Raw genomic sequence first — 1,153,433 nt, 5'->3', positions numbered from 1 at the left:
ATTCTACCACCACCACCACCCACAGGGGGTTAATTTCTTCATTTTCTCATATGTGCCTGCTTCTAAATCTTCTCTGAACTGTCTAGAGTATAACAGTCTAGACCAGAGATGACGAACCTATCATACGCTTGTGTAGCACGCCGCACTACATACTAACATGATTTTAACATGTAATAAGCTGGTCGAAAATCTACTAGTATAGTTTAAATCAGGAAGAGGGTTGGCAGCAATTATTTTCCTCCACTCCTCTCTGTAATAATAATAGTAATATAGTAATAATAATTTTAACATTACGCTTTGTATGTCAGAATTAATTATATTGCCATATTTTTTGGCCGAAACGAAACAAGAAGATAATAATAATAATAATAATAATAATAATAATAATAATAATAATAATAATAATAATAATAATAATAATAATAATAATAATTTCGGCGGGCTGAGTAGCTCAGACGGTTGAGGCGCTGATCTTCCGACCCCAACTTGGCAGGTTCAATCCTGGCTCAGCCGGTGGTATTTGATGGTACTCAACTACGCCAGATTGACTGGCACATAAAAATTCCTGCAGGTCAAAATTCCGGCACCTCGGCGTCTCCGAAAAACGTCAAAAGTATATATTATACTTAAAAATTACCTGGTTTTTTTTTAAATGTAGTTTTCAGTGATGTTTGCAAAATAAAATCCTGAAACGTTCACTCGAATGGGTTTATATGTAAAGCAATCTCATACTTAAATGAAGTTAAATACAGGGGGGGAGCGTTAATTATGAATGTTAAGGAAAATAACCGGTGGCACATTAGACAATAAAAAAGTAATTAATAAAGACCTTAATTGACACGTTAGTTGGAAAAGGTTTGCCATTCCTGAGGTGTTGCTCTTCCTACCTTGCCTTGAATCATTCCTATCTGTAGAGATGGCCAATTAATTGGTCTCTTGTCTTTCTTACAGTTGATAATAAATACCTTTCTCCACCTATTCTGCAAACAGTTTCTTCATGTGTGAGTTTTGCTGTCCATGAGATCTTTTCCATCCTCCTCCAGCCCGACATCTCCAACACCTCCAGATCCTTTTTATCGCATGCACCAACAATCCACGTTTCTGAGCAATACAAGCCACACTCCAAACATAGCACTTTATAAATCTCTTTTTAGTGTCCACATTTAGATTCCTTGATGTATGCTCCACCCTTTTCTTGTAAAAGGCGATGATGATGATGATGATGATGATGATGATGATGATGCTTGTTGTTTAAAGGGGACTAACATCTAGGTCATCGGCCCCTAATGGTACGAAGTGAGACGAAATGTAATGACAATTTTAAAATCCATAATCCTCCACTGACCAGGATTCGAAAACGTGAGGACGAAGAATGAAATGGTGGATCCGACCCTCAATGCCCCACATTCCCAGAAACTAGCGTTCAACAATAGTATTACTGACCAAGGGACTGCTTCTAAAGCACAATACTGAATCGATGAGGCTTGTAGTCGAAACGGGTCCAAAATCCAGGTAATCGGCCCCTCATAATGGTACTTATCGCTAGGAAAATAGAACCATGCTATTTGTCATGTTGCGGTACTAATCAAAAGTAGCGTAAACTCGCGGTATTCCACACATTATGGTACTACTCACAGGCAATGAAATGCGCACGTGTAACACAGACGTATGGTGTTTCGCACACTGCGGCGCTATTTACAGGCAACGCAAACCTATGGCGTTCCTCACATAAGTGGACTAACCACAGGGACCCGTACTATCCCGTGGTGTTCCTCATATAGTGGTTACTAATCAAAGGCAAGGCAGAACCATGGTGTCGCTCATCCCATGGTGTTGCTCATATATGGGTACTAATCACAAACCTATTGTGTACCTAACTTGTACTACGCGCAAGTAAAAGCGACCCATGGAGTTCCCTGCGTGATGGTACTAATCACAAGTAGTCTCATGGTTCTAATTTGATCATCCCTTGGTCGCCCCTTTTAGTCACCTCTTACGACAGGCAGGGTATACCGTAGATGTATTCTTAGTCTGCTCCCCCACCCACAGTGGGTTGTGTGTTTGGTCCGCGAGAGGTATTTTATTTCCCTCAAGTCTGTTGGCAAGCCGGTTAGGACCCCCCTCTCCCCCACCTGAGACGCGCCACGTTGGATTATCACCTCTCCCCCTGCTACGCCAGCGTAGTAGGTTCGTGGTCTTGTAACAGACAACTTTTACCTGTGCAATTCTGCTCTTTATGTCTGTTGAACATTTTTTTCCATCTGAAGTGATTTTACTGCCTAAGTAGGTAGAGGCGTTTACTTGTCTGAGTGGTAAATCATTCATTGTTACATCGACGGCAATATGTTGGCGGTTGCATATCGTAATTTCAGTCTTCTTCGTATTAAGGGAAGTCATGACTGAAATATTGAGATTTTATTACCAAAAAAGTAGAATTTTCAAATTTAACCTTTAAAAATCCTGTATTTCCACTTTCAAATCCCATCATCATTTCTCTCCTAACGCCATTTTTAAATCTCTAAATTCCGGATTTAAATGGCAGTCGTACGGCGTATATAGAGCAATCCCTCGCCCCTTCCCCTCACACTGTCAGACAAAATTAGCTTCAAAGTTCTTCCGGACTAACGTTTGAATAATACTACTGGAATATATTTACCTTGTAGTAGGTCGACGCAGTGCGTAAGAGGGGAAAGACATCTGAGGGAGTAATTAACAGTTCAGAGCAGTTTTAAATCAAGTATGCTTCTTAGGACTTTCAGTTGCTTTTATCTACCATAAAAACTTCTTCAGTTCTTTGCCATGCATAAAATGCTTCTTGCAACAGAGTTCGTATCGGATGTTTGAATATGTACAGAAATTATAATTAGTTCTGCATTATATTATTAGTTGAATATTACCTTCATATTTTCACTCTTGAATTATCACGAAACTAGATTTTTTGCTGTTGAATGAATAATGAAAAGTTGAACATTATTATACTCCCAATCGTTTATACCTGATTGTACAACTTGGAGTTGTTCTTAAATATATGAGTATTTTTGACAAGTCTGCCAAATTTTATCCCTATAGTAAGAAAAACTACCCCAATTAATACACAAATAATTAACATAACAATACCTAATATTCTTATTAAAATATTTATCACAATGAAAACTCAAAAAACTCAAAAAAACTCAAAAAGCATGCAACTTACAAAAATAAATATTATTTGTCAGTAACACTGCAACCAATTAACTAATCAACTACAAGTTTTAATGATGCTATATCTTACTAATATGTGCTTGTGTTTTTAATTTGGTTTTGATAAATAGTAAACAGTTTAAATTCAAAATTTCAGTTATGACTCTCCTTGATTTTCATGTCGAATTTCTCGCTCAATGTCTTGTTTACTTTTGCTAATGCTTTTTGTAGTTTATGTTCATTCCCCTCAATGACAGCTACGTCATCATTTTGACTTCCATTCTCTTGTTCTTTATCCCCTCCATATCATCTTTACATTACTCAATGCCTTTCTCAATACAGCAGAGTCTCTAGGTGAGGGAGGGAAGGTACCTCGGATTATAAATAACTCGGACTACACGGAGCAACACAGTGAAAATCTTGAAACATGAAACAAATCGTCAGCGATTGAATCTAAGGTCTTGAATTGTCATTTCTTACACTGTTATGACTAGAGTCCGGATTATGAGGTGCTGATAGGTTAGAATGCTAACTTACTTAAGCCAGTAACAAGTGTACCCTACACTGTACAACGGTTATGCTATGAGATTTGCATAGATATTAGGGGTACAGCCTATAGAACTTCTTGAATTTATGCTACTCTTCCTCCACTATGGTACAACGAGTTGCATGGCACTTCCTACAAACCAAATTACTTTGCAGTCTAACCTATTACCACCTAAAAATCCGAGGTATAGTTATGACATGTCGTTAATTGACTTCCGTTTTTGGATGTTGTGCCGTTTCTGTGTAGCATTGTCACGCCATCGCTTGAAAAGCAGGGCGTCGGTGGAGTTGCCTCTGGTTATTGTTCTACGCAGCGTAGTGAGACCTTCGCTGTGTGACATCATTGCCTTCTGTTGGTTTATTGAACATTTCAATGACTGATGCGTCTGTAAGTTTATCACTCTTCAACCATTCCTTAACTTCGATTTCTGTAGCAACTTTACATCCGGGTATCTGTGAGATTAGATCTGACAAGTTTGGCACGTCATCAATTGGAGGGTTTATTTCCAAAGTGACACATCTCCAAGAAATGAAATTGTTCAGGAAGCGCAGTTTTTTAATAAGATGCAGCTACATCACTTTAAACAAAATATGCTTGCCGTGGTGGCTAAAATCCTAGTGCAAAAAATACCATCAAAATGGGGGGAAATGTATTGGATTTACGTCACTTTGGAACTAAAGGGGGCTGGCAATGCAAATTATTCGTAACGACGTAGGCTAGGTCACCTTGTATGTGCTAAAACTTTCAAATATAATTCTTAATGATTTATTTAATCAAATACTTCATACAAATGCTGTATTTATTCACAATTTATGAATTTCAAAATGCTTATAATATGAATAGAACATAAAAATCCTACAATGCAAAAGAACATAAATTTAATTTAGCAAAATCTAACATACAAAGCTGATTGTCTTGAGTTATAAAAAAACGACGGAACCTGTCAGAGTCTCTCTTATTCATCCCCTGGGCCTGACATCGCTGATCATTACGATTACACGTGATCGCCGGCTGTCGACCATCTCTTCCACACCTTCTAACTTTGTCCTTAGTTTTCTGCCATTCTGCTGATATTCGTTTCCGTTTCCGCGCGTAATGATTTGCCTGCCACTCAATTTCTTCATCAAATGTCGCCATTTGCACTAATATTCGCCACTATTACAGAAAACCGCAGGGAAATTACGAAACCGCGGGCGAAAGAGCAGAGTCCCGCCACAATCGGTAAGCGGTCACGTAACATGCCCGCGTCGGGCTATTGGTTGAGTTGAGTTCCGGCACTTTGGAAATAAAAACAACTTTTAGATGCCATTTTTACCAGGATATACTCCAATTTGGAAAAAAATGCGTTTCCACTTGATAAAGAACTATTGTGGGAATACATTCGTACGTTCAGCTTGACATCCGAAACAGTGGAGTTGCATCACTTTGGAAATAAGCTCTTCAGTTTCATCATCATTGCTGTCATCAGACACAGCACTTCCTAAAATCTTCTTCCATGAATTCGTGTCTCTAGCTTCACTCCGTCCCATGAGTCTGCTAACCAATATACTACGTCTCTCATGGTTATCTGTTTGAGAAAGTTCGTGATGTTTTCACTGCGTCCTGTTGCTTCCAGGAGTGAATTAATAGGCAGTGCCAATACTTTTACTTTTAGACATTCCAAAACGCCCTGATCCATAGGTTGTATCAAACTTGTTACGTTAGAGGGAAAATGTAAAGCAAGAATTTCATCACGTACTAGTTCCTAGTTTATTCATTCATTTATGCATTTAATCGTGGAAGCACTCATTCGATCCAATTCATTCATTCACTCACACATTAAATTCAAATAATCCATTCATTCATTCATTCATTCATTCATTCATTCATGGAACTATTCAGTCAATCCAATTCATTTTTAAATTCAATTCATCCATTCATGTTACTCTCTCCCAAGTTAGTGGTTATCCGTGACTGGAAAAGAGGACGTATTAATGTTTAATTTTAATTTAATTTTTAACCCAGTTCTATAATTCATCCTCTCAATCATGAATGCTCTCTCTCCAGTCAGTAGCTATCCATGACTGGGTGAGAAGAGTGTTTATTTATTCATTCATTCATTCATTCATTCATTCATTCATTCATTCATTCATTCATTCGTGCACGAACACGATTCAGTCATGAAATCAAATCACTCAGCAATTCATACAGGCACTCAGTCATTCTTTCAATCATTCAGTTCTTTCAAAAGGTATGTTGTAATTGTAGGATAAGACTATAAAGACTGATGAGACAATTAAAAACTAATAACAATATTTATTCTTCTTCAAGTGACAGAGGTTGCCAAACAGACAAAGAATATCACACAATATAAATTTAGTACAGAATACGAGTAAAAAACCAATAATTATATTGATAGTGTACAGAAGACATAGAAGTAGCAGATAAATTACTTTAATTATTTAATTAAGTGGTTGGAGCGTAGAGGTGATGCCTCAAGATCGATATCGAGGATTTCAATGTTTGTACGCCCCAGCTCACTATGGCCTCATTCGGTACACCAAAGCGCCGTAGGTAGGTGACCAGTAGTTTAGGAATGGCACCCCTTGCACCCAGCATGAGCTCCATGACCTCGATGTCCTCAAGGTTGTACTTATTGAGGTAACAGGGAATTCTTGTTGAATATATCCTCCTTTTTCTTCATTGACTTCAATGGGTTGTTGTGCATCTGCTTCAAATATGACAGTCGGGTCGAGAATGAAACCTTTTTTGTTCCCGGGTTTGAAGGCGATGATGTCGATACGTCTTATCCCACGGTCAACTGCAAGGCCATGGATCTCTTCCTGTACTAGATACCCTTTACCACGTAGCGTATCGGCCAAGGAAGACCGGATGTGATGGTGTCTGGTGTTCCATAGGCATTCGCCGAACGAGCAAGATCCCAAGACGTGTGCCAAAGTTTCAATCTCGCCGCATCGTCTGCATCGTCTTTGGATCTGCCTGGTATGGCGCGCACAGGAGCTACATTCGCTGTCACTTTGAGAGCATCTTTCCACTCAGTGCTTGTGAATCCATCCTGTTATCTTATCCACCGGTTGGCTGGAGTAAACTCTTGACATAGGCATACGCCTTTGCTTTTCTGGTTTAATAGGCACCATTTTTTATATTCCTGGTCTCTGAGAGATCTCCTGAGTTTTATGGTGCCCAACAGGCCGTCGATTGTCTGCAGTTTAGCAGAATTTTTGGTGAGACATTCGATGTCAAGGGTGGACGCTCAATGAGCAGTTTCAACTTCGAGGTTTCTCGTTGCTTCTATGTTCTTAATGCCAGCTTTGCGGAGGATGTTGCTTAGGGAGGGTAAGATACATGTGTGTCCTAGACTTTATAACTCTGTTAACGTCTAGGACAAAATTAATAAGACCGGGCGAGTTGGCCGTGCGGTTAGGGGCGCGCAGCTGTGAGCTCACATTCGGGAGATAGTGGGTTCGAACCCCACTGTCGGCAGCCCTAAGATGGTTTTCCGTGGTTCCCATTTTCACATCAGGCAAATTCTTGGGCTGTACCTTAATTAAGGCCACGGCCGCTTCCTTCCCATTCCTAGGCCTTCCCTGTCCCATCGTCGCCATAAGAGCTATCTGTGACGGTGCGACAAAAAAATTAATAAGCTTTTAAAAAACTACAATGCAGAAATCATATTGAAATAGTTAATAAGTTTAATTGCAAATGTTTAATGTTGTAATATGCATGTATCAAAACACATTTTGAAATACAATGAATGATTACTCCCTCCCCACTTTCAGATAATCCGGAACTGGGGGATGGGAGTATTCTATTCTATAATATTCCTGTTCATCTGGATGTCACCCTGCGTTGTCCAGCAATAAAACTGCTTTAATAGGCAGGCCCTTCCTTGTCAAAACCGTTTTAGTTTCAGGCATGACAACAAACACAAGCGTGATCTCTGTAGACGGAAGGCACAGTACGATGACATGGCGAGAGTAAGCAGGGAATGAAATGCTGTAGGAAACTCATTTTAAATTTTCGAAAAGGAAAATGCAAATAACGCTCGGATTAAACGGACCCTCAGATTTCCTAGACTCGGATTAGCGAGACTCCACTGTGTACAGGTTGAACAGTACTGGTGATAAGTTAGGAATTAGAGATTGCAATTGTTTACCAAGGGAGATGTTTGCTAAATTCTCAACTTCTTTGAAATCATTTCAGAAAATCCAAGAAAAAATTAACTGATTGATAATGATTAATTTATAAAATTATAAAATTTATAAAGTTCCAGTGTTTTAAATGTAATTTTGAAGAGTTCAAGTTCAGAGCAAGATTGATGCCGGCGAAGGGAAATTTCCCCGTACCGCGCATCGCTACAGTAATTATGAGAAAGTTCTGGCACACCCGCTGTATAAAGGACTCTCTAGATCCATTATCCAAATCCACCCCGCTGAGCGCTATTTCGGAATTATTTTATAAAAGACTGGTAATCTCATTTCCAACCTACCTATAATAACAACTTCACTCGAAATATATAACAGCAAAAATCGTCCCCAATCCAATCCCTGGTCGGCTAGCCTTGACTGTTCGTGACATGGCAATCTGTCGCTCCGCAGGGCGTAGGACACTTTCTCCCCCCGCCAGCTCCCTTGAGAGGGAACGGAGGGTGGAGAAGAAAGAGAGAAAATCCCCACCCCCAACCCCCCCCCCCCCGTTTTCGCTAAGCAAATTCGCCAGACGAAACCTAATTCTAGACATTTAATGAACTCGCTTTGAATGCATTCGACGCTCTGAGACGAAAGCATGTACACCCTAAGCAACATCTCAAGCGAGAGCTGGATGAAATCTCAACCATTCTTCCAGGAGCAGTCTATGTCGTAACGAAGTGATTTTGTAAACAAATAAACTGTTCTCGTAATTAGTAGTCTCGTCGATCGTGTTTATTGGGAGAAAAGGGCAATCTTCTCTCATCTCGCTTCACACGTTTGAGATTTATTACCGCGAAGACAGTCAAAGGAACTCCTTGGCAGCATTCATTCCTCCACTTCCCTATTTCGTCACTGAATAGTTCTGCAAACTCCGATTAGACTTAACTGGTTCCAAATTCCACCGCCATTCATTATAGAGAGCGTTTTCAAGATACAGTTAAGAACCTCCAAAATTGGATTCTTGTAACGACAAATATTCAGAATAGAGAAGCACTTGCGTCACTGTCATGTGAACCGGTGTGAGAAATACTTATCGAAGACACGTCAAGAATCTTGAATAATACCATCAGCACTGTCTAACAAGGGGGCATTCCCTACTCATCACCACCGATTTCGCTCAAATTTATAGAACATGCAGGGCTTGGCTAGAAATTAAAGTACCCAAAGTGGGAACTCAGATGGCCAAGCGTATAGAAAATAAAAATAAAAATGTTGACGTGACTCTCGCACCGTATAAGCCACTTACGTCAATGCACACGCCGAGCAGTCGTTGGCGTAGCGGTAAGAGTTCGGACTGGTAATTCGATGGTCGTGGGTTCGATTCTCCGTCTGGAGACTGGTTTTTCTGTCAACTTCTATATTATTCATTTTCCAATTAAGCTAATTGGTGAATCATTCATTTTATTTATTTATATGCATAAGGCATAGAAAAGGTAAAAAAAAATTTGGGATTTCATTGTCAGACTTTTTTCTTCCTGCTCCAAGAATCTATTGTTTGTGTACAGCCGCCAGGAGGAACCTTCACTTGTCAGGTGAAAACGAATCTTACAGCGAAACGACTATTCACGTTTATGGCACATTCCCCAAGGATGGGAGGTAGCCAATAAAGGAGAAAAAAGAGAAGAATTACTGTTTGAATACGTAGGGAAAGTTCGCAACTCCAAATTTTCTACAATTGTGCGCTCATTAATAAAATGACGTCCTATATGCCTTTTGCATATAAATAAAATAAATTAAAATGAATGAATATATAAAAATTGAGAAAAGTATTCTCGACACGGGGAGTCGAACCCACGACCATCGAATTACCAGTCCGAGCTCTTACCGCTACGTCAACAAGTGCTCGGCGTGTGTGCTAACGTAAGTGGCTTATACGGTGCGAGAGCCGCGTCAACATTTTTGTTTTTATTTTCTAATCGATTGGCCATCTGGAGTTCCCACTTTGGGTACTTTAATTTCAATCCAAGCTCTGCATGTTCTATAAATTTGTGCGAAATCCGTGGTGACGAATAGGGAATGCGCCCTTGTAAGAAGAATGCCAAGGTAGACAGGCGCAGCAAGGACACCGTGCTGTGAGAGGCTGAGACGACAAGTGTTGTAGCCGTGATAATAATCAGCAGCTGCGCTGGATATGTAATGCTAAGCTTTCACCTCCCAAACCAGGTGCGTGATCATACAGAAGAAACCCGTACCAAAGAAGAACCAAGAAGAACCAAAAACCAAGTGAAATAAAAAATTATTTTACTTCCTTTCTTATTTTATAATGATCGAATGTCTCTTGTACACCATAAAACGTTTCTTTCAGTTCCATACTTCACAAGAAAAGTTCTCAAATTTTGTCAAAGATTGTTCGACATTGCTGAAGGGAAATGCGCATAAAACCGTAATTTACATGGGGAAAATATTAATGTGGTTATCTTCTACATAATGCTTGCAATGTATTTACTGCCATAACATAATTTGCAGAGGTAAGGTTATATTGCACTTACCCACATTAATTGAATGAAAATGATATCAATGCAACAGAAACTCATATCTTACGACATGAAAACATATTATGAATCCCATAATAATCCATAACCATCCGCAACAATCCAAGAAAATGGTTTGGAAAAAACTGCTATACAGACAAGGATATACAAAATGTAAACAAAAAATATATAGAACAAAAAAGTGTTTATCTAAATATCTTAAAATAAAGCCTACAACACAGTTGTGAAACCAGAATGCCTATATGCCAGTAAATGCTTAGTACTCAATTATAAACTTGAAAGATTGGAAGTACTAGAAAGAAGAATTATAAGAAAAATATTTGGCCCTCTAAAAACTACAGAATTTTGGAAATTATGTAGTAATAACTAAATTTATCAGAACATAGAAAACGTATCTATAACAGTACGGAAGAGGAGATTGCTATTTTTTTGACATACAACAACCATCTGGACTGAAGCATGTTAACCGCATAGCATAGAGCAGGCAGTATATAGGATTGAGACGGCGGTGGTCAGTACACATCATGCCTGCCACCTGTTTCAATAGTCGAGAACCAGCTGAACGGTCAATATTTCATTATGAATAAAGTAACATGGCACACTATACTGTAAGAAGAAACCACTTTTCCCTTTGCGAAGATCAAATGATCATAAATATGTCTCCTGGTCATGGCCATCCATCAACAGCTGTTAAATACAGATGACAACCAGCCGTAAGACATAGCCTGCACGGTTGCTATGGTTACATTTCCGTCACACATTTCGTCACGTCATCTTACAGAAATTTTCGGGTGACCCCCAGCCATAAGCCTTGTTTATTCAAAACTCAAACTTAGATATATAATTATGGTCGAGCAAAGACAGTCCTGTACATCTTGCCGATGTAATTACTTTATTTATTTATTTAGCGTATGACTACATCACCGGCCTCGTGGTGTAGGGGTAGCGTCCCCGCCTCTTACCCGGAGGCCTCGTGTTCGATTCCCGGCCAGGTCAGGGATTTTTACCTGGACCTGAGGGCTGGTTCGAAGTCCAGTCAGCCTACGTGATTAGAATTGAGGAGCTATCTGACGGTGAGATAGCGGCCTCGGTCTCGAAAGCCAAGAATAACGGCCGAGAGAATTCGTCGAGCTGACCACACGGCACCTCGTAATCTGCAGAGTTCGGGCTGAGCAGCGGTCACTTGGTAGGCCAAGGCCCTTCAACGGCTGTAGTGCCATGGGGTTTCGGTTTCGTTTATGACTACATCACTAAAAATTAATATTTACAATTATAGGACATAATGTAGTGTATGGATTCCTCCGTCGTAACCAGGAACTCTGTTGGATCGCCCTCAGAGGACATTCTTGGAGTATATGGTGAACAGTCTGCTTTTCAGCGTTACAGTCGCAACTTGGAGAAGTTATTTTATTTCATTTGTACAGGAAATGGCACACCAGCCAGTGTTGGTTCTTATCTGGTTAAGAACCGACCACATCTTGTGTAGCAATTCAAAGCCGATAATGGTAACTAAGACGCTCGTATGGAAATTATAAAACTAGCATACGCTGGTATCAAAAATATTCGCGTTCTAAAGGTAATTATCGGATCGCTGCGTAATATAACTATTATGTCATTGTGCCCATAAAATGCCTACTTTACAAACTCACACCCGTTTTGAACGGCTAGATTTAATGTTAAAAACATTTCTTAACAGACAAAGTAGGGGTCCCCGTGATTCTAAAAACGTAAAATAAAGCAATTTCCTCAGTTGTGCCGAAATATGAAGGGATAAAAGGGCCGGAAAGGTTTCAAATTGTGAGTCTTGGAAGCTCTATCAAACTAAAAAAACAAGTTCGAAAATCACTTCGGGCCTAAACTGCATTACATGTTTCTTTACTCATTTTCTTTTTATTCATATCCTAGCTTAATTATTTTATTTACATAATTATTTCTGTGTCCGCCTCTGTGGTGTAGTGGTTAGCGTGATTAGCTGCCACCCCCGGAGGCCCGGGTTCGATTCCCGGCTCTGCCACGAAATTTGAAAAGTGGTACGAGGGCTGGAACGGGGTCCACTCAGCCTCGGGAGGTCAACTGAGTAGAGGTGGGTTCGATTCCCACCTCAGCCATCCTGGAAGTGGTTTTCCGTGGTTTCCCACTTCTCCTCCAGGCGAATGCCGGGATGGTACCTAACATAAGGCCACGGCCGCTTCCTTCCCTCTTCCTTGCCTATCCCTTCCAATATTCCCATCCCTCCCCCGCCCACAATGCCCCTGTTCAGCATAGCAGGTGTGGCCGCCTGGGCGAGGTACTGGTCATTCTCCCCAGTTGTATCCCCGATCAAGAGTCTGAAGCTCCAGGACACTGCCCCCCTTGAGGCGGTAGAGGTGGGATCCCTCGCTGTGTCCGAGGGAAAAAGCCGACCCTGGAGGGTAAACAGATGATGATGATGATGATGAATTATTTCTGTAATGTGTTCCTTGGTTAAATACCTACAGGCGTTTTTTTTTAAGTGTCCACACCTAATGTAATTATCAGGGCTTACGTGAAACTGTGCAATGACTCACATTAGCGCTCGTAGTGGTGCGTAAGTGAAACAATGCATTGACTCACATTAGCGCTCATAGCAGTGCTTAAGTGAAACAATGCATTGACTCACATCAGCGCTCGTGGTGGTGCGTAAGTGAAACAATGCATTGACTCACATCAGCGCTCGTAGTGGTGCGTAAGTGAAACAGTGCATTGACTCACATTAGCGCTCGTAGTGGTGCGTAAGTGAAACAATGCATTGACTCACATTAGCGCTCGTAGTGGTACAAAATGGCAAACTGCTAATCTAATCGACCAAATATGGTCGAGTTTCTAGTGAAAAATCATCTGTCTATCGCGTGTCTCATCAATGACTCAACTAGCGCTCGTAGTGATAGAAAAGGCAAACTGCTAATCTAATCGACTGTATATAGCATTATGCCGGCACATCTTAAGAAACGTTTAGTGTGTCCATTGCGTTTGGAAAAGTGGAGAAACCAACCAAAATTAATTACAAATGCTCCAACAATAACATTCAGTTATGAACCGAGCTCCAGTCGGCAATCAGACGGAAATACAACAGTAAAATGAAATGTCGTATGGCTTTTAGTGCCGGGATATCCCAGGACGGGTTCGGCTCGCCAGGTGCAGGTCTTTCTATTTGACTGCCGTAGGCGACCTGCGCGTCGTGATGAGAATGAAATGATGATGAAGACAACACATACACCCAGCCCCCGTGCCATTGGAATTAACCAATTAACGTTAAAATCCCCGACCCGGCCGTGAATCGAACCCGGGACCCTCTGAACCGAAGGCCAGTACGCTGACTGTTCACCCAACGAGTCGGACAAATACAACAGTGATCGGCAGACAACGGAAAGATAGCGTCATGAACGAACAGGAACCTGCCGAGAAACGACAACGTAAAATTTGTAATCAGAAGAAAGTTATAAAATTTCATGAAAAGCGACTAGGGTCGTTTAAATAATACATGACCGAGCTCGGTAGCTGCAGTCGCTTAAGTGCGGCCAGTATCCAGTAATCGGGAGAGAGTGGGTTCGAGCCCCGCTGTCGGCAGCCCTGAAGATGGTTTTCCGTGGTTTCCCATTTTCACACCAGGCAAATGCTGGGGCTGTACCTTAATTAAGCCCACGGCCGATTCCTTCCAATTCCTAGGCTTTTTCTATCCCATCGTCGCCATAAGACATATCTGTCTCTGTGCGACGTAAAGCAAATAGCACTAAACAATACATGAACGTAAATTTCTTCGGTCACATGCTTAACGAATTCGTCAGCACCGGATATAGAAGATGATAAGTAGAATTGGTCAACACTTAATCCTTATTCACTTTTTTGTCGCTGTTCGAGATGGAACGTTCTTCTAAAGCGAAGTGGTGTTTTACCAACGTGAAGATCGAGCATGCTTCGATGATTAACAAAAGGTTTGTGATTCTGTGGTGAATCAATAAATAATATGTTCTTGTATTTTATTATATTTTATTTACCTAAAATTCGTAGCTCATATCCCTAGGATGTTTGCAACATTGAGTTGCTTGCCTGAAGGGCTAGAACTGTGGACTTTTATACAAAGTAGATATAGTTGATGTCCGCCTCTGTGGTGTAGTGGTTAGCGTGATTAGCTGCCACCCCTGGAGGCCCGGGTTCGATTCCCGGCTCTGCCACGAAATTTGAAAAGTGGTATGAGGGCTGGAACGGGGTCCACTCAGCCTCGGGAGGTCAACTGAGTAGAGGTGGGTTCGATTCCCAACTCAGCCATCCTGGAAGTGGTTTTCCGTGGTTTCCCACTTCTCCTCCAGGCGAATGCCGGGATGGTACCTAACATAAGGCCACGGCCGCTTCCTTCCCTCTTCCTTGCCTATCCCTTCCAATCTTCCCATCCCTCCACAAGGCCCCTGTTCAGCATAGCAGGTGAGGCCGCCTGGGCGAGGTACTGGTCATTCTCCCCAGTTGTATCCCCGACCAAGAGTCTGCAGCTCCAGGACACTGCCCTTGAGGCGGTAGAGGTGGGATCCCTCGCTGTGTCCGAGGGAAAAGCCGACCCTGAAGGGTAAATGGATGATGATGATGAGATATACTTGATTTTTATAACTGTGTAAGAGGCAGATAAGTACACGTCGTTGAAAGAAGCTGAGTCACGAAGAGAAGGCACTGTTGATCTCGAATTAGTCAGCTCCGTCTCCAGAGAGTTAAATGCTTATAAACACTCAAGCTGCAGAAACAGCTCGCTGGGGAACTTTCAACCTCGACGCGGAAGATAAATCAGCTGACCCGGCAGCCTCATTCAACAAGAGATATAGCTCCTGGAGGCAGGAGTAGCTTTAAAATAGAAACATCCACACAAAGAATAGTGTTGTCGACTTCCAAGAGAAATATTTTATAAGGCGTTTCTCCTGAATTCCCCGACTTGAGAACGACATCTGGTTGCTCCAAAATCTGGAGAATGGTGTTTACGGATCATTAACAAGTAAAATCAGCCAAGCAGTTCTCAATTTATAAATTATATTGAATTAAGTTAGCCCCTGTCGTGATCTCGAGATAACGTGGAGAAACTTCAGACCAGAATTCCGGTGGTGTTTACGATTTCTCCAGTAAAATCCAGAACATTTCATGGGGCATTGAAGAAGACAGTAAAGAGCTAAATGAAATAGTTGACAAGTACTGTAAAAGTAATACTGGGGGTAACAGAATGCACAGTTAATAGCTGAGAGAGAAGTATACGTATATAATATAATTCTAAAAATAAATATAGTTAAAAATAGAAAAAAATATTATTTACTTAATCTGTTTACCCTCCAGAGTTATTTTTCTCTCGGATTCAGCAAGCGATCCCACCTCTACCACCTCAAGGGCAGTATCCTGGAGCGTGAGGCTATAGGTCGGGGATACAACTGCGAAGAAGGACCAGTATATCGCCCAGGCGGCCTCACCTGCTATACTGAACAGGGACCTTTTGGGGTATGGGGAGATTGGAAGGGACAGGCAAGAAAGAGGGAAGGAAGTGTCCGTGGCCTTAAAGTTAGGTTCCATCCCTGCATTTGCCTGGAGGAGAAGTGGGAAACCGCGGGAAATCATTTCGAGGATGGATGAAGTGGGAATCGAGCTCGTATTTAGTTCACCTACCGAGGCTGAGCGGACCCCGTTTCAGTCCCGCCCTCGTACCACGTTTCAAATTTCATGGCAGAGCCGGGAATCGAACCCGGGCCTCTAGGGGTGGCAGCTAATCACATTAACCTCCACAGAAGCGTGCTTTAATTATTTATAAACGAATTAATTCACAGTATCAGACAAGGCTTACATTAAAGCACGGTTTTCTTTAAGATTAGTCTGGTGGTGTTTGAAGGTAAAGTCCAGATAATTGAGTTCATACTGTAATTACATACTTTGTCCGAGGTGGGAACCACACAACATTTTTCCTGTAACTCTTTATTTATTGACCGATCAAGTCTATCAAATCCCAGTGACCAGCGTAATTTTCTCATGTGTGCCTATTATTCCTTCAGTTCTTGCCATTTTGTGATGAGCATAAAACACATCTCATTATCTCTCAACAGTTCCCTCAGGAAGAAGATCCCACGGTAGTGGTTTCAAATCCAGGAGAGGTAATCGGAGTGTTGAAGGGCAGAAAAGTTTACTTCACGAAATCAAAGGCGAGAGAGAACTAAAGAGCCCGAAGTGTTAGAAAAGAAACTTACTGCCTGAACAACGGTTATGTATGATCATTAGGGGTATGGCCACTGATCTCTATACATGGATCGCTGATGGCAGGTCTCCGCTGCAGGAGAAAGTACGCCAAGTTGAGCGCGCGGTTCGCCATGTTGGCGTACCCAACCTAGAGCTCTCCTTATGGGGAAGCAATGATAATATAGTCAATTTTAAGTCGCAATTAATGGCGCATTGGAATAATTAAAAATATAGAGACATGTTCACTCAAAGCATAAGGACATTGGGATCACTGACACGTCATTCCGAGGTCACTAAATCTCCGGGATAGCAATAAACATGTGTATAATAACGGCCGACAAATATTAACTTAGGTGCTGAATACATGCAATTAGCGATCGGTAACACAATACAAGTGAAAACCAGTTTCTGGAAACATTGCCGTAAATTGTATACATGTATACCACGAAATTATGCGTTCTTAAAATGATGTACCTATAAAAGTAGCTCACTATACAGGCCTAGATTCGACATACCATAATCGGTGCTTGATAATGAATTCCTGTTTCTATGAAATAACGCGCATATTATCAAATTAAAATATCAGTGAAGCAAATGTACACATTTATAAAACCAGCAAATATTCAAAACTTAGCAATATATCACATTACCTGCAGCTTAATTTACTATTACAGACCTCTTTAATTAAATTCAGCTAGCAAAGCGATATTGATAGTCATCATCAGATATATGTAACACCAGTTAAAAGAGTCCCAAATACCACGAATTGTAATAATGGGATAGCCCCAAACACCCACCACACTTTCCCTTCTCCCACCCATAATTATTACTGATGTAAATAAGGTCTAGAATTCCCCCAGACTTCATTTTCTAAGATTGTTATAAGGTCACGTCAATTATTTCATCGAAACCGTCAGTTTAATTACGAGAAATTAAAAAAAAATATAAGTAAATTTTTACTTGCAGTTAATGTTCAGTAAAATTGCAAACAGTTGGCTGTACATCACTTCTAAGGTGTACAGTTTGTCCATTTCTATCAAAACAGTCTTCCTCTAAGTGATCCGAGCAGAGAACAGCTGTTTTAGAAGGCTCCCAATTCTCCCGCCTGATACTCCTAATCGATGATCTTAGATGTTCGGGTCTCGAGAAAGGAAACCTACAAAAATTAATTGCCATTTTGCTCCCGGAATATGCGAAATAAGATACAATAAACCTAAAACTCAAAACACTACCCTAGCAAGATTCTTATGTACAGTATAAAACTCCCCGATGAAATGATTTCTCCTTCTACTGATCGGTTCTGTTTCTACATCCATAAGCTGAACACTGCGGTATGTTAATACCCCGTAGAATGTTTCTTCATTCATATTTCAGATAAACACATCATCATCATCTGTCGGCTTTTTCCCTCGGACACAGCGAGGGATCCCACCTCTACCGCCTCAAGGGCAGTGTCCTGGAGCTTCAGACTCTTGATCGGGGATACAACTGGGGAGAATGACCAGTACCTCGCCCAGGCGGCCTCACGTGCTATGCTGAATAGGGGCCTTGTGAAGGGATGGGAAGATTGGAAGGGATAGGCAAGGAAGAGGGAAAGAAGCGGCCGTGGCCTTATGTTAGGTACCATCCCGGCATTCGCCTGGAGGAGAAATGAGAAACCACGGAAAACCACTTCCAGGATGGCTGAGGTGGGAATCGAACCCACCTCTACTCAGTTGACCTATCGAGGCTGAGTGGACCCCGTTCCAGCCCTCATACCACTTTTGAAATTTCGTGGCAGAGCCGGGAATCGAACCCGGGTCTCTGGGGGTGGCAGTTAATCACGCTAACCACTACACCACAGAGGCGGACTCAGATAAACACATACATATTTAAAGTGAATCTTGTAATCCACAAGTATACTACAAGGCAACGAACCTAAATTCGTAAAATACACTACTATTTACTTTGCAATAACACAGCACAGAACACTCGTGGAACTACAATCAAGAGGCCTGGCGTCACTGAACTAAGCATAAACAAAGCAAGCGCGCTCCTCGTGGTCTACTGCACCGTGCGCTCACTGCCATCTTACTGCGCCAGTCATCTTCTATTCGGCTTACCGCTACCCAAGCTACCAGCCATCCAGGTATAGAGATCAGTGGGTATGGCCCATCGGAACTCCTAGAATTTATGTTATTCTCGCTACATTACGGAAGAGCGGGCTAGTGGCACTTCCTAATAATCATAAGAATTTGTATTCTAACCTATTACTGCCTAATATTCCGAAGTCTAATGATGATGAGGAAATGAACGACGAAATTCCTTGGGCACTCCTTGTGACGTAACTAATTTCCTGACCTACCGCACCGTGTCGTCTCAAAACTCAAGAGTCTCAAATCTCACGAATTCCAGGAAGAGGATTAGTAAAAACAGGTTTCTCTACCTGGGACAGTCTTAAAACTCACAAACAGGGCCAGTTCTACTTTGAATGGATAAATGTCCACCCTATTAGTGATGGGATAATAGAATACTTTTGATAACCGAATAACTTCTATCCGGTTATTTAAATAATCGAATGAATAATCAATTTAACTAATCGAATGAGTTTCAAATATCATTCAGTTATATCACACAGAATAACAGGATGCGTCATGATTTTTTTTTTCTGTTTAAGCGAATAGATTAACTCTCACGAAAAATAGAAATACGCCTTTTTTTCTTCAAATGAATCCCGAAGTGTTGAAACTGAATGAGTGAATTAACTGTCTTGATCCTTAATATCTCTAAATAAAATTCCTTATTCAAGTGAATCTGCCTTCTGGCCGCATAATGGAACTAAGCCCCAGTACTACCAACTGGCAATTTCTTTTAACTAGCAGCGGGCAATATGCCTATTTTAACTTTATGTTGTCCGGCTGCATGCACAAATGGTTAGCATGCTGGGCTTTGGTCCAAGGGATCCAAGGGTCTCGGGTTCGGTTTCCGGTCGGATCGGAGATTTTAAGTTTCATTAATTAATTCCTATGGCTCGGGGAGTGGGCGTTCGTGCCGTCTTCAGTATTATACTTCATCTTAGGCAGGGCCTCATTCTCACAGACGAGCAGGTCACCTATAGGTGTCAACTCTAAAGATCTCTACCAGACCTCCCCGAAGGCCACACGTCATTATTATAAATTTATGTGAAAGGTAAAAAATGCATTATATTAGCTTTAAGACAACAGCAAAATATTTTAATAATAATAATAATAATAATAATAATAATAATAATACACCTCGGTCTCTTTCATTCACCAGCCATTATTTTTCCCCTGTGTGTTGGGGTGGCAGTATAACATCCATAGTATCCCCTGCCTGTCGTAAGGGAAGCGTGAGTTACCGCGCACCTCGTCCCTCATGCGGTCATCGCAAGCACCTGCTGTCCGGAGTCGTGAGTTTTGATACTATTTGTAACTAATTTCAGCCCGTGAGTTTTGAAACTCGTGAGTTTTGAGACGTAACCTACCGTACAGAGGGAAATGTTCTGGGAAAATAAAAGATGAGATATACCAACCACCTGCAAGATCTGATGCTAGATCTTCAGCGTACTATCTGCACTAAGACGAAGACAAGGGATTTTAGTTCGCTGACAAAGCACCATCACCTTTAGAAATTAATAACAATAACACTCCATGTCCAACGAATTTGACATGTAAAATAGTATCTTTCTTTCTTTCTTTCTTTCTTTCTTTCTTTCTTTCTTTCTTTCTTTCTTTCTTTCTTAATCCTTTCATCCTCCAGGGTTGGTTTCTCCCTCGGACTCAGCGAGGGATCCCACCTCTACCGCATCAAGGGCAGTGTCCTGGAGCGTGAGGCTTTAGATCGGGGGATATAACTGGTGAGGAGGACCAGTACCTCGCCCAGGTGGCCTCACCTGAAATGCTGAACAGGGGCCTTGTGGGGGGATGGGAAGATTAGAAGTAATAGATAAGGACGAGACAAGGAAGTGGCCGTGGCTATAACTTAGGTAACATCTTGGCATTTGCCTGGAGAAGAAGTGGGGAACCACGTAAAACAACTTCGAGGATGTCTGAGGTGGCAATCGAACCCCCCTCTACTCAGTTTACCTTCCGAAGCTGAGCCCAGTCCTCGTACCACTTTTCAAATTTCGTGGCAGAGCTGGGAATCGAACCCAGGCCTGCGGGGGTGTCAGTGATGTGAAATATCTAAGGTGACACATTTGATGATTATCTGCCAAAATTAATTTAGACGCTGTCTTATGAGCAATGCTAGTAATGCCATTCCTTAAGCAGCCTGTCCCTATTATGAATGTCACTCACATGGTCGGAAGGTGCTGCATTTTAGTGGATTTTCCAGACTGGTTTTTAACAGAAACTTCTGGTTCGGCGTGGAAAGCAACGGAAAACTGCTTCACACTTCATTTTCCTATCATTCCTCACCATCTAGAGTAGAGCCGCTGAGGATCAAACGAGCCTTCGTGCTGAATATGCGACAATAAGGGTATATTCTAGCCAATGTTTTTTGGACTTTCGTTATATTGGGGTCACTTTTGTTACATACCAAGATATTTTCATGTCACTGTCGGTGGTGAGGTTTATTTGAGGAGAAGATTTTATTCCGTACAACACGGGGACGTATTTCACTTATCTTCGGCTGTGTTAGCAGGTGCTGGAGTCAGATAATAAAGTGTGTGCACCAGGGAGAAGGGGAACACAAGATATATTAGTCCCTAGGGTCCCGCTGTCGACACTTGCTTGTCCAAGTTCACAAACAATCCTCCAGTTCTATGTTCGACTCCCTCCTCTCACCTGTTACAATGGGTACTGTGAACTTGTAACACGCATCGCACAGAGTTGAAACAACATTACATCATACTGACACCTATCGCGGGTGTCATCGAAGACTGATGTCTGCCGATAACACAGCTGTTTTCAGCTACTAAATACTCAATTATTCATTGCTAATTTACATCCATCCTTCTCTTTATCCTTCCCTTCTTCCTTCCATCCCGTCCCTTTTTTTCTTTCTTTCTTTTTCGTTTCTTTCTTTTAATTTATTTATTTCTTTATTCCAAAAATTTCCCTATATACCTCCTCCCTTTCTCTTATGCCCTCCTTTATTCTCCCCTCCTTAAATGCGCATTTTCATTTCTCCGTTCCCTCCTTTCCTCCTCTTTTGTTATTTCGTAAATTCCTTTGCTTAATTTCTTAAATTCCTTAAATACCTTTCCGCCTACTCCATCCCAATTATATTTATTTCTCTCCATCCGTCTCCTTTTACAGCCCTTCGTTCTCCCATGCACCTTCTTTTCTATCTTTCTCTTCTTCCATAAACACACTTGAAAATATAAGTAGGTTAAAATTCCACTCTTTACCATACTGGAAATGGCCTTCCTGCTTCCTTCAAATTCATTCCAATGTGAATTCTAAAATAGTAAAGAATGCATAGCACACCTTCGCAATAAATTACATCTAATCCACACAGACTATCATACATATTTCAAACGTACCATACTAACCCTGAAAATTAAACATTACTAACATAACACAACCGAGCTCGATAGCTGCAGTAGCTTAAGTGCGGCCAGTATCCAGTAATCGGTAGATAGTGGGCTCGAGCCCTACTGTCGGCAGCCCTGAAGATGATTTCCGTGGTTTCCCATTTTCACACCAGGAAAATGCCGGGGCTGTGCCTTAATTGAGGCCACGGCCGCTTCCTTCCAATTCCTAGGCCTTTCCTATCCCATCGTCGCCATAAAACATATCTGTGTCGGTGCGACGTAAAGCAAATAGCATATAATATAATAACATAACACATGCTCCATCGTATGATTGTGGGACAAGCTGTGCGGTTTCATACGTACAAGGACGGCATTATCATATGTATGATTCCCCCAAATAATTTCTGAATGATTTTGTTGCTCTCAATATATTTCTTGTACACTACTCGGTCTCTTTTGAAATATTTCCTAATTTAAAATATTATGACGGATACAGTAAAATCAGAAGTTTATGCAACAAATCACATTCACAAGTACACAACATAAGTGACCGGCTCCTAGAACGTAAAGGAACATTCTTGTTCATTTATTAAATCATATCTGAAATTTGTGAAATTAAAAATCACATTTAACAAGAAGTGGCAGCATTTTAACATTCCCTAGCACTGGACTGGTAACTTAGAATTATTCTTTTTCTCTTCCATACAAATTTTCCAACATGCAAAACTCTGTCTGTCTGTCTTGTTAGGTCATCAGCCCAGAGGCTGGTTGGATCCTCAAATAGCACCACCAAAGGCCATGCAGTTATAGGGAAACTGCAAAAACCAATGGCAGAGCCCAAATGAGGCGTACTAGGCAAGATGAGGAGTGAGGTAGTTTGCCATTGCTTTCCTCACTGGACCAGAAGGTGCTACTGCAGCACGACTGATCCTATGAGCAACACCTTTCATAACACTCAGACACTAGTTGTGCCCCAAATGTCATTACTCAGCACCACCCATACCCCAGCAGCTTCCGTACTGTCACAGCCATGAATGAGACTGGGACTTCGGTGGAAGCTACACTTTGCTCTGGCCTGTGCCAAAAGACGGATACAAAAATACTGCATCCATCAAGAAATGGCAACAGGCGGATGCAAAACTACTTTAAAATTTTTAAATCGGGTATTTAAAGTTGAATATCATTAAGTATATGTGAATTACATTACAATTAATGAACAACTGTTTATATCAGTTGATAAACGTGCCATTTCCATTTAAAGAATTAGTTTTGAGAGTTTCATTGTTGTAGTAACAGAATTTATGTAGCTCATTTGCTGTCTATTTTGAACCTTCTGTCCGTAGCATTGCAGTGGTTGAACGGAAATATTACATAACTTTTCATACTAGAATTTCCTTTTGTTATCTTCTTAGAATTTTAAACATAAAATGCTCTTCATCTCTTTCTTCTCTCGAAAATGAATTAGAATACTAATTATTGCATTTTATTATATTCATCATTATTGGTGAGTGGTAGTGGCGATTGAGTTGTACATGGCCCTGAGGTTCATTCAGCCTACACAAAAAATGAGTAGCAGATTAATTCCTGGGGGCAAAGGTGACCGGGCGTACAGCTAACAACTCTACCCCCATCAAGTGCTGAGGTTATGGATAGTGGAAGCCTTTACGTTCCACCCCTCCAAGGGCCTTCATGCCCTGTACGGAGATAATTTTGCTTTGCTTTGCTTTGCTTTGCTTTGCTTTGTTAGTGGTGATTATTGCTTTAAATGGAAGTACAACAATTCCCTCATTGCTAATCAGAGTAAAATATACAAGAGTTTCGAACCTTTGAAAATGAGGGTGCTGGGAGAATAGAAAAGGGCCGCGAAGGGCATAAAAAGTTAAACATATTAGGCCTCATAAACCTAATAAGGGCAGGATCTGAAGGGAACAAGAGTTGACCTAAGGTGTAGGTTAGTAATATGAAAGTGAAGACCTGGCGCAAGTAAGTGGAAGCAATTCAAGGCTCACGTAAGGGACTGATGGTCGTCAACACACTCTCCGAAGATGAGAGCCCTTATAAGTTCCCTTTTCGTGGTAATATCATCATTTCCTTTTCATGGTTCTAACGGATTTTGTTCAATTTTTCTCCAGTAACTTACTAAAGTTCGATCTTTGTTCCATTGCTGTTTCATTATTATCCTAGCTTGAAATATTAAAATCTTTGGAAACAGTCTTGAGATGTTTACAACTTTCTCTATCAATTTGACTTGAACCTTATGAAAAAGTAGAATTAAGTAGAGAAAATAAATCTCATGCGCTACAAAATTTCTTTCCATTCTTCAAAATTAATATCTTAGAATCTAACGAAGTACATAATTTTAATTATTAATCTGACTCAATGTTGATTTGTCTAAGGACACGGCATATTTTATTTACGGTAGTAATGTATATTCTTCTCTATCTGTCATGACGCAATCTAAATACGTAAATGATATTAGTCCCAATATTTTACTGAACTCGCTTTTCCAATATGAAATACCCACGCCACTTCACGAAAAATTTATAAAATGTTCTCCTCGAACCAAAAATAAACAGACCAGCCACTCTAATTATATTTTACATTATGAAATGAAACCATATACACATTTAATAATGCCCTCCTCGTACGTACGTACAAAACTGCACAACTTTGTCCTGCAGTCATATGATGGAGCATATGTTATGTTACTAATGTATAATTTGGAGGAAAAGCGAGTTCATATTTATCTAAAGGTACATTCATCTCATTGTATTCCTTCTTCTGTCAACGTCTTCTGGCTGTGCACCTGAGGTTTCGAAACGAAAATAATGTTCCATGATTTGTTCCATCTTTTGCCCATTGATGATAATAATGTCTATTCGTTTGAAGCTGCTTCCATCTCTGACCAAACAATGAAACTCTTCATAAACTTCTAATCCTTTACCGTGAAGAGCACTGGCTAGCAGCTCATATACTATGTTATGACGTCTAAGTCGTAATACTTCCCACTTGGAACACTTCCACAGCACATGAAGTAAATTGTCTGAAATATGTAGTTCAAATGTCAGCTTTCTATAAGTTCCTGACAAAATGTTCAGCATCGAGAAAAAAGCAAAATATAAAAGTTGCATTAACCTAAAGAGAAGCACAGTCTTATTAATTATTTTTAAGAATCAAATACCAACGTAACGTAATAAAAGTATGCACGACTTTGTTCAGAAAAAGGATCATTTATTGTAATAAAAAATAAAACAGTAGCTCTTTTATCCTTCCACACTTCCCGGTTAACTTAAAATATACTGAAGTAGTGGACCCGTGTATGATTTGGTTTAGTAGTTCAACTCTACTATTCGCGCCATATCTGGCATGCGTTCTATTTCTTCCTCGAATATCGAAATACAGCAGTGGATATCATAATTAAAATATGTTTATTGTGATTACATTCTAAGTGAAACTTCCAATACGTTCCTCACGATAATGTTCGTTGCTTCTCTTAAATTATCAACACAATATTCGCTGTTGATGTTGATAATTCAAAAATACGAGACAAACTTTTGTACAAGAGAGCAGCTCACTTAACTAACTGCCAGTTTGACGATGCAGGCAACCATCCATGCAGCTGTGTGTGGCAGGTGCTCTATCCAACTGATTGCAGGGGTTTTGATATGCTTTATACTGCTGCGAAAGCACTTAGCAACTACGATTAATTCCATTAATTCGCTTTTCTCAGACCCCTCCAATAACCCCTACCACTACTACCACCCCATTCCCTCCACTTACCCTGCTCATCTCAGCCTCCTTGGATGGATAAAGACGGACACATAGCAAATTCTACAAGAAGTAGATCAGAAACTTCACTTTATTCGGTACGGGGGCTTCAAGTGCATTTGCTAGTTAGGCAGGAGTACCATGGGACTTGCTTTTTGGAGAAGGGGGAGAAATCTACCCCTGTGTTACAAACAGGGGATGACTCATGGAGAGGGGGATGTAACTGTGATAAGATAGTAGCTAACAGAACACACAATTGCAAGAGAATCGCAGAGCAATATGTTTTTGAGGGGGATGACGTGATCTTTCAGGGGGGGGGGGGGGGGGGAAATTTACCGCTCTATGAGGTGAAAAAGATATCACCCTATAAAAAGCCAATACGATGAGTGTTTTGTGAACGCGAGAGGGCGCGTACCGTATATGACAGTGTGCTATATGGACGATAGTATTGGATAAGGTCTCTCAGTAAAAATATATTCGAACAAATTTACAGGCGGAGAATATGTGATAATGCAATGGTTAGACTGTTGAGATTGCACCTGGATTGCTGAGGTTCGTCTCCCAGCAATCCAAGGCTGAAACTTTTACCAAAAAATTGTAAAAGCGTCATTAGGGTCTCTCTCTGCTATCCAAGTACCCTTCACAGGGTGTGGAGGCATGTTATGTGTGGTTGCAGAATTTTCGCCATGCTCTTCTACCCTGCACTATATGCTTCACTTCCTTCCACCTTCCACCTTGCTGGAACTCTTCCGCGGGTCCTTTTCACTTGCACTTTACCCCCTACGATCAGCTTTCCCATTTGTCCAGCCCTCCTTGATGTGTGCAAGGTATCTCGAATATGCCTGGATAAACTTCTTCATGAGCCTGTCCTCGATCTGAGCTCTGCTATGACAGAAGTGTTCATCCAGTGCACTTTCAAGGATACCCTTAGAACTAAGCGGTTCACCCACATTTCCACCGCTTCGATCTTCTTCCTGTCAGCTTTATTAATTGACCAGGTTCCAGCTGCGTATATGGCGATGGGTAACACTAGAGCATTTAGCAGCCTGATTTTGGTGTTATTAGTGATTGTTCTGTCTTTCCAGATCTTAGTCATCTTAGCCGTTACATTGCGTACCATTACAAGGCGTCTCCTGAGCTCATCCGAGCAGCCCCCATTGCTCTTCATCGCGGCATCGAGATAAACGAATCTGCTCAGCACCTCAAAATCTTTTATTTTTCTCGGGTGTGACAAGTTGTTGTTTGCCCGGTCCATGATCATGACCTTCGGCTTGCCAACGTTGATCTCCGTTCCACTGGCTCTTGTGAGCTGGTCCATGATAATTTTTATCTCCCTGGCGGTCGATGATATGACGAGGGTATCTTCTGCTTACCTCAAGTTTCTGATTGTCTTTCCTCCTACGCGAATGCCCACTTCCCAGTCTTCCAACACTTTCCTCATAATGTGTTTTGAGTACATGTTATAGAGCAGAGGCTACAGGATGCATTCTTGTCTGGCACCAGCTTCGGTCTTCAATGGTCCTGAGGGAGGATCGATGACACCAACATGGGACCTGTTGGTGCCGTGAAGTGTCTTGGCTAGATTTATGAGACGTTCTGGATTTTCTATGTCCCGTACAGTCCCAAATTGCATCCCATCTCGCTTTGTGGAAGGCTTTGTTAAAGTTGACGAAGCGCAGAAATATCGAGACGTTGAATTGCTTGGATTTATAATCTGATGCATATTCAATATATTGCCCCTTGTGCTCTTCCCCGGAACAAAGCCTTACTGTTCCTCTGCGATCTGTGGTAGCAGGAAATTCTTGAGCCGCTCATTGACGATGTGGAGGAGGACCTTGCTGGCGTGCGGTATCCCGCCTTAAACCACCGGCTAAAACCAAAATGAAACAAAAATGATCTGTGTTTCTATAAATAGTTGGAATAACTAGTCGCAATATTAAATATTCTTTTAAGGGGAAGTATGAAAGGGCAACAATTTCCTGTTAATATTCATCACAGGAAAATAATTCGAGCGGGGCTATGTCGATGTCATGATCGCAAGTTTTGACATAAATTAAGTACCGCGTCACTGGTATGGTCGAAACAAAGTATCTAGTCAGATATTTAATTTCTTAATTTTAAACAAATATAAAATTTAAAACCATGAGTTCCAAATCATTTTCCATCACTGGAGAAATAAATATGCTAGGCTTAGGTTCCGGCAGCGCGGAAATCACCTCATGATGCTTCTCAGCATCTCTAGAACCTGTTCTTGTTCAAATACGTTAGCCAGTTTCATTGTTGTCAACCTGCCGCTGTGCTGTTCTCTGTGTCATTTTGGCTGACATTCTTAGACAATTCCGTATAGTTAATTGTTGTTTGTGAGTGTTAATATTATTATTAAAGCGTCTTTATTGTGGCGAAGTTAGGGCTCCCGGCCCTTTCTTACACTTAACCACTTCATGTATATACAATGTATATTTTACATAAAATTTAAACATATGAAATCTTTACAACCTAAAGTATAACTAAAGCAACTAAAGTATCACTAACTAAACTAAGGTGAGTAAAGTATAACTAAATTATATACAGGAACACATTGCAATAAACAACCATATTCACTCTCATTCATGCATCCCATTCACACTCAAGAAAGACTGGAAGTGCTTAAAAGATGACGCTGGCAAAGGATTTTAAATTTTGTCTTAGATTTAGCTTCCCTGATGTCATAGGGGAGTTCATTCCACCAGCTCGTGGCGGTGATCGTGAACGATCTGTTGTAGGTTGCGGTTCGATGCACAAGAATTTCTAGCGTACAGCCTGGCCGGGTATTGAGCAGGTGCAGGGAACTAAGGTAGCGAAATCTGGTGGATAGGTAAGGAGGAGTGTTTTCAGAAAGCACTTGATACACCAAAGTAGTTGCGTGGAGTCTACGACTGCCGTTCAGTCGTAACCAAGATAATTGTGTATAGAATGGGGATACATGGGCGTATGGTTGTATGTCGAATGCATACCTGATGCATGCATTTTGGGCACGTTGTAGTCTCATGCTTTGCTCGTTATTGATATCAATAAAAACTGTATCACAGTATTCGAGAATTGGAAACAAGAGTGATTGAATGAGCTTTATTTTCAAGGACCAAGGAAATATATTTTTAAACCGCTTCAGAGGATGCAGGCTTTGATATACCTTTTGGCACACTTTCATCACATATTGCGACCAGTTCAATGTTTCGCTTATAGACACACCAAGATTCATAACTGTTTCACAAAATGGAATAATGGTATTGTTTAGTGCTATAGGAGGAATTTCGTATTGTTTTAAGACGTGTAAGTTTTTCGGGAAAATGAATCCGCAGTTATTGGAAAACAGTACTGAAAACGCCTAATTTGTACAAGAATACGTTCTAGCGCCTAATTGTGCGATACGAAGTAGCCGCCAGTCAGCCGGTTTGAGTGTTGTCACCCTGCATCTCTATCACTGGCTGAAATTCCTTCACAATACCGTACAGCTCATTGTTGTCTGCGTCCGCCTCCGTAGCGTGACGGTTAGTGTTATTAGCTGCCGTCCTCCGGGGCACGGGTTCGATCCCCGGTACTGCCAGAAATGTAAGAATGGTAACAGGGCTGGTATGTAGTTGAAATGGTACATGCAGTTCACCTCCATTGGGAGTGTGCCTGAAAAAAAGCTGCAGCTCCTCGGGATGAGAACATGAGTTTACTTATATTTTTTTATTGTTGTCTGCGAATGTTAGTGCAGTGTAGTGTGCATGTGAGTTCACAAGGAATGGCTGAAAAATGGACGCGTAGTTATTGGAAAACAAACTCAACAAAATCAAGTCAACAGCAATTTCTGGGATAGGTTGGAGGCCACACCCGCCGAACAACTCCACCATTTGGGGCGCGTCGAAGAAATTGTAAACCAGGGGGACTTAACTAGACAACCATTCAGGCAGTGATATCGGAAATACTGGCAAGTACTACTTTCGAGAATATGGCGCGCCAGGTTCTGTCTTTTCAGAACGCAAATGATGGTCACTTCCAGCATTCGTTATAAATTGATTGTTCGAATTTCGTTGCATTGTCTACATTGATGTTTAAATTACTGAGATATACTTTCTTCTTTTATATATTTGTGTATTTAAACACTGTTTATAGGAAGGGGGGATAAGGATTGGAATAACTTACCAAGGGTGATGTTCAATAAATTTCCAATTTCTTTGCAATAATTTAAGAAAAGGCTGGGAATACAACAGATAGGCGACTGCCCTAAATGCAGATCAGTACTGATTGACTGATTGATGATTGAACTGTTATACCAATAATATTAATAATAATAATAATAATAATAATAATAACAACAATAATAATAATAATAATAATAATAATAATAATATCAACGAGAAATCACAATAATTGGCTAAACGAACTCAGTGAAGACGTAAATGAAATTGGCATTAATGAAGAAACAATTCAGGATAGAGTAAAGTTCAGAATATTAATTCACAAACACGAAATTTTCTGTAAAGCCCACCCGACTAAATACAGGGTGGACTGACCAACGTTGAAAGAAACACAGCGAGAGGATGAAGAGATATTGGGAAGAAAAGAAGAGAAACCAAAAAGTGCTAATAATTTCAAACGCGCTCCTAGTTTGGGCATAACGAATCAGAAATAATAATAATAATAATAATAATAATAATAATAATAATAATAATAATAATAATAATAATAATAATGTGTCCTATCTAAATATTAAACATAATTTTAATTAGCCTAATAACACAATGTAAATAATCACGCGATATTAATATTAAAAAATTCGCACTCGCGTATTTTCTCCGCGACATGCAGGGACTACAGATAATGCATCTTTTGACTCCACCCACAGGGGAGATAAAATTTTCCAATGCCTCGAAAGGAAAATGACTGAACAGATGACTGGTAATGTCCATGAATTGTGAGGAAATGAAAGACATGTTGCTTTACGTCCCACTACTACTTTTACGGTTTTGGAAAATGCCGAGGTGCCGGATTTTAGACCCACGGGAGTTCTTTTACGTGCCAGTAAATCTATCGACACGAGGCTAACGTATTTGAACACCTTCAAATACCACCGGACTGAACGAGGATCGAACCTGCCAAGTTGAGGTCAGAAGGCCAGCGCCTCAACCGTCTGAGCCACTCAGCCCGACATTATTATTATTATTATTATTATTATTATTATTATTATTATTATTATTATTATTATTATTATTATTATTATTATTATTATTAGCCAGCCCTGCGGTGTAGAGTTAGCGCGCCTATCTCTTATTTCAAGACCTTGGCTTCGTTTTTCGATAAATTAAAGGATTTTATTTCTAAACCGGGAAGTAGAACGGTGTTCACTTGATACGAAATTTTCTCAAGCTGTTAGTTACAAGAAAAAAGCGCCCAGTGGAGAACATGACGCTACTAACCAAGTATACATCGATGAACACTATGTGTCAGGGAAACTGAAAACGCTAATTCTAGAGAGTCCTAGCCAAAAAAAATGAGAGAAGAGAAAACACTTTTCCCCTTGCGAAAATTAAATGATTATAAATGTTTTCCGGTCACGACCATCCATAAACGGCTGCTAATTTAAGATAGCAACCAGCCATAACATTGTCTGATCATTAGTGTCCGGATTATTAGGTGGTGATAGGTTAGAATGCAAACTAACTTAAGCTAGTAACAAGTATACCCTACACCGTACAACGGTTATGCTATGAGGCTTGCATAGATATTAGGGGTACAGTCTATAGAACTCCTTGAATTTATGCTACCCTTCCTACATTATGGTACAACGGGTTGCATGACACTTCCTACAAACCAAATCACTTTGCATTCTAACCCATTACCAACTACACTGATCATCCATCCATATCTTACATCACTGCCTTCACGGTTTCTATGGTTACAGTTACGTTACAAATGTTGTCACGTTACGTTACACAGATTTTCGGATGACCGTTAGCGATAAGACATATTTATGTCAAAACTTATCCAGGTTTAAAAAAAACAACGACCGAGTTTAATGCCTTGGAGGCCGACACTGGAGATAAGTGTAAGTTCTTCTAAATAAAGGAATGAGCAAATACGGAAAATGAAATATTGTAAATATTTGTTTCCATTCACTTATTTATATCGTTTCATTGTTATTAAAAATGTAAGATGTTTTCATAAAAACTCTTAATCTTCTTTTATTTTTATTTTGAACTGTATGAGTTCAGAGAAGAGGCGGTGCTTCCTCGAAAGGCTCTAATACTTGCACTAGGCGATCTCCTGTAGGGAGTTAAGTTCATTACAGTTCGCATTCTGTTCCAAGGTAATTAAGTTTACACCGTCTTCACCTGGTGTTTAATCTGATATTCTTATCAAGTGTGCACAACATTTGAGAACAAGGAGCAGTATTATTACGCGTTTCCATCAAAAGTTTATAAATAGTGAAGGAAGGAAAATATTCTGTCAGTTACTGCTAGGCTCCTATCAGGCTATTTACTATACTTTACCTAATTTGCTGGCCCCGCGGGAGACAGCGTGCCTGCCTCTTACCCGGAAGCCCCGGGTTCGATTCCTGGTCATACCAGGTACTTTTACCAGGATCTGAGGTTTGGTTCCAGGTACACTCAGCCTACATTATTACAATTGAGGAACTATCTAAGGGTAAGATGGCAGCCCTGGACTGAAAAGCCAAGAATAACTCGTAATCTGCAGGCGTTAAGTGCCCTGGGGTTTTCGTTTTGTTCTTGGTTTGTGTCAACTTTAATTTGAGAGATACTGGGAAAACCCTACCAGAAAGACACTCCGGAGATAAAAATCGATATTTTTATCATTTTGGTGAGATATTCTATGACTGAAATTGGAAGGATTGAGTTTTCTTGTCACGAAGTTATTCCGCTGAATTCAAACACTGTAATAATGCTTTGTTTGCCCTTTAAATCCCATTTTCCTCCCATAATATTCTGCCAAACGTAACAAAATGTGTATGTTAAATTTTAGAAAATTACACAAATTTTAGTACGATATATCTCCTTATATAAATTATGTACAAAATAATCGATACGTAGTGCTTTTAAAAGAAGTATTATCTACCTAATTACGAATTTACATTAACATGTTAATTAAATTTCATGAAAAAAGGAATTTAAAATTTCAAAAAAAATATTTTGGATAATTATTAATTGTATATTAAAGAAATGTTCGTGATATCTCTACATTTATGTAGGAGGCATTCCCACAAAGTTTCGTGAAAATCCATGAATTAGGTAAAAATATATTTTAATTTCCGGAGTGACGCCTTAATTAACTTCTTGACTGAATTGCGATACGGGACAGATCGTACTGAAATATTCCATCAAAATCTGCAAAGATCCGTAGGAATGGCACTAGCCTGCGTTTAAGGATATTCATATGTTTTGTTTAATTCATCCTACCATCAATTGAAACCAGAGCCTTAGGGCCACTTGAAGTGAAGAAACCCGAAAATATTTTATTTTAGGGGAAGGGTATTTTACAGAATATTCAAGATACTCATCCCTAACTGGTTCATGGTTGCTTCGCCTGACAACTCTTGCTTTGCAAACTTGAACAATAAAATTAACTGATCATTGAAAACTAAAAATTCCCAGTGCTTGGAGGTCGAAGATTTATGTTTTTACATAATAATGTCTTATTGCTGCAAGTCATCTGAAAATTTTCGTTACGTAAGTGTAACCTAGCAACCGTGCAGGATGTAATGTAACGTATGGGCAGACAATGTTACCATGCAGGCTATGTCTTATCGCTGCTGGCCATCTGAAATTAGCATTGATGGATGGTCAAGACCGACAGACATATTTATGATCATTTGGTTTTTGCAACAGGAAAAGTGCTTTCTTTTTGTATTTCCAAGCCAGCCGGTTTATGTTGTGTTTTTTTTTTGTCATGACAGATGTCAACAACTCCTCGTTTATTAGCTTCTTCGCCTTCCATACACAATCAGGAAACCTACACCTCACTGTAAATGAGTCAGTTTCAACCCCAGTAGCCAATAAGCTTCTCTGCTGAAGATCTTTACCAGTCTTGTGAAAATGTTTATGCATTTGCTGGCAGGACCTAGTGTTTACAGTGCACTATGTCTTCTGTTATGGGCTAGAGCAATTTTGTTACTTTCATTGATCTGTCTCTGCCTTATCCTTGGCTTTGACTATATGGAAGTGACTGAGGTATGAGCGATGCTAGTAATGCCATTTCTTGTGCAGCCAGTCCCTGCAATGAATGGTGTGAAAATGTTGCTCATAGGGTCGGTTGATGCATGCATTTCAGTGCGCTTGGCAGACTGATATGTAATAGCAACTTCTGGCTCGGTGCGGAAAGCAACGGGAAACTACCTCACTCCTCATTTCCCTAGTACACCTCTTCAGTGATGCCTAGGCCATCTATGACAGCTGATGGCAGAGCTGTTGAGGATCCAACCAGCCTTAGGGCTGAAGACTGAACATACACATACAAGTAGAGTTTAGTCAATTCTAGGAGTGTTTTTTCGTTTTCTTCCACATCTGCCTTTTCTATTTGAAAACGAGGCAGAATCACTATTTTCTCTAAGAAGTCTTGAGACAGATTTTCTCACACCAAAAACAGAGGCAATATCTCTTGTTCTCATGGAGGGATATTCTTAAAAAAAGCAACGATCTTTTACCCCATTCTTAGCTGAAATGTCCATGTTCACATCCACACAAACTTTTCCTACTACCGACAACACAGAAATAACACCCGCTGTTGCTACATATATCTCCGGCCGCTTACAGGCCCCGAGTTCGATTCCTGGCTAGGTCAGAGATTTTTACCTAGATCTGAGGACAGGTTCGAGGTCCACTCAGCCTACGTGATTACATTTGAGGAGCTATCTGAAGGTGAGATTGCGGCCCGATTCTAGAGAGGATTCGTAGTGCTGACCACATGACACCTCGTAATCCGTAGGCCTTCAAGCTGAACAGCGACTGCTTGGTAGGCCATGGCCCTACGAGGCTGTTGCTCCATGGGGTTTCTTTGGCTTTATTTGATTGTTACACATAAAAAGCAAGAGTCAAGACAACGATAGTCGGTCTGCAGTCTAAAAATTGGACAGATAAAACTGGTTACAGCTAAAGCTTAGCAACCAAGTTCAAGTCCTTGCAAAATATGAGCTTGTCCCACTGCTGTAACTTACAATATTCTGTGTTGTGAGATTGAGGAGGTCCGCTGTATCTGTGGTCATACGCTAAAGGGGGGGGGGGGTGAGGTGAGGTGAGGTGAGGTGAGGTGAGGTGAGGTGTTGTAAACCAAACTGACTCAAAGTGTTGCGTCCACACAGATCGATGTTACCATGACAACCGGGATACAAACTCCGTAACTAAGTCGGGGATTTTGAGTACAGTGGCTATACAAAATAGAGCGAAAATTATTAAAGGCTTATAAAATAATGCTCTCGCCGCGGAACGAAAGATTCTCACGAGGATATTGGGACCGCGAAGAACATAGGACGGTCAGTTTAGAAGACCAGCGAACCTAGAACTGTATACCAAGATAGAGAAAATCTCGTGTGTCATACGGAAAAGAAGGAGGGTGTTCTTCGGACACATTCTGAGAATGGACCAGGGAAGGTTAACACTGCAAATAATACAGCTGTTTGTGAACTAGAGAACCAAAGTACACTGGATCCAAGAGGTATAAAGGGATCTAGAAGAAATGGGATTACAGAAACCAGAGATATAAAACAGAGTGATTTTTAAATTAAAAATTCAGTCTTGCAGAGATTTTCGGGACAGAACTAGGCTCAGAACAAAATCATCATGGACAGAAGAGCGAAGGAGGTTGCAAAGTATGAGAATGAAAGAATATTGGACAAGGAGAAAGACTAGAAGAAACGTAACTGATACGAATTAAATTTCTCCTCAGCTGGCCAAAATGAAAAGAAGAAGAAGAAGAAGAAAATGCTCTCGCCATAGTATATTCTCACTGTGTGAGCGGAATATTTAGGAAGAGGATAGAAAGTACGCAAGGTCTCTACAGTTAAACAACATTGGGCGTGGTCAAATTTTAGACGGAGAGACCACGAGCTGTTGGCTCGAGGAGAAATGAAAACCACCTACCTATTCCCACTTAGCTGATGTGACGGTAATATCTAGAGTCGGGACTTGTAGGCAGACATAGGTTAGAATGCAGTAACATCCGTGGCTCAGGCGGCAGCGCGCCGGCCTCTCTTCACTGGGATCTGTGGTTCAATCCCGCTCACTCCATGTGAGATTTGTGCTGAAACAAAGCGGAGGCAGGACAGGCTTCCCTGTCGACTTTCATTCCAGTATCTCCATTATCGTTTCATTTAATCTGTCAGTCATTAATCATTGCCTCAGAGGAATGCGGCAGACTTCGGCAGCTGGCTCAGTCCGCATGCTCGCCGCTAGATGGGGCCTTCATTCATTCTATTACTACCCCAGTTAAAAACGGAAACAGGTAGTGAATTATTTCAGTAAGTTAGAATGCAAACTTACCGACGCGAGTAGCAAGTATACACTGAACTGCACAACGGTTATGCTATGTTTTTGCATAAACATTAGGGGTTCGTTCATCAGAACTTCCTAGCTACCAAATTAGTTGGTATTCTAAAATTTTATTGCCTAAAAATCAGGTGCCTAGTAATTTCTCTCTTTATGGCTTCTCTCATGGCCTTCTTCCAATTATCTAAGATCGGCACAAATATAGAATAAGTCCATTTATAGAGCCGGACGCCCTTCCTGACTCCAAATATATGTGAAGGGATGAATTCACTACTGCGTGTTTCTGTGGTGGTTGGTAGTGCGCTGTGTTGAATGTAGATGAAGATATGCGTTAAGAAGATCACAAACACCCAGTCTCCGAGCCAAAGGAACTAACTACATGCAGCTAAAATGCTAGGCCCGGCCGGGAATAGAACAGCACAACTGTGCTTCACATTGAATTATGTGAATTTTAATACCTTAATACCTATCATCCACTGAAGATGGAACGAATCTTTTCTTTCCCTTTCCTTTACTTGTACTTCACCAAGCTCGATAACTGCCGTCTCTTAAGTGCGGCCAGTATGCAGTATTCGGGAGATAGTGGGTTCGAACCCCACTGTCGGCATCCTTGAAGATGATTATCCATGGTTTCCCATTTTCACACCAGGCAAATGCTGGGGCTGTACGCTAATTAAGGCCACGGCCACTTCCTTCTCATTACTATCCCTTTCCTGTCCCATCGTCGCCATAAGACCTATCTGTGTCGGTGCAACGTAAAGCAACTAGCAAAAAAATCTTTTATTTAATTTCTTGAAGATTGCTTCTGTCTTAATTATATGTTCTCCATCTCTCTTATTTAGCTTAATTGCCTTTCATTTCACAATATATGCCTTTTATACGTGTATTATCCTGTAATTTACGTGGTTAAGTGTAAGAGAGGGCCACGAGCCCTAACTTCGCCACTGCTGAAGTCAAAAATAAATAAAAATAAAGAGAGCCTGACGCTTGCAACAACACAAATTAATCTCTTTGAAGAAATAGTCAACAAAGCAGGATTGAAAATCTCTGTAGAAAAGCAAAATTTATTACAAACATAAGACAACGGCTCGAAAATTTTGACGACAGAAACTGGTCGAATAGAGACAGTAAAGAAATTCAAATACCTGGGAGAAATAATTCATGAAAACTGTTTAGAAAAATCTGCTGTGAAAGAAAAGTCGCACAAGATGGAAAGAACGCATGACATCACCAGGAATTTTTACAGCAAGAAATGTTTATCTAAAAAATCTTAAAATAAGGCACTACAGTACAGGGATGAAAGTAGAATGTCTTTACGCAAGTGAATGTCTAGTTTTGAACTATAGTTCAGATAAAGTTGAAAAATTAGAAAAAAGAATCATGAGAAAAATCTTAAGTCCAATGAAAACAACAGAACAATGTAAATGATTAAGTAATAAGGAAATATACCATAACATACAGTAGAAGATATAACAGAAACAATAAAAAAAATAGGAGATTACTATATTTGGACATATCTATAGAGTGAATTGCAACATATTGACAAAACAAATATTTAAGTACCTTTGGCAGTAAACGTCAACAAAGAGCTGGATTCAATGGGTCAAGAAAGATGTAAAAAGAGAAGATGAAACTACAGAAAGAGATGTTTAAAAGGTAAGTTTTAAGAATGGAAGGATTCCAAGGAAGAATGGAAAGGAACTAGCTTCAAAGTGGCCTGAAGAGAGAAGAACAAAGCACAGTGCAAAGAAGAAGAACGAATGAAGAAACAACAAGGAAGGATGAATTGAAATTGACTTGTGGTCACTAGCAAACCTCATTGTAAAGAAGAAGTAGAAAAATATAAGAAAGAAGCTCCAAAAACCGATTTTGGGTAAAATTATCTTAATGTGTGCTGATTTAGACTGTTTTAATTTTAATAAGTGTTAAAATAATTTCCTTTAAATATTTCATTTATAAACAATTGATTTAGTTTAATAATTCTAATCGCATCTCGTGTCTGCTTAATTTGTAGACTAGTTTGTTGTGAAATATATTTTATAATTCCGTTTTAGATAAACTGAGCCGAATTTGAATTAACTTGAGAAGATTCACACAATATTATTGCCTCCTTACCTACCTGACCTTCCCTGGTCAACTCTTGCCCTCTTCCGAACCCGATTGGTATTACAGTAAGTGTCGAGGCCTAGGACGTCTTTACTTTCATGCCCTTCGTGGCCCTTGTGTTTTTTTGGCCGATACCTTCATTCTTCGGAGTGTCGGACCACTTCGATTTTTCCCTCTGTTAAAACAATAATTACCACCACCGCGTTACCTTAAAGATCAATTCATCGTAACCGGATAAGAACAACTGCCGACTTGATTAAAAATATTGCCACCAAAGTCAACGAGAGTGACCCAGAGGTACTGCAGGGAACTGCCAGGAAAAATACAACGACGGATACAGGCAGAACAAGGTAATTTTCAGCACCCATTGTGACGGTAGGTAATTCTCAGATAGGTACTGTGTATTTAGAAATTTGTTGCAAGTTTGTAGCTGTCACCAAACAGAAATGATACAGTATTAAAAAGCACCCATATTATATAAATCACTATTATATTATTATTATTATTATTAAATAATGTTGTTTGATTTATGTCCCACTTTTTCGGTTTTCGGAAACGCCGAGGTGCCGGAAATTAGTCCCGCAGGAGTTCTTTCACGTGCCAGTAAATCTACCGACACGAGGCTGACCTTCAAATAGCACCGGAGAGAGCTAGGATCGAAGTTGCCAAGTTGGGGTCAGAAAGTCAGCGCCTCCAACGTCTGAGCCACTCAGCCAGGCATTATTATTACTATTATTATTATTATTATTATTATTATTATTATTATTATTATTATTATTATTATTATTTCAAACTACATGGCTAAATGGTTAGCGTGCTGGCCTTTGTTCAGAGGGGTCCCGGGTTCGATTCTCGGCAGGGTCGGAAATTTTAACCATCATTGGTTAATTTCGCTAGCACGGGGGCTGGGTGTATGTGTCGTCTTCATCAGCATTTTATCCTCATCACGACGCTTAGGTCGCCTACGGGGGTCAAATCAAAAGACCTGCACCTGGCGAGCTAATCATGTCCTCGGACACTCCAGATACTAAAAGGCATACGCCATTTCATTATTATTATTATTATTATTTATATGTTTACCCGGATACAACTGGGGAGGATGACCAGTTCCTCGCCCAGGCGGCCTCACCTGCTATGCTCAATAGGGGCCTTGCGGGGGGATGATAAGATAGGAAAGGATAGCCAAGGAAGAGGGAAGGAAGTGGGTGTGGCCATAAGTTAGGTACCATCCCTGGATTTGCCTGGAGGACAAGTGGGAAACCACAGAAAACCACTTCCAGGATGGCTGAGGTGGGAATCGAACCCACCTCTACTCCGTTGACCTCCCGAGGATGAGTGGACTCCGCTCCAGCCCTCGAACCACTTTTCAAATTTCGTAGCAGAGTCTGGAATCTAACCCGGGCCTCCGGGGGTGGCAAATAATGACACTAACCACTACACCACAGAGGCGGACGCCTCCAATTGTTAAGATTTTTTATGTGTATAACGCTTCAGGCTTAATTACTGTGTTATATTGTTTTAATTTAGCGTTCTGAGATATTGATTTTTTTGTTGTACCTGTTCCATGTTCTTCTACAGGCTTTTTGAAATTTAGAAATTCTCTCTCTGTTTGCTTCACAATTTAATCCGGATGGTTGAATGATTTTCCCTAAATATTTGAAATTATTTTCGTGAGGGATTTTACCAAACTGAGTTACCAGAGGTTGTTTGTATCGAGGAGATCCTTCAGTGTATCGGGTTTTCTCACGAAACTTGGAGCTCAGTTCTAGATTCAACTGTATGAAGTTTTTCCAGGGATTGAATTTCTTCTTTCCTATTTCAACTTCTTCTTCTTCTTATTTCCGATGAGGCTTGCTAAGAACCACGTAACAATTTCCAGTCAATCTCTTATACTTTGTTGTTTTCTCTTCCATTCCTTCCAATATTCGTTCATCCCTTCACTATGCTGTTTCTTTCTGTCCTCGGACCACTTCGCACCAAGTTTCTTGTTCAATCTTCCTTGGAATCCTTCCATACTTACTACCCTCTTTCTAAAACTATCTCTGCCCATAGTTTCTTCTTCTCTTATATTATTTCTTTCTAAATCTCTTTACTTCTTGAACCCAGATAGTTGTTACCTTTTTGTTCCAAAGGTACTTGAAAACCTTTTTTGTTAGTCTGGAATCATCCATTCTGTAAATATGTCCAAAAAACTGCAATCTCCTTTTTCCTTATGGTTTCTGTTAAGTTTTCTATGTGCCTGTATATTTTATCATTATATCTTAGTTTCCATACTTCTGTTGTTTTCACATAGCCTAAGATCTTTTTCGTGATTCTCCTTTCTAGTACCTCAAGTTTACCTGATCTATAGTTCAGTACCAGGTATTCACTTGCACATATAGGCATTCCGCTTTCACCACTGTAGGGTAGTGCCTTATTTTAAGATTTTTAGTTAGACATTTTTTGTTATAAAAATTATTTGTGATACCATATGCTCTTTCCATCTTGTGTACCCTTTCTTCTACTGCAGACTTTATTTATTTATTTATTTATTTATTTATTTATTTATTTATTTATTTATTTATTTTATTATTATTATTATTATTATTATTATTATTATTATTATTATTATTATTAACTTTATGTCCCAACTGCCTTTTCTGTTTTCAGAGACGCCGAGGTAAAAAATGGTGTTCAGCAGAATTTACTTTACACGTCGATAAACTTATCGACGCGCGATTTAGTATGTTTGAACAAGTTCAAATACAACCACACTGAGCTAGTGTTGAACCCGCCAACTTGGGCTGTGAAATTCACCGCTCTTCCGTCACAGCCATTCAGTCTGTTTACATTGATATGAAAATAACACTGACAGAACAAGTTCGCAGTGTAGTTAGGATCGCATACCTGTGAGCCTGCATTCGGGAGATTGTGGGATCGAACTCCTCTGTCGGCAGCTTCAAAAATGTTTTTCCGTGGTTCCCCATCTTCATGCCAGGAAAATGCTTAATTTAGGTCACGGCCGCTTCCTTCCCACTCCCAGCCTTTGCCTAACCCATCGTCGCCATAAGACCTATCTGTGTCGGTGCGACGTAAAACAAATTTTAATTTGAAAATAACACTTCAAAACCTCTTAATTTGCCAGAGTGAGTTAGAAATGAAGTATTGGTTTTATACAAAGTTTGGCTGCTATTGAAGGCTGCGAGAACTGACGCCCACCATATCTGGCAGCAGGTAAGCGTTGTAATCTCTGAAGCGTCGCCTCCATTATATATAGCGTCGCGACGCAATCAACAGTTCCAGTCGAGTGGGTTCATTTAGCGGGCGTCGCCGTCAACTTCCGGTTTGTTTGAATACAAACTTATCCTGAATGCCCAGCCATGTATATGGAGGGAAACTAGAGCGTGCAGCCTTTCAAATTTATCCAATATGTTTTGTGTCTGGTTAGGGATAGGAAAGGATATTGGATTTATCTGTATGTTCCGGGTCAACAGCTATCACCTTTATTGCAGCAAAACAAGTGACAAACTCGGCAAGGCTACGCAACAGTATGATAAAATATAGATTTCTATCATAGTTATTTATTTTATTCAATTTTAGATTTTGATAATGGAAATCCACTGCGTAAGTTAGATACAGTATACGGTTTGACCCAAAAGTGCGTTAACATTTGACAAGGCAATAGTTCACGGAATAATGGAGGTAGAGCGGTAATAATTGACACACATAATTGGCATGACATGGGCTTTTATTTACACCAACATAAAGTACACAAAATGGCCAACAGATGGCGCTGGACAGCAACACATCAGATACAAATGGCCACACATCCTTGATATGACATGCGGTTTTACTGACACTGAAAATGAGTGCACAAACAGGCCAACAGATGGCACTGGACAGCAATACGTCAGTGAGACCCGTGTACGGTATAAAAGGAGCTGTTATAAGAGAGGGCGTCAGATGCACTTGCAATCGTGGCATATCATTCTTGGCCTGCCCGGTCCCCCGACCTCAATCCGTTTGATTACTGGTTGTGGAGTTACCCAAAATAGCAAGTCTACCACTATCGTACGACCTCATTAGGGACAACATTCGACGGCATTTTCTCACCGTACCTACGGATATGCTGTACAGTGCTGTTCACAACATTGTCCCTCAACTACGTACAGGTATTGTTGACGAATGACGGACGACATGTTGAGCATGAATTATAAAGAACGTCGTCTTTGATAAACCTCGATTCTTAAGCTAATTATTGCTTGTGTATAGTATGAACCACCATCCGTTACTTATTTTGTGTACTTTATTTTGGTGTCAATAAAACCCCATGTCCTTCTATTCCAGTGCACAGCACAAGTAAAATTATGTGGTGACCGGCGCCAGACTATGCAATTCCCTGCAAGCTCAGGTCAGGGAAACTAGCCCTTTATCAAGATTTAAGGTCGCCTGTCGTTACTACCCGCTGAGGACAACTAACTGAGTAGGTGAAGTATAAATGAGTGTATGCCTGATAATTGGTTAGATAGTTTTAAGAGCAATTTAGTAATAGGACCTTCATAGCATGTCATAGCTTTTACTTGGGGCACACTGAGAAACTTGTCCTGACAACCCCTCTGCGGTGTGAAACTACACCGGTTTTCACTCAAATTATTCTCCATCATTGATCGCACTCTCCAAAGTCCACTAAATCACATGCAATTCGAGCAAACGGGATGGTTTTAATACTTTTAAAAAATTATGAATACTAAATGTTACGAAGTCGAGAGTGAAAACCATGCATGACTTGTAACCAATTAAATGTTACAGATAATTCAATCATGTAATACTATCAACGAATACCAAATACAGGGGAATATTTCAAGGTTCAATTACTTAACTGTTGGGTACAAGATGACTGAGACAAGGATTATACATGTTCATGAGATTGTACTAAATGTTGAGTGGATTAACTTGTACGTAGACGAGGCAATTAGTACATGTAGAGGCTGCAACAGACTAATCTGGATTATTCAAAGGAATAAACACATTCTTCCGCAGTCTGAGATGATAATTCAAACCTCTCATATTTCTGTGGAATATATAATACATCGATGGATCCATTCAAGGCCCAAATTTTTACTTTTTTGTTATTTTTTATTTCGATTCGGCCAACTTGGACGACGTCATTTTTACAGTTTTCTTTCATCGCCTTTACCCTTTGCCCAGTATTCCCTCATTCGTTTTTCGTGAGCTTCTTTCCTCTCTTTGGTCCACTTCTTGCCTAGTTTCAGTTTAGGCTTTTCCTCAAAACCACGGTGTTTTCCAAGTTTATTTCGAAGATGATCACGTTTCAGCGTGTCATCAGGAGTGATCCCCTCCTCTTGTAGGTCTTTTCCACCACGTTCAACCATGTTCCTTTGGCCTTCTTATCCACAAAGTAGGCTAACACCCGACTGGACAATCTGTCTGAACTCTGAGCTCAATCGTATCAGGTAACCGTAGAAAGCGATCCTCCTTTTGACAAAAAATATTCCTTAGAGCTGAAGATCATCCAAAAATTTGGGTAACGAAACAGTGCCTTGTAACAAAATGTGTGACGGAATTGTAACCTAGCAACACCACCTACACAGGCCATGGATCTGTACAAAGAGAGCTGCACAGGCCGTGGATCTGTATGTCATGGCCATCCATCAGTACTTCACAAACCAGACTGCACGGTTGCTAGGCAACACAACTTCACACATTTTATTGAAAGACGTATTTGTGATCAATTTATTTCCCCAAAAGGGATTTTTTTTCGAAAGGTGCCCGCTACATTTTCCACGCGTAAATATAGATCATGTTTGTGCTGTATTCACCATTCTGTATGACCGGTCCCAAAACTTTCCTCCGCATCTTCCTTTCCTTGGCTTCTAGTTTTTCTACCAGACCTTTCTTACTCATCATGAAGTATTCTGCTGTGTGCATGGCCTCTGATCGAATGATTGTACAGTTTGGCGTTTAAGGACACTGATCGTAGTGCGTTAGAAATGAGTCTCCGCAGTGAGCTTGGCTGGCGGTGTTACTGCATATGTTGGCAACGCTCCAACCGAGCCCAGCAGGATGCAATGCTCTTAAAATGAGGATCGGGGGAGGTGCTCGGTAACTTGCGAGACTTAAGATGCATACTACAGAGGAGCGAACGTGGAATGGAATGGGTTTTCCAAAGAGGATGACAAACATGGACGCAGTGAAAAGAAGATTTAGCGAACTGTTTGCCGCCTCAGTTCACCGCATCGTAATACTGTGTGAGATATAAGATGTACATTTCGTAGCTCCGGTGCCGTATTCGATGCTCCGAAGAGTGGTAGACCGCCAAATTTAACAGAAGAGAAACTTTGGGATATTTTCGACAGGCTCCTTAAAATTCAGTCTAAATCCATGCAAAATTCGGCACAGGAGACTGGCGTATCTGTCTTCACAGTGCACAGAGCAAAAAAAAACTTTATCCGTATACATTTTCTGTCGTTCAGGAGTTGAAGTTGGCGGACTCACAGAAGATGCCTTTTATTGAGAGTGGTTTCAGCGGTTCCTTAATCGCCATGGAAAGCAGACAGAACAATGTTTACCGATGAGCTTGGATACATTTACATACAGTCAAAATACCTAACACTCGAAATCTGAAAATCCACCAATTCGTGAAACAATCATTAGGCTTACAATTCATTCCTTTTCAAGTTGCTTTGTTATTGGCTTTGTTAATTGTCTATCTTTATGTAAACGTTATTACAGAATATTTGGCGGCTAGGTTTGCACAGCTGTGAGTTTGCATTCGGGAGAGAGTGGGTTCGCACCCCACTGTCGGCAGTCCTGAAGATGGTTTTTCGTGGTTTCCCATTTTCACACCACGGAAAAGCTGGAGTTATACCTTAATTAAGGCTACTGCCACTTCCTTCTCACTCTTAGACCTTTCCTATCCCATCGTCACCATAAGACATATCTGTGCCGATGTGACGTAAAGCACACTGTAAAAAACTGTGTTGCGAAGCCCATCATCGTCATCATCATTATCATCGCAACGTAAAAACTGGTGTGCAGCATCGAAGTAGAATATTGGCTGCCTTCCTTCAGTCAGTTGTTTGATTTCTTTATAAGACCACCCCTGTCTGACGCTAGATATTCCACTGAATATTCTGCCTTCAACAAATCCTTGTAGTAGCGTGGTGCACCATACTGTGAGAAATTATTCTGCGTAATGATGTTTTTTTCTGGTGTTGCAACTGTGAATGGGACTATTTAACTTGAACTGAAATTTGTGATTGGACTGCCCTTTGAGAAATTTGAATGTATTAATACAAACGAAGTTCGTCAAAATTGGAAGAGACAGAATCTTTGAAACCTGAAATACAAAAATAAATGCTTATTTTCATATTATACTACATCACTTTATAATCTACAAGATATTAGATTACAGATTTTCAGCGCAATCTCCCATTAAGACAAAGACGTTGGCATACGCTAACTGCTTACTGCATGTCTTTCTAAGTGAATCACCCCCACCCCCCTCCGTCATGTTCTACCTTTCAGTAAATTATCCAGTAAGGGTGCAGACTTGTCTAACCCCCTGAAAATACTACGAACCAACTTAATACAATAAAAATGATTAAATAAATACAATATTTTGAAAATCTCTTAATAACGCTGGGCTCCCCAGGACACCATGGAGCAGATTGCCTTAGAGGATTTATATTCGTTAGTATGATGTTTGCTTACCACACACCACGGTTTAAAAACGTTATTAGTATATCATGCCTCCGTGGCTCAGGCGGCAGCGCGTCGGCCTCTCACCGCTGGATACCGTGGTTCAAATCCCGATCACTCCATGTGAGATTTGTGCTGGACAAAGCGGAGGCGGGACAGGTTTTTCTCCGGGTACTCCGGTTTTCCCTGTCATCTTTCATTCCAGCAACACTCTCCATTCTCATTTCATAGCATCTATCACTCATTACTAAATCACTTTGGGAGTGGCGACCCCATCGTACTAACAGCCTATATCTGATTCATTCATTACATGCCTGACCCGGTCAATGACTGGAAAACAGGTGGTAGGTTTTCATTTCATTAGTATATCATGTGCTAACATAAACGAACAAACATCAGGGCAACCAAAGTCAAGAAATGCTGACGAATTCTCCAGGTTTGTAAACACGTGCGTCGGTCTCCATTAGACGCGGTGCGTTGTTCTGTTGTCGCTTCATTTGAGAAAAGAACGCCTAATATGATAATGTAATGAAGTTATTTGTCCTAAAAGCAACATCAATCACTTCAGCTCAGCAACTGAGTTACATTTTTGTTTCAGTCTTTTGTATTATTCCCACTAACAACACTAACGCAATAAACTGCCGAATTTCATAAGTTTGTTTTTTTCAAAACTGTGTCCTTGAATGCGGAGATTTATTTACAAGTTTTTCGATGCACTTTTAGCGAACAAATTTGTTTCGGTCACTATCGAATTTGCAACTTCACCCGTTAGAAACAGTTACCTCTGGTAATAATCCAACCCTAACACCAGGATCTCCCGTAAATGGAATTATATTAGGTTACACGCTACCCCCAGGCTTACACTTTTCCCACACGTATGTATGTTCAACATCTCCTACCATCACCTTAGCTTCTGACGTAATATCTTCTTCACTTTCACTGGAAATACTAAGAAGGTCACCATCCGAAGAATCAATAGAATCATTATCACTATTACCGGAAATACTAATGTCACCTAGAGATTCATCTGCGAGGTAGTTCCTTATTTTGTCTTAATAAAAACATCTCTTCCGTTTCGAGCTCGACATTTCTGTTTACCTCGTCAGCTGGCCAGAGATTGTATATGTAAAGTAGAGAAGATAAGGCATATTTTAGGCAAGAGACTTCATGAATACAGCTGGAAACCCTCCCCCATCTGTTGAGAATGCTGGAAAACATTTTCCAAAGAGATCACAGTACCCGAGAAATTATTCAGCGATCGCATTCCTTTCTCTTGTATGTTCCAGCAATCTTCTCTCTCCTCACCAACCCTTTCCAATACTTTTTCATTTCTCACTCTTTCCATTCAACTTATTCTCTCCACATCCACATTTTAAACGCTTCCAGCCTGTTTCCATTTTCTCTTCTCAATATCCACGTCACATTTCTCTAATTTGCCGCATAATAATCTTCTCTTCCTACTGAATGTGAGTTTTCACCTCCTGATGCCATCTCATGTCTTCATTTATTGTATTTCCAAAATATTTCGAAGCACTTACTTAGCTGATAGCCGCACGGTTATCCAGGAGATAGTGGGTTCGAACCTTGGACTGTGCCTTAATTAAGGCCATGTCTGCCTCCTTCCTACTCCTAGGCCACCTGAGCGACATTCCTAAATGCAGATCAGTGGTGACTGGTGAAAATTTTGAGAAAAGTGTAGGCAATAAGAACGGCAGGGGTAGACCAAAGCATGAACATGACAAACAAATTATAGTAGATGTAGGATGAACTAGGGTGGAATAGACAGCTCCATCAAACTAGTCTATGGACTGATAACCAAAACAACAATTGAATCGGTTATTTGAGAAACCACACATGTCCATTTTCGGAAAAAATAGTTTTAATGAATATATGTTAAAATGGTATGTAATCCCATTTTTCAGGGAGAAAGCATTCATGTCCGCCTCATTATGAGGGTTCAATGGGACCTTGAAAATTATCTCCTGGTCTGTTATTAATAGGCAGGGCATATCTGAGGAACTTGAATAACAGGCATGACAGGACATTCTCTTGGAGTTATTGTTAACGGGGAGGATGTCCCTGAGTAACTGCAATCTACAGTATAGATATCCAAGGCGGCCCGCGAGCGCCGTACAATCTACTTACAAATGTCCCACATGCACCAATGATGCATGGGATGCCTGATCACTTGTTTTCGAAGGAGCGCTGCAACATGCTGTATTTTGGATGTTGTGAAACAAAGAGCAGTCATTTTACTGCACTCTTTCTATAACAGGGTGCATTTGTTTGTATGAAACGAAAACTAATATTGTTCCGCGAAATACGTGTGTAGAAGACGTCTGTTTGGAGCTTCGGCTACATTCCGACCAGATTCTCCATAGATTAAAATGATGTCTGTGTATTCGTCGCTGCTGAACACACCTAGCAATTGCCGATATGCAAAGAGCAAATGTAGTGTTGCTGTACCATATACCAGCTTAGTACTATGGGGTCTAAAACGAGGTTTACTCATGCAAGGGGTTGTATTAGACGGGTAGCGCTGAGAAACATGTTGCGAGCGATCGTCCGTTTGTTATCTCTTCATATTCTGACGTAACCTGCTTCCTAGCTGTAGTGCCCCTGTAAAAATCAGTTAGTAGATATCCCATTCATCATGTGTGCATGTGTGCATGTGGGACATTTATAAGTAGAAAGTACGGCACTCGCGAGCCACCTGTTATACACTCATGTTCATAAAAACCAGAACACCTTGAAAGACTAGAGATAGGAAGTTCATATTCACAGTAAATGTGCATTAGTATGTTATGAAGAAATGACTAGCATTTGAACCATGTCGGCCCTCAGGTTCAAGGTCCACATCGATATCTCAGCGCACCACCACCGACTGGTAAAATGTGCCTGCGACTCTCGTTGTCGCTATAAACTGAAGGTAATTAATAATTTATTTAACGCGCACAATGTGCAAAGAATTATTATATAAAACATTAGTCTTCGTTGCAAAATTTCACCAGTGATTCTGATCGCTGTTTACAATTTAAAACATGGTACCTAGTACAGTGTGCACCACATCTTAAACATACACAGTTCAAACCTGGTTCATGATAACGCTTTATATTACACAGTTTATAATGGAACCCATGAACGGAGAACCTCGTCAGCAGGTGTCGCAGTTCATATCCACCTTGAACCCAGTCGCGATTTAGCATGGCATCGGTAGAGTAGAAATCTTTCCAGATGTCAGCCTTCTTCGATCGTAGGTCTCGAAGCAGATGTATATAGGGTGTTGTTGCTGGAAGTAACAACTGTAACCTTAGCTCTTCCACATAAAATCCCTCTCTGGATAGCTCATACACGAGCCGGGAATGAGAATATTTGGAGAGGCACAGAGCCCGTTTCAAGTAGATTGCCTTCAACTTCTCGATTTTATCTAACTGTTTCATTCTCAAATGTTCCCAAATGTTTTCCAAGCCATATGTTGCTATAGGGCTTATTTTTAGATGAAAGAGTTTTATGGCCGTTTCTAAAGACAAGTTTCTCAGGTGCTTAATGTCAGATATTGCTTTCATAGATGCATTTAGACGGTCTATGAAATGGAGGGTGAAAACATTACCTTGGGTTTGAAAAATTACACCCAAGTATTTAAAATGCTTTACGGACTTAAGTTCTTGGTCTTCATAATAGAAGATTCCATGAGGTCCCCCTCTTCTAAACGTCATGGACACTGTTTTTTCTACATTCAGTTTGAGCTCATTTTTCTTTATCCAGCCTACTATTTGGTTGAATGATTCCTGGAGTTCCTTCTCTGACGTTGATGTTAAGACCATATCATCAGCGTACATTAATAGTTTGACGCTTTCCTGGTTTACCAAATCTACTATGTCTGCTGTCGCAATGATGAATAATAATGGACTTAACGGGTCTCCCTGTAATACCCCGGTTGTTTGTTCCAAAATAATAGATTTGGTAATGCCATCATCTACTTCTATTGAATTGTTGAGCAGTAAGTTCCTAATCAGCGGTATAAGGTAGTTCGTACTACCAATGAAACTCTCCAATTTTTCTAACAGTATGGTTCTGCTTATGGTGTTAAAAGCTTTCGAATAATCTATAAAGATGGCATGCAATTTACCCCCTGGTTTCTTTAAGGCTTCTTCTATGTCATTCTGGAGACAGCGGATAGCTAAAGTCGTTGATTTCCCTTTTCTAAATCCGAATTGCGACTCCGGTAGGTTATTTTCCACCAGTTTAATGAGACGTTTACCCACTAATGAAGTTAAAGTCTTTAGTAGAGTACACTCTAGCGCTATTCCTCTATATGAGTTGGGATCTGCGGTATCACCTTTGCCTTTATATAGCATTTTAATAGTAGATTTTCTCCAGTTGTCTGGTATCCTACCTTGCCGCAAGCATTCATTCATTAGGCGAGTGATGGATTCACCCAATTTTGGGAGAGCAGCTTTAAGATGTTCATTAAAAATGTGATCTGGGCCACATGCCTTGTTATCTTTAGATGCTGTAATAGTTGATACAACCTCATTAATTGAAAATTCGTCAATTTCAGGGATTATTTGAAAAACTGGCACGAAATAATTAGTAGGTCGTGTGTCTCTCTCTTGAAGCACTGCGCTCAAGTGCTTTTCCCAAACTTCCATTGGTAAGTTCCTGGAGAACTTCGGTTGTCTAGGCTTCAGAGCCAGGTAAGGATCTAGACTGACACGTTCTATAAGTTTCTTTTCTTCTTCCTCTCTATAATGATTTTTGGCTTCTTTTAGTAGTAGTTTGTATGCTCTCCTTTTACTGGCATATATTTCAAGGAATTCTTTTGTTTTCTCTCTTCGGGCTGTATGTAATGCTTCCAGCACATCTCTACGACATTTGTAGCATTCATTGGTGAACCAGGGTTGAGATTTCCTGACCACAGGTATTGTTGGTAGAGTAGCATTCTGGAGCAGCACTTCTAGATATAATGCAGCCTCATTAAGATAACCCTCTCGTAATAGGTTAAATATCGTTTGATTATCTTCACCACAGATAAGAGACGGATTACTTTTCTACTTATTTCTGTGCGGTCTCTAACTGTATCAAGCGTACTAGGCCTATTCTCCAGCTGTAAGGAAGTTGCAACTGGTAGGTGTTTCCGTTGCGCCTCGAGAATAACCTCCCGCTTGATCGACACAAACTTAGAGTTTATAAACACCAGATCTATTGTGCTAGCACCATTATGAGACATGTAGGTATTCATGTCAGAGGCATTCACCAACCGAAGACCTTCCTCTTCTAAGAAGTCCAAAACTTCTGTTGATTTTCGATGTTCTGCATCGATGCGACAATTTAGGTCTCCGGCAAGGATAATGGCATCATCCCTAGTAGTCACAGTTAAAGCTTTAGTAACTTCCTCAATAATCTCAGTTGATGAGGAATCTGGCTGGAAATATACACATACACAAACACACGGCTTGGTTCGAACTACTAAAACGTTCGTAGATCTGTATTGTACACTAAATGGTGAGAACTGATCAGTGAACAGACATGCAATGCCTTCTTTTGGGCCTCCCTACTGGAGGTTTTTCTGCCATGACGAATGTTGAATAATGTCTACTAGTTTGCCACGCATGCGTTAAAAATGTTTCCACTAGGATTATTACATCAAATTCCTGTATCATCTCTTCTAGTGTGTTTGTCATGAAGGTAATAGGTCAGTGTGATTTCATCAGACGTGCAGGTCGCCTCGCAGACGTGTGCGAGAACCGTGCCGTCAAATGAGTGAGTTTGAAAGAGGGCGCATTATTGGCATGAGAGAACGTGATGCATCAATCCGGGAAAATGCTGCTCGTGTGGGACGACGTGTGTCGGCAGTGCAACGGGTGTATACAGAATGGTTCGCAGAAGGCCGTAGAACACCACGAGATGAGTCTGGTCGCACAGCCCAGACCACCCTCCGAGAAGATCGACACCTCATCCGAATGACATTTCAGGACACATCTCCGTCCTCCGCGGCTCTGGCGCAGCAGTGAAATAGTTTAACACATCGTACACTATCAGGGGTGACTGTCCTCCGTTTATTACGGTCTGGGTTACCGGCGCGTCATCCACTTCTCCTACCTTTGACTAATGTGCATAAACATGCTAGACTGCAATGGTGTATGGAACGACGTCACTGGGAACAGGATTGGCAGCAGATAGTGTTTTTGGACGAATTCAGGTTCTGTTTGTTTAAAAATTATGGCCGCATTTTGGTTCACCGCAGACAGGGGAGAGGCATCACACTGACTGCATTCACCCAAGGTACACAGCACCAACTCAAGGCTTTATTGTGTGGGGTGCTACTGGGTACAACCACAAATCACAGTTGGTCGTGTCCAGGGCACTGTGACCACTTTGACCTACGCGAATGACATCCTGCGACCCTGCACGACACCCCCAGACGCCATATTTCAGCACGACAATGCACGATCACATGTTGCTCCACGAACACGTGCCTTCTTGTTGTCACAGGATGTCAGACTGTTGCCAGGTGCACCCGATCACCGGACTTATCGCCAATCGAAAATGTATGGCATATAGTGACACAACGGGTGCGGCGCTGTGACCGAATGCTATCCGCCAAAGATGAACTGTGGAACCAGGTGAATGCAGCATGGATGGCTATACCCCAGGACGCCATTCGCGACTTATACGCGTCGATGCCATTACGCATGAAACAAGTTATCAGTGCCCATGGAGGACCCAGTGTCTACTAGGCAATAGGACACATGCTGAACCTAGGTGACGGAAATGCTAATCATTTCTGCAGAACATACTAATGCACATGTCCTGTGAATATGAACTTCCTACCTCTAGTCTTTTAAGGTGTTCTGTTTTTTATAAACATGAATGTGTATATAATAAGAGTTTTGCCTGTACATTCCTCGCATTTAAAACAGAATGGTATTTCTGTATCGGTCATGTCCATAGTAACAAGGAAATCACTTTTTCATTTTGCGTTCTGTCTGTCTGTCTGTCTGTCTGTCTGTCTGTCTGTCTGTCTGTCTGTCTGTCTGTCTGTCTGTCTGTCTGTCTGTCTGTCTGTCTGTCTGTCTGTCTGTCTGTCTGTCTGTCTGTCTGTCTGTCTGTCTGTCCATCATGAGAAAATGGCTGAAGATAATTCAATTAAAATTGACATGCAAAGGCGGGGAATAAGGCACTACAATCTAGGCTATACATAATTTTATTCACGCTGAGTGAAATGGTAGTTTAGAGGAAGGCATAAAGTTCACTTCTCAAAAATTTCTGTTATTATGTATATCTCGGATTTGTACGTGGTAATAGGTTAGAATGCAAAGTAATTTGGTTTGTAGGAAGTGTCATGCAACCCGTTGTAACATAATGTAGGAAGAGTAGCATAAATTCAAGGAGTTCTATAGGCTGTACCCCTAATATCTATGCAAATCTCATAGCATAACCGTTGTACAGTGTAGGGTATACTTGTTACTGGCTTAAGTATGTTTGCATTCTAACCTATCAGCACCTAATAATCCCGACTCTAGTTATTAGTGTTCCTGCCGATAATTTATGTCTTATACATTTTTTACCGTACTGGCTATGATAACAGAAATACCCATGAATTTCTATCTTTGTTGCTAAGTCCATATTAATGCCGAGCCACGAAAAAATGGGGGAACAGAATTTAGTGAAAAACGGTATGTAAAGTCGAGGAAAAAATCACTACAGTCTAAGCTATAAATAAGATTATTTCGCGCTAGATGTAATGGTATTTTATGGGAAGGTGCCTAAAATGTAATTTTTAAATACGTATGTTATTAAGCATTTTAATAAAATCTTATAATAAAATCTTATTCAAAACGTGTACGCAACTTCATCTAGAATTCTGTATGCAATGTAGAATTCCGTAGCGAAGCACGAGTACACCAGCTATGGAGTGATATTGTTAAGACGGACAATGTTGGAAAAATTTTTGTATTTTGTTTTTAGTGTTGTTGCATGAAAGGAAATTCAAAAGATGAAACTTAATTACATAATTAAAATGTGATATTTAGTGTGCTTAAATGTTCGTTAACAATAAATAACTTTTTTGTCTATCAAGAGTTTATTTATTTGAGAAATCGCACATGTCCAATAACTTTCAGTCCCCATATAACTCTCTTTTGAAAACTTGTCTTCAAAAATGATCAGAATTATTACAAAAGTTCTGATAAATAATTGACATAAAAACCAGATACAAACCCCAAATATTAGAACCTTTTCTCAAAACGACTATTAACAGAGATGTGTGCTTTCTCAAATACAGAGATGTGTGCTTTCTCAAATAACCGATTCAATTACCTTCAACTTCGTTCTTTTAAAAAATAACCGGCCATGTAGAACTATATCTGATTCAATGGCTCACTTGCAATATAGCAACAGCGGCGCATGTGATGTCTCAAAATTTGTCCATAGAGATCGTTTTATTGAATCGTGTCGATATAGAATGTCTTGCCTGTAACAGAGGATGCGAGTAAGTGGTCTAAAATGCAATAAACTCTTTGTTCAAGTTCAAAGGAAGAGCACTTTTTGTCGTCTCTTGTGTCACCTCACGGCTTTTTCATGCCCTTTTACTGTGCTAGGCTGGACTGCCATTTCACAAGAAACAATCACCCCGCTATTGATAGAGAAAAGGTCACGCGTGGCTGCGAGGTCTTCCCTAAGGACTTGCAAATATCAGGCTACTTGGGGGAGAGACAGGGGTCTGTACACGCGATTACAGACAGGCCCGCGGGAGTCAAGTGGCTCTTTTATGTATAGCTTAATACCAGTAATACAGAGGCGCTTCTAAATCTAAAGTAACGAGAATTGACACGTAGAAACATTATTTTACTCACCGAGGTTACGAATAGTAGAAACTTCCATTCCTCCAAGGGCCTTCATGCCCTGTAAGGAGATACCTTTAATTTTTTATCACCATTACTATTTAATTCTCCATTAGAATATATAATGAGGAAATGGTACAAGGTCAACTCAAAGAACATTAAAATTGGAACATACATACATACATACATACATACATACATACATACATACATACATACATACATACATTCATACATCAATATTATAGATCGTTATGCCTTTCAGCATTCAATCTGCAAGCCTCTGTGAATTTACTGAACATCGCCACAATCCTCTATTTGCAACTAGTGCTGTGGCCTCATTTAGTTCTATATCTCTTATCTTTAAATCGTTAGAAACTGAGTCTAACCATCGTCGTCTTGGTCTCCCTCTACTTCTCCTACCCTCCATAACAGAGTAAATTATTATCCTAGGTAACCTACCCCCCTCCAATCGCCTCACATGGCCCCACCAAAGAAACCGGTTAATGTGTACAGCTTCATCCTTCGCCTTCATCCCTAACTTAACTTTTAGCTCCTCGTGCCCAGTACCCTCCTGCCATTGTTCCCACCTGTTTTTTACCAGCATCAGAGACTGGAGCAGGCTTATATACTCGTGGCAAGGCAAGTCCAGAATTTACGAGAACAGAGTGTGGCGAGGCAAGTCCAGAAGTTACGAGAACAGAGTGTGCGTCATAGTGACGTAGCGGCGAACTGATGGGAGCGGAGAGTAGCACATTTGGTGTTGGGCCTGGCGAGCATGACGACGACGTAGAAGTAGCACCAGTCGAGCGGCGAAGTAGGCAGACGGTAAGAATATATGGAGAGTCTTTGAAGTTGTAGAGAGTGCGTAACAAAATGAAAGAACTCACAAACCTAACACCATCGAGGTCAGAAGACATCAAGAGTTCACTACTTCCTTCCAAGTTATGTTCAATACAGGTCTTCTTCCTTTAGATCAATATTCTTTCCCTAGTTGAACTAGAACTTCCTTATTTAAAAATCACCATTCCGTTTTACATTAAACATTCTTCTCCATACCCATATATCAAATCCCCCTGTGGGTGGGGGCGGTAGAATGACATGCGCGGTATCCCCTGCCTGTCGTGAGAGGCGACTAGAAGGGGCCCCAGGGGGTCTCAACATGGGAACGTGGGTTTGGTTACCATGGGGCCCTTAGCTGAGTCCCGGCATTGCTTCCAGTTACTTGTGCCAGGCTCCTCACTTTCATCTATCCTATCCGACCTCCCTCGATCATCTCTTGTTCTTTTCCAACCCCGACGGTATTAGAGCATTTGAGGCCTAGGGAGTCTTTCATTTTCATGCTCCTCGTTGCCCTTGTCTTTTTGGCCGATACCTTCATTTTTTCGAAGCTCCGGATCCCTTCCATTTCTTCTCTGTGATTAGTGTTATATAGAGGATGGTTGCCTAGTTGTACGTCCCCTTAAAAATTAATCACCACCACCACCACCACTCTCAAAGGCTTTTAGTCTCTTGTACTTCATTTTTTCTTGACGGTCCAGGCCTCCGATCCGCATTTAGTCAGTCGTTACCTTAAACACTGTGGGAGCCTCAGTCGAGTTGCTATTTATTTCTGCACCATGTCTGGGCAAGTTGATGATGCAATAGCCACCTAACCAATACAGCTCACCCAGTGATGTCATGGTCTCATGTATTCTGCGGTAACCTTCCGTACAGCATGATTGTTGTTTATAGCGGTAACTGATCGGCATATTGCATGTCATGGTTTCTGAATTAAGTGTTGGATAGAGTACATCTGTGTGTTTTAGATTTTTAAATTCACTTCACACGGAAATGTTCAATATTCATGAAGATGAATTACAGAAACTGAACCGGAATATGATCACACGCTACAGTGCTTGTATACGGGCTGAGGGAGAGCATTTTCGACACTTCCTGTAATGGAGTAAGGTTTATTTGTTTTTCACTCTGATTATACATTCATCGCTGTTGATGGGTTTTGTACGGGCGCACAGGAAGAGTATGACGGTGAATGCTCGCTCGTATACCGACACGTGGTATACGGGAAGGACGGCAACCCTTGCGGGGCTCGCCCTGTTCTAAGCCCATTCTGTAGTTAGTCAGCAGACTTTGTTTCCTTCTGAAAGTTTCCTTTGCCCTTCCATACCTGAATTTTATTTCCTTTAGACGTATCTAATCTTAAATTAGAAGAGTGCCAAGGTATCTACTAGGGCGAGAAAAATCAAGATTTTAAATATTTGCCAATGTATTTTATGGAGTGAAGGTGTTTCACAACTGTTTTTCTACATAGTCTCTCTTACGTGCAATGCAGGTCCCCCAGCAGTTACAGAGTGCATGCATTCCGTTGGCAAAAAAACTCCTTTGTTTTCTGCGTGGTCAATCGTACACCACCTTCCTCCTTCATCCGGACGAGATGTATTTCTTCCAAGGGCCATTTTGAGTGGTCCAAACTGTGATGATAACTACAGGCGAGATCTGGTGGATATGGTGGATGTGAAAGACATTCAAAACGCAGGCCCTAAACGGTCACTACTGCAGCACAGGCAATATGGGGCCAAGCACTGCTGCGGTGAAAAACATGCATCATGATACTGATCCGTCATTCGTCGATGAATTTCAGTAGGTTTCACACTTACACTACTCAAAATCCAAATCACAGACCTCAGTTTTTCTTTCGTGGATGTCCTTTATTACACTGGTACTTTGATGCTATTTGCTTGTCTGCACGGTGCTACCACCTATGGCAAATTTGTTCATTTCAACGGACACAACTATGGCGGAATATTTCGAATTTTTGTTGCTCTTTTAGTGTTTTTATTTGTCTCGCCCTTGCACCAGTCCTAACCTTTTATATTTTAGGGAACTTCCATTCTCTGCTCATCCCTAGTTCTCAGTCAAAAACAACAGAAAATGTAACTTGAAATTCCTGTTACTTATAACAGGATCCAATACTCCACCACTGACACATCCATCCTCTACCAAATTCTCTGAGGATACTTCTGAATTTCATCTCATCCTGACTCCTCTCGTGTGTTTCTTCTGCCGTATTATAAAATTATTTCAGTGAATGCGTATCATATTTTCACAATGCTGCAGCTCATCTCCCCTAAATGAAGGGAGACAGCCAGTGAGGCGGACAGGTGGCTGTCTCGTAGCAACAGGAGGGCGCTCTTTACGCTCCACGACACAGGCGATATCGTTTGCTCTCTCCATATTTAGCGCCACGTACGCCATAATTAAAGAGAAACTCGTCATTAATTTGATTCTTTCGAATCTCCGCAGTTTTCTTTCTAACTCGTGTATTTATTTATTTATTTATTTATTTATTTATTTATTTATTTATTTATTTATTTATTTCCAATATTATGGGTTGTCATTTCGACTCAAAGCATAACACACAACATTTAAATCGTAAATGTAGTACTTCGAATTGAATTACGTTTAAAGGATATTATACAGATGGCTTAACAAAAATTGAAGAGAGCCTTTTAGAGCCAGTAGTGCTATGTCTCGTCGTTTTAATACTGAACCGAGTAGGGGAACTCGTACTACGAAAACGTAAAAATTAAACAATTCCCTCAATTGTGCCGAAAGTTGAAACAATGCATTGACTCACATTAGCGCTATTCGTGGTAGAAAAAGGCAAACTGCTAGTCTAATCACAGCCGACGTGATGCGTCGCTCTAGCGGAGCGCAGCGAGGGATCCAGTCGGCCGTGGTCTAATCGACCGGATAACGGTGATTAAGAAAAGGATTACAATTCTTAGGAATAAATAAAGAATATATTCTTATACATTATTATATTTTTTCCTAAAATTTGTAGCTCATATCCCTAGGATGTTTTCAACATTGAGTTGCTTGCCTCAAGGATATTTTCTTAGGCCGAAACGGACACAAACTTTGCTAAAGAATTTGACAATCGTGCCTCTGCACCCCACAAGCAACCTATTACCGTAACCGTATGGAGGTCGTACTTCGTCTTAAAATACCGTAGTCCACTGTGGGGTCATGGATGTCCTTTTTCTCGTGGTCGATATTTAATGGTCGTTGTTTGTCCATTTCAAAACAGGCCATTTTGCTACACCGCACACACTGTATTCTTCATCGCCTACGTCCTCCTCGCTTAAAACTCTTCAAGTCATGCTTCTTCGCACATCATCCATTCACTGTTCCCTAGATTTCCCCATTTTCTGCTGCCCTCACCTTTCCGATTTAGCATCATCTTGGGAACTCCGTCATCCACCATCCTTTCCACGTGCCCGAAACATTTTAATCTTCTGTCGCTTAAGTTCTTTGCGACAATACTGAAAATTACCAGAAGTGAATGTGTGATTCGTACAGCGGGTGAAGACATTTAACGTATTTTCACTCAGCCGAAAACAACCAAATACATAGAGCTTTCGGATGTGTAATTTTGCCGGCAGTACAAGGTATATACACGAAGGGTAAGAGACTTGAACCATGCTCCTTTAGCATGTTTCTCATATGTTATGTTTAACTACTCATACAAGTTTTGTTGACCTCAGTTCGAGGAAAAACCTGTGTATATCCCTTGATAGGCCACAGAGCGCAGCACTCTGCGTGATGTGTATTGACGATCTTTTGCCGTACTAGACTACTGTTTTCATCTTTTGACGCATATCTTTGCCTTCCTCACTCGTGATTTTTTTTAACAATGGAGGCTAGACGATGTGAAATCGCCTTCCTTTGCTTTAGGTGGATTTTTACCTTATTTAAATGAGCGTTTACCACCATTCATGCCGTAAGTAATGTATTGATTTAACAGGTATGTGCTTTCAGTTGTCACTTTATTATTACTACGTTTGCATAACTTTTTTTTACGATCCTTGATGGCCGGTCGATGTGCATCTTCTACTTCGGTTCGTGTAAATGGCGTGTGTGACTGTGAGAGTTTAATATTATGATTACTGCTGATTTGGAAATTTGGTCTCGAACCCATCACATTTTTGGTGCACTTGTTCGGGTGCATTTGTTTTGGTTGTACCTGGCCGTCTTCGAAGCAACGACTTTCGTGTCGACAAAGTTTTATTTGAAGTCGTACGAAACTCAAGCTTAATGTGATTTGGTGCACGATCCTGCCTGTTTGCCCGATTATATAAAATACATATACTCTTATATTGTGCTCCCGTAGTGCACGTTATTAGTTGGATATGCGAGATCTGGAGCTGTGTTAAGGTGAGTCATGTGATGTGTATTTGTACCTCGTGTGAATGTTACGAGTGAATGCTGGTGTCTGATGCAAGTAAAAGATGGGCTATCGATTGGTTTATTCATGTTTTATTTCAGTTTCATTTCGATTTTGTTTTGGTACCCCATTTTCTTTTCTTGGTACAGATTTGTTATTTACTTGGCCATGTGTTTGTTTGGGCTCGGCCTAACCGCCGGTCGGCCATGTTGGTATTCTTATTTTTCGTATCTCTGCGCATGCCTGTTTTATATTGCTGGACCAAAGATGCTGTACTCAGCGCTTTTGGCTGATTCCTTCCTTTATTCCTTGCGTCTTATGTTGATCTCTCTGGTCACGTGGGTTAAAATGTTTTTGTAGTAGGAGGCTTCTATTGTTGTCGCGCGAATTGAGAATGGAAAGATATGCGCTGTGAATAATGTAATCTGAAGTGAAAAAAGGATATTGCCTGTACTACCGTGCGCACAGCAAATTTAATCGAAATACTAATGGTAATGAGGTCACTACTGTATCAGTGAGCTGATGATGAAATATTTGGTGTGTGTTATGATAATTTATGTTGAGCTCACTCCACGATCTCGGCAGGGACGCTTGTGAAGGTATGTTTATGTCTTAAGATTTTTTCTCTGTTATTCGATTGGCTTCTTTTTCCATGTTTTGATTCTATTATTAATTTATTAATAAACCTTGTCCTTATGTTTATTCAGCGTTTCATTTATAGTAGTCTTCTATAATCGTCCTCGTTGGTTAATAACGAGGGCCATCTTGAGCTCAGGGCCGTTTACTGCCTTCCCTAATCGCGGTCCGCACCTCATTCTCCCGTTACGTTTGTTTCATTTACATCTTATGCTATCTGTAAGGGAGGGGTTCGGCACAAATGGTAGCAGAGGCGTACTCGATTAGGGTATCTCATCTGAAAAGCAGGAAATTCGGACGAGATAGAGCTGGAGATGGAGATTATGTACATATTAGTCTAGTGCAAATTCCCATGCCTTAAGTTCATGAAGCCAATATATATATATATAAAATTTAATTCTAACCTTCAGTGTTTGTTTGCCATTATATGTGTGTGTTGTTTAATATCTCTGAGAAATAATCTGCATCATGGAAAACCCCAAAGATTTAGAGTTGAGTAAAGATAGCGAGGTATTCGCGGCAGATATGTCTAATCTTGAGAATGATAAGAGAAATCGTAGTGCTAGAATTAATGAAATGCCTGCTTCTGGTAGTAACAGTGATAGATGTACTGACGATAGGCATCCCATTGCATATGGTAATCGCGCCCTCGGCGAAAATCGTGTTGACCCTTTTTCTCCAAATTCCAGATTCACTAGCGATTATAAGGTTAATGTTAACCCTGTGTTCGAGGTTGTACGTAAGTTGAAATTAAACTTCTCGGGGGAAGGGAACGGCTTCAGTGTAGTTGAGTTTTTGGAACGGGTGGAAGATATAGCTCAGTGTAGCTCAATACCCCTTGACTTGTTTATCCCTGTTATTCCTGGAATGCTGGAAGGCCCGGCGTTGCGATGGTTCCGATTGATTAAAGGTAACATCCAGTCGTGGGAGGACTTTGCTGCTCGAATAAAACAGCGCTTTGGATTGTGCGACATGGACTATTGTTTGAGGCAGGAAACTTTTAGAAGAACGCAAGGGATAGGGGAATGCATTGATGATTATGCTACTGGAATTCTCACCTTGTTTAATCGGATGTGCGTGAAGGTACCTGAGTCCGAGGTTTTCGATCAGTTTTACCGGAATTTAGCCCCTGATTATAAATTGCATATCAAGCGGTCTGAGGTCGAGTGTGTAGAGGACATCATAAACCTTGGTCGCGAGTTTGAGTCTGCCGTAAATCAAAATAAACTGTATCGCCCACCTCCTACCCCATCTGATTGTTCTTTCCCCGATGTTGCTTGCCGTGCGCCCGCCAAATCCGTCTCCTTCGCTACTGCACCTTCTGAATTCCTCCCTTTTAGTACCCCCAATCGTAGACCCGACTTTGTTTCTGCCCCTCAGCGTTGTGTAAATTTTATCCAACCTTCTAACAAACCCAGTGCAAGTGTGCCCGCGGTGAGAAATTGTTGGAATTGTGGGAAAATGGGGCACGTTTCTAAAAATTGTTGGTCAAGGTCTCCCGCTAAATGCTCGAAGTCTTGCTGGTGTTACACTGCGCGTATGCCCTCGGTGCAACTCCCAGCAGGGAAACTAGAGGCGCGCCGGCGTGGTGGCCCGTCGTTGGCGCCTGATGATGGTGTGAATAAGAGGATCTGGGGCCTTCCTTCGTCTACACCCTGGGCCAAAATTCTTATAGGATCGCGCATATTTTATGCTCTGTTGGACACCGGTTCGTGTGTTTCGTTTGTCAATCAATCCTTGGTGTCTTCTGTCAATTTAGCGTATCTGCAAGGTTGTGAAAGCTTAGGAAAGTTCATGTCTGCTGACGGTCGTGAGGTATGTCCGGTGGGTCGAGTCATATGTCACATTAAAATTCATGGTTTGTCCTGGGATTGGACTTTCAATGTCGTTCCCGACCTGTCGGTACCGATGATTCTTGGAACTGATTTCATGCTAGCTACTGGCCTGTCTCTTGACTTTATCACTCGAACCTTTGCCTTCCGTTTTAAATCGGGCGTTAGCTACCCCTTTGAAGCCCCATTCCAACGTGCCTCTGTGTGTACCCTAACTAAATGCCAACTTCCCAATGCCTCATGTGACCTTTCTGACAATCAAAATCTTATGTTAAATGGGCTGTTGGAAGAGTTTTGTGATGTTCTAAGTGTCGAGCTAGGATGTGCTAAAGATTTCTCCTACACCATTGAACTGAAAGATAATACCCCTGTAAGATCTCCTCCGTTCAGTTGCTCGCCCCGTAAGTTACGCGCCATGCGTGAATGTGTGAACGACCTGTTGGAGAAGAAGGTCATCTCCCCCTCCAAGTCGCCCTATAGTAGCCCCGCCTTCCTAGTCCCCAAAAAGGACGGTAAACCTAGCTTGGTGATCGACTATCGAAAAATAAATAAGAACGTCGTCTTCGACAGCTTCCCGTTGCCCACTATCGAGAGTGCGTTTCAACATTTCCATGGGGCCAAATATTTCACTGTTTTCGACTTCAATTCTGCTTACTTCCAAATCCCCTTGGACCCCAAAAGCCGCCCCTGCACTGCCTTTGCCACCCCTTTTGGCTTATTTGAGTTCAATAAAGTCCCGATGGGCATCTCTATTGGTGGCCAAGCGCTCAGAGGCGTGATGGATACGATCTTCGGCGATTTAAAATTTTCCTACGTGTTTAATTTTCTGGACGATCTTCTCATTTTCTCTGCCACTTTCGACGAGCACCTGGCTCATCTGCGTGAAGTTCTGACTCGCTTGCGAAAGCACGGATTCACAATTAACCCCAAAAAGGTGTCCCTTTGCTCCAAACGTTTGAACTTTCTGGGTCATATCATCTCCGATTCTGGAATCGCTGTTAACCCTGACAGAGTTAAATGTATTAGGGAGTTTCGTCAGCCCAAAAATGTCCGTGGCGTCAGGAGATTTCTCGGTATGGTCGGTTTCTACAGCCGTTTCATCAAGGATTTTTCTCAAATTTCGGCCCCCCTTAACCTTTTGAAAAGGAAAAATTGTCGTTTCGTATGGGAGCAAGATCAAACCCGTGCCTTTGAGCTACTGAAGAAAGCTCTTTGTGAAGCCCCGGTCCTCCACAGTCCCGACTTTTCACGAGAGTTTGTTCTGCAGTGCGACTCTAGTGAAATCGCCGTTTCTGCTGTGCTTAATCAGTCCGATAAGGATGGGAAGCTAGTCCCCATTGCATACTTTAGCAAACTGTTACGTGGAGCTGAATTGAAGTACTCGATTTACGAGAAGGAATGCCTGGCTGTTGTATTAGGTGTTGAAAAATTCCGCTCATACTTGGAACACCGTCATTTCTTTGTCCATGCGGACAACCAAGCCCTGTCGTGGATGAGCGCGAATGTCAAGCGGCTCGGTCGCACGGCTAGATGGATTCTCCGGCTGTCGGCCTATAAATTTACAATTGTGCATGTACGTGGTAAGGAAAATATCGTGGCCGATTGTCTGACGCGAATGTTTGACCGGGAAAAGGAGAGTGAAGCCGAATTGGAGGAAGACCATTGTCAAACTGATAGTATTGAGAGTATCAATATCTTGCAGAATTATCCCTGGTCCTTCACGGACATCTCCGAGCATCAGAAGGATGATTATGAGTGTCAGGAATTGTTAAAAGGAGTCGCTGATGGGTCTGTCAGAGACAAGTCGTTCAGTGTCAAAAGGGGTTTGTTAGTTCATCGTAATCGCAAAAAAGGAAAGGACAAGGTTTATGTCCCGGTTAAATTAAGGCCCATGATGTTGCATTATTACCACGATTCCTACCTAGGCGCTCACTTTGGCCAGTACAAAACCTTGCACCGCGTTTCTCGTGATTTCTTTTGGCCCAACCTCAAAAAGGACGTACTTGAGTATGTAAGGAGCTGCGATGTGTGTCAGCGGTCCAAACCTGCTCAATCATCTCTAACCGGTTTCCACTCTGCCGATGTTGCGACATACCCGGGGGAAAAACTGTTTATCGATTATTTTGGTCCTCTCACAAAATCCAAGAATGGCAACGTCGGAATTCTGTCCGTCGTCGACGCCTTTTCCAAGTTCGTATGGTTGTTCCCCGTGCGTAAAATGAATTCGAGCAACGCTGTTCAGCTTTTAACCCGACATGTATTTGGTGTTCATGGTCCCCCGAAAGTCCTAGTGTCTGACAATGCTTCTACTTTCAGATATCGCCAATTCCGGCATTTGTGTTTCGGATGGGGTGTTAAACACGTTTTTCTGAGTCCCCACTACCCCAAGCCTTCCCATGTTGAACGTTTCCATAGAAATTTGAAAGCCTGTCTGTCTGCCTTCCACAGCGCGGACCAGCGTAGCTGGGACAATAACCTGTCTTTCTTTGTTTTAGCTTTTAATAATGCACTTCATGAGTCTCATCGCAATTCCCCAGCTGTTCTGTTTCTAGGGAGAAATCTTACTGACCCGCTCCAATTGAAATGGGACGTAAACTATCTGTCGGAGGCATCCAGAAACAGGAACGTGGAGGAGAAATGGAAAGAAGCTTTGGACCAGTTAGTCAGAGCCCGGAACCGAGTGGCTAAAAGATTCGACCAAGGCAGAAAAAGAGTCACTCTTGAAATTGGAGACTTGGTCGTGGTGAAGATGTTTCCAATAAGCTCTGCTGCTGACCAAATTACTGGTAAATTGTGTCTGAAATGGTCTAGCCCCAAGAAAATCGTGAGATTCCTGGGACCAGTTACAGTGGAGTTAATGGATTTAGCCGATAAGAGGGTATCAAAAGCTCACGTGAGTTTGTTGAAGCCCTATCGTCAACGGGCCAGTAATGTTTGATCCTTTTGCCTTGTAGTTTGGTAGCATCGTATACTTGACTGAACTGTCATACCATTATTTGCATTCTAAAGTCCTTCCTTTTTCAGGTATAACGACGCAAAATGAAATGGATAGAATGGATGCAGGTATTTTTCGATGAAAATGAACCAAATGAATTCCAAAACCTTGGCATAACGGGAGAGGTTCACCTGTTTGTACCATTCCTCTTTCAAGCCCGGTCTCGAATTTATGAATGAGGTGGATCGGTTGATGTAATAAGGCGTAGACTGATTGATTCTGCGTAACTCTTGTGAGAAAATACACACGTCAATATGTAACAAACTGACTTATTTGAATGTTGTTGAAACATATGGTTAAAATCATTTATGTTGTGTTTGTATATAGGCATAATTTAATTTTAAGGTCTTAGTTGTAATAAATGCGCGCATTTATTTTAAGGGAAACCTCGTTCAAAACGTGTCTACTTGCTTGATCACCAAGATAAGACACATTTTAAACGTGGGGCTGCTGGATGGTGAACCATGCTCCTTTAGCATGTTTCTCATATGTTATGTTTAACTACTGATACAAGTTTTGTTGACCTCAGTTCGAGGAAAAACCTGTGTATATCCCTTGATAGGCCACAGAGCGCAGCACTCTGCGTGATGTGTATTGACGATCTTTTGCCGTACTAGACTACTGTTTTCATCTTTTGACGCATATCTTTGCCTTCCTCACTCGTGATTTTTTTTAACAATGGAGGCTAGACGATGTGAAATCGCCTTCCTTTGCTTTAGGTGGATTTTTACCTTATTTAAATGAGCGTTTACCACCATTCATGCCGTAAGTAATGTATTGATTTAACAGGTATGTGCTTTCAGTTGTCACTTTATTATTACTACGTTTGCATAACTTTTTTTTACGATCCTTGATGGCCAGTCGATGTGCATCTTCTACTTCGGTTCGTGTAAATGGCGTGTGTGACTGTGAGAGGTTAATATTATGATTACTGCTGATTTGGAAATTTGGTCTCGAACCCATCACATTTTTGGTGCACTTGTTCGGGTGCATTTGTTTTGGTTGTACCTGGCCGTCTTCGAAGCAACGACTTTCGTGTCGACAAAGTTTTATTTGAAGTCGTACGAAACTCAAGCTTAATGTGATTTGGTGCACGATCCTGCCTGTTTGCCCGATTATATAAAATACATATACTCTTATAATGTGCTCCCATAGTGCACGTTATTAGTTGGATATGCGAGATCTGGAGCTGTGTTAAGGTGAGTCATGTGATGTGTATTTGTACCTCGTGTGAATGTTACGAGTGAATGCTGGTGTCTGATGCAAGTAAAAGATGGGCTATCGATTGGTTTATTCATGTTTTATTTCAGTTTCATTTCGATTTTGTTTTGGTACCCCATTTTCTTTTCTTGGTACAGATTTGTTATTTACTTGGCCATGTGTTTGTTTGGGCTCGGCCTAACCGCCGGTCGGCCATGTTGGTATTCTTATTTTTCGTATCTCTGCGCATGCCTGTTTTATATTGCTGGACCAAAGATGCTGTACTCAGCGCTTTTGGCTGATTCCTTCCTTTATTCCTTGCGTCTTATGTTGATCTCTCTGGTCACGTGGGTTAAAATGTTTTTGTAGTAGGAGGCTTCTATTGTTGTCGCGCGAATTGAGAATGGAAAGATATGCGCTGTGAATAATGTAATCTGAAGTGAAAAAAGGATATTGCCTGTACTACCGTGCGCACAGCAAATTTAATCGAAATACTAATGGTAATGAGGTCACTACTGTATCAGTGAGCTGATGATGAAATATTTGGTGTGTGTTATGATAATTTATGTTGAGCTCACTTCACGATCTCGGCAGGGACGCTTGTGAAGGTATGTTTATGTCTTAAGATTTTTTCTCTGTTATTCGATTGGCTTCTTTTTCCATGTTTTGATTCTATTATTAATTTATTAATAAACCTTGTCCTTATGTTTATTCAGCGTTTCATTTATAGTAGTCTTCTATAATCGTCCTCGTTGGTTAATAACGAGGGCCATCTTGAGCTCAGGGCCGTTTACTGCCTTCCCTAATCGCGGTCCGCACCTCATTCTCCCGTTACGTTTGTTTCATTTACATCTTATGCTATCTGTAAGGGAGGGGTTCGGCACAGACTATATAAGGTGCCTTTGGAGTGACCTCGATACTAAACTAGGACAGTACTATGGGACACATGAATAAAATTTGAAATACGCAAAAAGGAACATGTTATGAAAAATTAAATTATGATTCTTTAATAGTGTTATCATTTGATTGTTAAGGGGTGGTAAGTACGCAAGTACCAGGTGTATGCATAAGTATTTTCCGGTTTCACTAAAAGATGGTGCCAGCGAACAGTACGCAGTGTATGAATTTGAGACATACGTCAGCATGTTCGTCTTACATTAACTTATCAACACAAGTTGAGTCCGCCAAACACTAGCGTCTGTGTTGTATCGTTCAGTGATCTCGTCGATATTTGTACCTGAAAAAGTACATTTGCGGCACATTTTGTTTTTCTCATTTAATCAAAAGAAAAAGGTTGTGGAAAGTCATAAGTTTCTGGTATATGGTGAACACGCTCCATCGATCAAAAAATGTGAGACATGACTCTTGAAGCCCGGCGAAACCATTAATGCACAACACTATCACCAAAAAAGTATTAATTTAAATCACGCGTTGATCGGAAGACGACCGGAATGGGCCAGAAGACATGGCAAAGTGATTTTGTTACACGATAGTGCGCCGTCTCACACAGCAAAACCGGTGAAAGACACCTTGAAATCGCTTGGATGGGACATCCTTCCGCACCCGCCGTATAACCCCGACCTGGCGCGAACTATCACCTCTTCTCATTAATGGGCCACGCGCTCGCAGAGCAGCACATCAGCAATTTCGAGGAAGTTGGAAAATTGCACTACGAATGGTTTGCCGCAAAATACAAGCAGTTAATTCTGGAATGGTATTCATAACTTACCAGAAAATGGGCGAAAAGTATAGAAGCCGATGGCCAATATTTTGAATAAACAAAAAATTAATTCCCCTTGAAAATTACATGTTTTCTTTACCAAAAAACCGCCAAAAACTTTGCACACACCTGGTATGTTTACCGGAGATTGTTTGGCCTACTTGATGCTTAAGTCTGTAACACATTTATGTTGTCCGCTATACTAGATTCCAACTGGAATTATAGCGTGCTAAAAAATAGAAACTTCTGGGCTATACCTTCAAGGGACAATTTTCTGCTTGTGCACAAGGACTCCATCAGCGTGCAGGTAAGTATTTTTATGCTTTCCCTTCAGCACGCAATCTCCATGGCAGTGGCACGCCTTCTTAACAGACAGCGTTTCCTTGGCCACCACACTCTCCTGATTCAAATCCCCCTGCACTTTTCCTGTAACCTTGGAGACACGCAAAGTCTGTGAGGTATACGACTTCTGTTGATGATGAAAATACTCCCCGTGCGCGCATTTTGGCAGTCTGTCACACAGTACGCACTGCACCAGGCCTTTTTAATCGTGTTCGGCACTCATTGTGAAGACGAGCAGAGGCCTGTATTGAGACAGGAGGAGGTCACTTTGAATACATCATCTGATACGTGACAGAGTGTTCCAGTGGCATAACAACTGTAATCAGTGTAATAGTACATAAACTTTGGGAATGTCTGATTGAACCAACGTTATTAAATTTCAGACAACTCTGTAATTATGCATTTCCGGACCCATGTTGCCATGCCTTCTTCTTCTCTCTATATGAAGAATCCGTTCCGGAAGTTTTATCAATGACTTTCGATACACCCTGGTAAATACCGAGCACAGTATAATCGATTTGCTTTTACGACTTCATAGAGCAACCGTGTTATGCAGCAGAACCTTAGCTTACATTTTAACATCAAACTTTTGAGATACTATGACTTCTGAATCTCGATCTATGGAGTTGAGATCTGGGCCATCAGGAAAAGGGAAACGAACAGATAAGAGCCATTTGAGCTATGGACTTACAGAAGTATACCGCGGTTGAGCTGGACAGATAAGGTCACAAATGACGATGTAAGAAGGCGAATGGGAAAAAAATCCGGAGCATAAACGAAAAAAGAGAAAATTTCATAACGCAAAGCAAGTAAAATACAAAATGAAAATTTTTTTTTTTTTTTTGCTAGGGGCTTTACGTCGCACCGACACAGATAGGTCTTATGGCGACGATGGGATAGGAAAGGCCTAGGAGTTGGAAGGAATCGGCCGTGGCCTTAATTAAGGTACAGCCCCAGCATTTGCCTGGTGTGAAAATGGGAAACCACGGAAAACCATATTCAGGGCTGCCGATAGTGGGATTCGAACCTACTATCTCCCGGATGCAAGCTCACAGCCGCACGCCTCTACGCGCACGGCCAACTCGCCCGGTATATGAAAATATAAGCCAGTGCATAAACAGAACACAACACACAAAACGTAACGGAGAAACAAGTATGACAGTAAACAGTGATATTACCTAAAGTCTATGTATATGAGCTAACTTTTTTTTTTTTTTGCTAGCTGCTTTACGTCGCGCCGACACAGATAGGACTTATGGCGACGATGGGACAGGGAAGGGCTGGGAATGGGAAGTAAGCGCCGTGGCCTTAATTAAGGTACAACCCCAGCATTTGCCTGGTGTGAAATGGGAAACCACGGAAAACCATTTTCAGGGCTGCCGACAGTGGGGTTCGAATCTACTATTTCCCGAATACTGGATACTGGATACTGGATACTGGCCGCACTTAAGCGACTGCAGCTATCGAGCTCGGTATGAGCTAAATAAAAATGACCTATATTAATTATAAGAATAAACAGTATTCTTCAGCTGTAGAGTAAAATGGCAATGTTAAAGCATATAGTGAACTATTGTGAAATACATTTAAACAACGGTACGCCATAATAAGCATGTGATGAAATTACAAAACATAAAAGCGCAAAAATGTAAGAATGCCAACTGCGTAGAGTACACCACACCCTGAATGTATCCCTAAAGACAAAAGTCCAGTAGGTTAAGCTCAGGAGAACGTGAAGGGCAATGTGGTGGATTCGACGCCAGATTCACTGTCGTGGAAAGGTGTTGTTTAAAACCGGCGTACATTGAAACTGGAATATGCTGGAGCCACATTATGCATAAACCACATTTTGCGGCGAACTTCTAGGGGAGCATGGGCCAGTAGTACAGGTAGCATGTCCGTCAAGTGGTCAGATACGCTGGTCCATCCAACCGTCAGGCCACAGTGTATGGACCCATCAGTTGACCATAGATAACAGCACATCACACATTGCGTCCAAAGCGCTGTTGATGTTTGGTGACAACCGTACCTTGGGGATTTTCAACTGTTAAAGAACTATCTGGATGGTAAGTGATTCAAATACGACACGGCGGTTCAGTGTGCCGGCATACGTGGCTTTAGCGACTAAACGAAGATTTCTTCCATACTGCCATTGATGCCTTAGTGTACCGTCCGATCAAGTGCTTGCATAAGAATGGTGACTATGTTGAATAGTAACGTGTATCAGCATCCTACTACTTTGTATGCTTATATCTGCCTGCAAAGTGCAGTTTTCCGTGCAAGCTCGTGTTACTTTGCCTTTTTAAGGTACGTTGTTCATTCCACTCCCCAGCTTCCCACACAGACTGATCTTCCTCCATCAAAAAAATCTTCATTGATGATTTCATCCAAGTAAAATTGAAGTGAGTCGGGGACTAAAAACAACCCTATCTGATACCTCTTCCCAATCCAAACGCTTTACTTATCTGGACTCCTGTTCTACTTTAGCTCTCTAGTTTAAATACTAGTCCTTGATTAGTCTTCAATCCCTACAATCACCTCCATGGTTTTTGAGGACTGACATTTAGAACTGCGTATAATAGAAGTAAAGTAAACTTAGTTTCCTAGACAGAACAGAGTCGTTGAATTCTTTTCACTCCACGTACGACGCATAAAGCTAGCCGCTCTCATTAGCAAACCCCAAATTGCTTTTTGTTCTGTTCGCCAGCGTGCGTTTGTGTCTAATGAGCCACTTCATAACCAGAGGTCCTAACGTTGATACATTTCTCTCATTATAACACAATTAAGACCTTTTTCTCAGTCCACTTTATTTTATTGTTATCTTCCGGTGTTGTCACTAGTTACCTATTTTTTAACTTTCATGCACATTTCTTTCTTTTTTATAATGAATATTTCCTCATTATGCAACTGTATTTTAACAATTATTAGAGATAGATAATGGATGTTATAGTTGACTTTACGAAACATAAGGAGCAAACATGTGAAAACGTATCACAGACCATAGCATAGTAGAATATTTCGTACATCAGAAGTAATCACCAGAACTATTAAGACATTTGTCCCACTGCATGATGTGACCGACAATTTCATTCTTGAAAATCTTGCGGTCTGTCTATGGAACCACATCTGTACCCAGTCACACACTTCATCGTCCGATACAAACCGATTTCTATTAATATCCTTCTTCAGCTCCCCAAAGACGTGAAAATCACACGGGGAGAGGTCAAGAGAGTATGGAGGCTGTTCAAGATTTCCCACCCAAATTTCTGAAGCGTGTCCCCCACAGAACTGGCAGTGTGGAGGCGGGCATTGTCATGAAGAAGGATGAAAATGAAAATCCACAGCCTGTTTCCAGTCGTTTGACCGGGTCAGAATGGAATGAATAAAGCCCCCATCTAGCGGCGAGGATAGGAAATTCTGAAGCCTAACGCACTCCTCTGGGGCAATGATTACTGACTGACAGATGAAATGAAATGATATTGGAGAGTGTTGCTGGAATGAAAGATGGGACCCCCCGCCCCAGCCTAAAATATCATATCTATGTTAAAAATAAAAGTTTCTACAACGTGTCTTGACAGTGCTGTGCTTTGATTGTGACCCCATGCCTCTCGAATGTGACTGTGGTGCTTAGAGGTAGAACGAGACCAACCGTCTCCGTTTACCCTCGGGAGACGCCAAAAGTTCCTATTTTAGATTGCATAAATTGTTATAGTCAGATGGAGTAATTTATTAACAGGCTACCTGTTACCCACAGCTTCGCTCGCGAGGATTTAATTTTATAAAAATTAATTGTTCCTCGGTACTGCACTAAGACATTATCTGAAAATCCCTAAAGTATAAAAGGCCACCGAAAAATTGCATTTCATTTACCCGAGAACCTCTTTGTAAACCACATTTGTGGCATTGCCTTTTGGGGTTAAGATGATCAGGCTTTTGGCAGAGCTAAATCTGGAACATGCGACATCGAACTCTACATGTGAGAAACAGTCCTCTTTTAAGTCGAAAGAAAAGGGTTTCTTTATTTCTAAAAGATTCCAAATACCAATTTTCACGTCTGTAACATCTTAGTTTTTGAGATATAAGTATCCTCATTAAGAGAATTCAACTCCTTCACTTATTTTCGATCTCCAGCTTAAGTTGATTTTCCGAAAACAAAAAAATATGTGTTTCTTTAATTTTAAAGGAGATTACAAATACCAGTTTTCACGTCTGTAACATGTTAAGTTTATGAGATATACTGTAGATATACTCATTTTAAAAAATGCTCTACTCCTTGGCTAAGTGGTCAGCGTTGTGGCCTTCGGTTCACAGGGTACCAGGTTCGATTCCGGGCTGGGTCGGGTGTTTTAATCACTAGTGATTAATTCTTCTGGCTCGGGAACAGGTTGTTTATGGTTTTCCCAACACTCTCCTCTTCATATTCACTCAACACATCACATTACCAACCACAGCAGGAACACGCAGAAGTAATTACATTCCTACAGACAGGGTTGGCGTCAGGAAGGCCATCCAGTCGCAAAACAGGGACAAATCCACAAGTGTGTGACACAGTTCGCACCCGCGACCCGACAGGTGTGGGAAAAGCGGTAGAAGAAGAAGTTACTAATTTTGAAAATTCACCCGCATTTTGATTCTTTTCACCTCCTTAAGAAGATTTTCCAAAAAAATGTCTGTTCATTTATTTTTAAAGGAGATTCCGAGTACCAATTTTAACGTCTGTAACATCTTCAGTTTCTGAGATATATGTATCCTCGTAGAAAGAATCAACTCCTTCCTCACTTCTTTTCACACCTCACCCCTTAAATGGAATTTCTGAAAACAAAAATCTGTGTTCTTTTATTTTTAAGGGAGATTCTGTATACCAGTTTTCATGTCTGAACATGTTAGGTTCTTGTGATACATTGTAGATAATTTCCCTGTTGTAAAATTCTGGATCTGACGTTGCCATGGTTACGGCAGTTCATTTTTTAATCCGATTCCTGGAGCAGGGGTAGTGTGGTGCCAATATCTCCATAACGATTGGTTTTAGGGCCTTAAAACATGGTTTTCGAACCCGTAGGGCTTACCGAGTTTTGTTCTGTGTGCCAAGGGCCTAAAATTGAGCTTTGTCTCGTCCTTGTACGACAAATTCGATATTTCGCCTATACTAGCCTATTATATTTATATATTTTCCCGTGCCCACCCCCCACATCGAATTGTTTTGAAAATGAAATGAAATACAGCCCATGTCCCTCAGGGACAATGTATATTTACATTAGTAAAAGAATTTTTAGGATCGGTCCAGTAGTTCCTGAGATTAGCCATTACATACAAACTTTACCTCTTTGTATATTGGTATAGATGTCATATCGAAGTTCCTATGTGACGAAAGTGAAAAGGATAACCATCTGTCAGTCATTGTTAGGCCTTCCGCATGCCAGAATTTGTTTATCTTAAGTGTATAACAATAAACAAATCATAGACACAGGGTGCCAACGGCCGTAGCCGTGTTGAAACACCGGATCCCGTGAGATCTCCGGAGTTAAGCAGCATAGGGCGTGGTCAAGATTTGGATTGGTTGCCACGCGCTGTTTGGGGGGTGAGGGGATGGAGGAGCGGAAAGGAACTGGCCACCCTACCGTACGTAAACTCCGGCTTAGGTACACCTCTGCGGAGGTTCGGACCTGCCTTCAGGCAGAAAACACCCCTACCTTAGATACAGGGTGGCGCCGTTCGACTGACACATCTTAAACTTGAATATTGCGCAGGCGCGATGCTTGTACTGCGTGAAAGAGGTCGCTGAGTAGAGCAAAAAACACCATTTCAACGTTTACTTAGACATGGTCAGCACCGTCTCATTGATTTAAGTAAAGAAATTTGAATACAATATGAATTATGTATATATTAACGTAATACATCTGTGTATTTTCACTGTTGTTCCGTGCGATATGCTTAATAATAATAATAATAATAATAATAATAATAATAATAATAATAATAATAGGCCTGAGTTGCTCAGACGGTTGAGGTTCGAACCTGGCTCAGTCCGGGGGTATTTGAGGTGCTCAAATATGTCAGCCTCGTGTCGGTATATTTCCTGCACTTAAAAGAAAACTCCTGCAGGACTCAATTCCGGCACATCGGCGTATCCGAAAACCGTCAAAGTAGTTGGTGGTACGTAAAGTAAATAACATTAAGAATAATAATGTGTGTTTCAGTCATCAGTTCATAGACTGGTTTGATGCAGCCCTCCGTGCCACCCTATTCTTTTCATTTCTGCGTAACTGTTGTATCCTACATCTGCTCTAATTGGCTTGTCATATTCATACCTTGGTCTACCTCTACCGTTCTTACCGCCTACATTTCCCTCAATAACCAAATGAAAAAGTCTTGGGTGTCTTAAGATGTGCCCTACCATTCTCTCGTCAAATTTATCCAAATCGATCTCATCTTACTTATTCCATTCAGTATCTCTTCATTCATGATTCGAACTATCCATCTCACCTTCAACATTCTTCTGTAACACCACATTTCAAAATATTTTATTATCTTTCTTTCTGCGCTAGTTATCGTCCATGTTTCACTTCTATACAATGCCACGCTCCAGACGAAAGTCTTCAAAAATATCTTTCTAATTATAATATATCAATGTTCGAAGTGAGCAAATTTATTTTCTTAATAAAGATTTATATCTTCCTTACTTCTGCCATCGTTAATTATTTTACTACCGAAGAAACATAATACATATACTTCCTTTTAAGACTTCATTTCCTAATCGAATAATAACTGCATCACCTGACTTCGTTCGACTGCAATCCATTACTTTTGTTTTGGGCTTATTGATTTTCATCTTGTACTTCTTGCCCAAGACTCCGTCCACACCATTCCGCAATTTCTCCACATCTTTGCATTCTGAGACAAAATAACAATATAATCGGAAAATCTCAGAGTTTTAATTTCCTCTCCTTGGATTGTGATTACCTTTCCAAAATCCTCTTTGATTTCCTCTACTGCCAGTTCTATATAAACAGTGAAAGTGAGGAAGAACAAACTGCAATCTTGCCTCAATCCTTTGTGGATTGCTGCTTCTTTTTCAAAGCCCTCGATTCTTATCAATGCAGACTGATTTTTATACAGATTGTAGATCTGATTCCGATCACCTTCAGAATCTCAAATAGCTTGTTCCCATCAACATTATCGAATGCCTTTTCTAAATATTCGAACGCCACGTACGTGGGCTTGTCCTTCTTAAATCGATCTTCTAAGATCAGACGTAAAGCCAGTATTGCTTCACATGTTCACCTGTTGCTAATATGCCTCCGTCCCTGCTGGTCTAGTGTTTCTCTTCTCTAATCCCCTATGACACCCAACTACTTTAGGCCCTTTTCAAGCTCATCTCGTCATCGTAGCCTTCGTCTACTATCCGGTGTGTCTGTTTAAATATAATATACCCCTGGATGTGACGCGTCTTTTGTGAAACCTTCCTCTCTCTAAATTGGCTGAGGTTAATAAAACCGTCTATTGCTAACAAGACAAAAGCTAGTATTTCTATAAATATGTTAATATTCTTGTCACGCAAGTTTAAATTTTACAGAATAATCCATCGCCTTTCTCTGACAATAACAGCTCAGCCGGGTAGCTTTATCCATCTGGGAACAATGTCTTCGTTTGGTAAGCACATATACACCCTTCCTTCCCCTGGATAATATCGTTAGCAAGGTCTTGACATTCGCATTGTAAACAGACAACGTTAGAGCCAATAGAAAAGTTTCGTTTAAATTAGATTGCACGTCAATGAGCTCAATTTACAGAAAGGCAAGAAGGGAATATCAACGTAGACCTAGCGATTAATATTGAGCAACAGATCCTTCGTATATTACTATTCAAATAAAAAAAGTAGAGATTTAAAAAATACGGAGGATAAAATGAGGGAGGCTGAAAGAAGAAAGGGTAGTGTATGTATTTTTACGGAATAGGAGGATGAGGATGGGGAGAGAAATCCCCGGAGGCGTTTTAATCTGTAGTCAGTTTATTAACTTAATCTTTATTAGGGTGGATGGTATAAGGGGGCCAAGCGAGATTTACCGCGGAATATGAAGAACTGGTATAATTCATCACAAAGGAAAAGGGGACACCATATATTCGGCCAGAAAAATGTTATCACTTCACAATGCAGGAACAATGCCCAACTCTGTGTCTGAATTTGATTTAAACTCTTTGTATCTCCTACTTAGTATTTCTTTCTGCGCTCATAAATTTCGCACCAGATGGTAGCACGTACCACTTGAAATCTCGGACCATTTCATCTTAAATGAATGGCATCACCATCTTTACTATCCGCGAAACTTTTAGTGACACTTCGTTTTACGGGGGTGAGGGGCAAGGAGGAAGCGTCAACGGTTCTGGTGGAACCGCCAACTGAATGGAACTGAAATCTGAACTAAACCGATAGTATGGTCAATATAAATGTCCTAGCCTTTTATTATCTAAAGCCCACAACTGCGTCACACACACACACACAAGCATATCTCGTCACTTTTTATTGAGTATCCGTAATTATATCGATCTAAATAAAATAGTGGGGCCTACATCTCTTTTTACCACGAGTGCATGGAGGTACGCAAAGGTGAACGGCAGAAATAAAATAAAATTTCCCGGGTTTAAATATACGAGGGGAGACTATGCAAGTAGTATAGTAGTAGTTGATTTTAGCAAGATTAAACTGATAAGAAATCTGCAACTTGGGCAACAGGCTTAAATGCAGGTTAGTGGTGATTGATTGATTGATTGATTGATTGATTGATTGATTGATTGATTGATTGATTGATTGATTGATTGATTGATTGATTGATTGATTGATTGATTGATTGATTGATTGATTGATTGATTGATTGATTGATTGATTGATTGATTGATTGATTGATTGATTGATTGATTGATTGATTGATTGATTGATTGATTGATTGATTGATTGATTGATTGATTGATTGATTGATTGATTGATTGATTGATTGATTGATTGATTGATTGATTGATTGATTGATTGATTGATTGATTGATTGATTGATTGATTGATTGATTGATTGATTGATTGATTGATTGATTGATTGATTGATTGATTGATTGATTGATTGATTGATTGATTGATTGATTGATTGATTGATTGATTGATTGATTGATTGATTGATTGATTGATTGATTGATTGATTGATTGATTGATTGATTGATTATTTATTTATTTATTTATTTATTTATTTATTTATTTATTTATTTTTTAAGCCACCCTGAGCCAAAACACACTGTGGTGCAGTACATTCTAATATTATAATGGCTACAGAGTACTGATAAAATAAATTAACACACACCATTATTATAAGTTTGTAACATCAAATCACTTCAACAATAACCCAATAATTGTGGCTACATGAATAGATTGAAGTACTACATATTACATATATGTTAATATCACAAAATATCACTGTATCGTAGAAATATTATCACATATATATTATCAGTATATTATATAAAGAAAAATGGCTGTGTTTATTAATTCTGATATACAGGGCGTCTCATATAAACTAAGACCGAACGCACGGCGTTTGTACTCTGGGTTACGACAGCTGCCTCAGCCGACCTTACATCGCGCGCGGCCGCCCTACTTCAAGCGTGTATACAATCTTATATTAAATCTTATTTTATAAAAGTTTCCGGAAGCGTCGTTCTTCCTGGGTTATAAGAAGGCATTGTATCTGGTAACCACATTCTGGTTGACGCGAGTGAGTTCTGCCACTGTAAAGTTTCTGATTTCATTCGTAATGTTTCCCTTCAGTTCCTCCAATGTGAGAGGATTTGTTCTCGGGTTCATCGTCCTACAGACACCGAAACGAAAGAAGAAGAACAACAAGTATTTTCAATGTTTTATGTATCTTTTATGGTGCGTACCCCTGGGATTCAGCCAGCGCTAAATGACAACTTTGACAAGATAGTTATTTAAGTAATGTTAAACTCATTGCACATGCATGGGTTAAGGGAGAATTCCATTCTAAAATTTTATTATTTTTCAAAAAAATCAATGGTTATTTAAGATCTTCGTAATTCTTACGCTTAGATCCCAAAATGATTTGGCTGTATTCGAATTACAAACATGTCAAAAAATATTTGAAATATGGACTGCAGAAGGGCGTGGCACATTGACAGCTGCCAAATATAGTTTTTGATTTTCATTGCCATCAAACGCAGCTTTCTTCACACTTTTGTGTTCCAGTGTTCGCTCCTTGCATTTCGTAGACATGTAACGAGGAGAAAAAGAAACGGTACTAGTTATGTAAACAATAATTTTATTAAGATTAAAATTCATGAAAGTTTGCTTTTTCCTTTTTCCTTTACAGCAATTGTGGTGTGTTATATTTATATAAATTAATACCGTCAGTATAAGTTGTTACAGTTATATTGGTTATAGTTGTGAATATTGTAGTAGTAAATGAAATGAAATGGCGTATGTCTTTTAGTGCCGGGAGTGTCTGAGGACAAGTTCGGCTCGCCAGGTGCATGTAGTTTGATTTGACTCCCGTAGGCGACCTGCGTGTCGTTACGAGGATGAAATTATGATGAATTCAACACATACACCCAGCCCCCGTGCCAGCGAAATTAACCAATGATGGTTAAAATTCCCGGGACTCCTGTGACCAAAGGCCAGCACGCTAACCATTAGCCATGGAGCCGGACATTGTAGTTGTAAACGCGGAAGAATTGCCTGACAGAGAGTCTCATTGTGTAAATATTAACTTCTGTTTGTATAAATAGTGTAAAGTACAGTAGTGGCTACCATGCACTTAAAATTACAAGAAGACTCCCTACAAAACCAGGAAGGGAGCACGTATGGCGCTGGAAAATGTTAATGGATATTTATCTTGAACTATCATTCATTTACTAAAATTTTGCTAAAATGCATTTTCCCGTAAGTTTTTCCTAGCTTCAATGCCAACTTTTTAACCTAAATATTAACCAGTCTCACTTTTTTTTTTTTTTGCGGGAAGTAGTCGTGAGATACCTGCATTCTTCTATGCATTAGTATTATGAGAAATGCATTTTCTCGATTTTATTATGACATTTACGTATAGATAATTAAAGAAAATTTGAAAAAGTGGAAATAAATGAATAAAATTTCTCATAAAATGAATACATAGAACTGTTGCACAATGTCTTGTCAATGTACCTAAAAATCTGTAATGTAAAAACTGAGGCCTGAGTACCAAAATTTGGTTTTCAAAACTAACATCAAAATCATTTTTAAAATTAAAAATTCAAGAACCAGTGAAGTTCTAGGCTGCAAAAATTTGGACACTGCATGATTTCAAAATTTGGTTGAAATCGACCAGGTAGAAGAAAAGTAAAGTTCTGGGTGGAGTCTCCCCTGAACTTCGAACATGTCTAAGTTGTAAATATGTTAAATTTTTTAATGTACTTTTTGTGGTGCGCGTCCCGGGACTGCAGCCTAGTCAACCTACCCCAAAACCCGGCCTTGACAGTATGTACGGAGCGTATTACTTACGACCCAACAACCAAAATCTTAAACATGAACCAATTGTCTTGAAAGGGAAATATTGCAATGAAGGTCATTAAAATGCAAAAATTGTGTCTGGATGCGTAGTACAGAAACTTTATCCGCCAATCGGATCGCACTGTCTCACATCTGCAGAGAAGTTTCTGCTGATTTCGACAGGAAAATGGCGTGTGGCTTTTAATGCCGGGAGTGTCCGAGGACAAGTTCGGCTCACCAGATGCAGGTCTTTTGATTTGACACCCGTAGGCGACCCGCGCGTCGTGATGGGGATGAAATGATTATGAAGACGACACATACACCCAGCCCCCGTGCCAATTAATCAATTGTAATTAAAATTCCCGACCCTGTCTGAAATCGAACCCAGGATCCCTGGGATCACAGGCCAGCACGCTAACCATTTAGCCATGGAGCCGGGCATTTCGACAGGAAGAAGCAGCAGACGGATTGGACATCATAACAACACAGTTCTCAATCGGAGTAACCTTGTTTCAATTCATAATATTATCTTCGGTGAAATTTTCAATAATACACGCACGTGGCGTAGGAAGGGCGCCTTAAAGCCTCAACCATGTCCTAAACTAAGGCTGGTGCAGAGGAAGGATCTTGGGTGTTTATGGGACTAGGTTCCAGATATAATTGGGTTTTCAATGTAACAGTATGGGAGGATTGATACGGAACAGAGATGTACCACAGAGAGGTAAAGGAATTATCTGCACGACTTATTTTGTGCCGATTTTGACGTACGGATCAGAACCGTGGGAGATAAAGGAGAGGGATAAAAGTAGAATACAAGCAGTGGAAATGTTCAAAGGTGTCGAATACCGAGAATGGACAGAGTAAGAAGTGAGAGAGTTCGGGAAATGGTAAATGAAGTACCCGTACAGGAAAAGATAGAAAAATCAAGGTTGCAAGTGGTATGGACATGGGAGAAGAGAGGATGTCAAGAAAGATGTTAGAAATGTAGTTGAAGAGAAGGAGGCCTAGAGGAATACCAACGGACAGATGGCTGAAAGGTGTAAAGAAGAGCAACGAGGTGAGAGGTAGGAACTGGAGGATAGAGAAGAGAAGTGGTGGATGGACAGAAAGCGATGGAGAGCCTTATGTTAAAAACGGATCCAGCATGTGGTTGGAAACTGCTCCAGATGATGATGATGATAATGATGATGAATTGGAATATATTTAACGCAGAGATTCCAACTCCCACACCAGTGCTAATTTTAGGTCTTCAAAAACAGGTCATTCGGTTAAGACCGGCCGATTTTCAGGGCGGCCATTTTTTATTTTTTTTATTTATTTTTTTTTTTTTGCTTTACGTCGCACCGACACAGATGCTGCCACATTTATGTCACCCACAATGCTGATATACCAGCATTATCGCAGCGCCATCATACTATTTTGATGACCCTAATCAACACTGTTTTACTACCCTTTAAATTGACTCTCCACCTTTCAAGATCCCAACTGAGCTCTTTCACAACTATCGTAAAGTATTTTACGAATGATAGTCACGAGATTCGAATCCACGCTAGCGAAAGAAATCTTGTTCGGTTTTCAAGGACGTTGTACAGTCTTTCTAGTTACATTTGGTTAACAAATTTTTATATTCCGCTGAAAATATAATCCGCATAAAATGGCGGAGTTATTGGCTTAAAGTGGTAATATCACGCCCGGTAATGGAATGCCTTGTGACCGCTAGAGCTATTTTAGTCTTTATCTGGTCGCCGATTTGATAGGGATATTGCTTGTGGTGAGTTGGGGGGCGGGGGACGCAGCAATTATTTTTAACGAGTATAGTGAGCTTGATAAAGTTAACAGCAGCTAACGATGGCGCAGTTCCGGGCTACAAGTACCGCCACAGCACTGCCAACTTTGCTCTTTTGGAACTAAATAGATGGTATTCTTTTGATGTAGAACTTAAACGCTTATCAACGCCATTTTTGGAACTCAGCCGCGAGGGATCAACGTTGATGATATAAAGGATGAACGAAAGTGATAAGGGAAAATATCTGAGACAGCCTGCGTGTTCTATCACCTATGTGGGATCAGAAGGACAGCGGTGGATCAAAGACGGTCTGAGCACACGGCACGTATCCCGTTGCAGAGGAAGGATCTTAAGTATTTATGGGACTATGTTGCAAATGTAATTGGGTTCGCCAATCTATACACATAATTTGAATGTATAACTCAATATTGTAGGGGGGAAAACCGTAATACTAACGCCTGTGTCACCAACTCGGGATAACGAGACAAATATTATTTATTTCATTAAGTCCTGTATTTTCGTAAAATAGACATTTGTTTCAATAATACGATGTTTAGATCGTTGCAGTTAACTGTATTCGCCGATATATGGCTCTATATATGACCTTTCTATGCCAACCCGATAGAGGGCTCGGTGAAAGTTGCCCATGCAAATCTTTCCATGTTAGTCCGATAGATGGCTCTGTGAAATCAAGTTGTCTGTCTGTTAGGCCATCAGCTCAGAGGCTGGTTGGATCCTCAAATAGCACCACCAAAGGCTATGCAGTTATAGGGAAACCGCAAAAACCTATGGCAGAGCGCAAATGGGGCGAACTAGGCAAGATGAGGAGTGAGATAGTTTGCCATTGCTTTCCTCACTGGGCCAGAAGATGCTACTGCAGCAACACCTTTCATAACACCCAGACACTAGTTGTGCTCCAAATGTCGTTACTCAGCACCACCCATACTCCAGCAGCTTCCATATTGTCACAGCCATGGATGAGACTGGGACTTAGGTGGAAGCTACACTTTGCTCTGGCCTGTGCCAACAGATGGATACAAAAATATTGCATTGTGGCACGTTTTATTCCACAGCGACATTTGATTATTTCTTCTTAGCAAACGCGCCGTTGCGTTAAATTTGGAATGTAGTGACGGAAGGACGTATTACCGAAAACTGGATATTCTATGTTTCTGTCTTATATGATGTCCGGTTTTTTTTTTTTTTTTTTTATGGTTTCGTATTCCTCAACTGAATATCCTGCTACCTATCAGAAAGCCTATTATTATTCTCTTCGTCATTTTTAGCCCGAAGAGCACACATACACACTTTTCGATTTTCTTTTGAGAAACTTTAAATGAGTTCTGTTCCTAGGAGAGGACGCCCAAGAAGGCGTGCTGTTTTACGAAGCACTGCAGATGTCAGAATTTGAATTATTTAAAGTTATTAAAACATGACTGTTATAAGCATGCACAAGATTATGATATAGAAATTGCCAAGGTTCAAAAATTCCATATAATTATAAAGTCACGATGGAAGTGTAAATTAAAGGCAAATAAATTGTATCCGGAGTTCAGTATATTTTCCGTTACTTTTTTCACGGTTCCTTTATCATCAGTTACATTTTTAGCCTTTGTGTCCGACACGTTGGCTGAATGGTCAGCGTACTGGCCTTCGGTTCAGAGGGTCACGGGTTCGAGTCCCGGCCGGGTCGGGGATTTTAACCTTAATTGGTTAATTCCAATGGCTCGGGGGCTGAGTGTGTGTGGCGTATTCAACATTTGAAATCATCGTAAGTAGGGCTCTCATCTTCACAGACATGCAGGTCGCTTAATAGGCCGTCTACTAGAAAAAGACCTGCACCAGGCCTCTCCGGAGGCCATACGCCATTATTATTATTAGCCTTTGTTCGCAGCTATTGCTGCGACAGGCCACTAGTTGGAATATATTTAAGCAGGGACCCCACACCTGTTCTAGGTGTTCCTCGTCACTTGAAATGCTATTTCCATTTTTCTCGCCCACTCAATAATAATAATAATAATAATAATAATAATAATAATAATAATAATAATAATAATAATAATAATGTCCGCCTTCGTGGTGTAACGGTTTAGAGTGATTTTCTGCCACACCCGAAGGCCTATGATCGATTCCCGGTTCTGCCACGAAATTTTAAAAGTGGTTCGAGGGCTGGAACGGGGCCCACTCAGCCTCGGGCCTCAGTCATCCTCGAAGTGATTTTTCCGTGGTTTCCCACTTCTCCTCCAGGCAAATGCCGGAATGGTACCTAACTTAAGTCCACGGCCGCTTTGTTCCCTCTTTCTTTACCAACCCTTTCAATCTTCACATCCCCCCCCCCAAGGCCCTTGTTCAGCATAGCAGGTAAGGCCGCCTGGACGATGTACTGGTCCTCCTCCCTAATTGTATCCCCGATCCAAAGTCTCGCGCTCCAGGACACTGCCCTTGAGGCGGTAGAGTTGGGATCCCTCGTTGAGTCCGAGGAAGAAACCAACCCTGGAGGGTAAACGTATAAAGACAGAAAAAAGAAACTAAGCAATGCAGGACTTGGAATATGTTTCTCTTATTTTATTCTTTGTTTACAGCTTGTTTAACGTCACACTAACACATCGAAGGTTTTGGCGACGAAAGGATGGGAAAGTGCTGGGATTGTGAAAGAGGGCTGCTGACGGCGATAGTCGAACCCACCATCTCCCAAATGGAAGCTCATAGCTACGCGATTCTAAGCGCATGACCAGCTCACTCGGATTTTGTTTTAATTACTCAACATTCTAGTTATGACATATGTTTCATATTAGTTGAATCATACATGTCATGCAGTTTCAGAAACGGTATTTTAACAAGATGCGGTATAAGATCTAAAGCAAGTGCTCCATGATTAACTGCAAGTCAATTCAGAGTGGGTAGGCTCCGTGCCGGCACGCTGGTCGCGTCTTCTTCACCAGACTCCCATTTCCGTGAGCAAATATTGACCCTCTTTCCTTCACTTCCCGCCTTTGTCTGCACAAGATGGGCTTCCTGGTATTGTCCCACCAGGCGAGACATCATTCACTTCCCCATCACGCCACACCCCTCATGATGAGAGGGGAACAGGAACTTCATAATATATTGAAATAAATGAAAATGCATAGCTAATAACTTGGTGAGGATCTGCAGACATGTGCATTAAATCATTAAGTGATAATAAGATTATATAATATACAAAATTCCCTTGAAAAAGGAAAAAAATTAAAAATCCACCTTAGTCAATACAGTTCAGTATAGTATATATTAAAACACACTTAAAAGATCATGATTAAAAACTTTGGAACATCTTTCGGACAGATCTTTAGGCCTTTTTCATTCACATATAAAACAATGAGTAGAAAAACGAATAATGTTATGTTAAAATAATTAAAACTGACAAAATGTATCATATGAAAATGTCCAACTTGATGAAAATGGATATCATTCTTTTTTCAAAGAACATATGTCTGGGTTCTCCATGAATCAATATTCTTGAATGTTGGAGACAATATTCTTGTTATATAAATCTAACAATGTTAAAAACTGAGGACAACCACTGAAGATTAGTAAGCAAAGCAGCGCACTTGTCTGGAGGAGAAGTGGGAAACCACGGAAAACCACTGCGAGGATGGCTGAAGTGGGAATCGAACACTCCTCTACTCAGTTGACCTCCCGAGGCTGAGTGGACCCCGTTCCAGCCCTCACATCACTTTTTAAATTTCGTGGCAGAGCCGGGAATCGAATCCGGACCTCCGGGGGTGGCAGCTAATCATGCTAATCACATCACCACAGAGGCGGACCTGGAGACAACCACTGAAGATGAATAATTGTGTAAAAAGAATTGATAATGTCTCCAATATTCAAGAAATGAAAAATGAAATGGCGTATGGCTTTTAGTGCCGGGAGATCCCAGGACGGGTTCGGCTCGCCAGGTGCAGGTCTTTTGATTTGACTCCAGTAAGCGACCTGCGCGTCGTGATGAGGATGAAATGATGATTAAACCAAAACATACACTCAGCCCCCGTGCCAGGGAAAGTAACTAATGATGGTTAAAATTCCCGACCCTGCCGGGAATCGAACCCGGGAGCCCTGTGACCAAAGGCCAGCACGCTAACCATTTAGCCATGGAGAATTGATTCATGAAGAACCCAGACATATGTTTTTTGAAAAAGACTGACATCCATTTTCATCAAGATGGACATTTTCATATGATACATTTTGTCAACTTTAAATATTTTTAACTTTACATCATACGTTTTTCTACTCATTGTTTTATATGTGGCTGAAGAAGGCCTAAATATTTGGCCGAAATATTTACCAAAGTATTTTAATCATCCTTTTAAGTGTGTTTTAGTATATTCTATATTGAACTGTACTGACTTAGGTGGATTTTTTATTTATTTTTCCTTTTTAAAGAAAATTTTCTATATTATACGTCGTCAATACGGACCATTGTGAACATGAGATTCATAAACTGTAAGATTACGTAAGTCGTCTTTTACATGTTATCTTTTGATTTCGTTCTTCTTTACTTTCGAGAAGGCTTTAATTATAGGTTCAGTAACAAAATTTTCGTTCACCTGCGGCAATATGCTTCTTGCAGTTATTACTCTAAAATTAGAGCTCGCATTCCTAAATACTGTTGTCGACGATAATTTTTTGTCAAATTCAGGACTTCGCAAGACTTTACAAGAATGGTCAATGCCTCACAAGTTTATTGCCAAATCGCTTGCAATACTTGAGAAGTCTTCATAAATCTATAAAGTGGATTAGAACATGTTCTAATCGATCAAAGAATTTCCAAGTCATCGACAGAATTGACCAATAGAATTCTAGCATTATCGATCAATCAATCAATCAATCAATCAATCAATCAATCGATCGATCGATCGATAAATCACTACTGGTCTGCACTTAGGGCAGTCACCCAGGTGGCAGATTCACTACATGTTGTTTTCTTAGCCTTTTTTTAAAGATTGCAAAGAGATTGAAAATTCATTGAACATCTCCCCTCGTAAGTTATTCCAATCCCTAACTCCCCTTCCTGTAAATGAATATTTGCCCCAATTTGTCCTCTTGAATTCCAACATTACCTTCATATTGTGATCTTTCCTACTTTTAAAGACGCCACGCAGATTTATTCGTCTACTAATGTCATTCCACGCCATTTCTCCGCTGACAGCTAGGAACATACCACTTAGTCGAGCAGCTCGTCTTCTTTCTCCCAGTTCTTCCCAGCCCAAACTTTGCAACATTTTTGTAACGCTACTCTTTTGTCGGAAATCACCCAGAACAAATCGAGCTGCTTTACTTTGAATTTTGTTTTCCGGTTCCTGAATCAAGTAATTCTGGCAAGGGTCCCATACACTGGAACTGTACTCTATCTGGGGTCTTGCGAGAGACTTATACCCTCTCCTTTACATCCTTACTACAACCCCTAAACACCCACATAACCATGTGCAGAGATCTGTACCCTTTATTTAAATTCCCATTTTTTTTTAATGTGAACACCCTAATGAAGATATCGGTGCGCCCTATGCCGTTAGGCAAACTGGGATTGCCGGGAAGGGAAACAGATCAACAAAAATGGCTTCTTCATGACCGAGGGATGTTATGTGTGCATTAATTGCTTAGTATGAGGCACATCCCTGCCAATATTCATTTGACTCCGTGGAGTACCACTTTTTTTTTTTTTTTGCTAGGGGCTTTACGTCGCACCGACACAGATAGGTCTTATGGCGACGAGGGGATAGGAAAGGCCTGGGAGTTGGAAGGAAGCGGTCGTGGCCTTAATTAAGGTACAGCCCCAGCATTTGCCTGGTGTGAAAATGGGAAACCACGGAAAACCATTTTCAGGGCTGCCGATAGTGGGATTCGAACCTACTATCTCCCGGATGCAAGCTCACAGCCGCGCGCCTCTACGCGCACGGCCAACTCGCCCGGTGGAGTACCACTATAAAAGAAATAAAACAGCTGCGTATAAGGAGATTGCAAAAGAAATATTTCAAGGAAGAAGACAGCTTTTATATTTATTACCGTACGGTAACCTATAAGGAAACACTTTCCGCAATGATTGGTTTATAACAATCTTCGCATATTATCACATACCGGTATATTATTTCAGTAGTATTGATCCCTTTTTTGGTGCTCACAAGCAACCGATCGTGACAAATGAGCATTCAAAAGAAAGACAATAGACATTAGCAGTGACGAATTGCACTCTCATTTCATAAATATCGATAATTTCTTTTTTAAACTAGTTTTTTAAAAATTGTGCGAAGTATGCGATTTGCAAATACTATTGCTGTAGGGAAATACGCGCCATCATTGCTGTTCACTTCACATTTTGGCCACTGGGACGCCTGTTTTATGTCATTATAATATTCTGTAATTATCAGTTAAGAAAAAAATGATAGTAAAACCAAAAATTACTTCCAGAACAATCGTCTGTATAATAATGCACTTGCATTTGCTTCCGTTCAAGTGGATATCATAAATGTTAAAAAATCAAAGATTACATTAAGTGATAAATAAGACCGATTTCTGTATTCCTTAGCTCACCAGTAGTTCACCAGGAGGCTACTCCACCACGTACTTTATGAACATGCGAGATTTCTCGCACGGGTCCCCTAGTTATTATTATTATTATTATTATTATTATTATTATTATTATTATTATTATTATTATTATTATTATTATTATTATTATTGAAATAATATATTTTCGTGTAATAAGATATGATTTTCTGTTGCATTTTTATCGTTTTTATTCAATTAATGTGAGTAAATGCAATATAACATAACCTCTCCAAATGATGTTATGGCAGTAAATACATTGCAAATATTATGTTGTCGGTAACCACATTAATATTTTCCCCGTGTAAATTATAGTTTAAATGTTAAACTAGTAGTGTTTCTTGTAATATTTCTTTCCGTGGAATTGCTTGTTGTACTTTTGTTCTTGTTGTTGTTGTTTTTATTTACTTTACTTTATTGCTACACTACTGTCAGTAGCCTAACCATTGCCACGGGAATATTTTACCATTGCGATGTATTTGTTAATAATAATACCGAGCAAGAGGCCGTGCGGGTAGGGTCGCGCAGCTGTGAGTTTGCATTCGGGAGATGGTGGGTTCGAACTCCACTGTCGGCAGCCCTGAAGATGGTTTTCCGTGGTTTCCCATTTTCACACCAGGCAAATACTGGATCTGTACCTTAATTAAGGCCACGGCCGCTTCTTACCAACTCCTAGGCCTTTCCTATCCCATCGTCACCATAAGACCTGTCTGTGTCGGTACGATGTAAAGCAACTTGTAAAACAAATAATAATAATAATAATAATAATAATAATAATAATAATAATAATAATAATAATAATAATAATAATAATAATAATAATATCAGGTGCCGATTTCAGAATCTTTCAAGTAATTATTGAACTTCCCGCTCATAATTTACAGTTCAAATTCGGTTTAGCCAATCAAGTACATACCAAACTCCGAGCTAAGTTTTGCCTTGATCTAGGGTAAAACCGTCTTGTAAGATTAACTTAAACTTCTGATAGAATCAAATGCTTTCACAAGTAATAGCCAATCCAGAAGTTCATTTCCAATATAAACACATCAAGTTTTCCTTTAATAGCGTCAGATCTTGTCTTCCTCTTTCAACCCTTTCGCTCTGAAACTCGTGCCGAGATCATTTCCATATAGCCTTCCTTCCCTCTCCCAGAGAACTACCACGCAGGCACCACAAACAGAAATTGCATTTCCAAGGCCCCCCACCATGAAGCAATTCGAAAGCTCATTAAAAAATATAACTAGAAGCACACTTTTTTCAAAAGCGACGAACGGAAAGAGAGCGCGAATGAAAGCGGGAGAAATGTCGTAGGAAGGGAAGGCCGCCGCAGACAGAGCGGCAATTGCAGCTCTCTGTGATGGCGGGGCCAAAGCAGTTATAAACACGGCCAACAAGAAAGAAGTAACTTACAGCCAATGACGTTTCTGAGACGAAAACTGTGTAGTGTAACGTTGAAAAAGAACATAAGATTTGTTTCTAATGCTGTAAAGTAGGGGTCCTCATACTACGAAAAAAGTAAAATTAAGCAACGAAAGTTGAAGGGCTAAGCGGTCCGGAAAGATTTCATATCGTAATTCTTGGATAACTCAATCAAACTTAAAAAAACAAAGCTCGCTTGCTATTTGCTTTACGTCGCACCGACACACACGTCTTATGGCGACGATGGGATAGGAAAGGCCTAGGAAGTGGAAGGAAGCGGCCGTGGCCTTAATTAAGGTACAGCCGCGGTATTTGCCTGGTGTGAAAATGGGAAACCACGGAAAACCATCTTCAGGGCTGCCTACAGTGGGGCTCGAACCCACACTCTCCCGATTACTGGATACTGAAACAAAGTTCGAAAATCACTTCCGGTCTAAATGCAGTTCTGGAAAATCAGTCTAAAATTGTTTTATTTACCCGCTCTCCCCAAAATTAATGCGAGGAAAAACAAAACCCAGTCTAAAAATATAGAACAAAACGCAATTAATAAAAACTAACCTTCTGCTAAATGATTTTAGCATTTTTATGTATAAATTTTAAAATTTTAAAATTAAACTATTGCTGGTAGATAACATTTAGATGTTGGAAACAGGGAACTTAATGATTGATTAATTAATTAACACTAAAGTAATAATTAAGGAATTATTCCTCGGCTATTTCCGTGAATGTGGGATGTAACTAACAGATCTTGCTGGTCAGAGCACTAATATTTAGGAAAACGTGGGCTATTCCTAAACAAAGTGATACAAATGTTTGTGTGGAAGATAGAGTCTCAACCGCGCTCGATAGCTGCAGTCGCATAAGTGCGGCCAGTATCCAGTATTCGGGAGATAGTAGGTTCGAACCCCACTGTCGGCAGCCCTGAAAATGGTTTTCCGTGGTTTCCCATTTTCACACCAGACAAATGCTAGGGCTTACCTTAATTAAGGCCACGGCCGCTTCCTTCCCACTCCTAGCCCTTTCCTGTCCCATCGTCGCCATAAGACCTATCTGTGTCGGTGCGACGTAAAGCAACTAGCAAAAAAAAAAAAAAAAAAAAAAGATAGGGTCTCAAGAAAGTCTTCGAAGGATAATACCAGAAGTGTCAAGGAAAAAAACAAGAAAGCTACTGTATTTATGGCCATCTAGAGTTATGGAGGTAAAGTCTATTATTATTATTATTATTATTATTATTATTATTATTATTATTATTATTATTATTATTATTATTATTATTATTATTATTGTACGTTTTTTGTCTCCACATTTGTATTAATGCGTAATAATTATTTGTTGGGTACATTGACTATTGGGCTTCAGTGAGAATTGATGGTAGAATGAGCTCTTGGTTCAGGGTACTTACAGGGGTTAGACAAGGCTGTAATCTGTCACCTTTGCTGTTCGTAGTTTACATGGATCATCTGCTGAAAGGTATAAAATGGCAGGGAGGGATTCAGTTAGGTGGAAATGTAGTAAGCAGTCTGGCCTATGCTGACGACATGGTCTTAATGGCAGATTGTGCCGAAAGCCTGCAGTCTAGAAAATAGGTGCAATGAGTATGGTATGAAAATTAGCCTCTCGAAGACTAAATTGATGTCAGTAGGTAATAATATAATAATTTCGTGCGGCTATTTCTAGCCGAGTGCAGCCCTTGTAAGGCAGACCCTCCGATGAGGGTGGACGGCATCTGTCATATGTAGGTAATTGCGTGTTATTGTGGTGGAGGACAGTGTTATGTGTGGTGTGTTAGTTGCAGGGATGTTGGGGACAGCACAAACACCCGGGCCATTGGAATTAACCAATGAAGGTTAAAATCCCCGACCCGGCCGGGAATCGAACCCGGGACCCTCTGAACCGAAGGCCAGTACGCTGACCATTCAGCCAACGAGTCGGACATGTCAGTAGGTAAGAAGTTAAACAGAAGTGAATGTCACATTTGTGATACAAAGCTAGAACAGGTAGATAATTTCTCTTATTAAGTTGTGTGTTCTCCCAGAATGGTAATATAGTAAGTGAGATTGAATCAAGGTGTCGTAAAGCTAATGCAGTGAGCTCGCAGTTGCGATCAACAGTATTCTGTAAGAAGGAAGTCAGCTCCCAGACGAAACTATCTTTACATCGGTCTGTTTTCAGACCAACTTTGCTTTACGGGAGCGAAAGCTGGGTGGACTCAGGATATCTTATTCATAAGTTAGAAGTAACAGACATGAAAGTAGCAAGAATGATTGCTGGTACAATCAGGTGGGAACAATGGCAGGAGGGTACTCGGAATGAGGAGAAAAATGCTAATTTAGGAATGAACTCGATGGATGAAGCTGTACGCATAAACGGGCTTCGGTGGTCCATGAACTCTGTTATGGAGGGTAAGAGAAGTAGAGGTAGACTAAGACGACGATGGTTAGACTCAGTTTCTAACGATTTAAAGATAAGAGGTATAGAACTAAATGAGGCCACAACACTAGTAGCAAATCGAGGCGACGTTTAGTGAGGTTAAGTTGGTAGCACTGAGGTTTAGGCCCGTCAAGATGGCAGTACTGAGGTTAGCGATGCGTTGTTGTCTGTCAAAAAGCACGTGGCTGTCAAAAAGCACGTGGATTTGTTTACCGATTCAAATCTCGCGCTAGTTAGGTTAAGTTGGCACCACTGAGGTTTAGGCCCGTCAAGATGGCAGCAGTGAAGTTAGCGATGCGTTGTTGTCGATGACAGCTGTCAAAAAGCACGTGATTTTGTTTACAAATTCAAATCTCGCGCAAAAAATCCAATTTCCCGCCAAAATTCAAAATCCCGCCAAAATTCAAATTTTCCGCGGGAGGTGGAGGCCTCTCCCGAGAGCCCGAGGTGGAGGTGGCGGCCGAATCCCTGTATTATACTACTTGTAGGTTTTACTGCAGGTGAAAAATTATTATTAACATTCCATATCAGTAGTTTCGAGAACAAAGAGATATTTCCACATTTTGCATATACAGTAATATGCTACACCATGATCTCGTGATTCAGTGGTCGGGCTGAGTGGCTCAGCCGGTTGGGGCGCTGGCCTTCTGACCCCAACTTGGCAGGTTCGATCCTGGCTCAGTCCGGTGGTATTTGAAGGTGCTCAAATGCATCAACCTCGTGTCGATAAACCTACTGGCACGTAAAAGAACTTCTCTGGGACTAAATTCCGGCACCTAGGCGTTTCCGAAAACCGTAAAAGTAGTTAGTGAGACGTTAAGCAAATAGTATTATTATTATTATTATTATTATTATTATTATTATTATTATTATTATTATTATTATTATTATTATTATTATTCAGCGAAATTTCTTGGTTTCTTTTCCTCTTAGTCTTTCTCTCATCTTATGAGCCCAGTATCACCACGGACAAAAATACCAGAGTAATCCCTCTAGTCTACAGGTGGAAACTTGTGCAGTACTTCTTGTATTACTGAGCGAGCCGGCTTTGCGGTTAGGGGCACGCAGTTGTGATCTTGTATTCGGGAGATAGTGGGTTCGAACCCCACGTCAGCAGCCTTGAAGATGCTTTTGCGTGGTTTCCCATTTTCATACCAGGCAAATGCTTAATTAAGGCCACGGTCGCTTCCTTTCCACTCTTAGCCCTTTCCTACCCCATCGTTGCCAAAAGACCTATCTGTGTCGGTCTGATGTAAAGCCAATTGTAAAAAAACTTCTTGTCTTTATTGAAACAAAGAAACACTTCGCATTTTATACAAGAATCTAGTGCGAACTCCCGGCATCCACTAAAGTTTTAATAAATTTCACTTTGGGAAAATTAAATTATCATAAACATGTCTCTCACTCGTCAGTAAAGTCTGTAACGCGATATTCCCCAGCAACCGTGCAGGCTGTGATGGAAGTGTTTATGGATGGCCATGACATACAGATCCACGGCCTGTACAGCTCTCAAGGTACTGTTGCTAGGTAACATCGCGTCACACAGTTTGTTACATGACGTTGGCGGATGCAGAGTGGATCTCGGCCCACAAGTGGCCACGGCTGATCCGTGGTCCGACAACTCTGCACTCCGACCAGCCAACCGAGCAGAGGAGTGGAGGGGGGTGTCCACAGCTCTGAGAGACGGAGAGAGGCTTGTCCCCACCATCAGCTGTCTTGAGACCGGTTTCTCGTTGTTTTCCATTCTCCTGCGCTAAGGCGAATGCCGGAACAGTTCCTAGTATAGACCACGACCGCCAACCTTCTCACCTTCTCCACATATCTCCTTCTCAGACAAAAATCTCTTGGCCTGAGACGGCATCGTCGTCTAGGAGGCCCGCCTCTCCCTTTCAGGGGAGGAAAAAACATTCAATAGTAGTAGTTCGTTACATGATACTATTTCGCTACACAAATTTTCGGATGACTCCCAGCTTTAAGACATATATATACAAAAATTCAACTTGGATAGTGATTAGTTCAGTCTTGAGTCTACAAGAAATGGCTTTTACTGAGTCAAAACGAAATCCAAACTTCAACTCAATGCAGTATAATAATTTCGTGTGGCTATATCTAGCCGAGGGCAGACCCTCCGATGAGGGTGGGCGGCATCTGCCATGTATAGGTAACTGCGTGTTATTGTGGCTGAGGATAGTGTTATGTGTGGTGTGTGAGTCGCAGGGATGTTGGGGACAGCACAAACACCCACCCCCCGGGCCATTGGAATTAATCAATGAAGGTTAAAATCCCCGACCCGGCCGGGAATCGAACCCGAGACCCTCTGAACCGAAGGCCAGTACGCTGACCATTCAGCCAACGAGTCTGACACTCAATGCAGTAAATGTAAATAACACTGTAAAGCTACAGCGAAGTCAACCAATATGCAAGCAATTCTTCTTCTTCTAATTCTTCTTCTTCTTCTCCACATACCGCTTTTCCCACGTCTGTGGGATTGCGGGTACGAAGTGTGTCGCACATGTGGATTTGGCCTTGTTTTACGGCCGGATGCCCTTTCTGACGCCAACCCTATATGGAGGGATGTAATCACTATTACGTGTTTCTGAGGTGGTTGGTAGTGTATTGTGTTGTCTGAGCATGAAGAGGAAAGTGTTGGGACAAACACAAACACCCAGTCCCCGGGCCAGAAGAATTAATCAGAGGCGAATAAAATCCCCGAGCCGGTCGGGAATCAAACCCGGGGCCCTCTGAACCTAACGCTGACCATTCAGCCAATGAATCGGACAACCATTACGCAAGCAGTATTAAAGTTATATTCCTCACAGCATATGGGAAAAACATATTACTGTTGTTCAGAAAATTCCTTCCAGAAGTTATTTTTTAAACTTAGTCGCAGATATGCTACACCATGCAGTCTCAACACATTTAAAAGCGGGCAGAGGGTATTCTGTGGTGCTAGCGAACTGGCATCGAGACAGTTGTTAATTAGAGTGCAGCAGCGGACACTGGTAACTAGAGTGCAGCATCGGCGTGTGTAATATAATATGAAAAAATGCTATGGAATTCTAAAATATATTACTTCACTATATTCAGTTTTATTTTCCCCTTAATGTTACGACTAGAAGATAGGTAACTAGAGATAAAATCCACAAGGGATAGCTGCCCTAGAACATGGAGTACATTATTTTTCTTTGCATATAGGCCTACCGTATAAAAACGATCTGCCTGGAGTTTTACGCCACACGAGACATCATATGTATGCCGATGATTTACAGATATTGCCATTTTCCTGTGAATCGTGTTGACGAAAGTAATCGTAAAATAAATCTAGATATAGAAAGACTACTTCAATATACACTAAGTCACAATTTACTATTAAATGAAAACAAAACCTTAGCTATTTTTCTAGGGTATCGAAGAAATTTATCAAATCTTTTCAACAGGGACATTCCTCCAGTAATTGTAAGCGGTTCTGTATTCAAGTATCAGGAATGTGTTAAGAATTTAGGTATTCTTATGGATAACTCTCTGTCCTGGACCTTCCAAGCCAAGCATTTGGTCAAGAAAGTGTCTGGCATATTGCATCAGTTTCGACGAAACTGGCCGTATCTTCCATTTTCCGGTGAGAAAGATGTTGATCCAAACTATGGTATTTCCTATTTTAGAATACGGCGCTGTAATTTACAGCGATATCTCAGAGAAATATAATAGCAAACTCCAGCGTATTCAGAATGCCTGTGTGCGATTCGTCATCAATATTCGTAAAGACTGTCACGTAACATCTTACTACAAAGCCGCAGAGTGGATGAAACTCAGGGATAGACGATCGTACTCAGCTGCTTGTTTACTGCTGAGAATTTTAAAATTCCAAGTCCTTTGTTCAGATGAGTCAAGTGCATGATCGGTACAATAGGTTTACAGCTAACACCCTTCAGGTTCCACAGCATCGTACGATAAAGTGCAGTATGTCGTTCATTGTCACTGCCTCTCAATTATACAACGATCTTAAACTATATGAAATATATCAAAGTAGAGTCGGAACTCAGAAAAAAATGTCTTAAATACCGCTACCGTTCCACTTATTAAGCCATGTAAGTGAATTTTCACCAAATTAATTAAGTAGTACGAACGATAATGATCTCCTAGGTACATTTTAGATGATCGGTATTATTCTCAATATTCATCCTCGGCATTAAAATTCTTAGATTTATCTTATGTCTTCTCTTCCTTGTTATAGTCTATGTTATGAAATGGTAAAAGTAGTATTGTAATCTCTTAGATGTTTAGTTTTTAATCTTATTCTTCTATCCTCAGTAGGAAAATGTATCTTACGCTTTTTATGTATTATTTATATTAGATGGTGTATATTAGTTGATACATTTAAGTTAAAGTGGCAGTTAGTTGCAGCCAAAGGGACCTCTGGTCCTACTTGTAATTAACTTTAAATAAATATATTTCTATTTCTATAATGGTGATTTACTATTGATAGTGAATTACGGTATGTAAAACATCTAAACAAATGTCATTATAAAACGAAACTGACTGAAAATTTTGTGACAGATCCTCGCGCTCCTATTAACAATAAGAGTTCGGTAATTAGGATTTTGAATTGTTAATGATGAAAATATTTATTTATTTATTTATTTATTTATTTATTTATTTATTTATTTATTTATTTATTTATTTATTTATTTATTTATTTATTTATTTATTTATTTATTTATTTATTAAAATTACGGTGACTGGACTTTTCTTTGGCGCGACGGGAACAATTCCCAAATCTTTCGTCACATGGCGACAAAAATATAAACTACCGAGAAGTCTACAAGATGAGATATTCGTCTCACTCATCAAATACTTCGTTTCGATTCTTCGTAACCATTTATATGGAGTTCATGCCATTTAACATGGTTAATTGTAACCTATCATTTTTTAAACATTAATCTTTTTTATCTTCCCTCAAAATTGTTATTGTGTATTATTCTGTGTCTTATGGCAAATCTAGGGTGTCTTGGATCAGACTAAATAAATAAATAAATAAATAAATAAATAAATTATTGAGAAAAACAATTGAATATTTTTAGATATAATTGGTATGAAATCAGTTATAAAATAATTTGACAATCAAAAGATATCGTTTATAATCCATTGGTATTATATGCCTCAAATATACCGTGCATTCATTTCATTTACAGAAGGCTTGGAATGACATTAGTACACGAATAGGCTTGAGTGCAGTTTTTAAAAGTAGGAAAGATTATAAAGTGAAGATAAAGTTAGAATTCAAGAGGAGAAATTGAGGCAAGTACTCATTTATAGGCTAAGCAGAAGAATTAGGGATTGAAATAATTTATCAAGGGAGATGTTTGATAAATTTCTTACTACCTTGAAGTCCGCGTCTGTTGTTTGGTGGTTAGTGTGATTAGCTGCCACCCCCGGAGGCCCGGATTCGATTCCCGGTTCTGCCACGAAATTTGAAAACGGGGTCCACTCAGCCTCGGGAGGTTAACGATTCCCACCTCAGCCATCCTGGAAATGGTTTTCCGAGGTTTCCCACTTATCCTCCAGGCAAATGCCAGGATGGTACCCAACTTAAGACCATGGCCGCTTCCTTCCCTCTTCCTTGTCTATCCCTTCCAATCGCCCCAACCCCCGCAAGCACCTGTTCAGCATAGCAGGTGAGGCCGCCTGGGCGAGGTACTGGTCATCCTCCCCAATTGTACCCCCCGACCCAGAGTCTGAAGCTCCAGGACACTCCCCTTGAGACGGTAGAGGTGAGATACCTCGCTGAGTCCGAGGGAAAACCCTACCCCGGAGGGTAAACAGATAAGAAGAAGAAATTGGAATTCAAGAGGACAAATTGGGGCAAATACTCGTTTATAGAACGAGTAGTGACGAGATGGACTCAGGACAACAGTGTGGCACAAAGAGCAGGCACTGGTCCTTCCAGAAGGACTACACGAGAAGATCGTTGATTCGTCGGCTGGTTCTGACGAACAGACGGATGGCAACAGCTGAAATCCGGACAGAGTGTCACCACGAACCGTCGGATACAGATTACTGGAAGCTCGGTTGAAATCTCGAATTGCCATGCGTTCTTTACCGGTGACACTAAACCACAGACAACAGAGACAACTGGGACATTGAGTTGCATTGTGTGGTGTTCAGGGATAAGTCTCGCTTCTGTTTATGGCGGTCAGATCGACGTGAACATGTCCGTAGATACCTTAAGAAAGGGCTCAGGAAGCAGCTATTACCCAGGCACATACCTCTCCAACTCCTGGAATAATGGTTTGGGGAGCAACTGGTTATGACAACAGGACGGATTTGGTACTTGTTGAAGGGAGACTAAAATGCTCGCCATTATGTAGCAAAAATGGTAAACCCTGTTGTCATACCTTCATCACGAGAGTACCAAATGGCATATTCTTGCAGGGTAACGCAAGAGCCCACACTGCAGTTCCCACCAGAAACGCCTTGGGGAATATACGGATCCTTGACTGGCTTGTCCGGTCCCCTGATTTGTCACCCATAGAACATGTCTGGGATATAATAATAATAATGGCGTATGGCCGCCGGAGAGGCCTGGTGCAGGTCTTTTTCTAGTAGACGGCCTTTTAGGCGACCTGCATGTCTGTGAAGATGAGGGCCCTACCTAGGATGACATCTAATGTTGAATACGCCACACACACACACCCAGCTCCCGAGCCATTGGAATTAACCAATTAAGGTTAAAATCCCCGACCCGGCCGGGAATCGAACCCGGGAGCCTCTGAACCAAAGGCCAGTACGCTGACCATTCAGCCAACGAGTCGGACTGGGATATAATTAAAGACGTATACAGTCATACCAGACTCCAGCCAGCAATACTCATGAACTGACACAGCATGTGTTTCAGGCATGGCAAGAAATCCCTCAAGATGACATTCGGAGGCTGTTTGCTTCCATGCTACTCCGAATGCAAAAGTGTATTCGACCCGTGGAGGTCATACCTCATACCGATAAAGATGATGATGATGATGATGATGATGATGATGATGGACAGTTCCGAATGGAGCGGCGGTTTAATCATTTAATACCTGTTATGTGATGAACATTTCCACAAAGTTGGATAAATATCGGAGTGACTTCATGCTGTAATACTTTTCATTTCCCCTAGTGTATTTAAAGGTTTGGTTTTATTTTTTTGTTTTGTTACTGTTTTTTGGTTTTGGTGGGAGGGGGGTTGCTGTTGAGGAAAAATTTATTCTCAATAAGAAACAAGGTGCCGAAATAAGAACCATTAAATATATTCAATGTGGGAATTTTTGAAATGAACACACGGTGTATTAAATGGTAGTCTAACATTAGTGTGAAGTTGTCCGACTCGTTGGCTGAACGGTCAGCGTACTGGCCTTCGGTTCAGAGGGTCCCGGGTTCGATTCCCGGCCGGGTCGGGGATTTTAACCTTAATTGGTTAATTCCAATGGCACGGGGGCTGGGTGTATGTGTTGTCTTCATCATTTCATCCTCATCATGACGCGCAGGTCGCCTACGGGAGTCAAATATAAAGACCTGCACCTGGCGAGCCGAACCCGTTCTGGGATATCCCGGCACTAAAAGCCATACGACATTTCATTTTTTCAGTGTGAGGTTAATTTGCTCAAGTATGAACAACAAGCATCACAAATGCAACGGGCCGGCACTGCATACGTTATCGTCAGCACAGCGCCCGCCCCTTCGTGGCCCTTGTCTTTCTTTGGCCGATACCTTCATTTTTCAAAGTGTCGGATCCCTTCCACTTGTTTCTCTCTGATTAGTGTTGTATGTACGATGGTTGCCTAGTTGTACTTCCTCTTAAAACAATAATCACCACCACCACCACCACCACCACCACCACCACCCCCCAATACTTATAGAAACTCATAGCAGGGCCCCTCAGGGTGCATGCACTGTGCACGGTGCAAAAGACGACTTCGCTTCTTTGACCAGAATGCAGACCCCCACTCCTCGATTTGGAGCAATAGCGCTATCTATCTCATTCCCCACGCTTGTCTCGCTCGCTCCCCCTGTCTGCCTCTTCCTCACTTGCTCCGCAGCGCTCCAAATCCGAGCTGAGTTGAGCCGAGCTTAGCCGAGTAACCCAAAGACGAAGCGTTGGTCCGAGCCGAACCGAGCGGGACCGATGCACTGTGCACAGGAACTCTGCGCCGCTGTTTGCACGCGTGAGATTTTGGGCGTTTGAGAGGCCCTGCCATAAACCGTTGTGCAGGATAGATTATACTTGTTAGTCACCTCAGTAAGTTTGCATTCTAACGTATTACTGCCTAACAATACGAGCTCGAATGAAGATGATAATGAGTTAAGAAGAGGCTGAAACCCGGTGTCGGCCCGTAGCCTACTCCTGCTGAATGACACCAAGGGGTCTGCTCAAGGCTTAACGTCTCCATCCGAAGAACGAATCACCATCAAGAGTAGCATTAGCCCTCACTCCATATGGACACCGCGTAGAGGTTTGGAATTAAATTCAGGCTTTTTAAAATAATATTATTTGCTTTACGCCCTACTAACTACTTGTTTTTACGGTTTTCGGAGACGTCGAGGTGCCGGAATTTAGTCCCCCAGGAGTTCTTGTAGGTGCCAGTAAATCTACCGACACGAGACGTATTTGAGCGCCTTCAATTACCACCGGACTGAACCAGGATCGAACCTGCCAAGTTGGGGTGAAAAGGCCAGCGCGTCAACCGTCTGAGCCACTCAGACCGACAATTCAGGCTTTTGGCAAGATGAGCTAGCCACTCTAACAATGTTCATGTGACTGAGATGTCTCGCTGTATGTTAGAGAGATGTTTTGTAGCAATTAAACTGAAATGTTCACAATATCTTTGTGCTCCTTACCTCGTCATCTCTTTTTGCCCTCGAGGCGCCGTGGCGCTACGGTAGCAAGTTATTAGATTTCGCTGGAGTATGAACACACTTCACACGGCAGGCACTACAGATAGATAGCACCGCTTGTCAGGATATAACGAAGTTAATCATATATACGCCGGCACAAATCAGAAATGTTCGCCTTGTTCTCGCTAAGACGCAGGGGCGCCTTACTTTAAAGTTGAGACTTCAGTATTAAATTCTTTGGCGCAAGTTCGTCTTAGGAAGGCGCGGCTCGTCCTATGTGTTTATGGGTTCACTGAATACCTTACAAAATTAACATTGGAATTTTATTTTCGTAAGGTCAATACGATTGTCCAAGACTGAGTAATATTTACGACCAAGCTCGATAGCTGCAGTCGCTTAAGTGCGGCCAGTATCCAGTATTCGGATGATAGTGGGTTCGAACCCCACTGTCGACAGCCCTGAAAATGGTTTTTCGTGGTTTCCCATTTCCACACCAGGCAAATCGTGGGGCTGTATCTTAATTAAGGCCACGGCTGTTTCCTTCCCACTCCTAGTCCTTTCCTGCCCCATCGTCGCCATAAGACCTATCTGTGTCGGTGCGACATAAAGCAACTTGCAAAAAAAAGAATTTTTTTTTTCGACGACGGGGATATAAAAGGGCTAGGACTGGGAAGGTATCCGCTGTGGCCTTAATTAAGGTACAGCCCCAACATTTTCCTGGTGCTGCGAAAATGGGAAACCCATCTTCAGGACTGCCGACGTTGGGATATGAACCGACTATCTTCAGAATGCAACCTCCCAGCTGCGCGACCCTAACCGCACGGCCAACTCGCTCGGCCAAGTGGCGAGCTGTGGGCGAGTTTTCAAGGTAGAGAGGAAGGGGAAGGAAGCGATCGAAGACGATTTTCCCACTAAAATGGAAACTGGTGAAGAGCCGATCTTTTCCGATGTTCACGACGGTGGTCAGCTGTGTCTGTCACACCCGCACCCGGCCCGTCAGCTGAGCGACTGAAAGTTACGGAAGATTCACGGCCACGTACGGGAGTGCATCCTACCGAGTCGTGTAATTCTTATATGTTGTTGAGTGAACATACAATAATTATATTGAAATATTTTATAGTGTAGTTGTGAATTTTGTGTTTTTGGTTAAGTGACTTACCTTTATAAAATAAAATGAATAGCGGTGGTGACGGTGGTGATTACTGTTTTAAGAGGAAGTACAACTAGGCAACCATCCTCTATATAAAACTAATCAGAGAGAAAAAATGGAAGAGATCCGACACTTCGAAAAATGAAGATATCGGCCAAAGAAAGGCACGGGCCACGAAGGGCGTGAAAATTAAAGACTCCCCAGCCTTCGCAAAACTGATAGCGTCGGGGTCGGAAAAGAACAAGGGGTGACCAAGGAAGGTCGGATAGGATGAAAGTGAAGAGCCTGGCACAAGTAAGTGGAAGCAAAGCCAGGACTCAGCTGAGGGCCCCGTGGTCGCCAGCCTACCCTCCAAATTTCAGAGTCCTTGGAGCCCCTTTTAGTCGCCTCTTACGACAGGCAAGGGATACCGTGGGTGTTATTCTACCACCCCCACCCACAGGGGGGAAATGAATAGCATGAATTTTTCTTGGAGACTGACTTACTTCGTTTGTAAAATGAAGTGGAGATGTGAAGAAATAGTAAAATGTCTTATATTTATACACAGACGTATTTATGGGATTTTAAGGAAGATATTTTTAAAAAGAAAGTCAAATGCACTACTGGGATTGAATTTATTCTGTAAGTTAGTAATACGGATTGATTGACAGTTGCTGAACTCAAAAACAAATTTAATTTTCTTTCTTTCTTTCTTTCTTTCTTTCTTTCTTTCTTTCTTTCTTAATCCGTTTACCCTCCAGGGTTGATTTTTCCCTCGGACTCAGTGAAGGATCCCACCTTTACCACCTCAAGGGCAGTGTCCTGGAACATGAGACTTTGGGTCGGGGATACAACTGGGAACGAGGACCAGTACCTCACCCACGCGACCTCACCTGCTATGCTGAACAGGGGCCTTGTAGGGGGATGAGAAAATGGAAGGGATAGACAAGGAAGAGGGAAGGAAGCGGCCGTACCTTAACTTAGGTACCACCACGGCATTTGCTCGAGGAGAAGTGGGAAACCACGGAAAACCACTTTGAAGATGGCTCAGTTGACCTCCCGAGGCTAGTGGACCCCGTTCCAGCCGTCGTACCACTTTTCGAATTTCGTGGCAGACCCGCGAATCGAACCCGAGCTTCCAAGGGTGACAGCTAATCACACTAACCACTACACCACAGAGAAAAAAATCCATTATATTACGAATACCTGCACGAATGGTTCCCAATTTTCTATGAGGAGACGGTGCCAGAAGAATAAAAAGAAGAAGAAGATGAAGGTCATCTGAGTTCACAAAATGATCAGTGCTTTAACTTGAACAACGAGCAGCGAATGAAGAACGAGCTACTGAACTGATTATAGAAGCTCACTCTATCTAAATTTAAAGCAAATTTCGGTGGTGGTTGTGATTATTATTTTTTTTTTTTTTGCTAGGGGCTTTACGTCGCACCGACACAGATAGGTCTTATGGCGACGATGGGATAGGAAAGGCCTGGGAGTTGGAAGGAAGCGGCCGTGGCCTTAATTAAGGTACAGCCCCAGCATTTGCCTGGTGTGTAAATGGGAAACCACGGTAAACCATTTTCAGGGCTGCCGATAGTGGGATTCGAACCTACTATCTCCCGGATGCAAGCTCACAGCCGCGCGCCTCTACGCGCACGGCCAACTTGCCCGGTGATTATTATTTTAAGGGGAAGTGGAACTAAGCAACCATCCCCTATTAACACTAATCATCCCCTGCAGGAGGGAGCAGTAAAATATACCCACAATATCCATCATAAGTGGCGACTAAAGGGGAATCCCATGGGCTCTGAACTTGAGCTCGTGGGTTGGCGACCGAGGGGGCCCTAGCTGAGTCTCGTATTGCTTCCACTCACTTGTACTAGGTTTCTCACTATTAACTTTAATTTCTGACCGATCTCAGTCAACTCGTGTTCCTTTTCCGACCCCAGGGGTACCAGGTTTGCGAGACCTAAGGATCCTTTCACTTTCACGTCCTTCAAGGTATTTCCCTACCTTCATTCTTCGAAGTTTCAGATCCCGTCCCTTTTCCCTTCCGTCTTGTATGGATAGAGAATGATAGCCCAGCTGATAAGATTTCTGTGGATATAATAAAGACAATGGGTTGGATATAATACCATATCTAAAGTACTTATTTGATGACTGTTTGCCAAATGAATGGAGAGTTGCTATAGTAGCCTCCGTGTACGCCTGTAAAGGAAAGGGTGATAAACATATAGCCGAAAATTGCAAGCCAGTCAGTTTGGTATGTGTGTTCCATGAAAGCTTTGGGAGAGCATCATTTCTGATTATATTACATATGTTTACGAAGCCAATAACTGGTTCCATAGAAATGCAGTTTCAGGTTTAGGAAAGGTTATCCCACTGAAGCTCAGCTTGTATGATTCCAGTAAGATGCAGCAGTTATATTAGAATCGGGAGGTAAGGTACCTACTGCTATTTGATAGGGTAGATCATGGAGACAAAAGAGTGACTGAATGGGTAGCTACATTTCTAGAAAATAGAACGCAGAGAATTACAATAGGTGAAGCATCTGATCCTGTAATCATTAAGAGGGGAATTCCTCAAAGCAGTATTATTGGACTTTTATGTTTCTTTTCTTTTCTTTTCTTTTTCTTTAACCCACTATTTCCCGAATACTGGATACAGGCCACAGGCAACCTGAGTGCCGCCATGAGGATGAAATGATGATGATGCCAGGGGAATTAACCAATTATGGTTAAAATTCGCGACGCTGCCGGGTATCGCATCCGGGACCCCTGTGACCAAAGACCAGCACGCTAACCATTTAGCCATGGAGCCGGACAACTATATAGAGTAATAAATAAGTTACAAGATTGTGGGCAACTAAAAAAGAAAGACGTCAACAATGTTGTGAGAGGAACAGCAGGCAATGGTATGATGATAAACGGGATTAAAAGTCAGGTTGTGAGTTTCACTAACAGGAAAAATCCTCTCAGTTTTAATTACTGCGTTGATGGGGTGAAAGTTCCTTATGGGAATCACTGTAGGTACCTAGGTGTTAATATAAGGAAATATCTTCATTGGGGTAATCAGTAAACAGGTTTAAAGGATAGGCCTACACATCTCTGCATGTGGTTATGAAAGTATTTAGGGGTTGTAGTAAGGATGTAAAGGAGAGGTCATGTAAGTCTCTGGTAAGAGTATGTTTCTAGTATGTGGGACCCTCACCAGGATTACTTGATTCGAAAACTGGAAAATATCCAAAGAAAAACAGTTTGATTTATCTGGGTGATTTCCGACAAAAGAGTAACGTTACGAAAATGTTGCAAAGTTTGGGCTGGGAAGACTTGGTAGAAAGGAGACGAGCTGCTCGACTAAGTGGTATGATTCGAGCTGTCCGTGGAGAGATGTCGTGGAATAACATTCGTAAACGAATAGACTTGTGTGTGTGTTTTTTTAAGTAGGAAAGATCATAATATGAAGATAAAGTTGGAATTCAAGAGAACAAATTGGGGCAAATATTAGGAAGAGGAATAAGGGATGGAATAATTTACCAAGGGAGATGTTAGATAAATGTCCAAATTCTTTGCAATTATTAAAGAAAAGACTATGTAAACAACATATAGGGAATCTGCCTCCTGGACGACTGCCCTAAATGCAGATCAGTGGTGATTGATCATGATGGTTGTACTTCCTCTTAAAACAATAATCACCACCACCACCTTAACACTAATCAGTAACAATTTTGCTTTACGTCGCACCGACTCAGATAGGTCTTATGGCGACGATGGGATAGGAAAAGGCTAGGAGTGGGAAGGAACCACGGAAAACCATATTCAGGCTGCAGACAGTGGGGCTCGAACCCACTATCTCCCTATTACTGGATACTGGCCGCACTTAAACGACTGCAGCTACCGAGCTCGTTTTGAATGATTTCAAAGAACTTAAAATTTGCACTGTATTCACGGTTTTCTGATTCAACGTCTTTTTAGTTATTGCGTCAGTCTGTGCATTTACTCACTGTTCACGTACACCAGTGATCTCGTGATTCGATGATTGACGATGCGACATACGAACTGAGAGAATACTGAGCGGTTCTTTCCAATATGAAACAGATAATTTTGAGTGGTCACGAGCATGACTGAATGTCGTAGGGTAAGCTAGAAAGCTGAGCTGAATTAATTGTCGAATGTCAACTAAGTTATAATACTAAGATTCATTAAACTAATAAATAGAATAACAATAACTTAGGAGCCTGCGTACCTACTTTGGAAGCTGGGCTAAGTGGCTCAGAGGGTTGAGACGCTGGCCTTCTGAACCCAATTTGGCGGGTTCGATCCTAGCTCAGTCCGGTGATATTTGAAGGTGCTCAAATACGTCAGCCTAGTGTTGGTAGATTTACTGGCACGTGAAAGAAGTCCTACAGGACTAAATTATGGCACCTCGGCGTCTCCGAAAACCGTAAAAGTAGTGGGACGTAAAGCCAGTAACATTAGTAGTAGTAGTAGTAGTAGTACCTACTTTGGAATTACGTGTTGACTACCGGTACCTCTTTAACACTGCAAATAAATCCAGCTCAAAAATGAAAATATCGGCTAAAGAAAGACAAAGGACGCGAAGGGCACGAAAATGAGAGACTCCCTAGGCCTCGAATGCTCTAATATCATCGGGGTCGAAAAAGAACAAGAGTTGGCCAAGGGAGGTCGGATAGGAGCCTGGAACAAGTAATTCAAAGCAATGTCATTTTTTTTTGCTAGGGGCTTTACGTCGCACCGACACAGATAGGTCTTATGGCGACGATGGGATAGGAAAGGCTTAGGAGTTGGAAGGAAGCGGCCGTGGCCTTAATTAAGGTACAGCCCCAGCATTTGCCTGGTGTGAAAATGGGAAACCACGGAAAACCATTTTCAGGACTGCCGATAGTGGGATTCGAACCTACTATCTCCCGGATGCAAGCTCACAGCCGCGCGCCTCTACGCGCACGGCCAACTCGCCCGGTGAAAGCAATGTCAAGACTCGGTTAAAGGCCCCGTGGTCGCCAACCCACGCTCCCAAGTTAAGAACCCCTGGGGCTTTGTGACAGTAATTTCGTAACGCAAATCTTCAGATGAACCACATTCTGACATATTTACGTCAAAAAGACCAGGTGAACAATTGTAGGGAGTCTGCTTCCTGGGTGACAGCCCTAAATGCAGATGATGGATTGGATGACGGATATTTATTTAATTTTGTACTTATTCACTGAACAGTTAGAAAGAATACAACTCGAGCTCCAGATTTTAATTTTATAAATTCCAGAGCTCTTCGTTATACTACAGAAAATATATTTTGCTACCTACATTTTCTGCCTGCTGTCATTTATTGATGGATACAGTACTTTTGCATCCATCTCTTGGCACAGGCCAGAGTAAAGTGTAGCTTCCACCGAAGTCCCAGTCTCATCCATGGCTGTGACAATATGGAAGCTGCTGGGGTATGCGTAGTGCTGAGTAATGACATTCAGAGCAGGACTAGTGCATCTGAGTGTTATGAAAGGTGCTGCTCATAGGGTCAGTCGTGCTGCAATAGTACTTTCTGACCCAGTGAGGAAAGCAATGGCAAACTACCTCCCTCCTCATCTTGCCTAGTAAGCCTCATTTTGGTGCTGCCATTGGTTTTGGGGGTTTCCTTATAACCGCATAACCTTTGGTGGTGCTATTTGAGGATCCAACCAGCCTCTGGGCAGATGACCTAACAGACAGACAGACCTACATTTTCAAACAAGAAATGGAGTCAAATTACCTTTTTGAAAAATCAAATGATCAAAAATATGTCTTCGAATACTTGACACCACAGCCTGCAAGATCGCATCGACATGGCCATCCATCAATGCTTCACATCACAGCCTGCAAGATCACATCAACCATCTACACTCTAACGCCCCTCTTTGATAATAACTTACGTCTCTCAGTCATGGCCATCTATCAATACTTCACATCACAGCCTGCATGGCTGCTAGATATGACATCGCGTCACACATTCTGTATCGCTAATTTCGTGGCGCAAATTTTCAGATGACTCTCAGGCATAAGAAAAATGTATGTCAAAATGGCATAATTTTTAATGACACGCTGCCTCGCCCGCTAGATCCCTATGAATTGGCAGTTCTACTTAACATTTTCATTCGATAAAATCTATTTTATAGGATAATTAAAAATATAGCATTCTTATTGGCTGATATAGTTTTGTTTTTGGAAGCCTCTCTCCCGAAACCCCCCCCCCCCCCCTTACCTGTCGACAGAATTCTGGGTAAGATCTTGTTCAACTATTTTCACTCTAGTTAGCACATGAGTTAGTAGAGTTAAACATAGATTTTCGCAGTTTTATTGAAATTTTTAACGATGGCCGCATGTTCACTCAGATATATGTGAGAATGAGTCGTCATCGACTGCATTATTAAGTAGAAAGCCGTTAATTAGTGATGAAAACTTAGTGTGAGCGTGTATTTATGTGAAGCTATAGGTTAAGAAGATCGTTCTTCAGTGCTTTAATTTTGTAGTTTATTTGTGTAAAGTTATATTTATAGCGTAAAATTAATTGAGTTAGTGCATTCTGTGTTTTATTATTAACCACGAATTGTATATACTTGAATTAAGATGATCAGTGAGGGAAATAACCATACCTAAGAGTGTGCCTGGCTGCAAAGCAAGGAGAGTACACTCCGGTATTTGTGTTTCCTTCTGATGAAGAACGACGCAAGTTATGGAAGAAGGCTATTCCCAGGGAGAATTCTCACAGTTGTTCCTAGACCTTTCCTGTCCCATCGTCGCCGTAAGACCTATCTGTGTCGGTGCGATGAAAAGCAAATAGCAAAAAAAAAAAAAAAAAAAAAAAATACGAGTATCAAACAGCAGTGTGATTTATGTAAATCTTATCTTCTGACAGATTCAGATCTTATTTATGAATTACCTCCAGAAGTAAGATATCTGAATTTCCTAAATCGAGGGGGCTTAAAGTATCCATCAGACATGTCAATAGAACTTGGAATTGAGGTGTACAAAGTATTTTGTGTGTTTGCGTCAGATACATATAAGATGGTATTTCTGAATTCAGACGATCCTAAGTGTGTCACAAAATCCTTGGCTTTGGAGTCAATGCAGTTGGCAGATTCACTAGTCATTTGTGACTTCGGGGAGAAATTGGAAGACCTGGCCGGACAGTGTAGGCCTATATATATTTGGGTGAATATATTTTTAAATAACTTTTCCAAAATTCACACCGACTTGTGTATTCAACAAAGTGCTTCAAAGAGAGCAGACCTACTCCATACTGGTGTAACTTCCTGCAAGAGGTCCAGGAAAGCTGCAATGTTCATGGAATGGAAACAGTGAGGTACAGAAATAATTTATATTTGTAATAAATAGTAATGGTAATTGGCTGCATGTTTTCTGTCAGTGTGTATGATGTGAATGTTCCAGTTGACCAGAAAATGGATAAAATCGCAAGAATATGTCTCAAAGTGTTAGGCTGTACTCACACAAACGAACGTATATACGCGAGAAATAGATGATGATGATGCTTGTTGTTTAAAGGGGCCTAACATCGAAGGTCATCGGCCCCGCGAGAAATAGAACGTTACGGAGAAGGATATGCATTGTATGTCAGAATTAACAAATATTTGAGGATAGGTTTTGGTTTTATAAGGTGTTAACAGTTCTTTAAGTAATTTAAACGAGTGTGTTATTCAAGCGGAGCGTATGCGTATCGCCTTCAAGTCCCCCCCAAAGCGTGACGTCATTAGAAGTGCAGTACGGCCTGGACATTACGAAGGCAGTGCAAGTGGAAATAGGCTACGTAATGCGATAATATTGTTGAATCTCGGCTGATTTCTTGGTCACCTGTAGTACAGGTTCTATTTCGTTTTAAAACCTTGCACTAACAATTCCGTAAGAACATTTTCATTCTGACGGTGAACGAGTTGACGTATCCACGAATCACCTAAAATAGCTAAAGTAAAATACAGTGGCGTATACTGAGGGCTACCAAGGCTATCGGTGAAGCCCAGACCTCAATTCAGAATGATGTAAGTCTAAAGCATATTATAATGTAAGCATCTGACACATTGTTCCATTTATAAAACCTGAAAGCGGTGAGAAAAAACGTCGCACGTATTTCTGAGAGCAAGGCATCGGAGATTGATATTGCAGCCTAGACTCTCGTCCATCTCCCCTCGACCCACCTCACGCGGCTTGCTGATGGATGTCCTATAGGTGCTGGGACTGGGGTGATAGCTGTGCTAGGCTTCGTTCCGCCAGATCGCCACTGCTATCAACCATGCGTTCCTCATGGTACATACTTCTGACTTAATTATATAGATAGCAGTGTTGCCAACCCATAAATTTTTTCTCCGCTAAATTTTAGTTGAAAATCCGCTAAATTCCGCCATATTTCGAACTGAAGCAAAATAACATATACCAGCTGTTTTAATTAAAGAGATTAACTCAACACTCACCAGTTTCAGAACAGGAGTTCATCATCTTCTCCTCCTCGCACTATATGCTATGAAGCAGATGTGCTGGGTTGAGGTCCTGTGGTATCATATGAAGCCACCTGGCACCATTCTTTATCAAAGTACATGCTGGCAGTTCACAGCAGCAATGCACATACGAAAATTTTCAAATCTATTTCAAATGTTATTTTCACTTTCATTACTGTTTTCATTGTTTTTGATAAGTGCGGAAAGAAATAATGTCAAACATGTTCGCATTGACTGTATATTGCACTGCCAATAGATGCACCATCGGTTTTTGGGATCAGTGGGAAGCTCAACCAACCAGTCTTTTAAAGTTTACGAAATATCTGACTACTTTTTAACCTATTCTTTGATGTACCAAAAAGAACCTGATGTCAAAAGAAACATGTTATCAATCACGACATTACCCGGGTCATCAAGAGTACAGTAACGATTGTAACAAATTCTGACTGAGGCTGTGGGCCAGAGCTGGTCCAGAAAACGAGTCGTAGTATGCAGCGAAAGTTCAATACAACGGGAATAAGTAGACTATTATGCCGTAGTAAGTTCTATATTGTTTGTTTCTCCTGGTGATGAAAGGTGATATTGTTACCGCTGAAAATAGCTAAAAGAAGTTTGAAAATCCGTCAAAAAAATCCGCTGTCCGTAAATGGAAAATTTATCCGCTGTTCTATTTAAAAATCCGCCAAATTTAGCGGAAAATCCGCTGAGTTGGCAACACTGTAACAGAGCGCTGATAATTCACACCCGTTTACTTCCTCATTCTTGTAGGAATACACTGCAGGGCTGCTGTTATAGGAGTAATATAGTTTTCTTTTTATGTGTAGATCTGCTAAAATGAAATGCTTTCTTTCAGGTTTAGTGTTCCCTTTTGTTGGTTGGAATCGAACCCGTGATCATGGGTCGGACACCACCACTGATCTCCCGAGGAAGCTAATTAACCAGTGAACGATGGGTACGACCGCTGTAGAATTCTACATGTTTATTTAATCATCATCATCATCATCATCATCTTCATCATCATCAAGGTGCATAGCATCTGTATGGGCTTGGTGGTAACCTAATGAGGATAAAATGAATGGCGAAGACATCATAAACACCCAGCCAAGGGAATTAACGGGTTGATTTTGAAAAATGAACCGGGGCTATCGGATCAAAGACAAGCATTCTATCCATTTTGCCACAAAGCCGGACTTTAATTTGCTAAACCTTAGGCTACCATATTCACTGATCAGGTGTTGAGTATTGGCAATGGCAGAGGCCAGGGCAGTAGCTTGTGAAACAGCCTTGACAACACAGCAGGCTTCCCCGTTGGATACTGGCTGCAGCTCAAAACGCTGAAGACTTCACCTTCACTAAACCAACTATCGAAAAGGGGCAACCGAAGTTTAGTGGTAGCCCATGTCTTGATCCCAGCATACACCACTGGTAATATAATTTATAACTCACCTTACATACCGTGAGTTTCATAAAATCATGTTCTACCGCCTTCACGTGATACCGCAGCACTTAAACTTCTTATATAGGCAGCCCATGTAGTTCGTAACGGTTGCAGTTTCACCGACAGGCAGTTCAGCATCACATAACTGAACTGAACTTCGGGATTGATCGGCCCACCTACTCTCGTGTGTTTCGAGATACATGTTTGGTAATGGTTATCGCACCCGTCCAGAGAGTTGAGAATTCGAGTTCGATGCCGAGGACAGTGTTACCGTATGTAAACAAATAATTCGTTTTATGATAAAGACAGATGCTTAATAAAAGCAACAGCGGTGTATGGAATGAAATCTGTCGTTACCTGTTTGACTGTTGTGGTTATGCTGGCACAGGTCTGTGACTGATTAGGGCCACAAGCCATCGTGGTATTTACATGGAGTGTGAGTGAAATGATTATTATTATTATTATTATTATTATTATTATTATTATTATTATTATTATTATTATTATTATTATTATTATTATTATTATTTAGATGGCCTAGTGAAAATGTATGTTTTAAAAAGTGGACGTTAAGATTCGATTGTGGGCTACCGTTGCCTACATGATCAGTGATAAGGCCTCCGCATGCCAGCTTACACAGTGCGAAATACGTTCTAGTTCCACACTCGCCGCAAGACTTCGTGTTAGCCCTCCACTGTTTAACACTCACGTATATGGAAATTGTGAAGTAAAAAGTTAAGTTAGTGAGCTCTTAGGTCAGGTAGACCTTAAAAATAATTGTATAAGGTTTTGAATTGTGTATTCAGCTTGTAGGAAGTATATAGTTTCTATTTAAACGTAAGTTTTAAGATAATTTTTGCTGCATAGTTATAATTATACGAGATTCTGTATTTACCATCGAGAGAGTATTCATTTAAACTTCCGACTCCTTGGCTGAATGGTCAGCGTTGAGGCCTTCGGTTCAGAGGGTCCCGGGTTCAATTCCCGGTCGGGTCGCAGATTTTAATCGCACATTTCATATTAAATTCTTTTGGCTCGGAGATTGGGTATTTATGTTTTTCCCAACACTTTACTCTTCATAGATCATACTACACTACTACCCACCAAAGAAAGCGCGTAATGGTGATTGCATCCCTCCATATAAGGTTGTCGACAGGAAGGAAGTCCGGCCGGAAAACAGGGCCAGATCCACATGTGCGACACAGGTCGTACTCGCGACCTCACAACTGTGGGGAAAAGGCGATAGAAAAAGAAGAATATTTATTGTAAGCATTCTATTCACAGGAGGTTTACTGCGCGTGCTAAACAATTGTTTATTGCTGTGTACCATTCTGCAAAAATGAATTTCACAAAGGTAGCGGAATTCCTTTCCACGAGTTCCCAGCAAATACAGAATTACGAGAAAAATGGGCCAAAATTATATCACGGCAGTGTGACGAGAAAAATAGCATGTGGCAAGCTTCCTCGAAATCTGTAGGATCATTTTGAAAGCACGTGCTTTAGCATTTCTGCTGAAACCAGACGCTTTCTTCCTCATTCAATTCTAACACTTCTTTCAGGGCATTTTTTGTATTTGCATGATAAGAGTAGGCATAATAAAACGCGTAAGATGCCCAAGAAAAGAAGCCATGGAAATGCATTCCCATAGGCAAATACAAATGTTTTAAACGATGTACAAGTAGAGCGAAGAGAGTGGTGGTGGTGATTGTTTTAAGAGGAAGTATAACTGGGCAACCATCATCTATATAACACTAATCAGAGAGAAAAATGGAATGGATTCGACACTTCGAAAAATGGTATCGGTCAAAGAAAGACAAGGGTCACGAAGGGCGTGAAAATGAAAGAAGTCCTAGGCCTCGAATACTCTAATACCGTCGAGGTCAACAAGAACAAGCGTTGACCAAGGGAGGTCGGAGAGGATAGATGAAAGTGAGGAGGTGGCATAAGTGAGTGGAAGCAATGGTAGGACTCAGCTGAGATCCTCATGGTCACCAATCCACGCTCTCAAGTTTAGAGCCCCTGGGGCCGCTTTTAGTCGCCTGTTAGGAGAGGCAGGGGCTACCGTGGGTGTTATTCTACCGCCCCACCCACAGGGTTTACCACCCGAGGCAGAGAGGTTGGCTGGACAGAAACAGCAATGAAATTTACGAAGGTGAGAACAGAAAGGTAGATACAGACATGAAGACAAAAAGAGCACAGACACCTCTCAGGTCACCTTGTTGGTCTGACCCTACTTTCCAGTCGCAACTATACGATCTGACTCGTATGATGTCTTCTTGAATTACTGTGTGATATATATTTCTTTATTAAACGTCACAGAAATATCACTTTTCTGGTCAAAAACGCAATGTTTATCGTTGTAATGTGCTTCTATGTGCAAGTTATTCTCGTAAACGCCAATTGGAATCGTGCTGAGGAATGGAGGGCTAGCCTGACATCTGGCGGCGCTATTTGAACTACTGTTACTCTGCCAATTTAGTACTTGAAAAGACCGCTCATGCAGAGGACTTTACGTATCTTGTAGTCAACGGGGCTACCCAAGAGATAGGCGCATTTTTCTACACAGCAGCGCATTCTGTGATCGAGGGTATTACCGTTAATAAAGTATTAAATAGGGTTAACAAAAGTTTAGTTACACCACGGCCGACTTGATGCGTCACTCTAGCTAGTTCCGCGCAGCGAGGGATCTAGTCGGCCGTGGTTACACTTTCATGACAGGGAAATGGGTGGCAGTGACAAAACAGTTCGTTGTACGATAAGCAAAGGGGGCCTACAGGCCTCTTAGTATACTTTGGACAAGACATTGGTCTGCTTTGGTTAGATCATTGGACGGTTTAGTTGAACCATTGGTTTGCTTATGCCAATGATCTGGTTTAGTTGTTTTAGGTTAAGTCCAGCGAGTGACAAGACCCTTGGACTCTTTTGTTGATAAAAAGTGGTAGCGCATTCTATGTTCTAGGGTGTACAAAACTTGAATTCACTGAAAATGCCTTACCTTCATTCATCCGGGGTATACTGTGTGCTCACTGCGAGTAGAAATTAACCAATATCGATATGCTACAAGAAAAAGTACCGGTATCACTTTTAATGTGGAAAGACATGCCTCCAAAAATATACACTTGGTAAGACGAGAAAATGAATTTCGTTCCGAACACTTTCACTTTCAGATCTCTGGCTCACACTGCACAACGTGTAGATCGTTTTATTAACACGTGGCTGATTGAAATTGATCGCTACTCATTGTAAAGACGGGGTCGCATCCTGCACACACTATGACAATTTTCAAACTGGGCACCTGTCTTATTTTCATCGAATATTGGAGCCTGATTGGAACTCTGTGGTCAGACATGATGCGAACTCTATCGGAGACAATAGCAAACTGACTTTCATCACAGCCGGCATTCTCTTTGACAGCCGGTCTATCCTCTTTAGTAGCAATCTAGCAATACGAATACGGTCTCGGTTCTTCTAGAGGCGCTTTTAATTGTTTTTATTTGATTTTACTTCTTCCTAAACATAGGTACCAGCAATCGAATCTTCTGCCAGTGTTTGGATAGAAGAATTTGGGACCAGCTCTGTTTTTGAGTCCACACCTTCGATAAGATTTTAGTTTTGACATTAATTCCTATCAGTACCAGACTACCGTTTACACTTTATTGGCGGGGGTGCATGTTTAGGAAGGAGAAAGTCATGCAAAAACGATGCGAAACTATACCTGAAGTAGTAGAAAGGATAGATTCTCCATTTATGCTTGTCAGGGACCCACAAACGCACCCATAGAAGCATTCTTACGTACAGTAGTCCGGCTCCACGACTAAATGGTTAGCGTGCTGGCCTTTGGTCATAGGAGTCCCGGGTTCGATTCCCAGCAAGGTCGGGAATTTTAACCTTAATTGGTTAATTTCGCTGGCACGGGGGCTGGGTGTAAGTGTCGTCTTCATCATCAATTCATCCTCATCACGACGCGCAGGTCGCCTACGGGTGTCAAATCAAAAGATCTGCATCTGGCGAGCCGAACTTGTCCTTGGACACTCCCGGCACTAAAAGCCATACACCATTTATTTATTTATTTTATTTACGTACAGTAGGGCCTATGTAAGAAAAATTAAAACTGAAACTTTTTAAACTAGCAAAATGCAGCTATTTTCTGCTATTCTGTATACACCGGCATGTGATGAAGAGCTGCCCCATTCTGCAAAAATAATGAAACCGTGTCATGGTGTTTGCCGAATGCAAGTGTTGTAGCCTGTCCCCGAAGTAAACATACTGTATTAAATCTATGGAAGGACAGAAATTCACCGACTTTTTTTTTTTTTTTAACAAAGTCAGGGCATAGTGAAGGTAAGTCTATGTTCATTATTCCATTAATTCAAGTTTTGTTCACTAGCGAATCTAACCCGGGAGCCTAAATCCAGAACAATGGTTTCATCACTAGCCGGACCTAAGTATCTGAGTTGGTAGAATTGTGTAGCGCTCTGTGATGTCGTGCGAGCCACTTAGGTTTAGATTCTTAACCTTTGTTTTGCTCCCCTTTCAGAAAAGTTTTACTTCAGTACCTGAGCACCAATCCTAAGGTGAGGAAAGTACTGGAAACGGGTACATCAATGAATCGTATCCCTGAACTTTCATTATAATTTTTGTCCTAAATTGAAGATAATAATTGCTTTTATGCAAATTAAGAGTAAAATTAGCAGTAGATTAATGAATACCATTATTACTGGAGAAATACATACCGTACATACATACTTTGCTACATTATGGCTGTGAATTCTACTACATCACAGCATTTTATTATGTCTTTTAGGTCGACGGATGTAGAGTGGGCCTCGGTCCACGGCTGGTCTGTGGTCCAACACCTCTGCACTCCGACCAGCCAACCAAGCAGAGGAGGGGTGGCCACAACTCTACTTAACTCCTTAACTCCTTTGAACTTCTGCATTCGGGAGACGGGAAAGGGCTGGACCTCATTGCTGGCCCCAACCATCGGCTGTTCTGAGAATAGTTTTCCTTGGTTTTCCATTCTCCTGCACTAAGGTGAATGCCAGGACAGTACCTAGTACAGGCCACGGCCGCCAACACCATTGCCTTCTCCGAGCATCTCCTTCCCCGTGACAAATTTCCCGGCCTAAGAGATGGCATTACCATCTAAGAGGCCTGTCTCCCCATTCAGGGGAGTAATGGAAACATTTTATTAGTAGTACGGTAGTTATGACTTTTGTTCATGTAGGCAGGCCCCAATTTCAAGTAGTTAGCATCCTGGGCAAACAATATTTAGCCGCCCGCCCCTCTGCTCGTTTTCCTGTTCCTCTAAAAGATAATTGTTTAAAAAATTAAATATTACAGTTTTCAAGATTATGAGTTTTAAAACAGCACATTATGCAAATACAGTTCTCATAATTAAACTTATCAAGCCAAACAAAGATAACAGCCAAATAAAAATGAGGCTGTTTTTATTTTTATTTTTAAAAACCGTTGGTTCAGTTTGATAGTTTGTATGTAAATAAATAATTTTAGAAATAAGACACGTTTTCTTCATAAAACTTAAATATATAGATTAAATTCAGTTTTAAAAGTTAAAATAGGTTAAAGTGTTTTATATAGTCTAATAAAATAATTGGAATAATTTGTGGAATGTAAAAGTAATTTGAAGGAAATGAATTTAAGACGTAATTCACGCAGTCCATAATTACTCGATCCGCCGCCCCTCAAAAACTGGCGCCCTGGGCAAATGCCCAGTCCGCCCATTTGTAAATCGGGGCCTGCATGTAGGCCCTAACACTTTTGTGTGAGAATTCTTTGCTCACTTAACTCCTTTGAACTTCTTTGCTTTGCTTGATGTTACTTGGTGGGATGAGTTGTTGACTTTTGCCCATAACTCATTAATTAATATAAATTATTGGTTCAGGGATCATACTATTCTTTCAACAAAAATAATTTCTGTGTTACTTATAATTAGGACAAAAATTGTTGATAAACTTAACCATAATAGGTATTTTATTTAACCCTGTATTGACGTGTCTAAATCTATTAAAGAAACTATTTAAAATAGTTTATGTTGGGTCCACCTTGTCAATACACTTTTAATGATTGAAAATTATTTATTTCTATCATACATGTTTCAGGAACAATATGCATTCCCTTCATGAAGGATGAAGGAAGAAGCAACTTCATGATATTCCATGAAATACTGTTGTTGTTTTGTTTTTTTCCTTCATACACAAAAATACTTTGAAGTGAGAACAAATTGTGTTTGGCTTCAACTGGATGCCTTTCATACTACAAACCTCACACCTTCCCCGCCTATCACCAAATTTCATCCATTGCACACCCCTATTTGTCAGCCAAACATCCCTGCTCACAAAATAACTTTTACGACTTTTTGGCACAACATTTTTATTAGGGCTTTTAAGGGATCTTTTATTTGTCAGTGACAATATGTCATCAGGCTGTTAGCCACAGCTCGCCTGAACTCTAACTCCGTACAATCCTTTCCCATCAAATCACTGTAAATGACAAATGCATTCACAAAAGTTATATCAATAACCCCCTGGAAAATTCTGTGCCACCATTTTTTTGAATTTCCGGTCAACAGCTATAAGTCTGTCTGCGTGATACACCTCTCCCATATACAAATTGTAATCACTTCCAACATATGGACACGAAACACTTATTCGTCCTCAAGACCTGAGTAATCTTTGACCAGTGAAAATTTGATGCAAAATTGACAACTTAATTGTCGAACCATTTCCACACCCCAATGTCCATATCAGAGAACCTATAATCACAATCGCCTCTTCTCATGTTCTTATCTGTGGTCATATTCTTCAGCATTCATATCCTAGTTGCCCTGATAGTTCTACAAGCGAGAACATTTTCCACCTACAACCTTTCAAATAGACTGAATGTTGTAAAATAATTATCAAAGTAGACAATTCTATTGCTACTCCAGAAAGGTTTTGTCAAAGTAAGAACTACCCTCTCCTAACCCATAGTCCAGAAATTCTTCATCTATGGATTCCTCTTTTCCTTAGTAGACGATAAACTCTAATATATACCCCTTCTGATCAGCAATACACCACATTTTACACCCATGTTTTATGGGTTTCATGAGGTTGTATTATTTAATGGAGCTTCTTCCTTTGAATCTTAAAATAGACTCATCAACTGACCGTTCCCTAGACCCTTGTACACTCCTTTGAATCTGAAATTTAGCACATCAGTCATCGGCTTCACCTCATACAGTTTGTCAGTGTTATTTGCAGTCATAGCATTATTGTCATTCACATGGAGGTATTATTGTAGCAAATCTATCCCTGGGCATTGTTCCTGATACAACTGGTTCATTGAGGTCACGGTTTGAATCCCAGTAATGTATCCAAGATGGCAAACAGTGATACCCCATTAGGAAGTTTTTGCCAATAAATGACTAAAGTTTTTGTTGCTTCATGCATACAGATTGCTTTGAAATGTCATGGGTTCTATTACTGGATCAAGTAGCATCAAGAAGACATCCGTGGTTGTTGTGCAACCAATAAAGAAGCTTTCAACAGCACCTGGACAAAGTAAAAGACAAACATTTGTACTGAAACAGACATTTCGTTAGAGCTTAGAAATAGACTATTTTTTTCTAATAATAAAAACACATAAAAATGCTGAGGTATGCATTACATAGAATAGTAATAGGAAGTAAGTTATATTATAGCTAAGGGTTGATGACTGGAAAGACAATATCAGATTTCTACCAATTATATTCAAAGAATGCCATTCTCAGAGACTTACCCTGTGATAGAGAATATATAGGAATTGTAGTGTTAAGATCTCTCTTCCTCCATATGCAATCAGGTTTCTGTTTTCTGTTTTCCCCTCTGTTTTATTACTTGACTCAAACATCCGGATGGCTGATCAGATACCAGTTCTTCCTGATTCTGAGAAGAATCGTCACCACTCACGATTTCCTTCATTCCCCAACACTTGCAGAAACACATTGTCAAAGTTTGTAGGTCCAGGCAAAATCTCACCTTCATCATTATCATCTGTATCAGTCACATCAGAACAGCTATCATTATTGGGTAATGTCTCCAACAGAACTAAAATTTCAGTTTCTTTCAAAGATTCACTCATCTTTTATAACAAAACAAACCAGTTGGCTTACACAGAGCACTTTCACTTACACTTTCACAATGTAAATGTTGAAGCTATACTCACATTTGGCTGAAGTAAGTGTTTTACAGGCAAACCACACTAAAGCCTGACGGTACAATTTTGTACTACCATTATTACAACAAATAACTTCTCTCATGTGTGAGAAATCAGTAATATTACAATTTGATGAAGCAGAGCAAGGACTAATAATGTAATTCAGGCAATAATATTGCATTGCGTTGGATGAAAAATGAAAATTCAATCATAGTACGTGACTTGATGCCAGCTTGTAAGACATCTTGAAGGTGAATACCCTAGAGGGAAATTTGATTGATCCACCTTTTTTCAATACACAATATATTGTTAATATGATCACAACATTTTTATTCAGTACCGGTACTGGTTTCGGTGTCTATGGACACCATAAGCCGAAACAGGCCGTATGAACAAAGATATACAAGTATGTAGTACATTTATAATAGACCCTTGGTAATAAGTGACATTAATAGGATGGTAAAAATATGATGCTTAAAAGAATATTAACAAGTCATGTGCTTGTTGGTCAAAATATAAAATGAAAGTGAAGCGTGTTTAGAAGCGCTACGCTTGAGACTTTTTAAACCATTCCAAAGTGATGAAGTTTTTAAATATTTGTTAATATCTTCACTTTCATTTTATACTTTGACCAACAAGCACATGACTTGTTAATATTCTTTGAAGCATCATATTTTTACTTCATCCTATTAATGTTACTCATTACCAAGGGTCTATTATATGTACTACATACTTGTATATCTTTGTTCATACGACCTGATGATGGTGTACATAGACAGCGAAACTGGTACTGAATAAAAATGTTGTGATCATATTAACAACATATTGTGTATTGAAAAAAGGTGGATCAATCAAATTTCCCTCTATTGTATGTTATCTCCTTTCAATACGGACCAGAAATGAAGTTTTTAGTGTTGAAGGGTAAATACCCTGCCATCTAGTGCTACACCAGAAAATTATTTCCACAAAGCTCGTATTAGAAGAAGGGGCAAATATGTGCTGGTAGGCTGCAGAGGCCTGTAATACTTGCATATGATTTATAATTGAATTGTGAATACCTGGTACAAATTTGTACTCTTAGGTAACAAAGGGTTAAAAGAGCACAGTACATTTTTCTCTTCTCAGCATCTGCACGAAGGTGGCTGTGGTTCAAATACTGGCCAATGCATGTAGAATTTTTTAAATGAGAAGTCAAGTCCCTTTGGTTTGGGTTCTATATAAAACTGGAGATCCCGAGGCTGTGATCACGACATCAGCAGTCGCATAAAAATACAAGCAAGTTTGCTTGAAATTGTAGCACTGGCTGAAAGGCAATTCAAGATCACAGAATACAGTGATGCCCATTGTAAATTCAAGTTTCTTGTTTCACATCAGTGAAATGATGATAAATTGAAAACTAACTGATGAGACTGCAAAAAACACTTTTTAGTAAATAACCATGGGTCTGAAGCAAATTATTGACTGACAAAGTCAGAAAGTGTACTGCAAGGGCATAAATTTATTATGGCTCTCATTCTTCCAAAACCAAAGCGCACCTGGTGGCCTTAATTGTTAAGGCATGAAGTCTATACATTCTGACACAGTGTTTGCCGGTTTGAGTCCCGTTGCTCAAAAATATTTCACCATCAGAAGTTGGGCGGCAGGGTAGGATTTGAAGCCTGGATTCAATTCCAATTCAATTCATATGACATTGTTGATGGAGATGTTAAACCTTGAGCAGACCCTATGGTGGTGGTGGTGGTGGTGGTGGTGGTGGTCGTCGTGGTGATTTTTGTTTTAAGAGGAAGTACAACAAGGTAATCATCCTCTCTGAACAAATTAAATGAAAAAGAAATTTAAAATAAAACAAAATTATTTATTCTACAAAGGAATTTTGAAATGAAGCACAAAAAAAGTATTGTATTAAGCCAAAAAATTCCCTAACGAATCAAAATGGAATGTGAGCTCCCTGAATAATGGAACACTTGCAATTTACATACCCGCGATTGTCGCACATAAAGTGGATGACGAGACCAGCAGTCATCAGCTAGTATGTGTTTGAATGCCTCCTGCAGGCCAAGGCTCCATGTTAGGCCAGAGAGATCGGCGCACTCTGTGAATATGTGAGCCATGGTGAAGTTGGCACCACAAGAACACATTGGGGGCGGGGGGTCTTCGCTCTTTACTAGATAAGAGTGCGTAGATCATCCATGACCTATCCTCATCCTACACAATACAATGGCCTCTCTCTGTGAAGGTCAGAAAGAGGACCGCTACACGGTAGTTGTAGTCTTTATTGCTCTCAGCTTGTTGGGAGTTCCGATAGCTAGCCACTCCGATTCCCAGGACGCCAAGATGGTTCGAAGTAGCTCAGAACAAATATCTTTAGCAGGTACATTCATAGGTCTTGGAGGTAACAATGATGCTATTCGTCACGAGTAGGCTATATGGCAGCACCAGGTTTCACCCTCTCCCTACCTATTATCATATATTATCTCATTCATTTCACCTCGTTAACTTCTCTGATGAAGTTGACATCAGGAAGGGATTCTGGTCATAAAAACTCTCTACAAAGAGTGGTGGTAGCGACTTTTGTTTTAAGAGGAAGTACAACTAGTTAATCATCCTCTCTGAACGAATTAAATGAAAATACAATAAAACTATCTATTCAACAAGGGAATTTGAGCCGGGCTGAGTGGCTCAGACAGTTGAAGTGCTGGCCTTCTGACTCCAACTTGGCAGTTTGGTTCCTGGCTCAGTCCGGGTATTTTAAGGTGCTCAGATACGTCAGCCTCATGTTGGTAGATTTACTGGCATGTAAATGAACTCCTGCAAGACTAAATTCTGGCAACTCGGCTCTTCAAAAGCCATAAAAGTAGTTTATTGGGACGCAAAGCCAATAACAATTATTATTATTATTATTATTATTATTATTATTATTATTATTATTATTATTATTATTATTATTATTATTATTATTGAATTTTAAAATGAAAATGAAAAAATATGAATTTGTTTTGATGAAAAGGACAAAAACTCATCAAAAGGGAACGTAAGTCCCCTGAGTAACAGAATACTTGAAATGTATATGTGCTTGATTAATCCACTCACACATACAGCGAATGACAAGATCATCAGTATTGTCGTCATCGGTTAGTATGAGTTTGAGTGTCTCCTGCAGGCCGAGGTTCCATCTTAGGCCAGAGAGAGAGGATGTGGGCTACGATGAATACAGCACCGCGAGAACACTGTGGGGGTCTTTCTTCCTTAGGAGATAAGAGTGCATAGATCTTCCATGCCTATCCTTAGCCTACGTAAAACTACAGCCTCTCTCTGCAAAGCCACTCTTGATTCCCAGGACGCCAAGATGGTTCGACATAGCTGAGAACAATTATTCCTACTGTGTATGTTCATAGGTCTAGGGGTGGGTGGGTGGGTGGTTGGTTGGTTTATATGGCGGGACTCAGGCTATGAAGACCGCTATTCTGTCCGACCATACATACACCTACATGAGGAGTTAAATATACACTAAATAAATTATCTACAATTTAATATCGTAAAGTATCAATTAAATGTTTTAATTAACCTAATAACTTAGCTCTGATCTAATCCTATGTATGTTATGAATAATTGTTATTTATTAACCAGATTTGACAGAGTTTCTTAAAGCAGAGATGGTTTGACACGCTCCTAATTTCAGCAGGTAGGGAATTCCAAATTTGACTGGCGGCGATTATAAATGATCTACTGTAGCCAGTGGAGCAGTGAATGGGAATGCTTAGTATCGAGATGGATGATGATGATCTGGTAGGAAAACTAGAAGGTGGTAAAGGTACTGCTTCTATTGCAGCTTGATCCGCAGGTTTGTTCCTTGCAATGCTCACATGGCTTTGAAGCCACATGAAAGTAATTTTGGTTCCAGCATCACACAACCTGGCTAGGTCGAATCTGCTGCACCAGTGGCTGACAATGGAATCACACAAAAACATGCATACTAATACTAATAAAAATAATTCACTCAAATTTTGCATTCATGTCATTGAAAGTTATGACTTACCCATTCTTAATTCCTTGAATAACTGCTGGCTGTGAAACAAATGCTTTATTTGATATACTTTCAAAAATATCGAATCCGTGTACTCTAAAATCATCAGACGTTCAGACAGTGGGAGGACTCTAAATTTTTTGTAAGTATTTTTGAAACACCGCTGTATCCGCAAAATGGATATACACTGCTCAAAATAATTAGAGGGACAAGAATTTAATCACATGTACCACGTAAGTAGTTCGTGATTAAGATATATACTGTTGCTCTTATTCCTCCAACATGTTTTAAGAATGAGAGGAATCCTCCACATTTCATTGGAAAGCCATGGCTTTGTGGCAGTAGTCAAATGTATTGTGCTATGCTTCGGAGTGAAATGGACGAGCAGTGTCTCACTCTGTCATCTAGTGAATCGATTCCCAGCAGGGTCGGTAAATTTAACCCTTTACTGCATGAATTATTTTTCATTTTCGTTTGGTGAAGAAAATTTCAAGCTTCAGTGTTCAACTTACGTTCAGTGTTTTAGATTTACCAGCATTTCTTAACTGGGGCTAATAGCTTAACACTTGTATGTGATGTGGATTGCCATAACGGGGTATATATAGCCTACGATTTTTTACGATTTCACGCTAAGCTTTTAACATTCAAAGACTGAACATTACTGCCTACTGGCCATGGGTACATATTGCAGGGCGCAAGTATACTTGCACGACCGTAGGTCGGTAATGTCTTTTAGGTTGGGCCAGAGGTACTCCTGAAGCCTGTGGTAATGTGATGGGGAGGGCCCACGTAAAATAAACGGTGGTTGGTACGCGTGGATGCTGACGGGGTGGAAGGAGTACCTTTGGTTGTAGGGCTGTTTTGTCTTATGTTATGTAAAAAAAAAAACAAGGCATCACTGGTATATGTCTTTAAATGACTGTACAGTTAAAGGTGTGCCGAAAAACTCACTCTGTCCACAATCTGTATCCATTTATACAGGTGAAAAGTTGTATGTTGCCTGAGGGCAACAGTATGCAGTTAATTTCGCTGGCATGGGGCTGGGTGTATGTGTCGTCTTCATCATTTTATCCTCATTACGACACGCAGGTTGCCTACGGGAGTCAAATCAAAAGACCTGCACCTGGCGAGCCTAACATGTCCTCGGACACTCCTGGCACTGAAAGCCATACGCCATTTCATTTTTTCCAGTCGAAATGAGGGCAGAATGTGTTTGGGCAATGACAAAACTGCAGGGAGGTTGGACTATTTGTGCAATGCCTACAGAACTTAATGTGGCTTCATCTGTTGTTAGGAGGGTTTGGAAACGATTTGGTGAAACTGGTACATGCACATGAAAGCCGGGGTAAGGAAGAAAACGGAAAACGTTGGCCAGAGAATACCAATATGTGGTGAATTGTTCTCTCTGCCTAGTGAGTTGTTCTCTCTGCCAGTGTACTACCAACACCCGGGACCTACAAAATGATGTAAGAGCAGCAACTGGTTGCAGACTCAGTGACAAAACAATACGCAACAGACTCAAAGAAGCAGGTTTAAGACCAAGAAGACCTCATCAATTCCCTCGATTAATTGTTCAGCACAAGAGAGATCGTCTTTGATTTGCTGAGGACTATAGGAACTGGCAGCTGCGTCACTGGCGCAATGTATTCTTATCAGACAAGTCCCACTTATGTCTAACACAGGGTGATGGACATATATGTGTATATCGTCGTCATGGTGAACATTATAATAAAGCAGTAGTCTAGGAAATGGACATATTTGGCTGTGGCTCAGTCATGGTGTGGGATGGCATAACAATCGATGGCCTATCAGACCTTCAGATCATCAGAGGCCAACTTAATGCTCAGAGGTTCATCAACGAGATTGTACTGGATCATGTTATGCCCATTGCAGTTGTAATGGGTCCTCATTTTATCCTCCAACATGACAACGCAAGAGCGCATTCAGCAGCAGCCACCACGAAAACTCTACAGGACTTTGCAATTCAAACATTAGACTGGCCTGCTCTGAGTCCTGACCTCTATCCCATTAAGCATTTATGAGATATGCTGGACAGACAACTTCGGGCCCGTCCAGTAGCACCTCAGACTCTTGAACAACTTGCCGAGGTCCTTATTGAGGAGTAGGATAAAATTCCACAAGAAACTGTTTGCAGACTTGTCGAGGATGTGAGGCAGTAATACGGGCACATGGAGGACCTACCAGATACTGAAATGGTTTTTTTTATTTATTTTTTTTATGCTCTATGTGCATTAATTGAAGGACTTTCCACTTTGGTTTATGACATTGTGTTGAATTTCTGGTCATAGCACCAACATGTGTGTTAAGAAAACAGAATATTTACATTTCAGCAAAATAAAGATTTTCATTTTCCAGATAAAATGTGTTTTTCACTCCATTCCTGAAAAAAAAAAAAAAAAATGCAGGTGTTTAAAATGTTGTCCCTTTAACTTTCTTTGAGCAGCGTTTATCAGGATTATTGTCTTTTGTCTCCAATTTCCAATCACTGTGGTTCTTTTGTGTCACCGGCCACGCATGTTTGGAAGAACCTGGCGCAGCTCTTTCACTCTCACTTTTTCTAATGCTCTTTGCACTCGAGTAACTTTCACTGCTATTATCACTACCCTCGAACTCGGATTAATTCTCCAAAACATCATTATTACCATAATCACCACCTAAAACACTATCTTCAAGTGCTTTCAAACTCACCACCATTACCGCGAAGCCAGTTCTACTGCATAATGAATACTGAATACTGATGAAAATATACTGTTGTTCAACTATCGGAGTATCACAAAGAAATATTGACAGCATTGTTTACCAACGTTGCATGCCTCTAGTTCCTTACAGTGTGTATTGAGAGAGCTTATATTGAGAAGGGAATCTAATATACAAAGATAAGCGAGGCAGAGCGACATTGCAAGCTGAGCTCGTCATTTAATTCACGAGCCAAAACGCTAAGCATGACCACAGCTTTTCAAATGATATGAATGGGTTAACAAAATTACAGTAGCTAAGATTTGGCCTCAATATCAATGCCAACAATAGTAAATTCATGGCTTTTAGTAAGTTGTGACCCCCATGCTAGTGCCCAGTTAACAGTTAATGGCACTATGATTGAACATGTAACAAAAATCAAATACCTTGTGCAGTTCAATAACAGACAGTTTGGATCCTGAAATAGAAAGCAGCAGGGCCTTAATTAAGATACAGCCCCAGCATTTGCCTGGTATGAAAATGGAAAACCACAGAAAACCATCTTCAGGGCTGCCAACATTGGGAGATGGTGGGTTTGAATCCCACCGTCGGCAGCCGTGGACATCAGTCTCAAGTTGCATTAACATATGTTACATCTGTTCAGTTCTTCTGTAAGGACAAGACAGCCAGGGAAAAAAAAAAAAAATAGAACTGTCTAAATCGCCTTAGGCTATTTATCATAGAATGCTATGTATTCGTTGGATTGACCTACTGATAAATGAAGTTTCCACATAGGCTGGAGAAAGAAAAGAACTAGTGTTGACTGTGAAGTTTAAAGATAAAAACTTCATTGTTCCGTATTGAAATTATTAATGTTAAAAATTAAATAATTGAAAAGGAGGTTCAACCTATTCAATACTTAAAAGAAGGAAATGCAGTTATCACATTCCTATTTAAATGGGACCGGTTTCGACCTTAGTCCAGGTCATCATCAGCCATAAAAAGATGTACAAAGTTTATGAATATTGGAGGTCAGTTTCACACTTTGATAGGCACAAAGACACGACACCACATTCTGTATGCACAAAGTCACAACACTATCAATTAATATACGAAGTTCAAAAATAACTAGAAGTCGCAGACGAATAGATTTGTAGTAGAAAGCCGCCAGCTCCTGGTGATCAGTACACTTAACTTCCCGCAACCGTGACAAATTCTAGACCTTCAAAAACATTCTCCACTCTACTTTGGCGTTCGACCTTGAATGTGCCGCGCTGATCACCAGGAGCTGGCAGCTTTCTACTACAAATCTATTCGTCTGCGACTTCTAGTTATTTTTGAACTTCGTATATTAATTGATAGTGTTGTGACTTTGTGCATACAGAATGTGGTGTCGTGTCTTTGTGCCTATCAAAGTGTGAAACTGACCTCCAATATTCATAAACTTTGTACATCTTTTTATGGCTGATGATGACCTGGACTAAGGTCGAAACCGGTCCCATTTAAATAGGAATGTGATAACTGCATTTCCTTCTTTTAAGTATTGAATAGGTTGAACCTCCTTTTCAATTATTTAATTTTTAACATTGACTGTGAAGTGCCAAAAAATTGCTTATCTTGGCCATGCATTAAGTGAAGAAAAATACCTCCTACTCCAACTAATAATAATAATAATAATAATAATAATAGTAATAATAATAATAAAGGAATAGTGCACAAATGTGCATATGGTTTAGGCACAAAGCCACGATTATAATAATCACTTACACTCTATGTTCCTTTGCTGTAGGCTGTAAAAAACATTTGGTCCCTTCTTTGCACCATTGAAGTAGTACTTTCCACACTCTCTGCCACATAGTTCACACACACGCATGTTCTTGTAGGTTCATGGAACAATTTGAGAGTGCATATCCTATGGTAAAACCCACGCATGCTGAGCTCATAATTTACTCTCGTTGAGTCTCTATATATGAAGGTGTCTGTTGCATAGAAGTCTTTCTGTATTTCTGCCACTTTTTCTTTTCTTCTTTGAATCACTTGATTCCATACTGTCATTACTGGCAGTTGACGGTTATATCTCAGGTCTTCCAGGAAGAAGGTCTGTCTTGCCATTTCATAGACAAATCTGGAGTGTGTGATCCTTGAGAAGCACAAAGCTATTTTCAAGAAGACTGCTTTCATATTTTCTCTACTTTCCATATTTCAGTAATAATGTTATTGATTTTGTGTCCCACTAACTACTTTTATGGTTTCCACTTTCCATGTTTTGTTCAGTTAGATGATCCCATATTAGTGCTAGGCCATAGGAGGTGATAGGCTTCATGGCTGTTTCTAAAGATAGTTATGGCAGGTCAATGTTCTCCCCAAAAATTTTTGTTAGCTGAGTGGCAGGAATGAGTAGCCAGGCAGGGAATACTACGTAGAAAATTAATATGATAAAATTTCAACTTATTCCCCTCAGGCCATTAACAATAATATTAGACAGGCAATCATTAACTGCAAAAATGAAGTATTTTAGTGTTATCACGAAGAAGACATAACAGAGTAGTTTGAACTTCTAGTGTTCTACTGCTCGTTCATAATCACTCAGTTGCTGTGGAGAGCCAGACAGGTTTGTTACGTCCCGCGGAATTGAGTGCTCACATGCAATTCCACGCTAATCCAGACACCGCTCGCACACGACACTGCTGGTTTTCCCTGTCATCTTTCATTCCAGCAACACTCTCCACTATCATTTCATCTGACAATGTCCGACTCGTTGGCTGAATGGTCAGCGTACTGGCCTTCGGTTCAGAGGGTCCCGGGTTCGATTCCCGGCCAGGACGGGGATTTTAACCTTCATTGGTTAATTCCAATGGCCCGGGGGCTGGGTGTTTGTGCTGTCCCCAACATCTCTGCAACTCACACACCACACATAACACTATCCTCCACCACAATAACATGCAGTTACCTACACATGGCAGATGCCGCCCACCCTCATCGGAGGGTCTGCCTTACAAGGGCTGCACTCGGCTAGAAATAGCCACACGAAATTAAATTATATCTGGCAGTCATTAATCATTGCCCCAGAGGAGTGTGACAGGCTTTGTCAGCCGGCACAATTCCTATCCTCCGGAGTACCCAGGGAAAAACCTGTCCTGCCTCTGCTTTGTCCAGCACAAATCTCACATGGAGTGACTGGGAATTGAACCACAGAACCCAGCGACAAAAGGCTGGCACGCTACCGCCTGAGCCATGGAGGCTACACATATTTCAGTCATTATGTGTTCCAAATTTAAATGTAAACAATAAAACTGTTTATTTAAATGAAAAATCTTCATTATTGTCAGCATAATTGTGCAAGTTACATCAGAGTTCAGCACTGAAGATGGGTTTCCGTGGTTTCCCATTTTCACACCAGGTAAATGCCTGGTAGGCCACAGCCGCTTTCTTCCCACTCTTAGCCCTTTCCTATCCCATCGTAGTCATAAGACCTACCTGTATCGGTGCGATGTAAAGCAACTTGAAATATTATGTAACTAGCAGATATCTAGATTATGATAGCCGGGCGGTCAGTGAAAACGACTGGGCGGTGCGGAGAGCCCATTAGAAAGGTCCTAGGGAGAACACTGCAGGTTCTTTATGTCATATCAGTCATGGCTAGTAGTGCTTGTGTATGTCTTTCTTTTGTATGACCTGTGAAGGTTACTCCTAATCATTGCAGTGTTATGCCAGAGATATTTTCTGTGCAGAAGAATGCTTAGAGCTACAATCAACCTACTCCAACTAATCCTGAAGGGAAAAACAGCAGAGAAGTGCTCTGTTGGACAAAAACAGATAGCATGGATGGACAGTATTAACACATGGTTGGGTATCAACAAGGCAAACACTCTGTTTGAGATTGATGAAGACAAAGAGCTCCTCTGCAAAATGATTGCCAGTATCTGGGAAACGAAGAAAGGCACTTAAAAATTGATCCAAAATGTTACTTTTTTAAATTTTTTATTAACAAACACTTCACAAATGACAACTGCACATGATTTATGTGACACAACCATTTATACTTACTACACATTCACATAACCATTCACATTGTTTAATTTTATATAGATCAAGTACTAGTAATTTATTTTCATGTTCAAATTTTTTTGGTAAATGAAACTTTATGTAAGACTTCAGGTACAAGTTCAGAAGGTTTTTCTCTGAAGAAGATTTGAATGTTTTCATATTACCATTAAAATAGTTCATGGTGGAGAGGGGCAAGAGTATGTTGTTAATATGAATGCAGGCAGTAGGAACAGGGGATATCGTACCGATGTTCTGTACATGGAAGAGGACGTGTTGGCACAAGACCGTAGTCAACTTGAGGTTGTCCTTCACACTGACACATTGGCTGAACATGCTGAAATGTTCCTGGTATAGGAAGAGGTTTCAGTTGACCTTGGCTTGTCAAGAAATGGTAACATTGTGCTTCGTTTAGGTTAGGACTTGCCTGATTTGGATTTGCATTAGATGGTGGAGCATTATTTGGTATCCCCTGTTGCATCTGAGGCGGGTGAGGTGTCTGGTGCTGCTGCGGAGGTGGCTGGTGCTGCTGCAGAGGTGGCTGGTGCTGCTGCAGAGGTGGCTGGTGCTGCTGCGGAGGTGTTTGGTGCTGCTGCGGAGGTGGCTGGTTCTTCTGTTGTTGAGACTGGGAAGGGCATTCGCAATTTGCTTGAGTATATGTTGGAGGAATATTAGTGAATGGCTGAGTGACATGCTGTCCCATACCTCCACCAATAGGAACCATAGGTCTCATTTGCATTGGAGGAAACTGTGACTGAAGACAAGATCCTGGCTGATAATTGTTCATATTTGGTACTGGAGTTTGTATCGGACACTCCATGGGTGGTAAACCTCGGTTCATCCTCTCCTGCTGTTGTTCCACACAGGTTTTAATTGGCCTCTGAGCATATTGCTGTACAGGTGGGCATTGTTGTGGAGGACAGGTATTTGGAATGCACCTCTGAGGAGGACAGGTGACTGGAGATCGCTGCAGATGAGGAATTGGAACCATCTTTGGCTGGGAGGCATTTTGAGTTTCTGGTACAGGCTTCTCACATAAACAATCAACTGGTAGTCCATTTCGTTTAGTGCAGTCACAGCCTTTTATAAGGACACCATTTCGTAATTTCCTATCTCCTGCCCGTGATGCTGATTCCCTTGTGGGCTGTCTGCTCTGCACTTTCTGATTGCCATCTCCAGACTGTGACATCTTGATAATTTATTCAATTCAAGTTTCCTATTTAGCTAGCTAGAAAGAAAAATAAAATATCTAAGTGAATGGTTAATTATTGTGCATTAAAAGATATAATACTCAAAGTTATCATCTCAAATTAATTATTTTACATTTTTGCTGTACATCGGACCACTCTAGTCAATTTTATCAGCCTAACATTTCCTCATTCTGAGAGATACTGCCTTCCTTTCTTGAATTGAAAGCACCCTTTAATTAGACCTTTTATTAATCTTGGTCTCAATAATAATAATAATAATAATAATAATAATAATAATAATAATAATAATAATAATAATAATAATAATAATAGTAATAATAATAATCTTTCTTTCATTTTTAATCTGTTTACCCTCCAGGGTTGGATTTGCCCTCGGGGCCAATGACCTAGATGTTAGGCCTCTTTAAACAACAAGCATCATCATCTTCGTGGTTTTTCCCTCGGGAACCTAATACCGTCGGGGTCGGAAAAGAACGAGAACAAGAGTTGACCAAGAGAGGTCGGATAGGATAGACGAAAGTGAGGCGCCTGGCACAAGTAAGTGTAAGCAATGCCAGGACTCAGCTAAGGGCCCCGTGGTCGCCAACTCACGCTCCCAAGTTCAGAGCCCCTGAGGCCCATTTTAGTTGCTTCTTATGACAGGCAGGGAATACTATGGGTGTTATTCGACTGCCCCCCTCACCACCACCACCACCATCAAGGACACCACAAAGGGTGAACCTAATACCGATAGGGTCAGTAGGGAACAAGAGTTGGCCAAGGAAGTGGTGGTGGTGGTGATTATTGTTCTTAGAAGTAGTACAACTGGACAAACATCCTCCATTAACACCAATCAGAGAGAAAAAAATTGAAGGGGTCTGACACTTTGAAAACTGAAGGTATTGGCCACAAAGGGCGTGAAACTGGAAGTCACCCAAGGCCTCCACGTATGTCAGGGTCAGAAAAGAACAAGAGCAGACCAAAGGAGGTCGGATAAGATAGATGAAAGTGAGGAGTCTGACACAATAAGTGGAAACAATACCAGGAATCAGCTAAGGACCCCATGGTCGCTAACCAGTGCTTCAAGTTAAGAGCCACGGGGGCCCTTGTCAGTCACCTCTTACGACAGGCAGGGGTTACCGTGGGTATTCTTCTACCATCACCACCCACAGGGTGCTTGACCAAGGGAGGTTGGATAGTAAAGATGAAGCCAAGGCACCAGACCCAATTAAGTGAAAGCAATGTCAGGACTCAGCTAAGGGCCCCATGGTTGCCAACCCACATACTATGTTTGTCTTATTCTACCGCCCTCACCCACAGAGGGAACGGATGCAAAAGTGCTGCATCCATCAAGAAATGACTACAGGCAGAATTATTCTTTTAAGGAACACAAATAACAAATTGGTACATTTTGGCCAACTCAGCACGGGTCCTGCAGGTCAGTTCATAAATTAAACACTGCTTTTGTATGGCATAACTCAGCGGTTATCATATTGACACATGCGATGAGAGTTACATAGCCGTGAACTTGCATTCGGGAGATAGCGGGCTCGAACCTCACTGTCAGCAGTCCTGAAGATGGTTTTCTGTGGTGTCCCATTTTCACACCAGGCAAATGCTGCAACTGTACCTTAATCAAGGCCTGGCCGCTTCCTTCCCACTCCTATCCGTTTCTTATCCCATCATCACCATCATCAACTTGTATGGTGTGGTGGTTAGTGTGATTAGCTGCCATCCCCAGAGGCCCGCGTTTGACTCCCGGCTCTGCCATGAAATTTGAAAAGTGGTACAATGACTGCAACAGGATTCACTCAGCCCTGGAAGGTCAACTGAGTAGATGGGAGTTCGATTCCCACCTCAGCCATCCTTGAAGTGGTTTTCTGTGGTTTCTCCACTTCTCCTCCAGGCAAATCCGGGGATGGTACCTAACTTAAGGCCACGGCTGCTTCCTTTTGACAGGCAGGGGATACTGTGTATGTTATTCGACCACCACTACCCACAAGGCTCCTGTTCAGCATAGCAGGTGAGGTACTTTTCCTCCTGCCCAGTTATAGCCCCCAACCCAAAGTCTCACGCTCTAGGACTGCCCTTGTGGCAGTACAGGTGGGATCCCTCACTGAGTCTGAGGAAAGAACCAACCCTGGACATTAACTGGAATAAGAGAGAAAGATTAGATCATTTTGATTATTCTGTGTGTTTAGAGGGGTAGGGGGGCAATTATCTCAGTGACTTAGTTGCTGGCTTCCACCCAGAAGGCTGAAATTCGAATCCTGGTAGAATTTGGGTTGAGATTTTTATCTCATAAATCATGTGGGATCAGAAAGGGCATCCAGCCACCTAAAACCCCCAACCAAAACCAAAATGGGGCTTGGTGGCTCCAGAAACACTAGCTTTTTTTTTAAATTCTGTGGGTTCAACATATTCAAGATGATGAACTTAATTATATTTGGTGTTCCTAGTAGTGAAATGAAGAACTCATATGTACAATGGACGTCCTCTTAACCAATGGTTGAAAACACTTAACCATAGTAGGTATTTCATTTGATCCTGTACTGACTTGTCTAAATCTATTAAAGAAACTATTTAAAATAGTTTGTGTTGGGTCCACCTTATCAATACACTTTTAATAATTATTTAATCATTCATACATGTTTCGGAAATATTACGCATTAATCACTGAAGTTGAATCAAAGAATAAAAACAATATAACACTATATTTTTGTTTAACCCACAATTTAAAGAAGTATTATATCATAATTCACCATATCAATAAATAAACAAAAATTAGTGAAATGTTATGAAAATTATCATTACATAAAATTTTATTATTTTGATGATGTTGAATGAGAATACCTAGATCTCAATTTTTTCTTCCTTAAATGATTAAATGACCGAGCTCGATAGCTGCAGTCGCTTAAGTGCGGCCAGTATCCAGTATTCGGGAGATAGTAGGTTCGAACCCTACTATCGGCTGCCCTGAAGATGGTTTTCCGTGGTTTCCCATTTTCATACCAGGCAAATGCTGGGGCTGTACCTCAGTTAAGGCCACGGCCGCTTCCTTCCCACTCCTAGCCCTTTCCTGTCCCATAGTCGCCATAAGACCTATCTGTGTCGGTGCGACGTAAAGCAACTAGCAAAAAAAAAAAAAAATGATTAAATGCCAGTTTATACAATGGGTTCTCATCTGTACTTCTTTCAATGAAACTGATTCAAAGTCTCTATTTTTTAGCAAGATAAATTTCTAAACTTTCTAAAACATTCATGAAATTTCCCATTTTGGCCAAAGGTATTAATTCCGTGTCATTAGAAATGTCTGTAATTTATTATTCTTTTCAGCCATATGCTCCATTGCGGAATATCTTTTATGTTTGACCGCATTAACATGTTCTTTGTACCTTATAGCCATACTTCTTCCATACTGTCCTATGTATTGCTGCCTACATGTTTGGCATGTCACTTTGTAAATTCCTGACTTCATTAAATATCAGTGGCGTATGCTGGATCAAGACGTTGGCTACCACTAGACATAGGTAACCCCTTTTTCGGTGGTTGATTTAGTGAACGTCAAACCTTCAGCGTTTTGAGCTGCATCCAATAGCCAACTGAGAAGCCTGCTGTGTTGTCAAGGCTGTTTCAGAAGCTACTGCCCTGGCCTCTGCTACTGCCAATACTCAACCCCTGATCAGTGGAGATCGTAGTGTAATGTTTAGCAAATTAAAGTCCGGCTTTGTAGCTAAATAGACAGAATGCTTGCCTTCGGTCCGATGGCCCCGCTTCAATTTTCAAAATTGAAACCCTCATACTGTTAATTCCTATGGCTTGGTGACGGGGTGTTTGTGATGTCTTCGCCATTAGTTTTATCCTCATTAGGTCACCACCAAGCCTATACACATGCCATGCACCATCATTATTATTATTATTAATTAAATAATTTAATAGACATATACTTACCAGATATTGTAATAGGAGTTGAATCATGGCTGAGAAATGATATAATGGATGCAGAAATATTATCACGGAACTAGAGTGTGTATCGTAGAGATAGGATAGGAATGTTAGGAGGGGATGTATTCATTCTGGTGAAAGAAGAATTTGTAAGCTACAAAAAGTTTAAGGATGAAAAACATGAAATTCTGGGTGTAAGGCTCATCTCTAAAGATAATAGGCAACTTGATGTCTTTGGAGTGTACAGACCGGGAAAGGGTAGCGCTGATGCTGATTCAGAATTATTTGATAAGAAAATCAGCTATGTTGGAAATGATATGGAAAGCACTGTGATAGTAGCAGACGATCTCAATTTACCAAATGTCAATTGGGAAGGTAATGCGAACGACAGGAAGCATGAACAACAAATGGCAAATAAGTTAATGTGGGAAGGGCAGCTGATTCAGAAAGTGATGGAACCAACTAGAGGGAAAAATATCCGGGATGTGGTGCTGATAAAAGCAGATGAGCTCTATAGAGAAACTGAAGTAATAGATGATATTAGTGATCATGAAGCTGTTTTTGTCGTAGTTAAAAATAAATATGAAAGAAAGGAAAGTATTAAAATTAGGACTATTAGGCAGTACCATATGGCTGATAAAACAGATATGAGGGAGTTTTTAAAAAGTAACTATGATCGCTGGAAAATGGTAAATAAAAATGTAAGCAGACTCTGGGATGGGTTTAAAGCAATTGTTGAGGAATGTGAAAATAGGTTTGTACCTTTAAAGGTGGTAAGGAATGGTAAAGATCCACTATATTATAACAGAGAAGTAAAGAGGCTAAGAAGGAGGTGCAGGTTGGAACGAAATAGAGTAAGAAATGGTTATGGAAGTAAGGAGAAATTAAAGGAACTTACTAGGAAATTGAATCTAACAAAGAAGTCAGCTAAGGACAACATGATGGCAAGCATAATTGGTGGTCATACAAATTTTAGTGAAAAATGGAAGGGTATGTATAGGTACTTTAAGGCAGAAACAGGTTCAAAGAAGGACATTCCAGGAATTTATGAACAAGGGGAATGTGTTTGCGAGGATCTTCAAAAGGCAGAAGTATTCAGTCAGCAGTATGTAAAGATTGTTGGTTACAAGGATAATGTCCAGATAGGGGAGGTGAGTAATACTAAAGAAGTATTAAAATTCACCTATGATAACAATGACATTTAGAGTAAGATACAAAAGTTGAAAACTAGAAAAACAGCTGGAATTGATAAGATTTCTGGGGATATACTAAAGGCAATGGGTTGGGATATAGTACCATATCTGAAATACTTATTTGATTATTGTTTGGCTGAAGGAGCTATACCAAATAAATGGAAAGTTGCTATAGTAGCCCCTGTGTATAAAGGAAAGAATGATAGACAAAGAGCTGAAAATTACAGGCCAGTCAGTTTGACATGCATTGTATGTAAGCTTTGGGGAAGCATTCTTTCTGATTATATAAGACATGTTTGCAAAATTAATAAATGGTTTGATAGAAGGCAGTTTGGGTTTAGGAAAGGTTATTCCACTGAAACCCAACTTGTAGGATCCCAGCAAGATATAGCAGATATCCTGGATTCAGGAGGTCAATTGGACTGTATTGTGATAGACTTATCTAAGGCATTTGACAGGGTAGATCATGGGAGACTACTGGCAAAAATGAGTGCAATTGGACTTGACAAAAGAGTGACTGAATGGGTGGCTATGTTTCTAGAAAATAGAACTCAGAGAATTAGAGTAGGCAAAGCTTTATCTGACCCTGTAATAATTAAGAGGGGAATTCCTCAAGGCAGTATTATTGGACCTTTATGTTTTCTTATATATATATATATATATATATATATATCAATGATATGTGTAAAGAAGTGGAATCAGAGAGGAGGCTGTTTACAGATGATGTTATTCTGTACAGAGTAATAAATAAGTTACAAGATTGTGAGCATGCCTTTGCTGGCAGGATGTAGTGTTTACAGTACTCTATGTCCTCTGGTATGGGCTAGAATAAATTTGTTACCAGTACTTTCATTGACCTGTCTCAGTCTCATCCTTGGCTTTGACAATATGAAAGTGACCTAGGTATGAGCGATGCTAGTAATGTCATTCCTTATTCAGCCAGTCCCTGTTATGAATGGTGTGAAAATATCGCTCATAGGGTCGGTTGGTGCATGCATTTCAGTGGGCTTGGCAGACTGATATGTAATAGCAACTTCTGGCTCAGTGAGGGAAGCAACAGGAAACTACCTCACTCCTCATTTCCCTAGTATGCCTCTTCAGTGACACCTAGGCTTCTATGACAGCTGTTGGTGGAGCTGTAGAGGATAAAACCAGCCTTCGGGCTGAATACCCAACACAAGATGGTGAGCGGCTGCAGGGTGACCTCGATAGTGTTGTGAGATGGACGGTGGGCAATGGTATGATGATAAACAGAGTTAAAAGTCAGGTTTTGAATTTCACAAATAGGAAAAGTCCTCTCAGTTTTAATTACTGCGTTGATGGGGTGAAAGTTCCTTTTGGGGATCGTTGTAAGTACCTAGGTGTTAATATAAGAAAAGACCTTCATTGGGGTAATCAGATAAATATGATTGTTAATAAAGGGTACAAATCTCTGCACATGGTTATGAGGGTATTTAGGGTTGTAGTAAGGATGTAAAGGAGAGGGCATATAAGTCTCTGGTAAGACCCCAGCTAGAGTATGGTTCCAGTGTATGGGACCCTCACCAGGATTACTTGATTCAAGAACTAGAAAAAATCCAAAGAAAAGCAACTCGATTTGTTCTGGGTGATTTCCAACAAAAGAGTAGCGTTACAAAAATGTTGCAAAGTTTGGCCTGGGAAGACTTGGGAGAAAGGAGACAAGCTGCTCGATTAAACGCCTGATAAGCCTTACATCTGATATGTTTTTGACATGCTCTGTTGGTGAAAAATATGAAATGAAGGTATTGGCCATAGAAAGACAAGCCAGAGCTAAAGCCTTTCTGTCTTATACTGGGAAGACAACTGACAGAATAGGGAGGCTACTGGAATCCTGTGGAGGAAAAACCATATATAAGCCAATGAAAAATATCCAGGAACTATTAAAGTCTACTTAAAACAAGCGCCACCCTGTCAGGATCAGACAAGAACAAGAGTTGACCAAGGGAGGTCAGATAGGATAGAGTGAGCTCGGTACAAGTAAGTGGAAGTAATACCAGGACTCGCTAAGGACCCCGTGGCTGCCAACCCATGCTCCGAAGTTAAGAGCTGCAGGGATCCTTTTAGTTGCCTCTTATGACAGGCAGGTAATACCATGGGTGTTATTCTACTGCCCCCGTCCATCCTCAGGGGGAGGGAAAACCAGAGTACTCAGAGTAAAACCTTTCCCACCTCCGCTTTTTTCAGCACAAATCTCATATGGAGTGACCGGGATTTGAACCAAAATCTGGCATGTTGCCTCCTGAGCCACAGAGGCTCTTGAAAACCTTTACAGATTGTTTTAAAGCAACTTCATGTTTCATGTGGTAAGTTTTTCATTGGTATTATATGCTCCATGACTAAATGGTTAACATGCTGCCCTTTGGTCACAGGGGTTCTGGGTGCAATTCTCAGCCATGCTAAGGATTTTAACCTTCATTGGTTAATTCCAATGGCTCAGGGGCTGGGCGTGTGTGTGGTCTTCATCATTAGAATTCGTCATAGGCGCACAGGTTGCCTACATGGTGTCAACTCGAAAGATCTGCACCAAGCCTCTTCCGAGGTCACGCGCCATTATTATTGCTTTTATAGATTTTAATACTTTAATACTTTAATCCTCTTCTTCCTGGCCTTTTCCCAATAATCTGTGGTCAACACTTTGTATGGACTGACCCCATTTTTATGGAAGAGGAATGAATTGACTGTTGTGTGTTTCTGTGGTGATTTGTAGTGTAAAGCATTGTATGTAAGTGAAGATGTGTGTATTAAGACAAACAAAAAACCCTGCCCCTGAGCTGGAGAAATTAACCCAACCAATTTAAAATCTCCACCTAGCCAGGAATTGAACCAGGGGCCCTCTGAACCAAAATCTATTGCGCTGATAGTGGTGGTGATATTTGTTTTAAGAGGAACTACAACTAGGTAATCATCCTCTCTGAAGGAATTAAGTGGAGACAAAAATGAAAATAATATAATGTATTCAACGAGGGAATATTTGATTAAGGTAAAATGGACACAAACACATCAAAAGGGAATGGAAGTTCTCTAAGCAATAGAACACTTAAAATTTATATTCAGTTGATTGTATTCCATTCTCTCACATACAGTAAATGATCAGATTGGTAGTATTTCCATCACTGGCTAGTGTGATTTTGAGTGTTTCCTCCAACAATAATGCAAAATAAAAGCTACACCAAATGGACATTATAATAATGTACTGTTTTATATTAAGACTATGATTTTCTTAAAAGAACAAGTGACAGAAAAGTGTTGGACATATGTGCAAAAGACATCATTTTCAGTGGACTCATGTGTAACCACAATATATTTTATCACTGCTTCAAGACATGTCAGTAGCATTATTTTAGGTGTTGGTGTTTGCAAGTTACATGTAATGTTCTTTTCCATTTATAATTTAAGGCTGAAGACGGCCCAATACAAGGGTTGAAGCTAGTCCGATATGTAATAAATAATATTAACATATTATATACAGCATTGAATAGGTGGACCTTCTGATCCTTGACAGTGTTTCCTGGTGGTGGTGGTGGTGATTATTGTTTTAACAGGAAGTATAACTAGGCAACCATCCTCTGTTAACACTAATCAGAGGGAAAAAAATGGACAGTGGTGATTATTGTTTTAAGAGGAAGTACAACTAGGCACTCATCCTCTATTAACTCTAATCAGAGAGAAAAAACTGAAGGGTTTTGACACTTCAAAAATGAAGGTATCGGCCAAAGAAACACAACTGCCATGAAGGGCTTGAAAATGAAAGAGTTCCTAGGCCTTTCAACCTAATACTGTTGGGGTTGGAAAAGAACAAGTGTTGACCAAGGTATGTCGGACAGGTTAGATGAAAGTGAGGAGCCAGACACAATTAAGTGGAAGCAATGCCTGGACTCAGCTAAGTGCCCCCGAGGCCACTTTTAGCCCTTTCAGACCGTTGGTATTTTATTTATATCTGAGCGTATTTGATGTTTTCTTGGCACTAGACCGGACTGCAGTGCTTGTGCGGGACACGTAGCATGTACTTCAGTTGTTTTTATTTAGCGCTTGACCACCAGAGTGCAGGAACAAGAGTTTAGAAATACAGTTCATCGGCAAGATGGCGGGAATCAGTAATATCAACAGTATTTATTTCATTCATATTAATTAAGAAGCTTTACTGAATATCATAATGTAATCAATGAAGTGTGTAAATTGTTTAGTGAACCTAAATTATGAACATACAACATCGTACTAATATCATGAGGTTTTGAATGTTGATATGCACAATTTTGTGGGCTAGGTTTCCCAATAGGCAATGCATACGGGAGTGTTGGGTGCTGCCACTCAAAAAGACTCTAAAAGCAGAACTCGTACACCACATGAGAAATGTTATGTATAAGATTTTAATTGTTATAAATTGTTCCACACTGTAAAATAGAACATTTGATCATGTACATGTGTAGTGAGCTGAATTTTTTATTTTTTTTGTAAGGAGTGAATTAAGTCCTGGCATGCACAATTGTGTGGGTGCTTTCTTTGAGATGTTAATTTTTATTTTGTAAAATAAACGAAACATATATGTGTTTAAGAACATTTTAGTCAGTTTTTGAGGTGGTGGTGATTATTGTTTTAAGATGAAGTACAACTGGGCAACCATCCTCTATATAACACTAATCAGAGAGAAAAAATGGAAGGGATCCGACACTTCGAAAGATGAAGTTATCGGCCAAAGGAAGACAAGGGCCACGAAGGGCGTGAAAATGAAAGACTCCCTAGCCCTCGCAAACCTAATAGCGTCGGGGTCGAAAAAGAACAAGAGTTGACCGAGGGAGGTCGGATAGGATAGATGAACGTGAGGAGCCTGGCACAAGTAAGTGGAAGCAATGCCAGGACTCAGCTAAGGGCCCCATGGTCGCCAACCCACGCTCCGAAGTTCAGAGCCCCTGGGGCCCCTTTTAGTCGCCTCTTACGACAGGCAGGGGATACCGTGGGTGTTATTCTACCGCCCCCACCCACAGGGGGAAGTCAGTTTTTGATGTACAAACAAAAATTCATATCTCCAGTTTTCTTTCAGGTCTGAAAGGGTTGGTTGCCTCTTATTACAGGCAGGAGATACCATGGGTGTTACCCTACCACCCCCACCCACAAGGGTATTCCATCTTAGACCAGAGAGATCAGGGCCCTCTGTGAGGAGATGGGTCATGGTGAAATTAGCATCACAAAAAATACGAAGGAAGGAGGGTGTGTCTTTCCTCTTTATGAGGTAAGAGTGTGTAGATCTTTCATGACATATCCTTAGCGTATTGGAACCTAGGGCTTCTCTCCATGAAGGCTGGAAAAGGAGGCCTGTCATACAGCAGTTTTCTTTTTAATTACTCTCAGCATGTTAGGAGTTTAGATATCTAGCCCTCCTGATTCACAGGACACCAAGATGTTTTTGACGTAGTTGAGAACAAATATCCGTATCAGGTACATTCATAGGTCTAGGTGGTAAAAGTACAGCTTCTTTTCCACTTGATCTGTAAGTTCAGTCCCAACATGGCTTGAAACCCAGCATTGCACAACCTGGCTAGATGATTATGGAATCTGCTCCACCAGCGGGTGTTGTGGGAAACATGTATCAATAGACTGCAGAAAATGTAATGAGTCAGTACACATGATAAACTGACTTCATTTGTGACTCAGTCTAAAATGTAGATCTCCTAAGAGGCAAATAATTCCACACTATACACACAAAATCTTGGTGCTGACACATCAAAGATGAACAATCATCCAATTTTCTCCTTACTTAAAACTATCTGTGAAGACAAGTTGCACATCCAGATATTGGTGTGTGAAATCATGGAAAAATCTCTGATGAACAGATTGATCCATGTTCACCTTAAGTCCACAGAGTAGATCTAGTTAAGGGTCCATCCAAGACAAACCCTCATAGCCACGTCCAACTCACGACACAAGCTATCAATTGAAATACCAACTGATAATGTCAAATTTGACCAGTTTTTGTACCTCTGGTGGTATTGGGTTTTAAAGAAGCATGAATAGCTTGGACAGTGTGGCATTACATGAATTTTTAGCAGCATACCTGAGGACATAGTATAAATACATGAGGAGTATCAGCTGCCTTCTTTGTCATAAAGATGGAACTCTCGATTCAGCAAGTAGGCTGGGAATCGGTTTAGTATGGAAAGCTCCAGCTGCCAGTCCAACTCCATTATGGCGTATACTATCTAAAAGTTATCAAGAACTTTGCCACACCACCATAGTCAATACAAGATAGAATCACAGCCATGTAAAAATGTAGCAGCATCGCACAGTCAGCCCCCCACCACAGAATGTCGCAGAGGAACTTAAACATCTTAAGTCTCTTCATGCAGGCTACTTTCAGCTGATTAATGTGGTGCTGCCACGTCAGTCTCTTATTAAAGTGGAGTCCCAGAAATCTTCAGATGGTAGGACACTTTTGCAAGTGGAGCTATGGATCAGGATGCACAAGTTGACGTCGACAGAAGTGTACAGCTGAGGTTTTTGCCACCGAAAATCAAAAACCATGTTGTAGGGCCCATCTGTCAACTTGGTGATTTCTTTGTTGTAGCTGTCTCTCAGAAACCACACCCCTCCTGGAGCAGAAATGTTCCCAGCAAAAATGTTCTGCTGACACCAGCAGTCTGGGCAATATTCTTATTCCCATCCCAAATCCCCCTGTGGGTGGGGGTGGTAGAATAACAACCACGGCATCCCCTGCCTGTCGTAAGAGGCAACTAAAAGGAACCCCAGGGGCTATGAACTTTGGAGCGTGGGTTGGCGACCACGTGGCCCTCAGTTGAGTCCTGGCAATGCTTCCACTTACTTGTGCCATGCTCCTCACTTTCATCTATCCTATCCAACCTCCCTTGGTCAGCTCTTGTTCTTTTCAGACCCCGACGGTATTACGTATGGAGGCCTAAGAAGTCTTTCATTTTCATGCCCTTCTTGGCCCTTGTCTTCCTTTGGCTGATACCTTCAATTTTCAAAGTGTCGGACTCCTTCTATTTTTTTTTCTCTCTGATTAGTGCTATATATAGGATGGTTGCCTAGTTGCACTTCCTCTTAAAACAATAATCACCACCATCCCATCCCAAACTTACCAAACTTTCCAGAGGGACCACAGCTTAAGCCTTTCTATTTAGAAGTAGTTCTCTGGTCTCCACGAAACAATAGGTTCATTGTTTACTCAGCGGTCTCTGGTGGTGGTGGTGATTATGTTTTTTATTTGCTAGTTGCTTTACGTCGCACCGACACAGCTAGGTCTTATGGTGATGATGGGACAGGAAGGACCTAGGAATGGGAAGGAAGCGGCCATGGGCTTAATTAAGGTACAGCCCCAGCATTTGCCTGGTGTGAAAATGGGAAACCATGGAAAACCATCTTCAGGGCTGCCGACAGTGGGGTTTGAACCCACTATCTCCCGGTTGTGAGCTCACATCTGCGCACTCCTAACCGCACGGCCAACTTGCCCGGTGATTATTGTTTTAAGAGGAAGTATAACTGGGCAACCATTCTCTATATGACACTAATCAGAGAGGAAAAATGGAAGGGGTCTGACACTTTGAGAAATGAAGATATCAGCCAAAGGAAGACAAGGGCCACGAAGGGCATGAAAATGAAAGACTCCCTAGGCCTCCATACATAATACCATCGGGGTCGGAAAAGAACAAGAGTTGACCAAGAGAGGTCGGATAGGATAGATGAAAGTGAGAAGCCTGGCACAAGTAAATGGAAGCAATGCCAGGACTCAGCTAAGGGCCCCATGGTCGCCAACCCACGCTCCAAAGGTCAGAGCCCCTGGGGCCCCTTTTAGTCACCTCTTACAACAGGCAGAAGATACCATGGTTGTTATTCTACCGCCTCCACCCCACAGGGGGAACAGCGGTCTCTGCAGACCACCCCAGCCTAATGGGAAATTCGGCCAATGGTTCTCATGGACCGCTCTGGCACTCAACTCGTTAACCTTGTCACTGCTGTAGCAATAGTCTTGTTGGGTAGCCAGTAGACTGCTCCAGCAATCATACGAGAATGATATTGCACAACGGTTCTGTGCTTCACTACAGTAGACTGCTGGAGATGTTTGACCTGAACAGCTGTCCTGAGAGCTGCTAGTTACTAGCAGAGTCACCAGATGTCAGGGGAAATCAGTTCAAATCTAAGGGTAGAGACCTTCACACTCACGACTTTGCCACCTAGTTTCTGTTCGCTGTCAAAGTGACAGCACTCCTATAAGTAGCTTCGGAGTGTTCTGGTACCATATTACGTAATGTTGGAGAAACTGCATACTGGATTGTGACTTCAAAAGAGACGAAGACAAGAAGTATTTAACTCCTCCAAAACCACGTCCAACACCACGGATCTAAGAAGAGGATGGGATGATTGCTTGAATGAAAATAACTACTGTAAAATATGTGTAATGATATTCAACCAAATTACATATTTTTTTAAAAACACTTCAACATCTTGTCATGTCTTAACTACGTGAATAAATGTGAGCAGAAAATGGAGAGTGGGAAGTGGGCAGTGCTAGCCACAACAGGTTCTCATCCTCAAGGCTACACTTCTGTTTTCACTATGTCGGAGTGAAGAGGTGAAATTTTCATACCAACAGTCTAGACCCCAAACTTTAAATCTGATGTTGCACAGGAATAGCACACGGTATATACAACATAGAAAAATGTCATTCTTCTTCAACTGTCACAACTTAAACCTGAAACTACATCAAAGGATGGCTAGAACTTTGATTTCATTGTATGGTGCAGACTGTAGAAGTTTGGACATCAAAACTTAGCACCATGAAAAATCTAAAAGCATTTGAGACATATGGAGCCATCAAAGAATGCTGGTACAGTGGCAAATGGAAGAAGTATCAGCAAAGAATGGAACAGCCACAAAGGTGATGGTGGTGATTATTGTTTTAAGAGGAAGTACATCCAGGCAACCATCCTCTATATAACACTAATCAGAGGGAAAGAATGGAAGGGATCCGACACTTCAAAAAATGAAGATATCGGCCAAAAGAAGACAAGGGCCACGAAGGGCATGAAAATGAAAAACTCCCTAATCCTCGCAAACCTAATAGCGTTGGGGTCCCAAAAGAACAAGAGTTGACCAAGGGAGGTCGGATAAGATAGATGGAAGTGAGGAGCCTGGCACAAGTAAGTGGAAGCAATACCAGGACTCAGCTAAGGGCCCCACGCTCCAAAGTTCAGAGCCCCTGGGGCCAAGGGGCCACAAACGGCTAACCTAATACTGTTGGAGTCAGTGGAGAACAAGAGTTTACCTAGGGAGTGGTGGTGGTGATTATTGTTTTCAGAGGAAGTACAACTGAGCAACCATTCTCTATTATTAATGCCAATTAGAAAGGGAAAAAGAAGATAGATATCTGACACTTCATAAAATGAAGGTATTGACCAAAGAAAGGCAATGGCCATGAAAGGCGTGAAAATGAAAGATTCTCTAGGTCTTGAATGCTCTAATACTACCGAGGTCAGAAAAGAACAAGAGTTGACCAAGGGGGTTCAGACAGGATACATAAGTGAAGAGCCTGACACAAGTGGAAGCAATGCCAGGACTCAGCTAAGGGCTCAGTGGTTGCCAACGCACACTCTGATGTTAAGAGCCCCTGGAGCCGTTTTAGTCACCTCTTACAACAGGTAAGGGTTACCCTGGGTGTTATTCTACTGCCCCCACTCATAGGGGGAGTGCTGGTGGTGGTGGTGGTTACTGTTTTAAGAGGACACACAACTTGACAACCATACTCTATTAACACTAATCAGGAGGAAAAAATGGAAGGGATACAACACTTTGAAAAATGAACATATCGGCCAAAGAAAGACAAGGGCCACAAAGGGCATGAAAATGAAAGATTCCCTTAGCCTTGGGGTCGGAAAAGAACAAGAGTTGACTAAGGGCAGTCGGATAGAAGCCCGTGGGACCCCTTTTAATTGCCTCTTATGACTGACAGGAGAACCATGGGTGTGTTTCTACCCCACCCACCCACAGAGCATTGTCCTTAGAGGCCAAAAATATCAGCTGCTTCAGTTACTACTGAAAGGCAAGATAGAAGATAAATGAGGACCTGGTAGAAGAAAAATCTCCCTGCTTCAGAATATAAAAGAGTGGTTAGGCATTGACTCTGCTGGAGAATTGTTGGAGAATTGTTCACCATAGTGATAGCCAACATTCAGGGGACCAAGCACAGCCCTTGATTTATAGACTTTGCTCCATTTCCTCATTTGTTTGCAACAAAATTAAGTTTGTTTATATTGTTGAACATGAGGTTAGATGAGATTGATTTGTTTTTTAGTGATGATATTTTATGCTGTTTTTATTGGTTTATACATAGAATATACTCAGTAGGTTATTACTATAATATTATTATTGTAATGCAATAACAGTAAATTTTTGCTCAACCTTCGTAGTTGGTAGTAATGCTACACCTTTGATATTAATCGTCATATCTGTGAATGTGTAGGTGTTACAAATTTTTAGAAAATACTGTGTAATTTTGTAAGAAAAAGGCCAACAGCCTTCAAGCAGACCATTCGACACAGCACCTTACGAAACCTATAGAAAGTGAACGTAATGGTGAGTATGAAACATTATGTAAAGAAAAAGAAATTAGAATTTCCTACAGTGCAGTCAGACATTAATAGAAAATTATAATGCAGTAAACTGTGATGGAAACTGCAAATATTAGTTCCATCTTGAATGCGCAGGTCTATTAACAACAGTATTTAATGCACTTAAATCCAAGAAAAACAACTTATTCTGGCTTTGTAATAAATGTATTCACCAGCTGATTGCTTTGGCATAAATACGGCACCCTGCAAAAATGAAGTGGTGAAACAGATCACGTTGGAAAATGAAAAGACTTGTAAAGAAATGAAAAAACAAAATTGGAGAAATGAAAATTACCTTAAAAAATCTTGTTGAGAAAATGTTTCTCTGATACTAGAAGTACAAGTAAAGCAGTCAGACATTCTAAACAGACCATCTTATAAACTCACAGTGAGAAAATACTACTCAGCAGCTGAAGAAGTTTCCAGAAACAAAACCAGGACATAAAAATTGCAGCTATCACAGGGAAAGACATCAACATCATGAAGGAGGGGATACAGCTCATATTAAAGACATAGAATTTACAGAAACACTACAGCCAGCACCATCAAACTATACCAACTGCATTGGAGGAAGGAAGAAGCAATACAACACTGGAACTAGAAAACAGTGTGTAACCTTGAAAGTAGTGGAGAAATCAGCTTGGTTCTGTGGAGGAAAACTGGATATCTTTTTTTTTGCGTTACGTCGCACTGACACAGACAGGTCTTATGGCGACGATGGGACAGGAAGGAGCTAGGAGTGGGAAGGAAGTAGCCGTGGCCTTAATTAGGTACAGCCCCAGCATTTGCCTGGTGTGAAAATGGGAAACCATGGAAAACCATCTTCAGGGCTGCCGACAGTGGGGCTCGAACCCACTACCTCCTGAATACTGGATACTGGCCGCAATTAAGCGACTGCAGCTATCGAGCTCAGTAAACTGGATATCACCACCAGTGAACAAGACATAAGAAGTCCCAAAAATGATATCGATTACATAAGCGAAATGCCATCCATAGAATCCAAAAGCCTGAATAGCAGTTCCCTTCACATATAGTGGAAAAATAAACGATCTCGACTTCTGGCCAGATAGGATAACTTTTTGCCCTTATAGATTTTACTAGAGGAAAATGGATTGTTAGAGAAAACACAAACAAAAACAACTTCCAAGGCATGCTTTGGAATTTGGAGGGATTAAAATCTCTGCTAATTTTGTAAGTTTCTAAATTACTTCAAACATACAATACTGTATTAATATTTATTGAAATCTTTCTCAACAATAAAACAATTATTCACAAATTGTATGGAGTTCACACACTACTTCAGCAAGGGACTACAGGACTGCCAGTTGGTGGAATAAGCTGCCAGGATTTTAAGAGTGCAATACAACACATGTTCAGTCACCTGGTACCTTTACCCTCTGATGAGCTCTCATTTAAACAAAACTTTCTTATTTTGTTGTTATAATCATTTTCAAAGTGTCAGCTATTACAGGAGATCTATTACATCATTTTCTCCTGCTTGAGCAATTCCCTAATATAAATAATATATAATTTGGTTTTGTAGGAAATTGTGCAATGTTAAAGTGCAAGCCAAGTATTATCTCTCACCACTCCTCTACAAACACACACAGTCTCTCTGTTTTAGATGGGTTGGGATGAGTGGTTCAGACAGTAGAACGTAGGCCTTTATATATCGAACACGCTGCCCACCATCGGTAAAGTTGTTTAGTACCCTTTTCCACCGCCTTTCAAAAATGAGATCCTTTGCATCGTGAACAAGCATTTATGGTAGACCTCGAACAATTTGCACACCTGATATGGAGCCATGTGTATTTGAATATGTGGAGGAAAATCCTCGAACGAGTGTTAGAAGAATTTGTTTTGTTTTTTTTTTTTTTTTTGCTAGTGGCTTTACATCGCACCAACACAGATAGGTCTTATGGCGACGATGGGATAGGTACATCCCCAGCAATTGCCTGGAGTGAAAATGGGAAGCCATGGAAAACCATCTTCAGGGCTGCCAACAGTGTGATTCGAACCCACTATATCCTGGATGCAAGCTCACAGCTGCGCACCCCTAACCGCATGGCTAACTCGCAGCTGAAGGTATTACTAAAAGTGTTGTCTGGACAGTCCTCCATGAACAGTTACTCTATCCATACCATGTGCAGCACATCCAAGCTCTGCTGCCACACAATTGGCCCACCAGACTACACTTCTGCTAGTGGTTTTTTCCAAACATTTGCCTATGATCTGCATTCCCACCAAAGGTTTTGTTTACAGGTGAGGCGGGTTTCACAAGAGACAGTATCGTAAATTTTCATAACACTCACATATGGGCCGATGCAAATCCGCAACCAGTGGGAGAGAGACAGCACCAGGACAAATTTCACAGGGAAAGATTGATAGACTCCTACCTTGTACACAACAGTTTGAATGATTCTACGTATCGTATCTTCCTTCGGGTTACAAGTTGTCCATTTCATGACCGTATCGATGTTTAATCAAGAAGTAAGTATAAATAACCACCTAATCGATACTTTATTAATGCCTCAGGCAAAATTGAATAAAATTAAAACTTACAGGACATGTTTCGACCACTTAGTGGTCCTCTTCAGCTGTATAAATAAAGAACTGAAAAGAAAAACATTGACAATAAGCACAAATAAAAGTTCTTTGGAGACTCCTTTGATAAAAATGGAGGTCGTCAGAATAGGTCATCTTGCCTTTCGTTCTTGTTTGGAAAAGATGTTTATTCTGCGCTGTCTAGAGGGTCTGTCTTTGAGCGCGACCTGGTGAAGTAACGATGTGATACAGTTTGACAGTTCATAGAAAGCTCTGGAGAGAAGGGAAGTAGAGTTTCATCGTCATCTAAAATAACATGTGAGGGAGGAGGGAGATTGGGCTGTGCTTCTGCGATGTCGTGTTTGATTATATCTCTTGTTCGTCTAGTCTGTTTCATGTCTACCCATTCTAAGTATTTGCTAATATTCTCATATAAGATGTTTTTATGCTCGTTGTTTTCGTTGAGATTCTCTTCACCGTTTTCCAATTTATCAAGAACGATGTGGATGTTTTCCAGGTTGTTCATAAGATTACCTTTATTAATCATACAGATAATTTGAAGGTCCTGTTTTATATTGGTGAATTTGTGGTTGGACTCTTTCATATGGGATCCCATGGCAGAGAATCTTTTGTATCTTTCAGCATTGACGTGTTCTTGATATCTAATTGAGAAGTTCCTTCCAGATTGTCCCACGTAAGTTTTTTTACATTGAGCACAAGTCAGCTTATAAATACCCGATTCCTGGAATTCGTCATCTTTAAGTTTATTAGCTTTATTATGACTAAAGAACCTATGTTTCTTCTTCCTTCGGGACCAATTACCTGTGTTGCTGGAGAATGTGCCACCACAGGAATGACTGCAAATGTGGTACATGCATGATGGAGCACCAGCCCATTTTCATCATAGGGTTAAGCGACAAGTAACATGGGTCTTCCACAAGCTATCCTTTAGATTTTTGGCTTTGAGGACATGTAAAGGCCATGGTGTATGCAGTCCCCTTAAATGATGTGGATACACTATGAGAACACATGTTCAATGCCTGTAATGCAATCCGGCAACAGTCAAGGATGTTCCAATGAAAGCGTGATTCCATGCGACCTAGGCTGCCTTGCAAAGGATGGCAGTCACATCGAGCACGTATGGCCAAGAGTAGATCAAAGACATGATGATCATTGATAGTACACAAGAACCTCATTTATCTGGCCCTCATTAATCCAGATCTCTGGTTTATCCAGATCAAAAATAATAAAATTTTTTGTTTACTTGAACAGTATTTCTTTTACGGGGTGATTCTTCTTGAATGTTATTTCTGCCAAGGATAGTTAAGGACAGGAATTGGAAGTATGTCGGCCATGGTCTATCAAAGGTATTGTCCCAGCATTTGCCTGGAATTGGGAATGGGAAACCGTGGACTCTTCTGAGTTCCTTGACACATTTGCATGCATTCCAGGATGCTCGGACGTAGATGTGAACGACGTAAATGACTGGTTGAAAAATTACTGTAATTTAGGCTACGACATAATGACAGATGAATAAATTGTTGCCTCATGTTCCTCGGCAGGTAATGACGAGAGTGATGGTGAATTTGAAAATGAAACCGGCGCTCCATCAGAAGAAACAATGACTCCTGGAATGCAACAATGCAACTGAACAAATTGATGGCCTGTTTAGAATCCCAGACTGAAACCACACCTGCAGAACTAATGTTAGTAAAACGTCTTCATGATCATGCTGTGCATAAACGCTATACAAATGTAAAACAGAAAAGGCTCACACATTTAGTGCATAAAACAGAATCATAAATGTAAGGTTACTGTTCTTATTTTTTTATGTACAATTGGAAAAAGGTATTACTGTACAACTTATGTTAATATAATTATTATGTAACATGTACTGTATTTGTTTTTTAGTTTGCCAGATTATCCGGATTTTTGATAATCCAGATCAGTTCCGGTCCCACTTAATCCAGATAAACGAGGTTCTTGTGTGGTGGTAGTGGATTATAACTCCAAAGTTATTGGGTCTGCGACCAATATTTATAGGACCTTTTTTTTTTTTTCCTTTATTTGTTGCATGCTGCCTCGTCTGTTAATACCGGAACCTTTTTCAAGAACATCCTGTATAAATTATAGAAATAAAGAACTGGAATCACAGATACGGCTTTTTGCAGATGATGTTGTACTATATAGAGAAATAAAGAAAAATTATGAAGGATTGTGAACGATTGCTCAAAGACCTTGACAAAGTTGTGCAATTGGCAGCAGACTGTGGTACAGAATGATGGTAAACAAGGGTGTAAAGTCAGGTAGTAAGTTTCACCATCAGGAATATCCTCTCAGTTTTAATTACTGCGTTGATGGAATGAATGTACCTCATGGATATCATTGTAAGTACCTAGGTGCTAATACAAGGAAAGATCTTCATTGGGCGTAATTACATTAATGTGGTTGTAAATAAAAGTCATGAGGGTATTTAAGGGTTGTAGAAATGATGTAAAGAAGGGGGCATATAAGCCACTAGTAAGACCCTAATTAGAGAAAGGTTTCATTGTATGGAACCTTCTCCAGGGTTACTTAATTCAAGAACTGGAAGGGATCCAGAGGAAAGCAGCACAGTTTGTTCTACGTGATCTCTGACAAAAGAGTAAGTTAGCATTACAAAATGTTGCAAAATTTGGCTGGGAAGACTTGAGAATAAGGATACAAGCTGCTCGACCAAGCGGAATGCTACAAGTTGTCAGTGGAGTGATGGTGTAGAATGACATTAGTAGACAAATGAGCTTAAGTGGAGTTTTTAAAAGTAGGAAAGAACATAATATGAAGATAAAGGTGCGATTCAAGAGGAAAATTGGTGTAAATATTCATTTTTACAAGAAAAGGAATTAGGGATTGGAATATTTTACCACGGAAGATGTTTGATAATTTTTAAACTTCTTGGAAATCATTTAAGAATAGACTAGGTAAACAAAGGGAATCTGCCACTTGGGCATGCAGATCAGTGGTGACTGATACAGTGTTTCGTTCACCAGTAGTTGCTCCTTCACTAGCAAACTTTCACCACATGGAATGAATGTTCTTTGTTTACTTCTCGCAGCCTTCCTGCGGAGGACTTATTCGGGCTGCCAACCTGTTCACTTAGAGCCTGGACAAGATCATTGGTCTGGATTGGTTAGGGTGGGAGGAAACAAATTTTTCATGGATATCTTGCTGAATCCCTGTTCAAGAGCACCTTCCCCTTAAATGCAAGAGTTACTTAAGGCGGCTGCACTGTATCCACCACTACATTAAAGTAAATTTCATATAACATTATTGATGTATTCTACATTGTTTTATTCGCATGTTCCATTCACTTGTGCTTTTATTCTGCCATGGTTGGTAACGGAATTTCATTATCATGATTGATGGGAATGACGTCGGCGAATAGGAACGCAAGAAGCTACACTACTTCAGCAATGGAAAATGGCATGTAATGTTTTTAATTAGGTTATAAAAGTAAATGTACTTCTGGGGGAGAGTTGGTGGATCCCCAGACATCGCAATGAACATATCTCTCCTCTGACAGTCATTCCAAGCTAGATTTCATTCATTTGTACTTCTTTATAATGTAAGAAACATGAGGTGTCAACTTCTCCCTTTCATTCTTCATGTTTCTACATATGATACCATATGATTTAAATGAATGAAACAAGGAAAGAATATACTAAAATGATTGATTTTCACTAGTCCATAGATATGGAATTTTGGCCATCTTGTATGGAGTCTATACAAGACAGCTTTTTGGCTTCAAATACAGAATATTTCGTTCAATGCAGAACACCTGACAATCCTAATTGATAATGAGACGACTTAATTTTTCTCTTCAGAAAGACTCTAATAATGAAGTGGTAGTGGTGATTATTGTTCTAAGAGGAACTACAACTAGGCAATCATCCTCTATATAACTCTAATCAGAGGGGAAAATGGAAGGGATCCAACACTTTGATAAATGAAGGTATCAGCCAAAGGACAACAAGGGCCATGAAAATGAAAGACTCCCTAGGCCTTGGAAACCTAATACCGTCAGGGTCAGAAAAGAACAAGAGTTGGCCAAGGGAGGTCAGAGAGGATAGATGAAAGTGAGGAGCCTGGCACAAGTAGCTGGAAGCAATGCCAGGACTCACCTAAGGACACTGTGGTGGTCAACCCATGCTCCCAAGTTTGGAGCCCCTGGGGCCCCTTTTAGTCACCTCTTATGACAGGCAGGTGGTACTGGGGGCATTATTCTACTACCGCCCCCACCCACAGGGTCTTCCAACAGTGAATACCAAACAATTAGTGACTTGTAAAGTGAGACATGATTTCTTGACAAGGTTCTGCACTGCACACTCATAGAGAGTTTTCTGTTTTATTCCTAGGTATGTTTACCAAATGGCCTTTGGCTACAATAAATATTTCATTCATTAAGTTAATGCCTCATATTTAAAAGGAAACAATATTTTTATTATTGTTGAAGCTTGTCAAAGAACAAAGAAAATGTGAATGGTAGTATTTAAAATCATGCAGTAACAGCTATCCCCAGAAGAAATATAACAGCTATCCTCAGAAGAAATAGTATTTATTAATTTACTAGCATATGTACCTGTTCTTCGTATATGAATTGGTAATTGATTTCACGATTCCTTTATGAATTTATGCAGAGTTACATGCCTGTATTCAAACATTTAATACGGGATGTTAAACTGATATTCTTCTATGAAAGCACATGGCAGTAATGTGAAGTACAAATTTATGCAAAGTTACATGCCTGTATTCAAACATTTAATACGGCATTTTTTTTTTAAATTAATTTATTGGCTTTAGGTGCCAGACCAAACAGCCAGCTAGATATACATTAGATAACAAAGCATATACTTTAAATATACACTTAGAGTACATATACACCTATGAATCTTCCATAGTATTATAATGGTATTACGTTCCGAGCCCGTACAGAATGCGCGCACACACATATGAAGAGAAAAAAAACAAAAGAACAAATTGGGACACTGCAACTGTAGTATGTTTACGTAGTTTTTCTGAAGTAGTATCACATCAAACTTTATAATCTTAAATTGGTGTCTTTTAAGAATATGGCGATTGCATTATACGCTTCTGGTTGTTGGGATGATAAAATGCACTGGATGTTGAGTGGTAGTTGGAAGTTCAATGAAAGTAAAGTTGTTATAAATTTTTCCTGCTGTACATTATAAAGATGGCATGAGAAGAAGATGTGGTTGAGGTCAGCGATTGCTTGGCGGTCACAGGAACAGTAGGGCGAGTTTAGGACTCCTATCCGATAGAGATGATTTGCAAAACTGCCGTGGTTGAACCTCATGCGAATAAGAGAAGTGATGTATCGGCGACAAGCATTCCATTTTGAGTGAGGAGGGTATGGTTGGACTGCAGTGTATTGTTTTCCCCGTTGCCCTTTTTGTAATATACCATTCTGATATTCTTCCATGAAAGCACGTGGCAGTAACGTGAAGTACACTACAGCTGAACAAAGAGTTTATTGAACGGTACAGTTACTGGTCCGAAGTGGTGCGTAATTCTCCCTACTTCTCGGTTACATATTGTTGTTAATCTGAAACCGGCAGTGGCGCTGTGACTCAAGACTCATGAAACCAATCGTTGACGATAACCTCTCTTATTATCTGTTCTATTGAAAAGAATAAAATAGCATTATAGGTAAACCCTTTAATCCACCTTGAAATTACATGATAGCCTGTAAAACAGTCCATTAATGATACCTCTCTTATTAATCCTCGTATCAAAATGAGAAAAAAGTTTTAGAAATTGACTTCCATTATGGCAGGTTAGTTTCCATTAAGTTTAGTTGTGTACATTTTATGGGAGTGCAAAATATCGGTTTTGGTTTTGTATGAACCCCCAGTAAATTCAAGGATTTAGAAACAATATTGGCCCTAACACCTACCCAAGGACAGATGGATTCTAAACATGACTTTTGTAGAAATATATCCAATAGTTTTCAAGATATAAGAACTCAGATAAACAGACACCAAAGCTAAAAATATATGCAGATGGTCATTATTGCACCTGAAAAAATGTTGCCGAAATAGTCAATGTACAGACAAACAGTCATTACGATTTTATTTATATAGATGAATAACTCACAGCACTCGCTAAATTTCTTTTGATATATATTAAAATGGTAGAAGAAATCAATAGAAATTTTTTATATAATACTCTTTGAAACAAACAATAAACTTATTATCCCTGATGTGCATGGATGTGTGAAGATTTTCCTATCATTGGCTGCAATAAAAAGGTCAGACTAATACTACAGATTTTATTCACTCATAACAATGTGTAGAAATCCATCTTCTTTTTACACTTTTAATAACCTATATGTTGGAACTTAATCTGAACAGAATCATATGCACAGATTATGTTTTGTGGATTGTTGGATTAAACATCGTATTATTATGGTTCCATCATTTTTAACTTTTTCAGAAGGAAAAAATTAGTCTTTAAGGCTAAATACAGAGAGTCTAGATGGTATCATTTAAATCAGATTAATTTACTTTTTCAAACAATTATTCCCAAAATAAGGACCTTATTACTTCTGCCAGTTTAAAAACTCTTTTAAATAAATAAACAAAGCCAAATAATGATTTCATAGTCATATACTGACAGAAATCTCAAGAACCCATACTTTACCAGACTAAGTGATTGACTGAATTAGTTTAAGGGACTCAACATAACTAATCCATTAAATGTTTGTTCTTTGATGTAAATTACTCTATATTTCTTACCTATAATTGTTCCAATATCATTGAATGTAAGTTTTGTTTGTAAACTTAATTAATTTTGCTTCATTTAGATCTCTTCTGAAAAACTGAAAATAAACAAAGTAAACTTTAAAAAACAATAAATACATGAATGGTTGGACTTAAAACAAAAGAGAGTATATCATTATTTTAGCTGCCAAGGAAACTGCAGGTAAGAAACAATCAAGATCAGGCAAGGAATTATTATATAAAGAAGAGGACAAGATGTTAATTAATGATCAATCTCTCAGTGAACAGGGAAGGAAACGCAAGCCTTCATCTCTTAGTGGAAGGTAGGTCAACATTTTCTTAAACACTTTTTTGATCTTTTATTACAGTTATTACAGTTAGAAAACATTATTTAAAGGGTAATGTAAATAAATAGAAGATAACATACAGGAAATAAATATTCTGGTCATATATTGATGTAGTGCCTTTGCTGATGAAACCTAGTATTCACAGTGTTCTAGTCCTTCTAGTATAGGCTAGACCAATTTTAATAAAAATGTATTGCAACCAAATAGTCATAATATATACACTTAAATACACTCAGATATACATCAATAATAGTAATATACAATCAATGCGTGCAAAACACCATCCGTTATTGATACAACCGTGTCAAGCTTCCTTTTCTATGGACACATTCAATGGCATGGTATATATGACATCGTTGGTCTCAGAAGACACATACACAGCCTGGTCCCGGCTTGTGAAATCCCAAAGTTCTGCATACCTTATGGTGGAACCCGTGTATGGCAAACCTGGTCATTGTATGCCTCAGATCATATCCACCACATGTCCAATCCCTGTTTATCATCATATCAGTTGAGTAAAACTTATCCCATATCATAGCTCTCTTTGATTGCAGTTCTTGTAGCAACTCCCTATAACTCTTTGTCGCTGAAAGTAGCAGTCTAAATCTTATGTCTTCAATGAAGTACGTCTCCTTTGCAAGAACGTATACTAGTCTTGATGATGTATATTTAGAAATACATAGAACTCTTTACAAGAATCTAGCCTTCAGAGGTTTCCAGCTCTTGTAGTTGTCTTTTCGAGAGATGTTCCCATATTAGCTCTAGACCATATATGGCTGTTGGAACAACTTTCGTATTAAACACAGCCATGGCTGTCCCTAAAGATAGCTGTGGAAGGTGTTTAATATCACTAATGCTTCTTATAGCTGTGATGACTCTCTCCTTTAGGTGTATTGTGAATGTTGAAGATGGCTTTTAGATAAGCCGAAACATGTCTAGACTTTTGCTATTTTGAAGTGAAAGTCAGCAATACGGAATGAGATTTATAACATGCAAGGTGTAGTTATGGAAAGAACATTATCAAATTCTATCAAATCATACCCAGAATATTTAGAAATATATAAACATTTATGTAAAATCTGTCTAAATCATTAAATACTTGAAATTTGGGACTTATCTTAATGAAGTGAAATGGAGAGAAGTGAGGAATTTTCTTTAGGAGTACTGCACTTTTATTCACTGAACGTTCATGCTGTTCTGTGTTGGCAGCGTTTTGTTTATGATTTAACTTGACCAAAGATTTTGGAAATTATTTCTGGTGGGTCTCTAATATAGAAAACAAAGTAAGATTATGTTTCATTCCAATGAATGACAACAAGAAAACAAAATTGAAATGTGGTGCTGGTGCCACATGCTAAAAAATACCATAGGGTAAGCAATGAAGAAGTGCTGAAAAGTTTGAACGAAAAATACCAGCTGGTAAAAAGATTAGAAAATAGAAGGAGTAAATACCTAGGTCACCTGCTAAGGCATTCAGCCTGGTGCACCAATCTGATGGAAGGGAAGGATGAAGGCCAAAAGAATAAAAGGAAGACCAAGAAAAGAATTTTAAATGGACATTAAGAATGGATGACCATACACAACAGTAAAAAAGTTAGCACTGGAGAGAATACCTCTATCATGAGAATGACAATGCTGCCCACCAACCTTGTAAGGTTGAGGAAATAAAGAAGAAGACTACTTCATGTTTGATGCTTTTCTAGTGAATATTTGTTTTTATGTAATGCGCATATAGTAAGAAAGATTTGTTTATTGCAATATTGAACATTTAAAAGCTTTTTAATTATGTATCAGGTGGTTTTATCAAATGTTTGACAGAAGAAGTTCCACAACATGTACCATAAAATGAGCAAATTATAAATGTTAATAATAATAAGTTAAAGATATTAAGAATTTGAGTGGTATTGAATTGGGTGGAACCAAAATCATTTCCTTTCATGTTATTGTATGTCAGTGGTGTCAGTACAGAACAACAAATACAAGATTTTTAAACTGCGCACTCTGGACTTGTTCTTCCTAAGCAGTAGACAGTGTGAGCCATAAACAGAGCCAACGGTTTAGCAGAGGGGATGTCAATAGCCTTGCGGGCGGTGTCAAACTAACTGGTCTTCCACATTCCTAAACAAAATGGTGGACATCCCATCACACTAATAATAATATTTAGCATCAAATAAAACAGTTTGTAGGAAAATTGAATCAGTATTGAGCATGATTAAGAAATAACATATATCATTCTTTGGACATCTTATAAGAACACCTGACACCAGATTTAGCAGAAGAAGAATTGAAAAAAGGATGGAATAGCAAGACCAAGATTAAATGGATTACAGTCTGACTCAGCTGAATTGTCAGCATACTGGCCTTTGGTTCAGAGGGTCCCAGGTTCGATTCCCGGCCGGGTCGATGATTTTAACCTTCATTGGTTAATTCCAGTGGCCTTGGGGCTGGATTTTGTGCTGTCCCCAACATCCGTGTAACTCGCATACCACACACAACACTATCGCCACCACAATAACACTCAGTTACCTACACATGGCAGATGCCGCCCACCCTCATCGGAAGGTCTGCCTTACAAGGGCTGCACTCAGCTAGAAATAGCCACACAAAATTATTATTATTATAACGGATTACAGAAATTAAGGATGATATTAAAGAACTACAAATAACAATAGATGATTTTATGGACAAAATAGGCAAAATTATGATACTTCAAGAGACACACACACTAGGGTACAGACCAAGATAAATAAAAGGTCTAATGGTTGGGTCTTTCCAATTGAAGAAAGGAACAGGGCATCTCTCAGAATGAAGAAACATTGGAATGAGAGGATCAAAAATATTCTTTGTATAATTGACTAGAGTGGTCCAATGTAGGCCATAAAATAAATAAATAAATAAATAAATAAATAAATAAATAAATAAATAAATAAATAAATAAATAAATAAATAATAATGTGTGTCTGGGTGTCTCCAACCCTTGTCCTGTTTCTCTATGGGGTCGAGTATATAGTGAGATGATTAATAATATAATAACAGTCAAGATTATTTTTGACTCGGTGAACTTGGGATTATGAGTACTCCATCCTAATACATACTCAGACACAGAAAACATAAAATGGAAGTAAATTGGAAGGAAATACTGGAATTCATTTTTATTTATGCAGCCACAGTCTGAGTCAGTTAGAAAGTTTGTTGTTGTTGTTGGTTTCTCCTTTCATTTCAAGATAATTTTTGCTGTTTTTATTTTATTGTAAATATCATGAATCCATGGGGAAGAGCTTTAATAACCTTATATTCTATAGTTAGAGCCTTACTGTACTGTAAGGAGTATTAAGTTCAGTGTGTAATGTTCTAGGATGACCAAGAGTGTATCAATCAAAACTAGATCATTTTTACGGAAGAGTTGCATTTTCTCTATAAAAATTGTGGGAAAGTTTGATGTTATTTAGAGCAATCTAATCCCCATTTGTTCTTCAAAACTGTTATTAATCACTGTTAATAATTACAGGCCATCAAAACACGGACCCATTGCGGGAGATGTCTCTGAAGATCCAGCCGTACGTAGATCTGGCAGAGAGTCTACTCACTCAGACTCTAGTCGCCGTATTGGAACCAGTAAGTCCAATTTAAGGAAGCCCCACAGCCAACGGTAAGCATAATAATTTATCAGATTTATAATTCACCCTTTCCATCTCAAAGACATAATATACCGACAATGTACTGTACGTTTCACCTGAATATCATGGATTGAATATTCTGCACTGTTTCAAAACCTGTTGTTAGATGGCTGTAGGGTTCTGTATTTTCGAGCACGAGTTCTATGTCTGATCAGGCACATCTCTGTTTCACTGCTCATTGACTGTCTCAGGGGAAGAAAGCAAGACCACTCCAGAAGAAAGTTGCATAAATATGTTTCTTCTTTGAGTATTATTTATTTAGCATATGGCTTATACAGACATAATCAGTAATATATATACATATTTACAGCTGAGAAACAAAGTAATTTGTGCTTCACAATTGAATATCAAGTTTTTCAATCCAACATACAGCATCTGGAGATACCAGCAGGAAGTCATCTTCATCACCGTGATAGGCTCGAATCTTACATTCCCTGATGATATGACGAATAGTCTGGTGTGAAACTCCGCAGTCACAGTCTGGATTAGGTAGCTTTTTCCACTTATGGAGAGCGGCTCTGCACCAGCCCTGTCCTGTTCTGATTCTGTTCAGGGCAGTCCAGGTCTTGCGTGGTAGGTGGGATCCACTTGGAAGTCTGGGACCTGAGAAGAAGGTATGAAGGTGCACATCCGTTGCTGCTTCCCATCTACTTTTCCACTCATCAAGAGATTTAAAATCCTTAGCATCCATGTTAGCAGCCAGACTATCCACAGGATCTCCTGCCAATGACATATTTTCGATTTTCTCATTAACGAGAAACATTGGTCCATCTATTAGACTCTTCTTTGAGTAATTCAGTCTAATGACTGGTTTGCCCCTACGATGAGTCTTCTCCAACTGGGTCGATCCTGTGCAGTACAGTTTGCATCTGCATAGCTCCTGCATCCTGAGTTCACAAGACATGCCATCATGAATGTCTTTCTTGGTTTTCCACAAAGATGTTTTCCTTGTATTTTATCTTCTAAAATTTCCATCAACACATTCCTATGTCAAAGCTTATGTCCCATCCAAGAAAGTTATCTCTTACTAATGTGACTCAACAGCTGTCTCTTTTGTCGGACAATGTTCAGTACCTTGGTGGTGGTCTTCTTCTCCACCCAACTTATCCATGGCAGCCGATGCCAACACCACATCTCAAAGCCTCTAAATATGACTCTTGGTTAACATCCAGGTCTCAGCACAATACAGCGCAACAGACCAAACATAAGATCTCATGCTATTTTTTTTAATGTAAGCTGAGGGATATTGTTTTCTAACATAGGTGGTGGTGGTGTTTATTGTTTTAAGAGGAAGTACAACTAGACAACCATCCTCTATATAACAATGATCAGAGAGAAAAATGGAAGGGATCCGACACTTCGAAAAAAAGAAGACATCAGCCAAAGGAAGACAAGGTCCACGAAGGGCATGAAAATGAAAAACTCCCTAGGCCTCGACTGCTCTAATACCTAAAATCAGCTTCATGCTCCGTATTGCACTTTAACAGATTCACAACTAAGTTTTTTTTTTTTTTTTTTTTTTTTTTTCCACCTTGTCGACACATTAATTGCTTAAGGCAACTTATTGGTTAAAAGTGGTACATGTTTCATATATTATTAACATGATTTCATGGAAGGGGTTTGTGATAAAATATAAATATAGAAGAAAAGAGAAGAATAAGGGATGAGCTCCAGGAGGGATGATAGTTCTAATTAGGGAAGAAATTAGGGAAATGGTAGAAGATATAGAGACTGATATGAAAGAAACCATGTGGTTGAGATTGAATATGAGAGGGGATGAGAGAAGGAGGAAGAAAATAAATCTAGCTTTTGTTTTCTGCCATCCGAGTAATTCAGCTTATGCAAATAAATATTTTTTTGAAGAGTTATTGGTAGATATTGGTAGGATAAGAGGAATGTTTCCAGGGGAAGAGGATATGCTGTTATTCGGGGATTGGAACGTGAGAATAGGGGAACAGAGCCCAGTATATAGTAGGGAGGATGGAATGTGTTTGTTGAAAAGTAGAAGGAGTGAGGACAAAATTATAAACAGTTATGGAGAGAAGCTCCTAGAGATGTGTGCTGTGGGAAATTTGTATATTCTGAATGGGTGGATAGAAGGTGACAGGATGGGGAAATTGACATATGTTACTGAGAAGGGTGGTAGTGTGATAGATATGGTTTTAAGTTCGGAAGGGGTGATTGAGGATATTGTAAGAATGGAAATAATAGATTGGATTGAATCACACCATTTCCCGGTGAGGGTTATGCTGAAAATGGGGGTAGAGAAGTGTACAAGGAAAGAGGATGAGACGAATGATAAACGAGGGGGTAGTTATAATAAGTATAAATGGTCAGAGAAGGTGGGCCGGGATTGGAATAGGGTAGTAAAAGAGGAGTTACAACTTCTGAAATATGGGTGGGAAGGGGCGTTAGAAGAGAATAATACTGATAAAGCCTTGGAATTGCTGCTACATCCAATAAAGATAACAGCGCAGAAGGCAAAAGCTAGAAAGAGAAATAAGAAAGAGGGAGAAGAATGGTTTAATAGGGAGTGCGAAAGAATGTGGAGGAAGGTGATGGACGCGTTAGGAGAATATAGAAGGAAAGGTGGGGGCCAAGAAAGGGAGATTTTCTGTGAATTGAGGAAGGAGTATAAAAAGAAAATTTGTGAGACAAAAAAGGCGTGGTTAGAGGAACAAATTGACGCCATAAATAATGATTGCAAGGCAAATAATTTTGAGAGAGTTTGGGACAAGATTAATAAAATTATTAAGGGTGGGAGGAATATAGAGAAAACGAGTATTGAGGAAGTGCAATGGGTCAGACACTTTGATGAATTACTAGGGGAAAAGGGGGAAGAAGGATGAAGAGGGATGGGGAAAGAGGTAATTTGAAGGAATAGGGAGAGTGGCAATTTATGATCTGGATAAAGAAATCACAAGGGAGGAAATCCTGAGAGTGATAAGCAGAGTCAGAGCGAAGTCGGCCAGGGGATGTAATGGTATAAATAACAAGTTTTGGAAGGAAATTAGCAAAAATGGGATAATGATAGGGGGCATAGTTAAACTATTCAATAAGATATTTGAGGGAGGTACGTACCCGAAGGAATGGGAAACAGGAATTATATGCCCTATATACAAGGGGAAGGGTAGCAGGAACAGTGTGAACAGTTATAGAGGTATTTCTCTGTTGGATTCCTTGAGTAAAATATACACTGGAGTGTTAGCGAACAGAATAAGCGGGTGGGCAGAAGAAAATGAAAGTTTGTCAGATTACCAAGGGGGATTTAGGAAAAAGAAAAGAACAGTGGATAATATAATGATAGTAAAGACTATTTTAGAAAAGTATAAGAATATGGCTACAAGTACGGTTTATATAGCAGCAATAGATTTTGAGAAAGCTTTTGACAAGGTGAATAGAGAGGCCCTATTAGAGAAATTAGGCAGGCTAGGGATTTCAGAAAAGATGTTGAGGGCAGTGGAAGGAATATATAGGGTTGTCAGGTTTTGTGTAAAATTGGGAGAAGAGAGACTGAGTGGACCCTTAGAGTCCAAGGTGGGTTTAAAACAAGGGTGCAAGTTATCGCCAATATTGTTTATTTTATTTATCAACGATATTTTAGAGGGGTTTGGGGCAGAAAATTGGGCTGTGCCGGTAATTAATGGTTTAGAGGTACCAGGACTGATATTTGCGGATGATGTGTTATTGATGACGCTAACTTTAGGGGGGATGAATAGGGCGTTAAATGCAGTGATGCTATTTGTGAGGAAATGGGGATTGAGAATTAATGGAAATAAGTCTAAAATATTAGTAGTCCAGGTAGACAAAAGAAGGAAGATAGAAGGTAAATGGGTAATTCAGGGAGAAAGATTGGAACAGGTAAGGAAATTGGAATACCTAGGAGTTATTTTGAATGATAAAGGAATGTGGAATGACCAGATCAAAAGGGTGAAATATAGAGGATTGGCATCCCTAGCCGCAGTCAGAAATCTGCTAGCCAAATACCCGGGTATCAGTTATAAAACACTGAGGTTAGTGTTAAGGTCGGTAATTTTTGGGAGGGTATTGTACGGCGCAGAAGTTTGGGGGCTGGACGAGAAAAGAGAGGAATTAAGAAGGATTGTTAGTAGTTTTGCTAAGTTGGTAATGGGCTTACCGAGGTGTACGGCAAATGCAGGGGCGGAATTAATGTGTGGGGAGGATTTGGAATCAGAGGGTGTGAAGAGAATAGTTAGATACTGGATTAATTTGAAAAGACAGGAAGGTGGGAGGGTATTACAGGCAGCGTATGAACAGCAATGTAGGAGCATGTATAGGGGTGGATGGCTAGAAAAAATAAAGGGATATTTAGAGAGGATAGGATTAGGACACCTGTGGGGGGAAGTCTGGTCGAAGACAGAAGTGAGAGGGATGAAGATACTTGAAAGGAGAATTAAAGATATCCATAGGCAGAAATTGTTGGGGGAAAGTAGATTGAGAAACTCGCTGAATGTTTTGACGAAAATAGAGGAGATAGCAGGGTTGAATATCAGATACGTTGATAGGTCAAAACGGTATGGGATGATGTGGTGGATGTTAGGGTTGCAAAGGAATACAGGTAGGCTGCAGGGGATGGGATAAGACAAGGTGTATACTTTGTGGAGCTGTGAATGACGAATTTCATTTGCTAAGTGACTGTGAGAAAACGAGGGAGATAAGACATGGATTATTGAGTGCTGAGCATCGGAAAATTTTGGGGAGAGGGGATGAGAAAGCAATCTTGAGATGGATTATTAAACAGTGGGAAAAAGGGGGTGAATTGAACAGGTATTTATGTGCGACAAAAAAGGCCTGCGAGAGTAAAATGAAGGAGGGTGAGTTAGAGGGTGGACAAGGAGGTAGGGGGGTGGAATTGTTATGTGAAGGGTAGTTGTATTAGCTTTTGGTTTGGTAGGAGGTTTATTTAATGCTAACTAAGTGAGTGTTAAGAGGGAGCAGAGTTTTGGATGGTGGAGATTGGAATGTGGTGTTGGTGAAGAGATGGTATATGAGTGTTTGGTATTTTAAGGTGAAGATGGCTTGGTATCTAGATATGATTATGTGTTATGATTAAGTTAAGATGTGTCATATTGCTGAAATGAGGTGTTGGAGAAGTGGTGGTATAAAATGGTCGCAGTTATTGAGGACTATGGTTGAAATGTGGTGAGAAGCGGTGTTATTTTGTAAATCTGAGATTTTGTAAATTTTGATTTAGTGGTGTATTGTGGAAGGTATATGAGGTGGATCTGGAATGGAAATTGTGGGTAAGAGGTGGTATCTGAATCCGGGAGTTTGTATGTAGATGGTTTATTTATTGCTGAATTATTTTGGATTTGGGAAGTGGTATTATTGTATTTGTGTTTGGAATTAGTAAGATGATGTAAACGGAGCATTGATTACTGAATTCGGGAGATTGAGAGGTGGTATATGAGGTAATGTGTTGGTATTAAATGGTAGTGATTGAGAGGTGATTTTATTATCGATTGAAACGAAGTGTGGTGTGGGAGAAGTGTTGGTATATGAGTGTTTGGTTTTTGTAGGCAAAGATGGTTTGGTAATGAGATGATTTAATTTATTGCTGAAATTTTTGGAGTTGGAGAGATGATTGTATTAAGTGCGGGTTGGTAAATGTAGTGTATGATGGATTGAAGGGCAATTGCGGAATGTTGGTTGTTATGGTTTGGACAGAGAGTAAGCTAGAGGACAATGAAGATGACGTATGTGCTGAATGCACAAGGACACGTAATGAGTGGTGGTTGCGATAGCAAATGTAATGCTGAGCATGGCTTGGGTTTTAAAATGAGATCAAGCATGAGTAAATAAGGATAAGTTGCAACATGAGAGGTATTAATGTGTTGAAAGAAAAGTGGTATTTAAGGTAAGTGTGGAGGGAGACCAGTGTTGAAATTTGATTGTAAGTTATTATTATTTTCTACTGTGTTATGATTGTGTTATTTATTGTTGTGAACGTGGAGGACTTTTGTTTGTGTTATGGCTGGTTAGAATGTAAGTGCTGACTGTCAATGTTTTGGTATTGATCGGGAGTAGGTCAGGGAAAATGAATGTGACGAAAGTTGCTGTAGGCATAAGGACAAGTGATGAGTTTGCTGGATCCTCGAGCCGATGACTGCTACAGAATTGTTATCATTTTTGTTATTATTTATTCCTATTATCTCTATTATCATTATTATATTATTATGTATTTAGTTAAATATAATAATAATTATTATTATATTATTATCATTATTTTATTATTAATTTTATTATTATTTTTTTTATTATAATAATTAATATTGTGTCTTATTGCTTTATGAACATGTAATGGGGCGGAAAGCCTGTTTGTTCATAAATAAATACTATACTATACTATATTATATTATTAACATCTTCAGCCACATAATACTGTTTAGATGAAAAATTCATATATTGACAAAGTATTAATGCTTGAGAGGAAATGTCCTTAAATTAATTAATTTTAAGGACACTTAATTCATTTTAAGGACACTTCCTCTCAAGTATTGATACTTTGTCAATATATGAATTTTTCATCTAAACAGTGTTATGTGGCTGAAGATGTTAATAATATATGAAACATGTACCACTTTTAACCAATAAGTTTCCTTAAGCAATTAATGTATCGACAAGGTGCAAAATTAAAAATACTTAGTTGTGAAAATGATCTAATACCATTGGGGTCAGAAGAGAACAAGAGTTGACCAAGGAAAGTTGGATAGGATAGATGAAAGTGAGAAGCCTGGCACAAGTAAGTGGAGGCAATCCCAGGACTCAGTTAAGGGCACCAACCGACGCTCTCAAGTTGAGAGCCACTGGGTCCCCTTTTAGTCGCCTCTTATGACAGGCAGGGGATACCGCAGTTGTTATTCTACCACCCCCACCCACATAGGGATTTTCTGGCATAGAAGGGAGTGTTTATCTCTGAAGGCTGCTTTGCTATTGCTATTCATGTTTTTATTTCAGTGTGACACTCAAGGTTTTCTGTAATGATCTGACCGAGGTATTTGAACTGTGCTACTTGTTGTACAGGCTCACCACTGATCATCACTTGTAGTGTTCCTACTAAACATTATGACTTTTGTTTTATTAATATTCATTTTCATACCAAATTCTTTAGTTTTTTCGTTCAGCTTTAGCAACATTCTGGATAAAGTCGTTGGACTACCCGCACCTATAAAATTTTATGGCCTGCATTAGTCTCCTGCCTATTTTTACCCCAAGCTTGGTTTTTTTTAAAGATTTATTGATGATTTGGATTGAAGGACATTAAAGTGATAGAATTAATGGTAAGAGCTCGAGGGATTATACCTCGATTCATTGTGAATTTTTGGAAGCAGTTTATTTAGATGTTCCAGAACTGAAAACTATTTCTTTATTAGCTTTACAAGGTTCTATTTCTTTGCTCAGAAATCATTGCTACTTGCTATAACTCTTGTAATTTGAGGACATAATAATCAATAAATGTATCATTGTAAACCAAATTCAATGCTGATGTGATTAAGGCAGCAGGAAGCTTTGGACTACAGTGGTTATACTTAGCCCTCAATGCCATATGGAGGGATGAAAGGATATCTGAAGAATGGCAACAAGGCAGCATTGTACCGTTGTTCAAAAAAGGAAATAGGAAGAAACGTAAAAATTATAGAGGCATAACCCTGTTATCACATGGGCTAAAAATAATGGAGAAAGTCATAGACAAAAGATTGAGGGATATAACAGAAACACAATTAGAGGACAAACAATGTGGCTTTAGACTGAACAGATCAACAATAGACTTGATATTTACAGTGCAAACGATAATGGAAAAACATCTGGAATAAGAAAATCATATTTGTATTTTTGGATTTGGAAAAAGCTTATGATACAGTTAAGAGAAAACATGTATGGGACTGCCTACTGAAAAGGAATGTACCAAAATCATTAATTAACAAGATGAAAATGTTGTATCATGAGAGTAAAAGCAGTGTACAAGTGGGGAGTGGTAACTCTGAAACATTTTATACAAAAAGGAAGTGCACAGTCGCCATTATTGTTTATTATGTTGATGGATAAAATCATAAAACGTGTAAAACAGAGTATCAGTAATGATAAAGTGAATGCTTTAGTATTTTCAGATGATGTGGTGATTTGGGGAAAGGGAAAAAAGGAAGTACCATACAATAGAGACTGGACATTTGGAAAAATGAAAATCTGAAGGAGTTTGGAATGGTAATTAGTAAAAAGAAAACTGTAGTCATGCACTGTGGAAAAGAGAAAAAGAGAAGCCAAGTGAGCCAACGGTTAGAGAATATGGAAAAGTTTACATATCTGGGTAGCATTATTAATGGAAGTAATGAAATCAATCCTGAAATGAATAACAGACTAAGTAAAGGTACAACATTTTATCAGCAAGTGAGAGAGCTTTTATGGGATGATAAAGTACCCAAGAGAATGAAATTAACATTATATAAAGAGTATTTCATACTAATTGTAACATACGGACTAGAAATGCTGGTAACTAATAAGAGACAAGATAGTAAGATCCAAGCAGTAGAAATGAAATTTTTTAAAACATCGGTTAAAAAGACAAGAAGAGGTAGAATATTCAAAATATTAAAATCAGAGAAGAGCTCAATATAGAACCGTTAGTACAGAACATACAGAAAGCAAGACTGAGATGGTTCGGACATGTAAAAAGAATGGGAAAGGAATGGGTATCAAGAAGGGAATGGGAAAGAGAAGTTAAGGGAAAGAGACCAGTTGGAAGATCGAGAAGAAGGTGGATGGATCAGATTTGGAAGGACATTAGAGAAGCTGGACTGGATGTGGCAGAAGTAATGGAGCAGGAAAAGTGGAAGGACAGAAAGGAGTGGAGGAGGCTTGTTAACCACACCTGGGCGACTGGTGTGGGACATTGATGATGATGATGATGATTATGATGATTATGATGATGATGATGATGATGATGAAAACAATAATCACCACCACCACCACCACCATGAATTAATGTCTTAATGAGAATATAAATGATTTTTATAAAGTATAGTTATATTTGTTATTAATATATATGTATTTCATGTGTAACAATTGTCAGTATGGATCATTATGAAGTTTATATCATATGAAGGTGAATATGCTGAGATGGCCCATGGGGGTAACAGAACTTGAACATATCAAAAATAAAACCATGTGGAGCACCTTCAGAATCGCCTCTATTTCTGACAAGATGAGGAAGGCAACATTGTGTTGGTATGGTCACGTGGTCAGAACAGACATTGAAAGCATAACTCATGTTCAGTCCAGTAGGATGGAGACCCCCTAGTAAGAGATGGATGCAAGAAGACATGCTAGCCATCAGTGTCTGCCCCACTGATGCAGAAAGGTGGACTCCGCATGTTGATGCGATCAATGCAAGGTAGAAGAAGAACAGTTATCATAATCACTGGCATTCACTCGCTAGCGGGTGTAACAGGTGCCTTCCGAATGCATCAGAGTTTGCCAACTATTATTTCTTGATTGACTGAAGAAACCAACTCCAAAATCACAAGCTGACACATCATATCCTTACTGTTGTAAAATCTGGTGATCTTTTAAAAGCTCCCACACATGACAGCGATCACAATGGCACTGGTGGGCGCAATGGCGGTGACAGTGAAATATTTCCTACTGAACTTATGGACACTTTCAGGCAGGCAGCAATCTTGTGGGCAGTGTTCTGAACAGTGGAGCGTTCTACTCCAGGATAATGATCAGATGCTTATAAAAAAATAAGAAGGTAGTATGGATGGAGTCTGGGAACAAATAGGCAGATCACTAGGAACAAGCAGTAAGTTCACAAATTCTCAAGTTTTTCATTGAATTCTTGTTATATAATATGTAATGCATAGTTATATACAAAACCACTTTAACAGAACAATTACACACATTAATTACATAAAGTAAGTTACTTAAACACTACAGCAGGTTTTTCTTCTTATTTATATTCTGACAACAGACAAAATTTCTTAATATACAAATATTGCTCCTGTAAATAAGTCTGTCTTGTTCATAAAGGAAGACTACGATAAATGGAATATAAGTACAGCCTTTTACATATTGAAAGATGTAACAAATCTGTCATCTATCTGAGTAGATAAATTGGTTGCCCTCCTTCCTTGTGGTTGTAGGTTTCCAAGAGCTTCTACTACTGCTTCTTCAGGTTCTAGTACATGCTCAAGCCTCACATCAGCGATTGTTGAATGCATGCAGCCTTTACAGTAGATGTAGTTGTTTGCACTTTTACTGAGATTGACCTAAGAAACATCCTCCTCACCATCAACTACCGCCAAAAATAACACTTCTTCCAGATGTTGTCCTTAAACAATTTTTCAAACTGATCGCTACCACTGCATTGTTTGGTGTGAAAAAGATTTGATCGCCACTGTGACCACCATCACATCCCACCACCTCCACCACGATCACTCTGGTGTGTGGGAGCCTTTATTCCTTGTTATTTTCTATGATTTCCTTTGTCAGATTCATACCTTTGTTCAAAACACTGTGGTCCACGTGGACAATACCTCACAACACTAGTCAATCAGATGTTACATCCTCCTAGTTGCTGATGTCATTTGGCACTTTTTCTATTAGACTTGATAACATCCTTGTATCATTTCTTTTGTTATCCATCCTTCAGTTGGGTTGTCGTAATGCTAAAGAGAGTCAAGTGACATCAACATGATTTCAAGGAAATCTGGAAGAACTTTGGCATATTCCTACAATTTATTTACTTACAACATTGCTGTAGTTTTAGAAGAAAAAGGATTTACTTATCTTTTACATACAACTGAAATTGTGGAGCACTTTGCTAAAAATAAGAAAATTTTGCTTAATATTAATCGGTTGATATTAATTGCTCAGTGAGTGGAAGGTTAAGTTCCAGGTGTTCAATCTCAAGACAAGCAAATCCAAAACAGTAGTGATGGCAATAAACAGAGAGGAATGACCATCGAACATCATGATAGAAAACCATCCACTAGAATGTGTGAAAAACTTACATACCTCAGCAGTGTAATATCTCGAGATACACCAGCCACAAAGGAGGTGGCAAATGGAATGCAGAAGAGCTCTCACTTTTACCAGCAAGTACGAACACTCCTCTGGGATCCCAAAGTACCAACGAAATTAAAGCTGGTGATGTTCAATCAGTACTTCATACCAAACTTAACCCATGGTATTGAAACCTGCACCCTCACTAAGAAAGATTCATCAAGGTTGCTGGCATCTGAGATGAAGTTCCTTAGGTCCACAATTCAAAAAAACCAAACTGGACAAGTTAAGGAATGGTGTGATTAGGAAGGAAGCTGGGATTGTTACATCATTGTTAGATCGGGTCAGCATGTCCAGATTGAGATGGTTTGGGCATGTAATGAGGATGGAGCCAGCAAGGACAGCTTATGTTAACTTGGAGAAAAATGTGGCAGGAAAATGGATGGTGGGAAGATCAAGAACCAACTGGATGGATATTGCATATCAGGGAAGGATACTGGTGGACAGAATAGAAGAGGTTTGCCAACAGTACCCAGGAAACTGGAACTGTAAAATAATGATGATGATGATGATGATGATGATTAATTGCTTTATGATTAATGTGTTAATGATCTTGAGCATTCATATTTCACACTCATACCTTACAGTGATGAGTGACTGAGTTAGAGATACCAGGCTAGTAGTGTGTAGCATTTCCTGTCGCACTGATGACAGTGGTGGTTCGGTGAGACGTAAGATTCCACAAGATACCAGAAGCATCAGGGAGCCACATTGATTCAAGACGATTATACAGCCTACCATAATGCACAGAGATTGTTCAGAGCAGGGACCAAAACGCATACATCTCTCTCGACAACATCCCAGATATGCTCAATAGGATTGAGGTCGTGTGACATTGAGGGCCAGACAAGAATCCTCTGCTGAACCCAGGGCTCTTCCCTGTAGAGCTATTTCCAAAAACAGACCGTTCAATATTCATATACATACGGAAAGGTGCCCGCACCAAGGACAACACATTATATTACACCAGAGATCAGAGCAGCGCAGTGATGGTGAACTCTCAGGATTCGACCAAAGACACCCTTGAACAGCTATGATTTGGACTCGCTTTTCTACTGATGGATTCTTATCTAGGGAATGCATCAAACTACCTAATAATAACAAAATTTGAAAGGAACTTGGTTTACATCGAACCATCTTGGCATCCAGGGAAGTGGAATAGCTAGCTATCTGAACTTCCAACAACCTGAGAGCAATTAAGAAGATAACTACCGTGTGGCGGTCCTCTTTCCGGCCTTCCCTGGGAGAGGCCATAGTATTGTGCTGGCTGAAGATAGGTCATGGATGATCTACGCACTCTTATCTCCTAAAAAGGGAGGACCCCCCCCCAGTGTGATCTTGTGGTGCCGACTTCACCATGGCCCACATCCTCACAGAGTGCGCCAATTTCTCTGGCCTAAGACGGAGCCTCAGCCTGCAGGAAATTTTTGAATGCATATTAGCCGATGACGTGACTATTGCTGATCTTGTCACCCTATTTATGTGCAACAGTGGATTATTCAAGGGTAAATTGCAAGAGTTCTGTTACTCAGGGAACTCACATTCCCTTTCGATTCGTTAGTGATTTTTTCAAATTAATTCAATTTTTTTTCTTTTTTTGTAGTTCGTTTCCAAATTCCTTCATTGAATAAATAATTTTGTTTTGTTTTATTTTAAATTTCTTTTCCAAATAATTTGTTCAGAGAGGATGATTACCTAGTAGTACTTCCACTTAAAATAAAAATCACCACCACCACATGTTAAATTGATATATGGAGGAAAAGCATCAAGACCCGGATAATTTACAATTAACATAGATTTAAAATACAGTACACGAAACTTACATCTATTCTCACATAGGCTGACTTGGAATAAGACTCAAACGACAGCAAAAATCCATCCGTAACATTTTATTTTGGGATATAGCACCAAATGTTCATTTTTAGTAATATGAATATACCAAAACAGCCTCCGTGGCTTAGGTGGCAGTGCACCGACCTCTCACCGCCGGGTTCCGTGGTTCAAATCCCGGTCACTCCCTGTGAGATTTGAGCTGGACAAAGCATAGGCGTGACAGGTTTTTCTCCGGGTACTCCGGTTTTCCCTGTCATCTTTCGTTCCTATTTAGTGTCAAAAACTTCATTTTTGGTCCCTATAGAATCCAGATTTACATTAAGGAGTGATGGTAATTGTTTCCACCTATTCAATACTACAACAGTGCGAAGTTGTTAATACATCATATATCACATGTTGAAATCTAATAAATATGTGATGTATTAATGACTTCACACTGTTGTAGTATTGAATAAGTGGAAACAGTTACCCTCACTCCTTAATGTATCTCTCATTCCAGCAACACTCTCCAGTATCATTTCATTTCATCTGTCAGTCATTAATCATTGCCCCAGAAGAGTGCGACAGACTTCGGCAGCCGGCACAATTCCTTTCGTTGCTGCCAGATGGGGGCTTCATTCATCCCATTCCTGACCCAGTCAAATGACTGGAAACAGGCTGTGGATTTTCATTTTCATTTTTCAATGCTCCAAAACATTCCAGACCAATTCTTAACAATTACATTTGCCTATGAAACTGACATCAAAACCAAATAATGCTGCCACAACAAAACAACATTGTGTGACACTGTGACAGAACAACAGTTGCACAACTCCTAGAACAATCACAACACAATAAAAACAATGGGATGCCCAGTACAGAGACAATGGACAGTGGAATGGAAGCTACAACAATGGCATATTAAGAGGAGGACATACAATACAGCCATCCGCATGGCGTCCCGCATAAATACGAATAATAATAATTGTTTTGTCTCGCAGTATCTCTAAAAAATCACAACTGGCTTACAGAAATAAACAAAGATATTCAGGAAATTGGTATAAATTAAGAAATCTTGCAAGACAGAAAAAAATTCAGAAATCTCATAAACAAACAAAAATTTGCTGATCAACCTAAAAGACAAGCTACAGGATGGACGGAAGAACGCAAAAAGAAGCATAGCAAAAGGATGAAGAGATTTTGGGAAGACAAGAAGGAACGTTGTGCTAAATAAGTTCACATGCACTCCTTAGTTGGGCATAGCGAATCAAATAATGACAACAACAATAAAAGGCCCAAAGCAAAAACGGAACAAAAGTAAATGTAACTGAACACCTCCTCGGGTGGTTGGGATCATAAGGCTTAGCATTCACAACATCTTGTCCAGAACCACGAGCTAGTAATCACAATAAGACATAGGGGCAGCTCAAAATGCTCTCATGATAGTATCAAGGGATTCAATATGACAGCAGCTCACACATACACATTGCCCAACCAAGGACAAAACTACCAAACTTACCATTGTCAAAAATGTCGGGGTCATTAGTATAACCCAATCCTTATCCCAAATATAAGGACTCAAAAGGATCAGTTGTCCTTACACAAGGCACGAAGCAGAAACAAGTAAACAATTGGCTGTCTGCCAAACCACAGGAACATCCCTGGTTAAGGAGAGCGAAATAGACTCCAAAAATATTAGCTCATATCAAATCAACACAACACCCGCTCATTCACACCAAACAAACTGAATACCGCACCGTCGCGTGGAAGGTTTTATCAAAGGGTCCACATCATGAGACCAAAAGCTTTAAAAACAAACAAACAAAACAACTCCTCATCATCATCATGCATTCCTTTCAGCGAGCCAGGTAGGATGTTTAAGAACGATGTGCCTCCATCTATTACAGTCCTGGTATGCTTCTTTTCTCCCTAGGGCATCACATGTTTCTCCTCTCTTTTCTAGGTCTTCTCTTATCTGATCTAACCCCCTTTCCTTAAGTCGTCCAATTGGTCTTCATCCTGGAACTATCTTTTCAAAATACTTCTTTGGTTTGAATTACCTGCATCCGCTTAACATGTCCTAGCCATTTCAGCCTTGCCGTTCTTCCATAGTCAGGTTGACCTGCAGGTCTCTTTATATTTGATCATTCCTAATTCTGTCCTTCCTTCTTTTCTCTACAGCTGATCTAAAAAACTTCATTTCACAAGCTTGCAGTTGATTTACTTCTCTTTTATGTATGATGCAACTCTGCAGACTATATGTCATGATGGGCAGGAGATAAGTCTTAAATAGGGTCTGTTTAGCCCTCTGAGGAACTCCCTTGTCCCATACTATGTTCCATACTTGATGGAAGAAGTTAGATCCTTTTTGCACCCTGTTCAACACTTCATTCTTGACACTTCCGTCATTTGATATTGAGCTTCCCAGATATTTAAAGGTATTCACACATTCAATCTTCTCTCCCTCGAGGGTGAGGTTACAAGGTGTATTTGTCCTGTTAACTTCCATTACCACTGTTTTTGCTCTTGCCCACAGTTAACTTATATTCTTTAAACTTGGTGTTCGTAAGATCCAGTCTCCAGTACTCAAGAGAACGAAATTAACATTATATAAATAGTATTTCATACCAATTATAACATACAGGCTAGAAACACTGGTAACTAATAAGAAACAAGCTAGTAAGATCCAAGCAGCAGAAATGAAATTTTTAAGAACATCCGTTTAAAAGACAAAAAGAAATAGAATTCAAAATATTAAAATCAGAGAAGAGCTTAGTATAGAACCGTTAGTACAGAAGATACAGAAAGCAAGACTGAGATGGTTCAGACATGTAAAAAGGATGGGAAAAGAATGGGTAACAAGAAGGGAATTGGAAAGAGAATTTAAGGGAAAGAGACCAGTTAGAAGACCAAAAAGAATGTGGATGGATCAGATTTGGAAGGACATTAGAGAAGCTGGATTGGATGTGGTGAAAGTAATGGAGCAGGCAAAGTGGAATTAAAAAGAAGTGGAGGAGCTTGTTAACCAAACCTGGACGTCTGGAATGGGACATTGATGATGGTGATAATGGTGACTTTGTTCAGTACATCTGAAAATCTCTGGCAACAACCAAGTCTGTAAACATTGTCTTGCAAACTTCGGCAAAGTGGTTAATAAACTAGTGTTCCGGAATAAATGCACTTGATATTTAAACGTACACACACACAGTAAGTACAATAAGTCATTAAGGCATAGGTAATATAAATTGATAAAGTAAATCATTTAAACATGAAGAAAAGCACAGAATGCATGCACAACACGCTGATGAAAGTTACTAAAATACTAAATACCTTACCAAAAAAAATGGACTCCTGTGGTGCTACAGTAAGATGGCTTGGTCCACAAAGACAAAAGTGAAGAACTGAACTAATATACAGGATGGGCGAGAAGTCCCTGTACCCCTATAACTGTATAGTGTCAAATGTTATTTAGGTTATGTTACTTACATATTAAGTATCCAATATATCTGTATGTTCCCCATTATGCTGTCAACACAGTTCTATATGCCTCCATGTTCTTCTTGACATTTTTCTGAGCATGTCTGGTGTTATAGTGCGAAATGAATCCTCAACAGCATTGCCAAGTTCTTCGTTTGTAGCATAACGACATGCAGATACATCAGCCTTAATGACTCCCCATAATGAGTTGTCAGGTGTGGTGAGGTCAGGACTTCTTGGTGGCCATTTCAAGGGAGCTGGTGTTGCTATTAAACCACGACCTATCCACCGTCCTGGGAAATGTTCGTTTAAGAACTTGCGCACTGCAAGAGCGTAGTGATCAGGCGCTCCATCTTGCTGCAACCATATGTGTTCTGTGAGGCCCCTTTCCTCAAGCTGGGGTATTAACTATGTTTGTAATAATGTAAATCATTTGCGCCATTCACAGTCCCTTCAATAAAGTATGGTCCGAGCAGATGTTGTGATGTCATTGCCGCCCATATCATAACGTGAGGCGGGTTCCTTTCCATCTCAACTCTGTAATGAGGATTGTCTTTGGCCCATACGATAACATTTCTAGCACATGAGCTGCAATAAATAGCACATTCATCTGAAAACATAACCTTGGCATGGCTCACTGCATTTGAGAATTTAGTCAACAAAGCACGGCATGTTAAAACGCGCTCATTCCGGTCTCTGCCCGATAACTCGTTTATGAACGTCGGTCAAAAGTGTCTGAACTTCAGTTATTTTTTAATGTAATCTCTCGTTATCCCTGGTATACCAAGTTCCAAAGCACTTCATAGGAGATTGTTCTATCGAAGCACAGACTTCAGCATATGTTTCTTCTCGAATCTTCTTCCTTCCACTCCGCGGCCTGTCTTTAAAACTGCCCGAAACAAAAGCACATCTGTCCCAATCGATAAGTGTTGCTTTTCATGGTGGAGCCTTCTTAAATCTTTCCTGGAATGCTCCCATGATCTGTCTCATTGTCTACCCTGAGTGTTTTCATTCACGCACCCATATACTTGCCACTAAACGCTCCTCAATAGTGTAATTCTTACCGCTCACATCTGCCATGGCTTCACACTGACACTTGACTGCGACAGTATGTATTCCAATACTTGATTCCAACAATTCACAAGAAGTAATATAGCTACCAACCTGCATAAATAACATAGCATGAATAACATTTGATACTAAACAGTTGCAGGGGAATGGGGACTTCACGCCCATCCTGTACACACCCCTCACAAAATAAAACAGATCTCGTCCAGAAAAAAAGGAAACTGGTACTTCCCAATTATATTAAGGTGATTTAGAGCCTTGTCTGGACGCAATTGAGAAACAGCTTTAGTGGTACTTCCACCAGGGTCTAGGTATATTCTACTTTTTCCCTTTAATCACATTCAGTTATATTTATGCCATAAAGGTGTGACATTGTGTTTACATTTTACAAAGCCACTAGAAAATCCTCCGACACATCAAAATCCTGCCAAAAGTTCTGTTAGCCGCTGAATGCATTTTTTAGCCGGTAGAAGGATTTAGAATCTGCCATATTTAGGAAGAAATCTGCTAAGTTAGCAACTCTGCATAAATTATACAATACTTCTGAGTACATAATATGCATTAAAATGTTAAGAATTGTGTATGGCCTCTAGAGAGGCCTGATGCAGGTATTTCTAATTGATGCCGATGACGACCTGTACATCTATGAAAATGGGGACGTACCTATGACGAATTCTCATATTGAAGATACAGCTTATGAATATCATTTTTGTCCTTTATTGGCATTAACTCAACTATGGTTAAGGTTAAAGGAAGAATCCCGCCTTTCAGTATTTCTGAATATTTCTTCTTGAAGTTGAGACCAGGATTCGTGTACTTTCTTGGGATTCTTTTTGTTGTCGTCATTAATAGGGGTATGGACACTGAACACAGTACACAATTTGTTGCTGCTTATTGGGGTCAGTATAGACAGTCTTGGAGATGGGGATCTGAAATCTACGATGGGTTCTACTATTGAGTGGTGAACAAAGAAGGCTGTACCAAGTATTACCATCGTGTTCTTAGTTTTCTCGGATTTCTTAACTTTAATGTCAGGTTTTCCCTTTAGTATCCTGAAGTTATCTGCTACTGAGATTTAATTTGATATGTACCTTGTTTCCTGGATGGCTGGTAGTTTTATCTGATATTTTTCACATACTTTTGTTAGTTCCATCTGTTTACCTGTCTTCAGAAGAGTGTTTACACTGAGTGTTCCAAAGAAGCGTTTCTGTTTCGTCCTCCACTTGCAGGGTGATGGACCCTACGGCTTATCCAAACAAGATGGGTTAGGGCCCCCAGAATCATCTGCCCTAAGACCAATGAATTGGCCTCGGATTTTACAGGATGGGGTATTAATTTACAAATGTTTTGCATGGTAGAGGTGTGCAATAGCACTTGTGGGACAGAGCAATGCCCTGTCCAGGAATAAAACCAAGTTGGTAAAACCTGGAGTTGGTTCTTCCACCCTCCAAGCCATTGGGAATCTTTCTCTTCTGCCCTGGAAACCATTGACTGGGTGGCTTTGTTGCATTCATATTAATCCATGAATGTAGGGCTGTTTCTTCCACCATCTCCACCATACCGAAGTCCACCTTCTCCTCTGTAGATGTTGTTGTTGTTGTTATTATTATTATTATTATTATTATTATTATTATTATTATTATTATTATTATTACTACATATAAAAAAAGCCTCCTGTCCCCAACTTGGCAGGTTTGATCCTGGATCAGTCCGGTGGTATTTGAAGGTGCTCAAATACATCAGCCTCATGTCTGTAGATTTACTGGCACATAAAAGAACTCACACGGGACTAAATTCCGGCACCTCGGCATCTCTGAAAAACCGTAAAAATTGTTAATGGGATGTCAAACCAATAAGATTAAATTAATTATACCTGTAAGAAAACACATTATTAAACAAGGGATAAAAATACCCACTATTAAAGAAAGAATGGCATATTTTTGTTCTTAAAAGAACATCATCAGATGTTAAATATTAAACGGAGATAAACATAAATATTATTTCTAAATATCTGAGTGTGACTTGATAGAATCTGATGATGTTCTTTTAAGAACGAAACCATTCTCAGAATGAAACATGTCATTCTTTGTGTAACACGAGACTGAGCCCGAGTGTGTATCGGGGTGGGATAACAGCGCCCGAGGCTGTCTCGGGCCTGCGTATTTTTGTCAACACAGCCCGAATGAGAATCAGGCAGAAACTTTATATACCACTTTGTAGAACTTTTATAACAGCTATACCGTGCGCTTGTGTCTTCTGTCGTCGTTTTCTTGAACTTATAGCAGCTTACTTTTGCAAGTGTTCACCATTTTGTTTACATTGGACGAAGTGTTTAGTCTGTGATTTGTTGCTGCTACCATGAGTGGATCATTGAACAAAAGTAGAATTGTAGAGATGTTAGAAGAGATTTTTTTGGACAGGTTTTTCTCCAGGTACCCCAGTTCTTTCTGTCATATTTCATTCCAACATCACTCTCCAATATAATTTCATTTCATCTGTCATTCATTAATCATTGCCACAGGGGAATGCGAGAGGCTTCGGCAACAGACACAATTCCTATCCTCGCCGCTAGATGGTGGCTTCGTTCATTCCATTCCTGACCCGGTCGAATGACTGGAAACAGGCTGTGATTTTTCATTTTCAGTGGTTCAGAAGAAGAGGTAGATGATTCAGATCCAGACCCTGATTTCGAACTTTATGTTGTGGCAACCACAGATGCATTTATGTTGTACCATGAAACACGGGATGCGGGTACCAGAAAAAAATGCCACCTACAACAGTTCATGGTTGAGTTAGGTGAAGAAGCTCCTGTAGTAAAATCTGGAACAGATGTCTACCAGCAACCAGGATCAAGAACAGCCTCCAACAGATTGCTAGCACTGTATTTTGTTGAGAGGATTCCTCCAACAGAAAAGAAAGCACAACCAATGCGCACTTGCAAAGTCTGTGCAGATAAAGGAAAAGTGGAAAATTGGAAAGTAATGAGAAAAGAGACATTCTGGTGTTGTTCAATGTGTTCTGTAGCACTCTGTGTACCTGAATGCTTCGAACTATTCCACATTCAAGCTCATTAAGTGTAAGACTTTATTGCCACTTTTTTATTGTTGTTCATCATCAGTGTACAGTTCCAGTTTCCCGGGTACTGTTAATGAGCCTCTTCCACTTCTTCCTGTCTGTATACAACTTGTCATGGAGAACATCATCTACTGTTCATCCTCTGGTAACTAGATCAAACTTGATCACGTACATCCATCAGGTTTTAGGTCTTCCTGCAGGTCTTTTCCCATCCACCTGTCTTTCCAGCTGCTGCTGCAGCCATACTGTGGGAAAATGTGTAATGTGAAAAGAATTTAATAGGTCTTAATCTAACTTTTTAATCTGTAAAATAGACACTTTTAGTTTTTTGATGATATTAACATGTTACAATTGCAACGTACCTACTATTTTCTACGATTTTTTTAAAAAGCTTCAAAATATAGTGCTCTGCCTGCCCATGTGCCACCTTAAGACATGGTCTTCAATGTGATAATAGTGTGTATTTTTTTCCCTTGTTTAATAATGTGGGTTATTTTTACAGATATGTTGTATAATACTTATATTTAACCTGTGTGTTTGACACACTGCAGAGCTACTGGGTTGACTCTGGAAAGTATGGCTTCCTTCTTAACAAACAGCCCCTCTCCATCTCTCGAATACAGAGGTGTAGAGTGATGGTAGAGCCGTGGCCACCCCTCCTCTGCTCGGTTGGCCGGTTGGACTACAGAGCTGTTGGACCAAGGACCAACCATGGCCACGCCTCCTTTGCACGGTTGGACTACAGAGCTGTTGAACCAGGGACCAGTCATGGCCACTTGTGGGCCAAGACCCACCATGTATCCATCGATCAACAAAACTAAACAAAAAAGAATCATCTTAAACACAACCATGTTTTATGTAGGACTTGTCCATGACTGTGAATTAATCCTTTATGAATACTTAAAACTGTTATCAGTCACAATTTTTATTAAATGTTTTACTCTATAATATGTTTCTTTTTTTTTTTTTGCTAGGGGCTTTACGTCGCACCGACACAGATAGGTCTTATGGCGATGATGGGATAGGAAAGGCCTAGGAGTTGGAAGGAAGTGGCTGTGGCCTTAATTAAGGTACAGCCCCAGCATTTGCCTGGTGTGAAAATGGGAAACCACGGAAAACAGAGGGATTTGAACCCACTATCTCCCGGATGCGAGCTCACAGCCACGCGCCTCTACACAATATGTTTCAGAGTCCTGGCTCCACTGTCAGGTGTTGATCACAAGAGTATTGGAAGTACACTGGAGATAATTAAAAATTATATTTAAATGAGGCAATAATAATTAATGTAATAAATATCTAAAAACAGACTTCTTAAATACTAGTGAAAAATGTTTAATGCCACTTAACACAGCTGGCAATTTTTTATATGATGTCTCTTTCCATACCTTGAAGAAGATACATGGCCAATGTATATCTGATTTACTGACCTAATTTGATAGTTATGAACGTCCTTCCTGAATCTACCAGGTATATGCATAAGTCTTTTCCGGTTTCACTAAGAGATGGCGCCAGCGAACAGTACGCAGCATATCAATTTGACACATACGTCAGTTTGTTTGTCTGACATTAACCTATCATAGGATATAAACTTCATGGTTTTGATCCATACTGAATTGTGATCACAATAATAATTATTAAATTAATGTTGTATGGTCCACCTTTTTCAATACTATATTATGCAATATTATTGAATTACATTACTAAACTAGGGACTAGTTTCAGCCTTGGCTGGCCATCTTCAGATTTTACAGATTTTACACTTAGTTCATCCCAGATTTTAATGTTAATTGTGTGTTTGTACATTAGTTTTCATGTCAATTGTGTGTTTTTACATTTGTTTAGTTATTAGATGTATTACATTAAGGCTGAAGATGGCCAACCAAGGCCGTAACTAGTCACTAGTTTAATAATGTAATTCAATAATATTGCATAAGATAGTATTGAAAAAAAGTGGCCTATACCACATTCATTTAATAATTATTACTGTGACATTAATCTACCAAGACACACAAGTTGAATCCGCCAAATACTAGTGTCTGTGTTGTATCATTCAGCGATCATATCGACATTTGTGTCTGAAAAAGAATATTTTCGGCATGCATTGCTTTTCTTAATCAGAAGGAAAAGGCTGTGGAAAGTCATCGTTTGCTGGTAGAAACATATGGTGAACACGCTCCATCGATTAGAAAATTTGAGGTTTTGACCACGTAAACGTCGTGATATCAATGTGAAGGTCAGCGCGGTCTGGTAGAACACGAAAGTACAAAGACGAGCAATTGCCCGACAAAACCGCTCATGCACAATGTTATCACCAACAAATAATTAATGTAAATCGCACATTGATCAAAAGATGACCGGAATGGGCCAGAAGACATAGCAGAATGATTTTGTTACACGACAGTGTGCCATCCCACACAGCAATACCAGTGAAAGACACCTTGAAATCGCTTGGATGGGACATCCTTCCACACCCACCATACTGTTCCAACCTGATGCCATCTGACTATCACCTCTTCGCATCATTGGGGCACATGCTCGCAGAGCAGCACTTTAGCAATTTTAAGAAAGTTGGAAAATGGCTCAATGAATGGTTTGCCACAAAAGACAAGCAGTTTTTCTGGCATGATATTCATAACTTATCTGAAAGATGAGTGAAGTTTGTAGAAGCCGATGGCCAATATTTTGAATAACCAAACCAAACCAAACCAAACCAAACCAAACCAAACCAAACCAAACCCCATGGCACTACAGCCCTTGAAGGGCCTTGGCCTACCAAACGACCGCTGCTCAGCCCGAAGGCCTGCAGAGTACAAGGTGTCGTGTGGTCAGCACGATGAATCCTCTTGGCCGTTATGCTTGGCTTTCTAGACCGGGGCCGCCATCTCACCGTCAGATAGCTCCTCAATTCTAATCACATAGGCTGAGTGGACCTCGAACCAGCCCTCAGGTCCAGGTAAAAATCCCTGACCTGGCCGGGAATCGAACCCAGGGCCTCCGGGTAAGAGGCAGGCACGCTGCCCAAAACACCACGGTGCCAGCTTATTTTGAATAAACAAAAAATTAATTTCCCTTGAAAATTACATGTTTTCTTTACCACAAAAACCAAAAAAAAAAAAAATTATGCACACACCTGGTAATTTCTGTGTTTAGTGTATATAAAAGTAAAATTTAAGTGTCATAGTAATACAATTCCATGAACATTAGAATTAAAAACAATTACTATGCCTTTCCACAGAAAGACAGTACACCTTCCTCAGGGGTTGGGTGACGATCTGACATTATATGACAGTAGTCAGAAATTGGCAGGAACAGAAGAGTCAAAGATGGCACCACGATCTCAGAAGGTGAGTACTGCCTGCAAAGTTTACTTACCAGTAAATTTCCGAAGAATTACATTGTATTATAATATGCTTATAATGGTGTTACCAGTAAATTTCCGAAGAATTACATTGTATTATAATATGCTTATAATGGTGTAAGTAATATGATATATATATATACAGCGTGGGCAAAATAGAACTGGCCTGGAAAATATTTATTTATAAGACTGACGCAGAATTGATCCTTGTTAACAAACAGGAGAACTGCCCATCACAGGAAATGCTGGAAACCATGATTTCGATGCACCAGTCGGTTGCTGTCACATGTGTGCACGTCCGACTCATTGGCTGAACGGTCAGCGTACTGGCCTTCGGTTCAGAGGGTCCCGGGTTCGATTCCCGGCCAGGTCGGAGATTTTAACCTTAGTTGGTTAATTCCAATGGCACGGGGGGCTGGGTGTATGTGTTGTCTTCATCATCATTTCATCCTCATCACGATGCGCAGGTCGCCTATGGGAGTCAAATAGAAAGATCTCCACTTGGCGAGCCGAACCTGCTCTGGGATATCCCGGCGCTAAAAGCCATACGACATTTCATTTCACATGTCTGAACGTGCGCATCTCCCGAATACGTTGCTGTGTCATTATATGTGAGTGAGTGAGTGAGAGGAGCAGATGTGTTTAGTGACCAGTTGAATGCAACACAAAAATGGTACCCACGATAAAAACGGCGCAAGTTCATTGTCGAGTGTTATGTGAAGTACGATTCATGGAAAACCTGTGCGGAACTGTTTGCGCAAGAGTTTAAGACTGGAAGTGTTATGGCAAAACCTCCATCAAAGTATGCAATGCAAAACTTAGTGACAAAATGGCATGAAATGGGCTCGGTAGCGAATGTAATCTATAACTATCCAAAAAGAGTTCAAATGTCAGAAAATACTGCTTGAGTGAAGGAAAGCCTGGAACAAATTCTGACAAAATCTCAATGCCATTTATCTGTGCAAGTGAGGTTGAAGAGATCGTCGCATTAAAACATGATCAAAAAGACTGTATCCTTACAGATTTACTGTTGTGCATGCATTTCAGCATCCAGATGAACCTTCACATATTGAGTTCTGCTGGTGGTTTCTGAGTAAAGTAAAGCCAGGAGTTTTGAGTCCTTGGTTTTTCATTTCTTCAGATGAGGCCATTTCTAGCATCTTCTGTGATGTTCATTAAAAAGGGTCAGTCCTATTGTAAATATTTTCTGGGTCTGGTTTGTTTTGCCCACCCTGAATATATATATTTCATATGGCATATGGAGGGTATAGGAATAGAAAATGAGTATTAAAACTATATACAAAAAGCGAAGTCATCTCCATACAGGCCATGAAGGTCTTTGGAGGGGTGGAAGGTAAAGGCTTCCACTATCCGTAATATCGGCACTTGATGGGGTAGAGTGGTTAGCAATACGCCCGGGCGCCTTTGCCCCCAGGAATTAACCTGGTATAGGCTGAGTGAACCACAGGGTCATGTGCACCTCCGGAGATGGAAATCTCATTTCTTAATTTTTATGACGTCCCAACGGGGATTTGAACCCACGTCCTTCCAGGCGAACCGAGCATGCCTTTACTGCCAGGCAGCCCCTAAAACTATATACACTAAATGCAAATAACAACAATCAGACACAATAATCAGTGAACGATAAATTTCAGTCACAGAGAAATTAGCCATTTCACTGTTTCTTCACTTGCTGCATGAAGCTCCTGGTATCCTCCCTGGAAGCTCCAAATCAGGCATGCCATCACAACATGGTGAACTGCCTACACTGCATCATTGCAGTTTCACTGAAGGCTGGAAATATTTCCCCACTTGTAGAGCCAGAAGTTGCATCTAACAAGACCAGTCCAGACTTGGTTCAGCAAAGCCCAGATCCTCCTTGGCAAGTTGAACGCAGGAGGTTTCATAGAAGGGTCAGAGATTAACCCTAGCTGGTCAGGGTTTGAGGTACCCCACTCTTCCCTCCAAGTTTCATCCATGCTGTACTAGGATTCAACCCGCCTCAAGGGATGTCGAGATTTTAATCTCAATTGCTTCTGTGGATTGCAGTCCTCATGAATTGGTAAGAGTTAATTTACTCTGCATTTTAACCATTCCTTCTTCAGTGCAGTTAGCCTTCAAAGGGGAGGGGAATGGATGCTGATTAATACTGGCTGCCATCTAAGCAGTGTTGATTTGAGAGTGTCAGATATAGTCTTCATAGCATCATTCAGCTGGACATCAACTTTTCCTGCATGTGCACTGTTGATACATCAGGACTACAAATTTCTGCAACTAGGTGTACTAGGGCAAGAGCCGTTGTTCAAAGGACAGTAGCATTTGCTCCCCAACTTGTGCCACTGAGTTTGTGAAGGACACTGTTGCATGTTCTCACCTTCGCTGCTGTACTGCGAGATGTTCTTTGTACTGCATGTCAAAGAGCGATCCAACGCAATACCCAAGACAATACCCAAGTATTTTGGATGAGCGCAGTATTTGGCTGTTGGTCTTTGAATTGAACTGAAAAATGTAATGGGATCTCCTGTTGTCTAGATGAATGAAAATCCATGAAGCCCCCATGGATAGGAGATATGCTGGCTGCTGTGTTTTGTTTGCATTTAGTTTTAGTTACCGGGTTGAGGTTTCAGTCTTGTAACCATTGAGGGACAATTACGCGCCTACACATATTAATAATAAGTAGAATAATAATAATAATAATAATAACAATAATAATAATGCAAAAATAATAATAATAAAAATAATAAATATTGACATAAAATGTGAATAAATAAATAGTGAAATGATGCAGTGGCGGTGAATTCACATCAGAGCATGGAAATGTGATGGATAACTCTCAATAGGCAAAATTAAATCATACGCAGTGAACTTATAGGCCTAGTAATGACAACTAAGAAAGTATGTGGAAGGTACAGGAACCCTATGAGGTTCATGAGAAGGTATGGCATTATGGGGGAGAAAAGACTTACAAGAAACACCCTATAGCTCAATTATATTAAAAGTAACAAAGGAAGATTTATAAGAAACAAGTTAAATTACATAGCAACTGATGCTTGACTCAACGACAGATATAGGTTGGCTAACTAAAGCGAAAAAATAACCAGGATGATTGAATCCTTTAGTAAAACCAAGTTAAACGTATGTAGAATTACACAAAGCTTGTCAATTAAAATGGAGGTATAAGACTTCAAGTTACAACCTACGAGGATCTAGGGCAAACTCGGACACGTTAAAACAAAACTTTAAAAATTATATTAACTGAGAAAACACCGAAATGCAAAAGGAGTCAATCAATCAATACTGATCTGCATTTAGGGCAGTCACCCAGGTGGCAGGGGCAGGTTCCTTAACTTTTGTTTTCCTAGCCTTTTCCTATAGGATTTCAAAGAAAATGGAAGGAAATTTATTGAACGTCTCCCTTGGTAAATTATTCCAATCCCTAACTCCCCTTCCTATAACTGAATATTTGCCCCAGTTTGTCCTCTTGAATTCCAACTTTATCTTCATATTGTGATCATCCTACTTTTATAAACGCCACTCAAACTTATTCGTCTACTAATGGCATTCCACGCCATCTCTCCGCTGACAGCTCAGAACATACCACTTAGTTGAGCAGCTCTTCTTCTTTCTCTCAATTCTTCCCAACCCAAACTTTGCAACATTTTTGTAACACTACTCTTTTGTCGGGTCACCCGGAACAAATCAAGCTGCTATTCTTTGGATTTTTTCCAGTACTTGAATCAGGTAATCCTGGTGAGGGTCCCATACACTGGAACCATACTCTAGTTGGGGTCTTACCAGAGAATTATATGCCCTCTCCTTTACATCCTTACTACAACCCCTAAACACCCTCATAAATATGTGCAGAGATCTGTACCCTTTATTTACAATCCCATTTATGTGATTACCCCAATGAAGATCTTTCCTTATATTAACACTCAGATACTTACAATGATCCCCAAAAGGAACGTTCATCCCATCAACGCAGTAATTAAAACTCAGAGGACTTTTCCTATTTGTGAAACTCACAGCCTGACTTTTAACCCCGTTTATCAACATACCATTGCCTGCTGTCCATCTCACTACATCTTCGAGGTCACGCTGCAGTTGCTCACAATCTTGTAACTTATTTATCACTCTACAGAGAATAACATCATCCGCAAAAAGCCTTACCTCCGATTCCACTCCTTTACTCATATCATTTATATATATATATATATAAGAAAACATAAAGGTCCGATAATACTGCCTTGAGGAATTCCCCTCTTAATGATTACAGGGTCAGTTAAAGCTTCACCTATTCTAATTCTCTGAGATCTATTTTCTAGAAATATAGTAACCCAGTCAGTCACTCTTTTGTCTAGTCCAATTGCTCTCATTTTTGCCAGTAGTCTCCCATGATCCACCCTATCAAATGCTTTCGACAGATCAATCGCGATACAGTCCATTTGACCTCCAGAATCCAAGATATCTGCTATATCTTGCTGAAATCCTACAAGTTGAGCTTCAGTGGAATAACCTTTCCTAAAACCGAACTGCCTTCTATCGAACCAGTTATTAATTTCACAAACATGTCTAATATAATCAGAAAGAATGCCTTCCCAAAGCTTACATGCAACACATGTCAAACTTAGTGGCCTGTAATTTTCAGCTTTATGTCTATCACCCTTTCCTTTATACACAGGGGCTACTATAGCAACTCGCCATTCATTTGGTATAGCTGAATCAAATAAGTACTTCAGTCCCAACTCTCTTTAATATATCCCCAGAAATCTTATCAATTCCTGCCGCTTTTCTAGTTTTCAACTTTTGTATCTTCTTTTTTTTTTTTTTTTTTTTGCTATTTTGTTTCACGTTGTGCCGACACAGATATGTCTTATGGCGACGATGGGAGAGGAAAAGCCTAGGAAGTGGAAGGAAGCGGCCGTGGCCTTAATTAAGGTACAGCCCCAGTATTTGCCTGGTGTGAAAATAGGAAACCACGGAAAACCATCTTCAGGACTGCCGACAGTGGGGCTCGAACCCACTATCTCCCAATTACTGGATACTGGCCGCACTTAAGCGACTGCAGCTATCGAGCTCAGTGTATCTTATTTTAAATGTCATTGTTATCATATGTAAATTTTAATACTTCTTTAGCATTAGTCTCCTCCTCTATGTGGACATTATCCTTGTAACCAACAATTTTTACATACTGCTGACTGAATACTTCTGCCTATTGAAGATCCTCATGTACACACTCCCCTTGTTCATTAACTATTCCTCTAATGTCCTTCTTGGAACCTGTTTCTGCCTTAAAATACCTATACATACCCTTTCATTTATCACTAAAATATGTATGACTGCCAATTATGCTTGTCATCATGATATCCTTAGCTGCCTTGCGTATATGACCAGTTAGAGCCAACACCCGACTGCAGCAGCTTCTGCTGGGTCTGAAACCTGCCTGTTCCATTGGAATGTGAAGAAGTACCATAGCTAAGATTCTGTTACAGATCAGTTTCTCTAGCAGTTTGTAGCAGATACTCAGTAGAGCAATAGGTCAGTAATATTCCACATTAGCTTATACAACAGTGAACTTCTTTTTTTGTTTACCAGGATAGATCAGACTCACGTGGAGCATCATCTGTGCGAGGCAGTATGGACTCTGGAAAAACGAAACGATTTTCTGTATCAATGGCAAAAGGTATGGCATTGGGTATTGAATTTATTCACATTCTATAATTATTGTTTTACCTTCCAGTACACTGTATTTATACATGTGATTGATACACTGACTTGACCAAAGTATAGATGAAAAATTTGGTGAATATGTTAGACAAAAAGTATGATATTTTTGAAATAAAAGTGTTAAGAAGATTATTGAGATGAATCAGATGTACTATTCCATGTTAAAGATTACTCTTGGTGAGGAATTGCCACTTAATGAGCTGTAACTTAAAAGCTTTTCAGTCCATAAAACACATGAATTCAATATAAATATTACACTATAGCAAAATGTAAAAAAACATATTATTAAACAAAGAATGACATGTTTTGTTCTTAAAAAAAAAGTTCATCATCACATAAATATGAATATTGTCCATAAAGAAGTCCATGGTCTTTCAACAAAGGGATTTACTCATCATGAAACTGGGTGAGAAGAAAGGGTATGTACTAGACCCTATTGTGCAATTCGAGACACTTGCCAGTCGGCCAGATGAAATGGACGATGAGTAGAAAGCAATTTATCTGCCTACCATATGCTTCTACAAAAATGCTTAACATCTACTGGACATTGATGTTAGTGGCCTTATGACTGGGACAAGGAGTACAATACCACAAGAAGATGATAATAATAATAATAATAATAATAATAATAATAATAATAATAATAATAATAATAATAATAATAATAATAATAATAATAATAATAATAATAATAATAATTTTAATAATAATCATCTGCATCATCATCATTGTCATCATCTGCATCACCATCATTTACATCTACATCATCATCAGCAGCAGCATCATCTGTATCATCATCATCATCTGCATCATCATATGTAGATTCCTTGAAACATTTTTGAGTCTCAGTGAAGTCCTATTAGGAAATAGTGTTACAGGTGCTAGAAGGTTCAATCAATCAGTCAGTCAGTCAGTCAGTCAGTCAGTCAGTCAGTCAGTCAGTCAGTCAGTCATAGTAGATGTGCATTCACTTACATCTTAAGACATCACTTATACCACAAATGAGGATTCACGTACAAATAGTTTTTCAACAAATTTGGCATTTGTGTGCTATGTTGTACTTATTAACTTACTTATCGTATGGCTTTTTTAGTGCTGGGAGTCTCCGAAGATATGTTCGGCTCAAATGTGGGATGATGATGATGATGAGGTAGGGAGAGGGTGTAACCTGGTGTCAGCACGTAGCGTACTCCTGTCGAATAACACCAAGGGGTCTGCTCAAAGCTTTACATCTCCATTCGATGGAGTGATCAGCATCAACAGCATCACATGCCCTCACTCCATATGAACACTGCGGAGAGGTTTGGAATTTAATCCTAGCTTTTGGCACGTAGTCTATCATCATCATCATTTTACAGTTCCAGTTTCCCGGGTACTGCTGGCGAGCCTCTTCCATTCTGTCTTATTGAGATACATTCTGTTTTTAATGACGGCCAATAAATGGTACAAGTTGGCGGTGTTTTGTGAAGACCTTGTATCACAACTCCACGTCTCTGATCGACTTTTAGATCTGTGACATCCCCTATACCCTAAAATTTCTAGAAATGAAATACTGCATTTAATGCTTTTCATGACAACATACCTGTGTGAGTGTACCTTTTCTGCTCTCACACAGATGAAAACGAAGCACCGGCACAGAAACGGAACTAATGTTGAGGCTGATCTTTGGTCTGGATGACTATGCTTGTAAAACACTTGGGGCCGATTGCAGAAACGATGACTAGTTTTAAGCCTTAGACATCGTCTACCTAATCAACGTCTAAATCATTCACGATCTTCCATTGCATAAACAATGTTCAGTCGATGTTTAACTAGACATCGCTTAAACTTTCAATTTTGGTTTGAAAATGGAGACAGAAGTATCTTTCATGCAACTCTTTGCTTGTCGCAACCAATGAAATTCATCGGTGCGTGCGCTGAACGCCAGTCAGCTGTTTGTCTTCGTACACATTACTCAAATATGGCTGAGCATGACTTGCCCACAGATAAGAGTATCGCTTTCGGTGGAAATTAAATCTCATAATATTATCGACACTAAAGTGACACGCCACCGTATGGGGAAGTGTAGCTTTGCTTATAGCGTTGTTACAGTGAGTGTAATCTACTCATAAATACGGTAGCTTCGACGAAGGGAAGATGAAGCAATAGTAATGTGTAACCGAAAATGTGTTGTATGGGCCATATAGATGTAGCTTGCATTCTGGAGATCGTAGGTTCGAAACGCATCATCGGCAGCCGTGAAGATTGTTTTCCGTACTTTCCCTATTTTTACACCAGGCAAATACTAGGGCTGTTATTATGGCCACGGCTCTTCTTCCCCAGTCCTCTTTAAACAATAATCATCACCACTTGTCTTTTCCTATCTGATAGTTGCCGAAAACTTATACGATTATATATATAAAAATCCCATACAACCTACTTTTTTAGTTTTCACTATTATGTGTGTTTACATGGCCGTAAATATAAGTGTACGTGGCCGTAAATATAAGTGAATCCCTCCCGGTTGATGTATGTGACAGCCCTCAGACAATCGGGACACATAATTCTGATATCTCTGTAGTCGAAGTGACCTATAATTCCATGGAAATTACCCCATGTACCGTATATAATAAAATATATCGGTTGCCAAGAATTGTATTCAAGTTGACAGTTACCGGACTGTCACTTTGTCAGTATTAAGAAACAAGTCTCTCGTAAAATGAAACCTTATTTTATGATTATCTCCCCGTGCATGTCAAACGAATTGCTGCGATTTAGCAGCGGGCGACCCACAGAGAGGCCGTCGGACTAACCTTTCTTACCGGAATCGTCTCAACATGATAGTACAAATTACATATTTCATTGTACATAACCTCTGATTGTGATTCACTCCTCTCATTTGAGGTTAAACAGTGCTCTCGGCAGTGTTTAAACATGACCAGTTGAACATCGGTTTTAGACAGTGTCTAAGTGATAAATAATGTCTCTGCAATGTGGCAGCCATACTTAGGCATTGTTTAACCGTAGACATCGTCTAAATATCGTTTTTGCAATCGGCCCTTGGTCTTTGGAAAACAGCACCAACCATCGCATTGATCCAACAACTGTACCAAGTGAATTTTCTCAATTAAATTTTTTTAGATCCAGACTATTGTAATTATTAGCCAAGTGTCACAATGTCTTATAATTTCTACGCATATATAAGGTATCTGTATGTAAATGAAGTTACATTTAAATTTAAAGGAAAGTAAATATTAGTCCTAAATGATATAAATACAAACATGGTAACATTATAAAATTCTGTTGTTTTTTTTTCTTTCACTGAATTCAGTATTATGTTCTGTGGCTAGAGGGTCCTTGGACATCAATGCAATAGGATAAAGGAGCCTCAGACACAAAAAATTTTGGAAACCCTGGTCTAAAGGAAAGTAGCCAAGAAAATATAAGAATAATCATATACAAAGTCCCTTTCGCTGCACGCAACTTGTCTGTATTACCCGCGAAACTTTTGGTGACACTTTGTTTTACGGGGTGTGAGAGGCAAGGAGGGAACTCAGCTCTTCCAGAAGAACTGCCAACTGAATTGAATTGAAATCTGAATTTTATCCATAGTGTGACTGATATGAATTTTCCAAACCTTCATTATCTACAGCCCACAATTGCATCACAGACTTGCACATGTATAGCCTATAGTCTTGTTGTGACATTTTTCTTTATTATCCATATAATATCAATCATAATGAAATAGTTAGAGTGGCCTACTTCTCTTTACTAGGGGTGCTTGGATAGGCAGGAAATGTTTTAATTCTCCTAATTGTGGAAACAGATCTTCTTGATTATGCGGCAGATCGTTCCATCGACTTACTGAGGGGGAAGAGCGACTGTTTATTTTATTTTTCTATGTATCACAGTAGTCTTCTACATCTGCTATTATTTTTCTGCCCTTGTTGTGTATAGAGTTCTAAGGTATTCATGTGATGTACTTGGATTTTCCACAGCCATTGTAATAGGTTTCAAAAGTTCATTTTTCACCTATATTCCTTTTCTTTATTTAAAAATAACAATAGTATTCAAAGTTTTGTAATTACACCACCAGATATCTTTTTTTTTTTTGCTAGTGGCTTTACGTCACACCAACACAGATAAGTCTTATGGCAACAATGGGATAGGAAAGGCCTAGGAATTGGAAGGAAACGGCTGTGGCCTTAATTAAGGTACAGCCCCAGCATTTGCCTGGTGTGAAAATGGAAAATCACAGAAAACCATATTCAGGGCTGCCGACAGTGAAATTCGAACCCACTATCCCCCGGATGCAAGCTCACAGCCGCGCGCCTCTAACCGCACGGCCAAGTCGCCCAGTACCAGATATCTTACGGCAATGCATAATCGATCCACACTTGGTGCCATAGGTTGCCAATCTGTATCTTGAAGGTAACAGAGGTCTACCGATTCAGCACTAGGGAGCTGAAGTGTCACTAAAAGTTTTGCGGGTACTACAGAGTGCACTAAAATGTACTTCAATTGCACAATTGATGGCAATAAAAAGCTTAAGTGAAAGGAAGACTAGTATTTGTTCAAAGCAAACCTAAATGAAGAACAAAGTCCCACCATGTGGCTGATATAATATACTTGCACAGTTGGAGGTAAAGTCAAAGCTGAATGTCAGTTTATGTCAGCAGGCCTACTGCTCTGGTAAAAATTTCAAAATGTACATGTACGTCTGTTCTACTGTGGACCAGGTCATCAGACAGTGTAAATATATGCCAGTACTGTTCAATGGGTTAAATAATGGAAACTGAGTTCATGACTAACATAAAGGGTGTCCCACCTACTATGCCATTGAAAAACACCACCATTCATAAGGTTCCTGCAGTGAAGTACCTAGGGGAGTGGATTTCAGCAACTGAGAATGAGACATTAGCAATAGATACCAGATGCACCAAGTTGGAAAGGATCGACCATACCTGTAAGAGCATCTATACATCCAAGTGCCTCTCTAAGAACCTTAAACTCCAACATTACAATTCAGTAGTAAGATCCCAATTTTCAAGAAAGGTGATAAGAAAATTTTGAAGAACTACAGGGGAATTACTCTAATATCCCATGTTGCTAAGATAATGGAAAGGATACTGGAAAGTAGAATAAGGTTGAGGGTTGAGAAGCAGATACAGGAAAATCAGTTTGGTTTCAGAAGTGGAAGGTCAACAATAGAACCCATTTTCATTATGAGACAACTAATGGAAAAGCATTGGGAGTACGGGAATGATATGGTGATGACATTCATTGATACTGAAAAGGCATATGACAGTGTCCCTAGGACGAAAGTTTGGGACAGTCTGGTGCAAAAAGGAATTGGACAGGGATTAATAAAAATGATCATGGCATTGTATAAGGAATGTTGTAGTTGCGTGCGAACACAAGTTGGCAGGACAAGTTGGTTCAAAATAACTAGTGGGCTGAGACAGGGAAGTGTTCTATCACCAATCCTGTTTACAATAGTAATGGATGACATCATGAGAACAGCAAAAGCAGCATATGGAGGAAGAGAAATGAACATGATGTTATTTGCAGATGATATTGTGATTTGGGGAGAAGACGACAGGAAGGTTCAAGAACAGTTGAATGTGGTGAATGGGAAGATTGAAGAATGTGGATCGAAAATAAGTGTAGAAAAGAGTAAAACTCTTGTTATGACTAGAGGGGAGAAAGAAGGGAAAGGTCAGATTAGACTTGCAGACAAGCCCCTGGAAGTAGTGGAAACGTTTAAATACCTGGGGAGTGAATTAATGGAGAATGCTCAACTGGATGCTGAGATTAGTAAAAGGATTCAAGCTGGAAGTTGTTTCTATCATAGTGTAAGAAATATGTTATGGGACAAAGATGTGCCAACGGAAGCAAAGGATACTATGTACAAGATGTATTACGTACCCATAACAACTTACGGAGCAGAAACTTGGACAATGACAAGGAAGGATGAGAGTCGAATACAGGCAGCCGAAATGAAATTCTTGAGGAGTATGATACAGAAGAGTAGAAGAGACAAAATAAGGAATGAGAAAATCCGGGAAGAAATTGGAGTGGAAAAAATGAAGGATAGAATAGAGAAGAGCCGACTAAGATGGTTTGGGCACATAAAGCGAATGAGCGACGAAAGAATGCCAAAAAAGGTGATGGAAATGCAAATCCAAGGAAGGAGAGGCCGTGGACAACCACGATTGAGATGGAAGGATACCATCCAACGTAGCATTATAGAACGAAACCTGGACCGGGACACAGTGTTGGAGGAGGAGTGGTGGAAAGACCGAAGAAAGCGGAGAGGAACCATATTTGCCCCTACCCGGCTACAGCTGGATAAAGGGAAATGATGATGATGATGATGATTATGATGACGATGATGGTGATGATGATGATGATGACGGTGACGATGACGATGATGATGATGATGATGATGATGATGATGATGATGAGTAAGACCGTCCATACTGTATGCCTCTGAGTGTCTTCTGATGAACAGAAAAGGTCCACTGAGGAAGCTAGAGCTTAAGGAATGAAAAATACTAAGGAGGATTTTAGGACCAATAAGAGAAGGGTATGGTACTTACAGGATAAGGCACAACAATGAGATCTATGACCATCAAGAAGACATAGTTACATCCAGGAGGAAGAGGCGATTGACTTTCTATGGACATTTGACTCGTATGAGTATTTACAGACTTACCAGCAAGATCTTTACCACTACAGGCAGAGGGAAAGCGCCCAAAAATAAATGGATCACCACAGTGAAGTCCGACTTAGAACAGCTGGGGATTTCAGAACAAACCATACAGGATCGTGTATTATTCCGGAAGTTGACCTTTCAAGGTGTCTTTCCAGAGTCTCTCACCAGCAGACAGAGTACAGGCATGACCCGATCGAAGTGGACCGAGGAAAGGAAACAAGCACACACCTAGAAGATGAAAGCTTTCTGGGTAAAGAAAAAACAGAATTTCCATACAAGGAGTCAAAACGAGCCCCGTGGTCCTCAATAAGCCCAAACAACAAGAAGGAGAAGAAGAAGAAGAAATGTGAGTTGTAAGAACATTTACAAGTATAAATCCCTTTCCCTTCGCTTCAAACTTCGACACTATGAAATCGTAATACGACCTTCGGTACTGTACGCCTCAGAATGCTTGAACATAGTCAAAAGGGGACAACTCAGGGATTTGGAAATGAAAGAACGAAAGATCCTGAGAAAAATCATGGGCTCCATTAAAGAGGGAGGTGAATACAGAATTAGGCATAAAAACGAGCTTTACCAACATTTGGAGAGCACATCAGCCATGAGAAAGAGGAGACTTTTATTTTGTACAGACACATACTCAAGATGGACAACAAGAGATTGACCTTAAGAATCTTCAACACCCTTTCTAGAGGGAAGGGGAGAAATGCTAAATGGATGAAACTGGTTCAGAAAGACCTAGAATTTTTTGAATTAATCCCAAAGACATATTCAACAGGGATAAATTTAGAATCAGAACATTTGACACTCTCAAGTCACTGACAGCTAAAACACCGCGTCCTGGAGTGGGAACGAAGTGGACTCAGGAAAGGAAAGCAACCCACAGCGCAGAGATGAAGGAATACTGGTCTAAGAAGAAAGCTCACCAGAGTTAGTAACCACAAGGTCCAAGAGGCCTCAACAAAACAAGAAGAAATGTGAGTTGTAAGGAATTCATTGTTGATTACTGCAACAAAAGATAACAGACTTAAAATTTTATACCAGTCTGATTTTCTGTTTAAAAAATGGCAAATTTAATTGGTTTCTGGGGTAAACATCACTGTTTCAAATGATCTCATTACCTTTTTCTCTTTTGTTACTATCCTGTTTAAAATTATATTAATGAACCCAAACCCAAACATTCCAAAATGAAAGGGAACAGGCTTTGAATCCAAGATGGTTCCTAGGTATGATAAATATACTGGGAAGAGTAAGATTCTGTATCATATTGGACAGATTATTGAATCTATTGTAGACAGTCTTGTAGTGAAGTTTCTGAAAAAGGAATGTCTTGAAAGAACCAGACTGTAACAGGATGGATGCCACGGTGTTTTCAGATTAGTGGTGGTGGTGGTGGTGATGGTAATTATTGTTTTAAGAGGAAGTACAACATGGCAACTATCCTCTATTAACACTAATCAGAGGGGAAATGGAAAGGATTCGACACTTCGAAGAATGATATTATGGGGAAAGGAAAGATAGGGTCACAAAGGGTGTGAAAATGAAAGCCTTCCTAGGCCTTGAATGCTTTAATGAAATTAATTTCTTATAATGCTTTAATACCGTCAAGGCCAGAAGAAAACAAGAGTTCACCTAGGGAGGTTGGATAGAACAGATGAAAGTGAGGAGTTGGCGCAAGTAAGTGGAAGCAATGCCAGACTTCAGCTAAGGGTCCCATGATCACCAACCCAGGTTCCAAATTAAAAGCCCCTGGAGCCCCTTTTATTCACCTCTTATGACAGGCAGGGAATACTGTGGATGTTATTCTATCACCCCCACCCACAGGGGTATGTTTTCAGATGAACATGACTTGGTAAATCTATAAAAATAAAATCTTAACGGCCATGTGTCATGTGTAATATAACCACCTGCATATTTTTTAGCTTTGGTGTCTATTTGTTTGTCTGAGTTATTATAACTTGAAAACTACTGGGTACATTTCTACCAAACTTCATATTTAGAATCCATCTGTCCTTGGGTAGATTTTAGGGCCAATATTGTTTCTAAATCCCTGAATTGACTGGGGGTTTATATAAAACCGTGATTTTGCACTCCCACAAAATATACACAACCAAACTGAATGGAAGTCAATTTCTAAACCTTTTCTCTCATGTGAATCATTTCAGTATGAGGATTAATAAGGGAGATATCATTAATGGACCGTTTTTCAGTACAAGTCCCACTGGACTTAACTCAAGAGCAGGTGCGTGTAAAGCATATTTCTTATAAATTGAAAACAACTGGAGATATTTCAACCAAAGTTTATATTTAGCATCCACCTGTCCAAGGTAGGTTTTTAGATCTGGACCATGTCAAATTCCCAGAATGGACTGGGGGTTTGTAGCGAACCAAAACAGTGATTTTACTCTCCCACAATATATACAAGACCAACCTGACTGGAAATTGACCAACCTTGATGGAAATTGACCAACCTTGATGGAAATCCATTTCTAGAACTTTTTTCTCATGTGCATTTTTTCGATAGGAGATTAATAAGGGAGATATCATGAACGGTCGGTTTTGCACACCTACTTCATACTTGACTAAATAATGACTACAGCAGAATTTAGGCAACAGAAATGACATTCATTAGAACTATGAATCAATAAAGAAGTGTAGACTTCAGAGGTATGGGCATTACTTCGACCTTACTGTCCAATTATTATTAACAAGGATGAGAAACCTATTCAATAGTGGATATATGTATGTTCAGTCCGTCAGCGATGCCGCTGGTGGGATCCTCAACAGCTCTGCCATCAGCTGTCATAGATGGTCTAGGCATCACTGAAGAGGCGTACTAGGGAAATGAGGAGTGAGGTAGTTTCCCATTGCTTTCCTCACCGAGCCAGAAGTTGCTATTACATATCAGTCTGCCAAGCCCACTGAAATGCATACACCAACCAACCCTATGAGCAACATTTTCACACCATTCATAGCAGGGACTGGCTGCATAAGGATTGGCATTACTAGCATCGCTCATACCTCAGTCACTTTCATATTGTCAAAGCCAAGGATGAGACTGAGACAGTAACATGTTAATACTCGGCTACAGGAATGGGTCGAAAACAACCAACTCCAGCTGAATACCAACAAGACAGTGCAAATGATCTTCAGGAGGGGAGGAAGAACCTCTGCACAAGACAAAATATACTACGGAGCGGAAGAGTTAAAGATCGTAAACTCCTTCGAGCACCTAGGCATCACCCTTCAACCATCGGGAACATCCTACAAAATTCACATAAGGGAGAGGGCAGCCGCCGCAATAAAAGCCATTTACGACATAAAAAATCTGACAAGACTAGCACTAGACACTGCATTAACTCTTTTCTATACAAAGATAATGCCTATTCTGTCCTATGGCATTGAGCTCATATGGAACAACCTGACAACTAGAGACCTCTCGACCTTTGAGTGTGTGAAAGCAAGATCCCTAAAGAGAACTTTGGGAATATCAAAATACGCCCCTTCGAGACTGGCATATGAACTTGCAAAAACGTGCTTCCTCATAGAAGACTTGAAGTTCAGACAACAGCTGCCAGTGACGAAACAAGAGTTGGACCTACTTCGGGACAGACAAAACAAGAGAGTGGACATCTGGCCCAAATTCTACGCAACAGATGCGATGCTAGATCGGAAGTGGACGGGACCAAACAAGAATTTGCGAAGCGCCATAACTAGGCTCGCGGTGCACGGTTTCCATTACAAGCTATGCACGAGAAACAGTTTCCACGAACCCTCACCAGAGTGTGTATGCAGCCTCTGTGGGAAGGCCTGTAAACGCTACCACTTCAGCGAGTGCCACAAGCGCACTAAATCACTAATGGAATATAGCAAAGAACAATGAACCTTAACACTCTGTACGTTTGTGCGCTTTTCTTATTAATAATAATTATTTATTACATAAGGACTAGTTTCAATCCTTGTGTTGGGTTATCTCAGCCATAAATTCTAAATGGAAAAGAACATTAAATGTAGACATGATATGGGTTTCTGGGCTTATGCCTTGTCAAGAATACAAGGTGAAACTCTCTACACTTCACAGAGAACTTTGCTCCACATCTTCAGAAGAAAATCTCGACTGTTCCCGAGGAAGACTTCTACAATAATGAGGGTTTGAATTTAAGATTGTTTTACCAGTGGAGCTGTAGTAGTACGCTCGTTCGTCACCAGGTGGCTTGCTGTATGCTGGCACAGCGCTCCAAGCGGGAGCTGACGACAACATTAAGATCCAATTAACCCGTGAGAGGTCCCGTACGGAGTTTTCATCCGGGCTCAAAATAATTACCAATGTGTAAAGTCACGAGATTGTGCATATGGGCTGTTTCCCTTAATACCTTTTCCACTGTTGGCTAGTGGTGGAGGCAGTTTTAGCTTGGCAACAATCACGTCGTTAGTGTGAGTGCACTTTTCGTAAACGCCTGGAACATTCCTCCGTGTGAGACCCCGCACGTTTCTCAGCGAGCCAGAGTTTTCATCCGTGTGCGACCTCTTATGTTAGAGAAATTACGCAAACATTTATGCTCAGTGTGTAAATATTTTGGTAGTCAAATGCTTTCTGACATTCTGTGTTGACATGAAAGAATTCAGAGACTATCAGACAATGATGAAACGTGAGAGGCAGCTAGAACTGCTAAATGCATTTCAAATATTAACTCCATGCTCTTAGAATTTACAATATAAATAGCAGAGGAATGAAAATCGCTTGATAAACTTGGGCCAATCTGAGAAGTGTTTAAGTAATTTGTGGAAAACTGTCAGTGTAATTATGTAATGCATTTATACAGTGTGTGATTATTGTGTTTTCATGGTGTTTTAATTACATTTTACTACTTCTGTAAAATATGCATACGTTTATAAAATTTCTGTTGCCGTTAGAATAAATGTTAACAATTTTAGATTTAATTTTTTTTAAAAAAAGGTATGAAAACATAGATTTAATGCAGATGTATGATGCCTATGAGTATTTATTTATGTTACTGTAATATTCCAGCTATAAATAAATATCAACTGTGACACAAATATATCATATATGAAGCTCAATTTGTCTTTATCATGATCACGGAGGAAAACTCTATGAGTGACCTCTGACGTTCTAACATTCTACTCACCCTCTCATGGGTTAAGATGCGCACGCTCTCTCTCTCTCTCTCTCTCTCTCTCTCTCTCTCTCTCTCTCTCTCTCTCTCTCTCTCTCTCTCAGAGGGTGGGGGAACAAATGTGGTAAGAAATAAATAGAAACTAAAAAATAAAATGCAACAAAAGAGACCGGGGTAGAATAGAACAGAGCTGAAGAATGAAGAGGAAGTATCTAGAGAAAATCGGAGGATGATGTGAACGGTGTGGGGGGTGGGGGGACATAACCGGTGTACACGTGATATGAAAGTGTGACATTAACACATAACACATAGCTTGGAATGAACCAACTAGTGACGATGATCATACAAATTTGGAAAACACCAAAACAAAATAACAATATGGAAAGGACCTTCGTAAAACCTTAATGGCTGGCAGTCACGTATTACTTAACTGATAGCCAGTGTTGCTGTGGAAATTTTTAGGATTTTTACGTATTTCCACAGCTTCCTGTATAATCCTAGACCTGTAGTGTTTAGTGTGGGTCAGACCTCGAGCATCTTGGAACACGACATCATGACCCGATGATAGGGTTTGCTCTGCTATTGCTGACCTGTCTGGCTGGTTGAGACGGATATTTCTTTGGTGTTCCTTGATGCGAGTCCCAATAGACTGGCCAAAGTATAAATTGCCGCAAGTACAGAGAATTTTGCACACCCCGGGGTGTAATAGTGGGGACAAATTCTCTTTGCTTTTACCCAAACTGTGAGCAGTTTTAGCGGTGGTGCCAAACACGGTTTTGATATTATGCTTGCAGAGGACCTTGGCAGTTCTGTCTGTGGTATTGTGAATGTAAGGTAGGTAGGCAGTTCCCTTCTCTTCTTCTTTCTGTGAGCTTTGCTTAGTTGTCTCTTTGGGATGCAGGGCTCTATGAATCTGCACATTGTTGTAACCATTACCCTTGAATGTGACTTTGAGTGTATCCAGTTTTGCCACCCCATAAATTTGCCACCCTGGTCCCGGGCCCATATCTAAATATGGCTATGGTTATGTTGTAAGAACAAGATTACTTTAATCATTGCATTTATTCTATTACATGTTTCTTTTCATGTTCCTCTCTTTCTATATGTAACTTGAATTGTTGCTTATTTGTTTCATTCCTTATCCTGATTGTCAATAAGAATATTATAGTAAACTACTGTTTGAATACTTTGTATTTTGTTGCAGCTCATCCTGCTATTTCGTATCGCCTATCAGGGCAAGAATTCATTGACCTAGGATGGACCATCCTACCAAGTACGACGACTCCACATCGGCTAGTCACATATCAGGCCACTGGGGCTAAAATTCCATGCTTCTGGTAAGTATAAAGTGAGTCTATGTTATTTACTGTTATTTTGTGGAGATATATTTACAATTATTGCTAGAAAGTTTTCAGGAGATAATTTGAATATGTCAACTCTTTCAAACTAAAGTTCCAGCTAGCTGCAGTCGCTTAAGTGTGGCCAGTATCCAGTATTCGGGAGATAGTAGGTTCGAACCCCACTATCGGCAGCCCTGAAGATGGTTTTCCGTGGTTTCCCATTTTCACACCAGGCAAATGCTGGGGCTGTACCTTAATTAAGGCCATGGCCGCTTCCTTCCCACTCCATGCCCTTCCCTGTCCCATCGTCGCCATAAGACCTATCTGTGTCGGCGCAATGTAAAGCAACTAGCAAAAAAAAAAAGTTCCAGCAGTAAGAGAAGTTTTTTCTTACAAGTTGCTTTACACCACACCGACACAGATAGATCTTATGGCGACGATGGGAGAGGAAAGGACTAGGATTGGGAAGGAAGCAGCCAGGGTCTTAATTAAGGTACAGCCTCAGCATTTGCCTGGTATGAAAATGGAAAACCACGGAAAACCATCTTCACGGCTGCTGACAGTGGGGTTCGAACCCACTATCTCCTGAATACAAGTTCACAGCTGCACGCCCCTAACCACATGGCCAACTTGCTTGTTCAGTAAGGGAGGCAAGCCTTAAAAGTATGTCTAAAACATGTCTTTAGACGATTTTCAAGCTGTTTTACAATCGGTGAATATCATAGAGTAAAATCTTGATACAGTGTAGTTGTAACTTAAATTTAGCTGCTTCAGCCACTTGAGCCACGGAGGCTTTGTCACTTTACTTAATACAATTAAATAATAAAGAGAGAGAGGTCTACATTTTATAGTGCTCAATGATTTTCTACAGAGCTTTCAAACATGTAATAATTTGTGATGACGTGATGATGATGCTTGTTGTTTTAAGGGGTCAAACATTGAAGGTCATCAGCCCCATAATAATTTGTAAGTGAAGCTCAAGTAAATTTCAAATAAGGAGTAAAGCTCCAAGTAACATTAAATCTTAATACGAAGGTTATCTTTTAAATTAAAAAATGGTTAAAGGGAATACAAACAGAACATAACCATTGGGCAAGAGAAACATAAAGTGTAACACGTATCCCTCTTAAAGAAAATTAAGTTACTTTTGAATATAGGACACTTAAGTCCTGAAACAGCATTTATGTATAATGGAATAACAAAATAATGTAAAGAGATCAAAATGCTCAACTTTAAAAGTGATGCATAACAAAATGTGTAGACGGACGTGAATTTATATCAGACGGGCACAGACTACTTTTGGAAAAACTGCCTCCAGAAGATATAAAATAAAACTACCTTAAAACATAATACTTTATGTTACCTACATCCTCCCTATAAAATTTTGTGCTTGTATTAGTTGTGAAGGGGAAGTATCACCAAATCCAAAAGGGAATTTATGTGATCATGTTCCCCTTTGAGTCTGCACAGATGCTCCTAGTGTGGTTTAATCATGGTTCCAACACAGAAAGGACAAGCAGTTATGCATTGGAGGAGGAAAATCGGAAGAGAGAGCATGCAAATAGTGGGAAGTCCAACAGTTGCTATACTAACCTTATCAACAATGTACAGTATTCTAACATCTGGACTCCACAGTAAAACAAAAACAGTGTAACATTCAAAGACCTTTCATATCTATTGTTTGTTACTTGTTGAGATTAGAACACACGGGAAGATATTGAAGATAATGTTAATTTGCTGCAGGGGTATAATGTTACGGCCTGCAGGCAGGCCCGTATCTTTATGGGGCCCCGCAGACTCCTCGCAAAATAATACAAGGGGGGATCACATATAAAGAGGATTTCATTTTTTATTTAAATTCATTTATTGAAAAACACAAGGCAATTTACAATTTATTTTTCCACATAGTTTCCTGCTTTGGAAATACATTTGTCCCAGCATATGGGCAGGTTTTTGATGCCCTCATCGTAGAAAGAACAGGGTCGTGTCACCAGTCAATTGCGCACAAAGTCTTCCACATTCTCATCTTCTTCGAATCGTTGCCCTCCTAGATGTTCTTTAAGCAGTCCGAACAAATAGAAATCACAGGGCGATAAGTCCAGGCACTAAATAGGATGATCAAATGTAGTCCAGTGCATTTCCTATAGCCTGGAGACAGTTAAACCTGCAGTAGGGGGCCGCACAATGTCATGGAGGAGGATGACCTGTCAAATCGATTGGTCTCGTCTTTTGCGGTGATATGCAACTCTCGCCTTTTTCAACAGCTTGCAGTAGTAAGCAGCACTGATTATGCGTCACTCATGCACATCGATCATCGTCAATAATGTCTTTAATCGCACAAATGCTTTCTTCTGTAATGCTGGTCCGAGGACGGCAATCGTGTTGCTGATTTTCCACACGTTCTCGTCCTTCCTTGAACTTTTTACGCCAGGCAAACACACGTGTCCTTGACAATGTTTGATCACCGAACTGTGCAGTCAATCTTTGGCAAACTTCCACCTCTGTAACTCCTTCATGAGCAAGAAATTTTATAATTATGCACTGCGCAGTGGAGGGGTGCACCTGTTGCTCTGATATTGTGAGCGTTACTGACGAAACGGCGGGAAATATCTAACAGCATGCTCTCCCCACTCCTAGCGGTTCCGCCTAAGCACAGCAGAAGCGTGGGGCCAGTCCTACCAACTGTTGATGTTCAGGAACAAAAATCCTGTTTATATTTGATCGATCTCTGTATAGGTCTATACTAATGTCACTCTGCGTGGAAATGGTCAGGGCGGTTTTGTAACATCGGTTGAAATAAATTGTTTTCACAATTCATACATACAGGAATTGCCATGTGGTTGCACCTAGCAGCAGTCATTATAGCTGAACCAAACCCCTCACTTTTTAGATAATATCAGACATATTATGATACGCACAACAGAAGAATCGAGGCATGGACCTCAACTAGGAAAGGCTAATGACACAGCCCTGAACTGGAAATGTCCCTCATTTCAACGCAGTATAGGATAAACATTAAGACTACTAACAGTAAAAAAACGAATTAAATTCAAATGAGGGTTTACTGAAAATAATAGAAAAATTCAAAAAAAGGAACAAATAAGAAATGAAGCCAGCAATCAAAAAGAGATAATACATACACGTTCAATACCCATCCAACTGGAGATCCGATAGCTGCAGTCGCTTAAGTGCGGCCAGTATCCAGTATTCGGGAGATAGTAGGTTCGAACCCCACTGTCGACAGCCCTGAAAATGGTTTTCCGTGGTTTCCCATTTTCACACCAGGCAAATGCTGGGGCTGTACCTTAATTAAGGCCACGGCCACTTCCTTCCCACTCCTAGCCCTTTCCTGTTCCATCGTCGCCATAAGACCTATCACCTATCTGTGTCGGTGCGACGTAAAGCAACTAGCAAAAAAAAAAAGCAACTGGAGATCATATCATTGATGTGTGACCACACCTTTTCTTTTCAAAACACCAGGTTGAAATTATTAATATAACGCACTCACCTTTTCAACAGTAGTCTTGCTACATAATACCATGATGCAATTACAATCCACACGGATTTATTCACTCATTCTTTCAGCGAGCATAATGAAATTCCAAGCCCACATGTCTATTATTATTTCCACATCGTCTCAACAATTACTACACATCATAATTCCCCACACAGCGAGAAGCAGGAAAAGAATAGTAAACAATAAACCCAGAGAAACATAAACAAACACGCAAGATCACATCTTAGCACAGAGAGCAGCATCTCTGGACCAAAGAATTAAAGTTCAAAATCAAAGAGAAGCACAGGCCATGCGCATAGCCCAAATGAAAATAAACAACATGGCAGCCTCCAGATCATCAAACGGCTAGGACGAACACCAAGGCAAAACAAGAATAACCCTACCCACGACAAGCATGAGGTCCAGAAAAGATTAAAACATTTAATAAACTGATCGATACATCATCCTTACTCTCCTTTCACATGCCCACACACACAAACAAACACATACACACTGCCAGCATCAGCAAATGATATGAGCAGTTGCACCAGTAAATAAGTTGAACACAAACTTGTATAATGTGACTCACCTGATCACAAATATGGTGTCTCACATATGTTAGGGATAGCGTGCACAGCTCAGGCAGTTAACAGCAACATATTAGTGACCTAACGGTCACGCATAAGCCCATCACTTATGCACTCCGTATGACCCGAAATGGATCTCCGAGCCAAGACGCAAGGCATACATTCATACGATGGCAAAGTATTTTACAATGTAGTGGACCAAAATAAATCAATCAGAGACCCAGCCACGTCAACAACAGACACACAACCCATTCTCGCTCTGAGTACAAGGACGCATATCAATCAGCTATGTATGATAGTGAAGAATGTCTTACAAACACCGTGAAAGCATGGTTAAAATAAAGATTAACGTACCTGCCATATCAGTAATTTAAATAATAAGAAGCAAGGTAGTATGGGTCATGTTTGAATCTGTTATAAACCCATTTATAACATAAGAACGCCGCTCCAATCTGCGAGGGGTCCATCTTTATATTCAGCACACATAATAATGCAAAGATTCACTCCAAAGAGATAAGACAAAGGTCTCACCGAAAGAACGATCCTCCATGCACATGACCGAGGGAGCTGCCCTCTAGGGTACAATCATGGAAATAGATAAGTCAATTGAGGTGAGGCTGACACAAGTTCTTTGCAATATAGAAAACATCAATTTAATGAAAATGCCATATTAGCATGTTTCATAGCTTGCTGTCTCTCACAATACCGTGACATGCTCCTCACAAAAAAAAAAAAATGTATCTAGAAATAATTATAGTAGTGAAAATTGATACGAAAATACCATATTTTAGTTCGGAAATGATACTTTCTCAATGTGCAGTGCACCAGAGATCATATTATGCACAAATTTTTGCTGAATATTTAACTCCTACCACACATTTATTCGACAACAGTGTATAATGTCAATAAGTAGTTGGTGTGGTAACAATCACTTGACTCATTTTCAAACAAGATCTCTCTGCACGAAGTTAATAATAAACTAGGCTTATTAGTTGTGTGGATTAATATTTTTCAAACATTATTTTAACAGTTTTTGATTTAATTTTGTTCGTATATTTTTTGGTGTTGTAATTGAATAAATTATTATAACCAAGACTTCCGTACCAGCTACAGAGTATAGTTACTGGAAAATGAAACTAATAAAAATGGTCAAGTCCAAGATCTTCCGGCTGTGTGACGTCATGGGTGGCGACATTTGGAAGTTGAGATTTACAATAATTTATAACGCCTTACATTACTTCTACCTGCTGCAATGAAATGTATTCTAGTTATTTATAGGTTTTACATTTTAATTGAGGCAGCCCGAATTTTTATTTTGGCAGGCGGGCCCCTATCACATTCGTTACACCCCTGATTTGTTGCTTGAATGTAGAACACCAAATGTTGGAGGAAAAGTGAATAAAATGTTACTTTTAGCATGCCAAGTTTTTCTGCAAACCTGAAAATGTTCCTCAGTAATTGTCAGTTCCTGGTGAGATCGTAGAGTCATAATTTTTTTTTTTACAAGTTGCCTTACCTTGCACTGACACAGATAGGTCTTATGGTGACAATAGGATAGGAAAATGCTAGGAGTGGAAAACAAGTGGCTGTGGCCTTAATTAAGATGGTAAAATGGGAAACCACAGAAATCCATCTTCAAGGCTGCTGACAGTGGAGTTCGAGCCCACTATCTCCTGAATGTAAGTTCACAGCTATGCGCCCCTAACTGCATAGCCAACTCGCTCAGTCTCACACAATACAGCACTGGACTCTTGAATATTGTCCCCAATACACATACTACTGTCCAAGTCCATTTTGGAAGAAGTGTTTACCTCACATTGCAAGTCCAAAACTGAAGAAATTACTTGGTAAAAACGTTGAAAAGGGCGGACGTAGAATGTCAGGTGATTTACCACTCAATCTCTTTTCAACTTCTTTTTCAATTATCATGTTTCATTCAGCACAGAAATAAGTTTTAGTTAAATTCTTTATCACACTACTGTAAAATAATGATAGTCTCAGAAAAAAAACTCTCACAACACTGCAGTAAACAATGACAACAAAAAAGAACTTGCCATTTTGTACTTTCTCAAGTGCAATGCCAGCCATGTAACCCCCATAAATAAGTGATACCCAGTGAAGATGGGAAGAATACAAGGAAAATGTAATTGAGCTTGATTATGGTTACCTGAGAAGTTTTTACTCAATTAAAATTATAAATTACTTTTTTTCAACAATTACTCAGTAAAATTACAATTACAATCACTTTACAGAATGCTATTCTTAAGGAAATCACTTATTTCTTCGCATGGGGCTGGAATAATACAAATGTTTGCCAGGAAATTATATCCCCCTCATTTTTATTTTATGACTTTTATTATTTCAGACAATTTGCCATTTATTTAGCAAAGTAATTTAATCTATATGTTAAATGAGTTTACTAAAAACAGCTTTAGAAAATCCACCCATCTGTTCTACTGGATTGATTTGCTTCATTTTTTTTTAAATTCTGTCCAGAATTACCTGCCGGTGAATCATGAGACATTGATAGGTCTCTAAGTTAAGTTGACTTTCAGTAATCATAAAATAAAATCATTAAATCATCACCCCAATGATTGCAGGAGAAGACTTACCCTAACCCGCAATACATTCTGTACTTATTGGGTTGCTAAGCAACTAACACTTTCATTAATATTCTGATATATATGTGATTTTCATTCTTAGTAACGTCATTGCATGCAGCCATGTTTGATTACTACGAGTATCTTTCAAACCAGATGTATACACTTCCTCTCATCACGGAAGAATACTATTCTCTGCTAGATACTCTTTGATTCTCTAACCTTTCCCAGTATTCCTAATAACTTACATGCTGCTAAGAGAAAAAAAGTCTACAGACGAACAGACCCCATCATGACATATGCCTTAGACATCATCTGTGAACACCTATCGAAGGATAACCTAGTTACGCTAGAAAGAGTGAGGGCAGTGTATCTTAAAAAACTTCTCTGCCTGGCAAAAAATTCTCCTTCTAGACTAACCTATAAGCTCACAAGACAACCGTTCTATATAGAAGAACTGCGATTAAAAATACCATTGTCTTCTATGACATGATACCAAGCTTTACATCAGGAAGAGCCGGATTTAAAAAAGTGAATATATGGATAGATTTTTACTAAACAAACGGCATGACGATGTCAGAATGGATGAATTCTGACTACAAATTGGGGCATACCATAATGCACTTCTTATTAAATGTTCATAAAGCCATTGAAAAGGACAGGCAAAACAATATGACTACGACAGGAATATCAAGACGAGTTATCTGACCTATTTATAATGAATGCTGCAGAGCAACATAGGTCCTCTAATTGGTTCTTAAAATTCTCATCACTAATCCTCGACGTCTGGGAGAGGGGAGTACATCTAAATGCAAAGATGCTTCACAGGGGAACTAGAAAGATTACTGTATTTAATTTTAAGAACATTATTGGAGTAAGTATGATGTCTTTGGAAGTACTGGAGAGATAAAAAGGAAAAGTACCTTATCCAGCACTGGTGAAGCTACTAATCCTGCTGTAGTAGAAATGACAAAGTTCTCTTCTACAGTTAATTATGCCCAAGGTCCGTCTTGTCAATACAATTCAAAATGTATTATATGTCTATATCTAAACTATCAAGTACATATATACACACAAGTACATTTTTTTGAGAAACTGTAAAATTCTCTTCTTCAGTTTATGAATAAAATCACATGCTTTTGAAGACCTTACTGTATTAAAATTATTTTATGTCCTAACAGAATGCGGATAAAATGACAATACAACGACATTATGCCTTTACTGGCGAGACCTAGTGTTTACAGCACATTATGTCTTCTCGTATGGGCTAGAGCAATTTTGTTACTTTCATTGATCTGTCTCTGCCTTATCCTTGGCTCTGACAATATGAAAGTGACTGAGGTATGAGCGATGCTAGTAATGTCATTCCTTATGCAGCCAATCCTCTTATAAATGGTGTGAAAATGTTGCTCACAGGTTTGGTTGGTGCATGCATTTCAGTGGGCTTGGCAGAATGATATGTAATAGCAACTTCTGGCTTGGTGAGGAAAGAAACGGGAAACTACCTCACTCCTCATTTCCCTAGTACCCCTTTTCAGTGATACCTACGCCATCTATGACAGCTGATGATGGAGCTGTTGAGGATCCAACCAGCCTTAGGGCTGAGGTCTGAACATACATACACAACAACAATAAAAGTTCAAACATGAAAATCTTTCATGTTATGTCGAAATTCTATAAAACATCTGTATCTAGTGCATCAAAACAGAGCTGGTTGACTGTTGATCAAATGTATTTTGGTGTGGCATTATTTACGGTCTTTCATAGTCCCACCACCCTTCTTGGGTCTCAAGTTGTTATGCTTAGTGTTGAAATTTTCTGCTTACCCAATACAATATCTTAACAGAAAATAATAATAATTCTATTATTTGTAGATCAAGCCTGCCAGGTTAAATTGGACTTTTTCATTTGTTTTAGAGGCCCCAGGTTCGATTCCCAGCCAGGTCAGGTGAGGGCTGGTTCGAGGTCCACTCAGCCTACGTGATTACAATTGAGGAGCTATCTGACGGTGAGATGGCGGCCCCAGTCTAAAAAGCCAAGAATAACGGCCAAGGGTAGGCCTATTCCTCGTGCTGACCACACGACACCTCATAATCTGCAGCCATTCGGGCTGAGCAGCGGTCGCTTGGTAGGCCATGGCCCTTCGGGGCTGTTGTGCCATGGGGTTTGGTTTTGATAAGATGCACTTTTTGTTACAAACAATACCGCCTAATATAAGGCTGCGTCTTATGGTCTGAAGGTCTATCACACTTAGACATAGAATTTATGTAATTTACTACACCAATGCTCAAAATATTCCTTACAATACTCTCAGCAGTTGACCCCTTTTACTACTGCAGATAAGAAACAGCAACTATGGTATACCTGCATTTGTCTGACAGGAATGCGAGTTGCCAGAGAATTCCTAACGAGACGGCTCACAACTCCTTCTCTGCCCATCTCCTTATTGTACCAGACAAACCCAAAGAGCTGCAACCTTGATTACCATTAAAAGTAACCTTCAAGGAAGGGAAGAAAGAAAACTTTTCACTTTGTAATCGGTAGCAAGTTCCAGTAGTGGCAAGTTCCGGTAGTGATAATTTATCATACGCAATGTCCGGCTCCATGGCTAAATGGTTAGTGTGCTGGCCTTTGTCACAGGGGTCCCGGGTTTGATTCCCGGCAGGGTTGGGAATGTTAACCTTAATTGGTTAATTTCGCTGGCACAGGGGCTGGGTGTATGTGTCGTCTTCATCATCGTTTCATCCTCATCACGACGCGCAAGTAGCCTACGGGCATCAATTCAAAAGACCTGCATCTGGCAAGCCAAACTTGTCCTCGGACACTCCCGGCACTAAAAGCCATACGCCATTTCATTTCATTGTAGACAATATCATTTGCACAGAAGAGGTTTCTTTTGCAATTTGTTTTACGTCACACCAACACAGATAGGTCTTATGGCGGTGATAGAATAGGAAAGGCAAAGGAGTGGGAAGGAAGTAGCCCTGGCCTTAATTAAAGTACAGCCCCAGCATTTGCCTGGTGTGAAAATGGGAAACCACGGAAAACCATCTTCAGGGCTGCCGACTGTGGGGTTCGAACCCATTATCTCCCGGATGCAAGCTCACAGATGCACGCCCCTAACTGCATGGCCAACTTGCCTCGTAGAAGAGGTTTCTTTACGACTTGCATTAAAATTAAAAGTTATGAAAAAATATGCAAAATTACACGGCAATAGGACAGCAGGAAGACAATTCCTACTTGTGATTTGCAACAGTGACAATATTGCACTACCTACTGGCAATTTATTTTGTATACAAATTAAATTATTTCTGTTGTTGTTATTATTATTATCATCATCATCATCATCATCATCATCATCATCATCATTATTATTATTATTATTATTATTATTATTATTATATTACATTTGCCCAAAACTTGACCACTTCCAATGCATTTTTTGAAGCTTGATATAGATCTTCTTTGCAGGAGGTTGGACATAGTCGACATTGGAGCATATGTTGGACGGTCTTGTATTCTCTGCAGTCACATTGGATTTTTTTCTTGATCTACATAGACCTATCTTGTCAAATTAACCTTGGATCTTCCAACTCCAGATCTCAGTCTGTTCAGGGACTTCCATATCATCCATTCTTCGTCGTGGCCAGGAGGTAGAGTTTCAGAAAATCTTATCCAGCCAGGAGGAAGGTAGGATGTAGCCCTCTATAATTGCAACCTGGCTTTTTCAGTAGTGGTTCTAAGTTCCTTTGAAGTTCTGAGAAAACTCTTCCTTGACTTTAAACGTTGCAGATGCGGTTCATGCCCATAAAGAGGATGGGTCCTTTCCTGTTCCACTGTCTTTCTTTCCTTGTTCGCAGCTATTTCTCTTCGAACAGAAGGAGGTGCTATCCCTGCAAGTTGGTAGAGCCATTCGACTGGAGTGGATTTCAAGCAACCTGTTATAATTCTGCAAGTGTCATTGAGAACTATAACTACCTGTTTGGCATATGTTGAATTATACCAAACAGGACATGCATACTCTGCCACAGAATAGGATAGTGCCATTGCAGAAGTTTGGATGGTTTCAGGTTGGCTACCCCACTGTGATCCAGCCAGTTTCCGTGAAAGATTATTCCTGGTGGAGACTTTCGATTTGCAGTTCATGCAGTGCTTCTTGAAAGCAAGAGATCTATCAAGTGTCACTCCTAGATATTTTGGAGACTCGCAGTGTTCCAGTTCGACCCCTGACCATACTATCTTTAACTTGTGAGTAGCTTCCCTGTTTCTCAGATGAAAAGCACACACTTGTGTCTTTGAGAGGTTTGGTTTAAGCTGGTTTGTGCTACAATATCTAGAAAGATCATTAAGGACATCCCTGAGGGTGTTCTCCACTGATTCAAAACCTGTGCTCTGGGTGGCTAGAGTGAGGTCATCAGCATACAAGAAGCTAATGCAATTGGGGGCTATGGGTTGGTCGTTCGTGTATATATTGAACAGAAATGGAGCCAACACACTTCCTTGTGATGAATCTCATTAGATTAAAGTCCTTGGTTAGATTGTAGACATTGACTAGTAGTAGCTGGTGGTTGACAGTGTCGTACGCTGCTGATCCACAATTATTTCTGTAAAATTTTGTTTGAAAATACAGTGAAATTAAACCTTTTCTTACATTTTTATCAGAATATCAGGGTGTGTCTTACGGTCTGAAATATATGGTACATTTTTTAAAAAGTAACCATTCAATTAGTTTTACTCACTTATTTCCCAACTCTGGTGATGTGATAACTATAAAGACAAAAGGTATCTTTTATTACCATGTAGGAATGAAATTATGCACTTTGCAAATTCATTACAACCAGAAATATGTAAATCACATTTCCACAGTTTACCAGCAAAAAACAAAAAAACAGTCATACATCCCAATTTAACATGTTAAATCTCTTATCAATTTACTTTAGGGTCTGTCGTAAAGATAACACTACAGTAGAAGGGAACAGAGAGAAGATGCTGTATAATGATGGAAAGACATTTGCAATATTCTATCCCACTGGAAATGTTAAAATATTCTACCCAAATGGAAGACAGGCCATCATCATTAAACGCGATGAGAAAGGTAAGTACGGGACTCTGTGTAATACTTTGACTGTATGCCTCATTGCATGATGACCCCAGTGTGCTAACAACATGTCAAGATTCCCTTGAAGAAGTATAAGTCAGCAATATCTTTGGGCCAATAGTACGCTGAACGCTTCTTGTTTCGTAATGTATTACGAGCCATAGACAGATCACATGCTCTCCAAATAAGCTGCATGGTGAGCTCAACACGTTTCTCAGATGCTTCTTTCCCTTTATAACAACATATTGTTCTGTTATACTATCCATTTCATTTCTTAAGATAGCAAGAAGTTTTCTCTGTTCGTACTTTCTATATTAGACTGTGTTGGTTTATATGATGTAATATTAATCTGTGAAGTTTCAGGAAGAATTCGAAAAGTAATGTACTGGCGATCACTTCCTGTGTATTCTTCAATCACCCGCCAGTCATTGATATTCGACACGATGTCCTCAGATACTAAAGTCACGTCCGGTATGGTTCCTCTACAGCCCAGTTGTTAAAAGGTTGGCACATTTCCAATATTAGTGACCATCAAACTCAACCTAGTGGCCATCTCCATAGTTCGGTGCCCTCTAGAGTCATACTGTGACATACCCCATTCTAGTACTTGGGCATTGAAATCACCAACCGCGATTAAACCGTTGTCAAAACCTTGTAATACGTCCTCTAGGCCATCCAGCTTAGCCTGAAATTCAAGTACTGACTCATTTAGCGTAAAGTAACAGCTCACTAAAGTATATCTACCAGTGCGGACCCAAACAAAACCGTCTCCGCATTCTTGGTTTGATACTGGGCATCTACCCAAATCTGGTATCCAAATTGCAGCTGTCCCACAATTATCCATGAACCATCCTGGGTGGTCTCTGTCTTGATAAGGTTCACTAAGAAGAAATATGTCTACTCCTATCTCAAAGGTCATCTGCGCCAAAAGATCATTGGCAGTTCTACTCCTGTGCATATTTCCCTGAATAACCTTCATCATTTACTACTAGTTTTAGCCTTTTCGGGAGCTTCACGAAACGCTGTGCAGGCTCTTGAGCCAAGTACATGACTTTAATTAGCTTCATTGATGTTAATGTTTGTGCAAATTATGCATCTCAGATTTGCTTTGCAACTTACTACCCTATGCCCGGCTTCTCCGCACTTAAAACAAAGTTTGCTTCTATCTGCACCTTTGCAGTTTCATACATGGTGCCCATACGAAAAACTTCGAAAGCAGCGAGATACCACAATCCTTTTTTGGATTCTACAATCCAACCATCCTATTTTAATTTTACACATTTCTAAAAGTTTCTGGGCCTCCTTATCTTCTATCTCAATGATAGCAAGTTTTTGCCCTCTGCTCTTCGGATTATTAATTGAGACTTTCAGTTCTCCTTCGAAATTCTGAAGATCCTGTCTTATAGCTTCCTCTACATCTAAGGCAGTGGTGATACTGTCCATGTCCTGAATTTCCAAGGTAGTGCAGGGAGTTAAAGTCTTCATATTGCCATCTGTTCCAAAAACAAGTTTTATTAAAATTGTCCCTGTTCTCATTTTGTCTTTTTTATTAAAAGCGAGAAGAATCACCCCAGTCTGAGTTTTACAAATAGATCGAATGCTCACACTGCTGTCTTCTGGTTTTATTTTACTTTGAATACCCTTCAAAACATCTGCAAAAGTCTTGCCGTTTGTTGGTTTGATAAGGACATCATCAGAATGATCCCTTTATTTTAAATACGTCCATTTATCTTGTTTTTTCCCACTATCAATGACCTCCATTCCGCCAGAATCTACCTCATTTGTTAAAGGTTGGGTATCTGTATCCTCCTTCATTTCTTTCTTGTTTTTTTCTTATAGGAAATCTCGACCAATTTCTCCTTATCTTTCTCCTCCCCGTTCATCACTAACGGTGCCGTAGGCAATTCATTTATCTCTCCGGTTGTTTGTTCCTATTTTAGATTTTCCCTAGCTCTGTGCAAACACATCCAATAACTAAAATGAATGTACAAACACACACAAATGACATTAAAAAGTGTTAAAAACATCTGAGATGAACTATGTGCACAATGTGTAAAATATGACAAAATTAAATCAGGCTCTAAAATTCTTAGATGTGTTGCATCATGTTAAAATATTCCCGTATTGCTTGTTGTTAAAATATCATGCTGAAAATGCTGAAACGTTCCTCTGATGATGGCCAGCCAAAGCCGAAACTAGTTCCTAGTTTAGAAATGTAATTTAAAGATTGCATAATACAGTATTGAAAAGGTAGACCATTACGACATTAGTTTAATTATTATTGGATAATCGAATACAAAATAATTAGTTATTCAATTATTTCATTTTATTCAATTATTTGATTTTATTTCCCATTTGATTATTTTTTTGAGTATTCATTCGAACGAATGAGGCAATTGAATAGTGAATCTTTTTTCCATCAGATTTTTTAATTATTATTCATTCCAAGCTCCATTCGAATGAATGAGGCAATCGAATAGTGAATATTTTTCAATTTGATTTTTTTATTATCCATCTAAAACTCCATTAGAATCAATAAGACCATCAAGTAGTGAATTTTTCCAGTTGATTATTTTTTTTATTATTCATTCAGAACTGCATTAGAATGAATGACGCAATTGAACAGTGAATGCTTTGAAATAATTGAATGAAAAATTATGTTATTAAGACAGTTAATTCACTCATTTAGTTTCAGTATTTGGAGATATGTATGGAAAAAGGCGTATTTCTATTTTTCATAAGAGTTCACCTATTCAATTATTTCAATCGATTATCCATCCGACACACTTAAACCGAAAAATGCCGCATTAGAATATTCTATGCCATACAACTGAATGATATTTGAAACTCATTTGATTATTTTATTTGATTACTTATTTTATTATTTAAATAATCAGATGGAGGTTATTCAAATATTAAAAATATTTGAGTATGCCATCACTACAACTGAATGATATTTGTAACTCATTCAATTATTTTATTTGGGGAAGCCTCCATGGCTCAGGCAGTAGCGTGTCAGCCTCTCACCGCTGGGTTCCGTGGTTCAAATCCCGGTCACTCCATGTGAGATTTGTGCTGGACAAAGCAGAGGCGGGACAGGTTTTTCTCCGGGTACTCCAGTTTTTCCTGTCATCTCTCATTCCAGCAACACTCTCCAATATCATTTCATTTCATTTCATTTCATCTGTCAGTCATTAATCATTGCCCCAGAGGAGTGCAACAGGCTTCGGCAGCTGGCACAATCCCTATCCTCGCCGCAAGATGGGGCTTCATTTATTCATCCCTGACCCAGTCACTTACTGGAAAACAGGTTGTAGGTTTTCATCATTTTTCATCAATTATTTTACTCAATAATGGATAGAGGTTATTCGATTATTAAAAGTATTTGATTATCCCATCACGACTCAGAATGTATTCATCAAGGCAAGTTTTCTAGTGTTGGATTAAGTGCTGTAAGTCTTGCAGAGTTCAACTGGAAACCATGATGTCATCGGCATAAACCAGTGTCCAAGGGTAAGGAGTCTGCAGTTCCGCAGCTGTGGTATCCAGGCATAGGATAAACAGAAGCAGACTCAAAGGCAATCCCTGATGAACACCAACTTGGATGTTAAAAGATAAATTAGAGAATTCAAAAACTGATGAGAGCTCATCTCAAAAATCCCTTTGCCAATTTTATGGCTTGTTTCAGCACGTTGTTTTTTTACCAATGATTTTTTTTTAAATCTGCTACACTTGTGAGATCTTCTTCATCAGCCCACAGAATTCTGATACTGAATCTATTGCCTCAGGCTGTCTTGTCACCATCATGTCTCCTGGAGGAAAGAATGAAAAAGGAACCTACATGAAACCAGTGACTGTTGGCACCTTTGATTCACTTGGCCATGGAGTCATTTACAATGACTATGGTAGTGTGAGGTGAGCTGGCTACTTTATTTTCATTAGATCCTTAATCATTGATTAGTAAGTGAACTCATGTCCTCATACCAAGTTAGTGCAGATGTACAATCATTCTGTAAATGATTTTATGTATAGTGGCATCTTCCATCTGGAGAGAACTTTTGTAACCACTTCACCCAGGCAACGTTGACTCTGTTCTAATTATCTGGGAGTATGCTATAATCCATACTAATGACTATCTACCATTTTAACCCATTGAGACAGACAATGAATATGTCCTAGAGGGGGAATTATTTTAAAGTAAATTTCTGTCTACAACTTTCTGTGAAAAAAAAAATATAATTAGGCTACTATCAAACTTTCAAAACATACAAAGAAAATTAAAAGGATCAAATACATTGCATGTTAAAACATATTTTCCAGTCTCTCTAGTAATTCAGGTGTGTGTGTGTGTGTGTGTGTGGTATGTGTCTGATTTCAGTCTACTTCTATGATGATCACCCAATAAATGCTTCGCATTGTCGTTGGTTTCTATGGTGATCATGTAAAAACCTGATCACCTAGAAATTCTGTTAAAACGTCAATAACAGTAGGATTATTTCCTGGCCTCCATAACACACTAGGCATTCACTCCACGAACTGCAGAACATGGAATATGTTTTATTTTGATATCGTCCTGCACCACATCCAATCTGTTGCCACATGAACGTCACATTTATCTTCTCTTTGCTCCTCCTCCTCTTCATTTACGGCACTATTCAATTCGTCATCATCAGAACTAGAACTGATACTACTCAATTCACTGTTACTTTCATCGGAAGAATTATAATTATGGGGCCGATGACCTAGATGTTAGGCCCCTTTAAACAACAATCATCATCATCAATTATAATTATCATCACTTTCAAGCAAAGATTCGATTTCTTTTTCTTTCAGCCGCCAACGAGCTGCCATGTTCGTTTACCTGTGTCAAAGACTAACCACTTGAAAATATCAAAAGACACCAAACTATCGTCGATTATCGATGTATGTATCCAAAGAATATGAAAAGAGATGTCACTTACACAAATACAGAGTCACAACTATCTCCTTCTATTGTGGAATCAGTTAAATTGCATCGTAAAGCATGAAAACAGAACAGTTCCGTGGTTCTGCCTCACGTCCATAGTAGCAGAATGTAGCACCAGGTGAGCGTGAACACATCATAATGAATAATAAAGAAATAATAAAATGATGAAAAATAGAAAAATATATAATTAGAGCCAAATTAACACTATGTTCGAGATTGTGGAAACTTTAAACTTACAGGTCTAACAAACAACAACTACGGAAGGATGTGGAAATGTGGAAGGAATCCTACTAGGCCATAAGATCGTATCTCGTTGTGAGGAAAAGGAGGCTTTCGACAATCACCCTCAATAAACTATATTACTGATTTACAAGACGGAATGTAATACAAATTCAAATTAAACAAAACAAAAAAAGGCATAGTAGCCGACAATGGAGGAAAAACTGATATCTCTAGGCTTTTAAATAGAGTTTTAAAAAAACAGAACGACAAAACAATTCAGCCCCTTGAATGGTATGAGATTAAAACTTTACATAGAAATTGCAACAGATGTATGGGAGTCAATCTCAAAAGAAAACAAATCATTAACATCATTAATCAAGCAAAGGAAGTTAAATTTACATTTAGTTACAAATACTGAATAAGTAAAGAGACTTGCCTCCAACAACAAAATGCTATGACTGTCCATCAAGGCACAGTCATTCATAAACCCAAACTTGGTGAATGTGGAAGCCAAGGTAGAAACTCCAATACGTAAAATAAATTTACATGATCAGAGAAATTTACATTAAATGAGAAAGAGCCAAAACACAAGAAAGAAATTTAAATCAGCCATAAGAAAATAGCGCTTACCTAGAGAGACCGGGGACCCCCAAATGGGGTAGACCCCGAGCACGTGCGCTCGCTAGGTCGGTCAGATGGAAAAGTCCCAGAACACACGCATCACACAAACAAAGCTGGCGGAGGCCGGAAATGGACCGATCACGAAGTAACCAATAGGGACACAGAATTTCCCCAGATCTCCATATTCACCAATGGAAAAGGTCGTTATTCCGACTAATCACAAGTCACTAGATTTCCGCAGGGGAAGTTTGAGAACTTTTCGCTACGCAATACTATTTCATCATCAAGAAAACGACACATGCCAGGCACGCTGCCTCACAAGTTATGTATCAAAATGAACATACCTTTATAAAATTTGCTTTCAATCCTAAAACACAATAACACAATATTACAAAATCCCTGCAAATCAAATGTCTCTTTCTCTTCACATTTCCAAATTTAGATAGATAAAGAAAACATATTTATAACAATGATTGAGATTTCAATGTCCTTACAGTCTTTTCTTGAGGCTTCCAAAATTAAATAATATATATATATATATATATATATATACTACAATAATTTTTAGAACACAAAATAAATTTCTTCTTCCGGGATGACTGTTCTAACGCAGGTCACACAGAGCATGGAATGGTTCCATGACTCTGCACCAGTGGGTTAACCACATAACAGCCCTCCTGGCAGTACCGGGAATCAAACCCAGACATCTGAGGATGGCAGTTAATAGTGCTCAATGTTACGCTACGGAGGCGGACTAATCATTGATTGATTATTATGAATGAAATGAGTTTAGATACCAAATGCTGAGAGTAACAGTATTAGAAATCAGTTACCTTCCTCTGTGGATGAGTCAGACTCCAGAATCCAAGATCATGGGTTCAAACTTGGCAGAGGTAGTTTTATTTTAAAGGGTGGAATAAACCTCTTTCAGCAATGCAAGCCGTGCAAAATCAGTGTGTAAAAGATCTCTAGGGAAACATTTGGTCTCCAACTGAAAAAAGTAAATTTAAACTCAACCATACATCACCCAAGAGAGTTCTGATTTCCCTGTTTTCTGCTAGAATAAAATGGAACATCAAAACTGACACACTGACAGCCTAAATGGCATCTAAAAAAGGCTGCTCGTGGTTGCCGAGGCCTTATAATTATTATTTCTGTCTGGAAAAGAGATGTAAGCTCCATACAAAAATATCTGAAGCCAGAGGTGCAAAGAAGTAGGGGCTGCCTGGCCGAGGCGGTAAAGGCGTGCTCGGTCCGCCCGGAAGGACGTTGGTTCGAATCCCCGTCAGGAAGTCGTAAAATTTAAGAAATGAGATTTCCACTTTTGGAGGTGCATATGGCCCTGAGGTTTACTCAGCCTACACCAAAAATGAGTACCAGGTTAATTCCTGGGAGCAAAGGCAGCCGGGCGTAGACCTAACCACTCTACCCCATCATGTGCTGAGATTAACAATGGTGGAAGCCTTTACCTTCCACTCCTCCAAGGGTCTTCATGGCCTGTACAGAGGTGACTTTGCTTTGCTTTGCTTTGCTTTTTAGAGGTGCAAAGAAAAAGAAACTTTTCCCTTTGCAGAAAACTAATGATCATGAAAATGTTTTTCATCGAATGGAAATTCTAAGTTCCCATGGAGGGAACTAGACACTTTTCCACCAATAGAGCTTGTCAAAAAAACAGATCAGATGTAAGGCTTTTCAGGCATTTGCTCTATTAACCCTACCCACTGATGCTTGGGTGTATGCAGGTGAACTTATCAGGAGCCCATTATAAGAAGCACAGTCTGATAACTGCATACAGGAGATAAAATCTCCACTATGGAATTATTGCCCGCCTAGCAATTCTGAATGGAAATTCTAAGTTCCCTCGTATGCAGTTATCAGACTGTGCTTCTTATAATGGGCTTCTGACAAGTTCACCTGCATACACCCCAGCGTCAGTGGGTAGGGTCTGACACATCCCACTCTGATGAGTCTAGTGTCAGACCTAAGACGAAATGCTGGTTAATAGAGCAAACGCCTGAAAAGCCTTACATCTGATCTGTTTTATGACATGCTCTATTGGTGGAAAAGTGTCTAGTTCCCTCCATGGGAACTTAGAATTTCCATTCGGAATTGCTAGGCAGGCAATAATTCCATCCATACTGGAGATTTATCTCCCGTATGCAGTTATCAGACTGGTGCTTCTTATAATGGGCTTCTGATAAATTCACCTGCATACACCCCAGCATCAGTGGGTAGGGTCTGACACATCCCACTCTGATGAGTCTAGTGTCAGACCTAAGACAAAATGCTGGTTAATAGAGCAAATGCCTGAAAAGCCTTACATGATCTGTTTTTTTAATGTTTTTCATCTTCAGTGACAAAGGCCTACCATAACAACTCATCATCATCATCATCATCATCAGCATAGGTTTGCCCTTCCAGTGAGCCAGGTAGGATGTTTGAAAACAAGTATCTTCCAAAAGTTGCCTATTCAAAAAGATTTAGTTGTCCATGATAGATTCCCAATTCCGTCCTCTTCTCAACACGTCTTGCCTTAGTTGGTCATCCATCTTCTTCTTGATCTTCCAGCTGGTCTTCTACCTGTTATTCTCTTTCCAAATAAGCACATGGTAACCTTGTGCTATTCATTCATTTAACATGCCCAAACCATTTAAGTCTAGATGACCTAAGTCTTTCCTCCATCGATGCATTTAGACCTAGGTTAGATCGGATCTCATCATTTTTCACGTGATCAAGTCGTGTCTTTTGGAGGGCAGTTCTAAGAAATTTCATTTGACAGGCTTGAATCCTACCACAATCCTTTGATGTTAGTGTGCAGGTTTCCAGAGAATATGTAAGGATGGGAATGAAATATGGCTTGTACAGGATCATTTTTGTTCTTTGGGGACCTTCTCATCCCATAGTAGGTGTCTAACGATACTGTAAACGTTAGAGCCTTTGGTTACTCTGTTTGTTATATCTCTCTCAGCTCTATTATTACAAGCCATTACGCTTCCTAAATATCTGAACTGGTGTACTACTTCAACTTGGTGGTCCTGTATTTTTATGTTGCATTCTGTATTATGTCTGCTGATTTTCAATGCTACTGTTTTTCATTCCATTTCATTCCATAATCGTCAAACTTCTTACACCATGCATTCAGATTATTTTGCACTCTCTCCTCTGTTTCATCCTATATTCGCCACATTGTCTGCAAACACCAGAGATGATAAGGCACTTCACTGTTGTACTCCTTTGGTTGTATTGAACCATCAGAGTGAACAACTCCAATACTGACACAGCTTTTACAACTATTGGATCTTCCTAATAAGATACTCCGGTAGGCTACTCCAAATTTTCTAAGACTTTTCCAAATAGTTGATCTAGGAACATTATCATACACCTTTTCAAAGTCCATAACCACAATAATTAGGTCTTTTCCTCTTCCCCGGTGTTTCTCTGCCAACATTCTGAAAGCACATATCAGAACTGTTGTGCTTCTTCCAGCCCTACAGCCATGTTGTTCCTCTTCTAAGATAGGCTGTAGTATATCCCTTACTCTGGCTTCAATGATCTTCTCCATAATTTTAAGGCCATGTGATAGGAAGGTAATGCCTCTGTAATTTTCACTTTTCCTTCTACTCCCTTTCATAAAGATAGGAACTATCATCCTTTTTGTCCCACCTTCAGGTACTTCTTTATCCTTCCATATTGTTCTGAGAACTCTATACAACCATTGTATTCCTGGTGGACCTGCAGCTTTAATCATGTCAGCTGTAAATTCATCAGCTCCTGCTGACTTACCACTTCTCATCATATGGAGATATATATCATATACAATAGCGACTAATGTGACATAACTGACGTTACACTTTCTATCATCACATTCTATTTATACAAATCCACAGCCACAGAATCTTTGATGGCCAAAGCCTACAGTAACAACTAATGTGGCGTCACTGATGGTACACTTTCTATTTATACAAATCCACAGCCACAACATATTTGACGACCAAGGGCTACGGTAACGACTAATGTGACGTCACTGACGGTACACTTTCTATTTCAACACGCTCTATTTATACAAATCCACAGCCGCAGCATGACTAATGTGAAGTCATTTCCAACTCACATGTTGTCATGTCACATTACACAAAATTTTGAATGACCCCCAGACATAACACATATTTGTGTCAAAATACGCTTAATCAAAAATGAGTAGTGGAAGTCTAAATCTAAAGAAATGCACATGTTTCCAGATACCAACAACATTAAAGCATTCTTCAGTACCTCCAAGGGTATATATGGTCCAATCATTTATGGAATGACTCCTCTTAGATCAAAAGATGGACATCAACTTCTCACAGACAATGATTCTAATAGCAGTCGCTGGAGAGAACATTTTCATGAATAACTGAACGCTGACTTGGAAGTGAACAAGCATATATTGAATGCTGTTGCTCAGGCTCCAGTTAAGGAACAACTTGGCTTATCTCAAACTCTCACAGATGAACAGAAGCCAAACCCAGTCTATGACACTTAAAGCAACTGTCCCAAATACCATACCAGCAGAAATCTTTAAGGAAGGTGGTGATGTATTAACCTCATAATCATTGTCTGGAACACCGAGTATAACCCACCACACTTTTGAAACTCACAATTGTTAGTAATCTTCAAAAGGGCTGACAGAGCAGACTGCGGGAAATATCGTGGAATCTCGCTTTTATTAATTGCTGAAAACACTATAATCTAAATTTATCCAACTGCATATTACCACTAGTGGAAGAGTTGGTCGTGCAGATAGGGGCGCACAGCTGTGAACTTGCATTTGGGATATAGTGGGTTCGAACCCCACTGTTGGCAGCCCTAAAGATAGCTTTCTGTGGTTTCCCATTTTTACACTGCATAAATGCTGAGGCTGTACCTTAATTAAGGCCACAGTCACTTCCTCCCCACTCCTAGCGCTTTCCTATCCCATCATCACCATAAGACCTATCTGTGACAGTGTGATTGATGTAAAGCACATTGTAAAAAAAAAAAAAAGTCCTATCGAAAACCTAGAGCAGATTCAGAACAAGCAGAGGTATATCAGATATGGTTTTCATAGCAAGCCATCAGCAGGATGAGTGTCATGAATAGCAAAAACATTGTTATATAGTTTTCATAGATCTTATGAAAACATTTAATTCATTAGATCGTGGTGGCAACTTCTGGAAAATCCTTGTATTTCATGGCTGTCCAGCAAAGTTCATAACAGTACTAAAACTACATAACAACATGATAACTGCAGTGATCAAAAATGGAAGCACAGTAGAACCCTTCACAGTTAAGACCAGCATGAAACAAGACTGCTTCATTGTGCCTATTCTCTTCTCTATATACTTATCAACAATTATACAGTTAGTAAAGGATCAGATTGCACCAGGAATATAGATCACATATTGCATGGATGGCAAATTTTTTAATGTTAACAGGCTGAAGACTAAGACTAGGTAGATCTCTACAGGGTGTCTCAAAATAATGTACTAACACTTAGAAGGACTCTAAAGTCATTATTTGTGGGCATGGAGACAAGTCTGAGGGCTTGAATTACAGAAACATGTTTGCAAATGTTCAAATTTATGACACTGATAATGGGAACCAATGGATTCACAAATGTCACGAAACAGTACATTTGGAATTTTGCGACATTGTCTTTCAAATTCCAATTTCAGTGCATCAGTTGTTCTTTGTTTTGTGCGATAAACCTTGTCCTTGAGGTATCCCCATAAAAAGAATAAGAGTGGGGATTGAAGTAGGGTTTCCTGCACCTGTTCTTCATTTCGAGGGCTGGTGGATGTCCATGGTCATCCAGAACATGTCTTGTTGATGTTGTGAACGGTTCCGTCTGCTTCAAATTTATCTCTGATGCGATAAATTGTCCAGTACATTGGTGATGGTTTATTGAACTCCCTTCTGAACCGTCTGTGCACTTCTGCTGCGTTTCCAGTTTTCCAATAATATTTAAGGACACACTTTTTCTCTTCAGAACTAAGTTGATCTCCTGCCATGCTGTTACATTAATTACACCTGAAAACAAAAATGAAACAAAATGTCAGCATGACTTTGTAGTCATTCAGAGTGTTAGTACTCTGGGACATCCTGTATTACATCCATCATAGAGCTTCATTATGACATTGCTATATTGTCACAATCTGAGGAAGAACTTCAAGTCATCCTAAATGCTTTCTCACAGGCATATCAAAAGTTGGGACTTAAAGTGAAGAAAACTGAAGTCTTACCAGGCAACTTCAGAAGCCCATGTTCAAGCCCAAAACATAAGTCACCAAGCAACTTTTACAAAATGTTTAACTGTTTTTCATACGTAGGAAGATAACCAACTGAAAAAGCCACTTATTTATTCCTCTCAGTAGCACAATATAGATTATAGGTGCATATTACAAAATTAAATAAAATAATCAAAACTGTCTTTCAACCTTTTAAGTCATGTTACGTACATTTAGTACGTGTTGAAGAGATATTAAGTACAGAAAAAATGGCCAGACACCAGTGGGATCCGAACCCACAACCTCCCAATTTCGTGTTGGTTGCTCTACCAAGTGAGCTATGGTGGCCTAGGCCATCTTTGTTCTGTTGGAAAGGATCTAAGCTACAGGTCTGGTACTACTACCATCACACTATAGAGTGCTTTTAAGTTGCCCGTTGAGGGCTAAGTCAATGAATATTGAATTTTCACGACCGCATTGTAATTGAAACCGACTTTCAACCTATTAGGTCATGTTATGTACATTTAGTACGTGTTGAAGAGATGTTAAGTACAGAACAAAAATGGCCAACCAGACACCAGTGGGAGACCTAAATGAAGAACTTAATACTATACGTGTGATAGCCAGATTTAATGGTTATAATAAAGGTTTCATCGAACGTATTATCAACAAATTCAGACATCGCTCTAAATCTAACTTAATAAAAGATAATCCCAGGCCTAAGTTATTCTCAACTTTTACATTCAATCAAAATATCTACAGCGTTACCAACCTATTCAAGAAACATAAAATCAATATTGCTTTCCGCACCAACAACAGAAATATGGATATTCTCCACAATTCCAACCTGGTCAACAAATCGGACCCTTTTACTAAGTCAGGAGTTTACAGGTCAGTGCAGCGACTGTAACAGTTCATATATAGGACAAACTGGTAGGAGCTTCAAGATTAGATATGCTGAAGATCTCAATGCAATTAAATACAATAGGTTCTCCGCAGTTGTTCAGCACATACAAAACATAAATTTAATGGATTAGATCAAGACTTAACAATATTAGACACATTGAGCAAAGGCCCCCTACTAGATATCACGGAAGCCTGTTACATACATCTAGACCAATACTTCAATCCTAATCTCAACTTGAACGACATTTGCGAAAAGCCCAGATTTGTATTTGATTCTCTTATTTCAGTTCTCAACATTGTTAAACTCCCTAAAAATAGCTTGTTTTTTCAGATTAAACGCCGCACGTTACCACATTATCCTTCCCTACCATGCCCATCTGACTCCGCTCCCCCTTCCTGACCCACCCCTTTTCCTCCCTTAACGATGGTCAATGCTTCTAGCAAACTCTAGCACTTGCTCGTTGCCACTCTCCACGCATACATCAGGCTATTTGAGGTGAGTCTCCTGCTTAACTTTATAGTGTTTTGCCCTATTTCCAATATCTCATTTTAACTCTTAATTTTATTTTCATACTTCAGGTTCCGAATTGGATCGAGAACTTTCTGGCCATATATTCACTTTCTCTTTGCCTGCAGTATGATCCACTTCTTTGAGTACCTCATAAATGACGGCTTCTTTTTATGAGTTGATGTTACAAGCCACCAGCAAACTTACTTATGTTACTTTATTATTAATACTCTGTGGAAGGACTGTATCCCATGTCAGTTTTTAGATGTCCATGTTTTATTTAACCTACTGTAGTGTTTAGCAGTCTTTAAACATTTGTTAATATCCTCACTTTCATTTTATACTTTGACCAACAAGCACATAACTTCTTTATATTCTTTTAAGCATTGTATTTTTACCTCATCTTATTAATGTCACTTATTACTGAGGGTTTATTATATGTACTACATACTTTTATATCTTTGTTCACACAACCTGTTTCAGCTGATGATGATGTTCATAGACACTGAAACCGGTACTGAATAAAAAAATGTTGTGATTATATTAACAACATATTATGTATTGAAAAAAAGGTGGATCAATTAAATTTCCCTCTATTGTATGTTATCTCCTTTCAATACGGACCAGATATGAAGATTTTAATGTTGAAGGAAGTCACCATGTTGGAAGTCAGAGGAAGAGGTATAAAGACGCCCTCAAAGCCACCATGAACCAGTAGAACAACTGGGAAAAATGTGCTCTCAACCGTCCAACCTGGAGAAGTAGCATCCATCAAGGAATAACATTATTTGAAGTACAGAGACATCGTATTGCTATAGAACAGTGCACTAGGAGAAAACAGAGAAATCCTGAGATAAAACAGTCAATTACCAACTAACTTATCAACGTTTGTCTTTCACCAAAAAATCTCTCTTCAACATAGGCCTAGAAATTAATGCCAGCTAATGTTCGGAAATATTAATAAATCACGGTTAGTTAGTACAGTGCAATCTATACCTTGGTTTCTTGATTTCTTTTCAAATGTGTTTATTTATGTCCTATTAATCTTTAAATGTTTGTATGCATGATGGCTTCAAGAGCCGAAACATGTCCACATATGTTAGATAAATAATATTTTTGGATTATATTGTGTATTGATTAGGTGATTAATCTGCTGATATTTTTTTATCAAGAAATAATTTCTTCAATTTTGGAGAGCAAAAGAATTAAATTTCTTGTTTGCATAATTAATGATGAACTTTTGTTCAATAATGATGTTCTCTTACCATTCTGCAAAAACTTGAAAAAGTTGTCTGAATCACCACTGTTAAAGCTGAATCAAAAGCTTAATATTATTAACCAATGTATCTTTCTTTCACTAGTTTATACCCACTACAGCCCCACTGACCAAAATTCCACATTTTATCCTTCAGCGCCTGGATATCAACATACGATGAACTGTCAAGGAAATTATGGGCCTTGCAGACAGAACTATTGGTAATATGTTCTATACACCATGGAAGATGCACGGATGGTGAACTGTAATTGGAAAGCTCCACTACAACACCTATAAGTAGCTAACAAAATTTCAAAATGTGACAATCCCCATTATTTGCTCCTTTTTAGCTATGATCAGGAAACCAGATATGCCTTGATTGATTAAAAACATTGGGAGTAGCTACTGTGGATAGTAAGACAGCAGACAATCTTGCTGAATATTGAGAACTGACTGGTCAGTAATGCCATGGCAAGGAATTGGAGTGTCACATTTCAAGGAATACCCGGCAGCCAGTACTTTTATCTCAGAAAATATCAACCTGACTTCATCCAAATGGACAGCTCTCCTGAAGCCCAACATAACCTATGCCATTCTTTACAAGAAATGAAATTCATATTTCAAGGTCCATATTGACTGTAATATCTAAATTAAAATATAAAATTTCAAGCTATTCAATACAGTGCATTGTAATATTATAGATTACTTAATTAACATATTATATTTTTTAAAGTAATCTACAGGGTCTCTGTTATGAACCCAGACCAAATGCACCTTGTTTGTACTCTGCACTACAGCAGCTGCAGTGTGAGAGATGCATGCATGGTGATAAAACTGACATAAAACAATATAGACCAGTTATAATTTCTTCTCATATTTCCAAAATATTTGACTCAATAATTCTTGACAAAATCACACCTCTCTTTAGAAACATCATCATTGATGAGCAGCATGGATTCTGTTCAGGACGGTCAACCTGTAGTAATCTTCTTTTATTCTATCAGTTTCTCTTGGATGCAATAGAGAACCACTCCCAAGTGGACTGCATTTATACAGACTTCTCAAAAGCTTTTGACACTGTCGATCACGATATCTTGCTGCAAAAACTAACGGGCTACGGAATTAATGGGCCTCTCCTCTCATGGTTTGAATCATATCTTAAAAATCGCCTGCAGATTGTTAAAATAAGGAATCATTTTTCTGCGCCTATTATTGTTACCAGTGGAGTTCCTCAAGGGTCTCACCTTGCGACCTTACTTTTTACTCTCTACATAAATGACATTAAAAATATACTTAAGAATTCTAAATTGCTTTTGTTTGCCGACGATGCAAAAATTTTTATGCAAATTAATTGTCCACTTGATTGTTTAAAACTTCAAGAAGATTTACATCATCTGGAAAAGTACTGTATTCAAAATGGGTTGAAACTTAATCATGAGAAATGTAAAATAATATCGTTTTTTAAAAACAAGAAGAAAATAGCATTTCCATACAAATTTAGTAATAACAACATTCTAACTCCTGTTTCACAAGTTAATGGCCTTGGTGTTTTATTCAGTTTTAACCTATCATTTAATGAACATATTGAAAATATTTGTAAGAAAGCATTTCAAAGATTGGGTTGCATTACTAGATATTCTAGGGAATTTTCAAACTTAGCTACCTATCGATTGCTGTATGTATCTATGGTACGCCCTATACTAGAATACTGTACACCTGTTTGGAACCCTTCTCATCAGACCTCTATCCATAGATTAGATTCAGTACAACATAAATATCTTCGTCTATATTCTTTTAGAGCAGGATTCTCATATGATAATGTTGATTATACATCCCTACAACAGTCCTTAAATCTGCATAGCCTGTCACAACGCCGTGAATTATTGGATACGCTCTTCATTTTTAAATTGCTTCATTCCTTGGTGAATTGTCCACAACTCCTTGCAAAAATTAATGTACATGTACCAGACAGATGCACAAGGTTCAAGAATACATTGTCTACAAATTGGCATAGAACTAACTATGCATTCAATGGGCCAATTGAACGAATGTCAAGATCTCTAAACAAAGTGGATATTGATATATTTAACTGCTCATTGTCAAAATTTAGAACTCATTTACATAATCTCCAGAATTGACTATTTCTTTCCTGTGCTTACCTGTATATATATCTGTACATATGTTCTACTTATACTCCATTGAACTTTCTTTTTACTGTGTTTTGTATTACTTTTGTATTTCTTTCCTGTGCTTACTTGTAATATATCCTGGAGTTCATCTCAGATGATGGTTAGAACACTTCCATAACTTATTCCTATGGCTAAAACAATTAGCAAAATTTTTATTGCCAATCGTCACCAATAATGTCATGAATGGCCACCATATTGTCTGTACTGATGCTTGTTTGCAGTCTCCTTTCATGAGGTTCATTTTCCACAGCTTCTCTTCCTGCCACAAACTTTTTAGTCCACTCATACACTGCAGAAGTGGTTTTTTCCCAAACTGTGCATGTAGCCGTCTCAAAAGTTTGGAAGGTTTGGTGCCCTCTTTTTGAGAGAACTTTGATATTGTTGCGTTGTGCAACAGACAGACCTCTTGCTCACTCATGACGTGCTGAAGCAGCCCAGTTCTCTACCGTCGTTCCTGCGCGCAGACCCCTTCTCCAGATACCTCCACCAACATCCTGGCAAAGCCCCTGCCTCAGATCTATTACTAACAGCAGCGGTACATTCAAATTCCCATTTATATTTGATCCACCTTCATACTAAATCGGTAACATGTTCATCCTTGTGTGAGTGTGAGCAACTTATATAACATACTAACATAATTGTCAATACGGATCCAAAATTAAATTTATTTCATCATAAGTGTGTTATGATTATGAAATGCCAAAATAAGCACGCATTTATGTTATTGATGTGGAAGCAATACACTACACTTTCACTGTTCTTTTATCTGTTTATAACCTTTGCGTTCACACTTTCTTCTTAAGATTTGACAAGCTAACAACTGTTGTCTATGTTCAAACTTATAAGGATAGTTATATACTTTTTTCAGAATCACTTACCAAACATGCCAACACTGATTTAATTCATCTCTTTGTATTCCTCTCAACAGACTGTCCTACAATCAAGAAGGTGGTACATATTATGAAACTCCTCATGGACGTCCTGTAAAGTGGCGGTGGCCTATTTCCTTTGCCATCAACTTCATCAAAGCTCACTTTAGTGAACTGTGTGAAAATAATGCCAGGAATCCAGAAACACTTCTTCATATTCGAGATTTATTTGCTGCAAAAGATAAAAGGGAAAATAAAGAATTACGTAGTGGTGGGGGAAAAGAATCTCGCAAAGAAACAAGTCCTAACAAAGAAACGCCCTCAGGATCTCCTGGAGTGAAGGAATCTTCAAATGAGGTTAAGAGAATTGGAAGCTATGCAAGTGCCAAAAAGTCCCCCTTCAAAGAACATTCTCCAGAGAAAAAAGAATATGTAAACATCAAGGAATCAAACAGAAGCAAAAGAAGATTACAGCAAGAAGAGACACCATCCTTCACTCCACTCTTTATGCCTCATGCAATAGCAGCTTGTAAAATGGATGAGGTACAGGCCAGGGCAGAGAGAAAGAGAGAAAACTTGTTAAACGAGGCAATGAATATTGCAGCTTCATGTACTCCAACGAGCATCATTGTTCTGAAGATCAATTCTTTCCTAGGGTTCAGGTTGCTTGATCAAGCAGCAATCAGCATACAGTTTACTGCCCAGGACCGATTTGTACGGTAAGTAGCAAAGTTTACATAAAGAATAATGAAAACTAAATCATCAAACAAACAAAATACAGAGTATTCCCAAAAGTAATCAGGGTACACCCGTAAAACAACATAAAACACCCCTGAGGTCGATTGTAAGTTATGCCTCTTTTTGTTATCAACCAGAATGGAGGGGATACCAACCCTGTAGTGGTGATTGGGGGCTTAATAAAGCATTTATAAAGGAAAAAGCCTTTGGAACATCAAATACAATTTAGAATTGTTAAAACCATATCATAAAATCAAAATTAAACAAAATAAAATACGCGGAAACTAACGGCAGAATGTGGACAGCGGAAGGAACCCTACGAGGTTGTGGATCGAAGGACTTTTGTGGCCGAAACTTTGACCAAAGAATAATTTAGCTAATACCTACTTATAGTAAATAAATATTTATTATAAAAACAATAAAGAAAAGGAAATAAGGAACACTACTGTTAGCATAAACACAAAAAAGGAATACAAACCCTGATGAAATGAAGTTGCGTCAAAGAAAATCAAATTACAAGTTGAAAATTTGAAGTGACCACCTTCACCAAAGAAATAAAATACAGTTCACAGGAAAACATTTAAAAATAAATCAGAATTACTGAGGTCAAGCTTAATGAAAAAATTGAATTTAGGTTACAATCTGTTAGGAAAAAGCTTGCCTCGTGCCAATGTGAACATGGATATAAAACCTCTTTACATCATCGTAAATGACAATTGATTTCTGATAGAAGGATTGACGGGTAAACTCCTGTGACAAACTAAAACTTGAAATAAAATAAAATTAAGTTGCATTAGGAAATTTAAGATTTGCTTATGCCAAGAGAAGCCAGAGCTCCCATGGAGCAAAGAACTCCCGGACAACATGTCTGCTCTACATGATGCCAAAGACAGAATTAAATTTTGCCTACACCACGCTTCCCAATGGTAGCCTACCGTGGGGTGGTGCAACAGGAAATGGCACGGCAAAATTAATGACCAATGACCACACAGGACTTAACTTTTGATTTATTTAAACCAATCAAATTTAAATTTTTAATTTGACGCTTCTTGTCTTGTCTTGTCTTTGGAAACATCTCGAAGCTTGTATCTTGTGCAAGACCCAGAAAAATCTATACGTGCTGTATGCTGTTTTTAAATGATCCAAAATTCCCTTGAAGTAGGCCAAATATATAAACTTTTGCAGTACACATCACAATACCAAAACACCCCATGGCACTACAGCCCTGATGGGTCTTAGACTACCAAGCGACCGCTGCTCATCAGCAGATTACAAGGTCAGTGTGACAAATCCTCTTGACCATTATTCTTGACTTTCTAGACCGGATGAATGGAGTCAGGAATTCTGTCTCATAACATGTAATTTACCATTTCATCATTACAAGTTTGATGATGTCTGTTCATTCTCCATGAACAAAATTAAGAAAGATTCTCTCATTGACAACATCATGCACGATTCCCAACAACACTCTAAAATAACGCTGTTCAGTATGTAAGATTTTGAGCACTTCTGGTACACAAACTTGGCTACAGCTATACTACAGTATTTAACCGCTCAGCGTGGAGTGCGGTACACTGCACACTGACTCCCTAACGCTCTCTGTTGCAGAGTGACTTGCATTGCATGTGCCTAGCACCTTCTGCTTTGTGCTTCTATCTAGCGAACAGTTCTTGAACTATTACAAATGTCATGAGATATATCTATAGACAAAGCATCGATCTTTCATTTGATGAACATATATATCAAGTTTTTATCAATTATACATATGATATATCGTGTCTGAAAAAACAAGAAGTTATGTTGTTGACACCATAGCAGCTAAACTTTTTTTGTGATTGCAGATGCGAAAATTAATGATGTTTTAGTCAATGATGATACAGAAAGTTTTGTTTTGTTAAACGAGGACAAGGATATAGAATCTGAGAGTAAAAGTAGTGATCATGACGGCAATGTTGCTTGTGATATGCGGAGAAATAGTGTCCATAATGTTATCAATGGTGGGTTTGTTTGGGAAGACATGGATAATTAGAGGGCAAAGAGGGCAAATCAGAACAAATAATGAGCCTCAGAATACTGCAAAGAATTGCTTATATCCTATTAAAATTTTTCAGTTGTTTTTTACTATTGAGTTTATGAAGATGATAGTAGAACAGGCAGATATTTATGCTCAACATCACTTGCGGTCACACGGTATGTTATTTCTGTTCCGATTGAGGGTAAATTAATGGATATCAGGCTCTGTGTAGGAAATGTATGTAGTTTTTGCAGTTTATATGTTAATAAGCATAGTAGAGAAACCTATACTGAGATCTTGTTTCTCAAACATCTGGGTACTAGCTACTCCTATATTTGGTTCAGCCATATCCCTTGTTCGATTTGAAAGAATTACCAGATTCCTCCACTGCACTGACCTTAGGTAATTCTGGTAACTAATGCTGAATGTGTGCTTATGCATTAATAACAAACTGAAAATTTTGGTAAAATTCATTTAACCATTTGTCAGTTATGCTCGATTAACTAAAAGCTGCATTCATAGCATGCTTGGTGCTATACACCTTCCGCAGCACAGGGTAGCCAGGTAGTGAAAGTCCTCCCACGCTGAGAGAGGTTAAGGTAGGATGTACCAGATAATAATTTCAATGAAACTTTGAAATGTCTGTAACTCATAAACAACTGACCAAGATGTATGTACAAGGGGACAATTTGGGGTCTACTATCTATGCTGCCCTTCCCCGCGGGGAAGGCTTATGTCTCTGGTAGCAGATAGGGGGACACCCTCTCTCTAGGTTCATAAATATGGAGAGCCCTAGCTCAGCGTAATGAGCAAAGACCTCAACAGGATCTGCAGTGGAGAAGATAGTCTTTTGGTACAATGTGAATGGTGGAACAGGCAACCCTCTACTCAGGTTCAGGTTCCTCATCATTAGTGAAGGTGGAGAAGAGGGACTTCAGTACAGCAGACCTGAAGGAGGACACAGCCCAATGTCCAGGGTTGAGTGGACATTCCCTGATAGAGGGCAGAAGCTCCAATAGTTAGTGGCACGTGATCCCCCTGTAAGTGGGTGTGGTAGAATAACACCCACAGTATCCTCTGCCTGTCGTAAGAGCCAACTAAAGGGAGACCCAGCGGCTCTTAACTTGGGATCGTGGGTTGTCGACCATGGGGCCCTCAGCTGAATCCTGACATTACTTCCACTTACTTGTGCCAGCCTCCTCACCTTCATCTATCCTATTCAAACTCTCGTGGTCAACTTTTGTTCTTCTCCTACTCCAATAGTATTAGGTTTGCTAGGGATCTTTCATTTTCACGCCCTTTGTGGCCTTTGTCTTTCTTTGCCCAATGACTTCATTTTTCGAAGTGTCGGATCCCTTTCATTTTCCCCCTCTGATTAGCATTATATAGAGGATGGTTGCCTAGTTGTACTTCCTCTTAAAACAATAATCAGCACCACTTGGGTGAGGATGGACTCCACTAGTGGCACTACAGTGGAAGTGGAAAGCGCAGCTATAGCAGCTTCTACACTGTGGTGCAGAGAGGAAGCAGAAGCCCTACTGCACAATATTTCCAAAGTATTCAATATGGTTATGGTTGGAGTTACTAAAGCAACAGCCCTCAGTCTGGGGCTGATGATGTCAGGAATCCCACAAAGACAGTCTGTGATAAGTTTCATATTCACAACAAAAGAACAAGAGCTGATGCATGGAGTGTGTGAAGTTTGTACAGTAAAACCTGCTTTAACGGACACCTCTCACCGGCGGACACCACTCATTGGTGGACGATTTTCTAGGTCCGTAATTAAATGCCAATTTGTGTATGAGTCATTTACCCCTCTTATACGGACACCCTTTATTACGGACACGGACAAACCATAGCCATGAGAAACTCCAATTAAACCTCTCCTAAGGGACACTTTCTTTTTCAAAAAATACTGTATTTGTTGACCTGTACAGTATGCATTCGCTTACTTTTTGCACAGGCAATACTTCCAAGAATCACAGACACCGTAACTTTTGATTCAGGCTGTACACATTCTTGGAAGGCAACACTAAGCTACGCTATCACTTCCGGAAGGTGTGTGATCTGACATGCTCAACAACGCTGGAATTCGTACCTTCACTGTCAGGTTACTTTTCATTGACTCGTGGGCTTTTGATGTGTTCAGTTTTACGTTAGTAAGTTGGTGTAAACATGGCTCCGAGGGGAAGTTTTTAACTTTAAAAGGAAAGGTAGGCATAATAGACTATCATAAATGTGAGAAGTGCTCTCGTAAACAGACTTCACATAAATCCATCAAAATCGCAAGCTATCATTGTCGGTTCCCAGAAGCTCCTACACAAGATCAACGATTCGATCATTCCTCCTCTACAAATAACTAACAGCATAATCCCGTACAGTAAAACAGTGAGAAATCTTGGGGTGACTATGACTGAAACTCTAAATTGGACAGAACATATCAAAAACGTAGGTCAAAAGGTGTTTGCTGCTATCATTGAAATTAAATAAACTAAAAAAACTAAAACTAATTATGCGGCAAAGACTAACACAGACCCTAATTCTTCCTATCCTTGACTACTGTGATGTAATCTTGGTAGACGCTACTAAAGAACAAACTAGGAAACTGCAACGTATTATGAATTGTTGACTTAGATTCATTTTTAACCTAAGGTATGATGTGCATATTACTCCTTTCTATGATATAATGATGATAATCGTATGGCCTCAGCTACCGTTTGCAGACATTTCGATTTGACGCCATCTGGCTGTCTGCTCGTCAATTTCGACGTTCTGGTTTACTCTGTCTGCCATCTAGCGGACCTAGAGTAAACCGGATCTCTCTTGGGCGTCTATGGCTGAGATTTTAATTAATTTTGTCGGGTAAATACCAAACGTATCACCAGAGTTCTTTTACATGCCGACATCGTACGACATGGAGTGTCGAATGGACTTTTTTCCGCCCATCAAAAATCCGACTACCTCTGACTCCTTTCTATCAAGCACTGCACTGGTTAAAACCTGATAAGAGATGTGAATATCATATTGTAATGTGTTGGCGGGGTAAATAAATGAATACAGAACCTGGTAGCCTATTTCTAAGATTTATTATCTAAGCACTACAATTACAGAATTACACACACACACACACACGATAGCCGAGCTACAACTTACACAAGTACACTTACACGATTTGCGCGCTCTCTCTCTTCCTCAGTTTCTCATGTTCCATCTACATTGACACACACCCACACACACACACACACACAGAGAGAGTCATTGATTATTTACACTACACTCACTCAGTCACTCAGTCACACTCGTTAGCGCTGTCACGGTCCACAGCCTACACGTCAGTTTCGCAGCTCGGGATAGTATCCGCTGTTCACTCAAACCGTCGAACTCCGCAGTCTTCACACATCGGCACCCAGTGTTCCCTTCGCACTACTCCAGAACACCCAAGGTTCTTCTCCAGCAACTGGACCCAAGAGATTCACACGCACGACGTCAAGGAAACAGGAACGAGTCCTCGGCTCCAACATGCAGATACTCCATCAGGCTGACACCTCAGCCCAGGCTATCACTGACAGCGCTCACTCCTCACACACTCACTCCGTCTAACTCTCACTCACTCTATGTCTAACTCTCACTCACTGCACTGGCCCTTCTAGAATAGTCCGGATACTCAATGGATCCAGGAACATCGCAAGATGGAAGACTCTAGATTAATAGTGGAGTCATTTCCATACTCCTCTGCTACGGGACCGCGGGTGGAAGCAAGTGGGGCTGACCTAGCACTTAAGTGCTGCTCGTGATTGGTGCAGTTGAAGCGTAAGGGGTGGGCCTATATGGTGCCGGGCCGGGCCCATAGCCAGTTGGCATGGTGGACGCTATAACGATTACAATATACTTGTCTTAATACACTAACTTGTGCATAGTATCTCCCCCCAGTATATTTCATCTAAACTTCACTTCCTCTCTTCCTTCCATAACTGTAACACTCGCTCATTCTCCACTCTAGCTGTTCCTCTTCACCACTCTTCTGTGTATAATAATATTCCTTTATTGTAGCTGGTTCCAGGCTTTGGAGTTCCCTGCCAGTAAGTGTCAGGGGCATCGACTCTTTCCTCAAATTTAAAATGACTTGCCAAGACTTCCTGTTGAGAGTTACCGATTGAAGTGTGTATATGTGCATGTGATTGGTAATTGAAAACTTAAAAATGGTTCTGTTAATTTGATATAATGTAAACGTAAGGGTAGTTGATAAGTGTGTAAATTGTAAGTGTGTGTGTGCAAGTATCTGTGTGAGAGAGAAAAGAGGACTGAATTAACGAGCTAATAAGCTAATAAGCTGCATACTGTGTGGGTGTATAACTTAAGCTAAATTAGGAAATAGTATAAGTAGTATAATTATAATTAGTATAATTGGTAATAGGCAGCCTCAGTATTATTTGCTGTATTGTGGTTGAGTGTAAGAGAGAGCTGGGTGCCCTAACTTCACCACATGAAAGAAGCCATAATAAATAAATAAATAAATAAATAAATAAATAAATAAATAAATAAATAAATAAATAAATGTTTTCTTCAAACAACTTACAAATATTCAAAGACAGGGAAAGTGTTGGGTGCACTCTTAGTGGTTGAAAAAGAAAGGAGGTATGAAATATTTGACGTTTGATTTCCTACATTAAATCAGTAAAAGCAAACTTCCAGCTGTTTGTTACTATATATTTCCTTTAAGTACATTAATTATTAGTAAAACATGTTTCATTCATTAGGAACATCTTCAGGTACATTACATTGCTTAGATGAAATCACAGAGAATTTTCTTCTTCTCACAAAAAAGTCTTAAAATAGTACCTTGCTATCCTTAAAACAGTCTTAATTCAAAAAATATAAAATTAATTAAAATATGTGAGGAGGGTTGAATGGGGCAGTGAAATGGGAAGGAAAGATGGATCTCCTTATGTCCTAACCTAATTTAAAACAATTTCCTATTCACTTAAATAGATGTTAAATATTTGTTAGTACACAGCACTTTTGTTCATATGTGATGTGTACATTTTTCCTAGTTGTTCACATTTTTTAAAAGTTTTTGAAAAAATACATTTTTCACATCGATGTTCCATCTTAATTTAAAAAATTGTTCTTTCACTTGCTGTTCTTTTACAAAGTGAGTATTGTTAATAAACTTAACCATGATAGGTTAATATTGTGTTTGGTCCGTATTGACTGGTCTGAATGTACAATATAACTATTTATAATAGTTTATTTAAATCCGCCTTGATCAATACACTCATTAAATGAAAGAAACATTATTTATTAAACCATACATGTTTCGGGAAATCTCAACCATAACCACTGATGAAGGGAATGGTTGAGATTTCCCGAAACATGTATGGTTTAATAAATAATGTTTCTTTCATTTAATGATTGTATTGATCAAGGCGGATTTAAATAAACTATTATAAATAGTTATATTGTACAAAGTGAGTATTGTCGTTTGATTTAATTTGGTGAAAATGGGTCTCTTGAATTTTGTTTATTAAGGGATCTTCTGAAGCTGATTGCTGTCTTATTGTTATTATGAAAAAGCTTCCCCAAAATCTTGTTATGTTGGCAACTTACTGTGTCCTTGGAAGGGTCTAGCGGCAACTACTGCGGCTTTCCGGCTTTTCATGCAAGTTTAATTTCCTTGTGATCATTTTCCATGCTTTGTCCTGTGCACTTCTATTACAATAATCTGAGCGACTGAAATCATATAATGTTGGATACTTTTTGATCTGTTCACAAAATAGAATATTTCATTCCAAATCGTCACGCATTTCTGTAGTCTTTTACAGTTTGCACTCCACTTTTGACTGAAGTTATACGCCACGTGTTACTTTCTAGGGCCACTCAAGACTAGAAGGGGAAGTGGTGCAGGCTTTGTAGTGCCGTACCTGTGACCCGCCACAGGTGTGCGCATTGACACATTTGTTTAAATGGAAGGGACTTGAAAAAGAGCCACGTTACTGCCCGATGTCTGAGCCACATCTTCTCTGTGCATTGCGCGTTATGTTTGCAAGGCCTAGGGAGTCTTTATTTTCATGCTCTTTGTGTGGCCCTTCCTTTCCCTTTCTTTTTCCAATTTCTTCATTCTTTGAAGTGTCGAACCTCTTTCCTTTTCCCATCTAATTAGGATTAAGAGAGAGGATGGATGCCTACTTGTACTTCTTCATAAAACAATAATCACCACCACCATCATGAGGGTGGGAAGCCTGCAGTTCAGTCACTGCACTAATCATGCCCCCTTTGAATTAGTCAAGACTACTGAAGTAATCTCTTGATCTACGAGGGCCATTTCAAAATTTCTGCACAGAGCGCACGTGCGTCCATAAGAGTGGAACGATTCCCGTGCACAAAGCGCCAGTTGTGTGCCAGATTTTCAGTTATTACCACGTGTTTTCAGTGTTATGATAATTTATGTTTTGAATGAGAAATTTTGATTTGAAATGGAGGGAGAAAATGACTTAGGTCAATTCTCACGTAGTGACCAGCGGTCTTACATCAACATTGAAAATTTGCGGGAAAAACACCTACCAAAATTCACAATGCTCTAGTTGAAGTTTGTGAGGATAGTGTACTGGATCGAAACGTAGTGTCACGGTGGGTTTCCCATTTCTGCGAAGGCCAGACGAGTACTGAAGACAACCCAAGGAGTGAGCGGCCGGTAACTGCAACAAAATACACTTCCGCTGTAATTATTGATAACATTTTGCAAAAAGATCAATGCAAAACATGTGAAGAAATTGCAAATGAAGCAAGCATAAACATGTCTGTCTCTTCAGTGTTTAGAATCGAAATGAAATGGCGTATGGCTTTTAGTGCCGGGAGTGTCCAAGGACATGTTCGGCTTGCCAGGTGCAGGTCTTTTGATTTGACACCCTTAGGCGATCTGCGCGTCATGATAAAGACAACACACACACCCAGCCCCCATGCCAGAGAAATTAACCAATGATGGTTAAAACTCCCGACCCTGCCGGGAAACGAACCCAGGTCCCCTGTGGCCAAAGGCCAGCATGCTAACCATTTAGCCATGGAGCTAGACTGTTTAGAATCATAACCAAGAAACTACAGAAAAAGAAACGTCGCTGCAGCTGGAGTTTTCATTCTGCATGGTAATGCACGACTGCATACTACTGAACCAGTATGCAAAGTTTTGAAGAATTATGGATGGAAAATCCTTCCCCAGTCCTGACATAAGCTCACCAGACTTTGATTTGTTTCCAAAACTCAAGAAACCACTCTGGGGGAAACGTTTTCACACCATTGAGGAGGCTTCTGATGCAGTGGCCCGAATAATCAGACAGATCAACAGAGATGCCATCCTAACAAGAATACAAGACTTTCTGACATGCTGTGCCGCTGATATTGAGAATGGAGATTACATCAAAGGCATGTAAAAGTCATTTTGTGAAATAAAAATAATTTGAGGCATAATTTTATGGTGCACAGAATTTTTGAAATGCCCTTTGTATTTTTTCACTTTACAAAAGAAAATATTTAAAAATCCTCCTTATCAATACAAATCAACTCATCTGTTAGATGAAGCAAAGTCTAAAACTGTTTCAGCCTAATCTCAAGGCCATCTTCAGTAGCAGAACAGTAATTACATAATACACAAACAAATTAAAAATCGTAATGAAGTGAAGTGACAATGATCATGATTAGTGAATTAAAAAACATATTGAGGTATAAAGTCCTCTCGTCTAATAGATCGTTCTTGAATTGTCAATTAAAACTGCTGACTGTTAAAATGAAGTCACTGTGCTGAGGAGTGTAGTGAGACTGTCAATACTATGGGTTAAAACGTTTGTACCGAGCTCGATAGCTGCAGTCGCTTAAGTGCGGCCAGTGTCCAGTATCCGGGAGATAGTAGGTTCGAACCCCACTGTCGGCAGCCCTGAAAATGGTTTTCCGTGGTTTCCCATTTTCACACCAGGCAAATGCTGGGGCTGTACCTTAATTAAGGCCACAGCTGCTTCCTTCCCACTCCTAGCCCTTTCCTGTCCCATCGTCGCCGTAAGACTTATCTGTGTCGGTGCGACGTAAAACAACTAGCAGAAAAGAGAAAAACGTTTGTAACAAAAGTTGTCGTCTCGAATGGAGATGACCTTGTCAGTCTCAAGTCACATTGCCTGTGTGTGGCTTACTGTGTATCAACTTTTGTTACAAATGTTACACACGTTTTAACCCATAGTGTTGACGGTCTCACTACACTCCTCAGCACAATGTCTTCATTTTAACAGTCAGCAGTTTTAATTGACAATTCAAAAACAATCTATTAGACGAGAGGACTTTATACCTCAATATGTTTTTTAATTCACTAATCATGATCATTGTCACTTCACTTCATTATGATTTTTAATTTTTTTGTGTATTATGTAATTACTGTTCTGCTACTGAAGATGGCCTTGAGATTAGGCTGAAACATGTTTAGACTTTGCTTCATCTAACAGATGAGTTGATTTGTATTGATAAGGAGGAATTTTAAATATTTTCTTTTGTAAAGTGATAACAGAATGAGATTTATAACTTGCAATGTCCTTCGTATAACATAACAGAATCCCCAGCAAAACACATAGAATGACATCAGCTAGGAAATTTTACTCTGCTTGTATATTTATTTGTAATCATATTCAATGTCACTCACAGACTGGAACTAGGAGTACAAATAGATCCAATGGTGGAAGCACAAGTCCAGATGGTAGAACCAAACCTAATAAACAGCCGTGTTCCGGCTCAACTTCTCTGCTTACAGAAGAAGCGTCACTGACCCGTTGGGTCATTGAGATGTGTTGATGTGGCACTATATCAGTGTTATTCATTGACTGTTTTGTTAACTCTATATATGAGTAGTTATTGTTTGCTTTGTTGCAACAGTACTGTAACTTGTAATTTATGTATTACTATACATTTTATAACTAATACCTGTATATAAGATATTGTAATATGTAATATTTTAAAATATACTGTACTTCTATATGAAGGGAGATATGGAGGAAAAATTCTCTTATTATTTCTTTATAAAATAAGACCACTACTACAGATTGACTGGTACCTTCAGTTAAAATTGAGAGAATTTCTCCTTTCAATACGTATGTTATTTTGTCTTATCAAGAAAACACTTATTGGTCACAAGCACATATTTTGTCCCTTATTTATGGCACACCTTCAGCTTGAGAAGATAAATTACATATTAAATAACATCAGACACATTTAAAATAAAATATAACATTTTAAAAGTTATAATTTTTTGCTATTTTGTTTTACGTCACACCGACACCGATATGTCTTATAGCGACGATGGGAGAGGAAAGGCCTAGAAAGTGGAAGGAAGCAGCCGTGGCCTTCATTAAGGTACAGCCCCGTCATTTGCCTGGTGTGAAAATGGGAAACCACGGAAAACCATCTTCAGGGCTGTCGACAGTGGGGCTCGAACCCACTATCTCCAGATTACTGGATACTGGCCGCACTTAAGTGACTGCAGCTATCGAGCTCGGAGAAGATAAATTACATATTAAATAACATCAGACATATTTAAAATAAAATATAATATTTTAAAAGTTCTAAAACTATTGCGTGTCGCTATTATGCTATTAAGCATGTACTTGGGTACTACGTCCTTTTATATGTAATTTTCTTCTCAAATTGAAGATGTCCCATAAATAAGGAAGTAAATGTGTACTTGTGACCAAATAAGTGTTTTCTCAATAAGACAAAATAACTTAAGTTCTGGAAGGTGGAATTCTCTCAGTTTTAAATTCAGGGTGCAAAATCAGAAAGAAATGGGGGGGGGGGGGCGCAGAAGGAATGTAGGTCTTAACTACTAGTGTTTATTTCAGGCAAGGGAGTGGATATAAAATTTCCCTGTAAGTAAATTACCCTCTCCCCCAGAAAAATGTACATTCTAAATCATTTTTGTTCGTATTTTATTGTTATAACAAGAATGATAAACATTAGAAAGTTATTCCAATCAGCTGAAAAGTTTATTAGATATTGTCCCTTTCTTAAGATGGCCGGACAAGGTGCGATTTGTCTGATTTATTGCTTTATTAGTGTAATCTTCCTCTACCAGGGCTATGTGCTGACTGAACACATTTGTCAGTTTGTACATCTTCATCTTCAATCACTACTGATCTGCATTTAGGGCAGTCGCCCAGGTGGCACATTCCCTATCTGTTGTTTTCCTAGCCTTTTCTTAAATGATTGCAAAGAAATTGGAAATTTATTGAACATCTCCCTTGGTAATTTATTCCAATCCCTAACTCCCCTTCCTATAAATGAATATTTGCCCCAATTTGTCCTCTTGAATTCCAACTTTATCTTCATATTTTGATCTTTCCTACTTTTAAAGACACCATCCAAACTTATTCGTCTACTGATGTCCTCCCACGCCATTTCTCCACTGACAGCTCGGAACATACCACTTATTACAAGTGATGAAAATCATTTTTCGTCCATATTGAAAGTTTCATAAACTTTATATAGGATAATATCTTTTGTTTATTTCCACCTATTCAATACATTACAAGATGTTGGCATTTATGTTAAAACATTTTTCAGATGAGACATGTTTCGCCTCCTACTGTGAGGCATCTTCAGTCATTATCAAAAAAACCTTATTATTTTACCAGTCATCTGGTTAAAGATATTCTAAAATGTGTTTGATGATTATAAGAGAGATAAGATTTACATTTGTTATAAACATGTTCTTGAAGTAACTAAAAATCTAAAATAGTGATAAAAACATATGTAGTTCTTTGTTGAATAGGACTTTGTTTGATTGTACTATAGTAAAAAAGGGTGGCTTGAAGCTGTAGTCATTAATAGATGTCTAATACATAGTGGAAGGCATATAATATCAGTTCTATGAGAACATACATTACATTCAAATGATACTAAAAACTGGTGGATTCATAGGTAGTACATGTAAAATGCTCAATGAAATAACTAAAAATCTAATATAGTGATAAACACATATGTAGTTCTTTGTTGAATAGGACGTTGTATGATTGTACGGCTTGAAGCCGTAGTCATTAATAGATGTCTAATACATAGTGGAAGGCATATGAAATCAGTTCAATGATAATATATAATACATTCAAATGATACATAAAAACTGGTAGATTCATAAGCAGTACATTTAAAAATGGAGGCGTCATGTGACTATAAGCCATAGTCAATGTTTGAAGTATAGGTCAAATAACTGCTAATATATGGTAAAAAGATATAAGTCAAAATATAAAGCTGAGTATAAAAATAAGAAGGAAAAACATTCCAATTGCTTGACAAAAGTTACTTGACGTTGACCAATAAATATCACGGACAAATGCACGCCAACGTCAAGTAACTTTTATCAAGCAATTGGAATGTTTTTCCTTCATATTTTTATACTCAGCTTTATATTTTGACTTATATCTTTTTACCATATATTAGCAGTTATTTGACCTATACTTCAAACATTGACTACGGCTTTAAGCCATCAACTGTCATTTATAGTCACATGACGCCTCCATTTTTAAATGTACTGCTTATGAATCTACCAGTTTTTATGTATCATTTGAATGTATTATATATTATCATTGAATTGATTTCATATGCCTTCCACTATGTATTAGACATCTATTAATGACAACGGCTTCAAGCCGTACAATCATACGACGTCCTATTCAACAAAGAACTACATATGTGTTTATCACTATATTCGATTTTTAGTTATTTCATTGAACATTTTATATGTACTACCTATGAATCCACCAGTTTTTAGTATCATTTGAATGTAATGTATATTCTCATAGAACTGATATTATATGCCTCCCACTATGTATTAGACATCTATTAATGACTACGGCTTCAAGCCACCCTTTTTTAATATAGTAAAATCAAACGAAGTCCTATTCAACAAAGAACTACATATGTTTTTATCACTATATTAGATTTTTAGTTACTTCATGAACATGTTTATAACAAATGTAAATCTTATCTCTCTTATAATCATCAAACACATTTTAGAATATCTTTAACCAGATGCCTGGTAAAATAATAAGGTTTTTTTGATAATGACTGAAGATGCCTCACAGTAGGAGGCGAAACATGTCTCATCTGAAAAATGTTTTAACATAAATGCCAACATCTTGTATTGTATTGAATAGGTGGAAATAAACAAAAGATATTATCCTATATACAGTTCACATACCACTTAGTCGAGCAGCTCATCTCCTTTCTACCAAGTCTTCCCAGCCCAAACTTCGCAACATTTTTGTAACGCTACTCTTTTATTTATTACAAGATATTAGAATCATTCCGTATTGATGGTTTTCACTTTACAAAAGTGAAAAATACCTTTGTAAAACGCTACTGTTTTGTCGGAAATCGCCCAGAACAAATCGAGCTGCTTTTCTTTGGATTTTTTCCAGTTCCTGAATCAAGTAATCCTGGTAAGGGTCCCATACACCGGAACCGTACTCAAGTTGAGGTCTCACCAGAGACAAATATGCTCTCTCCTTTACATCCTTACTACAACCCCTAAATACTCTCATAACCATGTGCAGAGATCTGTACCCTTTATTTACAATCACATTTATGTGATTACCCCAATGAAGATCTTTCCTTATATTTATACCTAGGTATTTACAATGATCCCCAAAGGGAACTTTCACCCCATCAACGCAGTAATTAAAACTGAGAGGACTATTTGTGAAACTCACAACCTGACTTTTTTCCCCATTTATCATCATACTGTCCATCTCACACCATTATCGAGGTCATTTTGCAGTTGCTCACAATTGTACACTCCTGAAGTGATTATTGTCTTACTGGCTACTTATCAGAAACACACCCTCTCCAAGAAGTACAGGAGTGGTGTAAACTTGAGCAATGACACGGGAGGAGAGCTTCAAGTAATTTATATTTCTGCCAGGGTTTCAGATGGAGTTGCCAGATTGAAACATGAACAATAGGCTGCAGGTCCGGATTGCCACAGCTACGTTGTTTTATTGTTCAAGGTCTGGCAGTCATATTATTGCTGATGTTTTCATGAAAATATGCACAGTAAAAATCATTAATTTCAGTAATAAATTATATGTGTTCTACATTTTCCTCATTATTTTATAATTTACAGTAAGAATGCCCTCCGGGCAATTTTAGTGGTAGTGGTGGTGGGGGGAACCTTTGAGATAAAATCATCAGTGGGAGTGGCTGTTGAGGGGGTAGGGGTGGAGCTAGGCTCACCACTTCCCCTTACAGCAACTGGCGTTAGCCCGAGATGAACACGGAGCAGTACACAACGTGCTCCCGAACCATGTACAACCTCAGGACTACAATAGCAGTAAGTACACATATAGATTCTCTCACATGATTCAAAGACATTCCTTCAATATCTTAGTATCACTCACATCTTATTCTTATCTTTCACAGATAATCATTACACTCTCACACAACTACAAAAAGGGAAGGAGCTACCACTCTGGTTTAATGCCATATAACTTTACTTAATACAGCACAGGACATCATGACTCATCTTTTAATGTAAACAACAGGATTTTATATATGGCAAGCTGTAATCTCTACATTTCTGTCTAAGCCTCAACTGAATCTACACTACTTCAATGTTTTGCCTTTTAGAGATGTAAAGTGTTTCTTATCCTTCATGTACATATGGTTACAAAAATCTTTTAAATGAGAAATTGGTATTTTTAAAGTGTAACTCATATCATAATTCAAGCTAATGAGTTTTTAATATAATGTACAGTTACGGACAATAAGACTTAATTATAGCAGTCAAACTGAAGAATCAAGGAACAGTGCAAGCCATAAACTCATTTACAAGCATGAAAGTGTTTTCCATATATGTTGTTTTTATTTTATGTATACTTATAAGTTAGTTTTAAGTTCAAGAATATTCACTTCTCATAGATCTGCATTCACACATGTCATATAGATAAATTATAACATATACTTAATTTCCAATTTGATGAATGCCCTACTCATGAGTACAACCTGACATGTTATCGTCACACGATATTCCTTTTTAGATATGGTAATATTTGCATTTGCACAATGCGTTACATGTATATGTGTGTTCAGCTGAGGATGACCCGCTAGGATCGAAACCAGTCCTGTATTTTTAATAACAACAATAAACAAGTATTGATTAGTTGGAATTCTTCTCCTCTTTGCATTTGTGAAAATGTGAGTAGTTCGTGATTTTAAATTTCATTAAAAATAACATTAGTCCACATCTTGATGAAAGGTATCTGAAAATGAATTTCTACGGGAATAAAATCCAGTTCCAAAAATGTTTATGAGGGGAGCTTATTTATGTTAGTTCCGTAGTAGCCTCCCGCCCAGAAACCACATGTACACTCGTACGTTATGACGCTCATACGACAGTGGTCCAGAAATTGCTTAAATTTTGGTGAAGTAGTTCACAAGAGAAAGCGACCCACCAGTATCAAGTTCATTTCTACGTAGTTCTTGTCTTTGAAACACCAAAATACATATGTATATACCAATTATAGTTAGTTTCATTTAATCCAAAAAGTTGTTTAGCACTAACATTGACTCATTAAGATGCTCTTTGAACCACACTAGTGTCCAAACCAATGAGATAGATCAATAGTTAACATATGGTTGATAAATTCCGTCACCATCACAACAATTATGCCCAAAGTTTATTTGCCAAAAATGAATTTGCAAGTTCTTGTGTACTATCAAACCTGGGTTGCACCATTACTACAAGACCGCCTTACCAGAACATGTTTCAAAATGGTCAATAGTAGAACAACCAAACATTTACACATCCCAATGTAGAAATTATGACATTCTTAATCTTAACCTCAATTTGAGTTATCAAGTTCCCACTTGCCTACTAAGAAATACAGTCTTACTGTTTCATTTTCAGGATTAAATCAACATTACCGGCCAAAAGGAATGCAAGGGAGCAAGGAAGGGCAACAAGGAAAAGAGACTAAATTGGTCTATGCAGTTCTACAGGATTCCAAAGATCCAAATATTAGTTTTTATTTACATTTCTAAGCTACACTCGACTGAGCCAGGGCCATGGTATAGCACAAAACATACCCCAACAAGCACATAACATAAACAGCAGCTAAGCAACCAGAACTAATTCAAAAATCTAGAACGAACAGAGGCAGACCTTCAACTCAGAGTGTTTACTAATTTTCAAAAACACTCAAGTACACTACTACAGTTATTTAATAAATTTCAAACTTAATCTGGCACAGAATTCCACATACACACAATACAAAACCTAATTGAACAAGAATAAGGACAAGAAACCAATACACAATTAATTAGCAATATTTCAAGTGACTAGGATAAAGGTTAAAATATGGTAAAATCCACGGCTTAGAAGGTAAACATATTCTAAGCAAGGGAAGGATTGACTGGACTGGTAGGAGACCTCTACAATTTCAAGATGGTGGGTGCGCGATTAGCCATCTAACACCAAGCTACGAATAACTTAGAGATCAAAAAACTAATACTTCATTAGACCATAATAAGCATCATGGAACTAACAGGACAGAAATAAGAATGGAAGAGACTCATGAGGGAACACAATCTGAAATCAAATAACTAACCTACTCCATGGGATCACTAAAATGATATATTCCACAACGGCACATCCAATGAAAATAAAAAGGCAATGAAAGCACCTCAGATTAGGACACCAAAAGTAAGCTAAGGAGCAATGACCCACACAACGTACACCACCGGTTGTCCTTTACAGAACCTCGGCATGACACGGTATTAACAAATACGTGACATCCCAATCATACTGTCGCTTCTGGCTAAACAGGTATCTCCTCCTATCCCACAGGAGACCAGGCAAATAAAATATAAGTGGCAGAATACGAGGCAAGTCCATGGAAAATGCTCAAAGGACCATGAAGAAGACAGTAATGTTGCTAATAGCCCCCATAAACCATCAGCAGGTATACTCCAGTACCGACTAGGGAATACTAGCTAATCCCATACTTAACTAGTAAACCTACAGAATGGTAAGATGAGTAATCAACCATGTCAACAGACACTAAGAGATCCACTGAGGGAAAAAACACCATAGAGTGGCAGATAAACATTAAATGAGCCTTACAGTAGTACAAATTAAACACAAGATGACATCAGATCAACAGGTAATAAAGGGAGGCAGGAAATGAAGAAACCAGGACACACAAAACCAACAAATTACAACAAGGTAAGATCATTCCAAAAGAGTTGTAGATCCATGTGAATAAAATGGCCAAATCTACTGGACACAGAGGTAAAATTAAAGGCAATACATGCCCATACCAAAGTGCCATAACCACACCTTAACACAAAACAATAATAAAACCATAATGACCACCCAGAGACACATGTCAGCCCATAAGGGATAAAACGATCACACCATCCTCAACAACATGCTCGGTAGCCAATATGCCATTCCTAAAATACCCCCAAAATCAAACCCACAGTACCATAACATCACCCAGATATGTGACCAGAACCAAACCTGCTAGGTTCAAAAGGAGCTCCACTCCTCAGGTTAAGGACCCTATTGCATCATGTAACACCACAATAACAAGTAGATAACATAGGGGATACATGGAACCCACAGCTCAAAATGGAACTAGATAAAATAAAAATAGATTAACAAAATTTTTCAGAAGAAGTATTCCAGCTACATAATGACTACAGTAGTGCACCAAACCAACTATGCAGAGAACAATCAGGCACAAAAAGTATCAATACATCAACCTGCACTTACACCAAAATGACAACAAGATCAAAATTTGAGGAACAACAAGTTAGGTAAATTAATGCACAACAGAAAATTCACGAACAGGAAAAAATTGAGGCAGGCCACACACCAGATGAATACTCTACAACCAGGGACAAATATAACCAAGAAGAGGGCACAGGTCACATCAGAGATAGAGAAACACATGCAATCAATAGTTAATGAAGGGAGAACCAGTAAAGACTCTAAAAGTCCAAGTGCAAGGCCAACAGTCACCCACTCTAATACCAATTAACAGGGCTCAGCCATAACCAATAATCACCCTATAACGAGAAGACATAGGTAAAATGCCTCCAACCCCTGCCTTAGCAACACACCAACCCGCACTAATTATAAGGACAGGGTAAAAATGGGAAACCATTCATGCAATACGCACACACCAGCCTCACAATCAGCAGCGATCAACATTCGCACAGGAGAAATAGGAACACACCACTAGTGATAGGTTGTATAACACAGGACTCCACACTTCAAGCCAAGTTCACTTCAGTAAGTAGGTAATTATACTAACTTAGAAAACATTTTATAGGATAAATAATAGTTAAACATTTTCAAAATAACAACAGGTTAAAAGTTACTAAAGCATCACAGAATGGATTAAATCTAAGATCTCATTAAGTCACACACGATTGTCAGGTATTAATAACTCGAAAGAAACAGTTACTGGTATGAAAACAGTACCCATTAGGCCATAGGTTGGTAGCAGCAAATAAATATATACATACAGCGCAGGTAAAAAGAACACACACCAACCACATAAAACCATCAAAAGTTAAAAGACAAGGTCTCAGATAGTAACAGTGGGAGGGTGTAACAAATCGCCACATACTTCAGCACTGAGCCACTCACGCACAGAAACAGACACAAGATGGATATGCCTAAGATTAGATTAAGTATAGAGAAGGTTCTCATGCCAGTAGCAACGCAGTAGACAATATTAGTAATGGTAGGTTCACATATAATATTAGAGTACATACACTGCCCTAGTACAATACCAAGAAATAATAATAATAACCGCAAGGCTGGGAACCAATACCAAACGCAAGGACAGAGAATATAATAAGGTGTTCCCAGAGTACCAGCCAGCAAATCATAATTGAATTGACCAGATGAATTTCACATGCAGCGTAACTGATTAAATCAAATAACTCAATAAAAATGAAATGAATTCCATTACCAGAGAGTAGATCATTTTTGCAGGTAGTCAATAAAAATACCCAACAGATAATCAGCATGAAGGACACAGAGTGCACCGCAAACTGTGGTGCACTCATGGCCCGAAACCAATCGATCCATGCTCAAGTGTTAATAGTTTTCAAAAATTTCAAGATTAACAACAATAAAGTCAAATTCAGAGTAATTGATAACATGCAAGACTCACCAATTTATGAAGAAACAAAAGAGGAAAAGATACAGGGCACCTGAAAGCAGAAAGGCTGGGAGGCAGCATACACTGGAACATATCAACTGGTGGGGGACTCCTAACATAACCCAAATCGGTCTCCCACAGCATGATAGTGAACAGGACAGAACACTCCCAGATGACATTTACATAAAACGAAATTTTACAAGGTTAAACAAGATGAATGCATTTCTTTTACAATAATTTTGTAATAGTTATCTTACTTGCCTTTCTTTACACTGTTAAAGCACTTAAAATCATACAGTGACCACGTCAAAGGGGGTGCAATAAAATAAATGGTTAGCTACGAGCGCAAGAAACATAATAAACATGACTCTGCTAATGTTTGGTTGTTCGAAAGTGAAACAACAATAACCACCGTGATGCTACCACTCACTGGCCCAGTCGGACACCATCCCCAAATTGCCCACACTGGCAGCAACAACAAGCAGGCTACTCTTGCCAGGGAGGTGCGCTAGCAAGCTGCGCAATTGGTTAGAGCAAAACAAGTAAATTCAAGCTTCCTTTGGGAGAGGACAGCAACAGACAGAGGCTCACAGCCAAAACATGACTTCCAGCTGGCACACATGTAAAATTCAAATGAGCTAAACTACTTATACAAATGTAGAAAATGTGAGTAGTTTGTGATTTTAAATTTCATTAAAAATAACATTAGTCCACATCTTGATGAAAGGTATCCGAAAGAATTTTTACGGGAATAAAATCCAGTTCCAAAAGTGTTTATGAGGGGAGCTTATTTATGTTAGTTCCATCATAGGGTTTGCACCATGATTCCCTTAGCTGAGTCTGGCATTGTTTCCTCTTACTTGTGTCAAGCTCCTTGCTTTCATTTTTCCCATCCAACCTCCCTTGGTCAACTATTGTTCTTTTTTGGCTGTAACACTATTAGGTTTGTGAGACCTACTTAGTCTTTCATTTTCCTGCCATTTGTGGCCATTTGGTTGGCAACCATGGGACCCTTAGCTGAGTCCTGGCATTTCTTCCACTTACTTGTGCCAGGCTCCTCACTTTCATCTATACTATCCAACCTTCCTTGTTCAACTCATGTTCTTTTCTGACCCCAATAGTATGAGTGCACTCAAGGCCTAGGGAGTCTTTTATTTTCACGCCCTTGGTGGCCCATGTCTTTGGCTGATACCTTCATTTTTGAAGTGTCGGATACCTTCCATTTTTTCTCTCTGTTTAGTGTTAATAGAGGATGGTTGCCCATTTGTACTTCCTCTTAAAACAATAATCACCACCACCACTTTGTGACCTTTCCCTTTCTTTTGCCGATACCTTAATTCTTCAAAGACCGGGCGAGTTGGCCGTGCACGCAGAGGCGTGCGGCTGTGAGCTTGCATCCGGGAGATAGTAGGTTCGAATCCCACTATCGGCAGCCCTGAAAATGGTTTTCCGTGGTTTCCCATTTTCACACCAGGCAAATGCTGGGGCTGTACCTTAATTACAGCCACGGCCGCTTCCTTCCAACTCCTAAGCCTTTCCTATCCCATCGTCGCCATAAGACCTATCTGTGTCGGCGCGCCGTAAAGCCCCTAGCAAAAAAAAAAAAAAAAAATTCTTCAAAGTATCCATTTTTCTTCCGATTAGTATTAATAGAATATGACTGTCAATTTGTACTTCCTCTTAAGACAATAATCACCATCACCTCCTCTTTTTCCTCTTCTCTTCTTTCTATATTGTTTCTATCTCCTTTTGTCATCTTCCAATATCCTCCTTAATCTGGTAGTCCCATCTCTTTGTTGGTCTCTTTCCCTCACATCTCTTCTCCAGACTCTTCCACTTGTGCCAGGCTCCTCACTTTCATCTATTCCTATCCAACCTCCCTTGGTCAACTCTTGTTCTTTTGGACCCCGATGTTATTAGGATGCGAATCCTAGGGAGTCTTTCATTTTCACACCCTTTATGGGCCTTCTCTTCCTTTGACTGATACCTTCATTTTTTGAAGTGTCGCATCCCTCCCATTTTTTCCTCTCTGTTTAGTGTTAATTCTGTACTTCAGTCAGTGAAAAGTAACAGACTGCCTGGTGTTATGGGAAGGAATATGAATTGATAGTATGTTGAGTAAATTAGGGCAGTCTAGGAAATGACTTAAAATATTTATTAAGTTCTAAGTAACTCAATATACATCTTTGTACAATACTTTTTCATATTTTTGAAGATTTTTTTCAGTTTATACCTTGTCTTCATGACAAGACTGTTCTGGACCAGACTGATGAATATTCCTTTAAGGACAAAAATACCTGAGAGTCAGTGTGAGGCCTTGCATGCTCTTTCATCCTGAAAGCTATGTCAGCAAAATGTCACCAATGTTGGATTGGTCACAGAGATGAACCACACTAATGAGGTTAATGGGACTAACTTGTCTGACAGGTCTCTGTGGTGTTTTTTTTTTTTTTTTTTTTTTTTTTTTTGCCTCCTCCATTTATACACCTCCCTTTCCTGTCCTGATCATCTTAAATGTTAATTCTCTTATGGTCTTGTCACTCTGTCTACTTTGGGTGGTGAGTGGAAATTTGCAGATCTTCTTTCCTCCCCCAATCTCAAGTTTCAGATTCTGGTAAGGTGATGAACAACTGCTGTGTGAATAGTTGCTGGCAGCTCACCTCAAGATAGGGTGCCCTCTGAAGTATTTTATTTTATTTTATTTCAGCATGCAGTGGTCTGATGAAGACTAACCTCTTAGTGTTAAAGACTTCACAGTCATGTGCCCCTCCTGCTTGTGATACAGGAAACAAAGCCTGGTTCCTTTTCTGTTTAACAGGGTGCCACCCTGAAAAAACTCTTAACTTATGAACAGCTAGCTTGAATTCAGATCACATCCAGGATTGATGATCAAGAGTTTCCTGGCAGAAAGCCCTTTCATTGGTAATGCAGTTGAAAGTATCGTTGGTGAAATTGAGATGCAAAAGCTACAGGATTGATCTGTACTCATAAAGATAGAAATGGCTGAAAAGAGAAGGCAGTTGCTGGAGGCCAAGATGTTTCAAAATGGCTGTGAAAGTCAAAAAAGCACAAGTCCTTGAAATCTTGCAAAGGAATTATCTTTGACCTGGATTTTATTAAAGCCTCAGACAAAAACTTCATTCAGAACGTTCATGTCAGGATGTTTCTGACATGAGGAGGTTCAAGAAATTTGTTTGCGAACAGTTGTTTTTCACGAGTATTTTTCATCTTGACATTCAACTTGCAGTCTCTAGATGTGTTGAACTCTATTGTGGTTTCTTTAATAGAGGGAGAGGTAGCAAAAAATTACCAGCACTTAAGGCCTAGCTGGTGATGCCATGCAGGTGGACTGGGGAAATATCTACTTTGTTCCAGAGTGGTGGGATAGAGCGCACGGTCAGGCAGTCTGGCGAACATCGTTAGTAGTAAGATTATGGAATGAATGTTTAGTTTACGAGTTGATTGCTTGTTGAACGCACATTATCAGCATTGCTTTTCTACACAGCCCCAGGGGCTCTCAGCTTGGGAGTATGGATTGGCGGCCACGGGGCCCTCAGCTGAGTCCTGGCATTGCTTCCACTTACTTGTGCCAGACTCCTCACTTACGTCTATCCTATCCAACCTTCCTTGGTCAACACTCGTTCTTTTCTGTCCCTGATGGTATTAGGTTGTGAGGCCTAGGGAGTCTTTCATTCTCACACCCTTCACAGCCCTTATCTTCTCTTGGCCGATACCTTCATTTTCTGAAGTGTCAGATCCCTTCTATTTCTTTTCTACACACCGCTTTTCTACACTTGTTTAATATTACTTTTGTTAGCTGTCAGTATGCTGACATATAGTATTGGACAATGGATATTTCTAGTTGAGACATTTCTCCGAAAGAAGATATCATAATACAGAAATGAAAACCTACAACCTGTTTTCCAGTCATTGACCGGGTCAGGAATGAAATGAATGAATCATATATAGGCTATTAGTACCATGGGGTCGCCACTCCCAAATCATAATACAGAATCGTTCATAAATTTTTACATTGTTTTCGTGGCACAATACATAACTAAGTTATTCATGAAATGGTGAGAAACAGGATCTGTTTTAAACAGAAAGAGAGAACCACAGAAGAAGATATTAACAGAGAAGCAGCTCACAGATATTCAATTAGAATGGATATCAACCCAAGGAGATCTTCACGCCGTTTGGCGCAGGAGTGTGGTATTTCACAAAGATTGGCATTATGGGGAATGATAATACTGCACTGTTTCTACACCGATGCAATATTTGTATCAAGAACGATGGACATCATTTTTCAACAGCTGCTTTGATGAAAGGTAAGTTCTGTACATTAGTTTCCAACCTCATTCTTTATTAACTCTTAACTAAAATGAAACTCAATGCCCGCCCGCCCAGCTACAGCTTACCGGTAGTCTAGCAATGGATTGTGGGTATTTTGTACTCCTGGCATCCCCTGTACAGTGTGGTAAGTTTTTGCTGCTTATCCCTATATTATATATGCTGCTTTTTTTTTTTTTTTTTTCATTTAATTTATGAAGGGCAATCATATTGTCTTGTCTCTTAAAACAATAATCACCACCAAACTGATAAATAAACAAGAAGTAATTCATTGCATAATGCAATTAATGTGAAACTACACCAACTCCAATACTAAAGATAAAGCACGCTTCTTTTTTGAAAAACAATGAGTTGAGTGGAAGGTGTAAATTCTGGCTTCACAAGTGGGGAAAATCTGAAGACCCATTCTGTGACTGTGATAATGTGCCTCAGACCATTCAGCACGTTGTTATGGACTGCCCAAAAAGAAGATTCAATGGATCTGTTCAAGAATTACATAGTGCCTCTACAGAAACAGTGGACTGTCTGAAAAGTCTGGACATTAAGTTTTGAATTCTGGCCTATAAATTACATACTTATTTAAGAAATATGTATTTATAATGTATCCTTGTTTTGCCATATGAAATAATAATAATAATAATAATAATAATAATAATAATAATAATAATAATAATAATAATAATAATAATAATAATAATGAGTTGAATTGTACAAGATCCACCTTTTCAATACAAGATGTGTTGTTGGTTTTGAAAGGAAAAAGCAACCTGATAAAAAATGACAAAGCATGTATTGTATTGGCAATGGACCCTCATTTTAAGAAAATTCTTCTACGTGTAGCAATTTGTAAGTTTTTTTGTTTTTTGTTGGTTTTCTTTATAGCGGCTTTACGTCACACCGACACAGATAGGTCTTATGGTGACGATGATACAGGAAAGGTGTGAAAATGGGAAACCACGGAAAACCATCTTCAGGGCTGCCGACAGTGGGATTCGAACCCACTATCTCCCGGATGCAAGCTCACAGCCACGCGCCTCTACACGCACGGCCAACTTGCCCGGTTTTGGTTTTTAAAATGAGACACAGTTTATGAACAAATAAATTAATTTATCCTTATAAATTGCTTCGATAGGCAATCCGTGACTTCTAGAAGCAATATGAAAAGTTGACACAAAAAATTAAATTAAAGAATCCTTGATAAATTCCTAAATTAACTGTAAAAGACTGTTGATTTCTCTTAATAGACTATAAATCTCATTTTATCCATATTGTTAGTTGAACTTGTACATCAATACAAATAGTATTTATTAATCCTCCAACTGAATACAATCAAAATAATTAGTCTTGGCTTTCTAGACTGAAATTGCCAAACCAGTCAAACAGATTGTATTGAATAGGGGGATTAATCAGACATTTTATAAATATAAGAAATAAGGATGTGTACATTGGAAAACACAAGCTGGGAGGGGGAAAATCATCTGGTTGTTGCAACTTGCAATTCAGAAGCATAAAAGACTATTTTGAAAGTAAGGAACCAACACCAATCAAAGTATTGGCTAAAGTTATTTTTAGTAGAGACAATGAACAATGGTTCTTCTAAAGAGGGAATACCTGATTAGTGTACAAAAAATAATTATTAATCAAACTTGATTTTTATATATAAGAATGTTATTTATCTTTCTACTAAAGGTTGACAATCATCCTTACCTTTGTGACCTGTAAGTTTTACAGCTTAGCTGAGATTTGCCAAAACTAAACCAAACCCCATGGCACAACAGGCCTGATGGATCTTGGCCTACCAAGTGAGGAATACTCATCTAGAAGGCCTGCAGATTATGGGTACCGTGCCGGGCTGAGTGGCTTAGATGATTGAGGCACTGGACTTCTGACCCCAACTTGGCAGTTTCGATTGTGGTTCAGTCTGGTGGGATATGAAGGTGCTCAAATATATCAGCTTTGTATCGGTAGATTTACTGGCACGTAAAAGAACTCCTGCGGAACTAAAATCCGTCACCTCAATTTCTCTGAAAATCATAAAGTACTTGGTGACATAAAAATAAATAACATTATTTTTATGGGTGCCGCGTGGTCAGTGCGATGAATCCTCTTGGCCATTACCCCCTATGGATGGGGGTGGTTGAATAACACCCATGGTATACCCTGCCTGTCCTAAGAGGCGACTGAAAGTGCCCCATTGGCTCTTAACATGGGAGCGTGTGTTACGACCACGGTGCCCTTTGCTAACACTTACTTGTGCCAGGCTCCTCACTTTAATCTATCCTATCCCACCTCCCTTGTTCAACACTTGTTCTTTTCCAACCCTGACGGTATTTGGTTGTGAGGCCTATGGAGTCTTACATTTTCACGCCCTTCGTGGCCCTTGTCTACCTTTGGCCAATACTTTCATTTTTTGAAGTGTCGGACCCCTTCAATTTTTTCCTCTCTGATTCGTGTTTAAAGAGGATGGTTGTCCAGTTGACTTCCTCTTAAAACAGTAATCACTACCACCATGACCTCTTGGCTATTAGTTTTAGCTTTCTAGACCAGGATTGTCAAACCAGTCAAACAGATTTCCGATCCAAGATATTCTTTTTTCACCAGCCACACGTCACCCTGCTTTTTTCTCTGTGGACCACCAATTGCAGAAGTTGATATTTTTCTCCCTTCATAATATGGCTGAGGTACCAGTATATTCGTAAGTGTGCCTTAGTAGAATGAAGAACCTAGTTGTTCATTAATTCTTTCCATAACATCTAGCAGTCTCAGATGACCCATTTCAGGACCTTGGCCTTTTCTCTCTTACAGCTTGGATGAGCTTTGCCAAAGCAAACCGAACTTCATGGCACCCGATGAGTGAAATAATAATAATAACAAATCCAGCTTTATGGCTAAATTGTTGGCATGCTGGCCTTTGGTCACAGGGGTCTCGGGTTCAATTTCCGGCAGGGGGACAGTGTGTATGTGCCATCTTCTTCATCATTTCATCCTCATCACTACGCGCAGGTCGCCTACGGGAATCAAATCAAATGACCTACACCAGAACTCTCTGTAGGCCACATGCTATTATTAGTTATTGACAATGTTATTGTCTTTACGTCCCACTAACACATTAATGGTTTTTTGAGACACCGAGGTGCCATAATTTAGTCCTGCAGGAGTTCTTTTACATGCCAGTAAATCTATCGTTATGAGGCTGACATATTTGAGTACCTTCAAATACCACTGGACTGAACCAGTAACGAAAACAACCTCCACATTAATTGATCACATACTTGTCACAAATAGTAGTAAAAAATGTCATGTATTCAATACAACAAATAACTTAAGTGATCACTACCTACTGGTATGTGAAATTTCTAGTGAAAAATCAGTTCCAGTAGTACCAGTAATCAAAGATAGTGGTAAGCAAATTGTAAATTACAACAAATTAAATAGTATATCCTACAAAATAAATTTAAATGTGAGGAAATGGATATAAACACTTATTATAATAAATTTATTGAGTATATTAGCACAGGAATTGAAACCAGCTCAATTTCAATTAAAAGAAAGAACCCCAAAGACATTCCCCTAAAACCTTGGGTTACCCAAGAATTACTAACACTGATTCACATCAAAGACTCACTGTTTTCAAAAACTAAAGTAAAAAGCCCCTCTGCAGAAGTAATTGAAGAATACAAAAGGATCAGTAATAAAATAACCAAATTGAAGAGAGAGTTACAAAAAAGGTATTATGAACACAGATTACAGAATTGCAAAAACCAAAAAGAAACATGGTATGTAGTCAATGAAGTGTTAAATAGGAAGCTTGGACATAAACATGAAATCAGCCATCTGGTGGTAAATGATGTCAGCATTACAAACACAGAGGACATATGCAATAATCTAAATGAACTATACGTTAATGTAGCCGAAAATATAAGAAAAGGTCTTCCTGAAGATGAGCAAGTTCATGGCAGCACAACAGCTGAAAGTCAAACTAATAGTATTTTCATGTCTCCTACTGATGAATGTGAAGTGCTCAAAATTATCACTTCTCTAAAAAATAAAAATAATTTAACAGAAGATAAAATAACCAATGTCATGTTAAAAACCTGTGTTGAAAGTTTAGTGCCATATATTGTGGAAATTATTAACCGTTCAATTCTCAGTGGAGAAATACCCCAATTACTCAAATGTGCCAGAATTTTACCTATCTTTAAATCAGGAGATAACACAGATCAATCCAATTACAGACCAATTAGTATATTATCTGCAAATGGAAAACTCATAGAAATGGTAGTAAAAATTAGATTGGTAAATTTTCTGTGTAAAACTAATTACTTTTCCAATAATCAATATGGGTTTCTCCCAAATAGAGGAACTGATAATGCTGTATTTGATACAGTAATAGATGTTCAAAAGACCTTAGATGAAAATAAATTAGCAGCAGGGCTACTCATAGATCTTAAAAAAGCTTTTGACCTGGTTGACCACAAAATACTTCTGAACAAGTTAAAATTAGCAGGAATTAGGGGTTTAGCACACAAATGGTTCCAAAAGTATTTATCAAATCGAACACAATATGTGATGATTAACGATACTAAAAGTTCTAAGCAGCAAACAAAAGCGGGAGTACCGCAGGGCTCAGTACTAGGTCCTATTCTATTTCTGATTTATATTAATGACATACAATCTCTAACACTAAAGGGGAAATGTAAAGTATTTGCTGATGATATCTTAATAACTTACAAAGGACTATGTGAAACGCAAATTATGGAAGACATAAATTGTGACTTGGACAAGTTATCGGACTGGACTTTATCTTAAAAAATGATCATAAATGTGACTAAAACAAAATACTTAATCCTTCATAAAACAGCCCATAAGATAACAGCGGCTAACACTGTTACCCTAAAGGACCAAGTAATAGAGCGAGTCAACTCAGCTAAGTATCTTGGTATAATATTAGACTCAACACTTTCCTGGAAAAGCCATATTGATTATGTAATCAGCAAAATTACCCCTTTGATAGGAATAATGCACAGATTAAGATACAGTAATTTTTCTCATCAACAATTGAAGTGTATATATTATGCAATGATCCACCCACATATAACATACGCAAGCTTTATTTGGGGAAGATGTAGGAAAGATTACATTAATAATTTGGAAATCCTACAAAAAAGAGCCATCAAAATCATGTATGGATTCCCCTTCCTCAAACCGTCACATGAAGTTTTTTCAGAGTCAAATATTCTGCCATTCCATAAACAAATTGCATTTTCATCAGCAGTCTTTATGTATAAGCTAGACAGGAAATTAACCCATTCTACTGTTAACTTCTCCCATTTTAGTGAAATTCATGGATATGAAACTAGAGGATCATTAAGGATATATCCCTCTCACTCTAATTCAGTAAAATATGGAGTGAAAGGCATAGAATCATCAATGTTTAGGGAATATAATGTGTTGCCTCCTGTTATAAAGAACTCTAAATCGGTTATATGTTTTAAGAAAAAAACTGAAGGAATATTAAGTTACTCTTTTACAGATATCTTGATATAATCTCTATATAACTTGCTTTAATTAATTCAATAATATATATATTGTCCATATTTAATATATTACAGCCATGCAATATCTGAATGTACTTCTGAAAAACTATGATCCTAACATGTAAAAAAAAAAATATATATATGTACTTGTCACTTTACAGAAAAGCCATTGTATGTGAAATGTAATTATTGTGTCGCCTTAAAAAAATATGTACTGTATTGTCCCTATCACGAGCCAGAGCCTCATGGGAACTTTTGTCACCAATAAATAAATAAAAAACCTGCCGAGTTGCGGTCAGAAGACCAATGACTCAACCATCTGAGCCACTCAGCCTGGCAATGAGTGAAATGCAACATAAAGTTTGGTGGGGTAACTTTCATTCCACTTGTTATTTTCCATTATTTTACAAACAACTCCTTACTGTCTGATTTAAAGTCACTGTCATGATGGCATCTAAATTACATTTTTGACTCATCTTTTTTAATTCACAATTATAAAGCTTGGATGTTTCCACCTATAAAAAAAATGTCTTTTCACAACAGTTTAATCCTGATGTAAACATGGTATGTCCACGCCTCCGCCAAAGAAAGAGTTGTGATTCGCTGAGCTTGTAGTACCGACCTCGACCCCGTCAATGTCTTGTGTTCGGGCGTACAGGGCTGCGCATCGCGTACAACAGTGTGAAGATCTGAACTTCTGAATAAATGACTAAACCTGGATTCTGTTCACTTAGTTTATTGAACACATTCATGATGTACTGCCTATGGTTACTTCTGAACGGTTTTCCTCTTTTGTGCTTCACTACATGCGATGGTCCTACCTCTTGCTACATTTCTCTCACTATGAATACTCACACTGACTGCTGCTGCAAGATGCAACACCTTATCTCCACACTGTACAGCTTGGGACTTTCCTCCATTACGAGAAGACTTCCTGTATTACACCACGCCTTCGTTATTTAATCACTATTTTAATACAACAAAACCATATATATACCGGTATGTATGTCAACCATATTTTTATTTGATTACCTACTCTTCCAAACTCTCCTAATGTAATAAACTAAAATAAAATTAATATGACATACTACTTTTCTTCGAGCTCACATGCAGTCGAGTGAGTGCGATGGTTGCTTCTCCAATTAACTACGTCCATGTCCATGTGCATAGACAAGGTGGTACGTATAAGTTAGGAAATTTGTTTGGAAGGATAATAGGGAGGTACATTCAGGGAAACGGGATGGCCTAGGGAGCGGTGATAAGGGAACAGGGAACTGGAAATCAAGTAGGGATGACATAAAATTGTTAGTGTTGAACTGTAGAAGTATTGTAAGGAAAGGAATAGAATTAAGTAATTTAATAGATATATATTTACCAGATATTGTAATAGGACTTGAATCATGGCTGAGAAATGATATAATAGATACAGAAATTTTCTCACGGCACTGGAGTGTGTATCGTAGAGATAGGATAGGAAGGGTGGGAGGGGGAGTGTTCATTCTGGTGAAAGAAGAATTTGTAAGCTACGAAAAAGTTAAAGATGAGACACATGAAATTCTAGGTGTAAGGCTCATTTCTAAAGATAATAGGCAACTTGATATATTTGGAGTGTACAGATCGGGAAAGGGTAGCACTGACGCGGATTCGGAATTATTTGATAGGATAGTCAGCTATGTGGGAAACGACATGGAAAGAAATGTGATTGTAGCGGGAGATCTGAATTTGCCAGATGTCAATTGGGAAGGAAATGCAAACGACAGGAAGCATGACCAACAAATGGCAAATAAGTTAATATGGGAAGGACAGCTGATTCAAAAAGTGATGGAACCAACCAGAGGGAAAAATATCCTGGATGTCGTGCTGATAAAACCAGATGAGCTCTATAGGGAAACTGAAGTAATAGATGGTATTAGTGATCATGAAGCTGTTTTTGTGGTAGTTAAAAATAAATGCGATAGAAAGGAAGGTCTTAAAAGTAGGACTATTAGGCAGTACCATATGGCTGATAAAGCAGGCATGAGACAGTTTCTAAAAAGTAATTATGATCGGTGGAAAACGGTAAATAAAAATGTAAACAGACTCTGGGATGGGTTTAAAGAAATTGTTGAGGAATGCAAAAACAGGTTTATACCATCAAGGGTGGTAAGGAATGGTAAAGACCCACCTTATTATAATAGAGAAATAAAGAGACTAAGAAGGAGGTGCAGACTGGAAAGAAATAGAGTTAGAAATGGCTGTGGAAGTAAGGAGAAATTGAAGGAACTTACTAGAAAATTGAATCTAGCAAAGAAGGCAGCTAAGGATAACATGATGGCAAGCATAATTGGCAGTCATACGAATTTTAGTGAAAAATGGAAGGGTATGTATAGGTATTTTAAGGCAGAAACAGGTTCCAAGAAGGACATTCCAGGAATAATTAATGAACAAGGGGAGTGTGTATGTGAGGATCTTCAAAAGGCAGAAGTTTTCAGTCAGCAGTATGTAAAGATTGTTGGTTACAAGGAAAATGTCGAGATAGAGGAGGAGACTAAGGCCAAAGAAGTAATAAAATTTACATATGATAACAATGACATTTACAATAAGATACAAAAGTTGAAAACTAGAAAAGCGACTGGAATTGATCAGATTTCTGGGGATATACTAAAGACAATGGGTTGGGATATAGTACCATATCTGAAGTACTTATTTGATTATTGTTTGGTCGGAGGAGCTATACCAGATGAATGGAGAGTTGCTATAGTAGCCCCTGTATATAAAGGAAAGGGTGATAGACATAAAGCTGAAAATTACAGGCCAGTAAGTTTGACATGCATTGTATGTAAGCTTTGGGAAGGCATTCTTTCTGATTATATTAGACATGTTTGTGAAATTAATAACTGGTTCGATAGAAGGCAATTCGGTTTTAGGAAAGGTTATTCCACTGAAGCTCAACTTGTAGCATTCCAGCAAGATATAGCAGATATCTTGGATTCTGGAGGTCAAATGGACTGTATCGCGATTGACCTGTCTAAAGCATTTGATAGGGTGGATCATGGGAGACTACTGGCAAAAATGAGTGCAATTGGACTAGACAAAAGAGTGACTGAATGGGTTGCTATATTTCTAGAAAATAGATCTCAGAGAATTAGGGTAAGTGAAGCTTTATCTGACCCTGTAATAATTAAGAGGGGAATTCCTCAAGGCAGTATTATCGGACCTTTATGTTTTCTTATATATATAAATGATATGAGTAAAGGAGTGGAATCGGAGGTAAGGCGTTTTGCGGATGATGTTATTCTCTATAGAGTGATAAATAAGTTACAAGATTGTGAGCAACTGCAGCGTGACCTTGAAAATGTTGCGAGATGGACAGCAGGCAATGGCATGATGATAAACGGGGTTAAAAGTCAGGTTGTGAGTTTCACAAATAGGAAAAGTCCTCTCAGTTTTAATTACTGCGTTGATGGGGTGAAAGTTCCTTTTGGGGATCATTGTAAGTATCTAGGTGTTAATATAAGGAAAGATCTTCATTGGGGTAATCACATAAATGGGATTGTAAATAAAGGGTACAGATCTCTGCACATGGTTATGAGGGTGTTTAGGGGTTGTAGTAAGGATGTAAAGGAGAGGGCATATAAGTCTCTGGTAAGACCCCAACTAGAGTATGATTCCAGTGTATGGGACCCTCACCAGGATTACCTGATTCAAGAACTGGAAAAAATCCAAAGAAAAGCAGCTCGATTTGTTCTGGGTGATTTCCGACAAAAGAGTAGCGTTACAAAAATGTTGCAAAGTTTGGGTTGGGAAGAATTGAGAGAAAGAAGAAGAGCTGCTCGACTAAGTGGTATGTTCCGAGCTGTCAGCGGAGAGTTGGCGTGGAATGACATTAGTAGACGAATAAGTTTGAATGGCGTTTATAAAAGTAGGAAAGATCACAATATGAAGATAAAGTTGGAATTCAAGAGGACAAACTGGGGCAAATATTCCTTTATAGGAAAGGGAGTTAGGGATTGAAATAACTTACCAAGGGAGACGTTCAATAAATTTCCAATTTCTTTGAAATCATTTAGGAAAAGGCTAGGAAAGCAACAGATAGGGAATCTGCCACCTGGGCGACTGCCCTAAATGCAGATCAGTATTGATTGATTGATTGATTGATTGATTTGTTACATCAGGATTAAACTCTTGTGAAAAGCGGTTTAATCAATACTATGTACATTCACAAATACAGTATATGTATTTGTATTTTAAAATCACACTGCTGCACTAGTTTTGGCCTTGTAGGCCATCTTCAGCTGGATATGTCATAATATTAGTCTCTAAAATACTGTAGTTCATTACTGTCAAATATCACTATTCTAAATGTTTTTGTACCTAAGTATCACAGTTCAATTTTACTGCTGTTGTCCTAAAATGTTGTTATACTGTAATAAAATGGGGTTGTTTAAAACTTGCTAGCACCAATTGATTATATGTGAGATACAAGTATGTTTTCTTGAGCTGTAAAATTGTAAAATCATCAATACGGAAAAATTAAATTAAATTCATATGAGTCATCTTTTTTATTCACATACTTCAACCATCACACAACAAACTTTCACCCTTCACTTTCTTCAGTCTTACTTTTCTGGTTGTAAATCTTCTAAAGAGGGAATACTGAAGCTCCTTCTTCCTGCCCTTTTTCTTATTTTATTGGGGTCAGCACTTGCATTTGACCCAGTTTTACAAGTTGATATCCTACCTGATGCCAACTCTACTGGGAGGGGAAGGATGTATATTGTATTGCATATTTCTGAGGTGGTTGGTAGTGGGATGTATTGTATGCAGATGAAGATAAGCAGAGGTGCCAACTGTGGGGTGGGTGGGGGAGCAGACAGCCATTTTTGCCCCCCACAAAAAATTCTTCTCCTAGATGTCAAGTCCCTGTAAAACACAGGGTTTTATAATCAAGAAATGAGATCAGAAAGTGGGCACCTTCAGAGAACTACATTTCCCAATGGAGACTGTTCATGCGGTACATGTAGAGTTGGAGCTTTTCACATTTCATATCATGAAATGCAAAATATACAGTAACAGGGCATTTATTAAGAAACTGTGATTATTTATGATAGCTTCGTATGTAAAACATTCCTGTTTTTCTGTTTACTTGTGAATATGACTGAAAACTCTGTACATAAGACTCATTCAAAACTGTATTTGAGAAACAAGCTCTATTATTGTTCTGTTTTTTCTGTTGGTTTTTTAATGTTGTTGTTATATGGGAATGTTTGTATTAGTAGTTGTTCCCCATTTCACATGCCTGTGTTCCTGTTAATCATGCCACCCCCTCCCCACCCACCCCCGAATAATTACCCGAAGTCGGCGTGCCTAAAGGTAAGTGTATTACAGCAAACACAAATACCCAGTCGCCGAGCCATATGAATTAAATTTACACAATTAAAATACTCGGCCTGGCTGGAAATCAAAACTGGGGCCCTCTGAACCAAAAGCCAGTATAAAAATTGGGAACACTAAATGAGATATAGAAAATAATTATTAGATGTTATTCGGGTTATCCATAGGCTAATTGTACAGCTCCTTTGGCGGAATGGTCAGTATACTGATCTGCTGTTCAGAAGGCCCTAGGTTCTATTCGTGGCTGGGCCGTGGATTTTAACAGCATATAGTTAATTCCTCTGTTTCGGGGACTAGGTGTTGGTGTTTGCCTCAGTACACTTCTCTGCATATACCGGTATAGACTACACAACCTACCACGTTGGAAACAGACAACAGCAAATATGTCCTTTAACATAGGGTTGACGTCAGGAAGGGCACCTGCGTCGTGGCAGTGGGTCAAATCCATATCAACCCCAATAAATTGGGATTAAGGCCAGCAAGATATTGATTCCCGTGGTATAGGGGTAGCGTGTCTGTCTCTCACCCGGAGGCCCCGGGTTCGATTCCCGGCCAGGTCAGGGATTTTTACCTGGACCTGAGGGCTGGTTCGAGGTCCACTCAGCCTACGTGATTAGAATTGAGGAGCTATCTGACGGTGAGATAGCGACCCCGGTCTAGAATGCCAAGAATAACGACCGAGAGGATTCGTCGTGCTGACCACACGACACCTCGTAATCTGCAGGCCTTCGGGCTGAGCAGCGGTCGCTTGGTAGGCCAAGGCCCTTCAAGGGCTGTAGTGCCATGGGGTTTGGTTTGGTTTGGTTTTAAGATGTTGATTCGGGATATCCATAATCAGAAAGCGAAATTTTTCAGACATGGAGGTACTTGGGAACGCTTTGGAATATAATATTCTCATATCTACAGCTTAGCCGCCATCAGAGGCGCCACTGCGATCGTTTTTGTTTTCATTAACATGGCGACATGGACTTTTCCACTTGGCGGTAACTGTGAGACATGCCATTAATGATTAATATCTACAGTACAGTAAATATTATTTAGAATTGGCAGATGGATAATCGGAACTGTTCTTTCGTCTAGAAGCTGCCATGTGCTGTGAAGTGTAGTGGCGGTAATATACAACAATATCATGAAACTAGGAAAGTACTCAGCGCAGATAACTTTTACGGTTCGTCAAGACTATTCAGTCAGTGTGGAATTTAAATTTTGTTCTGACAGTTTTGGTGCCTAGTATAATACTTATCATTTATTGAACGTGGAATAATATATCATTGTCTATGTTAGTCGCAGATGTGAATGTGATGTACTACGTGACTGCCTTTATAAATCATTGTTAACCTCGGGAATGATTTATATTAATTTAATAAACCGTAAACTTTAGCAATGCAAGCCCAAAATGGTGGTAATCAAGAGGACTGGAGTGTAGAATGTTCGGACGATGAATATAAAGAGTGGAAAGGACCTTGGGAACCTCCAGCTAGTGATATTCTGGAACTCTATACTATGCTAGAGAGGGATGGGGTTTTAGAATTGGAGTGGCAAAGTCCTGGTAGACGTCCCCCTTCCCCGGCAGGAAACGAATACCAGCAGGACGAAGAATCTTCTCCATCAAAGGCTGAAGAAAAATCGGACTTCGATTTTATGGATGAAGTGGCTTCACCAAAATTGATGCAGCGCCGTGGAGGCGATGTAACTCCTAAAGGAAGTGCTAAGAAGAAAACTACTAGTCTGGATGGTATTCTCTCCAATATGCGACGCCACCGAAAGATGGAGGAGATGGAAAAACAGGCAGGAAATTCGTGAAAGATTTAGCTATTTATTTTAGAGATTGTTAAAACTTAGAAAGTACAGTTACACGTGTTGCTGGAAGGCTGATATGCACATGTCGTTATTTTCTGTCATTTGAAGCCAATTTTCCAATCTTTATCCAAATGACCTTCTTTAATGGACTCATGAGTGGAATAGCATCTATAATATTATAATTATGACTGAGATTAGTGCCTTAAAACAGTGTGTACAGGATTAAGATTGAAACTGGTTATGATTTACAGGGTGGGAACTAACCGAGAATAATGGAATTAAAAATAGGACTCTCAAAATGGGTGGCAAATGTCTGGAAATTATTGGGGATAATAGTCTGCAGCCAGAGAAGAATAAAACTCTTGGATATCTTGCCCTCAGACACTCTGCACTAAAAGCCTTATGTTAAATCAATAAATACTTTCATAATAATGTAATTTTTGCTGTGATTCATATAGTACAGTTTTGTTGTGACCACTGAACCATAATTTCATTAACCTCTCTCATCCCATCTAAACTTTGTAGAAGTATAGAGTCTCACCACGTTCCTGCAAGCATAGAGTTCTGCACCTTGCCATGTTTCCAAAACAGGAAAGATGTCTGCAGCGCCTTATATGACATTTGAATTAAATGGAATGCAATGTCTGCAATTTTCCAAGTTCTTTGAATTTTGGCAAGATAGCTGCAAATACACCATAGAGAATATGTGACACTTTGCAAGATATTGCAAGACATTGATTGTGCGGGACGGCCTTGAAACTGAGAGGAGTAGTGCACTATACGCTGCGAATTATACCGAAAGTGTCAGGTTGCATGTTGTCTTTAATTTAAAAGTTTCTGCATTTCACATCAGATGCTAAAATAATATTTTGTGAGGTTTGCAGCAAAGAGATGTGTGAAACTTGTTTTATATTTCTCCCATAACGAGTTGTTATCAATTTAGCAAAATAAACATGGTTTTAAATTGATGCCTATTAAAATATGTAAAATTAAAACTGCCTAAAAGTATTTTTGAACCAATTTGAGAGTCTATTTTAGGCAGCTAAAATAACATTTAAGTCTTAAGCAAATAAAAATCCAAGGTCTAGTAGTCACTATTGCATGTTTCTGTGGTGGTTGGAAGTGTAGTGTGTTGTCTAAATATGAAGAAAAACGTGTTGGAACAAACACAAACCCGCAACCTCCGAACCAGAAGAATTAAACAGACCCGATTAGAATCCCCGTTCCAGCCGGGAATCAAATCCAGGACCTTCTGAACCGAAGACCTCAATGCTGACCATTCAGCCAAGGATTTGGACAAAACAAAATCATTATTGAGTTTCATTATTTCTGTCAGTATTAGCAAACAACTTTTGTAGTAAAACAAAGCAAAAATCATTATTTAGTTTCATTATTTCTATCAATTTTTAACATGCAACTTTTGTAGTTTCAATCTTGCAGCCTGATGTTTAAGGTCAGGCCGCCTTGTGCGCCACTGTCAACATGTGTCTCAGTTTAGTACGGGAGAATACGGAAGTGTCCAGTATTGTCTAGTATTTGATAGCTGTCACTTAATTTCCATCGTTGTATTAAATAGGAAATGTATAGAGTGATGTGTTACAACCTGCATATTATGCTTCCTCTGCACAAGGGTATTGCCAGATTTTATTACATTTTAGAAAATCTAGAGGTGCAGTGGCTTATCTGTGGGCTTTCCACACGGACGGCCAAGGTTCGATTTTGGGTTGGAATTTTTACCTGATAGATAAATCACATGGTGTTGGGAAGGGCACCAGCCCTAAACCTCACCCAAAATCCTAAGCAAGCAGAATAGCTTCAGTGACTAGTGATGGGCAGTCTGAGACGAGGTCTCGAGATTTCTCGAGACTAGCGCAGGTACTATTTCTCGCGAGAAATTTCGAGAAATCTCAAGAGTGTTGTCCCCGCATTGTGCATTGTGTGGTGAGCAGCGTGTCGTAGGCCTACAGGTAGTCGAACCTGAATGTTGTTTGTGCCGAGTATGCCAATAGCCAACCACGGGTCTTCTCACTTTCGTAGATACGTGTCAACAAGCGACTAGGGCGTTCATTTCTACCAAGGTCTAGTTTGACGCAGTATAACATAATTATAAAGGAAACGCATTCTGGCATTGTATGCACTGGTAGGTACACGACTGCTACTCTAGGTACACGTACCTGGATATTAGAGGCGTGCATTATTCGAACTCGAGACCAGGAGACCTGGCAAGATGCGTCTTGCTACATATGCAACCACCATTACGCACGAGTGGAATATGTAATCTAAATGCTTCAGTTGGCTCCAGTTCTTTCGACAGGTAGGTGTACATCGTTATCAGACCCCACATTCAATAACATATGACCACTGCTTGTGTTTACCGATATTTTGGTGACAACGGAAATAATTCCTTACAATGTTATAGTTTATTTGCGTCATAATTAGGTACCAGTACTTCGATATACAACGGTGCAATGTGAAATTGTGTCTAGTTTGTACACGACAAGTTGAAGACAATGTCCGAAACTCAACGTAAGTTGTGGATGTCGGTTATTTTGAAGAGATGTCACATAGCACAGCCTGCTGTGTTGCTTATTCAAAAGAAGTAAAATACGTCGGCAGAAATACTTCTGGGATGATCGGACACTTACAAACGCATAATATAAATGAGGAATAGTCACACTCAAAGAACACCTTCGGCCCGGTCTGAATCACAAGAAGCTACCCTGTCGACAACGATTGTGAAGCATCCAGGGAGGTTTACATCCTAATGACAGTTATTAACAAATTATACGGGTTATTCAGCTAAAAAGTCCACCTGACGTAACTCGTGAACAGTTTAAGATACTGACATTCTGTTTTCACTTTCGTTAATGGTACGGTATTAAGTTGAACATGCAGTACTTTTCCAGGCTTTTGACAAAATGTATTGGCTCACACGTTTTCGTGTGAGAACGTTATTTTACGCAATAACTACCAGTGATACACTATCAAGTTTACAGTCGTAGTTACTGGTACGTCGCACAGCTTGCACTACAGGAGGATCGGTCTCGAGATTCTCGCGAGAGTCTCGAGATATGCGACGTCAGTCTCGAGAGTCTCGAGCGAGAGCGTTGCTCATCACTATCAGCGACCACAAATACCTGAAATATCTGAAAAAAAGTTCCCGTTCTGCTCCTGTATTTACTGTAAATGTATTTTTCTTTGTTAATAACGTTGTTTATCTAAATATGTATTATATATGATTGTACAGTTTTTATTGTGTATATTCGTGTCCTTTGTAAGTATTTATATATATCTTTCATTTTAGATTCATATCTATTGTACATAGCTCAGATCGTAATTCGGCGTTATGCTGTTGCTGATCCTGAATAAATAAATAAATAAATAAATATATGTTTCATAGGGATTCAAACCTAAATCCTTTTTATTTATTAAATGGAGGTCATCATCAGTTCTTGTATTCCAGCTATGGTCGGGTTGGGACAACTGGCTCCTCTCAATTTTCTTTTATCATTCCACCGCTCCCCGTCCAACACTATGTTCCAATCATTTGCCCCTCTATAGTCTGATTTGATATTCTTTCATCACTCGTCCTTTTACCATGTCCAGACCAAGTAAGCCTGCTTTTCTCTGTTTTATTACTTGACGTTTTCACTTTAATTTCTTTCCTCATTCGTCGCTTCATCTCTTCTTGTTTTCTGCAGCATATTTTTCAAGAATATTATTTCTGCTGCCTGTATTTGGCTCTCATCTCTTTTTGTCATCACCAGGTTTCTGCTGTGTATGTTGTTATGGGTATATATGACATTTTATATGGGGTTTCTTTAGCTAGAATGTAATAATAATAATAATCGTATGGCCTCAGCTACCGTTTGCAGACATTTCGATTTGACACCATCTGGCTGTCTGCTCGTCAATTTCGACGTTCCGGTTTACTCTGCCATCTAGCGGACCTAGAGTAAACCGGATCTCTCTTGGACGTCTATGGCTGAGATTTAATTAATTTTGTCGGGTAAATACCAAATGCATCACCAGAGATCTTTTACATGCCGACATCGTACGACATGGAGTGTCGAATGGACTTTTTTCCGCCCTTCAAAAATCCGACTACCTCTGCCGGGTTTGAACCCGCTATCTTGGGATCCGGAGGCCGATACTCTACCACGGACCCACAGAGGCAGCTAGCTAGAATGTAATGGCAATATATTAAAATATGAATTGCTTTACACTATCAAGACAGTAGAGCTGATGAAGGCCTTCAACGTCAGTTTCACGGAGTTCATCGACTGGGGGCTGAAAGTACACAAGGGTTCTCTTTTGATACTCAGACACCACTTATATTTGCCAGACTGAGACGTAATTTACTTTATTTTTTTTATTTTTGAATGAAATTGTTTTTTTGTATTTTTCTTAGCCGGGCTTCAAAAGTGGAGGAAGATTTTGAACATTTTAAAAAAATGCCTAAGAAAATAGCATATTTTTATGCAGGTGCTGGAATAAAATACCTGTTTGCCCAAACAATGAAACCAAAGAACCAAATAAAAACTACAATATCAGATCATTCATGTATTTGAGATGGACAGACATTTTAGTACAATGCCATACCACCCTTAGATTTGGAGACATGCAACAGCATGGTCAGGTATGAAGTTATAGAAACATTGGTTATTTTTCAGTGGAAGGTTATATTATAACTGTTGAAATTGTTGTTGCTCCAGATCCTACACATGCTGTATGATTTGAAAAGATTCTGGTCAGGTGAAAATTCCTAAGATCAAACCTCGGTTATCTGGGTGGAAAGTGATGTCAATCCTCTTAACCTCCCTCCCCCTATAGTATCCATCCAGAAAATCAGGATGATTCAGATAGAGAATGAATCCCATAGATTGTTATCTTTTGAATTGTTCTTAACTGCAAACCATGACCTTCAGGGAAGCTGTCCAGTTTAGCCAATATTGACTTTACTTTTCTCCTTTGCTTGCTATATACTACATCAAGGCTTTATATCTTGTAGAATATTCTGCTAGTCATAAGGTCTTGTAAGGTAAACTTGGTAGTTTTAAAAGCTTCCCACATTGTTCTGTGTTCATTAGGTTTCTTCTAGCTCCCAATGAAGGGTGGTCTCAGATAAATTGAAAACTGTATTCCTATTCTGCTTTGAACAGCAATTTATCTATGTATATGAAAGGAAATTAAGTGATTGTAACTGTCAGTTAAATCATTTCACTAAATGACAGCAGAAACTCCTGGTTTATAGTATTCAAATTTGTAATTCAGTGTTTGTAATTGTATATAGTTGTATGAATTCATTAAAAATACTGTTACAATTTTTATGACATTTTTAACTTCTTTATTATTATAATGTGTTCAGGTAGCCACTCTGCTGCAGGGTCTTCTGAAGCCTGTTCTCAGCCTTAATCTGGAAGGCTAACTGTATGTAGACTGATGTCTTATAAAAGCAAATATGATCTTACAGGATGACCAATGCTGTGGAGAGAATATCTGAATGCATTGTTTGTGTTACAGTGTGAATCACCAATCACTTTCCATGCTGACTACCTTTGGCCTTTACACAGTCCCCAAGTATGTGTGACCACCTCAAGGTCGCTAATAGGAAATTTACTGTAACACTGTCAATATTGGAATATTTCCTCTTGTAGACTGCAGGGTGTTCCCAAAAATGAATGAAGTAATCAGGGTGTGAATAATATATACCTCAACACAACACAAAACATACCTTTGAAAATTTATTTAGCACATGATGCAATACAACAACAAAAGAAAATAATTCAGATCCATAAGTACGTTAACAAAAATGGTCTCGCACAAATGAAAGATTAGATTCGTACATCTAAACTCTTGATCCAATGCACCACTTTAGGAGCAGCTGAGTTTAGGTCTTCCAGACTTCCAGGGAAGGCACAGAGGGGACAATCCAACACTGTGCTTACCAGTTTTGCTGAAGCAGAGGATGTTGTCACCCAAGACCTTGCAGTTCTGGATGACTACTTCAAACCTTTAAAAATGAATACTTCTATGGTCTACTGTTTACAAGTTATTCATGTTCTGCCTTTGCTGATGTGATATAGTGCACTGCATCTTCTGATATGGGCTAGAACAAGTTTTTTTACTTTCATAGACCTGTCTCAAGTTTAATGCTTGGCTTTTTTACTGTATGAAAATGACTGATGGTGAGGCATGAGCATTGCTAGTAATGCAGGTAGTCCCTGTGATGAATGGTGTAAACATATTGCTCATAGAATCGAATGGTGTATTCATTTTAATTTGCTTGGGAGACTTAATATGTAATGGCAGTTTCTGGCTTGGTGAGGAAAGCAATGGAAAACTATTTCACTCCTCATTTTGCCGGGCTGAGTGGCTCAGACGGTTGAGGTGCTGGCCTTCTGACCCCAACTTGGCAGGTTCGATCCTGGCTCGGTCCGGTGGTATTTGAAGGTGCTCAAATACGTCAGCTTCGTGTCGGTAGATTTACTGGCACATAAAAGAACTCCTGCGGGACTAAATTCTGGCTCCTCGGCGTCTCCGAAAAACCGTAAAAGAGCAGTTAGTGGGACGTACATCAAATAGCACTATTATTATTACTCCTCATTTCTATAGTACTCCTTTTCATTGATATCTATGATAGCTTTTGGCGAATCAACCACCCTTCAGGCCAAGGACTCAACATACCTACTTTGTTATCAACTGGAATTGAGAGGATATTTCATATTAATTTTGGAGTCAGGAATCCGTTCTCATATCATTCAATTTACAAGGTAATCATTATAAGTTCAAAAATGTCTCTTCTTTCTTCATGGCCAAAATAACTAAGTTCCTCTCTCTGTGGTAACGCCATGCATGATTCCCAACAACATTCAAAATATGCTGTTCAGTAGCCGAAAAGCCATCAAATTTGTACACATTTTCAGCTCTTCTTTCACATAAACATGACTACTGCTATTCAAAGTTGGATGTGCCAGGTAGGGCTATTACCAATTATTCCAGTACAGCCGGGCTGAGTGGCTCAGACGGTTAAGGCGCTGGCCTTCTAACCCCAATTTGGCAGGTTCGATCCTGGCTCAGTCCGGTGGTATTTGAAGGTGCTCAAATACAACAGCCCCGTGTCGGTAGATTTACTGGCACGTAAAAGAACTCCTGCGGGACTAAATTCCGGCACCTCGGCGTCTCCGAAGACCTCAAAAAGTAGTTAGTGGGACGTAAAACAAATAACATTATTATTTATTCCAGTACAACTTTGGTGTATAATTACAGGTCTTTCCAGAGTTAGAGCCCGACATTTGAGTGGCAAAGCGCTGAACTACAGAAACTAAACAAAAGCCACCAAAAAATGTTGCCAAGAATAGGCAGTGCCATGCTCCTCTCACATACTCTCATTGTTTTGAAAGTCATATTCAATCTCTAAAGATTTATTATAATTTCACATTACTAGAATGCAACATGATAAAAATACTTTTAAGCTTAAAATATGATTAAGAACTCAGTTATAAGTTCAAATATTTTGCATTGCATATAACGGTGAAATTTAACTGTCCCATCAAAATCCTATATAAACACTATATTTTTTAAAAATCATTTAATATGGCGTCGCTTATTATGACATGTCATTTAAAACAATGCACATTGATCATATTTTCGCATAAATGTATCAGCTATAACGTCCAATGATTTTTGTTTGTTACGTATTTGGGGATTGCTGACAACATTGTAACTCTTATTACTGTAGATTCAGTCTGTTAAATAGTCAAGACAAGCATCTGTGAAGATGTTGCAAAAGGAAAGGAAAGTGTTTAATATTGAAGCAATATCACACATATATAGCAACTAGCAAGATACCCGTGCGTCGCTATGGTTTTAAACTGAAAATTATTATTCAAAGTTTTACATTTTGGAGTGTCCACTGTCAGCTAAGCCTGTAAAATACGCCCTCAGTTCGCACATCAAACGGTTTTGTGGGAATGATTATTTATTTTCTGATCTAGCACTAATTTGGACCCCATACGGAAGAATTTGAATGTATTAAACCCTATCTTCTCTAAAATCCAGGATGTAAAAGCTACCAACCTGTGGAATTTTTATTTTGTATGTCGAACAGTAATGGAGGAATGAATACTTTTTAAGTTTAAAGTTAAAAAATTCATCACTGATCCGTATAGAACTAATGATTGAACAATACAACAATATTATTATATTGATTAGGTGGAAATTCTTTCTCTTTTTAGCATTGTACTTTTTAAGTGGTGAATGTTTTTTTAATATTTATTAACATCTAGGATATAGAAGACCAACCTTCATTAAAAAAATAAGTTAGTGCCTGAAACGGTTTAGGAGGAATGGAAGTTGTGTTTTTGAGAGTCAACCGTCATCTAAACCCCTTAGGGGAGAAATATTTTGAAGTATACAATATTTTACACCTAGGACATAAAAGAACACACTTCTCGTAAAATTACAACTTTGTACACCAAACGGTTTTGCAGGGATGAAAAATTTTGCTTATGGAGCTAACATCATGTAACACTTCAGTGCTGGAACATTAAAAATGATTTCCTATTTCACACCTAGGATTTGGGATTGGAATTTTGTCTTTGTACATTAAACCATTTCAGAGGAAGGAATGAATATATTTGTTTTCAGATCTTAACCCCCATTTAACTCTCCGAGTGGTTAAATTTGTTTCAAACCTTCTTTTATTTAACACCTAGGATATCATTTGAAATTTTAACTTTCATAATTCAAACGGTTTCATATAAATGTATATAAATAAATATATGTATGTATATTTTTGTCATTTCTCACCTCCCAGTCAAAACCCCCTTAGGGGTGTATTGTTTTAAGTCCACTTCTTATTTTTATCCTCATACAAATAATTCATCTCCTTTTACACCCCCTTAAGCTGATTCCCCCCTACCCCTCCAGAAAATACGTGTGCCTTTATTTTTGAAGGAGATTCTAAATACAAATTTTCATGTCTGTATCATCGCCAGTTTTTAAGATATAAATATCCTAATAAAAATAATTCAACCCCTTTTTCAGTCCTTTTTACAACCCCCCCCCCCCCCCTTAAGTGAATTTTCCAAAAACAAAAAATACATGTTACTTTATTTTTAAGAGAGATTAAAAATACCAATTTTCATGTTTGTAATATTTTTATTTTTGCTATTTGCTTTATGTCGCACCAACACAGATAGGTCTTATGGTGATGATGGGATAGGAAAGGCCTAGGAATGGGAAGGAAGCAGCTGTGGCCTTAATTAAGGTACAGCCCCAGCGTTTGCCTGGTGTGAAAATGGGAAACCATGTAAAACCATCTTAAGGGCTGCCGACAAGTGGGGTTCGAACCCACTATCTCCCGGATGCAAGCTCACAGCTGCGTGCTCCTAACCTCATGGCCAACTCGCCCGGTGTTAAGTTTTTGAGATGTACTATAGATAAAACTCCACTAATACTGTCCTGTAAAATACAGAACTTATTTGAGTTATTGGTACATTTTTGAAGTTTTAACTTAATTCTATTTATTAACCATATAAGTGTGCAGCCAAAAGTTTACAGATATGACATTTTTAGCAAAATATTAAAAAATCGGTTTGTGCGACTATCGCCTATAACGACTGTCGATTGGTGCTCCCTTTGGGGTCGTTATAAGCGATTTCGTCAGTACTTGTTTAGAAGTAGCGTAACATAATTTAATAATGAATAAGAAAATAGAACAATGGGTAAGTAACTATGTCCATAAAGGGAACAGATTGTTGTTGTCAAGAGAGAGATACAATGCTAATACCTATAAAATAGTACAGATCTACATTCCTACAAGGTCAGCAGACGATGATTTATTTTTTTCCAATATATGAAGAGAGAGAGAACTTAACACAGCAGGTATAAGGAATTGGAAACCTAGCTGTGATGGGAGACTGAAAAAAGGAACAAAAGGTAATTCAGTGGACAAATACAGATGGGGCAAAGGACTGTGAACGTGAACATCACTTGGTGAAATTTGCGCTGCTCGTAAATTAATCCTTGCTATAACTTGGTTTGAAATCTATAAAAGATGATCATATACAAGTATCAGTCTTGGAGACACTGGAAGATGTGAAATAGATTTAATTTCCATTAAGATGAGATTCAGAAACCATGTGTTGGATTACAGGACCTTCCTGGGAGCAGATGTGGACTCTGATCACAGACTGGTGGTCATGAAGATAGGAAGGTGAGCAAAGAGTTAGGATGTAGATAATTTAAAAGAAAGGAAGGGAAGGCATGTTTCAAGGAACATGTTGTTAAGGATTAATGGAAGAGGATAAAAGGAACTTAGTAGAAAGAGTGAATATATCACCAAAGATTTACACTGCAACATCATATGACATACAGGGAAACCAAAGTGGGAAAAGTCATTGAAGAGGTGCTTACTGATTTTCTGACACGGTTTCAATGGGATCCTCCTCTGAAATTAACTCTTTTGAGATGGCAACATAAGTGATGTAAAGAATAAAACAAGTGGCAGACCTTCCATGGAGGAGAAACGTGCAGATTCATCGATCCACAGATCCCACTGTTGCCATAAGACCTATCAGTGTCGGTGTGACATGCAATAATGCATCGTTCTTTATAATTAATTCAGCTTTTAAAGTTTCATTAATGTCCAGTGGGCTTCAGTATGTCTATGAATTTCTCCAACCTATAGTCGAACACAAACTATTGGGACTTTCTAAGATTGCCTTTGAAAACAAAGACCAGGCACTTCTGATGCCATTGTGACCAATACAGTGAAGTAAGTATAGGAGCCCATGTCCTCTGAAAAAATTTTGTGACATTAACCCCCTCTGCAAAAACTTCCACAAACCAATACAGGCACGGTACATAGATTGACTGGAAGTACTGTATATTTGAAAGATTCATGCTGGTGCATGTTAGCAGAGTACACCCATTGAACTTGCTCTTGAAACTGAATTGTTTGGACTCATTGCATGATCCTTACGATTGTCAGTTTTATATTTAAATGTCATATATGTTAGATGTGGATTGAATGTAGGCAGTGATTGTTGTTTCTGACACCAGATATTTTATTATTATTATTATTATTATTATTATTATTATGATTATTATTATTATTATTAGTCTAGAAATAGAAGACTCCCCATACTAGGTTGATTGTCTGATCAATGATCAAGAGTCTGACCGTGGTCAGGCTTTACAAGGAAAGTGAATCGATCATTGACAAGATGCAAAAACGGAGGATTGCATTCTTTGGACAAATATACCGCTTACCAAATAAGAGACTCCTGAAACAACTTTTTGACTTCTTTTGGAATAGTAAAACAAAAAACATGGTTTAAAGAAATACAAAAGGATTTAGATGAACTGAAAATGACTAAAGAACAAATTGAAAATCGAGAAATGGATTCTAAATAACAAAGTACACAGGACTATCACAAGATCATCCAGAATGAAGAAATTTTGGAAAAGGAAAAAGTTGTCAAGTGTTAAAAGCTGAACTTGTCCTTCGAAAACTTTGTTGTGTAAGGTTTGATTGTGATGCTCCAATGTGGGCGTAAACAGTATACTTTTCATTGATTTTGAAAAGGCCTTTGACTGTGTCAACCGGAGGAAAATGTGGAAGTTTATGGAAAAGTTTTGAATTCCACAAAAGATAGTCCATCTTACACGGGCAATGTATGATGGATATACTTGTCAAATAGAAAAAGGGAAGCTGTCTGAACCTTTTGCTGTAAAATCTGGAGTAAGACAAGGATGTTTACTATCGCCAATCTTGTTTATCATGACACTGTATTGTATGCTGAGAGAGGCAACGAATAGAAAGCGTGGCATTCAGTGGGGATTAAATAACCGATTGGAAGAACTGGATTATGTGGATGCACAATGTTTTCAGGACATGGAAATAAAATTGACTTTAAAAATAGAAGCTAAAGAAGTGGGCTTAAAGATTAATAACAAAAAGACTAAGGAAATGTTCATAAACCATTGTAACAGTTGTAGCTTGACTCTAGATGGAATGGATATAGAAAGGGTGGAGGAATTTTGCTACTTAGGAAGCATGGTAAGCCAGGATGGAAGTGCTTATAGAGATGTGGTGAGTCATATAAATAAAGCCAAAGGAGCTTTTTCACAGTTACAACCAATATGGAGATCCCCTCACATTCGTATAAAAACAAAGCTAAGGATCATCATTTCCCTTTATCCAGCTGTAGCCGGGTAGGGGCAAATATGGTTCCTCTCCACTTTCTTCGTTCTTTCCACCACTCCTCCTCCAATACTGTGTTCCAGTCCAGGTTTCTTTCTATAATGCTGCGTTGGATGGTATCCTTCCATCTCAATCATGGTCGTCCACGGCCTCTCCTTCCTTGTATTTGCATTTCCATCACCTTTTTTGGCATTCTTTCGTCGCTCATTCGCTTTATGTGCCCAAACCATTTTAGTCGGCTCTTCTCTATTCTATCATTCATTTTTTCCACTCCAATTTCTTCCCGGATTTTCTCATTCCTTATTTTGTCTCTTCTACTCTTCTGTATCATATTCCTCAAGAATTTCATTTCGGCTGCCTGTATTCGACTCTCATCCTTCTTTGTCATTGTCCAAGTTTTTGCTCTGTAAGTTGTTATGGGTACGTAATACATCTTGTACATAGTATCCTTTGCTTCCATTGGCACATCTTTGTCCCATAATATGTTTCTTACACTATGATAGAAACAACTTCCATCTTGAATCCTTTTACTAATCTCAGCATCCAGTCAAGCATTCTCCATTAATTCACTCCCCAGGTATTTAAACGTTTCCACTACTTCCAGGGACTTGTCTGCAAGTCTAATCTGACCTTTCCCTTCTTTCTCTCCTCTAGTCATAACAAGAGTTTTACTCTTTTCTACACTTATTTTCAATCCACATTCTTCAATCTTCCCATTCACCACATTCAACTGTTCTTGAACCTTCCTGTCGTCTTCTCCCCAAATCACAATATCATCTGCAAATAACATCATGTTCATTTCTCTTCCTCCATATGCTGCTTTTGCTGTTCTCATGATGTCATCCATTACTATTGTAAACAGGATTGGTTATAGAACACTTCCCTGTCTCAGTCCACTAGTTATTTTGAACCACCTTGTCCTGCCAACTTGTGTTTGCATGCAACTACAACATTCCTTATACAATGCCATGATCATTTTTATTAATCCCTGTCCAATTCCTTTTTTGCACCAGACTGTCCCAAACTTTCGTCCTAGGGACACTGTCATATGCCTTTTCAATATCAATGAATGTCATCACCATATCATTCCTGTACTCCCAATGCTTTTCCATTAGTTGTCTCATAATGAAAATGGGCTCTATTGTTGACCTTCCACTTCTGAAACCAGCTCAAATGTTAAATGTTAAATCTGTGTTACTGCATGGAAGTGAGACCTGGAAAGTGACCAAAGACATTACCACAAGGTTGCAGACTTTTATAAATCGGTGTTTGAGGTACATTATGAGAATATGGTGGCCAAAAACCTTTGGGAGGCCACAAGTCAAAGTCCCATACAGGAACAGATAATGAGAAGAAAATGGAGATGGATTGGGCACACCCTGAGAAGACCACACGAAAGTATCACAACGCAGACATTGAGTTGGAATCCACAAGGCAGACCAAGGATTACCTGGAAGAGAACCATAGACAAGGAGATTGCTGGAGTTAACAAGACATGGAGGGAGGTGAAAGCATTGGCAGCAGATAGAACAAGCTGGAGAAATTTCGTCGAGGGCCTATGTTCCACCTGGAATTAAAGGAAATAAGTCAAGTAAGTCAACCAGTCCTCCTTGCGTTAATGACATTAAATCTTATATTTACCTGAGAAATTCAGTTCCATATTTTTGGACAAAGATTCTGGTATACAGTGTTGATTCTAGGTATTTACCGGTACTCAGTGGTGCCTCGTGAAGTTTCATATAGGAGGGGCACGTTATGGTTTAAATATAGAAATGGATAATTATAGTAAAAGTCTAAAATACTCACACATATTTACAGATAGAAGTAAAAACAATAAAAGACAATATGCCAAAACACACCTGTGTTTACTTTATCATTAATTCCTGTCAGATACACCTTATCGATCAATCACTACTGATCTGCATTTAGGGCAGTCGCCCAAATGGCAGATTCCCAATCTGTTGTTTTCCTAGCCTTTTCTTAAATGATTTCAAAGAAATTGGAAAATTATTGAACATTTCCCTTGGTAAGTTATTCCAATCCCTAACTCCCCTTCCTATAAACAAATATTTGCCCCAATGTGTCCTCTTGAATTCCAAACTTTATCTTCATATTGTGATCTTTCCTACTTTTAAAGACACCACTCAAATTTATTCGCATACTGATGTCCTCCCACGCCATCTCTCCACTGGCTCGGAACATACCACTTACATGTTATAAACCTCATTTCAGGTCCATATTGAAAATTTACAGTTCAACAATAATAAAGGTGTTTTAATTTGTTCCACCTATTCAATACTTACTACAACTACAACCCCTAAATACCCTCATAACCATGTGCAGAGATCTGTACCCTTTATTTACAATCCCTTATATACTTATATAAGTATTGAATAGATGGAACAAATTAAAACACCTTTATTATTGTTGAACATACCACTTAATCGAGCAGCTCGTCTCCTTTCTCCCAAGTCTTCCCAGCCCAAACTTTGCAACATTTTTGTAATGCTACTCTTTTGTCTGAAATCACCCAGAACAAATCGAGCTGATTTTCTTTGGATTTTTTTCCAGTTCTTGAATCAAGTAATCCTGGTGAGGGTCCCATACACTGGAACCATACTCTAGTTGGGATCTTAGCAGAGACTTATATGCCCTCTCCTTTACATCCTTACTACAACCCCTAAATACCCTCATAACCATGTGCAGAGATCTGTACCCTTTATTTACAATCCCTTTTACGTGATTACCCCAATGAAGATCTTTTCTATATTAACACCTAGGAACTTACATGATCCCCAAGAGGAACTTTCACCCCATCAACGGAGTAATTAAAACTGAGAGGACTTTTCCTATTTGTGAAACTCACAACCTGACTTTTAACCTCGTTTATCATCATACCATTGCCCACCGTCCATCTCACAACACTATCGAGGTCACCCTGCAGCCGCTTACAATCTTGTAACTTATTTATTACTTTGTACAGAATAACATCATCTGCAAACAGCCTTATCTCTGATTCCACTTCTTTACACATATCATTGATATATATAAGAAAACATAAAGGTCCAATAATACTGCCTTGAGGAATTCCCCTACTCTAATTCTCTGAGTTCTATTTTCTAGCAATATAGCCACCCATTCAATCACTCTTTTTTGTAGTCCAATAGCACTCATTTTTGCCAGTAGTCTTCCATGATCTACCCTATCAAATGCCTTAGATAGGTCAATTGCAATACAGTCCATTTGGCCTCCTGAATCCAGGTTATCTTCTATATCTTGCTGAAATCCTACAAGCTGAGCTTCAGTGGAATAACCTTTCCTAAACCCAAACTGCCTTCTGTCAAACCAGTTATTAATTTTGCAAACATGTCTAATATAATCAGAAAGAATGCTTTCCCAAAGCTTACATCCAATGCAGGTCAAACTGACTGGCCTGTAATTTTCAGCTTTATGTCTATCACCCTTTCCTTTATACACAGGGGCTACTATAGCAACTCTCCATTCATTTGGTATAGCTCCTTCAACCAAACAATAATCAATTAAGTATTTCAGATATGGTACTATATGCCAACCCATTGCTTTTAGTATATCCCCAGAAATCTTATCAATTCTAGCTGCTTTTCTAGTTTTCAACTTTGTATCTTACTGTAAATGTCATTGTTATCATAGGTAAATTTTAATTCTTCTTTAGTATTACTCACCTCCCCTATCAGGACATTATCCTTGTAACCAACAATCTTTACATACTGCTGACTGAATACTTCTGCCTTCTGAAGATCCTCGCATTCACACTCCCTTTCTTCGTTAATGATTCCTGGAATGTCCTTCTTTGAACCTGTTTCTGCCTTAAAGTACCTATACATACCCTTCCATTTTTCACTAAAATTTGTATGACCACCAATTATTATACTTGCCATCATGTTATCCTTAGCTGACTTCTTTGCTAGATTCAATTTCCTAGTAAGTTCCTTCAATTTCTCCTTACTTCCATAACCATTTCTAACTTTATTTTGTTCCAACCTGCACCTCCTTCTTAGTCTCTTTACTTCCCTGTTATAATATAGTGGATCTTTACCATTCCTTACCACCTTTAAAGGTACAAACCTATTTTCACATTCCTCAACAATTGCTTTAAACACATCCCAGAGTCGGTTTACATTTTTTTTTAACCATTTTCCAGCGATCATAGTTACTTTTTAAAAACTCCCTTATGCCTTTTTTATCAGCCATATGGTACTGCCTAATAGTCCTAATTTTAATACCTTCCTTTCTTTCACATTTATTTTTAACTACGACAAAAACAGCTTCGTAATCAGTAATATCAGCTATTACTTCGGTTTCTCTATAGAGTTCATCTGGTTTTATCAGCACCACATCCAAAATATTCTTCCCTCTCGTTGGTTCCATCACTTTCTGAATCAGCTGCCCTTCCCATATTAACTTATTTTCCATTTGTTATTCATGCTTCCTGTCTTTTGCATTACCTTCCCAATTGACATTTGGTAAATTGAGATCACCTGCTACTATCACATTCCTTTCCATATCATTTCCAACATAGCTGATTATCTTATCAAATAATTTTGAATCAGCGTCAGTGCTACCCTTTCCTGGTCTGTACACTCCAAAGACATCAAGTTGCCTATTATCTTTAGAGATGAGCCTTACACCCGAAATTTCATGTTTTTCATCCTTAACATTTTCGTAGCTTACAAATTCTTCTTTCACGAGAATGAATACTCCCCCTCCTACCACTCCTATCTCTACGATACACACTCCAGTTCTGTGAGAATATTTCTGCACCCTTCTTTCTTTAGCTGTAGCAAATCTCTTGACGATAGCCTGTGCATTTTTACCTCTCAGTTGTCACTGTACTTCTCAGAAATATATTTACTTCTGATGTCATCAGCATGGTTGTAGTATTATTCTGAACAATAGCACATTCAGAAATACATGCCAATGAACTGTGTAGCTTTTTATTTTTTATAGAGAACTACCTGCTACCCCTCACGGTCACTGTTTGCTTGTGACCGTGGCTCTCTCATTACAACAAGCCAGTGGTAATATTTGGAGACCATGTACTTTAAATATCTGTTCTACAGTTGCATGGGAGTTGTGACCGGGGGCATATGTATACACGATTTTACGCTCTATCCAGAAGCCAGTTTTCGTGGTTTAGAACTAACAGTCGCCTTCCTTGTCTGATTCGTTGGCTGAATAGTCAGCGTAATGGCCTTCGGTATCGAGGTTCCCGGGTTCGTTCCCCGGCCGGGTCGGTGATTTTAATTGCTTTGGATTAATTCTTCTGGCTCGGGGACTGGGTGTATGTGACCGTCCTAACACTCTCCTCATCATATTCAGACAACATATCACAGTATCAACCACCATAGTAACACGCAATAGTGATTAAATCCCGCCATACAGGGTTGGCGTCCGGAAGGGCATCCAACCGTAAAATAGGGCCAAATCCATATGTGCAACGCAGTTCACACCCGCAACCCCACAGGTGTGGGAAAAAGTGATAAAAAAAGGAAGAAGAAGTCACCTTCCTTATGAGCTTAATACTTGTATCCTCCTGTATATAATGTACAGAGAAGTAAAAATTAAAAGATTCATGTTTTTTGGAAGGGCACATGACCCTGTTACCTTATGCACCAGCGGCCACTGCCAGTACTTTAAGTCACACCGAATGAGTCACGTTTTATGGCGACAATGGGAAATGACTGTTGATAAACTTAACCATAATAGGTATTATGTTTGATCCTGTATCGACCTGTCTGAATCTATTAAAGAACTATTTAAAATAGTTTTTACTTGAGTCCGGCTTGTCAGTACACTTTATAATGATAGAAAACTATTTATTTTACCATACATAAGGTGTCAAGACGGACTCAAGTAAAAACTGTTTTAAATAGGTGGTTCTTTAATAGAATGGGAAATGACAGCGCTAGGACTGGGAAGGAAACAACCTTGGCCCAGCATTTGCCTGATGTGAAAATGGGAAACCACAGAAAACCATCTATCAGGGCTCGAGCTCGATAGCTGCAGTCGCTTAAGTGCGGCCAGTATCCAGTATTCGGGAGATAGTAGGTTGAACCCCACTGTCGGCAGCCCTGAAAATGGTTTTTCGTGGTTTCCCATTTTCACACCAGGAAAATGCTGGGGATGTACCTTAATTAAGGCCACAGCCGCTTCCTTCCCACTCCTAGCCCTTTCCTATCCTATCATCGCCGTAAAACCTATCTGTGTCGGTGCGACGTAAAACAACTAGCAAAAAAGGGCTGTCAACATTGATATTCAAACTGAGCTTCTCCCGAATGCAAGTGAACCACTGCACATCACAAGCTACGTAGCCAAGTCGCTCGATGGCAGTCATGATATAAGTCCTCATATTACCCCATATTGTTGGCAAGGGTGATGAGGTGACTAGGAAATTCGAAACATTGTAGCTATGGCGCTGGACAGCAAGCATCTCCTATAATCGTTGTTCATGATATATTTATCTTCAAGGTGCCATAAATCCTGGAAACTGGATTCTGTAGGATACCATTTAATAGGTACGGTAATAAATAATGCTATTGGTGTTTCGCCCTACCAATTACTTTTATGGTTTTTGGAGAGGTCGATGTGCCAGAATTTTGTCATGCAGTTCTTTTACATGCCGGTAAATCTGCCGACACAAGATTGATGCATTTGAACACCTTCAAATACCAGTGGACATCTAGGATTGAACCCACTAAGTTGAGCTCACAAAACCAGCGCTCTACCTTCTGAGCCACTCAGCCAGACAGGATACTATTTATCACATACGCCTTCTGTATGCATGCTGGATTCTGTTACAAACACAGGCAACATAACTTTGAAATTCACTACTTTGAACTTTGTGATACACTTTTACAGATCTTTTAAAATATTTATGGTTTAAGGTGCTATAGTGTCTCATCTGGTGAATGTAATATTGTTTAAGCAGTAATTTTAACTGCGACAGCCAGAATTTGAGTTAACAGGTGTCACAAAGTTGAACCTATATGTAGGACAACTTGGTGACAACTATCATTCTGCAAAAAATACAGCTTGTGCTTTTAATGTCCGTCACAAAGTTGAACCTGTGAAAGGCTTCTTCACCGCAAGGCAGCTGAAAGTCATATAAAGTAACTATGTACATAGACAATGGGATGATGGAAACAGTGTAAAATAAACCACACTTTAGTGGTGCGCAATGCTTAGTTACCTAATAAAAAACGTTTGTGATTAGTCTGCTATGCCATCAGAGATATCTTTGTAGAGCATGGAGATAATGAAGAAACTGCTGGAGAGAAATAAATATTTGGATACGAGTATCGGACGACGACGACAAAGTTTTTTCTTTTTGTAGCTTTTAACTTCACAATTTTTTTTAGATTTTTAAAACTGTAGGTCTAATTTCACAATGTTTTTTTTAATTTTTCGTGTTTTTTACAAACTATTTCTTTTTTAATCAATATGTTCTGTGTTCATTATCCTCATGTAGCCTCTAGGTGTAGGAAGAATTTATAATAGGTACAATATTAAAAAAAAAATAGCTCCATAGACCTTATTTTTAAGGTATACAAGGTATATACGGGTAGTAAAGGATTCGGTAGGTGTTGATAGAATCTTTGAATGCTCGTTGATTGAGACCGAAGCAAAGACTTTACTATAAACTCATTGATTGAGTTGCCTGTGACGTCATTGCTACACTTTTTCCTGTGTTGGTACTGCGGAAATCTGTGTCTTTTGGCTATACTGGGAAGGGCGCGTTCAAATTGATTTTGCCGCAACACTGCAGTTTGACAGTTCGGAACTGATTACATGTTTTGGGCTACAGTGAGCACATGCTAATAGGTAATATTTTTAAACAGGTGTGAACTGCTGCGGATTTTACGTATATTAGTGATAAAATAAATGTTTTTTCTCTCTTATGATTTTAAACTATAGCACATGAATTTTAACGTGTCGCAATATTGTTATGTATTTCATGTTTCAAGGTTATGTCTGTCGTGTTTATTTGTTTTTTATACGCAGTACTTTATGACAAGGTTTAAGAATTTGTCACCCCGGGTCAGTAATTTTTGTTTTTCCATTTCAGGTTAAACCTGACAATGATTTTTATGGTATTGTAAAATGAATGACATTTGTTCGGAAATGGAACTGCAGGAAATTTTATTATACAGCTCAAGGCATGGTGATGCCACAATGGTTCGGGAGCTGCTTACTGCAAGGCAAGAGCAGCAACTAGTACTTGATATCAGCTGTAAAGGTAAACCTCTTTCAGTTATTATTGACTATACCTGAATTTACACAAGAGTGATTTGAATGAGTTTATTACCTTCTTGTAGATCAGTTATTGGTTTTAAAAGTTCTTCAGCTAGATCTATTGGGGATATTTTGACTTGGAAGTTACAATATTATTTAAGGCTAAGTAGATTCTCTTGATTAGAAACATATTATGAGGTGTAGCTTAAATTTAACTTGTAATGTCATTTGGCATTAGAGTGGAGAATTTGTCCAAGAAAATTTTTATTTCAGAATGTAAAGCAAAACTATATTTGAGAGCTATAGAGTGTAAGAATCACACAACATAGTTTTGCATTTTTATATCATCAGAGTATGAGAATAGAGGTAAATTGGTAGCTTTTACAGGGACAACAAGGTAGCCTATGTAACTGAAAAGAACTTTTTCACTGATCAGACAGTTCTTCCAATTAATATTTAGATCCAAATAATTGTTACTGCTGTCCTTCATGCTTATTTTTTACCAGCTTATGAGCATCAGGTTGATCCATTAATGTAGCTGATTGCTTACACCAGGAATTGATCAGTGTTCATTATCATCAAAAGTCTTAAGAGATTGGTTGCAGGAATACCCCAATCCGCATGATGTAAAAAATCTGTGGGACGTATCTAGTTTATATATTTTTGCTAGTGTTTGTCTTCAGACTGGAGCCTGTTTGGATCTTCAAATAGCACCACCAGAGGTGAAACTGCAATTAAACCTATGGCGGCACCATAATGAGGCATACACAGCATGGTGAGGAGTCAGGTTGTTTGTCATGGCTTTTGCCACTGAGCCAGAAAGTGCTGTTCCAACATGAGTACCTCCTTTCATAATATCCAGATGCACTAGTCATGGTGGAAATGTCATTACTCCAGCTCCTGCTAGATTGGGGCATTTATTGCAATTCTCCACCTTTCTCTCTCCTTCCGGACTTTTGTCCATGTCCATTCTTCTTCTTGCACTCTCTTTATTGAATTGATCCAACTTGTTCTAGGTCTTAATTATAAGCTATAAATTTCATTTTTGTTCCGTATTGAAGTGCAGTTATAAGAATAAATTGACAAGAGGGTCTACCTTTTCAATACACTATATCAAGTAAATGATATTACATAAGACTAGGGACTAGTTTGTCACTTAGTGGCCATCTTCAGCCAAATAAAAATTAAACAGATTATGTGATAATTAAAACATATGTATAACAGACGAAGACAACGTTGCAGGAATAATTATAGGTCTAACATTAAACTACGTCTTCCACTTTTATGACCGCATATGATCACTTTAGTCAGTCCATCGTCCAGGTCTTGCAGTCCACCCAGTACTTCTTCAGACGCTCTAATCTTCGTGCCCTTTCCTCGGTTGAAAATATGCACGTTGTTGGTTTGTTTCGTTTAAGGGTAAAGCGGAGGTTTGTATTCAATTTTATTTGTAGTGTCTTCTGTTGTAAGGCCTGTTTCCTTCAGATCCTCTCTTACTTCTCTGATTCATTTACATTCTGTTGTGGTATTTTGGGAGATGAGATTGTGTTGTACTAGTTGTTTCAGAAGTCTCGAATCCTGCATCCTCATGATATGTCCAAAGAATCCCAGTCTCCTCTTACGCATAGTATCTGTAATGGGTTCTAGCTCTTTGTACATGACTTTGTTTGGTGTTATTTTTCGTTGAGCCGGGCTGAGTGGCTCAGACGGTTAAGGCGCTGGCCTTCTAATCCCAACTTGGCAGGTTCGATCCTGGCTCAGTCCGGTGGTATTTGAAGGTGCTCAAATACGACAGCCCCGTGTCGGTAGATTTACTGGCACGTAAAAGAACTCCTGCGGGACTAAATTCCGGCACCTCGGCGTCTCCGAAGACCTTAAAAAGTAGTTAGTGGGACGTAAAGCAAATAACATTAATTATTATTAATTATTTTTCGTTGATGCAGGTTCTTCCAATCCTCTTTTCAATTTTCTGAAGTCTGTCAGTCTTTGATTGTTTATTCAGGTGAAAAAGTGTTTCTGCTGCATATGTAGCTTCCAGTTTTATAACTGTGTTGTAATGTTTTATTTTTGCATTTATTGGTAAATATTTCTTTTTGTAGATATACCATGTTAATTTTTGGGCTTTAGCTAATCTATTCTTGTTTGGATTGAGATTTTTTTTCATTCAGGTTATGTGTTATTACTTCTCAAAGATATTTAAATTGAGTTACTATTTTGATTTTATTACCATTTATGGTAACTTCTTTTAGTTGTGTTGCCTTCCCACGGGTCGTCTTCCTTCTACTTTTCTGTCACATTCCTTCCTTGCAGTTCTGTTAACTTGCATCCTTTTCATGTGACCAAACCACTTCAGTCTTGATTCTGAATCTTATTGAGGAGAGAATCATCTATTCCTACTTCTCTAATTTTCTCATTCCTAATCTTGTCTTTCCTGGTTTTCTGGATCATAGTGCGTAGGAATTTAATTTCAGCTGCCTGGAGTTTGGAATTATCTCTATTGGTCAGTGTTGTGGTTTCGAGACTGTATGTAAGAATTGGTGTAAAATAGGACTTGTGCAATTTTTGTTTTTATAGGTATTTGCTCCCCCCCACAGCAGGTGTCTTACCTGGTTGTAAAATTGTGTTGCCTTATTGATTCGATTGTTCACCTCATGTTTTGCTAGGTTGTCATTTGATATAACGCTACCCAAGTATTTGAAAACTGGAACGCTGCCCAGTTGGGCTTCATTTAACATGACTATTGGTTCTGCTCCTTCTCCATACACATTCATCACCACCGTCTTGGTCTTACTGATGTTTAAACCATATTTCTTAAACTCCTCATTCCAGCTTTGCATTCTCTCTCTCCATTCCTCTTCTGAGTTACTCCAGATCGCAACATCATCTGCAAATGTGAAGACTTTGATATCTCCATGTTCTTTCCTTTTAATAGATTTCATTACTACATCCATCACAATAATAAATAGAAGTGGTGACAATGAGCTGCCCTGCTGCACTCCTCTCTTTGTTTCAGACCAGTCCGACAAACCATGTCCTACTTGAATACAACTTCTGTTCCCACTATACAACATTTTCACTTTGTCTATGAGGCTGTCTTGCACTTGAAGTTCTTTCATGCATTGCCAAATTCTTTCTCTTGGTACACTGTCGTAGGCTTTCTCAATGTCCAAAATTATTAGAAATAAAGGCTTGTTCTTCTCCCAGTATTTTTCCATTAGCATCCTAATTGCAAATATAAGGTCTGGTCTGAAACCATACTGCTCTTCTTCCAAAATTGGTTCAAGAATATCTCTGATTCTGGTCTGTTATTTTTTCCAATATTTTCAGGACATGAGACAGTAGTGTAATACCACAATAATTAGTACATTTTCGTCGGTTTCCTTCCTTGAACAGAGGTACAATGATGCCCATCTTCCAGTCCTCAGGAATAGTATTTTCCTCCCATATCTTGGTGAGCAGTCTGTAGAGCCAATTCCTGGAATTTCTGCCGCTTTCAGCATATCTGCATTTAGTTCATCTATGCCCACTGCCCTTCCTTTCTTCATGCTCTTGAGCGCATTTTCAACCTCAAGCCATGTAATTGGTGGTTCAGTTGTGGTTTTTCGACTTGGCTCTCCTCTATCCGTTATGTTTTTCTGTATCTCCATTCAGCAAATTTTCGAAATAGATCGTGAGTTCCTGTTTAATTTCTCCCTCTTCTTGTGCCAGATTTCCATCCTCACCTCACGTTTTATTGCTTTTATGGTCTCTTGATCGCTTTGCTTTCTTTTCACTACTCTGTATAGCAATTTCATATTTCCTCTACTGTCCTCTTCTAGTTTGTCTGCAAACTCATTCCATTTTTTCTTGTTTCCTTCCCTTACAATGTTCTTTACAGCAAGTTTCTTGTTCCTGTATACTCCTTGGAGTCTTTGTATTTCTTGTTCATTCCGTTCTTATCCCTGTTTTTGTTTTTCCTCGTCCAGTGCCTTCTTTATTTAGTTTCTTTCTTTCACGGCTGTTTTCACTCTATCATTCCACCCTGGTGACTCCTTTTTTCTTTCGATGGAACTTGTAACACCACATAGGTTTTTGGCTTCTCCCACAAAGTTGTCTTTGAAAGCTTTCCACTCTTCATTAACATTGGTTACTTCAACCTTTCGTCAGACTCTGTTGAATCCTTAGTTTGTATTCTTCCTTTATTGGGACTTATTGCAACTTCCAAATTTTAACCCTAGGTTTTTCCATAATAATTTTCTGCATTTCATTAGTCTTATGTTTGAAGTCTACTATCTGTGGTCACTGTCCATGCTTTCACTAAAGATGACCTTTACATCTGTGATGTATCTGCCACCATCTTTATTCGTGATTACGTAGTCAATGTTCTATACTGGCCATCCCAACTGTACCGTGTTACTCTGTGACTGTCTTTTTTTTTTTTTTTTTAAGAATGTGTTTTTTATTATTATAAGATCATTTCTTCTGCGCAGATCTAATAGTTGTTCTCCTTCTGGATTCCGTTGTCCAAATCCATGTGGACCAATGATGTTCTCGTACCCAAGTCTGGCTACCCCAACTTGCGCATTTAGATTTCCAATAATAATAATAATAATAATAATAATAATAGTAACGTTTTCCTCATTAACTGTATCTTCCAGGTCTTGACTAAATTTCTCTGTCTTCCTCACTGCAGCCTGTCTGTGGGGCATATACTTGTATGACAGTGTACTTAGTGTTCTCCAGTTTCATGAACATTTTAATGATTCTATCATTTTTGCAGATAACTTCAGCTCGAGCATCAGTCCCTTTGTTAATTAAGAATCCAACACCATTTTTAGCTACCTTCTCCTGTCCACTCCAGTATAATTTGTATCCTTCACGAAGTGTCTTACTTCCAGTCCCTTTCCATTTGGACTCACTTAATTCCAATATTGATATTTTTCTTCTATCCATCATATCTAGTTCTTCTACCTATCCATGCAAAACCACTGTACAATTAATTGGAAACATGCTGAATAATAGACTCTTTCAGGTTGTTCTAGGGAATAGGACTAGCAAGCTGAGAAGATTGAACAATGGTCTCCCTCAAGGATCAGTCTTGGCTCCTCTCCTGTTCAATCTGTATATATCAGATTTGCCACCAACGAAATGTAGAAAATTTTGCTATGCTGATGATATAACTTTAGCTACAAGTCATAGTAACCTGAAAGAAACAGAACATTTTAACTGATGACCTTTCCATTCTTAGTGACTATTTTTGGAAATGGAGACTCCAACCAAACACTAGCAAAACTGAGGTGTCCTGTTTTCATCTAAATAACAAAATGGCAAACTGTACTCTCCAAGTGTGTCTTAACGGTAAGGTCCTCAGACACAATAATTACCCAAGGTACTTAGGTATAACATTAGATCGGACACTCTCCTTCAGGCAACATCTAGTAAATACAGCAGCAAAGATTAGGAGTCGTGCGAACCATGTGACCTTGCCGCGGTGGGGAGGCTTGCGTGTCCCAATGATGCAGATAGCCGAGCCGCAGGTGCAACCATATCGGATGGGTATCTGTTGAGAGACCAGACTAACAAATGGTTCATCGAAAGGGCGGTAGCAGCCTTTCGGTAGTTGCAAGGGCGGCAGTCTGGATGATTGACTGATACGGCCTTGTAATAATACTCAACATGGCTTAGCTGTGTTGATACTGCTACACGGCTGAAAGCAATGGGAAACTACAGCCGTAACTAACTCCCGAGGACATGCAGCTCTCTCTGTATGAATGATGTACTGATGATGGCTTCCTCCCGGGTAAAATATTCCGGAGGTAAACTAGTCCCCCATTCGGATCTCTGGGTGGGGACTACACGAGAGGGGGTGATCATCAGGAAGATGGATACTGACATTCTGCGAGTCGGAGCGTGGAATGTTAGAAGTTTGAATCGTTGTGGTAGGTTAGAGAATCTGAAAAGGGAGATGGATAGGCTAAAGTTAGATGTAATTGGCATAAGTGAAGTATGTTGGCAGGAAGAACAAGATTTTTGGTCAGGCGACTACCGAATTATCAACACAAAATCAAACAGAGGAAATGCAGGAGTTGGTTTAATAATGAATAAGAAAATAGGGCAGCGGGTAAGCTACTACGACCAGCATAGTGAAAGAATTATTGTCGTCAAGATAGACACCAAACCAATGCCCACCACAATAGTGCAGGTCTATATGCCTACTAGTTCAGCGGATGATGAAGAAATCGAAAGAATATATGAGGAGATAGAAGATTTAATACAATATGTAAAAGGTGACGAGAATCTAATTGTGATAGGAGACTGGAATGCAGTGGTAGGCCAAGGAAGAGAAGGTAGTACAGTAGGAGAATTTGGATTGGGACAAAGGAACGAAAGAGGAAGTCGTCTGGTTGAATTCTGCACTGATCATAATTTAGTCCTGGCCAATACTTGGTTCAAACACCACAAACGACGGCCGCATACGTGGACGAGACCTGGAGACACTGGAAGGTATCAAATAGACTTCATTATGATTAGGCAGAGATTCAGAAACCAGGTGTTGGATTGCAAAACTTTCCCAGGAGCAGACGTGGACTCTGACCACAACTTGTTGGTCATGAAATGCCATCTGAAGTTGAAGAAATTGAAGAAAGGAAAGAATGCAAAGAGATGGGATCTAGACAAGTTGAAAGAAAAGAATGTGAGGGATTGTTTCAAGGAACATGTTGCACAAGGACTAAATGAAAAGGCTGAAGGAAACACTATAGAGGGAGAGTGGAGAGTCATGAAAAATGAAGTCAGTAGGGCTGCTGAAGAAATGTTAGGAAGGAAGAAAAGATAAACTAAGAATCAGTGGATAACTCAGGAGATACTAGACCTGATTGATGAACGACGAAAATACAAGAATGCTAGAAATGAAGAGGGCAGAAAAGAATACAGGCGATTAAAGAATGAAGTGGATAGAAAGTGCAAGGCAGCTAAGGAAGAATGGCTGAAGGAGAAGTGCAAGGATGTCGAAGGCTGTATGGTCCTGGGAAAGGTAGATGCTGCATACAGGAAAATCAAGGAAACCTTTGGAGAAAGGAAATCTAGGTGTATGAATATTAAGAGCTCAGATGGAAAACCACTTCTAGGGAAAGAAGACAAAGCAGAAAGATGGCAGGAGCATATCCAACAGTTGTATCAAGGTAAAGATGTAGAAAATTTGGTTCTGGAACATGAAGAGGCTGTTGATGCTGATGAAAAGGGAGACCCAATTTTGAGGTCAGAGTTTGACAGAGCTGTGAGTGACCTCAATAGGAACAAGGCACCTGGAATTGATGACATTCCCTCTGAATTACTGACTGCCTTAGGAGAAACCAGCATGGCAAGGTTATTTCATTTAGTGTGCAAGATGTATGAGACAGGAGAAGTCCCATCCGATTTTCAGCAGAATGTTGTTATACCTATTCCCAAGAAAGCCGGTACTGACAGGTGTGAAAACTACCGCACCATTAGTTTAGTATCTCATGCCTGCAAAATTTTAACACGTATTATTTACAGAAGAATGGAAAAACAAGTTGAAGCTGAGTTGGGAGAAGATCAATTTGGCTTCAGAAGAAATGTAGGAACACGTGAAGCTATCCTGACTTTACGTCTGATCTTAGAGGATCGAATCAAGAAGGACAAGCCCACGTACATGGCATTCGTAGATCTAGAAAAGGCATTCAATAATGTTGATTGGACCAAGCTATTTATGATTCTGAAGATGATAGGGATCAGATACCGAGAACGAAGAATTATCTACAATCTGTATAAAAATCAGTCTGCAGTGATAAGAATCGAGGGCTTTGAAAAAGAAGCAGCAATCCAGAAAGGAGTGAGGTAAGGCTGTACATTGTCCCCTCTCCTTTTCAATGTTTACATAGAACAGGCAGTAAAGGAAATCAAAGAGAAATTTGGAAAGGGAATCACAGTCCAAGGAGAGGAAATCAAAACCTTGAGATTTGCCGATGATATTGTTATTTTATCTGAGACTGCAGAAGATCTCGAAGTTGCTGAATGGTATGGATGAAGTCTTGGGTAAGGAGTACAAGATGAAAATAAATAAGTCCAAAACAAAAGTAATGGAGTGCAGTCGAACGAAGGCAGGTGATGCAGGAAATATTAGATTAGGAAATGAAGTCTTAAAGGAAGTAGATGAATATTGTTACTTGGGTAGTAAAATAACTAACGATGGCAGAAGTAAGGAGGACATAAAATGCAGACTAGCACAAGCAAGGAAGAGCTTTCTTAAGAAAAGAAATTTGCTCACTTCAAACATTGATATCGGAATTAGAAAGATGTTTTTGAAGACTTTCGTGTGGAGCGTGGCATTGTATGGAAGTGAAACATGGACGATAACTGGCTCAGAAAGAAAGAGAATAGAAGCTTTTGAAATGTGGTGTTACAGAAGAATGCTGAAGGTGAGATGGATAGATCGAATCACGAATGAAGAGATACTGAATCGAATTGGTGAGAGGAGATCGATTTGGCTAAATTTGACGAGAAGAAGAGATAGAATGATAGGACACATCTTAAGACACCCAGGACTTGTTCAGTTGGTTTTTGAAGGAAGTGTAGGGGGTAAGAACGGTAGGGGTAGACCAAGATATGAATATGACAAGCAGATTAGAGCAGATGTAGGATGCAATAGTTACGTAGAAATGAAAAGGTTAGCACAGGATAGGGTGGCATGGATAGCTGCATCAAACCAGTCTATGGACTGATGACTCAAACAACAACAACATTCTGCAGAATTTGTGTGGTACAACCTGGGGTGCTTCTGCAACTACCTTGAGATGTTCTGCCCTTGGTTTAGTTTTCTCTGCGGCAGAATATTGTGCTCCTGTGTGGATCAACAGCTGCCATGTGAAACTTGTGGACACTCAACTCAACAACACAATGAGGATTATTTCAGTTGTAATAAGATCAACTCCTACCCACTGGCTTCCTGTCTTGAGCAACATCATGCCTCCTTCATTCTGTAGAGCACAAGCACTGTTGAGAGAATACTCCAAGATAAATGAGAACCGTGACTTGCCCATCCACTCCTATATTCCTGACCTTCAGAGGAACCGGTTGAAATCTAGACATCCGCCAGTTAAGTTCGCTCAGAAGCTCACAGAAGACCATTTCAACCCCCTATGCCCAATGGAAGGAAGATTGGATCTCAAAAACAGGTGAACATCTCTGGCCTTTCTTCCCACCTAATTCGAGGTCTGATCTCCCAAGAAGAACTTGGACCATCCTTAATAGGATTCGATGTGGTCATGGTGTCTGTGCTGCGTCCCTGTATAAATGGGGAAAGATACAATCTCCCGAGTGTGATTGTGGTGCTCCTTTTCAAACCATCGAACACATTGTAAAGGAGTGTAGCAGAAGAGCCTACTCTGGAGATTGGTTTGATTTTCTAGAGGTCAATACAGAGGCTCTAGAATGGATAACAACTTTGGACATTAAAATATAATGTACTTGCTTTCTTTTTTCTGTATATATTTATATGCCATACGATAAATAATAATAAATGTTCATAGTTCCAATTCGGTATTTGAATCTATTTATTTTAGGTTTCCTTTCAGAACATTGTATATCATCAGCCTTACGGTCATCATACTTTACCATTGTCTGAAAGGACGTGTCGGTCCGGTCTATAATCTTCTTTCCGGGGTCTTTTTCTTATTGAAAGCAACTGTACTCAGTACTCTCCTGCTGACTTGCTAGGCCTAATCCATTAGAGGATTTTCTTTCAGAGTTTACTCCCTTAGCCTTTGAGGATGCCTTCCTCATCCTACACGGCAGTAGGTTCCATCTGTACACCCCCAGAAGGATGGGTTGCCTCTTCCGCCATCTCCACCGTACCAAAGCCCATCTTCTCCGCTGTAGATGCTGTTGAGGTCTTCATCCTTAACCCAGGGCAAGGGCCTTCCATATTTAATAATAATAATAATGTTATTTGTTTTACGCCCCACTAACTACTTTTTAAGGTCTTCGGAGACGCCGAGGTGCCGGAATTTAGTCCCGCAGGAGTTCTTTTACGTGCCAGTAAATCTACCAATACGGGGCTGTTATATTTGAGCACCTTCAAATACCACCGGACTGAGCCAGGATCGAACCTGCCAAGTTGGGGTTAGAAGGCCAGCGCCTTAACCGTCTGAGCCAATCAGCCCGGCCCCTCCATATTTGACCCCTGGAGAGAGAGTGTGTCCCAATATTCTAAAGCCCCCAGGAATTGGGCTACCTGTTGGTCCGCGGTTGTATTGGTTATTTCAAACCAGCCCTACATACTGTAGGGGCCCCCTATCCGCCACCTGGGGTCAGGTTTCCCTGGTTACTTAATGGAAGTTAACCCCACCCACAAGGAGTGAGGTTATTTTCAGAGCGGAGAGTGTTGCTGGAATGAAATGACATGGAAAACTGGAGTATCCGGAGAAAAACCTGTCTCACCTCCGTTTTGTCCAGCACAAATCTCGCATGGATTGACCAGGATTTGAACCACGGAACCTATCGTTGAGAGGCCGGTGCGCTACCGCCTGAGCCACAGACGGTCTAACGAGCACGTAACTACATTATGTAAAAACCCGTTCGACAAGTATGGATTTTACATGTAATTAATCTCATAATAGAACCGTATTGAGGACAATATATTAAAATTATAAAATCCTTTTAATAACCACCTACTCAATACATTACATTACTCATTGAATTATAAAATAATCATGAGGTGTCTTAAATAAAGGAACATGTTTCGTTCAACATAGCGAACATCATCAGCCTTAATTTACAAAGATTAGGTCAGGGCCCTGAGCTGAATGATAAAAATTGTTAAGAGTGACAATGCCATAATAAAAAGTAAAATGATAACATTAGACTTGAAATTATAACAATATGTACAGATTAACAGCAAGTATTTGTAGAGGAGTACTTTGAACGATGGTAGTAGGCTGCGCGAATCAAACTGGCGAGTAACCTTATTGCTGCTTCTAGTGTTGTATGTATACATACAACGTTAGCGAACACCTCACACTAGTCCCAAGGATTTCTAACTCCAATTGTGCCATAATCTCCTCCATCCATCTCTGGTTTGCTGGAACTCTCCCTACTTTCAAGTTTATTGTTACTTTTTAACGAGTCCATATTGGTGTCCTACGTTGTATAAGATTGATTTTACTGCTAGCGTGTAAATACGGACTAGTTCAACTTGTATTTCCTTCTGGCATTGTGTTGGCTCTCCTACAGAATTCCTAACTACTGAAGTTCACGTCATTTCAACCTTAGTTTCGTCGCCATGCGCCTTTTAACTGACTCAGTTTGACTCATACTATTCAATAAACTCTATTTTAACTTTTGTTTTGCTCAATTTAAGAACTCCATAGTCAATAATTAATCCACGCTTCACGCATTGACATATATTTTAAGATCCACTATATCCATATCTTTTTACTTTAACAACCTCATGTTTGTTTTAACTTTATAGACTACCATCGTTCAAAGTACTCCTCTACAAATACTTGCTGTTAATCTGTACATATTGTTATAATTTCAAGTCTAATGTTATCATTTTACTTTTTATTATGGCATTGTCACTCTTTTAACAATTTTTATCATTCAGCTCAGGGCCCTGACCTAATCTTTGTAAATTAAGGCTGATGATGTTCGCTATGTCGAACGAAACATGTTCCTTTATTTAAGACACCTCATGATTATTTTATAATTCAATGAGTAATGTAATGTATTGAGTAGGTGGTTGTTATTAAAAGGATTTTATAATTTTAATAAAGTATGGATTTACCTTCGAGAGCTAGAGTGTATCACATGCTTGCTTATCCTCAAAGGAATAGGAATAGAACTGTTTTCACAAGTTCCATCTGCTAACATATGGGTTGTGAACAGAGGGTTTTTCTAGATCTGAATGGAGGAACATTTTGAAAATGAATACTATTGTCTCACCTGTATGTTATCTTTCTGAATGTTGCACTGGCACAGGCCATTGCAGACATTGCAGCGAGTATTGAAACAGTCTCTAGTGTGCTGCGGAAGTGTCCCAAGGGGAAAACGGTATAAATTAAGACGCCATAATATAGTATGTGAGCGAAGTAATTATAAATTCAAATAATTCTATCCTCAATCTGCAATTAGAGCTATTACCCACATGACAGATTCCCTATTAGTTGCTTACCTAGCTTAGTGCTGCAGGTACTTTGTTAACTTATGCTAGTAGTAAACTTTTTTTTAATGAAGCAGGAGTGGCTATTTAGGAGACAAAATAAAATAAATTTTGGTTTCTTCATTTAAGAATTATTATTATTATTAGAGGTTAAATACTCATTTAGATTTTTTTAAAGAATGGATGAAGATAAGTTTTATTTTTGTTACTGAATTTGGTGGAGACTAAGATTGTAGAAGAGGATACTAGATTGTAGAATTCTACCTGATGAATTTTTTTTAGTAGGTTGCAATATTTCGAGGTAGTATTAGGTGAACTTCAGTCAAATTTGGCAATTACTCTCCAAAGCATTACCCATCTTTATACTATTATGATGGTCACTGCTTGTATAGTTATGTAGAGACTTATTCCACTCCATTACCAGGTGTTTTGTGCTCAACTAATCTTTAGACCCTGCCCTATTAGTCCGACTCTCCCCATTGACCCAGATATTGCATGGAAATAGATGTTGATTTTACTGGACAGATTCATAAGTGAAGTTCATAGTGCGCATGCGCCGATGTTATAAGCCATACCACAAAAATCAGTGTAATAGGAATGTATAGAACTAGCACCGATAGAGCGCACTGCTGTTGTACTGGGTAAGCACAATGCGCTCTTCATTTGTCTCTTGTGTACTCATGCCGCTAAATATCTACGAATTTAAGTTGCTTAAATTGTTATTTTCTTGACTATGCTGAGCTATTGCAGTGTTCCTCTTTGAAAAAATCAGGGAAGCCCATTTTCGTTTCACCAGTTTCTACAAAATAAAGAAATGAGGAAGAAATGGTTACATGCTATTAGAAGGAGAAATTTTGGTGAGAAGAATCTGACCAAAAATATTAAAATGTGTTCCCATTATTTTCAACCCGGTAACTTCACAAAAACTTCGTTAGGTAAGTGCAATTTACGAAGGGAAATAACTCCTATTTTCTACCTATAAACTGATTAGGCGTTTTGATAACAACCACCAAATGTATGCGTTTGTGTTTAAAGGGGAGAGAACAAGATTAAAACCGGGCGCTGTTCCATCACTTTTTCCGTGGACTACGAACACTACAAAAACAAGGAAGAGGCCATACACCAGAAAATTGCCTAAAATATCAGAATATGCAGAAATCGCCTCCTTTGAAGTAGGGAAGAAATCGTGAATATACCCAAAGAAGTGAATGTTACATTTGTGACTCCCATTTTCAAAGACATCAGCACTCAAAAAATACTGCAGGGAATTTGGTTGTTGAGCAAACAATGCGTAATCCTGATGCCATATAACTTTATACAGGGTTTGTAGATGTTCAACATTGTAATTTGGTGTTTGCTGTTCTTGGAGAAAACAGATACAATTTACAGATATGCCCTCTTGAACCCAGACTGTGTTTCTTCTTGACAGTTATGAAGCTAAGGACCAACAAATCTGACAAAGAACTAAGCCTTAACTTCGGAACTACTGTTGGGAGAATATTTAATGTTTGGATTAATTTCATGCACTGCCAATTTAAAGAGTTGAACATTTGGCCTGATAGAGAGAAAATCTCCTTGAAAACAGCCCCCTTGCTTTTAGACAGAAATACCCCTCGACTAGAGTTATAACTGGTACAACTGAGATTATAATAGCAAAACTTGTTCCAAGGGCAAACATTCCACTTTCATAGGGCTATCTGGCCTCAACAGCTTGGTAGGGGGATGCTGAAAAGTTTATAAATTTTGGCTGCATGTTTCTGAACACTGAAGTCTTGGGGAAGTGCTCCAATGCGTAGCTTATAGCAGCAATATACGTACAACATGCCTTGGGGCCTGCTCCAGCAAAACGTTCACCTTCCCCTGCTATGTCACCAGGTACTCCTAAAATAAGCTTCACATTATAGGTCTTATGTTTTGTGTACTCGGATTTCACAGCACTGCATTTTATAATGTCACCCGATTGAAATTAACCTTTTATAAACAAAACAAACTGTTCACTGAAAAGTCTGTATCCAGCATAACACAATGATTTGTAGTTGGAAACAGGTGCTCCATCTATTTCCAATTTTCTAAATACAAAATAATCCATCAGATGCAAATTTTTGATGGTGATCTTCACCTTATGGCTGATGGTCAAATATTCAAAGGAACCGGCACTGGGAAACTCAAGAATATTCACATGCCTTTGGTGGTGGACAAAGACTGTATATGCAGTTTCATGTAAGCCATCAACCTTAAAAAAATACATGAATCGAAGTCTATAAGCGTCTATGCGTGTTTAAATATCTATTTATGATTGAAGTCTTTTGGAGGTACATTTATATATTTATCAATGTACAATACTCAAGTAATTGTAATCTTTAGGAAAAGGCATGCTGACTCCTATTCATTATTTGGATAATAAAGCGTGTTAGAATTTTCTAATTACCGCTCAACTAATTCTTCCTTCCTCCCACTAGTTTTAGCGATTCTGGTCCATAGCTCATATTGCAGCTGAAAATCGTCCGTAATATACAATTAATTAATAGTCTTGGAGTTAAATTAGAGAAGATACAATCGGCTATAGCTCAGAAAACTGTCACTTTCTATACATTACTCGCAGCTGACTGGGAGAAACATATGACGATCGCCTTGTGCTTACCCAGTAGTACATGAGCATTATCTCGCTATCTGGTGTGAGCTTTCTCTGCCTATATCCCTATTAGGGACTAAAGAATACTGGACCGTATATCCTCAAAGATGATCGATGTGTTTGATTTCTGCATATTAATGGGTGTATATTCTTTTTTCAGGTAAAAGCAAGAGTAATTTAGGATGGTCACCTCTACATTTATCAACTTACTTTGGCCATCGAGCTGTGGTTGAACTCTTGTTGGCTTATGGTGCTGATATTAATGCTGTCAATGATGCTGGTGATACTCCACTGCACAAGGCTGCATTCATTGGAAGGGAGGTGAGATAGTATAAAATTTGACAGACTAGTAATATGATTTGAAGATCTTTTCTCTACCCTAGCACTGAGAAAATGGGCTGCATAGAACAAAAGAAGAATTATATCTACGAAACTTGCTTCAAATCATACTTAGGGTTGGTGATTTTTCCCAATAGCAGTATTATGCAAAATGCTCATAATTGGCTTGTACTTCTGTATTTTCATTTTAATGCATTTTAAAAACATGGTGGAATGGAAAATTTATACTAAAATGTGATGTCAATGCAAAAATAAAAGATTTTTCAAATAAAATTATATTTACTGGTACAGTATGTTGTTCTGGAAACTTGTATAGAGGAGTTTGTGCCCACTTGGACTGTCTGCAAATGCTGTTAGGCTCAAATACAGTGTTTGCCCAAGCAGCTCTGCAGTGTATTTGGGGTCCTACCAAAATTGTAGATGCTAAAAGATATTTCAGTAATACAGTAATGCAGTTTAATTGTAAGTGATAGGACAACATGAATGACAGAACAACATTTTCAGATATGTTCTATGATTTCCTTAAACAGCGTCACTGATTTATGTATACAACTGAAGTAAATTTTATTTACTTTCTGTTTAATATTCTGATTTTGCGTTAATAACAATTTGATCTTTCTGTTATGCTTTAGATTAAGATCAGTTTAAAATAAATGAACAATTTTATTATACCGATTGTATTTCTGATCTTCATCTCCTTACCTGGCCTGGCATCACATTCATGCTCACATGGATGGTAATTTGGCTGCCCATCAATTTTTTAATCATTTTCATGAATTCTTTTGTCACTTCACCAATACCATTTTTAAATAATTAGGACTGCAAATCTGAGAAAACTTCAAACACACATTTTTGATCAAAACAGAAATATATATTACATAAATCACATAAATATTCAAAATAAATTCAATTCTTATATTATTTTTTATTTTATGAAGTACTTGTTCTTGTGACAAAGTATACTTTTACATTAATTAATAAAAAAGAAATACACACTTGAGAAATTGAGATAGTAAACTAATTGTAACAATGATTTCTTAGAATTATTAACAAACCCCTTAAGGCAGTGATGGCAATTTCCCACAACGTTGTCGCTGCCAGACATCTGTTTTGAAAATTTGGCAGCAAAAACTGGAATTGTTCCCCTTGGTCCAGTCATCAGACCCACTGTGTCAGTTACCTCTTGCTGGTTACTAAAATGGTATCGCATTTTCAGTCCTTCAAAAAAAGTTATACTACATACATACATTATCATTATTGACTGTTATGCCTTTCAGTGTTCAGTCTGCAAGCCTCTATGAATTTACTAAACATCGCCACAATCCTCTGTTTGCAACTAGTGCTGTGGCCTCATTTAGTTCTATACCTCTTATCTTTAAATCGTTAGAAACTGAGTCTAAACATCGTCGTCTTGGTCTCTCTCAACTTCTCTTACCCTCCATAACAGAGTCCATTATTCTCCTAAGTAACCTATTGTCCTCCATTCACCTCACATGACCCCAATACCGAAGCCATTTTATGCGTACAGCTTCATCCATAGAGTTCATTCCTAAATTAGCCTTTATCTCCTCATTCCGAGTACCCTCTTGCCATTGTTCCCACCTGTTCACATCAGCAATAATTCTTGCTATTTTCATGTCTGTTACTTCTAACTTATGAATGAGATATCCAGAGTCCACCCAGCTTTCGCTCCTGTAAAGCAAATTTGGTCTGAAAACAGACCGATGTAAAGATAGTTTCGTGTGGGAACTGACTTCCTTCTTACAGAATACTGTTGATCGCAACTGCGAGTTCACTGCATTAGCTTTACTACACCTTGATTCAATTTCACTTGCTATATTACCATCCTGGGAGAACACACAACTTAAATACTTGAAACTATCTACCTGATCTAGCTTTGTATCACCAATATGACATTCAATTCTGTTGAATTTCTTACCTACTGACATCAATTTAACCCTGAAGATGGTTTTTCTTGGATTCCCATTTTCTCATCAGGCAAATGCTGGGACTGTACCTTAATTAAGGACATGGATGCTTCCTTCCCACTCCTAGCCCTTTCCTATCCCATCGTCACCGTAAGACCTATCTGTGTTGGTGCGGCATAAAGCCAATTGTAGAAAAAAATTTACTTTTGACCCGGACTTTGGGTGTAGTCATTTTTTGCTATTTATTGATTAAAAAAACAGTGAATGCCAGATATGGCAGTATGAATCAGAACGAATCAAAGGAGGAATAAGTAGCGACTGCCAAGGCAGCCATGTTTTGATTCAGCTTTCTAATCACAAACAAGTCTATTCATTTCATGCACTTAGTCATGATTCATTTCGTCAGTGCTATGATTTGTTCATTCTGAATCACTCGTTCAGAATCTCCAAATCTCTAATGGAGACTCTCCGTCTCTGTCTCTCCACCATTGCTCTCTGAAGACTCTGCCTGCATCTCTACAACTGAGGTTTTCCATTGCTTTCTGGGTGTATCTCTAGGTCTCTTTTTGGTCTCTTTCTATCTTTGCACCGGAGATTTTTATTTTTTATTTTTCCTTACAAGTTGCTTTTCATTATGGCAACGATAGGGTAGGAAAGGACTAGGAATGGGAGGGAAGCAGCCATGGTATTGAGGTACAGCGTTGGCCTTGTGGGAAAATGGGAAACCACGGAAAACCATCTTCAGGGCTGCCGACAGTGGGGTTCGAACCCACTATCCCCTGAATTCAAGCTCACAGCTGCAGTCCCCTAACTGCATGGCCAACTCGCTTGGTGGAGAATCCTTCAGTCGGTCATTCTTCTGGTATCCTCAAGTGGCCAAACTATCTCATTTCGATAACATCTGTCTTCGAATTCTTTGTACTCCTGTAACATTTTTAACTTCATTCCAAATCCTCTCTTATTTCATATTGTATGGTACCAATTAATAATGATTGTGCTCTGTTAATTATAAACATAATTGGCACTTAATTATTGAAAGTATATTCTTCATATCTGGATGTTTATTGACATGTTTCAGGATTTAGTTCTTCTATTGCTCCAGCATAATGCTGAAGTTGAGATAATAAATGGGGAAGGTCAGAAACCACGTGATGTAGCAAAAAATGAAGATGTGGCCAAATTGCTGCTGGCTGCAGAGAAGACTGAGGCACGGCGGAAGGAGGAGCAGTTGTTAGCAGCAGCAAGGGAAGGAGATTTGGATACGCTCAATAGACTGGTAAGAATTATATTAATGAACTTCATAATGCTGAAGGATCATGCAGTTATAAAATCATTATGATGTACATAGTTAAATTAGTGGTTGTTACGTAACACTTTTTATTGGTCTGTTTGGCACAAGGATTCATCTAGCTTTATACCTGACCCAATACAGAAGTTGGAAACACCGATTTTATCTTTCTTGGTTCAAAAATGTTGGTGTCTGAATCCTTTAAATAAAGCAGCAGATGGCACTTAGAAGACTCACTATGATAAACTTGAAAAATATCTGGAAAAGTTGGAATGTTAGTAAGAGAACCAAATGCAGGCTGGTCATTGCCATCATTTTTCCGATAGCCGCTGAAAAACATACCAAGGAGAAGCCTCGATGCATTTGAGCTTTCGAGTTGGCGACTTATTTTGACAATATAACGGACAGTCAAAATTAGTAATGAGAAAATCTTTGAAAAAGTCAAGCAAAAAATCTCCTTTGGAGGAATACAGTGAGACAAACATTATATTGCTTTGGCCAGAAAATGAGACTTACCTCCCTGGAGATGTCATGCTCGGAATTGTGGATGGCAAAAGAGAAGATCGTGTAAAACGAGATGATGGCATGATAATCACTAGTTCTGTTTAGTTGTATTTGAAAGCCACCACCACCAGGTGGCAGCTTCCTAGAGACAGTTAAAAGATTGGACAATCCTTTAATTGTAAATTGAAGTGTGTGAATCTCTCTCTCTCTCACTCTATTCAGTTGAGTACGGATATCTTTTATCCTAAGGATCGTGTTAACACCCACAGTATCCCATGCCTGTCGTAAGAGACAACTTGAAGGTGCCCCAGGCGCTCTCAGTATGGGTTAGCAAATATGGGCCCTTTAGCTGGGTACTGGCACTGCTTCAATTTGCTTGTGCCAGGCTCCTCACTTTCATCTATCCTATCGACCTACCTTGGTCAACTCTTGTTCTTTTCTGTCCCTGACACCATTAGAGCATTTGAGGGCTAGGAAGTCTTTCATTTTCACGACCTTCGTGGCCCTTGTCTTTCTTTGGTCGATATCTTCATTTTTCAAAGTGTCAGATCCCTCCTATTTTTTCTCTGATTAGTGTTATATAGAGGATGGGTGACTGGTTGTACTTTCTCTTAAAACTATAATCACCACCACCATCACTACTGAGCTAACTGCTAGTTATTGGGAAAAGGTCACATGTAATATTTAGGAGTTTTATGAGCAGGAAACAGTTATATTACTTTTCTGGTAGTTTTGTTGAAATGTTGGTAGAATTCCTAACAGAAATATCCTTAAATAGGTACTAGAGTAAACCCCTATTTAATGTTTTTGCAGGGACCTGATTTTTAAAAACTTTAAATGGGGGTTTAAAGATCTTTGCCTCTATTAACATAAATTGTACCATCACGCATTATTTACACAGTGACAGCAATAAAACCAGGAGATATCTACCCTACACAATGTACTGTAGTTAAGGTTTGCGCTTCATTTTGACAAATTTTTGTCAGTGAATGCAGAACCGCTTTGGTTTAAGGTTGTTCTTATAACATTATACATGATTTTCCATAAAAGTCTGGAAAGGTACCAAACTCGCGCAAAAACACGTTAAAATCGGTACAAAATAGCAATCAGGTTGTTTAAACATTTTTGTGCATTTTCCAAGCAGTAGCTTACTCATTAGCTGGATATTTTCTAATTCCAATAGTCTGAACACTCATATTCAGTTTCATTCTTAAAAATTGAAATAGCATCACTCCAAAGGCTTGTGGCAAACATTTCTCCACGAACCTACTACGATGGCGCAGCAGGGGGAGAGGTGATACTCACACGTGGCACGTCCCAGGTGGCGGCTAGGGGGGTCCTAACCGGCTTGCCGGCGGACTTGAGGGAAATAAAATACTTCTCGCGGACCAAACACACTACCCCCTGCGGGTGGGGGATGCACATGTAGAATACACTCGCGGTATCCCCTGCCTGTCGTAAGAGGCGACAAAAAAGGGCGACCTTGGCGCGGACATGGATTGCGGTTTGGTATAATGTGTTGGACCTCCTGTGGATGGGAGAGGCTGAATACATCCATAGGTAATCCCTGCCTGCCGTAGAAGGCGACTTAAAGGGTCATGTGGCCATGGTCCCTTCTTTATTTTATTATTGTTTTTTGAGGGTTGGATGTAGACCATTCTAAAGTATTGATGTGCGTTCTGCTCGGCGATGGAGCTCCTGTGTGTGCGACTACGCTCGAAAGCCCGTGCCAGCAACCACCCAGGACGTGGCGGGTGGGAGTGTCATGTACCCGGGCAGTAATATCCGCCTGATAACGCAGGTCCCCGCACAGCCGAATGCCAGAAGGACATATTATTAATTATTTTTATTTCTTTTTTCTTATTTTTAGTGCTCTGTACACGCTATGGGGTACATGCTATTGCGGGTGACTGGAGGAAGGGAGTCCTAGTGCTCATTGCCTCAGTCATCCCGTATTAGGCATCGTCCAACATTGGACCCCGGGCAGTACCTGCTACGACCAGGTGGGTATTGCCTTGGCTGCTTGGTTCGGCTACAAAGACCCCTGATCGGAGTGGGTGGCATTCGGGGAGGAAGCTATCGGGCATGACTTCCAAACGAAGTCTGCTCTCTCAAGGTGGTCCCCCATCTAAGTCTTTAACTTTTGCTTCCCTGAGAGGTTCAACTCCCTGGGAACAGGCGCAGCGTGAAGGAATGGGATCCAGCTTCCCTAGGTTTCTGGTCGCTACCAGAACCGATGGCCATGATTTTAAGCTGGTGAAGTCGATCCTTTTTAGTTGACACATCGAAGGTGTCTACGGCGAACTTGAGGATCTCAAGAAAATGCGCAACAGTAGTTTGCTCATGAAGACTCGTACAGCACTGCAAGCTGATCAGTTGCTTAAGTGCGACCACTTTGGCGAAATCCCCATCAAAATGGAGGAGCATAAGTCCTTGAGCCTGGTTTGCGGAGTCATCTTTCACCGCGACCTTATTTTGAACACTGACGACGAGTTGATGGAAGACATGAAGAACTGTGGCGTGACACACGTCCGGCGCATTACGCGCAAGGTCAACGGTGAAGACGTTGCCACTGGTGCCTTCATTGTCTCTTTCAAGTTGTCAGTGTTACCAGAGAAAGTCAAGGTAACAACTTATCGTTGCGATGTGAGGCCGAACATCCCGCCTCCTATGCGATGCTATCAATGCCAGCGATTCGGACATATGGTATCTCGCTGTTCGAATCAGGCTGTATGTGGTACATGGAGACGAGTAGCTCACAGCACGGAGGAGTGCACAACTCCATACAAGTGCACTAACTGCTCCGGTTTTCATTCTCCTCGGGATCGGAATTGTCCGACATATCTGAGTGAGAAGAAGATCCAGAAGATCAAGACTCTGGATGGTCTTTCCTACCAGGAAGTGCGCCGTAAGTTTAATTCTACGAATACACCTGCCCGTACACTCGACTATAGCGTGATAGCTCAGTCTTCCAGGTTCGTCATTTACAACCTCGACACCTGTCCAGACCGCTGCGCCCAAGGTGACCGTTGCTGCTCCCAGCAACGTCGCAAATAGTCAAAGCTCGAAGGGGGGGACCACCCCACCTTCGACCAACCAGAAGTCTGTGCAGGCTGGCAGTTCCCAGCCGGTACAGCAAGGGGCAAGACTAAGTCCCCCCCCAGGAGGTTGGCGAAAGCCGTGCCCCAGCCGGCGGAGGCGGCATTGTCGACCAGGGCTGGGAAACCATCTCCCAGCCCGTCTAAACTAGAAAAAAAGAAGGGGAAGAAGAGCGCCCGTGCTGAGCGCTCTCGGGCTTCCCCTGCGAAGGAGAAGTCATGCCCCCCATCTGGGGGGTATGAGTCTGCGCCAGGAGGCTCTGCTGCTCCCAAACCTGCGCGCTCTCCTTGTAGGGGACCAACTCGCCCCCAAAAAGCGTCGAAGTTCTGGGCGGCACCCCTGCCATCTTTTGATGACGGGATGGATGTTGCGCTGTCCTCTACATCTACGGATGTAGAAGTAGATAGTGTTTAGGCTTACGAGCATTTTGTCGTTCATAACCTAACACTCCTTTTATAGTCCACACTATGGCACTGTTACAGTGGAATTGTAACGGTTATGACAGGCATCTTGCTGAGTTACGTCAGCTCATTAGTGAGTACACAGCGAGTATAGTCTGTATTCAGGAGACCAACTTCCGACCTGGTCATCATACGGTCTTGAGAAATTTCAGGCTATACTCGACAGAACGGTACTATGCTCACCGGGCTTCCAGTGGTGTTGGCATTTTTGTACGTTCTGATACCTACAGCGAAGAGGTTCCATTAAGAACCCCACTCCAGGCTGTCGCTGTTCGCGTTCTGCTCCCTGTCATAGCAACAATGTGTAACGTTTATCTTCCACCAGGTCAGCATCTGAACATGAATGATGTCGCTGATCCTACAGCTCAGCTTCCACCACCCATCCTCTTATTGGGCGATTTTAACGCCCATCACCCCATACGGGGCTCTGAGACGCCTTGCCCCCGGGGAAGAGAGCTGGAAACACTACCAACACATCTGGATTTATGTATTTTGAACACAGGGGAACCAACTCACTTTAGTGTACGTTACGGCACATATTCTCGCATAGACGTTAGTCTATGCAGCCGAACGTTGGTTCCACTGTTTCGGTGGAATGCACACGATGATCTCTGTGACAGTGACCATTTTCCCATCATTCTTACTTTGTTGAAACATAAACCCGTCGAGACTCCCCCTTGATGGATTCTTAAACATGCTGATTAGCCAAAGTACACATCACTAGCTGTCCTTAACGATATCAGGCGGTCCATCGGCGAGGAAATAACTTATGTCACCCAAGTTATTCTTGCTGCTGTTGCTGAGGAGTCCATTCCGTTTTTCTCGGGGACTCCTCGCCGAAAACTCGTTCCTTGGTGGAACGATGAAATAGCAGCAGCCATCAAAGAACGTCGTCGCGCTCATAAGTGTTACCGTAGACAGCCTACTGTGGTCAACTTGGTAACATTTAAGAAACTCCGCACTAAGGCGCGAGTTCTTATTCGACAAATTAAGAAGGCTTCATGGGAGAGATATGTGTCGTCTATGACTCCATCATCCCAAGTGTGGACTAAGCTTCGACGGATTTTGGGTATCCAACAATCATCTGCTGTACCGGGAATTTCCATTGCAGGCAGTGTCGCCACTGACCCTCTCGCGATTGCTGACCATCTAGCTAGTCATTTCGCGGATGTATCTGGCTCCGGGAATTACCATCCTAATTTCCTCGCTCTGAAGCGGGAGGCAGAACTTCATCACCTTAGTTTTGCCACCCAATCTTCAGAGGACCACAACGTGCCCTTTACGGAGTGGGAACTCCGCAGCACTTGAGTGCTTTGCAAGGACACGTCTCCTGGACCGGACAACATCCATAACCAGATGTTGAAACACCTCAGTGATGATAGTTTACTATATCTCCTTCGTGTGTTCAACCGAATCTGGATAGAGGGTGATTTTCCGTCTCAGTGGCTAGAGGGCATAGTCATTCCTGTCCTCAAGCCTGACAATGATCCTAAGTATGCAGGAAGCTACAGACCAATTTGTCTTACAAAGTGCCTACGTAAGGTATTTGAGAGGATGGTAAATTGCCGACTCGTGTGGTGTCTGGAGAAACAAGGACTCTTGTCCGAGTACCAATGTGGTTTTCGAGCCGCTCGATCCACCACTAACCACTTGGTACGCCTGGAGAGCTCTATCCAGGATGCATTTCTCCGCAAACAGCACTTGGTAGCTGTTTTCTTTGACTTGGAAAAGGCCTGCGACACTACATGGCGATATGGCATCCTTTCAGTCCTGCATCAATGGAGATTCCGAGGTCACTTGCCGGTATTTATTGCGAATTTTTTGTCCCTCCGTCTATTCCGTGTCCGAATGGGGAGGACATATTCGCAATACCACGTTCAAGAAAATGGAGTCCCACAGGGATCGGTCCTTAGTGTCACTCTGTTCGCAGTTGCCATAAACGGTATTGCTTCTGCTGCTGGTCCAGCAGTAATACCATTCCTATATGTGTACGACTTAGCTCTGTACTATAGCTCATGCAGTATGGCAGTCGCAGAGCGACAGTTACAGCAGGCTATTAGGAGGGTTGAGCAGTGGACCTTAAAACATGGCTTTCGGTTTTCTGCCGCAAAGACCTCTGTTGTCCACTTTTGTCGTCAACGTACTCTTCACCCTCATCCCGAGCTCTATTTAGGAAATGTCGTTCTGCCAGTTGTTGACACTTACCGATTTCTTGGGCTCGTTTTCGATAGTAAATTATCGTGGGAGCCACATGTGCGGCAGTTGAAAGTGCAATGTGCTAAGTAGCTTAATATCATGAAGTTTCTTAGCAGCACTTCTTGGGGGGTTGACCGCACAGTGCTCCTACGATTCTATAGGGCACATATTTTATCTCGCCTAGACTACGGCAGTGCAGCATATGGCTCAGCAAGACCAAGCGTTCTTGCGAAGCTAAACAGCATTCACCACAGCGGGGTTCGGTTGGCTATGGGAGCCTTTCGTACAAGCCCCATAGCTAGCCTGCTCGCTGAGTCTGGTGTGCCGCCTTTACACCTGAGGCGCCAGCAACTGCTTCTTACCTATGCTGCTAATTTGTGACACATGCCACTTCATCCAAGCTATCCTTGCGTTTTCAACATTGGCAACCGCTTGCTGTACGCCGCTCGTCCCCGAGCAACGCGGCCGGTTGGAATACGTTTAGATAGCAGTTACAGATTGTTTGACGTACTTTTGGTTCCTTGCCTTGTCAGACAACCAAGTGGGGTACCTCCATGGGTAGTACGGCGACCTGAAATAATCCTGGGCCTACACACTGGCCCGAAGGAGAACACGGACCCTTCGATTTATCGGAGGCTCTTCCTGTCCGTTGTTGGCCACCATCGAGGTTCAGTCGTCGTCTACACGGATGGTTCAAGGACAGATATGAAGGTGGGCTGTGCGTTCGTTGTCGACAATGATAGGTTTCTTTTCGGTCTCCCGGAAATCTGTAGTGTGTACACAGCAGAGCTCTATGCTATCTGTAGAGCTTTGCGGTACGCACTGTACAATGAACGCCGACACTTTCTTGTGTGTACTGATTCCTTGAGTTCACTCCAGTCTATTGATACCCGTTGCCCTTGGCACCCTCTGGTGCAGCGAATCCAGGACCTGCTGGCCGGGTGTTCGGATGCCGGCATCATGATTACGTTTCTGTGGCTCCCAAGCCATATGGGCATCGAGGGAAACGAGTTAGCAGATCGGGCTGCCAAGGAGGCAGTTACACTGCCCCCGTTGCCTTTCAAGGTTCCAGCAAGTGATATTCGCTCTCAGCTGAGACATCTGGTCATGTCTCATTGGGAGATGGAGTGGCAGGCCATTCCACTTCCCAATAAGCTGAGAGCGATAAAAGGAACAACGAAGGTATGGAGGACTTCCCTTCGGTCTTCGCGGAGGGAAGCCGTGGTATTATGTCGTCTTCGGATCGGCCACGGTATCGTAACTCACTCGCATCTTTTGAAAGGAGAACCCCCTCCGGTGTGTACCTGCAGCGACCATCTTACCGTGGTACACATCCTTACGGAGTGTATGGACCTGGTCGATCTTCGCCGTAGTCTTAACCTTCTAGGTACCATCTCCCTTATCTTGCGAGATGACGAGCAGTCAGCGGACTTCGTCATCCGCTTTATGAGGGATGGTGGTCCGTTTTATCGTGTCTAGTGATGTCCTTTGTCCTCGTGTATTTGTTTCAATTGCGCTTTTATCCCATTGACTTCATTTTAGTTTGTGTTGCGTATTTTAATGTGTTCATTTACATTAGACGTTAAAATAAGTATATATATGCACCACCAGGCAATGCCTTATTCCTTTTCCCCCTGTATTTTTTCCTATTTTATTAGAAAATAAGGCATTGTGAATTAGATCCACTGCTGTCACCTAAACTAGGTTTACCATGCACGTATTATGAAAACATATTTCAAGCTCGCGTTAGAATATTTTCATTATTAATTTACATGGGAACTGCCGTTCTGAAATTTAACCAAGACTCAAAATTACATAACCTAACCTCTGAAATTAGTTATGCACACCGCTGTATTTTGAGAAGGAGAAGTATCACATTCTTATTTTATTTTAGTACATAGTATTAAAATTAAGCAATTGTTTACTTCAGCCTTTATTTCTAAGGAGTTAACAACTGCTCTGATTGCACTTATCGCAAAAACATGTTACCCCAATATTTGTTTACACCAGTCAGAGTTGTGAGAAGACCTCAGGCTCGCTCAAGATAGACTCGCTCGCTCGTGCGCAGCGAGGAATCGATACGGAAGATGATCGATCGCATCCAATATAAACGCTGGAGTAGAGTGTATTAATATTGATAATGGATAAAAATTAACACGCCCGAAGTTGTCCGTGATAATAGATGAATCATTAAAAGGGTTCTCATTGTAACTGAAAGATATTGCACAGATTAATATAGGAATTTTCAAAGCTTATAATAACATTGTCATTAAAAAGGGGGTTCTCTTCTACTACAGCGGCCACAGTCGAATGTGTATCAGTCTGACATCTCACTTTAGCCCTACGTGCCCACGCTCTAAACTCCTCTTCTGACTTGCATAATCGTTAGCAAGCTTATGACGTATTTTTCATAGGTTTTTAATATCCCTAAACCGAAACGTGAATAGAAATAAATGTTTTAGAATTTTACTGCTAAATGCGGGTTTTGCCCTGTTGTGAATATAAAATTGCATTGCTGTTATGGAATAATTTTCGGGACTGGAAATTTCTTCTATTAAAGGCGGGTTTACACTAAATCGAGGTCATGCAGAATGGGGTTATACTGTATATTCTTTTAATAATATTTTTGTTTAGAAATTCATGGATATTTCTTGGATAATGAAGTGAATTTCTTCCTTAACTATTATCCTGGTTTCTTTTTCTTGACAGTTTTGAGGACTTGCAGCATATGATCTAAAATAATATGGTGGTTTTGCTTCTTGCAGTTAAAAGATGACCGTCCACCTAGTATCAACTGTATTGACAGCCAAGGTAACTCGTGTCTTCACTGTGCTGCGTATCGTGGGCACAAGGAAGCAGCAGTGTTACTGTTACAGAACGGTATTGATACTTCCATCCAGAATAACAGGGGTAGGTAGAACACGTGTTAGTGATCTGGGTAAACTTCTGTAAGTATGAGCATCCAGAGATAAGTTAAAACATTCTTATTTGACAGGTCAGATTGCAGTGGATCTCGCCCGGGATTCTCAAATGCAGCAAGTGTTGTGTGTTCGTCCTGTCAGGCAGTTACAGAAATCTGCCACCCGCTTTGAAGGACAGTTACTTAAACGGTCACGTTTTCTAGGCTGGAAACCAATTTGGGTGAGTAATTGTATTTTATGCCTAAATGTTTTAGTTACTTGCATTCGGTTTACACATGCAAGGAAAATGTACTTATTCATTTATTCATTTACTTACGATATGACTGTGGTACAATAGAATACTAATCTTTATTTATATATACAATAAAACCTGTCTTAACGGGCACCTCTCAGCGATGGACACCCCTCCTTAGCGGACAATGTTCTAGGACCCAGGTTCGTCAAGGAGGGTTAAAATATACTCTAACTCTGGGTTTATTAACTTTGGGTTAATCTTTTAACTTGTTCTTGTGAGTCATTCGTTTCTTCAAGCTATTTTGGTTAGAGGGTTAACTAACCTACTTATTACAAGTAATAAATTTCATTGTTATGACCCATAATGAAAATTACTATGTATAAGCAAGTACAATTTGAGGGTCCATTGATTATTACCGTGAAACCTCGATTCTCTGTTTTTGGAGGGGCCCCGGAAAAAAAGTACAACACGGGAAAACGGAAAATCCGGGAATGAATGAACCATCAACTGTTTGGCTAAACATCACAAAAATGAAATATGTATACTTTTAATCTTACAAACACCCCTAAACCAAACCAAACTACAGCCCCAATGCCCTTCCGCCTACCAAGTGACCACTGCTCGGTCCGAAAGCCTGCAGATTACGAGGTGACGCATGGTCAATGTGACGAATCCTCTTGGCCGTTATTCCTGGCTCTCTAGACCGGGGTTGCCATCTCACCTTCAAACCATTAAATAGTTCCTCAATTAAAGGCAGTTGTGGAATGAGTGAACCTGGAACCAGCCCTCATATCCAGGTAAGAATGCCTGACCTGGTCACGAATCGAACCCGAGCCCTCCGGGTGAGAGGCAGAGAAGTTAGACTGTGGGGCCGGCTTCAAACATTAATTACTGGTACGTGACTTTAAAATCTCGAAACTTTACATTTACTTTTACCGGGAAAACTTCGTCAGTTTCTTCTGAAAACTTCTTTCAGTTCAGAACTTTGATCAGTGAAACTCTTCGAAAAATCTAACACCTGTAACGCCAAGCCAAACAACAATCGACCACAAGTAGTTTTTAATTCTCTAATCTAATAAAATAAAGCACTTTAGATACAAAAGCTCCCAACATGTCAAAAACTTTTTTTTTTAAAATTTTCCATTGTAATTTAGTCACTGGTATACTGTTCGTAGTCAGTTTATGAAAATCTTGTACCGTGTGAATTAGGCCTACATCGACTTTTAAAGGTTATGTTGAACTCGAGAATATTGGTTTCAAATGTAAGTATCGATCCTAAAGTTCTCGGATGCATTAATTTCAATTCTGCCCGTCACTAATCACAATCAAATTGGAAAGAGAAAAAATATCATTAACACTTCCGAAATTACCTACGGTTATTCGTGACCTTTGACTCAGCTGGAAAGCATGCTCGCTGCAAAAGTGTGTACGACTGCAAAATGATACAAAGTTTTTAAATGTTAACATGCGCAAAAAAAACTACTGCAGTTTTTATAACATTTTAGCACAAAAACGTGAAATCCCCAGTCTTATATTAGGACCAAAACAGTAATAGGCAATCCCAAAATGTCCCATAACTTTATGTACAGTATGTAAGGTTCTGGTCTTGATAAAATAATCGTATACGATAATATTAAAATACTAAATTTGTGTTACCGGTACTTAAGAAGCAGTAGTTTCAATTCCTGCCTAAAAAGCCTAGTTACTGTACAGTGCCCTGAGGAAAGTGCCGAAAATCTGTTCGGCGATACACTCAAAATAAGTAATTTTAAAAAACATGTAACCCTGGACGTAACGTAGACGTTTTGCAAATACGAACATTTGATGAAACTCGTTCCGTCTTCAAGTAGAGCTGCCGAAATGCTTGGTCTCCTTCCAATTGTTGTGAACACTCTGCTTTATGATTTCCGACGATTCTCTAAGTAGTACCACCCGAATGCGATGTTAAGATGGTCCCTTATGCAAGTTCACCACCGATCGCTTCTCCAGTACAGTACAGTACGGTAGGCTACTTCCTCAAATTATCGCAATGATGTGACGTTAACACCAAGATCAGTAAGTATGTCGTAGCTGTCCTTTCGTGAGATACGTTTCTTGAAAAACGCGTGATCGAGGATTTAACGCTGATGGGACTGAAATTTCTGGACGCTTGATCCGGGAAATTGTTTCTTCGAGGAACGGATAATGCAGGATTTTTACAACATGATTTAATTAGGATGCTCGCGGGACCGCGTAATTTGAATGAATAATACGGGAAAGCGTAGTTTCCGGGAACGTATAATCGAGGTTCTACTGTATTTCATTATCCTTTTATTTGCGGAATTTGTTAAATCCGATACTTGGACATCATCAGCCGCTACCTACTGACTAAGATTAAAATTGAAACTAAATTAAAACGCAGGTTTTTAAGATGTACTCTTGATGCTTAATTTATCCTGTCTAGAATGCAATGATAAAAACATCTAACTTTACAAACGTAAAAAATTGAGTGCAAAAAATTTGTATCCTCCTAATTCAATAGAACACTTAATCTTTATATATACAGTAAAACCTGTCTTAACAGGCACCTCTCAATGGTGGAACACCCTTAGCGGACAATTTTCTAGGACCCACTACATTATAGTAGAGAGATAGAGATTAGAAATAACAATGTGGAAAACACAAATTACAGAAGAAAATTCAAATACCATACACACAGAGCAGGATATACACAATGCAGTTGGCAAGTAGGTTTCGAGATGGAATCAATGTAAGTCTATATGAATGATAGCTTGGGATTGGTTGGATGTCTGTGTTACTGCACACAACCACCAGATAGAGCCAAATTCAGCCAAAACGTCAATTTAGAAGCTATAATGTTCAAAGTAGAACATGAAGGATTTTTCCAAGTGTTCATGTTTTACTGTAGATTGCCATATGTACATATTGATGGAAAGTTTCAGAAACTCGCAGGTTAGTCTTAAATTGAACATTGTATATGGTAATAGCATACAGTGTTCTATACATTGCAGCTGCAGAAGTGCATCTACAATAGAAGTAGAGTGCACTACACAAATTTGCAGGAGTTTTTGATGCATACAGTCATTGGGTCATTGTGTTCCTACTTGTTATTAATGGTACCTGTTTCATACCCCCTTTCGAGGAGATACCCCTGCTGAATAAGACATGTTTTCAGTCCAAAGGATGCCCGTTATAGAGAGGTTTTACTGTACACAGTTGCTCAGAGGAAATGAGCGTGTATAAATTCCTTGCAGGTACACTTTTGTCAAACCGTATTAAACCTGTAGACAGATGTGCCAACTCCTCCGATTTAAGCGGGAGACTCCCTATTTTTGGTCCTTCCACCCTCTCTCCTAATCTCATAGGCTTATCTCCCAATTTTGAGAACAGCTTTAGTATTCCTGTATTTTTTTTAAAATCCTAGGTTTTTCCTTGTTATTTAAGTAGCTGGAGAGAATTGATGCTCAGTGGACATTGACAAGACAGATGCAATCAGCTGGTGGTTTACTTAAATATGACAGAATCTTTAATGTAATGCTTTTTATTTCATCATTTCCACATAGAAATGCTGACTGTGAGACTATTTTTAGCATATTTACAAGAAGAAAAACTCAATTCAGATCAAAGCTTCCCGAGAAAGAATACTGGAAAAAAATTAAACTTTAATACCTAATCAACAAGGCCAGTGCTTTGAGCATAAATCTAGTTCAGAAATTCATGAAGAGACCTAAGGCAGTTAAAATGAAGATTCGTTCGTCCTAAAGCTCAGATACAAGCAGTATTTCAGTATTTATAAAATACATGCAATATTTAAGTATTTATAAATTAATTAATTATAAGAGAAATTACATAATTGAGTGGTATAATGTGTTAAATATTCTTCAAGGTTACGTCATCAGTGATATGTCGTAATATGTCGGCATATGCCACCAAAGAAATCTTCTGATTTTTTACTTTTGAAAGTATAGATATGTTAATCGTGAGTGTCCACAGCATTTATATCTCCATGGGAGGTGAATTATATTACAATAATAATTAAGATTTAGCCTGATGGAATATTAAATGCAAGGAACGTACAATACCGTACACTCATTTCTTTGGTTTTTTAGCAGCTTTACGTATCTTAAACTAACGAATTATTCTAAAAGAAAACACTAGATTTTAATGACCATTCCCTCTAACCATACAAGAGCTTTCATTGTGGCAGCATGTGATATCAACTTGTGCTGTTATCTTCAGGCTGTGCTGGAGCGTGGCGTGTTGACCTACTACAATAACCGTGCCGATGCGTCTACAGGCTTCAAGCGAAAGGACTTCAAGTATTTAGATGGTGCAAATATCCTGCCTTTGGAATGTGACAGCTCTTCCTTCGTGGTACATTTCTCTGATGGTGCCGTCCATAGGTTGAGCGTGGTGAACTACGGGGAGACTACGGGTCAGATCAGTCGACAGGTGAGTAGTCTTGAGATCTCTGCAGAACTTTTAATGGATGTTTTGTCTAGGATTCAGTATATTTACTGTATTTCAGCTGGCTGATTATTATTTTGAGTTGGAAATATTCCAGTTAAATTAAGGGTGAAACATTCTAATTTCGTACTATCCTCAGGAACAGAATAATGGTATCCTAACTTTTTCAAAGAAATCCTCAGGCTGTTTGTAAGAGAGTTTACCTGTCCAGTAAAAATTACATCAAGAACTAGTCTCATCACTTGTGTGAAGTTTGTCCCCTGCTGTCATCACTGTCATTTTCATTTTCCATTTGACTGGGTGCCCGTAACCACTTAATTACACTTTCACAACCTGAATTTTCATTCACCATATGTTCAGTCTTTTCATGCAAAATATTTCCACACAAGCTAGACGGTGATATTTTATTTGTTAATATCATCCATCACTGCCTTCTGTATTTCATATTTAAATACACCTGCATAACTCCTGCAAGAAGGAAACTTAGCAGCAGTGGCCTCTAGGATGTGCACATAAAAGTCAAAAATGAATTAACATAGTTTTTTCAATGGTAGATAAATTTCATTTTAAGTACCTAATGCATTGGTTACCAGCCTCCAGCCTGGAGGACCAGGGACTGTGCTGTCACAGTTAAACAAGATGATCCAGATTTTAATTGCTTGGTATTTGCCTCTTAGTATTGTTACGAATAAAATGCTGTCTTTTATCAATCTAATTTAAACCTATGATGACACAATAGGTACACACACGCACACTTTGTATTCAACTAATAATTATTAATATAAAACTTTGGTTAAAAGTACCCTGTTTCACGAACATATGTACAACATTTGTTATGAAACAATTGTTAAAAACAAATTAACATGTTTCCATGAGATTTCTGAACGCGTTTGGCAGTGAGTTAACGTAAGAAATTTCATTTTTTTCCGTATTGAATTGAGTTACAATGAATAAACTTTTAATATCCACATATTCAATACAATAATAATGTTTATAGATGTAATTACAACATTCTAATTATATTCAATACTAGTTTCAGTGCATTTTAGTGTCATCTTCAGCTGTACAAAGAAATCGGAAAATAAGCAAATTATATAAAACTCATGATAGATATTGAATATTGTGCGTGATATAAAAACCCTATGAAATCTACATTAAAACAATGACACATGATAAAACCTTATTGAACAAGTTGAAGGCTTGCGAGACAAACGTATACCGAATGCTGAATAACAGTTCTCAAGTTGATTCATGTCCCTGTGGACAACAGTAGTAAGCTCAATAAATTTGGTGAGCGATTCACAACAATAAAATATCTTGTGTTTTAAAACATTTCTACACCTTAATTCAACTGCGGTTCATAAACTGCGGAGTCATCTTAAAATAATCGTGAATATTGCTGAATAAAATCTGGGTATGGCAGAATTCTTCTATATCTAAGGGCTATGAGGTGGTAACATATAAATAACTCCTTTAGATGTAATCAGGAGCTATGTTTCTCAGTTCAAATATGGAACCTGTGAAAAATAAAAAACACCAATAACAATTTGAAGCGGAAAGTTTTAAGACTCTACTCACTAATGTAAGTGTATGCAAGACTCACCCCATACGGCCGTAGACTGATCATAATGTAAATAACATGCAGTAAACAATGAACAGCTCGAATCAGGTATGCATATCTGGAGGGACAGGGGAGGGGAGATTGGGGTAGGTAGAAGTAATGCGTGTGGAGGGGATCTGGTGGGCGTGGACTACAAAACGAATATTGAGAGAACTTGTTGCGCATAATACATAAAATTAAACTTTGTTTGGAATTTGAACATTTTTGAGAAATGCTATAAGGAAATTAACATTCGTTGAAGACTCTGCCTCACAACAGCTGCACGTAGACAGGTTGGAGCACAGGGCTATTGGCCACTACAACACAGTGACACCAGCGAAAGTCTGCCAATCGCACAGTATCCTGTACTCCAACACAATGAACTACGTAACACTGACAAACAGCAACAGCTCAGCAGTGTTAGCGAGCACTAAGGTATGCTTCACGATGGCGAAAAATTGGTCTACAGTTCATTGTTGTAGACACACTGTACTCCAGGGCAGTACACAGTACTCTGTCCAGTATACAATAATGGCTGATGTCGAACAGAGCGCTACTGCCGTCCAGCTTCTTTCACTGGCTCCAAGTACAGTACAGTACAGTACAGTACTCTGCCCAGTACAGTACAACTACTAAACTGCAACACTCTGACACAACCACCAACACTCCTTGTTCGCGGTAGCTGTGTACATAGACCATCCAGAAATTGTTTCCATATTTCTATTCTTGCAACCTTATTTAGCCGGGAAATATGAGCATGCGCGACAGATCTATGACGTAGCAGTCATATACCGGTGGGACAAGTCCCGCATGGTGTTAACGCCGCATCAGCGGCTCGAAATGGCGGCTCGTATTCTTTCTCCCGCTGCCTGCGAGGTTCGGTCTGTGATAAATTTTCGATGGAAATTGTGACAGGCCATTCAAAACAAGAGGCATGAAATGCTTGGTGCAGGTGTTGTGCTGATTCATGGCAAAGATTGGTATTCAGCAACTTTTCTGCAGGATTTCATCCACCATACTGTACTGATCTTGCTCCCATTTATTTTCATATTTTCTTGCACCTCAAATTCCTGTCCTCCTGTCAGCATTTTCACACGAAGAGCTAAAGATGAATGTCACGTTGGTTTCATTCCAAGGCAGCAGAGTTCTACGACGCCGGTGTACAAAAGTTGATCCCACGATATGAGAAGTGTCTCAATTCTGGTGGTGATAATGTCAAAAAATAGCTCCAACATTGCTGTATCGGGTGCCAATAAAGTTTTTCACGTAACTGTTGGTTTCTTGTAGTAGGGAAACATAATTTCTGAATGGCCCTAATATTATATCTCAGGTGATGGAGTACTGGAACCTTCATGATGTGGCTAGAGCGGGAAATTTTCGAGAAGGCCCATGGTAAAATCAGGCGAAAGCACAATACAAAGAGGGGTCGGCCGTGCCCTCCAGGCCAGCTGGGACGCGTTTTGTCTGACTCGCTAATCCCTTCCAGAAAATACCGAAGAGAGCTATGAGAAGGCTGGCATGTAACATTGGGATATTCATCAACTTATTTCCCAGTATGATATGTATAATGAACACAGAAGTGGCATATAGCAATTGAGGCTTTCTCGGCTGGCGTTACAAATCATGTCGGTGTTTTACGGGCTTGTAGGCCATGGTCCAGGATCATTTTATGGCCCCTACCTTTTGCCGAAGACTGCGTTCGGTATTATCAACGGTTCCAACTGACTTCGATAGCTGTGAAGCTCACAGTGGAATGGAGTGGTGTTGCAATTTCACCTCATTATATAGTGCAGGCTACTGTGCGCTGCTCGCCTATCGGTCCGCCATGCTGGAGGTGTGGCCGCTGCTTGGCTGTTCTTTGGTCAATGATTGAAGCATTAGGGAGCCCGATGTACGTCGAGCTGCCTAGGCAGAGACAGGCAACTGATCACCCGTTGCTTTTTCTGGTCTGCTGCAGCCATCGTATCCTCCAGGATTTAAGGCTTTCAGGACTGGAAACCAGGCTTTGCTTCAATCATTGGCTGAAGAACAGACAGTGACCGCCCCTCCAGCAATTGGCAAGCAGCGCACCGTAGCCTGCACTATATAAGGAAGTTGAATTGCAACACCACTCAATTCCACTGTGGCTATCGAAGTCAGTCGGAACCCTTCGTAATGCAGAACGCAGTCTCCGGTGAAATGTTGGGACCATCACATGCTCCTTGACCACTGCCTACAAGCCCATAGAACACTGACATGAATAGTAGCGACAGTCTATTAGCTGCTGTCTGACATTTGTTTTGGATCTGTAACTGTGAGGTTTTTCAGTCTGTTGAAACTAATTTGGGATACTGTAAACAAAATTAGAAAATTTCTGAAAGAAGAAAGAAAATATTTAATAATAACAGATTAACCAGAAAAGATCCAGGTGGCAGGTAGGGGCCCTCTTCGAAGGCAGCCCTACCCAGGGAGTGGTGCCCCTGCTCGTGAGAATCCCAGAGCACACTGAGCTGGTTTGTAACATCTGATAAGGATCCAAGCTCAGGGGTACAAGTAAAGACCTCAACAGAATCTATGGTGGAGAAGGTGGACTCCAGAAGAGGCAGCCCTGAATGCCGGGATAAATAAGAGTACATTTTAAAGAGGCTGATGGCTTCAGGCGGATGAGGCTCTATAGGAGGGCTGATGGTCCTTTGGTAGAGGTAATACCGCAAAAGTCCATCTAACAGCATCTGCATTCCATGTTAGAGGCTGTTGAAAAAGCCATCTTGTTTCCCCATGTTAGGGATGGCCTGAAAAATTTCTTGGCAGTAGATATAAAATTCCTTTGGATGTGTTGAGCCCATCGTACTAATAGCCTATAAGATGATTGAGAGCGAGTTGAGGCCTCGGAAATGGTTAGGGCGTCCTCCAAAAGCGACGCACAGTTCCTGGTGGTCTCGTCCTGGGAGAACTGTGAAAAATAGAAAACTGAGGAGGTCCTTGATTCGCAACCTCGCCCAGAAGACTGGAAATGGGAAATGAAGATGAACACTGCGAAAAATATGTTAATTTAAAACAGAATGTCCAGCCTGAGTGGCTCAGACGATTGAGGCTCTGGCCTTCTGACCCCAGCTTGGTAGGATCGATCCTGGCTCAGTCCGGTGGTATTTGAAGATGCTCAAATATGTCAGACTCGTGTCGGGAGATTTACTGGCACGTAAAAGAACTCCTGTGGGTCAGAATTTCGGTACATCGGCGTCTCTGTAAACAATAAAAGTAGTTAGTGGGATGTTAGAGCAAATATTATTATTATTATTATTATTATTATTATTATTATTATTATTATTATTATTAATAATTAATTAATTAATTAATTAATTAATTAAAAACAGAATGACATATTTTGTTCTTTGAAAGATCATCAGATTCTATTATATTACACTTTTAATGTTTATTATTACCAAGAAGGTTCACAGTGTTGGTACTCTAATTTAGCAGCAAAGAGGAAACTCCCATGGTGGACTGAATGGTTTGATGAAGCTCTCGGAAAACCCTCTCAAGCCTGGAATTGCTTTAATGAAACAGGAAGAATTGGAAAATTCCTCATCCAGTGTAAACTGGCTGTTAAAGTGATCCATTAAGCAAAACATTCTTACGTTCAGCCCGAGTCCATTAAAGAAACCGCCAAGAGGAACAACTGTCGTGATTTTTACCATACTTTAAAATCTGAACTCCCCATCTACCAACCACCTTTGCTATGTTCCCAAGATGAGAATGGCCATTGTTATTTTGAAGGATTAGCTTAATTTTTTGAGTCTATATTCAGCTGCCCTTTTCCAGCACCAAAGATTACAATTTTTGGTCCATCTTTCATTTCACCTGATTCTCTTCCTCCTGATCGAGAAGAAACGCCCAAATCATTGCATCTCTCCCCAACAAGATGAAGTCAAGGATTCCATAGGTGCCAAACTTCTTAAAATATATGGTCAGTTGCCTATAAAATCTTGTCAAAAGCTCTTCAAAGTTGTTTTGAACCTATTGATTATCTGCAGATTGGTGTACATCAAGCTGGCTTCTGTAAGACCCTCTCCTTTTCACTAAAGAGTATCATCAAAATCAGGTTTATTCACACCAAATCACTTGTATTTAGTTTTATTGATTTCAAGAAGGCCTCTGACTCAGTCGACCAATTCAGTCTTCTTGATGTTCTCAAGGAGATGGGTGTGGACAACAAGACTTATTCCATCACCAAACAAACTCTGGCCAACACCTGTTGACGAATGAAATTCATGGGCAGTATCTATAGATCCTCTGGTGTTCGTCAGGCATATCTCACCCATTCTTTCCAACTGTGTTCTTGAAAAGGTCATCCATGAGTAACCTTATCATAATCGCAAAGACTCTCACAGATGGTGTCAAATGTGTACACTGTTTTATTTATAAATTATACACACACTAACGAACTGATTCAAAGAAGAAGACTGCCACATTAGCATGTCAACCAACTACCAACGCAACAAACTCACAAACATGAGTTCGCACACTTACTAACAACTCAACTCTACTACCAAAGACTGTCTCTTTAACCTTGATGCTGGGCACTGGAGCCAAAGCAGTGAACATTAACTGATTTGCTTTTGCAGATGATGTAGTCCTAATGACAGATGACCTCAACATCAACTGCTTCCAGGTTGAAACTTTACAAGAAGTAGCTGAAGCTGTAGGTCTTCAGATATCGTTTCAAAACGTGGGGTAATGACGTCTGACTGTCATAATACCTCTGCATTTCGATGTAAAGGAGAGGATTCAGGCAGGAAACTGGTACTTCTTTAGCCTTTGATATATACTTGAGTCCTAAAGCCCTTTCCATGTTGAATGAAGCTCAAGATTTACACCACCCCCATTCGTTTTATTTCATTGCATGGCTCCAAGATGTGGACAGGTAGAAGGACCGACTGAGGCAAGCGGTATGTTTTTGAAAGGAAAGTGATGTGAAGAATCTGTTGCCTATCAAAGATGGAGGCAGAAGAAAAGTGAAGGTACAGTGTGGAGGATGAATATTGGATCAAACATTTTGAGAAGCAGATGGGTCCTCAGGGCTGGTCGAGTGCCGAGGATGTGATGGAGGTAATACCAGAAAAGAATTGGCCTCTTTGTAGAACAAGGCTGCAGTGGCGGAATGAGCTGGAAAGAGACCTAAACTAGTTGGGCATTTCAAAATATTGTAAGAGAGAAGCACTACATTTATTAGAGATAGAGGGGATCTGTTCAAGCAGCATGTGGTCTTCAAGACTGGTGATCGCTAAATCATGGCGATTGTTGGCAATTACTTGCTTGTGGCCAGAATCATCTATAAAATTAGTTTGATTGTATTTTATTAATGTGAGCATAAATGATCAAAAAGTTAACGTAGTTCTACAATTTAAATATCTTGGAGAAATCATCACACACAGAAACATGGATAAATTAGTATTATTTATGTACCACAATTCTGTTCAGAAATATGGAAGATCTAGAGAAAAGGGTGAGCCCCCATGTACAGTAGAACCTCGATAATGCAAAATCGATTAATTCAAAATCTCGCCTAATTCGGAGAAGATCTCATTCCCGGAAACATCAGGTATGGTTTTGCGTGTTATTTAAAATCTTTAATTCAAAATATGAATAATTCGTAATTCAAAGAACAATGTCTGCCCATTACCGAAATTCAGACTTTTAATTCAAAACTGCCATTACATTTTTTAAAATTGTATTTTACAGAGTAATTTAAATTCAAAATTTCTCTGCGTCATGAAAGAACGAGTCTTCTGAAACGTTCAGGGGTAGCTTTCCTCAGTTTCACTCACTTCGGTGTGTCTACAATATGCTTCATATTTGCTAAGTTTGAGTAAAATCATAATTCTGTTGTATTCAGTGTTTTAAAGAACGCCACAATATCATAGCAGGTAGTGTGCGGAGAAGCAGAATCCCTGAACACTGGCGATGCCAACAGTTGGCGAGAAAGCGTGGCTTATATAGGCCTAATTAATTTGTACGCATCGAACAATATTGTCAATGCTGATGAAAGTGCATTGGTTTTTTTAATGCCAAGCCCAAACGGATTTATAGTTTTAAAGGAGAGAAGAGCCAGCCGGGAAATCGTACAAGGATAAAGTCACTGTACTGTATTATAATGCAGACGGATGCGAGACATTTTCTCCCCTCGTCATATGAAAGTTCGATAACCCACTATGTTTAAGAGCATCGGGTACTTTCCGTTCAAGTACAAGGCATCTAAAATGCATACAGTGCAGTAATCCAATGAATAAAGCACTTGCACAGTATAGATTTCTCCTCATCTTTGAATCATGTTTTCATTGCGTGAGGTTATGTTTGCGAGGGAGTTATCTAAGTGCATTATTTGGATAATGTAAATGCACATTTTTGAATGGATGCATTTTGGAAATAGTTTATTTTTCATGACATTTGAAAGGTTTAAACTATGAATCAAGTTTAATTGCATGCAGTAACGGGTCTAAGAATATTTTGTGACGCCGCAAAGTTGGCATTTCTGAATTACGAGTTGGTGGTTGATTCGAAATCACGTAATTCAAAGTTCGATTTTTGCGTCCCACTGACTTCGAATTAACGAGATTTTACTGTACATGTAAAATGTTCCCTAGACCTAGCTTAAGATGAGATATTATTTACATTCGAAGGGGTACCCTGAAATAACCCTGAATACAATTGCCATGGGCGAAGCTTGTGTAGTACACATTTCTGCTGCTAGGTGTGTGTAGCGCAACTCATTGCCAGTTCAGTACCACCTGTGTTGTTGACTTGGCTTGTTCTGTTCATGTTCAGCGATTGTTTTTGCTAGTGCTGTTTGGTCTTGTTTCGTTTGTTATGATGGCGAGTTTAAGTGAACAACGTGCAGCTGTGATACGTTGTTTTCTACTCAGTGAAAATGCTGCTGAAACTGTTTGAATGTTGAAAACAGCTTACGAAGATGATGCTGTGGGGAAAACTCAAGTGTATGAGTGGTTTGCTTGGTTTAAAAATGGCGACATGTCGATTGATTACAACCTCGTCCTGGACGTCCATCAACTGCCCGAATCGACAAAAATGTTGAAAAAATTCGAGAGCTTGTGCTCACAGACCGTGGACAGACAATTGATCAACTGTCAGATATTTGTGGGTTATCTTGGAGCTTGGATCAGCAAATTTTAACGGAAGATTTGGGAATGAGGAGGGTTGCTGCCAAGTTTGTTCCTCAGGTTGTGACTATCAATAAGAATGTTGAGTTGAAATATGCTGTTTTGAAACAAAAGCTTGAAACTGATCCAGATTTTCTGTCAAAGGTCATTACTGATGATGAGTCAAGGTGATGTGGTTACGAACCAGAAACAATGGAACAGTCAAGCCAGTGGAGGAAGTCATTGTCCCTCCATCCAAAAAATGTCAAGTCGAATCAAACATCAAAACAATGCTGATTTGCTGTTTTGAGGCCGAAGGCGTAGTTCAGAGTTTGTTCCCCCAGGTCAGACTGTCAATCAAACCTTTTATTTAGAAGTTTTAAAAAGATTGCGCAACAGTGTTCATCAAAAGACCCATTTGTGGCAGACATGAATCTGGTTCTTCCACCACGACAATGCACCCTCACACACAGCCATCTCTATTAGATGCTTTTTGGCAAAAAATGGCATGGTTCCACTGCCACACGCACCTTACTTGCCTGACCTGGCTCTGTGCAACTTTTTCTTATTTCCACGCATGAAAAGGGGCATGAAAGGACACCGATTTGACAGCATTGAAGAGGTCAAGAAGAAAATGAGGGATAGCTGTCAGCCATTTCTAAAGACGACTACAAACATTTTTTTGAACAGTGGAAGCACCGGTGTGACAAATGTATTGGTTGTAATGGAGAGTATTTTGAAGGGGATAAGGTTGTTTTGTAAAAATTTTGAAAATATAGGACTTATAGCTTTTAAAAAATAATACAGTATTTTGGCACCCCCTCGTAGTTTACAATATACTTAAATAGTACTGTGCAATATATACATATATTTATAATTTCATTCTGTCTATCCCACGAACCTACTACACTGGTGTAGCAGGAGGAGAGGTGATACTCTCAGGTGGCAGATAGGGGGGTCCTAACCTGCTTGCCGCCGGATTTGAGGGAAATAAAATACCTCTCGCGGACCATACACACTACCCCCTGTGGGTGGGGGGCGCATGTAGAATACACCCGCGGTATCCCCTGCCTGTCGTAAGATGCGACTACAAGGGGCGACCAAGGGATGATTGAATTAGAACCATGAAACTACACTTGATTCGTACCATCCTGCGGGGAACACCATGGGTTGCATGTACTTGCGAGTAGTATCACTAAATTGGTACGAAATAGGTTTGTGATTAGTTGCAGTAAAAAGCCTGGCCTGGTGGATTCCAGTACCCGTGCGTTGTACCCATGTGAGCAACACTGCGGGTCTGGGCGTAGCGTGTGAGTTGTACTGCTATATGAGCGGCACCGTGGGTCAGCGTTGCCTGTGATTGGTACCCACTATGTGAGGAACACCACGGGAATACCGGCGCCCGTGACTAGTACACCTATGTGAGGAACCTTACCGGTTTGCGTTGGCTATGAGTGGTGCCATTGTGTGAGAAACACCATAGGTCTGCGTTTCCTGTACGAATTGCAATACTTGTGAGTAGTACCATCTTGTGTGGACCACCGTGAGTCTTTGCTACTTTTGATCAGTACCCCAAAATGACAAATACCATGGTTCTACTTTACTCACGACATGTACCATTCTGTGGGGCCTTAGACGTGAATTTAGCACCCATTCAGACATCAAGCATCATTGTGCTTTATAAATGGTCCCTTGGTCAGTAATACTATTATTTACAATCTTTTTTTTTTTTTTTTTTTATTCTGAACCACTGTTTTTGTTTGTTTTTGTTTTTTTGTAAGGTTCATGTCCATTCATTCATTCTTCATGACAATTTTTATTTTACTTTATTTTGGTCAGTGGATGAATTTGAAATTATTTCATTTCGTACCATTAGGGGCCGATGACCTTGATGTTAGGCCCCTTTAAACAACAAGCATCATCATCATTCTGTCTATCGATAGTTAGCTAATCATTCTTCATTCAACCATTTCTGTGCTCGCATACTTCTTTTCACTCTATTGGTCATTCACTCGCACACTCACAGACACATGAGGCAGTTCCATTAAATTACATTTTTCTTTATATACATTTGAAATTTTGGAAGAGGCAAGTTCTTGACATCCCCTGATAGTGAGTTCCGTAGCTTTGCGGAACGCCAGTAAAAACCCTTCTGAAAGGCAGAGGTACAGGCGAAAGGCGAACAAAGGGTTACTCCATTACAAGATATTAGAATCATTCCGTATTGATGTATTGAATAGGAGGATACTTTCATTTTTCGCCATTGTAAAGGGTTACTCCATCGCTTCTCCGAGCTGAGCGATAACCAAGCGATAGACGTTGGAAGGGATCAGTTTCCAAAGAGGTAGAAAGGGATTTCCGGGCAATTTCTAGTTCATTGAAAGTTCTCCAGTTTCAAGTCAGACACACACTGTGAATTGTCTGGTTTGTGTGCAGTTGTTGGCGTCCACTGCTTTTGCCTTTTTCAGTCCAGTTTTTAAACTCTGTCAAGTGAAATATGGTTATGTAACTTGGTGCTGCTTTCTTACATGTGGCTGCTAGCTCTTGTGTGTGAAGCAGCCATTCCTTCCCTGCAGAGTAATTCCACATTTCACCATTGCCCATGATTGCCTACTTCTGTGTTGTCTGAGCTTTGTCCAGGAATGCACTAGAGCACTGGCATGAATGATGCAGCTCTGTTCTACTTGTACACATTAGCAACATCATAGGTGGAGGCATGATTTTTTGCATAAATTTATGTACGATTTTGCAAAAACGAAACAATTTTCTGCGCTATTTTGTAAAATAGGCATGCCCCATCGCTTGAATTTCAATGTAATAATTCATAAAATTCAACCAATCTCATTTATGTGATTTTTGAATGATTTATGTGAAAGATAGATATATAAAGACAAACAATATTTATAATTCATTATTCCTTATATAATCTTGATTTGTCTGAATGGTCAGCATTGAGGCCTTCGATTCAGAGTATGCCAGGTTGGATTCCCTGCCGGATCGGGGATTTTAATTGCGTCTGATTAATTCTTCTGACCTGGGAACTGGGTGTTTGTGTATGTCCCGACACTTTCCTTTTCATATTCAGGCAACATACTACACTACCAACAACCACAGAAACACGTGATATTGATTACATTCCTCCATGTGGTTTGTGTAGAGCCAAATCCACATGTGCAACACAGCTCACACCTGCAACCCCACATGTGGGGAAAAGTGGTAGAAGACGACGTAGCAAAAGAAAATGTGAAGCAAGTTTAAAGAAAATGCTATATTGCCATACCAGTAAGGGATTTCCTGGAATAATGCTATAACGAACAGACACTTGTGTCAAATTGAGAAATAGTTATTCTGTCTTCTTTCCCTTCACTCATGAATATTGAAATACAATTTCAAGCTCGATATTTTCTATGAATTTCTTTGCAGTTTTGCACTTAATACAAAATTAGTAAATTTTGTTTTGAACTGGACTTATCGCTGTAATTCGCAAAAATGAAATTACTAATTTATTAACCAGAATCATGTTATTCGTTAAAGATACGAGGGTGAGTCAATAAATAAGTCGCAAACGTGTGTGTCTTATACCATTTGAAATTAGGCGCACAAGTTTTGCCAGCAGATGGCATTATATGTATGCTTGTCGTACTACATCTCGCAGGCACTCAGTCAGATGCTGTTAGTGTACGATGGCACATGTGTTGCATGACTGTACACGAGAAGAACAGCGTGCACTTGTGCGTTTTTTTGTGGGCCAGAGGACTGTCCACAGAAGAAGTGCATCGAGAAATGCATCCCGTCTATGGTGAAAACTGTTTCTCACGGAAAGCTGTGTTCAATAACCATGGAAGGAAAAGCATCAGAGATGGGGAGCGTCCTGGTCGTCCTGCAGAGAACGCTTGGAACATCCACCGTACAGTCCTGACTTAGCCCCCAGTGATTTTCATCTGTTTGGGTCCCTACAAAATCATTTGGGTAGCCGTCATTTTGACACAGATGATGCCGTAATCTATGAGGTTACACGTTGGCTGCGACAGCAACCAAAGGACTTCTTTGCTGCTGGCTTTCAAGGACTTGTAAAGAGATGGAATAAGTGCCTGAATGTACAAGGTGAATATGTGGAAAAGTGAAATAAATGTCAGAAAGTTACTTTGTTTATTTTTGCCGCAATTCAGTTTTGCGACTTATTTATCGACTCGCCCTTGTATCTCAAAATAACTTCAAAATATTTGTTGTCGCGCTTATCGTTAATGCGAAAAAATCATGCCCCTCTAGCTTATTCCTTGTTAAGAAAACAGTTTTACCCTTATGTACCTACATGGAGTAACATACCCCCTCTGAGACACCCGTAATTCCTCGTGATTATGAGATATTTTACTGTACTTTGTAATGTATTATGAAACACAGATAAAAAGGATGAGGCATTTTTGTCCGTGAGTTATTGAAATAACTACATAACATTTTCTTCATGAATATATTTGTGGGGAAAAAAGTATAATGGCAGGAAGAGGCATCGCTTCCTTGCCTTCCTTCACTTTCCTTCTGTGTTACTCTGGTACAAGGTTCGTGTTGTCCCTCGGTGAACTGCCGGCAGCTCACTTCTTGGCCATCAGATGATATAGATGCTGATTCCCATAGGTAACCTGAAATATTTGTCCCGAATGAGTAAATTTATAATGCCAATATACAGTAGTTGGTCCGTTATTGGTCACAATACATTTTCCGGCTAATTTCTGGTTGCCAGCATTTTGTCCCATTGTGCTAATTAGGACTCATCAATTGGTAAATACCACACATATCCTGCATACTATGGAGGCTGCTAGCCATGCATCTTGTAGGTGTGCTATTTACCAACTGATGAGCCCAAATTAGCACACCGGAGCGAAACACTGGCAACCAGGAATGAGTTAGCTGGAAAATTTATAATGCCCAATAACGGACCAACTATATTGGTATTATAAATTTACTCATTCGGGACAAATATTTCAGGTTCCACACGGGAATAAACATCTATATCTCTCAAGTTAACATTCGAAATAATGTTTTGGCCTAAATATTTCCCCCTTTTTTTTATGGCTGAAATTTAATATTTATTATAAACATGGGTTATGAAGAATTATTATTTTCAAAATTATTCACAAAAATTGTTGGATGTTTCTCAAAAGAAGCTACGCATGAAAAGCCGAAATTTATTTGTTGCTGTTAAAAATAAATTCTGTGAAATTCTTTCAACAGTGAATATTTTGTGTAAGTTACCTTAGTAGCTGTGTTAAAAAATTACAGTAGAAAAATAATGCATATTTTCTTATTTATTGCCATATGCTATACTTTGAAACCAGGAAGGTTACACAGAGCTATGTCACAGTCTTGACATATGTCTTGGTTCCCTTCTTGTCTTTTCCTTTGCGCTGTTACAGGTATTTACCTGAGAGTTTGAAAAGTTACACCCCATCTTGCAGTTACTAAAATAGGCAGTCTTCTCCCTAGGACCATTTTACACACGGCCGCTTCCTTCCCACTCCTAGTCCTTCCCTGTCCCATCGTCGCCATAAGACCTATCTTTACAAACCGCCCGGCTAACAAAACCTAGATAAATGGTAGTTACATGATATTAATACATATTTAAGTTATTGAGTTCTCTAAAGTAAAATTTAAATATTGTAAAACTGTTTATTTAAATGATAAATCATTGTTAGCATAATTGTATCAATTATATCGGAGTTTAAATGTTTAGCTTGACTATCACGTAGTGTTGTCCGCGAGCACTGTCTGGATAAGCGCAGAATCGCACGCAGGCACTTGATTCCGCAGGACGTCTCAAACCTGTATGGTAGTCCACAACGACAGAGTGGTATGCCCCAATGTTACATGATTATGAATGAGAAGTTCAAAATTCTGTTATGTCTTGTTCGTGATAATAACACTAAAATAGATCAATTTTGCAGTTAATGTTTACCTCTCTTATATTATTGATAATGCCCTGAGGGGGACAAATTGAAATTTTATCATTAATTTTTACATAGTATTTCTAGTAGTATTCCTACCACCCAGCTGATGAAAATTTTTGGGGAGAACACTGGTATTTAAACCAAAAGTTTATTCAGGGTTTGTAGTTTATTTACTGCATACTCTCAGATTGCCCTTAATATTGTCAGGAAATTAGTTTTTGTAAAAACAAAAAAACAAAAAAAACTCATACCTGTGGTTTGTATGTTAAGAGGTTAAAGAAGTAAGTCGATAACGTCAGTGTGCATGCATTTGTTATGGGACTTTTGTCTTGCCAAAAACATTGGTTAGTCACACCTGTAGTTACGGTTGGTTGGTTGGTTGGTTGGTTGGTTGGTTGGTTGGTTGGTTGGTCTAGTAGAGACAAAGTTGGTACTTACTTTCTCACTTACTCCACTCCACCCACCCTAAATAATGGAACTTATGTAAATCAAGATGGGAAAGTGTAAAGGGGGATATGAAAACACTGGCTGCTATTTTCCCAGTTCTAGTTTTTGTGGATTAGAGGGAGCATCAGAAAGAAGAGACAAGAACAAACATGAGAACATGAAAGGACAAGGACATAAACTGCAGTTATCCCTCATAACGCCATAGTTTGTTCAGAGCATTTGTTGGCGCAATAAAGAGGGTGGCATTGAATCGAGGTCTATATTTTGTAACGGCAAGTAGAATGACTTAAGCGTCTGTGTAGTGAGATACTGTTATTCAGAGCAGGGGAAGGGAAAGGTGGTTTCAGATTATAATTAAAATATAATCTTATAGTTAAGACGGTTTTTTGAAATTTTAGATTACAGTAAATTAAGACCATACATATAAAATGCTAACAAAACATTTTAATAAACCCAAAATTGCTGGATATGTATATAACAAACCATGTTCAATAGTGCATTTACTTATACTGTACATATTACATTATTTTAAAAAGTTTTCTTTCTTTTGTTTCTTCTTTTACGTCATTTTCTAGCCGCTATGTCACACCACAGTTTAATTAGCAGGATGCCAGGAGGCTTTGATGAATCGCATCACAAACTGAGTTGACAACAGAGAAGGGGGTGGACTGTAGGTAGATTTTCTCCTCATCAATCTCAAGTTTTCTACATCTTTCTCAGCCCCCAATGAGCTCGTATTTGCTTCCCAACTTCATTAGCACAGGAGGCTTCAGCACTCATTGAGAGGCCATTTCAACAGATATTACTGAAGATTGTATGGCCTTCGAAAATGCCTAGTGCAGGTTTATCGCCCAAGGGCAGTCTACACGTCTGTGAGGATGGGGCCCTGCCTAGGATGAAATCTGATGTTGAAGATGACACACACACGCACACACCTCTAGTCCCCAAGCTGGAGGAATTAATCGGTGGAGGTGAAAATCCTTGAACCTGCTGAGAATCAAAACCAAGGCCCTTTGGTCCAAATACAGTACTTGCATGCTAAATATTTAGCCACATATCTGGTCTTATCTTCACTCTTGATGTGGGAATCATTAGATAAGGAAAAAGCCCTACAAGTACAGGGAAAAGGAGCCAAAGATAAAGGTAGTAAAAGAACAAGAACACGTGGCAAACACGAAGAAGAAGAAGAAGAAGAAGACGAAGAAGATTAGCTGCCCAATGGGTAAATATTGGTAATGGAAAGAAATAAACAAGTGACAAATCAAGGCATATATAGGAAAATATGAAAATATGAACGTGTTGGTACAACGTTCAAATGCTAGCCATTGTAATGTGCTGAGCAGGTGGAAAATTGTGATCTACTCGTACATTGAGAAAAACTCCTACTGGTATGGAAAATCCAAGAATGAACTGAAATTTTAGAATATTGAGGGGCTCACTATACACCCCCAGTTTCCTTTTTTTCCCCATTTGTTTTTAATGTTTGTTTGTTCTAACTTATGAATTGACTTTTGTTACATTCTGTGTGTTGGTGCTTGCGCATCCCATCAGCTAACAAGCATGAAGAGGGTGTTTGAAAAATAGTGACTGAATTTTTTCTTCAGTCACATGCATGCAATTGGGGAATCTTACATATATATATATATATATATATTTGTGCAATTCAGGTCCTTTTGTTTTGGTCGTTTGAAAATGCTCGTAATGCAATGAGAGATATGCTTTCATAAATGGGTATACTCACTACTACATTGTCACTGCTTGTAAAAATAATTGACCAAACTTTCTTATATACCAATATAAATGGTCCGTTATTGGACATTATAAATGGGAATCAACATCTATATCAAACTTTCTTATTTAGCAAATATATAGATTTTTTCCACCTTTCAATACTGTTGTATTTCAATTTTGTACTCAACAAGCAAATTCTTTGTCTTTAGTACGCCGGGCTGAGTGGCTCAGACGGTTAAGGCGCTGGCCTTCTGACCCCAACTTGGCAGGTTAGATCCTGGCTCAGTCCGGTGGTATTTGAAGGTGCTCAAATACGTCAGCCTCGTGTTGGTAGATTTACTGGCACGTAAAAGAACTCCTGCGGGACTAAATTCCGGCACCTCGGCGTCTCCGAAAACCGTAAAAGAGTAGTTAGTGGGACGTAAAACAAATAACATTATTATTATTATTATTAATATTGTCTTTAGTAAGAATTAAAAGAACCTATAAACAGTACACGTTTTAGCTCTTAATTGAGCCTTCTTCAGCTGCAAAAAACTAAAAATTAAATTATACTAAAAAACTCACGTTCACAATTCATCAAATGTTCTAATACTAACTTCTTGAGTCACGTAAAAGACTGGTAAAACAAGCATTCTTTTTCTGAAAAGTTCATTGATTAAAGTTTTTTTGATGCTAAAGTTGAAGAATGCTAACAAATCGACTCAGATATATTTGAAGTAGCATGTGAAGAATGGATTTAATGATAAAAATTTCAATTTTAACTAAGAATGGATTTGCATAACTGTTAATGACCTAGTTGGAGATTAAAATATGTACTTATGTAAAATACAGCTGTAATAGACCAGTGGTATTCAAACATTTTGCCACGAACCTACTACACTGGCGTAGCAGGGGGAGAGGTGGTACTCCCACGTGGTGCGTCTCGGGTGGCGGATAGGGGGCGTCCTAACCGGCTTGCCGGCGGACTTGAGGGAAATAAAATACCTTTTGCGGACTAAACACAAAACCCTCTGTGGGTGGGGGACGCAGAGGAAGAATGCACCCACTGTATCCCCTGCCTGTCGTAAGAGGCGACTAAAAGGGGCGACCAAGGGATGATCCAATTAGAACAGTGAGACTACTTGTTATTAGTACCATCACGCAGGGAACACCATGGGTCGCATTTACTTACGCATAGTACCCCTATATAAGTAATAATAATAACAACGTAAACGTTTCCACCTTTTCAATACTAAAATATATTCACAAAATTATAAATTACACTGTACTAGTTTCGACCCATCTAGGGGTCATCATCAGCCGTATTGGAGCAAAGATCATTTTTGGCGAAATCCTAAGAAAATGTTATTTTAAAGAATAACAAGTGAAATGAGATGTTATTATGGTAATAGTTAATAATACAAGGAATATACATACTAAGAGGTTTTTAACAAAGAATAAAGTGTGTGAATCAGGAGGTGGGTCCTACAGTACCTGTGATTCGTACCCCTATATAGTGACACCATGGTTGTGCCTTACCTATGCTCGATTCCTACTATGTGAGGAATCCACGGGATAGTATGAGCCCCTGTGGTTAGTCCACTTATGTGAAGAACCCCATAGGTTTGCGTTCCCTGTAAATAGCGCCGCAATGTTCAAAACACCGTAGGTCTGTGTTACATGTGCGCATTGCTCTACCTGTGAAAAGTACCATAATGTGTGGAATACCGTGAATCTCTGCTACTTTTGATTTGTACCGCAACATTACACATAGCATGGTTCTACTTTCCTAGCGATAAATACCATTATGAGGTGCCGATGACCTGGATTTTGGACCTGTTTCGACTATAATCATAATCGATTCAGCATCGTGCTATAGAAGCAGTCCTATGGTGAGTAATACTATTGTTTTGTGCCAGCTTCTGTACATGTGAGGCACTGTGGGTCAGATCCACTGATCGTTTTAAATTAATATCCATCCATTCATTCTTCGTCCTCACGTTTTGAATTCTGGTGAGTGGAGGATTTTGGACTTTTTGGTTGTCATTTCATTTAGTCTCATTTCATACCATTAGGGGCCGATGACCTTGATGTTAGGCCCCTTTAAACAACAATCATCATCAAACATTTTGGTTGGCGTACCCCCCCCCCCCACCCAATCCATTTGTTTTACCTTCCTACCCCTCAAGTCCGGGTATTGCGATTGTACCAGAAATAACACATGATTATTGCTGGATGCCAAATAATATTAACTATAATCATAATCTTCTTCCGCAGCTTATCCAGCTTGTTCAGGGTCCCTGCATGCACTGAGGCGTGAAAGAGCTGGGATTTAAGGTCACGTACCCTTCCTCACACCACAGGATTTTCAACTGAAAAGCCCATCCCAACATGACCAGGAATCAAACTACAGTCGCTGGAATGGCAAGCAAGCAGCTAAACCACTACACCATCCTGTTCCCCAAAAGTAACATTCTATAATAATAAAAGGAAGTGCTTGTCTGTGTGTGAGCGATGCCCAGCCAAATCTACGACATGCAGATATCTGAAATTTTCAACATAGGTAGACTGAAAAGGGGCTGAATGCACCTCAAAGCTAGATTTTTAATTTTAGTTTTCGTGGGAGAGTTATGAACGGAAAACCTGTGGGGGGATATGGCAATCCAATGTGCTGTCACCAGGATTAAATGCATAGATTCACTGTTGCTAGGCAGCGAACATAAGATAGTGTACCAGGAAGTCCTAGGTCCTGGTCCATGTTAATTGAAAGAAATGTTATTTCCAGCATTAAAGATCCGACCGACGTACGAACATCCATGTAAAGAATGTTCCAGTATGTGCCAGACCCTACGAGTGCGCTAGGCGGAGTCAAGTGACGTCACCTGTCGCTTGAAGCTCACCTCCCCTAGAGATATTTCTCGAAAGAAATTTTCTTTTAACAGCTTTTTAACGCCTAAACCAATTTCAACGGGACAAACTCTGAATTATAGCAAACATCATAAAAGTTAATCCCTGTAAATTTCAAATTAATTCATCAAACGGTTGTTGAGTTATAATAATTTAAAGTCTCAACGAAATTACGTAATCACGGTCACATGGCCGAGAGAGCCGTCACCCCTCCCTGCGCTGGTATCTATATATGTCAAGGCCAGACAGCCCGCAAACTAGTACAAGGACAAGCAAACAGCTGTGTGAGTGAGATAGCGAAGAGACCGGCCCGCGTACAGTATGTTCGCGCAGTCACGGTAGAAGTACTTTCCGTCATATCTCCGGAACGCGAAATTCTATCACCGATAGAATTATTAAAGGACGTCGCACTGCAGTTAGTATACCGCGTCGCGATTACAATATAATCCTAAAGACATTTAAGACTGTAACGCGAGTGAACTTATTGGAGTACAAATATTAACTATTTCATTACGTGTGGACTTAGGTAGTAACTTCAAGTAACATTGAACTTCTACTGAGCCTAATACTTAGAATTACCAGAACTCATATTCACGTTACATCAACATAAGACTCACAGTAGTAATTTGAGTGAAAAAGTGAGAACTTTTCTGTGTTAATATAACATTATAGTAACAGGATTAGCAGAAAATAATCCCTAGCAACTTCAGACTGTGTTCAAAGACTGTGCTTATCGACTTACTTTCTTTTTTTTTTATGTGAACTGTGTGATTATGAACGTTTCAATAACGACTGTAAATAGCATTTCGTACAGAAAGGACTGTGATTCTTCATACGCCATAAATAGTGTTCAACAGTGTCAGTGATAAACTACTCACACTAAGTAAATTTTCGTGTGCGAAAATCACCCGAACAAGCTACAACTCAACGTGATCCAGTTTCAGCTGTCATCACCTCATTGGGAACGTCAACATCGCCAATCCTGATTCTACATGGAACATTCCAGACGTCCATCTTTCGACATTTGGTAGCAACAGTTCTTGTCATAAGTGAGTAACAAACTGACTAAACTTTTTCATTTATTTTGAACAGTGAAACTTCAGTGTCGCGTGTGAACAATTTTCATAATTTCTCAAAGTGATAAATTTAATTTCAGTTTCATTTCTCGTAGAAAGACTGTAGGCTTTCAGGTGTGCTATATATCGAGATTGACGAACTGAGAACTGAAAACTTTGATAATTTCTCATATCCATTTACAATTATAAAAGTGTGCTTAGGTTTAAAAAGACTTTAGGTGGAAATTCCCACATATGAAAGACTTTGAAACCAATGATATTTATGCCATTTTTTTCGACATTTAATTTCTATGCAAAATTTGAGTCAATAATCATACCGCAGGGTGCAAAATTAATAAATTGTTTTAAGAAAAAAAATTTATTTACCATCTATTATTCGCTCTGCGAGACTATCCTTCTCTGTATCGGCTCCAAAACCCAGTTCCACTCCCTGAGGTCCTACTCATGCCCTTTGCCCACAACTTTTCCTGGTACAGAGAGGATAGTATAATAATAGATGGCGCCGCAACTTCAAGGGCACGATTTTGGAGCCGTACTATAATAATAGATGACGTCGCAACTTCAAGGACTCAATTTTGAAGCCGTACTATAATAATAAATGATGCACTTGCAATAATCGCAACATTCAGGGTTCGATTCAAGTCATTATATTTTGAGCACAGAATTTGACTGCAAAGAACTTGTTGTATTTGACTTATTCAAATATTCCGGAAACATGGATAACTTACTTGCAGCTATCGAAGCTCTCAGGCTTAGCATTAATGATCAGAATGCTAAGATTGATAGGTCTAATTCCCAATTGCAGGCTCAAATAAACACACAAATAACCGCACTACAATCACAAATAGTTGACTCTAATTCTCAACTTCAAGCGCAGTTAACTGAATCAAATAGTAAGGTTGAAGACTTAACTTCTAAAATTGACAGGACCTTGGACACTAAGTTTGCTGAAGCGGATAAAGTCATTAACAAAAGACTCACTGAATCTAGTGCCCTTATCGAGCAACGATTCCGTGAAGCTGGAACTCGCCTCGAAAAGAAACTTACTGATTCTAGTGCACAAGTCGAAGCTACATTGAAAAACATGCGGGATCAGTTTGTTGAAAATTTAGAGTCTATTAAGGAAGAAATAAAGACAGAGGTCGTCAAGTCTTTAGACAAAGATCTTAGAAATGTTCTTCCTTCCGTTCAAGCATTTTCCACTGAACTTAAAGATTTACGGACTGAATTTCAAGAATCCCATGGTAACATCTCACAAACTCAAGCAAAGTTAGCTCAGGTGCAGGAAACCTTGCGAGATGCATTAAAGAGCGACGTGGGTAAATTACGAAGCGAGATAGGATTAATTAAGAGCACGCAAGGAGAACTCGACAAGCGTATTACAGGACAGCTAGATAGCACGCATACCCAGATAGCTGCTTTCTGTAAAGACGTACAAGTCATTAAAACTGACTTGAGAAATGAAATAAGTTTAGACACCTCAATTAATTCTAAAATTAAAAATTTGTCCGAAGAAATGAATCAAATTAAACTTAAAGAACATACAACTGACGTCACAATTCCTGGTTCGTCGAGGGAAATACACAATACGACTACCCTTATTAAAGTACCAGATGACAAACCAGTCAAATTTTCAGGACGTGATGAGTACACTGCTCGAGAATTTTTGTTAAATGTTGACGATTACTTGGAAGAGAATAGGGTAGAGGACGATAGGAAACTTAGAGTAGTATCCAAACTTCTAGAAGGACGAGCCTTATCATGGTTCATAGCTTTTAAGAGCAACTTTAAAAACTATGATGACTTTAAACAGGCACTTCTTAAACGCTTTTGGGATTCAGAAAGACAGCACCTTGTCAAGATGCAACTCTACTCTAGCAAATACAATACTTCAATCAATACTTCCCGATATTCAGATTACTGTCTAATGCAATTAAAGAAACTCCAGTTTTTAGATCCACCTTTGCCAGATATTGAACTTATTCAGATCCTGACACTTCAATATCCGCCTCATGTTCAAGAGATACTAGTCGCTGCCAACATTAAAACATTGGAGCATTTTGACGCTACTTTGCGTAGGTTAGATACGGCTAATACCCAATCTAGTCCGAAAACTAACAGGAGTCGAGAAATAAATACGAATTCTGCGGAAATAAAACCTCCGGAGAGAGATGAACCCAGGACACGTGAAGAAGGCAGATTAAGCCCTACTAACCCAACCAGATTCCGGAATTTTAGACGTCAGAGGAATCAGGATAGACACCCTTACCAACCTAGGAATTCATGGAGACAGCGCGAAAGCACTCCTGAAGGAAATCGTGAGGCCAGACGGCGAGAACTCGAAAGTAGATGGAAGGACACACGGGAATACATCAGGGAGAGAAACCGTAATCCTGATGAACCTGGAGCGACATCCCTGGAATATCAACGTCAATTCGGACCAAGAGAACAAAGATCACCTGATCCTGACCCAACAGGCGCTATAAAAAAAAAACGCCGATCTCGCAATAGGGAGATTGACTACCGAACACGATGAGGTCGAAACGTCAAATTATTGTACTGCTGTTATCAATTACTGGCATATTGACGATTCCGAATTACTATTCGAAGACGCACAAACACTAAGGCCAATTATTACACGTTCATTACCTGTCATAACAGTACGCACAGGCAACCTACAGGTGATTACGCTCATCGATTCTGGAGCGCAAGCTTCTTTAATTTCTGATAAGCTTGTAGACTCGCTGAAAGATCAGAACAATGTTTTGTTATTACCTGCAGCTCAGATTAAAGTAAGAGGGATAGTTCCTGATAAGATTGTTAAATGCAAATCCCAGGCATTTTTAGAGTTTGAAATTAACAGTCAGATGTTCGAACACATATTCTTGGTAGTATCACGTCTTAACTTCAGCTTAATACTTGGATCAGATTTTATGATCAAATACAAAGGAACCATTGACTATGATGCCAACCTCGTAAGATTACAGAATAATTCCGTAGAACTACAGCTGGTAGGACGAGGTGACCTGGAAGTTCAAGAGAAGGGAGCCCATTTTGAAGAAGCCGGTGGTGACATTATTAAGCCCGGTGCAAGCGAGGTTGCGCCAGCCGTAGCAGAAAGTAGAAAGGGTGACCAAAGTGAGGACGATGCAGAGTCCCTATTCAATGAGAACTCCATTATAGGTCCGGATTATATAATGTCAATAGCCAGTGTGGTTGAAGACCCGGAAATTAAATTAAAATTGGAGGAGGCTAAAAATGACGTTCTACAGAAATTTGCATGTGTATTCGATGACAAGCCTGGAGAGATAGCTGACTACGAATATCATCTTGATGTAAATGACTTGTCTCCTTATCAGAAGAAACCATATCCCGTACCCGAGAAATATCGAGAAGAAGTTCGTAACTTAATTCATAAAATGACAGATGATGGGATAATTTCGCCTTGCGTAACTAAGTACTTGAATCCATTGGCCATAGTACGTAAGCCTAACGGCAGTATTAGAATTTGCCTCGACGCAAGGGTCCTAAATGACCGACTGACCTTAGAATATGACCGTCCTCCATTACTTAGGGATAACATCAGAAGATTCCACGGCATGAATTTCTTTAGTTGCCTTGACGGAACTTCTTCATACTATCACATAAAATTGGATGCTGAAAGTAGACTATTCACAGGCTTCTTATTTGAAAATAGGACCTATGTTTTTAACAAAATGCCCTTTGGAATTAAGAACTCGGGAGCTGTTTTGATCAGAGCCTTGGAAAAACACTTATCAGATGATGTAAAGGACATAACTACGATTTATGTTGATGACATTTTGATTGCCTCGAAAACTTTCGAAGAGCACGTGAGAGATGTCAATCTGGTCCTGCAGGAATTGGAGAAGAAGAATTTCAAGATAAATGCCCAGAAAAGTCAACTTTTCCAAACATCAGTATTATTCTTGGGACATGTAATTAGTGGTGATGGAATTCAACCCAACCCTGCCAAGATTAAGAGTATCATTGACTTTCCTAGACCTCAGCGCATTAGAAACGTGAGACAGTTCCTAGGACTTTGTCAGTTCTTTTCTCAACACTGCCCAAACTACACTGAGACGGTAGCTCCTCTTCAACAACTACTACTTAAGAATAATAGATGGAAGTGGACTGAAGAATGTGAACGAGCCTTCCTTGCCACCAAGGACATGTTGAAAAACTCTGTTAAACTAGTTTATCTGGATTTTTCTCTTCCATTCTTCATAGAGTGTGATGCCAGCTCTGTAGGAATAGGCGCAGTGCTGTATCAAGCGAGACCTGAAAATCCCGATTACAGACTTTTCATCTCGTTTTTAAGTAGAAAACTACGACCTCACGAAAAGTCTTATACCATAACTGAACTCGAAGCTTTGGCTGTTGTTTTTTCTCTCCAGTATTGGAAGAAAATTATCTACGGCTATCCCATTACGATTTACACAGACCATAAAGCTCTGACATTCATACTATCATCCGACATGACAAATGAGAGAGTTTCCCGATGGGCCATTTTTATTCAACAGTTTGACCTCACTGTAATACATAGGCCTGGTCGGAAGAATGCATTAGCAGATGCCCTCAGCCGCAACCCTGCTGAAGTTATTGAAGTTCACGAGGTTAACATCATGACTGATGATGACGAAGAATGTCTTCGCAAACTTCGTTACCTTACCCAGATGCAACGAAGAGACGCCAATTGTAGGGAATTAATTCGATTTTTATCAGGTTCGATTCCTGCCGATGATGATGAATTCCCACGTCTCCAACGACTTTCTTCAAATTTCTGTTTAAGGGATGGAATTCTTATGAAACACATTGACTTAGCCAAGACGCAATGCAGGATTTATGCACCTGTTAAAATCAGGAAGGCTATCATATGGCACTGTCACTCAATTTCAGGTCATGCTGGTACGGATAAAGTTCTCAACCTTATTAAGGAAAGGTTTACATGGGAATATCTTAGGCGAGACATTAGGAGAATTTTACGGTCCTGTGATTTATGCCAGCGGATCAAGCCGAATAATTATCTCCTCAAGGAATTTCCCAAACCGCTGATCCCGGAAAAGCCCGGAGAAATAATGGCAATCGATCTGTACGGCCCTTTGCCAAAGGCGACCAGGGGGAACAGACATGTCATCGTAGTTGTGGATGTCTTTTCCAAATATACTATGTTATTGCCTATCCAGAAAGCTAACGCCGGTAACATCTTAAGGAGGCTGAAAAGAAACATCATCCCTGAGATGGGAAAGCCTGAATACCTACTAACGGATCACGGAACGCAATTCACTTCCGTAGAATTCCAACAGGCTTTGGAAGAGCTCAACATTCGACATATCATGAATTCTATTAGGCATCCGGAAGCTAACCCTGCTGAAAGAATAATGAGAGAACTCGCTAAATTCTGTCGAATTTATTGTAGTGAACATCACTGGAAGTGGATCGAGGTCTTGCCAGTCATGCAAAAAATTATGAACTCTATTGTGCATGAATCTACTAATGACATTCCCCTCAGCCTACATCACGGGTCAAAACCAGAGCGACCTTGGGACAGAATATTACCAGCCCTACCAAATGCTAATGTGCCGCAGCAAGTCAAGATCAACGACGCGCTGATCAGGTTAAGACATGCAGCCACCATCAGAGAACGACGCCAGCGTAATAGGAAGTTCAGAAGACCATTGAATCCTGGAGACCTTATTTTAATACGGAGACCAGCTACCTCCAACCCTGAGAGAAGGATTTACGCTAAGTTCTGTCCACTATTCGTAGGTCCTTACCGTATCCGCACTGTATTGAGAAACGGGGCTTATGAAATTGTAAAATTGGACGGCACTTTCGAGGGTATTTATAACTCAGCCAATTTAAAACAATATGTACCACAGGAAGAGTAAAGCCTGGAAAAGAAAATCCTGCGTATTTTCTTTTCGTCCAACCAAGGGGAAGATGTACCAGGAAGTCCTAGGTCCTGGTCCATGTTAATTGAAAGAAATGTTATTTCCAGCATTAAAGATCCGACCGACGTACGAACATCCATGTAAAGAATGTTCCAGTATGTGCCAGACCCTACGAGTGCGCTAGGCGGAGTCAAGTGACGTCACCTGTCGCTTGAAGCTCACCTCCCCTAGAGATATTTCTCGAAAGAAATTTTCTTTTAACAGCTTTTTAACGCCTAAACCAATTTCAACGGGACAAACGCTGAATTATAGCAAACATCATAAAAGTTAATCCCTGTAAATTTCAAATTAATTCATCAAACGGTTGTTGAGTTATAATCATTTAAAGTCTCAACGAAATTACGTAATCACGGTCACATGGCCGAGAGAGCCGTCACCCCTCCCTGCGCTGGTATCTATATATGTCAAGGCCAGACAGCCCGCAAACTAGTACAAGGACAAGCAAACAGCTGTGTGAGTGAGATAGCGAAGAGACCGGCCCGCGTACAGTATGTTTGCGCAGTCACGGTAGAAGTACTTTCCGTCGTATCTCCGGAACGCGAAATTCTATCACCGATAGAATTATTAAAGGACGTCGCACTGCAGTTAGTATACCGCGTCGCGATTACAATATAATCCTAAAGACATTTAAGACTGTAACGCGAGTGAACTTATTGGAGTACAAATATTAACTATTTCATTACGTGTGGACTTAGGTAACTTCAAGTAACATTGAACTTCTACTGAGCCTAATACTTAGAATTACCAGAACTCATATTCACGTCACATCAACATAAGACTCACAGTAGTAATTTGAGTGAAAAAGTGAGAACTTTTCTGTGTTAATATAACATTATAGTAACAGGATTAGCAGAAAATAATCCCTAGCAACTTCAGACTGTGTTCAAAGACTGTGCTTATCGACTTACTTTCTTTTTTTTTATGTGAACTGTGTGATTATGAACGTTTCAATAACGACTGTAAATAGCATTTCGTACAGAAAGGACTGTGATTCTTCATACGCCATAAATAGTGTTCAACAGTGTCAGTGATAAACTACTCACACTAAGTAAATTTTCGTGTGCGAAAATCACCCGAACAAGCTACAACTCAACGTGATCCAGTTTCAGCTGTCATCACCTCATTGGGAACGTCAACATCGCCAATCCTGATTCTACATGGAACATTCCAGACGTCCATCTTTCGACATTTGGTAGCAACAGTTCTTGTCATAAGTGAGTAACAAACTGACTAAACTTTTTCATTTATTTTGAACAGTGAAACTTCAGTGTCGCGTGTGAACAATTTTCATAATTTCTCAAAGTGATAAATTTAATTTCAGTTTCATTTCTCGTAGAAAGACTGTAGGCTTTCAGGTGTGCTATATATCGAGATTGACGAACTGAGAACTGAAAACTTTGATAATTTCTCATATCCATTTACAATTATAAAAGTGTGCTTAGGTTTAAAAAGACTTTAGGTGGAAATTCCCACATATGAAAGACTTTGAAACCAATGATATTTATGCCATTTTTTTCGACATTTAATTTCTATGCAAAATTTGAGTCAATAATCATACCGCAGGGTGAAAAATTAATAAATTGTTTTAAGAAAAAAAATTTATTTACCATCTATTATTTGCTCTGCGAGACTATCCTTCTCTGTATCGGCTCCAAAACCCAGTTCCACTCCCTGAGGTCCTACTCATGCCCTTTGCCCACAACTTTTCCTGGTACAATAGGTAGAGAACGCAAGTCAAGGAACCATTTTAAGTCTGTGGTGCAGGAAGCCATTTTTGGTCCCCGACACAAGGAGCCATATTCAGTATGTAATATCCATAACAGTATGTGTGCGACGACCAGCTAAATGTACAGCAAGCAGAGATCTGAAGTTGTTCACTGAGGTGTTTTCTTAGATGAATTTTTATTTAGGTAAAGACTTGCCTTCGTTATTTTAGTCTTTTTATCATTTCAGTTATTTGTTTCATATGTATCTGACATTCATTTCATTCACTTACCTTGTAGTTGCAACGACACTGCAAATAAATCCTTCGAATTGCATGTAAGAGCAAGACTCGACATTTACCCGATATTCATTTCATTCACTTAAAATTGTCATGCATGGCTGTGTCAGAGAGCAATTCATGCTCCAAGAAATGAAGTTGTAAACGTCGTCAACAAGCAACTTTTACGTGTGTATATGTGTGATGCCCAGCCAAAACTACTGCAAGCAGAGATCTGAAATTGTTAATACAGGCTTATTCTTAGATGAGTCTTTATATAGGTAAAGACCAGCCTTCGTTAATCATTTTATCATTTTCATTGTTTCGACTATGGGTCATAATTCTTGGTCAAGAAACTGATGTCGAATAGTATTGAAGCCACCATCATGGCTGGACATGCCGCAGGTGAAGTAGTGTTCATTCCTGGAATTCGGATATACCATTAGAATTTAGACGTTCGCTGTATGCGTCAACAAGGCACAAGGACAATTGCTTAAAGTTGTAGGGCTTGATCTTAGGAAACCGTGCTTCTCCCATGGTCAACTGTGCGTTGGTTGTTCAAGAGTTGGAAAGGCAAACACACCATACATCTTAGCTCCAAATGGAAGGGCTCTTAAATAGTTTATCCAGAAGCTCTATAAGGAAAAAAATATATATTTGATATGGTTTTTTATATTACTTTAATGTTATTTGTACCATCCACTAACCCAGTTTCTTAAGCAGTGAAAGTAACAATATAATTTAAAATAATGTAACTCATACAATTTATGAAAAAATGATGTGTGTAAATAAATGGGTTTTTTAAAATTTTGCTTTGAAATAAATGGGTTTAACCCTTACCACTAGTCTGTCGGGGGAGGGCCAACATTACGATATTCCCTTTCTGGTTGCATGTCTGTCAAGGCCTGACATGGCATTTTATCGCCCACCGCTCGTCTCCTCTTTTTTTGGCCGATAAAATACACAATGCTATACTGTACTGCAATAGTTTGGTTCAGCGTGGAACTTTGTAAAACCTAGATACTATTTGACACCCATTATTTAGATGGCAGTGTAGCCGTCAGCTGTGTCCAGTCCACTCACGCACGCGAAGGCTCGAGCAGTAATAAACAAACATGGGGTCGCCATGTGCTGTCTTAGTCATACACAGTGTACTGTTCAGTGTTGTGTATGTCAGGTAATAGTACAAAAACCCAGTATTTTCGCACCTTTACTCATTCCTTGTACCGTAATGAATATATCTAATAGCATTTGACGGCGCCTACATATGAACTGGCAATGGTCTGCTTGTATACCGTAATCAAACACGTAACTGATGCTGACGGCTGGCGCAATTATAAATCAACAGATCCCGATTTCAAGAAATATCCATTTGCTGTGATTTCAGGCTACAAAATCACCGCGAGGTATGAAACCAGACATTGAATTCGTGATTTTCAGTTTTTTTTTCACCAATAATTTGTTCAGGAGAATTTACTAACAAAACCTATCAGTATGCGATAATGATAGTAATAATAATTATAAAAGTGTAACATAATTTGTCTTAAATTGCATATACTGCTCTCCTTGATCCAGTACAGCTTGCTATAAAAGTTTATAGCCTAAATACATCATGTAAGAGCAAGTGCTATCTCCAAAATCGTGAAAGATGAACACAGGTCATATAAGATAGAAATTCACATTTAAAATACGAGTAGTAGGGACAACACAGCGAACTTTAATTTGACAAGTCAGGGTTAAAACATTAAACAGTTGAATTAATAAACACGGGCGAAGCCGCGGTTGCATGCTAGTAATGTATATAATTGTCACTGAGCAAAGGAAACCTCATAACTCCTTCGTAGTAAAGTTTACAGAAGAAGTCCAAAAGTGAGCGGTCAGCATTGACCGGAAACCAATTCCTGGGATTTTCATTGCTTAACGATAGCCCAATTAGTCTGTCATTGAAGTCTTCGATTCCCTTCTCACGCAATGCGGCAAACCTTCACAAGGCATCTGGAGAAATGTGGTTTTCTCGTGAGTGGAATTACAAGTGAATGAGTGGAATAACTGTTGTACATCATACACTGCTGCTGAAAATATTGAAGTGAATGAGTGGATTTTGAAACAGAAATTTATATAAAGAGCAATGCAGCATAAGTACGCATTTTTACATATCTAGTCAGTGGGAGGTACAAACTTACGAGATGTTTTAAAATTAATAATTTGGAATGGGGACTCAGTGTAGTGGTAGAAGAAGACACTGATTCAAAACTGATTCTTTACTTACCAGGCTTCTTAGGCATGTATACTCTGATGGGACACTTTCCACGCAATGCCAGCAATTACTCACCTACTGTACAGTATTCACTTGGTGCATAAAAACACTGGAAATTTTGCACAAAAAATTCAAATATTTCCGTAATAGGAGCTGATTGATCAATGCGTCTCCTATCTCGGCAGTCTCTAATGTCGTCAAACCTAAGACATCGCATTAGGAAGTGGAATCTGTTGTCACTCATTGCTAGATAGCAAGCTTCCACACCTGATCTGTTGGAGTTATCCCGCACTTGCTTGCTGTTCTTCCTGTTAATGCCTAGACGCCCACTTTGGTAGATAATGCCTATCAAAGCACATATTTCTGTAGTATCAGTAAATTTTGCATCACAGTCACGTTCAAACTTATCTCTTAACCCCTTAAATGGGCATGACATCTTTAGATGTTTTTGTGCTGGGCTTCTATGGTGGGTATGACAACATAAGTCAGTCGTAAATTTTTTGCTTGTTTCTTTTGGAGTGACAGCATATGACGTCGCCATCGAGTCTACCGTATTAGTTGATATATTTTCCGCAATATCACGCTGCGTATGGTATTGAATTGTATAGCTATCACAGCCTGCTAAAATTAATTTGTTTTGGTTCCTTGCACGATGCTCCCGCGCAGCTGTTAATGTCGAGGAGCAAGGCTTCCGAACGTCAAGTATATCAGCTTGACTGTACTGGTATTTTGACAGTTATAGAAGCGGAGGGTGAAGATGAGGTATTTTTTAGCAAGTGATGATGCATGGATATATATTGAAGAGGACAGTGAAAGTGATCCCGAAAATAAGTGGTTCCATATGAACCAAATGACAAGGAAGATGTTCAGAATGTGGCAACCACCTCAGTTTGTTGCAAATGGTGTCCCATAACCAAGAATTGCTTTTACAGGGGTAAATACAATATTCAGTGCGTTCATGGATGACCTTGTTTCCACCTATATCACACAGATATCATCTGGATATATAACCACGTATAAACATAATGCTAATTGAAGTATAATAATCACTATTATATTACATTAAATTAATTGTATACACATTTTTGCAGGAAATATTTAAATATCATAAAGTGGGGAAATGTATCCAGGGAAGGATACACATGTAGAGAACTTGGTACCCAGTTAAGGGGTTAATTATATAAATACCTGCCACTGTGGTTATCATTTGTATAATATTATCTATAAAAAGTTCTAAGCATTCAAGTTCAGATTTCATAGTATGAGCAAATCCCTTAGAGCCAGGAAAGTTCACGATAACATTATGGGCTCTTGTTCGTACATTGGTACGTGGATGATCCCTTAGTCACTGGAAAGTGTCCTTGGCCTTGAACCGTTTGGAATCATTGCTGCCGGTAACTGCATCGTCATTTGTCGCGGGAAACTCGGGCGGGGTATTTTCCTCACTGCTTGTACCTTCATCAGATTCAGGTTGGTGTATTTCATGTGTAAGTGTATCCAGTTCACTATCGTCACTATCACCGCTAACAGTGCTATCACTACTTTCATCTAACCACCGACTGATTTGAAAGTCCTCTACGTGGCGACGTTTCCTTTGCTCGGTCATTGTTAGCACTGTAAAAGCAATCCTCGCGCGGGCTACTATTATAGCCCTGATCATTTCTAATCCGTCTGGCACCTGTATGGCACAGCTAGTCAAGCCGGAAACACACTCGGCAGTTTAATTGAAACATTGACAGGCAGCTATAGAAAATATCAATATTCCTAGCAACGAATATACTCTGTACTACAATAAAATACACTAGTGTCCAAAAGTTAAGCATAAGTTACTTGTAAGCAGGGCAGCAGGAAATAGACCACAAATCGTACGACATATGCACCTACCAACCTTACGTGTTCGCTTTGTATAGGAAAGGACTGTTCCCTGCTTTGACTAGCAGGGTAACCGCAAGGTAAACACAGCCAGTGCCTGCGCCCCATATTCCCTCAGTCGTGTTTGCGCTGTTATAGTGTGCATAGTGTAATCTTGTGGTGAACATGACAACATAATGGCACTATGACACCATTTGGACCCCATTTTGCAGGGTAGAATACTCGGCCGCTTGGAAGCAGGCCAGACACAGACCAAAGTCGCCATATCCTTTAATGTGCCACACAGCAGGACCGTTGTCTGGCCTTAACCGCCCGACGAAATCGGAGTGCACCTGCAAGACAATTGACGGCGAAGCTTGCAGCTGTCTCACTGTCTCAGGCGTTGCCATATCTCGGCAAACTGTGTACTGGAGGCTCAGAACAGCAGGGCTGTTTGCTCGACGTCCAGCAGTGTGCGTCCAGCTCACTCCAGCACAGAGACGGGCCTGTTTACTGTGGAGCCATCGACGTCGAAACTGGACCATGAATGAATGGAGGCATGTGCTCTTCACAGATGAATCCCGCTTCAGTTTGCAGAACGATTCCCGTTGCACATTAATCTTGAGAGAATCGGGTAGCCGATACAAGCACAGGAACATCATGGAACGGGACCAGTATGGTGGTGGCGGCATCATGCTGTGGGGCAGCATTATATTGAGTGGCCGTACGGACCTGCACATCTTCATAGGTGGTCCAAGGAACACTGTTAACACTCAGAGATACAGGGATGAGGTACTGAGACCACATGTCCGACTCTTCAGAGGTGCGGTTGTTCCAGACTTCCTCTTAATGGACGATAATGCCCGACCATACCGCGCTGCTCTGGTGGATGAATTTCTGGCTGGGGAAGACATTCATCGCATGGACTGGCCAGTGAGGTCTGCGGATCTGAATCCTATAGAACATGCCTGGGATTCATTGGGAAGGTGAATTGCATCCCGTCAGCCTCCACCAAGGACCCTCCAAGACCTTCGCATTGCCCTTTTGGAGGAATAGGATCGACTGCCACAAGAGCTCTTGGACCATCTGATAGAGAGCATGCCATGTTGCTGCGAAGCATGTGTGGGCGTTAGGGGTAACCATACACCCTATTAACAGCATATTTTGGTGTGGGCGTTAGGGGTAACCATACACCCTATTATCAGCATATTTTGTTGAAGGCATTGCCAAGTTTTGTTAGTTGTTGTCAAAGGTGTACCTTAGCTATCAGAACCTTTCTAACACTGGGTTTTTTTTTTTGGACAAGTTGTGTGACATGGTGTGTCAACTTCCGTTTGTTCAGCAATCCGTCTGACATTCCTATCAGGCGGTATGGCCTCATTTAGTGATTATGCTTAACTTTCGGACACTATTGTAAATGACTGGGCTACACCTGTAGCCCGCGTGAGTATTGGAGGGTTAAGAAGGAAGCCACACTTTCCAGTGTCGACTCAGTAAAATGTTAGTTGAAAGCTTTTCAGTCTGGTGAACACACAAGTTTTTGTAATAGTCATTTACCTTCACAGCTGAATAACCTGTTGGAAAACTCAATGCTGATATTGCCCTGGTTCTTGCTGTCCTGTTGTAGGTTGATGCTGAGGTGGTACCTTATTTCATTTCTTATTCTACCTATCTCAGTCCCAGATCCTATCAATTAAAATTACTTGCATTCTTTAGCAGACTCCAGATTCCTTCCCAGGGTTCCACTTGTTGATGCTACCATAAGATTCCTACTAGTTTGTCATCTTTCCTAGTATGTGAGGTAGACGGTGAAGGGTTTTGAAGAGTTTTAGAATAGCATCAGAACGATTCAGACAGTTCAGCAATGGTGTACAGAGAGAGTTGGCCATGGGTTGTGTGTGCAGCTATGAGCTTGCATTCAGGAGATTATTGGTTTTGAACCCCATTGTCAGTAGCCCTGATTATTATCCATTGTTTCCCATTTTCAAACACAATAGCTGTACCTAAAAAGGCCACGGCTGCTTCCTTCTCACTCGTAGTCCTTTCCTAACCTTTTCACTGCAGATGTCTCAAACGAGTTATTACTCAACCTAATCATGGAAATGTGTACATATTGAATTGTTTTAATTCCATCATGTCTCTTTTGTTTTTCTTTCTTTCCTTCATTACGTTTTAACACATTTCTTAGCATCTATTATGTAAATAACTTTAACCTCCTTTTTTCACTGAAGATGGCTCAAACGTGTTGAAACATGTTTGACTATTATTACTCCATCTAATGATGGAGATGTGTATTTATTGAATAGGAGGACATATTAAATTTCCTTTGTAAAGTGATAAATCCAATTGTGTAATCAATGTAGTGTAGATACATTGATTGGAAAATCCAAGCGCTATAACAGGACTCGTCCAGCGATTGAGTTGATATTAACAAACAAATCTCCTAGATGCCTGATTGTAGAAAGGCCTGGCTGGTTTTGCATCATCTGTAGAAGAAAAAGCAGTTGCTACCACATGGGAAAGGACCTTATCAGTTACTCATCAAGATTGTTTCCCTTGTGGCGGCTTGGAATCCATCCCAAATGATCATTCAGTTGATACTAAATTCTAGTGTGAGCAGTGGGGTCAGGCTTACAGAGTTTTAAAATTATCTAGTCGGTTTTAATGAGTAGAAGGTGCATTATAGTGCACAACAGAAAGCTTTAGAACATCCGGCAATATTTGCTGGATTGGAATTCCAGGAATTTGAACATTCGATGTAAGAGAGTTTCTACCTCATCCAGCATACAGTCCTGATGTTGGACATTCTGATTATGACTATTCCAATCTAGACCATCATCTCTTCGAGGAAGATGGGTAATCATCAAGATGTTGGAAACCTGAACAGAGATTTTTGCCTTCAAATTGGAGGATTGTATTGTCAAGAAATTTGGGAGCTGCCTTAAAGATGAATTAGTCATTGAATATTATTTTAATATTATTTTGTTCAGTTGTCATTCATATAAAGTACTGGTACGGGCGACGATTTTTCATCCAATCAGACGGTAGAATGCCGGCTTTCTGAGACCAACTTGGTGGGTTAGATCCTGGGTCAGTCCAGTGATATTTGAAGGTGCTTAAATATGTTAGCCATATGTCAGTAGATTTACTGGCCTGTAAAAGAACTACAAGAGAAAATTCATGGCATTAACCTTTTTTTTCCACTACCTTCACCCTTCAAAATGTCCGACCTCCAGTTAAGGGCACGCAACTGTGAGCTTGCATTTGGGAGATAGTGAGTTTGAACCCCACTGTCGGCAGCACTGAAGATGGATTTCCATTTTCACACCAGACAAAAACTGGAGCTATACCTTAATTAAGGCCACAGACGCTTCCTTCCCACTCCTAGCTCTTTCCTTTCCCATCGTCACTATAAGACCTATCTGTGTCGGTGCAATGTAAAGCAACTTTTTATAAATCTGGCCTTTTCGATTTCTTCCTCTGATTAGCACCTAGAGAGGATGGTTGCTCAGTTATCCTTCCTCTTAAAACAATCACCACCACTACCTAAAGCTGACGATTCTAAATTTTTTATTCTTGAAAATGTCTGAAAATGTTTGATGTTAAACTAAGACTGCTCAAGTCATAGCTGTTCTATGTTTTAATTAAAAATATCCTTCCAGAAATGGATGAATGCCTTCAATGAACATGCTGCATTCAGTAGTCACTACCTGAGTCAGGGTCATGTCCTGTTCGACAGTGATGAAGATGACAATCTGATTAAGCCGTTGGGTTCCATGCAGGTGAGAAAAATTATTATTATTATTATTATTATTATTATTATTATTATTAAAGTTTTTAGAGTATTGGCATATAATTACAGTGATAATATTTCATTATAGATTCTCCATTCTAGAAAAACAGCTACGGTTATAAAAGAGCCTCTTCCCATCTGTTGGACCCAACCCGATTAGCATTTGCTGTTCCAGTTTTTGTGTCCATCCTATATTTCTCTTCGACAAGTTCTCTACAGATTTGTTTTTCCCAAATGTCTGTAGGCCTTACTTGTGTTCTTTTCCCTGAGAAATTCTGGCCATTCTTTTCATATAACCATATCACTTTCGTCTATGCAGTTCTGATGTGCACAACATTATTACATTTTGTATGCAACTTAATTTGTTCCTTCTTTTCCATTACTTTTCTTATGTATGAGCCAATCCTAATGTTATCCCTCGTAGTTAACATCTTCGCCTAGTTTTCTATCGATTGTGTATTATGTTTCTATTTTTAAAAGTTAATATTCTATACCATAATTATAAAACATGAAGAAAGCATAAATAAAGAAGTGTCCAGAAGACATCATATGCTATAGAGATTCATCAGATACACCAGAAATGTGACCTCTCAAAGTGACGGTCACCACAGTACTCATCCTCAGTCCCTGCATACCACGTCTGACGTCTCAAATCAATACATACTTGCCAACTTTCCTGATGTAGGCGGGAGACTCACGATTTTTGACAGTTTTTCCCGCCTGCTCATTATTCTTACTCCTGATTTTAGCTTTTATTTTGGTGAACTTCAAACCTTTGTTTTCAAATCTCGTCATTTCAGCTTTGTACGCCAGTGGCCAGAAGTCCTTCGTTCATTGGCCGCTTTCAAATGAAATATCGGCGTTTATTAATACGAGAAATGCACGCGAATATGTGATGTTTATTGAAACCTGTATATCACGACGCGTGTATTGATTGCCAGTCTCTTGTTCACGCATGCTATGTTCGTGTTCATTCACACCAGTCTAGTCGATTCTAGAGAGTAATCGCTAGATTTGGAGTCCTTTTTAGTAATATAGTGACAGAATTTCAAAGATAGTGACTAGTGAGTTTTCTAGTGATTTTAGGAGCCATTTGGAGACAATTCTGGTGAATTTTAATATATTACTTCATAAAAACAGCATTGCGCTTCACATAATCACGCAGGCATGTGATGCACAATATATTAATCTATGCATTTGCTAAGTAATGGCATCTTAAGTGCCTGACTGATTCACACATGTGGAGCATCAGTTCATACTGTTTTTGGAAGGCTCATTATAGACCGATCATCTCTCGCATACTTCCTGTAAGGGAATAGATAGAGATGTGTAATTTGTAGCCTTGTAGCTTCGTATAGCAACAGTCGGAGTTTGATACAATAAGTGTTATAATATGTGCCATAGTACTCCTGTATTGCACAAGACATGTAGAATGAGCAGTTTTAACCAATATTGTATCTCCTGATTTCTCATTTTTTTCTGATTTTCATATAAAAATCTCCTGATTTTTTTGTTTTGTAAAGTTGGCAGGTATGTGAATATATTATCAAAACATGCAATTTAAATAGGATATGATGGTTCATTATTCTTCTTCGTTTAGGCCTGCAGTGGACCACATGGTTCTTAACCCTGGTGAGCTTTTCTTCTTCTTAGCCCTGTATTCCTTCCTTCTAGCGCTATGGATGTCTTCTTTCTTGAGTCCATTTCGCTCCTATCCTGGATGCAGTGATTTAGCTGTTAGTAACCGGAGAGAGTCAAGTGTCTTGATTAACTTTGTGAACTTATCTTGGTTGTAAATGTCAGTGTGATCACTGTTTATGTATTGTAGGTCTTTCCGAACTGAATTAGTCAATTCAGCATTTGCTGCTTTCCTTCTAGATACAGTGCTGAAGATCCTTGAAGTGAGTCTCTGGCTGTCCATCCTGAGTATGTGACCATATAATATTAGTCTTCTCTTCTTCATAGCTGTTGTAATTCTCTCTATTTTATTGTACAGTTCCTGATTCTGTACCCATCTCCTCTTTTAATGAGACCCATAATCCTTCTGAGGATCTTTTGCTCTCTCTTCCAGTTTTCTGAGTTGTCCTTTCCGGGTCATATTTAGGCATTCTGAGGTGTACAGTACAGATGGTCTTATTACGGTATTGTAATGTCTAAGTTTAATATTCAAGGAGAGGGATTAAGACTTGTATATGTTCTCTTTCTGATTTGGTGCATGTACTCTTCATTGCAAGGTCCTCTTGATATTTGGGGTTATCCATTCTCCAAAATATTTGAATGAGTTGGCCTTTCGTATTATTTTGTCCCCCAAAGAAATGAAGTTGGGTGCTTCTCTGATGTTGGTCAGAAACTCAGTTTTGTTGACAGTGATCTTCAACCCTAGTTTAGCTGCTATGTGTTTGAGGGAGGATGGCTGGAACGTAGCTTCTTCCATACTTGAAGCTAAGAGTGTATAGTCATCTGTGAAGGCTAAGCAAATGACTGTTAACTTGTCTTTTTTGTAGCCGATTTTTAATCCAGAGTTGTCCGCTAGTGTAATGATCCATTCCTGAATGACCTTCTCCAGCAGACAATTAAACACGATGGGGGACAAACCATCTCCTTGTCTTAACACCTGTTTTGATCTTGAAGCTTTTTGATAGTACCTCTCTGAATTTGACTTCAGACATGGTGTTCGTTAGAGTAGCCTTCACAAGATTCAAAGTTCAGTTATCGTCTCAAAAGAGGGACTGCTACCGAGTCGTAGGCCTTCTGAAACTCAACAAAAATTGCTACATAGGGTGAGGCGCTGCGGTTTTTGTAGGTAAAGATAGTTTTGAGGTTCAGAATCTACTCTGTGCATGACCTTGACTTCCTAAATCCAGCTTGGTACTCTCCTATGCAGGAGTCTGATTGTGCTTCCACTTTTTTAAGCAATGCTTTGGAGAAGATATGATGGTTCATTACCGGTATTTATATGCTAGAAGTATAATCTACGTACCTAATAGCTCTCGACTTCAACAAAGATGTATTGCCTAGGTTACCTTAAGCACAATTCTGTCACTATTATATATCAATTCTTACCTCTATCAGTTTATTTATTCACATTCTCTTAATATTGTTGAATAATTTAGCAGTTCTTCCCGGGTGCATCCACTCTCTGTTCAATAAATTTACACCGGTATACAACTGAGTTTCCTGATCAATTTTCCTCCTATCGTCCTCATCCATAAATTTCTCTCTTATTTCCATTGTCTCTAAACAATATAAGATGTGCCCATTCCATTTCTTTAGAACATAATAAACATGTGTTATCATCCCTATTCTGTCGATGCTTTATTTTTGTGCACTCATGTTAACCACCGTATTCCCTTAATTTCCCCGTTTCTAACTATATAAACATATCTTTTTATCCATTAGGATTCCCTCCAGACTGCTGCAGCTCATCACCAGGTGTTGGAACACCAAATGACTGAGGCTGTAGCAATGGTAGAAGCTCTAGTTAATAATAGTCTTGGCTGTGATGCTATTACTGGAGTAGCTATCAGGGTGAGTAAAATAAAAGTTAAGAACTAGTTGTATTTTCATTACGTTATTTATCCCGTACTACTTTTTTACTGATCTTGTTCTTAGTTCTTTTTTAACTAAAACATCACCTTAATAGCTCCTTCTGTAGGTCGGTGGTAGTGTATCTGCCTGCAGATTCAGAGATCGCAGGTTCACTCCTGATGAAGGTAGTTTGCCTTTTGAAGGGCGGAAAAAACATCCGTTTGACTTGCCACTCTTATGGTGTCAGCATGTAAAAGATCTCCGGTGACCCATTTACCCAACGAAATTATTTAAAACTTTGCCTAAATCATCCAAGAGAGATCCGGTTTACTTTGCCATCTTGTAGAGGAAAATTGAACTTCAAACTTTACGTGCAGGCAGCCTGGATGGCCTCGAATCAAAATGCCTGAGGCTATATGATTATTACGAAGGTAATCCCAAAAATAAGGTCTCTTTTTTTTTTTTTTTAATATAAATACATAGACCTGTTTATTTCTACAATGGTTTACATCATTTTACAGCTTGGACATTTAGCTAATTTTCTACATAATCACCATTTCAGTCGATGCATTTTTGTAGACGCTGTTTCAGTTTCTGTATGCCCATGTCATACCAGCTCGCCACCATACTGTTCAGGAAGTTGTGAACCTCATCTTTCACCTCGTCGTCGGTACTGAATCGCTTTCCAGCCAAATGTTCTTTTAACTTAGGGAACAAGTGATAGTCACTGGGCGCTAAGTCGGGACTATAGGGTAGGTGGGTGGTGATATTCCACTGAAACTGTTGCAGGAGAGCAGCGGTTTGCCGGGCGACGTGCAAGCGAGCGTTGTCATGGAGAATGTTTACGGCCTTGCTCAACATTCTTCTCCTCCGGTTGTGAATTGCCCGTCGTGAGTTTTTTCAGGGTCTCACAGTACATGTCAGCGTTAGTTGTGGTCCCAGCAGGCATAATGTCGACCAACAATACCGTTTTTCGATCCCAAAACACAGTTGTCATGACTTTAATGGCAGACTGTGTTTGCTTGAATTTCCACGGCTTTGGCGAAGAGGGATGCCGCCACTGGCGTGATTGTTGCTTGGTCTCAGGTGTCAAGTGGAATGCTCAGGTTTCGTCACCCGTGACAATTGAGTCCAAATAGTTGTCGTGTTCGGCTGCAAAGCGTTCAAGAAATGAGCGGGAAGAATCAACTCCTTGCCGCATGTGGTCTTCAGTCAGCATGCGCGGCACCCAACTTGCACACACCTTCTGGTATTTCAAATTTTCCGTTAAAATTCTGTGAGCGGCGTTTCAGGAAACCTTAGGAACCAAAGTGCAGAGATCATCCAGGGTGATCCGCCGATCTTCACGCATGATTTGCTCAACCTTCAAGACTTTCTCAGCGGTAATTGATGGTCTCCCCCAGCTTTGTTCGTCGTGAATTTCAGTCCGACCGGCTGCAAACACTTTACACTACTTACGAACACTTTTGACATCCATGTATGACTCACCATACACTTCCGTCAGTTGGCGATGGATTTAAATCGGTTCAGTACCTTTTGTGTTCAAAAACCAAATAACTGTGCGCACTTCGTATTTGGCTGTAACATCCAACGGGAGCTCCATTCTTAACGGCTGCCAAGCCAAGACTGAGTGCCTCAGCGCATCGTGCGCATGTTTATATGCGAGCGCGGGAAACACTCTTCACAATATTGTGACCAACAGCCACACGAACAGAGTTCTGTATTTATAAAAAAAAAGAGACCTTATTTTTGGGATTACCCTTGTATTTTTATCACCTTAATGTCTACCAAGGTGGTTAGGTACTTACTCATACTAAACCAAAACGGTGTGTCAAATGCATGATTTGTGGAAAGGAGATGTGGTAGAGGAAATATTCAGTTATGGACAATAATTCCTTTCATTTAGAAGTTGTACCATAAGACTACAGAGATTATTTTGCATTATGTGGTTGGGCATCAAGGGTATGTACAGTAAAACCTCTAATGGTTTTGTAAGAAAATATTTTCCACCTAATTGATACCATTTTAGATAAAGCTTTTGTGTAAACAGCTGATGATGGTCACAAAGCGACCAAAACATGTACTGTTATTTTTAATGATATTATAAATTGCCAAAGGCAAAATAAAAAAGGTATCGATTAGGTGAAAAATATTTTCTTACAAAACCATTAGATTAAATAATCGATACAGCTATGAAGTGGATAGTTTGTAACAGTAAAACCTCGTTAAGACTTTTCTGCAGGGGACAAGGAAAAGGAACGTGATAAGCGAGAAAACGTACTACTGAATACACAAATAAATCCAACAGGGATATAGAAACACTGGATACAATTTTTTCGATATGATGGCATTTCATGTTGTGTATCCGCGGATACAGTGAAAACTATAGCTACCGTTTCTAAAGATAAGCAGAAAATATTAGAAGGTGTGAAAAACACGAGAGAACAAATATGAAAACATTTGCTTGGGATCATAAAAATATCAAAGTTTTATTGCAGATCACACTCTTTCGGAAACCAGTGGGTTATTAACCCGTGAGAGGGCACGTAGAATGTTCGAACGTCAGAGGTTGCTCACGAAGTTTTCCTCCGTGATCACGATAGAGAAAAAGAGAGCTTCACTTATGATATATTTGTGCGAGAATTGATATTTCTTTATAAGTGGAGTATTACAGTAACATAAATACATTCTCATAGGCTTAATACGTGTGCGTTAAACTAATATTTTCATACCTTGTGTTCAAAAATGAAATCTAGAATTTTAAACATTCGTTCTAACGATAACAGAATTTTTATAAAGCTGTGTTATATTTTACAGAAATAGTGAGACGTATTTAGGATCTTTTGTGTCTAAGGATGGCAACCTAAACACTGAGATTAACCACAGAGTGCAGTCTGCCTGGATGAACTGGAAAAGAATGTCTGGCATCCTGTGTGACAAAAGTCTTGGGATAAGAGTTAAAAGAAAAGCCTACAAGACAGCAGTGAGGCCAGCCATGTTGTATGGTGCAGAGACTTGGGCAACAACAAAGGCACAATGTAATAAATTAGATGTTGCAGAGATGAAGATGCTAAGATGGATGAGTGGTGTCACTAGAATGGACCTCACCGGGCGAGTTGGCCGTGCGCGTAGAGGCACGCGGCTGTGAGCTTGCATCCGGGAGATAGTAGGTTCGAATCCCACCATCGGCAGCCCTGAAAATGGTTTTCCGTGGTTTCCCATTTTCACACCAGGCAAATGCTGGGGCTGTACCTTAATTAAGGCCACGGCCGCTTCCTTCCAACTCCTAAGCCTTTCCTATCCCATCGTCGCCATAAGACCTATCTGTGTCGGTGCGACGTAAAGCCCCTAGCAAAAAAAAAAAAAAGAATGGACCTCATCAAAAATTAGAAATTCAGAGTAACAGTTACAGTGACAGAAGTATCTAAGAAAGTACAGGAGAGAAGACTGCTATGGTATGGACACATTATGCAAAGGGATGAAAGCTATTTAGGGAGGAGAGTGATGGATATGATTGTGCATGGGAATACAAATAGGTGGAGACCAAGAAGGAGGTGGACATAATGTAAGAGAACATCTGAAGGAGGAGAAATTAAGGGAAGATGATGTGTGGGGTAGGATAAAGTGGAAAAGACTTGCCAGAAACATTGAACCCACTTGAAGTGGGATAAGATGAAGAAGTAAGACATAATTAAAACACCGAGAAAACACAATATTGTTACCTACTTTAACAATGCGTGACGTAACTAATTATAAAATTACACTGGCAGTTTTTGACAAAATTCTTGAACACTTCCCAGATTGGCGCAAGTTTATCAAGCGATTTTCGTTCCTCTCTGCTACTTATATCGTCAAAGCTAAGAGCTCGTATTTTAAGAACTTGAAATGCTTGAGAGCCATACAGTTTTGAAAGAATTTCATACTAGTGCCAACTGATGCCCAAAGATCTTCCAAGTTCAGGTATGAAGCTTTCAGAATTCTTGACATATACAAAAGATCAGTCGGCTTAATTTTATTCATCGAGGAGATAGTGGGTTCGAACCCCACTGTCGGCAGCCCTGAAGATGGTTTTCCGTGGTTTCCCATTTTCACACCAGGCAAATGCTGGCACTGTACCTTAAGGCCACGGCCACTTCCTTCCTATTCCTAAGCCTTTCCTCTCCCATCGTCGCCATAAGGCCTATCTGTGTCGGTGCGACATAAAGCAAATAGCAAAAAAAAAAAAAAAAAAATATGCAGTCATTGTGTTCAGTGGCTCTTTCCTGGGAGTAATTACTTTAACTTTTTGTCTATTCATATGTTTTTAAATTTGGCTAGGGGCCAATGACCTTAGATGCTAGGCCCCTTTAAACAAGGAGCATCATCATCATGTAAATTTGGTTATGTCACTCACCATATCGTCAGTGAAGAAGTTTCCACACGTCTATTGCAGAGCATGCTTCAACGGCTTCTCTCTGGACTTCAGGTAAATGGGTTCGTATTTTATTGCGTGCAAAAGTCCTAACATTTTTAGACAGTTTGTGAACGTTCCACCGTGTTGTCCCACCTCTTCCAGTACTATGCAGGTTGGTTCATTGTATTTACTGTACTTCATCTAGTTTACCTAGTTCCTGTAATTCAGGAACATAAATTTCAGAGTAGGAGTCGTCTGCCAACACATTGGCATCATCAATTGGTGTCTCTTCTGCCTTTTTAGTGAAGAACAGTCTTCGAAATGGACCTTCTTTATTTGCATTTAGCAGTTCTTGCAGCTCCTCACGTTCTACAGTGTTTGACAGTCTCCAAATTCTTTCATTTTCTTCTTCCATATCAACGCAGAATGTAAGAAAGCACTACACCACTGAAATATTTACACACTGAGCATAAATGTTTGCGTAATTTCCGTAATAAAAGATGTCGCACACGGAAGATAACTCCGCCTCGCTGAGAAACGCGCGGGGTCGCACACGGAGGAATGCTCCAGGCGTTCACGAAAAGTGCGCTCACACCAACAACGTGATTGTTGCTGGGCTAAAACTCCCCCCACAGCTAGCCGACAGTTTGAGGAAAAGGTATTAAAAGGGACAGCTCGTAATCACAATCCTATGACATTACACAATCATAATTATTTAGAGCCCGGGCGAAGACTCCGTGAGCATCCTCTCACAGGTTAAACATTATTTTCTGGTCACACTCTTAGACAATGAATTGGAGGTTACACTCAACCTCCACCATGTACGACTGCAATTTTGGTTGCCATTTCGAGTCGACAAAACTTAGATTAGACCAACTCTGAATGATTGAGTTGAAACTCGAAGTTGCGAGTTTCAACATTCATGCTACCTCTGCACGCTTAAAAATGCGGGCGCCAGCCAGCCCACTTTCTGATAGTTTTTAATCTTATCTTCATTAGTAAGGAATTCCACGACTGTTTCCAAATCAATAACTAGGCTGTCACATGACAAGTGTGCACCACAGTAGTCAACTTCACAGGATTATGTTCCTAATCCAGGCGACAAGTATTCTCTACCCTTCACTGTACCACTCAGCACAAAATAAATTTCTAATTTCTGAATGGAGTGTGAAAGACAAACACAAGCAGGCTCACTGTTTTTGAGCAATCTCACTGCTAACCGGCAAGAAACCTGAACATTCCTGAGGCTAATGACTTGCTCCCCGAACATGCAACTTATCCTGTGAAGTTCAGGAATTCAAGGTGTTTTCCCATTATCACGCAACTGTGGCAAGGGCTCTTTCTTACCCGAGTTCGAAATCACGTTCCTTTCACAAGGGATGAGAATTAACATTTCCAGGGCTAGGAAAAATGTGATCGTTCCAAGTGGTAATAGCCAAAATTCCTAACGCGATAAGTGAGGTATCTTTATATAGATTTAGTACGATGAAAATTGGGACTTCAAATTTACAACGTGCTAAGCAGAAAAACGCATTGAGGTTTCACTGTATTTCATTTGGTGTCAGTTTGTTGGTTGCAATGCTTTCTGCAAAAGAAATACACTCCTGAAATAGTAATATGCCTTTACTCTCAACATTTTTAATGATAGCAGACCTGAAAAGTTCCCATGTGACACTGTATGAAGATGTTGAGATTGTCTCCTTTTCTACTGGTCTTTCTTCTCACACTACGTGTCATATTTATCGTATTATAATTTCCTAAAAGAATACTGTACAATTAGTCTGCGTTAGTACACAAATGTGTCTTAAAGGAAACTTTAAGAAAAATCACATATCAGGTACATATTTTGGCCCATTTCTTCAGCCTTAAAAATAAAATATAGAATTAATAAGACACTCTGAAACATAACACTAAGTTAATATACAATTAGTATGGAAGAACACAACTATGAGATTCTTAAATTGCAATTGCATTTTCCTATCTCTCTGCCTTCTGTGGCAGTTAATCACTACTCAGAGAGTAGCGCGCTTTATTATCCGCTGTCTGTATTACCAGTTATTTACAAGTTCACTTGCGTTTGAGTTTTCCTCTGGGCGCAGTCTTTTCCACTCACACACACACTTGAACATTCTACCTTCTGGCACATCAGACTCCTGAACTCCACATGGCTTCTCCCAGAGCAGTGTTCCAGAACAGTTCACTTCACAACTAACAAGTCTCGCTTAATTCAGGGAAGCTGTCTGATAGACTCCCGATGAATGACTCATGACGGACTCACACTGTAGTAGTTTCCACTTCCAGATCATCCTGGGCACCTGCGCCATTGTTAATCAGCTTTCCCGTTTCGCCTGGGAGTTTCCTCATCAAGAGACTCAACAATTTGCCGATTCTATTATTTTGCTCCCTGTAGGCCCACACCCACTGTTGTCACTCTCCTGACAGTATTGTCTCTCATGCCCCTCCCCCCCCCCCCTCCTGCATTAATCTGGGCCTTCATTGTCATAATACAGTATGTCCAAAATGGCAGGTATGTTTACTTTTATTCAAGATATAAATTTTCTCCTCCTCCTCTCCATCCCCACCCCACTCTATCTTTATGATATTTGGAATTGATTAGTTTACAGCTACATCTGGCAGGAATTTTTTCTTGTAATAATGATAATTGTGTTTGAAGGTGTGTACCGTTGTCACGAAAATGCAGTTAATCCATCTGTTGCCTGTCTTATAAAAAGATATTTAGAAATAGGAAATTGGTTTGTAATATATAAAACTTGTATAACTGTGACATTAAATGTATTTCTTCCATAACTTCGGTAGTTTGGTGGAAGGGACATTTTTAGGATGACTGGATGTGTATTTACCTTCATAATAGAAAAGCCGGGCTGAGTGGCTCAGACGGTTAAGGCGCTGGCCTTCTCACCCCAACTTGGCAGGTTCGATCCTGGCTCAGTTCGGTGGTATTTGAAGGTGCTCAAATACAACAGCCCCGTGTCGGTAGATTTACTGGCACGTAAAAGAACTCCTGCGGGACTAAATTCCAGCACATCGGCGTCTCCGAAGACCGTAAAAGTAGTTAGTGAGACGTAAAGCAAATAGCATTATTATTATTATTACATAATAGAAAATACCTTATGTTTTTACTTAATGTACATAAATTAGAAGAATATTTATCATTTTAAACATACATAATCTGTGTATTATTTGTGTAAGAATGTACGTGATATGGCACATCCAAAGACACATGTCAGTATTGGAATTGAGGGCAGTTCAAATGCAAACATTACATATTGCTTTTCTTTTTATCATTTTATGGATTAACTGTTTAAGTTTTCAGTATAATGCAAAGCAAGTCCTTCAGAGCTTACAAAATGCATGAATTTCTCTACAAAAGAAGTCCTTTGTTTGTGCAGCCACTCATGCACTGATTTCATCTTCATCCAAACAGGACTTCTTTCCTCTCATTGCCACTTGAGTGGGCCAAATGTGGTAATCACTAGGGGCAAGGTCTGGTAAATATGGAGGATGTGGAAGACTTTCAGAATTGAGGTCTTTGATGGTCTCAGCTGTTGACGGCCAGTATGGGGCCGAGCATAGTCATGTTGCTGCTGTGTCAAGCATGCATCACACCTTCATATCTCAAAAATTGAATAACAGACGGCTATTCTTCTTTTCTATATTTCTGTATTGGGGAGGCCATTGTTACACTGGTATTTTTATGGTAATTGCTTGTCTCTGTGGTGCTGATGCCATAGGATAGTCATTAGCCTTTGTAACAGTACTGCCAACGGAGAGAAATGTGATGCGACATTTTCAGTTTTTTACTGAATGTATAAAGTTTTCATTTGATTTCTCCTCGTGTGTAGTATTTCTTCCCATGTTAAACGAAAAATCCATTGAATTGTTGCATATCTTTTTAACACTAGTGCTGGGCTGAGTGGTTCAAATATTTGAGCTTTGGCTTTCAAAGCCCAGGTTGGCAGGTTTGATCCCGACTTAGTTTGGTAGTATTTGAAAGTGCTCAAATTCACCAGCCTGGTATTGGCAGGCATGGCAAATAGCTATTGTTATTAGGTACTACATCCTGGGTCAGTATGCTATATGCAGATGTGTCTTTAGTGTACAGCTCAGAAAAAGCTTGGACTACTCAATTGAAATGAGGCTGTTCAATTCAGGAAATGCAATATGTTTGTTCACATAATGGGATTACGTAGAAACTATGATGATGATGATGATTATCCTTCTTACATAAATACTTTTTTTACAATTTTATTGAGCGAAAGTCTTACTTAACTCTATAATTCTTAAATGTGGTCCATTGAATGTCCTCCACTGCTTACAAAATTCGTCTACCAAAAAAAGAAAAAGTACTTTGGTTGTCTGTGCAGCCACTTGTGCACTGCTGCCAGGATGTCTTTCCCCCCAAAATAACTATGAATGCATATAAATCAGGGGAACAAATTAGGAAAGTATATTTTGAGGCCCACCAAAAAAATCCACAGGCCCATTTTTCTTACATGATTTGCTGCATATAGCAAGATTGGAATGATTTCTTGAGAAACCAGTTTTGAAGGGAGTCATGTAAGCCAATCAAATTTCTCAACCCAAGTCTCTTGCACTTGTGTTGGCCTAAAATTTCTGTCACTCTTTGATGGACATTCTTGCATTACTGGTGGAGTACATTTGACAAGTTTAAAAGATTCAAAACATTCTTTGTGGAATTTTTTTCTGCAATTCTCTTTTAATTTCTGCTGCCTGTGTTACTGGAAGCTTACAGGCCTGCGGAAATAATTTAGATGCCCGGGTCGTGTGGGCGTCGCTTATTTTCACCCCTTATATAAATAATAGATTGTTTTCATTTTTCACCGGGCGAGTTGGCCGTGCGCGTAGAGGCGCGCGGCTGTGAGCTTGCATCCGGGAGATAGTAGGTTCGAATCCCACTATCGGCAGCCCTGAAAATGGTTTTCCGTGGTTTCCCATTTTCACACCAGGCAAATGCTGGGGCTGTACCTTAATTAAGGCCACGGCCGCTTCCTTCCAACTCCTAGGCCTTTCCTATCCCATCGTCGCCATAAGACCTATCTGTGTCGGCGCGACGTAAAGCCCCTAACAACAACAACGTTTTCATTTTCATTGAGAAAGAGAGGTGACGAGGGAAGAACTGATAGGTCTAGACGTTTAATATCTGGAATTAAGCTGATGATTCATCAGTAACATAAATATTTTAAAAAGATACACATTCAAAAGTAAGCATTTGACATTTTGTATTCACTCAATAAAAAAATAACAACAAATGTCTTTCAGTAATTTCAAATAAACAAGATTTTCCTTTTATTCAGGGCCAGGTAATGTAAAACTTTGGTAATTATAGATCAGTAAATAGACCTTTTAGGGGCTGCCTGGCCGAGGCAGTAAAGGTGTGCTTGGTTCACCCAGACGGACTTGGGTTTGATTCCCTGTCTGGAAGTCGAAATGTTTAAGAAACGAGATTGCCAGTTCCAAACGTGCATATGGCCCTGAGGTTCACTCAGCCTATACCAGAAATGAGTCTAGGCGTAGAGAGAACCGCTCTACCCCACCAAGTGCCAAAGTTACGGATAGTGGAAGCCTGTACCTTCCATCCCTCCCAGGGCCTTCACGGCTTTGCATTTTAACCCCTCAATCGTGACGTTAAAATCCAGGCTGCACCTACAGTGAGCATTATTTCTAGCCTATTTCCAATGCTGTTTGCGGTATTGTACGAATTTCGCTCATTTCCAAACGGGCAGGTGAAAAGAATCAAGAGACGCACAATAACATATTACATTAATTATAAACATATGCTAACCTGCTTATCCCTGGACAGTTGCATGTCAGTAAGGTGACTTTGTGTAGTAGGCACCCCATGCGTTCGTAATTCTTTACGTATTATCATGAACTATTTCTGCTTTGCCAACAACTCCGCCAGGACCTGCCGTGCTTACAAACAAACTTGAAATGTGTGCAAAGTTTTTAAAAATAAATAACTGCGAATATATGCAACATCTCTTGGCAATAATAGTAGCTCAAAATACAGCCAAAAGTTCTCTCTTCCTGCCATCTTACGATAAAGCAAATAACCATAACAAAATTCACATGGCATCATTGTGCCCTACACGCTGTGACCATAACAGACCAGTGGGCACACCATTGCACTGCACACGCTAGGGGGGGAGGGGGGGTGTTAAATAGACCTTACAAGAAACTTTTCCTTTGCGTTGCATTGTACGAGTTATGGTAGAGCAGCGTATAAAACCATCCAGGGTAGAACATTCTGGCCAATGCCAAATATGACTCTATTTGCCATGTCTGATCTAAGCCCTTCGCTGCCAGGCTTTGCTTACAAGTCCAATATTGATACTAACTTTCGATGTGCTATAAATTGAGGATTTGTGCATGACTATTGCAGTGACCTTATCAATTCAGTTCATTTAGACAATTTTTTTTCCCACATAAGGAGAAGAAATACTTTTTTTTTTTTCTTTACTGTATGTTCCAGGAGAGGAGAATTTCTTCTTGATTCATTCGACTTTTTTTACTCATGGTTAGTGACATGGTATTCTTCTTTAAACTGGTTTTTATTGTTTGCACAAGCTGCTTCTTTAGATAAGATACACTTTTTCTTAAAGATTTTATTTACTCTAGAACTAGCAAGCCATAAGTTTTAAAAATAATTAACTACTGACTACTGCAAGACCTTTTTTTTTTTCACTTTGGTTTGTTAAACCCACTTCTTAAGCCTCTTGAAATCAAATGCTATAGGCTATGGACTTTTTAGAAGGAAGAGTCTACACAAAGCAGCATATTTAACAAATTTATTTACCACATTTTTACAGCTTGTCTCTTGATTTTTACTGCTTCTTTTTACCGCCTCATACACCAATAATTAAGCATTGTATTCACCACTTTCTGAGGTCCATAATAACATTGTAGGAATGCTCTGATTAGGAAATATTTTAATAATGATGAATATTATTAGCAAGTGATTGCTCTTACCACCCATTTTTACTACACTGGTGCACAATAGACAGGTCTGTTCCTAAAACCCATCATTTGGATTGTTCTATATGCTTTTGCTTTGATGAGTTACAGCACATCATACACTAATTATTACCATATGCTATAGAATTTCATGTATAATTGTGGGATTTTCTCTGCTCCATTGTTTATTATTCTGTGAATTTGCCTTGCCATATAATCAAAACCATGCTTTGTCTTAGAAAATTAACCCCTTGGGCCGGTTCTATGTATGTGTCAATGCTCACGCTTAATAGCCACTGTGGTGGGGCGCCGTATGCGTGTGCGCTCTGCACAGTACTATGCAAAAAGAGCCTTTAAAATGCATGTGTCAGTCACTGATATACAAGTTCTAGAAACCTTCATCTTCGTAAACATCTGTATTTAACAACGAATATTTCATGTGCTTTTTGCTTTTGTCATTGAAGTGGGAAATAACTTGCCTTATGTCCGGCTACATGGTTAGCATGCTGGCGTTTGGAATTTTAACCATCATTGGTTAATTTCCTTGGCACAGGGGCTGGGTGTATGTGTTGTCTTCATCCTCCTCACGTCTATGGGCATCAAATCAAAAGACCTGCGCCTGGCGAGCCAAACCCGTCCTGGGATCTCCGGGCACTAAAAGCCATACGCCATTTCATTTTACTTACTTATGCTCTGTGTTGAGATGAAATGAAAATGCTGTCAAATCCCAAGCACCTTGTTCTTGACTGTCATCTGTGTTGATAATTTAAACTTTTTGTAATCAAAAGAGAAAGGTGAATATTGTCTAACCCCCTGTGGGTGGGGTGCATAGACGAACAATACACCCACAGTATCCTGACTGTTGTAAGAGGTGACTAAAAGGGGCAACCAAGCGATGCTGAATTTTGAACCGTGAGATGACCTGTAATTAGTACCATCACGTGAGGAACACCGTGATTCAGTTTTCCTTGCGATTAGTTCCACTATGTGAGGAATACCATGGGTCTGTGGGTGGATCACTACGGGTTTACAGTACTCGTGTACACTATCCGCCACTATGATGGAGGCTCCCCTCTGTCCAGGTTTGGTTGGAGCACCCCAAGGAGAAAAGAAAAAAAGAGGCTATCCTCACTGGCTGGGTGTCAGCATTTAGTTTTGAACATCATGGGTCTCTGTTTCAAGGAACACCACGGGTCTGGGCATTGCCTGTGATTGGTACCACTACATGAGCGACGCCGTGGGTCTGCGTTGATTTTGGAATTACTGTTCACTTTTAATATTGCAAGTTGGATCTGATTATTTTCCATTCATATTCATCCATTAATTCATCATCAAGTTTTGAATTGTCAGTGAATTTTAAATTGCCATTACATTTACTCTCATTTTGTTCAATTAGGGGCTGATGACCTAGATGTTAGGTCCCTTTAAACAAGCATCGTCATAATCATGAATATTGTCAGAAGTATCAATGGGCTGGTACCTTTCATATGGTCTTTCAGGTTTTAAAATTGAAATTGCTCTGTTAGGAAAGGAAGAAAGTAGTGTAAACAGTTCTGATACCGATTCCAATAGTGCGGAAAGTGGCATAGACTGGACAATCGAGGCTACAGAAGGATTTCACTAGCGTTTTAAATATTGTTTTTTTTTTACAATTCGTTTATATAAGGGCCATTCAAAAAAAAAAGCCAGAGGCTATAAAATGAAAACCTGTACTGTTATTTCAAAAGTATTGCCCACCACTGTTGACGCACTTGTCCCACTGCGACACAAGGCCGTCTCATAAAATTCCTGGAGCTGCGTTGTGAACAAGTTCTGAACGTACTACTTGACGTCGGTGTCCGAATAAATCGTTTGCCTCTCAGAGTCTTCTTTAGCTCACATTGGATTTTTTGGATGACGGCGACCCTGTGTGCTTCCAGTGGAGACTGTCGTTTTGACTCAGGTTCGAAGTGATGACACCATGTCTCGTCTCCAGCGACCACTCGTGACAGGAACTCATTCCCTTCCTTGGCACAGCGCAGCAGATGTTAAAGAGAGAGGTCCATTCGACATGCTTCCGTTGCTGGTTGAATACTGTGAGGTACCCATTGGGCGCACTTTTAGCGAAATTTCAGTCTGTCCTTAATGATGGCGTGAACAGTTCCTACGCTCATTCGGACCTCTGCAGCAATGGCTGCTACGGTAACTCGCCCGTCTTACATAATGAGGGCATCCATCTGCTGGACAATGGCATCGGTAGTGCGGTGCGGCGTTCCAGACTGTGCATCATCGGCAATGACGTGCGTCCTTCCCTGAATCGCTTGTCCCATGCCTTGACCCTTGCAAAGGGCATGCAGTGTTGTCCATACACTTGTGCCATTCTTTGATGAATTTTCGTTCCCCTCACTCCTTCTGCTACCAGGAAATGCTCTACACCCCTTTGCTCTTCTTTTGAAGCCTCCATTTCACTGTTATCAGCACAACTGCATGCAGTGGACGATGAATGTGTGTGCGTGCTCGCTTTGTCGTCACGTGGTGTGCACTCGTGCCCCTGCAGCGGCGAGTTTAGGACCTCGGCGCTCTAATAGGGACCGCACCTTCCTTCGCAGGCAATTGCTTTATGATCCTTTCAGCGATTTTCATTTTATAGCATCAGTCTCATTTCTTTTTGAATGCCCTCATAAATCTCATAGAAGAGGAGACACACATGCTGAGCAATGCTTACAGGAGAGTGACTGGAAGCAAAAGATTGAGTGTTAGGACCTGACCTGGGAGCCCATGACAGGCTGTGAAATTTGTGGTATTGGGGTCTCGGTGTGTTGCTAGGTAAAGTGCAGAAGCCCATTCCTGTATAGTTCTTGAAATTTGCAACGTTTTGTGATTTGCTACAAAATCTTAGTTTAAATACCACCTAGAGTGCAGAAGCAAGCCCAATGCCTGCCTGAGAGGTTAATCACAAAAGTAAACTCACACTGTCATGCCGATGTAATTCTTGACTATAGCATACTGTGTAAGGTTTCTGTTCAAAAGTTTCATTGCATTATAGACTGAGAATTATGAGACACATGCATTGTGTGCAGAACAATCAGAGATTTCAAATATTCTTCAATTTGATGTAGTTTTTCACCTCTTAGAAGATATTTATCTTGCTTAGTAATTCTATCTTTTAGATCTCATGCATTTATAAATTTAAGAACTCTTTCTTTATACTGTATTGCTAGTTCGAATGATAAGCAAAATGAAGGAACGCAGGAAATGGAAAACGGTAAATACAGAAGAAGGAAAGCATAACTACAGGAAGTTAAATAATGAATTAAGAAGAGAAACAGAAAAAGCAAAGAAGAAATGGTTGTCAGAAAATTGTGATGAGAGAGTAACTGGAGAAAGAAGGGAAATATGACTTGATGTACAAAGAAGCAACAAATATAGTATTCAAAGAAAAGAGAAGGGAAAGCAGCAATAAGGAAATAGAGGCTACAGGTGGCACAATGATATATGAACCCCAAGAAATAATGAAAAGATGGGAAGAATACATAGAATGGTTATATGATCGGGACAGCCAACCAAATGAGATTCTTGTTGAACTATTAAAAGTGTTAAATAATGAAGGAAGAAAGGAGTTGATTGGATTTTAGATTATGTAATCAGATATACATGACATGAAAATAGCCAAAGGACTTTGCTGAAATCATCTTAATCCCTATGGAAAAGAAAAAGAACAGCATAAATGTGAAGAGCATAGGACATTGAGTCCAATTTTACATGCAGCCAAAGTCTTACTGTGGACGCTCAACAGAAGGATATATGGAAAGCTGAATAACTTTATAGGTGAAGAACAGTTTGGTTTCAGGCAAGGAGTTGGAACAAGAGATATCATTGGGCTACTGAGGGTGATAGGAGTGTGGTACATAGAGAAAAACAGGAAGGTTTATGCTATATTTATTGATCTTGAGAAGGCATTTGACTGTCAGATGGGACAAATTGATGACAATCCTGAATAAACATGGAGTTGATTGGAGGGATAGAAGTCTAATAAAGAATTTGTATTTAAACCAGACAGCAGTAGTGAGAATATGAGATGAGTGAAGAAATTGAATTAGGAAGAGGAGTAAGACAGAGTTGCATCTATCTTGAAGAAATAATCAATGAAAGTTTTAATGGAAAAAGTGGAGTTTGTGTTGGAGTTAGGAGAGTAGAATGTATAAGATTTGCAGATGATAAGGTTGTGATGGGAGAAAGCGAACGTGAAATGATACAAATGTTAGATAAACTCAACATGAAACTAGAAGAATATGTAATGAGAATAAGAAGACCAAAAGTATGATCATTGGGAGAAGAGGTAGAAGTTGGCATATTAGTATAGGGGGGAGAAGAAATAGAGCAAGTCGGTAACTTTAAGTATTTGGGAAGTATGATCAGAGATGATATGTGTTGCACAGAAATTACGAAAGGAATTGCCATAGAAAAGGAGGCTTTAAGAGAAAATCAAAATTACTTTGTGGACCACTAAACAAAGATTTGAGGAAAAGACTTGCTAAATGTTATATTTGGACCATAGCGCTGTATGGCGCAGAGACTTGGACATTGCGAAAGGAATGAGAGAAGAATGGAGGCACTAGAGATGTGGATATGGAGGAGAATAGAACAAGTGAAATGGGAAGGTCGGGTAGGGAATGAGGAGGTATTACGAAGAGTTGGAGAAGAACGATGTATGTTGCAAATCAGAAGCTTCCCGAACTCTGAAGGTCACTTGGCAAGACATAGCATTACAACACAATCCTACCCCGAAGTACCTCGGAATCACTCTGGATCATGCCTTAACCTACAAAAATCATTGTTTGAACATCAAGCAGAAAGTGGCTGCTAGAAACAATATTGTGCGGAAGCTAACTGGAACATCTTGGGGAGTACAACCAGACACAGTCAGGACATCTGCCCTTTCGCTCTGCTATTCCGCAGCTAAATACGCATGCCCGGTGTGGTACAAATCTTACCATACCAAAGCAGTTGCTGTAGCACTCGACGAAACCTGCCGCATTATTACTGGATGTTTGAGACCTACACCTTTGGAAAAATTGTATTGCTTTGCAGGGATAGCACCTCCCGATATCCGCCGTGAAGTGGCAGCTAAGAAAGAAAAGAGAAAGGTGTTGACATCGGAAGCCCACCCTTTGTTTGGATATGAGCCACCACGCCAGCGCCTTAAGTCTAGCAAAAGCTTCTTGAGAGTAGCCGAAACATTTGCAGGAACAGCGCAGCAAGCAAGAATTCAAGAATGGTGCGTCAGTAGTCAACATACGAGGATCAGTCAATGGATGACCCCGAAAAAGGAACTCCCTTCTGGCCATCTCACAGATTGGGTGAATTGGAGAGCACTGAATAGACTGTGCTCTGGTGTTACGCAGTGCAGGGAAAACCAGAAGAAATGGGGTTTCGAAGTGGACAGTACCTTGTGTGTATGTGGAGAAGAGCAGACCACAGCCCATTTGCTGCAATGTAGTTCATGCCCATTCAGCTGCACAACAGAAGACCTGGTTAAAGCGAAGCCAAACGCACTTGATGTTGCAAGGTTTTGGGCTCACCTAGTTTAATGTGGCTCTTCGTCATGTAAGTATTTATATTATGTTTTATGTTTTTTCCTTATATTTAATTTAAAGTTATATATGCTTCCGACACGATATAAATAAATAAATATTAAGCCGTAAAATATATTAACAGAAAGACATTTGTGAATGCAATGAGCAGATTAACATTTAAAATAACTGTTAAAATTGGAATAGGCATTAACATGGTAGATCCCAATAACCATGAAAAGATTTGGCCAAAATTCTCATAAATTTCTTCGTTTTTACTAACTCGATTGTCATTGAGCTATTGTATTGTGCTACTTAAAATTTCAGTCATAAATCCTGTTAAAATTCAGTAGTATCTGAGGCTTAAAAGTCTTAATGTACGTGTCGAAATAGTGAGAAATGTTCTACGTCTTGTATTAATTTGATGCTTGCTGCAAATCTGTTGATTGTGAATGGCTAGGTACATCTTTTTAATGTAGTATTTATTGTAGTAAAATGATTTTCTAGCGACAAAAAAAAATTATGTATTGAATAGGTGGAAAACAAAAATAAAAATCGTATGCATGAAAACCTTGCCGCAGGGCAGGCAAAAGTGGAAGAGGTTCATCCCATGACGAGACCTGCCATAAAGGAGAATATCTGGATGATGATGATGAGTTCGAATTGGCTTACCAGGAAATATTTGTTAAAATCACCTCGGGGCTGAATGGCTTAGATGGTTGAGGCGCTGGCCTTCTGACCCCAACTTGGCAGGTTCGATCCTGGCTCAATCCAGTGGTATTTGAAGGTGCTCAGATACGTCAGCCTCATGTTGGTGGATTTACTGTCACGTAAAAGAACTCCTGCAGGACTAAATTCCGGCACCTCTGCATCTCTGAAAACCATAAAAATAGTTAGTGGGATATAAGCCAATAACATTATTATTTATTAGCTTCTCTGTCTGAGCCTATTATTACACAAGTATGACACATAAAAGTTCTCTGTTCTTTTCAACTTCCTTAAGTATACTATAATGCACTGTTATTAATCCTTTCAAGTCACAATAAACGGCCACATTGTTGACTGTGGAATCGGATTTAATTTGTCTGCCCGTAGTTTGAGCATGCCTGCCACACGAAAACATGCATGAAATAAAAACTAATGCAGATAACTCGCTCAGCTTTCGAATTCATGCCTTTGAAGGTTATGACTTGCTTGTTCTTCATTCCTTGAGTGACTGCTGGCTGTGGTACAAATGTTTCGTTTTAAATAATTTCAAAAGACTGAATCCGTGTACTCTAAACAAAACATTGCAGTTTCGGACTGTGGACGGACTATACATTTTTTGTGTGTCTGAATCGCCGCTGTATCCACAGACTAGATATGCATCAGGAATACTGTCTTTTGTCTCCAGTTTCTAATCACAATGGTTCTTTTGCATCACAGGCTGCGCACTTTTGGGAGAACCTGGCACGGCACTCTCACTTTCTTCAATGCTCTGCTCACTTCATTAACTTTCACTGTTGCTATCACGATCCTTGAATGTGGATTCATTTTCCACCCTAATCACCATCTAAAACAATGTCTACAATCGCTTTCAATCTCTCGTCATTACCACAAAATTGGTTCTACTGCATAATCAACACTAAACTGTTGTTCAACAATCCCAGTGTCGCACAGAAATACAGACATTACTGTTTACCAACAGTACATGCCTCCAATTCCCTGCAGTGTGTATTGTTAGAGATTATATTGCAAATAGAAACTAGTATAAGAAGATAAGTGAGGCACTGCATCATTGCAAACTGAGCTAGTCATTTGATTCATGCACCAAAACACTACGCGTGACTACAGCTTGTCATGACACAAATGGGTTAATAACATAGACACTCAGTAGACCATAACAACACTAAGGACAGTATTGCACTAGGATGCTGTGATTTAGTTGCTAGCATCTCTGCCATACTCTTGCATTAATTTAATGGTCATGTATCGCACTTGGCATCCATCTGGCAGTGCTTTCAACTTACCATTGCTGCTAACCAAGATGCAAAGTGCTAATGCTCCTGGCATCCCTGCCACGAAGGCCAAGGTCAGATAAAGTTCACAGCACACAACAGTCCATCGTTGTCTATCCATGTGTGCACCATATTTCTATTTCTTTCAAAAAAGGACAATTTTGACACTGAAAAATTATTAATTGAAATGCTGTCCTGACCATCACTAGGATTCATCTGCTGCTGAATACGCAGACCAAGACTTCAAAAAAAAACCTGTTAATGCAAGTTGCTCTTCTAAACTAATAAAACTTCCTATAAATGGTGTCTTGGTTTGGAAAATAATTTTCATATATAATTAATATTTTCAGTGATCCTTTGGATAAACTCCGATAACTAAAGAACTATCAGAATATTTTCTTAAATTGTAGTATATTTTGGAAAACATTCCACTTAAGGATGGTCAGCAATGAAAGGATGCTCCTACAATTTTTATCTTTAAACTTTCGTTTCCTACACGTACCTGCCAACCGTTCCGATTTACCCGGAAACTTTCCGTTTTTTAACTTTTCTGATTTTCCGATTTATTTTTACTTCTTCCTATTTTTGACCAGTATAACCTCCAGTGCCGGCCCCGCGGTGTAGGGGTAGCATGCCTGCCTTGTACCCGGAGGCCCTGGATTCGATTCCAGGCCGGGTCAGGGATTTTTATCTGCATTTGAGGGCTGGTTCGATGTCCACTCAGCCTACATGATTACAATTGAGTAGCTATCTGATGGTGAGATGGCGGCCCCGGTCTAGAAAACGTAAGAATAACAGCCGAGAGGATCCGTCATGCTGATCACACAACACCTCGTAATTTGCAAGCTTTTGGGCTGAGCAGCGGTCGCTTGGTAGGTCATGGCCCTTCGGGGCGGTTGCACCATGGGGTTTGATTTCATAACCTCCAGTACGTTCAATATTCTTCGCCTGGGATAAAGGATAAATACTTACGTGCGTGTGTAAATTATGCAACCTCATTTTCAAGCGTATTTGATGCTTTATTTCGCGGGCGTTTCGTCCGTCGCCTTCGTGTATCGTGTTTCCCGCCTACCACAGCAGCGTGTGTGCTTTTTACAGCTGGGGATTCAGGATGGTAATCGTCCTGCAAGCAACAGAGGCTAACGCACGCTAGCAAATAAGTTAATTTAAAGATAAAAATTTCATTGTTCCGTATTGAAATTATTGATGTTAAAAATTAAATAACTGGAAAGGAGGTTCAACCTATTCAATACTCAAAAGAAAGAAACGTAGCAATCACATTTCTATTTAAATGGGACCGGTTTCGACCTTAGTCTAGGTCATCAGCCATAAAAAACATGTAAAATGTTTATGAATGTTGGAGGTCAGATTCACACTCTGTTAGGCACAAAGACACGACACCACATTCTGTCCTGCACAAAGTCACAACACTACAAATCAACATGCGAAGATCAAAAAGGCTTGAATTCGCAGACGAACAGATCTGTAGTAGAAAGCCGCCAGCTCCCGGTGACCAGCGCGGCACACTCAAGGTCACGCGCTGTGGCCAAACACCAAAGTAGAGTGGAGAACGTTTCGAAGGTCCAGAACCTGTCACGGCTGCGGGAAGCCAAGTACGTATATAAAAATATACGACGCCAATTAGTACAACCGAATGAGCACCCGTACTAATTGGCGTCGTATATTTTTATATACGTACTTGGCTTCCTGCAGCCGTGACAGGTTCTGGACCTTCGAAACGTTCTCCACTCTACTTTGGTGTTTGGCCGCAGCGCGTGACCTTGAGTGTGCCGTGCTGGTCACCGGGAGCTGGCGGCTTTCTACTACAGATCTGTTCGTCTGCGAATTCAAGCCTTTTTGATCTTCGCATGTTGATTTGTAGTGTTGTGACTTTGTGCAGGACAGAATGTGGTGTCGTGTCTTTGTGCCTAACAGAGTGTGAATCTGACCTCCAACATTCATAAACATTTTACATGTTTTTTATGGCTGATGATGACCTAGACTAAGGTCGAAACCGGTCCCATTTAAATAGAAATGTGATTGCTACGTTTCTTTCTTTTGAGTATTGAATAGGTTGAACCTCCTTACCAGTTATTTAATTTTTAACAGCAAATAAGTTAATCACAACTTAAGAATGAGTTTGTTATTGTGTGGTTTGCACGCTGTTAACATCGTTTCTGTACGTAGTTTAGTTGGTGTTGTAGGCCACACGTTTTTTCTTGAGTTTCTGTCCTTTCCCCACTCCCTCCGCCCCCACCCCGGTCAAAGTCGTATATTAATAATGTATGGGTCATATTGTATTGTTTTTGTATGTGGTAGTTTCGCGTATTTCAGTGCATAATTTTAATGAGTTGAATGTATTTCACGGAGTTATGTTGGTGACAGTTTCTGGTATTTTCTCTTCTCGTTATGGCCAAAAAATCTAACAAACGTTATCTCCAAGTATTCAGAGATACCTATAAATTTCCTTCCATTTTACCATCTAATAAAAGATGCATTTTGTTGCGTGTGTCGGTGTGACATAAATATTATTATTCGTATGTATCATAAATGAGAATGATTAGGTACATTTTCTTGTAACCATGTTTGTTTTCTTAGTTTAAGATTTTAAATTTAATGGTATAATTCGCGTTGTAACTGTAGATATGTATGCTTTTTATCCTGACCTCTTTTCACCTAGACTGTGGTGCAATATATGTGATGAAATTCAAGAATTAAATATCTTCCTATTTTTTATTTCTAAAAGTTGACAGGTATGGTAAATCACATGTAGGCCATTTAAATGCCTGTCTATAGAGGTTAATCATTGCTTGAAACTGCTGTTCACTCGACTAACAATAAAGCTAGTGGCTTGTGTGGCAGTTTATGTGGTGTCCTGTCTTGTAGATGGATTCATGGCTTCGCTGTTGTTGTCACTGTCAATAGCATCCTAAAGTGATACCACCCTAAGTAATTTTTGAAGAGGTGATGTATTCTTCAGTTGAGATATTACTGTATATTGATTAAAGTTCCTTTTTCTTTTCATTTTGTCATTTCCTAAATACGTTTTCTATTTCCCTTTCGTTTTACTTCTAATGATCCATAAGTAATGAACCACCAGTTCGAAGCAGACACCTTCTCGTGCTGGATGTAGAAGTTATTTGTTATTAATGCTAACAGCCTCTCTTGTATGTAAAGGCTATCAAGCTTCTGGTCTGTATGCAGAAGTTCCAGCTGCTGTCGGACACTGCCGGGGACATGCTGTCTTCGCTTGGCCACTGCTTGTCGCTCTTCCAGCAACAAGAAGAGGTGAGTAATTTCCGTGCATCCATGATATTGTTTTTTATAGAATAGAGTAGAATATATTTATCACCTACAGGATGTCCCAATTACAGATGATGTAATAGAAAAATTAAATAAAAAATTAAATAAAAAATAAATTAAATAATATGCATAAAAGGAATAAACTTTCATAAAAATCCGTACGTGTAGGAGGCTGCTAGTGTCAATCTCGATAGTGTTCAGACTTGGAGAGATATGACACTGTCTAAAATCTTTAAGGACTGTAGCCCTGATGATTATATTAGTGAAGATGAATTGAGGTTATTTTCCTTATTCCTATTGATAGAACAGTGATTGAGCCATAGGCATCACATTTAGCCATCTAAATGGAATTATGTAATTTCCAGATATCTATTGTTTCTTCCCACGAACTGTACACGCCATCTCCAACCTCCGGACTAGGGCATCATCCAGTGCGTTAAGTAAAAATATACAAATATGCTCATGCAGGAAAGGTTGGCTTTCCTGGAAACAGCTTCACATAAAATCTCAATTTTGGATGCCGTGCATTTGTTAAAATCTGGTTAGGAATCTGTGAACGAGACCACAATTCAAAACTGTTTCCGCAAAACAGGCTTCATTTGTTCAGGCATTGATGAATTTTTAATTGGAATAATGGAAAGCAGTAATTGTATGAATTAAGAAAGGAACCAGCTTGGGACAATGATGATGAAGAGGTGAATTTTTCCACATATGTTGAATGTGATGACAATGTTGCCACCTGAGAAGTGCAGACTGTAGACAAAAGTCATGATAAGCTGATGGTTGATAAAGATGGTAACTAGCAAGAAACTGAAAATCAAACGGTAAGAACTGAACAGCAGTACCAACACATTTGGCTGCAGTAGTCATGCAATGTTGTGTCAAGTTTTGTTGTGGATGACAGTGTAATGAATTAAGTTATCAAACTTTATACTCTTGTATGCCACGAACCTGCTACGCAGGCGTAGCAGGGGGAGAGGTGATACTCCCACGTGGCGCTTCCCAGGTGGCGGATAGGGGGGCCCTAACCGGCTTGCCGGCGGACTTGAGGGAAATAAAATACCTCTCACGGACCAAACACACTACCGCCTGTCGGTGGGGGACACACATGTAGAATACACCCGCGGTATCCCCTGCCTGTTGTAAGAGGCGACTACAAGGGGCGACCAAGGCATGATTGAATTAGAACCATGAAACTACACTTGATTCGTACCATCATGCGGGGAACATCATGGGTTGCATGTACTTGCGAGTAGTATCACTAAATTGGTACGAAATAGGTTTGTGATTAGTTGCAGTAAAAAGCCTGGCCTGGTGGATTCCAACAACCGTGCGTTGTACCCATGTGGGCAACACCGCGGGTCAGGGCGTAGCCTGCGAGTTGTACCGCTATATGAGCGGCACCGTGGGTCAGTGTTGCCGGTGATTGGTACCCACTATGTGAGGAACACCCCGGGAATACCGGCGCCCGTGACTAGTACACCTAGGTGAGGAACCTTACCGGTTTGCGTTGGCTATGAGTGGCACCATTGTGTGAGAAACACCATAGGTCTGCGTTCCCTGTACGAATTGCAATACTTGTGAGTAGTACTATCTTGTGTGGACCACCGTGAGTCTTCGCTACTTTTGATTAGTACCCCAAAATGACAAATACCATGGTTCTACTTTACTCGCGACATGTACCATTCTGTGGAGCCTTAGACGTGAATTTAGCACCCCTTCAGACATCAAGCATCATTGTGCTTTATAAATGGTCCCTTGGTCAGTAATACTCTAATTAACTACCTTCTTTTTGAGTCTGATCCACTGTTTTTGTTTGTTTTTGTTTTTTTTGTAGGGTTCATGTCCATCCATTCATTCTTTATGACATTTTTTATTTTATTTTGGTCAGTGGATGAATTTGAATTTTTTGTTATTTCATTTCGTACCATTAGGGGCTGATGACCTCGATGTTAGGCCCCTTTAAACAACAAGCATCATCATCAACTCTTGCATGTAATTTGGAACGGAAAAAGTAGTAGTCTGCGTTAGACATGTTTCTTACACGCAAGTGATGTGCAAGTTACTCTGTGTATTTTTAAAATGTGTCTATTTTAAATCAAATTCTTGACAGTTTTTTGTGCATTTTAAAAATTTTTATTAAAATAATGACACGTATAGTTTGCATTTCTGAGAATGGTTTTCCTGGATGTTTTACTATGTTTGTGTTATTTCTTCTAACTATTTTTACTTTCAAACCTAACTTTAAATTTAATGCCGTAATGTTTTCATTTTTTAACACTTTTCCTCTGAGTTTTTTGGTCGCTACAAAAACGTCCTAAATGGTTTTAGCTGTATATTAAAATAATCACCTGTACAAATTACACTGTTAACTTTTATCTCTGAAATAACCTGTCTTCAATCTTATTCCTGAAAATAGAGAACATTATTTCAATAATTATGACATAATATCTAAACCTGATCTGTAAATAATTCTTAGTTGTATGTATAATCTCCTCTTCACCTTAATATATGCATAACTCAGGTTCAACTGTATTTTAAATTCCACAAAATAATGTCCCAAGAGTGCAGTCTTTCTCCTTTTGACTATAACTAGCAGCTCTTGATCTCTTAGTTTCAGGACTTCATTAGTTACTCTTGCTGCCCACAGTATTTTAAGCATCCTGCCTCAAGTTCACATTCTTCATTGTAGCCATGTTTAATGTCTGTTAGTCAACAACCCACAGAAGTATAGACCAGATGTAACACATCGTTAAGCTGTAAAGTCTATACGGTCTGACACCGTGGGTAGCCGGTTCGAGTCCCATTGGTCGAAAAAAACTGTTCACCATCAGAATGTTGGCTGGTTAATATATGTTAATATGGTTTTAAATTGTGATGAATTTGACGTTGATAAACTTATATGGTTGTCAATTTTTCTACAAACTTCTATCAGCTGTTGACACAGTGAGGCGTCAAAACTAGTACTGATTGAAAAATATATGTTGTAATTACATCGACGCAACAATTTTTATGTATTGAATGAGGTGGACCCAAAATTATAATAAAAAGTTGTAACAACCTGTATGTTATAATGCGTTGAAAAGCTTATGGGGGAGTGTGATCCCTTTTTCAGGAAAAAAGTTTTCTGTTCAAATTTCATCAGAACCTTGTTGATTTTATTTTATTTGTGTTATTTGAAGGTCTTTATTTTCAGTTTCAACTCAGTTAATCAATAGCTGTTTCTTTTTCATGTATAATACTTTTACCATATGTTTTCTTTTGCAAGTAGTTTATTATTTTGCTACTCAAAATTAGTTTTGGCAGGGTAAAGAACCTAACTGTTAAAAATTATTGGTTTTAGACAAATGTTTCTCTATCCTTGAATGATTGTTGACTTCTAGCCTATTGTTACAAAACTGAGTTTTTCTGTTTTATCTTACCAAACTCTTATCATGGACTATGCAGACCAACCCCAGTAAAGCTGATACTTACTCAAGGGAGAAATCTACTCTGGGGTGATAAAATACCACAGAAAGCAAAATTGACCATGTTTAATACCTACTTCATTCCATTTCTCACATATGGACTCGAAACTTGTACCCTGCATAGCAAGGCAAATAGTAAAATCCAGTCAACAGAAATGAAATTTGCCGGGCTGAGTGGCTCATACAGTAGAGGCGCTGGCCTTCTAACCCCAACTTGGCAGGTTCGATCCTGGCTCAGTCTGGTGGTATTTGAAGGTGCTCAAATAATGACAGCCTCGTGTCGGTAGATTTACTGGCACATAAAAGAACTCCTGCGGGACTAAATTCCGGCACCTCAGCGTCTCCGAAGACCGTAAAAGTAGCTAGTGGGACGTAAAGCAAATAACATTATTATTAGAAATGAACTTCATCAGAACAATGAACCAGAAGACCAGGAAGGACAAGATTAGAAATGAAGTTAACAGGAAAGAGGCTGGCATCAAAATACCTGATACCAAGCTTTTAGGAAGATGCAGGCTACAATGGTTTGGACATGTTATGAGTAGAGCCTGGATTATATGTAATTACATATTCTGTTCCCGTATATGTAGCTACACAAAAAACTAAGTCGACGAATCACACTAAAAGAACCTTTATTCCCGAAGTTTAAAGTTACATATTTTTACATATTTCGATGCATAGTAAATATTTTGACACTTTGGGAGTCAAGGGTTATGAATTTCATGTTTTTTGTCTGTATTGAACTGAGAATAACATATGAATAATAACACAGTAAAGGTTTCCACCTATTCAATACTATATGTATTTACAATATTTTAAATTATATGGAACTAGTTTCGACCCACCTAAGGGTCATCATCAGCCATATTAAAGCATAAACAACTCTTGTCGAATCCTAAAACATGTTATTTTAACGGTAAGAATCTTATGGATTTAAAATTTATAAAGTGAAGTGTGGTAATGAAATGAGAAATATAATTAATAATTATACGAGGAATATACATACTAAGAAGTTTGGAACAAAGTATAAATGGGGTGCTTAGTGTTGTAAAAATTATACACTCATGGATATCAGTAGTCCTCGTACTAAAGAATACAATGTAAAATGACACACATAAAAATATAAAAATGTATACATAAGTATGTACAAAGTCTGGAGAGTAAAAGGTGATACTGTGGCGACCCCATCGTACTAACAGCCTATATCTGCTTCATTCATTACATCCCTGACCTGATCAATGACTGGAAAACAGGTTGTAGATTTTCATTTTCAGTAAATATTTTAATAAATATTACATATTTTAAATATTATAAGGATACAGCTCATTTGAAGGAAAACCATTTTTAAATTGATTTTACATCGATTTAAGTTTTTCAATGAAACACTTGAAAATAGTTTTAAAAGCCTGTAGGTCTCTAACATGTAATATCTAAAAATCTAAAAATAACTTAATAATTTAAAGTGTGAGGTATTCGGTCAAAGAATCGCATCCCTTGACTGTGCAAATCTTGGGCGTCTCGTGCTGTGTCTTATCAATCTTCGCTTGCACAAAGTTGGTCACATCGTTCTCCTCTCAGAGTTAGTGACTCTTCTTTTGTGCTCCCTTCTCCAGTCTATGTCAAAAGTGCCTTTCTTTCTTTCTTTCTTTCTTTCTTTCTTTTGTTCTTTCTTTCTTTTTCTTTCTTTCTTCAGTCATTGCCCATGCTTCACTTCCATAAAGGGCTACACTCCACACAAAAGTCTTCAGAAACATTTTTCTAATAAGCATATTTGTATGTGATGAGATCAAATTTCTTCTCTTAATAAGGACCTTCTATGCTTGAGCAAGCCAAGTACTTCTTTGCCGGGCAATTTGAAATACACGTCAGTGACATCTATGGTATCCTTAATTTCTTTTTTTGTTCAAAGAACTCTCGGTATTTGTATTTTACTTTCCCGTCTTTTTGTCAGTGTCCAGGTCTCTGCTGGACATGTTAGTTTGGGGCATTGGTCCATCTTGTACATCACCTCTTTACACTTCCTTCGTACTTCTTTCTTCCAGATCAATTTCCTCGCACTCTGGCATAATGCATTTTCTTGTTGTATATCTTTTGCTGATCCCCATGTCCAATCCTGCATCAATTCACTTTCCCAAGTACTTTCCACAATTTCAAGATCTTTTCTTCTAATTTTTACATTACTTTTCCTTTCTCTTTCTCCTCTAGTTGGCACTTCTGTTATTTCACTCCATATAATTGGTTTAACCTATATATCTCTTTATAAGATCCCGTAAATTTTAATTAAGTCATATTTTAATGCCTAAGTGTCCCAGTTTAAAAGGATTTTTCTCATTCCTACCTTCTTCCAATTTTCAGGTACGTGTCCTGCAGCTGAAGCAAGAACAGGAGAAATGCCGTGTGCTGGAAGAAGCTCTTAACGTCCTAGCAAAAGAACATCACGAGTTAGAGCAGTCCATGGCCTCTCACCTGTCCAACTCCCCTACCCACCGCCATCACGACCATACTCACGGGCGCAGTCCGCGTTTCTACGACACGTCCGACGACGAATTCTATGATGCCTTCGAGGCTGGTGAGCTTATGTCCAGCTTAGACTAGCATGTGCTGTTCGCTTGCTGCTTTTGTGTTGTGTATTGTCATTTCAGTGGGTATGCTACATTGTGATGTAACTGCGGGAGCTCAACTTGGTGCTAAGAAAAACTGATAGTAGATAGTAAAGAATGAAATGTTCACAAAGAAATGGAAATAATTTGTAAAAATGTCTTTTTCTCTCAGGTATGATCAAGCTGGAATTAACAATTCTGCACCACAAGATTTGCATTCTTGCAATCATCACTTTCATATTTCTCGATTGTTTTATTGCGTAGTTTTTTGTAAAATTATATCAGACAATGCTTAGCTTTTTAATGCTTATATCAAACTTTGATATTTTTATACATTTGTAAAGTAAAATGCTCTAGAGTGTACAATTCCTGCATATTTTTAGAGATACTTACTGTTTAGCTGTTAATAACTCTTTGTTTTTCTTCCTTGTTACATTGTTTTCTTTACTGTTTACGATGCCCTTGAAGCTGGTAAGCTTCTGTCCAGCGTAGACTATTATGTGCTGTTTGCTTTCTGCTTTTGTGTTGTGTGTCCTCGTTTCAGTGGATTGTATGCTGCATTTAATGTAAATATGACAGCTCTGCTTGGTAAGAAAAAAACCATGCTAGTAGATTGTAAAGAATGAAATATTGTGAAAAGAAATGGAAATAATCTGTAAATGTTTCTTTTTCTCTCAAGCATGGTCAAGCTTGAATTAATCTGTACAATTCCATGCCATAAAATTTGCGTTCCTGTGATTGTTGCATTTGTATGCCTCTATAGTTTTATTGCTTGGTTCTTTGTAAAATAACATACGACAATGATTAGCTTTTAAATGCTGATATCAAATTTTAACGTTATTTTTGATATATTTGTAAAGTAAAATGCTCTAGAGTATGCAGTTTCTGCATATTTTTAGAGGTGTAGATATTTGTTGTTTAGCTGTTACCAACTGTCTTCTTTTTTATATGGTTTTCTTTACTATTCAGCTGTTAATAACTCACCTTCCTTTTTATATGCTTTTCTTTATGTTTAGCTGTTGCTGTCTTTTTTTACATACTTTTGTTTACTATTTAACTGTTAATAACTTATCTTCCTTCTTATGTTTTTTTATGTTTAGCTGTTAAAAACACTGTCTTGCTTTTTACATGGTTTTTCTTTACTGTTTAGCTGTTAATAATTTTCTGTTTTCCTTTTTTTTATGGTTTTCTTTATTGTATAGTTGTTAATAACTCTATTTGTCATCCTTTTTACATGGTTTTCTTCACTGTTTAACCGTTAATAACCGTCTTTCTTATTACATGGATTTCTTCCACTGTTGGTGTAGTAAATTTCTTTACGTTAACTACAGACCAAAAATGAGATTTTTAAATTTAAAAGCAAGATATTCAGCCGTAGTATCTATGCGCGAGCAGATAATATTCATATTAGAAATATTGTCCGATATAATAATATTTTGATTATTGTTTTAGGCGTTGATTGGTAATCGCTTGGAAAATTCCTTTTTCTTCAGTACTGTCATCAGACATGTTTCATTCGTACTTTGTTCTGCATACAGGTGCAGTTTTAAAAATGACTTTTGAACTGCAGAATATTGACAGTCGGTACAGATAGGTCCTCTTCTTCTAGTTGGTTGTATTAAATCTATTATTTCTTTCTTACTTTTCTTTCCCTCTTTTAAAGCAACATGTTTAAGGTGTTGGTGATAGTGAGAATGTCTTATTTTTTATAATATAATATGCAAAATTTTAAGAAAAATACAGAGCCTTGATGTTAGGTTTGTAGAACTTAAACTCTCATAATAATCATAATTGATGTTGTATATTTTGATATGTTTTTATAAAACCACTTTCTGTCGGATTACGAATGTCATGCTAGGAGAGAAAATGTAAGCATATGAACTTTTGTACAAACACAATATTATAGATTAGATATAAAATTTAAATTTAAAAGTAAGGTAATGTCTCCTTGCATACAGTTTACAAAATGAGCGGATATTTAAATGATTATGTTGTTAGGCATAATATTATTTTTATTGTTATTTTAGAAGTAGGTAGGGGTTCACTTTGAAATTTCCTTTCTCTGCAACAATGTTATAAATTCGATTTCATTACTGTTCTGTGTACTTGCAATTTAAAACAATTACTTTTGGACTGCAGCATGTCAACAGATCAGTGCTCATTCATCCTCTTCATCTGTTACCATATTTTCTTTTTCATCTTTCTTTCCAGTAACATGTTTAAGGTGGTGGGAACTAATTCACATCATTGATATTATAATTATGCATAATTTTAAGATAAATACAGGGTCTTAATACTAGACTTGTTTTAATTTGTGCTAAATTCTTTCTGTATATCTTGATTGTTAACATTTTTTAAAAAGCATAATTTCTTGTGTGATTATTTTAAAAAATTGTTTAGATAACATTGTGAAGCTAAGGGAGGAAATGTAACAAGAAAACTTTAGTACAAACGCATTGTAGTGGGACAGATTTTTTTTAAAATATTGTGATCATCCTAAGTCAATTCATTTGTGAAATAGCAGACTCTAATAATCTAATTGAAGTGGTAGGGAGGATGCAGTGTACCAGGAAAGAATAGTGGAATATATGTTGTTGTTGTTGTTGTTATTATTATTGTATCAGTAAACCAGTGATTCATTGGTGAGCCTTTAAGAGAGACTTACTGGATGAAAATTCCTGTAGTACCAGATTTCCTTTCAGTGCTTATCTGGTGTCATTGCAAATCTTCAGAATTGTTCTAATATAATCCCTTATGATCTTAATTTCTTCTGGAGTAAGTTGCTTTTACTTACAGGCACCTTATATTACGTGTCGCTCACATATCAGTTGTTGTTGAATATTTATTGAATCTTGCATCTGGCCTAAATTGGAAAAAAAAAAAAGAATGTGATTGAAGAAATAATTCAGCAAATTCAGTTTAAATTAACATATAGACTTATTATTCAGTGCTACTTAACTATATGATAATTTTCAGGAATATTATGGAAATTAAACATTTCTTCTTATATCCAATAAAAGATCCTTCTTCATTGCTAATGCATATTAATGTAGTGATCCTTTTTTTTTTTGCAAAGGATCGGAGAAAAATATTTTCAGACATTATCTGTAAGGAATTTTTAACGAGACTGAAGTGAAAGCTTACCTAGAATTTGAGTGTCAAAATTCTCTCAATTTCTTCTCTATGCTGTATGATTTTTCATGTTTTTCTTATTTTTATTTGTAAATTAAGAGAGAATAAAATATTTATCCACCTAGTGTGATTCTGTTTTCTCAATGAAAGGGTAAAGAACAAAATCACAAGATAGTGTGAATATGCACCATGCAAACATTCACTTGGATATACCTAAGATGAACACCTGCCGATGATATTCTATATTTTACCGAGCTCGATGGCTGCAGTCGCTTAAGTGGAGCCAGTATCCAGTATTGGGGAGATAGTGGGTTCGAACTCCACTGTCAGTAGCCCTGAAGATGGTTTTCCGACCAGGCAAATGCTGGGGCTGTACCTTAAGGCCACGGCTGCTTCCTTCCCATTCCTAGCCCTTCCTGTCCCATCATCGCCACAAGACCTATGTGATATAGAAGTTGATTCCCATAGGGAATCTGAAATATTTGTTCCGAATGAGTAAATTTATTATACCAATATAAATGGTCCGTTATTGGACATTATAAATTTTCCAGCTAACTCATTCCTGGTTGCCAGCGTTTCGCCCTCGTGTGCTAGGCTGGGCTCATCAGTTGGTACCTAGCACACCTACCAAGACGCTGGCTAGTGCATACCATGGAGGCCACTGCATAGGCTAATTGTGTGCTAGGTACCAACTGATGAGCCCAGCCTAGCACATGAGGGCAAAACGCTGGCAACCAGGAATGAGTTAGCTGGAAAATATATAATGTCCAATAACGGACCATTTATATTGGTATTACAAGACCTATGTGTCAGCGCGACATAAAGCAACTTGCAAAAAAAAAAATTAATATTCTATATTTTATTGGCAATTAGATCAGCAAAGAAAGTGCACACCAAAGCCGACTATGTGAGCATCAAGATGTTGGAAGAGGGCATTGTAAGATGGCATCGAAAGTGAATCATTCAATCATCATTGACTGCATTTAGGGCTAGTGCCACCAGATGGCAGATCCAATTGTTTACCTAGATTTTCCTCAAATGATTTCAAAGAACTTGGAAAATTTCCCTTGATAAATTATCCAATCCCTTATTCCTCTTACTATAAATGAATATTTGCCCCAATTTGTCCACTTGAATTCCAACTTTATTTCATATTGTGATCTTTTCTACTTAAAAAAAAAAACACTCAATCTTATTTGTCTACTAATGCCATTTTATGCTATCTGTCCACTCAGAACTCGTAACATACCACTTAGTTAGCATCTCGTCTCTTTACTCCCAAATCTTCCCAGCAACATTTCAAAAATTTTTGTAACACTATTTTCGTGTTGGAAACGCAGAGCAAAACGTGCTGCTTTTCTCTGGTTTTTTTCCCAATTCTCGAATCAAGTCATTCTGGTGAGTGTCCCATAGACACGAGTAATACCCTAATTGTAATCTTAGCAGCGACTTATATACCTTCTCCTTTAATCCTTACCACAATCCCTAAATACCCTCATAACTGTATGTAACCTTTATTTACTTTTCTGTTAATGATTACCACAATAAAGATGTTTCCTTATACCGCATTTATGCGAATAATCCCCGCCACCGAATAATCCCGCTTCCTAAATTTAGGAAGGCTGATTTTGAAAAAAAATGCCAACATTCAAGCAAATAAAACCCGTGCCCCAATTAAAAAAAAAAAGTGTTGGTATTATTCGCGTAAATACGGTATTAACACATAAGTACTTGCAGTAATTCTATGAGGTACTTTCACCCGGTCAACACAGTAATTAAAACTAAGAGGGATTTTGCTATTGGTGAAACTTATAACCTGACTTTCCACCCTGTTTACCATAGTACCATATTTGCTGTCCATCTCACAACATTGTTGAAGTCTTTTTTTCAGTCGCTCAATTCTGTAACTTATGTATACAGTATAACATCATCTACCAAAAGCTTTTTTTTTTCTTTTTTTTTTTTTCCCATTATAAATATTGTTTATATCATGTACTAGTTCATGTGCCTGTGCTTTGCTATGGAATTGCTATAATGCTATTGTATAATATGAAATTCTAGGTAAATGCTAAACACGTTGTGGAAAGATTTTATTAGATGGATTGCTCTTAGAGTTACCCAAGGAACACTACTGGGAGATCACCTTACATTATTTCTTATGTAAAGTCCAGGTTGGGGGCATTTTTATTATGATGGCACCTCATATTTCCTACTGCCTGTCAGACGAGTTTGGTAGTTTTCATTATAATGACAGGCCACCCAATTCCTTACTGTCAGTGACAATCAAGTTGGGGAGATTTCATTATAATGGCACACCCTCTTGCCTATTGAGTCACTATCGAGTTGGGGAGTTTCCATTATAATGGCAGAACCTCCTTGCCAACTGACTGTCACAATCAAGATGTGTTTTAATTATAATGGCAGGCTGTCTTGCCTACTGCTGGTCACACTCGAATTGGGGGGTTTTCATTATAATGGTAGTCTCTTGCCTATAGCCAGTCACAATTAAATTTTATTACTTTTCAAAAGCTGGCCCTCGTTTCTACTTCCGTCATATTCGAGTTGGAGAGGATTCGTTATAATGGCAGGCCCCCCTTGCTTACTGCCCGTCACATTCAAATTTTGTTTTCATTATAATGGCAGTCTCCCTTGCCTACAGCCAGTCACAACTGAATTCTACTACTGTTCAAATTATGTTGTCCAAGGTGGTGGTTGTTGAAGTCAGGTTGTTTTATAAAACATCCCTGTAAAGTACATTTTTCATTTTCCCCTGTAGTAGCAGATAAAGTCCGTCAGGAGAGCTTGCATGTGAACAGACTACGTATAACTGGTCAAGGGAAAAACAATCATTCCTTAAATCCACACCAGCAACTTGTAAAGACTGCCCCTGAGCTTTGTTTGTTGTCATTGAGAGTTTAACCCCTCAGCGTCGCAGCCATTTAAAGAGCTTCCTACCTCACGGCCGGATGAGATTTCAACTACGCGCGACTGAACTGCATTGATTCACTTCAAGCATTATTACAAGTATAAGAGTAGCTCGATATTCACGAAATTTGGAATTCCTTATGACAGAACTATGTACATGCAGATAATTACATAATTGTTTCTCATTTCCTTAGTAATTTAGTTTCATGTGATAGAGTTCGAAGCATTCTTCAAGACAGAGACCCAAGTCACACTCCTGGCAGCAGTACACCGACGTCTTCCTTTCGCCGTGTTTTGAACATACGATACAACGTCTCTCAGGTTTGGATTTTTCACTCTTGGGTGCTAATTTCCTGATAAAATGTCTTTTCTGCAACCTTGGAACTGAATTATCTGATGCGTGCAGGCGTTGAATATTTCGTTCCCCGCCCGAGCGAGCGTATTTTGTAAACAAACCTTCCATCAGCTGAACCCGATAAGATAACTGCTCAATGTTTGTCCCTGTGATTAGTCTGAATATTATTAGAGAATTCAGGAATCATAAATCACTGTTGAAAACTTCCCTTTGATCTGTATAATTATCCATAGCTTCCCACACAAAATTTCCAAGTACTGGTTCCTCCTCATAGTCACTCTCATCATTTACTACTGCATCCGCCATAGTCATATCATATATTTCATTATCACTGCTGGTAATACTCTCACTACTACTTCCGACTAACCTTTCATCTGAATTTTACAATATTTCAAGCACGTTACTGTCAGTCAAACCACGGCTGAGCGCGGCGCGTCAAACGGGAGGATGAAGCTGCAGCGAGACTGAAAAGAGCAGGATGAAACTGAATGAGGGGAATAACATTTATGACGAAAAACCAACTCTATACATATTTCAGACAAAAGGTCGAGACATCGTCTTTCAAACAAGATATATACCATGAACAACTGGTTCTCGTATCGTATGACAGAAAGCAGCACTAACTCAAGCCTACACAGTGCGCTCGTGGAGAGTTACGAAAATATTACAAGCTTAGAAATAAAGACAAATATAATAAATAAACCGCACTATTAATGTAAAATTAGAGCAAAGAACATCATGCGAAAAGACAAACTTCTCAGAATATCATTTCTTTATTTTATTCTGTGGAAAGGAATGAAGCAGACTGACTTTTAAAAAAAAGAGATTAGTGCTCAGACTTACTTGACAAATACTTATCCTTGCAAAAACAACTTCATTTTAACTATTTTCAATTCTTATTTACAACACAGATAAACCCGAAAATGTCTTCTTGGGAACAAAACAATTTGCATATCCATAACTCGAAAACTCTTCGCGCTATAGCCGTAAATGCGAAACCTAGTATGGGTCTATACCACGTATCGAGGTCGGCGCTGAGGGGTTAACGGGAAATTGCAGTCGTTTCAATAGGAAGTGGTATGACAATAGAAATTGAAAAGATTGCTCCTCCTAATCAACACAAAATATACTTAGAAGAATTATCTTTTATTCAGGACTAGTTTCGGCCCCTTTCATTGGGCCCATCTTTAGCTTTTTAGATAAACTTATAGGTAAACATGAAATACAAGTTAGAACACATTAAGTAACTTATTTAACATAAAGTAAAAGGGCACATCAAATTTGATAGAAATTAAACATAGATTTTTTTACCGGGTGAGTTGGCCGTGCAGTTAGGGGCGCGCAGCTGTGATCTTGCATTCAGAGATAGTGCACCCGCCCACCTCCTGAGTCCCAGACTAGCATTTATCTCAGGGGTGATCAGTTCGAAAACGAATAAAAAAAAATTTTATATCAAAAAAATATATATATCGGCGCATCAAATGAACACAGGGATGAACGGGGCATGAAAATTTAAGGTTACGGGGGACGACTCATTCATGGATACAAAATTCTGACTCCACAATAGGAATGGGAAGTGACAACTTAAATTCCATGGGCATACTAGACTAACTACAATGAAAAGATATGGAAGCTGTTTCCTATTGAAATTGCAATGAGGAGCAATTTATTCACTTATTTTGCATACTACACATGATGACAAATTTACATTGTGACACTTTAATCCTGAAAAATAAATGACATAATACTTGGATTTTACCTCACTACTCTGGTAGTGTAAAACATCTGGTGAATTCGTCCCAATTGGTTACTGGGGATCGAATTCACATCCGTATGATTGGACGTTTCACCGCTGGAGATCTTCTTTCGGAAACGAAGGCACGACAGTAACTTTTTACTGTCGTCTCCTCGTTCCGTTTGGACATGAGACACTTCCGGTATGTACATTCTGGTGAGCCGGACACCCACCGTAGAAAATGTTATCGCCTTGAAAAAACGGGAATTTATAATACGGACAAACTCTAGCCTATTATTTCCAGATTCACAAACACACCAGGTAGAGTTCATTAACTCAAAAGCTACTTTAATATTTACACTTGTCAATACGACAAGACGTACGGAAAGGTTCATTACTCTGCTCTGACCCTGCAAATATGTGCCGTCCGTGGGTTATTTACGTATCTACCGCTATCTCCCCGTGAAAACCCAACATGTGGTTCGGAGCAGTTCGACACAGGATGACTGTCCCTAGCATACCCTCCTATGATTATCAAATAATATCATTACCATTCTCTGTCTGATCATTAGCATATACTTTGACTACCATCAATTAATTTATTATTATCATTAATTTCAATTATAATCCGGTATTTGATTATTATCATTTGTCATCCGGGATGATTATATGCCAACCCTTGCCGACGTTTCAACGAAGGTTAGTTCTTCCTACTAATTTATCTGCACAATATAATGATCAGCTTCCTCATAAATATTTTTTATTATTATTATTATTATTATATTTTTATTATTATTATTATTATTAATAGTGGAAATCGTGATTATCGTAACCCGTAATCATCCTTTCTATAATACTTCAACTTCTCGCTCTTATTATTTTCATCAAAAAAAAATAAAAAAAAGGTACCTTCATTGGTTATTCTTCTTCTCCTTCTTCAAATATTTTAGTTATTATTATTATTAGTTAAAAATCTCAAATCTATCATTTCATCTCCCAACATCATTATTATGTCCAATATATAAAAAAAATTGTTCTTCAAAAAAAAGTACTTTTCTTAATATTTATTATTATTATTATTATTAAAAATGGAAAGATGATATTTTAATTTCCACTCTTTAGAATTTAGTCACATATGTTAAATCCCGTTAGGAACCACTAAGATCTGCTTTATATCGGTCGGGACAATACGGTATTCGGGACCGTACCTTCAACTTCGCACTGCCGTTAATTTTATATGGGGACACCTGTCCTCCCAAGACACATCTCACAACCTATGGCACATCGCGGCTGGGCAAATACCTCCAATGCCGGCGATTGCTAAACTATTCCTTCAAATTTGAAGTCCATTTCCTTTCATCGGAACTCTTCAAACATTTAATTCATAAAATAATCCTCGGTGCGTGGATTCTACCACTAAGAACACCGGCATATGCATTTATATCATCTTAGGCCTTGAGATTCATCTATTTCATCATTACAAACAATACGGCTCAACTTATTTCACGCCGGATATTCGTCCCTCATGACTTCCAACTCTAAATATGGGCTCAAATCATTCTGGGCTTTTAACATATCGTGACCATTCTAATTCACGTGCCTATATCGCTCTTAAACAAAATTTTAATGGTTAAATTAAAGTCCAAAAACGTAAAATTAAACTGATTACGCGAATGAAAGTCTTTAACGCTACATGTCATCTCCACATTGATTATTATATTTGCACTGGCTAACTCACGAAGCACTGTCATTATTATTATAATACTTTAACTTGCACACGCCCAAATATTATTATTATTATTACTTTACTTTCCTTTGTCGATTCACAAACATGATTATTATTAGTATTTTAATGACCTTCCGTACGCAACACAAATCTTCCATACTCTGGCTTTTTCCTAATCTGGCTGTCTAATAGAAATTATTCCTAATTAAAATACAAATGATCACCGCAGTGAATGAAATTCAAATAAATGGGTTAGCACAAAAAAAGAATTTAACACTTGAAATGAACTTAATTCAAAGTATTATAAACAGCATGCATTAATTGAAAGAAATATATCCCATATTTACATTATATACAACAAACAATTACTCAAATTAATTAATCTAACCCATTATTACGTTAATATAAATTAGTTCGTCCGTCTAACAAAAAAATAAAAATCAGGGACTCGGGAAGCGGACCATGTTAAGTAACCATAATTAATTTACACTGAACCCCGTTTAGTCGCGATAACATCCCCTAAATATCAAAATTGTGTACTCATTCCTATGTAGAATTCCATTGTCTCGTAGCGGAGGAGATATAGGCCTTACGGCCCCATGGTGATTTACACGTCCATCATGTCGCACAATACAAATTTTACACAATAAAACACTTCTGGGTGACTACCCATGATTAATACCTTATTACACTAATTTACACAAGAATACTAATAACAAAAAAAAACACTTATAGGTGTTCCTAGACCCCTGACACTCGCACAATATACTCTTCATATACGCCCGAAACACACGTCGTGACACATTACGACGAAATGTCGTTCATTTGAACCGGCGCGTATCGCGTCTTCAACCGGCACTTCCTAGTTTATTTTCAAGCCGTCTTGATCATCGCCTAGCTCCTATAATTCCCTGCTCGGATAGTTATTCACCGTCTATCTTGAGGTGTTTACTTCAGGCTCCGCACACTGCCTTCCAAAGGTACTATCGGCGTTCCGTTAGTTAGTTATTATTTAAACACATGACATTCATTAATTTCAACATACAATTGTACTGATTATACACACTCGGTACTATGGATAATTTCACTGTTCGTATTCATTCTCCTAATAATTCACGTACTTTCAGCTCTAACTAACTTCGAATACGTCCCGAGGTACTGACTTACAGAGTCAACGTGTCAGAGTCTCAACTACTTCATTACGACTGACACGACTGGTGACCGATAACGACTGGTGACTGGTAAGAACTGAGTGATGTGAGGTCCGCTCGGTCACAACTGGTGACTTCAAACGACTGAGTACTGGTAGGAACTGCTGTGATGTGAGGTCCGCTACTGGACTTTTATGGACGATCTGATTTCCCGCCGGGGTCATCCGCGGTCACTTCCTGGAGAGGGGGGTTGGTTTCCTAAATTGGCATATGCAGGTGGATTTGGATCTCTTGCTTTATCCTACTTAATACACTGGCGATACACATTCATGTGTCGTATTCTGAACTCCTATCGTTCGGTGATTATGGAAATATCACTTAATTTCTGTCCTCCACCTTTCGCGCGCTAACTCGGCGTCCCTGATGGCGTGCTCATCTCGACCAATGGCGAGATAGCGTGGGTCATTTCCACGAATTCAATACTTGAATTTATTATGATTACAATTAATCAACATGGGAACGATATCACAAAAATCCCCTCTATTCAATTATGTGGTTGGAATAATTTAATTATTGTTATCGGAGAAGCTAACTGGAGTTCACTCTGAGTTTTTCTTATGTTGGTTTATCTGCGGGCCTACGATACATTTTCTCATTGGTCAGGACCGCTTTGGTTAGTTTGAAATCTCTCCCTGTGAAACGTGGCCACACCAAATGCCTCGGGCGTGGACGAAACCCGTACGTCATATTCTCGGTATTGGCGATGCATCTTGCTCGGCCTTGGTCCGAAATATATACTCTTTCACTTCCTTGTAGTCATTATTCTGTTGTTGTGAGCTCTAGATTTTAATCCTCTTATCTTTTGACCAGGAAACCTTCTTCCCCTTAATGACAAGCTTACGGTGGCGCCGGACAGTCGCGATCACGGCTGGCTTATGTCGAAATTTTTCCCGTCCACACAAAACTGCCACTGTATTCATTTAATATTCCTATATATCTGTATTTCTCATATCAAAATCAAATCATGAAACTAGGGCCTATCTCATCAGGGTACAATAGCGGGTTCAAACCCCACTGTCGGCAGCCCTGAACGTGGTTTTCCGAGGTTTTCTATTTTCATACTAGGCGAATGCTGGGACTGATTCCTTCCCATTCCTAGGCCTTTCCAATCCTATCATCACCATAAGACCTATCTGTGTCGGTGCGACCGTAAACCATAGATATCAATACGTAGCCCATTTGAACTTTGTAAAGATGTGTATAAATCTAGAAGTCCTTATCAGTGCTTATTTATATCATATACACAAGTGCATTAATATACCACACTTGATGCAGCTACATATCCTTTTGTTGATGACAACTTCAATAAAAGGTCATTTTTCCTAAGGTACAAATTTATTTTAATAAACGTAAATTTCAAGAATATTTTTAAAACCATGTAAATTAATATGAACAATATAACCCAAAATTATTATAAAATAAAATGAAGGTAATTGGTCTATATAAAACTCATAACTCATAACCTAAAATCCTTCTTGGATATTTTACATCCATTTTTATAGTGGGCTATTCCCATTTTAAGTTCAAGGGATGAGAGAGAATTGCAATAAAAGACGTTATGAGGGAGAATTATAATTTAAAAAAATGTAGCTTAGAACAAAACCTTTGAAATTGCAAAGGGTAACAACTTTGTGAATGACATTTTACGAGAAAGGCATTTATACAGAATTACATGAGGTCAGGCCTAAGGTGACCTGACGTCCCTTATTTTACAGGATTGTCCCTTAATTCTGTAAAGTGTCCCGTTGTTCCAGCAAAAAATATACGGGACACATATTTTCCTGTTTTTCATGAATCGGCTCATATGTTTGAAAATACAATGTTTAACTTTATCACAAAGCTCTGATGTATATCTCTCATTGTGTAAAGTAAATACAGTTTGTTTGGTTCGCACAAAATGTAAGAAACCAGTGAGACAGACGTATATAAAATGTAAAAAATTGCAACTTATAATCCTGAACCTTGTTTGATGACATGATAAACTTGGCGCAGGACAGGCAGCAGTGGAAGTGGTTCATCCCATGACAAGACCTGCCATAAGGCAGATTACCTAGATGATAATGATGTTTTTGTTATGTAGTTGTGACGTGGTAGATAATATGAATAAAATATAAACACTGAGATGTGCGGTTAATATAAATGAAAACACTGAAACGAGGCGAGTAATAAGGAACACAGTAACTTAAGAGGTGAACATAAATGTTATCCAGTACAAGATCAGGTTAGATAAAGATTAGCCCACAGAGTACACTTACACAAACAACATAAATACCACAACAGTGTCGCTACACCCCAAGTCAAATAAAAACAAAAAATATTAAACAAAACATGCAAGAACAAACAAAAATAACTTACCTCAAAGGGCTAAATGAGTGGAGAGCAAGCTTAGAGTGGATCATGCATGGGTGGCCTCTGTATCAGAACCTGTCTACTAAAATTTAGAGTTTAACTTGAAACGATTGTCATGAAAGGATAACACCAGGTTTAGAAAAGGCAAAATTTAATGAAGGTATATAAGATTATAGATAGGATAAATGATCTAGTTTGGTATTAGGATAAATTGGCAAGAAGAAGGAACAGGTTATTAATTAAATAAACTGAGAAGGATAATAGGAGAGAAATTAAACCAATATCTTAGTTACAGTGAAAATACATAAATGTTCCCCGGGAGCAGAAATCAGGAAGGGAATGCTCTCCCAAAATATAATTCACAGAAAACCCACCATACAAGGAAAGCAAAGGGATAAAACCTTAAATTAAGTAAAAGGGAATATTAAAACAAGGTCAGTAAATATCATCACTGACACATCAAGCCCAATGAAACACAGGGAGAAAACACTCCTTAATTCAATAATATACATTAATTAAATTCTGGAGAATCACAAGGGTTGACACAACCAATCAACCATGAAGGGGTGAAAACAAACATGAAATCAGTAGGCCAAACTATCACCACTAAGTCTTCTAGGCCAATGTTAATAGTAGGAGAGAACACTCCTTAATTCAATGATTGTTAATTGAATGTAACAAAACTGAATAAGTGATATCAACGATCATCCGAACAAGCCTTGGATAAAATGAGATATCAGTAAATATCAGCACAGACTCTTCTAGGCTGAGCTTGAGCAAAATCAAACACCGTGTCCCGATCCCAATCAAATCAGACTCCAGATTACATTTGAAAAAAAAAAAACTAACAATAAAGGATCACCAAGACGACGAGAAAAATGTCATGTATTAAAAACATGCGACAAATCACCGCACAATAATAGGGGTGGTTTCATTTTTCTCATTACAAACTTGAATACATTGTTTTCCACTACAAGGGGAGTTACATTAAAGATTAGCTTTCAGAACAGATAGGCATAATTAAGATATCGACCACCGTTTTTTAGAAATCGAGGTGAAATAATTCAGTTTAAGAAATCGGCCAAAAATGTCCCATAAAAATTATACAGTACGAATAGTATCAGACATTAGAAGTATTAAATAAGCTTAATAAAAGGAGACGTTGGAAGAATAACCAACGGATAGAGATCTACACATGGATAAGTACAAGATTGAAAGCCTTCATGAGAAGGACTGAATCAAAATTACTGACCACCCAAATATATATTAAAATCACAAACCAGAAGAATAATAGGATTTAGAAAAGAGTCAGTAAATGAAGTGAACAGAAACAGCTATAATATAATACCAAATATACTAACAAGAATGATGGTAATCCATGGAAGGTTGGAGTGGAAATGCAGATCGAAACAATAAGACAAATAGATTTACATACCAATTAGATCAACAGGAGGAAAGTGATATAAATAAGGCTTTTATAAAATTCCCACCTCAAAAGGGAGGTGAAAACCGGGATAAACCCCAGAAATATAACTCGGCCTACATAACGTGTCTGTCTCGTAGAAAGATCAGAGATCAACTGCAAAGTGGCTACCCCCAACACTCACCAAGGCTGTCCGCACTCCCATTAGTAATAGCAAGAAGAGGACGAGATGAGATAGACCAATCGCGTGCAGAGCACAATACAAGGACTATACGGAAAATGATCCGTCGAATTATGCTTACATACAGGGACATGGTTAAAGAAATTCCAATGTTGAAATATCGTTACATAGTGGAATTGGAATGCTTCCATTTCTAATAATAATAATAATAATAATAATAATCATAATTAGTATTGGTTTTCTATAAATAAATGATACTCTTTCTGGCTCATGTTAAGAAATTCTAATCTTAAATAGGAACTAATAATCAACGGCAGTTGAAGTGTCCCGTATTTTCATGCTCGTAATATGGTCACCCTAGTCGAGCCTGATGTATAATTAAGAACTGAAGTTAATAAAGAGGTTCGAAGAAGGCTTGCGTCCAACAAATTTGAAGTTGGGCGTAACTGAAGAATTACACCATTGTTTAAATTTACAAAGTATTAGAGTATTTACCCTCAAGGAGAACTAGCATGACAAGGAGAGACTCCGTCATGGGAAAACCTTGTCTTTTATACACATTACAACACATTCTCTCTACACGATCGCAAAGACAGAGAATGAAGCTTCCCGAAGGTAGCCCACGCTGGGTGGTGCAACAGGAAATGGCACAGCAAAATTGATGACCAGTGATCGCACAGAAGAGTTACCTTTCAATTTATTTAAACCAATCAAGTTTAAATTTTTAATTTGATGCTTGTTGTCTTTTCCTTGGAAACTTCTCGAAGCTTGTATCTTGTGCAAGTCCCAGAAAAATCTACATATGCAGTACAGGGTATCCCACAAATTTCGACTATAAAATTTAATACAGTTTTAAATGACCCAAAATTTTCTTGAAGTAGCCCAAATATGTAAACTCTTGCAGCACACGTATCACATGTAAAGCAAATGCCTGGCACAAGAACACCACATGCATGCCTAGAAAGAAAAGTTGAAGGAAAAAAGGCCAGTGGGAAGACCTAGGAAAAGATGTTTACACCAGCTGATGTTGAAAGAAGAGGAGGGAATGGGAGTCAGTGGTGAGATAGAAGTTATTTCTGGGTAGATAATGAGGTGAAGACTCGTTCAACACCACCCTACCTGGCACGCTGGAGAGGTTCTATGATGATAATCGCATCAATTCCAGTTCTTCTCAGCCCCCCAACGATCTCCTTAATGAGTGTTGATGCCCACCCTCTTGATGAAGCTAGGAAACAGAAACGAGCTTGTCGGAGGCTGAGAAGAGATGAGGGCAGAAGAACTGGTATTGATGAGGAGAGAACCAATCTATCTGAAGATGGTAGTAGTGTATGGAGATGTGGAGGTTGTCCTTGTATGTTTGGGTTTTCATGTGCCTATCTGTATACAACTTGACTTTATTATCAATTGACCTTACATTTCTCGGTTAGAAAATAATTGTGGTACATTGTCAGAGTTAATCGTGAATGTGGTCAAGATGTTATACACAAACACCAGCAGTAGAGTGTGTTGTGCTGCCGGCACCTCAGAAAACTTTCCTGTAAAATTCAGAGTCCCCCAAGGTTCAACACTATCACCATCCCTTTTTCGTTCTCGTCATGAACACCATTACACGTGACCTGCAATGGAACATTCCTTGGACCCTTCTGTAAGCAGATGTCACCCGAGAGAATCTCCAACGTTAAGTTGAAGACTACCAAGCGAGTCGGCCATGCAGTTACGGGCGCGCAGCTGTGAGCTTGCATTCGGGAGATAGTGGGTCCCAACCCCACTGTCGGCAGCCCTGAAGATGGTTTTCTGTGGTTTCCAATTTTCACACCAGGCAAATGCACACTCCTTCTGGAGAAAATCTACTTGAGACAGAATGCCTCAGGTACCTTAGGTCTTGCCTGCAGAGTGATGGAAACTTCAGTGCTGAAACAAGAGTCGAAGTAAATGCAACCTGTTTGCGGTGGAAGGAGATCACCGGTGTACTTTGCGATTTAAAAAAATGCCTCTTAAACTCAAATCCAAGATATATCGGACAGTGGTACGGCCAGTTGCGCTATATGGAGCTGAATGTCGACCATCTGACAAAATTTCAGAATGTCAACTGTCCGGCTCCATGACTAAATGGTTAGCATGCTGGCCTTTGGCGACAGGGGTCCCGGGTTAAATTCCCAGTAGGGTTGGGAATTTTAACCATCATTGATTAATTTCTGCCATGAGGGCTGGGTGTATGTGTCGTCTTCATAATCATTTCATCTTCATCATGACGCACAGGTCGCTTACGCGCGTCAAATAAAAAAACCTGCACCTGGCGAGCCGAACATGTCCTCGGACACTCCCGGCACTAAAAGCCGTACGCCATTTCATTTCAGAACGCTAGCTACATGTCATGAAAATGAGAAAGCTCCGTTGGACTATGGGTATCTCCCTTATTGACTATGTCAGAAACTACAATAATTCAAGAGCAAATGGACCTCGCTCTAATTGTGGATACAACAAGAGAAAAACTGTTCTGATGGTATGGCCATCCTCTGCATTCACTATCTGGTACTGTTGCCAACTCTGTCCTCCATTTTGCTGTTAAAAGTCTACGCCCCAGAGAACGACTGAAGCAGTGTTGGCAAGGCACAATAAATGGCGACTTAAAAATTGTCGGCCTACAACCTGCCGACACATGAGACTGGACAAAATAGTGTTCAATGACGAAGAAAGCAGACCTTGCACCAGTGGGACAACACTAGAAAGAAGAAGAGGATTGTCATGCTCTTACCCCTTCAAAAAGTGGAGTGTAGGAGTTGGCTGGTTCAATTCCATTACAGTCGGGTGGTATTCGAAGATGCTGGAATATGTCAGTTGATTTAACAGCATGTAAAAGAACTCCTGTGGGACAGAATTCTGGCATTTCAGAGTGTGCGTTTGAAAACCATAAAAGTTGTTAGTGGGACATAAAAACCAAATGACATTATTTTAGTTTACAAAAGCAGATCCTGCCATTGCACAAGAATAAATGAGGCGTCTAGTATCAAAACCGGCCAAGTCACTCAAGGCATATTTTTCAATATGGACGAAAAACCTGTAGAGACAAAGCAATGATGGTCAGAAAAGATTTTTTTTCACAGTTATATCCTTAATGGTTTAATATTTAAGTTCCGCTGTTTTGAGAAATCTAACTCATAATTAACCCATCTTTTTTGTTAATTTAAATTTTGACTTCGCCGTTTTTGTTGCAATTTTGTACAATTTCTCAAGGTATGAAAGTAAATCTTTCAGTTCTCCACTTGGAACAATATCCACGTTACAGCACACAATAATGACAAAATACGAGCACACCGGAAATAGGACTGCTTTGGCGCCAATGACGGTAAGAAGCCCGCCAATACGTAAATCAGTGTTGCAAACGAACAAAAAACAAAATATTATGACTTCAGAGAATATACATTACAAGGAACGATTTTGTATACTGATATTATCACCTTGTTGCTTAATGTAACAACACAATATTCCACACAATAATGCTGCATCATAAAGATTGTCGCTCGTTCCTTGACTTGGCCGGTTTTGAATTCACTGGCTGCATGACTTGGCTGATTCTGTTGCAAGACCGAGAATTCAGTGCTCTATAACATAAAGACATGGACGATTTTAAAACATATTCTTGTTTTACCTGATAGTGCTATACTTCTACTTCAAATTTATAACCTTAACTCATTTTCGTAAATATTTGTAACTTGGCCGGTTTTGATACTAGACGCCTCAAATAGTCTTTGTAAATTTATATATAACCAACACTTCACATATTTTCTCATCTCCAAAGAGTCTGGCTCTATGGCTAAATGGTTAGCATGCTGGCCTTTGGTTCAAGGGGTTCCCGGGTTTGATGCCCAGTTGCGCCGGAGATTTTAACCTTCATTAGTTAATTGCTATGACTTGGAGGCTGGGCGTTTGTGATGTTTTCAGCATTAGATTTCATCTTAGAAAGGGCCCAATCTTCATAGACACGCAGGTCGCATATACGGTGTCATATCAAAATATCTGCACCCTGCCTCTTCAGAGGTCACACGCTATTATTATTATCTCCAAAGAAATTTCTCAAAATGGAGAGCAAGCGTTTTGCATAACAGATTGTGTTTACATGAGAAAGTATGTTAATTTTAATCAAATATTTCTGGAGGTTTGATTATTTTCTCAACAGCTCCTTCAAATTGGGTAGCTGGATAAGGGTTGTAGAGAGGTGGTGTCATAGCCTACTGGATGATGGATAAAATTAAACAGCACTGGGGAGCTTGCAAGGAGACCAAGCAGTGGTACTGTACATTGGCGCCGCCTCTGGGGGGGGCGGAGAAGGCCCCAAAATTTCTCCTCCTAGATGTTAAGTCCTTTTGCACTGAAACGTGGAGTTCTACATATACACAAGGAGGCTGCTAATGCATGAAATCTGGAGAAGGTGGCAGATGATTTTATACCAAAAAATGAGATTAGAAAACAGACATTCCTTCAGAGAACTATATTTTGTAACGGGGATTGTTAAGGTGGTACATTTGCTGGTAGAGCTTTCCACATTTCACATTATGAAAAGAACAATAAACAGTAATAGGACATTTAATCAGAAAATGTATTTGTGAAGCAAGTTCTACCTTTTCTGTTTACTTCTGGTTATTTTTGATAACTCCGTACATTAGACATTGCATCAAAATATGTGTTTATTAATCAAGTTCTATTTTTTTAAATTTTTTTTTTTTTGTGAATATTTTTGAAAACTCTGTACTTAATATTCATTCAGAAAATATACTTGAGAAACAAGTTTTATTATTGTTCTGTTTTACAGTTTGATTGTGAATATTGTTAATATATAGGAATGTTTGCATTAATAGTTGTTCAACATTCCACACACCCTTGTTCATGTTAATCATGCCCCCACAACAGTTACCCGGAGTCAGATGGTGATGGTGATTATTGTTTTAAGAGGAAGTACAACTAGGCAACCATCCTCTTACCCGGAGTCAGCGCACCTGGTACTGTATCAGCCTGTGTATGAGACGGTTTTCTATTCTAAAAAAGGACTAGTCTTAAACTTGCAGCCTAACATGTAAAGACTCATTTATGTGAAGGTTTATTTCTATCATTCCCTAGCAGTATGGGCTTGTGCAGTGGGAGTCACCAGGAAGCTAAGCTCAAGATCATGACTAAATCATTATCTGAGTTTTGACAATTTTTTCCATTATATTTCTTTGATGAGCTGTTGCTTGTCTTGGGGTCATTGTGTAAATCCATCCAGGTTTGGACACAGTTTGTCATAGCAGATTGTGTAAAAAGGAGAGCTTCTTTGTCACTTAGGTTAAATGAAAGAAAGGGGAGTAGTTATGTTATAGCTTCCAATTGCTGGGTTTTGCACGATGCAGATGATGTTAATATTGTACACAGTACAGGCTGTGATAAAGTTCGGTGTTCCCAATTATTGGCAGAATGATGAAGAAAAGTTTATGATACCTGCACAACTGCACATCAAGAAAACCATTCAGAGAATCAGAGACAGGAAAATTTAACAAAATTGATAGCTTTGTTACTGATTTTGTGCAGGAGGAACAGAACCAGGGTTATTCAGGAAGTCATCTCTTATGATGAGGCTGCAATTACATTCATTATTTAATTCTTCTTGTAAATTCCTTTAATAACTTCACCATCATCTTCCATTCGGGCCAATATGGTAATTTATTGCAAAATGTGAGAGCCAGAGATGAGAATTGTATTGAATTGCTCTGGAATAGGACTTAATTGCATGACTTATTCTATCACACAATCTAAGTAAAAAATTAATTAATTGTAAATCTTCTCAGTTGATGGCTATGACCGTTGCAGACTCGGAGAGCGATACCTTGGTTACTGCCATCTCTCCGACATCGGACAGTGATACCTTAGTGAGCTTCCCATCCCCCGCGTCTTCCTGTGGTACCCTAGTCTCGACTGGTGGTCACGCGTATCATTGTGCCAGAGACCATCCTGCCAAACCGAAAGGAAGGTAGGATGCATGCAAAAGTATTTATTAGCATGGCTTCACTGAACATTTTAAAAATATAAGTTTAAAGACTGCAGTGAGATAGAGGCCTACTTAAAGTGTATGGAACATTATCAAATATGTAATTTAAAAATATAAATAGGATGTCTTACAAAAAAAACTTTGAGTTTTGGATTAACTTCAAACTAGAAGTCACACTAAAATCAAGGAGATATTCATTCCACTTCAACTTCCTAGATCCTTTCCTTGATAACTAGGGAAATTCCCTTTTCTTGTTGAAATGTTTGTCTTGTTCCTACCACAATAAGAATGTAATGTCTGCCCATACATTCCTATTTCTGGTCATAGTTTAGAAAGGGTGGATAGTAAAAATGCAGAAATGATATCCATTCATTTTTTTAAAGTTCTCTCTGTCTGCCATTTGGTTTTGATTGGATAAATGTAAAACCCAAAACCTATGTTGCTACAGCCTTGACAGGCCTTGGCCTGCCAAGCGACTGCTGTTTATCCCAAAGGCCTGCAGATTATGAGGTGATGTGTTTGGTAGCGCGATGAACCTTCGTGGCCATTAACTCTGGACTTTCTAGACCAGGGCCAATATCCTGCCATCAGATAGCTCCTAAATTTTTCCTGGCTACTTCTTGAACACAGGGCTGGCGATTCAAAAACTGCTAACCTATGTTTCATGAAAACTTACCAGTGTTAAAAAAGAGACATCCAAATTTTCTCTGCACGTCATTTTATCCCAATCCGTTAAATAGGATCTGAGATAACATTTTTAACCTTGAGAATACTGCCTCTCAGACAGAGAAGCAAACACTACCGTCGGTGCTGGGCTGAGTGGCTCATACGGTTGAGGCGCTGGCCTTCTGACCCCAACTTGGCAGGTTTGATCCTGCCTCAGTCGGTGGTATTTGAAGGTGCTGAAATATGTCAGCCTCATGTCAGTAATTTACTGCCACGTAAAAGAACTTCTGCGGGACTAAATCCCGGCACCTCGGCGTCTCCAAAAACCGTAAAAGTAATTAGTGTGACGTAAAGGCAATAACATTGTTATTGTGGCTTGTTAGACATTGGAACAAAAGTTAGAATAATTGGAAAGATTCAAAACGAGTGGATTGTGATGAGAAAGAGAGACTGGACCTCAATACCATATCCCTCTACTAACTACATTTCAATCAGCAGAAACTCTCATGCATTTTATGGAACAAGAAGATAACCTTCATTCTCAAACATTATTTTACTCTGGGGAGCTAGAATGGAGTCAGAAGAAGAAAATAGCTGGCAGCACAGTTCAGGAAAAAGTCAGACCTTAAAGTAACATAAAAATACAATAAGAACAAATGGAAAGAATTATTATCCGTTTTCTGATTATCCGCTCCTCTCCTCCCCTTTCGACAGATAATCAAGGTTCCACTGTAGTTTTATTTATTTCTCTGTGAAACTGCTTCATGTCTGAGCTCTGCGGTTAATTTTGCTACTTTTCTTAATATCATTTTAAATTCATCTATTTAAACCCTTCTAGTGATGAAGGAAGACCCCACCTTTCTTTCATACATCATATTCTGACAGTTACTTGTTAACAAGTTAACATACTTTGACCCAAGAGTGCATGATCAATCTGAGGATCTTTTGACCAAAGGAAAAAGTTTCTCACTGTGATGTGCATGTCATCGTCTACAAGAACTACTTCTTCTTCTTCTTCTACTACTGTTTTCCCACACCTGTGGGGTTGCGGGATCGAACTGTGTTGCACATGTGGATTTGGCCCTATTTTATGGCCGGATGCCCTTCCTGACGCCGACCCTATACGGATGGACGTGATTACTGTTGCGTGTTTCTTTGGTGGTTGGTAGTGTGGTGTGTTGTCTAAATTTGAAGAGGAAAGTGTTGGGACAAGCACAAGCACCAGTCCTCGAGCTAGAAGAATTATTAATGGTTATGAATTTCATGTTTTTGGTCCGTATTGAACTGAGAATAATATATAAGTAATAATAACAACGTAAACGTTTCCGCCTTTTCAATACTAAAAAGGATTTCGCCATAAGTGATCTTTGCTCCAATACGGCTGATGATGACCCCTAGATGGGTCGAAACTAGTACCGTGTAATTTATAATTTTGTGAATATATTTTAGTATTGAAAAGGCGGAAACGTTTACGTTGTTATTATTATTACTTATATATTACTAGAAGAATTAATCCGATGCCATTAAAATCCCCGACCCTGCCAGGAATCAAAAGCCTCAACGCTGACCATTCAACCAAGGAGTCAGATAACATTTAAAAGAACTAGGATGTGTATATCAAAAAATTCACTCTTGCATCATTGTTAACTTTGAGAAAGTTTTCTGTACTTAACCTAAGCTGCTGATCGTCCATTACCTCCAGCAGCTACCTTTGGATTGAAGCCAGTTCTCTTGCTCCGGTCGTGGTTCCTACGCAGTGGAGATGGGAGGGGAAGTGCTGCTTCATCATCTTATAACAATTTTTTGTGTATTAGGAGGTAAATGTAAGGAAATAAAAGTGCAGAATTGAATTAATGAGTATCTTGTAAGATTTCTTTAGTGATAAATAATAAACTGCCTGGGCTGAGTGGCTTTCTGAGTCGAAGTTGGCAGATCGAATCCTGCTCAGTCCTGTGGTATTGAAGGTGCTAAAATACGTCAGCCCCATGTCGGTAGATTTACCAGCACATAAAAGAACTCCTGCAAAAAGAAAATTCCGGCATTTCTGTGTCTCTGAAAACTGTAAAAGTACAGTAGTTAGTAAGACCAATAACATTATTATTAAGTAATAACCTACTAAAATGTCTCAAATGACAAGAGTGCTGTCTAAGTTTAGAGAATTTAGTACAGATAAGAACATCCTAACCCACATTCCAGATGCTTAACATTAGAGTAGCTTCCAGTGGGGTTCATTAAATGCTAATGTAAAAAGTTTGAAGTGTTGTTCCAAAAATTAATTAAATAGCATGAAGGGGGATAAATTTTTTTAATGTGTGCGATCATTGAGGTTGGTTTGGCTGGCTTTTTTTGTGGTGTAAATTTCTATAGCTTCTTTAATTTTCAAAGATTTGTAAAATTTTTAGATCTGTGTTGATGTTTGTGAAATGCTGTGAGTTGTCTTATATGTGCTCGCTGAAGGCTGAATGTTGATTGTATCTAATCACATTTTTGTGTTCTTTGTATCTGGTGTGGAAATTACGTTTTGTTTGGCCTCGTACGTGTGTTTGTTTGCAGTTTGATCCTTGACATTTAAGTTCATGAACTCCTGATTTGGAGAAAAGGTCTGTTTTGTTTAGGTTGCATTCTTGATGTGTCTTTGCTGTGTGTTGTTTGTTCTAAAGGCTTCTTTCAAACCTTGTTTTTTGAAGATAATTGGTTATTTTGTACGTGTTCTTATTCACATAATTGAGGACAACATATTTTTCTCTTTCATGTATTGTTTTTTCTGGCGTTTCTCCTTTGTTTATTTACTCATTTATCTACTGTGTCAGGAGGGTGGTTGTTTTCTTTAGCAATTTGTTTTGTTGTTTGTATTTCCTCATTGAAATCTGTTGTGCTCATTGGTTTGGAAATTGCTTTGCGCATCATTGTATTCAGTCCTGATAATTTGTATGTATATGGGTTTGGATTTATTGTTTATTGTGTGTGAAGTTTCCGTAGGTTTTCTGTATATTTTGAACAACAGGTTGTCATTATTCGTACTGATTGTGTGTCTAAAATATTGATTTTTCTTGTTAGTTTCTGGTTCCTTTGTGAATTTCATTCTTGTGTAAATAATTTAGTGTGTTTAATAACTATTGTGCAGTTGTGATGTTGTTATCATCTAAACATATTTCATCATCTACATATCTGCTCCAGTGTAAGATTCCTATACGATGCTGATTGATTAAGAAATTATTTTCAAAGTTATTTAGGAAAATGTTTGCAACTATAATAATACTTTTATTCCAGCCAAATAGCCATAAAAAGAGAGGTAGAAACACTAAAAGTGTGCACTTGCACCTTGTTTTACATAGCCTTTAACTGATTTCCTTATTTTGTTTGTTTCTTGTTGTGAATTGTTGTCTTTTAGATAGTTTTCTGTAATTTTAATTGATTCTTCTATTGGTACATTAGTGTACATATTGGTGATGTGCTCTTTGTTATTTTTAGTTTATTTAGTTCTTTGATTAGTTCTAGGGTGTTTTTAATCGATCTGTCTTGTTTGAGTGAGATTTTTTTTTCCTGTTAATATTTGGTTGTATAGTTTGCTTGCATTATAACTTGGCACATCTTTGAAATTCACTATAGGTCTAACGGGACATAAGTTTTTGTATATTCTGGGGAGAGCTCTTAGTGAGGGAAGTTTGTGATATTTCATGATAAGTCTTTCTTTTCCTGTTTTATGAGAATAAGGTTTGTCCTGATTGCTTGCCTCATCTCTTTTTGAAATTTATTTGTTAGGTTGCGTTGTAACTCATGGATTCTGTTCTTGATGAATGCTTTTGTTTTTTGAGTTCATAAACTCATGATTTGGAGAAGAGGTCTTTTATGTTTTAGGTTGGATTTGCTGATGTGTCTTCGCAGTGGGTTGTTCATCCTTGTAGAACGAAACATATTATTCTCTGTTTATTAGTGTGTTTATTTTACAGGTATATTATAATTAGTGTTTTCTACAGACTGTAAAGCTTTCACATTGACTGCTAAGACACATAGCAGAAATATTCCGGTGGCCAAACCTTTTTTTTCTACTGTGCATATGGTAAATCAGAAGTAAATCGAAGTAAATGTTCAATATACATACTAAATACAGTAAAAATTTCTAGCATCCCAAGGTACTGCCATGGCCCCGTAGAAAAGTTCACTTTACGGTTTTGGCTAGATTGCCAGAGCGGAACTAGAATCTTTCTTTTTTTGATAGTACTGATTGTAGCCAACAGACTGTGCCACGATTTGTTTACTAATGCTTAACCCTAAAACTGCAGACTGTCTTTCTGGAAGACGATGCGCTGTTTCGTCAAGTGCGATCGTCTTTCTGAGAGATGATGTCGTTCTTCCACCATAGGTTTATAATTGGACACCAGTTGGCACTAATATAGATACCAGCTGAATACTTATACTTTTATCTTCAATTTTGAAAGTATTTGAAAAACAAGCAAAGGTCTGGAGAAGTTTATTTAGCCGTAGAAGTGAAAGTACATACATATTTTCTTAGAATCAAGATGGCAGCCCGCTTTGTTAACGATTCTGAAATCAAGCGCTTGATTTTCGAAGATCTTAGTGATAGTACTGATGGTGACAGTGATTATTGTGTTAATTCTGTCTGATGAGGAAATTATCCTGAAAATAGTGAAAGTGACAACGAAGTAGAAGGTGCCTCGGAAGTAATGGGAAATTACAATAACTGGAACGATGTTCAGGTTGGTGCAGGTTATGTTATTATCAGCAGTATGTCAGTATTTGAAGAAACTAGCGAAGGGATAAGTGTGAACTGTTGACATTTGTGTAGATTGTTATAACGACTTTGATCACAACATAGGAAAGAAGAAATTGACCCAAAAAAATCTGAAAAGACCTCATCATCCGTTTCGATAAAAAATTACGTTTTATTTAGCATTCGAAATGAAAAGTGGAAAACTGTGGGGGAATATGTAAGAACATACATATGCATTTCACAATATCATGTTTCAGGAATAAATCATATATCAGAAATTCTTTTGTTAGAGCAAAATATTTCAACAATTTCCTTTGTTCAAAAAATTGTATAATTGTATTTTACGATGGTTAGAAATCGTAATAATGTTTGTTGTTATTCCCGTTATCTTCTTATAGATCAGTCTTTTAGCTTTCTATTGGTGTATAATATAGATTTATTAGGATTAATATATGATTATAGGCATGATTTTATTTTCATGATGATATTGAAGAAAATAACTGTAGCATATGACAGATAGACCTGCAGCAGTTCTAGGGTTAACACTACAACCCCAGGACATTTATTGTTCTACAGTAGGGGGTTGGAGGGGTGGAGAGAGAGAGAGAGAGAGTGTGTTTTTTATGTTATTATGCCAGTTATCGGGGAGTTTAGTTATAAAAAATGAAGCCATGTTTTTTTTTCAAAACTCTAAGGAAAAATGCAAATATATGTTTATGCAAAATTTCTTGGGTTAACCATCAGGTACCACAGGTATCAGCTTAGAGAAATAGGTATGGGAGCAAAAATTTGGAAGGAAATGGTGTGGCCTATTGATAAGGTAAGCATGAACTGAAAATGGGAAACGACAGAAAATCGTTAATGGGTTCCCCAACAGTAGGACTCACACCCACTATCTTCCAGATCCCCAGTTTGCGAGTTAGCTAACCCAACACGCCAAAGCGCATGGCTAAACTGGTTGGCCAAATACTCACATACCTGTAAAGAAAGAAGATATAATAAAAACTATACTGTAAGTTGGAAATCAAGCACACCAGGATTTGCTGTGAGGCCATAGTGGTACACTAGCACAGTGAAGTCACAGCTCAGCTGTCCGCCGGCCCAACAGGGAAAGTCATAAAACAACGCCTGTCAGCAATACTTTGTACCCCTGTGATCTCACGAGAAACTTGCTCAGCGGTACAGTGTAGCACTCCGGCAGCCAACATGTTAAAAATCTTTTTGTCTATATCAAAATATTCACTCGTGCAATATTGTTAACACTCCTCTAAAGCATTTTCTGTTCCATTGCTTGGAGTGCTGCCTCATTGCAATCTAATGATTTAAACAGAGCCTTGAAATTGATGTGGAGGTTGCTTGGGTAATGTGGTAATCATCATCATCATTGTACAGTTCCAGTTTCCTGGGTACTGTTAATGAGCCTCTTCCACTTCCTCCTGTCCATATGGAACTCGTCATGGAGAACATCATCCACTGTCCATCCTCTGGTAACTAGATCAACCTCGATCATGTCCATCCGTCGGGTTTTAGGTCTTCTTGCAGGTCTTTTCGCCTCCAATTGTCTTTCCAAATTTATTCTGTGGCTGTTCTTGTAGGCTCCATCCTCATCACATGCCCGTACCACCGTAGTCTGGATGTGCCAATTCAGTCCAATAGGGATGTCTTTATTGCGGCTTCTTTCCTCGCCTCCTCATTTCTTAACTTGTCCATCTTGGTCTTCTGGATGGTGGATCTGAGAAATTGCTTGCAGTTTTGATGAATCTCTTTTTGTGTGGGTGCACGCTTCAATGCCATAGGTCAATATTGGTATGAAATAGCTGTTAAACATCATCAGTTTGGCTGGTTTTGGAATAATGTCATCCCATAAAAGTGTTCTTACTTGATGGTAGAATTCTGATACCTTTTGCACTCTGTTTGTAATTTTCTTTCTGACCAAATCATCACTGGAGATTACATTTCCAAGGTAAGGAAAACTATCCAGACACTCTAGCTGGTGGTATCCTAATTTTACACTTATGGGACGCCCTTCTCTGTTGACTGTCTCTTGACTGTGATTATTGTGTTTTGAACATTAACTGAATTGCTACGATATGATACAATGTTAATTTTTTGCCTGTGTTCAATATATTAGTTGTTTTAAGATCTTCGCTAATTGGCTGATGATGACACTTGAAATGTGTTGAAACCGGTCCCAATAAACAGGTTGTAACTACTTTTTAGTTCAACTTACTACGGAGTATTGAAAGGTGGATCCTTCCCTATAATATTGTACATCTTCGCTGTCTTGGTCTCGCTGATGTTGAGATTATATTCCTGGAAATGGGATTTCCATGTGGTAATGACTGAAAAAAATTTACTTCAGCCATTATCTAAGAGAAAAGAAGTAAAAACATAAATACTGTTGGGATTTAAAAAGTTCTTTCTCTCCAAAAGGGTGTATTGACCTATTTAACTTGAGCAGCATTTAGCTTGTTTGTTGTTGAATTTGCTGTCTAATATTGTTGTTGTTATTTTGACTTTTTGTCCTCAGTTAAATCCTCCACAGTTTTGCCAATATGCGTGTCATCTACAGAAGATTTTGTCAGAATTATGCATTATTATTTAATGGAAGTACAAGAAGAAGTTACTGTACAGAATCGGGAGGTAGAGGAACATGGAACGAAAACAAGTATGGAGAAGAGCAAGACAGTAGTGATGATGAGAGGTAATAAAGAAGGAAAGGGGGGAGTATTGAAGTAAAGGGAAGACAATCAGGAGATGTGAAAAGCTTCCAGTGTTTGGGGAGTAAATTTCAGAAGATGGGGGACATAAATGAAGAAATTGGAAAGAGAATCCAACAAGCCAATGGAGTTTACCAATGTGTGAGAGGTAGAGTGTGGAACCGGGACGTCCCAGAGAAATGCAATGTATTACACAACAGTTTTGATATACACAGTGGGCACATGGACAGCAACAAAACGTGATGAAAGCAGAATCCAAGCAGCTGAGATGAAATTCCCTAGAGAAATAATTGGGAAGACACGAATGATAAAATGAGAAACATAGAAATCAGAGAGAGAACTGGATTTCCTAAACTGCAAGACAAGATAGAGACTAGTACGCTGAAATGGTATGGACATGTGATGAGAATAGAAGAGGATAGAGTTCCAAACGAGTGTTTATGGAGAAAATAAGAGGAGGAAGACATCGATGAAGGCCCAGAAAAAGGCGGACGGATACAGTGAAGGAGAGTATAGAGAAGAGTGAAAGCAGAAGAAATTTGGAGGAAGGAAGGAAGTGGTGGAAAGATAGAAAACTGTGGATGGAGGTCCTTAATTCACAGCACACCCCAGAAGACTCAAAACAGGAAATGAAGCAGAAGATCTAAATTATTTAACCTTAAAAAAATTAAAAGCATGTATTTTTATTTTAAAGGGGTTTGATTTTGTTTCTCTCTTTGTGGACTCCTGATTGAGGTTTATTTACTATCATTCTCTCTATTTTGAGTGCTGGAAATGAAGTTCACAAGAGATACAACATGAAAAATGTTCATGGCTTGAATGCAAAGCTGTCTTCCTTCTGTTAAACCTACCGACTAAGAATCTAACTCATTGAGGAGAGTAATGAACGTACCTCTCTTCAGATGTTGTTATACATTCATAGGAACAGTTATTCAAATGATTATGCAACTGCAGGATGTCCTGTACATATTGCTTTGCTCTCATTTCACTACTAGGGGTGACCAATTGTTGTATATGATGCCCCTCCCCCAAACCAGAACACCAGCATGGGGGGCAGAGTGTCGTGCCACAGTAAAAGCAGGGTTGAGGTGCTCCAGACACAAACATGGCCACCATCAGTGCTCAAAGAAAACTTGGATTTTTTCACTAAAAACTATCCAGTTCGAGTTCCTAACATTGTCATTAAGAACATCACTGTAAGTGGAGACGGCAGTTTGCGAGAATCTATGGCAAGACACCTAATGGACACTGTACAAATAGATTTCCTGCAGCCAGGCGCGGCTCCATAATACGATCTGCAGAGCTGCAGAACCACCACAATGAAAGATGTACAGTAATATATAGCGATTAGCGACCCTATCCTTCATATTGAGTGTATATATCGAGCCAAAGATCGATACCCATACAGCTGCTGGTGATCTGGCAACCCTGTTTAGATCTGTGAACGACAGAACATTAGGAGAGCACACTTAACTACAGCTTTCTTCCGGTAGATGGCTAAGAGTCGCCCATAAGGTTCTGTATGAACTGCATGCCTTGCAGTACGACTGCCCTATTCCTGTGACCATAGAGTTAGTAAATAAAACGCTAGAGGTAGCACCAGCGCCACCGTCCGTGAGAGAATCGTTGCAGCTGAGCAAGCATGTTGAAATCTCAGCTGTTTGGGAAAAGCTCCCTTGTATTCATCAGTGTAAATAGAGAACTTTTAAAACTGTGTGGATATTGATATGGTTTAAATTCTAAAAAACATATCAGATGTAAGACTTTTCAGGCGTTTGCTCTATTAACCAGCGTTTTGTCTTAGGTCTGACACTAGACTCGTCAGAGTGGGATGTGTCAGACCCTATCCACTGACGCTGGGTGTATGCAGGTGAACTTATCAGAAGCCTATATAAGAGGCACAGTCTGATAACTGCATACGGGAGATAAATCTCCACAATGGAATTATTGCCCGCCTAGCAATTCCGAATGGAAAATTCTAAATTCCCATGGAGGGAATTAGATATTTTTCACCAATAGAGCATGTCAAAAACATATCAGATGTAAGGCTTACATGTAAACATTCTCAGATACTAAAGTATAGTTGTGGTGCTTCTCTTCAGTAGAAAGAAAGCCCAATTGGCTTAAATACAGGATAAATGCATATTAAAAGAGGATGGTTGTGATTAAGTAACACAAAATCAATTTAATGTTCTTGTTAAGTCTTCAAACAACGTAACTTAAGATTGGCGGTATGTATATTTCTCTATCTTTTGTGTAAAGGACCAGGACTTCAGCATAATTCTATCCAACGACCAAAAACATTCTCTCTCGTACGAAGCGAATGAGCGAGTTCTTAGGCCTACAAGTAATCATGACTATGTTTCTCCATAAAGGTAGTGAATTCTTCCGAGTTAGGTAGTCATGAAAATGAAAACAAAAACGCTAGTACCATTAGGTGATGTTCCCCCTCCATTAAGAAAGCCGGCTCCCAAAGATGTATGCAGGTCTCGGAACCTTTGTAAACATTTTTTTTTTCAATAAGCGGAAGAGGGTCTTTTTTGTAACTTTTTAATTGTTGTTTTTTTGTACAAGTCAGTTATTTATATTGTCAATGTCCCTCAAAATCGGGGTCTTACAAATTGAGATGAACTTCTACCAGTATTATTTTGCTACATTTTCGAGAACTTCACACTGATAGGACATGGAGTAAAGTGTTTCCGCAGAGTTGGTGGATGTATTCACACGAGCTCAGCTGACACTTCCCGTATGCAATACGAATTTAGATATGTCTGTTACACTTAGTGCAATGGACTGGGCATCACAGAGCAGAACCATCAATATTATTCAGCATTCATAACTTTCATAACTAGGCAAAATCTTTTCTGCTATGTACAAGTAGCCTCTGTAAACCTTTACATCGGCTATGGGTGATAGCATGTCATGCAATACCATTCAACTAATCATACCACTTTATATAGATACTTGAGATGTAACCACTTGCTGAGTTTTGCAGCAAAACCTGTCTTGCTTGCTGATTTTTTAAATTATTTGAGTACAGTATTTTTATTCTCATCATCATAATCATCTCCCACTCCAGTTGCCCGGGTGTGGTTAACAAGCTTTCTCCACTCCTTTCTGTTCTTCCACTCTTCTTACTCCATTACTTCCTCCATTACAGAGTTCCTGCTGTATATAAATGTCTCCATGTTCTATCCATTTCCTTTCCTGATGTGTCTGAAGCCTGGTGTTTCCCATTTAAATGAAATCTATTTTGAAAAATCTTATGATATTCAGTACTGATTGATATCCCATTCAGCACCAAATCAAATTTGTTATGTGTGGGTTTTTTAGTTAATACTTCTTTTTCTTCTTCTGTGCGAATCGGTCACTCAGGACAACGGGGAATCGACATTTGTAGAGCTTTCCCCCTTCTCCAGTAGTTCTTCACTTTCAACAATTATTGTGATTTCTGTTCCTCTGACCAAGTAGGTATTGTTGGTTTCTTCTCGTTTTCCTCAAATCCCCTTGTGTGAGCAATTTTCCTGATTACATTAATATCCAGCAGATTTAGTGGTCGTAATTCAATGAGGTCTTTCTCTACTTGATTTCGTACTTGACCTCGTGCATTTGATTTGTAAAAGTTTGTGTATTCAATAAGTGAGTCTGTTGCTATTCATTATTTCCAAAGGGCTTATAAGTTGAATTTGCTGCAGTCTCATTATACCAGTAAATTTTGATATTTTTAAATAGATTTCCATTTTTAATTCTTGGCCCTAAGATATTTCTCATGATTTTCCTTTCTTTAATCTCTGATCGTTCCTTTAAATTGTTATGATGTAAATTGAGTGTTTCTGAAGCATCACTGTTTGATCCCTGTCACGTAATGACGAATTTTACTGTTCCAGGACAAGCTTTTTTTTTTTTTGTCGTAAACATTCTTTTTGTGTTGAAAAGCAATTTCCATTTTCTGACTTCAGGTATATTAGTGAGGAAATTGTATGTCTCTGGTGCTAATGTTGAAATTTGATTACTTCATAGTTTTAGTCATTGGTGGTAGATTGTAATACTCATAAAAGAAAGGCATTCTTATACTCATTTTTTAAAATCTATGTGATAATGGATAATGATAAATTAGAATGTTTGAGAGTAGGGAAATGTTTGTTTGAAACAACATATACGGCCTAATTTCTCTGTAGTTTCTAAGCTGCTGTTGGACATACTCTCAAATGTTACTTCACCAATTCCAGTATGGTAATGCTTATGCATTACCATAAGGACAGCATGATTTAATGTAATTAATTTTTCATTGCCCCATTCTGAAAATATGCTATTTTGTATTTGATTTGTCTTTTCATCTTTTAATTTCTAAGCTTTTCTTTTTGTTTAGTTCAGAAAGTATGACTTTATAAATATATTCACCAACAGTGTAATTTGATGCATTTCTTTAAATATTCAAATAATTTTATATGTAAATTATTTTTGCAGTATTGAATTGAAACTGAACTTAAACTTATATATGAACTAGACTTTATATAATCCTATGTTGAAATGAATGATGGATTGAATGGTGTTTCCTATCAATTTTGTCACATTTATGTCTACTGTTTTCTTTTGTAAATAAAGTTATGATTGCTGGTCATTTTTTTAAGGAATCAATTTGTAAAATTCTTCTATATATATAATTGCCTTTCTTGAACTTCTGAATCCCAGAACAATCCTTTTTTTAAATCTAATTTTTCATTTCCACTGAGTTTATACACTCATAGCGTTGGCTCCTATAAGCGCACATTTAGAGTAGAACTTTGTTATAATGACATGCAAAGGACCTGATAAATTGTGTCAGTATAAACGAATGGAACATGTTAATGCTAAAAGACGTAATTGGTTTTCTGCCATGGGACAGCAGATGTTTGGTTACAATCATGTTTTCGAAATCTACTTTCAACCTATTAGGTCATGTTACGTAGATGAAGCACAGTATGTGTTGAAAAGATGTTAAGTACAGATAAAAATTGCCAAGCAGAGACCAGCGGACAAAGGTATTCTGCTCAGTATTCTTGAAAATTGTTTAATTCATTTGCAACAATATTTTAATCCCAATAAATTTCTGTAAAGCTTAACATTGTATTTGATGTAATCATTCCAGTCTATAATAAACACAAATCCAATACAAACAGAACCTCCAATATCCCTCTTAGCCTATCACCACTCTTGCATCCCCTTACCGCTTCCCCTCATCCACCCCTCCCTCAATCTGAACTCCTACTGCCAGCCTCTGCTTTGATAAAGCACTCAGTGTGGCGCACTTCACCGTAGTTGAAAGACAGCCATGAAGCTGGATGAAGTCTCGTATAATACAAGTCTTTTCATTTTTTCCTTTTCTTCAACCAAACAGCGGTTTGATTCTCTACTTTTCTTTATCCAGACATTTATTCTGGACAACATACAATATATTGATCCATATTGACAGCCTACAAATATCTACTAGACCACTGTATTTCACAGTTCTGGTTTTATAGATGTCCCACTCAGCCAATTTTCAAGTTTGTTAAATACATCCACCCATTATAAGGCATAGTGGAATCAAGATTATGACTGGTTCCTACGGCAACAATTTTATCTTCACAAAATAACATTTACATTATACAACAGCTGAGGGACATTCATGTTAATCTTCAAAAAATATATTTTATCAACGATTTTAAAGTGTCTTGTTTCACTTACATTTTTTAGATGTTCTGTGTTTTTCAGTGTTTTTTAATGATACAAATGTTGGTTTATGTAATGACTGAGGATGATCTCAAAATAAGATAGAAACTAGTCCCATTAATGTTTTAATGAGAATATAGCCCAATTTTAAATTCAAATAGACATATATTGTCATGATAATTACTAGAGGCTTTAACCTTTTCACTGCTGCAATCGTGTATACTCGATCTGCCTTATAACTGTGTTATATGCCTCTGCCATCTATTAGTCACGCTTTAAACTAAGTAGTTTATGTTTTTTCCGCGAGTAGTTCTGCAGGAGAATGTTTTTCTTTTGTCACAGTTGTAAACATAGTGTTTGAATGATGGTTGCTGTGTACGAACATAAGATGCGTCTGCAGGTAATCTTACACTTTTTGAGGAGATCGAGTCCGATGTGGATTTCAACAGTGGCGGTAGTGATATTGAAGCTATTAGTGAAGTGATAGGGAGTGATGATAATGTTGACAGAGGTGATGATTTGCTGCCAGAGTGACACTGAGCTAGGCCTGCCCACATGGTCAGACAACGAGTTTACGCCCTTAGATGCATGCATTTCAAAAGCCAAACCTAGTTATGTCAAATAATAATTTGACCTCAGAATGCCCCAAGCTGGATTATTTCAAGGTATTTGTGAATGAAGAGAAGTTGGCAAAGGTAGCAGACAAAACAAACAGATTTTATAAACAGACAGTTGATGCTAAGTTCATGGCAAGTTCCACTTTACTTTAATCAATATTGTGTTTTTAATTTAATCTTTCTGCTGTTAATCATGAGTATGCTCATAATGCAAATTAAAATTTCTAAGCATCTTTCTAACGGATAAAATTTTTACTACCTCGTGTGGAATCGAACCCTGAATCCCAACCATGAACTGTCTCCAATACTGTAGGAACAAACTAGTGAGTTAAAATATCATCTTATAATATTATTCTATGGTTACTGCTTGTATTTTATGTTCAAATTGGCGATGATATTTGATTGAGGTTGCTGGCTGGAAGAATCCAGCACTGGTTTCACACCAGCCTGTCCGATAATTCATCAGCGAAAAGGTTAAATGACAATAGTGAGATATATGGTATGAAATTCAATGTGGAGAAGAGCAAAGCAGAGGTGATGACATGAGGAGAAACAGAAGGAAAAGGAATCGTTAGTATCAGGGGACAAAATCTTGAAGTGAAATAATGCAAGATGCAAGGTAGGAAAAGGAGAAAGAATGTAAGGAACCTGGTGTGGAACAGAGAAGTTCCTATGAAATGTAAAGAGAGAATGTACAAGATGTACTATACCCCTATATTAACGTATGCATCAAAGACATGGACTTTGACGGCAAGAAATGAGAGTAAAATTCAGGCCAGCGAGACGAAGTTCCAGAGGAGTATGGTAGGGAAAACAAGGAAAGACAGAGTAAGAAGTGTTGAGGTCATAAAAGAGATAGGAGTAGAAAAACTCAATGATAGGATGGAGAGGAATAAGTGGGAATAAGCTGAGATGGTTTGGACATGTTACGAGGATGGAAGATGGGAGGATACCAAAACAAGAGTTTGATGCTAAGATACAGGAGAATAAGGTAAGACGGGATCCAAAGTAAGATGAATGGACTCGGTCAAGAACAGTATAAGAAAATGAAGACTGGACTGGAATACAATTACTGAAGAGGAATGGTGGAAGGAGAGGCAACGGTGGAAAAGTACCATCAACACCCCGACATGGTGGGAGCTGTGCATTTAAAGATAAAAATTTCATTGTTCCATATTGAAAAGTATCACAGTTAAATTGAAATAATAAATATGGTAGTTCAACCTATTCAATACAAGTAAATAAGAGATGTAGAGATTACATTCTTATTTAATTAAAAGTGGAAATGGTACCGATTTCGACCCCAGTCTGGGTCATCATCAGCCGATTATAACTCGAAAAACTATGCATAAGTAGGAAAGAAGTTAACAGTCAAGTCCACACAATATCAGTTGAAGAGGCGATATAAAAATGACGGGGGTAGGCACTGTAAAATTCAGACGAAGTGGAATGTAAGTCACTTAAAAGAAGTAATATGTAATCTTCCGAGCATCAGCACGGCACACGCAATGTTTGGCACTGTCTCACAATGTTCACGAAAAGCAGAGAACAGTTAAATGAGCCAGACTGCATACACCGTCAGGCACAAAGTCACAACACAATCCAAATATGAAGATCTAAAGTCATGAAGAAGCCGAAGATGAGCATCTCAACCGAAGTAACTTGCAGGCTCCAGAAGATCGGCGCGGTGTTTACAGCGTCAATGTTGGGAGCTGGACAAGGCAAAATGAAAATGATGATGAATTACGTATTGAATAAGTGGACCCACTCTTACCCCATTTAACATAAACAAGTAGCAGAGATCTATCAGTTAAATGAGATTGAAAATGACTTTGAACAAAATAGAAAGCAATACTTTAGAATGTTTGAGGAATTGGGGAAATATTTAAAGTGACATACCGGTACTTGTCCTACTGTCTCAATAGTTTCTAAGCTGCTGTTGGACATATTCATACATATATTTTAGATTGTATTAACACTCAAAGAAAGAATGAGTGCATGGTATTGTATGTTCCTCACATTTAATATTTTATCAGGCCTAATTCATCATCGTCCTCAGGAACGTCATCTCACTGGTCTGAATTTTACTCTCATCTCTTGTTGTCAGAGTCCGAGTCTCTGATGCATACGTTAATATAGGGGTATGGTACACCGTGTACATTATCTCTTTACATTTCATAGGAACTTCTCTGTTTCACACCAAGTTCCTTACATACGGGTAGAATATTTTTCCCGCTTGTACCCTTCTGCTGACGTCTTTATCCAACCTTGCATCTTGCAGTAATTCATTTCCCAAATATTGAAAGCATTCAACAACCTCAAGGTTTTGTCCCTTGATACTAATGATTCCTTTTCTTTCTCTTTCTCCTCTTGTCATCACGTTCTGCTCTTCTCTGCACTGATTTCCATACCATATTTCTCAGTATTGTCATTTAAGGACGTAAATATTTAATTGGGTTTGAACCCCACTGTTAGCAGCCCTGAAGATGGTTTTCCGTGGTTTCCCATTTTCACGCCAGGATTAAGGCCATGGCCGCTTCCTTCCCACTACTAGCTCTTTCCTATCCCATCAGAGTCATAAGACCTAAAAAAATGTTCCTTACATTTAATATTTTATCAAGCTTAAATATAATTGAATGAAAACTTACAACCTGTTTTCCAGTCAGTGACCGGGTCAGAGATGGAATTAATGAAACCCCATCTAGCGGTGAGGATAGGAATTATGCCGGCTGCCGAAGCCTGTCGCACTCCTCTGGGGCAATGATTAATGACTGACACATGAAATGATATTGGAGAGTGTTGCAGGAATGAAAGATGACAGGGAAAACCGGAGTACCTGGAGAAAAACCTGCCCCGCCTCCGCTTTGTCCAGCACAAATCCATGGAGTGACCGCGATTTAAACCACGGAACCCAGCGGTGAGAGGCCGACGCGCTGCCGCCTGAGCCACGGAGGCTTAAATATAATTCTTCTTCTTCTTGAGGCGCCTTCTCCTAGCGGAGGTTGGCGGTCCACATAGCCAGCTCTGGACGTGATGTTGCAGCATGGAAAGCATCTTCTGAAGTGCAGTTGTGCCATCTTCGGATGTCCTTCAGCCATGAATTCTTCCTCCTGCCAACAGACCTTTTCCCCTGTATTTTACCTTGAATGATGAGTTGTAATAGCTGGTACTTCTCGCCTCTCATAATGTGCCCTAGATATTGGTTTTTTTCTTTTTTTTAACAGTAAGTAATAGTTCTTTTTGTTTCTTCATGCGATGAAGGACTTCGTCATTTGAAATTTTCAGCACCCACGGTATTCGGAGTAGGCGGCGATATAGATACATTTCAAAAGCATCAATTCTTTTTTCTAGATTTTGGTCAAGGGTCCAGCTTTCACATCCAAAGGGAAAAATGGAGAATACATAGCACCGAATCATTCGCATTCTTAATTGCACACTTAGGTCCGATTTTGTAAATAGCTGTTTCATATAATTCATCTGCCATGCAGATACGAACCCTGGGAATACCTCAAACAAATTGGTTCATTTGTTTCTAAGAAAAGTGACAAGGTACTTACATAGTATGATGTACTCATTCATCTTTTAAGCTGCCATACGTATTTATAAGGGGCGATCAAAAAGTTTCAGTTCGACGGCCGTACAGTCCTGAATCGGAAAGCCAATCAGGCAAAATCGCCATGAGCACTGAGGCACTCATCCCGCCGACGTACCCGTTTGAACACCGACGTACCCGTTTGAAGATCCCCGTGTGGTAAAACACCATGTCCTGCTGCGTAAAGAAGTCCGCAACAACCTGCTGCATACCCTCATCCGACAGGAAGCGTCGACCCTTCCAAGCAGTTTGGGCACGACCGAAGACGTGATAATCGCATGGGGAGAGATCGAGACTATTGGGCGTGTACTCGAGTGTCTCCCACTTGAGTTGACGTACCTTCTGCGTGGTCTCCCAAATCGACCGGCGTCTTGCGTCGAAACGCGACCCGCATGAAACTTGCTGCACCATTCAACAACGGTGGCTTGGTGGTGATCTAATGAGGATGAAATGAATGGCGAAGACGTCATAAATACCCTGTCCCCAAGCCAGAGGAATTAACAATACGAGAGGTTGATTCTGAGAATCGAACCGGGGCCATCGGACCAAAGGCAAGCATTCTATACATTTAGCCATATAGCCGGAGCTTAACTTGCTAAGGACTATAATTTGCTAAATATTATGCTACAATCTCCACTGATCACGTGTTGAGTATTGACAGTAGCAGAGGCCAGGGCAGTAGCTTGTGAAGCAGCCTTGACAACTCAGCAGGCTTCTCCGATGGCTATTTATTGGCTGCAGCTCAAAACGCTTAAAGCTTGGCGTTCACTAAATCAACCATCGAAAAGGGATAACCATTGGTGCCCTCGTCTTGATCCGAGCATACGCCACTGTATTTGGGGGATATTAGTCTGCTGTGACTTTATGTACGGTATTACCATTTAATCCCGTCCGTTCTTTTGAGCATCTGCGAAGTGCTCGTCTGATTTCATTAGTAGAGATTGTTCTAGAATTTGCAGGCGTTCCTTGTACATGTCTGTGGTTAGCGGTGACGCAAACAGTTTCCAATCACGCCTTCAGACTCGTCATCGATCGATATTTAATCCAGCTTCTCGCGGCTCGTCAGGTACTATTTGTAAAAACCTTCCTCTACAGACTTGGAGTGAGCTACTTTTGCGCCGGAAATTAAGGAGGCTCCGGGAAATAACTTGATGAGGTTCTACATTGATTTCATTGGTTGATTTAATTGAATAATAATATCAACCTATTTTCATGGTCTTGAATCTGTCCTCTTTACGGCGGTGTGAAGTGGAATCAGTTTATGTGGCAAGTTAGTTTTCATATGCCGCGTTTCTGTGATCTAGACCAGCGTATTCCAGACTTTTCACATTTACTTACCCCTTTTAAACAGATTTCTGTGAATCGTATCCCTTATTTTTAAAACAGCAGCAGCTTTTTAATGTTGAAAACATTTTTTGATGATGATGATGATGATGATGATGATGATGATGATGATGATGCTTGTTGTTTAAAGGGGCCTAACATCGAAGGGCATCGGCCCCTAATGGACGAGATGGACGTCATGATATACGATAATTAAATTGTTTTTAAACGTATGCACTGACTAGAGTTTTAAAAAATGGTGTCGAAGAAAAATGAGTATGAGATTAAAACAATCAGTGGATCTAATTCGCAGTGCCTTATTTTCTAATAAAATAATAGAAAATATAGGTAACAAAGGAATAAGGAATTGCCTGGAAGTACAGATATACAGGGTGAAGCGTAATTCGCGCACTCGGGCGTCGCAGCGCGACTCATCACATGCCAGCAATAAAAAAAATGTCTCTTTCAAATTTTCGTCTTGCGAGTATATCCGGTGGTAGAAAACGGACGTTGAAGAATAGCAATCTGGCAACACTGTAACCATATGTAGGGTAACTACCGCTGTCAGCACTCGTCGTGCTGCACAGTTGGTATAGTGGGTAGAATTTTTGGTGGCATGCAGGAGGTCGATGGTTCGATCCTGGGTTGAGGCGCATTTTTTATTTGCTAATTTCCATCTGACATTACCTACTGTAATACAGTAAGACACCGTTTCTGAGGTCACATGTATCCTACATTTACAACATTTTGTAACGCTGAAACAACAAATACCTGGTTAGACTAATAAGAAATAGACAGCTGAAACAAACAGGTTTCACATCTAGTAGATGAAGTGGTGCGAATAAATTCACGCCCACGACGTGTAAAGGGCGCGTTTCAAAGCTGGCCAATGAAAACGATTGTTCGTCCATTTCTAGGATCGTAGTATGTAAGTGCAAATGGTTTCTAGAGGACCCACTGCAATCGCTGTTGACGATTAAGATGCCAGATACCATACCACCTGGACTACATTTCATCATCATCATCATCATCTGTTTACCCTCCAGGGTAGGCTTTTCCCTCGGACACAGCGAGGGATCCCACCTCTACCGCCTCAAGGGCAGTGTCCTGGAGCTTCAGACTCTTGGTCGGGGATACAACTGGGGAGAATGACCAGTACCTCGCCCAGGCGGCCTCACCTGCTATGCTGAACAGGGGCCTTGTGGAGGGATGGGAAGATTGGAAGGGATAGGCAAGGAAGAGGGAAGGAAGCGGCCGTGGCCTTATGTTAGGAGGAGAAGTGGGAAACCACGGAAAACCACTTCCAGGATGGCTGAGGTTGGAATCGAACCCACCTCTACTCAGTTGACCTCCCGAGGCTGAGTGGACCCCGTTCCAGCCCTCATACCACTTTTCAAATTTCGTGGCAGAGCCGGGAATCGAACCCGGGCCTCCGGGGGTGGCAGCTAATCACACTAACCACTACACCACAGAGGCGGACTGGACTACATTTACGAAATAAAAAACATACGCCTCAACCCAGAATCGACCACTCGACCTCCTGCATGCTAACCCAAAACTCTATCCACTGCACCAACTGTACAGTACAACTAACCTCTGCTGACAGAGGTAATTACCCTACATGTAGTTACAGTGTTGCCAGATTGCTACTCTTCAACGTCGTTTTTCTGCCGGATATATACTCGCAAGACGAAATTTTGTAAGAGACATTTTTTATTGCTGGCATGTGAGGAGTCGCGCTGCGACGCCCGAGTGCGCGAATTACGCTTCATCTGTATATAATTCACGTTAGACGTTAAAATAACACATTAAAATACGCAACACAAACTAAAATGAAGTCAATGGGATAAAAGCGCAATTGACACAAATATACTAGGACAAAGGACACCGTTGTTGTTGTTGTTGTTGTTGTTGTTGTTGTTGTCATCATTGTTACCATGTCACTGGTTTCTATATGCAGGCGCTTCGGAATGCCCGCGTCGTTGCTGAGACGATGTCTCGAGTTTCTCCAAGGTCTCGGACTCCCCTAATAAAAAAATTATAAAATTTAAAAAAAAAAAACATTTCTTAACAAAAGTAGGGGTTCCCATACTATGAAATACTTAAAATTGAGGAATTTCCTCAATTGTGCCGAAAGTTGAAGAGCTAAAGGACCGGGAAAGGTTTCAAATTGTGAGTCAGCTCTATCAAACTAAATAAACAAATTTCCAAAATCACTTCCGGTCTAAATGCAGTTTTTGGAAAAACAGCCTGAAATCGCTTGTTTCTCTACTCGTTTTCTTTTTTATTCAAATCCTTGCCAAATTAACTTATTTACACAATTCTTTCTGTAGTATGTTCCCTGGTTCAATACCCTCAGTCGTTTTTTGATTTTTTTAAAAATGATGTTCACACCGAATGTAGTTATAAGGGCTCAAGTGAAACTCTGCATTGACTCACATTAGCGCTCGTAGTGGTAGAAAAAGACAAATTGCTAATCTAATAGACCGGATAACGATGATTAAGAAAAGGAGTTTAATCATCATCATCTGTTTACCCTCCAGGTTCGGTTTTTCCCTCGGACTTAGCGAGGGATCCCACCTCTACCGCCTCAAGGGCAGTGTCTTGGAGCTTCAGACTCTTGGTCGGGGGATACAACTGGGGAGTATGACCAGTACCTCGTCCAGGCGGCCTCACCTGCTATGCTGAACAGGGGCCTTGTGGAGGGATGGGAAACCACGGAAAAACACTTCCAGGATGGCTGAGGTGGAAATCGAACCCACCTCTACTCAGTTGACCTCCCGAGGCTGAGTGGACCCCGTTCCAGCCCTCGTACCACGTTTCAAATTTCGTGGCAGAGCCGGGAATCGAACCCGGGCCTCGGGCCTCCGGGGGTGGCAGCTAATCACGCTAACCACTACACCACAGAGGCGGACAAGGAGTTTAATTTTTAGGAATAAATGTCTGTCTGTTAGGTCATCAGCCCAGAGGCTGGTTGGATCCTCAAATAGCACCACCAAAGGTTATGCGGTTATAAGGAAACCCAAAAAACCAATGGCAACACCAAAATGAGGCGTACTAGGCAAGGTGAGGCGTGAGGTAGTTTTCCATTGCTTTCCTCATTGGGTCAGAAAGTACTATTGCAGCACGACTGACCCTATGAGCATCACCTTTCATAACACTCAGATGCACTAGTCATGCTCTGAATGTCGTTACTCAGCACTACCCATACCCCAGCAACTTCCATATTGTCACAGCCATGGATGTTGACTGGGACTTCGGTGGAAGCTACACTTTACTCTGGCCTGTGCCAAAGAATATATTCTCATACTTTAATATATTTACCTAAAATTCGAAGCTCATATCCCTGGGATGTTTTCAACATTAAGTTGCTTGCCTGAAGTAGTAGAACTGTGGATTATTCTTTTTAAAGACTCATACTTCTGTCTGCTGTCTTTTACCCTTCGGTGAAGTGAACAAGTGGGAAATACGTTCTACCAGAATGTAAGAAGGAACTTGGTGTGCAACAGAGAAGTTCTTATGAAATGTAAAAGAGATAATGTACAGGATGCACTATACTATACCCCTATGTAACGTATGCATCAGAGACTTGAACATCGACAGCAAGGGATGACCGGCCGAGTTGCCCGTGTGGTTAGGGCCGTGCAGCTGTGAGCTTGCATCCGCCTTTCCTGAATTTTCTTTCTCAGGCATCCCATCTTTACTGTTCTTCTAGTGCGTTCATTTCTTATTTTATCCTCTGGGGAGGCCACACATCCAGCGTAACATCCGCATTTCTTCTTTTCGTGGGCCTTAGTAATGGGCCACGTTTTGACACCGTACATCATAGCCATACGCACTAATGAACGTTCCCTTTCAATCTGCAGTTCGGAGAACTCCCCTCATCTTTCTCAGTTGATCCCCCTGTGGGTGGGGGCAGTGGAATAACGCTCACGGTATCCCCTGCCTGCCGTAAGAAGCGACTAAAAGGAACCCTCAGGGGCTCTCAGTTTGGAAGCTTGGGTTGGCGATCACGGGTCCCTTTAGCTGAGTTCTGGCATTGCCTCTGTTTACTTGTGCCGGGCTCCTTACTTTCATCTATCCTTTCCGACCGCACCCGCGCCGCTGTTGTAACCCAACGTGATCTAGAGAGTTGACATGTTGCCTTGGCCTGATCGATCCCCCGTTCTGTCCCAAGTGAGCACGTATGAGACATCATTGGACGACAACTCCAGCGTCATCCACAACCGGCATTAACCGACCCTGTTTTGGCCGACCAAGTGCAACAGGCATGGAACTCCATCCCACAAGCTGACTTCCGGCACCTATACGACACAGTGCATGCACCTTTGCATGCTTGCATTCAACAGTATGTATGTATGTATGTATGTATGTATGTATGTATGTATGTATGTATGTATGTATGTATGTATGAAGAACGGTTGTTATAATCAGTTTCACGACAGTTTCGAACATCGAGGAGTCCAGGATCATTGAAAAACAGTAACTGTAATCAAAGTTGTTTGTGTGTGAAATGATATGGCAGCTAGTTCGTTTTCCGAGGTTGTCATTTCACCACGTAAGAAAGTGCAGCATGTAGAACTGGAAGATGATGCTGTACTTATCTTAGCTCCTTTCACGAAATCTCTCAGAATGAACTTCAAGGATGTGAAACTTGGTAAGACGCTGATGATGGTCAGCCGAGACCGAAACTAGTTCCTGGATCAAAAATATAAGGTAAACATTGCGGTTACACGGGTTATTAATGGACCAGCATGGCACATTTGCGATGCCTTTTCTCGCGTGGATATTAACCTGTAGTATTGTACCTTTAATCAATTAAATATGCTACCTCGACAAATGTATTGCCGAAATTTCCGCATTCTAGATTCCTTATTTCACTGTGTTCGGATTTTTTTTTTCCGCCAGTGTAGTTACGGGCTGAGGGCCGATCCCTGGGGTACACCAGCTCTTGCTGGGAAGCTCGCTGTCCATCCTACACTTCTCACTGGTGTCACCACTCCTTCATACAGAAGTTAAGGCGACACTCCGGAGATAAAAAGATATGTTTACCTAATGCATGGATTTTCACGGAATTTTGTGGGAATGTCTCCTACATAAAAGTATTTCTTTCATATACAATTATTAGTTTATCCAAAATAATTATTTTCTTGAAATTTTTATTTCCAATATTTTCATGAAATTTAATTAACATGTTAATGTAAATTCGTAATTAGGTAGATAATACTTATTTTAAAAGCACTACGTATCGATTTTTCTGTACATAATTTATATAAGGAGATATGTCGTACTAAAGTTTGTGTAAAATTCTAAAAATTTTGACTTAAAAATCCCTACTACTTGTAAAAATTCTGCAATCAAAAATTCCATACGCAGGTTTCTTGATATAGCTATGATACATATACCATACAAATTTTGTTACATTTGGCAGAATATTATGGGAGAAAATGGGATTTTAATGTAAAATTTCAATTGGCAAACAAGGCATTTTTACAGTGATAAATTGTATGAATTCAGCGGAATAACTTCTTGACAAGAAAAAAGAAACTCAATCCTTTCAATTTCAGTCATTAAAAAAAATCACCAAAGTGACCAAAATTTCGATTTTTATCTCCGAAGTGTCGCCTTAAATGTGACAAATTTCGAAAATTACCAAATATTTCGGAACATTACCTTGTTTGGTAATAATGGAAGAAGGAATATCTTACCCACTAAGATGCTGTTCCTCTCTCGGTATCATTGAACACTTACAAATAAAATTGCATTGAGTAAATTATCTACGTGTTTTTCATTTCACCGGAAGTCAGACTTGAAACTCATTCGTCCTCGCCCGTATTCTTTTATCTGTAGAACTGTAGTTTGGTTTCGTGGATTATAACAACACGCTAACTCGTCGTAACTTGCATGTATAATAAGCTTGTAACAGGAGCTATTTCAAACTGGACTAAAACTCGTCGTAGATTAAAAAAATAACACTGCTTACCACATGATGGGATTTGACAGCAGTGTTTGTTTTAAAGATTGCGTTTCATTGCAGCGTTATTAAATTTCACCGGATTATCGTACTTTAATTGGATCAATAACACAGCGAAAGGCATTATGTACCACGGAGATAGCATTACAGCAGTCGAATAAAAACAGATGCATTCATTCGAAATAAACTGTCAACGTAGCAAATCGTGTTCAGTACATATAGTACGTATGAAGAGATGTTATGTACTGAACAAAAATGGCAAACCGGACACCAGTGGAATCCGAACCTACAACCTTCCGATTTCGTGTCGGTTGCTCTACCCAATTGAGCTATAGTAGAATAATAGAATAGTAGTATAATAACAGAATAATTAACGATGGCAGAATTTAGGACGTAAAATGCAGATTAGCGCGACCAAGGAAGGCCTTTCTGAAAATAAATGTGTTCACTTCGAAGAATAATATAGGAATTTGAAAGATGTTTTTGAAGTCTTTCGTCTGAAGTGTGGCATTGTATGGAAGTGAAACATGGACGATAACTAGCTCAGAAAGAAAGAGAATAGAAGTTTTTGAAATGTGGTGCTACAGAGGAATTTTGAAGACGAGACGGATAGATCGAATCACGTATGCGGAGTTACTGAACCGAATTGGTGAGAGTTCCTAGGCCTCAGAAACCTAATACCGTCCGGGTCGGAAGGGAACAAGAGTTGACCAAGAAAGGTCGGATAGGAAAGGTGAATGTAAGGAGACTGGCGCAAGTAAGTGGAAACAATGTCAGGCTCAACTAGGTACCCCGTGGTCGCTAATCCTCGCGTCCCTAGGGGTGCCCCTTTTAATGGTCTCTTCCGAGGCAGGGGATACCGTAGATGTATTCTACCACCCCATAAGAGTGCTGGTGAAATAGAGTTATTAACTAAAACTTACTGACAGATGACAAATGAAACAAGTCATGTAACGTGCCATAAGAGGTGTCGTAAATATGATGTTACGAGAAAACAAGTAACGGATTGTTCAGAGTCTCACCCACCCCGCCTGTGGGTGGGGGTGGTAGAATAACACCCACGGTATCCCCCTGCCTGTCGTAAGAGGCGACTAAAAGGGGCCCCAGGGGCTCTGAACTTTGGAACGTGTGCTGGCGACCACGGGGCTCTCAGCTGAGTCCTGGCATTGCTTCCACTTAGTTGCGCCAGGCTCCTTAGGCCCTACTTTCATCTATCCTATCCGACCTTCCTTGGTCAACTCTTGTTCTTTTCCGAGCCCGACGCTATTAGATTTGCGATGGCCCGGGAGTCTTTCAATTTCACGCCCTTCGTGGCCGTTGCCTTTCTTTAGCCGATACCTTCATTTTTTCGAAGTGTCGGATCCCTTCCATTTTTTCTCTTTGATTAGTGTTATATAAAGGATGGTTGCCTAGTTGTACTTCCTCTTAAAACAGTAATCATCACCACCACCATCAGAGTCTCACAACATGTGACCACGGGCCCTAGCTGTCTGGACCATCTCTTTTGTTGCCTCTTAAACCACCTCCAGTGTCAACTCTCGTTCTCTACTTACTCAACGAGCAGTGGTGGAGATTGGGAATTAGAAGTGGTGGGGAAGGAGGAAAGGGGGCACAGAATGTACAGACAACACAAAGTACCTAGGATATAGCGGAGTAAGGAGGGGGGGGGGGTAGACATAAACATTGGGGGGGAAAAACACGTTTCAAAATGGAGAGTTTTTGATGCTCTCGGAGCTAATGTCGACAGAGAAGTAAAAGTTGACAGTTTACCAAGTATGGTAATAATAGTTTTTGAGATTTTGTTTCAATACTATACACAAAAACTTTCACCAAAGGAAGAATTACTCATTTATTGCAGTTAAATAGAAGTGCGGCGTGATAATACAATACAAAAGCTATTGTTTCGAATATACCTCCATCTGTTTCATTGCTCTAATATATTTCAGTATGGCCTAATAAATGCACACACACACATATTTAAATACACACAATTCTAACCAGTTATGAATGGCCACGCTTACTAATTACAAATCTGTTCACAAGTCCCACTTCCTTACAACACAGTAGGAAGTCCAGCCCGTTTGTCTACCTGCGGACGCTTAAGCCTTACTTTCACTTCCCCAAGTGCAGTCACCTCATACAGCAGCTGTGTGTAGACCGCTGGATCTGAACACAGGGCTACGGGTCACTCGACACACGACGACTGTTCTTTGGTTCGACTCCACAGACAGTCCAGTAATTCACAGAGGCACATGCAGTGAACTACTAAATAGCTCAGCAGTATTCAACAGCAGGACGATACTCACAACAGCGAACATTAACACAGGTCCACACTCGCGACAGCTGCTTCCCTCGCTGACTCACGCAGAAATACAGGAACACTCAGTATAGTCTTCCGTTCTTTCGTCTCCACCTACTCACTGGTCTCTCCGACACCACAACAACAGCTCCTCGTTCAGACCTCGGTGGAACACTGGCGACAGCCAGCACCTCTGTCGCCCTCAGCCCAGTCACGGAACCCCAACACACCGAGTCCAACACTGACTCGAGTCCCAACACTTACTGACTGTCCGCGGCTAGCCTCCCTTTTTATAGCTCGGATGATTTGAGCCAGAAATGTCGCGATGTCCTTAGAGGCAGAACATTCGCGTTAAATCTCCAAGAAACTCTCAGGTAATCCGGGTGACGAGAACAATACACGGAAAGGCCGGCCCCATCCCACTAGCCGGCTGGGAGATCCCAGGTCGTCTTGAGTCACCAGCCCCTTCCTGGAAGCACCGAAAGAGGCTACCACGGGGCTGGCAAGTAACACTATTTAGTATTTGACCACACACTAAGAAAGTAGCAGACACTAGACAGAACTACACAGACCCATTGACTGAGTGAGACTGCCAGACTGACGAATGCGCGCGTCAAGCGGGTGAATTATATCTCGTTGTCCATGACCTTGGCCAAAATATACCCCTGTTTCCCTTCCTCACAGAACGAGCTAGATGTGCGATTACTATATGATCATACAAACCTGCGCGAAGCCCCGAGCTTGGAGGGGACAGTAGGTGAAGGGTGGTATTTGAAGGGTTAATTACTGCTAAACTATTGGGAGAGAAATGAAGCCTTTTCACCCTAACGTAACCGACGTGAACACTTCGGTAGCAACTAGCGCCTCTCAGGCATCCTGCATCACTTGGAATTGTTCGCATACAAAACACATTTAGTGCGCAATTAAGGTTTTATGCTATCAGATAATAATCGCTCTTTTATTCGCTGCTGTGCGAGGCTCCACTACTTGCTGTGGCGCTGTACGAATCGGTTAGCCGCGTCGAATGACATTTTGTGCATATTTCCGCTAAGTCATTGTTTAATATTTGAAGAAATTTAAATGAAAGAATTGCGTGATAAGACAACGGGTATTGTATATTTTTTTGTTTATAAATTCTACTTCTGGATGGCTAAAATGGAATAAATTGTTTTCTTCCTCCCCCCACCCCCTCAGTCGACGCCGCTGAAGGTGACTGGCTCAACTCGAAGTGATGCTGCCTGGACAGACGGGGACTCCCCTGTGTGTGATTTGGGAGTGTTCCATAGTAGAAATGGGTAATCTGATTCATTTAGAAGACCGATTCATTTGAAACGATTCCCTAAAATGATTCGTTCATTTAATTCGTCCATTCGATTACCACGTGATGGGGAGCCGAAAGTGAAACAGGTGCTGGTGAAACCATAGACTCAGATGAACCATTCCGTTGTGTTCTTTATAACTGCTACTGCTTTACAAGTTCACGAGTTACAAGAACAGAAATGTTTAAGGTTATTGCTAGCATTTAAACAAGAGTAATATCCTTTTTAGAGGTTACAGTCGAAAAATGCTACACAACTGTCCGACTAATCCTTTCCAAACTGAAGTAGCTACCATTCGAAATTATACGACAATCGAATTTGAAATTTATGGTAAATATGAACATTTTTGTGGCCATGTTTCACACGTTAGTTCACAGTAATTCACGAGAACGGGAACCTTGAAGTAAACTTGACCTAACATTTCGCAACGAGCTGAAGTTGAGTGTAAGCTTATATTACAGTTCCGTGAAGTGTGTAAGTTGAAACGACGTGATAATTTCTTATTTAAAAAAATATTTTTTGCTGCAAGGTTAGGTTAGGAGTATTTGACTTTGAACTGGACTTTTAGTTCAGGTTAAATAAAAAATAAGAGTCGTTCTTCACAAGTTGTTGTATGTGTATGTTGGGTATTCAGCCCGAAGGCTGGTTTGATCCTCTGCAGCTCCGCTAACAGCTGTCATAAATAGCCTAGGCGTCACTGAAGAGGCGTACTAGGGAAATGAGGAGTGAGGTAGTTTCCCGTTGCTTTCCTCGCCGAGCCAGCCGTTGCTATTACATATCAGTCTGCCTAGCCCACTGAAATGCATGCACCAACCGACCCTATGAGCGATATTTTCACACCATTCATAACAGGGACTGGCTGCATAAGGAAAGGTATTACTAGCATCACTCATACCTCAGTCACTTTCATATTGTCAAAGCCAAGGATGAGACTGTGACAGGTCAATGAAAGTAACAAATTTGATATAGCCCATACCAGAAGACAGTGTACTGTAAACACTACATCTCACCAGCAAAGGCACAAGTTGTTATTGATTAAAAAATGGTGGATACCCGATTTGGCGATATGAATCAGAACGAACGAGGAAGCAAGCAAGAACCAAGGAACGAGTTGTGGCTGCCATCTCTCAGTTTAGCTTTCGATTCACAAACGAGTCGATTCATTTCGTTCACTGAATCATGATTCAGTCGTTCAGTGCAATGATTCGTTCATTATGAATCACTTGTTCAGAATCTCCCCATCTTTACTCCATAGCGCATTCGGCACGGCATGGAAGCCATTGATTCGCCGCCAGCGAGAGCGATATGTTTGATCAACAGTTCTCCGCCGCATTTACTCTGCCATTAAAACAAAACGCCCACAAAAAGAAAAAAGGGCTTGTGTGGCCACCACATAATAGTCTTAGCGAGCTTGTTTACTGTAACGAAGTAGTGTACAGACCAGCCAGACAAGAACTGCCTCAGTGAGCATCAATGCCAGTTAAGAGCGATCGCACCATGCCTCTTAACAGTGTTGGTAGGAACATAGAGATCAATTATCTTACTAATCTACAGAGAGCGGAAAAAAATTAGTTTCGTAAATTAAAGGAATGTTAGAGAATACAAATACAAGTATTGTGAACATGGGAACCATAGTGCTGAGGTGATTAGTTACGGCTGGCTACTTACCAGACGCTCGAATTTTAACGAGCCATACATTTTACTGAGGCGCAGTCCGCGTGACCTTCCTTCTGTCTTTCTTGTGTCTTTCCGTCTGCCCGTCGCGACTCCTGAACATCGTGTCCGAGAAGCACCGGGAATGTTCCAAAGAAAACGCAAATTATTATTGCGTCGATGTGATTTGTGCTGCCAAGTTGGAGGGAGACATTTCGAACATCTGCCCTGAGGTACTGAATGTTGGTCCAATTTCATTGTTACTGTACTTCATGGATTAGCAGTGGCGGCTCGTTTGGGAGGCGCTAAGGCGCGCGCCCCCCACGGGGTTCCATTAAATTAGGGAATTTTAATCTCAAATGTTAACAAGGGAAATATTTTACTATAAGATTATTATCAAGGGCGCGAGTTGTACTGTACTGCGGCCCGATGCGCTGCTGGCCCCGCGCAGGAGGGCGCTCTCTCATAGCGGACCAAATACTCCGAGTCTCGCTTGACTGGCCTTGAGGGAGCCAATCAGAGGCGCAGTAGAGATGTGCTGTTCTACGGAGATTCCGGCGCGTTTCTGCCGCGACCTATCGTTGCAACCAACCTACCTGAAACATTGGTGATCTGATTTCTATTTCAGTTTATGCCATTTCTCTCCTAAAACTAGGAACTATTTTACTGAGGCACTTACCTGAGTTAAATGTGCCGGTATATATTTAAAATAGTCTTGTAATTTTTAGGATTATTAACTAACGAAACTAGTAACGACTGTAAGTACTGTTTCCTCGCACTTGACTCACGTTGGCCATACTCACTGGAGAGCGCGATGTTTAGCTTTGTGTTGAGGAATTATTTTGTGAGGTGACTGTGACAAGGTGAAATTAGGAGAAAGTTTGTGATTTAACTTATATGTAGGCGTAGTGTAATATTTGCACTTCATACAGTATGATTACCGCCGAACATATTAAAGAACTAACGTTTTCTTCTCTTTCTATCGAGAAGAAAGTCGAACTGAAGGAGTGTTTTAGGCCGACACCAGACTTCTTGTTGAAAAATCCGGAGACCAAGAAAAATGAAAATAGGGCTTTCCAAAGAAAAATTAATTCTCCTGACGTATATAACAAGAACTCGCGGATATGTGGAAATGATATCTCAGAAACCTTTTACTGCTTTCCTTGCCTGCTATTCTCCCGTTCTAGGAAAGGAGATAAATGGATCACCACAGGGGTGATATCAATAGTACCATGGACTTTAAAACGCTTGGTGACGTCAATGTCGTGTCTTGTTTAAGTGATCACTACAATGAAACTATTCGTAAACATAACTCGATCGTGGACAAGAACAGGCAAATATTATTATTATTATTATTATTATTATTATTATTATTATTATTATTATTATTATTATTATTATTAATAATAATAATAATAATAATAATAATGTATGTTAATGTATGATCAGTCTTCAGCCCTAAGGCTGGTTGGATCCTCAACAGCTCTGCCATCAGCGGTCATAGATGGCCTAGGCATCACTGAAGAGGCATACTAGGGAAATGAGGAGTGAGGTAGTTTCCCGTTGCTTTCCTCACTGAGCCAGAAGTTGCTGTTACATATGAGTCTGCCAAGCCCACTGAAATGCATGCACCAACCGACCCTATGAGCAACTTTTTCACACCATTCATAACAGGGACTGGCTGCAGAAGGAATGGCATTACTAGTATCACTCATAGGCCTACCTCAGTAACTTTCATATTGTCAAAGCCAAGAATGCCGGGCTGAGTGGCTCAGACGGTTAAGGCGCTAGCCTTCTAACCTCAACTTGACAGGTTCGATCCTGGCTCAGTCCGGTGGTATTTGAAGGTGCTCAAATACGACAGCCCCGTGTCGGTAGATTTACTGGCACGTAAAAGAACTCCTGCGGGACTACATTCCGGCACCTCGGCGTCTCCGAAGACCTTAAAAAGTAGTTAGTGGGACGTAAAACAAATAACATTATTATTATTATTATTATTATTATTATTATTATTATTATTAAAGCCAAGAATAAGACAGAGACAGATCAATGAAAGAAACAAAATTGCTCTAGCCCATACCAGAAGACATAGTGCACTGTAAACACTAGGTCCTGCCAGTAAAGGCATGTAGTAATAATAATAATAATAATAATAATAATAATAATAATAATAATAATAATAATAATAATAATAATAATCAAACAATAATAATAATAATAATAATAATAATAATAATAATAATAATCAAAACAATTGCATATGCATAGCACCGTATAGTGTTCGAAGTGTGTATCGCGCCCCCCACTGCTGATATCCACGAGCCGCCACTGTGGATTAGGCTAATGGCTAATGGCCTGTTCCGACCTCAGATTTCATTCCATCTCTTCATAGGACGACCAGTATCTCTTCTCCCCGTAGGATGGTATTCCAAGGCAAGTTTTGGCATTCTGTTGTTATCCATTCTCAGAAGGTGGTTTTTCCAATTTATCCTTTATTGGAATATTCTTTCGTTCATTGAGAATATATTTAATTATTGTCTTATCTCTTCATTTCGTATTTTATCTTGTAGGGAGTATCCTTTCACTGCAAATAATCTCATTTCAGATGATTGTATTTTGTTCCTATAGCTTGTTTTATCTAGCCAAAAAAAAAAAAAAAAAAGATATTTCACAACCAAGGTACTTAAAATTTGAGACTTGTTCTACTCGTTGATTGTCAGTTACTATCTTCGATCTGATAGGATACTTCCCTTGCCATGCCATAACTTTGGTTTTCGTTCTGGATAGCCGAAGATTAAAATTATAAAATTATTTTATTAACAACCACCTACTCAATGAGTGTATTATATTGTATTGAGTAGGTGGTTGTTAATAAAAGAATGTTATAATTTTAATATATTATCCTCAATACGGTTCCATTATGAGATTAATTACATGTAACTTAGCCGAAGATTATAACGTTTACACATTGTGTTTAGCTGATGCATTGATTTCTGGAGTTTATCTTCATCATCCTGCAGAATAAATTGATTGTCTGCAAAGAGCATAGTATTTATGTATGTGTCTGTATTCAATTTTATTCCAGAAGTGCACAGTTAATTTACAGTTTCTGTTTACTTAATCTATATATATTGAGTAGTGTTGGAGAGAGGCTGCATCCCTGACGTACACCTTGGTTAATTAATATTTCTTCCGTTAGTTTGTATCCTAGATCTAATACAATTCTTGTCGTTTTGTACATACAACTTTGGATAACTTGAATAAGATGTTTAGGATATCCATTTTTACCATTATATTCCATAACTGTTCTCTATCTGCCCTGTCAAAAGCCTTTTCATTGTCGACAAAAGCGGCATAAGTATTCAAGTTAAATTTTCTTCTCCTCTCCAATATCTCCTTGAGGATAAATATATTACCTGTAGGATCTGCCTTTTCCAAATCCACATTGTTCTTCCAGTAAGAGATTGTGTGCAATAATCTTAAGTCCGTTGTTTATTATTTTAGCATATATTTTATAGTCAGCATTTAATAAACTTATTCCTCGATAGTTATTGCAAGAACTTAAATTTCCTTTCTTGAAAAGTGATATTATTTTAACTTTCCTCCGTTCTTCGGCTATATTTCTTCTTTTCCAACAAAGATTTAATTAAATGTAACAATCTAAATTTAAGAATGATCTCACCATATTTATATTGTCTAACCCTGGTACTTTTCTATTTTTGAAGGATTTCAGAACAGTATTAAGTTCTTCTATATCTGTTAGGTCAATTCCTTCAACGTCGTTATCTATATCTTGATCTTCCTGACTCTGTCCGTACTCTCCGTTATGCCATAATTCTTTGTAGTGTTGCATCCATGATTCTTCTTCGATTACATTTATATTGGCAGTTTCTCTTTCATCACTGTTGAGGTGCTTCATTAACTTATACGCCATCTCTTGCCTACCATGGATATCATCTTCTATTGAGTTTATTAACCTATCCCATGATTCTTGCTTCAGTTTTCTCGTTAGTGATTTGACCTTGTTCCTGCTGTTTTTATATTCTTTCTCATTTTATGCGGTGCGATGCTGTGTCATTTTCAAGTATAATATTTGTTTTTGCTTGATAGCTACTGCAACTTCTTTATTCCATATTTTAGGCCCTTTTTTTTTTCTCATAAATGTCTTTTTCCTTCCAATGGTTTCATGTGCTGCTTTCTGAATTGCTGAGGTTATGATTTCCCATTCTTTGTTAATATCAGGACTTGTCGGAATCTGAACTAAATACTGTTGCAGCCGATTTTGATATAAGTATTTTATTCCATCATCTTGTTGCAAATATATCTTACAGATGTCTTGGTTTCTCTGCATATTTCTATTCAGCCTTTTCCTCCATTTAGCAAGATTTCTAATTTTTGCAATGACCAGATAATGATCTGTGTATAAATCGTTGCCTCTATGTACTCTGACATCTGTTACATCTGGGCCTAACTTTTTATTGACAGTTATATAGTCAATAATTGATCACTGTCCTCTTGCAGTCCATGTAAGTATATGTACTGTGTTGATGGGGTGAAAGTTCCTTTTGGGAATCATTGTAGGTATCTGGGTGTTAATATAAGGAAAGATCTTCATTGGGGTAATCACATAATTGGGATTGTAAATAAAGGGTACAGATCTCTGCACATGGTTATGAGGGTGTTTAGGGGTTGTAGTAAGGATGTAAAGGGGAGGGCATATAAGTCTCTGGTAAGACCCCAACTAGAGTATGGTTCCAGTGTATGGGACCCTCACCAGGATTACCTGATTCAAGAACGGGAAAAAATCCAAAGAAAAGCTGCTCGATTTGTTCTGGGTGATTTCCGACAAAAGAGTAGCGTTACAAAAATGTTGCAAAGTTTGGGTTGGGTAGAATTGAGAGAAAGAAAAAGAGCTGCTCGACTAAGTGGTATGTTCCGAGCTGTCAGCGGAGAGATGGCGTGGAATGACATTAGTAGACGAATACGTTTGAGTGGCGTTTATAAACGTAGGAAAGATCACAATATGAAGATAAAGTTGGAATTCAAGAGGACAAACTGGCGCAAATATTAATTTATAGGAAGGGGAGTTAGGGATTGGAATAACTTACCAAGGGAGACGTTCAATAAATTTCCAATTTCTTTGAAATCATTTAGGAAAAGGCTAGGAAAGCAACAGATAGGGAATCTGCCACCTGGGCGACTGCCCTAAATGCAGATCAGTATTCAATGATTGATTGATTGATTGATTGATTGATTGATTGATTGATTGATTGATTGATTGATTGATTGATTGATTGATTGATTGATTGATTGATGTATTTCTTTCTTCTCAAAGAAGGTACTGTATTAGTACTTTTTAATTGAGTATAGGATGCAAATTCTATCAATAATTTAACATTTTCAATTAAAATTGGTTCACCTTTATTTCCCACTATTTCTGCAATCGGTTTGTTCCCTACTCGAGCATTGAGATCACCAGCCAAAATAACTAAGTCACTTTTACATACGTTATCTAACACTGATTGAAGAACTTCATAAAACTGTTCAGATTCTTCCTGTTTGTTTTCTTCAGGAGCATACACGGCTACCAAGGTTAATTTCCCTATCTCTACCTTCAACCTCAGCACTACAATCTTTTCATTTATAATGGTGTAGCTTTTTATTTTGTTTTTACACTTCCTATGAATATTGCGATCCCTGCTGCATCTCTTTTTCCTGCGTAACTCCGCTATAAATCATAGTGTATTTATCAATTTCTTTTGCCCCTTGTTATTTCTTTTTAGTCTCAGTAATTACAGCAATATTCATTTCTTTCCTAGCCAGCTCTATATTCAGTTCTATTTACCTTTTATGCCTCTCACGTTCCAAGTAACCAACTTTAATGTATCTCTAATTCCAAATCGTTTGTCCTTTGATCTTGCCTTTGTCGTCATCATAGAATCCGTCCAGTTATTCATCTGAGATTTATGAATGAGGTAAGTTTTTAAGTGGAAGAGTTACCAGCCCTTCGCACAACCCCCAACCTGAAGACCAGGAACTCTTCTGTCGGAATTACCATACCTCAGCCGAGGGACCAGTTTAAAGGCGCCAGGTACTCGCCTTCAGCCATCCCCATGAGGGGTAGGATTTGCTGGTTACATTAACAGATGGACTGTCAACTAAAGCATTTCTTGAGTTTTAATGGCAGCACTTAGTCGACTTCAGTGCAACCCCCAAAGCTCAACAACCAGCCATTGACCCTCCTCCTTTACCCGGGCTTGGGACCGGCACTAGGAAATCCGAGTCATTCCTAGTGGCGGAGTTATTTTCATTTCTGCAGCTAAAATGTAAACCAAAAGCAAATAGTGTGCAATATTTGTGCTCGAACACCTGGGAGGTTGACAGCCGATCTGAGATCTTTAAGCGCGCATAGCACTGAATCTAACCACCGCAGACTTATGATTCCTATGATCACAATACTTGTATTTTGTACAATCTAACACTCCTTTAATTTACGAAGCAAAGTTTTCTGCATCCCGTATATATACCGGATGTCCCAAAAAAACACCTACAACGCTTAGTATGTTGTGCGGGAAGGCAGACTGTTCCATTTTCAAGAAGGAACCCATATCCAGAAACGCACGGCTTGGACACTGTAGCCCATCGAAGTGTGATGGGTGTGCATTCCGTATGTCGTCAATAAACCCAACATGAGTAGCACATCGGGCTCATTACAAACGGGGTTTGAACTGTACACCTCCTACGTCATTGCAGAGCATTCATCGGCGGTGCTGAACCTCACCCACATGTCTCAATACATGCGGTTGTCTTTAAAGAATTTCACTCGCTCCGTGGACTCGAGCAATAAGGCTGACGTTACAGGAGTGTCATACACCATACTGAGTATAGTGCGCATTGGTATCACCCAAATATCACTATAAAATTTGTCACAAATGGAACATAATAATTGCTTTTACACATATCAAGTAAAAAATCTGCGGCAAATTAAGAAATATTTGATTTTTGGAGAATATTATGTATACGTGCTTTACCACTTTACAAGTACAATTGGTGTTGCGCTCACAGTGACACACGTATGTCTTTTGTCTTACACTTTCAACAATTTCGTGTGTGATATCTGTGTTCACTGAAGTTCTTTGCTTTCGGTTCATTCTTCACTTGTCAATGACATCATTTCATGAATTGTATCGCGATATACAATATTTAATAGGCGACAAAATAGTATGGCCAATGTACATAAGAAAAATTCAGTGGACTAGTGATGTATTGGTCCAGGGATCGAGCTACTTTCGTTCGAACAAAAATAAAAATATTTATTGGTCCAGGGATCATGCTATTTTTCTGCTGACCTCCATTTTGCTGTTTGAACTGGCCGCTCTAGTCATACGGACAAAGATAATGAGAATCTACAGACATAGCACTCCCATTCCACGGTGCTAGCTCTGGACCTGAAGAAAGTAACAAAAGATGGCACCAGCAGCGAATGGACAAAGATAATGAGAATCTACAGACATAGCACTCCCATTCCACAGTGCTAGACCTGGACCTGAAGAAAGTAACAAAAGACGGCACCAGCAGCGGAGTACGACATAAAATAGTCCTGTCTACAAGCCTTAAGTATGTTTTCATATTTCTCAAATAACGACGGTATTTCTTAATTTGCCGCAGATTTTTCACTTGATATGTGTAAAAGCAATTATTATGTTCCAATTGTGACAAATTTTATAGTGATATTTGGGTGATACCAATGCGCATCGTACCCCACCATACTCTTCATACTACCTACGTGGAACTGTCCGGCTTCTCTTAGTCGTCTCTCGATGGCCGCGAACGTGGAATGATGTAGGGTACGTCTGTTTGGAAAACGTTCTGCATACAATATTGCAGCAGCTTTACCATTGCAATCCGCTTTGCTTTATGCAAGCAGCATGTTGGACATTTCAGCAGCTGTATACTCGTACATGTCGCACTGGCGTTAACAGCGTTACTGCACTGGCAGACTGCAGTACACCGGGCATGTTGGCCGTGCGGTTTCCCATTTTCACACTAGGCAAATACTGGGGCTGTACCTTAATTAAGGCTACGGCCTCTTCCTTCCAGCTCCTAGCCCTTTCCTATCCCATCGTCGCCATAAGACCTACCTGTGTCGGTGCGACTGTATGCAGGAATATAGCGCATGCGCAGGAATGCTATTAGGCTGAAATCGTCGATGCGCAGTACACAGATGTCTAAGGGGTGCATACCTTCAGTATTAAGACACCAAATCGGAGCAGATTTTCACAACCGTTGTCAGACTTCGACGCTCTCCAGTGCCCAAACCGTGCATTTCCGGACAGGGGCTCCTTCTTGAAAACCGATCAGTTCGTAATCCCGCACAACATACTAAGCCTTGTCGGTGTTTTGGGGGACACCATGTATAATCCCTGTTCCACATGTCTTTCACAGCAATGCTGAGAAAATGAAAATGTTTCAACTGCTGAAACTGACACAACAAGAAAGTTTGTAATGCTGAAGACACCAGATATAGGTTAACTTATTTCCTTTTGATCCCAGTGCAGTTCCAGATCATTTTTCTCAATTTCCGTAAAAATTTCAGACATTCCAAGTACCTCTTCATCTGCCATCTCAAGAGAGGATGGGAATGGTTCCCCAAAGTCTTTGACATCAAGGGCCTTAGAACTCCGTCCAAAATCCCCCAAAAAATGACAGTCCTTCGCCAGAACCCTCAACATCCAAAAGCACAGAAATCCCAAAACTCCCAAACAGTGAGAAAGGATCCCGAAAATTCTCAAATTTGAAGACACCATAAACTCCTCCAAAACTCCTTCATGCAATGAGTCCTGTTCCCCCTCTTGACAAAGGAAATCAAGCAAGAAAGTGGTCAGCTGAAGTGCTGACAACACAAGAAAATATAAAGAAGAAACCGTTGTTTCGTGTTCAGAAACAAAAAGGGAAAGCTGCCTCTAAGGCGGATAGAAGACTGGTAAAGAATTTGAGTTCTGCGGGAAATGATAGAGAATGTCTTGAAGTTGACAGTAGTAAATGTGTGAAAAACTTGTGGTGATTGTGGAAGGTCCAAAGTGCACCGAAAAATTGTAATTAATAAAAAAGTAATGGTGGAATTGAAAACCATTGGAACTATGAAAAATTTGCTATCATTAAGTTTAATTAGACATGCGCTTAATAGAAACATGCGGTGCGTTACCCGGTTTCGCCTGAGTTTTCTTGATAGTGGCTTAACATAGAAGGTTTTCGGTAACGCAAAGATGGGAAAGCTACAGCCCCAGCATTTGCCTGGTGTGAAAATCGGGAACCACAGTAAACCATCTTCTGGGCTGCCGACGGTCGGATTCGAACAGGTATAGTTTAGAAAACCAATACAATGATGATCATCTGAAGTGATTAATTCGTCTTGCATGTGTCTTACAATGTGGGGGATCGTCTGCCGAGATGCACCACAGTCGCACTCTGGTGATGAAATAATTTTCCACGTATAAAGTGCATCCCTGCATCGTCCATGATTTGTTCTCACCCGATTCAGAGTGGTCCAAATCTTACGTGGTAGATGATGTCCACCAGGAAGATGTTCACCAGAAAAGATGTTGTGTAAGGAACTATCTGTGGCAGCTTTCCAACGACTTCTCCATTCTTCTAAAGGATGAAAATTCCCATCACGTTCCTACACAGGTAGCCTGAGTGACATTTTGGAACCAACAGAGGAAGCCATACAGTGGGTCACTCAACTGAACATTCTGCTCTCAATCATGTTTCTTGTCGTGTATATTTGTAGATATTGTATATATGTAACTAATTTGTTGCCATACGCCAATAATAATAATAATCTTGTTTTGGTAGTCATTTTAGGGACTTTTGTGAAATAAAATACTATAGTCCAGGGGTGGACACAACGAGGCTCGCGAGCCGCATGCGGCTCTTGAGCCAGTCTTGTGCGGCTCTTGACACCAACTTTAGAGTTAAATTAAATGATATAATTAATGGAATCTAACGACATCTCGCGGCTGGTGTCAGTCAGTAGCAGTGATGTACGGCTTAACGTTATTAGCGCTGTAGGTCAGTGGTAAGACATGGGAGGTGAAGATAGTTCCGGCGCCTTCCATTTGATAGTGCTTTGAGCGGGAGAGTGTGTCAGTGAGCCAGTGTCGTGAGGTGAAGCCAGTCGCGTTCACGTATAGGCAGTCGTGTGCTGTGCTGAAGAAATCAATGGCAGATATAATGATTTGAGATCATTCCTAGAAAATCCTTTTTCTGTTGTCGTTCTGAGCGATGGCAGTCCTGTTTCATCACCAATAACAAAGGATACAGCAGCTGTAGAGTTGGAGCTACAAGAACTGCAAGTCGACGAAGGATTAAAAGGACTCAAACGAAGTGGCATTTCTGCCATGGAATTTTGTAAGAATGTTCCAGAAGAAAAATACACACTAACAAAACAGTGTGCCAAAAGACAAATCTCAATCTTTGGGACTACTTTTGTGTGCGAATCACTGTACTCAACGATTAAATTCATTAAATCTACATATCGGTCTGAACGAACTGATGAACATTTAAGTGAAATTGTGCGAACTGCACTTACCAATTATCAGCCAGATTTCAAAAACCTAACAGCAAAAATGAACATCTCATTCCTTGATGTGTACCTAAAAAATAATGTTCTGTGTAGTGTAGAAAATAAATGTTCCTTCATTTGTTATAAAATGAAAAATGTGCCTTTATTCTATAAACCATTTTCTAAACATGCTCCCAATTTTTTGTCTCCTAAATTTGCGGCTCCCAGAAGTAACGTTAGTGGCCACCCCTGCTATAGTCTATAATTCCTTACGTACAGAATTTTTTTGATCAAGGTGCTACATGCAAGACAGATTTGCATCATTTTTTTCTTTTCTCCTAATTTATGTGTATAAAGTTAACATGCATGTTTGTATGAAGTAACAGACGTATTTTATTTTTTACCTTTTTTAAATTTGTTTCACTCCTGGCAGTACCGTGGAGATAAACGCCGACGCGACACTCTTCTCCCCACCCTGTTCTACTTCTCCGTAAAGCTAGCGCCCAGCAAAACTTGCGCGTACATTATGCGATCAGTAGAACTATACATGAGCCAAATTTTTTGCTCTTAAGTGCTACCTGCTATTTTGAAACTTACGTGTTGAGACATGCGCTCCTTGCGACCACTTTAACATCCACTACTTCTGGACAATGTAAATTAAATGTAGAATTCTATTAGCATAGTATCAATAAAGTATCGAGAACTCACCTCTAATAATAATAAGAATGATAATAATAAGGTGTTGAAAATGGGGCAGGCTAGGTTTTAAGAGCAAGAACCTAACAATTAATTGGTTGCTTAGCCTTCGCGGATGATTGGCGATTTTTTCTGATTCACTTGGCACTGCTAAAAACCAAATAAACCAACTTGCAAGCGGCTAAGGGCCGGTATTATAATAGAGGTTTAAACTGTTGGTTCAGTTTAAACTTCGGTTTATCTGTTAGTCGTGTATTATAAAACTTAATCTTAAGTTTAACTAGAGATTAATTTTACTGCCACTCATCTACCGTTTAAACTGAAGTTTAAGAATACATAACCTTACAACATGGAAGAACGAATGGATCTCGAAGATATTTTTGAGGTGTTTGAAGAAATACTAAGCGATGATGAAGAAGTGGTTCAAATTATTGAACGACCACCGGCACTACGAGTTTTCCGAGCAAGTAGACGTCACTTTCGTATATGGAATGAAAAATAGTTTTTAAATAGGTTTAGGCTTACAAAACACTGTCACAACCCTATTTCAGCAAATTGGTGCTAGAATAAAACATGCAACGAAAAGGTAAGAATGTAAAAATGACTTTTTGAACTGTTTGAATGTCAAAAGTATAAATTTTAGAAAATAAAGTAACTTCCTTCTATTTCAGAAATCATGCCGTAGAACCCCTCAGTCAGCTACTAATAGCATTGCGGTTTTATGCCTCCCGTAGTACGTTTATTAAACTGGGAGATATCGAAGAAATTCATAAGGCCACTGTTTCACGGACTACCGGTATATACACTGACTGACAGAGCAAATGCAACACCAAGAAGGAGTGGTCAGAACTTTATGCCAATTGCAGGGTAGACTGACGTCACTGAGGTATGCTCATGATGTGAAATGCGCCGCTTTGCTGCGCACGTAGCGAACGATAAATGGGACACGGCGTTGGCGAATGGCCCACTTCGTACCGTGATTTCTCAGCCGACAGTCATTGTAGAACGTGTTGTCGTGTGCCACAGGACACGTGTATAGCTAAGAATGCCAGGCCGCCGTCAACGGAGGCATTTCCAGCAGACAGACGACTTTACGAGGGGTATGGTGATCGGGCTGAGAAGGGCAGGTTGGTCGCTTCGTCAAATCGCAGCCGATACCCATAGGGATGTGTCCACGGTGCAGCGCCTGTGGCGAAGATGGTTGGCGCAGGGACATGTGGCACGTGCGAGGGGTCCAGGCGCAGCCCGAGTGACGTCAGCACGCGAGGATCGGCGCATCCGCCGCCAAGCGGTGGCAGCCCCGCACGCCACGTCAACCGCCATTCTTCAGCATGTGCAAGACACCCTGGCTGTTCCAATATCGACCAGAACAATTTCCCGTCGATTGGTTGAAGGAGGCCTGTACTCCCGGCGTCCGCTCAGAAGACTACCATTGACTCCACAGCATAGACGTGCACGCCTGGCATGGTGCCGGGCTAGAGCGACTTGGATGAGGGAATGGCGGAACGTCGTGTTCTCCGATGAGTCACGCTTCTGTTCTGTCAGTGATAGTCACCGCAGACGAGTGTGGCGTCGGCGTGGAGAAAGGTCAAATCCGGCAGTAACTGTGGAGCGCCCTACCGCTAGACAACGCGGCATCATGGTTTGGGGCGCTATTGCGTATGATTCCACGTCACCTCTAGTGCGTATTCAAGGCACGTTAAATGCCCACCGCTACGTGCAGCATGTGCTGCGGCCGGTGGCACTCCCGTACCTTCAGGGGCTGCCCAATGCTCTGTTTCAGCAGGATAATGCCCGCCCACACACTGCTCGCATCTCCCAACAGGCTCTACGAGGTGTACAGATGCTTCCGTGGCCAGCGTACTCTCCGGATCTCTCACCAATCGAACACGTGTGGGATCTCATTGGACGCCGTTTGCAAACTCTGCCCCAGCCTCGTACGGACGACCAACTGTGGCAAATGGTTGACAGAGAATGGAGAACCATCCCTCAGGACACCATCCGCACTCTCATTGACTCTGTACCTCGACGTGTTTCTGCGTGCATCGCCGCTCGCGGTGGTCCTACATCCTACTGAGTCGATGCCGTGCACATTGTGTAACCTGCATATCGGTTTGAAATAAACATCAATTATTCGTCCGTGCCGTCTCTGTTTTTTCCCCAACTTTCATCCCTTTCGAACCACTCCTTCTTGGTGTTGCATTTGCTCTGTCAGTCAGTGTACATATTTATTTACTAATTGCACAAGCAATTCTATTTCCTTACAAGTAAAATTAGGATAACGTTTATTGCTTTTATCCGCCATTTCATCTACAAGAAACAAAACATTATCGATAGTCATCGTTTCTTGCAAGTCACTGCAAAACATTTATCGACAGTCATCTTTTCTCGCAAGTCACTGTTTGCAAGATCGTATATTTCCTTCTTCACCTCAGTTTAACTTAGGACGGCCATTATAAGACTCATCGTCGGTTTAAACTCAAGTTACAGTTTAACTCAATCTTTAGTTTAAACCCTCATTATAATACCGGCCCTAAGGCAGGCCTCCATATTTCATTTGAGAAAACACAGTCCATTACGAACATCAAGACAGCTCCCAGAAATCAGGGCAAAATAAAACGGACAGAGAAATTCAAATACCTAGGCGAGTGGATGGAATGAAATATTCCTGAGAAAGAGGCATTCAAATCAAGAATCAGCTAGATTGCAATGGCCTACCGCCTCATCAAAGATATCTATAAAAAACTGTCAATATCTTTCAAATCCAAGCTTAGACATGACTGTACAGTAATTCGGTGGATCATGGGAGACTACTGGCAAAAATGACTGCAATTGGACTAGACAAAAGAGTGACTGAATGGGTTGCTATATTTCTAGAAAATAGATCTCAGAGAGGTAGAGTAGGTGAAGCTTTGTCTGACCCTGTAATAGTTGAGAGGGGAGTTCCTCAGGGCAGTGTTATCGGACCTTTATGTTTTCTTATATATATAAATGATATGAGTAAAGGAGTGGAATCGGAGGTAAGGCTTTTTGCGGATGATGTTATTCTCTATAGAGTGATAAATAAGTTACAACATTGTGAGCAACTGCAACGTGACCTCGAAAATATTGTGAGATGGACAGCAGGCAATGGTATGTTGATAAACGGGGCTAAAAGTCAGGTTGTGAGTTTCACAAATAGGAAAAGTCCTCTCAGTTTTAATTACTGCGTTGATGGGGTGAAAGTTCCTTTTGGGGATCATTGTAAGTATCTAGGTGTTAATATAAGGAAAGATCTTCACTGGGGTAATCACATAAATGGGATTGTAAATAAAGGGTACCGATCTCTGCACATGGTTATGAGGGTGTTTAGGGGTTGTAGTAAGGATGTAAAGGAGAGTGCATATAAGTCTCTGGTAAGACCCCAACTAGAGTATGGTTCCAGTGTATGGGACCCTCACCAGGATTACCTGATTCAAGAACTGGAAAAAATCCAAAGAAAAGCAGCTCGATTTGTTTTGGGTGATTTCCGACAAAAGAGTAGCGTTACTAAAATGTTGCAATGTTTGGGTTGGGAAGAATTGAGAGAAAGAAGAAGAGCTGCTCGACTAAGTGGTATGTTCCGAGCTGTCAGCGGAGAGATGGCGTGGATTGACATTAGTAGACGAATAGGTTTGAATGGCGTCTATAAAAGTAGGAAAGATCACAATATGAAGATAAAGTTGGAATTCAAGAGGACAAACTGGGGCAAATATTCATTTATAGGAAGGGGAGTTAGGGATTGGAATAACTTACCAAGGGAGATGTTCAATAAATTTCCAATTTCTTTGAAATCATTTCGGAAAAGGCTAGCAAAGCAACAGATAGGGAATCTGCCACCTGGGCGACTGCCCTAAATGCAGATCAGTATTGATTGATTGATTGACTTGAAGCTCTATATGCAACAGAATGCCTCTCAATGAATGAGAAGTGTCTAGCAGAACAATATTGGTTAATAATAATAATAATAATAATAATAATAATAATAATAATAATAATAATAATAATAATAATAATAATAATAATAATAATGTTATTTGCTTTATGTCCCACTAACTACTTCTTCGGTCTTCGGAGACGCCGAGGCGCCGGAACTTAGTCCCGCGGGAGTTCTTTTACGTGCCAGTAAATCTACCGACACGAGGCTGACGTATTTGAGCACCTTCAAATACCACCGGACTGAGCCAGGATCGAACCTGCCACGTTGGGATCAGAAGGCCAGCGCCTCAACCGTCTGAGCCACTCAGCCCGGCAACAATATTGGAAGCCAAAGAAAGGAAGATCTTGGGCCCAGTAAAGGAAAATGGAGAATATAGGAGAAGGCACAATCATGAACTATATCTGCATATGGAGAAAATAAAAGACGCTGTTTCTACGGTCCCTTAACACGAATGAGACCAGAAAGAATGTCCTCTCGAATCTTTGCCTACTTTCTGAATTAGAAAACTATAGGGGTTTGGTTCAACCGAGCTGGAAAAGGATTGACAAGAATAATTGGGGATCCTACGTGATAACCAAAGAACGGAATGAAGCTCACCGAAGAAGGATGCGGGAGTATTGCGCAAGTGTTAAAGCTCAAGACAGCTGCACGAAACTAAAGTATAATAATAATAATAATAATAATAATAATAATAATAATAATAATAATAATAATAATAATAATAATAATAATAATAATTCCGTAGGAGACTAACTAAAAGATTATTCAAAGTAATCAACTCAAAGAAGGTCAAAATAAAATGGCTAGAAGAAACTAAGGCGGACCTCCAAGAAATAAATATTACAGACGACATCATGGAAAATCGTGGAGCTTTTAGAACCAAAGTAGCTAATCATAAATTTAGGGAGAAACCAAAAAAGACAACTGGTAGGAAGTGGTCGACAGAACGCAAGATGCAACACAGTGCATTCATGAAGAGATTTTGGGAGGATAAGAAGGCACAAACCATCAAACCAACTATCAAGTTCAAACGCGCTCTATGAATGGGCATAACGAAGGAAGAAGAAGAATAATTCCGTAGGAGTTCGCCGCGTGGTTAGGGTCGCGTAGCCGTGAGCTTGCATTCGGGATATAGTTGGTTCGAACCCCATTGTCGGCATCCCCGAAGATGGTTTTCCGTGGTTTCCCATTTTCACTCCAGAAATATGCTGGGGCTGTACCTTAATTAAGGCCATGACCGCTTCCTTTCCACTCCTAGACCTTTCCGATCCCATCGTCGCCATAAGACCAGTCTGTGTCGATGCGACGTAATAATAATAATAATAATAATAATAATAATAATAATAATAATAATAATAATAATCACCATCATAGGTTGTTCTGCCATCCGGCAGGTCCAGTCATGGCTGCAACCTCCATATCTCTCGATCTCGTGCCCTTTGCTTCACTTCTGCATAATCTTCATTTCTTTTTCTAATGCTGTCTAATAACTGATATCGTCTCCTTCCTCTTCCTCGTTTTCCTTTTATCATCCCTTCATTTGCTACTCCTAGTAAAGTATTGTGTCTTATATTATGCCCTATCCAATTTTTCTTCCTATTTTGGATTACGGTCAGCATGCTCCTCTCTTCTCCCACTCTCTTCAGAACTTCCTCATTTGATATTTTGTCTTCCCACTTTACTCCTTCAATTCTTCGCCAACTTCACATCTCAAATGCCTCTGTTCTTCTCTGTTCTTCCTTCCTTAATGCCCATGTTTCAGCGCCCTACAGAGCTATATTCCATACCTTGTAAGTCTCTTCCTCAGATCTTTATCTAACGGACCACAAAACAGTTTTTTCTTCTTGTGGAAGCTTTCCTTCGCTAAGGCAATTCGAGCTTTTATGTCTATTATAGAGTGAAGGCCTTCAGTCACAGTGCGACGTAAAGCAACTTGTAAAATAATTGTAATAGTAATACCGAGGGAGTTGGCAGTGTAGTTAGGATCAAAGAGGATAGAATAGAATAGAGATGAAACTCAATGATAAATTTCGGTTCCAAGCCACTTGGCGCTAGTAGTTTTAGTCTCTTTTCCGAGATAGCGCCACAGTGTGCATTCTGGTGCAATACCTTAGTATTACTATCAACAGATAGCGCGGAGATTTAACATCCGGTTATGCTTAAAGCCCCCCTCCCTTCCCCTGCCGACCCCTCCCTAAATCCTCCGCCACCCCCCCCCCCCCGGCCGCTCCCTAAATCCTCCGCCACCCCCGCCCCCTCGTCAATTAGAATGCAGTTCTACTATTTCCATTCCCAATACATTCCCCATATATTTTTATTTCCACGTACTTACTACGTTGTAAATAATGATCTGATACCCCTAGTTCGTATGGCATACTATGTTATTGAGAACATAACCACACACCTCAAAGCAGCTTTAACTTCAAATGAATGATCGACACATTAACACAAAGCTGATATTATAGCAAATAAGAAATCCCTTCGAAAGCAAGACAGCAGAGCACACCATATGCAAGAGAATGGGGTATCGGGGTATCACATCAATATCCAAGTACCACATGAAAATAAAAATAACAGAATTAAATGCCCTGAGACAGGAAATATATAGAACTACATTAATAGAACCATTCAGCTTTCAGCCCCTGATGTGTACTCAAACAGGAAATACAGGATTTCAGGAGGACTAGCGAAGATATATTTCAAATAAACAAGCACAAGGAACCAAGATTTACATCACAAGCACATGAGCACTTGGAATTCAAACAACACAAATACTGTAGCATCATGGGAACTATCGATTAGAATCGATATAAGTTCGAACAAGGTTAATCGATTGGGTAAAGTCGAATTCGATGCAATTCAGCAATATTATCTCCACAATGCTTGACGTTTTATGACTAATTAATTTGTGAGAAGTGCCCACTGATTGAGGCTAGACTTGAAATACTTTAAATACTTCACTTCGAGACAAACTGCCATTAATTATTAACATCGCTCATTTCATGCTTACTTGCGTGCCATCTACAGAACGTGTACATAACTATTTACACGTTATGAATGACCTCCAGCGCCATCTAGGAAAAAAGACTGAAACTACCTAAAGCTAGCTACAGATTGGAACCAAAAGCCCTATTAGAGTTTCGCGTAGCTGTGAGCTTGCATTCGGGAGATGGTGGCTTCGACTTCCAACGTCGGCATCTTTCTTCATACTGTTACGAGGGTATTTAGAGTTTGTAGTATGGAAGTTAAGGAGAGGGCTTATAGAGTATGGTTCCAGTGTATGAGACCGACACCAGGACTACTTGATCCGAGAACTGGAAAAGATCCAAAGGAAAGCAGTACGTTTTGTTCTAGGTGATGTCCGACAAAAGAGTAGTGTTGCGAAAATGTTGCAAAATTTGGGCTGGGAAAACTTGGGAGTAAGGCGACGAGCTGCTCAACTAAGCGGTACGTTCCCAGCTGTCATTGTGGAGAGATGGCTTGGAAACTTTTATAGGTGGGAAATATAGTATAATGAAGATAAAGTTGGAGTTCAAGCGAACAAATTGAGACAAATGTTCATGTTCATTTATTGGGAAAGAAATTAGAGTTTGGAATAATTTATGAAGCAAAAAGGTTGAATAAATTACTAAGTTCTTTGAAAGAATTGAAGAAAATACAATTGATAAGGAATCTGCCACCTTGACGAGAGCCCTAAACACAGATCTATTATTATTATTATTATTATTATTATTATTATTATTATTATTATTATTATTATTATTATTATTATTATTATTACGTGGAAAGAAGGTGATCGTGAATACTGTTTTAAGAGAAAGTTGAAAATTTTAAGACTAGTTAGATAATTGGACGTAGGACCAATTAGGTTATGATTATAGAGCTGGCTGGAACATGAATTCATGTACCTGGGTTAATGCGGAAGAAGATCTCAGTGGGGAAACATACTTAAGATACCAGCTGTCAGCGTCAGGGTTCGAAGATCGGTTCTCCTTGAGGAACACTTTTCCAGTATAATGAAATGGCATGGGGCTTTTAGTGCCGGGAGATCCCAGGACGGGTTCGGCTCGCCAGGTGCAGGTCTTTTGATTTGACATCCGTAGGCGACCTGTGCGTCGTGATGAGGATAAAATGACGATGAAGACAACACATACACCCAGCCGCCGTGCCAGGGAATTTAACCAATGATGGTTAAAATTCCCGACCCTGCGGGAATCGAACCCGGGACCCCTGTGACCGAAGGCCAGCACGCTAACCATGTAGCCATGGAACCGGACAACTTTCCAGTTTTACAGTGTGACAGTCTTCGCAGCTGTGTTACGAATGTGGGATGGTTCTAGGACATTTCGTACCACTTAATCGGCTGATAACCTGCGAAGTGTCAGCTAATGATTTTAAAATATTTAGAAGGCATTCCGTACCACTTGAAAGAGTGGGAAGTATTGCAAAGTAAAAACGATTTCCTGATGAATGTATTCATTTGTATATCCATTGTCCGTTACTGGCGTTACTGGCGCAGAAGTCTTCGCACGGTGCGACCACTACTGTTGTTAATCTTCAGTCGGGCGCAAGTGATCTGATTGGCAGACGTGTTAATTCTTATCTCGTATTCGTCATTTGCGGGGACCTGGCTACTTCCTACCAAGTGATCTCATTGGCAGACGTGTTAATTCTTCATTTGCGGGGACTTAGCTACTTCCACATTTCAGAAGCTTCTGTTTCCGTTGTGACCTTCAAGCCCCTATCGGTCAGTTCATCAGAATATTTTATTTTACTTACTTGATAATGAACTAATGCAGTAGTTTATAAATATTCACAATAACAGTAATATTATCCATCCTTATGTTCGTCAGGCGCATTGCGCCCGAACACGATGCATATTTCTATTGTATTGTTTTGTTTCAAAATGATAAATATTTACGTAAACATAAGTGATAAGTATAGTTTAAAGGGCAATCATTAAAATAATATATGTATACGTTTTCTTCAGCAAATGTTGTAAATTATTTTTGTTTCTGATATCTGAAGTGTGAGCCTCCGTGACCCAGGCGGCAGCGCGTCGGCCTCTTACCGCTGGGTTCCGTGGTTCAAATCCCGGTCACTCCATGTGAGATTTGTACTGGACAAAGCGGAGGCAGGACAGGTTCTCCCGGTACTCCAGTTTTCCCCTGTCATCTTTCATTCCAGCAACACTCTCCACTATTATTTCATTTCATCTGCCAGTCATTAATCATTGCCCTAGAGGACTTTGACAGGTTTCGGCAGCCGGCACAATTCCTATCCTTGCCGCAAGATGGGGGCTTCATTCATTCCATCCCTGACCCGTCCGACTCGTTGGCTGAATGGTCAGCGTACTGGCCTTCGGTTCAGAGGGTCGCGGGTTCGATTCCCGGCCGGGTCGGGGATTTTAACCTTAATTGGTTAATTCCAGTGGCCCGGGGGCTGGGTGTTTGTGCTGTCCCCAACATCCCTGCAACTCACACACCACACAACACTATCCTCCACCACAATAACACGCAGTTACCTACAAATGGCATATGCCGCCCACCCTCATCGGAGGGTCTGCCTTACAAGGGCTGCACTCGGCTAGAGATAGCCACACGAAATTATTTATCCCTGACCCGGTCAGTGACTGGAAAACAGGTTGTAGGTTTTCATTCATCTAAAGTGAGTCTGTCAGGCCCATTACACTCGCCTGCGTGGAAATAGAATTTCAATTTGACATCAATATTTGGGGATTACGGGAAAACCGTTCGCAGGTAAGATAAGGACCTAAGTGGTACGGAATGTCCGTGATACGAAATGTCCGGACACCATATGAGATAGAAGCATTTTCCTCCCAGGAATGTAGCGTGAGATATTGCGTTTCTCCTTACCCGTGAGTGTGACACAGTTTCAAGTCGTTCTTTATTGATTCCACTCTCATTTTTAGTCTCGCTTTAATTACCGCACTTTTATTCGAGATGTGGGAGATAGAACAGTATTCTCTCTACATCCTCTGCTCCGCCCCGTGCATTCGAACGGTCGATCTTCAGCTGTCTTTTTTGACCTGTTCCTCTACCCATTGTTGGTGGGTGGACGGACGACCTAGAAGGGAGAGGCGAAGGGGATCGAGTTGAACAAATGGATCGTTACGGAGCGCGCATGCGTGGTAACAGCTGACTGCTGAAGGTGCGGCGAATGCGAAGTTCAGTGCGCCTGTAAACTTCGTGCATGCTAGTTGTGCGTGTAGAGGGGTAGAGCAGCACCAGCCGCTGTGGTTTTTAATTTCCACATAAACTAGAGGGGAGAGAAGCCGGTTTACGTACTCTTAATAAGCTTTGTGAAAACGTATCTACTTTATTATAGAATCCATGAAACAGCCAACGTAAGTTTTTCTTTTCTTTTTTTGCTTTTGTTCCATTTTAAATTTGAGAATTGGATTTAGAACATTTAAATTCTATTTCACATATCCAGCCATTAAAATTAGTATAGCAGGTGGCTCAAAAGGTTGTGGAGAAACTGAAGTAGCCGATAGGAAAGTCGTGAACATTTTTTGTATACAACGTTCTTTCTCTAGTGTCTTAGCTTCGCAAGCGATTCCCTCTTCATTGATTGACAGTTCTTGTCTCTTCATGAATGTAGAGCAGTGTGGAAAAATAATTAAAATAACTTATGACGTTCCTTACATTTCCCGGTTTGCTTTGACTCAGGGTTTCGTCCTAGGCTTGTAGTATTTCGTACTCTCTATTGGCTACTTCATTTTCCGGGTAGACTTGTTTTTTCAAATGCGAGTAGCAACCTGCATTCCACTCTGAAAAAAAGGCATTTCACTTTTTACCAGTGTGCTTTTCGTGTTATTTTATTGTAGTTTATTAGCATTAATGTCAATGTGCCTTATTTGTGTGTGCGAGCGTATGGTACACGGAGAAATATCGAGAATAATCTTAATGAATCAGAATGTTTTCATACTATTAATTTTTTAGCCGGTAGGTAGCATTTGTTGAACACATTTCATGAAATTCAACGTAAAGTCCTTTGTGTGACCTACTGAATTAAAATATTATAGCTGAATGTAAAGAATTTGAATTCACATATTCAGCCTTTTAAAATCATTCTAGATACCAATATTTGAATGAGTACAACCTGCATTCCAAACTGAAAAAAAAGTAGAGGTTATTTTAAAAATGATTGCCACCTGTAAGCTATGTGTGTGTGTGTGTGTGTGTGTGTGTGTGCTCGCAAGTGTGGTACACGGAGGAATATAGACAAGGGCGCCCATACCCGGGGGGAAGGAGGGGGCACGGCCCTCTCTAGCTCTCAAGGAAAGGCGAAAATCCAACGTAGTCAGGTGTTTTTCTTTTAAGAAATTGATTTAAAAGTCTGTATTACGGAGAAGTGGTAGTACCGCATCCCACCAACAGGCAAAGGATAACGTGGGTGTTATTCTACTGCGGAATACAAGTCACCATTCATCTTCCAAAATATTAAAAATACTACACACTCCCAGGTCTAGGCCGCCCTCTAAAAACTTGTCATATGGGAGCCCATGAATGTAGACGATAATCCTTTTCGGAAGGACTTAAGAAATTCCGAATATTTTCATACATTTTAGCTAGTAGCTTTACCTGAATACAATCCATCAAAAGGCCAATACAAGTCCTTTCTCTTTCATTTTAAATTAAAATACTACAACTGAACGTAGAAAATTTAGCAAGTGGCAGTCTGCATTCGAATCTCAAAAAAAGGGAGTTCAGGTTATTCAAAAAATAGTCGGCTGTAAGCTGGAGGGTGGTTATAAATTAATTCCACTTGTCAGCTGTCTCTTTTTCACATTAGATGTTATGTACTGTAGATTGATTTATTAGATTCCGGAAGTAATTTGAATGTTTATGCCCTCGTTTGGCACACTGAGAAATGTCGACAATAATCCTCGTTCATTAATGACTGAAATTCTGAATATTATCGTGCATTTTTAGCTGAATATACCCCTGTGATCGTTCTATGCGTCAGTTATCTTGTTACTCACTGTCGCTATTCAGTGACCTACTTCCGGCAAGGATATTACAACTGCCGTCGAGTTAAGGACAGATCTGTAAAATCTTGAACGTCATGTTGTATAGAAGTGGTATGGACTTGCCCTTTGAATTGTCTGTGATTATCTAGAGTAGGTGATTTGATTGAAAGGAAAGACTCCCTGACCCTCACTCGTTCTTTCATTCGCTTGATCAACAGACTGACGGGGAAGGAAATGAACGAAATAAACAAGGAAGCATTGCTGCATTTGATGTTGCGAGGAGTTATGACAGCTGGCATTGTTCTTTTTCACCTCAAGTTCCCCGGCACCCATCCTTTATCTCATTTATTAACCCTGTGCTCTGGTGTTTACATTTTCGACCTAACGAGTTGACTGCGTGGTAAGGTTGAAGTTTCCCTGTTGGTGAAACTTATAAACCGCCTTTTCACCAGATTTATAATCATACCACTGAGCGAGTTGGCCGTGGGGTTAGGGGCGCGCAGCTGTGAGCTTGGATTGGGGAGATAGTGGGTTCGAACCCCACTGTTGGGAGCCCTGAAGATGGCTTTCCCTGGTTTCCCATTTCCACACAAGCAAATGCTGGGGCTGTAATTAAAGCCACGGCCGCTTCCTTCCCACTCCTAGCCCTTTTCCAGCCCATCGGCGCCATAAGACCTATCTGTGTAGGTGCGACGTAAAGCACTTGTAAAAAATAAAAATAAAAACCCGAGTACCTTATAAGAACGTGGGTAATTCACACAATTTTCTCGGGGGACGTCCCTTATCTTTCAAATTGAACTTTGCTTATGTTATTCATAGGGGTAAGGAGTCGGCCTTTTATCCGGAGGCCACGGGTTCGATTCCCGATCCGAGGGCTAATTCGAAGTACACTCAGCCTGCGGGAAAACTGAGGAACTATCTGACGGTGAGATAGCGGCCCTGTCTAGAAAGCCAAGAATTAATCACGCATCGCTTCATAATGTGCAGGCCTTTGAATCAAGGCATGTCAGGGCTCTAACGACTTCTTTTTTCATTATCTGTCGCTAGCCTTACTAACATCACTACCTATACTCCTATCCATGTTCCGAAATTTTGGTTCTTACAAGAATGTCGTTAATTGAGACATAATTCTGTAGCGGGACTTCACTGATCTACTGTTCTTCATTCAGTTCTGGATACCTAAAATGTCAAATTTAACTTTGCTTACGTTATTCATAGTAACACACTGTAAACATGATCCCATTGGAAACTCAACAGATTGGCTGCTATGAATCTACTTCACGATATATTCAGAAATAATCGGCAGATAAAGTTATACATGGAACGTCCTGAAACGAACGAGAACAGAAGATGCATAGCACAGTTTTACGTCGCACCAACACATAGGTCTTATGGCGACGGTGGGATAGGAAAAAGCTAGGTGTGGGAAGGAAGCGGCCGTGGCCTTAATTAAGGTACAGCCCCAACATTTGCCTGGTGTGAAAATAGGAAACCACGGAAAACCATCTTCAGGGCTGCCGACAGTGGATTTCCAACCCACTATCTCCCGTATGAAAGTTCACAGATGCGCGCCCCTAGCAGCACGGCCAACTCGCTCGGTGCCTCGCACAGTATACGTCAGTGGAATAGATTCGAGGAGTTCATTGACAGCTTCATTGTCATAGCTCAGCTGATAAGGCGTTCCATAATACGGTGAACATACGTCCGGAAAATTTCGGGAAATTTCAGAGGACTGAACCGGTGTTCCAAGGGAAAAAAGTCCGATTTTTCCAGATCGATTTATTCACATTTTTTATGCATGAAGTTATAGTAACAATATTAGTAAGAATGGCAATAATAATAGTAATAAATACATTTTGTCACAGTGCAGATGGTTTTGCAGAGATTCTTCGCAGAAGACGTCCTAGCAGGTTTGACTGGACTGAACTAAAACTGACCACTTGTGGCATAGTCGTCACCTTCATCTTTCCTTATACGACTTCGCTTATTCCAGCTGTTGCTTTCTTCGGTCCCCAACGTATTAGGTTTGCGAAGCCTAGGGAGTCTTTCATTTTCATGCCCTTCGTGGCCCTTTCCATTCTTTGCCGATATCTTAATTTTTCAATGGATCGGACCTCTTACTTTTTTCCCCCTGTGATTAGTATTAAGAGAGAATGATTACCTAATGGTACAAGAGCTACCAGAAAGTAATGGAACACCTGCCCACAATGTTAGTTCGGTGGTTGTCACCCTGTTAGAACCACGCAGTGCTATCTTTTGCGGCTATAGCAGCAGTTACCATCTCCAGTATTCTCCCGACGAGTGTCTGCAGAACATCCACCGTGATTCGTCGCCATTGCGAAAGTTGGACAGTGGGTTTTGGCAGCTCCTCCTGAGACCTCACTCGGTGGTTCAGTTCGCCCCAAAGATGTTCCGTGGGGTTGAGGTCAGGAGTGTGGGCGGGACAATTCAGTTGGGGAACCTTGTTGTCGACGTACCACTGCATAGTAGCCCAGAAGCGCGGCATTTGGGTAGCATTGTCATTCTGGAAGTAATAACGGTCTCTTACGTGACAATTCCACAATGTTGGGAGCATTTTATTATCCTGAATGTTAGTGTGCCTCCGTGTTCATGCTGCCACTGACAAACTGTAGCGGGCCCCACGCATACACTCCACCCCCCCCTCCCCAATTTACTGGCTGGAACTATGCACTTCGGCAGAAGGCGTTCCCCGGTTAGACGCCACACCCATACACATCCATCGGACCGAAATGTGAATCACTCCACAGAACCTATTTTCACTGTTCCACCATGCTCCTCACGTTCATCTATCCTATCCGACCTCGCTTGATCAACTCTTGTTTTCCGATCCCTACGCTATGAGAGCATTCGAGGGCTAGGATCTCTTTCATTTCCACGCCCTTCGTGCCCCTTTCTTTGACCGATATCTTCATTTTCCAAGTGTCGGATCCCTTCCATTTTTTTCTCTCTAATTAGTATTATATAGAGGATGGTTGCTTAGTTGTATCCCTCTCAAAACAATCACCTCCACCACCTTCACTGTTCCAGTGTCCAGTTGCCACGGTCCAACATCAATTTAGTCGCCGATCTTCATTGTTTTTTGTGATATGGGGCTTGTGTGCCACTGCTCTTACGGAATATACGAGTTGGCGGGTCTCTGTACGCATTGTTCCAATGGCAGCACTACTACTAAATGTTTGCTATCCTCCCCTGAAGGGAGAGGCGGGCCTCCTGAACGGTGACGCCGTCTCTCAGGCCAAGAGATTTGTATCGGAGATGTTCGGAGAAGGTGAAAGTGTTGGCGGCCGTGGCCTATACTAGGAACTGTCCTGGCATTCGCCTTAGTGCAGGAGAATGGAGAACCACGGAAAGCCATTCTCAGGACAGCCGACGGTGGGAACCAGTCCCTCTGTCTCCCGAATACAGAGGGTTAGAGCCACGGTAGAGACGTAGCCTCCCCTCCTCTGCTCGGGTGGCCGGTCGGAGTGCATAGCTGACGGACCACAGACCAGCCATGGCCATTTGTGGGCCGAAACCCACTCTGCATCCACAGACCATGGAAACACACACTCCTGTTGCTGCATGAAACTCCTGTCGCATAGCAACCATCACTTGTGCCCTATCTTTGACAATTTTACGTTGCAAGGTGCTGTGATTTCTGTCGGTCATAAATTTAGCTCGTCCAGAACGTTGACCGGGCTGAGTGGCTCAGACGATTGACTTCAACTTGGCAGGCTGGATCCTGGCTCAGTCCGGTAGTATTTGAAGGTGCTGAAATACATCAGCCTCGTGTCGGTAAATTTACTGGCACGTTAAACAACTCCTGCCTGACAAAATTCCGGCACCTTGGCGTCTCCGAAAACCGAAAAGTAGTTAGTGGGACGCAAAGCCAATAACATTACTATTATTATTATTATTATTATTATTATTATTGTTATTATTATCTTCTTTCTTAATCTGTTTACCCTCCAGCGTTGGTTTTTCCTTCGGACTCGGCGAGGGATCCCACCTCTACCGCCTCAAGGGCAGTGTTCTAGAGCGTGAGACATTGGGTCGGGGTATACAACTGGAAAGGAAGACCAGTACCTCGCTCAGGAAGCCTCACTTGCTATGCTGAACAGGGGCTTTGGTGGGGGATGGGAAGATTGGGAGGGATAGACAAGGAAGAGGGAAGGAAGCGGCCGTGGCCTTAATTTGCCTGGAGGAGAAGTGGGAAACCACGGAAAACCACTTCGAGGATGGCTCAGTTGGGAATCGAACCCACCTGTACTCAGTTGACCTCTCGAGGCTGAGTGGACCCTTTCCATCCCTCGTACCACTTTTCATATTTCGTGGCAGAGCCGGGAATCTAACCCGGGCCTCCGGGGGTGGCAGCTAATCACACTAACCACTTTACCACAGAGGCGGATTATTATTATTATTATTATTATTATTATTATTATTATTATTATTATTATTATTATTATTACGTTGGCACAATGCCCACCCGCGTTCCATTTCTGCATTATGAATTCTGCTGATCATTTGGGTCTAGTTAACTTCGCTGCAATCGCTCTGTTGGACAATTGATAAGTAATATTAAAGTCTTTGGGACAACCCACTGAGGTGGCAGCCCACAAATATGCCCTTATCGAAGTCTGATAGCTCTGTACCTCGTGCCTTATCCTCGTCGCCTAGTTCTCATTCTGTACGCCCTGAAACCTATCAGCCAGACAGGTCAACTGACCTACTGAATTACCATCCATAATGTGTGCTCAGTTACTTTATGGTAGATAGTGTGCTTCTCCGTATAACAGTAATCACCACAACCTCCCTGAATTTCGGAATTCCACTTCATACTGGAGGCGCAGTGGCATCAGCGGTATACTGGTCTTCGGTTGTGTTGTATACAAGATGAGGTATACTGGAACACAACATAAATTTATTGCTTCAATAGGACTGTATACAATATATACATGAATTTAACTTAAACTTTTCTTGAAGCTGAGTAAGTTCGCAAGTAATTAATCTTGATAGTAGACTGAGAGTCTGTAGAAATGTACACTTGATACACATTAACTTTATGTACACTCGAAGCTATCTTGATGAGATAGTTTGTGAAAAGGTAGAGTTCATGATAGTCGAAAACTATCGGTTTCATAAGCGTAACTTGCCATGAAAGTTCCTACTAACATAATGCAGTTATTTCTATTTGGCTTGTCATGAAATGACGTGAATATTCACAATTAGAGAATCTAATGTAGGTGTCGGAGCCTGAGTGAAGACTGAGGATGTGTAGAATACAGGCATCGGGGCTCGACGTGGCTGCAGGAACGGGAACTGAGGCAGTGACCCGAGGTGAGACCTCATACAACCAGAATTCAGTCCACCTGGCCGAGACATATGTTTAAGAGGGATAACCTCCGTGTTCGACGTTCAGTGTAATCTGGTGCTGGACACTGGGGAGTCCTACTAAGTGGCTGCCAGGTGCTCCTTTTATAGTGCAGACTGATGTCACAAGCAAGCGCACTGGAGTCTTCTCGTAGAGTTTCGCATAATCCAAGCTGCGGCGTGCGCGGTGCTGGCTGGCGCATAGCTGGGAGCGCGAAGGACACACACCAGGTTGAGAGGGCTTCGGATTCCATTCTCGACTGAACAGGGGATTTTAACTGGGTATTGTTAATTTCTCTGGCTCGGGGACTAGGTATGTGTGTTCGTCTTAATACGTTTCTTTTCATGTACAGATAAAACAAATCACACCACTAACCACCACAGAAACACGCAGTAGTGGATACTACTCTCCACATAGGTTTGCCGTCAGGAATGGCATTCGGCCGTAAAACAGGGCCAAATCCATACCAAGGACCGACCCCAGCCAGGAATATTAACACAGTCGAACCTCGATATCTCGGAACTCCATTACTCGAATTTTCAGTATCTCGAAGTAACTTAAAATTTCCCTGCCAATTGTCCTGTTCTTCACGTGTATTTATTTCTCTGTTACTCGAAATTCGGTTACACTAATTTCTCGATTTCCCGAAGCAAACATTTCCTCTCTTAATAGCTCTAATTTTGTGCAACATTAACTGTGCAATACGGCGTTTGTGGTTTGTGAGGAACAGTTAACAAGTAAATAAAGGGTTACAGTGATGCTGGGAGCTAATATGACGGGAACCGAAAAACTAAAACATCTAATGGTCGGAAAATCGGCGAAGCCTCGCTGTTTCTCGGGTGTGAATTCATTACTGGTCACGTACGAAAACAAACTCCGAAGTCGCGGATGACAAGCTCCATTAACGAACCTCGTCTGCGTGGTATTGACGAGAAGTTTCTACGTGAAGGGAGAAAATATTAAACAGAAGAGACTAACGGATGTTTTTCAAAGGTGTTAATCCAGAAAGGTTTCGTATTTCACAACTATGTGTACTGTATCCTGTCTCCTAAAAATTACTATAATAAACAATAAGAAAAAGGAGATTGCTATTTCTTGGGCACATTTACAGAATGGATGACAATAGACTAACTAAACGAATCTTCAAGTACCTTTGGGAAAAGAAATCAACTACCACCTGGATTCAGGAAGTCAAGAAAGACCTGCAAAGGAACAACATATGAGAAGAAGAATTATTGGAAAGAAAGATTTTTAGAAAGAAAGTCTTACAAATGGAAGGATTCCAAGGGAGGAAGGAAAAGAAAACAGGCACAAAGTGGACTGAAGTCAGGAAAAAGAAACACAGTGAAACAATGAAAGAATACTGGAAGAAAAGGAAAGAACAACTAAGGAGGAACAATTGAAATTGTAACGTGGTTCTTAGAAGGCCGAAACGCAAGAAGAAGAAGAAGAAGAAGAAGAAGAAGAAAGTTTATAATTAAAGTAATCCCGTAAAATAGTTCGTATATTTTTAAATACTCTTAAAAATAATGTGTTCAGTATAAGCCCGAATTTAAAAAAATGCATATGCAAATGCATATGTTGAACGTTAGTGCATATACATGCTCAAAACCGGCATTCTTTATATCTCGAAATTTCGATAACTCGAAATAAAATTTAGCTCACGAGGTGATTCGAGATATCGAGGTTCAACTGTACTTAAAGCAACGTTTTTTTTTTTTTTTACTATGCTAAATAATGTTCTGTTTTATTTGTAGCTAACAGCTATGTGTAGCTTGGTGCGTGCGAAATACATCTGATACTGTTAATAAGAGCAGGCGTAGCTCAAGGACGGAGTGTGAGGTTATGGAATTGTTCGTTTCGTCTGGTGCCGGTTCAAGCGAAGTCAGTCTGGGAGTGTTCTTTCTTTAGTTATAAGTAGGGCCCGGATTTTAAAAAATGCATATTTTGAACGTTAGTGCATATAGACATATTTTTCTCTTATGTGTGATCGATTATCTAAGATTTCTGAACGAAATGAAAAATCTAATGAACTCTGTATGTTGTACATTCCTTGGAAACATGAGAAGCCTTCCCTGATCAAGGAAAAAAAAGCTTTCACTGTCGCAACACAAGCAGCTAGACGGATTATAACACTTTCCACAATAGCTATTTCCTTCTTTCTGACATTCTTCCCTCCTTCTCCTTACAGTAGCCTCCGAGGTTTGCTTAAACAAATGCGTTCATCTGTTAACTTGCTCTTCGTCTACTGCAGTGTTTCACCAGATTAAACTGTAAAAAAGCCTAAATGTTCTGAGCAGTCAGTGCCAGTGTACAAGTATTGTCCACTTACGTCCGTCAACGTAGAATGATCATTTTCAGCGTATACATTAATTCTGGCAGACAACAGAAATTTACTGAGTCCTGAAAACATTGAAAAACTGTTGAAACCTACTGACATGAATCATTTTGCAAGGAATTAAACATGTTTACGAATTTAACACTGAGATAAAAATAAATAATGCGTTTGGTAAGCGTATTTTGTTTTGTTTTTAGTGCATATTTTCGTGCATGTTAACAACATTTTTACTGCATATGCGCATGCATATTTTCGGAGTTTTCAGTGCATATGAATTCGGGCCCTAGTTAAAAGTTCATTTTATCATATTAGCTGCCTCTGCGGATCAGTTGTAGTGTGTCGGCCTTCGAATCCAAAAATCGCCAGTTCACATCCCGCAAAAGTAGCCGCACTTTTGAAGGGCGATAAAAGTTGATTCGACACTCCGTGCCGTGCGATGTCGGCATGTAAAAGATCTCCGCGAAACATTTCCTTCAACTCGGCCGTTCTGTAGATTGCCAAGCAGATATGCGGGTTACTGTGCTACCTGGTAGAATGAAACGGAATTTCGAAATGGACGCGCAGACAACCTCGATGACGTCAGATCAAAACGCCTGCACATAATAGCTGAGACTATACGATTATTATTATTATTATTATTATTATTATTATTATTATTATTATTATTATTATTATTTATCCTGTGAGTTTGTATGTTCTGTAGATATGCCCATGGAATTTGAAGGATCTCTTGCGTATGGTATTAATGGACCTGTCTGTTAGCATGTAGACAGTAGCGGCGATTAGGGGGATGAGGGCGCGGGGGGCGGGGGGTTGTCGTAATTTGTACAAGCCCTGTTGTCTCATCAGCTTATTGTTTCCTTTAAATTTAAATGAATATTCGCGGAAATACGCAAGAAAGTCGTTCCTCGCGGCTGACCGATTTGTATAGCGCCACAACAAGCAGTGGAGACTTTGCATGTGCAGTGAGGAAGGGTAGCAGGGGTATATTCTTTTGTCGAGGTTATGGACAGCGTTGGTAATTCTGTCTGCTGGTAGTCGTGAATGTTGTTTTTTCTATGTGATTATTTTAATGGCCAATTCCTTACTTAATAGCTTAATTAAAGGAAGTTTATCTTAGGCTTAGAACCGGTCAATGATTGATCGTCAGAGTAATGGTATGTAATCGAAGTAATCTGATCGACTGAACTGAGGCGGCGTTGACGTCAAGGCCGCCAGTGCCCTGACCGAGAAAGACGCGTCTTGGCTCCTCTAAAGAATGAGACAATGACTGGCAGCGTAATGTGGTTGTTTAAGAAGAATAATACCCAAGCCATGACGAAGATCCCCATGGTCTTACAGAGGCCGTAACGAAAGAAGAAAAAGATGATTATAATCTTCTGCCATCTCAATTTTCGGACGAGAATGTTTTATTGCCAAGTCCTGCTTTTTTTGGCTGAATGATCGACGTACTGGTCTTCCGTTCAGGGGACCGCAGATTGGATTACCGGTCAGGGCGGGGATTGTAACTGCGTATGGGGTTTTGCCTCTGGCTTGGGACTAGGTAGGTGTTTGCAGTAACACACTTCTCTTCATGTACATACAGTACACGCACTTAACTCGCAATAGTGACTAGATCTCTCCGCGTAGAGTTGACGTCAGGGAGAGCATCTAAACGTATAACTGGACCAGGTCCACACCATATTAAGTGCTAAGTCGAATAAACTGGGAATAAAGACCAGGAAGTAGTAGTGTTGTAATCGTCAAAAAATTATTTTGCTCTAATTCTATGAGTCGTGCGTTGTCTTGAATATTCGTGTGCAGATCAGATAGTGCGAGAATTGTTTGTACATATTTACCACATTATTTGGTTTTAATCTTGCCTGTTAACAGCATGTCACACTCCCATGGTATGCAACATTTCATTTGAAGTTCTAACAACGGTAAGGAAACGTGAAGAGTCGTGCTGTGGACAGATCAGTGAAAGTCCATCATGGCAAGGACAGTGACGACATCTGATCGTGTCTTTGCATAACCGCCGCACGTCAACAAGGAATGTCAACTACTAAGGAAGTTGCTCGACAAGTGCGAATGAATCAAAGTGGTGTCATTCATGGCATCATTCAAGAACAACACGTATTGTTGGACTCCCGGGATGGCAGTATGGCTTGCAGCTCTCGGACGACACACACTCTTCCTTACTTCCAAACTCTGGTGTACACTCGCTCAAAAATCATACGACAGAATATCACATCTGTTCTGCACATCAGTTGACTATAAAATAGATTTTGAATGAGAGATACGTACGGTATATTGAACGGATGCAAATACAAACAACAATAATGCTAATGTTCACATATATTAAATTTCGTTTATTTATTTTTATTTATTTATTTATTTATTTATTTATTTATTTATTTATTTATTTATTTATTTATTTATTTATTTATTTATTTATTTCCTCCTTGGCTCAGTAGCAGCGGGCCGGCTTCTCACCGCTGGGTTCCGTGATTCAGTTCCGGTCACTCAATGTGAGACTTGTGCTGAACAAAGCGGAGGCGGGGCAGGTTTCTCTCCGTGTACTCCGGTTTTCCGTCATTCCAACAACACTCTCCAATATCATTTAATTTCATCTGTCAGTCATTAATCATTGTTGCAGAAGAGTGCGACAGACTTCGGCCGCCGGCACAATGTTTTATCCTCGTCGCTAGATGGAGGCTTCATTTCCATTCGTGATGCGGTTCAATGACTGGAAACAGGCTGTGAAGAGAGTGCGATTTATTTATTTTGCATATGATGTATATATGGCAACTTCTTACAAACTAATTATACAGCTAATGTGAAACATAACATCGAAAGAGAAATACAAATTATTCAATTTAAAGTGGTCATATATGTTAGAAAGGTACTTGCACAGCGAGCATGTCCATTGCAGGCTGAACTACAAGCCTAAATATTCAACCCAATGCACGAACTGTTGTATAACACTCTAAAGGATATCGGAGTAGTATATTAACTTAGTAACTCTGTCGCAAGGTGACTTTTCACTGTCATTTTCCTTATCTCCTGGCACAGCTCATCAAACTTCGCGAGGGCGACCTTCGGTTATGTCTAGAGGCGTGATATTTTCGCATTAACGGCAAACGCGACAAAAATATTTTGAGATATCTTAAAGAGAATCTTATGAGTCTGGTTAAGAAAATAGTGATTTTGTTTTTTGCTAATTACAGGGAATGAAAAGAATAGTTTACAGTGAAATGTACTTATTTTGCAATTAAGTGCGAAACTTCACACCGAAATACAAGGAAAATAACGAGTTTGAAATTGTTTTCCAATATTATGTGAAGTGAAATGGAAGACAGAATAAGCATTTTTCAGTTCGACGGAAATATATGTTCGTATGGCCATATGGGATGAAAGGGTAATTTATTACGTAATGTTGATTACATTACAGTCCTAATGAATATTACGTAAGGAATAATGAATGATTATCAATATTGTTTCTATTTATATACCTATAGTATTGTAAGCCGTAGTGTTAAGCACTGGAAATATTTGAGTTGTGTGTGAATTTTTATATGATTGTTGGATTTATAATGTTAAACTAGTAGTATCTCTTGTAATATTTTCTTTCCATGGAATTGCTTGTTGTACTCTTGTTTGTTGTTGTTGGGTAATTATGTTAAATTTACTTTATTATTACACTACTGTAAGTGACCATTGCCACCGGGATATTTTCCATTTGCGATGTATTTGTTGATAAAAAATATCTTTCACATAAATAACTCACAAATCACACGAATGAAATGTTTTTATGAGTGTGTGATTGTATACCAGTGTTGAAGCCTGATTCTACCAACTCTTTAGTTCTTCATAGTGGTGGGTACCAAGACTTCAGTTACAATTCAGGCAGCAAGGTGAAAGGACGCAATAGGGCTGAGCGAGTGACAAGTGTAGGAAGTGAAAAGGCGAGTGAAACATGGAAGTATCAGTAGAGCAATATCGGTGTGCTATAGGCAGCTGGTAATGCAAAATGAAAATGTAAGCATTGCAGACCGGAATCAATAACCATGACATCATGCAGATGGTGTTATCAGTGGTGGTGATGGTGCTGTTGGTGATCGGTGGTATTGAACTAAACCCTGGGCCTGGCCTGTCTTGGAATGATATGGAGAAGCTTTCATCAGTGGTGGTGGTGGTGGTATTGAACTAAACCCAGGGCCTGGCCTGACTTGGGAAGATATGGAGAAGCTTAAGGAGGTCTTGAAAGTGAATAAGGCACGGGAAATGATAATGGAACAAAGTAGAGAAACGAAGGAATTGAGGACCTTCTTTGAAGAACTCAGTGATATCAAGGAGAGCCTGCTACAGGATAAGATTGAGATGTCTGAAATAAAGAATAAAGTCCTGGAATTGGAAGAAAGTATAAGAGAGATGGAACTAAACGAACGGATTCGAGAGAAGGCAGAGAGGAGTAATATAATCTATGGGTTGGTAGAGACAGATAGAGAACTCAAATGAATTGTTAGACAGTACTTTCCTTAATCAGGGAGAAACTGGAAGTTGATTGCTATGACCAGTGACATTGTGTATTCAGATTCGGGAAAAATACGAGTAGGAGACCGATCAAAGTATGCATGGTATCGAGCTCGAAGGCCCAAAAATTTTGGAGGGTGCGAAGAAGCTGAAAGGTTCAAAAATATCTATCAAGAAAGAACTTGATCACGACGAAACGAAAAATATGAGAACTCTTCATCTTCAAAATAGCGCGTCAATCAGAGCTAAAAGCTGATATCCGCGGAAACAGATTCGTGGTTGTGGGTGACACGTGGAGTAGACAGTGGTCGGTGAACCAGCTACGCGAGATGGAGCAGCGGCCTGTGTCAGCTGTGCGGAAGGTCAGGGATAGGGACAACAAACAAGGCCCAGCTGAGTTAGCAGTAGCAGCAAGTAGAGAATATCCTTCATGTTGCCGTGAACTGGTAGGAGAGGGTTGGAGCTGAACTTTGTGTAGTCTCTGAGTAGTGCATTCAAACGGCACAAGTCTGGAGGGACAACATGGGAGAGTAAAGGTAGCCGGAATGTTGGAGTTGATTGGATGGTCCCACATATTATCCGCATGGAGTTGAGTTGGACGTTTTCTTTCTTTGTGTGGATTATTTTCGAATACACCAGAATAAGAATAGAGCATCTCACAAGGGGAGGCCACGACGTTCGAATCACGGATTATCTTGAAAGCTTGTACACTTTCAGTAGTCCATTATGACAACATAATGTGCGAGTAGTAAGGCGTGCTACTTAGGCGTTCTCGAGAAAATCACAAGAGAAGATTTAACGTCGAATATGTACCGATGCTTTGCGATTATGAGCACGAGATGGCGGCGGTCGAGTGGTTAGCGTTCAAGCTCTGTCGTTGCAGGATCGAGTCTCACTTATCGTCATACGGTAGCAGTGAACCAGTGAAAGAGACACACACAACGCTGCCTTGTTATTGCTCTGCGTTGTAGCCTCCCATTTTCGAAAAAATGCTGAAAGTTTACAGAGGGCGTTCCATAGAATATGCTCGGAAATCTTAATGATGCAGTGTTGTATGTCACAACTAGATCGCCGTCGGAAGATGTAGTTGAAGGAAGGTCAGATGTATTGACATTAAGGAACAGAGGAGCCAAAGCAGATCGTTGTGGTATACCATTAAGTTTTCTGAGTTGGCTGATTGAAATTCAGAAGTACATGGAATTACCTATTTGTCAGCATATTGTTGATCAGCTTCATAAGTGTTAGGCAAGGAATTAATGCCAGGAGCTTAACATCAAGCCTGGTCTCCAAGTGATATCGTATGCTGCTTTTAAGATGTACAATTACTGCGCTGGTCTTTGCGCGTCTCTGAAATCCAGCTTCAGTGTATGTAGTCAGGGATAGGACTTGGCCAGCACTGCTGTGGTTTGATCTGAAACCAGTTTGATCAATGTTTTTTTTTTTTTTTTTTTTCATTGATGTCAGAACTTATTATAGACGAGTCTGTCAAGGAGTAAGTACTGTAGTTCACATTCAGATGGGCTATTGGGCGATAGCTCTCTCTACCTGATCGGTTGGTTCACCAGGCTTTCGTATCCCAATTATTTTACTTTCCTTACTCCAAGAAAGCAATATTCTGGTTACAAAGAGTAGAATATTGTGAGCCATCGCTGTGTGTATGGCCTAATGTGTATGAGGAACTCGGGAAATATTCCATTGAAACCAGATGCCTTTCTGGTTTGACATCTCGCAGGGCAGCATCTTTCTTCAGACTGATAAGTGGGTCAGAGTACGGTGAAGTAGTCGGTGATCTGAGACCTGATTTGGGGATGATCGGATTATTTCTTCTCTTATAACGAACCCCACCTCCATTCAGTTTATGAAGTAGATTCCGTGCTTTTCGACTGGAATACTTCGAAGTCCATGTTTTTAACTGTCTTCAGTCTTCTGGAATCACCTAAGATGAGTAGGAGGTCTCTGCTATATCAGGATCCCCACTTTGCATATTCTGTTGGTAAAATCCTCTCAGATTAAATTTCTTTCGTGCTGAGATCTCTGTACCGATGAAGCGGGAATAACGGACGCTAGAGTAATAAATCTGACACATTTATCTAGGTCGAATGAGAACTCTAATTGATTTTACTGAAGTTCAAGCGTGGACTAGGTATGCAACGGATCAGAGGTATTTGGTATCGAACAGTCATAACAACCTAACATTAGAATGCACGGATAAGAAAAAAAAGAATAACTACAATCATGAAATCAGTCAAGCAGAAAATAGAGATAATTTCAACAGTTTGTGGTTTATAATAACATCTCGCATATTAATAGATTTGGTTTGATCCATAGAGGAAATATGTACATTAATTCATTATACATTTTTTAAATTCTTTTACCAGGAGATTTCTTACGGACGTTTGTGAAGCCCTTCTTAATGCAAAAATAAATTCTTCAATCTGCCAACTCTTGAAGGATGTTAAATGGTACACTTCCAAGTAATTGTTCGTCGTTAATGTTGCTATTCGATTTTTTAAACAGAAATACAGTAACAGAATGCACTCTTTTACGTCTTTGTTTCAACTTTTAATACCAAACTGCCATAACATTTTGGAGTAGGTCTTTTATCCCGTTTAAACGTGTAACAATTTCCAGTATAAATGTGATTTAAGAACTGTTCCTTTGTACTTTATCCATTACGGTAATATTATGTGCGTAATGTCAGAAGGCCTAAATATATTCTGCTTTATATTTAGTTTATTATAATCTGTTAGGTCATCAGCTCAGAGGCTGGTCGGATCCTCAAATAGCACCACCAAAAGTTATGCGGTTATAAGGAAACCGCAAAAACCAATGCCAGGACCAAAATGAGGCTAAGAGATGGATACAAAAGTACTGTATCCATCAAGAAATGGCATCAGGCAAAATGTGATTTAATTCAGTAAAGTGTATAGTTGCAGTAATGGATTGCTGAACAGCTGGAAAGTGAAGTTAGGAACAGAGCATCTCCTGCAGATTACAGCAGTGACTGGCTATTTGGGTCATGGGGAGGGAGCGACGATTAGCTTGCCAGCAGTTTTATGCGAGGACGATTTCACTTGGTTACGAGCTATCCTGCCTATTAGGGTAACACTATACCGTCCTGGAGCTCGGGGAAGTGAATAAAGCATGTCGCATCGTGCTCGTCGGAATTGTATTACGGCATTAGTGTTCTCCGGTGGAGCGACTTTTCTGCCAACTTTGGTCGGCTAGGTGTTAAAACTTTGCAGCGCTTCCGTAGCACTTCCTCGTGTTCAGAAAAGAGAAAAATGGCATGAAGCGATACCTGACGTAGCAGAGGGAAGACACCTTTCCTTTCCGCTTGCTAGTGACCCACCAACCCGTCCCGAGAACGCCGAAGAATAAGAGGAAACCATATATAGCCTGCTGTGTCATATTGCAAACAAAAATATAACTTGAGCCAAATTGAAGTTATCGGCTTGTTCATAGATGACCTTGGGACCGTTCCAGGCTTTTTCGTGCCTGTCTGCAAAAGCTGGGCATACAGTCCTGTGTGTGATAAAGGGGTTCCTTGCCACTCTACGCTATCACTCACATAGTTCTCAAGGATTGATATCTAATGCTTTATCTTTTTGGCTCTCAATAATTTTTTAAACAGAAATACAGTATCAGAATGCACTTTTTTACGTCTTTGTTTAAATTTGCGAAATAAGACCATTTTCTGTGTTACTATTGGCCGCCTGTGGGTTTAGGAAACATTCCACTGAAGCTCAAATTGTAGGATTCCAGCAAGATATAGCAGATATCCTGGATTCAGGAGGTTAATTGGACTGTATCGCGATTGACCTGTCTAAGGCATTTGATAGGGTAGATCATGGGAGACTACTGGCAAAAATGACTGCAGTTGGACTTGACAAAAGACTGACTGAATAGGTGGTTATGTTTCTAGAAAATAGAACTCATTGAATTAGAACAGGCGAAGCGTTATCTGTCCCTGTAATAATTAAGAGGGGAATTCCTCAAGGCAGTATTTTTGACCTTTGATTTCTTATATAGGCTATATCAATGATATGAGTACAGAAGTGGAATCGGAGATAAGACTTTTTCTAGACGATGTTATTCTGTACAGAGTAATAAATAAGTTAAAAGGTGTGAGCAACTGCAAAATGACCTCGATAGTGTGAGGACAGTAGGCAACGGTATGATAAACGGGCTTAAAAGTCAGGTTGTGAGTTTCACAAATAAGAAAAGTCCTCTCGAATTGATGGGGTGAAAGTTCCCTTCGGGGATCATTGTAAGTACCTAGGGCTTAATATAAGGAAAGATCTTCATTGGGGTAATCATATAAATATGATTTAAATAAAGGATACAGATCTTTCCACATGGTTATGAGGGTATTTAGGGGTTGTAGTAAGGATGTAAAGGAGAGGGCATATAAGTCTCTGGTAAGACCCCAACTAGAATATGGTTCCAGTATACGGGACCCTCACCAGGATTAGGCTACTTGATTCAAGAACTAGAAAAATCCAAAGAAAAGCAGCTCGATTTGTTCTGGGTGATTTTTCTACAAAAGAGTAGCGTTACAAAAATGTTGCGAAGTTTGGGCTGGGAAGACTTGAGAAATGAGACGAGCTGCTCGACTAAGTGGTATGTTCTGGGCTGTCAGTGGAGAGATGGCGTGGGAGGACATCAGTAGACGAATAAGTTTGAGTGGTGTCTTTAACAGTAGGAAAGATCACAATATGAAGATAAAGTTGGAATTTAAGGACAAATTGGGGCAAATATTCGTTTATAGGAAGGGGAGTTAGGGATTGGAATAACTTACCAAGGGAGATGTTCAATAAATTTCCAATTTCTTTGCAATCATTTAAGAAAAGGCTAGGAAAACAGATACGGAATCTGTCAGCTGGGCGACTGCCCCAAATGCAGATCAGTAGTGATTGATTGATTGATTGATTGATTGATTGATTGATTGATTGATTGATTGATTGATTGATTAATTGATTAAGACAAGTTCCCTAATGTCTCTAATAGAGTTAGCATCATATCTGGCCACAGGGCTGCCGCATTCGGCGAAAATGTCTCACTTTAGCAGGACTTAATGTTAAACTAACAGAGGCCTGTTGGCCCCTCTGCTTAACGTCAGACCGAGTGTGCAACGTAAACCAAACCAGACCAGTGGTCTTGTCACGGTCACTTCAAAGAACGAGCAAGGAAGTATTGTCCGCGCGGAACTCGAGTGGGATTGACAGCGTTAGGAAGTTGTCTTGACAGCCCGGAATTTGACAAATCACATTCGACTAACCACAAAAGTGCGGGCGCGGGCTAGCGAAGAGACGGGTGGGAAAGCTTAAAGACAACGTTGCCGTTTTCGTACCACATCCGGTGAGAGCTTTCCCCAGCAGTGTTCACTGCGCTATCAGTGCAAGAGACACTTCTCATTTTTTCCGTATTGAAAATCTATTAAAACGAAATATTAAAATTTATTTTACCACCTATTCAATACTTAATACGCAATGCAAAATTAGGATCTCATCCTTATTTTATTGCCTAAATTATTGTAACATGGAACATGTTTCGTTCATTTTCTGAACATCTTCAGCCATAATGTCTTTACGAGATTGATTGGTAACATTGATCTAGAATTTGTATATTTGATTTGTCGTTAACAAACTCATTAATAACAATCTTTAAGAAACCTTAATAAATATAATTATTATATTACGTCGTATAATTAAGATATACAGGGTTATTCACCTAACATGTTACACGCAAATAACTTCTAAACCATTAAAGATATCAGCATTCTGTTTTCATATTCGTAAATGGTATGCAGGATCTTGTAAAATAACGTGCTACGTAGTCTCATGGGGTGATTAAAAACAGAGATATTGATACCTACTCCATATTTCTAAATGGAACGGCACAAATGTATACAGCTAGTTTATCTGCGTATAATTTCAAATATGTTAGTATTTTTTAAATCGGACAATTACTTTTTGAGATATAAATAAGAACAGCATGCGCTGTTTTGCATGCCGCATCAGACGGCGTGAAGTCGGGCAAGGACATATTGAGCCGCAAGCTGCTTCCTGGCCTTGATTCCAGCCACAGAACGGATACTAGGCTTGTACTGTAAACATAATGTGATGTACCGTAACATACCCTGGGTGTGCAACGTTATTGTATGACTGGAGAACACACAACGGGGAAGGGAGATTAAAGTTGTATTTTATTGTTTTGTTTTGACATGTAATAGGCTGCGCTCAGTTTAGCGCTTTTTTCTGACGGATGGGAATGGGAAGGATTTGGAAAGAAAGTCGGCCGTGGACTGTCACAAAGGTACCTATCCGGTATTTGCCTGGTGTTGAACATGGGGCACCATGAAAATCATTGTCAGGTTGGGCGAGGCAGGACTCGAACCTACGCTCTCCTGAATGCACGCTACTACAGTCGCGCTGGAGCTCTGCGGAGGTTAATGCGTGTAAAATAAAACATAAATAAGTGTTGCTGCCATCTCACTACGATCAGCTCTGAAAATTTGCTTTTCTAGAAGGAGCTCTTCCGGTGTTCTGTGTTATGTTTATTTCTCAACTCATAGAGTAGTATGAACTGTACACTAAAACCAGTGACAATTATAGCTTTCGTTATGTTCCTTTCAAGGCAAAGTACTTATTTTATTCGTTCTAAACACATCAACCCTTTCTGTCTGTCATGTGTTCGCCTGTCATACACACTTTGCAAACTCATCACATGTGTACGAGGTGCTTACATGTCTGGTACCCGTTCTGTGGCTGAACTCACTCCCAGGAAATTGCTTGCGCCTCAATATGTCCTTGCCCGACTTCACGCCGTCTGATGCGGCATGCAAAACAGCGCATGCTGTTCTTACTTATATGTCAAAAAGTAGTTGTCCGATTTTGAAAATACTTACATATTTGAACATATACGTAGATGAACTTTTAAATCAGCGGTATAAATTTGAGCCATTCTATTTTAAAATATGGAGTTAGTATCAATATATCGGTTGTTAATCACCCCATGAGACTAAGTAGCACGTTATTTTACAAGAACCTGCGTACCATTTACGAATATGAAAACAGAATGCTGATATCTTTAATGGTTTAGAAGTTACTTGCGTGTAACATGTTAGGTGAATAACCCTGTATATAAGACTATTTATTGGACTTGAAATTAACTTAACGTAATATTAAAAAATGCGATGTGTATTAGTTTCGGTAAAGGCATTCTTATAAAAGAACGTTATCTGTTATGTACGAGAGTACCTTGAACGGGAGAAGGTAATAATGGTCTTGTCATTTCTGTAAATAAAGTGTTAGATAGAACTGCAGCTGTGGGCAGAGTAAACAAAAACACTGTAGTTGAAATAGGAAAAGACAAATCTGATTATTGTAAACGGGCAGATGTCGTACGGGAATTATATGTATTGACATTTATAAATATTTGTTCTTGCCTAATACTAATCTTAATTATGGATTATATAGGATTAATTTTATATTTTACTTTTAATATCTGATTTCTTTAAAATACATCTTTAAGGAACAGTATTGACTTTTGCCGCAAAGAGGCCTTCGTTGAGTAATACGACGTGACAACGCCGAGCGTCAGTCCCATTCTAGTTCCGGACGAACAAGTTTTGTTCCCTCTCGGACGTTGAATGAACCGCCTCTTAACTCGCCGGCATTGGCAAGCCCCGTTTATTACGTTATCATGCCGTCGGAGCCTCAGACGATCTCTAAAATGGCGTTGCAGAAGGACAATAGACTCCTCCGTGGTGTCCACTGTGGCTCCATCTTGTTCATCCATTGTTGTTGGAGGAGTACGTTTCTAGCGCGACAAAAAACGGCGCAAATCCCGCACGAATGGGTTAATAATGTGGTCAGTATACACTACCTGGTCCACTGTTTTTGGATTCTGTGCAGCTTCCTTAGGATTAATTTCACAGTACCACCTGTTCTTAGTTGAAGTCGTTTACGATTCTCGTTTGTGGTGACGGCTCTTCGGCGCTGTGTTGACCCCTTTCGTTGACATCAGACCGATCTCCTATGACGGAACTCGTCGACGACAGCTGAGATTATTCTACGACAATAAGCACTTCGGATGAATGATTCATTTAAGCAGTTGTGAGTTGCACAACTTTATTGTGCCACGAGCAACGCAGTCGTTTGGTACACACTTGGATAGCAGTAACAGATTGTTTTATGTATCTTTGGTTCCTTGTCTTGTTAGACGACCAAGTAACGTGCCTCCGTGATTAATTCGACGACCTGAAATAATGAGCTCGCTACAATCTATTTATATTTTCCTCGGCACCCTCTAATGCAGCGGGTCCAGGACCTGCTGGTCGGGTGTTAGGATGCTAGCACCAGAATCACGTTCATGTGGATCCCAAGTCATATGGGTGTAGAGGGAAACGAGTTAGCTCATAAGGCTGCCAAGGAGGTTGTCATATTGCCCCCCGTCGCTTTACAAAGTTCCATCCAGTGATATTCGTTCACATCTGAGACATCTGGTTATGACCCTTTGGGAGATGGAGGGGCAGGTCACCCCTCTTCCAAATGAGTGAAGAAGGATAAAAGGAAGTGCGAAGGTATTGATGACTTCCCTCCGGGTTTCTCGGAGAGAAGCGATGGTATTAAGTCTTCTTCGGATCGGCCACTGTATATCAACGCACTCCCTACCGAAGAGAGAAGCACTCCCGGTGTGTACTTGCGGCAGCCATGTTACGTGGTACACGCATGCACAAAAATGGTGTCCCGATATAAACAAATCATGGCGTCCTCTCCACCTCCTCGCTTAACCCATTGCTGCAGGAAGACAGCCCAGTACAAGACTGTTGTGATTGTAATGTGCACACTGGTGGATGTATAGCAATACACATACTGTGCCTTCAGCACTGCCCGTTCACTCCCTTCCCCTCCTTTTCAGTACTGGAGTGGCCTTCAGCACTACCCCTTCACTTTCTCCCCTCCTTTCCAGTACCGGTGTAGGGCAGTGTTGAGTATGTCGGGATACCATTTCTGTGCACGCCTGTACACATCCTTACGGAGTGCGTGGACCTGGCCGATCTGCGCCGTAGTCTTAAAATTTCAGAGTACCATCTCCCGTATCCTACGAGATGGACGAGCAGTCAGCAGTCATCAGTTTTGAGGAATAGTGGCGTGTTTTATTGCGTATAAAAGTATATTTTCTATTTGCTTTTAATTTGTATTGTATTAACTGCGTTGTATTCTACTGACCCTGTCTTTGTGTATTTTAATGTATTTTTTAAACTTTTAATTTGAATGCCTTATTCTATCTTAATCTTTTTTAAACATAATTTTTACAAGAAAATAAGATATTGCGAATTAATCCACTGATTCTAAATTCATTTTCATATTTCATCATCTTAAAAATTATAGTCAATGGATAAATTTAAAAAATTTAATTATCCTTAAATATAGTTTCATCTCGTGTCATTAGAAGCCGATGATGTAGATATTCGGATCCTTTAAACTGTAAGCCTCAACACAGTTACTTTCACTTATGTTATTAAGATCACTGTCTAGCGGTTCATTTAGAGCGTCTGCAATGCCTTCCTTATTCAGTTTTTCTGCAAACTAGTGGAACAAAACGATAGCCTCTGTGGCTAAGGCAGCAGCGCGCCGGCCTCTCACCGCTGCGCTTCGTGGTTCAAATCCCGGTCACTCCATGTGGGATTTGTACTGGACAAAACGGAGGCGGGAAATGTTTTTCTCCGAGTACTCCGGTTTTCCCTGCCATATTTCATTCCAGCAACGCTCTCCAGTATAATTTGATTTCATCTGTCAGTCGTTAATCATTGCTCCAGAGGAGTGCGACAGGCTTCGGCAGCCGGCACAATTCCTATCCTCGCCGCTAGATGGGGCTTCATTCGTTCCATTCCTGACCCGGTCGAATGACTGGAAACAGGTTGTGGATTATCATTTCAGTGGAAAAAAACGAAAGTAATAAAAGTGGTGTTAATGGAAAAAAATCAACAGTTTTCTTGAAGGTGGATGAGCGAGTAGAGGTTAGGGCACTCTGTTGTCCTTGGGACAGGAAATGGTCCCAAAAGGCGGAAGAACCTACAATTGGTCAACGGTATTAGGATGCGGAAGGCAACAGGAAACCACTGCATTAAAGATCCTGAAGGATATCCCTTTAAGTTCATATCGCATGGCTCTGTTTAACGTAAAATTATTATCTGGAGTTTCTATTTCCCCTTTTAGATCACCCGGGGAATGCTTTAAACGCTGTGACTAGAAATCCCGGCGGTTTTGGAAAGATCAAAGTGTACGACAACAAAGTTCGAATTGAAGGACACCCGAAGATGGCATAACTGCACTTCAGAAGATGCTTTCCATTCTGCAACATCACGTTCGGAGCTGGCTATGTGGACCGCCAACCTCCGCTAGGAGAAGGCGCCTCAAGAAGAAAGGTACACGTGAGTCCTCGAGACCCAAACGCCATTATAGAAGCAAAACTTAGTCTGTGGCTGAAAGGCAACTGAGAAGTAGGAGACAACAGGAAGGACCATGCGGTTAGGGACGCGCAACTGTGAGCTTGCATTCGGGATATAGTGGGTTCGAACCCCACTGTCGGCAGCCCTGAAGATGGTTTTCTATGGTTTCCAATTGTCACACCAGGCAAATGCTCGGGCTATACCTTAGTAACGGCCACGGCCGCGCCCTTCCCACTCCTAGCTCTTTCCTATCCCATCGTTGCCATAAAATACTTGTGTCGGTCCGACGTAAAGCAACTAAAGGAAGGTCCAGCGCAGTGCTATCACAAGTTATGACACTCACAAAAATAACTTTCCCTAGTTTCCCAGTTAGGAGTTGAGGATGTTTTATTGATCATTTTCAGTTATTTTTTTTCGGTCAGCAACATTTGCCCCCTAATTATATCAGTGTAGTACTTGGGAAATGTTCCGCGTGAGACAGATTAGTCGCCCTAAAATGCGGTAGAAATAGAACAGCACAGAAAAAAGAGTAGATAGTAACAAGTGGAGGCAAGGCCAGACAGCTGGGGCGCTGCGATTGCCACATGCAATATCACCACGTGTGAGCCTCCAGGGTGGGGGGAACTCTAATCTGTCTGCATCTGTGGAATGGAGACGAATTAGGACAGCCTTTTCTAAATTTAAAAAAAAAATGTTATGTGTGATAGCTCGCTCTTCTCACGAGGACTGTTAACAGTTCGATCCTGAACAAGACGTGTAAGGTTCTGGAAGGGAAGTGCCATCGCCCTTATGGTTCGGGTGTCGTGGCTTCTGATCACAAGATTTAAAACTGAATACAACTGCAGACTTGCTTACTAATTTTTTTTCCATCGTCCACAATCATAATCGAAGTGAATCCCGATTATTGAGGGATAGGATTTTCGCTCGAAAATTTTTAGGAGGGGTATCCGGTTATAAATACACAGGCCAAGACCACTATAAGTCTTGGGTAACGAGAGTTTAATCCTGATGTAAACAAATAGGCGGAGCACGTTGCCTTTGCACGAGGACATGGACGTAGTTGATTGGAGAAGCAACCGTCGCACTCACTCGACTGTATGCGAGCTCAAAGGAAAGTAGTACGTGGCATTAATTTTAGTTTAGTTTAGTTTATTACATTAAGAATGTTTGGAAGAGTACGTAATCAGATTAAAATATGGTTGTCATATATACCGGTATATATATATATATATGTTTTTTAATATAAAATAGTGATTAAATAACGAGGCACAAGGCGTGGTGTAATACAGGAAGTCTTCTCGTAGTGAGGGGAAAGTCCCAAGCTGCACAGCGTGGAGATAAGGTGTTGCATCTTGCAGCAGCAGTCAGTGTCGGTATTCATCGTGAGAGAAATGGAGCAAGAGGTAGGACCATCGCGTGTAGTGAAGCACAAAAGAGGAAAACTGCTCAGAAGTGACCACAGGCAGTGCATCGTGAATGCGTTCAATAAACTTAGTGAACAGAACTCAGATTTAGTCGTTTATTCAGAAGTTCAGATCTTCGCACTGTTGTCGTATGCGATGCGCAGCCCTGTACGTCCGAACACGAGACGTTGACGGGGTGGAGGTCGGTACTACACGCTCAGCGAATCACAACTCTTTCTTTGGCGGAGGCGTGGACATACCATGTTTACATCAGCATTAAACTCTCGTGAAAAGACATAGAATAAAGCAGTGCCTCTAGAAATACTTAACCTGATGAACGCTATCCCTATTCAGTTCTTTCTATAAGTATTGAGTGGGGGTAAGAGCATCATACGTGTGATCTCATGCAAGAAACTAACGTCTACACGTTGCGACTGTGGCACTGAAAAACAGACTGTTCACCATTTAGTTCAAGCATGTCCTCTGAGAGCTTTCCCTGGCGATCCAACAGAGTTCCTGGTTATGACGGAGGGATAAATCCCGGGCGAGTTAGTGTGAGCTTGCATCCGGGAGATAGTGGGTTCGAGCCCTCACTGTCGACAGCCCTGAAGATGGTTTTCCGTGGTTTTCAATTTTCACACCAGGCAAATACTGAGGCTGTGCCTTAATTAAGGCCACGGCCGATTCCTTCCCACTCCTAGCGCTTTTCTATCCCATCGTCGCCATAAGACGTCTGTGCGACGTAAAGCAAGTTGTATTTAAAAAAAAGACTACATTCGTGCCCTAGGTATTAGTTTGTAATTTAATATAATTGTAAATATTAATTTGTAGTGATTTAGCCATACACGAAATAAATCAATAAATAAAATATATAAATATATATGTCCAATAAAACTTAAAAAAGAAATTAATCGAAGCTCTTGTAATTTTGACTATTGTGATGTTTTGAATAATGTGAGACCATAATTGCCTCTAAGGCTCATCATCATGAATTCCTTCCAGCGAGCCGTGGTAGGATATTTTAGAACGATGTGCCTTCATTTGTTATGGACTTGGTATGCTGCTTCTCTCTCTCTCTCTCTCTCTCTCTCTCTCTCTCTCTCTCTCTCAGGTATCCTATGTTTCTCCTCTCTTTCTCATCTAGTCCAACCACCTTTTTCTAGGGCGCCCAATCTGTCTTTGTCCCGGAACGATTTTCTCAAAATACTGCCTTGAAATTAGTCGGCTGCATCCGCTTAACTTGTCCTAGCCACGGTCTCTTCGTATCTGATCATTCTTAATCATATCCTTCCTTATTTCCTGTACAGCTGATCTAACGAACCTCATTTCACAAGCTTGCGGTTGACTTCTTTCTCTTTTCTGTATGACGCGTCTCTCCAGACGGGCAGGAGATAAGTTTTAAACAGGGTCTGTTTAGCCCTCTGAACTGCCTTGTCCCATACTATGTTCCATGCTTAATGAAAAAACGTTAAATGTGTGTGTGTGTGTGTGTGTGTGTGTGTGTGTGTGTGTGTGTGTGTGTGTGTGTGTGTGTGTGTGTGTGTGTGTGTGTGTGTGTGTGTGTGTGTGTGTGTGTGTGTGTGTGTGTGTGTGTGTGTGTGTGTGTGTGCGCGTGCGTGCGCACCCTGTTCAACACTCCATTCTTGGCACTTCCATCATTTGATATTGTACTCCCCAGATATTTAAAGCTATTCATTCAGTATTCTCTGCTAAGGCACCCAAAGTGCATATGAGGTATACATGCAGTTTAAGAAAATACGCCCTTGTCGTCATCTCCATGTTCGTCAAAACCGTCATACAGTTTTTTCTCCTCCATAGAGTTCTTACTGCATCTCCTCAATCTTCGCGTTTTCCCATTACTTCTGGAATGGAATGTTCATAACAGAGATAAAAGGTCTTGCACAACAAACCTGCTCGTCATTCCGTAACATTGAACAGCCGCCTATACAGTAACCACTAATTTTCTGTGTCTGCCGCACGAGACGGTTTACCGGATGACGTCAGAGGAATACCAACCATAGGGTCATTTAAAAGAGCGATAAGAGGCACAGCAGGATGCGAGTGAACTGTGCATTCCAGGTCTTTTATTGATTGTGCTATATTCTTTCTTCATGCCCAATTCAAAGAGCGCGTCTGAACTTGTTAGCTTGGTCTGACCGTTCCTTCTCACAAAATCCCTTCATGAATTCGCTGTGGTGGTTTTTTCCATTCTTATGTGGACTGTTTTCCAGTGGTCTTTGTAGCTTTTTCCAAGAATCGGATTTGCAACCAGAGTTCCAAAGACTTCAAGATTATTTATGGTATACATCGTCTGTAGCGTTTATTGCTTGTAAATCCTGCTTAATTTCTTCCAACCAGTTCATCTTGACATTTTGGGTATAGTTAATTTTTTTTAGCAAATCTATTATTGTTCATTCTGCAGATGTAACCATAGAATTTCAAGCGTTTCCTACGTGCGGCATCAGTAAACTTATCTGTTGCTGTGTACAGGTCTGCATTGTTTCTTTTCAATCCATATGCCATTTACATGAGTGGGACCATATATATTTTCATGAACATGTTTCGTTCTTGCTTTCCAATTTCATCAATTTTAGTGGCCTCCTAGAGATGTACAGAAGTTTCTGAGGCATAGCCTCTAATGCTTCCGACAAAACAACTGTCCTGTAATGACGAAGTTTCGAATTACGCGACATCACTATTTCATTGTACTGGTTCCATTGATGGTGCTATTACATTATTATTATTATTATTATTATTATTATTATTATTATTATTATTATTATTATTATTATTATTATTATTATTTCTCACTGGTGTGGAATTTTATTTCAGTTATAAAATATTTTGAGTGGTTTAGTGTAAGAGAAGGCCTGATTAAATTTATCTGTCTATACCAGGGGCCAATTACACATTAGTTATGCCCTTTAAAGAACCATTGCCATCATGCTGGCTATAACCGGAAACATTAATTCATGTTCCAAAGGCTATCTATGTCTTATCGATACCACTCTTTATCTAGCCTCTGCTGCTAGTTTCATCTTCGAGGAACTTTTACCTCCCATTATGCTCTTGATATCCTCCAGATACTCCTTCCTTGGTCAGTCACTTTCTTCCTTAACACTTCGTCTTTGGAAATATTAAAGATGAAGGTGATGTGTCTAAAGAACTTTGGTATTCTCTAGTACCATCCGAATTGTTTTTCTTTCAGTCCAGTCCACATCCCCATTTCTGCTGTTGGGAAGATGGTTCTTCTCCTGTTTTCGTAATCTCCAGTTTTCATTTCCATAAAGCAGTGTGCTCCATACAGGTGATTTTACCGAGAGAGTTGGCCGTGCGGTTAGGGGTGCGCAACTGTGATCTTGCATTCGCGAGGTAGTGAGTTCGACTCCCACTGTCGGCAGCTCTAAAGATGTTTTTCCGTGGTTTCCCATTTTCACACCAGGCAATGCTGGGACTGTGCCGTAATTAAGGCCACGGCCGCTTCCTTCCCATCGCCATGTGTCGGTGTGACGTAAAGCAAATAGTATATATACGGAACATCTTATTTAACTGCACTCTTAGAACGTGCCTTTGGGATCAAAATAATATGTCGCATGTTGTAGGTTTCTATCGCAGTTTTACTCCTAAACGAACCAAACCAAACTCCATGGCACCACAGCCCTTGAATGGCGTTGGCCTACCAAGCGACCGCTGCTCAGCCTGAAGGCTTGCAAAATACGAGATGTCGTGTGGTCAGCACGACGAATCCTCTCGGCCGTTATTCTTGGCTTTCTAGACCGGGGCCGCTATCTCAACGTCAGATAGCTCCTCAATTCTAATCACGGAGGCTGAGTGGAACTCGAACCAGCCCTCAGGTCCAGGTAAAAATCCCTGACCTGGCCGGGAATCGAACCCGGAGCTTCCGGTAAGAGGCAGGCACGCTACCCCTACACCACGGGGCCGGCTAGTTTTACTCCTAAGTGATGGAAAATAGCTTGCGTGACTATGCGGTGTGGTTGCTGAATGCTAGCTCAGCTTTCTTAAACGGTATATGGTTAGTGTGATTGATAAGAGACAGATAATGACTCTTCCTCGTCCCATGCTGACTCCACGCTCTGCATTCCAAGTGCAAGTACACTGCTTGAGTTCTTGGACACGAGAAGCATGCACACACAGGAAAATTGAATTTGCAAAATTTTCGGAGAGATGATATGCACAGGACTGGGTGACATCGAGAGCTGACTTCTCGGCTAAATGGCCAGGGTACTGGTCTTCAGGTAAGAGGGCCCCGGGTGTGATTCCTGGCCTGACTGGGGATTTAAGGCGCGTCTGGGTTAATTTCTCTTGGTGTTCGTGTTAATACGCATTTTTATTTACGTGTGACGAACGACACTATACCGTAACAACCGGCACAGAAACTGGTCACCAGCAAGTGGCGGTGCGGTTAGGGTCGCGCGACTGTGAGCTTGCAATCGGGAGACAGTGGGTTCGAACCCTACAGCCCTGAAGTAAAGTAAATTGCAAAAGAAAAAAAAACAGGCCGTGGTGAATACATCCCTCCATATTGAGTTGGTGTCAGGAAAGGCATCCGGCCGTATGACTAGGCTTAATGCACGACCTTCAAATAATTGGGGAAAAATCATGAATATGACCTGCTTCATTCTGTTACATTTCACTAGCTTAACTCTTCCCCCAGAACTGTGCTTTAACGTTTTTAACCCGGGATGGGTCGCGTGCCGAGTGCGTCACGAGTCTCGCACGCAGTGTTGCCAACTTATATTTTCAAGATCCGCTAAATACTACCAAAAAACCGATAAAATTCCGCCAAGAAATCCGATCACAAATAATGAATAATAATAACAATAATAATAATAATAATAATAATAATAATAATAATAATAATAATAATAATAATAATAATAAATGTCTGCACTCACCTGATCTGCGAGTTTCACTGGATTAACCTCCTGCCGGCGAGCTAAAACTTATAGGCGTTTTAGTACCGGGTGCAAAGTAGGTGAATCCCCTACTTCAAGGGCCACAACAGAACAGGCCAGTTCATTCAATGGTCTTCCTTCATACCATAAATATAAATGCTATTCTCTCACAGTTTCATTATCTGTCGTCACTCGTCAACTAAGAGATAAGTACCCTTTCCCCACCCATTAGGCTACAAACTTATGATTCCATGGTCTCATAACATCAAATCCATATAACATGTTTTCCTCATGTGACTGCTAGCTCCTGACAAGAAATAAGGAATAACTCGGAGACAGACTGGAGTGCAAATTTAAAAAAACATAAAATGGATAAAACACTAAATTCCACTATAATAATTCTAGAATTCCGCCAACAAATCCGCTGTCCGCTAAATTATATATTTCTCCGCCGACAGTCTTCTAATTCCGCCAAATTTAGCGGGAAAACCACTAAGTTGGCAACACTGCCGTTCGGTCGTTTCGACCGGATATCAATAAAACCAAACGCTTACTTAACACGCCATTTATTGTTACACTAATATAAGATAATACTATAAGCACAGGCAAAGACTTTTTAACATAATAATTATAATAATATAATAATAATGCCTTTCGGTGATGAAATTAAACATAAATATTCAAGTTCTGTTTATGGAAAATACTTTTAAAATTGTTTAATTTCATGTAACACACATCTAGACAACGTTCCTTCTCTCTCTACTCAACAATGAATGATAACAGTGCATTTTCCGCGTTATAAATAAGTCTACGCCATATGGTTGAATAGAACGCAGACAGGTAACGTGAGGAATCGCGTGCGAACGAAACGACCGGATAGCCGGCTTGTAACTCACTGAAGGAGTGGAGAGTGATAACAGTGGTGTGACGGAAGTGTGGTCGAGTCCATTGAAAGGTACGGTACTGAGGAATAGAAAGTATAATAAACAGTGTTCGCGGAAGGCTTGATCAAAATAAACCACCGGACGCGACCCCTCACGGGTTAAAGTTGCTTTACGTCGCACCAACGCAGCTAGGTCTTACGGCGGCGATGGGGTAGAGAAGGGCTAGAAGTGGGAAGAAAGCGACCGTGGCCTTACCGTTCATCCGTTCGCAACTTGGCCGCCCATCATGCTTGAAAATAATCAGGACTGCAATTCTGACAAAACTTCACAAGCACATTTTTGACCAAAAATATTTATTATGTACACCACAAATCTTAAAAATAATTTTTTCGTATCTTTTGGTTAGTAAGCCAACGGCCGTAGCGGTGTTGAAACACCGGATCCCGTGAGATCTCCGAAGTTAAGCAACATTGGGCGTGGTCAAGATTTGGATGGGTTGCCACGTACTGTTGGTGGGGGTAAGGGAATGGAGGAGCAGAAAGGAACTGGCCACTCTACCGTACGTAAACTCCGGCTCGGGCACACCTCTGCGGAGGTTCGGACCAGCAGAATCGGGCAGAATACACCCTTACCTTACCTTTTGGTCAGTAAAGTAACACATTTTCAGTCCTTCAAGTTTATTTTTTTTTTACAATTTCACCCCAAAATGTTTCTTTATAGAAAAACATATAAATTAGTCATCTATTCACTTTTTACATTTTTCTTTTAACAATACAAATCTAAAACTGTTTCCTCCTCTTCTTCTTTCACCAGTTCCTCCAGAATTCGAAGAATATCTACAGAATCGCTGTGTCGTTGAGCCCTGAACAGAAGATAGGTAACTAGGTCGTTAAACTCATCGTTAGTATTTTCTGGCACAAAAAAAACAAAACAAAAAAACATAGATATATTTCAACGCAAAAATTAGTAGAAAAACTTTATGGCACAGTAGTTTACCGAAAGATAAATATAATTCCGAAATACTAGCAAAAATAAGTAAATTTTTTCATGCATTTTCTGTTGGGGGATGGAAAAATAATTGTCGCTTCCGCTCGCAAGACGGCATCTTGGCCGTCACCGACAGCTTTCGGACTGTACTGAGATGGTAGGGAGGGGTGGTAAGGCTGAAATCGAACACCGGCTAGCAACAAGATGACAAACTAAGGAATACTTGCCCCTCCCAGACCTTTCTCAACCCTCTGGCGAGAAATGTGCGACATAATACAAAAATAAGGCCAATCTGCCGTCTGCGCGAGTGGATGAAGGTTAAGGTACACACCCAGTATTTGTCTGGCGTGAAAATGGGAAACTACGGAAACCATCTTCAGGACAGCCGCCTGTGCGATTCGAACGCACTATCTCCCAAGTGCTGTGCTTTAATCAAGTTGTTTTTTTTTTTTAATTAGGTTTTTCGGTTAGTCAACTCCTGTTCCCTTTATTTCAGTTCATTCATACCTTGTCCACTAGAGCATTCGCCTGAGGATTGTTTAAGAAATACTTAGAGAACGTGTCCATTTTCAGAACAAGTAGCATTGTGTTAAATACGTAGTTCAACCACGCTTCTTAAAATGCATTCTATTGTGATCGCGAGGAACAGGAAGCCCAGCTACTAATACCACACAAGAGACACAATGGGAACAGCTTCCACTTTTATTCCGTGTCGCTGCATCAGCAGAGTACTTCTAGGAAACAAATGAAAATTGATTTCCTCTTAGATGGAAACGCTGGATGATACTGGTTGTTATTCCCTCGAAAGCACGTCTTTTAAGAAACTGAATTAAAATGTTCAGTAAGAAAGTTCAATCTTCATGAAGACGTCACGTGTTGTATTGTGACCGAGCGAGTTGGCAGTGCGGTTAGAGTCGCGCAGCTGTGCGCTTGCATTCGGGCGATAGTGGGTTCGAACCCCACTGTCGGTAGCCATTAAGCTGGTTTTCCGCGTTTTCCCATTTTCACACCAGGCAAATGCTGGGGCTGTTCTTTAAGGCCACGGTCGCTTCCTTTCTATTCCTGCCTCTTTCGTATCTCGTCGTCTCTGTAAGACCTGTGTCGGTGCCACGTAAAGCAAATAGTAATAAAAAAGAAAAATGTCATGAGAAAGATAGGTGAAGGCTATGTTCAACCTAGGCTTGCTTCACGGCCGTCTGTTAGCTGCTAAGCGATCTTTTTTCATTTTCAGTTTGCTTCACGTTGCGCCGATTCATATAGGTCTCGTGGTGCGGCGATGGGATAGGAAAGGGCTAGGATTGGGAAGGAACTAGCACAGCTAAAATGTTTTAAATTGTCCCCTGAAGGGGGGAGGCGGGTCTCCTAGACGGTGACACCGTCTCTCAGGCTGGAAGTTTGTTGCGGTGAAAGAGATGTGCGGAGAAAGTGAGAGGGTTGGCGGCCGTGGCCTCTACTAGGAACTGTCCCGGCATTCGCCTTAGTACAGGAAAATGGAAAACCACGGAAAACCATTCTCAGGACAGCCAACTGTGGGGACCAGCCCCTCTCCGTCTCCCGAATACAGGGGAATTGACCGTGGTCTTAAGGTACCGTCCCAGCATTTGCCTAGTGTGAAACTGGGAAACCACGGAAAACCGTCATCAGGTTCGAACTCAATTTCTATTACTCAGGGAATTTACGCTCTTTTGCCGCTTGAAAATGAAAATCAACAACCAGTTTCCAATCATTCGACTGAGGTCAGGAATGAAATGAATGAATCCTCCATCTAGCGGCGAGGATAGGAATTATGCCGGCTGCTGAAACCTGTCGTACTCCTCTGGGGCATTGATTAATAACTGAGAGATGGAACGAATGATATTTGATTGTGTTGCTGGAATGAAGAATGGCGGGGAAAACCGGAGTACCCAGAGAAAATTTACCTGTCCCGCCTTCGTTTTGTTTAGCACAAATCTCACATGGAGTGACGAGGATTTGAACCACGAAAGACAGCAGTGAGAGGCCGGCGCGCTGCCGCCTGAGCCTCGGAGGCTGTACCTTTTCGCTTTAATAAGATGTTTCCCTTTGGTTGTTCAGAGAGGTAGATTGCCTAGTTGTATTTCCTCCTAGAACAAAAACCACCGAGCACGATAGCTGCACTCGCGTAAGTGCTGCCAGTATCCAGTAATCGGGAGATAGTGGGTTCGAACCCCACTGTCGGCAGCCCTGAAGATGGTTTTCCGTGGTTTCCCATTTTCACACCAGGCAAATGCTGGGGCTGTACCTTAATTAAGGCCACGGCCGCTTCCTTCACATTCCTAGGCCTTTCCTATCCCATTGTCGCCGTAAGACCTATCTGTGTTAGTGCGACGTAAAGCAAATAGCAAAACGAAAACCATCACCACCAAAACTCCAACCCACGAGCTCTCGAATGCAAACTTGACAACTACGTAGCGCAAACCACTGTGATATTTATACTTCGCTAGGGAGGTAAGTTTACTTGCTTCCGGTCATCAGTAAGAACCGGCGATATCTAGATAAAATTCACTTACTTCCATACACGACATGATAGCTTACTTCAGTGCGAATGAAAGGGATGTTTTCTGTCAGTTTTTCGTTCCTAACACCCCCAAGGAACGCAAAAATCAATCTGGAGCTGTGTAAGCGCTCTTCAAATGTTCTTGTGCAAGGAGTAGGGGTGCTTGTGAAACGCAGTTGTGTGTACACAGGTCTTTGTACTTATTATCGTTCTGTGCTGGAATTTTCGATGCCATTCTCGTCGACAGCTTGATGACCCTTGGTTTCACGGAGCTCTTGACTGAGACACTCCAACTCCGCTAGATGAAGCAACAGCATGAATTTCATCACTTGTGCCATATCTTAAATTGTATTCTCCTCGCTGCCAGTGTCATCTGCAGGGCGAACAGCTGCTGTAGTGTAGTTGGTAACTGCCCTATTGGGGTATTCATTGAACGTGAGTGGCGTGGGTTTCTTTTGTGACTATATAGCTCTGGCAGGGCTGTGCCGCTTTCTCTTCTCCCTCCCCAATCGGTCCAGTTTCCACTGCCCAGCACTACGATATTTTACTGGAATATAATAATAATAATAATAATAATGATGATGATGATGATGATGATGATGATGATGATGATGATGATGATGATGATGATAATAATAATAATCGTCATTCTTTCGTTATCTATTTACCCTCCAGGATTGTTTTTTTTTTTTTTCGCTCGGACTCGGCGAGAGATCCCGCCTGTACCACCTCAAGGGTAGTGTCCTGGACCATGAGACTTTGGGTCGGGGATACAATTGGGAGGGAAGACCAGTACCTCGCCCAGGGGGGGGGGCTCATCTATGCTGAACAGGGGCCTTGTGAGGGGATGGGAATATTGGAAGGGATATACAAGGAAGAGGGAAGGAAGCGGCCATGCCCGGCAGTTGCCTGGAAAAGTGGGAAACCAAGGAAAACCACTTCGAGGATGGCTGAGGTGGGAATCGAACCCCCCTCTTCTCATTTGACCTTCCGAGGCTGTGTGTACCTTGTTCCAGCCCTTGTACCACTTTTCAAATTTCATGGCAGAGCCGGGAATCGAACCGGACCTCCGCGGGTGGCAGCTGATCGCACTAACCACTACACCACAGAGGCTGACAATAATAATAATAATAATAATAATAATAATAATAATAATACCGGGCTAATTGGTTCGGACGGTTGAGGTGCTGGCCTTCTGACCCTAACTTGGCAGGTGGCTCAGTCCGGTGGTATTTGAAGGTACTCATATACGTCAGCCTCGTGTCGGTAGATTTACTGGCACGTAAAAGAACCCGTACGGGACTGAATTCCGGCACCTCGGCGTCTCCGAAAACCGTAAAAGTAGTTAGTGGGACGTAAAGCAAATAACATTATTTAAAAAAATAATAATTGATAACACTGGCTAAGAAATCTGCTTCCGAGACAGAACGATCACGTAGCGAAAATCGGATATCACGAAAACTTCGAAAATTGCCAGGGTTATCAGGTGTTTCTCATCGGGGCCCCTGAGCGCTAGTTCATACTGCCAAAGTTAATTTCCAATATATATAAATGAATGTATGTCTCGAATGGACTCAAACTACTGGAGCGAGCTGGCTGAAAATTTCAGTATGTTCTTATTACTCTTGGGAGGGTTTAAGAAGTGGTTTGAACGAAATCTGTTGGGTAGTTCGCCATAGGGGGTGAGAAGGGTGAAAAGGAAAATAGGGGAAGGGGTAAGTAAACCGCAGGACAAGTCTGATCAGCGGGTTGCCTAACCGACAGTTTATGAAGATTGAAGTTCGTTAAAACTTATCTTCTTCTGTAAACGGTATATAAAAATGAAAAGTCAAAGTTCAGTCCCCGTGGCATAGAGGGTGTGAAGCAGTGAAGAAAAAAAATGTCGAAAATGACAGATGACGGGGGTGTGTGTGTGTGTGTGTGTGTGTGTGTGTGTGTGTGTGTGAGAGCATAGTTCTCAACCAAACTAGATACACACAACTCACTATCTGGAAAAAAATACTGTATGGTCAAGAAACTCCCAGCACCCATAAAGGAAAGGGGTGAAATATAAAAATCTGGAAAATGACTGATATTAGTGGAGAGTTCATAGGCTTTGGGGTAGTTGAGAAGAACCGTGACACTCTGGATGCTGTTTGATCCGAAGTTCATTCCCAGTCGGGATGGGGGTTAGAAGGGGTGAAAGAAAATGAAAACATACAACCTGTTTTCCAGTCAGGGATGGAATGAATGAAGCCTCCATCTAGCGGCGAGGATAGGAATTTTGCCGGCTGCTGAAGCTTGTCGCACTCCTGGGGCTGTGATTGATGCTTGACAGATGAAATGACAGTGGAGAGTGTTGCTGTAATGAAAGATGACGGGGAAAACCCGGAGTATCCGGAGAAAAACTTGTCCCGCCTCCGCTTTGTCCAGCACAAATCTCGCATGGAGTGACCGGGTTTGAACCACGGAACCCAGCGGTGAGAGGCTGTCGCCTGAGCCACGGAGTCTCTTACTATTAAACTTAATATTCGACCAATTTCACCTTCAGACACATTTTCCTCGTCTGTTTTGGAAGTCTACAATATCGGCAAACAATATCAATTTGCATACAAATCCGATGATTGTAATCACGTACAGAGTGAAATTATGTTTAGTGTTTTTTGAAAAGGCGGCGGGGCAGCGCTAGTAATGGGATAATCTAATACTTTTAATATTCGAATAGCCTCGAACCAATTTAGATAATCGAATAAAATAATCGATTGAGTTTCAAATATCATTCAGTTGTATCACATATAATATTCGGATGCGTCATGAATCAGTTTTTCGGTGTAAGTTTGTGGGATGGAAAATCGATTGAAATAAACGAATAAATGAACTTTTATGAAAAATACAAATAGGCGTTTCTCCAAACGTACCTCCAAATGTTGAAACTGAGTGAATTAACTGTCTTAATAACATCACTTTTCATTTGATTATTTCGAAAGCATTCACTATGCTGTTGCCTCATTCATTCGAATAAATAATCGAATAAGGAATATAATCAAAATTGAATAAGCTATTATTTTGTATTAGATTATCCCATCACCAACCCCCACTGCAGTAGGTTCCACATTTTCACTCACTATTTATCATTTCTCACATTCATTCTGTATTACTTGAGGGCCCTAACTTAATTAGCAAAAGGGGGGTAAATCTTTCGAGAAATTATTGCAATATTGTAAAGTCGTGCTTTGATATTGTTTTCCGTTAGACCTCACGTCACCAGCGTAGTCTGCAAGGCGAACAGCTGCTCCAGTCTGTAGCAGAAAAGCAAGAAGCCCGTGTATAGGAGTGGAAGAGGAACGCTTTCTTTCGGTGGTGAAAATAGCAAGAGTGAAGATAAACTAAAATTAGCAAAATATAACCGAGCAATACATAAAAAAATGCAGAAGAGGAACATTAATACAGTACCCTAGCGATGACGATATGCCTCTTTCAAAAGGAATTTGAACTCGTGCTGAAAAATGTCTTATTACAAAACCACCTCAAAATTCACGTACGCGAGCCAACGGCAATCTCTCATATCCTGGGTGTAAAATCTGCTGCACGAAATGAGTCATCTCCCAGAGAAGCTAAACTCCTTATGTTTCTTACGAAATGATTTGTTGGAACATGTTAAAATATACACATTTTGAAATCGAAAGAGATCAGTTTGTTAACAACTATACAGTGGTTGTCTATTATCTATTCTGCGTCATTATAGACACCAAATCCCGTTTATAAAAATTTTGCTCTTTTTTTTTTTTATAAATATACTTGCGCATTTTATTTATTTATTTATTTATTTATTTATTTATTTATTTATTGGTGGTTTAACGTCGCACTAACAGTTCGAAGGTTTACGGCGACGCAAGCATGGGAACGGACTAGGATTGGGAGGGTAGTAGCTGTAGCCTTGATATTAAGTACAGCTCCGGTATTTGCCTAGTGTGAGAATGGGAAACCACGGAAAGCCATCTTTAGTGCTGCCGGCGACGGGATTCGAATCCACCATCTGCCGAATACAGGCTCACAGCTACTCTACCCTAACCGCACGGCCAACTCGCTCTGTTTGCTTATGAATAATTCAGGAATGATTTCCCGCGCTGCGGTCGAATTGAGTTAGTAGTTAGCCTCTGTTATTTCATTCAAATTGGTTTCAAACATAGGCCTACTAGTTGCATAAAGTAAATAAGTGTTATTAAAGCTGATTAAAACACAGAAATTACCCACTCCAGGATTAAAGAGGAGTTCTTCCTTTCGATAAAAAGAAATAAGGCTGTTGTAGAGCGGTAGGGAATAAAATCGGCACGGAAATGGTCTTGATTAGTCTCGTAAACATAATACTGTCGCGGAGGGAACAAAACAAACAAAAAGGCATGAAAGAAGAGCATGGCATGAATAGAGAGAGGCAATACTAAACACAATCTCGTCTCACATACTGCGGTGTGTGGGTGGGCGAGTTGGTGGTGGTGTTTAATTATATTTGCGCTCTGGCGGTTAATATCTTCTGCTGACAGCGCAGCGTGGCTGATTGTATTGGGTTCGAACGGTATTACTTCCTCTATATATCACTTAGGGGGATAATTAAAAGTATACGTTGAAATTGGTAATAGTGGTGGTGATTGTTCCAGTGGGGGGGGGGGGGGAGCAGCCGGGCAACATTTCCCTTTTTTGGGAAGTGACCCGACCCTTCGATTAGGGGAGGGGGGAGGGAGGCAACTTTTTGGAAAGAGCCTTTTTTTATTCCGTTTTTGCCGGCTGACACTAGGAATTATACTGTAGATTTTAAAAACAAACCAATTTGTACATTCCCTGTTGTCTTATCAGCTACAGTACTGTAGTTCTTTCCTTTATTTTCTTTAATTTTTAAGAAATTTATTAGCGGTTTCAAACATAGGCCTACTAGTTGCATAAAGTAAATAAGTGTTATTAAAGCTGATTAAAACACAGAAATTACCCACTCCAGGATTAAGAGGAGTTCTTCCTTTCGATAAAAAGAAATAAGGCTGTTGTAGACTGGTAGGGAATAAAATCGGCACGGAAATGGTCGTTCTTCGCGGCTAACAGATTTGCATAGGGCCACAGCAAGTAGTGGAGACTTTGCATGTGCTGTGAGGAAGGGTAGAAGGTACATTTTTTTGCCGACGTCATGGACACTGAGGTATGATTCACCGCGCGTATTCGTCAGTCTGCCAGTCTCTTTAGCGTCTGTTAGTTCCTTAGTGTGTAGTCAAATACAGAAAACATTGTTTGAACATCAAGCAAAAAGTGGCTGCTAGAAACAATATTGTGCTGAAGCTAACTGGAAGATCTTGGGGAGCACAACCAGACACAGTGAGGACATCTGCCCTTTCGCTCTGCTATTCCGCAGCTGAATACGCATGCCCGGTGTGGTACAAATCTTGCCATGCCAAGACAGTTAATGTAGCACTCAACGAGATCTGCCGCGTTATTACTGAATGTTACCGAGCTCGATAGCTGCAGTCGCTTAAGTGCGGCCAGTATCCAGTAATCGGGAGATAGTGGGTTCGAGCCCCACTGCCGGCAGCCCTGAAGATGGTTGTCCGTGGTTTCCCTTTTTCACACCAGGCAAATGCCGGGGCTGTACCTTAATTAAGGCCACGGCCGCTTCCTTCCAATTCCTAGGCCTTTCCTATCCCATCGTCGCCATAAGACCTATCTGTGTCGGTGTAAAGTGTTTTATGTAACGTTGGAAAGTACAGTAATTGAGGAAGAGTAGTCAAATTACTTGTACAGATATTCTAGTTATTCTTAGTTGTACTCCTTACTCTGTCAATTTTTTTTTTTAATTTACTTCTTCAAATACAGTTGCAATCAATATACATCGTACGGAAGAAATTGATGATTATATAACTTTCTCTGCTCTACCACAGGAGAACCAATAGCCTAACTTTCTTCCCTTCGTAGTATTTCCACGACACCTCGATACTTATCCCGTAATATCCATCACTACTGAGGATGTTCGTAAAATCAAAGACTTGTACTCCTTCAATTCCCCGTTTAGATAGTGCAAAGACACACTTTCCTTAGCGATGAGAATATTGAGAACCGATTATTGAGAAAATGGCAAAGTAATTGAAATACGGAAAATCACGAAATAAAATTAATAATGGGGACAGATAATTTTGAAAGTTCCAGCCAGTCATGTTTAGTCTCGCTTAGTGATGACCGGACTGAGTAGCTCAGGTTGGCGAGTTCGATCCCGGCTCAGTCCGGTGGTATTTGAAAGTGCTGAAATAATCCAGCCTCCTTTCGGTAGATTTACCGGCACGTAAAATCTCTTGGCGCGTGGGACAAAATTCCAGCACCTCGGCGTCTCCGAAAACCATAGTTTATGGGACCTAAAATCATTAACGTTATGTATTGGTTCTGCACTAAAAATTGCAAATGCTGGTGTCATTTTAGCCCCATACGAAAATGTCAGTGATTTTAATTATTACTTTTTGATAAAAGTAATTTATAATTGTCAAATTCTTTGCATTTTTCTGTTTATGTAGGGTCCGCCTTCTTGCAATGCTTGCTCCAATTCGATCGATCCCGGGGGCTGAGTTTAGTGAGTCGCATGTCATCTCTCACCCGGTACAGCCAGCGTTTTTGAGGTCGCCCTCGAGATCGGCGACCACTCACGTTCAGCTGAAAGGCAGTCTTTTGCAACTGAAGTTTCACTGTTACGGAGTCCATGCCCATACCATCGCAGGCGTGACTCACGCATTTTCTCGTCACCATCTGCCAATTGTTCCGAAAAACGCAGATATTTATCAGCAATTAATTATAACACTACTGCTGATTTCCGTCCATTCTTGACTGTCAAAGGCATATAGCGTTGCATGGAGCAAGCTCCAAGTTACAACTATGGTTGTGACCCATAGAAGTTGCCTCAAGATGTTCTCTGGCTGTCATTTTACGGCATTGAGCCAACCCTCCTCCTTTCTTCGGGCTTGGGACCAGCAACAGAAACTACTGAGCTACTCAATCCACCCAGTAGATACTGCAGGCGAAAAGGAAAAAAAAAAACATATCATCGAAGACCGGACAGAAATTGAATACAGTGGTCCATTGCGGCCGTTAAAACTCAATAACTACCCTTGGATTTTACGGCAAAATGATAAGGTACCATCATAAGTTTAGGATTAACTAGCTGATGTACCCGTGCTTCGCTACGGGATTCTCAGAAAGATTGACTTTGTGGTTTTCGTAACAAGTCAACATAGGTCGTTACAAAAACGTCAGTAGGAATTTAGCGATTAAAACAAATGTTATATAAAATACTCGATCAAATGAAAAACCGCACATTTTCTCACTTTTAAGGAACAGTACTACGGTGCCGATCTAACAGTCCAAAGTTCCAGAGCTGGAATGACCAGGCCGCAGACAGCCGTGAACACTCCTGTGCTATTGTTCCGTGAAATATGCAAACTGCTCATTCCAACCAGTGCCTCTGAGTAGGGTTTGAACAGCTCGAATGCTATTATGAACCAGTGTGTTACGTACCAGTAGTATCAGAAAATTTATGAACCAGAGGAATGTCATGCTAAAGAAAGTTTTCTAACTCAGCTACTTCCCGCCAATATTCAGGCAGGCTATTATTACACTCGGTACCACCGGGCGAGTTGGCCATGTGGTTAGGGGCGCGCAGCTGTGAGCTTGCATCCGGGAGATGTTGGTAGCCCTGAAGATGGTTATTCTGTTGTTTCCCCATTTTCACACCAGACAAATGCTGGGGCTGTACCTTAATTAAGGCCAAGACCGCTTCCTTCCCTTTCCTATTCCATCGTTACCATAAGACATATGTGTCGGTGCTGTGTAAAGCAAACCAAAAAAATACTCGTTATGCAGCAGCAATCCTATCTGTCGGAGATGAGTGGAAACAGAAGACACAAAGCACATCACAACAAACAGTGGTCAACGTAATGTTATTGTTGTTCAGTGTTATGAGCTTCCTATATTGTAGGCCTTAACATATAGTTTTCTTTCGATTCTGTGATGTTAGGGCGTCTTTTAAATTTATAGCGTAGGATGTAGTTCCTTATTCTCCGACTTTACATACCGATTTTCATTAAATTCTGCGTAGGTACCCATTTTCTTGTGACTGGGCGCTGATATGGACTTAGTAACGAAAATTCAAATTCATGAATATCACTGATCATAGCCGGTGTGTTAATAATGTATAGGCTGACATAAATGTTCGGAAATTGAATACTATGTAGTTTTTATCGATGCGACCACTAAGAACACAAATATTTGAGAATTAAATTTCAGGCCTTCCCCTAAACTACCATTTTCTCTGCATGAATACAATTACTTATAGCCTAGATTGTAGCGACTTATTCCCCGACTTTGCCTACCGACTTTCATTAAGAGACGACCACTAATAACAAACATCTGAGAATTAAATTTCAGGCATTCCCCTAAACTACCATTTAAGTCAAGCGTGAATACGATTATTTATGGCCTAGATTGTATCTACTTATTACTCCGACTTTGCATATCGATTTTCATTCAGTTACGACCACTAATAACATAAATACCGGGCGAGTTGGCCGTGCGCGTAGAGGCGCGCGGCTGTGAGCTTGCATCCGGGAGATAGTAGGTTCGAATCCCACTATCGGCAGTCCCGAAGATGGTTTTCCGTGGTTTCCCATTTTCACACCAGGCAAATGCTGGGGCTGTACCTTAATTAAGGCCACGGCCGCTTCCTTCCAACTCCTAGGCCTTTCCTATCCCATCGTCGCCATAAGACCTATCTGTGTCGGTGCGACGTAAAGCCCCTAGCAAAAAAAAAATAACATAAATATTTGAGAATTAAATTTTACGCCTTCCCCATAACTACTATTTCACTTGTGAATAAAATTTATGGTCTAGATTGTAGCGACAAATTCCCCGACCTTTCATACCGACTTTCATTAAATTCTCTTCAGCCGTTTTCTCGTATAGATTGACCCTTAACAAAGTTTCATTGAGTTCTGTCCGCTCCAGCCTAACCAGTCCCCTTGTGAGATACAGGCTGGTGAGTCATCAAAGAACGTTGATCAGTAGCTATTTCAAGGGCTGGCGTGCTGCGGTGCATCTCAGCGTGGATAACGGATGTGGGAGTACAACGAGGCGGCCTGCCTACAATACACTGTCCGGGAAAGCTTTGATCGTGCTCTGTGCCGAGAGAGGCCGGGCACCTGCTTGGCTGCTTGCAATATAGGCTATACAAGTAAAAGGTGTAAACACTTCTCTGGATTGGTGTTGAATACAGTCGGAAGGGATACATAAGAGCCTGCGTGAAACGTCTTTGAAACTGATGCTTGCAAATGGGAGGGGTGGGGGGAGAGGGGGTGGGACTTTCAAGAGAAAAGTCGAGGCAAATCTGTACAGAAAATGAAAAATCCATAGTTCTAATCCTTCAGGCAAGCAGCCCAATGTTGAAAACATCCTAGGAATATGAGCTACGGATTTAGGGAAATATAATATGAGGTATGAGAATATATTATTTATTTATTCCTAAAAATTACAATCCTTTTCTTAATTATGAGTAGCCTCTGTGGCTCAGGTAGCAGCTCGGTGGCCTCTCACCGCTGGGTTCCGTGGTTCAGATCCCGATCACTCCATGTGAGGTTTGTGCTGGACAAAGCGGAGGCGGGACAGGTTTTTCTCCGGGTACTTCGGTTTTCCCTGTCATCTTTCATTCCAGCAACACTCTCCAATATCATTTCATTTCATCTGTCAGTCATTAATCATTGTCCCGGCTTCGGCAGCCAGCACAATTCCTATCCTCAGCTTTAGATGGGGGCTACCGAGCTCGATAGCTGCAGTCGCTTAAGTGCGACCAGTATCCAGTATTCGGGAGATAGTAGGTTCGAACCCCACTGTTGGCAGCCCTGAAAATGGTTTTCAGTGGTTTCCCATTTTCACACCAGGCAAATGCTGGGGCTGTACCTTAATTAAGGCCACGCCCGCTTCCTTCCCACTCCTAGCCCTTTTCCTGTATCATCGTCGCCTTAAGACCTATCTGTCGGTGCGACGTAAAACAAAAAAAAATAGATGGGGGCTTCATTCATTCTTTTCCTGACACGGCCAAACGAATGGAAACAGGTTGTGGATTTTCATTTTATTCTTCTTAATCATCTTTATCAGGTCGATTACATTAGCAGTTTGCCATTCTCTACCACTGCGAGCGCTAATGCGAGTCACTGCAGAGTTTCACTTAAGCCCGCATAACTACATTCGGTGTGGACATCTTAAAAAAAAAATCGAAAAACGCCTGAGGGTATTGAACCAAGGAACATATAACAGGACGAATTATTTAAATAAGTTAATTTGGCTAGTAATCAAACAGAAAACGAGTAAAGAAACAAGCGATTTTAGTCTGTTTTTCCGGAACTGCATTCAGACCGGAAGTAATTTTAGATTTTTTTATTTTAATTTTTTTATAGAGCTATCTAAGACAACTTAAAACTTTATCGGGCCCTTTAGCCCTTCAACGTTTGGCACAAGGAAATTGATTAATTTTTGTTTTGTTTTTTGTAATATGGAGACCTCTACTTTGCCAAGAAATGTTTTTAAAAAGAATGGTTATAGCTGAAAGTACATACGGGTGGTTTAAAGTAAGGCGGTATACAGGATGGTCAAACAACCTGAATCGGGTATATGAGCGCTAGAAAATTGGTCGCACTGATATGTAGTGCCTGCGCCTGCGAAGTCTCCACTACTTGCTGCGGCGCTATTCAGCTCGGTTAGCCGCGACGATCGACATTTTTGCGTATTTTTTGCTAATAATTTAGTTAATAATTAAAGAAAATATTAGGTGATAAGACAAGGCTTGTACAAATTGTTTGTTTTAATAATTAATAGAATTCCTAGCTTCAGTCGGATAAAATGGAAAAATGTAATGTTTTCTTCACAAAGTGAGGAGGTGGGGCTGCAAGTCCCCCCTCCCTGATCGCCGCTGCTGAATGGTATGTCCAGTTTACAGTCCAAAAACCAACTTTCGAGGCTTCTTAGAAAATAGATTCGACTGATCTGTTGGTTTTACAATTATGTCTCTAAATGTTTATTTAGTTTTTTGTTTCAGTTTGTTTTTCTTTTTGTAAAACTTCCAAGGGTGGGGAGATTCTAACCCCTAGTACACCCGCCCCCTCCTACCACCGGCTACGCCTCTGAATTGCTGAAAATGACAAAATAATGAATGTGAAAAAAGACCTATAAATTAAAGAAACAAATAGTGACAAAAAATATGTAGGTACGCATTTCTCTATTTAAGGGGCCATGATCAGAATGTATGTATAAATTAGCGATGTGTGTGACGCACCAATTAAAAGATGACATGTCATCAGAACGGGGGCCAACTCCCACAGAAACACAGAATGGTGAATAGATCCTTCTGCGTACGGTTGGCGCCTGGAAGGGCAGCCGACCGGAAAACTGGGTTTAGACTACATTAGCTCCTACCCCAGGTAATTGGGACTACCGGGCGAGTTGGCCTTGCGGTTAGGGCGCGCTTGCATCCGGAAGATACTGGGTTCGAGCCCCACTGTCGGCAACGCTGAAGAGTGTTTTTCGTGGTTTCGCATTGTAATGATGATTCTATTGGCTTTACGTCTCACCTACTTGTACGGTTTTCGGCGACGCTGAGGTGCCAGAATTTAGTCCCACAAGAGTTCTTTTACGTGCCAGTAAATCTACCGACACGAGGCTGACGTATTTGAGCACCTTCAAATAGCACCGAACTGAGCCAAGATCGAACCTCTCAGGTTGGGGATCAGAAGGCCAGCGTCTCAACCGTCTGAGCCATTCAGCCCAGCGGTTTCCTATTTTCACACCAGGAAAATGTCCAGCTCCATGGCCTTTGGTCACAAGGGTCTCGGGTTCGAATCCCGACAGGGTCGGGAATTTTAACCTAGATTGCCTTTCGCTGGCACGGGGGCTGGGTGTAGGTGTCTTCATAATTTTCATCCTCATCACGACGCGGAGGTCGCCTACGGGCGTCACATCAAAAGACCTGCATCTGGCGAGCCGAACTTGTCCTTGGACACTTCCGGCACAAAAAACCATACGCCATTTCATTTTTACCAGGTAAATGCTTGGGCTGTACCTTAAATACACTTCCTTCCCACTCTTAAGCCTTTCCTATCCCATCATTGCCATAAGACCTGTCTCTGTCGGTGCGACGTAAAACAAATTGTAAAAAAAAAAAAAGATAGGCCTACTTGGGAAGAATCCCAGGAAAGAAAAATGTGCAGCTTTACCACAGTCATACAGTCCTGTTTCATGGACATGCTGTTCCATGGCGTGATCGCCAGGCAATCCTTCAGTCATTGTTCCGATATTATCTGAAAGGAAGGGAAATGACGTAGAGAATATGAAGCGCTGGAAACAGAAGTCCTAAAAATACAATACTTTTTGTTTACGTCACTCACATGAATTCATAGATCGTAAATATACTTGTTCTGTACATTGTAAAGGTCATTGCTGATCATCACGCTACACGCCGCACGTGAAGACTGAATGTCGCCAGCTGTGACCGATATTATAGATGTGACGGAACACGCTAAGAATGTTTTTGTTCCATTGACCGCCGTTTAGATCCCCTTGTCTCATTAATGTGCTGAGAGAAAGGACATCAGATCTGAATTACAAATATCAGTTCCCGGTTGTCAGTTGTGTATTTCGTAGCTGTAAATATAACACTGCGTTATAGTTTTACTTCGCTAGATCCTAATGAGTTTTTCTTAGGCATTTTTTCTACCGATTTAGAAACATACATAAATCTTCGTTTTAGACGGTTACGCCTTTCAGCATTCAGTCTGCAAGCCCCTGTGAATTTACTAAACGCCGCCACAATTCTCTGTAACTAATTCCGTGGCCTCGTTTAGTACTACACCTCTGATCCTTAAATCGTTAGAAACTGAGTCCAATCATCTTCGTCTTGGTCTCCCTCTACTCCTCTTACCCTCTACAACAGAGTTCATTATTCTCCTGGGTAACCTATCCTCCTCCACTCGCCTCACATGACGCCACTACCGAAGCCGGTTTATGCGTACAGCTTCATCCATAGAGTTCATTCCTAACTTCGCCTTTATCTTTCCATTCGGAGTACCCCCCTACAATTGTTCCCACCTGTTTGTACCAGCATCATTCTAGCTACTTTCATGTCTGTTACTTCTAACTTATAAGATATCCTGTGTCCACCCAGCTTTCGCTCCCGTAAAGCAAAGTTGGTCTGAAAACAGACCGGTGTAAAGATAGTTTCATCCGGGAACTGATTTCTTCTTACGGAATACTGTTGGTCGCAACTGCGAGCTCACTGCATAAACTTTACTGCACCTTGATTCAATCTCACTGTATTGCCATCCTTAAAGAAAGGGATGGAAGGCTAGACTTCTTTTAGTAACGTGGGTTGATAGAGTGAGAGTGGTTGTTAATTAGTAATTAAGTAGGGTTAGAGGGCGGGGGAGAAACGGGAGGTAGGGGGGCAGTACAGAACCGAGAAAGGACGGGATAGGACAGGCCTATCCCAAATGAATGGGGTAGAGTGTCAGCAAATGCAGCAGAGAAAATGTCGAGATAGAAGTGAGGGAGGGGGGCACTAGGGGAGCAGGATTTCCGCTTACATGTGTCCTGCTGAAATATGGAATGGTGAGAAATTAGCGTTTGACAACTGCTGGGGTAGGTGGGGATCTTCCTTTTGGGCCTCATGAGAAAGGGCCTGGCGTGTTATCCCTGGGAGGCTGGCTCTTTTTCTCAACAGGAGGGGGGGGGGGGGGGAATAACACGACCCGGCGGTAGTTATTGGGTGGCCCTTGCATGTGGACTGGTTTTCCGTCCGTGTAAGGAGTCACAAATTAAGTTAGATTATAGAGTTAAGTTAGTTGTAGGGGCGGGCTTACATGTGGTCCGGCTTTCCGCCCATGTAGGAGGCCGCGCAGTAGTGTTAGTTTGGTAAGACGGGTGACTTCTAGCGTGTGGTCTGGATTTTCGCCCGTGTGAGGGGTCACACAATGGGTATAGGTAAAAAAGGGGTGGCGTCTGTCATGTGAGATATGTTATTCGCTCATGTGAAAAAGATTCTAGTCGGGGGATATATTTTAAAGCTTTAATTTTAATTTCGTTCACCTAGTACCGTTAGGGGCCGATGACGTAGCTGTTAGGCCCCTTCAGACAACAAACCTCATCATGAAACTATGTCGCACTCGCCAAGGGGTCCGTGGTTGCCAACCCACATTGATAATTCTTGAGTGTTTGAAGTGTCCCGTTTTATAGTCGCCTCTTACGACAGGCTGGGGATACTTTGGATTTATTCTATCGCCCCCACCCATAGAGTCGGTCATTGACAGCAGAATGCGAGCGAGCGCGTGGTGGTGGTGGTGGTGGTGGTGGTGGTGGTGCCACTCAATTTAGTAATGTAGTTCGCTCATTAAGAATTCTCTTCGAGCATCGAGTACTAACACTAAATTCTAAACGATAAATAGGTGGCCTGTTGCGTAAAAGGTGGCAATGAAAGTGAAGTTTAGACTAGTTAACAGCGAGGTAACAATCGCTCAAGGCTCTGTGTTCTTAATATCGGCACACAGCGAGGGATATGTGAAGCACGTAAGAAAATAAAATAACAGGTCATCGTCTTATTCCGAACGTCTTCATAGACATGTGATGGCCACAGTGTAATGGCCACAACGCGAACCGGGTATATGAGCGTTACAGGGTTGGTCACACTGATAGAGGGGGTGGATTTTGGCATATCTGCATGTTTTGTTGGTTTCAAGATATAATATTCCTATAAGAAGTAAAGGCGATTTATACCATTTAAAATCGAATGGCTAAGTTTTGTAGTGCATAGGGCCTATACGTACATATGTACGGAATACGCGCATATTCTTGATACAAATGCATATAAATACATAACTGTAAATTATTATTTTGTATAAAACAACATATACTGTATCCAGTATTCGGGAGAGAGTGGGTTCGAACCCCACTGTCGGCAGCCCTGAAGATGGTTTTCCGTGGTTTCCCATTTTCACACCAGGCAAATGCTGGGGCTTAAGGCCAAGGCCGCTCCTTCCCATTCCTAGCCCTTTCCTGTCCCATCGTCGCCATAAGACCTATCTGTGTCGGTGCGACGTAAAGCAATTTGGAAAAAAAAACCCCATCGAAATTGACTAGCAGATAGCTAGACGGCGTCAAATGAAAATGTCTGCATACAGTAGCTGAGACCATACGAGTATTATTATGAATATTTAAACATGTAATTATAAATACCGTATTTACGCGAATAATCCCTGCACCCTAATTTAAGGAAGGCTCATTTTAAAAATTGAAATGCCAACATTGACGCAAATAAAACCCGCACCCCAATTTCGTGCGTCAATTTTTTTTAAAAAATATGCGGGGATTATTCGCGCATATACGAATTTTGACATGTCAGCGCAAATCACCCATGTTCGACACATGCAGTGACGTTGTTGTTGTTGTTGTTGTTGTTGCTTTTGTTGGTATGTTGCTAAGAAATACACACCAGGGTATTACAGACCTTGTCATGTTTTGACATCGATTCACAAAAGTCTTTCACTAGAACAAAGGATACGGTCACCTTCACAGTTAGACTTGTACTGAATCGTCCATAAGACTCCCACCACTTAGTTATTCAGTATGCTTGTGCCAAGCAAACCATCTATCTCCACGGCTCGCATATCGTGGGGTACCAACGGAGGGTTAAGAGAAAAGCGTGGTGGAAAATTAGTGTAAAAGTATGTGGGAGCCGGCGTTGGTTGAAAGGTTAGGAAGTATGATCGAATCTTGCGGTACAAAAAGTATAGTTGTAAAACGGTGACTGTCAATTTTATTCCATGGTGTGAATGGTGGGACTGATTTCTGCTGAGAATGTGGACACCGTTGCTGGAGAATGAAGAAGATACGCTTTTCTCCTTCCAACTAAAATGCGAACGGATATTGGAAGATGGTGACGACAGGGAAAAAATTAAAACTGTTTCAGGAAGTCGAACCTTGAAAACTCAATTGAAGACTTCCCCGGAAAAAGGTCGTAACGTACAGATCAGTAATTTTTCAGGAGGGAGAAAATTTAATTTTGGGGTTTATATAGGTGGCCTCCGTGGCTCAGGCGGCAGCGCGCCGGGCTCTAACCGCTGGGCTCCGTGGTTCAAATCCCGGTCACTCCATGTGAGATTTGTGCTAGAGAAAGCGGACGCGTGACAGGTTTTTCTCCGGGTACTCTTTCATTCCAGCAGCACTCTCCAATATCATTTCATTTCGTCTGTCATTCATTACTGTAATCATTGCCCCAGAGGAGTGCAACCGGCACAGTTCCTATCCTCGCCGCTAGATGGGGGCTGCATTCATTCCATTCCTGACCCGGTCGAATGACTGGAAACAGGCTATGGATTTTCATTTCATTGTATACATTACTCGAACCAATTGCATATACAAGTGTACAAATTACAGTCGAACCTCAATATCTTGAGCCTCCATTACTAGAATTTCTGCATCTCGGAAGTAATTTAAATTTCCCGGTCGTTTCTCCTATTTTTCACGATTATTTATTTCTCTATTACTCGAATTTCGGTTACACGAATTGGTCGGTAGATGCAGAGTGGGTTGTTGTCCCATATGCTCTGTACTCTGACCGGCCAATCGAGCAGAGGAAGTTGGCCGCGGCTCTACCGTGGCTCTACGCCTCTGCATTCGGAAGACAGGCCTGGGGCACAGTGCCGGATTTCACGCCTGGTCCCACCCGTCGGCTGTCCTGAGAATGGTTTTCCGTGGTTTTCCATTCTTCTGCACTAAGGCGAATGCCGGGACAGTTCGTAGTATAGGCCACGGCCGCCCACCACCTCACCTTCTCCGCACATCTTCACCACAACAAATCTCCCGGCTTGAGAGACGGCGTCACCGTCTAAGAGGCCCGCCTGCCCCTTCAGGGGGGGAATGAAAACGTTTAGTAGTAGTTAGTTACACGAATTTCTCGGTTTCTCGAAGCAAACATTTCCTCCCTTGAAGCAAAAAATACTCTAACTAGAATTTTGTGTAACATTAACTGTGCAATGCAGCATTTGTAGTTTGAGGAACAGTTAACAAGTAAAGAGGGGTTAAGAGTGATGCTGGGAGCTGATGTTACAGCAACCGAAAAACAAAAACTTCTAGTGATCGGAAAATGGGCGAAGCCTCGCTGTTTCTCGGGTGTGAATTAATTACCGGTCGCGTACGAAAGCAACCCCCGAAATCGCGGGTGTCAAGCTCCATTTACGAATCTCGGTTGCGTTGAGTTAACGAGGAGTTTCAACGCGAAGGGAGAATAGATTAACGGATTTCTTCCAAAGGTGTTAACCGAGGTATGGTTCTTGTTTCACTACTGTATGTATTGTACCCTGTCTTCTAAAAAGTTACTATAATGAGGGTTATAATTAAAGTGATGCCGTAAAATAGTTCGTTCGTATATTTTTAAGTAATGTTAAGATAATGTGTTCAGTATAAGCCCATAGATATATATTGTGTGTGTCCTCCGCGCCTACAAGCTCCGCAACCCGCCGCATCACCGATGTTTCCAGAGCCTACGAGAGGACTGCACTGCGCCTGGCATGCTCGTCGGTGACGTCAGCCAGCGCTATATAAGGAGCGACGTTCCTCGCCTTACCGAGGACTACTCCAGTGTCCAACGACCAGACCACACCGCAAGTCAAACACGGTGGCATTCCTCTTAAAAATGTGTCTTGAACAGGTGGACTGATTGCTGGTTGTGAGGTCTCACCTCCGGACATTGCCTCATCTTTCCTGATTCCCGTAGCCACGTCGAGCCCCGAGTCAAGCATTCTGATACACTCTCAAGTCCTCACCAGTGCTCCGACGACTATCTTACCATTCTGCGAATTAAGATGTTGATGCAAGTTCCTTGCAAGTCTAAGTCCAATACTAGCATTATACTAACGCGACTCTCTCTAAAAGTTACACTTGTTATCCCACAACAGGTAGTTTTCGACTATCCAAGGACATTTCCCAGTGGAATAGACTTATCTCCTCAAGATAGGTGTGAATGTGTATATAGGACTCTCTTTTTGTAAATATATATTTGTGCCACAGACTTTCAGTCTATCATTTAATAACAGCATTAACTGCGTGCAGTCAATCAAGCTTCAAGACAAGTTTCATTATATTTCTTGTAAATGCTGTATAAAACTATTGAAGCAATAAACTTTATGTTGTGTTACTGTATACCAAGTTCCTTGTATACAACACATATAATCCAGTTAAGTGCTATACATGCTCAAAAACGGTATTCTATATCTCGAAATTTCGATAACTCGAAATAAAATTTTGCTCCTGAGGTGACTCAAGATATCGAGGTTCCACTGCAGTTCATCTATTAAAAACAATATTTTAATTTTATATCTTAATGTCTTAAAAATATATGAATTGGAAGTAATACAATGGGAAATAATCTGCAAGTATATCTTAGTATTGTATAATATACAGTTGGAACAAAAATTATAGGAAATATTTGTGTAATAATGAAACTTGTCATGAAAATATTTCAAAATACAGATGGACTTTATTTAAATGATCTATTATACCTTGTAATGAACCAACACATCTTGACTGATGTTAGAGTTCAAATGTAAGACATAAGATGACACCACCAGTTCAAAGGCGTGATGATGCTATTTCCAATGAAAGCTCGCTTTTCAAAAATGTGTCGTTTATATCTATACCTCGGTTTTGTATGTGTTAATAGCTTAGAATGGAAAATAATTTGGTTTGAAGGAAGTGTCATGCAACCCGTTGTACCGTAATGTATTAAGAGTAGCATAAATTCAGGGAGCTCTATAGGCTGTACCCCTCATATCTATGCAAATCTCATAGCACACCCGTTGTACAGTGTAGGATATACTTGTTACTGGCTTAAGTTTGCATTCTAACCTATCAGCACCTAATAATCCGGACTCTAGTTATATCCTTATTCCGGGAATTCTTCAGTTAGATTTTAGCTACACTCGAGTGTTGTTTCGCTCACACCCAGAATAATTCCCTTCTGATTGTCTTTTTTGGAGGTGATAACTTCGCTGCAGGCGTCAGTCTGAGATAAAACGTGTCTGCTGACGAACTGCTTCCTTCCGGTGGTCCTGTAGGACCGTCACTCGTGTAATATTGGGACGTGCTGTAGATTTCTCGGTGCTAAACTTGTTAGCTTAGGCCAGCCCGCGTACTCTGTACTCATATTGTCAGGATTATCGGTCGTGCTGAGCCTCCGTGGCTCAGGCGGCAGCGTGTCGGCCTCTTACCGCTGGGTTCCGTGGTTCAAATCCCGGTCACTCCATGTGAGATTTGTGCTGGACAAAGTGGAGGCGGGACAGGTTTTTCTTCGGGTACTCTGGTTTTCCCCGCCATCTTCCATTCCAGCAACACTCTCCACTATAATATCATTTCATCTGTCAGTCATTAATCATTGCCCCAGAGGAGTGCGACAGGCTTCGGCAGCCGGCTCAATTCCTATCCTCGCCGCAAGATGAGGGCTTCATTCATTCCATCCCTGACCCGGTCACTGACTGGAAAACAGGTTGTAGGTTTTCTCTATTCGTCGTTCTCTTCAGCCGATACAATACCCGTTTTTCTATACGCAGAATGCCAGTTAACACATTTTAAACTAGTCAGTCTCCATCCATCCATCCATCCATCCATTAGTTAGCGGGTTCAGTTTTAATTTGTCTTACTGTTTGGTTGTTTTTTGTGAACAAAACGGGAAAACAGCTTGACAGAATTTCATCAAACTGGGGTTATTTAAGTTTAGCAATATCCGGAAAGTTCACTACGCTATATTATTGTATTAGTATGCAGTGGCGTAGCAATATTAAGGGGAGCAAAACAGGAAATGTCAAATTTCTCTACTTAGATGTATCGAAAAACTGTAAATTATAACAGTTGTGTAAAGTGTAATTTCTGATATTTTACGTTAAATGCACTTTTACCTTACGAATAATAATAATAGAAAAATTTCAAGAGATTGGGCTGGCAAAGAATATCATAAAAGACCGGCCGAGAAAAATGGCAATGCCATTTCAAATTTACGAGGAGCGTCTACAACAAAAGGGTCCTATCGTATAGACCTAAACTAAGGCATCTAGACACTTGTTAAACCTGTATGCAGCGGAAACATTGGGTATGGTTGGGAAAAGTGGGCTTGAAGATGTCCGGAAGAGAGAAAGAAAACTACTCAGAAAAATTCTAGGCCCAAATGTAAACATTGGAGAGAGGAGACTCAAATCCAACGTAGAATTGTATCAAAGAACAGAAGGAGTGGTTGAACTGATGCGGAAGAGAAGGCTACAGTTCTGTGGACACTTGTTGAGGATGGACAATAACAGACTGACGAAGAGTATCTTTGTATTCTTCAGGAAGAGGACAGAGCTGAAATGGTTTCGAGAAGTGAGGTTGAACTTGACGAAGATGATATAATGGACAGAAATAGATTTAGACAACTCGTCGCATTACAAACAAGCAGACTATCATGTAGGAGCTCAAGTTATCACAGAAGACTCGCCATGTGTATCATTTTATGACCCTTGCCTGTTTTAGTTTCGTATTTAGAATAATTTTATTTTTAACATGTATATATGCACTTATTCAATGAAACTTTTACAATGCAGTTACAATGTTTTTCCAAGTTTCTTTTCTCAAAACTCTTCACTTATTTTCTTACTTACATTTCCGGCGCTACAGTCCTTGAAAGACCTGAGCCTTGTCGATCACTTGTCTCCTCCAGTCGTCTCTCGAAGCGGCCAGCCTTCTCAAGTCTTCTCAAGTCCGCCTGTACATCGTCCAGCCATCGTAATCTTGGTCGTCCGACTGAACCACTTCCCTCGGGCTTGGTGACTAACACCTTCCTTGGCACTCGCTGTTTCTTCATTCGCTGCACATGTCTCAACCACCGTAATATTCTAATCTTTATATCTGCAGTTGTTGATGGATTCTTATATAACTCATACAGCTCTTTGTTGGTCCTAATTCTTCAGCCACCCTTCTCGCATATCTTCCTCAACGCTTTTTGTTCCCATGCATCAAAAGTATTTTTAATTTGTTGTGTAATTGTCCATGTTTCCGATCCATACATAGCTACAGTTTTTATAATCGTTCTGTACCCCTGTCAACTTCATCTGCCTTGAGATGTTTGACAATCGCAATAAGTTATGGAAACTATAATAGCATCTGTTGCCTGCCGCTATTTTTGCCTTTATCTCTACTGGTACTACATTATCTTCCGTGACTATTCCTCCCAAATACTTGAACTTATTTACTCTTTCAAACCCTACAAAATGCTCTGTGCTTCTCCACCTTGTTTTATTTCTGGTGTTGATCATATATTTTGTTTTTTTCCCTTGCTTATGACCAAGCCCAATGTAGCTTCTTCACTTTCCAAAACTGTGTAGCCAGTGTGTAGGACCAGCAGCGAGCAAAACAATACCGTCGGCGAATTGTTGAGGCTCTCTGTAGAAGCGGGAAGCTGATTAATAATGCAACAGGTGCCCAGAATGATCTGGAAGTGGAAACTAGAACTTTCTATTCCTCCCAAGCATGGTTATATCGCCTGCAAATGGCCTACTCCGGGATGTTCTGTTGAATATAGTGCCATCTAATTTGCTTGGCATTTTGCGCATGATCCCCTCAAATGACAGATTAAAAAATATAGGTGATACAGAATCTCCTTGTTTTAGTCCTTGATTGATCGGAAAATGATTGGTATGCCTGCCATTACCTTTTATTTATCTTCTCAAAACTCCACTTTGCATTATTTCCTCCATTAAAGTAAACCACTTCACCGATTTGTACACATCTTCCACACAGACTCCGGACCTCTTCGATGTCGTAATTTTATTAAATTCCTGTTGGTAGGTTGCCCGTAAACTTTAATTTTCTGCGTCACATCTTGTATGGAAAAGTTTTCCAACCCACTATTTTCAGCAGTTTTCTCCAGTGCAGTTTACATTGCATTGCATTGTTGTTACGAGCAATACTATTGCGACAGTGATGGTCAAGAGTATAGGGGGCTGGCAAGGCTGGCGAGAGGCCAATGTGTGGGACCAGCAGCGAGCAATGGGACCAGCAGCGAGCAAAACAATACCGTCGGCGAATTGTCGAGGCTCTCTGTAGAAGCGGGAAGCTGATTAATAATGCAACAGGTGCCCAGAATGATCTGGAAGTGGAAACTAGAAGACTCATTCAGCGAGCGAGTCCGTGAGACAGCTGCTTGGAGTTCGAGGTTTGTTAGTTGTGGTGTGAACTATTCTAGAGCGACACTGCGCTGTGAGAAGCAGTTTTGGCGAGCAGGGGTTAGATGTGCCACAGGGCTGTGTGTTCCATTACATCGTGAGTAGAAATTGTGTCGAGTGGAAAATGCGAGTGAAATGTATTTACGTATTTACTTTTTACCTTTGGCTTTAGTCATATGGCGACAGTACGATAGGATATGACAGGAAAGGAGGCTACGTGGTCTTAAATTAAGGTGCGACTTCAGCATTTACCTGTCGTGAAAATAGGAAAACACGGGAAATCATCTTCAGGGCTGCCAACGGTGCTGTTCGACCCGCCATCACCCGAACGAAAACTCACAACTACGTGACCTAAAACGCGTAGTGAACTCGCTTGGTGCGTATAAGCTTGCAAATAACGGTACTGTGGATAGTAAAACACGCTGCCTCTGAGTAGTGATTTTAGTTTTGAGGATTCTTATAACCTATCACAGTTTAAATGTTTCACAAACATTTATGCTCCGTATGCAATTCCAGAGACGTTGACGTTAATTTGTCGTTCCACCTAAGAGGCATTTTATGCTGATAGATACATGTTTATGATATTCGAAGAGACAGGCATGAGTGTTAACACAAAAGCATTCAGTTTCTTGGAACACGTGATCGTAACGTAAGCAAGTATGGGTTCGCATGAGACAAGTAACGGGCAGGTTACTAACTGGTTGTGGAGGGGAAGGCAAGTTGCCTTGAAAAGTAGAATTCTCTCTTCTATACACTTGCCTTGTCCCTCCTCTAAAATAGAGCCCGTATCTGTCCACACGAGGTGAGTGACTTACTACAAGTTACTTGCCCTTTTAAAATAATTTTTTATTGAAAGTCTGACATTCAGTCTGTATCGACCATACTGCCAACAATATACATAAAACACATACATTACATAACTGAACACATTTGAAATTCCGCTCTGAAGACAACAGAGTTCGTCATACAGAAAATGAGCTGAACTACAAAAGGCTAAAAGGAAACAAACTGTAGGTTGAAATGCATTATTTAACAAAAGATCATTTGAAGAACTGTCCTTGTCATGATGCCCTTATAACAACATTCACATGCTTAAGTTGACACAGAAATCAATTATTTATAATGAGAGCAAGAAATGATACTATTGATCAGTTTGAGAGTTAAAAAGTCAGCTGAGTCTCCTGCGCAAATTTGTTTTATAGCTTTATATATTCCGTGGTCTTCAGTGGCCAGGAGGACTGTGATCTTAGTCTGAGAGTGATCAGCGTCTGGAGGAAAAGTTACTGCTGTGTATCGTAATGTTTCCAGACACAGAAATTACTTGCCTTGTCTCGCCTCTCTGTTTACTGCCAAGACTTCGCTGAAGAATGGAAATCCGACACGGCTTCTCGCTGAAAAACTTGGGACAGCGCCAGTCGTGGAACTGACAGCAATCGTGTGTGAGGCAGAGTTTGAGTGTATACACATGTTGGAGTAAATCAGAACCCATTGTAGTGTGCGGCTTTGAGAGATGTAATCCTCTTTGTGTGATTGCCTTCAACCCATACAGTGTAGTGCTGTTCTCGTGAGGAGGGAAACCCTACTACTGTCACTCTGCTCTTGTCTTAATGTCTGCGCGTATTTTTCTTTCTTTCCTTTCTTTCCGAACTAGAAGCAACCTGAGAATTACGAATTGTTACGCGTCACGCAGTGCACAGAACTCTCGTATTCAAGTTTCATTTTTTTAAATTTCTGTTTTAAATTGTAGACCAGGCTGTCTCACCTTAATTTATTGTATGGCAAGTATATAAAGGAAAAAGAAAATAATTATGTATAAAGACAAGAACGCAAAAACTAGATATTGTCAAGCTGTAGGCTAATTAGACCTGCAGCAGGGTGTTTAACACTTCGAACACATAGCCTGGTTGAACAACTGGCAATTAAGGAAACAAGGCTTATGCAAAATATTCTTGGTCCCAACCTTAAAGATGTTTAGACTTCGGAGCAACTTCGAAATATACACCCACACCGAAAAGATATCGAGGGTAATCCGGAAAAGGATAATATTTAACGCTCATCTCTTCAGACTGCCAACTGAAAGAGTCTGTAAACGTTTGTTATTCTATTTCAGAAGTCTCGAAAAGATTCCTCCTTGGTTGGTGGAGATCTGTAAGGATCTATTAAAAGTATGGAATCACTCCGAACAGCACTCAAACACAAACTTAGACAGGTTCATCGAGAAGAAGTCCCAACTCGACTGAAGCATGTCCGTTCTGATGCATGGAAGAAAGGATACTCCGAAAAGATGAAAACCTGGTGGGCCCGCAAGGAGACAAACAGTTGAGATCTCGTGGTCCTTAGCGGCCCCAACGATGAATAATAATAATAATAATAATAATAATAATAATAATAATAATAATAAAGACCAAGAATGTTGGTAGCATTCACATTTACAACTCGATGTCGATTTGTAACCAGTCTTAAGAAGGGAGGACATCTCGGGCTGGTCCGTCATACTTCCTCACAGGTCACTCCTCAGTAATGTGCTCCACTGACTGGGAAGGGGCTCCGCAGTCACAGGCAAGGGATTTTCGAATATGTAACATGGCATTACGTCTAACGTGGCCTGTTCTCTCCAAATAGTTGAGTTTAGTCATTTCGTGTCTCTTCAGATGAAATCTGTTGTGTGTCCTCCGCACCGCAAGCTCTGCGCCTACAAGCTCCGCAACCCGCCGCAGCCCTGAAGTTTCTAGCAGCTACGAGGTGTCTTCACTGCGCCTGGCACGCTCACCGATGACGTCAGCCAGCGATATATAAGGAGCTTCGTTCCGAGCCTCTCCAGGACTACCCCAATGTTCGACGACCAGAACACACCGCAAGTCAGACACGGAGGCATTCTTCTTAAAAACGTGTTTTGAACAGGTGGACAAATTGCTGGCCGTGAGGTTTCACCTCTGAACATTGCCTCATTATCCTGATCCCCGTAGCCACGTCGAGCCCCGAGTATAGCATTCTGCTACTCCCTTTAGTCCTCACCAGTGCTCCGACGTCCACCTTAGCCTTCTGCTATTTGAATAAATTAATGCAAGTTCCTTGCAAGTATAAACCTAGTACCAGCATTCTGCCTCTCTCTACAAGTTACGCTTGTAATTTCACAGAAGATAGTTTTCGACTATCAGGACAATTTATTAGTGAAACAGACTATCTCCTCAAGATAGAAGTGTATATAGAACTCTCGTGTTGTATAATTGTACATATGCAACAGACATTCAATTTAAGGTTTAATTTCAACATTAACTGCGTGCATTCAAACAAGTTTCAAGAAGAATTCAGTTTTATATCTTATATATATTGTATCAAATCATTGAAACAAAACTTTGTTGTGTCACTGTATACCAAGTTCCTTGTATACAACAAAATCCTGGAAGTCCAGTTGTGGGATCAAAAGTGTAGAGCTCCAGCATTCATGCCATTTTCCCCTCCTGGACATTGAAGGCAGTTATCTCGTGCCATATTGGGTTCCTTGATTTAATATGAGAAAGGGGGTAGGTCATTGAGGTGGTATGCTACTGATGGTATGTAACCACGGGATTGGGGTGGATGTTAGTGTGCCTGTTATGATTCTCATACATTCATTCAGATGAACGTCGATCATTTTTTTTTTGTATGAGCGCTACGTTGCCACACCGGAGCACAATATTCAGCCTCAACTCGGTGCCCTGCCGCCCGATATTCTGGTGCGGGCGCTCTGCTGACGATAACTTTAGCAGTGCGGGCCCGTTGCAATTGTGTACTTTTGTTTTTTAGATAGAACTAATATCTCTGGACATATATTGATGTTTGTGAAAAAAAGTAATCGCGAGTATCTCAGTTATTCCTTGCGCGGCAAAAACACATGAGACAATGGTCGAAAATTATATTTTAATAATAATAATAATAATAATAATAATAATAATGCTATTTGTTTTACGTCCCTTTAACTACTCTTTTAAGGTTTTCGGAGACGCCTAGGTGCCGGAATTTAGTCCCGCAGGAGTTCTTTTACGTGCCAGTAAATCTACCGACACGAGGCTGACGTATTTGAGCACCTTCAAATACCACCGGACTGAGCCAGGATCGAACCTGCCACTCAGCCCGGCAAATTATATTTTATATATAATATACAGTGACTGACATTGACAATGCAACACCAAGGAGGAGTGGTTCGAAAGGGATGAAAGTTGGGGAAAAAACAGAGACGGCATGGACGAATAATTGATGTTTATTTCAAACCGATATGCAGGTTACACAATGCGCACGGCATCGACTCAGTAGGATGTAGGACCACCGCGAGCGGCGATGCACGCAGAAACACGTCGAGGTACACAGTCAATAAGAGTGCGGATGGTGTCCTGAGGGATGGTTCTCCATTCTCTGTCAACCATTTGCCACAGTTGGTCGTCCGTACGAGGCTGGGGCAGAGTTTGCAAACGGCGTCCAATGAGATCCCACACGTGTTCGATTGGTGAGAGATCCGGAGAGTACGCTGGCCACGGAAGCATCTGTACACCTCGTAGAGCCTGTTGGGAGATGCGAGCAGTGTGTGGGCGGGCATTATCCTGCTGAAACAGAGCATTGGGCAGCCCCTGAAGGTACGGGAGTGCCACCGGCCGCAGCACATGCTGCACGTAGCGGTGGGCATTTAACGTGCCTTGAATACGCACTAGAGGTGACGTGGAATCACACGCAATAGCGCCCCAAACCGTGATGCCGCGTTGTCTAGCGGTAGGGCGCTCCACAGTTACTGCCGGATTTGACCTTTCTCCACGCCGACGCCACACTCGTCTGCGGTGACTATCACTGACAGAACAGAAGCGTGACTCATCGGAGAACACGACGTTCCGCCATTCCCTCATCCAAGTCGCTCTAGCCCGGCACCATGCCAGGCGTGCACGTCTATGCTGTGGAGTCAATGGTAGTCTTCTGAGCGGACGCCGGGAGTGCAGGCCTCCTTCAACCAATCGACGGGAAATTGTTCTGGTCGATATTGGAACAGCCAGGGTGTCTTGCACATGCTGAAGAATGGCGGTTGACGTGGCGTGCGGGGCTGCCACCGCTTGGCGGCGGATGCGCCGATCCTCGCGTGCTGACGTCACTCGGGCTGCGCCTGGACCCCTCGCACGTGCCACATGTCCCTGCGCCAACCATCTTCGCCACAGGCGTTGCACCGTGGACACATCCCTATGGGTATCGGCTGCGATTTGACGAAGCGACCAACCTGCCCTTCTCAGCCCGATCACCATACCCCTCGTAAAGTAGTCTGTCTGCTGGAAATGCCTCCGTTGACGGCGGCCTGGCATTCTTAGCTATACACGTGTCCTGTGGCACACGACAACACGTTCTACAATGACTGTCGGCTGAGAAATCACGGTACGAAGTGGGCCATTCGCCAACGCCGTGTCCCATTTATCGTTCGCTACGTGCGCAGCACAGCGGCGCATTTCACATCATGAGCATACCTCATTGACGTCAGTCTACCCTGCAATTGGCATAAAGTTCTGACCACTCCTTCTTGGTGTTGAATTTGCTCTGTCAGTCAGTGTATATTATATTTTACACTACCACGTTCGGAGTATGGTTGTAGAAGGTATGAGGGTAAAAGGCTTCCTGATTTATGAAGAGGTGCATACATTGGATACTGACAAAAGTATTGGGCTTATTGACATCATTGCTTTCAAACCATCATGCAAGAGCGGAATGATCACTGATCCTACCATTAGTTTCGTCACACAGTGGTTAGCCCGAGGAAGTAGACGCTAAAAGAAAGCCATTTACAAACCAATTATCAAATATTGTAAGGAGATGTATAGGCTTCAAGACATAACTATTACATGAGCCAAGAAAACAAATTATTTAGGAATAATGATGGGTCGTGGATTTTCCGGGAGACAGATTATAGAACAGGCCTTGCAGCGATCTGCGGCACGGGTGGCAGCCCTGAGACTTTCGCTATATAAAGTGCGACTGTTCAAATATCAAGAGAAACATTTACTTAGCATGTGTCAGGCCCATCCTGCTGTATAGTTCAGGCTTGGGGCTATATTCCTAAAGCTCTTCTTTCCAAATTACAAACTTTCCAAAATAAAACCTTAACTATGAATCAATCAATCAGTACTGATCTGCATCTAGGGCAGGTGGCAGATTCCCTAAATGTTGTTTTCCTAGCCTTTTCTTAAATAATTTCAATGGCATTGGAAATTTATTGAACATCTCCCTTGGTAAGTTATTCCAGTCCCTAACTCTCCTTCCTATAAATGAATATTTGCCCCAATTTGTCCTCTTGTATTCCAACTTTACCTTCATATTGTGATCTTTCCTACTTTTAAAGACCCCACTCAAACTTCTTTGTCTATAAATGTCATTGCACGCCATTTCTCCGCTGCCAGCTCGGAACATACCACTCAGTCGAGCAGCTCGTCTCCTTTCTCCCAGTTCTTCCCAGCCCAAACTTTGCAACATTTTTGTAACGTTACTCTTTTGTCGGAGATCACCCAGAGCAAATCGATCTGCTTTTCTTCTGATTTTCTCCAGTTCTTGAATCAAGTAATCCTGGTGAGGGTCCCATACACTGGAACCATACTCTAGTTGTAAGTCTTACCAGAGACTTATATGCCCTCTCCTTTACATCCTTACTACAATCACTAAACACCCTCATAACCATGTGCAGAGATCTGTACCCTTTATTTACAGTCCCATTTATGTGATTATCCCAATGAAGATCTTTCCTTATAATAACACCCAGATACTTACAGTGATCCCCAAAAGGAACTTTCACCCCATCAGCGCAGTAATTAAGTCAGAGGACTTTTCCTATTTGTGAAACTCACAACCTGACTTTTAACCCCGTTTATCATGATACCATTGCCTACTGCCCATCTCACAACATTATAGAGGTCACGTTGCAGTTGCTCACAATCTTGTAACTTATTTATTACTCTACAGAGGAATAACTTAATCCGCAAAAAGCCTTACCTCTGATTCCACTCCTTTACTCAAATCATTTATATATAAGAAAACAAAGGTCCGTACTGCCTTGAGTAATTACCCTCTTAATTATTACAGGGTCAGATAAAGCTTCACCTACTCTAATTCTCTGAGATACATTTTTTTAGAAATATAGCAACCCATTCAGTCACTCTTTTGTCTAGTCCAATTGCACTCATTTTTGCCAGTAGTCTTCCATGATCCACCCTATCAAATGCTTTAGACAGGTCAATCGCGATACAGTCCATTTGACCTCCAGAATCCAAGATATCTGCTATATCTTGCTGATATAGCAAGATATAGCTAGTTACTTGGAATCCTACAAGTAAAGAGCCCCATCACTTAAATGTAATAAAAAGATACGAACCGAACTTCATAGTCTGCTTATTAGATCTCGGGTAGATAAAATAGTGAAGATGACCAGATCTAGAATCCTCATTCGTCAGTTTACCGACCCAGGCCGTAATTTGTCCTCTTGAATTCCAACTTTCTCTCCTATCTCCTATTTGCAATCCACTGCTCAACCGTATTCGTTATCCGCCTCGGTGGTGTAACGGTTAGCACTATTAGCTGCCGTCCTCGGATAGGTCGTAAGGGCCAAGAAGCTGAACACTCAGCCCTTGGCTAATTTACCATCTATTTCAAGTGGTTACCTTCCTATATTTCGGCATATTCCAAATTTTGAGAACTTTTCTCACTAACATCAAAATTAAACCCTAAAATTAGTTACCCCCCCCTCCCCCACTCTTCTCTTTGATTTTCTAAATTATTAGCGTTGATGGGGTTTCTTCTCTGACATGAGGGTAAAAATATCCCCTCTATGACAGATCGTTTCAGTGCATTACTATAGATTTTCAGACTCATAGGGTATTTCTCCGAAACAGACAAGTTAAAGGGCATAGTTTTCAGCTGGGACTCTCATGTACTCTCTCTCTCAAAAAAAGGGACACGTAGCTGTCAACGTGCATTCGGGAGATAGTGGGTTGGAATCCTACTGTCGACAGCCCTGAAGATAGTTTTCCGTGGTTTCCCATTTTCACACCAGGCAAATGCTGGGGCTGTACCTTAATTAAGGCCACGGCCGCTTCCTTCCCACTCCTATCCTTTTCCTGTCCCATCGTCGCCGTAAGACCTATCTGTGTCGGTGCGACGTAAAACAACTAACAAAAAAAATGGATATGGACTTTTTGTTGTAAACGTTTTTGGTCAGTTGATAAGCCATTGCCATTTTTCATACGCGACGCAAAAGCTTCTTTTTCAGAGATGTTTGGTTCTATGCACTCACCAAGATATTTAAACTTATTTGTCCCTTTGCTTTCCCGCTGCTTTACTTTTAGCTCTCTTGGTGCTGTCCTGATGTTAGTTACGAATTGCGTTTTCTCCAAAGAGGTATGGAGACCTGCTTTTTCTACCTGTGTCTTGAGGTGATTAATTTGCTTTGTAACCATGTCTAAAGAATCGGAGAAAATTGCCAGATCATCTACAGAAGCTAGGCAATTAATTGAAAGATTCCTGTACTTGTAACCCAATCTCACAACATTTTGGAGTCCATTGTTGTTTTTCAAGGACGCAGTTGAATAGCAGGGGCGAGAGCCCATATCCCTGCCTAACTCCTGTCTTTGTCTTCAAAGTGTCTGAAATTTCTCCTCCGAACTTAACTCTGAACGTTGTCAGCGAGACTCCGTTCGATGATTGCTCTGATTTTGTTATCCAAGCCAAATTCCTTTGACATGAATAAGAGTGATTCTATTAATCGAGTCATAAACCTTGAAGTCGACGAAGATCACCACAAATTTCTTGTTCCTTAGTTTCAAATATAAGAGAATAGATTTCATATACATAATTTACTCGGCACATGAGCGCTCTTTCCTGAACCCTTCTTGGTACTCTTCCAGTTGTGGATCAAGTTCTGACCTAATCTGCACAGCGTTTGAGAGAAATTTGTAAGATGCCAATAGGAGGGAAATGCCATGGTAATTGTTAAAATCTTTTTTGTCCCCTTTCTTATGCAAGGGGTGAATCAGAGCACAAGTCCATTCATGTGGAAGTTTCTCAGATTATTATTATTATTATTATTATTTATTTATTTCTCCGTTATGATCTTCTAGGGACCACGACACAATTTCAATGCTTCATCCTTTGTTGTTCCTTCTTCCTCTTCCAATACTCCATCTGCTCACTAAGCCTCCTCCTCTCTTCAAACAATTTTGAGCTTGTTTTCTTTCCCTCGCGACCTTGGAATCCTTCCCTTCTAAAAATCTCTCACTCTGTTGCTTCTTTCCAAATCTTTCTTGACTTCATGAATACAGGTTGTTGTTCACTTCTTGTTCCAAAGATATTGGAAGATTTGTTTGGTTAACCTGTTGTCATCCATTCTGTATAAATGTCCAAAAAATATCAATCGCCTCTTCCGCATTGTATCTGTTATGTTTTCTATGTTACTTCTTGATTTCCAGAGTTCTGTAGTTCTTAGCGGGCCGAGTATTTCCCGCATTGTTATTATTAATTTTTGGTCAGATATATTGGGTGCGCGGAATTCTTTCCTGAAAGTCGGAGAGTTGAAAATAATATTCCTTTGAGGTTGCAGTACTAGTGATCAGGTCCCCCTGCAATGCCAACCGCAACACGACGTCGCCATAGCAACACCTACACAAATAATGTTTATGCAGACGCTGGAGGGTCAAGCTTTGGCTCATGAATGTGCAATGACCTGGAACACGCTAACACGTTACTGCTGTTCAAGTGATTTACCTTTCATTAGACTAAGCTGTTGTCTGCTCCGAGAGGGAAAAGCTCTTTTAATTGTGAGAGGGTTTCTGTTCTGTCCTCTGTTCGTTTTATAGCCCAGTCGCGTCTCTTTAGTAACTGATAGAGCTAAGAATTTTAGGTGCTGCATCTTAATTTTTTTTATTGTTAAAATATTCAAACTGACTCGTCTTACAAGGAAAACGTGAAATAAACAATCTTAACTATGATTTTTTTCACTTTTTTTTTTTTTTTTTTTTTTTTTTTTTTTTTTTTTTTTTTTGCACATCTTCTCATGTCAGCACATCTTTCGTCATGTTTTCACTCCTTTGCCACGTTTTATTCCCACGAAATTCCAACAAAGGAAATCGAACATCTTTGGCTCAATCTAATTTTCTCCCGTTGACATTTTTATAAATGGACAAATCTCGTACTGTTGTTAGAGTTTACGGTTTTCAGGGCGGTATCACATTACCTCCGCTTCAGCGCGGTCGTGTTAGGCGAAAGCTTTCAGATTAATTTGAGCCTCAGTGAACTCCCAATTAGGCAAAATGTTCACAAATCAGTTTGCGCTTTATCGCACTACAGTGAGGCGAACGCTTTCGAGCAGGAAGAAAAGGGGGAAGGTGAAGTCACATTGACCAATTAGCAATCCAACCAATTAGTATCACTGACTGCTGGAGTGAGGAACGAATTTAAACGGTTGTATTTTTTTCAGTCCAGATTACACTTCGTCGAGTTTCTTTGTCATTCTCCTTTGCAAGCAATATTATTAGCATGTAGAAACAGAAAATGAACGTGGGAAAAATGCACGATTCTTTTAAACAGTTTAGTGCATATGATATTCAAAGTGATGGGTCAGTTCTGAGGTGCAATGTTTGCTATATTTCAATAAGTACTTCGTCTTCCACCTCCCTCAGTGCTCACTAGATGGGGTAGTCTTAAAATGCTGCAGTGTTTATCTAAACCATTGTAAGACTACATACGATTTCTTAGATGCTTTACCGAATTATTCCTTAGCTGTAGAATTATAATTTCGTGTGTAGCCCTTGTAAGGCAGACCCTCCGATGAGGGTGGGCGGCATCTATGTGTAGGTAACTGCGTGTTATTGTGGTGGAGGATAGTGTTATGTGTGGTGTGTGAGTTGTAGGGATGTTGGGGACAGCACAAACACCCAGCCCCCCGGGCCATTGGAATTAACCAATGATGGTTAAACTCTCCGACCCGGCCGAGAATCGAACCCGGGACCCTCTGAATCGAAGGCCAGTACGCTGACCATTCGGCTAACGAGTCGGACTCCTTAGCTGTGACAAAGGACGAAGAACTAGCACCTAAACAGCAATTAAAAGATGAACTTTTTACTGTGCATGCTCACTCTTTCCTGACAACTTACTGCCGTCTTGGAGGAGCAGTATCCTCAGAAAGATGTGCAATGGGCTGTTCGGGATAGATGCGAAGAAAGCACTGAAGGGTACTGAAAGCGGAAAGCCGAATCCTTCATTCCTTCAGACCCGCCCAAATCTCCTGGCCAGAGAGAGGGCGTTACCCTCCAGGTGACCCGCCCCATCCCTTCAGGATGAGGAATGAAAACAATTATAGATAGAAGCGGAAGTTGGAGCAGATCTCAGCCGTAAACCCTGACGTAGATTATTTTGTAACTAACAAGGATCTACATTACTGGCTACAAACAAAATATTTAGTGGAAATCTGCGCAGTTACTGGCCCGATCGTATCCTGTTAAGCGTAGACCACGTTTTCCGAGTAAGCTCAAATCACGGTGGCAGCGACGAACCAATGGGTGATACGAATAAAAATGAGATGTAACTTGGAGACAAGTCTCGAAGGAGGATTGAGACGGAAGTCACTTGCGAGACAGAACTCGTCATGTATATGAATAAAGTTTGTTTCTCGCTAACGAGACTTGTCTCCTTCCGCTTGAGATGAGTCTCGCACACTGGCTCTGGTATCTGTCAGCTGACGAGTGAATTACTACAAAAAGTGGTTTTTTTGGAACAGATGAAAGTGTTAGATTTACAACCGAAAAAGATTGAAAAGCGACAGTGTGTTCTCGAAAAAACAAGAAACAGAACAACTCATTTCAGCGCAAAAATAGATTTTGCAACTGCAAATGGAAAATCTTTTACATGAAAGGGAGGAAAGAGCAGAACAAACAAGTACAACCGAAATGGAACACCTACCGATATTTTTTTCATTTAGAATAGTTCTTGACAGACTTTTCTTCTTCTTCAGTTATGTTTAACTTGGGGGCCTATTCTGCAAACTATAGAGGCTACCTTTCGTATTAATCAATATTCAATAATCACTAGTTCTTATTTCAATTCTTTCTAGGTAGGCTTACATAAACGTAGTGGCTCGTACATTTGGTATACTTGAACCCCAGCTTCGGAACGACTGATTTAAGGTTTCTTTTCTTGTAAGTTTCCTTCAAGATATTGTGTAAGAAGTTACATTGTATTTATCATCACATTCAGGATCCACATACAAATGCATAATTTTCTGCGGCCAATGAAAGTCATTCAAACACTTTTTAAACACGCTTCGTACTCCATTCTTCACGAATATGAGGAGTTTATTGATCATACCTGTGCATAGCTAGGGGCGTTTCTGCATTTAATGTACTTTTTCTAAAATTTGTTTTACGTCGCACCGACATAGATAGGTCTTATGGCGACGATGGGGTAGGTTTAGGAGTGGGATGGAAGCGACCGTGGCCTTAAGGTATAGTCCCAACATTTGCCTGGTGTGAAAATGGGAAACCACGGAAAACGATATTTAGGGTTCCCGACAGTGGGGCTTGAACCCACTACCTCCCGGATGTAAGCTCACAGCCGCGCGCCCCTAACCACACGGCCAACTCACCCGGTATATAATATACAACCAATACCTATATACTGTTGCATAAACTGTCTAAATTTCAAACTTTCAAAATATAGAAATACAAAATGCTATCCATATTCATTAACGAATATAACTAACAAGGGAATTGTTCGATTTGTATCGGACAAATTGCAATGGAACTTAGTAACATGATGAGCTAAGACATCCGGAACTCAATGGTGATAACCGTTCTGCCGTGAAATAACATTTTCGTACCGGTATTTATTGACAGAAATTTTTGCTCCAGTTTTAAATGGAACGTGGTGTGTAGATGGCAGCGATTTCAATGAAACATGGTAGGATGATCAATTAAGACATCAGAACATCGCTGCATGATTGACGTTGTTATATAGGTTACCCGCAGTATTACAAAATGAATCACTCTCATCAAGAATCCGAAAGTTTAAGGCTATTTATAACATGCAAGTTTATATACAAATGACGAGGATTTCATATTACATATTTTAGCCTCAATTGTAAACGACAAAGAAGTATTAAAAGCCTAATATTTTGAAATATTCATATACTGTGCATGTTAGTAAAATGTGTTTGACGAGCAAGACATTCTGTTCATGTTGTCAAAATCTAATTTTCACTCTATAGCGCACTGTTTAATGTAACTTTAAAATAGAACTATCAGTGCATTTCTACAGTGCATACGCGAGGTCAATACAGCTGCAAACCACCCAGCTGTTTTTTAGCAATTAATTATAACAATGTCGTTGATTTTATGACAAAGTGAATATCAGCAATAAATTTAAGACAGGAAGATTGACAACTCATGGAAGTTTCATCGAAATCTGTCTGATCCAAACCAAATGCTTCCCTCGCAGTATTCGGCGCGAGATTTTGGTGCGATGGTTGAGAAAGAGCAGCACTCATTTGTCTGTTAGGTCATCAGCCCAGAGGCTGGTTGGATCCTCAAATAGCACCACCAATGGTTATGCGGTTATAAGGAAACCCCAAAAACCAATGGCAGCACCAAACTGAGGCGTACTAGGCAAGATGAGAAGTGAGGTAGTTTGCCATTGCTTTCCTCACTGGGTCAGAAAGTACTATTGCAGCACGACTGACCCTATGAGCAACACCTTTCATAACACTCAGATGCACTAGTCGTACTCTGAATGTCATTACTCAGCACTACCCATACCCCAGCAACTTCCATCTTGTCACAGCCATGGATGAGACTGGGACTTCGGTGGAAGCTACACTTTACTCTGGCCTGTGCCAAGAGTTGATGCAAAAGTACTGTATCCATCAAGAAATGACGGCAGGCAGGCAGCACGACCCGCCGGTTGAAACTTTTAAATAAATTTAGAAACAGTGCAATCGAAAAAGGCATGGGCAGGGAATTTTACGGCACTTAAACATAAATGGGATAGCTTACACCAGGACCAAAGATACTCGCACATTCGTTCAATACCATTTGGCCAACATGTGATAGAGAGCGATAATTTTCAGACTTGAAAAAATATCCTTCCAGATATCAAAATAATAATAATAATAATAATAATAATAATAATAATAATAATAGGTAATAATTTCGTGTGGCTATTTCTAGCCTGGTACAGCCCTTGTAAGGCAGACCCTCCGACGAGGATGGGTGTCATCTGCCGTGTTATTGTAGTGGAGGATAGTGTTGTGTGTGAGTTGCAGGAATGGTGAGGATTTAAGGTTAAAATCTCTGACCCGACAGCGAATCGAATCCGAGGGCCCCCTGAACCGAATAGTACCACGCTGACCATTCAGCTAAGGAGCAGGACAAAGTGAATAATGGAAACCTTGAATAATTGTAAGTCATATTTTAAACATAGCTATGTTTTGTTTCGGCCTTTTCCGTGATTGTGAATTAATTTTATTTATAAAATGTAAGTCGTATTTTGTGAATAGAAAAAATGTCAACGTACAGAAAAAATCACAAATGTAGAATATATTCACACGTGAACCTTCCGGAAAAACCATGAATATGTTACTGTAGTTAATTTATGAAAAAACTTCCTTGTAAGCAATTTCAAACATGATCTGCCTTTTTATATCTGTTCTTACAAGTATTCTGGGTGTAGCATTATTACATAGTGCCATAGGACTTAGATAATTAAACTACTTTCTGTCCTGTGGATGGCTTATATGCAACAGAAGCATGGATGGCAATATGTTCTTTTTAATATTCTTAAGTGAGAAAGCACTTGCAGTGATCCCCATGAGTTACTGTCATCCCATCAACACAGTAATACACGATGAGGACTTATCTTCGTGAAACTTGCAACCTAACTTTCCACCCGTTAACCATCATACCATTGCCGCTTTCAATATCACTACTTTGTCGAGGTCTCTCCACAGTCGCTCAAAATCCTGTATCTTACTGGATACGTTTTATACATTGCAGTTAAAGGATTAACTTCGTGTCGACATGGTGAAATATGGATTTCTGGTCCTCAAAAGTCCACAGACCTAAGCCGAAATCGATAGCGCTATCTTGGACATAAAACTAGTTCTCTAACCCATGCTCGTGTAATCGGAGTGAGAGATATCTTTTCATATGGTAGAATGTCAATTAGTCTAATAAAGTTCCTAGCCATATGTTGACCGTATAATGAGAAAGCTCATCTGTATCTCCGCGCTGATGGCCCGCTGATTGCTAGCTGGTAGTCCATTCTGATTAATTTACTTCGTTATCGCCAGACATCATATGGCAGGAGCGAACGTGAACATCATTAATTATAACTGTTATTTCCATGCCAAAAGTAACTGAATTGCGGGAATTTAGTATATTAAAATATTAGGTTGATCCGTAAGCCCATAGAGTTGTAGCTGTGACATGGCATGGGGAGGGGTTATAAGTTTCCATTGCGTATCCGGACTGGGTACGGTGTGCCTTTTAGTCGATAAGGCTCTCTCTCAGGCCAGGGAGATTTATGGCAGTGGCGTGATATTTGGGGACCGAGCTTGATAGCTGCAGTCGCTAAAGTGGGAGATATTGGGTTTGAACCCCATCGTCGGCAGTCCTGAAGACTGTTTTTCGTGGTTTTACATTTTGCCACTAGGGACGCCGTAAGACATATCTGTGTCGGTGCGACGCAAAGTAACTTGCAAAAACTAGATATTCAGAGAAGTTAACATGAGTGCGACCGTGGCCAAAAGTAGGACCTGTCCCAGCATTCACCTTAGAGCAGGAGAATGGAAAACCACGGAAAACCACTCATAGGTCGGCAGTTACACATATTTTGCAACCACGGAATTTATGTGGAATATTTACACACTATGGTATTTGAGCACACGAATGCAACACTTCTAATAATGGTTGTCTTAATTTATTGCTATCCCATGATAGCGACTCGCGTAACTGTTTGGGTGATGCGAATAAACCGGAGAAGTATCTCTTGTCTCATAAATATCGTGACATGCCTCAAATGTATATGACTAAAGAAACTACGTCTCAGCAGTGACCTTTGCTCCTTGACACAGCTCGTTAGCAGATTCTCTCGGAGATAAATCTCCAAATGTGTATGAATAAACTAGAGCTTAGTCTGTCTGAAGCCGGGCGATTTGGCCGTGCGATTAGGGGCGCGTAGTTGAGAGTTTGCATCCGGGAGATAGTGGGTTCGAACCCCACTGTCGGCAGTTCTGAAAATGGCTTTCCGTGGTTTCCGATTTTCACACCAGGCAAATGCTGGGGCTGTACCTTAAGGCCACGGCCGCTTCCTTCCCACTTCTAGACCGTTCTTGTCCCATCGTCGCCATGAGACCTATCTGTGTCGGTGCGACGTAAAGCAAATAGGAAAAAAAACTCTGAATGGAAACGGATCTCAATTGCTTGAGACTGTCCAGTAGGTGATCGAGCTGATAGAGATCAGGCTAAAAACGTGATGGCGGATTTTATGGTGGTTTACAACGAAGAAGAAAAATGTATAAAGCACGAAGAGATTCTCTCGAACATTATTATAAAGATCTCTACAGTTACCGAAAAGAAAATTTGGAATGCTTAGCAAAACATTTTATGGAGCCAATGTGTTAAGTAGCATACGTTGTTTTTACCATTCGCACTACTTAGACTACCGAGGTATGTCCTTAATGTAAATCGATTTATTGAATTTGTGTCTACTTGAACTCGCATCTAACACTTGTTGTACTAAACATCATACATAATAGATTGAATGTTTTATCAAGAACATATTAACATCGTACATACACTTTACTAACGTTGCATTTACAACTGTCTCAATCAAAAAGACGATACGTGACTGTTCCAACATGATGGAAGTCAGATGAGACAGTTAACGCGATGAGCAAGAATAATAAAAAAGTAAATCTGAATAATCCGAATATGAATATGCATCAAACTGAATCTAAATGAGGATAATGTGAATATGAATTACGCTACACGGGTCCGCGCTCTTAAATAGGGGCCTTACACATCACGGGGGCTTAGAGGGAAATCAGTGGGGTGCCGATCATCTACTATGCACACATAAAACATATATACTACTGTATTACACAATTTTGCTATAAAACTACCATATACTGTGTTATTATTCACTGATTGCATTCAGTGCCGTCATGTAACTACTTGAATCACATATTAATTACAATATTTATGTCCCTTGGATTCGATTCCTGTACGGTTATAACTACTGTTACGAATGAAAAGAAAACCTACAACCTGTTTTCCAGTCATTGACCGGGTCAGGGATGTAATGAATGAAGCAGATATAGGCTGTTAGTACGATGGGGTCGCCACTCCCAAAGTGATATATTAATGACTGATACATGCAATGAAATGAGAATGGATAGTGTTGCTGGAATGAAAGGTGACAGGGAAAACCGGAGTACCCGGAGAAAAACCTGTCCCGCCTCCGCTTTGTCCAGCACAAATCTCACATGGAGACTGTTACGAATATTCCCTGAAAAATTGTTAGTTTGGAAGAAAATGCTTATGAACTCCTTGGTAAAAAAATTTAATTCCAAATATACTTGGTGAGCTCCATTTTTAATAAAACTAACCGTTGGCTGTGAAGTTAGGATTGCGTAGCTGTGAGCATGCATACCGGGAATGGTGGTGTTACGTGCTCAAGCGACCGTCGACCTTGTCGCGGCCCCTTCGGTATTACCTGAAAGGGGATGACTAAACCAGCTCGGGGAACTTTCCAGACCGCCCGAGGACATGCCACGGCCCTTCCTCTATTGTTCCTTTCATCTCGTTTCACCATGCGATTTCTGGAAGATATGACAGAAAAGTTCGATCTCCAGCCGAACCCTGAATGTTCTAGTGGCCCAACATCGAGGTATAAATACAAGGGTTTATCCTGCCTCATTGCCATTTTCTTCTTCTTCCTTCGTTATGCCCATTCATAGAGCGCGTTTGAACTTGTTAGTTGGTTTGATGGTTTGTGCCTTCTTATCCTGCCAAAATCTCTTCATGAATGCACTGTGTTGCATCTTGCGTTCTGTCGACCACTTCCTACCAGTTGTCTTTTTTGGTTTCTCCCTAAATTTATGATTAGCTACTTTGGTTCTAAAAGCTCCACGATTTTCCATGATGTCGTCTGTAAGATTTATTTCTTGGAGGTCCGCCTTAGTTTCTTCTAGCCATTTTATTTTGACCTTCTCTGAGTTGATTACTTTGAATAATCTTTTAGTTAGTCTGTCGCTGTTCATTCTGTAGATACGGCCATAGAAATTAAGGCGCCTTTTCCGTACAGCATCAGTAAACCTGTCGGTGAAGGAGTAGAGGTCCGCTGTTTTCCTCTTAATCCACATTCCATTTTCTCTCGTAGGACCATAAATTTTCCTGAGAATTTTCCGCTCCTGCTTTTCAATTTCTGTAATTTTAGAGTGACCACCTAAGCATATGGTTTCTGAGGCATATAAAGCTTCGGGCAATACAACTGTCTTGTAGTGTCGTAATTTTGCATTACGCGATATGACTCTTTTGTTGTAGTAATTCCACGTCAGTCTGTATGCCTTATGTAGTTTGGTGTTTCTTTCTACATTATTATTATTATTATTATTATTATTATTATTATTATTATTTATATTATTATTATTATTGCCTTTTGCCCTTGTTTTCATTTATTGGTGTATTATCATGGATATCGGCTCTCCGTGACAGAAATGTACGTGCGCCAATCGGCAGCAGATACCGACTATGTTAGTTCTATTTATTTTACGTGAATTATATGTGTATGTCAGCTTAAGCTGCTTAGGTTGGGCATTATTATTTTTCTCCTTTAATAGATCAATAAGGTATCAACACTGTAGATCTGGAGGAAAATATAAATATGATATATGTGATATGTGATACGATATACATACAAGGCCCCTGCGAGCGAGCTGTCGTTGTGGTGTCGGAGACACCAGTGAGTAGGTGGAGACGAGAGAACGGAAGGCTGTACTGTGTGTTCGTGTATTTCTGTGAACCGAGGCTCAGGGAGGAAAGCCGCTGTCGCGAGTGTGAAGGTAAATGGACCTGTGTTAATGTTCGCTGTTGTGAGTATCGTCCTGCTGTTGAATACTGTTCACCTGTTTAGTTGTTCACTGCATGCGACTGTGTGAATTACTGGACTATCTGTGGAGTCGAACCAACGAACAGTGATAAGGCTTAAGCGTCCGCAGATAAACAAATGGGCTGGATCTCCTACGGTGCCTTAAGGAAGGGGGACTTGTGAATAAACTTGTAATTATTTAAAGTATGGCCATTCATAACTGGTTAATTAGAATTGTGTGCATTTAAATATGTGTTTGAGCATATATTAGGTCATACTAAAAGCCATTAGAGTAATGAAACAAATGGAGATTTATTCGTAACAGTGGGTTCGAATCCCACTGTCGGCAACCCTGAAGATTGTTTTCCGTGGTTTCCCAGGGAAATGTGGGCACTATACGTTAATTAAGGACTCGGACGTTACCATCCCAATCCTAGTCCTTTACTGTCATTGCGTCGCCGAAAACCTTCGATGTATTAAACCACAAAAAATACATTTTAAAAACTAACAGCTCGAGCAGGCTACTCACTATTTAAAGGCCCCAGACTTGTATTTATCCTACTTCCTCTTAATTTTTGAACTCTATCTGCTCCCCAGGTTAGTTAGCAGTCTTTTTCCACCTCCCGATTATTCTACTATTTCTCCCGAATTTAGCTTATTTTTTGGTGAACTTCAAACATTTGCTTTCACATCGCGCCACTTCAGCTTTGTACGTCAGTGGCCGGAAGTCCTTCGCTCATTGGCCGCTTTCAGATGAACTATCGACATTTATTAATACGAGAAATGCGCATGAATGTGCGATGTTTTTGAAACCTGTATACCGCGACGCGTATATCGATTCCCAATCTCTCGTTCTCGCGTGCTATGTTCGTTCACATCAGTCTAGTCGATTCTAGAGACTAGTCGCTAGATTTGGAGATTTTTTTTTTTTTTAATTTAGTAACAGAATTTCAAAGATAGCGACTAGTGACTTTTCCAGAGATTTTAGGAGCCATTTGGAGAAAATTGTGGCGAATTTTAATTTATTATTTGTTAAAAATAGCATTGCGCTTCGCATAATCGCGCGGGCGTGTGATGCAGTATATTAATCTATGCATTTGCTAAGTAATGGCATCTAAGCGCATGACTGATGCACACGTGAGGAGCACGAGTTCATACTGTTTTCGGAAGGCTTATGAAAAGCCGATCATCTTACTCGGATACTTCCTGTGAGGGAATAGAGATGTGTAATCTTCAGCCTTGTAGCCTCGCATAGCAAGAGTCTAGTTTTGAGATACTGTTTTAATATATACCGTACTACTCCTGTATTGCTACGAACTTGCTACGCTGGCGTAGCAGGGGGGGAGGTGATACTCCCACGTGGCGCGTCCCAGGTGGCGGATAGGGGGGTCCTAACCGGCTTGCTGGCGGACTTGCGGGAAATAAAATACCTCTCGCGGACCAAACACACAACCCCCTGTGGGTGAGGGTCGCAGACGAAGAATACACCCACGGTATGCCCTGCCTGTCGTAAGAGGCGACTAAAAGGGGCGACTAAGGGATGATTATATTAGAACCACGAAACTCCTTGTGATTAGTACCACCACGCAGGGAACACCATGGGTCGCTTTTACTTGCACGTAGTACCACTATGTTAGGTACCAAATAGGTATGTGATTAGTCGCACTATATGAGTGACACCATGGGATGACGGAACCCATGGTTCTGACTTGCCTATGATTAGTAACCCACTATAAGAGGAACACCACGGTATAGTAAGAGTCCCTGTGGTTAGTACACTTATGTGCTGAACACCATAGGTTTGCGTTGCCTGTAAATGGCGCCGCATTGTGCGAAAACGTAGGTCTGTATTACATGTGCGAATTTCATTACCTGTGAGTAGTACCATAATGTGTGTAATATCGCGAGTCTACGCTACTTTTGATTAGTACCGCAACATGACAAATACCATGGTTCTACTTTTCTAGCGATAAGTACCATTATGAGGGGCTATAGTATCGTGTTATATAAGCAGTCCCTTGGTCAGTGATACTATTGTTTTACGCCAGCTTCTGTGCATGTGGGGCACTGTGGGTAGGTTCCACTGATCGTTTTAAATTCATATCCATCCATCAGTTCAATCTTCGTCCTCACATTTTGAATTCTGGTCAGTGGAGGATTTTGTACTTTTAATTTGCCATTCCATTTCGTTTCATTTCGTACCATTAGGGGCCGATGACCTCGATGTTAGGCCCCTTTAAACAACAAGCGTCATCATCACTCCTGTATTGCGCATGATTTGTAAAATAAGTTTTCAGCAAGTGTATCCGCCGCCTGTGGGTGGGGGCGGTAGAATAACACCCACGGTAAACCCTGCTTGTCGTAAGAGGCGACTAAAAGCGGCCCCAAGGGCTCTGAACTTTGGAGCGTGTGTTGGCGACCACGGGGTCCTTAGCTGAGTCCTGGCATTGCTTCCACCTGGACCACGCTCCTCAATTTCATCTATCCTATCCGACCTCCCTTGGTCAACTCTTGTATTTTTCAGACCCCGACGGTATTACGTATGGAGGCCTACGGAGTCTTTCATTTTCATGCCCTTCGTGGCCCTTGTCTTCCTTTGACCGATACCTTCATTTTTTCGAAGTGTCGTACCCCTTCCATTTTTCCTCTCTGATTAGTGTTATACAGAGGATGGTTGCCTAGTTGTACTTCCTCTTAAAACAATAATCACCACCACCACCAGTTGTATCCCCTGATTTCTCCTGATTTCCGTACAAAATTTCCTGGTTTTTTGGTTTTGTAAAGTTGGCAGTTATGTAAACAGAAAAATAGAACTTGATTCATAAATATTTTGTAGGGTCTTTTTTATGTACGAAGCTATCAAAAATAACTACAAGTAAAAAAAATAGAACTTGCTTCATAAATTTTCCTATTACAGTATACTGTTCATTTTATGATAAGAAATGTGAAAAGCTCTACCACCAGATGAACAGTCTCCATTGGAAAATGTAGTTCTCTGGAGGAATGTCCGCGTTCTAATCTCATTTCTTGATACAAAACATTCTCCAGATTTAACGCCGTAGCAACCTCCGAATTCCACCGTCTACGTTAAGAACTATTAATTTAAAAACTGGTGTCAAGAGGAGAAATTTGTGTGGAGGGCAGAACCTTCTTGCCATCGCAAAGTCGGCACCTCACTTCATAATATTAGTGAAATGAAAACCTACAACCTGTTTTCCAGTCATTGACCGGGTCAGTGATGTAATGAATGAAGCAGATATAGGCTGTTAGTACGATGGGGTCGCCACTCCCAAAGTGATTTATTAATGAATGATAGATGTTATGAAATGAGAATGGAGAGTGTTGCTGGAATGAAATATGACAGGGAAAACCGGAGTACCCGGAGAAAAACCTGTCCCGCCTCCGCTTTGTCCAGCACAAATCTCACATGGAGTGACCGGGATTTGAACCACGGTATCCAGCGGTGAGAGGCCGACGCGCTGCCGTCTGAGCCACGGAGGCTTTCATAATATCAGTACAGATATTTAAAACATTGTTTTTTTTTTCTCAGATTGTATATCCAATTCGTGTCCACTTTGGCTCTGCGGGGCCGGGTATGAAGTGAGATGAATTTTCGGAGCAAGTTTTTACGACCGGGTGCCCTTCCTGACGTCAATCTCTTAGGAGGAGTTAGACATTAAATGAATGACGTGATGCATGGCAGTAGGAAGGGAGAGGAGTTAAATCTGGTACCAGCACGGTCTACTCATGTCGAATAACACCAAGGGGTCTGCTCAAGGCTCAACATCTCCATCCGACGGACGACTCACCATCAACAGCTTCGTACGCTCTCACTCTATATGAGCACTTCGGAGAGAAATGTTGTATACCACCATCTCTCCTACCCTGCCGGTCAACATTATGATCGTGAAATTTTTTCGGCCAGCGGGACTCGAACCGGCTTACTACGATCACGACCGCACCGTGGAAGTGGCTGTGCCGTTCGGGTCTCTGTGATCTCCCCAGAAATTTTCATCAGCCGGGCGGGGAATTCTACTTCGGAAGGAATATGATAAAATCTCAATTTATCCTCCTCAGCCAGGCGTTTTAACAATATCAGACAGGTAAACATTAACTGTAAAATTGAACTATTTTAGTGTTATTATCACGAACAAAATAGAGCAATATCTATGAATACGAAGAAAAGATTAGTCCATTCGCTTGTGTTCTCGATCTTCCTGTATGGATGCGAAACTTGGACCATAAAAAGCTAAAGACAGGAACTGAATCAACGCCTTTGAAATATGTTGTTTGAGTAGGACGTTACGAATACAGCGGACAGCCAGGCGAACAAATGATTCTGTCATCCGTGAATTCTTCGGCCACATTATTAGAAGAGAGGATAACAACCTGGAAAATTAATTGTCCAAGGAAAATTTTCTGGCACTACCTCACGAAGACGGGTCGCAAAAAGGATGGGTTGATCAAGTAAGAGAGATCATGAACTTACCATGGAGAATTAATGTCCGGTAAACGCAAGTTTGTACAGAATGGCATTAACTTATAAAAGAACAAAGTCCTTGGGTCACGATATTGTCATGAGTGGAACGACTGAAGAGAGAGAGAGAGAGAGAGAGAGAGAGAGAGAGCACGAACAAGACATAAGAGTATTTTGAACTAGGGTTTTACTGCTCGTTCATAATCATGTAACTCCGGGGCTCACCACTCGGTTGCTAGGGAGAGCCATTCGAGTTTGTAGCATCATACGGAATAGTCCTCGTATGCGATTCCACGCTAAAATATATTTACCGCTCGCGCACGACACTACGCGATAGTGAAGCTAATCATTTAAACTCCGATGTAATTGATGCCGACAATAATGAAGATGATTAAATAAAGTTTTACAGTATTTACGTTCAATTTTGAGCACCCAACGACTCAAATATGTTTTAACTAGGAACCCGTGCGAGAAATCTCGCGTGATCATAATAAATATGTGGTGGAGTAGCCCCTTGGTGAACTACTAGTGCACTAAGGAATACACAAATCAGTACAATATTAGACAGTCTTACTTACCACTTAATCTAATCTTCGATATTTTAACATTCATGGTATGCACTTGAACGGAAGCAAATGAAAGTGCATTATTATACTGACGAATGTTCCGGAAGTAATTTTTAGTTTTACTATCATTATTTTCTTTACCGATAATTACAACATATTATGACATGAAACAGGTGTCCCAGCGGCCAAAATGTGAACTGAACAGCAATGATGGCGCGTATTTTCCTACAGCAAAAGTATTTGCAAATCGCACACTTCGTACAATTTTTTTAAACTCAAATTTTAAATAAATTATCGATATTTATGAAACGAGAGTGCGATTCGTCACTGCTAAAGTCTACTCTCTTTCTTTTGAATGCTCATTTGTCACGATCGGTTGCTTGTGAGCCCTGAAAAAGGGATCTATACTGTACTACTGAAATAATATAATATATTTGTAACTAGTATATATGTAGGTTATGTTAGCCGGGCGGTCTGTAAAAACAGCAGGGCGGTGCGCCCATTAAAAAGGTCCTAGGGAGAGCACTGGCAGTCACGTAGCTATCAGTTTGCATTCGAGGGATAGTGGGTTGAAACCTCATTGTCAGCAGACCTGAAGATGGTTTTCTGTTTGCTTCTCACTTTCATACCAGGCAAATGCTGGGGCTGTACCTTTAAGGCCACGGCCGCTTCCTTCCCACTCCTGTCCCTTTCATATCCCATCGTCGCCATAAGACCTATCAGTTTCGGTGCGACGTGAAGCAAATTGTAAATCAATACAAAGCAGAAGTTTTAAAGCTGCCACAAATCAATCGCCACTTACCTACTTTTTTTTTGCTAGTTGCTTTACGTCGCACCGACACAGATAGGTCTTATGGCGACGATGGGACAAGGAAGGGCTAGGAGTGGGAAGGAAGCGGCCGTGGCCTTAATTAAGGTACAGCCCCAGCATTTGCCTGGTGTGAAAATGGGAAACCACGGAAAACCATTTTAAGGGCTGCCGACAGTGGGGTTCGAACCTACCATCTCCCGAATACTGGATATTGCCGCACTTAAGCGACTGCAGCTATCGAGCTCGGTTGACCTACATTTAGGGCAATCGTCCAGGTGGCAGATTCCTTACCTGTTGTTTACCTCGTCTTTTCTTAAAAATAATTGCAAAGAATTTGGAAATGTATTCAACATCTACGGTAAATTATTCCCATCCCTAACTCCTCTTCCTATAAACGAATATTTGCCTCAATTTGTCCTCTTGAACTCCAACTTTATCTTCATGTTGTGATCTTTCCTACTGTTAAAACACCAGTAAAACGTATTCATCTACTAATGTCACTCCACACCAAATGGGCCGATGGCATGAAGAATATCCTCATTATTGCGTTAATAATGAAGCGAAGGATAAATGAAACGGTTCATCCGATTACTGTTACGACTGTTATAAATTTAACGCTCCCGTGCCCGGCGGTGACTGAACGGAACGTGTACCATGCTTGCGCACGCACAAAAGAACAGGCACTATTGCTGACTTATGTGGTAAGTGAACGTAGCGGTCATGTGTATTCCAGGGTCGTCCATGAACTAGCGGAAATATGCTAGTTCTCTGCCAGAGTGTGCAAGAGGCCGGCCAACGATACGAATAAGTATCAACCGACAGCGGTGAAGGAACTCGAGGTTCGGAAAGGACTACGGGCCGGATGAGGCAGCAACACAGCAAACAGGAGACAGAATGGCGAACGAGCAGCAGGAGATGGAACGTGGGAAGCGGCAGTACAGGTAGAAACACATTATTATTATTATTATTATTATTATTATTATTATTATTATTATTATTAATCGTTACGGCCAACAAGAACCGCGAGATCTCAATTGTTCGTCTTTTAATCCTTTCGGAGTGTGCTTTCTTCTTGCATCAGAGTGGACATGCTTCAGTCGAGTTGGGGACTACTACTTAATGAACCTAAGTTTGTGTCTGAGTGGTGCTCGGAGTTGAGTGTCTTTTTCTGTGATTCCATACTTTAAAAGATCCTTATCAATCTCCACCAACCAATGAAGAATCGTTATCAGACTTCCAAAGTAGGATAAGAAACGTTTACATATTCTTTTAGCTGACAGTCTGAAGAGGGGCTGTCAGGATCAGATTTTCAGTATGCGGTAGGTACCGGTACTAACAAGGAAACATCGGCAATGGGTAAGTCGCCGATCGCGATGAAACTTGGAAAACACATTGAAGTACACGTAAAAATGATGTCGGCATCAATTTCGGGTGCCAACATTCATTAGAGCGTTAACTACGGGGCCTAAAAGTTGCGACATTTCAAATTCCGCGCGATCAGCGATGAATACCTGCTGGCCTAGCTGCCTCTGTGGATCAGCGGTAGAGTGTCGGCCTCCGGATCCCAAGATAGCGGGTTCAAACCCGGCAGAGGTAGTCGGATTTTTGAAGGGCGGAAAAAAGTCCATTCGACACTCCATGTCGTACGATGTCGGCATGTAAAAGATCTCTGGTGACACATTTGGTGTTTACCCGACAAAATTCATTAAATCTCAGCCATAGACGCCCAAGAGAGTTTCGGTTTACTCGGCCTGCCATCTAGTGGGGGCCTAGAGTAAAACGGAACGTCGAAATTGACGAGCAGACAGCCAGATGGCGTCAAATTGAAATGTCTGCACACGGTAGCTGAGGCCATACGATTATTATTATTATTACCTGCTGGCCAATGCTAAGCTGGCACACTGCGTACTAGGAGACACGCCTCTGCACCTCTTCCCCTCCCCGCTCCAATTGGTTCGGCACCGCAGCCGGCAAGCGCGGGGAGAAGGGAAACGTGCGGTGGCGAACCAATTGGAGCGTTGAGGGGAGGAGGTGCAGCGGCGTGTCTCCGGGTACGCAATGTGCCAGCTTAGCATTGGCCAGCAGGTGTTCATCGCTGATCGCGCGGAATTTGAAATGTCGCAACTTTTAGGCCTCGTAGTTAACGCCCTAATGAATGTTGGCACCCAAAATTGATGCAGACATCGTTTTTACGTGTACCTCCATGTGTTTTCCAAGTTTCATCGCGATCGGCGACTTACCCATTGCCGATGTTCCCTTGTATGAAAAATGATATGAGCGGAATAGACAGTTATGTTTGTTTCGTAGATCTAGAGAAAGCATACGCCAGAGTTCCAAAGGAAATGATGTTGTCCGTACTGGGAGATTATTATATTAAAGGGAGATAATTAAAAAGCAATCAGTTGGGCTGCAGTGAGAATTGATGGTAGAATGAGATCTTTGTTCAAGATACGTACGTACAGAAGGTAGACAAAGCTGTAATCTTTCACCTTTGTTTATACTTCACATGGATCATCTACTGAAAAGTATTAAGTGGCAGGGAGGGATTCAGTTAGGTGGAAGTGCAGTAAACAGTCTGGCCTATTCCGACGACTTGGTCCTAATGGCAGATTGTGCTGAAAACCTGTGGAACATGAAAATTACCTTTTCCAAGATTAAAGTTATGTCAGTAGGTAAAAATACCTAAGAGAATTGAATGTCATGTTGGAAATAGAAAACTAGAAGAAATAGATAATTTAAAGTATTTAGGATATATATTCTGCCAGGATGGTAGTATAGTAAGGGAGATCGAATCAAGGGGTAACAAAGCTAATGCAGTGAGCTCGCAGTTGCGATCAACGGTATTCTGTAAGGAAGTCAACTCCCGGACGAAACTATCTTTACACCGGTCTTTTTTCAGACCAACTGTGCTTTACGGGAGTGAAACCGGGTGGACTCGGGATATCTTATTCATAACTTAGATGCAAAAGACATGGAAGTAGCGACAATGATTGCTGGTACAAACAGATAGGAGCAGTGAGGATGAAGCGGTACGCATACATCGGTTTCGGTGGTGGGGGTCATGCGAGGCGAATGGAGAAAACTAGGTTACCTACAAGAATAATGGTCTCTGTCATAGAGAGTAAGAGAAGTAGAGGGAGATCAAGATGACGATGGCGTTACGGGTTCATACTATATACAGTGTTATTTAACCATACAAAAACAAACTAGAAGTACTTCATGATTTTAATTGCAACACTTGTTATAGTAACCCGAAGCTACAATACATACATCCAGTAGAGAATAGGTAGAGTGCATTAATTCATCAATTCATCCACGCATTCATCCATAGGCTCATTGAATTAGGAATGCTCTCTCCCCAGTTGGTGGTTATCCGTTACAGGGAGAGAAGTGTTCGTTGATTCATGCATGAATACACATATATTAATTTAGCCATTCATTCAATTCATGCATAATGTCGGTTGAATGTGGAGAAGAACTCTGTACAGATTTTAATAAATAAATAAATAAAATGGACATCCAGCAGAGGAACATGAAAAATACCTCCGTTAACACCTTGGGAAAATATCTGTTAATTTCTTTGAATAACAACAGTTATTCCTGTGAAAACACTGACTGTGTATAGCCACTTCATTTAACGCTTTCTCTGCTGACGGTACAGGAGAGGGTGGACAGATGAACATACCAAGGAAGACTTACTGTGGTGCGTTAAGCAACAACAGTCTAACTCATATGTTTAAATGTGGCATTGCACAGTTAATGTTGTATAAAATTCGAATTGCAGAATATTGTCAGCTTTTAAGCAGAAAATTTTTGCCTCGAAAATATTGGAGAAATTAGTGTCATCGGGTAACAGAGAAATAGACACACGCGATCAATAGAACAGACTGTCGGGAAATTGAAGTTAATCCGAGATACTGAACACTCGAGTAATGGACGTTCGAGATATCGAGGTTCCCGTGTATTATTATTCAGTTATTATTCATGTGGTGGTACATTCTTCTTCTTCTTCTTCTTCTTCTTCTTCTTCTTCTTCTTGTGTGGTGTTCAATCCAAAGATTGGTTTGTAGCGGCTTTCCATGAACTCCGGTCTGTGCCTAGTCTCCAAGTCCAAGTAATATCACAGCCCTTGTCGTGAATGAAATTATATATCCTAGCCGTGCTCTACCTCTACGGTTCTTTCCTTCCACACTAGCCTCCAGTATTGTGTGCAGAAGACTTTTATGCCTCAAGTTATGTCTTTTCGGTGAGTAATCATATTCCATAAACATGGCTTCTCTCCAATCCTTTCAGCGTTTCTTCATTAGTGATTTTGTCCACCCCCTGGAATTTTCAGTATTTTCCTGTAACACCATATTTCAAAGGCTACTATACGTTTCTTATCAGCCAAGCTAAGAGTCCACACATATCTTCACAAGATGTTTCCCGAGGCTCATATTAATATTTTTGCATGTAAAGAGATTTCCTTTTTTTGTTGAACGCTATTTTGGCCTGGTTAATGCAGCTGACTATTTCTCTTCCATCTGCTGTTATTTTGCTACCAAGATAAGTGAACTCCTGTCTATACATTTGTCAACTGTTCTCCATGTAAAGTACAACGACTACTGCCGGCTACAGAGAAGGACTTTGGTTTTCATTTTATTGATCTTCATATTATTTGTTGAAGGTGGATTCCATTTCTGCTAATGTATAACTCAGATAATCTTAGTTTTCTGCCAGGACTGCGATATCATCTGCAAAGCGAAGCATGGCAATTCTTTCTTCTTGAATCTTCAGACCTCTAGTCATTGGCAAATTATCAATTACTTCATCTGTTGCTTTTCGGATATTTGCATTAAAAAATTGGTGAGAGCGAACAACCTTGCCGAACTCCTTGCTTAATGTTGGTCTCTGTTGTGGAATCTCCACATCGTATAACCTCGTCTTCATACAATTTCCAAATTGTCCTCCTGTCCTTGTACTTGACACAGCTCTTTCTTCTCCATGAATAGTTCATTCCAGTCAACCTTATCAAATACCTTCTCCAGATCCACGAAAGCAATGAATGTATCAAGATCTTTCCGTACTCGTTTCTCTACAATCATTCTTAAAGGTAGGATTGCTTCTCGAGTCCCCCTACCCTTCCTAAATCCAAATTTATCTTCTGTCAATGCCAACTCCACCTTTCCTTCAATGCATTTCAAGATAATGCTTGTGCGTATTTTAGAGGCATGGGTTACAACGGGTTACAGTGTGCGATATTGGTCACATCTACAGTATTATCAGATGATTTCTTTGGAATGGTCACTATGACGCACTTCCTAAAGTCCGATGGGATATGTCCCGTGTTATACATTTCACAAATCAGATCAAATAGGGCTTTCTTCACATTGTCTCCAGTGGCTTTTATCAGCTGTGCTGGTATACAACCCCAGAGGCCTTTCCGTTTTTCAGCCTTTCCATTGGTTGATTAAATTCATCCAGGAGTATTTAATCTCCCTCATCTTCTTTATCTACTAGCTCTACATTTTCTGGTATCTCACAGGGTGTATGTTTTCCTCCATATATTCCATGTATTCTTTCCATTTTGAGAAAATTTCAGAATCTTCATACACCAGTTCTCCATCTGTCTTCAGTCCATTGCACCTAATCCTCTTGTCCCCAACGAACCTTTTGACTACCTTAAACACTGTATCAATGATGGTTCTTAACTAGTTCTTCTACTTCCATGCATGGCAATTCCAGAAATTTTTCTCTGGCTGCCTTCGCCTCTCGATTTTATTCGTTTCTCAATTTCCTGTATTGTTGTCCTTCAGTCGCAGAGTTTTTAAACTTTCTTTCTGTGTCTATATTCTCAATTATTTTATTAGTTATCCAGGCTTTCCTGTTCTTTGCTTTTGACTTTCGGACAACATTTGTTGATGCTGTTAGAACACTTCCCTTCCAAGCATTCCATTTATTCTACATACTTCCGAAGTCTATTGCTGATATTTCTGCCAGAAGTTCATCTGTCTTCTTAAAATTTGTAGCAAGGTTTTGATCTCTGGGAGCTTCAGTATTCCATTTTTGACTGTTCTTCCTTTTCAGTTTCTTCAGTTTTAGTTGACATTCGCTCAAATTAATGTTGTGGGCGCTACCAATATCAGGGCCAGGGCAGCTCCTACACTCCTTCAGCTGTGTCTTAAATTGCTGCTTTACTAAAATGTAATCGATATGAATTCGATTCCCACCACCTGGCATTGTCCAAGTATAACGTATTTGTGCATGGTGTTGAAATAATGTATTTGCAACCACCAGCTGATTGTAAGCGCAATAATTCCAATAAGCGGTTTCCTCGATCGTTCCGTGTGCCAACCCAAATTGGCCCACAACCATTTCATCTTTACCCTCTTCACTAACAACATTCCAGTCTCCGAGGATTATCAGATTCTCGTCTCCTTTAACGCCTTTGATTAATTCTGTCAGATCATCGTACACTCTTTCCACTTCATCTTCTTGGGCAGTAGTTAGACTTGAATGATCACGGTGTCCCTTGGTTTAGTATCTAATTTCTCTAAAATCAGTCTTCCACTCTGCTGAATGTATCCTTCAACCCGGTGACCCCATTTCCTTCTTCAGCACCACTCCAGATCTTCCATCTCCTGGTTTGTCCATAATGGTCCCCGTGTGGATTATTCTGTAATCTCTACTCTAAAAATCTTCATTATCAGGCCACCTCACTTCTGCTATTCCTAACACATCTACATTCTACTTTCCAATTTCAAGCTTTAGGTTTTCCAGCTTTCCACACTGTAGAAGTGATCGAACGTTCCATGTTGCAATACGTCTCCTACGCTGAGCACTTATACAAGCACACCCCGCCCGGAGATCCGATTGTGGGGCAGAAATATTTGTCTACTGACCTCAAGTGCAGCTTAAGTGCGGCCAGTATCCAGTATTCGGGAGATAGTGGGTTCGAACCCCACTGTCGGCAGCCCTGAATGTGGTTTTCCGTGTTTTCCTATTTCCACACCTTACGGCCACGACCGCTTCCTTCCCACCTTCCTTCCTGTCCCATCCTCCGTATCTGTGCCAAATAAAGCAACGTGTAGAAATAAGAAAAATAACGTTTCTTCCTTGAGGCGCCAGAAAGCTATTCAGCCCTGTCCGCTACGTGCAGTTTTCTAGAGATGAAATTACAAAGAGCTACAGAGAACCAGGAAGCAAGCAAGTCATGACAAGCCGCTGATAGCCTCACAATCTCAGGAACAACTTAAGGGGTCAACAGAAATGTTATCGTGCGCATGCTGTTACGAGATAAAAATGAAGTGTGAGAAAACATTTGAAGAGCACAGATAGTATTACACTTTTATCACCCCTTGTGGGTTGGGGACGCAGGCGAAAAATACACTCACGGTATCCCCTGCCTGTCGTAAGAGGCGACTAAAAGGGGCGACCAAGGGATGATAAAAATTTTAACCATGAAACTACTTGTGATTAGTACCATCACGCGGGGAAAGTCATGGGTCGCCTTTACTTGCGAGTAGTACCACTATGTTACGTACACAATAGGTTTGTGATTAGTAGCAGCAGAGAACGGTTCCCTGTGGGTTTCCAGTACCTGTGATTTGTACCACTTCATGCGGAACATTACGGGCTTACGTTGGCTGTGATTTTTACCATTAAGTGAGAAACACGACGGGTCTGGGCGTTGCCTGTGATTAGTACCACTATATGAGCGATACGGTTGGTCTGCATTGCCTGTTATTTGTACCCACTGTGTGTGGTACACCACGGGATAGTAAGAGTCCCTGTGATTAGTACACCTATGTGAGGTGCACCATGGGTTTGAGTTACTTGTACGACGTACAATACTTGTGAGTAGTACCATAGTGTTTGGAACATCGTGAGTTTACGCTACCTTTGATTAGTACTGCAACATGAGATATACCATGGTTCTACTTTACTAGCGATAAGTGCCATTATGAGGGATCGTTGATCTGGATATTGAACCCCTTTAGACAGCAAGCATCATCGATTCAGGATTGTGGTTTGGAAGCAGTCCCTTGGTCAGTCATATATAGTTTCATCACATCTTGAATTCTGGTCAGTGGATGAATTTTGTACTTTTAAATTGTCATTGCATTTCGTCTCATTTCGTACCATTAGGGGCCGATGACCTAGATGTGAGGCCCCTTTTAAAGAACAAGCATCATTATCATTTACATTTATCATCTACCTAGTATATAACATGAACCAAATTGCCCTGCTAGTACATAAGTTTACCTTTCAAGCAATGCAAAATTACACCGTTTACGTTTTAGCACTGTGTTGTTTTTGTGTGTGGAGAAGTGATTCCACGTTTTCATTGTGTGGCGCGCACTTGAAGAAGCATCTGAATGGCATCATTAACGTATTTTTATACCCGGGGTATGTTCACTTCCTTGTAGGAAGGCATAAAAGCGCTCATTGAGAAGAAAGGTTGCGGTAGTAGGTGGAGTAATGAAGTGTTGCTAGGGGAGAAGTGCTGTAATGGGCTGTTGGCACAAGAGAGCATTCTCTCTCCTCTCTCTCGCCTTCATGACCGGGAAATTCTATTACACTGAAGTGTGAGAGATGTGGGTGTCTCAAAGTGCCCTCATAAAGTGCCACGTTAAATAGAATATTCTGTATCGATTTGCTAGTAATGAAATTATTTCTTCCCACTAAAGTGCCTCTGAAAATTTATTTTCCTACAGTGATGTGGATTTATTAAAACATTTCATTGTATGGGAATTTAATGTGTTTACCGTTAGTAGCTGCGCTCGAGAGAGATAGTCTCCCCCCCCCCAATCCACTTTGTGGAAAAAAATAAATTTTTATTCCATTTTAGCTACCGGAAAGTAGGAATTATGTTTTAAAAAAAGGCAATTTATACAACCACTGTTTTTTCTTTAAATGAAAAAGTACTTAGCGGAAATACGCACAACTCATTCGAGGCAGTTGACCGATTTTTCAGCGGGACAGCAAGTACGACTAATAATTAACGTATAACTTTAAAATCAGAAAATAGATCCGCGCAGCAGCGTGTAGAAACGCGATTAGTATGTGATGGCTCAACACTTTACTTGCGTACGTATGTAATTGTTCCTTTGGTGAAAGTTTTATTGAATATTATTGAATCAGAATCTCAAAAAAAAGTATCATTACCGCAATTAAATTGGTAAGCTGTCAACCTTTACTCATCTGTCGAAATTCATCAGCGAGTATCAGAAACTTACCATTTTTTAGCTGTTTTGTTTAAATTTTGTCCCAACTGCCCCCCCCCCCAACTATATTCCCCAGGCCGCAGGTACTCCTTTGTTTTCTATGAATAATTCCCCACCCCCCCACCCCTCACTTCTAATTTCCAATCGCCGGTACTGTTTACCGTTTTTCAAAATACTGCGGAACTTCACGATACTGTCGTTACTTACGCACTTCTACAACAAACAACAGAAAAGACATAAAATTCGCATGTATAAAGGTTAGAGATTTAGTAAAAGAGCCACTACAGAACAGGAAAGAAGTATCTACACTTAGATGGCGTGGACACATGAAAAGAATTAGAGGAAAGTGTACCCAGGAGAAGGAACGAAATGGGGATAACAACAAAACTATCAAGAGGTAGACGAAGATACAGGGGGATACAAGGAGTAGAAAAGTGTGTGCAAAAAGAAAAGACTGGTCAAGAGTAAAGAAGAGAAATGGTAGAGAAGATGGAGAGGCTTATGTTCTAAGCAGAACCGCCAACAACTAGAAACTGCATATGAAGATGATAAAAGGAAATTAACAAACAAAATAACAATTACGAATTCTTTTAAATCTAAGCAACTTTTGAAACCCCTCTGTGACCATTTTTTTTTTACGATTACATTAAAAAAGAAGCGATCATAAAACAAAAGATAATGTTCAATAAAATCAATAACCTAAACAATAAAGTTAAGCAGAAAATAATAACCACGGCAAACGTGGAAACTTTCACCCTAGAGTAATTTAGACACTAAACCCAACCTTTTCAAATAAATATGCTAAAACAAGGTTTCTAATTCAACTGCTACGAACGCCATGCGAAAAACTGATCACTGGCGTAGAAATTGCTTGAGGAAACATATCCGTAATACAAACATATACAATTTAAAAAAACATAGCCACCAATGGGCCCTGAAAATAGACACGAAAATTCGGTTAAAATCCGAATTTCGCTAATAGGGTGAAGGGAGGTATGTTCGTGATAAACCTTTGAATAAGTATCGTATGTCCTCTATAGATGATTGCATGTTAAGAAATTGGTATTGCTCTTATGACAAGGTTGCCATATTGAACGGCTCTGCTAAACAGCATCACCGGAAAACCGTGGCATATACAGTATATTGCTGAAACTCTGTACTTAAGTTCAAATTAAAAGAAGGAAGAAAGTAAGCTGCAAATTAGATTTTTTAAAAAATCTGGAGAACAGAGATTGTAGGGCGGGGGTCTTATTTAGGTTTCTACAGCAACAGGTAAAGTACTGCACATACAAAACCTCAGTATTGAAGTTCAAAGCAAACTGGGAGAAATTAAACAGATCATTTTTATAGGCTCGGGGTGGGGGATGCAGTTAATTGAACTTAATAAATTTGTCCAGGAAACGCCGGGAACTACTGTGCCGTTATATCGCCCCGCGAAAAGAATGGTAACAATTAAATGAGTTGGGAGGAAGTGGTAAAAATGTGGCAAAAATAAAATGCGCTTAAGAAACAAAAGCTAAATAAAAAAACCAAGCACAGATAAAAATCATAGCGAATTTCTATATCAGTACAAGTCATGCCGTGATGTATCGCTGCACACCACAGCAACAAAATCTTCAGTAACAACTGCTGTACACCACAAGAATATTAGAACACACACTAAACAGATTGATAAGCTGCCGACAATTCAGTTTAACGGATTGCGCGTTGCATGTACCAGAGCATCTCAGAAGGAAAATGAAGGAAGGCAATAAAGCCGTGGCTGTTCCCTCCATTGTACTTCCTCCCCGTGGATGTATTTATTAAGGAGAGAATGTTTAGTAGTTATTTTAATAGCTTACGGACAAAAAATTACCTCATCCGTTTTCTTTCTTTCATAATATAATATAAAGTAAATCAAAATATTCCTTAATCACGAGGAATTGAGTGTTTAAGAGGGGGTGTATTCACTTCTTGTAGGTTCATAAGAGCAATACTGTTTTCTTAACATGGAATGAACTATAGAGCGTTGAAGACCGATGGAAGTAGCGAGAGACATCTGTTGAGAACTAAGGGAAGTAGTAGTAATATTGAAATAAGTAAATAGGGAAGTTCATGATACTAAAAAATTTATCACGAACTTACCTGTATCACGAATGTACCTCCCTTTACACAACACTGGCGTAGCCAGGTATTTAAGATGCGAAGGGCTCTCCCCTAACTTACTGAAACATGTTGGGTTGGTAGCTTCTGAGGATTCTGAGGATTCACAAATAACGGGAGAGGTGCCTAGTTCAAATTCCTGACTGTTTTTTAGCTCACTTCTGGGGTTTTCTTTTTGTGGAAAATCAGAAATTCTGTATTTCTTAAAAACCAATTTTGAATTAATCACCAAACTGAACTGATCGACACTGTATTGGGTAGGTAGAGCCGACTGCAATATTCCCTTTTTAAGAGCGGCTGAGAATCATTCCTTTGATTTGGCTTGCCACGTCTGATTAACAATACTTGTGTTGCAGTAGACAGCAAGGGAATACATTCGCTGAATTGGACGTAGGATAAAAAGTAATATATTTATATGCCACTTGTTATATGGATTGAATTCAGTAAGTTCAGCTTCAGATTAAGATAATACAGACACAGGGATTGTTAGCAGGCACTGTCACTAGAAACCCAGAAAGCTCATTCAGTGTAGTGGTTTGTTTCTTCATGCCCTTTGAATCTGATAAATATTTTAAAATGTTTCTATAAGAATGGAGGGTACTTCAGCCGGATGTGTCCCCATTTGCCTACGACATGGATTCAAAACTTCACTGAATAATAATAATAATAATAATAATAATAATAATAATAATAATAATAATAATAATAATAATAATATTCTTGTATTTACATCCCGAGAACTACTTTTTTGGTCTTCAGAGATACAGAGGTGCCGGAATTTTGTTCCGCAGGAGTTCTTTTACGTGCCGGTAAATCTACTGACACGAGGCTGACGTATTTAAGCACCTTCAAATACCACCGGACTGAGCCAGGATCGAACCTGCCTAGCCATTCAGCCCGGCTCACTGAAAATTAAGTGGGTGACAAGACCTTTGGACCACTCTGTACAACTGGCAAGGAATTCTGTGCTCGGTTTTGAGTGGATTCTCGTCGCCATTCACGTCGTCCCTAAAGTTGAAGGCTTCAGCACGATCCACTTACTGTTCTGTTCGTGTATTGATTGAGGGACAGCGTCGTTAAATGCTGGCGTTAGCCTGGGACGGTTGTAAAATATAAAAAAACAGCACAAAAAATGTTTACGGCTTTCCTGGCATTTTGCTGATCCAGCGGGTTGGAAACTTTCTTTAATTTTCTTTTACGATTATTATCAGAACTTTTTTTTTATTAGATATCGACGTCAGATAAATTTAACACTAACTCCTGTCAGAATTCGGTAGTAGAATTACAGTGACAAGACGACTGGTGGTAGAGCTGAGAAAATCAAGCAAACCAGTTTCCTGGTATGGAAGTTGTGAGGAAAAGGCTGAGCAGATTTCAATAAGTGGCTCTCATTTTTAAGTGTACAATCTGTGCGAACTTGGAAAAATAGTAGTTTCTATAGGATCGCCCAATTTTCTCATATCATTTTTGTAATTTTCTTAAGAGTTATTCCAAGGTCTTACCGCTACGTACCATATGCCAGCTGGTGTAGTTCCAAAGCATTCTTCTACACACCATGTGGCAGGTGATATCACCGCTACTAGCGCTATAGCGGGAGAATTTCCAGTTTAAAACAGTAGCGTTACCTTGCTGTTACGACGGTAGCGTAACGTTTAGCTGTGGCTTGAAGCTTTGTTCTTGCGGTGTTATGTTCGCTGCCGTATATACTCGAGTATTTTTCGCAGTTTTTTTTTTTTAAATAAACATTTCTTGAAATCATCTTATTCTCCTCAATTCTAAGGCTGGTGGGTACCATGCATGTCTTCCAAGAGTTTCTTTTCTTTGGCCAACAGCTCCTGGTGGCAAGTAGGTGTGCTTGCATTTGATGCTGTCTAAAAATTGCACTCTCGGTCTTGTTTTGTTCGTTCTATCTTCCAGTTTCTCTTCAAACAGGGCGGTGCACCAGTCTTCTTGAAATAAGGGTGCGTAAATTATGCAAGGAAGTACTCAGTGTTACAGTAATGCACGTTATTGCAATGTTTATACAGACATATATACTTTCAAAATTGTTAAAAACCCCTATGGGTGGGGAACGCAGATGAAGAATACTCCCACGGTATCCCCTGCCTGTCGTAAGAGGCGACCAAAGGATGATGGATCTTGAAACCATAAGATTACCTGTGATTAGTACCATTACGCGAGGAGAACATGGGTCGACTTTACTTGCGAGTAGTACCATTATGTGTGAAATACCACGGTTCTGGACTGCTCCTGTGATTAGTATCACTATGAGAGGAACACCATGGGCCTGCGTTATCTATTAGTGATGCCATTGTGTGAGGAACACTGAGTCTGTTATTTGTGATTAGTACCGCTATATAAGGAACACCATGGTTCTACTTTACCAGCGATTAGTACCATTATGAGGCACCGCTGACCTGGATTTTGGACTCCTTTAGACAACAAGGATGATAGATTTAGAATTTTGATTTGGAATCAGCCCCTTGTTCAGATGGGGTATTGCGGGTTGAACCCACTGATTGTTGTAAGTTCATTGTTCATCGTCATCTTTTTAAATTATGGTTAGTGGATGGATTTTGGAATACTATTTTGACTTTCAGTATTGTGAGTTGGATCTACTGATTATTTTAAATTCATATTTATTCATTTATAGAGCCTCCGTGGCTCAGGCGGCAGCGCGTCGGCCTTTCACCGCTGGGTTCCGTGGTTCAAATCCCGGTCATTCCATGTGGTATTTGTGTCGGACAAAGCGGAGGCGGGACAGGTTTTTCTCCGGGTACTCCGGTTTTCCCGGTCATCTTTCATTCCAGCGACACTCGCTAATATCATTTAATTTCATTATTCATTGCCCCAGAGGAGTGCGACAGGCTTCGGCAGCTGACACAATTCCTATCCTCGCCGCAAGATGGGGGCTTCATTCATTCCATCCCTGACCCGGTTACTGACTGGAAAATACATTGCAGGTTTTTCATTTATTCATTCATGTCATGTTTTGAATTCTGGTCAGTGGATGAATTTTGGAATTTTAATTGTCATTACTTTTCGTCAAATCTCGTACTATTAGCGGCCGATGACCTAAATGTTAGGGCCTTTAAACAATCAGCATTATCATATCATCATCAAAATTGTTAAAATAATCAGAAGTATGTTTGGTAACCTGAATATCGTGCCGTAAACTTGATCTTTAGCTTAGTTTTGCATAGAGTATTACATTCACCTGACATCGCGGCTACAGTGATTGAATTACGATTTTGACATAGCCTATATATCGTAGAGCTTTGGGGTCATCCGAAAATTTGTGTAACGGAATAGTCGTGTAACAAAATGTGACGAAAGTGTAAACTGTGCAGGTTGTGATGTGAAGTGCGGATGAATGGTCAGTGTTACCTAGCAACCGTGCAGGCTATGTCTTATGGCTGGCGCTCACTGAAATTAGCAGCCGTTGATGGGTGGCCATGACCAGGATACGTATAGGACATATTTATGACAATTTGATTTTCCCATAGCGAAATTTGACACCAGTTTTTAAATAAATAATTCTTAACGTAGACGGTGGAATTCCTAACGAATCAGTGTGCTGTGTATGGTTTACGACAAACTCAGGTGTGAATCGAGCTGACTAGAAGAACAGGCTGTATTCCCCCAGAACCCTGTCGGTTCTTCCCGCCGGACACGGCTGCTCTTCTCTTCAGCAAGAAGGAATTGGGGAAACAGCGCCATTATCATAAACAGGAAAGAAATGAAAAGCAGGCAATTATTCTTTTCTTCATGGGGCCTCTAACTATTAGTTCCTAATCAACGTCGACCTCTCAGATCTTTTGCTACAAGCAGGTAATAATTTTCCTTTTCTTTCCTTAATGTCATATAACAGCTGCTGAAAATGGTTTTCATTTTCGTTTATGCCGACTTAACATTCTGCGACACGCATCACAATTAGTCTTTTGTTATTTCCCTTATCACACTCCTAATTTTGTTTTCCAGAGTCTCAACTGTACCCTGATTATTTCGATAGACTCGAATAAGGACAAGTTTTACAAAAAGTAGCAAGCCGAATACCTTCGCGGTCGAACTAGAATTAATGTAGGGGAAGTCTGACGGAAATAGTGATTTACAAAATAATTCAATTTCTTTTCGTAATTGATGGTTGGTGGGCAGCATTGTCATTCGCACGATAGAGGTAGGCCTATTCTCTCTAGGACTCGCTTCTTAACTGTTGCGTTACGATCGTCCATTCTTGACTTCTCGTCTTCATCTTGAACCAGCTGCAGTTTCCCGGGTGTGGTCAATGAGCGGTCTCCCATTTACTTCTGTCCATGTAGAGGTTTTCTTACATAATTTGCTGCAAATCTAGACCTCGTCCGGCTAAATCGTTTGTAATTTGATCGATCCATCTCTTCCTTGGCCGACCTCTTTATCTATCGCATTTGATTTTCTTCTCAAACCACACTCTAGCTGTTCGTTGTGGGTCCATTCTTTGTGATGATCAAACATTTTCAGCCTAGCTTCGACAGAGATCTCGCCAAGGGATTTTTTCACTTGGACAAGATAGCGTATCTCTTCCCCCCCCCCCCCCCCTCCTTGTTTCCTGAATCATAGTTCTTAAGAACCTCATTTCCACTGCTTGTAGTTTGCTGATATTTCTGTTGGTTTGGATGCAGGTTTCTAGACTGTATCTAATAACTAGGGTCCGGATTCATATGCACTAAAAACTCCGAAAATATGCATGCACATATGCACTAAAAATGTTGAAAATATGCACGAAAATATGCAGTAAAATAAAATACAATTACCAAACACATCATTTAATTTTAACTCGGTGTTAAATTGATAAACAAGTTTCATTCCTTGCAAAATGATGCATGACAATACGCTTCAACAGTTTTTCAATGTTTTCAGGAGTCAATGACTTTCTGTTGTCGGAAAAAAAAATTTATACACTGAAAATGATCGTTCTACGTCGACGTACATACTTGGGCAATACTTGTACACCGGCACTCACTGCTCGGAACGTTTTTCTGGCAAAGACTTTAGGGATTTTTACAGTTTAATCTGGCAAAACACTGCAATAGACGAATAGCAGGTTAACAGAGGAACGCACTTGTTTAAGCAAACCTTGCGAGACTACTGTAAGGAGAAGGAGAAAGGAATGTCAGAAAGAAGGAAATTGTTGTGGAAAAACGTTATTATCCATCTCACTACGTGTATTGCGACACTGAAAGTACTTTCCTTGATCAGGGAAGGTTTCTCATGTTGCCAATTGATGTGCATCATACAGAGCTCATTAAATTTTTCATTTTGTACAGAAATCTTAGATAAGCGATCACACATAAGAGAAAAATGTGTCTGTATATGCATTAACGTTCAAAATATGCACTAACATTCAAAATATGCATTTGCATATGCGCATATGCATTAAGTCCGGGCCCTACTAATAACTGGTACAAAAATACTCTTATAGAGTACTAATTTTGATCTTAATGCAACTTGCTTATCCCAAAGAAATTTTCTTACGAGATGATAAAACCGTGATCCATTCAGTACTCTGCTAGTGATTTCTTCATTCTTAATCTCCGTCATAAATTGTTATATTTTTGTGTGTGTGTGTGTGTGTGTGTGTGTTCTCTTGGCTTCCATCCTCCCCTCCATTAGATTGGTATACCAATTTGAATGTTTGAATTAATGCATTTATCTTATTGAACGAAAAATTGTATTCTATCGATTTTCTGGCACGAGAGAATATTAAAATATCAAGTAAATGAATTTCCGTTAAAGACAGCTGCAAATAACTTTCTCTGTTCACTTTCTTCAACAGTATTACTATAAAACTATCCTTTCTTTTCAGGTATAAATGCTCAATAATTTTCAGGCTGTATGGGTAATATGACCAAAAAACTTTAAAAAATACTGTCCTATATGTTGTCTTCGATCTGCAATCTGTGAACTGACGACCGCTGTAAATTTATGTAAGGTAGAATTACGCATTTACTTAAATTTTATGATGATATGCCAACAACTTGCAAAATATTTAACCGAGGGTGATCAGAGACCAACTAAAATGCTGTCAAGGTAATCAGAAATGCAGTCTTAAATATAATTGACCGGGCGAATTAGCCTTGCTGTTAGGGGCGCGCAGCTGTGAGCTTGCATCCGGGAGATAATGGATTCGAGCCCCACTGTCGGCAGCCCTGAAGATGGTTTTACGTGGTTTCCCATTTTCACACCAGGCACATGCTGGGGCTGTACCTTAAGGCCATGGCCACTTCCTTCCCACTCTTAGGTCTTTCCTAGCCCATCGTCGCCATAAGGCATATCTGTGACGGTGCGACGGAAAGCAAATTCTAAAAATTAAAAGAAAAAAAATATTAGGTTGCAAATTGAAGATACATGCAGGAGTGATCACAATGGTACTAAACTCCATAAGGCGTACAGACTAACGGGGAATTACTACAAAAAAGTCATATCGCGTAATGCAAAATTACGACATTACAAGATCGTGTTTTGCCGGAAGTTTTATACGCCTCAGAAACCGTATCCCTTGGAGGTCACTATAAAATTATAGAAATTGAAAAATAAAATAAAAATCTCCGGAGAATTTATGGTCCCACTTGAGAAATTGGAATGTGGATTAAGAGAACAGCGGACCTCTAGTCATTAACTGACAGGTTCACTTATGCCGTACGCAAGAGACGCCTGACATTCTATGGCCATATCTGTGAAATGGACAGCGACAGGCTCGCCAAAAGTTTATTTAAAGTAATCAACCCAAAGAGGGTGAAAATAAACTGTATAGAAGACACTAAGGTGGACCTTCAAGAAATTAATATCACGGGCATCATAGAAATTCGTGGAGCCTTTAGTACGATAGTAGCCAAGCACAAATTCGTGGAGAAGTCTTAAAAAGAAAACTGGTAGGAACTGGTCCACCGAACGCAAGATGCAACACAGTGCATTCATGAAGAGATTTTGGGAGACCGAGCTCGATAGCTGCAGTCGTTTAAGTGCGGCCAGTATCCAGTATTCGGGAGATAGTAGGTTCGAACCCCACTGTTGGCAGCCCTGGAAATGGTTTCCCATTTTCACACCCGGCAAATGCTGGGGCTGTACCTTAATTAAGGCCACGACGGCTTCCTTCCCACTCCTAGCCCTTCCTTGTCTCATCGTTGCCATAACACCTATCTGTGTCGGTGCGACGTAAAGCAACTAGCAAAAAAAATAAAAATAAAAAAATAAATAAATTGGTAGGATAAGAAGGCGAAAACCATCAGACAAACGAACAAGTTCAAACGTGCTCTTTGAATAGGTATAACGAAGAAATAAGAAAAGGGGAAGAGAAGAAGAAATGATGTATTTCTCAGGGTTAAGCTTAGCTGTAATGTCTTCACCGTACACGTAACGCAGGGACGAAGTATAAGATGCACGAACACTCTGTGCCACCTGCTGCTGCTACTAATATCGCCGGCAAGGCAGGTATTATGTAAATTAAACTATGTAACAACAGGTACCTTCAGCCTGACAAATGACCTTAAGCGCACATATGTAGCCTTCCTGTCATGTACAGCATGAACGACGAATTAGCGAACCTGCCTACTAATTAGACCAGGGGTGACCAGTTTGTGCCATATAAAGACATTTCGCCTACTACCACTAATGCTACTTAAAGTTTTGTTACCGAGCTCGATAGCTGCAGTCGCTTAAGTGCGGGCAGTATCCAGTAATCGGGAGATAGTGGGTTCGAGCCCCACTGTCGGCAGCCCTGAAGATGGTTTTCCGTGGTTTCCCATTTTCACACCAGGCAAATGCCGGGGCTGTACCTTAATTAAGGCCACGGCCGCTTCCTTCCACTTCCTAGGCCTTTCCTATCCCATCGTCGCCAAAGACCTATCTGTGTCGGTGCGACGTAAAACAAATAGCAAAAAAAAAAAAAAAAGTTTTGTTCTTCTTTTAAGGAGGGGCATTACCCAATGGATCCTGTCCCCTACGCTCTTCTTCCTGCAGTCATAGTGTTGCTGTTACGGCAAACATTTTGTAATATCTGCTCTGAATATTCCAACTAGATACTCCCTTACGCGTTTTTCTTTATACCGTTCCATAAATGAGCGTTACAGATCTCTTCATATGGATTTGGGTAGAGCCCGGATGTTTTTGACAGGTCATATTTTATTTCGTTATATTATTTTCATGGAAAATACAAGTTAAGCATGATTTTTATTTACGGTGACTAAAATTATGCAGGTTTCACGGGTCAAAGTCATATTTTGGCTATGAATATTGAATTTTCACGACCGCATTGTAATCGAAACAGACTTTCAACGTATTAGGTCGTGTTACGTACATGTAGTACGTGTTGAAGAGATGTTACTTAAGTACTTAAGTAGTACTTAACATGTTACTTAAGTACTTAAGTAGTAGGCCTACTTAACATCTCTTCAACACGTACTACATGTACGTAACACGACCTAATACGTTGAAAGTCTGTTTCGATTACAATGTGGTCGTGAAAATTCAATATCCATTGACATGCCCCACAACGGGCGACTTAAACGCACTCTACAGTGTGCTAGCAGCAGTGCCAGACCTGTAGGTCAGATCCTTTCAAACAGAACAAAGATGGCCTGGGCCACCATAGCTCAATTGGTAGAGCAACCGACGTGAAATCGGGAGGTTGTGGGTTCGGATCCCACTGGTGTCCGGCTGGCCATTTTTGTTCTGTACTTAACATCTCTTCAACAGGTACTACATGTACGTAACACGACCTAATACGTTGAAAATCTGTTTCGATCATATTTTGGCTCTTTTAACCTTTTGTCAATTTCCGGTAATTTTTCATATTATGGTCATATTTCCCCGTGAATTTTCGGGTTTTTGTCATATTTTTTATTCAATATCGCACACCTGGTGTCAGTCGTCTCAAAGACGGATTTTTCACATCTCTTAATTGTCTGTAATTTCTTACAATTATCTTTCTTAGAAATATATTTATGTGAATTAGGGGGTAAACTATATAGAAAGAGGCAAATGCGTTTAAAGCGACAGAATAGTGATCCTTAGTTGAACTCTAATGATTTGACGTTTTTCAAATATGGCCCAATAACATCCTGCGATGTTGAGCGATCTTTTTGCCATTACAAGTCATTGTTGAGTGAAAATAGAAGATCGTTCCTATTTGAAAACTTCAAAATACATGTAATTTGTTATTGCAATTCTTTCTGATCGTCCATCAAAATGTGATATTTATTTCATTCTCTGCAAAGTCGAGTTACCCCTGGATTGAGTAATTAAATAAATTCAAAATATAATAATAAAATCAATGTTATCACTTATTTATTATTATTGAATATATACCAGATTTTAACAGTATATTTTCAATATAATGTTAATTTAAACAGCGGGAGAACTTTGAAGATTTCGAAAAGAGGGTATGACCAAAAAACTTAAGTCATATTTGTTGTCATATTTTAATAAATTTAAGGTCATAAATGCTTGCATATTTCTAACATTTTTAGGTTATAAATATCCGGGCTCTAGGTATGAGTAGGGCAAGGGGAATTGAATACCTAAAAATTGCCTAAAAAGAGCTATAAAAAGGTCTTAAAGTATCCAAACAAGGATCTAAAAATGTGATCCAAATTCATTCATAATTTTAGTTTTACAAAGGCTGTATTTTTTTCGGCCTCCGTTAGGCCGTAACAAAAAGACACATTGACATAACAAAATAATTTTTATCACTAAATTTCAGTAGATTATTTTCCCGCATAATCGCCAAAACGATTTAGGAATGTGTCGTATCGTGACACCGGTTTTCCGATGCCCTCTGCTTAGAAGTCTGCTGTCAGTGAGGCAATGTGCGTCTGGGCAGCTTCCTGCTCCGTAAAGTCCACCTTTACCTTTATTGTCCCAAGAAACGACAGCCATCGTTTTCCTGTTCCTCAGTGTTTGTTAAAACATTTTTTTTTTTTTTTTTCTTGTGTGCATCCACTCCTTAGACTGTTCTTTGGTTTATGGAGTGTCGTGCAGGACCCGAGTTTCATCGCCGGTAACGATACAACGACAGACTTTAAAAACTCTTCTCCCTCACTATGGTAACGCGTGAGAAACGTTATGGCTGACCAAGACCCACTACAGTTACATCAGAGCGTAACCCAGAAGAAACATGGCAGACATCGGTGTGTAGGTAACTGCGTGTTATTGTGGTGGAGGACAGTGTTATGTGTGGTGTGTGAATTGCAGGGATGTTGGAGACAGCCCAAACACCCAGCCCCCGAGGCATTGGAATTAACCAATGAAGGTTAAAATCCAGGACCCTCTGAACCGAAGGCCAGTACGCTGACCATTCAGCCAACGAGTCGGACATCATCAGGTTGAAAAACACACACTCTATAAGAATATTTTACGTATGAAACTCCGGACAGCAAATAAGATAAATGTCAACGGATAACACCATTAACCTTACATCAGACACTTTGTAACATCATTAACCAAAGCCCATTATGTAAAGCATGCAAGCATATGCATTTCTTGAACAAAATTTTAACTCGCCACAATCCACTTCATTTCAACTCACGAGAAATGGGGTTAGATTTAGTTAACGTACCTCCGTTGTAAAACACTAAAGATTCAATTACATCATTCTTGTACCCGTTTAAAAATGCTTCATATCTCAGTTGTAACTCTGAATCACGATTTTTCATTTTATAGTTAGGTACCGTACATTGCCTAATTGGGGAAAATGCTAGGACAGGCTTCATTAGGTAACCTCAGAAGTTTGCGTGGCACCCGAACTGGATAAACACATAACTGTGCACTTGATATCAAATGATTAATACACACAACACTACTATCACTTGGTTCGAAGTTTTCCCTGTGAATACGCCTAACCAATTTACCTTAATACTAGGTCTTTTCGAAATCTGAACACTGAAGTTTTTGCTCTGCCTCTATAATAATTGGACTTCTATCCAGGCACACAGCTCATACGACTCATCTAATTAAACTATAAACATACTCACAGGTAAGTGAAAATATAAAGAAAACATACGCTTTTATGAACTAACAGCTTCTTACGCCACTGAAAGAGGCCCTATAGCATTCTGTTATAAATAGGTATAATTTTCGATTAATAGTATTCGAATTTCCGTAAATATTTGGTAACTACACGACTTAAACACAAATGTAAAAACACATGCTAGCACTCCAGCTGCCACCATTGTCGGCAGTTTCGATAGGTGGGTTAAGGTCTGAGGTATTGCAGTTGGGTCTTGGGCGGACGCCATTCGCTGAGTTTTGTGATCGTCAGTCGACATTGTTGGGACCCAACGTGAACAAAGTTTCCAGTATCCTAAGTGTTGAGTCACAATAAAATTGTGTGCAGAGAAGACCTTGAAATGTCTGGGATTGCTATAGAAAGTTCACCGATCGTAAACCTCCATTTGTGGCGGACAAACTACGAACTTTAGGAGGCTGTCCGGACGCTCATTGCCTCACTGACGGCAGACTTCTTCGCTGAAGGCATCGGAAAGCTGGTGTCACGATATGAAAAATGCCTAAATCATTTTGACGATTATGTGGAAAAATAATCATATTCTGTCAATGTCTTTTTTTTTTTAATATATAGCCCATGGGAGGTTGAAAAAAAAATCCCTCGCAGTTATTACATAGAGTTTTGGGTTAACATGCAGGAGGTCGAGAGGTCGATCCTGGGTTGAGGCGTATGCTTTTTATTTCGAAAATGTAGTCCAGGTGGTATGGTATCCGACATCTTAATCGTCAAAAGCGATTGCAGCGGGTTCTCCAGAAACAATTTGCACTTGCATACTACGATCCTAGAAATGGACGAATATTCGTTTTCATTGGTCAGCTTTGAAAGACGCCCTTTCCACGTCGTGGGCGTGAATTTCTTCGCACCACTTCATCTACTAGATGCGTTACGTGTTCAGCGTTAATAAATTTTGTAAATGTAGGGTACATGTGACCTAAGAAACGATATCTTACTGTGTTACAGTATGTAATGTCCGATGCAAATTAGCAAATAAAAAACGCGCCTCAACCCAGGATCGAACCCCCAACCACCTGCATGCTAACCCAAAACTCTATCCACCGCAGCAACTGTACAGCACGACTAATACGTGCTGACAGAGGTAGTTACCCTACATGTGGTTACAGTGTTGCCAGATTGCCACTCTTCAACGACCTTTTTCTCCCGGATATACTCGCAGGACGAACTTTTGTGAGAGACATTTTTGTATTGCTGGCATGTGAGAAGTCGCGCTGCGACGCCCGAGTGCGCGAATTTCGCTTCACTCTGTATATGGCACCCTTATCAAGATTACTTGATAAGAGAACTGTTGCACCATTATATTCCTAGAGGTGGTTGGGTCCCTTTTACGTCTAATCCCTCTCGGAGAAAGAGGTACTCAGCATCTGTATCGTTCCCCATTGTCGTTAGAAAAGTAGGGATGGTGTTTTAAATAACCCGCCGTTCTTAAGAATCTGAAAAAAAGAGGTAGAAGTAGGTGTTTTCACACTTTGTAATGGACAGCAGTAAAATACAGTTAAACCTGTATTATACGTATATCGAAGTGAAGAACAAATTTTACGAATACCTAACTAAGAATTACTTACAAAACGGGTTATATAGTCATATAATTATTAAAATAAGTTTCTCTTCTTTCAGGTATAAGATTAAAGACCGGTTATTTGAGAGATGTTAATTAACAACGTAATTTGTACTTATGATTCTTTTAATATATCAGGTTTGTAACATTTTTAATCAGCGTTGTTAATTTTTTACCCAGTTTTTTTAAAAATCGTAGAAAATACCATTTCTCTTATCCTCGACTGTGCAGAGTGAGGCATAAGCAATTCCTAGCTCTCCAGCTATTTGGATTGTAGTTCTATGTGGCCATGGTCGATTCCTTCCCACTCCTAATCCTTTCCTATCCCATCGTCGCCATAAGATCTGTCTTTGTCAGTGCGACGTAAAGCAATTTGTAAAAAAATAAAAAAATCCTAGTTTGTATTACAATGTTTAGGTTCACGATAGCCGAATGTTCATTGTAAGTGTTCATTATATCCAGAGTTGACTGTACTAATGTTAATTTTACATGCCTACTTAGCAGTTTTTTAGTGCCTGACATCTGGACTTTCTATATGCTAGTATGTATATGTTCTGTCCTCAGATCGAAGGTTAATTTGATCCTCAACAGCTCCTCTATTAGCTGTCAGAGATGGCCTAGGCATCACTAAAATGGCGTACTAGGGAAATGAGTGAGATAGTTTCCCGTTGCTTTCCTCGCTGAACCAGAAGTTGCTATTATTACATATCAGTCTGCCAAGGCCACTGAAATGCACGCACCACCTGACCGTATGAGCAACATTTTCACACTATTCATAACAGGGACTGGCTACATAAGGAATGGCATTACTAGCATCCCTCATTATCTCCGTCACTTTGATATTATCAAATCCAAGGACAAGACGGATCGATGAAAGTAACAATATTGCTATAGTCCATACCAGAAGACCTAGTGCACTGCAAACTCTAGGTCTAGCCAGCGAAAGTAGTATGTAAATTGTAAGGAAACACATTGTTAACATTTTTACGTAATAAAGTGCTTAATGTCCCACTTTGGTTTATCACAATCCTGGTCATCTTAACTAATACCCTCTGTCAGATCATGTTGGTTTTAGTTCCATGTCAACTCCGTAGTTTTTGAGCCCCTTTTCTTTAGCGTGTGTGTTACCCAGCCATTGTCTCGAGATTGTACACGCTTGGATTCCCGTCATAAATATCCATTAGAGCGTATTAAGTTACGATATAGCAGTCGTTAGCACACGTGTGTAACGATACTGTGAAACTTTTTAAGTGGCGCTTCTTGTCGTTTCGGGAATTGATTAATAGTTCGTGATAAAATGTGACTTCTGCTTTCTTTTATTCATAAATGGTATGTGGCGTGAACGGCAGAAGATAAAAACGGAACACAGTTTGCCTGTTAGTGACAAAAAAGTTAACTCCCCATGGATCAACATATGGGAAAATGAGACAGGAATGTCTCAACAATGCTGTGGTTTCTATATCATTACCACACTGTTTTTGTATTGAACGAAACTTAAGAAATGTCTAAATGTCAGCAATATGAGGTAGGCCCTATGATTAAACATTGAAATTCATATGTTTGTGGCCATTTTCTTCGTAATGTTCCTTCCACCAATCTTTTTTTATGACACATTATAACGATTTTAAAGAAATTAAACTGAAATATGTATGCCCTCGAGATTCGAATCCGAATCTCTCCTTCAAGTAAAAATAAGACAAAGTATTTTCTGAAAGGTAGTTCATTAAATTATTTGTACCTTGTCAAAATAGCGTATACTGTATTACGGGAATCGATTTAGAACCATTGTCATTTAAAAAAATACGAGGGCTGTAAATAAAGTGGCAATGTTGATAGCCCTCAATATTTAATGAACTAACAAGTAGTTGTATTACATTCCTTCAAAGTCTGACGTTCTCTTTTGGTGACCGCGCAGTAGGGCGCCCCGTCGCTGAATACAGACGCCACGTCAGGAAATCGGCAGCCTCGGATGAGTTCCTTCAACTTCGGAAACAGGTCGAAGTCACAAGGACTCATGTCTGGTGAGTACGGAGGGTGAGCCAAGACCTCATTCCGACCCGCACGAAAGGCTTTGACCCGTCGTGCAACCGTCCTGTACAGTAATGCATTCTCGCCACAGGCTTCACATAATCCTTGATAACATTCTGAACCTTTTTGACACTCGATTTTAATCCACGAACGCTGATCACCTTTTGAAAACATGGTTTAGAGCGGTGTGATGGATATTCATCACTTCAACGACACACAGCAGCAAAACTCCCAACTGGATGCCCGCCCAAAGAACGCTACACATCGACAACATCGCCGCCTCACCGCTCCCATATCCTATTTTCGCATGCCCGATGTGCTGCGAGTATCTGGACTACGTTGCCACTATTTACAGCCCTCAGTAATTTTTAAAATTTTGGATAGCCACTTTCGAAAATGAGTACAATATTTGTGAAACGTTTTCACTTACATGACTGTGGTTCGCAGCTGTCCCTAGAGAACGCAAATTATCACCATTTGTTTTGTTTGTTGTCAGTTATAAAAACTTAACTTGCTTTTCTGAAAATTAACCATTTTCAAATCATGTAATTTACAGGGCTAGTTGGCCTGTGGTTAGGGCGCGCAGGTTTGAGTTTGCATCCGGGAGATAGTGGGTTTGAACCTCATTGTCGGCAGTCCTGAAAATGGTTTTCCGTAGTTTCCCATTTCCACACCAGGTTGTACCTTAAGGCCACAGCCGCTTCCTACCCATTCCTAGGCCTTTCCTATCCCATCGTCGATATAAGATCTATCTGTGTCGGTGCGACATATAACAAAATAGCAGAAAAAACACATGTCATTTCTGGAACCATATGACGTGGACTTATGATATTTTTACGGAAGTAAAATGATAATACTTCACTACGTAAAATGAACATGTAAATATAGAAAAATACCGAAAATATTGAAAAATGTTTATCTTATTTTTTCATAAAAAAATAACGCATCTCATGATTAAAATTGTAGGTTTCAATCAGAGAATACCAATTTTACATTTTCAAGGTTCAACATAATCTAAAGATACCTCTCAAACCACTGTAAAAGTCTCTAAAACTACTCATGTATTTGGAAAAAAGGAATGTTGAATAATTTAACATTGGTTATTGTAGTAGTGATCATTGCTTTAAGAAGGCACGTGGACGAAATTCCTTAAAACTGCTGAAATTGCTAGTTTATAATGTAGGAAATCTAGCTTCAAAAAGAATTTAGTTGCATTCAGTACGTAAGTGCGTTGAATTCTTAATACATGTGCGTCAGGTGCCACGCTCTCTTTTTCCATGCATTGCATTTTTTCATCTTTACTGAACTCTTTACGTCTGTTTTGTCAGGCCGTTGACGGTATCACACTTACAAGTATTGAAAAAGGCTGTGAACAGTCATTTATGGTTGATCAAGCATGGCGATCACCGCGGAAAGTTTATTTTGATTTGAGAGTTTGAGAGATACAGTGAGAGGTTTCCTGTTGTGAAATTCAATCGTCATTTCCTAGACTTTCTTTTTCCACGATAAAGTACATTTTTCTCTGGAACTACTAAAGGTATCAACATGAAAGTTACCGAACTCGATAGCTGCAGTCGCTTAAATGCGGCCAGTATCCAGTATTCGGGAGATAGTTGGTTCGAACCCTACTGTCGGCAGCCCTGAAAATGGTTTTCCATGGTTTCCCATTTTCACACCAGGCAAATGCTTGGGCTGTACCTTAATTAAAACTACGGCCGCTTCCTTCTCATTCCTAGCCCTTTCCTATCCTATCGTCGCCATAAGACCTATCTGTGTCGGTGCGACGTAAAGCAACTTGCAAAAATAAAAAATGAAAGTTAATAGACAGGCAGGATAAATACTTTCACACATTTTTCTGCAAGGAAATTACTAAGTATGTCATTTTGTGAACTTTGAGTTTTTTGTGAAGTCTTCAAAATGAAAATTACCATTATTTTAAAAAACTAAATAAGCGTGAAATCAAAAACGCCTGCAGGCATTAAATGATCGAGTTCGTAGAGATCAGTGAAAAGTATTACAAGGTCCAGGAACTTGGCGTTGCTGAGAAAAAGGCACATCAATATGACCAAAATTCAAATTTCAGAGAAGTATTTGTCTCAAAATAGCTAAGTACAATGTATTTTAAGCCAGTATGCATTGTTTCATAATTCTAACTGAATGTCAAAGTTACAGATAATTTAGAAAATAAATATTCTTCGTGCACGTCTCACCTTACACCATAATCTATTAACCTAATCAGAGGGAGAAATAGAAGAGGTCTTACTCTCCGAACAACGAAGTTTTCAGTAAAATAAAGACAAGGGCCACGAAAGACATGGAAAAAGAAACACCCTAGGCCTCGAAAACGTAATACTTTCGGTGTCAGAAAAGTAAGGGAGGACGGATAGCAAAAATGATAGCCAGGAGCCTGACACAAGTGGAAGAAATGTCAGACCTAGCTAGGGGAACCTTGGTCGCCAACCTACGTCCAAAGAGGACGAAATTCATAGATTAGCTTGAAAGAAGGCAGTTATGAAAGCATTACAAAAACAGAAAAAAACACTACGGTATATGGAATGATGATGATGATGAAAAGAATGCATTGTAATTTTAATGCGTTCACTTGTAAGTGCATTATAAATAAAGGGTACAGATCTCCATAGAATAAACAAAATTTATTAACATCAAGAATGCTCCAAAATATTTGGCAACAGATATTGGTCCAGTGGAAAGAATAATGAAATTCAAATATCTGAGAGAAATAATTCAAGAAAATGGTTTAGACAAATCTGCAGTAGAAGAAACGGTAGTACACAAGATGGAAAGGGCATATGGTATCACAAAGAATTTTTATAACAAAAAGTGTATCTGAAAATCTTAAAATAAGGCACTATAGTACAGAGGTGAAACCTGAATGCTTATATGCAAGTGAATGCCTGGTACTAAACTACCTATAGATTAAATAAACTTAAGGTACTAGAAAGGAGAAACATGAGAAAAATCTTAGGCTGTGTGAAAACAACAGAAGTATGGAAATTAAGATCTAATGATGAAATATACAGGAACATAGAAAACGTAACAGAAGCCATAAGAAAAAGGAAATTGCAATTTTTTGGATATATTTACAGAATAAATGATTCCAGATTAACAAGGATTTTCAAGTACCTTTGGGACAAAAAGGCAACAACTAGCTGGATTCAAGAAGTAAAGAAAGATTTAGAAAGAAAGAATATAAGAGAAGAAATTGTGGACAGAAATTTTTAGAAAGAGGGTAGTAAGTATGGAAGGATTCCAAGGAAGATTGAACAAGAAGCCTGGTGCGAAGTGGTCCGAGGACAGAAGGAAACAGCATAGTGAAAGGGTGAAGGAATATTGGAAGGAGCGGAAGAGAAAAGAACAAAATATCAAGAACTGAATTGAAATTGGCACGTGGTCCTTAGCAAGCCTCATGGGGAAGAAGAAGAAGAAGAAGAAGAAGAAGAAGAAGAAGAAGAAGAAGAAAGGGTACAGATCTCTGCTCATGGTTATGAGGGTATTTAGCGGTTGTAGTAAGGATGTAAAGGAGAGGGTATATAAGTCTCTGGTACGACCCAAACTACAGTATGGTTCCAGTGTATGGGACCCTCACTAAGATTATTTGATTGGAGAAATGGAAAAAATCCAAAGTAAAGCACCTCGATTTGTTCTGGGTGATTCCTGACAAAAAAAAAATAGCGTTACGCAAATGTTGCAAAGTTTGGTCTGCGAAGACTTTGGAGAAAGGAGACGAACTGTTCGACTAAATGGTATGCTCCAAGCTGTCAGAGGAGAGATGGAGTGGAATGACATTAGTAGACGTATAAGTTTGAGTGGTGTTTTTAAAGGGAGAGATCACAATATGAAGATACACTTGGAATTCAAGAGAACACATTGGGACAAATATTCGTTTGTAGAAAGAAGAGTTAGGGATTGGAATAATTTACCAAGGGACACGTAACAATACATTTCAAAATTCTTTGCAATTATTTAAGAAAAGACTATGTAAACAACATATAGGGAATCTGTTACCTGCGCGACTGTCCTAAATGCTGATCAGTGGTGATCTCTTCGTTTGGTTACGAAGTTATTTAAGGCTTATAGCAAGGGTGTAAAGTAGAAGGCTTGTAAGTCTTTGGTAAGACCCCAATTATGAGTCAAGTGTATGGGTCCCACACCATGATTGATAACTGGAAAAGGTGCAAAGGAAAGTAGCACGATTTGTTCTTCGTGATTTTTTACATAAGAGGAATGTTATAAAATTTTACAAACTTTGGGCTTTTGAAGACTTGGGAGTAAGGGGACGAACTGCGTGACTAAGCGGTATGTTCTGAGCTGTCAGTAGAAAAATGGTGTGGAATGTTATTAGTAGACGAATACGCTTCAGTGGAGGTTTTAACAGTAGAAAAGATCACAATATGAAGCTAAAGTTGGAATTCATTTATAGGACGAGGAATAAGGCATTGGAATAATTTATCAAGGGGAAATGTTCGACAAACGTCCAAGTTCTTTGAAAGCATTTAAGAACAGGCTAGGTAAGCAGCTGATAGAGAATCCCCTCATCTGGGTGATAGCCCTCAATACAGGTCATTCATTGATAATTGTCCGTTGGCATACGGGTTTTCGTTCATGTTATTTACAAAAATTCATATTTACATAATGTAACTTGTGGTTATTATTTGTAAATTATTGTGTTCTGCCTTGCTGTCGGTCCTCCAGTTTCGGCGAAATTCTAAGGCCTGTATCTTCATTCAGCTGACAGGTTTACTTTGCGCTTCCTATTGTTGAACTCCAGAGAACTTATCTCGACGCATGGCTATTGAATTGTTCTGAGGCGGCGTTATCTGACGTTCAGCTGACAGCTCTCTCTGACGTAGGTCAGCGAACACGACGTTATCAGCTAACAAGGGAAGTCCATAGTCCAGCAAGGTGTGGGTTATAGCCCCGAGCACATTTCATTGTGTTCAGATGTTGTTTACAGCTAGAGTGACCAGATGTCCTACTTTTCACACATAACTCCATTGTTTTTGAACTTCTGTCCTGCGATCCGCACGAAGTATCGAATATCTTTAATATATCCTGCTTTTTAATATTTTTGTTTGGGTCATCAGTCCATAGACTGGTTTGATGCAGCTCTTTATACCACCCTATCCTGTACTAACTTTTTCATTTCTACGCAGCTACTAGGTCGTACATCTGCTCTAACCAGATCGTCATATTCGTACCTTCGTCTACCCCTACCGTTCTTACCACTTACATTCCCTTAAACAACTAAGCAAGTCCTCCGGGTGTCTTAAGGTGTGTTCCATCATTCTATCTCTTCTTGTCAAATCGATATCCTCTCATCAGTTCGATTCAGTCTCTCTTCATTTGTGATTCGATCTACTGGTCTTGTATGTCCTCCGCTCTCTTCGCTCAGCGCCTGCCAGCCGCACGCACGCAAGCGTGGATCATTCGAGAATCGACGCGCAGTCTTCAGTGCGCGTGTCTGTTACGTCGCGTGCAGTATATAAGGAGCTCCCTGTCTGTCACTCATCAGGATTCTCCCCAGTGTCCTACTCCAGAATACACTGAACGCCGAACACGGAGGCTACTCCTCTTAAAGATGTGTTTCGACCAGGTGGACGGAATTCTGGTAGTATGAGGTTTCACCTCAGGTCACTACTCCACTTTCCCGTTCCTTCATCCATGTCGAGCCCCCATGTTGTATGCCACACATCCCCAAGCTCACTCAAGCTCCGACACACACATTAGATTCTCTAATTGTGAACATAGCTTTCATTTAGTACGAGCTTATGAACTCAGACACTTCAAGTTAGAAGGAACTCTCTTAGCTAATCTATGCTAGTGCAAATGATAGTTTTCAACTATCACGAACTATATCTTTCCCAAGAACTATCTTTTCAAGATAGCAGTGAGTGTAAATACATTCAGAGTGTACATAGTGTATAGAAACAGAAACTCTCAAGATTAATCATCTACTTTGCTTCAAGACAATTTTATGTTTTATTCCTGTACATACTGTAGAATTCTCTGTGAAGCAAATAAATAAGTTGTGTTCTTGTAAACCTTATCTTGTTTACAACAGGTTTCACCTTCAGCATTCTTCTGTAACACCACATTTCAAAAGCTTCTATTCTCTTCCTTTCTGAACTAGTTATCGTCCGTGTTTCAGTTCCATACAATGCAACGCTCCAGACGAAAGACATTCTTCAAAAACAATCTTTCTTATTCTAATTCCTTTAATTGATCTGTCTCAGTCTCCTCCTTGGCTTTGATAACATGAAAGTGACTGGGGTATGGGCGATGCTAGTAATGTCATTCCTTATGCGGCTAGTCCCTGTTATAAAAATGTTGCTCATAGAGTCAGTTGGTGTGGGCATTTCAGTGGACTTGTCATACTGAGCTGTAATAGCATCTTCTGGCTCAGCGAGGAGAGCAACGGGAAACTACCGCACTCCTCATTTCTCTAGTACGCCAAGGCAACATATGACGGCCGATGACGGAGCTGTTGAGGATCAAACAAGCCTCCGGGCTAAGCACTCAACATATACTGTACATACATATAAATGTTCGAAGTGAGCAAATTTATTTTCTTAAGAAAGGCCTTCCTTGCTTGTGATAGTCTGCATTTTATGTCCTCCTTATTCTGCCATAATTAGTTATTTTACTACCAAAGTAACAACATTCATCTACTTCCTTAAGACTTCATTTCCGAATGTAATATTTCCTGCATTACGTGACTTCGACTGCACTCTATTACTCTTGCTTCGTCTCATTCTGTGAAGTAATTGTAATTTTGTTGATTACTTGTTGAAAATAATTAGTTATTGTAATTAAGACAAATATTTTCATGTGTCCGGCTCCATGGATACATGGTTAGCGTGCTGGTCTTTGATCACAGGGGTCCCGGATTAGATTCCCGGCAGGGTCGGAAATTTTAACCATAATTTGTTAATTCCGCTGGCACGGGGACTGGGTGTATGTGTCGTCTTCATCATAATTTCATCATGACGTGCAGGTCGCCTATGGGAGTCAAATGAAAAAGCTGCGTCTAGCGAGACGAACTTGTCCTCGGACACTCTTGGCACTAAAAGCCATTCTTCTTAAGCCGTCGTCTCCAAACGGAGGTAGACGATCCACACGGCCAGCTCCGATCTTGACGTTGCAGCCATGCCATGTGGATTTATTGGAATATCTGTCAGGATCTTTAATGCAGTGGTTTCCCGTTGCCTTCTGCATCCTAATGCCGTTGACCAAACTGGTTCCTCCGCCTTTGGGAACAATTTCTTGTCCCCAGGACAATAGAGTGCCCTTACCCATACCCGCTCATCCACTCTCAAAGTGACTGTTGGCACTGGGTATAGGGGATCTCCTTATACCGGGAGATAATCGGTCCCTTCATTCGTTAGCCGCCTGCATATAAAATATTATTTTTGTATGCAGTCGTTGCCCCCTCTTACCGCGCGGAGGTGAATCTCAGGATTTCACCGTCATTGAAACAAGGACCAAATGGCATTTCCTTGTTTAATTTCCATTTGTCATGTAACTGTTAGCCCAATTACTTTTATCATTTACTTCTCCCACCACTGGTATGAGGTTATATTTGTCATTTCGGGAAGATCTCGCCTCCTAATGGCTGTAGCGTATATACTGCGGAACTTTTCGCCATCTCAAAACCTCTGCAGCTTGTACTGGGTGATGAAAGAAACCACTTTGTCTTGTGTACCGACTCGTTTAGTTCTCTGCAGTCTGTCACCTGTTTCCTGCGACACCCACTGGTGCAGCAGATTCATGACCTTCCATCCAGGTTATGTTATGTTCGTACCAGAATCACTTTCGCGTGACTCCCAAGCCACGTTGAGATTGCGGGAAACCAACTTGAGGATGGAGCTGTAAAAAAAAACAAAAACAAAAAAAAACAACTTTTACCACCTAGACCTGAGAATGTACCACCTAGGGATTTTGTTCTCTACTACGTCGAACCATTTTGACGTCGTGGGAATCGGAGTGACTAGTTATCCGATCTCCCAATAAGCTGAGAGCAATTAAGAAGACAAGTGCAGTGTGGCGGTCCTCTTTCCGGCCTTCACAAATAGAAGCCGTAGTTTTGTGTAGGCTGAGGATAGGTCATGGAAGATATTCGCACTCTTCTCTTTGAGTCCAACTCTTCGTAAGGGTGTAGTGGCATCACGCGACAAGCCAGTGGCGTATCCTCGAATCTCCACTGAGGCATGCAACTAGTAACCATACAGTTAACACAATGTATTAAGTAAATTTCAATTCTACTCACCCTAATTACATGTAGGTGAACTCGAGCCAAACAGTTTTGCTGTAAGTTTCTGGATTGAACGTGCGTACACAATTCTTGTTTTCTCTTTTTAAATTTACGAGGGTCCGCCTCTGTGGTGTAGTAGTTAATGTAATTAGCTGCCACACCCGGAGGCCCGGGTTCGCTTCCCGGCTCTGTCACGAAATTTGAAAAGTGGTAGGAGGGCTGGAACGGGGTCCACTCAGCCTCGGGAGGTCAACTGAGTAGAGGTGGGTTCGATTCCCACCTCAGCCATCCTCGAAGTGGTTTTCCGTGGTTTTCCACTTCTCCTCCAGGCAAATGCCGGGATGGTACCTAACTTCAGGCCACGGCCGCTTCCTTCCCTCTTCCTTGTCTATCCCTTCCAATCTTCCCATCCCCCGCAAGGCCCCTGTTCAGCATAGCAGGTGAGGCAGCCTGGGCGAGGTACTGGTCATCCTCCCCAGTTGTATCCCCGACCCAGAGTCTGAAGCTCCAGGACACTGCCCTTGAGGCGGTAGAGGAGGGATCCCTCGCTGAGTCCGAGGGAAAATCCAACCCTGGAGGGTAAGCAGATTAAGAAGAAGAAGAAGAAGAAATTTACGAGAAAAGGTAGAGGTTTCGCGGCTTTAACTATTTGCATCTTTTCATCAAACGAACGGCCAGTAAATGGCTTTTCAAACTGATTTACAATTATATCCGTTTTAGACTCATCCATCGTTAATACCACATTGCGCAAAATATAGTAAAACTCCGAAAACGACGAATAGCACAGGAACAGCACACACAGAATGAACTCACTAATCAGCAAAACACACAATGAATTAACTCACTAGTTAGCCACAACTCAAGCACTGGAGATAAGTCACCCCAGTGGCATTGGTCACTTTCGTCACGTTGGGTTCTCGCTAGGGGGTAATCTGTGTGTCCCGTTCGCTGTAAACATGTCGACTTTCTCCAAGTTGCTAACAGATGGCAGAGGGTAGCACGGGTGTGGGGTGACAAATTCTGACCAAGTTTCAATTGCAGCGACATCGTTCGGAGGGTTTCAGAACTACGTCTGCCACTGAATGCAATTTTAAGATTGAATGCCTTACGTCGTTAACTCCTCCATTTGCTGTCTCTTTCTTCCGAGAGTGGAGTAGACGGCGAGACTACACAAGCACCACACGTAGTCAAGCAACGGAACCAGTACAGTTGCGCGGACCTTTTGAACTTCTGAGAGATGAAATCGTTAATATTTGACCTGAAACAACCTAAAATCGTAAATCAGACAGTTCTTTGTGTTATCATAACGCATGCAATGAGTGCCTTGCATTCAAGGAGAATACGCCCCTGCGACAAGCCTTTTGGTGATCTGCCTCGAGGAATCTCTGCTTTGGGCATGGTGACTTGCTTGCTGTAAGCTCATCGTGGTCAAGCTCTTGATCTGGTCCATCCGTGGTAACGGTGCACGTCATCTAGGTCTTCGGCCGTCGACTTTTCCCTCTATGATTAGCATTTCCATTGCCTCCTGTCTTCTGGCAATATGACCAAAATATCTTGAGTTATTTTTGGTTGATAAGGGTCGACAGTCTTGTTTTGATGCCGAGCTGTTCCAGGATCGATTCATTAGTACGGTGTGCTGTTCATGGTATTTGAAGTAATCTCCTATAGCACTAATTTCTACAGTAATCAATCCTGCTGCGATCCGCCATCTTCATCGTCCAAGTTTCTGCTGCATATTTCGCGATAGGGAAGATCAGAGTTCGAGTGAGTGGGAGCTTTATCTAGGAAGTGATGGAAGTGTCCCACTCTTACCTACCTCCTAAAGATGGAAGACCCCCAGTTGTGTTCTTGTGGTTGTGGTACTGAAGGAGTTGAACATGCGATTAGGGATTACGCAGCTGTGAGGTTGCATTCGGGAGATAGTGGGTTCGAACCCAACTCTGTCGGCGGTCCTGAAGATTTTCCGTGGTTTCCAGTTTCCACACTCGGCAAATGCTGCGGCTGTACCTTAGTTAAGGCCACGGTCGCTTCCTTCCTACTCCTAGACCTGTCCTGTCCCATTGTCACCATAAGACCTATCTGTGTCGGTGCGACGTAAAGCAAATTGCAAAATTGTAATAGCAACGCTGCCATTATGACGGAGGCTTAAAGAGGCTCTTTATTTGGAACGCACAAAGAGGTGCGATGTTCATTCCACTCTCCTCTCATCAACACCTCCTTTGTCACTCTGAGTAATGTGCATGAAGAGTGGACGTGGGCGTACAGGCGATCACTTCAAGCGGTTCCTTTTGTTCCTACGTTAGTGTTGGAGGAGGGTAGAAAACTGGGATGATGGAAATGCATCGTAGACAACATTAGGAAACAATGGGTCTTTCCACATTAGTATCAGTCGAACATTGGTCGAAGTTTGAAATGCATCTGGTGAATAACTATCGAGCAGCGAATGGTGGTTGAGTGGTAATAGCAAATACAGTAGAGACAATACGCGACACTTCCGGATTTAGCCTTGTTAACATGGGAGACAATTCGTAAGTGGCACTCCTAGTAGCCTGACCTAGAAATTCGCGCTAAATTCAAATATCAATGGAAATGCATATACTGAAATTGATAAATTACGTCTAGAATGAAAGTGTTAAGATATTAACTTAAAAGGTCGCTAAAGCAATTCAGGATAAGTTAATGAATTATTTAACAGGTTATTATTTAAAGACTGAAGTTGGACATAACCAAGATCTGAAGTGGACTACTGTGAAAGGGTTTGATCTTTCATTTATGCATTACTTTTTTAGATTTAGCATTCCTGTCCGAACTTTCACGGCTAGATTTGTCTTTTTTCTCATTTAAAAAACATTGTATCATCACATTAAGACACTTGTCAATACAAATTTCGGCAAGTTTCTTACACACATGATGCAATGAATTAACATTTAAGTGCTGGGCAATTTTTCTCTTAATTTAGCCTCAAAAACATTCAAAATTTCCCTATAAGCAAAACTTGCCATTACATTAGGGTAAAGCAATTTTGCATCATATTGTTTCAAAAAAATATGTAAATTTCTTAAGTCACCCATATTTTCTCCAGTGCTTGACAACGCATTACGGCATTCAAAATGGGGTAACTTGAAAAACAACCAGCCACACTCATATGCATATGCATTTTCCTTAATTAAATCAAAACCCACACATCACACCTACAACACATTGGTATTGAAGGTTAACTGCTGCACTATACAATAAAATAAGCTTATTATATTTTAAGCAAGTTAAAATATGGGTCGCGCAGGTCAGAAGTTTAGGAAGTACTATAAAAATCTTTGGCACTGGAAGGATATATATGCAAACACAATATTTACTTGCATTTTCTTGTCACGAGGGAAACGGAAGAAAGACCGCGAATCCTTCTGCACTTCATAGTTATTGCAGCCAAACGCCGCACAAATCTTTCCACTTATGTTGACAGGAGATATAAAGGAATGGCACACGCTACTATTTACTTATGTCAACTTACTGCAAACACATAAATAACGCCAAAAACTTCACAAACAAATACACATGCTCTTTACAGAATCAGTAACTCCACGTCACTCCGCTAGACAGAGCTCTAATCGCTGTCACTCGATATCTCGCACTGTCGCGTATTGTCTCTGCTGTATTTGGTGGGAGGTACACGCATACACAAAATGTTGTCCCGATATAAACAAAGCTTGGCGTCCCCTCCGCCCCCAACCTCCCTCGCTTAACACATTACTGCAGGTAGACAGGTCGCAACAAGACTGTTGTGACCGAAATGGGTACAGTGGTGGAGGGCACAGGTACTCGAAAAAGTATTCGTACACGTCACATTATGCGAGAACGGGATGTACATGTGCGTAGATTTAGGGGCAAATATCAAAAGGTAATATAAATAAAACACGTATTGCATAGTTTGGAATGTTGGTTATTTATTGCCACCAAGAATTACTTACAATATGAAGGTATATCTGAAACAAAAGACACCCGCATTCCCTCTAAAGAATTACACACGGAAAAAGTATTCGTACACCATATCCAGTCCGTGACGTGGCGTTTGTTCACTTTTCAATACTTCGTCGGGTTCCCCTTTGCCTTTATTATTGCCTGCAGTCGTCGTGGGATGGAAGTAACTAAGTTCTCGGTAACCGATGACACAATGTTGTTCCATTCTTTTTTTTTTTTTTTTTTTGAGACCATTCCTGTTGGAGATTACCCTGGATCGTAATTTTCTGTCCAATATCGCCCATACTTGCTCTATCGGATTGATGTCGGGGGACTGAGGGGTGTAGGAAGATGCTTTGGCACATTGTAAAGTACCATGGGCGATGTGTGTTTAGGATCATGAACATGAAATTATGTTCCAAACCAAGTTTCGTAGCACTGGGTATAACGTGTGTTTTGAGAATATTTACGTAGCATTTGTGGTTGACGGTTCCATCTATAAAACACAAATTTCCAAGTTATCTCTGATTCTGTACAAACCGGAAATAGCCCCTGTGGATTACAGTAGTTTCTTCCCCTTTTTTGTCTTGAACTTAAATACTGAATTTCACAAATTAATATGCCGCCGTTTTCTCGTTCGATATGGCAACCCTGTTGTCATAAGAGCAATACTGTTTTCTTAACATGGAATGAGCTATAGAATGTCGGCCCCAAACCATTGGTACGATCAGAATTAACGATAACGACCTGCAGAATACCATCAAGTCCGTTGTCACCTCAAACTGCGATGCACTTCTGATACCCGGGCTATGGGTAAACACCTTGGCTCAAGCGGGAACAAGTTACCGGTGTCCTTTGTGATAAAAAAAATGATGCCATAGCATCTATAAACAAAGATATTACAGCAACCATGGTACGACCAGCAGCCATTTTATGGGAAAGAATGTCACCCAATGACGATAACACACGAGAAGGCTCTTCGTACTACGGAGTTACTTAGATGAACTTTTGGACTGACTCTTTGTGACCTCGTGAGAAATGCAGACGTTCGACAAAAATTTGGCTCCAATTGTGCGGGGGTGGGGGGGGGGGGGGAGTAAGGGGAAGCTCGTCTCCGCTGCTATGGTCAAGTAATGAGAAGGCAGAACTACTCTCGAGGGAAAGTGGTCAAGTGTAACAACCCAGAAACTTCTCTCAGCGAAAGAGGGGCTGAAATAAGCGAAGACATGTTTCTGTTTATCCGCAGCCACTCGACCGTTTCCGAGAAAATGACTGTCGAAGTTTCCAACATGCGTTATGTGCCTTTTAGAGCGTATGACGTTCAACTGACGCGGAAGCGCTGCAGCTTCACATTTTTGCTCCCCGTGTTGAAATCCCGATGAATTGTTTGGTTCATTTATCTACTTATATCCATTGACGATTACTACACGAATGTTTCTTATCAAGTTAGTGGATACAAGGGCGTTATGTTGATTGTAAAGTTACAACTGGGTTACACAATAAGAGTTACGAATTTTCCACGAACCTACTACGCTGGCGTAACAGGGGGAGAGGTGATACTCACACGTGGCGCGTCCCAGGTGGCGGATAGGGTGTCCTAACCGGGTCGCCGGCGGACTTGAACGAAATAAAATAGCTCTCACGGACTAAACACACATCCCCCTGTGGGTGGGGGACGCAGACGAAGAATACACCCACGGTATCCCCTGGCTACCGTAAGAGGCGACCAAGGGATGATCGAATTAGAACCATGGGACTACTTGTATTTAGTACCATCACGCGCAGAACACCATGGGTCGCCATTACTTGCGCGTAGTACCACTATGTTAGGTACACAATAGGTTTTTGATTAGTAGCAACAGTGCGTGAATCAGGGTGGGGTTTACAGTACCCGTGATTAGTACCACTACATGCGCAACACCACGGGCTTACGTTGCCTGTAATTTTAGTACCATTTGAAAAACACCACGTGTCTGGGCGTTGGCTGCGATTAGCACCACTACATGAGCGACACCGTGTGTTTGCGTTGCCTGTGATTATTACCCACTGTATGATGAACACCACGGGATAGTAAGAGTCCCTGTTATTAGTACGCCTAAGCGAGGAACACCATAGGCTTGCTTTGTCTGTAAGTGGCGCCGCAATGTGAGAAACACCATAGGTATACGTTACATGTGCGTATTACATTACCTGTGAGTAGTGCCATAATGTGTGGAATACCGCGAGTCTACGCTACTTTTGATTAGTACCGCAACATAACAAATACCATGGTTCTACTTTACTACCGATAAATACCATTGTGAGGGGCCGATGGCCTGGATTTTGGATCCCTTTAGACAACACGCATCATTGATTCTCGATTGTGCTTTAGAAGCAGTTCCTTGGTCAGTAATACAATTGTTTTACGATAATTTCTGGGAATGTGGTACATTGCGGATCGGATCCACCGATTGTTTCAGGTTCATATTCATCCATTCATTCTTCACCATCACGTTTTGAATTCTGGTCAGTGGATGAATTTTGGACTTTGGCATTGTCATTTACATTTCGTTTAAAGATAAAAATTTCATAATGTTCCGTATTGAACTGTATCACAATTCAATTGAAATAAGAAATAAAATGGTTCAACCTATTCAATACAATTAAATAAGAAATGTAGTGTTACATTCTCATTTGATTAAAAAAAATACCAGTTTCGACCACCAATCTGAGTCATCATCAGCCGATTAAAAATCCAAAAACAATGCTTTTGAAAGACTTATCCTTTAATTTCTTGTTTTCCTATGCATTGTTTTTGTATTTTTAATCGGCTGATGATGACCCAGATTGGTGGTCGAAACCGGTACCGTTTTTTAATCAAATAAGAATGTAAGACAACATTTCTTATTTAATTGTATTGAATAGGTTGAACCATTTTATTTCTTATTTCAATTTAATTACATTTCGTACCATTAGGGGCCGTTGACCTAGATGTTAGGCCCCTTTCAACAAGAAGCATCATCAAAAGCCTGGATTCAATCCCAAATCTTGACTGCCCTTGAAAACACCAATACCTAGTCCCTTATGTTTTGAATCTCCCTCGTATTAACGTACAGTGAGTCATAGTTGGGTCTTCACATTAATGAAAGACTCGCCCAGTTCTCTCACATTTATTCGTACTTCTTGGAAATGGTTCTCGTTTTATGTTGTTTGTTGGGAAGATTGAAATTGAAATGGCTTCTAAAGCAATTCCTTTTTCGTTATTGCAACCAGTATTGGGATTAAAGACTCGGGAAATAACTGAAACTTCGTCCTATTGAAGTCGTCGTCTTCTTGCGTTTCATTAACACTAATTGGCGGGGGAATCTCATAAAGTCCTTTCGAGTACTCGTAGTCTCACCAAAGGAGACTATTACAAACGAATGTCTTTTCGTTGCAAGAACAGCACAACCTCAGAGACGTTAATTGTGAGCTAAGAAACTTTCCTGACGTAGAACATTGTCCCATTGATGCCAAAGTATTCTTTTGTGATGAACTTGAGTTTAAATTGATTCACAAAACTCGCTGCTCAAATATCACTCATTTCGACTGAGCAGCAATGAGTCTGTCCAGACTCGTTCATTTATGGGTCTGTCCGTTTTAGCAGCTTGGTCGTTCTCTGACCAAACGAGCCAGGTAGTAGGCGTAGCCCAGACTCGCTCATTGCACGGCTTCATTCTACGATACGGCAATTATAATACGGGTAACACCATACAAGAAAAACTACAGGATGGTCGCCACCCTGCTGGGGGGAAGAAGGATCCAGGAAAAGAACGAAATCTTAAGATAAGGTTAGTCTAAAGATCGCCCTTTGAACATGCAAAACTTGCCGAATATCAAATTACACCGAAGGCAGTTATGTTGGCTTGACCATGCCTGGCCTAAATAATCCGCAAGTTAAATTAACCTGTGTTCAAGAATTAACTATCCCGTGCTTAAAATGAAACTGCAGTGCCTTTGTAAGGTGGCAGCACCGTAAAATCAACATCCAGATATTGGACAAAAGTTCTGTTTGTGTAGGTCATTTGAACTGTTGTGCACCCGACACATACTGTATATTGAACATGTAAGGTCCCATGTAAATAGGAGGCAGGGACGATTGCTTTTTATTTTTTAGTTTATTTGGCTTTAGATCATTGACAGATCAAACGGCCATCTGCCTTCTTGTACGGTACCTTACAATTCAATACAATTCGACAGACTGGAATATATATAAAAAATACATATTAAGTATAGCGCACAATTTTCACAGTATATTACATCAAGGTCGATACAAAAACCATCAGACGCCATTAGTGTAATTATGCTGCATGTTAACTGTGGTTTCACGTGGACAAGAGATTTAATGAACACATTTTGCTGTTTGTGGTAAACTAATGAGCACATTAAAAAAAAGAACAGATGATTTCGGTCCTAAATCGACTGGTCGTCACATGTACAGTATGTTGTGTTTACCACATCAAGGTGACTTATAAAACTTCCGTGATTTGAATCGCATTCAAGTAATTGTCGAGATTAATATTCGTTGAGTATTCCATTGTGCGAACCAGGGACATCGCAGGAGATTCTATTGGATTATAAAGTAAAATTCGCTGAGCCGTGTATATATTCATTATGTAGCGAGGATTGTAAGTGAACAGTATGCATTTACCTCCTTTTTATTTCCGAGACTGGTATCTTGTCTGGTGTGTGATAAGACTTTTCTGGAGACCTATGATTTCTACACAGGCCTTGGACGATACGGTATGTATTTTGTGGAGATGAAAACGACTTTCGTCGTTATACAAGTGCAAGACAGTGACGAGATCACAGCGACATCCCTCGGTGCTGTATGAAACAACTCCATTGTCACTGTATGGTGATTATGCGTGAATCGGTTTCATTTATGAATGCAAACTTTTGAGTTTCGCGTCATGAATGCATTATTTTGGAGAAATTTTATATCAAAAAGAGAATGCGAACCTCTATTATATTAGTTCTGAAGGAAGGTTATTGCTTCATTCGCCACAAACTCGGTTAAATTGTAAACGTCGAGGGAAGCCAGGCAGCTTATTTGGTTACGGCTCCTCCGAGACTTCTTGTAAACGAAGTTAAGACAAACTCGACGTAATTTGCTGCGCCAGCAACTTTTTTTTTTCATTGTGACATTGACTTAGTGAGACGGCAGAGGAAACTATTTAAAGCAAAAGTTTCTGAAGTGTGCAAAAGTATTCAGAGGTTTCTTCAGTGTGTTAGAGGATCAGTCAGTACTGATATCCTTTTTTAGTGGTGAGAATTGAGAGGGTAGAAAACGACGCCGTAGTCTGTTCCACACACACCGTGTGCATACATTGCACATCAGCAAATCTACCACGCAGTCATTGGGCCACTCTTAACAGAATTCGGACAGGCCAGTGGAAGATGCAGGGACTCACTCTACAAGTGGAAACTGCTCAACGTCACCCGAATGCGACTGTGTTGCTCCACGGCAAACCATCCCTCACATCGTCGAGTTGTGAACTACGAGCCTAGTCGGGTAGCTGGGCTCTTTTTCATCCCATCAAAGGGAGTATTAGAGTGGATAGACATTTCGACATGATTATGCTTTCATGTTATTGTACCATATTTAATTGTATATATGTATATTTTATGCCATACGCTAAATGTTGTTAGCAGAGTTGGGGAGTAAATGGGTAAAAATAATCGAATTACAGTAAAACGTGTTCAAAGCGGAAACCTGCTCACTACGGAATATTTTCTCGGTCCCGGCGAAGCTTACGGCGTTACAATAATGTCCTTACTTCTGTATAATGCGGAATCTCCTCAACGGCGGAAACGGAAATGAAAAATGAAAGAATTCTTTAAAATCTACATATACAATGTGGAAAATGTTAAGGACTGATGCAGTTCTGCGTACATTATTTGTGCATTTCTGGTGGTGGTATGATTGTCATTATTTGGACAAACTGACATACGTGTTAGGATAAAGTGATAATACGGGTGGTGGAATTAATTAATGAAGTGCTTAAAAACGCATTGCCACTATCCAACTTGTGCTTAGTAAAAAAAAAAAAAAAAACCGTTCCCTTGCGAGGCAGAGAACTTAATGAACTACTTACGACAGTCACATTTTCAAATCAGCTACAGTTAAGTACCCACTCTTAAATTCCAAGTGCCGGGCTGAGTGGCTCAGACGGTTGAGGCGCTGGCCTTCTGACCCCCAACTTGGCAGGTTCGATCCTGGCTCAGTCTGGTGGTATTTGAAGGTGCTCAAATACGTCAGCCTCGTGTCGGTAGATTTAGTGGCACGTAAAAAGAACTCCTGCGGGACTAAATTCCGGCACCTCGGCGTCTCCGAAAAGCGTAAAAGAGTAGTTAGTGGGACGTAAAGCAAATAACATTATTATTATTATTATTATTATTATTATTATTATTATTATTATTATTATTATTAAATTCCAACTGACTGCGAAGGAGTTCGATCCCCTAATCTCGAGCATAGTCTGAGGTAAGCCGCGAGATTTCCAAACAAATAAGTAACCAAGGGGTTATTGATTCAGAATCTTTGCGTGATTTCATTGATATCTCCGTGCTGTAGTATTCACCCCGAATTCTCGGAATACATTGGCGAGTCTATCACGTATCGACCCATGTCGCACGGAGCAGACACAGGGGCGCCCTTCGTCAGATCCCAGCCGAAATGGCGAGATCCCAAAGGAGCGATGTTGAACTTTCTCCTTCTGAGCACAACTTTGAAATTCATTAGCAGTAATAATGCTGTCTAACAATCTGATCGGAGTTGTGTCGTGAAATGGGTTTCTTAACCCGAGAATCTCAGCGACCGTAATCGAACTGTTATGTAATCATATTTCTCCCGGCTTATTTCATTACATTTTAATGGATTCGTATACTGTAAATTGCTTGCTTTATTGGAAGTTCGTCTCGGTTTGTTTGATCTCCAGACGCAGTAATTTTCGACCTTGTTCGGTTCCTCAGGGTGTGGCTGGCACTGTTCTTCAGATGGGGAAATGATATTTTAAAAAGAAAAACAATGTATTTACAGCAACACTAGTAGTTTTACGTGACTGTACACGAAACTTTTTCAACAACAGAAGTTCAGGCTTATGCTTCCGAGGCTGTTCGAGCTAAGAGAAAGGTTTGCTGCTGTAATCTGCAAGCTTTCAGGTAATCACTAAAATTACAATTACTTCACAAAACCCGAGTCTTCAGAAAATCAATCACTTTTTTCACATGGAGCGGAATGATACTAAAATTTGCAAGGAAAAGATTAATCCTTTTTTGATTTTTAGAATACTGGCCTTACGTGGATATCACCTAAACTTGTAACGTTCCAGACGTTACAGTGTAATTATGTTAATTTTATTATGTGTAATTAATTCAGAAATTTAACGTCATGATATTTATTTTAGTATGTAATTGTATTATAATTCATGTTTGATCATTTGCTCACTATCATTTCATTACTTTGTAACTACGACTTGTAAACGAGGGCTGAATATTCTAATATTCACTTAGATTCTTGCGACATTTGTTTAAAATTAACTTGCAGTAGATTTCCGCTATCTTGCCACATCAACGAGGAGGGAGGAAGGACAAATTTAGACACCAAGTTCTGGGAAAAGCGAGCACGTGTTCACTCGTCCTAACGTAAGCTACCGTATTTCGACCAGAATTATTCAAACGGATCAACGCCTATATTTTGAAAGGAGCGTCATATTGCCATGGATACTGAGAGAATGGACCTATAGAAGAACAGTTAATATCAGAGTTAAGACCCGTCAACTCTAATATCTGGAGTGGGGAGAGACATGTCATCTGATTGGACCACGTGTAGCGACCTGTAATTAGCGCCAGTGAAGGTTATAAAAGGGCATGCTGGAGCTCTTGGCTTCATCTTGATCACTTCTACCAGACCTCTTCTACCAGATCTTCTATGTGACCGGCTACTTAATATTCTTCGTTTGATTCTGCAGTAGTATTCTACGTTAGTATTTTACTTCATTACCACGACGTGGTACTTAGAAATTCCGAATGAGGGGTGTATAGCCACTCTCATCAGGAAGTACGTACAGCTCGGCTACAAGACCGGTTTGAACCAGTCTAAGTCAATAGGTAGTATTAATCTAGATAGAAATGAAACTACAGAGAACATTTTCAGTAAAGTTGGAAGGATTCTTAATTGAGTATCCTCTCCAAATAACCCAAGGTGGTTCTTTTAACTATGACTTAGGGCTTATCTCCAATATACGGGATAAAGCATAATAGGGAGTGTTAGTTTTGAAGTCATCTTCCAATTAGTGGTGGATGCAATTTGCAAGGTAGGAATGGTACTTAGCTGCAGATGAAGAGATCTCAAAGACGACCGATGATGTTCCCGCTACAAGGATGGAAGCTTCCCAAGGACCAGCAGAACAAGACTAAATGGTGAGCAAGCGAGTTAAAGATATTGCAAGTTTTCGCGAAGTAGAGTCATTCAATTTTCTGTTAAATTCATTTTTTAATTTAAATTCAGTTCTCGTTAAACCGTCGTCATTTATATTAAATATAATAAATAGTATTTTTCTAGTTCACTTTAATCAATTTGCCTTAATTAGCCTTTTGATTTTTAATTCTCCTGCTTAATGATTAGTGCACTATCACCCCACCCCTGTGATAAGAATCCGTCCAAGCTTGATTATAAATTTTTATCTTTAAGTCTTCAACTTAAAGATTGGCGCCCTTAGCTTGAATGGTTGCATTTCTCATTTGATGATTGTTCTCCGAGAGGGGAAGTCACATAAATGCCGCTCCAACGTGTGGCGAGAAAATCATTAAGTACGGAGCAGTTAATGACAGTAACGATATCAGAGTTCGTATTATGGGCAAAATTTGGATATCCACGTTTCATTAGGAGTGTTTGATTGTGGGAAGGGTCATGGCTGATCAGACGAAAGAGGAGAGGATGTTGCGCAGTGGACGGGCGATAAAAGGCAATAACGTATTGAGTTCAGAGGAAGAGTTGTGTAGTCTAGTAGAGGAAATTGAAGATAGAAGTGTAAGTAGTATGGAGAGTGAAGGCAAGCAGAAAGAAGTCAGTATGGAGTCAGATGATAGTAGGATGGGGGGCGAAGCGGAAGTAAACACTAACAATGAAAGTAATAATAATGATCAGTTAATGGGAATGATGCAGTTAATGTTAAGTAAGATAGAGGATAGTAAAACTGAAATAAAAAGTGAATTGGAACAAATTAATAATAATAATGTTATTTGTTTTACGTCCCACTAACTACTTTTTAAGGTCTTCTGAGACGCCGAGGTGCCAGAATTTAGTCCCGCAGGAGTTCTTTAACGTGCCAGTAAATCTACCGACACGGGGCTGTCGTATTTGAGCACCTTCAAATACCACCGGACTGAGCCAGGATCGAACCTGCCAAGTTGGGGTTAGAAGGCCAGCGCCTTAACCGTCTGAGCCACTCAGCCCGGCATTGGAACAAATTAAAACAGATGTAGAACAAACTAAAGCTGAGCTTAAAGGTGAATTAGAACAAACGAAATCTGAGCTTAAAGGTGAATTAGAACAAACTAACACTAAAATTGAGAATATTAAATATGAACTTAAAGAACAGTTAGAGCAAACTAAAGCTGAATTAAGCAGGGAGATGAGGGAAAATAAGGAGGAAGCAAATCGGAGAATGGACGAACACAGTAGGCAGTTACGCGATCTGGTGGTAAAAAATGAACATTTTAATAAGCGATTAGAGGACCAGAAAAGTGAATATGAACGGCGAGGGAAAGAGGTAGAAGAAAAGTTTGCGGGGCAGAGAAGTGAATTCCTGGAATTAATGGGGAAGGAAAACAACTCTACTAGGGAGGAAGTAATGAGGCAGGTCACTAGTATTGATAAGAGAGTTGAGACTCAAGGAGGGGAAATACGGATATTTAAAGACCACGTCCAACAAGAGATTGACACGGTAAAGCTTAGAATAGAAGATGAGACCCGGGCAAGTGAAGAAAGGTTTGCGATAGCTGAAGAGAATAAGATTGAAATTAGGACATTGCAAGAGAAGCAGGTTAATTTGGAGAGAGAAATTGATAGGAGAGACAGAGATGTAGAATGCCGGATGGAGAAAGCAGAAAATCAGTTAAAACAGGTGGCAAAGGATAAACAGGTTTTCACGGGAAGGCAATGTCTAGGAAATAGCTACATTAGGGAAATAGAACTACCTAAATTTAATGGGAAACAAACGAACCCGCTAGATTTCCTTAAGATGATAGAAAAACGATTTGAAAAGCGTCTAGAGGAAGGGTCTATGGACTGGGAAGACGTTATGGAAAATATTGACCATGCTTTTGTAGGAGAAACTCGGTCTTGGTTCATGGTTTATAGGCAGACGATGACGAACCTGAAAGAATTCAGAAATAAGTTTAGAGAGAAATTCTGGAATGAAGCGATACAAGCTCGGGAGAGAGAAAGGGTGGTATTTGGGAGGTACAAACAGCATGAAGGAGTCACTATGACCGAGTACTTCCTGGCACATGTCATGATTTGTCAGAACTTAGATGGTATAACCGAGGGGTCTGATGTAGTTAGACTACTTTTAAGACATTTTCCGGACAGGGTGAGAGAAGCGGCCTGTATGCAAAAAGTTGGTACTATTCAGGAGATGGAGAACCTACTAGGCAGTTTTGATGCGTTAGGTAACCTTAGGAGTAGAACGGAGAATATTCAGAACTCTAGTCATCACAACGGAATGAGACATAACGGTAGAACACAGAATCATGAAGCGCGCAATCAGTTCAGACCTCAGCAGAACAGCAGGAGCGGAGCACAGGAATATAGGACAGGAAATTCCCAACGGAGGCCAGAGCAATGTACTAATGAGTCTAACGTCAATACACAAAGGGAAACTTTAAACTAACTAGAGGCTGTAATGTTAGGTCAGAATTCCAGCCTAGTACGAAGGTAGCGAAGTGTCTTGCCATGAAAGTGTTACCATATGACCTCGATGTTAGAGACGATTTGTTGTATGAACCCGAGCAGAATAATGGAGATTCAAGTAATAAAGTAGTCAATCCCGTTGTTAAATTGAAAGTCTGGGGGGCGTGGGTTAAAGTTTTGATTGATTCTGGTAGCCAAATATCATGTATTAGTTCTCAGTGGTATGAGTCATTAGTGAAACAGGGTATTCAGTTGGAGGAAATGCCTGTTAAGTCAACTTTCATCATTACGGCTGTTGGAAAGAAGTCTAAGCAAATTTGTAAACAAGTAGCTGTCCCGATCTGCATTAATAATTCTATTAGCGTTCAGATATGTTTGGTAATTCCGCATTTGATATTTGATCTTATCTTGGGATCTGACTGGTTAACGTTAAAATTGGCTCAGTTAAATTACAATGATCTTATGCTAAATTTGAGGTGGAATAATGAGGATATCAAGGTCAAGTTTGAGGAGGAAATTCAGAGGAAAACGGAAGTTAGTACAGTGTGGAGAATGAGAGAGGTTTCTAAAGTAAATGAAGAGGCTAGTGAGGGCCTGAAGTTGTGTCAGTTGTGGATTAATGAGGATAAAATATGTGGCTTGAAAGAAGCCGTAAGTAGAAATGAGTTAAATGAAATCCAGAAGAACAAGTTATTTGAAGTGTTGTGTGAACACGTGGAGATTTTCTCCGAGAAACCTGGTGTTACCCATCTGTATGAACATTCTTTTTCTGTGCTGGATAAGACTCCATTCAGCGGACCGCGGTATCCGATACCACACAAATATGCAAAAGCCGTAGAGGATCAAATTCAAGCTATGTTAGCAGACGATGTGATTGAATTATCAAACAGTCAATACGTTAATCCCTTAATTGTCGTGCCTAAGTCTGATGGATCAATACGTTTGTGTATTGAATGCGAGAGCGTAGTGAGAGTGTTAGGTTTGCCTGAGGAACCACCTCGTAATGCTGAATTTTACGTCCGACTGGCACGGGAGAACCTGATTAAATCTGGAGATAAACGTAAAAGGCAACAGAAACGTAAGGTACTGGATAACTTTGAGGTAGGTGATATGGTTTTGGTGAGAGTTCCCATGTTGTCAAATAGTGAGGATAAGGTGACTAAGAAATTTTTTCTGTTATATCAAGGCCCTTATAAAGTACATCGTAAACTAGGACCCTGTGCTTACAAGTTAGCGGATGGCGAGAGCGTAATGAATGGTTCATATAACATTAGTAGTTTAGGGAGATACCTGTCGTGTGAGGTGGCTGAACCGGATGGTGAAATATAGGTCAGTAACTCGGGGAAGTTGCTACTTGTTATGTCAGACTACGAGCGGGATGAGTTTACGTCTCTATTGTGGTGGTATTTCCTAGTTGTGTTTGTAAACAAGGGAGGTGTTTGTGTGACGGTAGATTTACGCTTGTTCATTGACGATCGATCATCTGTTTTCCGTATGTGAGGCCATGAAATTTGATATATTTGTTTTCTGAGATGTTACAGAAGGCTAATTAAAGCTGACGACGGCAAATAATTAATTTTCCCGTATGTGCATTTCTAACTTGCAATAATTTTACCGTGAGCTTAAATCACGTGTGTATTCGAGTGAAGTGTATTGCATCCTGCTTCAAGATAAAGTTGAAACATTCGAAAGAGTGATAAAAGTGTAAATTGTTTGTATCATTTGTTTTACATGTTTCTAATGTAAAAGATTGGAATAGAACGTGTTACTGCTATCTAGCAAAGAATGTCGGAGAGATGGGGAGTAAAAGGACATATAGACACTCGGCATAGTCTGTAATGTGAATTGTATATATATTATGTTATATTTTCTAGGATAATCTTGTTTTTTTTTACAAAAGTGAAAAGTTGCTCATGTTGGGCATAATTTAGCATCTAAACCTCAAGATGAACTGAAATAACAGACAGTCGCAATGGTAAGCAGTCTAAGAGAGATATGATGGAAAGAGTGAGATATAATTAATTGTATGAAAATAATGTCGCTCGTCATGGGCAGGTAATAGAGGTATTTCAAGTCAATGTGGGAGTAAGTGTGTGAGTTCTCAACTCATATGATATTTGTTAAGAACTCATGGGGGCGTATGTAACGTTCCAGACGTTACAGTGTAATTATGTTAATTTTATTATGTGTAATTAATTCAGAAATTTAACGTCATGATATTTATTTTAGTATGTAATTGTATTATAATTCATGTTTGATCATTTGCTCACTATCATTTCATTACTTTGTAACTACGACTTGTAAACGAGGGCTGAATATTCTAATATTCACTTAGATTCTTGCGACATTTGTTTAAAATTAACTTGCAGTAGATTTCCGCTATCTTGCCACATCAACGAGGAGGGAGGAAGGACAAATTTAGACACCAAGTTCTGGGAAAAGCGAGCACGTGTTCACTCGTCCTAACGTAAGCTACCGTATTTCGACCAGAATTATTCAAACGGATCAACGCCTATATTTTGAAAGGAGCGTCATATTGCCATGGATACTGAGAGAATGGACCTATAGAAGAACAGTTAATATCAGAGTTAAGACCCGTCAACTCTAATATCTGGAGTGGGGAGAGACATGTCATCTGATTGGACCACGTGTAGCGACCTGTAATTAGCGCCAGTGAAGGTTATAAAAGGGCATGCTGGAGCTCTTGGCTTCATCTTGATCACTTCTACCAGACCTCTTCTACCAGATCTTCTATGTGACCGGCTACTTAATATTCTTCGTTTGATTCTGCAGTAGTATTCTACGTTAGTATTTTACTTCATTACCACGACGTGGTACTTAGAAATTCCGAATGAGGGGTGTATAGCCACTCTCATCAGGAAGCACGTACAGCTCGGCTACAAGACTGGTTTGAACCAGTCTAAGTCAATAGGTAGTATTAATCTAGATAGAAATGAAACTACAGAGAACATTTTCAGTAAAGTTGGAAGGATTCTTAATTGAGTATCCTCTCCAAATAACCCAAGGTGGTTCTTTTAACTATGACTTAGGGCTTATCTCCAATATACGGGATAAAGCATAATAGGGAGTGTTAGTTTTGAAGTCATCTTCCAATTAGTGGTGGATGCAATTTGCAAGGTAGGAATGGTACTTAGCTGCAGATGAAGAGATCTCAAAGACGACCGATAATGTTCCCGCTACAAGGATGGAAGCTTCCCAAGGACCAGCAGAACAAGACTAAATGGTGAGCAAGCGAGTTAAAGATATTGCAAGTTTTCGCGAAGTAGAGTCATTCAATTTTCTGTTAAATTCATTTTTTAATTTAAATTCAGTTCTCGTTAAACCGTCGTCATTTATATTAAATATAATAAATAGTATTTTTCTAGTTCACTTTAATCAATTTGCCTTAATTAGCCTTTTGATTTTTAATTCTCCTGCTTAATGATTAGTGCACTATCACCCCACCCCTGTGATAAGAATCCGTCCAAGCTTGATTATAAATTTTTATCTTTAAGTCTTCAACTTAAAGATTGGCGCCCTTAGCTTGAATGGTTGCATTTCTCATTTGATGATTGTTCTCCGAGAGGGGAAGTCACAAACTAAATAAACTTTCAAAATGATCACTCTCAAGCAAAGTTTGCATGTCACGTTCGTGTTTTCATTTTTCTCAGGGCCAACTTATAATTCAAAATAATCTTCAACATAATTGGTTTTTAAAGAAGGCCTTGTCCGTGAGTGTGAATTAAATTTATTTATTTATTTATTTATTTATTTATTTATTTATTTATTTATTTATTTATTTATTTATTTATTTATTTATTTATTTATTTAATCCGTTCACCCTCCAGGGTTCGTTTTTCCGCTGGACTCAACGAGGTCAATGTGTCCCGGAGCGTGAGACATTTGGTTGGTCGGGGATACAACTGGTGAGGAGAACGAGTACCACGTTCTCGCGGTATAATCTTGATACTTTGGTCCTTGGAAAGCCCAGTGCATTTACGACTTCAGAGATGGAATGGGCCATACGTCTGGCGCCGACAATCTGGCCGCGATCGAATGCGCTGAGGTCTCTTGTCTTACAAATACCGTAGTCAACTGTTCATACAGTCCGTACGAGATCTGACGTCCTCGCTGTTACATGCCTCGCTCTCCTGTTACATTCCCACGAACCTGCTACGCAGGCGTAGCAGGGGGAGAGGTGATACTCCCACGTGGCGCGTCCCAGTTGGCGGATAAGGGGGTCCTAACCGGCTTGCCGGCGGACTTGAGGGAAATAAAATACCTCTCGCGGACCAAACACACTACCCCCTGCGGGTGGGGGACGCACATGTAGAATGCACCCGCGGTATCCCCTGCCTGTCGTACGAGGCGACTAAAAGGGGCGACCAAGGGCTGACTGAATTAGAACCATGAAACTAATTTTGAATCGTACCATAACGCGGGGAACACCATAGGTTGCCTGTACTTGCGAGTAGTACCACAAAATTCGGTACGAAATAGGTTTGTGATTAGTAGCAGTTAAAGCCTGGCCTGGTGGATTCCAGTACCCGTGCGTCGTACTCCTGTGTGCAACACCGCGGGTCTGGGGTAGCCTATGAGTTGTACCACTATATGAGCAGCACCGTGGGTCTGCGTTGCCTGTGATTAGTACCCACTATGTGAGGAATACCACGGGAATACCGGCGCCCGTGTTTAGTACACCTAGGTGGGAACCTTCTCGGTTTGCGTTGACTCTGAGTTGGGCCATTGTGTGAGACACACCATAGGTCTGCGTTACTTGTACGTATTGCAATACTTGTGAGTAGTACCATCTTTTGTGGAACACCGTGAGTCTTCGCTACTTCTGATTAATACCCCCAACATGACACATACCATGGTTCTATTTTACTCGCAACATGTACCATTCTGTGGGGCCTTAGACGTGGATTTTGCACCCCCTTTAGACACCAAGCATCATTATGCTTTATAAGTGGTTCCTTGGTCAGTAATAATGTTATTTTCGATCTGTATTGAGTCCGATCCACTGGGTTTTTTTTGTATGTTGAGTTCCTGTCCATCCATTCATTATTCATGCCATATTTTATTTTTATTTTGGTCAGTGGATGCCTTTGCAATTTTTGTTCTTTCATTTCGTACCATTAGGGGCCGATGACCTTCGATGTTAGGCCCCTTAAAACAACAAGCATCATCATCATCATCATCACCTGTTACATTCACTGGGCCAAGCACAGCGCCATTTTCCCCACTACGGCAGCTGTCTCTAATTCATTTGCTCAGCAGTGTACGACACTGTTGATGGCGATACGTCCGTCGGATGAAGACGTTAAGCCACGAGAAGATTCCTTGGCGTTATTCGGCACCGAGAGCGGTTTTTACCTTCTTCCCACCTCATTACTTCACACACACACGCGCGCAGGTTGCCCATGGGGGTCAAATAGAAAAATCTGCACCAGCTGAGCCGAACATGTCTTCGGACATTCGCGGGCACTAAAAGCCATATTATAAAGGAAGGAAGGAAGGAAGGAAGGAAGGAAGGAAGGAAGGAAGGAAGGAAGGAAGGAAGGAAGGAAGGAAGGAATCCTCCCATCCCGCAGTTTCGGATCACCTGGAAATGTGAGGGAGTAATCATTCATTGTAATGAAAAACGTCTTGATACGTGAATTATTTTCCTTATTACTATTTGTTTATCTATTACTACATTAAACATTACTATTAAACTCATCAACTATTTCCACCAATTTCTAAATTGTAATTTGCAAATATTTATTTATTTAATTTTTTTTTGTCCTAGACGTTAGCAGTATTACATAGTCTAAGACATGTATCTTACCCTTCCTAAGTTGTATTAGTGCTTACATTTGTGTCATAAGTCTTTATATAGTTATTCTACAGTTCCAACCATTCATTCATTCATTCATTCATTCATTCATAATGTATGATTTCATGATTGAATTGTGTTCGTGCGTGAATGAATGATGGTCTTTTCACCCAGTCACGGATAGCCACCAATTGGAGGGAGAGAGAGAGAGAGAGAGAGCATTCATTAATCAATGATTGCTATTTGCTTTACGTCGCACCGACACGGATATGTCTTATGGCGACGATGGGATGGGAAAGGCCTAAAAAAATGGGAAGGCAGCGGTCGTGGCCTTAATTAGGTACAGCCCCAACATTTGCCTGCTGTGAAAATGGGAAACCACGGAAAACCATCTTCAGGGTTGCCGACAGTGGGGTTCGAACCCACTATCTCCCGATTACTGGATACTGGCCGCACTTAAGCGACTGCAGCTATCGAGCTCGGTAATCAATGATTGAATGAAATGAAATGAAATGAAATGAAATGAAATGAAATGAAATGAAGTGAATTAGTGTTCTCAGCCCACCGGCGCGGAACCCAGCGGTTACGGAGATAATAAATAAATAAATAAATAAATACGTGAGTATGTGCCCTATGGGAGCAAGCTCTGTCCACCCCTGCCCTCAAAAGTTCCGGGAACTTGGAGGCGGTCCTGCCGACGTATCGACCAGCGAGGTCGCAGGAATCTAGACACCGTATCGAATATCCCATTGTTTACAACCTACAGAGAAAAGATATGTCAATGAAGGTGTTGAAAAATCTGAGACTGAATGTCTCGAGTGTTAGCGTTGTACAGTATCTTGTGACATTATTTCTGGGAAAGTGTGAGCTTTATGATCCATAAAGCTATGAGGCAAATAATAATAGCATGACCTCAGTTACTTCGTGCGAGCATTTCAATTTTATAGCATTTAAGCTGCCTGCGCGCTAATTTCGACGTTCCGTTTTTCTCTAGTAGTAAACCAGACCTCTGTTAGGCTCTGTATGGCTTAGTTTTATCGGGTACACACCAAATGTCACCAGACATCGTTTACATGCAGATGTTGTACAATATGTAGTGTCGAATGCACTTTAAAAAACTCATATTACTCGTGATCTTGAGACCTCAATCAGTTGACACTGATCTGCAGTTAGGGCTTTCTTCCAGGTGGCTGATTCCCTATCAGTTCTTTGCTTAATTTTCTCTTAAATTACATCAAGTAACTTGGAAATTTATCGAACATTTTCTTTGATAAATTATTTCAATTCCTAATTCATTTCCGTATAAAATATGATTTGCCCTAATTTGTCCTCTTGAATTCCAACTTTATCTTCCTACCCGTAAAAGCTCAGTTCAAGCTTATTAATCTACTAATGCCATTCCACGCCATCATTTCACTGACAGCTGGGAACATGTCGCTTAGTCGAGCAGCTCGTCTCCCACGCCTTCTCAACACAAAGTTTGCAACATCTTCGTAACACTACACTTTAAATCATCGAGAACAAATCGAGCTGATTTCTTTAGGATCTTTTCTAATTCTGGAATCAAGTAGTCCTGGTGTTGCTCCTATACACTGGAACCATACTCTAATAGAGATCTTACCAGTCACTTACACGCCGTCTGGGATTGAAGGCAGTATAAAGAATTAATAAAATTTTCGTGGATGTCTTTCACCAGGAAAAATAACTTTCGCTCCTATTTTCTTCCAGCTTTTTAAGAGATAATTCTGTTGTGGTAATTCTTTTCCTTCATGTCCCACAAACATCTATTTTCAGACATTACTCATAAGATTGTTCATTAACAAGTTCGTATGAATTAGCATTTTAAAAAATCGAACTAATTTGAACGACACACTTTTTCTGACTTATAGTTCTTATGTTAAATGAAACCACTCGCAGGACTGTTTTCACTGTTGGATTGCTCGGACGTGGTCGTCAGAGCAGCGGTTCGTCAATATATTCATCCACTGTTAACTCCTTCCTCTGTTGCTGTTAATGCCCCTCCTAGGAGGCTAATTAAGGATGCCCGGCGGGAATGTATACATGTACACTAACTTGTTGCTTGGCAGCGGCATTTTCCACCTAGGAGTTCATTAAACCTTGCTAGATCAATATAAGGCGTGTGGGATATAAATACAGAGTAGGATACTGTATGCCACCCTGTTGTGAGAGTATTTTAAACTACTTTTTGCATGGCCAACTGGGTACTCATTGAAATTAGCCATTTTATATCCCTGCGTGCGATTCGTTGTAAGGGAGAGTGTCATTTGTTAAACTATTATTTTCCCGTAACAGTAATTGAGGTTTTCAAAAATAAGGTCCCATAAAGGAAACCACAATGAAATTTTATCGATTGCAAATGTTAAAATCATTTAAGCTCTTTAAGTCTTTTTGCTTTTTCAATCGTAAAATTACAAGATTTTGTTTGAACCAGTTCCACCTACAGTCTTATATGCCTTCTTCAGTGCGCTCAACTAACTAAAATCAAAAATAGCTTTCTGGATGATGTGGATAAGATGTTAAAAGGTGCAGTGAAAGAAATTATTTGTCTCCCTCATGACTGTCCAGATGGGATGATCTGTGCTCCAAAGCATTTCCGAGGCTCTAGTCTTAAGTGAGCCTAATTTGGCATATTCGTGGGCAACTTTTCGGCACCTCAGCATCTCCGAAAACCGAATAGAGTAGTTAGCGGGACGTGAAAGGAACAACTTTATTATTACCAAAGTATTGCCGAAATATACCCGGTAGTTATTGCTTTTCATATCTGCCAGCTTTCCCGATTTAGGCGGGAGACTCCCGATTTTAGACGGTTTTTCCTGCCTGCCGATCATTCTGTTATTTCTCCCGATTTTAGCTTTTTTTTTGAACTTCGAACATCTGTTTTTAAATCCCGCCATTTCAACTGTGTACGCCAGTCGCCGGAAGTCCTTCGCTCATTGGCCGCTTTCAAATGAAATATCGACGTTTAATACAAGAAATGCGCGAAAATGTGCGATGTTTATATATCGATTGTCAAATTCTCCTTCTCGCGTGCTATGTTCGTGTTCGTTCATATCAGTCTAGTCCAGGGCTGTTCAACGTTCGTTTCTACGCGAGCACATTCACATAAATAAGGGTATGCGGGCGCCAGGTACGACTCCACTAATTCGACTACTGTTATCGGTACTACAACGACTATATAATAATAATAATAATAATAATAATAATAATAATTTCTGAAAATGTGACATCTGCTATAACCCAAGTAAATGTCTTGGAAAGAATCGCCAGAACTGGCTTAAGAATTTCTGCAGAAAAAACAAAATTTTTTACAAATATTTGGGATGCACCAAAATTTCTGAAAACAGATATTGACCAAATAGAGAGGGTAAAAATAATTCAAATATCTAGGGGAAATAATCCAAGAAAATGGTTTAGAAAAATCTGCAGTAGAGGAGAGGGTACATAAAATGGAGAGAGCTTATGGTGTTACCAAAGATATCTACAATAAAAGATGCCTATCCAAAAATGCAAAAATAAGGCATTACAACACAGTAGTGAAGCCAGAATGCCTATATGCAAGCGAATGTCTGGCATTAAACTATAATTTAGATAAACTAGAAATACTAGAAAGGCGAATCATGAGGAAAATATTAGGCCCACAAAACACAGCAGAAGGTTGGAAATTACGAAGTAATGCTGAAATATATCAAAAAATAGAAAATATATCAGATGTAATGAGGAAAAGGAGACTTATGTTTTTTGGACATTTATATCGAATGCAAGGTAGTAGATTAACCAGTAAGATTTTCAGATATTTGTGGGGTAAGAAATCAACGACAAGCTGGGTCAATGAAGTAAGAAAGGATTTAGAAAACAATATAACAGAAGAAATAAATAATAGAGAAGGCTTTCGGGAAAAAGTATTGAAAATAGAAGGATTCCAAGGTAAGAAAGTAAAAAAGACTGGTTCAAAGTGGTCTGAAGACAGAAAGAAGAAACATAGTGAACAGATGAAAGCGTACTGGAAGAAAAGGAAAGAACAAAGGAGGAGGAATTGAAATTGACACGTGGTCCTCTGGTGGCCCATTCGAAAGAATAATAATAATAATAATAATAATAATAATAATAATAATAATAAATCTAGAATTAAAAAAAATATATGAAAAATATTTACTCACATAATTAATGTGAAATCTGGCACTGCATGCTCGCTGCAAGTTGAGGAAAGTCTGCTGTGTAACTGGAACAGGCTGCTCTTAACGCGTCATCCAGGTGTGAGTCTGTCAGGCATGATCGGTATTTTTTTTTTTTTATTATGTTCATAGTCGAAAACGCGACTTCACAAAGATAGGTTGAACCAAAACAAAGATTGCATCTTCAGAGCAACACTGCGGGTAATGGAATATTTTTTACCGTCCACCAGAGTCCAGAAATTGCCACATGTTGCGTAGGAGGATTTCAAAGAAAGGTCTGACTGAAGGCTTAAAATTTCCCTTTCTAATTCTTCAGGATTATAATTTTCGAATATTTCACACACCCTCCCTCCAAGCTCACAAACGTCAACAGAAGCGAAGGGATTATTGACAAACATGATAACTGGTTCAAGCATTGAAAACTGGCTAAATCTGCTACCAAATTCGGACCCAAGAGTTTCAAGATGTTTAGCAAGAGATGAAAAATCACGCTTGCCGCCATTTACTGTATCTGCCATAGATTTCAAATTTGGAAAATGTGAAAGGGAATTTCTATTTAAATGGACAATCCATACCTTAAGTTTATTTTCAAATGCATTGGCAATACTTATCATACCTGAAATATTATGACCTTTTCCTTGCAATTCGAGATTTAACTCATTTAATTTTGAGGTGATGTCTGCCAAGAATGCTAATTCGATTAGCCAAGATATATCAAGTTCGTGATAATATTTCCCAGGAGATGATTTCATAAAGTCTCGTATCTCATCCAACAGGCAGCAAAACCGTTAGTGTTTTCCCCCTACTAACCCACCTTACATCTGCATGAAGGATGAAGTCACCATACTCTGACTCTGACATAGGCCTACTTAAAATATTTCTGAACAATCGATGACGAGTAGATGACGATTTTATATAATTCACGATATGAGTTACAATTTCCATGATGTGATCGAACTTTAAAACCTTTGCGCATAAAGCTTCTTGGTGAATAATACAATGATAAGAAAGAAATTTTGGAAATGATTCATCCTTAGCGCAAAGAGAAAGAAATCCATTATTTCTACCAGTCATAGACGGTGCCCCATCTGTTATAGCGACAAGCTTTGACAGTGGTAAGTTACTCTCTTTGGTGAATTTAATGAAAGCATTAGATATGTCTTCTCCCCTAGTACGTCTATGAAGTGGCAATAGCTGGATAAATTCTTCCTTTACTGTAAATCATTAAAAACCATTCTAGCAAATACACACAACTTAGCAGTGTCAGACGTATCAGCACTTTCATCAAACTGGAGTGAAAAATGTTCACGTGATTTCAAATCCTGATGTAATTGGGATTCCATATTATTAGAAATCTGTTCAACGCCTAGCAACAGTTTGGTGAGACAACTGAAGTCGTTTGATTGAAGATATCAATTCAGATTTATCTTTGTGAGATTCGAACAGAGATTCAGCGGCATTTAGCATAGCTTCTTTCACTACTTCCCCATCACTGAAAGCTTTTTTCCTTTTAGCTAGGACGTAACGAACTTTGTAAGAAGCTATTGTCACGTTACGCGTTTGCTGAACTGGCTTCTTAAACGCACATTGTTACAATGCTAATTTATATTTTAGGTCTTTCACTTTGTGTTTTCTTAGTTCAGAATTAACAGGAAATTCACTGTCAACTTTTTTGTGATTAGTCAAAAAATATCGCTGTACATTACTTCTTTTAGGAACAGGCACGCTAGCATTACACAATACACACACAGACTTTCCTTTGTTTTCAATAAAGCAATACTGGTCCTCCCATTCACTGGTAGTTATAATTTCTTTGCCTTTTAGCCATGTTAAGAAGAGTTATGTTTAATGAAATATAACTGATTATAAACTGAATAATTTAAAGTTTAAATAGTAATGAAAAAAAGCACACGAAACATGCTGAATGTACAACTTATCACAACACAAGGCACTCAAAACGTATTCCATGAGCCCTACATAACCTCACAAGTAATACTGAATGTTCGCCTGAAAGCTAGGAACTGGGAACATTCCAACTGCAAGACTTTCATAAATCGTTTGTTCCTTGTTTACGGCACAGCTTTGTTGGGATTAAAGTGGGCAAATTTGGTGTCCAATTGTCGTCCTGGTGAAACTCTGTCATGGTAGGTAGTTTATGGCATTACAATCAATTGAATCATAAGGAAGCGGTTCTGTTTGGCAGAATAAATATGCGGCTATATTTGGCTCCGTGAGTAGAGAGGGCCTTATACCTGGCGCTAGCCCCCCCGCAGTGAAAGGTTTGTGGAGGATTTCCCTTTGTCGCAACTACTTACATGTCGAATAGCTCTTTCTGAACCTTTCTTCTATCTCTTCACTAATTGCGGACACGAGTGAGTTAGGCCTAGATCACATTTATGTCTTACTCAGAGCTCTTTGTGTATTTGGAGGTACGGTTATAACAAATTTCCTGACTTTGAGGACGGTATTTTTAAGAGAAAAGTAAGAATATTTATTGAAATGCAAACGTATTGTTTTCAAATATTAAGTAAAATTTAATTTGGAAATGAATTGCGAAGGGCGCCATAAAAGGGCACCTCGGGCGCCGCGTTGGACAGGGCTGGTCTAGTTGATTCTAGAGACTAGTTGCTAGATTTGGAGTCGTTTTCGGTAATTTAGTGACATAATTTCAAAGTGACTTTTCTAGAGATTTGAGGAGCCATTTGGAGACAATTCTGGTGAATTTTAATATATTACTTGATAAAAATAGCATTGCGCTTCGCATAATCGCTCGGGCGCGTGATGCAATATATTAATGTATGCATTTGCTAAGTAATGGCATCTAAGTGCATGAGTGACACACACGCGTGGAGCATGAGTTCATTCTGTTTTTGGAAGGCTTATCATAGACCGATCATCTCACTCACATACTTCCTGTGAGGGAATAGACATGTGTAATGTTTAGCCTTCTAGCCTCGTATAGCAACAGTCGCTTTTTAAGACAGTAAATGTTATAATATATACCATAGTACTCCTGTATTGCGCAAGACATGTAGGATAAGCTGTTTTGACCAGTTGTATCCCCTGATTTTTCCTGGTTTTCTTATCAAAATCTGCAAATTTTTGGTTTTGTAAACTTGATAGGTACACTTACGGTTGATTTTGCAGATTGTTCAGTCATTTTTACGACTGCAAATCGAGAAAATAAGTAGATGAAACTTAAGTTGTATCCTAGAAATTTACTTCCTATCAAGCAACAATCGCCTAAACTTGGTCTGACGCAAGGTGGTTCGTTCGATCTCGTTTCACTCCGTATGTATGGACTTATGTCCAACCCTTGTCCCGTTGCTCTGCGGAATCTGGTATGTGACGAGTTTTACGACCGGATTCCCTTCCTGACGTTAACCTCATCAGAGGAATTGAGATAGTGTTTTATGATAGTAGGAAGGGAGAGAATGAAACCCGGTGCCGGCACATAGCCTACTGCTGTCGAATAGCACCAAGGGGTCTGTTCAAGAGTTAACGTCTCCATACGACGGACGAATCACTATCAACAGCGACATGTACCCTCACTCCATATGAAAACTGAGGAGAGGTTTGGTTGAACGTGCTAAATTATAGCCTCGTGTCCGTAAATCATCCTAAAAGTTTCTCTTCTTTACCTTTCTCCCAGTCATCTGTAGTCGGCACTTAGGTGGGTTACGCCTAGTTTTAATACCGGATGCCCCTCCTGACGCCAACCCTCTGTGAGGAATATATTCACTCTACAGTCTACATGAGGTGGTTGTGTTTGTAAATCAAGACGTGTATTAAGGCGATCACAAACGCCCAGTCCCCGAGCTAGAAGTATTAATCAAACGCGGCTAAACTTCTTGGCCCAGACGGGAATCGAACCCTGCACCCTGTCAACTAAAGGCCACTGCACGTTAAAAAATTATTTTGGAACAAAAAAATCCGGCACCTCGGTGTCTTCTAAAACTCTAAAAGTAGTTAAGAGGGACGTATAGGAAGGCGAAAGTCGTCAAGCCAATGAAGTAGATCCAACACGCTCTATGAATGAGCATAACGAAACAGTAATAATAATAATAATAATAATAATAATAATAATAATAATAATAATAATAATAATAATGTGATTGACTACTGAGGAAACGAATTGTGATGTTGTCCTGCTTCGCTCGGCATAAACACAAACGGGTACGATGTCTTATTACTGCAGCTTGTAAAAGCAGAATGCTTTTATCCTCCGTACGAGTTTTACTAATAGCGACGAACGATAGTAGATGTTCCCAAAAGAAAGGAAAATCTATATGCAATATTTACTCATCAACTTGTAACAACAAGCAGATGGGTGTGCATTGTGGTTCGCAGAGTTTGCATTTAAATTAGTGGTACGATCCCAGCGGGCTGCTTTGATCCAATAATTCGTGGGTAATGGCTGGTTAGGGAAATGTAAACCCCGGTGGTATTATGCAACCTTCTGTACACACCTACGCCGCGGGCTGCAGGTGTTGTCCCACTTGAACGGCCGGGCATCTGTGGTGACTGGGGACTAACATATTTACAAGACACACTCTCGTTATTACTGCACACGACTGAACTAAGCCCGGAGATACGACTGAACTAAGCCCGGAGATATTCTTTGGCCTATGCCGCCTGATTCCTAACAAGAGGAGTGTTTGGGTTGGACCAGATATAATTTAATGAAAACTAGCTATATCACCCTGGGCACTTTACTACTTACTTTCAGGTATTTTATTTATTACCTGTTAATTATGTATGAAGCGATTTTTTGTGGATTTCTTTATTGTGACTTTGGCAGATATTGAAAGAACTATTTTGTTGTTTAACAGTTATTGTTGTGTTTAATTTCAAGTTTTAGTTATACGTTATTTTGTTACTCGTTAATTAAACTAATCTTCGTCAGTTTGGACATTTTCTCAATCACCACTGCTCACCATGCCTATGCAGCTGAACTGGTACTTAAACGGCATCCAGAGTGACCCATTACATCCCAACGACCGCGGAAACTATGGATTGGTCGTTTTCGATTATTGTTATTATTATTGTGCCTCATACCCTTTCTAGAATTGCTAGAGGTGTATTACCCCCTCCAGTATCTTTTCGAGATAGTAATTCGTATTTGTACGAAGTTTGGTTGACAGCTATTCTGGAAGATACTGTACACACATACATCTACCATCTCGGCCAATTTGGTCATTTTTTTCTTTCACACAGAAATTGCATTACCTATTTGATCATCATCATCACTGGTGTTCTGCCTATCGGCAGGTCTTAGCATGAATTCTGCACGCTGTTCTGTCTTCAGCCATTCTTTTTGTCTTCCAGTAGCTTCTATTTACCTTTACACTGTCTACTAACTGATACCTCTTCCTTCCTCTCTTCAGTTTTCCTTGTATCTTCCCTTCAAATACTTCCGTTATTAAACAGTTTCGTCGCAGACAGTGGCCTAACCAATTTTTCTTCCGTCTTTGAATGCATTCCAATATCGGTCTCCTTCCTTCACCCACTCTTTTTAATACTTCCTCATTCCTTACTTTTTCCTGCCAGCTGATATTCTCCATCTTCCGCCAGATCCGCATTTCAAATGCTTCTAGTCTTCTTTCTTCCTTCTTTCTCAACGTCCAAGTCTCAGCCCCATACCTGTTTGAAGTGATATTTTAAAGTTTGAATGGAGGAGAATAGGTTACCCAAGAGAATAATGCACTCCGAATTAAATTCATTTCTTAGAGAACCAGATATCTTAAAAACAGACTAATATTTCATTACAAACTTGCTATACTTTATAAAGGCATCACATTGACCAACACAATAAATTAGCTGCCTTTAATTCGGGAAACATATTATATTTATTAGAATTTTAATAAACCCAAGAGAATTGGAGGTGGACCGAGACGACGATGATTAGACTCGGTTTCTAACGATTTAAAGATAAGAGGTATAAAACTGAGGCCACAGCACTAGTTGCAAATAGAGGATTGTGGCGACGTTTAGTAAATTCAGAGGCTTGCAGACTGAATGCTGAAAGGCATAACGGTCTATGATGGTGATTGTATGTATGTATGTATGTTATTGTGACGTTGACTGATAGACTCTTTTGAGTATTTAGATATTCTTAGGCTATGTGTATAAGTGTACGTTTTAGTTTGAAATTACTTAGTTTCGCATTAAGTATTTCCTTGTGGCAGCCCATATTGTCTAGGAAATGGTTTAACCTTCCAAACAAATAAGTTATGAATGAAATGGCGTATGGCTTTTTTTAGTGCGGAAGTTATCCGAGGACAAGTTCGGCTCGCAAGATGCAGGTCTTTTGTTGAGGATGAAATGAAGACAATACATACACCCAGCCCCAGTGCCAGCGAAATTAACCAATGATGATTAAAATTCCCAACCCTGCCGGGAATCGAACCCGGGACCACTGGCCAGCACGCTAACCATTTAGCCACGGAGCCGGACAGTTATGAATGCTCTCAGCCTACCGCTACGAAACCCAAAAATCAGACTGCCTGTGCTGGGTTTGAACCCGCTATCTTGGGATCCGGAGGCAGACACTCGAGCACTGGCCGATAGAAGCAGATAACGTTAGATATAATCCTAGGTAGGACCCCATCCTCACAGACTCGCAGGTCATTCGTGAGCGTCTACTCGAAAGACCTGCACTAGACCTCTCTGGAAGCCATGCGCCACTTATTTTTGCGTCTTCTGGCCATATTTCGCCAAATTGTTCTCTTACTTCGTCGATTCAATTACTCTTCCTTTATTATTATTATTATTATTATTATTATTATTATTATTATTATTATATTATTATTATTATTGTTATTGTTATTAGCGTATTCTCCCAGTAATGGAAGACGTTAAGCAAACAACTCAATCAAGCTTTCTTTGGGTTCTTCTTGTTCTTCCAATAGGCTTTCATTCTCCCTGAGAAGGCTTGTTTACGTTCTTCCGACCATTTCGGTCTGCACCGTCCTTGCTTTGGTTGCTCTGATGTAACTTCCCACTTGTTGACTTTGAAGATGTCTCTTTCTAAAATGTCTGTTGCACATATGTTTGCGCTTTTGAGGTCCTTTCGAAGTTCGTCCAGCCAAGGTATTGAATTCTTAAGTGAGCTAACATAATTTAATATTCTTTTTGACAGTCGATCTTCTGGTAATCTCGTGAGGTATCCAAAGAATTTCATTCGTCTTTTCTTAATGTCAATTTCAATGTTTGAAACTTTTTCTGTTGTTTTGATTGATTGTAGCCTGTAACCATCTTGGGTATATCTTGCTCCTAGGATTTTCCTGATGATCTTCCTCTCTTGCTTTTTTATTTCTTCTAATTCTTGTTTACTGTTAAGTGACAATGTTTCACTTGCGTAAAGGACTCTTGGTTTTATGACTGTGTTGTAATGCCGAATTTTTGTCTGTCTTGACATGCATTTTTTGTTGTAGATGTCTTGAACTAACCCTAATGCCTTCTTGACTTTTTGGAGACGGTTTTGCTGTGAGATCTTCTCAAGGCCTGTCGGTTCGATGAATTCTCCGAGGTATTTAAAGTACGAGATCTGGTCGATTTTACCGTATTTTGTTCTCAGGCTCGTGATATGTCTTTAAACAGAAGAATTTAGTTTATTTTAGTTTAGTTTATTATTATTATTATTATTATTATTATTATTATTATTATGATTATTATTATTATTATTATTATTTCTCCGTTACCGAGCTCGATAGCTGCAGTCGCTTAAGTGCGGCCAGTATCCAGTATTCGGGAGATAGTAGGTTCGAACCCCACTGTCGGCAGCCCTGAAAATGGTTTTCCGTGGTTTCCCATTTTCACACCAGGCAAATGCTGGGGCTGTACCTTAAGGCCACCGCCGCTTCCTTCCCACTCCTAGCCCTTTCCTGTCCCATCGTCGCCGTAAGACATATCTGTGTCGGTGCGACGTAAAACAACTAGCAAAAAAAAAATATACTACGTGTCAATTTCTATGATTCGTCCTTTGTTGTTCCTTCTTCCTCCAATATTCCTTCATCTGTTCACTGTGCCTCGTTTTTCTCTCCTCGAACCATTTTGAGCCTGTTTCCTTACCCCTCCCGACCTTGAAATCCTTCCATTTTTAACACTTTCTTTCTAAACAATCTCTCTCTGTTGCTTCTTCCCTTATGTTTCTCTACAAAGCTTTCTTGACTTCATGAATCCAAATTGTTCTTGAATTACCTCCTGTGGGTGGGGGACGCAGACGAAGAATTCGCTCACGGTATCCCCTGCCTGTCGTAAGAGGCGACTAAAAGGGGCGACCAAGGGATTATAAAATTAGAACCATAAAACTACTTGTAATTAGTACCACCACGCGGTGAACACCATGGGTCGCTTTTATTTGCGCGTAGTACCACTATGTTAAATACCAAATAGGTTTGTGATTAGTAGCACTATATGAGGAACACCATGGGATAGTAAGAGTCCCTGTGGGTAGTACCCTTGTGTGATGAACACCATACGTTTGCGCTGCCTGTCAATGGCGCCGCAATGTGCTAAACACCGTAGGTCTTTAATACATGTGCGAATGTCATTACCTGTGAGTAGTGCCATCATGTGTGGAATACCGCGAGTCTACGCTAATCTTGATTAGTATCGCAACATGACAAATACCATGGTTCTACTTTCCTAGCGAATAAGTACCATTGTGAGGGGCCGCGGACTTGGATTTTGGACCCCTTTCGACTACAAGCATCATCGATTCAGTATTGTGCTATAGAAGCAGTCCCTTGATCAGTAATACTATTGTTTTGTGCCAGCTTCTGTGCATATGAGGCACTTCGAGTCGGTTCCACTGATCGTTTTAAATTCATATCTATCCATTCATTCATCGTCCTCGCGTTTTGAATTGTGGTCAGTGGATGTTTTTGGGCTTTTAATTTGTCATTTCATTTCGTCTCATTTAGTACCATAAGGGGCCGATGACCTAGATGTTAGGCCCCTTTAAATAATAATAATCTTGTTCTTGAACTCTTGTTCCAAAGATATTCCATGAACCTACTACGCTGGCGTAGCAGGGGGAGAGGTGATACTCCCACGTGGCGCGTCCCAGGTGGCGGATAGGGGGGTCCTAACCGGCTTGCCGGCGGACTTGAGGAAAATAAAATACCTCTCGCGGACCAAACACTCTACCCCCTGCGGGTGGGGGGCGCACATGTAGAACACACCCGCGGTATCCCCTGCCTGTAGTAAGAGGCGACTAAAAGGGGCGACCAAGGGGGGTTAGAATTACAACCATGAAACTACTTTTGATTCGTACCATCATGCGGGGAACACCATGGGTTGCCTGTACTTGCGAGTAGTACCACTAAATTAGGTACGAAATAGGTTTGTGATTCGTATGCGTCGTACCCATGTGAGCAACACCGCGGGTCTGGGCGTAGCTATAAGAGCGACACCGTCGGTCTGCGTTGCCTGTGATTGGTGCCCACTATGTGAGGAACACCACGGGAATACCGACGCCCGTGATTAGTACACCTAGGTGAGGAGCCTCATCGGTTTGCGTTGGCTGTGGGTGGTGCCATTGTGTGAGAAACACCATAGGTCTGCGTTCCCTGTACGAAGTACAATACTTGTGAGTAGAACCATCTTGTGTGGAACACCGTGAGTCTACGCTACTTTTGATTAGTACCCTAACATGACAAATACCATGGTTATACTTTACTCGCGACATGTACCATTCTGTTGGGTCTTAGAAATGGATTTTTAACCCCTTTAGACATCAAGCACCATTGTGTTTTATAAGTGGTGCCTTGGTCAGTAATACTATTATTTACGATCTTTTTTGAGTCTGATCCACTGTTTGTTTGTTTTCTTTGTTTTTTTTGTTGGGTTCATGTCTATCCATTCATTGTTCATGACATTTTTTATTTTATTTTGGTCAGTGGATGAATTTGTACTATGTTATTTCATTTCGTACCATTAGGTTCCGATGACCTCGATGTTAGGCCCCCTTAAACAACAAGCATCATCAGAGTCCAAAAATATTTGAAGATCTGTTTGGTTAACCTGTTGTTATCCATTCTGTATAAATGTCCAAAAAAATACTAATCGCCTCTTACGCATTGTATCTGTTATGTTTTCTATCTTCCGATATATTTCATCACTATTTCTTAATTTCCAGAGTTCTGTAGTTCTTAGCGGACCGAGTATTTTCCGTATAATTTTTTTTCCAATACTTCTAATTTGTTCAGCTTGTATCAGTACTGGACATTCACTCGCGTATAGGCATTCCGGTTTGACTACTGTGTTGTAGTGTTGTATTTTGAGGTTTTTAGATAAACACTTGTAGATATTCCTAGTTATACCGTATGCTCTTTCCACCTTGTGTATTTTCGTGAATTGTTTCCCCCAAATATTTGAATTTCTTTACCTTCCTTATTCGACCAGTTTCTGTTATTAGACATTCTGCAGCATTTTTAATGTTTGTAATAAATTTGTTTTTTTTCTCCTACAGAAGTTCTTAAACCTGTTCTGTTCGCTATTTTTTCTTATTCTTCTCCTTAGTCTTCTTTCGTTCGCAATTCGTATCTTGGTATTTCAACGCTGAATAAGGCTAAGAAAAAGACCCGATTACTGAACTGCCAGATGATATAACAGATTGATTCTTGCAGAACACAATTGTATCGTGGGGAAATTTCAAACGTAAGGAGCGCGATATCGGCAATATATCGACTGGAGGAAATAAAGTTCGGTTGTGATGGAGACTGTAATATTAAACTATTGGCTGCTTGCGGTGAAATAAATGGAATAAGGTTGGAAGAAAGAATAAAGAGAGAGAATCTGAACGCTTCCAAACAGCAAGCTTTCGCTGAGGCTGCGCAGTCTTGGTGTTATTCTTTATATTCATTGTAAAAGCTTGAAACAGCGTGGGCATCGGCCCGTGTTAATGTGGAGATAAGTTCTGTGGAACGTATAATACTATAACTCTGTAGACATATCTGTAATTCTCTTCGAAAAATTGTTAATCTAATTCTCTTATTAGTTATTACATAACTTATGCTGAGATTTGTTTAATAAGTTAACAATTATAAATGACTATTTACCTTTACCTTTAAGTAGGTTCGTTCCTCTAAAAAAAATGCGCGTGTCCCCAAAAGAAGTGTGAGACTTCCTTCAATAATTTCAAAATTATATTAAAAAAATATCGAAGTTAGAATGTAGAAAATGGTCCTTCTACTGTGCCCAAACATTTCGGAGGTTTCCATAAAAAATCTCATCTATTTCACAATGCTTCATACTCAAGTTTTCTCACGAATATTATTACAGATATCGACAGATGTCGCGTAGACTAAACGAATGGCATTTCGTGGAACGTGCGATCATGCTGCGATCCCGAGTTATATTCATTTTACCTCAACCGCAGAGCTACGATTTAACCAAGAAAGTAGCGGATGTGCGCTATTATGCCACCTGACGTTGAAAGCTATTGTGTACATTCTTTGGACCTTTATCTTTACAGATTATTCTACCTTTGATTTTTTTTTTCAAGGAAAGATGCAAAGGAAAGCAGCACAATTAGTTCTGGGCGATTACAAAAACAGTGTTATGAAAATTATTACAAACTTTGGACTGGAAAGATTTTGGAGTAAGGGGAAGAGCTGCTAACTATAACTTTGAGTGATGTTCTGCCACACATTTTCTCTGTACACCTTACAAATGAACTCTTTAAAATTATTTAATTCCTGTTCAACATGGCTAATTAATTTTTGTTTTTTTGTAATTCTTTCCTAAACTTTTCCTGAACCTCCGATTTTTTTTAAGTCTCCAGATCCTAATCTTTCTTTATCTTTTTTTTTCTGGTAGTTTTGTGACTTTCACTACTTTCACTGCCACTGCTCTATGGTCACTCCCAAAGGTTTCCTCAGGCATAGCTGTAACATCCGTAAGGTTTTCAGCGTCGTTTTTTCCTCACTAATATGTAGTCAATCAACGTTTTCGTTCTTCTGTCTCTCCATCCGTACCCGGTAATATTCTTGGCTAATTTTCTTCCTGAACCATGTGTTTCTCGTTATTAGTTGGTTCCTCTAGCAGAAACAAGGAAGAAAAAGTTGCAATTCAAGAGATAAATTGGGATAATATTTCGTTTATAGGAGGAATTGGGGAATGGAACTTTACCAAGGAAGAAGTTCGATAAATTTCAAACATTTTTGAAATAATTTAAGAGAAGACTAAGTAAACAACAGGTAGTGAATCTGCCACCTGGGTGACAGCCGTAATTACAAATCAGTGGTGATTTATTTATTTATTTATTTATTTATTTATTTATTTATTTATTTATTTATTTATTTATTTTTTAAATTCGTTAGGGCCATCTATGGACCACGGTGCTTGTGTTTTAGCTGTTTCTTGAAGTCATCGTCGTTGTTTGCCACAATTGGTGTTCTTAGCGGCTGGTTTGGCAGCTGTTTTCTTGTTGGTACCTCGAGCTTTCCTGATGGCCCAGTAGTCCTTCATTTTCCGGCTAAATTCAATCTTACGTTCCTCAGACCATTTCCTGGTCTCGTCTTTCGGTCTGTGGGTAACTTCTGTGAGGGATGTTACAAAGGATTTAGTTTTAAGAGTTGAATGATAGTTACTCCGATCAGCTATGTCGTTTTGATTTATGTGGAGTTCCGAAAGGTCCTTCTCCACTTGCTTCATCCACACGAACCCAGTAGCTTTGCCCTTGTTAGCAGCCTTGAAGATCCTATGAGATAATCTATTTGAGTCCATTCTGGATAGGTGTCCGTAAAAAGCCAGTCGCCTTCTTCTGATGGCATCTATGAGATTTTCTTGGTGTTTATATAGCTCACGATTTGGTTGATACCATCGGCTTCCATCTGGTAAAATTCTTGGTCCCACTATCCGTCTCAGGAACTTTCTTTCTTGTACCTCGAGGGCTCTTAGTGGGGTCTTCTTAGTTAAATATGGACACTCTGCTGCATAGAGGACTGACGGTCTGATTACTGCATTGTAGTGTCTTAGTTTGACATTCATCGACAGATTTTTTGAAGCATACAGCTTTCTACAGGCATGGTAAGCCTTATCTAGTTTGAGTCTCCTGTGTTCAAGAGCCATTGTTTCGCTGAGGTCCTCTGAGAACCATTCCCCAAGGTACTTTACACTTTTGACTCTCTTGATGTAGATATTATCACTGACTCTCATCTTTCCAGGGGCATCTTTGATGTTAGTAACAAACTCGGTCTTTCCTATGTTGATCAAAAGACCCGTTTTAGCCGCTATTGAGTGCAGTGTTTGGAGCTGAGTAGTAGCCTCCTGTATGTCATTTGCCAATAAAGTCAGATCGTCTGCAAAGGCTAGGCATGGTATCCTCAGGTTGTCTGCTTTAATCCCCATCCGTAATCCAGTGTTCTCTGGAAGGAATCTCATCCACTCTCTAATTATCTTTTCCAGAACGCAGTTAAATAATATACATGAGATGCCATCTCCTTGTCTCACCCCTGTTTTAATGGCGAAACTCTCCGAGAGTTGTCCTCTAAACTTTACTCTGGCTGTGGTATTGTGCAAGGTTGCTTGCACCAGCCTGTTGATCTTGTCGTTAAGTCCTAGTTCTCTTAATGTATTGTAAAGAGTAATTCTATCTACTGAGTCGTATGCTTTCTGGAAGTCGACAAATATAGCTACCCATTGTCGAGCTCTTGATTTGCTGTATTGAAGGATGGTCTTCAGATTTTGTATCTGCTCGGTACAGGACCTCGATGCTCTGAACCCTGCTTGATATTCTCCTAACTCTTTATCCAACTGTCTTGTGACATGGCGTTCCAGAATCTTGGAAAATATCTTATAGGTAACAGCAAGGAGTGATATTCCTCTGTAGTTACTGGGATCTGTTTTGCTTCCCTTCTTGTGGATTGGATGGATAATGGCTGACGTCCAATCATCTGGGAGCCTCTCACTAGTCCATATGTCCAGAATTACTTTATGTATGCTCCTGAAGGTGTGTTCTCCGGCATGTTTTAGCATTTCTGCTACTATCCCGTCTTCTCCAGAAGCTTTATTGTTCTTGAGTAATTTAATTACATCTCTGACTTCTTCATACGTTGGAGGAGGGATAAACTCAGTATTGGGGTTAGTTGGTTCTGTAACTTGGAGACGTTCAATAGGTTCTTCTGCATTTAAGAGTCCTTTGAAGTAGTTAGCTAGGGTCTTGGTACAATCGCTGTCATTAAGACACAGCGATCCATCTGGTCTCTGGAGATGTAAAGCAGGGGAAGCGAATTGGGTTGTTTGTTGCTTGAGGCCCTTGTATAGATCTCTAGAGTTGTTCCTTACAAAATCCTCCTCTGCTTGCTTAATCAGTTCCTGGTTGTGCTTCCTCTTGGCCCCTCTTATGATGCTCGACGTAGTTTTCCTCTGTGCAATGAAGGCTTGTAAATTAGCTTCGTTCTTATGTACATTCCATTTGATCCACGCTAGCCGCCTAGCTTCTATAGCTTTATCACATTCGCTGGACCACCACGGATGCTTGTTCCCTTTAGGTCTATTGGGGATTGTTTCCTGAGCCGCTACTGTTATGGCATCCCTAAGTTGATCCCATTTTGTAGATGTGTTAATCCTGTTGGTATTATGAATCAGCCTCTCTTGGTAACTAGTGCTGTCTTCTTTGAGTTTGGTGATATCAAACCTAGGGATCTTCGTGTTTTTTGCTAACATACCCGTGGTCTTTATTAGTGGTTTCAGGTTCGTTTTAACCAGAGACAGGTAGTGATCAGAGTCAATGTTGGCTCCTCGTATCACTTTGACATTCATAATATCCCTGTGGTGCAGCTTGTCTATTGCTACGTGGTCAATTTGGAATTCACCCATCATGCTATTTGGGCATCGCCATGTCATTGCCTTTCTGGGAAGGTGTTTGAAAGCTGTAGACATCAAAAGTAATCCATACTTGGTGCAGACACTGATTAAGCGTTCCCCATTTTTGTTGGTTCTCTTATGGGCAGGATATCTTCCGACAATCTTCCGGTATTTCTGTTCTCTACCGATCTGGGCATTGAAATCTCCTAACAATATAGTCGTATGATGATTTGGTACTTTATCAAGGGTTTCTTCAAGGGCATCCCAGTACTGGTTTGTCATTTCTGGGTTTTTCCTGTTAGAGTCATTGGTAGGAGCGTGGAAGTTAATCATTGAGTATCCCCTATTCTTGCATCTGAAGGAAAGCACCGATGTTCTATCGTTTGGTGATGAAAAGTCAAGTATGCTTTTAACCAGTAGATGGTGTACTGCGAAACCAGTCCCAAGGAATGGTACATTTTCCATTACTCTATTACCAGGTTTCCCTTTATATATTCTATATCCTTGAGACTCTATGGCTTCTTCGTCCGGAAACCTAGTCTCTTGGAGAGCTGCTATACTGATGTTCTTGTCGTTCAGTACATCAAGTGTATGCTTAAGCTTTCCGGTCTTGATCAAGGAGTTTATATTGATTGTGGCTAGATACGTAATATTTCGTTTCAAGTTTCGTTTAGATCCGACTGGGTCACATGAAGGTGTAGGTCCCCCAGAATCCGATGACCTACTTGTGGATTGTCTACCACCTGAGGTATTATGTTCATTAAGTTTGTACTTCATGTTTGATACAGTCTATCACACAAGTGATTAGGTTAGGTCACCCGAAGGTAACAAGTTTTTAACTATCAGGGTTGTAAGCCCTGAAGACCCCAGCACTGATCGGTTCACTGACCCAGTTTCCGCTGGGATTGGTTACCCAACCTCCACTGGGTTGCTCAGTTTAGCAGGGACACCTCGTGCAGGTTACGTGCTGGAGTTGGAGTGAAAGAGGCTAGTTGGATTCTCTTGCTGAATCCAATATGTTATGTTGCAGATGGCCGGCAACGACGCATTTCACTCCCTTTTGTCCGGAGTCACATGGACTCCCCCCAGGTTCATTCCCGGAGCCATTTATTTATTTATTTATTTATTTATTTATTTATTTATTTATTTGAGGAAACAAACAATTTAAGATTAAAATCCCGTACCGCCCGGGAATCGAACCCGAGCCCTCTGAACCGAATCCCACTACGCTGTCCATTGAGCCAAGGAGAAAGATGGGAACGAAAATGAAGGGACAAACTGTACTGAAACACGAGGACGAGCTCCGTAGAAATAAGACTCAAAAGAGCAATATTTGTTGGATATGTGATTAGGATGGATATGGAGAGAAGAGTATTAAAGACAAGTGGTAGAACGAGAGGAATGACGGGAACTAAGTGAGAAGGACTGGCCTGAGATGGAGATCAAGGTGTAAGGGATACAGAACTGGAGAATATACACCAATATACACGCATGCCAGAGCTCTCGATAACAGAGGAAGGTACGGGGATAGGATAAACACCAGTGGGAGAGACAAGATGAAAATTAAATTAAATTGCGTCTAGCTTTTAGTGCCGGGAGTGCGCGAGGAAATTTTCGGCTCGCCAGGTGCAGGTCTTTTAATTTGACTCCCGTAAGCGACTTGCGCGTCGTAATGAGGATAAAATTATGATGAAGACGGCACATACACTCAGCCCCGTGCCAGCGAAATTAACAAATGGTGGTTAAAATTCCCGACCCTGCCGGGAACCAAATCCGGGACCCCTGTGACCAAAGCCAGCACGCTAACCATTTAGCCAGAGATGATGAAGAGGTTCTGAAAGGAGAAGGAAGCTCAAACCATGACAAAGCTCTCCGTGGTCCTGCAGAGCCCGTAACAGAAGAAAATGAAGATTTTGCTCAAGGTAAGTTAAAGAATATACCCGATGGGAAGTGCTGTTATTTTGAACTTTAAGTACTCAGACACAACGTTCAATAAGCCCCGGCCTCCAGTTACCATCGCCCGCTTGTTAAGGTCGCCTCTTAGTTATGAAACGTTATCCCAACAGGTGAATACAAATGCCCGTACTTGGTGCTAATGAGCGGACCAACTCCAAAACTTTGTATGCTTCTGGCAAATGAGAGTTGTTCAGCCGACTTTTATCTACGGTTCCTTGGAGGGCAATTAAATTAACAACATCCAATTCCAGAAACTAAAATTATCCTACAGAATACAGACAGGTACAAATTTTAATCTCAAGACACCAAATGAAACTCAGAAGAAATCGTAAGAGGAAATATGATTCTCCATCACATCCATCATCTACCCACCATTATACTCCACAGTGTTTCTGTGATGGTGGTACAGAGATTCAGGAATGCTGGAGATCATCGCTCCCCGTTTACAGAAATGCGTATTTATTGTCATTTTTCGTCGTTTTTACTTTTTGACATGAATATGTCTTTACGACTGGGCGATATTTGAAAATTTGTGTAACGTAACGCTACGGAAGTGACGTCACATTAGTCGTTACTGTAGGCCTTGGTTACCAAAGATACTGCGGCTGTGGATTTCTATAAATAGAGCGGCGAGGCTGAAAGGTTCGATCCTGGCTCAGTCCGGTAGTGTTTGAAGGTGTACAGTTACGTCAGCGTCTTGTCGGTAGATTTACTGGCACGGGACTAAGTTCCGGCCTCTCGGCGTCTCCAAAAACAGGGAAAGTAGTTTGTGGGACATAAAGCCAATGTAATTATTATTATTATTATTATTATTATTATTATTATTATTATTATTATTATCACACAAAATCGTGTGTTTAACTTTTCGGGCATGTTGATAAACATTTCATTTTTCATTAAATTTTCGTGTTTTCGTTAATATTTCGGTTCGCACATGCGCAATTAGAACGCGCAGATTCGTCGCACGGAATACGATGCTTTCTTATTTCTTCCTAAAATTGAATATCAAGTCTCAAGCGAAGTTCTACTATACAAACCAAACCCTTGAAGGCCCTGCAGATTACGAGGTGTCGTGTTATTCTTGGCTTTCTAGACCGGGGCCGCTATCTCACCGTCAGATAGCTCCTCAGTTCTAATTACGTAGGCTGAGTGGACCTCGAACCAGCCCTTGAGGTCAAGGTAAAAATCCCTGACCTGGCCGGGAACCGAACCCGGGACCTCCGGGTAAGAGGCAGGCACACTACCCCTACACCACGGGACCGGCAGTTCTAATATACAGTATTTTTAATTGTGTGATATCTTAGCTGTATTCTAATGTAGTTTCTTTTCCAGCTTCACTACTCGCTCAATAACCTAACCTCCCATAATCACTTGTGTATCATCAAGATATTATCCTAAGTAGGTTAAATGAATATTTTCTTTATTTTGTAGAACCAGTTCCTTAAGACTGTTGTATAAAGCTTCAAACACCTCAGGCACAATAACTGAAATTGCTTGTTTCGATACTCTAGACAAATATGTCACCAGTTGCTAGGAATCTTAGTTATTTAAAAAAAAAAAGCCTGAGATTAGTGGAGCCAGATTTCCGATGATCTGTATCATTTCTTGCAATTTCGGACCCAATTACTGTCAACAACAACTGAAAATAATGTAGGGGGATTCTCGAGAAAATTTTGAAAGCCTGCTGCGTCATGAATTAAGTTCTGACATAAGCCTTTCCAATATTTTCCTTTGCCACACTTTGCGTCTGCGCTTTCTCTAATCTTTCTCGCTAAAATAAGAGAAGCTGCAGCTGTATTTTCTTCTTCCTGACCTTATCCATTGTAACCTCACAAACAGCTATTTTGGTGTGGACGAAATGTTGGTTCCTTGAGAAATGTTGAGAAATGTTCTCATTAAGATTGTTTATTAATAAAGCTCGGATTTTTATGCAGTGACAGGTTAGACTGCAAACTTAATTTGGTTAGTAGGAAGTGTCGGCCACCCGCTCTTCAATAACGTAGCAAGAGTAACATAAATTATAGGGATTTTGATGGGTAGCACACACGCGATTCTGTCAGTTGTGTACACTGTTATATTTACAAATTATACACACACATTAATGAACGACCATCTTGTACTCCACTGCCACATTAGCATGTCAACCAACCGGAGAACACTTGGTACCAACACAACAAAACCATTTCAACAACTCGAGTTCACATACTTAACTCTACTAATGATTCTCGCTAACAACTCAAATCACCTCTGCCCTTTTATACACCTTGCCTGGCAAGGCTTCCAGAAAAATGACACAACATCCTTTCTCGGTGGTGAGTGGTGGTGATTATTATTTTAAAAGGAAGTAGAACTAGACAACCATCCTTTGTATATAACACTAATCAGAGAGAAAAAATGGAAGGGTTCCGACACTTCGAAAAATGAAGGTATCGACCAAAGGAAGACAAGGGCCGCGAAGGGCATGAAGATTAAAGACTCCCTAGTCCTCCATACGTAATACCTGTCGGGGTCGGAGAAGAACAAGAGTTGATCAAGGCAGGTCGTGAAGGATAGATGAAAGTGAGAGGAGTCTGGCACGGGTAAGTGGAAACAGTGCCAGGACTCAGCTAAGGTCGCCAACCCACGCTCCAAAATACAGAGCCCCTCGGGCCCCTTTCAGTCGCCTCTTACGACAGGCAGGGGATACCGTGGGTGTTATTCTACCGCCCCCCACCCACAGTGGGACATCCTTTCTCGTATATTCTCCAGTCTCCAAAAACCTATGTACAAATGAATAGAACATTCTGTAAAACTCGGGTGACAAAGGTGCGTTGTTCTGGAATCTTACCCTGTGTTGCACAATATTACATCGGATGTATACATCATATTTACAGGTAATAATAAATGATATACTATTAATTACTTCTTCATACATTAAGTAAAGTCGTATTAATAAACATACAGCAGAAGTATCGCGACATAACCTCACATGTATTTTTATATTCGACGACGTCTGCACTGAGGTTTTTATCACTTACCTGCTGCCCCAGTTCTTGTGAAAAGCGAGAGACCTGATCCAAACTCGTGAGATAATGGGGCAGGTCTGTGTGTGTATGTGTGAGTGTGCAGGCTGTGTGCTAATCGATTTTCATGCCTGCGGCGGAATGTGTGTTGTGACGTCACAGGAGGAGGATTACTGTTGCTGCCGCCGGCGGCAGTGGTGCTGCATTGATTGGTGGCGCTCTTGTTCGTTAGCTGCGAGGAGCCCGGCCCGCGGCTCCTGCTGCATCTAGCAGGTCAAGGCCACATGAAATCGTGGTCCAGAACCTAATGCGCTTTGCTACTTGATGTAAAATGATGTTTAAATGAATGTAAATAGTGATGGGATAATCTAATAATTTTAATAATCTAATAAAAATGAAAACCTATAACCTGTTTTCCAGACATTGATCGGGTCAGGGATGTAATGAATGAATCAGATATAGTCTATTAGTACGATGAGGTCGCCACTCCCAAAGTGAATTTTTAATAATCGAATAACCTCCATTATTTAGATAATCGAATGAGTTTCAAATATGATTCAGTTGTAGTGATGGCATAATCGAATATTTTCAATATTCGAATAAACTCCAGCCGACGATTTAGAGTATCGAATAATTAATCGAATGAGTTTCAAACATCGTTCAGTTGTATCGCATATAATATTTGGATGCGCCATGAATCAATTTTTCGATTTAAGTGTGTCGGATGGATAATCGATTGAAAAAATCTAATAGATAAACTCTTGTGAAAAATAGAAATACGCCTTTTTCCAAAAGTATATCCAAATGTTGAAACTGGGTGAATTAACTGTCTTAACAACATCACTTTTCATTTGATTATTTCGAAAGCATTCACTATTAGATTGCTTCATTCATTCGAATACATTTCCGAATGAATAATCGAAAAAATAACCGATTGGAAAATTCACTATTCGATTGCCTCATTGATTCTAACAGTTTCGAATTAATAATCCAAAAAATAATCGGATGGAAAAATATTCACTATTAGATTGCTTTAGTCATTCGAATGAATAATCGAAAAATAGTCGAATGAGGAATATATTCGAATAAAATGAAATAATCAAAGAAGCGATTATTTTATATTCGATTATCCCATCAGTAAATGTAAAGACATTTCTCAAAATCATGCACGAAATGGTAAGTACAGAGGAGTCCAGGGAAACACCACTTCTCCAATTTTGACATAGATTTGATTTTCTTTTGTTATGACAGGAATATCTTATGCTGGGGGTCATCCGAAAATTTTTGTAACGTAACGCGACAAAATGTGTGACGGAATGTGTAACCATAGCAACCGTGCAGGCTGTGTCTTATGGCTGGTTGTCATCTGAAATTAGCAGCCGTTGATGGATGGCCATGACAGGGTCACATATTTATCACTTGATTTTCGCAAAGAGAAAAGTGGTTTATTTTCGAATGAAACAGGACCGTATACATATTTATCTTGAGAGAGAGTGGTGGTGGTGATTGTTTTAAGAGGAAGAACAACTAGACAACCGTCATACATAACAGTAATTAGAGCGAAAAATGGAAAGGATCCAGCACTTCGAAAAATGAAGGTATCGGTCAAAGAAAGACAAGAGCCACGAAGGGCATGAAAAATGACTCCCTATGCCTCGAGTGCTCTAATACCGTCGGGGTCGGAAAAGAACAAGAGCTGACCAAGGAAGGTCGGATAGGATAGATAAAAGTGAAGATCCTAGCACAAGTAAATGAAAGCAATGGCAGGACTGAGCTAAAGTCCCCGTGGTCGCCAACCCGCGCTAAAATGTTAAGAGCCATTGGGGCCCCTTTTAGTTGCCTCTTACGAGAGGCAGGGGGTACCGTGGATGTTACTCTACCGCCCTCACCCACAGGGAAGTAACGATGCTAATGTAACGCTTCATTTCTTCTACTTGGATGTATACAGATCTTTGTTTCCCTTTATCGAAATATGACTCCTCCTTTGTGGTGTAGTGGTTAGTGTGATTAACTGCACCCCAGGAGGCCCGGGTTCGATTGCCGGCTCTGCCACGAAATTTAAAAAAAGTGGTGCGAGGGCTGGAACACGGTCCTCTCAGCCTCGGGAGGTCAACTCGGTAGAGGAGGTTCGATTCCCACCTTAGCCAACCTTGAAGTTGTTTTCCGTGGTTTCCCACTTTTCCTCCAGGTAAATGGCGGGATGGTACCTTCCCTCTTCCTTGTTTATCCCTTCCGATCTTACCATCCTCCGACAAGGCTCCTGTTCAGCATGGCAGGTGAGGCCACCTGGGCGAAGTACTGGTCTTCCACCGCGGTTGCATCTCCCCGACCCAAAGTCTCACGCTCCAGGACACTGCCCTTCAGACGGTAGAGGTGCGATCCCTCGCGTAGTCCGCGGGAAAAACTAACCCTGGACGATAAACGGATTTAGAAAGAAAGAAATATCATGTAGTGTTTCTCGAACGACGGACTCACATTTCTCTCCAAACCTTAAAACCACGAAATGGAACTCGTCACTGTATAGTTTGTCATTACAAAGCAGATTCTGTAATTATTGTTCGTCGATGAGAGGCGAGACAGTTCGGACGGCTGACTGCTAACGTATCATTCGCTCATTAACTTGCAAAATGATACATCGCTATACACTGAGTTATTACCCAATCCAATCCGTTCAGGCAGCAAATAGATTATAATTGACTTCAGATTAGAGGAATAATAACTACATTGTAATAAATACGTGAACTGAATTAAAGCCACTTACTACATATATTTAGCAAAGCCGAGCTTCCTGCCAAATTGCATTGGCCTTCATCAGGGCATGTGAAGGTTTGCCTCCGACAGTGAGCAAAGAAATTCTTCGATGGAACGTAGAGGTCACGACCAAACTATTCATGGCCCGCACTAACTGGACTCGGGGATCGTCGCGCTGTGCTCTGGTGGTTGGAAGGGAATGACATCAGCAGGGAAGACGGCTTCAAGTTATCAAATATATGGAGACCTGTACTCCAGAAATGCATGCATAACACCGCCACAGCACAGCGCGACGCAGTCCAGAAACTGTCGACAGAGGGCGGTGAATCAGTAACTTCCCTCCCAACCACTACAGCACAGCGTGGCGATCCCTGAGTCCATTTAGTGGAGGGCCGTGGATAGTATGGTAGTGACGTTCCTTTGAAGAATTTCTTTGCTCACTGTCCGAGGCAAACCTCCACACTGTGTTGCCAGGTCTACAAATGAAAAATCTGTAGATTGTACGTAAACATTTCGGGAGTTTTAATGAAAATTTCGGTAGTTTCTCGACCACTGAAATGTTATAATACAACTAAATTAAAGAATGCAATAGTCGTGTGAAGTTATGAGAAAAATATACAATTTCACTCACCCGTACTCTCTGGACACTATATGCTGCTTCTTTCTTTCTTTCTTTCTTTCTTTCTTTCTTTCTTTCTTTCTTTCTTTCTCTCTTTCTTTCTTTCTTTCTTCTTCCCACTTTTCCTGTAGATGTTTTAATGAGGCGTACAAAGTGTGTGCCAATTTTGAAGTCGTAGCAGGATGCAGATTTTATAATCGTCGCCATAAGACCTATCTGTGTCGGTGCGACGTAAAGCCCCTAGCAACAACAAACAGATTTTATATTCTATGTGCGGGTCGGGTATTTCCCTTAGAATGATGCAGTTAAGTGTGAGTTTTGAGTTCAATAAAAGGGGAGACATTACGTAATTCGAGCCTAAAATGAATGCTGGGAAGTACCTAACGAGTGATGTTATCTATAAAACGTCACGCACTGATACGAGGAAAGAGGTTTTCGGCACAAATATAATATGAACCATTATTGTTCATTTTCCTTAAATTTGGATTAGAAGTAATTTCGGGAGATTTTTTTTGTTTTTTCGGGTTTTCTGGTGTTGCACAAACATCGGGAGATCTCCTGAAATTTCGCGAGACCTGGCAACACTGCCTCCACATACCCTGATGAAGGCCAATGCAATTTGACAGAAAACTCGGCTTTGCTAAATTCATTCATTCATATTATTTTTGACCTTATGGACAGTGTTTGAACTCGAATATCTCATGATGACACAATTTTCACTTCTTTCCCTTCTTCCTCTTCTGTTCCTAAAATCTCATCATAATTTGGCTGTGCTCCTATTTCCTTTGTTCTGTCCACAATATTCCTGTCTTCTCATTTACTATAAATTTTGTATTCCGAATTTTGTTTCTGAATTGTTTTCTGTCTCCTATCGTTTGCCTGTTGATCCCCACCTGCCTTAAGTATTCCTCTATTTCATGATACCAATTTGTCTTCTTGCTTGAACTGTTTACTGCATCAAAGATTTTCTTTGTAAGTCTGTCGTCCATTCTCTGTATGTGCCCACAGAAAGTTAGTCTGCGTTTCCTGATCATGTCTGTGAGTCTGTCAATGTGCTGGTACAGATCTTCGGTAGGTCGTTTCATCCATATGCTGTTGGCCAAATATTTTTCTGAGAATTTTACGTTCTAGTTTTTCTGTCTCTGTCATGCCTAATGCTCCTATTGTGGCTTTGCTAAATATATAGAAGTGGCTTTAATCCAGTTCATTGGGCCGATGACCTTCGATGTTAGGCCCCTTAAACAACAATAATCATCATCATCATCCTACGTTCATTAATAACTACATTGCTCCCTTAATCAGCTGGTTATTGATTTTTAAAAAATCCAGAAGTAGCCAGATGTACAGTAACTACAATACACTAAATTGACATGGATGATTTCCTGTGAGAGCGAAAACTTTCGGAAGCAAGTGCTCCATGCTTTACATGTGTACATAATTCGAAAAAAAAAAAAAACATTTTGAAGGCAGCGGGGTCATGTAATATGGGCGTGACTTGATATGATTTCTGCAATAATGAGAGAGTTATGAGTTGCGATACAATTAATTGAGTTCGCCTACTACAAAATCGATATGACCCACATGTAATGAAGTAGAACTTAAAAATCATGAAGCAAATGCAACGGGCCGGGCTGAGTGGTTCAGACGGTTGAGGCGCTGGCCTTCTGACCACAACTTGGCAGGCTTGATCCTGGCTCAGTCCGTTGCTGTTTGAAGAACGTGTTCAAGTACATCAGCTTCATATCGGTAGATTTACTGGCACGAAGAAATAACTCCTACGGAACAAAATTCCGGCACCTCGGTGTCTCCACAAAGTGCGAAAAAGTAATTAGTGGGACTAAAATATTTTCTTTTCTTTCTGTTCTTCCGTTAGGGTCTTCTAGGGACCACGTGACAATTTCACTGCTTCACCTTTTCTTGTTCTTCCTTCTTCCTCCAATACCCCTTCATTTGCTCACTATTCCTCCTTTTCGTCTCCTAGCTTCATTTTGAGCCTGTTTTCTTTCCCTCCCGATCTTGGAATCATTCCATTTTTAACATTTTCTTTCCAAAAATTTATCTTCTTCTCTCCTCTTATATTGTTTCTTTCCAGTACTTCTATATTCATCTTGTAATTCAGTACTCGCGTATACGCATCCCGCTTTGAATACTGTGTTGTAGTGTTGTATTTTGAGGTTTTAGATGATGCTGATGATGATTATTATTAATACAACTGATATGGAGTCGTATTGTATTGGATACTAGGACAGTGGTTACAAAGATTATTTAACGCCTCTTCCATTTATACAGTAGAGTGGATGCAAACGGACAACGCAAACTTCAGGAATTAGTTCCTCGTACAAAGAAACTGCCAAAAAAAAAAAAAAAAAAAGTAACGTTGGTCCTGAAATGCATAACTAGAGTTATCCTACCTTCATTAACGTTACTGCAATTTGGCACTCCCAGCACTGTAGCACTGACTAAGTCTGTAACGCCAGCTGGAACATTGTTGACGTATCACATGAAATGTTCAAAGCGATCTCTTGCTTGAACACAAGCCTCCACTAGTCTTAAATTGAATTATGAACACGGTGAAAAATGCCTGCTGTAGTGTGTACTGCTTCAAACTATCACAGTTGTCATAGTTGTTTCATCGACAGTAGCATTTGAATACACGACCGACTTTACGTGTCCGCGGGGAGTTAAGGTCAGGAAAGTGCGGTGGCCAGTCGTCGGGTAAGTCTGCAGTTATGAATTTCTGGACCAGTGCTCTTGTAGCCCTTCATTTTCATCTCTTCGTATGAGGAATCCATTCCTGAAGTTTTTCCGTTGAATTTGAATACATTCTGTGATAAGTTTCTGAGGGTGATGCATTCCTACCCTGAAGGGGGAGGCGGGCCTCCTAGACGGTGATACCGTCTGTCAGGTCAGGAGATTTGTATCGGGGAAGGAGATGTGCGGAGAAGGTGAAAGGGTTGGCGGCCGTGCCCTGTACTAGGAACTGTTCTGGCATTCGCCTTAATGCAGGAGAATGGAAAACCACTGAAAACCTTTTCAGGACAGCCGACGATGGGGACCAGTCCCTCTGTCTCCCGAATATAGAGGCGTAGAGCCACGGTAGAGCTGTGGCCACTCCTCTGCTCGGTTGGCCGGTTCGAGTGCAGAGTAGACGGACCAGCCGCGGCCACTTGTGGGCCGTGATCCACTCTGCATCCACCGACCAGATTTAGCATCAGATCCTTTTTTTTGTTTCTTTATTGGCATTAGGTACCAGACCAAACAGCCAGCTACAAATACATTGGAATACAAAATATAAAGAGCAAATATACACCATTTACACATGAATCTTCCGTAGTATTGTACTTGGATTTGCTAGTTTTAATAGTTCTGAATCCTTACAGAACACACACAACTGCAGTAGGTTTAGTTATTTTTCTGATGTTGTAGCAACTGAAACTTTATAGTCTTAAATCGGTGTCTTTTCAGAATACGGAGATTGCATGATGCACCTGTATGTTGAGTGGTAGTAGGAAGTTCGTTATTAATTTTTTTCGCTTCACATTATAAAGATGGCACGAAAAGATGTAGTTGAGGTCAGAGATTGGTTGGCGGTCACAGGAACAGTAAGGCGAGTTTAGGGCTCCTATCTGGTAGATACTGTTTGCAAACCTGACATGATTGAACCTCTTGCAAATAAGAGAAGTGACGTCTAGCATCAGATCTTGAAGATACTTGGTAAAAATAGTTGCTTTTACGATAAATGACTGTTTAGCACTGTCATCTGTTTCAAGTGAATATACGAGGGTCGAGTTATAAGTCATAGCAACAATTTTTTTTTCTCGCGGACAGGAGACAACACGGAAAATCTAAGATATGCATTTGGAAATACAGGACATGTACTTATGCATAGTACCTGAAGACAAATTCTGACTTCAGGAGATTCTCATAGGAAAGTGACAGAACACAGGCCATTGGTAAACATTGTTTTATTATGGTATAGACAGCAAATACACTTTACTGCGTACAAAGGTTACTGGTTACAGACCTTCGAAATAATCACCCAAGGTTTCCACCGTGCATTACGAGCGGTGGGGCAGGCGCTGAATACCATTCGCTGCATGTGTATCGCTAATGTGTGACACCTCCCTCCGAAATGCTGTTACGATGTCCTCACCGTTGTCCACGTAATGGGTTCTTGACTTTGGGGATTAGATCATAATCACACACCTAATGCTTCCCGCAGCTCTGCGTGGCATTGACATGCATTTCTGCCGAGGAGAAGTGCTATTTGAATATACGATCGTTGCTCCTGCTTATTGACTTCCTTTTTGTGACGCTCTCACTCACACTGAACTTGGGGGCATGCTTAGGCCTACACTGTTGTTCACATACACCATCTAGTGGCATCATACGCAAGTACATACCGTACGTTTCCAAATGCATATCTTAGATTTTCCGTGTTGTCTCCTGTTCGCGAGAGGAAAAAAAAAAAAAAATAGTTGCCATGACTTATGACTCGACCTCCGTATTAGCTAGTAGTAGCAGTATCCTACATTCAAGGACGTCTGGAAGTAGACTCCAAAGATTATGGGTTCAATCGACTGATTTAAATATATATCTATATACACAGGAGGATTTACATAATCTTCTGCGCAAAACGAGACTTTGGGCAACTTTAGCATTACGTTAAAATATGGTTCAGATTTGAATTCGTGAACTATTTGTTACCATATGTTTTTGTCATAAGTACAATGATGATTTTTCAGTTTCTCATCGAATGACTCCATTGTAGTGCATTTTCTTGTTTATTACTGCGCAGTATTTTTTTTCTCTCGAATCCCATCAGTGCGAACATGAAAGCTTGGAGAACCGAGCGAGTTGCGAGTTGCCTGGTGTGAAAATGGGAAACCACGGAAAACCATCTTCAGGGCTTCCGGCAGTGGGGTTCAGAACCACTATCTCCCAAATACAAGCCGATGGCTACGTGACCGAAACCGCGCGGCCACCTCCTCGGTTGGACTGCAAGTTAGAGCACCGCCACTGATTTTCAAAACCCGGCGCCGCTGGTTAATGGGTTCATTTTCAATGACCACAATCACATCAGAGTACCAGGTTAATTCTTGGGGGCAAAGACGGCCGGGCGTAGAGTTAACCATTCTACCCCAGCACGTGCCGAGGTTAACAATGGTGGAAGCCTTTACCTTCCACTCCTCCAAGGGCCTTCATGGCCTGTACGGAGGTGGCTCTGCTTTGCTTTGCTTACAGTCACATCAGACATCCGACATGTAAACCACACAGTACCGAATTTTGCACTTTTTCTGAATTTTATACTCTGTTCGCGAATCGCCTCCGTGGCTCAGGCGGCAGCGCGCCGGCCTCTCACCGCTGGATACCGTGGTTCAAATCCCGGCCACTCCATGCGAAATTTGTGCTGGACAAAGCGGAGGTGGAACAGGTTTTTCTCCGGTTACTCCGGTTTTCCCTCTCATCTTTCATTCCAGCAACACTCTTCAACATCATTTCATTTCATCTGTCACTCATTAATCATTGCCCTAGAGGAGTGCGACAAGCTTCGGCAGCTGGCACATTTCCTATCCTCGCTCATTCCATTCCCGTCGAATGACTGGAAACAGGCTGCGAATTTTCATTTTCATTCTGTTCGCGCTGTTTAGGACAGAGAGTTAAACATTCATTGCACAACTTGGGAATGTGGGAGGACTTTGGGGAATCTGCTCGACCATGTCAATGACTTTGCCATCAGGCAAGGATCTGGCGTGGCTCCTCCCTGTGAGAAGATAAATAATGCATGGGCCCGTCTTGCGAGCAGCACTTCAGGAAGAACAAAATTAAGGTGGCTGGACACCGCACACATCGACCTGAAAAGCAGCAACCTGGACAGACACAATGCGACGGACCGCCCGCTGTCGAGCATTGACCCGGGAAGCTGACCCCGCCCCAACTAGACAACGCTCAAAGGAGAATTGCATTACATTATTATTATTATTATTATTATTATTATTATTATTATTATTAGTCAAATAACCCTTTTGAGGGTACAATAAATCAACACTGCTTACTTTTTTTTGCATTTAATTTTCTTGGTTTCCAAACTTACTTCATTTTTTGAGAATGCTGTTCCTTTTCCTCTTGAGTCCATTTTCTTTCAGTTGTTAATTTCTTTCTCTCCTGAATTCCTGCCTTTCGTGTTACTTCTTTGAAACGTGTTCTGTTTTCTATCGAACCTATTTTAATTCCGGCGTTTTTCATATCCTTTTCAATTACAATGAACCACGTTGGCTTGGATTTGTAACTGTTCAATAAGTTGAAGATTTCTTTAGTTAGTATATTGTTATTCATTCTATAAATGTGACCAAAAAAACTGGAGTCTTCTTTTCCTCATTACAGTTGTCAGTTTTCCAACTTTTAAATATAACTCTCTTGTTTGATCGTAGTGTAAATTCGGCAGTGTTGTTTCTTATAGGTCCCAGTATTTTCCACTATTCCTGTTTCAACTTTGTCTGATTTTTCAAGATCCCCAAGAGTTTCTGCTGCATATAACATTTCTGGCCGGGCCACTGTTTGATAATGTCTTAATTTCAAATTCCAGCGTAGAGATTTCTTATTGTATTCATTTTGTCATATGAAACATCCTTTCCATTTTGCTTACTCTATCTATAGCTACCTTATTATTATTATTATTATTATTATTATTATTATTATTATTATTATTATTATTATTCCTGCCCAAATCTTGTCCCGTTTCTCAATGGGGTCAAGTATGAAGCGATCTGAATTTTCGTAGCGAGTTTTCACGACCGGATGCCCTTCCTGACTTAATCTTCATAACTTAATGACGTGACATACGATAATAGGAAGGCAGAGGATGAAACCCGGTGCCGGCACATAGCCTACTCCTGTCGAATAGCACCAAGGGGTCTGCTCAATGATTAACATCCCCATTCGACGGACGAATCACGATCAACAGCGACATATCCCCTCACTGCGGAGAGGTTTGAAAGTAAATCCAGGCTTTTGGCACGCAACCTAGTGATTAGAAATTGTATACCACCACCTCTCCTACCATGTCGGCCAACATTCTGATGTTTCTTTTCTTCCACTAACGGGACTCGAACCAGCTAACCACGGTATCAGACAGGAAACAATTTGCCAGGATGTCAGATTTCAACAAAATATTCCTTAAAATACTTTGGTTCTTATCAGTCAGTCAATCAATCAATCAATCACTACTGATCTGCATTTAGGGCAGTCGCCCAGGTGGCAGATTCCCTATCTGTTGCTTTCCTAGCCTTTTCTTAAATGATTGCAAAGAAATTGGAAATTTATTGAACATCTCCCTTGGTAAGTTATTCCAATCCCTAACTCCCCTTCCTATAAACGAATATTTGCCCCAATTTGTCCTCTTGAATTCCAACTTTATCTTCATATTGTGATCTTTCCTACTTTTAAAGACACCATCCAAACTTATTCGTCTACTAATGTCATTCCACGCCATCTCTCCACTGTCAGCTCGGAACATACCACTTAGTTGAGCAGCTCATCTGCTTTCTCCCAAGTCTTCCCAGCCCAAATTTTGCAAAATTTTTGTAACGCTACTCTCTTGTCGGAAATCGCTCAGAACAAATCGAGCTGCTTTTCTTTGGATTTTTTCCAGTTCCTGAATCAAGTAATCCTGGTAAGAGTCCCATACACTTGAACCATACTCTAGTTGGGGTCTCACCAGAGACAAATATGCTCTCTCCTTTACATCCTTACTACAACCCCTAAATACTCTCATAACCATGTGCAGAGATCTGTACCCTTTATTTACAATCATATTTATGTGATTACCCCAATGAAGATCTTTCCTTATATTAATACCTAGGTATTTACAATGATCCCCAAAGGGAACTTTCACCCCATCAACGCAGTAATTAAAACCGAGAGGATTTTTCCTATTCGTGAAACTCACAACCTGACTTTTATCCCCGTTTATCATACCATTGCCTACTGTCCATCTCACAACATTCTCGAGGTCATTTTGCAGTTGCTCACAATCTTGTAACTTATTTACTACTCTGTACAGAATAACATCATCTGCGAAAAGCCATATCTCTGATTCCACTTCTTTACACATATCATTGATATATAAGAAAACATAAAGGTCCAATAATACTGCCTTGAGGAATTACCCTCTTAATTTTTACAGGGACAGATAAAGCTTCACCTACTCTAATTCTCTGAGTTCTGTTTTCTAGAAACAGAGCCATCCATTCAGTCACTCTTTTTTCTAGTCCAATTGCACTCATTTTTGCCAGTAGTCTCCCATGATCTACCCTATCAAATGCCTTAGATAAGTCAATCGCAGTACAGTCCAATTGACCTCCTGAATCCAGGATATCTGCTATATCTTGCTGGAATCCTACAAGTTGGGCCTCAGTGGAATAACCTTTCCTAACCCAAAATCTTATTCCAAACTGAGATTGAAAATTACGTTATATGCTAGGTAGACACAATGGGCGATTGCAGAAACTGTACTTAGACGATGTCTACGGTTAAACAATGCCTAAGTATGGCTGCCGCATTGCAGAGACGTTATTTATTACTTACACACTGTCTAAAACCGATGTTCAACCGGCCAGGTTTAAACACTGCCGAGAACACACTTTAACCTCAAATGAGACGAGTGAATCATAATCAGAGGTTATGTACCATGAAACATGTAATTTGTATTATATTGAGACAATTTCGGGAATAAAGGTTAGTCCCACGGCCTCTCTGTGGGTCGCCCGCAGCGAAATCGCAGCAGTTCATTTTAAATGTACGGGGAGCTTAAAATAAGAGACTTGTTTCTTGAGACTGACAAAGGGACAGTTCAATAAATGTCAACTTGAATACAATTCTTGGCAACTGATATATTTTATTATAAGTTACATGGAATTATAAGTCACGTCAGAATTTCTTGTTCAAATTATCAGAGGGCTGTCACATACATTAACCGGGAGGGGTTCACTTATATTTACTGCCTAGTAAGCACACATAATAGTTAAAACTGAAAAGTAGGTTATATGTGGTTTTTGTATATATAATCGTCGCGCTAATCCAGGCAAGTTTTCGGCAGCTGAGATAGGAAAGGGAAAGTGGTGGTGATGATGGTGATTATTGTTTAAGAAGAGGCCTGGGGAAGAAGAGACATGGCCATAATAACAGCTCTAGTATTTGCCTGGTGTAAAAGTAGGGAAACTACGAAAAACACTCTTCCGGGCTACTGATTATGCGTTTCAAACCTACGATCTCCAGAATGCAAGCTACATCTACAACACATTCCGTTACACATTATTATTGTTTCATCTTCCCTTCGTCGAAGCTATTTACGAGTAGATTACACTCACCGTAACAACGCTATAATCAAAGCTACACTTCCCCGTACGGTGGCGTGTCGCTTTCGTGTCGATAATATTATGAGATTTAATTCCCACCGAAAGCGATATACTTATCTCTGGGCAAGTCATGCTCATTCTTAGCCATATTTGAGTAACGTGTAGGAAGACGAACAGCTGACTGGCGTTCGGCGTGCGAACCGACGAATTTCATTGGTTGCAACAAGCAAAGAGTTCCATGACAGATACTTTATCTCAATTTTCAAACCAGTATTGAAACTTTAAACGATGTCTAGTTAAAGACTGGCTGAACATTGTTCATGCAATGGAAGATCGTGCTCAATTTAGACGTATTTTAGGTAGACGTTGTCTAATGCTTAAAACTAGTAATCGTTTCTGCAATCGGCCCATAGTAAGTTTGTCATATTAAGCAAAGTTCAAAAACTAATTTCTGACGAGGAATTTGTCCGTACCACAGAGAACATGGCGTTATAGACCAGTTGCCGCTGAAACAGATGTCATAACGAAGTTCAACTGTATTAGAATTTACTCAGAATTGTGTTTGATAAACATGTCGGCGCCTTATATAGAGGAATCGGGGCAATAGCCACACTTCTTCGTATGAGAGCTCTACTTTTTAGCTTGAGGTGGCTTCATTGAGACATTTCCACATCGCGGGGGTGATAAAGAAGCTGGCTCGGCTGACAGCCGTGGGCGATACTGTTCCCTGGCGACAGTATGTCTGGGTGGTGTAGGCGCAACCTACATTCAGCGTATAAAAGAAGAGGCGCTGTTTGAAAGAAGAAATACAAGAAAATTGATTCGAAGCCAAGATGACAAAACTGGCTGTTGAATACGGTTCAGTGATCTTCAGAATTTATCTGAAAGATAAGAACGCTGTATTATCCAGAAATACTATAACGTTGGTCCTCCAGCAGAGCCCTGAAGTACTTCTTCCAGTATTGTTTCATAATAAAGTATTTCCTTTCCTAATACTCTTTTTTTTTCTATACATGTCTTCAATATACAGCCCGACTCATCAGCTGAATGGCCAGCGTTGAGGTCGTCGGTGCAGAGGGTCCCGGGTTTAATTCCCGGCCGGGTCGGGGATTTTAATCTTGTTTAATTTTTCTGGCTCGAGGACTGGGTATGTGTTTGTTCCAATACTTTCCTCTTCATATTCAGACAACACTATACTATACTACACTACACTACCAACCACAGAAACACGCAATAGTGATTATATCCTTCCATATAAGGTTGGCGTCAGGAAGGACATCCGGCCGTAAAACAGGGCCAAATTCACATGTGCGACACAGTCTGCACTGGCGACCCCATAGGTGTGGGAAAAGCGGTAGATGTTTTCAGTATACACTTTGTGAATTTATGTCATGTTAGGAAAGTGACAGACAGTGTTTAGGGCAATTGGTAGTAAAATAACGTAAGATCCAGAATGTACAGAATATATAGAAAGAGAACCTGGAGCTTATTTATTGCCGGACTGAAGTGCTGGCCTTCTAACTCCAACGTGGCAGGTTCGATCCTAGCTCAGCCCGGTGGTTATTTGAAGATACTCAGATAAGTCAGCCTCGTGTCGGAAGATTTCCTGGCACGTAAAAGAACTGCGGAACTGAATTCCGGCCCTCGGCGTCTTCGAAAACCGTAAATGAAATAAAATGGCGTATGGGTTTTAGTGCCCGGTTTGGCCGAGGACGTTCGGCTCACCAGGAGCAGGTCTTGTGTTTTGACGCCCGTAGGAGTCCTGTGCGTCCTGATGAGGATGGAATGATGGAGAAGACACATACACCCAGACCCCGTGCCAGCGGAATTAACCAGCGGTGGTTAAAATTTCCCACCCTGATGGGAATCGTACCCATGACCCCTATGATTAAAGGCCAGCACGCTAACCATTTAGCCTTCGCCGGAATCCGAAAACCGTAAAAGTAGCCTACTCGTAGTTAGTGGGACATAAAAGAATATCTTGACTATTTAGTGAATTACCGGTACTACAAAATTAAATTAGCAATGATAATGGAAGTGAATAGTATAAAACAAATGAAATACATTACTCCTGCTACTAAATTGTTTCCATTTCTCCCCTGAAAGGGGGAGGCGGGCCTCCTAGACGGTGACGCCGTCTCTCAGGCCAGGAGATTTGTTACGGTGAAGGAGATGTGCGGAGAAGGTGAAAGGGTTGGTCGCCGTGGCCTATACTAGGAACTGTTCCGCCATTCGCCTCAGTGCACGAGAATGGAAAACAAGGGAAAATCATTCTCAGGACAGCCGACGGTGGGAACCAGCTCCTCTCCGTCTCCCGAATAGTGAGGCGTAAAGTCACGATAGTCGTGGCCACCCCTCCTCTGCTGTCCACTTGTAGGCCGATGCCCACTTTGCAAGCGCCGACGATACACAGGTATTCATAGTCTATACACGGAGCAAAACTTCTGGCACGCTACACAACAGACAATGAAGCACATAATCGAAGAATGCAGGACTAGAAAATACAATGGCAGTGGTAGTGACTTTGCTGTTGCAACTCCAGAGGCTATGTACTATATAAACAATTTGGACATACGTATATAGCGCAGATCTTATCACAATAGATGCTGTATCTCTAGCCACGCTAAATAAAATAAAACTTCTGGCACGGAAGTAAACGGTTTTATTTTTGCCTTACCACCACCACCTACAGCGGACAGGCAACTTGCGTGTTTACATCTATCTACCGTCGCAGGCGATACATGTACGCGCATGCACAGATATGGTGTCCCGATCTAAACAAAGCATGGCATCCCCCACCTCCTCGCTTAATGTATTGCTGCAGGTAGACAGCCCGCTACAGGACTTTGTTGAGATAGAAATAGGCACAGTGGCGGATGTATAGCAATACACAGTGTGCATTCAGGAGTACTCCTTCACGCCCTTCCCCTCCTTTCCGGTACTGGAGTGGCCTTCAACACTACTCCTTCACTCCCTACCCGTCCTTTACAGTACTGGAGTGGGGTAGTGTTTATAGTGTTACATGCCAGCCCCGTGGTAGCCCCTTTCGGTACTTCCAGGAAGGGGCTAGTGACTCACACGACCTGGGATCTCCCAGCCGGCTTGTGGGGTGGGGCCGACCTTTCCGTGTATTGTTCTCGTCGGTCGGCTTACCTGTGAGTTTTTTGGAGATTCAACGGGAATGATCTTCCTCTAGTCACCTCACGAAAAGTCCTGGTTCACATCACCCGAGCTATAAAAATAAAGGCTAACCGCGGACAGTCAGTGACAGTTGGGCTCCGGGGTGGAACTAGAGTCGGTGTTGGAGTCAGTGTGAGACTGTGTAGGGGTTTGGTGGCTGGGCTGACAGCGACAGAGGTGTTGGCTGTGGCTAGTGTTCCACCCAGGTCTGAACGAGGAGCTGTTGTAGTGCTGTTGGAGAGACCAGTGAGTGTGTGGATGGGCTGGAGACGACGGAACGGAAGACTGTGCCGTGTGTTCCTGTATTTCTGTGGACTGAGGCTCGGCATGAGTCTGCGAGGGAAGCTGCTATCGCGAGTGTGAAGGTAAATGGACTTGTGTTAATGTTCGCTGTTGTGAATATCATCCTGCTATTGAATACTGTTAAGCTGTTTAGTTGTTCACTACATGTGACTGTGTGAATTACTGGACTGTCTGTGGATTCGAACCAACGAACCGTCATCGTGTGTCGAGTGTCCCGTAACCCTGTGTTCAGATCCAGCGGTCTACACACAGCTGCTGTATGAGGTGACTGGCCTTGGGGAAAGTGAAAGTAAGGATTGAGCGTCCGCAGGTGTAGGAAGGGACTGGACCTAGATGTTAGGCCCTCTTTAACAAGCATCATCAACCACCTTACACTTTTTGCAGGCTTTTACTAAAGTGACCGCGGTTCGAATTTCGCCCAATGCACGTGGGAGTTTTTAAATGAAAAGTCACATTCCCCTAGTGCAGGGCCTCTCAAACGCTCAAAATCTCACGCGTGCAGAGCGAGGCGCAAGAGCTCCGTGCACTGTGCATTGGTGTCGCTCGGTGCCGCTCGGTATGGCTCGGATCAACGCTTCGTCTCTGGGCTACTCGGCTATGCTCGGCTCTACTCGGCTATACTCGGCTCAACTCAGCCAGGATTTGGAGCGCTACGGCGCAAGTGGGGGAGAGGGAGACAGGCGGAGCGAGCGAGACAGGCGTGGGGAAAGAGAGAGACAGCGCTATTGCTCCAAATCGAGGAGTGGGGGTCTGCACTCTGGTCAACCAAGCCAAGTCGTCTTTTGCACCGTGCACAGTGCATGCACCACGCGCATGCACCCTGAGAGGCCCTGCCCTAGTGTGAAAGTCTCCTCTTTAATCACGATATCAGCTAATATTCGGATAATCTAACAATATGGAATAATTGAGCTTCAAACCCCGAACATAGACATGTTATGCGACTAGTTATTTACACACAAGATGGCATAAAACTTCACTTTTACTTTTCGAATCTCGAGACAAATTCCTGTCGCAGTACGAAGGGGAAGGGGTTTTGAGAGTGGCGGCTGGTGGCACCTGAAGCTCGGTGTTGCACCCACATTTTCAGTGTCACATTTTTATAGCTTATAGAAATAACAAGACACTCTGTTATTTTTAAGTAATGAACTACATTCCTACTAAAACGGAAATATATCAGGCAATTACAACACAGGAAATAAGAGGCTAATTATACACTATAACTGCAGTTACTCTTAATAATAGTGTTACTAGCTTTACGTCCGGCTAACTACTTTTTTACGTTTTTCGGAGACGCCGAGGTGCCGGAATTTAGTCACACAGGACGTCTTTTACATGCCATTAAATCTACTGACACGAGGCTGACGTATTTGAGCACCTTCAAATATCACCGGAAGGCCAGCGCCTCAACCGTCTGAGCCATTCAGCCTGGCACAGTTACTCTTGCCTCACTTGAATTGGAAATTTCCCCTCCTGTTTTTCATTGAAGCAAGATGTTGATAATATTGTGGGTGGTCTGGTATGGCGTGGATAAGAAATTACCGAGCGAGTTGGCGAGGCCAGAATTAAAACTAAGAGAAGGAAAGAACATCAAGATAGAAAGAGGAGTTAAGCAAGGTGACCCCCTCTCACCAAAATTATTAACGTGCTTACTGGAGAATCAGTTCAGAAAACTAGTTTGGTAAATACGGCATCAAAATAGATGGAGCAAGACTAACGCACTTACGGTTTGCAGACGACATCGTATTAGTGGCAGTCGGCAAAGGAGCTAGAACAAATGATAATAGTATTAGACAACACCAGCAAAGAAGCGGCCTGACAATGAACCCAAGAAAAACAAAGTTGATGACGAATGCATTGGAAACCCCAATCAGCGTAAATGTAGACACACTGGAATACGTAGAGGAATATACACCTTGACCAGAACATATCATTTGTAAATTGTTCAGAGAAAGAGGTCAAACGGCGGATAGGACAAGCATGGAAGAGGTTCAGGTCTCTAAAGTTCATACAGACTGACAAGACTCAGGAACTCACCCTTAAGGTAGAAGTCTTAGAAAAATGTGTGATACCGGTCCTACTAAATGGATGCCAAACCTGGGCATTAACACTAAAACAAAGGCAAATTATCCAGATATGCCAGTGTCAAATGGAAAGAAAAATACTCCAGGTCTCAGTGAGAGACGGAATACGGAACGAAGATAAGCGAAGGAGAACGGGCATGAAAGACTCTCTGACGACAGCTGATCATCTAAAATGGAAATGGACACGTAGCGAGGCTGGACCAAAATTGATGGATCCACAAAATGACAACGTGGGATCCCAGAGAAGGAAGACTGAACGTGGGAAGGCAAAGAACTAGATTGGCAGACTGGTTTGCGTGATGGGGAGGAAAACAATGGACAAGAACAGCAAAGATAAGGCAAGAATGGAAAGACGTAGGAAAAATTGTGAGCAGAGATCACTAACCTTAACAAGTTCGTGTTTCGGTGGTGGAAGAATCAGCCGCTGAGGATTCCTCAACGTTGCCCAGGGTACGCCCGATTGTCTTTACAATCTTCGTGGAGGCATCTTCCGTGTGGTGAAGAGCAAGATCATGGTCACCTCATCTGTAGAAATCTGCCTAAACCATGAAGTATGAAGGATTTGGTGGAAGCCAATGAATGTGCCATCTCGACAGTTGAATACTGGAAAAACAAAGTGTAAATAGAGTAGTTGTAAATATATTGTCGTGATTTCGGACACGGATAAATAAATAAATCACTAACCTTACGGGTTACACATTTTCAAGCCTTGTGATAGACGCGGACAACTATCGATAGTTGTCGATAGCGACCACTATCGCCATACATCGATAGTCAGTTGCCTATTATCGACAGTCAAGGTAGGTCTTCCCCCCACTCCCTTCATTGGCTCATTATTCGCGCTAACAGAAATTGTACAGCTGTTTGCAGTTAACTGGCGAGGAGTTTGTTCCAATTCATAGGTGTGCATTTAAGGCCCGGTTTCATCAACACATGTTAGTACTTAACAAGGTGTTAAATCATTTTAACATACGATTTAAGAAAATTTGCGTTTCATCAACAAATGTTAACATTAACAAATGTTAAACTGCGTATTAAAGTTAACATCAGCCATTTCCAATGTTAAATGGCTAACATTAGCATTTAGCAACCTGTTCCAAAATGGCTGCTGTGAATCTCGCTTTCGAAGCGGAATTGCTCTATTTAGATCTTTTACAAAACAGTCCTGATCGAAGAAAAGTTCAGCGACGTAATGACTTTGAAAATTTGACGGATCCGAAATTTCTTCATAGATACAGGTTATCGAAAACAGTCGTTGCTAAGGTTGTTGACGAAATTCAAGTGAGGTTAGAATATCCTACGAAGAGAAACTTACCTCTTTCTCCAATGTTGCAGGTACTGATAATATTAAGAGTTTTTGCTACTGGTTATTTTCACATAATGGCCGGAGACAATGCTGGAATTTCTAAAGCCACTGTTAATAGAGTTGCTTGTCGTGTGTCTGCAGCCATAGCATCCATGAGAAGGAGGTATATAACATTCCCTTCAGTAGAACAGCGTCAGTAAATTATCCGCGACTTCTATGAAATAAGCCGTTTTCCTGGTGTTTGTTCTACGTGCAATAGATTGCACACATGTAAGAATCCAATCACCTGGAGGCAATTGGGCCGAAATATATCGTAATCGAAAGGGATATTTCTCTGTTAATGTTAATGTTCAGGTGATTAGTGAGCCTAACCTCCAATTCAGGGATATACTTGCTAGGTAGCCTGGTTCTGCACACGACAATACAATATTTAATAACTCCCATATCGGAGCACAGTTTGAAGTGGGACAATTAACGAAGTGATTTTGTTAGGTGACAGCGGATACCCGCTAAAAAAAAAAGTATCTGTTTACCCCATTGAAAACCTCGCGGACTTTTCCCCCGCCTCGTCCTTTTCTTTTATCGTCAAGCCATCTGTGCGCTTGTACTCAATAACTTATATATATATTTACTAACTAATTCAATTAACAACTCTTCTTCGAAGGAGGAAAAATTAGAACTACGATTCCGTTTCACTTCACGCGCCATATTTTACAGCTGTGCTAAAACAAAAGCGCATCGGAGCGCGCTGTAAAACAGCATGTTCGTACCACTGCCTCCTTGATTCGCACCAGTTCGCAATATTGGGAGAGTTAACAGTCGATTAGTTAACATTTCACAAGAAAAGTTTGATGAAACGCAAGAAATCTAACAAGATGTTAAATTTCTAACTCCGTATTAACTAACTACTTGTTAGTGTATATTTAACATGTGTTGATGAAACCGGGCCTAAGTATCTCTGCGTACCTGCGACTTCAGTGCCGGTTCTAACTTCTTGAGTACGCTCATCATTGGGAATATTAAAACATCTAACAGTTCTCCGTCAGCTAATGGTTACTTACAGCGGTGTCCACCACTCAAATAGATTTGGTGATGAACTACGGGTTCAGCTTTTAGCAGTTCCCATTTACTATTGAATTATTAATGATTAGATGTTCTGTGTATATAAATTAATACTTGAGTATGCTCATCATTGAGAATATTACAAGAAGTTAGAACCTAGTTTATTTTCAAATTTAATCATAATTTCATCCCAGTTTTTTAATGTCAATTTGTATATATTTGTTTCATTACTTTTATGTCAATTGTGTGCATGTACATTTGTTAACTTATTAGATGTTTTACATTAAGACTGAAGATGGCCAGCCCCGGCCGAAACTAGTCCCTAATTAATTAATGTAACTCAGAATATTACATATTATAGTATTGAAAGGTGGACCACGACTACATTAATTTAATACTTATATTGTACTTACAATTCAATACGGATCAGAACCATGAAGTTTATAACCTATGAATAAAGTTATATTTTTCTGTTCAGTTGTGAATATTATTGCAAATTTCGCACAATGAGACTCGTTCAAACATGTATTTGAGAAACAAGCTCTAGTATTGTTCTGTTTCTTTATGTTTGTTTGTGAATATTGTTATTATATAGGAATGTTTGCAATTATAGTTGTACCTCGTTTCACATGCCTGTGTTCATATTAATCATGCCCCCTCCCCCCGCAATAATTACCCGAAGTCGGCGCTTGTCGTATATTGTAGGTGTATTTGTTGATAATTTGTGCTTGCAGTTATTCAGCTGTTTGGTCCCGTGATCCACCAACATTCAGCGTGGTGGAGCGATGCCACAGTGTCGGTAGATCGGCTTCTTCATAATGTGTCTCAACGTCTTGTTTAACTGAACATCAATCTTCCTAACATGACAGCTGTCAAACCTGCTGACGTTCAATATTAAACTACACAGACAAAGGGCAGCCCACATGCGTGCGGTAACTGTCGGGCTTAGCACGGTATTGTTTCATGCTCTGAATAACTCGAGTCTGTGTTATGGATGGTAGGTTAGTTCTTTGTTCAGTTTTCTCCGGTACACAGAGGAGCACAGAAGTATGGATATGCCTTTTTCTTGTAGTAGTAATAATAATAAGAAGAATAAGAATAAGAATAGGAGCCTCCGTGGCTCAGACGGCAGCGCGTCGGCCACTCACCGCTGGATACCGTGGTTCAAATCCCGGTCGTTCCATGTGAGATTTGTGCTGCACAAAGCGGAGGCGGGACAGGTTTTTCTCCGGGTACTCCGGTTTTCCCTGTCATCTTTCATCTCCCTGTGGGTGGTAGAATAACACCCACGGTATCCCCTGCCTGTCGTAAGAGGCGACTAAAAGGGGCCCCAGGGGCTATAAACTTTGGAGTGTGGGTTGGCGACCACGGGGTCCTCAGCTGAGTCCTGGCATTGCTTCCACTTACTTGTACCAGGCTCCCCACTTTCATCTTTCCTATCCGATCTCTCTTGGTCAACTTTTGTTCTTTTCCGACCTCGACGCTATTAGGTTTGCGAGGGCTAGGGAGTCTTTCATTTTCACGCCCTTCGTGGCCCTTGTCTTCCTTTGGCCGATATCTTCATTTTTCGAAGTGTCGGACCCCTTCCGTTTTCCCCTCTGATTAGTGTTATATAAGAGGATGGTTGTCTAGTTGTACTTCCTCTTAAAACAATAATCACCACCACCACCACTGTCATCTTTCATTCCAGCAACACTCTCTATTCTCATTTCATAGCATCTATCAGTCATTAATAATTCACTTTGGGAGTGGCGACCCCATCGTACTAATAGCCTATATCTGCTTCATTCATTCCATCCCTGACCCGGTCAATGACTGGAAAACAGGTTGTCGGTTTTCATTTTTCAATAATAATAATGATAATGGTAATGATGATGATGATGATGATGATGATGATAATCGTATGGACTCGGCTACCGTGTGCAGAAATTTTTATACGACGCCATATTATGTTAAAATACGAGAAATGGGCAGGAATGTATCTTTAAAATTGAAATACACAAAATAAGAAGAAAGGAAGGAGTTTGCTCGTCAATTTCGACGTTCCGTTTCACTCTAGGCCTACTAGGCGGCAGTATAAACCGAATCTCTATTGGGCGTCTATGGCTGATTAATAAATTTTGTCGGGTAAACATCAAATGTGTCACCAGAGACATCGTACGATATGGAGTGTCGAATGGACTTCTTTTTCCGCCCTTCAAAATTCCGACTACCTCTGCGGGGTTTGAACCCGCTATCTCGGAATCCGGTGGCCGGCACAGTACCACTGATCCACAGAGGCACCATTCATATAGGTGTCCGAAAATTGTCGAAGCAAAACTGTCCTCGCTAATTCTAGATAAATCCCTAGTTCCAAAAACATACCTATCTTAATATGCCAGTATTTTTGACTTACTATTATTATTAATATTATTATAGTAATATTTGATTCAGGGGTTCCCGGGTTCGATTCCCGGCTGGGCGGGATTTTAATCTTCATTGGTTAATTCCGATGGCTCGGAGTCAGCGGGTGTGTCTCGTCGTCGTCATAATTCATCCTCACAGACGCGCAGGTCGCCCATAGGGAGTCAACTCGAAAGACCTGCACCGGGCCTCTTCGGAGGCCAGACGCCATTATTTTATAGTATTGTGGTGGGTGGAACATGTGCGTATTTCTCGTTATTTTATACACTTCTATTTCTCAACCGCATGTCTTTCCCCTGTGTTTTCTGAAATAGAATTCTCAGAAAATGTAAGGTTTCGATCACACTGGAGGGCACGCTTGTGCAAGTAATTTGGTGGCGCGCGTGTGCGCAAGCTGGCGTGAACAGCTCACACTAAATGCAAGCAGATGCAAGCAAATACAGTATTTGGTGCAAGTTAATTATTATAAACAGGTCAGTCGAAATGGAGACGTCAAACGATGAGGACATTGTTTTGGAAAATGGTGCTTTAAAGTTATTATTTTTGGATGAGCATGAAATCAGGAAAGAGCGGGTGAACGAGTATTTTTTGGACAGAGAGGAAGATGGAGAGTATGTACGAATATTCGACGATTTGCTTAGACAGCCTGATAAGTTTTTTGAATACTTCAGAATGATACCAGACACTGTCTGCTATACACTGGACAAAATCACGCCTAGAATAGAGGCAATCTAATTTCCGAAAGTGTGTATCACCTGAAGAGAAGCCTCGATGGTCAGAAATCAACTGATATCACGCACGCTTGCAACTACAAAACAAATATTTTTGTTTCGAAGTGGAGTCGGATCAAGCTTGGGCAAGCGTGCACTTGCTTGTGGCGGGCAGTGTGAGCGGCGATGGACAAGTCACCACTTGTTTCTGTTGCTCTCCTGCAGATTTTGTTTATATGTGCACGCTTGCGCACGCGCGCGCCACCAAATTACTTGCACAAGCGTGCCTCCAATGTGATCGAAGCCTAACGTACATTGCTTGCAATGTAGCTATTCTAGAGTACTGCTTGTACGCAGTGTTCACACATTCTCGTTCCTAGCCATGTCAATGCCTCCTGTGTCATTTGAAACAAATCCTTCTTCTGGCATACAGTGAGTGTAAAAAGTATTCGCACGACCCCGCATACTTCAGAAAATAATGAATTTTTCATACGTTTAGGTAGGTTTATGAATTGAAAAAATTATTCACGCAGAATTTAAATACCTTTATTCGTTAGATAAAAAAATATGACAACAAAGCGTTGTCATAAAAAAGTAAGAAACAAATAACATCTCTTTTGAGACCAACCAAAAAGTATTCGTACGACCCCTGTCTTCTGTAAATTTCTGCATCAATATTTTTTAGGATTGCCCTTGGCGGCTATGACAGCTTGGATGCGACTGGGCATTGATTTTACTAAATTAGCACAGTAGGAAGGGGGTATTTTCTCCCATTCCTCCTTGAGACCATTTTGTAAAGGCGATATTTCGGTGTACTGTAGAAATGTATATATTTTCTAAACTTTTTCTTAAGTAGTTGTTATAGAACTCATTATTCATAATTATATTCTTAATGTACTCTACGTACGATTTATATTATATAGATGATGTGATCTTTTTAAGTGTGGTTACTTTTGTTAATGCTATCACTGTTATTATTGTTCATATTATCATATCATCAGTAGTTATTATTAAGTGTTCTAGGTTAAGACTGGTTAAGTATAAGAAAGGGAGTACATCCCTAACTTTCCCAGGATAAATAAAACATATTACTTACTTACTTGTTCGAAATGCGTCTAGACCTAATTTTTGCTGCAAGGTAGTGCCATTAATGTTCAAGTAGGTTTAGGTCAAGAGACTGGGGAGGGGTTTTAAATTGTTTGGGAGTGTTGTACAACAACCAGAGCTGGGTATCTCTAGCTTTGCGTTTCGGATCATTGTCCTCTTTAAAAAGATGATCACTTCCCAGTCCTATTTTATCAACACTGGCAGGTAATGTTAGTTTCAAAATATTGAGTACATTCGATGGCCCATCTTGCCTCCAGTGAAATGAAGATTTTCCACTTCCTTAGCGCTCATAGGTCCCACTCGTTGGCTAAATGGTCAGCGTACTTGTCGATTCAGCAAGTCCAGGGTTCGATTCCCGGCCAGGTCGGGAATTTTAACTTTCATTGGTTAATTCGAATGGTCCGGGGGATGGGTGTTTGTGCTGTCCCCAACATCCCTGCAACTCACACACCACACATAACACTATCTTCCACCACAATAACACGCAGTTACCTACACATGGCGGATGCCGCCCACCCTCATCGGAGAGTCTGCCATACAAGGGCTGCACTCGGCTAGAGATAGCTACACGAAATTAAATTAAGGGGGGAGACCCAGCTTAAAAAAGGAAAAAAATAGGTTGATATTCATTCGATTGTTAAATATGCTACAATTGTTGTTGGCAATTGCTGCACATATCCCAGTATTGGCATGCTTCCTGGCAACGAGAAGCAACTTCAATAATGTCAGAATTTTAATAATTTTAATATTTTAAAATAAAATATTCAAAATTTCCCGCCTTTTTAACAGTATATCACTCTTTCCCTTATAAATTCCAAGTTTACAAGAATTTTCGTACTTTTCCTTTTTTAAGTGTGTATCAAAACTCCAGCTACAAAATGAATCTCAATCATTAACATAGACTGTGATTTGGATTTCTTGTCGCGTTTTTATTCCGAGCACCAGAAAATATTAATAGCTTTTTAAATAAAAATGTTATATAAAATCGTATGAATGAGGTACAGATTGTAGTACAACGTTATGGGAGGAAACTCTGAAAAAATCATAATTATCCGTGAATTGTTAAAAAGGCGGGAAATTTTGAACATTTGATTTTAAAATGTTATAATTAGAATTTTGACATTATTGAAGTTGCTTCTGATTGCTCTTAAGCATGCCAATCCTGGGGTACGTGCAGCATTTGCCAACAACGTTTGTAGCATATACTGTATAACAATCGAATGAATATTGGCTTATTTTCCCCGTGTTGAGCTAGGTCTCTCCCCTTAAAGCGCTCACGCACCCCCAAACCATTACTGAACCATCCCCATGTTTCACAGTAGGATTTAGGTTTCCCTGTGCTGTAGCTCGGTGTTCGGTTTCCGCCACACTTGGTGGTTCCCGTCTGACCCGAAGACACTGTACTTGCTCGTATCAGTCTAGGCAGTCCTGTTGAACACCTCCAGACCTGTGTTTCGGTGCTCTGTGGCAAAGCGTAGCCGTTTCAGACGATTAACCTTGCTCACATAGAACTTCTTACGTCCGCGACGACCGTGAAAGTCCGTTTGACGAAGGGTGTTGGGCATTGTCGACTCACTCACACTAGCACCTCGCCGTTCCAGTTCAGCAGCAATTTTCGGGGGCACTGCATCGCGAATTTTTCTTCACTTCTCGGACAACGAAGCACCTGTCTGCCTGGGTCAGGGCCCGGGGACGTCCAGTTCTAGGCTTGTTATTGTAGCTTTTTGTCTCGGAAAAGCGGTCGATGATCGACTTAGGCCTCCCAACAGCTTCTGCGATCCTTTTGAGCGACCATGTCTTGTTGTGAAGGCGGACGATGACTTTTCATTCGCTGGGAGTAGTTTCCGGACTCTTTCGTCCCATCCCTTTGTGGGTGGGGGTGGTAGAATAACACCCACGGTATCCCCTGCCTGTCGTAAGAGGCGACTAAAAGGGGCCCAATGGGCTCTGAACTTTGGAACGTGGGTTGGCGACCACGAAACCCTTAGCTGAGTCCTGGCATTGCTTCCACTTGTGCCAGGCTCCTCATTTTCATCTATCCTATCCGACCTCTCTTGGTCAACTCTTATTCTTTTCCGACCCCAACGCTATTAGGTTTGCGAGGGCTAGGGTGTCTTTCATTTTCACGCCCTTCGTGGCCCTTGTCTTCCTTTGACCGATACCTTCATTTTTCGAAGTGTCGGACCCCTTGCATTTTTTCTCTCTGATTAGTGTTGGATAAATGATGGTTGCCCAGTTTTACTACCTCTTAAAACAATAATCACCACCATAACATCTTTCGCCCCATTCTGACAACGTGTGAATGCACTCGGTGTCCTGTCAACATCTGTGTCGAAATGAGTGAATGGAATACGTCTGAGAAACAGCAGCATGCACAGCGTCATTAGCCGGGAGTGGAGGGCTGATTATACTCGTGAAAACGGGGGTCGTACGAATACTTTTTGCGGGTCTTCAAACGAAAATTTGTCTTTTTTTTTTTTTTTTTTTTTTTTACGAGTTTATGACAATGCTTCGTATTCATATTCTTTATGGAATGAATTGTATTTGAAAATTACATGCATTTTTTTCAGTCCATAAACCTACCTAAACGTATGGAAAATTATTTGTTTAAATATTGGGGGTCGTACGAATACTTTTTACACTCACTGTACCTTGGCTCCAACATACAGTAGCCACAGAAAGTATTCGTACACTATATAACATTTTAACGTATAGCTCGTATATTAAGCACCATGACCTAATATAAACACATCCAGTGAGACATATGTATAGAGAACAGACACCTCGCTTTACATTTATCAGATTTACAGCACTCAATATAATAAACAAATAAACCCGTCTTTTAACACAAAAATTATTCGTACCGTACACTACTAGATAATTCAAACACTTGCCGAAGTCTTTGTTCAAACACAGTCTCAATACTTTGTATGCATGCCTTTAGCTTTCATGACCTGTTCCAGACGTCTTGGCATTGAGTTAACTAAATGTTTGGTGTAGTCTTCAGATATGTTGGACCGTGCATCTGAGTCTCTTTACGATGCTCTTTAACAGTAGGATGGCGTTTTTGCACCTCGTTGCCTAGATGATCCCACAGGTTCTGTCTGGGATTGAGGTCTGGACTCTGCGGTGGAGTGAGAAGTCTTCTTCGGGCATTGTACAACCACCATTCACGGCTTATCATTGCACGGTGCTTAGCATCATTGTCCTGTTGGAAGAGGAAGACTCCTTCCAGACGAAGCTTGTGTGCACTGCTGTTTAAATTATAATGCAACACATCTACAGTATGTACTTTCTGGCATCCATAATACCATCAATAAATGCCAGGTTTTCCACTTTATTCTCAGCCATGCAGCCCCAAACCATCATATTCGCTCCTCCGTGGGGATTGCGTATTGAGGTGCAAGTTCGATGTTTGGCTTACGCCATACCTTCCTGCTCCTACCAGTTCCAAACTGTGTAAACTTCGCTTGATCAGAAAAAGTAATGGTGTTTCAAAAGTCCATTGTCTTTCCAAAATAATCTTCCGCGAACTGTAGGAGCTTCTGCTTATTTCTTTCACTTCTAAGTGGCTTCTTTCGTGGACAACGACTACGCAGGTTCCCACTGTGCAATACGTCCCTTATAGTTTGCACACTCACCGTTTTGTTGGACCTTGAAGTGAGGTCTGTAGCGATGGATGCAGCACTTCGGAACGGTTCCTTTCGTGCCGATCGCACAGTAATAATGCGTCGCTCCCATACTATCAGCTCTTCTGGAGGACCAGATCTGGGTTTGTTTTCTGTTTGTCCGCTGTGCTTTTATTTATTAACTATTGAACTCACCGTAGTAAAGCTAATGCGAGCTGTTTTCCTACTTGACGACAACTTTTACCTTGTTTATACAGTAACACTATATTCTTTCTTTGACTCGATGATAGTTCCGTCGTCTTTCGCCCCCATACCAAATAATCTTGCGGCAACGACAGCACAGTGATGACTGGAGAGATAACAACCCCTCCTGCAGGCACAGCAGCCTAAACCTGTGTGACAACTGATTTAACAAATCATAAAGACAGTACATCCGCACTGTATGAATACTTTCTTGGCGGTACGATCTGCAGTTTGTATACAGTATCGTGCCGATCATGTTGCATTTTAAACGATCTGCATGTTCAGCGTGTATATCTGACGCCTTTCGTTATGCTGTTTATAAATCTGACTTCAGCTCGTATGTCGTAATGATGTTCCATCACTTTCCATAGGTGTACGAATACTTTCTGTGGCAACTGTAGTTGCAGTTTAGCAATGATTACAATATGGAGAGTAACTTACAACTACCGGACTCCTTCCTTTTTTGTTGCTTATTTTATATGTTTCATCTTTAAAGCTTCATTTCTACCCATTTCTGATATTTTAACATGATCCTGATTTTATCGTGTAGTTGATGTAGAACAGAAGTTACCGGTACTTAACATGTTTGGTTGTTATGCCTGTCCAATTAAACGTCAAACGTTTTCCCGTCGTAGTAAGATCGCGAGGCTGTTGTAGTCCTTATAGATGAGCTTTGATGGTTTAGATTACGAAACCGTATAGGTGGAGTTTAAAACCAGGCCCTGTTTCCAATATTTGTAGCTAATAATTTTAGTATGGCCTCAGCTACCGTGTGCAAGCATTTTTATATGATGCTATCAGTCTGCTTGCTCGTCAGTTTCGACGTTCCGTTACATTCTAGACCTGCTACATGGCAGAGTAAACAGAATCTCTTCCGGGCGTCTATGGCTGAGTTTTAATTAATTTTGTCAGGTAAACACAAACTGTGTTACTAGAGATATTTTTCATGTCGACATCGTACGACATGGAGTGTCGGATGGACTTTTTTTCCGCACGGAAAAAGAAAAGTAAATAAAGGGTCTCCCATATAAACGAAGACCGTCCAAGCGGCGTGTTTACTCTCCGATACGTAAGCTGCAAAGTTAAATCGAGAAGAAATAAAAGCAAATATTCCCAGTTCAATGGTGTCCACTATATAGGCCTATGTATTGTGTGAACCTGTCTCTATGTTTTAGAAAATTTGCTCTTCGATAACTATGCAGACGTATATGAAATCAATGTAAGTGCACTTGCCTTTTCATTGCAAAAACGAAAATACTCATGCGTATGAATCGCAAAGAGTGATTTTCATGCGTGACGACAGAGCTTCTACAGAGACCGACCAGATGGTATTAACCGTCAGTATATTGATGTCCCATACAGCCGTGGCACACGCAACTGTTACATGTTTAGATGATGCAATTGCTTGCTGTAACGAAATATTCCGACGATCTGAGTGATAACGAAGAATGTGATATGAATTTAGAGGATAAGAGAAAGGCCGAAAACAAAGTGCAATTCCATTACAGTGGAAGAGAGTGCGGGATACGGTTATTGTTGATATATCTTCATTTCTACTCATTACACCGGTTTAGGTAAGCAAATTATACCATAAAAACACCAGCTTCATCACACACATCCTTTTATTACGAGCTGTTATCCACAACTGCCAATCACACACACCAAGCATTTCAAAGAATAAAGCAAAACCAAGATAAACCACTCGACTCAATTATCTGAGTTACCGACACACAACATTAATGTTTTCCTTATAACTAATACAACATATATATACATGACATCTTATTTTATTTTTATGTGAAAATTATAATATTCCAACAGTTATGGTCTGCAATTCAATAATGGTGCAAAGAAATTTGTTGGTATACATATTATCGGCACACACTATCTTGGTGCATTTGTGTACGGGGGTGAGGAGTAAGGAGGGTGCTGTCCCGGTTCCGGTAGTACTGCCAACTGAATGAAAATGAAATCTGAATTGAATCGAGAATATGATCGATCGATATAAAGTTTCTAAACAGTTATTGTCTTAAGCCAATAACTGTGTCACATACACATTATATAACATTTCTCGATGCGAATCTTGTTCCTATAGTAAGGCCCACGAGAGTTGGTCTGACGTTTAGTTTACTAACGCTGCTCGAAAATGGTCTGTTGCTATGGGAACAATAGCAGAGATGCCACATTTAAGAACGCTATCGCCACGTGGTTTAGCTTGCTCTCAGTCGCTTTTGTGATATTATTCGGAATAGTACTGTTAGCTGCGTTAGTTGTTGCTGGTTTATGTAATTATTGATATGTTTGTTTCCTGAATATTATTTTCTTTTTTTCTTTTTTTGTGGCTAGTTGTACAGTTCTATTCTGTATTTGATATGTACATTTGTTGAGGTTATTGTCAGGTTAGTGAATATGAAATCTCGTATTTATCGGCAATGACGTGTTCCGTCATAAATGCCGGAATTATTAACACAAGCTTAGGAAAGGGTCAAAGTTCATTTAATTGCATTAGGCCAACATAGTTGATTAAATATTCAGCTTGTATGAAAAAGTGATATTCCGCAGACTGAGGTAACTATGACAACGCAGCGTACTTCGTAGTTACTGCTTTCGCCGCTCAAATGTCAGACTTCAACTCTCGTGGTGGTGGTGGTGGTGATTATTGTTTTAAGATGAAGTACAACTAGGCAACCATCCTCTATATAACACTAATCAGAGGGAAAAAAGGAAGGGGTCCGACACTTCGAAAAATGAAGGTATCGGCCAAAGGAAGACAAGGGCCGCAAAGGGCATGAAAATGAAAGACTCCCTAGCCCTCGCAAACCTAATAGCGTCGGGGTCGGAAAAGAACAAGAGTTGACCAAGGGAGGTCGGATAGGATAGATGAAAGTGAGGAGCCTGGCACAAGTAAGTGGAACAACTCTCGTGGGCCCAACTTTAGTTTGGCTTTTCTGTGTAAACAACAACAGTACTAGTACGTAAAGTGTACGCCAGATGTCGCACAACGATGCTTAAGCGATTCATAGTTTGTGTTTCAAACGTTGCCAGTACGAATCTCGAAGATTGCCGAGGTCGACCGATTCAGCACTAGGGTGTAAATGCACCAAGATAGTGTGTGCCGATAATACTTGCTGCAGAAAAGAATGCAACATTCATGTGTCTGATGTAGTGCAGCCTTTGGGAACTGGGAGATCATCACAAACAAAATGTGTATCTCTCAGAGTTTGTCGACTCTTACAAAAGTGCAGTGAGTAGGGACCGTAAAGCACAAGCGGTGCACGTGCTACTGAACCTAAAGGTTTATGGACCAGCAACATAAGGTGTGCGAAGTGTTCATCTGTATTTCAAATTATGAAGCAAATCTTCCAATATAAGACAAGGGGAAAGTCTTCATGATTTACATGGACACATTTAAAGGCCAAATATTATTCTCGAAGATGTGTACGTGTTATTCACGAGCATTGTGCTAGTTTGGCTCAGAAAGAACCCTACTATGCCCGTAAAGACACGAAACAATTATTTTGACAATCCTACACTCAGGCTCGTCACGTTCCATCAGTGCTGGATTAAGGTGTTTGGGGGCCCTGGGCTATTTAAAAATGTGGGGCCCCTTCTTCGTAACATCACGTACGACTAGCATACTGAAGTCGTTATAGAACTACATGCACTTAAATTGATGAATAGGGAAGTACTGAAATAGACTACAATTTTTCTCTATTTTTCACGTTAATATTTCATAATGCCAAAAGATATTTCACATTTGTCTCATCATCGACATACAAAACAGAACTTACGTTTTTTTGCACCACTAGGATATTTTCTATCAATTTTACAAAAATATTACATTTGTAACTTACGAATGGTTCAATAATCAGAGGTGAACTGGAAGTTCTCTTCCTGATGCAAAGATATAGTATACATGCACATTCCACCGTGCTTCCCCTGTCTCCTCCTGCTCACTTCCTAGACCTCTTCACCCCCTTCCCCCTCTACCAGATTTAAATTTTTGTCAACAATAACCTTTACAATAATTACAGCGCGTAAGTAGCGAGGATTCGTGTCTCTGGACGGTAATTGATTCTAGCAGTGATGAAATACTAACGCGGACAACTGATAAGAAGGAAGGAAGATTGCGTGTTCGATACTTTGCGAGCGTAAATATTCATACATGCACGGAGGTGGAGCAGAAGGCCTTTTTATACAATTTTAGGTTCGGCCAAAGGCCGGGGCCCCTTGGCTCGCGGGGCCCGGGGCTGCAGCCCCTTTAGCCCCCCTCTTAATCCGGCCCTGCGTTCCATGAACTTATGTGTGATCACAACTCCATGGTAACCGGGGTGACTGATAAATCAGTAACATACGAAACATGCTGTACGCAAAATATTTGAATAAGTTTTCACTTCCATTACCACGAACGGTTGTGTGTAAGACATGTTATGTTGTTATGAAACTAGCCTCAAAGAAACCTAAACAGCGGATGCAGCGTTATATGAAAGGAAAGCTACTAAATTTGCAACATTAAAGAAAGATCTATTGAGGCCGAATGAAGAAAATCGTATAGGAGTTTGACTATGCACAGAACTTTCCTCTACCCAAGTTGGCCTGTCCCAGATTAGTTCTGTTTGCATCTGTTAGGTATTTTGTATTCAAAGTGCATGTCACAATACTGGCAGGCCGTACATGTGGAAGAAGAAACAAGAAAGGGCGCTAACACAGTATGAAGCTTCTTCAAGTGTTTAAGTCTGGCATTCGCGAACGGTTGATACTTTTTCAGTACATGTAGTGGCCAAAACAGGAACTACACCGTCATTGTTGTCAGTGTGATTAAATAATGAGGCAGTCCATTATTCCGCCCGGGGTCATTCCTGTTTTGTATATGACTAAAACTTCAGACTATACACGCAAAAGTTAATGAATGTGAGCGAATTGAGGCTGACATTGAATACGTCGATTTAATCCGGAGGAGTGAAACAATTGAGTTAATCATGGTGGATAGAGCAGATAAAACCCATAGCAGGACGAATAGAAATAAAAAGTAGTGTGACGACTGGAGCTGGTTGATAAGTTCCTTCACTACGCAACGCTAGTGTAGTTGATTGGGTCATGGCTCATTGTGAACACAAGGTTTTCAAATGGGAACGCTAGTGCAGTTTATTGGGGCGCAGCTGACCATGAACACTTTTTTTAACAAAATAGGATGTGAAGGGATTAAGTTGGGAGTTGCTTATCAACTGGCCATAATGTATAATAAAGATAAATTTGGATTGAAGGACATCATAGTGATAGGATTAATGATAGGAGCTCGAGGGAATATTCCTCGATTCATTATGGATTTTTGGAAGCAGTTTAATTTAGAAGTTCGGGAACTACAAACTATGTCCGTTAGCTTTACGAGGTTCAGTTTCATGACTGACAAATCATTGCTACGTGCTATAACTCTTACAGTTGAAAGACATAATGAAAATAATGTAATCAACAAAATTATTGTAAATTAAAATTATAAATTTGTTTCGTTATGCTTTGTCCATTGTGGTAACCTTCCAATGAGGGAGGTTTTGTAAATAAATAATTTACGAGAGTGCGTTTGATGCAAAATAAGATCCGCAGTCCCTTGTTTCGAAAAAATCGGCGAAAGCGTTGGAAATATTTTTCAATCAGTAATGACTGTATTTCAAAACTTGGCTTGTTAGTGACCTATCATGAGGGCCTGGATACTTATGTAATTGCATATTCCATTCCTTTGCTTGTAGAAACTGAAAAAGTAAATTCTAATGTGAATTCTGATATGCTTATACTTCATTTTAGATATTTTTTACATATTCTTAGTGTGAAGAATTTAACATTTTTATACATATCTACGTAATTACTTTTAAAAAAATTAGAAATTGTCAGCACGTTTAATTTTCAGGCAATAGTTACAGTATATAATTGGCGATTTTCATCTCGTATGTACAGTAATATAGGCCTGTTTCAATAGCTAAAGTTCGCTTTAAAATTGGGATTTCATACAAATTTTTCTTACCCCATGTGGGTAGGGGACGCAGACGAAGAATACACCTTCGGTATTATCCCCTGCCTGTCGTAACAGGCTACTAAAAGGGGCGACAAAGAGGTGATCGAATTATAACTATGAGAGACTACTTGTAATTTGTACCATCACGCGGGGAACACCACGGGTCGCCTTTACTTGCGAGTGGTACCACTATATTTCGTACACAATAGGTTTGTGATTAGTAGCAACAGAGAGTGAATTAGGGTGGGATTTATAGTACCCGTGATTAGTACCAGTAGATGCGCAACACCACGGTTCTGGGCGTTGCCTATGATTAGTACCCACTATGTGAGGAACATCACGGGATAGTACGAGCCCCTGTGATTAGTACAGCCATGTGAGGATCATCATAGGTAAGTGGCGCCGCAATGTAGGAAACACCATAGGTCTGAGTTACGTGTGCGTATTACATTACTTGTGAGTAGAACCATAATATGTGGAATACCACGAGTCTACGCTACTTTTGATTAGTATCGCAACATGACAAATACCATGGTTCTACTTTACTAGCGGTAAGTACCATTGTGTGGGGCCGATGACTTGGAATTTGGACCCCTTTGGAGAACAAGCAGCATCGATTCAGGATTGTGCTTTAGAAGCAGTGCCTTGGTCAGCAATACTATTGTTTTACGGTAGTTTCTGGGAATGTGGGGCATTGCGGGTCGGATCCACGGATTGTTTTACATTCATATTCACCCATTCATTCTTCATCACGTTTTGAATTCTGGTCTGTGGATGATTTTGGACTTTTAATTTTCATTACATTTCGTCTCATTTCGTACCATTAGGGGCCGATGACCTATATGTTAGGCCCCTTTAAACAAGAAGCCTCATCAAATTTTTCTTTGAAATACAGTAGGTCCGAGTGCCAAAACTGCATAAATTAGCAATAATCCTTTCTCAGAATCTGGGATAGCTAGGTGCCTTTCATTGGTCGGAGTTTTCAACAAACACCATGCAATCTTGAAATAAAATCTAGGTTATTCAAGCTCTGTATCTGTTTGTAAGATCATTAGTGACGAACAAGATCACCGGGAAGATATATCAGCCAGTATTTTATCGGATCAACGCCGAAACATTATAATGGATAACATGGAGAAGTACTTGGTGTCACACTGCACATCACGATAAAAAATTTACGTGCGTTACTTAATACGGATTTAGAGGCAGATTCTGTATTGACTTTATTTAGTAACATTTATTTGTTGCATTTTCTGAACGTGAAGGCTACGGGAAATTAGTTACGATGCATTTCGTAATATACTGAGGGATTTACATTGCATAATATTTTTAAATATTGAAGTACGAGGGCAAGTCAATAAGTATCAGCAATCAATTTTTATATAATATAGCACAAAAAGAGTGCACACTTTTTATATACCGGTATAATATTTTCCAACATAGTCGCCCTGCTTTTCAATGCACATAGTCCACCGTTTCATTAGCTTTCTGATACCCTCTGCAAAAAAGGTTTTCGGTTGCGCAGCAAGCCACGTATACACCGCTTCCATCACCTGTGGATTGGAGCTAATCTGCATATGGTTTCCCACGTCAAAAAGTTACTCGTCTGTTATTCAGGATCATATCACGCATTTGTTCACTATTGGCATCATTTACGGCTGCAGATGGACGTTCGGATCTTTCCTCATCCTTTACGCTCGTGCGACCCCCTTTTGAACTGTTCAATCCACTGGTAAACACTTCGCTGTGGCAAAACATTGTCCCCGTATTGTGGTGAAAGTCTCCTATGAATTTACGCTCCTGGCACACCCTTAGACCACAAGAAAACGGATTACGGAACGCTGTTCGTTCCTTGATGAAGACAGAGAATGGCGCGGCCATCTTCATGTCGCAACAGTGCAAGCTGTACTGATCTGATAACGCTGAAACCTACCATAGACGTAGACAACGGTGCCCTCTAGCGGCTGGTGAGTACACAACGCCATAGAGCCAACCTAAAGACAATCGGAGAAAAATTGCAGATATTTATTGACTTGCCTACGTATTTTGATTATGCCTTCAATTTATTTAATAGTATCCACGAACCTACTACGCTGGCGTAGCAGAGGGAGAGGTGATACTCCCACGTGGCGCGTCCCAGGTGGTGGATAGGGGTGGGGGGGTCCTAACCGGCTTGCCGGCGGACTTGAGGGAAATAAAATACCTCTCGCGGACCAAACACACACCCCCTGTGGGTGGGGGAGGCAGGGGCTGATTGTATTAGAACTATGAAACTACTTTTGATTAGTACCATCACGCGCGGAACACCATGGGTCGCTTTTACTTGCGAGTACTACCACTCTGTTAGGTACTGCATAGTTTTGTGATTCGTAGCACTCAGGCGGGGTTCAGTGTGGGTTTCCAGTACCCGTGAGTCGTACCCATGTGAGCAACACCACGGGTCTGGGCGTTGCTTGTGAGTTGTACCACTATATGAGCGACACCGCGGGCCTGCGTTGCCAGTGATTAGTACCCACTACGTGAGGAACACCACGGGAATGCCGGCGACCGTGATTAGTACACCTAGGTGAGGAACCTCATCGGTTTACGTTGGCTATGAGTGGCGCCATTGTGTGAGAAACACCATAGGTCTGCGTTCCCTTTACGACGTACAATACTTATGAGTAGTACCTTAATGTTTGGAACACCGTGAGTTTACGCTACCTTTGATTATTACCGCAGCTTGAGAAATTTCATTGTTCTACTTTACTCGCGACATGTACCATACTGAGGGGCCTTAGACCTGGTTTTTGGACCCCTTTAGACATCAAGCATAATCGATTCGGGACTGTGCTTTATAAGTGGTCCCTTGGTCAGTAATACTATTATTTATGACCGTTTTTGAGTCGGATCCACTGTTTTTTGTTTGTTTGTTTCTTGTTTGTTTTTGCTTTTTTTGGGTTCATGTCCATCCATTCATTTTTCATGACATTTTTATTTATTTTGGTCAGTGGATTTTTGAACTTTTTGTTATTTCATTTCGTACCATTAGGGGCTGATGACCTCGATGTTAGGCCCCTTTAAACAGCAAGCATCATCATTATTTAAGAGTATCAACATTAGAAAACAGTAGTCAGAGTGGATGAAGACCCCATCACCATTAGAATCCCAGTTGGCAAAGGAGTTCTCCAAGGTGACACAATCCCTCCACAGGTTTTTACCCTTGCCTTGGAAGATGTATTCAAACCCCTTCATTGGGATAATAAAGGAATAAAAATCAACGGGTTATATTTGAACCACCTGCGTTTTGCTGATGACATTGTGCTCATAAGTGAAAATGTAGAAGAGCTAGAAAACATGATCCAGGAATTAAAAACTGCCTCTGCTAAGATTGGTTTGGAAATGAACATTGGTAAAACGAAAATATTAAGCCCAGACAGTCAACCACGTACAATGGGAAACCAATATATACTGTAGAAGCTGTCGATGAGTACATCTATCTTGGACACAAGATAAAACTTGGAAAAAACAACCAGCGTGCAGAAATTCCTCGCAGAATAGATATGAGTTGGATGTATGTATGTTCAGTCCGTCAGCGATGCCGCTGGTGGGATCCTCAACAGCTCTGCCATTAGCTGTCATAGATGGCCTAGGCATCACTAAAGAGGCGTACAAGGAAAATGAGGAGTGAGATAGTTTCCCGTAACATTCCTCACCGAGCCAGAGTTGCTATTACATATCAGTCTGCCAAGCCCACTGAAATGCATACACCAACCGACCCTGTGAGCAACATTTTCACACCATTCATAGCAGGGATCGGCTGCATAAGGATTGGCATTACTAGCATCGCTCATACCTCAGTCACTTTCATATTGTCAAAGCGAAGGATAAGACAGACAGATCTATGAAAGTAACAAAACTGCTCTAGCCTATACTAGAAGACATAGTGCACTGTAAGCACTAGGTCCTGCCAGCAAAGGCGGATTAGGTATGTGAAGAAACATATTGAGTTCGTCTGCTTGTAGAACCAAACCGCCATTGATTATCCCTATTGCTTCCCACGATACGAGAGCGAATCAAAAATAAAGTTAGGCTAGCTCGCTGCGAGAGCACGCTGTGTGTCGTGACCGTGACCAATGCGGAGCTACAGTAACGTCCGATAGGAAGGTGGTGTGGTATCCCGTCGTGTTGTGTGTGCTGAGCGGGCCAGGTTGTGCGGCGCGTCAACTGGATGTTCACTCCAAATTAGAGGTACGTGCAATGATCAGATTTATATCGGCCAAACGGCTCAATTGCACGGACATTCATCATGAAATATGGTGAGCGTGCAAATTTTCGCCCAGGTATTGTAAAGTGGTGTAAGTAATTTAACGCTAGACGGACGGATCTCACGGATGAGTATCACGAAGGCAGACCCGCAACGTCCAGTACCGTTACAAATGTTGACCGTGTGGATGAGATCATTAGAGAGAATCGGCGCATAACACTGCAGGAAATTGCCAGGATGCTGAACATGTCGTGTGGCAGTGTGTTCTCCACTGTTCACCAGCACCTTGGACTTCGTAAACTGTCAAAGATGGGTCCCACGTCTGCTCACCGATGTTCACAAGGGACAAGTTTCCATTCGCCACTGGCATTTTTGCAACGGTATTCTGTGGAGGGCAACGAGTTTCTGCGGCGTATCATCACAGGGAATGAAACGTGGTTCCACCAATTCACCCCCGAAACAATGAGAAAATCGATGGAATGGGTGCACACCACATCACCAGCACAGAAGAAAGCCAAGGTCCAACCTTCAGCAGGAAAGGTAATTGCGACAGTGTTCTTTGACATTAAGGGCGTGGTGCACGTGGAATTTATGCCGAAAGCACGACGGTTAACTCGGCTTAGTTTTGCCAAACGTTGAACCGGTAGCGTAAGACAACTACAGAAAAGCGGCGGGGAAAATTGGGCGCCGGTGTGATTTTTGTTGCACGATAACTCAGCTCCCCACACGACCTGCCAAACTTCCTAACTGCTACAGCGATTCAAGTGGGAGGTATGGTAATATCCTCCATACAGTCGAGACTTAGCGCCATGCGACTAATCATGTATTCGTTAAGCTGAGAAAGGATCTCGGTGGACGACGATTCCGAAACGAAGAGGTGAAAGCACTTGGCTCCAAGTGGTTACATAGCACTGGAGGTATATTCTACGCATCCGGAATCGAAACGTTGGTTGACCGTTCCGAGAAATGTTTAGTCTCTTGGGGACTATGTGTGAAAGTGAACTTACGTTATCATAGCCGTGTTGCGCAGGTGTAGATGGTGCCATAAATGGCCATAACTTGGAAGTTGTTGGAACGTTTTGATTCGCTCTGGTATTAACTTTTATTTTATTATACATTTAAGCCGGACACGCTGTATATTATATAGCAGACACAAATTATGAGAACAGTTCAATTCACAATTATTTCATCTGTCTCCGAATGTGTATTGTTTAACAACTAACTGATAACCTGATATTTATTTCATAATGTCTTATTAAAGGTACTTACAGGAGTTAGACAAGGGTGTAATCTTTCACCTTCGCTGTTTGTAGTTTACATGGATCATATGCTGAAAGGTATAAAATGGCAGGGAGGAATTCAGTTAGGTGGAAATGTAGTAAGCAGTTTGGCCTATGCTGACGACTTGGTCTTAATGGCAGACTGTGCCAAAAGCCTGCAGTCTAATATCTTGGAACTTGAAAATAGGTGCAATGAGTATGGTATGAAAATTAGCCTCTCGAAGACTAAATTGCTGTCAGTAGGTAAGAAATTCAACAGAATCGAATGTCAGATTGGTGATACAAAGCTAGAACAGGTCGATAATTTCAAGTATTTAGGTTGTGTGTTTTCTCAGGGTGGTAATATAGTAAGTGAGATTGAATCAAGGTGTAGTAAAGCTAATGCAGTGAGCTCGCAGTTGCGATCAGCAGTATTCTGTAAGAAGGAAGTCAGCTCCCAGACGAAACTATCTTTACATCGGTCTGTTTTCAGACCAACTTTGCTTTACGGGAGCGAAAGCTGGGTGGACTCAGGATATTTTATTCATAAGTTAGAAGTAAGACATGAAAGTAGCAAGAATGATTGCTGGTACAAATAGGTGGGAACAATGGCAGGAGGGAACTCGGAATGAGGAGATAAAGGCAAATTTAGGAATGAACTCGATGGATGAAGCTGTACGCATAAACCGGCTTCGGTGGTGGGGTCATGTGAGGCGAATGGAGGAGGATAGGTTACCTAGGAGAATAATGGACTCTGTTATGGAGGGTAAGAGAAGTAGAGGGAGACCAAGACGACGATGGTTAGACTCTGTTTCTAACGATTTAAAGATAAGAGGTATAGAACTAAAGGAGGCCACAACACTAGTTGCAAATCGAGGATTGTGGCGACGTTTAGTAAATTCTCAGAGGCTTGCAGACTGAACGCTGAAAGGCATAAGTCTATAATGATAATGTATGTATGTATGTATGTATGTATGTATGTTAATAAAGGTAATTACTCTATATGAATGGAAAATCATACATGGAAAGTGGAGTAGTCTCTTAAGACGAGTGGTTTTTGTTACAAACGGCATGCACAAGCCTTCGGTTAAGTGTTAAAATGTAATCCTCGAGATAAATATTTTCAGCTGGAAAAACTAGTCTCTAAGAATAGTTTGTGCAACATTGTCAAGGACGTTGCTTAGTAATTAAAAAGTTCGTACAATGGTGCAGCTGCTTAGGTGTTCGATCGACGCTCCAACCTCGATTATGTCCCGCAGCTGTATGCATGGGAAATACTGTGTCCAAGAAAGGGTCGTTCTGTCACTCTACAGGGGGCAACCTCTCACAGACAGAACTTGGAGCGAGTTTCTGCTTCAAATACGAACGAAAGAAAACACCGGAGATCCAGAAGCCGTCTCACCACAGGTAAAGTTTGTATTTGTCTACCACAGACTATGTAGATCAGTTATCGCTATGTTCCGTGCCCCGAGATCAGTGTTGTCAACACTTCTGAGGTATTTACCCTACAAGCGAATCGTAATGTCCGTGCATTTTAACTAAATTCCCTGCGGAATAATATTGTTACTCTGCACATTAAAACTGAACGTATTTTCGTTCATCAAAATTCTATAATTATTTTATTATTGTGTTATTATACAAGGTCTTCCCAAACACGTGGGAAGTAACTGGGGGTGGATAGGGCATCCCAAAACAACGCAAAGTCGCTAAGAACATACGTCTTACAATCTGTAGTTTACGATATTGGTGGGCTAACGCTCCTTGAGCTAACGGCATGAGCGCGGAAGGAGTCCAGAGCAGCCGACTTCTAGTAGTTCGTGCCGTAAAGGCTAGATGGCGATATCCGCAGTTAAGGCGCAAGCAAAGCCACAGCAATGTACCTGGCTTAGCAAGGCCGTATTCTGGAATTATTTACGGTGGGGGTTAGAATTGAAGGGTGGGGTCCAAAAACCAAAACTATGTATATTAATAGTTTTTACTTTCAAATAGATTTTAGACAGAAAAATTTGAAATATTGTTCCAACGGGTGAAGCGAAAAGGTAAATTCATAGCGGTCTGTTGGACAGAATACGCTTTAACACGCGCGTGCAGTGCGCAGAAGATTTGTCATTTGTTTAAAAATGGAGGTAACAGTATATTGTCATTGTAAGTATTAAACATACTTAGAGGTTTGATTCCTTTTTTGAAAGAACTCCCCGCGACTTCATAACATGAACATATTGTACGTTCATTGAAATAGACTTTTATGGTGCAAAATGTATTAAGAACATAAAAAACGAACAGTTGTATGCATCACCAAAATTAATATTTCCATTTATGTTTTCAGTAAATTTAACTATATTTGTAGAGAAACATTTAAAGACGGCACAGATTTTATAGGTTAAATTCGGATGTTTATTTTGCAAATGCTTGTTTTTTATAATATTTCTAATTTATTGAAAGAGTACAGTGGAAGAAGTTAATGGACATTCTAAGCAGGAACGGAGTCGACTGGAAGGAGAGAAGGCTGATCAAGAATCTGTATCTACAGCAGAAGATAAGAGTGCAGATAGGGAATGAGATGACAGAGGAAACTACAATTAGAAGGGGAGTAAGACAAGGCTGCTGTCTCTCGCCCATACTTTTTAACATCTATTTGGAAGAGATTATCCAGAAATGCATGAATGGAAAAAGAGGAGTGAAAGTTGGTGGTAGGAGAATAGAATGTATTAGATTTGCTGATGACATGGTCATAATGGCAGAGTGTGAACGAACTATGGTATCGATGCTAACAGATCTAAATGCTGTCTGTGAAGAATTTGGAATGAGAATTAATAAGAAAAAGACAAAATGTGTGGTGATAAGCAGAAGAAAAGTGAAGACAACTATAAAGTTAGGGCAGGAAATAATAGAACAGGAGGATGCTTTCAAATACTTGGGAAGTGTAATAACAGACGACATGATGTGCAGTCGAGAGGTGGAAACTCGTACTGCGATTGCGAAGGAAGCATTTAATAACAAGAGCAGACTTTTTTGTGGGGGCATGGATAGAGACTTGAGGAAGCGATTCGTGAAGTGCTTTGTATGGAGCTGAGACTTGGACATTGAGAAAAGACGAAAGAAGACCGGAAGCATTTGAGATGTGGATTTGGAGGAAAATGGAAAGTATACAATGGACAGAAAAGGTAAAGAATGAAGAAGTCTTGAGAAGAGTTGGGGAAGAGAGAAATATATTAAAAGTAATCAAGAGGAGAAAGCACAATTGGATTGGTCATTGGATGAAGAGAGATTGCTTGCTTATAGATGCTATAGAAGGAACGGTAAATGGAAAAAGACAAAGAGGACGGAGAAGATATCAGATGCTGGACAGTATCAGGATAGAATACAAGTATGAGGAAACAAAGAGGGTGGCAAGAGACAGGATTGCGTGGAGAGCTGCCATGTGAAGACTTGCCGTATGGCAGAACACTGATGATGATGATGATGATGATGATTGAAGGCTACTTCAAAACCCATATATGCTGTTTAAATTTGTCAAGTTCACTTTTATTTCGAAGGGGCTTTGTCGTTCTGTTTTCTCTTCTAAAATTGTCAGTTTTCTTATTTGTTGAAAGGACAATTAATCTATTAAACTTGTTTTTCTACCGTAGTTATACAGGACGTTTCAAAACTATATCGACAAAAACATCAGGGATGCTTTTCGTGTTAAGAACAGTGAATCGGAATGGCGGAGAAAATGGTTTTTTTTTTTTTTTTTTTTTTACTTCCGAGCGCTCGTATTTGCTATGCGAGAGAGCTAGCCACTGCCTGTTGCTTTGCGTCATAGGAGGGAAGGGAAGGGAAGGGAAGGGAAGGGAAGGGAGGAGAAGTGGGAAGAAGGAGACAGAGGTAATGCTCGTTCGTTTCGCATAGTCGCTTCCCAGCTCTAGTAGGCAGTGTATAGTTTGTTCTGCTCAAACTGAATACTATGCGAACCCCGTAGAAAGAGATGAACTGTTACCAAGAAACCGGGCAGCTTTCCAGGTCGTTCGCGACTCACCATACATCTTGAACAGAGTCCAAAGGTCACTACCACACCGTTGTGAACTGTGCATCGCAGTACGAGGGGGGAGGGGCACATTGAACATCAGCTGGCATCAAACCATTGAGTGTATTGTTTCCTTCGTTCAGTATTTCATTCCAGAGGAATACACAATCGTGGGGCAGCAGGTAAAATAATAAAGACCGTTACTGCGACCAACAGACGAGAGGAGAAATGATCTGGACTAACAAGTGTGGTCTTAATTACAGTGTGTTCTTATATCGTGTGTGCAGTTACGGCTGTTTAATAAACGAGCTGTGGATATTGCCTGTTAGATACAAGGACAATCCTGTGAGAGTCGAACGGATGTCTCCATCATACACCCTACTTCTCCCTTCTCTTCCCTGGAGCACGGCAGCGGTTTTTGGTTTGGCATAGCAAATATTAGTTCGTCAATTTGAATCGCGCTCCCGGTCATTTTATCGAAGAGAAAAATGTTCTCCGCCAATCCGAGTACACCATCGTTCTTAAAAAGAGCATCCGTGACTGGTTTTTTTTTTGTCGGTATAGTTCTGAAACACCCTGTGTATTACGTTCATAGAGGAAATAGATTGCAAAGACAGACTGCACATTCGCACATGTATCTTGTAACTATGATTTTTAGCAACATTTGCTGAACAAGCCACATTTATTATTATTATTATTATTATTTATATATTAAAATAATTTGCTAAAGGCAGCTTTGGCAAATCCGTCCTTCCGTTCTACTGGACCGATTTCCTTCATTTTTCTTTTTATTCTCTCCGGAATTACCTGTCCGTGAATCATGAGCCATTGATGATCTCGAAGTTCAGCCAACTTTGAGTACGGAATCATAAAATGAAATCATTGAATGATCATTCCAGTAATTGCAGGCGAAGGCTTACCCTAAGTTGCAATAGTCTGTACTTATCAGGTTGCTAAGCGATTGGCACTTTCATTAATATTCTGATTTGTGATTTTTATCCTTTGTAATGTTATTTCATGCAGTCATGTTAGATTACCACCTATCAGGCCAGAGAGTATAATACATTTGCTCAGATGATGGAAGAATATTATTCTCTGCTAGATTTTCTTTGGTAATCTAACCTACCCTAGCTTCTGAATATATACTCAACGTTGCTAATAACTTAAAACAGTCGGCGTCCGCATAGACGGGAAGGCATCAAGTCGACTAGACTTCTGCACGACCAGTAATAAAGCGCAGGGACAGAATATCTTGAGAACGTGGATGTGTATTGATGTAGCCACAAAGACGCACACAAAATCCTTCAAAATTATGTACACTGTTTTATTTACAAGTTATTTACATATTTTACACACGCGCACTAATGAACTGCCATCTTGAACAAAAATCTGACTGTTACAGTAGCATGTCACAGCCTACCAACATAATCAACTCACATACTTCACTTCAAACACTTGGCTAACACGACTTACACACAAGTCTCGTTAAAACAACTTTATCCTCAAGACTGTCTCTTTACATACGTTGCCTGGCCAGCTTCTATACTGAAATTCAAGTCAAGAGCTTAGGAAAAGTATCCTTCCGCACGTGAGCACGTCCCCTGTTCCCCCTTCCCGTCTCGTACCGGTTCTCCATCTCCGCCACAACCAGCTTATCATTAACGCTGTGCGTCCATTTGACAAGTACAGTACTTCATTCTGAAATAGTGAAGCATCAAACGAAATCACTGCCTTTCACATAGCTGTACTTTGATTACGTACCATACCTATTTATTCCTTTATTGACCATGTAAAACGTACAGATTACTGACGAATTCCGAGGCAAGAGAAGCAAGATTTATTTTTGTTTCAAAAAGCGATTTGTGTGAGGCACATGGAGAATTACAACATACGTATACGATTCCGCTCTCGTGCAACGACTGTCTGTGGCAGTTTCTCACAGTTAAAAAGCTGAAAAACCCACCCGTGAGTGGGATTGCAAAATACAATGCTTCCAGGAATGTTGTAAATATTGTAGTCCCGTTATTCGGAAGGTAAAACCGAACTCATGATCCTCTCATGACAACATTTCTGTAGGTAGAGGGCGGTTACGAATATAAAGTAAAGTACACATTATTATTATTATTATTATTATTATTATTATTATTATTATTATTATTATTATTATTATTATTACCGAATACGCCAAGGATCCTATTCCCATACCGTGTTAAGGCCCTTCCTGTTTTATTTACGGCGAGTGCTGAGCTCCCTGGAGACTTGGGTTTTCCATTCCAAGCGAGCGGCGTAAACACTGTACACAGAAACGCCGATCAGCTGCGCGGTCTTTTTCACGTCTTCCACAGTCCACAGTGGATTCTAATCTCGTAGGCTACTGTAAACGTTTAAAACAATTTGGTTTAGATTTTCTACTTTATTTTTCTCCACTTTTGTTAGCTTTAAAGTATTTCACAGGGAACTCTAGCGTTACAGCATCACACACGTCTTGCTCACAGCTGGCAGCCATTATGAATACTGGACAGTGAACACGCTGTTGCAGCCAGTATTGCCAACAGTTTTCTTGGATCCATCTTCAACGTCCCACGTATTATGCGAACTTATCAGCAGTGGAATGAACTCGAACAAACTTACTAAGTACACAGTGTAATAAGATATCAATATCATATTAAATTATTATTATTTTGCTACATACACCACTGAGAACAATAATTATTCATAGCCATCTACGTATGAAATATGAGTTGGTAACGAACCCGAATAACATACAACCTCTGATATATTTTCCATATTTATACAGGGCAAAAATTTTAATTCATCAAGTCAGTTCACCAGAATATCTAACCAAACTGAAGGAAGCTTCTGACTTCAGGAACAAGTAACAAACCTAGGGAACTATTTGGCGCTGCGGAAGCCTTTTCACCGACCAGAAGTCTGACTAACATCAAAGGGACCGCTAAGGTCTTGAGTTGACTCTCAGTATAGAAGAATATGACACAACATGTTTTCTCGTAATTTCGAGAGTCTGCAGTAGCCTACTTACAATGTAAGGAACTTCCCTACATGATTCTAGTCGCACATAGTGTTGTTCTGGACTTATCACAGTGTGTTGGACAATATTGCAGTGGATTATACATCATATATACAGGTGATAATAAATTATATATTATTATTTACGTGTTCTTACATTAAATAAACGCATATTTATACAGCAGATGTTTCATGACATAACCTCACAAATACGACGATCATGATTGTACCAAACTAAGTTCGTACACAACTACGTAATAACAATAATAATAATAATAATAATAATAATAATAATAATAATAATAATAATACGACCTCAATATTTTCTTTATTTACCCATGGGTTAAAGAATGTTGTTTCCAAGTTATATTAGTCTATTATACTTCCGTCACTACTTAACCGAACCAGTATTTAGTAACTGCCAAATGTATGTTGCACTACGTCGGGCAAGATCATTTGAAAATATTAAGATCCAGATAAGACCGAAGGGAATATTTTATGGAAAGAAGTGTTCTGAGCTACATTACGGATGACTCAATCATTATGTACCGGTACTGAAAAACGGGCACGCGAAACAATATGACTACAACAGGCATATCAATATGAGTTATCTGACCTATTTATAACGAATGCTCCGTAGCAGTACGGGTCCAATAGTTACTGTATTATTGTTATAATATTTCAACTTTTTTTAAATTTCAGTGTATATATTAAAATGTTTCATAATACATTACTGAATTATAGTTTTGAATTATGTTGCATATATCTTCATTATAAACAGTTATGCCTTTCAGCTCTTGCTTTTCTCCGACCCCGACGGTATTAGGTTTCGGAGCTTAGGGAGTATTTAATTTTCACGCCATTCGTAGCTCCTTGTCCTCTTACCGATAACTTCATTCTTCGAAGTGTCGGGCCTTTTCCATTTTCCCTGCAATTCGTGTTAAATAGAGGATTGTACCACCACCTTATTCCGAGTACCCTCCTGACGTTGTTCGCACCTTTTTATGCCTGCAAACATTCTCCCTTTACTTCCAGCTTACGAATAAGATATCATTAGTTAACCCAGAGCATGTATTTGAACAGTTCGAAACATCTTTCAGGCTTTGTTTTGATGCAGTGCGATTTGTTTCTTTGTGTTACAGACAGAACCTACCAGTGCCTATGTTCAGTCGCAATGACTTCTCCATCTGGTCAGTGTTGAAAAATTGCATCGGCAAAGAACTGAGTAAAATCACCATGCCGGTGATCTTCAACGAACCGTTGAGCTTCCTCCAGCGTATGGTGGAGTACATGGAGTACGCTTTCTTGTTGAGAAAGGCTTCCGAGGAGGTGGACCCCGTAAGGCGCATGCAGGTCAGTTTCTCCATTTTGTAGCAGTTATTTTGACGTGAATACGTCTTGGCAATTGAAATGCCAACTTGCAAAATTGAGCGAGATGAAAATAGGAGAGATTTTAAAATGTGACGAAATCTAAGGCTGTTTGGGTCATTTTCTTATAAAATACTCTAGAGACTAATTCCTGAAACTGCTTGTAAATGTTGGCATTTTCACCCAAATATTGAGACAATAAGTAATGAAATATTTTTCTTTGTAAAAGGCATACTCTGTCTTTTTATGTGTTGGTGGGCGTGGTTTCATGATTTGTGCTAGCTGAATCCCTTTGTGTTTTCCAGCCGTAGTAATTTGTCGTGTATCGAGCAGTGAATTGTTAGTTTTATTATTACATACAATGATAAGTAGTTGATACTGTACAGTTTTCAATTGCTATGTAAGTTGAAAGAAATTTACTATCATTTTAGCAATTAACATCTATTGTGAATATATTGTGAGGCATGCCCTCGACAGTTGGGAAGGAGGATTTTCGATTGGTGGGAAGAGAATTAATAACCTCCGTTTTGCGGACGACACCACACTTGTAGCCAGCAGTGTACAGATCATCATGGGACTAATCACATATACAGGACTTTAATATGGTTAAGAGTATATTTAGGGGTTATACTAGGGAGCTTGTCGAGATAATGGATCGTGTACAACAGGAAAGTCACAATGTTGGCATGGAAATTCATTTGAGCAAGACAAAATAATGATTGTCAACAAAGATGCAGAGATTCAGCTGCCACAGCGCCTGAACAATCTCCAAAGATTCTGTCAGTTTCCTTATGTTGGTTCAATAATTGAGGATACAAGTAGCTGCGAAAAAGAGATCAAACGTCGCATCATTCTGGGACGTACAGCTATGGCAAAATTAAAGATGATCTGGCAAGATAGAGCAATATCTATGAATACGAAGAAAATATTAGTCCATTCGCTTGTGTTCTCCATCTTCCTGTACGGATGCGAAACTTGGACCATAAAAGCTAAAGACAGGAACCGAATCAACGCCTTTGAAATGTGGTGTTGGAGAAGGATGTTGAGAATTCCGTGGACAGCCAGGCGAAGAAATTGTTCAGTCATCCGGGAAATTGGAGTACAGGAAAGTCTATGCCAACTTGTGTACCAGAGAATTCTGCAATTCTTTGGTCACATTCTGACAAGAGAGGATGGCAACCTGGAAAAATTGTCGAATGGAAAGTTTCTGGCACGAGGTCACGAGGACGGGTCGCAAAAAGATGGGTTGATCAAGTAAGAGAGATCATGGGTTTACCATGGAGAGTTACTGTCCGGAAACTGCAAGTTCGTACACAATGGCATCAGTTTATAAAAGAACAAAGTCCCTGGGTCACGATACTCGGTCACGAGTGGAACGACTGGAGAGTTTCTTCTGGTGGTTTAACTGCCCTAAAGGAAAAGGAAATTACGGGTAGAACTGGAAAGCAGAGTCGAAAATAAAAACTTAAGTCGCGTAGCTGTGAGCTTGCATTCAGAAAATTGTGGGTTCGAGTCCCATAGTCGGCAGCCCTAAACATAGTTCTCTGAACTTGGGAAGCGTGGGTTGGTAACCACGGGACTCTTAGCTGAGTTGTGGCATTGCTTTCACTTGTGCCAGGCTTCTTACTTTCATGTATCCTATCCGACCTACCTTGATCAACTCGTGTTCTTTTTGGGCCCCGACGGTATTAGGTTCTCGAATCCTAGGAAGTCTTCCATTTTCACGCCCTTCATGGCCCTTGTCTTTCTTTAGCCGATACTTCCATTTTAGTAGACAAAGTAGGGGTCCCAAAAAACGTAAAATTAAGCAATTTCCTCAATTGTGCCGAAAGTTGGAAAGGTTTCAAATTGAGTCTTGGATAGTTCTATCAAACTATTTAAATAAATTTTAAAAATTCGAAAATCACTTCCGTAATTATTCGCGTAATGTGTTCCTTGGTTCAATACCCTGAGTCGTTTTTTATTTTATTTTTAAAATGTCTACACCGAATGTAATTATAAAGGTTTAAGTGAAACTCTGCATTGACTCACATTAGCACTTGTAGAGGTAGAAAATAGGCAAACTGCTAATCAAATCGACCAAATAACGATGATCAAGCAAAGGATTATAATTTTTAGGAATAAGTAAATAATATATTCTCGTACTTTATTATATTTTATTTACTTACTATAAAATTCGTAGCTCGTATACCTAGGATGTTTTCAACATAGAATTGCTTGCCTTTGGGAGTAAAACTGTGGATTTTCTCTCTGATTAGTGTTAATGGAAGATGGTTGCCTAGTTGTGCTTACTCTTAAAACTGTGATTACCACCACCATCACCACCACCACTAGGGTTCTCTCGTAAAGCAGCGGCCTCTATCACCATGACGAGGCGAATGCTATTTGTGCAGAAACCACTCTGGCAAATACGAGATTAGATCGACTTCAGCTACCGCCAGGCACACAGGCCATCTTTAGTGGAGTTACACTTCGTAATTGTCCTTGTTACGAGGTAATGCATTGGTCGGCAAAGCTAAAGCTTTTTAACATAATTGACATAGAGAAAGGATTGCAACCTATAGTATTGTAAGCTGTAGTGGTAACCACTGGAAATACTTAGTTGTACATGAATTTATATGTGATGCTGAGATGATGATGATAATAATAATAATAATAATAATAATAATAATAATAATAATAATAATAATAATGGACAACTCCTATCACAAAAAAGGGTAAGGAAAGAAATTGCCGTCTCCCCTGGGCATGCCATGAGGTTCGTTGGATACTCCGGAAATGCACAACCCCCAAAATAGTCACCACAGCAGTCATCCTCAGAACCTCGTGCCATGCCCCTCATTCCGTTGAATTAAAACCCAGAATCAAGAGAGAAATAATGATAATAATAATAATAATAATAATATATAAATATGATAGCATTATTCCTAGCAGTCATTTGCTGTAGCAGTCACTTACTCAATAATATGTATGTATGTTTAGTCATCAGCCCGAAGGCTGGTTGGATCCTCAACAGTTCTGCCATGAGCTGTCATAGATGGCCTAGGCATCACTGAAGAGGCGTACTAGGGAAATGAGGAGTGGGGTAGTTTCCCGTTGCTTTCCTCACCGAACCAGAAGTTGCTGTTACATATCAGTCTGCCAAGCCCACTGAAATGCATGCACCAACCGACCCTATGAGCAATATTTTCACACCATTCATAGCAGGGACTGGCTGCATAAGGAATGGCATTACTAGCGTCACTCATACCTCAGTCACTTTCATTTTGTCAAAGCCAAGTATAAGACAGAGACAGATCAATGAAAGTAACAAAATTGCTCTAGCATATACCAGAAGACTTAGTGCACTGTAAACACTAGGTCCTGCCAGCAAAGGAATAATAATAATAATAATAATAATAATAATAATAATAATAATAATAATAATACCGGGTGAGTTGGCCGTGCGCGTAGAGGCGCGCGGCTGTGAGCTTGCATCCGGGAGATAGTAGGTTCGAATCCCACTATCGGCAGCCCTGAAAATGGTTTTCCGTGGTTTCCCATTTTCACACCAGGCAAATGCTGGGGCTGTACCTTAATTAAGGCCACGGCCGCTTCCTTCCAACTCCTAGGCCTTTCTTATCCCATCGTCGCCATAAGACCTATCTGTGTCGGTGCGACGAAAAGCCCCTGGCAAATAATAATAATATAATATAATATAATATAATATCGTATGGCCTCAGCTACCGCATGAAGACGTTTCAATTTGACGCCATCTGGCTGTCTGTTCGTCAATTTTGACGTTCCGTTTTACTCCAAGCCTTCTAGATGGCAGAGTGAACCGAACCTCTCTTGGGTGTCTGTGGATGCGTTTCAATGAATTTTGTCAGGCAAACCCCAAATATGTCACCAGAGATCTTTTACATGCCGACATCGTACGACATGGAGTGTCTAGTGGACTTTTTTCCGCCCCGTCAAAAATCAGACTACCTCTGCTGGATTTGAACCCGCTGTCTTGGGATCCCGAGGCCGACACTACCACTGATCCACAGCGCTGGATTACAGTTACTTAAGAAATGTTTTACTCCCTTACAATTCATTTTTCAACAAGTTATCAGTAAAATTAGAATTACTTCATAGAACGCAGTCTTAAGGATATTACGTGATTTTTTTCGCAAGGATCTGTAATGATACAAAAGTTCGCAGGGAAAAAGATATGAATTCATTTTGTGTTTTAATGTTGAAAATATTTCTTAGCAAAGTAGGGTTCCCATACTACGAAAAACGTAAACTTAAGCAATTTCCTCGAATTGCCAAAAGTTGAAGGTTAAAAAGGCCCAGAAAAGTTTCATATTGTCTTGGATAGCTCTATCAAAATAAAAAAAAAATCGAAAGTCACTTCCGGCTTATATGCAGTTCGGGAAAAGCAGCCTAAAATCGCTTGTCGTACTTGTCTTCTTTTTGATTCATATCGTAGCCGAATTATTTACGTAATTCTTTCTGTAGTGTGTTTCTTGGTTCAGTACCCTGAGGCGTTTTTCTTGATTGTTTGAAAAATATCCAGTCCTAATGTAGTTATAAGGGCTTAAGTGAAACTCTGCGTTGACTCACATTTGCACTCATAGTGGTAGAAAAATGCTAATGCAATCGACCGGATATCGGTGATTCAGGAAAGGATTGTAATTTTTTGCAAGAAATAAAAAACATATTCTCATAATTTGTTATATTTTGTTCACCTAAAATTCGTAACTCATATCCCTAGGATGTTTTCAACATATAATTTCTTGCCTGAAGGGCTAGAGCTGTGGATTTTTTTTTTCTATAGAGGCACTAAGTAGCGGTCATTACCAGGTTACATTATACCTTGGAATTTTTTAAATGATATCCTACCATCATTTTTATTTTAGTAAGTGACTTTTAGCTATTTTGCTATTTACGTTAAAAAATAAATTGGTTCTTAAAATTCTCATCGTTAAACCTCAACGTCTTTCGGAGAAATTACATCCTTGCATTTACTGAAAAGACGCCCTACAGCGGCACTTGAAGGTATACCTCTGTTCAGTATTCTAGGATAAGTATGATGTCATTGGAATTAGCGAAGAGGCAACAAAGTACGCCATCCAAAACTGGTGAAACTACTCGTTCTGTTGTAATAGAAAGAATTGAACACAATTGTCTTAATCATTCATCACTGATCCACAGAGCTAGATTACAGTTACTTGAGAGATATTTTTCAGCTTCCATGCGATGTATCTGGTGGGAACGAATTCCGTTCTATCGCCTTTTAGAACGCCTGGAAGGTATGCATAGCCACTCAACGGTGTGGACGGACAAGTTGCCGGCTTAACTCCTACCATTCCATTGCAAGGACACCTGTGTTACCGCTGCTGTAGGGCGGGCTGTGACCTCCCCAGGCTGAATATTCCTGCTGCATTGCCAACAATAGGAAGTCTATCGATATATCGGATATATCGATTACACTAGTAATTTTATTTCAAAAAGAAAATTATGAGTAAAATTCAACGCAGTATACGAACTGTCGCGACACCGTTACAAGAAGTGCATTTCGAAGAACGCCAAAATATGCCATTACAAAACTGTTGTCAGACCCCAGTTCTTATATGCTGTGGAGACCTTATTGATGAACAGGAAAGGTATTATGGACGACCTGGAAAAAGTCGAAAGACGTATCCTCCGCAAAATTTCCTGGGCCAAGAGTGTTCCCATATGGAACCTACCGACTGCAGGCGAACTATGAACTGTACTAACAGTTGAAAACGGGTAACACTAGCATGCGACGTAGGCGGCTTAAGTTTTACGGGCACCTTCTGAGAATGGACAACGACAGGCTTACGAAGATCATCTTCTCACTCATCAAAAGCTACAAAACTGGAAGCATGAAGCTCAATGAAACAGAAAAGTAAGACTTAGCTTCCGCTGTGATTACTGATACTGATGTCTCGGACCGCCCCAGATTTTTTGTGGTCTCCTCTACTAAAGGTTGTAAATCTCGCAAGCCTCTTTCACAGGAAAGCAAGGAAAAAGTAATAGCAGGTATTGGGAACGAAAGCGAACATCCAGAAAGAACTAATCATAAGCGTCTTGCTAAGTGTAATGATTTCAAATAAAAATAAATAAGTATTCGTTACTTCCCAACCCTGGCAATAACGCAAGTGTTAGCTGTCCACACTGACTATTTTTGCACCATCAAAAAAATCTGCTCGTAATTCCGGATGAACAAATGTAGGTAAAAGCCATTCCACCCGCTGCAGATTCCCTTCGTCAACGGAAGAAGTTCGCGAAACGTTTTCGAGAGTGAGGTTTACTCGACAAACATTGATATTGTCCTCCAGAGCTGTAACGCTATCGTCACCCTTCATGTGCTTATCAATAATCAGTTCAGAGCCACAATATTCAAAAACGTGATTAAGCATGGCTGTAAGAAAGCTATACTTCCAGGTCAATGTGATTCCTTTGATGCTCCTGACAGTGTTATTGGGGCACTGAAGATTCTAGTTACTCAGTTCCCAACTGCAGAAATGTATCACCCATACAGTGAGCACACCCTGTGGGTGGGTGACGCAGATGTAGAATACACCAACGGTATCCCCTGCCTTCCGTAATAGGGGACTAAAAGTGACCACCAAGGGATAATGACATTAGAACCATGAGAATACTTGTGATTAGTATCATTACTTGCGGAATATCATCGGCCGATGTTACTTGCGACATTGTGAGGAAAACCATGGGTCTACGTTACATAGGAGCAGTACCATTATGCGAGAAACACTACGGGTCTGGGCATTGTTTGTGATAGTGGTCATCATGTGTATTACACCGATCGGTTCCACTGTGTTCAGAATGGACCTGCGCCACCTGTGAGTAGTACCACTTGCTGAGAAATATCATGGATCTGCGTTGCCTGTGATTAGTGCCACTAAGTGAGAAACACTACGGGTTTGGCTGGCGCCCGTGATTAGTACCGCTATGTAAGTAAAACCATGGGTCCGCGTTGCCTGAGAGTAGTAGTACCATTATGTGAGGAACACCATGGGTTTGTGTCGCCTGTTGGCGCTGCCGTGATACACCATGAGTCAACGTTACCTATGATTAACACTGTTACCGTGTTTTTCTGGATCGCAGAAAGAGGTCAAAGAAGGTGCGGGTGGGAATGGGTCTATCTACTATATCAAAGACTCAGTTAAAACTTTAACATATGTTATATTTCTCTTTAAATCACAACTTAACAACGTTTCACTTAGTGAAAGAATAAGGTGACAGATACAAATAGCAATCTTGAAACAAGAATTGGACAACCCAAGATTAGACAGTTTAACAGGTTTGGGCTTCAAGCCCCTAATTTCCACTTTACAATATCGCCAATTAGTGTTTACATAGACAAGGAGAAATCTCCCAAAACAAGAGCACTTTGCTCCAACAAATTTACAGCCTTCCAGAGGCACTCCTCAATATTACAGTTGAATATAGAAATCACAGAAAAGAGCTTACATGCTCTCCCACGTTAACTAATTTCTTACAGCCCGCTTAAGGCAACATTACACAAAACCGTACAATATCTGGCCTCTCTAGGCACAATTTACAATTTAAATTTTTTACACACGGGTATCAATTATCCAACCTACTGGACCTTCGTGGAAAGAAGAACAGGTTAAATTATTGGGCCGAACACAAAATGAATGGAGGCGTACACTTGCACTCCTAGAAAATTAAAAACCCTAATTGGGCTCTCGGCCCGATGATGCAGAGGCTAATCCCAAGCTACTGAGGTGACTAGAATGGAGATTAATCTAACACTTTACAGAAAAGAGAAAAGGTTTCAAAATCATAGTCACCTCCAATTAAATTGAAGGGGAACTCAAGAGGATAACGCACTCTCTATCCCCGATTTACAGTTTTAAGAATTTATGAAATTTGCGTTAGCCGAAAGAAGGTTTACATTTTAGAAAACAGCAGGTTACATAATTAGAAATTTGAACCTTCCCCTCGTGTAAGTCTGCGGTGGTAGCTACAGAAAAATAAGACTGGGGGACATTACCTTTGCTGATGGACTGCCTGGCGAAGAATGAGGCGGGGCACCTCACACTCTCAGAAATACAGCGATCAAAAAACAAGGTAGCCGGAAATGCCGCAGCTTGTATACACGAGGGGGAGGTTCGAGGGGGTTCTGGACTAATCCGGACACTCTCAATTTTATTGGCAGAATCAAAAATTACACCCAAAAACCAACAAGAAGCCTGTGATGGACTGAAAAATAACTACAGAAAATTCCTTATTGGCCAGATTTAAAAAATGGAATGAGAAAGAAGTGTTAAAAACCTTGAAATAACAAAATTAATGAAAGTTACTTTAGTTGATAAAACATAATGACCCAAAACTTCCTTAATTCATTAATTCTTTTACCTTGCACCAGAGTGCATTACCCAAGTTTTTTATAATGACATCTATGGAGAAAAGTTCAAACTTCTTCATGTACACCAAAACAAAACAAAATAAATCCAATCAGTTTAGGAAACTTAGACATGACAAACTTCTCAATTATTCAGTAGTGACATCTTCTGATTAATGTCCCAACTTCATGCAGTAGCAGTTTCACATTTTGTTTGATAGAGTTCATTAAGGCGCTTCTTTTGAATATGCGGAGTTTAGGTGTACCTCCCGGTACAAGTACCACTGTGTGGAACACCATGGTTCTGCTTTAGCAGTAATTAGTACCGTTATGAGGGGCCGGTGACCTGGATTTTGGACTCCTTTAGATAATGAGTATCATCCCAACAATTAAGCGTTGTGAATTGGATCCACTGATTGTTTTTGTTTCACGATCATTTTTTCATCATTTGTTTTAGATTCTGGTCGATGGATACATTTTGAAAGTTTTAATTGTCGTTTCGGTCATCTCATAGCATTAGGGACGGCAAATGGGTTGTTTGGGATAAGCAATCGTGATCCGGAAACGTTCGAGTCTGAAGTTATTAATAATCCAAGTTGTTCAACGATCGTCCGTCCTTAACAGCAGCAGTGTACACAGTGGTGCCCAGAGATGTACGACCCACGTTCCTGGAACACATCCCACTTGCCCTTCGTCCAGCATAATGGAGCCGCACCTCACTTTGGACTGAGGGTTCGTGACCACCTGGATCAGACATTTCCTGTAAAGTGTATAGGAAGAGCAGGTCCTGTTTCTGTTTCGTGGCCCACTCGTTCACCTGACCTCACTCCACTTGATTTCTTCTTGGTGGGCCATGTGAAAAGCCTTGTGTATGAGACGCCTGTCAAGACTGAACAGGATCTCTTGGCAAGAATTCTCGCTGCCTGCGACGCTGTTGCGAGGATATTCGAACGGGTACGACAGAACTTTGTGCGACTATGCCATGCCTGCATTGACGCAGGGGGACGCCATTTCGAACATTTATTGTAAATGGAGCTGCTTGTGAAACTTGTACAGATAAAAATGAGTAGATTTTTTGCTTAATTTTTGACTCTATCATTCCAGGAATATGGTTCCTTAACTCAAATTGATCCATTTGCCGTCATCAATCATTCCTGAAAGTTTCTAACATCACGAATACATACTGTATAACTATTGTTTCCAATTCCTTCTCATTGTTCTTGGCCTTGAGGTATACGGGGGTGAATGAATGGCTGTAGGGGCGGTTGCAAAGGCTGGTGGATTCCCTGTACTTGAGACGCATTAGGAAATACTTTATCCTAATTATAAGAGTTGTGCATATCTTGGAAACACAAGACTCACAGGTATAAATCCTTTTCTTACCCCCTTTTTAGTCACCAACTGCTGGTCACTTGTCAGTTTGCTCGGCCATAAGAGATATTTAGCAAATTTAACCATATGTTAGGAAAACATAATTTTTTATGTTACTTTTATCATGCTGACAATAAATAATACATATTTAAATTTAGAAACATTTAAAAATCACGGGAATAGAACCAGCTTTTGGGTGGTTAGGCCGTGTGCGTTCGCAGAGTTTCGCCCAGGCGTGCCATTTGGGCTCATAAGTTAGATTGACACGCCCCTCCACCAAGACTGTTTAGGTCTGCGGCCGTGAAAGCCATTTTTGGAATTGTATCTCCGTGGGGAGTACATATTTTTGAAAACGGAGAATTCACTTCTCCTTTAGCAGGTTAGCAATCCCTATTTGCTAACACGGCGGGACCACGCAGCTGGTCTGCCACTCCTAAGCAGGGGCGCGCCAATCCAACTTACGAGCCCAAATGGCATGTCTGGGTGAAACTCTGCGAACTCACACGCCCTAACCACCCAAAAGCTGGTTCTATTCCCGTGATTTTTAGATCTACGGCCGTGAAAGCCATTTTATAAATTCCTCAATATGTATGTATTGACCTAAGACCTTGAAAGTCGAAATGACTGATCATTCCCAATTGAATGCAAAATAAAAACATGTTCTTATCCTGTGTTATATCACAACATTAATCTCTACATCCTAATGCAAAGGGAGAAAAGATGGCATTTCAACAGCATCCGCCTTTTATTATTATTATTATTATTATTATTATTATTATTATTATTATTATTATTATTATTATTATTATCCTCTCCTCCAGAGCATAACAAGCTCTTCCATATACAGGGCATTATTGACAATTCCTTCCCTTTAAAATCCCCCCTTATTAATCTAGAATTGCGAAAGGAAAATGCAAGACACGATTTAATCATTTATTCCAGATTGTCTGCTTACAACACACTCGTAATATTAGGTAACTGCCTTCAGAGGTACTGCATACATTGCAGATCACACAATCATCTTTAAGATACTAGGGTTTTTTTTCAGTTCGTCGAATAAGTATTGGTTCTAAGTACGTCATGAGTGAATATTCCAGCTATTCCTCTATGGTGAATGCTGTAGAGTGTCGGCTTTTGATGGTAGGAGTTGTTTGAAGATACTGGATAGTTGTTCTCAGGATTTACGGTCGTTCTTCATGAGTATAGCTGAAGAAACATTTGATGTCCTCGTGAAGGATTGATGGTGAAATCGTTCTGGATGTTTCCCGTAGTTGCATCATGTGAAGTCGGTCGTTGAATCCCGTGCTGGTGACGACTCGTTCTTCCAAGTGGACACGTACCTGTAAAATAAATAAAAGTTTAAAAACCTTGTAACATATCCGTGCAAACTATCCGGAAGTCAGCCTCATCGGACGTAGACAGCACAACCTGGAAAGAGAGAAGAATATTAAATTAGCAATAATGTTTTCTAACACCCAACGATCTACTCGACGATGAAGTGGGGTGCCCTACGGAAGCAAACTTGCTGTGTTGGAGGGTTTTAGGGAAGTGTAGGTGGAGGGTATTCGCAGACTTGTAGACAGGGGAAGGTGGATATTAGGTCGACGCTGTTGAGTGATGCAGCAAGTTTAACTTTCGTAGGAGACAGTCCCTCGTGATGAATCTCTATCAAAGTGAGGGCTCCTCCCCGCCCAACACTCGTGGCAACCATCCGGTTAGCAGCACGCTTTGTTGCCCCCGAAATCCTTGCAGGACCCGTACTTAATATCTAATTCCTTGTAGTTGTAGTCGATGCTGTTGAATGGTGAAGAAGTGTTGAGTAAGATGAATCTCCTTCAAAGTGAGGGCTCCTCCCCGCCCAACACTCGTGGCAACCATCCGGTTAGCAGCACGCTTTGTTGCCCCCGAAATCCTTGCAGGACGCGTACTTAAAAACCAATTCCTTGTAGTTGTAGTCGATGCTGTTGAGTGGTGAAGAAGTGTTGAGTAAGATGAATCTTCTTCAAAGTGAGGGCTCCTCCCCGCCCAACACTCGTGGCAACCATCCGGAAGTCCGTACGCTTTGTTGCCCCCGAAATCCTTGCGGACGCGTACTTAAAAACTAATTCCTTGTAGTTGTAGTCGATGCTGTTGAGTGGTGAAGAAGTGTTGAGTAAGATGAATCTTCTTCAAAGTGAGGGCTCCTCCCCGCCCAGCACTCGTGGCAACCATCCGGATAGCAGCACGCTTTGTTGCCCCCGAGATCCTTGCGGACGCGTACTTAAAAAAAAATCGTGTAGTTGTAGTCGATACTGTTGAGTGGTGAAGAAGTGTTGAGTAAGATGAATCTTCTTCAAAGTGAGGGCTCCTCCCCGCCCAACACTCGTGGCAACCATCCGGAAGTCAGTACGCTTTGTTGCCCCCGAAATCCTTGCGGACGCGTACTTAAAAACTAATTCCTTGTAGTTGTAGTCGATGCTGTTGAGTGGTGAAGAAGTGTTGAGTAAGATGAATCTTCTTCAAAGTGAGGGCTCCTCCCCGCCCAACACTCGTGGCAACCATCCGGAAGTCAGTACGCTTTGTTGCCCCCGAAATCCTTGCGGACGCGTACTTAAAAACTAATTCCTTGTAGTTGTAGTCGATGCTGTTGAGTGGTGAAGAAGTGTTGAGTAAGATGAATCTTCTTCAAAGTGAGGGCTCCTCCCCGCCCAACACTCGTGGCAACCATCCGGAAGTCAGTACGCTTTGTTGCCCCCGAAATCCTTGCGGACGCGTACTTAAAAACTAATTCCTTGTAGTTGTAGTCGATGCTGTTGAGTGGTGAAGAAGTGTTGAGTAAGATGAATCTTCTTCAAAGTGAGGGCTCCTCCCCGCCCAACACTCGTGGCAACCATCCGGAAGTCAGTACGCTTTGTTGCCCCCGAAATCCTTGCGGACGCGTACTTAAAAACTAATTCCTTGTAGTTGTAGTCGATGCTGTTGAGTGGTGAAGAAGTGTTGAGTAAGATGAATCTTCTTCAAAGTGAGGGCTCCTCCCCGCCCAACACTCGTGGCAACCATCCGGAAGTCAGTACGCTTTGTTGCCCCCGAAATCCTTGCGGACGCGTACTTAAAAACTAATTCCTTGTAGTTGTAGTCGATGCTGTTGAGTGGTGAAGAAGTGTTGAGTAAGATGAATCTTCTTCAAAGTGAGGGCTCCTCCCCGCCCAACACTCGTGGCAACCATCCGGATAGCAGCACGCTTTGTTGCCCCCGAAATCCTTGCGGACGCGTACTTAAAAACTAATTCCTTGTAGTTGTAGTCGAAGCTGTTGAGTGATGCTTCTTCTGGAGACAATCCCATAAGATGAATCGCCTTCAAAGTGAGGGCTCCTCCCCGCCCAACACTCGTGACAACCACCCGGTTTGCAGCACGCTTTGTTGTCCCCGAAATCCTTGCGGACGCGTACTTGAATGTAATTTTTTTTTGCTGCAAAATCCGAGCTGTGCTCATATCTAGAAAGAGCACGGACCACACAGGAAACTAGTTATCCGCACAACAATGGCACATTTACTTATTGTATTGGCGGTGATCATGCGTCAGAAGATATTATCCCAAATGAATCTGAATATCACACCAAAAGAGCTTCACCGAACCTTTATACAGGTTGTATGATAATTAATAGCGCAAATTGAAATGGCTGTAAGTACACGATGCTAGAAGCAAAAAAGTCTTAGTAAACATGGGTCCGCAAACGAGCCGTTAGCGAGATAATTTAGAATTTGTGGTTATGTATGTATGTTCAGTCCGTCAGCGATTCCGTTGGTGGGATCCTCAACAGCTCTGCCATCAGCTGTCATAGATGGCCTAGGCGTCACTGAAGAGGCGTACTAGGGAAATGAGGAGTGAGGTAGTTTCCCGTTGCTTTCCTCACCGAGCCAGAGTTTGTTACATATCAGTCTGCCAAGCCCACTGAAATGCATGCACCAACTGACCCTATGAACAACATTTTCACACCATTCATAGCAGGGATTGGCTGCATAAGGATTGGCATTACTAGCATCGCTCATACCTCAGTCACTTTCATATTGTCAAAGCCAAGTATAAGACAGAGACAGATCTATGAAAGTAACAAAATTGCTCTAGCCTATACCAGTATCCTGCCAGCAAAGGCATAATTTGTGGTTAACAGACGCTATTGACTTGACTGTGTGTAAATGTCATCCTATTTAGGAAAAGGCACCAATACAACATCAAGAAACGTTATTAGACACTTGGGTAAAAGTGCAGTTGTTTTTAATAAACAAGAGAACAGTCTTAGTAATGTTACATGTTACTGTACAGTGTACGTACGCGTAGTTAAAGGAAGTGTTCAAAGGGCTCGTTACGTATAAATGATGTTTAATTAACATAAAGTTATGTTTTTACCGGGATCTGCAGAAATGTACTTACACAATCAGAATTACGCAGTACTGACTTAATTATGCTTGGCTGGCCACAACGAGGCTCGCGAGCCGCATGCGGCTCTTGAGTCAGTCTCGCGCGGCTCTTGACACCGAGCTTAGAGTAAAATGAATTTATATAATTAACGGAAACGAACATCTCGCTGCCGGCGGCAGTCAGTAGCAGCGATGTGCGGCTTAACGTTATTTAATGATTTGAGATCACTTAAACCTTCATTTACATTCCTGGAAAATCCTTTTGCTTTTGATGTTGTGGGCGATGGCTGTCCTGTTTCATCACCAATAACAAAGGATACAGCAGCTCTAGAGTTGGAGCTTCTAGAACTGCAAGAGGACGAGGGAGTAAAAGGACTCAAACGAAGTGGCGATTCTACCATAGAATTTTGGAAGAATGCTCCAGAAGAAAAATACCCACTAACAAAAGAGTGTGCTAAGAGACTTACCTCAATCATTGGGGCTACATGTGTGTGTGAATCACTGTACTCGACACTTAAATTCATTAAATCTAAATATCGATCTGAACTAAGTGAAGAGCATTTAAGTGAACTTGTGCGAACTACGCTTATCAATTATCAGCCAGATTTCAGAAAATTAACAACAAAGATGAACACTCGAAAAAGCACTTCTCAAAAGTAAAATCTCATTCCTTGATGTGTACCTGAACAATATTGTTCTGTGTAGTGTAGAAAATAAAGGTTCCTTCATTTGTTATAAAATGAAAAACGTGTCTTAATTTTACAAACCATTTTCTAAACATGCTCCCAATATTATCTCCCAAATTTTATCCTAAATTAGTGGCCACCCAAGGCATTCTCAGCTGTATATTCTAGTTGAACTGAAGAATCACTTACTTACTTGTTTCTTTCCCCACAATTTATTTGTTTTACGTCGCACCGACACGGATATTTCCTATGGGGACGTTGGGCTAGAAGTGGAAAGCAGGCGGTCATGGCCTTAATTAAGGTACATCCCCAGCATTTGCCTCGCATGAAAAATGGGAAACCGCGGAAAACCATCTTCTGGGCTGTTCGAACCCACAATATCAGGAATGCAGGCTTATTGCTACGTGACCCGAATCGCACAACTACTTGCTCGGTAATAATTTATTTTCGCAATATCTAGTGTCACATCACGACTTACACAGTACATTTTCTAATCATATCTACATATAAAAAATAGACGTGTGTGTTCGTATATTTCACCTTGCAGCCACAATTGTATCACTCGGAAAATAAAGGGATTCGACCTCCCAAGACAACTGTGGTGTCGCCTCAACAGACTGAGAACTGGGCATGGACGTTGCGATTTCTTACGCCGTAAGTGGGATCGGGTGGATTCTCCAATGTGCGAATGCAGTGAAGAGTAGCAGACCATGGACCATGTCATCCTGCGTCGCCCGCTTCATGCCTATTCCGGAAGCCCCAGTGACTTGTTTCATCTTTCAGAAAGTGCTGTAGAGTGGCTGAAAAACTTGGACCTGGACTTAGGAATTTGTTCTTATAATCACCATACGATTAAATAAATGCAGCCACTACTCCCCATGACAGACCACTGGTGTTTGTATGTGAAGTAGCCTCGAGGCTCCCATCGTGCACTGTAATGGTTGTGTGTATGTAGCTGTGGTGGTGTGGGAGATGTGGGGGTTGAAAGTTGCCGGCTATATATATATATAAAATAGACGTGTGTGATCTCATAATCAGAAGTTTGCTATTTGAGTACAACTGTATTTTCTGTAATTCCTGAATATAAACCAAATTCTTACTGAAACAGCTCTTTAACAATATAATTGAGGCAGTAATCCTAACCGGCAAAGAAAAAGGGAAATCTGTTTTCATACCAAGAATTCCGTTGATCTCAAATGATACGTCATTTTGTTTTAAACGATTACAATTTCCAGTGAGATTAGCTTAGAGCAATGAAGTATGACTATGAGTAAGGTTCAGGGTAAAACATTCTAAAAAATTGCGGAGTTAATTTGAAGGATTCCTGTTTCATACATGGTCAGCTCGACGTTGCTTTCTCCTGTGTCGGACAAGCAGAAAATCTGTTTGTGCATGCACCAGACAAAAAGACACCAGATGTAGCGTATAAGAATGTATTTTTATGAAATGACTTAGAATTTAAGATATATATCTACCCCGAAAAAATAAAAATAAAAGAAAACGATCTTCATGGCTGTCGACAGTGGTTTTCGAACCCACTACCTCCTAGATGTAAACTCACAGCTGCGCGCCCCTAACCGCACGGCCAACTCGCCTGGTCGTACCGAGTATAACAGCCTGCCGGAATATTGGCGGGAAGTAGCTGGGGAGTTACATAACTTTCTATTTAAGCATGCCATTCCTCAGGTTCATAAATTTTCTGATACTACTGGTACGTAACACACTGGTTCATTCCCTACTCTGAGGCACTGATTGGAATGGACAGTGTGTATATTCCGGCTCCATGGCCAAATGGTTAGCGTGCTGGTCTTTGGTCATAGGGGTCCCGGGTTCGATTCCCGACGGTCGGGAATTTTAAACACCATTGTTTAATTTCGCTGGCACGGGGGCTGGGTGTATTTGTCGTCTTCATTATTTCATCCTCATCACGACGCGCAGGTCGCCTACGAGTGTCAAATCAAAAGACCTGCACCTGGCGAGCTGAACATGTCCTCGGACACTCCCGGCACTAAAAGCCATACGCCATTTCAGTGTGTATATTTAACGGAACAGTGGCAGAGAAGTGTTAACGGCTGTCTGCGGCCTGGTCATTCCAGCACTGGAACTTTGGACTGTTAGACGGCACCGTAGTACTGTTCGTTAAAAGTGAGAATATGTGTTTTATATGATAACATTGCTTTTAATCCCTACATTCCTACTGACGTATTTGTAATGGCCTAAGTTAACTGTAGTTAGGAAACCATAAAGCCAGTCTTTCTGAGAATCCCGTAGCGAAGCACGGGTACATCAGCTATTTAATAAAAATGGTCAACACTTCAAGTTTGCATTGGTCCACATAAAATAATTAAACATCAATAATTGGTTTAGCGTTTCCTTAGAAACGATTACTACCTCTCCTATCGTTCTTCCAATTCTGAGGATCGTGATCTCCGATCGCTATTGCGAAATTCAGTCCTCAACTTACTCCCATATCCGAAGAACACAAAGTAACTCAGGTCCGGAAACTTTAACGTATCAATAAACTCAGCCCAAGGCAAAACGTCGTCTGAGTCCCCCGCCCCAGCCCCGGGGTCGGTCACATTCAAGGCTACATAAAATTTTCCTTCCCATTACCACGGGGCCCGTAGCTGCGTCCTTGCACCGCTTCCTCTTGTGCCAGGCTCCTCACTTTCAACTGTCCTACCTGACCTCCCTTGGGCACGGAACGACAGAGCTGCAATCAGGCGGCGAAACAATTCAACAAGGTTTAAGTTCATTGATTGGCAATATTGTGAAGCGGAGTTCAACCGATCAGAGGTGATTTCTAACAAAGCAGTGCGGATAGTAATTACAGTGTTTATAGTACGGTAAAGAGTATCCGTGGATCAGGTGGTAGTGCCTCGGCCTCTCACCGCTGGGTTCTTGAATCAAATCCCGGTGTCTCCATGTGAGATTTGTGCTAGACAAAGTGGAGGCGAAAGGTTTTCTCCGGCTACTCCGGTTTTCTCTGTTATCTTTCATTCCAGCAACACTCGCCAATATCATTTCATCTGTCGGGCAGTAATCATTGCCGCAAAGCAAGGTTTATATACACAGGTCAGGACACGAATGGGGCTACTGTAAGTGTGGGCGTTCCCCATACCATTTCCATCATGTATATAGGCGAGTTTCGGATTTAAAATATGGATTTAAGAACACAAAAGCTGTTAAAATTAGTTTTTTTTTTTTTGCCTTTGATTATATTCAGTAGTTTTTCTATAATCTGCGAATTGTGAAATAATGTTAAGATATATATTTTGTCGTCTATGAGAACTCTGTTTTTCATATGTCGTGAACAGTTGCAGTTGCATTAAAAACAGACTATATGACAAAATTGTCATAGTAAATTTGTCAGCCAGTAGGCCTAATTTAGGGTACCTCAGAATGAACAAAGTAATATAATGATAAAAGAAGTGTGGACGGTTAAAATTAAATAATTACATACAGGTTAACACGTTCGCTGCCACAATTTTCTAAAATATCTTTCTCAGAGGCTGTTTTGGCGGTATCAGTCAATCCTAACAAATGGCACCCAATTTTATCAAAAACTTGTCCATCGGATTAAAAAGTAAATGTTACGCATTTAAAACATGTATTTTGTTGACGCTTTAAAGCGTCAAGCAATACTTTCCTTTTGTACTAATATGTATAACAATTCACAACGTCATGGATCAGAGAGCACCTTATTGTAAATAAACATCCGTTTGTCCCAAATTGTGACGAAATCCAGTTTGTTGATTGCACATTTTCACTAATACTGTCGTCTTCATTCAGCGCACTGATGTCACTTTCACTATCAGAATTTTTCCACTCATCGTCCTCACTGCCTGCCTGACAATATATCAAATACGATGTCAGAAACCTCTAACAATTTAATTAAATCTTCATTAGTATAAAATTGCCTCTCATACTTCTTCTTAGGGGGCCTCCGTGGCTCAGGTGGCAGCACGCCGGGCTCTCACTGCTGGATTCCGTGGTTCAAATCCCGGTCACTCCATGTGAGATTTGTGCTGGACAAACCAGTATACGAAACATGAATACTGCTTTCATTGGTGGACGTAGAAAGATTCCTCCTATTCCATTTCCTAGATGTTTTTTAAGAGTTTCTTGCCAATTCGTTTAGTCGCTGAGGCTCATAATCCTCAATAGTAATGCCTATTCCAGCTGGGCCAATGACCTAGATGTTAGGCCCCTTTAAACAAAAAGCGTGCCTATTCAAGCAGGAACATTGACCTCTTACTTCTGAACTATGAGTTGCCTATTTCCCCATGGCTCATTTCCATAAGCTTTTCTTTGACAGTCTGACAGTACAGCCTACACTCGATGTGCTGTGGAATCTGGCAGCTTACCAACAGTCTATAAAAGTAAAATTATTACCTTTTATATACGACTGAGTTACTTTCAACATGATGGGTACCTTTGACTGCCCGGTCAAAGTAACTCCAATTTCTTAGGTTATGGAGCCTGTAAAAATAATTCATCTGGATTTGAAATAATCCATTACTAAGTCCTAAGTTTAAAGATATATTTTGATAAACCACAGATGTTCATAACTATTGGTGAAAAATTGCAAAATATTTCTCCGGTATGGGCTTACACTTATTAGCGGGAAACTGACATGAATACTCAAAAAAAAAAAAAAAAAAAAAAAAAAAAAAAGAGCCAGGCTGACCAAAACCACAACAAAGAAAAGATTGAGTTACCAGAGCCATCTGTAGGGATCAAGGAAACTATCTGCAACCTGGATTTTCAATAGAACCAAGTGAGTTCAGAAAGAGTAAACCCAGAATATTTTTCAGTGTTTCTGGTCAAAGTAACACCTGGAGTGTCCCCAGTTTACGGCATTTATTTTGCCAAGGTCACGAATACCGAGGTATGATTCACCCGCTTGCCGCGCGCATTCGTCAGCCTGGCAGTCTTTTTAGTTTCTTAGTGTATGGTCAAAAATACTAAATGATTTTTATTGTATAATCGCGCCATACTTCAATTTAGTTGTAATACATGTGCAATATTGTTCCTTTCGTGAAGGTTTTATTGTATTTCCCCACTTCTCTTTACTTTTCTGCCGAAATTTGCTCAGGATACCATTTTGAAGATTTTTTTTCCCCCCCTTCAGTTTATGTATGTACACCCCCTCTCCCTGGCCTCTATAACCCACGAACCCGGATACTTTTGGTTGTGTGCATTTTTGCCCTCCCCACCTCATCCCCCTCCCGCAACTTCTAATTCCCAATAGCCGCTACTGTACATCTGAAATGAATACACAGTTAATTTATGCCGGGGAAATCTGGCCGTCCAACACACAAATAACAATTTTTCAGAAGCTATTGAAGTTAACATTTAAAATGTTTGCAGGTAATTCATGTAAATCTTTACTTCTCAGTTAACTGAAATTATTTAAACGAATATGTTACGTGTGTGGGTTTTTTTCAGTAGAACCAGTCTTCCAGTATGATTTCCACGTTGAAAAACTAGGTACTCAGAAAAATCAGACAGCAAATATATGTCAGTATAATTTTCTCGGGTGTTTGATATTACCAAAATATCATGTCATGTGTGTGACTACAGTATAAAGGAAATTAGCTGCCTCTGTGGATCAGGGGTAGCGTGTCGTTCCCGACAGAGCGAGTCGGAATTTTGTAATTCAGCCTTACGAGTATTTATTTTATTTCAAATTGCATTTAAAATCGTAGAGCGTACGAAAATATCCCGTTCAATACATAATTCAGAAGCCATCAAACGTAGTAAACCGATAACTTACTTCTGTTTTAAAAAAAGCAATACGCTGTACGGGAGCTTATCGTAGACTAGCTGAGACGATTATCTCACTGAGCGAGCTTCTGTATATGAATCAGGCGGCTATAGCATCATCGACTCGCCCAGACACGGCGCAGGGAATAAACGGCAACTCGACTGAGACTCGCACTGTATATGATCAGGATTTCTTACTACATAACATTCTAGCTTTCGTTAGAAACGATACAGAAATACTGAAACATTAATATTATAATATATTCATACACTGTGCGTGTTTGTAAAATAATGTTGTGATTGTTATTGTAGTCAAATTCTCACTTTCGGTGTAAAATGTTTAATCTAACTCAGTGGCGGCTGGTGGTATGTGAAGCTGGGTGTTGCACCAACATTTTCATATCACATTTTTACAGCTTACAGAAATAACAAGAAACTCTATTATCGTTAAGTAATGAACTACATTCCTACTAAAAGTGTAATATATCTGGCAATTACAACCCACGAAATAAGCTAATTCTATACTGTAACTACAGTTACTCACAATAATAACAATGTTATTGGCTTCGCGTCCCACTAGCGACTTTTTACGGTTATCGGAGACGCCGAGGTGCCGGAGTTCTTTTACATGCCAGTAAATTTACTGACACGAGGCTGACAAAATGGTTTTCCGCGGTTTCCCATTTTCACACGAGGCAAATGCTGTCTCTGTGCGTTAATTAAAGCCACGGTCGCTTCCTTCCAACTCTTAGTCCTTTCTTATCCCATCGTCGCCGTAAGACCTATCTGCGTCGGTGCAACGTAAATGAAAGTTGTAAATTTAAAAAATGGAAATTAATTACCTTTGCGAGAGAAGAGAAATTACGAATAAAGTAATCTCCGCAGAGTGGCGCAATCTAACGGGGACATTTAGAACTGTTTCTCGGTAGGGGATTTGCTAGTCTTGTGCAACTCCCTGAGACCGATACTGGCGAGCATGCTACCTGATGCTATACAGGCTTAGGCTCGTCCCTGCTGAGGTACACTGAGCCGCTCTGTCCGCTAGGGAGTTGCCGTTGGAAAGCAAACCCCCTGAGTTTGATTCGAAGCCAGCAGCGTTTGTTAATCCGTTACGAAGCATTAGTACAGCGAACGACCGAAGATGGTTCATGTTAACATGTTTTGGAATACATGTTCTATTTATTAAACTAAAACATTAGAAGAAAAGACGACAAATGAAGTGCATAATTATTGGGAGTTGTGCAACCCTGCAACAATACCACGCTCCGCCCCTGATCTAACTTTAAAATAGAACTACGGTATCGGTATACAGTATTTGCACCTAACAGTTCCGAGCTGCTAGCCATCTTTCAAGGTCGTTCCATGACACAGATGTTGATTCCCATGGGGAATCTGAAATATTTGTCCCGAATGAGTAAATTTATAATACCAATATAAATGGTCCGTTATTGGACATTATAAATTTTCAAGCTAACTCATTCTTGGTTGCCAGCGTTTCGCCCTCGTGTGCTAGGGTGGGCTCATCAGTTGGTACCTAGCACACCCACCAATACGCTGGTATTGTAAATTTACTCATTCGGGACAAATATTTCAGATTCCCCATGGGAATCAACATCTATGTCATCTGATGGCCAAGCAGGCATCAATTTTTGATAATGAGGCTAAGTCTGTTAGTGCATTGGCACTGCCGGTGGCTCCAGTTAGCCTACGCAGTGGCCTCCACGGTATGCACTGGCCAGCGTGTTGGTGGGTGTGCTAGGTACCAACTGATGAGCCCACCCTAGCACACGAGGGCGAAACGCTGGCAACCAAGAATGAGTTAGCTTGAAAATTTATAATGTCCAATAACGGACCATTTATATTGGTCGTTCCATGTTAAGAAATCAATATTGCGCTTATGATAACAAGGTTGCCATATCCGAACGGCTGTACTCAACAGTATCGCGGGAAAACCGTGGCATATAGGCATATATATAGGTGAAACTCAGTACTTAAGTTCAAAATAAATGGAAAAAAGTAAGCTGCATATTTTTTTTGAAATCTGGGATACAGGGGTTGTAGGGCGCGGGGTAGGGGGGGGGGGGTAATTAGGTTTTTATAGCAACATGGGTAAACTACTGCACATACAAAACCTCAGTAATGAAGTTTAAGGCAAACTGGGAGAAAATAGACAACAGATAATTTTTGTAGGTTCTGGGTGGTGGTGGTGGTGGTGGTGGTGGTGGTGGTGGTGGTGGTGGTGGTGGTGGTGGTGATTATTGTTTTAAGAGGAAGTACAACTAGGCAGCCATCCTCTATATAACACTTATCAGAGAGAAAAATGGAAGGGATCCGACACTTCGAAAAATGAAGGTATCGGCCAAAGGAAGACAACGGCCACGAAGGGCGTGAAAATGAAAGACTTCCTAGCCCTCGCAAACCTAATAGCGTCGGGGTCCGAAAAGAACAAGAGTTGACCAAGGGAGGTCAGATAGGATAGATGAAAGTGAGAAGCCTGGCACAAGTAAGTGGAAGCAATGCCAGGACTCAGCTGAGGACCCCGTGGTTACCAACCCACGCTCCAAAGTACAGAGCCCCTGGGGCCCCTTTTAGTCGCCTCTTACGACAGGCAGGAAATACCGTGGGTGTTATTCTACCGCCCCCACCACAGGGGGATGTTCTGGATGGGGGATGCAGTTAATAATTTTTATAGGTTCTGGATGGGGGGGGATCCAGTTAATTGTATTTAATAAATTTGCCCAGGCAACACCGGGTACTTCTGTGCCATCATAATCGCCCCACGAAAAGAATAGTGACAATTAAATGCGCTTGTGAAAAGTGGTAAAAATCTGGCAAAAATAAAACGCGCTTAAGAAGCAAAAGCTAAATAACAAAACAAAACATACATAAAAATCCTAGCGAATTTCTACGTTCGTACAAGTCATGCCGTGATGTGCCGCTACACACCACAGCATCAAAATCTTCAGTAACAACTGCTGCACAGTACAAGAATATTAGAACACACACATAAATAACTTCTCTTCAACAGTGATAAGCTGCAGGCGATTCACAGCGTAACGGATTACACGTAACATGTACCGTACCAGAGCAACCAAGGGGGTGACACTTCATAGGGAGCGTCCGAAGCAGTTCCGAGATGGGCTCCTCAATCTCCGCCAACTAGTGAAAACTAAAATTCTCTTATAGAGTGTTAATTTAGTAGGCAGTGGTTGGCATTACACATTCAGTTGCGCGGTACAGCAAATTCAAAACACAACACTGTTATCGTTGCGCGTGAAGGGAACTTGGTCGTACGGTAAGTAATAGTGCTTGTTAGACGAAAATTTGTTGAGATTCTTTCACATTGAACGAGATTTTTGATCCAGTTTTTTGAGAGTATGGAGTGAAATTACAATTATACGCGTTCTTAGTGTGAAGAAATAGTATTATGATTATGAACGTATTTCACATTGAACTACCCAGCTGTTGCGAGTAAACGTGTGATTGTGCTTCTTACCTGCTGTTTGGAATAAAATTCAAAATATAAACTGTGTGCATTATGCTGTGTTTTACTTCTTCCTTTCTTTCTCCTGTTTTCCATTCCCATACATAAAAGTCGTGGGAAGGGTTTAACGAACGAGCGAAAGAATGAGGTTACGTTAGATCGTGATTTAGGCAAATATGGGCGTTTTGGGGTTTTATATGAATTGCATTAACATTTTCAGTAATCAATGTTGAATTTATTATTTAATAGATGTAAATGTACATTAAAATGCGAACGGTGAAACAACGATAAAAGCTAGCATTATAGCAGTATTGCCAACATACAAATACGATAATTGCAATTTGCTTTTCAAGTAAAAGACACGAGAGAAGCTTTAGATACAACTTTCCTACCGAAATGCAATCATTATCTCTATCACAATTAAAATTTTAACAAAGTAACAACTGTTATTATCAAGTTTATTACGAGGTATTATCGTGGTATTTATTTCCTTATGTTGGCGGAGATACAGGGGCCACTATAGCTTCCATGACATGTTTTCTCAGTGAACTATATTATACAGGAGTGACGGATCTATTTCTCTTATATGATCCTTGAGAGCAACTCAGAAGGAAAATGTAGGAATGCAGCAAAGCGATGGCTGTTCCTGCCATTGTGCTTCCTCCCTGGGAATGTATTTATAAAACAGAGAATGTTAAGTAGTTACTTTAAAAACTTACGGGCAAAAACATGCCTCATCCATTTTATTTCTTTCATACTACAATATAAAGTATATTATAATACTCCTTAATCACGAGGAATTATCGGTGTCTAAGAGGGGGTGTGTTCACTCCTTGTAGTGGTCGCATGGGTTTTGCCAATATTAATGGTCGCACCGTGTCTCTCAGACCCATTTTTTCTCAACGTTTTGCTATTAGATTATTATACTGAACCCATAATTCTACGATTCAAGGGTTCAATACTTTATTTCCAATTACAGTATTATGGGACATTATTTAGTTTATTTTAATGCAGTTTACATGACTACAATAACTGTATTTTTATAATTACACTGAAAAACTGATTGTTTTCTCTTAACTTGTGAAAAGTAAAACATGGCAGGAGTAAAATGTAATTAAAATATTTTTTTTTCACTTTTTCCTGCATTTACATGCACAAAGGAACACTTTCATCTATTTTCTACACCGTCTTAATAAAACATACTTTCGAGAATTTCACACTTGAACTATTGGTACAAAAATTATGGATTTTTTAGGTATGTGTGAATTATGTGTCATAATTCATTAAAAAAATCAAATTAGTTTTAGAAACACATCCAAGTACAGGGAAACATCACTTTAATCAATTTCTATGCACATTCTGCAGCCTAGCTGTCCATGTTCTCCACAAATGAAATTTTGGCACTTGGGGCAGATGAAGGATCGTCTTCCTGTGTTTGTTTGTTGTGCAGAAATGACATCTCTTTCTTTGCCTGGGAACTTCTGTGGCAGGTGCTTTCATAGGGTAGTTATACCCAGAATTAGCTTCATCCATTGTTACACAGAAGAAAAAGTGGCCTAAACTGACAATGCGAATTTTGACAACAAAGACTAACGTTAACAGTCGCACCAGGTCTGCGACAGCCTCTACGCTCAAAGTTTCCAAGGCAACTGAGTGCGGGCTACTGTGTTCGGTTGAAGGTCAGGAGCCAAGAAGCCACCATGGCGGCGGAAGCGTTCGGTGCATTCCAACAACAGGAACACCAATACGTATGTCCGCTTGGTTCTCGTAGACTCATCGCGACCACTCCAGGGTTAACATGGAATGAGCTGTAGTGTTGACTTCGCTGCAAAATGATTATTGCAGTTGCCTTTGGGATATGTTAATTTATTGATTTGTCTTGTCCAACCCAAACGGTCCCCTTGATAGAGCTAGAGGTAACGGGGAGTGAAAGCCTGTACATCTCCCTCTTTCCGGGGCCTGTACAGAGATGCTCTACTAGGCTACTGTACAATATCATATGTCAGTTTAAAGTGGAGATCAATACACATGATGGATGGCTGCACTCCACCCACACTTGTCTCCTGTCGCAACAGCTGCTATCGCCCGCATGAAATTACAGTTGGATTGTTTGTGAGTGGCGCAGCAATAAATCTAGCTGTGTACTTTAAAAAAAAAATTCTGTCGTGTTTTATTCCCAGTATTTCTCTAAAATTTATCAAGTAGACTCGAGTTCAATGCAGCAAGGTCCGGTAGGGGCATACTCTCTGCTGCAGTCCCGACGACTATTTCAAGGTATGGTACATCAGCGGAATGGTCATGGTAGACATGAACAGAATACTTACTGCGCATTCGCATAGCTCAAAACCATCTCCATCACAACAACGCGAGCATTTCATCCCCCTCTCTTCTCCCTCACCCGCCTCCCCCACCTCGTTCTTAGCCATTGCAATTGTTCTCAACGTAATATAAGGTAAGTCAAATGAAAACCGAACACCTGCTACAACGTGACCATGGAATGGTTTTATTCAATAGTAATAACCAAAAGCGTTAAAACATTTATTCCACTGGGAGACGAGACGATCAATTCCAGTATTTTAGAAAGAGGTAGGTCGCTGACGGATCCACAAGCACACCTACTCTTGAACTTTCTCGTCCGCATGAAACCGACGTCCACAAATGTCTTTCTTCAGGTCGCCAAAAATGTGAACACAGGCTGTACGGAGGATGTTGGAAGTGTTTCCCAACCAAATCGGTGAAGCGTAACAGTGATGTGCGCCCTTGTCGGAATCTCCCTATGCCACTCGTTCACACTAGTCATGGACATACATTGTTCGTCGTACACAGCAGACATGCGACGATGAGTTTCGCGTACTGCAGCACCCTCAGCGACCAGAAAACGAACCGCACTTCTCTGCTCTTCTTTGCTTGCCTCCCTTTCTACAACTGGACGAACGCACTAGACCAGTCCGCGCACCAATAAAGACATAACCCAACAACTGCGTGCACCTGTGAGTTGTCACTATGCAGTTCTCCTACTACAGTTATGGCAGTATCGATACGTAACAGTGTTGCCACCTTTTGCGCGGAATGTGTGTTATGGCGGGTGTTCGGTTTTCATTTGACTTCCCCTTACAGCGTGCTAGGTTGTGTAGGTCTCGAGCTGAGTGACAGTTCTGCGTACGTGAGAAGCAGCTCTTACGAGCGCTAGTCCGGACGTCATCAGAAAGGTGTACATTACACTCTCAGAACGACGGTACTCCGTACAATACACGTACATATTCTTTCATATCAGGACATGCAAAATTAAATGTGTTCATCACGGCGTTTGCATAAAATGAGCAAAACATGCTTTGTATCACCGTGTGCCAGGAAAATATAGTTACTTTAAAGGTTGCCATAAGCAATGAAGTACAAAATGAGACATGTATTTTTCTAGAAGCTTGACATGCTCACCTCCCCTATGAACGGTTATGAATTAAAAAGTTTCTCCAGTATGTTACTCCGGGCACGACTCGCGAAATCTGAATGCAAGATGATGGCAAAATGGAAAGACTGTGTCCTCTTCTACGTTCCGTCTTCTTAGAACTTCTCAGGCAAGTCGGAAGCTGAGAAGGACCGTTTACGGGGCTTTAAAATATCTTCTCTTGTTCAAACAGATGTCACTTTTCCACAGAGACTGATATTGACGGGTGCTAACTGAAGTCCACACATGGAATTTTTGGAATGGTAGCCAGGAAACAAGCCTTCTGCGCAATCAGCGCCATAGCTGGTTGGTCTAATGAGTAGCGAACGCAAAAGGAATAGACGAGAAGTGAAGGCTTGCTTTGAATCTGAACGAGTTTCTAAATCCTACGCACGTATGAGCATGAGAAAGGGGAATCGTCCGAGCAAATCTACTCGTTTTTTCGGCGGAAAGGGGGGGAGGGTACAGGGCACGAGGCCCGCTCTTCTCGCGATCGACTCTAATCTGCATCGCCTCCGATATGCCGTTAGTTCTAAGAAGAAAGAGACAGCAGAGAGGATTGGGAAGCGATTCTGTTCCCATGTCAGACATGCTGCCAGGCAGTTTGTGTTGGAAAGGTTGTGTTAAGGTGTGGTATTAAGGGTCAGAACAAAACCAGGTACACTGAAATAGAAATATGCCTACATGTAAAACCTGACTTATCGTAAATAGCACATGCAAGGATGTGACTCTGGAAAGGTCCAGGTGGTAGTGTTAGTTTGGAATAGGTATCATGTACAAGTCTATTCCTCGCCAGTCAAGTTATTCAGGGGATCAGTCCTTCTGGGCACTGTCGTGACTAGCGCGGGCCTTGCCGGTTGCCGAGGCAAGCGACAAGAGCCACTGGGACCTGTCACACCGCCCGATTCCCTGGGGGGTCCCTCGTACCCAATCTCCAATCCCTGAGAATGAGGCCAAGCTCGTCGAGGTGGGGACTTGTTGGATGGTTGCGCCACACGGCACCGGACCTCCTTCCTCTCTGTCAGGGCCATGCCCTGAAAATCGGGCAGTTGTGACAAGAGATCGGGTGGCCCCTCGCGCATTTGGCACACACCGGCGCCTCCCTGAGTGCTGCGCAGGCCATGTGGTGGTGATCACCCCCACAACGGTTGCACCGTACTTGGAGTCCACAGCTAACCTGACGGTGGCCCCACCTCAAACAGCGGAAACACTGCAAGGGCTGCTGATGGGGACGTTTCGGTCTCACCCGACTGCCGCTTCCCGTTGAGATCCTCCTTTGATTTAGCTCCTCACTCGACTTCCTGGCAGTAGTCCTGGGATGCGGCTTTGCAACCCTATCCTGATGGGCCGGCGTCAGAGCCGCTAGTGAGCTTAGGGTTTGAGGTTGTTTCGGCCTGCTAGGCTCATTGGATGGATGGGCCCAAACTCAGACTTACAGAGTTGTAAAATCAAGACGATCACTTCGCGCACAATTCAAAATGTTAATTTAATGTATAATCCGATATTAATAAAAAACAAAAGTTGAAATACCTCAGTGCGTTCGTTTAGCTCTTATGACTAAATCAACCAGTGCTAGTCTCGATCGCTATGTGTTGAAATCCGTATCTCCATGATTTTTTTTTTACATTTGTTTACATTTCGCGTGTGTTTCAGACAAAAATATTTTGCGTTCATATGCAGAATAATGTTCTTACTTACTACCTGTAGTGTCCCGTAAGCAGTTGTTTTGTTGACAACCGAAAACTGTGTTATATAATACTTATAAATAATAGTTGAAAACATTAAAACGAGAGATGTAAACATATTTTCGGCACTTCATTATCGATGTATCGTAAGTAATTAACAAATGTTAGTTAGAATAGCACACGTATCTCCCAGCTTGGTGGATCCCAAACATGACTCTTCCTTCGTCTTGGCTCAAACCCATTCCAAGCTCAGTCGACTCAATCTTGTCCAGCGCACTCGAGTCTATGAACAAACAGTGCGGTTAGAGCCGCGCAGCTGTGATCTTGCATTCGGGAGATAGTGGGTTCGAATCCCACTGTCGGCAGCCCTGAGCATGGTTTTCCGTGGTTTCCAATTTTCACACCAGGCAAATGCTGGGGCTGTACCTTAATTAAGGCCACCGTTGCTTCCTTCCCACTCCTAGGCCTGTCTATCCCATCGTCGCCATAAGACCTTTCTCTGTCGGTGCGACGTAAAGTAAATTGTCAAAAAAAAAAGTAGTACTCCATGTAGGCTGTCTGGACAAATTTTCGCGTTGAATTCTCCCGCAACTAGGCGGACAAAATGTCGTGATAGTGTGTCTGTATCCTCCTAGTTATTTTGGTCATTTTATTTTTTCACCCTTTCTCACCCCCTATGCTTAAGGGGGCTGAACTTGGAATTTCAAAAAAATCCAGAGTGCTACTATTCATCTCAGCGACCCCGAAAACTACGTCATCTGCTTCCTCCGATGGTGCGTGACAGTTGACAATGCAGATGTGCTTGGATGTGCTTGCAATACCATAGTGCAAACGCGATCATTTACTAACTGCAGAGATCACCTGATTATGGACAGCAAATCTTAACTCCGAACGTCTGGTCTGAACGTGATCCATTGCTGTTAGTGTGTGTACTAATATGTAAATATTCACGAATCCCTGGGGAATTCTTTCTTGTACTGCTGCCACGAGACACTTGCAACTGTCGCTCACTCTTTCCAACTGCATCGTTTCCAGAGTTGGGAAGTAATTGAGTACTGGTAATCGAATTGCGTGTAACAATTACATTCTTGGTAATGTTTTAGTTGTAATCGTTGCTTTTTTACAAAATATAATTTTTACTTGTAATTTACTTCTTGGAATAAAATTGTAATAATCGTTACATTCTAGTAATTGATCTACATCGCACGAAAGCAGAAACGGGGTAAAAAAGTATATTATGAAGAAGATAACTTTTTCAGTTCTGCTTCAGTAAAACCAGTAATTTCATCAGTCCTGGGTGAGGTACTTTGTTACCTCTCGAGTACTTCCAAAAACATTCCAATGCTGTTCTTAAAATGAAACACAGATATTCCTTCCCGTGCCCCTATACGGGAGGAGGTCTTTTCAGTAAATTAAAACATGTACTTTCCCCCCAAAGACGTCGAGGATTATCTATGAGAATTTTAAGAACCAATTAATTTATTTGCAAAGTAAATGGGAAAACAATTTCAAACACTAAAAGTCATTAAAAATGATGGAAACATATAATTTCGAAAATTCTAAGGTATCACGTTTAGATCACCGAGGCTTATCCTGTGCGGAATGGAGAGAGACCATCAAGATGACAGCGAATGTGTGCGCTGTTCGCTCCGTGCCGGGAAAGTCCCAGGACAATACCCTCTGTTGGTGTTGCCATAGTCAGCACGAAACTCTTGCCCATGTCCTGGATGCCTGTCCTCACTGGGAGGTATTGAGAAATTCCCGCCATCATACAATACGACACATGATCGCGACCTAGGTGAGGGATCACGGTTTCACGGGGCACGAAGAGGTCTCTGGCCTAGCTACCGATGGGAGTAATAGGCGTATTGACATGATATCCTTTCAACCAGGTAGTAAGCAAGGACTAATCATAGATCCCACAATACACTTGGAGTTGGCCAGGCCGAAGAAGTGGACGCCGAGAAGAAGTCGATTTACCCATCAAACCGTGAACTACTATAAAGACATATCACCTAGACAATATTTCCGTCCATGGACCCATGATTGGAGCTGGAGGCACAATCCCTAAATTTCTTGTACAGCTATGAGATTCTCTCGGTCTCAGCCGGACACGACTTCACGGCATCGCTATCGCCGCATACGAGGTTCAGTAAACATACTCCGCAATCATCTATATAACATTTGAAAAACCATACCTCATGCCACATTCCTGAACCTTGTGATGGTTATTTCTATTTGGCACACAAGCAAACTCACCAATAACTTTGAAGACAAAATACTGTGTTGTAGACATACTTTGTCCTTGTGGCAGCCTCCTCACTGGGGAAGTTTTATTAATAACTATTAAAAAAAAAAATCACACAAAATGAATATATTCCTTTTCCTTGCAAACTTTTATATTACTCCAGCCTCAAGTGGAAAAAAGCTATTTCCTTAAGACTATCGTTCTGTAGAGTAATTTTACCGACTACTTGTTGAAAAAGTAATTTGTAATCGTAATTGAGTTCACTGTTCACCAGAATCCCTTTCGCGTGGCTTCCAAGCCACGTTGGGATTGCGGGAAACGAACTTGCGGATAAAGCTGCAAACGAAGCGCTACTTTTACTTCCAAGACCTATTAATGTACCTGCTAAAGATATTTGTTCTCAGCTACGTCGAACAATCTTGGTGTCCTGGGAATCGGAGTGGCTACCTATCCGAACTCCCAACAAGCTGAGAGCAATTAAGAAGACAACCTCCGTGTGGCGGTCCCCTTTCCAGCCTTCACGGAGAGAGGCTGTAGTATTGTACAGGCTGAGGATAGGTCATGAACGATCTACGCACTCCTATCACCTAAAGAGGGAAAACCCGCAGGGGGACTTGTGGTACCGACTTCACCGTGGCCCACATCCTCACAGAGTGCGCCGATCTTCTTGGCCTAAGACGAAGCCTCGGCCTGCAGGAAACACTCGAACGCATACTAGCCGATGACGCGACTACTGTTGATCTCGTCATCCGCTTTATGTGCGACAGTGGATTAATGAAGGGTATATAAATTACAAGTGTACTGTTACTCGGGGAACGCACGTTCCCTTTTGATTCGTTATTAATTTTTCAGCCTAATTCAATAATTTTTTGTTTAATTTTGTACTGTGTTTCCAATTTCCTTCGTTGAATAAATTATTTTATTTTATTTCAAAGTTCTTTTCCACTAATTTGTTCAGAGAGGATGATTACGTAGTTGTACTTCATCTTAAAACAAAATACACCATCACCTCTCCTTCATGATTCATCGGGCGTTCCATGTTCCAGTCCGCATTCAGTCAGTCCATTAATCGAGCCCGTGTCGTCAATATTGCAATCAGCCCAGTCATTTCTCTTAACTTTTTCTCTGATGGGTATACAGTAATGTAAAGCTTTCAGGGTACCTGCCTACAGAGCTCTCTTCCAATGGTGGGACGGAAGGTATCTGAGGGTACTGAGCGATCTGGTATGTTATCGAAGTGTTCTTCAGGAGTAGGTCACCTTCCCCATAGCTGAGAGTCCTATCCACCCTCACCTCTGTCTGAGATCTATGCCCTATTCCGGTCTCCTGTGAATGTGAAAGTGGGTGAAGACGACGACATCTGCGAGTATTGTCTGACCAGTATATAATAGCTTGTAATTTGCAGGGACGATACAAGCCTCTGAGAGAAGTTACGCTCCTAGGGTTCAGCTGGGCACAAAGCCAAAGAGGACTTGGCTCAGAGCCAACATTGCTTCCCTTCTACCCCACTTTCATAACATGTGGATTTTCTGCCCTATTTATCGACGTGCTCCACTTTCTGGAGTCTCCAGACTTTCTGTCCCTTCCAGGTTCTCCTTTAATAAATCTGCTCCCTCACAATCCGCGTAGTTAACGTGTGCGGTTCGATGGCTGAGTAGTTAGCGTGCTAACCTTTGGTCCAAGAGCTGCCGGATTCAATCAATTAATCACTACTGATCTGCATTTAGGGCAGTCGCCCAGGTGGCTGATTCTCTATCTGTTGTTTTCCTAGCCTTCTTTTAAATGACTGCAAATAAATTGGAAATTTATTGAACTCCTCCTTGGTAAGTTATTCCAATCCCTAACTCTCCTTCCTATAAACGAATATTGGTCCCAATTTCTCCTCTTGAATTCCAGCTTTATCTTCATATTATGATCTTACCTACTTTTAAAGATACCACTCAAACTTATTAATCTACTGATGTCATTCCACGCCATCTCTCCGCTGATAGCTCGGAACATACCACTTAGTCGAGCAGCTCGTCTTCTTTCTCCCAAGTCTTCAGAGCCCAAACTTTGCAACATTTTTGTAACGCTACTATTTTGTCGGAAATCACCCAGAACAAATCGAGCTGCTTTTCTTTGGTTTTTTTCCAGTTCTTGAATCAAGTAATCCTGTTGAGGGTCCCATACACTGGAACCATACTCTAGTTGGGGTCTTACCAGAGACTTACATGCTCTCTCCTTTACATCCTTACTATAACCTCTGAATACCCTCATAACCATGTGCAGGGATCTGTATCATTTATTTATAATCATATTTATGTGATTACCCCAGTTAAGATCTTTCCTTATATTAAGACCTAGGTACTTACAATGATCCTCAAAAGGATCTTTCACCCCATCAATGCAGTACCTAATTAAAACTAAGGGGACTTTTCCTATTTGTGAAACTCACAACCTTTTAACCTCGTTTATCATCATACCATTGCCTGCTGTCCATCTCACAACATTGTCGAGGTCGTTTTGCAGTTGCTCACAATCTTGTAATTTATTTAGTACTCTGTACAGAATAACATCATCACTTCTTTACTCATAAAGGTCCGATAAAACTGCCGTGAGGAATTTCCCTTAATATATATATAAAATTCGCTGGGGCCACCAAGGACCACGTTAAGTCTTGTTGCATTTGACACTGAACTTGGCCTTCTTTAGAGCCCAAATTTCCCTCATTCTTTGTGAGTGGGCCTGCTTACGCTCCTCTGCTCGTCTCGGTTTAGCCCGTTCGTCAATATTTTCTTGCGGAGATATGTAGTATTTGCAGGTCTTCTTTGGTATTTATAAACCAGGGAATTGTGGTTTTGGGATTTGAATAAAAAAGTGAAAAATCTCTAACTTTCTTCCGTCCATCCTTTTCAGATGACCGTAAAATCGTGCCCGCCTTTTTCGGATTGTGTCGGTAATTTTCTCTGTTTTTCTGTAGACTTCTTCGTTGGATCTCTTTATGGATTCCATTTCTGTACTTTGACCCCAAGATTCCTCTCACAATTTTGCGCTCTTTTTTCTCCAGTTCTTCAAGGAGTCCTTTGTTGGCATTATTCGATTACTGGCCGGGTCGGGAATTTTAACCTTCATTGGTTAATTCCGATGGCTTGAGGGCTGTGTATGTATGTAGTATTCGACATTAGAATTAATTATACGTAGGGCCCCATCCTCACAGATGCGTAGATCGCTATATGGCGTCCTTTCGAAAGACTTGCGCCAGGCTTCTCCAGAGGCCCCAAAGTTTCATTATGTGTTATTGACCCCCGCCTCCGTAGTGTTATTACCTACCGCCCTTGGGGGCCCGGGTTCGATTCCCGGTACTGCCAGAAATGTAAGAATGGCATATTGATTTCATGCAAGAAATCAGTACAGCCCTCAGAACCACCCAGTACCTGCTTACACACTCTCTCTCTCATTCGTCACAACCATTAGACCGCGTTAACACATGCACACACCTGAAGAGTGAGGGGAGGTGGAGAAAACCATGAACGAAACACACGTGGAGGGGAAGATACTTGCTTCCCCGCCTGCCTACACGTCCCACTGGCCTGACAATGAAGGGAAGAACCACATGGCTCCTACGAGGCAACAGACGTAATGTGTATGTCAACTCATTGAGGGTAAAAATCCCCAGTTTCTTTGTAATTCTTGTGTGCGAAGTTTGGCTGTAATGTTAGCAGTCTCGACTATGATTTCATTATCAAACGGCATCGCGCTCAACCACTGTAAGAAAGAATGATTCTTATTTTCGTCAATATAGGTCCTGTTAAATATCACCACCACCACTACTACTACTACTACTACTACAAAAACCAAAGTAAAAATAACACGGCATTAAATAATTGATTATCAGAAACGCAAAGAAGTTTGGAAAACCGTTCCTATGAAGTTATTGTCACCGTTGATCAAACAATTAAATTGGGTGAGATTAAATCGTGCTCACTTCATCGTTAAATTACAGTTAATTGTTTTCCTTGATTGGGAAAAGCTGGTATAGTCAGAATGTTTAACCATAGAAACAGAAACATCTTAATCAGTTCCCGAAAAAAAAAATAATGGAGTTGGGAGTGGCCACGGTGTGCGCAACGTCGCAAGCCACACCTCCTGGAAGAACAACACATGTGACGTTGCCATGATTACTTCTCCTTCATCCTCAGGGTTGGCCAGAATCTTCGCCCAAACGTTACCGGTTTCTTTTTTCCAACCGGAATTCTTGTGATCGCGATTGCACGTGCAGTTCACCTCCACTGGGGGTGTGCCTGAATAGAGCTGCCCCACCTCGGTATGAGAACACGAGTTTGCATGTGTTATTGATTCATTCATTAGTTTGTTTGCTAAATTAAAGTTATGAAAACGCAGCGCCGGTCAGTTTGATCGATGCGTAGCTGTATCGGTCTTCCTAAAAACATTGTCGCAACAACCAGAGCCCATAGAACGCCAATTTGAGAGCTGGAACTAAGTCATTGATGTTTTCATTCACGAATTATTTTTCCACTTCTTACGAACGATACGCCTAGATATAATGGAGGCAGAGAATTTATCTACCGAGACAAAATTCTATTGACCCTCAAAGAAAGTTATCTGGGGGAAATCCACACGAGTGATAATGGTTTAAGAGCGCAGATGCGAACTGAACAACGCACAAAAATAAACCACTCAGGTAATGTCTGAAGAGCGAGTCTATATTTTCCGCTATGCTATGGTAACGGCACCTGAGCTGTGTCACTTCCTTCGTGATGTGCAGGCCGTACTGTAGGAAGAGCTCCAAGCTGATCAGCTGATCGATTAGGGCGGTTAAGTGAATGTTATGAATGGTACTTGTGAATGTAAAACATAGTAATTCAGAGCTTTCTTTGGATAACTGTGACCGATGAAAGACAGATTTTTGTGTTTAAGTATATTGCATGCCTGTAGGCTACTCTAAATTTAGCACATCAGAATTTTCATTAACAGCTCTTACTGAGATAATGAGACCTCGTAATTCTTTTCATGTGGTGAGTAACGTAAATTCAAGGAACGTAATTTTTCTCGTGGAATTTACTCGCGGAATAGTTACCGCATTTTAATGGAATATTATGTTACTAATTTAAATTGCCAGAAAGTTGTGCACATCACGACGAATATCCAACTATAAAAGTGACTATACACCAATATTCATTTCTTTCGAATGAGGGTAGGAGAAACTTATGGAAGATGAAAATCCTAACCGAAAACGTAACTATTACGAAGAATACAGGAGTATGTTTCACTCATTTTCCCCGAGCTTGAGGGTTAGTTATGCTTTGACTTTCTTATGTGGATTTATGGTAGTCCTGCGAAGGACGTCACGTATAATTGTCATGCTTAATTTATTCTTGCCAAAGGCGCTGCATGACAATTTTGCATAGGACCACTGTCGGAAATAATCCGCCTAGATGATCAAATCTTAATGTGAATTTAACAAGTCTTTAGTAATCGTGTTTGCATTCATTTGACGGGAAGTGGAGTCGCTGATGAAATGAAATGAATCTGTTGGAAGCTGCCAGTTTAAGCCTAAGATTTTCATGATATCGCTGTTGTCGTTTATAAGAGCATGCCGATTCTCCCTCAGATGATCAGGTATGGATTTTAATAGCGCCAGATTGTTAGAGCTCTATTTCCTTAACACAAACTCAATATGGCTGAGGAGGTCTTGGCGTTCTGAACGAATAGCTATAGCATCATCTAATGTGGTTGTTCCAGTTATGCAATTAGCTACGTAGAAGTCCTGTTCCACAATTCTGGCTGCTCTGGAAAAATTATATTCTTCATCCTTCGTGAGCTGCTTCAGGCAACTCGCCGCAAGGAACGGTGCGCGCCGTTCTGTACCTTGCTGTAGTCATGACATATGTTTGAAGATGTTTTCACGGATCCTTTCACCAAAATATATTGTGTAAGTGTTACTTTTCAGGATTTACTTATCTGGCGGTACATTTTTTCTATGACAGCTGAAATGACTATTTGATGAGTCCGAAATCTGATCACTGTGGACAGATCGTCCTGCATAGTGGAACCCACGAGGAGAATGCCATTTAGGCTGACAGTTATCGGTCTTTCCTGACACGTCGAACACGACACGAGTCTTGGTAGTCGTGCGGGATTGTTTATGAACACGCGTGATGCGGTATGAAATAGCAGTCATCCTGGATAGTGGAAGCTTCAAAGTCCAATTTGGTCTGGTTCCTGTGTACGGTAACTACTAATGTGGTCTGGACCACATGACTTCTTCGTATCCATCGACTTCAAGATGTTGCAGGCTTCCGATGTCAAAGTTACCACTGATAAGTTAATTTCACCGAACTGCTCGGTGTGTGAATTACAGGGAACGCTGAGTGAATGAAATTTTTGGGAAGTGTCAGCGAAATTATCCAGAATTTATTTCACTGAGCTAATTTCCTTGTCTTCACTAATCATCATAGAGGGTAGCTGCTTAGATTTTGATTTCTAATTTATACATTTCCAAAATATTTGCAGATGTCTGGTAATGTCTTCTCCGACAGATGCGACAGATTCCCTGTACTTTCTCCGCTGCATTTGTTTGTATTCCTTTCTTAGCGCCGCGAGCTCGATGTAATTTGAGGGAAATGAAGACCTCGCAGCTCGTATCCTTGCTCTTTCCTTTACCCGCGTTGTCTGTAAGTTCGGAATCATACCAAGAGGGAAGATGCCTAGTCTTCATTATGCGGGAAGGTACAGCGTCTTTAAGAGCACTGTGCAGTAAATCATAAAACAGATCAACTGCGGCATCAAGGGATGTACAGGATTCGAGCAAGTTCCACGGACAGCTGGATAAGTGATTTCTTAGGTGAGGAAAGTCTGCTTTTGTCCATAGTCGATGGTAAACGAGGGACACGGCAAACATGAAGTCAGAGTTCAAGGGCAGAATGATATGATGGTACCAACTGTTCTGTTGCTTGACACAGGGTATTATTAGTGAATTTTTCAGACACGAAAGTAAGGTCCGGGAAGTTATTCCCTTGTTGAAAAACCGCACACTGGGTGAAGGTTTAACTAATTAGTTATCTCTAAAAGAAAGCAGGCTTCCTCGTTGAGGATAGGATTAACAGATCCCTGATTATCTGAGGCCCAAGATAATTGGCCTATATTGAAATCACTGCACACGATACTAGTTCCATTTTCTTTTGCTACGCGATGGATTCGAACTAGGTTTCTCTGAAGTCTGTGCGCCATACTTTCACCTCGTCCGGGGGTAGGTAGCAGGAAATACAGTGGAGACTGTACTGTATTTGGTAGCAGCAGACTGTGTACAGAGCTCGTCCAGCGGGGCTTTCACAGCAACACATTCCCATTTTCTCTTTAAGTCGGGTCGTTGCAATGGCCCGTTGGCCGAGTCCACTGCTATTAAAACTCCACCTCCCTTGTTCTTATAAGTATGAACATTTTGCCTATCTTGGCGGAAAATAACATAATTAGGCCTATCATACAGTATTTCACTACTGTCGAATTAAGAATAAAGTCAGGATTCCGCTAGACACACACAGTCGTAATGCATGTCACTCACAGCGACATTAAAGTCCACGAGTGATTTCATCAGACTGCTGACATTCTGGTAGTAGATGCTGATTCTGGTATTTTCCTCCGGTCCTGGCGTCAGCTGGACATAACTGGCAAGTGCTAGCAGTAGGCCTATAATACTCAGCCTTAGGCTGGAGGAAGAAGTGTCGCTGGCCGAAGACCTGCGCTATACACAGTGACTGGACGCCATTCACTACTGCTTGCCGTTCAGACACAAGACGTGGCCGCTTATTTTCAGCTTGTTATTGGAGAGTGTATCTTCCCAACAAGTTATACCGCACTTAACATCAGAGTATATGCTAGTCGATTCACTTTCATTCACGTGATTGTGACGACGATAAAAACACTTGGACTGCAAGAAACTCGACTGTCAACTGGAACACACTTACTGCAAGCCTACAATCATCCGCCATCTTGGTTTGCAGGATGATAAACGAAAATGTTCGCCATAGTTTCGAGCGTAGGCAACGGTTTTGAGATTCAACTTTTTTGTTTGTTTTGTTTTTTCATTATGGATATGCATGATTGCATTGTCGTTCAATTTTCCTTGAGTCGTTGCACTGGGCAGGCGAAAAAAGGAACGTTCTCATGTACATGTAAAAGCGATCTTCAGCAAACTTAACTACCTCTGGAATCAATTACCGTTTATAAATTTTGGATGAATCTAATTAATAAAATAAAATAAAATATTCATATAACTAATTTGTTATTGAGAATGCAGTTCACAAAATTTCTTAGTGGGCTTCTCAGCTTGGTTAATGTACGGACAAAACTAACTTGGTTGGTATTGCTAGAGTTAAAGAACTATAACGAAATATTCCCCCTTTTTTCTTTTTTTTTTCCTTCTTTTTTTCCCTTCTGTTATTCTTTGACATCTTTCTTCTCCCTGTTGCGGGGTGTTCGAGCACCGTAACACCCCCAGAGTCGGCGCCCCTTTTGACGTAGATATTTTGCTCTGTGTGTTACAGTTTGTTGCTGCATTTGCTGTGAGCGCACTGGCCTCCAACTGGGAGCGGCTGGGTAAGCCGTTCAACCCTCTTCTAGGAGAAACCTACGAATTAGAGAGGGAGGAATTCAGGTAAGACACTGTAACATAGCTTTCTGGTTTGCTCAGTTGAATTGGGTGTAAAGCAGAAATTACATACAGGCATGGGAAAAAGTACACGTACACCTTAAACGTTAACAAATACAGGAGAGACAATGCGCGACACTCAGCGAGATATCGAGGGACAGCCATTAGAGCTCTCTCTAGCGGGTAGACCTGAGAACTACTGATTCTGTCATAACAGCACGTGTATTTGTGTGTGAAGTTTTTGGTGTTATTTATGCGCTTTCAGTAAGTTTACATAATTAATAGTAGCGTGTGTTATTCCTTGATATCTCCTCTCAACATGAGCGGAAAGGTATGTGCTGTGTTTGGCTGCAGTAACTATGAAGTACAGAAGAATGCGCGGTCTTTCTTTCGCTTCTCTCGTGACAAGAAAATGTAAGTAATATTGTGTTTGCATATATATTCTTCCAGTGACAAAGATATTTTATAGTACTTCATAATCTTCTGACCTGCTCGACCCATATTTTAACTGGCTTAAAATATACGCATATTTTATTGTATAAAGCAGCAGTTAACCTTCAATACCTATGTGTTGTTGTAGCTGTGATACGGTATGTGGGTTTTGAAATGTCACATAAGTGATTTGGATATGGTGTACAAGAAAGAAGGGACGTTACGCTTATATAAGAATTATAAGATCTGTTCAGATCATTTCCAGGCCAGCGACTTTAGAAATCCTCGACTATAGGCTACAGCCATGGGTATGTTACATTTTTACTCTAAATGTACGTAAATATTCCTCAAAGCATCACTATCGAATTTTCATACTTTTCTTTCTTTTATCCCTCTTCTCAGATTAAAGCCGGGATTTTATAGATTTTCTTTCTGTTAGTAGGTTTCATGTTAAGAGGAAAGTTGTCCATGTTAATTCATTGCATCATGTGTGTAAGGAATGTGCCGATATTTTTATTGACAAGTGTCTTAATATGATACAATGTTTTTTAAATGAGAAAAAAGAAAATCTAACCGTAAAAGTTCAGGCAGGAATGCTAAAGCAAAAAAAGTAATGCATAAATGAAAGATCAAGCCATTTCACAGCAGTCCATTTCACATCTTGTTTATATGTCTAATTTCACTCTTTAAATAATAACATTTTAAATAATTCTTCATCCATTTATCCAGAATTGCTTTAGCAACTTCTAAGTTAATATCTCAATAATACTTCCTTTCTAGACGTAATTTATTTAGCAATTTCCGTATATGCATTTCCATTGATATTTTAATTTAGCGCGACTTTTCAGGTCAAGTCACTAGGAGCGCCACCGTCGAATTGTCTCCCATTTTAACAAGGTTAAATCCGTAAGTGTCGCGTATTGTCTCTACTGTATTTGACGTTAAGCAATGTTGTCGTTTGTAGTTGACGCATTGCCCGTAGGCTGCTAGAAATTTCACTGCTTTTCTATATTTCGGTATTTCGCGAAACATGAACATGACTACGTACCGGAAATAACAATAGTACTTTAGAAATGTTTGTTTTAACAAACGTGTCATCCAATAATTTCGAATATAGATGCATAAAAAGTATTCGTACAGATGGCGTATCTCACATCGAAGTCCTTGATAACATCACTTGCAACGCAGGTAAGCAGTAAAGGTCACGTCTTGTACCAAGTCAGTTGTGCTTCAGTCGTTCTAAACAACAAGTGATACAGTGATACAGTCAATCAGTAAGATGGGCCGCAGAATGAAAGAAACAACAGAAGAAGAGAGAAGAGTTGTAATCCGGGCTCATAATTCCTGTAAATCGCTCTCGGAAATATCGGAACTTGTGAAGAGACCAAGATCTACAATTCAGGGAATTACTGGCAGGTATGGTGGGAGAAGATCTATCAAAAATGCACACAGATGTGGACGTCCATGCAATCTAGACGATCAAACTAAAAGACTAATCCTCAGGAAAGTTAAGAAAAATCCTAAAATCAGTGCTGAAAAACTGAGGTCTGAACTAGGAAATGATTTGAAACTTAATAGCTGTGCTTCCGCAATTCAAAGGTTTTTATATACAAATGGGTATCATTGTAGAAATGCCTGGCGAAAACTTTGAATTATCTCAGCAGATAGGAAGAAAAGATTACAATATGCTATAGACTAGAATTCTGGGATCGAGTTATATTTACGGATGAAAGTAAATTGACCGTTTTTCAATAATATGGCAAAAAGGTGTGGAGGAAAACGAACACAGAACTCGAAGAAACATCTGCTTCCTTCAGTGAAGCATGGTGGATGTTGTTTAATGGTTTGGGGGTGCATGAGCTCAGCTGAAGCAGGTTCCTTAGAATTCATAGATGGAAAGATGGACCGTAAATAGTATATTGAATTTTTGAAGAAACATCTAGCATCTAGTGCCGAAAAAAGTGGACTTCTGGGTAATAATGTACACATGCAGGATAATGATTCAAAGAATACGGCCCTTGATACACGATTGTGGATTTTATACAACACACCTAAAATATATGGTAAACCCACTCCCCCAAATTCCCGCATCTGAATCCGATTGAACATGTGTGGGTTTATCTTAAAATGAGACGGAGCAAAATAAATATTTCATCAAAGCCAGTTTTGAAAATAGCTCTTTTGGAAGAATGGGGTAAGGCTGAGTCCACCTTCACCTCCAAGCTAGTTCATTCAATGCCTAGGCGGCTTGACGCCATTGTAAAATCAAAAGGATTGCCAACGAAATACTAAATGTGCACTAAAATCAGTGCGGAATGAAAGTAAAACCGAACTGTACGAATACTTTTTATAAGTATGAAATCATGGTATTTTCATTTATGTATTAAGGACAGATATGTCTATCAATTGTATGTTTTATGGTGTACATATATTTATATACTGTACAGAAAGCTAATCTATTGATGTTATGCAACGTACACAAGTATTATTGTTTCAGTATTAAGTGTACGAATACTTTTTTACTGTGACTGTAAATCGTAGTTGATGTTATTTTGTGAACAGAATGTGGTAATGTTGGTCAACAGTCTTGTGAATATTATTTTATTCCCTACTTGTACAGAGTGCGCACGAAGTCCGTATACCCCTACTCATTTATTTATATTGTCATATACCCCTTGTTATCAACTTTGATTGTCCACAGCAGTTTGTGCCAAGATATTGAGAGAATGGCTGATGCAGGTGATTATACGATTGGGGAACGTTTGCTGGCCGCTGTGTAGATTCATGAGCGTAATAAAATTAGTGCCAACTCAATTAAAAAATGTGAAGAACGATTTCGTTGCGCGGTTTGTGAAAGTAGTACCGATAAAGACGTTGTTAGCCTTTTTAACGGGCATTGTTTGCGATTCGCTTAGAAGTGGAAGGCCATTCACCAGACTTGAACTTTGTGCTGAAGTAGAAAAATCTATCGAACAATCTGCAGTCAAATCCATACGGAAAGGTGCGTCAGAGTTGGGGATACCGCAGTCAAGCTTGAGGCAACACACAGCAGTGGATCTGAAAATGAGGTGTTGGCGTTCATTGAGTGTCATTGAATTAGCAGATGATTTGGAAAGATGTGTTGATGCTTGTGGTCAGGTGCTGCAACAATTCCAAGCAGTGGCTCTGAAGGCAGAAGTCATGTTCCCTGATGAATGTGCGATTTATTGCAGCTCCCGTAGTCGCAATGTTTACTTTTGAGGAAAAGAAAATCCACCTTTTTTTTTTCCTTTCCAAGAAGTCGAGTGAAACCTACCTCACGTCATGTTCTGGGCCGGAATGACACGAACGCATCTCTTTGGCCCATATTTTGTTAATCGTTCTGTTAATTAGAACAGTTACGTCCAGGTGATTAGTGACTGATTCATTCCGCAGCTGCAAAATGCAGGAATCTTAGACGTTGTTTGGTTTTAACACGATGGGGCGCCGGCTCACTTCGCAGTAACTGTTCGGCAACGTCTGAACGCAGCCTTTGGAAATCGCTGAATCGGTCGAGAATCGGACAATGACCCAGCTCCTCTTCCATGGCCACCAAGGATCCCTGATATGACACCCGATAAGGCACTCTGGAGTTACATCAAGGAACAGGTGAGGAAGCAGCTGTATGTTGGAATTGATCTAAAAATGCGGCACGCGGAGCTTTCCACACAGGGACCCCAAGGGTGTTGCTTTGTATTAGCATCAGAACATGGCGGCGTATTCAGCTGTGCAGAGGCCATGGAGGGACACATACGGATGTTTTAGATTCGTAAGATGCAAGTAGAAATAAATAATAAATAACTTACATAAAGAGTATATGTACTTTTATATCATGTCGGTTTGAATTTAATTTAATATAGGGGTATGCGGACCCAGTGCGCACTACGTATATCGAATACTGTTTCCAAATATGTGGAAAAGAAATGGGTAAATCCAGTGGTGGCGATAAGAATCCCGCAGACTCCGAGGGGCGGGGGGCCCCAGGGCTTGTGAGGGGCCCATTATTGTTTCTTACTTCAATTACTTTAATTAAATGAGGGGTGGCTTCTGTATTTAGAGAATTAGATATTAGATCAATAGATATAAGATCCATATTTTTGGTAAGTATGTTGGTAAAGTATGGATCTCTTATTGATGAAATTATTAGAATAAAGGTGATTGATAGTAGGATAATGACAAGAGTTTTTATAGAACAATCTGAATGATACTTCCTCTTTGCATACGCAATTTTACGATCCATTCCCAATAAATTAGGAGGGATAGCTGAAGAGTGATTTTTACATATTGACAAAGCTGCAGCACACAACACAGTATTATGTCTTACAGAGGGTTATTCCAAACTTAGGTCGTCTTAGTGCAGAGCTTGTTTCATCAATAGGAGTACGTTAGTTATTTCTGAAAGAATGTAGGTTTCCCAACTTGTTCCAATAATAACCATCCCTTGCTGCCACTCACAACAGTCAACAAGGATTTTGAAGAAATTAGTCAGTTCTGAGAACCCAGTAGTCAGCGAAGATGCGATAAGACATCCTCCTTATCTAAGCTCTAAACACTGTAGTGATTTTGAACCTGTTTATAACTCTCGGCAGCCAGTGTAGCTAAGTAGGCCTACGATGGACGGTTGAGTTGTAAATGATTTGGTCCTAGGAACGATATTATTTCTTAATATTGTGACGGTCAGCGCGTTTTGGTTACTATAATTGGAATATGCATTTCTTGTGTGTGTGTGTGTGTGTGTGTGTGTGTGTGTGTGTGTGTGTGTGTGTGTCATATAAGTGTACTATTTTAATTCCTTCGGATTTGAAAACGAAGTTACGTAATAATAATAATAATAATAATAATAATAATAATAATAATAATAATTGTACCGGGCGGTACACCTCCACGCCGCTAATTTAAAATGTGCGCCAGTTGAAACTCCTCTGCTGGAGGAAGTCTGAACTTTATTGACGGTATTAATCTTCAAGTTTCTCAGAAGATGTCACTACCTGGAAATTTTAGAGTTTGTGAACTGTGTCATTTTCGACGTATTTTTGTTTCGCTTGTAGAAATAAGTGTGAACTTTCTCTTCTAGAGGACACTACTGAAGATCAACAATACTGCACCCTAGTGCGGAGTGAAAGAACTGTTTTTTTTTTTTGGAGAAAATTTTATTTCAAAAGTTTGTTTCTTGTTAAATTTCTTTCTGTTATTGTTTAAGTTGGCTGTATACCCCTCTCTTTCCCCTTGTTTTGCATTTAACCAATCCCGAATTTCTGTTATTAATTTCTGACCAATCAGAGGTATCTTCCCCCAACTTGAATATGTTGCTTATCCTACCCAATAAAGAGTTTGTGGGAGGGTGTTTTCATTCCCCTAACGCCTCGAACCTTCCGCGAGAGGATATAAACTGCTGATTTTAGGGTCTCCGGGCCACTTCTGTTCCATCTTTCAGTGTGTAAAGTACATAGCAGGGGGCGGGAAGCGCCTCCTTCTTCGGCGACTGTCAACAACAAGGTAATGGCCGATTAATTACTTCTTTTCTTGCTTGCTCAGCAGTTTAACTCTCGGGGCGGGTCCGAAGTTTTTCCATCATGTAACCTTCCTTAAAATGTATCTATTCTATCTTTAAAAGGCATATCGGGATAGAGAGTGCTTAACCCGCTCGAGCTCCCAATCATATTGTTTTGAGGTGAACTTACTTCTCACAACCGATTCTTCCTTAACGTAATGTAAATTTGTTTCTTTCTTAAGTCACCTCTTTAGTATGGGATTAGCCCTTGCATTTGCGGCCTAGAGCCAAATTAGGTTTTAAAAACAAAGTGTATTAGGAGTGCAGATCGCCTCCTCTCAAATTGTTATTTTGGAGGTCATGTAATTACCCCTTTTCATTTAATAGACCTCAGTAGGTTGGGTATTTTACCCCTGTGTCTATGTCCAGTGAGGACAACTTGAAGGTGGAGTTTGGTGTGGCCTTTGAGAGGCTTAAAGTTGAGAGCATGTGGCTCTTTTTCGAAAATTGAGTCTTGGATGCCTCGTGGAGGCTTTTCGGTGTAATTTGGAGCAAGTGCTCCTGAGCATGAATGGGGTTTTCTGCCCCTCTGTTAATACTCATTTTGAAGTAAGGTTGGGCTGATTGCCCAAGCATTGTGAAGTCAGGGCTCGAAGCCCAAATTCTGTAAATATTGTAATTACCCTTTTGACTTGCTACTCTGTACCTGCAATGTCTGTTATTTCTTTATTTTAAAAAGAAAATATAACCTTGTTAAATTTTACATTAACTTTGATTCCGTAGTTTGAGACCCGTTCACGCCCGCACCTTCTTTCACCTCTACCTACCACTAAAACACGGTATCAATAATATAATAATAATAATACCGGGAGGTATATCCCAACGCCGCGCTTTTAAATCTAGCGCCTAAATGAACTCCTCTATTGGTGAAATAGTGAAATTGAAACTACACCAACTTAGAAATTTACTCAGAAGATGTCACCACTAAAATATGATGTAATTTTGTTATTGTGAAGTTTCCTGAACTGACTGTATTTCTACTAGTTTTGTTTGCTATCCATCAAGAAGTGTGGACATTCTTCCACAGATGTCGCTACTAAAAACTATGATCATGCACCCTGGTGCGAGGTATATGAACTTATTATTCAAAGAAGTTTTGTATTCATAATTTTTTTTACTGATGTTCATTTATTTTGGGGTTGGTAATATTTCCTTTTTATTTCCGCCAGTTTTGAATCTAGCCAATCCCTAATTTCTGTAATTAATTTTCTACCAATCACTGTGTTCTTTTTCTTCTTCGATTTTGAGTGTAACTTTTAAACTGACCAATAAACATGAGAGGGTGTGGCTAGTTTAATCTTGAATGATCTCGAACTTTCCCCGAGGGTTTATAAACTGCGGATTTTCTCGTGGTGGATGCAGAGTGGGTTGTTGTCCCATAAGCTCTGTACTCTGATCGGCCAACCGAGCAGAGGAGAGGTGGTCACGGCTCTACCGTGGCTCTACGCCTCTGCATTCGGGAGACCGGCCTGGGGCACAGTGCTGCATTTCTCGCCTGGCCTCGCCCGTCGGCTGTCCTGAGAATGGTTTTCCGTGGTTTTCCATTCTTCTGCACTAAGGCGAATGCCGGGACAGTTCGTAGTATATGCCACGGCCGCCTACCCCCTCACCTTCTCCGCACATCTCCTTCACCGTACTAAATCTCCCGGCCTGAGCGACGGCGTCACCGTCCAAGAGGCACGCCTCCCCCTTCAGGGGAGGAATGAAAACGAGAATAGTAGTAGTAGTCGTTTCTTGGCCAATTGATCGTCATCTTACTAAATGTGTGTGTGTGTGTGTGTGTGTGTGTGTGTGTGTGTGTGTCAAAGCAGGAGGCGGGCGCCCTCTTTCATCAGGCAGCAGTACATCGACAAGGTAAAGGCCACGAAACATCTTTATTTCTTGCTAGCTCCGCAGTTTAACCTGAGGGAAAGGTCCGAATCATTAACTATGTAACCTATTTTTCGTAAACATGTAACTTTCTGCCGGATAATGTAAAAATTTCATAAAATCTTTAACTGTAAATCGGGGATAGACGGTGATATACCCTCTCGAGCTCCCCTTCATATTAGTTTGAGGTGACTACGTTTTGTAACTGGTTTTCTTCCGTTCAGTAATGTTCTAAATTATTCTTATACGAGTCACCTCCATAGTTTGGGAATAGCCCCTGTTTCATCGGCCTAGTTCCCTTCAGGTTTTAAGTGTTCATATCTAGGAGTGCAAGTATTTGCCTCCATTCATTTAGCCGTTATTCTTGTTCCATGAAGGCCCAGTAGGTTGGGTATTAAATACCCCTGTATAATCCAAAGTTGTAAGTTGATATCGCCTTGAATAGGCTTGGAAAACTGAGAGCCTGTTAGCTCTTTTTCAAAGTTTTCGTAAGATTAATGAATGCCTCTTGAAGGCTAGATGTTGTAATTTTGGGAGCAAGTGCTCTTTGAATTAGGGGATTTCTGCCGTTGTACAATTTGTGCTCTTTTGTAAATTTGAGCTAGGAGCTCAGGAAAAGTAAAGTGAGGGCTTGAAGCCCACGATCTGTTTATATCACCAATCTTGTCTTTCCTAGACTTGTTTAATGATTGCTACTTGTACCTGTAAAATTGTAAAATTTTGTGTTTTGAAAATATAACCTTCAGTTTGTTTTAAATTCAATTCTTGACATTGTAGTTAGACCCATTCACCCCGGCACCTTCTTTCACCTCTGCGTTCCACAGATAGCCCAGAATAATAATAATAATATTAATAATAATAATAATCATAATAATAATAATAATAATAATAATAATAATAATAATCATAATCATAATAATAATAATAATAATAATAATCATAATAATAATATCGTTGCGTTGTTGTTCATTGTAATAATAAACAACCCCGTACTATGAGATAAACTTGTAATTTCTTTATCAGGAAATGAGGGGCCAATTTTCAGTTATTGCGGCTGGGCCCCGAGCTTCTTAGTGCCGCTACTGGGTGAATTGTCATTGGTTACGTTTAGGAGCTTTTATTGTGCCACAATTGGTATAATAATATCTTTGTTTAATTCAGAGTGTGACATCGGTGACATGTTGTTTCACTTTCAACTGTGACTGTTGATATTAGTGATATAGAAAATGTCCTACGATTTATGATGCATATATGAGCATGAGAAGTGGAGTGGCATGCAAAATGGGAAGTAGCTCTGATGACAAGGTTGTCCTAACTGTGTTTTGGGATGCTACAGGTGTTGTGTTCACTATTTTCTTCTTGAATGATGACAAACTGTCAATGCTTCATTCTACTGTGAACTCCTGGCAGGCTTAAACGAGGCTTCTCATTTCAAAGAGAGGGAAAATTTCAATACGTAGTGTTCTGCTTCTTCACAAGAATGCTAGGCCCTGCACTGTTGCTGCTGCTGCAAAAGTCAAACTTGAAGAAATGCACTGGACACCTTTGAGTTACTCTCCTTATAGTTCACCATTTTTACCACGTGACTACTATTTTGTTTGAACCCCTAAAAAAATTCAAAAAAATAAAAAGAATGTGGAAAGAACTTTTATAACGATGAAGATGTGCAAGACTTCCGAGTAATTGGCTGCTTACCACTCCAACATTTTTTATGAAAAAGGAATGAAGAAATTGCCATTGCAGTGGAAGAAATGTGTAGACATTAAAGTAGGCTATGTAGAAACTTAATTCTTTTGTCTGCTTTGATATACATTAACCTAGTGAAGGGTTTAACCCCGCCTGGTGGCCACGATCATTAACCTGTGGTTACCTGGTTCAAGTCCTATTTTTTGAAAAATATTCACATTTGGGATGTTGGCCAGCAGGCTAGGAGAGGTGGTGGTATACAGTACCTAATCACCAGATTGCGTGTCAGACATTTATGCAGTGTTCATATGGAGTGATTCGTCCATCAGATGGGGATGTAAAGCTTTGAGCACACCCCTTGGTGTTCTTCAACAGGAGTAGGCTGTGTGCCGTCACTAGGTTTTACCCTCTCCCTACCTCATTATCGTCGTCGTCCCTCATCCAGACTCGCAGGTCACCTATGGGCATCAAATAGAAAAACCAGCACCAGGAGAGCCAAACCTGTCCTCGGACACTCCTGACACTAAAAGCCATACGGTAGATAGATAGTGAAGGATTTAATCAAGTTTCATTCTTATTTGATCGACCCTCGTATTTTACAACTTCATTTTTAAAGACTTGTGAGATAGACATGATACAGGCATTTGGGCTTATGCCATGTCAAGAAAATAAAGTTAAATTTTTTACGTTTCACAGAGAACTATGCTCTGCGTCATCAGAAGAAAATTTTGACTGTCCATGAGAAAGGCTTCTTAAACGATAAATTTTTGAATTTAGACGTTAAAATAGAAGTGGATCTGTACCGTGTCTGGGAGGCCATATGGTGACAAATGAACGTACCATTTCCACTTCTAATTTAACGTTTAAATTCAAAAATTCATTGTTTAAGAATCCTTTCTTCTGGACAGTCAAGATTTTCTTCTGATAACGCAGAGCACAATTCTCTACGAAACGTAAAGAATTTCACCTTATTTTCTTGACATGGCATAAGCCCAAAAGCCTATATCATGTCTATAAGTACGGGCCATGAAAGCATCAATGACGACTTGTGAGATGTTGGTTATGGTGATCATTGCACTTATTTTCTCCTATGAGAGTTATCAACCTAAATGTGTTATATAAAAATATAAATAATGTTCTTTTATTTATATTTAGTTGCTTGAGCATGTAGATTTATTTTTAAACTTGGAGACCACGTCATCTTCGAGCCTAGTCAAACTGCATTGTTATTCCTAGGTACCATGTTGAGCATAATTTTTTTACTCTTGCTGGGTGAAATAATGAGATCTGTGTTGTGTGTTTCTAGGGTGGTGTGTGAACAAGTGAGTCACCATCCCCCTGTGTCTGCCTTCCATGCTGAAGGCAAGGACTTCATCTTCCATGGCTCCATTCATCCCAAACTGAAGTTCTGGGGTAAGAGTGTAGAGATTCAACCCAAAGGGGTTGTCACTGTGGAGTTGCCCAGGTGAGACCATTTATTCTCTATGTACAATCTATATATTAAAAAAATTTATGAAAAATAAAGTCAGTCAGTCTGGCCATTCCATCCGGTCGATTTCCTTCATTTCTTTAAAAGTGAAAGGTATTCATGCACAGATTTGTCATCAGGTACTATAAATCAATTACCTTACGCCTTCCTCAAATTATTTTATTTTTTCAATTTTTTTGTCTCTTTGAAGCAATCATATCTTTCGTTCTAATTGAGGTACGCAGTTCGTTTCAGTCTAAAAATACTCAGTGAATCAAGCGCTTTCTTTTGAGGTAATAACTACTTAAATTGGTATATTCTGAGAAAAGTTATGAGTACATTTGTCACCATGACGATCTTTGAAGGACTTTTTAACAGTTCGGCACGTAGTGTTGTTCCAAGGAACATTTAAATCAATTTCTTTGTGTGATGTATTTTCAAGTGTTTTGTTGACATAATATTACATTCTATTACCACAGCCGATCATGTGATTTATTTCATTAACTCGAAACTTTGCAAATACATCCGTGAGGATAGTAACGAACAACACCATACTTTGTACATTGCGGGCAAAGCCAGCGGGAAACTGCTAGTTTAGTATGATATTGTTGTGTAGGTGATGGACATGTTGAACATTCTTCTAATGTCATGATGATCAGTAGTAGTTTCCTGGTGATGGGTTTGTTGTTGTTGTTATCAGTCCTTGGACTGGTGTGATGTAGTTCTCCAATCCATCTTACGTGAACAAAGCAGATGGGATAGTCCCATTTATGGACATTCTGTCTTACTGTTTCCTCCCCAAAAAGCTCTTGGGAGATACTTCAATGCCCCACTTTCAGTTAAGGTGTAGATTTTATTCTCAGTTGTAGAGATCTGTTCTCCAAATACCACAGTGCTAATAACAGATGAAAAAATGAATTAGTTATTTTTGGTTCTTGATTCTTGTACAATTTAGTCGTGTAATTGCATCTTCAGTTTTGTTGTGTAGGAACATGTATGAACATTGTAATGTTAACTAATGCATAGAAACCATAGAAAAACGTATGCTATTTCCATTGTTCAATTTTATGATCCCTACATTGACGACGAAGTGAAACTGCTAGAACTTTAGTCTCAACCTGGTGAAACATTGTTGGGAATATGTTTCAATTTCATGAATTATGAACATTTTCTTCACAGCTGTTGCATAATGCCAAGTAAGAGTATCAACCAAGTGGATAAAACAATAATACTATTGTTAATTTGTATTAATAATATACAGTTAAGGCCTCTGTGGTGTAGTGGTTAGCGTGATTAGCTGCCACCCTCGGAGGCCCGGGCTCTATTCCCGGCTCTGGCACGAAATTTGAAAAGTGGCACGAGGGCTGGAACGGGGTCCACTCAGCCTCGGGAGGTCAACTGAGTAGAGGTGGGTTCGATTCCCACCTCAGCCATCCTGGAAATGGTTTTCCGTGGTTCTCCACTTCTCCTCCAGGCAAATGCCGGGATGGTACCTAACTTAAGGCCACAGCCGCTTCCTTCGCTCTTCCTTGCCTAGCCTTTCCAATCTTCCCATCCCCCACCAAGGCCCCTGGCCACCTGGGCGAGTTACTGGTCATTTTCCCCAGTTGTATTCCCTGACCCCATGTCTCATGCTCCAGGACACTGCCCTTGAGGTGGTAGAGATGGGATCCCTCGCTGAGTCCGAGGGAATAACCAACCTTGGAGTGTAAGGAGATTAAGAAAGAAAAATATACAATTAAGTGATTTGTACTGAAATTTAACCTTTCAAATTTAAAACCTTTAAAAAATTTCACCATCCCACTTTATAGCTCCAAAAGCCGAGCCCCTCCAAAACTGGTCAGCTTACTCTTATCTCACCCAATTTTCCATAGATGATAACTGCTGAAAAAAAAACAAAAAAAAAAACAAAAAAAAAAACAAAAAAAAAAGCAAGAGAATAGGGGCTTGTGAATTGTGGTGCTGGAGAATATTTCTTAAACCTTCGCAGGTAGTGGTAATAGAAAAATAAAGAATGCATACAAAATTTTGGAAAATTTACTGAAACCATGAAGATATACCCAAATTAACTACATACCTTGTTTAAGAGTGGAAACCCAACTTTGAAGTGGTCTGAAGACAAAATAAATATAGTCTTAATCATTTTTTCACTGGAGAATGGCACAAGGGACACTCTGATAGGATCGGACAGTGGTTTACTTTAAGTTCACGAGTCCTCTGTATGGCTACCCATTAGCCTCATTTCCTGATATGGCATCAAGGATGAGGCAAGATGAATCTATACGGCATGTTTGAACGGCCGGATGCTCTTCCTGATGTCGACCTCAGTTGAGGAGCTAATGGAGGTGAAATGTACGATGGCGAATGAAATAGGGTGAGTACGTGGAAGGAAGTGGCTGTGGCCTAGGAATAAGAACTGTCCTGGCATTTTCCTGGAGGTAAAAATGGGAAATCACAGAAAAACATTGTCAGGACAGCTGATAGTGGCGATCAACCTCGCGCGTCTCCCTAATAGCTGTAGCGCGGCTCCTCCGCTCAGTACACATTAGTCCGCTATTATGAAATATATGTACTAAAAGATACTTCCAATGATTTTGTTTCATGAGTCAAAGAATAGTCACAAGAGTTGAACCATTGCTCCACACAAATAACATATATTCTACAGGGTGTGTTTATCAAAGTTTGACAGAAACATTGACCCTCGATCAATATTATGAACGGGAATAATAGTCGTTGTTTCAGGTCTGTTACTAACGTTCCATCCACTTTGTTGCTGCCAATGTCACCTGTGTGCTTGTTACTCTCAGATGAAAGGGGGAAAGAATTTTCGTCTTCAGAGTCACATACACTAAAATCTGACATTTCATTTGTCTGTATAATCCAATATTGAAACTATATTGGTATCACTAATATGTGTTGGCAACTCCATTTCACCTGAAATGGAACTTGTGTATTACACAACTCCCACTAACAGGAGGAAAAACTCCGCAAAATAATGAGGGGATTTCTCTCACGAGTAGAGTTGAAGGAACAGCTTCCATCTATGTGCATGTTTGTGTATCTCCTCAGCTATCAAGGCCGCAAAATATGCCCCGAGAGAAAGAAATCCGTGAAATGGGAAACCACAGGAAAACCATTTTGAGGATGGCTGACGGGCCTCTTTGTCTCCTGGGTAAAAGAGAATATTATGGAATGTGTGAAAATGTGGGAACATTGCAAGTGTTGGTAGAATGGAGTTTCTGACAGACACACACTAATTGATTACGTGTGATGCACAGTGGTTCTCAAGGTGTGCACCATTGTGAAGGGAAATAAGTGTGGGAACCTTAATATATGTAGGTACATTATTCTCAGCTTTTACTCGTAAGTTTTTCTACATATCTCTCTTTAGTTATTCCAGTGTTGGAGACTAAACCATACTTCTCAACCCCCAGTTAAGTTCCTGATGCCATGAACCTACTACGCTGGCGTAGCAGGGGGAGAGGTGATACTCCCACGTGGCACGTCACAGGTGGCGGATGGGGGGGGGTCCTAACCGGCTTGCCGGCAGACTTGAGAGAAATACCTCTCGCGGACCAAACACCCAACCCCCTGTGGGTGGGGGACACAGACGAAGAATACACCCACGGTATCCCCTGCCGGTCGTAAGAGGCATCTAAAAGGGACAATCAAGAGGGTGATTGTATTAGAACCATGAAAGTACTTGTGATTAGTACCACCACATGGGGAACGCAATGGGTCGCTTTTACTTGCGCGTAGTACCACTATCTTAGGGGTACCAAATGGGTTTGTGATTAGTAGCAACAGAGTGCGTACCAGGCGAGTTGGCCATGCGGTTAGGAGCGTGGAGCTGTGAGCTTGCATCCGGGAGATAGTGGGTTCGAATCCCACTGTCGGCAGCCCTGAAGATGGTTTTCCGTGGTTTCCCATTTTCACACCGTAATTAAGGCCACATCCGCTTCCTTCCAACTCCTAGCCATTTCCTATCCCATTGTCCCCATAAAACCTATCTTTGTTGGTGCGACATAAAGCCACTAGCAAAACAAAATAAAAAGTAGGCGTTAACGGCTTCTAAAGTACCTGTGATTAGTACCACTTTAGGAGCGACACCATGGTTCTGGCTTGCCTATGATTAGTGCCCACTATATGAGGAACACCACGGGATAGTGCGAGTCCCTCTGGTTAGTACACGTATGTGATGAACACCATAGGTTTGCGTTGCCTGTAAATGGCGCTGCAATGTGCAAAACGCCATAGGTCTGTATTAAATGTGCGAATTTCATTACCTGTGAGTAGTACCATAATGTGTGAAATACCGCGAGTCTACGCTACTTTTGATTAGTACCGCAACATGGCAAATACCATGGTTCTACTTTACTAGCGATAAGTACCATTATGAGGGGCCGATGACTTGGATTTTGGGCCCCTTCAGATTAAAAGCATCATAGATACAGTATTGTGCTATAGATGCAGTCCTTTGGTCAGTAATACTATTGTTTTACGTCAGTTGCTGTGAATGTGAGGCACTGCAGGTCGGATCCAGTGATTGTTCTAAATTCATATTCATCCATTCATTCTTTGTCCTCACGTTGAGTGTTGTGACGTTGTATTTAATGAGCATTGGTCGCATGCCTTCGTCCACCTTTTCATCTCAAGGGCTTCGTTAGAAGTGAACATACTCATCTTGATTTGGTCAAGCCACAGTTTCTGTGGACAAACGCGGGGATGATTTTATCCTACATCACACTAGAGGTCCGCTTTGACCACAGAGCGCTCCTCACTTCTTATGACGGGCATGTTACTGAGCTGTGTGCATACATTCTGATTAGATGCTATTTAGGCTCCTTGCATGGCAATTTTGACATTCCAGTTTATTCTACCAGATGAAAAAGAAACCAACCAACCCTATGGGGTGAATTATTGCTGAGTTTTAATTAATTTTGATGGGTAAACATGGAAAGTATCAGCAGAGATCTCTTATTTGTGCTAGTACCTTGTTATATAGAGTACTAGCAGGTTGACCTGCAGTCTTGGCGTTCACAGGTTGGCACTTAACCACTGATCCAGAGTAGGAGATTTTATTTTATTTTGTAATTAGTTTTGAAATTCCTTCATTGAATAAATAATTTTGTTTTATTTTAATTTTTTCCTCCCACTTAATTTGTTCAGAGAGAATGAATACCTAGTTGTACTTCATCTTAAAACAAAAATCACCACCACCATGTATAAAGGTGTATCAAAAGGAAACAGAACAAGGGCCACAGGATGAACAAGGTTTATTTCAAAAGTAATCTCCAAAGTACACATGCACTTGTCTCATGTTTCACAAAGCGTTGACTACACTTTTCATGGAATTCGTATGGCTGAGATTGGAACCAGTTGTGTACGTTGTTCGTGACTTCATTGTCAGAGTAGAAGCACCAGTCCTTCATTGCCACTGTATAGCCCTGATGTTTTGCCATGTGACTTCCATATCTTTGATCTGTTAAAAAAAAGAAAAAGGAAAAAAGGGCATTAAAAGGTTGGTGCTTCTACTCGGACAATGAAGTCTTGAACAGTGTTTGCTGCAGATTCCAATCTTTGCCAAAGGAGTTTTATGAGCTTGATATTCACTGCTCATTGAAATGGGGGAGTGTGCATTTGACTGCAGAGGCTACTTTGGGAATAAACCTTGTTGATTTCATTCTTTGGCCCCTGTCCAACGAGGGGCGTTCAGTATACAGTATAATGCAACACATTTTGTGTCTCGGCCATTTTCGGTCTTAAAAAAAGGGAATTTTGTTTGGGACATCTTTGAATATTCCCACTTCATCTCGTAGATTTTCATTAATTTTCGATAGGTGGCAGCGCTATAACTAGCCTTCAAAATGGCATCTGCAATGGAGGTACATACCAAGCATAGAGCAGTTATTGAGTTGTTTTTTTCTGCTATTGACTTTACGTCGCACCGACGGTGGGACAGGAAAGGGTAGGACTGGGAAGGAAGCGGCTGTGGCCTTAATTAAGGTACAGCCCCAGCATTTGCCTGGTGTGAAAATGGGAAACCACAGAAAACCATCTTCAGGGCTGCCGACAGTGGGGTTCGAATCTACTGTCTCCCGAATACTGGCCGCACTTAAATGACTGCAGCTATCGAGGCATCGCAGATATTCATATGCACTTGCAGAATGTATATGGAGACCTGGCAGTAGAAAAAAGCATGGTGAGTCGTTGGGCGAGGCTTGTTTCATCATCACAACAAGGTCGAGCAAACCTGTCTGATCTGGACTGTTCTTCCTCGTCCACCCTACAGCCCGGATCTTGCGTCTTCTGACTTCAGTCCGTTTGGGCCAGTAAAGGATGCAGTCCGCGGGAAGCACTACGTGGAAAGTTATGGATGCAGCACGACGTTGGCTCCAACATCGACCAGTCGAATGGTACCATGCAGGCATACAGGCCCTCACATTACAGTGGTGTTAGGTCATAGGACTGAGCGGAGAGTATGTTGAAAAACAGGGTATTGTAGCAAAAGGATTGGGGAATAACATGGTGTATTTGAATCTTCAATAAAACCTACCTGCTTTTAGAGAAAAATAGTGTTACGTTATATATTGAACTCCCTTCGTATTTTCATTTGATCTGCCTTTATATCTGAAGATAATAATGAAGAAGAGTTGGTCCTTTTCCTTTTGTATGAAAATGAAAATCCACATTCTGTTTCCACTTAATCAACCGGGTCAGGAGTGGAATGAATGAAGCCCCCAATCTAGCAACGAGGATGTACTTTTGTATATTCTTGTTTATTCTTGACTCTCCTTTCTTTTGTTTCTTCTTCTTTCCACACTGACTTGTCATTATGTTTATCTTATTTGTGTTTTTTATTAGATTTTAAAAATTTATCTTGATGTTACTGGAGGCTAGTGTTTACTGAAGCTATCCCATATTTTGTGCTACTTCTTTATCAATGAAAGTGCAGCATCTGATTTCCTACAGGTGGGGTGAAGCCTACACCTGGACCAATGTGAATTGCTGTGTCCACAACATCATTGTGGGCAAGCTGTGGATGGAGCAGTATGGCACCATGGAGGTGCACAATCACACAACAGGTAGGTGTGTGCCATGACTTTATATATGCCACAGTAATGGAAAAATGAATGTAAACCAGAACAGTTGTTTTCATACTATTTAACACGTTCACGGCTGATGACCACACAAGTGTGTCACGACTCCACTTTCACGTAGTGCCAATGATGACACGTGTGTTATACTCCTCGCCAAATATTAAAGCTCTTACTTCTGCTAGTACCTATGTAAACAAGCAGACCTCTGATCTGTGCATCGTTAAGCTGCTGTTAAACATATGCTCCAACTGGACATCTGGTTAATTGTTAGTTACCATCTCCATATACTTTTTAAAGGTAAAGGTCCCACCTTTACAATCCACAAAAAAAAGTTTAATTACTAATTAACAAGTGTTGAGACATGTTTCATCCTTTTTTGGACACCATCAGCTGAAAAATACTTGTAAAATGAGTAAATTAGACAAGGTCAGAAATACACATTAAAATATGATTCGGGTTGCCGAATACATCAAGTTAAAATGCAAATTCGGCGGTGCTGGACTGTATTCTCCACTGTAGAATGTTCAGGACATCCAGGCTTGTGTCTTGAATAATATTTCATGAAATTTCTCAAGAGACAGAAGTAATTTACTTCAAACAATGCCATAACTACCTGTGTTGGTTGCAGCGCACTATTAGAGGCTGAGGCATTGGCTAGGTGTTGTGTACAGTGATTGTTCATAACACAGATTTTACCACACAGTATTTTTGTCAGAAATATTCGAAAATGTGTTTAGCTGTCATAGGAAAGTTATTGAATACCTACGACCGAACAAAACATTCTTTCTCAGATTCTACTTCATTCCCTATCACGACTCGTATGCTGCGAACCGAGCTCGATAGCTGCAGTCGCTTAAGTGCGGCCAGTATCCAGTAATCGGGAGATAGTGGGTTCGAGCCCCACTGTCGGCAGCCCTGAAGATGGTTTTCCGTGGTTTCCCATTTTCACACCAGGCAAATGCCGGGCTGTACCTTAATTAAGGCCACGGCTGCTTCCTTCCACTTCCTAGGCCTTTCCTATCCAATCGTCGCAATAAGACCTATCTGTGACGGTGCGACGTAAAGCAAATAGCCTCTCTCTCGTATGCTGCGACAAAGTGCACTGTAGGTGAAACTCTCATCGTTAGTGCCGCTGACGCACAGTGCGCATCATGGCTCCTTATGTACAGAAATATTATTGAAATAATTTAACTGATAATCTAAAATGGAAAAGGACACAGATATAAACTACGTTAAGCAAAAGCAGTGTTACAGTACCGCGTTAACGGTTACCCATATCCAAGCGGTCGCGAACGTGTTAAACTATTTACTAAATTCATCCCTCATCTATATTGTAGTGTAGTGCGTTTTGATATGCCTTTCCAGGCAGCTTAGTCCTTCGTATTTGCCACAGCAGCAGACTAGAAAATTTCTTTCTATAGGAATGCTTTACAGTATATCCATGTCAATTCATCAACTTTGTCCTTTGGTTAATCATTTAAACCTTGTCATATAGAGATTTGGGCATATAGCAATCTACGTTGGAGGATGCCTCTTGACTTCACTAGAACCCTGTTAGCTGTCATATTTCAGAGTTCCTACAGGGCCTTCAGTTACAATAGCAATTTCAGGGCATAATCCCACTGTTCTTCACCCCTACAAGCATTTCCCTACTCCATCTCATTGTCCATTTCTGCAATTTGTTTTCTGGAGACTGCAATGATGAGGTTATCAGCAAACACAAAGTTGGTCAGTCCAATTGGTCGCATACATAAGGTGGTTTCCAGTGGTCACCTTCTTGGGTACCTCTAGTGGCATATTCCCCCTGTGGGTGGGGGCAGTAGAATAACACCCACGGTATCCCTTGCCTGCCGTACGAGGCGACTAAAAGGGGCCTCAGGGGCTCTGAACTTTGAGCGTGGGTTGGCGACCACGCGGCCCTTAGCTGAGTCCTGGCATTGCTTCCACTTACTTGTGCCAGGCTCCTCACTTTCATCTATCCTATCCGACCCATCTTGGTCAACTCTTGTTCTTTTCCGACCCCGACGCTATTAGGTTTGCGAGGGCTAGGGAGTCTTTCATTTTTACGCCCTTCGTGGCCCTTGTCTTCCTTTGGGCGATATCTTCATTTTTCGAAGTGTCGGACCCCTTCCATTTTTTCTCTCTGATTAGTGTTATATAGAGGATGGTTGCCTAGTTGTACTTCCTCTTAAAACAATAATCACCACCACCACCACCACTAGTGGCATATATTCATGCAGCCCTAGTGCATGATGAACAGCTTTGCTGGCTTGCTTGTTTTATAACCAGCTCCAGATTACACGCACTCAAAGCCCTACTGATTGCCTGCCTGAGATGTACAGACACACCACACGTGTTCCCTAGTTATTTTATGCTGGTTATCCTGACTGTGAAGATCAGTTCTTCGAGTTATCATTATCAATAACAAATGCAAGAAAATGATTTGTTGTCTAGAAGTTCGAAGACAAACGAAGGAAAATTTATATGAAACAAAACAAAAATAAAATATAGTCACCACTGTCCGACTCGTTGGCTGAATGGTCAGCATACTGGCCTTCGGTTCAGAGGGTCCCGGGTTCGATTCCCAGCCGGGTCGGGGATTTTAACCTTCATTGGTTAATTCAAGTGGCCCGGGGGCTGTTTGCTTGTGCTGTCCCCAACATCCCTGCAACTCGCACACCACACATAACACTATCGTCCACCACAATAACATGCAGCTACCTACACATGGCAGATGCCACCCACCCTCATCGGAGGGTCTGCCTTACAAGGGCTGCAATCGGCTAGAAATAGCCACACGGAATTATAATTATAGTCACCACTGATCTGCATTTAGGGCAGTTATATAGGTGGCTTACCTAGTCTTTTGTTAAAGAATTGCAAAGAATTCGGAAATTTATTGAATGTAGCCCTTGGTAAATTATTCCAAGCAGAGTTATTTCACAATTTCCTTTCCACTTTGTTTCACCTCATCATCATCATCATCATCATCATCATCATCATTGTCTACTACTAAAGGAAATCCCTTGTTGCTGTAGCCACATCTGACGACCTTCTGCTAGCCTCTTAATTTGCTATATGAACCACATGCCAGTTCAGACTTAGTTCCTGATGTATGATAGCCTTGCTTGTCCCCTGGATCTCTTTTCCCAGTACCTTCGATGATGGTTTGGAAAAGTCATGTCTCAGTACATGTCCAAGGAACTTTATTTCCTCTTCTTTATCGTATTTATTAAACATCGATCCTCCTCCGATGTTCTTTAAAACAAGGTCATTTGTTCTTTTATCCATCCAACTTGTTTTTGTAATTCTTCTCCAAAACCACATTTCTGTAGCCTTAAGTATTGTTTCTTCCTGTTTTCCTAATGTCCAGGTTTCGCATCCATACAGTAGCACACTCCAAACAAAGGTTTTGAGAAATGATTTTCTGGTCTTCAATCTGAGATGGTTGTTTAGCAATAAGCTTTTCTTATTTTGGAAGGCTTGTTTTGCCACCACTATTCCTTTCTTGATTTCTGAAAGGGATCTGTTATCAGAGGTAATTACACTACCCAAATAGGAGAATTCTGTGACTTGTTCTGAATTAAAACCTAAAACCTGTTTTCCAGTTACTGACCAGGTCAGGGATGTAATGAATGAATCATATATAGGCTATTAGTGCAATGGGGTCGCCACTCCCGAAGTGATTTATTAATGGCTGATAGATGCTATGAAATGGAATGATAGTGGAGTGTGTTGCTGGAATGAAAGATGACGGGGAAAACCGGAGTACCTGGAGAAAAACCTGTCCCGCCTCTGCTTTGTCCAGCACAAATCTCACATGGAGTGACCAGGATTTGAACCACGGTATCCAGTGGTGGGAGGCCGACACGCTGCCTTCTGAGCCACAGAGGCTCTGTGACTTGTTCCATCGGTGCGTTATTTTAAGGGTTTTCTACCTGTAAGCTTCTTTTTGTCTACTATCATGGAATTTTGTTTTCTTTATATTTATTTTTAGTTTAAATTTTTCTAAGCATTTGTGGAATGTTCTGAGCATTACTCATTTCCTTTTCAGAATTCTAATTCTAGGACTACTATATTATTTTCTTTCATGAAATGGACCAGTTCTTTAGCCTTACCTGTCAATGGTAGGATAGGAAAAATTCCAATTTTGAAGTAAATATCATTACCAGAATTATCGGTGTCTGTACCATTCCTCTCTAAAAAACAAAAAAACAAACCAAAAAATGCTGCTTATTTCTTGGAGTAGAACATGCCATATTCTGCTACAACTTTTAAGATGACTTAATGAGATGATATTCTCTTACTATCCTGTGGTATTGCCTACCTAGAGTAATATACGATTCACCTCAAGGCCGTACCTAGGGGGGGAGGGGGTTAGGGAGGTTCAACCCCCCTCCGAAATAAGTGACCTTGACAAATTTAAACAGCATAATGGGTTTTGAAATAGCCTACAATAAATTATTATTATTATTATTATTATTTACATTTTATGGCCTTCATTGGACCACTCCAGCCAACTTTATACAAAGAATTTTTCAGTTTCCTGTCAGCCCAGTACTTCTTCATTCTCTCTGATCTTATCCTTCTTTCTTCGTCAGAAATCACCCTGAACATCTGGGGTTGTCCCTCTGCGGTTAACAACCATAGTTGTAAATCTGAGCTTGCTCGACCCAAGGTTAACTACCTTTGAAAGTCAACCATGGAAAGGTCTTTTAGGAAATTAGAAATAAAAATAAAAAACTAGCATTTGCAAAATAAACAATTTAATTTAACCTATACAATTTGTGCCATCTTTAAATGTTTCTCTATGAATATAGTTAACAAATTTACTGAAAACATAAATTGACATTTTAATTTTGATGAGATATACAGATTCCTTGATTTTTATGTTCTTAATGCATTTTGCACCATAAATATCAATTTCAATAAACATATAGAAAACCGGGTGAGTTGGCCGTGCGGTTAGGAGCGCACAGCTGTGAGCTCTCATCCGGGAGATAGTGGGTTCAAACTCCACTGTCGGCAGCCCTGAAGATGGTTTTCCGTGGTTTCCTATTTTCACACCAGGCAAATGTTGGGGCTATACCTTAATTAAGGCCACGGCCGCTTCCTTCCCATTCCTAGGCCTTCCCTGTCCCATCGTCGCCATAAGACCTGTCTGTGTTGGTGCAACGTAAATCAGCTAGCAAAAAAAAAAAGTATTGTTTTCATGTTATCGAGCTGTGACAAGATTTTTTTTTTTTTTTAATGAGCCAGACCTCTAAATATTCTTAATACTTAACAGTGAAACATATTGTTACTGCCATTTTTAAACAAATGATGGAAATCTTTGTGCTGCCCTCACATGTTAGTGTGTTCTGCCCTCCAGACCGCTATGAATTTATCTTTCTACTTCACCTGTTGAGTTGTAAAAGGTACTGCTCTAAAATTATTTCAAACTCTTCTTCTTGTATCTATTTGAAAGTAAAATATATATATATTACTATAGTTTTTGTTTTCGGAAGCCCCCTTCCCCTGCCCCCCAAATCATAACCCCCTCTGAAAAAATTTCCTGGGTACTGCCTTGATTCATCTGACTAGAAAGGAGCTGGGTTTAATTTTAAAATCTTGGTAAGGCTTGCATTTATTTGGGAAATTTATTTTTCTTTTGTAATACTGAGAATCCTGTGTTCAAAAAATGATTCTTGAAAAGAAAAAAAGGGAAAAAGGCCTTAATGTCCTCTATATCACTAAATATCACCAAAGGAAATTTCTGCAAACAAATCGAACTAATTTAACTGTAAAAGATGTTGTTTCTGCTACTGTGTTGTAGGACACCGTGCTGTTCTCACATTCAGACCTGCAGGCTGGTTCTCAAAGGATCTGCATCGTGTTGAAGGCTTCATTACCGACAGGCAGTGAGTTTATTACATTGCCATCTGTTTCTAAAACTGCTTGTTTCCTGGATACAGATAAGATAAATTAACTCTTGAGTAAAGTCATTTTCGATGTTCCTGATTGACTTTGTGCCCGTTACAAAAACAAATTCTTAGAATATACAGTGTTATTTAGTTCACGACAAGTTGACTGAATAACAAGTGTGATATTGCTCTTACATCTTTCTCTACCGAGAAAATGACTGATTTTGAAAATTGTAACTTTCCATTCAGTTTTTAACTACATATGCCGAGAACTACATATTTAAAGTTTCAGTTGTTAATAAAACTGCCCTCTAGTTTACAATGCATAATTTTTAACTATAAAACTTTCTGTTTAGACATACTGTCCGGGGGTCAGTAAGGCCCCAACACGTTTCCAGTTTTACATGCAACTGATTTCAGTTACTGTATTTTTGCTTAACACAGTTCCCTTGATACTTGTCCATTACTTCAGCAAAGTGAAAAGTTAATTTGCATGAGTTCGTAATTACTATATTTCTCCGAATCCAAGAAGACTTATTTTTTCCTTGCCAGAATCTTGTGAAAAATCAAGGGTTGTCTTTCATTCATGACCTAACAGTAATGAACACCACTGGCAGGTACCACGGTAACCGCGGTGCTTCTTTTCACCACCTGCCTCTTTATTATACATCGCTAGCCGCGGCAACCGGTTGTACAGTGCATCCGTGTAACACCACTGGATCTTGGGAAACAGTGAAGAGAGAATGACATTCTATTAGCCTCTACAAAAAAGTTTCTCAAATCCGCAAAATGGCATCAAAACATGCAAGCCTTAGAATTCCTAGAAAGGCCTCGGCTACTCACTGGCAGAGTTATGTGTCTACTGTCCCTGATGCTTGGTAAAAGTAAGTTTTATAGACAGCAGGAACATTTTCCTGATGGATCATCGTATTGTAGAGACGTGTGGAACAGGTATTGCTGGAAAATTTTCAACGGGTTCTCTTTGATATTATTATGCCAGTTTTAAGTTAATGATTATGAAATACACAAAAATAAAGAATAATTGTGTAGCCACAAAAAAATACCCGGCATAACTAAAGCCAATGTTTGGCGTTGGTGTGAAGACACTAAAATTGCGTACTGTACAAGAAAGGCATTCTTATGATTTTTCAAAGCACTTTTTAAGCCTGATTTAACTTTTTTGAAGGAAAAAGTGGAGATCGTCTTGCATTCAGGGTCATCTTGGATTTGGAGAAAAATGGTATTAGTATGATGCAAAAGTGTCTGAATACCTCTCTGTGCATGTTAACTTGAAGTTGGATGTCACTGCGATTGCTGCTGTTGTAATAAGATGCAGCTGGGGGCTCGATGTTGTTCATTTCTATTATATTCTTGCAGAATGGGTGGATCAAGGGAGTTGAGTAAGCAATCAGACAGGGCCATTTCTGCCCTTGTTAAAGTAGACTGTCAGCAACATGGTTGTGAAGTGGAAACAGGAGGACACAACCGTAACAAAACCCTGGCCTGGTAGATCACGTCACGTGTTGATCGACGTGGACCGTTGAGCATTGGTATAGGAAAATTGCATGATGTCATTCGGTTGTGAATCTGCAGTGCACCAGGGGTAAGAGTACTGGGGTTTGAGGCTCAGACACCTTGTTCATAAACACCACCGTTCACCAGTCAATGCTGAATGCAGCGTTTGGTGGTGGAAAGAGCCTTTGATCCATAGATGACTTTGATTTTGAGTGATGAATTTTGGTATACCATGTTGTAAGATGGGAGGATGTGGATATGGCGAATACGAGGTAAATGATGCATGTCAACCTTTGTAGTACCCACAGTCAAATTTAGCGGAGATGAGGTGACAATATGGGTAGAGCCCTACACAGATGGAGATATACGCGGATAAAACTGCGAAGTTAGTTTCTTGGCGGATACAAACTGTAAAGCTAAAGGTTCCACCTATTCAATACGTTATCGTAATGGTCTATTTAGAACATCACATATTTATTTAACTTATCATAAAATACATCTATGTCAACTATGTCAAACCATAGTCTTTTTAAGCACCTAAAAACAATTCTAGACGCACCAAATAATACTATATTTAAAAAAAAAAGACATGTTACTTGTATAACATAAAAAAAAAAAAGTTAATACTAACTAGCCAATTTTTAATATTTTCCATGTAAAATGGGACTTGTTGTTTTTAAAACTGGTTTAAATGGCAAAAATAGATTCTTTTATCAATTTCACATGATTCTATTGTACATAAGCTACACCAAATCATAGACTTTTCCAATTATATATAACAAATAAATTTAGATGCACTAAACAATATTGTATTTTTCAAAAAAGACATGTTATTTGTATAGTACCAATGGGCCTATGCTATTTAGCTATATTTTTAATGTTTTTAATGTAAGAATAGGACTTGTTATTGCATATTTTTAAATTTTTGAATGTTCCTTGCTATAAAAAACTCAATGGCTGATGATGGCATAGTGGATTGCCGAAACCGGTCCCAAAGATGTATTTTATGATAAGTTAAATAAATAAGTGATGTTCTAAATAGACCATTACGATAACGTATTGAATAGGTGGAACCTTTAGCTTTACTAAGCATTGTAAAATCTTGAGTCAATACGTACAAAAAATGAAGTTTTTAATACTAAATACAAACTGTATGCCAGGGCGGATAATTTCTAAATAATGATGTTTATTGATTTTCACTCAGGTATACTCTTACTTTTTCTTGTGGTTAGGCGACCCTTGACGTTGGTATGGGAGAATGGTGATGTACAGAGCCTTGAGACCAAAAATCCGTAAATCTAATCTAAGCCTAACTGGCTTCTGCCTGCAGTTAGTTGAAGAAAGGAACAATGGTCAGTATGTGGTAGTTATCGCAAGAGAAAGTCCCTCATAAACCTGTGACTGTAGGGGCTGTGGTGCCAGGTGTCAGGCCTATTGTATTATGTTAACAGATCTATCCGTTTCAATATTTTGTCCATAATATTACTATAATATCCGTGGATAACCATTCTCGGATGCGGGTGCAGAAGAAGGAAGTGCGGATACGCGTGTTATTTTGTACATCCATGCAGGGCTCTAAATATGGGACCGTTTTTCATGGAAAGGACTTGGTCATCTCATAATATTATAGAGCACTTTTAGGGTGGAAGGTTATTAGGACATTTTGAGGAGCTACCTTTTGCCTTTGGTAGAAGACTAGTTCAGAGATGATCACTGTGTGTTTCAGCATGGTAATGCTCCCTGTTATAAAGTGGGGTCTGTTTACGAGTGATTTGTGGACAAGGTTCCGGAAACGGACTGATGAGCCCGGAGTCGTGACCTCATTCCTATAGAGTACTTCTGGGATGAACTAGAGTGACAACTTAGCTCCAGACCCCATCACTAACTATGCTCCTACCCTGTAGTAAATGTCCTACTGGGCGGTATATCCGAGTAACACTCAAAGGACAGTTTCAAGTAGTTGTCCAGATACTTTTGATGGCATAGTATATATTGGCTTAATTAGTTAATTGTATTGTGGTTATAATTGTAGTAATCTTGTTTCCAGCAAGAAGAGGCTGCACTTCCTCTACGGCAAGTGGACAGAGTTCATCCGCTGCACGGACGTCAACTCGTACGAAGAGTATGTGAAAGAAAATGCCCACAAGTTCAGGTGCAGTGAGGATCAGTTCCTAGCAGCACGCTGTAGCTAGTGTGTGTGCACGTGGAGCTCTCACTGTTAGGCTCTCGCCTACCAGACTGCAAGGCCTTCACATCAGCTTCTTTACTTAGTTAAATCGGTAGTTCAGAATCTGCCTTATGAGACATGTTTTCCTCCATTCTCACATTGCTCCTTTCGATGATGACTAAATTGTTAAATTTCTAGATATTTATTGAGAGCTTACAAATTTTGAAACATATTTTAATGTTAGGGTCCAAACTTAGTCAGGCATTGTTTTTGTGTATTTGTCTGATCCTCTTTCCTGTCTGTCTTTCCTTGCCCAACTCTTGTTCCTTCTACTTCTGATGATCCTTTTACTGCCATTCATTAGCCTTCCCTTCCTATACCTTAAGGGTGGCCAAACTCTCCTTGAGACCCAAATCTTGTCAGAAATACATCCCACAAACCAGCCATCGTAGCTGCTGTCTGCCCACATAGTGTGGTCAATAAGAAGTGTAAAAGTTCTCTCGACATGCCTGATTGATCAAACTGAACTTACTCGTTCTCAAAACAAGGGTGGTGCACGTAAAACTAGCCCACCACGAGCAGATGCAAACAGTAAATAGAAATAAGCTAACGCAAAAATTTTTACTTAGTGAAATTTGACTTTATGATGGATTCACATTCCTCGAATATCAGCTTAACTATTTTCTGTGAAAACTGGTCTAGTATCACTTTTAAAGCCACTGTAGATGGTGCCACAGTTAAATGTCTGGGAAAGAAGTCCTCCTAAGAAACGCTCACTTTGAAAAGGGGACTTGTGCATGTGTAGACAAACATTGCACTTTTGTTGTTGGTTTATGCTGAGTCATGTCTGAATCAGTATTGTTATTGGCATTGTTGAGTACCATGTTGTTATCCTGGTTAAACATCTTAGAGATATTTCAAGGAAGATAATGCTTCTGATATTTAAAGTTCGTCAGATAGTTCTCATTCTCAGATTAGTGAAAGATAGGCACAAGAAATATTTGCAATTATCCACAAATTGTGGTAAGGGAAGCTAAAGTACATGGAAAGGAGCACTTCAACCTTGTGAATAAACCAGTAGACTTCCAAGAACTGGTGAAGTGTGCAAGTATATTTACCTTCATAACTATTTGTAGTTTAACAATGATATTAATCATTTCTTGTAGGTACTTTCACAATTTTCTCCATGCCATCGGCAGAAACATACTGTAAATAGAGGTGATTGAGAAAATGAATGCCTTCTTATTTTCGAAAAAAAAAAAAAAAAAAAGTAAACACATTCTTAAATATGTGAGGTTCATTATGAATACGAGTCAACTCCTCATTTTTTTCTGACATGCTTTACGACTGAATATGATTATTGCTGAATTTGAATTAGGCCTATTTTAATTTGTAAAACCGAATTGTTGTCACTTTTATGGACGCAAAGTAAATTAATGCATTTTTTTCCTCCTGTAAAAATAGAGAAACATGATTTGACCCCTTTTCAAAATAATGAATTCAATTAGTGTCAAGACGAGAGTGATAATCTTGGCCTTTCAGTACAGGTTTCTCAATGTAGCTGGTCAAGTATACAGACTTGTGGATCATTCTTCCACTTTATAAGTTTTCAAAATAGGCATTTACATTTTTGCTTTGAAGAAGTTGCAAAATTTTTGGAAAAATTTGTCTAAGTTCAACACTTCGTCACTATTAGTATTGATATAAATATGTCTTATGGCTGGGGGGTCATACGTAAATTTCTGTCACAAAGTTAGTGATACAAAATGTGCAACATGTTACCTACCAACCGTGCAGGCTGTGATGTGAGGTATTGTTGGATGGCCATGACTGAGAAAAGAGTTAAGAGTACAGATGGTCATTGTGATCGTGCAGGCTGTGATGTGAAGTATTGATGGATGACCAAGACCATCAAAGAGGCCTCATATCATCATGCTCTAGAGAAGCGATTACTGTATTTCATTCATGGTAGTTTCGTAAGCCTTGAGTCAGTTTTGCCCCTTTCGATGCACTGAATCCTTCACTTGTCGACTCCAAATTCCACGCAGATGTCTCTCGGAAACTATTAGTTAGATGCAAATAAATTAATCATTATCAGTTCGAGTTTGATTTATTGAAAGATATACGAGGGTCGAATCATAAGTCATGGCAACTATTTTTTTTCTCGCGAACAGGAGACAACACAGAAAATCTAAGATATGCATTTGGAAACATAGGGTATGTACTTATGCATAGTGCCTGAAGACAAATTCTGACTGCAGGAGATTCTCGTAGGAAAGCGACAGAACACAGGCCATTGGTAAACATTGTTTTATTATGGTATAGACAGCAAATACGCAAGACTACGTACGAAGGACAGGTCTCCACTGGTTACAGACCTCCAAAATAATCACCCAAGGTTTCCACTGTACGTTGCCAGATGTGGGGCAGGCGCTGAATACCATTCGCTGCATGTGTATCCCTAACGTGTGACACCTCTCTCCGAAATGCTGTTACGATATCCTTTGTTAGCAAACCGTTGTCCACGTAATGGGTTCTTGACTTTGGGGATTAGATCATAATCACACATCTAACGCTTCCCGCAGCTCTGCATGGCATTGGCGTGCATACCTGCTGCGGAAAACTACTATTTTAATATACGATCGTTGCTCCTGCTTGTTGACTTACTTTTTGTGACGCTCTCACTCACACACTGAACTTGGGGGCATGCTTAGACCCACACTGTTGTTTACATACACCATCTAGTGGCATCATACGCAAGTACATACTGTACGTTTCCAAATGCATATCTTAGATTTTCCGTGTTGTCTCCTGTTCGCGAGAAAAAAGTAGTTGCCATGACTTATGACTCGACCTACGTATTTTTGATCCCTTGATTTTCCCCAAAACAACGATGGAGCTCTGTTAAGCATTACCTCGCACGACATTCTACGCATACACTTATGCCAAGCAGTGCTAGTATTGCCCTGTGGCAAACAAGGTTTTTGGCACTCCAACTTCGGGCCATCGTGTGGCAGTGTAAGATTTCACACACTCAAGGCTAGCCTCATGTAACATTCTTTCATCTTAGTTCTTTTAAACCATGTAGAGTATTTTTTATTTAGATTATAGTTTTCAAATCGTAACATCGACATTCGCATTCATCCCCCATCCCTTCTGGATCCACAGGGCTGTGATATTTTTGGTAAGAAAAATCTCCTTGATTACAGACTTACAAGACAGTAATGTTTATATTTGGAAGTCATTACCAACATTTTGACAGTGCAGAAACATGTTTAAAACATAGGTAATTCATTTACTGACTTACTGATATACTGTTAAAAACCAAGCGAGTTGGCAGTGCGATTAGGAACATGCAGCTATGAGCTTACATTCAGGAGATAGTGGGTTTGAACCCCACTGCCGGCAGCTCTGAAGAGGGTTTTCCGTGGTTTCCCATTTTCACGCCAGGTAAATGCTGGGGCTGTACCTTAAGGCCATGGCCGCTTCCTTCCCACTCCTAGCCTTTGTCTGTCCAATCGTCGCAGTAAGACCTATCTGTGTCAGTGTGACATAAAGCCAGTTGTAAAACAAATATATATACTACTGTAAAAGAAGTTATTGTCAATTGAATCCTTTGAAGGTATTCTTGAACCTAGAAGAGAACATGTCTCCTCTGTCAATATGAGAACTACCAACTCCTTGTACATGTAGCAGACTGCAGTTTCTAGGCCTTGAGATCTTGTAGGCAGTAGTATGACATGTGACATGACGTTCACAAATCATCATGCTAACATCTCTATTTCTCTTACATCTAACCAGTGACACGACACAAGGGTTTGAATCAAGGTTTACTGGGGTGAATGTCTCTGGATTTTGACCTGTTATTGTAATTTTATTTTGAGCAGGGGAATATGAATTTATTATAAAATGGATGTGATTATCAGGTTGCCTGAAGGGAGAAAAATAATGGTTATTGAAGTGTAGATTTGTTTAATATGATAACGATTGTAGTTTTAAGAAGCTTATCATTGTGCTCAGTGAGGTTTTCTGTCAAAGGCTTCTGACTGCAATACTGGTATAAAAATTAACAATAATTATAAGTATAGGTGAGAAGAAACTAGACTTTTTTTGTTGTTGTTCCTCTTGTGCTTCTTAAATGTTTGATGGCTAATTTTGTTTCCGACAGTTGGAAGTTATTTTAGTTCCCATCATAGAAGATTTTCTTTGTGAATGTTGCAGTCAGAACCAAATATATAATTATATGGCTAGTCTGCTTGTGCATAGGTCCTCAGCTGACCCTTCCTGACTTTCTTTACTCAACTCATGGTTCATTTCTAACATAGACAGTATGACATCCTGAAGATTAGAATGCTTTTACAATTTTTTGTCTACCTTTAATGTCACAAGTCTAATCCACATCATCCTCCTGTTCTTAAGATAGCAGATTCAATGTCTGCTAAGTTTGGTGGTGTCTGAGGATTATAATGCACTCATGCAGCCATTGGCTTCACCAGATTAAAGAATATATACTCCTCAACGGCTCTCAAAATCTACAGCAATTGAAGTCCTTTTAAACACACAATATTATTAGTTATTTTTCTTTCTGTTGCTAATAATAATAATAATAATAATTGTTTACGGCCATTCGAGACCACATTAGGTAACAATTACATGTTTCTGGAAGCCTTCCTCACAGCCCAGAACTTTAGCATCCTTTCTCTGGCAGCCTGTCTTCTTTCTTCCGTCCACCCACGGTTAAGTTTTGGTTCGTCATGGAATCCCTGAAATAATAATCATATGGCCTCGGCTCCAGTTTACAGACATTTTAAGTAGCTTTTAGGTAACGTGGCTTATGTGGCAACAAAATATTTCAACATTTATATGTTATATATTATCTGATGTACTACACGGGTGACAAGCCCTCAGAATTCTTGTAGTTCATCAGCAGACAGTAGGTGGTGGGCTACCAGAATTCTCGCTTTTAAGCACCTCACATTTCCTTCATCAGTGACACAATTGTAGGTGAGATTGAGTTCCCTATAAAGTCGCTGCATCTCTCCTTCTTTAAACTTTCATGTCTTTAACCAAATAATATTGGATATGTCAAGCTATTTCCTGGAGCTCCAGTGCGGATGTCAGCGTAGCGTCAGTTCCTGACTGATACCGATATTTGCGATTAATTACATGCAGAGCAGTTATCATAGATACCGAGTGACAGTGAATTGGATATTTCTAATGATTAACAGTTAACACTAAATGGGGGTAACTGTGCAGATAAATCCTTGCATAATTATACATAAGGCACAAACAGGCCACTCCAACTACACTGTGTTTAGAAAGACTGTTAAATGAAGCTACAAAAGGTACTGCCTTGGAAGGTATCACACCGTCCAGACTACTAAACAACCTAGTGAGTACATGTTCCAATTTTGAGGTCTTCCCTGGGTAGCCTATATATTGAATACTTGCAGAGTTACAGTAGTTTGAGTGCAGCAGTATAATTTCTTTCTTGGAGGCTTGAACTATCCGGTTTACATGGGGGTAGCAGCCTCCGTTGGGGGGCCCATCCTCAATGTGTTAATTGTACCTCCAGGCAGTGGCGACTCGTGAAAAAATCGTCCTACGTGCTACAAAAAACAAGCTAAATACGCTGTTTTAAATCTGCATATTGCCATGATGAACAACGCATACTTCAAACTTGGTAATAATAATAATAATAATAATAATAATAATAATAATAATAATAATAATAATAATAATAATAATAACAACAATACAACTTTTCTCACAATTTATAAGTCAGAACAAACAAAAATTATTCATTCGAGAAATATTGTTTTTACTAACCTAATGGCGCAACTTACATCAGTGCAAATAGAATCGTGGGAATATAGATCCCCACTAAGAACACTAATTTAATTTCACTTTATATACACTGCAGTGGATAAATAATTTGATAAATCTCCGTATAAACTTGAGCACTAACACAATGACAGAAAAAACACGCACCAGTAATATAACCGCGAGATTAAAAACCGCACAAAGCAACTGAAAGAGCTGCCGACTGATTCATTGAGACCTCCCCTATTACCAGAGTAAATGTCCGGCTCCATGGCTAAATGGTTAGCGCGCTGGCCTTTGGTCACAGGGATCCCGGGTTCAATTCCCGGCTGGGTCTGGAATTTTAACCATCATTGGGTGTATGTGTTGTCTTCATCATCATTTCATCCTCATCACGACTCGCAGGTCGCCTACGGGAGTCAAATCAAAAGACCTGCATCTGGCGAGTCGAACATGTCCTCGGATACTTCCGGCACTAAAAGCCATACGCTATTTCATTTCACCAGAGTAAATTACATTGTAATGCGGGATCACATTTAGGGTCACTCAAAGATTCTTTGACTCACCTACGAATTCCTTATTTTTGACACAAAAGGAAGATGGATATTTTAATAAGCATGTGTGAGATAGATTGCCTCCGCTTACACTTTACTTTAGAGCCCAGACGATGCTACTCTCTAGTGGCAGACTCGCTTACCACGTTCAACATCACACGGCCGACTTGATGCGTCGCAGCGAGGGATCCAGTCGGCCGCGAACATCAAGGTAGCAGGAGACATCGAGTACTTCTACCCCCTTGCGGGAGAGGAAGTAACTATAGACGGGATCAGTGAAAGTTGATCCCGGTTTATGGTATACTCCGCCGGCTAGGGGGAGTGTTGCAAGCTTGGCTGCGCCTGCGTATTGCTTCCTCCAGGCTACAGGCAAGGGCTCACTTCACATGAGCACGAGCCTTGTTCCCCGGGAGAACGGCGCTAGGTGTTCGACGGATCTCGTCCTGATTTTCACAAAACACAAATTCATATCGTACTCAAAACTAAAAGGCACCAGGATAATTTTACTGTACATAAATAATATTCCTTACAGTTTCAAGCTACGTGCTGGAGCCCGGTAGCACGTATTGACCGGCCGCCACTGCCTCCAGGCAGCAACTAGAGGTGCACTCGCACTTAGCCACGGCACAGTTGGCAGTTCATTGGCTCTTTCTATTGTGGAAGGTCACAGAGATTCTAACTACACTGCCTATAGGTTGACTTTCTTATCCCGTAGACTGCTGTCAACTGTAGTTGTATAGGCAAGCAGATAATTGTAATTTTTGACCGCACTGGGAAGGGTTAGTTAGGTCTGTAAAATCTGGTGCATTTAAAATTTTTATTTTAATTCTACCTGATGGAATGATGAAATACTCCTTTCCTAATAGAGCTGCGAGTAATTTTTGTGCTACTTATATGAAGTGTAAAGACCAAGCGAGCTGGCCAGGCGGTTAGAGCCACGCAGCCGTGAGCTTGCATTCTGGAGGTAGTGGGTTTGAACCCCACAGTTGGCAGCCCTAAAGATGGTTTTACATGAATTCCCATTTTCACACCAGGCTGTACCTTAAGGCGACACTCCAGAGATAAAAATGCATTTTTACCTAATGCAGGAATTTTCACAAAACTTTGTGGTAATTTCACTTACATAAAAGTAGATATAATAAAAATTTCATTCATATACAATTTATAGTTTTTCCATAAACTATTTGAATTTAAAAAAATTAATTCCATTTTTTTCATGAAATTTAATTAACATGTTAATGTAAATTTGTAATTAGGTAGATAATACTTCTTTTAAGAGCACTACATATTGATTATTCTGTACATAATTTATGTAAGGATATATATCATACTAAAATTTGTGTAATTTTTACGTTCTGAAATTAAATTGCTACCACTTGAAAAAATTCTACAATCAAAAATTTCATATGCAGGTTTCTTAATATAGCTGTGATACACATACCATACAAATTTTGTTACAGTTGGCTGAATATTATGGGAGAAAAATGGGATTTAAATGTAAAAATTACAATTGGCAGGAAAATTAAAGCAAAGTTCAAGTAACATTTTCTTCCTGATTCATTACCTAAGTCACCAGAACTGTCTGTTTTTCCCTCCCTTCCTTTCTTAGCAGCTTCTGTATGAAAACTGGTAACTCTGGAAGCTTGTCTCTTCTTCTTCTCCTTCTCCAAAGAATGGAAAATGATTCACCTGCATTTTGTTTTTCACAATGCAACCTTTCCTGAGTCGAAGTTATGATTGTTGGGTACAGGTGCAGGACTTACATGACTTGAAGTTGATGCGACACTTTCCTGATGAGAACAATGTGATTCCGATAACATTTCATGACCTTTTGTCCTTGATTTCTTCAATGGAGACGCCTGTTCGGTAATAGCTGATCCCCATCTCTTTCCTATCAAAAGTTCAGCAATTCTTCGCTTAGCTAAGGCTAATTTATGTTTACACATATTGTTTATTCCTTTGAATACAAGCTGTCAATTATTACAGCACACTGTCTTTCTATAATAATAGTATCTTGATACGCAGCTACAAGACGTTACTTGCGCGCATACTTCACAAAAGTAAACAGACTGGCTACCACCACAGAACACACTAAAAAAGACTAAACATGCAAGAATAACAAAACTAACGAACAAAACAAAAATAACAAAACGGCAATATTGTTGTACCATCGGGAATACCAATACAAGCATAAAATGTTGCAAAAAAACAGTCGAGTACTGAAATATTAGTCCTAATGAGTTTTATAAATTCATTCAGAAAATGGTAGATCTTACAGCTTGAGTTTGTATACGTATATCGGGAGGGGGCGGGGGGAACGTTTGGCCCATCCCATGGATGCATAATTGCAAAGAACAGGTTTATTTGATTGAATGGAAACATGACATTGACATCATTACCTAACAGAGCAGTTCAGCAGATGCCATGCCCATTTCTGGTGTGTGCAGACTGGCAAACAGAGCATTACTAAAGTGATAAATTATTTGAATTCAATGAAATAACTTTGTTACAAGAAAGAAGAAACTCAATCCTTTCAATTTCAGTCATAAAAAAAATTTCCAAAATAACCGAAATACTGTATCTACTTTTTTCTCCGGAGTGTCGCCATAATAGCTATGTGTCGGTGTGACGTAAAGCAAGTATACACAATTGTTAATGTACAGGTTTCTCAATCTAAAAAGACAGCGTTGTCCCCATTGTGCTCGTCAGTTGGAATGGTGCAACTTATCAAGATCCTGGTTGGTTCACTGTTAATTTTCTTCCCTAAGAACAGTGCATTGACAGTTTACTTACTAGATGAAATATCTTCACTTATTGAATATACTTGTCCAGGTATTTTAAATTGGTCCACTTGCATTCTTGGATGAAACAGTGATTTTTTAAATTGATTCTTTTTCTTAATTCAGCAAGAAAAGATCTGTTAATTTCCTCATGGACCGTAATTTTTGACTACACGTGCCATACAATCTCATACCTAGACGTAAACACTGACAGGACCGCTTACAATGCCCCACTGACCTGACAGACCAAGTGACTTAGAGAATTAGCTTATTTTAATTCTTAAGTTGCTGTAGTTTTTTAGCTTTGTATTATAATTTTTGCAACTGAGACATTGGTAGTGCATTTACATTTGTTGTAGTCTGGTGAAGGCTATGCAAGATTTATGGTTTGGTTTTTGGAATGTGTAGAGTGGTAAGGAAGTAATGGTCTAAGAATTGGGAGAAAATTTCCTGGAAAATCGGTGGTGAAATATACTCAAATGTTGTGGGATATTTGTAGAAAATGAACATGAAATCTTGAACAAAATATTTTCTTTTAGTTATATCCTGGAGATATTTCTTTGAAGTTTGAGAGAAAGAGCCTTTTGGTTGTAGTTGTGTTCAAAGTTTGGGAAATTTTAAGCTGATCACATTTTGTGTTGGCAGACTGAGTGGGTTAATGATGGACCTCTGAGTTCAAGTTTGCAGGTTTGATCCCGGCTTAGCCTCGTGTCAGGAAACTTACTAGCACATAAGAAAGAAATCTACTGTGGGACAAACTTTTGGTACCTGGCCTTCTTCTTCTTCTTCTTCTTCTTCTTCTTCTTCTTCTTCTTCTTCTTCTTCTTCTTCTTCTTCTTCTTCTTCTTCTTCTTCTTCTTCTTCTTCTTCTTCTTCTTCTTCTTCTTTGATCATATGGGCTTGGCTTTCTTAATCTTGAGGCTCCATTTATTTATTTCTAGTGTGTCTTTTTTAATGAGAACTAACTCTTTTATGTCACCATTGACATTCGTCAATTATTACAGAATAAGTGTTTTTTCATTTTCCCATCATCAGAATACTGTACTTCCTTCCACCCATCAACATAAAATAAACTTACTGCGCTTTCAGCTCTGCTAACACTTTCATCACTCAATTAGTCTTTGTCCCTCGCATTTCTCCCCGTGGATAAGTCTGCCTTGTTCTCTTTTTCCCTGTAGTGATGGATGAACCTTTCTTCACGATATAATCATTGGGTTTGTGCATCATATATGTTCATAATATCTCAAATGTGATTCTGATGATTTACAAACCTCATGGCTCAACAGCCCTACTGATGTGCCTTGCTGTTCAGCCCAGTGACCTGCAGATTAAGAGGTGCCATGTATCTAGCGTGAAAAAATCCCCTTGGCCATTATTCTGGGTTTCCTAGATCGGCGCTACTTTTACACCACCCCTGATATATTCGTTGCACACCTTGTTCTTAAGCATGATCCCGCTAGCCCATTGCAGGACATTTCTGCAATGTGACGTTCGTGTTCAAGTATCTTTTTTTAGTAGCCATCAGTGGCGGCTGGTGGTAACTGAAGCTGGGTGTTGCACCAACATTTTCAGTGTCATATTTTTATAGATTACAGAAATAACAAAAAAAACCTGTATTATCGTTAAGTAATGAACTACATTCCTACTAAAACTGTGTATCTGCCAATTACAACCCAGGAAATAAGAGGTTAATTATACAGTGTAACTAGAGTTACTCTTAATAATAATGTTGTTGGCTTTACGTCCCACTAAAGACTTCTTACGGTTTTCGTAGACGCCGAGGTGCCAGAGTTCTTTACATGTCAGTAAATCTACTGACACGAGACTGACGTATTTGAGCATTTTCAAATACCACTGGACTGGACTGAGCCAGGATCGAACCTGCCACGTTGGGGTCAGAAGGCCAGCACCTCAACCATCTGAGCCACTCAACCTGGCACAGTTACTTTTGCCTCACTTAAATTGAAAATTTGCCGTCCTGTTTTTCATTGAAGCAAGATGTTGGTAATATTGTGGGTGGTCTGGCATGGCATGGAAAAGAAATTACCCAGCAAGTTGACCGTGCAGTTAGGGTTGCGCAGCTGTGAGCTTGCGTTCGGGGTATAGTCGGTTCTAACATCACTGTCGTGAAGCCCTGAAGGAGGTTTCCCGCGGTTTCCCATTTTCACACCAGGCAAATTCTGTGAGTGTGCCTTAGTTAAAGCCACGGTCGCTTCCTTCCAACTCCTAGCCCTTTCCTAACCCATTGTCGCCGTATGACCTATCTGCGTCGGTGCAACGTAAATGAAATTTGTAAACTTAAAACTTGGAAATTAATTACCTCTGCGAGAGGAGAGAAAGTAGGAATATCCAGAGTGGTGTAATCTAACGAAGACATTTGGAACTGTTTCTCGATAGGGGACGTGCTAGTCTCGTACAACTCCCTGAGACCGATACCGGTGAGCTTGCTACCTGATGCTAAAAAGGGTTAGGCTCGTCCCTGCTGAGGTACACAGCGCCGCGCTGTCCACTAGGGAGTTGCCGTAGGAAAGCAAACCCCCTGAGTTTGATTCGAAGCCAGCAGCATTTGGCGGTCCGTTACGAAGCATTAATACAGCGAACGACCGAAGATGGTTGATTTTAGCATGTTTTTGAATACATGTTAGGTTTACTAAACTAAAACATTAGAAGAAAAGACTACAAACGAAGTGCAAAATTATTGGGAGTTGTGCAACCCTGCAACAGTACCACGCACTGCCTCTGGTAGCCATACCTCGCTACTATGTGACATGGCAGGCTTCACACCTGGTTTATAATTGTTACCTTTTGTTGAAATGGGCAACTGTGTTTAGCAAGTGTCATTTGCTCCAGGCTATGTTTAATCTATGTCAGCGCTGTACGTTCCCGCTGTTCAAGGTAACAGATCCAAGATACTTGTTTATCGTAGGTAGTGTCTGGCTAAATGGTTGCAGGGGGTCCCAGGTTCAATTCCAGATTATGTAGGGGCTTTTAACCTTGATTGGTTAATGCAACACTCCAGAGATAAAAATATATTTTTTACCTAATGCATGGATTTTCAGGAAACTCTGTGGGAATGTCACCTACATAAAAGTAGAAATACACTGACTGACAGAGCAAATGCAACACCAAGAAGGAGTGGTTCGAAAGGGATGAAAGTTGGGGAAAAAACAGAGACGGCACGGACGAATAATTGATGTTTATTTCAAACCGATATGCAGGTTACACAATGCGCACGGCATCGACTCAGTAGGATGTAGGACCACCGCGAGCGGCGATGCACGCAGAAACACGTCGAGGTACAGAGTCAATAAGAGTGCGGATGTTGTCCTGAGGGATGGTTCTCCATTCTCTGTCAACCATTTGCCACAGTTGGTCGTCCGTACAAGGCTGGGGCAGAGTTTGCAAACGGCGTCCAATGAGATCCCACACGTGTTCGATTGGTGAGAGATCCGGAGAGTACGCTGGCCACGGAAGCATCTGTACACCTCGTAGAGCCTGTTGGGAGATGCGAGCAGTGTGTGGGCAGGCATTATCCTGCTGAAACAGAGCATTGGGCAGCCCCTGAAGGTACGGGAGTGCCACCGGCCGCAGCACATGCTGCACGTAGCGGTGGGCTTTTAACGTGCCTTGAATACGCACTAGAGGTGACGTGGAATCATACGCAATAGCGCCCCAAACCATGATGCCGCCTTGTCTATCGGTAGGGCGCTCCACAGTTACTGCCGGATTTGACCTTTCTCCACGCCGACACCACACTCGTCTGTGGTGACTATCACTGACAGAACAGAAGCGTGACTCATCGGAGAACACGACGTTCCGCCATTCCCTCATCCAAGTCGCTCTAGCCCGGCACCATGCCAGGCGTGCACGTCTATGCTGTGGAGTCAATGGTAGTCTTCTGAGCGGCCGCCGGGAGTGCAGGCCTCCTTCAACCAATCGACGGGAAATTGTTCTGGTCGATATTGGAACAGCCAGGGTGTCTTGCACATGCTGAAGAATGGCGGTTGACGTGGCGTGCGGGGCTGCCACCGCTTGGCGGCGGATGCGCCGATCCTCGCGTGCTGACGTCACTCGGGCTGCGCCTGGACCCCTCGCACGTGCCACATGTCCCTGCGCCAACCATCTTCGCCACAGGCGCTGCACCGTGGACACATCCCTATGGGTATCGGCTGCGATTTGACGAAGCGACCAACCTGCCCTTCTCAGCCCGATCACCATACCCCTCGTAAAGTCGTCTGTCTGCTGGAAATGCCTCCGTTGACGGCGGCCTGGCATTCTTAGCTATACACGTGTCCTGTGGCACACGACAACACGTTCTACAATGACTGTCGGCTGAGAAATCACGGTACGAAGTGGGCCATTCACCAACGCCGTTTCCCATTTATCGTTCGCTACGTGCGCAGCACAGCGGCGCATTTCACATCATGAGCATACCTCAGTGACGTCAGTCTACCCTGCAATTGGCATAAAGTTCTGACCACTCCTTCTTGGTGTTGCATTTGCTCTGTCAGTCAGTGTATCATGAACATTTCCTTCGTATACAATTAATAGTTTTTCCAAAAGAAATTTTAGTTTTTAAAATTTTTAATTTTTTTTTTCATGAAATTTAATTAACATGTTAATGTAAATTCGTAATTAGGTAGATAATACGTCTTTTAAAAGCACTACTTATAGATTTTTCTGCACATATTTTATATAAGGAGATATATCGTACTAAAGTTTGTGTAATTTTTACATTCTAAAATTTTGGACTTGAAAATCCCTGCTACTAGAAAAAATTCTGCAATAAAAAATTCCACATTCCCCTTCTCCCAGACGTGCAGGCCTGTAGGCGTCAATCCGAAAGACCTGCACCAGACCTCTCCGGAGCTTCTTCTTCTTCTTCTTCTTCTTCTCCTTCTTGGTACTGTCTAACGTGAGATCTTCACTTGGGGCGCAATTTTTAGTACGGTCAAAATCTCCATGCTAATGTTCTCTTTCCGTTTTGTCATGCTTTTATTAAAGTATTTGGAATTTTGAAGTAGTTTTTTTACTGGCAGGGTGAATGGCTTATATGGTAGAAGCACTGGCCTTCTTAGCCATAGTTAACCTCTCACAAAACTGTAAAATGTAAGTAGTTAGTGGGACGTAAAACCAATACAATTATTATTAGTTTTTGTGTCGGGAAGTGTAGGTCTCCAAAGTCTGACACTATTCCTTTAGATTCCAGAGAAGAGAAACTTGATGTCTAATATTCTTTCTCTCAAAGTACTACTTATCTCCTGGACTTAACTATTAAAAATGAAGCCCTACATTTGGCTGAAACAGTGGTAGATGTAACTATCTGGAAACTTGGACCTGCATTCTCATTCATTTAACAGGTGCATGCACTGATTCCACCAGTATGCTTCCAAGAAAGGAGGATTGCATATCTGACTCCTTGATGTCAATGTTTGGTCCAGTCTCATTGCATTATTCACTATTTCATGTTCAGAAACTGATGCCTGTCTTATTCTTTTCTGCATGGTTGACTTTGAAGGGTGTATGGGATATTTTAGTGTATGGTATTTACAATTTCTAATTTTATTTGCACAGTGCATCTTTTGTGTAGTGTAACACTCTTATAAGTTTTTCTCTCATTAAAAAGCCATAATTTGACTGATATTATTATTATTATTATTATTATTATTATTATTATTATTATTATTATTATCTGCCTCTGTGGATCCGTGTCGGCCTCCGAATCCCAAGATACCGGGTTCAAACCCGGCAGAGGTAGTTGGATTTTTGAAGGGCAGAAAAAAGTCCATTCGACACTCCATGTCGTACGATGTCGGCATGTAAAAGATCTCTGGTGATACATTTGGTATTTACCCGACAAAATTAATTAAATCTCGGCCATAGACGCCCAAGAGAGATCCGGTTTACTCTGTCTGCCATCTATCGGACCTAGAGTAAAACGGAACGTCAAAATTGATGAGCAGACAACCAGATGGCATCAAATCGAAATGTCAGCACACGATAGCTGAGGCCGTACGATTATTATTATTATTATTATTATTATTATTATTATTATTATTATTATTATCATCAGAATGGTGGAGGGATCATAATGAAATGCAAGCTCAAATGACTTGATTCATCAGTTTTAATGGAAAGGAACGCACAAGTGACAGATCATGTGTAGAAAGGTTAGAAACGAATAGGAACACACAGTAGTTAGGGGTGTGGACTTTTAGCATCTTGAAATCAGAAATTTAGCACTTTGATATGTGCATTTAGCATTTTGTGTAATTTTGAAGAAGAACATAGTATTTCCCGGAGGGAACTATGATACAATCTGTTTCTAACTTTAAATACCTTGGGAGTATCACTTCAAAAGATAACACAGTAAACCAAAAAATACTTGATAGGACTCAGAAAGCTTCTCAATTTTATTTTCAAGTGAGAAATCTACTCTGGGATGATAAAATACCCCAGAAAACATAATTGACAATGCCAATTCTCACATATGGACTCAAAACATTTACCTTACATAACAAGGTAAATAGTAAAATCCAGTCAACAGAAATGAAATTCATCAGAACAATGAACCAAAAGACCAGGAAGAAGCAAACGGGAAGAAGACTGGCATCAAAATACCTTCTACCGAGCTTTTAGGAAGACTCAGACTACAATGGTTTGGACATGTTATGAGGACGGACCGAACGAGAACAGCAAGGAATTGCTTTGACAGAGAAGTGAAAGGGGGAGAGGCCAAGGAATCGATGGATACACACTGTGAAATCGGAGGTCAGCAAGAGGAATGCCAAGTGGGAGGACATAGAGAAGTGGCGAGTGCTTGTACACCACACCTGGGAAACTGGAGTTGGATGATGATGATGATGATGATGATGATGATGATGATGATGATGATTTTTTTTATATATAGTAGAGCCTGTGGAGGCTGAAAATACTTTGTCATTGAAAATTTGAGACATAGAAAAATGTGCATATGACATCAGTTAGACTATTAAAAAAAAATTATTTTGTTCTATTATTTACTTCTCAATTTTTGTCACCAATGCACTATTCATTTTCTTAATCTGCAGTTTTAATATTAGTAGAAATTATATTAAAAGAGGTGTTTTTAAAAACCAATTTTCCAATGCTGTAAGAAGGAATATTTTCACTTACAATAGGCTACTTACAAATTACTTATCCAGCTTTCTTCTTATCTTACACTTTGCACGTCAAGACTGAAGATCTGTCAAGTGAGGCCTCTCAATGAGTGTTGATGCCCGCCCTCTTGATGAAGCTGGGAAACAAGCTTGCCAGGGGCTGAGAAGAGATGGATGTAGAACTGGGATTGATCAGTCTCTCTATTTGAAGACGGCAGTGTATGAAGATGTAGAGATTGCCTTTGTCCTTGTCTCCCGCCTTGCTCCCTGTTCCCACACTGACCTATACTTGCGGAAAACCGTTAGCAACAAATATTGTTTACCCTGATACACTAGGGGATGTTCTTTGGGCATATCACTTGCAGCCCTGCATGGAGAAGCTGGTGGTCCAGGGGATGTCCAGCGTGAAGCGACCTGGCTGGCTGGGCAAAACATGCACTACATGCCAACGTACCATAAAGCATTATAGCTACCACACATTTGTACATTCAGAATATGACTATGATAATAATGTCAACAGGCTTCGTTGCTAAGGAAATTGCAAAACTACTTCAGTCCAAATGAACGAATATTTTATAGAGTTGTTAAGACACATCATCATCATCCTCAATTCCAATTTTTGAGCTATGCCCAGGTAGTGGCAAATATGGTTCCTCTTCAGTTTCTTTTATCAATGCGCAACTCGTCATCCAACACTTATGTTCCAGTCCAGGTTCCGCTGTCTTGCACTGTTTTGGATTAAGTTTATCCATCAGTCTTGGTCGCCTTTGATCTCTATTCCCCTTCATTTGCATTTCCTTATTCTGTTTTGTCTTTCTTTTATCACACGTCCTTTTAACATGCCCAGACCATCTAAACCTGCTTTTCTCTATTTTCACTTAACTTTTCCACTTCAGTTTCTCTCTCTTTATGCACCTTTCTTCTCTCAAGAATTTTATTTCTGCCACTTGTATTCAGCTCATATCTCTTTCTTTTCATCAACAAACAAATTATGAATGTAAATATGGCGATGATTGTAAATAGAGATGTAATATGAAATGTAAGTAACTACGGAAATAATCCATTTATTTTGTCTCAGTTTTGGCCTAGGAGTATGAGACATAGGCCTTCAGGAAGCAAGTTGAAAATAGGTTTTCTACTGCTGAGATTTATCAGTCATGATTGGAAAGACTAAATAAAATAAAAATGAGAATTGAAAATATAGGATATTGGAGATTTAATTAGTCTTGAGCATCTTGAGCTGTGGCATAGGAAGAACTGTCTGTCCATACAGGTTAATGCGCCAGCGCATAGCTCTGTTCTTATCCAGTAGTCGCTGATAAGGGAATAAGTTGCTGTTTTGCCATACAGTCAGTATTAGCCTGATATTGTTCCATGTGATTTCTTTCTCTTTCCACGCTGGAAAGCCTAGCATCATGGGTGTAGATTACATTCCAGCATATGTAAACTCACGTGATGTGGTCATGGATGAAGAATAGACACTAACTGGAGTGCCAAGAGGGCGGCCAAGTGTGAGGTACTACGGGGGAAAAAAACTAGGACAAGACTGGAACAGAAATGAAGAAGAGAAGTGCAACAACAGAAGTTGGTGGAGGAACTTAATTTGTTGACCCATGAAATAGATGGAACAATGTATGATATTTATGTAGCAAATAATATGCTGTTTAATCATTAATTTCATTCACTACATGATTGTGCCATGGCAGTTCTCATCCCAGTGTAAACAGAGCAGTGGTCTTTATTGTTAAGGATAGTTGGATGCGAGCAGAGAAACCCAAGAATGTCATGGTTTGAACAATGGGCAAATGTAAAGTTCTCCTATAAATTAGGCAGATCCACTAGCAAAATATTTCAGATGGTGAAATCAAAATCACCAAGATCGAAAAAAGTACAGCATCAAAACAGGTCAAAAGGCAAGGTGATACTTTAACTGTTTTTTTTTTTCTCTCAATGGGAATTGTACAGGCGGAATTCATGCCACAAGGAGCAAGCATAAACAAGAAAAACTACAAGAGGATCTTTCACTGTCTGTGCGATTTAATTAGTCTTAAGCATCTTGAGCTGTGGCATAGGAAGAACTATCTCTCCCTACAGGTTAATGCCCCAGCGTATAGCTCTGTTCTTATCCAGTAGTCGCTGATAAGGGAATAAGGCTTTGTTTTTTTTCCATACCCTCCGTATTAGCCTGATGTTGCACCATGCGATTTCTTTCTTGTTCCACACTTGAAAGCAAAGCAACATGGGTGTAGATTACATTCCACCAAGGAAATCATTACTGCCACAAGAGCTGCCGTACAGGATCTTCCTGCTAATATCTTTCACAAGTGTTTCCAGCAGTTATACCAACGTTGGCTAATGTTGTAGAGGCCAAAAGTGTCTGCTGTATTTTGAGGGACGATGTGGATGATGCAAGTGTGTGCTGTGTTGTGTGGCTGCCTGCATCTTAGGTGCCAATCCATGAACCTTCTGACTGCGGTTGGATATATAAAGATATACATTTCATTATGATTGATCCGTATTGAACTGAGATTGCAATAGTATTTAAATATTTTATTATTAAGGTCCACCTTTTCAATACAAAGTATGCAATGTTTTACATTACATTTATGTTCAGGGACTAGTTAATCTGCCTTAAAGCAAATCAACACAAATATATCGAAGAAAATAAACAGTGTATAGACAGAAAGATCTTCAAAAACTGTATGCGCGACTCGTAGAATTGAAGTTAAGACTGGTTACATAAAATAAAATTATGTTGAAAATTTAAGCTATTTAACAAAGCTGATGGTTTAGAGCAGGGGTTTCCAATTTGCGAGGGCTCGAGAGCCTCATTGGAAGCCTTACGCAACATTGCAGGCTGCTCTTTAATAATAGGCTAATTTTCATAAAAATTCTACAATAGAACAGACATATCATTGTGAAATAATATGCATAGTTCAAAGATTGCTTAAAACACTGTTTAATTTCACTCTGTTATGCAGTTGTGAAATAAACACTATTACATCCAGGACAGTTGAATTTAGAAGAAGAGGACCCAACAATGTACATTCATTTGAATTATTTGACAAACAAAACGAGAGAGAAAAAAAGGAAAACCTACAGACAAACTGAAATTAATAATGTAATCAAAATCAAACTTAAAAAGGGCAATTTAGTGGGAGTAGTGTGAAGGGAACAATGATATACACTTGTACGAGCCTAGAATCTCAGCAATGTACTTCCAGGAGTACTTTCCTGAAAATTTCCTCGAGTGTGTAGGTCTGTGTACCAGTCAGTAGTACCAATGAGAGAAGAATGAAGAATTGAAACCGCTTCTTACACCATTGGCAATTAAAGTATTTCTTGGTATTCAATGGATGCTACATTGTATAAATGTCCACAGCGAGGTTGGCATAGTTCAAGAATTGGTATGGATCACATAATGGTTAATACCTAGCACGGGCATTTGTGAGACCTCATTTTCCTCCAAAGTTTGGATTTTAATTTTCTTTTAATCAAAAGTAATCCATTCAGGCCAAGTGAATACTTAAAAAAGTGAAATAATATTACATAATGAATTAGTTCTGACTTGGGTCTATAAAGGGTACCGTATATAAATTAATACATTTTTGAATGAGCAGGGAAATATTTTTTGTATATTTTCTTCACATTTCTGAAAATATTTTTATTTGGAAACCCCTGGTTTAGAGCTTGAAGAATGCCACAAGAAGTTTCCTCTCTGCAATAAAATATGCACCTTGCTTTGTAGAATACAAAATCATGGTAAAAGTAGTGTGACACACGTAAAGTTTCTGTCAACAACATCCTAATTCATTTAGTGTAGTACTGAAATTAAAACTTGTAATAGTTTAGTTAGTTTTCACAATTTAGTGATAATTTGCACAGTTTAGTTGGTTAAGCATTCACGCTCTCAGCTCAAGTGCTGATTTGATTCCCTGCATAGTCATTTTCACCTTAAAAGTGCTTAAGAGAGAACCATGTTAGATTTGGTGCTACAGTATTTCTTAAGACCAGTGTTAGTTCAGGAGGTGTTAACACACTTTATTTCATGGTGCAAAAGATCTTAACAGAACCATGTAGAGTTTTTTGAAGGGAAAATGAATTCTTCAAAAATTTTTATCTTCATAATGTGAATTTGCCTCTGTTAACACATACTTCAAGTTGAAGGTAGCTTTTACAGTTTGTTTGTAGCAGTGTGATCTTCTTTCTAGACGTGACGGCGAAAGAGATCGAGGTCAGTCTGATAGTCCTTCGCACACCCCGAAGAAGGTTCTGGCCAAACTGAACAGTTTGAAAGTGGGACCATTTAAAAGTAATTCTACCTCTCAAGCTGAGGTAAGTATCTTGTAATGTTCTTCTTACTGTCTGTTATGAATAAAATTAGTTTTGTCCTCCAAAAACCATAAAAGTAGTTTGTGGAATATAAAACAAATAACATTATTGAATTTTCACGACCGCATTGTAATCGAACACGACCTAATAGGTTGAAAGTCTGTTTTGATTAAATAACATTATTATTAAAGTTTTGTCTGTTCTTTTGAATTTTTTAAAAAATTGGTAAATCTGTGATGGTCATGTCCAGAATAAGAAGAAAATGCCAATTTTTAAAATTTCTGTTCTTTCTATGTATCTATTGGGTGATTATTATTAAACTTTCCCTACTTAACCCACTCTAGACAGGAAACTATTCATGGTACACATACCGAGGGGACATTCACATTATGCCGATTTCAAGAGAAGTATATCGAGAGGGGCAGCAGACATACCCATGAAGATGTTTCGCGCCTCCATGCAGCATAATGTACGACACGTCCTGGATACTGATGGACACCGTGTAGAGCACTCCATTATAGTTTGATGGATGATATGTCCGTAACAACCAGTCATATTGCACAGCATGGCAATGCATTAAAATTGCTTCATTGGACTTGCTTAGGCATTACTTCTCTTCCGCATGCCGTTGGCAACGTTTGGATTAAATTTCATGTTCATACAAATGCTGGTTTTCCACATAGGGACACACCCGATACATACATTATGTTCCCAAATATGTGGGAAGTAATCGTAGGGATGGAAGTGGATAGTGCACCCCACAACGCAACACATGCTCCATGGTCAATCATTTCTGAGTTACAGATTTTCCATCTCGGTAGGGGAAGTATTGATAATAACTAGACCTTGGATTTTAGGCAAAAGCCTATTTTTTTTTATGATTTTCCCTGAAGAGGTAACTTAAAATGAAGTTGTTTATTTTTTTATTATTTTTATTTTTATGTATTTATAAGGTTAGAAATGATGGTCCTGTAGTGCCTAAATTGACATAAGAACCTATATTTGCCCATATTCCGATAATTCCTAATTTTTTAATCCTTAAATTGATTAAAAAGCTTTCAGTTTATTCTGAGAAACTAAAATAATTACAGACTAGTTTTCAATATCTTGAAATACTTCTCAAACAAAATCTTATGAGGAATCTATAAACCATACTCCCTGGATGTCCTTTCCTTAAGAATCTCCCGCAGTACACGCCCATAGTCTGTATTATGAGTGAAAACAGTGTTGGCTTCAAAGTCTTTGTAGCTAAGAGATGAGTAATATTTGTTTTATATTTCCCCATAATAAGTTATTATAACTTTAACAAAATAAAAATGGTATTCTTATTGATAAATGCCTATTAAACTCCATAAAATTGAAGCTGCCTCCGATTTTTAGGTACTCTCAAATGTGAAGAAACAGGTTCTAACTAATAGCCTTACGTAGCATGTCGAGTAGCTGTTGCCATGTTGGTGTACCATTCTAATACAAGAAGTGCTTGGAAGTTCTTGGAATGTTAATTACATGACTGAATTCACACCTCTTTGATTATTGTCGGACTAGTTCGAACACGCTAAGCGTTGCACCTATTCATTGGCAATCTTTGTCCACACGCTGGCGAAGTACTGCAATGTCCATTCCATCCCTACTGGCGTGCCTGATTCCCAATTTAATCTAGAGACGAACTGTACCCCCCATCCAGCTAATAACTAAAACTTGCATAGCTCATAAAGGATCGACAATAGGCCATATGTTCATATGGACTTTTTGTGTTTTGGAACAATGCTGTTGAAATTAGGTCCCGGATTGAAGAGGCGAGGACTGCATTCATGAGAATGATCAAACTTCTCTGTAACAGGGACTAGCAATCTCCGTCTCTGTTTACTTCGATTAATGTATTTCCTGTCTTATTTTATGGTTAAAAGGAGTAAAAAACACAATGCTTCTTTCAACAGTGTATAACATCAGCACGGAAAGTGCGGATGATTGCTTGCAACTTATTTTATGGTGCTGAGCCTTGAACCCTAACAAAGAACACAACCGAAAACTTTGATTCCTTGAGATGTGGTGCTACCGACGCCCACTCAGAATATCATGGGGTGACAAAATACATAGCACTGAAGTACTCCAACACCTGAACAAAGAGTTAGAGGTCGTGTACTACACCAGAAAAGAAGAAACTTGAGTTTTTAGCCATATCATTCGAAATTATAAATATAGACTCCTTAAGCTTATCTTACAAGGTAAAATTGAAGGAAAGAGAAGTAAGGGAAGGAGGAGGTAAGAGAGTGGAATGGGCTCAGTATTCCCACTTTTTTTCGAGTTGCTGAGAACAAGAACCAAATCGCCCCGATGACAGCCGACACTTTCTATTGATGTAATCATGCTACTTCTTTGAGACAATTACATCCGCTCGCCATTGTGGGCACTGCGCTCTCTGTCACTGCTTCTGTGCTCCCATGCCTTGGTACTCTTCAACGAAGTCTTAAAAATTGTATTCCCTGTTTAAAACCAAAAGTACACTACAAAAAATGCATGAAAACAAAATAATAATTTTAAAAATATGGAAGTTAGCAGAACAAAAGCTGTTGCACTGAAAATGAGTAGGAAAGATACTGGCTGCCACATAAAGCTTGAAGGTGAGATCATTCCATGTGTACAGGTATTCAGATATCTCGGAAGTATGATTTCCAGTGGGGGTGCTGCAGATAAAGAAATAGTAAAGTGTGTCTAGCAATTCCAACATCTACAACTTTGGGACAATAAAGTGCCCATGAGAACCAAGATGACTCTGTGTAAGTCATACTTTGTGCCCATTCTCACATACAATCTAGAAACAATGGCACTGAAAGAGAGAGATGTTGGTAAATTTCAGCATGTGAAATGAAGTTCCTACAAACTACCCTCCAAAAAAAAAAAAATTGCACAAGGACCATGTAAGGAACAGTGACATCAGAATGAAACTGGAAGTAGACTCAATAGAAGAGAAGGTAGGAACTTGGAGACTAGCATGATACATCTTTTATTAATGAAGGGTTTTTTTATTAACCACCTAATCAATGCATTCATTAAGAAAGAAATCATATCCATCAATATGGACTCTAAGAATTAAATTCATTGCTTATACGTAACATGGTTGGACATGTAAAGTGAATGCCTGGCACAAGAACACCACGTACATACTAGAAACAAGGGTTGAAGGAAGAAGGCCAGAGGGAAGACCTAGGAAGAGATGGCTACACCAGTTGAAAGACGATGTGGAGAGAAGAGAAGGGAATTGGGAGTCAGTGGCGAGAGAGAGAACTCTCAACTTCGGAGCGTGGGTTGGCGACTCCAGGATTCCTAGCTGAGTCCTAACATTGCTTCCACTTACTTGTGCTAGGCTCCTCACTTTCATCTATCCTCTCCGACCTCTCTTGGTCAACTCTTGTTCTTTTCTGACCCGACTTTATTAGGTTTCTGAGGCCTAGGTAGTCTTTCATTTTCACGCCCTTCATGGCCCTTGTCTTCCTTTGGCCGATATCTTCATTTTTCAAAGTGTCCGATCCCTTCCTTTTGTTCTCTCTGATTAGTATTATGTAGAGGACGGTTGCCTAGTTGTACTTCCCCTTAAAACAATAATCACCCCCACCAGAGAGAGAGAGAGAGAGAGAGAGAGAGAGAGAGAGAGAGAGAGAGAGAGAGAGAGAGAGAGAGAGAGAGAGAGAGAGAGAGAGAGAGAGAGAGAGCGCATTTTCTGGACAGTGACGGCAAAGGCTTGTTCAACACCGCACCCGGCACGCAGGAGGGGGATGATGATGATGATGATGATGAAAAATTAAGAGTAGTCTTAACATTTTATCACCCCTCCCTTTCAACATTTACAGCAAGTACATTGTGGAGGAGGTGCTCGAAGACTTGGAATGATAGGATCTTGCAGTTGGTGGATAGAAAATTAGGAATCTGCAATACACTGCTGACACTCCAATAATAACCAAAGATGAACATGAACTAGACAATCGTGAAGAGCAGAGCGTATGGACTCAAAATCAGCAATTCAAATACCAAGTGACGATTGTAGATCACCCCCAACAACCACCACCCAAATATAACAAGAGTCGCTGGCTATGAGATCGTCAGTTGCTTTGAGTACCGCTGGCGACCACGAGCCTGAAATCCACGGATGCATCACGATTCAACAGCAAAGCTCACTCGCATCTGGAAGAACACCTCCATCATGAAAACAAAACGTGAGCAAATTTAACATAATTATAACATACTTGCATAGAAATTCATAGATAACTTAAATATTTTTACTACTACTACGTGAATAATCTTCTCCACCCATGTTCTATGTTTCTCTTCTATTTTGCTTTCTATGATCAGTTGTAACAAACTGTATTTGGTCATTTCAGAAGATGTGAGCAAAAAATAGGCTGCCTTCTTCCATTTTAGGATTTCACACGATTTCTCAGCACGATGGAATACCTCCACATTGGTGATGTGGTCTGTCCATGGAATGATCTTGAACATTACACAATACATTCACCCTTTGAAGGCCTGATTTTGATTCACTAATAAAGCCTCTAATCCATCCATCGGCACCATAGGCAGAAGCGGTAACACAACAGTTCACGGTACACTAGCGAGTTTTGAACCAGAGGTCACAATTGCATGCAAGATGTTTTAATTTTGGAAACGTACTTCTTGCAATGAGGAATTCTGGAACAGATAATGGAGGTTTAGTTTAGAGAATGGTTGCCCAGTTCTACTTCCTCTTAAATTAATAATCACCACCACCAGTTAAGGGTTTACTTTGAGGAAAAGAGGGCAAGAGGGAGACCCAAAGAAAGATGGATGGACTCGATCAAGACAGCGTAAGGAGTGTGTGGAATGGAACAAAATTGCAAATGGAGAATGGTGAATGGAGAGGGAAAGGTGGAGAAATACCATGGATTCCTTCTGGAGCAAGATTAGGGGATGATGATGATGATGATGATGATGATGATGATGATGATGATCATGATCATGATGACATTGACTTCTTCCATTGCTGATTATTCTGGTTTTGATTTCTATGTCTTTAGGGGCTGATGACCTAGATGTTAGGCCCCTTTAAACAACAAGCATCATCATAATCATCACATCTATGTCTGGATCCCATCATGTATAAGCCAGGAACCTAGGTGCTTGAAATATGATGCCCGATGATTTGATGCAAGCTTAACATTTATTTACTACACCATTACATAGAAATTTGTACAAATCTATAAAGATATTTGTGTCTTTTTTTGAAGAATTTGTAAGGAAAGGCTCTATGACTGTGAATCATTAGTCCCATTGTTGCAAGTTTTAAAGATGTTTTTCTATTTCAGGGAAACAGTGTGGATGAAGGCTGCCCTGTGCCCGAGCCAACAGATGGAGAGATCCCCAAATGTGACTCCACTTATTCGATAGATATTCCCAACTCGGCCACTCTATGGGAAGCTGATCCCCGGCCTGAGAACAGTGCTGATGTGAGTTGCTCCCATCGATGTGACAGACTTTATCACTTTTGAAGTATTTAAGTCCTTTAGGCTTTTTCTTTTCTTTCCTATTTTCAAATTACCAGTGTTTTGCTCCATTGTGGCAGCAGGTTCTTTGGTTAGATTGCCACACTGGTGGCCAGTACGGCAGGGAGGTACTGGTCTCCCTTAGTCTTCGCATTGTCCTACAAAGGAGGCTTGACAGAGTGTGTCAACGGTGCCCATTGCTGAACTGGGGCAGAATACTGCTAATCTCACAATTATTGAATTCTTAAATGTTGGAATTGATGAAATTAAATTATAGTTCCTTTCTGGGAATAATTTTTGATATTGTTTTTTGCTCAGTTCAAGATATTTATTTGCAAAGTAAAAGGTCCATCTGTCCATTAACACCTTGTTTGTTTTTAAGAAATACAATTTATTATTCCTGAAAATTCTGTAAGGGAAAGGATCAGTAGTATTTTAAAAACCATGTTAATTGGATACAGTGTAAAAAATTGTTTTTGTTTGAGTCAACAGTCCATAGACTGGTTTGATGCAGCTTCCATGCCTCTTTATCCTGTGCTAATCTTTAAATTGCTGTGTTACTACTACATCCTACATCTGCTCTAATCTGCTTGTTATATTCATACATTGGTCTACCCTTACTGTTCTTACCACCTACACTTCCCTCAATAACTAATTGAAGTCCTGGGTGTCTTAAGATGTATCCTATAATTCTGTCTCTTCCTCTCATCAAATTTAACCAGATCGATCTCCTTTCACCAATTTGATTCAGTATCTCTTCAGATTAGACTTGCAGACAAGCCCCTGGAAGTAGTGGAAACGTTTAAATACCTGGGGAGTGAATTAATGGAGAATGCTTGACTGGATGCTGAGATTAGTAAAAGGATTCAAGCTGGAAGTTGTTTCTATCATAGTGTAAGAAACATGTTATGGGACAAAGATGTGCCAACGGAAGCAAAGGATACTATGTACAAGATGTATTACGTACCCATAACTACTTATGGGGCAGAAACTTGGACAATGACAAAGAAGGATGAGAGTCGAATACAGGCAGCCGAAATAAAGTTCTTGAGGAGTGTGATACAGAAGAGTAGAAGAGACAAAATAAGGAATGAGAAAATCCGGGAAGAAATTGGAGTGGAAAAAATGAACGATAGAATAGAGAAGAGCCGACTAAGATGGTTTGGGCACATAAAGCGAATGAGCGACAAAAGAATGCCAAAAAAGGTGATGGAAATCCAAATCCAAGGAAGGAGAGGCCGTGGACGACCACGATTGAGATGGATGGATACCATCCAACGCAGCATTATAGAAAGAAACCTGGACTGGGACACAGTGTTGGAGGAGGAGTGGTGGAAAGACCGAAGAAAGTGGAGAGGAACCATATTTGCCCCTACCCGGCTACAGCTGGATAGAGGGAAATGATGATGATGATCTCTTCATTCGTGATTTGACCCACCCATCTTACCTTCAGCATTCTTCTGAAACACCACATTTCAAAAGCTTCTATTCTCTTTCTTTCTGAGCCAGTTATTATCCTTGTTTCACTTCCATACAATGCCACACTCCAGAGAAAGTCTTCAGAAACATCTTTTCTAATTCCTATATCAATGTTCGAAGTGAGCAAATTTCTTAAGAAAGGCCTTCTTTGCTTGTGCTAGTCTGCATTTTATGTCCTCCTTACTTTTGCCATCGTTAGTTATTTTACTACCCAAGTAACAATATCCATCTACTTCCTTTAAAACTTCATTTCCTAATCTAATATTTCCTGGATCACCTGACTTCGTTCGACTTAAAAGTTGTACAAAGACCCTTTTTATGTACTAATAATAATAATAATAATAATAATAATAATAATAATAATAATAATAATAATCCTATGGCCTCAGCTACCGTGTGCAGACATTTCGATTTGACGCCATCTGGCTGTCTGCTCGTCAATTTCGACGTTCCATTTTACTCTTGGTCAGAGTAAACCGGATCTCTCTTGGGCGTATATGGCTGAGATTTAATTAATTTTGTCGGGTAAATACCAAATGTTTCACCAGAGATCTTTTACATGCTGACATCGTACGACATGGAGTGTTGAATGGACTTTTTTCCGCCCTTCAAAAATCCGACTACCTCTGCCGGGTTTGAACCCGCTATCTTGGGATCCAGAGGCCGACGCTCTACCACGGATCCACAGAGGCAGCTTTTTTATGTACTGTATGTGTGTGAAGAGCCTCATTATTATGACATTTATATATCCTTCCTCCTCACAGATTCTCTCTAGGTAGTGTATCAGATGTAATTAAGCTTTATATATTGAATATTAATGTATAGTATGTGGAATGGGGAATAGGACGGCTGAGGTCTGTATTGTAAGAAACGATATGATTGTGAGTAACACTTGGTTCAAAAAAAGGGATTCTCGCAAGATATAGCCAGGATGATAAAATATGGAACTGTGATTGATCACGTAGTCTAAGACAAAAAAGTTTGAAAGGGTTGTCAAAGCAATCCCTATCTTCAAAAGATAAACCAAACCAAAACCCATGGTGCAATGGCCCCAAAGGGCCATGGCCTACCAAGCCAAAGGCCTGCAGATTGAAGTGTCGTGTGGTCAGCAAGACTTATCTTCTCGGCTGTTATTCTTGGTTTCCTACACCGGGGTTCCATCTCGCCATTGGATAGCTCCTAAATTGTAATGACCGTAGGCTGAGTGGGCCTCAAACCAGCCCTCAGATTCAGGTAAATATCCCTGACCTTGCTGGGAATCAAACCTGGGGCCTCCAGATAAGAGGCAGGCATGCTACCCATACACTGCAGGGCTGGCATCTTCAAAAGACAAGGAGAGAGAAAATAAGGATGATCTACTAATATAGCTGCCTCTGTGGATCAGCGGTAGAGTGTCGGCCTCCGGATCCCAAGATAGCGGGTTCAAACCCGGCAGAGGTAGCCGGATTTTTGAAGGGCGGAAAAAAGTCCATTCGACACTCCATGTCGTACGATGTCGGCATGTAAAAGATCTCTGGTGACACATTTGGTGTTTGCCCGACAAAATTCATTAAATCTCAGCCATAGACGCCCAAGAGAGTTTCGGTTTACTCGGTCTGCCATCTAGTGGGGGCCTAGAGTAAAACGGAACGTCGAAATTGACGAGCAGACAGCCAGATGGCGTCAAATTGAAATGTCTGCACACGGTAGCTGAGGCCATACGATTATTATTATTATTATTATTATTATTATTATTATTATTATTATTATTATTATTATTATTATTATTATTATCTACTAATATGGGGAAATGGTGAGAGCGAAGTGCAGGAACAGCTCAATGTATGGGAGGAAGTTTTTTTTTTTTTTTTTCTAGGGGCTTTACGTCGCACCGACACAGATAGGACTTATGGTGACGATGGGATAGGAAAGGCCTAGGAGTTGGAAGGAAGCGGCCGTGGCCTTAAGTAAGGTACAGCCCCAGCATTTGCCCGGTGTGAAAATGGGAAACCACGGAAAACCATTTTCAGGGCTGCCGATAGTGGGATTCGAACCTACTATCTCCCAGATGCAAGCTCACAGCCGCGCGCCTCTACGCGCACGGCCAACTCGCCCGGTGGAGGAAGTTGTCATCTTATGGAATGAAGTTCTCAGCACAAAAGAGTGAAGTGCTGGTAACGACATGAAACAAGAACCAAGCTCATAATGGCGTGACATTAAGGGGGTTGCAGTTGAAAAGAGCTGAAAGCTTCAAATAACTGGGAAGTGTAATTGAAGAAAATGGAGGAAACAGGATGTAAATCAGTGAAAGAGGAAGGTGTGCAAATGGATTCTTTAAGAGTGTGGGAGGATTGATACGGAACGGGGATGTGCCACAGAGGTGTAAAGCAATTATCTACAAGACTTATTTTGTGCAAATTTTGATGTATGGATCAGAAACATGGTGGAGAGGGATAAAGGTAGAATACAAGCAGTAGAAAGAAAGTTTCAAAGGTGTCGTAGGTTTAACAAGAATGGACAAAGTAAGAAATGAGAGAGTTTGGGAAATGGTAAATGAGGTACCCTTACAGGAAAAGATAGAAAAATCAAGGCTGCAGTGGTATTGACATGTTAAGAAAATGGGAGAAGAGAGGCTACCAAGAAAGATGTTAGAAATGGAGTTGAGGGAAGGAGACCTAGAAGAAGACCAAAGGACAGATGGCTGAAAGGTGTAAAGAAGAGCATCGAGGCAAGAGGAGGGAAGTGCTGGATGGAGAGAAAACGGTGAAGAGGCTTATGTTACAAGCAGATCCAGCCTGTGATTGGAAACTGCTCCAGATGATGATGATGATGATGATGATGATGATGATGATGATGATGATGATGATGATGCATATCCAGCAACAACTTGGATTGAACATACGAAAAGGATGGCTCCAAATAGGACTCCAAGAACGTATTATGAAAGTATTCTTGTTGATAAGAGGCCCTGATATAGGCGTCATTATCTTTTACCCCTTGTATTTATTTCTTTATCTTCTGTTTCTTTCCTTTTCCTGTTTTTATCTGGCTTTCTTCTTAGCGTATACTTCCTGTTTTAAGAATGAAGATCTGTCAAATGGTCCCTCAACGAGTGTTGATTCCTGCCCTCCTGATGAAACTGGAGAGCTAAAACAAGCTTGCTGGGTCTGAGAAGAGATGGATGATGAGGAGAGAGCCTGTCTATTTGGAGATGCCAATGTGTGAAGACATAGAAATTGTCCTTATCCTTTTGTAATTCCATGTTTGTCTTCTCTGTGTTCATCCTATTGTGTGTTCCTTTATTGTTCCTTTCTTTATATGGCTAAAATTGTTTTCATTGCAACTCATTCCTCATTTGTTCCATTGTTTCTGTTTCAGTATTATCAGTTCACTCTCTTTGCGATGTCTCTTAACGAGATGGAAGAAGGGATGCGGGAAAAGCTATGCCCAACGGATTGCAGGTAATTCAAGAGTCCAACATAGTTGTAGTGTGTGAAATATTTTCTCTTCTCTAGAGACTAGATTCTGTTCTAGAGGATGATGCACACAGAGGTTCTCCATTGCCTAGTACTGCACATTCATGTAGTCAGAAACATAAAAACTATGCCTAGTCATTCATGAACAGATCTCCACTGTTGCTGATCAGAAACCAGAAGCGGTAATCTAAATGCTTGCGATTGTTAACCTTCCGCAATTGTTGCACAGCCACCATACAATATGGCTTAAAAGATAAGCTCTTTAACCCTAGAACACTAACCCTATTTCGCCACACATTATTACTAACCCTTCGTAAATTTGACTACTACAATTTATAATTGTTATAGTTTCTACGTAACAGCTTATATTTGGCAAGATTTTGGTTATTTAGAGTTCCTATAGTGTTGTAAACTTAACATGAATAAAAATACATAGATATTAAATAATTTTATGTGATTATTTTTTAAATGTAGTAGAAAACTTGACAGGGGCTGCCTAATTAAAAATAGGAGAGGATTTCCACCAATCAATACTTATTTATTGTATATATTAAACTACAGGACCGGTTTCGACCTGATATTCAAGGTCATCTTCAGCTGAACCATATATACATATTAATATAATGAAGCTTTGATTAAGATTGTGGTGTTGAAGGAATGCCATATGATGATGTACATTTAGTTACATACAAATGGGGCACGTCTTAGCGTGAGCTGGCGTATATGTCATTCTGTGTAATATTGCAACTGTATGTCTAAAATGTTGAAGGCCTTAAAACTAGTGTATAAAACACGTCTTTTCCTAAACTAACTTATATATATGTACAAGATAAAAACAATACATAAAAACACTTCATGTACATGAACATTCGTTCTTGCTTGGTGGTCAATACATCGACTAACTTCCGTATTTAAGTCTTATTCACAGTTGTACACTTCAGCTGCTATTCTTAGAGTTAGTAAAATTGTGTGGATAAAAGTTTTGTCTTCCTGTGCGTATGTGAGATAAAACGCTTTCAATTTAAAAAGGGTGCCAAATGTATGGATGAAATTCAAGTAAAATAATGTAAAGTAATGTACATTACAAGCTCGCATGTCAAACACAACTCAGCTACACCAACAACAATTAACATAGCATCATTGCACAGCTACAAATGGGAAAGGAGCCACTACTTTGAAACCAATGTCACCCAAATTTACGGACGCCAATAAGAAAACATGAATTGGTTCTTATAAAAGGGCAACACACACAGCAGAGCTGAACATATTTTACTTGAATTTCATCCATACATTTGGCACCCTTTTTAAATTGAAAGCGTTTTATCTCACATACGCACAGGAAGACAAAACTTTTATCCACACAATTTTACAAACTCTAAGAATAGCAGCTGAAGTGTACAACTGTGAATAAGACTTAAATACGGAAGTTAGTCGATGTATTGACCACCAACCAAGAACGAATGTTCATGTACATGAAGTGTTTTTATGTATTGTTTTTATCTTGTACATATATATAAGTTAGTTTAGGAAAAGACGTGTTTTATACACTAGTTTTAAGGCCTTCAACATTTTAGACATACAGTTGCAATATTGCACAGAATGACATATACGCCAGCTCACGCTAAGACGTGCCCCATTTGTATGTAACTAAATGTACATCATCATCATATGGCATTCCTTCAACACCACAATCTTAATCAAAGCTTCATTATATTAATATGTGTATATGGTTCAGCTGAAGATGACCTTGAATATCAGGTCGAAACCGGTCCTGTAGTTTAATATATACAATAAATAAGTATTGATTGGTGGAAATCCTCTCCTATTTTTAATTGTGCAATTGTCAATACGGAAATGAAGATTATAGATTACGATATCGTAGGGGCTGCCTAGCCGAGGCGGTAAAGGCGTGCTCGGTACGCCTGGAAGGATGTGGGTTCGAATCCCTGTCAAGAAGTCGCAAAATTTAAGAAACGAGATTTCCACTTCCGGAGGTGCATATGGCCCTGAGGTTCACTCAGCCTACACCAAAAATGAGTACCAGGTTAATTCCTGGGGGCAAAGGCAGCCGGGCATAGAGCTAACCACTCTACCCCATCACGTGCCGAGGTTAACAATGGTGGAAGCCTTTACCTTCCACTCCTCCAAGGGCCTTCATGGCCTGTACTGAGGTGACTTTGCTTCGCTTTGCTTTGCTAGAAAACTTGACACACAAAATATTAAATGAACACATTTTATAGGAAATGTATTTTATAACACAACATATTTAAATACTCTCTTAAAATTATGAATGTGGGTTATTTACATCGCAAAGAAACCAAAACTACCAAGAAAATACATAAAATACTTATAAATGTAAATTTTAAAAAAATTTAAAAAAAGGCATGAAGACACATTATACTTATAAGTTCACACCGTTCGTCAATATGATGACACCCGTCCAATTATTACAAAATTGAGCAAAGATATCAACAGTCGCACATGCCACAGTCAATAACTGCTCGAAAAAATCAACTACACAAAATTCCGGCAGGCACGCATGCGCAGAAGGTAATAAACTATACCGTTCTGCTACCTATCGTCGTAAAATTTACGAAAGGTTAGTGTTCTAGGGTTAATATGTGCTAGCAAGTCTTCCTACTTAAATGTGCCTATTATGGCAATTTACCTGTTGACTTCTGTATATATTGAATAATTCTATGGTGAATGTTCTCAATAACTTCTGGTGTGGGAACTGAAGGAGCTCGTTTCTCGGCATTTTGCGCAGAAACTGTAACTTGCCACTTACCAAAGCCTGTATAGCTCTCTTTGCCAGTTGTCCACTATCCAGAAACTTGTCTCTGATAATCTTGCGGATTATCTAAACTCTTTTTGAGAACTGTCAAACATTTTCTTATGAAATTACATGTTATTTTCTAAACATTTGTAACACCTACACATTCACAGATATCTCAGTCAGAAAAATTTCAGACGTAGCATAAACAATGAGCATATAGGAGAAAATAGTTCATGGCCATACCTTACCTGTAAGGTTGAGCAAAAATTATTGAAAAATTTAAAAATATAACTTTTTTCTTTCAGAATTGTCATTTTAGATTAAATAATACATAAGCCTGTCAAACTTTGTGTCAGATATGTAATTCCATTCTAAAGACAATATAATTGTTCACGTTTCTACACGATCTGACACCTTTCCGTGCACTAGTTACAGATTTGTCGAAAAAAATAAAATGGAAAATAATTATCATAATGTGGTTAAAAACTGAGGTTATTTCAGCCATCATGCAGTAGAATCAAACAAAAATCATACATTATTAACATTTCATTTACACAGTTGTTATCACTCTAATATCCCATCATTTAGCTGAAATGTTGATGCAGCCATAATGCGAAAATATTATTTATTTTAAACAGAATATGAAAGGAGGAAGAGGACTTCTGTTAGAAAGTATAATCTCTCTGGAGACTCTCTGGCTTGCGTTAGAAAGACCCAGGACTTTCCACAGAAACGAAGTCTCCATCAGGCGATACCCTGTTTCATAGTCTTAGAATACATTCATGTGTGCCATTTGCTTCGTAACTGGTGTTACAAGTAATGAAATTCATTTTCAGATTCTGTATTGACTATAATGATCAAAAGAAGTACCTATATGTCCACCTATTCAATACTTTTGATAATTATTAAATAATCTCTGTAGATTATTTCACATGGATATTGGTACATGTTTCAGCTCTTTTGAGCTATCATCAGCCACTAAATCTTCATGGTTGACTAAGATATAATATGGGAATGAAGAATTCATAAATAACCTATGTTGTTCATGTTAAAAATATTTTGTTCTTCAGAATTAACATCGTAAACAATTAAAATGAATGATTAGACACTGAACACATTTAAAAGGAATGTTGTACAAATTGATGTTCCCATACAAATTACTATTAATACAGTGGAACCTTGATTCTCCGTTTTTGGAGGGACCACGGGAAAAAACGTACAACACAGGAAAACAGAAAATCTGGGAACGAATGAACCATCAACAATTTGGCTAATCATCACAAAAATGAAATATGTATACTTATAATCTTACAAACACCCCTAAACCAAAACAAACTACAGCCCCAATGGGCCTTCCGCCTACCAAGTGACTGCTGCAAGGTCCGAAGGCCTGCAGATTACGAGGTGATGCATGGTTAGTGTGACGAATACTCTCGGCCATTATTCCTGACTCTCTAGACCGGGGTCGCCATTTCACCATCTCACCATTAAATAGCTCCTCAATTAAAGGTAATCATATAATGAGTGACCCTGGAACAGCCCTCATATCCAGGTAAAAAGGCCTGACCTACCCGGGAATCGAACCCAGGCCCTCTGGGTGAGAGGCAGGCAAGATAGACCGCGGGGCCAGCGTCAAACATTAATTACCGGTACGCGACGTAAAAATCTTGAAACTTTACATTCAGTTTTATCGGGAAAACTTTGTAAGTTTCCTCTAAAAGCTTACTTTAGTTCAGCAACTTTGATCAGCCAAACTCTTCGAAAAATTTAATACCCGTAACGTCAAGCCATACAACAATCAACCACAAGTAGCTTTTAATTCTCTAATCTAATAAAATAAAGCACATTAGATTCAAAAGCGCCCAACATGATGGTGAAATCCCTTTTTTTTAATTTTCCATTGTAATTTGGTCACCAGTATACTGTTCGTACTGTTGTCAGTTTATGGAAATCTTGTACCACGTAAATTAGGCCTACATCGATTTTTAAAGGTTATGTTGAACTCGAGAATATGGTTTCGAACGTAAGTATCGATCCTCAAGTTCTCGAATGTATTATACAGTATTGAATTCTGCTCGTCACTAATCACAATCAAATTGGAAAGAGAAAAAATATCATTAACACTTCCGAAATTACGGTTATTAGTGACCTAGACTCGGCTGGAAAGCGCGCTCCCTGTACAAGTCAGTACGACTGCGAAATGATACTTAGTTTTTAAATGTAATGTGCGCAAAAAAAAAAAAAAAAAAAGACTGCAGTTTTTATAACATTTTAATACAAAAGTGAAACTCCCAGTCTTATATTAGGACCAAAACAGTAATAGGCAATCCCAAAAACCTCCCATGACGTTATGTACAGGATGTAAGGTGCAACATCTGTTCTGGTCTCGATAACATTAAAATACTAAATTAGTATGGCTTGTTGCCATTTCTTGATGAATGCAGTATTTTTGTATCTGTCTCTTGGCACAGGCCAGAGCAAAATGTAGCTTCCACCGAAGTCCCGGTCTCGTCCATGGCTGTGACAATATGGAAGCTGCTGGGGGTATGGGTGGTGCTGAGTAAGGAAATTTGGAGCACAACTAGTGTGGGTGTTATGAAAGGTGTTGCTCATAGGATCAGTCGTGCTGCAGTAGTACATTCTGCTCCAGTGAGGAAAGCAATGGCAAACTACCTCACTCCCCATCTTGCCTAGTACACCTCATTTGGGCTCTGCCATTGGTTTTTGCGGTTTCGCTATAACTGCATAGCCTTTGGTGGTGCTATTTGAGGATCCAACCAGCCTCTGGGCTGATGACCTGACAGACACTAAATTTGTGTTACTTTAGAAGAAGGAGCAGTTTCAATTCCTGCCTGAGGGAAGTGTCGAAAACCTGTTCGGCGATACACTCGAAAATGTTTTTAAAAATAAACATGTAGGTACCGGTAACCCTGGACATAATGCAGATATTTTGCATGTAGATGCTTTGCAAGTACGAACATTTGACGAAACTCATTCGGTCTTCAAGTAGAGCTGCTGAAATGCGCTCTGTCTCCTTCCAATTGTTGTGGACACACTCTGTTTTATGATTTCCAAGGATTCTCTAAACAATACCACCCGAATACGATGCTACTATGGTCCCGTATGAAAGTTCACCACCGAGCGCTTTTCCAGTATGGTACAGTACTTCCTCAAATTACTGCAATGAAGGGCCGTTAACACCAAGATCCATAAGTATGCCATAGCCGTCCTTTCGTGGGATACAGTTTTTGATCGAGACTGAAATTTCTGGACAGTTGATCCGGGAAATAGTTTCTTTGGGATTTTTACAACGTGATTTAATTAGGATGGTCGCGGGACCACATAATTTGAACGAATAATATGGGAAAATGTAGTTTCCAGGAACGTATAATCAAGGTTCTGCTGTATTTAAATTGTTTTCACAGCCTGCAATTGTAAACATGGTAATAAGATTTTGGGCTTTTGCCTTGGTGATAAAACATGGTGAAATTCTTTACGTTTAGCAAAATCTCTTCTGTTCACGAGGAAGACTTAATCTCATCTGTTCATGAAGACTTCTTAAGAACTGAAGAGTGTTACCAAAATTAATGATCTTTTTATTTTCAGTAACCAAATTGGTTTATTTGTCAATGAACACGTGTCAAAAAGGCACTAAAAATTTAGGCTTGCTGAAAAGAAATTGCAGGAGTTTCAAATCCATTGTCTCATCGAAAATTCTGTCCGTCTCCATGGCTAAATGGTTAGCGTGCTGGCCTTTGGTGACAGAGGCCCCGGGTTCGATTCCCGGCAGGGTCGGGAATTTTAACCATAATTGGTTAATTTCACTGGCACTGGGGCTGGGTGTATGTGTCGTCTTCATCATCTTATGGATGTCTCGTGGACAAAGTGTTCCTGGTCTCCTGTTCTGCATATTTGGCAACCAGAAGCTTTATTTATCTGTCAGTCACTTCTTATGTAAAATTTTGTCTTCATGTTCTCTTCATCCACATGTTTTTGTAAATATGTATATTGCATTATTATTATTATTATTATTATTATTATTATTATTATTATTATTATTATTATTACATAGGTCGAATCATAAGTCATGGCAACTATTTTTTTTCCTCACGAACAGGAGACAACATGGAAAATCCAAGATATGCATTTGAAAACGTCCAGTACATACTTGCGTATGATGTCACTAGATGGTGTATGTAAAAAAAACTGTGGGTTTAGGCATGCCCCCAAGTTCACTGTGTGAGCGAGAGTGTCACAAAATGGAAGTCCACAAGCAGGAGCAATGTTCGTATCTTAAAATAGCAGTTCTCCATGGGAGAAATGCACGCCAATGCCATGCAGAGCTGCGGGAAGAATTAGGTGTGCATGCCATGCCCTGTAGAACAGTGGCCCAATAAGGTTGTGGTAATCCTGGCATACAATGTTCAAGGTGTTCTTGTGTGTCATCCAGTGCGTGAGGGGCACACCGTCAATGTAGTTCATTACCATTCCTTCTTGTTGTACCAATTGCGCCGTGCACTGCGAACCAAACTTCCAGATCTTTTGGACAACGCCATAATCCTACACGATAACGCGACAGCTCACACAGCAGCCATTGTTCAACCTCGCTTACAATGGTGGGGATGGGAGGTTCTTCCACACCCGCCTTATTCGCCTGATCTGAGCCCATGTGACTATGATCTAATCCCCAAAGTCAAGAAGCCATTACGTGGACAATGGTTTGCTAACAAAGAGGACATCATAACAGCATCTAGGAGAGAGGTGTCACACGTTAGCGATACACATGCGACAAATGGTATTCAGCGCCTGTCCCACCACTGGCAATGCACAGTGGAAACCTTGGGTGATTATTTCAAAGGTCTGTAACCAGTGATGACCTGTCCTTTGTACGTAGTCTTGTATATTTGCTGTCTATTACATAATAAAACAATGTTTATCAATGGCCTGTGTCCTGTCACTTTCCTACGAGAATCTCCTGAAGTCAGAATTTGTCTTCAGGCACTATGCATAAGTACATGCCCTATATTTCCACATGCATATCTTAGATTTTCCGTGTTGTCTCCTGTTTGCGAGGAAAAAAAAATAGTTGCTATGGCTTACAACTCGACCCTCGTATTATTATTATTATTATTATTATTATTATTATTATTATTATTATTATTATTATTAATAATAATAATTGAAGTATTGACTCTGTTGATGATAAATCAAATCACGAGCTGGGTGCAAATTTAATTTCAAATAAACATGTACCAGTATTGTACTTTTTGAAGGGATTAGTGATTTTGTTTTGCATTATATCTGTCACCCACCTGAAGGTTGCGTCCAGATATCCGCAAGCTGGAAGAAGGGGACATAGATGGCGCTGCAGCTGAGAAGACTCGACTGGAGGAGAAACAGCGTGATGCTCGTAAAGCTCGCAAGGGCAAGAAGGGAATGGACTGGGCTCCAAGGTAAGACAATTTCCAATACCTTGGGCTTTATCCGTATTGCTGGGCAGAGTAGCTCAGACGTTAGTGCTAGCTTTCTGAGCTCAAATTGCAAGGTTAAGTTGTGGCATTTTGCAAGTAATGGCCCAGGTATGAAGTCTTTCTCCTTTTGACTGTAAGGGTTCTCAATCTCTGTTTAGACTTCTTCATTAGTTAATGTTGTTATTCACAGTATTTTAAGTGTCCTTTGGTAAATCCTTGCCGGCCCTGTGGTGTAGGAGTGGCGTGCCTACCTCTCACCCGGAGGCCCCCGGTTCAATTCCTGGCCAGGTAAGGGATATTTACATAGACCTGAGGGCTGGTTCGAGGTCCACTCAGCCTACGTGATTAGAATTGAGGAGCTATCTGACCGTGAGATAGCAGCCCCGGTCTGGAAAGTCAAGAATATGCAGTCACTTAAGTGCGGCCAGTATCCGGTAATCGGGACATAGTGGGTTCGAGCCCCACTGTCAGCAGCCCTGAAGATGATTTTCCATGGTTTCCCATTTTCACACCAGGCAAATGCCGGGGCTGTACCTTAATTAAGGCCACGGCCGCTTCCTTCCAATTCCTAGGCCTTTCCTATCCCATCGTCGCCGTAAGACATATCTGTGTCGGTACGACGTAAAGCAAATAGCAAAAAAATAAAATAAAAATAAAAAATAAAATAAAATAAAATAAAAAATTGACAGCCGCGAGGATTAGTCGCGCTGACCACAGAACACCTCGTGATCTGCAGGCCTTTGGGCTGAGCAGCAGTCGCTTGGTAGGCCAAGGCCCTTCAAGGGCTGTAGTGCCATGGGGTTTGGTTTGGTTTTTTGGTAAATCGTTACTTCATCTTCTTCATTCTACCATTTTTAGTATCCATCCCTTAACACCATACAGAAGTATAGACTAAATGTGATGTTTCACAAACCTAACCATAATATATTATTTCTACAGTATAGATCCCTTTTGCAGCTCTCACGACCAACCAGTCTTAACAAATGAGGTTTCAAATGAAAGAATTTATCAGGGCAGTGACGAATTGCACTTTCACTTTTTACATTTTGAAAATTTAAAAAGAAAGCATCTTGTTTTCGGTACGTTAGCTTCAACTTTACTGCAGGAAATACGTGGTTGTGCAGGTGTTACTTTCTCTGCGCTATCTACTGCTTCCCATGGAAGTATTTGCCTGAATATTTCGTAATTATATTCATTATTAAGTTAGGCTTAAATACCTTTCAAAAATTCAGGGTTTTCTTAAACTTCAGGCCATTGATATGTTTGGGTAAATACAATAACTTGTTTATTCAGTTTAGATTTTCGAGTACAGTGATTGCAAACCAGCAAGCATTGATATCTAAGGTTCTTTCCAATACAGTCCCTGTACCAGTACATGGCCACTTTGCTCATGGATACACGAAAAATCCTTCCCAACACAGTCAAAATTGTGTTCCTGTATTCGTCCGTTTACTGCAGTCAGGTTTTCCAACTAATTCTTTGCATCGAACCCGAGCGGTCGGAAGTAGTCAACGGTCAAAAGCATGTACTGATCCATACATTTCTATGACATGCACAGAAATGCTCAATCATTGCCTCCTGATGTATGTTTCTTTCTTTCTTTCTTTCTTTCTTTCTTTCTTCCTCGCAATACCATGCCAGTTCATAACGAGAATCCATCCCAACACAATCTAACTGTGTATCAATCCCGTAACCAATACGAAGTCAGCTGTTCTGTAAGGAACAGAAACCCCAAGCTCAGAAATCTGTCTACGCAGCAGGTATTAATGGCAATTAATATGTCACTGCTGCACATCAGGCAACAGGTAGCTGACCTGAGTTTCCTTCATGGGATCTTAAATGGGCAATACCGCTCGGAACATCTTGTCTCACTCTTTTCTCTCCGTGTTCCTTCCCGTTCCACCAGAACCAAAGACCTTCTGCACATTCCCCACACTCAGCACTCAATACTTCAACGATCTTTCCTAATCCGCCTCCCAACACTCTTTAACAATATTAATAGGAGACAAGAGCTTGATATAGCATCAAATAAAAGTGTATTCGAGAGGTGTGTAAATAGTATCTTAAAGATAAGTTGATGTGAAGGGATTATACCACCATCTTGACCCACGACTACTTGGCTATGACGATGGACATTCTCATGGTTTTCGATTCGGACAGTTATCTGTAGGCTGTGTACCTGATCTTGTTATATTTTGTTATGTTTGTTATATTTTATTATGAAAGTTTACATTTGTTAAATAGTCTGTTGACAGTGCAAGTGAAATTCGCTCAGTGTAGCTGTATCTTGTGCTTCGTGAATGAATAAATAAATAAATAAATAAATAAATAAATAGAGCGATACGTGAATGCATCCATATACTGGTAACGAACTGTGTGTTGGAAAGAATGCAATGAAATGTCAGTCATCATAGTCATAATCAGCAGCAGCCACTATCAGTCTGCTACTGGATGAAAGCCTCTTCCAACCTCTTCCATGGTTCAGGATTTTTGGCCAGCTGAAACCAAATAATTCCCGCAAATGATCCGATGTTGCTGGCACATCTCGTGCAACGTCTGCATCTGGGTCATTTATGATCCATCATCATATGACCCATTAACATTTGATGCTTTCACGGCCCACACTTGTAGACATGATATGGGCGTTTGCTCTTATGCCGCGTCAAGAAAACCAGGTGAAACTCTTTACATTTAGCAGAGAACTTAGCTCAGCGTCTTAAGAAGAAAATCTGGAGTGCAGTAATGAGCATTTGAATTTAAGAATGCATTATTGTTGGTACGCTCATTCGTCACCAGGTGGCTCACTGTATGCTGGCACAGCGCTCAAAGCGGGAGCTGACGACAACATTAAGCTCCAATTTAAGGTGCGTCCACACCAAGATGTTTTCGTTAACTTTGTTAATGAACATTGTTAATGAACATTTCTGTCTGTTAATAAACAAAATAGCGTGTTCATTAACTTTTCGAGCGTGTTGATAAACAAAATTTCTTTAACTTTTGTGAATGAAACTTTTCATTAACATTTTGTGTTTTCGTTAACATTTCGGTTCGCACATGCGCAAAGACGCAATTAGAACACGCAAATTCGTAGCGCGGAATACAATACTTTTATTTATTTTTCGAAATCGACTGTCGAATCGCAAGCAACTCGTATACACCATACAAATACATAAGTGAAGTGTAGGAGTATTTCTCTTACACTCTTACATGATCCTTGGTAGGAGTCACCAGTCGCTAGGAATCTTCAAGTTATACTTAGTCTAACATTAATGCAGGTGACATTCCGATAAATTTGTATCATTTCTTGCAATTTCAGACTCAACTACTGTCAATAAGAACTGAAAGTCTTGTGGGGACATTCTCAGAAAGTTTTGAAAGCCTGCTGCATCATGAATTGAAAGTTCTGACATAGGCCTAAGTGTCCTCTCCAAACTTAATTCTAAACGCTTTTCCAATATTTTTCTTTGCCACACTTTGCGTCTGCGTTTTTCTCTAATTGCACTCATTAAAATAATGAAAGCTGCAGCTGTATTTTCTTCTTCCTGACCCTATCCATTGTAACCTCACAAACAGATATTTTGGTGTGGACACAATGTTAAAGAGGTTTGTTAACAAAAGTTTATTAACATATTGAGAAATGTTTTCGTTAACATTGTTTATTAACTTTGTTTCGTTAACATTGTGTATTAACTTTGGTGTGGACTAACCATAAGATGTGCATCAGACTGTGTGCGCGTGAGAAGTAACAAGACAAGACAAATCAGGGACGAATGTGGGAGAAGAAATAAATAGAAACTAAGCCCAAAAGCCCATATCATGTCTATCATATAACCTGTTTCCCTTCTCTATGTATGAGGAACATATTCCTGAAATTTTCCTCTATATTTTTGTAACATTCTGTGTTTCTGCCATCTCCTCTTTGTTGGGTAACATGCAGTTACATTCCTCTTTTTGTTCCAGATGGTTTACTCAAGGAACCAACCCCTACACGAAGCAAGAGGACTGGCTGTACAGTGGTGGTTACTGGGATCGTAACTATACTCACATTCCAGACATCTTCTAGAGTTGGGAGTAAATGGTGCACCTGAAGTTGTACCATGAGTTGTACCATGTGCGATGGATCATATGGGAAGCGCATGCACCATGGAAGATAAAGCAGCTGAATGTTGTTGTGGGACACAGAATACATTCCAAATTTCATATCTTTCAAGGCATTTTTTTTTTCCTTCTTCCAAGGGTTGAACGATGCGACTTCGTCAACTCGATTTAAGAGGAGTATTATTTGATGAAAGATATGGCACGTCCCTTCATGCCTAGTCACATTCCTTACAAGAGATGAGGAAAGTGTGCAGTGTATTGCTGTATTGAGGTTTCCTTGAGGCACTGAGATGTGTTGTGCTTGTGTTCAAGAAGTGTTCTTCATCAGTGAATAAAGTGCATAATCTCAATTACATGTCATGTTATTTGTAAGAGTCTGCAGTTGTTCACATTCATTTTAATCCAAGCAATGAGGGTTTGGAGAATTTTTGGTGTTCTAGTCTATGTTCACCTGCTTTGTAGCATATATTTACTTTCCAAAGTTTTGTAATTCTAGGTAAATACAGATATGGCTTGAAAAGTATCTCCATATTGTTGGAATGACTACAAATATCTTGTTTTCTCTTTCTTTGGTACCTGATATAATTTTAAAAATGTATTTTATTTGAATAATTCCACATTTTAAAATTTTTACCCATTCTGCTATTTCATGTGCTTATCAAATGTCCTTATAAAGACCATTTCAGAATTGGCTTTTAGCGTTTAGTGGGTGATTGACTGCAAAAGATCTGTGTTGTGAGTACATTGTTTATTAGTATGTTAGAGAACTTCATTCAGGATGAACTTTCTGCCATGTGTTCTCTCTTCAGACATTCCATATTCAGAAGAATATTAAATTCGTGTTACAATTGTGGTGGCAATAATAATAATAATAATAATAATAATAATAATAATAATAATAATAGTTATCAGGCAGAGTGGCTTAGATGGTGGAGCTCTGGCCTTCTGAACCTAAATTATCAGGTTTGATCCCTAAAGTCAGATGGTATTCAGAGCGACAAAATTCTGGCTCTAAATTTATCGGCACATGAAAACTCCTGAAGAACAAAGTTCAGGCTCATTGGCATCTCCGAAAACCTCATAAGTATTTATCGAAACATATATCCAATAACATTATTATAACAGACTTGCATGTCATTTTGGTTGGGGGTGGGGGAATGTTTTTGCCTTTAGACCATAACTCTCTAATCTCCAAAGTTTTGTAAGCACACTGCAGCCTCCAAATTAAACATTGTGGTAGGCTTACGTGAAAAAAGTATTTTACATTCTGGGTTTGCTTTTAATTCTATTTTATTCATCTTGTAAATCACACTACCTCTCAAACACCACATCATGTTGGCTGTAGAATTCTTCTTTCTTGTCATCATTTGATGTCAAATTGGGAGCATCTGGACTGAATACAGAAATTTCTGTGTCATTTGAGTAAAAGAAAGTACATGTTCCTTGATTGATTGATTGATTTATATTGTGTTATAAAGTAATTAATATATTCTCCCTTACTACTTATATACAGTACTTTTTTTAAACCATGAAAGACTCTATTGGAATATTGGGGCACCACTCCTGTGTGCTATACAGTATAATAATATCGCTCACTGTCCATATTATGAACATTTTCCCAAGCTTCAGTGTTAACGTGCAACTGCTGAATATAATGTAAATCGTCCCTTGTCACAATACCCTCAGTCTCCATGGCAGCCTCTCTTTGATGTGGGAAGAATTCAAAATGAAATTAATGTGAAGAACTGCAATCCCTTTAATTTGTTGTTAAATTGGTACGGACTGTGCACGAACTAGGACTAAGACCTGCACTTTGATCCTAAATGGAAGAGTTTAGCGGAACTCATTCCATTATCAATATTTATGATACACGAAATTATATGTATTACACCAATGAAGTGAAAACTTTCAGAAACAAATAGGCCATTTATTTCCCAAGATTAAGTGCATTTTACCAGTTTAAATGTTTACTTTGGTTTGGTGTTGTAGTTTCATCTGCTACTTTAAAGAACATTTATTATAGGAACAATTGATTTATAAAGATTTTTATTGTATTATTCTTGTAAGTGTAAAATACTTGAAAAATTTAATTGTCCAAAAAAGGCATTGTCTCAGATGTAAATTTTTAACTTATTGAAAATGCCAGGTTTTCTGATCTGCCCATTTGGATCAGTGTGTTGTTGTTAATTTTAAGAATTGTTATATCTGCTAGTACGTGCAGCACTGTAATTTCACTTTGTGATTGGCTGATTTGTGATCTTAATAGCTTAAATGGCAGCAAAGTATTGTGTATAGAATTGTAATTATTTGTACAGGATGTGTGAAGCATTCAGTTTGCCAGTCTTAAAATGTGAACTGTAAACATAATAAACTGGTGCTCAAGTGTTACGAAGAATGTTGGAGGCACGGTTCATTATTACAGGTATGTCATGATAGTATTGGGAAATGTTGCAAATGATATGAAAGAGCATGGAAAGAAAAACATGTGGCTGCTACATTCAGTAACAAAGTGATTGCTGAAAAGCAGTGTTGCCCACCTAATTGTTTTCCAGCTTAATCTGCTAGTCAAAGGAGATAAACCAATTTAGAATTTAGTTCCTAGCCAGAAATTGAGGCCCCTCCCCCCCCCTTTTTGTTTTGTAAGATACTGTGTTGTTGAAATCCAGTTTCTTTTAAATGGCTGTATGTACATATTTAAAGCTACCAGAAAGAAAACTTGCTGCCCAGTCTTCTCCCCACTATTTGTAAGAGGAGCTTCACCCTGATGATGATGATGATGATGATGCTTGTTATTTTTTAAGGGGCTTAACATCGAAGGTCCTAGGCCCCTAGAGCTTCAGCCTAGCAAAGTGCACGATGCAACTGCAACTCAAAGTTTGGAAAGTCATATGAAATGTAAATAATCCGAAAAACTTGAATTTGGGAAAAGACTTCAAAATTAGCAATATTGACTGATTCTATAAAAATACTGTCAGTAGATGCTCCAATGCTAAAAATGGATCTTTAACTAATATACTGTAATATAAACACTACAATACAATATATTACATTTTACAGATAGTTTACTTACTGTTGTTAATACATTGTTGAGGTTGCTAAAGACTTTGTAAATTGAATATTAAAATTTGTGAATTTTTCTATGGATTGTGCCTCTTGTATACTCATAAACTTAAATTTGCATGCAAAGTTTTGTATTTTCCCATTAGAGTAGAGAATGATAACAGGGCCTTAGCAAGAAATTGCCTTCTTGCATTGTCTTTAGCAGCCATTACAATAAACCTGTTGCTTAACAGGTAGATCCTACAACATTATACTTAAAATATATGCCATTCTTTCTGGGTATTTTAATATGTTGTGACATTATATACTATTTCATGAGTCTCTCCTAGTAAAGGCCTACCCTGACAAGGATTCAATCAAGATGTAGATGCCATTATAACATCAATAATGAAATGAAAACAGGGTATTGTAGAAAGATATGTGCAATTACATGATGGCTCAACAAGCTGGCATGAGTTCCGAGAGAGAAGCTAGGTGAAGGGTAGGAAGTGGTGGGTAACACCCAGTGGTTTCTGCACAGGTAGTTATTCTCCTGGGAGTACCATAAGAAAGTTATTGCATGTGTAGGAAACAGACGGAAAGCAGCAACGTGTGTATGTAAGTGCATTGGTAGAATATACATAAAAGCCCTTCTACGCCTTTCCTGGTCACTCTCCTCCAATACTTCCTGTCTTGAACCGTAGAAGAATCGGCACTAGAATATTCCAAATCCTTCATAATTCTGGCTCTCCGTTCTTTAAGTTTTCCCAGTGCTGGTTCATTCTCTCTGCTCGGTAAGGTACATATTCCTCCAATTTTCTTTCATTTTTCTACAATGCCTTGTTTTTATTACATTATTGATTTTATAATGGCATCTGCATGTTGATTTAAAGTCTTGTCACGGTAGGCCTTCGAAAGGCGAGACTTTTAAGAGAGTGTATAATGATGGAACATAGTAAAATACTCACAAGGTATGGTGTAAATTACAAGTATAATGTTGTAGGATCTACCTTTGAAGCAACAGGTGTATCGGAATGGACGCTGAAGACACTTCAAGAAGGCGAACAATTCCTTGCTAAGGCTATTCTCTACTCCAATGGGAAAGGAAATAGAACTTTGCATGCAAATTTAAGTTGATGAGTTTACAAAAGGTGCAGTTCGTAGAAAAATTCACAAACTTTATTATTCAATTTACAAAGTCTTTAGCAACCTGAACAATGTATTAACAGCAACAATTACTCTTTCAGTATCACTATCTAAGTCGATGCTATTTTAAAATTTTTATGAGGTCTGTATTACTTGCAGAAATGTCATTTCAGATTTTGTCCAGTCTAGTTCATCACTCCACCGAGCTCGATAGCTCAAGTCGTTTAAGTGCGGCCAGTATCCAGTATTCGGGAGATAGTAGGTTCAAACCCCACTGTCGGCAGCCCTGAAGATGGTTTTCTGTGGTTTCCCATTTTCACACCAGGCAAATGCTGGGGCTGTACCTTAATTAAGGCCATGGCCGCTTCCTTCCTACTCCTAGCCCTTCCCTGTCCCATCGTCGCCATAAGACCTATCTGTGTCGGTGCGACGTAAAGCAACTAGAAAAAAAAAAAAAAAAAAAAGTTGATCATTCCAGAAGCCCATAGTAGAATCCTCATTTCAACAATCTTAAGTTTGTTTATCCTTCGGTTTTGTTGTCTAACACTCAGAACCATATAGCATGGTTGGACAAACCATTGTTTAGAGTATTTTGCTTTTCTAATGGAGTGGCACTTCATTACAGAGAACAAAGGCCACAGCCAAAAAATTTTGATTCATGTTTTTCCTTTATTCTTGAGCTCCATTTGTTACCTCTGCATTCAATGAATGAAGATTTGGTGAAGGCCATTTCATGGATCAATCAGGATCCACGTGGAAATTAGTTCTAATATAATTTAATAAAGAAAACGTGCATTAAGATGAACCTAGCATTGGTGCATCCAAATATTCAGGGGTTGTTACAGCTTGCTCAACAGCCATTAATGTTTTGAAAATTATTTTAGAGCATTTTCTTCAGCTAAATATGAAATTTACAGTATGAGTTTAACTATTTTTATTTTAAATGGAAAACATTTATTCTGTGGCAACACTGAGGAAAAGTTTTGAATCTTAAAAGTATAAGAATATGCATTTTAAACCAGATGTAAATTACTCTTGAGTTTTCTTCTGTAGATATATTATTAACTGATGAGTTTTCTTAAGACAACAGCAAGAAAAAATACTGTTAATTTATTTAAAATATTTTGCTGAAAAGCATTGTTTTCTTTTAAACTCCAGAATGTATAAATTGTGAATTATAAATGTGTCATATTTTAAAATTTTGTGATGAATTTAATATCCCTACATCAGTTACCTGGGAATTTTTGAGCAAATCAACTTGTTCAACTTCATGCAAGTAGATTGAACAGTCCGGTGACAATTAAAATATTGTTTAAATCCTTGATTTGGATATTCTAATCCTTGCAGCACTATGGAACACTTTCTCTGTACATTGTGAAAATTATAATTTTGTATGAAACTGGCCCAGAAAATATTTACAGCAGGACTGATGACTGACAGATGATGCTGGAAAAGCCTTATCTGAAGAAATGAAAATCCAAAAATCATGGCTCCACTTCACTCAAACCACCGACAGAACTCAATACGTGAAAATTCGCCTGGACGCTTTAACGCATGCTCAACAGTAAATTGGTAAGGATACAGATGCAGTTCCTTTTTTATAATGTTTCAACATGACGATCACTTAATTCCCACTTGCGCAGATAAAGGGTGTTGATATTTTGTCGGACTTCATTCCAGGCTTTCCTTCACTCGAGCAATGTTTTCTGGTGTTGGAATTCTTTTCAGATACTTACAGTTTTTATTTAATACAGAGCCTGTTTCATGCCATTTTGCATCAGTGTTTTGCAATGCATATTTTGCTGGAGGTTTTGCCAAAGCACTTTCAGTCTTAAACTTTTGCGCAAACAGTTCCGCACAGGTTTTCCACGAATTGTGCTTCGCATAACACTAGACAATGGACGCGCGCTGTTTTATCGTGAGCACCATTTTCTGTTGCATTCAACTGGTCACAAAACGAGTCTGCTCCTGTCAGTAACTCTCACGTAATGACGCAGCGACGTACTCGGGAGATGCACACGTGCGGACATGTAACGGCTACCGATTGGTGCATCGAAATCACGGTTTCCTGCATTTCCTGTGATGGACATTTCTCCTGTTCATTAACAAGGGTCAATTCCGCATCAGTCTCATAAATGTGTCCTGGGCTCGTTTTATTTTGCCCACCCTCTCTAAAGACCTTAGACACACAGTTCAATTTCTGTTTGTATACAAGTATATTTGTTCAAGAATCATGTGAAAATGGCAGGACATACTTTTAAGAAATTCAACATATAATTTGCAGTTGTCTTAACTTAATTCCTCTGCTAATTGGTATTTTGATATTCAAAGATAGAAAGGTAGTCTAAGAGGGGAGGGAGGTGTAAAGTGGTGGTGGTGGTGGTGGTGGGGGTGATTGATTTTTTAAAGAGGAAGAACAACTAGGCAACCATCCTCTATATAACATTAATCAGAGGGGAAAAAATGGAAGGGATCATCAGCCAAAGAAAGACAAGGGCCACAAAGAGGATGAAAATAAGACTCCCTAGGCAGAGGGCATGAGGGCCTGGCATGAGTAAGTGGAAGCAATGCCAGGGAAATGTTTTCCACTGTCTATTTTGAACTGTGATTTTAGAAACCTAAGTAAGACTTCCAATACTGGCAGCCTACAGATGCTGTGAGAAGAATTTCAGACAAAAAAAAAAAAATGTTTAAAAAATACATATTGTCAGGTCAGGCACTCTACCACTAAGCCTCGTGAGTTCCTGGAACTAATTAACAATAACATTATTTGGAGTGATTATTGTTAACTGATGTGAGCTATGTCTCTCCTGTTGCCACTCACCTCTGCTGGACGGCATGTGTGCTGCAATTGTACAAGCATTATCCCATCATCAGCAGATAGAGCAACTACTTATTATCTTAAGCTCTTTAAGTCTTTAGGCTTTTTCAATTGTGAAATTACCAGCATTTCGCTCTAGTGTAGCAGTGGGCTCATCGGTTGGAATCCTACACCTTTCTGAGATGCTGGTGCTAGTGCGCCGTTGATACACCACTACAAACCTCCTATGAAGTACAATGAAGTGACGATGCACTAGGGAAAGCATGTGCCTCCATGACTGCCTTTGACCTATATCAAAAAATAACGTTCCTAGAAGGAAACCATAATTTCATAGAGTGCAAATGTTAAAATCATTAAAGCTCTTTTAAGTCTTTAAGCTTTTTCAGTTGTGAAATTACTAGTGTTTTGTCCCAATATAGCAGTGGGCTTATCAATTGGAATGCTACTCATTTCCACCTTTCTCGTCGACCTTCCTCAGTGGATTAGAGATAAAACAACCAGTGCATGATCCCAGTTTAAATGTAATTTGAAAGGCTTTGCAGTCTCACAAAAACACAGGTTCAGTATAAATAGTAAACTGTAACATTTATATTGAACTGTAATATCTATATTAAACTTGTGTGATCGACAGGCTGAAAAATTTTAAAGTTACATTTAACTACGTTGACACTGGAAAGTGGCTTCCTTCTTAACGATCCCAGTTTTGCAGATTTTAACAAAGTAAAATGTTTAAATACCAATACAGAGTATCTCTTTGTTTTAGGTACTGGCAACCTGCAAATGTTTTCAGAAGATACTGAAATAAGATATTAAAAAATACATATTATTAGAACGGAATTCCTTGATCAATCTTCTGGAATAATCAGAAATAAGTTCTGCCAAACATATGAACTTCATGGTGCTTCAGGTAGCGAAATGCAAAAAATAAGAGGGGGGGATGAAATATAAATGGGATTTTATTTTTTATTTAAATTCATTTATTGAAAAACACAAGGCAGTTACAATTTCTTTTTCCACATAGTTTTCTGCTTTGGAAATGCATTTGTCCCAGCGTATGGGCAGGTTTTTGATGCCCTTATCGTAACAAGAACAGGTTCGTGTCACCAGCCAGTTGCGCACAGTCTTCCAAACTCTCGTCATCTTCCCTCCTAGAGCTTTTTTAAGAGGTCCGAACAAATGGAAATCGCAGGGCAAGAAGTCTGGGCTGTAAGGAGGATGATCAAGTGTAGTCCACTGCATTTTCTGTAGCTCCAAACGTCTTGACTTCATATTTTCTGAGAAAAGGCGAGGGACCCATCTGAAACACACTTTACAGAACTGTACGTCGTTCGTGATGATTGCTTGACAGCTCCCATAACTGATTCTGACTTGTTCTGCAATTTCTAATACTGTCACCCATCGATCGTTCTCAATAATGTCTTCAACCGCAAAATGCTTCCATCTGTAATGCTGGTCCGAGGACGGCGATCGTGTTGCTGATTTTCCACACGTTCTCATCCTCCCTTGAACTTTTTATGCCAGGCAAACACACGTGTTCTTGAGAATGTTTGATCACCGAACTGTGCAGTCAATCTCTGGCAAATTTCCGCCGCTGTAACTTCTTCACGAGCAAGAAATTTTCTAATTACGCGTTGCGCAGTGAAGGGATGTACCTGTTGCTCCGACATCGTGAGCGTTACTGATGAAACGGCGGGAAATATCTTAACAGCGTGCTCTCCCCACTCCTAACGGACCTGCCTAAGCATAGTAGAAGCGCGGGGTCAGTCCTGTTGATGTTCAGGAACAAAAATCCTGTTTATATTTGATCAACCTTCGTAAGTTTAACTCAAATATTAAAAGTTTCTTTCTGCTGTTGCAGTATAGCCTACTATTGTAAACCCTCCAATGGCCTTAATTTTGTACAACAGGATCTTACAATGTTCTAACAAAAAAAGTGATCTTGCCAGAAAACTATGCTCTCATAACAGATACTTCAAGTACTTGCTTACTCAATGATCTGTATCATTTAGGACAGTCGCCCAGGTGACAGATTCCCTATCTGTTGTTTACCTAGTCTTTTCTTTAAATAATTTCGAAGAAGTTGGAAATTTAAATCAATCCAGTGGTTACATAACAAAAAACAAAATCATTGTTATAATTGATAAATACTGGTTTGTTCTGTTTCTTGAAGATGTAGTCTGATTCTTGTACAAGAGGTGTAGACATTATTATAACATTTTAAGAATGTTACTAAATATATTAAAATAAACTAATGATTATTCACAAAAAAGAATATGATATAAAAATTATATATAACATGAGACTAACTACCAAAAATTGTGCAACTGTATGCTGAAGATGATAAAAATGTATTGAAAACTATCTTATTTGCATATTTCTAGTTGAAGCATAGTAATTGTGCTGCTGTGTGTCTCAGTGTTGTGTAGTAGGACTATCATTGAAGATATATATTATACTTGTATAAAAGGAATAACCACTCAGTTTATAAATATAATATACATTGAAAGTGTATGTTACAGAAGTGAGAAGTTAAAAAAATAAATCATAAGACCATGGTTGAAAAGTAGCATTTAAAAAGAAGAAACCCAGCCTAGGAAAAGTGATTAATACAGATGTGAATATTTATATTTTGTACCAGTCATGATGGACGGATGATTGGATGACAAATGGACTTTCGTGTGGTGTTGTGACTGTTCTATTTACCAGATTGGCTGAAAGGATTCAATACATTCACAGTGCCCAGAGAGCAGACTAAACTGACGAACCGCTTGATATGAACTGGACTTGCTAAAACGGAAGATTTGGCATCCACATGCCATGGAATATATTGTAAGATAGTTTGACCAAATTACATTAGGACAATAGTTCAATGGATACTGTATTTTGGCTATATACTATATATTTTTTGTCTAAACAAAAGAAGCTTCCTTGTTGTCTCCATTAGACCAGAGTGTTTCATTGCAGATAAGCGACAACCCTCTCCTGTCCAATTTACTGCCGAGTTTACTTTATCTCGTGTAGTTTTCACTAAATTGTAGGCCAATTTGTTGGAGCAAACAGATAAATTTCACAGTAATGGGAACAGTGCAGTTATGGTTATATCCAGTATATCAATATTATGTCACCAACCGGTACTGACCTGTATTTAGGTCTGCCACCCAGGTGTCAGATTCCTTCAGTTGTGTTTACTTAAGTTATTTCAGAGGAGTTGGAAATTTATTGAAGATCTCCTTTGGTAAATCCTTCCTCTTATTTGCCCCAATTTATCCTCTTAAATCCCAATTTTATTTTCATGCTATAATTTTTTCCTAATTTAAAAACTCCATTCAAGCTTATTTGTCTACTGTTGTTCCATCCATCTCTGCTGACAGCTTGGAACATACTGCTTAATTGAGAAGTTCATCATCTTGCTCCCAAGTCTTCATAGTCCTAAGTTTGCAACATTTTCATAACACTACTCATTTGACGAATATCATCCAGAACAAAAATCTTGCTGCTCTCCTTTGGATCTTTTCCAGTTCTCGACTCGAGCAATCCTGGTTGCGTACACTGGAACCGTACTCTAATTGGGTCCTACCAGTGATTTATTATGCCCTCTCTTTTACATCTTTACTACAATCTTATAACCATACAATGTGTGATCTGTAACCTTTGTCCTTTCATGAAAATGTTAATGGAGTGCTGTCTTCTGGCATGTGCTGGGACTATTTTCTTTGTTTCTGTCCTATCTTTGCTTTGTCAATATGAAGGTGACAGAGGTATGAGTGATGCTAGTAATGTCGTTCCTTGTACGGCCTTTTTCAATGATGAATGGTGAATAGGTGTTGGGATTTGCAGTTAGCTCCAGTGTTGGTAACCTTATCAACACTGGCATTTTGGAGACTGTTATTTCTGGTCACTCCACACATCATGTAAGTATCCACATTTAATCTTAGTGTGAGGATAATTTTCTTACCAAATAACACCCTGACATCCCTGCAGTTCTTCAATCCACCACATCTCCTGTATCTTGCTGCCTTCTAAATTCTCCATCGTACCGAGCTCGATAGCTGTAGTCGCTTAAATGCGGCCAGTATCCAGTATTCGGGAGATAGTAGGTTCGAACCCCACTGTCGGCAACCCTGAAAATGGTTTTCCGTGGTTTCCCATTTTCACACCAGGCAAATGCTGGGGCTGTACCTTAATTAAGGCCACGGCCGCTTCCTTCCCACTCCTAGCCCTTCCCTGTCCCATCGTCGCCATAAGACCTATCTGTGTCGGTGCGACGTAAAGCAACTAGCAAAAAAAAAAAAAAAAAAAAAATTCTCCATCCTGTTTGACAGACCTAACTTCGGCTACCTTTTTGATGATATTTCCATTCATTTCCAGATTCTTCTCTTTGACGCCTTCTGCCTCTTGGGACATAATTCCATCTTACTTCCCCTCATCGTCATGTATCTCTGTTAAAGTACCTTAGCATGCAAGATATTTCTTCTTTAGATTTAATTATCTCTTTAACTAGGCTCTATCCAGTGACTTGGGTGGTACCATCATTTGAGTTTTTCTCATGTATTGTCTTATTGACCCTACACATTGATACCCCATGAAAATGGATATTTCTTCGGTGCATATTCCTTCAGTACTGTCCCAAGTACAAAGTCTATAACGGTTATGTCATACATTGTCAGATTGTGAAACTTATCGCTGTATTACGTCATTATAATCTCATGTATGGCTGTGAAAGTATGGGTGGTGCTGAGTATGGACTAGTGCGTCTGGATGTTATGAAAGATGTTACCCATAAGGTCATTTGTGCTGCAATAGCATTTCCTGGCTCAGCAAGGAAAGCAAAGGACAACTACCTCGCTTCTTGTTTCGCCTAGTACTTCTCACTATAGTACCGTCATAGGGTTTTTTCTTTCAACTACATAACCTTCAGTAGTACTGTTCAAGGGTCCAACCAACCTCTGGGCTGATAACTTGACGGACAGGCAGAATTTTTATTTTTTAAGAGGATTATTTTTAGCATATTTTGTTTTACTACCATACTGAAGATATTTTGTTTTTATTTTTTCATCCTAAAAATAGCCACCTCACCTGTGATTTATTATCAAGAATTTAACCCACTAATCTCTGTTTCTCTCGGCAAACATTCTTTAAAAAATATCTTAAGAATGTTAATATTTTTTAAATATTTCTGCTCGTAACAAAATGGCCGGAAATTTGTGGACATTGAGTTGTTATTCTGTTAATTGTTTTTAGAAGAATTCTTCTCCTTTTGCAGCCAACTGGTCGATGTTGTGTTCCCTATCCTGGATCAGTTTGAATAGTGTAGTGATAGATCTCCAGTGTTCTTGATATTACAGGTAATTGTAACCATTGTCCATAGAGGATTTTGTACATATGTATTATATGAATATTGTAGTGCAAAGAATGAAATTTCATAATGTCAAAACAAAGGCTTTTGTAATTGTTAGTGTACTTATTTATTGTTCTTTTTCGTTATTTATTGCATGCTTTCTCATTTGTATTAGAGCATATTTCTTTTGTTTATTTCATTTTCGTTTTTCCCTGTGATAGGATTCCACTTAAAACAGGAAGACCCACGGCTAAGATTACAAAATGAGCAGTCGTGCAGAAATTATAAACTCCTTGCTCAAATTGAAAATATTATGTTTCAGTGACTTAATAGTAACAGTATTTCTTTCTCTTACTTCCATTGATTAAGGTTGCAGCCTAAAATTGCAGGTTTATTTAACATTTCCTTTTATATTTGCTCTGTACAAGTACGATATGTTAATTTGTTAAATCTCTTTTTATTTGTTTCCTATGCATATCATCTTTATGATCCTTAACTCTCTTATCAGAATAGTAGAGGTCTGTACGTGTTGGGGCTTAAATTGACAAATGCTTGTCAGGCTTGGGCTTGATAAAAAGCCATACATTTTAATTTATGGCATATTTTCAATCCACAAATTACAATTCATTTCAGAAACACATGCCCAGATGGAATTATTGTAGTTACTTGGTGCTGGCATTATTTATAATATGATGATTTTAATGAAACTATTTCAAATGTTCAAACTAATGTGATAAGACAGGTGTTAAAAACTTCCTCTCGTATTGCTCAGCTGTGATTCGATCTGTCTGCTCACGCCTCACATGGCACTCGGTAGACACATCAAACCTAACGACTAATTCTCACGCCTCCCTCAAAGACTGCTCTTTTCTGTAATCTCTAGCAAAGCACTTCCTTCATACATCCTACACTTCACAAACACGTTTTGCCCTACTTCTGTTGCACATCTTGCGCTTTCTGCACAGTATTTTGAATTAATTATTCATAATAACACTTCCAATTGCTAAATAATTTTGTTTAAAACATAGGCCTATTATAATTCCATATGCACTTTCGGAGAAACGGGCTGGCTGGGTAGCAAACTGTAATCTATGCTTGGGCGTGAGTTCAGTTCAGATGGGGCTGGGCCAGGCTTAAGAATCTCGGCTCGTGCAGACATCTACTGAGTATTAATTGTAGTAATGATAGTAAAATCGGGTGTTAAATTTAGCTAATTTGGCAAGAGAAATATGTATATTAAAATGTATTGTGATCTCATCTGATATGAAAAACTGTAAATAAGCACACATAAATGTGTAACAGCACTCCTTAAAACCACCACCACCACCACCACCACCACTCTGCAATTATTGTCCTGTAACTTACAACCCTTTTCCAAGTAGTTGCTGTTGTGCAAATAGTGGTACAGTACTGATTCATACTCTGCAGGGTCAAAGCAAGATCTCTTCATTTATCCTGATATTTGAGATAGCTTGATATTCCCTGGAATCTAAGTACCTTTTATTACATCTTCCTGGAAGCCACATGCTCCTCCTAGTGAGCATAGATTGCTGCAAGTTTTCAATTACCTAGAACTGTTTTTGTTTATTAGATTACAGATTTCTTTATAATTGACATAACCCCCATATCGTCAGAGGTGGTTGTTACCTTTTGAGAGCAGTAATTGGACTTTAATAGTGTGGAAGAACATTTTGAAAGAAGCAAGCCTCAGTCTTGGAAGTTGGAACTGCTAAAAGAATTCCTACGTGTGTTGCCAAATTTCAAGAAGTGGTAAACAATGAAGCATGTGAAGCCCAAAACATTTGGCAATGCTATGTAAATATTACAAACCATGTCTACAACAGATGTAAAATCTATTGTCATGTTGTTTTATTCTGTCTTTATTCTTTATGTACAGAACTGTAGAACTTAGCAGATGACCTAACGTAAGATGTTACTTCATACCTGGGTATCTAACCCTGTTTCTCTTTCTCCAGGTTTATAAATTATCACAAATAAAAATTGAGATTTTGTCCATAAACAAAAATATATTAAAAAATATGAAATTGTTACACATGGAAAACACTAAACCTAGCAAAAGCACTTTTTTGCATTACAGATGTCAATTTCCAGGTTTTACAGTCCTAAGTTCATTTTGTGTTCTTCATTTACTGGAAAGGCCCTGTTCAATAAAGGGGTATTATTTCTATATAAGGAATATTTTTCTTGGAAAAATTAAAATACTGCCCGTTAATGGTGCTACGTCATCCTATGTATATGACTAGGACCGCTAGGGATGGGAAATCATACCCAGTAGCTTCAAAATATCTCAGGGTCATCTAAGAGCGTGTGCTTGGGCATTTCTGGGGTAAAGTATTGAGAATTCCGCCCTTGCCTGTTATGTACCTGTGATGTGGTAATGAGGTACCTCGGTTCCACAGTGCTACTACGGCTTACAGTATGAACATAGCGAGTAGGCTATTTTCATGACAGGTTAAGATGTATTTGTCACATTCTTAGTGACACACTTAACCCTTCTTTCTTGTATTACGCTATAAAAAAGGAGGGATTCAAATATGCCCATAATTTTACAAGCACAATGACATAGTGGGTGGATATCTTGCCTCTATTGTCCATGCTGTGAGTGGAACACACATTGTAGAAATTTTACAAGCAGTAAGGATTGTAGGGGTAGAACCTTCGTGCTCAGGCAGCAGCACGCCGGCCTCTCACCACTGGTTTCCGTAGTTCAAATCCCGGTCACTCCATGTGCGATCTGTGTTGGACAAAGCGGAGGTGGGACAGGTTTTTCTTCGGGTACTCCAGTTTTCCCTGTCATATTTCATTCCAGCAATACTCTCCAATATCATTTCATTTCATCTGTCAGTTATTAATCATTGGCCCAGAGGAGTGCAACAGGCTTCGGCAGCTGGCACAGTTCCTATCCTCACCGCTAGGTGAGGGATTGATTCATTCATTCATTCATTCATTCATTCCATTCCATTTCTGACCCGTAACATCAGTCTTGGTGGTCTCAACCAAGACTTTTTCTCATGCCTAATGACAGATATTCAGTTTAGACCATTCTTATCTTCATAGTTTTAATATATTACTTCTTGGAGTTCTTCAGAGTTTTGCATAGCAGCACTTTCGTTGATTATCAGCTGTTTCCTATCCTGTCACATACTCTGTATGCGAGTGCTCGTGTTGATACCGCACTCTTAAATCTTTTATTTACAAAAGCTCTAAATTCTACTTTTTTTTGTTTTTTTTGTTTAATGTAGTATCTGTAAATTCAAGAACACTGTTCCTGCAGATGTGTAGTGCTTTGTTATTTCTTCACTCTCCAGGTGCCTGTTGCAAAAGAAAATAAGTCAATTAATAAGAACTTGGGTTAGTAAAACCATCCAGCCTACTATCCAACATGTTGTAGTTGATGAAAAGAAACACTTCTTCTTAACTGTGTAGTGCTCTTCGAGTAAGATGTTGGCTCCAGAAATTTCTTCAAAGAAATGGCATATTTTTAATTTAAAAAAAAAAAAAATCTCTTGCACTAATGTGTTTCTGGTATTAAAACAGAAAATACATGTTGTTGGAGTAGTTTTATGTCCCAGAATATACCGTCATCTATGGCTGATGGAGAAACAGGGTACAGAGTGTGCAGAGAAGTGTATCATCTTGCAACTGATATTGGAACGAGAAGAATTAACATGATTGTATTTAAACTTCGTCAAAAAAAAAAAAAAGCTTCTTTCTTGATCAGGCTATCAAATTCAAGACCGCTGAACAACAACCTTATGAAGTGGACGAAGGGGAGAAAGAGAGATACGAGCCTACCACCCTATATCATGTGGGCTAGTAAAAGTTAGAAATTTGAAGGTCTTAGGATTCGTGCACGTATAATTATTGATTTTTTCCTTCTCCTGAACCTTCCACCCCCATTTTCTTTGAAAAGACCAAGGATTTTCCTGTCCCTTTATTATTGATGAAACGTATACCTTTGAGAGAATTTTCTGGAGGCAGACATCTTGCTCATGCTAACTGTTGGCTAACCATCGCAACTGGTAATTTAAGAAAGCCCAGTACAGTAATAAATATTGTTGTGTGAATATTGTGAATAATACTCTACCAATCAATGTAATATAATACTCTACTAGATTAGTACAATTCTTGTAAATAGTCTTAGAGGTGCACATTACTGTGATAGGAAGTGTGTCTGATGTCAGACACAGGCCAGCCATGAAGAGTGACCTCAACTAATGAATTGTTTGTAGGTTCATACAAAACGTTATTATTAACTGCTTTGCTAGACTCTCTTGGATCTTTAACCTGTCAGCGCAGAGTGTTGTATTAGTTAAACATTGGCAGGTGTGGTATGCTGTACTTATACACACCTTGCAGGCATTGCGCTATGCACTGTATGTCCTAGGAATTGTAAACTAAGTTGCATAATTATTTAAGCTCGTGAAAAGTAGGGGGGGTGTGATTAATGTAGTGTGCCTATCTGCTGGCTTTCCAGATATACTGCTGATGTTCGAATCCTGGTTGATTTCAGCTTGAATTTTCACTTGAAAAATCACAGGGCTTGAAGGGCATCCTGTCTTGAACTCTTATCAAGTGTGAGACACTTTCCTTACAAATTGATCAGACCTCTTGAACAACAGCATATATGGTATGAATGTGGTGTTGTGTATTAGAGTCCTGTATGACAGAGTATGAAGACCATAGATTAAAGAAAACATTCTGACACCCATCTATGTCCGCAGACCACGAACCATTCCTATGAAGCAGTATTATATACTACAAGGTCTGACAGTCCATTTATGTTTGGTCCTTTCAGTTTCAGATGATTTTACGGTTGCCCATAATCATTACAGAAGCGTGACTGAAAATGAAGTGACAGATTCAAGAAAGCTCAGAAAATACATTGTTCGATAAGTTGCGTTTCTTAATTGCTAGTGTAAGTGAAAAAGTAATTTTGTTTCAATTAATTATGCCTTAGTCATTAATTTATATAACTCTTTTTGTTAACCCAGTGAGAGCACAAAAAGTAAATTATTCATATCATTTAGAAAAAGAATAATAGTTCCCCCTCCATGTAAAACTTCAGTCTTACAGTTATGGTTCCAAGTCGCTAATGCCCATCAGATTCAATCTATATCGTCACTTAAAAACCAGTTTCATGAAAAATGCAAAATTTATACCAGAAGGAAGAAAAACTAAACGATATAAATGGTCCAGAAGTCCTCTTATAATGAAATAGCTCAGTTTGTAAGAGAAACTACACAATTTCTGTAGGTATGTGTTCATATTAGTTCGCCTGTATTTGGTTCGCTTCTCTGTGTTGTTTGTTAAATGACTGTATTTGTAGCGGCAAGACTGGTTAGCTTGGCAGAGTACAATCTCATATTTGCTGACCGGTCGAAGTCGAACTGAACCTAAACCAGTCAGTGCAGGACTCTAATATCTATGGGTTGCTTTAAACTGAAGTAATTAAAAAAATGAAATTATTTGATACTTATTTATTGATTTAATGAAATGCTAAAAAATATGACTAATTATCTAAATAATTCAAAGCTATAAGGATGAGAGGAAATGTCAGATTCTTTTTCTTCTTCATTTTATTTATTTACGCTCTAACGGCTTCTCTTACCATTGCAACACTCTTTTTTTTTTCTTTTTTTTTTTTTTTTTCCTCTGCTCTTTTTAACTCTCTATTTTCTGAACCCCATCACATTCTTTATCTTGCCATATATGAGGTAGGATTGAAAAAGTAATGCACAATGTCTTTTATGAAATTACCTGTGCTTTGCTGTGGAATTCTACATTGTATATTGATTTCTAGGTAAATTACTGTACACGCTATAATTAAAATTTATTAAACTGCATGTATCTGAACGTTACGTAAGAAACAGAACGGGGTGGTCCCCATTTGTTATTTCTCAGGTAAAGTCTGAGTTGGGGAGTTTTGATCATTATGGCAGGCCCCCTTTCCTGCTGTTGGTAACAGTCTAATTGAGGAGTTCTCACTGTAATGGTAGGCCCACTTGCCCACTGCAATTCACAATTGATTTGGAGAGTTTTTTTTATTACAATGGCAGGCCCCCTTGCCAGTTGTAATCGACTTGGGGAGTTTTCTTTGTAATGCCAGTGACAGTAGAGTTGGGGATTTTCATTATAATGGCAGCCCCCCTTCCACTGCTTACTGCTAGTCACTATCGAGTTGAGGAGTCTCAATTATAATGGAAGGCCTCCTCGACTACTGCCAGTCACAATCAAATTGGAGTGTTTTCATGATGAAGTTTTTGATCTGCCTTTGTATTTCCTTCTCGGCCATTCTCTTCATCTCCTCCGGACAGTGTTCCCCTCCATGATACCCGGAAGAAAATTATGCTATTTTATGTAGTGAATGAAGTTTTTCTTTTATTCATTACACATACAGATTGCAGTGTACCATCTTCATTGACCTCTCTGAGATCCTCTGAATTTCTTCTCCCTTCTTATTTGCACAATTTTAAATGTTATTTATTTTGGGCTTAAGCTTGTGCTGCTTCTCTTGTCTCCAATATGTCGTCTTCTTTCACTGTGCTGTTTTTCTCTCTCATTTGTCCAGCTGTTATTTCCTTTTCTCCTCCTATAAACACTTGGTTTTGTATTGACCTTCTGAAAATTGGTTTGTCTTGTGTTATATATTCTGAATTTTCCTCTCTTTCTTTTCTATTTCTTCCATTGTTTTCTTTATTCCTTGAATCCACTGGTTGCCATTCCTGCTGTTGTAATCATTTAATTTTGTAAGTCTGCTGTTGTCCATCCTCATTATGTGACCGAAGAAACCTAATTCTCTTCTTTCGAATCGTCTCTGACATCCTTTAATTTTCTTAGTCTTTGTATAAATTGTGCCAAAATGCTTGTTTCTTAGTTTTCTCTCTACTTGTCCTACTTCTCATGGAAATCATACATTGTATGGTCCAGAGACACTCTAACTGGATAACTGTGCTATTGTGTTTGATTCTAGTTTTGTTTGAGATATTATTCTTACTGTAGGCTTCCTTATGTCATTTGGTGTACATACTTGTTATATTTTATTTTTTTTTTGAAGTTATTAACTATCTTTGCCTTTTTGACACAATTTTACCTTGCAGAGAGAGAACACTATTTATGGCTGGTCAGAATAGGCATCACGAATTGTAGATAGTGCTTTAGATAGAACAGACTTACAATAATAAAACAACGAGCAATAGGATTGACAGAAATTCAGTCATTTGAATACTTGGCATTTTGAGCACCAAGGTTCTGTGATGTTGTTAGCATGACTGCTTTTTGCTGATGGTGTTTTGTAGACATCTCCTTAGTCGTGCAGTTAAACAGAGGAATTGTGAAGTGAAAATAAAGTATACTCTGTGTAAACTTGTATAATCTCATTGCTCATTTTTATTTGAGTTTAAGAAAGTATGAAGAGGAAAAAAAATAACTGTTGTAATTTATTAATTCTCATCTTCTGTCCCTTTCATGCATTTCCTTTTATAAACCAGTTCCTCCCAACCTGAATTGAGAGGAGTCTCATCTTAATCTTCCCTTACCTAGGATTGGAGAGAGAGAGAGAGAGAGTGTGTGATACTGTTTGTATGAGGGTAATCCCAAAAATAAGGTCTCCTATATTTTTATAAATATAGAACTCTGCTAGTGTGGCTGTTGGTCACAATATTGTGAAGAGTGTTTCCCGCGCCCACATATAAACATGTGTTAAATTGAAATAATAAATATGGTAGTTCAACCTATTCAATACAAGTAAATAAGAAATGTAGAGATTACATTCTTATTTAATTAAAAGTGGAAATTGTACCAGTTTCGACCCCAGTCTAGGTCATCAGCCGATTATAACTCGAAAAACAATGCATAAGTAAGAAATAAGTTAACGGTCAAGTCCACACAATATCAGTTGAAGAGGCGATATAAAAATGACGGGGGTAGGCACTGTAAAATTCGGACGAAGTGGAATGTAAGTCACTTAAAAGAAGTAATACGTAATCTTCCGAGCATCAGCACGGCACACGCAATGTTCGACACTGTCTCACAATGTTCACGAAAAGCAGAACAGTTAAATGAGCCAGACTGCATACACCGTCAGGCACAAAGTCACAACACAATCCAAATATGAAGATCTAAAGTCATGAAGAAGCCGAAGATGAGCATCTCAACCGAAGTAACTTGCAAGCTCCAGAAGATCGGCGCGGTGTTTACAACATCAAGTGCTGTAGCGTATGAAACTGAGTTGTGTTGTGACTTTGTGCCTGACGGTGTATGCAATCTGGCTCATTTAACTGTTCTGCTTTTTGTGAACATTGTGAGACAGTGCCAAACATTGCGTGTGCCCTGCTGATGCTCAGAAGATTACGTATTACTTCTTTTAAGTGACTTACATTCCACTTCATCTGAATTTTACAGTGCCTACCCCCGTCATTTTTATATCGCCTCTTCAACTGATATTGTGTGGACTTGACCGTTAACTTCTTTCTTACTTATGCATTATTTTTCGAGTTATAATCGGCTGATGATGACCCAGACTGGGGTCGAAACCGGTACAATTTCCACTTTTAATTAAATAAGAATGTAATCTCTACATCTCTTATTTACTTGTATTGAATAGATTGAACTACCATATTTATTATTTCAATTTAACTGTGATACTTTTCAATACGGAACAATGAAATTTTTATCTTTAAATATAACCATGTGTACGCCACACTGAGGCACTGTCTTGGCAGCTGTTGAGAATGGAGCTCCCGTTGGATGTTGCTGCCAAGTGCGAAGTGCACGCAGTTATTCGGTTTTTTAATGCAAAAGGTACTGAACCGATTGAAATCCATCACCAATTGACGGAAGTGTATGGCGAGTCGTGCATGGATGTCAAAAATGTTCGTAAGTGATATAGAGAGTTTGCAGCCGGTCAGACTGAAATTCATGATGAACAAACAAAGGAGTGGGAGATAGTCAATTTCCATCGAGACAGTTGTGAAGGCTTAGCCAATCATGCGTGAAGATCGGTGGATCACCCTGGATGTTCTCTGCACTTTCGTTCCTGAGGCTTCCCGAAGTGCCGCTCAACTTCCTGAACAGCATGGCACCGAACTGATATGACATGGGCATACAAAAACTGTCACAGCATCTACAAAAATGCTTCGACTGAAATGGTGATTATATAGGAAAAACAACCAATTGTTCAAGCTGTAAAATTATGTAAACAATTGTAGAAATAAACAGGTCCATGTATTTATAACAAAAAATAGGAGACCTTATTTTTGGGATTACCTTCGTACTATTTGAATACTAACCCATACCAAACCAGTGGTTGCACGATTTGGGTTACGTAGCTATCTGTTTGCATTCTGGAGATAATGGGTTCAAACTCCACTGTCGGCAGCCCTGAATATGGTTTTCCAGTTATCTTGACAAAGAATACTGCAATGTATTCAAAATTTGAACCAGTTGTGAACCAATATAGTTAAATTTGTTGATAAGGAAGCTATTCAGCTGCATGTATATGAATATTATGCAAGAAAATAATTTCCAACGTGAAATAAACTTCTTTCCTCACTGCAGGATAGTAGGTTATTCATCAGTTCAAAGTTTTATGTAGTTAGGTGTCAAATGGAAAAAAGAATTCAGGCTGGAATGTGAGGAAAAATTGCAGCTTGGAGGTGCCAGTTCTTTGGAGAAGTGAAGATGTTTGATAGATGAAACATTTATCCATTCAGGACACATGAAATTCCAATCGTGTACTGATGACGCAATAAAAGGTACAATGAAAACCCCTATCGGGAATGGAAGTTGCCTGCCTTCCATTGTTCCATACCAGCTCACCGGATGATTTATTTCTAGTGCAAAGCTTCTATTCAGATTGAATAAAGCAGGGCATTACCATGAGGAGATGGCAGCATGTAAATTAGAGCCTTCTCAAATATTAAGGAAAATTCCTTGATTATGCAGAGTATATCGTATTATATTCCATACAAATTGATAGGGCCCTAGTTCTTTAGAGCAGGAAGAGCGATATTCTGGACTGGTGGTAAAGGAATAGAATTGGAAATCGCTAAGGTGGAACTAATGCAAAATGTCAGAAGACTTTAATCAGGATTCATTAGGTACATTATTGATGAATTAGCAGAAAAGCACAGGCATAAAGTAATCAGTCTTTCCCTGCATCATTGTCATTTTAATGACGTAGAGCTAATATGGAGCCAAGGGAAGGGTTATTTTGCAGAAAATAATATAACATTTACAATAAGTACGGTAGAAAATTTAATAAATGAAGCCATGGATCAAGTGACTGTGCAGGATTGGTGGAGAGTAATTGACCACACTTGGAGGGTTATGAGGGTGGACTGGCAGCATGAAGGCTTTCTGCTGGTTAATGTGGGCAAGAATGAAAGTAGCAGCAGTAGTGACGGTGATGAAACATTAGCATCGCACAGCGAACAAAGGCTGTGTGAGGAATATGGAGCATTTCCTCTCCCGTGAAATAAGGTAAGTACTGCGTTGTGAATTTCCTCTCACTTTCTGAAACTTGCTTGCACAAATAATTACAGCATAACCTCGTTAATTCGAAGTGGTTGAGACGCAAAAATTGGACTTCGAATTACGTGATTTTTAATTAACCGCCAATTCGTAATTAAGGATTGCCAACCCTTGCCGCGTCACAAAATATTCTAAGATCCGTTACTGCATGCAATTAACCTTGATTCACAGCTTAAACCTTTCAAATGCCAGGGGAAGAAACTATTTACAAAATGTATCCAACAAGATATATTTACAGTATTAAAATAGTTCACTGACAAGCATGAAGTCGCGCAATGAAAAAAACCTCACAAGATTCAAAGAAGAGGACGAATATTATCCTACCTCCACCGTGCAAATACTTTATTTTTTGGATTATTGTACTGTTTGCATTTTTAGATACCTTGTACTTACAACATCCTTAAAACATCGTGGCTTATCAAACTTTCCTACGACGAGGGGAGAAAGTCTCTCGCTTCCGTGTGCATTGTAACACGTACAATGATCCCCAACATTGTACAATTTCCTGGCTGGCACTTCTCTCCTTTAAAACTGTAAGTCTGTTTGGGCTCGGCATAAAAAAAATGCAGTTTCATCGGCACTGACAATATCGTTTGGTGTGTACGAATTGATTATATGAGCCACAATTTTTCGCCAACTGGCGGCATCGCCAGTATTCACGGATTCTGCTTTTTCACACACTGCCTGCCTCGTGATATTGTGGCGTTCCTTAAAACGCTGAATACAAAAGAATTACAGCATGATTTTTCTCAAACTTAGCAAATATGAAGCACACTCTAGACCAACGAGGATAGAACAGACACAAGAAGTGAGTGAAAGTGCGGATAGCTACCGCAGCACGTTCCCGAAGATGTGTTCTATTATGGCGCAATTAAATTTTGAATTTATATTACTCTGTAATTTTTTTTTTATTATTATTTTTTTATTATTATTATACAATGTAAAGGCAATTATGAATTAAAAATCTGTATATTAGTAATGGGACCAGTATTCTTCTTCAAATGACGAATTATTCTATTTTCCTTCAGGCTAGCGACCCGTTGGAAGGACATTTGAATGCTTTCAAGTCTTGCAAAATGAAAAATGCAAGACCATAACGGGACACATGGCTCCATACTTGGAAGGAAGATGATGATGATGATGAACTAAACAATTTAAATAACATTCAAAGCCGTATCTCATGTTTTGGGGAGTGAGAGCTTCTTTGAATCAGACAGGATTTCGAATAAACCGATTTTGAATTGTCGAGGTTGTACTGTACTTCTCTTTAATTTATCTTCAGAATTCTTTTGTGCTGGTCATAAACATGCCATACTATCACTTTATTACTTGTCCTCTCTTTTCGAGTGTACATCCTTGAAATATTCTCTGTTCTACCTACAATCATCTTGCTGGCTTTTAGAAATTCAGTTGTCATTCAGCCAGTGGTGACCTTGGCTTGTTCCCATTTCAAGGGAACAGATTTAAGTCTATGTGCTTATGTATCTTTACAAGTGATGCAGAAAATAGCTGTGTTCATTTCAGACTACAGCATTTTGTGGTGGAGAGATGGGAATTTACACTGCACAGTTCTATGAAATGTAGGCTTAAATACTTAAAATTAATGCTGCAAATAACAATAATTAGGGCCCAGATGTTTGACATGTCATATTTTATTTCTTTATATTCTTTCCATGGAAAATACGATTTTATCTATGGTGACTAAAATTATGCAATTTTCAGGGTCATATACAGTCATATTTTGGCTCTTTTAATGTTTTTTGTGTCATTTTTCAAATTGTGGTCATATTTCCTTGTGAAATTTGTGTTTGTCACATTTTTATCATTTTATTCCGTTCTCACATACCTGCTTACAGTCGTTTCAAAGACAGATTTTTCACATCTCCTAATTGTTGTCTGTAATTTCTTACAAGTATCTTTCTTAGAAATATATATTTATGTGAATTAGGAGGGTTAGCTGTATAGAAAGAGACTGATGCACAATAAAGCGACAGAAGAGTGTGTCTCAATTGAACTGTAATGATATGACATATTTCAAATATGGCCCAACAACATCCTGCGATATAACAGGAAAAAGCCCGCTCAACAAGTCAGTGTTGCATGAAAATAGAAAATCATTTCTATTTAAAAACTTTGAAATATACGTAATTTGCCAATATGTAAATCTTTCTGATCACCCATCAAAATGCGACATTTATTTAGTTCTGTACAGAGTTGAGAGTTACCTCTGGAATGAGTAATTAAATACATTCAAAATATAATTTAAAATATTATTATTATTATTATTATTATTGAATGTTCTAGATTTAAAAAGTATATTTTCAATATAATGTCAATTTAAAAAGCGGCAAGATTTTGAAGACTTCAAAAATGTGACCAAAAACTTCAAAGTTATATTTACTGTTATATTTTAATACATTTTTAGGACATAAATGCTTACATATTTCTAACAATTTTAGGTTATAAACATCCGGGCCATAATAATAATAATAATAATAATAATAATAATAATAATAATAATAATAATAATAATAATACCAAAGAAGACACGCAAATGCTACATATCTCAGCTGAAGTTGCCCTTAACAGAGATCGCTTCTGCAAGAAAATATTGACGAACGGGCTAAACCGTGACGAGCAACCGAAGAGAAGACACGGTGCCCCTTGGACAGAGTAGTGTAAGCAGGCCCACTCACAAAGAATGAGGGGAAATTTGGGCTCTAAAGAAGGCCAAGTTCAGTGTCGTATGCAACAAGACTTAACATGGTCCCTGATGGCCCCAGCGAATTATATATTAATGATGATGATGATGATGATGATGATGATGATGATGATGATGATGATGATGATGATAATAATAATAACAATAATTGGAAATTTTATAGCAAAAATTTTCTATGTTTGACTCTACTCTTGTACTACCTGTGGGTTTTCTTAATAAACTAAGTTACAGAGTGTCCTGTTCGCCACTTAATGTCACAAAAACTTTGTACAAAATATAGTTATCTTAATAGCAACAGTCGATAATAAGTATCTTTTGAAGTATTGCACTTAGAAGCATGAACTCTTTTCCAAAATACTCTGTATCTTATGCCAATTTTAGAACCAGAAAAATCTCAAGAATGAAAAATCCAACTTTAGGTTCCTTTCTGTGGAATGGGTCACATATACAGATGCTATATTAATTAATGTTTGAATAATTACAGCTTCTAAAAATCATAGGTCAGTTAACTCTGGTTCATTTACAGCATGCTTTCTCAAATATCAGCTTTTAAAAAGCAAACCACCTCCATTCTGAATTATTCCATCAACCAAGTAGGTTAACTACTCACTATAATCTTGTTTGGCTCCATGGCTAAATGGTTAGCACACTAGCCTTTGATCCTAAGGGTCCCTGATTCAATTCCTGGACGGGTCGGGGAGTTTAACTCTCATTGGTTAATATTTAAATCTCAATGCGGTCGCTTGAGAGAGTCCATTCAACAAAGCCTAACGGGGAACATCTTTATAAAATACGAGGATCAAGATAAATTCACATTAATTTTGCTGCTGACAGGTCCAAGTTTCAACTTTAGAGCAAAGTAGTACTCTCATTAATTAAGAGCAAATCAATCACTACTGATCTGCATTTAGGGCAATCGCCCAACCGGCAGAATCCCTATCTGTTGTTTACCTAGTCTTTTCTTAAATAATCGCAAAGAAATTGGAAATTTATTGAACATCTCCTTTGGTATGTTATTCCAATCCCTTAATCCCCTTCCTATAAATGAATATTTGCCCCAATTTGTCCTCTTGAAATCCAACTCTATCTTCATATTGTGATCTTTCCTACTTCTAAAGACATCCCAGCCCAAACTTTGCAACATTTTTGTAACGCTACTCTTGTGTCGGAAATCACCCAGAACAAATCGAACTGCTTTTCTTTGGATTTTTTCCAGTTCTGGAATCAAATAATCCTGGTGAGGGTCCCATACACTGAAACCATACTCTAGTTGGGGTCTTACCAGAAAGTTATGTGCCCTCTCCTTTACATCCTTACTACAACACCTAAATACCCTCATAACCCTGTGCAGAGATCTGTACCCTTTATTTACAGTCCCATTTATGTGATTACACCAATGAAGATCTTTCCTTAATTTAACACCTAGGTATTTACAATGATCCCCATGAGGAAGATCCCATAAGATCCCATTACCACAATGTTTAGGAGATGTTCCTGTGGTCCATTTGTCCACATTTAAAAGAATGTTTCGTTAATTAGCAACATTTAAGACGACTACCACATCTACACAGTTTGCTACTAATGTTTATAATTAAGAAGAAATATTTTAGACAAAAGAAAGACATTGTATACTGTTTTAAATTTTAAGTGTTTTTATTGTTTTCCTCATCTCATTCCATTATGTCTTATGTTACAATCTTCTTCTTCTTTGCAAATTGGTAACTTCGGACCTCACGGAATCAACATTTTTAGCCTTTCTTTTAGCCCAATATTCCTTCATATGCAGTGAGTGAGTGTGTTCACTGCATTGACCATGTATGTTGGCAAGTCTTCGTCAAAATCCCACGTGCGAGTGATCTTTGATTTCATTTTGATCGTGTAGATTTGGTGATCCTAGGTCTTTCAGGTCATTTTCTATCTGTTTATATTGAGTAGGCTGGATAGCCTAAACATATGTGGATTTTGTGAGTTAGTCTGAACCCATTCTTTCTAAGTGCCCCATGCATTGGATTCTTTGCATGCACATTGTGTCTTGTGATTTCGGAAATGTGAACATTAGAGGGTTGGTCATACTGATAAATAATTTGAAAAAATAATTCAGTATCTCACGCCATTGTTATTTTATCAGCTGCTGAACTTAACCAATCAGATTGCTTCATGGGTGAATGCAAATGGGCTTTGTGAGGCAATGTTGCTGAATTTGCACATGGCTTAACACATTGACTACCAGCTCCTCAACGGGTGATTTAAACCTCCCTTTTTAAATCCTCTCATCTCTGTAGTGCACTATTTTACATTAAACGTTACTGTAAGAAAACTGGTCGCTGAGCCTTTCGAGAATGGGCCTAATTTTGTGTAGCCTATCAGGATTCCCCTCATAATGACTGCTGTCATTCAAGGGCAAGAATGACAATATGTTTTCGAGCCGGCTTTGTGCCTTGGTTTTTGAAAAAATCGGCGAGCCGAAAATAGTGTCCCCTGTCCAGTACATTTTCAGATCTGGTTTTTGAATTATTCCCGTTACAAACATTAGTCCTAAAAACTTTTTCATCTCATTTATGTCGACCGGTTTCCAGGTTTGAAAAACGGAATAGGCCTGTTTAGTGAATGGACGCAGTGCTGCACTAATAACTTGTTCCGCGTAAAGGTTTGTCTGATGGCATACATATTCAAGGAAAAATTGATGAAAGACATAATGTCATTGCTATTTTTTATGTCAACATTTAATCCTACCTGGCCAGTGAACTTTATTGCAGGCGGGCAATAAGACGGATGCATATCGGTTATTTGAATGTGCTGAACTTCACTTTGCCCAGAGTCTTATCTATCATCATCAGAATTGCTTTCGCTATCACTGAAATCGGGGATGTGTTCATCACCAGAATCATCGTTCAATAGTTTGTCTTCAATTTCCTCACTTCGTATACTGTTTGCAACACGTCATGTTATCGTGACACAATAACTCATTTCACTACATTCCCTCACAAGAATACCACGACTGACTTAGGTCCGTGTTTATTCAAAGAAAAAAAAAGAAAGGATTGGAATGTACCCTCTGTTCAAGTAGTCAGGATGAGGGACTGTTCATTTTTATGCCATGTATGGTTTTCAACACGAACTACGACTTCATACGAATTTAGCGCAAAATTCGAAACAACGTTTACATCGCGTGACCTTAAACACCTTAACTTGGATATGGTCCCGCACATAGACTGCTCTTAAACGCCTTAACTTGGATATGGTCCCACACACAGGCTGCTCTTAAACGCCTTAACTCCGATACGGTCGCGCACATACGCTGCTCTTAAACGCCTTAACTCCGATACGGTCCCGCACATATGCTGCTCTTAAACGCCTAAGGCATCTATGGGAGTGAACGTGTTAAGACTGGCTTGAGACCTCCAATCGAAGACAACAAAAATTCACCCAAGGAGGGATTTGAACATGGACCTGCGAGCTGACAGGATCACGCATAGCAAGTGCTCTACAGTGACACCGGCTGAAACCCACGGTGTGTTGTGTCTGATGCCGATTTCTCGGCATGACTCTCAAGCCGTTCTTGAGTCATGTGCACATTTAGCAACGCCGCTGTGCAAAGCCCATTTGAATTTGCCTGCAAAGCAATCTAATAGGCTAACTTCAGCAGCTGTTAGAATGATAAGGGCACAACATACCGCATTATTTGTTTCAAATTAGTTTTCGAATGCAAAAATGATTATCTGCAATAGAATCATTAGACCAGTACTTCTGTATGGTTCCGATACATGGAGTATAACCAAACAAGAGCAGCAGCAGTTGCAAGTCTTTGAGAACAACTTGACTTATTTCCTGTAATTCCAGGTGGAACATAGAACAAGCAGGAGAAATTTCGTCGAGGCCCTATCTGCCTCTATTGCCTTCAGCTCCCTCCATGTCTTGTCCTCCCAGCATAAATTTCGTCTGGTTTCTGTAACAAGTTTAATTCAGGTGTGAGAGTTATTAGCCTGCTGCACCCTAAGTCCAGTGGAGGGGCTGCTTCCTGTCTGCACTAGACCACAGGATTTTTCTGTAGGGGTATCTCCCTTAGCCTGTAAAGATCCCTCTTTACCACAAGGCAGTGGTTTCTTCTTTGTTTATAGGCTGATGACCTTAGATGTTAGGCCCCTTTAAACAACGAGCATCTTCTTTCTTTATCCCCAAGAAGAAGGGCTGCCTCCTCCACCAGCTTTGCCATACCAAAGGACTCCTTCTCCCCGTTAGCTGTCACTTCTCAGGGTTCCTGTACGGCTTTCACAGCTACCGTAGCAGTCATGGGGCACACAGTCCCCACTGTACATCACCCCTACAGCCAATCCCCTCCTTCATGCCATTGCGCACCTCCCACAAAGTGGACTAGGAGTTGGCCTTTTTTATAGTTTATAGAAAAATATTTGGCCCATGTTTTCGATCATATCTCTAAAAGCTGTCAGAAAAGATCTAATTATGACATTTACACCGTCTCTCAACAACACACTATAATTGGTGTGATAGAATCCGGTACTGAGGATGCAGGATAAGAGCACCAGTAGATCAATACAAGGGATCTCTTAATGGGAAAAGACCTTCAGGAAGACCCCGAAGCACCTGGAAGGAGGAGATCAAGGTATGCTGGATCCTCCAAATTGATAACTGGGAAGAGCAGGCTCAGAAGAGGATTGTCAGATCAGCACGGGAACTTCACGTCCCTCAGAAACGTACGGAGTGAGTGAGCAAATTAGTTACTCCCTCTGGGTGGGGGATGCAGATAAAGAATACACCCACGGTATTCCCTGCCTGTCATAAGAGGCGACCAAGGGATGATTGTATTAAAACCATGTAACTACTTGTGATTAGTACAACCATGCGGCAAAACACCATGGGTCTCTTTTACTTGCGCGTAGTACCACCATATTAGGTACCTAGTAGGTTTGTGATTAGTAGCACGCAGGAGCCACCGTGCGGTCAGCAACCCACTTAGAGTGCACTGTCGGCTTTTACAGTACCTGTGATTTGTACCACTATATGAGCGACACCATGGTTCTGGCTTGCCTATGATTAGTACCCACTACCGGTATATGAGGAACACCATGGGATATTACGAGTGCCTGTGGTTGGTACACTTGTGTGCTGAACGCCATAGGTTTGCGTTGCCTGTAAATAGCGTCGCAATGTGTGAAAAACCATAGGTCTGTATTACATGCGCGAATTTCATTACCTGTGAGTAATACCATTATGTATGGAATACCGCGAGTCTACACTACTCTTCATTAGTACCGCAACATGACAAATACCATGGTTCTACTTTCCTAGCAATAAGTACCATTAGGCGGGGCCGATGACTTGGATTTTGGACCCGTTTAGAGTAAAAGCATCATCGATTCAGTATTATGCTATAGACACAGTCCCTTGGTCAGTAATACTATTATTTTCATGTCAGTTTGTGTGAATGTGAGGCATTGCGGGTTGGATCCACTGATTGTTTTAAATTCATATCTATCCATTCATTCTTTGTCCTCGTGTTTTCAATTCTGTTCAGTGGAAGATTTTGGACTTTTAATTTGTCATTCCATTTAGTCTCATTTCGTACCATTAGGGGCCGATGACGTTGTTGTATACAAGATCAGGTATACTGGAACACAACATAAATTTATTGCTTCAATATGACTTTATACAATATATACATGAATTTAACTAAAACTTTTCTTGAAGCTGAGTAAATTCGCAAGTAACTAATCTTAGTAGACTGAGAGTCTGTAGAAATGTACACTTTATACACATTAACTTTTTTGTACACTCGAAGCTATCTTGATGAGATAGTCTGTAAAAAGGGTAGAGTTCATGATAGTCGAAAACTATCGGTTTTATAAGCGTAACTTGCCATGAAAGTTCCGACTAACATAATGCAGTTATTTCAATTGGCTTGTCATGAAATGACATGAATATTCACAATTAGAGAATCTAATGTAGGTGTCGGAGCCTGAGTGAAGACTGAGGATGTGTAGAATACAGGCATGGGAGCTGGACGTGGCTGCAGGAACGGGAACTGAGGCAGTGACCTAAGGTGAAACCTCATACAACCAGAATTCAGTCCTCCTGGCCGAGACAAATGTTTAAGAGGGATAACCTCCGTGTTCGACGTTCAGTGTAATCTGGTGCTGGACACTGGGGAGTCCTACTAAGTGGCTGCCAGGTGCTCCTTTTATAGTGCAGACTGACGTCACAAGCAAGCGCACTGGAGTCGTCTCGTAGAGTCTCGAATAATCCAAGCTGCGGCGTGCGCGGTGCTGGCTGGCGCAGAGCTAGGAGCGCGAAGGACACACAACACCCTCCCCTCCTAATTACGCCCATACGGCGCAAAGCGACGGCGGCGCTGGCGGCGGCAGCAATGCTGGGCAGGAGAGTCGGCCATCTCTGTTGTGTCGTCCGGAGCGGGGCTGGGCGGAGGGGTGCTGAATCGTCCTAAAAGGAACCCATGTTAATTAAGTGATCTAGAGCTCGTTCAGCAATAGACTTACTAGGTTTGACAAGAGAATCAATAGGAGATGGACGGTAGCGGAGGCGTATCTGGTCCTGGTGGCGACAGATGCGTTTCTCAGCAGTCTGAATCTTGTAGAGACGATGGCCCAAGGAGCGGCAGATGACACCAGGTAACCAGAGCGAATTGGACTTGAATATTCTTATGTAGACCTTGTCGTTGACGCTGAACTTCGTTTGCGAGCGCTTCGGCTGGGCCGGAAGAGGCTGTAACAGAGAAAGTAAAATTCTGTGAGGGTGTCCATGAAGCTTTTGAGTGGGCATGACATTGTCAGCGCTGGAAGAGTTGTAACAAGGCTTGCTCTTTACTTAAACCTGAAGATACAGCTTTCTTCATACTTTTCTTAAAAGTTTGCACAAAACGTTCAGCTTCACCATTAGATTGAGGGTGAAAAGGCAGTGCTAGGATATGCCGAATGCCATTATATGTACAGAAGTTCTGAAAAGCAGTAGCCATAAATTGCGGTCCATTGTCAGAAATTAGCAGTTGAGGTAATCCTTCAGTTGTGAATATTTTGTGAAGTGCACGAATGGTAGCTTCAGTAGTAGTAGTAGTAGTAGTAGTAGTAGTGGAATGCATGTCCACTACATAGGGAAAGTTAGATATAGAATCTATCACGATGAGCCACATGGAGTTGAGAAAAGGTCCGGCGAAATCGATGTGTACTCGTTCCCATGGAGAAGTAGCAGGAGGCCATGAAGTGAGGTCAGAGGACGGGGCATTCTGATGAATTTGACATTGTTCACAATGGCGGATGAGCTTCTCGATGGCGGCATCAATACCGGGCCAAAAGCAGTGTTGACGGGCGAGTTACTTGGTGCATGATATTCCCCAATGACTTTGATGTAACAAGGCGAGAACTTGTTGTCGTAGACTAAGTGGGATAACCACTTGGAAGAGGGTGCCGGTTTCCAAGAGTATAACTCCGGCACGAGTTGTGAGACGATGCTGAAGATGATGATAAGGCACAAGGTTGGCAGGAAGTTTGTTTTGAAGAGGCCAACCGTTGCAGATGTAAGTACGTACTGTAGCAAGTGTACTGTCCTTATCCGTTGCCTTAGCGATGCAGGTAGCGTCAATGGGAAAGCTGTATACGGTGTCTTCGAGGTCGATGTCCAACTGAAGACATTCTGATTCTTCAGAATCGAAGGCAGTATCAGGACATACTGGTAAGCGAGAGAGGGCATCAGCATTACAATGCTGGGATGTGGCACGATAGGCGATCTGATAGGAATAATCAGAAAGAAACATGGACCACCTTTGAAGTTTTCTGAGAGAATGCTCAGGGATCTTATTACCAGGATGGAATAAGTGCACTAGAGGCTTGTGATCAGTAATGATCAGGAAATGGTTGCCATAGAGATATTCATTGAAACAGCGAATACCAAAGAGGATAGCTAAAGCTTATTTTTCTATCTGGGAGTAACGACGTTGATGCTCATCGAGTGTCTTTGAAGCAAAAGCTATAGGACGTTCCTGTCCGTGACGATCCTTCTGGGACAGAACGGCGCCGATTCCGTAATCGGAGGCATCTGTAGCGAGCGTGAAGAGCTTGCCGGGCTGAAATTGAGTGAGTTTGACAGCTTGAACAAGGGCCTTGTTGATAGTTTGCCAGGCATGTTGGCAGTGCTGGGACCAATGGAATTTAACACCTTTCTTGCGTAAGGCGTTCAATAGAGCTGCAACTGAAGCAAAGCATGGAATGAACTTGTTATAGTAGTTAGCTTTGCCTATGAAGGATTGGAGCTGCTTGATGTTCTGCGGTGCAGGCATGTTGACAATCGCCGCCGAACATTCCGTTCACTAGGTCGAATGCCGTTTTTATCGAGGATATGTCCTAGGTAGTGAACTTGAGGTTGAAAGAAGGTGCATTTAGCGAGGTTCGCTCGGAGGCCATTTTCTTTCAACTTAGTGAGAAGGAGGCGCAGATTATGTAGATGTTCTTGATGATCTTTGCCAGTCACAAGAATGTCATCAAGGTAGTTAGCACAACCGGGAATGGAGGCAGTGAGCTGTGCTAGATAGCGCTGGAAAAAAGCAGCGGAGGAAGAGACTCCGAAAGGGAGACGCTGGAGCTGGAGCAGTCCAAGAAGAGTATTGAGCATGGGAAATTGCTTGGATTCTTCATTTAAAAGTAGCTGTAGATAGGCTTCTTTAAGATCCACTTTAGAGAAGAATTGACCACCGGCTAAACGGCGAAATAAGTCCCCAGGACGGCGAATTGGAAAGATGTTGCTTTCAATCTGTGAGTTGATCGTAGATCGAAAATCACCACAAAGTCGTATATTGCCATCAGGTTTCTTAATTATGACGAGTGGAGTAGCCCATTGACTGGAAGTGACGGGTACCACTATACCGGCTTCCACCCATCTTTCTAACTCCTTAGTAACTTGGTCTTGAAGTTCAAGTGGTACTGGACGGGCTTTGAAAAAGCGAGGCTTAGCTCCTGATTTCAGCTGTATGCGAGCTGTGTAGTCTTTGGCGGTGCCTAGTGTAGAGTCGAAGACGTCTGGAAATTGCTCTAGGAGATCCGTAACATCAGAGGTAGGTTGCAAAGTAGAGACTACATTGACGTTGTCATGAATTTGAAAGCCGAATAAATTGAAGAGATCCATGCCAAGAATATTAGATTTGGTGTAGTTGTTGACTACGAGTAAGGGAATGACCTTCTGTAGACCTTTATAACTGGCTGGAAGAGTGATTTGTCCCTTAATGTCAATCTTCCTCTTGTAAAACGTAACAAGCTGCATGTCAGCCGGAGAGCACGAAGGTGAACCTAGGTCGTGATACATAGCAAGGTTAATGATAGAGACAGGTGATCCAGTATCTAACTGAAAATCAATAGAGCGATCAGAGAAAGAGAGTGGAACGATTATCTTTCTAGAATTCGTGGTAGGAAGAATAAGATTGATCTGATCTATTTCCATGTCCTGTCAGGGCTGTGTACGATGCGGGCGTGCCGAAGGAGTCTTGGCGGGGCGGAGCGAACTCTTACATACTGTCTTGATGTGCCCAACTTTATGACAGCGATGACAAGTGGCTTTGAAGAAACGGCAGTCACGGCGTTCGTGATGCTTGAAACATCCTCTGCAAGAAGGCAGGAGCTTAGACGTGTTCTGAGAAGTGGGCTTTCTCGTAGAAGAACGAGAGGGAACTTGGCGAGAACGCTTGGCAGAGAGCGACTTGGCTGCGCGGTTCAAAGGAGCAGACTGGCGGGCTGGTTCAGAGACTTGAGCGACCTCATGTTTAGTAGCTATTTCCGCAGCAGTCTTGGTAGTTAGTTCGTATACTGTGGCAATACGCTGGACGTCTTCCAAAGAAGGGTTACTCTTCTTGACAGCGTCAAAACGAACTTTGTCCTGGGGAGTATGGAGAATGACCATATCCCGAATGAGCGAATCTGTATAGGGCGTGCTACAACCGTCCTTGGAACATATAAACTGGCTAGACCCCGTAATTCCGCTATCCACTCGGCACGAGTCTGGTGCGGTTGCTTCCTGCTTTGAAAAAATTTGTAGCGAGCGGCTACAATGTGTGGATCTCTAGCATAGTGTTCATTGATACGAATTAAGAGCTGCGCGAAAGGCACTTCGGAGATTTGCTCCTCCGGGCTTAATTTTTGCAGTAATTCGCACGTAGAATTTCCAACCGAACTGAGAAAGAGAGCACGTTGGCGCTTTTCATCCCTGATTGAATGGCATATGAAGTGTTACTGGAGGCGGGCGAAATAGACGGGCCATTCTTCTTTGGCCGGGTCAAAAGCAGAAAATGGAGAAACAGCTGGGGGCTGTGCAGAAGCAGAAAGAGCTTGAATAGCTGTAAGCAATGCTGCTTGCTGTTGCTGCATGAATTGCTGTTGTTGCTGTTGTAAAGCTTGTAAGACGGCAGCTAATTGTTCAGTCGTTGCCATGTTGGGATGTGTGAGAGAGAAAATAACTTGCGAAGCAGCGTGTACGGAGACTGCCTGTTAACTAGACCTTCACTCGAGCGGCTGATAGTGAGAGAGAGAGAGAGAGCAAGCGAGCTGGTGCGTGCAGAACAGGTGCTGCGAGAGAGAGAGAGAGAGAGAGAGAGAGAGAGAGAGAGAGAGAGAGAGAGAGAGAGAGAGCCTTTGAAATGTCAGCTGACTGTCCGTAGTTCGAATGAGGCGGAGAGTTGCGCTGTAGAAAAGGCGAACCGCTGGCAGAGTTTGTACTGGTTCCAATGTGTAGTGGTTATAGGTACGGAGTATTGTGCCGTGTTGCCAAATGGTGTTGAAATGTGGCGATTGCACGGAGCACGGTGTTTTTACCTCGTCGCCAACAAAATTGGCGACACACACTAAGAACTTTTCCTCGTCGCCAATTTGTTGGTGACACACACTAAGAACTTTTCCTCGTCGCCAATTTGTTGGTGACACACACCAAGAACTTTTCCTCGTCGCCAATTTCTTGTGTTGCATACAAGATCAGGTATACTGGAACACAACATAAATTTATTGCTTCAATATGACTTTATACAATATATACTGTAACGGTTCAAATCCCGTTACAAGATGATATCTGTATTTTTATTATTGTATGATTTTATCTGTATTATTATTATTATTATTATTATTATTATTATTATTATTATTATTATTATGTCAGTATTATTATTATGTTATCTGTGATATTGTACTATTATTGTAATTATCCGTTTTATTCAATTTTGCAATTGCCTGTTGCTTGCAAGATTGCACTTATATGTATACATATATACGTATGTGTAGTATAACACTCAATACCTGTACAGTGAGAATTGTGGTATATATCAGAGATGGGATGTGACGTTGGTACTTTGTGCAAGATGTGGAGATTCTGCCAAGTCATCGCCGCGCCATGGCTATGTCATCGTATTTATTTAGAATATGCGCGCATCGACTCAATCGCCGCGGGGCTATTTCACCACTGTCTGTAATATCTGTCGCGTAGGTGGGAGTATGTCATTGTTATTTCTGGAGATTACGTAGTTGTGTCAACTAAAGTCTATATAAGGTGGGTGCACATTGTAGCGTCAGTCATTACTTATACGGATGCAGTACAGTGAAGTAGTCTACTAGATCAAGAGGCCTTAAGTGGTCAGCCAACCAGTGTGAACGAGAGATGGTGAAGACTCAGTGAGCCAGTATTGGTCTTTGAGAGAGTGAGACCAAATGGTTGGTCCGTCACTTAGTGGAAGACGCGGACGCAAGGCTTACCAAGGAGTCAGAGAGGGCAACCCTGGACCTACCAAGAGGTCATACCATATTGACTTACAAAGAAGTCAGATGATATGGAGAAGAAGCAGTCTCAAGGATGTATCACCACGTTAGGCGTGACACATCTACAGTAAACACCAGAGCAATGGATTACGTCGTAATTACACTAAAAGTGTTGAAGGTACAGTCAAGTGAATCAGTGAGGGAAATATTTCGTATAAATTGTTAAATGTCCGGTCAAGAAGAATTCAAATTCATGCCTAGTTTCTTTTAGTTGCAATGTCATAATTTCACATTCTCATCGGTTTTATCGCAACAAGACTCACTATTTTTTGATATATTATTTAAAGAATATATATTGTTCTATCAAACGAATTCCTAGTTTCATTTCATTGACAGTAAAATATCTTAACCTCAAAATTAATGGGGAAACCGAACGCCAATCTCCTTTTCCCACAACTTATATGGTATGTTGTCAGAAGTAAGCTTATTACCCCACACCCTAGAGATAGTCAAGAGTCTCATTCTATTATTGCTGTACTGAGTGACAGCTGGCGCCCTTCAAATAACGTTATGTGTAAGTAAGCAGGTAACAAGTAAGTGTGAGTACAAGGTTCGACGAGTGTGTATTTTATTTAATGAATGTTAATTTTAATAATTTCCTTTTTAAATGCAGATATTCAGATTTTTCAAGTTAAATTCAGATTTATATGTTTCAAAAGTTAGTCAGACAGTTAGGAAACTCTCAATACATGAATTTAACTTAAACTTTTCTTGAAGCTGAGTAAATTCGCAAGTAACTAATCTTGATAGTAGACTGAGAGTCTGTAGAAATGTACACTTTATATACATTAACTTTTTTGTACACTCGAAGCTATCTTGATGAGATAGTCAGTAAAAAGGGTAGAGTTCACGATAGTCGAAAACTATCGGTTTTATAAGCGTAACTTGCCATGAAAGTTTGGACTAACATAATGCAGTTATTTCCATTGGCTTGTCATGAAATGACATGAATATTCACAATTAGAGAATCTAATGTAGGTGTCGGAGCCTGAGTGAGGACGAGGATGTGTAGAATACAGGCATCGGGGCTCGACGTGGCTGCAGGAACGGTAACTGAGGCAGTGACCTGAGGTGAAACCTCATACAACCAGAATTCAGTCCACCTAGCCGAGACACATGTTTAAGAGGGATAACCTCCGTGTTCGACGTTCAGTGTAATCTGGTGCTGGACACTGGGGAGTCCTAAGTGGCTGCCAGGTGCTCCTTTTATAGTGCAGACTGACGTCACAAGCAAGCGCACTGGAGTCGTCTCGTAGAGTCTCGAATAATCCAAGCTGCGGCGTGCGCGGTGCTGACTGGCGCAGAGCTAGGAGCGCGAAGGACACATAACAGACGTAAATGTTAGGCCCCTTTAAACAACAAGCATCATCATCATCAGTAAATTATTTTTCAGTATGACCAACCCTCTAACGCTCATATACCTGGTTCACATTGTTTCTGACCACGCTGTATGTAACATACCAAGTTACTGCTGCCGTATATTATACATTTTTTCAAATTTAGTCATCAGTTCTAAACATTGTGCATGGTCAAATATTGTTGAATAACAATTTAGGAGCAGGCAGCATGTTTTTATCAACATTTAACGGCATGCACATTAAGATGTTATTTCGCACAATAACCGCTGATGAAATGCAGACTACCAAGCTTTGGGCATCACCTATGCTCATAGTTACTGGGATGTTGCACAGGTTGCAGCATGGCAGAATCAGTCTAAAGATTCTTGAGATCCATGACAACAGTCTCGAACAAGATCATTGCTCATTCCGAAACGTAGGATGATTAATGAAGAGGTGTGAAACATTCTTTTCAATAATATTTTTATTAGTGTTCATTATATTACATATAACTCTACAATAAATAGATAAGCTAAATCATATTGGTTGACCACAGTATACAGTGGCCTCATAGGAGCCAATGGGCATAAGACTTCCAATATTTTCCATCAGATCCACAATGTGGTTGGTTCGTATCAGTCTTATTGGCAGATCAGTTATTGGTAGAGGGAATTCCTCTCCTGGTGGATCAGGCTGCAGTATTGCTACTTCAACCCAAGATATACCGTACTGTCCTCGAACTAAGGAACAGAGAAGTCCTATCTTATCCGCTAGCACCTTGAAAAGCACAGCACGTTCCAAATGCAGTCCAATGCGAATATATCCCAGGGGTATTATATTCGTCTCCAATTGTTGCTGCAGACAGAAACACTAAAATTAGCATGAAATAACAGGAAGAAGGTTTCTTTACCAAGAGAGAGAGAAAAAAAAAAAAAAAGAAGTCAGAAAACTTGGAGGTAACTTCAGGGCTTGAGGGCAAAAAATTAGAAATTTCTTTCATTGACCTGCCTGAATATCTCCTTGGTTTTGACAATGTGAAAGTGACTGAGGTCTGAGCAATACTAATAATGCCATTCCTTAGGGTACGAACACTAAGGAGACTATACTACAAAGTAGCAAAGCAATAAGGTGACAGACAGAACATACAAAAAATGAAGCAGGAGCAGACATTGTCCTGGTGGGAGGATTGACACACCAGAGCTGAACGAGATCTTTTCCATATTCGGTCTTTGGTAGTGATGGTGATTATTATTTTAAGAGGACGTACAACTAGGCAACCCTCTATTAACACTAATCAGAGAGAAAATATGGAAGGGGTCTGACACTTTGAAAAATGAACGTATCGACCAAAGAAAGACTGGGGCCATGAAGGGGATAAAAGTGAAAGACACCCTAGGCCTCCATATACAATACCGTCGTCGTCGGAAAAGGACGTGGATTGACTTGGTGAGGTTGGATAGGATAGATGAAAGTGAAGAAGCTGGCACAAGTTAAAACAATGCCAGGACTCAGCTGAGGTCTCTGTGGTCGCCAACCGACGCTACCAACTTGAGAGCACATGAGGCCCATTTTAGTCATCTCTTGTAACATGCTGGGGATACTGTGGTTGTTATTCTACCACTGCCCAACCACAGGGGTATGACTAAAGGAGAGGAAAGTTAATGAAGTTATTATACTTTGTTTCCACATATAAGAAGATAAATGGGAGACATACTGTTCATTATGAATATTGTGTTATGCCGCTGCGATACAGTACTCCATAATGTGGTTAAAGTTAGATTAGAAACTCTTCTGAATGTTGACGTCTCAGGAATAGGTTTGATATGCTCATGCAAAAGAGGTGAAGCCAGTGTTGGACATTTAAACCTATCATGCAAACTTTTATACTTCTGATGACCTCACATAAATTTTGAATGACTTCCACTTGTTTACATCAGATTTGATGATGATGATGATGATGATGATGATGATCTAAATAATAATAATGATTGCATTCTGGAAAAAGTCATTGGAAAACGGAGGAAAACATTTACAAATAACATCCACTACAGAGTGAGAATTAGCTTGAAGAATGCTGGTATTACAGTACTTTTGACTGCCTGGCTTTCACTGATGATCTAGTACTCCTTGGAAACAACATCCGAACAGCAGTGAAAATTGCAACAAACAGCTGCAAAGACCAGGGGGTGAAAAGTTATTCAAATGAGAAATATTGTTACTTTACCTGTAAATAGTGTTTTAGTTTAGGATTTAGGTAATTATTTCAAAAGGTAAAGGGACACTACGTGTAGGTGGCCTGTCCTTTTCCCCCTGGCCTTCCAAATATACTGTAAAGGTTTATGGCAAATAAATATTGAATGAATGAATGAATGAATGAATGAATGAATGAATGAATGAATGAATGAATGAAAATTATTCACTTGACCTTTATAAGTTTAACATCAAAGTTTCAAGGCAGAAAACAAAAACTGAAATGCCGAGAGCATCCTGAAAACAAGACCAATTTTTTCAACAACACAACAGAGCCATAATTCCTCAATTAATTGTTCAATTTAAACTAGTTTAATTTTTCTTTAGACTGTGTTAAATGTCTCACCAAATTTGGTATAAATCAGGAAAAAATTAAAGGGAATTTACTAGGCCCCTAACCTGACCTAAAGATGAAAGATATTTAGCACAGCAACAGACTGTATGAAGCTAGTAAAGTGGTACAGTCTGATCATTATATTCTGACCAACTCAAAATATTACATTTTTCTCCTTAAGTTACGTGTCTTACCCTGAGCTCCAGAAGATGCAGACCATGAGTGTGTTGACTGCAGGGTATCCTGGGGCTCGGCCCACACATTTGGTCATTCACAAACTTTGCCAGGATTTCCACTAATTCGGCTGTACTCAACTTATCACCACTGTAAGAATATTTTTACATTAATTAATTCATAAATTTAATTATTTATTTAAAATAAGGAAATAAATGTGCTAACTGGATTAAGGCCACTTATATATATTTATTTAACAAAGCCGAGCTCTCTGCCAAAATGCATTGGCCTTCATCAGGGCATGTAGGCATGGTAGGCCAAGGCCCTTCAGGTGTGTAGTGCCATGAGGTTTGTTTAATGGTCACAAATAATTTGATTACTTTTAATCAATTACAATACTTCCCAACCCTGATAAAGTAGCAACATAGACGTGCACCTCCAGAAAGATCTTGGCAGAACTTTTGCCTGGAATTTGTTACTGTATGGAAGTGGGACTTGGATACTTGGACAGGCAGAAAAGAAGAGACTGAGGATATTAAAGATGTGGTGTTACTGCAGGATGGTCACAATTGCCTTAGTGGACAAGATATCGAATGATGAGCTACTGCAGAGTACAGGATGAATCACAGTGTCTTTTGAAATGCTTCCAATCCAGAAGAACCATTTCAATAGGACATCTGTTAAGACATGATGGTCTCATTAAAACAATCACTGAGGGAGAAGGTGAGGGCAAGAACACTAGAGGCAGGCTGAAAGCAAAGAGGCATGGTGAGCTGCTGCCAGCCAACCTACAGGTTGATGACTAAAGAAGAAGGTGGATTTATTAAGTATTGCAATGGTTTTTTTTTAAATATCGGGATTGTCCAGTGATAAGGAGTAGCCAAGGTAGTTGAAGGAGGAGTTAGTTCGTTCATCATCATAATCATCCTAAACCATTTCCAGTTTCCTGGGTGTGGTATATGACCCTCCTCCATCTCATCCTGTCCTTGTACCATTCTTCCTCCACCAACTTGTCCCAGTCATGGACTTTCCACAGGTCGTCTTCCTTCTACTTTTCTGTCAAATTCCTTCCTTGAAGTTCTGTTTACTGGCATCCTCTTCATGTGACCAAACCACTTCTCATTACTTGTGTTTCCTGGTTCTTTGAAAGTGAGTGTATTTTTAACCCACTCGACTCATTTGATGTGACGTTCATGCAAGTACTGACCAGGCCTTCAACTCAAATGATGAAACATTCACCACCCCTGCAAGGGTTTCCCTTTTGTGAACTTCTATGAATAGAACAGGAATGCGACTTGTTTACAACTCTCCTTCTAAGAAATGTACCGTAATTTATTGCCCAATTGTACCCCCTGTGGTGGGGGACGCAGACAAAAAATACACCCACGGTATCCCCTGCTGTCGTAACAGGCGACTAAAAGGGGCGACCAAGGGGTGATTGAATTAGAACCATGAAACTACTTGTGATTAGTACCATCACATGGGGAACACCATGGGTTGCCTTAACTTGCGAGTAGTACCGCTATGTTAGGTATACAATAGGTTTGTGATTAGTAGCAGCAGAGAGTGGTTCACTGTGGGTTTCCAGTACTCGAGATTAGTATCATTGTAAGAAACACCACGGGTCTGCGAGTTGTCTGTGATTAGTACCACTGTGAGGGTCAACGTAGGTCTGCGTTGTCTGTGATTAATACCCACTATGTGAGGAACACCACAGGAAACTGGCGCCCGTGATTAGTACACTTATGTGAGGAACACCATAGGTTTACGTTGCTTGTAAATGGTGCCGCAGTGTGAGAAACACCATAGGTTTGCGTTACCTGTGTAATGTAGGATACTTGAGAGTAGTACCATAATGTGTGGAACCCTGTGAGTCTATGCTACTTTGATTAGTACCGCAACATGACAAATGCCATGGTTCTACTTTACTAGTGATAAGTACCATTATGAGGTGCCATTGACCTGAATTTTGGACCCCTTTAGATAACAACCATCCTCGATTCAGGATTGTGCTTCAGAAGCAGTCCCTTGGTCAGTAATACTATTGTTTGTGATAGTTTTTGGGTCACATCCACTGATTGTTTTAAATTCATATCCATCCATTCAATCTTCATCACATTTTTTTTTCTGGTCAGAGGATGATTTTGAACTTTGAAATTGTCATTACATTTCGTACTATTAGGGGCCGATGACCTAGATGTTAGGCCTTTTAAACAACAAGCATCATCATCATCATTGCCCAATTGTAGCCTCTGAAAGCACAAGCATTTCATCAGCTGTCGGTCAAGCCCCTAGTCATGACTCCAGGCGTAGTGAAGCCTAGCATCAGTAATGCTATTGCTGAGTTAATTGAAAGTATTGTAGACAGTGATTCGGAGGACAGTAATAGCGATTATGATAATACTGAAGAAGAGATTTAAGTGAAAGTGACACTTCATCTGATACGAGTGACTGTGAAATCGTACCTAAATCCCTGCGTCTCTTGGTATGGGTTAGTGACAGTGATAACCAATTCATCACTTTCTTTTTTGTAAGTTGCTTTACGTCGCACCGATACAGATAGGTCTTATGGCGATGATGGGATGGGAAGGGACTAGGTATGGGAAGGAAGTGGCCATGGCCTCAATTAAGGTACAGCCCCAGCACTTAACCTGGTGTGAAAATGGGAAACCACGGAAGACCATCTTCAGGGTTGCTGACAGTGGGGTTCGAACCCACTATCTCCTGAATACTGGATACAGGCTGGACTGAAGCGACTGCAGCTACTGAGGTCGGTCTTCATCACTTTCCATTGGTGTCAGGAGAACTGAGCGACGAATATTTAGATGTTTCTGTATCGGAGTTGTCTTGAGTTTATGGATCCGTAGCTTTCCCATATAGTGCAGGAAACAAATATTTATTCTATGGAAAATTACCAGTATCAGACAGGAAATTAAGAATAGACGATGACAAGTGGTTTTGACTTAGGGCCTATTTTGAACTCTGCATTCTGATATTTCAGGTTCGTAAGCCTCGCATCCAATTATACTGGAGCAAATAAAAATGAATTCAGACTTCCAAAGAAAAGTGCAAAGTGCCTCGACAAGTACCTCAATATTTATCACACAAAATTTTGGTTCTGACATCATTTTTTGTGAGTAAAATTATTTTGAATACTTCACTGAGAACTCTGCATGAAAATTTGGCTGCTGATCCATTTGGCTTACATGTGCTGAGGGCAATTTAAATCTGATTCCTAAGCAAGCATGCGGGACCATTAAATCTGAAGCAATCGGGTTAATATAAAATCTTAACTACCACAGTGAATACATACTCCGATGTTCGCTGAGCAATTATGTTATACAATTCCTCCAGGTACTCGATCATGAATGGATCTGCAGAAATAACTTCACTCGGCGGGGGTGGTTGCTGTTCTAGTTCCTCCAACTGTGCTGACGTCACGCTCGTTGCCGACTTGTATTTGTCTGCGCCACGCCTACTAGACCCTCGTGGAGTGCGAGGAGCTGAAATTACAGCAATTAATTCATTTACTTCCTAGTAATTTGGAAACAGTTTCAGAACATAGTATATTCATTGTATACATCAGGGAAAGAAAGAAAGAAACAAACAACTCGTCACAAATAAAATCTTGTACAAAAAAATAGGAACTTGAGAGAGCACACAATTATAAGAATTGAAGGAATGTCCACCTGTTCAATACAAATGAATATTTGATGTGAGTTATATTTACATTAAATGAATCGTTTGTTGCAGAAACAGCACTTCTCCACTTTTTGACACTATATGAGTTATTAATACTGCCATAATTAATGCACGAAGTGTTTTGTGCAGAAAAAACACTTCTTCCATATATCTCTGCCTGTCAGTCACAAATGAAAGTTTCCGTTTTGTGCAGAAAGAACACTTATCCTGGAGAGGTGTTGTTTTTACTTCACTTGAGTCGCTAGGAAGAGGTGAGAAAAGAGATGCAAAAGTCGCGTTTCATATAAATCAATTTATGGAGTTTCAGTATGAGGCAAATCATGTCTTAGGAAAATACTGTATTGATGGACTGTGCGTTCATACTTTAAAGTTGCTTATTTCTGCAACCTGTCTCCCTGTGTTACCAACTAGACTTGCTTATCCACAAGGCTGTGTTCCATTAAATGAAAACAAATTAGCAGACATAAAGAAGCTGGAATCTTACATACCAGAAGAACGCCATGAGTTTTATAATGAACTGTTCGCATGGACAACATCAGCGCAATAGAAGTGAGAAGCATTGTTCAAAGATAAGAGACTTACATGTTACTTGTATTGTATTGTGTTGTTTTGTTTTATATATATTTTGAACTTTGGAGAGGGACATAAAAGGAGTATTCTTCTGTTTATTTTTCTATACAATGTGGTCTAATCATAATATGTGCAAATAAGTAAGTCTTATAAATAACTATTATATAATGGGTTTAAGCACTGTATTACCTCAGTACAAAATTTGTACTTTATTTAATAAAGTTCCTTTTGAAATTGAAATGATGTTAAAATCAATGTTACACTTCGTTATATTCTCATTAATGGTGTTTGTTGCAGAAACAACACATCTCCACCATTTTCAACAAAGTCTGTAAAGGAACGTATTGGACTAATTCATACAAACAACCTATCTGTCATAGTCATTTCAACAGTAAAACGGAAGTAACAGCATTCCACTTGCATAACATGGAAGCTAATCGGAAGCTACATGTGCTTTTTAACGGAACAGAAGTCTCCCACAACTTCTTCCCAAAATATCTGGGTGTCACACTGGATCGGTCCTTGTCGTTCAAACAGCATTACTCGAATCTGTCAAAGAAGCTGAGTACAAGAGTAAATCTACTGCATAAACTAGCGGGCTGCAACTGGGGTGCAGATGCAAACACTCTTCGCACTGCTTCACTTTCTCTTGTATACTTGGCTGGTGAGTACTGCGCTCCTGTGTGGGGAAAACAGCGTACATTCGAACAAGACTGACGTACAGCTCAATGAAACCATGAGAGTTGTTACTGGTACAGTGAGGTCCACTCCTACTCAGTGGCTGCCTGTTTTAGCAAACATTGCTCCTCCAGATCTGAGGAGAAAAGCAGCATAAGTACAGTTGCTCAAGAAGACCTTTGCACACAGGAACTCACTCTTGTTCAATGCCTTACGAGATCCACCTGTGATGAGGTTAAAACCCAGGAATCCACTCCTGGACTGATCTACACTCCTATGAAAAATTCAGTGTAACAGCAGAATGGAGACAGCGATGGGAACAACGTCCACCCACTAACGCCTTTCTGATTAAAGACCCAACAAAGAAAGTGCCAGGTTTCGATCTTCCTCGACATGAGTGGTCAAAACTCAACCGTTTCAGAACAGGCCACGGCAGGGGCCGATATATGATGAAAAAGTGGGGATATTGTGAAAGTGCTGCGTGTGAGTGTGCTGCTGAGAAGCAGACATTGCTTCATGTTGTTGAGAGCTGTCCACTGTCAGCATTTACGGACTCTGCATGAATTGACACCAAGTGCAGTGGACTGGTTGTTGAAGCTGGACATTCTAGTTTAATTACCTCTATATTTTAATTTGTATGTTAATTGTATATATTTACAGATTATGCTTGTAAATGCCATATGATGATAATAATAATAATAATAATAATAATAATAATAATAATAATAATAAATATCGGAAGGATAGAAATGACATTGCACACTACAGACAGTTTTTCCTGTTTTCTGAACAATTTGGTACGCTGGAGAAGTGTCGTTTCTGAAACAAACGATTCAAATATATCATGGGACCGGTTTCAACCCTTTGCAGGTCATCCTCCACCAGTACAACTAAAATTGACAATTTTTTGTAATATAACACCTATATGCTTAAAATGAACACAGTATACACAGATTGTATTATAAATTTAGAGAATAAAAAAGTGGTTTACTTGGTCTTAACTACTATAATTTATTGATTCTTAAGTCCTTTCTGACCCCAATGGTATTAGATAACTCGAGGCCTAGGGAGTCTCGTTTTCATGCCCTTCATGGTCCTTGTCTTTCTTTGGCTGATATCTTAAATTTTTTTGAAGTGTTGGATCCCTTCCTTTTTTTTTTTTCTCTCTGATTAGTGTTATATAGAGGATGGTTGCCTAGTTGTACTTCGTCTTGAAACAATAATCACTACCAACACCTCTTGTTAATCTTTCATCATGTGTGATATAACCATTTTAGCAACTGACAAAAAATCGAGGATTGATCAGTCCTACAATAGAAACAGATACATGTACACTTTAAAAAATTTAAAATACAGTCTATGAGCTATTATGTAGTCACTTGGAGATAAAATATGCTCTTCACAATCTTAGCTGATGAAATTCTATTACAGTTGGTAAAAGTAGTTATCCAACTATGACGTATGTTTTGGCCTTCAATAGATGTTCACTTGATTGATGTGAGTAAGATAGTGAAAATAAATATGTTTGACTGAAGGGACCTTTTAAACCAGGAGATCTTTGATCCAAAAAGTTTTCTATGATGGACTAGTTACTTGTCAATATGGATTATAATTCTGAAAGGAAAAGGAAATAAAAATTATCTAATGTATTAAAAGGTAATTAAAAAATTGTGTGAGGTTGTATGACTCTCATCCCCTTCACGTTGTATTGCCAAGATGTGATCTCATTGAGAGAGCGCATGTCGTAGAACTTACTATTTTACAATTTGCTTTATGTCGCACAAACACAGATCGGTCTTGTGGCGATGATGGGATAGGAAAGGGCAAGGAGTGGAAAGGAAGTGGTCATAACCTTAGTTAAGGTACAATCTCAGGATTTGCCTGGTATGAAAATGGGAAACCACAGAAAAGTCATCTTAAGGGCTGCTGACAGTGGGGTTTAAACTCGCTACATCTCACAACTGCGAGACCCTAACCGCACAACCAACTCTCTCGGTAGATAGAAAATCAACAAGAGTCAAGGATAAGGAAACCCTATGGTGGAATGATAGGGCGAAGAAAGCATTTAAAGTATGGAATAGAGATTTTAAAAGAGAACCGCAACATAACAAATACCATGGTTCTACTTTACTAGCGATAAGTACCATTATGAGGGGCCGTTGACCTGGATTTTGGACCCCTTTATACATCAAGCATCATTGTTTCAAGAATGTGCTTTAGAAGCAGTCCCTTGGTCAGTAATACTATTGTTTTAAGATAGTTTCTGGGAAGGTGGGGCATTGCGGGTCGGATCCACTGATTGTCTTAAATTCATATTAATCCATGCATTCTTCATCATCACGTTTTGAATTATGATCAGTGGATGCATTGTCGAAGAAATTGAAAATCCTAAGAAGCTAACTGGTACCACTTGGGCATCTACTGCAAACATCCTACGCTCTTTAGCCTTGGCACTGGTTTTCTCTCCTGCTGACTACTGTGCTCCAGTGTGGATTAATAGTCCGTATACAAAGTGTATTGACCCACAATTGAATACCAGGATGCGTCTTATATCTGGCACCATCAGATCAACTCCAGTTCACTGGCTCCCTCTGTTGTCAGGAATAATGCCACCTGACTTATGAAGATCCAGAGCTCTTGTTCGAGAGTACAACAAGATCTGCAAGAATCCTCTGCTACCTGTTCTAAATGACATACCAGCTCTTAGTCACAAAAGACTGAAATCACGACATCCACCCCTTTGTGATGCTGCTCTGAAGACGTCCACCAACTTCAATGGTTTGGAGGACTGGAAAGGCCGCTGGAATAACTCTCCCAACGTGCCCCTGCATAACATCTTCAGAGGGGAAAATATTGCAAATGGATCCCAACTACCACGTGCAACTTGGTCCAGACTGAACAGGATCAGGACAGGTCACGGAAGGTGCAGGGATTCTCTACAAGTGGAACTTTGTACCATCTCCAGAATGTGACTGTGGAGCCCCTCGCCAGACTATTCCTCACATTGTAAGCGAGTGTCAACTGCGGGCTTATCCAGCTAGTTTGGAAGACTTCCTATCTCCAACAGCGGAAGCACTACAGTGGATTGAAAAGTTGGACATTCAGATATAACACTAACGCCTGAAGTGAATCAATGTTTTTGTTATTATGTATATATTGTATATTATGCACATAATTTCCTTGCCATACGCTAATAATAATAATAATAATAATAATAATAATAATAATAAGTGGATGCATTTTGGATTTTGTCATTTCATTTTGTTCCATTAGGGGCTAATGACCTAGATGTTAGGCCCCTTTAAACGACAATCATCATCATCAAGAAAAGGTAGAAAAACATCATTCATTAAAAATGAGTTGGAAGAAAGAAGTTAGAAAGGTAAAGGTGGAACATCAGGAAGCCCAGATTGCACATTTGGAAAGTAAATAAGTGTGCTAATAAATACACACTGAAAAAATACTCATGAAAATATTATGTTGGACATTGTTAGAGGTTTAATTCAACCAAGTAGCCTGTCTTCTACAATGGAATTTGTGTGTGAAGATGACAATCTCAAGTATAATATGCATCAAGATGATGTTAAAAGGCAGTTTTGATATGTGAAAACTACACACGAAGGCTATGTTAGTAAAAAAAAAAGCTTGACAACTCCATGCGAGATGTGTGCTGGAGGCGGGACAGGCTTTTCTCCGGCTATTCCGGTTTTCCCTGTCATCTTTCCTTTCACCAACACACTCCAATATCATTTCATCTGTTAATCATTAATGAGAATTATACCATCAAGTAAGAACACTTTTATGGGATGACATGATTCCAAAACAGGCCAAAATGATGATGTTTAACAGCCATTTCATACCAATATTGACCTATGGTATTGAAGTGTGCATCCTCACAAAAAGATTCATAAAGACTGTAAGCATCAGAGATGAAATTTCTTAGATCCACCATCCAGAAGACCAGATGGATACATTACATTACATACATACATACATACATACATTATCATTATAGACTGTTATGCCTTTCAGCGTTCAGTCTGCAAGCCTCTGTGAATTTACTAAACATCGCCACAATCCTCGATTTGCAACTAGTGTTGTGGCCTCATTTAGTTCTATACCTCTTATCTTTAAATCATTAGAAACAGAGTCTAACCATCGTCGTCTTGGTCTACCTCTACTTCTTTTACCCTCCATAGCAGAGTCCATTATTCTCCTAGGTAACCTATCCTCCTACATTCGCCTCACATGACCCCACCACCAAAGCCGGTTTATGCGTATCATCCATTGAGTTCATTCCTAAAATAGCCTGTATCTCCTCATTCCGAGTACCCTCCTGCCATTGTTACCACCTGTTTGTCCCAGCAATCATTCTTGCTACTTTCATGTCTGTTACTTCTAACTTATGAATAAGGTATCCTGAGTCCACCCAGCTTATGCTCCCGTAAAGCAAAGTAGGTCTGAAAACAGACCGGTGTAAAGATAGTTCCGTCTGGGAGCTCACTTCCTTCTTACAGAATACTGTTGATCGCAGCTGCGAGCTCACTGAATTAGCTTTACGACACCTTGATTCAATCTCACTTACTATATTACCATCCTGGGAGAACATACAACCTAAATACTTGAAATCATTGACCTGTTCTAGCTTTGTATCACCAATCTGACATTCAATTCTGTTTAATTTCTTACCTACTGACATCAATTTAGTCTTCGAGAGGCTAATTTTCATACCATACTCATTGCACCTATTTTCTAGTTCCAAGATATTAGACTGTAGGCTTTCGGCACAATCTGCCATTAAGACCAAATCGTCAGCATAGGCCAGACTGCTTACTACATTTCCACCTAACTGAATCCCTCCCTGCCATTTTATACCTTTCAGCAGATGATCCATGTAAACTACGAACAGCAAAGGTGAAAGATTACAGCCTTGTCTAACCCCTGTAAGTAACCTGAACCAAGAAATTCTACCATCAATTCTCACTGAAGCCCAATTGTCAACATAAATGCCTTTGATTGCTTTTTAATAATCTGCCTTTAATTCCATAATCCCCCAGTATGGCGAACATATTTTCCCTTGGTACCCTGTCATATGCTTTCTCTAGATCTATAAAACATAAACACAACTGCCTAATCCTCTCGTAGCATTTTCCAATTACCTGGCGCATACTGAAAATCTGATCCTGACAGCCTCTCTGTGGTCTGAAACCACACTGGTTTTCATCCAACTTCCTCTCAACGACTGATCGCACCCTCCCTTCCAAGATGCCAGTGAATACTTTGCCTGGTATACTAATCAATGAGATACCTCGATAGTTGTTGCAATCCTTCCTGTTCCCTTGCTTATAGATAGGTGCAATTACTGCTTTTGCCCAATCTGAAGGTACCTTACCAACACTCCATGCTAATTTTACTACTCTATGAAGCCATTCCATCCCTGCCTTCCCACTATACTTCACCATTTCAGGTCTAATTTCATCTATTCCTGCTGCCTTATGACAATGGAGTTTATTTACCATCCTTTCCACTTCCTCAAGCATAATTTCACCAACAACATTTTCCTCCTCCCCATGAGCTTGGCTGTTTGCAACACCACCAGGATGATTTCCTTTTACATTGAGAAGATGTTCAAAATATTCCCTCCACCTCTCCAGTGATTCCCTGGGATCTATTATGAGTTCACCAGAATTACTCAAAACACTGTTCATTTCCTTTTTCCCTCCCTTCCTAAGATTCTTTATTACTGTCCAGAAAGGTTTCCCTGCTGCTTGACCTAGCCTTTCCAGGCTGTTACCAAAATCTTCACATGACTTCTTTTTGGATTCAACAACTATTTGTTTCGCTCTGTTTCTTTCATCCACGTACAACTCCCTGTCTGCCTCGGCCCTTGTTTGGAGCCATTTCTGATAAGCCTTCTTTCTACGTTTACAAGCTGCTTTCACCTCATCATTCCCCCAAGATGTTCGCCTTTTCCCATCTTTACACACAGTTGTTCCTAGGCATTCCCTTGCTGTTTCTACTACAGCATCCCTGTATGCCACCCATTCACTTTCTATATCCTGAACCTGCTTACTGTCTACTGTTCGAAACTTCTCACTAATCATATCCATGTACTTACGTCTAATGTTCTCGTCCTGAAGATTTTCTATCCTTATTCGTTTGCAGACAGATTTCACTTTCTCTACCCTAGGCCTAGAGATACTTAGTTCACTACAGATCAGATAGTGGTCTGTATCATCGAAAAATCCCCAGAAAACTCGTACATTCCTAACAGATTTCCTGAATTCGAAGTCTGTTAAGATATAGTCTATTATGGATCTGGTATCCCTAGCCTCCCATGTGTAGCGGTGAATAGCCTTATGCTTGAAGAATGTATTCGTAACAGCTAAACCCATACTAGCACAGAAGTCCAGCAAACGCTTCCCATTCCCATTAGCTTCCATATCTTCCCCACATTTACCAATCACCCTTTCGTATCCTTCAGTTCTATTCCCAACTCTCGCATTGAAATCGCCCATTAGCAGTATTCTATACTTGCTGTTGACCCTGACCACGATGTCACTCAATGCTTCATAAAACTTGTCAACTTCATCCTCATCCCCACCCTCACATGGTGAATACACGGACACAATTCTAGTCCTAATTCCTCCAACTGCCAAATCTACCCACATCATTCGCTCATTTACGTGCCTAACAGAAACTATGTTCCGTGCAATGGTATTCCTGATAAAGAGCCCTACCCCAGACTCTGCCCTTCCCTTTCTAACACCTGTCAAGTACACTTTATAATCTCCTATATCTTCCTCGTTATCTCCCCTTACCCGAATATCACTTACTCCTAGCACATCCAAATGCATCCTCTTTGCTGACTCAGTCAGTTCTACTTTCTTTCTTCCATAAGCCCCATTAATATTGATAGCTCCCCATCGAATTCCATTTCGTTCGCCAAGTTGTTTCCAAGGAGTCCCTCGCCTATCAAATGGGAGTGGGAGTCCGTTAATCCCATAGGTGTGAGGCTTGCTTAAAATGTTCTGAGCTCAGTATATTCATGAAGCAGGATGCTGTCCTACTTGCACATAGTCCAAGTGAGGATCTCTCCTCTAACGGGTTATGGACCACCGGTGGATTGTATAGTCCTAGCCGCCTGAGCACAAGGAGGGCCAAGACTCAGAATATGTCCGAGATGCCCACTCCCATTCCATAGCAACTGGTATCCCGACTCTCAGGACCACTTACTAGGCCACTCAGCCGTTGCCCATGGTTCATGAACTAGGACGTGACTACAGTAACCCACAAACATGAACCACGACCAGATGGATAAGTTAAGAAATAATGAGGTGAGGAAAGAAGCCAGAATAAAGACATCCCTATTAGACCGAATCAGCACATCCAGACTACAGTGGTATGGCCATGTGATGAGGATGGAGCCTACAAGAACAACCAGAATAAATTTGGAAAGACAACTGGAGGGGAAAAGTTCTGCAGGAAGACCCAAAACCCGATGGATGGACGTGATCAAGGTTGATCTGGTTACCAGAGGATGGACAGTAGATGATGTTCTCCATGACGAGTTGTATATGGATAGAAAGAAGAGGAAGAGGCTCATTAACAGTACCCGGGAAACTGGGACTGTATAATGATGATGATGATGATGAATCATTAATAATTGCCTCAGAGGAGTGCGACAGGATTTGGCAGCTTGCACAATTCCTATCTTTGCCGCTAGATGGGGGCTTTATTCATTCCTAAACCGGTGAAATGACTGGAAACAGGCAGTGGCTTTCCTTCCTATCTGGGCTTATGCAGCTGGAATGAAGGTTAACCTATACAGTGCCAAACCCGTATATATATACATATATATATACATACATACATTTCTGAATGCCCCGCCTCGTCCACCAAACACGTACATATATGTTTTGATACAGTGTCTAGTTCTCAAAGCCCATATATGTACGGGATATAGTGTCAAGCTTTGAATTTCCATGGAAATGATCAAAAAAATTCTGTATGGCAGATATATTACTCCATTTCAAGTGTTTTGAAAGTGGTCTGATGATATTTCTGCTTTGTTGGAGCGAAACATCTTTCCCACTATCATGTAGCTACATTGAAGAATACATTCATCTCTTGTTGATGAAGAAATTGAATGTTGTTGTTTCTCCAACCCTTGTCCCGTTTCCCTACGGGGTCGGGTATGAGATGAGATGAATCTGTCGTGGCGGGTTTTTATGTCCGGCTGCCCTTGCTGACATCAGCCTCATCAGAGGAGTTAATGAGATGAAATGAATGACATGATATATGGTAGTAGGGTGAGGGTGAAATCCGGTGCCGGCACATAGTCTACTCCTGTCGAATAGCACCAAGGGGTCTGCTCAAGGCTTAACGTCCCCATCCGACGGACGAATCACCATCAACAGCGTCATATGCCCTAACTCCATATGAGCACTGTGGAGAGGTTTTGAATTTAATCCAGGCTTTTGGCACGCAATCTAGATATTAGAAATTGTATACCACCACCTCCCCTACCCTGCCGGCCAACATTCTGATGGTGAACATTTTCTTTTCGATCAACGGGACTCCAACCGGCTAACCTCGGTGTCAGACCGTTTTCACTTCAGTGCCTTAACGATCATGGCCACCAGGCGGGCTGATGAAGAAACTGAATATTTTCTCATAAATAGTGATTCTGGAGAGGACTTTTTTGATGAGGAAATTGGAGAATATAAGATAGATATTCAACTAGAAGGTTGAAAAACGTCTAAAAAGCTTGAATTATTATTCACAATACGTAAAAATCATTATGGTTCCCTTCCGGGAACTTAATTTTTGAAAAAAATGACTATTTAAAGGATGCAGATAAAGTCTGAAGTCTGAACACAAATGTTTAAATGTCATAAAGGAATCAATTTTGATATATTGAACTACAAGATATCAATAACTGACATGTTGATATTGAAATACATCTATTATTAAAATGCGACTGATTATTAGTGGATTATGTCCTGGATATATTGTGGTTTTCATTGCAAACTTTTTACCAGAATCAAAAAAAAAAAAAAAAAAGTGAAATACATAAATATTTGCAAAGAAAATAATAATTACATAAGAATATGTGAAAAATTATTACTATAGTAATTACTAAAATTTGATCTATGTCACAAGAGTACAAGGTTCACAAATCATACCATAAACCTTTAAAAAGGAACTTACATTGCATCTACTGTAAAATTTATAAGAATGTGTGAAAAATACATTTGCAAAAATAAGGGGTCCATACAGATATTCAGAAAATTATTCAGTATGTTTTCTGAATGAATATTTTTAACTGAAAAAAGTGCATAACATTTCAGCCGCATCCAGGCAAAACTAAATATGAATGTCAAATCCAGAGTTTCAGGAGGAGAAAAAACATAAATTATTAGCAGCTTTTGAACATCCACATTTCAAACAACATTGCTCTTGACACAAAGGAAAGCTCTCCATATAACTAGCACAGATCAAAAATCAATAACAATTAAATAATTCTATGTATAAAAATGTATGTTTTGTTTTGCCAAACAATATATGACCCCTTTTTTTAAAATTATATATATATATATATATATATATATACTCATGAGCTAGTAGGACTTGTTCCTGCAAGGAGTAGGATGTCCAGCAGTCATGTGGCAAATTTGGCCTGCGACTGATAGCTCGGACATGTTCAGGCCCACTATTAGGTCGTGTCTGCCTTAGCTCAGACCTCGATTTTTGTACCTTCAATATTAGCAAGATCTGTTTGGTTATGGTCAGATTTCAGTTTAGAAACAGATTCAAATGATAATCATCATCATCATCATTTCCCTTTATCCAGCTGTAGCCGGGTAGGGGCAAATATGGTTCCTCTCCACTTTCTTCGGTCTTTCCACCACTCCTCCTCCAACACTGTGTCCCAGTCCAGGTTTCTTTCTATAATGCTGCGTTGGATGGTATATCCTTCCATCTCAATCGTGGTCGTCCATGGCCTCTCCTTCCTTGGATTTGCATTTCCATCACCTTTTTTGGCATTCTTTCGTTGCTCATTCGCTTTATGTGCCCAAACCATTTTAGTCGGCTCTTCTCTATTCTATCATTTTTTTCCACTCCAATTTCTTCCCGGATTTTCTCATTCCTTATTTTGTCTCTTCTACTCTTCTGTATCATACTCCTCAAGAACTTCATTTCGGCTGCCTGTATTCGACTCTCATCCTTCTTTGTCATTGTCCAAGTTTCTGCTCCGTAAGTTGTTATGGGTACGTAATACATCTTGTGCATAGTATCCTTTGCTTCCGTTGGCACATCTTTGTCCCACAACATGTTTCTTACACTATGATAGAAACAGCTTCCAGCTTGAATCCTTTTACTAATCTCAGCATCCAGTCGAGCATTCTCCATTAATTCACTCCCCAGGTATTTAAACGTTCCCACTACTTCCAGGGGCTTGTCTGCAAGTCTAACTTGATCTTTCCCTTCTTTCTCCCCTCTAGTCATAACAAGAGTTTTACTCTTTTCTATATTTATTTTCAATCCACATCAAATGATATTGTATCAAAATCAATGCTTACCTAGATGTTTGATTTTTTTGACATGTTCAGTTTTGCCTGGATATTCATTTGAACATCATATTTTATTTAGTTTGTCCTTTGTATCTGCAATGCTGATACTAACTCTGTCACAACAGGAAATGAAGAGTACATTACCAGGTTTAGGAGTACTTCGTGGCACAGGAACAGCTGGGGAGATGGTATTGAAGACAGCAATATAAATAGGGAACAATGGACAAGCTCTTGATGTAAGTAGCTCATCCAAAACAGGGAACCTGTGGTGGGTGTACTTGGTAACGTAGAAACCCTCTGAAGTTATATCTTGTATGTCCAACTTGCCCATGTAAGCAAACTTGGCAGGTAGGCAATTCTTGAACAGGGCCTCTATAGCGGTCTCGAACTGCGGGCAAACAAGACGCGTCGACTTCTGCTTTAGCATCCTGTGGGGAGAGAACAGAAGTTATTCACTGTCTTCATCAAAGTAAACAGGACAAAAATATAATGTTCATTCACCGACAAATATTGGATAGAAAACAACATTTCAACCCAACTATGTCAGATTATCATGAAATTTGGTAGGCGATTTAATTCTTCCCATGTCATAGATGGAATAACCCACCAAAGAATATTGCACCCGAATGTTGTTGGCAGAAGATGATCCCGTCTGAGGCGTACTCTCACTCGGTAATAAAATAATGAAAATCCACAGCCTGTTTCCAGTCATTCATCCGGGTCAGAAAAGCCCCATTTAGCTGTGAGGATTGGTATTGTGCCAGCTGCCGAAGCCTGTTGCACTCCTCTGGGGCAATGATTAATGAATGACAGATGAAATGAAATGATATTGGAGCGTGTTGCTGGAATGAAATATGACAGGGAAAACCGGAGTACCCAGAGAAAAGCCTGTCCCACCTCTGCTTTGTCCAGCACAAATCTCACATGGAGAGATCGGGATTTGAACCACGGAACCCAGTGGTGAGAGGCTGGTGCGCTGACACCTAAGCCACGGAGGCTTACTAATAAAATAAGTATTCCTTAAATTGGAATGTTTTATATTTTACATGGAAAGAGAGAGAGATTTATTAAAGAAATAAATTGTCCATCATCTGATGGGTGTGACCATTCAGATCCGGAATACTGTCAGGAAATTTATTAATTTATTAATGCTGTTATTATCTTCTTTTTTTCCAGGGTTTGTGGGAGAGGAATGTTAATCATATTTTCAGGTATAGATGGAAATGAATGATTTGTAGAGAGTCTCTCAGTATCTGTACTACTCATTTTTCTATTTTGCAGAATGGAACTTACAGATTTTGTAGTAAGGTCTATGTCTGACTAAGGAGGGTGCCTCTTGCCCCAAATAGCAAGCCTCTGACAATCCACCGATCGATAGGCATTTTATACTTTGCTGACAGGTAAGGCAAGCACAGAACATAAATAGCTTGCTTTTCTAGGTCCACATCCCGAGCCTGATTTGAGTCTCTTTCAAAGCGAATGGTGGGATTTAAGACCATTGCTTTACTGTCCTATCTGTTGATGGCTATGATGTCAGCACTCCGATTAGAGTCATTGGTAGAGATGCAGTGACCTAGCTCGATAGCTGCAGTCGCTTAAGTGCGGCCAGTATCCAGTATTCGGGAGACAGTAGGTTCGAATCCCACTGTCGGCAGCCCTGAAAATGCTTTTCCGTAGTTTCCCATTCTCACACCAGGCAAATGCTGGGGATGTACCTTAATTAAGGCCATGGCTGCTTCGTTCCCCCTCCTAGCCCTTCCCTGTCCCCGGTCTGTGTCAGTGCGACGTAAAGCAACTAGAAAAAAAAAAAAAAAAAAGAGAGATGCAGTGGCCAGGCTGAATGGCTCAGACGGTTGAGGCGCTGGCCTTCTGACCCCAACTTGGCAGATTCGATCCTGGCTCAGTCCGGTGGTATTTGAAGGTGCTCAAATACGTCAGCCTCGTCGGTAGATTTACTGGCACGTAAAAGAACTCCTGCGGGACTAAATTCTGGCACCTCAGCGTCTCCGCAAAACTTAAAATGTAGTTAGTGGGATGTAAAAACAAACAACAGATGCAGTGAAACTCCTTGTGCATCTCCCATCCATGCTGTCTCATGGACTGAACAATCGATGTGTTTACAGTGCACCATATCTTCTGGTATGGGCTAGAACAATTTTGTTAGTTTAATTGATCTTATCCTTGGCTTTGAAAATATCAAAGTAACTGAGGCATGAGCGATGCTAGTAATGCCATTCCTTATGCAGCCAGTCCCTGCTATGAATGGTGCAAAAATGTTCCTCATAGGGTCAGATGGTGCATGCATTTCAGTGGGCTTAGCAGACTGATGTAATAGTAACTTCTGCCTTGTGAGAAAGGCAATGAGAAATTACCTCGCTCCTCATTTCCCTAGTATACTTCTGCAGTGATGCCTAGGACATCTATGATAGCTAATAGTGGAGCTATTGAGGATCCAACCAGCCTTCAGATTGAGGGCTGAACATACACGTACAGGTACTGTCAGTGATGGTAGGGTTGATATAAATCAAACAAGACTTTGGCTGGTCATTCCTTCGAAGATGCATTGAGATGTCTTATGTTAATTCTTCAAGCTCAGTGGTGGACAGATTATTTAGAGGTTTCGATTTTGATGATTTTATTAAGGGCACACCATAACCAATTCAGTTCAAACAATGCAGAATCTATGCCCTTTTGATACTGTTTAGATTTGTAGTCCTGTATGAAAGTACACCGTTTTAGGAACTACAGCTATTCAGATGAAAATAAATTTACTACCTTACATAACAACTTCAAGGGGCTGCCTCTTAGAGGCGGTAAAGGCGTGCTCGGTTCATCTGGAAGGACACTGGTTCAGTTCCCTGTCAGGAGGTTGAAAATTTAAGAAACAAGATTTCCACTTATGGAGGTGCTCATGGCCCTGAGGTTCACCAAGCCTGCACAAAAAATGAGTACCAGATTAATTCCTGGGGGTAAAGGCGGCCAGGCATAGAGCCAACCTCTCTACCCCACCAAGTGCCGAGGTTACGGATAGTGGAAGCCTTTACCTTCCTCCCCTCCAAGAACCTACATGGCCTGTGAGGAGATGACTTTGGTGTGTGTGTGTGTGTGTGTGTGTGTGTGTGTGTGTGTGTGTGTGTGTGTGTGTGTGTGCTAACTGGGTCATCCTAGTATTAAATTAAATCGATAAAACAGGCTGTGTATTATCCGTAACAGTGTTGTCATTTGGAACATCAGTCCATAGACTGGTTTGATGCAGCCCTCCATGCCATCCTATCCTGTGCTAACCTTTTCATTTCTACTGCTACTACTACTACTCTAATCTGTTTGTCATATTTAAACTTTGGTCTTCCCCTGCCATTTTTACCACCTAAATTTCCCTCAAAAACCAACTGAACAAGTCCAGGATGTCTTGAGATGTGTCTTGTCATTCTATCTCTTCTTCTCATCAAATTTCACCAACTCTATTCCAATAAATACACATTTTATATTTAAAATCAGCCTTGTCAATGCTTAGTTTATTTAACCCCTAACTACTGATGTGAGGTCCCTGGGACCATTCAGCCACAAATTTTCTGCCCTTTACTTGCATCAGTTGTCTTAAAAATCTCTTTCTCTATCTAGTTTCTTAACTTCCAGTCTTCTCTGTTCCCATTATGATCGAAGATGGCAGTGTTGTCTAGAAGTGACTCTTGTACGACCTCAGTCCCTGGGACCTCACATCCATAGTTACGCAACTAAGTGCAATTCTTTATATTCCTCATTTGTGAAATGTCCACTTGCTTAGTGTAATAGTTAACACTATTGAATGCCTTCCTTAGAGGCCCGGGTTCAATTCCCAGCACTGCCAAAGATTTAAAAATGATAGGAAGGCTGGCACATGCTCAAAATTGTACATGCAGCTCACCTCTATTCAGAGTGTGCCAGAAAGCAGCTGCACTACCTCGGGATGAGGACACAAGTTTACTTTTATTTTAGAAGTACAGACATTCGCATTGAATTGACGTATGGATAATAAAATTGATGGACCCATGTTATCTAAATAAGGAGACACTTATTTTACAAAAAATCTCAGAAGAGGAGTTTGACTTATAAGATGAAAGGAAGTGTTGCAAATTTTTTCTGTTGTGTGTGATAATTATTCTAAGCGCCTTAATATGTTCCAGTGTGTGAACACCATGTTTAGGATGGAGTTATGTAAATGTGTGTTAAGCACTGCAAATACTTTGACATTTCCAAAGCCTCTTGGTTTGAATCACAGAAACTGCAACCATGCAAGTAAGATTATGTTTGATGCTTTAATATTGCTATTAACTGCTTATGTTTTATGTATTTTAATTCAGTAATGTGTGATTTATTACAATACATCAGTTAATACATCAAAATTAATACTTTGGCATTTTATAACCCGTATTTCCAGTAGTGGTCCGTGGGACCTCACGTCTGTAACTACGCACAAAATTTTAATGTCTGTAGTTAAGGGTTAATTAATTAATTACTTTCACCTAATATACTGTACATGTCCTCTTCCTCAAGGTTTTTTCTCACACTGCCAAACATCTCTTGGACCTATTCACTTATTAATAAACACCAATCTTATTCTTAACAAATCTTCTTGTAACCTTTACCACATATTTAGTTCTAAACATGTCTTAGTTAATATACAGTATATTTGTCATAAATAAAATACATCATAAATATCTTAAATGAGCACTAAACTACACTATTCTATTTGCAATCTTATTAAAATGACTTTGCCTTGTCTGTTACCTACAAATATAATCAATTTATTAAAATTAGCATCTTTTAAAAACTTCCTAAAATCTTACAATCCAAAGTTTTCGTCACTTAAATGTCAGTAAAAAAATTAATAATAATAATAATAATAATAATAATAATAATAATAATAATAATAATGTTATTTGTTTTACGTCCCACTAACTACTTTTTAAGGTCTTCGGAGACGCTGAGGTGCCGGAATTTAGTTTCGCAGGAGTTCTTTTACGTGCTAGTAAATCTACCGACACGGAGCTGTCGTATTTGAGCACCTTCAAATATCACCGGACTGAGCCAGGATCGAACCTACCAAGTTGGGGTTAGAAGGCCAGCGCCTTAACCGCCTGAGCCACTCAGCCCGGCAGTAAAAAAAAAAAAAATAAAACCACAATGGTTAACTTTATACATTTCACCAAATCATTTTCCTCTCACCAATTCAATTCAGTATCTTTCCGTTTCTAGTAATCATCCATGTTTCACTTCCATGCAGTGCCACGCTTCAGACAAAAGTCTTCAAAAACGTATTTCTAATTTCTATATCAATGTCTGAAGTGAGGAAATTTCTTTTCTTGAGGAAGGCCTTTCTTGCTTGTGCTACCATGATTTTAGGCCCTCCTTACGTCTGCCAGCATAGTTATTCTACTACCCAAGTAACAATATTTATCACTGGGCGAGTTGGTCGTGCAGTTCGGGGTGCATCACTGTGAGCATGCATCCGGGAGATAGTGGGTTCGAACCCCAATGTCGGCAGCCCTGAAAATGGTTTCCTTGGTTTCCCATTTTCACACCAGGCAAATGTTGGGGCTGTACCATAATTAAGGCCATGGTCTCAAGAAGAACAAGGCTGCAGGTGAAGACGGCATAGTTGCTGAGACGTGGAAACATGCAGATGACCAGTCTTTGCAGAGCATCCATCAAATCATAAAGGACATACGGACAACAGAGTCCCTACCTGAAGGATGGACGTCTGCCGTGATTCATCCCCTCCACAAGAAGGGAAGTAAGACAGACCTCAACAATTATAGAGGTATTTCCTTTTTACAAATTACCTACAAGATCCTCTCTGTAGCCCTGCTCAATAGCATCGCCACACAGCTAGACTCACAGTTAGGTGAATACCAAGCTGGTTTCCATAAGACTAGATCTTGTCCAGAACAGATTCACAATCTTAAGACAGTTCTCAATTACAAAAGCCAAGGTGGACATCCCTGGGTGGTGGTCCTAGTAGATTTTCAGAAAGCTTATGACTCTGTGGACAGAGACACCCTTTTCTCCATACTATGGGAACTTGGTCTGGATGGGAAGACCCTACGATTGGTTCAAGCCACTCTGAGGAACACGACGTCCAAGGTCAGGTTCAGAGGTGAACTATCTGAAAGCTTTCCAATCAGAACAGGATTTAGACAGGGTGATGGTCTCTCCTGCATTCTCTTCAACTGTGTCCTGGAAAAGATCATTAGAGAATGGAGAACGATGCTACCACCGGGAGCTGGACTGAAGCTTGGGTACAAGAGAGACAACCTCATTGTCCCGTGCCTAGCCTTTGCCGATGACCTCATTCTACTGGCAAACAATATAGAGGAGGCTACCTACAACTTACAGAGTCTTTATTGTGTAGCGGTTAAGACTGGTCTGAAAATCAGCATCCAGAAGACTGAATTTATGACCATTATCAAGGAGGCCCCTTATACAATTCCTCTCACAGACGCTACCATACGAAAAGTACCAGCAGTTAAGTACTTGGGAGAATGGATCTCTGCGAATCAGAGCGAGAACCCAGCCATAGATGCCAGATGTACCAAGTTTGAAAGGGCTTATCACTCGTGTCGTAGTATCTATTCATCTAAGTGCCTCTCCAAGAACCTCAAACTCAGACACTACAACTCGGTAGTCAAACCATCTGCTCTGTATGCTTCTGAGTGCCTTGTAATGGCCAGGAAGGGCCCACTCAGAAAGCTGGAGTTAAAAGAGAGGAAGATCCTGAGGAGGATATTAGGACCAATCAGAGAGGAAGGAGGCACTTGCAGAATCCGCCATAATGATGAACTGTATGAACACCAAGAGGACATCGTCATGTCTATAAGGAAAACGCGCCTGACCTTTTATGGACACTTGGCCCATCTGGATTCCAAAAGACTCACCAACAGGATATTCACAGTAACAGGAAGAGGCAAGGCTTCTAAGAACAAATGGATCACGTCAGTTAAGTCAGACATGGAACAACTAGATATCCCACTGGGACAAACTCATGACCGACTACTGTTCCGTCAAGCCATCCGACACGGAGTTTTCCCAACGTCCCTTACAAGTAAGAGGACTACAGGAACTAAATGGACTGAGGAGAGAAAGCTGGCTCATAGTCAGCAAATGAAGGAGTATTGGAAGAAGAAGAAGAAAGCAACAACTTTACCCAAGAGTAGATATGAACCCCGTAGTCCTCAGTAGGCCTAAACGACAAAGAAGGAGAATTAAGGCGCGGCAGCTTCCTTTCCATCCTAGCCCTTTCCTAACCCATCGTCACCGTAAGTCCTATCTGTGTCGGTGCGACGTAAAGACAGCTGAAAAAAAAAACCCACAATATTTTCTACTTCCTTTAGGTCTTCATTTTCTAATCTAATATTTCCTGCATCACCTGATTTCATTTGACTGTGCCCCATTGCTTTTGTTTTGGATTTATTTTATTTTCTTTGTGTACTCCTTCTCCAGGACTCTGTTCATACCATTCAGAAATTTCTGCAGACTCGTATAAAACAACTATCATTGGCAAATCTCAGAGTTTTGATTTCCTCTCCTCGGATCGTGGTTCCTTTCCCAAATTCCTCTTTGAATTCCTTTACTGCCTGTTCTATATAAACATTGAAAAGGAGAGAGGACACACTACAACCCTGCCTCGCTTCTTTATTGAATGCATATTCTTTTTCATAGCCTTTGATTGTTATGTCTGCAGTCTGATTTTTGTTCAGATTTTAGACAATTCTTCTTTCTTGGTATCTCATGCCAGTCACCTTCAAAACCTCAAATAGCATGGTCTAATCAACATTATTGAATGCCTTTTCCAGATCTATGTATGTATGTACGTACGTCGAGTCATAAGTCATGGCAACTATTTTTTTCCTTGCGAACAGGAGACGATGTGGAAAATCTAAGATATGCATTTGGAAACGTACGGTATGTACTTGCATATGATGCCACTAGATGGTGTATGTAAACAACAGTGTGGGTCTAAGCATGCCCCCAAGTTCAGAGTGTGAGTGAGAGTGTCACAAAATGGAAGTCAACAAGCAGGAGCAATGATCATATATTAAAATAGCAGTTCTCCGCGGGAGAAATGCACACCTTATTCGCCTGATCTGAGCCCATGTGACTATGATCTAATCCCCAAAGTCAAGAAGCCATTACGTGGACAACGGTTTGCTAATAAAGAGGACATCGTAACAGCATTTCGGAGAGAGGTGTCACACTTTAGCGATACACATGCAGTGAACGGTATTCAGCGCCTGTCCCACCACTGGCAATGAACAGTGGAGACCTTGGGTAATTATTTCGAAGGTCTGTAACCAGTGGAGACCTGTCCTTTGTACGTAGTCTTGTGTATTTGCTGTCTATACCATAATAAAACAATGTTTACCAATGGCCTGTGTTCTGTTACTTTCCTATGAGAATCTCCTGAAGTTAGAATTTGTCTTCAGGCACTATGCATAAGTACATGCCCTATATTTCCAAATGCATATCTTATATTTTCCATGTCATCTCCTGATCGCGAGAAAAAAACTAGTTGCCATGACTTATGACTCGACCCATGTGTGTGTGTGTATGTATGTGTGTATGTATGTATGTATGTATGTATGTATGAAATGTAATATAATGTAATGTATGTATGTAATAATTGGTCCTTACCAGTCTAATGCTCCCTGGTTGATGAAAGAGTTGGTGAGTCCCTTCTCACTGGCCATAAACTGCAGTAGTGACGTAGCTGCTTGTCTTACAGGCATATGTCTATCCTTGAGAGTGGTGATCAGTTTAGACACACCATCAGCCTTGTTGAATTCATCCCACATTCCAGATTCAGATGTGTATTTACAGAGGCACATGCAAGCTGCAATTCGGAGCAAGGCATCACTTGGATCATTGCTCTGAAAAAGAAGAAATTTTTTAAAGTATAACTCTCTTCAAGGGATCTTGTATTAACCTTGTATTAAATGAGCCTGCTTATTAACCCCCTTGATGCTGACCTCCGTGCATGGTAGTAAAGACCCTTGTAGGCCTAACTTAATTTTATTCTAGCTTGTAAATCTTTAAAGTTGTTGAAATGGAAATGATATATCTTCGAAAGAGATGATCTCTGCCTTCTTGTATGTATGAATTGGCCCAATCCAGTGATTGATTTTTCTTTCTACAGAGTTTGAAATTGTCTGACCTCTTTCTGCTTGAGAGCATATAGACTTCGTTCTAGTGGATGACTAGTGGATGATGTATCATTGTATGACATTTTCTTATGTAGATTGATAATAAAAATCACCATCATTTCACTGATATGCATGATGACATCATTTGGTGAGGATTCCTATAATTCTTTCAGTGCTGTGAAACCTCTTACGACACCAAGCGAGGCGTTGTTTGGCATTGACCTGCGTAATGTGTGGCTTATGGGCAGCCGCTCGACCATGAAATCCAAATTTCTCACCTCCCGCCGAACTGTCATAGTACTTGGAGTGGATCCTGATGCAGTTTGGATAGATGCCTGCCTATTACACTTTACGACCATCTTCAACTGTCGGCGGTCTGTCAGTCAACAGACGAGGTCGGCCTGTACACTTTCGTGCTGTACGTGTTCCTTTATGTTTCCACTTCACTATCACATCAGAAAGAGTGGACCTAGGGATGTTTAGGTGTGTGGAAATCTCACGTACAGACTTCTGACACAAGTGACACCCAATCACCTGACCACGTTCGAAGTCCGTGAGTTCCGCGGAGAGCCCTTTTCTGCTCTCTCACGATGTCGAATGATTAATGAGGTCGCTGCTATGGAGTACCTGGCAGTAGGTGGGAGCACAATGCACCTAAGATGAAAAACGTATGTTTTTGGGGGTGTCCGGATACTTTTGATCACATAGTGTATGAAGTCATTGAGTGTAAACTACATTTTTTTGAATCTCTACAGTAAATGTTTGAAAATAATCTGAGCTAAACTGTTGTAACAGTGCATTTTTAAAGAGATCACTGCTTTTTCTTAGTGCTCACATCTGAATATTGGCGCCATTCTCTGGGTGAAGCGACACTCAAATGTTCTCCGTCGCTGAAGGGTTAACAGACTGAAAAGTTTTAAAGTTACATTAACTGAATCGATACTGAAGTGTATGGCTTCTTTCTTAACAAATAATACTAGAGCTACACAATAACACAGGATACAAACAGAAGTCAGAGACATCGCCGACTATCAGTCCATCAACAAATAGATACTTCATAAAAGTGAGTAGGTATACAACATGTTTCTTCCACACTGGATGGATTTTTATTGTATAGTTTAAACTGTTTACCTGTAAGAGATTAGTGATGGCCTCAATGAATTCCAGATCCATGACTCGAGAGCGAGTCTCGGCATGCATGGCGAGAGCAGCGAAGCAGTTCACTATAGTGACCAACATTTCCACTGGCACCTTTGGTTGATGCAGTAAGTGCAGGAGCATCTCCTATGTACAACAAATGAGAGGATATTTGTTTATTGGGTGTATTCAGGTTCATAGACAGAGATGGGGAGTTCTACTCAACATGTCCTTTTAAAATTCAGATGATGATGATGATGATGATAATGATGCTTGTTGTTTAAAGGGGCCTAATAGTACGAAATGAGATGAAATGGAATGACAAATTTAAAGTCCAAAATCCTCTACTGACCAGAATTCAAAATGTGAGGATGAAGAATGAATGGATTGATGTGAATTTAAAACAACCAGTGGATCCGACCCGCAATGTCTCGCATTCACAGGAACTGACGTGAAACAATAGTATTACTAACCAAGGGCCTGCGTTTATAGCATAATACTGAATCGATGATGCTTTTAGGCTAAAGGGGTCCAAAATCCAAGCCATTGGCCCCTCATAATGGTACTTAACGCTAAGAAACTAGAACCATGGTATTTGCCATGTTGCGGTACTAATCAAAAGTAGCGTAGACTTGCGGTATTCCACACAGTATGGTACTACTCACAGGTGATGAAATTCACACATGAAATAAAGACCTATGGTGTTTCACACACTGCAGCGCCATTTACAGGCAATGCAAACCTATGGTGCTCATCACATACGTGTACTAACCACAGGGACCTGCGCTATCCCATGGTGTTCCTCACATAGTGAGTACTAATCATAGGCAAGTCAGAACCATGGTGTCGCTTCTAAAGTGGTACTAATCACAGGTACTGTAGAAGCCGGCAATGCACTCTGTTGCTACTAATCGCAAACCTATTTAGTACCTAACATAGTGGTACTACGCGCAAGTAAAAGCGACCCATGGTGTTCCCGTGTTGTGGTACTAATTACAAGTAGTTTCATGGTTCTAATACAATTATCCCTTGGTTTCCCCTTTTAGTTGCCTCTTACAACAGGCAGGGGATACCGTGGGTGTATTTTTGTCTGCGTCCCCCCATCCACAGGGTTCTTTTTAAATTCACTCAATCTTTTTTTAAATTTCTGTATAATAATATTTTGTTTGTTTGTTTGTTTGTTTGTTTGTTTGTTTGTTTGTTTGTTTGTTTGTTTGTTTGTAATTGTTGGTTGCCTATTATGACAGAGTATAAACATTCATATGTGTATGTCTATTAGAAAAGATTAAGAGGCAATTCAAAATAATTCAGTGCATGTCTATATATATAAAATAAGAGTTTTGTCTGTGCATTGCTCAGAATTCGAAAAGAATTGTATTTCTGTATCGGTCGTGTCCACAATAATAAGGAAATGCACTTTTTAAGTTTCCGTCATCTCCTGTATGTATGTTATGTATGTATGTATGGGCATCACGAGAAAATGGCTGAAGAGAATTTAATGATAATTGGTACCTATCTAAGGTCGGGAACTGGGGCACTACAATCTAGGCTATAAATATTTTATTCACGCTGATTCAAATTGAGGAAGGACAGTAAAAATGTAGTCGAAAGAAGGTGAAGCTGCTAAGACAGCCTAAAAAAGGACTAATAGGCCAAAACCACTGAAAAAAAAAAGAGGGCAAATAAAACCCACCATTTTCTGGCCTTCAATGAGGCAGAATGAACATATGTTAGGCCTCGTCTTCGGACACACTCGAGAGACAAAAAAAAGGACTTTTCTCAACTTTCAAGTCCTATTAATAAAATGCGCTTAAAGGAGGACACAAATGTGCTTGTCAACCAAGCTGCTGATAAAAGCATGATCCCGTGTTTAATTTCACAACGAAATTTGCTGTGGTCATTAAGTGTGATGCTGATTGACGTTTCAAGAGAAAATGCAATGGTAGAGAGATTTAACCCAGAAGAGAGTGAAAGAAAGAAAATTAGTGCGATTTTTTCCTTAGTGTATTGATTATGATGGAGATGTGTGATGACGAAGAATCAAACAAGTTCTTTCCATGTAGTAATGATTTTCTGGGCTTTAAAAATAGAGAGAAGTACAGAAAAAAATGGCCAACTGGATACTAATGAGATTTGAAACCACAATCTTCAGATTTTGTGTCAGATGTTCTTACTGAATTAATATTTTTTCTGTTGGAAAGGATCTAAGCTACAGTTACAGCACTACTTTGTCACAACTGAAGTGTTAAAAGATATGAGAATAATTCCGTATTGACGGTTTTCAGTTTACAAAGGAATAATTAAATTATCCTCCTAATTCAATACAAAACATAATTCCATCATTAGATGGAGCAATAAATAACTTGCTGAGACAAATTCAGTGAAAAAAGGTTAATATAAAACATAATTAAATCCAGAAAGTGTGCTAAAACTAAGAAGAAAAAGAAAGAAAAGAAATTATACAGGTGGAAACAAAACAATGAGGGCTAATGGTGGGGTTGTGAACCTCTTAATCTAAAAATTTTAGTTTGATAAAAATTCAAAAACAGACAAAATCACCATTTTGAAAATTCAGGCTGAAAAAGCTTGAGAAACCAAGTTTGAGAGGGGACAATGTGCCAGGTGATAAGTGATGGGAAAACACCGATGAATTTAAAATTTTAGAATAGCAACATTCTCAATTTCTTCTCAATTTAGTGTTCCCGTTCTTGAAGATTGTTTCCATTGTTGGCTAGGAGTATTTGCCTTATTTCAAATGGTCGGGAGGGCAGCGACAAAACTGAGAAGCTGTGTTAGAAAAGTAACAGGTGCATGGTAAACTGTGACCATAGTGGAAACCGTCAATGAATTTCCAATCTGTAATGGAAAAAGCAAGGTTGCGAAGAGAAACTTGGGCGGTTATGTAAATGATGTTGATCCACGAAATATCACTGTAATATTCGTCACAAATGGAAGATAGTAATTGATTTTACTCAAATAACATCTCAAATCGGAGGTTGATTAAGAAATACCGTCGTTACTAACGAGAAATATGTATACATACTAACAGGTTGTAAAAGGGACTCCATTATGTTGCATTCCGCTGCTCGCGCAGTCTTTTGTTTCTTTCTTGAGGTCCAGGGCTGGCACCGATGAATGGGAGTTCTATGTCTGTGAATTCTCTTTTTTTCCATATGTCCAGCATGGGTATTTTGTTGAAAGAAAAATAGCATGATCCCTGGACCAATATATATATTTTAAAAGGAAAATAGCATGATCCCTGGACCAATAAATCGTTTAATGAATCAGTTAGGGCACATGAAGTGAGCCCTGCAAATTACATCGAATGAGAAAAAAATCAATAAAATGACACCAAAGAAATTCAGTGAGCAAAGACATCACACCCGACAATGCTAGACAAACAAAGCACTTATGGAGTCGCTGCGACGTAGCAGAAATAGTAGTTGTAAGGCAGTAAAGTATGAATTCTCTAAAATAAAATATTTCTGATTTTTTTTAATCAACCTCTGATTTGAGACCTTATTTGAGTAAAAGCAATTCTTATCTTCCATTTGTGACAAACATTACAGTGATATTTCGTGGATCAACATAATCCACATAACCAACTTGGGCTGATAAGTAAAAAAATGTGAAATGAGTGTGAAGAAATCTTTAAAAATACGGTACTTAAAGGTGGTTGTCGCCCATTGTGAGCCAGTTGAATGAATATTGAATTACATTAACAAATTTTACAACTTACGTGCCGTCGTGTTTCAACAGCTCCTATGCAGAACCTCTTATCGACTCTGAGTAGACAGCATAAAGCATGAGCCGCTGCCTGACGAGCTTCCCAACTGCGTGTGTCATTCTTCATGATGGAAGTGACCTCGCGGATGGGGAACTCGTTCACCAGAGTCTCCACTGCCTTGTAATGGTTGGTCATTTGTGCTATTGCCATGCATGCTCCTTGCACCACTCCACTACTCTCGTCACGTATGTGCCTCAGGATCGAATCGAGGACGTGATTGTCGTACAGGTACTGAAACAATAAATTTGCAAGTTTGTATACCGCTGTTATGGCTTTCACTAACGACTAGGAAGAATGTGATAAACAGCCAGTCTGTGAACAATATTTAATATTTTCTGTTACTTCTGATGATGATGATGATGATGATGATTGTTGTTTAAAGGGGCCTAACATCTAGGTCATCGGCCCCTAATGCTACAAAATGTAATGACAATTTAAAAATACAAATTTCATCCACTGACCAGAATTCAAAACGTGATGATGAAGAATGAATGGACGAATATGAATTTAAAACAATCAGTGAATCCAACCCACAATGCCTCACATTCACAGAAACTGACGTAAAACAATAGTATTACTGACCAAGGGACTGCTTCCATAGCACAATACTGAATCAATGATACTTGCAGTCTAAAGGAGTCCAATATCCAAGCCATTGGCCTTATAGAGGGGATGGGAAGGTTGGAAGGGATAGACAAGAAAGAGGGAAGTAAGCAGGCATGGCCTTAAGTTAGGTACCATCCCAGCATTTTCCTGGAGGAGAAGTGGCAAACCACGGAAAACCACTTTGAGGATGGCTGAGGTGAGAATCGAACCCACATCTACTCAGTTGACCTGCTGAGGATCCTGAGGCTGTTCGAGCTCTCATACCATGTTTTTAAAATTTCGTGGCAGAGACAGGAATCACTGATAAGCGTGTAGGGCTGTTCCCCAAGTAGCAGATTCCCTATCAATTGCATGCTAAAATGCGAGAGGGAGCGAAGCCACGCGGTAACATTATGTCGGCTAGTGCTAGCCAATAGCACGTGCTTGCTGTCAGATGTTTTAGTCTTGACATCATGGCTGATGGTGACAGATGACTACTTAGAATTGGTGTGACCTAAACCCAGACACTATTAGTAAACCTGAAATGTAACTAGATATTCATGTTGCAGTAAATCTGAACCTAACTGCATTTAAAAACAGTTAATTTATGAAAATTCAACTGTTGTAAATGTAACAGATTTTTAAATTTCATTTTTCAGACTTTTGCCATTTGGAGCTCACTTTTTTCAGATAAATAATGGATACTAGAAGACTATTTTAATTTTCCTATATTTTTTTACTATAAATAATTGTTTATGAACCAAAAATGTGACTGTTAACGTGCTCAATTTCATGCAATGAAGTCAAAAGCAAAACTCATGTTTTTGTGAGTTAGCTCACTCTCATATTCTAGCACTCAATTGTTTACCGATCAAACATCTTCTTTGGTAAATTATTCCAATATCTAATTCGTCTTCCTATAAACGAGTTTTAACCCCAATTTGTCCTCTTGAATTACAACTTGATCTTCATCTTTCCTACTTTTAAAAACTCTATTCAAGCTTATTCATCTGCTGTCATTCCACACCCACGCTCCTCAGACAGCTTGAAATATACATCTTAGTCAAGCAGCTCATTTCCTTACTCCCAGGTCTTTCCAGCACAAAGTTTGCAACATTTTTGTAACGCTATTCTTTTGTCAGAAATAATCCTGAACCGTGGTGCTGCACTCCTCTGGATTTTTTCCAGTTCTTTAATCAAGTTATCTTGGTAAGGGTCCCATACATTGGAACCATACTGTAATAAGTGACTTATATGCCCTCTTGCTTACATCCTTGTCATCATCATCCTCCTCCTCCTTTCCCTTATCCAGCTCCTGCTGTGTCAGGGCATTTATGACACTTCTGCCCCTTCCTCTCTCCTTCCACCATTCCTCTTGAATCATTTTTTCCCAGTCTGAATTTCTTCTTCTTGCACACCTCTTTACTGAATTAATCCACCTTGTTCTTGCTCTTTTTCGCTTTAACTTCACCTACATCATCTGTTTTGATATTCTTTTCTCCTCCACCCTCTTCACATGTCCAAACCATCTTAGTTTACTCCTATCAATTCTATCATTTAGGTTTTCCATTCTGACCTCCTTTCTCACATATTTGTTTTTATCCCTGGCTTTCCTTTCATACTTCTTAGGAATTTAATTTCACTGGTTTGAATTCTACTCTCCTCCCTACTCGTCATTGTCCAGGGTAATGCTTGAACATGACGTTCTTAAAGAAGTACTTAAGTGTATATGCTCCAGCAGGAGCACCAGGCCATCTCCAATTTGGTGCATCTGGTGTCTATGACCAGGGTCTTGCTCTAGTTTGTTCCGAACCACTCTCCTAGGTACTTGACAGCAGGAATTTTACGCATTTTGGAGACCTAGTAGGATCGTAAAGGTTAGAACTAAAGAGCAAAAAATGGCATTGCAGCCCTGATTGGCTTTGGCCTACCAAACGACTGCTACTCAGCCTGAAGATCTGCTTATTTATGACGTAACGCATGGTCAATACGACGAGTCCTTTTGGCTGTTATTCTCGACTTTTCACCATCCTACTATCAGATACATCCTCAATTGTAATCATGTAAACAAAGTGGATCACAGGTCTACGTGAAAATTCCTGATCTGTTTGGAAATTGAACCCAAGGCCTCTGAGTAAGAGGCAGGCTCACTAACCCTAGACCATGGTGTGGTGCAATAATAGAAAGTAATAATAAATTGTTAATACTGATGCTTTCAAAGCCAATTTTTGTAGACAGAGAACTTTGCTCTGCATCTTTAGAAGAAATTATTGAGTGTTCACGGGGAAGTCTTCTACAATACTGAGGGTGGGTAGTACACCCTGGGGTGTACAAAATTTCCTGTACTTGCGGCAAGATATAGATTTGCCAAACATGCTGGTCCATTGGGGCTCGCATCAAGGAACACCAAAGAAATATCTGTCTCAACCAACCAGACAAAGTCACCAATAGCAAACCACACCCTATCATCGGGTCCTGATGTCGTGTTCCAAGATGTTCAAGCTCTTACCCACACTAAACACTACAGGATTATACAGGAAGCTGTGAAAGTACGTAAACATCCTAACAATTTCAAACAAGGACACTGGTTATCAATTAAGTAATACATGGTTGCCAGCCATTGGGGATTTACGTAGGTAGTTCTCTTCTCTGTCCTTTCTATATTGTTATATTGTTTCGGTGTTTTCCAAATTCATATGTTTGTCATCACCAGTTGGTTCATTCCAAGCTATGTGTTATGTGTTAATATCATACTTTCATAACATGTGTACATCAGTTATGCCCCTGCACCCCTCAGACCATCTCACATCATTATCATCCTCTGGTTTTCTCTACACACCGACTTTCTTTCCATTGTACCATTGTCCCATTGTACCACTGTTCAAAAAAGGAAATAGGGAGAAATGTGAAAATTATAGAGGTATAACCCTATTATCACATGGGCTAAAAGTAATGGAGAAAATCATAGACAAAAGACTGAGGGATATAATAGAAACACAGTTAGAGGAAGAACAATATGGCTTTAGACCGAATAGATCAACAACAGAATTGATATTTACAATGCGAACGATAATGGAAAAACATCTGGAAAGGAATGAAATCATCTTCACATTTTTGGATTTGGAAAAAGTTTATAATACAGTTAAGAGAAAACATGTATGGGAATGCCTACTGAAAAGGAATGTGCCAAAATCAGTAATTAACAAGATAAAAATGTTATATCATGAGAGTAAAAGCAGTGTATAAGTGGGGAGTGGTGACTCTGAAACATTTTATACAAAAAGAGGTCTCAAGCAAGGAAGTGCACTGTCGCCATTATTGTTTATTATATTGATGGATGAAATCATAAAACGTGCAAAACAGAGTATCAATAGTGATGAAGTGAATGCTTTGGTATTTGCAGATGATGTGGTGATTTAGGGAAAGGGAGAAAGGGAAGTACAAAGGAGACTGGACATTTGGAATTAAAATCTGAAGGAGTTTGGAATGGTAATTAGTAAAATAAAAAAATAAAACTGTAGTCATGCACTGTGGAAAAGAGAAAAATAGAAGCCAAGTGAACATAGATGGAGAACAGTTAGAGAATGTAGAACAGTTTACATATCTGGGTAGCATTATTAATGGAAGGAATGAAATCAATCCTGAAATTAATAACAGACTAAGTAAAGGTACAACATTTTATCAAGTCAGAGAGCACAAAGTACCCAAGAGAACGAAATTAACATTATATAAACAGTATTTCATACCAATTGTAACATATGGACTTTTAAAAAGACAAGAACAGATAGAATTCAAAACATTAAAATCAGAGAAGAGCTGAATATAGAACAGTTAGTACAGAAGATACAGAAAGCAAGACTTAGATGGTCCCGGCATGTAAAAAGAATGGGAAAGGAACGGGTAGCAAGAAGGGAATTGGGAAGAGAAGTTAAGGGAAAGAGACCAGTTGGAAGACCGAGAAGAAGGTGGATGGATCAGATTTGTAAGGACATTAGAGAAGCTGGATTGGATGTGGCAGAAGTAATGGAGCAGGAAAAAGTGGAAAGACAGAAAGGAGTGGAGGAGACTTGTTAACCACACCTGGGCGACTGGAGTGGGACATTGATGATGATGATGATGATGATGATGATGACTTTCTTTCCATTCTTCAGCTCTGTTCTGTTCTATCCTGGTGTTTTTTGTTGTATTTTATTTTAACAGTTTCTATTTATTTCTTCTACCACATTTGTCCCTGATTCGTCTGATGTCCTCTCTGTTACTTCTCACACACACACGCGGTGTGATGGACATCTTAATTGGAGCTTAATGTTGTCGTCAGCTCCCGCTTGAAGCACTGTGCCAGCATACAGCGAGCCACCTGGTGACGAACGTGCATACCACTACAGCTCCAATGGTAAAGCATTCTTAAATTCAAACCCTCATTATTGTAGAAGCCTTCCTTGGGAACATTTGAGATTTTCTTCTGAAGACACAGAGCAAAGTTCTCTGCAAAACGTAGAGAGTTTCACCTTGTTTTCTTGACATGGCATAAGCCCAAAAACCCATATCATGAAAATAAATTGTTAAACTTTTTCACTCTGCCACCTTCAAAGGTTGTTTTTTAAATAAAAAGAAATGTTTTGAAAACAGATGTCCTGTTTTGGACCTTCAGAAATATGGTTACCCTGTATGAACTTACCACTTCCTAAAACTAGCACAGCAGCCCACTAACCTGTCGGCCAATGTCAGTATTAGCCATCTTGATGACAACTGCCAATGTCCTCTCTACCATTTCCTGGTCGTGGATGTCTTCCATGTAGTGGATCAGCTTGTCGATACATCCTTGTGCATGTAGATAGGTAGCCGTCTGAGGATTGTCAGCTACATTCTCCAAGACACCCAGCAGACCAGCATGCAGATCCTTCCAGTCAAATATCTAAAAGTGAAAGTACAAGAACTACTGTCTTAATTAATATTTATTTATTATGCCTTTGTGGACACTGTTGAGTGGGCCTCTAAATAAGGACCTTAAGAAGAGGTTAGTGAAGTGCTTTGTGTGGAGTGTGGCACTTTATGGGGCTGAGACTTGGACGTTGAGAAAAGAGGAAGAAAGAAGACGAGAAGCATTTGAAATGTGGATCTGGCAGAAGATGGAGAAAATCAACTGGCAGGAAAAGTAAGGAATGATGAAGTATTAAAAAGAGTGGGTGAAGGAAGGAGAACAATATTGGAATGCATTCAAAGGCAGAAGAAAAATTTGTTAGGCCACTGTTTGCAATAAAAATGTGTAATAACAAGAAGCATTGGAAGGAACGATACAAGGAAAACTGAAGAGAGGAAGGAAGAGGTATCAGTTAGTAGACAGTGTGAAGGTCAATAGAAGCTATTGGAAGACAAAGAGAATGGCTGAAGACAGAACAGCGTGGAGAATTCATGCGAAGACCTGCCGATAGGCAGACCGCCAATGATGATGATGATGATGATGATGATGATGATGATGCCTTTGTAATTGGCGAAGTTAGCGCTCTTGGCCCTCTCTCACACTTAACCACCGTAGTGATACATCATTGAGAGGAAAGCTTACGAGTACATAATATACAGTACGTCTAAATAATAGTGGGTTTGAGCCCCACTGTCGGCAGCCCTGAAGATGGTTTCAGTGGTTTCCCATTTTCACACCAAGTAAATGTTGGGGCTGTTCCTTAATTAAGGTCACGGCCGCTTCCTTCCCGCTCCTAGGCATTTCCTATCCCATTATCGCCATAAGACTTATCTGTGTCGTGTGACGTAAAACAAATTGTAAAAAAAAAAAAAGTTTTATGCCATCACATTTAGTTTTAGGTAGCTAAAATGGAATGGAATGACAGAAGATATTCTTCTACAGCTTATGGACCAAAGATGGAAAGTGAAAAATGTAAATAAGTCCAGTACCAAGAACTAAACAGGACAGTGAGGAGGAAGTGTAGGGAAGCAAAAGATCTATGGCTCATGGAGAGATTTAGAGAAATAGAAATTCTCCAAGAGAAATATGACTTGTTTAATCTCCACAAGAAGATCAAGGAACTTTGAAGGAAATATCTCAGGCCATGTAAAGCTATACTGAGGGATGCCAATGACACCATTTTGGTAGGAGTCGAAGACAAGTTGAAATGTTGGAAAGAATATGTTGAAAACCTATTTAGCGATGAAAGGCCAGACAAACCACCTTTTATTGGCGAAGGCAGCGAAACAAGTCCAAATATAACCAACCCAAAAGGAAGTACTGTATGCAATCAAACTCCAGAAGAATGGAAAAGCTGTAGGTCCAGACAAGATTCGTGCAGAAACACTCAAACTCATTGCTGAAGGCCATGGCAGCGGACTAGACCTGCTAACTACATTATTCAATGCAATATATAAATCTGGTAAAATTCCATCTGACTGGCTAAGATCTACTTTTGTCACCATACCTAAAAAGGCTAGTGCATCACATTGTGCTGATTATTGTATGATCAGCCTAATGTCCCATGTGCTAAAGGTATTTCTGCACATCATCCACACTCGAATCTACCTCAAATGCGAACGCCAAGTTGGACATACTCAGTTTGGCTTTAGGAATGGACCGGGTACTCGTGAGGCTCTTTTCTCCTTGAATGTTTTGACCCAGGGATGCCTCTTGCTCCATTGACTACCGAAAAGCTTTTGATTGCATATCTCGTGCAAAACTTGTTCAGATTTTAAAATCTACTGGTGTAGATGTTGGTGATCTTCATATCATTACTCATCTGTACTGGAATCAAATGGCAGAGGTCAAAGTAGAAGGAACTAATATTGAAGACATAGCTATATATATGAAGAGGTGTCTACCAAGGATGTGTCTTGTCCCCACTCCTTTTCAACATCTACTCTGAAGCTGTGTTCAGAGAGGCTATGGAAGATCTAGGTATCAAGATCAATGGCTATGTCATTAATAACATCCGCTTTGCTGATAACACGATTGTATTAGCCAGTAGCTGCCTCTGTGGATCAGCGGTAGAGTGTCGGCCTCCGGATCCCAAGATAGCGGGTTCAAACCCAGCAGAGGTAGTCGGATTTTTGAAGGGCGGAAAAAAGTCCATTCGACACTCCATGTCGTACGATGTCGGCATGTAAAAGATCTCTGGTGACACATTTGGTGTTTACCCGACAAAATTCATTAAATCTCAGCCATAGACGCCCAAGAGAGTTTCGGTTTACTCGGTCTGCCATCTAGTGGGGGCCTAGAGTAAAACGGAACGTCGAAATTGACGAGCAGACAGCCAGATGGCGTCAAATTGAAATGTCTGCACACGGTAGCTGAGGCCATATTATTATTATTATTATTATTATTATTATTATTATTATTATTATTATTATTATTATTATTATTATTATTATTATTATTATTATTATTATTATTATTATTATTATTATTATTATTAGCCAGCAACCCTAGTGATCATCAAATCATTATAAACAACATCGTGAGGACCAGTGAAATCTATGGTTCGGTTTATCCTTAAATATTAACAAAACCAAGCTCATTGTATTCTCAAAAACACCAAAACAGGCCTCCCTTTACATCGACATCATCATCCAACAAGTATCTTCCATAAATATCTTGGAACTCTAGTGAACCAGCATTGTGATTCAAAATGTAGGATTGGACAAACAAAAAATATGTTCAATACCATGAGAACTTATTCACCAGCCGAGAACTCAACCTCCAGCTCGGAATTTGAATGCTACGTTGTTATGTCTTGCCTGTCCTTCTGTATAGTTTCGAAGGGTGGACGCTGAGCCCTTTATTGGAGAAGCGGATTGAATCTTTTGAAATGTACTTATACAGAAGAATACTTCGAATATCTTGGGTAGAAAAGGAGACAAATGAGAAGTCCTCAACATCTTGAACAAGAAGAAAGAGCTTCTCATAACCATCAAGGAGCGTAAGCTCAGCTACCTCAGGCACATCGTGAGAGGTGAACGATATGAACTTCTCCGACTGATCATTCAAGGGAAGATTGATGGGATAAGATCTGTGGGAAGATTGATGGGAAAAGATCTGTGGGAAGACGGAGAAATTCCTGGCTGAAAGACTTGCGGCGGTGGCATGGACATAAGTCGATAGAAATCTTCCATGCTGCCGTTTCGCATGTAATCATAATCAATTGGATCGCCAACCTTCGGAGGGTGACGTCATCATAAGAAGAAGAAGAAGAAGCCATCACATACTAATTGCACTTCGACATGCTGCTGTACTAGTCTCTACAACTTTCTGTGGCAATGTACGAATCGGTTAGCTGTGTCAAATGACATTTTGTGCATATTTACGCTCATTTTTTATTATTTTATGAAATTAAAGGAAAGAATTAGATATTAGACAACAGCATTTGCATATTTTTTAATAATTCCCAGTTTTAGGTGGCTAAAACGGAATAAAAATGTATTTTTCTCTCCATAAAGCGGGGAAGGTCTTATAGCAGCTGTGCCATGCTAGCAATAGTCACATGAAATTATTACTGTTAAGGTAACTTATTAAAACAACCTAGAATTATGCAGGATGTTACAGGAAAAATGGTCAATATTCAGAGACATGACAAGAACTATACTTTGAAGCACTATGGACATATTCCCTATTCCAAATGGTTTCCTAGATAGAACACATTTAATGTATATTTGTTTTTGGGCAAGTGGCGCGCATGTATGTGTCTTACCCACCCAACCTCTTTGACGTTTTGAAATGGGTACAAGTTTTCCACATGTAAAGTTGGCCATACACATATTTGTGGGACACTGATACGTGCAGAAATCCGCCGTATGCTGGTAGTAGGACAACGCTGTACCATTTCAACAATGTGTTGCTGTTCCTGCACGGGTTGTTGAACTACACGTTTAGAAGAAAAATGGGAACTTGGAAGAATACCTGTTTCAAGAATGTGCTGAAAACTCTGGCAAACACTCTACGATCAGGAATTTGATGTGTCGCAAAGTGCCGACGGTATTCCTCAACAGCAGCAGTATCATCACAGAAGTTGTAAACATACACCATGTCTGCATATTCTTCATTAGTGTAGATGTGCGCCATTTTAGCCAGCGCGTGTACAAACACATTTAACCGATGCTTCTCACTGATACAGCCAACGGCTGTGTTGAAACACCGGATCCTGTGAGATCTCTGAAGTTAAACAACATTGGGCGTGGTCAAGATTTGGATGGGTAAGGGAATGGAGGACTGGAAAGGAACAGGCCACCCTACCGCACATAAACTCCAGCTCAGGCACACCTCTGCATAGGTTCAGACCTGCCTTTGGGCAGAATACACCCTTTCTCTCTGATACAATCTCAGTCCCTCACACCACTTCGCTCACAACTGCACATTCAATGGACTAGTTCAATGGCAGAAAGACATCCCGAGCAAAAAGGTTGAAAGCAACGAAGTAGGTTTGGCCTAGAATAAAACGTCAAAGTGGTTGTGTGGGTAAGACGCATACGTGCACACCGCTAACCCCAAAACAAATGTACATTAAATGTGTTCTAACTCTGAAACCATTCAGAATCGGGCATATGTCCATATGAAGTTCTTTTACTTCAAAGATCGTTCCTGTCATATTCCTGAATATTGACCATTCCTCCTGCGACACCCTGTACTTAAGGGTGTGATAGTTACCTGGAGAATCTCGACACAGGTTTCCACTCCACCATATTTACAGAATTGTTCTTGGATGTTGTCATCTTCATAGTGATATGATAAGGCATCCAGTATCTTTATTGCCAGGTTCTGGATCACTGGATACTCACTTTTCAGGAGTTTGAATATTGGTTCGAGTCGAAACTCGCGGCACTTGAGCAGTTGTTCGCTTGTTTCAGAATCGTTCAGAAGGTTCATTATGATCTGCCAAACAGTTCAGCCATTAAAACTTGTCCTCGAATGATTCTAATAAACATCAGATTTTTTTTTTGATTGCCTATGATAATGATTTTATTTGTTTCTGAAGGTTAGTTTTTCAGTCTTTTCTTTAAAACTCCAAGATGATTTGCAACAACTGAAAAAATATTATTCCCAAAAGGGGGTTGAAACTTACTCATAACAAATGTAAATTATATTTTGTTTCTTAGCTAAATTTCATAAAGAAGAACTTGAAAATATAGCAACAAAAGTTGGATTACAAATTTCATTTGAAAAAACAAAAATATTGCTAAACTTCAAAGGTGAAGCACGAGCTATTTTACTAAACAATACGAAAGAAATTATGATTGTAAATAACCTTGAATTCCAATGAGAGAGCATCAGTAGAAGGCAGAACATTTAGATTACAAAAAAACACCTTCACTACTGTCATTAAGCCTGACGTGACTTAGTGAAACACTATTTAAATTTAAATAGACTGCAGAAGGTTGACAGAAGGATAATCAGATCAATCATTAATAAAAAAAGCACCAGGTAGGTGGATAATGCCTAATGCAGGAAAGCAAGTCAATAATAGACACAATGAGAAAAACGAGAATTGCCTTTTTCTGTCATATACCAAGATTAGATGAAACCAGGCTATTGAAACAAGTTACTATTAAATAACCATTCATAAATTATTGGAACATAGTGATCACTGATGGTGGTAGTAGACCATAACTCCGAAGATATTTGGTTTGCGACTAATGTTTATAGTTATTACAAGTAATCATGTTCATGGTCCATATTGACTAATAACTTGAGAAAAAAAAAATACTTAAACCACCAAATCAATACACATATTACAATCTAAAAATATTCACTATATATATGGATGCCGTTATGCATCATTAGACCAAGTGCCAAAAGTTGGTTTTGAGATATTCATATTTAAGTTTATGTGTAAATTCGAGCAAACAAAATTTTCCTAAACATGGTATTCCTAGTGTTGTAAGATAATGGATTGTACCTTACCACCAAATTTCAACATTTTAATACTCACAGTACGTAGACTTTCTTGAAAAAATGGCGCTTAGTCTACTGATGCAATTTACGGTATTTCTCACATGCGAATAATGCATCACAATGCTACACTAATAACCCCTTACTGTTGAGTATCTTGAGTAAGACTTAAAAAAATATAAAGTGACCGCAGTCATGATTAAAACCTCAATCTCCTACAGGCGTGCAAAGTGCTTGAACTACCGTGAACCGCACCACAACTCCGGCACGTTATTCAAGTTTTAGATGGAGAAACTCTAGAAGGGGAGCTATTCCCAAAAGTCATTGCTATAACCACTTACTCATCTGAAGAATTTCAACTGATCTGAGTCAAATACAAATGGTAAGAAATGAGCCATTGTAGTCTATACAATGCAATGCATATTTCTTTATGGATTTTCCTTCATGATAGGCTTATATTCTGAGAGTACACTTCTGAAGTGATATTTTCAAGCTTATGGGTAAGTTTTGTTCTGCTTTAGACACACATTAGTTGCTATGTAGAATGGCAGTCTCTCATGTGATTAGGGGCCGATGACCTAGATGTTAGGCCCCTTTAAACAAGCATCATTATAATCATCATCATCATCAGAATGACAGTCCCTTAAACTAAGGTCCCTATGTGTGGTTATGGTTACTTTATTCCAAGAAAAGCAATTCTGAAAGAAAGTATTGAATTTTCATTACCTCGGTCAAACATAACAGGAACAGAAAATGTGATTTAAAAAATATTTGCTCCCATAAATTCACACAAAACACTGGACAGATAATAAGATTGTTATTCTTAGTTCATTCAATCTCAAAATCAAGATCTTCATTTAATCCATCTATGTTGTCCACAATGTCAGAATCTCCTTGAAGTTTCTGGTAAAATTGTTTGGCATTTGCAGGTATTAGGTGCATCAGCGAGATAGATTTTCCATTTGGCCACAAAGGTATTAATGCCTGATGAAAGGGAACTGTAGTTTCCCATGGTTGTCCCAGTCTTGACTTATTTAGCTGTACTTCCTGAGATTCACCATCAATTTAGTTTCGACGTACATAGCGAGCGGCTGTCATTTAAAGAGCTGGAATTTCTAATAGTTTTAGGCAGTTTATCTTTCAACCATGGACATCCGTTTTCCGATTCACAATCATTTTTTCAAGTTCTACTGATCTGAAAAATGACGTGTTTTCCATCTGGTGAACAACCGTGGGGTTTTTCCACCTGCAGTTTCTTGTTACATTTATGTAGTCCTCTGCAGTGTATAAACGCTGATGAAATTTGAGGGCACGCTCAATATCTGCAGTTACTGCTTCCATTATTCTGATCTGGAATTCACTGAATTGGCACGTATTTCCTAGCGTAACATGTTAAAACAATGTTACAGTGAAGCCTTCGCAGCTTCTTCAAATAAATATATCGATACAGAAATATTACTTTCATTGCAGACTGCCATATTAGATACCGTACAACAATCTCATTTTGATACTAACCTTGGAAGGTTTTTCTAGAGAATGATTTTCCAACGTAACCTTTTTAGCAAGCTGCATTAGTAGCATTGTCCTTCTCCTTACTTTCGGAAGTACTTGATACATCGCTGAACTTCGTCACTTGATAAACCAGTCACTGTGTCACCACAATAACTTAGCACTATCGAAAATGCGAGCTCCCTCGCTATCATCCATGACGCAATGTGAGGAATGAGGCGCGTGGTCTAATGATGCTAACTGGAATTATGCATAGTCTACTGATGCAATTTACAGTTTAACTTATTCCCGCTACGTTGCTTGGGTTTTCAGTTAACTAATAACTAATGCCCTCTTGTAATGCAGTGGGGAGTTTATTATAAGTAGTTCAAGCTTTCTTCTACAAGATAGTGCTAAAATCTCAATTTTCGTCAAATGGCGCTTAGTCTATTATGCATAACTCCATCCATATATACAAGGTGTATCCATGACGATGTTACAAACTTTCAAGAATGATGGAGGACGGTAAATAGATCAATTTGAGATAAGGAACCGTAGTCTGGAAACGTTCGAGTTAAAAGTTATTAATAATCCAAGTTGTTTAACATCCGTCCGTTCTTAACAGGCGCCGGAGTGTCAGAATTTTGTCCCGCAGTAGTTATTTAATGTGATGGAAGCAAACAGCGTGGGGTTGTCACCTTTAAACATCCTCAGTGAATGATTACGTAGTAGGTCCATTTCTCCTTCCTCCCTGCCTGAATGCAGCACTCTACACAGTGGTGCTCAGAGATGTACTACCCACGTTTCTGGAACACATCCCACTTGCCCTTCATCAACGGATGTGGTTCCAACATGATGGAGCCCCATCTCACTTTGCACTGAGGGTTTGTGAACACATGGATCAGACATTCCCTGCAAAGTGGATAGGAAGATGAGATCTTGTTTCGTGGCCCACTCGTTCACCTGATCTCACCCCACTTGATTTCTTCTTGTGGGACCTTGTGTATGAGACACTGTCGAGACTGAAGATGATCTCTCGACAAGATTTCTCGCTGCCTGCGATGCTGTTCAAACTACACCGGGGATATTCGAAAGGGTATGACAGAACATTGTGCGACAATGCTATGCATGCATTGACGCAGAGAGACGCCATTTCGAACATTTGTTGTAAATAGAGCAGCTTGTGAAACGTTTTCTTAGGTAAATGGACTTAAATGAGTAGAATTTTGCTTAACTTTTGACTGGATCGTTTCTGGAATATGATTCCTTATCTCAAATTGATCCATTTGCTGTTCTCCATCATATATTTGTTATATTTGGAGCATAGCGCTGTGTGGTGCAGAGACTTGGACATTGAGAAAGGAAGATGAGAGAAGATTGGAGGCACTAGAGATGTGGGTATGGAGAAGAATAGAACGAGTGAAATGGGAAGACCGGGTAAGGAATGAGGAGGTATTATGAAGAGTTGGAGAAGAACGAAGTATGTTGCAAATGATTCGAAGGAGAAAAATGAACTGGATCGGACATTGTTTGAGTAGGGACTGTTTACTGAAAGAAGGAATAGAAAGAATGGTGAAAGGCAAGCGAGGAAGAGGAAGGAAAAAATATCAAATGTTGGACAATATCCAAGGAAATAAATATTCGGACATGAAAAACTTGGCGCAGGACAGGCAACAGTGGAAGAGGTTCATTCCATGACAAGACCTGCCATAAGGCAGAATACCTAGATGATGATGATCATATATATATATTCTCAATATTTATAGGACCTTTTTTCCTTCGTTTGTTGTGTGCTGCCTACTCAATAAATACTGGAACCTTCTTCAAGGACATTCTGTATAGATGGTGTGATCCTCAACTGGACAGAACCTACCGTATGCGGCTCATATCTACACACATTTGAAAAAATAACTCTTCCAAACTTTAAGCCGCAAAGATAAATGTTCTGTGTGTATACTTACTTGTGCTGTATTCTTCTGAACATCTGGATCATAAGACAATATTCTGCTGAACAAAACATCAAAGATATGGGTCTTGCTAACGAATTCACATGCTAAGTGCATGACCGTCAACTCAGCAATGATGAGGGAGGAAAACTCCTGCATTATAATATCACTCTCCTGAAAGGAGAGAAGAAATAAGCTTAGATAGAAGCATTAGCCCCACTAGAATAATAATAATAATAATAATAATAATAATAATAATAATAATAATAATAATAATAATAATAATAATTATACCGGGCGGTACACCTCCACGCCGCGAATTCAAATATTGCGCCAGTTGAAACCCCTCTACAGGAGAAAGCCTGAACTTTAACAAACTGTATTACCTCAACAGGTTCTCCGAAGATGGCTCTATGTGAATTTCGAGGTGTTTCTGTCTTTCATGTATCAAGAAGTGTGGACATTCTCTACCAGAGGTCTCTACTAAAACTATGATTACACACTCTGGTGCGAAGGAATGAACCTTCTTGAAGAAATTTAGTATTCAAAAATTTTGCTTTTACTATATTTTGTTCTGTTATTTTTGGGTTGGCAACATCAATCCTTTCTTTCCGCCTGTTTTGAATTTAGCCAATCCCAAATTTCTTTAATTTATTTTTAACCAATCATGTACATCTTCTTCGACATAAAAGCGAAAGGGGTGTGTCTAATCATTTCTGAAAGGTCTCGAATGTTCCACGAGGATATATAAACTGCTGATTTTCTTGTCTCCGGGCCACTTCAGTAACATCTCTCTTAGTGTGTGAATATGTAGCAGGGGGCGGGAAGCGCCTCTTTCTTCATGCAGCAGTTCATCTACAAGGTAATGGCCTATTAACATCTTCATTTCTTGCTAGCTCAGCAGTTTAACTCTCGGGGAGGGTTCGAAACCTTTAGTATGTAACCTACCCTTTTAATATGTAAATTCTTTTCTGTCTATCTACAAATTACAAATCTGTAAAGCGGGGATAGAGAGTGCTTCACCCTCTCGAACTCCCCTTCATTTTGAATTTGAGGCGACTATGTTTTCGTAACCGTTTTTCTCTTCCTCCTTAAAGTCTTAAACTTATTTGCCGACTAGTCACCTCCATAGCTTGGGATTAGCCCCTGCCTGATCGGCCTAGCGCCACATAGGTTTTTAGACAAAACTTTGTGTAGGAGTGCAAGTTATCGCCTCCCTTCAATCTCGTATTATGGGCCAGTAACTTAACCTGATGTTTTGTTTTCCTCATGTAAAGGCCCTGTAGGTTGGGTATCAAATACCCCTGTTTCTTGGTGTGCCTTGAGGGCAGTCTGAAGTGAAGGTTGTAGCTTTTGATAGGCTTGTAATATTGAGAGCGGGTCTGCTCTTTTCTTTAACATTGAAATTAGGAGCAAGTGCTCCTTGTACTTAGGGGTTTTCTGCCCCGTAGCTTTTGTGATTGTGAGCTGAGAGCTCAAGAGTTAATGAATTCGGGCCGTAGCCCAATATATGTAAGACTCACTTAACTGGTTTTTGGTACAGCGGCTGTATACCTGATTGTCTTTGTTATTTCCCCTAGTGGGAACCGGTTAAATATTCTCTAAATTGTGTACCTGATTTAACTTGTTGTTATTTGTTGTATGCTCAAAATTCTATGCTACCATTGTTAAGTTTTGAAAATATAACCTTGTTAAAATTTTAATTCATCTTTCATGATTCTGTAGTTGAGACCTATTCCAGCCCGCACCTTCTTTCACCTCTGCAAAACCACAAAACTCCGTAACAATAATAATCATAATAATTTTGTCATCTTTAACAAGAGATAGGAACACTAGACTCTTTTTTTTTTGCTAGGGCTTTACGTCACACCGACTCAGATAGGTCTTATGGCAACGATGGGATAGGAAAGGCCTAGGAGTTGGAAGGAAGCGGCCGTGGCCTTAATTAAGGTACAGCCCCAGCATTTGCCTGGTGTGAAAATGGGAAACCACGGAAAACCATCTTCAGGGCTGCCGATAGTGGGATTCAAACCTACTATCTCCCGGATGCAAGCTCACAGCCGCGCGCCTCACTAGACTCCTTAATAAGCAAGAAAAATGATGTACTGGTATAACAATGCAACTATATGAAAAGACTTTAAGATGTAAACCACTCTCTGTTAACAGACGGAGTTACACAGATGTAATGCTGATACTGCAGTTCTCCAAAGATTTTTGGCTAATGACAATTCCCATTTTCCATAGAAACTGTGAAAGAATCCACCACAAAATTAAGCATGGCTAGCATGATCACAAACCAGTTTTTTGGTTCTGTTAATTGGCAGTCATATCAGAACATGCTTCGACAAAGGCTCTGTCTGCAGTTCATGGCAGCTGGAGTAGGATACCATAAACCTACAGGTCTGAGTCCCTGTGCAATATGCTATCAATGCTTGAGTGTTTTAACCCAATCACTTCAGGTTTAATAGTCCCATGCGCTTGCTTAAAAATCAGATATAAATTGCCCTCGACACAAGTAAGCAACCCAGTCTGAACTACTGGGAACTGCTCTGAATTAAATGCCATAAATGGAAGACCAACCAGAATTTTCATGCACAGTTTTCAGTGAAGCATTCCAAATAATTGTACTCCTCAACAATGATGTCAGAATGTAGATTTTGTGTGGTAAATCTCAAAACATTCAGATATATATACAGGCACTTCACACTTTTTGGGATCTCAATTCATTTATCTTTGCTCTGGTATAATTGGATGTGAGGCTTACGAACCTGGGATAGCAGAATGAAGAGGGCAAAGTTAGCCTTAATTTCATCCTCAATATTGTCAAACCACTTATCTATTCTTGTTTTTCCTATCTGGGGTCCAATAATAGTTCTGTAGCATAAATATTTGTTTTTCGTGCAATGTGGAAAAACAACAGACACATAAATTCCAAAAGCAGCTCTGATACATGGAAACAAGGCAGAAATGAGAAATACTAAAACTTGATGCAGAGGCAATCTAAACTTACTCCCAACCAAAAACACTTCTGGTGTGGGGTAGAGGAAAAACTAGCATACGTCAAGTGACACAAAGTTACAGAAGGCAAGCCCAAGGGAAATGATATTTATCAATTAATTACACAGTTATCAAAACAAAGAAAATTGAAATTGCCTCCAAAATCATGAGTGGGGCCCAGCTGAATAACTAAGGCATCTTAATAATTGAATGGCGAGTCAGGGCAGGTAGGGGTAAACTCCTATGTGAAACAAAAAGGAAACATGAATTTAAACTAAGGTGGAAATGAAACCAACAGTGCTTACCCTAAGGCAGGCCATCCCGGATGGGAAGATCGCCGAAATGCGTCTGCTCGCTAGACTGATGAGAACCGAAAAGACCACGAAATCTTGCCTCGCTACCTTAAGTAGGCCGAGGCTGTCTGCGGTCCGATCACCAGGTAACCAATCAGGCCACAGAAGCTTACCTTTCGCCACCCAGACCCACCAATCAAAACTCCTGTTATTTTCTTTAACTAAAATATATATCGAGAACTTTCGATCTTCAGAAATTAGTAAATAACCAGAACATACATCTAGAATTGACAGGGGCAGACAACCCCTGTTCCGAAAGTCCAAGTCATGACGTTTTCACAATGCTCCAGAATATCACCTAACAATAATGATAACCCTTTACAGTTTAGCCATAGTTACATGTCCAAATAAAACACATTTTTCTCTTTTCTTTCTCTACAAAATGGTCCAAATAATTGTTCTGTAGCATAAATGTTTGTTTTCTGTGCAATGTGGAAAAACAACAGATACATGAATTTCAAAAGCAGCTCCGATACGGAATCAGACTATCTGCATATAGAATTATCTAAATATTTGTCTCTCAGTTCTCCTGTGAATGTGACAAAGGTTTTTCAGTCTGTCAAACACACAGCAAATATAATGTAAATTATAACACTATAAACATACCTGTAAAAAACACACTAACATACAAAGAATGACATGTTTCGTTCTACAAGAACATCTCAGTTCTCCTGACAACCCTGGAGAACCTGTAAAGTATGTTAATTGGTTGGTTATCATTAGGGCTAGAATGACCAAAGACGAAGCCTAAAAAAATTTATGTTCATTCCGGGTCATTGTAGCCCAGAAAATGGTGGATTTTATTTGTCCTTTTTTTTTGCCTTATTGGGCTTATTGGTCCTTTTTAGCATTTTTTTTTAGGTCTTAACGGCTTTTTTTTTAAACTTCACCTTCTTCTGACTACTGTACATTTGTTGGTCCATTGTTGGACATTATACATTTTTCCAAAAAAATTTACTCATTTGGGACAAATATGTCAAGTTCCCTATAGGAATTAAGATCTATATCACACATTTTTACAGCCCATCCTCAATTCGAATCATCCTTAGTTCATCCATCACCTTTAAAGATCTTTTCTCTAGAAAATACGTATATTTAAACCTTATCTGAAAAGAAAGAAAAAATGAAATGAAATGAAATAAAATTAAAAAAATTAAAGTAGTGCTTGGAAAATACAAGTGGAATATTGAAAGGAGAAAATGTTGATGCAAGTGTTTTTGAAGAGGAAGGTCTGACTTGCTTTACGTATGAACCCTTAACATCTGTTGATGTGGAGGAAAGTTTCACGATGTTTAGCAACGTGCTGTCTGAAAACTGATGATCGTTTACACCTAAGAACAGGGAGATGACTATCATCACATAAAGCAAAGCCAACTGAGGTAAGGTTTCCGAATTCCAGTTTCTGTAACCCTGGCGTGGTTAAGCCAAATATGATTTCAATTATACTAATTTCAGTTTATTTCTTCAGGATGTCCATTGCGGGTTCCCTGAATTCATTCAAGGTGGAAAAAATATTTGTCTAAATTCTGCAAGCACTTTTTTAACAAACACGGAATTCCTTTTTTTTAATTATGTTAATCTAAAAAATATACTGTCTGAAAGAAGTAGTGTTTTGGTGATATATATTTACAATGTATGCTGCATACCACCAGAATTTTGCATTTTTAAACATTATATTTCTTCATTCAATATGTAATTAAAACTAAAATTATGAAGGAATTTGAATCGCAATGTTACCTCTTTTTTGCCAGTATTTAGGTCCTTCATTTTTTTTGGATATTGTTGGTCTTTTTATAGGTCTTCAACTTCTGAGCCCTAGTAATCACTAACCCACACACAGTCACTATGTTTTGCTTTTGTATACGGGGCTTTAGGTACGATTTCACAGTCATTCATATAGATGAACTGTCACTTTCATTTAAAATGTCTTCTTCTATATTATCATAATCGCCATCACTGTCCTCTGAATTACTGTCTAAAACACTTTCAATTAACTCACCAATTGCATTGCTGTCGCTGGCTTTTACTATGCCAGATAGATGGCTAAGAGACTGACTGACACCTAATGAAATGTTTGTACTTTCAGAGGCAATGAGTTATGGTACAAGTTCTTAGAAGATCTCTAAATAACTGTATGTTGTAAATCTCATTCCGTATTGACTATTATCATTTTACAAATAAAGAGTCTTATATAATCCTCCTTTTCAATACAAAACAACAATATCTATACAGGTTTCAGCCTATCTAAAGGCCATCCTCAGTAAAAGCAAACAAATAAAAACACTGATGAAATGTGTGGAATTTTTATGTGTAAAGTGATCTCTAAATAAGCCACATTCCTATTCTATTCATAGAAGTTTGCAAAGGGCAAACCCTTGCAGGGATGATAAAAATATAAGCTAGTACATACAACTCAGCGTGGCGTGTAAATATTTCATAATTTGAGTTTAAGGCCTGGCCAATGCTCGAGTGAACGTCACATCAAATAAGTAGTCTTAAGGATCACACGAGTATGTGAACACCCTGGTAATCCCAAGACTCTTGAAATTTACATGATAATATAATTTCGTGTAGCTATTTCTAGCTGAGTGCAGCCCTCGTAAGGCAGACCCTCCGATGAGGGTGGGCGACATCTGCCATATGTAGGTAACTGCGTGTTTTTGTGGTGGAGGAGAGTGTTATGTGTGGTGTGTGAGTTGCAGGGGTGTTGGGGACAGCACAAACACCCAGCCCCCAGGCCATTGGAATTAACCAATGAAGGTTAAAATCCCCGACCCGGCCGGGAATCGAACCCGGGACCCTCTGAACCGAAGGCCAGTACGCTGACCATTCAGCCAACGAGTCGGACATTTACATGATGAGATGATGAGAAAAGGATTTCTGTACGTTGCCATTAATGCTTTCATGGCCTGTACTTACAGACATGATAGTGTATGGGCTTTTGGGCTTATGCCGTGTCAAGAAAATAAGGTGAAATTCTTAACGTTTCGCAGAGAACTGTGCTCTGCGTCCTCAGAAGAAATCTTGACTGTCCACGAGAAGAAAGGCTTCTTAAATAAGAATAAGCCCAAAAGCCCATACACTATCAAACTATCATGTCTATAAGATTTCTGTACGTTTAGAACATATATACAAAGTTGTAAGTTCCGATTCACTTTCCATTTCCATTTGAATCACGCGCCACGCCAGCCGATCACAATCCTGTTTTGAACTACGAACTTCAGCATATTGTATAGCTATAGCTTTAAGGGGCAATACTGTGGATGTGGTGAATATGATCACAGTTTACTGTGTGATCACGACACTGCCAGTTCGATATGCATCTGTTGGCTGCTTCAGATCGAGTAGGCAGTGGATTACGGACGGCTGACCCGCTTCCAATACCTTTTCTAAAAGTTCTTTTCAAATCCCAAAGATGGCAGCACATATCGCGCAGTCCATGGCAGTGGCTAATGCACAGGGCTGTTAGCCCGGAGTGGTTAACTGACTAACTGCATGGCGCTATTGACAGTTGCATGTGTAACATAACATTGCTTAATGAACCAAAGAGGTGACACAATATAGGATAACTGAGCTCATGTTTACGTATTAGCCGACTGAGGAGCAACATAGGTCTATACATCAGATCTTTTTATCTACTGTGAGCTCTGTAATTTTAAGCATGCAACATCACTAGGTTAATGAAATGTTCCCAGACAAATGAACTGGGCACCGACTGAAGGCAACATAGGCCGTGCACTGTCCTGGCTACTGACAAGTCCTCACTTGTTCAATCCATAGAATGGTACTGAAGGTGGTGGTGATTATTGCTTTAAGAGGAAGTACAACTGGGTAACCATCCTCTACCAACCCGTATACATTATTTGACGAGCTGTGTTCGCATGTAGAGTTTTGGCGAGCTCAGCTTGCAATTTGTTAATATAAACTATAGATTATCCATGTCATATATAGCCTGGCAAGCTTTAACTTTTGCAAAAGAGATAAAGTCTCTCATAGTGCATTGGCAGTACGGGTAGCTTCAAATATCCTACGCAGCGGCCTCCACGATATGCACTAACCATGTGTCTTTGTAGGGGTGCTATTTACCAACTGACTAGCCCAAATTAGAACACTGGTCCAAAATGCTGGCAACAGGAATGAGTTAGCCTGAAAATGTATGATGTCCAGTAATGGACCCATTATATTGGTATTATAAATTGACTCATTCAGGACAAATAATTCAGGAACCCTAAGGAAATCTATAGATCATACATATCATAAGTGGTATGTTCTGAGCTGTCACTGGAGAGATGGCATGGAATGAAGACGAATAAGCTTGAGTGGAGCTTTTAAAAGTAGAAAAGATCATAATCTATATATATACACATGAATAACTTGTCCTCACTGATTCATCATCGCCAAGCCAAAACTACTGGACATACAGAAATAAAATTTTGGGGATACATACATATTACAATATAGGTACTCACTAAGGAAAGATTTTTGGATATTCTGTTGTTAAGGGGGTGAAAAGGGAGGTGAATTTTTAAAATGAGCGTATCTATATCTCGAAAACTAACAGTTTAAAGACATGAAAATTGGTATTTGTAATCCCCTTTAAAAATAAAGCAACACCTATTTTTTATTTTCAGAAAATCCTGTAGGGGTGGGGGGGTGAAAAGAGGTGAAAAAGGGGTTGATTACCTTTTATGTGGATACTTATATCTCAAAACTGAAGATGTTACAGTGATAAAAATTGGTATCTGGAATCTCCTTTAAAAATAAAGAAACACATATTTTTTTGTTTTTGGAAAATCCAATTAAGGGGGATATATGAATTGAAAAATGATTTCAATTCTGTGTTTGAGGATACTTGTATCTCCAATACGAACGCTGTTACGGACAAGGAAATCGGTATTTGGAATCTCCTTTAAAAATAAGCACACATGTATTTTGTTCCAGGGAAGGGGGCGGGGTGGAATTGACTTAAATGAGGTGAATTCTTTTTATGAGGATACAAATAAGAAGTAGACTTGAAACAATACAACTCTAAGGGGGTTTTCACTGGGGCATGAGGAATTATGACCGAAATATGCATTTATATGAAACCGTTTGAATTATGAAGTTAAAATTTCAAATGATATCCTAGGTGTTAAGTACCGGTAACAGAAGGTTTGAAACAAATTTAACCGCTCAGAGAGTTAAATGGGGTTAAGATCTGAAAACAAATGTATTCATTCCTTCCTCCAAAATGGTTTAACGTAAGAAAACAAACTTCCAAACAGTGGTATATATTTTAAATCCTAGGTGTGATATAGGAAATATTTTTAATGTTCCACCCCTAGAGTGTTAAACAAGGTTAGCTCCGTAAACAAAATTATTCATCCCTCCAAAACTGTTTGACGTACAAAGTTGTAATTTTATGAGAAGGGTCTTCTTTTATGTCCTAGGTGTAAAATATTGTATACTTCAAAATATTTCTCCCCTAAGGGATTTAGATGGTGGTTGACTCTCAGCAAAGTATCCATTCTTCCAAAACTGTTTCAGTCATGAACTTAATTATTTTATAAAGGGTGGTCTTCTATATCAAAGCAAAGTCTTCTCCGTACAGGCCATGAAGGCCCTTGGAGGGGTGGAAGGTAAAGGCTTCTACTATCCGTAACCTCGGCACTTGATGGGGTAGAGTGGTTAGCTCTACTCCCGGCCGCCTTTGCCCCCAGGAATTAACCTGGTACTCATTTTTGGTGTAGGCTGAGTGAACCTCGGGGCCATATGCACCTCCGGAAGTGGAAGTCTCATTTCATAAATTTTACGACTTCTTGTCGGGGATTCGAACCCACATCCTTCCGGGTGATCTTCTATATCACAGATGTTAATAAATATTTTAAAACATTCATCCCTCAAAAAAGTTTTCATTCCTGCATTACTGTTCAATGTAAAAAGTCAAAATTTTACAGCTTGGTCGCTTTTACATCCTAGATGTTAAATAAGATAGGGTTTAAAATGTTCAAATTCTTTTGTATGGGGTTCAAATGAGTGTTACATCAGAAAATAAATAATCATTGGACTCTCCAAAATGTAAAACTTTGAATAATAACTTTAGTTTTAAAACCATAGCGAAGCTCAGGTATCTTGCTAGTGTGAAGCTAAGGTTGGAATTCAAAAGGATTAAGGGATTAGAATAATTTATTAATGGAAATGTTTGATAAATTTCCAAGTTCTTTGTAAAGACATACATAAAGTCAAGGTAAACAACTGATAGGGAATCTGCTACCTGGGTGACAGCCCTAAATGCGGATCGTTGATGACTGACTGATAATTACCTTTACAAAGACATTAACAAAGTGGCTAATGATCCTGTCATCTTGTAGCAACAGCTCCTTGGTGACTTCTAGGGCACACAGAACTCCCAGGAGTTTGGCACTGAATCTCCTGATTTGTACATCATTGTTATAGATGAGGTCTAATAGATGATCAAGGATTTTAAGATCAATCAGTGTCAGTAAATTTTCAGTTGATTTTGAAGCAAATTTGTCCAGAGCAGATACTGCCTGTAAACAGAACAAATATTAAAAATTAGCAGACCTGATAGTCATAGGGAAGTCAATAAGTTTTTAAACACTACTGTCAGATGTGATAGAGATACATGTAGCCAGTGAAACAGAACTTACAAGGGGAGGTCGTCATGTGATTTTCTAGAAAAGTATTCAAATTTTGAGGATTTGCCCTTCATCCAAATATATTTTATACCTGTTTGAGAGTTTTTGTCAATGGGCCCTTATTTTGTTCAAAATTTAATGTTTAAAATGTATCCTCAAACTTTTGTAGTCTTATTCCCACAGATATTGTCTAATTGTCTCCGTGGCGTAGTCACTAGCGCATTGACGCTGGGACCTGAAGGTTTCGAGTTTGAGTCCGACCGTGGTCAGCACTTTTTTCTTTTACTGATACATCCCTTATTTCTTTTATTTTTTCAATAAATTATTTGCTGTGGTCTCTCTTGTTTTAGAGCTATTTGCAATATTTTAAATTATTACTTGTACTTGTCACTTCAGCGTGTTACAATTTTTATTTGTTAGTTGAGTTCAAGCAATTTATTTATTTATTGTCAGACGAAGAGTGAAAATGTGACAAATATTGTAAATAATCTAAACAAGAATGTAACAGCTCGTCTTCTTTCTCCCAGTTCTTCCCACCCAAAACTTTGCAACATTTCTGTAACGCTACTCTTTTGTCGGAAATCACCCATAACAAATTGAGCTGCTTTTCTTTGGATTTTTTCCAGTTCTTGAATCAAGTAATCCTGGTGAGGGTCCCATACACTGGAATCATACTCTAGCTGCGGTTTTACCAGAGACTTATATGTCCTCTCCTTTATGAAAGTAATTGTGGAATTCAAGAGGACAAATTGGGGCAAATATTAATTTATAGGAAGGGGAGTTAAGGATTGGAATAACTTACCGAGGGAGATGTTCAATATATTTCCAGTGCCATTGAAATCATTTAAGAAAAGGCTAGGAAAACAACAGATAGGGAATCTGCCACCTGGGTGACTGCCCTAAATGCAGATCAGTATTGACTGATTGATTTTATATTTATTAATATTGTAAATAGAAAAAACAACAGCAAATAATAAAGTATTTGATGTAATCTAAAAAATTTAATATTGTACCGTTGTCATCATCATCATCATCATCATCATCATCGTTTTCCAGCTCCATTTTCCCGGGTGTGGTGTACAAGCCCCACTTCCACCTGTCAAAGTAATATGTCTGTCTGTTAGGTCATATATATATAATTAAATAATAATAATAAATGTATATAATTTATATAAAATTAAAAAGGAGATATATTATATTTATAAGCAGTATATAATTTATTTTCTGTTTGTTTATTCACTCCTAATTCTGGATATCATTTCCAGATTTACTTCATTGTCTGAGGTCCTAACTCTATTTAAAGACATCGTATTATGACAAGAAGATCACAACCATAATTTTTGTTTTATAGCTGCCTGCTGTCATTTCTTGATGGATACTGTACTTTTGCATCTATCTCTTGACACAGGCCAGAGTAAAGTGTAGCTTCCACCGAAGTCCCAGTCTCATCCATGACTGTGACAATATGGAAGTTGCTGGGGTATGGGTAGTGCTGAGTAATGACATTCAGAGCACGACTAGTGCATCTGAGTGTTATGAAAGGTGCTGCTCATAGGGTCAGTCGTGCTGCAATAGTACTTTCTGACCCAGTGAGGAAAGCAATGGCAAACTACCTCACTCCTCATCTTGCCTAGTATGCCTCATTTTGGTGCTGCCATTGGTTTTTGGGGTTTCCTTATAACCGCATAACCTTTGGTGGTGCTATTTGAGGATCCAACCAGCCTCTGGGCTGATGACCTAACAGACAGACATATATTAATGTTATAATTGTCCAGCTCCATGGCTAAATGGTTAGCGTGCTGGGCTTTGGCCACAGGGGTTCCGGGTTCAATTCCCGGCAGGGTCGGGGATTTTAACCATTATTGGTTAATTCCTCTGGCACCGGGGCTGGGTGTATGTGTCGTCTTCATTACCATTTCATCCTCATCATGATGTGCAGGTCGCCTATGGATGTCAAATAGAAAGACCTGCATCTGGTGAGCCGAAATTGTCCTCGGACTCTCCCGGCACTAAAAGCCATGCTCCATTTCCTTTCAATGTTATAATTATTCCTGCAACATTGTCTTTGTCTGTTACACATACGTTTTAGTTATCACAATCTGTTTAATTTTTATTTGGCTGAAGATGGCCACTTAAGTGGCTGAAACTAGTCACAAGACTGATGTAATATTATTTACTTGACATATTGTATTGAAAAGGTGTCTGACTCATTGGATGAATGGTCAGCGTAGTGCCCTTCAGTTCAGAGGGTCTCTGGTTTGATTCCCGGCCAGGTCTGGGATTTTAATCGCTTCTGATTAATTATTCTGGCTTGGGGACTGGGTGTTTGTATATGACCCAACACTCTCCTCTTCCTATTCAGACAATATACCACACTTCCAACCACCACAGAAACACGCGATAGTGATTACATCTCTACATGAAGGGTTGGGGTCGGGAAGGGCATCCGGCCGTAAAACAGGGCCAAACCCGCGTGTGACACCGTTCGCACCCGCGACCCCACGGATGTGGGAAAAGTGGTAGAAAAAGAAGATTGTAATGAAAAGGTCTTGTCAATTTATTACTTATAAAAGAGTAGCGTTACAAAAATGTTGCAAAGTTCGGGCTGGGAAGACTTGGGAGAAAGGAGCCGAGCCAAGTGGTATGTTCTGAGCTGTCAGTGGAGACAAGGCATCACACCATTGGCTATAAAATAATCCTTGAAGGCGACTAACCCACTAATTGGCTGGTTGATGTTGACAAAGAAAGGATAAATCCTTTCCCTTTTTGTTGGAAATTGCACCACTTACCAAATTAGAGCTTCTCTCAACTTGGTTCTTATTTTCCAGGAGTTTAAAAAACCATCCTTTTTATTCAATATGCTATAATCTGTTTTTAAAAGTAGGAAAGATCACAATATGGAGATAAATTTGGAATTCAAGAAGACAAATTGGGCCAAATATTCGTTTATAGGGAGGGGAGTTAGGGATTGGAATAACTTAGCAATGGAGATGTTCAATAAATTTGTAATTTCCTTGCAATCAGTTAAGAAAAGGCTAGGAAAACAACAGATAGGGAATCTGCTATCTGGGCGACTGCCCTAAATGCAGATCAGTAGTGATTGAGTGATATTAACACGAATCAGAGGGGAAATAATGGAAAGGGTCCGACACTCGAAAAATACAGGTAACGGCCAAAGAAAGACAAGGGCCACGAAGGCCGTGAAAATGAAAGACTCCCTAGGCCTCGGTACCTAATAGCGTTGGGGTCAGAAAAGAACCAGAGTTGACCAAGGGAGGTTGTATAGTGAAAATGAGGAGCCTGGCACAAGTAAGTGGCTGCAATGCTAGGACTCAGCTAAGGGCCTCGTGGTCGCCAACCCACGCTCCCAAACTAAGAGCCCCTTTTAGTTGCCTCTTACAATAGGCAGGAGTATCAAGTCACACTTTAAAAAAAAATTTTTTGTTATTTGCTTTACGTCGCTCCAACACAGATGTCTTATGGCAATGATGGGATAGGAAATGCCTAGGAATTGGAAGGAAGCGGCCGTGGCCTTAATTAAGGTACAACCCTGACATTTGCCTGGTGTGAAAATGGGAAACCATGGAAAACCATCTTCAGGGCTGCCGACAGTGGGGCTCGAACCCCCTATCTCCCGATTACTGGATACTGGCCGCACTTAAGCGACTGCAGCTATCGAGTTCAGTAAAATTACTTTTATAAACTGACACAAAATTATTTAGAAATGTAGAAATATTTAAGTTCTGTTTATATCTTTTAATATTTGAAAGTTGTTATTTATTTATTTATTTAATTAATTTATTTAATTTATTTCAACATTCCCCAACTGGAGATTGCCCCTGAGGACAAAGTATACAAAAAAGACAAGATGAATATTAAAAATAACTGTGACTTGGTTTTTACATTTGACACACTGTATGTTGTTGCATTAAAATGTTTGGGATTCAGGATTCAGGATTTGGATGGAATATTTCATGGCAGTTAGTGCAATTTCTTTTATTAGTGCCTGATTGAGGTTAAATGATTTGCAAAGCTGGACAAAAGAAAGGGAGGAATGATTCCTCTAGCACCAACTATTAATCCTATGACTTCGATATCATCCAGCCAGTATTCTTGTTGATAGAATGGGATGGCTGGTTCATATGTTGTTTTCTAATCCTCATGTACCTCATTGGGTTGTGTTTCGGATGTCTTGAATCTGATTCTCAGATCTATTATGAAGCCCTTGCTGTGTTCTTTGAAGACTATCATGTCAATTGGATGAGTGCTGCCGGCAATAGAGAGACCGTGAGCCTCCTTGAAGACTGTAAAGTCTGAGTCCTTTAACGCTTGAGCAATGGCAGATGATTTTTTATGGTGCCTAGTATTTCACAGAGCTTCTATATGCTAGCAATAATCGAGGACGTGAGCAAGAGTTTCTACCTCCTTGTGGCAGCACCAAAAAAAGGTTAGTGTCCATGGTTCTGCCTGGAATAACTCGTTCAGCCACTACATTGCCTGCCGTTTCCGAGGCATCACACCATTCGCTACAAGATAATCCTTGAAGGCGACTAACCCACTAATTGGCTGGATGGTGTTTTCAAAAAAGGATAACTCCTTTCTCTTTCTATTGGAGATCGTACCACTTACCAAATTCAACTTCTCCCAACTTGGTTCTTCCACTGAGGAAGAGGACAATAAGGTCCTCAAAACATGTACGGTGTATTAGGTGGATAACAAATAAATAAATAACTCCAAGTATTGACAAGGCTGATTTTAAATATAAAATTTGTATTTACTGAAGTAGAAATTGTCTAAAAGGAAGTGAATGGATATAGCGGATCCCTCATTGGTACATAAGATGCACATTTCATAGCATCATCTCTACTCCTCAGGGCTCCACCCCTGATAGCAAGATTCTGACCAGAGGGTAGACATACACACACACCTGGACAATCACATGGTCCTCTCCACTTTTCAGCAACTGGACCACAGTGTTTGCAGTCTTAGTCTCGATGAGCACCGACTCGAACGTGGTCTTGGCTTGCATCACGCGGTCCTCCCTCTTCTTGCCCATGATCTTGGACTTTTGCCTGGTTAGCGCAGTGCGACTATCACTTGAATGTCTTACTGAACCCATTATTCTACAGGAGTTTGAAAACTTCTGATATGAAATTCTCTTTATGCAAAGCACACAGCTGCAATGTGTGCTGAGGAAAGTTTCTATAGTAATAACAAAATTATTTTTCATTATTTGTTATTATTGTTTAGACAAGTATAGCAGTTGCTATGCTTTTGTTCCATCATTTTACCCTCTGTAATATGTTGGTCACCAAGTTTTTAAATTTTAAGTACAATTTTGAAAGTCTAAGACAGGCTAAGGGGACAAAAGTTTTAAATTATTCCTGTTAACACAACAAAGACAACTATATTATAAACTCTTCATCTTCTTCTCCTACTGTCTTAGAGCCTTTGTTCAAAAATGGTGCATGCTTCAAGAAAATACATTTCTATGCAATAGTATTAAGCAAGCAGCAAGTCAGTGTCCTCCTCAATCTACTGTAATTTGTAGTGTTAAAGGTTCATTCATTCATTCATTCATCATATTCAGTTTCTAGCTGTTGGCCAGGTCTGCTTGGAACATAAGACTCTCCATCGCCTCTTGTCTTCCCACCACTTTTCCCTCATTACTCTTGCCCAGTTCTCTCCTTTTCTCTGTATACACTCTTCCACTCCCTTTATCCACTTGTCTCTTGGCCTTCCTCTGAGTCGTTTTCCTGTTATCTCCATTTCTGCATCCTCCTCGGTTTCCTTTCCTCTGTCATTCTCTTCGTGTGTCCACACCATCTCAATGTAAATGCCTCTATCCTCTCCTACCGGGCGAGTTGGCCGTGCGGGTAGAGGCGTGTGGCTGTGAGCTTGCATCTGGGAGATAGTGGGTTTGAATCCCACTGTCAGCAGCCCTGAAGATGGTTTTCTGTGGTTTCCCATTTTCACACCAGGCAAATGCTGGGGCTGTACCTTAATTAAGGCCACGGCCGCTTTCTTCCAACCCCTAGGCCTTTCCTATCCCATCGTCGCCACGAGACCTATCTGCGTCGGTGTGACGTAAAGCCCCTAGCAAAAAAAGAAAAATATTCCTGTTCTGTAGTAATCTTCTTTTACTATATCTCTAACCTCATTTATCATCTTATCCATTCTTGTCACTCCTATGCTGCTTCTCAAAAATTTCAGTTCACTTTTCCTGTATCCTAGTTACAGTAGACCTTCTGTTCACAGTAAGACAGTTACAAGACATCATTATGAGTGGAGTAAAGATCTACTGATGGCCTTCCTGGACTTTGAAAAAGCATACGATCATGTGTGTGCAGAAACAAGGTATGGGAAGCCTTGCAGATAAAAGGTGTTGAGAAGCAGACAATAGAAAGAGAGAGGGAGATGTACCATGGGAGTGTCAGTTGTGTGAAAGTAGGAGGAGAGAGAACAGACTGGTTTGAGCCAAAAAATTGGATTAAGACAAGGAAGTGCTCTGTCACCTTTGCTTTTCATTATAGTAATGGATGAGCTAAGGACAAAAGTGGCAAGGAAAATTGGGGAAGGAAAAATGAAAGTGATAATGTTTTTGCAGATGACCTGTAAGTCTGGGGAGAAAAAAAAGAGGATATCGAGGAACAGTTAGATGCATGGGAAGAGGAGGTGAAGCAATCTGGAATGAAATTTAATGCCAAAAAGAATGAGATAGTGATCACAACTAGAAAGAAGGAGAGGGATAATGCTTGGAGTGGAATAGCTTAGGAAGGTAGAGAATTTCAAGTACCTGGGAAGTATCATTAGAGGAAAGTGGAAGAAATGATAAGGAAATAATCGAACGTGGGAGACAGGCAGGAGCATTCCTGAAAAGTGTCAGAAGCCTGGTTGAAGCCAGTGTTGAAGGTATTGGAATTATTTCAATTTATGTGCGAATTTCTATGCAGTTGCATAGAAATAATTGAGCTACACCATTCACAATTGGATAGGTCTTTTGTGACCTGGAGGAAATTGATTTTGTTTACTTGCACTTATTTTCAAACTCTGAGATCTTGGCTGCCACATACCTCTCCCCACAATCCTTGCCTTATTATAGGTTAGTATCATTGTAGTGGAGGGCGTTCATTCCTAGAAAGAGGGATTATTGTCAAGAGGTGCAATAAAGTGTCTTATTGAACCCTGTGCCTACAGTCCCGTTTGTCAGGAAACGCACCAGCAGCAGTGCTGGGTGTACTTACAATGACTATCACTGTAGTAAATATTAGTGATGATGGTTTACCTCTTTCTCAACAGTTTTGTGCTGTAACAGGAAAAGATGGTGTAACAAACTGGACAAAAATTCTCCTCCTAAAAAAATCATGTATTCAAACCGACAACATTGTCACTCATTTACCGTGAGTGAAACTCGTAGCAAGAAGTGTATCACCATCTGAAGAAGCTTGGAGCATATTTTTCATGAATGATAATATGTTGCAACTCACTGCAAACTGTACAAACCTGGAAAATGAAAGTCAGAGGAAATTATGCTCACAAATGAAATACTTATCACGATATGCTTTGTCATGAAAAGAATGATTATTTCCAGTAGCGTAATTATTTTGGATGCATCCCTCCCCAGCACCCAGGGATATACTGCAGCAATAACGTTATGTTGTTAGCAGAACATAAGCCTGTCAGCAGAATTCAGCAAGATAAGGTATTTATAAAAGACTATTCCTGTGTATGTCAGTTTTTACTTTTATAACATTCTGTGCTTTGAAGTTAATTAGTACTGGATATATACATGTATTTTTGTTAAAATTTCAGGGGGGATCAAATATAAATGGGATTTTATTTTTTATTTAAATTCATTTATTGAAAAACAGAAGGCAATTACAATTTATTTTTCCACATAGTTTCCTGTTTTGGAAATGCATTTGTCCCAGCGTATGGGCACCTTTTTGATGCCCTCATTGTAAAAAGAACAGGGTTGTGTCACCAGCCAGTTGCGCATGAAGTCTTCCAAACTCTCGTTATCTTCAAACCGTTGTCCACCTAGAGCTTCTTTAAGTGGTCCGAACAAGTGGAAATCGCAGAGCGAGAAGTCTGGGCTGTAAGGAGGACGATCAAGTGTAGTCCAGTGCATTTCCTGTAACTTGGAGGCAGTTAAAGCTGCAGTATGGGGCCGCGCATTGTCGAATTGTGATGATTGCTTGACAGCTCCCATAACTGATTTTGACTTGTTCTGCAATTTCTGATAGGCCTATTGTTGCCCGTCGATCGTTGTCAATAATGTCTTTAACTGCACGAATGTTTTCGTCTGTAATGCTGGTCCAAGGACGGCAATCGTGTTGCTGATTTTCCACACGTTCTCGTCCTTCCTTGAACTTTTTATGCCAGGCAAACACGCACGTCCTTGACAATGATTCATCACCGAATTGTGAAGTCAATCTCTGGCAAATTTCTGCCACTGTAACTCCTTCACGAGCGAGAAGTTTTAATAATTAATTAATGTTATTTGCTTTACGTCCCACTAACTACTTTTTAAGGTCTTCGGGGACGCCGAGGTGCCGGAATTTAGTCCCGCAGGAGTTCTTTTACGTGCCAGTAAATCTACCGACACGGGGCTGTCGTATTTGAGCACCTTCAAATACCACCGGACTGAGCCAGGATCGAACCTGCCAAGTTGGGGTTAGAAGGCCAGCGCCTTAACCGTCTGAGCCACTCAGCCCGGCGAAAAGTTTTATAATTATGCTTTGTGCAGTGGAGGGGTGCACTTGTTGCTCCGACATCGTGAGCGTTACTGACGAAATGGCGGGAAATATCTAAGAGCACGCTCTCCCCACTCCTAATGGTCGCGTCTAAGCATAGCAGAAGCGCGGGGCTAGTCCTACCAACTGTTGATGTTCAGGAACAAAAATTCCGTTTATATATCAATATATGATACTTAAAAATTAATAATTTTTGTTATTAAAGCAAGTTTAATCATAGTAGTCAGAAAGTACCGGACAAGTTGGCCGTGTGGTTAGGAGCGCGCAGCTGTGAGCTCGTATCCGGGAGATAGTGGGTTCGAACGCCACTGTCTTGAAGATGGTTTTCCGTGGTTTCCCATTTTCACACCAGGCAAATGTTGGGGCTGTACCTTAATTAAGGCCACGGCCGCTTCCTTCCCATTCCTAGGTTTCCTGCCCCATCGTCGCCATAAGACCTATCTGTGTCGCTGCGACGTAAAGCAACTAGCAAAAAAAAAAAAATAGTAGTCAGAAAGTACCCCACGCCACCTCTCACACTTCATCAACGAGCACTACCTGTCCAGGGTTAATTCTGTTCTGTACATCTTGAGTGTATTAGTACTGTATATTTCAATTACAGTATAAGTGATGGAAAGGAACAAGAATGTGCAAATCAAGTCATTCTGTATATAGAAAGGTAGAACCATCAAAAGGAACACGAGAAACCAGGTGAATCAAATCATAATAATTTTTTCCAACTCCAATTTCCGACGTGTGACGCTTGCCATCTCTTCCTGTCTGCATACATCTTCTGTTCCAGGACATCTTCCCATTTGAGACCTCTCTCCTCCACATCTGATTTCACTGTGTCTATACATTGTTTCTTTGGTCTTCTCCTTTTTCTCTTTCCTTGGACAGTAAGGTCGAAGTATTTTCTGGCAGGTCTTTCACTCCTCATTCTCATAATGTGCCCATACCAGTAAAGTCTACGCTTCTTTACTACACGGCAAATAAGGACTTCCTATTTATTTCACTCCTGATTTTGTCTTTTCAAGTAGTTTGGATTCATAAGAAATAAATTGACATATATCAAGTAAATAATATTACGTCAGTCTTGGCACTAGTCTCAGCCACTTAGTGGCCATCTTCAGCCGTATAAATTTTTTTTTTTTTTGCTAGGGGCTTTACGTCGCACCGACACAGATAGGTCTTATGGCGACGATGGGATAGGAAAGGCTGGGGAGTTGGAAGGAAGCGGCCGTGGCCTTAATTAAGGTACAGCCCCAGCATTTGCCTGGTGAGAAAATGGGAAACCATGGAAAACCATTTTCAGGGCTGCCGATAGTGGGATTCGAACCTACTATCTCCCGGATGCAAGCTCACAGCCACGCGCCTCTACGCGCACGGCCGTATAAAAATTAACCCTCTGCCGGGCATATCATTCTGAACTATAATGCCACTAAAGGGGGAGTGGATACCGTGGATCAGATGTGTGCGTCATACACAGTGGCAAGGATCACGAAAAGAAAGATGCTTTGACGAATAAGGCTGGTATAAATTCTCAAATTGTTTTTCAGTTCAATGAGAGTAACCCTAAAGACAGGAGAAGGATTTACCTCAGGAATCTAGCTCTTAAACTGATGAAAGAGCAACTGAGTGTCCATGCAATGATGCAAAGCATACCTCTAGATAGACATTTCTCATCAGGTACCGTGCAGAAGTTGTGGAGGAACCTGTGCAATATACCCAGAAAAACAACGAGGCAGATGTCAAGCTTGTGGACGAGCAAAGAATGTCAACACCACCATAGTGTGTGATCAGTGCAGGAAGTTTGTTTGCAAGAAGCATGCTGAGATTAACTATCTCTGTGAAAGCTGTGCTGACGTAACGATATCTAAAGACTAAAACGTTGTCTCGGTAACTTATATTAATTCTGTAAATAATACGATGGCCAAGTTATCATAACATTGTATCAGCAAATAAATAAATATAAAATAGAGTTTCTAAATTCAAATATATGAATAAACTATTTAAGAACGTCCCTAAATAAAAATATTCAGGTATAAGTAAACAAGAAACCAATTTTCAAGTGAAAAACCGCATGGCGCACGAAGTGCGCCGCGCCCTCTCATGTTACAAGAGAAGGCGTGCCCTGGCGGTGGGTTAAACAGATTATGTGATAACTAAAATATATGTATACAAGACAATGTTGCAGGAATAATTATAACATTAAATTACATATAACAAAAATTATGGTTTTGATCTTGTCATAATGTGATTTCTTTAAGTTGACTTGGGACCTCCGCAAAGAAGTAAATCTGGAAATGATAGCCATAATTAAGCATGTTTGACTTACACCTACAACACTGGACAACTAATGCTCACAAAGTACAGTAGTACAGCATGTATTTAAAGCAAATTTACTTTGCAAGGTCATACTGGCACTACTAGCACCACTCTTCGTCAACGAGCGCCTCATCTTTCAGATGTGCAAATACATCTCCCGAATTTTGTTTATCTAGCACAACTCTTTCTTAGTGTTTGGATTTCATTTTCCATCAGTGTATTTTAAAATAAGATTTAAAAATGTCAAAGTCTGAAGTCTTTGATAAAATACTGGCTATATGACACTACACGATACCCTTTATATTTATACAATATAAATTTTATTTTTCCGACTGTGTCCCCAGTGTTATTCTTTGATCTAACCACTGATGAAGGGAATGGTTGAGATTTCCCGAAACATGTATGGTTAATTAATAATGTTTCTTTCATTTAATGAGTGTATTGATCAAGGTGGATTTAAATAAACTATTATAAATAGTTATATTATACATTGTGTCCCCAGTCTCACACTTTACATTTTGTATACTATCTTCAGCATTCCTTACCAACTCTCTAACTCTATTGACTTCTTCTAGACCGAGCAAGTGACTTTGTGGTTTGGGTCAGGGAGCTAGCTTGTATTCAGGAGATAGTGGGTTTAAACTCCACTGTCTGCAGCCCTGAAGATGGTTTTCTGTGATTTCCCATTTTCAAACCAGGAAAATGCTGGGCTGTACCTTAATTAAGGCCACGGTCGCTTCCTTCCCACTCCTAGCTCTTCCTTATCCCATCATCGCCATAAGACCTATCTGTGTCGGTGCAATGTAAAGCCGTGTTGGTGTCCGTACCGAGTGCACATAAATTACGAGGAACAAGGGGACATTCACTTTACACTGAATTAACACAATAGGTCATTACATCTGATGGAAAGGCCACTTATTCAAGCCGTGAATGTCCCCTTCAAAGCTATATATAAACTGTTACTCTTATATTCTATTCAACCCCCCCACAGCGCAACAGCTCCGAAGGGCCATGGCCTACCAAGCGACCGCTGCTCAGCCCGAAGGCCTGCACATTACGAGGTGTCATTTGGTCAGCACGACGGATCCTCTCGGCCGTTATTCTTGGCTTTCTAGACCGAGGTTGCCATCTCACCATCACATAGCTCCTCATATTGTAATCACGTAGGCTGAGTGGACCTCGAACCAGCCTCAGATGCAGGTAAAAATCCCTGACGTGGCTGGGAATCAAACCTGGGACCTCCGGGTAAGAGGCAGGCATGCTACCCCTACACTGCGGGGTCGGCCTCTAGATTCTATTCAACAAAGCATAAATTGTAGATCAAATGGGTCCACTATACAGACAATGAATATCAGCTAAGATCAATTCAAGACTCAACAATACTTGGTTATTATAAAGACATTGAAATGAAATGTCGTATGGCTTTTGGTGCCGGGATATCCCAAGACGGGTTCGGCTTGCCAGGTGCAGGTCTTTCTATTTGACTCCCGTAGGCAACCTGCCCGTCGTGATGAGGATGAAATGATGATGAAGACAGCACATACACCCAGCCCCCGTGCCACTGGAATTAACCAATTCCCGGCCGGCCGGGAATCGAACCCGGGACCCTCCAAACTGAAGGCCAGTACGCTGACCGTTCAGCCAAAGAATCGGACATAAAGACATTGGCATAGTCCAACACCAGTCACAACAGTTTTAATGTGTTATTTTAGTTTCAATTTTAAATGTTTAGTCTGGCATTTCATCACTGTTTTATATTTAGATTTTACTTAAGACATACCAATTTGTAATTTTTATTGGTGGTTATAAATATGCATGTATTTTCAATTTGATTGTGGCTGAAGATGTCCTAATGTAGCAAGGTCAAAACTAGTACCAATTATAAAAGATAATATAACACTAATCTAAGGGTCTTGAATTGGTGGGGCCTTTGATAGTGATCAGTTGTCAATACGGACCATAATGAAATTCATAACTTACGAGTTATTCAGTGACCGTTCAAGATTCACACCAATGTCGTCTAGTTTTTCCTCTGTTAAAACTGTTTGTGTGTGCGCATGTTTTTTATTGAGCACTGAGCCAGTAGTTTCAAATTTATTTACAATTACAGTAGAACTCTGCTTAACCAAAACCCGGCTTAACCGAAATGCTCTGGCAAAAATGTATTTCAATATTTTTTTTTTTCCCTTTCGCTCTTAGCCGTCGATATTAGTAATTCTCTTGCTGTACGTGCTGAGAGCTACTAGGCAAACCCTATTTTTATATTATGATTTATGCCAGAATGCACGTGTAGCATAAAACAAAACAGTTTCTTACCCTCCAGTTCGTTCCATGGTACATTTTCCTTGAACAAGCAAGAATTATTATTATTATTATTATTAATACTACTGTATTATTTGTCAAGAAGACTATGCAGACGACTCAGACTTTGACAACAGCAGTTCTGAGAATCGAGTTACAGCAGGTGATGGGTTTAATGCACTGGAGTTAAGATTGATTTTGATTTTTTATTAAAATACAGTACCATACACTTTAATTACATTACCGTCCGACTCGTTGGCTGAACGGTCAGCATACTGGCCTTCGGTTCAGAGGGTCCTGGGTTCAATTCCCGGCCAGGTCGGGGATTTTAACCTTAATTGGTTAATTCCAATGGCACGGGGGCTGGGTGTATGTGTTGTCTTAATCATCATTTCATCCTCATCACGACACACAGGTCGCCTACGGGCGTCAAATAGAAAGACCTGCACCTGGCGAGCCGAACCTGTGCTGGGATATCCCGGCACTAAAAGCCATACGACATTTCATTTCATTACAGTAATAAAATGCCTGTATACAGTATTTAGTTCAGTAGTAACAAAAGAAATGGTTTCATTATTTCAGATCGCTTTGCGCTTTGTTGAATAAAGCGATGAATCTACACCAGCTGATGTACTGTTGATTAAACGGTGGTACGACATAACTGCACGAGAGCGCTGCACCAACAAAATTCAGAAGAAAATCACTGATTTTATACAATGAGTGACATTATGTAAACATTTTAATGTTAATATACAGGATGCACCTTTGCTTAACAGAGTTTATGCATTTCTATTTCGACATTTAACTTCCGAAAATATTTAGCATGTGCCATCCGAAAAAACACGTCAACCGAAGTGGCTCCACCCCCTTTATTTTAGATAAACGGGGTCCTACTGTACGTGAATCGTGCTCGTGAATGTGGCATTTCACCAGGAAATTGCTGAGCAAATGCAACGCGTACCCGTAGAGTCGACTTGCACTTAAATAACTTTTACATACAAAAATACGGTGTTGCAATGATAACTGTCTCACCATGTTAACAGCCGAGGTTCAGACTGGCTATTGATGCTAGGTTGAACATGTGCATGCTCCTTGCAAGGTCAGGAACTATGCGCACGCCTCCCATACAGCTGCTTAGGTTTCGGAGAGTAGAAACGCCGCTAGACGGTCCGGGTTTAAAATAGAGACCATTTACACTTAATTACCACTAAGCATCAACTCAATACTCGGAAAAACGAAAAAAATATTCTCACAATAATCTGGAACCTAGCATAATATTCTTATCAAAGGGGTAAAGAGTAGGTCTGGAAATAGTGGAAAATAATATGAAATAGAACTCTGAAATATTTAATAAAGCAATAAATATTTAACAGACCATAAACAATTTATAAAGAACATAATTTGTTACATTTCTTTTATACATTTCTTATCCAAAACACCTTATTTTTTTTAGTTATATTTACAAAGCTTACATTTCTATTAAAAAAATCATGAGGCTATGTATGCATACTTCACTTCCACACTACATATTTGCACTGAAGACATTCATTAATTTGATTTATACATTTATATACACAAAATTCTTTCAGTACAAAATTTCCATTGACACTGGAAGATGTCAACAACTGTCCATTCTTCCATACCAAAAAAAAAAAAAAAAAAAAACTTGCAATGGTGAATAAGTGTCCCCCAATTTATAGCAAAGCAACATATACATTGGTCATGTTATTGTAACACAGTAATCACTAGGATCCTAATGTAGCACAGCACAGGTTGTGATAGAAGGAAAGTTCTTGGCACACCAACTTTCTTGTACTGACAATCATCATTAATTACTGTTCAAATATAGGCCTGTAAGGCATTGCTTGTTAAACCTACATAGTATAAAGAGGCATTATGTTTTGAACCCACTTCAAGTTTTGAAGAAACTAAGGTAGTTCCAAAACCACAAAATTAAATTCATACAGAGGATGTTAAATAGTTAATGTAAGCTTATATAGTGATGAATCAAATGAATCCCCATATAAAAAGAAACTCACACACTCCGAACATCCTGTTAAATATAATTTGGCAGCTACCATACAAGCTGCAACAGAATACTGTACACAAACTATTAGGTGATCAGCTAAATGAAATGAAGGGAATAACCAAAACACTAAAACCATGAATTCTAGGAATCCATGTCCTTTCCAACATCGCATCACCTAGGCTACAAAGGTTGTAAAAAGGGTTTGAAATCTGGGAAGATACTGAAGTGCGGCTCTATTTTTAACAACTTAAAATAAACTAGTGGACCCGAGCTACTCTGCAGCATTTCTTATAAATAGGTCAGATAACTCATCTTGATATGCCTGTCAATATCATATTGTTTTGGCTGCCATTTTCAATGGTTTTATGAACATTTAATACTGGTACTGTAGTTTATAACACTTCTTTCCATACAATATTCTCTGTGCTTTGACCATTCGGCCATATCTGGATCTTAACATTTTCAAAAACTAGGATCAAATTGACAGACTGCAGAATAAAATAACTCTACATATATTTAAGTGGTATAGCCACATGTTAAGGTTGAATGCTAGTAGAAGACCAAGACAGCTATGGATGAGATACATGGACGGGGTAAGAAACAAGATTGCAACAGGACTGAAGAAGAGAAGCACAAAGACAGAAGCTGGTGGTGGGGCTTCATTCACGGACGCACTGAATAGATGGAACGACGTGGGGTATGTATGATTACTATTATGTATTTTTGTGCTCTCAACTGCTAGCTGGTCTTAAGAGACACCAGGGTGACAGTTTTGCACTGAAATTAATAGAATTCCCGAAAGGTGATGAAAAGGTAAAATTTGTTCCAATGGATTGACTAGGTATAACTGCTATTTTTATTGCTTCTCACGTACTGTCAGGTGTTGTGTCCTGTGGTCATGCTAGAGTGGTCTTACCATCTCGTGCATGGAGGAGCAGTCTACAAGCTTGTGTCAGCACAATTGTGCACAGTTGAGGAGGTACCAGTATCGTGTTGGAGTGTGCTGTGTTTCTTGTGCACACTCGGGCACTGTTTTTTGTTTGGGCAGTACCACGCTCCCGCCCTAGTAGGCTACAACGCAGTGTGCTTATCCCCACCATCCGCTTACCTTTCCCCCACTACAAAGAGTAAGAATTAGACAAAACCAATGTTACTGTCAAGAAATGTAATATTTTTCTGTTTAAGCAACAGCTGAATGCTCAAGTCACAATACACATGCTAGATGATCAGCTCCTTCAAGATGGATAAATGTCACGAAATGAAATTCTACATTCCAAAGAAGTAACATCCATCAACTGAATAAATCCCTCCATGCAAGCCAGCACTTAGAAGAAAGGATTAAACAGCTATCAGTTACATTAAGTACAATGATTTCAGCAGACGGATTTTTTAATAGGACTTAGTTTTGACGCCAAACATTTTCAGCAAGCTCCATGGATATTCCAAAACTAGGCAAAGGCTGTTAGAACTACACAGTCTTTTGCAATGATTTATTTTAAAAAGGGTTTCAACAGTTACTATTTCAATCTTACTGAAAAAGGTCCTTAACTTCACAAATTTCCCTCTAACCTGCAATATCTTATGGATCATGTACAAAGATGCAAGGAGATTTTTTTGGGACATGATGGCTTGGGTTGTAGTATATTCTAAGACATTTCCGATAAACAGTTCATGTTGAGGATCTTTCCTTGTCCACTAGCTGCACAGAATGGTTCACTTAAAAGTTTGTATTTAACTACATTGTTTTTTGTTTGCTCAGAGCATCACACAGGGTATGCTTTTTATGAATATCAATAAAATCACAGTAGTGCAACACAGGGTAAGAAACAGCCATTGTTTTGATTATGTCTCTTCTTGGCAATATTCTGTTTCAATACATGTAATTTGAGTGTTTATGTTTGTGTGTTGGTTACTAGTAGCACTATAGTCTTGTTATTGTTCTTCCTTTCTGAACCCACTCTTCAATTAATTAATCAGCCACGAGTCCTGAGAGGGTCTAATTCACTATGTTTTGAGAAGAACAAAAATTGTAGGATTGTTGAACACACACACACACAAAAATAAGGTCTCTCCTTTAAATAATATACTATGCTTTAAAAACTGGTGGGTTACAGCATTACACTCCTTTTAATTGTACGTATCTTTGTACTGGGTCATCCAATTATCTTGGAACCAGAATGGCAGCTGGGAGTGACTAATAATGCCAATATCATTGGTCTGTTATTGGACATTATAAATTTTCCAGCTAACTCATTCCTGGTTGCCAGCGTTTTGCTCTAGTGTGCTAAGTTGAGCTCATAAAAGCGGACGGGGAGCCTTCGGGGATTATGGTTCTGGCTTTATCTCGCAACGCACTTTATTTAGCGTTACAATGAGCAGAGGATAAATGGAAAATAATAAAAATAGGCCTAATTACTATTCTATTCCACACTGAGTTTTTACACTTATGATTTGTACGTCCACACAGATAATACCAATATAATGGTCCGTTATTGGACATTATAAATTTTCCAGCTAACTCATTCTTGGTTGCCTGCGTTTCGCCCTCGTGTGCTAAGTTAGGCTCGTCAGTTGGGACTTAGCACACCACCCAAGACGCAAGGCTAGTGCATACCGTGGAGGCCACTGCATAGGCTATTTGAAGCCACCAGCAGTGCCAATGCACTATGAGAGCTATGTCTCATTTCCAAAAATAGATGCCTGCCTGGCCATGAAATGATGCAGATGTTGATTCCCATAGGGAACCTAAAATATTTGTCCTGAATGAGTAAATTTATAATACCAATATAATGGTCCGTTATTGGACATTATAAATTTTCCAGCTAACTCATTCTTGGTTGCCTGCGTTTCGCCCTCGTGTGCTAAGTTAGGCTCGTCAGTTGGGACTTAGCACACCACCCAAGACGCAAGGCTAGTGCATACCGTGGCATACCGTGGCCTCCACGGTATGCACTAGCCTTGCGTCTTGGGTGGTGTGCTAAGTCCCAACTGACGAGCCTAACTTAGCACACGAGGGCGAAACGCAGGCAACCAAGAATGAGTTAGCTGGAAAATTTATAATGTCCAATAACGGACCATTATATTGGTATTATAAATTTACTCATTCAGGACAAATATTTTAGGTTCCCTATGGGAATCAACATCTGCATCATTTCATGGCCAGGCAGGCATCTATTTTTGGAAATGAGACATAGCTCTCATAGTGCATTGGCACTGCTGGTGGCTTCAAATAGCCTATGCAGTGGCCTCCACGGTATGCACTAGCCTTGCGTCTTGGGTGGTGTGCTAAGTCCCAACTGACGAGCCTAACTTAGCACACGAGGGCGAAACGCAGGCAACCAAGAATGAGTTAGCTGGAAAATTTATAATGTCCAATAACGGACCATTATATTGGTATTATAAATTTACTCATTCAGGACAAATATTTTAGGTTCCCTATGGGAATCAACATCTGCATCAGTCCACACAGATTTCGCTAGCCTCCTCCTCCTTTCCGCTTTCCCCTTATCCAGCTCCTGCTGGGTCGGGATATTTATGGCAATTCATCTTCTCTCCTTCCACCATTTTGTCCCAATCCAGGGTAGAAATATAGTCTGCCTCGCAAGGATCATTACATAATATCGTTGCTGCCAGGACGAAACCTCCTATGTGAAATATTTTAGCTTAGAACTTTGACTGGTAAGGTTCTGTGATCTAAGGTGCAATATTGTGTGCATATTGCCAAGGCATTCTCGCTCTTCATAACGTATGTGCTGCGGGTCAGTATATCTCCAAAAATATTATCACATAGGAGGTTTTGTCCCGGCAACGACGATATTTTAGTTTCAATGCTGCTATTCTTACCTAGAAATGATTCTGGAGGAAAGATGTGTTCATTATGCCTGTCAGGGTCTAACCCACCTGCCCCTATAAGTATATTTACTTTTATAACCTAAAATAGTGGTCCAGGTGCCATCATCCATTGCTTCTGCCAAGGATCATGGGCATTGGCTGACTTACCAACCACTGCACCAAAAAAACAACTAAAGAGGCCCACGAAGATTGAAAGTGTCATGGTGTCGGATGGTAACCTTACACTTTCTCAATTCCTCCTTTAATCTCGGGGCTTACAGCAAGAAATAAAGGTCGGTTATTAGATTTAGCGTATTTTTGCACATTCGGGCCAATGTCTGTCATGAGAACAGTGGACCTAAAACGAGAGGCTTTATCGATGGCTGTGGCGCATACTGTCCACATGGCAAGGAAAAAAAAAAAAAAATATAGCCATATCAAACCAACAGACAACAATTGGCAGCAGTGCTATTCTACTGACCTCTACTTACCTCAGTGCTACTAGTGGAAACCAAAGTAATAAACAAAGAAAAGTCACTTTACATGCGCCACATAGTGGTGCCTCGTGTTACAAACATTGTGGGGCAGATTCTACATAGATTTTTCCGAATCCAGGCTATCTCCATCTTCTGTTTTGGTATTCTTTCCTTCTCCATCCTCTTTACATATCCAAACCATCTTAGTTTTCTCCTATCCATTCTCTCATTTAGGTTTTGCATTCCAACCTCCTTTCTCACATCAACATTTCTCAATCTGTCAGAATCCGCTAGTGCTGTTAGATTATTTCAAGAGAAATTCCCAGGCATTTGAGTTCTAAGTCGTGGGACGGTTCATTAATATTGTGAAATGGGAAATATTAATAATGGAATAATAATAATTGTATGGCCTCAGCTACCATGTGCAGACATTTTGACACCATCTGGCTGTCTGCTTGTAAATTTCGACGTTCCATTTTACTCTAGGTCTACTAGATGGCAGACAGAGTAAACCGAATCCCTCTTGGGCGTTTGTGGCTAAGATTTAATAAATGTTGTCGGGTAAACACCAAATGTGTCACTAGAGATCTTTTACATGCTGACATCGGGAGTGTCGAATGGATTTTTTCCACCCTTCAAAAATCCAACTACCTCTGCCGGGTTTGAACCTGCTATCTTGGGATCCAGAGGCCGACACTTTACCACTGATGCACAGAGGCAGCTTAATCCGGGAAGAATGTGCCATACAGTGCTAACAGGAGAAAAATCTTAAAGACATCGGACAATGCCTGAAAAATTCTCCTTAGAAATCTCTTCTTGGCCATCTTTCTCAGCAAACGGGAATTTCTTACGGTTTTTTTTAATTTTTATTTTTATTTTTTTACAACGGGTTGCTGAAGTTAAAACCCTATAATGTGGTGCAAGAACTAGTAATGCTGTGTGTAAGATTAGATTTAGTAAATAGATTTTGAATAAATTGCATGACTGAGAACTTGATTCCAATCTCTTTCTCTTCTCGGACAAAGTGTGGTTTTACTTATGTGGGTATGTAAATTCTCAAACGGCTAATACTCGAGTACCGAGTGATAACCTAATAAATTTGAAAGCCTACACCCCTGATTTCTCGCCATGAAGAAATTCCTCGTGGAGTGTGGGCTTTCAAATTTATTAGGTTATCACTCATATTCAGCTGGTGGAAGATGATAGCTTGCCAGCCTCAGCTGCGGTTCTGTATTCATTGGATGACCCTGCAAGATCAAACATTCACATAAAAATGAATTTGTGTAACTATTCACAGAAAAAAATCAAAGATCTATAGTACATTTTAAATTTAAACAGTTTACCAGTAGTTTAAAATTAAGAAATCAATGGGGACACTTTGTACAAGAAAGCTGCACAAATAAAAATAATACAGACATGTGGCCTCTACTCTTGGTGAGGTTTCAGTGGCTGTACAGGCTCTACGTCTTCACTTAATTTCTTTGCTAGGAAGTAAATCTCTGCTAATGCAATGACAAGGGCAAAAATGACCCCAAGAAGCAGGCGGAATCCAAAGTCCAAGTTGCCCACAATGAGTTCAATGCCAAGAAACCCGAACGCAAAGCCAGCAACGACAGAGATGATGAACTGAGCTACTGCTATCAGCTGCTTGTTGATTTGCTTTACTGGAACATGAAATAATATGCAAGGTATTAAAATTCATCTATACCCAAAATTCAGTAACAAAACATAACAAAATTACATTTCTATATCAATACAGTGAAACATCATTAGTGCGTTCCTCATGAACACGTTTTCCCGCTTAGCACGTCGTAAATTGGAAGTCATGATTTTCATCATATTAAATCTATACAAATATACGTCGCTTATCGCGCTACGAATTTTCAGTAATACCGCTTAATAAAATCACAATTTTCCTAGCTCTGAAAATATTACTTGTCACCCCTTGTGAAACAAATGTAATTTCCAACTTGGGTAAGATCCGTTGCTACACTTGTGTGATTGCGAAAAGAGGCCTGAAATTCCTGAACTTCACAGGATATGTTGAACCTTCGGGGAGCAAGCTGTTAGCCTCAGGAATATTCAATTTTGCTTGCCGGTTAGCAGCAAGATTGCTGAATAACAAGGTGAGTCTATTTGTGTTTGTACTTCGCATTCCATTCAGAAGTTAAGACATTTATTTTGTGTTGAACGCGAGAGATGTGCTTCGCACTGTATCTCACAAGGTCAGACCTTTCCTGTACTACCACCTGCAAACTCCAGCACGGGATTATTGAAGCCCAAAAAAGTCATTCCGTTTATTTTCTGACAACCCCTTCGTAGATTGGGGTACCAGTTATCAAATTAACAAGGTTGTAGATCTCAGTGTAGTGTAGCGAATGTTTGTCACGTGATATGGTATCCTGTATCAGGATTAGGAACATATCAACACACCTATCGCATCATGAATTTTCGCTATTACCGCTTAAGAGTATGATCACATATTTCCTAGCCCTGAAAATGTTATTTGTCATCTCTTGTGAAAGAAATGTGATTTACAACTCGGGTAGGAGCTGTCGCCACAGTTGTGTAATTACGGAAAAAAATGAGCCTATTTGTGCTTGTATTCCATTTAGAAGTTAGAAATTTATTTTGTGTTGAGTGGTACAGTGAAGTTTTTTGGCATTATACTGTAGCCTATATGTGACTTAGGAACATAATCGTGTGAAACTGACAAGCGTGGTGCAGATTTGTCTTGCGATAGCCTAGGTATGGATATGGAAAAAGTGAAAATCCTTTCTAATGTCTTCCTTTTTAATCTTCACTACTCCTGCTAAGTTTTTATTTACTACAACTTTAGTATTAGGTACGCTTATTGCCACTACATCGACTTTGTGATTAGGGGTATGAATAGGATTAGAAATCAATCTTCTATCCTTTATTCCCTTAATAACTGATACAAAAAAATCTCATATTAACAGAAGCCTCCCTAAAATACTTCTTACCGGGCGAGTTGGCCGTGCGCGTAGAGGCGCGTGGCTGTGAGCTTGCATCCGGGAGATAGTAGGTTCGAATCCCACTATCGGCAGCCCTGAAAATGGTTTTCCGTGGTTTCCCATTTTCACACCAGGCAAATGCTGGGGCTGTACCTTAATTAAGGCCACGGCCGCTTCCTTCCAACTCCTAGGCCTTTCCTCTCCCATCGTCGCCATAAGACCTATCTGTGTCGGTGCGACGTAAAGCCCATAGCAAAAAAAAAAAAATACTTCTTAGTACAAGCTTTAGCTTCCGCTGCACTACTTCCACATCCTCAAGCGTGCAGTGGTCACGAATGTTGAACTCGCATATTCGAGTTTCAACTAGACTTAAGTTTTCAAAATGGCGGCCAAAGTCATTCTGTTCTGTCGCACATGGCCAAATATAATCTCCAAATCGTCTAAGAGTGTGACCAGAAAATGTTTTATAACCCAGTGCTCCAAAATGAAATGCTTCTAACAGGGCCAATGCACTATGAGAGATGTGTTCTGTTACTGGACATTGTAAATTTTCCAGGTATTGGTGTTATAAATTTACTTATTCGGAATAAATACTTCAGGTTCCCTAAGGGAATCGATTTCTATAACATCTGATAGCCTAGCAAGCGTCAATTTTTTAAAAACAGAGTCTCTCATAGTACATTGACATTGCCGGTGGCTCTAATTAGCCTACGCAGTGGCCTCCACAGTGTGCAGTAGCCATGCGTCTTGGTATATATGCTAGTTACCAACTGATGAGCCCAAATTGGCATAGTGGTGCGAATCGCTGGCAACAGGAATGAGTTAGCTGGAAAATTTATATTGTCCAATAACAGACCAATTATATTGGTATTATTAATTTACTCATTTAGGCCCAAATATTACAGGTTCCTTATGGGAATCGATTTCTATAACACCCGTATCAGGAAATGGGACGAAGGGGTAGGGGTAAACATAATCGCCAACCTTCCATGAAGGGACGACACTAGAACTGCAAAGGGAATAATTGATTGAAATGAACAGCGCTCCAAACACGGCTCCACCATCAAGACTTGGAAACATGAGTGATAGCGACTGTCTTTCAGAAAGAGTTCACATTGTTTGAAAATTGAAGAAATTGGCTGAAGAAAAGGGAGTTGAATGAATGGAAAAATGCTCACAAAAGACTCATAGCTATTGGGATTGGAAAAGAAGAAGAGCTGATCAAAAGTGGTCTCTTAAGCTGCAAAAATTTTGATAAAATGGTCTAGCACTTGCCTACTGAAATACTGAGGACAACTACAGTTACCCGAAAAGGATTTATAACGTACTTCAGTCTCCCCGAGTAGCAGAAGGTAAAGGGATCTACTTACATTGATAGGAAATGGTATCCTCTGGTAAACGCATCGTTGTAGCATCGACATTCTTTGTCATAGCGCGGTATTCACGGGCTTCCTGCTCCTTTCGCAGACGTTGCACTCGAGCTTCCAGTTCCGGATTCCGTGGAAGCTGTTCTGGTTCTGGCAAACTAATCTCACAACCTTGGAGAAGTTCATGTAGATAATACGAAGCTTGAGCAGTCTGCAAGTACTGTTGAAGCCACTCGATATCGGCAACACTTAGAAGAACGTTGCCTCCTTCGGCCTGTCGCTGCAAAAGACGAATACCTTCTGGTGCATCTTCTGTATCTAAACCAATATCGGTCACAAAAATCTCCAGTTTCTTTGAAGGCTTTATTTTTAATGACGTGTTCTTAATTGAACCCATGTTGGAAACTAGTTTCAGTCCAATAAACAATAGAATGCAACACCTGTTCTGAACAGACCGACTATTTTGACAGTTATTTTCCAATATGAAGCTTCTTCTCAAGATCAGTGTAAAATTCTCGTAGCTCTACTTCTTTTTCTTCAAATGTAGCATCAACTTTTCCTATTTTTAGGGTCATATCTTCAATAAAATTCTCCCATTCTGTCTTCCTAATTTCACGTTTGGCAAGTAAAGTTGTGTCCTGGAAAATACAGAACCACCTTGTAAAAACTGTAATATGATGTATACGATTAGAAGACACATCCACATGCACACTCTCCCTTTATACAGGGTTATTAAAAATCCCATCCAATAATTACAGACCATGATAAGCGGGAGCAGGATAATTAAAATGAGAACAGAAACAACTGTCTTAACTCAATTTTCATCCAGAATCAGCTGGGGCAAGTATCGGTAATGTAATGTTGTTTTAGATAGTGTTCTGCAGCCTAACTGCTTCCCAAGGAGCTCCCCACATTGTCTTAAATCACAGAAGTTGGCAAACCCACTTTTTCAGTGTTTGGGGGTCATGAATAGTCAAGATTTGTCAAAAACAGATAGGGATATTTTTCATAAATACTTCATTATTATCATTAAAAAAGTAAAAATGGAATGAAGCAGAAATGACCATGGAGACTCCCACATGATGAATTCTTGTGGCTGAAAAACTACATTACTTCCTCCCAGTTGACTCTGAATAAAAATCCGAGTGGTTTGACAAAATTCAAAGAAACACTCGGCAGGTACAACAGCTGCAGGATCCCAAACCTACTGCTGAACGATGCTCTTATTTTGCTAGGAACTTGCATCTTAGGTTATAAAATTAAATAGTCATTCTCCTACAAGTCATATGAGGTAAGATTCACATGATTCATCTTTCGATTTAATGTTATTTATGCTGGCGTACATCTGCTCAAGGTTACTCCTAAGAGAGAATAATTTAATGTTCCACTAATTCAATAAACTTTTAAATGGCTTTACACTATTAAATAATGGGAAGGGAAGACTTGTTTCAATTCATTGGAACCATCTTCAGCTGGATAATATATAAAAACTGACAAAAGTACATTCTGGAAATGCTACAATGATCTACGAGATGAATGAGTGAAAATATATACCAAAAACAGTGTGGCGATTAAAAATCCACTAGTTTGGTGACTAAAGGTTAAATGCACTTTCCATTAAAATGTTATTCTTTGTGGTGCAACATTTGTGATCCTCTTCTTGTAGTTCCTACTGTGCACCGTGCATGAATAAAAGTGGGTTTTTCTTAATACAGTCTTATTTTATACTCTGGTGAATACTGTACCCATTTAAAATTGTGGAAAAGTCCTTGATCTGACTTCACTACAATTAATTAAATATATTCTGGATCCACCTTTTCAATTATTATTATTATTATTATTATTATTATTATTATTATATTGAAAAGATGGCTTCATTGTAATCCCAGTTCAATATGGAACATCATGAAATTCCTAACTTTCAATTGATTTCACTAGGACTAGGAGGATTAAAATAGCTTTTGTACAATTTTGTAAGTAGATTTAGATATGTCAATACAGGATAAAATAAAATATTTATTATGGTTTAAAGTTTATCAATTTGCTTTACGTCGCATCAACAAGTCTTATGGCGACGACTGGATAGGAAAGGGCTAGGAATGAGAAGGAAGCAGCTGAGGCCTTAAGATACAGCACCAGCATTTGCCAGGAATGAAAATGGGAAACCACGGAAAGCCATCTTCAGGACTACCGACAATGCAGTTCGAACGTACTACCTCCCAAATGCATGCTGATAGCTACGTGACCCAAACCGCACAGCCACTTACTCAGTCTTCTTAACATTGTCAGTAACGTTACTCTTCTGACTACTACTATAGCAGGTGGCTGTACAATATTAAAGTTAATAAATGTACAAAATTATTCACAGCAGGCCTAACTATTAAGCCATATGCAGGTTCAAATGCTATGCTGGGTAAAGCTCTCCAACGGTAGATACCACAGGCATTATGACAGATGGTGATAATTAAAAACCATTATGAACAAACATATGGTGGAAATTAATATACACACCTAACTGGTTACGTGAACAAATCGTATCCATGAAATTTCATTATAATTTTTTTGTCCTATATAGGGGATAATTGCTTTCACACAAATCAAGAGTAAAATTAGCAGTAAATTAATAAGTACCATTATTATTAGAGAAATATAGATACGTAACTGCGGCGACTATTTCGCTGTAGACAAGACTCTCTTCTGTGACAATCTGCTTCATTGTACCATCTTTTGTTTCTTTCCTGAGGTCCTGGGCTAGCACCGATGAATGGAAGTACTGTGTCTGTGAATTCTCAATATCTTTGTCCATTGTGACTAGCGCAGGCAGTTCAGACGAGAAAATAAATAACAGAAAAATTATTTTTATTGAAAGAAAAATAGCATGTTTCCTGGACCAATAATTATATTGAGGTATGAGCACAAGTCAACAACTCGCTCCACCAAGTAACATCAAGCAAAGCAAAGAAGTAAAGTGAGCAAAGACTTCACACACAAAAGTGAACTATCCTGTAGAACATACACTTTGTATTGGAAAGGTGGAACCTTCACTGAAATTTCAACTTTAGTGATCTCAGTTCAATACGGAACCATAATGAAGTTTATAACTTTAAACACACAAAACTGTTATATGAACAAATGACATACTGAAGCGCTGTGATGTAGTAGAATTCATATTCGTAATGTATGTATACGTTTCTCTAGTAATAACTGTCTTAATTAACTTGCCGCTAATTTTAACCCTTAATTTGCTTAGAAGCAATTATTACCTTCCATTTGGGACAAATATTATAATGAAATTTCATGGATAGATTCGTTCACGTACCCCACATAACTTAACAAAATCTAATCCATTTGAGGCCAATAATTTGACATGTAACCTGAATTTGTTACAGTTTTGAGATTGTGTTACCCAGAATTTATGACAATATTGAATTGCCACCGACCATCAGAGAGTTCTCCCATATAGTCCTACAAATATATTTATAATGAATTATATCTGATACTAACTGTACGATGTCCTTCTTCTTTCTCCAGTATGCGATTGCACATGCTAACTGCAACCTCTAAATTGGCATTTAGATTTGGCAAATGAACATCGGATGCAAGTTTCACTCGATCAATTTGGGTCTCCTTGATTTCTGTTACACGTTCAAGAATTTGGAACAATTTCTCAACTTCTCTATCAGAACGCTTCTCCTGTAGAACCAGATAGCGAAACCCATAAGCAAAAACACTGTTAGGCCATACAGGAAATTTAAGATGAAACAAACCAGTATTGTCGATTAAATATTACCTCAAACTCTTTGAGAATAAATTTTATTTCTCCATTCAAAAAGGGTCGGTGATCAAATAAACGGGTCCATATCTCTCCAACATCTGCAAAGGACAGAATATATTCCTTACATATAAGAATCGAGTTTTGATCTCATTATTTAGCAATGCTGTACGCAAAGAACCATTCAGCTATGTACCGACTATTTCGAATACAAATAGCGAACTTTAAAAGCAAGAAGAATCGTATAAGAAATGTTATCTGATGGACAAATGTATATTTGTTTTTCTACGAACAGATTTATACTCCTTTGAGTTTTGTAATTACTTTAAAATAAATACATCACAAGAAAATGTGAAATTTGAAGTTACTGCTACTGTCTGAATCAACATGAAGAAAGACTAATGATCAAACTGAACTGTTGCAATAATAATGTAATATTTACAGATCACATGACAAACCTCACCCTTGATGACTGCTGCCATATTGCAAGTGAGAAAGTGTACTAGCGTGACTAACCAATAGAATTATAGTACGCTGATCATCTGAGCTTTCATTTGTCTTAAAGTTGAAAACATAAATAATTGATTTATCCCGTTTCAGAAATAATATGCGCGGCTTTCCACTGATCTAAGAAATATATTCGTAAATGTGACCATAAATTTGCTTTTAATAGTAAAAAAGGATCCAGCTGTAATGGGTGCATGAGCATTTTTCTGTAAAACAAGTAAATAGTTCTGTGGTGTACTGCCGGGGAAGTTGGGCAACCTGGTCGAGAGTCTGAAATCAAGCTGGAACAAAAACCATGAACTCTGAAGTATTCTCATCATCCTCGGCATTTCATTTTTAATGAGGAATCTAAACGAGGTTCATGATGATTTCTATGACTATCCAGAGCTTATTGATTACGGACAGAATCACGTGCCTTTTTAGCACCCGATCAATTGTCAAACATTCGACTTTACACACTGCGATTGCTGCTATCTTGCGAGCATCCAATGAACTATTTTGAGGAATTGTGGGTAATAACTCTTCGGAAGGAAAACAGATCGGCAGTATTCGGCAGTATTCATTGAGGTTTGAAAGTGAAAGGTGGTACAAATGTAGGTGACCAGTTTGTTGTCGTTTTGGACTGATTTTCTTTCAGGCCAAATCGTGAAAATGCCGGGTTTAATACGTGTGAGTGAATTTGTCGAAGAAACTCGCGAGGATTATAATTCCCCGACAACATCAACTTTTGTGTCACGGATGCCGCAATGTAGACAGACAATCACAACATTAGAAGAAGTAAGATGTTTATATTAATAAATTGTGTGTGTGTGTGTGTATGTATAGCAACAAAAGGGAGTTTTAGAATTATACATTTTTTTTTTTTTTTTACATTTAGTGGAAGGACGTGTTGCTTGTTAGAAGGCTACAAATAATAGCGGTAGTAATCTACGTGCTTAGCCGCCGATTACTCAGTGTGTACAATTTATTTACGTGTTATTCACATGTGTGCGCACCGACTTTCATTCACTATAAAGTATTTAGCAAGTTAATTTGATAGTTCGTCGCCTGTTGCTTGAAAGATAACGCAATACTCATGAATATTTTTTTCTTAAAAAGAGTTACAACGATAATTGGTTTGGTCTGATTACCTCGATGTTGTGTTCATTAAACAACGGTGAGGCAACGAAAAACCTCGGTTAATAGTAGGTCTATGAGCCGTTTGCTTCCTAGTGTTTTTATTTTGTCTTTCTACACGGGGTGATAAATGTCGGTCAGCGTTTCCGAGACCGATAGTGTCTTTCTACCCTGCAGGGAAGATATTTATCTTGCACATTACGCTATTTTTATCACGTAAGTTATATAATCCTGTGAACAAGGAACAGTGTGATGCAGTTGCATCGCCGGTTTCCGTGACAGGTGATTCAGCGGTAGTTTTCTTATGAAATTCCTCATGGAAGATGGCATTGTGGATGTCTTCCTAAGAGATTTTTTTATGTGTGTGCATATTTGACAGTTCTTGTTTTCTGTGCCCAATCCATTATATGGTCTTTCTATAGTACGTAATTACATTTTATTCGAACTCTATGTAATTTCGTATATATGTATAGCTTTTGAATAATGTATGAAGTTCGACTGCATTGCCTTGAGTGCTTATGTTATGATAGAGATGCGTTGATTATGACCATTTCCAGCAAAACCATTGTGAATGGCAACTTTTTTATATTTCTTAATACAGTAATATTGTGGCTTGCGGTACTGATATATTTCTTTCATAGAAGATTACAGGGTACATATTGGTTAATTGTGAGTTAAGTTTAATATAATTGTGCATGAAATCATCTGTGCAGTCGCGTATCTGTCGAAAGAGACATCTCGTTAGTCAAATTTGGGTAGATGATACCGAAGTTATGAGGTTATCCTCTCAAACGTGAACTGTTTGAATACTTCACAGTAATTAGAGAAGCAATGCCAATTTTGATCATGATGATACTATTCGGTTCAGTTACGAATACATTCAAAATCCTTGGTTAGCGAACATTTACCTATAAATAAGGGTGTTACGCGTGATCGAATTGTTCAGTCACTTACCTACTCTATTCCTTCTGTTTTCAAGGCGCTATTTGATGTATACAAGTATACTGACCTTGATACACTTACAGCCAAATCCAATTTCCTGAATAGATGAAATGTTCGCCACTTTATTTTTAATTAGGCCTATGTAGTAAATTATCCACTTGATATCAAATAATTGTATTTGGATATTGAAGTGACTGAGACTACACATAGTTTTGTGAACAACGACCAAGATCGACTTCCAGGCATGTCAAGGACGTTGAATAGAGAAAAGCTTGAAATAAGATTTATTCTCGCAAACATACGATTTCGTGAGGACTGTGAACGTATTTACTTCAAGCCATTCAAGCTAATTCAGTGATGTCTACGTCATAGTGACGTACAGTTTAATAAATTGTTAAGTAAAAGGTTGCCACACACCTCTTCTTTTGGGGGGGCAGAAATCTACCTGAATGGAATTGTAAGTTATAGGTTTCGTCCACACGATGGTTTGTCTTTTTTTTTTTTTTTTTTCCTAGGGGCTTTACGTCGCACCGACACAGATAGGTCTTATGGCGACGATGGGATAGGAAAGGCCTAGGAGTTGGAAGGAAGCGGCCGGGGCCTTAGTTAAGGTACAGCCCCAGCATTTGCTGGTGTGAAAATGGAAACCACGGAAAACCATCTTCAGGGCTGCCGATAGTGGGATTCGAACCTACTATCTCCCGGATGCAAGTTCACAGCCGTGCGCGCACGGCTAACTCGCCCGGTTTAAAAAAAAAAAATCTCTTCAGTGATTTAACGCCTAACACATGGTTTTCGACGACACGAGGATGGAAAATGCCTATAATTGGGAAGATAGCGGCTGTGGCTTTGAATAAGGTACATCCTGGTGTGAAAATGGGAAACTATGGAAAGCCATCTTCAGGGCTGCCAACTGTGAGATGTATGTAACCCACCATCTCCCGAATGCATCCTCACAGCTACTCTTGCCGCGCGACCGATTCACTCGGTCCCATCTAAATTAAAATAACAATTTCTTAAATATGTCTCAATATAACAAATTCTGTTAAATGTTGGAATGGATTTATATCTGTTGTATCACAGCTGTTCAGGGCTTCGTACCAAAGATGTTAAGTCGTACGTTTAAAAATTCGCAACTTACAAATGATTCCCTCGCTAATTGGTACGTTTATTAAAACTGCGATGTTTTCGTGCTTGTAGGTGTCCAGAATATTACTAGTTACGTTACGTATGTATGTATGTTCAGTCCGTCAGCGATGCCGCTGGTGGGATCCCCAACAGCTCTGCCATCAGCTGTCATAGATGGCCTAGGCATCACTGAAGAGGCGTACTAGGGAAATGACGAGTGAGGTAGTTTCCCGTTGCTTTCCTCACAGTTACGTTATGGAAGCACTATTTCACGTATTTTTTCAACAATGTAGTCATGTCTGGACTCCTTTCGTGTATGCATTTTTCTAAATAATCTGGAGGCAAAACATACTTCAGTTTCTATGATGGAATGTCTGCCCTTTATAATGCTAAACACGATCTGAATTTATTACTTGTAATAAATTGTTGATCTAAAGTAACATTAGGATTATCGGATTGTTAAAAAAAAATATTTTCAATGTATCTTTATAACGCGCTCTATTAGCATGCAAACCAATTTTTGTTCCCCGGGAACATCCTACAATAATTTAATTTTCGAATTTTTTTTTCATCTTCTCTAACATTATTAGTTTAAAAACTCGTTTACTTATTTGCGGAGCGGAATTGACGGTGGTATTTTTAAACACATTCTTCACATGTAGTTTCTTGTTGATTTAATACGCGTAGGGGGGCGATGACCTTAGATGTTAGGCCCCTTTAAACAGTCATCATCATCATCACGATTTAATACGCCACTATGTTTGTGTTGAAATGCTTGGTGCAAGGCGGAACCAAATTCATACGACGGTTCTGTGGATTACTTTCTCAAGAGCAACCGAAAAAAAAGAAAAGCATGAACGATTTCAGAGCTGATCCCTAAATCTTAAAACTGAGTGTTATTCGGTATTTCATTTGGCAATCCTCTCTTTCGTACGTTCACTCTTTGGTTAATTTCCTAGGCTACTTATTCTGTCTCGTTTCTCTCACTGGACTTGGCTGCGCATCTCTTTACACTTGGTGATTGCACGGATCATTAATACTGGTACCGCTAGATGCGTTCCGACCTTTGTGGCGTTGGACGGGTGCGAGCCGAACCAAGCATATCGGCATTTTCTCTGTATTCAAGAAGTTCCCCTCTTAATTAGCCGATGACCGAGCTCGGTAGCTGCAGTCGCTTGAGTGCGGCGCCAGTATCCAGTGTTCGGGAGATAGTGGGTTCGAACCCCACTGTCGGCAGCCCTGAAGATGGTTTTCCGTGGTTTCCCATGTTCACACCAAGCAGATGCTGGGACTGTACCTTAATTAAGGCCACGGACAATTCCTTCCCAGTCCTAGCCCGTTCCTGTCCCATCAGCGTCATAAGACCTATCTGTGTCGGTGCGACTTAAAGCAACTTGCAAAAAAAACAAAAACAAACCGATGTTGTGCCATATAGATAATTTGGAGACAAAAGTGAATGTGTCCTAGTCCTAGAAAACAACGTACACTTTGCATACCAATGAGCACACTATTGATCATTGTTAACTCGCACAGTGCTACCGCTATTTTTGTGCTTGAGATGTTAGAACGGTTGATATTTGAAATTGTTGCCAGATCTCATCCTTAATTTTTTTTAATAATAATAATAATAATTACTTTAAATACCTCGACAAGAAAAGTCCTTAAAATAAACAAACGAAATTAGAAGCCAAAAGAACTGAAGTGGCATGTCGACTCACCCTTAGTATATAAAACCAGAAGAGGATGAATTTCTTAACACAAACTGAGACATTATCATACAGTTATTAAAACAGAATGTTTCTATGGATCGATAACACTATAATAGTACGTTTACATGGGAATTGAGATCGATTTGAATACGATCCCCGTTTACATGTAGTAGACTATTTGAGTATCGTATTAAATCTGTCAGTCGACGTACCGTATACGAACGATACAGAATTGTAGTAAAATCGATATCACTTCGTAGAATTTAAAAACGCCAAATGCAGTAGAAGCCCAGGAGATAACTTTCAGTTTTGAAAGTATGTGTGGTATTCCAAATGTAATTGATGGAACGCACATTCCAATTTTACCCCCAACAGAAGGTTATCGTGATTTTGTTCATCGCAAGGGCTAGCCGTCTTAAAACATTATTGCAGTTGCTGATCATTTATACATATATATTTAAATATATATAAATATGTTTACCGGCTTATTATATTTTGTTATTTCGACAGAACTTTCATGATGACTATTTCGTCAGATCAAACATGGAGTATCTGCGCAGTCGTTTTCAATACGATCTCAGTACAAATCGCATTTACATGGAACTATATTCGAACCGAGTACGGTACTATCCCATATTTTACCGTATCGACATTGAGTCTCAATCCGATCTGAATCCTGCATGTAAACGTACTGAGTACATTTCTAAACGGGAAGGTAGACGTCAAAAAGTAGGAACACACAATTAGGAGGAAAATTCCTTGGCCTGTAACTGGCGGGCGAACTTAAATTACTCCGAAACGGACAGGAAATCAGTCTGTTGACAGACATTCAGCGGCAATAGAAAACACATTCAAATTTTACGGACACTTAAAAAAATGAATTGATGCATTCACAAAATGAATGGTTCCCATTCTATGAAAGCAACGGGGCTGAATAGGTCAGACAGTAGAACTCTGGCCTACTGAGCTTTCGTTGGTGGATTCTATCCCGGCTCAGTTCGGTGTAGAGTAAATGGCTGCGCGGTTTTTTTGGTCACATAGCTATCAGCTTGCATTCGGGAGATAGTGGGTTCGAACTCCGTTTTCCGTGATTTATCATTTTCACATCACGGTCGTATCCTTTCCATTCCTAACCATTTCCTGATACATCGTCGCCATGATACCTGTGTGTGTTGGTGCGCCGTAAAGGAAATTGTAACAAATATATATTTTTTTTTAAATCTATATATTTGAAGGTGCTCAAATACTAGAACATATACGAGAACACCTGTGCGACAAAATTCCGGAACCTCGCTGGCTTTGAAACACGAAAAAAGTAGATACTGTAGTCTAGCGTAAAACTAATATCTATGAAAACAGTGTAAAGCCAAATGGGCACTATGGAATGGATTGATGAAATGGAAAACTATCCAGAATTGATATCCTGTTGACCAAGAGTACAAATCGAAGAAAGTGACCGGAATAATCTGGACCAAAGAGAGAAAAGAAATTCGCTCTCGAAGGAAGGCACAACCGAGGATAAGCAATCACCGCTTAGTATTTTGCGTTGTCCTGAATGAGGCTTATTTTATTTTACTACTACTCGAGCGAGTTGGCCGTGCGGTTAGGATCGCGTAAGCTGTGAGCTTGCATTCGGAAGATGGTGGGTTCGAATTCCGCCGTCGGCAGCCCTGAAGATGGTTTTCCGTGGTTTCCCATTTTTCACACTAGGCAAATATTGGGGCTGTACCTTAATTAAGGCTACGGCTGCTACCTTTCCAATGGTGGTGATTATTGTTTTAAGAGAAAGTACAACTGCCCTTTTCCATCCCTCCGTAGCCAAATAGCCTTCGACATTAAACCACTAACAAAATAATAATTGCGACTGTCGAGGCGATAAAGGCGGAAGGACGTGTGTTCAATACCCCGACAGGTAGACTAAAACTGTAAGATTTCCCTTTCTGGAAGAACATATAGCTCTGAGGTTCATTCAGTGTACACCAGTAATGAATACTGTACGAGGCGGTGGCGATTATTGTTTTAAGAAGTACAACTGAGCAACCATCGCCTACATCAGGGGTTTCCAAATGGCGGGCCCCGTGTGGCCCGCTATGCCATTTTTGCGGCCGGCAAGATCACTGTAAGAGAAAATATGAAGAAAAGTCACAAAAATATGTATTAGCTCGTTCAAAAACGTATTCATTTTAATACACCTTATAGACACAAGTCAGAACTAATTATTCTTTCATAGTACTGTAGTTCCTCTTTTCAAGTATTCACTTGTTCTCAACATATTATTTTTTATTTTAAAACTTTAAAATCCAAATTTCAAGTAATGTTGTTATTTTTGCGTCCCACTCACTACTTTTCATGATTTCGGAGACGCCGAGGTGTCGAAATTTTGTCCCAGAGGAGTTCTTTTACGTGCCAGTAAATCTGCCGATACGAGGCTGACGTATTTGAGCACCTTCAAATACCACCGGACTGAGCCAGAATCGAACCTGCCAAGCTGGGGTCAGAAGGCCAGCGCCTCAACCGTCTCAGCCCGGCTCCAAATTTCACTCTTTTGTGCAATTTTAAAGTAATGCTTTAAACAGTTAAAATGATCAAACCCTCATTTCAATCGAACTATGCATATTATTTCATAATGGTGGTTCTGTACTAATTGCAGAATTTTACGAAAACTTGCCTATTCAAGTGTGGCCCGCGAACATGACTAAGGTTTCCAAAATGGCCCTCGAGCTCTTACAAATTGGAAACCCCTGGTCTACATAATACTAATCAGACAGAACAAAATGGAAGAGATGAGACACTTTTAAAATGAAGGTATCGGTCAAAGAAAGACGAGGAACACGAAGGGCGTGTAACTGAAAGACTCCCTAGGCCTCGAATGCTCTAATACCATCGGGATCGGAGAAAAACAAAGAGTTAACCAATGGAGGTCATATAGGGTAATATGAAAGTGAGGAGTTTGACAAAAGTGGAAGCAATGCCAGCTGAGGGCCCCGCGATCGCCAACCCACGCTCTCGAGTTAAGAGTCCCTGGGGCCCCTTTTAATCGCTTCTTACGACAGTTAGGGGACACCGTGGGTGTTATTCTTCCTCCCTCGCCCACAGAGCTCGCATCCGGGGGATTGTGGGTTCGAACCCCACTGTCGGCAGCTCTGAAAATGGTTTTCCATTTTCACACCAGGCAAATGCTGGGGCTGTACCTTAAGGCCACGGCCGATTCCTAGGCCTTTCCTGTCCCATCATCACCATAAGACCTGTCTGCGTCGGTGCGACGTAAAGCAACTAGGAAAAAAAATCCTGGGGGCAAAGGCGGCCGGACGTAGAGCTAACCATGAATTATTGAAACCTTTACCTTTAATTTCTCAAAGAGACCCCTGGCTTTTCTTCCTAATAATAATAGGCTCTAGTAAAACTCCGTCCAGTATGATGAGACACCATAGTGTTTCATTGGAGTTCTTATCCTATCAGGAGCCACTTTTGTTAATTTAAACATCTTCTTATGCCACCTATTACAACTGTTTTTTTTTCTTCTTTTTAAATGATTTTTCTTTCTTCAGCCCTAAGGCTGGTTGGATTCTCAACAGCTCTGCCATCAGCTGTCATAGATGGCCTAGGCATCACTGAAGAGGCGTACTAGGGAAACGAGGAGTGAGGTAGTTTCCCGTTACTTTCCTCTCTGAGCCAGAAGTTGCTATTACATAATATCAGTCTGCCAAGCCCACTGAAATGCATGCACCGACTGACCCTATGAGCAACATTTTCATACCATTCATAGCAGGGACTGGCTGTACAAGGAATGGCATTACTAGCATCGCTCATACCTCAGAGATATAATATTCATTCTGAAACGTTAATGATCAAGGGATCAGAGTTCCATCTTCAAATATCAATCCATGCTTGTGTGTTGTAATTCAGGGAAGTAAAGCTATTTTAGATAGCATGTTACAGATACAGGTTGACCTGCGTGGTAATAGGACACGTGCATACCTCCTGTTTTGTTCACACATGTGCGTGAGTTCTGTCCTCATGAAGGAATTGAGAGGGGGTGGGGTAATTACTATAGACTGGGGGAGATTTAAATACAAAGGTATTTTAGTAATGTTCATGATATAACGTGCTTTTTTTTTATACGATGCATCATTTCTGGAAGCGATGCTAAGGGTATATAGTTTCGTGTGGCTATTTCTAGCCGAGTGTAGCCCTTGTAAGGCAGACCCTCCGATGAGAGTGGGCGGCATCTGCCGTGTATAGGTAACTGCGTGTTATTGTGGTGGAGGATAGTGTTGTGTGTGAGTTGCAGGGATGTTGGGGACAGCACAAACACCCAGCCCCCGGGTGATTGGAATTAACCAATGAAGGTTAAAATCCCCGACCCGGCCGGGATTCGAACCCGGGACCCTCTGAACCGAAGGCCAGTACGCTGACCATTCAGCCAACGAGTCGGACGGTACTAAGGGTCAAAAGGAGAAAAGCTGTAAAGTGTCGGTCAGAGATACCCTCGTGTATTTCTCGTAGTATTCTTCTAGCGCCGTCTTCTCGGAGATTGGGGACCATCGCGGAGTTATTTTTCGTTTCCCGTGTGAGAGTTGCCGTATCGTAGATGTCGAACCAACATTTTGAGTTTTATCAGGTTGCATTTTTCATTTCTAATTATGGGACCGAAATAGGCTGCTTTCTTGAGTTTTTCGATGATTAAGACTACACACAATTTTCTGGCACGACCGAGTACCTCCTCATCGGTGTTGTGTGCCCATTGTATTTTCAAATCTGCATTTCAAAGCCCTGCTGCTAATTATTATTAATAATAATAATAATGATGGCGAGAGGCCTGGTGCAGGTCTTTCGATTTGACGTCGTACGGGCGACCTGCGCTCTGTTAGGATTTTAACATTATACCTATAAATTTTTAAAAATCTGCACATTTTTAAAATTTAAATATTTTAAGGGTATACCCACATTACTTTTAATTAGAAATAGCATTTTAAGAATTAGCTCATTCTGTAGATTAATGTAATTTTTTTTTTTTTTCAAAATGTTAATTTTCATCGGAGGTGTCTTACAGCGTCCGGACTCTTGGTAATACCAGTGCTGAAGACGTCACAAACACAGATACCGAGAGCCATAGGAATAACTAATGAAAAGTTAAAAATACCCGACCCTACCGGGAATCAAACCCAGAATCCCTTGAACCAAAGGCCAGCATGCCATGGAGCCGGACAGTCTGTTATTTGAGTAATGCCTTTAGTACCTTTTCTTCCACCCCATAAAGCATCACCGGTCACACTTTACGACATATCAAGGGATTTGTTTCGAATATCAGGTCACTGTTGTGCACAATATTCTTCTATATATTAAAAAAATTGATGAAAACTAAAGTCAGTCTGTCCGGCCATTCTATCCGGTCGATTTTCTTCTTTCTTTTAACTGAAAGGTATTCATGTACAGATTTGTCATCAGGTACTATAAGTCACTTAACTTCCGCCTTCCTCAAATTATTTGACTTTTTCAATTTTTTGTCTCTTTGAAGCATTCATATCTTTGGTTCTAATTGAGGTACGGTGTTTGTTTTGGCCTAGGAACACTCAGTGGATCAAGATCTTTCATTTCAGCTCTTAACTATTCAAATAGGTTGATTCTGAGGAAAGTTATGAGTGCACATTCAATTTGACGTCTCATTTCTTCAACATTTTTTCTCATTAAAGCAATCATATCTTTCGTTCTAATTGATGTACGCAGTATTTTATTTGGTCTAAAAACACTCGGTGGATCAAGCACGTTCTTTTGAGGTAATAACTACTTAAATTGGTAGATTATGAGAAACGTTATGAGTACATTTGTCTCCATGACGATCTTTGAAGGACTTAACAGTTCGGCGCGTAGTGTTGTTCCAAGGAACGTTTAATTCAATTTCTTTGTGTGATGTATTGTACTACAGCAGATCATGTGCTTTATTTCATTAATAACTCGAAACTTTGCAAATAATCCGCGAGGATAGTAACGAACAACACCATACTTTGTACATTGAGGGCGGAGCCAGCGGGAACCTGCTAGTATGTTTTGATTTCGGAAATACATTTCATGCAGTGCCGATTCTGGTTTTAATTTCTACTTCTAGATCCTATTCGTTCCGTTGTCAGCATCCTTTGCTACGTACTGCGCTTTTAATGTGACACCTTTTCGGTGGTGTTTCCGTTCCGAGCGATTGCAGCGTTGGTGATTTTCTGCTTGCTGATTACCATTGTTTTTTTTTAATGTTTAGTTTAAGGCTTAACTCTTTGCTAATGCTTTCTTTCTCTATATATATCTCATATATCGTTCCGTCAATTCTTAGGATCGTGATATGAGGCGACTATTGTTCAGTTATCTTATCTCTTGCGGTCCTCGGCCAGACGTGTTGCAGCAAAGAGGTTCAACCCAGTTATATTCTTGTTAATGTTCAATCGAGTAGGAAATCGTCAACGATCTCTCTCACCGGGAACACTTTCCAAGAATGATCAGTATTTCTATGCTGTCATTCCCACGTCGCATAGTGTGTTCAAAGAATTGTCGAACTCTTTTGTTTACATATAGATTGATAATCTGATTTTGAGGATGAGTTGCTTAATAATTGAATCGTTGGTGCTAAATGCTGTCCTGGATATTATGCGCAACATTCTTCGCCAGCACCGCATTCCAAAATAATTGATTTTCTTCAGGTCTGAGGACGAAGAGTCCACACTTCTCGGTTCCATAGAAAACCAAACTCCATGGTCTACCAAGCGACCGCTGCTTAGCCCGAAGGTCTGCAGATTACAAGGTGTCACGTGGTCAACACGACGAATCCTCGCGGCCGTTATTCTTGACTTTCTAGACCGGGGTCGCCATCACGTAGGCTGAGTGGACCTCGAACCAGCCCTCAGATCCGGGCAAAAATCATTGACCTGGCCGTAAATCGACCCCAGGGTCTCCGGGTAAAAGGCAGACACACTATCCCGGCTTCAGCTCCATAGCGGAAAACTGAAAGCAGACCGGATACTCTCAGTGGTAACGAGATAGAATGATCTTTCCATGAAATGAAATGGCATATGGCTTTTAGTGCCGGGAGTGTCCGAGGACAAGTTCGGCTCACCAGGTGCAGGTCTTTTGGATTTGACACCCGTAGGCGACCTGCGCGTCATGATGAAGATGAAATGATGATGAAGACGACACATACACCCACCCCCAGAGCCAGCGAAATTAACCAATTAAGGTTAACATTCCCGACCCTGCCGGGAATCGAACCCGAGACCCCTGTGGCCAAAGGCCAGCACGCTAACCATTTAGCCATGGAGCCGGACGATCTTTCCATAAATGAGACAAATTGGTCATTACAGTAGCTGTTCTCACAGCTACCAGAACTGGAGATGACTGAATTGATGATGTTTGTTGTTTAAAGGGGCCTAACAGCTAGGTCATCGGCCCAATGACTGAACTAAGGTATTGCATTTCTGAGACATTCTCCAATTCCTTTAAGATGTCTGTGCTGACTCTGTCAACAATCATTATTTTGGTCTTGTTCATGTTAAGTTGATTCGATTACTGACATTTTTGTCACGAGAACTGAGCTGTCATTTTTTTCGTCTCATCAGTGACAATGAGTGCAGTTTCGTCTGCTTGACGTAGATTGGATATTTTCTTGCTGCAAACAGGAAATCCACCATCCCATTCGAGTGCAAGTCTGATGATGTACTTGCCATATAATACATTGATGAGCAGAGGTGGCAGTATGCAAGACTTGACGGACACCCAGACCGTTTTCCATTTCTTCTTATCGTAGCTGAGTTAGCTTCAATTACTATCGATCTTAAAAGATGCCAGGGTCAAAATTTTGACTTAAAAGGAGTCTCACATTTAAGCATTCTTAAATGCCTGCTTCGCTCCTTTAAACACCATGGGATGAGCGACTTCATGGTCAATTATGAAACGATTACAATAAATAATACCCTCTACCTAATCTATGATTTTCGAGATTAAGGGAGACGGGTATCTTGAATCTTGACTTCATTGTCAGTGGAGGATTATGGATTTTTAAATTGTCGTAATATTTCGTCTCATTTCGTACCATTAGGGGCGGATGGCCTAGATGTTAGGCCCCTTTAAACAACAAGCATCATCAAAAGCACAGCGTCTCAACCGCCTGAGCCTCTCTTCCCGACGTGCAGTTTATTGGTATTTACAGGCTGGTAAGGTTTTCCACCAAATTGCTGGAAACTAATGCACACTCTTCTCTGTCTGCGGTAATTACTCCCCATTCCCAAGATTAATCTGCCGCACGCAATGTGCAAACTAAAACTACAGGTACGATAATATTGCGTGTAACATGTTACTCTTTAAACATGCACGCTACTAGTCTCACCCACACTGGTCGAAAATGCCATGAGCTAGGCTCAGATTGCGACACTGCGCGTTTCGTTGTAATCTTTCGCAAATTAGTGAGCTTACAATTAGCTTTTGCTTTGTATTTACTGTGTCTCCTAGAAGTCCACTTGCAAGCTTCTCGTGGTAATCTTGGAATTGAATGAGATCCTTGTCGAAATACGTCGGTTTAATCCGGAGGAGTAAAACACTCGAGTTCGTCATGGTGGATAGGGCAGATGTACTCATAGCAGGACGAATAGACTAATTTCTAAGAAGAATAAGAATTAGTGAACTAAATGTTTTCATTCCCCCCCACCTGAAGGGAGAGGCACACCTCCTAGATGGTGACGCCGTCTCTCAGGCCCAGGAGATTTGCAGTGAAGGTGGGAGGGATGGCGGTCGTGGCATATACACTCAACTCTCGATTAACCGGGATAATGTAGGGTTAAGGCTTCCCGGATAAGTAAAATCGCGGTTAACCCGCAAAAAATTAAAAATAGAACAGGTCTACTGAAATTACAGGTAAAATAATAATAGTAAATGATACTACTGTAGGCTATTGTTTTTAGCACAATTATAATAAATGGAAAAATAAACAGCACTTGAAACTAATAAGCCAAAGAAAAATATTCAGACTATCTAACTTCAGTGTTTGTGAAAATAATCAGTCATGGTTTTCTTCTTTTGTACCGAGAAACACCATCTGGTGACGAATGAACGTACCACTTCCACTCCTATTATAACGTCTAAATTCAAACCTCATTGTTTGAGAAGCCCTTCTCGTGAACAGTCGAGATTTTCTTCTGAAGACGCAGAGCAAAGTTCTCTGCGAAGCTTAAAGAATTTCACCTTATTTTCTTGACATGACATAAGCCCAAAAACCCATATCAGGTCTACGGAATGATGATGTTTTTACGCGTTCGTTTATACCTATGTACCGGTATTTAATTATTTATGCATTTTGCTATACAACTCAACGATTATTATCTACCCTGTCTCTGATAGTAGTAGTAGTAATATGTAGGCGGATATAGTTTTTTTTTGCTAGGGGCTTTACGTCGCACCGACACAGATAGGTCTTATGGCAACGATGGGATAGGAAAGGCCTAGGAGTTGGAAGGAAGCGGCCGTGGCCTTAATTAAGGTACAGCCCCAGCATTTGCCTGGTGTGAAAATGGGAAACCACGGAAAACCATCTTCAGGGCTGCCGATAGTGGGATTCGAACCTACTATCTCCCGGATGCAAGCTCACAGCCGCGCGCCTCTACGCGCACGGCCAACTCGCCCGGTGGCGGATATAGTGGGGGGTTTCGGCTGGTCTGTGGTCCAGCGGCTGTGCACTCGGATCGGCCACCAGAGCAGAGGAGAGGTGGCCACGGCTCATTTATGTAGTTGCTAAAGACCAATTTGATACTATTGATTTAAAATTATTAGGGTCGGGACATAGTTTCATGACATGTGACACGGACTTCGGTCTCATTGAGTAAAGGAAAGGAGTGATGAAAGCCATGATCCCAGATGAGCTAGAGGCCGTTATTAAGTTCGCAAGACAAAAATAAAAAAGAAAGAAAAAACATTCAAGATATTTAAATTTGTTAAAATGATTGGTTTGTTGGTTTGACTCCGGAGCTCTCACCAACGAGTACATCAATACTACCAAGCTGCAGCTCAGTAAAGCCTCACACATGAGAGTGAATAACCGACATCCTAAAGTAATACATGTCAGAACGTAATTCGATAGTGATTGGGTGTCCTACAAGATATTTAAGAAAACAAAGAAAATGTGGGGGCTTCCCCGTGTGCAGAAGCATCATCATATCAGTGTAGAAAAGATGAAGGATCTGCTGGCGCTCTGTGATTACTTAGATGTAAAGTATAGAGATTACTATCATCAGCTGTGTCGAGAAGAAACCGTGTGTTCTTAACCATGTACAGTGTAACATTCATATGCGGATATTATCCACTTCATATCACATCCTGCACGCATTGTATGTTTTGTTTCATAATGATGACTACAGTGTTCTTTAACATTTTCTATGCTGTATAAGAAAGATACTTGGTTTGTCGTTCTGTTACGAAATGTGCACAATCGTAAAACTTAATTAGAAATGTGTCATTTGTTTACCCTTTTCACGTTAGATAGTATGCAGACTTAAATCGCAATGTATGGAGAGATAAAATATGCTGAATACATACATATACCACTCAATAATTTGTTCCTAAATGCACTGAGTACGTTTCAAAACGGAATGATAGGTCATTATTTTGTTGCATACCTACCTGGAAAACGTCACATATGCCAGCAGAGGGAAAAGGAGAACAACGTAAGTGCCATATTCTTGACAGCGATAGTTTTGTTCGCATTTCTCCACTAGGTACCTTCTGGCACTTAGGTCGTTTTCCATTTCCACTCCTCAATTAAAGAAAAGCGCGGACACGAAGTGTGGCAAAGAAAAATACTGGAAAGGCGAGAAGAATTAAGTCTGGAAAGAACACTTACGTCAGAACTTTTAATTCATGATGCAGCAGGCTTTTAAAATTCTCTTCAGAATGCCCTCGCATGACTTTCAGTTCTTGTTGACAGTAAATTGGGTCTGAAACTGCAAGTAATTATACAGATTATCAAAAAGCCGGCTTCACTAATGACAAGCTATTTTTTATAGATAGAGTATAACTTTAACATTCCTAGTAAATGGTGACATTTCACTTTTGTCTAGAGCAGGGCCTCTCAAACGTCCAGAATCTCACGCGTGCAAATTGAAGCGCGAGAGCTCCGTGCACTGTGGATCGGTTCCACTCGGCTCGGGCCAACGCTTCGTCTCTGGGCTACTCGGCTAAGCTCGGCTCAACTCGGCTCGGATTTGGAGCACTACGGAGCAAGTGAGATAGAGGGAGACGGGGGGAGCGAGCGTGACAGGCGTGGGGAAAGAGAGACAGCGCTATTGCTCCAAATCGAGGAGTGGGGGTCTGCACTCTGGTCAACCAAGCGAAGTCGCCTTTTGCACCGTGCACAGTGCATGCACCCTGAGGGGCCCTGCTCTAATAGAGTATCAAAACAAGCAATTTGTTATTGTCCGAGGTGTTTGAGTCTTTATACAACAATATCAAGGAATTGGTAAAGGTACGAAATAAAGACAGTCTTCATTTAACCTACTTAGGAGTGTTATTTTGATGATATACAAGAGATTATGGGAGGTTAGTTTATTCAGCGAGGAGCGAATGAAATTGCATTAGAGCACAGCTAAAAGAATATCATACAGAATTAAAAGTACTGTATATTAGAACTTTCACTTGCGATTTGATAGTCAATTTTTAGAAGAAATAAGAAATCATCGTATTCCGCGCTACGAATTTGCGTGCTCTAATTGAGTCCTTGCGTATGTGCGAACCGAAATGTTAACGGAAACACTAAAAGTTACTGAAAAGTTTTTATTCACAAAAGTTAAAACAGTTTTGTTTATCAACATGCTCGAAAAGTTAATGAACACGCTATTTTGTTTATTAACATCCAAAAATGTTCATGAACATTGTTCATTAACAAAGTTAACGAAAACATCTTGGTGTGGTCGTACCTTTACTGGGAATGCTATGGTCACTTTACAATCTAAAATCCAACTTTGAGGCTTCTTTAGAAAATATTCAACATACCTGTTTATTTTACAATTAGGCTATGTCTCTTTGAATGTTTATTTAGTTTATTGTTTGTCAGTTTTTGTTTATTTTAGTTTTGTAAAAATTCCATCTGACTACGCTCCTGGTATTTTGAAATAGTCACGCCGAAAATCAGCACACATCTAACTGAACACTCCGTATCTCTATCTAGCAACGCAGACGCTGCAGTAATGCGATTACAGACCAACTTGTGCTATGCACCAACTAGAACATAGCACCCCGATTTTCCACTGAAAGAGGAGCAGTACATTTCATAGTATAATAGAATCTGTAACGGAAAGTGGAGTCCAAACAAAGCATTCTTGGCCGCCAGCCCAGTCTCGATCTCCGCTATGCTGTACTGGCGCATTGCGAAAAAAGACAGTCCAACGAAGTTTTCTACTGTACACTGGTGCTAAAGCTAAATTTAGCTAACATTCGTTCCTTTATCTCCAACTGGTGAGAAATAAATTAACATTACTTTACACAGGAACACTACATTATTATAGGAACGAAAATACAGCTACCAGTTAAATGCAGTTTGCGGAGTAATACATTTCCTTTTGATCAACTCGAGATTACCGTGTATGAAAACGAGCCCTTATCCAGATGGTGAGTATTATTATTAGGGAAGCACAAAGAGAAAATAAAACCCTCCTCATAACTCTAATCAGAAGTTTACGAAGAGGTCCAACTCTTTGAAGTAACTGATGAAAGAAAAGTTAAAAGAAAGAGCCTGGCATAAAAATAAGACTCTCTAGGCCTCTCAACCTACACCTCAGGGGCTCTGAACATTGGAGCGTGGGTTGGCGACCACGGGGCCCTCAGCTGAGTCCTGCCATTGCTTCCACTTACTTGTGCTAGGCTCCTCACTTTCATCTATCCTATCCGACCTCCCTTGGTCAACTCTTGTTCTTTTCCGACCCCGACGTTATTGGGTTTGCGAGGGCTAGGGAGTCTTTCATTTTCATGCCCTTTGCGGCCCTTGCCTTCCTTTGGCCGATACCTTCATTTTTCGAAGTGTCGGACCCCTTCCATTATTTCATTCTGATTAGTGTTATATAGAGGATGGTTGCCTAGTTGTACTTCCTCTTAAAACAATAATCACCTCTCAACCTATCACTGGCGGGGTGGAAGACAGAGTTGACCAAGCCAGAGTTAGAAAGATGCCAATAAAGAAAGAAAGAATTCACCAAGCTTCTATTTTATACCTTCGCTTTATTCTTCAAACGGTGAATTAATACTTGCCCACACACTTTAACCTAGTTATTATTGTTTTATTTTATTAACTGTTTTAAAAAAATGTTGAACCAAACAGAAGAAACTAAACCCCTTGGCTCAACAGCGCCGAAGGGCCATGGCCTACCAAGCGACCGCTGCTCAGCCCAAAGGCCTGCAAATTATGAGGTGTCGTGTGGTCAGCACGATGAATCCTCTCGGCCGTTATTCTTAGCTTCCTAGAAACAGTCAAATAGCTCCTCAATTGTAATCACGTAGACTGAGTGGACCTCGAACCAGCCCTCAGATTCAGGTAAAAATCCCTGACCTCGCCGGGAAATGAACTGGGGGCCTCCAGTTTTTATTTTGAAGGCAGGCCATTTTAGTGATGGTAATTAAGTGTAGATAAACAAGGACATCGTCAATTCTTCGTGTTATTGCATCCGGGAGATAGTAGGTTCGAATCCCACTATCGGCAGCCCTGAAAATGGTTTTCCGTGGTTTCCCATTTTCACACCAGGCAAATGCTGGGCCTGTACCTTAAGGCCACGGCCGCTTCCTTCCAAATCCTAGGCCTTTCCTGCCCCATCGTCGCCATAAGACCTATCTGTGTCGGTGCGACGTAAAGCCCCTAGCCAAAAAAAAAAAAAAAATTCTTCGTGTTAAGTAACTTGCATTGGCTAATAATTGGGATTTTGCGTGTCTGCGTACAATAAGAGACAAATGCCATTTAATAGTTTACAGAACGTGAATCCAGCCAAGTGTCATATTTAAGGAATATTCCTCGGCTAGTGCCGGCTGGTGAGAACTGTCACACCCGCAGTGGCCAAGAGAATGTTTACGGATTTTGTCAGAGATCCAGAAGAGTCTCATTAGTCGCAAACACATTTCTCAGAGAGGCGCCTCGCTAAGATCCCAAGTTACAGGACCGATGTCTCTCAGTCCCAAAGGGAGTAGAAAGCCCACGTATAAATAACTATTGCGAAACCATTATATATCGGAGTAACCCAACATGCTGCTTTATAGTCTTTCACGGTCTAACTGGTCTAACTTCGCTCTTTTTTTTTTTCTGCTCTATTATTTAGACATTCATATCCTGATGTTGTAGTTTATAGAAAGGATTAAATCATTCATGTGGCTTTACTAGAACGACCATTCTCGTTATGCTTAGATTATAAAGTGATTCGTCCCTCTCTGTGGTATTGGGTGAGGTTTGTGGTTTCTCTCTGTCTACATTGCCCTGCTGGCCAATTGGCACCCTCACTGCTATTTTATCAGATTGTATGTTTTTACGTTGAGGCAGTTTTTCGCAACTCTTTTTCGGGGTACCCCAGAAATATTTACTTGAACGGTGGGGGAATTCTGGCTGCCCGGTATAGCCTATATTTTAGTCTAAAGCAAAATATAAAATAGTATTATGCAATTCGTATATTTTCAACTGCGACCGTATAATGCAGTAATTTATTATATTATGTTAATGAAAACACAGAATGCATTGACCTTTATATAACACTGGGCAAATAGGCGTTGCTTTCCTGTGGGTGGGGGGCGGTAGAATAACACCCATGATATCCTCTGCCTGTCGTAAGAGACGACTAAAAGGCGTCCCAGGGACTCGTAACTCATGAGCGTGGGTTGGTGGCCACAGGGCCCTTAGCTGAGTGCTGGCATTGCTTACACACGTGTGCCAGGCTCCTAATTTTAATCTATCCTATTCGACCTCCCTTGGTCAACTCTTGTTCTTTTCTGACCCCGACGATATTAGAGCATTCGAGATCCTTCAGTGGCATGTTCATGTTGGATTTGATGGGCTCCATCAATCTTAAGGCTGGCCGCCCTCGTCTCAGAGACGCATAATGGTCGTTTCCATGAATCAGAACTGCTTATAATGTGTCCAAAATATGACAGCTGTAATATTGTAATGAAGGTTTCAAGAGACAGATCTGGTTTCATCTTTTGAATGACCCATGCATTTGTCTTAACTGAGTATCGCTTTAGGATGTGTTAAAAAAGTCACACGTTGAAAGGGATTCCACGCCCGCTAAGCTAAACCCCATGGCCGTTATTCTTGGCTTTCCGCTATCTCACCGTCAGATGGCTCCTCAGTTATAATCACGTAGGAACCAGCCCTCAGGACCAGGTAAGAATCCCTGACCTGGCCGGGAATCGAACCCGTGGCCTCCGGGTAAGAGGCAGGCACGTTACCCCTACACCATTTGTGAATAATGAAGTTGAATAACTTATTACTGGTCTTTTCTAATTGTTTTTATTATTCAGTTCCCCAGTTTATTTACATATTTTTACAAATATTTTGAATGCACTGTTGTATCCTGAATGTCGGATTGATCGCAAGGATTGTGAAGGACACAGAGCTCTGGAATCAATCAGGGAAACTGCGAACTTGATTCCTCTCCATCTGCCCTTCCTCTTCACTTGAATCTTCTCGGCGAACGCTGACCAGGAATATGGAGCTCCCTCCACTCTGCTGGAAGAGACTCGTACTTTACGCATCCCCTTCCCCTCCCCCACCCCCTCGCATTTATTGTTATTTATAGGAAGTTATTCATTTTAATGTCTTTCGTGTCTTTTTTTCTTTTTCGGGTACTTTAATCATCCTTCGAAGTATCGTTTTTTTTCTTTCTGCTATTAGACTTAAAAATGACTCATTATTTTGTTATATTCCTCCCTCAACCGAACGAGTTGGCCGTGCGGTTAGGGTCGCGCAGCTCTGAGCGTGCATTCGGGAGATAATGGATTCGAAATCCACTGTTGGCAACCCTGAAGACGGTTTTCCTTTGTTTGCCCATTTTCCCACCAGGCAAGTGCTAAAACTGTACCTTAATTAAGGCGACAGCCGCTTCCTACTCACTCCTGTCCCTTTCCTATCCCATCGTCGCCATAAGACGTTCCAGTCTGTATGTCGGTGCGACGTAAAGCAATTCTATTCGGTTCGTTATGACCTCTGAGGATCACGAGTGACTTGTTTGGCACGTCTTTCTTCCCAATACTTCTTCATTATCTCACTCCTCTTTCTCTCTGCTTCCGTGATCTGAATCTGTATCCTGGCGTCCGTCTATCTGTGACCTTCTACGAGCTTTCTGTTTTTGGACCTGTCCTGTACTGTCATAAGTGGATATTTTTCCTTTATGCGAATAGTTCCCAATCTTCTCTGACCGAGCTTGATAGCTGCAGTCGCTTAAGTGCGGCTAGTATCCAGTAATCGGGAGTTAGTGGGTTCGAATCCCACTATCGGCAGCCCTGGAAATGGTTTTTTACACCAGACAAATGCCGGGTCTGTACCTTAATTAAGGCCACGGCCGCTTCCTTCCATTCCTAGGCCTTTCCTATTCCATCGTCGCCATAAGACATATGTGTCGGTGCGACGTAAAGCAAATACCAAAAAAATATTCTCTGACTTCCTTCATCCACTTATTTCCAGTTAAGCAGGTTGCATTCCATATCTTCTTCGTCAGCATACTGTCATCCATTCTCATGAGATGTCCAACAAATCCTAACCTTCTCTTTCTTATCACACTCGAGATTGGTTCTATACTCTCATATAGTTCCTTTGGTGCCCCATATATGTCTCAAACCTTAGATATTGGGGGTGGGGTATGGAGGAAATGCCTACTCCCAGCCCTGACCAACTAGGGTGAACATTATCCTGGCAGAAGGTGTAAAATGCGCTCTGGGGCTCATTACCTCAGCTGTAACAACGCTGCCGATACTGCGGCAGGCCAGCTTAATACCTTCGGCTTGTGAAGTAACCATGGAGCTCATGCTAATCACTACTTTACCCCTGGGGGTTAATCCTCCGTCGACCTCGGTCGACGCAAGCAGATTGTCGGATTCTGGGAACCTGCATCGTGTGCGGAGGGAGAGTCAGAGTTCCCCAATACCTCAACGACGTAAAGCAAATTAAGGAAAAAAAAACCTCAAAAACAACTATCCAATTATAAACAGCTTTCAGAGGTAGTTTTTCTATCATAACTTAGGTTTTGAAATGCTGACTTTCCTACTCGTTGCTTCCACATCGGGACCCTTGTAGTACGTTAGAATGTTGTATGTGCCGGTAGAGCGCTTTACTTCTGAGCTCAAAATGGTGATTTCCATATCTCCTCAGACCATTGGGTTTTGCAAGTGCTGAGAAACAGTAGTTTCATGTTGATAGATTTACAGAAACGTAAAATAACTTTCAAATCAACCCATTTGAGATATACTGTTCGAGAAGAATGCTTCGCACTACATTTTGTACCAGTGAGTCCATAGCATAGAATCAGGCTATCAATTGCCGCCAACAAATAATTCCGAAATTCTTCAGTCACATAAGGTGACGTGGAGAAGGTATAATCCCAGGAAATGCCACGGGAAGAGGGAGGGCGGGCGAGCTCTTACACATTGTACAGACGACCAGAACATCCCTCACACAAGCAACCATTTGACAGAAGTCAGCGAAGGATGGAAACTTCTGCAGAGAGAGGTCGTCAGGAATGAGGGAACGGTGAGAAGAGGAAATATAACTTACGTGGTCCAGAATTTGTGCACCTCGGCACCTTTTCTTCTCCCAAAATCTCTTCAACTTCTCGCTGTGCTTCTCTTGCTATCTTTTGACAAGGTTTTGTTAGTGGTATTACTTTATGGTCTGCAAAGCGGTGATTGTCGACTGATTTTCTGTCTAATGCAGTGTCATCTTCGATGCCTTTTTCCTGAAGATCTTTTCCTACTTCGAGCAGCCAATTGTTTTTTAACTTTCATTGATAGGGCAAGGTTCAGAATTCTTTCGGTCAAACTCGGTTGTGAGTTTAACAACTAGGAAAAGTCCTCTCAGTTTTAATTACTACGTTGATGGGGTGAAAGTTCCTTTCGGGGATCATTGTAAGTACCTAGGTGTTAATATAAGAAAAGACCTTCATTGGGGTAATCACATGAAAATGATTGTTAATAAAGGGTACAGATATCTGCACATGGTTATGAGGGTATTTAGGGGTTGTAGTAAGGATGTAAAGCAGAGGGCGTATGTCTCTGGTAAGACCCCAACTAGAGTATGGTTCCAGTGTATGGGACCCTCATCAGGATTACTTGATTCAAGAACTGGAAAAAATCCAAAGAAGAGCAGATCGATTTGTTCTGGGTGATTTGCGACAAAAGAGTAGCGTTACAAAAATGTTCCCAAGTTTGCGTTGGGAAGACTTGGAGAAAGGAGACGAGCTGCTCGATTAAGTAGTATGATCCGAGCTGTCAGTGGAGAGATGGCGTGGGAGGACATCAGTAGACGAATACGTTTGAGTGTTGTCTTTAAAAGTAGGAAAGATCACAATATGAAGATAAAGTTGGAATTCAAGAGGACAAATTGGGGCAAATATTCGTTTATAGGAAGGGGAGTTAGGGATTGGAATAACTTACCAAGGGAAATGTTCAATAATTTTCCTATTTATTTTCGATCATTTAAGAAAAGGCTAGGAAAACAACAGATAGGGAATCTCCTGCTTGGGCGACTGCCCTAAATGCAGATCGGTAGTGATTGATTGATTGATACTCATTCTGAGGATACGTTCGTAAACTTTCAAATGTCTTTTCGTAAATGTGTCTGAGATTTTCTCTGTGTGTTGATTTTCTTACCATCCAGATTGCCGCTGTGAGCTGTCATAGATGGCCTAGGCATCACTGAAGAGGCGTACTAGGGAAATGAGGAGTGAGGTAGTTTCCCGTTGCTTTCCTCACCGAGCCAGAAGTTGCTATTATATATCAGTCTGCCAAGCCCACTGAAATGCATGCACCAACCGACCCTACGACAAACAGCTTCACACAATTCATAGCAGGGACTGGCTGCGTAAGGAATGGCATTACTAGCATCGCTCATACCTCAGTCACTTTCATTTTGTCAAAGCCAAGGATAACACAGAGACAGATCAATGAAAGTAACAAAATTTCTCTTAGTGCCCTGCAAACACTAGGTCCCTCCAGCAAAAGCATCAGGGTAACCTATGGATTTTTTATTATTATATCTCTTCCAAGTGAGCTCTTTGTAGTTTAGGGATACTGTACTTTGTTTGTTCGATTCAGTCCTGAAGGTGTTATTACTACTAATAATAATAATCATATGATTGTCTTGTTGTTGCTGTTGTGACCTCCTCCGTATCGTAACGGTTAGTGTTATTAGCTGCCGTCCTCGGGGCCCCGAGTTCGATTACCGGTACTGCCAGAAATTTAAGAATGGCAAGAGGGCTGGTATGTGTTAAAATGATACATGCAGCTCACCTCCATTGTGGGGTGTGTTTGAAAAGAGCTGCACCACCTCAGTATGAGGACAAGAGTTTCCTTTATTATTATTATTATTATTATTATTATTATTATTATTATTATTATTATTATGTAAGCTTTTGTCGCACCCTGTTGTAGCAGCTGTTGTTCTCTTTCTTTTGTGTGAGTGTGTGTTCGGATTTTAGGATACAATAAAACACTACGGATATTGTCTGAAACACTATTAAACAGCATGCCTCCATATTCTTCATCCTGCGTTGAAAGATATTCTCTTCTGGAGCTTGTACTGAACATGACTAATGGCGCTGGGGCTCGCAAGGACCGGAAGGTGTCCGGATCCCGGTAATGTATTGTGCTCTTCTCCACCTGTTTTCAGACACGGACCTAGGATTCGTAAGGTCATGGTCATGCCAAGGAACTTGGGCTGCAAGCCAAGATAATTCTCCCCTCCACTCCTCGCCTCATCTTCATCCCAGTGCACGACGGCAATTATTTTTACGTGCTGTAACGCGTAGGTGTGAATATGTACTATTCGTATCAGTGAAGTTTGGTGATGGAGTACACATACACTATTTAATTTTTAAACATCAAATGCACGTCACATCAGACCATAAAAATAAAACTCTCACCCGGACCAAAAATGAGGAAGTGGATCGTTTTGCTGCTGGATGTTTATAGCGAAAATAAATTGAATGCTTGAATAATCTTCACAACGATTTGCCTTCACAAAATCAGCCCTGAGAAATTGTTCAGGAGTGGAAGCGGCCTTCCCAAAGCTTTGATTTCAACATGTCTCTAATGGAAGATTGATTAGTTTCCTGTGGAACCCTAAAACTATTTCATGCCATTATCAAACACTCATCCACGTAGCTATCAGCTTTCATTCGGGAATAGTGGGTTCGAACCCCACTGTCGGCAGCCCTGAAGATGGGTTTTCCGTGATTTTCACCTGGCAAATGCAGGGACTGTACCTTAAGACCACGGTCGCTTCCTTCCTACTCCTAGCCCTTTCCTATCATAACTTCGCCATAAGACTTATCAGTGTCGGTAAAACGTAAAGGAGATTGTAAAAAAAAACCACTTGTTTTAGCCTGTTATTAGAAATATGCGTAAAACGTGTTTGCAATAACGCCAGTTTTTACGAGTAAACAAATCTGCCCCACAGGAAAGCAATAGTATCTTGTAACTACTTGTGAGGATAGTTTTCTTAAAAATCAATCATCAGTCCTCCCCCATTCTCTTTTAAGTGTTAACAAATCAAAAACAAATTTTGCCTTGTTCCACTAGCTCCAGGCTGATTTTGATAGAGGATGGAGTGAGTGTGATAAAGTAGAATAGTTTGAGTGGCAGAAGTGTAGTGTTGTGACGGAGATGAGAAATATGACTCACAACTTCTGCATTTTTCTTTTAAACCTACTTTTTCGCTATATCTCTTAACACTTGCAGTCAGTCTATATAGTGCTATTTTAGAAGCTTTCGCTGATTTACTCGGCGTGTGATCTAAATCAGTTTCCAAACTTTTTTTCATGGCGGCACCCTTTTACACACCTCATATTACGCGACATCCATCAAGCAACATTCATTACGAAGCGAATATAAATTATCGTAATATGAATTACAAATTAATGGCTAATAATGTTTAAATAGTTGCTTCGCAATTTAATACGTTAAACAGCTTTAAAGTCCGCCTCTGTGATGTAGTGGTTAGTGTGATTAGCTGCCAACCCCCCCCCCCCCCCTCGGAGGCCTGGGTTCGATTCCCGGCTCTGCCACGAAATTTGAATAGTGGTACGAGGGTCCATTCAGCCTCGGGAGGTCAGCTGAGTAGAGGGGCGGGTGGTTTTCGATTCCCATTTTCTTATTATTCCTTAGAACGCTTTTTATAATGTTTAAAAAACTGCGAACATCCAAGCCAAGTACAGCTGTCTCGACAATCCGCTCGCACTGCCGCAGTTCTCCAGCGATCTGGGTTTTCTTGCCGGCGCGAATCAATCTACCCCAGCGAAATTTAAGTTGCTTGGTTGTCGCATGCACTTGAAGCTTCCTTGTCCTGGGAGTGGGGCGGGACTGTGAGCCCTCCCCCGACAGCAGTTTTCGGCGACAGGCCAGCTAGCTTAGGTAAGGTATGCTATTTTAATACTTTACACTCCAAGTGTTCAGCGCCACACACTACTGACTATAAGAAAAATATCAACATGTTAACAGTATAGCAACTTGCACATCGTGTTGCTAAAATACAGCCAGTTCATGAAATCAATTGTAATATAGAAGAATATATTTTACTTATGGATTTCGGCATGTATATAGTTTTTTCCCGAGCAATTCATTGATGGCACATATATAGTAGTATTTTGTATATGGTTTTCTGTGATGGTGGTATATAGTGCAATTTTGTAGTGTTCCTCTCGGATTATAGGTGAAGGTTTCGTGAGTTCTGTGGCATGCTTAACGAATATATGTGTCATACGTCTTGACGAATATTATCCCTGTTAGTCGTTGATGCACGTACTCTCAATAAGCGAGTGAAACTACAAAACTTCGGCGACGGTAAAATACCAGTAAAATTTTGCTCATTCAGTTTAGATTAGGCTTTTTAAGTTAAAAACGCATATTTAGTCCCAGTGTATTTTTTATGAAAACCATGACTGTACTATCACAAAACGTCACCGGGTAAAACTGTTAGTACATAGTTTAAAATCTGCTGTAGATTAAGTTATGATGGTGTCGTCACTACCGTGAATATCAATGTGTAAATTAGTGCGAGTGTGTGGTTGGAAATATTCTTGAAGGACCTTTCTCAGATACAAGTTTCCACGAAAAATGCAGCCTTACAAAATGGTAATGTTAGAGTGTGTAGTGGGGCTACAATTGCTTATATTTTAAAAAACATTTTTGCAGCTGGGGTAACGAATGTTAACAGCACGCCACTGCCTTACAATCTTCTCATCCCCCCCCCCCCCCGCACAAGGCCCCTGTTCAGCATAGCAGGTGAGGCCGCCCGGTCGAGATACTGGTCCTCCTCAGTTGTATCCTCCCGACCCATCTCACTGGCCTTGAAGCATTAGAGGTGGGATCCCTCGCTGAGTCCGAGGGAAGAACCAACACTCGAGGGCACACGGATTAAGAAAGAAAGGAAGAAAGAAACATCTTGAAAATGTTCAACACACTGCATGTTCATACGATACCGTTGGGGAGTTATAGCAGTGCAATAATAATAATAATAATAATAATAATAATCGTTTGGTCTCGGATACCATGTGCAAGCATTTTAATTTCACGTCGTCTGGCTGCTTGCTCGTCAATTTCGACATTCCGTTTTACTGTAGGCCTGCTAGATGGCAAAGCAAACCGGATCTCTCTTGGGCGTCTGTGACTGAGTGTTGATGATTTTTTTCCGGTGTATACCAGAAATCTTTTACTGCCGACACCGTGTGGCATAGTGTCGAATGGATCGTTCTTTCCGACACTCAACCAGTGATCCACATACGGAGCTATTGTCTGCTGTAGGTTCTATTTGTAGATGGAGAAAATGAGGCTTTGATTTGATCTTATCTCATCTGATCTGGCCTGTCTGCGAATCACCATCTAATTGGATGCCATGCGGTGGTAACTACAAGATCTCGCACAACCACAATGAGGTTAGGATGCAGTAGCGGCTACTCGGCCGCAGGAATTCTGGTAAGGAAGGACACTTGTAGCCACTCCTTACTTGACCGACATCTCGCCAAGTGTACCGCTCGAAGCAGAGTTCGTAATGATACGTTTTACACCCTACTTGTTTACTTTCTTATCGGAAAGATTATTGCAGTTTCCGTTAGTGTCGTGTGGTAAATATAACCAAAACAGAGTTCCGACTATGAGAAGTTGAAAGGTTTCTTGAACATCAGGCTTCATTGAACCGCTTGATGTTGACAGAGGACTTCTGCTGGTTTTGCGACATGTTCGGTTTTGATGCGATACTACAGATTATAGGTAGGGCCACCGTTTGATGTTGAAAGGAGTCCTCTGCAGTCCAACCCAAGGTTGTACCGTGCTTGTGAAATCTCCGTGTGATGTTTAATGGAGACATCTACTGTAGATGTGCATGATATGAGTATTGTTTTGGCATTATTTGATTACATTGAACTGGTGTTAATTGAAATTTATTTCCGCGTATGAATGATTCTTGCATTGATGTTGTTCTTCACTTACATATTACTGTAAGTATGGCATTATTCCATCCAGCAGGAATAGATGAAATTAGACCTGAAATGGTGAAGTATAGTGGGAAGGCAGGGATGAAATGGCTTCATAGAGTAGTAAAATTAGCGTGGAGTGTTGGTAAGGTACCTTCAGATTGGACAAAAGCAGTAATTGCACCTATCTATAAGCAAGGGAACAGGAAGGATTGCAATAACTATCGAGGTATCTCATTGATTAGTATACCAGGCAAAGTATTCACTGGCATCTTGGAAGGGAGAGTGCGATCAGTCGTTGAGAGGAAGTTGGATGAAAACCAGTGTGGTTTCAGACCACAGAGAGGCTGTCAGGATCAGACTTTCAGTATGCGCCAGGTAATTGAAAAATGCTACGAGAGGAATAGGCAGTTGTGTTTATGTTTCGTAGATCTAGTGAAAGCATATGACAGGGTAGCGAGGGAAAAGATGTTCGCTATACTGGGGGACTATGGAATTAAAGGTAGATTATTAAAATCAATCAAAGGCATTTATGTTGACAATTGGGCTTCAGTGAGAATTGATGGTAGAATGAGTTCTTGGTTCAGGGTACTTACAGGAGTTAGACAAGGCTGTAATCTTTCACCTTTGCTGTTTGTAGTTTACGTGGATCATCTGCTGAAAGGCATACAATGGCAGGGAGGGATTCAGTTAGGTGGAAATGTAGTAAGCAGTTTGGCCTATGCTGACGACTTGGTCTTAATGGCAGACTGTGCCGAAAGCCTGCAGTCTAACATCTTGGAACTTGAAAACATGTGCACTGAGTATGGTATGAAAATTAGCCTCTCGAAAACTAAATTGATGTCAGTGGGTAAGAAATTCAACAGAATTGAATGTCAGATTGGTGATACAAAGCTAGAACAGGTGGATAATTTCAAGTATTTAGATTGTGTGTTTTCCCAGAATGGTAATATAGTGAGATTGAATCAAGGTGTAGTAAAGCTAATGCAGTGAGCTCGCAGTTGCGATCAGCAGTATTCTGTAAGAAGGAAGTCAGCTCCCAGACGAAACTATCTTTACATCGGTCTGTTTTCAGACCAACTTTGCTTTACGGGAGCGAAAGCTGGGTGGACTCAGGATATCTTATTCATAAGTTAGAAGTAACAGACATGAAAGTAGCAAGAATGATTGCGGGTACAAACAGGTGGGAACAATGGCAGGAGGGAACTCGGAATGAGGAAATAAAGGCTAATTTAGGAATGAACTCGATGGATGAAGCTGTACGCATAAACCGGCTTCGGTCGTGGGGTCATGTGAGGCGAATGGAGGAGGATAGGTTACCTAGGAGAATAATGGACTCTGTTATGGAGGGTAAGAGATGTAGAGGGAGACCAAGACGACGATGGTTAGACTCTGTTTCTAACGATGTAAAGATAAGAGGTATAGAACTAAATGAGGCCACAACACTAGTTGCAAATCGAGGATTGTGGCGACGTTTAGTAAATTCTCAGAGGCTTGCAGACTGAACGCTGAAAGGCATAACAGTTTATAATGATAATGTATGTATGTATGTATGTATGTATGTATGTATGTATGTATGTTCATACTGAGAATTGGATTTATACCTTTCAGAAGCAATAACAGTACTTGTTGTTGAAGGAGTTGGGAAAAAAAAAGGTCTAAAGTAGGTTCATTCGGAAAAAGTGAAAGGAAAAGTTATTAATTCTCTTTCCTTGTTGGTTCCTCACATTCAGAAATACTGTAATAACAGCCTAGTTTTGTGTGGAAGTTGGTATTCAGAGTTCGAGTTCAGTCCGTTTGATGTATCAAGGGGACTTTTGCAATATTATTTTTTTCATAATCTACGAATTGCATTTTGTGTTTTCGAGCATTGATGTGTGCATTAGTACAGGCGTCAGGCACTGGCCGAAGCGTAATACGCAGGTCCCCTTTTAAAGTCTCGCATTGCAAACCATTCCTGTAAGTCATCAGCAGAACTTCATCTCCTTCTGTTTAAAATCCACGTAGTCAGTCATCCTTTTCTCCTCTGGATGTGGGCGTAGAATAAATCTTACACCACGGGTCTCCAAAATCTGGTTTGCAATGAGGTATAATCATGCTCCTAATGACATTTACACAAGTCAAAGGTTTTAGACGGAAAACATTATTTTATGTACGACACATTCCACAGGAAAGTTTTACACATTTTCTCAGTTGCCAGTTGTTAAAGGATGAACATGATTCAGTTTCCACTCTTATTTGCTGTGAGAATTCTTTGTGATCTGAAGAAACATATGGACATTCTAAGCTCAGGATTTTCCACACTCCCTTTTCTTATAAAACTAAAAATGTTCAACCAACATTGTGAATGGAACTCATTGATCTGCAAACTTATGGCGTCATGATTGACAAGTTCAAAGAAGTAAGCCTTGTTCAGCTTTACAAATATCTTCCAGAAGAAGACTTCACCAAGATGAAAGACTTTGCAGGGAGTTTCTATAGGCGCGAGCAAGTATTTTCTTAGTTGAAGTTCACAAAATCAAATATAGAGGTAACAAGAGTGTCCAAAATTGTAGAAGTTATTTTATATGTTCTTCAGACTAAATTAGAGCCACAGTTTGACAACATTTTAGTTTTAAGGGGATACGTGGGCAAATTCAAATACATGTAACTCCTACAATTTTTTTTCATTTCTGACTAAAACTCAATACACACACTTATAATTTATTCCTCGAGGCACCTTTGCGAATTTAAAAAAATATTTTTTGATTGCTATTTATTTATGTATTTACTCGAGTAAATAACTAATCACGGAGTTATCAACATTTCTTTCGTTTTTTTGTACACTGTTATTTCTCGGTACACACTTTCCCAACATTTAGGTCAATATTCATGCATAGAAATTATCTCTGTTGGCACTAAAACATTTAACTGCAATAACTTATTGGTTTGCTATGAAATGTTGAACTTTATAATTTTTTCATAAAATTTTTTGAACATTTTCAAGCATAAAATGTTGTGTAAGCTTCATATTAAAAATACATTGCACTAAAATCTTGACACTGGTTTGGAGTACAAGTGTCTAAAATTGTATCGATAGCCAAGTTTCGTACATCTCACCAAAATGTACTTTAATTTTAAACTATACACTTTTTTAAAAAATTCGTATGGCTATTTCTAGTCTGGTACAGGCAGTCCTTGTAAGGCTGATCCGTCGGACGAGGGTGGGTTGCATCTACCTTGTATAGGATACTGCGTGTATTTTTAGTGGAGGGTAGTGTAGTCGGTGGTGTGAGAGTTGCGGGTATGTTTGTTGGACAGTACAAACACCCACTTCCTGGGGGCAATGGTATGAACTATTTTAAGGTTAAATTCTCCGACCCGGACAGGAATCGAGCTCGGGGCCCTTCTGAACCGAAGAGCGCTACGCTAACCATTCCGCCAAGGAGCAGGATAATCTCTTGTCCTCATCCGGAGGTGGTGATCTGCTTGTGCCTATTTTTTTTTTTTTTTGCTTTACGTCGCACAGACACAGATACGTCTTATGGCGACGATGGGATAGGAAGGTCCTAGGAATTGGAAGGAAGCGGCCGTGGCCTTAATTGAGGCACAGCTCCGGCATTTGCCTGGTGTGAAAATGGGAAACCACGGAAAACCATCTTCAGGGCTGCCGACAGTGGGGCTCGAACCCACTATCTCCGATTACTGGAGACTGGCCGCACTTAAGCGACTGCAGCTATCGAGCTCGGTTTGTGCCATTTTGTCCGGCTCCATGGCTAAATGGTTAGCGTGCTGGCCTTTGGCCACAGGGGTCCCGGGTTCGATTCCCGGTATGGTCGGGAATTTTAACCATCATTGGTTAATTTCGCTGGCACAAGGGCTGGGTGTATGTGTCATCTTCATCATCATTTCATCTTCATCACGACGCGCAGGTCGCCTATGGGTGTCAAATCAAAAGACCTGCACCTGGCGAGCCGAACATGTCCTCGGACACTCCCGGCGCTAAAAGCCATACGCCATTTCATTGTGCCATTTTAACCACATACCAGCCATTCTTAAATCTGAGGCAGTACCGGGAATTGAACCCAGACCTCAGAGGACGGCAGCTATTTCTGATAACATGTCTTGATCCGGTCCCCATAGAGTCTCTAAGTTTGATATGTGGCCTCCAGGGCCCCGTAGTTTGGAGACCCCTGATCTAAACTATCCCCAACCTGCTATAAGAGGCGAGAACTAAGAAATCCTCAGGGACTCTAAACTCAATACCGCCCTATGGGGAGGCGATAGGATGCATGCACGGTATTCCTCGCTTGCCGTAAGGATGTGACTGTAAGAAGAAACCCCCGGGAACTTTCAGCTTGGGAGTGTGGGTTAGCGACCACGGGAACCTTCGCTGAACCTTCATTCTTAAACTTTCATTTCTGATTAGTGTTAAGACGTATTTATTACCCACGTGGACCTCTTCTAAAAACGAGAATTGCCAACACCTCTCAACTCAGGAGAATCGATTGTTAAACACGACGCCCTAGCAGAGTTGGGCATTACTTTCACTTTTGCTATATTGTTTGCACCTACCTTTCCTTTGACTTCCCTTTATTAATTCTTCTTTTCTACGACCAGACGGTATTAGGTTTGCATGGGCTAGCGAGTTTTTCATTTCTACATCCTTTGTGGTCCTCTTTCTCTTGCCTATATCACTACTGATCTGCATTTAGGGCAGTCGCCCAGGTGGCAGATTCCCTATCAGTTATTTCCCTATTGTTTTTCTTAAATGATTTCTAAGAATTTGGACATTTTTCGAACACATCCCTTGGTCAGTTATTCCAACCTCTTAACTTCTTCCTATAAACCAAGGCCTCTCAAACGCCCAAAATCTCACGCGTGCAGAGCGAGGCGCAAGAGCTCCGTGCACTGTGCATCGGTGCCGCTCGGTATAGCTCGTATCAACGCTTCGTCTCTTGGCTACTCGGCTAAGCTCGGCTCTACTCGGCTATACTCGGCTCAACTCAGCCCGGATTTGGAGCGCTACGGCGCAAGTGGGGCAGAGGGAGACAGGCGGAGCGAGCGAGAGAGGCGTGAGGAAAGAGAGAGTAAGCGCTATTGCTCCAAATCGAGGAGTGGGGGGGTCTGCACTCTGGTCAACCAAGCCAAGTCGTCTTTTGCACAGTGCATGCACCACGCGCATGCACCCTGAGAGGCCCTGCTATAAACGAATCTTTGCCCCAATTTGCTCTCTTGAATTTCTACTTCATCTTCATATTGTGATCTGTCCTACTTTTAGAAACACCACTAAAACGTATTCGCTTACCAATGTCATTCCATGCCACCCTTCCACTGACAGCTCGGAACATAACACTTAGTCCAGCAGCTCGTCTCCTTTCTCCCAAGTCTTCCCAGTCGAAACTTTGCAACATTTTCCTAACGTTGTGACTTCCCCTCTCGGAGAAGAATCATCAAATGAGAAATGCAACCAAGCAAGCAAAGGGCGCCAATCTTTAAGTTGAGGACTTAAAGATAAAATTTATAATCAAGCTTGGACAGACTCTTATCACAGGGGTGAGGTGATAGTACACTAATCATTAAGCAGGAGAATTAGAAATCAAAAGGCTAATTAAGGCAAATTGATTAAAGTAAACTAGAAAAATACTATTTATTATATTTAATATATATGACGACGGTTTAACGAGAACTGAATTTAACATCGAAAATGAATTTAACAAAAAATTGAATGACTCTACTTCGCGAAAACTTGCAATATCTTTAACTCGCTTGCTCACCATGTCGTCTTGTTCTGCTGGTCCTTGGAAAGCTTCCATCCTTGCAGCTGGAACATCACCGGTCGTCTTTGATATCTCTTCATCTGCAGCTCAGTACCATTCCTGCCTTGCCAATTGCACCCACCACTAATTGGAAGATGACTTCAAAACTAACACTCCCTATTATGCTTTATCCCATAGATTGGAGATAAGCCCTATGTCACAGTTAGAAGAACCACCTTGGGTTATATGGAGAGGATACTCAATTAAGAATCCTTCCAACTTTACTGATAATGTTCTCTGAAGTTTCATTTCTATCTAGATTAAAACTATCTATTGACTTAGACTGGTTCAAACCGGTCTTGTAGCCGTGCTGTACGTACTTCCTCATGAGAGTGGCTATACCCCTCATTCAGAATTTCTAAGTATCGAGACGCAGAATCAAGTAGAAAATCAAGTAGAAGCCTCGTAGAAGATCGTAGAATAATGTAGAGAGACTCGCAGAAGCGAATAAGACGTTGTAGAGAGACCCTCCAGGAGCTCCAACACGCCCTCTTATAACCTTCTCTCGCGCTAATTACAGGCCGCTACACGTGGTCCAATCAGATGACACTTCTCTCCCCACTCTAGATTTTAGAGTAGATGGGTCCCACACAAGGTATCAACTGTTCTTCTATTCGTCCTTTCAATCAGTATCCATGGCAACATGACGCTCCTTTGAAAATATAGGCGTTGATCAGTTCGAATAATTCTGGTCGAAATACGGTAGCTTACGTTAGGACGCGTGAACACGTGCTCGCTTTTCTCAGAACTTGATGTCTAAATTTGTCCTTCCTTCCTCCTCGGTGATGTGGCAAGATAACTGAAATCTACTGCAAGTTAATTTTAACCAACTGTCGCAAGAATCTAAGTGAATATTAGGATATTCAGCCCTCGTTTATAAGTCGTAGTTACAAAGTAATGGAATGATAGTGAGCAAATGATTAAACATGAATTATAATACAATTACATACCAAATAAATATCATGACGTTAAATTCCTCAATTAATTACACATAATAAAATTAACATAATTACACTGTAACGTCTGGAACGTTACATACGCCCCCATGAGTTCTTAACAAATATCACATGAGTTGAGAACTCACACACTTACTCCCACATTGACTTGAAATACCTCTATTACCTGCCCTTAACGAGCGACATTATTTTCATACACTTAATTATATCTCACTCTTTCCATATCTCTCTTAGACTGCTTCCCATTGCGACTGTCTGTTATTTCAGTTCATCTTGAGGTTTAGATGCTAAATTATGCCCATCATAAGCAACTTTTCACTTTTGTAAAAAAAAACAAGATTATTCTAGAGAATATAACATAATATATACAATTCAGATTACAAACTCTGCCGAGTGTCTATCTGTCCTTTTCCTCCCCATCTCTCCGACATTCTTTGCTAGATAGCAGTAACACGTTCTCTTCCAATCTTTTACATTAAAAAATGGAAAACATATGATACAAACAATTTACACTTTTATCACTCTTTCGAATGTTTCAACCCTATCTTGAAGCAGGATGTAATACACTTCACACAAATACACACGTGATTTAAGCTCACGGTAAAACTATTGCAAGTTAGAAATGCACATACGGGAAAATTAATTATTTGCCGTCGTCAGCTTTAATTAGCCTTCTGTAACATCTCAGAAAACAAATAATATATCTAATTTCATGGCCTCACATACGGAAAACAGATGATCTATCGTTAATGAACGAGCGTAAATATACCGCTACACACAAAACACCTTCCTTGTTTACAAACACAACTAGGAAATACCACCACAATTGAGACGTAAACACATACCGCTCGTAGTCTGACATAACAAGTAGCAACTTCCCCGAGTTACTGACCTATATCTCACAATCCGGTTCAGCCACCTCACACGACAGGTATCTCCGTAAGCTACTAATGTTATATGAACCATTCATTACGCTCTCGCCATCCGCTAACTTGTAAGCACAGGGTCCAAGTTTACGATGTACTTTATAAGGGCCTTGATATAACAGGAAAAATTTCTTAGTTACCTTATCCTCACTATTTGACAACATGGGAACTCTCACCAAAACCATCTCACCTACCTCAAAGTTATCCAGTACCTTACGTTTCTGCTGTCTTTTACGTTTATCTCCAGATTTAATCAGGTTCTCCCGTGCCAGTCGGACGTAAAATTCAGCATTACGAGGGGGTTCCTCAGGCAAACCTAATACTCTCACTAGTTCATTCTGAGGCTTACAACCAAAATGAACTTGTGACGGCGTCAATCTCGTGCTTTCATGTTGAACTGCATGGATCCATGTCTCTATGCGGGATAAATGAGCCACCCAGGCTGTATGCTTGTCGAACACTAAGCATCTAAACATGCGAGATAACTCTTTCATAACGCGCTCACACATATTGCCCTGAGGGTATCTAATAGATGAATGAACCTGTGTAATACCTAGCTCTCTAATTATGGACTTCCATTTTCTCGAAATAAATTGCGGTCCACTGTCTGATAATATTCTAAGAGGAGTACCTAATTCAGGGATATACTTCTCTTTGATTATACGACTACAAGATTTTCCAGTGGCTTTTCTCATACCGTATAATCTGACCAATTTCGAGAAGGCATCAATAATGACTAAAATATATTGGAAGCCGAACTGTCCCTTAACCACAGGTCCAAATAAATCAGTACACACCAAGTCACCAGGTCTTTCTGAGATTACTGCCTGACGAGGTCCTTCTAAATAGCGGTTAGGAACTTTGCTACGCTGACACAGATCGCAAGTGGAAAGAATTTTTCTTATATCTCTTCCCATCTTGTCCCATATAAAATTCTGTCGGATCTCATACAGAACTTTATTAGCTCCAAAATGTCCTAATTCCTTGTGGATAAACCAAATCAATTCCACACGTAGCGCTTTGGGTACACAAATCCCCCAGAGATCCTCGCCACATTTCCTGGCTAGAAACCCGTTAACCAGTTTGTACATGTGCCTACCATGCGACACAGTGAGCTGCTCTCCTCCCTGAAGTACAGACAAAGGTTCCCGACATTCTTCGTCTACCGACTGTTCAACCAATAGGTTACGTAGTCTATTTAGAGCAGTTTCATTTTCCTTAGACAGACATGTACATATAAAAATGCCCTCACGTGGCTCTAGAAGGCTACCTTCTTCGCACAACTTCGGATCACGTGACAATAAATCAGCAAGGACATTATTCTTTCCCTTAATGTGAGTTACCTTAAAATCATACTCTTGTAGGGCGAGTATCCATCTACTAACTCTGTTAGATGATAATTTACACTTGGATACAAAAGAAAGAGCATGATGATCCGTCCTAATTTCAAATTCGGTACCTAAAACATACATCCTAAATTTACTCAGGGAGTATACGATAGCTAGGAATTCAAGTTCCGTGATAGTATAACGCTTTTCAGCAGCACTTAAACCTCTGGAAGCTAAAGACACGATCCCTAAATTACCATCATCATCTACTTGACATAATGCACCAGCGATACCACAGTGAGATGCGTCCGTCAGCAACACATACTTCCTATCGGGCATGGGGTATCTCAAAACAACCGCCTGCCTGAATCCTTCTTTTAATTTTAGGAAAGCTCTATCATGATCTTGTGTCCATTCCCACTTACTGCCAGCTTTCAATAGTTCTCTAAATGGCTCTAGTAAGTTACCAAATCTCACTACAAATCGTCTGAAAAAATTACATACGCCAATATACGATCTGAGCTCCTTAATATTTCTAGGTGTCGTAGTATTCAATATTTTTTCAATTCTTGTGCTCTCAGGCGTCACTCCCATTGCCGATACACGGTGCCCCAAAAAAGTCACCTCTCGTCTACTGAAAACACATTTGTCAAGTTTCAGAGTAAAACCAGCATACTCTAATTTAGAAAAAACCCTCTCCAAGTGGTCCAAGTGCTCTTCAAAGGTACTAGATCCTATAACCAAATCATCGTTATAAATAGTAGCATAATCTCCAGTATCATCTCCCAAGGCAATACTTAGTGCGCGAATTAAAGCGGCCGAACTCGTACGGGTCCCAAAAGGAACACGCCTAAATTGGTACAAACTATGCTTATAGCTGAAAGCAGTAAGAGGTCTGTCTTCGGATCTTAAAGGTATCTGCCAAAAACTACTCCTAAGATCTAACGTAGAAAACCAACTCTTACCCTGAAAATTCTGTATCAACTCTTCAATGGTTTGTGATCTCAACTGATCAGCACCAATACGTCGGTTCATCTCCCTGCCATCAATACACAAACGTATTGATCCATCAGACTTAGGCACAACAATTAAGGGATTAACATATTGACTGTTTGATAATTCAATCACATCGTCTGCTAACATAGCTTGAATTTGATCCTCTACGGCTTTTGCATATTTGTGTGGTATCGGATATCGCGGTCCGCTGAATGGAGTCTTATCCAGCACAGAAAAAGAATGTTCATACAGATGGGTAACACCAGGTTTCTCGCAGAAAATCTCCACGTGTTCACATAACACTTCAAATAACTTGTCCTTCTGGACTTCATTCAACTCATTTCTACTTACGGCTTCTTTCAAGCCACATATTTTATCCTCATGAATCCACAACTGACACAACTTCAGGCCCTCACTAGCCTCTTCATTAACTTTAGAAACCTCTCTCATTCTCCACACTGTACTAACTTCCGTTTTCCTCTGAATTTCCTCCTCAAACTTGACCTTAATATCCTCATTATTCCACCTCAAATTTAGCACTAGATCATTGTAATTTAACTGAGCCACTTTTAACGTTAACCAGTCAGATCCCAAGATAAGATCAAATATTAAATGCGGAATTACCAAACATATCTGAACGCTAATAAAATTATTAATACAGATCGGGACAGCTACTTGTTTACAAATTTGCTTAGACCTCTTTCCAACAGCCGTAATGATGAAAGTAGACTTAACCGGCATTTCCTCCAACTGAATACCCTGTTTCACTAATGACTCATACCACTGAGAACTAATACATGATATTTGGCTACCAGAATCAATCAAAACTTTAACCCACGCCCCCCAAACTTTCAATTTAACAACGGGATTGACTACTTTATTACTTGAATCTCCATTATTCTGCTCGGGTTCATACAACAAATCGTCTCTAACATCGAGGTCATATGGTAACACTTTCATGGCAAGACACTTCGCTACCTTCTTACTAGGCTGGAATTCTGACCTAACATTACAGCCTCTCGTTAGTTTAAAGGTTCCCTTTGTGTATTGACGTTGGACTCATTAGTACATTGCTCTGGCCTCCGTTGGGAATTTCCTGTCCTATATTCAGCTGCTCCTCTCCTGCTGTTCTGCTGAGGTCTGAACTGATTGCGAGCTTCGTGATTCTGTGTACTACCGTTATGTCTCATTCCGTTGTGATGACTAAAGTTCTGAATATACTCCGTTCTACTTCTAAGGTTACCTAACGCATCAAAACTGCCTAGTAGGTTCTCCATCTCCTGTATAGTTCCAACTTTTTGCATACAGGCCGCTTCTCTCACCCTGTCCGGAAAATGTCTTAAAAGTAGTCTTACTACATCAGACCCCTCGGTTATACCATCTAAGTTCTGACAAATCACGACATGTGCCAGGAAGTACTCGGTCATAGTAACTCCTTCATGCTGTTTGTACCTCCCAAATACCACCCTTTCTCTCTCCCTAGCTTGTATCGCTTCATTCCAGAATTTCTCTCTAAATTTATTTCTGAATTCTTTCAGGTTCGTCATCGTCTGCCTATAAACCATGAACCAAGACCGTGTTTCTCCTACAAAAGCATGGTCAATATTTTCCATAACGTCTTCCCAGTCCATAGACCCTTCCTCTAGACGCTTTTCAAATCGTTTTTCTATCATCTTAAGGAAATCTAGCGGGTTCGTTTGTTTCCCATTAAATTTAGGTAGTTCTATTTCCCTAATGTAGCTATTTCCTAGACATTGCCTTCCCGTGAAAACCTGTTTATCCTTTGCCACCTGTTTTAACTTATTTTCTGCTTTTTCCATCCGGCATTCTACATCTTTGTCTCTCCTATCAATTTCTCTCTCCAAATTAACCTGCTTCTCTTTCAATGTCCTAATTTCAATCTTATTCTCTTCCGCTATCGCAAACCTTTCTTCACTTCCCCGGGTCTCATCTTCTATTCTAAGCTTTACCGTGTCAATCTCTTGTTGAACGTGGTCTTTAAATACCCGTATTTCCTCTCTTTGAGTCTCAACTCTCTTATCAATACTAGTGACCTGCCTCATTACTTCCTCCCTAGTAGAGTTGTTTTCCTTCCCCATTAATTCCAGGAATTCACTTCTCTGTTCCGCAAACTTTTCTTCTACCTTTTTCCCTTGCCGTACATATTCACTTTCCTGGTCCTCTAATCGCTTATTAAAATGTTCATTTTTTACCACCAGATCGCGTAACTGCCTACTGTGTTCGTCCATTCTCCGATTCGCTTCTTCCTTATTTTCTCTCATCTCCCTGCTTAATTCAGCTTTAGTTTGCTCTAACTGTTCTTTAAGTTCATATTTAATATTCTCAATTTTAGTGTTAGTTTGTTCTAATTCACTTTTAAGCTCATTTTTACTGTCCTCTATCTTACTTAACATTAACTGCATCATTCCCATTAACTGATCATTATTATTACTTTCATTGTTAGTGTTTACTTCCGCTTCGCCCCCCATCCTACTATCATCTGACTCCATACTGACTTCTTTCTGCTTGCCTTCACTCTCCATACTACTTACACTTCTATCTTCAATTTCCTCTACTAGACTACACAACTCTTCCTCTGAACTCAATACGTTATTGCCTTTTATCGCCCGTCCACTGCGCAACATCCTCTCCTCTTTCGTCTGATCAGCCATGATCCTTCCCACAATCAAACACTCTTAATGAAACGTGGATATCCAAATTTTGCCCATAATACGAATTCTGATATCGTTACTGTTATTAACTGCTCCGTACTTAATGATTTTCTCGCCACACGTTGGAGCGGCATTTATGTGACTTCCCCTCTCGGAGAACAATCATCAAATGAGAAATGCAACCAAGCAAGCAAAGGGCGCCAATCTGTAAGTTGAGGACTTAAAGATAAAATTTATAATCAAGCTTGGACAGACTCTTATCACAGGGGTGAGGTGATAGTACACTAATCATTAAGCAGGAGAATTAGAAATCAAAAGGCTAATTAAGGCAAATTGATTAAAGTAAACTAGAAAAATACTATTTATTATATTTAATATATATGACGACGGTTTAACGAGAACTGAATTTAACATCGAAAATGAATTTAACAAAAAATTGAATGACTCTACTTCGCGAAAACTTGCAATATCTTTAACTCGCTTGCTCACCATGTCGTCTTGTTCTGCTGGTCCTTGGAAAGCTTCCATCCTTGCAGCTGGAACATCACCGGTCGTCTTTGATATCTCTTCATCTGCAGCTCAGTACCATTCCTGCCTTGCCAATTGCACCCACCACTAATTGGAAGATGACTTCAAAACTAACACTCCCTATTATGCTTTATCCCATAGATTGGAGATAAGCCCTATGTCACAGTTAGAAGAACCACCTTGGGTTATATGGAGAGGATACTCAATTAAGAATCCTTCCAACTTTACTGATAATGTTCTCTGAAGTTTCATTTCTATCTAGATTAAAACTATCTATTGACTTAGACTGGTTCAAACCGGTCTTGTAGCCGTGCTGTACGTACTTCCTCATGAGAGTGGCTATACCCCTCATTCAGAATTTCTAAGTATCGAGACGCAGAATCAAGTAGAAAATCAAGTAGAAGCCTCGTAGAAGATCGTAGAATAATGTAGAGAGACTCGCAGAAGCGAATAAGACGTTGTAGAGAGACCCTCCAGGAGCTCCAACACGCCCTCTTATAACCTTCTCTCGCGCTAATTACAGGCCGCTACACGTGGTCCAATCAGATGACACTTCTCTCCCCACTCTAGATTTTAGAGTAGATGGGTCCCACACAAGATATCAACTGTTCTTCTATTCGTCCTTTCAATCAGTATCCATGGCAACATGACGCTCCTTTGAAAATATAGGCGTTGATCAGTTCGAATAATTCTGGTCGAAATACGGTAGCTTACGTTAGGACGCGTGAACACGTGCTCGCTTTTCTCAGAACTTGATGTCTAAATTTGTCCTTCCTTCCTCCTCGGTGATGTGGCAAGATAACTGAAATCTACTGCAAGTTAATTTTAACCAACTGTCGCAAGAATCTAAGTGAATATTAGGATATTCAGCCCTCGTTTATAAGTCGTAGTTACAAAGTAATGAAATGATAGTGAGCAAATGATTAAACATGAATTATAATACAATTACATACCAAATAAATATCATGACGTTAAATTCCTCAATTAATTACACATAATAAAATTAACATAATTACACTGTAACGTCTGGAACGTTACAACGTTACTCTTTTGTCCGAAATCATCCGGAAGATACAGTATGTTGCTGCTTTTCTTTGGATCTAATACAATTCTCGAATCCTCTCTGTTTGAAGGGTCTCATCTCTTTCATTATCTCCTACTGAGAAATGGTTATCTATTTGTACTTCCTCTTAAAACAACTCCCACCACTCATCCTTTATTATTCAGGTTATCGTTGGTCTGTGCAAGCGTTATCTTGTGATAAAATTATCCACATTTTCATGAGTGATTATGATAATGTACTCTGTGAATCTAAACTGAAATCAGATACCCAGCTGAGTGGCTCAAACGGTAGAGCGCTGGTCTTTTGGCCCCAAGTTGGGTTTGATTGCGTCTCGGAAATCAATTCTAATGACCTATGTACATCTTCATTATAGACTTAGCGTTCTGTCTGCAAGCTCTGCGAATTAATTACACGTTTCCACAAGCCTCTGTAACTAGCTCTGTGGCCTTGTTTAGTTCCACACTTCTTATCTCTCTCAACTCTTATCATTCATTCCAGAGTCCATTATTTTCCTCGGTAACTTATCCACTCTATTTGCCTCACCCCCGAAACTAGTTTATACGTACTGATTCATCCATAGAGTTCATTCCTATCTTAGCCCTTTTCTCGTCATTCCGAGTAGGACTACCCTCCTGCCAGTGATCCTACCTGTTTGTACCTGCAATAATTCTCGCCACTTTCATGTCTGTTACTTCCAACTTAAAAGTTCTTATGCAATTAATAGAGGACGGATTTTGGCATATTTGCATGTATTGTTTATTTCAAGATACACGAGAAATAAAGGCGATTCATACCATTTGAAATCGATTGGCAAAGTTTTATTTTGCATATAAATGCATATAAAGGGAATACGCGCATATTGTCGACATACGTACATATAAATGCATATCTTCAGTTTTATCATTAGTTTGTATAAAACAACGTATAATATTGTACTGTATATTGATTTAGAAATCGATTGGCAAAGTTTCATATTGCATATAAACGAAATTCGTGCATATTCTTGACATACGTGCGTATAAATGCATATTTTCAGTTTTACAATTATTTTATATAAAACAACGTATAATATTGATATTCAAATCGGTACAACAATACTAAGAAATGTGTAAAAATTCCGTTGGCTGCAGGAAGCCTTTACAATGCAGTGTTGTTGACAGTCGACAGTATTAACAAAAGCTTGACCATGTGTAATGTTGTTCCAGTGGCGTTTTTGGTATTCGATTCGGATGTTGGAATCATAGATAATGTTTTACGAGACCTGGAGTAGTTGAGAGGAGAAATCCTTTCTCGATACTTTTTAGGGACCAACCTAACCGCCCCCCCCCCTCCCCACAATAATTGAAAATGAGCCCTTCGTTTCCTGATAAAGAAAGTTACAAGTTTATTTCGTAGTTGAGGATAGTTTATTATTACAATGAGCAACAACGACGCAGAGATAATAATAATTACATTATATAGTTATCAGATCCGAAGGAATTAAAATACACTTACATGGTACGAACACACACACACTCACAAGAAGTTGATATTCCAGTTATAGTAACGAAAACGCGCTGACCGTCACAATTTTAAGAAATAATCTCGTTCCTAGGACCAAATAATTTACAACTCAACCGTCCATCGTAAGCCTACTTAGCTACACCGACTGCCCAGAGTTATAAACCGGCTGAAAACTTCAGTATTTAGAGTTTAGATGAGAAGGCTGTCTTTGTTATCACATCTTCGCTGACTACTGGGTTCTCAGAACTGGCTAATTACTTCAAAAGCCTTGTTGATTGTTGTGAGTGGCAGCAAGGGATGGCTATTATTGGAACAGGTCGGAAAACACACTTTCTTTCAAAAATTACTACCGTACTCCTATTGATGAAAGAAGGTGTGCAGTACGATGGCCTGCAATAAGTTTGGAATAGCCCTCTGTAATACAAATAATGCTGTGATGTGTGCTGTAGCTTTATCAATATGTAAAATCACTCTTCACCTACTGAAGTAAAAAACAGTCATGGGTTCCGCGGGGTCTTTATCGCTGCCACGGAGCAGGACCTAACCAGTCTTGTCCAGAGCAATATTTTGTAGCTCTAACCTATCCTTACCGGTCATTATTCAGTATATGTGGATAATGCGTAACGTTAACAACCCTGTTTAGTACATTGCGAGCTCCCCGGAGCCGCCGCTATGTTATAACCTTATAACTATAACCTATACTTTCATCTCTCTATTGTATGAAGATCAGTAACCAGTGGCAATACTTATACATCAGAAATGCCTTTATTAAAGTTTATTTCTAGGTTTCCTGGGTTCTTGAATTGGGTAAAGAGCTTGTTTGTTCAGCTGTTCGGAACATGCCTGTGAAACTTGCTCCGTGTGGATATAACCTTCAGACTTCATCAGCTTAGGAAATAAAAGCAACACAATATATCTATGATCTAAACTTGTATGATGTGTATTCGCGGAAATGCTATGACGCTTGATTTCTACCTTAGCATAGCAGGGGATTAGAAGGACACAACCTTACTTTCACTATATCATCACTATTTTTGGTTGAAGCAGTATAGAAATAATTCTTCCTAGTTTTTTTCCAGTTACCCATCTGAAGGTAGGGATGGTAGAATACATCTACATTATCTCCTGCCTGTCTTCAGAGCGTCTAAAAGGACCAGAGGTGTGGGTTGGTGATCACGATTCCTCGATCAATCACTAATGATCTGCATCTAGGGCAGTCACACAGGAGGCAGATTCCCTATCTATAGTTTTCCTAGCCTTTCCCTAAATGGTGGCAAATAAATTGGAAATTTGGTGAACATCTCCCTTGGTAAATTAATCCAATCCCTAACTTCTCTTCCTATAAACGAATATTTGCCCCAATTTATCCTCTTGAATTCCAACTTTATATTCATATTGTGACCTTTCCTACATTTAAAGGCACCACTCAAACTTACTCCTCTACTGATGTCATTCCACACCGTCTCTCCACTGACAGCTCGGAACATACCACTTAGTCGAGCAGCCTGTCTCCTTTCTACCAAGTCTTCTCAGCCCAAACTTTGCAACAATTTGGAACGCTACTCTTTTGTCGGAAATCAGCCAGAACAAATCGATCTGCTTTTCTTTGGATTTTTTTCCAGTTCTTGAATCAAGTAATCCTGGTAAGGGTGCCATACACTGGAACCATACTCTAGGTGGGGTCTTTCGAGAGACGTGTATGCCCTCTCCTTTATATCCTTACTACAACCCCTAAATACCCCCATAACCATGTGCCTCTAGCAGAGTTCGGCATTACTCACACGCACATCGTTCGAAAGTTTTTTAAAAAAATCTGTGTGAGACCAAGACGATCCGTGGAGATTCCTACCTGATAAATTATGTTTGAGAAACTGCGTTATATTGTTGACTGAGTGAAAATTGCGAGTTAGAAAATTCGTTCCTCTCCTCATTTAAATGTTCTAGTCCTATTAATCACCCCCATTAATTATTGGAAGCCTATTTTTCTACTCCCTGTGTATATTTGTTTCTTGTTTATCATGTTGAAAAATGGTAGCTAAGCAGATATGTTGTTTTAAAGTAGTGTTTCATTGAAGCAGGTTCATAAATTAATAGCTGTGTAGAATCGATAATGCAGTAGCTAGCGAAGTAATATGCTTGTCCTCCACGCTAACGGCAAGTCAGCCAAGCTTGAACGATAATATCTCTTTCCTCTGGTGCAGGAAATGCCTACCGTGCTGCCTTCTGTTGAATTCATTCCAGGATATTGTAAGATTGTTTACCATGTTATAGTAAGATTTAGAATTATATAAAACAGTCTTGAAAATACCAGGTTGTCTGCGAGATATGGTGGGAAGATCTGTCCAGTGTAGCAGATGTCTTCGTTTCATTTCTAATGGGCTCCTTCAGTAGCCTGTTATATAAAATGAAGTAATATACAGTATGACTTGATGTTTCCCTCGCGTGGGAAAAATAAAACTTGCCCAGAAAATATTTAGAAGCCTGACGCGGAATTGACTCTTGTTAATGAACAGGAGAGCTGCCCATCACAGGAAATGCTGGAAACCGTAATTTCAACGCTGTCACAGGCCTGCGAGCGCGCATCTCCCGAATATCGCTGTGTCGTTACGTGTGAGTTAGCAAGAGCAGCAGACGTGTTTAGTGACCAGTTGAATGCAACACAAAATGGTGCTCGCGATAAAACAGCGCATGTTCATTGTCGAGTTGTATGCGAAGCACGATTCGTGCAAAACCTTTGCGGAACTGTTTGCGCAAGACTTTTAAGACTGGAAGTGTTTTGGCAAAATCTCCAGCAAAGTCTGAAATGCAGAACTTAGTGGCGAAATGGCGTGAAACGGGCTCTGTTACGAATAAAAACCTTAACTGTTCGAAAAGAGTTCGAGGACCAGAAAACATTGCTCGAGTGAAGGAAAGCCTGGAACGAAGTCAGACGAAATCTCAACGCCGGTTATCTGTGCAAGTGGAAATTAAGAGATCGCCGTGTCCAAACGTCAAAAAGCACCTGCATCTGTATCCTTACAACTTTACTGTTGTGCGTGCGTTAAAGCGTCCACACGAACCTTCGCGTGTTAAGCTCTGCCGGTGGTTTCTGAGTGAAGTGGAGTGAGTACTTTTGGATCCTCAGTTTTCCATTTCTTCAGATGAGGCCATTTCCAGAATCTCCTGTGATGTTCACTAACAAGGGTCAATGCCGCGCCAGTCCTATTGTAAATATTTCCCGTTTCAGTTTTATTTTGCCCATCCTGTCTGTATATTACGGTACATCTGCATGCTGCTATCGGTTCATGCTTGTGATGCTATGTAACAAGTGATTTCAACTCAGTTCAGTTGCAAGACATACGCTTTTGTAAATCTACCGACTTGTTAAACATTGGAAAACTTATTCAAGACCTTCCATATAAGAAATTATCACTGCTGGACTCTCATCCAATTCACACTTATTAAAAATGAAGAAAATACTCGTGTTCCTTAGTTCTAGAAAACTTTGCTTCTGAGTTTCATGTTGTCCTTGGTACTTGTATATTGAAGAGTGTGTGATTAAAATGATTAAGCAAAAAGTACTTCCACTGACAGATAGGTAAAATTCGTAAGGAAGAACGACAAAAACATCGTTCATCAGAAACATTAGCTGCTTCTTTGGGCATTTACTCGTCAACTGTACAATTTCTTGGCATCCTGTACACGTGCTGTGTATGCAATATTTAAATAAAGATACTAAACAGATTTGGAACGTATTTTGTATCTTTTATCATGAACGAACTTTGTCGTCTTCTACTTAACACACAGTCCCGGTTAATACATAGATAACACACAATCCCATGAAAAGCTTTTTAACGGGGCTTTATTGTATTTCATTGATCAACATACTAGGCATGGTGTCAAGATGTTCACAGGTATTTTGGAAAGGAGGGTGTGAGTAAGTTAGATGAAAACCGGTGTGGTTTCAGACCGCACCTCGTTCCAGCTCTCTCAACTTCTTATATTCGTTTGTCTTCAGCAACTGATTTCGCGAATTCAATACCGTCATTAGATTCAATTTTGAAGGGAAAAGAGAGTCTATTTGGCACCCATATCGTGTGAATTTGGCATTAATAAAAGACGTCCAAAAAGTTCGGTGAATGCTGGCGTAACACAAAGAAAACAGAATTTACCAACAAAATTCCTTTAGTCGCCTTAAAAGTATTCACCGTTGGCGACAATACATTTCTAGCAACGTGTATACAGGGGCTGGAAACTAGCAGTGAAGGCGTCTTTTGGAATTCAAGTTTCTTCTTTTTTTATGTTGTGCATGACCTGTAGCTCTTTGTTCAGACGTTGGAGTACTTCAGTTTTACGTATTCTGTCAACCCATGATCAGGCGTCGATAGCACCACACCTCGAAGGTTAGCTTTTTTGGTGGTGTTCTCTGTTAGGGTCCAAATCTCAGTATCAGGAAGTAGGATGGAAAATGCATAACACCGAAGTAAACGGAGACCAAGATTGATCTTAAAGTCTCTGTTACAGAGAAGTTTGCTCATTCTCTTGAATGTAATTTGTGCCCGTTCAGTCCGGTACAGTACCTAATTTCAACAGCATTATTTCAGCTGTGATCAAGTACGCTGCCGAGGTACCTTTAAGTGTTGGACTTGCTCCAGTGATGCGCCAGCTACTGTCAAGTTAACAGGTTGAATGACTTGTTTGTTTATGACCATTACTTTGGTCTTTTTCGTGTTTAAACGCAGACCTGCCGCAACACTGTGTTCGAACACACAATTTAGTAATGTCTGCAGATCTTCAGCACTTGTTGCCAGAAGAACAGTATCATCTGCATATCGCAGATTATTTATTGTGATCCCATTAACAACTATGGCCTCCTGTTTCCCTTCTAGTGATTTCTAGTTCTTTCAGAGTAAATATAGAAGAGGAGTGGAGAAAGAACACAGCCTTGCCTCACTTCTTGGTTTCTTTCAATACCACAAGTGTTAGTGCCGTCAATCTTAACTGTTGCGGTCTGATTCCAATACACGTTGGCAGTAATTCGGATATCTTTACCATCCATGCCAATATCGTAGGATATACAGCAGTATTTCATGTTTCGCATGCTCGAAAGCTTCTTCATAATTGATAAAACAAGCATATACTGTACATCGACAGACATATCTATGCATCTTTGCACCAAAACTTGCATCCCTACCAATGCCTCTCTGGTGCCAAATCCATTACGGAAACCAAACTGGGTGAGACCTATGTATGATTCACATGTGCGTCTCCGAAAACCGTTAAAAAAAAAAGCGATTACATGAGACGTACAAAAAAAAGAACATACTTGACAAGTTTCCTTCCACCTCATTTTTTACATTTATGCAACTTATTATAGTTCATATGTTAAATAACAAAGTATTTCCATTCTAGTTGTGTCTCTGTCACTCGTTATTTTAATCACCCTCCTTTAATTACTAGTGGATTTATTGTCTTTTTTACTTCACCCAATTAAAATTTGCCTTGAAATAAGCCTTGATGTTAACTAATTTCTCCATCATCGTCTCTAACTCGGAGCAGGAAGCTTTTCATTTTTAATTACGCCAATGCTGACGGAAGACTGTAAAGAAACGAAGAAAGAAAAGAAATTAGAAGGAATGTGTTTGCAGGAAGCGGACGGGATGAGTTGGAGCAGCAGACTTCGTTTACTGCGGGCTAAATTGAGGTTCCCTTTATGTGATGTGCTAGATAGCATGCTGTGTCACTACAGCGAGACATACGGACGGCATCAATTTTTCATTCTTATTCAAGATAATCTCAACGTGTTTTCTTGGGCAGCTGCGACACAATGATTGATATTGTGACCGTTTAGAATGTTTTGCATGACATATTCTGTAACATCTCTATAGCTTCTATAGTGCGAGCAAGGAATTTTCAGCTGTAGGTCTATTTCCTATCTGAGCTTACCGCACGAGTAATTTATTTATTTATTTATTTATTTATTTATTTGTATTTCTTTATTCGTGTCAGGAGTACAAAATATGAAACTTCGAAACATAGAAAAGGAAGCATGAAATGGACAAAAGTACTTAGCCACTTCGAAAGCACTTTAATTAGGTTGAATCGTCCGGCTCCATGGCTAAATGGTTAGCGTGCTGGTCTTTGTTCATAGGAGGTCCCGGGTTAGATTCCCGCCAGGGTCGGAAATTTTAACCATAATTGGTTAATTTCGCTGGCACGGGGGCTGAGTGTATGTGTTGTCTTAATCATTTCACCCTCATCACGACGCACAGGTCGCCTACGGGCGTCAGATCAAACCTGGCGAGCCGAACATGTGCTCGGACACTCTCGGCACTAAAATCACTCATTGTACGTCTGGATGGGCACAACGAACAACAAAAGTGATGTTGTATTGTTTGAAATTCTCCATAATCACATAGAACTGTCTTGATCGGAAAATGCTACGTATATACCTTGTCCCTTTGTCTTGCAACTTCAGCTCGCAGTCTTTTCAGGGACTTCCAGATTGGCCAGTTCTCTATGTGGCCAGGAGATAGAGGTTCCTTCAGTTCCTTCCATTCAGACAAATCACTCTTTCTCATGGCAACTCGTGCTTTTGCAACTGTTCCTTGTAATGTTTGAGTAGTTGTTAGGAAGCTCTTTCTCGATTTCAATCTCCTTGCAACGGGTTGATATTCGTAGAGTTGGTGTGAGGTCATAGTAGATATTGTTGGCAGCCACTTCTCTTCTGATATCAGATGAAGCAATCCCAGCCAGACAGTTCACTTTATTGATGGGAGTTGGCCTCACACAAGCTGAAATAATCCTGCAGCTGTCGTTCAAGGCGAGTAAGCCGTGTGGTTAGGAGCGCGCAGCTATGAGCTTACATTTGGGAGATAGTGAGTTCGAACCCCGCTGTTGGCAGCCCTGAAGATGGTTTTTCGTGGTTTCGTATTTTCACACCAGGCTGTACCTTAAGGCCACGGTCGCTTCTTTCCCACTCCTACCCCTTTCCTATCTCATTGTCGCCATAAGACATATCTGTGTCGGTGCGACGTAAAGCAGCTTATATAATGGTAACCATCTGAACTTAGAGCTGTAAGTGGTTTAGGAACTAGAATTAGTATAAAGGCAGTCATCTCCGTACAGGCCATGGAGGCCCCTGGAGGGGTGGAAGGTAAAGGCTTCCACTATCCGTAACCTCGCCACTTGGTGGGGTAGAGTGGTTAGCTCTACGCCCGGCCGCCTTTGCCCCCAGGATTTAACCTGGTACTCATTTCTTATGTAGGCTGTGTGAACCCCAGGGCCATGTGAGAATGAGTTTAGTCGTTTATTTAAATAAATACTACTTGTGCATACATTTTTTTCATTCTTATTCTACTGCTTTTGTCTACACTGGTTGAGGTTGCGAATGCGAGCTGTCGCTCGTAAGGATCTGGTCAGGTTTTTCGGTCGGATGCCCTTCTTGTCACCAACCCTATCTGGAGGGGTGTATTTACTATTACGTGTTTCTGTGGTGGTTGGTACTGTGATGTGTTGTGTGAATGTGCTAGGACAAACACACACACCTGTAGTTCCTCCAGCCGTTGGAATTAATCTTACGCCCTTTAAATCTCCGGCCCGGCCGGGAATCGAACCAGTGGCCGTCTGAACCGAAGGCCAGTACGCTGACCATTGAGCCTATGAGCCGGACACATTTTCTGTTCATTACGCACTATATAAAGAATGGCCCTTTCTCTTCTTTCATTGATACACTTCATTACTGAAGAATTGACACTTCTATGATTAATACCAAGAAGGTTGGCTATTCCATTGATTTTTCCTAAACGGAACAGGTGCACCTTTATTGGTCAACGTTTCATTTTTCAGTTATTTTATTTATTTGCATAATATAGGGCCTACTTTGCTCTTTGGTCTGATAGTAGAATCATTTCAGAAGATATGTTTGTAAATGTCCATATTTCTTCGTTGCGCCTGCGAAATATTTCAGTTAAGTATTTTGTCCGGTAAGGTTCTGTCATCAAAGGTTCAAGATTATGTGAGTATTTCAAAGAATTCTTGCTCTGAAAGAGCCTCCGTGTTTCAGTCGGCAGCGCGCCGGTCTGTCACCGGTAAGTTCCATGGTTCAAATCCTGGTCACTCCATGTGAGATTTGTCCTGGACAGGTTTTTTTTCTTCTCCGGGTACTCCAGTTTTCTCTCTGATCTGTCATTTCAGCAACACTCTCCAGTATCATTTCATTTCATATGTCTGACCTTAAACGTTGCCCCGGCACAATTTCCATCCTCACCGCTAGGTGGGGCTTCATTCAATTTCTGACCCGGTCGAATGGCTGGAGACAGGCTATGGACTTCCATTTCACGCTCTGATATATGTCCTGCGGTTCAGTATTTCTCCCGCAATATTATCACATAGCGATTTTGGTAGGCGCAATGACGGTGTGTCACTTGCTACGTTCTACTCTGGCCTGTTTCTGTGTTTATTTTTCTTAACTTGCATTTTTACACAATGTGTTCATCGTAATTCAAAAATGATGATTTATATACATGAAAATGTGCGTTGTAATTTATTTTGCTTGTATGAACAGAATTGCTCTGCTGTCTTTTATTTGATGCAAGTAATTTAATGTTTAGGAGATAATTAGTAATCCATTAGATTTATTTAAGTACACGGTTTATCAGTTCAGAAAAAACATCTGGTATCTTGTTGATCATCAGCATTTCTGCAAAGGAATTATATAAATAGTTTAAAAAATGTAGTCTTTATAGCGCAAATCCCCAGTTAGCTGTACGAAGTAATATATGCAAATCTTGTTTTTATAAATACTGGTATTTACTCCGATTTTTTAAAAACCTAACATAGTTTCATAAATTATAATGAATGTACTATATTATGTGAAGCTAACGTGTTATATTTAATATACAAGAACTATTTGACATTTCGTTATGTTTTTTCTTAATAATTATGAATTCATAATAAACCGCTGACCTTCATTATTCCCAAATGAACAAAAGTTTACTTTCATTCGACCTCGGGGTAATAAATAGAAAACGTATGTAAGTGTACATTAATGAATATACCCTGTAAAAATTAGAATATCGTCGTTTTGCACTAAAGGTAAATGAATTCTCCTTCAATTTCCATTGTAAAACCGATGCATCTGCATTTCGCACTGAACATCTTTAAAAGACATTCCAGTGTAAAACAAATTGATTTTACTTCAATGGACTCATAATTAAAAAATTTCCATTTTCGCACTTTTACATTGATGATCACACTAAATTACACCAACTGGCGTAAAAAATAAATCTGTAGATGTGCACTTTTCGTGGTTTTGCATTGGCACGGAGATAGGCTAAGCCTACATTTCACCTATTCTTGGCGTTCCATTATTCCACTGAACCGCTTGCTACACAGGAACTTGCAGGTTATCTTTTCTTGTTCATCCCTATACCCAGCTTCGAGATTCATTGCTGATATGAATAGGCTAGTGTTATTTAAGGTATTAGTCTGGCTATAGGCAGTAAAATTCTCGCTCAGCTGAAACTCACAGCAATTAACGCAGACACAGTATGACTATTGTTTCTCCTCTTTTTCTAATTCGTTATTGTTTTCATTTCCCGCTTGATTGTGAGTGACCTCTGCAGGTGATTTGCAATTCCCAGGTTGGAAAAACGAACAATTGCTTGAATTCATGTTATATGCAGGATGAAGTTTAACTGCCATTACCTGTCCCATCCCTTTAAACTGCTGAGTGCAGTAAAACGCGATCTTAACCGGATAACTATGGCATTACACTGTAAATGACTTTCAATAGGTGTTAATGTACAAATTCCTAATTAAATTGATCCAGCCGAAAACCATGGTTTTAACCTAGGTTTCCTAAAAAACGGGACATTTGTTTTTTATTTTTATTTTGGAAACCTTGGGCAGTTTGGAATAAGAGTATCAGCAATGTATGCACATACACTCACTCCTCGGTGCTACAGCCCTTGTAGGACCTTGGCCTCTCTGACGATTGTAGCCCAATCTTCACGATCTTCTGCACGCCTCCTCCATCTTATTCCCATCTTTCTTAAATCCTCCTCCACATCATCCAGCCATCCTTTCGATCTTCTACCACCTGGATTTCCTTTATAGATCTTGACGGCCCTATTATCTGGCATTCAATATATGCATATATCATAAATTAAAATCGCACTTATACGAAGAAGAAGAATTTAAAGTTTTGAGATTTCTTTAATATGCAATTTTTAAGTTTATCTTTTATTTACTTAAACATTTCTTTTGACATTTGGACATGGATCGAAAAACAAGACAAGTCCTGAAAATGTGCGAACCGGAGGCAGGCATATAGGGAAGTATCTTCCATCCTGTACGTAAAACAGCTTACGATTTGCACTCGGCGGTAGCAGTATTGAATGAGTGTAACGATATTTATATAAGACTTACTTTGTAACTAATCGGAAAAATCATATCATTTGTCTGGACCTGTAGATGATAGCATAAGTGCAAGCTTGAAGCACATAACCACTCTGCCCCTTAACTTAAGATCGTGGTGTATTTTTCTGTCATTTTTCACGATCTCTTATTCTCTTCACTTTTTTTTTTTTTTTTTTTTTTTTGCAATTTTCGTATTCGAGCAGCTTTATTTTTGTTTTACATTTCTCGTTAGTTGTGTTTAATAAGAAATGTATGTGTGTCCAACCCTAGGCCCGTTTCTCTGCGGGGTTGGGATGCCCTTCCTGAAGTCGGCTTCATCAGAGGAGTTAGCGATGAAATGACGTGATATATAATAGTAGGAAGGGAGCGGCTGAAACCCGGTGCCTGCATATAGCCTACTCCTGTCGAATAGCACCAAGGGGTCTGCTCAGTGCTAAATGTTCCCATCAGACGGACGAATCACCATCAAGTGACTCATATGCTTTCACTCCATATGAACACCGGGGAGAGGTTCGGAATTGAATCCGGGCTTTTGACACACAATCTGGTGATTGGAAGTGTATAGCCTACCACCACCTCTCCTATCCTGCCGATTTTTTTTTCGACTAACGGGACTCGAACCGGCTAAAGATGGTGTCAGACCATATACACTTAACGCCTTAATGATTATGGCTACCAGACGGACTATGTGTCTAATAAGGAATGGATATCAAAGAATTTCCCAGAAGAGAACCATAATTGAACTTAATCGATTGCGAACATTGAAATGTACAGACAAAAAAAAATACACGGGTTTGTTAATAATAAAATAAAATAAAGGAACATAATTAGCTGATAAGACAACAGGGCTTGTGCAAATTGCTTTTTACGGGGCGAGTTGGCCGTGCGGTTAGGGGCGCGCAGCTGTGAGCTCGCATCCGGGAGATAGTGGCTTCGAACCCCACTATTGGCAGCCCTGAAAATAGTGTTCCGTGGTTTCCCATTCGTAGGCCTTTCCTGTCCCATCGTTGCCATTAGACCTATCTGTGTCGGTGCGACTTACAGCAAATTTAAAAAAAAAAGCTTTTTTAATAACTCCTAGTTTCAGGCGGCTAAAATGGAATAAATGTTACGTTATCTCCATAAAGTGTGGGGTGACTGTCCCTCTCCTCCCTTTATCGCCGCCACTGGATAGTGGCCTGTTTTATCGTGTTTTTCATTCTTATTCTATTATCTACGTTTTTATTCTATTCAATCTGTTTTAGTCCGTGTACTTTAATGTGTTTTTTAAAACTCTTAATTTGATGAAATAAATTTCATTTCAAAGACAATGTCTTATTCCATTTTAACACGTTTTAAGCTAATTTTAATATCATTTTATGAGAAGATAAGGCATTGCGAAAAAGATCTAATGATTATTTTAAATTCATAACATCTTTTAACTTCTAGTTAGTGAGTGAGTTTTAAAATTTTCATCATCATAATCAAAAAATGGCTTTTTATCCTCCTCATAGTCCCTGTAACATTTTGTGTAATTCCTGTTGGTTCTTTGTAATATTGCGCTGTGTGTTTAGTAACTTGTTATTCGACTCTTATTCCTTTTTTGTTCATTCTGTCTGTTAAAAAAAATTCCCATGGCACAGCAGACTCGAATGGCCTTGGCCTACCAAGCGACCGCTGCTCACCCAAAAGGCCTGCATTTTACGCGGTGTCGTGTGGTCAGTTCGACGCATCCTCTCGGCCATTATTCTTGGTTTTCTAGTCTTTCTTACAGTCAGATAGCTCCTCAGTTGTAATCACATAGGCTGATTGGACCTCGAGCCAGCCCTCAGTTCCAGGACCTGACCGGAATCGAATTCAGTGTCTCAGTGTATGAGTCAGGCACGCTACCCTTACACAGCGAGTCCGGCAAGAGAGCCTGTAAACAACGTAATAAAACTGAGACAGCTTTGGAGATGTACAGATTAGGTAGGTAGATACGCCAGAGAACATTCAAGATGTCATCGAGTCGATGGAGATTGGAAATACGGGGAATTCCAAATCATTCACAAGACGTGTGCTCTCTATATCTAAACTCTACATATTCACTGATTTCTTACACCCACGCGACATATTGTACGCCTAAAAAACCTGCGGCACGTTCCCCGCACATTTTTCTCCCCCCACCTTTTTCACAGAATAATTACCGAACTGCACCAGCACACAGTTGCTCCGTCTTATTGTCTTCTATCATCCACGTTGGTCAAACAACAGACCAGTTTTATGTCAATTACCCTGCCATTTTGGTTCTCATTTAACTATTAACTACACTATATTATGTATAGTAATCAGCGTTAAACGGTTAAAGGGAACGCTGCAATATTGTAATCGTATTAAAATATGGATTACAATATAATTTTATTCCATTCATTTTATTATCTGAATAATAGACACATTTAACTACAGTTCTAATTAAACTGTGAGCGAAGTGAATTACTCGCCAATTATGCCAGTAGTTCATGACATGTTGAGAGATTATCACAGTTTCAATCCTTGTGAAGAACGCTCGTGGAATGTAAGATTTCAGGAGCTTAATGTTTTCTCCCCCTCGGAAGGTTGACAACCATCATGGAGTAGTTATTCGCATTTTGTGTTCCTCGTATCGTGGATGTTGAACCACTGTTCGAGATTTGGACCCAGAATAATTTCTCCGCCCACGTCCACTATCATTCTATCTTGCCTCCTACTGTATGATCAGTTATATCCGATTGTGCAAACACCATCCGCTATACTGATGACACGTTGATGACTTGCTGAGTTCAATTATTTTTGAACGGCATCAGAGAGATGAGCAGAGTTTGTCCTTAAAATAAAAATTAGGAAGACAAAATTGATGGTCATCAGCGAGCAAAAAATCGCCATTGAAGGAAACACCGTTGTCGGAATGTCAAATTCCATGTACCTAAGATGCGGCTTAACACAAGAATTGGATCTTGGGGGTAGAAAATCAAAACCTGTGTCAGCATTCCATGAAGCTTGTTTTTTGGAATTAAAAGATTTTGTAAACAGGGAGTATCAGAACTATACCGATAAAAACATCTGGAATGCTCTTCGTGTTATGTTAAGAACGGTGTTGCAATCAAATTGGCGGAGGAAATGAGTTTATTTTGTTACTTTCGGGCGCGAACTCGCCGGATTTGTTATGCCAGGGAGTTTAATAAAGGAATATGCGCCATCAAGGGCCGTTCTTTCATTCCGACGGCCCTTTGGAAGGCGCGGTGGGAGGTGTATGAGATGGATCGACCATGCGAGCGGATATTATGGCCATCAACCATAAGGAAAAGAAATGCCTGCAGTTGGACCCCACCATACTTTTTGAGGTCAACTCGGAGCAGGCATTGGTGAATGAGGAAAAGAGAGCCATCTACTGCCCATGCGCCCCTCATTTAAGTGAGAGCTATAACACATTTGGCTACGCGTGGGAAGTAGGGGACTTTTCTTCGGAGAACTTCAAGGACACGATTTTCTATCTCAAGAAACTGAGCCTTACGTCGACAGATGTTCAACATCTTTCATTCAATATCTTGAAGGATTCGTTGACAGTATGTAACTAGTATTTATATTCTTTTCATTAGATAATGACTGAAGTCGAGAAAGAGCTTCATTACCAGGACTCAACCACTGGTAGGAACATCGGAATCTAACCGCATCACCATGTGGAGGAGCATGCTGCCGTCTGATACCCCCCGCAAAGAAAGAACTAGCTCCAGGAAATGACCTGCCCTACCCTATTCGGAGATCACTTAATCGTCTTAGAGTGGGCGTCCCTCTTTGCAAGACCAGCATGCAAAAATGGAGCATACTTCCTGCTGATGAGACGCATCCCGCGAGTGTGGTGTAACACAAGATCCGAGCCACCTGCTCATCTGTCCTCTACTAGAACAACCCTTCACTACACAAGACCTGATCGAGGCGAACAACAAGGTCATCGGAGTTGCTACATTTTGGAAATGCTGACCGGACACGGAATAATGATTATATATTTTTAAAAACTGCTGTATTACATTCCAGATCCTTGTTGTCACCCGCAATTGCGGCCTGATGTCTCTTGTTGAAAATAATTAAAATAAAACATCTCTATTTTGTAAGGATTTCCTCTCATCGATGTATCAACATAGAATTTGTGGACCGACTTGCTAAGAAAACAGCTCGTGCAAATTAGATCGTCAACATTTCTTTGCATATTGCTGATTTCGTTTTGAAAACGGAACAGCTTGTAAAAGTGCGGTAGAAATGCATGGCATCTAAAAGTTAATAGGGACCGCTACGAACTTTTCCCTCTACTACGTAAGCCTTAGTTTTCAAAATGGAACGCAGACGTATATCATCCGGGTGCGTTTCAGTCAGGGAAGCTTTCCGAGTCATTTATTTCTCATAAACGCTATGGAATTCTCCGTACTCTGCGTGTGATGGAACCATCACTGAAGACATTAATCACGTGTTCTTTAGGTGCAGACTCTTTTGAAAACAACAAGAGTCCTTAATTAAATCAATTGTCTGTCTTCACCAGGAGATCTCGAGATACATTAGGAAAGCTTCTTGTTTCGCAGAACAGAGATATGCTATATACAATGTATACAATAATGTACTTATTTATTTTGTTCTTCGTTCCTTGACAAAGAATACTGCAATGTATTCGAAACGTTGGCAAACTGTACGGGATGTACAAAAAAAGAAGGTTCAACCCGGAAAAAGAACTAAATTGTACACACCGTGGAAGCTTCACTTCTAATGTACTTTTTTTATAAAGTGTTGAAATTAAAACTCTTGTTTCTGTTACCTTTACCCCATACAATGTTCAACATTTTAATATTTTACTATCATATTATCTTAAATAGGGGCTGCCTGGCCGAGGAGGTAAAGGTGTGCTCTGTTCGCCCGGAAGGACGTGGGTTCGAATTCCCGTCAGGAAGTCGTAAAATTTAAGAAATAAGATTTCCACTTCCGGAGGTGCATTTGGCCCTGAGGTTTACTCAGCCTACACCAAAAATGAGTCCCAGGTTAATGCCTGGGGGCAAAGGCGGCTGGGCGCAGAGCTAACCACTCTACCCTATCAAGTGCCGAGGTTACGGATAGTGGAAGCCTTTACCTTCCACCCCTCCAAGGGCCTTCATGACCTGTACTGAGAAGACTTTGCCTTTCATTATTTTAAATATGATGGTAATCAAGTAATCACCTTTAAGTCATAAGACTCGATCAGTTAAGTAGAGTGTAAATTTGAATTTTAACTCAGAGAATATCAACATTATTCATGCGCGCGGCTGTGAGCTTGCATCCGGGAGATAGTAGGTTCGAATCCCACTATCGGCAGTCCTGAAAATGGTTTTCCGTGGTTTCCCCATTTTCACACCAGGCAAATGCTGGGACTGTACCTTAATTAAGGCCACGGTCGCTTCCTTCCAACTCCTAGGCCTTTCCTATCCCATCGTCGCCATAAGACCTATCTGTGTCGGTGCGACGTAAAGCCCCTAGCAAAAAAAAAAAATATATATATATATATATATTCATGTAGTGGTGTTTGTTATTCGTCACGTGTTTCCTGGACTCCGAAATTTGACTGCTCAAGTAATATTAATAAGTGTTGTGAAGTTCGTTGCTTACTGTGTGTATGAGGCTTTGTTTAGGGAGGGTTACCCTCCGTCTGACGGGCGGAAGGAAGAACCCTCGTTATTTCTTCTGTCCCTTCTCCGTCAAACTGAGGTTCCGGCCTGTGGACACGACCTAGTCTTCCACCCATCATCCTCTCTTCTGTTCTCAATCGTCCGTGAAGAATCGCATACAGGCGGGGAAATCAGGGGTGGAACAAGCACAGAGCCAGAGCGAAAATGTTAAATAACGATAACAACAACAAAAGGCAGTATCTGTGTCTACCCTAGCCACAGACACTATGCATCACCATAATCATTGGCCGGCAAATCCCAAGTGGGGTTCCCGAAAATGCATATACTACTGTAAAACTTCTCCAGATGACCATCCCTTTAAAACAGCCGACCACTTTTATCCGGCACCGTATAATATTTTCATAAAAACAAATGTGTTTTAACTCTCTTTTAAGATCACCAGTTTCCTCTACCAGCGACCATGAATTTTGGTTATAACTCGACAGACGACCAAAAAACTGGTGTTCATTTGGCCCTTTTTGTTATTTACTTAACCGAACCAAACCAAACCCCATGGCACTACAGCCCTTGAAGGGCCTTGGCCTGCAGATTACGAGGTGTCGTGTGGTCAGCACGACGAATCCTCTCGGTCGTTATTCTTGGCTTTCTAGACCGGGGCCGCTATCTCACCGTCAGATAGCTCCTCAATTCTAATCACGTAGGCTGAGTGGACCTCGAACCAGCCCTCAGGTCCAGGTAAAAATCCCTGACCTGGCCGGGAATCGAACCCGGGGCCTCCGGGTGAGAGGCAGGCACGCTACCCCTGGACCACGGGGCCGGCTATTTACTTAACACCTCTTTATATATATATACTTACTATATATTTTGAACATGACGTATTAAGTTGAAAGGTTTTTCTTTTTCCCGAGCACAATATGGTCGTGAGCATTAAATATCCACTGTGAAAAATTAAATTGGCTTATTATTCATCCTTGAACATTGAACTATTCTTGGAATGTCAAATTCTCTTTGTTACTAGAGAACAGGGAGTTAACGTTCGTAAGAGAAAAATTAATGTTCTTTCCCTGGAAGAACGCATTTCTGCAATAAAGGAGAGTGATACCGAAGATCTCATTGCGATATAGCAAATGAGTTTTAAGTACGGAAGAAATAAAATCCGAAACTGTATTGCAGATCGTAAATGTTTCTTAGGGGAATAGGAAGGAAGTGGGAATAAGGAGATAAAGAACAGACGTTGACAGCCATGCGAAGAGGGGACGATGACACGGTTTTAGACTGATCGAAGCTAGCCCATGTAAGGGCAACAATGTAGCAGGAAAAAGCCTTCAAATTTGCTTGTGATCTAGATGTAGTTAATTTTTCCGCAAGTTGCGGTTAGATAGACTTCGTCTCTGACATAGTATCGTCTTGCGAGCAGATTGCGAAATGACTTTGCATAATGTAGCATTTTAGTGTTGGTGGTTGCAGTAATAGTTTGGCATTCCCTTTAAGATCACCCCCACGGAAAGACTTATTTTCGGTAATTTATCATGTGGTAGGCTTAGATGTTTCACTGTATTTTAAGACTCAAGTGTTGTCTTTCTGTAGTGGACGCTGTACACGACCTTTGGTAAAAATTCGACATTCGGGCTTGCTGCCATCTGATGTATTGGAAAGAAATTGGTCAAAATACCACTAGATCTCTCCCTTACACGTGTTCTTTATTGGCCTCAGTTGGCAGCAATGCATGTGTTTGGCGTTCCCACTACGTATTTTTCATGCTGATTTCCATAATGACATAGAACCTTTGTCTGTCAAAGTTACTGGGAGGAAAGTAAACATTCTGCACCACGAGAAAAGTTCAAGTATGACAGTGAAGCGTCACTGTCAGCACACATGTGCATTTAAGGAACTGTTAACTTAAAGCGAGAGTAATTCTTTTAAAAATGCAGAATCAATATTAATATAAGTTTCTTTATTAGAAATATATTTCTATAGATGTCATTATTCAGTTAATAACGGGTTGTGTAACCTGAGCAACTGAAACGATTGCCTTTCTGTGAGTGTTACTAATTACTGTTCAAAAATTATATTGAAAATATGCGAATTGGAATTTGTATCGGTTTCTGTTCATAACTATTATAGTGTCTTCAATTTCTCGAGAAGCAATCTCCATTTTAGAAATACTGTAGTTCATATTTTAAAGAAGTATTTTGTATTAAAATATTACAAAACTTGACATGACATGACATTTTCGTCATACAGTATTCTATATTAATAAAAATGAGGATTGAACTCACACCAGAAATAGTTGTCTATTTCAGTTTATTCCTTTAACTTTTGTATGTTCTATTTAGGAAATACCGAACGATTCTTTTAATTAGAGCCATAGTAAATAACTGTTTTCTACAATAGTAAAATAGCCCACAAAGCGAAAATAACTGAATCACACTCTCATATACCGTTTGGAGGCATTTACCGCAACAAGCAACAAAAATGAGATTCATCGGAAATATGAATCTAAAGACCAGAAATTTTAAGATCAGAAATGAACGGAAGCGGTATCAGGATCAGTGTTATGAAGAGGCTTAATGGTATAGACACATCATGATAATGGACAATGTGAGAACTTCAAACTGTAAGTAGGTGGGAAAATACCAAGGAGTAGGCCAAGGAAACGTTCGATAGAGACAGTGAAATCGGTGATAAAGGAGAGGTTCACGCCGAAAGATGTCCAAAAATAGAACATGTAAGAAGATTGGAACAAGTGGCGAGTGGTTACATAGAGGGTGATGAATCACTTAGATACAGGTCAGTGTGTTGGGTTGCATAATGCGCTGGGCGTTTGAGAATTCCATTTCTACGACTATGGTGAAAAACCCCACTGAATGAAACAGCACCGTTTCAGGTTGTCTGAAACATCCTAATACTATTTTCCTCAAATAGTTAGACTCTGAGATCCAGGAAATTTCTGTATTCTTCACACCAATCACTCAAAAAGTTTTGTTTGTTCCAAACACATGCAATCATGCAGAAGTTGTGACGAGTCTACTTGTTTGAAGTAAACCCTCGGAATCGAGGGAAACTCCCCATTATTTAGAACATCTTTACTATACAACGTATCAAGGAAACTAATATTAATAATAATATAATAATAATACGTTTATTATTATCATCTACGGTACCACTAGGATAGAGTTAAGATGATCATTGTTTTTATATTAAATGTCCAAAATAGCCACCTTCGCGCTCAGTTTCCAATTCAAATGACTCTAATTCTGTGAATCAGATCATTTATGTCCACTGGGAGATCTCAATAAAATCAGTCTCGTACATAACCTTATAAGAAGTCCACTGGAGTCATATAAGGAGATCGCGGAGGCCATTCCTGCGAACCATGGAGACAAATCCGTCTCTCCTGATACAGTTGATGAAGTCTTGCGCGGTCAACAAGCGATTTGTGTGCAGGGTGTCCATCCTGTTGGTACCATACAATATGTCGTCCTGCAAATGGAACCTCGTCCAACAGAGCAGGGAGTCTCTTCAAGGAAGCGAGCATAAGTGTCCAGTGACTTTTTCCTCGATGATTTCGGGGTCTAATACCTGATTTTCTATGATACTACCCCACACGTTCACTGCAAACGCCTTGTGGACATGCTCCTCCTTCCTGCAGATTGGATTATGTGGTGCCGAATGGTATTTATTCCGTCGATGTATGCATTCATCGCTATGAAAAAAGCACTCAACCGTCCAAAGTATGTTTTTGAGAAATGGGTCATTTTGCACGTTGTTTACAGTGACATGATCGAATATCCAGTCACAGAATGCCAACCGACGTGTGGGTATCCAGGATTCAGACGCTGTGTTGTATGGCGTTTGTATTGATGCCACTGCAGGGTCTGTTTAATTATTCTGTGCACCTTCGACAGCGAAAGACCTAAGTTATTGCTGTTACAATTTGTCTCGTGCTCGTATGTGTGTTTTCTTCTAACGCTTCCCCCACAGCCGCCACTTGCACAGGTGATCTTCACTTTTGCCGATTCTGTCTAGTCGTATAGTGTTAATTGCCAGTATTACGTAGTCGCGGGCAAACTGCTTGGAAATACCCATGACGTAGATGTATCCTATCGGGAAAGCGTTGAGCGCATAACTGTGCTGCTTGTCTTTGATTACAACGAGATTCGCCATAATTTTGCATCATGCGTGTAAGTTCAAATTTTGAAAACCTATGCCTTTCCATTGCAGTGACTCTACGTAGACTAAAACATTTTCCGTATGAACTCATTTGGACGGGAAGGGAAACGTAAACAAAGCCATAACAACAATATTCGTCTCCACCAAGTAAACTTAAAACAAATTCGTAACAGTAATATGCGTCTCCGTCCTATTGGCTTTCACAGCGGAAATAATTATATCGGTACACAAAACGAGGATAGCTCGTGAACCATCCGACCGATAGGAGGCATCCAAGTCATGACAACTTCTACGCAGTGAGTTTTAATATTGAATAGAAATTGACGTTATTAGGTTTTCCTTTTCTGTAACAGGTTGCCCCATATGTCCGTCAACTATTGACGAGTAATACTTCACGGAGTATTGGAGGTGGAGAGGTAATAATTGACACACATGATTGGCATGACATGGGGTTTTATTGACATCAAAGTAAAGCTTCACTAACAGTGTCTTTTCTGGTAACGTCAACATGCCGTGATTGCAGGCGCATCTGACGTCCTCTCTCACGACAGTTCCTGTTGTACTGTACACGTGTCTCATGCGGCATCACTGACGTGTTGCTGTCCAGCGCCATCTATTGGTCATATTGTGTACTTCTTTTTGGTGTCAATAAAACCTCATGCCATGCCAATCATGTGTGTCAATTACACCACCCTGCCTCCAGTATTCCCTGAAGTATTCCCTCGTCAAATATTAATGGACTTTTAGGTTACCCTGTACATTTATCGGCACAGTCATAGACTAGGCATTTCATTTGTGCCGCTTCAGATCTTCAATCACAGAATTACGTTACTATTCTCAAACGCCTAACACATTAGGCAACCCAACACACTGACCTATATGTAAGTAAGTGAAAATTGTAAGGGATAGACAAGGAAGAGGGAAGGAGGAGGCCGTGGTCTTAAGTTAGGTACCATCCTGGCATTTCCCTGGAGGTGAAGTGGGAAACCACTTCGATGATAGTTGAGGAGGTTGAGTGGACACCCGGTAAACTGCCGTTGGAGAATGCTGATATTGATGATGAATAAACAAATACTGAAATTTTGTATTGATAAGTCTAAAATGACAGTATATAAAATATGATTGGCAGTAGAGTCTCCCCTTAAAGCACACGTAATAAGTAAGCAGACAGATTTCGGCTTCCTTGACTAGCAGAAATGGCTGTTGGCGCTCGTCAACCGGCATTATAAGGTGCTGCATTGTTTGAAACTGAGGCATTATTATTTAAAAACAGGTCTGCAGTAACGGGTTTACATTCAGAGTAGTTCATAGAAAGCATTAGTGGAGTCTGTATTTGCAGAAGGGAGGACTAGGGGAGATTATAATTTGATACAGAACTTACTCAAAACGGAGAACGAGCGAGCTGTCCGGACCATGCAGGGGCAGTTTCTCTTCCCCTAACTGAACCAAGCGTTCTGCTCAAAAGGCTGGCAGAGGTGCGAGGAGACAAGTGTACCAGGGGTGTCAAATGTCCTGTCTCACGAATGTCCTATCACGGAAACCTCTGCGGCCAGAGCATTGGAATTATACAGCTGTTTTTGACTCTTGAACCATAACAGCAAACAAGCGCATGTTATGTTTCGCGTGTATTAGGAAAACTGCAACGAAGTTGACGTGTCCACAGAGCGGGGTTTTCGTGGTATGAGGCAACATAAGATTTTGTTTCATAAAACCATTCACGCACACACAAGTAAATACACGTTGTTGTTGTTGGTGGTGGTGGTGGTGGGTCATCAGTCCATAGACTGGTTTGGTATAACTTCCATGTTACTCTGTTCTGTGCGAACCTTGTCATTTTTACCTAACTACTACATCTACTCTAATCTATTAATATCTTCGTCTACTTCCGCCGTCTTTACCGCCTAGACATTCCTAAAAAACCAACTGAAAAAGTTCTCTTTGTCTTAAGATGTGTCCTATCATTCTGTCTCTTCTGGTGAAATTTCGCCAAATCGATCTCACCAATTCGATTCAGTATCTCTTCATTTGTGATGGGATCTACCTATCTCACCTTTAGCACTGTCCGGTTCCATGGCTAAATGGTTAGCGTGCTGGCCTTTGATCACAGGGTTCTCGGGTTCGATTACCGGCAGGTTCGGGAATTTTAACCATCATTGGTTAATTTCGCTTGCACTGGTACTGGGTGTATGCTGACTGCCTCATCATTTCATCCTCATCACGACGCGCAGGTCGCCTACGGGAGTCAAATCGAAAGACCTGCACCTGGCAAGCCGAACTTGTCTTCGGACACTCCCGGCACTGAAACCCATACGCCATTTCTTTTTTTTCTTACCTTCAGCATTCTTCTGTAACACCACATTTCAAAAGCTTCTATTCTCCTTCTTTCTGGGCTAGTTATCGTTCATGTTTCACTTCAATAAAGTGCCACGCTTCAGAGGATAATCTTCAAAAAACGTCCTTCTTTCGAGCAAGTGGCTGCGCGGTTTGCGTCACGTAGCTATCAGTTTACATTCGGGAGATGCTGGGTTCGAACTCCTCTGTCGGCAACCCTGAAGATGGTTTTCCGTGTTTTCCCATTCACACACCAGGCAGATGCTGGGACTGTACCTTAATCATGGCCACGGTCGCTTTCTTTCCACTCCTAGTCCTTTCCTTTCCCATCGTCTCCATAAGACCCATCTGTGTCGGTGCGACGTAAAGCAAATTGTAAAAAAAAAAAAAAAAAAAAAAAAATTATAATTCCTATATCACTAGCAGTTTCCAGCTCGCTCCGCCCGCAATGTACAAAGTATGGTGTTGTTCGTTACTATCCTCACGGATGTATTTGCAAAGTTTCGAGTTAATGAAATAAAGCGCATGATCTGCTGTGGCAATAGAATGTAATATTATGTCCACAAAACACTTGAAAATACATCACACAAAGAAATTGAATTAAACGTTCCTTGGAACAACACTACGCGCTGAACTGTTAAAAAGTCCTTCAAAGATCTTCGTCATGGAGACAAATGTACTCATAACTTTTCTCAGAATCTACCAATTTAAGTAGTTACTACCTCAAAAGAAATCGCTTGATCCACTGAGTGTTTTAGACCAAAACGAACCGCGTATCCCAATTAGAACGAAAGATATGATTGCTTCAATGAGAAAAAATGTTGAAGAAATGAGACTTCAAATTGAATGTGCATTCATAACTTTCCTCAGAATCAACCAATTTGAATAGTTAAGAGCTAAAATGAAAGAGCTTGATCCACTGAGTGTTCTTAGGCCAAAACGAACTCGGTACCTGAGTTAAAACCAAAGATATGATTGCTTCAAAGAGACAAAATTGAAAAAATCAAATAATTTGAGGAAGGCGGAAGTTAAGCAATTTATAGTACCTGATGACAAATCTGTGCATGAATACCTTTCAGTTAAGAATGAGGGAAATCGACCGGATAGAATGACCGGACTGACTGACTTTTGTTTTCATCAATTTTTTTTTAACATATAGATTGTTCGAAGTGAGGAAATTAATCTTATGAAGAAGGACCTTCCCTGCTTGAGCTACTCTGGATTTTATGTCTTCCTTACTTCCGCCACATCCGGAGGATAATGGGTTAGAGCCCCACTGTTGGCACCCCTGAAAATGGTTTTCCGTGGTTTCCCATTTTTACACCAGGCAAATACTTGGGCTGTACCTTAATTACGGCCATGGCCTATTCTTCCTCACTCCTAGGCCTTTCCTATCTCATCGTCGCCATAAGACCTATCTGTGTCGGTGTGACGTTAAGTTTAAACTTCCGCCATCATTCATTAGTTATTCTGCTACCCAAAATGAATACGTATAAGAAAGAATAACATTTTCTTAATTTAACATTTATCAAACTTCGTTTTTTCAACATTCGTTTTCACTCGAAATAAATTGTCATCGTTTCAAGACGTGTTGAGTACAGTGCAGTCGTGAAAATTAAACATTTTTCACCTTCCAAATATGGTAGATCATCAGGATACATTAGAACAAAGTCAAAAATTGAATATTCCTCACCATTATCACATCACTTGGTAACACAGCTGAATAATATTGCAATGGATTAAGTGAGTTGTTGGGGTTTCCTGCCGTATACGCCTTTTACAGTACTTGGCAGCAGCTTTACACTGTGGCCATTAGTTTCTTCTGATTCTGTTGATGAAAAATTAAATAAACTTTAATACTTCACAGCTGGAAGCACCAGAGTGACTTAACTAGAGTAATCACAAAAAGCTATTTTAAACTTGTAGCACTGCTATTGTAACTCGCGGCTCGAGAAGTGATTGTGACATGGACTTCTGTTCCATAGAATTGAAAGTGCGTTTCACTTGAGAATTTTGGGATATTAAGGTCATCTGTTGCATCATGCTGAGACTATATGCGAGGATGGTTGCCTAGTTGTACTTCCTCTTAAAACAATAATCACCACCACCAATCAGACTATATGCAAATACGGATCAGAGACAAGTTTTGTTGCGTAAATAACGCAGTTTTCAAAAAAATGTAACATAAACAAACTTCTGTTCGTGCATACGCTTCAATTATTAGTTCATTATATTTGAGATACGTAGGTTGCTGGCTAACACACAATTGAGAGCAGTTATATGACAATCACAATCAGAATCGACATTGCAAGAGAGTGTGTTTCTGAGATAATACGATTTGTGTGCATCCGTGGCTTTCAGTTCGAAAAATTCGTTGGCGGGTCCTGAAGTGTGATGATGATGATGATGATGCTTGTTTTTTAAAGGGGCCTAACATCGAAGGTCATCGGCCCCTGTCCTGAAGTGTAGTCTCAACAATGTTGCTTTACGTTGTCGATGGATGGACACTGCTTGAAATCGCCCGCGAAGCGATCTGATTGGCTAACTTCAAACACTAATAAAATAACAACGGTGTTAGATATATACTAGAGTTATTTAAAAAATGTATTTATCAATATGACCAATTTTTCAATCAATCAATCAATCAATACTGATCTGCATTTAGGGCAGTCGCCCAGGTGGCAGTTTCCCTATCTGTTGTTCTAGTATTTTCTTAAATGATTTCAAAGAAATTGTATATTTATTGGACATCCCCCTTGGTAAGTTATTCCAAACCCTATCAGGCAAGTTGGCCGTGCGGTTAGGGACGCGCAGGTGTGAGCTTGCATCCGGGAGATAGTGGGTTCGTACCCCATTGTCGGCAGCCCTGAAGATGGTTTTCCGTGTTTTTCTATTTTCACACCAGTCAAATGCTGAGACTGTGCCTTAATTAAGGCCACGGCCGCTTCCTTCCCATTCCTAAGCCTTTCCTTTCCCATCGTCGTCATAAGACCTATCTGTGTCGGTGCGGCGTAAAGCAAATAGCAAAAAAAAATTTAAAAAAAATCCAGTTGTTAACTCCCCTTCTTATAAACGAATATTTGCACCAATTTGTCCTCTTGAATTCCAACTTTATCTTCATATTGTGATCTTTCGTACTTTTAAAGACACCACTCAAACTTACTCGTCAAATAACGTCTCCTCTGACAGCTCGGAACATACCACGTAGTCGACCAGCTCGTCTTCGTTCTCCCAAGTCTTCCCAGCCCAAACTTTGCAACAGTTCTGTTACGCTACTCTTTTCTCGGAAATCATCCAGAACAAATCGAGCTGCTTTTCTTTGGATTTTTTCCAGTTCTTGAATCAAGTAATCCTGGTGAGGGTCCCATACACTGGAACCATACTCTAGGTGGGGTCTTACCAGAGTCTTATATGCCCTCTCCTTTACGTCCTCACTACAACCCCTAAACACTTTCATAACCATGTGTAGAGACCTGTACCCTTTATTTACAATCCCATTTATGTGATTACCCCAACGAAGATCTTTCCTTATACTGTATTAACTCCTAGGTACTTGGTGATCTCCATAAGGAACTTTCACCCCGTCAACGTAGTAATTAAAACTGAGAGGACTTTTCCTATTTATGAAACTCAGAACCTAACTTTTAACCCTGTTTATCATCATACCATTGCCTGCTGTCCATCTCACAACATTATCGTGGTCATTTATGCAGTTGCTCACAATCTTGTAACTTATTTATTACTCTGTACAGAATAACATCGTTCTCTGACTGACATAAACCCGGTCCATGTTATTTCCACCATCATGTATATATAATCTTGGGTCACTATCACTTGGTCGTGTGCAAATAGTAAGTGATGTACGTAGTAGTTTTGGTCAATCGAAATTCATATGGAGCCACATTTCCTGGGCCATTTCCATAAACAGGTGTAGAAATAAATTCTGAATAATAGTGGCAATCTACAACAACCCTGTAGCAAACCTTCGATTGTGTAAAAGTCTCTGGAGAGGCAACTTCCAAATTTAACGGGGCATTTATTATTTGAATATATAGGTCGGAGGATATCAGTTGTACCTTCACCATCTAATGCTTCTCTTAATGCTTGTCACAAGAACACTGTCACTGGATAACACTGAAATTTTAACCGTCGAAATGTTAGTCAGTTAATTGCAGAACTATTTTGCAGTACATACACAGTTGACTTTTTTTTGTTGGCTGTCACGTAGAAAACAGAATATGATAAATCTCTGAGCCGAGAAGTCCAGATACCGGAAGTGGGTGTATAAGAAGTGCAGGCAGGCCGGATGTTAGCGCGTGAGGTTATGTGATGATGAAGAAGGGAGCCTCTGAGGAGAAAACCATTCATGTGACTTGGATAGTAAGTTTTCTTCCTGTTGGTCGTGATGTGATCTTAGTGTAAGGTTGGCTTCGTGGTACCGGCCCTCTAGCTGGAAGCTTGCGTCGGGTTCAAACCCCATCAGCGGCACTCTTGATGATGATTTTGTATGGTTGTCAATTTTCATACTAGATAAATGCCAGAGCTGTACCTCCACGAACATCACGATCGCTACCTTCCCAGCCTTAGCTCTGCCTCGTCCCAACGTCGCTAAAAGCCTGCCTGTGTTAGTGCGACTTTAAACAGCCCCCCAAAATAATAAAGTAGTTTGTAAATGTAGAAAATAAGGTTGACTTAAATATTTGGCATTTAGATGCGTATTAACTTAGTGCTAATATCAAAATGACTAGACCTAGGTACCTAAGAATCTGTTTCATTACGTATTCTGATAACGGATTATAATTGTTGTATTTTAAACTTGAAGGCATTAGTTTTGAAAATCCTGAAGGTATGTTGCTTGATGTTTTTGGTTTCACGTCCCACTAAATACTTTTGTGTGCTGGGAAATCGACGACACCTGACTTGCATATTTGAGAACCTTCAAATACCAGACTGAGCCGTGATCAAACGTGCCAAGCAAGAGTAAAACTGCGTGCATCGAAATAGTTGTCCTTGACAGAATCTAGGAAGTCCAAATCCCGGTGAAAGAGAAAATGGACATTCTGTGGCGATGTTACGTTTTTCTAGGGAAGTATGCAGGCAGGATTTTTTGAAAAAGAAATGTGTAGATAAGCTAATGGAGTTATTGTTATTTCTACAAGCATTATGATCAATGTTATAGGGAATTTTATTTGTTTACAGCCTGCTTTATGTTTTACCGACACAGATTTTATGGGGACGATGGAATAAGAAAGGGATAGGAGTGGGAAGGAAGCGGCCGTGGCCTTAATTAAGGTACAGCCCCTGTAGTTACCTGGTGTGAAAATGGGAACCACGGAGAACCATCTTCAGGGCTGCCGACAGTGAGGTTCGAACCCACTATCTCCCGAATGCAGGCTGTCAGTTACATGATCCAAACCGCAGTTCCATTGTTCCATCGACGATATGCCGGAGATGGGTGCGTTCGGCAAGACGGCGATGGGCGTTAGGTTAACATCTTTCTTAAGGAGGCCCAGATCATTCGGATAGAACGATGTGCATTGTCTACTGCTTAGCATGATTCAGAGTGAACATACCTGGGACCAGCTGAATCAGGCGATGTGAAGAGTTCGGAATCCACCTCTCACCTTTCGACGACATCCGAAGGGCTGCTCTCAAAGCGAGGGATGGGGTAGGGCAACAGCCAGGAGGGCAGCATACCACGAATGATCAAAGCATGCTTCCACAGAAGGGATGGAGTAACACCATACTGAACAGATTGTGATGTTCTGGTTGAATAGGCGGATGCACTTTGCCAAATAATGTGTCGTGTGTTTCGTGCGTTTATGTGTATTCTTTCAAAGCAATCCTGTTACTGTTTTGAGAAATGTGTATGATCCTCCCATAATTTATGTTGGGTCGTAATCAAACTACTTCCTCAGAAATCTAGGTGTTTAATCAAATTTTTGAGGTGTATACACCAAAAATTCATCATTTCAACAGACAGTAATGCACTTCCTATCCCGATCTGGGATGTCAGAATTCCAAACTTCAATCCCGCGGTATTTCTGTGAACAGTTATCGAACCTGGAACTCATCGATACTAGCGTGTGATAGCTCATTACTAAGCCAGGATTAATATGCATGAAATTTTGTATATGCAAAATATTTGTTAAAATATGCAAAATTATACAGCGTTATAGCATGTGTGTATTCCTGGAAAAAGTCAAAGTTTTATCAATCCATTGCACTTAAAATGCTGATCAAATGATTGCTTTATTTCACAAAAGTGAACAACGTGTAATTTGCATTTTAAAACTGAAAAAAAGGGCGCTTCTGTTGGTTTTACTGTTTTATATACCAGTAGTCTTATTAACTTACACTACTGTTGTGAATGGATCAGACTGTGTTCTAAGCCCAAGTTGGTTGTCTGGTTCAGTCCAGTGATATTTGAAGGTGCTCTAATACACCTACCTCCTGTTGGTAGATTTGCACGACAATATTTGGCATCTCAGTGTCTCCAAAAATCATGAAAGTAATTAATGGGACGTGACTTTAGTTCCGTACGTAGGTGATGGGTGCCTTAAGGGGCAAGACAAGGATTGTCAGCCGTCATCTTTGAGATCGGTGTTTGCGGTTCGTGTAAGGCCATTAGGCAAATATATTAGTATAGCAGCTTGAAGAAGTCAGTGGAATTGTTTGAAATTTTAGATAAAGTATATTTCCGTCAGTCTATACTGAAATATTTCACTGAAGAGTCCACTTCTTGTGCCAAAGATTGTTGTTAACATAAACAAAAATTCGGGAATATGTTTTTTCTGTTTGAAAAAACAATTACACTAGGACATTTTCTGTTCACGCGAAAATTCTAAACGTGCAACTTTACAAAACGAACATATCATGTGTTATCTGGATTACGTGAAATTGTTTCTTGTTTTCAAATAGAATTCATCAAATTAGTAATGTTGTTGTTGTTGTTGTTGCTATTGCTATTTAAAGCCCACTAGAGAGCGCTTATGACTAGTTAGTGTTGAGATTCGCTTTCGTTCACAGTATCTCTTTAAGTCCGGTTAAATGTTTTGATTTCTCTCCTGTGAGAGTGATTTCCGCGGTATAGTACTGTTGGATGGCAGGGACCAAGAATTAACCATATCATAGAATTTAGAGCCGGCCAGATCATAGAGATGAGAGATTCCAGTGAAATTGAGACTGCCGATGCTGGGACTACCACATTGCCTCCCGAATGCACAGCTGTAGAGCCGTGACCACTGTTAGCGTACAGAAATTCTGTCGTGTGACTCTCCCGAATAGCAGTGCAAGCGACGGTACATCGTACACGCATTCACAGAAACAATCAACACTGTCGCACTCCAGCACTGAAAGGAGGGGAGGAGGGTGTGAAGGGCTAGTGTTGAAGGCTATTCCAGTACCGAAAAGGAGGGGAAGGGGTTGTATGGGTATTATAGTACTGACAGTGGCGTGCGGTGAACACATTCGTTATCCCAGCTGCAAAAAAATTTTATTTTATTTTATATATAAGCAATCATAGCCCCACTTCACTCTCTGAAGTCAACATTACCATTTTATAACGCTGCATTTTTCGTGGAAAGGTCAACTCAGAAAGGTCTTTCAAGAATATTTCCAATCACACACACTCGCACATATTTCCAAATTGATATTCACGGCAGTGACACCATCATAACTTAATCTATAGCAGATTGTAAACAGTGTACTTACAGTGTCACCCGGTGACGCTTCGTGGTAGTACAGTCATAGTTTTTACAAAAATACACCGGGACTAACTGTTTGTTTTTAACTTAAAAAGCCTAACCTAAACTGAAACAGCAGAATTTAACTGGTATTTTACCGTCGCCGAAGTTTTATAGTTTCACGTGCCTCAACGACAAACGAGCGAAAAATATTCGCCACGACGCATAACACATTCATGAAGAATCCCACGGTACTCGTGAAACCTTCACCTATAATCCAAGAGGAACACTAAAAAAAATCACTATATACTAACATCACAGACAACCAAATACAAAATTCTTTTACTTCGCGCTTAGCTCTGTGTTCATGCTGGGCAACCTAAATATTTTTCTGCGGCTATCGGAAAACATATCCTAGTCATCAATGAATTGCTCCAAGAAACTTTATATAGTACGTGCCGAAATATAAAATATATTCTATATTAGAGCTGATTTCTTAAACTGGCTCTATTTTTATTAGTTAGACGACGTTCAAATGGCTATTCTGTTAACATAGTGATATTTCTCTTGTAATCTCTAGTGTGTTGTGCTGAACACTTCGAGTGTCTATTGAAACTAACATACCTTACCCAAGCTAGCTGTCCTGTCGCCGTAAATTGCTGTCTGTGGAGGGCCCACAGCCCCGCCCCGCTCCGAGGACAGGGAAGCTTCAAGTGCGTGCGTCAACCAAGCTGGGGTAGCTATTTCTCGTGCCGACAAGGAAACCCAGCTCGCTGGAGAAGCTGAACTGCGGTAGTGCAAGTGGATTGTCGGGACAGCTGTACTTGGCTTGGCGTAGATGTTGGCAGTTTTTTTTAACTTGATAAAAAGGGTTATAAGGAATAATAACATTTTAAAACAAAGTTATTAACACCAGCAGCGCTGGGGTAGACGGGATTCAGTGCACACCACTGACTACTGAAGGCGCATGTTGTGTATTGCTATACATCCGCCACTGTGGCCATTTGAATCACAACAGTCTTGTAGGGGGTTGTCTACCTGCAGCAATGTGTTAAGCGAGACGGGGAAAGGGGGTGGGGGACACCAGGCTTCGTGTATACCGAGACACTATTTCCGTGCACGTGTGTACCAGAATTTCTCTCTGTACAGTGACTTACGTCGCTATACGGGAATGAAATGAATACGGGAAACAGCTTTGCCGTTGTAACATACAGTATTTTTATTCATACATTGTTGAATTTATTTATGCTGCTTGGTTAAGGGCACATCTTTCAGACAGTTGACTTGACTCTCCTACATGACGCAGCTTAGTCATCCGGTAAGAATCTACATACTTAAAAAAAAAAGTTACTGATAGTCTATTATGTTGGTAGACGTGGAATACGTTTAGTAACTACACTGTCCTAAAGTTACACTTCCATCATTGTTTTAAAGGACGTAAACATATGCTGTTTCTTACATATTACGTAGTATTACATTCAACAGGAATACTAGCTCAGTGTCTTTCTTAACAGGTTCATCGCCAAGTGAATTCCATTGAGTGTATGTGACATTTTCTAAGTCGTCATATTTTCCTGTTTTTTTTTTTCTTTTTTTCTTTTTTTTTTTTGTATTATCAAAGTAAGATAAAATAGCAATTTGCTTGCTGTCATTCATTCAGTAATTTTAACACTGAGTAGTTGGAAAGTTTTGGTATGTTTTCTGGAGAAAGAATCATTCATCTCTCTCCTATGTGCTAAGTTCCTGCTTGCACATTTATAAACATAAACCATTCCCATCCAATATGAAGTTGGCGAGAAGATAAACTGTGATGCGATTGTTTTCCGATGAAGCGCGCTCAGCAAAATGACGGTAGACCATTAACTTTCTCTTTTCTGCCTGCAAGCTCCATCCATTTACTGTATATTGCAGGAATTCTCGCCATCAGCACAGCTGTTAGTTACTTCTTCTATGAACGTCTTACCAGAATTGTAACCATCTGTTACATTGAGCTAAACTCTCAAGAGTTAATTCTTATCGTCGGTACCAGTTTTTTTTTTTTCCTTCTTTGCAGTATGCCAATGGTTTACTTTACCAGCAACTTAAGATTAACAGGACATACCGACATTTGTACCGATATATTCATAACTATTCTATACTTTACTTACTTATTTCAAAATATATAAATTCAGGCGCTTCCCGCCGCTATTCTAGTTTGAACGCAATGCACGGCTTTGAGGCCACCAATCACAGCTGGGTTCAAGCTAATATATTAAGATAACCGCGTAAAAGCTGTAAATTTGTTTCGTTTGTAAAAACACTATTTTATTGTTAGAAATCTAACTTATGTAATTGTAACAGTGCTTCGTCTACAGAACGAGGTGAAAGTGGCAATAATTTCTGTCCTTCTCTTTCTTAATTCGTTTTCCCTCGAACTCGACGAAGGATCTCACCTCTACCGCCTCAAGGGCAGTGTCGTGGAGCTGTGAAGACTTTGGGTCCGGAGATACAACTGGGGAAGAGGACTAGTACCTCGCCCATGCGGCCTCACCGGGAATGCTGAACGGGGGCCGTGTGGGGGTATGGGAAGATTGGAAGAGATAGACAAGGAAGAGAGAAAGAAGTGGCCGTGGCCTGCATTTGCCTGGAGGAGAAGTAGAGAAACCACGGAAAAAAACTTCGAAGTTGCTGAGTGGACCCTGTTCCAACCCTAGTACAACTTTTCAAATTTCGTGGCAAAGCCGGAAATCGAACCCGGACCTCAGGGAGTGGCTGCTAATCACACTAACCACTACACCACAGAGGCGGACTCCTTCGTTCTCTGCACATTGATATACGGATATTGTTAAGGTTCTGTTAATAAAATTGGTATTTAACTGAGCGTTCCTTGCGAATCTTCGTGGTTGTGTTGTCAGTTTCTTTGCTCACATTCTCGTTCATATGTTCACCTCTTGTAAACACTGCTTCCTTAACATCTGCATGATTATGTATGGTAGGTACTGATTCTTAACAGTACAAACCGAGCAGATGGCCGCGCGGTTTGGGTCACGTAGCTATCATTAGGAAGATAGTGGGTTCAAATCCCACTGTCGGCAGCCCTGAGGATGGTTTTCCGAGGTTCCCATTTTCACACCAGGCGAATGCTGGGGCTGTACCTTAAGGCCACGGCCGCTTCCTTCCTAGGCTTTCCTATCCCATCGTCGTCATAAGACCTGTCTGTGTCGGTGCGACGTAAAGCAGATTGCAAAAAAAAAAAAAAAAAAAAAAAAAAAAAATCACGGCACAATCATACAGAATGTGCAAAGTTACCTAACTCTCTAGCTACTTTTCCCCCTATATTCAGGCATGCCATTTCACGTCAGACGCAGCAGTAATCAGCAGAAGAGACAACTATCACAACAATTATTGTCAGTATAATGTTCATAAGTTTTATGAGTAGAGCCCGAACTTTGATGCATTAATAGGTTAGAATGCAAACTGAAGTGAATAGCATGCATAGTCTACCTTCACAACGCTTGTGCTATGGGCTTGCATAAGCATTAGGGGTACGGCCCATCAGAACCCCTGTAATTTATGTTGCTCTTACTACATTATGGAAGAGTGGGTGGCCGACACTTCCTACCAACCAAATTAGTTTGCAGTCTAACCTGTTACTGCATAAAAATTTATTTATGAGCTTTCGATATTGTAGGCCTTCACATTTAGTTTTTTCCGACTCTGGGGTGTTAGATCATCTAATGTAAAGCCTGTTAGTCCTTCTTTCATGTCTTCCTCTTGTCTTATTCTTCAAGCTTTCGTTTCTTTACGTTTTTTCTCATTTTTATAATCATCTTCATCTCAACTTTCCTTGTCGATATGGACCGATGACACGCGTTTTTTACACCTTAAGACAATCATGAAAATACATCGCCAATTGACACTATTAAACAATATTCCCATGGTAAGTGCTTGGCTTTGATATGGACTAAGTAACAGAAGTCGAAATTCATTATTCAACTATCATAGTCGGTACGGTAAAACTGTATAAGACATAAATGATTGGATCTTGTATTCTCTACAACTTTTGTTACTCTATGTGATACTTTTCGATAGGACCAATAACATGTATGTGTATGTTCAGTCTTCAGCCCTAAGGCTGGTTGGATCCTCAACAGCTCTGCCATCAGCTGTCATAGATGGCCTAGGCATCACTGAAGAGGCGTACTAGGGAAATGAGGAGTGAGGTAGTTTCCCGTTGCTTTCCTCGCCGAGCCAGAAGTTGCTAGTACATATCAGTCTACCAAGCCCACTGAAATGCATGCACCAACCAACCCTATGAGAAGCGTTTTCACACCATTCATAGCAGGGACTGGCATAGGTATTTAAAAATTTAAATTTTAGGCAACTTCCCTTAAACTACCATTTCATCCAGCGTGAATAAAAAGTATTTATAACCTACACTTTAGCGCATTATTCCGGGACTTAACATGCTGATTTTCATTAAATTCTGTTCACCCATTTACTCGTGCCTCGGCACTATTATGGACTTAGCAACAAAAATCGAAATTCACGAATATCTGTTATCATAGCCGGTGCGGTAAAAATGTATTGGACGTAAATGATAGGAAATTTAATTCTATATAACTTTAGTTATTTAGTATTTATCGATAGGACCATTAATAACAAATATTTGGGAATTAAATGTTAAACCTTCCCCTAAACTACCATTTCACTCAGCGAGAATAAAATTATAGCTTAGATTGTAGTGCATCATTCCCTTACTTTATATACTAATATTTATTCTATTATCTCGAGATGCCCGTGCGTACAGACAGACATGACGGAATATTAAAAAGTGCATTTCCTTGTTACTGTGGAAAAGGAAAAGAAATACCATTCTTTTAAAAATCTGTCAGTGTACACAAACTCTAATTCTATATATAAATTTATGAAGTTTGAACATATGTAATGTATTCAGTATCCAGCCGTATAATGTGCTTAAGTGTGAGAGAAGGCCAAGAGCCCTAACTTCGCCATAAATAAATAAATAAATAAATAAATAAATAAATAAATAAATAAATAAATAAATAAATAGGCTAAATAAATAAGCAAGATCACCGCTGCTTCCTTCCTACTCCTAGGCCTTTTCTATTCCATCGTCTCAGTTAGACCTATCTGTGGCGGTGTGACGTAAAGGAAATTGTATAGTGTAACGCCACGATATTTTATTTCCAGTACTCATTATACACAGAGATGTAATCGTTACATTAGATTATAGTAATTGATACATATCGAACGGAAACGAAACGTGAAAATAAATTATCATCAAGAGAATTTTTTCAGTTCTACTACAGCAGAACCAGTAGCTTCACCAGGCTGGATGAGGTACTTTTTTTCCTCTCCGATACTTCTAAGGACGTTATATTTATACCAACAAAGTTCTTAAAATTATACATAGGTATCCCTTCAAGTGGCCCTGCAGGGTGTCTTTTCAGTAAATGCGAAGATCTGCATTCCCCCAAAGACGTAGAGGCTTAGCGATGAGAATCTTAACCAATTTATTTGATACTGGTACTGTATAGGCTTTTAGGCTTATGTCGTGTCAAGAAAATAAAGTGAAATTCTTTACGTTTCGCAGGGAACTGTGCTCTGCGTCATCAGAAGAAAATCTCCACTGTCCACGAGAAAGGATTTTTAAACAATGACGTTTTGAATTTTAGACGTTATAATAGAAGTGGAAATGGTATGTTCATTCGTCACCAGATGGCTCCCCGGACGTGGCAAAGCGCTAGCCACCTGGTGACGAATGAACGTACCATTTCCACTTCTATTATAACGTCTAAATTTCAAACAGCCATTGTTTAAGAAGCCTTTCTCGTGGACAATTGATATTTTCTTCTGATGACGCAGAGCACAGTTCCCTGCGAAACGTAAAGAATTTCACTTTATTTTCTTGACACGACATAAGCCCAAAAGCCTATACAGTATCATGTTTACGAATGGGCCGTGAAAGCATCAATGGCAAAAACAATGTATTTATTTGTAAATTACTGTAAATGGTAAGTTATTTGAAACGCTGGAAGTCATTAACTAAAATTAAAACCATTGTAGGCTATTTTTGCCCAATGAGTCCTACTTGCATTTTTCTTTATATTACTTCCATCTTTCGTAACAATCTCCGTAGAAGTAAAGAACGTCGGTTACAAATCTTAGATATATCAAGTGGAATGCAGCCTACCTGCGAAACTACTCCAAAATTGTTGTGAGATTTCAAATCAGTTTATATATTACCCTTGCGTCACTCTTGAATTATCACTTGACTTTATTACACCGGCAAGAGTTGAATTTGTAAGTTGCAGGTGTGGAAGGTTATGATTTCACGCGTGTTAATCAGTGCGGGATGTAATAAGCACCACCTGGCGTATGATATCGATTTAATCAGTCAGTCGTGTTTGGCAGCGAATTGCGTTCTGCAAATAAGAGATCACGGCGCTCGGTTTGCTTCAAACAAGATTGGTTGATTCTTCGTAAAAGCAGTTAAAATGACTAAAGTAATCTCCCTCACCTTCCTTACCATCAATTAAAAAATAATGGCGGCTTTTATGTCGCGTAAACGTATTGAGTGGATGCAAAGTGCACCACAACTCGCTTTAAGAAATTATCCGGTAGTATTCCGCTTCCCTGGAAGACACGTTACGGTCGGAAGGCCAAACTTGATGGGCAATCAGCGTAGATGAAGATTATAGCCGATCAATGTCGCGTAGAATAACCATGAAACCCATAACAACTGTATCGGTATCTTACAAGAAAATCAATAAATTTCGTTAAGTGGATATGGAACACCAACATTTATCAACATTTTTAAAAATATGTTTTTCAATCTGTTATAATCTCCTCTGGAAGTAGTTTTCATTTTTTTGCAAAACGATACATATCATTCGTGCACTAATCTGTGACATTAATAGCAATTTTCTGTAAGTTAAGTATCTTAATACTTTCTCAGCCTTTTTTTTTTTTTTTTTCAAAAATGCATGGACTTAAAATTTCCTTATTTCCTTCATGTTGTCTTGCATATGAAATTATATTTTCGTGATGTCTGAATTACACGTTTTATCACTCATCAGCCTGAGAAAGTAATATTGAAAATTACATACACAGAATTAGTGGGGAAGCGTGATTAGCTGCCACCCCCGAAGGCCCACTTTCGATTCCCGGTTCTGCCACAAAATTTGAAAAGTAGTAGCGGGGCTGGAACGGGGCCCACTCAGCCTCGGGAGGTCAACTTAGTAGAGGAGGAGGGGGTTCGATTCCTACCTCAGCCATCCTCGAAGTGGTTTTCCGTTTTTTCCCACTTCTCCTCCAGCAAATCCCGGGATGGTACCTAACCTAAGGCAACGGCCGCTTCTTTCCCTCTTCCTTGTCTATCCCTTTCAATCTCCCCAACCCCCCTCCGCCGCAAGACCCTTGTTCAACATATCAGGTGAGGACGTCTGGGCGATGTACCGGTCCTTCTTCCCAGTTGTATCCCGCCGACCCCAAGTCTCACGCTCCAGGGCACTGTCCTTGAGGCGGTAGAGATGGGATCCCTAGCTGAGTCTGAGGGGAAAAGCTAACCCTGGAGGGTAAGCGGATTAAGAAAGAAAGAAAGAAAGAAAGAAAGAAAGAAAGAAACACACAAAATCAAATACAAATATAATTCCTTCTTTTTGGAATCAATAATTTAAGTTTGAAGTCAACGTATGCATGAATAACCCTGTAATTTAACTGTAACCACGTCGGCGCTAATTATAATATTACCGGTACTTTAATACTTGCCTTACAGTTGGGCATTACTTTAGACTTTACTGGTTCTGCATAATACAATAATTATTAATAATAATAAATAATAAAAATTATGACGATGTCCATAAATCGACGAGAGTTCACCAAAGTGAATCCTTCGTAAGTAAAGAAGTAATATAGAGCAGGATGAATTTCTCTTCTCTCAGGGCATGTACATAATGCTGTGTTTTTGTACATCTGATTTGGGCCTTACCTAACCCTCTGAAAAAATACTGGAAGGGTAGAAATTGCACCTAGGTTAACTACCTGAAATACTTCTATATATAAAATACGTAGCTGTATTCTGTAGTACAGTTGTTCATGTTGACAGACGTCATTATACACACTAACTGAATTCTATTATAAAACAAACTTCGAAGTTCTTCTTCTGAATATTAACTCAATAAATTACCTAAAATAAAGTGCGTGAAAATATCATTTTCTGATTAACTAACCTTTGTGGTTACCGTTTCGAATAAATGGGAGCAAGTTGTTGTTTTTATTTTACAATACATATAACTTAATAAAGTTTCACCGATTTGAACACTTGTTGAAGAATATAATCTTCATGCTTTTCCTAACACGTGCCATTATTTTGATGGGTTTTGCCTAGATTCAGAAACGAATAATAAATGTAGCCAACTGATAACGAATGTAGAACAGTACCACAGCCAGCCAGATAGAACAGACTACAACTGTGATGAAAATAGTATCAACAGACACGCTTCCGTATCAAAAACTGTCTTAATAACAAATGAAATTACCAGTTAAGAGTACCTCAAGCAAGCCTGTACTTCTACCCATATAGCCTCTTCATAGTCTTCCGAAGAAGCGGCCATACGCTGCTATATTTCACCACATCAACGTCCTACTGCACGCATATTCTGAATTACAGAGTTCCAAAATAGAAAAGTGCATTCCCAGCACTTTTCAAATATTAACTGATAATCTTCAAAATTGAACACTTCCCAGTGTGTACGTATAACTACAGAAATTATAATATTTTCGTATAACCGTTAAATAAGAATCATAAGGAGAGTTGTGATAAACGTCTCATAAATGTGTGACAGATGTAGTGTCACAGCTTCTGAAAGTTCTAATGCCTTACTTTAATATCTCTGGAAAAAGTGTTCCTTATGTATTGGATGATGTAACATTACATTACGTGTGATTTTATTATTGTGTTAAATTAAAACAATCGCTGTGAAAATCTCTGCGAAAGCCAAGTCGACAGGTAAGGGTCTGTAATACATCAGCACATTGTGCTAAAGTAGTTCGCATTGTTTAAAATTATTGATCGATATGAAGATTTGTATCATCTTTGCGTCGATCGGATGCGTATGGTCTTTGGTCTGATGCTCTGTGTAAAACCGTCGTAACTCTGTGGTCAAGAACGCGGCCAACCAGAGGAAAACACTGCAATAAACAATTCAGTTCCTCCCCTAATTAGCGAATCAAATTTATAAAATGCAAAATACAGTATACGCCCTCTTAACCGGCCAACTCGGTGAATGTCACTTCCGGTTTCATACGGTCGCGGTCGCTCGCGCTGTGCTTTCCAGCCCATCCCGCTCGCTGACAAGATGCATTTTGTTTGATATTGCTTATCGTTCACGATAACAAATGCAGTTTTCTTCAGATTGTTGATTTATTCATTGCAGTAAGTAGGTGTATTTTAGTGATAGTAAAGTCGCTGCCAGGAAGAGAAAACGGAGAGTCTTAAATATCCATCGGAAACTTAGTGCGTTGAAACGCTTATCTAAAGGTTTTTAATGAATTAAAAGTCGGGAAAAGTACGGTTTATGATTGCCAGTGGAATCGAAAATCTAAGGTTATTTCAAATCATGGCAGACAATCGTATTACAAATTCTATATATTCCAAACCCTCTTATTTTTAATTGTGAAATTGTATTCAGTAGGCTTTGGCTTATGGCAATTCCTATATGGGTAGAGCATATTGTTTATCAAGCAATAAAAATAAAATAATTTGTCTTTGTTTAAAAAAATTGCAATACTGCAGGTTGCTGTAATTGAACAAATTTGATAAGCTTAACATGTTTCGAGATATTGTATAAAGTACTATAAAATGCCGGATATAGCCTTAATTTTAATATTGTTGGCTTAACCGGCCATTTCATTACCCGATCAAGCGTCCAGTCCCAAGCAAGCTAATTAAGAGGGTGTCCACTATACGCCCGTACATATTTACAATGATTCTTTTTAGTGCCAAATTCTTGACTTACTTGACTTACTTCCTGTTGCTAGTCCTGGAGCATAGTTTCCGTGAAACACTTCCATCTGTTCCTATTCTTTGCTAACCTCTTCACTTCGTTCCAAGTTTTCCCCACTGTTAGACATTCCTCTTCAATCGTCTTTTTCCAGGTCGTCTTCGGACGTCCGCGCTTTCTAGCGCCTTGGGGGTTCCAGTCGAGCGCTGTCTTTTCATTGGCTCCAGCGGGTTTCCTTAAAGTATGTCCTATCCAACGCCATTTTCTCTCCCTTATCTGCATTTCAATTGGCTGTTGATAGTTTCTTCCCATAGATCTTCATTTGAAATAACATCCGGCCATCTTCTATTGATGATACGTCTTAGACAGCGATTCACGAAGACTTGTAGTTTAGTCGTCTTCTGGGTAACTTATCACGTTTCACAGCTGTAAAGCAGAACTGACTTAACATTTGTGTTAAAAAGTCGTAGCTTAGTTTTTCTAGAAATGTTCTTGTTTCTCCAAATAGGATACAACTGAACAAAAGCACTATTTGCTTTCCTGATACGACTCTTAATGTCTTCTTCTGCTCCTCCAGTCGTAGTAACCATACTCCCAAGATATATGAAGGAGTCTACTTGTTCTATCTCTTTATCGTCTATAGACAATTTATCATCAATCTTGGAATTGACCCTCGTCTCCTTGGTCTTATTAATATTTATTTTAAGTCCAGCATCCTCTGCCTCCTCCTTCAACCGCTTAATCTTCTCTTCCATATCTCTGAACCGTTGAGCCAGTAGGCAGATGTCATCTGCAAAATCAAGGTCTTCTAACCTATCTTGCAAGCCCCACTGGATCCCCCTTTTCCGACCTCGATACACTCTCCTGAGCACACAATCCAACACAAGTAGGAAAAGCGTTGAAGAAAGAATACAGCCCTGTCGAACTCCCGAGGTCACATCTGTTGGTTCAGTAAGATCTCCCATGTGCAGAACCTGACATTTATAACTCTCGTACATATCCTTTATAATATTCAGAATCTTTTGTGGTATACCATATTCTGCAAGCGTTTGCCACATAACTCTTCTATTCACAGAGTCTAAGGCCTTCTCAAAATCAATGAAAGTCAAGTAGAGGGTGTTCTGCCATTCTGCACTTTGTTCCAAGATTATTCTCAGAGTGTTTGAGATCGACACAGCTACGGTGTTTACGAAAACTAGCCTGTTCCTTTCTAAGGCGCAATTCCACCACATCCTTCACCCGCTGTAAAATGACCCTTGATAGCACCTTACTTGGTACCGACAGCAATGTAATTCCCCTCCAATTATCACACTTAGTAATATCCCCTTTCTTTAGTATCTTAACAATCAGGTCTTTCTTCCATTCAGCTGGTAGCTTTTCTTCATTCCAGATCCTTTCCAACAGGGGGTGCAATAATTTTGCCGAGGTCTCAATATCTGCTTTAAGTATTTCTAGTGCGAAATACAAGGTACGAACATAACATAATTTTCATGCGAGTGTTTTTTTTGTTTGTTGCGATAATGAGATTTGAACTCAGTTGAACAACCATTGATTACGACGGCTTTTGTCGGAAAGTGTAGTCTTTTGGTGTTTATATATATATATATAGAGTGTGTGTGTGTGTGTGTGTGTGTGTGTGTGTGTGTGTGTGTGTGTGTGTGTGTGTGAGAGAGAGAGAGAAAATATATTACTAATGTTTTCTCATTTTTTTTCAGGTGAGTATTGGTGCTGCATGATTCGTGATGATGGTATCCCTTGTCTGTGAGTCGTACATGTTTTATTTATTTATTTATTTATTTATTTATTTATTTATTTATTCGTGATGTTTAATATACAGTATGTCTGTTAGTACTTAATTCTTCTGCCACACTTTCCTTTTGTTTATGTGAAAAGGAAATATCCATCGTCGTGTTAAGTTATGTATAATTATACAGATTATATTTTAGAATTGTGATTTCAAGAGACTAGTCTAAAGTAATTTTGTAAATTTTATGCCCATTGGTGTAATTACTTCAACTCTGATGGAGACGGACATGATTATTTATTATTATTTATTATTTTTTCTCAATGTTTTCAATGTCTGCTTTCCTGTTCAAAATTAGCGTCTCTGATACATAAAGGCATTCTGGTTTAATGACTATATTGTAATGTCTCAGTTTTGTATACTTGGAGATACTTTTTTGTTATAGATATTTTGGGTTAGTCGATGTTCATTTTCCATCTTTTGGCATCTAATTTAATTGGCTTTTGTTTCGAGTCAATTTTTTTGAATTGTTTCACGAAGGTCCTTAAATTGTGATACTCGTTTAATTTTGCCATATTTTTTTTTTCCATGAATTTTGGTGCATGTTTGTTGGAGGTCAGGTAACATGTCTTTACATAAGATATCTGAGGGACTTTTTTCCGCAGTTTCTTTCAGGAGTTCAACCTGATTTTGTGCTGTTGAAATGTCTGGAGTTAATATTGCTAGGTCGTCCGCAAAGGCTAAGCAATCTATCGCTAGTTTACCTCTGCCTAAAGAGATTTGATGGTGAATTTTGAGGACCAATTTCTGCTTGCGCCATTCTTGTATCACTTTGAAGGGCGCAGTTGAAGAGTAAAGGCGCGAGTCTATCTCCTTGTCTTACTCTCGTTGTTTTATTATTATTATTATTATTATTATTATTATTATTATTATTATTATTATTATTATTATTATTATTATTCAACGAGACAGAAACCCTTCGTGGACATATGCTGGGATTCTGTCGGAACACTGAGCGAATGCTCAACCATCCCCACCACCGTGTAAGGACGTCGATTGTCCAAGGCTTGAGACAGCGTGGATGCGAGGTGCACGAGTAGGTTCACTTCATATCTACCACAGTCTATACCACAGTCTGGGGCCGATGACCTTCGATGTTAGGCCCCTTTAAACAACAAGCATCATCATCATCATCATCATCATCATCCTTATACCACAGTCTATTGCTTTCTTGAAAACTCATAATTTTCACGTAAATCCCATTTACACTAGCACATGCGGAATACAGTACCATTTCATGTCTTATTTCGCGAATTTTACTCTTCCGTTACTCCATAAATAGTGCATAGATCCCGTCCAATAAGAGCAGCTATTCTGATTGCGTACTTTCGTAACAGAATGCGACATTTCGTTACGCAAGACAGTCGATTTTCCGCAGCAAGCCGTGACTGCTGAGTAACGGCCGAAGATCACGTAAGAGTAGTAACGGCCGTTACACGCGCCGCACAGCTGACTGAGGAAGCACAAGTGTAGCGGAAGCGTTCCATCTTACTGTAATTAGCTGCCGTGTTTTGGTGATGGGCGAAAACAGAGTTAAGATCTGATTATGAATGGGCGTTGAAGTGTGGGTAACATTCCTTAACCTCGGTGTTTTCGGGCCTGGAATGATCCACAGTATCTTCTCGGCCTATCGTAAGCGATAACAATAATTATAATAATACTGATGACCCGTGTAAACCTGTACGGTTTGATGTGTAACAGATTTATAGCTCTGTGTGCAGGAGAATCCGAAACCCCTACTTGTTGTGGTAATTTTGTGAGCGATTTATTCGGTAACCGTTCAAGATTTATCTAACTTTTCCTCTGTTAAAACTGTTCGTGTGCGCGCATGTTTTTTGTATTGAGCACTGAGCCAGAAGCTTCAAATGTATTTACAATTACGTGAATCTGTGCTCGTGTAGTTCGCACTTCACTAGGAAATTGCTTAGCAAATGCATCGCGTACCCGTCTCTGTGGATGGGATCCTACCTATCTATGATGGATTCTAATGATGGAGACGGTACACACACGCTCAGCCCCCGAGCCTTTGAAATCAACCAGTGACGATCAAAATCCTCAGCCCGGTCGGGAATCGAATCCGGGATCCCTGTGGCCAAAGGCCAGCACGCTAACCATTTAGCCATGCAGCCGGACACTTAACTGAATGAAAATGTCTGATGCACTATCGTATCCCGAGTTCCAACATACACTAGTATTGGAAGGTTTAAGCTTGCCTCTGAAATTCTCTGGGCTATATATATCCTTGAAACTGATACCTAATTGAGATGTATTGGATTTCTGATCTATTTCCTGTTGCAGGTATTAATCCATTCTGATCTGCAGTAGAACCTAGAGCACGGTTTCCCAAACCTTTTTGTCTGAGGTCCCCTGAGCATATCGTATACATGCCCAAGGACCCCAACAGATTTTTTTTATCATACCGTATTTGATTTTATTCGTGTAATTAGGACTAATATTTACTTTTCTTGAAATTTCTGTTTAACTTAATTTACATAAAGAAACTGTATAGACCCATAGAAATTATAAAACGGTGTGGCACTTGGCTAATAATTACAACAGTCTGGACCTGGAAACTAACTTGAAAAAATTCACGTGTTGTGGCTGTTGGATGAATGGGACGGATGATGCAGTTTTTCAAAGACCAAGCGTTTACAGGCGTAGTCACTTGAACCGAAGATCAGCCTCTACGTGAGCTTTGTTTCTGCACTTCATTTCATTTAAGAACAGAAAAGGTACATTCACATAGGTATATTGTCATGAAAGGCATTAAACACAGTATGTCCTCGGACACTCCGGCACTAAAAGCCATACGCCAGTTTTTGTTTGTTTTTTTTTTTTTTTTTTACTGTATGTAAGTTATACAACAGTGAAGACATAGTTACTAAATTTAGTATAATGGTCCATGAATTGCGTGAGTACAATAAAAGTCGATCACAAATGTGGAGTTGTGATAGATTCATGGAACTTCCTGGAGTTAAACATGCCACTCCATCTGACTTTCCAGCAATATCATACTTCAGTTTATTTTTCACTTTTTCTTTGCCAAGATAGTTGGGCTAATATTGGTCTTCCTCAAGGGAAGGCAGTTCATGTTCTGTTTCAAAGAAGGGGTTTCTGACCCATGATATTTTCTCAACCGGAGGTGGAAAATATGGTCTGAGTGTGGATACTAGCAATTTCAGGTGGCTTAGGAATTCCAGGTGGCTCACAATTACATCACTTACACTGCTTTGTAGTATTTCTTCTTTTTCCGCTGCTAACTGGTACCATTTATCGGTCAAGTTAAGAGTTATGTATACTGTGTGTGAGTGTCCGGCTCCTGGCTAAATGGTTAGCGTGCTGGCCTTTGGTGACAGGGGTCTCGGGTTCGATTCCCGTTGGGGTTGGGAATTTCAACCATAATTGGTTAATTCCGCTGGCAGGGTGGCTGGGTGTGTGTGTGTCGTCTTCATCATTTCATCCTCATCACGACACGCAGGTTGCCTACGGGCGTCCATTCAAAAGCCCTGCACCTGGCAAGCCGAACTTGCCCTCGTACACTCCCGGCACTAAAAGTCATACGCCATTTCATATTTCTTTTTTACTGTATATAAGTTATACAACAGTGAAGACATAGTTACTAAATTTAGTATAAAGGTCTATGAATTGTGTGTGTACAATAAAATATCACTTTTAAGTATTTACAGCTTACATTATTATTGAGGACCCCTTGGATTATCGTAGCGGCTCCCCAGTTTGGGAATGACTGACCTAGAGTATCCAGCCCTTGATTAACCATTCTGCGGATTATCTCTTGCACAAGAAATATTCATCTTGATCTTTAAATAATCAGTGTACATTCACTCAAAAAAAAAGATGAACGTGTTCTTGATATCAAGAGTGATAAGTTTTGCCTCTCATGGAGACATCTTCAGACCTATGGGCATTAAGCAAATGAATAAATAAACACAATGATGCCTAATATAATTCCTTTAGGATATCTTGATGTCAAGAGTGCGCTCATTCTGTTTTGAGGTACTATACATTGAATTTCCGGTACATCAGTCCACGATCGTAACATAATTTCAGGGTCTCCCATGTAAACTAAGACCGTCCAAGCGGTGTTTTTACTCTCCGATACGTACGTTGCATTATTGGAGGCACGCGCATAGTTCTTGACCTTGCAAGCAGCATGCACGTGTTCGATCTCGCAAGCATCAGTCACCAGTCTGAATCTCAGTTGTTAACATGGGTGAGACAGTTGTCATTGTAACATCGTATTATCTTATTTGAATGATTTTTTAAAGTACGAGTTAGCTGGACGAGTACGCGATGCATTTGTTCAGCAATTTCCTAGTGAAGTGCCACCTTCACGAGCACAGATTCACGTAATTGTAAATACATTTGAACCTACTGGCTCAGTGTTCAATAAAAAGAAAAACATGCGCGCAAACGAACAGTTTGAACAGTGGAAAAGTTAGATAAATCTTGAACGGTCACCGAATAAATCGCTCACACAATTAGCACAAGTAGGGGTTTCGGTTTCTTCTCCACACAGAGCTACAAAGCTTTTTACACATTCAACCGTACAGGTTTACATGGGCCCATTGTTTAAGGCTGATGACACACGGAGCGGTTTTCGCAGAGTCGGCAGCCGAGTCGGCGCATGTTTCTGTTGTATCAGATGGGATGAAACAGACGCAGCGGTGCTCGCCGACAGGTGGCAGATTTGCCGACTCGGCCTGTCGTGTAGCTGGCGGTGCAGCGAGCGTTTTGAAGACTTTGTGCGCGCTCTAGCGCCATAGATTTATTACATTCAGCTGAATCACGGCTGACTTGATGCTTCGGTCTAGTCGGGCATGGCTGAATTTACGCGGCGATTGCATCATTGGTAGGTATTCTTGTATTAGATATCATGAAGTATCTTTGAAATTCAATAATATACACGTAAAAGGACATATAGAGTAAGTAGTCTTTTGGAATAAGAATAAGAACAATCCTTTATTTTTCGGTAATTTTAGCTAGCTTCCTCACCTAACGTCACGCTCACTAATGTGTTTTGTCCACTGCCTGCTCGATACGCACCCGATGACTGCTTATAAGCAGTCATTTTAGATGCAGTTCGAGCAGGCAGTGGTTTCGTCACAGTCGGCAAAAACCGCTCTGTGTATCAATCACAGGCGGCGGCCGACGCGGCTGCCGACTCGGCAAAAACCGCTCCGTGTGTCATCAGCCTAAAAACTGCTGATCCAGCCACAAGAGTGAAATATTGAGAGTGGTATCTTGCATCGTTTATTCGACCCACAGTTTGAGGCCTGGATTCATCTTAATGGTCGTGTGAATAGTCATAACTCTCGCTGTCGGTGTGCGGAGAATCCTAATGGTGTTTGAGTTCCCTCATTATTATAGGAAGATTGGTGTTTCGTGTGGTGTTAGTGCAAGTGTTGGGCCTATTTTTTTTTCGAGACGACAGTAAATGCAGAGAGGTTCCAAGATGTCATTTTGACGCCGTTCTTACATCAGTTAACGGAAGAAGAAGAATCGCGTGGGTGGTTTGAACAAGATTCAGACCCTGCTCATGCAGCAGAAGATTCCCTTCTTACAATCTCGGAAGTGTTCACAGACAGTGCTGGTCTATTTCCGCCTCATTCTCCAGATCTAACAGTGTGTGGTTTTTACTTGTGGGGTAAACTGAAAGAAAAAGTGTGTCAAACAAATCCTCACACATTGGAGGAACTGAAAGAACTCACTGGCGTCAGGCAGAATGTGGTTACCAGGTGCAGTGCCTGTATAACCGAGGAAGGACGACACTTCCAGCATCTTTTATAAGGTAATATCTCATATAAGATTGTGTACGCGCTTAAAGCAGGGCGGCCGCTCGCGACATAAGTTCGGCTGAGGCAGCTGCCGTAGCGCAGAGTACAAACATCGCGCGTTCGGTCTTAGTTTATATGGGAGACCCTGCACATGCATGCGCATTGACTGGCAATCTGCACTGAAGACAGATTTCATACCTTTTTACTAATTGTAATGTTATATATAAATTCATTTAACTTTCAACTGCTAATACAATTTGTGTTCTGTCACGGGAGAAATGGAACCTATTCGAAGTCAACAATCGCAAAACATACTTTACTGACGAATAATGTAATGCCTCTACTCCCAGTCCATGGCGCGTGTTGCAGAGGGTGACTATGCTGGTCTTTTCCTGAATCATATCTACAACTGGCGTGTAACATCCCCCGGGTTCATAACATTTGTCTTGTTCTTTGTCAGGGCTGAACTCGTTCACACCTGTCAGAATACTGTGTCAGTAACAAAGGAACTTTTTGAGTTGAATCATACCGATTTCAATGAAACTTGGAAGGACGATCAAGTGAGACAGGCATCTCTTCAAGCAGCCACGGTGACACAAAAGTACACATATTCAGAAGCGCACTAACAAGTTGCTCTGTCAGTCCTTATGCCACAACCTATGTAGCTGTACACTTCAGCAATTACTTGTAGACTGAAATGGGTAACAGGAGCTCTTCATCCACAGGCGTGCACAGCCCTGACTCGGCAACGTATATTTCTAGTACGGGCACTGTGCTTAGGGCGGGCAAGGTTTGGCATCCGTGCAACGGGGAACGGCTGCCCTGTTGTACTTTCTCTTAAAACAACAATCTCCATCACCAGCGTTGAGATCGAACTTTTTGTTCTGCAGCACATATCTTAGAACATGTAGGGCCGATTGCAGAAAGGATGACTAATTTTAAGCCTTAGACAACGTCTACCTAAACAGCGTCTAAATCGAGCACGATCTTCCATTGCATAAACAGTGTTTAGCCGATGTTTAACTAGACGTCGTTTAAAGTTTCAATATTGGTTTGAAAATGGAGATAGAAGTATTTTTCATGCAACTCTGTACTTGTCGCAACCAATGAAACTCGTCGGTGCGCACGCCGAATGCCAGTCAGCTGTTTGTCTTCGTACACATTACTCAAATATGGCTAAGCATGAGCATGACTTGACCACAGATAAGAGTATCGCTTTCGGTGGAAATTAAATATCATAATATTATCGACACTAAAGCGACACGCCACCCTGCGGGGAAGTGTAGCTTTGATTATAGCGTTGTTACGGTGAGTGTAATCTACTCATAAATGCGGTAGCTTCGACGAAGGGAAGATGAAGCAATAGTCATGAGAAACCGAGTGTGTAGTACGGGCCATATAGATATAGCTTGCATTCTGGAGATCGTAGGTTCGAAACTCATCATCGGCAACCCTGAAGATTGTTCTCCTTAGTTTCCCTATTTTTACATCAGGCAAATACTAGGGCTGTTATTATGGCCACGGCTCTTCTTCAACAGTCCTCTTTAAACAATAATCACCACCATCACCACCACTTGCCTTTTCCTATCTTGTAGTTCCCGAAAATGTATACCACACACAACCACATATGCCTACTTTTTAGTTTTCACTATTGTGTGTGTTTACTTGGCAGTAAATATAAGTGATTCCCCCCCGGTTGATGTGACAGCCCTCTGACGATTGGGACAAGTAGGCCTAATTCTGACATGTATGTAGTCGAAGTGACCTATACTTCCATGGAAAATCCCCCATGTATATAATATAATATATCGGTTGCCAAGAATTGTATTCAAGTTCAATCAGTCACTACTGATCTGCATTTAGGGCAGTCGCCCAGGTGGCAGATTCCATATCTGTTGTTTGCCTAGCCTTTTCTTAAATGATCGAAAAGAAATTGGAAAATTATTGAACATTTCCCTTGGTAAGTTATTCCAATCCCTAACTCCCCTTCCTATAAACGAATATTTGCCCCAATTTGTCCTCTTGAATTCCAACTTTATATTCATATTGTGATCTTTCCTACTTTTAAAGACACCACTCAAACTTATTCGTCTACTGATGTCCTCTCACGCCATCTCTTCACTGACAGCTCGGAACATACCACTTAGTCGAGCAGCTCGTCCCCTTTCTCCCAAGTCTTCCCAGCCCAAACTTTGCAACATTTTTGTAACGCTACTCTTTTGTCGGAAATCACCCAGAACAAATCGATCTGCTTTTCTTTGGATTTTTTCCAGTTCTTGAATCAAGGAATCCTGGTGAGGATCCCATACACTGGAACCATACTCTAGTTGGGGTCTTACCAGAGACTTATATGTCCTCTCCTTTACATCCTTACTAAAACCCCTAAATACCCTCATAACCATGTGCAGAAATCTGTACCCTTTATTAACAATCATATTTATGTGATTACCCCAGTGAAGGTCTTTTCTTATATTAATACCTAGGTACTTACAATGATCCCCAAAAGGAACTTTCACCCCATCAACACAGTAATTAAAACTGAGAGGACTTTTCCTATTTGTGAAACTCACGACCTGACTTTTAACACCATTTATCATCATACCATTGCCCACCGTCCATCTCACAACACTATCGGGGTCACCCTGCAGCCGCTCACAATCTTGTAACTTATTTATTACTCTGTACAAAATAACACCATCTGCAAACAGCCTTATCTCTGATTCCACTTCTTTACACATATCATTGATATATATATAAGAAAACATAAAGATCCAATCCGGACTGTCCCTTTTGTCAGTCTCAAGAAACAAGTCTCTTGAAAAGTGAAACCTTATTTTAAGATATCTCTCCCCGTACATGTCAAATGAATAGCTGCGATTTGGCAGCGGGTGACCCACATATAGGCCGTCGGACTAACATTTCTTCCCGGAATCGTCTCAACATGGTGATACAAATTACATGTTTCACGGTTCATAACCTCTGATTGTGATTCCCTCCTCTCATTTGAGGTTAAACAGTGCTCTCGGCAGCGTTTAAACATGACCGGTTGAACATCGGTTTTAGACAGTGTCCAAGTGATAACTAACGTCTCTGCGATGCGGCAGCCATACTTAGGCATTGTTTAACCGTAGACATCGTCTAAACACCGTTTCTGCAATCTGTTTAGTTACATAATTTGTATATTATTTCATTCATTACCCCCTCTTGTGTTGTGACAGAAAAAAACAAGACAGCTCTCGGTATTTGCAGTATAAATGGAAGGTTATGAACGGAGCAGGCAATAATACACTTGATACAATGCTATACTGTCACAGACAGCGCATTCAGAACAAACCGTGTTCAACAATGAATGTCCGTATAGATGGAGTATAAACTAGGGAAATATTTATTGTGACAGTCGCGTTAGGGCTGATGGAAGAGTGCCACTGAGTTTGGAGTCCAGTGTCACTCTTGTGTTACGGAGCACTGAGTTTGTTACGCATTACTGCAGTTCATAATAGTTACGTGTCTGCCGGCTGGGTGGACTTAACGGCTACCACTTGCCGTCGAAAAGCTACTGCTATGGCACCGTGGTTAGCCGTTTCGAGTTCGTTGGTGAAAATAATTCCCCATCAGAATGTTCGCGAACAGAGGTGGTGTTACAATATCCTATTCAAACGGCACAGGAACTTGTTAGGAGGGATTTCAATCCAAAAACTGATTGGCAACAAGAGTGGAACAGTGTAGCTCCGACTCAATGGCAGACATTGTTCAATTATAAGAATCTTCCAGCTGGCTTTGATTTGCCCCGCAAGACATGGATAGCCCTCAACAGAGTTCGTACTAACCACGGGAGATGTTGATCAATGATGTTTAAATGGGGTATGAGATCTTCTCCAGCCTGTGGTGGCTTCTGCTGAGGCCATACAGTGGCTAGAGAATTTGGATCTAACTCTTTGAACCCTTTTGCTTGCATGATTGTTTTCAATGTTGTAATGTGTATATCTCGTAATTATGTTTATAATAGTTTGTGCTTACTGTTCATGTATATTTCATCTTTGTATTGTGTTGTGTATTTTACCATACGCTAATAATAATAATAATAATCACCAGATTGCGTGCTAAAGGCCAGGATTCAGTTTCAAATCTCTCCCCAATGTTCGTATGGAATGTGGCCATAGGGCGTTGTTGATGGTGATTCGTCTGTTGAATGAGGGACGTTTAAGCCTTGAGCAGACTCCTTGGTATTATTCGACACGAAGAGGCTATATACCGATATCGGGTTTCACCCTATCATCCCTATCTCCAAGTAATTTTCAGACAATCATTCCACATCCAGACGCGAAGGTCGCTCATGGGAGTCAAATAGAAAGTCTTGCACTAACAGAACCGAACATGCCCTTGGATAGTCTGAGCACTAAAAGCCATAAGCACCGAGCTCGATAGCTGCAGTCGCTTAAGTGCGGCCAGTATCCAGTAATCGGGAGATAGTGGGTTCGAGCCCCACTGTCGGCAGCCCTGAAGATGGTTTTCCGTGGTTTCCCATTTTCACACCAGGCAAATGCCGGGGTTGTACCTTAAATAAGGCCACGGCCGCTTCCTTCCACTTCCTAGACCTTTCCTATCCCATCGTCGCCATAAGACATGTCTGTGTCGGTGCGACGTTAAGCAAAATAGCAAAAAAAAAAAGCCATAAGCTAAAAAGAAAAAAATGCAGTGTCGCCTTAGAGAATACTGTGCGAATTATTACAAACTCGATAATGGTAACCATAGAAACGGACGTCTTCTCATGAAGTGCCTCTGCAATTTTTGAGCGGCTAAGGAAGAATTATATTCGTTTAAATTTAGAATGCCATATTTAAGTCGTCGTACGGACTACGTCTTTAATTCTATTTCCCAGACTCTCTTGTGCCGAAGAAAGCGGACTTTATTTGGTGTCAAAATAAAGTGTACACCAATTAAATCGTCACGATTTAGACGTTCTATTCTTCGGTAGAGAGGATAGCATGCTTCTAAATTATCATCCGGTGTTATAAACAAAAATCAAATTATCAAGAGGAAAAGTCATGCAATAGAATGATACGAGAGAACTATTAGCTGAACATGCTTGTCACAGCATGATCGGTATTTCCTCATGGTAAATAGTTACCTGAGGGTGGTCTGGCAAATGAAATAGTTGTAGTGAAAAAAAGTTAATTGGACATTTTTTGGAATAACTAATTCAAAATGATTTCAAGTAAAGGTGTTGACTCTGAAGGTAAGGAATTCTGGAAAGATACCTTAATTCTAAGCCTGAGACCCCGTTCATTATTCCCATCGACTGTTACAGCTGAGATAGTGAAAATGGTGATCTGTAGTTAATAGGCGTTCAGAGTTTGGTGTCTTACCTGAGCAGAAACTTGTTGGAAAACTCATTTAAGATTCTTGTATATGAAGCAGACGATTTTCTCTGTCAGTGTTCTACCATGCTGTTGAACCTATGTCTTCCGCAACACTCTTCATGTAAGTAGCTAACGAGATTAAAGCCAGGCAGCTGTGGCGGCCAAGCTGTGATATTTACTTTGAACACGCTGAAAGATCCCTTCACTCAAGAAAAGAGATTCTTTTCCGTCTCTTCGGTGGTATGAGGGTTTCAGTGGAAAGAAAGGAAAACCTTTTAGGATTCAAGCCCACGTTTGTTTTATTTTCTCTTTTTAGTCCCACAGAACAAAGGACTACGGATTACTATCTCATTTAGATTACCCGTTACTGGCTAAGGATACACTTCGGGAGATACACAGTAAAAACTCATCTGGAACCTCTCTCTATATAAAATCTCTATTCTGTCTGTCATTCAGTGATATTGAGAAAACGAGAATGTTCCAACAGCTGAAATTGGTATCACATATACTGTAGTTATTTGTCTTCTTTACGAGAAAATGCAATAAACCTCTCAGGGCTGCGAATTTCGTACTTTTGAAAAGAAAATTACGGTTCTATCAGCGAAGTTGTCATATTCGCACATGATGACCTGGTTCCACAGCTATATCTATCGGCATGAGTTCGAACTACGTACATCCCGACTTCCGTTGCATTCCACAGACATATTGAGAAAACGGGGACCTTTGAGAGACTTCAACTGGTATCAGTTATGGGTTAAAAGTACAGTGCAGTGATGACAATAATATTTGAAATGTTCAGTGAAAAATACTATCTTTCAATGAAATGGATGAATCATTACTTTCAATTCTGGGGTTTATCTCTGTCTATAAGCACGTGAAAGAGCAGCTCGTACGGTGGCCGTTTTTATGGTCTGACGCCGTGGTTAGCTGGTTCGAATCCTGTTCGTTGAAAATGGTTTTTTTTTTTTTTTTCCATCAGAATTTTGTCCGGTAGGTTAGGGGAGGTGGTGTTATACAATTTCTAATCACTAGAATGTGTGCCAAAAGTCTGGATTTAATTTCAGACCTCTCCGCACTTGTCATATGGAGGGAGGGCACATGACGATATTTGATGGCGGTTTGTTTTGGACAGTTGTATGTAGCGTTCTCTAGATTACGGAGATCCATAGACGTCAAAGAAAAACTCCGAAAAAGAAATACTACAATACCTGTTTTGATTCCATTCGAATGTCGTTTAAAACCTGGAAAGTGTAACTTTTATTCATAAGACTTAATATTAATAGTCCATTTAGAATTTCCAATTACTTCATAGATAGTAATTTCGAGTGTCGAGGACAGGCTTATGTACTAGTGACAATGAAATACTTCCAGTTCTTTTTATAAACATTACTTTCTGACAATTTATTAATTTAGTTTTGTAACAGAAGATATTTGACGTCCCATTATTGTTTGAAGTATGTAAGGCGCCGTAGCTCTTTCTCCATTGTAACGCCAGTGTAGTGCGATTGTGGCTGAGAAGCTTTGATGACATTTCCTTGGACGTTAAAAATATATCAGATATTATCTGCTAGTGACACGTTATTGGATCTTAGTGATAGTTTCTGCGAATTGGCGTAAAACTCGACCAATTTACTACTAGTGGCGAGTGACTGTAGATTGGGTTTGTAGCTTGCAGTGAAATACATAGACGAGTGTATCAGAAACCAGCCAACCGCATCCAAACGGGATTTGGCGTACTGACGTTTTCGTGTACGATAACACAGACCTTTATAAAGTATCATAAAGGAACTATGTGGCGGATAAATGGGATGTTGCGCGGTAGACTCTCAGTTATACACTAGAGGAAAATGAAATCCCAACACTAAGGAGGAGTTGTTAGATAAACGAAATTCGGAAGGAGTATTTGCACATATGATTAATGACTCCTATTCAGATTTGTGCGCTAGTCAACGAAGAGTGGTGCTAGAAGCGCCACAATGACCTTGCAAAGCAAGTTTGCTTAAAATATGTCCTGTACGTCGTGAGCGCTAGGCATCATCCGGTGTTGACGTTGTGAGGTAGGTGCGAGTCTAATATGCTTTGAAGGAGAGGAAGAAGACACTATCAGCAGCTTACTGAGTTTGAACGATGCCGTGTAAATAGGGCTACGAGAAGGTGGATGTTCTTTCCGCGATATTGCAGAAAGACTTGGTAGGAAGGTGTCCACAGTGCATCGGTGTTCGCCTCAATGATCACTGGAAGGCATTGTTTCAAGAAAACTGAGGTCCGACCGCACACGGGGCACTACGGAGAGGGAGACCGCCGTATTCGCCGCATGGCTGTGGTGGATCGATTATCATAGTTTAATAATGTTATTGGCTTTACGTCCCACTAACTTCTTTTCGGTTTTCGGAGACGCTGAGATGCCGGAATTTTGTCCCGCAGGATTTCTTTAACGTGCCAGTAAATCTACCGACACGAGGCTGACGTTTTTGAGCACCTTCAAATACCTCCGGGCTGAGCCAGGATCGAACCTGCCACACGTTGGGGTCAGAAGGCCAGCGCCTCAAACGTCTGAGCCCCTCAGTCTGGCAATTATCATAGTTTATTAGCTCCATTTTCCGCATTGATGATTCCAGTGATGACAGTTATAAGGTCGATTTCCCACCTAATCAATAATGTATTTATATTAAAGTACTTAAAACATTTTTCAGTCCCGATTTCGGCCTTTAATATGCCATCTTCAGCTGTTGAAGAACATTGGTTATTGTTAAAATAACACACAATGTTAAATATCACTTATTCTAAGTTTATTCAGTAAATTTTAGACTTCGTATTGACGCAAATTTTACCACAACATTGTATTATTTAAATTTAGAAATAAGTCATTGAAACTTCGAATACGTAGCGTCTAATATTGTAATATAGAAATCAAGAGTGTGTAGCTGAAGATGGCCTTTTATAAAGGCCGAAACCGGTACTTAAAATTAAGTACTTTAATATAAATAAAAGTATTGATTAGATGGGAAATCCGACCTTATAATTGTGATCACAAATCGATTACTTGAGGGACAGCTCCGAGCCGGACGCCCTGTAGCGTCCATGCCACTAACTCTAAATCACTGAGGTCAGTGATTTCGGTTGTGTAAAACTAGAGCTCGTTGGAGGGCGGAGTGGAGATCTGTTGTGTAATCAGATGAGAACTATTTCTGTATTGGAACCAAGCTGTCTGCGGCGTCGACACACTGGACCTACACCAGGAGTTAGGATCTAGGGAGCGATTTCCCCTAGACAACGTGGGCACTCTTGTCGTTGTCCCAAGAACCTTGACAGCGGATTTAAACTGGTGATTGAACCGGTTGCTGCCATCCATTCGCAGTATTCAAGGGATGTTTTCCAAACGGATAACGTTCGTCCTCAGACCACTGCTGTCACCCATCGTGCTCTACAGTGTGTCGACCACTTACCTTGACCTGCGAGATCGCCAGACCTTTCGGCCATTGAGCACGTATGATACAATTCCAGAATCGTCCAGTACCAGCAGCAACCGTTGCTGATTTGACTGAGCAAGTGCAATACGTCCTACAAAATGGCATACGGCACTTTTACGATACAATATATGCACGTTTTATGCTTGCATTAAAAATCGTAGCTACTACAGCTGTTTTTAATGTACCACCATGTCACAATCATGTCTTCTCACGCATAGTTGGACCTATGATCTGGAAACTTTAATAAAATAAATGTATTATCTAGACAGTTGCTCACCCTAAATTTCTTTCCTCGAAACTGTCTTCTTGGTGTTGGGATTTCATTTTCTGCCACTTTATTTAAAAGAACATCTTTTGCGAAGATGGTTCAAACTTGCTTGGTAATAAGTTGCAAACGTGTCCACTTACTTGAACAGTTGCAAAGTCTCATTTCCAAAATAATCCACTGAATTGGCTTTCTCATTGTCCAGAAGAAAACCCATATTCCTTTTTCGTCTCATTCTTATCATCAATGTCTAAAGGCAATGCCTTGTCGATCCAACCATTGCCTTCTGTCTTCAGCTTGTAGTTTCATCTCACAGTAGAAACTACATCCAACGTTTTCCATCAATACTTGAATGAATTGCTTCCTAGGTCATCTTCCCTTTCCTAATATCTTTCCTTCTAATAGATTGATCAGGAAGGTATTATGACGCACTGTGTGTCCAATGAATTTAGCTGCTCTTCTATGTATTTTATCATTAGCTGTTTCTTCTCCTGTATTTCTCGCAGGATACTTTCGTTGGTTCTTTTTTCAGTCCAACTGACTTAAGATTCGCCTCCAGACCCACATCTCAAATGCTTCAAGCCGTTTCCTATCCTGTTCTTGGATTGTCCAAGATTCACAGCCGTATAAGAGTACGTTCCACAGAAATGACATTGCAAATATTTTCCTAATCTCAATATCTAGATGTATATTGGTCAGAATATTTATTTTCTTGCTGAATGCTTGTTTGGCAAGCGCTATAATTCTCATCTCTTTGCTGCAACGGTTATCGTTTATGATTAGACTTCCGAGGTAAGGGTAACTGGTGACTTGTTCCACTACTTTGTTAGCAAGCCGGTTGTTTACTTACCAACCTTCGTTAATGAGCACGATAGTTATTATTTATTTAGCTTATGGCTAGTACATAACTCTACATACAAATATTCAAAAAAATAACAAACAAAGTACGATAGTTAAACCAGCTCCACGATAAGACTGTCAAGCTGCACCTGTTTTATAGCCGAATTTCGAATCCTGTCGATATTGTCATCTTGAATGTTGTTGTTATCATTGCAGTGAACTGGCAGATACATCATCTCATATTATGATAGGAATAATGTAATACAGTATGTGTATACTGGGCAGTATGTAGATAAATTGTATTGCGTGAAGGTGAAGCGCTTATTCAAGATATATGAATCATACAGTGCAAGTGATAAGTTTGAAAATCATAATGGTAGTTGCTAATCGTAATCAGCAAAGATAGACAACAATGAATGACTATCTGATCCTTGTAACTGGAGACTGGGTCTTTCTAGCGTCATATTCCGAAATAAAGCAGGTTAGCTCGTGTTTTATCACTGTCATCAGTTTCTGTAATGCTTGAGTTGTCCGACACATATAGTAACGGTTTGGCGATTTGTTGGTTAAAATGTGTGTTTCTAATTTTCAGAAAAGAGCAAGAAGATAACAGGTCTCTCTGATATGCCGGATGATATACTATTAGAAATCTTCTCTCATTTACGGTGCGAAGATGTAGTTTCAGTGAAACAGGTTGATAATCGGATGCTAGAAATAACACATTACCCGTATCTGTGGACCAGAATTGTCTTCGAACCTGATCTACATATGACTGATTTCGACATTGCAGAAATTCTCTACCAGGTCCCTATGTTACAAGCTTTCATTATTGATAAACGAGGGGTTGGTGTCTTTGTACGAAAGGCCATTTTACGTTGTAATCAGCTACGAAAGTTAGAATTCAATGAATGCCAGACATTGAGTGAGGAATATTTGGAAGAGTTACTGGAAAGTTGCATGAGTATTACGTACTTGAGTATACCTGAAGAAACTTTGTATACGCTGAGGAAAGTTGAAACAATTGCTAAATTCAGTCGATTACATACCCTTATCTTGCGAAGACGTAGTCCGAAATACATTCTACCCTCTCCTGTTCTATTGAAACCAATTATAGACGGTTGTAAAGAACTAAAGCGTTTCGACCTGGTATATGAAAATGCCTTCGTCTCTGATCTGGTTTTTGTACTAGACTTAAGTAAGCTGCGAAACCATTCCCTTTGTATGAGATTGTCAACTGAAGTTCTGGGATCTATATCGCCTCCTTGGTTCAGTCATACGGTAGCTAAGACTTTGCTTATAGAAGTCGACTGCGAAGCGGATTTTTATGGAGCCTTTCGCTTGTTCAGGAAATTCAAACGCCTTATATCATTGGCTTTTGATGATTTAGCTTATGAAAACTTGCAGAATGTTATGGATTTCTTCCGAGATAACGATACGAATGATCTAGTAGAAGTAGCAATCACTTTGTACAAAAATTATGAAGATCGATTAGCCGATATCATTGTGAACAATTGTCCGAAGTTGAAGAAACTGCATTTCATTGGTTGTTCCAATTTGACTGATGCCAGTCTTAAGAATCTTTACAAACTTTCTAATTTGCAGTTTATTGATCTTGAAGCTGTTGAGATCACTGACGATGGGGTTGTGCATTTGCGCAAATGCCGGAAGTTACATTATCTGGGTCTCGGATATTGTACATATTTAACTGAGACGACTATGAACCTTCTGATGGAATTTTCTGCACTCAGAGCTCTAATTCTAGATAAATGTGATACTAGTGGATTGCCAGTAGATATGATCCCAGAGAAACTGAAAGATCTGAAGATTCTTAGTGTCGACGGATGCTGCAATTCTCGTCAGATAGCGAATAAACTTAGGGAGACGATGCCTGACGTACGAGTTTACTATGGATTTGGATATATTCCTTGATGTTTATGAAATAAATAAAATTTTAACTAAATCTGTTTTTGCGTTTTACATATTATTGTTGTTATATATAGTCTTGATTAAAAGACGAAATAAGCACAGGTAATATTAATGCACTGTATTTTGCTTCCTGTATGTAGCCATGTAGCATTAGGGAACCTCTGTATCTGAAGAAATGTAGACCACGTTTTCTTCTGAACTTAACATTTGACTCCGCCCTCAGCTGCCATAGATGTCTTAGGCGTCACTGAAGAGATGTACAAGTGAAATGAAGAGTGAGGTAGTTTCCTGTTGTTTTCCGTACCAAGCCAAAAATTGCTATTATATATCAGTCTGTTCAACCCACAGAAATGCACACACCAACTGACTGTTATGAGTGACAGTTTCACACCATTCATAACAGGGACTTTGATGCATGAGGAATGACATTTCACTTTCATATTGTCAAAGCCAAGGATGAGATTGAGACAAGTAAATGAGAGTAGCAAATTTGTTCTATTCCATACCAGAAAATACAGTGCGCTGTAAACACAAAGTCTCGCCACCAAAGGCATCTTGTGTATGTTTATTTGGTGAACATACGAAATTCTTTTGTACCTTGTGTGTGATGTACGAGGATTCCATTAAATTGACAAGTGGTTCTTACGTTTTGAAGTGAGTCTTTTAGCTATATCTGATAATAATGCTTGTTAACCCTCGAGGGTCTTTTAGCTCGGGCGCATACATTTTTTATTCTTTCGAAATAATTTCACGGTATAAAGCTTCATCCCTGCCTATACCTTTCAATGGACTCGTCCACTACACGTGCTGACGTTCGCTGTTCCCCACTTGCATCACCAGTCAGTCAGTGGAAAGCTTTTTCTGCAAGTTTGGTCGTTTCCACCGTGCGCAACTCCTGACGTCCGCCGCCCACTTCGTTTGTTGTCAGTATAGAAGTGTTTTGTGAGTTTCATGGATACATTTTTCTTCAATAAAAACTGGTATTTAGTTTCACGGATATATTTTTCTTTTGTAATATAATGTGTGTGCATTAAAACTGGCATTTTGTTTCATTGATATGCTTTTATTTAATAATATAGCGTGCTTTTCTGTGTATTTTGTTCCATGGATATATTTTTACTTAAAAATACAATGCGTTTTGTAAGAAAATTGGTATTTTGTTTCACGGATATATTTTTCATTGATAATACAATGTGTTCTATAAAAACCGGTATTTTGTTTCATGGATATGCATTCCTTTAATAACACAACTTGTTTTGCTATAAAAGGTAGTATTTTGTTTCATGGATATACTTTTCTTACACAATACGATGTGATTGCAAGAAAAACCTGTATTTCGTTTCTTGGACATATTTTTCTTTAAAGATGCAATGCGTTTTGCTACAAAAACTGGTATTTTATACTCCCCGGTCTGGATGAAGCTTGTTCTCACACCTAATTTGCACGCTGATGTTGAAATAATTAGAGGAGAGTAACATGTAGAGCCTTTGGCTTCTAACGCTGCCCTAATGACATTTTGCTTTGGCCACACCATTTCTCTGCAGCGTGAGGGGAACACGTAAGGGAAGTACCTGTGGATTTTGCAGAACGCTTAAGACTCAACATAAACAATGTTCAACCACGTGTATATACTGCTGCTGACTTCACAATCACAATCAGCCAGTTCTATCAATAACTGAAACTTAGTAAGTATTTACGAGTTTCCTCCAGTTTCAGCGATCTTGAGGGATGTTTTGCCAGTTAACTCCGGCGATTGTGCGAATGTCTTTGTCCCACGATCCGGTGGCCTTCCTCGCGGTCTCAGTTTATCTCTTGGGCTCCATTCGAGAACAACCTTGGTCCATCTGTCATCCCTTCTTCGGGCCACATGTCCTGCCCATTGCCACTTCAATGTTGATATTCTCGTTATGATGTCAAAGACATTTGTGACTGCTCTTATGTCGTGAGTCCTCTTTCTATCTTTTCTGGTAAACCCAAGCATAGACCTTCCCATTCCTCTCTGGGCAGTTTTTAGTTTCCGTTTTGTGAACTCATTCATTGTCCAGGTCTCACAGGTATAGGTCATGCCAGGAAGAATGCATTGGTCATGAACTTGCTTCTTTAGGTTTACCGACATGTTGGATTTGAAGACGGCTGAATATCGTCCAAATGCCTGCCATCCTAATTTGATTCTTCGGAAAATTTCTTGACGTATATCTTCTTTCATGTTTATTTGTTGGCCAAGGTAGATGTATTCACCAACATTTTCAATAGTTATTCCCTCTATCACGTCGTTTTCTGAAGTTGCCCACTCGTTATGCCTGACCTTTGTCTTGGAGAGATTGATCTTGAGGCCTACTTGCTGACAAACTAGTACAAGATTGCAGTTCTTCCTTATCGGTAGCCAACAATACTATATCGTCCGCAGATCTCAAGTGATTCAGCCTTCTCCCATTGATTCTGATGCATTTCCATTGGATTTTGGACATTGCCATTTCTAAGACTGTAGAAAAGAGCTTTGGTGAGGTGGGGTCACCTTGTTTTACACCACGCTGAATGGGAAAATCTTCAGTTGTTTCACTGACACTAACAAAGGTAGAAGATGATTCGTATATGTTCTTAAGTATGTTGATGTAGGCTGCTTCTACTCCCTGTTCAGCTAATGCTAAAAGGACAGATGAGTGGCTAACAGAATCAAATGCCTTTTCGAAACCAACAAATGCTAAGCAAATATGTGGTGCTAAAACCACTGCGGAAACCCACCTGTTCGATGGATTGAGCTAAGTAGAGTGTTGGGCTGATTCTATTAGTGCGCCTTATGTGGAAATATTCGCTACATCACGGAGTCGCACTGTTGTGAGGAAATAGTTATTTACGCATCGGCCGCTGAAAGTAATGTGTTTTACCTTACGCGGCTCGAACGCAATTTCGAAACTAGTAAAGTATCTTAGCACTTGGCTGTTGCGTTCAATATTTTATTCTCTACAATGGCGAATTTACTTATTTAAAATTAAATACAAGACTAGCCGAAACCCGTCAAAATTGGGACTGTCAGTGGGGTAAATATTTAGTGAAGGATTTACATATATAAGACATTCTTTGTACAATTGTCTTTTGGCAGTATTGAAACTTCAAGGACGTCAGACGTTCGCACTCTTGACATTGTAACATATTCCATGGCTGAAAATTGGCTGAGGTAAGTTGAAACCCGCACGTTCCAGTGTTTTCCCTTGAACTTTATTGATCGTGATAACAAAATTCCAAGCGAATTGGAAATTCGTGCCACTTAAAAGAAATTGGAAGTGCTTTATCTTCTCGAGGGATTATGGCTCTTTCTCCCTATTTTGAATGCACTGGGCTCGTGGTTTGCAATGAGCACAATGCCGGCCAAATCAGAATTGAAAAATGGCACATTAACAGTTTGCTCCTAGTAAAGGTACAATCCTTCGGGTTTCCGTGACGGTAAGGTATGACACGGAGGTTCGACTCATTTTTCGAATTACCGGAGTGGACAAAGTATTAAAATTACGACATGGAGAAAAGGACTTTTACATTTCTCCGACATCACTTCAAGTTAGCAAATATAGGGAGAGCTACAAAGAGACAGTAGCATTGCCCTGAATAGCTTCTCGATTAAGCGACTCTCTTCAACACAATACAGACTAGAACGGCTGACCAGGACGACGTCCGACTGCGTATGCGTGCTTGCTTCCTTCCACCTCTCGTCTCGTATGCCTCAGCACTCCCACTGTCCAGGTGGCCTTGTAGTACTGGTGAGCGCTTTGGCCAATGAGAATGCCACATTTTTCTTTAATAATTCAACACTATATGGCAAAATATTTTTGTTTTTAAAGACACCCTCCAGATCTAAAGGCCGAGAGCTTTTGGTCAGAATGCTTCACGATGTCGGTCGGTTCAGCCGTTCTTTCGAACTCGCTGTAACAAAAGTCAGTCTAGTGTTTTAAACATATGTATTCTATTTCTGACACGTCGCCACCCAAATCATGCATGATTGAGGTGGCCGCGACAATCACAGTCGATACAACGGTGAATGGAACGATCCGATGATAAAAATGGAAGGAAACTCAGTAAATCAACACTCCAGATGAGATTTGAGCTGGTAAGGAAAAAGGGACTTCAACCTATCAATAAAAGTATACAGAGAGCAGCTACCGAACTTTAGTCTTTTTCCGTACACTTTTGAGTTCGGAAAGAAGTAGCATTCGTCATAGTATGGAATAAAAATGCAATTGAAACATTAAGGACAGTGGAGATGAGTCGCTGCAGAAGAGACACAGAATACGTCTCGACTCTCAACACTCGGTCACTGTTACATTATTGCTAATCAGTTTTAGGGGCTTTGGAAATCGGAAATTACAGACAATTGTTTACTTCCTTCTCGGCAGAATTGCAGTATTCGAGGCTTAGAAACTCTCATCCTATTCCATCCGCTTATTTACGCCAGACTTGTCACTTTAAAAGTTCGCGTCGCACCTTCCTTGGTCAACTCATGTTGACCTAGGCAGTATTAGGTGTTCGTACAGCTCGTTCGGCGAATGGTAAAGAGCCAAGGTCGGGCTGGCCAGGTGTGCCAGACAGGTTTCCTGCCATGCTTTAGCCCTGGTAGTGCTGTCGACATCGCTCAAAATCTTGGCATGCAATCGTCTTGAGCTCATCACAGCACTCGAAACAGCCACGTGAGGGGTTTCCTCCTCCAGTGCCACACCTCCGCACTACTGATACTGCAGCGCGACCTTGAGGCTTCACCACTCGCCGAACGATCTTTACTCACGAATGAATTCAGCCAAACAAGGCGTGTGACTGGGATGTATTTTTTTTTTTACCTTCCCACTCCTGTTCAACCTGTACTTCAGGGAGGCTCTGTACGATACAGGGTGGTCGGAAACAACGTGAACCGGCTACTTGAGTGTTAGAGGGTTAGTCATACTAATAAATAATTTGAAAAACAAATACTCGATATCTCGCGCCGTTGTAGTTTTGTTGGCTGCTGAAGTTATCCAGTCAGATTGCTTCGCGGGCGAATTATAAAGGCATTGCAAGACGGTGTTGCTAAATCTGCACGTGGCTTAAGACTGGCTTCTCGGTATCGGTTGCTGCTGCGTGATCGGTCATTTACAGAAATGTTCGATAAGCAGCCGTGTGACATGCGTGCAGTGGACATGGACTTGCATTGCAACGCAACCCTGGTCATTGTCGACATCGTCGCCTCGCAAAGCCTATTTCAATTCGCCCGCGAATCGATGTGATTGGCTAACTTCAGCAGCTGACAACATGAAAACAACGCGAAATATCGAATATACAATTATTTTAATTATTTATCAGAATTAACCCTTTAAGGGGAAGCATGCATGAGGATTCATAGATTTTCTAAATTCTCTGTAACTTGGACATTATTTGAGTTAGAATAATAAAACCTCGCCCACGGATTTAAAATACATTGTTCTTAGCGATAAACATAAATCAGTTAATTTAGATAAAATCTTTTTGAAAAAAGATTTTTACAAATTTGAATTTGGTCATATTGATGTACCTTTCTCTCCTCAACGTTGAGGTCCTGGGCCTTGTAATTCTTTTTGGTGATTTCCAGGAACTTGATGATTTAATGCCTGCAGGCGTTTTTAATTTCATGCATATTTCTATTCTAAAAAATAACTGAACTTGCCAATCAGAAAATTTCACAAAAATACGAATATATTAAACTCTAAAGTCCATCAAAGAACACATTTTATAATTTCCTTGCAACAAAATATGTGAAAGTGTTTAGTCTGCCTGTCTACGAAATTTCATATTGATACATTCAGTAGTTCTAGAAAAAATGTACCTTTGTCATGGAAAAAGGAAAGTCCAGGAAATAAGGATTGAATTTCACAACACGAAACCTTGCACTGTATCTCTCAAATTAAAACAAACTTTCCGTGGTGATCGCCATCCTTGACCAACCGGAAAATGACCTCATTCAATACTCCTAAGTTTGATACTATAAACTCCCTGAAAAAAAACAGAGGTCAAAATGTCAGTGCCGAAGAAGAAAAAGCAATTCATGAAAAAGGGGGCGTGGCACTTGACGCGCATGCGTTAGAAATTTAGTGCACTTAGGTACTGATTTCAGCTAAATCCTTTCGGGACTAGATTCCCTACATAAAAAGCTAGCAATTTCAGCAAAAATAAGAAAAACATAGTTTTGAAGAATTTCGTATACGTGTCTCCTTAACGCTTGTATACTCGGTTGACGTTCCCGATCACTCTGCAGATGATGTCATCGTTCTGAGTGGAGTGACTATTATCATCATCAGATATGCTGACGACTCTGTCCTTATAGTCGACAACGCGTGGAATGTGCAAGAGATCCTGTCAAAAGTAGTATAGGCATGTGAAGACCTTGGTTCTGACCAAGGGCTCCGTCGTAGATCTTGGTCTGCTGGTCATTGGAGTGCTAGTATGGAGGGCGAGATGATGTCGTTTTATTGTACCTCTCTAAACATGACCATGCGGAGCGGCTTGGATGTTCCTTGTCTTGCCGATAACAACTTCAGTAGACTACGGTGAAATATTCTGACTCACGCCGCAACAGTGAGAGCCCTGCATACAGTTTCTTGTCAACTCCGTGTGGAGTGGCGCGCTGGGTTGCGATATCTTGTCGTATTGTTATTAAATATTTCACAGGTTTGATATACGTGATTTGTATTCTAAGGAACTCGCAGCGTGCAACTCAATTGCTTAAACCATAATATAAATATGAAGTAAGCAGAATATTTGAAACAAACAAACTGTGACCCTCAGAGAGAAAACTGACAACACTGCTTCCTCCTCTTCCCATTTCACTCACTTCTAGGTAACCCTTTCAAGTGCTAGTCGTTAACCTATCGGTTGCGTCGTCAACGAGCTCTGGGATCATTCCCTAGAAATGAAATGCTGCATTGTGAAGACCAGGGCAGCATTTGCAGGCCTCCGCCGAATGTCCTGTAGCAACTGTTATTGCATCTTCGGGGTAGGATCGCACGTTGCTGTGTTTTCTCTCCATCGTGGTGTATGGAATCTCCTGCACTATGACAGAAGTCACGATGAGAAGATTAGAAGCATTTGCAATTTAAGTGTACCGTCGCATGCTTCGTATCAGCTGGATAGACTGAGTGAGGATTTATTGATCAGGATGTGTAAAGAAAACTCTGTGGCTTGGTTCTAAAAGGGCTAATGATTTTTTTAAACTCGAAATTGAGATAGTAACAAACGCGTTTTACACTGGCCTATAGTCCGGCTCCGTGGCTAAATGGTTAGCGTGCTGGCGTTTGGTCACAGGGGTCCCGGGTTCGATTCCCGGCAGGGTCGGGAATTGTAACCATCATTGGTTAATTTCTCTGGCAATGGCGCTGGGTGTATGTGTCGTCTTCATCATCATTTCATCCTCATCACCACGCGCAGGTCGCCTACAGGAGTCAAATCGAAAGACCTCCACCTGGCCAGCCGAACATGTCCTCGAACACTCCCGGCACTAAAAGCCATACGCCATTTCAATACTGGCCTATAATATAGTAAGAGCCAATGTGTCTGATAAATATTAAAGGAACTGTTAACGTGTAATGAATTGACTTTGCCAGTAATGCTAGATTACCGACAAAGATTAGAGACATGGGATTAAAAAAAAATACGTCAAAAAATTTAGTATTTAAACAGTCGATTTCCGCAAAGAAAGTTAGTTGTTGAATAAAAAATTATAAGGAAAACTTCAAATACTCATAGCTAGAAATAAGGTGGGTTTTTTTTCTCCTTTCATAGCCAAGCCATTGTACTATTTAGGAATGTTAAGATCAAGTATCTGTCGTACAAGAAGTTCTCTTAGTATTATTCACATTTATAAGGATGATGCCCGGTGATATTGGTTGTTTGGTTTCTTTCAATTTCCTTTCCTTAGAACTAGTTTGTGGTTAAAGAAAGTTTGAAGGTAACTTGTTTCGCGAACATTAAGTTGTCAAAATAAAGGACAAGATAATGTTAGGAATAGAGTTGCTGCTGGTTGATTTCACCTACACCCACTTCACCCATCCCAAACATCGCGGTCCCAAGTCCGCTGCTGCCAGGTAGTAATGTTGATCAGTCGGTGACCCTGTTAACGTTACTGCAGAAGCATTAGTTGTGCAGAGAGCAGGTGTCGGACATTTTCTTTTTTTTCTCAGAATTCTCTCGTTTTCTCTAAAGTGAAATGAGAATTCAGTAAAATACACCACCACCACCACCACCATAATTTTCTTGTTTAGATTGATGCTTTCACGGCCCGTAATTGTAGACATAATATAAGCTTTCGGGCTTTTGCCGTGTTAGAAAAGAAGGTGAAGTTCTTTGTTTCACAGAGAACTTTGCTCTACGTTTTCAGAAGAAAATCCCTACTATTCACGAATTTTCTTCTGAAGACGCGGGGCAAAGTTCTCTGTGAAAAAACAATTTCACCTTGTTTTCTCGGCATGGAATAAATCTCAAAGGCTTATATTATGTTTAAATTTACTTTCATGGAAATATTTTTGAATATTTTTATAGTGGACGGCCTGCTGTGGCCAATTCAATAATGAGTTAACATTTATCACTATTTTTTGGCAGGATGACGAGTAAAAACGTCTTTTCTAAGCAATTTTTGGACAATATTTTATTTATTCAATGAAACATTTCCAAGTTTGTTTATATATATATATATATATATATATATATATATATATATATAGATTGTATTTTTAGAGCGTAAGTGCTTGCGTATTTCCAGAGTTTTTTAAGCTATTGAAATCTGAGCTGTACAATGAAGTTAATAGTCCAAGGGGATGGTTGGCTAGTTGTATTTCCCTTTGAAACAATTATCATAGACCAGGCTTGTCTGCCCCGTAACACCCTGTCTGAGAAATTAATCCTCTAAGCTTTGAATGCACTTGGGAAGGATTTGTGACCAGGTCGTCGGATACGTATGCAAAACCTATTTACTGCTTGAGTGGGCTGATACCTTCCATTCATAGGTGAACCAACCACTACTATGGCTTAATTCTTGCTCTTTGCATGGAGGTTCCTTTGATCTTCGTCATCTCCATAACATAGCTAGTGTATCCGGTCCCACCTGGATCAGCTTTGTGAAGCTTATTTGATCTTTTCAGCGACGTTCGCTTTATATCAGTCTCATCCAGGATTACGGGATTAAATTTGTAAAGCTTTTCTATACTAAACAAAACGTGCGGTGGTATTCAGCATGAGTTGAGCGAACCACTCAATTCGAAGTGTCTTAATTAAAGTTAATTCATTAATAGAATTTTTGAAGATATACCTGAAAGTGTAATAAACCTTATGAAAGCACCCTATGCCGTGTATATGACTTAAAACATAAACTTCCCCTTTACAACTTGAGCGAGTTAGTGTCTGGTGTATACAACTTAAATTACTTCGCCTGCAGTGTCGCAGGATCTTAGAATTTCATTTCACCAGAAGTTTCTTGATACTTCCCTGAGATGAATTCATGCTACGCTGCTTTAAATGTCTTTTTTTGTATAACAGATTATTTGAATCAGACTTAGATATTGGGTGCTGAATAGAAATTGCGAGACCAATATTCTGAAAACTTTATTGAGTGTGATGACACCTTACATTTGTGTGGTTAAATATTACGTTTGGACTGCTCTGCTTCATAGGGTCAAAGCTTGGACATCAATATAGGCCACTATCAGACGACAGGCAGTTCTGGAACTATGGGTTCATAGAAGATTGCTGCTATGGCACCAATAAAAAGGTATTACTTGAGAATAAACTGAAAAAAAAAATTAACCATCGCTCAGTGCAGAAAATGATTGCGTACCTAGGGAATATGTTACGTGGTGAAAAATATGCTATTTTACTGTCAATTCTGAAATGCATCATTGAAGAACGTAGATGAGTAGGCAGAAAACTAACATCATGCCTTAAAAATGTTGAAGACTGGATGATTTATAACTGTTACGTTCTTCAGTCTGCCGAAACTAATTTTGAGTACTAAATTTATAAGGCGCGATCAAAAAGTTTGTTTGAGGGCGTTGCTGCAGCGGATATGCAACATAGCGCGACTCCGATGCGGGTGTATAAGCACGGACATGTAGGCAAAGGGATTAGTGTGGCAGTCTTGTCGTGCTGAGGCGCGTGCGTTAAATGCGGCCACATGGACTATGGCGATGTTATTACCAAATGCGTCCAAACAGGACCAACGTGCTGTTAATCTGTTCTTGGCTGCCGAAGGACAAATATCGGTGGACATCCTTAGGAGAATTTAAACTGTGTATGGGACAGCATGCCTGTCGAAAACCACCGTTGTGAAATAGTGCACAAAGTTCCGTGGGGGTCGCGTTTCGACACGAGACGCCGGTTGATCTGGGCGGTCAGCCTCATCCATTTCGCCAACTCAAGTGGGAAACATTCGGGCACCCGCCCTATAGTCCTGGTCTCTCCCCATGCGATTATCACGCCTTCGGTCCCCTCAGAAAGGCCTTGAAGGGTCGACGCTTCCTGTCGGACGAGGATGCGCAGCAGTCGGTTACGAACTTCTTCACTCTTCAACCTGATGCGTCGGTGAGATGAGTGCCTCAGTGCTACCGGCGATTTTGCCTGATCGGCATCCTGATTCAGGACGATGGAAAATGGCCGCTAGTTGCCCGCAGACATTCTCCCGCAAAAATTGTAAATCGCAGGTGATATAGTGTTTGAAGTGAGAAACACGTTATTAGATTTGTGCTGAAGTTAAACGTGCTTGAAGTGATAAAGACGTTATTAGGTTCGTGTGCAGTTTACTAAAGCAAAATATCAGTGTTCAACTAATAAGTTTTCATAATGGCTCCTAAGAAGCTTCCCCAAGCCGGCCCACCGTAGCCGAACAGCTACAGCCCCTAATGTCGCAGTTCCAGGAACTAAAGGCTAGCACACACCAAGCTACAAAGTTGCGGAACACGTGTATCGCGTCAAGTTCCAGGGATGTTCTGCGACATTTTTCCCGTGTTTGGGACTGTCGCGATACAAAAGTTGCATGTCGCAGGTCTCCCATTCGAAATGGGATATATGATACAAATGTTGCGCAACATGATGTACTCTGGACGTGTCGCGAGACAACGTCCCGGGACAGACCGATGCCAGTGTGCAGATAGCCGTCACGTGTTGGTGTTGTGTTTCGTGTTCTGTTGTTTTGCGATGGAAATTACTCTAAAAATCATTGAGAATTTACACACCTTCCCTTGTCTTTGAGATGTTATGTCTACCGAGTATAAAAGCAGAGACAAAAGGAGGGAAGCAATGGAGTCTCTGGCTAAAAAGTTCACTATGTCCATTCACGAGATGGAGAAAAAGATTCACAACATTGAAAGCACATAAAGCAATTTCTTGCGCCATTTCGCGCCGATTCCTGTGATGCAACCGGCTCTATAGATGTGGACGCGGGACATTGTATCTCAACAGTCTAGGGACAGTGTCTCGCAACTGTCCCCATACAATGTCCCGCGACTTTGTCGCTAGGTGTGTACTAGCCTTAAGAGCGGAGTACGAGGAAACTGTCTATTGTCAGATCAGCTTCAGGCAAAGGGCAGGTAAGGTAAGGGTTATTCTGCCCGGAGGCAGGTCCGAACCTCCGCAGAGGCGTTCCTGAGCCGGAGTTTACGTGCGGTAGGATGGCCAGTTCCTTTCCGCTCCTCCATTCCCTTACCCCCCCCCCACCAACAGTGCGTGGCAACCCATCCAACTCCTGACCACTCCCAATGTTGCTTAACTTCGGAGATCTCACGGGATCCGGTGTTTCAACACGGCTACGGCCGTTGGCAAAAGGCAGGGAACTTGTGAAAATCAAAGTGACTTTATAAACAAGCCAGATGAACTGGAGCAATGCCAGCGGCGGCAATGTATCCGTATTTTCGGCATTCCAGAAAAGGAAGGGGAAGATTCCGATGTCAGATCTTGGTGTCGACCTTGACCTTCGGGACATTGACGGGATTCATCGCATTGGAAGACAACTGGGCGCGAAGCCACGACCTCTAATAGTGAAATTCGTTTCCTGCTGGAAGCAGAGTGAAATCTTCCACAAGAAAAGTGGACTTAGGCAACGGCGGTCACAATAAGAGAGGAGCTGACTGCAACAAGGCTCGCAGTCCTTAAGGAGGCAATTTCGAGGTTTGGTGTACGCCAGGTATCGAGCATTGTTGGAGTAATTAACATAAACATGGGATCAAATAAGTATAGAGTGTGCACCATGGAACAGTTAAATTAACTAAAGTAATATGCAGGAGAAAGTGTCACAACATTTTTGTAACATTCTATTGTAGTTTAATTTTAGAGTTATCCTTGTAGTAGGCCTATATAATAATTTTTAACCTTAACACTCTATTAGTACGTAATTAGTAATATAGTTTACTTCTGCTTGCCGTAGTGGTAGATTGGTGTTAGTAGCAGTAGACTGGATCCGGTGTCTTATTTTTATCGTATTTATTTCCTCTTGCATTATTGCTATATTGCCATTATCGTACTGATCGCTGTAAATTGTTAGTTCCATTCCCATTATTGTTGTCATCATCTCCAATATAACTGACAACATAAATATAATTTGAAAGTGGAGAAACCGGATTCAACTGCGCTTAGTCCCTCTGATAACGAACTTGAGACAAACGAACAGGCTCCCCTCTTCCTTCCAAACATCCCTCAAAACTTTCACTTACTCCACCTTCCCCCAATGTCCCTGGAACCAGATGTGCTGGCAACAAACACCTATTGTCATCTGAGCTCTCTTGCCATTCCCAGTCGACAAGGGACATCATTAACCACCAGCTTTCTCCGTACAGTAATGCTTTAAGGATTTGCCATATAAACGCTCAAAGCCTCCTTGCGGAGGCGCGAATCGACGAAGTTAGAGCTCTATTTATGCCTCCCAGTTTCCACGCAATATTAATTTCCGAATCTTGGTTTAATCCACACCACGAAATAGAAAGACTGCAGCTGGCGGTTTGTACATTGCTTAGATCCTACAGATTAAATAAGCCCTTCGTGGGTACCGCCGCATATGTTATGACTAGTCTACGCCCTAAAATAATCTGTAGGTCTCCAGGTCATGGCGAACGGAAACCTGAGTTCATGTTCCTGGAAATAACTGTGAGTGAAGTAAAATGTCTTCTGGGTGTATTATACAAGGCACCGAATGCGGGTTTTTTATGCGATCTGGAGACTCAAATACAAGATTTAATCACTGATTACTCAAATATAATTATTAGGGTGACTTCAACATCAACCTTCTTGAACCTAACTCTTCGTAGACAACCCAACTTTTAAATTCTTTTAAAGCGTGCAACTTAACGTTTCTCCCTCTCAATGCCGCACATCACACACCTTAATTGATCTCATTGCCACAAACCCAACGGAATTAGTTCTTCACCACGGCCAAATTAGTGTCCCAGGTATATCGCGGTATGATGCTATATTTATGGCTTATTCTATTAAAAGTCCTAAGTTCAAACCGAAAATAATTTCATATCGAGATATACGAAGAATTGATAAGAATAAACTTTCAAAAGACGCAGTTACACTGCCATGGCATGACCTATTATTTTAAACTTAGACATAAATGACAAAGTAACGCTTTTCAGTCTACATATTACTGAGCTGTACGATAGACATGCCCCTGAAAAGAAGCCTCGAGTTTCGCGGAAGCCAGCTCCCTGGCTGTCGGATGAGATTAGAGCACTCAGGCTGAACGCGATGCAGCTTATAGACAAGTTAGAAAACATTGCACTCCTGACAGTCTACTTAACTATAAGAGAATAATAAACGCTACGATCCAACACATTAGGAACGCGAAATACGACACGCTCACAGGTTAATTCAACCAAATGTTTCAACAACTGTGTTGTCGAAATCCAGAAAGAGCTTTGACATTACCAAAGGATGAGACGAGGACGACGACGACGACGAAATAAGTATACCCTTCGAAAAACTGAACGATTTTTTTTTCATCTAACTGCACATTAAATGCAGCCCTGAAACAGGAAGTTCTATACGGGAATTATGCAAAGACGCGAACAGATAGAGAAAACTTCTACTTCCGCCCAGCAACCTACTCACAAGTCAAGTTTGCTATAAATCGCATAACATCAACGGCGAAAGGAAATGACAGTATAGAAATAGAGATGATAAAAATCATTCTGGATGTGATATTACCTGCACTAATTAACATATTTAATTCTTCCCTTGTAGGCAGCACATTTCCCGAAACATGGATACGTCCTCTAAAAAAAGTAGCTTCCTCCTCTGAACCATCTGACTATAGAGTCATCTGCATACTTTCTGCTTTATCCAAAGCGCTAGAGTTCATCGCTCATAGACAAATAAGACTATATGACGACTTACAACTTACTTGACCCACTACAATCTGGTTTTCGTCAAGCACACAGTACTACAGCGGCACTACTGAAGGTCACAGAAGACATTCGAGAAGCAATGGACAACAAAGACGTTACAGTTTTAATACTTCTAGATTTGAGCAAAGCTTTTGATTCTGTTGACATTGGCATTTTGCTGTCGAAATTATATTCCCTCCATTTCTCGGACAGAGCCCTCCTTTGGGTGCATTCCTACCTGCATGGTCGTCGGCAGTGTGTTACAGATAGGATAAACAAATCAACTTGGCGGTCCGTGCAGTGTGGTATGCCCCAAGGGTCGGTGTTAGGACCCCTTCTTTTTTTTCTATTTACATTAATGATGTCCTCAAAACCTAACGCACTGCAAATACCATATTTACCCTGATGTACAAAGGTACATCTCCAGATCTAATATTTTCGGCCATAGACAAAATCAGTCAGAATCTAACATAGTTTTCTTCTTGGTCTTTGAGATATGGTCTTACGTTAAACTCAGCAAAAACGCAAGTCATCATCCTTGGATACCCGAAACTACTCGAGAATGTCAATCGACCAGATATTCCATCTATAAGGTTATGTAATACTAACATCCCATTCACGTCATCAGTAAAAGTCCTAGGTGTTACTTTCGATGATGGAAAATGCATTTTACGAACATCACCCAGAAAAAATTCTCCTTGCTTTGCACATGCTGCGCGTTTATAAATACTCATTTCCTGAAACACTCAAAAAATGCTGGTAGAGACTATGGTTTTCCCCTAATTTCGACTATTGTAACGCGATTTAAAGAGGCGCTGGGTGCACGTTATTGAGCAGATTACAACGGGATCAAAATGCAGGTGTGAGATAAGTCTGTAACCTACGGTACTATGACCATGTAACTCTTTCATATAACCACCTATCTTGGCCCCGACTAGAAATCCGTCACACTGTGCATACCCTATGTCATCTCCATAAAATCCTTCATTCTTCACAGCCATTTTATCGTACTTCGTATTTCAAATACCTCTCCTCTTATCACAGTCTAAACACCAGATCTGCTAATAATTCCATCCTTGCTTTACCTACCCATAGAACTGCCATCTACGACAAATAGTTCACAGTAATTGTCTGCCGTTAGCGGAACCTCCTTCCCGAAAGTATCAGGGGGTTAAGCGCTATTCGCACTTTCAAGGAACCACTTTGTAGACATTTTATGCACCAGTAAGAATCATCCGTAAACTTGATGCTGCTACTCACAACCATTCTATTGTCATGGATATTCTGGTAGAAGATCAGTGTAAAATTCTTACCCGATTTGTTTTTCAAATGTTGTAAAATTTTATGCCCCTCTTTTTTGCATGTAGGATCATCATCATTTCCCAACTCCAGTTTCCCGGGTGTGGTGTACAAGCGCTCGCCATCTTCTTCTGTCTTCATACATCTTCTGATCCAGTACATCCTCCCATTTGTATCCTCTCTCCTCCACATCTGATCTTAGTCTCTATCCAACGTTTTCTTGGTCTTCCCTCTGGTCTTCTTCCTACGAGATTAAGGTCGAAATATTTTCTGGCAGGTCTTTCCCTGTTCATTCTCATTACGTGCCCATACCACTGAAGTCTGAGTTTCTTTATGACGCTGATAATAGGAACCTCAATACCAGCTACTTTCCTATTCACTTCATTTCTGACCTTGTCCTTTCTGGTTGTTTGCTTCATGGTTCTAATGAATCTCATTTCAGTTGCTTGGATTCTACTGAAGTCTTTGTTTAGTAGGGTACGTGTCTCTAAACCGTACGTGAGGATTGGTACGAAGTAAGTGTGGTACATGATTGTTTTCGCTTTCTGTGGTATTTTGCAGTCCCAGAGGAGATTCCTGACTTGACTGTAGAAGTTCGATGCTTTCTGTGTCCTTCTGAGTATTTTCTGCCTAACAGTGTTGTCTTTCGATATTGTGCTTCCGAGGTACCTGAAGTGGGAATCTGATTCGATTTTTGCTCCTTGCAGAAATATATTTGAGCTTGTTCCTTCCCTGTTGGTCATTTCCACTGTCTTTGTTTTGCTCATCTTCAGTCCAAAATTTTTGAATGTGTTGTTCCATTCATTAAGTTTCTTCTGAACTTCAGCTTCTGTCTCTCCCCATAAAAGCACATCATCAAGTACCAGGGCGTTTGGTTCACTGTCCATTTTCTTGATAGATTTGATGACCTTGTCCATTACTATTACGAACAGGAGTGGTGTCAGAGCACTTCCTTGTTGAACACCTCTCTTTGTTTCAAACCATTTTGATCGTCCGTTGCCTGTCTGGAGACAGCTGTAGCACTTCTGGTATAGCATCTTGACTTTGTCAGTTAAGTACTTTGGCACCTTTAGGTCTTCCAGACATTCCCATATCTTGTTTCAATGTCCACAAATGCAATCACAAGATTTCTTCCGTATTCCCAGTACTTCGGCCTTTCCTGAACCCGTGTTGTTCTTCCTCAAGCAAAGGTTCCACTATCTTCCTAAGTCTTGTTTCTTTGATCTTTTCCAGCAGCTTCAGTGAGTGTGACAACAGCGTGATGCCTCTGTAATTTCCACATTTCCGTCGGTTGCCCTTTTTGAACAGCGGGATGATGACTCCTTTACTCCAATCTTCTGGAATTTTGTTACTTTCCCAAATCACTGATAACACTCTACATAGCCAGTTCAAGCCTGGTATTCCAGCTGCCTGTATCATGTCTGAGCTGAGATCATCAAAGCCTGGGGGCTGCATGTAGGATATTAGTTTGAACAATTTATCCTTTTATTATATCTAATATATTTCATCTTAATTTAATCTTATCACTCATCATTCTTGTATTACTATTAATTTCATTAGTATTAAATCTATTATTGTAAAGTGATACATTGTAATATATGTATATTTCAGTGCCTGGTTAGATGGAAGAGAAGGCTTGAAGGTCTTAATCTTGCCAGGTAAAATAAGACATTACTAAGTAACTGACTGTACGGCCGTCGAATGGAAACATTTTGATCGTCCCTTATATAAACTATCTGAAAAAAGAATACATATGGTAACAGTATTATACCTGAGAAAGAAACAACTTAATCAAAATAGAATGGATTGTTTCGTTCTGAAAAGAACATCATGAGATTCTATCAAATCACACTCAAATGTTTACAAATGTATAAATATGTATGATTATTTCTGTTTAAATACTTTGGAACTTGAAATCTGGAACTTACCTGAATGAAGTCCTCCTTTGTCACCTACAGCATCGAACACGAAGAACCTAACTTATAATTATTATTATTATTATTATTATTATTATTATTATTATTATTATTATTTTGCTATTTGCTTTACGTCGCTCCGACACAGATATGTCTTACAACGACGATGAGATAGGAAGGGCCTAGGAATTGGAAGGAAGCGGCCGTGGCCTTAATTAAGGTACAGCCCCGGCATTTGCCTGGTGTGAAAATGGGAAACCACGGAAAACCATCTTGTTTTTTCGACCCCGACGGTATTAGGTTGCGCCCTTCATGTCCTTGTCTATCTTTGACCGATACCTTGATGTTTCGAAGTGTCGGATCCCTTCCATGTTTCCTCTCTGATTAGTGTTAATAGAGGATGGTTACCCAGTTGCACTCCTCTTTAAACAGTAACTGAAAAGAGATGGCTTTAGATATTACAAAACAGTCCGGCTCTTTGGCTGAATAGTCAGCCTTCGGTTCAGAGAGGCCGCGGGATTGATTCTCGGCTGGGTCGGAGATTTTAACCTTAAATGCCTATTTCCCTGGCTTCGGGAAAAATAAAGACTGGATGGCATGGAAGAACTGTATCTTTTTGTTGAAGAGAATAAGTGTTGATCAAGGAAGGTTGGATAGGAAAGATGAAAGCTAAGAGACTGGCACAAGTAAGTGGAAGCATTACCAGAATCAGCTAGCCCGCCCGGTCTTTAAGGCGACAAGTCTTTGTAGTCTAATACCGTGGTTGGCTGGTTCGAGAACTCCCAACAAGCTGAGAGCAATTAAGAAGACAATTACCGTGTGGCGGTCCTCTCTCCTGCCTTCACGCAGAGATGCAGTAGTATTGTGTAGGCTGAGGATAGGTCATGGACGATGTATGCACTCTTATCTTCTAAAGAGGGAAGACCCCCCAGTGTTCTTGTGGTGCCGACATCACCGTGGCCCACATCCTCACAGAGTCCGCCGATCTCTCTGGCCTAAGACGGAGCCTCGGCCTGCAGGAAACACCCGAACGCATACTAGCCGATGACGCGATTACTGCTTTATGTGCGACAGTGGATTAATCAAGGGTATATAAATTACAAGTGTACTGTTACTCAGGGAATGCACGTTCCCTTTTGATTCGTTAGTAATTTTTCGGCCTAATTCAATAATATTTTGTTTTATTTTGTACTGCGTTTCTAAATTCCTTCGTTGAATAAATTATTTTATTTTACATTTCTTTTCCACTAATTTGTTCAGAGAGGATGATTACCTAGTTGTACTTCCTCTTAAAAAATCAACGCCCCAACCACCTGCTGGTGAAAAAAACCCCCCCACACACAGCATCAGAATGTTGACTGGCGGGGTAGGAGAGGTGGTAATACACAATTCCTAGTCACTAGATTGCCTCTCCGAAGTGTACATAAGGAGCGAGGGCATATTACGCCGTTGATGGTGGCTCTTCCGTCGGAAGGCGACGTTAAGCTTTGGTCTTATTCGACAGGAGTAGACTTTGTGCCCACACCGGACTTCACGCTCCCCCCTACCTTATTGTCATCCCCCATGTAGATGTGCAGGTCACTCACGGGTGTCAATTGGGAAGACTTGCACCATGCCTGTCAATAGCCTCTTAAGCCTTAACACCCACGGTATCTCCTGCCTGTCGTAAGAGGCGACTAAAAGGGGCCTCAGGGGCTCTGAACTTTGGAGCGTGGGTTGGTGACCACGGGGCCCTTAGCTGAATCCTGGCATTGCTTCCACTTACGTGTGCCAGGGTCCTCACTATCATCTATCCTATCTGACCTCCCTTGGTCAACTTGTTCTTTTCCGACCCCGACGGTATTACGTGTGGAGGCTTAGGGAGTATGTAATTTTCATGCCCTTCGTGGCCATTGTCGTCCTTTGGCCGATACCTTCGTTTTTCGAAGTGTCGGACCCCTTCCGTTCTTTCTCTCTGATTAGTGTTATATAGAGGACGGTTGCCTAATTATACTTCCTCTTAAAACAATCATCACCACCACCACCACTTTAGAGCCGGGCAGGATATACTGTACCTTGGATATATCCTACCGTCCGCGCCTACAAGGGCAGAAAAGTTGTTCTGAAAATTTCTACTGAGTGACAGTATTCTACAAAATTACCTGACATAAACCTTCGCTGAAATGTTACTTGGTGTCAACGTAATCCTAGCCACGTGATTGATTGAACGGAAGGTCAGCAGTTGGTTAACACGGCTATGTGATGGAGGTTGGACTCGTATTAAAAGTTGTGTAATGTAATGTTGCTAGAAAGGCCAGGCCATTGGGTTGGTTATCCGTCACGCCCGCATGCCTTACTACAGTGGGAGTACCTTCCTTGGCAGATGCTGTCGTAAACACAATTGCCGAGCTTAATAAGTTGCTAACTCAGCAAACCATTGCGTGGGGAATGCGTCATACTAGTACGCAGTTGTGTTGAGTCTTGCAGTACTAAAATAGCTTTACTTTCTCTTCAGTCTTGCTACCATAAAACTTTCTGAATACTTAAACGCGCCCGTCTGTGTTAAAATTCTGAGTCAGTGTTGCCAACTTATATTTTCAAGATCCGCTAAATACTACTAAAAATCTCCTAAAATTCCGCCAAGAAATATGATCTCAAATAATAATAATAATAATAATAATAATAATAATAATAATAATAATAATAATAATAATAATAATAATAGTAAATGTCTGTACTCACCTGATCTGTGAGTTACACTGGGATTAACCCCCTGCCTGCGAGCCGGAGAGTTAAAACTTGTAGGCTTTTACTTCTGGGTACAAACTAGGTGAATCCCCTACCTGAAGGGCCACACACAGAACAGGCCAGTTCATTAAACGGTCTTCCTTCATAGCATAAATATAAATGCTACTCTCTGACAGTTTCATTATCTGTCGTCATTCGTCAACTAAGAGATGAGTAACCTTTCCTCACGCATTACAAATTTATGATACCACGATCTCATAACATCAAATCCAAATAAGACGTTTTCCTCATGTGACTGCTAGCTCCTGACAAGGAATACGGAATAGCTCAGAGACAGACTGGAGTACAAATTTTCTTTTAAAAAGTAAAATGGACGAAACGCTAAATTCCGCTATAATAAATCTAGAATTCCGCAAAAAAATTCGCTGTCTGCTAAATGATATATTTCTCCGCCGACAGTCTTTTAATTCCGCCAAATTTAGCTGAAAATCCGCTGAGTTGGCACCACTGTTCTGAGTTGTTGAATAATAATGATAATACGTAATGTTAAACTGAAACATTACAAAACAGTTATTCCACCGGAATCTCTATATGCTTCAGAAACATTAACTTTCAAAGGTCATTCTAACATTGCAGATATTTTAAAAAAGAACGTAAAATTCTTTGAAAAATTTTCGACTCCATACGAGAAAAATGGAATTTGGATCAAAAGGCGAACTGCAGACCTCCATAGTTACACATATAGGTTCTTCGGTACTGTACGGAGGACACGTTTGAAACTTTGACACATTTTAGGATGGATAATAATAGACTCACACGAAGGTTATTCAGTGTAATAAACTCCCCAAAACAGGAGAACAAATTGGCTCGAGGAAACAGGGAACCTGAATGAATTGAACATTAGGGAAGACATAATGAAAAATAGCGAAGTATTAAGAATCTCAGTAAATAAACACACATTTGTGGTCAAACCTAGCAGCAGGACTAGTACAAAGTGGTCAGAAGAACGGAAGAGGCAACACAGTGATTTCATGAAGAGATTTTGGAAGAATAAGAAGGTGAGGGTCATCAAACCAGTGAACAAGTTCCAACGCGCTCTATGAATGGGCGTAACGAAATAATAATAATAATAATAATAATAATAATAATAATAATAATAAACCAGCTCACACAGCCGAAAAGCAAGAGGAAGAACAACAAAATGTTGCGTCCTAAACAGGATTAGGAATTTCCTTTGGAAAAAACATAAATCATAGCGTGAGAGAAAGCAGTTTAGACGGACAGAATTGTAACACAAATTGGGGACACATATCGCTTTCATAACTTTAAATACTTGGAAAAAATTCTCACTCCCAATGGAAATGATAAGCACACGTTGAAAGAGAGGGTGAGGTAGGTGGGGATTGCCTTTAGACTGCACTGACACCTGCAAGTCAGTCCATCCTTATTCAAACCAAACAAAAATTAAGGCGCAGTGGTTAGAACGGAACACCGACAAGGGTGACAGACTCATTTCTTCACGAAAAGGAGAGAATGATTTCTTCCAAAATATCTCGGGTTCAGAAAAGTCCCAAAAAGGACTAACATACTTTCCGGTTGAAATCGAACTAAAAACTCTATAAAACCATCGAATTTTTTTTACAACGATGATGAGGAAAAGGAGACTGACCTGTTATGGGCACACTAAAAGGTTGAATCAAGAGCTGGCCAGAAAAATGAAAACACGTTAAAAGAGACAGAACAACATTTAGGAGAACTTTTGTGGGTATAAGGGATGCGCCCGAACAGCCACTGACCAGAACACGGATCATCTCTACCGAAGAGCGAGAAAAAGAAGCCGAAGACGTAAGGATATTTTGACGATAGTGCGAACAGAAGGGCATTAGTCTGCATGACAGAAGGGCAAGTAGATTGTGTAAACGTGGCCTACATTATTATCATTATTATTAGTTTGTTTGTTTGTTTGTTTGTTTGTTTGTTTGTTTGTTCGTTTGTTTGTTTGTTTGTTTCTTTAACGACCATTCAGTTTCTGTAAACATTGTGTAAAAGGTGTATCCTTGCATTGGCATAACAAAATATACGAACCCCAAGAGAAGAACACAGCTAGGGAGGGGTCCCTATTAGCGTGTAGCATCTCCTTTCGCCCTGATGATGGCAGTGATACATGAACTCCACAAGATACCAGGGGCATTGTAGAACCATACTGATCCATTTATTTAACTTGCGGAAGTCAACGGTATAGGGTTCTTGCATTTAAACACACTGACATGGCACTGATCTCAGATTTTCAACAAAACTTTCAGTCCCGGTAAAGTGGACCCTTGATTTAATTATCGGTTGTGATCGATCTAGTTGATAATCCGTAGTGTAATACCTTGATCACATCGTCACGCGATCCCTACTCTACTATGTATAGTTAACCGGAAATCAGCGAAACTCGTGTGTGCGCACATGACATGGGTTATCAATTATGCATCTGCTATCGAATGGCCTGGCTGCTGACACCTATATAATGGCTTGTTAACCCTCCCTCATGATTAGTGCTCTTCCGCACTTTACAGGCATTAATCACGGTTTTTATGATACTCATTACCGTGGTGTAGGGGTAACCCGTATAATGACTCGGTTTTGAACCCTAGCTCTCCCGGGAATTGAAGTTTGATGACGTGACAACGTCTAAAAAGAATCCAGGCTACTTACATTCGAACCTTAGGGCCTGTTCTACGACAGCCAGATAAAAATGCGGTTTACATTTATGTGGCAGATTGCACATGTATCTGGATGTTCGGTTGAACACGCGTACTACGACTTTCGTTTATGTGCAGTGTGGAAGAATATGCCCAAGTTGGAGAGGCAGTTAACGCTCATATCAGGGACTTTGCTCCTATCGGGGACGCTACTGTAAGAATCAAGATAGCTACACATCAAGATGAATCTACATCTACATGATGCTGTACGAAAAATAAGTTGTTATAATGTAATCTATGTATATATTTATAAAATGTATCATGCTTCCTGCCCAGCTATCACTGAATTTTTAAAGATTTCTCAAGCTAGCAAGTTGTTGCTACTGACTATATGAGTTGCATGCAAGCTATTCAAAAGCAAGCTTCGTAGGCAGCCGTAGTCGTTACGGCAACATAGTTTGATGCTGCCACGCTGTTATTTATGGGGTCGAATCCCAATAGTCTAACTTTTTTTTACCTTCTAAATGTTAGTCAGTAGGTACTAGAGGTGTTAGTACACATCTCCTGATCATTAGAGTGTGTATCAAAAGTTTGGGTTCTATTCTAAATCTATCCGCGACGCACATTTGGAGTAAAGGTATACGACGTTGTTCATGGTGATTTCGTCTGTCGAATGAGGACGTTAAGAGGGTTATATTTCTTTGACTTCATAACAACTTGCTACTAAGTATTTACACTAAAGTGAGATAAATGCTTGCCAGTTACTATTCTAACATTGTCTTGGAATAAAGAAACTTACTACTTATTAATGTAGCAACAATAAATTGAGTTAATAATAAAATTAATGACCCTACACAGCATACAGTGGCATCAGTTACGAATATAAAAGTTACTTTCGCCGTCATGCGCATTCGCGAAATAGTATTAGACAAAAAACAAAATTATACCGTGTGGTAGGAATTATGTGATAAGATACATAACCTGAATCTTAACTTTAGCGTCCAGGTTACATTTCAAGTCTTTTTTAATTTTCTACAGCAATTTCTGAGTTTGGTTACATAGTTAATTAATTTTAACATTTCTTCGTATGTGTAGATTTCAGTCATAATTCTATTTTTGACTTGAACTTCCACATTGTAGCTTAATAAGAGTCTCATATTGGACTCTAGTAATACAATTTTAGAAGGAATAGCGCTAAACAAACGAAAACACCACGGAACACGATTACCACCGCGCTAAAGTTCACTATATTTTCAATAACCTTATTACCAACGCCATAAAAATGCTACTAAATCTTCCGCGTAACAGTATCGTTGTTAAAATCCGTTGGTAGTAACGCTAGAAAATATATAACTTCTAGTTTGCAAAACTTCAGCCTGTGTATCTGGCTGTTCATCTGATAGTCGTAGTACAGATCCTTAGTGTGACGAAATCGTCTACTCACGTTTGGGGTTATAACTATGTAACTGAAGATCCGATCCGAATGGTTGAAGTACCATTTGATTGGATAGAGAAAATGACACTTAATGGACCTCAACTAAATGTGCGGAGAAGGGTGGCTTCAAAAGAATAACGATTTTGTGGTACGTGATTTGATTTGCGATGAACTCCGAAACCGAAAAACATACGGAAGTGGTTAAAATGTCTTAAGTATTTAAGGTTACGATACAAAAGCCGACCGTCGCCAGTTCACTTGTAGGTGCCTTCACATACTATTGGATATATTCATTGGGGTACGAGGAAGGAGTAGAGGAGCGAAAACCGTGGGTTTTTGTACTATTACCTGACATACGACATTGAAGAGTACACTATATATGATTTGGAGAGCGCATGGCGACCATGTTTACTCAGTGACTGAGGGCTGATGACGTCATATGGGAAAGTCAAGAGATCAGATAAATTTAAATATCTTGGTGAATGGATCCAGCCGAATGGGCTTGATAAAGAAACAAATAAGGGAAGAGCCAGAAAGATGGACTTAGCCTATAGATTACTACAGACTAGATACAATAAAAGAACGATATTTTACAGAGCATAGATCAGACACTCTACCACTGTTATCAAGCCAGATGGGCTTCACAGTGTAGAATGTCTGATACTGAATAAGAAAGGAAAAATGGATGAGTTAGAAAAGAAAGAAAGGACAATCTTGAGAAAGATCTTACGACCCGAAGAAAGAAAGGATGGTACATGGAGGAAGAGGAGAAATGAAGATCTATACAGAGAGGCAGAGAAGATCAGGCACCATACGTAAGAGGAGACTGAAGTTTCATGGGCACCTCACAAGAATGAATGAGAGTCGACTAACAAAGAAAATATTTAACTACATCATCAGATTAAAAGCAACTACTAAATGGGTAGAAGAAACAAGACATGGAGGAAGTTGGCATCTATCCAAAAGAACTCTAATAGAGGTATGTTTCCTGCTATTGATAAATTAAATTAAAGGGGTTGCAAGAAGAGCAAAATGAAAAGTCCAAAGACATATCGTCAGAAGAGAGGAAGTGGAACCACAGCGAAATGATAGAAGTTCTGGGAGAAGAAAAAAGACTAACCAGGAAGTCAGTTGTTTACCATGATCCAAAGTAGGCCAAACCCGAATTAAAAAATCTTTAAAGATGTAAATACTAAAGCAACAATGTTTCTGTGTTGCGGGAAAGAAATATGGAATTTCATTAACATTCTAGCTCCAATCAAAAAAATGTTTATACGAACTGCGTAGTAATAATCCTTCCTCTTAAGAAGTGGTTGTTGTTATTCTTTCACTTCGAGGTCACTTCTACGAACTTGGACTGTTATCTTTGAGAGGCAACTCACGTGGTCGAGTCAGGAAGCTGCAAACCGCTCATAAAGAACCGCCCACACACAGTTCGGCGGTACTACACTGTGTTACATAAGTATTGGATTAATAATTAGCATGTCTAGTAGGTTGACCTTGGAGCATGGCAGCGGATCAAATGTAACGGTATTGTCAACTTCATCTCCACGCCTTGATCTCCTCGCTCCAGCAGACGAGGAACAAATGTTCGTCGTTCGACCACGCGTTGTAGTCTTTTAACTCGCTGTTTACGCGCTCGCGCTCTCTCTCCTTGATGATGTAACACTTCTTCCCACATTAGTGATTAAAGGTCAGTGGAAGTTGGTATATACATTTTAAGTTAAACCTATAAACCTTCTTTGGCTCATACAACTTGATATTTAGAAATTTCATGATCCTTATTGAAGTGGGGTTACAATAATTGAAATTAATAAGGATGTTGAATAGGAGGACCCTTATTAATTTCATTTATTGTCATACAACTTGCCCATCCAGATAGCCTGCAGATATTGGATATTACTACTCACATTTTCTCAAATATTGTAGAATATTTTATGGCCTATTTTTCATAAATATGAGCTACATTCATGATTAAGATAATTGCACAGAGAGAGAGAGAGAGAGAGAGAGAGAGAGAGAGGGAAATGCATGTATTTCTGCTTCGCCCATTCTCAGGGTGCCAAAAAGACAAAGCTTACATGAAAAGTTGATTAATAACTACAAGGGTCGTTTATAATATGTCTATAAATGATTGGTACACCATATTAAAGCCTACTTATTACGTAATAAAAATCGTATCAGTCAATATTATTTTGAAATCCATGAGGAACTCCTCATAGGACAAAGATATAATTAAGAGTATAAATGATTTTTTTTAAACTGTTGTTAACGATCCTTTCAGGCCTGCTTACCCAATGTCTGTAATAAATTGGTTATCCAAATTCAGTTCCTTACAAAAGTTGTGAAATGTGTGAGTAATGGTGCCTCTTGCTCTTATCATCAATCCTTAAACATCTATAGAGTCCAGGTGATATTTCTCAGTATAATATGGAATTGCAAGTTTGTGTATCACATTTCTCCTTGTGTACATCATGTGGTTGAGTGGATGACGCCTCGGTTCTTATTGTGGGGTCTGTTAAGTACCCGGTGCCGGGCGAGTTGGCCGTGCGCGTAGAGGCGCGCGGCTGTACGCTTGCATCCGGGAGATAGTAGGTTCGAATCCCACTATCGGCAGCCCTGAAGATGGTTTTCCGTGGTTTCCCATTTTCACACCAGGCAAATGCTGGGGCTGTACCTTAATTAAGGCCACGGCCGCTTTCTTCCAACTCCTAGGCCTTTCCTATCCCATCGTCGCGATAAGACCTATCTGTGTCGGTGCGACGTAAAGCCCATAGCAAAAAAAAAAAAAGTACCCGGTGGTATAGCTATAATGTCAATTCGCCGGCTTGACCCAGTCTGAGACAATCCATGTACCTCCTCGTAGGCGGTATAATGCTTTCCTCTTAGGGCTTCAGCAATCATAGATCTTATACGATGATGTCATGAATTCCGTAGGGTGACATTAAATGGACAGGAACCCAAAACGTGACCAAGTGGTTTCAATCTCACTGTGGCAACGTCGACAATGGTTATTGTCTTGGGACCTGCCAGGTAATGCACGAACTGGAACTACATTTGCTGTCGGATTTATGGCATTTCTCCAGTCGATGCTAGTTATAACTTCGGGTTTTCTTACCGACTGATTGGCTGGTGTGTATTCCTTATATATAACATCCTTACCCTTTTGTGATAAGGTGCACCAGGCATCGAATTCTTTCTCACGGAGTTGTCGTAGGAGCGAGACCTCGACTGATTCGTATTCAGTACTTAGGAGTAGGCCAAGTTTTTCGAAGAATTTCTCTGTTTCTGTATAGAGGTCTCTGGTATGGTTAATGTGTATATTGTTGGATTGATGGAGAACTTGGCATGCATCTATGTGCTGTAGATAAGCCTCCTAACCGCACTTGAAAAGACAGAGTCCTTTATACTTTCTGTCGGAGTATAACATTCTGTCAGGTGTATCTGTTGGAAGTTGAACTTCTTTCAAGGTGCTTTTGATAAGTTTGTCAGTATCAGGAAACTCGCACGTATTCGATGTAGAGGTGTAGTGTGGGATTGGTAGATCAAAGATGAGCAAATTTAGGTTGATAGCACATTAAATATCTTTGGTTGCAGTAGTGGAGTTGGTGCTAATGCGTCTAGTTTACTCTCAAGTTTTCCATCGTTAATTTAACATCAAATACAGTAGCATTGTGATAGTTTACTCCAAGGTAGCGGATTCTCTCTGCAGGAGTTATAGATGTAATTTCATTGTAACCATCTAATGTTAGAGATTTGTAGGTAGGACTTCATTTTACTATGGAAATGGATTTAGATTTGTTGACGTTGATTGTTAGGCCAATTTCTTCGAATCACTTGATGGCAATTTCAGTGATCTCTCTAGCTGAAGTCTCATTTTTTTCTACAATCAACGTATCAACAGCAAAGCCTAGAATGGTTAGGTTAGAAAGGCCCGACATTATACAATATCCATGTTCTTCCTGGAACTCTGTTTATGAAAGTTCTTGTAAAATGTGGTCAGTTGCAAATTACATTGGTCTGTCATTAATAATTGCTGAGATACTGGACTTTGCTTTGTTCTCCTGCGAAAGAGAATTTTTTAGAATATTAATTTTATTATCTCTGTAACCATTAATCACTGACATGTGAAATTCGCCACACTATTTTGGTGTGCAATTACCTTAAAAATGTATTATAATTGTAAATGTAGCTCTGTATTTATGATAATAAGGGCAATAAAATTTTCGAAAATTTATGAAAATTTGAATAACAATATTTGAAATTTTCTTAACCAAAAACTATGTAACCAAATATCATGATTGTAGTCTACTTTGTAGCTACATAATGTGGGTAACAGCTGTAAAAATATCATACATGTCACATTAGTAGCTCCAGAGTTTACTCTTCCAACAGACTTGAAGAACATCGCAAGGAATCAATTGTCATAAAAAATTAAAAAAATTAATTAAAATTAAGTATCACCAGTAACTAATAATTTAATAACAAGCTGCAATGTTCGTTCATTGCACATAATTTTTGTCCACCGGAATAAGTATTTCTGTCCAAATCATGACGACAAAAATAGCGATTTTCTACTAAATTACTGTGGTCTTGTGAGACGTGTGCACTTAAGCGCTGGTCTACTGATAAGATTGGTGTATTTGAACCTGTTTCGAACCATCCCTGACTTGAGCTCTACCATCAGCTCGGCTTATCTCTTAAAACAACAGTCACCACCACTACTCCAACCTCTTCAATTTTCTTCGTAACATTAATCAACTACCCACGTTTTTCCCACTTCGTGTAATGTTTTGAGGATTTGCTAAAATATTTTAGTTAGTTAGTTAGTTAGTTAGTTAGTTAGTTAGTTAGTTAGTTTAAGGGACCGACGTGTGCGAAACTGTAACAGGTCGTTCATTTCAGTTGCTTACAATAGGTTGTGTATTGCCTCAAGGTGGTAGTATACTAAGCGAAATTGAACGAAGGTGCTGCAAAGGTAATGAAGTGAGGTCGCAGTTGCGATCTACGGTATTTTGTAAGAAAGGTGTCAGGACTCAAAGAAAACTATCTTCGGATTGGTTTGTTATCAGCCAGACTTTATTGCACGGGGAGAAATCTGGATGGACTCAGGATATCTTGTTCAGAAGTTAGAAGTAACAGACCTGAAAGTAGCGAGAATGCTTGATGGTACGACCAGATGGGAAGAATGGCAGGAGGGTATTCGGAATCAGAAGGGCTACCCTTAAACCGGTTTCGGTAGTGGGGTCTTGAGAGACGATTGTAGGAGGCTAGGTTACCCAACAGAATAATGAACTCTGCCATGAAGAGTAAAAGGAGTAGAAAGAGACTAAGACGACGATGGTTTGACTCGGTTGTTAAATATTTAGTGATAAGAGGTTGGAACTAAATTACACGATGCGCAGGTCGCCTACGGGAGTCAAATCGAAAGACCTGCACCTGGCCAGCCGAACATATCCTCGGACACTCCCGGCACTAAAAGCCATACGCCATTTCGGAACTAAATTAGACCACAGAGCCTACTTAAATTTTGGGCATACAGAGAAGCTACCAGACCAACACCTAGACCACGGCGGAGGATTCGTGAACAAATTTGTGACAGTAGTGGGAGTGAACTGATTTTAGATTACCATCTATTGATCGTTTATTAGGCTGTACTTCCAAATTCTGCATTTTATGTCAAGGTAGTTTTGAACCCCGGATGGCGTGTTGTGGGTGGAGCAGACCGTAACTGACAAAGTTCACGCCCGCCCGCCAGTACCAGCTGTTGCTCTTTCCAGCCTCAAATCGAACTGCAGTCGAGCCTTGCCCGTCCGTTCCGTTAGTTCGTGATTTGTACTATCTGACCTCCTCTCTCAGCCCACCCGCACAGGGAGTACACACGATCAATTCAAGGGAAGGGACTTCCTACTCAGCCAGCCATTCGAGATTTTGTCTGCGTAAAAACATTAACAAAACCTCTTCTTTTTCTTCTTCTTTTAACGTAGTCTTACGTTCCTCGTCAATCGGTACATGGAAAGAAAAGTTTAAGACGCTTAGAATGCGCATATCGCAGAGAGTATTAAACTTACGATTATGTTTAATGCCTCAATTGACAGATAAAAGGGACGGCTACCTGTTGCAAAAATAAATTGAAATCTGAAACGACCATGAACCTACTACGCTGGCGTAGCAGGGGGAAGAGGTGATACTCCCACGTGGCGCGTCCCAGGTGGCGGATAGGGGGATCCTAACCGGCTTGCCGGCGGACTTGAGGGAAATAAAATACCTCTCGCGGACCAAACACACAACTCCCTGTGTGTGGGGGACGCAGACGAAGAATACACCCACGGTATCCCCTGCATGTCGTAAGGGATGATCAAATTAGAACTATGAGACTACTTGTACTAAGTACCATCACGCAGGGAACACCATGGGTCGCTTTTACTTGTGCATCGTACCACTATGTTAGGTACAAAATAGGTTTGTGAATTGTAGCAAGAGAGTGCGTTGCCGGCTGTTACAGTACCTGCGATTCGTACCCCTATATGAGCAACACCATGGGATGAGCGACTCCATGGTTCTGCCTTGCTTAGTGCCCACTATGTGAGGAACACCACGGGATAGTGCGAGTCCCTGTGGTTAGTTCACTTATGTGAGGTATGCCATAGGTTTGCGTTGCCTGTATTTAGCGCTGCAGTGTGCGAAACCCCATAGGTCTGTGTTACATGCGCGAATTTCATTACCTGTGAGTAGTGCCATAATGTGTGGAATATCGCGAGTCTACGCTACTTTTGTTTAGTACCGCAACATGACAAATGCACGGTTTTATTTTCCTAGCGGTAAGTACCATTGTGAGGGGCCGATGCCCTGGATTTTGGACCCGTTTCGACTACAAGCCTCATCGATTCAGTACTGTGCTTTAGAAACAGTCCCTTGGTTTATTGTTTGACGCTAGCTTCTGGGAATGTGGGGCATTGCGGGTCGGATCCACTGATTGTTTTAACTTCATATCCATCAATCCATTCTTCGTCCTCACGTTTCGAATTCTGGTCAGTGGAGGATTATGGATTTTTAAATTGTCATAACACTTCGTACTATTAGGGGCCGATGACCTAGATGTTATGCACCTTTAAACAACAAGCATGATAATCATCAATCTGAAACGTAGTTTTCATGAAATAGCGCTTCAAATAACACAAAATGTGTGACCCACACGCGTACTCTGTTACAAGTTGGCGCTGTGTTGACTCGCGCGCTCAATTGGAGGTTAGCTGTCGTTGTGAATTACTCCTAATATTACTCCCAAATTATGTATCTTATTTCTCATATCACAGGCCCGTACTGTACTCGAGTTATTTCCCACCCTCCAAGTGTATCATGTTCTATTGAATGAAATTTATTATCCACATAATATTAGTCTTCCATTTCTAATAAGTAAATCTTACGAAACCCGGGTGAGTTGGCCGTGCGGTTAGAGGCGCTCAGCTGTGAGCTTGCATCCGGGAGATACTGGGTTCGAACCCCACTGTCGGTAGCCCTGAAGATGGTTTTCCATGGTTTCCCATTTTCACGCCGGGCAAATTTACGGGCTGTACCTTAAATTAAGGCAACGGTCGCTTCCTTCAACTCCTAACCGTTTCCTACGGCATCATCCCCATAAGACCTATTGTGTCGGTGCGACGTAAAGCAAATGTTTACTAGCTATTTGCTTTACGTCACACCGACACAGATATGTCTTATGGCGGCGATGGGATAGGAAAGGCCTAGGAATGGGAAGGAAGCGGCCGTGGCCTTAATTAATGTACAGCCTTTGCCTGGTGTGAAAATGGGAAACCACGGAAAACTATCTTCAGGGCTGCCGACAGTGGGGTTCGAACCCACAATCTCCCGATTACTGGATACTGGCCGCACTTAAGAGACTGCAGGTATCGAGCTCGGTAGCAAATGTTTAAAAAAGTCCATTATTCTTCTAGGTAACCTATCCTCCTCCATTCGCTACCAAAGCCGGTTTCTTAATACAGATTCATTCATAGACTTAACTGAGCCTTCATATCCTCGTTCAGAGTACCCTCCTGCAATTATTCCCACCTGTTTGTACCAGCAATCATTCTTACTGTTTTCAAGTCTGTTACTTCTCAAAAACTGATAAAAGAAAACCTCTGTGGACTGCGAACTTGGAATGAAGAATGGACTCCTAAGGCCCCCGACGAATGGAGGTCGATCTTTGACCCTACGCAGCCTCCGCCCGAGTTTCATCTCCCGCGGAGTGTATGGGTCCCGCTAAACAGAGTGCGCGCTGGGCATGGAAGATGCGACTCTGCGATACATTCTTGGGGCCTGCCACCCTTTCCAAGCTATAACTGTGATGAAGAATTCCAGACAATGCGACACATCACCTTCAGTTGCCCACATAGAGCCTTCCGCGGAAGGCAACAGCTATTCAGTGGCTGCAACAACTGGATATCCTAGTTTAGTTTTCATTTGTTAATTTATGTAGTTGCTTATAAATCATTTTTGTATTTTTCTACTTTTTCTTTCTATTTTTTGTATTATACATATCTCTCTCGAGTTCTACTTTGTTTTACCTTGAATTTTTATAATCTATTTTGTAAATTATTTGTTGCTTTCACATGTTATTCAGTTTACGCGCCACGAACCTACTACGCTGGCGTAGCAGGGGGAGAGGTGATAATCCCACGTGGCGCGTCCCAGGTGGCGGATAGGGGGTTCCTAACCGGCTTGCCGGCGGACTTGAGGGAAATAAAATACCTCTCGCGGACCAACACACAACCCCCTGTGGGTAGGGAACGCAGACGAAGAATACACCCATGGTATCCCCTGCCTGTCGTAAGAGGTGACTAAAAGGGGCGACCAAGGGATGATCAAATTAGAACCATGAGACTACTTGTAATTAGTACCATCACGCAGGGAACACCATGGGGCGCTTTTACCTGCGCATAGTATCACTATGTGAGGAACACCACGGGATAGTGCGGGCCCCTGTGGTTAGTCCACGTATGTGAGGAACGCTATAGGTATGCGTTGCCTGTAAATAGCGCCGCAGTTTTTCAAACATCATAGACCTGTGTTACAGGTGCGAATTTCATTACCTGTGAATAGTACCATAATGTGTGGAATACCGCGAGTCTACGTTCCTTTTGATTAGTACCACAACATGACAAACAGCGTGGTTCTATTTTCCTAGCTATAAGTACCATTATGAGGGGCCGATGCCCTGGATTTTGGACCCGTTTCGACTACAAGCATCATAGATTCCGTATTGTGTTTTAGAAGCAGTCCCTTAGTCAGTAATACTATTATTTACCGCTAGTTTCTGGGAGTGTTGGGTATTGCGGGTCGGATCCACTGATTGTTTTATATCCATCCATTCATTCTTCGTCCTCACGTTTTCGAATCTGGTCAGTAGAGGATTATGGCTTTTTAAATTGTCATAACATTTCGTCTCATTTGGTACCATTAGGGGCCGATGACCTAGATGTTAGGCCCCTTTAAGCAACAAGCATCATCATCATAATCATCAATTTATGCGCGGCTTAACTTGTACCAAAAGCTAAATGAATAACTTTTACCTTATTCATAAGATATTCTGAGTACACCCAGCTTTCACTTATTATTCAACTTCTTCTTTGAGTAATTCAGTCTAAGGACTGGTTTGCGCCTGCGATGAGTCTTCTCCAATTGGGTCGATCCTGCGCAGTACGTTTTGCGTCTGCATAGCTCTTGCATCCTGAATTCACAAGAAACGTCATCAAGAATATCTTTCTTAGTCTTTTACCTTCCAAAATTTCCATCAGTACATTCGTATGTCGAGGCCTATGTCCCATCCAAGAAAGTTGTCTCTTCCTAATCTGACTTAACAACTGTCTCTTTTCTTGGACAATGTTCAGTACCTCTGTGTTGGTCTTCTCCACCCAATGTATCCGTTGTAGCCCACGCCAACACCAGATCTCAAAGGCTTCTAGCCTCTTGATATCACTCTCGCTTAACGCCCAGGTCTCAGCACAATACAGCGCTACAGACCAAACATTCTTCACTTACATACTGTAAAGTCTGTTTGAGAAAAGACCGGTTTAAAGATAGAGCCAACCTTTCCACTAAACGACTCGTTTTCTTTATTAATAATAATAATAATAATAATAATAATAATAATAATAATAATAATAATAATGACATTGTTTCCCTTACTCCAGAAAACGAATCACTTAGTGGATGGCTTTAAAATTCTCTCTGTGAAAGGAGCAGTACTGTTAACTGACCGCTGTCCGCCTCTCTGTGATGACCTGCTGATAGCTAAAGTGCAAGAGTAAACTTTAATGCATTCTGTGCGGGCGGGCTCTTTAGACACATAGCGCTCCTGGCGGATTAATTAGAGCGAAGTGCTTCTGACAGTAGTCCCTGGAGTGTGCTTGCCAAATGAATAAACAACAATAGAACTTAGTATGAGCAGCTCTACCCTAAGATGTTTTCTTATTACGGTGTTAATGAAAACACAGCGTTGGCCGTGCGTTTAGTGTCAGCGCATTCGGGAGATAGTGGATTCGAACCCCACTATCGGCAACCCTGAAGGTGATTTTCCGTGCTTTCTCATTTTCACACCAGGCAAATGTACCTTAATTAAGGCCGCGGCCGCTTCCTTCTCACTCCTAGACTTTTTCTATCCCATCGTCGCCATAAGACCTATCTGTGCCGGTGCGACGTTAAAAAAATTTTAAAAATAAAATTAACAGAAAACCGCGTAGGGAAGAGGTTTGTCCCGCGGAGGTTCACAACAAGGGGGCCGCTAGGCTTTTCGCTTTTGTCCTTTCTGTGGGACCTGTTTTGGTCAATGATTTTTCCGTCATGCGTGTGGCCTAAATATTTTTTCTCTCATTCTTAGATGAGTGCCAACGGTCATAGCCGTCTTGAAACACCGGATCCCGTGAGATCTCCGAACTTAAGCAACATTGCGCGTGGTCAAGATATGGATGGGTTGCCACGCGCTTTTGGTGGCGGGTGAGGGAATGGAGGAGCGGAAAGGAACTGGCCACCCTACCGCACATAAACTCCGGCTCAGGCAGACCTCTGCGGAGGTTCGGACTTGCCTTCAGGCAGTTGAGTTGGGAGCCCTCCTGGTGGCCATGATCGTTAAGGCTTTGGAAGTCTAAACGGTCTGACACAGAGGTTAGCCGGTTCGAGTCCCGTTGGTTGAAAAAATTTCACCATCAGAATGTTGGCCGACAGGGTAGGTAATGGTGTACCATTTTTCTAATCACTAGATTACGTGCCAAAAGCTTTGATTAAATTCCAAACCTCTCTGCAGTACTCATATGGAGTGAGGGCTTCTTACGCGTTTGATGGTGATTTATCCATCGGATGGGAACGTTAAGCCTTGAGCAGACCCCTTGGTGTTATTCGACAGCAGTAGGCTATGTGCCGGCACCGGGTTACATCCTCTCCCTACTATCATATATCACGTCATCCATTTCATCTCATTAACTCCTCTGATGAGCTTGACGCCAGGACATATTCGTCTCACCTCATACCCGACCCCATAGAGAAATGGGATATGGGTTGGACAAAAAAACCTTAGATGAGTTGCGAGCGTAGAATTTCGATTACAGAGCTTCTATCTTATTCTGGCATTCTTTGTGTCCTTGACCTCGATTTGATCTATTTCTGTCTCAGCCCCTCTCGTTAAACTTTACTTCTCATCCATCCGCATTTTTATCAGGTTTGCGAGGAGTAGTGATACTTTAATTTTTCACTTCTTTCATTTCCCTTTCTTTTATAGATCTTTTATCCTTAGTCTCTTCGTGCTATGGTTAGGATTAATAAGGGATGATGATTATCTTATTGTATTTTCTCTTAACCCCAAAGCGCGCTCAAAATGTAGCCTTCATTCCCTTATAAGCTACTAAATAATTATTTTTAACATGATCACTATGATACGTAACGGTATAAATTACCACCATGTGAGGAACACCATGCGTCTACGTTACCTGTGATTAGTATTATTATTAGGGGCCGGTGATCTGGATTTTGGACCCCTTTGGACAACAAGCATCATCTCATAATATGAGGCATTGAGTTGGATCTGCTGATTGTTTTGGATTTATGGTCATTTTTTCATAATCATTCGTTTCAGATTCTAGTCAATTGATACATTTTGAAGTTTGAATTGTCATTTCATTTCGTTGCTCCTTGTATCATTAAGCCACTTGAAACAACAATCATCATAAATATCATCGTAACTGCATACCGATTAGCTCTTCCTGGACCTACTTGTTTGCACTTGGTAGATTGTCTGTATTCTAAAAAGGCAGATGAGTAGAAACATATATAAAAATAAATACCAGTTCTTAAGGGCTGTAACTTCTTGGTTTTCGAACTGAATAAAAGGACAGGGAGAAGATGGTTTCCTGGCCAATGAATCAGTATAATGGTGAGAAGATGAGCCGAGGCTTTCAAATCTGAGAAGCAATAGCGTAAGAATCTGTAAACTTGACTTCTCCCAAAAAGATTCCACGTACTTTTCTTTTGTAAAATATTTCTCTTTATTTCTGTATAATTATTAGCTATTGTTCTGCTATACGATAAATAAGTCACGTAAAATAAAACAGAAATCAAATCTCTGCTCTTCCAATTTGTTGATAAACCGCTCCAAATTTCTTCCAAGCATATTCGGATTAATGCTTCTTGTTTTAATTTCTTTCGTGGTTTTATTTATTTATTTATTTATTTATTTATTTATTTACACCGTGCGGTCTGTGTCGCTCATTTGGACTTGACTCAGTTTGACGGCTGGATGCCTTTTCTTTCGTCAATCTATGTGAAGGAATATGTTTTTCTATTACGTTTTTCTGGGTTGAAGTCATGGCATCTATTTTTTTCTCGCGAACAGGAGACAACACGGAAAATCTAAGATATGCATTTGGAAATATAGGGCATGTACTTATCCATACTGCCTGAAGACAAATTCTGACTTCAGGAAATTCTCGTAGGAAAGTGATAGAACACAGGCCATTGGTAAACATGGTTTTATTGTGGTATAGACAACAAATACACAAGACTACGTACAAAGGACAGGTCTCCACTGTGCGTTGCCAGCGGTGGGACAGGCGCTGAATACCATTCGCTGCCATGTGTATCGCCAACGTGTGATACCTCTCTGCGAAATGCTGTTACGATGTTCCCTTTGTTAGCAACCTGTCGTCCACGTAATGGCTTCTTGACTTTAGGGATTAGATCATAGTCACATAGGCTCAGATCAGGCGAATAAGGCGGGTGTGGAAGAACCTCCCATCTCCACCGTTGTTGACTTCCATTTTGTGACTCTGTCACTCACACACTGAACTTGGGGGCAAGCTTACACCCACACACCATCTAGCGGCATCATACGCAAGTACATACCGTACGTTTCCAAATGCATATCTTAGATTTTCCGTGCTTTCTCCTGTTCGCGAGAAAACAAAATAGTTGCCATGACTTATGACTTGACCTACGTATGTATGATGCTGTAGTTACGCAGATTAGAAGAGGCTAGCAAAAGGTAAGGGGATATGCAAACTGCGTCACATGAGTCTGTGGAATCTTGGCCAGACATAAACAATCGGTGAGAACAGAACAACCGTGCATCTCAACGGTCGCTATTTGATTGACGTTGTACAGAGCCGTTTGCTGCGTTCTATGTTTTATGTTATCACTTGTCAGCTTACCCATTCTTAGCGTCTTTATTCACTTTCTGTTCTCTTTCTCACATCATATTTCCATTTGAGGCTTTCTCTGGTAACATGGCCAACATCCCTGGTACATGCATTTTCCATTAGTCATTGTAGGAGTTCTTTCTTCACTACAGTTCCGAGCACAGAATATTTAATTAATCCATCTAATGGAATTGGCTAAATAAATGAATGATTTTGTAAGGATTGTAAGGGCTATTTCCTTTACGGCTGCGGAAAGTGTTTCTTATATAGAGTTACTGAGTAATTCAGTGATAATACAAATATAATGGTCCGTTATTGGGCATTATAAATTTTCCAGCTAACTCATTTTTGGTTGCCTGCGTTTCGCCCCCGTGTGCTAAGTTGGCTCATCAGTTGGTACTTATTACACCCACCAAGACGCATGGCTAGTGCAAATTGGTATTTTAAATTTACTCATTCAGGACAAATATTTCATGTTCCCTATAGGAATCAACATCTATATCATAATTCAGTGATGTCAAGAATTCCGATATACACTGCCTGACAAAGGACAAAAAATGAAGCACCCAAAAATAGCCGGGTGTGAATGTAACTTCGTACACGAACACACCATCGGCGGGTATATAAATTGTTACGGAGATTTCCGTGGTAGGTAGAGGTGAAAGAAGGTGCGGGTGTGAATAGGTCTCCAACTACGGAATTAAAGTTAAATGTAAAATTTAACAAGGTTATATTTTCTTTCCAAAATTCAGAAATAACAAGAATGGCAGGTACGGAGTAGCAAGACAACAAAGTGCAATTACAGTATTTACAGGATTTGGGCTTCGAGCCCTGAAAACACAATTCTTGAGCAACTAGCCCAACTTTACGATGTACAAATTTCAACAACGGGGCAGAAGACCCCAATCAAACCCTGGAGCACTTGCTCCAAATTACACCGTAAAGCCTCCTCGAGGCATACAACACTCAGTTTTCAAAAAAGAGCCACTCGCTCTCAACTTTAAGCCTCTCCCAGGCCACACCAAACTCCACCTTCAAGCTGTCCTCAACGGACATAAACACAGGGGTAAAATACCCAATCTACTGAGGCCTATTAAGTGAGAAAAGGTTAATTATATGGCCTCTAAAATACCAACTTGAAAGGAGGCTCTCCGCACTCCTAATACACTTTATTTAAAACCTACTTGGCACTAGGCCGTTAATGCAAGGGCTAATCCCATACTACAGAGGTGACTTCAGAAAAGAACAATTTACATTATATTAACGAAGAATAGGTTGAGAAAAATAAGTTCACCTCAAAACAATATGATTGGGAGCTCGAGAGGGTTAAGCACTCTCTATCCCGATATGCAGTTTAAAAGATGAAATAGATACAAGTTCCTTTACATTTTATGGAAGGTTACATAATGGAAAAAGCTTCGGACCCGCCCCGAGAGTTAAACTGCTGAGCTAGCAAAGAAAGAAGTTATTAATTGGCCATTACCTTGTTGTTGACCGCTGCCGAAGAAAGAGGCGCTTCCCGCCCCCTGCTATGTACTTTACACACTGAAAGATGGAACAGAAGTGGCCCGGAGATCCTAAAATCAGCAGTTTATATCCTCTCGCGGAAGGTTCGAGGCGTTAGGGGAATGAAAACACCCTCCCACAAACTCTTTATTGGGTAGGATACAGCAACATATTCAAGTTGGGGGAAGATACCTCGGATTGGTCAGAAATTAATTGAAGAAATTCGGGATTGGATACATACAAAACAAGGGGAAAGAGAGGGGTATACAGCCAACTTAAACAATAACAGAAAGAAATTTAACAAGAAACAAACTTTTGAAATGAAAATTTCTCCAGAAAAAAACAGTTCTTTCACTCCGCACTAGGGTGCACTATTGTTGATCTTCAGTAGTGTGCTCTAGAAGAGAAAGTTCACACTTCTTCCTACAAGCAAAACAAAAATACGTCGAAAATGACATAGTTCAAAAACTCCAAATTTTCCACGTAGTAACATCTTCTGAGAAACTTGAAAATTAATACCATCAATAAAGTTCAGACTTCCTCCAGCAGAGGAGTTTCAATTGGCGCACATTTTAAATTAGCGGCGTGGAGGTGTACCGCCCGGTACATAAATGATTACAGTTACAATTCTCTGTGAAGGTAGGACGGCCGCCAGAGTGCATTAGTGTTGTTCCTAGGCTTGTTAGGGTATACAAAAATGAATGTATGTATGTCTGGAATGGACTAAAAACTACTGAACCGATTTCGCTGAAAATTTCACAATTTCTTATTACCCCTGGGGGTTTCGGAAGTAGTTTGAACGAAATCTGATGGGCAGTTCGGCATAGGGGATGAGAAGTATGAAAAAAAAAAGAAAATAGGGGAAGGTAAGTAAACCGCATGCCACGTCTGATCAGCGGATTGTTTAACCAACGGTATGTAAAGATATACATATTTTTTATGCTAGTGGCTTTACGTCGCACCGACACAGATAGGTCTTATGGCGACGATGGAATAGAAAAGGCCTAGAAGTTGGAACGAAGCGGCCGTGGTCTTAATTAAGGTACAGTCCCAGCATTTGCCTGGTGTGAAAATGGGAAACCACGGAAAACCATCTTCAGGGCTTCCTACAGTGGGATTCGAACCCACTGTCTCCCGGATGCAAGCTCACAGCCGCGCGCCCCTAACCGCACGGCCAACTCGCCCGGTATGTAAAGATTATGATGCGTTTCTTAAAACTTTTCTTCTTCTTCTTCTTCTTCTTCTATAAACGATCTATAAAAATGAAAAGTCTAAGTTCAGTCCCCATAGCATAGGGGGTTAAAAGGAGCGAAGAAAGAAAATGTCGAAAATGACAGATTACGGGTGTATGTTTCAGCATATCTCTCAACCAAACATGAGATACAAATAACTTAATATCTGGAAAAATTACTGTAGGGGCAAGAAACACCTAGCACTCCTAAAGGAAGGGGCGAAATGTAAAAATCCGAAAAAATGACCAATATTAGTGGCGAATTCATAGTCTTTGGGGTAGCTGAGATGAGCCCTGACACTCTGGGTGCCGATTGAGCCAAAGTTCGTTCCCAATCGGGATGGGGTTAGAAGGGGTGAGAGGAATGTCTAAAATGAGAGATCATGGATGTACGTGTGCATGTTCCAGCATAGCTGTCAGTCAAACATGATACTCACATGACTTACTGTTTGGGAAAAAAGACTGTAGGATAAGACACCCCTACGGGTGGGGGTTGAAAGGGGGTGAAATATTAAAATAACAGAAAACGATCAATATTAAAAGTGAAAACGGTTTTTCTTTTGCATTTAATTAAATGGTTTAGAACAATCTAACACGGTCGAATTAATAAATGGGGGCGAAGCCACGGGCACCTGCTATTAAGGAAATAATTTTCGAATTAGCATACACGAACACGCTGTTTATTGATCTTTTCTAATTTCTACACATCCTAAACCCTGGACTGTTATTTGAAATATAGTATTTTTCCAGAAGAGGAAAAACTGGAACTGTTCCAGAAGAAACAACTTCGCCTTCTCTAACTCTTACCCTCGTAAGAGTGATTTAATTTTGTTGTAGGTAACGGGTACAGAAAACAGATATGCGACGGCTTTTCAGGGACAGCAGAATTCTCCTGAAGCGTAATGCCGTTGCCAGTTTAGGCTTTCACTGCTGCAGATTGAAAAATCACGGCAATGGAATGAAGCTTTTGAGTTGATGGCCCATGTGTCTGTATATGTAGTGTTTCGCCCAGGGCGTGTTATTTCGGCTCATCACTTGTACTAGCACGCCTTTCTAAGACTCTGCTTAGCAGTGGCAGATTGTCTGGACAGACCTGCCGAGTTAGCAAATAAGGATTGCTAACTTGCTAAACGAGAAGCGGTTCTCTGTTAACAAGACAGTTCCATCCCCATAGAGGTACAGTGTTAGTTAAAGGCATTCATAGCTGCAATTTTATTGATAACAGAGATTTCAACTTCTTCTTTAGCAGATTTATTTTTTGTAATATCTAAGCCATCTCCTTTCAATTTCGACTCAAGTTAATTTCTTCTTCTTGCGTTCCGGCCTTCTAAGGACCACGTTACAATTTCAATTGTTCCTCCTTAGTTGTTCTTTCCTTTTCTTCCAGTATTCTTTCATTGTTTCACTGTGTTTCTTTTTCCTGTCTTCAGTCCACTTTGTGCCTGTTTTCTTTTCCTTCCTCCCTTGGAATCCTTCCATTTGTAAGACTTTCTTCCTAAAAATCTTTCTTTCCAATAATTCTTCTTCTCGTATGTTGTTCCTTTCCAGGTCTTTCTTGACTTCTTGAATCCAGGTGGTAGTTGATTTCTTTTCCCAAAGGTACTTGAAGATTCGTTTAGTTAGTCTATTGTCATCCATTCTGTAAATGTGTCCAAGAAATAGCAATCTCCTTTTTCTTATTGTTTCTGGTATGTTTTCTACGTTCTGGTAAATTTCATTGTTCATTATTCTTCAAGTTAATTTATAATTATTATATTCTTCATTCAGTCTGCCGAAACTAATAGGATAAAAATTGTAAAAGCTACCTGAAGAAGAAAACGTATGGTAACAGTATTATACTTGAAAAAGAAACTACTACTTCTTCTTCTTAATCTGTTTACCCTCCAGGGTTGGTTTTTCCCTCGGACTCAGCGAGGGATCCCACCTCTACCGCCTCAAGGGCAGTGTCCTGGAGCTGAAAAAGAAACTACTTAATTAAAATAGAATGACATGTTTCGTTCTTGAAAGAACATCATCAGATTCTAACAAATCACACTCAAATATTTATAAATGTATAAAATGTTATGCTTCTGTTCAAATACTTAGGAAATTGAAATCTGAAACTTAGTGAAATCCTTTTTTCTCTCCACTGTAGTATATGTTTATTTATGTTTGTTCATTTCTAAATATTTGATTCTGATTTGATAGTCTGATGTTCTTTCAAGGACGAAACTTGTCATTCTATGTTAAGTTGTTTCTTTTTCAAGTATAATGCTGCCACCATATGTTTTTTTTCTTCAGGTAGTTTATAAATGTATTACTCAAAATTAGTTTCGGTAGACTGAAGAATGTAACAGTTATAAAATAAACTTTAGCAGATTAGCAAACCTTATTTCCTAACTTGGCAGGATTGTGCAGGAATTCTTCCATTATAGTTCTTGCAATTTCCTCGTTAACGACTGGCACACTTTTGAAGCCTAGTTGGCCGGCTGTGTTTACATTCCTTGCCCTTGGAGTGCCAGGATTTCCCCAACTTGTGATACAGCGTTGCCACCTCTGTTTTAATTGTGTAGCCTCTGAGAGCGAGCAGCGAGACTGGACAGAAGTGTGTGTGCAGCTGTGCAACTCTGAAGACCTGACAAGGGAGCCGGCTCCAAGACCGGCACGTTTTGGAAGTAATCCACGTGAACTGTCACTGATAAAGCATGCTATTAGTCTAGAGCCATCTGCTACTGGTCACAAGAGAGGCGACTATAGGTATCGCTGCAGGTTACTGTCGGGGGTCGTACTGCTTAACGTTTGAGTCGCCCATCGTTAACGATGAAAATGAGAGAACTATACTAAAGAGCGTCTTGGAAAAGCATGCTAGTCCAACTGATGAGCCCAAATAGCATATCCTACGCGAAACGCTGCACTCTGTCACGCACACACAGTCTAATAATTCAAAAGATGTTGCTGTGCTTTCTTACAGTACCACTGTCCCCTTAGACGGGTTGACTACTGTTGGGTCGTGTCTCTACAGCTCCGCATTCCGTCCCACCAACGGAGCAGAGGACTGGTGGTTACCGTGCCTCTACACCTCTACTTTCGGGAAACGGAGAGGGGCTTGTCCCCACCGTTGGCTATGTTGAGAATGGTTTATCCGTTCTCCTGCACTAAGGCGAATACCGGGACAGTTCCTGGTATAGGCCGCGACCACTAACTTCCTCACTTTCACCACACATCTCCATCATATCAAATATCTGTGGCCTCACAGAGGGGGTTATTCTCTAAGTGACCTGCCTCCCTCTTCAGGGAAGGAATGAAAACTTGGCTTAGGTTAGGTTTTATTACCGAATAAATAGAACCCCGGTTTAATTTAAAAAATGGCATATGGTACTTTTTGCTTTTGAAATTCTACCTTTACAATACACTTCTTGTTATTCTTTTCAGAATAAGTTTCCTATTAAAGTGAGACATGTTTCATCCCCATGGGGACATCTTCACCCATACTCATAGAGCAAAATATACAATAAATAAAACAAAGATACGTTAAAAAGACACTGGGAAGTTCTAATAAAACGCCGGTTAAAAACATTAACCGTTGTCAACTTGCTATTAATGCCATTAGAGTTGAACATACGTAGAACTGGTCATGGTTTCATGGCAACTTTCTTTTGGAAAATTCAGACCTACAAGTAAACTGTAAAGTTGATTATAGAAATGTTACAGCTTGATAGTAATTAAAATCTTGATGTATTGGTATTGAGGAAAGTTCAAGTTTCTTATTTGACAGTAGGGTGATTCTGTGCTAAAGTTGTGAAACAATAGGAGGAAATTTTATTTAAAAAGTACAAACCGGGTGCCGGGCTTGTCTTCGCAAGATGTAAGAAGAAAGGAGTTTGAAAGGAAGAAACAGTAGTTGAGAAAGGAATTTGACGGATCTTAGGCCGCTTTAAAAATATAACTGCTCTTCACCCAAAGGGCGGAGTGATCCTTCGAACCATGTGTATGTCACCATTTGAGCAGAGACGAAGCGTCAGAGGAGACATGGTAGAAAGCGTGTACCCTTAATATTTTGTGAACGAAATATTGTCTAGTTAATTCAATTATTTTTAAGAACATTAATTATTTCCACATCATGGCATTATTGTATTCTCCGCTTTACTTATTTTAGTGCCACTTCTGCAATGCTCGGGCTCTCGTCAGTAACACGAAGCACGTAGACGAAAAGTAGATGCTGTCCATTCTATGTATGTTCTCTTTGATTTTCGAAGCTTTCAGATAGAGAAACACTAAAGCTATCTGTAGGAGCTGACTGTGGAACTAGGACTTTCCTATAGCAAGATTTCTCCGCCCAGTAGACACTTACCAGTGTCTTTTCTTGCTCTCGTTGGCTACTGTTTGAATCTCCGTTATAAAGGTGTTCTTATTGGCTACCATCTCAGACATGCTTTTAATGTAATTAATTTGAATTTACTTTGTTGTAAGACACGTCTAAAAATAAAATAATATTCAAATACGAAGTATAGCAAACATACTCCTAATAAATGAATGACAGCATCAAAACCCTTCAAAGTACATACATTTTCTTGCCCGCCAATATTAGCTGCGGTATTATAACCCCAACAACTGTTGGCTTACATTCTTAACAGTGAACTCCAGAGTGTGCATACGGAAACAACAAAATTGTTTAATTTGATGCTGTAATATTCCGTTAACGTCAGTTGCTAGTGAATGCGCTACGAGTGTCTTCAAACAAATTAAAACCCAAGCCTATTTAAGGAATTCGATGACCAACCAGAGACTGTCAAGCTTGGGAACTCTAGCTATAGAGAAGGAACTGCTGTGCCACTGCTGTGCCACTGTGGCATATTAGCAAGACGCCTGACTTCAAGACGGAACTAATATATATATTACCGATCTCGATAGCTGCAGTTGCTTAAGTGCGGCCAGTATCCAGTATTCGGGAGATAGTAGGTTCGAACCCCACTATCAGCAGCCCTGAAGATGGTTTTCCGTGGTTTCCTATTTTCACAACAGGCGAATGCTGGGGCTATACCTTAATTAAGGCCACGGCCGCTTCCTTCCCACTCCTAGTCCTTTCCTGTCCCTTCGTCGTCATAAGACCTATCTGTGTCGATGCGACGTAAAGCAAAAAAAAAAAAAAAAAAGATTCATTTGCTGAAATGAAGGAAGGCAGATTGAACTCGTTTACAAAAATATTGTTTAGGGTGACTTGTGCGAACATCTATTTCTTGTTTCCCTTATTAAATCTACATAACAATAAAATATATTGCTATTTTTGTTTCAAAAGTTTATTTGAAATTCCCGCTGCACGTAGCGTTATAGGGTTTGTCTTTGTTTCAGAGTCATTAATATAATATTGAATTCAGATTTGTATGAGTCGAAAACAAAATTCCATATATAATGTGATTGAAATAGTTTAAATAGAACAAAATCTGTCCACTCCCTTAGTTCACGCTTCTCCACTGCATTTAAGTAATGAGTTTGTCTTCCTGCGTGAAACAAGTGTGTTGTAAAGGTGGATTTTTTTATATACCAAAAAGTACCATAACGCTGTTATGGTGACAATACGGGCTTAAATATTAAATTTATTTCTTGCAAAAGCGACATTGCTTAAATGACATGTTATGTTTTAAACGAGTGTCAGAAGTATATACACGGTGATTTTGGAGAACATTTTTAACCTTATTTCCTAAATACTTTTCTTCAATCCTTTCCGCTTGAATATAAATCTCTGCTAGTGACACTAACAAATGACTCGACTGTAGCTCCTCATTAATATTTCCTATTTATCAAACGTTTGAAAGATGTCAACTAGTGCCATTGAATCATCATAGTCAATAAATGCTATTTATTGTTGTTGAAAACGGACTAGTATTTATCTCATTGAAAAAGGTAAGACTTTCATGAGTTTAGGGTAGAGTAAAGTGAATTTATTACGAGCGTTAAGAGAGGGTTTTGCGGTGTCGGCGAGAACCCCTTATAGCAATGAACTCTTAAACAGAAGTGCCCTGTCACCTCGTTTCTAGCGCTTGAAGATATTTTTCCTACGACTTGAGCATTAAGACTGCTCTTTTTACTGCGATGGTAGGCCATCAACGTCTTGTGTAGTAAGACGTAACTTCGTGTACAGACGTTGAAACACAACTGCATCAGTATGTTACACTATACAGGCCGGCCCACCTAAGATTTTCACCTCAAATATCTCAAGGCTAGTTGATAGTGGCGATGATCAGTTTTCTTATAGGCGAGTAACAGTATGGGTTCCAAGGTTTAACCCCTAGAGCTCCAACACGGCATAAGAATGACGAGTCCACGAATCTGCTACGCTGGCGTAGCATGGGGAGAGGTGATACTCCCACGTGGCGCGTCCCAGGTGGCGAATAGGGGGGTCCTAACCGGCTTGCCGGCGGACTTGAGGGAAATTAAATACCTCTCGCGGACCAAACACACAACCCCTTGAGGGTGGGGGACGCACATGTAGAATACACCCGCGGTATCCCCTGCCTGTCGTGAGAGGATTGATTTGAACCGTTTGTTATTTCATTTCGTACCATTAGGGGCCGATGACCTCGATGTTAGGCCCCTTTAAACAACAAGCATCATCATCATCAAGAATGACGAGTAAAGCGCTTTAATAAGATAACTGCTCTTAACCCAAAAGGCAGAGCGATCCTTCCTACCATGTACAGTATATGTCACCATTTAAGTAATGAGTTTGGCTTCCTGCGTGAAAGTTCTCCAGTACCATTCTTCGTGGCAAAATAATATTCGAAAGGTAAGCTGCTACGTACATTTTACGTGCTGTTTGCATTTGTAGAAAACGTACTGAACTTAGTTGGCCTTCTTTGGCGTCATTTTAAACTGATTTCTTGAGGTCTAAATACCGTTTTGCCTACTATTGTTTCTATACAGCCAGTAAAATTGAGAGAACTATACTAAAGAGCGTCTTGGATGAGCCCAAATAGCATATCCTACGCGAAACGCTGCACTCTGTCACGCACACACAGTCTAATAATTCAAAAGATGTTGCTGTGCTTTTTGCAGTACCATTGTCCCCTTAGGCGGGTTGGTTTGTGTCTCTACAGCTCCGCATTCCGTCCCTTAGGCACTTCGTTGTAGACTAGCACATATGGGCTATGATCTATCTTTTTAGTGCGGTGGAAACTCATCTAGTAATCATTCAGTGGACGTCACTGTTTTGTTGTCCTAAACAAACAGAATAGATTTATAGATATGTATGGAAGAAAGTGTCATAGTATTATGAATTGTGAAAGAATGTTTGCAAGTTCTTCGATTCGGAATGCGAAAGATGATCCTTAGAGCTCTCCTTTGTAGAGTAAAAAGTCGTTCAAAATATTATTCATTTGCCACACAACCCCAGGCCCCATAGCTCATATACAGTATTACTCCATAGTACACTTTTAGTATAATACATTTGTATATACAGTTTTCATTAGCCTACGCAATGAAAATATTCCAGATGTTAACTTTTTACAGCCATAATTAGCATGATTTTTCCAAGATACATGACTGTCTAGAACAATGCCTTAGAAATTAGTAAAATCTGTTGTTTGAAGGTATGTGCTATTTAGCTGAATACTTACATCATCATTGCAATCTCTTTTAGAGCTGTTAACACACATCGTTTGGAAGGGTGTCACAAGTCAAGTCACGTACTGTAGCGTACCTAGGATGAAAGTTAACACAGGAATGGGATCTGGATGTAGAAATCAAAATCAGACTCAGCATTGCAAGAAGTGTTTTTCTGGTGTGCAACCGTGCCCTCCTATTCGAAATTGCATGGTGTCATGAAGTGTTGTATATTACCGATGCTGCTTGACTGTGTTGATGGATGAACACTTCAAAGGCTTCGTCAATGAACTGATTGTAGGCTTTGGAAATGTGGGTGTATCATCAAATGTTTCAAGATTCCATGGGTATCAGCGGATATTGTGAATATTTAACTACAGTATATTACACCCAAGGTATTGAAACGGATAGACCTGTTAACATAATACAATAGGCCTGATGATGATGATGATGATGATGATGATGATGATTGTTGTTTAAAGGAGCCTGACAGCTATGTCATCGGCCCACAGTAGGCCTGACACCTGGCACCAGACACCCCACAGTCACAGGTTTATGGAGGATTTTCTCTTGCGACAATTACCGACGTATTGACCTTTGTTCCTTCCTTCCATTAATTGCGGGCAGGAGCCAGTTGGCTCAGGTCAGATTTACGGCTTTATAGTCTCAAGGCTTTTTATGCATCACCATTCTCCCATACCAGTATCAAGGGTCACTTAACCACAAGCAAAAATAAGAATATACCTGAGTGAAAATTAATAAATGTAATCATTTAGGAATTATCCGCAAAATTATCTGCACTGTCATACAGTTTGCATCCGCCAAGACACTAACTTCGCGGATATCCTTATCCGTGAAGGGCTTTCTCTATCCATGGATAGACCAACGATGAGTTTCTCCATCGAGCTGGAAAATCTTGTGAAGTCCTAACCCTCACAAACCGCAGGAAAGCGGCCCATTTCGGCCACATCTTCAGACATTAAAATTACAGCCTGATACAACTATCGCAGGAATCAAGATACAAGGGAAAGGAAAACTAGGACGTGGACTGAGATTTCCTTGGACGCGGAGCCTTCGACACTGGGTCACCATTCACGATACGGCAACTCTGACACGGGAGATTCAAAATCGGAAAACTTACTCCATGATGGTCGCACACCTTTGATGAGAAGAATTGTTCATAGCCAGTCCACTTCAGCGATACCAAATTACCAAAACTTCTGCAGTCAGACATCTGATGTTGGTGAAGAGGGATGTTAAAAATATGTACATCTCATATTTGGTGCTTTATATGACCCTATACTGAAGCCGAATCACGAGCACAGCTTTTAACCAGCGTTTCATTCCTAACTTATCCTTTTTCTCGTCATTGGAAATATCCCAGTCCTTATGAAAAGATATCCGAAGCCCACGCGAGTGATGCAGGAATATGCCACCTCCCTGTTCATTATCGTTGATAGCAACAGTGAATTCGCTACGTGAACTAACAATAAATAGAAGTACATTGTTGTACCTCAAAGAACCGTCAAGAAATAAAGGGTGTGTACTTAACGAAGGTCTTTTTCAGACCTTGGACTCCATGCATGAGTGAATTAAAGGTTGAAGTTAGTGCGATAAGATGGTAATCAAGCTCCATTATCTAAGCCTTCCAAGTAAGTATCGCACGAAAGGTAGTTATTGTCTTGCATGCAAGGCCAAGGTTGAGCTGGTAATAAATCGCATTCTGTCTTCCTACCCCGGACAACGCCCTCATTCTTTTCTAATGGAGTTTTGTCGTCTTCTTGGCTTACGCAATTCAATTTATCTTGATTTCTCCGGCAGCGGAGAGAGGGTCAGAAAGAACACAAACAAAAGGAAGGTATAACATCCCGTCCCCGGCCGGAAATGTCATTAGGCATGATCTAATGACTCGTCTGAAGCCGTAACGGTTCAGCTACAGTAGCGCTTGCCAATTCTGTTGTATTTTTGTGGTCCATTGGGTAATTGCGTATTGCTATAATGGTGGCTGCTTCCTATCTGATTGTTTCAGTCTAGAGGTCACCAACTTACAGGTCATCTGTTCGACATTACCAATCTCACAAAATATGTTCTAGAATATTAATTATCAGGGCTCGGAAGTTGATGAAACTTTTTTTTTCTCGAGTGTCCGAGGACGAGGCACAACATAATATATATATATTCATTCTGGGTCATTGTAGGCCAGGAAATGCTGGGTTTTATTTGTCTACTTTTTTGCCCTTTTCGGCCGTTGTTTTTTAGCCTTTCCTTAGGTCCTTCTTTCGACTATATTTTTACTGCCCATTCTCAATTCGAATCATTAGTTCATCACCTCTTCAGCATTTTTCTCTAACAATTAAATCATACCTGAAAATTGGAAATAGAAAAAAAAACTAGTGCTTGAAATAAACCAGGGGTATCAATGTGCACGATCAGTGAAATATTGAAAGGAGAAAATTTTGATGGGAGTGTTTTTAAGAGCAAAATCTCACTTGCTTAAAGTATGAACCCCCTGACATCCCTTGATGTAGAGAGAAGTTTCCCGATGTTTCACAATGTGCTGTCTGAAAACCGACGATCCTTTAGACATAAGAACCTGGAGATGACTTGTGACATAGGCTACTGAAAAGCGAACTGAGGTAAGGTTTCTGAATTCCATTTTTTGTAATCCTAGTTGTACTAATTTCAATTGCTTTCTCCACGATGTTCATTGCGGGTTCTATGTAGAGAAAAAAATCATTCTAAATTTTGCTAGTAGATTTTTTAAACAAATTATGTTAATCTAAAAATATATACTGTCTGAAAGCAAGTATTATTTCACACATATATTTTTGCACTCTACGTTGCATACCACCAGAGTTTTGTTTTTTTAAACATTATATTCCTTCATTGAATATACAATTAAAACTAAAATTATGGATACATTTGGATAGGATGTTTGGATCGGTGGTTATTTTGTTGATATTTTGGGTAATTTTATAGGCTTTTCTTAGGAAATTTATTGGTCTTCCACTTCTGAGCCCTAATGATCATAAAGTAATCATTGAAAATACTTCTTCTTTTCTTCGTCATCGTACGATTTCAGCATATAATACACATTCGTTATTTACCCAATAAAATTAATTTCAAACTCAGCAATAGGTTGCCCGATATGATTCGATTTCTCTGCTTTCTGATAGAGTAAAACGGAACATCGAAATTCATACGCAGACAGTCTAAACCGTGCCATACTAAAATGCTCGCTCATGCTGGCTGTGGCTATATGGTTTAAGAATTATTATTGAACTGAAGAAAAATACTACTTTTTATCAAATACGTGGAGAGAATCTGTCCAAAAAATTAATCTTTGATGTTGTAAAGGCAACATACTCTACGCTGGCAGGAAAACTGTCCTCCAAGCTGTCTCTCTGCCCTGCATTTGAACAGCCTCGCAAAATTTGGTCTGCCTTAAATAGAATACGGACCAACTATGGCAGGTGTGCAGATGCACTCCGTAAATGCAGACCATCCGCCTCGTTATACAGGACTGCAAGACCAGGACCTGTAATGGGAACTTCAGACTTCCCCATGGGAACTGATAAACCTAATCTGACCCTATAGCACTGCAGCCCTTGAAGGGCCTTTCCTTAGCAAGCGACCGCTGATCAGCCCGAAGGCCTGCAGATTGCGAGGTGTTGTGTGGTCAGCACGACGAATCTTCTCGGCCGTTATTCTTGGCTTTTTAGACCGGGGCCGCTATCTCACCGTCAAATAGCTCCTCAATTATAATCATGTAGGCTGAGTTGACCTCGAACCAGCCCTCAGATCCAGGTAAAAGTCCCTGACCTGGACGGGAATCGAACCTGGGGCCTCCGAGATGGAAACTGATGATGTCCTAAAGTATTGTTCATTTTGCATGCCTGATTGTGTTATGTAGCAATGCAATAAATAAATAAATAAATAAATAAATAAATAAATAAATAAATAAATAAATCCGATGCTCTTCCAAATTTTAATCCGTCTCGTGTTGATGTCCTTATTCAGTAACGGCATGTATGATGCATTTTACGTAGTGCAATATTTCAGTGTGTTTATTAATACACCACGCCGTGAACAAAGTTGGTAAGTTTTTTTTCTGTAAACTCCACTAATACATCTGTCACAGAACTCTGCAGTGAGTCAGGAATGCATTGGATTTGATTCACTAACAGTATTCAAATCGCGATGACTCGCTAACTCTATGCAATGGAGATCGCAAGGAATTTGTCGAGTAATTTGTTGAAAAAGTGATGAGAATGCATGAATTCTGATGATATGAAAATTGTTTAGTAAATATGTACACTGTGGCGAGAATAGGATATAAGCTAAATGAGACACTAAAAGAGAACTGGGTATGCAATGAATAAAACAATGACGCGTGGTGGATGTGGAACGAATGGATGAAGCGAGCCCTCTGATTGTTGAAGGGATGTAAACCATTATTATTATTATTATTATTATTATTATTATTATTATTATTATTGTTATAAAACTGGACTTATTTATTTACATATGACTGTGTGCCCAATAACTAACTAAATTCAGTTCAAAACGGATTGTAATGAAGGAATCGGCAAGAGAAAAACAAAGAAGCGCTGTCGTTGCATTCGCCTTGTGGGAGGAAATGGAATTCGCTGGCGGGCTGATGAAATCATGTGTGGTATAGAACTTGTATAGAATGTGCATTTTCCAACTGAGACTGGTCTTTATTACCTTTTACTTTTGCCATTCTCCTCTTAAAAATTATGAACTTTTAACAGTGGGAAATTCTTCTTTTGCAATTTGTGATTTTGTTTGGAAAACCCTCTTTGGGAATCTCCTTGGGAACTTTGCCACCTAGTATTCCTGCACCGTTATATGAGGGGATACCTTTACGCGAATTTTCAGTTTCCTGTGCCGTTTTGTGTTAGATATTTTTTAGTTCATTTGTTCCGGAAGCCCCACCCTTGTGAGAGTTTAGTTGCGCAAAAAGAGAACATTGCGCATACGTAGGTGAATGAACACGTAAGTTATATCAGGAAGAAATCTGGAATCGTCGGAATGTGTTACTATGCTGTTTGTACTTGCGGAAGCAAAGTGACTAGGTACGGTTTTACCATGGATTCATCCAGAATTGCCGTGCGTCGGTTATTCAGTTTTTGCTAGTTGCTTTAAGTCGCACCGACGCACGTAGGTCTTATGGCGACAATGGGACAGGGAAGACCAAGGAATGGAAAGGAAGCGGCTCGATAGCTCGATAGCTGCAGTCGCTTAAGTGCGGCCAGTATCCAGTAATCGGTAGATAGTGGATTCGAACCCCACTGTCGACAGCACTGAAGATGGTTTTCCGTGGTTTCCCATTTTCACACCAGGCAAATGCTGGTGCTGTACCTTAATTAAGGCTACGGCCGATTCCTTCTCATTCCTAGGCCTTTCGTATCTCATCGTCGCCATAAGACCTATCTGTGTCGGTGCGACGTAAAGCAGAAAAAAGGTACAGCCCCAGCATTTGCCTGGTTGTTCAGTTTATGGTAAAATAATAATGGCGTATGGCCTCCGAAGAGGCCTGGTGCAGATCTTTTTCTAGTAGATGGCCTGTTAGGCGACCTGCATGTCTGTGAAGATGAGAGCCCTACCTAGGATGATTTCTAATGTTGAATACGCTACACACACCCAACCCCAGAGGCATTGGAATTAACCAATTAAGGTTAAAATCTCCGACCCGGCCGGGAATCGAACCTGGGACCCTCTGAACCGAAGGCCAGTACGCTGACCATTCAGCTAACGAGTTACTCAGTTTATGGTGGCAGATGGCGTTAGCGGACCCCATACAGTATTTACCGCCGTATGAAGGATTTGTATGGGAATGAGTTTACATCACGCTGTGCAGTGTTCGATGTTATTGGAAATTTCATCATGGACGAGTAAGGACATGGAAAATGGTTGCACTGAACCAACGACGGGCGTTGTTCGCTCGGCGTATCAGTCAAGTGAACTGCTGGAATACTGCTTGAAGCAACAAGGCGACTAGATTTAGGCAGATACATCACTGTTTATTTCCTATATGTTCACGTACTCCAAACAATAAACCTTTGCTGAAACTAACAGAAGTCTCGCGTACATTTGGATAACACGTGTGTATGTGTGTTTTTTCTCATCATTTGGTCTGTAACTGTCTGAAGCACAACAAATAAAATACTGAGCAGCTTACTTCAGAAAGGAACCTGAAGTCAGTTTTCTATAATTTTGAGAAAAACGAAAAATAAAAAATAAAACATAATGAAATGTTTAATTTTGGGTCATGCAAATTATGCTTTTAAAAGTTACGTTGGTTTGTATGCAAATCCTTTTTGACACTATTATCAACACACATTTAAGTTTTTTACTTCCAGAACGAAGTGTTTAAAAAGGCCCCTTTCTGCAGAAAAAAGCCCTTTATTTTATTTTCATTAGAAATGTTAAAACAAAAATGGAATCATTTTTCAGAATCACTGTTAATACATAACTTTCAACTGTAATAAGCACTTGTAAAAGATTCGGCAAGTTTTTGTTTGATACTGAACTATTCGCATAAAAGCAATGGCATTATGTCATAATAAACAGTTTCTGAACTACTATGGCACGTTCATCATTGCTTTCTTTATGTCCATCGTATTTTCTTTTTATTAAATTCCTTTTACAATATTCATTATGTCTTCTGTTTTTTTTGGGGGGGGGAGGCGAGGAATTAACGACATAATCCATATTAACAAGTAAAAGAAAATTATGCAACTTCAAACATGATGATAACCTTGTACAGACAGTCGCTTCAACCAAACTAAACGCTACTTTATAAGCATTTGACTTAACCCTACCGCATGTTAGCAACTACAGACTGATCATCAGTTATAGCGGTACCGGGCGAGTTGGCCGTGCGGTTATGGGCGCGCGGCTGTGAGCTTGCATCCGGGACATAGTGGATTCGAACCCCACTGTCAGCAGCCCTGAAAATGGTTTCCTGTGGTTTCCCATTTTCACACCGGGCAAATGCTGGGACTGTACTTTAATTAAGGCGACGGCCGCTTCCTTCCTACTCCTAGGCCTTTCCTATCCCTTCGTCGCTATAAGACGTATCTGTGTCGGTGCGACGTAAAAAAGCAAATAGCAAAAAAATATATAGTTTGAAACCAAGATTTTCTGCGGAAAAGTACTTGTCAGTTGACTAAGGTACCTTTCTTCAACTTCATGAAAAATACATCTTCATTGTTACTAATCAAAAATTATATAAAGGCCAAAGGCAGGCATTTATACAAGTGGAGGCACATGCTTCCCCTAGTGCACTGTCACTGCATTGTCCTACATAAAAGGCTTGCAGGGGTGTGTCAACGGCGCGCTAGCTCCAGCGTCTTGGAAAGGTGTAGCAATCGAACTGATGAGCCCACTGCTACACTGGGGCGAAACGCCGGTAATTTCACAACTGAAAAAGCCTAAAGAGTTTAAATATCTTCACTGTTCTTTGAAAGCCATGACTCGGGATTGTTTTCTGCATTCAAATGTGATGCTAACTCAATTCGCATGAAAAAGTGACTCGGGTCGCATTCGGGAGCTTTATTATTATTATTATTATTATTATTATTATTATTATTATTGTTACCGTGTTTTGGTGGTAGTTATGCATGAAAGAAGGTGCTGGGTGGTGAATAGGTCTCAAGCTACTAAAGTGAAATTAATTTTAAAATTTAACAAGGTTATATTTTCTTTTCAAAATTAGGTAACAACAAATAGAACAGGTACTTAGTAGCCGAAACACAATTGAAAAATACATTTACATAGGTACCCCATTTGGGGCTTCAAAAGTCAGAAACATAATTCTTGGGCAATCAGCTCAGTTTTACCCCAAACACAATTTTAACGGAGGGGCAGAAAACCCCATTCATACCTAGGAGCCCTTGCTCCAAATTACACTGAAAAGCCTCCTCGAGGCATACAATATACAATTTTCAAAAGAGCCACTCGCTCTCAATTTTAAGCCTCTCCCAGGCCACACCAAACTCCACCTTTAAGCTGTCCTCAAAGGACATATACACAGGGGTAAAATACCCAACCTACTGAGGTCTATTAAATGACAAGAAGGTTAATACATGACCTCTAAAATACAATTTGAGGGGAGGCGAACTTGCACTCCTAATACACTTTGTTTAAGACCTACTTGGCTTTAGGCCGTTAGTGCAAGGGCTAATCCCATACTACAGAGGTGACTTAAGAAAATAACAATTTACATTACATTACGGAAGAATTGGTTGAGAAAATAAGTTCACCTCCAGACAATGTGAGTGGGAGATCGAGAGGGTTAGCACTCTCTATCCCAGTATGTAGCTTTACAAGAGAATAGATGAAAAGAGAGGTTACATTTTAGGAAAAGGTTACATAGTGGAACGCTTAGAACCCGCCCCGAAAGTTAAACTGCTGAGCTAGCAAAGAAAGAATTTATTAATCGGCCATTACCTTGTTGCTGACCGCTGCCGAGGAAAGAGGCGCTTCCCGCCTCCTGCTATGTACTTAATACACTGAAAGATGGAACAGAAGTGGCCGAGAGACCCAAAAATCAGCAGTTTAAATACTCTCGCGGAAGTTTCTAGGCGTTAGGGGAATGAAAACACCCTCCCACAAACACTTTATTGGGTAGGACACAGCAACATATTCAAGTTGGGGGAAGATACATCTGATTGGATAGAAATTAATTTAAGAAATTCGGGATTGGTTAGGTTCAACACAAGGGGAAAGAAGGGGTGAATATTGCCAACTTAAACAATGACTGAAAGAAATTTAACAAAGAACAAACTCTTGAAATTAAATTTTCTCCAACAAAATAGTTCTTTGACTCCGCACTAGGTTGCACTATTGTTGATCTTCAATAGTGTCCTCTAGGAGAGAAACTTTACACTTCTTACTTCAAGCGAAACAAAACCACATCAAAAATGACACAGTTCAAAAACTCAAAATTTTCCACGTGGTGACATCTTCTGAGAAGGTAAAGAATTAACAGCGTAGATAAAGTTCAGACTTCCTCCAGCAGAGGAGTTTCACCTGGCGCAATTTTTAAATTAGCGGCGTGGAGGTGTACCGCCCGGTACAATTATTATTATTATTATTATTATTATTATTATTATTATTATTATTATTATTATTATTATTAGTGGTTGAACGTCGCACTAGCAAATTAAAGGTTTTCGGTGACGCAAGGGGAGGAAGCGGCCGTGATCTTAATTAAGGTACATCGCTCCAGCACTTGCCTGATGTGAACATGGAAAACCACGGAAAACATCTTCACGGCTACTGACGATGGGGTTCGAATCCACCATCTCCCGAATGCAAGCTCACAGGTACGCGATCCTAACCGCATGGTCCACTCGCTCGGTAAATAAATACACTGACTGACAGAGCAAATGCAACACCAAGAAGGAGTGGTCAGAACTTTATGCCAATTGCAGGGTAGACTGACGTCACTGAGGTATGCTCATGATGTGAAATGCGCCGCTGTGCTGCGCACGTAGCGAACGATAAATGGGACACGGCGTTGGCGAATGGCCCACTTCGTACCGTGATTTCTCAACCGACAGTCATTGTAGAACGTGTTGTCGTGTGCCACAGGACACGCGTATAGCTAAGAATGCCAGGCCGCCGTCAACGGAGGCATTTCCAGCAGACAGACGACTTTACGAGGGGTATGGTGATCGGGCTGAGAAGGGCAGGTTGGTCGCTTCGTCAAATCGCAGCCGATACCCATAGGGATGTGTCCACGGTGCAGCGCCTGTGGCGAAGATGGTTGGCGCAGGGACATGTGGCACGTGCGAGGGGTCCAGGCGCAGCCCGAGTGACGTCAGCACGCGAGGATCGGCGCATCCGCCGCCAAGCGGTGGCAGCCCCGCACGCCACGTCAACCGCCATTCTTCAGCATGTGCAAGACACTCTGGCTGTTCCAATATCGACCAGAACAATTTCCCGTCGATTGGTTGAAGGAGGCCTGCACTCCCGGCGTCCGTTGTCCGCTCAGAAGACTACCATTGACTCCACAGCATAGACGTGCACGCCTGGCATGGTGCCGGGCTAGAGCGACTTGGATGAGGGAATGGCGGAACGTCGTGTTCTCCGATGAGTCACGCTTCTGTTCTGTCAGTGATAGTCACCGCAGACGAGTGTGGCGTCGGCGTGGAGAAAGGTCAAATCCGGCAGTAACTGTGGAGCGCCCTACCACTAGACAACGCGGCATTATGGTTTGGGGCGCTATTGCGTATGATTCCACGTCACCTCTAGTGCGTATTCAAGGCACGTTAAATGCCCACCGTTACGTGCAGCATGTGCTGCGGCCGGTGGCACTCCCGTACCTTCAAGGGCTGCCCAATGCTCTGTTTCAGCAGGATAATGCCCGCCCACACACTGCTCGCATCTCCCAACAGGCTCTACGAGGTGTACAGATGCTTCCGTGGCCAGCGTACTCTCCGGATCTCTCACCAATCGAACACGTGTGGGATCTCATTGGACGCCGTTTGCAAACTCTGCCCCAGCCTCGTACGGACGACCAACTGTGGCAAATGGTTGACAGAGAATGGAGAACCATCCCTCAGGACACCATCCGCACTCTTATTGACTCTGTACCTCGACGTGTTTCTGCGTGCATCGCCGCTCGCGGTGGTCCTACATCCTACTGAGTCGATGCCGTGCGCATTGTGTAACCTGCATATCGGTTTGAAATAAACATCAATTATTCGTCCGTGCCGTCTCTGTTTTTTCCCCAACTTTCATCCCTTTCGAACCACTCCTCCTTGGTGTTGCATTTGCTCTGTCAGTCAGTGTACATACATACATTCTATCTTTATTTACAGTATAATCATTTCTTTACGTAAGTAATCCGTGCACAGTATAGTACTTCTTACTGAATTTTATAGAAAGACTGAATGAAGGAGAGAAAGAAAATAAATCATTCCTGAGCAGATTGCAGGTTACGGAGAGAAAACGTGAGAGATATGTGTTGACAACATCCTGACGACAAACTTTCTCCCACTGCAATGAATCATACGATGAGTGCGCACGATGTCGGGCAGTAACTCAAAACATGTTTTTTTTCTCTAGTTGCTTTATGTCGCACCGACACAGATAGGTCTTATGGCGACGATGGGACAGGAAAGGGCTAGGAGTGGGAAGGAAGCGGTCGTGGCCTTAATTAAGGTACAGCCCCAGCATTTACCTGGTGTGAAAATGGGAAACCACGGAAAACCATTTTCAGGGCTGCCGACAGTGGGGATCGAACGTACTATCTTCCGAATACAGGATACTGGCCGCACTTAAGCGAATGCAGCTATCGAGCTCGGTTCAAAACATTATACTTCGTATAACCCGATATGCCTGCATAGCTGAAAATTTGTTGACAAGCATCATGATTGCCTTTAAAAGAAGCGCGGGTAATTTCACATCCAAAAAACAGGCACATTGTGCTGTTTATACGATGATAGCACAGTAGGGCTGCCATTAATATTTTGCGATCGAAGCTTTTAAAATGTCCACCTTCTCTGTCTACTGTCATGAATCGTGATCATGGTAGAAATGCTATGTATGTGTATGTTTAGTCATCAGCCCGAAGGCTGGTTGGATCCTCAATAGTTCCGCCATGAACTGTCATAGATGGCCTAGGCATCACTGAAGAGGCGTACTAGGAAAATGAGGAGCTAGGTAGTTTCCCGTTGCTTTCCTCACCGAGCTAGAAGTTGCTATTACATATCAGTCTGCCAAGCCCACCGAAATGCATGCACCAACTGACCCTATGAGCAACAGTTTCACACCATTCATAGCAGGGACTGGCTGCAGAAGGAATGGCATTACTAGCATCGCTCATACCTCAGTCACTTTCATTTTGTCAAAGTCAAGGATAAGACAGACAGACACAGATCAATGAAAGTATAAAAATTGCTCTAGCCCATACCAGAAGACTTAGTGCAGTGTAAACACTAGGTCCCGCCAGCAAAGGCATTAGAAATGCTAATTTATTAGATAATTTTTGTCATTTTTTGCCATTTGTATTTTTAAGTAATATCTAAAATTATTTGGTTATGTTATAAAATTTATTAGACTATTCTCTACTTTTTGAGTCATTTTCTTACATGTTTGAGCGATTAACGGGTGGGGTGTTAGATTGAAATCAACGCAGTGGGGATGAATACGGAGACTTGAGCATCTTCACAACGCTTTGTCAATCTGGAGACTAAAGAGACTTTGTTCACCACTTCTTGAAAATATCCACATTCCAGGAGAGACATCTCTAATTGGAGAAGTCTTCCTCATGAACAGTCGAGATTTTAAATCATTCAAGAAAAGGCTAGGAAAACAACAGATAGGGAATCTGCCACCTGGGCGACTGCCCTAAATGCAGAGCAACGCGGAGCGAATTTCTCTGCGAAACATAAAAGAATATCACCTTCGTTTCTGTCACGGGAAAATCCCAACAGCTTATTATAATGTCTACAACATAAATATAGGCTATACCTCCCCGATTAGTAAATTCATTGTAAAATTTAATATAAAATTCGTCATTTTTAAAAACATTTCGGATCATTTTACAGGATTTTTTCCATCATTTTGTAGATCATTTTTTAAACATTTATAGGTCATCAAGATCCTAGCCCTGCATAATGAATGCCAAATCCATTTCTGGTGAGACATTATGTTCACAGTTCAGCGTATCTTCTAGTATGTGTTGAAGCAATTTGTTACTTTTGTTGACCTGTCTGTGTCGTCCTTAGCTTTGACAGAATGAAAGTGATTCCTTATGCAGCCAGTCCCTGTAATGAATGGTGTCAAAGTGTCGCTTATAGGGTCAGCTGCTTTATGGTTTTCAGTAGGCTTGGTGGACTGATATGCAATAGCACCTTCTGGCTTGGTGAGCAAAGCAACGAGAAATTACTTCACCCATCATTTTCCAACTACGCTTCTGTAGTGATGCCTAGGCTACCTGTGACAGCTGGGGATCCAACCAGACTTCAGAATGAGGATTTCAACCTAAAACTGGAAGTCCCATAACAATGATTACCATATGAACAGTCACATAAATTTGCTAGCTTGCTTACTTTTTAACATTCTACGAAGTGTCAAGATTTTTTCCCATTCTTTAAAACTCTTAAAACCTCGGCTGAGTCGAACCCACAAACTTAGGATCATCAGTCGGACTACTTCTACTTCTTCCCTTATGCGGTTCGAACATAATGTCCAATAGCAAGCGGCTGATACCCCCTTGTCATTTGCTTGGAGAAATTCGTCCATCGAGAAAGGAATATCAAGGAAAGCAGTCATCATTGAGTATTTATGGTCTAATGGATCGTAGTTACGCGGATAGTAGTTCGTTTGCATTATGAAAGGTAAAAATAAATTGCCGGGCTGAGTGGCTCAGACAGTTAAGGCGCTGGCTTTCTGAGCCCAAGTTGGCAGGTTCGATCCTGGCTCAGTCCGGTGGTATTTGAAAGTGATCAAATACGTCAGCCCCGTGTTGGTAGATTTACTGGCACGTAAAATAACTCCTGCGGGACAAAATTATGGCACATCGGCGTCTCCAAAAACCGTAAAATTAGTTGGGTGGATGTAAAAATGTATTGTTGTTGTTGTTGTCAGACTCCTTGGCTGAATAGTCAGCGTTGAGGCCCTCAGTTCAGAGGGTTCTGGGTTCGATTCCCGGCCGGGTCGGGAATTTTAATCCTGTGTGATTAATTCTTCTGGCTCGGAGACTGGTTGGTTGTGTTTGTCCTAACACACTCCTCTTCATATTCAGATAATACACCACACTACCACCCACCACAGAAACACGCAATAGTGTTTACATCCCTCCAAGAAGTGTTGGCGTCAGGAAGGACAAAGGGCTTTACAACAGGGCCAAATCCACGTGTGCGACACAGTTCGCACCCGCGACCCCATAAGTTGTAGGAAAAACGGAGGAAGAAGAAGATTGTAACATTTTGTATTCGAATGTTTCAGCTTCCTGGTAGCAAAGCTAGACCATAGGCAAATTCAGTATTATGGACAGAATCAGGATCAACTCGGCAAAGGTATCGATCCAGTCTTAGTTAAAGCAAGCCGCCTTATCTCACTCCTTTATAGATCTTGGCACATTCTGGTACTTCTTTCCTGAGCCTGGCAACAGCATGCAGATCTAAAAGCTGGCTCATTATTAGTTCTAAATAAGTGAAAATTTATACGCAGGTATATATACAGTTGACCATTTCCTGTGTCAATTAGCTCCGACACTATGTGGGGCGGCATTAAATCATGTGTATTACATTTGACCGCGCAGCAGTTAATATGATGGATAGAGGAACTGTGATGGTCTGTTTAATATAACCTAGTTCACCGTGGTGCGGAAGGAAGTAGGAACGACCTCGCACAACTCTGAATGGAAGTTACGGAAGATTGATGGCAGCAGAGCACTTCTCTTGGATTAGCTCGGTCATCTTTGACATTCCTCGATTCCATCATATTTAACACTAGTGTGTTAGCGATGCAAGTAAATTACTGCTAGATCAAATTAGGACTGGTGTGTCACTCAGAATTTCTTCATGCAGGTGTTTTTTTAATTACCAGTGCATTCTCTTTTCAAATGTTGGTGAATGCATGTTGAATTTTGGACTGCATCCGGATTAGCGACTCCTTGTGTCACATCTGAATTGGCTCCGGAGCACTGCATCGACTCCTACTGCATCAGCATTTTCCTTCCCATTCTGTCGGACTTAGGTCTGTGTACATTACGTAGGTTTGATTAAAAGTGATATTACAGTAGTGCAGTACTTCAGCCGTTAGCTTACTCTTTTTGTACCGGGCGAGTTGGCCGTGCCGTTAGGGGCGCGAAGCTGTGAGCTTGCATTCGGGGGATAGTGGGTTCGAACCCCACTCTCGGCAGCCCTGAAGATGGTGATCTGTGGTTTCCCATTTTCACACCAGGCAAATGCTGGGACTGTACGTTAATTAAGGCCACGACCGCTTCTTTCCCACTCCTAGCCCTCTCCTGTACGACGTCAAGTAGAGATGGGCACTATCGACTGATAACTATCGAACTAGTCGATAGTTCAAACTATCGTAACAGTCGACTACTTAAAAAACAAGTCGACTGAATTCAGTCGCAGTCCCTGTCACGGATATCTCCACGTTTCACTGTCCAGTCATCACAAAACAAGTCGACTGAATTCAGTCGCAGTCCCCGTCACAGTTCTCTCCACATTTCACTGTCCAGTCAGCACAAAAAGCGAAGCCCATTAAATTATCAAACAAGACAAGACAGTCAGCACAAAAGAAGTCGACTGAATTCAGTCGCATTCCCCGTCACGGATCTCTCCACGTTTTTCTCTCCAGTCAGCATTAAACTAGTCGACTGAATTCAGTCGCACTCCCGTCACAGCGACGCGGAAGCGAATGGAACTATCGGTTTATGGTCACTTCGGATATCTCCGATAGCTATCGGGGGTTTTCGGTATCTTGTTGTCTATACAAATACAGTCGTTGTTACTTGTAAACATTGCTAAATTAATGTTATTGTGCGGTTTGTTATTGTGTAGCAGAAAAAATGAGTCGCAAAAGGTCTGAAGTATGGGATTATTTTGAGAAAAAAAGTTCAACTTCTGCTTTGTGTCTCCTGTGCAAGAAAGAATTCAAACGTTCCAATAACACATCCAATCTGAGGGACCATTTAAAGCGCCAACATGTGACCGTTTTGGATCAAAACAATTTAGTTCGGGTGGAATCTGATCCATTTACGATTCCTAACAAAATAATACGTTTATCTGGAAATCAGGAAGAATCCACGCCCACCACCTCAGCATGTTCGTCCACCAGCACCACCGAAGAAAACGTTTCACAGCTAGATCACAACCCTAGAACAAAGCCTACTCGCCAGTTGCGTCTCTACGGTAGTTACAAAACTAATGATATTTCGGATGCTCGAATTGAAAAAATCGACTTATTAGTGGTTAAAATGGTTGCCAGAGATATGCAGCCCTTGTCAATTGTAGAAGATTATGGTTTCCAAGAATTAATTCATGAACTTGAACCAAGATACACTCTTCCAAATCGGAAACGGCTTACCTCTACAATTCTACCAAGCTTATACGACTTGACCCGCACTGAATTAGAGAATGAGTTACGTGCAGCTCTTTATGTGTCAGTGACTACAGACATATGGTCTTCTTTGAATACCACATCGTTTCTCACTGTGACTGGTCACTATTTCGATAGTGAAAGAGATAGTTTACGGTCGTGTGTGCTTGCTACGAAAGAACTGTCCCAGAGTCACACAGCACAATACTTATCAGATGTTCTGAAACAAGTTTTCGACGACTGGGGCATTACAGGTAGAATAGTAGCTATTGTGACTGATAGTGGACCGAATATAAAAGCTGCTGTAAAGAATCTTGGCATACCAAATATGCCATGCGCTGCACATATGTTAAATTTAGTTGTAACTGATGCTATTTCTAAATGTGTAGAATTAGCAAACATTCTTAAAGTTTGCCGTGCATTGGTCACACATTTTAAATCAAGTGTTGTTGCTGCAGAAAAACTCAGGTCAATGCAAAGTCAAATGGGATTTAAACAACTCAAAGTGAAGCAAGATGTATGTACCAGGTGGAACTCCACTCTTACAATGCTTGAACGATTGAAGGAAATCAAGCAGCCCCTTTCAGCTACTCTTGTGTCTTTACCTAAAAGTCCAGAGCCCTTAACTGCCGACCAATGGCAAGTTGTTGAAGACTGTATTCCATTGTTAAAACTAATGGAAGTAATGACACAGGAACTCTCTGGAGAGAAGTACCCAACAGTGTCAAAAGTCATTCCATTGGTTAGAGGAATTCAAATTAGCCTTCAGGGTAAGAGGACTAACACGACTGTTGGAGGTTCATTAAAAGAGGAGCTAGTTCAAGGTATCCAAAACAGATTTGGGTCTGTTGAAAAGAATTCAATCATTGCCAGTGCTACTTTCCTGGATCCTAGATTCAAGAAGGCGGCATTTGGAGTAGTTACAAATTTTGAGATGGCCCATCAGTCCATAATGAGAGAACTGTCCGTGCTTTGCAAAGAGGATGAAGAATCAAGTGAAAACTGCGTGACTGAAACAAATACTGGCACTGTATCTCAAGACGATCATAGTTATGAAATCTGGGGTTTCCTCGACAATAGAGTTTGCAGTCTGAAACAAAAATCAAACCCTGTAAGTTCCGCCACTGTCATACTCCGCCAGTATATCGAGAAACCCTATGAAGATAGAAGAAACTGCCCTGGACTGTTTTGGAGGAAAAATAAGGCGTCAATGCCACAACTCTATAAACTTGCTATGAAGTATTTATGTGTACCTGCAACGTCGGTTCCATCCGAGAGAATTTTCTCTAAGGCTGGAATGATTCTATCTGAAAAAAGAAACCGCCTAAAAGGAAAGAACGTTGATAAACTTATTTTCCTCAATGCGAACTTAAAGTGATTTGTAAGATACCTATCTTTGCCTCTGTGAACCAAAGAAGGTTGTATGTGTGCTGTTTACATTTTAATTCATTTAGGCTATTGTATGTTAACTTTATAGTTATACCATATCTAAGGCGATTTTCTCTTGTTTATGTGCTCTTTGTTTCCTTGTATATTTGTTTATATTAATTAAGTTATTCATAAATAAGGCCTAATTACAATAATAATCTAGAAAATACCGTGGTAGTGTGCTTGACTATTCTCATATTATATCCTGATTGTGTACTACAGCAACAAGGTTTACATATTATTGTTAGAATTGTTCGAGAATAGAGCCTCGTTGTAGTCTTTCTACGTTTCACTGTCCAGTTAGTACCAAGAAAGGCAATTCGTATGATGTTGGTTCATATTGAGGGAGCTATTTATTAGCCCCGTGTACGGATGGGTGCGTAAATCGGATTTTAACCTGTGTGAGTACCTTGATAGTGTGATTATATGTCTGGGATTGGGGCATGCGCCCAAAGGTACGGTACTATTGTCATTTGCCAGGAATGAATATAGAAAAGTGGAAAACTATGTTAAACCAAGGATACGGTGACCGCTGTCAGTGAATGGGATATGAACCTGGGATCTCCGGGTGGTGCAGCTTCTTATTCTTAATGTGGAGTGGAGTGGACGTCTTGGCTGCGGACGTGGGTCCCTTTGAATAAATTTGTAAGACAATATAACACTTACTTTGTTCTAATGGGTGTCTATACAAGTGATTTCTACTTATTGGTAACTTTCGTTAAAAAAAAAAGGAAGTCTAATTCGTAAAAGTACGGCTCTCCACTTTTGATACGGAGAGTTTCGACTGGAAACATTCGAATGTTTTTCATGGAACGACTGACGACTTGCGTTGTATGAATACTTTCGACTGAAATCATTCGACTATTTAGCCTCCTCGACAGGAAGTAATGAATACTATCGTTCGACTGAAAACATTCGACTATTCATTCTTCTCGACTACGAAGTTTCCACTCAGAAAAAAAAAAAAACGTCCTTCCGTCGTCGCAGGCATAAACAAACATTTCATATAACTCGGCAAGGTCTTCGTGCTCCTTACATAAATAAGAAGATAAATGAAAACTGAAATATATTATCTTTGCTATAAAATATATTTTGCCACGAAATAACAAGTAGGCCTACTTACGTGACACGTACTCCATTAATCCGAATGCAAGAGGCTCGATTCCCTGTGGATAGGAAGATACGCTGTTATTGTATCACTATAATCTTCTCCTAAATAAATGATGAATTCGTCAAGCTCTACGTCCAAAACACTAATCACACGCGGTCTGGTAACATGACCGTTGGTGAATAATTTTCGCGCACTTTAAATGCTTGAACCAGGCATAGCGCCGAATTCGGATGTTAATACATTTAAATTAAATACATTTATTACAATAGGCCTAGTCTTGCGCCCAACTTTCAGAGGTTTCGCTGTCTTTTGTTTAGAATCAGCTGGAACCTCTCTGTAACATAGATCTGAAATCTGAGCCAAGGTCGTGCGTGACTTCGCAGCTGCTACACAGGGGATTTCCGAGAGCATATGTTTATAAGATATTGATCAGAAGCTTAGAAAATTATTTGTAATCAGCGAAACGTTTTCGCTTCAAACATTCAGGAACAGCTAGTACAATTATATTTTTAAATTTAGAATATCTACTGGGCGGACGGACGAAGAAGGGAGTGTTAAATTGTCCTGAAACGCCTGACTACTTGTAATATGCAAAGAATACTTTCGACTGAAAACATTCGACTGTTCAGTCGATAGTTCGAAGGGACTATCGCCCAACTAGTCGATAGTGGTTTTCAGTCGATAGTGCCCATCTCTAACGTCAAGCAAATTCTGAAGAGAAAAAAAGCCTTTGTTTTTGTTTGTTTCTGTATTATTTCCCATTGTTATATGGGCAGACACGTCACTTTGATTTAATAGGGCATCAGTAACATTGTTGTGTAAACACATTGTCGCTGCGGGAGCAGTACAGAGTACCTATTATGCGCTTCCTATCCATTATTTTCCGTAAGACTGGTCACTTCTCCTAGCCACACATGAATATGCAGTCCATGAGAACAATTTTCGTTGTGTTAATTTTCCTATGCGTATTTATGAAGGAAAATTAACCTTACCGTATCGTGCTGTATTTGCATGGCGTATTTAGGCACTTCTACAGTATGATGTATTGAAGAATAATTTTCCTTTACACATTAGCATAGGAAGATGAGTCCAACAAAAAATGTTCTGATGGACTATATATCCATATACGGTTGGAAGGGGTGACTAGTCTTGTAACATTTTTGATGTGCTGATAATAATAAATATAAATAAAAATATATAAATAAAATTACTCAAAAACTTAATAAAATTAATAAGCATAATTAACCGAAATGTCCGTAGTATGGGCGCCAGAGTTCACCAGAATGGATCCCTCGAATTTAGATAAGAGCATGATAGACTTTATATCCCAGGGCGTGTACATAATGCTGCGTACTGGTACATCTGCTGCAGGCCTTACCTAACCTCCTGAAAACGACTAATTAGGTAGGAACTGCACCTAGGTTTATCAATAACACTGATTCTAAAATAGCTAACTATATTCTGAACAAATTCCGTGCATGAGCACCTCATCAACATACAACATTATACATATAATACACACATAAAATATTGCTGGAAGACTCCATATTTACAACAACAACAATAATGAAAACCGTGGGAAAACAAAAGTGAGAACTAAGCTACCATTTGTAGATGGTCCGATGAACAATGTACATGTATGAAGATAAATACCCTTCACTGTCTCTTTATCAATTCGACTTACCGATTCTCATAATCGGCAGTTATCACATCACACAGATACTGTACCTTGTACTACTGTGTTCACATATTTTAACACTTGTAAAGATATATACACACGTCTGTCGATCCTCAGCATAAATTATGGAAAGTCTGGGATAGCTTTCACCAACATATAATGCTAGGCCGCCACAAGTGCTACAATACTTAATGCGCAAGCACTCTCCACAATCAGTCACTTTCCACAAACATAACTAGACTACGCTCCACGAACGTTTGAAGTCCAGTCCATTGCTGCCGTGTCACTCCAGTACCGTGTATCAGCACCACTTCCTTCCCGTACAGTGCCTCAGTTGTAGTTGTAGTTGTCTTCCTTCTCGTTCCTTCATACAGTGTTACTGCTTCTAGTTGTAGTAGTTACCTTACAATCACCTTCACAATCACTCTTACAATGTTTCTTCACAATGTCCCATACAATGTGCCGGTTGCCGCCGTATGATCAACCTTTATAGACATCAACATCCCCCTCCTCTCAGATGATACGTCTGGATTGGTGCTTGCCAGCCAATCATGAGTGAACCTCTCGTCAAGACATGCCCTGAACTTCTCCTTTCTCCCAAGAGATAAACAAACACTCGGGAGTTTTACATGAATCACCAAATTTTCCCTGGTACAACAACAAGCTTATCTCAACAGGCTGGGATATATACATGCCTAATGGAATTTCCCGACACAAGTACATCACAACAAGCACTGGGGCAGCCAGATGACTCATTCAAATTACCAGAGTTATTAAAGCAATGTTTTCCCACTCATGCAAAACAAATTACTCATACCTACAAATGTGGATATCTTCCAGCTTACCAATATAAATGGCAAAATATACAAATGAAATAATAATAATAATAATAATAATAATAATAATAAATCGAATACTGACAATAATATCTCTAACTTCTACATATAATTCGGGGGTGTGATATATGTACTATCACAGTCTTAGGAAAATAATGGATAGGAAGTGCATTATTAGATAAGTGGCATTTCTCCCGCAGCGACGGTGTGTTGTGTATGCCTTTTTACTTTTTCGGAAAGAAACTTGAAAGTCACTTTTATAAAACTGCATTCTTACGGTTCAGTCTGACATACTGCACGTGTTCTTTTCGTTACCAATTAAACTGTCAACAGAGTTCAACTTTTTTTTTTTTACCGAGCGAGTTGGTCGTGCGGTTACGGTCATGCAGATGTGAGCTTACGTTCGGGAGATAGTAGGTCTAAACCCCACTATCGGCAGCCCTGAAGATTGTTCTCCGTGATTTCCCCATTATCACACCAGGTAAATGCTGGGACTGTACTTCAATTAATGCCACGACCGCTTCCTTCCCACTCCTAGCTCTTTCCTAGATCATCGTCTCCATAAGACTTACCTGTGTCGGTGCGTCGTATGCCAATTGTAAAAAGTAAAATATAAAAAATAAGCAGCCCTACGTAGAATAATTCGAATGTAACCGAGGATCCAATTGGGAAACCGGAATTTTATGCTCTGGAAGCCAGTTTGGAAACTCTGGAAATTTGTAGTGGACCAAGGGGGGCGGATTCTGTATTTTGCAGCATCTTCTGGACTCGGTATTCCAGAACAACTCCATGAAACAACAAACCTGTGGTGGCATTGCCAAGTCAGCTGTTGCCCAGCCATATGACTTGCAGATATTGTAGTGCGAAATGATCACTGTGATATCGTCCGCCGTATAGGTTGGTTTTCTGGAATGGAGCCACGGATTTGAACCACATTCCTGGATGAAAGATGATTTTGAGCTATATACCCTCAATTCATTTTTGGTTTCGAGCCACTTTATAACGGGTAGAGAAGATGCTTGTAGAAAAATTGTTTTATTACATTGGCAATAAATTTACGTAGCACACCTTCCCGTCTCCGTTATTAAACCAGACTGAGGACTGGTAGTCTGATATGCTGCTGGGCTACCCGAGTTGGTGGTTATCCGCGACGGGAGAGAAGAGTATTTATTCAGTCATGCAGTCATTCAGTTCATGCATAATGTCTACTGTAAGTCGAGGATAATTGTTCAGATTTGTGACATAATAAATACTTGCAGTATGAAAATGAAAACTTACAACCTGTTTTCCAGTAAATGCCCGGGTTAGGGATGAAATGAATGAAGTCCCCATCTTGCGGCGAGGATAGGAATTGTGCCGGCTGCCGAAGCCTGTCGCACTCCTGTGGGGATTAATGACCAACAGATGAAATCAGATGATACTGGACAGTTTTGCTGGAATGAAAGATGACAGGGAAACCCGGAGTACGTGAAGAGAAACTTGTCCTTTGTCCAACACAAATCTCGCATGGAGTGACCGGGATTTGAACCACGGAACCCAGCGGTGAGAGGCCGACGTGCTACCGCCTGAGCCACGGAGGTTACAAATACTTGCAGTAATACAACTTAATTATAGAGCCGGGAAATTAAGCAATATACCTTTTATTTTATTTGGGTGTTTATATCGAAGTGGCAGATGGACTCAAATATATTTCCGTACGTTTGGGAACGGGAGGGCCAGTTGTTATTTTACCTTTTTTGCCTATTTTAACTTTCGGTGCCTATTCGATAGTTTAGTGCTCTTCTTTTTTTTCTCTTTTAAGTTGTTGTAGGTATTTTCTGCTGTTATTGATATATTAATATACCGGGCGAGTTGGCCGTGCGTGTAGAGGCGCGCGGCTGTGAGCTTGCATCCGGGAGATAGTAGGTTCGAATCCCACTATCGGCAGCCCTGAAAATGGTTTTCCGTGGTTTCCCATTTTCACACCAGGCAAATGCTGGGGCTGTACCTTAATTAAGGCCACGGCCGCTTCCTTCCAACTCCTAGCCCTTTCCTATCCCATCGTCGCCATAAGACCTATCTGTGTCGGTGCGACGTAAAGCCCCTAGCAAAAAAAAGATATATTAATAATAATAATAATAATAATAATAATAATAATAATCGTATGGCCTCAGCTACCGTGTGCAGACATTTCGATTTGACGCCATCTGGCTGTCTGCTCGTCAATTTCGACGTTCCGTTTTACTCTAGGTCCGCTAGATGGCAGACAGAGTAAACCGGATCTCTCTTGGGCGTCTATGGCTGAGATTTACTTAATTTTGTCGGGTAAATACCAAATGTATCACCAGAGATCTTTTACATGCCGACATCGTACGACATGGAGTGTCGAATGGACCTTTTTCCGCCCTTCAAAAATCCGACTACCTCTGCCATGTTTGAACCCGCTATCTTGGGATTCGGAGGCCGACACTCTACCACGGATCCACAGAGGCAGCTATTGATATATTAAAATAAAACATTGGAAATAAAATATGATTCCATTATACTGTTAATGATAAATAAGACAATTTAATTTTAACTTAATAAATTAAAAAAAAATAATTAATATTACACAAATCTCTACTGAAACTCACTCCGCAAGCCAAATGGTGGTGAGGGTTGCCAGGTCCCGTTCCTGTTACGTCAGATTAAAATGTGGTGGTTATTATCGTTTTAAGAGAAAGAACTTAGTAACCATCTTCTATTAAAATTGAAGAGGTCCGACACTTTGAAGAATGAAATTATCGGCAAACGAAGGGAAAGGGCCACGAACGGCGGGTCGGAAGAGAACAAGAGTTGACCAAGTGAGTTCGGGTATGAAAGATAAGAGAGGAACCTGAGAGAAATAGTGGGAGCAATGCCAGACTCAGTTAAAGGAACCGTGGTCGCTAACCCACACTCTTACTATAAGTTGAGAGCCCCTGTTCCCCCTTTTTAGTCGCCTCTTCCGACTGGGAAGGATACAGTTGATGTTATTCTATCACCCGCACCCACAAGACGATGTAAAATTAAATAGTGAAATGTGATGGAGATGTGCATTAAGTGACTTACGTTAAAGTATATTTATTATTTTAGGGTCCATTCTTGTCATTATAAATGCTTATTTTAATTATTTTACTACATATTTCCTAAATTTTAAGTGCTTATTTGCCTGCCTATTTCAGCCAAAATAAATGCCTGAACTTCCGGGCTGTATTAATAAGGGCAACGTACATGTTGTCCTAGACTATTGTAACAATGTTAACGTGTAGGACAAAAATAAATAAAATGTTTAAAAAAAACTACAATTTAGAGATTGGCTGTAAATAGTAATGTTTAACTGCAAGGTTATCTATTACTACATTAAACATGATTGTACCAAGGAAAATCATGCATATATCAAATGTATCAACAATTTGGATTACCGAGCTCGATAGCTGCAGTCGCTTACGTGCGTCCAGTATCCAGTATTCGGGAGATAGTAGGTACGAACCCCACTGTCGGCAGCCCTGAAAATGGTTTTTCCGTGGTTTCCCCTTTTCACACCAGGCAAATGCTCTGGCTGTACCTTAATTAAGGCCACGGCTGCTTCCTTCCCACTCCTAGCCCTTTCCTGTCCTATCGTCGCCATAAGACCTATCTGTGTCAGTGCGACGTAAAGCAACTACAAAAAAAATATAAAAAAATGAATTGCAGTAAATGACTACTTTCTCTCCCTACTTCCAGGCGATTCGGAACGAGGGGATGAGAGTCTTATGTTCTATTCTGTTATATAAACTCGCCGAATCTCGTGGCCAGAGAGGCGTTACCTTATAGTTGCCCCACCCCTCCCCTTCGGAGAGGGGAATGAAAATCCTTCCTAGGTCTAGGTCTATTCTATTCTAGTGTAGAGCTCTCAACAAGGTTTTGTTTACGTGTTAACTTTTGTGTCGTTTAGACGAATTTTTAAAAAATGTTTAATTAAACAAAAATAGCTGAAATAACATTGGTTTGAAGCCTCCGTAGATAGTATACAGGTGTGTCTATATTCCTTTTAAACACATTGTGGACTTGGAGAGGGTGGAGGGGGTGAGTAGATATTTAAAATATAACCCTTTGCAGCCTGAAATGTTCGAACCCGGATGCATAACATTGTTACTGACCTACCGGTCGGTTTAGTCAAGTTATTGACAACCAGTAACGAAATCCGAGGGCTTGAAGTTGGAGTTACGTCGAATTGAAAATGTAGGACTCGGATTTTATGGAATTAAAATGAGAGAGAGAGAGAGAGAGAGAGAGAGAGAGAGAGAGAGAGAGAGAGTTTATATATATACTTATTTATTCATTTACTTATTTATTTGTGCCTTTTTACAGTGGCAGAGTTGGGGCTCAGGCCCTCTATTACTCAACCACATACTAATTAATATCGTAAATTAAATACTAAGATACTTAAAATAGTTAAAACTACATAAATGAATAGAATAAAAATGAACTTAGTTAAATTACTAACTGAATTAATAAAATTAATATTGATACTACAACCATTCAGTCAGCAGCTGTCCTCAGCAGGTAGTCTCGGCGTCATAATCTGGCGTCGGTCACCACAAATGATCTATTAATTTTATTTGTGCGGTGCACTGGAATAGAAATAAAGTAAAAAGGTGAATTTCGAACATATACTTAGAAAATATATATGAAAAATTTCTTCAAAATTGTGTACGATTGTTCAGAATAATGTAGATTGGTGTAAAGATTAGTTTTGAAGCGTTGAGGGCTACAGGTGAAGACCGGGCGCCAATGCGTGTTACAAAACAAAGCATCTAACGGAGGATTAGGGAGGGTTTTTAACAACAGAGATGTAGATGTAATCACTGTACTGAGTAGACACTTGGGCCCTAGTTATGCAATTGCCTTCAGGTGGTAAATTAAAGCAGAAGTGTTTGTATAACGCTGTACCAGAGTTAAAATGGCAATACGATACTAGCCACCCCGTCCCTACTGCCTGCAGCCAACTTAATTACATCAGCAACACAATCCTGCCATTTGAATAGAGGAATGTGCCTCTGTTGCTCTTTGCTGTTTGGCCTTGAAATTTATCGAAGCGGAGATTGTTGAACATCTGCGAGATGACCTTCAGCGGCGTTTATGAGCTAGGAAAAGAAACCGCATACTGGGTTCTTAGAATGATTAGAAGTATCACGCTGATATTACGACCTTCCTCCACGCCTGTCGATGTAGGCTTGGTTCTTTAGCGCGTGCTTCTACAGTAATTAAATTTCACGTTTTTTGTGGTCTTCGGAGAAGAGCGAGGAATATCATAATTCTCTTGAACGCTGAGCATATAAAAACGATCAGATCCAAAGGCATTTACTGTTTTCATTATTAGACCTGCCGAAGGAGACGGAGGGGAGAGAAACGATAATAATAATAATAATAATAATAATAATAATAATAATAATAATAATAATAATAATACGCGAAGATCATAAATCGATCATTGCTGATAGTGTTTACTTAAAGGTTACCGCACGGCAATAAACATAAAAGCTGTCCACCTCTTTGAGATATTTCTCTTGCAATACAGAAAAATAGACTGATGTGGTCTATAACAAAAAAGTGATTTCTCGGACGAACTTATCTTACATTGATCTGTTTTCAGACACTGACTTTGCTGTATGAAAGTGAAAACTGAGTAGACTTAAGCCCGTTGTACACGATCAAATATTTGTCTAATTCACATGAATAGTCAATACTTCACAAGTTTACTTGTCAAATCACTTTCAATACTTGACAAGTCGTGAGAAGTCTTCAAAAGTCTTGAAAATGAATTAGAACATGTTTCTAATCGATCAAAGAATTGCCAAGTCTTTTGAAAGAATTGATCAGTGAAATTCGAGCATATAATCCGTTAGCCACGCTGGGATTTATGGGACGGGAATCAAAGTAACAAAAATGACTTCGCATTTCATGACCGAGGGATGTTGTGTGTGTATTAATTCCTAAGTATGAGGCACATCCCTGCTTATATTCATTGGACTGCGTAGAGTACCACAACAAAATGATTAAAATGAATAAAACGGCAGCGTACGAGGAGATTATTATTATTATTATTATTATTATTATTATTATTATTATTATTATTATTATTATATTCCTAATGTTTTCATATAATAAAATATCAATTTCCGTTGCATTTCTATAATTTTTATTCAATTAATGTGAGTAAATGCAAGATAACATAACCTGTGCAAATGATGTTAATGACAGTAAATGCATTGCAAAAATTATGTTGAAGATAACCTCATTAATATTTTCCGCATGTAAATTATAGTATATTGCGCGCTTCTCTTTTTAAGAATGTATCCCACTGATGGTGCAAGAACCACAACAGCCGTTTGCCTTTTCTCCATGTTAAAACAAAGTACTATTAAACCTTGCCAAATCTTTTCGAACTTCCAGCAATGCTGAACAGTCTTCGACAAGATTTGACAACTTTTCTTGTTAGGTATTCAACTAAAAGAAAATTTGATGATGTGCAGCAGACTATAGAATTTTGCCGGGTTGACTTGCTGAGACTGTAGTGTGCTGGCCTTCTGAGCTTAAGTTGTCGTGTTCGACCCTTGCCCAATCCAGTGGTATTTGAAATTGTTCAAATATGTCAGCCTCTTGTCGGTTAGATTTACTGGCACGTTAAATCTTCTGCGGGACTAAATTCCGGCACCTTGACGGGTCCGAAAATCATAAAAGTGGTTAAATTATTATTATTATTATTATTATTATTATTATTATTATTATTATTATTATTATTATTATTATTATTGTTGTTGTTGTTGTCGTTGTACCGAACAGATCAGCTCAATGCGTTGCTATGGTGGTCGCTAGTTCTGTTTTCGGAAGGCAGCTGGGTTCGAATCCCACGTTGACCATCCTCGAAATGGTTTCTGTGGCTTCCCATTTCGGGATCGTACATTTCTCAAGGCCACAACCGCTTCTTTCCCATTTTTAGCCCGTACAATTACTCCTACATCCACAGACAATACCTTCTCACAGCGGTACATGTTGCTCACGCCTGTGGGGTGTACTGGGAAAAGCGGCTAGGGAACTGGCGAGCCGGACACGTCCCTAAAACCCATACCCTAAAAATATTGATTTTTAATTAAATCGGTTGATGTTTTTGTAGTGCTGTGTATAGTCTGTAAGGCGGCCCATTCGGACCTACCTCAACTGTAATACACACTTTGTGTAGGTGAGGCAGCTGCTGACGTGTTTCTGGAAACGAGTGTTCTCATTTCCAACCGTGTCCCTTCCACACAATGTGCGTATTATTTGTTATCATTCCACAGTGGAGTGCTTATGTTGGGTGATAAGCTTGAATTCTTCGTTACACAGAACTGATGGAACTTTCCTCTGCAGGAGAGGTCTTTTTTTTTCTCTTCACTCGTTTAATACTACTGAGGTAATAACAGCCAAAGCACGCTTGTCGTAAAAATGTTGAACATTTCTTTGTGAAATAATGAAGGAATTAAAAATACGTTTTGAGCTTCAGAACAATGATTCGTAGTATCTGAAGCCATGTCTCTTCAGTTTCATTTATAACTGTTAAGTTCTTGAGTCTACCAAAACTAATTTTCAGTAGTAAATTTATAAACTACATGAAAAAGAAAACATATGGTAACAAAATGATACTTGTCAAAAAACAGGTTAATTAAAATAGTGACATGTTTGTTCTTGAAAGAGCATCGTCAGATTCCATCAGATCACACTCAGATATATTTAGAAATGTATAAAAGTTTGTTTATTTCTATTATTATTATTATTATTATTATTAGCCCATTATTATTTAATCCGTTTACCTTCCAGGTATGGTTTTCCACCTGTACTGCCTCAAGGGCCGTCAGTTGGTCGAGCTGGATAAAACTGCGGAGGGGAACCAGTACCTCGTCCAGGTGGTCTCACCTGTTCTGATGACCAGGGGCCTTGTGAGGGATGCGAATATGGGAAGGGATGGGCAAGGTACAGAAAAGGAAGCCATCGTGGCCTTCTAAGTTAGGTATCATCCCGGCATTTGCCTGCAGGAGAAGTGGGAAACCATGGAAAATCACTTCGAGGATGGCCGAGGAGGGAATCGAAACCCCCTCTACTCAGGTGACCTCCCGAGAGTGAGTAGACTCCGTTCCGGCCCTCGAACCACTTTTCAAATTTCGTGGCAGAGCCGGGAATTGAACCCGGGCCTCCGGGGGTGGAAGCTAATCACACTAACCACTACACCACAGAGGCGGACTTACTTCTATTTAAAATTTTAAAAACCTGGATTTTGGAACTTAACGAAGTGTGCTCCCTCACTGCTCTCCACTCTAGCTTAGAAATTATAGAAATAAACAGCAATGTTTTTACATATTTGAGTGTGATGTGATAGAATCTGATGATGATATTTCAGAAACGAAACATACCATTCTATTTTAATTGTTTCTTTTTTTGGGTATAATGTTGTTACCATTGTCTTCTTTTTCAGATTGTTTATAGGTTTATTTATTCAACATTACTGCGGTTTTGGGAGACTGAAAAACCTAGTTATAAATCTCAAGAAAATGATTCAGTTAAAGGATTATTGAATTTTCACGACCGCATTGTAATCGAAACAGACTTTCAACGTAGAGCAACCGACGCGAAATCGGGAGGTTGTGGGTTCGGATCCCACTGGTGTCCGGCTGGCCATTTTTGTTCTGTACTTAACGTCTCTTCAACACGTACTGCATGTACGCAACACGACCTAATACGTTGAAAGTCTGTTTCGATTAAATAAAGGATTATTTGTAAAGATGTTTTTTATTTTTATCTTTAAAACGACAGGAACTAAGGAGACGAGTGTTTTACAAACAACATTCAAATTAAGCTCTTTAAGTTTTGTGAATTGGGCACAGGTTCACAAATTGCACACATTTTCTTCAGAGATCAACTCCTTAAGTTGCGGTAATTCATCACTCCTTATTGGTCAGCTACAAATGCTGATTTTGCTTTAATCGTTGGCGTAATATGATTGTAGAGTAAAAAAAAGTAAACTGGTAAGTAGTATGAACAAAAACACTGAGTAAGCTGAATGAAATTATAACTTATATTTTTTATAAAGAAATTAGGCTGGAAAGTGCGTGGTCTGACAGTATTCACTGCTATCAGATGGGTAAAATGTTTGACCCACTGACTTCCGGCGTATGATATCTTTTAATTGGTTGGAGACGAATGGTAAGAATCTCGTAGACTGATAAAAGATAAGACTCTGCCTTAATTGCACCTTGAGGACAAATGAGTGTTTGAATTGAGCCGGTATGTGTCGGTATGCAATACTGTCGCTGGTAATTAGTGACTAGTGACATACCACCACTAATGTTCATTGTGATCGTCGCCGGTAATAGATATGCGTGAAGCCCGCTAGTAACGCTAGGCGGTTTTGATTGGATAGATCCTGAATATTATGCATGCGGGTAGATATACTATTCCATTAATTCAAATTCACGCCTTCTTAACATTGTTAGTTTTCAGTGAATGCTTACTATTCTTTTAATTCGTAGCAAAGATAGGTATTTGTTGCTTAGAAGTTATATCGTACCTTTTCATTTAAAAAAATCAATAAAATGAAATTGAATTAGTCTTTCGACTTTTCGCGAATGGTCTGTGCATAATTGATCTAAGAACACGCTATTCATACTAATATATGCTGCATGGTTTGCGCGTGAATGATTGTTTCCGTATTTTTCAAAATGTTTTTAGCAGTGACTGATAAATTCTTTATATTTAGGGAATACAAAGTTTCTGGTGATATTGATGGTGGAAGTGTTGTGTGATGATGATGATGATGATGATGATGATAATACAAATAAAAACCTAGGAAGAAGCTCTGAAATTGGAAGGAATAACTAAAATACACCTGGGGAAGGACAGAACCTAGAAATCAAGTGATTAGCTCATGCCGATGTTTTCGGCGTCTTAGCCATAAATCGAGAAGACGCTCAAAAGACGCTGGAGAGCTTGCATGAAATCGCCGAAAAAGTGGGCCTTAAAGTATCTTAGGAAAAGACGGAATATATGGAGGAGTAAAAACACCAAATTGAGAGAGATATGTAGGTAAATCATGGGAAGATTAAAAGGACAGTGAAGTATAAATACCTGGAAGGATGGATCCAACTCAACGGACGGGATAAAGAGGCAAACAAGGCAAGAGCCAGAAAATTAGATCTAGCCTACAAGCTAACACGGAGAAGTATAATAAAAGGGCAATATCCTGCAAGGCAAACATTCGACATTTTAACTCGGTAATAAAACCGAGAAGATTGTAAGCTTCAGAGTGTCTTATGTTAAATAAAGGAGGGGAGGTGCAATAACTCGAGAAGAAGGAAAGGAAGATTCTGAGGAAAATTCTGGGACCGCAGAAGGCTACTGATGGGACTTAGAAGAAATGAGGAGCTCTAAAAGTACACTGGAAAGATCACGCACACAATGCGGAAACGAAAGCTGAAATTCTACAGACACCTAGTAAGAATGGATGACAAACGACTGACCAAAAAGATCTTCAGAGACATCATGGGATTGAAGGCCACTTCCAAGTGGGTAGAAGAGGTTATGAGGGACGCGGAAGACTGGAGTTACACTAGAGATGATGCCGTAGGAAAGAGTTCAGAAGAAAAGTCAACAGTTTAAAATTATTTGAAGAGAAACCACTAAAAGGGACACGCAGATGGGTCATTTCCGAAGAGTAGAGTAGACTTAAGTTCTATTCGGTCTATAGTTAGATAAATTCGGAAAATAATAATAATAATAATAATAATAATAATAATTATTATTATTATTATTATTATTATTATATTAAACCTAAAAAAACTATTTTACAAATTCGTAAAACAAATCAATCATTACCTTTGTTGACTTCAAAAAATCTTATGATTCAATAGACCGACAGGCTCTATTCAACATACTTGAGGAATTTCAAGTCGGCAGAAAAACAAGGGAATTGCTCAAGCAAACTCTGACACAACAGAGAAAGTTACATTTTTAGGAAAAATTTCAGAGCAATTCGAAATTACAACAGGGGTTAGACAAGACGGATTATTACCTCTACTGTTCAATCTAATTCTGGAAAAAGTGGTTTGAGAATGGGAAAATGAAACTAAAGGGTTCAATATTGGTAGACTTCTCAAAAACAAAATTCACCTTGGTTGCCTCGCTTTTGCAGATGACTTGTCACTCCTCTCCAACAACAAACAAGAAGCACTCTAGTCCGTAGAAAAACTTCATGAAATAGCGTCTAGAACAGGTCTGCAAATTCCATATGATAAGACAAAGTATGTGGCATGTACAAAATCAGGATTTAACAACCATCCTCTAATCACCAGATATGGAAAAAATCTCCCAAGTAGATCAATTCAAATACCTAGGCGAAATTATGCAGCAAACAAACAAGGAAAGAATTACAAAAAACATACAGAATTATCTGGAGCTGATACAGCAACAAAAACCTATATCCCAAAACGCAAAATTACGACATTACATCGCAGTTGTCAAACCAGAAGCCCTTTATTCATCAGAAACTCGGATAATTGGTGGCAGATCGCAAGTAGAAACATCGAAAAACAAGAGAGAAAAATTCTAGGACCTAAATGCGAAAATGGTATTTGGATGAAAGGAAATCACAGAAAGTCTATCAAGTAACAGAAACAATCAGACACAATTAGAAAAAGAAGATTAAACTTCTATGGTCACCTGATCAGGATGGATAACAATAGGCTAACAAAGAAAATACTAAATCTCGCAGTATCTCTAAACAATCACAACAGCTGGCTTACAGAAACCAACAAAGATCTTCAGGAAATTTGTATAAATGAAGAAATCTTGCAAGACAAAAAAAAAAGAAAGAAGAAATCTCATAAATGAACCCAAATTTGCTGATCAACCTAAAAGACAAGGTGCAGGATGGGCGGAAGGACGCAAGAAAAGAGCACAGCGAAAGGATGAAGAGATTTTGGGAAGACAAGAAGAAACGTTGTGCTAAATAAGTTCGCACAAGCTCCTTAGTAGGGCATAACGAATCTAATAATAATAATAATAATAATAATAATAATAATAATAATAATAATACGTATGACTGGTGAGATTATTATTAAGAGCCTCAACCATCACTACTTTTGTCTGCATACTTAAACCTCTTACAGTTACAAACAAAATGTAACGAACATTCTTGATTGACGTATAAAACTGGTTTCGGCAGTGCTTACTTGTCTCAGGAATGGCTGTATAAAATTGCAGAGAAACGTATCACCTCCGCCTTTTTGTACACTTCGGTCACTCGGACAAATTATTACAATACTTTGACTAAACTCACATCAGCAGATCGATGGGCTATCTGGTCGGCATCATTGGCGTGAATACAGTTGCATTTCAAGTAGGCCTACTTCACGTTGAAAGTCCAAGTGATGAAATGGCAAACGGAGTTGCTTATCTTGTTTAGCTCGGTTTTAATCTTCCATGAGTAATTGCTGCTCGTAGTTATCCTCTGCATACCCTTGACAAGGACACGTGGATCATAATACCTTTATCAGAAATGTGTTGAGCAATTACACAATCCACTGAATCCACGACACACTCAGCCATGTCTATGGCTATATTCTGGGTTGAAGGTGTAAATGTGAGAGTGATGATTGTATCCCAGTTCGGAGACTCTATGAACCTCAAGTCAAGAAGACAGGCTTAACGGCGAAAGGTGTCGATGAGCTGTTCCCGTATCCAACTTCATCTGTAAACTAATTATTGAGCACAGTAGAAGCATTTGAAATGTGGTATTCAGAAGAATGTTTTGCAGTTCATGGGATGATCATACCACCAATAAAAAAAATTCTGAGTCGTATGGGAAGGGTCGAAAACTAATTTTCATAGTCAAGAAACGTAAGATGTCATATTTTGGGCATACCATAAGGAATGACAAATACAGCCTTCTAAAGCTAGCTATGGAAGCGGCCGTGGCCTTCTCTCTCCCAGCACTTTCCTATCCCATCGTCGCCATAAGACCTGTCTGTAGTCGGCGCGACGTAAAGCAACTTGATAAAAAAAAGTCAGAATTGAAAGTCAGCGTGGCCGATGTCAAAGAAGATATTCCTGGGTGAGACTCGTGAGGATGAATTATCATGCCATTCTGAGGACGACTGAGAATCGAGTCGATTTCACCACGATTGTGGCCATCTTCTTTGTTGGAAATGCCACCAAAATAATAATAATAATAATAATAATAATAATAATAATAATAATAATATAATATAATAAATTATTATTATTATTATTATTATTATTATTATTATTATTATTATTATTATTATTATTATTATTATTTGCAACCATTTTTACAAGTCCAATAGAAAAGGCAACTCGTACGACAAGTGTTGTATTAAAACCAAGAAGTATCTGCAAAAAATGAACATCATGGAACATCCACGACTAAAGCACATCAACGAGCAAGATACAAAAATTTGAGGGGTTCTGGGAGCTAGGAAGAGAGACCTAGAAGAAACAACATTGTAAGGATGGAAAGAAAGACGTTGCAAGAAAGAGAATGAAGGAATATTGGTGCCAGAGAAAAGTGAACATACAGTATAGAGTTATTTACATGGCCCATAGTGGTCAAAATCGATTTTTAAAAATTCACTTATTGGTCCCGTGAAATGCGGAGCATTCTTTTGTGGATCCACATTCGACGGCTTCGACTCGTTTTACACAAAGTACGTAGAATTGTGATGTAGGAATCTAAAAAATATATTAAAATACGTAAGAGTATATTGAAAACTAAATTTACTAGGCCTTTTAAAATCTTACATTGCAATTATCTCAGAAGTATCCGGCTCCATGGTTGAATGGTTAGCGTGCTGGCCTTTGTCCGGAGGGTCCCGGATTTGATTCCCGACCGGGTCGGAGATTTTAACTTTAATTCCCTTGGCTCGGGGCTGGGCGATTGTGCTGTCTCCAGCATCCCTGCAGCTCACACACAACACTATTCTCCACCACAATAACACGCAGTTACCTACACATGGCAGCTGCCACCTACCCTCATGGGAGGGTCTGCCTTACAAGGGCTACACTGGGCTAGAAATAACCACACGAAAAAAATCTGAGAAGCATCATTTTTGCACTTGTGGCCCTTTTCTTCCCAAGGTGCGATAAGATTACATCCATCAAGAAATATCAACAAGCGGAACTTCCAATTTGTGTATTCGGATTACATCTAGCTTCTTGTATGTACCTACCTGTAGAGTTATTTTATTTTCCCGTCGTACAGCGTGCTTCAGATGCATACAGTTCAGTAAGCTGGGTTGCCTAAAGTTACAGGGGCTTAGGAGAAATAGATTTTCATTCCGAACTCCCGATATGTCGGCAACCTTTCTCCTGTATCTGTGCGGCGGGACGGTGTACACTTGCTAATGTATATTCTTATATTGAAAGCAAGCAAGTCCAGACACTCAGCAAGGAGGATAAAGCATGGTGCATGAGGGAATAGCATTTGTTGACGGTATGACTGCTCGCTGTGGAGCATCAAGTAAAATGTAAAATAATTTAGCTTAGAACTTTGCCTGGTAAGGTTATGTCATCTAAGGTTTAATATTGTGGGTGTAATGTCCAAGAATTCTCGTTCTTGATTATACATGTGCTGCGGGTCAGTATTTCCCCCACAGCATTATCACATAGCAGTTTTCGCAGGCGCAACGACGACTAATAGACGTTCCGGTTCCATTCTGTGTGTTATTGAACGGAGGATGTTCGTTATAGGAACGAGTTGATGAATACGCTGATAGTGTGTGGGGGAAAGTCCAGTATTTTTGCTGGGGGAGGGGGGTTTAGATACGTGACATATTTTACGCAACATTACCTGATAACAAAGATAATTTTGTGGCAGAATTATCCCCAGCTTGCCGAGCATATAGTATGTACCTCAAGCACGCTGTATGGTCACCTTACGCACACGCCTTCGTTAGATTTCATGCGTCCGAAGGTTATACCTGACTCGATGTTTTCAGTACGTGCAGTGAACATTAAGGTATCTTGTGAAGAACTAGAATGGTACATCTCGACCACATGCATAACGTTCACTAAACGGTCTGATTTTTGGACTTAGTAACGCCTTTCGCAAAAGATTGATCCTGGTTTAAGAATTGTTTTGAATGAATTGTATCCAAGAGGATTCTAGTTTAGAATGCATTGAATTATGACCGTAATTATTCATTGACACTATAATTATTATTCATTCATTCATTCATTCATTCGATTAAACAATCTTAGAACCACATCAGTTTTTTTTTCTTGTCTTCCCAAAACTTCTTCCTCCTTTCTCGGTGTTTTCTATATTCCGTCCTGATTTCTTCTTCGGTTTTCTGGAAATTTACCATCAAATATTGCTTTCCTAAATTATTTTCTCTTACATTATTTATTTATTTATTTAATTAATTAATTATTTATTTATTTGCGAATATGCCCATTTAGGGCTACGCAAAGTGCTAATTAAGGCGTTTCTATACCTTTCCTTGTGCACATATTTCTTTCATTCTTTTTGCTTTTTCGCCAAAATTGTCATGGTCATCTTCTTCGATGTGTTCTCTTGGTCATCTTGTCATTTGTGAATGATCTAAATATCTCCCTGTTTTGTATTTCTTCTTCTTATGATTATTAATATTATCATTACTATTATTAATGTTTTTTTTTCTGTTTCAGGTAAGTACCTCTCACCAGATCTGAAGGCGTGAGTAAACAACTGACCCTTTTACCCATTTGCCCTTACAGATTTATTGTTCCCTAAATGTAGAATCGCGTTTTGTACCGTCTGAAGAAATGTTTTGAACAGTTGTAAATCGAATGCTGCAAAGTGGTTTTCTTGTCTTGTTGAACAAATCGAAGTCAGATGGGCTTAATTCACGAGAGTAAGGTTATTAGTCATTTACTTATCGATCGAACTACGCAATCACAGTTTGTGAAACATGCTCATGAGCGTTTTCATGCGTTTTCAGTCTATAAACTATTCATGCAGCCCTAACGCCTTTCCAGGACGCTCCTTAGATTACCTGGCCACGACGATCACACGTTCTGCAACCCCCGCCCCTCCCTCCAATAAAGCATATATGGTACTGGAGCGGATCGTCTGTTCTGGTCTTCGACACTGGCGACAACCCTTGCCAGTTGTGTCACGAGGAAGATTTTACGTTTCCCGACGCATAAAGTGAGACCGCTGAAAAATCCTAAGTTCAGCTCTGCAGTGACGAACATTGTCACATTCAGCCATGATGTTGTAGCTCTTAGTTCTATACTCAGGGGCAGTGAAACATTACTTATATATAGGAGTATAACTGGAGTATCTACGAGTATAGGAAGCAATTAGATTCGTTTCCTGTAAACGGCCTTAAATACGAGCGAAATGGAAGGTAGCAAGCAGACTAATAGGTGTTATGCGCGCCTGTTCGTGAAGGCTAGGGGGTAAGGACTCAAGTGTACAGTGGGAAGGTGGCTGTTTCGAATCCTCTTAGGATGGTTTTTTCACTCCGCCGGCAGCAACAGCGGGCAAACCAGTCAGATTGCAGGATGCCCCCCACACAGGTAGAGCATTCTAACGGCAACTATATACACCTAGGACCTCACATCCGTGAACGGGTATATAATGCTCTCGTTGAACAAGAAAATCTATCCACAACAGAGGCTGAACGACGCTGGTATTCTACATAGTATGCCAACGCATTCGATAAGTTTTCGAGAATTGGGAGTCTAAAGCCGATGTGGTGGGTACACGTACCATACGAACTGCAATTGCAGACTGCAAAGAAATAACAAAAACAACACCGATTTCAGTTTCAAAAATGTAAAACGTTATAGAAGTACCCCGAGCACGATTTTGTCACAGTGTGGTGGAGAAATACATAAACTTCTAACAGATTTGCGGAGGCATGATATTTTGCGTTTATCTATTCACGTTTTCGCAAAAAGGAAGCAATTTTTCGCGTTATTTCGCGAAGTAGATCTTCCCCCATCTCTTGAATTTCGCTTCAGTTACTTTCTAAAATTATTCATACAAAGTTGCATTTGTAAATTTTTATGTAAAGATAGATGCATAAATTCAAAAATGCCTATTGATAATCATTCATTATTACTTATGTAATCTATAGTTTAGCCATAATCAAGATTACATAATAAATTACCCGTTCACCATACGTGGCCCTAGACTTCACCCTATAAGGCTATTCCATTAAGGGATTTTCTTATTCGGTCTTTCACCTCCCTTCACACACATGATATTCAAGCTCATTATCTTCCCTGAATTTCGCTGCAATTTCGCACCTATCGCAAAATACGTAAGTTTCGCTTTAAACTGGCCATTTCGCTTTCATTCGCTGTAATTCGCCGAAGCAAAATCACTCTTTCTTTAATCAGAATCGTATGATTCAGATATCTCAAAATCACTTCAAAATATTTTTTATCGCGTTTATCGTTAAAGCGAAAAAAATCATGCCTCTACAGATGTCTGCTATGTGCTGACACAAATCTTTTATTTCGTTGTCTGCGATGGTGGTGATTGTTGTTTTAAGAGGAAGCACAGCTGGGTAATCATCCTGTCTTAACAGTAATCTGAAGGGGGCAAGAGATCCAAGATATCTGTGAAAGGAAGGGAAGGGCCACGATAGAAGTGTAAATGAAAGACTTTCTAGGCTTCGCAAACTTAAAATCACCGGGGTCGTAAAAGGAAGAGTTGAACACGTAGCTCGGGTAGGAGCGGTGCAAGTCAGGAGCCAATACCTTCCCATGTTGAGAGACCCTTCTTACGACAGGCTGGAAATACCGTGAAATGTATTCTACCACCTCGTCCACTTGAGGCACTACATTTTCTATGATCGGGATAATCGTCTCTGATTTTATGATGATTTCAATTCAGACGGGGACAAAAGTAAGAATTCGGGGGACGTCTGGTAACCTTATGATTGAGGAGGATGCACGGAGTACTGCAACGGTCTTTCGACACGCCCAACAGTCTCGAGACACAGGAGTTTGGCCTCGTGCTTATTTCTTAAGGTGTACTATCTGTAGTTTGCGCGGGCGTGTGAATAAAATCTCTATCTCCACGGAGAAAGGCTGCATTGAGTTTCGACCTAATTTTCTGTTCGTGTATTTTAGAAATACGTTGTATTATCTGAAGCTATCACTTTTCGGTTTCGACTCAGTTAATTGATAACTGTTAGGCTATTCAGTCTGTCGAAACTAATCTTGAATAAATAAATTCATAAACTATCTGAAGAAAAAACGTATGGTAACAGTATTATACTTGGAAAAGAAACAACTTAATCGAATAGAATGACACGTTTCGTTCTTGAAAGAACATCGTCAGGTTGTATGAAATCACACTGAAATATTTATCTATATTTATTTCTGTTTAAATACTCATGAATTTGAAATCTGGAGCTTATCTTAATGAAATCCTCTTTTCTCTCCACTCTAACATAGAATGCGAGGTGTTGAAAAAGATCGTTGCAACAGAACGTCATTGAGAGAAGTTCCATATTTCAAGTTCCTAAGTATTTAAACAGAAGTAAACATAAATGTTTATACATTTCTAAATATTTGAGTGTCATTTGATATAATGTCGGGCTCAGTGGTTCAGGCGGTTGAGGAGTCTTCTGATTCGAACTTGGCAGGTTCGATCCTGGCTCAGTCTGGTGGTATTGGAAGGTGCTCAAATACATCAGCCTCGTGTCGGTAGATTTACATGCACGTAAAAGAACTCCTGAGGGACTGAATTACGGCACCTTGGCGTCTCTGAAAACCATAGTAGTTAGTGGGACGTAAAGCCAAAAACATTTTTTTTTTTCGAATTGAGCCTCTATGGACTGCGTGTTAACAACCAATCTCATTTTCAGTTTCTGTGTCTTGCTCGTCTACCGGCTTTGACATCCTGCCAGTATCTCTCGAGCCCGTCGATCAGTGCTTTCTTGCGCTCCTCTGGTAAAGGGTCTCTCAGTCTTTTGGGTTCTGTCTCCACCAAAAAACCCTGATAGTTTTCACCATCCTTCTGAAACTAACTCTTCATCCTCCGTAATGCCAACCTCTCTCTGATCTTTCTCACATTCTTGGAACCATCTCAACTTATATGCCTTTATTTTAGAAAATTCCAGATTTTCTTTTTCAGCCGGTCATTCATATGGAAGATTTGCCCATAAAACAGCCATCTTCTCTTTCTAATTGTTGTTATCGGTTTCATTTTGCTGTATACTTTTTTTATTAGATTTCTGTCGAACCTGCCCATCAACCCATCTATTGCCTAAGATCTTCCGTAGTAGCCTGCATTCTCTTTTAAGACCTTGATTGACTAGTCCTTTTCGATTCATGCACAGGTTCCCCGAAACATATAAGCCTTCTGGTCTAACAGCAGTGCTGTAATGTTCTCATTTGACTCCGAAACTCAGCATCTTCTTATTACGGTATAGATGTTTTAGTCAATTTGAACGCTCGCTCTAATTTCTGGATGCGGATATTGGTCTCTTTTTATTCTTAATATTATTGATTTGATTGAATCTGATGACGTTCTTTCAAGAGCGAAACGTTTCATTCCATTTTTAATTAAGTTGTTCCCTTTTCAAGTATAATACTGTTAACATGTGTTTTCTTTTTCAGATAGTTTAGGGCCTATAACTTTATTATTAAAAAAGTTTTGGCAGACTGAAGTACCGAACAGTTACACATTTTAGAAGTACTGTCCTTCGAGGTTACTTACTTGAGGGGAAGAATCCGTCAACAGAGGAAGCTCCTGCATCTGCCAGGAACTCCTTCAGACAAAGGGCTGTCATATTGCATGACCTTGTCATGTTCTCTGAAGGGTACTTCTTTTCTATTACCACCAGTGATGACCTGATGAGACAAGTGTCTTATTAAGCGCTCCTCTGTGTGTGACGATACCTACTTCCCTCGAAATCCAGTGTACTTCTCCGTCTTCCTTTTTCACATGTCTTACTCTCGGCACTTACCAGACCGGTTTCGTTATAAAGGGTCCTCTCTTCACATGCATTATGACATCCTGGGATTGTGGAGGTTAGCTCATTCCAGAAGAAAGCGAAAGTGGCAGAGAGAGTTTCAGAGTTCCCATCATCACATGTGCCAACGCAATGAATTAAGGACTGAAAATAAGATTCTTGCATCGGATGATTTTCACTCAAGAGCAGGTTTTACTAGATACGATTTATACTTCAGTTGAAAGAACTTACAGTAAAGGTAATCAGCACTATTAAAAAAGGGAAATTCTCCTTTTCCTCCTTTGCTGTAATTCCCATGGTTGTATGGGTTCGGTGTTTCCTTCTTCGGTAAGAGCCGGGCTGAGTGGCTCGGAGGTGGAGGGGCTGGCCTTCTGATCCCAATTAGGCAGGTTCGATCGTGGCTCAGTCCGGTGATATTTTCAAGGTGATCAAATACGTCAGCCTCGTGTCGGTAGATTTACTGGCACGTAAAAGAACTCCTGCGGGACAAAATTCCGGCACCTCGATGTCTCCGAAAACCGTAAAAGTAGTTAGTGGAACGTAAAGCAAATACCATTATCATCTTCGGTGAAATATATTTCCCTATCTTGAGCTTCCTTTCTTTGTCCATCCTTTCTCATATCCATAGCCACTTAGTCTCAGCTTGGGTCTTCACTTCCTCCTCTTTGTCCCACTTCCCGCCCACTGGTCGCCCTTTTGAACTTTTATGAATTGGTCATAAAGTTAACGGAGTGCGGTGTAATTTTACGACTTTACGGACGAACCATATTATTTTAACGTTTCACTCGAAACTTGCAGTTTGAAATCGCGCTAAAATGTATTTATACAGATGGTGATCGTATCGCGAAGGGAGGTGTATTTAAATGCATTCGTTAGATAATAGTTTCTTTATTTTCGGTAGCTCACCTCCTTATTGTATTGTAACTCGGCGTGTCCGGTTTGGCTATATGTTGCATGTATTATGATTTTTTCGAAAAAAAACGAAGGAAGTTGGGATTCGAACTCTGGACTGGCCAGTGCATAGTCCTGACATAAACTCCATTGAATATTATTGGACACGCCTGGAAGGAACGTCAGATAACGTGACACCAGCACCTTGGCACTACTGAGAATGTTGTTTCTTGGTCCTTACTTTAAATATTGCGAGTGCAAATCTGAACTATGTACTGTAGGCAAATCCGAACCATGTACTGTAGTGGATCGTATTTATTCTTCTATTTTTTAATTATTTTTTTTGTAATATGGGTTTACGAATTTGTTGGAGCCTGGAGCTGTGATATCTTTTGACTCATCTGCATGTAAGGCAATTAACCATCTGTATTTTATAATATTTAATCAGTTTGGTTTTACTGTGCTTAGTTTGACGCCGCGTACAATATTGCTAATGTGGAGTACGTTTTACGAATTTTCATTTCGCGAAGTTGGCATATATGGGAGGGTATTGCCGTAAAACAAGACACTGTGATCTCTTGTCGGGTCAGAAGGAGACGTGACCAGAAGAGACTACATGTTAAAAATGAGAAGAGGATCTTGACACTGTCTAGTGGTGTCGGTGGTAGTAGTAGCAGCAGCGCCAAAGTCAGTCTTGGACAAATCATTTTATGGCGACATTGTTACAGTCTGCAAGCTCGGGAACAGTCGAAAAGGGAAGGAAGTTAGGATTCGTACTGTGGACTGGTCAACACGTAGTAAATATGTATGGGATTCGCTTGGAAGGAACTTCAGACAACAGCACTTGACATAATTGAGAACATCATTGCTAGGGGAGTGGGATCGCATCCCGGCAGACGACACCCAACAACTTGTGTAAAACATGCCTGAGCGTTTACAGCCCGTCATAGGCGCTAGGAGTAGAAACACCCGTTTTCAGTGACCGGCGTCCTCATGAATTGTAGTACAAATATTCACTTTGTTTTGTTTGGCCATAAATTGAATAACAGTTGACAGAACCCAACGAAAAAGAAAGCTAAACAAAAATTCAAGAATTGAAAAATGTAAGAACATTGTGTGTCAATGGCTGTTGCAAAACATGTTTTGGTACTTTCTGTAGCCAAACATCTAGCTTTCGGAAGATTTAAATGTGGGAAAACAGATACATTTTAGTGTAGCAAATTGAGATTTTACATAAGAAACTGAAGTGTTCTTTTTTTCCGGTTAGTATAACTAAAATAGTCTTACGACACGTGAAGACCATTTAAAGATAAAAATGTCATAATGTTCCGTATTGAACTGTATCACAATAAAACGTGAAGAACGACATTACCGTGCGCCTATTATTTATTTATTTAGTTAGTTATGTATGTTATTTATGTAGTTATTTATTTATTTATGTAGTTACGTATTTAAGGAGTGACTGTTCGTTAGCTCGGTTATCCGCTTGCAAAATTTAAACGGAATCTGATTGTAACAGCTCGAAGACTTGCCTTGTAAGTGGGGGGCACAAGTTGTTGGCCTTTTGTCCGGTCGCAGAGTGTCAGATGATAAAAACATGGGGTGTATCACAGCTGAGAGCATGAACTACACTAACAGAAACAACCGCTCAGTTTTACTTCCCTGACTTTGTTTGCGAACTCCGGTCATACGGTACCAGAACATTGGTAGCTCGTTCTTGTGAAACCACTTGAGTCAACATTGATTGTTTAAAGGGAGTATGTATGTGTGTGTAGGTTTGTCAGCAGCAGACAGAATGCGGAGGTTGGCAAATGATGTATAGAGCGCGGTTCCTAGTTAGTTTTCTTTTAACGGTAATATCGAACATGAGCGTGGGTTCTCTGAAATAACCACTGTTCAGCTTTGTCGGCGTATCGTACTGTCAACGACCGGCTCTACTTAGTCACCAGTTCAATCTGTCCTGTGCGAGTGTAACAGTTGTTCCGTTACAGGTAAATGAATTACTGTTTCAGTCTGAGAGTAAGACTGCATGAAACATTTTTACGAAAGATAAGGCCAGAGAGTAGCTGTTCCCTTCTACGTGGCCCGCCTCCCCACCTCAGGGGTGGAATGAAAGATTAGATAGATAGATAGATAGATATATAGATAGATAGATAGATAGATAAGTCTCTTGGCAATGGCCCAAAGCAAAATGTAGCTTCTACTGAAGTACCGGTCTGACAATATGGAAGCTGCTGATATGTGGGCGTTGGTGCTGAGTAATGACGAGTGATGGGATAATCGAGTACACAACAATCGCTTATTCGATGAAATGAAATGGCGCACGGCTTTTAGTGCCGGGAGTGTCCGAGGACATGTTCGGCTCGCCAGGCGCAGGTCTTTTGATTTGACTCCCGTAGGCGACCTGCGTGTCGAGATGATGAAATGAAGATGAAGACGACACATACACCCAGACCCCGGGCCAGCTAAATTAACCAATGATGGTTAAAATTCCCGACCCTGCCGGGAATCGAACCCGGACCCCTGTGACCAAAGGCCAGCACGCTAACCATTTAGCCATGGAGCCGGACGTTTATTCGATTATTTCATTTTATTCGTTTATATTTTTCATTCGATTATTTTTCGAATATCCATTCGAATGAATAAGTCAGTCGAATAGAAAATATTTTTCCATTCGAATCAATGAGGCAATCGAACAGTGAATTTTTCCATTCGATTATTTTTCGATTATTCATTCCGAACTGCATTCGAATGAATGAGGCAATTGAATAGTGAATGCTTTCAAAATAATCGAATGATAAGTGATGTTATTAAGACAGTTAATTCACTCATTTAGTTTCAACGTTTGGAGATACGTTTGAAAAAAGGCGTAGTTAGTTCTATTTTTCATAAGAGTTCATCTATTCGTTTATTTCAATAGATTATCCATCAGACACACTTGAATCGAAAAATTGATTCATGACGCATCCGAATATTCTATGCGATACAACTGAATGATATTTGAAACTCATTCGATTATCTTATTCATTTATTTATTCGATTATCTAAGTAATCCGATGGAAGTTACTCGAATAGTGAAAACATTTGATTATGCCATCACTACATCTGAATGATATTTGAAACTCTTTCGATTATCTTATTCGATTATTTAAATAATCGGATGGAGGTTATTCGATTATTAAAAGTATTCGATTATCCCATCACTAGTAATGACCGGGGACCGGACTTTTTGAAAATCCATATGCAAATCCATATTTTAGGGGTTTACTGGATTTATTGCATATTATAAACATAACAGCACATTTCAACATACACATTTAAAATTAAGTGTAATTTAAAACATCTCGAACGGAATTGGTTTCGCCTGCGTGTTGGACTTCCCTTGTATTCTGGCTATTTCAAGAAGGGGATGGTGTGGGACATACATTTCACCGTCTGAGCAGTCACGAGCCTGGGGTTCGTTTTGTGATGAGTTTCTTCAGTTATGCATTGGAACAAAACATGATGACCTCAGTTCCTGGAAGCCAGCACTCTGCTGAGTTCTAAGTGATCCTTGTTTGATGTGGAGAGGTTGCCAAACCACTTTCTTCGTGTCGAGTGTAGTAGACTATTTGTCAGTTCCGGCTACAGTAGTCGTAGTAAATCCTATAAGCTGCTAACAGACACTGGACTGTCGCTGGAGAGGAGTGGTGTGAGGCGAAGTCGTCATGTTTTGTACCCAAATATGTGTTATTTTGTTCTTAGTCTGCATATCCTGATCTCAACATCTATAAAGAGAAAGGCAATACAAATTATTTATTAAATCAGTGGGTGTCAGGTAGTGGTGATTATTCAACTGATGGCATTGTCGTCTATTGACAAGTATGCTCGAAGTAAGTGAAATATGAAAAGAAATTTCATCCTGAATAACATGCAAACACGACTGCACATATTACGGCAAAGGAGGGAAAGAATAACTACATTACAATTACTTCTTACGCATGTAAAACCGGAGCCTCCACGTAATAAATTTTCAGCCGATCTTTGTAAGGCTTTAGTATGCAGCAATATTCCGTGGAATAAATCAAACAATCCAGTTCTGCAATCATTCCTGAAGAAATATAGTGTAAGCCAAAATATCCCAAGAAAATTAGTCAACACTAGAGTGGAATCAGGGTGTCTTTGCCAGTTGAGTGTTCGGAACCTTCGGTGCCAGTGTATACATTTTAATCCGTTGATTTAGAAAGGTCTTTCTCGGCCTATAAAATTATTTTGACAGAAAATAGATGTAATTTGTCTCCAGAAAACATTGAAAAACTTGCACTTATGTATTGCAGTCCTTCTTTCTGCAGTGAATGATACATGTATAGAGTGAATGAATAAATTTGGCTTATTTTTAAGTGCATATTTTTTTTTCAATTTTTAATGCATATGTTCTAAACTTTTAGTGCAGAATTGCATGCGTATTCTACTCGTAATAACATTCAGAGCATGACCAGTGTATCTGAATATTATGAAAAATGTTGCCCATAGGATCATTTGTGCTGCAATAGAACTTTCTGCCCCAGTGAGGAAAGCTATGGCAAACTACCTCATTCTTCAGCTTGCCTAGTACGCCTCATTTTGCACCGCCATTTACATTTACGGTTTCCCAATGACCACATAACCTTTGATGGTGCTATTTGAAGATCCAGCCAGCCTGTAGGCTGATGACCAGACAGACCCACACAGACAAATTTCTTTACCAAGCGAGTTCGTTGCGCGATTTGGGTGATGTAGCTTTGAGTTTGCATTCGGGAGATTGAGAGCTCGAATCCCACCATCGGCAGTCTTGAAGATGATTTATTTATTTATTTATTTATTTATTTATTTATTTATTTATTTTCGTGGCCCTATCTTACACTTAACCACGCAAATTACATAATAATACATATACAAAAGGGGTTTACTATTCAGTTCTAAAATCAAAGATAACTAAGCTAAATAGCAGATTTGTAGAACATGTAATGAAAGAAAGCAAAGCTCGACAAATAAAATAGAACGAAATCCAGAGCATAAAGTAAAAAAGGAAAGAGAAAATGTCATAATGAAAAAATAGCCATGTAAACTGAAAATATAAGCTATGTATAAACAAAACACAAGATATAATAAGTTAACAAGAAAACAAGTATGGCCGTAAGTGATCTATGAACATGAGTTAAAAGCTAAATGTTACGCACACTTACCCTATAACTACTGTATAACAATAATAATATTAATTATAAGAAAAAACTCTTCTTCAGCTGTATAGTAAAATGGCAATGTTACTAGCCTACCTACCACAATCACACAACGTATCATACGTCACCAATCACACGATACAGTCAGCGGTATTCAACAGGTAATATCTGCATGCAGTCTTAAATTTTGACATTGTCTTAGAGTTCCTGACAGCAGCTGGAAGTGAATTCGAAAGTGCTGATCCAGCCACAACGAGGATCTATAATACATCGGAGAGTGGTTGACGGGAATAGCGAGGGAAGTGCCAGATCTAGTGTTACAATTATGAAATGGATGATAAATGGAAGTTTGAAGAAATGTATTTGGGTAGATTTTCCTTCAGAGTTCAATATATCAAAGTAAGTTTATGAAACTGTCGCCTGTCGGGTTTCAATCAAGAGAGAGCTGTGTGTAGCTAGGGGTTGTGCGAGCATCATAACTCAAGTTAAAAGCAAATCCAAGACCTGAGTTCAATATTTGTTGAAGTTTCGTATATTGGTATAACTGACCAGCGATCTCGTTACAGAGTAATAATACAATTTCGATTTATTCGGTTTGTAACCCCTTGTTTGTTACCTCCTTGTTCCTGTAAACATCCTGTCATATAAGTGAACAAGCCTGTAATATGCAATAACCAAAATGTACAACACAAAACGCAGAGTAACGTTACAACCCTCAGACGAAACACGTACACTTGTCACAGTGTGTTCAGTCTGTTCTCTTCGTTCACAAAACACGACCCAAACAACCACCACAGAAACAAGCAATAGTGATTAGCATCCCTCCACATAAGACTGGCGTCAGAAAGGGCAGCTGCTCGTAAAACTGGGCCGACGTCAGGAAATTGGGAAAGGTCTGGGAAGATGAGCAGCTGAATTAGAAATACTTGGCTGATGATGGCAGTGCGGCATGACAGGGACTCCACAATATACCGGAATCGGGGGAAATCGTACTGTTTCATGACCACTGAATTCACCATCCAGGCTTGTCCGTTATAAGAGACACCACCTGTATTCCACGACATGACTGTGAAATTGCATAACGTTTCAATACAGTAAAGGACAGAAAGTCCAGCAGATAACAGTACCAAATATAACCTGCTTGTTAGAGAAATAGCACCACGAACCTACTACGCTGGCGTAGCAGGGGGAGAGGTGATACTCCCACGTGGCGCGTCCCAGGTGGCAGATAGCGGGGTCCTAACCGGCTTGCCGGCGGACTTGAGGGAAATAACATACCTCTCGCGGACCAAACACACAACCCCTTGTGGGTGGGGGACTCAGACGAAGAATCCACCCACGGTATCCCCTGCCTGTCGTAAGAGGCGACTAAAAGGGGCGACCAAGGGATGATCAAATTAGAACCATGAAACTACTTGTCGTCACTACCACCACGCGGAAAACACCATAGGTCGTTTTTACTTGCGCGTAGTACCACTATGTTGGGCACCGAAAAGGGTTTGTGATTAGTTGGCAAACGAGAGCGCGACGGCTTTTACAGTACCTATGATTAGTACCACTCTATGAGTGACACCATGGGGTGAGGGAACCCATGGTTCTGGCTTGCCTATGATTAGTACCCACTATAAGAGGAACACCACGGGATAGTACGAGTCCCTGTGGTAGCGTAGGTCTGTAATAAATGTGCGAATTTCATTAGCTGTGAGTAGTACCATAATGTGTGGAATACCGCGAGTCTTCGCTACTCATGATTAGTACTGCAACATGACAAATACCATGGTTTTACTTTCGTAGTGATAAGTACCACTGTGAGGGGCCGCTGACTTGGATTTTGGACCCCTTTAGACTAGAAGCATCATTGATTCAGTACTGTGCTATAGAAGCAGTCCCTTGCTCAGTAATACTACTGTTCTACGCCAGCTTCTGTGCATGTGAGACACTGTGGGTCGGTTCTACTGATCGTTTTAAATTCCCATCCATCCATCCATCCATCCATCCATGAATTACCTGCCGGTTAATCATGAGTGATAGGTCTCTAAGTTCAGTCAACTTCGAGTAATCCTAATATCAACCACTGAAATGAGCACTCCAGTAATTGCAGGCGAAGGCTTGCCCTAACGCGCAATACATTCTGTACTTGGCAGGTTGCTAAGCGACTAGCACTTTAATTAATATTCTGATTTTCATCCTTCGTAATGTGATTGCATGCAGCCATGTTTGATTACTACCTGTCAAGCCAGAGAGTATACACTTCTTCTGATCATGGAAGAATACTATTATCTGCTAGATACTCTTTGATTCTCTGACCTTATTTAACTTCTACGGAAAGGTATCAAGTCGACTATCATTAACAAAGCGCAGGGACTCTCGGGCAAGATCGTTTGAAAATGTTAAGATCCAGTAGACCTCGTTATACGCGATAGTTAAATTCCGCGGAATTGTCGCGCATACCGAATTCGCGTAAATCGAGTCATTTTATATGTAAAATACAGGGTTAGGTTTCTGTTTACTCGCATGTTAAGTTTAAAATAGCAGAGATTCTTACTATTTTTGCCAAACAAAATAGCCATTATGTTTCTGAAACGCATTTTAATGCAAATTTTACATAAACTTAATTTTTTAACACTGAAACACAATAATAAACTAAATTCTGCATACAAGCTCTTGGCTTTAGCTTCAATAGCAGCTCCAGAAAGAGGCATGTGTTGGTTGGGGTTGGTTGTGACGCTCAATCCAATCCATTATTTCCATCGCTTCCGAGCGAGATTTGGTCATTCTAGTCACACTTAAGTTAGTTGAAGATTGAGCAGTTTTTCGAATTGATTTCGCATAGTCACGAATAGTTCTCACAGTGGGTTCAGTGAGTCCCAAAGCACGCTGAATATCATCAATACGCTATCCTTTCTCATAGCGATCCCAAACTTTTAACTTCGTTTCTAACGGATACAACTTTGGTACACGTTTCTTTCCTTCGACAGGTTCACTTTCCTTCCTTTTACCCGGCGTTTTAAAATAGGAAACCTGTCAAGTGCAACTTCACAGCTCTACTGACCGAAACTGACGATTCACGTCTCGACAAATACGCCAGAATATACGCGCAGAGATGCGCTTGCTCCGTTCAACCTTGGCGCGCCACGTAGTGTTACCGAGTTCGGCACGCATGTCTGTACCCGCCTTAAGGCATTACAGCTTCCATGTACTGTTAACAGATGGCAGCATTAGACTTAAAACCAAAATCGCGTATATGCGAAATCGCGGATAACGAATCCGCGTATAACGGGGCTTACCTGTACGCCCGAATGTTCGAAGCACAGTGATACTGTACGGAAAGCAGTGTAATAAACTACAGTACGAATGAATCAATGATTATGTATTAAATGTTCATAAAATTGTTGAAAAGGGCAGGCTAAAAGAACGACCACGACAGGCATATCAAGAACAATATACATGGTCCGTTTTTGGACATTATACATTTTCCAGCTAACTCATTCCTGGTTGCCAGCGTTTCGCCCAGTGTCTTAAGTTGGGCTCACCAGTTGCTAAGACCAGTTATCTGACGTATTTATAACGAATTCTGTGGAGCAGCATGAGTCCTCTAATTGTTATAAATGTCGTTCTGTATCAGATCGGTTAGATTTTCTAATAGGTTCGGCTATCTGTTGGATATTATCTCTAAAATAAAAATATTACGTATTTCAGGACATAAAGTGAGCGCATATGTTTAAAGAATAGTTCGTGAACCATGGCTATAGCCTCCTCCTGAAATAAACCGCTACTTCGGCCCTCGTGATAAACAAGAAGTTGCCATTACATAATTTCTAATATACACTCTTAGCTACTGCATCTGTTCAGATTGGAGTTTTCACCTGTTCTCGTAGTGGGAACAACAGCTGCTCCGCATAGCGGTAATGTTTACATTCACTCGGCCACTGCACCTGCTCCGGAGAAAGTTACAACATAAACACTTCTCCCCGCACGTGCCTTGCCACAGATTTTCGATTTCATTTGCTCCCTGCACAGCACACCCCTTCATTTATGGAAGTTGCATGCAGTGCTATTCTCCTCCCGTTACAACTAGCTTGAGCAGAAAGTCGCAAGCTAGACAAAATTCCTTTTGGAGGATCATTGTAAGTATCTGGGTGTTGATATAAGGAAAGATCTTCATTGGGGTAATTACATAAATGGAATTGTAAGTAAAGGATACAAATCTCTGCACATGGTTATGAGGGTGTTCAGGGTTGTAGTAAGGATGTAAAGGAGAGGGTTTATAAGTCTCTGGTAATACCCCAACTAGAGTATGGTTCCAGTGTATGGGACCCTCACCAGGATTACTTGATTAAAGAACTGAAAAAAAAAAAATCCAAAGTAAAGCAGCTCGATTTGTTCTGGGTGATTTCCGACAAAAGAGTAGCGTTACAAAAATGTTGCAAAGTTTGAGCTGGGAAGAACTGGGAGAAAGGAGACGATCTGCTCGACTGAGTGGTATGTTCCGAGCTGTCAGCGGAGAAATGGCGTGGAATGATATTAGTAGACGAATAAGTTTGAGTGGCGTCTTTAAAAGTAGGAAAGATCACAATATGAAGGTAAATTTGGAATACAGGAGGACAAATTGGGGCAAATATTCATTTATAGGAAGGGGAGTTAGGGATTGGAATAACTTACCAAGGGAGATGTTAAGTAAATTTCCAATGTAATTGAAATCAATTAAGAAAAGGCTGGGAAAACAACAGATAGGGAATCTACCACCAGGGCGACTGCCTTAAATGCAAATCAGTATTGATTTTAAAAAAAGGTTCTGTTTATAACTTATCTTCTGGCACTAGTTCCGTAACGTCCGGCTCCATGGGTATATGGTTAGTGTGCTGACCTTTGGTGCAGAGGGTCCCGTGTTCGATTCCCTGCCGGGTCGGGGATTTTCACCTTAATTGGTTAATTCCATTGGCTCGGCGGCTTAGGATTAGAATTCATCACAGGTAGGCCCTCATCCCCACAGATCACCTACACGGCATCAGATAAAAAGACCTGCTCCAGGCGTCTCTGGAGGCCACACGCCATTATTGTTAGTCCTCCTTTCACCGGGCGAGTTGGCCGTGCGGTTAGGGGCCCGCAGCTGTGAATTTGCATCCGGTAGATAGTGGGTTCGAACCCCACTGTCGGCAGCCTTGAAGATGGTTTTCCGTGGTTTCCCATTTTCACGCCAGGCAAATGCTGGGGCTGTACCTTAATGAGGTCACGTCCGCTTCCTTCAGACTCCTTTCCTATCGATCGTCGCCATAAGATGTCGGTGCGACGTGAAGCAAGTTGTAAAAAGAAAAGTTCCTGTTTCCGAGCTAAGTATACATGTACTTAGAGTTCTTCACTTTGCTCTTGATCTTGTGCTTCAGGAAACTTCAGAAGGAATTGAGAGACTATGTTGCGCTGAATTTGGTACCAAGCTACGCACAAACCTGTGTTCAATAACAATGAATAAAGATAGTTGTATTTATTTTGTTCAGTATATAATCGAGTGTGTCGAGTTCCTCGGCTGAATGGTCAACATACTGGCCTTTGGTTCAGAGGGTTCGATTCCCGGCCGGGCCAAGGAAATTAACGACGTAGGCAAAAAAATTAAAACATTCTTTGAAGTTAGTTACAAGAATCAGCGTCTTCATGGCGAATAGTGGGGACGTCCGTTGTTTTGTGTTTGAAATGTAGGTTTTTGCTACGCAGTAAAATTAGTATAGCTCACGACCCCGTGGCGCTACTATGTTGAAAGTTATATCGCTATACCGCTATACTTGTCTCGTAGAACTAAATTCGTGAACAGGTCAGTTGAAAAGTTGAATATTATACTAAATTTGCAAAATGTACAAATATACCGAGCTCGATAGCTGCAGTCGCTTAAGTGCGGCCAGTATCCAGTAATCGGGAGATAGTGGGTTCGAACCCCACTGTCGGCAGCCCTGAAGATGGTTTTCCGTGGTTTCCCATTTCCACACCAGGCAAATGCTGGGGCTGTACCTTAATTAAGCTCACGGTCGCTTCCTTCCTATTTCTAAGTCTTTCCTATCCCATCGTCTGGATAGGAAGGAGCTAGGATTGGGAAGGAAGCGGCCGTGGCCGTAAGGTACAGCCCCGGCATTTGCCTGGCGTGAAAATGGGAAACCACGGAAAACCATACTCAGGGCTGCCGAAAGTGAGGTTCGAGCCCACTCTCTCTTTCTCGAATGCAAGCTCACAAACACATTAAAGGAGAAGGGAAGTTACCGGAGTAACAGAACACTTGAAATTCATATGCGCTTGATTAATCCACTCTCACACTTAAAGCGAATAACAAAATCTGCAGTATTGTCGTCATCGGTTAGTATCAGTCCCGAGTGTTTCCTGCAGGCTGAGGTTCCGTCTTTTAGGTCAGAGAGATCCGCGCATTCTGCGAGGATGTGAGTCACGGTGGCAAAACGCAGAAAAGTAGCCTAAGTCGGTTACGTCTTCAAAAATGACAAATACAGCCCGATAAAACTGATCAGAGAAGGCAAGATATAAGGGGAACATGGACGTGGTCGGAGAATATTACCCTGGGCGCAGAATCTCTACATCCACGACACGGCAACTCTGATTATTTATTTATTTATTTATTTATTTATTTATTTATTTATTTATTTATTATGTTGTAAATATATGTATATAAACTTCTCTAGATAAAGTTTAAACGTGGTAATTATTGTTTTATTTATTTAAGGTGTATTTGTTGTACATAATGTTTTATTGAATCATATATAATGGGGTAAATAACCTGTTGGTGATAAATCTATCTATTTATCTATCTATCTATCTATCTATGGTATAGGAAACACATGACGATAACTGCAGGTAACTTTCTGCGAGGAGACAGCACCAGAAGAAGATGAACTGCGTTGTTTGAGGATGCTAAATGGAATTCTCTCTCTTCGTGATGTTTTAGTTTTAAAAGAAAGTAACGACGGGCTGATAATGCCGTTCTTTTTCTTCTCAAAGAAAATCACTACCATCATAATAAAGAAATTAAAGAAAATATTAATAAATAAGCATTTCCATTAAGTGTAGAAACGTACGACATGGAGTTGTATAGAAGAGTTATTTCAGATAAAATTATTCCTGGTGAATTTTTGGGCGAGCTTGAAGATGCTCCGTCGTTTTTAATTCTGAAGAAAGCCTGACTCATTGTGTAAAAGAGTATTGTTTATTTTATAAACGGAGAAATAGTAGAAGGGGATAATTAAAAGTGTGCGCTGGCTTATTTTTCACGAAAGATAAAAACGTGTAACGCTCAGTCACCAGATCGTATCCATGTAAGTAATTCATACGTGGGGATGAGTGGTAGGGTGACGGCGTCCGAATCCTACGACCGCGGATTCATATCTACATTTCTGAAGGTGAAAAAAAAAGTCATACGGGACAGTATGTCGTACCATGTCAGGTGGCGGTGATTATTGTTTATTTAAGAGGAAATGCAACTAGGCGACCATTCTCTATGAACACTAATCAAAGGGAAATTTGTGGAAGGGGTCAGACACTTCGTAAAAAATGAAGGTATCGGCCAAAGAAAGACGACAGGCTTCTCGATACCTAATACTGTCGAGGTAGGAAAAGAACGAGAGATGACCAAGGGAAGTCGGACAGGATAGATGAAGGTGAAGAACCTGACATAAATAACGTACGATGTCAGCGTGTCAAAGATCTCTGGTGACACATTCAATGTTTGTCACCTGGCAGAATAAAACTGAACGCTGAAATTTGCACGTAACATCCTAATCAAAATCTATTCAACATTAGATTGGTTTTCCTACGAGTCTACTACTTTACCACAGTCAGGAAGCGAGTAAAGTAGGGCCCTCTGCTTGCCCCAGTTGTTATCTCTGGTTATTGGGCTCTGGCCGGAATGAGATCGTTAATAACTAATTTTAAAATAACTGTAATAAAGTAAGCATTAAAAACAGAAATGACCATCTCTCAAACTTTCTGACCTGTAAACCTCAGGTCTCAGCTATTCGGGAGTAAGAAGCATACCAGCAATTTCTACATTTTAGTCGTCTGCTGAAGGATTTGTACATTACACCGCAGAAGATGGTCCAGCGAATACGCAGCATTCTGCGAGGGACCTACATTTCTAATGGCTTAGGGCAATTTAGTGAACTCGTTTTCGAAGTTCAGCTTTCTAAGCCATACAGGAGAACAGAGCAGATGAAACACTTAGCTACACGCTTGCGCCACTTGACTTGAGTTTGAAGATGTTTGTCGTTGCAGAACAAGGTAAAATTTGTTTTTTTTTAAATGTACGGCTGTGTGCCTAGCAGAGGTGGCGTGAAACATGTCTTTCTGATACAAGTGAAATAGATGTAAAAACAATATATTTTACTGAATATGATTTTAGATTCTTTCAAACTCGGCTGCCATACACACCAGATCCACTCGGTTCTGGTCATCCTCTACGAGTTGCTTGTGGTAAGTTTTTCCGCGAGAGGTCCGCAGCGACTACAGGCTCGAAAGACGCTGTAGAAATGCTAGGCTGTACGTTAAAGTGTAATTTATTTTCCACAGATCACTGTAATACGTTAAGTCGAGCTGTAAAAGATCACAATCGCTAATTGAAGAAATAGGTTTGAATATTATAAAGTCATCAGCATATAATAGACAGGTGAAATGTTCTACTCTCTCATGAAGATCACTGATAAATTACAAGAGCATTAAAGGTCCGAGATTCGAGCCTTGAGGAACTCCAGAATAAGCAGAATATGTCCTTGATGAGTGTCCTTTAATGTTGGCGCCGGGAAGGGCATCCGGCCTTAAAACATACCACGTAACTTCATCTCACGGCATCCCCGACCTCAAATCAGGAAAAGGGACCAAAAGGTAGGCATACAACGAGAAGTCCGTGAGAAGGCTGGTTGGAGTAAGGGGGAAAGGAAGATGCCAGTCCAGTTAAAGTTTTACACTAGTGTCCAAAAGTTAAGCATACGTCACGAGTAAGCAGGGCAACAGGAAATAGACCACAAATCACACGACATATGCACCAACCAACCTTACGTGTTCGCTCTGCATAGGAAAGGAGTGTTTCCTGCTTTGGCTAGCGGCATAACCACAAGGTAAACACAGTCAGTGCCTGCGCCCCATATTCCCTCAGTCGTGCTTGCCCGGTTATAGTGTGCGGAGTGTAGCCTCGTGGTGAACGGGACAACATAATGGAACAACCGACGCAATTCGGACCCCGTTTTTCAGGAAAGAATACTCTGCCGCCTGGAAGCAGGCCAGACAGAAGTCGCCGTATCCTTGAATGTGCCACAAAGTGTCATTTTCAGGCTTTGGAGACGATTTCGAGACACAGATGTTAGTCGTAGGCCAGTACCAGGTCGACCAAGGGAAACCACCCCACAGCTAGACCGATATCTGGCCTTAACCGCCCGATGAAATCGGAGTGCACCTCCAAGACAATTGCAGCCGTCTGAGGGGTCGGCGTTTCCCGGCAAACTGTGTACCGGATGCTCAGAACAGCAGGGTTGTTTGCCCGACGTCCAGCGGTGTGCGTCCCGCTCTCTCCAACACAGAGATGGGCCCGTTTACTGTGGAGCCGTCAACATCGAAACTGGACCATGAATGAATGGAGGCATGTGCTCTTCACATATGAATCTCGCTTTAGTTTGCAGAACGATTCCCGTCGCACATTAATCTGGAGAGAACCGGGTAGCTGATACAACCACAGGAACATCGTGGAACGGAACCGGTATGGTGGTGGTGGCGGCGTCATGGTGTTGGGCGGCATCATGTTGAATGGCCGTACGGACCTGCTCATCTTCATGGGTGGTCCGAGGAACACTGTTAACGTTCAGAGATACAGGGATGAGGTACTGAGACCACATATTCGACTCTTCAGAGGTGCGGTTGGTCCAGACTTCCTCTTAATGGACGATAATGTCCGACCGCACCGTGCTGCTCTGGTGGATGAATTTCTGGCTGAGGAAGCCATTCATCGCATGGACTAGGCAGCGAGGTCTGCGGATTTGAATCCTATAGAACATGCCTGGGATGCTATGGGGAGGCGAACTGCGTCCCGTCAGCCTCCACCAACGCCCTCAAAGACCTTTGTATTGCCCTTTCGGAGGAATGGGTTCGACTGCCACAAGAGTCCTTGGACCATCTGATGGAGAGCATGCCACGTCGCTGCGAAGCAAGTGTGCCCGTTAGGGGTAACCATACACCCTAACAGCATATTTTGTTGTGGACGACATTGCCAACTTCTGTTAGTTGTTGTCAAAGGTGTACCTTATCAGAACCTTTCTGGCACTGGTTGTTTTTTATTTATTTTTTATTTGGACAAGTTGTATGGCATATGGTGTGTGATTCAGCTTCCGTTTCCCATCAGGCGGTATGGCCTCGTTTACGGATTAAGTTTAACTTTTTGACACTAGTGTAGAAGACGGTAATCCGTCCAGTGATAATTATATGGGGCAGAAACATGTGTTTGAGGAAGAAGGAAGAGGAGTTGTTGTATAGGATGGAAATGAAGGAAAGGAAAATAAACGTCATTCGAAAGACAAGAGAACTGGATACAGATTCTGAGGCGCAACCGGGCGAGTTGGCCGAGCGGTTAGGCGCGCGCGGCTGTGAGCTTGCATCCGGGAGATAGTGGGTTCGAATCCCACTGTCGGCAGCCCTAAAGATGGTTTTCCGTGGTTTCTCATTTTAATAATAATGTTATTTTATAATGTTATTTGCTTTACGTCCCACTAACTACTTTTACGGTTTTCGGAGACGCCGAGGTGCCGGAATTTTGTCCCGCAGGAGTTCTTTTACGTGCCAGTAAATCTACCGACACGAGGCTGACGTATTTGAGCACCTTCAAATACCACCGGACTGAGCCAGGATCGAACCTGCCAAGTTGGAGTCAGAAGGCCAGCGCCTCAACCGTCTGAGCCACTCAGCCCGGCTGGTTTCTCATTTTCTCACCAGGCAAATGCTGGGGCTGTACCTTAATTAAGGCCACGGCCGCTTCCTTCAAACTCCTGGACCTTTCCTATGCCATCGTCGCCGTAAGACCTATCTGTGTCGGTGCGACTTAAGCAAATCGTAATAAAGCAAAACACACATTGCTCCTGGGTGCTCGCCTACATTCTGAGAGAAGAATAATAATAAGAATAATAATAAGAAGAGGAAGAAGAAAAATATATAAAATCTTACAGATGTAGTCTAGCCCGCCTGGTGGCCTTGATCGTTAAGGCGTTGAAGTCTAAACGGTGTGACACCGTGCTTACTCGGTTCGAGTCCCGTTGGTTGAAAACATCAGAATGTTGGCCGTCAGGATAAGGGAATAGTGCTATACAATTTCTAATTACTAGATTGCTTGCAAAAAGCCTAGATTAAATTCCAAACCTCTCCGCAGTGCTCATATGGAGTGAGGGCATATGATGATGATGATTCGTCCGTCGGATGGGGACGTTACGCCTTGAGCATACCCCTTGGTGCTATTGGACAGGATTAGGCTATGTACCGATGCCGGGTTTCACTCTCTCTCTACTATCATATATCACGTCATTCATTTCATCTCATTAACTCCTCTCATTAGGTTGACGTCAGGAAGGGCATCCGATCATGAAAACCCGCCACGACAGATTCATTCCCCTCATACCCGACCACGTAGACAACGGGACAATGGTTGGACAAGCAATATTACATATGTAGTCACAGAGAATACTAAGTTTTGCAAGCACTAAATTTCTCTCTTTAATCCTGTCTTCTTGCAGGAGCTATGGTAGCCACGGTGGTAGCATACATCTTTTTGCTCCTTTATTCCAGTAATTCACCTGCTTGATTAAAGCCTGCATTATTCTTCCAAATGTAGTAGTAATCTGGCTTATTAATCTTGTTGGGACTCTTCCTCGTGTCGTGGCCTATGTCCCTTTGTTTTGCCGTGGACAATTAGTTTTTCCATATTTCAAATCCTCTCCTCATTACATGGCCGAAGTACTTCAGTTGACGGAGCGGTGAGAGTCTGCTTTCAAATTTTAGCTCTTTTAGGACGGAGTTATTTGTGTGATAATCTGTTTACGGAATTCTCAACGTCTTCTCCAGCAAAATATTTCGGTTGCATCGTTTTTATTTGTTTCATCCTTTCTCAATGGCCGCGACTCTCAACCTGCGGCCACGGAATTAGGTGGGTGAGGAAAATTGTCCTGTTGTCAGATACGGGAACGGTGAAGCGACAGGTGGTAGAGAGTCTCTTACAGGGTCTCTCATATAAATTAAGACCGTCGAAGTGGCGTTTTTACTCTCCAATACGTAATCTCCACTATGGGAGGCGCGCGCATAGTTCTCGACCTGGCAAGCATGAGTCGCCAGTCGGAATCTCAGCTGTTAACATGGTGAGACAGTTATCATAGCAACACCGTATTTTCGTATACAAAAGTGCCCTAATGGTGTTTATGAAGTCCCTCATTATGATAGAAGATTGGTGTTTGATGTGCTCTTAGTGAAAGATGAATAATTAGGCCCATTTTTTCGAGGCGACATTACTTGCAGAGAGGTGCCAAGATGACATTTTGACTCCGTTCTTCCATCAGTTAATGGAAGAATATAAATCGCGTGGGTGGTTTCAACAAGATTCAGCCCCTGCTCATACAGCTGAAGATTCCCTTCTTACAATCCCGAAAGTGTTTGCAGACAGAATCATAAGTGCTGTTCTATTTCCGCTCCCCCGTTCTCCAAATCTAACAGTGTGATTTTTTCTTGTGAAGTAAACTGAAAGAAAAAGTGTTTTGAACAAATCCTCACACATTGGAGGAACTGAAAGAAAACATTACGAATGTAATCAGAAACATTACATTGCAACGCAGGAAGGACGAAACTTCCAGCATCTTTTATAAGGTAAGATTTCATATACACGCTTAAAGCAGGGCGGCCGCGTGCGACATAAGTTCGGCTGAGGTAGCTGCCGTAGCGCAGAGTACAATCACCGTGCGTTCGGTCTGAGTTTATATGAGAGACCCTGTACTTCTGAGCACGGATTGCCAATGCTGACCGTGCAGTGTTGTTTAGTCGAAGCCGGCTCGCTCCAGGTCCACAAATCAAAATATTTAAATAAAACGGATACAGATTAATACGTAATCCGAACGTACTTACCGTGTCCTGCGCTGGCACGCGCTGCCAGAACGACCTCAGCTAGCGACATTTACGGTCACTTTCCGGGACATTTTCCAAGAAAACTAGAAGGCCCATGGGAAAATATTTGATTTTTAAAAATTAAGTTAGACGAGTTTCTACTTATTTACCGCTGACGGTTTTATTGGCTGAAGAAACAAAAACGTGTCCACTTACTGGAAAGTTCAATAAATCATTTTACGGATTTAAAAGTACGTGTTTAGGTTTTTATTCTTAATAATTATTTTAATTAGTTTATGTGGAAAACAGTTATACCGCTGAAATCAACAGTCTTCCCTGTAGCTTGTAATATTTGTTTTGCAACATTGTAGGAGGTAACATGAGTTTCGGAGAGAACAAAGTGCCTCGCACTCTGAAATGATGTGTTCAGCTTTGGACATATCTTCGCCAACCTTGGCTACAGCGTAATTTCTCTGACCCGCCTAATTTGGTGGCCGCGACAATAGACAGTTTACCAGTCTTAAAACTTGATTCACGCGAATATGTGCCATTATGCTCTTGTGCTTTAAATACCAATTTCCTGCTATGAGTAACAGTCAGCGAAGTTCATTTTTTGTTAGTCACTAGTGTACTGTAGCGATGTCACGTTGGAACGAGCAGTGCTGTTTGTAAACATGGTCGAGCGACCGGTTCTCTGTTTCTGGAGCCTGTCGGGTCGGTGACTGCAATGTGGGTCATCTCTCACTGGACTGGACCCTACGGCTATATACAACTATTGTACTTGCAGTCACGCATCATACTACTGACCTACTAAAATTAACCTCCATATTCGAGATGTAGATGCTGTGCCGATCACAAGTATTACGTAATGCAGGTTCAACTCGCTCATGTAGGAGATGTATTCAGTGGCCATCATATTTTTCTTTAAACGAAAGGAAGGTCGAACTTCAGTTTTTAATGTATGTTCAGTTTTCAGCCCAAAAGCTGGTTGGATCCTCAACAGCTCTGCCATCAGCTGTCATAGATGGCCTAGGCATCACTGAAGAGGCGTACTAGGGGAAATGAGGAGTGAGGTAGTTTCCCGTTGCTTTCCTCGCCGAGCCAGAAGTTGCTATTACATATCAGTCTGCCAAGCCCACTGAAATGCATGCACCAACCGACCCTATGAGCAACATTTTGACTCCATTGATAGCAGGGACTGGCTGCAGAAAGAATGGCATTACTAGCATCGCTCATACCTCAGTTACTTTCATATTGTCAAAGCCAAGGATAAGACAGAGACAGATCAATGAAGGTAACAAAATTGCTCTAGCCATACCAGAAGACATAGTGCACTGTAAACACTAGGTCCTGCCAGCAAAGGCATAGTTTTTAATAATTTTAATAATAATAATAAATTAATAATATTTGTTTTGCCGGAAGATTTATACGCCTCAGAAACCATATCCCTTGGTCACTCTCAAATTATAGAAATTGAAAAACAAGAAAGAAAATTCTCTGGAAAATGTATGATCCCAAGAGAAAATGGAATATAGGAGAATAGCGGACCTCTACTCATTAACCGACAGGTTCACTGATGTACGCAAGAGACGCCTGAAATTCTATGGCCGTATCTATAGAATGGACAGCAACAAACTCACCAAAATATTATTTAAAGTAATCAATTCAAAGGCTCAACTGGCTAGAAGAAAGTGAGGCGGAATATCACGGACATCGTAGAAGATCGTGGAGTATTTAGTACAAAAAATAAAATAAAATGAAATGGCGTATGGCTTTTAGTGCCGGGAGTGTCCGAGGACATGTTCGGCTCGTCAGGTGCAGGTCGTTTGATTTGACTCCCGTAGGTGACCAGCGCATCGTGATGAGGATGAAATGATGATGAAGACGACACATACACCCAGCCCAAGTGCCAGTGAAATTAACCAATGATGGTTAACATTCCCGATCCTGCCGGGAATCGAATCCGGGACCCCTGTGACCAAAGGCCAGCACGCTAACCATTTATCCATGGAGCCGGACAGTATTTAGTACAATAGTAGCCAAACACAAATTCATGGAGAAATCTAAAGGGAAAAAAAAAAAAAAAAAACTGGTAGGAAGTGGTCCAGAGAAAGCAAGATGCAACACGGTACATTCATGAACAGATTTTGGGAGGATAAGAAGGCGAAAACCGTCAGACCAACGAACAAGTTCAAACCTGCTCTTTGAATGGGCGTAACGAAGAAAAAAGAAAATATCAAGTGTAATCCGCAAAAGGATAACTTTTTACGCTCATCTCTTCAGATTGCCAACTTCAGAAATCTAAAAGGGCTCCTCCTTGGTTGATGGGTGGAGATCGATAAGGATCTTTTAAAATATGGAATCTCAGAAAAAAAACATTCAACTCCGAGCACCACTCAAACACAAACTTACAGAGGTTCACCAAGTACTAGTTCCAACTCGACCGAATCATGTCCATTCTGATGCATGGAAGAAAGCCCACTCCGAAAGGATGAAAACCTGCTGGGCCCGCAAGAAGACAAACAGTTGAGATCTCGCGGTCCTTAGTGGTCCTAATGAATAATAATAATAATAATAATAATAATAATAATACTAATGCACTAAATAGAAAAGCTTGATTGAAAAACTGGAAGACAGAGGGCGAAGAATTATCAGAAAGACTCTGTAGTGGAAGACAGGGAATACCGGAGACGTCACAATTCAGAGCTCTACTTCCAGATAGAAAGTGTCAGGGGAAATAAGGTAGCTTTCTATGTCCCTACGTAGGGCCCGGATTCTTATGCAGTTTACATATTCCATTCCTTTACTTGTAGAAAAGTGGAAATGAAAAATGTCGGCGAATTGTGCTTCTAATATGGTTGTACCTATGTTTCGTTTTACATATTTTGTTTACATATTCTTAGTAATATGACATATATTTACATATTATGTGAAGAATGTAACCTTTTTGTACATATGTAGGTAATTATTTAAAAAATAATCATTGTCAGCTCGTTTAATTTTTAGACTATAGTAAAATAACGCCGCTGTGTAGGGGTGGCGTGCCTGCCTCTTACTCGGTGGTCCCGGGTTCGGTTCCCTGCTAGGTCGGGGATGGTTCGAGGTCCACTCAGCCAACCTGATTACAATTGATAGAGCTATCTGACGGTGATATGGCGGGCCGAGTCAAGAAAGTTAAAAATAACGGCCGAGAGGATTCGTCGTGCCGACCACATGACACTTCATAATCTGCAGGCCCCCGGGCTGAGTAGCGGTCGCTTGGTAGGCCAAGGCCCTTCGGGGCTGTTGCGCCATGGGGTTTGGTTTGGGTGTGGTTTTATAGCGAAATAACTGGCGAATTTAATCTCGTAAATAATATATTTCAGTTGCAAAAAGTTGGCTTTAAAATTTCTTTAACATAAGGATTTCTAACCCTTTGCCTGTGAAATACAGTAGGTCAAAGAGACTCAACTGCATACAGTAGGGGAGAATCCTGCAGTACCGGCCACCTTATCGTTTTCCCTTATAAAAAATAAAGTGCTGTTCGGTATGAGATTTTCATACAATAATCTTGTACTTCATTAAATGCTTTTGCAATGTTAGGGTGTGATTTCCATAAAATCTTACTAAAAGTTTATAATATTTAAAAATACAGCAAAGCTTAATTTCCAAGGACTGCAAAAATCTTCTTCCAGTACCGGCCACTTAGAATTTTCTAAGATTTATATGTCTAATAAATTACTAACATCAAAGAAATACAGAATGAACTCGGCAACACATAATTATTGGAAGTGACATCCACTAACTTCAAGTTTGATTTAATGTTTGCTATTATTACAAATAAAATACAAAATATTACCTTGGTCCACACATCCAGCATTTGGTACACTGCACCCATTCTTTATCCAATGACTCACAACAAATAATGCATAATGTGTTTTCTTCCATTTCCTTAGTATTTACATAATAATCATAATAAACCCGCTTTCCGGCAGTTTTGTTTCCCTTGTTGTACTGGTGTGGTACTTTCGAAAGCTCGGCCAATGCGAATGCTAATTGTAAAAGTTATTTCCTGCCCAGGGACATGAAGATTATCTAGATACTTCATATAAGTAACCAACTGATTTTAAATATAGTAATGAAAGGATTTTTTAATTCGTTCCATCTGAGGAGTTAGATCCACAGCCACACCCACTCTAAGTGCTCTCAGACGATCTCCTAACGTACTTCTTGGCGCACAAAAAGCCTCAGCAGCCTGCCTTGCAGTCTTTTTGTTAGAAATAATTTAGTTTAGTGCCATTTTCATCCCGTCCTCGGTCCACTTTTATTTTATTTTACCCCTTTTCTCGGTCATTTCACATCGAAAAGTGATAAGAAGTGGATATAATTTTATTTCTATAAATGTCCTATTGGCCGGTACTGGAAGACATATGGTTGGCCGGTACTGTACGAAACTCACGTGAAGGAACTTCCCCAACTGGATATTGTTTAATAGACGATGTCGTGAAAATCTTACCAGCTATAGCATCCTCAAAGTATGTATATAATATATAAGTAAAAACAAAATCAACAGCTTACCTGGAAATGGAGTACCTGGGGCCTGAAAATAACTTTTCGCGGGCGATCGTAAGCTGGCCAACGTATAACACTCACATTTCACACAAGACTTAACGCTAAACGAAACCCCCAAAGTATGACACGCGGGAATGTAGCATCCTTCGTATGCCACCTGTAGGCTACTGCCATATAGCACCTAAAACGAGAACCAGCAATGGCCGGTGCTGCAAGCCGGCCGGTACTGCAAGACTCTCCCCTAACACTAATCCTTTCTCAGAATCTGGGATGGCTAGGTGCGTTTCATTGGTCAGAGTTTCGAACTAACTCCATGCAGTCCTGAAACGAAATGTAGGTTGTTTTTTTTTGTAAGGTGATTGGTGGCAAACAAGAACAACCCTCAGAAGATATTTCATCCAGCTAGTTTTATCTTTCAAAATGTACACCGGTGACTTCCTGCGATGTTGAACGGCCCTTCTCAGTCTACAAAAGAATTTTATCGGATCAGCGCCAAACATCACAATGGAAAACATGGAGAAGTACTTGGTAACACTCTGCGCATCACGATAAAAATTTACCTTGCGATATGTTGTAACCAAGGTTGAGATTTACAAAACACCACTTCTTTATTCGCTTCAAATGCAAAATACACTATTTACACAAATAAAACTGAAATTTAACTTGAAGCAAAATGAATTAGGAATCTTGAGAAAGAGTCTATCTTTTGTACACTATATACAAGTTTGCAGTATTTACATCCACTACTATCTCGAAAAGATAGTCCTTGTGATATGAAAAGTTGATAGTCGAAAACTATCAGAAGCACTGACATAATTGTCTTTGAAAGTCCTTCCTTGCTGAGTTCATAAAAGCAAGTTCAATGTTGGAAGAATTCTTACTTAGCGAAACCAAGGGAGCTTGCATTAATTAGGGAAATATAACGGCATGTAATAGTATGACTGGACATGGGCAGCGGAATAGGCCAGAGGAGCGGTGACCAGAGGTGAGACCTCGTACTGCCAGAAATTCAGTCCACCTGGCCGAAGCACATTTTCAAGAGGAGTAGCCTCCGTGCTCGACGTAGGGTGTATTCTGGAGCTGGACACCGGGGCAAGTGGGCATCTGGACAGGCTGGGAGTTCCTCTTTATAGTACACACACGACGGTCCAGGCACGCGCACTGAGAGCTGCGCGTCGAGGCTAGAAGAATGACACACTGGCGCGCGTGTAGCTGGCTGGCGGAGCGAGAAGGGAGCGCCGGACATACAACACGATACGCCCTACCATCTGTTTAATGAAAACATGTGCGTAAAAATGTCTCCGTTCAGTATTTACCGCCGTAGGCGACGTCTTCTCTGACCTATTGGATAAAGCGGCCCTGGACTGGAATGCGTGTATCCTTGAACTGTGCTGTTACTTGTGTAATTTTCTCTCTTGGTGATGTTGCACTCAGACCTTACCGGGTTATCTGTATACGGTAAGGATGAAAGCAGGCGTATCCTGAGCTGCATACATAGAATTAATCACGTTGTTAAGTGTGGCTATTGCTAGCCTGATGCAGCAAAGATAGACCCGCCGACTACTGTTCATGGAAAGCAGTGTGTTATTTTGGTGGAGTGTGTTTTGTGTGAATTACAGGGATGCTGGGGACAGCACGAGCGCCCAGTTCCTGATCCAAGAAAATTAACCATTTGAGATTTAAATCCCTCGACCTGGCACCCCCTGTAGGTGGTGGGGTATCCCCTGCCTACCCTAGAGATGACTAAAAGTGGGAGCAGGGGCTGTCATCTTGTGAGCGTAACTTACTGACCACGGTTCGCCTAGCTGGTGGCCAAGTGCACAAAGCCTGTTTAGCGTAATCAGCGTTTAAGATTTTTCCTAAACCTTGTTCAAATGAAACTGCGGTACATCATTCCTGATTATTATTATTATTATTATTATTATTATTATTATTATTATTATTATTATTATTATTATTATTATTATTATTATTTTTCACCCTCTTTGGGGTACGTTGAATCAATCGCTTCTTTGTGTGTTGTTCTTTTCTTAGTGCTCAGTGTGTCTTCATTCTTTCTGATCTTTCTCTCCTCTCGTTTTCCGAGATAATAGGTTTGGCATTTAATGTAGATTTGTCTTGGAACCTTATATTTTCGTCTTTAGTTATTACTTTAGCTTTTCTATCGAATAGTGAATTTTCTGTAATTTTTAATTCTACTAGGTCTTTTTTTTTCAATTTCTTTAAATCAGTTGGGTTTTGTTTTACAGTTACGGAACAAGTCAGAGATTTGTCTGGTTAATCTATTAGAGTTCATTCTGAGAAGATGACCGTAAAAATGTATCGTTCTTTTTCGCGTAGTATCCGAGAGTTTAATTTTATTGTACAGCGTTTCATTCTTTATGTATGTTATCATATTGTCCTGGAATTTTGGTCCTGTGATCTTTCTTAAAATTTTCCTTTCTTTTAGCTCGAGTTTCTCCATCTGTCTTTTGAAATTCATGTGTAGTGTTTGTGCTGCATATAGTGCTTCTAGTTTAATCAGTTTTATAATGTTTAATTTTGGACCCCATGAAAGGAATTTCTTGTTGTAGGTATCTTTTGATTATTATTATTATTATTATTATTATTATTATTATTATTATTATTATTTTACAAGTTGCTTTACCTCACATTGACACAGGTGTTATGGCGAGGATGGGATAGGAAAAGACTAGAAGTAAGAAGGAAGCAGCCGTGCTCCTATTTATTACGGTACAGCCCCAGCATTTGCCTGGTGTGAAAATGGGAAACCACAGAAAACCATCTTCATGGCTGCCGACAGTGGGGTTCGAACCCACTATCTCCGAATACTAGATAGGTTAGATTATTATTTAAATCCACGGTAAAAATGTAAACTCGTGTCCTCATCCTGAGGTAGTGCAGCTCTTTTCAAGCACGCCCCCTATGGAGATGAGCTGCAAATCTCTGGTTATTGTTGGTTAAACAGTCGATTCGAGCGGTTATGAAACATAAACAGTGATTAGCAGTGAACGTAAAATGGCTGCCAGATTTGAAGATGATTTTGAAGGTTAACTCTTGTATCTGGAATGCCTGAAACAGAACGGAAATGAGCTCAAATGTATAATAGTGAAGAGAGGGGCGATCTTTTTGAATAACTTAGTCATAGAAAATTTGTGGAAAGGTTTCGTTTATCTAAACAAAGTTTAATTTCTCCTGGAATCGATACAAAATACGAGTAACTCCAAAGCAGAGAAATCATTCTGTTTTTGCTACCAGTTTGCGATTTTATTCCAGGTTCCTTCTTTTTTGTTTCACGGTGCCTCCATCTGTCTTTTTTTTTAAAAATTTCAATGGCGTATTTGTCTAACTGTTTCAATAACTGAAAAATTAGATACCTTTTCTCTGTTTTGTGCTTTCATGTTGCGAGTAAGTACTTTCAGCAGTGACGAAATGAATATTCTTCCGACTAAAAAGGGAAACGCGAAATCACCGTAGCGTGTTGATAATTGAAGAGTGAAAATGGAAAAGGGTAAACGTGCCATAATGGCAATTTTTAAATTTATTTTTTTTCTCGGAATTGACTGAAAGGACCATACTGCGTGCCATGGTGAAGGCTGGAAGTTCATATTGTTCGTCTCAAGACTTTCAGCCAATTTCGATAAAAATAAACATCACCATTGTGGCACTTTCACTCTTTTCCAGTTTCGCTTTTCGATTCTCCATTCGCAAGCGAAACTTCACGTTAGTGTTTAATTCCACTGCCAATTAAACTGGCTTAAGTAATCATTGATTAAGGATGGTGCTCCAGGATTCCTTTTAACCAGTCTTCAATTAAAACACGTTTACGTGCCCACTAGTTAGCCGAAAGTTTTATGCACTTGGTCATTGCGTCAACTTACTTGTGTCGAGCTCTTCACTTCATCTTTCCTGTTGTCTTCCGACCCCGAGAGTATAAGGTTTGCGGGTAATTATCGGAGGGGCATGATTAACATGAACAAGGGCGTGTGGAATAATGAAAATCTATTAATGTAAACATTCCTGTATAGTAACAATATTCACAAACAGAAAAGGACAGAACGATAATAGAACTTGTTTCTCAAACACATTTTTGAACGAGTCTTACATACGGAGTTTTCAATAATATTCACAAGAAAACAGAAAAATAGAATTTGATTCATAAATAAAGTTTTTGAAGGAATGTTGACGCAAGTGCGATATCAGGTATAAATTAAGAAAAATATTCTCTCGCCTATGGGTAACTAATACAGATATCGAGCTCGAATTATTATGATTATTATTTTACGATCGTAATTATTATTATTATTATTATTATTATTATTATTATTATTATTGTTGTTGTTGTTACGGGGCTACCCGTGGACCAGCAGAGGTGAAAGAAGGTGCCGGGGTGAATGGGTCTAACTACAAATTCATGAAGTGATTTAAAACTTTAACAAATGTTATATTTCTTTGTAATTTCAAAAATCAACAACAAAACCGGGCGAGTTGGCCGTGCGCGTAGAGGCGCGCGGCTGTGAGCTTGCATCCGGGAGATCGTGGGTTCGAGCCCCACTGTCGGCAGCCCTGAAGATGGTTTTCCGTGGTTTACCATTTTCACACCAGGCAAATGCTGGGGCTGTACCTTAATTAAGGCCACGGCCGCTTCCTTCCAACTCCTAGGCCTTTCCCATCCCATCGTCGCCATAAGACTTATCTGTGTCGGTGCGACGTAAAGCAACTAGCAAAAAAAAAAAAAAAAAAAACTTTTCACTTAGTGAGATAACAATGACATACCAGGTACCATGACAAAGTTTATACATAGCAAGAACATCCAAAATTTATTGACTGTTTAGCAATCTGGGCTTCCAGCCCCTCGTTTCAAAATTCGTGAGCACTCAGCTCAAAATTTAGACAAGGGCAGAATTCCCTCAATACAACTTAGCACTACCTCCGTACTCCCAATATCAAGCCTCCCAGAGGCACTTTTACAACACTAGAAAAGAGCTGACGTGCTATCAGTTTTCCACGCATATACAAGGCGACACCAAAAATATCTTATACCTTTTGGCCTTTCATGGCCCAACTTACAAATTGAAACATGGGTATATCATACCCAACCTATAGGGCCTTCGTGTAAAAGCAATAACAGTTAACAAAATGGCCCGAACACAAAATGAAAGGAGGCAAATGCTTGCGCTCCTCGATATGAACACTTAAAACCTAAAGGGCACTAGGCCGATGAAAACAGGGGCTATTTCCAAACTATGGAGGTGACTCGTATAAGAATAAATTAAGGCATTACCGAAAGGAAGAAAATCAGTTACAAAACGTAGTTACCTCAAACCAATATGAAGGGAGCTCGAGAGGGTAAATCACTCTCTATCCCCGAATTACAGTTAGAGATTTTATGAAATGTTTTACATTAGTCGGCAGAACTTACATTTTAGAGAAGTTGGTTACATAGTTAAGGTGTCGGACCTATCCCTCGGGTTAAACTGCGGAGCTAGCAAGAAATAAAGATGTTAAACGGCCATTACCTTACTGAAGAACTGCTGCCTGATGGAAGAGGCGCCTTCCCGCCTCCTGCTTGACACACACACTAAGTTAGATGACGATCAGATGGCCAAGAGACGTGAAAATCCGCAGTTTATAAACCCTCGGGGAAAGTTCGAGACCTTTCATGAATAATCAAGCCACACCCTCTCAATTTTATTGGACGATTCAAAATTTACACTCAAAGTCGAAGAAGAAATCCAGGATTGGTTGGAAATTAATTACAAAAATTAGGGATTGGCTGGATTCAAAGCTGGCGGAAAGAAAAGGTAAATATTGCCTACCCAAAAATAAATGAACATCAATAGTAAAAAAACTTCATATGACGCTGTTGATGGTGATTCGTCCGTCGGATGGGGACGTTAAGCCTTGAGCAGACCCCTTGGTGCTATTCGACAGGAGTAGGCTATGTGCCGGCACCGGGTTTCACCCTCTCCCTACTATCATATATCACGTCATTCATTTCATCTCCCATTAACTCCTCTGATAAGGTTGACGTCAGGAAGGGCATCCGGTCATAAAAAACCGCCACGACAAATTCATCTCACCTCATACCCGACCCCGTAGGGAAACGGGACAAGGGTTGGACAAACAATAGTAAAAAAACTTATGAATACAAAACTTCTCAAAACAAAGTTCTTTCACTTCGCACCAGGGTGCATGATTATAGTTTTCTAGCAGTGACATCTATGAGAGAATGTACAAACTTCTTGATGAACGGAAACAAAAACAAGTTGAAACTCACACAGTACTGGAAACTTCACAATAACAAATTTACAGTAGTGACATCTTCTGAGTAAAGGCTTAAATAGGTTCTAGCTTCAAGTTCAGTGTTTCTCCTGTAGAGGAGTTTTTTTGGGCGCAAGATTTAAATGCGTGGCGTTGGGGTGTACCTACCGGTACAATTATTATTATTATTATTATTATTATTATTATTATTATTATTATTATTATTATTATTATTATTATTATTATTAGTGCCGGCCCCGTGGTGTAGGGGTAGCGTGCCTGCCTCTCACCCGGAGGCCCCGGGTTCGATTCCCGGCCAGGTCAGGGATTTTTACCTGGACCTGAGGGCTGGTTCGAGGTCCACTCAGCCTACGTGATTAGAATTGAGGAGCTATCTGACGGTGAGATAGCGGCCCCGGTCCAGAAAGCCAAGAATAACGACCGAGAGGATTCGTCGTGCTGACCACACGACACCTCGTAATCTGCAGGCCTCCGGGCTGAGCAGCGGTCGCTTGGTAGGCCAAGGCCCTTCAAGGGCTGTAGTGCCATGGGGTTTGGTTTGGTTTGGTTATTATTATTATTATTATTATTATTATTATTATTATTTTACGATTGTTGTTGTTGTTATTACTTGTATGTATAGCTATGAAGTGTACATCCATTTAGTAATAGTGACGTTTCTTACTATTTACGTAGTTGACTGATCGTGTTGTGTGTGAGGTTATGAAACATGTGTTGTACATAGACATTGATATCAGTTTCGTGAATGTAAATACCTGTAAATTAATGTATTCTTACCTGTATAATTTGTAATCCGTAATTGTGAAACACTCTGTAACTTCCAGAATATTAATAAGGCACTAGAATAAATGAGAATATTCTATACATTGTAATCTATCTATTGGACACGCTGGAATATTCAAGAAGGTAATTTTTTTTGTAATGTAAGTTCTAGAAGTCAGCCAGACACCTATATAAAGAGACGATCTAGACGGTGAAGGAAGTTACTGTTAGTTACTGCTGAGTTAGTGTTTGGAAGTTGAGTTATCGTGTAACAAGGTTATATTTGTAACCTCGTGTCTGACATGCTGAAGTAGGCAGTCGGTAGGCATCTGTATTATTTGTGTTTCAATGTGTCATCTCGATGTTCAGCGATTGGCAGTTGTCTGTAAATGGCGATTTGTGATGTGAATGTTTTTGTGTGTATTAATTTGTAGATATATTTGAATATATAATTGTATCAACTGACAGCACCTCGTGTGCGTCTTTGTGGACACGTTAATGTTTTACGGTATGTACGAAGCTATAAAAAATAATCACAATTTAAAAAAAAAATCAACTTGCTTCATAAATACATTTTAAAAATAAATGTTCTGTTACTGTATATTAGGAATTTCATGATACGAAATGTGAAAACCTCTGCTACCAGATGCACCGCCTGAACAGTCATCATAAGGAAAGTTCTCTGAAGGAATACCCGCTTTCTAATCTCATTTCTTGATATAAAATCGTCTACCACCTTCTCCAGATTTAACGACTTAGCAACCCTCGAAGACTACCGAACTCCGCGTTTTAAGAGGACTTAATATCTAGGAGGAGAATATTGGGGGGGAGGGTTCAAAATGGCACTCTGCCCCCCTGTGATCATTTTTTGTCACGTCCTTTGTGGCATTTCTTTCCCTTTCTTTTGCCGAAATCTTCATTCTTCGAAGTTGTTGTATACAAGGAACTGGTATACAGTAACACAACATAAAGTTTATTGCTTCAATAGCTTTATACAGTATTTACAAGAAATATAATGAAACTTGTCTTGAAGCTTGATTGATTGCACGCAGTTAATGCTGTTATTAAATGATAGACTGAAAGTCTGTGGCACAAATATATATTTACAAAGAGAGAGTCCTATATACACATCCACACCTATCTTGAGAAGATAAGTCTATTCCACTGGGAAATGTCCTTGGATAGTCGAAAACTATCTGTTGTGGGATAACATGTGTAACTTGTAGGGAGAGTCGCGTTATTATAATGCTAGTATTGGACTTAGACTTGCAAGGAACTTGCATTAATATCTTAATTCACAGAATGCTAAGATAGTCGTCGGAGCACTGGTGAGGACTTGAGAGAGTAGCAGAATGCTTGACTCGGGGCTCGACGTGGCTACGGGAACCAGGGAAGATCAGGCAATGTCCGGAGGAGAGACCTCACAACCAGCAATCAGTCCACCTGTTCAAGACACATTTTTAAGAGGAATGCCTCCGTGTTTGACTTGCGTGTATGGTCGTTGGACACTGGGGTAGTCCTCGGTAAGGCGAGGAACGTCGCTCCTTATATAGCGCTGGCTGACGTCACAGACGAGCATGCCAGGCGCAGTGCAGTCATCTCGTAGGCTCTGGAAACATCAGTGATGCGGCGGGTTGCGGAGCTTGTAGGCGCGGAGCTGAGCGCGGAGGACACACAACAGAAGTGTCGGACGCCTTCCATTTTCCTTCTGATTAGTACTAAGAGAGATGCAGGCGTCGGAATAGGCTAGCTGCTTACTACAGCTGAATCCCCCCTTGCCATTTTATATCCTTCAGTAGAATATTCGTTTTTTAAGATAATACCCATCTCCCATCTTCTCGGATACCATAGATCCGTGAGAGGGTATTCCTTATTGTTATTTTACTTTGCGATACATGCAGTTTATCAAATGATAATTGAAAAACATGCAGTAAAGAACAAGGTGTCCGCAAATCATTTGTAACTGATTTCAAAACTGAATCCAGAAAGAACGGCCTGAAAGGAGTGTTAGAAACATTAATATAAGAAATGAAACTTCTCGGACATGCTGTAGAAGTCCATCGGATAACCCCGGGAACATGAGTCCCCAGAGAGTAAAAAATAATAATGTTCTTGGCTCTTTTGAGTCCTACAAACTACTTTCACGGTTTTCGGAAACGCCAAGGTGGCTGAATTTAATCCCTCAGGAGTTCTTTTAAGTGCCAGTAAATCTACCGACACGAGACTGACGTATTTGAGCACTTTCAAATACCACCGGACTGAGCCGGGATCGAACCTGTCAAGTTGGGGTTAGGAAAAACATAAAAGCCTGCAGATTAATAGAACTACGACGAAGATTTATTAAATGCTAGAACTGTAATTTACGTACCTAATCGCTCGAGACTTAAACGGAGTTATATTGTCTAAGTTGCCTTTGGCACAGTTCCGGTATTAACTAGCATGTAGGCTATCACTTCTTTTCCTACCGCCAATTTACTTCCCCCCCCCCCCCCAATTCTCCTAATAATAATGAGTAACAGTAAACTATTCATGCTTAGAACAACGAAAGGGAAAGATTAAAACCGTGTCCAACTCCTGTAACTACTTTGAACTCATTCTATCGTAAGTTCTCACTGCAACCAAATTGTCAAATTTAATACCTTGATTGCCTATAATAAACCTACCCCTAATTCGTTAAGCCCTTAGTACTACTAACATTTCTTCTCTTGTTACTGTGTCATATGGCTTTGTTTCCCTTGCATAGGCATAGGCTTTGAGAACTCTCAGTTGGTGCGCGAATCCCGCATTCCATAGAGGAACACGAGAGTTTGGCCCCAGGCAATATCACTGATTGGGGCTCGCTGTTGCTCGCCTGTATGCGGTGTTTCCGTTTCTCACTTGCAAGGGAACTGTTCGGATTGAAACGAATTGCTTGCAATGAAAGTAGGAATGTCATAAACGTAATGGCAATTGTCATTCTACCATAAAATGTTGTGGCATCAGTCCATAGACTGGTTTGATGCAGAACTCCTTACCACCCTAGTATGTGCTAAACTTTTCAGTTCTACGTAACGAATACATCTTACATCTGTTTGTCATATTCATGCTTTGGTCTACCCCTGCTGTTCTTACCGCTAACACTTCCTTCAGAAATTAACTGAACAAGTCCTGGGTGTCTTAAGACTTGACCGAGCAGCTATGCCACGCGGTTTGGAACACGTAGCTATGAGCTTGCATTCCGATTCCACTGGTCGGCGGCGCTGAGATGGTTTTTCGTGGTTTCCCATTTTCACACCAAGTAAATAATGGGACTGTGCCTTAATTCAAGGCCACGGCTGCTTCCTTCCCATTCCTAGCCATTTCCTATCCCATCGTTGCCATAAGACATAGCTATGTCAGTGCGACGCAAAGCAAATTGTAAATAATAATAATAATAATAATAAAACATGTTTTTGGACATTTATATCGAATGCAAGATAGTAGATTAACCAGTAAGATTTTCAGATATTTGTGGGGTAAGAAATCAACGACAAGCTGGGTCAATGAAGTAAAAAAGGATTTAGGAAAAAACAATATAACAACAGAAAAAATAAATAATAGAGAAGGCTTTCGGGAAAAAGTATTGAAAATAGAAGGATTCCAAGGTAGGAAAGTAAAAAAGACTGGTTCAAAGTGGTCTGAAGACAGAAAGAAGAAACATAGTGAACAGATGAAAGCGTACTGGAAGAAAAGGAAAGAACAAAGAAGAAGGAATTGAAATTGGCACGTGGTCCTCTGGTGGCCCATTCGAAAGAAGAAGAAAACATGTTAATACCTGTCCTGTCATTCTCTCTCTTCTGGTCAGATGTTGCCAAATCGCTCTCACCAATTCGATTCAGTATCTCTTCATTCGTGATTCGAGCTCACCTTTTAGCATTCTTCTGTAACACCACATTTCGAAAGCTTCTATTCTCTTTAGTGTTTCACTTACGTACAGTCCGCCTCCGTATCGCAACGGTTAGCACTATTAGCTGCCGTCCTCGCGAGCCCGGGTTCAATTACATTAAAAATGGCTGGAGGGCTGGTATGTGATTCAAATGGTACATGCAGCTCACCTCCATTGAGTGTGTGCCTGAAAAGGTAACTTTATCTTATAATCGTTATTAACGGATCAGACATCCATAAATCAATTTTTTTGCTTACAAAGAGTTATATTTATCTTTGTGTTACCACCACTGGATGAGGACGTGAGTGTACTTAGCTTACATACTATGCCATGCTCCAGACGAAACAATGTTATTTATTTTACGTCCCACCAACTTCTTTTGCAGTTTTCGGAGACGTCGAGGTGCCGCAGGAGTTCTTTTATATGGCAGTAAATGTACTGACACGAGGCTGACGTATTTGAGCACCTTCAAATACTACCGGACTGATCCAGGATCGAACATGCCAAGTTGATGTCAGAAGGCCAGCGCCTGAACAGTCTGAACCACTCAGCCCGTCTCAGACGAAAGTCTCCAAAAACATCTAATTCCTGTATCAGTGTTCGAAGAGAGCAAATTCAGAAAAGTATATTCTTATACTGTGCTTGTTAGTAGTAGGTTTGTAGAGCTTGGACAATCTGTGTTCTTGTCAAGAGCTAATTTTGTGTAGAATGTGTTTTATGTGAACTTCAGGCTGATAGCATATCGAGTATGTTTCTACAGCGCATACGCAAGGTCAGTGTGGGCAAAATAAGACTAGCCCGGAATATATTTATAAGACGGACGCGGAATTGACCCTTGCTAATGAACAGGAAATGTTGGAAACCGTGATTCCGATGCACTAATCGGTTAGCAGACGTGTTTATTGTCCAGTTGAGTGCGACACAAGACGATGGTCACAATAAAACAGCGCGTGTTCATTGTCGAGTGTAATGCGAAGCACGATTCATGGAAAAGCTGTGCCAGAACTGTTTGAGCAAGAGTTTAAGACTGGAAGTGTTTTTAGCAAAACCTCCAGCGAAGTCTGCAATGCAAAACTTGATGGAAGAATGGCGTGAAATGGGCTCTGTAGCGAATAAATGTCGTAACTATCCGAAAAGAGTTCGAACACCAAAAAACATTGCTCAGGTGAAGGATGGCCTGGAACGAAGTCTGACGAAATCTCAAACGCCGTTTATCTGTGCAAGTTAGAATTAAGACATCGTCGTTTCGAAACATTGTCAGACAGGGCCTACATCTGTATCCTTATGAATTTACTGTAGTGCATGCGTTACAGCTTCCAGACGAATATTCGCATGTCGAGTTCTGCCGGTGGTTTCTGAGTGGAGTCAGAACTTTTGGATTGTCAGTTTTTCATTTCTTCAGATGAGGCCATTTCCAGTGTCTTCTGTGATGTTCATTAAAAAGGGTCAATCGCATGTCAGTCCTGTTGCAAATATTTTCCGTGCCAGTTTTATTTTTTCCCCACAGGAAAAACAGGGAACCAGAACATTCAAAGTGGTTGGGTGCGCATCATCTTCATTCATCTCGGTTTTGACGAACTGTTCGGAGACACGACGCTCTTCCTACATCTCACCTTGACTGTCTTGTTGAGAAATAGCTAATGCAGGTCCTTGTAGGAAGGGGGAAGGTCATCACTGTAGGAGTGCCGACCATTAGCACACCTTGCTCACTAAGTTGGTTAGCTGGATGAGCGACTCCTACATGAATCACTAACTAAAATACAAAACGAAGTTGTAACTGTTGATGACATGGAGATATTTTCATTATTGGTATTTTTCTCAAGATGAAAATACTCTTATCTTCACCAACTCCAATATGCAGGCGACAATATTGTTGTAGTGGCGGATGTTGAGTCGGACCCACAGTCAGTGAGTCCTTAAAAAGGACCGTTGAGTTGGGCCCATGGTCAGCTCGGATTGAGGGTCGAATTGCCCCCACGGAACTGCCCCCAGAAGCCACAACTTTTAGAAGTCTGTTAAAATAAGTTTTAAATGCGGTGTAGAGTCCGTACTCAAAACTAAGTTAAGTTAGTTTAAGTGATTAATTAATGATTTAATCATAAATTAATTTTTAAGCCTTGTTTCCTGTTTGTTAAACAACTGTTTTAGTTAAGAAATTGTGGTAATCATTAAATGGGGATGTAATAATTTCAATAAATGCCTTCAATTTCTTCTTCCTTCGATCTTGGCCATCTAAGAAGCACGGAAAGTAACCCTGTGCATTCATCTTAATTCTTCTTTTCTTGACTTCCAATAGGTCTTCATCCTTTCACTTCGCTGTTTCTTCCTCTCTTGTGTCCATTTGTTGTTATTAACTTTCCTCTTTTCTTTCTCCTGGAAACCCTTGAAAATTTCCATTCACATTCTGAAAGTTGTTCTGTCTTTTATTACATCGTCTGTTATTCCAATCTCTGTCATATCTTTTTTTAAATCCTTGGATCCACTGGTTGTCATTCTTGCTCTCGTAAACATGGTTAAACACTCGTTTTGTCAATCTGCTGTTATCCATCCTCATTATGTGATCAAAAAATAATAATTCTCCTCTTCCTGATCGTGTCTAACAGCCTTTCATTTTCTACATCCTTGTATAGATCTTTATTCCTCCTATGTCTAAACTCTCCGTTTTCAATGGTCCCCAAATTCTCCTCAGTATTTTCCTTTCTTTTTTTCTCTATCTCTTCTATTTTACCAGCTCTCATAGAGAACGTGCATTCTGTGACATACAGACTCCCTGGTTTGATTACTGTGTTGTAGTGTTTGCTTTTAGTTTTCCTTGAGAGATTCTTCTTATTGTAGGTATCTTTGGTGAGTTGGTATGCTAGTTCTAGTTTCCTTGCTCTTCTCTTGTCTTCAATTGATATTAAAATAAAATTGACACTTGTTAATATTAAGGAGGACATTCAAATAAAAATCGGCCGAACATTAACAAAAAGGGAAACCTACCCCAAGTGAACAGGGGCGCAAGTAGACCTCGACCCTTCGAGGATTGATGGTAATCCGCAGGGGAATGCTTTGACCGTGGGCCCAACTAGAACAAAATATAAAGGATGGTCGGAAACGATGTGAACCGTGTATATAAGCGTTAAAGCGTTGGTCATGCTGATAAATATTTTTTAAATAATTCAATTGTCATTTTATCACCTGTTCAAGTTAACCAATCAGATCGCTTCTCGGGCGAATTCAATGCGAAGCGATAAGGAAGGAAGCGACCGTGGCCTAATTAAGGTACAGCCCCAGTATTTGGCTGGTGTGGTGAAAAATGGTAAACCAGGGAAAAACATCTTCAGGGCTGCCAACAGTGGGGTTCAATCCCACTATCTCCCCGATGATATTATTATTTTTATTATTATTATTATTATTATTATTATTATTATTTAAAAAATGTAAAAAAAATAAGGCTAAACAGGAACTCGAAATGGCCATATTTAGCCCTAACTTGACTTCGCTGCTCTCTTGTACCTGCACGGACTTGCCTCAGATGATGAGTGCTCCCTATTACTGAATGATGATATCATTACTATAGTTAGACCGGTAGTTACGTCCTTGTAAGGCTATTGTTTACCTGAGAACGCTAAACGGACGTGAAGGTCACATTTACTGATCCATTAGTCACGTTACTTAAGAAATAAGCGGGTGGTTCATTAAATGAGGTAAACAAACGAGACCTCCAGCACTTGTTCCGTATTTCATTGCTATTTGTCAGTAATGCATATCTAGGGATGAAGAACTAAGCAAGTGGCCGTGTGGTTTGGATCATGTAGCTATCAGCTTGTATTGATAGTGGGTTCAAACCCCCACTGTCGGCAGACCTGAAGATGATTTTCCTTGGGGCTGTATCTTAATTAAGGCCATGGTCGCTTCCTTCCCACTCCTAGATCTTTTCTATCCCATCGTCGCCGTAAGAGCTATCTGTGTCGGTACGACTTGAAGCAAATTGTTAAAAGAAAATATATCTCGCAGTATTCTCTGTTGACAGTTTCAAAAAGAAATGCACATTATAATTATATTTAATGCATTTTAAATGTGAAAATGCGATTTTAATTTAACATTAATATAATCAAAAGGCAGTACCTATTTATCAGAATTAACTCATATTTTATGTTTTTCTTCAAACCGCTGATTTATTAACGTATAAACGCTGCAAAATATTAAATCGGAATGCAAAATTTTTGAATTCAAGCCTCCCACGTGAAAAACTGCCTATCGCCATGTTCAGTTAGTGAGACGATATTGGAATACACTGGTAGTAGTAAGAGTACAGCTGTATTTCGTCGTCTGTATAAGAATGAAGTTACGTCTTACTACCCACTATTCACGACGTTGATGGCAGGAGGGGCACCTAACCATTACAGTAAAAAGAGCTGTCTAATGCTCAGTCGTAGGACAGTAACTTCAAGCACAAGGAACGTGGTGACAGGGCACTTCTATATATGAGTTCATTGCTATACGAGGTTCTCGCCGACACCACAGAAACCTCTCTTAATGCTTGTAATAAATTCACCTAACTCTTCTCAGAACTCATGAAAGTTTTACCTTTTTCAGTAACATACTAAAAATATTTAACCTTGCCAGTTTTCAACAGCGATAAATAACATTTATTGACTATTATGATGTAGTGGCACTAGCTGACTTTGTATGGCATCTTTCAAACGCTTGATAAATAGGAATATTAATGGTGCTGTCGAGACATTTGTTAGTGCCACAATGACAGATTTATATTCAAGCGGAAAGGACTGAAGAAAAGTATTTAGGAAATAATGTTGAACATGTCCGAAATCAGTATGACTGTATCGCATATTACGGTTTGTTAATTTATTATGTAGAAAGGCATGCTGAATTGTCTGACTACGGGTCTTTAAAAAGAAAACAATTAGTCTGCGGGAACACAGGAGAGATTAAGATAAGTTTGCTTTGTTTTTTCTAAAAAGAACCTCTAATGCCAACAACTATTTTATGTAAAATTACAGCGTACTCACGTCGGTGGTAGCCGGCCTGGTGATCATGATCGTTAAGGTCTGACACAGTGGTTACCCGTTTCGCGTCTCATTGGTTGAAAAGAATCACCATCAGAATGTTAGCCAGGGGATGCGGAGGTCGTGATCAGCTCAATGGATTAGCTCCTAGCTTCCCACCTGGGGGACTAGCGACCCCAGAAATTACTGGGATAAGTTGAACATCACCAGAATGTTGGTCGGCAGGGTAGGAGAGTTTGTGGTAAGAAATTTACAATCACTAGACTTCGTGCCGAAAGCCTGGATTTCATTCCAAACCTCATCGCAGTGTTCATATGGAGTGAGAGCATATGCCGGAGGTCGCGCATGGGTGTCATATAGAAACGCCTGTACCAGGCGAGCCGAAAACGTCCTGGTACTCCCGGCACTACGAGCCAGCTGGTAAGTACAATGTTATTTGAAGGTGCTCTAATATGGCAGCCCCGTGTCAGTAGATTTACGCCTACGACAACTTTAGAAGGGACCTAAATCTGACGGCATTTATCATTCTTTCTTCTTCTTCTTCTTCTTCTTCTTCTTCTCCTTCGTCTTCCTGAGTTGCCCGTGCGGTTAGGTTCGCATAGCTGCGTCTTACCTGGAGGCCCTGGATTTGACTTCCGGCCAGGTCAAGGATTTTCACCTGTATCTGAGGTCTGGTTCGAGGTCCATTCAGCCTACGTGTTTACATTTGAGGAGCTATCTGACGATGAGATAGTGGCCCCGATGTAGGAAGCCAAGAATAACGGCCGAGAAATTCATCCTGCTGACCACATGACACCTCGTAATTTGCAGGCCTTAGGGTTGAGCAGAGGTCGCTTGGTAGACCAAGGCCCTTCAGGGCTGTTGCGCCATGGGATTTGGTTTGGTTTAAGCTGTGAACTTGCATTCGGGAGATAATGGGTTCGAACCCCACTGTAGGCAGCCCTGAAGATAGTTGTCATTACTCAGCACCACACTGTCACTGTTATAAATGAGACTGAAAATTCCGTGGAAGCTACATTTTCCTCTGGTCTGTGCCAAGAAAGGCGGCATCTATCAAGATACAGGCTTTCGGTAGACTTACTGGCACGTAAAAAGCTGCGGGACAACATTTCGGCACCGTCTGTCTCCGAAAACCGTTATGGAAGTTCATGCGACAACCAACCATTAACGTAATTCTTCTTCTTTTATTTAGATCATCTGCAATATGGACCACGTAAATTCACTTCCTCATATTTCTGTCTCCTTCGTTGATTTTCGGCCTCTCGCGTATCTCTTTATCCTTTCGCTATGTTCATTTATTCTTTCACTTGTCCAGACAGTTGCATTTTTTTCCTAAAGATCCCCGAAATTTTAAATCATATTACGAAATGTAGTCCTGTTTAGAATGTCTGCTTTCGTAATCCACATTTCTGCTGAATTATTTTTCACTTCGATGAACCAACTTCGTGTTTTTGGATTTTTTGTCGAAATGGTTTTATTTTTTGTCAGTCTTTCCGGGTTCATTCGGATCAAGTGAATTAATGACGTTATTAGTTTTACGTCCCACGTATCTACTAAAACGAGGCTGATGTATCAATCAATCAATCAATACTGATCTGCATTTAGGGCAGTCGCCCAGGTGGCAGATTCCCTATCTGTTGCTTCTCTAGCCTTTAGAAGGGACCTAAATACCACTGGACTGAGCCGGGATCGAACCCACCAGCTTGAACTCAGAAGGCCAGTACTGTACCGCCTGAGCCACTCAGCCCGGCACGGATCAAGTGGCACTAAAACGAAACCATTTTCGTGAGGAATCTGATAATTTTTCAGTTTGGCTATACATTTCTTTAGTTCTTCTCATCTTTAACACGTTTTTTCCAGCTCTCTACATCTTGTGCAATTCAGTTAGGTTGTTTTTCGTTCTTGATCAGGGAACATTTTCTCCTCCTCCCAAAATCTCTTCGTGAATTCGTTGTGGTGTTTTTTCACTTCTTCTTTCCACTATTTTCCAGTAGTCTTTTTAGCTTTTTCCACAGATCTATGATTTGCAACCAGAATTCCAAAGATTTTACGATTTTTTTATGGTATCGTCTGTAGCGTTTGTTTCCTGTAAATCCTGCTTAATTTATTCCAACCAGTTGATCTTGACCTTCTTTGAATTAATTATAGTTAATAGTTTTTTATTAAATCTATTATTGTCAATTCTACAGATGTGATCATAGAATTTTAAGCGTTTCCTACGAACGGCATCACCTAGTCTGTTGTTGTGTATTGGGAACATTTTAATATTGTGATCAACATGTTTCTGTCAGATCTGTAAAACCTTCGCTCATTCCATCCTCCGATGCTTTCGTAATGGTCACGATTACGTATTCGGCACTAAATAGTGTATTGGTGTTTCCGCGGGGGCGTCCAGTGCCCCGGTGTCCACATCACATCCTTCCTGCATTATGTAAGCGCTCGCTCTGTTTGTTAAAGGTCGCTGGTCTCTTATAACTGTCCTCTACAAGGTAGACGTCACTCCGTCTTTCTCAAGTTGTGGGGGAGCAGTATCGTGGGTTGGAACATGAAAATAACCTCCAGTAGGTATGCAAATTTCAGCTGGTGTTGTGACAGTCCAAACAACCAAATAATAATAGAAACCACTTTTATTCAAATGGAACTATTAAAGGAAATCGCCGAACAAACTGGCCTGCAAATATCGTTTCAAAAACCGTGCCCTCCACCAAAATTCCGGACGAAGTACGGGGACATCAGGCGAGTAGAAAAAATTAACTACCTCGGTGAGATCATCATGAAAAATGGATTGGACAAGGAAGCACCTAGGGAACGAACATGCAAACTTGAAATAGCCTACCAAACGTCACACATGATCTGCAACAAAAAAATACCTTTCCAAAAATATTAAGATACGTCACTATGAAACGGTTCTGAAGCCAGTAGTTATGTATGCAGCCGAAACCCTATCTCTAAATGACAATGAATAACTTCTCGAAGAACTGGAGAAAAAGGAGCGCAGAATAATTAGGGGAACCATGGGATCCAATTACAAGAATGGCATCCACCAAAAAGGGATCCAACGAGGAAGTCTATAGCAAAGTAGAGAAAATTAGACACAATCCGCAAACGACGGGCACGATTTTACGGTCATCTTCAGTGAATTGATAGAAACAAGTTGACCAAACAGATCTTTACTTTTGTGATTCAAAATCTAAAACCACGATGCCTTGGTTTAGAAACACCAAAGAAGACCTTCAAATGCAACAAATCAAGTCGGAAGACTCCTTGACAGAGATCTCTTCCGAAAAAAATAATAGTGACGAACGGGCTAAACCGAGATGAATAACCGAAAAGACACAGTGTCCCTTGGACAGAGGAATGAAAGCAGGCCCACTCCGAAAGAATGAGGGAATTCTGGGCTCAAACGGAAGCAAAGTTCACTGCCGTATGTAACTGGAATTAACGTGGTCCTTGATGGCCCCAGCGAATAATACTATATCGCGATGAACAAGAAAGGTTTGGTAGAAAATCGAGAATCCAAAGAAAGGAAGCTCCTGAGGAATTTCTTGGGCCCGGTGAAAAAAAATGGCGAGTACAGAAGTCGCTGCCATGATCCATATTGTTACCTTTAAACACTGTTTTATTGAACTAATTTAATTGAAAATGACCCAGTCAGTACACACACCCAATTATAACAACACTTCATTAATTACTGGCTATTTACAAATGTCTACTCTCCTTGCAGCAATCCGTAATCTCGAATGGCTGGCCTCACTTTTCATTTTGCGCACAACAGTCGCTTCACATAACAGCTGCATGCAGTCAGGCTCGAACGCACGTCCATTGGCTATCACAACGCACGACCGGTGTACACTTCGTTCGACTCCAGACAAGACCGGTAACTCATGTGAACGCGCCACACACTGAACTCTCAGCTCACGACTCGTAACTGACTACTCAACATACTCCCTTATCCGAGGCAAGCCTGCTTTTTATATACTTGGTTTGTAGTGTGATGTATTGTATGTGGATGAAAGTGTGTACTAAGACGATCACAAACATCCAGCCCCGCCACCAGTGTATTCGAACCCTATTGTCGGTAGCCATGAAATGGTTTGCCATGGTTTTCCATTTTCAAACCAGGCAAATGCTGTAGCTAAAAATGAGTCAGTCGCTACCTTCCCAGTCCTACCTCAGCACTATCCCATCGTCGTCTTAGGAATTTTCTGAGTTTGTGCAGCATAAAACAAATAGCAAAATAAATTCCCAGGCCTCTAGCCGGAGAGATTAACCATACGTGGCTAAAATCTCCGGCCCGTCTGGGACTCGAACTCTTAGCCCTCTCGACCGAAGGCCGTTACCCTGATCATTCAGCCAAGGGCCGGGCAGTCACGTTAAACGTATGTTTTAGATTGAAAGGAATTCGAGTAATAATGTTACTGGTCTAACGTCCCATTAACCACATGTTTATGGTTTTCGGAGACTCTGAGATGTTGGAATTTTGTCCTGCAGTTCTTTTGACAATTTAAAATCCTCAGCATGTTCCCAGTCATTCGGCCGGGTCAGGAAAGAATGACTGAAGCCCCATCTAGCGGCGAGGATAGGAATTGTGCCGGCTGCCGAAGCCTGTCGCACTCCTCTGGGGCAATGATTAATGAATGGCAGATGAAATTATATTGGAGAATGTCGCCGGAATGAAAGGTGGCATGGAAAACCGGAATACCCGGAGAAAACCATTTTCCGCCTCCGCTCTGTCCAGCATAGATCTCACATGAAGTGACCGGGATTTGAACCACGGAACAGAGCGACGAAAGGTCGGCGTGCTGCCGCCTGAGCCACTGAGGCTCCAGGAGTTCTTCTTACGTGCCAGTAAATCTATCGATACGAGGCTGACTTATTTGAGCACTTTCAGATAACACTGGCTTGAGCGGGAATCGAACCTGCCAAGTTGGGCTCCGAAGGCCAACGCTCTACCACTCGAGCTAATCAGCCTGGCGCAATACAGACTTGTTAGGAGGACACCCAATACTTTTATAGATTGTAGCGTTCCCGCTACCCCCTTCCCCCCACTCGCACCCATTCCAAAAAAAAAAAAAAATAACGAAATAAGAATGAAAAATCTTTTAGCATTAACGACTCACTTCGTTGAGACTGGACTGTTGCCAAGAAACTTCTGCAGACCCTGCATTCTATCGCAACCATCCTCGTTGCCACATAGTTTCCCACACCGCTGTCGTTCGTAGTTCATTTGGTGAAGCAACTCTTCGGTCTTCATCTTGGTTATTTTCCTTCGATAAAATCTTATGTTCTGGCCAGAAATGAAATTGTCTCTGGATTGTAATTGCTAGAATTCGAACCTTGATAGCCTCGTCGCGTCAAGGAGATTTTTATCTTGTGGAGTCTTGGTGGGCCGGACCCGCACTGTAGGGATAGCGTGTCTGCCTCTTACCCGGAGACCCTGGGTTGTATTCCCAGCCAGGACAGGGATTTTTAGCTGGATGTGAGGGCTGGTGCGAGGTCCACTCAGCCTACGTGATTACAGTTCAGGAGCTATTTGATGGCCCTGGTCTAGAAAGCAGAGAGGATTAGTCGTGCTGACCACATGACACCTCATAATCTGCAGGCCTTCAGGCTGAGCAGCGGTCGCTTGGTAGGCCATGGCCGGTCGGGGCTGTTTCGCTATTGGGTTTGGTTTGGTGTCATAGTGGTGTAATTATTGTGTTGAGGGGAAGTATTTACCCTCTTACCTCCTATCGTGGGGGCGGTAGAATAAATCTACAGTATCTGTAGCTGCTTTAAAAGGCGATTGAAAGAGGACCCAAATAGAGAGAGTAGGTGGGTGACCACTGGGAGCCTAGCTGAGTCTTCTATCGTTGCTTCCACTTACTTGTGCCAGGCTCCTCTTTTAATCTTTCCTTTCACACTTCCCTTGGCTAAATCTTGTCCTCTACCAATCCTACGGTATTAGTTTTGCGAGGCTAAACGTGTTTCATTTTTACCCCCCTCGTGGCCCTTTCCTTTGAACCCCCTGTTGGTGGGGGACGCAGACGAAGAATACACCCACGGTATCCCCTGCTTGTCGTAAGAGGCGACTAAAAGGGGCGACCAAGGGATGATTGTATTAGAACCATTAAACTACTTGTGATTAGTACCACTACGCTGGAACACCATGGGTCGCTTTTACTTGCGCGTAGTACCACTGTGTTAGGTACCAAATTCGTTTGTGATTAGTAGCAACGTTGCCGGCCTTCACAGTACCTGTTATTACTACCACTTTAGGAGCGACACCATGGTTCTGGCTTGCTATGATTAGTTCCCATTATATGAGGAACACCACGGCATAGTGCGAGTCCCTGTGGTTAGTACACCAATGTGATGAACACCATAGGTTTGCGTTGCCTATAAATGGCGCCGCAATGTGCGAAACACCATAGGTCTGTATTCCAAGTGCGAATTTCATTACCTGTGAGTAGTACCATAATGTGTGGAATGCCACGAGTCTACGGTACTTTTGGCTAGTACCGCAACATGATAAATACCATGGTTCTACTTTCCTAGAGATAAGTACCACTATGAGCGGCCGATAACTTGGATTTTGAACCCTTTTAGACTAAAAGCATCATTGATTCAGTATTATGCTATAGACGTAGTCCCTTGGTCAGTAATACTGTTGTTTCACGTCAGTTTCTGTGAATGTGAGACATTGCGAGTCGGATCCACTGATTGTTTTAAATTCATATCCATCCATTCCTTCTTCGTCCTCACGTTTTAAATTCTGGTCAGTGGATGATTTTGGACTTTTAATTTGTCATTCACCGGGCGAGTTAGCCGTGCGGTTAGGGCGCGCAGCTGTGGGCTTGCATCCGGGAGATAGTCGGTTCCAATCCCACTGTCGGCAGTCCTGAAGATGGTTTTCCGTGGTTTCCCATTTTCACACCCGGCAAATGCTGGGGCTGTACCTTAAGGCCATGGCCGCTTCCTTCCAGCACCTAGGCCTTTCCCATCCCATCGTCGCCATAAGACCTATCTGTGTCGGTGCGACGTAAAGCCACTAGCAAAAGGAATTGTGCCTGTCGCACTCCGCTGGGGCAATGATTAATGACTGACAGATGAAATAAAATACTATTGGAGTGTGTTGCTGGAATGAAAGATGACAGGGAAAACCGGACTATCCAGAGAAAAACCTGTCCCGCCTCCGCTTTGTCTGGCACAAATCTCATATGGAATGACCGGGTTTTGAACCACGGAACCACGGAATTTGGTTTTAATGTAAAGTAAATGTTTAATTATTTGAACTTATGTAGTTTTTATTTTTAAGCGTTGTTACGTAATTTCTGGAGAGGAATCGAAAGGTATGCCTTTTTACCGTAACTACAACCCACTGAGATAGATTTAAAGTTGTTAAATATTATGCATATTAAGTGATTCACTATATTCAAATCTTTGTGAAATAGGTTTGCGAGATGAAAACGTTCGGGAATCTCTGATCTAAAGGATAAATTAATCTGCTATTTTTTTTAAACAGACATGCATTTTACGGCGTTAATACCTGTTACGACTGCTTCAGTGTATGTGGGAACCTGTTCGCACACCACCACTCGTAATTCGCATATAAAAGCAGGTGAAACGCGTCGTTAAATGTTGTACACTGGTAGTCAGTCAGTTTTACAAGCTGTGGTATTTGTTCTTGGAAGTGGTTTCGGTTCGTTGCGTGGGTGTTCCCTCATGTGTTGGCACGAGCTTGGAATACATAACACTCGAAGGATTCTTATGCTCAATGTATGTTCTACATCTTCGAATTTTCGACACAACTGTCTTCCTCACAAATGTAATCGCAATGTCTCGTTCCCTTTTGTAGTTTTTTTCTATTGTTCCGAGTCCCACTAACACAAGTCCTGGGATGATGATTAGGAACTTATA

At 40.2% G+C, this 1,153,433-nt stretch overlaps 4 protein-coding genes, 1 long non-coding RNA gene and 1 other non-coding gene across 8 annotated transcripts; 3 read left to right on the top strand and 3 right to left on the bottom strand.

The window, feature by feature from the left end:
* The first annotated feature begins 216,378 nt into the window (after nucleotides 1–216,378).
* On the top strand, nucleotides 216,379–230,180 carry LOC136882033 (uncharacterized). Its single transcript, XR_010861069.2, has 3 exons — nucleotides 216,379–216,474; nucleotides 220,266–220,392; nucleotides 230,017–230,180. It is a non-coding gene; the product is annotated as an uncharacterized lncRNA (long non-coding RNA).
* Nucleotides 230,181–292,276: 62,096 nt separating this feature from the next.
* Nucleotides 292,277–787,841, top strand: LOC136882025 (oxysterol-binding protein-related protein 2). 3 transcript variants are annotated; one of them, XM_068229471.1, is made up of 23 exons: nucleotides 292,277–292,338; nucleotides 292,583–292,753; nucleotides 307,699–307,859; nucleotides 310,884–311,081; nucleotides 320,119–320,263; nucleotides 320,349–320,494; nucleotides 324,749–324,961; nucleotides 361,521–361,640; nucleotides 365,051–365,179; nucleotides 387,295–387,405; nucleotides 393,243–393,456; nucleotides 414,366–414,525; nucleotides 676,366–676,576; nucleotides 716,610–716,719; nucleotides 727,576–727,734; nucleotides 734,710–734,822; nucleotides 740,653–740,737; nucleotides 744,303–744,377; nucleotides 764,930–765,053; nucleotides 770,387–770,527; nucleotides 775,400–775,482; nucleotides 783,592–783,726; nucleotides 787,705–787,841. In XM_068229471.1, exons 2-23 carry the CDS (start codon nucleotides 292,618–292,620, stop codon nucleotides 787,805–787,807), a joined length of 3,072 nt encoding a protein of 1,023 aa, XP_068085572.1. In that variant the 5' UTR covers nucleotides 292,277–292,338; nucleotides 292,583–292,617; the 3' UTR covers nucleotides 787,808–787,841. The 3 variants fall into 3 exon arrangements, with proteins under 3 accessions (XP_068085572.1, XP_067010632.1, XP_067010631.1); XM_067154530.2 differs by lacking the exons at nucleotides 292,277–292,338; nucleotides 292,583–292,753; nucleotides 307,699–307,859; ... (7 more) ...; nucleotides 393,243–393,456; nucleotides 414,366–414,525 and adding exons at nucleotides 466,576–466,714; nucleotides 549,727–549,934 and having other exon boundaries at nucleotides 744,303–744,407; XM_067154531.2 differs by lacking the exons at nucleotides 292,277–292,338; nucleotides 292,583–292,753; nucleotides 307,699–307,859; ... (7 more) ...; nucleotides 393,243–393,456; nucleotides 414,366–414,525 and adding an exon at nucleotides 466,554–466,714 and having other exon boundaries at nucleotides 744,303–744,407.
* Nucleotides 568,958–569,034, top strand: TRNAS-UGA (transfer RNA serine (anticodon UGA)). The gene has a single exon. It is a non-coding gene; the product is annotated as a tRNA-Ser (tRNA).
* Nucleotides 787,842–827,149: 39,308 nt separating the features above from the next.
* On the bottom strand, nucleotides 827,150–898,362 carry LOC136881794 (armadillo repeat-containing protein 3). The gene is made up of 12 exons (XM_067154231.2): nucleotides 898,289–898,362; nucleotides 883,557–883,784; nucleotides 873,920–874,078; nucleotides 869,229–869,453; nucleotides 864,297–864,500; nucleotides 858,953–859,231; nucleotides 855,208–855,360; nucleotides 853,568–853,803; nucleotides 845,042–845,325; nucleotides 832,684–832,873; nucleotides 829,391–829,520; nucleotides 827,150–827,467 (listed from the first exon to the last, which is right to left on the bottom strand). Exons 1-12 carry the CDS (start codon nucleotides 898,289–898,291, stop codon nucleotides 827,150–827,152), a joined length of 2,409 nt encoding a protein of 802 aa, XP_067010332.2. The 5' UTR covers nucleotides 898,292–898,362.
* A 4,388-nt stretch (nucleotides 898,363–902,750) lies between these two features.
* On the bottom strand, nucleotides 902,751–908,331 carry LOC136882298 (transmembrane protein 199). The gene is made up of 2 exons (XM_067154868.2): nucleotides 907,938–908,331; nucleotides 902,751–905,256 (listed from the first exon to the last, which is right to left on the bottom strand). The coding sequence occupies exons 1-2, from the start codon at nucleotides 908,329–908,331 to the stop codon at nucleotides 905,018–905,020; spliced, it is 633 nt and encodes a 210-aa protein (XP_067010969.1). The 3' UTR covers nucleotides 902,751–905,017.
* A 73-nt stretch (nucleotides 908,332–908,404) lies between these two features.
* Nucleotides 908,405–912,212, bottom strand: Muted (biogenesis of lysosome-related organelles complex 1 subunit 5). Its single transcript, XM_067154869.2, has 4 exons — nucleotides 912,170–912,212; nucleotides 911,725–911,807; nucleotides 911,439–911,627; nucleotides 908,405–908,572 (listed from the first exon to the last, which is right to left on the bottom strand). Exons 1-4 carry the CDS (start codon nucleotides 912,186–912,188, stop codon nucleotides 908,405–908,407), a joined length of 459 nt encoding a protein of 152 aa, XP_067010970.1. The 5' UTR covers nucleotides 912,189–912,212.
* Between the last annotated feature and the right edge of the window lie 241,221 nt (nucleotides 912,213–1,153,433).

Source organism: Anabrus simplex, chromosome 10 (assembly GCF_040414725.1).
Source record: "Anabrus simplex isolate iqAnaSimp1 chromosome 10, ASM4041472v1, whole genome shotgun sequence".
In the NCBI taxonomy this organism is placed as follows: Eukaryota; Metazoa; Arthropoda; class Insecta; order Orthoptera; family Tettigoniidae; genus Anabrus; species Anabrus simplex.
Note: the sequence above shows the minus strand (reverse complement) of the source record. Positions and strands in the feature narration are given on the sequence as shown.

Bases quoted from the DNA above. Each gene is read 5' to 3' on its own strand.
- LOC136882025 (XM_068229471.1), top strand. From the start codon at position 292,618: ATGAATGACATTTGTTCGGAAATGGAACTGCAGGAAATTTTATTATAC. The intron at 307,860-310,883 runs GTGAGATAGTAT...GACATGTTTCAG, and splicing joins CTGCATTCATTGGAAGGGAG to GATTTAGTTCTTCTATTGCT. The intron at 676,577-716,609 runs GTCAGTTTCTCC...TGTGTGTTACAG, and splicing joins ACCCCGTAAGGCGCATGCAG to TTTGTTGCTGCATTTGCTGT.
- LOC136881794 (XM_067154231.2), bottom strand. The intron at 864,501-869,228 runs GTAACTATCACA...TTTCACTTTTAG, and splicing joins CCTGTGTCGAGATTCTCCAG to ATATTTGACTGGAAGGATCT. The intron at 827,468-829,390 runs GTAAGACACGTA...TTCTGTCTGCAG, and splicing joins TGCATCTTCTGGAGCTCAGG to CAACAATTGGAGACGAATAT.
- LOC136882298 (XM_067154868.2), bottom strand. From the start codon at position 908,331: ATGGGTTCAATTAAGAACACGTCATTAAAAATAAAGCCTTCAAAGAAA. The intron at 905,257-907,937 runs GTAAGTAGATCC...TTCATGTTCCAG, and splicing joins GGATACCATTTCCTATCAAT to TAAAGCAAATCAACAAGCAG.
- Muted (XM_067154869.2), bottom strand. The intron at 911,628-911,724 runs GTAATATTTAAT...CTGGTTCTACAG, and splicing joins TTATTCTCAAAGAGTTTGAG to GAGAAGCGTTCTGATAGAGA. The intron at 908,573-911,438 runs GTTAGTATCAGA...TGTATTTTCCAG, and splicing joins AAGAAGAAGGACATCGTACA to GACACAACTTTACTTGCCAA.